This window comes from Mus caroli, unplaced genomic scaffold (genome assembly GCF_978045245.1).
Source record: "Mus caroli unplaced genomic scaffold, Mus_caroli_1 scaffold_17, whole genome shotgun sequence".
NCBI classification, from domain to species: domain Eukaryota; kingdom Metazoa; phylum Chordata; class Mammalia; order Rodentia; family Muridae; genus Mus; species Mus caroli.
The window spans coordinates 63,721,291-64,874,723 of NW_028227272.1; the positions used below are offsets into that span (position 1 = coordinate 63,721,291).

Sequence of the window (1,153,433 nt, forward strand, 5' to 3'; positions counted from 1 at the left end):
GTGTGTGTGTGTGTGTGGTTGTGAGTGTATGTACACAAACATGTATATGTCATGTACTGCAGTTATGGTCAAGATGTGTGTTTTCAGGATTTCACTAATATCTTGAATCTGATTGTGGCATCAGCAACTGTTTAGAAGACAACTAAAGTTCATAGTTTATTACTATGAACTTTATTACTAATAAGGCCTTTATTAATGTGACCTATTAAAAAGTTAGCATAAGATACAGACAGAAAAATGCTATGTGTATTTAAGATTAAACACAATGTTTGAAAGATAAATATGTTCTTGGTTTTTAGTTTCCTAAATTATGGGAATTATTTCATAATAGATACATTTTTAATTACTGAATTTATCTCCTTTTCCATCAAACATAATCATGTCAAAGTCTGTAAAATAACTATTGTTTGTAAAGAGAGTCTTATTGTATTAATGAGTTTTGTAGGTCAAGGCTTAAAGTATTATGTTCTGCCTTTGGGTGTAATTCATCATACAGAATAATTTGGCCTATAGGAAGTGTACTTAGGTAAGTTTTGGTTAAATAATATGCAGTCTAAATTAGTACGGAATTGAATTTAAATGCAAGTGTAGAATTCTCTTCCTACTTCCCCTTCTTCAAGTATTCAAAAATCTAGAAACATATAAATATCTAAACATTTTCAAAATATTATGGTTGAATATTATTTTCCAGATTTTAAACCTTTCCTAGACTCTTTTAGTTTTAAAGCACATCTTGTTATATATACTAAAATTATATTTGAAATTTTATACAGAAAAGGCTGCTTTCAAGTACCAAAACCACTATGGAATTAAAGACATAGGAATCAAGAAATAGTCATTATGAATTGTATTATAAATTATTTGTTTGAAATGTTGAATTTATAATGCCATAAAATTATCAGAAGTAATTTGCCATTATCACAAGCTTATCCATTCCTATAGCATAATTGTTTTGTGCTTTCTCAGTTTGGAGCTTGCATGGATAGGCATGCTGAGTATCACAAGAAAAAAAATAGGAACAACAACAACAACAAAAAAACCTTTTATGAATATTTCCCTGAAAATGTTCTCGTTTCCTTTTAATATGTGGAATCTGATCTTTAAGAAAGCTTCAAATTACCAAACATCACATGCCTTCTTTTACTGGAAAAAAATATAAATGGAAAATAATATAACATGTTATTTAATAAAAAATAAACCAGATACAAAATCTTGCCTTGTATTTACAGACAAATTTTAATGGAATATTTCATGGTCCAACACAAATATCAGACCCAATGGCACTAATTCTTGTACAGCCTTTGGCTTACCCTGTATAACAAAATCTGTTACTTAAAGTACACTACAAAATACCTTATGGTAAGTGAACTTCCAAAGACACAAAGAAAATCTTCCATAAATTTAAAAGCTTATCTCAAATTCTTATTGTTATAAGCTTGGGATGTATATATGGTTAATCGCATTATCTTAGGTAGTTGAAATATATCGGTTAGAGTGTAGAAATAAAAAAGGTTGTTTTAGATATTTTTGCTTCTGTTCCTAGTCAACATTAGTGAACACAAATAAGTGGATGCAAAAGTGCTTTTACAGAATTTTGAATGTTGGCAATCTCAAGCAAAATTCTTTATGTCAGCGACACTTTTCTTTTTTAACCCTTAGCATATCACAAGGTTCATACATTTCAAGGAGTAATGAGTAAATGTTTTATCAGAAAGATAACATTTAGTAGCTCTCATTTAAAAAAAAAAAGTTCCCTTTAGAAATTTACAAGAAAATTGTATATCGTTGAGGAAACCTAAAATAGATGGATATAAAATGCAATTGAGAAAAGGTATTCAAAATAATGCGTTTGGCATAACAGAAGGTGCTCCACCACATCTTTTGTAATCTTTCACTGGAGAAAAGAACGTTTATTCTCAATGTCTGTGTTCAAAACCTAGAATACACTAAATGAAGAAGTTCAGTAATGTCCAACAGATAACTAAAATTCAAATTTTATTTTTTTCATATTTATCAGACATTTTTTTTGCATGTGTGAGGAGACTTTTCTGAAAGGATGAAGTGCAAGTGGGACCCCTTGTAGGCATGTTTCTAAGTGTTGTACATGACATATTTGAAGCGCCACTCAGTACACATTGAATACTTTGTCAGTATATAGGCATATTAACATGCAAGTGTCATGTACTTAATATTACAATATGCATTTTGTTTTGTGAAAATGTTCATGATACAAGTAGATTCAATAATTGTGTTTGTTTTCTGTGCGATATGCTTCATTTGGATCTTCTTTGCAGCACAGAATATATTTGAGTGCTGTCATTAAGTATACCCTTCCAAAAGATATGGATTTCATGTCATATAAATAGAACACTTTATTTTTGAAGCTTCATTACCGGGAACACCTGCATTTCTGGACACTGTTTTCAGAGATAAGTCTTTAAATTTTTTTTTTAACATGGCAAACTTGTTCCAAGGTTGTTTACACTGAAATGTTTATGATAAGAATGGAGCTGTCTTTAAGGAATGTGTACGGTTGAATAAAAAGCTTAACAACTGATTCGCAACTATTGATGTGAACTGAATACGAAGAAGAGATCAGCCATTCCAAACTCAGAAGTCCTTAGTTCAGTACTCAATTGCATCATTGAATCAATCGACAACACGTACAGCGAGTACAGCGAAGTAAGTTTGTATAAAGATAAAAATGTTACATATTTATAAGGAGCAATATTACCAGCTTTGAAAAGCTTCTGCTTTGTTTTTGTTTTTTTTTTTTTCTTTTTTTGTTCTATTTATGACATTCAGTCAACACATCGGAACCACGGAGAAAAGCAAGGAGGAGAAAGATAACAACTGTTTACATTTTGTACTTGTCTTTAACCGATTCGTGACTACTGCTTCCAACCGTTACATTTTATTGCGCGTGACTTTCACTATCAGCAAATATAAAAACATGTCTACGAGGATCATGTACAAGGGAAAGCATCTAAAGAAAGAAAGCATTTGAGGTTTGACAGTACTGTGTGTTCGTGTAATGCTGCATTTCATGCTGCGCTTAAAAGTCCGTGTAGGAATCGCTACTGCTTTGACCCTGGATGTGGGGAAAGTGCTTGAGTGCTGAGCCCTGGTAGATTTTTTTCTTGTGCCTCTGCAATTGTCACTTCTCTTTAAACTTAACATATTTGAAATATACATCATATTTCCAAGGAGTTATAGTGTTTTCTTTACATCTTTTTCACATTTGGGCCCATTTTCTCCAAAATAATCACACATTTCATATATGTAATATATATAAATATTACATATACATATATGGACACGATGTTAAAGACTAAATCAAATAATATGTATAACATAACCACATAACATAAACTCTTACTTTAATTTTAAGTGTATTTTATAGATTCACCATCAATATTTAATAAATTTATGTAATCTATTTTTTTTCCTGAAGGGAAAATACGCTCATAAAGTGGCATTTTATTTTAACATATTTAAATTACATCATTGAAAACTTCCTATCATGTGTAGGCAGAAAAAGTGGGCTTTTGAGGCAATATTTTGAATTATTGGGGTTATTTGTTCATAAGGAGGCAGTTTTAAAATACTTAGTTTTTGTTTATATAGATAATATTTCTCTGGAAATTAAATCATATACATGATTTGTACTTAAAATACAGCATTGAATTTGAAGAAATTCTTATACTTTAAAAATAAAATGAAATATCAAATTGGATTGCAAACTGCTGCCATCAAATTACTTTTCAAAAGTTACAATTACATAACAGCAAAACACTAACTAGGCGTGGAAAGAACTGTCCTCACCAAAGTTTCATGTGTTACCTATATATGCAGCTAATGAGAGAGAAGCTAAACAAACGCTTACCCATACACCATAAAATACACTACAAGAAGTTGGCTTTTGAGATTTCCCAGGGAGTGGGGAGTGCATTGTTATGAAGGTCCCAAAATGATGCTTCCTGGGATATCTTGTAAATATTTACTTCCGCTATTTATATTGAAGTATCATAGCCCATGTTAAAAGTGAGAGGTAGAAGAATTACTGTAAGTATGCATGGCAGAGAAATTACCAGCTATATCCAATAACTATTGCATTTGAGAGTAATCTCAATACATAAATATGCTGATTATTTTAGAACCCATTCACATATACCATCCCCTTCAAGTCTCATGATTATCCTGCTACGTTCAATCCACTGCCTTTGGAAGGGTATATAGAAGTGCAAAGGGCATGTTTGGGTTGTGCTATGGAAACAAAGGCAAATATAGAAAAGAAAATGTCCTCGTTAAAATATAAGTGACTTTAAATACTAAATATATCTTACATTCTTTGAGTAAATTTTTACTCATAATCAAAGTATGTCGATTCACTAAAGCACATACATTTCAAAAAAATTAAGATTGCTAAATTTGATTAGATATGAAATCAAAGATTAAAATCCATGTCTTTTCATTCTCTAGAGTAAAAACTAAACCAAATAAATGTCCTTCGTTACCTTAATAAGTAAGAATAAAAACTACCACTTGCTGTAGTTAGTACTTTAAAACATGAGAGATGAATTAGCAAAACTCTTGGATCTTCTTTAAGAGGATTTGTAAAACCCTTTGCATTAAATATCCAGCAATAGAATTAGAGATATTGCACTGAGTATATTTCAATATTGCCAGTGTATATTTCAAAACAAATTATATTATCTACACTAAGATTTCCTCTTTCCCAGAATTCAAAATGCATATTATAATTACATGGGTGTCCAACATCCATACACAGCTAGTACAAGATACTTACGCGTACATACAGTGTATTTACCTACAGTTTGCATAGTTTCTAGTGTGTACTTGGTGCCACTTAACAAAAAGCATTACTCGTCAGTAGTTTCCTTTAGGTTTTTCAGTTATTTCAGTTGATCGCCTCATTGTCTGTACCCATTATAGATTACCATGTGTCAAAGGAAATAAAGTTGGGCATTTTCAACAGTTTTCTGGGACAAAAATATTATGGGAAGGCTACAGTCTGATATGAAGTATCACAAATTGAAAAAAAAAGGTGTGATTTTTTTTTCTTTTAAATTATACGTATGTCAAAAGGGTGGGGAAAATGCATTTTTAGTGTGCCCATGGGTAACACTTTGCAATAAGTGGCACTAAATCACACAATAACTGCTATGTTACATGGAAGAACCGTTACTGTCAAACATCTGCTGTACATGTGCCTAAATGGTATCTCAATGCTGTTACAGTCATGAGTTCATAATTACAAGTGAGCCTGTCTCTTTAATTGAATATTTATATTTTTACAAAAACCAAACAAAAACTCAAACAAAACAAATGAGGTGTTAGCTTCTTTGCCATAATCAGGAAAGTTGCTTTTCTTTCTCTATTTGTTACTGTAATTGTAAAGTTTTTATGAAAGTCTAAACATCTCTAATGATTTCATCCGGTTTCTAGATTAAATCCCAATATCAGGTTTCATAAATTGCTTCTTGCAATTTCTGGTAAAAGAAAACAAGTTGGAATCTCTTTTTCTGTGTTTGTTTTAATTTCTCTTCTCTTCAATACACACAAATACACACACACACACACACACACAGACATGCACATGCAAACACGCACTTTCTCTCTCTCTCTCTCTCTCTCTCACACACACACACACACACACACACACACACACACACACACACACACACCAATATTCCAATGGGGTATTATGTCTTTACTATTTTATTCATATACTTTTCCTTTTTTTTTTCTTCTTATAGTTTTGGTCCCACCATTTTTCCGAGGACATTCAAAAAGGAAAAGAAGACAAGAATAATACTGGTTAGATCTTACTGATGGAGGACAATCAATGTACACTGTAAACATTTCTGGCAGAGAGGAACTTCCTTTTTTAATGAATGATGCTCATGGTCTTTGCATGGTCTTTGAGGAGTGTATACACACACACTCTTTTCACTGTGTTTCCTATCTACTGAACTCTCTTAGCAGAGACAGAGATCAGTCCCATGTGCATATGACTGGGCATATTTCAGGCTTTTCAGTTGACATGAGTCCAATTTAGAAATATGATTTCATTTATTTATTTATTTTTTTATTTACTGGAATGGGAAATGCCTACAATTCTCGTAACTTGTTTCCTTCAGTGAAAATCAAATAAGCTTTCAATACAGGAAAGTATAACTCCATCACTTTTGTTCCATGACAGGAAATGTCATTCAATCAAAATTAGCTATGTTTGACTGAAAACCATTTGATTAGAGCTCACTAATTTTTTATCTGCCAGTGATTTTATTTTAAAAGTTCTAATGGGTTTATGTATTTCTCAGAAGGGTCAAAAGAGTCAAAAGTCTTGAAATGCAAACAATTTGGGGTTTCTAATTTTATAGTGTTATAAATAATGTTTCTGTTATCTAGGCAACAATTTTAGCAGTTGGAGCCAAGTAGAATATAGATGAAGGATATAAATACAACATCGATGAAGAGTAGCAATTTTGTAAATGTATCCTGAAATTAGGCTTTAAATAGTAACTGATGATACAGTTATACAACATACTTAGCAATAGGAACCTTTCCATTTTGTACTAACAGGATGAATTTTTGCTGTGTGGAGTCTTTCTAAAGATTATGCATTGAAAGATATGAGCAGTTTATAGACCTATTCTAGTTTCAATGTGTCTAGAGGCACCTACCTGATTCTCTCGAACTACCATACTATATTAACATATTATTGCATTTTTTTTTCCACAGATGGTATGGAGTGAACTGTAAAAACAAGCATGCAATCACATCAATGCAGACTTATTTCCTTAAAATGTCATACTGTATATGATTTATTATGTTAACACTCAACCACATCATATTATTTATGTTCTGTATATCTTGAAAAAAGTGCTGCTTGACTGACATCGTCCTTTTTCTTTTGTAAGAAATCAACAAGATAAATGCTACACAATTTTAAAAAAAATTAAAAATTCTAACATTGTCCTTAAATGTTCGATACTTTTCTGATAAATAATCTAATATACAGCACCCTTGTCCTCATGTGTTATTAACATAGGATGTTGTATTCAATCATTCTTCTTCCCCGCAAATAAGTTCCAAGGTATTTTTAAAACTCCACCATGCTGTTAGACATCACAAGTACAGCTACCATATTGTAATTTTTGTTTTCTTCTTAAAGGTGCAATGCTTGAAAATGGGAAAATAATTTTTTTCATCTAACTGGATCTTTATTCTTTAGCTTCCAATAAGTGTAATGAAAACTATTCTACCAATATTTTATTTCACCCATAGATAGAAGACTTGTATTGGCTTTGTGACATATTTAAGATTACAGAATTTTATAATATTTCAATATACCAAAATTTAAAATAATCCAGAGAAAGAGACTTTCACCTTGGAGTTAAGAGCACGGCACGGGTTCTCTATCACTCTCCGTTTCATAAGTTTGTACCTCACAGAATGCATAGACAGGAATTTAATATAAAGAATTAGCTCATTTATGCAGAAAATATCATAAACACTTCCTTTTTGGCAAATCAACATAGTTAAGCAGCCCTGAAACTGCCAAATTAAAATATGTAAAGTTGTTTTTTAAATTAAATCAAACTAAGAGTTTGTTTTTAGGTTATTATTCAACTGTGGTTGTGATTTAAAACCTGAGGCTGTGCACTGGTTGTTAGCTTAAAATTACCTTTCCTTGTAACATTGTGCTTCCATTGTATAACAAATAAAAATTAACAAGAACTAGAAAAATTTTGTTGTTGACAGTGCTGGGACATACAGACAAAAATACTAATCCATGTTATCTACTTATAATATCAGTTTATGTAATATCTAAAGGGATATAATGGAACGTTAGAAAATGCGTACTTATGACTGAATAACCTACAGCCAAAAAAGTTAAATATGTATCAAATAATGTTTAATTGGATTTATTATATGCACTATATACAGATACTAAAATGTCTCAAAATTGTGCCCTACTTCAGTTTTGTTTAGGCAGGTGAATCCTTATGGAACAAATAAATTATAGAATCAAATAGAGAAATGAATGAAATCTTTATGATTCCCAAAGCAGTTAAATGTTTGTAATAATTTATTGGTAAATGAAGCTACAATAACCTAATGGTAGGATCTATATAATAATATAAGGTGTCATGTCATGAGTATAATCCATACACATGGTGCCTGTATCAAACACTAAATTTTAAAATAGCCACTTGATACAGTATTACCAGTATAATCTCAAACATTCCAGAAACTACACTACAGTGTTTTTTCAGTTTGTGTTTTCTAGAGCGTATGTTTCCACAACATGTTATCTTTGAAGATAGACAGGTAGAAAACATCGTTTGTAAACCACTAATCTTCGATTAAGCTTAAACACATTAGGTTATCACCTAATCCTGTGACTTGTGATAACTGTCCAATGGCAAACCAATAAAGTCTATGACTTCAAGAAAAACAAATGTAGGGGCGGGGCTCTGCATACATTTCTTCAATGTATAAAAACAACTCAATACCATGATCCAGTGAGATGATTAACATTGTTAAGGCTGTATATTCAAGCACTGTATGTTAAAAGAGCAATGGTGTAAAATTTAGGCAATAAGAAATGTCCTGCATTATGGATGGTACAGTAATTAAAGAATGATGCTTTCAACTGCTGATTGTTGGTATACACTGGCTACTGAGAGCAGTACAGTATGGGTGTTAATAAAAGTAGTAGAAGAAGATGATTGGAATGATTTCTGAAAGATGATTGCCAGTTTTCTCCAGCAGTCAGCCTGGTAGGTAAAACTCAGAACTTGAAGCCTGAATTTTAAATGAAATACTCTTTTTTCTCTTCGGCATTGACTTGGCTGCCTTCAGCATTGATAATGGCTGTGTCGGCATCTGGTGCATCTTCGGCTCCTTTAGCTTCATTTGTTAGATATGTTCCTGTGAATGTGGGAAGAAGGATGTTAGTTCTGGGCATCTAACAAAATAACTAGCAAGTAGAGAAAGCATTTGACCGAATCTTGGTATATTGGACAATATTCTGAGAAGTGATACACCACACAACTTGGATGTTTAAAACTCTGTCTTTCTTTTTATTTTAAGAGATGTATTTCATGTGAAACTGAGGTACAATTATTTAAAGGCCAGAACGAGGCTGACATGATTACTACATCATGTTTACTTCTTTAATGATGGATTGATTAATGAGACCATAGAAGAAATTTAGTTCTTTATTAAGATGCATGCAGTTGACAATCGTCTCACATTTTTACCATGATTTTTCATGCTTACTCAATCTGAACTTTCAAAACAAAGAAACTGTAACTTAACAACAACAACAACAAACCTAATAAAACAAAAAGCACCAAAACAAAATAAAACATCTCAGGAAAATAATAGTGTGCTTTGTGTTAGCCAAATACTCCTGGGCATGAAAAAAATACCACTGAACCAATCTATGTTGATAATGTTTAGATTGGACTGTAATGAAAATAAAATTTCTAAAAAAATTATAAAAACTTTATTTTGTCAAAGATCATAATTTCTTGACTCAAATCTATATGTATGCAGAAAACTTATTGCTACAACATATTACTGTCCTTGGGCTCTCATTCACCTTTTATTTTTGTTTTGTTTGTTTGTTTTGTTGCTTTCCTCAGAATTAGATTGGCATAGTAAATAAAGCAATGTCTGTTTAGATAATGGTCAGAGTTTCCCAAGTGAGCCAGTTGTTAGTAGGAAGAGTATAAGTTCATCCTTGTCTCTAACAATAAACTCCAACTATGAATGTCTGGCTGACGGTGCATGGTTTTATGTATAGAAGTATGTACATTGTTTTTACACTGTTAAAGCTAGCACAGCATTTGCCTTAAGGTACAGTTAATCAAATTACTGTTAACCCATTTGAAATAACACTTATCATCCCTTCCCTGAATTCATTTAGAATTTACATCTCCACATTCCTCTTTCTATCTGCCTCCCTGCCTTCACTCACTCGAGAAACATATACCCTATAAGATGTCAGAATTGATTAGTGTTTGCAAGATTTCTAGCAAAACTCAGAGCGCTTTCTCCAACTATTGTTCACCTTTATGTCTTGCCAGATATCGGCCAAGCAGGAATATGGAGCACAGTGTAACAAATACAACAACAGCCACTATTCCTCCGATGAGAGCGTGGTCAGGGCCATTCTGGCCAGCCAGAGAATTGGGATCTGCAAGAGAATGAAGAATAGTGTTGTAGTTAGACTGTTACTATCTCCTGAAGTACATATCTGGAACTAGATGAGCCATTTAAAACAGCATGCTTCTATTAAAATGAATTTGCATTGATATATATTATGCCAATCATTCAGTTAACAAATATTGATTGTGTGGCTACAGCACACAAAACACCTGGAGGTATAAGATTAAACATGTTAATGATTTTTACCATTGATTTCACATTTTAAGGAAAAGATGACATGAATTAAACATACATATACAAGCTTTTGATGTTACATGTTTTTTCTTAGTATTCACATTTGTAAGTATAAATGCTTATGTGAATCTATGTAATATGTATATACATGCATACACATATATATTTACACACGATATAGAAAATTCATCGGTACATTTTAAAATAAGATCATTCCGATGGAAAATCTGGGGTTTAGTACTAAATTTTGATATTTATCATTCCACAAATAATATTTAAAGCTATGAAAATTGATGCATACTCTTAAGAAAAATCTAACAATAACACCTGGATAATATCTGGAGCTGAAAGTCCAGATAGTCATAACAAATAATTTCATCAGAGGAAACCAAGGCAGAGAGAACAGGATGATTTTGGAGAAAACACTCGGTGTTTGATGAAAGAGAGTAATATACTGTAGTGACAGGTTTACACTCCTGTGAAATGTCCACAGGAGGTGGAAGAGGAATAAACAACATTGAGAATGAAATGCTCATTGGATTTCTAGTTTTCCAAACAATGATTAAAAAATATTATCAAGAATCTTTACATTCTTCTGCTAATAAGATTTTATTAGAAAGAATTAAACTAGTATAAGACAATAAGACAAAAAGATAAAAAAAAATTTGGATGTTTGGAGAAGCAAATGTTTGAAAATTTCAATTTATTGAAGTCACATGACAAGGAACAAAACTCAATGAAACTTTGAAATACATTAAGGCTCTGATCTATGGCAAAGATCAAATAAGCATTCCAGCTTCCTCTCCAACTGTCTTCTTGCAAAGCTCCTCATGTAGTTTCTTATACTTTAGAGGCAGGATTCGGAAGGAGCAAAGCAACAAATAGGTTATGGCTGGCACTAATGCTTTCAAAATCTCAAAGAGTGGCTGTAGAGACACGTATCTGACAAATAGATTTAGGAGTGTGATATTTAATGGAAGCCGTGTCCTGTCAAAGAATCATATCCAAACAAAAATAACAACCTGTGTGTAAAACTTCAAACAATCTATAGAGCCCAAAAACTTGGGAAAGGAAGAAATGGACTATAAAAGCCGAATTGTGCCGACAAAGGTCATCCTTTTCTGTACCTTCTTCTAATGCACCCTGGCATAGGACCTTACAGGTTGAAAGCAAAGAGAAAACGGTATCATCAAAACTGAAGGATCTTGTGATTCTAGTCTAACATCCTGTCATGAATGGTTTCCACTAAACTTGTATTTTCAGGTAGGAGCAATGATAATTAAAAGTAGACACCAAACCTGCATTGTGGAGACCATGCCCTGAAGGGCCTGAAAGATCCTTCACATGAGGGTGCAAAAACCTCAATTTTTTTTTCTCCAGACAGGGTTTCTCTGTGTAGCCCTTGGCTGTCCTAGAACTCACTCTGTAGACCAGGCTGGTCTCAAACTCAGAAATCTGCCTGGCTTTGCCTCCCAAGTGCTGTGATTAAAGGCGTGCACCACCACACCCGTCCTAAACCTCAACTTTTAAAACAAAGAGCACAAAACCTTAATTTGCTAATCAGCTATCTTTAGCATTTTATACAGATTTGAATATATATATACATATATACATGTGTGTGTGTATATATATATATATATATATATATATATATATATACATATATACCAATCCTAATTCACCTCAAAAATAATGAAAATGATGACATGTTTTCTTTAGGTTCACACTGACATCAAAGTTCAGAATCTGTATTCTGCATTTCACCATTAGAACTTTGGAGCTACAAGATGTCTCATCTTTTTTTTTTTTTTAAATGATTTCTTTCCTGATCTTTCCTTTTTATAATGACTTGCTTTTTTTGTTTTGTTTTGTTTTTTCTTCACTTTATTCTATGGCCTTGCTATATTCTCTTTAATCCTTGAGTTATCTTACATTCATTCTTTGAAACCTTTCAAGAATGTTATTCATTTCCTCAAGGTTTTTATATATTCTGTTCTCTTTCCCTTGGAGACCTGTTATCCTTTATTTTTTTTCATGCTTCTTATATCACTTGACAGACATTTTCATGTCATATATTAGTCAGTGATTTGTTCTATTTTATGGCATACTTTTCAGTGGAGATTATCTAGTTTTTCATTCAGACAAGCTATAAGGTGTCAGGTCAGCATGTGCTCAGCTTTGATTTTGGTGAGCTCAAAAGTGAAGCCTTTAAGTCATTAGTCTTGGTTGCAGTCAAAACTGCCTAAGCCTTTAACATTCAGATTATCTGTTTAGAATGCTCACTTTATAAATAGTATTATACTTTTAAAGTAATTTTCCTTTACTGGTCTTCCGTTTGTGGTCTTCTTAACCACAGGTAAGTCTTAAAATTTTATGTAATCAAGTCTAACTTTTGCATCCTGTTATAAAGGCTTATGGGTAACAATGTAAAATCCTACATCATAACAAAATATATCCACAGTGATCTATATTATCATCTTAACTATTTACAGGAATCATATGTATAATGCATTTTATGTAACATGGAGTCATTTGTTAATAGATTTTGTAACAGACATGCTGACTTTAGTAGTTCAGGAGATCTTAGCACAATGAATGCTGTTTAGAGGCATGGTTTTAGAACTTAAGTAGGTTCTTGCTAAAATGGTAGCAAAAATTGTATCCATCAAAGACCCAATCCATAGTCTCAGTATCTGGGAAAGTCCTTGAGTGTGCTAACTTTGCTCTTTAGCTTTTGTAATTTTGCCTTCTTTACCTGTTCTTGCTAATTGAAGTATCTCAAATGGGATGTAGTTTTGTGAATAAAAGGCAAAGAATGGGGAGGCTACATGATTTTCACAAGTTTACCTAGTAGCTCACCAACCAGCAGAAAAAGATTTTTCTATTGGCTTTAAGTGGATATATGTTCTCTGAATAAGTCATCTTGCAACATTTTGGAGGCCATGGTGAGATTTCCAGAAATAGTAAGGGGGGCAGATCTCCAGGAATTTTTAAGGAAATTTTAGGGAATGTATAGCCTGAGATGCAGCATGGCCTCAGGAACTTCTCTTGCCTCTGGCCCTGCCAACTCCTAATGGCTCCACCAAAAACAGGAAACTAGAGAGTCACCTAGGTTTGTATCATTGGGAAGTGAGTCTGTGTATGGTACTTTCCACATAGGACATCTAGTGGGGAAAAAAACAAATGATGGAGTCTTGGGTCTAACTGAGATGTCACCAACCACCTAGTTTAAATCTATAGGACTGTATTTACTATGTGTCACTTTGTGTCTATTGGTTGGAAAAAGTTTTAAAATGGAAGGGGCCACCCTAGGAATGTGTCAGTCACTGTACACAGGACAGGAAATAGCACAGGACTTCCTGCATCTTTCACCTGTCTCCCACCCCTTCTAGAAGCCACTGTGGCTGTGGAGGCTGCTGTTGCTCTGGTGACACCAGTGGAGGTTTCCAGGCAGCAATGGTGGAATGGATTCCCACAGCCCAAGGATGTTTTCACAAATAAGAAGAATTATCCTATCCATGAAAATGTCTGTACCCTCTGTGAAATCCATTGGCCCTCTTTTGGAGATCAGTGACCAGTTTTGGTTCAGAGCACCTGAAACCTGGTGGCTGATATATCTCAGCAACCATAACCAGTTTGTCTGTATTGACCAGTGGAATTCTAAGTGATATGTCATCTGGCTTAAGATTTGTGCCTTTTTGTTGGGGAGATGAATCTTTTCTAGTCAGCCACATTGCTGGTCGAAACCCAAAATCTCCACCTCTCAGCTGCACCAAAGGAAACTGACCCTGCTCTTCAGCTCCTGGAGTGCTCGCTCACGGTGCTGAGTGCTTCGTCACTTGAAGCCAGAGACACTTGGATCTTAGATAACAGATTGCAAAGGGAGCCCTTGTCCAGGCATTGGGAAGCTGGCAGAGGCCAGTGGCCTATCTTTAAAAAAAACCTTGATCCTGTTTCTACCAGTTGGCAGGCTTGTTTGTATTGCCACTAGCCATGCTTGATAGAAGCTTAATAAACAGACTTTGTGTCAGGGTGGTTGTTCCTGAAAACCCTGTACTCAATAGAGGCCTCCTGAGGGCTACATAAGAGAGGTAGATATCTAACACCCAAATAATGAATAATCTGGCACTTTTTCTGGGTCATCCCAGTATCTTATTCTATAAACTTTAGCCATTAAACTACCAGCCTGGTACTAGAAGATAATGTGATAGAATCTCTCTATGATGGTCTGAAAGTGACTGATAAAATCCAATATGTCAGACATGACTTAACAGATGTCCTGCTACGAGAAGTAAGGGAGGTACCAGACACTGATGGGATACGATTTGTTTAAGATAGAATCAGACATGACAGTGCCACATTTGTCACCTTGGACTAGACAGTACTAGCCCAGTCCATCAGCAAAGGGCTTCGGGACAAAGGGCTGAACTTTTGGCATTATCCCAAAGATTCCACTGCAGGGAAGGGAAAAACTATCACTATGTCCATGAACTGCCTAAGAATTTTAATCCAGCAATATAGCTGCTCTGATCATATCCAAAGACCTATGTGTGCATGATCTGGTTGGAATGCAGACATTCTATACTCCCTTATCTAGAATATACACATGCTCATAGAACATACCTCTAAGATAAAATTATTTTGTAGAAGGTAACAACCATATCTGAAAGTGATGCCTAGGTCCTTTCTGTCTCTTGTGAGGCTATGCTGGGGCCTAGCAAACACAGAAGTGGATGCTCACAGTCAGCTATTGGATGGATCACAGGGCCACCAATGGAGGAGCTAGAGAAAGTATCCACAGAGCTGGGGGGATCTGCAACCCTATAGGTGGAACAACAATATGAACTAACCAGTACCCCCAGAGCTCGTGTCTCTAGCTGCATATGTAGCAGAAGATGGCCTAGTCAGCCATCATTGGAAAGAGAGGCCCATTGGTCTTGCAGACTTTATATGCCTCAGTACAGGGGAATGCCAGGGCCAAGAAGTGGGAGTGAGTGGATAGAGGAGTGGGGGAGGGTATGGGGGACTTTTGGGATAGCATTGGAAATGTAAATGAAGAAAATACCTAATTAAAAAAAAAGAAAGTGATGTCTAATTGAGAGCTAGACAAAGTATTGAATTAGAGAAAGATTTGACAGGAGCCAGCAATGGTATATGCCCAACTCTCATGGGAATATCACAGGTTATTTTAGAGCAGTGCAGGGAATGTCAGTAGGTAGTCAGTGCAGTAAGTGCTGTGTAGTGGAGTTGAGTTCATTCCTGACCCGTGCAGGTGACCAGAGTCAGTTTAAGCCAGAGAATAAGACAGAACCGGAAGATTATAACAACTGCCAAAGTTAGTTTAAGTCCAAGCAAAACACTTCAGTCAGAAGCTGAGAGATTTCCAGATTGAATCAGCTAGCTTGGAGAGGAGTTTGAACGGCAATAGCTGAGTTGTACCAGCCATCTAGAGTTCAGAAAGAACTAAAAAGCATGAGCATATTCAAATTCAGGAGTAACCCTCCAAGAACAATTGCAACTAGAGATAAAAGCAACTTTTACAACAGACAGTCTGTATGCATTTGCTATGGCCCATGTTCATGATGCCCTCTATATTGACAGAGGACTCATTCCCTCTGCAGGAAAGGAAATCAAAAGCAATGAAGAAACACTGGTCCTACCAGAGGCCTTATGACTGCCAAGAGAAGTATCCATTGTCATTGCAAAGCACATGGAAAGGAGAATCCCAGAGGCACAAGAGAACAGGTTAGCAGAGTTGGCCATGTAGAGGCATAGCCCTAGAACCAATGGGGGCTCTCAAGATCTTGCTTATCCTGCATAAAGCTGAATTGTTCAAGTGCCCAACCTATATACAAAGCATGGGGGGAGTGAGTAAAAAAGATGCCGAATGAAATAAATGGGTGGTGGTTTTTGCCAGATGAGAGACCAATATTCCATGCTGATACTGAAAGACAGATCATTGTCAAACTCCATCAGGCTGCCCTTTTGACAAAAACTAAAACTGTGGAGTTATTCAGGACCAGATACTATAATTCTCACCCACACAATCTCATCAATCTCTCCATGTGCAGATGTGCCATTTGTAAACAGACAAACCCCAAAGAAGGAAGAAAAGAATCATCCCTAGATTCCACTGGGATGTGGATTTACAGAGTCAAATACACAGTTCTTGTATATAAGTTTTTGGATGTTTTCATGGAAACCTACTCTGAATTAGTCCAAACCTACACCAACCGATTGAGACTGTCTCAATAGCCACCAAGAAATATCCCCCAAGAGTTAATTCCTAGATTTGGGTTGCTCGGCTCCATAGGGTCCAACTGTGACCCTGGTTTTCCAGTTCAAAGTTGCCCTAGGTCTGACAAAGGAAACTAACTAAATTTCTCTGAGACTAATGATAATTGGGCCAACCTCTTACCTATGACTATCTTAAGGGACAGGTGTACAGCATATTGAGAAGTTCACAAGGGAAAAAATTTATTAACCATTTCCTCCTCAAGTACTTTTAGACCCAGCACCACACTCAGAAGACTATTCATCACATAGTTTGAGAGACTGCTCCCTCATCCATGTGTGAATATACCTACAAGTTCTAGCCTGGCAACCCAGAGCCTGTAAACAATATGGAGTGGTCCTCACCACTCCTACAGAAGACATCATTAGTGTTATCCAGTGTATCCACCATGGCCAGCTGAAGGATGATACAGGAGATAGTGACAGATGACTCATCACTATGTCTTTTGACTTCCTAAAGATATGTCTGACATGGACCCTATAATTACAATTGACCTACTTTGTCTTTTTTTCTTCTTGCAAGAGAGGCCCCACCATCCTTAGGCCAGGACCTTGGGTATGAGAATTAAGAAAGACCCGATTGAGGAGTGCATACCCTACCCACCTTCCATGTAGATTTATTTAAATGTTGAATCCAGAAGCTACTAGAGGAGGGTTCACTTGCTTCTGGGGAGGAGACTGCCCCCTGGGCTGTGTTTTCACCAATAAAGAAGAGGGGCTCCAATCTAATGGATCTATTCAGTATTTTGCCTGCCTTGCTGACAACTTCCTGAACTGCCAGATGCTAGGTAAGTTCCATTGTGTTCAGTGATAAGCTAAGTCCTCCTGGGAAAATACTAATCCCTGAAAAGTCCTAGAAATGGAACCATCACCTGTGGTCATGAGCAATGCATTCCTACATCTATGAAGCAGTGTTTCTTTGCTCAGTTCCTCATGTGGTAGTGACCTCAAAACACAAAATTATTTTGTTGCTTATTCATTACTGTAATTTTGCTACTATTCTGGATTATATTGTAAATATCTGTGTTTTCTGATGGCTTTACCTTACCCCCCTGAAAGAGTATTTTTACCCTTAAAAGCTTGTGACCCACCGCCTGAGAACCACTAACATAAAGGTTATGGAAGCCTACCAGGAAGCTGCAGGTCATTATAGCAAAGCTGGAAGAACTTGGGGATACTCAGATAGCAAATTCACAATTCAGAAGAAACCTGAGCCTAAAGTCATCTTGTGCATTGTCCAAATGGACCCATCATAGTATCCCAGGAATATAAGACTCCAAGGTGACAAGCCCCCACATTGCAATTTCCCCAGAAATTCCTTTTGTAACTATGAGGTTAAACTTCCAGGAGGCTGCAGAAGCCTCACTGAAGGGCTTCAATATTCAGGATGCTAGAAAGACTATCTCAGTTATTTAACCAGTCCCAACTGCACATAAGTCAGATATGACTGGACCCCAAATGCTCATATTAGGTTGGGATTGGAACTAATTAGACAATAAACTCCTCTTCCAAATCTAACAGCTATAAACAGACTATGGACCCTATACTTACAGTTGCTCGGTCTCTTGAAGACCTCCAAAAGAAGGGTGCCTGCTTAATGTCACCAAGAAACTCAATAGATAGTTCCCCTTATTTGGATTACACAGCAGGTTAATTTCAGGAATGGCAGTTGAGTATATCTACAGATCCAGAGACTACTTGGTTTGCTTGCATTAATGGATTAGCCAAGTGTGCACCTATAAAGTGTTTGCATAGATGAAAACATACTTATTTTTTTGCATCCTCATGTTTGTTATTCTACAGGTGTTCATCTACAGTGGCTAAGAGGACAGCAAACACCTAAATAGAGATTTCTGGGCTCCCCTCATCCTGCCCACACACAGTAAGCCATTCCCATTGTCATTCCCCTGTGGGTGGGAAAAGGCAACAACAATATGAACTAACCAGTACCCCGGAGCTCCTGTCTCTAGCTGCATATGTATCAAAAGATGGCCTAGTCGGCCATCACTGGAAAGAGGCCCATTGGACAAACAAACTTTATATGCCCCAGTACAGGGGAACGCCAGGGCCAAAAAAATGGGAATGGGTGGGTAGGGAAGTGGGGGGAAGGGTATGGGGGACTCTTGGGATAGCATTGGAAATGTAGTTGAGGAAAATATGTAATAAAAATATTAAAAAAAAGAATATAGTAATTGTTAAAAAAAAAAGAACTTCAGCCATAGTTATGGGACATAAAACAAACAAAGAAACAAACAAAGAAACAAAAAAGTAAAGGAACTCAGTCATCAAAAAGACTTAGATTAGATCTAGGGCATCCACAAAATTCTTTTTCCCAAGCCTGGTTAGACTCTTTAGTCAAGGTTATTTATCTTTGAGACTCAGAAAGGATTGGACTCTTTCCCTTTTATGAGACAAAGGTTTCTTTGTATGGTACTGAGAGAAACTTTTTGCTTCTATGCTTATCAGTCAGGGATTAGAAGGGAAAGTTTAGTTATGGACAGAAATAACTTCCAGGAAAGAAGAAGGAGATATCAAGAATATAATAATCTTTGTTCTTCTGGTCCCCCTGATCAACTATACTACTTATGACCTTGGATGGGCCATTAATACTTTTGCTTCTAGCAAATATCATACATCTTGCTTAAAAAAGAAAAAAAAAAGAAATTACTTCAGATTTATTCTAGTGATAAGGCAGCTATTTTTCAAATGATGCAAACAATGAAAACACAGGTATTCTGTATTATTAAGTTAACTTAAAATCAAATGTTCTTTACATATTACAATGGTTTTCCAAAATAAAATGACATATATATTAAGCGATCTTAAGGTATAGATGCACAGTCCTCCTTGTAAGTAACTGAATGTATTTTCTAAGTAGTTTTGGAAAAAATATAAATATGAGGGTTGGAATTGTTAATCAAAAGTAAAGTACTCTATTTTATGCTTGACATCCTTGGGTATTGTCCCATCAGGACAAAATATGAGAGGGAATTGGAAAGTGTGTTCTCTATTCAATGACATGAATCAAAGGGGTTAACTCTAGTCAAAAAGAAAACTACAGGTTGTCTTGATTCTCTCCCTGCCATTCTATCATCAAGTTTTTAAAATTAGTTTAAATTTAAATGTTCACCATTTCATTTCTATTACGACTTGGTTTCTTAGCAGCTATGGATACCTTATAACATTTGAGCAAAGTCTTTCACAGCACTAAGAATTATTTTCCCCTAATAGACTTTATAATTTATGCAAAACATTATAGGTTTCATCTGATCAAGAAAATAACTACAGATGTGGCCTGGTCTTTAAATATTTTAATAATTTAGATATGGAGCTTCCTCATATCTCTCTTGCCAACAACATCTTTAAAATTTGACATTCACGATTTATTATTGGATTTGCTTTTTATTTCACTATCATCTGTTAGACTAAAAGTCTTTCCTTAATATCTATTTTTAGCAACTAAAATAAAAGACTGAGAATCAGGTAAGTACTATCCGAACAATACAGGAATAATGCATAATTCAAATGGATAAATCCTAGCAAGAAAATGTTACATAGCCTTCAATTCATCTTCTACTGTCAGAGAAATCAAAGAAGTGTAGATCTTTACAAATAGCTAAATTTGCATTGTTATTCAAATAAGTACATCATCTATTTCAAAAGATCATTATTTCTCAAGTGTTAGCTCATGGCTTTTTGCAGGTAATTGGTGAACTTGGGAGCGGGAAGACACTACTAGACTTTGCCATGTAACATTATAATTCTTGTCCACCTGAAATGGACAGATGACAGGACATGGAAGCCTCAATTTAAAGACTTTCAAGTTTAACATCGTTTAATTAAAGTCTTTTTTGATGTTTTTAGAATAAAATATTCTAAAGAAAAATATGTCAAATGGTATTTATGTTAAGTAACTCTTGATATTAACATGTGGATGACAACATTACACAATAAATTTATTTAAAATTACAGTATGCAGAAGTCACAAACTATAAAGTCCTATTTGCAAACTCATAAAAAAAACAAGCAAGCAAACAAACAAAAAAAGCCGAGGAGTGGTGTAGTATGCCTTTAATCCCAGCATTTGGGAGGCAGAGGCAGGCAGTTTCTGAGTTCAAGGCTGGCCTGGTCTACAGAGTGAGTTCCAGGACAGCCCGGGCTATACAAAGAAATCCTGTCTTGAAAAAGAAAGAAAGAAAGAAAGAAAGAAAGAAAGAAAGAAAGAAAGAAAGAAAGAAAGAAAGAAAGAAAGAAAGGAAGGAAGGAAGGAAGGAAGGAAGGAAGGAAGGAAGGAAGGAAGGAAGGAAGGAAAGGAAAGGGAGGGAGGGAGACAGGAAGAAAGAAAGAAAGAGAGAGAGAGAGAGCGAGAGAGAGGGGGGGAGGGAGGGAGGGAGGAAAGAAGACAGAGAAGAAAGAAAGAAAGAAAGAAAGAAAGAAAGAAAGAAAGAAAGAAAGAAAGAAAGAAAGAAAGAAAGAAAGAAAGAAAGAGAGCAAGAGCGAGCGAGAGCGAGAGAGAGAGAGAGAGAGAGAGAGAGAGAGAGAGAAAGAGGGAGAACAAACTCATAACCATGTGCGTGCCTAGTTTCACATGTCTTTAAAACAAATATAAATAACATGGCAAACATGTAGGGGTTTCTAAGTCCACCATGTGTTTAAAAACATGTAGGAAAAATTAGAATTAAATTAATTACAGTGTGAGGAAAAATCTAAAACATTTGGTCAAGAGGAGGCAGGAGGCCAGGCTTCATTCTTCTCTACTTCAGGTTCTCTCTCTTCAGGCTTCATGCATCTCTCCTTCCTGTGCTGGGTACATTGACCTTCTCAGATTCAGTGAGATGCTTTGGGTACTGAGAGCTTAGGCACGCTAACTCAATCATTAGAATTCCAGAAGACTGTGTGCTTCTTCCTTTTTGTAGCAAATTTTGATTCTGCCTTTTCCTCTTATCCCTTTCTGATAACCAATACCCTCAATTACTTACAAGATAACTTGTTGGCCTACCTATGATTTTCTAAATTCTCACCAAAATCAGATACTGGAATTCCTCCCTCCACTCGTGGTTTTCAAAGCCTCTCTGAAATCTCTAAGGTCCTTGGGCCCATAGTCAAGTCAGCCACAATTTCCAGGTTGAAATTGTTCTATATGGTGTAAGCAATTGCTCTTTGTTTCTAAGTATTTATTTTTTTGTCTCAGTTTCTGTTAAGGGTCAGGAAAGAATGAATACTATGTAATTTAGCCCTTAATTTAGTCACTTTACAAATAAAATTTAATAATATTTTTATATATTTTCAGCCTGGAAAAATACTAAGGTTTAAAATTGTATGTCCTCATAGAAAATGATTTAAAATAATGTTGCATGATTACTTCTATAAAAATAGACTATTATTAAAAATTAAAATAAATAACTTTTAAGGGCAATTTTTTTATTAGCATAAAGCCTAGTAATTTTTAATGTGGATGGTACTTTTAAAAGGTAAAGATGTATAAATTATTGATTTTAATTATTAAGCCATTTATTATTCTCTGCATGTCTTTGTACAAGTTTTTAAGGACATTCTTACTTAAGCTACATACAAAATATTGTGACCATATTCAGCCTTTGTACCTCTTTCTAGGTCTTCCCAGATCTAGTTCCCCATCTTCTCTGAAATCTATGTCTTCTTTTAGATTTAAAAAAAAAAAAAAACAAACAAACTGAGTCCAATTTGTGGTGACCTTATAGTCCTAGATGTGGAGACAAGCAATGGAGTGTGGTCAACCTGCTAGGAGCCATTCCCTTAGGAAAATCCATTTCTCCCATACCCCTCAGAGGGCATTGACTGAGTTTCTGCAGTTAGGACAGGAGGCTCTTGAACTACTTACTCTCTATGTTAGAATGTTGTCTGCCCTGACACTGCATGGCTCCTATGTAAGCAAGTACAGATGATAGGATTTGATCAGTGGCCTGGTCCCGTTGTGTTCAGAGAATACTATTTCTCCTTGGTATGCCAAGACTGCTTGACCTTACAATCCTTCTAGTACTTCGTTGGTAACCATTCCAAAGCTGTGGAATGCATTCAGTGATGTGGATATGCACTCTGGCTCAGCAGTCCAGTGACAATGATTCTCTGTATTTTGACAACTTGTGATTTTCTATTTTAGTGAGGTTTTTAACTCACCCTTAAAATATAAATAACTGTTATCCTACAAGTTCAACAAAGACAAATGTATAAATGCCCATAAAATAACATAAAAGTATCTAAAAAATAAACATTACCTAAATGTTAGAACCATGTTATGTAAAAAAAAAAAAAAAAAGGCATAAGATAAGATGTGGAGAGGGAAAGCTATTACTTTCCCTTGAAAGAGTCACTTAGCACTTTCGACTTGTGATGGTGACTGACAGCCATGGTAAATGGCTAAGGGGTTGAAAGATAGGGAAAGTCTTAATAACAGAAGATTATGACAGTCCTGTAAACAACCTGATGAAAATTTGTATAGGTAGGATTAAACAAGAGGGTATATTTTGTTGAGGTTTAAATCATCCAGGGGATAGATTATGAATGTATGTTTTGTTTAATTCACTCAAGCTGTTGACCCAGATAGTCATAGTAATTTTAGCTACCAAACTGGATAAACCATGGAACCTCCTTGTGAAATTATGTTTGCAGAGTTTTCTAGTAATTATTAAATTCAATTTCAGACAGCTCAGATTCTGCCCACTTTAGAATGAGATTTGGCAGAGGTCCTGGTGGCTTTGCATCCTTCCTCATAATTGTATTTTCACGTGTCTGTCCATCTTCAGTGACCACCTGCCAGTGTTGCTTCATCCTATACCACATTCTCTCTCTTTCTCCTTATGCAAATTCCAGGCTTAAGTGATTAATTCAACCATATCAGTTTCGACAAAACTATTTAGTTCAAGAGCTTACCCCTCGGTATTAATTGCTATACGTAAGCAAGATCATCCTTGAAGATGTAAATTTTCATGAATATAAAGGTTGTCCTATGCATTTGTAATGCAACTTTAACAGTTTTGCTCACTTCCAAGAACCAAGCAAATCAAGTGAGTGGTAGGATAGCATTAAATTCTCAGGGTGAATTCCAAGGAGATTTATGCACCAGTGTGTGTTGTTCTGAGAGCTAAAAAATCCCCCGTTCCTGATATTAAATCATCGTAATACTGCTTCTATTTGAACTGCTTCAAAAATTAGTGTTAAGTAAACATGATTCATCAGAATGTTCACTTAATTATTGTTCATTATAGTTCAGTTTTAATATTAAATTTGCATTTACTATGTACTTCCATCCCTATGTTCCCCTCTCTTAAAAGAATGCTTCACAAAGAGGTTCACGTTAAAAATAAGGAATAATTATATATTGTTATGGATAAAATAATTTTTTTACCAAAGGGCTATTTATTATCTTCTAATTTAATATACAATTGTGCTTCCTAACAAAATGCTTAAGGTAAATTTCTATAGAGAAACCCATAAAATAAATAATTTTTGTATACATGGTTTGTATACACTTATTTTCAGAAACAGTATATTTAAGAGTCAGGTATAGTGCCATATGCCATAAGTCTATAATTATAGAAGCTAGGTGGTTGAAACAGGAGGTTTACCTCGGCAAAAAGCCTGTCTCAAAAACAAAACAAAGAAAACTACATATGACTTTAAATTTGTGAGTTTTATATTAAGACTACATTATGCAACAGATTTTCACCATTAGAAAAAAAAATCCTAGAAATAGATACACTAGTCTTCTTTTTCTTTACTTGTTCATTTATTAATCATTTTATTTGTTTACATTTCGTATGTTATCCCCCTTCCCCATCTTCCCTCCATGAACCCCCCCCCTCCAGATGCAATTATTACAAGCTGATTAACACACCAAGCTAATATAAGGCCAGTGTTAGTCAGTATTCCATCTCTATCAGAAAATCACTGAGATAATTAATTTATGAAGCAGAAAGGTTAATTTCTGAGCATGACTTTAAAAGTTCTATTCCAAGTTGGAGGAGATACTTTACCCTGGGCTCTGGAGCCAGAGTGCAATGGCAGAATGTGTGGGCTGGGAAAAGGGTCCTTCACTTATTCAGGCTTCACACCGGAAACTGTCCACCACTTCCGGGTAGTACTTTCCTAGGAACCAAATCTATATACCACACACTTTGAGGCATTCAACACCCAAGATGTGACATGTTTATGCATGTCCCTGTATCAGACGTCCTATCCAGAGGGATTTTGACAGTTATTATAATTTGACTGTTATTATTATTATTTTATTTCATTTTAAAGTGTCATCTTGTAGAGCTCCTATACGATCCAATTTTGGGCTTTCTGAACCAATGAAATTCAGAAAAGATGTTACTAAAATCTATACTAATTTCACACCCACATACATGTGTCCTTTCTCTCTCTTAAATACCGAACTTTCTTAACATGTTCCCTGTGAGTTGTCACCTTAATAGTATAACAATTGACTTGATTAATTTTCACTTATAAGATACAATAATATTCTGGAGCATGAATGAAATATAGACTCTATTTGTCCATGAGCATAAAAACTTATGTGAGAAATGATTCATCAAATACTATTTGTATCTTTAGAAAATAAATGTTACAGCATCCTTCCTTTCATGCCCCTTTATCTCTGGTGAGCTCTAGCTAGTATTTTTTTTTTAAAACTCCTTTAAGGGAGGAAATATCTCAACTTTGAAGAACTGTGCATCTCCAGCAAGGACTCTCAGCCTGATGAGTAGAGCAGCCATTAGTGCCAAGAGCCCTTCATAGAATGCCTCACCTCCTTTAGCACTGTCATCCAGGAAAGGAGAGAACCTGCCAGAAGATTGCCTCTGTGATAAGGGGGAAGAGAGCCAAAGAAAGGAATGCATTTCAGGTTATCTAGGTGATCAAGGGAAAAGCCTTTTGCTGTTGGGAGAAGGCAGATAAACTACCCTTTAAGCACCTGACACAAGTCTAATTTTCCTGAATTAAATACTAGTACCCTTAAAAAAATCAATGAAGATTTGAAAAGACATCTCACTTGGAATTATAAGATCCAATTCCAGTTTAAATCTGACATGGCTTTCACTTTTTTTATTTACAAATGAGGACCTGTCTGCTCTGCCTTTCTTCACAAAGGAGTTTGGTTAAAAATAGTTTACATGGAATCTGCTATAATATGAATGTTTGCATTCTCTTCAAATTCAAGTGCTGAAAATGTAAACATTATTATTATTAACATGATATTGGGGAATGGAGAATTTTGGAGGTGATTGCATCACAAGGGCTGTTATGACTTTAATGGAATTAGCACTCTTATAAAATGATCCCTCAGAACTACCTTTGGGCTCTAACACCAGAATCCACTGAGAATGTCCCAGCTATGAAACAGACAAGACACCATAACAAATTCTTACTGTGTCTTATTCCCAAACTTCCTTTTAGGCTGCAGAGCTGCAAGAAAATATTTCCATTTTTAACAAGACAACCAAAACCAAAATATTATATTCTGTTATTGGAGTCTGAGACCACTTAGACAGTATCTGAGCATCTGTCCTATCTCAATACTCAGCGAATAGCATGAATAAAATAATGATCTTCCTATTATTTGAAATTATTGGCATACCTGTATTTAGTAACAATACCTGGCTTTGTGAGGAAAGATAATACTCAAAGTCATTTTCTACATTAATAATCTCCTTTACTGTTAGAAATTATCCCTTTTAAAATATTTACTCTTTCCTCAATTTTTGTTTTTATAACCAGAAATTCTTCTGCCTTTGAAATCAACAGGGGCTAGCCCTTTGTATATTAGCAGCCTTAGTTTACAAACACAAAATCAATAAATGCAAGAAACCACTGAGAAGGAACACAAATGACAAATTATTGGTGCTGGCATATGTCTATTTTGGCAACATATTCTATGCAAGTTTAAATGGATTAGTGAGCGAAGTTATAAGCAAATAAGATCTTTATAAATTGAATGTAATAATTGTAAAAACATACAATATGAGACAAAATTCAACAAAAAATGCTCAGAGGATCCATGAACAATTGTAATTAAGTGAGGAAGTCTTTCCCAGTGATAATAAAGCTGAATTTAAAAATTCTAACAAATGATGACAAGAATGTAAATGGTTAAGAGCAGGCAAATTTTTCTCAACCCACATTACTCCAAATCTTTAGTTTGTGCCAGTGGATTTTCATGAATGTCCATTGGTGGAAATAATGGTCTTTGGAAACTAAACCATTGAAATGTAGGAAAATGTCACCTGTTGGAAGCATATTAATATTAACAGATTAAAAATTAGAAACAACTGTTTCAACTAAAATAGCAGCTCTGTAAAATCAGTCATCTTTAAAATGGATACTATTAAATCAGCCAAGTAAATTAAATTATATTAATTATATGGTTTATTTAGATAACATGATATTAACTACATTAAAAACTAAATTAGGCTGGGCGTGGTGGCACATGCCTTTAATCCCAGCACTTGGGAGGCAGAGGCAGGCGGATTTGTGAGTTCAAGGCCAGCCTGGTCTACAAAGTGAGTTCCAGGACAGCCAGAGGGTTTCAGAGAAACCCTGTCTCAAAAAAAACAAAAAACAAACAAACAAAAAATATTAAATTAGATAAAGTTGAAAAGGGGGAGGGAGCTGAAGAGATGGCTCAGAGATTAAGAGCAATGGCCGCTCTTCCAGAGGTCCTGATTTCAGTTCCCAGCAATGACTTAGTGGCTCACAACCATCTAAATTAGAATATGATGCTCTTTTCTGGTATGTAGGTATGCATGCAAACTGGGCACTCATATAAATAAAATAAAAAATAATTATGATTGGCCTATGAAGATATTTATAATAGCATGGCTATACATACTTTATTTTATTAGATTTTTTAAATTTACATTCCAAATTTCTCCTTTCCTAGTTTCTCCTTCAAAAATCCCCTATCCCCTGCCCTCTCCCCCCAGCTCACCAATCAACCCATTCCCACTTCCTGGCCCTGATATTTCCCCTATACTGGGTCATAGAACCTTCACAAAACCAATGGCCTCTCCTCCCATTGTTGATCGACTAAGTCATCCTCTGCTACATATGCAGCTAGAGCCATGAGTTCCACCATATGTACTCTTTGGTTGGTGGTTTAGTCCCAAGGAGCTCTGGGTGGGGGTGGGGGGGTACAGGTTACTTCATATTGTTGATCCTCCTTTGGTGCTGCAAACCCCTTCAGCTCCTTAGGTACTTTCTCTAGCTCCTTCATTGAGGACACTGTGCTTCCTCCAATGGATGGCTGTGAGCATCTACTTCTGTATTTGTCAGGCACTGACAGAGCCTCCCAGGAGGCAGATATATCAGGCTCAGGTCAGTAAGCTCTTGTTGGCATCCACAATTGTGTCTGGGTTTGGTAGTTGTATATGGGATGGATCCCCAGGTGGGGCAGTTTCTGGATGGTCACTCCATTCTCTGCTCCGAATTTGTCTTTGTAACTCCTTCCAAGGGTTTTTGTTCCCCCTTATAAGAAGGTTCAAAGTATCCACCACTTCCTTCTTCTTAGTTTCATGTGTTTTTCAAATTGTATTTTGGACACTCTGAGCTTCTGGGCTAATATCCACTTATCAGTGAGTGCATACCATGTGTGTTCTTTTGTGACTGGGTTACCTCACTTAGTATGATATCCTCCAGATCCATCCATTTGTCTAAGAACTTCATAAATTCATTGTTTTTATTAGCTGCATAGTACCCCATTGTGTAAATGTACTACATTTTCTGTATTCATTCCCCTATTGAGGGACAACTCGTTTTTTTCCAGTCTCTGGCTACTATAAATAAGGCTGCTATGAACATATTGGAATATGTGTCCTTATTACATATTGGAGCATCTTCTGGGTATATGCCCAGGAGTGGTATTGCTGGATGTTCTGGTAGAACTATGTCCAATTTTCTGAGGAACCACCAAACTTATTTCCAGAGTGTTCCTCTTTCTTCACATCCTCGACAGCATCTGCAATCACCTGAGTTTTTGATCTTAGCCATTTTGACTGGTGTGAGGTGGAATCTCAGGGTTGTTTTGATTTGCATTTCCCTGTTGACTAAGGATATGGAACATTATTTTAGGTATTTCTCAGCCATTTAGTATTCCTCATGTGAGAATTCTTTGTTTAGCTCTGTACCCCATTTCTAAATAGGATCATTTGGTTTTCTGGAGTCTAACTTCTTGAGTTCTTTATATATATTGGATATTAGTCCTCTATCAGATTTAGGATTGGTAAAGATATTTTCCCAATCTGTTGGTGGCATTTTTGTCTTATTGACAGTGTCCTTTGCCTTACAGAAGCTTTACAGTTTTATGAGGTCCCATTTGTCTATTCTTGATCTTATAGCACAATCCATTGGTATTCTGTTCAGGAATTTTTTTCTCCTGTGCCCATATCTTCAAGGCTTTTCCTCACTTTCTCCTATATACGTTTCAGTGTCTCTGATTTTATATGGAGTTCTTTGATCCACTTAGACTTGAGCTTTGTACAAGGAGTAATTCCCAATCTTCTACATGCTAACTGTCAATTGAAACATCACCATTTGTTACAAATGCTGTCTTTTTTCCACTGGATGGTTTTAGCTCCTTTGTCAAAGATCAAGTGACCATAGATGTGTGGGTTCATGTCAGGGTCTTCAGTTCTATTCCATTGATCTACCTGTCTGTCACTGTACCAGTACCATGCAGTTTTTATCACAATTGCTCTGTAGTACAGCTTGAGGTCAGGGATGGTGATTCTGCCAGAGGTTCTTTTATTGTTGAGAATAGTTTTTGCTATCCTAGGTTTAATGTTATTCCAGATGAAGTTGTAAATGTCTTTTCCTAACTCTGTGAAGAATTGAGTTGGAATTTTGATGGGGATTGCATTGAATCTGTAGATTGATTTTGATATACATATTTTATGTACCATAATGGAGAGATGTACACATAATGTGCAGTTTTGAATATTTTCAATATTAATGCTTTAATTAAAAAATGTTAAAACTTTTTTTAATCTGTAGAATATTCTTCGAATAAAAATTAAATTTCCATCATACTGTCCTGATCAGTCTTCTTTATGCCAGTTGTCCACAGATAAATTAAGTAATGTCTTTATACCTCCATTTGTACATTCATGAAACAGAATAGTAGAATGTATCACAAGAAATTGGTGTGTGACTTGTATGAGGGGTCAGTTAAAGTAGTATATCCCAAGTGCCATTGAACACATGTTCTCTAAAAATGATAGTATGTATTTAATAGTCATATTATCTTTCTCAATTGAAGTGTTTCCATTTGAAGTTTCCATTTCCATTGAAGTGAACCATTGTTCATGCTTCTCTATGTGTCCCTGCACATAAGCCCATAAGGACAGTACTTGCTTGACTCATTATACAATTAAAAGAGGACATGAGGCTGGGAGAAGGTTGTTACTAGTGAGCTTCTGGGGAGGGTGTTGAACATGGAGTCAGAGATAGATATGATCAAAATTCATTCTATACATGTACAAAATTCTCTAAAATAAATGAAGAGTTGTTAAAAGAATAGAAACATTTTGCAAACATCAATCAAACTATAGTAACTATACTATGTCTTTTCTAGTTTAATAGATAATTTAGTAGATATATAAGCAAATAGCAAATGGTTCCATTTTAATGTATTAGGGTAGAATTTCTCAAGTTAAAATTTGAAGCTGGCCAGTCTGGTGAGATATACTTTTGAAGACAGCACAGAAGGCAGAGGCAGAGGCAGAGGCAGAGAGGCAGAGGCAGAGGCAGAGGCAGAGGCAGAGGCAGAGGCAGAGGCAGAGGCAGAGGCAGAGGCAGAGGCAGAGGCAGAGGCAGAGGCAGAGGCAGAGGCAGAGGCAGAGGCAGAGGCAGAGGCAGAGGCAGAGGCAGAGGCAGAGGCAGAGGCAGAGGCAGAGGCAGAGGCAGAGGCAGAGGCAGAGGCAGAGGCAGAGGCAGAGGCAGAGGCAGAGGCAGAGGCAGAGGCAGAGGCAGAGGCAGAGGCAGAGGCAGAGGCAGAGGCAGAGGCAGAGGCAGAGGCAGAGGCAGAGGCAGAGGCAGAGGCAGAGGCAGAGGCAGAGGCAGAGGCAGGCTTGCTCTGAGTTTGAGGCAAAACAGGTCTACATGGTGAGTTTTAGGCCAGCCAGAGTTATATAGGGAGACCATGCCTTAAAAACAAAACAAAATAAAATGAAACAAAACAAAAACCCAAATCTCACTTAAACTGAATTGAATGGGAATAAGCTTATTTTTTTTTAATAGGAAGGAACATTATTATGAGGATAGGCAGTTTACCGTGCATTAAAATTTAACTGCTTCACTAGCACATAACAGAATATCCCAAAGGAGATTTCCTTCCTCAGACTGGGAGCTCATCTCTGCACTGTGTTACCTCTGAGATTCACTGAAGAAGTTACAACAGAACACCAAAATAGCAAGTTTGTCTGAATTTCCCTTGACAAACTATTCTAAAATCTACAAAGTGTATTCTCTTAGTAAATTGTCCAATACACCTAAAAATTTCACATATTATTGGTATGGATTAGGTCTAAGTAGTTAGATACTAGTTCATTTCCCAAAAAGTCAGTTGTTAATAAAGGATGGGAAGTTAAGAATTGCTCTTTCTATCTCTGTGAAGAACTGAGTTGGAGTTTTGATGGGAATTGCATTGAGTGTGTAGATTGCTTCTGGTAAGATGGCCATTTTTACTGTGTTAATTCTACTGATCAATGAGCATGGGAAATCTTTTCATCTTCTCAATAATAAAAGAACTTCTGGGGGCATCACCATACCTGACCTCAAGCTGCACTACAGATCATTAGTGATAAAAAATTGCATGGTATTGGTACAGAAACAGGTGGGTAGATCAATGGAATAGTATTGAGGACACAGAAATAAACCCACACACCTATGGTCACTTGATCTTTGACAAAGAAGCCAAAACTATCCAATAGACAAAAGCAAGCATTTTCAACAAACGGTGCTGGTTTAAACTAGCAGTCTGAATGTAAAAGAATGTAACTTGATTCATTTATATCTCATTGTATAATGTTCAAGACCAAGTGGATCAAGATAAAAACCCCATAAAACCAGATATGCTGAATGTAATAGAAAAGAAAGTGAGAAAGAACCTTGAATACATTGGCACAGGGGAAAATTTCTTGAACAGAACACCAATGGCTCAGGCTCTACGACCAACAATTGACAAATGGAACCTCATGAAACTGAAAAGCTACTATAAGGCAAAGGACATTGTCATTAGGACAAAATGGAAACCTACAGATGGGGAAAAATCTTTATCAACCTTATATCATATCGAGGGCTAATATTTAATATATACAAAGAATTCAAGAAGTTAGACTCCAGAGAACCAAATAACCCAATTAAAAATGGAGTACAGAGCTAAAGAAAGAATTCTCAACTGAGTAATCTGAAACAGTGAAGAAGCACTTACAGTAATGTCCAACATTCTTAGTCATCAGCAAAGTGCAAATCAAAACAACCATAACGTTCCACCTCACACCAGTCAGGATGGCTAAGGTCAAAACTCAGGTGACAGCAGGTGCTGGCGAGGATGTGGAGAAAGAGGAACACTCCTTGATTGTTGGTGGAATGCCAAGCTGGTACAACCACTTTGGAAATCAATCTAGTGTTTCCTCACAAAATTGGACATAGTAATACTTGAAGACCCAGCTATAAAACTCTTGGGCATATAAACAAAAGATGCTCGAACATATAACAAAGACAGCTGCTTGAATATATTTATAACAGCCTTATTTATAATAGCCAAAAGCTGGAAAGAACCCAGATGTCCCTCAAGAGAGGAATGGATACAGAAAATGTGGTACATTTATACAATGGAGTACTACTCAGGTACTAAAAACAATTACTTCATGAAGTTCTCAACCAAATGGATGGAACTAGAAAATATCATGAGTGAGATAACCCAGTCACAAAAGAACACACACAGTATGTACTCACTGATAAGTGGATATTAGCCCCAAATCTCAGAATATCAAAAATACAACTCAAAGACCATATGAAGCATATTAAGAAGGAAGGCTAAAGTGTGGATGCTTCCAACCCACTTAGAATGGGGGAACAAAACCATCCAGGGAGGTAAAGGGATGGAGAAATCTGGGTGGGAGAGGGAGGAAAAAGGGGAGACAGCATCATTATGGAATGAGATAGGAGAGAAGTCCAAAGGGCCAGGAGAGCAAATAGAGTTAAGTAACATTGGAGGTGGGGAACTTGGGAAACAATAGAAAGTCCCAGATGCAAGGGATGTGAGATGCTCCCAGGACCCAATGTGGATGACATTAGTGGAAATACCCGACAACAGAGAGAGAGAATTTGAAGAGACCACCTCCAGTGGTGGTCTCCAGTGGAGGGATGGGACCACACAACTATCTCAAAATTTTTAACCCAGAATTGTCCCTGTCTAAAGAAAATCCAGAGACAAAAATAGAGCTGAAGGAAGGCCATCTAGGGACTGCCCTACAGGTGATCGTTCCATTCTCAGACACCAAGCCCCAGCACTATTTCTGATGCCAAGAAGAACTTGCAGACAGGTGCCTGGTATAGCTTTCCTGAGAGGCTCTGCCAGTACCTGACTGACAAAGATGCAGATACTCACATCCAACCATTTGACTGAGCCCAGTGACCCCAATGGAAGAGTTAGGGGAGGACTGAAGGAGTGAAGTGTATTGCATCCCCATAGGAATAACAACATTATCAGGTAACCTGACCCCTCAGAGCTCCCAGGGACTAAACCACCAACCAAAGAGCATACATGGCAGGTTGATGGCTTCTGCTTCATGTAAAGCAGAGGACAGCTTCATCTGCCATTAGTGGGAAGGGAGACACTTGGTCCTATAGTGTCTTGATGCCTCAGAGAAGGAGGATACTAGAAGTGTAATGTGGGAGTGGATGGAGGGTGTAAAGCACCCTAATAGAGGCAAAGAGGATGAGGTTAGGGTCTCATGGAGGGGAGACAAGAAGGGGGAAACATTTGAAATCTAAACAAATAAAAAGATTAATAAATAAATTAAATTTTGAATATAGGATGGGAATATAACCTAGCAAAGGAGTTTAGAAATGGGTCTTTGGAAGGTGTTGAAGTTCATATAAGGTATAAAGAAGGATGGCTGTTATTGGCTCCCATAAGCTTTTAACAAAAAGGGACAGAGGACAGACAAATCAGCATGTCCATGTGAGCTCCTAGATTCCTAACATATGAAACACTCAGTACATATGGGGATCTGATGACACTAAGGTCACCTGTGATAGGGCTTCTATAGCTTACACATCCAGAATTATGAACAAGTCATAATATTACGTATTATGTTAGCCAGCCTCAGGCATTTTGTTATGTAATGAAAATGGATTGATGCAATTATATTAGTAAGAAATGCAAGAAGACTAGTCATGTTCTTATCTATAAAGTACATTCCCTTACTCAACTATTTAAAAGATGGAGAAAGGAATAATTAAATACAATAATGTTTATAACATGAATTCTGCAAAAATTCTGAGTGTAAAATTGAAGTCAAGATAATATTCAGAAATGAATATTATATTATTATATTCAGAAATATTCAGAAATTCACTCATATTATTTAGTTATTTACCACATTAGATAATCTTAGAAGCTACAGTGTCTTTAACACTAAAATCTTAAATAACTAAACAGTTATTTAAATGACACTGATGCTAATTAGAACAACAGTAGTTGTACACACATTTATAAGAGTATAATAATCTCCATAACATGAAAGTTCATAAGAAATTTAATATATTTATTATGACTTCTTTCTATTTAAGTATAAAAAGAATTTGCATACTTCACAATAAGTAGTGCCTACTTTTTAAATAATATAACAAGTAAGAATGTGGAAGCTGAAGAGATAGCCAAGAGGTTAAGAGCACCGGCCACACATTCAGAGCATGTTGTTTCACTTTGATCACTTCAGTTACAGAAAATCTACTTCCTCTTTCTGGCCTCCCTGAGGACCAGGCATGCACTAGATGCATGTGTGTACCCACACAGAACATGCATAGACATAAAATAAAAACAAAATATTTGTTTAAAAAGACAGTACTTTGCAAAATTCAGCTATTTAGCTCTGTAACAAATTCTTTCTTAGTGGGAAATGACATTAAATATTGATAATGTCACAGACACACCAATATATTAATTCTGCCTTTACACGTTTCTATAAAGGATGCATCTAATATTTTATCTTATATCACTATTAAGCAGTGCTAGATCTAAATTTCTAATATGCATGAAATTTATTAATTTAATTTAAATGTTTGTTACAAAGCACTTTGTAGACCAAATATTGAAGCTAGACGTCATAACTGAATGAGACCACTTATAATATACCAAATAAAAATGTTAACTGGCAACATTAAAATACCTCTGCATCATATTCATAACTATTTTCTTTGTATAAAATGAGGGCTGTAAAACCGTTTTGATGTGATACCTGTTACACAGGAACGTTGCAAAATCTTGGTTGGTGATAAAAATCCTTTACCTTTTCTGTGCTTAGCAATACAAATGCAGTGTAGAACACTAAACTCTGTGAAGAGAAGGGTTATAAAATCTATACCTTCAAATAACCCGTTGAGTGGGGGCTAAAGACAGCCCTGAAGGTAAGTCAACATGCTCACCAGCAAACCTGAGCATCTGAGTTTGATAACAAGAACTCAGGAAAAGACAGCCATGAGCTCTGAAAGTTGTACTCTGACTTCCAGATACATGCTTCGAAGTTATCCCCAACCCCTAAATATATAAACTTAATTTAAAACATTCAAAATCACACAGAAGTTGTGACTGAACACCCTGTGTATTAATTTTCATGCTTCCATGGTTAGGATGCTTATTTATACCTGTCCCTATAATTTTTCACCCTTTCTGTTTTTCCTTATACTAATACCTAAACAATCACTTTTTCAGTACCCAAGTCACTCAAGGTAGTAGCTCTGAATGGGCTTGAGAGTAGTTCTCTAATCTCCAGAGCCACCATGAGATATTTGTGCCCTTTTGTGTTCCCCTCTCCCTCTTCCTCTCCCTCTCCCATATCCCTCTACCTCTCCCTCCTCTCTCTTCCTCTCCCATATCCCTCTTTCGCTCCCTCTCCCTTCCTTCTCTCTCCCTCCCTCCTTCCCTCCCTCTCTTTCTCCTCCCCTCTCTGTCTCCCTCTTCCCCTCTATCTTTCTGTCTCTAGCCTTCTCTCTCTCTCTCTCTCTCTCTCTGTATCTATCTCTCTCTCTCTCATAGACTCATGAAATAATTTGAACAAACAAACAAACAAACATATGCATGTTATTGGCAGAACGTTTTAATGCTCTTGAACTAGTGTTTCAATTTTAATGTAATCCAATTTAATGGATATTATTTTAACTAATTAATTTATTATTTAATAAATAGAGGAAAATCCTAAGCAATTCAATTAGGACAATATTAATAGCCTCTAATGTAATTTTGATCAAGTAATAACATTTGAAGTCATTTCAGAATGTATTATTACTTGACTATTTCTCATTAATAAAATTAACTTTTATTTACTTTCTTTTACATTATGTGTTTATTTTTGTGTGCACTTGTGAGTGCTGTTGATCACAAAGGGCATAATAGGGAGTCCATGCCTTAGTGATGGAGTAACAGGAGATGGTAAACTTCCCAGAATAGTGGTAAAGATATGTCCTGTGCAAGAGCAATATATACTCTTAATGGCTGAGCCATCTCTCCTTGAGTATGGAATGATTCATAGGCTCTATATGCCCCAGTACAGTGGAACTCCAGGGTCAAAAAGTGGGAATGGGTGGGTAGGGGAGTGGGGGGGGAGTGTATGGGGGACTTTTGGGATAGCATTGGAAATGTAATTGAGGAAAATACGTAATAAAAATATTAAAAAAAGATTTAGAAACCTGTTATATTTTGTTTTCAGTAAGGCTTAACTTTTCCCTTGAAATTGTCAACAATGTATTCATGTATATGTATATATATATAATGTGTATATATATATGTTTATATATATATATCAGTTATATACTGATGTGAACACATATATGTGTGTATTCCTTTAGCTATGATCCAAATAAAATAGCATTAACATAAAAAATAAATGTAATAATTTAACATTCTTCATCTGCACAAGTGCATTGAAGCTTTCTCTTCCCTTTCTTCTCTAGCAAGCATTCATGTATATTTTTAATAGGCATTTTATTTTAATATTTTTATTCTTATTATTTTCCTAGCTAGAAGATTTTGAAGAACAGAATTGGCAATATCTTCCTACTTCCCTCATTGACACAGGAAATTATGTCCAGTAATTTCCACTAATGTAAGTAGAAGAAGTCAGAATGCCTTGTTGAAGGTCAGAAAGTTCTGAGCATTTTATTTCAGTAAGTCTTTATTTTGTCTAGATTTAGTTTTTGAGAAATTGTGCAGTTTATAGTCCACTCTCACTTGCCATGCAAGGGAGAGAGAACTTCCAAAATAGCAGAAACTCTATTTTTGGCTCACTCTGATCATACAAGATAACTAAGCTTTTGTTTTACCCCCATCCTGGAGGTACAAGTGAACTGGAGCAGCACTCTCATCTAGGCAATGATAGATGTAAATTCTACCCAGAGGGTCATGACTACAGCAGTCTGCAACTGACAAACTCATTTTCTGACTTCTCCTGAGACACTAATAAGGCCTTGAATCAAAGGTCCATAGTAATTACCATGTGTATTTCAGATTAAATAAATGTGATAAAAGCTTCCATCTGGCTGTTGATCAAACATGTGGGGAGATGGTGATTTCCAGTGACATATTGCAATATGTCTATTCTAACAGTCCCTGATGCTGTCTTGTAAATTACTTACATTTGGGATTACTTGACTTAGGCAGACAGAAATATCACTCACTTCTTAAGTGCTACCCAATGGGAATTTGTGAGATGTGGTCTAATCTTATACTTGTTAAGGAAGACATTAAGAAATAATGGAGCCAAGTTTATTTTACTAAATGACAATTGTGTGCAAACTATTTAAAGAAGGCAAACTCAATTTCATATTAGCCAGTAACTTGTACTTGATGACAGAACACTACATCTAAAGAGACTGGAAATTAAGATACCACATCGATGTTTTCTTATATAATACAATAGTCAAACTTTGATAAATGAAATCTTAATATTTATTTTACAAAATTGCCAGTGCTATAATGAAGGCATTAAAAACCAAGAAACAGTTGGTTGAAAATTTCCCAAGGGTTATGTCAGCCACTGCCATTATCACAGTTTTAGGATTTAGAGAATAAGTAAACTTAATATATAAATTTCCATTTACAGTGATAATAGGTATGGAAGGAGAAAGCAGAAGGAGTGAAATAGGAGAATAATGAAACCACTTTGCTCTGTTAAAACAAAAAGCAGCATAGCAGTCATTTTCATACTGATGCAAAGTCACCTAAGGCTACTAGATTGGGAATTTTGCTCTCTTGGCAGAAATAACACATTTTTTAGGTGGGAAAGTTTTTTTTGTCCTGAGTGTTGTCCCACACATGCAGGAGGCTTAATAGCATCACGGCTTCACTCAGGACCTGCCAGCATACCTAGTCTTTGATAGTGACTCATGAGGAATTACCTTTCCAAAGTGCTAAATCTCTTAGGATTCCAAATCTTTGTCTGCATACTATCATTCATCTCTTCATCCCCCCAAAAAGTCTGCTTAATAATGGTGGAGGGTACTTTGTGGATGAGAAAAACAAAGCTTATATGACACAATATATGTTAGACATTTTTGACTCAATATTCCATGTGGATTTTCATATTCCATGTGGTTTTTCATAGGATAAAGTTATAGTTATATTTATGTATGTGCATGTATTACAGGAAGGGTCGAAGTGATGGGGAGCAGAGCAAGACTGGTAAATGGAGTATGTGTGACAAGAAATTATAAGGGGACAGAAAGGGACCAGTTAGAATGGGAGAGGTTATAAAAGAAACATGTACAAAGAAATCAAAACAAGCTTGAGAATTTATGACTTCAGTACCCACCCCCACAGTCATATACTTCCTTCAACAAGGCCACACCCACTCTCACAAGGCCACACCTACTCTAATAAGGCCACATCTACTATTAATGCCCCTCCTCATGGACCAAGCATTCAAACACATTCACACAAAAGCATTCAAACACATTGTTCAATTTAACCTCACACATCATCCAGCAGGTTGGGGCTTGGTTTAGCAGTATAGTGAACAAGTGTTCCAGTAACTTATTTGTAAAGATGCCAGGGCTATTCCTGTAGCTATGAAGAGGAAAGAAATAGGATGATCTTAGGCATTACAGACCAATATAATTACCTTCAGTGTCTAGGAGGACTGTTGGAACAATAAGCAGTTTGAAGAAAACAGCAAGGCTAACTGACTCCCCTTCCCGCTTCCCTTTCCTGCAATACTGCTTCTATGAAACTTAGTACATTTTCCACATTTGTATCCTTGCTTTTGCGTTATTTTAATGCAAGGGTATTTTTAATGTGAAATTATAGAAACAAAGAAAAGTATAATGCTACTATTCTGCCTTTCAGATTCTTAATCTAAATGTTCTTTCCATCACTTACCCTTAAATATCTGTTGCCAGTGGTAGAAAACTACAAAAATAAATAAATAAATGAATAAATAAATAAATAAATAAAGGATCATATGGGTGTGAATATTACCCTATGCAATTTACCAACTCTAAACTTGTAGTTCTGGAAGTCATTCACCCAGCTTTAGAAATTGAATCTAACTTTCCAGGGAGATTATTAGGATAAAAATAAAATTTACTTACTTTTTGATAGTTGTAACTAAAATATAAAATCATAGAAAGGAAAGAAATTCTACCAAAAGGAGGAACAGGGGAATAGGAACTTTATCACCCATGATGTTGTCTAGAATATAACTGAGTGGCATAAACAAGAAATATTTACCATAAAGTATGAAAGAATGCTGGATCCTGTAGAGAAATCTGGATGGAATGTGGCCTCTAGTTCATTACTTGCTTCACTTTCCCAGGTTAATGCACTGATCTCTAAAGAGGCTGCTTGTTGAAAAAATTACCCAACTACGCATAAATTGGTCTCCCATGCCTTCCTCTGAAATGTGGGTCAGAGTCTCATTGCTTCTACAATTCATGGATGCTGCATGTCTCCAAAACTAACATCACATATATGATATCAAAGTTGTCCACATATTCTGCTACAGTCCGTGCCTTCTTGGACCAAACAGTGTGTCCTCTGAGCTGGAGGGCAGTTGATTTAGAAAACTGTACTGCTATAGGCAGTCTGATAGAAGATCTGTACCTATGCATTTCTGTCCTCTCTGGGGTAAATGCTTCAAATGTGGGGCATAAAATGAGCATGCTACTGCAGGTTCTTGAAATGGGCACAAAGCGTCTCTCCTTTTTTTGCCATGCTCCCATCTTGATGATAATAGACTGAACCTCTGAACTTATAAGCCAGCCCTAATTAAATGTTGTCTTTTACAAGAGTTGTGGTCATGGTGTCTCTTCACCCTATTTAGGACAGAAGTTGGTATATAAGAAGTTAGGTATTGCTGTGATAGGCCTGACCGTGCTTCTGTTTGGACAAATGTGGATCCCTTAACTTTAAAAGCAGTAGAATGCTTTAAGTGAGGCTTAATCAGTATTCCTAGTAGGAAGATGGAAGATGGTAGTGCTGAGGGTGATTTGAACTGTGTAAGCCTGCTGGCTCAAGAGGTTAAGAGGTGAAGAATTTTAGTATGTGGTCTAGAGACTGTTCTTGTAATATTTTGGTGAAGAATGTGACTGCTTTTGACCTTTCTGAAGAGTCCACCTGAGGCTAAGGTAAAGAAATCTCAATTAATTGCACTGACAAAGGAAATCTCAGAAAAGCCCAGCACAGACTTTGTACTCTTGCTTATTCTCATGAAGAACATTTTGATGAAGATTAGCAAACTTAGGAAAAGAAAAGTACAAAAGAGTAGCAAGCTTAGGAAAAGAGAAGTACAAAATATATGGTTCAAAGAGTGAAAGGGCACCAAGAAGTACGATGGAGCAGAATCCTAAGTTATAAATAAATAGATTAATGTGACCTTGACATTAGACCCTACACTGCTATACTTACTGTTTATGCTTTCACAGTTGAACCAGTGACTTGGTTATTGCTTTCCTTTGGGCTTTTAATGTAAAATAAACTACAATACAGAAATGGAGAGTACAACTTGAGGCTGGAAGACACAGGGATTTGATCCAGATCTTGAGGGACAGTGGCCATGAAAAGCTTAGTGCTAAGCATGGTGGAATACATCTTTTTTGTTTTGGTTTGGTTTTGGTTTTCAAAACAGGGGTTCTCTGTATACCCTTGGCTATCCTGGAACTCACTCTGTAGACCAGGTTAGCCTTGAACTCAGAAATCTGCCTGCCTCTGCCTCCCAAGTGCTGGGTTTAAAGGCATGTGCCATCACTGCCTGGCAGGATACATCGTTTTTTTTTTATTTTTAATATTTTTATTACATATTTTCCTCAATTACATTTCCAATGCTATCCCAAAAGTCCCCCATAGCGCCCCCCACTTCCCTACCCACCCATTCCCATTCTTTTGGCCCTGGCATTCCCCTATATTGGGGCATATAAAGTTTGCAAGTCCAATGGGCCTCTCTTTCCATTGATGGCCGACTAGGCCATCTTTCGATACATATGCAGCTAGAGACCAGGAGATAAAGGCAAGAAGATCTCTAAATTTAATACCAGTCTGGTACAGAATTAATTCCAAGTAGAAAAAAAGATAGGTCCAGGCATGGTAGTATACAACTTTAATCCTAGCATTCAAGAGACAGAGGCATGCAGGTCTCTGAGTTCAAGGTCAACTTACAGAGCAATCTCCAGGACAGCCAAGCTTAGGCAGTAAAGGAGTTGGAAAACAGAAAATTTATAATAATACAATAAAACAAGGGGACATGTTTCATTTCCAATAAGCAACAGAACTCACTATATTTGGCCATATGTCTCTGGCTTTAGGATCAAGAGTAGAAGGAGACTACTGGAAAAATTAATGATGCTGTTTAGCTGGAGCTAAAAAGTTAGCGGTGACTATGAAGAGACCAGCATCACTAAGGTGAAATCTTCTGGGAAGTGTTTTCTGAGAGCAGAAAGAAGCTGTGCTCCAGAGATAGCCAAGGTTGAATCTTGTGCTTCAGCTGGACTTGTTAATGTGTAAGAATCACCCAGGTGGTACCAGATTTGAAAACAATAAGGGGTCATGGAGAGCAGATGAGGACTGGAACTGTGAGAGGCTAGGGAGAGCCATTGGTGTAGGTGCAGACTCGGCTGCAGTGATAGTCCTGCAACTGAGGGACTGAAGAGGGTCAGGGAAAGAAGTTTCAGCTTGGCACTATGAAGAGAGCCTATGAAAGGGTATTGGTGAATTCTAGTTGCAGCAGAAAACTCCAAAAATTTGGAGATGCCAGTACCACTGGATGACCACAAAGAATAGCAGCAACAGTGGAATGGTCAGCAGTAGCCTCTGTGGAGTGCTACAGAGGGCAGAGATGGAGAAGTGTCCCAAGCCCTTTGGAGAAGCCCAGAAGATCACATATGGATCCCAGACATTGAAACAAAAAGGTGTAAAATTACCTTGGATAACATAAGATGCTAGAGTTGTCAGAGCTGTGAGAAATCTGCTGGGGAAAGCATCTAATGGAGTGGAAACAGCCCCAAGTGAAAGAAGTTTGTTGCAGTAAATAAAGATGAAAGGAGTTGGAGATAGTATGAGTGCTTTGACATCCGATATGGAGATGAAGGGTTTGGTGATTGTCAAGCTGGATTTTTGGTCTTGCTTTGGTCCAACATTTCCATACTATGGCATTTGGGAAAATTAATGTATATCCTTTGATGTAGAAGATATGTGATCTGCCTTTTTGATTTTAGAGGGAATAGCAATTAAGTGATTGAATAAATGTCAAAAGAGATTTTGAACTTTGGACTTTTAACATTGTTGAGACTGTTATATACTATGGGACTCTTGAAGTTCAACTGCATGTATTTTGCATCATGTTATACCTAGATGTAGTCCCCACAGGCTCATGTGTTTGAACAAGCCTATGGGGGCTAGGGAGTGTGGTGGTTTCAATGATCTGGGCCCAGGAAGTGACACTATTAGAAGGTGTGGCCTTGTTGGAGTAAATGTGGCTTTGTTGGAGGAAGTATGTCACTATGGTGGTGGGCAATGAGACCCTCCTCTTGGCTGCCTTCCAAACAAAAGGTAGATCTCTCAGCTTCTCCAGCATCATGCCTGCTTAGATGCTGCCATGCACCTGCATTGATAATTCACTGAATCTGTAAGCCAGCCCCAATCAAATGTTGTCCCTTATAAGAGTTGCCGTGGTCATGGTGTGTCTTCAGAGCAATGACACCCTAAGACACCATCTCTTCTCTCTTATATCCTTTTAATCTCCCTGTGAGACTGATCAAATAGAGCCAACAACAGGCAAGCCAGAGCTCAAATGTTAGTCTGCTTTACACTTTTCTCTACCAAAATATGTCTTTCACTTTTTAACTAAGCATCACTTAAAATCTCGCTCTAAAGAGAAGGTGAATACATTATCAACCAGAAGGTATATAGTCCATATGATGACATTTTTGTCAAGACCATCATGATGGAACACAGTCTAGTCTTCCACACACACTTCAGAGTTGTCTCTGCTTATCGTAGGCTTCTTAAGCCCATACCTAAAGGCATTTCCCAAGTTTATGTCATTCTACTCTTAACAGCCACATAATTATTTAATTAGAACAACAGTACTAAACCAAGTGCTGGTCACACCTTTGCGTCATTTGGAGGATGGCCACAAATAGCATTTTAAAAGGGTGAAATATTTATTTTGTCTTCGTTTCAGATGTGTTAACCATTGTCACTAGTGGTGCTTTGGGGAAAAGAGCTTGTCATCCAATAACATCTGGGGAACATGAAAATATAGGTTAAGAAAGTGGATTATGGCAGATTGTCTCTGGTATGTATTTCTTCCACGTGCCCAGTCCTTTACCTTTTAGCATCTATAAGAAAGACATCATATTCATAATCTATGAATCCAGCCATAGTTCTCAATAACTGTTCATAGATGTAAAGGTAACCAGAGAAACATGCACAGATGAGCTGAAATATCTGTCCAGATATTTAAAATCCAACTAACAATAAGAAAGAGCCGTTTTTAAATATTGATGCTTATCAAGGACATGGCAAACAGGGTATGTATTATACAATGAACTTCCCCCCACCCCCTTTTATGTGTGGGAATTTTAACCCACAATGCCATCTTGAAAAGAATTAATTCTTTTAGTAGGTATGAAACTTCATAATAACAAAGACAGAAGCCAAAATCTGAGATTAATATCTTCATTAGAAGGAGAAGAGCTAGCCAAGTTTTCTCTCTTTGTTATGAGAGAGGAGGTTATCTGCTGTAAGGCAGAAGAAAGTTTTCAGCAAAATCTGAACCTGTGAATACATTGATTTTGGACTTCCTAGCCTTTATGACTGCAAGAAATTAGTACTTGTAATGTAAGCAACTAGGCTACGAAATATGATAAGAGTATCTTGCACTGAGTCTACAGAATATATTTTGGAGCAGGAGAAATCAGAAGATAATTTGAGGCTAACCATAATTGATCTAATCATTATAAACCCTGAAGATATAACATCAAACTCTGTGACCAAGGATATGGAAGAGTCAGTATCTGGCAAGTACTTGAGTCCTCTTTGAGAAAAAAAAATATATGTGTGTGTGTGTGTGTGTATATGTATATATATATGAATACAGTCATATTGAGAGTTAAGCTAGTCACAGAAAGATAAATGTGTATGCTTTCACTCATTTGTGTTTATAGACTTTTACAAGATCCCTAAATCCATGTATAATTAGTATATATTACTTTAAAGTAGAAGCTAAGGGAAACAAAGAGAGCTAAAAGAGACAGAAGTGAGAAAGGGCAGGGCAGGGGATATGTAGATAATTTTCTCACAGTGTAACATATACTTGAATGAAAGGAGTCAATATGTAACAGATCTGCAGACACACAATAAAAACACAAAGGTAATGAAGATATATTATGGTCTTCTAAGGAGAACATTTAGCCGATATTTGGACTCAGTGGAAGTTTGGACATCCTTAGAGGAAGCTAAGTATCTTTATTGTAAGGATCCTAATGCAGCGCTGCAGGTGACAGTATATTTGATTAATGAAGTGGCTTTCTGGAGTGGCCTGGAAGCCTGTCATCTGATTTCAGGAACAAGTGTACAGAAAGTGAGATGAGGTAAAATTGTCTATGAATAAATACATAATGAGTGAATTAGTACTTGAAATTATGGAGGACATATTAATATTCAAATAAGATGTAAAGACAAATATATAGGAAGATGTTGATGCTGAGTGATCTTTAAATAGGAAGAAAATTAAATTTAGAATATTTTAAGAAAACTAAGGCAACCCGAAGGGGATGAGAAAGGCAGGATGGGTTTTAAGGGAATTTGATGCAAAAGTATTATGTCTGTTGCTTTGAAAGCAGGTAGCTTGGTACAAATGGTTCATCAAATATTTACATTGCTTTAATTCCTCTGTTCGTTTTCTGTCAAACTATAAGTTGTAACTGTTAAACTAAGTTGCCCAGGGATTTCATTTCAAATTATAGTTCCAAACAGTAATCAGTTACAATATAACTTTTAATCACACCTGAATGATCTGATAATAAAATTTTGTCTATTATATATACATATATATAGTTGAGAAAATTGTAAGTTATACTTTTATTGCAAATATATATGAATAAGGATTTTACTTTAATTTCTTCAAAGATATTAATATATGTTGTTACATGAGCAATAGACTTGAATTCCATTAAAGTGTTTCTTTTTAGCTACTCTTCTGGGAGATATTTTGGTATCATAAGACAAAAAAAAAACCTTTATCCTCTGAAAGTCTACTTTATATTTTACAATATTATTTCCTAAATTTATGATGCATATTCTGGCTATAACACCAGTGTCTTTTGGACCAGCACATCTCACATACCCCAAATGGTCAACTCTATAAGGAGAACTAACCCTAAAATAATGTGTAACTTACTAAATCATTTTTTGAGAACCTTTAAACCTATCCAAAGTTATATTCACCTACTTTATACATTTTAACATTTTTCTTTGAGATGATCAATATATTTATTTAAAAATATTCTTCCAAGTTAAAATTTTAATATAACCTGGCCATAAAAATAAGTTAATTTGCAATTAATAATAACATTAAAACAATGTATTTCTTTGTATGTAAATTCTAAACACAATAGTTCATATATATGTGTGTGTGTGTGTGTGTACATATATGTATGATGGGTTCTGATTTTATGTTTGTATGGGATTCCTGAGTCTGTGAATGAGTGTGTCTCAGTGTGGATTTCTGTTTCTTGTGCCTTATTTCCTTCTGTATTTTTGCCCTACTTTTTTGTATTTGTGTTTGTCTTATCTTTTCATATTATGTTCTACTTTATTGTATTATTAGCCCATAGAAACCTGTTTGTTTTCTGAGAGACAGGAAGTGCATAGATCTGGACTGCATAGGAAGTAAGACAGGGATGAACTGGGGTGGGGGGTGGAAAGACAGGAAACAATAATCAGAATATATTAAATGAACAAATCAATTTTCAATAAAAGAAAAATAATCTGAATCCTAAGTGTACTTATGAGCCTGAATCTGTGAAGCCAACTGAACATTTTTGGTATTGTAATCTAAGGACCGTAGAACATAGAAACAGAAGCACTAATGACCAGCAAATAAGAAAGTATTTAGCAAAACACTTCAATAAATCATAAACATTACAGTTCAAAAGAGAACTCGCACTAAGTCACAGAGCCACAGCTGTCTTTTAATATCACCAGATGTTTGCTTATCCAGAAGAGACAAAAATCAAGTGGGTATCATTTTGGTTGGTGACTTTGAGACTCCAGCAATGTCTGTGTTCTTTCCTTTTGCAGTGAGGCCACAAACATGTCCAGAGTTGCACAGAGGTGCCATGTTAATAGTGGTCATCAGGTTTCAGCTAATTATAGTATGAGCTGAATGTCACTTCCATCTCCCATTATTACAATAAAAGCACGGTGTCAAAGGAGTTCAAGGGTTAGCCAAACTAATGAAGGCAGCTTTATTAGTAAACCTGCCAGTAGCAATGAATTTTTTATGCTCTGCTTTTTATTATTTTTATTTATTTATTTATTTATTTATTTATTTATTTATTTATTTGTCTAGAAGAATAGAATCTCTCTTCCTGGAGAGCTGAACTTCAGTGTTCATTCCTGTCACTAAGGATTTAAGTTTGCCAACTCACATAATAATTTACCCCTCCCAAGTCCCAAGTCTCAAAAGCACTATGTCTGGGCATCTTCCAAGATCTTCCCTGAAATTGAAATACCCAGCATGGTGTAGCTAATAGAATTGTAATCCAGTAGCCAAAAATTTAAATTTATATTCTTAGCAGAAGGATCGTGAGTAATTTACTCACCTTTTTAGCTCCCGTGAACTCACGATTAAGTCAGAAATTAATACAAAGGATGTTTCTCAGTCTTCTTACCAATGCCCAGTAAATGAGATGGAAATCGTAAGACATAAGCTACTACAGTTTTATTTTATCCAAAATAAATTCTTGTGTAATAAATAAATATCCTTCCATCATATCTTTCTTTCCTCAAATCTTATCACTCTTTACAACATCTATTTTCCTTCCTTTGCTTTCCACAAAAGACAACATATACGCCTCTTCTGACACATTCCCAGAGTTTCCTTTTCTCTATAATTTCTCAGTCTTACACAAAATCTTGTTGTCTTGGACCTGAGTATCCACCAAGTAAATTAAGGCATGCTCAAGAGTATCTTTACCATCTTCCATTCAAAGACCCATTATAATTATAACATTTTAAAAGAACACTCATTCTCAAGGCACTGCTCCATTCAAATCACTCAGTAGTTCTCTTTGGCTGAAAAATGTCTCTTTAGCATCCCTCAGAAATGATCCAACAGCTATTTACATATTTGAAATCAGAGTTTAGGACAATAAAGAGACAGGAAGAAAGTAAGTATTTGAGTTGTAAATCTTATTTCTATAGTTCCAAAGTGAAGATGTTCTCTAAAAGAAAGGGGATCGAAAGGAAGGAACATTTGAGAAAGATCGTACAAAAGAACTTAAAAACATTGTTTGATGATACATTTTGGAGATTGGTTTTTCTTATGACCCTTGATATAATTTTGTACCAGTTTCTAGGCAATTTTTTATAAATCAATTTGTAAACACAAGGAAAAAAATTTAAAATAAATTACTAGATTTTATGCTGATTAGGATACTGACAATTCAAATATTCCTTTTGTGGATTTGCTTCTATATGTTAGTATCTTATATTCCATGAGGGTTATGGATAAGCACAAGCTTAGAATCCTTTTATTTTTCTCATGTAATTTTGTAGTTTGCTTCTCAGCATTAATTTACAAATGCCAATCACAAAATATTATTCCACTACTTAAATTGAAGACAATATAAACCTTACTTTACCAAATTAAACACACAGATTTCAATTTTTGTAACCACTCAATGTCTCTAGGGAAGAAATCCCCTCTATTAAAATGTGGCAGTTAAGGATTAGGGGAGATTGCATAGTGGATAAGAGAATTCACTGACTGACCAGGATCAGAACCTCTATGGAGATTCCACATAAAATCTGGATAACTGTTTCATCAGAGACAGACAGATCCCAGGGACTTATGGAACAGCCATTGTAGCTAATATGCTGAGCTCTCGGTGGAGTGAGAGATCTTCTCTAAAGGTAATTTGGTGAAGAGTAATAGAACAAGGCTTCTGACACTGTCATACATATGCCTCATGCACACATGCATACACATACACACATTTGACTGTGGATTTGTAACATGAAATCTTTAGCATATACTAATGTGTAAATAAATAATATTTGGTAGTTAAATGATAATTTCCTTTAAATGAGTGATCACAGGATAATGATATACGTCTTTCTAAAGTAAACACCAGCAATTTGACTCTTGGGAAGTTTTGAAGGTAGTCATTTGTTTCTAAACACACATAGACAACTACAAGTTATAAAATACTAGTCTGCTGTTGAATCTGAATTCAATACACATCCCACTTTTAAAAAGGTAAAAACACAGACTTCAAATCTCAGAACTGCAAGATGCTCCTGAAAGTGAATGTAGACTTTAATTTATTTTTTTATTCATAAGATCTAGACCAGACATTACCTTAAGTAGGCCCCACTTTTAACAGTTTTGGAATTGACTACTTCTCATAAAGGAAAGTGATTTTAAAATTGAAATCTAATTAAATTTGTATATTTAAAAGCTGGCTTAAAATAACTTCCAAGAAACCATGTTTTTAGTCTAAATTTAATATGGCAAAACCATTCAAACATAACCTTTATTCTTATGTTGTTCCCATAAACATGATGAGTCATTTCAGTAGGCTATGCCTCATGGAACATTGCAAATAAACTTGAGAATCAATTATGAGGAAATGGATGTTTTGCAGCTGGTGGCAACACTCAAAAGGAAAACCAAAGTTCCAGCTCCTGTGCTGATCTAATTAACAGCAGCTAGGCATTGAAACACTGTGTCCTACAACGATTTAGAGTGAAACAAATTTCAGAAAAGATAGATATTTTCTTTTTAATGTCATTTTTTTGTCTCTAGCATGGGTGGGATTTTTGCTTCCAACTTGCTTGTTATGTCTTTGCTTGCAAAACTATTATACCATTGTAAATATTCTTGTGTTCTGCTATGTGGCATATAGTTCTAGAAAGAGGCAAGGAATTCAACAGGTAAAGGTCTGTAATGAGTTACTAGAGTGTGAGTTAGTGAAAACTTGTGAAGAAGAGTGGAATGCCAGAATGAGAGCAAGCTGTAAGGAATATACTGGGAAATTAAGGAAACATTTTCTTCAATAACACGCTTCAAAGAGAATGGCTAACATTTGCAGCTCTTTCTTTTAACAAGTGCAATGAGTGAACATGAGATTATGATGGAGGGACGTTGGCTTGTATCTCCTCCCACTTTTGAGGCTTTGAGAGATAAGCAGCAACAACAAGGTATGGAAAATATAGCAACAGTATGATATGACAAACTATGTTATGTTTAATACATTTCCAGCAAAATTGTACCTGTTGGATTATATTATGAGCTGAGTTCAAGGAGGACATTAATTTATATCCAGCTTCATTGTAAACCACCCTTTTCCACAGTGCTTGGGGACAGATATAGTTGGTTTAATTTAAAAGTCACCCCAAAACTGTGTTGGTGTCATACAACATACGGATACTACAATGAAGGCTAAGCTATGCGTTTTCTATAATAACAAGGTTCTCACTCAGCTAGACTCATCACTACATACTTTAAGGCACAAGCGTTTATGTAATAGGGAAAAAAGAAAATTCTGAACTAGTACTTGGGTTTTAACCTTCGTTAACAGAATGTGAATAGTTTTCCTTATTTCATGTAAACTGTTTCTGTGTCCACATAGTTAATGCATACCCCTAATTTTTAATCGAAGAGAAGAGCAGGTACACCACAATTCCCTGGTACGGGCCAATTACGCACTGAATAGAACTGTTGGCATTTGATTAGAAGTATCAGTGATACTTTTATATTAACCTGGCTATATTCATGTCACTCCTGTAGTACATTTTCAGGATGGATTTAAAAATTTTAAACCTCCGTCAAGCCATGGTGTGAGATTATAGTACCAAATCAGGATAATTCTCCCATTTTTTCATGAATCCTTATGTTTCTCAGTTGGAAATAATCATTCATTTCTGTGCTTTCCTACGGTGTTCAGCTCCATGGTTATTTCAAAGATGAAAAGTAAATTTGAGAAGACTCAATGTTATTTACATATAAGTCATGTACCGTAACCCACAGGTGTTGACTTAGATGATCAACTACTTAATATGTGTAACAAATATGAGGTCTGCTTGTTGCTTATATGCAAATAGATCATTATAGTATCATAATAGAGCATCTGTCTATGCAATGTGGAAAATGTTACTAAAATAACATTATCTAAAATATCTATTAGATACAGCATATGTAAACAGAAAAGATCTTCAAGTTCAGGTGCCTATGAGACTGTAAGGAAATCTTCTTAACATCCCTAGAAAATATATATTTTTTAAAATAAGTAGAAAACATGGATTTTGATTCTAGTCACCATTTTACCTAAAATGGAAGGATGCATATGTAAGTCCTTAGTAGCAGATTCTATGATAGGCCAGTATTAAGAAAGCTGAAATAAAAAGAATTTCTTCTATGTCTGTTTTATCAAAGTACTTCATGCTTCTAAGCGTCTTTAATATGCTTTGTGGCAAATAGTTTTCATGAAGGCATCAAAATTAATAAGATTTTTTGGTATCTAATTTAAGCCATTAAACCATTTTTATTGTTGCTAGAGATTTACTAGTTTATATCATGAATAGCTGTGAAGTTAATACATTAAAGGCAATGCAAAATATAATTGCCCCAAATTATTCATAGTGTCCTAGTTTGTGCAAACCACAGACATGAAATACATTATTTGTGCTTGAAGATGTACTATACTAAGACACTATGAATAACATCTTTGTAGGGGAAAACATTGCTATTTTTTAAAAAAATTCTGGTCATATTGAGAACAATAACTCATAAATGACAAAGAGGTAGATTTAAATTAATGATGCTCTTAGCCAGAAAAGTAAAAAGTAAAGTTTAGAATGTGTGTGTGTGTGTGTGTGTGTGTGTGTGTGTGTTAATGTGGATGGTTTGGGTGGTTATGTAGGTTTTTAATTTTAGTTTTGTTGTTGTTGTTGTTTGTTGTTGTTGTTGTTGTTGTTGTTGTTGTTATGGCTCAGGCTTGCCCTGGATTCACTAGATATCTCAGGTTGATCACTAGCTTGAAGCAACCATTCCATCTTACTCTCCACTGTTCTAGGATTATAGGTATGAACCACAAAACTTAGGTCAGAATATTCACTCAGGTAGAAAAATGCAGGAACCAGACCATAGATGCTCTGTATCAAGGGGAAATAGTTTAGATCTTGTGTAACAACTTTGGATCTGTTAAGGGAACAATCCAAATTGTTCACAATAAACAATGTGCTAATTTAAACAAGACACTAGAAAGTGGTCCCCCTCCTCAGCTTCTTCCATCCTTTCCATAATTCAACCACAGGAATGCATGGCTTCTGTCCATTGGTTGGGTGTAAGAATCTGCATCTGACTCTTTCAGCTGCTTGTTGGGCCTGTAGGAGGGCAGTCATGATAGACTCCTGTCTGTAAGCACACCATAGCCTCAGTAATAGTGTCAGCCCTTGGAGTCTCCACTTGAGATTGGTCCCAATTTGGGTCTGTCACTGAACCCCCTCAGGCTCTTCTCCATTTTTGTCCCTGCAGTTCTTTAGACAGGAACAATTCTGGGTCACAGTTTTTGACTGTGGGATTGAAACCCCATCCCTCCAATTAAAACCCTGTCTTTCTACTAGAGATGGACTCTACCAGTTTCCTCTCCCCTCTCCCTGCTGCAGGGCATTTCATCCCCTCAAAGTACCTCCCTTTGAGTCTGAGATTCTTTCATCTCCCAGGTCTCCGGTACATTCTAAAGCCCTCCCCCACCTCCTACCTCCTGAAGTTGCCTGTTTCCATTAGAGAGTAACTCCATAGGAAGACCAGTCGTCTCAACTAACCTGAAGCCCTGAAATTTCTTAGACACTGAGCCACCAACCAAGCAGTATAAACCAACTGATATGAGGCCCCTGACACACAGAGCAGAGGACTACCTGAACTGGCCTCAGCGAAAGAAGATATGCCTAACCCTCAAGAGACTTGAGGCCCCAGGGAGTGGGGAGGTCTTGTGGGGTAGGGGTAAGGAGTAGGACATCCTCTTGGAGTCAGGGGAGGAAGTAGGGAATGAAGAAAAGTCAGAGGGCAGACTGGGAGGGGATTAACCACTGGACTGTAAAAAAATTAAAGAAAAAAAAGAAAAAAAAAGAAAGTGGGCATTGCTTTCTGAAGGCTATCTTCACTGAAGCTGTTTAGAGAAAACTAGACTCTAACCTAAGACACACACTATCACATTCATAAATGTATGCAACATAATTGCTCAAGAAATTGATATTTTATCTTAGTAAAGTACAATGAGAGTTATTAGTGGGAGAGGGAAATCCAAGTAAATTATGGTAAAATAGGAGTAAAAACTAAAAGGTAGTTGGCTTTTAGTCCAATTCAAGAGTTAGTGAGAATCTAGAAGAAGGCTAAAACTAACTAAAACTCAGATGGTCCAGATTTGCATAGAAGATTGGCTCAAATCATTTTGGCATTCAAGTTACAATGATAAGAATCAGTTATTTTAAGCCAAGGTGTGCTTAGCCAGCCATGGATTTTCCAGTGAGGGACAGTTCTTCTGATGACATGAAGCCAGTGAGGATAGGTATATTAATTAATTTTCTGTTGCTCTGATAAAATACCATTTCCAGAAGCAACTTGTAGATATTATTTTGGCTTATGGTTCCAGGATGGTAAGGTTCATAAGAGCACACATGGCATGTTGGGAGGAGTGTGAATACTGAGTATCATTATCCACAACACAAGTAACAGAGAGAACAAGAAGAAAGTGGGTCGAGGCCGCAGACTCCCAAAGCGTACCTCTCTAGCAGGGCTACCCACCCCCCCAATAATTCTAAAATGTCTCCAAACAGCTCCACCACGTGTTTAAATGCATGAGCCCATGAGCAATGTTTCTCATTTAAACCCCCACAATAAGGAATGCATTTGTTTCATGAGACATGACAATGTGGATTGTTTACTGCAAATACTAATATAATCCGAAAACCTTATTTGTGATAATAGTTTTCTTGAATTTGAGTTATTTCTAGTGGTACTAGATAAGAGAATCTAGACACTGATTCCTGTAGTCCCTTCACGGGTAGGTGCCAACAAACTTAGCTGTATAAAATTAGCTACACATATCAAAAGCTGAATTTAAAAACTCAAGTTTTCTCTAGCTGCTATGTTAGGTTAACTGTGTACAATAAGTTACATGCTTAATACTTGTTCTCCTTCTATTTTAATATTTTTATAGTGTGCACACTAAGAAAATCAAAGAAAATTCATTTAAAGAGCCAAGTCTGAAAACCATGCAGACCCTAAGCAAGAATACTTTTCTTGTTTATTGCCCAAATGCTTTTATTTTTTTAAAAAAGTGGTCCCAATGGTGCATGTACCTAAGAAGAAACATGAAAATAAATATTTCATTCAGCACCACTAATACTTAACTACAAAAAATTCAGAATTCTGCACATTCTTGGGCATATGTTCTGGGAAACTAAGCCAATATTTTATAAAATTGAATTAAATAATGAACAAGACCATGACAGAAGGGAGCGTGCAACACACGAACACTGAAATGAACTTAATTTTGTTCTTTTTGGTTTTCGTATATTCTTATATTTAAGTTAAGCTATAACATGGTACTGTAGGATACATTTGAACACTAAGATGGTGAGTAGTATCAGTTAAGGTATTTGTTATGCCAAGTATATACTCACCTTTATTTATTGTGGCAACAGGCAAAACCCAGTCCTACTATATCTACTATATTTAATTACTTCATTATGTATAGTTCATACATCATGTACTTAATCCCTAGATCAGGCAATCCAACAATCCAACTGAATTATATATCTTCTTCCCTTCCTATCCTCAATAACAACTTACATTTTTTTTGCTCTTTCTCTACACATTTCAAAGTTTTTTTCTATCTTTCTACATATTAGTGATAATGTAGTATTATTATTCATACAATGGGATCCTGACACTACCACAAAGTATATGACAGAGGGAATTAAACAAGGAAAAATGGGACAAGTGTTAAAATAACATTTATCTCATTGGATGCCACAATTTAACCTAAATGAGATTTGGTTTTAGTTTCATAAAAGTGGTTTTTTCATGTGTATTCCTCACAAAAGAAGTAATGAGATATGGGTTCAGACTTTATTCTCAGTGGTTATTTCAGCCATCACCACTTTGACTTACTAAAATCTCATAAGGTAATGTATGATGCTTCAATTGGATAGGAAGGAAAATACTTATCAGTGAAGAAAAATAATTGTGTACTCCTAAGAATTTAAGCATGTATTATAATAGATGGATATGAGAAATGATTTATATAAAAAGTAGGACACTTTTTATATAAAAAAACAGTTATGATTTAAATATTAAAATTTTTACAAATTAAAAAAGCCAGAACCTGGAAACAACCCAGATGTTCCTCAACCAAAGGATGGATACAGAAAATATGGTTCATTTACAAAATAGAATATTATTCAGCTATTAGAAATAAGGACATCATGAAGTTGACAGGCAAATGGATAGAATTAGAAAATATCATCCTCAGTGAGGTAACCTAAACCCCAAAGGACATGCATGGTATGTACTCACGGATAAGTGGATGTTAGCCAAAAAGTACAGAATGCCCATGATACAACTCACAGACCACAAAAAGATTAACAAGAAGGAAGGCCCAAGTAGGAAGCTTCAGTCCCATCTGGGAGGGATATTTAATTAATCACAGAAGGTAGAGGGAGAGAGGAATCTAGGTGGGAAAGTGGTGGCAGAGAGGAAAAGGGGAGCAGGATCAGGTATGGGAGGCAAAAGAGAATCTCAGAGGGCCAGGAGAGTAAATGAAGATATGCAGCTTCTGGGGATGGGGGTGGAGAACCCTCTAGAAAGTCCCATAGACTCAGGATGTGAGAGACTCCCAGGAATCAATGGGGGTTACCCTAGCCCAAATGCCCAACAGTGGGGAAAGGGAACTTGAAGAGTTCACCTCCAGTAGATAGAGAGGGCTCCAAGTGGAGGGATGAGGTTACCAAATTTGACCCAGAATTATGCTTGTCTACAAGAACTTCAGGGTCAAAAATGGAGAGGATACTGAAGGTAAGGCTGTCCAGTGTCTAGCCCAACTTTGGATCCATCTCATTGGTTGGCACCAAGGTCTAACACTATTACTGATGCTTCTATGTGCTTATAGACAGGAGTCTACGTTGGTTGTCCTCTGAGAGGCCCTACCAGCAGCTGACTGAGACAGATGCAGATACAGTCAACGGTTGGATTGAAGCCTAGGACCACTATAGAGGAATTAAGGGAAGAATTGAAGGAGCTCTAGGAGATGGTGACTCTATATGAAGACCACAAGTTTCAACAAACACACAAAAAAATAAAAGTTCAACTTATTAAACTTAATTTTTATTAAATGGTACTAAATTTACATCTATTAAATTAGAATTTATTTAATGATTTTAATTATTAAATTTTAAAATTAGTACATAGACATGTTTTATAAATGTATTTCCATATATATATATATATATATATATATATATATATATATATATAAAAGAATAGCATTGTTTATATGTTATATTCTTGCTTCAATGTAATATAACTTAATTTAACATTTTAGTTAAGAAGCATATCCAGAGTTTAGAAAAGGCCAAGGTTGGCAGATTGGGCCACCCACTCATCTCCAAATTTTTAACCTAGAATGTCTTCTGCCTAAAGGAAATACAGGAACAACATGTGGGAACAGGGACTGAAGGAACGCCTATCCAGAGACTGCCCCGATCCCATATACAGACATCAAACCCAGACACTATTGTGGGTGCCAAGAAGTGTTTGCTGACAGGAGCCTGATACAGCTGTCTACAGAGAGGCTTTGCCAGATCCTGACAAATACAGAGACAGATGGGATGCTCACAGCCAACCACTGTGCATGGGGACCCCAATGGAGGAGTTAGAGAAAGGACTGAAGGAGCTGAAGGGGTTTGCAACTCCATAGGAAGAACAACAATATCAAACAACCAGAGCCCCCCCACCCCAGAGCTCTCAGGGACTTAACCACCAACCAAAGAGTACACATGGAGCGACCTGTGGCTCCAGCCACGTATGTAGCAGAGGGTGGCACTGTGTGGCATCAATAGGGGGAGAAGCCCTTGGTCCTGTGAAGGCTTGATTCCACATTGTAGGGGAATGCGAGGGTGGTGAGGTGGGAGTGGGTGGGTAGGAGGAGAAGCAGCCTCATAGAAGCAGGGGGGTGGGGATGGGATAGGGCGTTTCTGGAGGGGAAACCAGGAAATTTGAACATTTGAAATGAAAATACATAAAATGTATCATAACAAAATGAAAATGTGATGTCTCATTTCTCTGCTTTATCTGCCTGCTACCGCCTCTTACCCACTATTTCTGACTTCCTACTGAAACTAAATGAACCTTTCCTTAAGCCACTTTTGTTCATCTTATTGTATCAGAGCAATAGAAAAGCAACTCACATAGAAGTTCCTATGAGAGTGGGATATTGCTGTGAGGAACCTGACCATGATTTCTAGTGATTGTGTATTATGTTTTCTCATATTGAAGATACAACATTAAAATCAAGTCTTTAGAGAACCACTTTTTTTCTGAAGTAATTTAGAATTTCATTTGCTTAAGAGTATTTATTATATTCTTACGATTATCTGAGAGATAAAAAGCAAAAAAAAAAATCACTCTAACCAAATAGTTTTATCTCCAAATCTTTCATTTGCCCATTTAAGAAAGCCCCTGTTTGCTTTTTAATCTCATTTGTTTAGCAAAAGGTTCAGAAAGAAAGACAAGGTAGCCCTGGCAATACATAATTGATATGTCAGAACATTGGGTAGAGCCTTCCTATTAGAACTCCATGAGTAGGTCTTTCATTGTTATGTGTGCTGAGGCTTTGGTTTAAATATGTACTTCATGACTCATAGCTCACAACTTTTTGGAACATAAAGAAATCTATTAACACTTAGCAATGACATTTTCTTTCTCTTGTCTAAGAACAGCCTAATTTGGAGATGTGTTTTATCCTCATTATGTATTCTCTTGTTGTGCTATGTGCAGTTTGGTAAATCCAGGCTAATTCAGTTTTAGAATAGGCCAAGTTACACACCAATATGATAGCTAAAATATGGAGAGTGTGGCATTCAGACTGTTCCTGGGCAGTCACAGGGACATAAGAAATGTGAGAGTGAGGGAGAGGACAGCAGATAGAAGAGAGGGACACCTACGAGATCATTTTGCTCCACATTTTCAACTGAGTAAGGTCTCAAAAAATGGGTTTCGAGCACAGTGATCCTCAAAATACCCAGCTCAAGACTTCAACAATTGACAGTAGCCCCCAGGCATGTGTCTGAATTTTCACTTCCTGCAAGTTACCTTATATGTAATGGAGAAAAAAACTGAAAACAAAATAACCATCCTTTGATATTTTAAGATATTCATTTTATTTTCATTTATTAGCCTCTAGCACAGGACAAATTTAATCCTCAACCAACCAGGTGCTAAACCATCCTTCATCAGAGCTTATCGGCTAGTGAAAAACTGGTTTGTTATATAACAGATGGCAGGTGTACTTCCAGACTTATACACTACCCATTGATTCCTGCTTTCATGTTAACAATTCTTTCATCAGAAAATCTTGTCAAAAATGTGAAGGTTTGCTGGCTTCTGTTAGGAAAATCATTTAGACAGAGCCTAATGCCATAATAATTTCCAATACTATGCTACTTTACTAGAATATACTGCTTTAAGAAACTTTGATGAAATGCTGAACACTGGCAAGAGGGAACTTGTAGAGAATCTATAGAAAAACAGGGCATCAAATGGAGGGATATGGTTTCTATCTAACCATCAAAAACTCTGACCCAGAATTGTTCCTGTCTAAAAGAACATAAGGGACAAAAGTGGAGACAATACTGAGGGAAAGGAGGTTCACTGACCAGCCCAATTTGGGATCCAGCTCAAGGGGAGGCTTCAAGGCCTGACACTATTGCTGATACTATAGTGTGCTTACAGACAGGAGCCTATGGCTGCCCTCCGAGAGGCCCAACAACAGATACAGACACGTATACCTAGCTAATGGACAGAAGTCATGTACCCCTTTTATTGAATTAGGGAAAAGCTGGAAGAAGCTGAGGAGGAGGGCGATCCCATAGGAAGACTACCATTTTCAGCTATCCTGGATCCCTGAGATCTCTCAGACCCTAAGCCACCAATCAGGCAGCATACATTAATTCATATGAATCTCCCAGCACATATACAGATGAAGACTGCCTGGTCTTGTCTCAGAGAAGATGTACCTAAACTTTGAGAGACTTGGGGCTGCAGGGAGTGGGGAGGTCTGCTGTGGTGGGGTTGGGAGAGTGGGGACATCCTCTTGGACAAAGGGGCTGGGGGGAATGGGATGAGGAAGAGTTGGAGGGAGGACTGAGAGGTGGGTAACAACTGGCCTATAAAAACAGAACAATAATAATAATAACATTTTAAAAAGAAACCTTGAAACATTGACTGTTAAAGCATTCCATAAGAAATAGCTTAACTTGGCGTTGAGCCAAAAATCAGATGCTGAACAAAGATGGAACCGTGAATTGCTAAAAGCATAGTTACTAGTAGACATTTCTAAGGATTGCTAAGCAGGCATTCTGGGAAATGGAGTGGGATAAGGAGGAGGAAGAAGAGGAAGAGGCAAATAAGAGAGGGTGAGAAGGATAGGGAAGAGAAGGAGTAGGAGGATTGGGGGGGGAAGAATTTTACATTTCATGATCAGCTGAATTGAATAGGAGGGAGAAGGGGATAAGATTCATCGACTTTATAACGTTTGCCTTCAAATAACACTTGTTTTGTTACAATAAATGTAAATTTGATGCAAGTGTGAATTAGAAGGCTTTTTAAAAAATTGAAAGATTATCGAAAACAAGAGCCTATGATATGCCATGAACACCTCAAATATTGAGAATGGAATAAAAAATAATGAGATACTGTTACAAAGTATATTACCTAACAGCTGGGAGCCCAAGCCTTTCCATTTCAGAGAGGTTGAGAGCACAGGCCTTTAAGGTAAGCCTTATAATGTTGCATGTGAATCGCTGAGAGTAGTATCCATTTAAGAAACTTATTTTAAAATTTCAATTATATTTTACTTAGTATGTGTGTATTTGTGTGTCTGTGTGCCTGTATGTGTCTGTATGTGTGTCTGTATGTGTCTCTGTGTGTGTATGTTTGCCTAGGTCTATGTATCAATGGCCACATGAACAGGTCCAAGGACAATTTGCAGGCATGAGTATTGCCTTTCTCTCATGTATATCTCAGGGGTTGGGTTTGGATTATCAGTCTTGGAGGCAGGCAATTTACATACTAAAATACTTTGCCATTGAAGAGTGTTAGATCGTTCACACTGACTCTGATAGTCTGCTTTGGTGATAAAAGCATAAAGATCATGTTTTTGAGAAGGGAGCTCATTAGGTAGATAGGCAATTCTTTTCACAATAACTAGAGTTAAATCAAAGAGCTTGTGTAATATGTCTGTGGGTCACAAAAGCATTGTGGTTGTAATTAAGAAAGCATGAATTTAATACAACTTTCTAATCTGTGAATATGGTGTGTTAACTAATCATAAGCTGCTAAATAAGCATCAAGGATGCGCAGGTCAAAGAATGGGAAGCTTGAATGTTAATTAGGAATCCAGCAAACAGCAACATTGATTCTATGGATCCACAGATCTGCCTGTTCAAAAGACATAGGAATGTGGTTAAGTTGCTTATTTGAAAGTCCTATACTCACCAGGCAAACACAGACATGATGAGGCATGCCTTACATTTATATATTCCCTTCCTTTACATATAGGCCTTTATGATTAATAATTGCTATTCCAGTTACTTTAAGATCAAGAAAAAAATGTCTTGGGTTGAATTAGGAAGTCAAGATCCAGCTTCTGGCTATTATGAATAAGGCTGCTATGAACAGAGTGGAGCATGTGTCCTCATTACATGTTGGAGCATCTTCTGGGTATATGCCCAGGAGTGGTATTGCTGAGTACTCAGGGAGTACTATGTGCAATTTTCTGGGGAACTGCCTGACCAATTTCCAGAGTGGTTGTACCAGCTTGCAATCCCACCAGCAATGGAAAAATGTTCCTCTCTCTCCACATCCTCACCAGCATCTGCTGTCACCTGAGTTTTTGATCTTAGCCATTCTGACAGGTGTGAGGTGGAATCTCAGGGTTGTTTTGATTTGCATATCCCTGATGACAAAGGATGTTGAACATTTCTTCAGGGGTTTCTCAGTCATTCGGTATTCCTCAGTTGAGAATTCTTTGTTTAGCTCTGTACCCCAATTTTTAAAATTAGGGTTATTTGTTTCTCTGGAATCTAACTTCTTGAGTCCTTTGTATATTTGGATATTAGCCCTCTATTGGATGTAGGATTGGTAAAGATATTTCCCAATCTGTTGGTAGCCTTTTTGTCTTATTGACAGTGTCCTTTGCCTTACAGAAGCTTTACAATTTTATGAGGTCCCATAGCCAGAAGCTGGAAGGAACACAGATGTCCCTCATCAGAGGAATGGATGCAGAAAATGTAGTACATTTATATAATGGAGTACTTCTCAGCTATTAAACATAATGAATTTATGAAATTCTTAGACAAATGGATGGATCTAGAGGATATCATCCTGAGTGAGGTATCCCAATCACAAAAAATCACAAATAATATGCACTTTACTGATAAGTGGATATTAGCCTAGAAGCTCAGAATACACAAGATATAATTCACAAACCTCATGAAACTCAAGAAGAAGAAAGACCAAAGTGTGGATACTTTCAGCCTGCTTAAAAGGGGGAACACCCATGGAAGGAGTTACAGAGAAAAAGTATGGAGTGGAGACTGAAGAAATGACCATCCAAAGGTTGACCCACCTGGAGATACATGCTATACAATCACCATCCCCAGACACTGTTGTGGATGCCAACACTGCTTGCTGACAGGATCCTGATATAGTTGTCTCCTGAGAGGCTTTGCCAGTGCCTGACAAATATAGAAGTGGATGTTCACAGTCATCCTTTGGACTGAGCATAAGGTTCCCAATGAAGGAGCTAGAGAAAGGACCTAAGGAGCTAAAGAGGTTTGCAGCCCCATAGAAGGAACAACAATATAAACTAATCAGTAACCCCAGAGCTCCCAGGGACTAAACCACCAACCAAAGAGTACACATGGTGGGACTCATGGCTCTAGCTGCATATGTAGCAGAGGATGGCCTAGTCAGACATCAATGAGAGGAAAGGCCCTTGATCCTGTGAAGGCTCTATGCCCTAGTGTGGGGGAATGCCAGGGCCAGCAAGTATGAATGGGTGGTTTGTTGAGCAGAGGGTGAGGGTATAGGAGAAGGATGTTTTTCGAAGAGATATCCCCAGGAACGGGGATTACATTTGAAATGTAAATATAGAAAACATACAATAAAAAAATGAAAATCAAGATCTATGGATACTTGTGATTCCTCTTCTAAGTTCCTTTGGGTGGCTCATATTACTGTCCACTCATATGTTTCTAACTTATTTACTATCAGGTTCATCCCATAAGGACTCTCAGAAATTACAACATTTACAGTCTTGCAACCAGACTGCTATAAACACAAAAGCGCTCAATCATCATAGATGGAGAAAACAAGATACTCTACGTCAAAACAAAATTTAAACAATATCTAGCCACAAATCTAGCCTTACAGAAGATGACTGAACCACCAACCAGGGAGCCTACGTGGGATTGACCTAGGCACTCTGAATATATATTATAGCTGTGTAGCTTGTTCTTATGTGGGACCCTTAACAATAGGAGCAGGGGCTGCCTCTGACTCTTTTGCCTGCCTTTGGGACCCTTTCCACGTACTGAGTTGTTTTAATAGACAAGGAGTGTTTGGTTTTACTTGATATGACATGGCTGGTTGATATCCACCAACCATCAGCTATCCATCTGAAGTAAGCAGGAGAAATGGGCTTGGGGGAGGGTATGGACTGGGAGGAGAGAAAGGAAGGGAAACTGCAGTCAGGATGTAAAATTAAACAACAACAACAGAATAATGACTGAGGGGATAATGCCAAATTTCATGTTTCTTTTAACAAAATTGAGTTAAGTTATAGTTATGAAAATGCTTTGAAGCACTTTCACTGAGATATTATCCTTAAGTCTGAAAAGTACATCTATGCCTAGGTGATAGAGTTTATATTGTGCTCTATATATGGTGTCACGTGGCTTCAGTGTATTTGAAGACCTAAGACTCCAGCTGCAACTTCAACAAAATGGTTTCATTTTAAAGTCAACCTGAGTGAAAGGAAGAACGTGATAATTTTGACTTTGAATCAACTCAGAGAAGCAGAGGGCAAAGCTGTCACAACTCCACACACATAATGCCACTCCAACTGACCACGAATGACACAGCACTTCTGGTTATAGGATGAGGCTCTCAGAACTGGGAAAGGAGGCAGTAAGAATGTTACTAAGCAAGGAAGCATTATAGATACACGTAAGGGAAGGACTTTAATGATAATGAATTAGGGAGTCATTGGCTTTATGATTTGTTTAATGAATTTCTAAAATCTGATATGAAAGGAAAGCCATTAAAAGAAAAAAATAACCATAGATGTCTTTTAGATTTAAAAATATTCCCAAGAACCTGCAATCCCTTCCAGCACATGGGAGGCTGGGTCAATAAGAGCACAAGTTTAAAGCTAGCCTTCTTGGCTATATAAGAAAACCATGTACAAAACATATTCTGTCTCACTTTCTTGCTTTCTCCATATATATAATAAAAATATTTATGAATATATACTTAATATCTATGGTTTGTATATTATATAATATACATATATTTATATATTCACACACACACACACATATGATAAAAATGGGTTTCCAGCTAGGCCTAAGTTGAGTTGCATAGAAATCATGAACAAAATACTTGTTGAATTTTATAACGATGAAATATGAAGTTTGAATACTTACAGCACAGTTCAAACTCGGTCCTCTAGTCTCTGTGTATTTATAAGAGTGTAAGGCGGTGCTTTGCACATGCCTGGGTGTTGCCATGAGGAATATATATTATTACCTTTACTAACTTGACTTACTTTCCTTTTTAGAAACGTTTTCTTTATTATTTATGTGTGTGCATGCGCGCGCGAGCGTGTGTGTGTGTGTGTGTGTGTGTGTGTGTGTGTACATGTACATGTCTATGTACTTGTGGGTGTGTGCCTGAAGCACACACATAGAAGTCAGAGGACAACTTTTAGGAGTTGGTTCTTCTCTGAGACTGTGGGACCTAGGGATCAAGTCAGGTCATCAGGCTTTATAAATAAGTAACTGGTAAATGCCTGAAATTTCCCTTTCAATTCAATTTGATTTACCAAATTAATGTTTATTTTGCATAGATATAAGCATGTTTTAGACAATATATAATGTTTCTGTGAGTTTTATTTCTAATTTACAACTAGCTCTAATATCTTCTGTCTGGGAGAATACTGGAACATTTACTTAGAACCAAATTCATAAGGAACAATGCATAGCACACTTCTAAAAAAGGAATTAAAAGAACTTCAAATTTAAGCCTTTAAGATATATGCTACATCCTACAATGCTTTCAATTAAGAGAATCTTAAAATATTTCAAGAAAATATTTTTTGTTGTTTTTTTCTGTTATTGTTTCTGAATCATGGAATTTCAATTAGTACAAAATTAGAAATACAAGCTGATATTTATTTATGATGGAAAAGAACACCTGCCACAGATTTCTTATAGAAGAAACCATGATAACAGGGTGCTATGTCAGATCTTCTGACTGTGGTCATGTAAGTTTCTGGGCTAATACCCACTTATATATGTCCTGCTCATGTGCACTCTTTGGTTGGTTATTCAGTCTCTGGGAGCCTCCAAGGCTACTACTTAGAGTTTGTTGATCTTATTGAGGAGTCCTATCTCATTATGGGATTTTTTTCAAATAATTATGTTTAAAGACATACTATACTTTCTTATCTCATATATTCTGATTCACAACCTCTTTCTCAGTGTCTTTCTTCTTCATGTTACACATATTCTTTTGCCCTTCCTCTGTCATAAGCATATATGTATTTTATCATCTCTGTGCCTCTTTTCTAACATTTTAGATTTTATCCATATTTATGTCTTATAATTATCTAAATGATACAGGATATAAATGACTTTGTTTACATTTATATTCATTTACACACACACAAACACACACACATACACACACTATAGGCCAGGAACTGTGTTTGACACATTACTATTGTATTTATAAATTTAATCATCTGACTAAATACTAACTTTCTAGACCAATTATTCTGTATCTGAAAATCCCTTAATTTCATATTTAGATTAAAAAATTACATTGTGTAAATATATTATAGTTTAAATTGTCTATTCTTCTGTTGATTAGTAGTCATCTATTGATTACCATCAAGGCTGGCTCCATTTCTTGCTATTGTGAACAGATTGATATTGAAAATAGATGTGCAAGTATCTCTGTGGTAGAATTTGTTTTCTATGGGATTCTGATTAAAATATTGCTGGTGGATCACATGAACTTGTGCTTTTGACAAAAAAATAGATGGTCAAACACAGCAGAATATTGCTCCTATTTAAAAACTGCCAGATACCTCATTGAAAACACAAAAGAATAAAGCCATTTTATCATTTAGATAATTCTAAATATTTGGTGAGAAATCCCATAAACGCTAATACTTGTTGTGAGTGAGCCATGATTTTAAGTAAGTTCTATAAGTTACAACATCTACTTTTAATAATCACAGTGTTGGCATCATTCTTTTTCACTTATACACATCTAACCTTTTGGTGTTATGACACATCATTGTCATCTGCAAATTCTGTTGGAGAATTTAAAAAGCAACCCGAACAAATTAAAACAAGCTTCATAATGCCTGAATTAAGTGAACAGCTTTGTGTTGGGTCACATTTGCAGCTGTTATTGTAATTTGTGGAAGATTATACTGCTCTAAGTGAGAACATAACTACAATCCCAGATGATAGGCACTCGATAGTCATGCTTCTAATCACTTTACTTTGTTCTAGTCATTTTCATCCAGTTAAAAATGCATCTCCTATAACCTGGAAGCTTCTCCCTGTTGTCTACAATTCATGGTGCTGGAAGGATCTATGAAGGTCACTGAAAAACAGAAGTCATCAACATGCTTACTCAATGGTTTATGTTGCATGTAGCAAAGCTCACCAGGCAGGAAGGATGTTCCAAATGGTGCCATAGTGGCATGATTGTTATGGGATAACTGCTTTCTGATTGTATTTCACAGTTTCTTTACAAAAGCTAATTCATGCCTGGTAACACAAACCTGTTCAAAAGCTCACTACTGGAAAATGACAAAACAAACAAAGAAAACTAGACAGATCCAAGGGGGAACTACTATTGTTTTACTTATCAAACTGCTTATACATATTTTTATATCAATAGATTAATAGTGCTTTCAACCTAGTTAAAGAAGATTGTGTTTCTAGAGATCTTTTCTTATATAAAGACTCATAACTGCTCAAAGTACTGAGAATAAGTCACTTTGAGTGATCATTCATAAAAGGTGTCTGTCTATTAGCCTCTGTTCTCTGCCAAGGCTTAAGAAAGATCTTAGAACAAAACAAGAAGGGCATGAGAGCTGACCAATGAGAAGGAATGCACGGAAGTGTAGTGGAATTTGTAAAGTCAGTGTGGTTATTAGGAGAAAGATATAAGAACTGAACGTGCTCAGGTGAGTCAACATGAAGGTCAGTATGGATGGCAAAGCTGTTCGTGGGGCTTCACTCCATTCTCAGGAGCTATTAGCAATTGATGTCTTCATAAGAAGGAAAGTTCTTTGGAATGTGGCTACTGTTAGGCTGCCTATATTTTATTGGACATTCCCCACCTATATACACATAGCCAGGATTACCTAGACTTTGTGGGATGTTGTAAGAAAAGAAAGAAAGGTCTTGAAGACTGGAGAGGGAAGTATTAGAGACCTATAAGAAAGAATGGAAGGGGCATAGGGTTAGATATGAACAAGATATATTGTATGCATCTATGAACATTTTAGAATAAATTAAGAATATTCTATAAAAAAGGATGAGTTCTGAATTTCAACAGGACTGGAAGATAGTGTTTGTTGAGGATGTAAACTTTGACTTAGGCATGGTGAAATTACTGTTCATCTGCGAAAACAGAACTCAGTGTGGAAATGTGACAGGAGGTCATATGTGCTTTGCCATCACATCTGGACCTCAATATTTGCATTTCCCATGAGTGACGTGTTACAGAGTGCTTAGGTGCATACAACAAACAACTGGGAAAATAAGCACATAAATGACCGCAGCAGGAACAGCAATGGCCAGATGTCTGGAAAACGGTGACATAAATAAAAACAGACAATACACAAACACATGAGACCAGCCTTACATTAAAGCTAGCTTGCAATAATAATCCAGATTTCATTCATTTTAACTTTCAGACTTTCCAAATTTAAAGTTTGGAATAGTGTCTTAGAATTTAGTTATGTTGCAGAATTTAGAACTTCTTCAAATCCTTTCGCATTGCAGAAAAATTGTACCCCAAATTACCAATTGAAATACTCAAATGAAATACTATGGTCTCTGAAATTGATGGAAACTCATTGTGAAAATGTGAGACAGATCACGTTTCATAGAATTCAAGAATTGATGGCTGTCAGGAGAACAACAACAGAGTTGGATACCTCAGGAGTGAAAATGGACCCTAAAGGTTGCTGACAAGTTCCCTTGTGCTCAAGTCCAAGACTGGATAAAGAGAAAAGGAGAGAGCAAACAATATCTAAACTGTCACCTCTCTGCTTCCTTACTGAGATGCAGTGTCACCTGCTGGCTTCCAAGCCTGCTGCCACAGCTTGAGCACCTCTTAGCACCAGACCACCCCTATGCCAATGGACTATGCTCACTTATAGCTCAAACATTGCATTCCTCGTTGTTTTGTCAAATATTTTGTGACAGTGAGGAGATAACCCATTTAAAGGAACAGGACACACTGAAGGGTCAGTGGTTTGGAGCCAATATCACTCTTGCAGAGGACTTGAGTTCAGTTTTTAACACACACATGGTGAGAAATAAATTTGGCTTCAGGGGAAGTTGACACTTATTGGCCTCCTTAGACACTGTTGCTCAAGAATATACAACTGGAAACAGAAACACCCATATCGTAATTAAAAATAAAACAATGAAAAACATAAATATAAGGTAGGATAATGATCCAGATTAAAGAGCATCCACTTATTTTAATCTGAGGCAGAACAAGGCTGAATTCAACCTGACTAGGAAGTAAGGCTTCGTTTTTTAATTTTATTTTATTTATTTTTTTAATTGGTTATTTGATTTATTTACATTTCAAATGTTATTCCCCTTCCCAGTTACCACTCCACAAGCCCCCTTTCCCCTCCCCCTCCCCCTGCCTCTATGATGGTGCTCCCCATCCACCTACCCTCTCTTGCCTCAGCGGCCTGGTCTAGCGTTCCCCTATCCTGAGTCATCTAATCTCCACAGGGCTAAGGGCCTCTCCTCCCCGTGATGCCAGGCTTCGTTTTTTTAGTTCCTGCCTTACTTTTGGTTAATTACGCCTGTGATAAAACACCATGACCAAAAGCAGCTTGGGGTTATACTTCCACATCACTATTTATAATGAATGAAAGTCAGGAGAGGAATTCAGTCCGGGCAGGAACCAGGAGGTAGGAGCTAATGCACAGACCATGGAGCAGTGCAGCTCAGTGGCTTGCTCCTTGTGGCTTGCTGACCTTGCTGTCTTATAGAATCCAGTGACAATACCTCGCACAATGGGATGGGGCTCTCTTCCTATCAATAACTAATTAAGAAAATGCAGAACAGACTTGCCTATAGCGTGATTTTTTTTTTATGAAGGCGGTTTCGTTTATGGGGTTCCCTCTTAGATGATTCTAGCTCATGTAGATCTAAAACTATCCAATACAGTTCCCCAAAAGAATATCAAGAGGTCATGTCCAGGTAAACCTACTAACATTTTTAGAAAATGACTTGCTCTCTAGTATCAGAGCATCAAACATATCCGGGAATTTGATTTCATTCTCAGTTTAAAAAAAAAAAAAAACTACTTAAAATTCTATTAAGGGTAATTAAAACTATTTGTCCTTTAAACAGGTAAAATGCCACAGTCACAATTTCTAGCAAACAGATAAACTCCAAAGGGAAAACAAACAGAAGAGTTTTATTTACATGGCTTTTTTAGTGGGCAACATGACTGAATTAATAACATGTGCATACCTTTAACTTCATCAAAGAAAAATCAGATTGTGTGCTAAGGGCTAGGCTTGCGATTGCTAAGATCTTTCAAGACAGTGATTGCATTTTCAGAAAAGCTATTATTTCAGAGCTGAAAATTATTTGTCTATGTGATGTTGAAATTCTCTTAACGGAAAGAAAACTAATAAGACATATTTGCATAATTTTGTATTAATTTACTGGTAATTAATTTGCAGATCCTTTCTCTCCTTGTAGTGAAGATTTGGCAACCATTTTACTCCACACAGGTAAAGAATAAGTAAACAAACAAACAAACAAACAAACAAACAAAAATCAAACAAACACAGGTAGCCGAGGCTTAGAGACTTTGCACTCATACAGGTAGATTTGCAGATATTTTACTGCCAATACTCTCCCTACTCAGTGAATTCTGCATGCAAAAAGAGTCACATTCTTTTTTCTTGGAAAGTGACTTACTAAAATGACAAAAGATATATTTTTGTAAATGCCTCTCTCTTCAATAACCACCCAGTCCTACAAATTGTCATCACCAACCTACCATCATCTAGTGCTGGTATCTTCACGATTAAATGAAACGACATCTAGGAGAACTATGAACCCAGTCATTCACTACCAATTATTAGCCAATTGCTATTTTTCTGTTACACACTTGTATGATTTGGAGTGAAATAAAACATATAAGTAAGGGTTGACCTCTTACCATTTGTTAAACAAGTATAACTTCAGGACCTGTCTCTGTTTTTGGTTCCCAGTGCAATCTCCAGTCCTATCTACACCATACTTCCCCAGGATGTCTTTACATTGCTGCACTATGATCCTTTCGAGCATCATAGAAGTCAAGTAAGTGGAAAGGTATTAGAAGACAGAACAAAGGTCTTATTCGAATCTTTCTTCTCTGAAGGTCCTCACTGAGGAAAGATTCTGAAACTGCCTGTGACCTCCGGTAATGTCAGTGCTATTCAAACTGGACCTCTTCTGTTTCCAGCTCTTTCAGAGCAACTATAGTCTCTTCCTTTTGCCATTTTGACATAGTTCTAAAAGGATTTTGCTGCCACTTGTGTTCATCTTGTACTGTTTCTCCAAACTAGGCACACACTACAGCTCAAAACAAATGACTTCCAGGGTGTGTGGCCCTGGGCAGTCAATCAGTCAGTGTGTTCTTCTCTGAGAAAAGCCAACTTCCTGCTCTCAGTTTTCCTCTGTTGTCCCTAGTTCTTGGAGCCCTGGGAATATACATAGAAGTAACATTATATGAACTGAACAGATATAATTAAGAATATTTGTATATTAAGAATATATGTATTTGAAAGGGAGTGAGAAGTGGTTTGTGGGAGGGTTTGGAGAGAGAAAGTGGAGGGAGAAATGCTATAATTTATATTCTCAAAAACTAAAAATGTGTATTAGATATTTTTATATTGGAGATTTTTCTTCTGCTTTCTCCCCATATATTTAATAAAATATTTTAGTCATTTCCTAAAGGTGTTTATTTGTGTCAGAATCAGCATTTTTGGAATTTCCACATAAGTACTGATTGATGAGACCAAAATTGCATAAACATTATTTCCATGTTTTTTTCTTGCTCTGTAATCATCTTACACGTGCTTCACACCGGCTAGCTCAAGAAGCCTTTAATTTTCTGACCACAGACTAACGTAAATGAATATTGGAAGCGAATAGGCGCATCTTTGAGATCTAGAGCAATAGGAAGCTACTGTATTATCGAAGCCAATGCAGTTTAAAGTGCTACAATTATCTGGGCACTTATTGCAATTCCACAAACTCCCCAAAGCTAATAGATTTTATTAGACCCTTTTCAGAAGTCATGCTTTGTGGCATTTGGATTTATTTGTTGTCCTGGCTAAAAGTTTCAGCTGAAGCTAAGGTCATCTTCTCCCTCAAAGTTGGTGTAATTAGTATCAATTCAGTGTTTCTCTGAGCTTACATTTCAGTTATTAACCGTGCTTCATGCAGAGTGTCAAAGCAACAGGAGCACCGCTGCCAATCTCTCCAGCTTCAAAGGCACAGCTCCTAATTTAATTCATCCGTTAGTAAGAAATATGCAGTCTGTATAGTTTATTAATGACTTTAAAAGTAATTTCAGAGATGGTCTAGAAATATATATTCATATACGAGTCTTGCATTCCAAATATGAAACTGTGGATCACATATGTCTTTTTAGCATGAGTTCTTTAAAAGCAATATGCTTTCTGAAATAAGTGAGGCATAACTTTAATATTTACACAAATAAGAATATATATAAAATTTGAACTTATACAGAACTTAAGAATAATCAAATAAGGAATCTTTAGTTTCTAAGAGGTTGTATTGGAAAAAATACATGTAACTTACCAGTTTGTATTAAATCAAGAATTTACTACCATACAATCACATAAGATATTCTTAAATTCATATACATGAAAATGAAAAATAGTCCCATTAACTTAAAATACATGAACTAGTATAAAAATGAATTGGTTTGCATTTATGTAAGTCAAATAGAGAGGCAAGGTCAAAATAACATGCCTTAAAGCATTTGCTGTCTTACAGGAGGGAACTCATAATAACAGCCTGAGAAAATATAATATAGCCTATATGTTCACTGTCCTTATAGAATGGTACTGGGATAAATATAGACAGAGATTTTTCTGTATTATAATTTGTAAACTCTTATATTTCCTGTTATATTTCATAAAAGCCAGTAAAGATAGAAAACTTTCAAACTTAGAGGACAAGTTTACATGAATCAGAATTAAATTCTTCATTTCATTTTAGAACTGATAAAAAAAGTGATGTGCATCCCTCTTCCATATGAGATATGCTACAAAACACAGCAATTAACCCTCAGCTAGCAATCCTAATAATCCATGTAGTGGCTGCAGTGCAATGTAGCAGTAGTGGAACCAAAAGAATCTCTAACAATAGAATACATGAACTGTTTATATATGTATGTACATATTATATATGTTTGTGTGTGTATGTGCACATGTGTACATGTGATATATATATATATATATATATATATATATACATATATATGTATACATATACACACATATATGTGCATATATATGTATATGTATGGTGGTTTGTTTTCATTATGAACCATCAAAAAGGAAACCACTTCAGAATATAGATGCAGTTCAAAGACTCAAGGAACAACATCATCTTTTATAGTAGTCTAAATACCAAAACCTGTCTTTATAAACAGGTTTTTAGATACAGGCAGACTGTCTGGATAAGAAATTATTACTTAATTTTTGTCAAGTAAAGAAAAATAAAACCAAACATATTGGCACTTAATTTTAAAAGCTCCCAACACCATGCAAATTGTTTTTTATTACTACCATAAAAGCAGATACATTTTCAATTGCTAAACACCCATAATAAATGCTCATAAACAACTTCTTGATTTGCACACTTTGAGACTTAACTGTGTCAAAATGATATATTCTTGACATTCTTAATGCTCTATTTGAGTGAGTTTATTTTGACTAATTCAGAACAGTCACGATTGTAAGACAATCATTCTTTGTTATGGCTCAATCTCTTTTTTTCTTATCCTGACAAATGTTCATCTCATTATATTCTTCTATTTAAAGCCATTTATATAATAAAGGAACAAGCAAATACTTATGAAAACAAGAAGAAATGATTGAAGGTGTACAGGGTCTAGAACCTATGCACACCCACATGTTTTACACAGTACACATATATAGGAATAATAACAAAACACATTTAAAATAATTGATTTGAACCAGTTGTAACTGAGTAAATGCTTTTGGTGCTAGTTTCAAATGTATATAACTTTTTCTGTTTATAATACTCAAACTTTTTATGTAACATATGTATATATGTTCAAGTGTGTGTGTGTGTGTTGATTTGAATAGTAATGGCCCTCATAGCCTCGTTTATTTTTGTGTTTGAATGGTTTATCATAGGGAGTGGTAACTATTGGGAGATGTGGTCTTGTTGGAATACGTATGCCCTTTTCAAGGGAAATGGGTCTCACTGGAGGCACACTTTGAGCTCTGAGAAGCTCAAATCTGGCTAGTTTGTCTCAGTCTTCATTTCTACTGTCTGAGGGTCAAGATGTAGACCTCCTTGTTCCTTCTCAACTACCATGCCTGCTTGCAAGCTGCCATGCTTCCTACCATCATGATAATGGACTAAACTTCTAAAACTGTAAGTTAGCCCTAATTAAATGTTTTTCTGTATAAGGTTTGCCATGTTGATGGTGTCTGTTCACCTCAATGTAAACCCTAACATAGACATGCATACATACATAAACACACACACACACACACACACACACACACACACACACATACATTTCAACTATTTGAATTCTATTACCCTGGTAGATCTAGAGATTGACACATGAGAAATGACCAGTTGGTGAGTGTGAATCCTTCTTGACTAGAATGTATGTTGTCACTTTTTACCATTTGATGACAGAAGTAGAAGTTACTATATAAGGAGTAGGCCTTTACCATGTACCAAATCTTTTCTACCAGTACTCAAAGAAATTTCTTTCTTTACGATTTAACACTTTCGCTGGTATATGATTCATCAAATAAAGCTTTTCCTTGTATAATTGAGATGGTTTTCAATCTTATTCTCGTAGGTAAAGCATTTGCCACAACAAGAGATAAACATGATCTCAAGGTCATGACCTAGATGACTTGGAGACAGTTTTGGGACTCTTCATTTACATATAATTACTGTTCTTTAAATTTATTTAAAATTTCATGTTTATCATGTCTGGGATAAAACAGTGCAGATATTAGCCATGATTCCTGTACTTATATGATACAATTTAGGAGATTTCAAGATATTCTGTTTAATCCTAATAAAATCATCTGTATTCAGTTTATTTTATATTATACTCAGTGAAAGGAATGAAATAATAAATGAGAGAATTTTGCAGAACGACTTTACTCTTTCCCTAGGGGTTCTCAGTTTTTCTTAGTTTTATTGTTAATCCTGTTAATCGCCATTATTTCAAAACATTGAATAATAAATGACCCACAAACATATTCACATAAAAAAAAACATCAAAATTGAGTAGCAGTTTGCAAGACCTCCATATCCCAAAATGCACAGAGGAAAACACTCACAATACTAATTACATACTAATACATTATTTAACTCTTTCTCCCCCACATATGGACTTGACTAATAGTGATGTAGGTGACCTTGGTTACTTTTCTAATCTCCTGATTGATGTTAGTGGGAATGAAAAGAGAAAAAATGAGGATTAAGCAAACATTCATTTTCTTCTGTGTATGTCTGTTTATGTACATATGTGTGTGTGTGTTTTAATGTCACACAAAACACATGGTATACTCAGGCACATGTTCTATTGTTTTACATCTTACTGCATTCTAAATGTTTACTTCTATGTTTAAATAGGAAAATCAAGGAGGATTTTTTATGTGTGTGCATGAATGTTACTTTAATTTTCTTTTTTTACTTATGAGGTAATGTTTCTCCCTTCTGTTTTCTCCTTCCAAATTCTCACATGTAATTCATAACTTCTGCTCCTTCAAATTTATGGCCTCTTTTTATCAGCTGTTACTTCATAAATATATGAATTTGTATGTACATATATTCCCATGTAACATTCCCATAAGTTCATGTAATGTTACTTTATGTATGCTTTTAGGGCTGATTGAAATGTTCTTCCCTAGGGAGGGCCACCTCTCCACTCCAACTTCCCTCATTTGCTTGTAATTCTTGGTGAAAGGCTGAGGCACTCTGGGCTTCTTCCTATGTAGTATGGCATGTTCATTGTATCATCCTTGTTCACATTTAGGCGGTCATGTTGTTAAACCCATGAAGTCTCACAAACATGGCCACTTATGCATAACTTTTAATGTTTAATGGTATATGAGAGAATAAGATCAATCTCTCAATTTAGTATCTATCTATATATATACATATATATATAATTATGATTATATAAATATATAAATTACACTGTAATAATATTGGAAGCATATTTGAAATAAAAAGGAGAAATTTAGATTTCTTTTGTTCTTTTACCTTAAATAATTTCACTTTGCCTCCTAGTTTTCTGTTTTTTTCCCTTGTTCATAATACAAGCATCCATAAGAAAACATTTAAACACTGCTTCCATAAATGAACAGATAAAGCTGAAAATAAATTCACTCATCAGACACAAATAATCAAGATATTTCTAAGAAACTCAGTGCAGCAGACATCAAATTACTTTCTCACCATTCACTGACATGTTATAATATTCCTTATTATGATTATTAATAAAAGTGACCAGACATTTTTTTTTCGGTAACTAGAGAAAAACAGGTTTTTGAAACTATTGTACAAGGCTACAACCCATTTTCTTATCAAGAATAAATAAAATTTCAAGGAAAAACATATACTGTACCAGAAAACCATGTAAGACAAGATATTAAAAAGATAGAAATAAACCACATTTTACAAGTTATTTACCTGTGGGAACATACAGTCTCCATGAACATCCAGTTAAATTGTTACACTTAATACGTTAGTGTAGCTCTATGACACAAAATGCATGTAAGTAAGGAAAGCAAGGGTTAAATAAGAAACGTTCTCTGCACTCTGTTGTGGATATATTAAATTTAAGGCATTTTTCTATAGTTTCTGCTATTTATTATTATTATTATTATTATTATTATTATTATTATTATTATTATTAATTTTGCCTTTGTGGCTACTTCAGTTCCTTTATGTAATGTTGCTATTTTGGGGTTGAAATAAAGTGCTTCATTTGAAGAGTAATTAGCGATTATTTAAGCCAAGTATAAATTCCTCTTAGGTCAGAAATCTCTGCAACATTCCATTTTAGAATATCCTATCAGTGGAATCAATTTAAGGTAGCATACATTTTGAGTATTTACTTGAAAGTTCTTAGTGGTGAATCACACATGACTTCATTTTAGAAAAACTCAACACTGTGAAAACTTCAATTTGTAGAGAAATATCAAGTCAATGATATTAAAGTAGAATATTTACAGCCACATGCTATCTCCGCATCATTGAGCACGTTATCTCTTTACATCTCAAGGCAAATCAAAAATCTAAGTCCTATCTTCACATCTCCCGTTTGCTCAGTGGAGATGCATGTATTTTTAAACAACATCACATAGCATTTGGATAAGAGTCGTAAGGACACTAAAAATAAAACAAACCACTTGACTCCTATTCTCCTTTTGTAGTTCTTCTTCATACTAATCGTGTTGGCCTAATCACATCGTCGTAGAATAAAGAGAAGATAACTAGGTAAACTGGATCTCATTATTCTATCCTAAACAATACCCTTTACACAGCTCCGCTTATTGGGCTTCTGAGGCTATAATAAAGAAGCATACTGTACCTCTTCTGCTGCTGCTTGATGCAGATGTGCTTGGGCTGGTTGTTATGGTTACAGAGGTTGTTACTGGTGCAGTGGTAAGGGAGGGGATGATAGTAGTGGGAAGCAAAGTGTTGGGAACATCTGGTGAGCGGAAAGAAACAAAATACAAAATAAAATCATATCATGCAAACAAAAGAGAAAAACACAAAAATGACTCAAATTATAAATACACACATCTTAATAAGGCGTAATCGTTTAAAGCTGAAACGGAATGACAGGTACACAGCAACCGCCACACACAGGTTCTGTCATTTTTCTTTCACTTCTCTTTTATGCTCCACACACATACACACACATACACAAAAAGAGAAATCCGGGAGCTAGGTTTGAGAATAAGTAAATCGCGTGCAACGTTTCGAGTGAAATTTAAAATGACAAGAGTTCACTTGTTCTTTGGGGGCCTTCGAAAATGCTCACATGCAGTAGCAAAATACATATATGTAAAATAAAAATGACATGCATTGTCAAAGAAGTAAACAACGAAACGCCACATACGGAAAGAAACACAAATACCGCCAGATAAGATTAAAGACGTGTTAACAATGAGCATGTATATGTATATACATGTTAAGTGCCTCTGTATTTCCTTTCAGGAAAGTGATAGAAAATAGGCAGAGGGCAATCTTTAGAAACAAACAAACAAAGGAAGCCAACAGTTATTGTAATTGTTATTGTGCTCCTCTGGTTTTCACAAACGATGTTAACGTACAGTTTACAGTCTTGCAATTCTTACCCCAATTAGCTGGTAACGCCTTCTAACAAATTTGCAGTACCTAGGAGTCTTTAATAAGTATCGAGTCAACTAGCATGGAACACGCGATGTGACTGATGTTCACACAAGTTTATGACTTATTTAAATAGAGGACAGCAAAGAGAAGTTACTGAATAAGGATTTGAAAAATACCGTTCAGTCTCCAAACTATAATTAGTCAAGTTGTCATAAATTAAAATTTGATTCAAATCCAGGGATAAAATGGTGAGCCAAAGAACAGCTTAGTAGTGTCCAATGACCAAATCTTCCTTGATTTCATTAAAACCAGTTTAAGTATTCAGAGTATGAAAGAGACCTCAAGCAATGTTTCCAGTGTTAGGTTATGAAAAACCTTCCGATAATCCTTAAAAATTTTGTTCCTGGCAGATAGGCATATAATTTACACAGCAAGAGAATTAGAAACACTTCCCCCAATTACATGGAATTAACTGTACTGGGGCTTGATTTTGTCTGTTTGTCATGCAACCCCCAAATATTCACAATTCTTGACGGATTATTTGACTGTTGAAAGGTTGCTTGTCATTCTTTCAGAAAAAGTCCTCGAGTCACAGCAAACATTTTTTCTAGCACTTTACCCTGATAAATAGCTCTAGTCCATCTGCTGACTGTACCCGCTGAATTCTCCACACTGGAGACATCGAAACCAGCATGAGGCCACTCTCTTATCTGGAGTATTGATGTTTACATCTGTTTTTCAACAGGGAAAATGCTTCCTGGCCAGTCAAATTAAGAAAACAACCCCTGAAAACTCAATGGTGTTACATTAATCACTAGGGACAATGGGTATTGCCTGGGGAGCAATTTATCATGATCATAAGGTGACACTGGTTTTAGAAAAAAAAATATAGTGAATGAATAAAAATTGTGTATTTATGCCCATAGACTTCTTATTTGCTACTTTTTATCCTATGTTCTTAATTTTTAGTAAGCATTTTAAAAGACTTTATACACAATAGAAGTAAATGGAAATACATTGAATAAAAAATTTAGTTAACTTTTTATTCCCTCCTCAAATATAAAATAATTTATTTTTATTTGAATGATCTCAAAGTTATTTTTGTAAAAACTTGTAAAATGAATATCTAGTACTACAATATTTAAGAACAAAGAATATTTCATCTTTAAAATCCATTTGTGGAGTCTGATATAACTAAATTTATCACAGACTATGAGATTGGATTATTCTATCATCTGTGATTGATGACAACTGTGCACAAAGGGTGTGCTGAGAAGGTATCCTTCCCAACCACAATTACAGGTTTTTAACTCATGCAAATGCTATCATATGCTGCATAGCCAATGCACTGTGTAGCATATTTTCAAATATGTTTAGTTTCCATGACTCTTCCCCCAGTCTTTTAGTCATCGGTAATTTCTGATTTAAATTATTTCATCTCTGTTGTGGAATAGTGAAAGTTGAAATAACCTAAAATACTCAGTTCTAGAAGATAATTAGAAACAGGTAAAATTAAACGATGTGAGATTAGGTGGAATTAGTTAGAAATGTCAGAAAGATTGCCAAAAATTGCGCAAAACTTCTATCACATACTTAAACTTTCTATTTGATCTATTTTGATTCTGGTCTTTTACCACTTAATAATTCACCTTAGAACGAAAAACTCTCAGTTACTGCTCAGGATAAAAATATGACTAAGGAGAACTAGAAAGTGCCCATGTATAACAGGATGGATTAATTATAATAGAATTAAAAAGAGAAAAGCACTTCTTTCAAAAACACCCTCTACATCTTCATACAGGGAAGAAAATGTTATTTTTTAAAGGGAACTTTTTAGAACCATAATGTCTTTTTTATATGTTCAGTTATGAAATATAATCAAAACAACAGCATCAGAAAGAAGTTACTTACTATCCCAGATGAGCGATGACATGTTAATGGGACACGTACTGGTATTAAAGGTTGCTGTTCTAACACTCAAGAGCTATGAGCATGGGCAGATGGATTAGGATCCAGAAAAACCAGACATTATCAAAGGGCTCTGAGAAGTGTTCCTAAGTCTACATATTCTTTCCCCTTTTTATAAAATTCAACTTTGCTTTTGAAAGGTCTTGCTTCTATAAATGAGTAGCAAAATTTGATAAAGTATATTAAACAACTCAGTGATGGTTGCTTAAAGTATTAATTTTCATCATTTAGAGAATAATCACAAATTGGATTTACATTTTCTCATAGAAATATGAGCTATACAACTTCTAGCTACCTGTCTTCTATTTTTAAGACAAGTTTTTGCTATGTAGTTCTTGCTACCCTGAATGTCATTATGAAGTCCGTTCTGTCTCTGCCTCTCAAGTGCTACCATGCCTGCACCCTAAACTTTTGATATTTCTAGAATCAGATATATATTTTAAACCATTATACTTATCATATCAAGAAACAATCCAGTAAAGCATCAATATATAAAACATAGCCACATTTCTCTTTTACTATTTATCTGTTTATGTTCTTTGAAGAATAAAACACTGTTTTTATATACAAGTTAATCACATACACATATAACACTAAATATTTAGATAGGTTTAATCTATTAATTCTTTCTATAACACAAAATAACTTACTTTTGTTTCCTATATGTTATTTTTTTCAGAATTTTTCATATATTAACATTCTGGATATGTTAATTTAAGAAGATCTTGAAGCACATACAGACATATGTGTGTATGTATATACATATACATATATATATATATGTATATACATTTACATATATATATATGTGTGTGTGTGTATATACATACAAATATACTAACATTCCATGATTATTTATAAGATATTGGAACATGTATCCCATAATCAATGTTTGTGAAGTGACCATCAAATTTATGATCTATAACTATGATTTATGATGCAGTAAAATTATAAAATGACAACTCAATACTTGTACATACATAATATTTCATATATCATTGGTACAGCATCGAGGTTTAACTCAGCTTTGTCTGAAGTATTGTTCCTTGGAAAGTGTACTATATATTTACTTAATTAGTTCCTGAGATCTTTGTGTGAAACAAGAATAATGAAGTCAAATGGTTCAGCATGTAAGAGTCCCCAGTGCCAACACCGAGGATCTGAGCTCAATACCCAGGACATACACAGTGGAAAAAAGATATGAACTTGCATATATGTGTGAAGATTTAAGTACACACAAAATATATGACTAAAATAGATGAATAAAATATATCAGTAAGTTTATTATTAGTAATTTACAAAAGGAATGAAGTGCATAAATTATATATTTCAGTATTTAAATCATGATTAGTGTAGAATTAACGTTAAAAATATTAAAAATGTTTAAAAAGTTACTTGGAAAACTGTACCAAGTGAAAGTAATTATATTTTGTCTTGATCTGATCATGGAAATTAGTAATTTTATAGAAATCTTTTAATTAAAACAAGAGACACCTCAGTAAATTTCTTAATAACCAGACATTAAGACAAGCTTATGAGTGAATGCCACATCAGCTGACAGCAGTTTTTAAAACTGTTTTGATTATAGTATATAGAAATATAGAACTCCATTTTCTCTGAAAACATTATAGAATTTTACATTTTCTTTTGCTAGTAAACTAAATGCCATTATTTTAGATGGGTGGTTAAATAAATTCATTGAATTCCAGGAATCATTAAAATTTAAATATGCAAAGCCAATTTACTGAATAATAGTATGCATATATTTCAGTACTATACAATATAATGTGCTGTGTACTATGTAAATAAATATTTAAAAATTTAAAAATAAAGGAAGTGTCTCTATCATTCAACACATATAATACAGTAAACACAGAGGTTTCCTTTAAGGGAAAATTGTATCATTTTCATCGATAGGAAACTAAAAAAATGTTTAAAGTCATAAAATTTGATTTATGAGTTTGTGTGCATCTAATCTACCCATTGCAAGGAATTTAAAATAATATTGTATAAAACAAATATTCTGAAGCATTTTAAGAATTCCAGACAAAGCCCTGTATCTGTGCTGCTTAACAATAGTGCAGACACTTTTGAAGTAAGTTCCAAGTGTCACTCATAAGGCCAATGCTGACTTCCAAATAAATGCACTCTCATTTATAATATTCTATTACAACCTACTTACACACATGAAGAATCATGTTTGCTCAGGTACTCAGAAACTTCTGTGTGGAAGAGCATCATGAAGCTTGTTTTATAGTAAGTACATCAGTCTATTATCACTCCTTCTTAGCTCTAAAAACTCTGCTCAGAACTCCACGCCACGCCCCCTGTGTAGATGCCTTCCATCAAGGACTGGAGGGCCTCAGAGGTTACACTCTCTGTGTCTTTACTTCATTTCCCATTATACCAGTTTTAGATCAGAAAGAACTCTGAGTTGGACACACAAAAACGACATCTGTTCCTGCCTCAGGTGCCTTCTTCAAGATCCAGATCCAACTATTTGTACTCTCTGTGCTGTCATCTTCTCACCGTTTCAGTCTGCTTCATAGCATCATCTTTTTCACGTCTGTCTGTCAAGTCCCTTTCAATACTCCTATATACATATTCTTCCATTCTGAAACTAGTTCGTGTTTCCTTCTCTATCTGCAAAAACTTTTCAGGAACTCTGTATCTGTTTACTATACTTTACCATCCATTTTGTTTTCCAACTCACACCACCAACCACCACCTTAGCCTTACAAAAAAAATTATGTCTTCTTTATTCACAACTATAGTTCCACCACCCACACTGACACATCTGCTCCCCGGACCAATACACTCAACCCAATTGCAAGTCTCAGAAATATATAATATTCACCTGTCATTTGCAATTCACTGTATTTTTTTTTCATGAAGCAAACATTTTAATGCAACAGATAATTTACTTAGTGGTATATTTTGGGAGCTCCTTCTTAGTTATGTGCTTTATGGATGCTAATACAATGTGAGTATGTAAGCAATATATCACTTCTCGGGGCATAAATATGCAGCCAATATTTAAACATGGTATAGAAAAAAGTTGCACACTTGTAGAAAATATTCTAGAAATTCCTTCTAAAGGCCTACAATTCTGAAAGGCTAGTCTAGAAGATTCAAGTAGAGCATTCTGAAGACGCCTCAGCTCTCAATGCTGGTGTCAGCATTTAAAAATTGTTAGGCTCCTAAATCATAAACGCCAATCAAAAATAGTGGGAAAGCGTCCCTTCCTTCCAGTGTTCATGAAGGAATTAAAAAGCATGGGAACCTGATCTCATTAAGGGGGCTCATTAGAGCACAGCAGATCCTATATAGCCCTGTCGGGATGAAGTCACTTCCAGCAGACACAACACGCAATAACCTGCAGCTCACTGCAACATGTTTTTTTTTTTTTTCCTAATAAGGAGTTTTTTAGGTTAAAGGTAGATTGTGCTATTTATAAACGGAGTGCATAAGTTCTAACTTGTCAACTTGTTTTGTTTTCTGGAAATTTCTCTTTTTAAAAATGGCATTCAGGATGGATTTTAAAAACAAAATTAAGTCTAAAGAGCCCCCAGAAGCCAAGGCTGCTTGTTTTTCTCCCAAGACTATTGTCCAACTAGGGAGAAAAGCTGCTGTAATTTAGTCTGAAGTCTATACATCTACACCCTTTCGACTTGATGGGAGCAAACATTCCATTCGCGATGGGTAATCAGTTTACTTTAAGAGCTATGCTACCCCTGCACAGAGGGGTAGGATTTTGAGGATAACAGAATTAAGGTAAGAGTTATCATTATGCTATAAAGAGTTCATATCTCTCTGACTTACAAAATAATGTCAAATCCTTAGTATTCTTTTGCTCATTTTTACAGCCATCGGGAGAATTAGAAGAGGCATGTTTACTGGTTTTCGTTTTTGTAAAGAAGGGCATTTATCTGCCTCCATTTTACTCAGCCACATGTAGCAGCCTATTTAAGTCATGGCATAAAGGGATGACAAGTCCAGACCTCTCGTTGAATTGGCAGATATCAGACTAACAGGACCTCAGTTCAGCATTGTAACCCTCCTTCACAACAGAGTTATCATAAACCCATCTGTTCCATAAAAAAGAACCCTTCTCCAAATTCTCTTAACATCTTCCTGGTCTCTTCCACTGGCTTCTGATGCTAAGTAGAATCCTTATATTAAGATAATAATAATAACTAAAAAAAAATCTTGCCTCCCAAAATTGGAAAATGCTGCAATTTTAAACTGTAGGTGGTCAGCAAAAGCTCTTCATAGTTACAAGGAAAGTTTGTGAATAAAATCCGTATCTTATGTGAAGGATGGAAATATGTATCTTCTTTAAAACACATTACTTTCCAAATTGACACAAGCAAAGTTAAACTTAAGGAAGGATCTAAACTGCCTTCATCTTGGATGGCCTTGCCTCATTTAGGGTCACATTCAGTCATTGACTGGAAGTACTTTACCCAAAGCAAGTCACGTGACTGGATGAGGGGCACATGACTGACATTTTAAGGAAAAGTAAGTGAAGTAGCAGATACAAGGAGGAAGTGTGACAAATATTGAGCAAGCAGAAATTGTTTTTCAATGTATGTTCTCTGATAAAGGAATCTAGAGTTGTTTTGCATGTTATTTAATTTACCCACATATATTCATTTTATTAAAAGTGGTGAGTTTGGTGTGGTAATGTAAATTAATTCCTTTTACACCTGATTCTTGATTTTTGATAAGTCAAACTGACCTAAAAGAAAGATGTTCTGACAGGTATGTACTTAACCCATTTTGCATGTAATTTTAAGAGGCAATATTCCTAAAGAGATTAGTCTGCTTTGAAGTACAATGAAGTCAATTTATATGGTATATTATTCTACTGATAACATCAGTCTGTAAACTTCAAAAATGTTTTGGGTAATTGACAAAAATTAATATTATAAAATGCTAATAACAATTTGTACTTTTAGGATAGAAAAACCACGGTACTTACTAGGAGAGCCATGATTTGGTAAACAAGCCTGAGGTTTGCACATCTCTTTAATAACTTGCTTGAATGGTGTTTTCCATTGTTCCCCTTTCACTTGCCAGCACAGTAATGGATTTCTGACAATGGCTTCTCTAGAGGTGTTTCTTGCATTGATTCGAAATCTACAGTTTTTGGTTGCGGGGTGGGATTGTGGATATTTTGTTTAGGGAGCTGTTGTTGTTTTGTTTGTTTTATATTTTGTCTGTTTTTGCCTCTCTGAGACAAGAAATTATATGGCTCAGGCTGGCCTGGAATTTGCAAGTAGCTGAAGATGATTGTGAACCTCTGATGTTCTGCGTCTACTGCCTGGGTACTTGGATCACAGGAATATGACACCATACCCATCTATCCTTTTATAATTTTTATTTATCTATTTGTTTGTTTATTATTTATTTATTTGTCTAGGTATCTATGTATCTATCATTGTCTTCTATCATCTATCTCTCTACCTATCAATCATTTAACTATCATCTATTATCTGTCTATCTTTTATCATCTATCTATCTATCTATCTATCTATCTATGTATCTATCTATACTTATCTGTCTTTCATCTATCTGTGATTCTCATCATGCCTTTTGAATACTGGCCTAACTTCTCACAGTCTTATACTTCATAATTAGAAGTGTTTTATATTGGTGAAGTGGCCATTTCTCTCTCACACACAGACATATTGCACATAAAATGGTCTACAAAGAGTACCAATTTAGTCACCACACTACAAGTAGCGTGTTAATTTTTGCCAACTGTTTTTTTTTTTTTAAGTTTAAGAGTATCTGAGTTTTCCAAAACAGTTGAATATCTAAAACTAAACTGAACTCCCAGTTTCTTAAGCAGAAGTAATGTTAGTGAGTTTCTTCTTTCACACACATCATTTTAGGTTGCCCATTAGAAAGCATTTCAATGCCTAGTCCTGAGAGGTCAGTGAAAGGGCAAGGATAGTCTGGGAACCTCCGTTGTAGGTAGTGTGCACAGGATGCTGGCCATAGAGGACTAGAAATGAGGCAAGGGTTATTTTAGATTCAAAAACAGTATATAATGTGTTATTTGTGACATCTACATGGTAAGACACTATAAGTATATTTTATGTACAAATCTATAGTGTCTGAAACTCAGAGCCAAAACTCTCCTTCAAGGGCCATGACATAATGCTTGAATTATCAAACAAATGAGCCAACTCAGGACCATATTTTTTTAGTAAAAGGACTCTGTATAGAGTGGGAAAACTGTAGCATAGCTAGTTTTGCACATAAGCCAACAAAGAAGACTTTAGTGGCATTGATTTCATCATTGTATTTACCATTTTATAGACTGTGGATGAGAGAAAAGTTATAGAGAAATAGAGAAACTATATTATTGATGTTGAAAATTTGAATGACAGATTCTGGATAAAGGTTTTTGTTCTTTTATATTCAGCCCCTCATTCATCTAGATCTGGAGGAACATTTATGTTAGTAGGAAATATATGCATGGATTATACCATGACAGCTGAAAAAAGTCAATTTACACAGTGCATTTTCATCTTAAAAAGATGGAATTCAGTTCAAGTATATTCAGTGTTCTACGCAAAACTCACAGCAGCATAGACACATACACAGGCACACACTTTTAAGTGAACTATAAAACAAACACAGTGCCTTCATCTCCACTTGTCTTTTCAGAGTTTGGCAGCATATTCAAACAGGCAGAGGCATGCATTTCCTACAGGCAAAGGGGATCACTCTACATTTAAATGTGTAGAAGTGATGTGTTATAAGAATCATCCAACCAGTGACCATGTGGTAAGATCTCAGACAGCACTGCTGCGACCAGCAACTCTGGAGTTTTCCATTATTAGCGTTTGTTGTTGCAAAGGGATGTATGCTTTATCCCTTTTATTCTATGCTCCGTATTTTCCATTTATGTTTCTAAAGAAAGCTCATTATTAGCACACATAGCTAATTTACCAGCTGGCTAGGTCTGTATCTATATGACAGAACAGATTTTAGTTGAATTGCTCTTTAATGTTTGCTACACTGTACATCTGTGCGTGACCCCATCTTCTCTTTCCTAATCTACACAAAACCCACTCTCTGGATGCCATCATGATCTATAGGAATCCTCTTACCCATGAATACAACAGGACAAGTAATAAATAAATATATAATCGTCCAATGCATCTAAATATTTTCTTTCTGGTAATTGTAATCATGTCCAAAGAGACCATAAATCTTTGGCCTGGTTACTATGATGACCAGAAGTACCCTTTTCATTTTATTGTGTTGAGCATTCGTTTACTCACTAATCATGGCTATTCTAATTGTAAAATGTAAAAACGTATTCTCCCATAGTAGGTATGTGCATATGATAAAAGTACTTGCTCAGTTCTATGACAAGAATTTAATAGGGAAGTTTAAGATATAAATTATTAAGATCAGTCTATTTGAAAATCAATTAACGTCACTCTGCTACACCTATTTTATTTTGTTAAAGTTATCATCAAGTAATAATAAACTTAAAGCTTGTGATTAATTGCTCTACATTAGGAAAATACTTGAAAGCAGCGATACACTAGAAATGTTTCTTGCAGTGAAAATACGTTTATTTTCCCTGCTTTGATTTGCTTTTCTACCATAGTGAGCAAGTCCTTTGCTTTGGGTAGCCAGCATCCAGGTGGAGAGGAGATACTTTCCCTAGAGTTTGAGGAGGTATGTTGAGCCACAAAGCTCAGAACTTTCCTTTGTCATGATGTTCTATAATTTCTATATGTATGGTACTTTGTACTGGAGCATTTTTGATATTTATTATTAACAATAAATAGGAGGGAAATAGCAATTGTAACTGATTCTTAAAACTGGAAAGCCACATTTAATACCTTGAAACCCTTCATTAGACTATAAAGCATATAGACATTTTTAGTAAAAATAGTGTCTTACTGCTAATTTTGTAAAATATACTTTATAATGGCTCTTTCCAACAAACAATAAAATGGGACAGGTTACATGTTAGACATATGGGTGCTATTTAAATGTGTCATTATTGGAGTAGTTGTCATGCAAACAATGGAAATGTCATTTTTTTATCATTACTTATTTCAGTAAACACCTACAAATACAAATAAACTGAAAATACATAGTGGTATTTTAGAGCTATTAAATCAACAACTCATTCATTCTCCCTTGATTGGAAGAATAGAAATAGAAGCAAATTTCAATTCTATTTTAATCTGTGGTATTAAAATAATAGCTGTAGATAAATGTGCTTATTTACATGGTTGTAATAATTAAAATTCCTAGAAAAGAATGCATGTATGCACAAAGTTAAAACATGGAAAAATATATAGCATAGAATTTCATTCAAAAGTAGCACATTATGAATTAAGGTAATGGGATGATTAAATCTTTAAAATATGAATTGTAGAAGAAAATAAGTACACAGTATAATAAGTTATGGTAAAAAATAAATGTAACTTACATGTAAATATTGTTGTGGTGAAACAAAGGGTAAATTTGAATAAGGAAGAGGAATTTCATGGGCACATTCTGTGATATTGTCTCTCCATTACCATTCAAGATCCATACCATTTCTCCACTACAGCTTTGACACCGACTCGGCAGCTACTTGTAGAAGAAAGAAACAGCTGGCCATTTGATCTGCCTACCTTGCAGTATTTCCTCACAACTCTCGGGAAGGGCATTGGCGCTAGAATTTCTTATGCTTTTGGAACGTTTGCTGACAAAATATTCTGTATACCACATTGTAAAATTATCTGGAGCAAAGACATTCCTATATGATTATTTAGTAAATTTACATGTCCTTCTCCCCCCCCTCACACACACACACACACACACACACACACACACACACACGTGTGTGTGAGCACACGCACGTGTGTGTGTGTGTGTGTGTATGTTTTGTGCATTTTGTGTACTGTCCATTGTCCATTATATGTGTGTTTGTATATTTGATGCAGGTGTTATACATCTTTCTAACATGAGATTATTAACGGAAATTAACTGAGAAATCTGAGAAGGAAGGAAGTTAAGATTTGAGACGGTTGAATTTATTTTTCACTCTCCATACATACGATGTGTCAAACCCTTCACATCTCATATAATTGTGATTTTTTTTAAAAGAATACAGAGTTCAAAAACTCTGTTGCTTTTATTTACTTATTGCGATTCAGGCATGTGTTAGGACTCGCATAGATTTTCTCCTTCTACCCTGTGGGTGTCAAGAAAACTCAAACATTAAGATTGGCAGCTAGTACCTTCAATAGTTGAGCCATCCCAATCGCTATTCCCCTGAAAAGTGAAGTTTTATTCAATTGTTGAGATATAAATATGGAATAATTTAACTGCTATCAACCATTCTAGATGAAATGAATTAGATTAAGATCATTGATAATGATCTTAGCCACAGATCTCTGCTATGATACCTTCAGTAGTTAAATGTTGATCTGGGTCCACACTGCTTGGGAAAAATAATTTATGTAGCTTTGTAAAAATTTATGCTTATTGAACTTATCCTGCTTTAAATATTAATATTTACAATGTTGGATGTTGCAAGAATTTTCCTAGGTTTCTTTTAGCGGGAACTTAAGACTTCCTTGTTCTTTACGAACTCTCATTAAAGGCAAGTTTGAAACCAATGGCTAAAGCTGCCATCTGCATATTTAAATTTGAAAATTTCAAAATGTAATAGGATAAAGGAAATGAAGGAAACCTTCAGTGAGCACAACCCAAAAATTTTCAGAGTTTTTGACAATTAAATATCATAAAATTTCAACACTCAATACTACTGGTTTTCACAGGATAATATCTAACCAAAGCCTAGCATCGGTGTTGTTGATGTTTTATACAGGAACATATTCCAACCCCCATCAATTTAGAAATCAATAGATTCAGGTAACTATGTTAGGTTCAGACATGCATCCTGAGCCATAAAAATACCTTCTGTGAAATAGGTATGTTAATTCAGCAGAGCTGATGTAAAAAACAACCTGGGTGTAAAATATAAAAGGGTAAAGCTATTGCATAGAATTGTATGCAGCACTCAATGTAGATCAAAATGCCACTCAAATTTCATCATTTAGTAGGGTTTTGAAACAGCCAGACCATTAACAGAAGAGTGTAGCTTTTACACCTACACAACCAGTGACTAATGAAACATTATACCCAGTGTGCAAAGGGGAAAAGTGCCCTTTAGTTTGTAATGAACCAAATTGGAACCCCCTTTAAACACAGTGCAATATGGTTTCACTGTTTCACTGAGCCTCTCATTATGTGTGTCAATAATACTAGGTAAACTGCTGTTGAGCTTCACAGTATTTATCTAGCAGCATGAATAGCATTAATCTATGGGGTGCCTTTGAGCCATTGGAGTTCAAGAGTAAAAGCCAAAAATGACTTCTTGAAAAGTGCTTAGAGAAGTATTTATTAAAAATATGTCAACTGCCAACAACCTAAAGGTAGCTTGGCTCTTGGCAAAACCATGCTGCTGCCAGCTTGAAAACGCCACGAGAGCGTGTTTTTTTTTTTTTTCCCCATTTGAATTGCTTTAAAGAAACCAGTGACATACTTTCATATTTCTTCACTCATTTCTCCTTCAATTCTTCATGGTTTTAAGATCCATTTCTGTCAGCAGAGCCTGTCATACTATACAACATGCAGGCAGGAGTCTCACTTAGTTGGGGTAGCACTTATAACTTAAGATAAATCAGGTATACTAGACTGTGCACATGCCGTATATAGCTATGTACTCTTGGATCCTGCTCTTATGTCCTGAAGAATTTTTGCGACTAAATAAAGCAGTAGTTCTTATAACGTGGCTGGCAATGAAGGTGGCATTTCACTGATACAAGTTTACCACACTTAATTTCAACCTAATTATTACAATAAAAGCAGGAATTTTCCTCAAGATTGATTTTTTTTAACTCTTCACAATTTATTACAAATACCACATAGAACTCTATGATTTCCAGTCTGTTTACTTGAGAAAAATCCTTTTCACTGTGTGTCTTCATTGTTTTAATATAGAAGTTATTATATTATTTTCTTCATCCTTGATAGTATTATAACAAAATAATACTTGGAAATATAACAAAAATAACGTGTTCTTTTCCAGAAAATTAAATCTTTTCAAAGAACTAGACTTAGACTTACTCCTGCAAATATTTTGTTCAATTATTTTTATTTTTTATTGAGAACTAGGTTTATTAAGCATCCATGCTTCTAGCAGCATAGACTCAGAAGAAAGACAGTAAACACATTCTTTCTATGATGTTTAAGGTCCATTGAGTTTATCACTGCACTTTGTTAATTTCACTCATAGATCACTTTTGTAATTGTTCAAAGGATAGAATAATAGGTTCAGAAAAAAAAATGCCTTGGTGCAATACATGAGGGCAACACTGCTGCTAATTCTTTCTCATAGCGATCCATGATGATCTCATAGAGATTCAGGATGCACCCTGGCATCTATGAGAAGCTACCAGAGGCTATTCTATAAAGCAAGCTAACTGCATTTATTACAGTGTTAATGAATGTTACAAGGAAAAGACTTTTCCTTCTAGTCATAGATTAAAGCTACCTTATGAAGAAGCCAAGGTGTTTGAAAGTTGAGTGAAACCGTCATTTTCTCTTCTCATAATCATTGTCTTTTTGCCTTCAAACCAATTTTGAATTCAGCACAGTGAAAAGAGAATAATTTTAAATTATCACACATAAGAAATTTATCATTAGTCCTGAAAACTTTTGTCCTTACTAAACTTCAATGACATTACTATCTTTTGCGTGGCACAGTTCAGTATTTAAAAATAATATTTGGTGATAGTAAAATGCAGTTAGCTTAAGATGTTTTTCAGTGTTCTGAATTATAATATAAAATCACTTACAGTAAATTTAAAGATATCACCTAATATAATTTACAAGTCACTACCAAATATCAAATTTAATTACTTATCATTAGGCTTTTCACAAAATAATTCTATTTTGCTACAAGTGTTTTTAACTTCTTCTTAATATCCAAACTTGAAACATATTAAATGTATATCTTTGAGATATTCATAATCACGAGAGGTCCTTCTGAAAGAAAAACAAGACCTATTTAACTCATTTTTTAACCAATTCTGACAGATTTGAACTCTTTAATAGATTTGAAGAATTATCCACCACACTTTTCTTCCATTCATGTGTAATGTTTTCCCAAAGATCTTACCGTGAACAATGAGGACATACTCGGCACTGCTTTGTCCAATGGTGTTCGTGGCTTCACATCGGTAAGTGCCATTGTCCGTTTTGTTCAGGAAGAGAATGTTGAGTTCCCTACCACTCACAACCATTCGATCAGGATCTGGTAATTCGGCACCATCCTTCGTCCACAAAACAGGTTCTGGCCTATTGGGTACAGGCATGCATGTAGAAAGAGAAAAAAATAGGAAATGTTAAATGTTCTGTGAGCAAAATCAAATGATTTGTATAGACATCTTTCTCCTGCCCAACTGTGTGTTGGCTTTGACAGGGTACGAATAAGCCATCCAACATTAACTCAAAAGAATTGGAGATAAATATACTTTAATTCTGTTCTACTTAATCGGTAAGCTATGTGTTAAGGAACAGATTTGTTACGGCTCTGCAGCTGTCACTTCTAGAGGTCTGCTTACATCAGTCCAGTGTCTAGATGTTGTTAAAGACTAGCATTTCACAGTGAACTATTTTCTTTGGTCTAGTGACATAGTTCTGCCTCAGATTTATCTGAAATTATACTACTGAAGCTTCCCGTCTTCCTCTTACCACGACTGTTTTTTCTGTTCTCCTAAAGAGCTTGCCTACCTGTGTTTCTTCAACAGTGTGGACTCAGTGGAACAGGGAGATGGCTTAGCGGGTAGAGCACTTGATACACAACCCTGAATATAAGTGCCATGCCTGGTAGAAAGAGAGCAAGTCTTGAAACGTTCCCTCTACGTACCATTGTGGGAAAGCACACACGCACGCGCACGCACGCATACGCATGCACACGCGCACACACACACTATAATATTTTTTTAATCTTTACAAAATGTAGGAAGATATGGTATGACAGTTCTTCCCCACTGAAATCTATGATACCTACTGTAAATGAAGTTACAGGTACTGTTTGAATTTTACCAGAATTGATGAATATGGCGCACATATTTCTGCCCAAGTTTTTGGCATTGTGCTCTTGAAGAGTTTTTATTTAATGTTACTGCTAAAGGAGTTAGGCTTTGACACCTGTTTCTGATAATGTTCCTAAATTTACTGTAAATATTTGTATAATAAAAAATCTTTTGATTCAAGGAGATCCACCTATGAGATGCTTCAAAGGGATAGTCTCCAAGGGTTCCTGGGGAGTCTCAGAAGTCAGTTACATGAAAACTTTTTTTTTAAATTTGATATTTACTTTATTTACATTTCAAATGTTAACCCCTTTCCCAGGTTTCCTTTCTCCTGGAAACACCCTATCACATCCTCTCTCCCCCTGCTTCTATGAGATTCATACCCTACTGGTATGAACTAGATACCCCTTATGAATTGTTGGTCAGGTAACTTCCAGAGACTTCCCTAAAAAATTGCACGCAGTTGGTGTTCATCCACTTGGTTGTCCACCAGAATTAGTGGCTAAAAATATTTGCTGAAGCCGCCTACACACCTACACACTGTGCTTGCGTGCTACATAGATCTAGCTGGAAATGAGTTGGAAGCTTCCTTCCTGACACCTACATTGCAAAGCCTCAGAAGGTGCTATGTAGGCTGCTAGTACAGAAAGGGCATCTGCTGTCTTACCCAGTGGTGAATTCTCTAAACTATGGAACAGATCTGCCAGGCAAGATATGCCTATGTCTGGAATTTTGGTACAACTGTTGTGAAAGTAAAATAACTCTGTAACTGATTTTTTTTTTATTACATATTTTCCTCAATTACATTTCCAATGCTATCCCAAAAGTCCCCCATAGCGCCTCCCACTTCCCTACCCACCCATTCCCATTCTTTTGGCCCTGGCATTCCCCTATATTGGGGCATATAAAGTTTGCAAGTCCAATGGGCCTCTCTTTCCAGTGATGGCTGAATAGGCCATCTTTCGATACTTATGCAGCTAGAGACAAGAGCTCCAGGGTACTTGTTAGTTCATAATGTTGTTCCAACTATAGGGTTGCAGATCCCTTTAGCTCCTTGGGTACTTTCTCTAGCTTCTCCATTGGGAGCCCTGTGATACATCCAATAGCTGACTGTGAGCATCCACTCCTGTGTTTGCTAGGACCCTGCATAGTCTCACAAGAGACAGCTATCTTTGGGTCCTTTCAGCAAAATCTTGCTAGTGTATGCAATGGTGTCCGCGTTTAGAGGCTGATTATGGGATGGATCCCTGGATACGGCAGTCTCTAGATGGTCCATCCTTTCATCACAGCTCCGAACTTTGTCTCTGTAACTCCTTCCATGGGTGTTTTGTTCCCAATTCTAAGAAGGGGCACAGTGTCCACATTTTGGTCTTCATTCTTCTTGAGTTTTATGCGTTTAGCAAATTGTATCTTATATCTTGGATATCCAAAGTTTTGGGCTAATATCTACTTATCAGTGAATACATATTGTGTGAGTTCCTTTGTGATTGTGTTACCTCACTCAAGATGATGCTCTCCAGGTCCATCCATTTGGCTAGGAATTTCATAAATTCATTCTTTTTAATAGCTGAGTAGTACTCCATTGTGTAGATGTACCATAATTTCTGTATCCATTCCTCTGTTGAGGGACATCTGGGTTCTTTCCAGCTTCTGGCTATTATAAATAGGGCTGCTATGAACATAGTGGAGCATGTGTCCTTCTTACCGGTTGGGACATCTTCTGGATATATGCCCAGGAGAGGTATTGCTGGATCCTCCAGTAGTACTAGGTCCAATTTTCTGAGGAAACGCAAGACTGATTTCCAGAGTGGTTGTACAAGCTTGCAATCCCACCAACAATGGAGGAGTGTTCCTCTTTCTCCACATCCTCGCCAGCATCTGCTGTCACCTGAATTTTTGATCTTAGCCATTCTGACTGGTGTGAGGTGGAATCTCAGGGTTGTTTTGATTTGCATTTCCCTGATGATTAAGGATGTTGAACATTTTTTCAGGTGCTTCTCTGCCATTCGGTATTCCTCAGGTGAGAATTCTTTGTTCAGTTCTGAGCCCCATTTTTTAATGGGGTTATTTGACTTTCTGGAGTCCACCTTCTTGAGTTCCTTATATATATTGGATATTAGTCCCCTATCTGATTTAGTATAGGTAAAGATCCTTTCCCAATCTGTTGGTGGTTTTTTTGTCTTCCTGATGGTGTCTTTTGCCTTGCAGAAGCTTTGCAGTTTCATGAGGCCCCACTTGTCAATTCTCGATCTTACAGCACAAGCCATTGCTGTTCTATTCAAGAATTTTTCCCCTGTGCCCATATCTTCAAGGCTTTTCCCCACTTTCTCCTCTATAAGTTTCAGTGTCTCTGGTTTTATGTGAAGTTCCTTGATCCACTTAGACTTGACCTTAGTACAAGGAGATAGGAGTGGATCGATTCGCATTCTTCTACATGAAAACAACCAGTTGTGCCAGCACCATTTGTTGAAAATGCTGTCTTTCTTCCACTGGATGGTTTTAGCTCCCTTGTCGAAGATCAAGTGACCATAGGTGTGTGGGTTCATATCTGGGTCTTCAATTCTATTCCATTAGTCTATTTGTCTGTCACTATACCAGTACCACGCCGTTTTTATCACAATTGCTCTGTAGTAAAGCTTTAGGTCCAGCATGGTGATTCCACCAGAGGTTCTTTTATCCTTGAGAAGAGTTTTTGCTATCCTAGGTTTTTTGTTATTCCAGATGAATTTGCAGATTGCACTTTCTAATTCGTTGAAGAATTGAGTTGGAATTTTGATGGGGATTGCATTGAATCTGTAGATTGCTTTTGGCAAGATAGCCATTTGTAAAATGTTGATCCTGCCAATCCATGAGCATGGGAGATCTTTCCATCTTCTGAGATCTTCTAGAAGTTCTTTCTTCAGAGACTTGAAGTTTTTATTATACAGATCTTTCACTTCCTTAGTTAGAGTCACGCCAAGATATTTTATATTATTTGTGACTATTGAGAAGGGTGTTGTTTCCCTAATTTCTTTCTCAGCCTGTTTATTCTTTGTGTAGAGAAAGGCCATTGATTTGTTTGAGTTAATTTTATATCCAGCTACTTCACCGAAGCTGTTTATCAGGCTTAGGAGTTCTCTGGTGGAATTTTTAGGGTCACTTATATATATATACTATCATATCATCTGCAAAAAGTGATATTTTGACTCCATCTTTTCCAATTTGTATCCCTTTGATCTCCTTTTGTTGTCGAATTGCTCTGGCTAGGACTTCAAGTACTATGTTGAATAGGTATGGAGAAAGTGGACAGCCTTGTCTAGTCCCTGATTTTAGAGGGATTGCTTCAAGCTTCTCACCATTTACTTTGATGTTGGCTACTGGTTTGCTGTAGATTGCTTTTATCATGTTTAGGCATGGGCCTTGAATTCCTGATCTTTCCAAGACTTTTATCATGAATGGGTGTTGGATCTTGTCAAATGCTTTTTCCACATCTAACGAGATGACCAGGTGGTTTTGTCTTTGAGTTTGTTTATATACTGGATTACGTTGATGGATTTCCGTATATTGAACCATCCCTGCATCCCTGGGATGAAACCTACTTGGTCAGGATGGATGATTGTTTTGATGTGTTCTTGGATTCGGTTAGCAAGAACTTTATTGAGGATTTTTGCATCAATATTCATAAGGGATATTGGTCTGAAGTTTTCTATCTTTGTTGGGTCTTTTTGTGGTTTAGGTATCAGAGTAATTGTAGCTTCATAGAATGAGTTGGGTAGAGTACCTTCTGTTTCTATTTTGTGGAATAGTTTGTGAAGAACTGGGATTAGATCTTCTTTGAAGGTCTGATAGAACTCTGCACTAAACCCATCTGGTCCTGGGCTTTTTTTGGTTGGGAGACTATTAATGACTGCTTCTATTTCTTTGGGGGATATAGGGCTGTTTAGATCATTAACCTGATCTTGGTTCAATTTTGGTACCTGGTACCTGTCTAGGAACTTCTCCATTTCATCCAGGTTCTCCAGTTTTGTTGAGTATAGCCTTTGGTAGAAGGATCTGATGGTGTTTTGGATGTCTTCAGGATCTGTTGTTATGTCTCCTTTTTCATTTCTGATTTTGTTAATTAGAATGCTTTCCCTGTGCCCTCTAGTGAGTCTGGCTAAGGGTTTATCTATCTTGTTGATTTTCTCAAAGAACCAGCTCCTTGATTGGTTGATTCTTTGAATAGTTCTTCTTGTTTCCACTTGATTGATTTCGCCCCTGAGTTTGATTATTTCCTGCTGTCTACTCCTTTTGGGTGAATTTGCTTCCTTTTGTTCTAGTGCTTTTAGGTGTGTTGTCAAGCTGCTAATGTGTGCTCTTTCTAGTTTCTTTTTGGAGGCACTCAGAGCTATGAGTTTTCCTCTTAGAAATGCTTTCATTGCGTCCCATAAGTTTGGGTATGTTGTGGCTTCATTTTCATTGAACTCTAAAAAGTCCTTAATTTCTTTCTTTATTCCTTCCTTGACCAAGGTATCATTGAGAAGAGTGTTGTTCAGTTTCCACGTGAATGTTGGCTTTCTATTATTTATTTTGTTATTGAAGATCAGCCTTAGTCCATGGTGATCTGATAGGATGCATGGGACAATTTCAATATTTTTGTATCTGTTGAGTCCTGTTTTGTGCCCAATTACGTGGTCAATTTTGGAGAAGGTACCATGAGGTGCTGAGAAGAAGGTATATCCTTTTGTTTTAGGGTAAAATGTTCTGTAGATATCTGCCAGATCCATTTGATCCATAACTTCTGTTAGTTTCACTGTGTCCCTGTTTAGTTTCTGTTTCCATGATCTGTCCATTGGTGATAGTGGTGTGTTGAAGTCTCCCACTATTATTGTATGAGGTGCAATGTGTGCTTTGAGATTTACTAAAGTTTCTTTAATGAATGAGGCTGCCTTTGTATTTGGAGCATAGATATTCAGGATTGATAGTTCCTCTTGGAGGATTTTACCTTTGATGAGTATGAAGTGCCCCTCCCTGTCTTTTTTGATGACTTTGGGTTGGAAGTCAATCTTATCAGATATTAGAATGGCTACTCCAGCTTGTTTCTTCATACCATTTGCTTGGAAAATTGTTTTCCAGCCTTTCATTCTGAGGTAGTGTCTATCTTTTTCTCTGAGATGAGTTTCCTGTAAGCAGCAAAATATTGGGTCTTGTTTGTGTAGCCAGTTTGTTAGTCTGTGTCTTTTTATCGGGGAGTTGAGACCATTGATATTAAGAGATATTAAGGAAAAGTAATTGTTGTTTCCTGTTATTTTTGTTGTTAAAGTTGGCATTCTGTTCTTGTGGCTGTCTTCTTTTAGGTTTGTTGAGGGATTATCTTCTTGTTGTTTCTAGGGAGTGGTTCCCGTCCTTGTATTGGTTTTTTCCTGTTATTATCCTTTGAAGGGCTTGATTCGTGGAGAGATAATATGTGAATTTGGTTTTGTCGTGGAATACTTTGGTTTCTCCATCTATGTTAATTGAGAGTTTGGCTGGGTATAGTGGCCTGGGCTGGAATTTGTGGGAATTTGTGTTCTTTTAGTGTCTGTATAACATCCGTCCAGGATCTTCTGGCTTTCATAGTCTCTGGTGAAAAATCTGGTGTAATTCTGATAGGCTTGCCTTTATATGTTACTTGGCCTTTTTCTCTTACTGCTTTTAGTATTCTATCTTTATTTAGTGCATTTGTTGTTCTGATTATTATGTGTCGGGAGGTATTTCATTGCTGGTCCAGCCTATTTGGAGTTCTGTAGGCTTCTTGTATGTTCATGGGCATCTCTTTCTTTAGGTTTGGGAAATTTTCTTCTATAATTTTGTTGAAGATGTTTACTGGTCCTTTGAGTTGAAAATCTTCATTCTCATCCACTCCTATTATCCGTAGGTTTGGTCTTCTCATTGTGTCCTGTATTTCCTGGATGTTTTGAGTTAGGATCTTTTTGCGTTTTCCATTTTCCTTGATTGTTGTGCAGATGTTCTCTATGCAATCTTCTGCACCTGAAATTCTCTCTTCCATCTCTTGTATTCTGTTGCTGATGCTCGCATCTATGGTCCCAGATTTCTTTCCTAGGGTTTCTATCTCCAGTGTTGCCTCAATTTGGGTTTTCTTTATTGTGTCTACTTCCCTTTTTAGGTCTAGTATGGTTTTGTTCATTTCCATCATCTGATTGGATGTGTTTTCCTGTTTCTCTTTAAGGACTTCTACCAGTTTGGTTGTGTTTTCCTGTTTTTCTTTAAGGACTTGTAACTCTTTAGCCATGTTCTCCTGTAGTTCTTTAAAGTCCTTCTTGATGTCCTCTATCATCATCATGAGATATGCTTTTAAATCCAGGTCTAGCTTTTCAGGTGTGTTGGGGTGCCCTGGACTGGGCAAAGTGGGAGTGCTGGGTCCTGATGATGGTGAGTGGTCTTGGTTTCTGTTAGTAAGATTCTTAAGTTTACCTCTCGCCATATGGTAATCTCTGGAGTTGTTATAGTTGTCTCTGTTCAGAGGTTGTTCTTCTGGTGATTCTGAGTATCGTCTGTCAGCAGACCTGGGAGACAGGCTCTCTCCTCTGAGTTTCAGTGGTTAGAGCACTCCCTGCTGACAAGCTTTCCTCTTAAAGGGAAGGTGTACAGATATCTGGCGTTTGGACCTTCTCCTGGCCGAAGAAGAAGGCCGAAAACAGGACCTTTCCCAGATGCTGTGTTGCTTTGGCAGGTCACAGAAGCTGCCAGCTTCTGTGGTGCAAACTCTCAGCTGTGCAGACTATGTTCCTAAGTTCAGAGGAGTCCTGGATCCAAGATGTGCTCCCTGCTCCTGAGGCAGAGGGCTCCTGTGCAGGGTGGAATACAGTCTTCCAGCTGGGAGGGTGCCGGATGTCTGCAGCCCCAAAAGGGTGCTGCCTCAGTGGCTCTGTGGCTCCTGCCTGTCCCAGAAGCTGTCTGCCTCTGTGGTCCTCACTCTCACCTCTGCAGACTAAGTTCAGTGGAGCCCTGGAGCCAAAATGGCACTCCCTGCAGGGCGGATCACTGTCCTCCGGCTGGGAGGGTGCTGGATGTCTCTCTGTAACTGATTTTGAGCCTGTTCCATAGGAAGGAATCTATACCTTGTAGTATGACTTAAAGTGTAAATCTTATCAGTATCACACATGGCAGAGGGGGCTCATAGGGTGTAGAAAAGTAGTCGTCACTGTTCCTAAGGCTGAGACTCTTTCCTGCAATTCCTCATGTTATGGTAACCCTGAACCATAAAATTATTATGTTGCTACTTCATAACTGTCATTTTGCTACTGTTATGAATCATAATGTAAATATTTGATGTGCAGGAGATCTGACACGTAACTCTTAAAGGGGTCACAACCCAAAGATTGAGAACCACTGTTTCAGAAGGTAACTGAATATCATCACGTAGCTAAATTGAATTACCATCAATTTGTCTTTTTAAATATTTATACTTATATGGAAAGAGAAATGGTACTCTCAGCCTTAAGTAGCAAAGGCCTCTTTCCAGTGTATGACAATGGAGACTTCATAAGATACCCAGAATAAGTGGTGGATGAGTGCTCGGTCCACATTAAAAGAGACTGGGCAGAAAGGATGTAAGAGATTGACAAGGGGGAGAAGGGCTACAGAATAGCTTCTTTAGATCAAGGCATAACCAATAGCACACACAAATGCAGCTGCAGACACCTGCACTGGGGTTCTACAAGAATGGACCCATGAACAGTCAGGAAAGGATGGAAGAGGTACTCTGAAGTCTCGTATACCTCACTGCTCAACTATTTTCTATTTGTTAGTTTCGGGGGGAATGCAGCCATTGCCTTTATGGGATTCTAACTGATGACATTACCAGGATGCCATGGGTAATTCAAACCAATCTCACACACATAACCCAAGTGAAACAAAATGTGTTATGAATCTGAAAAGGGATTGGTAGGGATGTAGGAGAGTTAAAAGAGATGGGAGGGAGATAAGCAAGGGAGGTACAAAGACATACATTATGTTATAAACATGTATGATTTGTAAAGGACAAACATAAAGTATATATATATATGTATATGTATATGTATATGTATATGTATATGTATATGTATATGTATATGTATATGTATATGTATATGTATATGTATATGTACACACACACACACACACACACACACACAGAGAAACAGAAAAGTGTTTTCCCCCAGATTGAGGAACTCATTTGCCTTTTTCCTCTACACCTGTGCCTTTCTTCATTTAGTTGGTCATCTGTATTCTTTTCCAAAACCTTGGTAATAAATAGAAAAGTAGAGTGCTTCTCTGAAGCATTCTAGCAATGTAATCCCACCCAGGGAGGGAATCATGACAATGCTGGTTCATAGTGTGTTGATTGGAAGGATGTTTTGCAGTCTGCTATGTGTAATTGGTCTAAGACATAGTAGCAGTTTCCTGGGATTGAACCTTCCTACTGCGGGCTCTGACACTATCTCCAGCTACATAGAGTCAGAATTGAAGTGAATTACAGGTTTCTTTGTGGATGTCCCTGGAAGGACTGATGCCTGGCAGAGAGAAACTGGCTGGCACATATATTTTTGTGAATAGGGTGAATTATTGCAGTGTGTTAGTAGAGAATAGTGAGCACTTTGTTTTTGTCCTATCTCTTCAGAAAGAGAAAGTAAAGGAATAATCGCAGTTTTACCAGAACTGTACTCATGAAGTTTCTGAAAGAGCCTCTTTATATGAAAAGAATTGAAGAATCTAAGCATAGGAAATTACGAAAATTTATCATTTTCTCATCCAAAGATATAGGTAATTTTAATAGTCTATTGAGTAAAAGAAAACCTAATGCTAATAAATTTCTACTTGCTATATATATATTCTACTCAATCTACTTGCTATAAGAATTTAATAATTTGAATTTTGGAACACCCTGTATAATTTTATGTGTGCATATTCCCAGCATCCCTGGAAATTATAAAATAGGTCAAATGAAACTAGAATTTGTATCAGATCAAAAAGAGTAGAGTTTTGGTGATTTTCCCAAAGCCATACAAATAATAATAATAATAATAATAATATGGAAAAATTTTATTTAAAGCCACTAATTTTTCACTTCTTCTCAAATGATGCACTTATAATAACAGAGCAATACTTTCTTGACTCACAAGTTAATATTGATAAACATGGAGATCTAATTGTCCTTACACCACAAATTAACACATCAAATCTATATTGTAATTGTATTTTTTTCTAACTAGTGAATATGTTTTCAATTACCTTTTAAGCACATGGTTCTATATGTACATAATTAAATTTAGACTTTTAAAAAGATTTTATGGAAATAAACATCTAAAGATTTGTGGAAATTTAAATGCTCAGTCTGTATTTTAAATTTTTCTTCTAAACACAACTTGCTTCTAATAAATGAGAGAAAAATAAAAGAACAGAGAATGAAAGAGAAAAAATAACCTTTGTACACATTGTGATAGTAAGAGACTGTGATTGAGTCTGGGTTACATCAATCGAAGATCTTCAGGCATTCCAGGTTCTACTCTGGGAGATAAGTCTACTCTGGGAGATAAAGGTGTTCACATTATAAGATGTAATTTGATGACATCAGAGTTTATGCACAGATTATAAATAGCCTAGACACATTCTTCCTTAAAATGTTCGACTTAATATTGAGTGCATTAGCATGCCTTGGTGTATCTTGTGTTTCATCTTAATGTAGAGGATCCCTAGGCTTTTTCTAATTGGAGCCTACACATGACCAAGTTTCTTCTTTCAGATGAATGACACACCCATAAAAGAAGTTCCCTCCATAAAAGAAGTTCCAGTCTATAGTTTTTGAATACTAAGGTTAAAAATGAGCAAGCAGGTGACATCAGGCATAACATGAGAGAGAACAGCAGAACTGATAATGCCACAGACCAGCCTTACAGTGAGAACATTAACACTATCAATAGAGAATACCCCCTTTGTGTTACAAAATTCAAAGAATTTTTAGACAACCAGTGTGAGGTAAAAATTTCATGTTACTTTTGCCTACTATATCTCCAAACTCAAAAAATTGGTGTTATAAGGAGGTATACTGAGCTCTTATAAGATAGAAAGTTATGGAAATAAGAATAGTACTCAAACGTCCTCGTGGATTCCTTCCTGTATTTTAAAGTCTTTGTGCGATAGATTATACTCCTACCAGAAATTTTTAAAAGTTGGTTTATTGTTCTCATCATGAAAGAATTTTTGAAATAATAATTTAATTACCACATTTTCCCCTTTACTTTCCTTCCTCCAAATCCTTCTATATACTCTTCCCACTCTTCTTATTCATGGCCTTACCTCCACCAATAATTGCTATTGCATGACTATATATGTGTGTGTAAACATGTATTCCTGAATACTAACTATAACCTGTTTATTCTGTTTAATTTCCCTTTTAACATTATAGATTTTCAGAGCTCATTGCTTGGAACTGGGCAAATGAGCATTGTGTTCTTCCCTGGGGAAGACCACCTCTCCAATTCCTCACAGTTCTCAGTTGCCTATAATTCTCAGTGTAGTGTTAAGGTCTTGGGGAGTTTTCCCTATTCAGTTTAGCATATCCACTGGTATCATCATTGTTGTGCTCAAATTTTGGCAGTCATGATGGTGAGTCTTTGTGTGTATAGGATCTGAACTGTACAAATCTGAGAGGAGGTTTCCAATGCCATTCATACATTATTATTTATAAGTTAATTTTAATAGGAATTTCTATAACTCATTATGACTGCCAATTTATTTGATATGTTACTCCAGGTTAGATATTATAGTGGATTGTTAACTTCTATTCAATTCATTTTGTCTTTGGAAAACTTGTTCTGTGGAGTTTAGGATAGTAGCAATTCTTCTAATCCTTCCAACTGTAAGTGAAGGAATTCCTGTTGTACTCTGTATGCACGCTGGTCAGGAAACTTTTCAAGGACCGCAATTAGCTTCTGCTTTAGGCATATATTTTTGGAGAAGAATAAAGAATCAATAAGTAATTTAGATATACAATAGTGACTCCTGTGATTCAGATTGGCCTGCAAAAGCTTTCTTCTGCTATTTTTATAGTTAGAAGAAATAAAAGAACACCGAAAAGATGGGAAAATGTCCAGGCTGAGCCTCTTCCATAGTGCTTACATCCTTCCATGAATTCTATAATTTTCTGTCACAATCACATATATGTTGAGATCTAATGCTAAAATCATTATGAAATTAAAACATTATTCTACATGAAAAACACTCTACGTAATAGCATTCAAGTAAGCATCATGTTCTGACTCACAAGAAAGAAATTCAGCAAAATTTATGTCTAATATTTTCTTGATGACAAAGGACAACTTTCAAGAATCTTCTGCTTTATCATGTGCTGGTTTGAAATGCCCATTGGCTTCATTTCCATTTACAAATCCCATAGTTAGCCAATAGATTTTATTAAGGTTTTAATTATCAAAGAGATGTTTCAAAACACAGTTACTGTTTACTAATATTTCCACAGGATATTGGGAAAAAGTGTAATGATCACAAACACTTGTTTCCAAACTATGGATTAAGAAGAGCATTTTAGATAAGAAAATTATTTCATAGTGGTGTGAAAAAAAATCTTTTGCTTATGCCATCAGGCTTGAAGGGAAACACCAAGAAATATGAAAAGTATGTGAATTGGAGATCAGCTTGAAATCGATAAATGTAGAGGAATATTAATTTTGTTGTGTTCAGAAAAGGCCGGTCCTGAGAGGGATATCACTCACATATTTTGCCCACTGCATAGACAGGGACCACTTTTAACACTCAAGCCCAAGATTTAATTGACATTGACAGAAAAAGAGAGGAAGAAGAGGGAAAAGGGGCAAGGGGACACAGAGACAGGAAAGATGTTAAAGACGGGTTTGCTTAGTATTTTAAACTTTTAAAGCAAATGTAAAAAAAAGTTCAAAGAAAAAAAGTATTCTTTAAATGCTGAAACTGACTGCTGGGTTTTAAAGATGTTAAGCAGGAAAAGCAAAATATGATTACTTCAAAGGTATTTCTCAGGTTGATCATCTTAGTCACTTGTTAGTGGTGTTCAAAGGATATGCTTCTCATATATGTTCATATTATGCATATATGTAAATTATAAAATACTGTTCTGTGTATTTGGAGTAAATATCAAGTCTCTTTTATTTTTCAGATTTACCTGTTGTGTTAGTTCATGGAAAAAAGAAATGCTTTTCAAATGTGATTTTTAAATGTCTTGTGTATATATATGTGAGTGTGTGTATGTGTAAATGCACATGTGCACAAATTTGCAAACACATTTATGTAGATGCTTGTGAGAACCTAAGACCAACACTAGGTGTCTTTTCTCTGGAGTTGCACAAATGTTTTAAAATAATGTTAAGTATTATTATCATTATTGTTTTTGTTGATAATGATTATGATGATGTTATTGTTGCTGCTGGTGGTATTGTTCTTATGTATGCATGATATGTTCAATGCAAGTAAGGTATTCTGCATGGCGCTGCAAGCATCTCAACATCAGATGACACTTCCTGGAGCTGGTGTCTTTTTGTCTTTCTATATTTGCATGGATTCCAGATATAAGTGAAAGTACCATTATACACTGAGCCATCCCATAAGTCTCCCTGATTTTCAAAGACAGGGTCTTTCACTAACTGGTAGCTTGCCAATTAGTTAGGTATGATAGCTAGCAATCCCCAGAACTCTTTGTATCTCTACTTCCTGGTAAGCTATATACACACAAGTGCATTTTCCTTTACCCCACCCCCACCCCAGCTATATTATCAAGCTGCCCTGATCTATTGAGATTCTCTTTTTGATACACAGAAATCTTGAATGCCGCAAATGAACAAGATTGAATTGCATTATAACATGAATGTCAAGGGTCTTTCTATTTAGAAAATTTCAAAGTCTAAGAGCTCTGTTCTTATGTTTTGGATTTTTAACTTGAATGAAAAGAAAAATTAAAAAAGGCTAGTGTGAAAGAATAACACAAGTAAGGAACATTTTTAAATAACATTGCCTCTAAGTATATATTTTCCATTGGATTCCTAATGTGGTATAATTAACCTGGAAGTAGCTGTATAGTGAGACCATGTCTCAAAAATAAAATAAAACAAAATAAAATAAAATAAAATATTCATTGTGTGTCCAAAAAGATTCTTTGCTTTCTTTGATGACTATTCTTCTATATTAATGCACAATGAATACTTCTGTCTTCTATGGTCACTGCTGCTTCTATAGTGTTTGTGTGTGTGTGTGTGTGTGTGTGTGTATCCCAGTTTTATAAGATCTACTGATAGTTGTTATCCTCACAAATATTCCTATTGAAAAGTTCAACAATGCAAAGCTCCTCTTAAAATTCATCATTAGTACCTGTATATGACAGAGTCAAAGACATCATAAAACATCATAAATAAAGCCAGATTGAAGTGCAAAATTTAAATCTGTATACTCCTTTATGTTTTCAGTTGAAATTCTGATTTCAATTTCTTCACTCACATAAATAACACTCCTCAAATATATTAAAGTCTTAAGGCATCAAGTAAAAGGAATTCCATTACATTAATGTGCATTTTTGGTTGGAAAAAATGAAATCAACATCAGACTTAATCATCATATTTAAATCTTAAGTAGTAAATAACTTATGGACATTTCTGATTAATCTCATCATATACTTGGCCATGAGTTTTGTGTTCTAAGATACATTTTGTATCTGAGTTTAAATGTTTTATGGTTGAAATGGGAAATTTCCTATATGCCCTCTAGAAAGCTTGATGCTAATGGCATTTCTTAAAGTGACTGAGAAATCCTGACTCTTCACTGTTTTAATGTGGTACTTACTGACATTTATTTTAAATTACAGAGATATAAATGATTATACTTCCCACTGTATAATTCAAACCAACTTATGCCACAACAAACCAGAGATTATCCCTAAACAGATAAAATTCTGTGATCCTAAAGGAGAGAGAATTTTGTACAGAAGTTAAAAATATTCAAAGTTGGGAAAAATGCTTAAACCAATCTCTTAGGGGTTTCTAATGAAGGCAAAAACAATTACTCAGGCCTTATCTACATTTAACATTTCTCTGTTTGATAAGCATAGAATATTAATTGCTAATTAAAATTCAACAAACCTTGGGTAAATATTAATTCTACCATAAACAAATATGACTATCAATGTGTTTACATTGAGTACAAAATCTCTATGATATGTTTAACAATGATCATCCTTAAATAAGGACTCTTCTAAGCTTGTTTTAAAAAAAAACTTAAACTCCTGAAATTTCCCTCTTGAATATTTTCCCATTTTATTTTTCGCTCAACATTGGTGAATTTGAGATTCTCAGATTATGCCTGTTTCTCAGTTTGTTCAGAGTGTCAGGACAATCTGAATCCAGAGAACATACTTCAAGTGTCAGAATCAAACTTTAGTTCAAAAGCCTAAGTTAAGTTTACAGTTAAATTGAAATGGTAGGGTTCTGTTTCCTTTAAAAGGTCCATTGTTCCCAATGCTACAAAGTAGCACCAATTAAAAGTGTCTCTTTACTTTTATTTAAATCACTGTCTACTGTAAACTTCTTTTTCTCCATGGCTTGCATCTTGTCTAAATGTAACACCTTTTGGGAAGTCATAGTGAGCTATAACTCATTTATATGATAGTCGGGGATTAAGTGCTTTAAGTAAACACTGAAGAAAGTTGAATCTGAAAATTAATACTTTGAAAGTACATTTTAATCATTTCTATGAAATTCTTCTCAAAGGATTATACTTTCCTGCATTATTAAACAAAACATTCTTAATGGTACTCTAATTTTTTTAACTAAAATTTCTTCCGTTAGAAATTTCTTTTCTACAATGAGTTAAATCACGACAATTTAACATGTTCATTCTGAAAGTGTCCCAACTCTCTAAGTATCACGTTTAATAAAATAATTTTCAAATTATTTATGTTACACATTTAAAAAAAAATTACTGGATAATGTAAGTCCCCAAGAAAAACTAGTTCGACCTATGCCTTTACATTTTCATTACACAACCCTTTCATCCCATATCTATAACGTCTTTTGTTATTTTTTTTTCCTGCTTTGGTTTTATAAAGAAGGATCCAGTAAGTTGATTTGATGACATAGTAATGAGGCTTGAAAGGCAACTGAAGAGCATTTCTAGCACATCAAGACTATTGTATTATTGGCCACCTGTGTCCTTGCACTGTAAACTATCTCATATTCTCCATCTGCCTTCTCAGAATCCTTGACACTCCTCAGCCCTTCTGTGCACTTTCAAGTGGTGATATAGTCTGCCGACCTTGAGTAATATCTTTGCTACTCTCATGCTCTGCCTTTAAATTATATATATATATATATATATATAATATGTACATATTTAAATATATGTATATGTATATGTATATGTATATGTATATGTATATGTATATGTATATGTATATGTATATGTATATGTATATGTATATGTATATGTATATGTATTTGTATATGTATATATCCCCCTCTTCTTCATTTGCTCCTTCAAGAACCCCAGATTTCTCTGGCTCTCTGAATTTAGAAGAGTTGGACTTCTAGGCACTCATCAGTCTGATTCTGCCTATTGTATTGAAGCCATTTGTAAATATTCATCTTTCTAAAAATTTAGGATATTGTTTTCTGTTTGATTTTTTTTCTTGACTTTAAATATGAAAATGTCTGACTTTGGTAATTGAGGTTTTTGTATGGTGTAAACATGCATGAACCAAGAAATTTTGTTTTATATGTTTTAATTGAATAAAGCCCTGCTCCAGTATACAACATTTCTTTTATGTCATTGACTGAAATAACTAATCTCTATAAGGATTTTAAATTAATTATTTGTACATATTTTGTTTCTTCTATGTATTTATGGAGAAATGATAATCAAAATATTTGATGGGCAGTGTAACAGGCAATAAATAATACTGTTAATTATACTGGCAAGCATGAGGGAAATATTATGTACAAATGTATGACACATATTATAGAAAAAAAGGCTGAGAAAAAAGAAATATTATTGAGTAGAACTTTTAAAAGAACAAACCAGCTTACACTTTAGTGAGTTCTTTCAAAGATTCCTATTTTCTTTAACATATTAATAAGGGTAAGAATTTGAATAATTTCCATTTCTGATATCTTCCTAAAAGTATCCATAATTTTTTTACCACATACAAACACATAAAATATCTATAGTAATATTTAGGTAAAGATTAAAAATTGTATATTCTCATGTCTCAAGATGTTGACACATGACAGATATTTTAATATACGAGCCAAAAGGAATCCTTTCTGCAAGTCTCATCCGTAAATGTGATGGTAAAATTTTCAGGATAGTGTCTTAAATATTGAGACATTTCGTGTTAGATTTCCAGCTAAGCATTTACATAATCCTCCAAAATAATTGGTTTTTTTTTTTCTTTTTTAAGGAAACTGGTTTCCTGGAAAACGTTCAAGAAGTGCATATTCTCTGTGGATCTATAACCATGGTTCTGCAGGCTCTGATGGGACTTTTACAAGACACTGGAACATTTAATTGAAAATGATTGAGTGCCCAGCACACCACAGATGCCCAGCCTAAATAACAGCCGTGGAGATTACCGAGAGTCAGCTTCGTGTTTTACAAACAAAACCAAAATATTCAGTCTCATTTCCAAGATAACCACTTGTGTGCTTCCAGAAAGTAAATGTGTGATTAAAATTTGAAGCCATGAGATGGAAGTGAGGGACCATATGGGTTTCAGCAAGGCAAGGGCAGGATAGGGCCCTTTATTAGGGAAACTTGGAACTGATTTCCTAGTATTATACCTTTGAAACTAGCCTAAGAATCAAGTGGCTGTATAGCTTTAAATCTCAGTTATTTAATTACAACAACTTCCAAAATACTGTATTTCAATCAAAGATAAATATCTACATATCATGTGGCTTCTATTATTCAAACTTTTCCTATAGAAATTCCTAGGATACATATATTTATACCATGTTTTATCTTCCATTTGCTTCAGAGAGATATTTATATAATATCTAACATAAAACATATACTCATGAAGAACATGTTCTTTATACATCTTGTTTATTTTAGTTAAGCTTTCTGGCACTCCATATTTGATATTATATTGGTATTAACGTTTAGGTCTATGTACAAGTTTCATATATTTACCTATACAACTATATATATATTTATCTAGATACCTATATGTATCACCTATCTATATATCTTAGATAAATATATATATATGACAATGTTCAGTTTATATTACTATTTTGTAACTATTTGATTAACACTCAAACTGATAGTTTATGAATGCTCTCTAACTTTTGCCAGGCTCAGAACACTGAATGAACAAAATAATACAGCCGCCAGTATTTTTAATATAGATTGCCATCTCAGTTCTTGTATTATCTAGATCCAGTCAGATATCTCCTAATCTATATAGAGCATGTAAACCTTTACCCCGAGATATTTGTATGATTTAACTGTGACAACTACACATAAGAAAGTTTGGGGATGGAAAGATGTCTTAACAGTTAGGATCAGGTCCTGCTCTTGCAGAGAATTTGGGTTCAATTCCCAGCACCAACACCCAGCAGCTGACAGCTACCTCTTTTTTTTTTTTTTTTTTTTTTTTTTTTTTTTTTTTTTTTTAGTTGCTCGAGACTGGGTTTCTCTGTGCAGTCCTGGCTGTCCTGGAACTCACAGCTACCTTTAATGGCAGTTCTAGGGAAATCCAAAGCCTCTGGACTCCATAGCAGCAGCACTCATGTTCACACAAACTCATACACATCACACACACAATACACATTTATACTCAGACACACACAAACACATACACACACTCACCCATGCACACTCACAAATGCACACTCTCAAGTGCACAGTGCATATAATCCTAATTCCTTTAAATTAATGAATTCAAAACAAAATTGAGAAGAAAGTTTGCAGGATACTGACAACACAACAACGTGCTGTATAACACAGATCTTGTACTTTTTAACACACACTGAACAAGCTGTTATGCAAGTTTGGGTTTTATAAGACTCTATGACTTCTTTTCCATTTGTTGTCATGAAAACTTGTTAACTGATAGCTAACATGCCACTAACAGTGCCTGGAAAGGGCAGCCACTTCTGCACCTGTGGAACAAAGATTATTTATCTTCTCTTCCTAATTTTTTCAAGTTTTCTAAAATATTTTCCACATTTGTGAAGAAGATATTTCTGTGGATTCAAATTTGCCAGTAACACATTTCTCATTATTTTAAATTTTATTATTAACACTATTATTATTGCTGTTATTATTATTATTTTAATCCTAGAAATTATGGGTGCCCTAACAGGTTTTATTTGACTTTGTTATTGATTCATTTGTCTCTATGTTGATTTATCTGTCTCCTAGATGCTTTTAAAATTATGATCCATTGTCCTGGAATTTGTTTATTCTGGTTCAACTCTTGCATTTGAGAGACTTAGAAGAATCTATGATCATAACTCAGTTTCTGAAACTACTACAGAAGCTTACTAACGATTCAATACTAAATATGTTTTAGACTTTTGATAAGTCTTAGCTACTTTGTAGTTAATCCCTTCACCAAGAGACACTCTGTAGCTGTCATGGTAATTATGTATTTAGATGTTATTTGGTGGCAGGCATTACATATTTGTATATGTATGTATGTTTATATATACACACACATATATATATATATACATACACACATATATACCTATATACACACACATATATGTGTGTGTGTGTGTGTAGAGTCTGAAAATCCTTACATAAATTGTTTATAGATACAAACTACATAATTTTAGAAATATAAAATGCTTCTACCAAAAGAACAAACCTGTGTAAAATGAAAGACTATGCTTCTACATGACTGGCCAGCAAGGATCAATTAAACACTGATGAGAGCCATGGATAACGCTGCATCTTTCATGCCCTGTGGGAGAACCGTAGCATATGGGAATTTTCTATGCTATGTGTTCATTTAGCTGTGAATCTAAAATTGTTCTAAAATCAAAGTTTAAAAGAGCAAGTTAAACTGAGTGGCTAAGAATCTGTCTCAAAACAACTGAGGATGTGGATTATCACGTCCAAGGCCAACCTCCACAAAGACTTGGAACATTGTACCAGAGACATCTGACCAGAGCTCTAATACGGATATGGTGGTTAATTAAAATGATTTCTGATTTGCAGGAGAAATATAAATGTTGGTTAATAAGCTTAATAACATCTTTTATGTGTTAGATGAAATGATTTGAAATTGCCAAGATAATAGACTGGTACTGTTACATCAATATCATATCTTTCCTGCTTTGGTGATCAATAATTCACGGTGGTGATAACTTGCCTTCATTAACTCCTGGTTTGTTTTGCAATTTCTTCCCACTAATTGGATTGTGTAAAAATTGGCAAATGACATATGATTTGTGCTATATAAGGGGAGGCCGCACCAGGCTGAAGAAACTGACTAGGTTAGAGCTGTTTTGCCTTCACTTTTTTTGCCTTTGAAGAAACAATTCTATTTCCCCGGGGGATGCATTTTTATGCATGCATGTATCAGATTTCTTCATTAATTTTGGATCATATCCAGAATGTATATGTAATTGTTCCTTTCCAACATCTCACTAGTTGCTCAGTGGCATGTGATCTGTCTTTTTAACGATTAAAATCTTTCTTTTACACATAATAGGATGTTCGTCTATGTGCAATTATGCATACTAGATTTCTGTCAGGAAAAGAAGAAAAATTATAATTACTAGAAGGTAAAATAGTAACTACAACACAAACATTGTGCTGTATACACAGAAAAATTCATCAAATCCTTTAATTATTTTCTTCGGATAGAATAAATGCCAAATGCTCTCTTTCTCCACTAGGAAAATAATATGTCTCATGGTTTTTTTTTCTTTAATGTAAATTTACAATGTACTATACGTTGGGTTAAAAGGAATGCTGATTCATTTGTCACAGCATGTAAGGGCCACCCTGCATCTTTTAAGGTCATGACTTTAATGTAATATAAAGGGTATATTTCTTCTTCCACTTTTATAAATGGAAAATGTGAAGCCTAAAAGCTGTCTGGGAATTCAGCCAAAGACAAAAGAGGGTTGCTGAATCTCTGGGGACTTGAAAGAAAAGTGGCTGGCATTAGCTTGGTCGTCGCCATAGACAAAAATTAAAACAATAGACATGTACGGTAATCTCTCTTTTAAGGAAAGAATAGAATGCCTCTATAGTAATGTCAAGTGGAACAATTTGGTCCTGGCCCAAGTTATGCAGCTGTTCTACAGGAAAATGGCAAAAGGCTCCTATCCAAAGCAGGCAAATAAGGCATGATTGTTCATAAACAGTCACTGGGGCTCTCACATTTAGAACAAGGAAAACAACATTAGCATTCTGGCCAGCAGGCTGCAAACATGAGTCTCACTGCAACTTGAGCCACGCCACAGTTTTATGATTTATAGCAAAGATGGTAGTGTGATTTTAACATAAACAATGAATGTAATAATGATGAAGTGCTCATTCTTTAGGAAATCATATGTTGGTCAAACATATGTTTAAAAGAAATAATAAAGGTTTGAGCATGGGTTAAGTGTTGTTCAGGTAACATATAAGATGGAAATAAATTGTATTATCTGTTATGTATTTCTGATCCCCATTTGCTCATTAGACCTGGATCAGGTAAATAGGAAAGATAATAGGAATTAACTGTCTTGGGAAACAATTGAATGCGAAACCAATAGTTTTGCCTCTCAGTGATGCCAAAATAACAAAGTGGGGAATCAGGTGCAATAGCTACAAAGTAATGGAGCAGAACTTAGCTGGTGATTACGAGAATAAATGACACAATTTCTGAGTGCCTAGTGGATGCCCATGGTACCAGACTCCTCATTTTGGCTCCCACTCTTTTGAATCTGTTTTAAAACCATCTTCTGCCTCCCTATGCTTTAATTCATCTCATATTTTGAAATCGTTTTAAAATTTACTTCTCATCTCTTTTCTACTCTTTATGCTTCATATTCTGAAGTGAGTGGGCTTCCCATGAGTGATTCTATTCTTTCCCCAGTGATGAACTTTCTGATGGATGCTTATCAATTTTCCCTCTCTTCTCTGTGTTCTAGCAAAGACCATTCTCTTGATGAACTTGAAAATTTCTTTCGAAAGGAATCAAATGGATTCTTTTCAGTCTTCCCTTGTTTTATAATCCTGCCTGTCTCATCTGACACTATTGTAGATATTGTTTAAACCACAGAGATCTACAAGTTTAATCTTCTTCAGAAAGGTTAATGCCTTCATGTATTGGAAATTATACTTTGAAATGGGGAGGAATGCACAGACTTTTATACAAATTGGGAAGAACAAAGAAAGCAGCATTCTAAAGGGGGAAAAAAGGGATCAAGGATGTTGACTCTAACTTTACTGTTACTATCGTGGGAGTTTATATGGAAAGAAAACAAATAAGAATCACTGGTGATATGTGTATAGTAAAAGAAAATAAATTAAAACATATTTTGTAAAATAATACTAGCATATCTGTTATAACACTGGGATGAACAAGGGTAAATGGCAAACATGACTGTTTTGACACATTACTGACCTATGAATTAAAATTCAAAGATACATGGATTGTGATATTTTAAAAATATATGGGCATAAACTCTTGCTGCATATTTCAGTTAGGGATTACTTTGGCAAGCATTATATAAATGTAAATAGACAACTGTCTGTCTCTCCTAGGCCTGTTCCTCTTTCTGAACAACTGGGGCTTCAGCTCCAGTGATGAAATCACCATGAGTCTCATTCTTGAATTTACAGAGTAAATCCGACTAAGAGAGTGGCAATTTAGATTCAGCAACTGAAGTAGCAAAGAGTAGGCAGAAGTCGCTAAGCTTTGGATAGGGCTGAAGTGTGAGCAAATCCTGTCTTACCCATCTAAAACCTTTGTGAATAAGAAAAGAAAAATAACTCAATTTTCTACGATTAAATTTTCCCTCCTGTCACATAAGGAAACTTTCTTATTTCCTTTTTCTGTTTGCATGCTGTCATTCATCAGCATCCTCTGGGAAAGATTAGTCAGTATCATCTGAGAAAGACCGAATTTTCCATTTGTTAAACTTACTAAGACTTTGTGTTTTTCAATAAAATAAGAGATTATTGCACTGTGGAGTCATCTTAATGCAAGAATTGATATTGTATCCAAGCTTATTTCTACAGAACTGAATCCCAGAGATTCATTGAGGCTGACTTGCTGACTCATTTCTAAAAGAAGTGAGGCATATTTCCTAGAATAAGAGTCCCCTAACTTCCACAATTCATTATTTCTATAAATAAAATGTCTCTATCACTGGATGAAAGAGATGACATGGCATAAGATATTCAATAGACTAATGTATTGCATTTAAGCAAACTTGCCTTCATTTCTATGAATTTCAGACATCACCGTGCCCAAAATCAGATCATTTGATTGTGTACCTCATATTTATATTCTAAATGTATACACATAAATTTTACAGAAATTTGAGTGAGGAAGAGGTAAATACAAAAGCCCCTGTTCTCTTGTTTGACAAGAGAAGGTTCAAAATGTAGATTTCTACAGTTTCACCCTGCCATTAAAGATTGATATACGTAAGAGTCAAATGTTTATCATTCATTCAATCACTTACAGTGGTTTTCCTTTAGATTCACAGGTCAAAGTTAAGGCCTGTCCTTCTTGTGGAAAAGGAGTTGATGGTATAATCTTAACTGATGGTGTATCTAGAAAAAAAAATAGAAAATTCATTAATCACATAGAAGGATACATTTTATAATTGGATCACCTATGTTTAGCACCTTTTGTGTTATATATATATATATATATATATATATATATATATATATATAGAGAGAGAGAGAGAGAGAGAGAGAGAGAGAGAGAAGGCTGCTATCCTCCCATCTGTGCAATTTAACAAAAATATCTGAATACTGTAGGAGTACCTCTGAAATCTGAATTTAAATGTGACATTGCAAAAATAAGTGGTTCAGATGAATATCAAGTATTTCACACCATTGTTTCTTCAACTATTTATAGATAGCTATGAATACTCTTATTGTGGACTGACTGCACTCATGTGCATTTGAATAACAACACTTTCATTGTCACAGGACTACTAGGGACTCACAATAAGGAACCCCCAATGAACTCAAGATAAACTACTGTCTCAGAAGCATTATGCAGAATCCATTTGAAGAGGCAGCCCTGCCGCTCTGAGCACACGCTGCTTTTCTTCAAGCACAGTGGACAAAACACATTAAATAGCTACATGTCATAGTCCTGGAAGGTAACATCTGGTTCCGCATGCAATGATAGAATTGTCAAATATGGTAATAGTCTCACTATTAATAAAATCAACGCTTGTGAAAATAGACTAAAAGAACAAACAAAACCAGGACACTTCGGTTTAAATATCACATGGTACATGATATCTGAATATTTTTATTCAGAAAAAAAATAACCAAAGAGAGAAAAGAAACAGGAAAAACTCCAAAGCAACACACAATGTACATGTCCCTTGCAGTATCGGTCAGCTGTCGTTTTGGTTCTCCTGTCTAGAATTATACTGTACACAGTAAACACAATAGCTCTGACCACACAGACTAATTGTTCTCCCTCTCACTTAGACTTAATAGAAGAATAGAGTACATCTGGTGTCATCTTAATGCCCTGTCTTGGAAACAGGCTCAGGTAGCATCATCAATTCTGCAATATGTAAGTTAGTTGTTTTCCTTAAAAGATAGTATTACAGTTTCTCTAATATATAACAATAATCTTGTAGATGATCTTATATGTTGAAATTATTTCTGTTTCAAATATCTATTTTCTCAATCCTGTATACAAGGCAATACATATGAAATAATAAAACATATAAGAGATGATTGGGAAAAGATAGATGCTTATAGTCTCAGCATCTGTGATACACAGACAAGAGTGGTACAGGTTATAGTCTTGCTTGCAGAATAGTGATTCCAGAGCTGGGGCTGCATATCAGTATCAGAACAATTGCCTAGCACATACAAGGCCCTGAACTCAATTCCTGTCATCAAACACAAAATATATGACGTAAAGATAGTTACATCACAAATATTTGTCTGGTTACAAGTAGGCCGCCCACGCTCATCACAGTAAATTATTATATCATAAAATGTCTCTGAGGAAATCATACATTAGAAAAAATATTAAAATGTCATTATACTTCTTAGATAATGTAAAAAATTTAAATATAGTTTATTAATTTTAAATAAGAAGACATTTATGGAATAATTTGTTGACTGGTGTTATAATGTAATTTATTCAACAATCAGGAAAATGCAGATAACTATGTAGTGTCATAGGTATGACCCAGGACTATTCTAATCAAATTGAAGCTTACTGTCTTTGCACAGTCTGCCTTTATACACTGCATCATATTTATAAAAGTAAATTCATTTCTAGTGGGAAAAATGGAAAGCAATATGCAGAAAAGTTTGTTCCTAGGACATATATTTAATTTGTTGTACTCTAAGGTGTCTATCGAATTTGGTGTAAGAGTATTCTAGAAATTTCTTTAACAAGGGTTTAGTATTATATTAACATTTACATTGGAAGACTGGATAAAGCAGATTGATCTCCGCATGTGGATGGGTCACATTCAGTTGGATTCCTAAAAAGAATAAAGGAGTGATCCGACCTCAAACATCAGAAGAGTCTGAGTTTCTTTGTTTCCAATTTGCTAAAATTTGCATCTAGAATGCACTTCAAATGTCAGCTATTTAAAGCTTGGATAAAAGCCTGTGATAACTTTGGGACATGATAGAAACATCAGAAGAAAAGATAGACTGGAAAGAAGTTATGTAGCTGGGACATGCTTTTGGATACCAGGACGCAGTCCCCTGCCACCCACCTCTGCTTACTGGCTATCCTGAGTGGGAGAAACCCTGGAGATATTTGGCTATAATATACTGTGGCTATCTCAGAACTAGAATAGACACGGTTTTTCATAAATCCTATACCTAGAGACTTTGAAGTAGATGAAACGAGAAACATTTGGTTCTGCAGCCATTACACTTAGGCTAAAGACAAACATGCCCATGACTCTGTAGTCTGTACATTGCTGGCTTGCTCTGTGTAATCTTGGACTCATCTCTGACAATTTCGGGAACAATTCTCTGAAGTGAATCTCTTTTTCCACTTCTATATCGTACATCCTGATTTTCCAGGTGGTTCAGAACCATACAGTGGTCCAGGACTCTTACTGAGTCCCTCAGCTTTCCCAATTGGTCTCGGCTGGATATTTGTAAGAATCATGCTGGTGGTCAATACTTTTTTTTTTTTAAAGATCTTTCTTAGAGTCACAAAGAATAATGTGTAAAGTATAACATATCTGTAGGATATTTGCCAATTCATTTAAGAGCTTGGTTCAGTATTGTGTCTTGGACCACGTGGAAGGGTAGAAGTATCAGTTTCCTGAGATTTCTGTCCTACTAAGAATGCAATATATATTTATTTAGAAAAGCAATATTCCTTTGAGCATAACTTAAGGTGTGTGAATATGTGGGAAAGGATTTTCCCTTATAGATTATTTCTTTTCTTTGAAAAATTCTGTGGTTCATTCATTAAGAGTATAATATAATAGCATGGCTGAAACAGAATCATGAAAAAGTCATTCATCTTAAAATAAAAATTCATAAAGTTGGATTAATTTGTGAAGTAAGGATATTCTCTCTTCAATTTGATAAAAGTCAAAGTAAAAACATTGATCCAGTGGAATGGATTTTCTGTATGTGTAAGAAAGATTTTACAGAAGAGCTGTTACAAAACTACTGTGAAACCACATAACAGACAACTTCAAAGCACAACCCTTGAACCATTCAATGTTAGTGGTTCAGCAACACCAATCCATACTGAGTTTTGTAGGATAACGAGATGACCCTTTGAATCAAATATTTACCTATCTATTCCTTTATTCTTATTATTATCTTTAATCTTTTTTTTTACAATCCAGTTGTTATTTCCCTCCATGTCTGCCCTCAGACAGTTCCTCATCTCATTCCTCCACTCCTCAAAGAGGATGTCCCCCCCCCTTCCCCCCTTCCCCCCCCTCCCCACTCCATCAGGCCTCCTCATTCCCTGAGGCCTCAAGTCTCTCAAGGTTTAAGTGTGTCTTCTCTCATTGAGGTCAGACCTACTTTGTTCCTTCTATAGTTAAAAAATAAATAACAATTTGAATTTGTATACTGATAACATTTTTCTGTCAGTGAGGTTGGACAAGCCATGAAAGAAACTCCTAATATGTAAATCCATGCCATATAATATATTGACTGAACAAATATAATCTGTACTGTAGAGCCAGAGTCAATTATATTGTGCAAAGTTATCCATAGTGTTCAGGTGTTTCATTAAATATTTTGATAAAGTTATTTGTTGACAAAAGTATTTCCTCTGATTATTCACAAATTATGTACTCATAAAAAAACACCTACATGGTTCCTAACACAGGACATGGTATTAGTATACTTTTATCAGTTATTTTAAGTAAATTATGACAATGTAGCATAATATCATCGTTCTTTGTATGTCTTTCTTTCACTTTTCAATTTTATCCCTAATGTTTAGTACAGGATACTTATTGTGGCTTTCAGAAACCACGCTAATGACATCAGAGATCATTTCTTTCTTATGAATAAACGTATTATCAGGGTGACTATAATTCCTAGAACTCATTTAAATGCCTTCTTGGTAAATTAACAAGTTTTGGGAACTTTTTAACGTAAGATTTGAGAACACTACTCTGTTATAAAAATCAAAGTTTCTTATTAAAATATCTTCTAATAAAAAATAAACACTGACCAAATACTTGGCACATAATTTTCCTTGATGTATGTACTCTGTTGTATATATCCTCTATATACTTGTTCTCTGAAACCTTTTAGAAAGCACAAAAGGAATGCTGGAGATTCCTTTGAGTGGGAAACACTGGGTCCAATGTATAGAACCAACAACTACAATAGCATGCAAGGAAAGTTCTGTTGTTCTCACTGTGTATTGTTACAAAACTAAGATTTAGAAGGAGTAAATCCCCAAAGTAACACAATCAATGCAGTGTCTATCACACCTGATCAAACCGAATGCCTTAATGCATTTGTATTTCTCCTTTTCTCTTAGATTACCCAGGGAATGGACACTTCCAGGGATGCTTTGCCTTTTGTTCTGGGTTATTTACTGCTTTAGGAAATCAACTCATTATCGCTCTAGCTCAGTTAGAACACAGTTTAAGGTGTCCTTTGTGATTTGCATGTTCCAAAGCCTGTCTGTTGATGTTGATGAATTATGTGCACAGCTGTTCTGTGTGGCTCATTCTTTACTTCCCATTGCTTCTCTTCATGTTGCTATTTTTGTTGACAGATGGAAGAAGCCTTTTAATCTGCACCCCCTTTTTTCTCATTGATTAGAAGAGTGCTTTTTCTGACAATTAAATAAAATGGTTTATTTATTTTATTTTATGTTTTGTGTGTTTTTTGTGTATGTATGTGTATGCAACACGTGTGTATGACACAGGATTCTTGGAGGCAGAAGAGGGCATTGGAACCTTTGGAACTGAAGTTAAAGACTGCTGTGAGTCACCCTATGAAACTTAAAAAAGAAAGAGTAGATTTGATTGAGGCAACTGGGAATTATTGACTGCACAATTTCTGAGAAAGAGAACAGTGCAAAATAATGTTCTAGGAAGATACGTATTCAAAGCACCGTATGTCAGGTTAGGGGATCTGGGGATTCTAAAACATATAGTAAGAAATCAGCTTAAATTTTTAAGTGAGCAGTAGGCTCAGAACAAATACTCAGTATGTCATGCTTGTAGATGGTTAAAGTGAATAGATTAAGGGAACCATAGGAGCACTGTGCTCTTATCATGAGGCTGAGTGAAGAGGAAGATCTGAAGGAGAAGCCAAGGGAAGCCAGACAATGAGTGCATCAGCATTTTCTTCCTTATAATTTATACGCTTTATGATTATAAATGCCAGAGCATAGGATTGCAAATACATCTATCAAAATACCATTTTTCAAAAACACTGTTGTATGATTTGTGTTTTTTCTTGAAAGGTCTTACCAAACAACAACGCAAAATTTAATTTTAAAAATAGATTTAAGCAGTACTACCTTGCACGTACACTATAGAAACATTAAACCCTTTCAAAGTATATTACGTGTTACAGATTTATGCTTTTGCTATGCTTTCTGTATTTTATAAAATGCTGCTGCATCAGCATCCTAGGAATTACTGCACTATTAACTCATCAATTATGTTCCCTACCATGATTAAAAGATCTAGTAGAATTACAAGCAGAAAGTACGATGACATCATCAAGAGCAGTGCTGCCTAATACATATGTGGCTATTTAAATTTGATGTAAAATAAATTGTAAGTGTGTTTTCTTGTTACAAGATCTATATCTCAACTGCTGAGCAGCCATACCATTATCTGGTTGGTGTCTCCATATTGAGGATAAATAAAACACCCTGTCATCATGAAAGTGGTGGATCATGAGTGACATCAGTCATTATTGTCCCTTGATCCTGATTCGTTCAGAATATTTTGTTTTTGTAGAAGTTTAAAGATATCATTATACACCTATATCATTTTTAAACATTATATGTATCTGACCCCACTATCTCTGCACTTGTTTGCTTTGTGCTGTTTTGTTTTGTATAATCTAAGTTGATGATTTAGAACCTTTGCATGGTTATACACAAGACAGAAGTAGCGAGGGAGAATACAGATGGCAGAAATGCAGAGATAACCACCAAAGATTCCTGACTGCTTTTAACTTACGAATGCAGTTACATAGTAAAATATTTTAAATTAATTGAAAAATACATTACTTTCTGTGTCTTGTATAATATGCATGTATTTTACTCTTTTGCTAATAGTTTTTCTTCTTTATGTGTTTAATTTCCATACTTAAAATAAATTAAAACATTTCAAATAACTCATGATCATTCTGTGAGGAAGGCACCTGTTATTCTATTTCTCAATAAAGCCCTTGCCTTAAGGCGGTGGGAAGTGCTTTTGTGGAGCACTTGTTTCTCATGTGGAGTCTCTGGGTTCTGCTTCAACCACAAGAATTAAAACTGAATCCTTTTCAATAAGCTGTCATTAGAATAAAACATTTTTAAAGACAACATTCTTATTTTAAAATAATAATTTCTCATTTTCAAAATTTACAATTTTTTATTACCTCATTCAGGATATTTCTAATTACATCCATTTGCCAAAGAATTTCATGAAATCATTGTTTTTAATAGCTGAGTAGTACTCCATTGTGTAAGGCACCACATTTTCTGTATCCATTCCTCTGTTGAGAGACATCTGGGGTGTTTCCAGCTTCTAGCTATTAGAAACAATGCTGTTGTGAACATAGTGGAGCATGTATCCTTACTACATGTTGGAGCATTGTTTTTAAAGGTAATTGGATGGGTATATAGATTGACTTCATAAAACAAAAGAAGTTATGGTCAATTACATAAGATATAGTGATAATTTGAATTATCACATGTAGAATGAGTAAGACTTGATCATTCAATCACTTTAAATAATTTGATACAAAAAAGAGTAGGCAGAATATGTCTATCAATTATGTTGGAAAAATGACCTAATAATCTAATCAGAAAAATATATCTGTAATATATCTGTTAGTTTACTTCAGGTAAATTAACATAGACGTAGCTTCCTAGAAAATAGAATCCTGGTAGGCTTCTGAATAGAGGTCTTGCATTAGTTGTCTTTGTTCAAATGATACTTAGATGGCCAGTACTCCTCAAAGGAGATGTCATTTGAACGAGATACACTGTTTTTAAATCCATGCAGCATATAGGCCTGTCTTTCCTATAAGCCTATAAAGTCTGAAACAACCACATTTTCTAAAATTAGTGAGAAATTTGTAGAAACACAATTGTTAACATTCATAGGAGGTGATATGAAGTAAATTTAGGCTTTAGAAACACATGGGTTTGTGCAAGATGGACTCATAAGGTTGAGTTTCCATTAACATTATTTACATTTGCATTGTATTTATGCATATGTCTCTAGGTTATGTGGGTGGGTCAGATGCAGTAAAGGGCACTAGGTCCCTGGAGTTACTGGGAGCTTAGAAGTAACTGGTGGGGAAGTGCTTGGTTCGAACTCATGTCCTCTGCACACACATGCTCTTAACTACTCTGCTCTCCAGTTTATGGATTTTTAATGGTTGTTTGGTCTTAAAGAGAAGAATCAATTGAAAAGGGTATTGAATGAAAAACAATCTCTGTTTGCATCGGTAATATTTTTGTTCTATATGTACCCAAAAGAAACAGAGTACCTAAACAACAGAGTTGGTAATTCTCAAGCATGCAAATATTGACTCTTCTATAATAATCAGAATTGTATTTTTAATCAGTTCATGAGAACAAATGCTGAAGTGTATTACATGGTTGATAAATGTAGGAAAATTTATAATACTGAGTTTTGTTCCTCCAGCCCAAAGTAATTTTTCTGTGATTTAACAACAACAGAATCACCATAGAAACACTATGGTTCATTTGACAATGTAAGATATTAAGAGGGACATGCAGTATCTCTATTAATCATTGTCCACCTAACTAGATTGGAAATACAAGTATCCAAATGTATAGGACAGGAATAGAAATTGGCCATTAATTCATTATAGAGATGTTTCATTTAAAAATAATAATGTATTTTGTCCTATTTTAAATGGATTTGGTGCATACATTTTCATTCTTAACTAACTTAACTGATCTTACTTAAAAACAGTGCTATCATAAAGAAAGTCTGAAGCTCTCTCTTGCCTTCCCTTCCCTTCTAAAGCTCTTCCTTCCCCAATCCCTCATCTCTCTGGTCCTTCTCTCTCCTCTCCTCCTCTCTCTCCCCTCTCCGCCCCTCCTCTCTCTCCCCTCCCCTCCCCTCCCCTCCCCTCCCCTCCCCTCCCCTCCCCTCCCCTCCCCTCCCCTCCCCTCCTCTCCTCTTCTTCCCCTCCTCACTCCCTTCGCCTCTCCTCTTCTCTTCCCACCTCTTCCCTTCCTTTACTTACCACCTTCCATTATTACTCTGATAAATGTTTGGGCCCAAATGGAACACCCACGTCATGAGCTGTTTTAATTATGTCATCTGTTGCTTAAACATTAATGATGTACATTTTATAACAATTAATAAGTTTATAGGTGAAACATTACACTCCAATACAAGAATAAAATAAATTTTAAGGATCAATTATGAGATTATGTGACTTGGTGGGGAAATTATATAATGTATTTTGAAACATGAAGATATTTTAAAATTGCAGACTCTAATTTTTATCTTACTCTGTTGTCTCATAAAAATAACATTACTCTGACATTTCCAATTTTTCCTTGTGTTTTTCATTTTCAATAAGTTACATTTTAATATAATTATGTAAGTGCAATGTCGTGTACAGAAAATAGTTGTTTTGTTTTTCTTCTATCCTGTGTACTGTGCAGAGTTTTCTGTTGGTATACATACATTATTCCTGCTGACCATTGAATAAAATCTGACTCATGCAATCTGCTTTCCTAAGAATTAAGTCAGAATAATAAAAAAGATTTGTTTCAAAGAGAAATGTAGAATGATAGGAAGATGAACAAGAGTCTTCATCTATCAAATGGAACTGCCCTTTATGCTCTTCAGTTGAGAAGTACTCTCTTACCTGATACATACAACTTGAAAGCATTTATGGTTGAAAGGAATTAAAAATCTGTCTTTCTATTCTTAAATTCCAGGTTAAAATGGAAGTATTTAAATTAATGATTAATACTTCATAAAAAACTAAATGTTGCTCTGATATAATTCATAGGAATAATCGCTTTTAAATTGTGCATCGTGTGGATACAGAGTTGAAGCTCCTCTTTGTAACCTATTTTACGATGTCTTTTCATTATGTTCATTTGTGTGTGTATGTGCTCTCCAATTTCCTACAAATCTGGCAACAGGATATATTTTTGCCTTGTGAAGTTATTATTATATACATTATTTTAAAAATGCATATGTTCTCTTTTCATGCCCTACAGAAAACACTGATAGCTCTTCTAAGTGTTTCTCTATTTGAACCATTCCTGTGGTCATCCATTATGAGAATATTAGTATAGTACTGGAATATCCTAAATTTACTAACCACTACATTTCTCCCCTTTGCCAAAACTGTTTTCTTTCTTTCACTATTTGAAAATGTAGTGACTCAATACATTATTTCAATTATACATGCACACCTGTGTGGGGTGAGTATTTTGAGTTTCTATGTGAAATATATAGACATTTTGGCATAGCCCTTTGGAGTTTATGAAGACTGCATTAGCTGACGCCATTGCTCTAATTCTAATATTGACTGTAGCTCTCTCTAATCACTGGATTTATTTCATCTCTGAGGAACATTGTGTATCCTTAAAGGAACATTGCACATTACTGTCAGCTGGTTTTAGTTACTCCATATATTTGAATGATGGTATATTAGATTCTAAGAAAGATAATTTAGATTGATCTAGTTTCTGTTTCTGGACACTTATAAATTAATCCCCAATAAAATGAAAAGGTGTTTTTAATTCATCAGTCAATATGAACACTTTCATGTAAAACTTTGTAAAAGTTAAGGAACTCAGTTACTACCATCCATGTAATTTTGCAAACAGTACATATTAATATGGAACATATAAAAAAGAACAATAAGTGGCTAGGGTTAGTTTAGCACCATTCTGAATTTCGAAGGAAGTAAAAACGAGTTTGGCAGTAAACATTTGAAACTAACAGCTAAGCTGAAATATTTACTACTCTAATAAGAATTCTTATAGTAAGGACAGCAAAATTGTTCTGTAAATTTTGCATGAACATGCTCAAAGCAAGGTCAATGCAAAACTAAAATTAAATAAGAGAAGGCAGAATTCCCAGCTGTTGGAAGATTAGCCTGGTTAGTGTGTCTTATAATAATAAATCTAGTTATTATAACTAGTTAATATGCTGTAAAATTTCTATTTTCAAAGTCAACTTATTGAAATTCTCATTCCTGATATAATCCTATTCTTGACAGCACCAAATCCTGAACCTTCTTTCAAATAAATAGCCCAAAACCTGCCTTGGTTTTTCATTCGAGTAATGTGTTCCTTTGTGCCTTATTTTATTATCTGTGTGCATGTATGTGCATGTGCGTGTTTGCATGTCTGTGGGTTTGAAGGCATTCTCACCTGTACATGCCCCTGGGCAGGCCAAAGGTGGATTTCTGCATGTCTTTCACACTTCATCTTGGTTTTTGATACATGGCCTCTCATTGAGTCCACAGCTCTCAGATTGATCTTTCGACAGTAAGCCTGCAGAAGCTGCCTGCCTTTGCTCTCTCAGCATCAGGGAAGATGCTCACTGCTGTGCTTGCCTTTCATGTGGACATTGGGCAAGCCAAACGCACATCTTCATGCTTGAGCAGCAAACAGCCACTGAGGCAAATACCCAGACCAATAAACCTGATCTCATTCAAAACATTCTTCCTTTTCATAACTAAACTCGACAGCTCATCTGTCGAATCGTATCCTCCTTTAGCACAGAAAACTAAATAAATTAAGTCAAAACACCTCACTGTCTGAAGAACCTTTCCCATATGGTGTTTCTCAACAATGATTATGATTCGCTTCCCATTCATTTTTTCATTTTATGCTGGAATTATAGTTAAGTAAATGACAAGTATCATCCCAAATAATATTACCTTACATGGAACATATATATTTAAATTTTTCAGCTATTGCAATGGCAATACTGGTCTTCTCAATGTACCAATTGGCTCTATTTCCTGTAGGTTGAAGATTCGTGACCAAATAAGCAATATAATGGGATGGTCACTGTCATTCATTTGAAATATTTTAAATGGCACAAACTTGATTTAAATTGTCTCCAACTCATAGGAATTAACTGTCTAGTTTATAATCAAATCAGCATGGGAATTGATTCTTTGGTTTATAATCAGTACTTTCAGTAGCCTACATAAAAACATTTATATGTAAATGCTAAAGCTAGAAATAATATTCATATGGTCATATACATATACTTGTGTCAGAATCTGCTTTAAGGAAAGGATTGGGAAAATCTAATAAAACTAATCTAATACAGTGCAAATTGCTTAGAAATTTCAATAGTTTCAGGCACATCTCTCGTAGTTTATCCTAATGTTCTTTATTCTGCACCATGACATTCTAGTGTGGTCTTTCTCTTTGCCTTGATTTTTCTAGAAGTAACTGTCACAGGTGTGTTCCTAATTCAGGGCTTCATGTCATCAGTTCCTCAGCACTATATGTAAGCTCATCAAAGCTGATTTTACCACTGTCTTCATCTTCCCAGCATCTCCTCAGCTTACTTGGCTTGCCTAGTAACTGCCCCTCATTGTCAGGTTTCCTGCAGAGCTTACTTAAGTTTACTTCCTCTCTATGACATCTAGATGAGCTTTTCTAAGGTAAAGGTTTTTATAGTGGTGATGGTGTGAGGTTGTGGTGATCGTGAAAATTGGGGACAAGTAGGTTTGCTATGGTTTTGTTCTTTTGGTATTTCTTTGTATGGCCAGGACCCTAAACCATGGCTGCTATATATTAACAACCAACACATCACTGAGTAATAAAATAAAAGCAGAATGCAATGAGGCGTATTAGAACAGTGGAGTTCAAGGTTCAGCATTTTAAGGTTTTATGTAATTATACCTCCCACACAATTCCTAGTTCAAATTTTAATTCCATTCCGAAAAAAAAAAAAAAGCAACCACAAAATTAACATTATTGTATCAAGAAATCAAATCACAAAACTCAGAAAATATGATGTTTTTAAATCTTTTTCACTAAACCCTTTTCCTCAGCTTCATTTTAGTAAATATGTACCGCTATGACTTTTGCAAGTAAGAGACTATCAAGGTATCATTTACTAGCAATTGACTTGTCCCCTCTGAACTTCACAGTTACCTATGGAACTGTAACTAGGGACACTGATTTCACACCAAGCTGTGAGAGATGATGATCTGAAAGCTTCAGCACTGCCCCCCATACGTGAGCATCACTCAGTTAGCATTGTGCCTGTAAATGTAAATGATAATTACGGTTGTAGTGGAGGTGCCCTTGCATTCAAACAGACTAAAATATATCAGGTAGAAGGATAAAAACAAGGAAAAAGGTTGCAAGTGCCCAAGTTGTTTTGATGTAACGCTACTGTTCTCCCGAACCCTTTCCTGCATATACGAACATCACGCTACAGCACCAACCATAATTAAACTCCGAGGTGTCATTTATGTTCCTTCACTTTTAAGACTCAGACTCTGATAAGGCACTATTCCCATTGAATATAATTGAGACTAAAGATGGTAAGTTTTGGGCACATTTGCTGAAACTTTATGTCAAGTTAAAATCTGATTTATATACAAATTTAAAAATAAAAACAAGTTGTACGTATAAAGGGTTTGGGGGCTGTGTTTACTTACAGTGTATTTCTAGCACCTGCATGGCTACCTGAGGGGTGGCATTGAGGGACTCATGGTCTACTCTGCAGATGACCGCCACTCCATCATCGCTACGGTCCACTCGGAAGTCCAGCGTGCTGCTAACAGTGAAGGTCTTTCGGTTAGCATCCTCCTCTTTCAAGTACTTCACATCTGAAAAATACAAGTTGTAGAAAACTTGTGACATTTTCCACAACCCATCATCCTTCACTCTCACAAGTAACTGAATAAAAATCACCTCCAACTGGTATGAGTTTTTAAAGAGCCAATCTCTGATTTGACTGGTAGAATTGTAAAACCACAATAGGAAAGAATAAGACTAAGAAGAATACTTTGTATGTTGTCCATAAAAATACGCTTATGGATGCGTTCATAATTTGAGACATAGGCAACAAATTTGCTTCAGTTTGATAATGAAAATACAACTCCAAAAATTAATTATTAAGACATGTAGAGAATTAAAAATGAAAGAGTATTGGCTGTGCAGCATTTTATATCTGCTTTGAAACTTACCTAGGTTATGATCAGGTCCATGTTTTTCTGTCCTCACCCTACAAAGTCTCAATTTACAGAGGTAGTCTCTCCTTCAGAGACTTATGTTTACCTTTGTCTAAAAGTTTGTGTAAATTCTCTTAGCTGTAAACACACTTTCAGAGTTTGTTCCTTTCTACCACTTTATTACTTAGAGTGTGAAAAGTGTGTATGCTCTAGTTTTCACTCAAACAACACAAGGGAAAAAAATTAAATTCTACAAAATATTTGACAGTGAAAAGTAACCACCGTTAGATAGAAAAGGAAAAAAAATTAAATGTTGAACATATTCAACGTGTATTTGCTTTGAAATTTGCATGGAGAAAATTTCTTCTTTTGGTTTTAAGAACTCATTTCAACATAAATGAAGGTATTTCACTCAAGTTGTTAATTCACTTTTTTGGGTTTTAATCTTAGTTTTATATTAAGTGTGGTATATTGTAAAATGGTCCCTTTGGGATTGTTTGGTGTTGAAGGAAAGCTTATTGACATATTCATTTAATCCATATCTTTTTTTTTAGGATTGGAGAAGGTAGACTCATACAATAACCTAAAGTCAATATGCCATTACAGCAAGATTTTATGTGCATCTGAAAGGAGAACATGCCCTGTGTTCTCTCTACACATTCTTTTTTTTTCCTTTCTTCTTTTCAATTTTTATTGAATATTTTATTTATTTACATTTCAAATGTTATCCCCTTTCCTTTCTTTCAACCATCCAGTAAACAATGATTTCTAGAATCAAGTCTGTCACTAAAGTTATGTAAGTTACAGTAACATGCAGCTTGTTAGGGGAAATTGGTTGCTTCCTAGCCAAAAGAATGACATTTATGCCTGGTAGGGAAATGTCATTGCCTTCTCCCTGAAGAGTTAATCCAATTGGGATGGTCTGTCATTTGGCCATGACCAAATCTCACCACGGCAAGTTCATCTGAAGTCATGCTAAAGATACAAGTGAGAATAAAATTATGCTTTCTGAGAGTTTCTGCTCCCAAGCATACTCCGTATCAGCCTTTCTTAGTGGTGTTGTATTTTACCACCATTCTGTGTCTTTGTTCAGAATAAAATAGATTTTCTCTTTCTCATCAGTCTCTCTGTGTGTGTCCTTGTGTCCCTGTCTCTGTGTCTCTGTCTCTGTCTCTGCCTCTCTCTCTCTCTCTCTCTCTCTCTCTCTCTCTCTCTCTCTCTCTCTTTCTCTCTCTCTCTCTATCTCTCTCTCTGTTCTCTCTCTCTCTCTCAGATAGTGGTGACTGATGCTTTGGTCTTTTACGCTCTCTGATGCTTCCCTCCCTACCATGACCCACCTCATGGCAGACCTTCAGGCCTTAGTAATTCAATTGGCATGGTTTTTCCCCTCTCTTAACCTCCTACCTATGAATCTATCATAAATATCATCTAAAATGTAACCTCGGTGGTCTTGTGGTATGTGAATTTCATTCTTTTAATTCATGAGACAAGAAGCTGAAAGCCAGAACTGCAGGGCAGTTTTGATAGCCTTCTAGTTCTGAGGATTTCTAGTTCCTGAGAAAGACTCTGATGTTTCCAAATATTCTTAGGCAGCATAATCAATTACTGTGTACTCAACAATTACATTTTAAAAATATGTAAAATATGTTAGGACCAAGCAGCAGATTCTCTACTTTTCAACTGTCTGAAAATATTTTACACATAAAATAGTACCATACTTGATGTGCTATGTTCACTAAACTTCGAGTTTTACTTATTTCTGGAGAAAGACATGTTAGTAAGTGATAGAGGTACACAGTTGTAGCATATTTTGTTTTGAACGTTATAAGTGTTTTGTCCTCACATGAAAAACTCAAGATTTTTAACATGCAAACATACACACATACACACCCACCCTTACACACACACACACACACCAAAGTCTTATGACTCCTAGTCATGTGTGGAGAATAAAAAATATATAATAGTTCGAAGTAGCAACACTGTCTTCTAATTATAAATTTAGGATACCATGGCAAGTGAATTACTTTTCATAAATGAATCTCATGAATATTATTTCTGCTTCTATTGAAGCATTTAAAGTATTTTTGCATTTAAAGCTAATATAATTTCATTTAAAATATAAGAAAATAAATGAATTGACCACCTTTCAGTCAAGTTTTAGCAGGATAATACAGATGTGTACAGATGTGTTTATGACTATTTAGTGACATTGAATATTTATGAGGTACTTTTAGTTTTTATTCTCTTGGAGGTTTTTACATGGGTGTCACCTACTTTCAGATTTTATTTCCCACCCTGTCAATCAGTGTCCAATGGCTACTGATTCCTAGCTCTGAGTAGTAACAAAGTAAGACACATTAGACTTGACAATCGTTATAATTATAATACACAATATTTGAAAAAAATTTCTAACATTGTAAATTATTTTAACTGAACAACAGATACATTTTAAAAATTCACACATCTGCCTCATCTGGTTGATTTATTTACAAAATATAATTAATGTACTATTAATTTGTAATAAAGTTTGAATGTAATTGCACATAACAAAATTTTACTGAGAATCATTCAAATAAAAGAGACAATATTATAATATATGGATTTTAATAATGGTATATATTGTTTTTAGGGTTAATTCAGGTCATAATGTGGACAGATCGAATCACTTAGATAAGCCAGACACACCTTTTCCTCATTAGATGCTTACCTTCTCCAAACAAAGAGGATTTTGAAAATGTAAAATGTATTTCAATTTTTTTCTTCTCTCTCTCTCTCTGTCTCTCTCTCTGTCTCTCTCTCTGTCTCTCTCTCTGTCTCTCTCTCTCTCTCTCAGAGATATGTTACACACATATGAATGTGTTCGTGCAAAAGCCAACTGAGCTCACAATAGGACATTGGTGTTTTCCTCTGCCACTTTCAATGTTACAGTCTTAAATAGAATTTCTCACCCTTCTGAAAACTTACTATTTAGACTACTTCCTGGACAGAAAGCACCTATGTCACTGGTCTCTACTCCTCAACACCTGAGTTATAGACTATGTATAATGCCTGCCTTTTTCACATGGGTGCTGAGAACATGAACTCAACTTCTAATTCTCATTTTTGTGGTTTTGATGACATTCAGAGAGACATGAAAATGAGATACTTCTACTTTTATGAAGATATTGAATTTTCCTGAATCCTGACGTAGACCTCCACCCCAGCCAGCAACTTAGATAAGACAAGTCTCTTGTCATCTATTGCACTATTCACACTGGGAACAAGGTGGGTCTTATACAGTTTTTCTGTGTGGGGAGTGTTGTCTGTTCTACATCATGGAGAACCCTGTCAGAAATATGTGTGATATGAGACATCCTCTTCTGTGTGACCCTTATGTTCTCTAATAATAAACAGATCAGCAGGACTCGATATGAACATCATATATTAATACATTTTATTGATGAATATGATTAGACTATGGGATTTGCACAAGTAATTGTTGATGCCTCAAATAATAATCCCAATTAGCAAATCGAGGTATGTAGTCTAAATGTTTCTAACAATACAAACACTGCTGGATATCCTAAAAGCAGACTGGATATAGTCTCTGTAGATGTGCAGAAGCTGAATGTACAAAGTGACCGAGACGTGGCTTTAGTGTCATAACGTAAAAGTCAGCATTCTGAGGTGTTGATGGATGTGATTACTGTTTAACAGAAGTTATTTGTACCCCATTTTCTAAAGCGGAATACTTTACTCTTGGAATAACCAATTCTCATTTTAAATGTTTTTGAAATTTTCATATGTACATAGAATAAATATTGTTCTAATTCACCACAATTCATTCCTCTCATTCTTTTTCTCTCCCCATGAAACCCTTTTATTTCCCAATGCGTCCTTCTTTTATTTTATACTGTGTGATCCACTGAGTTTAATTAGATTTTCTTGCCTACGAGTGGGTGAAAGGTTATTTACTTCAGCATGAGCAACTTATTAGCAGCTACATGACTGAAGAAAATGACTGTTCCTTCCTACAGTTGTTAATTGCTAACAGACCTTTGGGAAAAAATAACTGTGTGGCTCACTTCACAATATAAAGTTTAAAATCTGAAACCAGGAATATTATGGCTTGCCTCGCTTTTATGTTAAAGTTAAGTAATCAAATCCCCTTTATATTTTCTATTTTTCAAGAGAATTCTTTCATTTTAAACCAACTTCAAAAGTTATCCAAACAAAATAGAGAGACCAAGGGAGACAAAGTCTCACATAACCCGATGTCAAAATGAAAACTACTTTCTCTGATGTACTTGAAAAGATCTTGAAGATGAATTCCCCAGAAAAAGTGCATTAGTAATACTTCATACATCCCCATTCTATAAGAAACAGTTTAAAACTTTCACCAGGTTCCACTTCTACAATGGAGCCAATAAAATCTTGAATTTTGCCATAGTCATAAATGAATGGTACTAGCACTAATTTGCACCTGAGATTAAAGGTTCTCTTGAGCAAGATATACTCCTGAAGCTAAACCCTAAAAATGATCTTAAAATATCATGTTAGAGAAATAAGTTCCAGAGAAGACTGATGGGAAACTGCTCTTTATGTATTTATTTTGAATTCTTGCTTTCAATTTATCTTGACCAGTGGAAGATTAATACATTTTTTGTCTCCTCGTTTCTTGTAGTAAATAGAGGTGAATGCAAAGACCCTTGGCTGCACATGATACTGAAACCATGGAATGATTCAGGGCTCAGTCCTGTATAAGACACTAGCTTTAGCCCCTTAAAGGTCATAGAACCTTGCAGAATAGGGGACAGATTTATGTTAGAGCCAGAAGGTAGGGCAGAGGGCTGAGAAATGCCATCTTCTAACCATGATATCTCCATAGCAATTATGAGCTCACAAAAGCTGTCACTATTGGCACCATGCACCAGTTGGACACTACTAACTTTCAGCTATGTAGAGAGAAGGGACTCATGTGACTTTCCCACTCACAGTTGCTCTATTGGCAACTAAAAGATTCCTAGTGAGATCAAGGCATAGTGAGTCTACCAGACTCTGATGGTTATTCCAAATTCTGGGTCACACAGATGGCCTTAGTTAAACTCTGGAATACTGAACGAGACAAGAACTAATAAATTCAGGGACAAGATTTATAAGGAAGAGAGAGGCATTTGCATAAGTAGGAGAGAAATAAACAGCATGGGGTGGGGTGGTTACTAGACTATATAATATTATGTGAAATTGTTACAGAATGAATTATATTAATAATATGAGTGCTACAAGTACCAGCTACATGAATTTTGGTTTGGAAATCAAGTATGGTTGCATTCAGTGTAATCATTTGCTTAAAAGTGAGAACTTGGAAACTCTTTTGCCTCTGGGCCAGAAAATATTAAATTTTAAAACCCAATTGCTTTAAGCACATGTTAATTAACTGATACTAGCTCTTCTGATTTAGTAGTAAAATTACGTCCACCCACAAGAAAAGCGTCTGCAAAAGCTGGTGGTGATTTGCCACGGGTAAATGTGAAAATATTTATGCAAGCAACCTGCTAATAAACTTGTTTTAAGTTTCATTTTGGTTTCTGTAATAATTTGACCACTGCTATATTTTCATTACCATTGTATTTTATGGTGGTTTATCTAATACTTTTGGAAATGTGCATTCCTTTGAGAACAAAAAATTGAGCTATAAGTAACACCAGACACTGTCAAAAATATCACACCTGGTTTGATTTCTGACTAATGCAAAAATAATAACATTTAAATAACTATTTAGATTTAGGACTCTAGAGGACCACTAAGAACCGTGTGGCTCATTTTAGAAGACACTATCAGGATTGAAGTCATCTTTAAAATGTACCAGTTCAACTCTAGGTCACATTCTGTAACTAATTGATAAGCACCGGAGCTGTGAATTGGACAGGTAGTTTGGGGCCAGGAACAACAGAAGCAGAAGTTTCAGAAGGTCTTTGCTGGAGCTCGGGAATGTTAGAAAGGAGTTTGGGTTTTTAGTAATCTCTAAAATAAGCATCCTTGCTTGGAGGCTGCCTGTGAGCACGTGGCTTAAACTCCAGTGTAGAGCTTAATATTTGGTAGGATGTTGTTCATAAGTTATATCACATGCACCTTCTAAGATTTGAAGATTATATCTTGGGGATGGGGGAGGCGGCAAGAGTCTTGGAGGATGCCTGGTCTTTTTTGAAATCCCTAAACGAAAAGCTATTCCCTTCTGGTCAAAAGAATAGGACTTAAGTACCCAAGGAGCTAAAGGGATCTGCAACCCTATAGGTGGAACAACATTCTGAACTAACCAGTACCCCGGAGCTCTTGATTCTAGCTGCATATGTATCAAAAGATGGCCTAGTCGGCCATCACTGGAAAGAGAGGCCCATTGGACACACAAACTTTATATGCCCCAGTTCAGGGGAAAGCCAGGGCCAAAAAGTGGGAGTGAGTGGGTAGAGTAGTGGGGGGGGTATGGGGGACTTTTGGGATAGCATTGGAAATGTAATTGAGAAAAATACGTAATAAAAAAAAAGAGAGAGAGAGAAAATTCTATCTGTGGCCTGGACTGAGACCCAAGATTCCTTAATACTCAAAACAAAAGAGTTATTCCAGATAAACCTGTCAATAACCTAGGACTCAATCCTCAAGAAGGCTTATTGGGCTAAAGCCAAGGTAAAGACAGAGGAGTAAATGCCCCTTCATCGTGATAATATATGTTTCTCTCTCAGAAATCCAACATTTCTCTCCTTAGAAAGGAACAACTTTCCCCTTCATTATTTCTTCTTTCTTTTATTATTTGTTCACATGTGAGAATATTTACCCTGATCCTTTGATCTTTTTGGTTTTTTTCCCCCTTTGACTCATCTGTCCACATTTCTGTCATGTGACTGCATACAAATGACTCTTCCTATACTCTATCTTGTTCCACAGGTATCTGCTTATATTTATACATGCTTGCCCAAGGATCATTTTTTTAAACTCTAAACAATTGTCCTAGAGGTTTCTTCTAAGTCTATTCTTTATTTTTATCTATTTATCTGTCTATCTTTATATATCTATATTTCTACTTATCCATCTACTCTATCTATCTATCTATCTATCTATCTATCTATCTATCTATCCATCTATCATCTACCTAGCATCTATCTAGTTTTCAGTTTTTTGAAGCAGAATTTTCTCCATGTAGCTCTAGCTGATTTGAGACATGCTCTGTAGACTAGCCTTAAGACCAGAGATCCACTTTCTGCTCCCTCCTGTGCTTGTTGATAGGTATGCCCACCATGTCCAGCTTCAAGGCATTCTTAAATAACTTTATCAATGAGAATAAGAACCCAGAGACCTGAGTTTTCACAGTAACATAATGCCATATTTAGATTTCTTTAATCCATATTGAGTTTTCAGTTCTTTAGAAGGTTGCGAACTATTGCTAGGTCTAGAAGCATCCAGTAAGCAGTTAATAGTTTTAAAAATGATGAAAGTACTGCCTCAGATCAGTTTTGTCTAATCAGTTCATTAAATACATGTAAAACATCTTTCAAGGCAGCATGAAATACTAGAGGAAATCTTAACTTAAAAATTCCTTAATTATTAGCTAGAATTATCAAAGCTAGAATTATTGAGAGGACAGATTAGCATTACTTCAAGATAAACTGTTTTTTAAAAATGCCCTATTGTTTTAAAACGAGTCCCATACAGTGACACTATCTACACTTACACTTATATTTGTATAATGAGCTTATGTCAGCTTTCACTTTTTTCTCTTTCTTCATTTTGACTTAGTAATTTGTAATCTATGAAGCTGTATCATGCTTGGTTTGTTTTTAGCAATAATTTATAACTGCAAAACCCCCAAAAGTGGGGATAAAAATAGAATTAAATTTTAAGAAAAAAAGTATTTTATTTAGAACTTCTTAATCTCTTAGACTCAAAAATTTCCCAAAAGAAGTCAAAAATATTAAGTCATTCTCAAGTGTAAAACTAGGTTTCTTTTTGCACTACCTTGTGTATTCTCAATAAATGTAAGTTCATAATGCCTGATATGCATAGGATGGCTGCTTTTTAATAGTTTACTTTCTAGGCATTCTTCGCTCATTGCTTGTCAGGGTCCATTGTGTTTCATTGTAAGTAGTTAGTATTTCTCCTGTAGAGAGATACCTGACTAAGAAAATCTAATCTTATCAGCATGTATAGACTATGTTAACTAAGTATCTTGTCTTCAAGACCTTTCTTTCATCATATACCTTAATCTTCATTGAAACACTTGAAGAATTCAAAGGAACTAAACCTTAAATCTTACTTGAACACACATGCACATCTGTCTATCCCATAATGGGTTTTTGCCACTCTACTTAGAAGGCAGGATTCAAGAAGTAAAGAACCAGTGACTAAAATAGGAGAAGCCCAGATCTAACAATTGCAGGCATTAAAATGAACTAAATGAGCAGGAGGCTTCTCAATACATGAATTCCTTAAGTTTAAGGGATGATCAGTGTGGTTGTAATTACATTACCTTTACCGATCCGAAGAACCAGTTCAACTTCAGAGCAACTTTTAAGCCACTAGCCAAGAAGATGGACATGAAGCACTGACTTATACTTGCCTCTTCCAGGAAAAGGTTCCAGGATTTTTGTGTTCCTTTTCTTTTGAATCCATAGGATACACAATTAGACTAACTGATACGTTAAGGCAGACAAATGAAGCTTACATTGAAATTTGAATTTTGCTTCTGTCTTCAATTTTTACTTCTTTTGTTTTTTCTATGACAGTATCTTCTCCCTTATGATCTTTGTTTTTTGAACATCACTAATTTTCAGATTGTCATATAATTTGCATATGCAAATCGAGGACACTGTCCGGAATATCTCAGATGCTTACTAAGTACCTTTTTGAAATAATTAAAATAATAAGCACACTCAGCCAGGTAAAGCCTGTCTTTCCCTGTGGTAAGTTACTCACTCTAAGGCTGTGAGTGATTTGGAAGCCACTTATGGCTATTTTTTTTTCTTTATGGTAGATCTCTCTTCAATCTAATTATAATTTTCCTGAAAACCTAAAGATGTCATTAGTGGGAATGCTTACAAAATGATCATACTCTATATTAGCAGAGCAAAAAACTCAAGAGATGATTAAACATGAGCATATCTATAGATGAAAGGCACATAAGCAAGATTTATGTAATACAGTTCTATTTCAATATATTTTCATTCTCCTAGTTTTGGTTAGTGCTAAACATTATCCTTTTATTTTAGACCAATTTGGTCTATCCTTTACTTTAGTTTCTTTCCATTTTACCATGTAATGATTGTCAGGTTTACTTCTTTAACTACGGGATCCATGGGGGGGGGGGTGATTTGAGGGTTTTCTGTTGTTTTGTGTATGTGTGTGTTCGTGTGTGTGTGTATAAACATAATATACATTTGAAGTAATGCTTGTATAATGGGCACATCTTTCATGTAATTTAAGAAATTGCCTTGTTTGCTGCTGGATTGCCAAGCTAGGTGACTAGTGAGTGAGCTTTTGGGTGATTTTCCTGACTTCAACTCTCATTTACCTCCGGATGCTGAGATCTCCTCCTTACACTTGTACAGCAAGCTCTTTATTATTCACAGAGTCATCTCTCTTGTTCATACGGGTCTTCTTCCTATTGTCTTTTTACCTGATCAAAGTTAAATGTTCCATGCCTTCACTAGGTAATTTCAAATTACCTTGAACTTAATACTTACTTTAAAAATTCATCAATATTTTGTGTGTGGGGTATACTTTTAAAATGTTTTCTTTATATTTTTTGCTATGTGTATGGCTGCTTTGTTTGCATGTTATGTCTATGCACCACATATGTGCCTGGTGTAAATAAGGCCAGAAGAAATATCAGATGCTCTGGAACTGGAGATATTGATAACTGTGAGCTAATGTTGAAACTGAACCCAGGTTTTCTGGAAGAGCTGTCAGTATGCTTAATTAACAGGGCCACCTCTCCAGGCTGGAGGCATTTGGTTATTAAAAATTTTACATAAGCAAGAAGGAAAAAATGAGAAGTCTAATCTATTTAACTGTAGGTTAAAGTGGGGGGGATGAAATTGGCAATATAATTAAGGAGAAAAAATACTACAGTAAACTAAAAATATACAAAATCTTAGAGTCTATGCAACTATTGAATCTTTAAAAGTCACACACAATTTTCTCTCTATAAAATTCATAAAAATATAGTATCTAAAAATTATCTATTATTACAAAGAGACATGGTGAGATAACTTCAATCTTTATTGAGCAAAAATAACTTTAACTATTAAATTACCAAAGAAAGAAATACATGTTTCTTCTATAAAACAGTAAAATGTTACAAATGAATTAATAAGCATAAAGAGATGAATATATTTATGTTAAGATGAATTAGTAGAAATCATGAGATGAAAAATTGGCTGTTGTCATATACCACATTACTGAAGCCATAGTTTTAGATAACTTTATGAAATCTTAGAAAGAACTGGTAGAATCTGTTTTGGGTCTGCCTCCATCCTTTTTCCAACTCAGTAGAAAGGACAGATGGAGCCAACAGTCTTGGAATCACCATCCCTCTATTTAAGATACTATGTAATCTGACTCTCATGACAAAAAAGAATGGCCTTTGAGTAGGTAGAGGTGTCATAATGGTGGTTTCAGACAATTATGTCCATGGCCCCCTGACTCTATGACTCTGGTGCTAAAGCAAATCAAAACTGCCATGGTTGCAAGACAACATAGAAGAGTCTGCATATCCCAGAAAGCAAACAATGCCAGGGATAACAGTCAAGGTTGTTTCTTCTTGAAGATGATGAAAATAATGCATTGCATTAACATTATACAGACTGAGCTATCTGTACTTATGTATATTAAAATGAATATGTATATACATATTTGCATTTAAATTGTAATATCAATTAATGAAAGAAGAACTCATGAATATGAAAGAGAGCAAGGAGAGGCATATGGGAGGGTTTAAAGGAAGAACAGGATGATGGGTTGTATATGCTTGGGCCAGGGAGTGGCGCTATTAGGAGGTAGGGCCTTGTTGGAGTACGTGTGTCACTGTGGGTATGGACTTTGATATCCTAGTCCTAGCTGTCTGGAAGTCAGTATTCTGCTAGCATTCTTGAAATGAAGATGTAGAACTCTCAGCTCCTCCTGCCTTGCCTGCCTAGATGCTGTCATGTTCCTCCCTTGATGATAATGGACTGAAACTCTGAACCTGTAAGCCAGCCCCAATGAAATGTTGTTCTTATAAGAGTTGCCTTGGTCATGGTGTCTGTTCACATCAGTAAAAGCCTAACTAAGATAGAACTTGGTACAAGAGACTGGGTTATTGCTGTGATAGGCCTGACCATAATTTGTTTGGAGGAATGTGGATTTGGGGACTTTGGAAAGCAGTAGAATGCTTTAAGTTGAGCTCAATGGGCTATTCTGGGAGGAATATGGGAGACTTTGTTGCTGAGTATGATTTGAACTGTGCAGACCTGGCCCAAGAGGTTTCAGTGGAGAAGAATTTCAGAATGTGGCCTAGAGACTGTTTTGTAGTATTTTGGTGAAGAATGTGGCTACTTTTTGCCCTTGTCTGAAGAGTCTGCCTGTGGCTAAGAACAAGAGACTGAATTTAATTGCATTGACAAAGGAAGACTCAAAAATGCTCAGCATAGACTTTATTTTCTGGTTAAGTCTCATTAAGAGTATTTTAAACAAGAATAGAAGCTTAGAAAGGGAAAGTATAAAATATATCTTTCAAGTATTAAAGGGGTACCAGGAAGTGAAATGGAGCTGAATCCTGTATTCAAGAATATTAAACTGAATTAATGGAGTTATGAGCTTGTGGCAAGATCCCACCCAGGTAAATCTAGGCATAGTAGTACAAGCCTTTAATCCCAGGAGGTAAAGACAAGCATATCTCTGAGTTCAAGGCCAGTTTAGAACAGAACAAGTTCTAGGTAAAGAAAAACCTAAATCCATATTTAGTGGCCCAACCCTTTAATCCCAGTGCTTAGGAGACAGGTATGCAGATCTGGGAGTTCAAAGTCAGTCTACAGAGCAAGTTCCAGAACACCTAAGCTTACACCAGAAAGGAATTGGAAAACAGAAAGTTTTTGATGATGTAATAATAAAACAAGGGGGCCATGTTCCAGCTCCTTCAAGCAGTTGAACTCATCAGCTTTGGCTGTGTGGCTCTGGCTTTAGAATGAAAAATAGAAAGGGCTATGTGGTACTTGAGGCAGGTTACCTGGAGCTAAGAAATTAGTAGTGATTAAAAAGAGATTAGCATCACCAACATGAATCTTCATGGAAGTGTTTTCTGGGAACACAAAGAACCTGTGTTCCAGAGATAGCCTACACCTGTACTTTGTGCTGCAGCTGTACTTGGTAATACGTAAGAGTCACCCAGGTGGTACTGATTTTGAAGGCATGAAAGGGTCATGAAGAGCAGCTGAGGCTTGGCACCGTGAGAGGCCATAGAAGGCCATTGATGAAGGTGCAACCTCAGTTGCAATTGATGGCCCAGGACTGAAAAGGTAAGAGGCTATTGGTGAAGTCTATTTTCAGTGGAAGGCCCAAGTGTATTGGAGATGTCAGTACCATGGGATGATCACCATGAACAACAGCAGCATTGGAGTGGATAGATCAACAAGAGCTTAGAGTGCTACAGAAGGCAGAATTGGAGAAAAGACTCCAGCCCTTTGGATAAACCCAGAAGTTCTTGTGTAGATCCCAGACATTATAACAAGAAGCTATATTATTGAAGCCACCTTGGAGACCCCTAGATATTTGAGATGCCAGAGCCATGGACTATCTGCTGAAGAAACCTGCTAACAGGGAGTGGAACCAGCCCAGGAGAAAGATGTTTGTTGCAGTCAACAAAGATGAAAAAAGGAGTTGGAGATTTGATGACCGCTTTGACATCAGACATGGAGATGCAGAGTTTGGAGTTTGCCCAGCTGGTTTCCTGTCTTGCTTTAGGGATTAGAGTTAAGTCATTGGATGAAGACCTTGAACTTTGGACTTTTAATATTGTTGAGACTGCTATAGACTGTGAGGACTCTGGAAGTTGAACTAAATGTATTTTGCATTATGGTATGTTTAGGTGTGGCCCCTATAGACTCAAGCCTACAGGGACTAGGGAGTGGAATATGATAGTTTGTATATGCTTAGGCCAGGGAGTGGCACTATAAGAGGTGTGGCCATTTTAGAGTTGGTGTGTCACTGTGGGTGTGGGCTTTAATATCCATGTTCTAGATGCCTGGAAGTCAATATTCTGCTAGTAGCCTTCAGAGAAAGATGTAGAACTCTTATTTTCTCCTGCACTATGCCTGCCTAGATGCTGCCATGCTCCTACCTTGATGATAATGGACTGAACCTCTGAACATGTTAGCCAGTCCCAATAAAATGTTCTCCTTATAAGAGTTGCCTTAGTTTTGGTGTCTGTTCACAGCAGTAAAACCCTAACTAAGATAGAAAGGGAAGGGAAAAGTGATGTTATTGTTGTCTCAAATATAAAAGAAATAATTTATAAAAGGAAGTATCAATTTCTATGTTTCATTAAAGTTGTGCTAGAACTTTGGTTGCTCACAAGGAATAAAAATTGCCGTTACTCACAGAATGTTTAATCTTCAAAATTAGCTGAAATTGAACATCAAATAGTCCATCAAAGTAAGTATAAATTGTCAATCAAAGTGGTTACAGATTTACTTCATTCTCATTCATTTCCTTCCGTTATTATATGTCTTGGAAATAAGCAAACAGACAAAATTGAATCACAATCCTGTCTTATTAAAAGTGCTACTCTTATAGCTTTCACCAGACAAGGCAAGAACACTGCTGCTTCTAGCCTAGTTGAAGTAACAGGGCCAGGTTTTCCTCTCACTTGGAACCAGTATTTAAAGCATATGAAGAAAGAAACAATAGAGCTGAGCACCATCATGTTTGTGAGGTAAAAACTTGGCAGGATGTCACCCATGGAAGGGGTCTGTGTTGAACTAGCTGGGGTACAAGTTAGAGATTTGAAGCTTCTGGCATTGCCAAGTCACCTTTGCAGGCATGTGATCAAAGGAGAGGCTGTTCAGACAGTACTACATGCTTTTAAGACCTCTTGTTATCCATAGAGTAAATCCTAGTCACTACATCTGAAGTTACTGAGCCTGGGGCAAAGAGCATCTGAAAGACGAGCAGAATATTGCAAGGGGCTGAGATATGGGCTGTTGTGTAAGACTTAAGTTATACTACTGAGTGCCCAGTAGTATAACTACTTTGAGGAATAAATTAATTTGAGGAATAAATTAAAACTTAGAGAAAGACTGTACCAGGCCAAACTAGGAAAATTGAAAGGACATAGTGAAAGACTCTTTGGAAGTAAATTAATTGCCAGAAGAAAGCTAAAGATTCTTTTCTTTAATTAATAAAACATGCTTTGTATAAAAAGTAAAAGAGTATTTGTAATATTCACTAGTGTAAAAGGTAAAACTAACAATATTGGAAATACAGTTAAAAAGTGATCACAAAAACTAACTGTAATCAAAAGAAAAAGAATATGTATTTTTTAAGAAAGAGAAAAGTTATCCAGTGAGACTGAAATATCACAGCTGACAGAAACAAAAAACACATTAAAATATATACAACTACTTCAGTATTTAAATGAAAGCTTAACTTATATAATATAATGGAATAATTTTATTACCTAAGATTATGCAAATGATCTGATAACCTCCAAAGGGTAACTCAGGGAAAAATAATAATGTGAACACTAGATATTAGAACAGTCACTTTTGACAATAGCTGAGTATCTTCCTAATGATTGTGAATGTATGCCTGTCAAACAACCTAAAATTAACAAATTATGATGTTTAGTCTGGAAGTTGAAATGATAATACTTTAAATTAATCTGTATAAGTTTAATGCAAATGATACAACAGTTATTATTTATTTTCCTCTTTTTTTCTTTCTAAAGGCACAATCTCTGGCTCACAACCTAATATTTTATTCAAATTAGGATATTGAGGTAACCAATGTTAACTGAATCATTATATGAAAGGCAGACCGTGAAATCAATGTGACATTGAATGCATAACCCATCATCTCTCAAAGTTGATCCTGTATATAAGTTTGATTGAAAAATGAAGAAATAAAGAGGAAAGGAATGTAATTACATGACCAAGGAATATTGCTAAGATGTAGGTTAATGCATCATTCTCAGAAACATTAAAATACTGAAGTGCATTTTGATTTAATTTTAGATAATAGCTCATTAAGAACAGATTTAAAAGGTTCATACCCAGACCCAAAAGGACATGCATGGTATGTACTCATTGGTAAATGGATATTAGCCAAAAAGTACAGAATGCCCATTATATACCCCCCCCCCCCGGGACCCAAAGAAGTAAAACAAGAAGGAAGACCCAAGTAAGGATGTTTAAATCCCACTTAGAAGGGGGAACAAAATAGTTAAGAGAAGCAGTTTCAGGGAGAGATCAAGGTGATATCAAGGAAAATGAGGGTTGGAGGTGGGGCAGGATCAAGTGTGGGGAGAGACAGGACAGAGGCCCAGAGGGTCAGGAGAATGAATGGAAATATTCACCTGTCAGGGGGTTTGGAGTAGGGGAAATCTCTAAGAAGTCCCAGAGACATGGGATGGTAAGAGACTCCCAAGACTCAATGTGGGTGATATTAGCCAAATCACAACAGTGGGGAGGCCTGAAGAGACAGGCCCCCCAGTGGATGGATGGGGACACCAACTCAACTAAAATATATTAGACCACAATATATTGCTCCCATCTAAGAGAAATGCAGGGACAAAAATGGATCAAAGACTGAAGGAATGACCTTCCAGTGACCAGCCCAACATTGGGATACCTCCCACAAATGGGGCACCAAACCCTGACACTATTACTGATGCTATGTTGGGCTTGCAGACTGGAGCCTAGCATGGCTATCCTCTGAGAGGCTCTACCTACCAGCTGACTGTGACACATGCAAATACCCGCAAGGAAACATGGGATGGAGTTCAGGGACCACTGTGGAAGAGTTAGGGCAAGGATTGATGGAACAGAAGGGGATTGTAACCCAATAGGAAGATCAACAGTATCAACTAACCTGTATCTCTGGGAGCTCCCACAGACTGAGCCACCAACCAAAGAGCATGTATGGGCTGGTCCTAGGCCCCCTGCACATGTGGTGGAGAGGGCTGCCATGTCTGGTATCAGTGGGAAAGTATATGCCTGATCCTGTAGAGAGTTGATGCGCCATGGTGGAGGGATAAGGTAGGAGCCCTCTTAAAGTTTAAGGGGAGGAGGAGGGAGCAAAAACTCCGTGAATGGGGACTGAGAGAAGAGACCAGAATGCGGTAGCATCTGGTATGTAAATAAATAAAATGATTAATTATTTTTTTAAAAAATTCATTAAAAAGCAAAGATATTTTCTAAATGAGGGTTTTGGGAACATCTCCTCAACTTCCGTAAACATTTATTAAGATATTGTTTTTATTTAGTCCAAAGACTATGGATTTGGTAAATGTATTTTAATATTATTTTAAAAACCGTGATACATTAAAAATAGCAAGAATTTGGTTTAGTATATCTGTCCTTAAGCAAGCAATTCTTTTAAAAATTTTGAGGAGTTACAAGAAAGAACACTGCAATCTGGGTTTATGTTAATCCAAATGGTCTAATATTCACATTTAGATAAACAAAACACTAAGTGGTTCACTGTTACTTTCCTAATTAATAACAAGTCATATACTAAGAAGTGTAAATGAAATTAGGAAGTATTTAGCCAATTCAAAAATTGGCTGCAACACTATCATTGATTTGCTTGACTTACAAGAAAATGTAGCTGAAACCTCCTTAAACTCTTTGGGTGAATTGAGATGCAGGAAGGACAATGGAACAGGGATAGTTGTGTTGTAATGAATGTGCATAGGTACTGCCCACTTTCAAGAACACTCCACAAATCCAAGCATTGATGAGTATGGAATTCAATTAATTCAATCTCAGATTTTACATAATTAAAACATGACCGATCACTGAACTAATTTTTAATGTTGTTCTTGGTTTAGGGGCAAATGCTTATTGCCCAAGAGATTAGCATTCTTGACTTTATAACCTTCATCCTCAGTTTCCCACTAGGTAGGGGTTTTAGTAATGTGTCTTATCTTTTGATGGGGGGAAGAACTCTGTAAGGGAGGACTGAGGGGGGGGACTGCTATCACTATATAAATTATTCCACTGTTATCTCTTTGGGATATTGTTATTTCATGCCTGAAATATCTCCTACTCTTCTAGCATTCCAATTCCTTCTTCAAACCCTAAATTCCAGTGCTAATTCTCAGAATACCATCTCTTCCAGATGTGTGAAAAGGTACACTCATTCCTCTGTAGATCTGTTTCCTCTCCTGCAGTGAAATAAATTACCACAAACTTAGTGAATGAAAACAAAACACATTTGCTCTCCTGTGGGTTATAAAGCTCAATCTGGTTTTCCCATTACTAAATCAAAGTCTTCCTGGAAGCCTAAAGTTCCCTTGTAAGCCTCATAGACTTCGTAAAGTTCATTGGTGGTCAGAAGTTCATTTTTTGTCTTATTCAGTTCATCTGAGGATTCAGTTTTCTTATTGATGAAGGGATGTATCTATGCTCCTAGAATTTACTAACAGTTCTCTAGCATATGGTTCCTATAAACTATTTAAACAGGTATTGATTTACTTCAAGACTGACAGAAAAAAAATCTTCCTGATCTTTCTTCTTTTAAACACCTTATCTTATTTATTATGCATGCCAGATTCACTTTTGATAATTTCCTTTATAATAGTGCAAAAGGCATCTATGGCTATGTATGCTGGATTTCTTTTACCATATAAGGTAAAATTATCAAAACAGCCACCTCACTTTAAATTCAGGATCTCCTCCTACACATAAGGAGAGAGGTTACATAAGGATGCTGGGTCCTTGAGGGTTATCACAAATTTTGCTTAATGCGTTAAAGTAAAAGCTAGTTATCCAGAAAAGAAAAATCTCAAGATTTGGTAATAAGAAATGCTCAAACTGCAAATTACCAAGCATATAAATAGAATGAAAACTTTAATGCAGCTGCCAGCTCTCAGGGCGCTGAATGATTTAGGAAGGCAGTGCACATCTTTTTGCACAGTAAATGGCAGAGACTCAGACTTCCTTACTTCCTAGAAGATTAAAGGCTGCAGTGAACACCTGTGGTTTGGATGTAGAGCTGCCCAGAGGCACCAAAAGGGTGTCTGAGTCAATGTCTGGAGGGGCAGAGAACCCAGAGCAAGATGGAATCCTGATGGTTTCATTCTACCCTTGAAAGCTTTTAGAAAAAAAATAAATTTCAGTACTGCTAGGAGAATACATTTCTAACTCCCTAGTCTAGAGTAGAAGAGTATCAAAGCACAACTGAATCCTACCTCCTTGATTGTCTTGCCTAAGCATAGCCTCTATAAAATTTCATCAGTATTTGAAGCACTTACCTTAACTACAGGGATAAATTAAATCTCTTTCTGTAGAATGTCCTATAAGTTACTCCTTGCTCCAATTCTAGTGATGGATTTGTTAAGACCTATTTATTCAGTAGTTTGATTTTATTTACTAAATGCCTGCTAATGAATGAACACCTGAGGGTTTTGATTTTCCATAAATAGGACGAGTATCTGCTACCTTGGCACAAACACAACACGTAATTCATGTATTTGAGCCTGGGAGAACGCAGGTTTATACAATCATCTGTCATTTGAGAATGTACTAATGAACCACTGTTCTTTCTGTTTTGTTTATAATTTTAATTTAGAGATTTCGCATACCTTTAGAATCATTATTTGTTAATTATAGAAATGACAAAAATGATGAAAATCTAAAATGTACTTAGTGATTTTTGTACCTGGCAGGAATTTCTCGTGTGTTATCTGCAGAAGTAGTATCAAGGAGACACTATTATAGGAATTTTAGATGAGAAGACAAAAATATCAAAACTGAAGGACTTCAACACAAGTAATTGATACTTATGCTGTTGTCTAAATGAATGAAGTCCTCTGTAGCTAGATGTGATTAAGTAATGCTGTCTAGAAAAAAAAAATCACCCAGAAACACACCACACACACACACACAAATCGATACGACAGGTAATCTAAAAATTACTTATTTTTATACACATTCATCTTCATAGAAAAAAATCCTAATAATGATTGTTTTAATAATCGAAGTCACCTTTAACATCTCCAGGTTAAGGGTCTTGGATTCTTCATTTGACACTTCTTTCACATGCACTGACATACTGGGAAGCTGAGGCCCATTAGAGAACTCTTACTGAACTGAACTGGATTGGATTCTAGTAGCTTCACTTTCCCATCTGTGTTATATACTTAAGGCTTATGTGTGTTCAAAGTTGCAAGTTATGCTGTAGAAAATTCTGCCAGGCATTAATGGAAGTCATACATTTTTATCTCTGGAAAGATGAGATAGTGCACCATGATGATGGACCACTCCTTGCCACATATAGTGTGGGCTAAAATAACTGTTCTGTAAAATAGCACTTAGCAAATTCAGAGGACAGCGGGCAATATGAATGTCCGCTCTGTGCAGACTACTGCACTCATCTTATTTACATGGATGTCTAGCGAAGGGAAGTTTACCACACTCAGGAAGCTCACCATCTTGTTGGTAAGACAAATGGCCTAGACATACACAGGAGTTGTAAACAAAATGATGTACAGATGAATTAAAGTGTGTCTGTGTGTGTGTGTGTGTGGGGGGGTGCCAGTTCTATAAACTGTTAGTGCATTGGAGAGCATAAGGGAAAAAGGCTTGGTAACTTCAGAATACAGAATAGGATACCACCTCCCCTCGCATAACTTCAGTTTTGCTTGATACTTGATATTCAAAGGGAAAGCCAGATTTGTGAGAAACAAATCTATTGAAAAATTAATATATTACTGTTTTTTTCATGACGTTACAATGTTAAATAAAATCAGTCAATATTAATGAACTATCTAGTTTGTTACCTCTTTAATTAGGCTGGGGAGTCAGGGAAGACTAGTCCTTGGAACATCGAGAAAATACAAAGAACTTGTATTCAACAAACTAGTTCACTATGTTAAGGTTAGGGAAAAAATTCTAGTTATAAAAACAGTTCACCGGGCTGGAGGAATGGTTCACCCTTTAAAAGACCTCTTTCAGAGGACCTTGCTTCAATTCCCAGCATACACACCAGGCAATCACAAGTACCTATAACTCTGACATCCTCTTCCAGTCTCCACAGACATCCTAATATATATATATATATATATATATATATATACATATACATATATATATACATATATATTTTACAATTCCTATAAACACATACATACACATCTTCATAAGAACATGCACATGAACATGGACATGCACATACACCTAAATACAAATAAAAAATCTTTTCAAAATCATTGACATAATACATTTAAGAAATTCTTGCGATCCTAAACCAATTCTTTCATGGAAAACATCTACTGTGAGGCTTAACAGTATATTGCTGCCTAGAATATTTCTGTAAGCTGCAGAAAGAATTTTAAACATATCCTGCAGTATAGGGCTTTCCATTAGAAGTGTCTAACATAAAACTGACTGGAACAAATGCTTGTCACACTCAGATTACCAGGGAGCCAGAGTGAAAAGATTAGCTTAGAAAGATCTGACTAGGTCCAGAAAAATCTACTACATATATTTTAAAGTCAGGATTAGGGTGGACTTTATTGAGTCTGCTGAAATACAAGATTCAGGGTACATAGTGATCTGAATATTAACTTAGGAATGGTAAAGTGTCCAATATTAATATAATGTCTTATACTACTAGTTAATCTTTTTACTAGAATTTAAGATAAGATGGTCAATAAGGTTAAAATTATTGATAAGATGCTATCAGGAGAGTATACATGTAGAAAGTAAGATAGAATACACATGACAGCAGTTTTGTATATCACAATCTTGCTATGACAAGCAAACCCACATGCCATGATGAGTTTTCACTACTAAGAATCAAATAATTGGATACAAGATAAGAACTGCTTGTAAAAGTAATTAGAGTGGTTGGCATAGCATGTAGTATAGAAAATTATGCCAAATATTATATCATTACATGTAATAGGCAACTTGTTTGAGTAGCCTCCACAAACAACTATCATCTTACTCTCAACTAACAATCACCCTTGCACAACTGATAACTAATGTATAGGTGATACCAGGTCTAAAATCTTCTTCATATGAGATTCAAGACACACCAATCATACTAGGATGAACTACCTAATCAGTCATATACTAGCAATTTCCTATTTGAATTTTCCTTCTGTGAAAACCTTAGTTTATGCATGTTTTGTGTGTGTGAGAGAAAGCCTGGGGTCAGTACAAAATACTCTAAATTATTGTGCATTTTTACTGAAACAAACCACTTCGCTTACATTATTGAGACTCAGTAGAAATCAATTTTATAATGTGTAGGTTTTCCTTCAAGATATTATAATCCCAAAAGTCTACAAAATAAAGAAATAACTCCTATCATCTCCTTGATTACAATATCTATTATATCTATGAGCATTGAAATAGTGGTTTGTTTACTACTCTATGTCTTCAAAAATCAATCTATATATTTTTTTACTCTTCCATTTACTTCTTTTCTGGCCTAGTCTTCTTAGAAGCATATATTATCAGTTCTACAATTGGGATTTTTTTTAACATATGAGTAGAAAAGGAAGTACACAGTGGTTATATTAATGATTTTTATTTAGTTAGTTTATATGTGTTTCAGCTTTGCATGTATGCATGTGTGCATATATGAAAAAAACTTGCAGGGGTGGGTTCTCTCATTCCATCAGGTGGATTCCTGGGACCCAACCCCAGTCAGCAGGCTTGGCATCAGACCTTTATCTGTACTGAGGCATCTTGCTGCCTTGTAGTGAAGATAATACATTTTTTGAAATTATGTAATAAGAAATTATTAAATCTCATTAAAATTAAATTGAATATTAAGCAGTACTGTGGCCTGAAACATAGAGTAAATTCTCTGTTCTCACCCAGTGTAACAGTTTCATTAATGTTGACTAGGCGCTTGCCCATGCTTTACCTTTGATTTCTTTGTCATTTTTGAACCATCTTATATCAGCCGCAGGCTTACTGCCGGACGTCTTACAAGTCAGCTGCATCAGGTCTCCCTCCATGACTGGGGACGAAAATCCACTAATCTGAGGCTTCTCCGGGACTCCTAAAATGTAATAAGAAAAAGAGTGTCAATCTCCAGTGATGACCTAAAGGTCTGGATCCTAAAATAAGCCTTTTTTTTTGGATATAGAAAATATTTATACACAGTGTCCAGAAAGAGTTTTAAATTATACACACTTCAAAGTAGATTTAATAAAAATTATAAAATTTCACCTGCAAAAATAGTCTTTGTAAGGCTTTACGTACAATTCAAATACATGTGATTTACCAGTGTGGCAATCTAGAAGGTAAACAGCATTAAGTAAAATATTCATAAAACATATTTCTCTTTTGTCAACATTATGCATTATCTAATCTAGAAACTTTCATTCCTGATTTTATAATTCTCAAACCTCAAAAAGGAATCATTATATTCCCTGTATTTTATTCAAGAAAATTAGATTTTGAATATGGGATTCGTGTATGCTTACATCCATCCTGGCTTTTGATTCTTTGAAAGTAGAGAATTCATCTCAATATTTTTCATTAGAAACTCAACTGTGTTTGGAGAATCATGATGTCTACCTACTATTTTAACTATCGCTACTTTGTTCTGTTTCAAATCACCTCATGTAAATAATTAATACTTTAAAAATATGTGTGAGTGATTTAAAAACATAATATCGTACATTTAAAATAGATTTGATTGTATTTGTTTGTATCACATGTATGCCTGTGAGTGAACTGGTACGAGTTCACATGGACAGCTGTACAATGCCATGGCTAGCATGTAGTTCACATGGACAGCTGTACAATGCCATGACTAGCATGTAGTTCACATGGACAGCTGTACAAATGCCATGGCTAGCATGTAGTTCACGTGGACAGCTGTACAAATGCCATGGCTAGCATGTAGTTCACGTGGACAGCTGTACAATGCCATGGCTAGCATGTAGTTCACGTGGACAGCTGTACAATGCCATGCCTAGCATGTAGAAGTCACAGGAAAACTCTTGAGCTGTTCTTCACCTTCTATCTGGTTTAAGGCAGGCTCTTTCCTGTTCTCAGCCACTGTGATGGCAACTCCAGGATCGATGGTTCACAGGCATCCTAAGAATTCTCCATCATCGCCTCCTATTTAGCTGCAGAAATGCTGGGGAAAAAGAACCGTGCTACCTCACCAGACTTTTACCTGGGTACCAAGTGTCTGAAATTGGCTCAATAGGCTTCTGCTTGAAGGGCTTTTACCTGCAGAGCCATCCCCACAGCCTAAAAGAACCACACATTTCCTATCCTATACTATTCAACTATTTTCTTGGAGGTTTGCTGAATATCATGCAGCATTATTCTGTAATAAATGTGCCTGGAAGTTGTCCTTATTTTAGTACTTTAACTTAATTTCTGAGGATTTTAAAAGATAAGAATATTAGAAATTCCAGTATGTAATATACAAAGAAAAATGACAAGGAAGATAAACTAGAAATAAGCTCACTTCTCTTAACTAGCTAGTTGGTCTGTGTGGGCTCACCTCCAAACCCGTTAGAGAAAAAAAATCAATGTCGTACTGCAATTTAATAAACTGCACTCTATAGTCATTTATTTTGTGAGTCTTGAGTTGGCTTTACAGAACAATGCATTAACCTTAGGCAATTGTTATCTTGGAACATTCCACTTTAGTGGATGTATCTTGTCCTTAACGGCAAACTTGTGAAGATTTTTATGAAATAGTTCCACAGGGACTTGCAATGAAACGTATTTCACATCCCAAGCACAGAACCAATTCGCTAGCTGGATTAACTTTAATATTCCTACCCAAAAGGATGTTATGCATTGGCTATTTTAAATGCAACGCTGTGCCTTTATCTATCTAGAAAGGAAGGCAAGCTAAGGGCAAAAAGAAAAAAAAAATCAATCTTTAAATTTCTCAAACTTGTTCAGTACACAGGTGCGTTTCAATGAACTGCAGCAATTTCAGCTGACTAGGGCCCTGTGGAGTCGATGGGCTCTGAGCTGCGGCCTTATTGCCTCTGAATCTCTACGAATGTGTTGCTTTTTTTTAACGTTGCTTTAACCTTTTGGAAAATGGCCTGATACTTAGAGGATAAAAGCACAAGGAAGCTACAAGCTGCATGCACAAGTGACATTATGTACTTCATTTACGGGTCTAGAAAATACACATTTTTCTTCTTTTAAATAGAGACACATGGAAAAGTCGGGGCCATTTAAATGCACTAGAGTACCAAAAAAAAGAGGTCGTTTTTGAAACCCATGGGTTATTAGGGGAGGCCCCCATCAGGTGACTTAGACATAAGATAAAGAGCATCCTTTGCACGTAAGGAAGAGTCACTGTACCCAGTATTTGATCACTTTTTAAATGGCTTCAAATCACACTGCATATATATGACCTCGGTATAAAATTAATTGGAAGAAGAATAAATTTAGTGCCTAAGACACAGTATAGCATCATGCTTTCTGCCATTCACTCTAACCTTTGTACCTGCCTTTGTCCATTTCTGAAATTAAAGCAACTAAGTGATTCCTAAAGGTGTTTTTCTGGGAGGCAGCAATAAATTAAATTATGTCTATTGATTTGACGTGCAATAAATATTTTCTGATTGAACCATGCTGTGGCATGGCACATTTTTCTGGGAGTGTGATTCCATGGTGTTAGTGTCTAGCACTTACCCAGGACAGTGAGATAGGCCTTGGAAGTTTTGACAGGCATTGTAAATAAGGAGCAGGTGTACTGTCCTTCATCCGAGAGAGACACGTCACTGACACTGATGCTCAACTCATGCCAAGAAGCGCGAACCAGCTCGATCCGATTGTCCCTTAAAGCTGGAAAGAGAAAATATTGAAAATGTGAATAACATAACACACCACAAGCATATATATAAAACATAGATTTTGGACACAATAAAACGGATATTTTATTTAACATTACATTCAATTTTTGCAACCTGAAATACAGTAAAGAATATTTCAAGGTCTATATTTAAAAACATAGAACAATTAGGAGTTACTTAACCACTGAAGAAATAACCATTTTATTATGTGGTCAAATTCTGCAAAAAAAAACTTTCAGAGAGGAAGAGATTGATGGTGATATAAATAGTTTTTCTTTACATTCATTTTATAGAATGAATAATATTGACAAAAATACTATGAGAATGAATGACATACATTTGTGGAACTGAGACTGCTAGAAATCTTGCAAGACACCAACAAATAATTTCTGTATATTAACAAAGTCCCTGCCATAGAGACACTTACTGTACTTTATTTTCACCGGAGCTGGCGTTTAGCTGAAAAGTACCGGGGTCTTACCTGCTGCTTATATTTGCTCTGATTGTAGTGTATTATGGTAATATATTCTTAGGTTAAAATTGCTTTTCTCCTACAAATACTTCTAGAGCTTCTGCTAGAATGTTAGGAATTTTGTACATTTTCACTCAGTTGGGAGGAAAAATGAAAGTTTATTATGTACTTCATTAAGAAAAGCAATAAAATCTAGAATCAAGCAAGAGAGAACTAAGAGTTTTCTCCCTGACAACCAGCCACAGAAAACAAATAAATCCCCACTGTATTCTGTGACTTGTTTCCATTAGAAACAGAGAAATAATCAGTAGAAAGCCGGAATGCCATTCCTCACCTTCACCACTGGGAAGTCTCCCCTGGGGAATAGCTTCTTCCTAAAGTCACAAGTCTAACGTAGAAATTAATGTCCATTCATGTGTAACTGAATAAGTCCATTGGACCAGATAATACCACAAAGTCTGACAAAAACTGGACTCTTCCGTGAAGCATACATAAAATGTAAGTGCAGACCAGGATCTGATTGATACCCTTAAAACATGCTGGATGCACCTAGTGTTAGCATGTGAGCATTTCTTCTAGGCTCCGCCCAACAGTTACCTAACAACAGCCAGGTAGGAGCCTGGCTTGCTATAAAAAGACTGTTTGGCCTCTCCTGAGCTCTCTGACCCTTTTCTCTCTTTCTGATTCCCCTCCCTCTTTCTGTCCTCTCTTTCTCCTTCTTGCTCCCCCCTCTTTCCACAGGCTGCTGCTGCTCCTGTTTCTGCTCCTGCTCTTCCTGTACCTCCTTCTCCTCCTTCTCCCCCTCCTCCTCCTTCTTCCCCCTCTCCTTCTCTGACCCTCTCTTTCTCTGCCCCTTCCCATGCCCTCAAATAAACTTCATTTTAAACTATGAATATTAGCTCAGGGCATGAGGGGATGCCTCGGCATGGGTCTCTGCTAAGTCACCTCCTCCCACCACACCCTAACTGCACTTCACAAAACATGTCACCTAGAAGTGATCTTCTATTCCTATGGCATCCATCCTTGATGTAACAAAGATTCCTGGGTAAAATTCACTAACGAATCACTTATTTCTATTGTTACTGATTTATACTCTTGATAGGACTTAGAGTGGCCCAGGAGATAAAGCTCAGCACATGACTCTTAGGAATTAGATGAGTTAGTAGAGACAAGAAGAGCCATATCTATTGTGGGTGTCGCCATTCCTTAGACTGACGTCCTGTGATGAGCAAAAGGGAGAAAGGCAGCTGAGCACTTCTCTGACTTTGATTCGGGTTCAGTGTGCCAGCTGTTTTCTCTTCCTAATACCAGTGCTTACCTGTTGTGATGCACAATATTCCCTGGAGTTCTAAGTCAAATAAACACTCTCTTCCTCAAGTTGTTTTTGCTCGGTATTTTTGTTAAGAACTAAGGAACTAATACACTAGCCATAACAAACACTAGGAAAATCATAATTTTAGTAAAGAGAGTAACCAAGGAGCCAACACTAATCAGAATCAGGTATTGGCATTTTCTGACAAAGATTTTAAAGAAGCTATCATGACTCTGAACACAACCTAATAAGCAGTAACTAATTTCAATAGAACAAATTTGCAAAAAATAGAAAAGCTAATAAAATAAAGTTAGTTACAAGAAAAATCACAAAATCCAAAAAATGAAACCACCATATTTGTCCAGCAACAAATGAATGTATTAAAAAAAACCACACACACACATAGTACATATATATATAATCTAACTTTATGTAAATCTAAAAATAATTGAAATTATAACATTTGCAGGAAAATAAGAGCAATTGCAACTCATTATACTCTAGAATAAGCTACACTCAGATAGACAATGTTTATGTTTTCTCTCAAAGGCATAATCTAAATATGAAATTGTAAGTGTATATGTGAGTGCTTTTACATGTGTTTGCATGTTCAAAACTTAAAAGGTCATCATGAGAGAGGAAGAGGAGAGGAAGAGATATTAAGGAAGGTAGAAACTGGAGAGGAAGGTGAATGGGGAATTCACTGGACAGGAGTAGACAGAACCAGCTGCAAGTGGGGACCACACAAAGGCCAGCATGACAGGATACATGGGAGGCTGAGCTAAACATGGGGTGATGCATGTAGGCAGAGATGCTGTAAACCCACGTTCCCACACAAAATTCCTCACAGCTGCATCCAGCATGCTCCAAGCTGCACTGATGATCTGGTCATCGCCATTACGATTAGGACGTTACAGATCCAGAGGCAAATAATCTTTGGCTCCATTTAGCACTTGCTAAGTCATTTTACCACCCAGCTCTGTGTATACAAGCATTCTGTGATTATCAGTTAATGCTTTGAAAATGTATACTTTGAATAAATATCACTGATCTGTGAGGTCAGAGCTGATTTGTGTTGTTATCAGCACGAATGTGATGAAACCCATTAGGTTTCATGTTAACCTACACACACACACACACACACACACACTAAGTTAAATTAAATTTTTTAAAATAGAGTTTGAAATAAATCAAAGCAATTCCATTGAAATTATCAACATAAATTAACCTTTACTAGATAAACTTAGTATACAGTACTTTTAAAGATAGTAGATTTAAATTCAGAGCATCAGATGTTCTGCTTATAGACAGGAACCTAGCATGGCTGTCCTCTGAGAGGCTCTATCAGTAGCTGACTGAGACAGATGCAGATACTTACAGCAAGCCATTGGACGGGGGTGGGGACCCCTATGGAAGAGTTAGGGGAAGGACTGAAGGAGCTGAAGGGGATAAAAATCCCATAAGAAGACCAACAACATCAGTTAACCTGGACCCTTGGCAGCTCCCAGAGACTAAGCCACCAACCATAGAGCATGTATGGGCTGGTCCATGACCCCTGGCACATATGTAGCAAAGGACTGCCTTGTCTGGCCCCAGTGGGAGAAGATGTGTCTAATCCTATAGAGACTTCATGCCCAGGGGAGGAAGATGCAGGGGTAGGGGTGGGAGTACAGGGGGCACCCTCTTAGAGACTGAATGGGAGGAGGGATGGGGTAAAGAACTCTGGGAGGGGGGACAGGTAGAACAACATTTGGCATGTAAATAAATAAAATAATTAAAAAAAAATAAAGTCAGAGGATCAAAATACTCAAACTAGAACAACCAAGAGGACATAGATGGGAAGTTAAAGGTAAAGAATATAGCACACTGTTAGTGACCCTGCGATACATCCAACCTAGGTGCCACTACACTATCTGCAGAGAAGAAAGAAAACAAGGTTGTAAAAATAATGAAAAAGATAACAAATCTTTCCCAAATTGGCAAAACCATGAATGTACAGAACGCCAAGACAGAGGGGACTGTGACATAGGAAAGATCAACAGTACAACTCAATATCTGTTAAAATAAAACTTCTAACATTTAGAAATATTTGGAGGAAAAAGGTAATACCAAATTGTTCCACACATATGCATATAAGCCTGCTTAATTAGACCATGTGCATGGTTTAAACCGGAACTCCTGGGAAACACCTCACTGGAACCTGCATGAACACAAGCTTCCAGAAGATGATGGTTGGGTTCCTCCATCGTGCAACTTCATAGGGAATCAACTGTATCCGCTAGTATTTAAATTTCTTTACAATACATTTACAGTGACAATTTGAAAATATCTTGAGGTCACAATCTTGTGATAAACTGAATATTTTAATTTACACAAGGCTTTAGTCAGTTCCAGAAGATGATGGTTGGGTTCCTCCATCGTGCAACTTCATAGGGAATCAACTGTATCCGCTAGTATTTAAATTTCTTTACAATACATTTACAGTGACAATTTGAAAATATCTTGAGGTCACAATCTTGTGATAAACTGAATATTTTAATTTACACAAGGCTTTAGTCAGTTCATTTACTGAATACGCTTAGCATTTGAAAGCTTTGATCACATTTGAACTACAAATTTTACTTCCTTTGACAACTAGCACTAGAATTCTCCCCATCCCCAAAAACAACTTTTAAAAAGTCCCCCAAAAATCAAAAACAATTAGGACTTCCTAACTGACACGCACGAACATATTTACATATTTACATAGGTAAATGACCTACCCTAGGAACTAAGACCGTGTTACCACCTTCACCACTACTCCACCACTTGCCTAAAGAGCCTCACTCTTTAGACCAGGCTAGCTAGGAACTTGTAACATTGCCCCAGGTTCCCTGGTTGGAAATGTCGATTCACCATCAAGCCCCTCTTTCTTGGCATCTGCTGACAGATGAGGTTTCCCTTACAATAGATGCTCTAGGCAAACCCTACTTCCAGTGTTGTCTTTTCAAGTCTGTGAATTCTAGGATGTTATCTAAAACTTCCTTTCAAACAGCATTTCAAGTGTGAGAGGATAAAGAAAGGCCCAGGGTAGTTCAAAGAGGCATATATGCTCAGCAACTGAATGGGCTCCCTGTGAGCCGGAAGCTGGTCTCACTGTCTCAGCACCCTGAGTCGGAGTTATCTGCGCCGTAGGCATTCAGTGAGTGGCTATTGAATCGACACCGAGAGCCAAACTCTGCCTATATATGATAAGAACGCTGTGAAAAGGGTCCGAACTATAAAGTCCTCTTCGGTATCTCTCCTCAGGACCCCAGTGGGACCTAAGCAGTGACAAACATAAAGAACATACACATCATGCTAACTAAAATTTTATCAAGGTTATAGCTTGCTGGAGAGTGCTTACAATATCAAATAAGTGATCTTTAAAAATATTACGTCCCCTCCCCACACAGTTTCCAGGTGTAATTAATCAGGTACTATAATAATTCTTTAACCTTTATGGATAGTAAGTTCCAAATACAAAGTAATAAAATAAATGTGATATTATTGTTCAAAATGAATTCAGCATTTAAAAAGAATATCCCTTTGAAAACACAATCTAGGTGGGTTTTTTGTTGTTGTTTTGTTTTATTTTGATTTTGTTTTTGATTTGTTTGTTTGTTTTTTAAAAGAACTCAGATTCTTAGCTTAAAATATTTAAATGATTCCCCTAGGAACAATTACAGGAGAACTAATAATGTATGTTTGTAATAAAAGAACAAAAGTGAGTCTTCACAGAGATGAAAAAGTGAGCTAATATGTTAAGTCAGGCATTCTCAGGTCACGCCTCATCAACACTTAGGTGCCTGCCACCTGCTCCGAATGTGATTTAAATGGTTCAGAGCTCCGAGTTCTGGAGAATTTAATCTTAGCTGCAAATAAGCACTGACCAATGAGTAGGAATCTATTAAATAGTACTTGAGTGTGGGTAAAATTATTTCCCCAATACACCATTAGTCTAAATGGTTCATCAATTATACAAATGCATATTTCATTTTCATGCTTGGTAAAATAAAATTCCTAAAATATTTAGAATTGCAGAATTTTAGTCTCCCCCTCCCATTGGGTGGATAGGTGGTGGAATATTTAGCAATTTATATATTAATTAGTTTTAAACTACATGGATTTAACAGTGATCCTGTGAATTTATAATTTACCATCATTTCAGCCAGCACCTGGTAAGAAAGCGCATGGGATAGAACAGGAGTACAGTACCTGCTTAGTAAGCATGAGACCCTAGAGCGCATGGGATAGAACAGGGGTACAGTACCTGCTCAGTAAGCATGAGACCCTAGAGCGCATGGGATAGAACAGGAGTACAGTACCTGCTCAGTAAGCATGAGACCCTAGAGCGCATGGGATAGAACAGGAGTACAGTACCTGCTTAGTAAGCATGAGACCCTAGAGCGCATGGGATAGAACAGGGGTACAGTACCTGCTTCGTAAGCATGAGACCCTAGAGCGCATGGGATAGAACAGGAGTACAGTACCTGCTTAGTAAGCATGAGACCCTAGAGCGCATGGGATAGAACAGGAGTACAGTACCTGCTTAGTAAGCATGAGACCCTAGGTTGAAAAACCAGCACTCGCACTCAAATTTAAAGAAATATAAATAAAAAAAATAGCAAAGTAGAAACAGCTAACAATTTACACACACAGTTTTCCCTCATTTAATGCTGTGGTTAACATAAGTGACCACATACCTTTTAAAAATTATTTATTTTTTTGAGAATATAATATATTATTTCCCCTCCCTTCTAGTTCCTCCTTGAAAGTCCTTCTGTGAACCCTTTTAAAATGTCTTTCGACTTCTTGGGCCTCTTCTTTGCATTAATTGTTGTCATATACATATATCAGATGTACATATATCATGGCTGCTTAGTGCCGTTTTATCGGTGTTTTTTGTATGTTTTAGTGCTTTTGGCATTTGATAACCAAATGTTGTGTTCTTCCCTGGGTAAGGCTATTTCTCCCAAATAGCATTCTTCAGTTTCATGCAGTTCTTTGTATAGAACCGTGGCCTTAGGATCTTTTATCCAGTCCAATTCAGCATGTCTGTTATTGCTGTCCTTGTCAAAATGCAGAGTATTAAAGCTCATTTCCATTCCCATGGAGCACAAATCAAGTCTTGCATCTGGGGCTCAGGAGTCATTGTGGAAGTGGGGGAAGAAGAAAAGTTTGTAAAAGCCAGGGACCAAGTGAGCTGGCTATGAGATTTTGTTTCCTAATAACCTAAAAAGCTGTACCCATAAAGTCTCACCTAAATGACTGTCTAAATGTGATCTGAACAAGGGTACTAATGATCGGTGTGCTCAAATGGAGCTAAGGGTATACTGGGAGGAGTTCAGGGGCTGAGAGAGATTGGGATTAAGAAGCCTCCATCCTATACAAAGAACAAGAAGAAATTAAGAAATGCTGAAAGAGGGAGAAAGAGTCTTTCTATAAAAGAGCATGCTGATTATCTAATATCAAGTGGCCAGTCCTGCAAACATACATACTAGTTATGAGCAGGCTTTATTTAGAATTGTATATGTATATGCATATACATATATGCGTGTAACAGCAGTTAATGCGGGGAAAAAAAATTGCCAGGAATTTGAAAGAGACTAAAGATGGGGTATATGGGAGGATTTGGAGGGAGCAATGGGAAGCTCCCATTGCTTCCTAATAACCTAAAAATCATTATAATCTAAGGAGGGGAATACAGATGGATGTAGAGAAAAGAACGAGAAGAGGGATGATGTTATTATATTATATCTCAAAAACAAGTGTGGTAAAAATAATAATGCCAAAGAAGAAAGGAAATCTACTCCCTGATAGTCTTTTTTTGGTGTTTTTATTTGTTCATAGCTTGACAATCTTGTTTGATATATGAAAATGTTTCCATCCTTTGTAGTAGAAAGTAGAACCACGGAGTTTCGTCTAAAGCACACAGATGAAAGATCAAGCCAGTGATTCTTTTCCTGTTTTGTTCTTTTGCAGCCAGAGAACATAAAACAATCTAAATCAATCTCCTGGAAAATTGGTAAAAAACAGCCATTACTTCAGAACTACCATTTGGTATATGACATTTTAGGCTGTGCTGAATCCTTACTGAAACCATAGTAAATGAAGTTTTGAGTAGAAATGTGAACCAAGCCTTAGCAATAAATCTGGGAAGTACGTAGCTATTCGATGGCAGGTTTTCAGCAATGGAATCCGAGATTTTTAAACGTTTGCCTTTCTTCTTGGAAGTGTATAAAATCCGAGGCAGTACGTATACACTCCAATATTTAAAACTGCTTATTATGAAACATTTGAAAAAAGAAACATGTCTCCAAAAAACAAAATGTACTAGTCACAAATAAACCTAAGTTGAAAGGGTGGTGTGTTTGAAGAATGATTCTAAACTCCTTGCTAATGTCTATCGTTTAGCCTTTTGCCTTTGCTAAGAGCCTGCTCCTCTACTCCTGCCTTCAGGACTCTTCCTAAGGAAGCCCCTCTACTCTCTCACTCAGATCTAATACATCATAAACACAAACAGCTGCTGCAGCACACGCACATCCTTGCAGGAATCACTCCCTACAAGATCATGTCTAAGCCATTTGTCATATAACATGCGGGCCTTTGTGATCTGTATAATGTCCATTTTCCTGGTCTGCTTCCCCATTCTTCTTTAAAGAAAATTAAAGAAATCCACATGTATTTGTCCCAGTATGGGTCTTGAAGAGTCTGACATTATCTTTCGGATGTCCTCAATTTGCACATGTCTTTCAGCTTAATTGGTGTTGTCCCTTCCTGATGAATCCTGCTTTCCTGTCTACTTCGAAGCATTTTTGGATCATCTGTTAGGTTCCCAGAGCTATGACAGTGAGAGGCCCAAGGTTAGCCTTCTCTTGCGCATTATTTGCCATGTGTCCGTACGTCTTTTTAAGGCTTTGTGACATGATAAACTTTGAGCATCATAGCTGTATAGGAGAAACTTCCAACTGGCCAGAACAATTAACACAGTAAACTAAATAAAATTCCCATGCTCTCTACTTAACAAGTGACTGCATAAATAAGTGACAGAGCAGAGGCGTAATTAAGATGGCACTGCCATAGACTAAGTCACCTCAGAGAGGAAAATAGCAACAACAATGTACCCAGGAATGAATGACATGTTTAGCAACTGACACTCACTTGGAAACTTGGTTCGTAATAGAGCCTGCTTAATATATTTTTATTTTATGAATTTCGACTTAAAGGAAGTTTGATGCTTTCTGTTTTTTTAGCTTTAGATCTTTCACTATTTTTACTTATATATCATCAAATATAATCAGTAGAAGTAAAAAATAAAACTGAGGTATATTTCCATTCTAATTTCATTAGACTAAATATAAATGTCTCCAAATATCTAAACTTAATTCTAACCGCTTAACTGAAAATAGAAGGGAACATTAAATGCACTATAAAATATTATTTTATACCAACCTACATTTAAAAATCTTCCTATACCTGTGTTCCGACATTGTAAATGTACTCTTCCCAAAGAAACGAAGTAATATTGTTTTATATGCTCTTTCATGACAACAGAAGGGGAAAGAACATTGCAATGGCAAATTTTAACCTTTGTCTCTCAACTATCTAGATCAGAGATATTTAAAGGTATCATGGTCAGGATTCCTTTTATTCTATTTTTATTATTTAAAATAGATTATTCTTTCATACAACACATTCCCACCACAGTTTCCCCTCCCTCTGTTATCCCTGCATGCCCTGCACTGCCTATAGTCTCACACAAATTCACTACCCTTCCAGTTGTTAATTCAGAAAAGAGCAGGTGACCAAGTAACAATAGCCAAACAGGCAAAACAGGTTATAAGACAAGGCAAAAGCCCTCCTCCTACCAAGGCTGGACAAGGAAACATGATAGGAGAAAAAGGGTCCCAAAAAGCAAGAAACAGAGGTACACAGGCTCTTATCACCACAAAAACACCAAACTAACAGCCACATTGTCCACAGAGGACCCAGCACAGACAGAACCTTGCAGGCCCTGTGTCTGCTGCTTCAGTCTCTGTGAGCCAAGGTGAGCTCTGCTTAGTTGATTCAGTGGGCCACGGTCTCCTAATTCCCATTGTTTGTAGTGGCAGGACATACTCAAGGCTATGAGAAGAGAAAGCTGGACACCAGCCCAGCCAAAAACTCTTCACTTTTTGGCCTTCCTGCAAGATATCCTAGGGCAACCATGGCAAACCAATGTTTGGCTTCACTTGTGTGTCATGCCACAAAGAGGGAGCCCATGACCTATGCTGACTGAGCAGCCAGGAACAAAGAGACTAGATAGTGCAAAGACCTCGGTCAGAAGCAAACACAACTGGGAAAGGGAATCAATGAAGTGATTCCTAATGCTGTTACACTCGTAGACCGGTGCCCTGTCTGGTAATGATCATAGATCCTTCCTCCAGCAGTGATGGGATGGGATGCAGAGACCCACAGGCAGAAACTTTGAGTCTAACATGGAAATCTCCATAGGGTGTCTCCCCTTAGAAATTGGAGATCCCACAGACAAGGAGAAGACAAGATTGTGAGAGTCAGGAAGGTCATGATTTCTATTTGCTCAAGAAATTTTAATGTAACTCTAAGTAACAGGACTATATAACAAGTATACAAATCAAATATTTAATGGTAACAATTCATAAAGGCATTTTAAAATAACACCGTAGAACATTCATACTGATGATGTGGATATATTGCTTAGTTCTACATAAAGAATGAAATATTTTGGAATATTTCATATGGCAGAACATAGAGAGAACCTTCAAACTTTGTCAGGTCTGATTTATAAGTTTTTAATTTTATAATTTAATTTTATAATTAGTGAAAAGAATGCTTTTTATAAATACATAGTGCAACAAGAAAATATATGTTTAAGGATTTTCTGTTTTTTTTTTTTGAAAAAAATCTATTCTAATTCTAGTCCAAACTTCATTTTATGTCTCTTTAAATGAAACTTAAGTCCACAACTCAATCATTGACTCTTAATATTTCAAATATTTGAATAACACAATCCAAAGGCACACTCACTTCCCACTTAGATGCCAGTGAATGATCGGGTTAATATTGTAAATATTTGATTTTCGCAATGAAATCATCGTATTTCCATATAAGGAGAAAGACTAGCAAGTATAGCAACCCAAAACATTGATAATGGCATCAAGTCAGAGCTCAGCTGTTCCAGAGAGAATCCAGTTGCTTTCCATAGTCTGAGACATGACCACTTCAGACATTGCATGTGAGTTCAAACCAAGGTGGTGGTGAAGCCATCCAATTTGGCCTGGGAAACTGACAGAAATACCGGCTTCATTGTGCATTTGATTTTATATTAATTTTGTGAGATGAAGAATGAGTCACAATGTTAGATGACAGATTCAATTCTGAACAATTTGAAAAAAATGGAAGTACATTTCTTAATGTTTCGGTTTATCAGACATAGCAATAGAGACATGTGTATATGCACATATAGCTTGAAAATAAAAATATTTCTTGACAAATGATCTCTTTCTTCCTTTCTTCAATATTATCTTCTCCTGGTGAAAATAAAAATGAACTTCATTTATATTAATTGTGTAGAGCTATTTTTTTGTATAAAAACTTTCTGTCAAGAAGTAAAGAATATATCATTTGACAGATGACATGAAAATACAACAGGCAACTTTATGAAATATTGACTTAAAATGAGAAATATCCAAAGATCTGCAATTTCAAACGCTGAACATTTGAAATAGAAGAGAGGAGTCTTTCCTAAGAGTGGTAAATATCAATAAAAAATGCACAACAGACCACATAGGAAACTACAATTTGACACCCTTAGACTTCAGAATATTTTTAATACTTGAAGGTTAAATAACTCATGAGCATAAAATGTCAATTATGATTTATTTCATATGCCAAATGCCCAAATGCTACAATATGTGCAGCACCAGTCATACCTGCTGAATAAAAATCATGTTTACCTACAGTTTTTCCTAAAGATGAATGCCTCACATCTGTACTCAATGTATATCAGCTCTATTCTCAACATGAGTAATTTTACTAGGGAAGACTAATGATAGAAAAATCAATACAGTTAAATACAAAGTTTTATACATTTTTCAGGCTATATACAAACATGGCATTTTCTTCTATTCTTCACAACTGATCATAAGTATTTTGTTTGAGATCTCAGAAAAATATTTTTCTAGATGTTTCTCACATTCTTATTTTCCTTGAGAAAACATTTTTCTAAATTTGATACAATTTGAATTTGGTATATTTCTCTATTGGTCTAAATTCATAGACTAAAAAAAATGATGTGATATTTTAAGTGAACAGTTTGTAAGTGCTTATTCTATCCAATACCCTACAATATAGTTGTCTTCTCATAGACATAAGAAATTGGCATGCTACATCTACCTATATAACTACCATATACAATCATGAAGTATAACTTTCACAAGGCATTTAGATCAAAGGGACAAGAAAACTATATACCATGCTAAAGTATAAATGCATATAAAATGGTGGTTTGGAAAGGAATCTATCCAGTTTGATTGAACAAGAAAATCAACTAGTAGAATTTGTTATCATGAAACTTTGCATCACCCACATTTTCTGAAAGCCTTCAACCAGTGTTTGTACATTTGGAAGGAAAATTTACTGTAGACTTCTGTCCTATAGACAACAATCCCCAACTTGTACTTCCTAGAACTTGAATTTTTAATATTTTAGTTCTGTGCTTGTTAAGAAGAAAGCAAAATTATGAGTTGAGCGAAATTTTACAGCTCACACAAACTTATATGAAGACTGGAAATCTAGGAACATGTTATAGAGTCAAAAAGTTTTTCTCGCCATAGCATCAGTAACAGTGTCAGGCCTTGGGACTTCCCCCTGAGCTGGATCCCAACTTGAGCCTGTCACCGGAGCTCCTTTTCCTAAGGCTTTGCCTTTTCCTGTTGTATTTTTTTTGTCCTGTCTGGCCTTTGTTGCTTGCAAGTCTGCTCTTTTCTAAAGAGGAAATGGGTCTGGGAGGCAGTGGATGTGAGGTTAAAAGGAGATGGGTGCAGCTGGGAGCAGTGGAGGAAGGGGAAACTCAGGTTTCGATATATTGTATGAGACAAGAATCTATTTTTAATAAAATAATAAATAAAGCATGAAAAGATGAAAATATACATCAAATTAAATATATGACATGGAAGGTAAAGTACAAAAGTATATTGCATTTTATTGCTAAGTATAACAATTCAGTTGTGACCTTCAATTATTACTCTGTATCTTGGTTGAAGTGAAACATATGGAAAAGAGGAGTTCTGAAACCCCGAGGGAAAGCTCTGAACTCATACTTCTCTTACTAATTCTCAAGAGGAAAATCCATACTGTGATGCAGGTACTGCTTCAAAGACTCGTGTACTTGCTCACTCCATGGCTTTCACTTGAGCTTTGAGATGGGACTTGCAGGCTTTGAGCTCTGCTTGCCTTTGGATATATCAGGAGCTTAGCAGTTATCTATCCTACACTATAGAATAGATCCTAACTCTCCCATGAAGTGTTTCCCCTAAGATAATAAAGGCCACAGGAAAGGGAGGAAGGAAGGAGACCCTTCTGATTCAGAAAAGAGTTAAGAGAGATGTGAGGCATATCTCAGAAATTGTTTCTTCCTGTATTCTAAAACATACTAAGGTCATCTAGCAAATGCTTTCTCGAGTTTTAGACAAAGAGAAAAAAAATCTTCAAATCAAGTTATTAGAATCAAACCAAGAGCTTCTTAGAGAACCAGGTAAACTACCTACCACATATTCAATGGGGGAGCAGTAGATTTGTCTCATCAAAGGTCTTTATACTAATGTGCTCTCATGTAGATGATAAAATCACATCATAATGTGACAATGGCAATGATGATAGTGACTATGATGATGATGACAGAGTATTGTTTATTGGATCACCAATTTTGTGTTGTCCACTCTATGAGAAAATGATTGACTGCTTACATAGATAGGCTTATTTGACAGCCTTTTGGGACATATGCCTGTTATGATTTTTTTTCCTTTTGAGTTTTCTATACTGACCTCATACTCTTGACTCAGTTCCTGGGACTACAGATATATTACAATACACTGGCTTATAGTGCTATTTCTTTTCAAAAGATAAAATTTCAAAACATCAGACAGTTTCGAAAAATTTGCCAAGTCCCATGACTAGTACTTAACAGGATACAGAAGCGTATTCAAGTCGGGTGTCTATAGAACCTATGGTCTCTTAAAGACTTACATTAAAGAAACTTCTTATTCAATATTTAGTAAGACTCATAGCATGTCTGCAGCAAATATCTGAATGTTTCTCATTACTGTAAGAATAAGTATACAACTAGCCTTATAAATTAAGCAGACCACACAAAAGGAAGCTAATGCTTTTTTTTTTTTTTTTTTTTTTTTTACTGAGAAATTGACCAGCCAGAGAATTCCAAGATAGAGTAGCCTGAAGAAGTAACTGAAATTCTATCACCCAGACAGTCCCTACGTGTGTATGTTGTAGTAAGAAAGATGGCAGTTCAAAGGCAGTATCCCTACATCTGAACAGGATCTGAGATTAACACCTTCCAGTGTGTACAAGGGATGTCAGTATTTTCAACCTAACTTTAGGCAAATGTGGGAACAGGTACTCATCTGAAGCAATATGCCAAGATGCAGAATATATATGATGTAGAAATCTGTTATAAGACTCTGAGGACCCAGAAATATTAGAAAATTTGAAATCCTACTGGAGATGTACAGAAATCCTTGTTAGTAAATTGGGAATGGTATAAGAAAGTAACATTTATGTGCTATGAATTGTATAACATGACTATATAAGATTAATAGGCAAAATTATTATTGCCAATTAGTGTGGGAATTGTTTTTCTCTTTTTAGACACTGATAATTACAGGGGATAAAACCTGGACACTCAGCATTTTTATGACTGTCCTTGGTTCTCATCCAGGAATGGATAAAGGAACTCTGCTGGCTTATCTCCTCTTAAATGAACTTCCTTGCCTAGAGAACCTCAAGAGTGGACCTGAACTCTAGTCTGGAATCTAATCTCTTCTAGTGAACAGTTTAGGGATGAGATCAATATTTTCACAGCCAGAAACGGGTTATATCTATCTCCTACTCTGTACTAATGATGTGACTGTTAAGATCATAATAGAAGGGAAAGTAACACTAACATTCACCAGGGCTCTACTGAAAACTTTTAGGGGAGAACCTTTCTGCAGGGTCAACAGGATGTGATCTGTCTTTGGTCTGTATAACGACTTATATCTCCAAGCTGTCTAAGACAGAAACAGAGTGGAATCTAGATGGGGAATCAGCCACCTTAAAAAAGGAACACATCTCAGAAAGGTAGATTCACTTAACTCTATGTGAAAAGGATAGAAAAGATAATTTTTATCTTCAATGAGATAATTAACACATATAAATATATATATAGGTATATGTTTATATCTGTTTAGAAATATACACGTATACCCAGAAAGCTAACATATACATACAAAGAGAGAGAGAGTGAGAGACATAAAAACAGAAACAGAGAAAACTCATTTCATATTTTATTTGGCAATGCTTTCCTGTAAAGGGTTATCAAGGGACCAGTAGTCTGGTTATATAACTCATTTCAGTGCTGAATTTTAAAGGCTGGTGAAGTGTTTCTACTCTCCCCTCCTGTGTGGAAATAGAGGTTATTACTTATCTCTGTAATGTAAAATTTTGACTTACCATCATATTGCAATGGCCAAATATTGTTCTTGATTAACAATTCATTACCTAAAACTTCAAAATTTAGGGATTTAATGATGAATGTAGTGTTAACAATTGGATTAAATAGTAAAATGGGTCCTTTGAAAATATTGTTTTAAAATGAAAGCACATAATACTAAAAGATTACAGAAAATGTTATAGGAAATAGAATGAAATCTCAAAATGTTTAGAATTCAGTATATTGCACGAAGATATAAGCTTTACCTTTTACTACTATCATGAAAGCAATGAAAATGTGTTAATATAAAAAAGAATAAACAATAAGAATGACATGAAGACTGATTAGGGATTAGTTTTTAGTTCTAAAGAATTGAACTCCAAACTAAGAGAATATAAAGCCATAAAAATACTGCATTAAGTCAAAGAACAGATACAAGCAAACTGCTTGAGACCTCTGTGAAAGAGGAAGAAGAGACCGCAGGGAAACACATGATTACATACCCACAAAGAAAAATTAAGGAGAAAAATAACACAATGATCACTGCGATTGAAGGAAGACCTGCGGTATATTTTTAACTGCTACCATTAACCTCTATTTCTATTCTGAAATTTATTAAATCCCCCAAAGAACAAATTTGGTAACAAGTTTGGAAAAGAAAGGTTAGAAGAGGGAAAAAAAGTAGCAGTCATTTTCTTTTTCATTCTGATAATTCTAGAGAAAGAAATTATATGGTATCTGAGGCTTTGGTGTGTGTGTGTGTGTGTGTGTGTGTGTGTGTGTGTGTGTGTGTGTGTGTTTGGGGTGTGGTGAAGCTGTCTATTTACTTTTCTTGAGGAAGATCACTTAAAAATACTGAAGAATAGACGGAAATAAGAGTAATTACATTGCCAGTTACAAGAAAGTATTGGCATAGTTGCCCCACTGTAATGGAAGGCATTCCAATTTTTTACCAAAAATAATAATCATATTATTACTTACTATAAGAAAAAAATGCAACTAAATTCAATAATTGGCTAAATAAAGCATCTCTCATGCCATGCTAGAAAGCCTGTGTGATTGCAACATGCACACTACTACGTGAAGAAGATATTACTCTACCCTTAAATAGAGGAATATAAGGCGTTCAATAACCTAATCTTTATAATGATATTCTGACAATCTAGTGTGCTTTGGGATTTTAATTAAGATATTCTCCACGTTAAAGTATTTGTATGCTTGTTTCTCTATTTTCCCTTATTTTTAAAGCTCAGACATCAGAAAGATTATGGAGATTATAACCTATAAAGTAAACATAATTTTAAAAAATTCAAAGTTTCTCTCTTTGTTTTGAAAAAAAACTTGAAAAATATTTACCATTCATTTAAATGAACCCATCTATAAAACAAAGACCCTCTGTATTCTGTAGGATTTGATGACAGCCTAAAATTCATTATCTAAAGGGCATGATACTATAGAATGAGCACATATTTTCATGATGATAAAGTAACATGCAATCAATAAGTAGTCCCTGTATTTATTTATGGGGATTGAAAGTGGAAATCACTTTAAGACACGTAGATGCATACAGCATATGTGACAGCCTTGAGTGATGATATAATGCTCCCTTGTCTGTGATGGTGACATAGGATGGCAAAGGACACAAAGCTGTCAGTCTCGTTGTTTTTCTTCTATCTGAGTCCAATAAAAGAAGGAATGTGATCGACAGCAGATCGGCTCTGACACTGTCTTAGACATACAGTTGTTACCTTCTACACATACATAAATGGATGCTAGTGATGGACCGAATCATGTCTTTGTGACGCTTTAAAGATGCCGTCATTGCTCAGATGAAGGAAGAAGAATTTTATGGATTGTTTTGTAACAATATATATTATCTATCTTGAAAGAACTAGTTTTGATGCATTATTTTTATGACATTGATGTGTTTTCATATGCTAAATCTGTAACTTTGTATTGTACATGTATATTTACAGAGAGAATGTAAGAGATTTCTAGTGAAATTAGGCAAAAGAAATTTAAAAAAAAAAAAGGTTAAAAATATAAGATGAAGACAACAATACCTAAACTAAGAATTTACTTCCTTTGCATATACTTCTTCCAGGCACATAATGTTTAATACTCCTTAAAATCACAGATTATGTATAGAGGAAACTTGAAAAGGAAGTATCTGTACTGATTCCTAAAGTTTTAAATACATTTCAAGATTGCATGTAGTGACACCAAATATGAAGGTGACACCTGCAAATTCCCATGTGAACAAGTGACTGATGATTCAGTATGAAATTTATCAATCAGTGCTGGAGATAGAAAGTCCTTAAATAAGCATCTAATGAGTCAACAGACTTGTTTTGGTAACCTGCAATAGAGTTAGGCCATTGATTGACTGAGAAAATTGAAAAGATATTAAAGGTTAGATAAATTTAGTAGAAGAAATGATGGACTTTGTAACAGAGTGGCCTGGAAGGAAACATAACATTCTCATATTCCCACAGATCCTGATTTCTCCCTATCCTCATTTGTTTTACCCTGTACTCAGCACAATGAAATTCATTCTGGTATTTCTGAAAACAAAACAAAACAAAAACCTGTGTACCTTTAATTCTCTTCAACATTCTATTTAGAAATCTACCATTTCCTAAATCAATTCATCTCCAAAAAGTGTCTCCCTCATAGTCATTGATATAGAAATGATGCCTCACAAAAATGTTCTATTCTTATGAATTTTTAAAATAAAGTTTTCAGATGCAATGTGTTAATCTCTCTGACTCATATTTTACAGGATTCATATCATTTATGTTTCATAAGAGTGGCATTATAGATGTAAGTGTGCCGACCATATAGCTTAATTAAAAATAAGGAGACATAACCTTTTCAAACTATTTTTTAGCAATAATGACTTCTTACCCTGAACTCAAAACATGAATAAACACATACAAACTTTACTGCGATGATCAAATTTTATTCCAGTTCACATTACTCCAATAAAAGCATTCCCATCAAGGAAAGCTCATTCAGATATTATCAGTATTTTTAAAAAGATGGTATGTTGATACTCTGACACAAATATTTATGAACACATTATAAAATAGAAATAAGCATTGCAAACACACACAGACAAGCTGATCTTTTTAATAAAAGGAAGCAGAGAACAATGGAATGATGAGATGGGCAGGAGTACAATTGCAGACCTGCCTAGCCTCACAGCTGCATATGTAGCAGAACATGGCCTAGTCGGCCATCATTGGGAAGAGAGTCCCCTTGGTCTTGCAAACTTTATATGCCCCAGTACAGGGGAATGCCAGGGCCAAGAAGTGGGAGTGGGTGGGTAGGGGAGCAGGGTGGGGGGAGGGTATAGGGAACTTTCGGGAAAGCATTTGGATTGTAAATAAAGAAAATATCTAATAAAAAATTAAACATACATATGGCATTTTGACATGCCATTTAGAAAAATAAAAAAAGAAAGAAAAGAAATGCTCTTAGACAAAAGGTGGGACAGGGGATGCTATCTTCTTGAAGTAAGGACTGGCAGTACAGATTTCTAACTCTTTGAAGAAAGCTAAAAATAAAACTTCTCCATGGGAGCTGAGGTTTCAGATAGCTTACAGGTCTCTGTCAGAGAGGCCAGACTCAAGATGCATATCAAGAAGCTAGGGAGCTGGTTCAGTCAGTAAAGTGCTTGTCTTGTAACACAGAGGATCAGTGTGTGGACTCTCAGCATCTACATAGAAATAAAGTCTTGGGGCATTTCTATTATCTTAATATTGGGGAGATAGGGTCAGTAGCCCTAGGGGCTTGGTAGGTAACCAGTCTTGTTAAACTGGCAATCTCCAGCTTAAGTAGGAGACTCTGTTTCCAAAAATAGGGGGAGGGCTGGATAAATGGTTCAGTGGCTAAAAGCATGTACTGCTTTGGCAGAGCACTTGAAACGGGCTCCCAGAAACCAGGATGGAGACCTCACAGATACTGGAAACATCAGCTCCAGAATATCTTTGTTAGCACTACCACACATACGCACAAAACCAGAAATAGAAAAATACATATATACTTTAAATATATAAGATAAGTAGTGAATGAGGAAGATATTTGGTGCCCACCTATGACTTGCAATTATACCACTGAGACGAGACAGACAGACAGACAGACAGACAGACATGAATGCGCACACACACACACAAAGAGAGAGAGACAGAGACAGAGATAAAGATGGATACAATGAGAAAAACAGACTGAAGCCATCTCTAGTTGCATCACCATGTCTTGAAATGCTTCCTTCCCTATAAAGGAGGGTTTCTGTACTGGAAAAGTACAAAGTTAAATGACAGTGAGTAGAATAGCACTCAGCTCCAGGGTAAGGCTTAAGTGATCATACCTGTGAAAAAACAGAAGGTGATGTACAACTAGAGGGGGAAGCTGTTAAATAGATACAGCAAACACTACCCCCAATGACTAAGGAAAACAACAGAAGCAACACAAAAGTAAAAGTAATATTGTGCATTAACTGAAGAATGCAAAGCGATTATATTAGAAATGCCCGTAATAATGAAGAACTAATTTCCACTAACCCAAATTGACAAGGAATATTCAGAAATAAAAAAACATTAATATTAAAAATTAGTCTAGCCTTAGAAAATGGAGGGACTGAGGTTTTAAATGAAGCTAACAAATTGGTAGCTATATGTGTAAGTGAAAATTAATGTAAGAACACTAGTATGCATGTGTAAATATAAGCATATATAAGTATATATACATATATATATAAGTATATACACACTATCTGCTTAACTACATTTAAGCATATAGAAATATAGATGGGCACATTTTAAAGTATAACAACATCTGAGCAAAGAGTAAATGAGAGAGAGCATCTAGCATACTTGCCAAAATATATCTGGAAGAATTGTAAAGGGGAGCATTACAGACAAATAGCTCCTAAAAATAAAATGTAAAATAAAACAAGATCAGTACTGAACTGAGCAACTGAATTCAGTGGCATGTACAAAGGGTGATATAAGCATATTGCGTTTTATTAATTTAAAATAGATAAGGAGTTTATAATTACATAGAAAATTAATTCATTTATTTTACAAAGGTGGAAAATTCAAAAGGAGCACCTAATATTTTTGGGTTTCTTTTTGTTTTAAGTTACTAGTCGTCATGGTAAAGGTCTTGGCCACCTTGCAAAAGAATAGCTGGTGACTTTCTTGTGTTGATGACTTTCTCACAGCACTCTGACTTCCCCGAATTCTGTCCTAAGAGTTCACGTTCCATTCTCTATGATGCCTCTTGAGGGCTAAGGGACTGTTGACAGCCCTTCATATTGTACACTTCCTCCTTCTTGTCACCCACTCACATCTCAGTCCACTCACCCTAGAACTCCTTTAATCTAACCAGAGCCATTATCCTTTGATGATGATCCTGTTTCACGTCCGTCTATGTACCTCATAGCAATGCCACAGTACTGCTCAGCCTGGTTTTTGTGGTCAGACACTAAATGTATGTAACCATGAGCTTTCTGTGCCTGCTTGGCACGTCTGTAAGCAAGATCCCTCTCATATATTCACTGTTAAACGTCTTACTTTTTATTATGTGAATATAGTCACTGTCATCCTTGGATAAAATGGAACTTAGAACCCATTGCTGTTTTGCTTAGTGCATATAAAACTATTACATCCCAGCACATAGATTTAGCCATTAACATACTGACCAATTCCATATTCATTTTCCTAAATTTGGCCAATTACTGGAGCCATGCCCTATGTAACTAATTTATCTCATCTACTGGTAGTTTAAAAGGTTCCCGTCTTAGTAAGTGTGGTGGTTTGAATGCTTGGACCATAGAATGGAATTTCTAGGAGGTGTGACCATGTTGGAGTAGGTGTGGCCTTTGTGGAGGAATTATGCTATTGTAGGGGTAGGAAATGAGACCCTCACCCTAATCATGTGGAAACCAATTTTCTCCTAACAGCCATCAGATGAAGATGTAGAACTCTCAGCTCCTCCTGAACCATGTCTTCCTGGACTCTGTCATGCCTCCCACCTTGATGATAATGGACTGAACCTCTGAACCTATAAGTCAGCCCCCATTAAATGTTGTTCTTATAAGAGTCACCTTGGTCATGGTGTCTCTTCACAGCAGTAAAACCCAAACTGAGACAGTCAGCACTCTATTGTGCTAAAGAGATGCCATGACCATAGCAACTCTTACAAAGGGAAGCATTTAAGTGGAGCTTTGAGCTCTGTTTCTTATTATGTAGTAGCAATTTAAACACTTTCCACAATCTCTAGTTCTAATAATGTACTTCAAGCTGCAAATATCTTCTACCTAAAGTCCCTGGTCTCCATGTCACCTTTATAGCTTAGTCTCAATATAACTGTCTCTGTGATCCAGCACCTGCAGGGCAAGTTCTACATATAAGTCATAAGTCACGTCCAATGCCTTATGCTTACTTGCCAAAAAGCAAACCTTACATTGGTGCTTCAAGATTCACACAATGTGCCTCCATTTTGCCATATGTTTTATGACACTATATCACATTCCCCATCTTGCTATTGCTATATGTGTGAATATGCCAGAATCATTAATTTTTTGCTGCTTATGTCTTTATAGTATAATTTGACACTAATCAGATATTATGGTACCATAAGAATTACCCTTCATATGTAGTATTGTTGTGATTCTTGGGGGTCTTCTATGTTTCCATATGGAATGTAATTCTTTTTCTACTTCAGTGACCTACTGCATTGACCTTTTGATAAATTATATCAAATTTGCACATCAATGTTCATAATATGTTCACTTTTACAATTTTAGTTTTGTAAATCAAAAAACAAAGGATACCTTTATGTCTTCTACTATCTTCTATGGGGCAAATGGAACCAGACAAAACCTTGGTAAGGTTGAGTGGATTCAGAAATCCTGGTACCCTCATACCTGAGGATGGTAGTAATTTCATCGACTTCTGACCAGGTTCCTGTCCTGTAACATGTGACCATGACACCCCATGGAGAGGACTGTCACAATCAATCACATAGGGGACTTAGCATCCTTAACATCTCAGACCAAGCCAGTAGAAAGCATCTGCCTTTAGACCCCAATCCACCCCAAAAGGTATATAAGACCATATCCACAAGGAATTAGGCACACACAAAGACCATTTGCGGGTGTTTGTCATATAAAGATGTAACATTTTGGGGAAGAGAAATTCTCTTCCTTGTCACTGGAAGCTGATCGAACCTATGGCAGTCATGACTCTGGACCAGCAGTGGCCACAGAAGAGACCCAGTAGCTTACCCAGATCAACTCCCTCACCCCTTGAGAGAGCACAACTCTTTAGTCACTCAGGGCAGGCCAGAGCTCCCTGATCTCTACAGGTAGAGTTCTGTAGACAGACTGGCAATCTTCTTAAGTTATTTAACCACATTTTTAAAGATTTATTTTTATTATTTTCACATGTATGTGCATGTGTGTGTGAGTGTGTGCTTGTGTGTGTGTGTGTGTGTATGTGGTGTGTGTGTAGCCATGTGAGTGAATCCCATATATGTACTCAGAGAGGCTAGAAGAGGACATATGATCCAATGAAGCCACAGCTAATTGGATGTAAGCTGATAGGGATGAGTGCTAGGAACCAAAATTGTGTTCTCTGGAAGAGAAGTAAATTCCCTTAAGTGCTGTGTTGTCTCTCGAGTTCCATGAATTGTTTGTATTCCCTAGCTTACTACTTGCAAACAGAGTATGTAAGGCACTGTTGAGAAATCACTACTAACTTCAGAATGATTGATTTTGCTTCTAAGTTCCACTGGTACTATTAGAAGCTCTTTAAATCTACAGTGCACTCAGGCACTTTTGTACACTGAAAAATATATATATATACACATAATCCAATAAATTCACAATATAACACTCTCAACCAGAACCAAATATAGTTTGAAGATATTAACTATATGTAATGACCACATATAATATGTATATAATAATATGCCTAACATAAGTTTTTGAATATGTTATTATTCAAAACTATGTTAAAACTAATACATTTTAAATTTTTAATATGTGTCCATGTCAAATGAAATTTAAATAAAGTTTCAAATGAACAATTTGTTTTCTAATTGACACAATGACTAATACAAACACAGTGATGACTTAACCTGTAAGTTTAATGTGATTCGAGGTAAAGTACAACTGATTCCGTCCTTAAAATAAACATAAATAAGAACAAGACACAGTACATATATATATATATATATATATATATATATATATATATATATATATATGCATGTGGAAGGAAATGTTTGAAGTGTTGTTGTGTGGACATTTAATCAAGGGAAGTCAGGAAGCACTCTCTTGAGGCAGTGATACTGCAATTGGAAAAAGGAAGATTAAGAGCCAAAGGAGTAAAACTCTTTGGAAGTTGGATTCGTTACTTCTTCATTTCTGTGATAAAATATCATGACCAAGGCAACTACCTGAGAAGTCTATTTGGGGTTTTGGCTCCAGAGTGATCAGACTCTATCATCATCCCGGCAGGAAAGCCTGGCCTCAGGCAGGTGTAGGAACAGGTGAGAGTTTACAACTCCACCCTTAGCTGCAAACATTGAAAGCAAACTGGAGACTGAGTATAGCTTTTGAAACATCAAAGACCCCCTCTAGTGACACATTTCCTCCAGCCAGGCCACACCTATGCCTCCCCAAACAGTTTCACCAACTGGGAAATTAGTATTCAAAGGTTTATAAACTCAAATGTATGGAAACACCTCGCTTCAACCAGCAAAGAAGTGAAGGATGGTTATTAAGTAAGAAGAATGTGCAGACATTTTATAAGATAGATAAATATGGATGTGACTTAGGGAAAATATAGCACATCTCTGTATCCCCACTTGTATCTACAGGTAGGAAAGGCACATGGTTCCTAAAGCTACGCTGTGTGTGGTGTGAGTATCACTCCTGAAACTGATGCTCACTCCCTTTCCCCTTATTTCAAGGTCTCTAAAACATGTAGCAAGAAAAGCTGGTTCTTTGTTATTGCATTGATATAGTGTGAAATTATTGAAAGCGTTTTTTTTCTGAGTCTTTCAAATCAACGTACATACATATACATATATTATTTCTCACTGCTAGTGTGCATCAAGCTTTGGTGCACGGTGTGTCAGCATGAATAAGGTTCAATGGCCTCTGGTGTTCTCTTTCTGAAGGTGAACTCTGTACAGAGTCCAGTGAAGCACATTTACCAGTCCTAAAACCCAGAGGAAAAAAAATCTGCGCACTCACCAGTGAATTTAGCTTTGAGTGAATCATCACTATATTCAACTCACGTACCTCAGGTAATAACAGAGCAGTTTATTATCATTGCAGGTGCAAAATCCTGCCAACATTTCAGGCATCTGGGCTTCCACAGGGCACTCAGTACATAAGCAAAATACGTGGATGAAATATGTGACATTGTTCAGCTTTGTCCTCTTTTTCTATTAAGGGATAGATCACAATTATTTCACCTGTTTATGACAAGTAATTCTGAAAGTTTGTTGACCTTAGGAAGCCTTCAACTTTTCCTAACCCACATTCATTAGTGGACTTATTCAAATGGATATGCAGGTGTCATCTGATAATAGGAAAATTTAAAATGTGTAGTATAATAAATATTTTAGAAGTTAGCATCTTTCCATTGATAAGGGATAATCTATATTTTAAAATGTGTACATCATGCACCCTTTAGAATCAGTGGACCAGAAACAGAAAATGTTTCTGTACATGTACATGTACACATAGGCATGACCCCCAGTCGAGGGATGGGGCCACCCACCCATCTCAAATGTATTTTTACCCAGAAATATTCCTGTCCAAAGGAAAGACAGGGACAAAAATGGAGCAGAGACTGGAGGAAGGGGCATTCAGGGATCGCCCCACCTGGAGATCCATCCTGTCTGCGGACACCAACCACATACACTGTTGAGGGGGAAGATTAACAGTGGGATTAATGATTCACCTATTATTCTTTGCATTTGGTAACACACTATCTACAAATACCAAAATCCAGACACTAAAATTACATTTGAGCTTTTTTTGCTTGGCTAAAAATTGAAATGATTGCAAACAATGTTACTTAGTCTACTTTTGAAATTGTTTTAACCTGATGGTAAAAAAAAAAAAGAAAAATTAAATGAAATTAGATTTAATATATTTTCATAATGAAGAAATGATACCAAGTGTCTTTTATTCAAACAGTTTTCTAGGATTCCAAGTGTGACAATGCTGTGTTAAGAAGTGATGTTATTTTGTTAGCCTTCTTTTGGTTATTCTCTGCCTTCCATTAAACTCAGCATACCAACACAATTAAGTATACCATGTAGACAAGGAATAAAGAAGAGGTGGCTCTTACTAAACACTGGGGTGCTATGCTACAACATTTTGCTCAATTTTCACTTACAAACTTTAGACGTGATAGACACTTCTGCCAAATTCTACCTATTATGTTAACTCACAGGCATTTGACTGTTGTGGTATATTTATGTTGCCATAAAATTGAACTCAGCTTCTGCAAAGAACTAAATATTTGTGTCCCCCTCAAATTTACATATTGAGAGGGTAACCTTTGATGATCTGGGATATTAGAAAAGGGTATCATTGGAAAGGGATGAGTCATCAGGTTGGATGCAACTGATGATATGGGGTCCTTCAGAAGGTGACCTGAGAGCTCTCTTCCTGGTTACCACATGAGAAACAAGAAAACACTAGTTTGCAAAAAGGAAGAGAGTCACTAACATAACCTCAGTTGCCAATATTTTCTAGGACACAACTTGCTTGTCCTACCATAGCAGAGGATAGGCAAACAAACTTTTACTTCATTTCCTACCTATTCACTTATTTATCCTAATGTGATTTACAGGGAAGTTTTTTTGTTGATCCTCTGAGAAAGTATCAGTAATACTGTTCTTTAATTCATATGTGAGTTGTAACAGCTAATGGCATTGTGAATTAGTGCATTACAAAGTATCAAGATATTAATTTTATTATTCAAAATTCATTTTCAAACACAAAACAGTGTCTTCAAAGGGAGAATGTTTTAGGTCAATAGTGAGAGGTACCAAAGTCTCATTAATGTTAGTTACAGGGAAAAACTATTATAATTGGCAGAACCTCCGAAGAGGTCAGGTAGATACTTATTAGAGTTACCATTATGAACATTATTTTCATAACCACATTTAGAGGGTTAATATAATATGGTGCCTTTGTAGGAGTTTTAGTTTATAGAAGAGTTTAAATGAATAAATAAATGGATATTATATAGTTTTTATGTATATACTATATAATATACTGAATATATATTATAGCCATATATTAATAACTGCAAAACCATTTACATATATATACACATGTATGTATACACACATACACATATAAATGTATATATATATATATATATATATATATATATATATACGAATTCACTGTATATGCATTGGTTTCCCTCTCTAGACTCTAAAGTCTTTAATAAGCACAGGCTCATTGTTCTGTTGGAGGTTAGAGTTACAACTTTATATTTATGGAAATTAATATCTACCAACCTCAGAGGAAGTATAAATCCATCCAAGAACAATGTCCCAAGAATCATCTTTTCTCTTTGTTCCTACAATTGGACTTTAGGGGCACTATATTATTTCTTATTAATAACAGCCCCATGTGTTGTCTGACTGTCACATTCATTTTGACATTCTACTAAAAAGTTGAATACATACATGGCTGCGCATCTTCTCATACATATAATTCTATGCACATGTATCACTTCTTTAAATCATGGCATATACAAACTTTGTTTTTGTTGAGAATGCATTTTATGTTTCAAATGCCTTGTTTTCTTTATTTGTTTTCTTTATTTGGGCACATTACATATTTCAAAAGTGGGATAAAAGGGGAGTAACCATGCATGTCAAAACCAATTTTTACAAAGCAATTCTGGCAATTTAATAAAGCATGAGGGTAAGAGAATTAGCTAGTTTATGTTTTATAATTTTATAGTATTAAGTGTTTAATGTATTTGCTGAATTACTTAGGCTCTTCTACTCATGAAAAATGGAAAAGTAGGAATATTGAAATTGAATGAATATTCTGCTCCTCATCATATTTTCATCTCCCTTATTATTTATTTGTTGTTGCTTATTCTACTGATCCTTATGGTCTCCATTGCCTATTTTAATATCTCCACTATTGATTATGTAGAAAATGTAAATTCCTTCCTGCCCTGGATGGTTAATTACTCTCTTTCTGCTGCACAGTCATCTAGAACTCCCACTTAGGGTTTTAATTACTACTAATGTGTTAATGACAATGCTGGCAGAGAAAGGACATTTTTTTTGAAGAGTTTTTTTTTTTAATTAAAGTTACTGGCCTCAGCTATATTTTTCAAAAATGCTGTTACCTTTATTTAGGTATTTATATCATATTGGGAATTTTTTAATTTTTCAAATTTTAAATTTTAAAAATTGGATTTATATAAATTCTGGTTTTCTAAATCAGATAAGAATAGTTAATGGCATTATACAGCTATGAATTTACTCAACCTCAGTGCACACACATACACATTACACACACATGCACACACACATACAGGAAAGGAAAGGAAAGGAAAGGAAAGGAAAGGAAAGGAAAGGAAAGGAAAGGAAAGGAAAGGAAAGGAAAGGAAAGGAAAGGAAAGGAAAGGAAAGGAAAGGAAAGGAAAGGAAAGAAAAACAAGTTTTTATTAGATGCTGGGTACCAAGTAAGAACACAGCAACAGAAGAAAGGATGGATACATTCAAGCATAGCATACAGTGTCTGGTTTCACCAACAGACAACCTTCAATGATAACTAGGTTCTTTTAGCTGAAACAAATGTAAAAACCCACAATTTTATGTAGATTGTGCCACAAGCCTGTTCCTTTTGTAATGCCTTGACAAGGCCTCTTTCTATGCCTGCATTGCCTTCATTATTCTATATGCTTGTGCCTATTCCTGTATACTGATGCATTTTTAACATTTCTGAGTTTTACTTTTTTAATTATTTTTTGCAGATGAACTCTGTAAATGTTCAGTCAAAGTACTCTATCTTTCTTTAATATCCATGAATCAATTAGTATTTATTTAATGCGCATTAGCCTGTTTCATGTTATAAAAAGAATGTAGGAAAGATGAAAATCAGATCCTTGTATGAAATCTGTTCTCAATCTTTTGACGAAAGAAAAGAGAATACACATGTCTCATTGAAGTCTGTAATCCATTTATCCATTCCTTTATTCATGCACACAAAGAACATTTACTGAGTGCCTCTTATGTACTTAGGACTGTTATGGGAATCATATTTTATTTTCACTGAAGCAGTCAAGAGGGTAAAGCAGACAACATAGGAATAGTGTATTTAATAAGCAAAACCAATATAGCAAGCATTCATTGCTCTGTGGATAGAGAAAATGAAAATCCAACTTATTTCAGGAGGTCAGAAAAAAATTACATACAGACAGAAGGCATGGTCATTTTCAAGGCTACTGTATTTGTGCATGTGAGAGTCAGATTCATGTAGCTACGTGACATTGCCAGGGATCTTAAATGTAGACACCCAAAATAAATGACTTACCCACCCAGCTTTGTTTACTCCTAGCCCCCTTCTCTGCACACATCTGTTTTCTTCCATTTTTCATTACCTCAGCGAGTTGGAACTCCTGTGCTTCTATTTGGCTCTAAATAGAAATTCTTGATATCTTTTTTTTTTTCATCTCGTGTCAATATAAATTTTATGGAGTCTATCTCCAAAATCTCCTTCAATTCTGTCTAATTCTGTTTATTACTCAGCCTGGTGCTGCCGTGCTTTGAGTTCAGCTGGTATGTATCTCCCTGTCTGGTCTCAGTTAAATTTCCTTTTCAGAGATACAGCCCCACCCTGAGGACAGCATCCAGGTTGATAACACTTTTGATAGTACCACATTGATTTTCAATGATTCATATTACTTTGTGCTTACATGGAAAGTTAAACTTACAAAAGATATAAAGCATCTATGATGAGAAAATAGCAATACACATTTTTTTCCATACTTTTTTTTTTTTTTTTTTGAGGCAGGGTTTCTCTGTATAGCCCTGGCTGTCCTGGAACTCACTTTGTAGACCAGGCTGGCCTTGAACTCAGAAATCTGCCTGCCTCTGCCTCCCGAGTGCTGGGATTAAAGGCGCAAGCCACCACACCCGGCTTTCACACTTTTTAAAGTGAAATAAAATTTAGTAGTAAAATCTCTCTAGTTCTGAAGAGGATGCATAAATTGTATTCCAATCTTGGAATGTGGGAATTGGCTGAACTTTTGCCCTGTTTATTAAAGAATTCCCATGAAAAGGCAAAGACCAGAACAATCATAAGCAGTGTAAGCAAGATTGTGTTGATTGAGGAGGTGTCCCTCGAAGGAATCCACACCATTCTACACCTATTTCAACTAATCATCATAAACAGTTTCAAGCTGTCAAAACTCTCCTCCAGACTCCAACTGTAACAGGGAGCTGGCCGCTAACTCTGTTTATCCCATTACATAAATTAATCAGAATAATTTTGTTTTCATCAGACCTGACTGAAATATTTTTGCTTGTTCTATAAAACACTTATTATAAAATAGAAAAATCTACAGGAAGGGGAGTACTTCGAGGTGTATGCTGTTAGCACCATATACGTAGGTCCTGTGACGTAGAGGAACACAGTGGTTCTCCTTATCTATAAATGGTGTGTTTGTTATAGTTTGTAAGCGAAGAGCAGTCTCACTCCCAGAGGTTTGGTCTGCATCCAGTCCATATCCAATTATTGAAAGGTGGTTGGATTATATGGAACTTGACCAGATTAATAGATTGTTCCATGTGCATATAGTAATTTAATATTAATATTGGTATGTGCTAAAATTATCAGGTCTTAAAGAAGTCAGTCACTGAGGTTATACCTAGAATGGCAGCTCCCTCCTTTCTCTCTGTTTCTAAGCAATGAAGAGCAAACATCTGTAACACATTCCCACTGCTAAAGATGCTATTCTTGATCCTGACTCATAAAGCAACGTATTCAGAAAACTGGAGTGGAAACTACAACCCTGACCCCAAAGATATATTCTCCTCTAAATTTTCTCAAGTATTTTGATACAGCATTGAAAAACTCATTTCAAAAGTACTCCAAAATCTAACAATCCCTAATATATGTCTGGACCTACTCATTTTGACTATAGACTGAAGCAATATCAGTATACATTTTCTTCATGAATACCATTTACTCTTTTATTTAAAGGACATACTTTATAGGTTCTTTCTTTCTTTCTTTCTTTCTTTTTTTTTTTTTTTTGTAAATTGCCTAAATTATCTCTCATTCCTGGTGTTATTATCACCCTAAGTAATGAAGATAACACAATACTCAGTTCCTTGAAACTGAGGTAGCTGTTAGTATACAACTAATGTATAGTCTGCAGTGTAATGGATCTATTATGGTTCATATCATGTGAAAGATGGAGCAGAACACCACAATATTTCATCATGCTATTAAAAACAGTACAGAATTTCAAATTAACCAATTGTTTAGCTTTGAATTTGCATATAGAGTTTTGGACAGAAGCTGAAAATATCCAGCTGTAATGGCAAAAGTAAAATCATGGATTGGGAAGACAAAATATAATCAAATAACAAGTACACTCCACCCATAAGAGATTCTTAATATTCCTTTCTTTGCTATGGTGTTTTCATGTCTGTGAAACAAAGTGGTGGGGAAATAAGAGCAAATATTAGTTCAGGCTAGCATGGAAAATTTACTGAGTAACTGTAATTCCTAATGATTTACAGCAGGTCAAGCTGGGACAAACTAAATATCTGAAATACATATCTGGACCCACAATTGTTGCCCAAAGCATTACTATAAAGCACATGTTAGGTAGATTTTTGAATCGGTTGAAGAACAGTATATAATTTCTGCAAAACAAAATAATTCAGAGTTGATAAATATAAGTTAAGCATCATTGAAGAAACAGAGGGGAAGACAATTTATGGCAGAGAAGTGATATTAAAATATATAGAGCAGCCATGACACCAGTGTTTGTCTTTACCTTGACAATTGTTTGTTTTGTAAGTTGTTCTATTGTGACTCACAGGCACAAGGAGGTCATTCATTCAGTCCTTTATAGCCAGATAGAGCCTCAGAATTTGTATCCTTCTGCCATATCATTCCTTCTTAATCCACCTCATCTGCATTAGACATTGTTTTATGTTTACCAGGATAAAGAAATACTTGGGAATTGCTGAATTAATGCATAGTGAATGCTGTGTATAGTAAATATACTACACCTTTGCAATCATTTTTAATTCATTTTTAATATTTCTCTGTGGTGTCTTGAAGTGAAATAATTTTCTGTTAAACTAATATTATTGAATCCTATAATGAAATATTTATGTATTAAACCATCTTTGTGAGAGACTGTTCAAGATCTGAGATCAGTGTCTGGGGTGTCAAGTGTTTAATTTTTTGTATTCTCTTAAACACTGTATTTTCTAAATTTGTTTATGCCTTATTTCAGGACATCTGATCAAAATAATACCCAGAAATGTTAATACAATAAAAGAATGAAAGAACACACAAAAAGCCCCCAAACATAGTTATTTAATATTATGAAAATTGTATTGCTGAGTACTTGGGATAAAGGGTTGATACTCATGTATGGTGCTTACCTTCAGTTGTAGCACATAGTATATAAGTTAATATATTAACTGTCACATACATTGAAAACCTGTATTAATTTTGATAGAAGGATCATATGAACTAAATATTTGTGGTGGCTTGAATTATAATGGCTCCTATAGGCAAATATTTTTAATGCTTTATGGATACAAAATGGATATGTTGGAAATGATTGGAAGAATGGAGAGATGTGGCCTTTTGGAAGGAAGTGTTCCAAGGTGGAGAGGCTTTGAATCCCAACTCAGATCCAGGATTTCTCTTTCTCTCTTTCTGTTGATCAGGATGTCATCCAACTACTTCTCCGGCATGATATCTATCTACATGCTGCTAATCTTTCCACCTTAATGACAATGGCCTTATCCTAATAAACTGTAAGCAAACTTCCCAATGAAATTCTCTCCCTTATAAGAGTTGCCTTGGTTATGGTGTCTCTACATAGCAATAGAATGGTGACTAAGAATAACTTCCTTGGTTTTTCTTTTTTTTTTCATTATTTTTGGACATTATAGATACTTTATTACTATAAGGACCTACTAATATATAATTAGAAAATTTCTTGAAAGAGAAACAGCTACGGTGTTTACAAAATTCTTTTTTAAGAGTGCATGTGAAGAAAAGAACAAGCTAGCAATTAAATGTTTACCTGGACTTTAATCATTTACTAATTCAGTAGCATAAGACATTCTAAAATGAAAATGCTTTAATTAGTGGGCTGGTGAGAGCTCATCAGGTGAAGGCATTTGTTTCAAGTTTTATTACCTGAGTTTCATTCTTGGGAATCATATAGTAGAAGAAGAGACGTAATGTTTTCAAGTTGTGTATATGTACTCAAAAACTGAATGAATAAGTGAAAAATAAATAAATAAATAAATAAATGTCATAATAAAGGAAGGATAATTAGTGAAACAAAGTGATTGAGCCAAAGCAAGAAAAGAAGCATGCGTATATTTCCAAAGAGAAAATAATGAATAATCTAAACTTTTACTTCCCAGAGGTTGTAGCACCAAATGAATTTAATGTACACTCCTGTAGTTGTGAGATTCTGGGTAGATTTTGATCCTCTTTGACTTCAATAATATGATATCTTAGCCCCATACTTCTGCTCAGCAAAGCATCTCAACTTTGTCTACTGTTCCCACAGTATTCTACAGGGAACCTGAAAGTCATCAGCAGGAAGATGAGGTATTTTATTCTTGAAACAATATTACTCACACAGATTTTACAGTTTCAGGAATATGATCTACTACAATTCAAAGGAACATTTTCCTAAATAAATACTTCTGGACTTCTGGACAGCTAACTTCCATGTGCTTGCTTTTCTGAAAGCCTCGTGTGTAGCAGTGTGTATGTAGGAAGGATCCTTTGCTATCTCAGCAAGTTAGCACATACTTATCACTGAAATCATTGTGTTGTCTGAGATTCATAAAGATAAAAGGTTATCAGGCTCATGAAAAACTTGTCAGTGTTCATTTTTGATGTTGTTGTTGTTGTTCTTACTTCAAAGTTTCCTCCACTTTCTTGGAGGAAGTGAGTGTACAAGGTAAATCATGTATAAGTTATCGTGCCAGAGAGCCATTCTTCACAGGTTGTTAAAGTGATACTATTGGTATCATTACCCTTGCTAGCATTATGATATTAGAAGTGTTCTGGATATTGCTGTATTGGCATGGAATATATTGTGACTTGGAAATTTAAAATAGTCTTATCCCTCAGATTATGGCTACAGACTTGATAAATTCTATCAACCTTGCAGATCTTCACATAACCATGAACTCATGTGATCTGGACTCTGAGCTGCGCTGTCATCACATCATTGGAGAAGACAATGACTCAAGGGAAAATAAACACATCATCTTCAATTTTGTTTTAATTTTGCTTTACTGAAAGTATGGATGTCCAAGAGAAGTGGAAACATAGTAACCAAGCATTTCCTTCATAGCCTGTTTCCCAGATTTTTATAGCCATATAATTTTGATGTTTAGTTTAGATGGTCCTGCAGTGACATACAAAACACTGCAACAGAACATGTTCATGATTTTAGAGTATAGTCCATGTTTGTGTATCTTCCAGTGATTCAATAAATGACTGCATGCTCACTTTTCTCTACTGAGAAGTTGAAATTTAAAGAAAAGGAAAATAAGAATTTAAAGAAATCCTGTTTTGAACCAATGAGGAACTAAGATCTCTATCAGAAAAGCTTCCTATTTTTGTCATACATTCAGGAACTTTGTGTCTAACTTATAATGAACTAAGAAGGCTGGCAACATTACATGATTTATAATTTGATCTGATTCTCCCTCATAACAACTCCTTATTATTCATTACTTTTACTTTGAATCCTCCATTCAATGAACTAGAGGTAGAAACCAATGTTGTCTAGATAAACATATTCCCACTCCCACAAAAACTTTGGTTTGATACCCAGAGTGGAAAACATGCGTCTAGGGCACAAGTAAAGATTGATCTGTGTATCCTGTTAAGATCTAAAAATAATAATGTTTCTTGTTATTTTTTATAAACTATCCTTCATGCATACTTTTGTCATATACCATTAGAGATGGATTATAAATGTCTATAAGACTATTAACACCTGTTGGTCTGCTTCAAATATCTCAGAGCCTTCACTAAATGTCACTGTATTATTAACTTGGCTGCAAAATTGTAATCGAGTTTGGGGAATTACCTGGTCACTATGATGATGAGATAGGATTCTGTAGTTGCCCTAGTAACAAGCCACTTCTACATAAACATACTTTTCATAAATTTGAAAACATAACAGATTTTTACAAGAATAGCTCAAATCCCTTTACACACACACACACACACACACACACACACACACAAAGCCGATAGCTAACCTACAGTGCATACAGCTGAGGAAGGAAAGAAGAAGAATCTTAACACTAAGAATAGTACAAATGGAGACCATCCTTGTCAGGATGTCAGTTGAACTCTCATCATCCATCTCATTCCACTGGTCAGTTTCCACTCTCCACATTACCTAAGAGCTTCCAGAATCAAGTTCTAAGAATCAAGTGGTGTCTAATTCAACTTTTGGTACAAATTAATCCAAAAGGATATGAAAACCAACACTATCACATGCTTTCAACAGGACTAGCACCTTTCCATGCCCCCCCACACACACAGCGCACGCATTCAGATATGAGAATTATCTATAATGTATGTATTAGTATGCTAATATTACAGAAAGGTTAAAAATTTCAACTTTTGTTCAGATAATTTGTACGTGTTTATAGCACACTTCTATTTTATAAGTTACATGAAATGTAATATTAGTGTTCATCATTGCTAAATAGAGTTTGTAATTCAGAAAGTTCATCAGTGATCTTGTGCCAGGTGGAACTGATCAGAAAGATTTGTTTTCATTGCAACATCTTCCTTTTCTTCAATATACTTCCATTTCAGGATTGTGATGTGAACTCTTTGAAGGTAGGCCATCAAGATACCATCTATATTTTGGTGACTTCCATTTTTTAAAAATAAATTGTGTTTAGCTTTATTCCCAGAAGATACAAATAAATTAGAATGAGTAAATGAACCAAAGGACATCAAAATATGCTTAGCTAAATTCTTGCAACCAAGGAATAAATTCTCTGGGATGACAAATTCAAAGAGTGCTTCGCCAACTGACTGTCATTTTTTGAAATGAAAAACTTTCTCTGAAAGAAACCCCACAAGCTCAATTATTACAGGTATTTCTTTCAAAACTTTATGGGGTTATTCGTAATTAATGCATACAGGATAGTAGAGTTTCAAAAGCTTCAATGCTTGCCCATTGATTTGCAACTATGTCTGAAACTGAGATGGATCAGGGGGTCTTTATGCAGAATCTGAATTTTTAAACAGTCTGTAGTTCCTGAATTCCTGAATTCCTGAGTACTTCTACAGGAAGAGCAGCTGAACTAAGATTTTTTCTACTATTAGACACACACACACACACCCCTACTGTGTTCATGCTATTGCATTTTTTTAAACAAAGATTTATATTAGCCACTCTCCCTTTAGAGCACACTTGGGAGGTCAGGGACTATATTGGCTTTAAAGATCTCCCCACCTCATGTTTTGACTTCTGTTGTTTACCAGGAGTATTGAACTGTTTCTCAGTTGTACTGCGGAGAATATGGGAAGAGGACCAGCTTAAATGTTCATTAATGATAATCTCATACACAGTAAACATGTCCCTCTCTTTCAAAGAATACAGGTTAGTTTATTCTTATTTAATTAAACTGATAAGAGCAAGTCATAGTCCATATGCATTACTTTGGGAAAATCAAGATAATAGAATGGTTTGGAAACCAAAAATAAATTTTTATTTTTGGAAACAAGTTATTTTTATTAAGTTTTATTTTAAATATGAAAACAGCCTACCATTAACTTAAAATGGATAACTATCATTTTATTTTATCACAAAAGATAGATATCTATGATTGATTTTATAGCTAAAAAAAAATCAGTGGATCTACTATTAAGAACATGTACTTAAGGCAGTTAAGAGTGTACAATGAAGTTTGAAGCAGGAGGATTGTAATGCATTTGAGATCAACAAGGAAGATATAGAAAGATGACCTCAAATGAAAACAAAAGACCATCATTGATATAGAACAAACTTTTCTTAATATAAAAACCAGGATTTAAAGATGGTCCTAGAATGTTTAATTTGGCTTATTTTGCCATGCTATTCTAAATCTATTTCCTCAAAGATAATAATCCTAGAGTGGCGAAAACTCAAATAATGCTAAATATTTAAACACAGTTTCATAAATTACTTTCACTAATCTTAATACAATTATACACAGACACTAATGGTATATAACACTTATTTTTACAACAGATAACACCTGTGAGGAGGCTATCATATGAATACACATAATTGGTATCTATTCTCTATTTTTTAACCTGTTATTTAATACAGAGATCAATGCTAAATCAATTTTGCATACAGTCTACAAGCTTATATATATTATACCTAAATTTATTAACCTGTGACCATTTCTGCATCACAGACCTGATCCTCCAGGATGTTAATAGTAAAGGCCAATCATACAAACAGAAAAACAGAAGGACAAATTAATAAGTTGAGGAGATGTCAAATAAAAACACACAGTGCAACCTCTCATATTCATTAAGTGTGCTCTGCTAAGAAGAGGATGAATGAAAGTGGTCCATTCCTTCCTGATCTTGGCCAGAAGACAGACATCAGTTCCTTATCTCTAGGACAGCCTTCAGAAAGAAATTTAGATTTCAGAGGGATTTAAGTGAGTAGGGGGAAATTAGTTGACCCAAGAAAATAGAACTCATTGATTTAAGTCTAGTTTTCCCACAAAGCACTGAAAAAAAAAAATAGCAGGTGCCCTGGTCTGAAATGGCAGCATTTTTAAAATAGCAGGATGTGGAGAGCAGGCAAATATAACTTGCATTCAAGCAGAACATTTTATTTTCTCTATCGCTCTGGCTTGGTTCCTCATCTCCAGAGACTCCCAGCTACAGCCATTTGGGAAGCCACAATGGATCTATTCTATTCAATCCTCTTGTGGGGCTAGGTCATTACACTAGCAGTGAGGGACTTCCCAGAACAGATTTTCCTTCTCCCTCTAATTTGTTTTTCTCTGGAGCAATCCGCAGAGGAACTAGTCATGAGGGTGTATCGTGAATGTTTCCTTGGTAGACTTTTTAACCTCTGCTGCAGCTGCAGAATTGTGTAATGTATGCATTAAAGCAATTAAACATGAAAAAAAATTTAAGAGGCATAGCATACATCCAAGCAGCGTGTGCTTGATAGGGTTTATCACAGAAAATAAACATACATTAAAATTAGCTACAAGGCAGAAACTCTGGTTTCACAAACAACAAGCCCTGGAAATTTTCCTGACAATAATATGTGGGCTGCTTCATAAATGTGTGTTAGTGAGTGATGAGAGTGTGAGCATTTTGAACAAGCAAGGCATGGTACATTCTATAATTCTTTGTCTTGATATGAAACAAGGGAAATTTTTAGATTCAGACATCTCTGTGACGATATATTATTCTTATGGCTATGCTGTAATAGGGATGTAGTTTAAACATGTATATGTTATTTAAACCTTATTAATACATTTGCATCTCATTATGTATTGCCTTGCCTCATCAAGCAGTGCAATGATTGGATAGTCAGCACATGAGACTGTTAAGTTATCATCAGGGCCAAGTGGAGGGAGCATGCCCCACCCTTCCACATAGAAAGCTTTGGTACCACCAATTATAAAATTACAGATCAACTTTTAGGAAAAAAACAACATGCCCAGGAAGGCAGCATCCAGAAAGAATATGTGTAGATGAACTTTACTCCATTAGTTTCACTTTTTTTTTTTAAGCTATCCAAAAGCCATGTAGCTTTGAGCATGTGCTCGGCTTTCTTCTCTGTAGTCCTTTTAGTTCCCTAGTTTTCTCTCTCCTCCCTACCACCCCTTGTATTATACAGCTTAACAGGAAATTGCTTTCAAGTCTGAGTCATTACCTGTAAAACCCAATTCAGGGCTTGGTAATTGTCAATAGTATTGTTGAAGCATTTGTATTATCAAGTGAGAATAATAATATTGAATTCAATCCACTCCGTAATTAAGCATTTCCTTTGCTTCAGGGGAAGACCAATCCCTCTGACGTGTTGTGTATTCCATTATGATATCACAATATGAATTGTAATACGGCTTACTATAAATACATTCAGAATTGCTGGTATCTAAATAATATCTATAGAGATGGGGCCGATGCTAAGGTTCTGTTCCCAAAATGGTTCTTGACCTAGCAGTAAAGATGCCATGGGCCAATTGCTGGGATGAAGGAATAGGTGGGACTTCTGGATCCACCCCAGGGAAACTGGAGACTCAAGGAGAAGAGAGAGGGAGTGTTGTTGCCATACTTTGGAGGGAGAAAAGCTGACCAGCCATCTGAGATCTTGGGCAGAGTGGTCACAAGCTACTTCTACTGGTGGCATGCTGGGGATGTAAGCTGGGACTGAAGATGGCTGAGCAACTGAAATTGAGTTGCAGATTTATAGTGCTGAACTGGGAGTACTGGGAAGGGCACACTAGCTGAGGTAGATTGGAGGTGCTCAGCAGTTGAGCCAATAAGGCAAGTTGAAACTGAACAACTGTGTGTTTCTGTGCTTTCCATCCTCAGATTCAAAATTCTCTGGGTGGGGCTGGTAACACAGTCTGCTTGGGGCTTAGGCAGGGTATCAAAAGTTAAAGGCAAGAAGTACCTAGCACTACAATATAAAGCCTGTGCACAGTTGTTTAAAGTTATTCTTTATTTTTCCTGTGCTTAGAAATTGAAAGTCTTAAATCTGTGGGTGCAGTATATTAGTCAATCCACATAAATAAATGTCAGAGTTAACTTTTACCTTATAAACATTTTCTTGGCTAATGATTTGTGTAAGATGCATTCAATTATATCTTGTCTACTATTTTATATAATATAGTGATATTAATAATCACATGTTAAATATATAAATAAAAGAATAAGTATATGTCTAACAACTGTGGCTATTATTTTAAATTTTTAAAAGCAGTTTGTGTAACTTTCCATTTTAAGGGATAGTGTAAATCACTGCTTGGCTCACCATGACAATCTGTACAAGGTTTCATAGAACTCTGTGAAAATAAGTACAAATATGTCAAGTCATTGAGAGCATGAAGTTCAAAGTAGTTGCTAAACTGGATTGATGGACCACCTAGAATATCCATTGTAAAATTATCCATTTTAAATAAGTCATTTGGCCATTTAAAAAACATTTAGATAAGTAATTTAAAAATAAAAATGAATTATATCATATATCTTAAATGGTCAGGATGACATGTAATTACTTGGGAATATGATCACACTCCTCTTGTAATGATTAGGAGGCACGAAACTGTGTTCTAGAATTAGAGGTCTGAGGTGAGAGGGCCTGGTTAACACTAAGTTGTAAGAAGTGTTTATTCTTTTAGAAACAAAGAAAGGGGTGTTGACATTTCTCCCTAAAAATGGGAAGCAAAAGCGAAACAAGCCTCAGAAACTAATTAAACTTGCTGCTAGAGAAATGAAAGCATTTTGGGTGCAACTTATTAAAGGGAAAATGCTGTGAAATTAACAGTAATCAAAAGCTAATTAAGGTTGATGCAATAGGAACATTCAAAGAATACTTGATAACATTTATTGAACTGAAAAGACATGGCTGTCAGTGGAGGACACGTGTGGAATGAAATTCACATAATTAAAGAGGAAAGGCTGAGAGGGGATGTAATTTTATATTACATATGAATTAAAAATGAGAATTCCTGGAAATCAACTGTACATGCAAAGACAGAGTGATAATTGCAGCGGTGTGGAGGGGTTGGCATGATTCTGGTCTACTGCCTCATTTCTTGGGCTAGTTTTAGCAACTGTCCCAAGAACAGTCATTCCTTGCTCATATCTGCAGTGATACTGACATTCTGTCTTCAATAGGAAAAAAAAAACAAAACAAAAAAAAAAAAACTTTTCTTAACTTAGCCAACCATTAGTTTTCTCCAACTCAAAAGAGGTAACAATGCCCTAAGACAGCATGGAGGCCCTTAGAAGAGATTTCCCATCTTACATCACTATCTCTGGTGTACCCACCAATGTACTGGAAACTTGCTTTGATTTATGACGTCATTTTGTTACTATAGAGCTCCACCAGCAGCTTCCATGTTGGAGTTCAGATTTTGGAAACCTGAATGTACGTTTTTGGGTTATATTTACTCCGGTATATTCCAGAATAAATCATTTTATTCCTTTGAGGTAAGCGCTGTTTGAAATGCACAGTTTCTAAGGCCATCTAACTTCAAGTTGAGAATATCTACCTGGCAAACATAAGATTCAGAAGTGAACCCTCTCCTTGCCCCTCCTCTGAGACGCACAGTTATGTCAGCTCTCAAGCGGCAATGTTACCATAGTTATTTTTTTTTAATTAAATGAACTATTTTATAAAACTTGTAAGAACATATAAATATTTACTTAATCTAGGATACAGGGTGTAAATTCAGTGTTTTTCCTGAGTAACATAAGGACATAGGATGCTGATGCTTTCTTTTTGGTTTAAGCTCGTGATCCTACCATCCACATTTGCCACTATGGGATGCCACTGCCCTTTTGCCCTTCACTTTCAGCTCCCTCCATCTTCATTGTCAATAAAACAGACAAGTTAAATGCTGGGCTTATTTATGTAAAAGGCACTTGTCCTGCTCTCACAGAAAGGATAAAAAGAAGCACAGCGCAATTAACTCAGAATTAAAACAGAGCAATAAAAAAATGGGGACAGGGTAGGTACAAACAACAACATGGTTTTATGCCTTCATATTATGTGCTATTAGATTTTGTTCATGGGACTTAGGCACAGAGGAGAATAATAAATACACAATGAGTACTTAAAAGCAGTAAAAAAATAGCAGAGTCAACATGACATGAAAATAGCACTTTATGTGTAACGGAGGAATGACGGTCTTTAACTGAACATGGAAGGTGTTGCACTATTCAGAAAGGAAAGAGGGTGGAGGCTTCTAGAACAGCAAAATGAAAAAAGAAAATAAAACCGTAAGGGAGTTGGAAGGCATCATGGGGTACATTTTGATGCTCCCCATACAAGTGCTACACAGCAATCACAGTCCCCAAGTCCTAAGTTGTGTTAGGTAGGGTTCTTTTACTATGTGCTGTTGCATTTGCTTTTGGAAGGAGTAGCTGTGAGGGGAAGACCTGGGTGTAGACCATGGCTCCTGGAGATCAATGGGCACATGCTCCAAAGAGGAGATTGCCCCAATGCATGCTTAGGGCCTAACTAGTGGTTCTGATTTTGTAGATCAGGGTTACTTTGAGGCATCTAAAATCTTAGCAAGCACCACTACTGAATTTGCAGTTGGGGCCTTTCAATTCTATTGTGGTCTCTGGGTTGTTAACTTTTGTTAAAGGCAAGTTATGGGTTATTCCCCGCTGGCTCAACTTTGACATATCAATCACAGCAATAATGCTTTTCCTACTCTATTACTGAGACCAGGCAAAAGCAAATAAAGAAACAAGCACTCAGCCTGTGTCTTATGCATTGTAAATGTATAAAAAACACTCCTCAGAGCTGATAAGAAATACTTTATTAAAAAATAATTTTCATGCTTGACTAAAAAATCCAACTAACCATGGGGCCTTTTCAAATACTACTCCAGAAGCCAGAATGCAACAACATATCATTAACATCATCTTATGAGCTGAGCTTTGTGTATCTGTAAATTGTGTGTGTCTGTGTGTGTGTGTGCGCGTGCGCACACATGTGCACACAGATACACATGTGAATGAATAGTTACATGGAGGTAAGAAGTCAATCGCAGACCTCTTCCTTAGGTGACATCTGCCTTCTGCTTTTGAGAAAGAACTTCTCATAGGACCTGGAACTCAAAAATTAGACTTATAAGACCACCTGGGATGCACCAGGCCCCACCATGATAAAAAAACTCATTCCATCTCCCTATCGATTTGCAAGAATGACCCAACATACCTGGCTTTAATTCTTATTTTTGTTTAATGTGGGACCTGAACATTGAACTCAAGTTCTCATGTTTGTAAGGCAAGCATTATACTGAAAGCTTTCTCCTCAGCCTTGTCTTGCACAGGTGATATTAAGGCACAGGAGAGAATAATCTGTGGTATGAACATTTGAACAATCCATCGCTAATTTTAACCTTTTAATAAGAAACTGAGATTTTTGGATACACATAATTACTAGAATATATTATTTTTCTGTTACACTTTTTCTTGAATAGGCTATGATGTTAGGCTTGAATAACTTTTTTCTAGCTTTGGTATGTCTGCTATTTTAAGTCTTTTAAGTCATCATTTTATTTCTGAGAATTTTATTCCTTCTTTAAATTCATGTAAATTCATTTTAACTGATACCAAAGGAACAAAATCCCACTTATTCAAGGGGTAGTGCATATTATTAATGTTTAAATAAGAATAAGGCTTTTCGTTGCTTTATATACAAATGTTGATAAAAACATTACTTTTTTCTAGATTTTTAAAAATATTTGGTGTATAATCATCCACCTTATAGAACACTAATGCACTAGAGTCTCTGGCTCCTAGTTAACTCTAATTTAGTATCTAGTGATCAGTCTCTTCTCCTGTCTGTCTTGATCCATCAGTTTCTCAAAAGGTTTTGCTTAATAGAACACAGTGTGTCAAGTCTTGTTGAGAAGAATGTGGGATCTTCAATTACTGCACAGAAAGCTTTGCAGAAGTAAGTTAGATCACTGTGGTCTACTGGGTGACATCTCTGCTGTTTCCTTGGTGTTTTCTGTCTGTATGACCTGAATTTTGCTGGCACTTTGTTAAATGTTTCCTACTCCTTTTGTCAATCCGTCAGTCAGTCTGTCTGTCTTTCTGTCTGCTCTCTCTCTCTCTCTCTCTCTCTCTCTCTCTCTCTCTCTCTCTCTCTCTCTCTCTGTGTGTGTGTGTGTGTGTGTGTGTGTGTGTTTATAAATATTTCCTTTCTATTTTTGGATGCCTGATATGTTCAAATGTGTTGCTTTCCTCTCACTTAATTCACTCTGTAATGGATGGCCTTCCTTGTCATTCTTCTCCGCTAAAGACCAAATAATGCTTTCATTGAATGTTGCTGTTGTCCCCTTTTGGAGAGACGTTTGGACATCTTCCTTAAGCCCTTCTCTTGTGTATGTGTCCATTATCAGACGTGAAATGGTATTTTCATTAGGAACATTGATGAATGAACTAATGAATAATCTTTCTGCTATTACAATAGTCAATAATTTTAAATAATTAGAGAAGTTCATGAATTTACACTCAAAGGGATAATTGCTAGGGAAGGTATTCATGCAGTTTGAACAGGAATGGGCCCTGTAGACCATGTGTCAGGGAGTTGCACTGTTAGTAGGTGTGGTCTTTCTGGAATAGGTATAGCCTTGCTGGAGGAAGTATGTCACTGTTGGAGTGAGCTTTAAATTCATATATTTTCAGGTTATGCATAGTCTCCTGCTGCTGCCTGCAGATCAAGATGGAGAATGTTCAGCTCCTACTCCAGCATCATGTCAGGCTTCATGCTGCCGTGTTTCTCAACATGATAATGGACTAAGTCTCTGGATCTGTAAGCCAGTCCTAATTAAATGTTTTCCTCTATATGAGTTTCCATGGTAATGGTATCTCTTCGCAGAACGGAAACCCTAACTAAAATAGTATTAATATAAATCCTAGACACCTTGATTTATTGTTTTATTGGATGTTTTGGCTCACTGCATGTCTATCTTTGTGGTTAAATAATTTATTTTTCAGTGGTAATTTGATTTTTTTGTTTTGAGTCTTGGTCTATTCATAATAGATTGTTGCTTTGTGGCTATTTTGAGACATACAAAATCATCAGATTATAAAATGGTAATGATAAAATACAGTTTCAAATATTTGAAGTGGAAGAATAAAAACAAATTGAAACTTTTTGGCTGAGTTTATTAAATCTACACTCCATTTCAGGCTACCATTCGAAGTCATATTTCATCATTCTACATGCTTACCTCTGCCCTTATTAATCTCCCCACTATTTTAATAACCCTGCCTCATAGTCTTCATACTGAAGTGACAGTGGCCTGGGTACAATATTTATACTAGGAGAAAGCATTCTGAGTGTCCTATGTAGGTTTATACTCATTAGTATCATTTCTTCAGTTTGAAGTCTACCTGTAGAGCTTTTGGTAGGGCGGGAATGATAGTGATTCGTCCTCTGACCTTTACCTTGGAAGGTCTTTATACCCCCTTTCCTTCTTAAGAACAGCGTTGCTTGGGGTTGGCAGTTTCTGAGCTCCATTACTGAGAAAACATCTTGCCACTTTCTCTTGGCTTCTAAGGGCAATGTTGAAAAGCCTGCTGTCAAGTTAATTGGTCCCAATTATGTATTATTCTTATCTCTTCTTGCTACCTTGAGAAATTTCTCTTCCTCTCTCACCTTTGTGAGCTGAATTATAATGCGCCTTGTGGTAGACCCAGTTAATCTCATGACTGTTGGTCACCTTCTCCTGAATTACAGCTTCTGTAAACAACTATGGATGGTGCTGGGTAGCAAGCAAGCCCAACAGTTTACTGTGGAGCAGGAGCATGACCGCTTGTGTTTACTGGCCTGGCCTGAAAAATTGAGTTTGTGCTAGAGAAAGGTTGTCTGTGCTCCATCTACAAAGGAAACCTTTTAATACTCCTTGTACTGGATTAGGGTTTGTATTGCCACCCTCTCTGTCTCCAGTGTAACTTTTCTTCATGTGATGGAAAGAACAGGTATTATTCATTCACATGGATTCCTTAAGTCATTGGAATGTGGCTGGATATGTGCCTAGCTGTTCAAATTGCTAGCTGATCAAACACTTTCTAGTAGAATATCAGACAAAAGGAGAAATATTTTTAATGTTTCAGTACACAGAAAATAAGTGAAAAGTGCCCAGGTGGGCTTCTATTTCAGAATGAAGAACATACTGCACTATTTATTTACATATTGAAGGCCCTTTATTTTAGTGATTTTTGCAGATTCAATGCAGGTTTCCCAAATTTAACTGTTTATACACAAAAGACCAAATCATATTCATGTCAACTTACTATTTAAAGCCAGAATTTTCTTAATCATATCTCAGAAGATAAAATTTCCCTTATAATATAGTCCACTATAGATTATTGCCATTTCATACTTTACTAACCTCACAATGTAGAAACCAATACCATCATTTAAAGTGAAATCAGTTGGCAGTCTCTCCTGTGACGTACATATGCATTCATTTATTTAGTTAGAATTTACCAGAAATGATTTTGCCTATTATCTGAACTCTATTTTTTTCTCACATATTTAGCTGGCTACTGACATGACTATACTGCTGTTGCATTGTATCTAACTAAAACTTTAAATATATATATATATATATATATATATATATATATATATATATATGGAATCAAGGCCTCGTTGCTGAGTCTCATTTCATAGGAAGACAGCTTTCACATGCTTATTCGTTTTGAATGATGCAGAAGATGATGCAGAAGGAATGTTCTTTGAAGATTCTCTGACCATCTCCTTTGGTGCACAACATAAATTACTCCAATTCAGTTTCTATTACCCTGTATTCCAGGCCCATTAAGTCTTTCCAAATAGATATCCTTTATGTCACACACATACAGTGAAATTCAAGGCCCTTTTTATCATATAGTTAGTTAAGTGGTGCCACATACCGCTCCCAGACATAGAGAGTAATTTCTACATTTTAAAGCAACTAAATTAATCCTGGCCTCTACTACTGACTCTTGATAAAGGTGCCTGACCTGACAGGTCTTGATTAGTTTGCCTCTAAAAGTCTCTAATTATTGTTAACAGGCAGCAGAAGGTAGGAAAATCAGAACTTGAAGCTTCATGTGTTCACAATATATTTCTTTCATGAGAATAAAGAATCAACTGCATTGGTAGCAAAAGGTCATTTGTACAATCGTGCCTGCTGGACTTATTTAATTGTTGATGATCACATCACTGCCCTGGGAAAGAAAGCAAAACAAAACAAAACAAAACAAAACAAAACAAGACAATCATAACAATAAGAATGACAACAACAACAACAAAACCTTTGAAATCTTTTTTAAATAAACGATCATACAATCCCCAAGTGTTATCAATATGCCTCAGTCCCTTTGCTACAAGACAACAGTAGCTGAAAATTTGCTTTCAGTTATGACATTTGGAATGTCAGTCTGAATAACACTGAAAAGGATATGTTTTTGTCATTGGTGGTTATTAAACACATACCGTACTTTATAGCTGGGAATTAAATAGAAATACAGCGACTTGCAGAAAATCTAAGGGAACAACATAAAAAGACCTAATTAAAGTGAGGCTAGATAGTTTAAGGTGTGAGAAGGAATGGGATCATGGTAACAAATCTGTATCCTGGCTCCGGTAATAAGTTACTTTTATATGTGATACTCGTTATGAACAAAAGTAGAGTCTCTATAATTCACTTTGAGGATTAAATTGCAAATTTCTTTCCCAGGAAAAGCAATAAATGGCAAGGTGCGTGGGATACATTAGGAATAAATATCAGTAACAAAGCAAAGGAACAAAAAGTTTCAGGATTCTTTCTGATAAAGTTGACTCACCTGAGAGGCAAATTTTGCTGAGAATTCGAAATGAGAAATTTTGTAATTCTGATTAGCCTACAGGTTCTCAGTACCAGGCACAGCTTCTCGAAAGTTCCGAAATGAAAAATGCCCTCTATTCTCTACTTGCAGGCGACCTTGATATTTTCCCTCGGCCTTAGAATAAATAGTGATCAACTCAAGGCCAACGAGTTTACAAAACAAATAAAATTGAAACCGTTGTTATAATAGTGATTGCTCACATATTTCAGAATGTAGAAAATAAGAGCAGAGTTTAAAAGCTATCAAAATACAGCTAGTGGAATATTTATCACAAGTATTCAAGGAAAGAGAAAAGGTAGATCTTGCTAAATGACTAGAGTTACAGGCAGAGGAATACTTTTTAATGGACTTACATTTATTTGTTAACTGTTCTCTAAAGGTTTGACCATCTTTAAGACATTAAAAGTGGGCCAGTGTGGTTGCTGGGAATCAAATGCATAATGTCTGGAAGAGCAGGCAGTGCTTTTAACCACTGAATCTTTCTCCTTTAGGATTGTCTTGTCCAGTCTTAATATTAGGGGAGGTGCCTAGTCTTATTGCAACTTAGTATGCCAGGTTTGCTTGCTATTTCTGGGAGGCTGCCCCTTTCAGAAGGGAAACAGAGGAGTGCAATGGGAAGGAAGTTGGCGGAGGGGAGGGAGGCATTGGGAGAAGGGGCTAGAAGGAGAAGTGGGAGGGGAAACCACAGGTGGGATGTAATGTATGAGAGAATAAATTAATTTTCAAAAGAATGGGCTGTGAAGAAGACAAAAATTGTTACAAAATACTAAATTGTTCATTGTTTCATACATGCTTCCTGAGTAAACTATTAGTGTTCTGTATTTAAAAAAATGTTAAACACTTCCTTAATCTGAATCTTAATATCACCACAGGGACATGAAGACACTAAAAGACTACCTTGAGTAGTTTCAACCACTTACACACTTGCAGGCATGTGTGCAAGCACATTCTCAGATTTCTCAATACTAAATACCTACAAGGGTAATTGTAGTTCCTTAGCTAATTTAACTAGGTTTCAGATAATAATTAATTCCAGTTAGCCTGTACAAGCTTGTAATTGTTAAGAATTTACTTAACTTCTCTAAGATTGTATCTATAGTGATCTCTGAAACTAAGGGTACATTTCAAGCGCTCTACCACCATCCCCCTTTTCCATAGTAAATGACTAAAACAACAGACAGAACTAGAGGTAAAGACATGCAGAGTAACTGATTTGATAAGTGATTTGTGTTAAGTGTCTACTGATAGGTTTCCATATGGCCACAGAGGGCACAGGAGTGACTGTCCTGGGATAAAGCAGGGAAAGTGAAAATGTCACTGTGCTACTTATAAAGGAATGGGATTTGAAGCTCAATGTTTGCTTCTGGAATTTTCTGTTTCTTAGTTTTGAATAACCATTGAAGAAGCACAGATAAAGGGATCTACTTAACCCAAATGGAAGAGATTGAGCAAGATTACACCCATAATTTCTCAACCCATTGTACAGTAATGCCAATGTTTGCCAAGTACACATTCCATCACTGTGTATACAGAACAATAATTTTTCCTAAAACATACGCAAGAATTAAACAAGAATGTTTTGTTACTAGCTAATTCAGCATGTCAGTTTTTTTTTTTTTTAAGGAGGTATAACTAAAAGTCATTACTGGAACTTGGGTCTATAGGACCAAACAATGACTATGTATTAATTTTATTATACCTAGAAAAATTGATGTTCAACACAGAATCAGAAAACTATTTGAATACCCCAATATAATCTAAATCTACCACTGAAATTGTATTGAGGTTTACAAAGTAGGTTTTCTTTATTTGTACTCCCAAATATATCTTATAACTTCATCATTGTAATGTATACATATGAACACGCATTCAAACACAGACACAGACACACACACACAGATATATATATATATATATATATATATATATATATATATATATGTGTGTGTATATATATATAAATGTTCTTAGTCTTTTTTTAATCAATTCAAATCTCCATAGAAATGTTTGCTTTTCTTATAGTATAATTTTTGTTAATTTACATTTCTTATATTTACAATTATTAAGGGTTCATAGAATAATTCATGCAAAAAATTTGTGGTACAAATTTCTTTCGTTATAAATCAAGTAAAATGGGAAATAATGAAATAAATACTGGGTCCATGAATTTATTTGTTTCAATTAATAAATTGTTAAATATTCATAAGAATTTTACTTTTTGGCAGTGATTTTCTTAGTAAATTTGAAAATTTATATATAGTTCTTTCTAACTGAAATAAATTGTTCAAGTAAAATGTAATAACAATAAATAATTTGAAAAATACCCCATATGCATAGCTCAATGTAATATCTATTAAAACTTAAGTGGCATTGTTCAGGAAAATATGCTATTTTAATTTTTTATCTCTGGAGCATCCCCACAGTACACAACATACACATATGCACATAAAGCACACTACAGCATCACATTAGCACAAAGTGATCACAACTAAAAATACCATTTTTCTATTTTCAACTCTATTATAGCACTTTAGTAATTAGAACAACTGAAAAGGGCAAAGAAACTAATGGGAGAGAACAGAGAGCAAAATAAAGCCCATGCTTATATGTTTGACTAATTTTTATAGTGTGCTCAGAATCAGTAATATCTTCAAATCATGTTGTATGAGCAAGATATCTATGTGTGCAGAACAATGAACTTGGAGACGTGTCACATAACATATACAAGGAAATATTTTGAAATATGTTTAACCCAGAATCGTTCCTATCTAAAGGAAACACAGGAACAGAACTGAAGAAAAGGCAATCCAGAAACCACACCACCATGTAATCCATTCCATCTAGAGACATCGAACCCCAACACTAGTGCTGATGCCAAGATGTGCTTGCAGACAGGAGCCTGGAATATCTGTCCTCTGAGAGGCTCTGCCATCACCCGCCTAAGACAAATGCAGATACTCATACCCACCCATTGAACTGAGTCAGGAGACCCAAGTGGAAGAGGTAGGGAAGGACTGAAGGAACTGAAGGGGATTGCAATCCCATAGGAAGAACAATATCAACTAACTGGACACCTCAGAGATCCCAGGGACTAAACCACCAACCAAAGACTACACAGGAGGGGCCCATGGCTCAAGATACATATATAGCAGAGGATGACCTTTGTCTGGCATCAGTGGAAGGAGAGCCCTTGGTCCTGTGAGGCCTTGATGACCAGAGAAGAGGAATGTAGAAGGAGTGAGGCGAAGGGCGGTGGGGTGGGTGGGTGGATGAGCACCCTCTTAGAGGCAAAGAGGAGTAGGGGGTGGGAGGTTCCTGTAGAGGAGGAGACCAGAAAGGGATACAACATTTGAAATTTAAACAAATTAAATAATAATAAAAAAGACTAATGTTGCATCGGAAAGTATAAAAGTTTGTAGAAAAAAAAAAAAAACACATTGGTATTGGAAATGACACAAAAGGTCCAAGCAAAGAATCAAAAATAAACAGGAATACATGAGGCTTTTTTTTTTTTCAAAGAAAACCAACAAACTGTTGAGAGTATATGGGAAAGAGAAAATATTCATGTCATATGAAACACTAGTACCCAAATATCAAAAACTTACAGAGTCAGTTAAATAAATAAATAAATAAATAGATAGATAACATGCTTTTTAAATAGTTAAAAACAAAGAAAAAAAAACAAACAAAAAACAAAAACAAAACATGCACACACAAAATGTTAATAGAATTTTCCCTGAAGGACAAAACGTGGCCAAGGTTTCTGAAAAATTGTTAACAATCACTAATCAATGAGAAAGTAAAAATTAAATCCACAGTGAGATCACTTCATATCTGCTAAGATAATTACTACAAAGGTAAGTGGTCAGAAATTTTTCACAGTGTGGAATAATGGTGAGAATATTGGTGCGAACAGAAGGTGATCAAACCAATCAGGAAATTGGGACAGAGGGACTTCATAAATGACCTACTATATCTTCCAAGAAATATAAATAAAGTTATTGTAACCAGGTTACAGAAATGCATGCATATCCATGCTCCTCACAGAATTATTCACAAAATACTAATTAGACAAATAATCTAAGTGTGAATGGATAGATGGATAAGAAAAAACATACAATCCACAAATCATATGCAGCTTAAGAAGAAGGAAGACGTATCACAGGGCTCCCAATGGAGAAGCTAGAGTAAGTACCCAAGGAGCTAAAGGGATCTGCAACCCTATTGTTGGAACAACATGATGTACTAACTAGAACCCCGGAGCTATTGTCTCTAGCTGCATATGTATCGAAAGATGGCCTAGTCAGCCATCAATGGAAAGAGAGGCCCATTGGACTTGCAAACTTTATATGCCCCAATATAGGGGAATGCCAGGGCCAAAAGAATGGGAATGGGTGGATAGGGAAGTGGGGGGGCGCTATGGGGGACTTTTGGGATAGCATTGGAAACGTAATTGAGGAAAATATGTAATAAAAATATAAAAAAAATAAATAAATAAAAAAGAAGAAGGAAGACCAAAGTGTGGATGCTTCAATCCTATATAGAATGGAGAACAAAATAATCACAGAAGCTAGAGGGACAGAGGGAGAGAGGAGGGGAGGAAAAGAGGGGAGGCAGAAACAGGTATTGGAAGGGGCTGGAGAGAAGTACAGAGGATCAGGAAATTGAATAGGAACATTTAGCAGAAGGGTATGGGGAACTGGGGTAGCTACTAAAAAGTCCCAGACTCCAGGAAGGTGAGAGGCTCCCAGGAGCCAATGAGGAGGACTTTTAGCCGAAATAACCAAAAAGGGGGAGATAGAACCTGTAGAGACCACCTCTAGTAGATAGGCACTGCCCCAAGTTGAGGGACAGGGCCACCCATGCATCTCAAATTTTTAAACCCAGAAATGTTTCTATCCCAATGAAAGACATGGACAAAAATGGAACAGAGACTGAAGCAAAGGCCATCCAGAGTCTGCCCCACCTAGTGATCCAACACCAAACCCCCACACTACTGCTGATGCCAAGAAGCACTTGCTGACAGGTGCCTAAAATGGCTGTTCCTTGAGAGGTTCTAACAGCACCTGAGCAATACAGATGCAGATAGTTACAGGCAACTCTGGGACTTAGCCTGGGGTCCTAGTCATGAGGAGGTCAAAGTCTTGTGGACTAGTTAGTTTGGCCATTCCTCAACCATCAATGAAACAACGTTTTCAAGATAAATAGATGGATGGATGGGTAGATAGGTAAATGGTAGTAAATAACTTTGAAAACAGTGGAAAACTTCTGACATTATCCTCTGACCTCACAGATATGTGTATGAACACATAAACATGTATATTATAATAGGAGCACAAATTTAAAAAATACTATATAACCTCACCTACATGTGGCATCTAAATGTTTTCAACTTAGAAAAGCACAAAATGAATACTGATCTATCAAGTGTTAAGGAGTATAGACAAGTAGCTGATATATTAGGCATAAAAGCTTAAGGTATAAAATGAAGTTCTGGGATTTATCATAATATGGACGACAATGGATGTGGTAATTACTTTAATTATAGCAGTGATTATATAGTGTGTATGATGAATCTGCATTATATACCTTGAAAACAAGCTATTTTTATTTTTAAAATGTCCATCAGTAACATGTAAAGGTTTATACCTATGATTAAATACATTTTGGAAAAATATAGTACATTATATTTTGAAAACACTTAGGATAAAATAAACCACAAGAAAATTGTAGTTTGAAACAAATACGTTAACATTTCTTAGCATTTGTTTCATTAGACGTTGTTGGTCTGATTCCTACAAAATAATACCATATTTTTAAAAAGATAAAATGAATATGTCTATAAAAAACAATTTTCCCTAGCTAAATTTACTGAGACTAACTTGCACATCTATACTTTAACTTCTTTATCAAATTATGTGTTACTAAAGAAAGTATATTAATAACAGAGATCATGGCCCACTACACACTACACTACAGCCCATATATATATACTGTGCGGACCAAGAATAGTAATAAAATTCATATTTTACAAAATGTACTAGAATTTACACAGCCTTAATAATTTTCTCCCAATTTACTACCCACTTCAACATTTGTAAGCGATTACATTTTCTACAAGAACTGCTGGAGGGCTATCCACTTTCTGTGGTCATACATTTTCATATTATATTTTCCAAAAAAAAATGATTGTTCATTTACATAACTGTATGATTTTCTTCAATATTAAATGCTTTCAATAAAACCTATTGTGGATTTCTTAAGACACTCTCTTTATGGTAATTGAAAATAGAAGTACTAAATTCTTTAAAGTATCCTTGATGAAGCTTTTAGCTTGAATTTATGACCTTCCATTTTAAGGTCAATTTGGGTAGCTTAGTGAAATTATATTTCTCTCATAATCTCTGGACAAGAAGATGTCAATGGATCCTAACTACATTTATCATGCAATAAAAATATAACACTGAACCAATTCTATCTTCCCCTTGATTGGTAATTGTAGAAATAGTCCTTCAAAAATGCTTGCAAACTTCACAGAGAGACCCAGTTCTCCAGATGGGTTAGAGTTTCCTATTTTTTAAAAATAAAACTTTTAATATTCATTTTGAGGTGGGTTAATCGTCTTTTTCATTAGGATAGACGAGCACACACTGAGAATGTCTTTATACCATCTGAGTAATCAATGAGCCGACATGGCTGTAAATCTTCCACAAATTCCCCATGGTTCAATTCAAAGAAAAATGTTTATTCTTTGCCTCCCATTTTTGAGTCTCGTTTTCAAACTGTAGGGGGAATCTTTTATTGTGCTATTCAAGAAACAGGAAGTATTTCACTTCTTAACAATTTTGCCTTTTAAAACAATCTTTATAATTTGCATTTTGCTAGCCGTGAAAGAATAAGTTTTATAAAAATGCTTGGAACAAAAAGAATCATAAGATCCTACAATCAGGAAAAACTATTCATTGCGTTACTGTTGTTGTAATGATTGAAATGTGAACATGTGATTTGTGGTTATTTTAGCAGAAGCAGAATGCAAAGTAATGATTAAGTCTAAGAGCATTTGTTCATTAAATAGTACAGTGGCAGCACTTTGCACAAAGTAGGGTAAGCTTGCCAATAATTACACAAATCCAATAATTAACTCATTGGCATTGTACAATGCTCCAAGTAAAGTGATTGATAATGTACTTGAGAAAAATCTAACAAATGAGTCACAGAGTTTGAGAAAGGTTTTGATAATTATTCTGAATTTCTGTAAGTATGTGATAATAAAGAGGTCAGTAATTATGCTGTCATGATACAATTGCAAAACCAATCCCAGCTATATTATTTTACTTGCAAAATATATTACTAAAATGTGGAGCACAGCAATTATTCATTAGAATAGTTTTCAATTCCACATGCACACACACACACACATATATATATATATATATATATATATATATATATATGCAGCAATGAATGCAAGTTTCAATAACTGATTTGGGACTAATGTCTATATGCAATAACCTAAACCTTACTTTTGGAAAGTGGAGTAGAATGACTGTCTTAGACTCTATAGATAATACTTTAAGATGATTCTATAAACAAGCTTGTTACTCATCTTGATTGCAATACCTCATATCATTTTCAGTCCAGTTATTCCACATGGTTTACCCCATAATCCAACAGACTGACCACAAAGAGAATTTTTCCCAGTAGCTCCTTACCTGGGTTTCAGACAGTCAGACAATAAAATGACAGTCTCCTGATAAACTACACTGATACAGTCATTGGCAATGGTTGTGAGTTTATGGTCCCATCTCTTGGACATACCTCCTAGTACCATACCCTTATAATACCTCAGACATTGTAGATTCACATCAGTTACTCAGTACCTTTCCATTTTTATCCATATATAGAAATGCATGGTGGAATGGAATTGAAAAACAATTCCACCATTGTGAATACTTAGCATTAAAGCTTCTTGAGCCCTCTTAACTCAAATATACCCGTTGTTATTTTCCCAGTGTATTCTCTTAGATGAGAAAAAGTGTCAGATAGGAGCTTAAAAATGAAATGCATAGAACTCTTCCAGCTCTGCCTGAAACTACAGCAAATTGTTCTGTCATCTCTTTAAACTCACTCTCAAAATTCTCTTCCAATTTTGAGTTGATCATTCCAATTTGCTGGAAGTTTTTCCATATGGACTTAGGACTGTCTAACAGTTTGTTAGTCTTTCTGACAGGAACGTCTTATTATAATTGTACACCTGTATCTTGGCTGAAGTGTAAAACCTTAGAAATAAGATAATTTTACATAAGACTGTCGAGTTTTTCAGTTAAAACACTTTGTTTATTTCCTTTGCTACAAAGTAGGTTTAAATCAAAGTATAATTGCATAATAATTTTTAAAGCTGTTTTTAATCGAATGCATACCAGCCCATTTCCTACATTTATATATGTAGAGTTGCAGCTTTCTTATATTCTGATATATTTGGTATCTTCAAAAAATCTTAATTAGTTTTGGAAGAAAACTATTCAGTGCCTTTTGCAATGGTAGGATCAAAGGGCAAAAGAAATTAGAAGCTTAGAATAATAAAATTTTGATAATTATTTATCATAGGATGTTTGTAAATTAAGTACATTTATTACCAGGTTGGTGATTATTTTATTACCCATTTGAAGTCGATTATCCTGGAAGGATACTAAGATACTTTGAACATTCTTTCCTTATAAAAGATACGCATTCATGGAAAAAATCTATGAATCTTGAATTGATTCCTTTCATACAAAACTGCATTTCCTCACACGTTTATAGGATAAATACTGGAAATGGCTACTAACACCAGATTGAAGATGAATTTTGAAAATGTATCAAAATTTGCCTCATTTTATATAAAAGTTTAAAATGAGAACTTAAGCTTGCTGAAATTGCTTGAAAATCTCTTCGTCCATTTCTACTGATGCACTTGTCTGAAACTCGTTTTTCTGCTATAACTGCTATTAATATAAGATATAGCAATAATTTAACTCAAAACTTACTTCCTGACATCCTGCCACAAATGTTGTTGTCAATCTAAAGAGCTTAGATACATTAACAAGTAAGAAAGAAACATAGATATCACACTAAACCATTGGAATATAAATAATTACTATCTGATAGCTTATTGTTTACTATAAGTTTAATAATAGCTCATTATATTATTCTTAGTGAGTAGTCTTGCTTTTTCATATGTAGAAACTGATAATGAAATAGCGTGACTTATTTTAGCATGACTTTATTTGGTTATCGAATAAGTCATTCTACTTATAATTGTGAACTCATTTTGTGCTTCAGAGAACAATCTATGACTCTCAATGATTCATAAAGATTTGAAAAAGTTTCAAGGCTAGAGAGATGGCTCAGTGGTTTAGGGCACTGACTGCTCTTCTCCGTCCTCTCATGGAGATCACAACTGTCTGTAACTCAAATTCCAGCGGATCTGACTCCCTCCCACAGACATACATGAAGGGCAAATATCAATGCACATAAACCAAAAGGAAAGAAAAGCTTCCTAAACTGAGGTTATGTGGCATGGTCATTATCACAGACATAACTAGGCTTCTCTTCATAGAAGGGTAAGAAGAGAAAAGCAGTCCGTGATATGTCGGGTATATAAACTATGCAGGACACTCCCTGTGCATGAAAAAGTAAACAGCTTTACCCTTTTCTGTTTCCTTCTCAGAAGCTGGGTTAAAGGAGTTCTCTTTAGTGAAAGACATCACTTTCAAACATGTCTGCTTCCTTCTTACAAAGTAACTTTACCTTCATCATTTGGGATTAAAGGGGAGTACTGAGGATATGTCTGTGTTGCAACCAGAGGGACTAAAGGCCTGTGCTGAGGGCTGAGCTGCACCCTAACTAAAAAAAAGTATCCTCTTAACAGATTTGGAGAATGGGAAACCTGCATAGGAACATTGAGAATGAGCTTCATCTACAAGCATATGCAGAACAGGATATATGCAGAGAGCTACAGCTGCACTGATTGATTATTGTTATTATGTGCCTGCTAAGATACATACCAATCAAAGGAAAAATAAGGATGCTAAACATTTCTGAAACTTGTCATTGCCCTTACCCCGTCTGTCACTATTTCTCATAAATATTCTACAAGCCAAGTATCATCAAACACAGAGAGTTGTTCTGAATAGCAAGGGGGAAACAAAAGATATTAATAGGGTCACAGTTCAGAGGTCTTTTTCAGTTACTTCTATTATCTGCTCCTTTAGGGATCATTTAGAAAACTGCTCCACTCAAAGTTCCTTATTATTTCATCTTTCTTTGGGTTAATGTGCTTAAGACTACAACCAAAAGAAGTTCGGGGAGAAATGTTTATTTCATCTTCCACTTCCAGATCACATTGAGGGAAGTTAGGGCAGGAGCTCAAAGTGGGGACCTGAAGGCTGGATCCTGGAGTAAGAACTACAGAGGAATGCTGGGTACTGGCTCCCTCATTCTGGATCACTCTCTGCCAACTTTCTTACACATGTCACTAACAACCAGTCCAGAAGTATCACCACATACAGTGTGCCGGGCCTTCCCACATCAATCAACAGCCAAAGACATGGCCACAGCCATTCAGATTTGAACAATACTTCATGTAAAAATTCTGGTTTTATTCAGATGACTCTGGATAGCTCCAAGTTGACAATATGATCTACCTAGAACATTTGTCAAAACTATTAATCCAGATCTTACTTGTTTAGTCTTAAGATTTTAAATTATATTAGTCTCTTATCAAGCTTATGATCAGCTTTTTATATGACTCTCCCTGCATGTTTGTTACATTCAGATGTAACAGTCACAACCGTCTCTTCTCAGGTCTTAGGTCCAGATTCTCCTTTCCTGATGAATTCTTTTTTTCCAGGTATTTAAGGTAAAAGTTACAAAAATCATACATGTTTCTTTCTCCATTGCTTAACTCTTTCCTCGGCACATCAGATAGTGACATGTGCTCCCATGTGATGTACTCAGTCTACTTTCACAAACACATGGAGTTCATGCAGTTCTCATCAACTTCTTTATTGTATCTGTGATCTAAATAAAACTTGTCTTTTACCAGATTTTTTGAGGGAGGGGATGCATGTGAGAGGGTGTACAGCTACACATAGAGTTTTCTTGCTTCTGGTCTTTCTTCTTTCTCCAATGTTGATTCTCTCTATGGCATTCTGAACTACACGCAATATTTAAAAGAGTGCCACATTTCTTACCCCATCAACACTTTTTGTCTTATTAAGGAAAAGCCACAATTCTTCCATGTCTGTCAAAGCCCCATGTCCAGATTATCATGGGTCATTCATTGCCTTTTTTACCCCTTTCTACATCACTCTGTCATGGATTCACTCAGTAGCTGAACTCTCCTGGCAAAACACTTAGCATCTATTTCAGAGTGTTTCCCTGCTTGGCTCACAGACAGCACACCATTAGTTCATTTAACAAGTATTGGGTATTTCGGAACTACAGTTGCTTCAATTGTGAAATGGAAGCAGACCAAGAGTTCAAGGGTGGTATTGGTGATTTAGCAATGTAAAGGCCATCCTAAACTACATGAGATCTTGTCTCCAAATACAATACAAAAATAACAAAACACAATATAATACAGAAAACAAAAATAACAACCACAAAACGAATAGCCTATTCCCCTCCAATTAAAAACAAATAAACAAAATAATGTACCAATCCAAAAGCCCAATAAAAAAGTAAATAATCCACTGTATCTCACTACGTGTCTTTTTTCATGAATAAAAAAAAGACCCTTTTTGCAGGGGCTTCAGAAGTTCAACTTTAATGAAGTTTGTCAAGAAAACATTTTTCCTTAATCAACATTGAACATTTTGAAAGACAGAAATGAGACTATGGAGACTCAAAGCAATTAGTATCCTCCTGCTAATGGTTCAGTTCTACATCGGTTCCCACAATATTCAACAATAAAACTATCAGGACTCTTAATTCTTACAAAAACAAACATTTTGAGATGTACTTATACTCCTGTAATTCAATCTAAAACCTCTAGTAATGTTTTATTGCTATTTCAAGGATCATGCTAAAGAGCCTGCTGGGACTACAGAAATAATATAATAAAGGCAAAGTATTGATATTAATCTATAATCTCAATGCTCAAAATTAAAATACATTACAATATTTTTCAGATAAATTCCAAATTATTATTTTGTATGAACATTGGAAAATATTTATGTAGAAGAAATGGGGATAAAACACGATACTTATGAATTTTAAAATTGTCTAAATATAAATAAGGTTGATAAGTCAAAAAGGAGATCACCATATTTATGAATGTTTAACCATAACCAAGTTATAGCTCCATATGGTTATAAGTTCATTTAAATAATAATCAGAAATTGTGTGCATCCTGCATTGGTGCTACATCTACTCCAGTAGTGACATGCGTGACAGGCCCCCAAAACCTGGGTAGTCCTGAGGCGAAAAGTTCAGAGAACCTCAGTCTCCAGGAAATTTGGCATTCCCAAAGCTAGAATGCTCCAGATTTGTCCCTGCAATAGTGTGGAGTGTTTTGCATGCTTTCTTACAGTATTTTACTGGATAAGAGTTAGAAATCTCAGGGTAAGCTGCTCCCATATGCAAGAATTTCCCATTGTTTAGAAAGAAGGAAGGTTGTGGTCTAGGGAGGGTCTAGAGTAGATACTTAGAACTTTACATAGCTGAGTTACACCCATACACAGGAATTTACAATGGCCTAGGGGGAAGGTGTACTATACAATAGACTAGAATTGGAACTATGGCAAGGGCTTGAAGCCCTTGCCCCTGACTTCTAAGATTAAACTGACCTTAGGTGGGGCTGCTTTTGATCCAAGTTGTTAACACTGAGTTTTTATCTCAGTTGGTTCCTGTTAGCTTTTTGCAAAAGTCACTTACTTATAAGACTGGTGTTCACTTTGACAAATATTACATCCAGATACAGCACTCCCTTGTGTTCGTATTTGTTTGTCATTTCTTTGCCAACTCTTTGCCCACTTGTAGCCGGAACCTGAGTTTCACCCGTGGATCGAGGACCCAAGTGAGGTTCATTGGCAGTACATTGGTTTTTGCTTACATTTATATTTGGCTCTCAAGTCTATGTTTCTCAGATCTTATATAAGAACCTCACTGGGTTTCAAAAGAGCTGCAGTAATTTCGAGGGATATCCAAGCAATGATATTTTTAAGTACATGCTTCTTACTTGTTTGTCTACTTGGTAGTTTTTTAAAAAAGAATCTACTCTTTCATGAAAGGTTACCCTACATACACTTTACAAACAGAACTATCTGATGTAACTGCCACTGAATAATAGAATATTTCAATTGTAGATATTGTCTGGATCAATAACAATATACTTCTGCCTAAAGTGTAAAATAAATGTATTTTATTTGTATGTATTATCAACTGAGTACATATATACATCTCTCTCTCTTTCTCTTTCTCTCTCTCTCTCTCTCTCTATATATATATATATATATATATATACACACAATTATATATATTCTTAGAATTTTGAAAATAGAAATGTAAATTACAGTGGTAATTGTCTATAATGTTGTTTTACATTTAAATTTTAATCCATTAAATTTTATAAAATTAGAAACATTTTTATAGTATAAATGCATCATAGGTGAATCAAAACCCTGTCATATAAATATATATTCAATTTTATTATTTATTATATAACCTTGATTATATTTCATCATTAAGATAACAAGACTGATCAAAACCACTACACACTAAAAGTTAAAACCTTACTATTTTTTACCTGAAATAAAATATATAGGTATAAATCATATTATTATAAACAGAATGAAATTTATTCATCACTCATTAGTATTTCTGGTACTGGTAGTATTTCCTGAATATACTACATTAACAACGTTATTGTGAAACCTTTTTCAAAACATAAGATTTTCTTAAATTCTCACTCTTATGAATTTGATCAATAGGCTGTTCCACAGTGATAAGATGCTAGTTCATCATTAGGCAAACAAGTTACTCTGTGGTAATTCTTATTCCTTATACTGGGAATATTGCATATGATTAAGAATTATAATGTTAAAAAAAATCTTCCTAATAAAAAAAATCAATATTGCTAGAATCAGAAAGGATATTTTTATGAGGCACTTGGTGAGTATATGTCTGCCAGGAGGAAGTTTATTTCCTATGCATAAGTTTATTATACAAATAATAGAATTTTAGTTACCTATCTATATAATATACAGTCTTACTATTATTTTCTACCTAATACCGAATTTACTATTCCTATATAAATGACATATGACAATTTGGATCTGAAGGACAAACAATGTCACACACACACACACACACACAGACATGTGTATGTGTGTGTGTGTGTGTGTGTGTGTGTGTGTATATATAATATGATAGGGTTTTGAATCATTTATAATGCATTTATACTATAGAAAAAATATATATATGCAGCTCTTAAAACTATATATCCTAGAAAATGGTAATAAGAATTCAAATGCCCTTAAAACTCTAATGTTTGATATTTATTTCAAGTAAAATATTTTAAAAGACTTTTAAGAATTTTTCTACATAAATAAAAACTAACAGTAATGTTAAATATGGAAAAGTGTAAGTAATTCCAAAATTTCTCCAAATGGGAACATTCACCTATGTGCATGTAATATCAAATCTTCAGTATAGATATTGTTCTATTTTAGCATTCCCATGATTATGTTGATATGTGTTCTGAAAGTGCTGGGCTTAAGTCATATTATCATAAAGATGTAGAGGCACTGATTACATTCTGTTTAACTGAACGTTTTTTGTGTGTTTAATCCAAATGGCTTCCTCACTAACAGAAATGGAAACTTAACATCTACGTCACTCTTCTCGAGTATGGAGTCACATTTAACTAATTTTGCAGGACGAAATATGTCTCTGAACTTTTTCTCTCTTTCTAAAGAATCAGTGAAAACTGAAGGCCGTTGTGAACACAACACCATATAGTGTTTTAATGGATTTATTTGTATTATATATTGGGCATGTTACTTTCTGTTTATCTTTCCTGCTCTTTGCCTAGAGGTACTAATATATCCAGGAAGCCTTGGCATAGAGTTTCCATTTATATCCATTCTGGGGAAGACACAAACAGGATATTAAAGCTAGAAAAAGGAAAGCTATAACTTGCTCATCTCCACATACTGAGTCCTTGCTTCTTACTCTCTTCCAGGACCCAGTCAGAACTGAAGGGTCTTTAGGCCCAAAGATCAGCTCATTTTCCACTGTTGCTAGGACCTTGATATTTCATCTTTGTTGATTCCCATAAGTAAGTTTGCCTCTCTTTATATAGGTTTTATGTTCTATTTACTTAAGTGTAACATTAATTTCCAAATGGAAACCTAATTTCTTGTGTTCCATATGTGTGTGTTTGCTATGTGATTTCCTAATTACTGTAAAATTACTGTGGTGCTGTAGGGTTGAGGTGTGAGGCACACCTAAGAGGTCAGCTGTGAAGAAGCTCTCTTTGGAGCAATGTCCTATCATAAGTTGCAGTTTCTGTCAGAAAAATAAAAGGATAAAGACTAAATAAATAAAGGCAACAAAAAGAAGTCTTCCACAACAGCATATCATGCAGAGTAAACAAAGGAAATCAGAGATCTGTGATTGCACAATTTAACCCGTACAACGTTACTATTCAAAATCTTCAAATCTTGAAGGGTCTGGTTATGTAAAACATGGGATGGCCTTCTGAACCTACAGGTGAGGATTCAGAGAGAACTGAGAACTATGAAATGTGATGATGGCTATTCATGACTTCTATATGTCATTTTATAAGTATAAGGCAACAATATTAGTTGTAGATTACTGTGAACTGTGGGTGTTTTGGAAGAAAGCAAAGGAAAGTTTAATATTGTCCACCTTGATACCTGCTTTGCTCCGTTCATGTTTAATATTTTAAACCTTGTCAAAGTGATTGACACCAAGTGCATAGATAGGCACTGTGAAGTGTCATCGATTGGTTAGGAGCTTTGAGAAGTTGACCTTCATTTAAAATTCACCTCACTTCTCTCTTTATCACTCTTGTTTTAGGAAATCTCATTCCTGTTTTTCTCTTTCCTTTGTTCTCAATATTAATGTAAAATAACCTGCAGAGTAATTGCTTAATTAAGACCAGTGATTTAGAAATTTCCTCTTGGGAGCTCTTTACTTGAAGTCCTTTAGGAAACTTGTAGAAGTATTAGGCTATATTTGTGCATGTGTATATGCATATACATATGTATGCATTCTTATGCATATGGAAGGAACACTTGTGCATGGATATGAAGAGGCTGTGTTCAGTGTCTTCCTACATCACTGTGCATTATTCACTAGCACAGCCCCTTGCTGAGCTTGATGCTTTGGCTGCTTTGTTCAGGGATCTCTTATATCTGCTTCCCACATACTGGGATTTTAGGAAGCCTCCACACCCACTCAGCATGTTGTAAGAGTACTGGGGCTCTAGACTATATACAATCTTTATGCTTTTAGGGCAAGCTAAGCCATCTCCCCATCAAAAATCTGGTAGAGTAAAATACCACAGAGCACTGTATTTCACAATTTTATTAAGCCAAGCACAGAAAGATGCAACTGTTGCATGTGCACATTGCGTGCTCTTAGAGATGCTTGCTAAAGTATTTGTCAATAGGAATGGGTTGAATTGTTTTCTGAAAATGAAATGATCAGCTTTTGCTACTTCAATTGTTTTATCCTTTGCCTGCAGAGAAACAGACACTATGATCTAATTGATTTTTTTAATTTCTATTGTCAAATACCACACCACATTCCTGTGGAGTTATAATGGCCTATGCTCCTCATTTTCTCTGTCTTCACATACCCACACTGTTCCACCTGCTTACCAACCATTTAGAACAGTGGGGATGAACTCTGTGTAAATTGAAGGAGGATGATTCTAACAAGTAAATGCTGCCTAGCAACATGAGCCAAGCGTTCTCTAAACCCCGTGGACTCCTGCACAGTCTTCTTGATTTTATTTTTCACTTAATCTTTTAAAAATTTCTAAATATGAAACAAAATAACTTATCTATACCAATGCAAAAAGGAATGGGAGTGTAATTGAATTTCTACTTCAAAGGGTAATGGCTTCTTATCTTCAGGTGTATACAGAACAGGTAGGAACCTATTAAAAAGGAGGTTCCAAACCAACTGCCAGACCACCTGATGTGGAAAGGTGTCAATAACCACTTTCTATTAGTCAATAGCAGAATCAAAAGTCATATCTGACCCAATGCCTATCATTTCAACAACAAAGTTTCATTTGTTTAACATTGAATGTCTAATTTGTGATAGGCATGTGATTTTTCCTTGCCAGCTTTATATTCTACTACCTGTGTTTATAGTTCAACAATGTTGCTATGTCGGGAAGAACAATCTACTTCCAGAACCATGTTTCCAAAGAGTAACTGTCAGCTGTATAATATTTGGTGTGTTATGAATGGGCTTAAGCAATGGAATTTTAAGTGTCTATTCATTTTAGAAGCATTTAGGTACAGATATATGCCTCCTGAATTGTTCAGACCAGGTACAAGACATTTGTCTTATCATATAATTATTCTTTATAGAAACATTTGCAATGTGTCCCTTTGTCTTATACTCAACAGTGTGAAAGAAGTATATGCTCTTTAGGGAATAAGTAGGTGGCAACAGCAACAACAAAATGAAGGCTGGAATTTGGGATGTGATGATGTTTGTTTGCACTTGAGAGGAAGCTATGGGAAAGTATTTCCAAACCTCACAAGGAATTGAAGATCAGCCCTGGATATATAAAAAGTTGTTTCAAACAATAAAACAAAATCAGATAAGGGCAAAAAAGTGCTGATGCTTTTCTATCTGTGGACATCTTGTTTGCAACCAAGGCAAAAAATATCAGGATTAAAATCTCTCCACTCCTATGGGGCTGCAAACCTCTTCAGGTCCTTGGGTCCTTTTTCTAGCTCCTTCATTGGGGACCCTGTGCTCTGTCCAATGGATGGCTGTGAGCATCCACTTCTGTATTTGCCAGACGCTGGCAGAGCCTCTCAGGAGACCGCTATATCAGGCTCCTGTCAGGAAGCTCTTGTTGGCATCCACAATAGTGTCTGGGTTTGGAGGTTGTATATGAGATGGATCCCCAGGTGGGGCAGTCTCTGGATGGTCATTCCTTCAGTCTCTACTCCACACTTTGTCTCTGTAACTCCTGCCATGGGTATTTTGTTCTTCCTTCTAAGAAGGATTGAAGTATCTAGACTTTGGTCTTCCTTCTTGAGTTTCATGTTTTGCCATATGAATTAACCAGTACCCCCAGAGCTCCCTGGGACTAAACACCACCCAAAGAAAACAGATGGAGAGACTCATGGCTTTAGCTGCATATGTAGCAAAGGATGGTCTAGTTGGTCATCAATGGGAGGAGAGGCCTTTGGTCCTATGAAGGTTCTATGCCCCAGTACAGGAAGCAGGAGTAGGTAGGTTGGTGAATGGGGGGGGGGGGAGGCAGGTGGTGGAGGGGATAGGGGGTTTTCGGAGGGGAAATCAGGAAAGAGGATAACATTTGAAATGTAAATTAAAAAAAATATCAAATAAAAAGAATTTCTTCACTCCTCTCTTTAGCTGTAGGTTTGGAAACAACTTTCCTTTGCTTTTGAATATCTTATTTCTATCTGTGGAAGTTATTCTTATTTCTATCTAATATCTGTGGAAGTTACTTATTACAATGAAATGCCAAAACATAGACTAAATCGTATTTTTTATTTAACTTTGGTTATAAATGTGACCAAGTAAGTTTCATATTAACCCTCAATTCCCACATTTGCCACCATAAAGATGGTCTCAAATCCTCACATTTGATAGATTCCCCTCACGAAAGAATTTCCAGGTTAACTCTCTTTTAACTGATTATCATCTTTGCAATGTCAGGCATGCTTTGTTGTAGCTCATCACTCTAATTGAACAGGTCTTCTCTAACTCTAAATGGAGAATGGGGCCACCTTCTTGCATGCTTCACTCTTCAAGGTAGAAACACTTAAGAATTTACCCTTCCAAGCACACATTTTCACACCCATACATTTGAGGAAAATTACTGCTTGACATTCATTAAAAAAAGATGTAATATACAAACTGAATCACTGAAAAGTAAAGGAATAGCCATGTTTGACTGGCAATCATGAGGGAGATTCTCTGAAAACTTCTCTCTACTAGAGTAGCCACAGATAGGTTATACAATGAGAGGTATAATGGGGTGGGGCTTGGTAGCCGGGTCTTTGCACTGTTCCTTTAAGAGAGGATCAGTGAATCAAGCATGTACTTCAAGAATGTACAGGATCTGGTGCATTATGTATTTTACGAAAGTCCAAAACCACAAGAATATGTAGGTAGATATTGTAAATGTAGTCTGAACTTTCCATGCTGTATTTATAGCCATCAGACTAAGAGATCCCTAAGAATAAGGGTTGCCTGCTTGCAACTCTTTGCAGCTATTGTATTACAAGTTGCTCTATTTATGACAGGAAAAACGCATTAGCTAGAAATACTTGGAATCAATTCCAGTTTTAGATGCTCTGTAAAGGATAACTTATAGAACCACAGGAAGGGAGGCCAGGGCAGTTAATATAGATTTTTGTCTTTGTGCCTGAGGATGTGACCTGTCAATTGTAAATGTCAAACGTAAGCACACTCCCTTCATCCTGAGGAAGTATGGCATGCATCTAAGAGCAGAGCTTTCAAGCATTCAACAGTGGGATGATTGAGCAACAACAATAGAGAGGCTTGATGTTATATTATCCATGGTTAACAGTTGTGACAAATACTTCTTTGGTAGTATTTTACACATTAAAAAACTACTGTCTGGGAGATGGCTGAATTGATACAGTGCTAAACCATCTTAAGAAAAAGAAAAAAGAAAAAACAACCAAAATTAAAAAAAAAAAAACACCAATAACGACAGTGACCAAAACCTGGTGTAGTGATACCCTCCTGATACTCCTGGTGCTGGAGAGGCAGAGACTAGCATATGCCACCGGTCTACTAGCTAGCTAGCTTAATCTACTTCATGCGTTCTAGGCCACTGAGAGACCATGTCTCAAAATAATACGATGGCAGTGCTCCTGAGCAAGGATGCTTGATGCTGTCCTGTGTACTTCAAACAGGCTAGCACACACACACACAACTGAGTCATATGTAAACATACACTATACAACATACCTATAAAATGTACTCCAGCAATATTGTTTAATTCAAAACAGTAATGGAAAAAGGAAATAATACTAAGTTTATATACTTTTCTTTTGTTCAGATATGTACATGAAAATAAAGTTTAGGGTATAATTATATAACAATATACGATATGAAGACATATTATGCAAGTGAAGAGTTCCGATAACCCTAACTTCAGACAGCAAAACTATGATTAGCAGTGGAATGGTGCATGCAACATGCATTCCTCTGCACAGCTTGCCCCATTCATTGGTTGTACTGGAATGAATGTCTCACTGGAAAGAGGAAATTATTGTCCTCGATATTGGATAAAACAAAAGTTTACATACTGCCATAAAACTATTGTTTAAAAGCCAGTATTACAATTTTTAGATGTTTTATTAAAGCAGAATATTCTTATGATGGGTCTCATTCAATCTGTTGAAGACCTTGAGAGAAATTCTGAACACCCCTGTTGGGAAGCAGGCCTACTTTTAGGCACCGGCTATGAGGGAAAATTCTCTGTTTTGTAGCTCCATAGCCTGCTCTTACATATTTTAAATATTGCAATCACATGAAGTAGTTGCTCAAAACTAAAGTAAAAATATCCATTCATCTATTCTATTATTTCTCTCACTGCGGATTCTCGAATTGGCTTCGTTTGAAGACTAGTACACACTCAATCTCTGAGTCATGTTTCAAACCCCTCTTCATAGAATCTTAACTAACACAGACTCAAATCCATATCTATGGTTTTTCACAAGTGTCTTTTATCATCTAACATATTCTGTTCATTTACTTATTTGTCATCCACACTACTGACTATGTATCAGAGCAGAGACTCCTATCAGTCTATTCTCACACAAATACTAGTAAAAAGAGGCATTCAATACCCTTCAACTTATCGAATTACATATTTAACTCTTTCACTATATATTACAAACTTAACACCTCCAAAACTATTTTTATTGATAACAATAAAGGTAGAAAAACCCCACCAATATATAAAATATATGTTAAATGGAATAGACATCTTTACTACACTTTCTTTGGTTAAAATTTGGATGGCTAAAAATTAAGCTAATTTTAAGTTTCCTTATTGTTATCTGGTACATTTCATTTAAACATCAGAAGTAATTACATAATATCTAAATCATATTTTCTATCTTGTATAATGCAAATTTATTTATAAATATTTCCATAATTTTATTGTTTCATAAACTTAATATGTTATTTACTGTTATCATTGTGAATGGAGAATTAACAACTTGACATGTTATTAGATGTTTGCTTGAGTTTCAGAGTTTTAAAATGAAAGAGTGTAGATTTCTTCAACACAAAACATTCAAATCTTAATTTATGTCTTATTTAATTAGAAGCCTCTTTAGTAAATTAATAAAGTCCAAGTCTACTTTATTTCTATGCATATAAATACAGTTTCTTAATGATTTTTTTGAACATGGCTATAGTTATCCTTACTAGGTAAATCATTTCTATAGTATTTTTCTAGCTGATCCAATTGCTGAGAATTAATCTATAAGACAAAACTTTTTATAATGAAAGCATCCTTTAGACATGTAAAATTAAGATCTTAAAATAACAGCATGTGACCTAATATTAGAAAAAAATTCACTCTATAAACTATGATGTTTTAAAATGAAAGAGTGTAGCATTCAGATGGGTGTGAGAAGAAGTCAGCGAAAGCATTTTCAAATAGAATTGAAGCTGTTTATTTTATTAGAAAGTTGACACAGGTTGTCTTTGGTGTTTATGACTTGCAAAGTAAAGTATTTAATATTTATCATGTTTAAGTACACGCAGCAGCAGTTTAGTAATCAAAAGGAATAATTTGAATCATCTTAGGAAAATAAATTCATTATAATTAGGGTATTTCAGAACATGTTTAAAACATTTCTGAGAAAATATATTCACCTTTCTTGTCATCGAAGTACAGAGTCTGTTGAGCTGGATTTGACCACTGGAGGGAGGTGTTATCATTTTGATCAACTCTGCAGGTCAAAATTGCAGTTCCACCTTCAACAACCGTGACATTCTGAGTTAGTGGAAACTGCCCTTGGCTGCCTAAAAGGAGATTAAAGAAAATGTTGATTAAATGAAAGTTATAAAATGATTAATTTCCATGTTCTACATTGGACATCAGGGTTTACTCAAAATAAAATGTAAACCACCAAAAGTATATAGGACAAAATATAGAAAAGCAATTTCAAATCATTAGACCACCCTACAGGCACACCATTATATTTTCTTTACATTTTATTCCATTTCTCAGAATATGTATATCTCTTAGGCACACATGAAGATATATTCCAGTAGTAATACAATAATCTTTCATTTCCCTTGGCCTAGAATTGGTTATGTGGTGTGAGATGGATTCATTGTTGAAGGTAAGGCAGAGAATGATGTTGCATGAATTAAACTCTCTGCAGGAGCCTAGGCAACACATAAAACACTTCCCTGGTAGCTTTTTTTATAATGTAGAACAAAGCTCATAATGTATAAAAAAAAACTAGAACTTTACAGTGAATTTATGATAAGGGAAATGAAAAATGAATCCCACTTTACTGGGAAACCTTATAGAGCTTTTCCTAAAATACAAAATGTTGGCAAAACAATGTGACTGTTCTATAAAGAATATTCATCTTGTACAATAGTCTGAGGAATATTTCAAAATCCTGGTGTGGTGGCATGCACCTGTAGTCTTAGCTACTCTGCCAGCTGAAGAAGGAGCCCCTGCATTTCCAGTGTTTGTGACCAGCATGATTAACAATAGTGATATATTTCCTCCAGAACAACAGGAAGTATACATATTCCAACATATGTGCACATGCATATATGGGGTTGTTATCCAAGGAGATATTTATTACTGTTTTGTCAACATTTCTGTAATAATTAGTGTTTCTTTATAATCAAGAAAATACATCTTCTTAAATTCTTAAAGAATTTTCAGTTTGTATAGTGTCTGTATACAACCAGTTTTCTAAATTCAAATGTGTACATTAATTATTACTACAATCTATGTAATAAATTTACCTAACAAGTACACTTCTAATAATTTAAACAAAGGTATTGCAGGCGAAAATATAATATATACATTTCATTTCTGTATTGATCTGGATAAAATACCTCTTTCAAGTCTGATAACAAACATTCACAGAGACAAAAAGGATGTACTAGAGCCAGATTAAAATACTATTAAGTGAGCAAGGTAGTTCATTAAGTCAAAATAATTTGCATATTCAAGGACATTAGGATGGCTTAATCATACCCATGAAATGTATTTCTCTTTTCTGCTTTACTTTGTAATGATTCTGTCATTATTCCAAGCACCACTTGAGGTTATATGGGAGCCATTGGCATAAAGAAGTTTATTAACAAGATGCCTGTTGATTGGCACCAAAAGAGACTAAAGAGCCTGAAGGGAAACATTTCTTTCCAGCCTTACATGACATGAGCACAGAGGTTCAGGACCGCATTCCATAATTAAGACTTTAGAGTATTAAAATCTTTTATCAGGAGCTTTGCCTTCTCCACACCAGCCCCTTCAAGTCACCATGACAACTCCCCAGGACACTTCCCCTTAAGCTGTAAGATGAATTTTGAATTTGACATTGGAGTTTTGAATAATATAATCTTTGATAGTTTACTTGAAATTCAATAGGAAACCTATGGGGTATATCTTGACTTCTGCTCAGAGATGACCACTAGCAGGGAGCACAGAAGACTATCAGTCTTGTAAAGCAAGGTGGAGCAAGAACCAAAACAAACCCAAGCAAACAGGAGCTCAGACAAAGAGAGTGAATACTTGCCTGGGATTATCACCTCATGAATATGGAGTTAAGTATGGTTTGAAGGTACTTTTCTTGGCTCCCCTGGTGTTAATAACATGCATAAATTGAGCAATGGGCAGGGGGAGGGTGACTCTCCAAGTATCTCAACTGCTAATAAATATACATGGTTCGACCCAATGATGTTTTGACTATCAACAAGTACATAAATAATACTGTCTGTTGCTTTAAAGAATTCAGGGAGGAAAGTTAGCGATGCTTGCAACAATTTTGTCTACTACATTTACAGAATAATTTTCAAAACATCCCCATAAGAAAATATTATCCTTCTCATTTCACAGATGGGTAAACTGACACTGGGAGGTTAAGTGATTTTTTTTTTCTTTTCCCATGGTGAGACAAAGTCAATGAACCATTGGAAGTTTATTCTGAAAGTTCAGTGTTTCCTCTTCTCATTCCAGAGTAGCTGCTGGGTCATAATAGCTGTGTTACCATTTCATGAAATATAAATTTGACAACAAAAGGGAAAAAATCAATAATCATTTTAACAAAGAAATTTAAATTGTAAAATCAGATATGAGAAATGTCAGCATTAATTTTTATTGTTATTTGCTAATGCAAAAAAACTAATTTTAATCAATATTCTTGGATTCTTGATCCACAAAAAGTAGAAAGAAAGAAAGAAAGAGAGAGAGAGAGAGAGAGAGAGAGAGAGAGAGAGAGAGAGAGAGAGAAGAAGAAGAAGAAGAAGAAGAAGAAGAAGAAGAAGAAGAAGAAGAAGAAGAAGGAGAAGGAGAAGGAGAAGGAGAAGGAGAAGGAGAAGGAGAAGGAGAAGGAGAAGGAGAAGGAGAAGGAGAAGGAGAAGGAGAAGGAGAAGGAGAAGGAGAAGGAGAAGGAGAAGAAGAAGAAGAAGAAGAAGAAGAAGAAGAAGAAGAAGAAGAAGAAGAAGAAGAAGAAGAAGAAGAAGAAGAAAGGAAGGAAGGAAGGAAGGAAGGAAGGAAGGAAAGAAAGAAAGAAAGAAAGAAAGAAAGAAAGAAAGAAAGAAAGAAAGAAAGAAAGAAAGAAAGAAAGAAAGAGGGAAGGAGAGAGGGAGGAAGGAAGGGAGGGAGGAAGGAAGGAGGGAAGGAAGGAAGGAAGGAGGGAGGGAGGGAGGGAAGGGAGGAAGGAAGGAAGGAAGGAAGGAAGGAAGGAAGGAAGGAAGGAAGGAAGGAAGGAAGGAAGGAAGGAAGGGAAAGATTTTAGGGTTATCTTCATGCTAGGTTTTAATATACATCCATACACTTGCATCAAGTCCTTCAAGGGTGGGCATAAGGACTCTGTCCCTCCAACATCTCCCTCACAGTTTCTGACTTTATGGTAGTATGATTTCAGTTCTTTCTTGCAGCATAAAATTCTTGAAAATCGAATAATTTAGTTTTACAAATAGAGAGAAGACTCATGTGGTGAATCAACTAATTCTAAATACCCTTAGGATGTGTGGTTTCCAAAATCAATTTAAAAGCCTGTGTGGCAGGCAGTCAAACTTCTCAGAGGTCTGAATTGCCATTGACTTCTTCCTCTTCTTCTTTTTCTTGTTCTAACCAGGATAGAATACTGAGTCACTCACTGTGACCTTTCTCTTTTTAACCCCTCATGACTCAACTTTGCCTTTGAGTCCCAGAACATCTTCCCAAAGAAGTTTCCTCAATTGGAAAATTTAACATCAGGTGAAGTAAGCTATGTATCCTGAGTTCATTTATTTTATGCATGTCATGTAAGGCATACTACTTCCTTGTCTTTCATGCATCCACATTTGTAGAATGGTTAGAGGAAGAGAAATTTGCTAATGAAACACCAAGGTAACCTCAAACCTGAGGAAGAACTGATGTAAAGAAAGAGGAAACCTGGTTCAGTCAGCACTGATTTCAATTTACTCAACCAACTTGGAGCAAACTATTCTTCCAGGCAACTTCTGTTCATAATTTACTAACTCCTCTCTTGGTACTGAATTCATATTTTTTGTTGTATTAGTACCTATTAACTTCCTTCACTCTAAACTAATTATTAGGTAGTCATCAGCCATGGCTGACAGAAAACCAAGTAAGTTGCTCACAAACTTTCTCCTTTCTCTCTATTCCTTCAGACTCAATCCCCCCCAGTCTCATACCCAGGGCTGCAATAGAATATCAGCTATGATCTTCTGTCCACCCAGGCCACATCTACTATGAATCTCACAGAGCATCAACTTCTAACTTTCCTCCCCAAACTTTGAGGCTGTGTCCTACCCTGAAACTCCATCAGGCACCCAACAGCATTAACTCAAGGGCTGCTCCTCCCAGGGTAACCTGCAGGCTAAAACAGACTCACAGCAATCCTACTGTTCCTGAAATCCTGTCTCTCCCCACCCAACCCCCACCACCAGCGTCTCTCCCAGTCTCATCCCCAGTTCTGTAACTGGAAACCTGCTGAGGTTTCCTTCTTCTAACTCAATAAGGGATCACAAAAACCCTCTGTTCCAAACTGTCTTCCCCCAACTCATCCAAGTATCCCAGCCTAAAGTATCCTCTCCCCCAACCCCTGCCCCTTTGCAGGAATTCCAAGTGAACACACCAGTTAAGGAGGCCAGGAAAACAGGCAACATAAGACACACTCTCCAAAAATACAGAGAGGAAATAGAATCTATGAAACAAAAGACCATCACTGCATTCATGATAAACATCCTGTAGATATTAGGGATACAAGGAGCACACTTAACATAATAAAGACAGTTTCCAGCCAGCCTATAGTCAGCATCAAATTAAATGGAAATAAACTCAAAGCATTTCCAATAAATCAGGAAAAAGGGAAGGTTGTCCAATCTCTCCCTATCTATTCAATACAGTACTTGAATTCTTAACTAGAGCACTAAGACAACTGAAGAATATCAACAGGATAAAAGTTGAAATGGAACAACTCAAAGTATTGTTATTTGCAGAAGAGATGATAGTATATATATAAGTGACCCTAAATTTTCCACCAGGGAGTTCTTATAGCCTGCAATGAGGAGTCTGAGGCTGGGGGTTCCAAAACTCCTGGACAGAAAAGCCACTAGGTCATGGGGAGTTGCACACAGGCTTCGGGGGTTCTCTGGAAGTCCTGGAGGAGCTGAGTCATGGAGGAAGCCCTTGGGTTGATGATGACTTGGTTCTAAACTGTTTATTGATGGATCATCATGGAAAATGTGTGCATGCCACCTACTCAGGGTAAACCAGAGATTAAATTATTTTTTGTGGGAAGGAATGTATGGGAAGGGAAGCTTTTTGGCTAAACCCTCAGGGCCTCTAGATACCTCATTAGCATGGAGAACTCTGTTCTCATCTACATGACTATAGGTCCTGTTTCCTTTTCTTTTCTTTTCTTTTTTCTTTTCTTTTCTTTCCTTTCCTTTCCTTTCCTTTCCTTTCCTTTCCTTTCCTTTCCTTTCCTTTTCTTTTTAAAGATTTATTTATTATTATAATCTAAGTACACTGTAGCTGTCTTCAGATGCATCAGAAAAGGGTATCAAATCTTATTACAATGGTTGTGAGCCACCATGTGGTTGCTGGGATTTGAACTCAGGGCCTTAAGAAGAGCAGTCGGTGCTCTTAACCGCTGAGCCATCTCTCCAGCCCTAGATTGTATTTTCTATGTGGGAAGTGTAGTACTTGTTCCAGGCCAGGAAACTGGTATGGAGTAAGAAACGGCCTACCATCTCAGGTGGGTGCCTGGGTGCAGGGCGTCTCTGAACCTGCTCAACCTTACCAAGTTTTCTGGAATAGTCCATTGTCCTGCACTCAGATGTTTTCAAACAAACAAACAAACAAACAAGCAAACATCACATCATTACATTTGATCGCTAGTAGATGAAACTTAAAAAAAAAAAATTCTCCTGAGTGAGGTAACCCAGACCCAAAAAGATAAATATGGTAAGTATTCAGGTATAAAGGGATATTAGCCATTAAGTAAATGATAACCAAGGTATAGTCGATAGACTCAGAAAGGTTTGGTAAACAGGAAAGTTTTTGGAGGAAGGGGACTCAGGCATAGCCTTAAGAGGGGGAAATTTAATAGATTTAAAGGGCAGACTGGGGTGGATGCATATAGAGTGGCGGAACAGCCTGCAGGGTAGATGGAGTGGAAGAAGAAAGTGTGGGGAGAGAGAGGTGGACTTGGGGGAAGCATTTCTTGGGCAGTGTTGTGAAAATCTCCTCCAGTCAATGAAGGTGACACTAATGAAGACTCCAAGTAGTTGGGTGATAAAGATTTCTCAACAGTCTGTTTCTTATAGCCAAGGCAAGATTATGAATAGTGGAACCTGGTTGCAATTAACTGAGTTGTTGGTCAAGGGAGTCCCATGGAAATCCCCAAATAACCTAGTCTGTTACTCAGACAAAAGGTTCTTCTCTGAATACTTAGAGAGTGAGAGGGTATTGCTGAAGACTATACCCACATAACTCATTGAACATGGAGATGTCAAGATGGTGCCTACTTGTAGTCTTTACCCTTATGTTCTAGTCTGTTTGGTTTGAGAGGGTACTCTGTAGTCTACTGAAAGATAAACATGAACACCAACCCAGACATAAAACCTTTGACCTACAATCTCTCCTACCTGAATAATATGCTAGGGCAATGGTGGAACAGGACTTGCTGTGGGAACCAATCAATATCTCATTTGACCTAAGGCCCCCTCCATGAGAAGAAACCCACACCTGACACTGATTGGGAAACTAAGAACTAGAGACTATATAGCCTAGAGACTTAGGGTAAACCAAACACTACTGGTCTTAAAAAAAGAACCAATGGAATTATTCCTAAAGATATTCTGCTATACGAAATATATTTTCTTAGCACATTGGCTGGCATATGAAGGATAGCTGGTGAGAGGAGAGAGATCTAGATGTAATTCCGAAGTGCTAAGCTTGTTTATGGTCATATCAAGGTGGAAATGTATAGACTTCTACTTCACTAATATATATCACAAATGGCCTATTAGCAAAATACCATGAGGCATGGTTTATTTCTTTTGAAACATTATGAGGAGTATATGTAAGAAGATTGAAGGAATGACTGAGAACAGATACATCAAACACTATTACAGCTCTAAAATAGGGCAGAAAATAATAGAGAAGAAATCATACAAAATGTATATGCTAGAAAATGGGAAAAGAGTATACAACATTTCTTTTTCTTTTTTTTTTTTTTTTTTTTGAGACAGGATTTCTCTGTATAGCTCTGGCTGTCCTGGAACTCACTTTGTAGACCAGGCTGGCCTCAAACTCAGAAATCCGCCTGCCTCTGCCTCCCGAGTGCTGGGATTAAAGGCCTGCGCCACCACGCCCAGCTTAACCATTAAGTATGTGAAAGGCGTACTTCAACTTTCTTGGATGAATGGATCACTTTGATTTTGACATTCTTTCCCTTTTTCTTGTCTCACCCCTTCCCCATTTTCATTTCTTTTTTTTTTCTTTTTGTTATTTCCCATCACCTATCCAACACTGCCAATAGATATAGAAAATGCAGGAAATTTAATGGGTTATGCTCATTGTATTCATGATTTATTCTGCAGAGGTGATCTTCGAATCATCTCCACCTTGAAGATTAGGGGTCTAGAATATGGAAACCTTAAAGCATGTACCCTCTCATGCAGCCATGAAGACAGAAGCAAGATTTTCAACTTTTCTCTTGTCTTTTAAGTACTCTTTCCTTAGTTATAGACTGGTTATGAACTAAACTGACTCTAACTCTGCTTCTTTAACTATGATTTTAAAAGGGTGTAGTCTACAATCGAGCACTTTAAAGACATATGCCTTCCCTCACGCATCTTTTTAGCAAGTGAAAATGTATTTGAAATTCATTTTAAGGATCACGAGTGTGAGCTGACTCAGTGCAGCTTCTGAGGTTCCATGGGATGTAACCCTCACTACCCTGTACTCAGTGACATAAGCTGGTGGCTTGAAACTGACCACAGAGGGAATATTTTCACCATAGAAATTGGCAAACACTACAGGCTGATAATTTTCCCCACAGAGAAAGTTGTTAAATATTTACAACACACCACTGAAAGTCATCATTGATGTCTCTGGTTACAACTGTATAGCTTTTCCACTTGGATTTAGATTCCTTTCACCCATCACCACACTAATTAAAAATTTTGAAACAGGTTCCAATTGCCCCCTTCTCTTTGTCTAATGAGGTTGAAGTGCTAGATTTTCCAAGACCGTCCAGCTTATGTCAAACTACCATCTGTGGTTATAAACTTTCACTAGATTACAAAGACAATTTACCACTGCCTAGCTAAGAGAGGAATTCAAAACGAATAATTCAAATACTGAAATGTTTCATTTCCTTCATATCTTGACATAGCAGACCATAGTTTTTTTGCTGCTGTTGTTGTGTTTTTGTTGTTGTTTTCATTTCTCTAGTGTTTCCATCTGTTGTAAAGAAGCATCAAGCGAAAGGGGAAATAAACAGAACCTTCGCTCCTATTGACCTGAGTTATTTAAAAAACTGTCCCACACTCCCAGGTTTTGCCCTTTCCTTTACTATCAAACCACAAAAATAAGTAGCACATAATTACACAGGGCACAAAGTAGCTAGTTCTTAAATAATGGACACAGTAACTAGGTTATTGGGCTGTTATAGACCATGAGAACAAAGACATATGAAGAAAATACAGGAGTGGAGTGAATAGAGTAGGCAGAAAAAGAAGATGCATGCTTTAACATTCATCCCCAAACACGTCTGCACTCCCACAATCAGCACATTTCCAGCTTTGCTCTCTCTTCAATGCCCGAGTGGAAATAACGTTTTTCTCCAACTCTTCCTGAGCTAGAGATTAAGCATAGAGCACAGAAGTGCTCTGTGCATGACTGCTTCCTCTAGGAGAGCTAGAGCCACCTGAGACAGTCCTAGACAGACAGAATGAGGCTGGGCTTTGGACCCGCTGAGAGGGAATAAGTAACAGTCGGTGGTTTTTAAGGATGTAAGATCAAATTCTGGGGGCAAATTAACAAATTAACAGTAATTTAGGATTTCTCATTATATTTCTCTTCCCAAATATAAGGAAGACTTTTTGCAAGGAACGTCCAGACTTAAAAAATAATAATGGAAAACAAAAAGAAGACAACAAAATATGGGAACGTGCAGCTTTGTGTCAAAACCTCCGGTTATACAATGGCCTGTAATTTAACCCTTTCATTTGAAAGTATGGTAACACGACCCTATATCTGCGAAATTTATTTGTAAAGTTACCTGATTCCGAAAAGGTACTGCCACTGGAGTTAAATGACACAAAATAATTTTTCAGTTTGTTTAAACAATATTTTCTTTTCTCTCAGAAACGTAATTAAATGCAAAGTGCATTCCTTGTGTTGAGCTTCTTATTTATGGGTTGCAAAAAGCACAAATGCCAAGTGGATCAGTACATGTAAAATATGCTAATTGTTGTGAACTATGAAGCCAGCAAAAAACCAGAAAGGAGTAGGCTGTGCATTTTACAATGATGTGCTATGCAGATCTACTCTTGTTTGACTTTTTGCTTCATGTTTTTTCAGCTCTCCCTGTCTGCCTTCTCTCTCTTTTTCACCCTTACTTTTCCAACCTCTCTCTCTCTCTCTCTCTCTCTCTCTCTCTCTCTCTCTCTCTCTCTCCCTCCTTCCATCCCTCTATTACCCTCTATTGTCTCTTCTCTCAACTAGTTCAGGGTGTATTTAAATAAAGAATGTGCACCTTACAAAGTTGGAGATCATTCATGTCACCTAAATTAGAGTCTAAAAATACATCTAAGTGCACACACAGAGTGTTATTACTTCCACTAAATTACCAAAGGCATTCGAAACAAATAATCTTCTAATGTGAAAGTTGTGGCTCAGTAGTTGTGTGGACTGAAGCACATTGCATACGAAAGCCTATTAGACGGCAAAACACAAATGTCAGGAAGGCAGGTTTACAATCCCCAAGGGAACCACAGTGGATGCTCTATCATGTGAGACAGGAAATTGGAGGAAAAATTAAGACTGATAACTAAGTGCAAATTGGTTCTCCTTTTGGTGTAACCCTCTCTTCTTTCACATACTTACAGAGATTTTACTTGTCATCTTGATTTTCTCTTTTCTGTTTTGTTTTCTAGATTCTAGATTTTAGACAATTCCTAAAATCTATTGGCTGTACCAAATAATTTTATTTTTCTTTGAGTCTACTTCATTTTTTCCCTCCTGCATTCAACTTTCCATTTAGATTATAACACCTGGTCTCCACCTTCTGTGCCATCCCTCATCCCAGCCACTGTGGAGCATGGCCATCAGACCTTGCTGCCTGCCAGTTTCCATAGAGACAGGATGCACATTGGAGACCCATGTTCCATTACAACTGCCAGACCAAAGCCGGGAAGAGACAAAGCTGGCGGCCAGTGGGTCTTGCAAGGCCAGGAAAGGTTGGAGAGGCTTTCTCTTCCTCATATCGAAGCAAAACAGTGCCAAACTGGCAGCTTCAGGAGTTACAATCCTGTAGACCAGATCCTGGAGTTTACGGTGGCCATTGTGAGCATCACACTCTGATACCAATGGAGAGAGCAGAAGCTGCTGCACACCCAAAGCTTGGACCTCACCCCTTGTTGGCTCTGATCCCTGACAAAAGGCTCTTTCAGATTTACAGTGGCACCCGCAGCTCCTGAGGCACAGAATCATTACTCTCCTGTAGAAACTCCGCGTCATTCTCTTTTCCGGAATGCGGGATGAGTTTTCTAGGTCATTCATACAAGGCAAACTTTAGGACTTAAGAGAAAAAAAAAAAAAAAAAAAAAACACATCTCCAATGTATCCAACAATAACTCTTGACTAGGTGATCCTATAAACTATAACCTTCTTAGAGAATTCACAGAAAAGTTGTACTGTCTATATAAAATTTTTTTCTACTCTGTTTTATTATTCAATATTATCACTAAATCCTTATATTCTTAAATATAAATTTTAGGGAGTATTTATAGATCTCTAAAAAACCTATTACATAAATGTTTTCTGTTCTTATATAAAGTGTAGTTCATTAACCTATATTTTAATATCATTTGACTGTTTAAATATTTAGTATTCTTTTAATAATCATTTAAATTTGCATTTTTTGGCAGAAAACTCAATCAGATTCTAAAGGAATAGTAAGGCTGCTTACATATTTGATATGTCTAGGAAGGCTCATGTATTAAAAAAAAACCTAAATTTAATATATTTTTAAATATCAAATACAATAGAAATCTGCACTGCTAGTTATATTTTTAGAAGAGATATAAAATTTAAAGTACAGTTAAATATTAAACAAATTAAACAATTAAATATTAAAGTACTAATGTATAACGTACAACTAATATACATATACATAAAATATATCTTAGCAAAATAAGATAAAGATAATGGGGCAAATTACAAATGCAAATATACTAGGTGTTTAATCTGATGTTGTTTTTGTTTTCCTCAATTATAAATAGAAAACAAGGTTTATTAGATTTAATGAATTATAGTCTGAATTTTAAGTACTAGTTATTGATTTAATTTAGCATCTATATGCAGGAGTTATTTTTCTTTAGAATTATCACATATTTCACACATTTCTGAAAAATATGATGTAAGATTGACATTGGCTTTCTATTGATACTGTTTTTATTATTCGCTGTACTAAATATAAATAATTTCATTAAAGCAATCAATATATCTACTTATGTTTGAAGGAGCCTTTATATTTTCTTTTAAATAATATTTCTGTAAATTTTAAGTTGTGGAAAACAAAATAATAAAATGTATAAAACATATTACACATTTTAATGGATAATTTCAATTCATATTAAGCACTAAACTACAGTTATAATGCAGTGTTTTCTGAACATATATTTACTATCTGAGTGGAATTTTTCAATAAAATGTTCTTCAATTACATGAATTTATTTGTCAGATATATGCTTGATGGTGACAGTGTACCTCCCATAGACATGACTTGAATAGATCACCTAGAAATGACAGCTGTCCATTCAGAACTGGCAATGAAGAGGAAGCAGCAAAATTGAAAAGACAAATACTAAAAGAAGTATCCAGCTGAGAAACGGTAACATTTCAACTATTATCTGCTTTCAAGAAAAAGCCAACAATTTGAAAATAGCCTTAGGGCAAGGATGGTGCAGAGCCAGTACTGTTCCACCAACAGCTATAAGTAAAAATCTCTAGATCAGAGCCAAAAAAACTGCTGGCAGTTGAAGGAACTGAAAGGAAAGACATACAACAAAGGGAAACAAAACCCACTGAGATTGATGCCCAATGAGAGGCAGCTGGGGATGGTTCAAGGCGAGCATGGAAGGAGGGCCCAGCCAGACCACAGGGACCTTTTCCTGGTATAAGGATCTCACCTTTACTCACAAAGGTATGCAATAGGAAGCTAGCACGAGAAGTCATGTGACTCCCAATTCCCACTTACATTCCCAGAAAGGGTTTTTTTGTTTTGTTTTTTGTTTTGTTTGTTTTGTTTTGTTTTGTTTTGTTTGTTTGTTTGTTTCGGCTTAATATTAACTTTGTATCAAAGCACTTGATGGCACCCATGAATCATTGTGCAAATTGAACATAATGTCAAGAACTTTGTTGAATTATACAGGTTTAAAACTTATTTAAAGGTTTGTAAAGGTGACATCTTCATTTGTTTGTTGTTGTTGTTTTGATTTATATGGTTGTTAACTTTCTGGTAAGTGCTTAGATCTATTTATTGACTTGCACTTTTGCTAAAACATAGTATCTCTCATATACTCACATTCCCTCCCATTTGATAGAGAAACAAACACTCATTTCCACTCTAAATGCCATGGACACTTTAGGTTGTTGGGTTTTTTTTTTTGTTTGTTTGTTTTGTTGTTGTTACTAACAATGATGAATCTTCATTTTATTGCCCATTTTTATTTATTTGCAATACATTTTGGTGGATGTGCACGTACCACACTTAAAGTACGAAGCCCCAGTTCAACTTGGTGGAGTGAGTTCTGTTCTCCTGCCATGTGGCTTCCAGGGATTAAGTTTAACTTTCGGGGTATCAGTTATTAGGAAGAAAGAAAAATAGTTATTTTAATTTTATATTTAAAAGAGTTTTCTTTGTTCAGAATCATTCTGCTAGTGGTTAAACATAATAGCCATGCAGATGAATAATATTTTCCTAAAGATAAAAATTAGAAAATAGCAAAAAGATTTTTGATTTTTTCTCTTTATCATATAACTCTACAAATAATTCATCCTTTGAATACTATAACATATATATCTTCTAGGTATAGAATTTTAGTCCTCAAGGTAGTAACTGGCATAAATTATTGATGGAAAATTATTGATTAAGAAATTATACATATACTTTACCTCTCACTCCTTGACATGCATATAAATTTGTCTTATAAGCATGGGCACACAATTCTAAACACATAAACATTGTGTTGAGATGATATCACTTTAATTATTTAAAGTGGAGATCAATGTGCAGGAACATACGAATCAACAGAATATTCCCTGGGGAACAATCTCCCTTTTGAAAAAAATGTGTAGTAACATAGTGGCTAATGGGATGTGTTTTCTGCTGTTTGATCATTTCTGAATGCACAAAGATTTCATTAATGCTGATTTTGCCCATCTTGTCCATGTTTACACGCTTTGATGTACAAGCCCTTTGTAGTGCCATATTAGATCCAGGGGAACAGTACCCTGCTAGAGCAAGTGCAAACGGATGTGGGAAAATATTAAAGTGAAGGTTGTTAATTTGTATAGAATCGTGCAGACAAACCAGTTTCAGGAATTATACTTTATTTGATTAAAAAAAAATGCTAAGGAATACCAATGCCTGCATTCATGCTGATTATTGCATCTTTGTTTGGTTAGATAATTATAACAGAGTGAAGTGTTTATAAGTTAATTAATGAAATAGATCTTACTAAAATTTAAGATATTTGGCAACCTCCTGACTCTAATTTTAAAAGTTGAATTCTAGAGAGTAATAGTTAAATGGGAGACAAAAGGCCTGCATTTGAAGGCTGGCAAACAGTAGGAGTCGAAGGAAATCAGTCCCAGCTGATGCTGCCCCTTACCTTGCACTCAGAAATTCATAGCTCTATATCGTATCAAAGCTGACTAGAAACCAAGGTGGTTTTGAGGTATTGCATTAAGTTCCCAAATGTCATTGTGGACATCATTTATTGAAAAGTAAAGTGTCAGGACTGATTAGCAGTTGTACCAGAAAATGGATCATTAAACCAGGCTGTATGATTTAATAAGTGAAATATAAACCCTACAGGAAGTAAGAGGCTTCCCGGGGGCTGTTGATGGCTGATGTTGAATAGCTGAGGTAATCCAGCCCTATTGGGTGCCTAACCAGTCTACATTGGGGTGAGAATCAGCACAGCTCATGGCTTATTGAAATCCATGATTTATTAACACAGCCTTAAGTTTAAGGTGACCCTAGTGGTAGATAAGCTTGATGTTTTCCCTGGCCACTGCTGTAAGTATGAAGTCAAGAATTGGCCTGATGTTTATTATTAGCACAATGGACACTGAAGTTTATATCAGAAAAAGAGAGAGAGAGAAATCAAGCAACAACAACAACAACAAAAAACCTTCAACATCTGTTGGGAACAAAATAAGGGAGGCTCTGGGGAGTCCCTGGGGAAGAAGGGAAGAAAATGGGGCCAAACGTCCGGCCAGAGTTCCTGTGCTCTGAGCAGGCGGACTCAGGCAGAGCTGCCGGACACTTTTCCACTCTCCCCTGGTGAGCATGCCTGACCTACGCAGGGGGGATGGAAAAGGGGCAGCCCCAGACCGGGGACCCCGGAGCTACCGTGCTAAAGCCCCAGGGTTGTAGGAGAAAGAGAATAAGGGGAAAAAGTTCCCAACACTGACCAGAGTGCACAGCGGATCTTGATGGAGCAGAGACTCTCTATGGTTTAAGAGCTTTATTATAGAAATGCAGGGGGAAGGGGGAAAGAGAGAAGGGAGAAAGAGAGGGAGAGAGGAGAGAAGAGAGAAGAGAAGACAAAGAGAAAGGGAGGAGGAGAAAAGACAAAGAGAGGATGAGAGAAGTGAGCGGTAAAGGAACAGAGGAGTAAGAGTAAGAGAGCGAGGTGGGGGCCTAACAGCCCCTTTTATGGTCTTCACTGTTGCTAGGTAACTGGGGAGGAATTTAGCCTGAAGGTCAGAAGCTTGGGCCATTGCTTACATGACTACTGACCATGCTTCCCTTGTGGGGGCTGAGGGAGGTGGCTCCTTAGTCAGGGGCCAGAGTTCCAGGAGCATGAGGAAACGCCTACCGTGTGTGTCATGTGGGTGAATTATGACCATCAAGGTTCAGACCTCAGCTCGACTGAATACCAGCCTGCAATTCCCCACAAACGTCTCCATAGTTTACTAGCAGAAACATTGCCTCTTCTAAACTTAATAAAAAAAAAAAGTTTATTCACAAACAACATTGTTCTGATTTGTCATGGTTTTCTTCTTTGTCAGATAAGATCAAAATATGCTTGGAAAACAAATGTGAATTCCACATCTAATCTGCATAAAAACAGAGGACTTTTTAAAAAATGATATGCCTGTTTATATGTGAATATGAATATTTCTGCTAGGTTAATAAGGGGATGCATGATAGATTATTGATCCATAGATAGAAGATTTTTGTTTGTCCATATTCACTAGAGTTGCGATGGTTGGAATGAGAATGCCCCTCGTAGGCTTATCTATTAAATGCTTAGTGGCCAAGGAGTGGAGCTGTTGGGGATAATTAGTAAGTGTGGTTTTGTAGGAAGGAGTAAATGTGCTCTAGGTGGAAGTCGGTGTGGTCTTGGTGGAGTAGGCGGGGTCTTAGTGAAGGAGGTGTGGTATTAGTGGAGGAGGTGTGTTCTGAGAGTGGGCTTTTGGCTTCAAAAGTCCATGCCAGTCCAGTTTCAGTTTCTCCCTCTTCCTCTTGCTCCCCCTCTCCTTCCTGTCCCTTTCCAACCCCTGCCCCCCGCCCCCGTGTGTGTGTGTGTGTGTGTGTGTGTGTGTGTGTGTGCTTGTCTGTGTCTGTGATCTCTCTGAAGATCAGAATGTAAAGTTCTCTGGTACTGCTGCAACATCATGTCTGTCTGCTTCTCATCACAATCATGGAATAAATCTCTAAAACTCTAAGCAAGTCTCCAGTCAAACACTGACTTTTATAAGAGTTATCTTGGACATGCTGTCTCTTACCTAACACATGTTGATCAAATTAAAACATGTAGGTTTTACATGTTAATGCATTAGCAAATCTATATTACAATATTTTCAACTAAATTTCATCTATAGAAATCTTCTCTTAAGGAAATTCTACTGATGTACACAGACAGAAAAGTTCAAATGTAGTCCGACTCTAACCAGGTGATAATCTCCCTACTAGATTCCACACGGTAATAAGTAAAAATCCTGTCAGAAATTGATTACTTCCTTTAAAGGTATTTGGTATTAAAGTACCAAATCTCCAGCCCCAAACACATAGTATACTCTCCTAGCAGTGGTTAATCTTCAGGTAGAGTTGCTTATCTCTGTGAGTTCAAGGACAGTCATGACTACATGCAATTTCCAGGATAGGAAGAGATTCATAGAGAGGCCCTTCTCCAAACAAAGGAACAAACAAAACAACAAACCAGCAGACCCTGTTCCTGAAGATAGGACATACTGGACTCTAAAACACTGGAACAGCAGACTGACAGTACTTGGAAACTGCAGTCCAGAGTTGAAAAGCAATCTTCAGTCTTAACAAGTTGTAAACACTGTGATCTTACAGTGGCCTAAGAAGACAAGTCCTTTTGTACAATTAAGGTAGAAACATCATAGAAGTCATCAACTTCTTTCTGATTGGATGAAACTCATATTCAGCACCAGAACAGAAACCTATGCTTGGACACATTTTAATTCCTAGAGAAAAAACATCAGCTATTATTCTATAAAACGCACATGGTTTTAAATGAACTCCTAATGACTTGGTGTTTTATCCATACACAATACCTATCTCCACCTTAATTAGAACAGGTCTTATTTGCAACAAATGGTAAATAATACAGCTATAAATGTCCAAGGTATGGAGAATAGGAGATTGCTGAAGGATCAGCCCTAAATAGAACGTAAGTACTACATGCCCCTGAAAAGTTCAGGCATCATTGCAGAAGAGATGGCAGAAGAAGTGGAAAAGCCAGAAGTCACAGGTAACAGCAAGGAAGCAATATCTCCTTGACATAGCAGGCAATCTGCACGTAGGAAAACATAGTGCTTGAAACAGCAGGCACAAGACCTCCACTATACGAGTATAGTCCTGGTAAGTGGACCATACAAATCTAAGAACACCTGGGCAGCATCATTCAGACTTGAATTTAAAATAAATTTGCATAGTCTGGTGGATAAGGGAGAAGGAGTAGAGAGAGGAGGATTGGAATGGGTGAAAAATTATCAAAATGTACGAAATTCTCAAAGAACCAGTAAAAATACATTTTAAAGTAAAATCTAATAAAAGGCCTATTGTACTGTTTCTAATTTTCTGTTTATAACTTTCAAAAATAAACTCTATATAGTTCCCTCTTGTTTGTGACTTTTAAAAATGCACCCTGTATATTTTCAAATATCTTTTAGGTGCTTCTTAAAAATTAAGTGAAATATTGAAAAGGATGCACTTTCCAGTTGCAGTAACTAAATGGGATGCTGAGAGTGATCTGAAAGGGGCCCTAGTGTGCAGACACTGGCAGAAGCATGTTAGTCAGAAGACTCTCACAGAAAATGACCAACTCTGTGTGTTAAAAATCAATTATTGCCTGGGGAGCAGCTGCCCAGTGAGTAAAATGCTTGTCAAGTAAGTCAGAGTTCCTGAGTTCAGTTCCACAGCATGACATAAAAGATGTGTCTAGTGATGCAGCCCAGGAACACCAGGAGGGAGAAGGGCAAGGTCTCACTGGCCAGATAATCTAGATAAATAGGCAAACTCCAGGTCCAAGTGAAAGATCCTGTCTCAAAAACTAAGATGGAATATGTTAGAAGACACATTACATATACCTCTTGCCTGCACATGTACATGCAAGGGCAAGCAAATATGCACCCAAGTTCATGCCTGGGTCTCAACATACAGACAGAAATACAATAAATAAATAGATTTAAATAATTAAAGCTCAGAAATGGAAATAAATGGTGAATCTTATTTTGGTTGCTATAATATCAGATTTCACTATCGAAAACATCTGCCAGCTAATATCAAAGAAGTCTACTAAGGGTAGTAGATTTTATGAAAATATACCCTACAGTTTCATAAAATCAACAATTACAGAAAATGTGTCTGTCTTATGGATCCATAAATTTATAAATTTCGGGGTCATAGGAACACAGTCTATTTATTCCAGTTTTCACTCCCATAGCTTAGCTGTGGGTTACAGGAGATATCTTGCTGCAGGTAACACAGAATTTCCCCAAACAAAACTTGGATATAGATAAATAGCACATTTATTAATTAATGGAAAAAGTGGTACATATATTTCTGACAAAATAAACGATGGTTAACTAATGATATTTAAGAGTAAACTCCACAAGCACATTTACAAATTCACAGGATCAGCCAATAATCAGAATAATATCATTAACTAGATAATAAACTGCCATTCAGTAGAACTGGAATTTTGCTATTATTAAGCTCACGAACCATAATGTGACAGTTGTTTTAAACACATAATGCTTATTTAATGAATGAATTCTTGACATGTAATGTACAACCTTGCCTTTTTAAAATTAGATTGTATAGCCTCAGAGCACAGGAAATATTGACTCATATGGCAGCGTCAATAAGCATCAAATGTCCCTGCAGACTTGGGCTAGCAAGCTGCTTGTGAATCCAGCAGATGTTTCTACTGTCTGGGCCAATAGGAACCTTATGGACCTTTCCCCCTTCATTTTCTCCCAGGAGCAAATGCTGACACAGCAGAAATTTGGATGCATGCCAAATGAGAAACAGAAGGGTCTCTGAGAAAGCAGGGTACGCTCTTTTCCATACATAGTGGTCATCAGTGGTTTGAATTGATTATTAAGCCGTCTTTAATGTTTTATATTTGTGCCTTTGCTACTTCATTTAGCAAATTTGGATAATTTTTGTCCTTTTTTGATAGCACTTATCCAAGCTTTATAAAGCCAATCTTTGAATACAGTAGTGGTTTCAAAATATAAACAAATAAACAAAAATATTGAGTATATAAAATAAGAAAACAGTTTACTTATGGTATTTTTTTCATAAATTGAAAAAAAAAAGGTGCCTAAGCATTCATTTAGTGAATATATCAAGACTTTATGTACACTTCATTAATGTAACAGTATTAGACCCAGAATTTTGTAAATCTGGAATTTTTTTTAGAAATAAATTTAGTCATCTCCCATTACTAAGTGATATTTGCAGTCAGTTGAAATTAAACATATTTTCTAAGAAATAAATTTGACTAGTTAAATTTGGCTATTCCTCATCGCTCCTCCATTTTCTTGCTCTCAACTATACTTGTAAACAGAATGTTCAATGATTGTACAAGATTTGTGCTAATCATCTATATCCAAGTAATGTTTGTGAAAATTCTGTTTCCCACCACAAGATTTCTCCTCTGTCCCACAGTTAACTTATGGGAAAGAAAAGTATCTAGAAGAGGTGGAGTGTGTTTCTAAGACTCTGAAACTCATAATGGAACCCTTGATACGTATTCTGTCAACAAAGAACAAATAGGTGACGTAGGGAATCAAACCAACTTCAACAAATTTGTGTTTGTTAAATCTTCATTACTTCTAACACTATCTGTTACATAAACTACCATGAGACAAGCATATTTAATTCAAAAGCAAAGAAATAGCCAAAATCCCAAGCTTGCAATTGCAGTATGATCATTAGTAGAAGCTATTTTAATAAGGTTAACACAAACAGTGCTCTACAACAGCATTAACAGTGTTCAATCAATTCCAAAACTTCAGTAAGTGTCTCCTGGTCAGAAGCCTGGTTTTCATTTGTTTCCATGATTACATTGGAAAGGGCACCCGGTTTGAGCAAAGGAGCACAGCAGAAGTGGCTAAGAATTGCTGGCAGTATCTGCAACCTATTATGCGCATAACATTTGTGAAAAGTGTGGAGAAAAGATGCTCACTCGTACGATTTTTGAATGCCAAAATTCTTGTAGTTTTCCTCCCACACATTCTAATTGCCAGAAACTTAATTGTAAACTTTCAAAGACCACATGGACATCACTGGTGATTTTGAGTAGAGATAGAAATTCCTGACCAGAATGCCAGAAACCCTGGCTATGACATAGAAGCACAACACAGGTTTAATTTCCACGAGAGTATTCTTAGCAACCGTCACTCTTTGGTTAAATAAAGAATCAAGTTGATAGTATTTTGCTTTTTCCATAAAATACGTTATTCATAATTATAAAATAATGAGGAAAATCCCCTTAGAAATAAAGGATCTTTCATTATGTATGCTGTCTTTTATAAAGGAAACTATGTGAGGGACTTTCTGAATATAATGTTAGGTAATAAATAAAATACACTTATTAACAATAGAGAATAATGGCATCTCTTTATATACACCTCCCTCAACAATGCACATGAAAATGAGGGAGTGTGATAGCCATGAATTCATCTTTCAGTTTGAAATTTGCATCAGGAAGATTGGTGGTCATCTCTGATGGTTCAGAGCTGTTTCCGTTTCTGTAATAACCTGATACACTTAAGTAGCTTTTCTGTAACTTACATCTTTCAATTTGAGAGAACTTAGTGAAAATTGAGATAATGCACTTCTTCTAAAAGATATATAATGTGGGAAAACTCTTTACAAATGGAATTTGCCTGAATTCAGGCGTATTAGGAAAAATAGCAAAAAATAATAGCAGAAGATTATAGGGAAAGGTGCAAGAAATACCAACTAAACACGAGCTAAAGTGTTCAGATATATTCAGGACCAATAGATAATATTAGAGTGTCATAAGAAAAACTGTATACATAATGTTTTTATAAAACTGATAATTTTGAAATATAAAATGATACATTTTCATAAACATGACAAAAACAAATAGTGAATTTGAGATGTTTTAAAGAAAATGTGAGTAGATAATATATAACATTTTTGATACTAGAGGAAGTAAAGTCGGGAATGGATTAAATTGTGGTAAATGAAACTTTTATTTCCTCAGAAGAAGGGATGAGATGAGTGCCATAGCCAAGCTGTACAAATGCATGGATCGAGCAGAGCCCAGAGCATTTCTATCACTGTACTAACTATCCCTAGGGCTAGGCCTAGACACTCCTTGCCACCATACAATCTAATCTACTCCTACAACTTTTCAGCTGAGACTTGCTGCTGAATAAGCTCACCCTTTTTAGTTCTTTCTGACCTCTGGCTGGCTGGTTCAACTTAGCTATTCTGGCTCAAACAATTCTCCATGATGACCAATTCGTTTCAGATTCTCTCAGCTTCTGACTGAATTGCTCTGCTTGACTTCAAACTAACTCTGGAAATTTTTTCTAATTTCTGGCCTCTTCTCAGTCTCTGGACACACCCACCTCTGCTGAACTACATGAACTCATGAACAAACTCAACTTCATGGAACTGCGCTGGTACTTACTCTCAAATGAGTGACTTTCTCTGTGCATTGCTCTTAGATAGCTTCTCTTTCTTGTGCTGTTCCTATGAGAGTTTAGCATATTCTATCTCTGGCACATTCTGTCAAGTTTTTCTCTGATTCATGACTTTGTCTGCCCTTCAATTAGATATCACTTCCAAACATGGCTGCTTCTTTCTACAAACTAATTTCACCTTGAGGGTATGTATAATAGGCGTATCTGTATTCCAACAAAAGGAATTAGAGGTATGGGGCATGTTTACATTCTAGCTGGATCACAGGCACATAGGTCATTGCATGTGATGATCTCTTGCCAGAGCAGCCAGATTGCATCTTCTACAAATAGTGACTCAAAGATTATCTTCAAAATTTCATATTATTTAGTACAACTTTCTGACATGCCAAAGACCTATTCTGTGTCTCTAATCATATAAAACTAAAGTTGTACAAAAGTCAATTTTCTTTACCCTTTTGGAAACCTTTGGATATACAGTGATAATCATGTAACTGGGAAATGAAAAGAAGATTTAGAATTAAATTCGGACATCTGGCAGTTATGAGAAATCAATTATTTTATGAGAGATATGCTACCATCCTTTCAAAACACAAGAGTTCTTTAGTTCATAAATTATATTTAATAACATTGAATAGCAATAGTAACTTCTTTGTATACATTTTGTTCATCAACAACATATTTATAAGTAATAAGCTGAAATATAAACTTCTAGGGGCAGAGGAGATAGTTATATTAATCTTATTTTTTATTGAATTATTTTTCTAAAGTTCACCTTATGCTGAATGTTATTGATGACAAACTATACTACAGATAGAGAGTTCTAAAATTATATTTAAAAAGTTAATTTTATTTCAGTCATGTACTTTTCAATTATAAATAGAACCCTCCTGCCTCCCTCTGTCCCTCCTTTTCTATCTCCTGCTCTCTCTCTCCCATCTAGGCCTTTTCACATTTCCTTATGACTTGAATATCCTAATTTTTCACACTAAAGTTACATGTCTACTAAGACTCTTCTGTCATTACAAGCTAAGGATGCATTTATCAATCACTACTATTTCTCAATATACAAAGGTCAGGTTAAGCATAAGATGTGATTTATTCTCCCCATTTTCAGCTTTTTATTATGTATAATTTTATTGTACTGGATAGTTATAATGAAAAAAAGAAGTATAATTTTACCCTACAAAATGCTTGTGGATTTTCACTATACACACAAGAAGGGGATTTAGAGACTTTTTAATTGCTGAAATAGAAGCATCTGGCATGGATATTGATATGTGCATTAAAGTAATTTTCTAGATCAGTGAATTCATGTTAGAAATGGTTTCTTGTACTAAGTGTATATTTCTTCTTTGGCTCTAAAAATCTTTTAATAAAAATCATCTACTTTTTATATTACTGAATTATTTTAAAGGTAATTTAGTACCTAATAGCATGTATCCTTGGATGGATTTATCTGAATAGCAACTGTGTGTTGAAGCATAGTTTTCTCATAAAGGAGAGCATAATTCGCTTTGCATGTCAGTGAATGCGCTTATTTTATCAGATTGCATGAAACTGAAATAATAGAAGATCAATCTCTTGTGCTCTTGTAAAACACAAAGGCAATGAGTGTAGCACCAGATCTATTTGCTAGGGCTGAATTTGAAAGATACAAAGATATGCAGGTATCAACAAATATTATCAGCAAATATGAAATGCAAATTGCATGGACCTGATGGAGAATAATGAAGTCATTTTGAAGACAATACTATACTTCTTGACTATATTGCTACAACATGGAAAGCAAAACATGTTGACTGTTAATGAAAATTTCTTGACTCATATATCTTTAATATCTGAATTACAAATCTATACAATACTAATTTCTGTATTTATAAAACCAGAGAAGACAATGATAATATAAAAATACTATTCAGTGGCAAATGCTTATAAAAATAGGATAAATACAATTGCTTCAATGAAATGGAAATAGTATTAAAATTTGCAGTGATTATAAACTTTATAAAACTAGCCAATTGGATGTACTTTTGAAGAATAGGTTTGATATGACTGTTCAATGCAGATGATCAGTATGGCTGGCCAGGCTCATTAATCATTAATTTTCCTGTTTTAATTTTCATCTACATCACAAGGCATTTTTTGATATAATCTAAAAATCACAATAATGTGTTTTACTGAAGGACTGATCTGCACTTCCTGAATGAGTATGTATGCACACAAATGTTAGAATGAAACTAAGTTATCAATATTTAATCTTACACGTGGCTATGTAGTAATGTTGTGCAATTGTTTTCTCCAAGATTGAAATGTCCATCCTACAGAAAACCCCTTAACCTGGAAGGTAACCAATCCATCCTAGCTTCAACTAGTCCCTGAAACTGACCAAATTCCCTAGGACTTTCCCTGCCAGAGTAAGCAAAAAATGCTGAAAAAAAATGCTGGGGGAAAAAAAAAAAAAAAAAAAAACAGAAAGAAACTGAACTACAGAGAAGTGTCTCAAGGGAGAAAAGATTCAAAGACTCCCGAGATCAAAACAAGTAGACCAATTGAGACACATAGTGAGAATGTTCTTCAGTTGTTGAGTTTCATGCAGGCTGTTCACTGTGCTCCAGTTTTTCAGCTGTGGGTGCCTGTGCTGATGTAGGCATTTGTGATGCTGCTGTCTTTGAATCATTTTTAGTCATGCAAGTAACCCCTGTTACATATTCCTATAAGTAACACCAATAAAACCCATTTTCTCAGCAAACTGGAATTGGGTGTTATCCATACTTGGGTCTGTCATAGGTTCCTTACCTGGAGTGGGTAGATGTGTGTGTTTCATCTCCCCAGAGAAAGTTTTACCACACAAGTAAATGGTTTAAGAGTGAGCCTGTTAACCTTACCTTCATTCTCTTTGCTTCTGTTTGCTTCTAATAGTGTCTGAGGTACATACACTCTTTTATCAATATATTTTATACACATAACACAAAATACAATATCACACCAGCTTCCAACGTCCCAGTGCATTTACTATTTCTTTTGATAAGACAAAGAAAATCAGGTTTTGATTTGTGACATTTTTGGTTCAACATAGGAAGAAATGGGAGAAATTCTAGCAATGCTTTCTGATTTCTGAGAAAAATTTCCTAGGAAAGATAAAAATCCATTCCTTAGTTCATTGCAGAATGATCCATCTAGAAAAATGTCAAGTTATTTTTTTTGGGGGGGAGGAAGCTGGTTTCTGTGAATATGTCCCAGTAACCTATCACGTTCTCTGTCATTCCTCTACAAATACTTTATTGAAATTAAAATGTTTTCTTTGTTCAGTTTTTCTAAAGGTTATCAGCAATTTTCCAAAATATGTAGATTATGTCTATTCATTATGCAAAATGCATGCCTGAAGGTAAAGAATGAAAAATTGAGAAAAATATTAAAAATGATAACATGCATATCATATTGTGTATCTGTATTTTGATTGAACAATGTATGGCATTTCAAAAGCAAGCAAGGTTTATTGACCCCAAAAACCGAATTCAAAAACTTTTCCTGAAAACCTGCTATATATTCATTCCAACTTCTTTTAGTATATGTACTTCCAGTTACAAACAGTAATTTTCCTTTGATACCTCGAAAGAAAGCCATGGAATGCATTTGGGAGTGACCAGGGCTTTTAAGACCTTCAGGAAGTGCTGTGATTCTAACATGATAATTATTTAATGTTACTGAACCAATGAACTGTAGCCTATGCTTCACTGAACAAGGCGTTTGCAGTCTAATTTAGATTGATAAAGTGCTCACAACCAAGGCTAACTCAGATTCACTAGGAGAATTATTGTTTTCTTATTCATAAAAAGGAGAGGGGTGTCATAATCCATATGAAAGAAAGGTTAACAGAGTCAAAGTGAGACACCTTGTAAATTATACCCATGAAGGGACACATCATAAATGACATCTACCACACAGCATAAAGTAGAAACGATATATGATGTTAGTAGACATATTCTATGTCTTCCCTTGATGTGCAGCCAATTATTTAAGCATATAGAAAAGTATGCTGGGTTTAAAGGTTTTGAAAAGCATGTTTGATTTTTATATAATGAGTGACATGGGTCTGATTAGCTTAAATTAATTTAATTTTATAAAGATACAGCAGATAATTTAAGAACCCCAAAATGACAAATTTCACATTTCCAGTTAAACCTGCGTAGTACCCTCACACATTTCTAGAATTGCAACCATAAACCCATCTTCATATTTTACCTTCCTATCAAAAATCCTCATACTTGAATGTTAATTGTGCTTCAATATGAATGAATTTTACAGCATTAAGGAAACATTTGAAGTTTTAGCCTTCTCACATATCCACCTACATGGGCTTCTTTGATCTGTGGTTTGATAAATAAAAGTTAAAGTATGTTACCTGTTAATGTTTATAGGAGGATATTGAGAAAGTAGAAATTACATAATAACATTCACTATTGAGCAGCTCGATACCCTAAAGTTGATCAGAAAACTGGGGTATATGCTGTCCAATCCAATAACCAGTTCCATAAGATCCAATTGAGAGGAGAAACCAAGTTTTTTATTTGTTTTGTTTTGCTTTTGTAATGAATCTTATATAAAGCTTTAATGTGTTAGAATATTTTGATTTCATTCATTTTTCAAATGAGTCACGATTATTATAGATTCTTTCCAACATCAAAATACTAAAGGAAAAAAGAAGAAAAAAAGGAGTTAATTACTACCTCTTCCTCTCGCTTTTTCATAAAAATCTGGTATGGCAATACAAATGTCTCCAAATGCTACCCTTTTAATTTATCGTAAAAATTGTACCAAGCCAATAATTATCATTTATTTCAATAAATATAAACAATTTAATAACATGTAGATCAAGATAATCATAAAATAAGAGATTTTATTTTTCTACTTTTTGATATACTTATTTTATATGTATAACTGTTTTGCTTACAGCATGTGCATGCCTGTGCCCACTGAGTTCGGAATAAGGTGTCAGATCCTCTAAAACTGAAGGTAAGGATGACTGAGAACCAACACGCTGTTTTGGGGAACTGAACTCTTCAGTTAAAGAGCCTCGAGTGCTTTTAACCACTAAGCTATCTCTCCAGCCCCAAGTCACATTATTAATTAGAACTTACTACATATTTCAGGACTATCAATTTCCTATCATAATAGTATGTACTACAAAGAAACTTGGCAATAAACTACAAATAATTTTCCTTAAATATCATATAGATACCCAGACACAACCACAACATCCAATATAGAGATCAAAATAAAAGTATATATATATATATATATATATATATATATATACAAAATTATATAGTTCTGTAACAAAAGCACATTAGTGTATTTATTTATCAATGAATACACTAGTTTTTTTTCTAGATGCTGCTCCCAGTTAGCAATAATAAAATATTTTTTAAAATAATCCCACGTGCAACCAGAGTTAGTTTTATATTCTAGTTTGTAATTACATATTTCTCATCTTTGGTATATATATATATATATTAATAATGATGGTTCACTGGTTTAAATGGCACAGGAGATCTATGCACTTTAGTGATACAAGTTATTTCACATGTGTCCATACAACCTAAAAATCTTATTAACCAGCTTTGAGTAAAGCAATGAATGAGAATCTGTGGAAGCTTCTCCATGTAATAAGACAGAGTATAAAGGGAACGCAATTCTCCAGTCCACAATAAAAGGTATCATAAGCAACAATATCAACCAATACAGCAATTTACTTCCTGGTTCATGTAGCTGTGCAAACACAAAGATATGCAAAGGATTTGAAGCTATGAGTGAAATACAATTTCCAATTATAACCTGCTATAGAATATTTCAGCTACCCATAGGTTCAAGGACAGGAGAAATTTTTATGAGTGAAGTTGGTTCTTGCCACTGTGTAATTTGTTTTCTAACTCTCAGTAAAAATAAGCAAGGATTCTACTGTATGAAAACATTGCTTAACAGTAAAGTACTACGGTGAAGGTGTAAATTTACATTTTGATATCTTCTTTTGCTTCACAGGTTTTATATATTTCCTGAATGCTGGTAAGGCACTCACCTAGATTCTAAATATATTAGAAATACTATCTTATTGTTTGGCACTGATATTCATGCAGCAAGAACTTAGAAATTCTAAGTCTAGGTTCATTGGGTAATATATTCAACAACACAGTTCATTTCATTGCTTATTCACAGAAGCAAGTATGATAGTAAGAACCGCTTTACTTTATAGTATATATTTTTACTACAGGGAGGTATCTTGTAAGGACTCTGTAGGGTAATGTTGAAAACATTCAAAACAAGTTCAGAAATTATAGCCCTTTAGTAAGTATTCGCTATAAATATTTATTGAATCAATTTGTTATTTAATGTCCTGTAGGAGTTGCTAATCTATGACAAAGAGCGATGGACAATATTCAATACATATGTATTAAATTCAGTCCATAAAAGTTTAATGTGGACTAGATTTCAACACATGATTAAGGATGCATATTATTAGATACAGTAGAGTAGAAATGGACATTTAAATAAAATTTGGCTATAACAATCTGGCTCACTTTCTCAGAGTACTCAAAGAAACTAATTTGAAGACAGAGAAAAAAAGAAATGTCATCACTAATAGTACATGACGCTCGTTAGGATAGCACAAGCATTTCAGGAAAATGGCTACAATCTAAATGGTTAAGAGAAATAAAATGAAATATGAGCTGTTGGTTTCTTCTCATGCAATTGACAAAACAAAGTCTGTGTTTCATTACAGAATGGAAACATTAATGAACTTTTTCTTTACTCTGAATATGACAAGTATTTGCCACTATGAAAACAGAAGATCCACAATCTTACTCATCAGTGTCATTCTTGAATATGAATCTTTCTTATGTACACTATCATGCCTTAGCACTTGAATGAGTAGACTTCTAAGTTTTCTTGGGGCAATCTAGTTTGTATCTGCTTCTCATACACTTTTTTTCTTAGAGGCACTATCTAGCATTTGTATTCTACCTAGAATGTATATGCTCTAGATGCATTATGTACTGCAGTTTACAGAAAAGAGCCATGGATTATAGCACCCCAAAGAAAATGACAACATTTTAATGTTAAATATAGATAATTAATTTAGATGTTATTCTTCTAGGTTGGGTATTATTTTTGCTTTTTATAATTTGTCTCTTCAGAAGAATACACCAAAGGAAGCTGGATACAGAAAAATTGTATCTTGTGCTAATATACATAGAGAAGTTGCAACTACCTAGGAACCAGGGTTTGGACCAGAAGCTGTACCTGTTACTTGCTCTCTTACTTTGGTATAGGGAGCAGCACACTATTAATTGTATTACTGATGAAGGGTAGAATCCATACAATCTTAGGACTTTGTTGGACAACACAAATAGAAACCAAGTCCCTTAGTTTATGAATAAATGACCAGAAGAAAAGCACAGAAAGCAACCTCGACACGAATATTTATGAGATTTTCTTTGCAATATACTCAGTAGACTGCAAACAACAGAGTCTAAATGTAAATATAAAGATGAAATGTATGAGTAAGAGACACATAAACATAAAAAGACACCAAAATGCTGAGAGAGAGAGAGAGAGAGAGAGAGAGAGAGAGAGAGAGAGAGAGAGAGAGAGAGAGAGGAAGGAAGGAAGGAAGGAAGGAAGGAAGGAAGGAAGGAAGGAAGGAAGGAAGGAAGGAAGGAAGGAAGGAAGGAAGGAAGGACGAACTCAGGAACCATAAAAATATAAATAATTGGAAATGTAAAATCTCAGTTGAATGTGGTGATGCCAGAGCCCAGTGTCAGAGTTTATGGTTTATATATGTGAGAACCTGGATTCAACCTGTAGCATGCATATGCATACACACACACACACACACTGCTTGGGATCAATTAGTAGAACTGATAGGAGGGAAAAGGAGTTATTTGAAGAAAAATTGAAAAGCTGTTGGGAACTAAAGATACAACTGGATTAACATAACACACTGGTACATGTCTCTAATCTCATCACTGGGGGAAGTGGAGGAAGATGCCTGAGTATCAACCTGTGCTACATATGATCTTGTCTCTCTCTCTCTCTCTCTCTCACACTCACACACACATGCATACACACGCGCACACACACATGCACGCACATACATACACACTAAACAAAATTACAATTAAATTAATGAGCAAGATATTGTCAGATGTAGTACACAATAGTTGAAACTGAACGTTGGAGCACTACAGCAAACTTCACTACAATTGAGACTCTGATGATTCAATATAAAAATTGAAAATAAATGGATTTTCCATGACAACTGATTATGGTTATAACCTCATACACAGACAACATTATGAGCCCTCAGGTTATGACTTGAAAAGCTCTGGAGTTTAAGAGTATATTTTAAAATCTTAATAGCATCCAAGTAGATCTTTCTCAAAAGATGCAAACATTTAGGACTCCTTTCAACTGTAATTGGCACAGGGTATCAAACTAAATAGCTATGAACTGAAGAGACATTTGGTATTCAAAGCATTATTCCTTTGTGAAGGCTTAGAAAGGATATTCCCTGTATTCATTGCAAGAACAATACCCAACATCCAAAATATAATAAATGCTTAAGAACTGAGCTTTCTGAATTCTCTGTCAGCTCTGAAGAAAAGCTTAATTTTATAGCATTATTAGGCCGAAAAAAAATAAGGATCAGTGGAAATCTGATGGTTTCAGTTTGATCCCAGTACCCACTCTAAAAAAAAGAAAACCGACTCCTTAAAGTTATTCTCACTTTCATATGTACATTGTACGATGCATGTGCCACAACATGTATGTACCTCATCCACACATATTATACATGCATACATGTGCACACTATTTCATGTGTACGCTATATACAAAACCACCACAAACTTTATGCCCCTTGGTATTGCAAACTTTATATGCCCCAGTACAGGGGCATGCCAGGGCCAAGAAGCGGGAGTGGGTGGGAGGGGAACAGCGCGGTGGGAGGGTATAGGGAACTTTCAGGATAGCATTTGAATTGTATATAAAGAAAATATTTAATAAAAAAAAAATAATAATAATAATAAAGATAACAAAACATGGATAAGAAGAAAATACTCAAACAATATCTTGGAAGCACACATTTCTAATATCTGCTAACTGTATACCTTACTGTATCACTTAGCTTCATTGGTCTCAGTTTGTCCATTAGTAAACAGAATGATTATGTTAGGAACTTCACAGCATTGTTGTGAACATAAAAGGAGATAATTGAATCGCAAGGGATCTAATAATTCTTTTGTTACACAAACGTGTAGTGATTATTAATCACTTAGGATCATGTAGTAATTACATCAGAATGAACGACAGTGTTTTCCACATCCCTTTCTGCTCCTGGCATGGTGGTGTCTATTAATGAATAAAGAATTAAAGACTTAGGCGTGTCATATAGAGAACAAGGTTCCTTGTTGATACTTCCAAATGCTAAATTAAAATTTGGTTATTTTATAACAAATATAACTTCATATAAATAATACTTCTCCCCAGTAATTCTTTGGAGTGAGTGATTTTTTTTCCTTATCTTTGGACAAACAAATGCACATACAATGTGTTGTACGTGCATGTCTATGTATACATTTGCATGGATGGGTAGGGATGCCAGAGGCCCAAGGCTAGTGCCTTTATTCATGACACCCAACTTTATTTCTCAGTCAGTTCTCACTGAACCAAAATCTCACCCATCGGCTAGTGCGTCTTTGAAGAGTATTTCCACAGTACTCTGTCTACCTGCATCTGTACTAGGTCACAGAGCACCGTGCCTACAGGGTTTTATTCTATAGGAGGTGAGGTCCAAGCTCTCATTCTGACACAAGCCTGGCAAGCACTCTATCCACAGGGCCATCTCTCTAGTTCCATATTTATGATCTTTTTTTTTTTGTTTATTTTTATTTTTATTGAATATTTTATTTATTTACATTTCAAATGTTAGACCCTTTCCCGGTTTCCCTTTTTGAAGTTTTCCAATAGTGTATCCCATGAACTGTTGTGTTTCCTCTGCAGGAAAAAAATGTTTGTTTTAAAGACAGTTAGTATCAGCAGGGCGTGGTGGCGCACGCCTTTAATCCCAGCACTCGGGAGGCAGAGGCAGTCGGATTTCTGAGTTCGAGGCCAGCCTGGTCTACAGAGTGAGTTCTAGGACAGCCAGGGCTATACAGAGAAACCCTGTCTCGATGTCTCAAAAAACCAAAAAAAAAAAAAAAAAAAAAAAAAAAAACAGTTAGTATCTAAATTTCTTATCATATATATTATATATACATATATGTGTGTGTATATATAATTATATATTAAATAATACAACCTGCATATACAACTAGGATTACATTTTTTAACTGCTTTATTAATTAACATTCCAAATATTCCCCCCTGCTGGTCCCCCCTCCAAGAATTATTCACCCCTTCACATCACCCCTTTGACTCTGAGAGGGTGCTCCCCTACCCACACACTCACAAATTATAAAATATATTTTATAAATAAGAAAAAGTAATCTACTCTAGATTTTATTTTCAGGTAACATCATTTTCTTAATTATTTGCTCCTATTTTTCATAAATTATATAATTATAGAAAAATATTCATCACAGTATAACAAGAGGAGAGAATACTTCTCAAAACTGAAATGAAAGCAAAGTCAGCTGATTGTAACAGTGGGATATGGTGAGTGCCATTCCTGGGTAACATTCACAAGAAAGCTGTGTGTAAGGATGAAGAGAGAACAAACGCAGATCTCTTGAATGAAAAGCTTGGAACAGGTCCTGACATTTTTCAGTCTGATGTTTAGATTATGAAGTCCTCAGAGGATATAAATGAGAAAACAATCACAGTCACGTCAATGAGAGTCAAGGACCATTGTGGCAGCTGCAGATTGGCAATTGATTTGCAGTGGGAGCTTTGATACCAGGAAGATCAAGGAAGAGTTGTGTAATGGTCAGAATGAGAGATGGCCACATCACAAACTTGATAAGTACTATAAGAACTGATGCCAGCGAGACACAGTTGAATGAAGAGATACGTTCCTTACTCTCAAATCAGTTGACAAGATGGCAATAAATCATGAACTTCTACCAACGAGTTTCTAGAAGGGAGATTAATACAAAGCTACCTTTGTATAGGTTAAGAGGATATCATTTCCAACCAGTTATAGCGCTGTAAGTATGTCAGTAGAAAGACATACATCAGTTAAATAAGATGGCACAGACTAACTCCCACACAAATAAAAAAGAATGCACCATGAACCCCCTTGTTAGAACTTCTTATTTTATGAATAATTAGCATGTAATAGTAAATAAATGTAGCTGGAATCCCTTTCTGCATAGTATATTTTAACTATTAACAAGACAGACTCTTGCTCTGAGATCCAGGGTTTCTCATTTGTGGCTTTAATCTTCCAAGGGCTTTAGAGGAAAATAGAAGGGCATAGTGAGAACGATATTCTCTGTAGAGCTAGTAAACCTTAAATGAACAGAAAGTTAGAAATTTTGCCAAAATAAATAAGGAGAAGATAAGGTGTCGACTCAGACAGCTTCAAGTGGGTGGAGGTTATAGCTGTGCTTTCAACCATCAGGCTTTCAAAATACACCTCCCTACATATTTGATGCAGTGGGAACTTCATATTGTAGTTTTACATGATCTTCTTCAATCACTGATCATGTGTTCTTACATTTTAGCTATGTAAAGCACTTCCATTCCTCAAAACCCACTGTGTGCTCTAAACTATGCCAGGGCCTAGCAAACACAGAAGTAGATGCTCACAGACAGCTATTGAATGGATCACAGGGCTCCCAATGGAGGAGATAGAGAAAGTACCCAAGGAGCTAAAGGGAGCTGCAACCTGATAGGTGTAACAACATGATGAACTAACCAGTACGCTGGAGCTCTTGACTAGCTGCATATGTATCAAAAGATGGTCTAGTCGGCCATCACTGGAAATAGAGGCCCATTGGACTTGCAAACTTTATATGCCCCAGTACAGGGGAACTCCAGGGCCAAAAAGTGGGAGTGGGTGGGTAGGGGAGTGGGGCGAGGGAGGATATGGGGGACTTTTGGGATAGCATTGGAAATGTAAATGAGGAAAATACCTAAAACAAAACAAAACAAAACACCAAAACTTGTTCACTTTAAGAAAATGTGAGCAGTCAAGGTTCTCCTTCAGGCCCAAGTATTCCTTAGTCCACTTCCACATTTTAGCTGCACTCCCGATGTTATTCAGAGAAACCCACCTTGCCACAGTCCCTCCCCTGGTACTGGAGCAGAGGAACTCCTTGCAAAGTCATCACAATTCCAAAGTTCCTGGAAAAGTCAGCTCATACATATATCCCACCAAAGTAATTACTTTGGGACTCAAATCTCTGTCTCGGTGTTTTTTGCTTGAGAATCCTGCCTAGTTCTTGAACAATTTTTATTGATTCTTTTAATTTGCTATATAGATCACACTGACCTCACACTCAAAGGAGATTCGAGTGCCTTTGGCATTTGAATGGTGGATTAAAAGCCTACTCTACAATGACTGGAAATTCTTCTGTATGATTTTTTTTTTCATTTATTATTTTTTTTTCCCCAGACAGGGTTTCTCTGTATAGCCCTAGCTGTCCTGGAACTCACTCTGTAGACCAGGTTGACCTCAAACTCAGAAATCTGCCTGTCTCTGCCTCCCAAGTACTGGGATTGAAGGCATGTGCCACCACTGCCCAGCTTCATTTATAATTATTATCGTGTTGTTTATATGTATAATATCTTTACTTCATTTTTTAAAAAAAATTCTAGTTATTTTCTCAGCCATATAAACTAAGATCATATTTTTTTCATCTTTTTGTCTATTTTTTTCTAACACAAAACTGTTGAAGATGACAATATACTAGAGGGCCAGTTCCATAGGATATTGAGCTTCATCTGTGTAGAAGATGGTAAAAGGTTTTAACCCATAAACAGAGGCAAAAGTATATTTTCACTAAGTATTCTAACTTACTTTATAATATTAATGTTCTTTGCTATAAGTGTTTGTATACAGTAATATATTTTAATAATAGGATTAAATGTTTTTGCTTAGGATGTTTTCCAATCAATTTTATTATCTGTTACCATGGACCAACTAATTATGTATCTATTTTTATTATCTATTCTGTTTATTATCTATCTATCTATCTATCTATCTATCTATCTATCTACCTACCTATCGTTCTATCTCTCATGTATTTATCTATCGAATGTATCACCACCACCAGCACCATCATCATCATCTACCATTTAGCAATCTCTGTATCTTATCCCGCTGTATCCACAGGCTCAATAATCCCAGATTAAACCAACTGCACATAAAAAGATGTATCGTCATTAAGCATATACAAACATTTTTCTTCTGACTCTTCTCTAAATAATGAAGTATACTATTTACAATGCATTTAAGTTGAATTCGGTATTATTTATAATCCTGATACAGCAATGTATTTGGGAATTGATACAGATTTTACCCCTTGAGAGGCTCATTAGTTTTAAGTGCAAATTTAAACTGTGTTTTAGATTTTGGAAAAGAAATTCCTATTTATTTTCATGCCCAAAGGAGAGAGAAAAGAAAAATTGCAATCAATGATATTTCTGTTGCACAATAAGCCCAGCTGGGAGAGTAGGTGGGGTCAAGGAACCTTCCCTAAAGTTCCAGATGTGGATCCTAGCTGTCTCTTTCTCTCCTCCCTTTTACAGACTCTAACTAAAGGAAATGGCCAAAGGCAACAACACTGATAATAAAAAATATATTGCCTGCAGAAGTTGCACATGTTATAAACCAATTTTCTATTTTTTATGAAGTAGCGAGTCTGTGAGGTATAGGAGAGAATCAGATAAAAAACCTATTAACAATTCTTACATATTTCTTACACTGTTTTCCTGTTTTTTTTTTTTTGAATGTTAATGGATTGAGTATTTTTAGAAAATGTTAAAAAAGAAATTTGGTTATAACTACTATTAATTGTTTTTGAGTGAGACACAAAAATGAAAATGATAAAATATGATAAGAAACTCTTATTTTGATGTAATCCAATGTGTAAACTTTAAAAATATCTTTGCATAGTTATAAATGGATCAAAACAACTTTATTATGACTCAGAAGCTTTTCTGTTGCTTCATGTAGATTATGAATAGAGACAGCATATTTCCTTTTGCTGTTCACCTTGCAGAATATCTGTGAATGAACGGGGTCTGCTGAATGCCTCGTGTTCTCTGTGATGAATTATGCAGAAGCTCTATTCCAGAACTATCCTAAGGTGCTAAAAGTTCATGTCTGCGAGTTGTTTGTGACTCACACAGATGTAGTGGACAAATACTTATTTTTCCTTTACTCAGAAGCCCAAATTTTTGTATGGAATAAAATGTCACCGAGTGCACAATTGGGTGGATTGAGAAGCTCAGACAAGATGTTTTTCTAAGAGACAAAATTAGCATCCTTGTTTCTAGGATGTGGACAGAAAAAAATTCAGAGTAACCCACTTTAGAAGATGTGCTTCAAATCTCATTAATAGCAAAGGGACTGGAACAGAACAACTCGCTTATTGATTTGAACATTTCCCCAACACTGTTATTTTATATTTAGAAAATAAACACCACTTCTTTCAGAGTGGTCAGAGGTAAGAAACTTTGTATTTCTATATGGTAAAAATTATGGGGGATGAATACTTCATATAATAATGAAGTTACAAAAGCACTCAGAGAACACTATAGATCCTTTTTATAGACTGCAAAGTGTTAAGTTGATTTCATAAATGTGTATATTATTATTTGACTCTATGTGTGCTGCCTGAACTTACTTATCACAAAAATAAAACGTAAATCTTTCATTCTCAAAGAATTTATTTATTGCAGAACTTGGGAGCATGGGAGCTTTTGAATTCTTTTCCTTAAATGCTAAGGAATGACTATCAAAGTAGAGAAAGGACGAACTTTATTATCTCCAAGGTATCAGATACAAAAGACAATGAATTTTTCTGATACATGAAATATACTACTTAATTTGATCTCTACTTCAGAATATTAAGCCTTCTAATTTCTTCTCACCTTTGTGTTATGTCTATGTGAGTTAATCTTGGTTATCAATTTTATAGCCTTGGGAACTGAGGATCTCAGGAGAGAAATTGCTTCCCCCAGATCCACCTGTGATTCTGTTTATAGAGCTGCTGCTGCTGCTGTTGTTGCTTTTGTTGTTGTTGTTGTTTTGAAAGATGGAGGAATCCTAGCTTACTGTGTGTGGTGCCAATACTTACTGGAAAGATGGACCTGGTTATCACAAAGAGAACAGATCAGACAGGAAACAAGCCAGTCAGCAGGACTCATTCTTGGTGATCTATACCTCATTTCTGCTGCCAAATTACTGGAGTGTTTTACTCAGTGATGGACTCTAGCCTACAAGTGAAATGCCCCATTTTTTCCAATCACCAAATTTGCTTTTAGTCCTGATGTTCATGACAGCAAGAGAGAGCAAACTAGAACAATGTATCAAAGATTTTTTTGTTTTTTGTTTGTTTGTTTTTTGTTTTGTTTTGTTTTGTTGTTGTTGTTGGTGGTGGTGTTTTATTTGTTTTTTCAAGACAGGGTTTCTCTGTGTAGCCTTGGCTGTCCTGGAACTAACTCTGTAGACCAGGTTGGCCTTGTGTCAGAAATCCACCTGTCTCTGCCTCCCAAGTGCTGGGATTAAAGGTGTGTACCACCACCGCCCAGCTGTATCAAAGTTTTAAGTGGCTTAAAAAAAAACATGATCTAGGAAACTGGGATGACGTGTAAAACAGCTACCTAGGAACTACCCACTATTTTCAAGGCTAGAAGACAAGGCCTATTATTTTCAGAGAAAAAAATCTCTACATCCAAAAGAAGCATAACAGAGCATCAATTATATATTAAAGTCATTGTATCAGAAACAATGCATTCTGCCTGTGTTTATGTACTAATGGAAAGTCTGATAGATAGCAACTGTGATTCCATCCTAAATTATAACCTGAGATACATGGATAACAATGTTACCTACTCTCATTAAAGAAGGTAAAAAGAGGAATTCTGAAAGCATGAAGCTATTTTATATAAATAAGGTATCTGTTTTGTTGGCCCTCTCTTGTCAAAACTGCTCTGCTTAAAGGTATCCTTGTATTTGTTTTTTCCTTGATGGAGAGGCATTCACATGATTGTGACAAGCACAAGTGAGATTGGTAATATAATAGCAGGACTCATCAGAGTTCTTTTTAGTCCTACCTGGGAAAGCTCAGTCCTATATAGCAATATTACTTGAGCTTCATTTTTAATAAAACCAAACTAAGTATGGAGTTATCAACAATAGGCACACCTGAAGGATCACACTGGAAATAGCACACACATGTAAGCAAATTTACCTCTGTGTTGGAAATAAACATAATAATTTCAAGTATTTGAGTGCCCAGATCATGTTTAAAATAATCCGCTCAGTGAATCTTTTTCCTGGAATGTTGAACATCTTTATTTTTTTCTGGGAAGAATGGCCAAGGAGGAGAAAAGTCAATGCTCGTCATATTTCTTGCTGAGTTCATAATTAGCATCAGCAAATATTTTTTTGTGTCTCCTCTGTGAGTGGGGGGACGGTGATGTTCAGCATCACTGACCATCATCTAAATGTCCAACGCTAAATTAAGTTTCTCTGATTTATACTCATTGCTTCATGTGTGTCTGGGCTCATCTGTTCTTACAAGCTGCTCAGTTGTGCTCCTACCCGCAAATTATGTGACACAACCAACCTGGTGCTAATTTACGGATCTCTGTACTCTGTGCAAACACCGCCGCCAACACAAACAACAAAAGATTTCAGTTTATATAGATATTTCTGCTCGTTATTGGTTTTTTACTTCCTTTGTCTCTAAGTGAGCACTGCCAAGCCTATAACATACCCGCAGTAATTAAGAACACGTGAAGCAAATCAACAGTATACTTTTCCATCTGTTGGTCTGCAGTGCTTTAAATTATTTGTACACCCTGGTGAAATATATAGAACTTCCATTCAGTATATTAAGTTATTCTTTGTGAAAGGAATACCACAGCTTGGAAAAGAAAGTATATTAAGCCATCTTTTGAAGAGTTGCTTTCAGAGTCTAGCACACCTTTGGTGGGGTGGAATGACAGGGCTCCTGCCCCCTGGGACAAGGCCAACAGGGCATGGGCCTCCACAAGGTTCGAAGGCTGCTGTGGGCATATGAACTAACCACTACCCCCAGAGCTTGTGTCTCTAGTTGCATATGTAGCAGAGGATGGCCTAATTGGCCATCATTGGGAGGAGAGGTCCTTGGTCTTGGGAAGATCATATGCCCCAGTACAGGGGAATGCCAGGGCCAGGAAGCAAGAATGGGTGGGTTGAGGAACATGACGGTGGGCAGGGGTGGGGGTGGAGGGTATAGGAGATTTCCAGAGAGGCAACTAGGAAAGGTGATAGCATGTGAAATGTAATTGAAGAAAATATCTAATAAAAAATAGTTAAAGAAAAGACTTGTTTGTATAATAATGGGCATATTCCTCCTTCAAGAAATGTCTTCTCTGTTAATGTTAATGACTTCATGATAATCAGAGTCAACAAGAGTCTGTGGTGGGGGTGGGAAGAAAGTGTGACTAATGTCTCAGCAAATGGCAAACACTGAGATCTCCAAAACAGCCCTTAAGGCTGTGGCAAAGAACTCTAACATCATGAGTTTGAAAATACATAATTCCTTAACTATGCAAATGTAAGGATGCATTATGAATTGTATAAGGAGCTTCACAGATCTAAAGGAACAGAGGCAACCATACTATGAACCATCTTGTCAGAAAGATACAAAGGCAGGAAGATACAAAGGGAGACTATTGAACTCAAAGTTAGCCTGGGACAGAGCAAGGTTAGGCTCAGGTATGATAGAAATGGGAATTTCAGGGCAGGGTCCCACTTAGATAGTTTATCCTCTGTGCTTAACACGGGCAGGCAGATCTCTGGATTCTTTTGTAATGTCTAAAAAAATAAAAAATAAAAAGGTGCTTGCTTGCTCTCTCCTGAGAGTCAAAGGACTAATATGGTGCTTTGTGGGATGGTCAAGGGGGAACCTGGAATAAATAACTGAATTAAAATGTAAATTAAAAAACTGGGCTTTTGGTCTGCATGAGGTAAACTGGGGAAAAGTAATAGAAGTTCTTTTTCTTTTTGGAATTTTTCTCTCGAGATTGCTAAGCTGTCTGAAGATCTTTGGAGAGTGAATACAGCTCTTTAAGAATTTTTTTCTAACAGGATTTCTGATGTCAGGAATCCCAAGAATTACTTAAGAGAGATGACACAGCTCTTTTAGAATTTTTTTTTTTTTTTTTTTTTTTTTTTTTTTTTTTTTTTTTTTTAGCAGCTGTCCAGAGAAACCTGTCTGAAGAGTGAACACAGCTATTTTTAGAAGTTCTCTAACAGAATTTCTGACTTGGTTGGAAGATCCAAGACTTTTTTTTACAGCAGCTCTTCTGACTTTGGTAAGAAAACCCATGAGCTATTCAGAGAGCTTTTAGAATTTTTACTAGCATAGAGAACTCTCTGAACCAGAGAGAGCTGTCTCGAAAAGAAAGCTAGGCTGTCTCAACCAGAGAATTGTTAAATTTATTCTTATATATTTACTTTTATTGGTTTTTTTTATTTACATTTCGAATTTTATCCCCCTTCCTCGTTTCCCCCATGCCCTCCTCCCTCCCACCTGCCTCTATGAGGGTGCTCCCATACCCACTCCTGTCTCAGCAGCCTAGCATTCCCCTAACCTGGGTCATTAAGCCTCCATAGGATGAAAGGTCTCCCTTCCCAGTGATGCCAAATAAGGCAATCCTCTGCTACACATCTAGCTGGAACATGGGGAACCCCTGTGTACTCTTTGGTTGGTGGTTTAGTACCTGGGAGCTTTGGGGGTCTGGTTGGTTGATATTGTTCTTCCTATGAGGTTGAAAACCCCTTCAGCTCCTACAGTCCTTGCCCTAACTTCCCTATTGGGGTCATCCCCTCCCACGGAGTCCAAAGTTTGGCTGTGTACATCCACATCTGTGTTGGTCCAACTCTGGCGAAAAGGCTGTCTAAAGCAAAGCAGAACGGAGAGAGCAGTCTAAAAAGTTTTCTCAAGCAGACTACAGAGCCAAGAGCTATCTACAGAGAACTGTATAAGGAGCTACCTCCCGCAGAACATAGGCTGCCAGCTTGGACCCATGATTTGATTGATTTGATTTCAAGTTTTGGGGTGTTTGTTTGTTTGTTTGTTTTGGTTTTTCGAGATAGGGTTTCTCTTTGTTTTTGAGGCTCCTAGACAGTCCTTCTCTCAGGAATCTGGACCTAGCTGAGGCTGGTTCTTGGCAGTTTACTGAGGAATTTCCCAGTAAGTCAAAAGATTAAATTTGGAATTTTTCCATCAATATTTGAATCGCTCTCTTGCCTCATCTCTCAGTCCCTTTTTTTCTCTTTTCATTATGTTTAGGTAATAAAACCGAGTTTCTAAAGCATATAAGTCTATGTTTCCAGTCAGCTTACTCATGAGCATTCAACCTTCTCTGAAGTATCTGACTCAGTTTCTATTAATTCTCAGCACATAGACACCGCTACTTCTTTTCTTCTACAGTTCATAAAAAATTACCTCAATTGCCAGTTTGTTGTGACTCAGAAAATGAAGCCCCAAGGCTACAACCCATGATTCACCTTGCCAAGAGTAAAAGAGTTGAAGCAAGAGAGGAGACTGCAAGCAAGACACAGGCTTCTGAGGATGCCTTGTTGCTACCAAATTTACATCAAAATGAAAGAAAAAAATCTCTTTCTCCCATTTCTTTTTGGACAGGATTCGGTTATAATGAAACTCTTAACAATTTTGGTATACGGATTACAGAACGTAAGAATAAAATGGCCAATTTTACCTATTTAGAAATTTAAAAATTTGTAGATTTTGGAAGCAATAGGCATAACTTTATGAGTTTTTTCTAGATTCAAAAACAAATAAAGCTCAGCAGGAAATTTTCTAAACCTATTGTGAGCCAGATATATTTTTTTTCTTTGTCTTCTTTTCAGGAGAAATATATTTGCTGGTATGACAGGGCCACTGCACATATGAACTCACAGCAGTTGTGACTGCATGCGAAAGACCTGCCCAAGATGAAGCCAGTGAAAATCCCAGCATGGCTGAGAGAAGCAGTCACAAAATCCCACCTTAGCTTAGAAGCTATTGTCAACCAATGGCTGCTAGTGTAAGGAGGCTCAATTTTGTTCAGAAATGCAGCCCGGAAGAGGCTGCCCGTGCTCCAGTCAATGCTTCTACACATACCGTACATAGTAAGTGACACAATAGGATTAAAAAGAACGCATAAACTTGAGTGAGAAATTTGGGGTAGGACATACAGGAGGCATTGGAAGTGAAGGAGATGGGGGAGAGAATTTGATAAAAAATGTATGACATGCTCAGGCAGTAAAAAAAAAAAATATATATATATATACATGAGAAAATGAGATAAAATAAATCTTGAAAAAATAAGCAAGGGTACTGAAATATTTATTCTCATTAATATTTAATGACTAACTTTGACACTTCAGGCTTTACTTTGTTTCTTTAGTTTTCAAGATCTACAATGTGCCCAAAACCTTATCATGTTCCTCTCTTTATGAAAAATGATCCTACAAAGAAATAGCAGCAAAAGGCTGTAGTAGACATCTACTTCTGCTAACTGCCAACCTTGGAAGATTTATCAAAATCACAGACTTTCTTGTAAGTTGAAGAGAGGCTGGTATGGGAAACCAGTACATTGGGTTCTGATTCCTTCATAAAGGTGAATGAATATAAGATTCAGATTCCCAACTCAGAATGGACAATTCCTCAGAAATGAGAGTTACCCTAAAATAGTTATAGAATACAAAATAATCAAATCTGACTTTAAAAGGCTACTTTGGACACACATATCTTCATACACACTAACTAACCCAGCTACCCACACACATTCAGCTTTCGATTAAGTTGAAGATTGGTATTAGAGATGGAAGGATAGTGAACATATGCAGATGAAGATCTGGGGTAACCAGAATCTAAAGTCAGAATTCATGACTGCCTTACAGCCTAACACAACCTACAAATAGAGCTGACTGAGAAAAACAGGAGAATGAACTGAAATTTGCAACGGACAGTGACGGGAGGTAGGGGACATGTCCAGGAAGAGAAAGAGACCTGGAATGGGGGAGACCCCCAGAAATCAACAGGGATGTCCTTAGCTATAACTCACAGCATTGGGGATATGGAGCCTGGGGAAGCTGTCTCCTGTGGCCAGGCAGGAACCCCCATGGAGCAATAGGGACACCAACCCATCCATAAAACTTTCAAGCCTAAAACTTACAGGAAATGTTTGTTTTACTTAAAGAAATCCCAACTATAGGGATAGGGAAATTATTTTAGTGGCTTAAGCACCTACTGCACAAGAATCAAGATCTGCGTTTGTATCCTCAGCACTCAGTAAAAGGTCAGGCTTTTCTATGACTACATAACCTTCAAACTGAGAGAACTGACAGGTAGCTATTGGGGACTAAGGGCCAATCAGTCTAGCCAAAATGGCTAGTTTCGGGTTCAGTGAGCTTTCCACATCACAAGAGCAGTGAAGATAGAGAAGCAGAGAGAAAAACAGCTATGTCAATGCTAGCTTCCACAAATATGCATAGACCACACACAGTGCACATATGCACAGATACACACTACTTCCAAGTTGATACAACTCTAGAAAATGCTGTGAGGAACTTACTTTTTTAGTATCTTGTTATCAAGGCAGACTATACCGGTAAACTTAGCAAAATGTACGCATAAAGTTACTTGGATTTTATAGATTAGTAGTATACACAAAAGAGTAAGAAAACTCAGAGTGATCCCCAGGGCAATCTCGTTTTGCAAACTGAGCTACATGTACGATAATTATGAAACCATGGAATGCAGCTGTGCTGTATCCCTTAGTATGCACGCTGGTTATCACCTTCCAAATGCTTTCATTGAAGTAAGTTGTCCCTAGCTAGCGCCAGAGCAGTCCTAAATAAAAGACAATTATTGAGAAACTAACCTGAAAAAATAACATGGCTTTTTATGTGTTTTCAATAAATACACAGGTTTTGCGTGTTTGAATGAATAAGTATATATCAATGTTAAGCATTATGAAAAGAGAAATGCACCTACTACTTACAAGGATGCTATATAATGATGCAGAATATTGGGGGCTTGTTATTGCTTTTTACTCTTGCAAATGATTCTTTTTTTTTTTCTCACTTTAAACTCAGTCTGAAATCATCCCTTCACAGTGAATGATCAGACATACCCCCTCCTCTTGCATCCCTTTGTCTACCCCAGTGCTGTTTGAAAAGGTCTCTTGTTTGCCTCTTCCAAAACAGGGCTGCCTTCACTCTGTTCTAATAGCTACAGCACTCAACAATTTTTTTTTCTCACCACACATGAGTATTGTGTAAACATTCTGCATCTGTTGTACGTAGGACAGCTTCCAATATATCTGTGAAGCCTGTTGTTTTATTTTGCTTTTGTTTCTCTTTTTTAAAAAACAGATTCTGTCATGCTAAAAGGTAAACCAACGTCATCAATCATGTTAAGCAAACCTGTCTCCCTGTGCAGCTGCATTCAACAAACACCTCAGCAAACATCTTTTATGTGTGTATACCAAGTCGGAAGCTAGTTAGCCATGACTCCTGGAGATTCTACTTTGGATTATTTCAATATGGTTCGCTCACAAGCCTGTGTTTTATATATTCCTTTTTTTTCCCCTTTGGTATTCTTTAATTCTCCAGTGTTCCAGACTCTTGTTTTTAATTCAATGAATAAAGACCTAAAATCTTTATATGACTGTTTTATCACTTTAATTCTACATTTCCATGAAGAACAGTTAGCATTTATTCTAGAAATATGTAAGGCTAGTTTTTCCCAAAGATGGAGCAACTTTATGTCATTGTCTAATTTTGGTTAGGAGATATAGGTGGCTCAGTAGATTGGTGACGGTGACACTGGTGGATGTTATTCTCCACAAAGATTTACATTCACTCTTCCTGAGCAACCATGCAATCAACATCACAAATTTTGAAAAGCCCTAATTTGTGTGTGTGTGTGTGTGTGTGTGTGTGTGTGTGTATGTGTGTGTGTAAAAGAGAGAAGAGGGAAAGAGACAATAAAAGCCTTCCCCGAGGTAGTTACCTGCTACTTTTCTGAAGACACAAACTTACCATAGTCTAATCCCTTCCATCTTTTTAGCCCTTAGAGTCTGAGTTACCTCATGAGCATCATCATGTATTAAACTTTTTAAGTTTTACAAACTCTGAGAGGAGAGGCATCACATTGTAATGACCCAATTCCACATCAGAAGGTAGCCTTTTGTCTATCAGCCAATGTCTGTCTTTCTCTCTGTTTTTGTCTCTCCCTCTTTCTCTCACCTCCTCCTCTCTCTTAAATACACACACACACAGACATCTATCTATCTATCTATCTATCTATCTATCTATCCATCTATCTATCATCTATCTATATATCTACGTGTCTATCATGTATCATATATCTAAATGTCTATGTTTCTATCTATCATCAATTTATCATCATCCATTTATTGTAATGTATGTCCTCTGCCATCTTCATGTTGAATGGTGATAAGAGACTCCTTTTTATCAACAGTGACAAAGTGCTCTGTCACTATGGCCTTCTTACATGAAGATTTGCATTGTAGTGGGTTTCTCTGTTAAATTCTTTTTAAATTATCTTATTCCTGCTGAAACCTGATTGACATATTACACCTGAAGTCATTCTCACAAGCATTGATACTAGCCTTTATGATTTATCTAACATAATTATTGCAAAAAGATACACTTACTAAGTAACTTCCTTAATCATATATAAATAGGTCATTCAATATAATTATTGCAAACTGAAAAGTAAAAACAGAATGTATATATCATGGATTTAGTCTGAAGCATAGTTGTGTTGTTTGAAAGCCTTGGCTGTCAAGTATTCCAAAGATTCTTGAAGAAATGTATTTAGGGAGCTAAATAAATGGCTCAGCTGTTAATAGCATTTGTTCTTCAAGAAGACCCATGCTCAGCTTTCAGCACCCAGAAGGTGGCTAACAAACACAAATAAGTCCAATTCTAAGGGATCTGAATCTATCTTCTGATTTCCATTGGCACAAAGTATATAGCTGGTAAACACTTATACAAACAGTCAAAACATTCATATATATAAAATAAAAAATAAATTTTTTATAGACATGTACTATTTAGTGATTTTTATAGCTTGTGTGTAGCAAATGGATATTTTAGGCTTATAATAAAATTTCACTTCTAGTATGATGGGCAAATCAAATTTATATTATCCTTGATAATTTAAAATGAATATATTCCCTGTAAGGTTTTAAATGTTTCAGCATTTGGTTTTTATGATAGCAAGATTCCACTGTTAAAACTCTAGGTGAGAACTTTAAATAAGAGTTTCATAAATTATGAGACTAGAAATGAGATAAGATTCATCAACTAAGTTACTTTATCAACTATACTAAGTTAAACTTGTTTATTATCAAAGAGATAAAGAAATTACAACAATATATTTCCTTGTGTCAAAAATGTTCTTAAAAGGATTCATTTCAAACATCTTGAAAACCCCTGAAAATTTGATTTCTTTGGGAAAAATGAAACTCAACTTTCGTCACTATTTTTATGCATATGACCTTCCTTGCTTTGGCATCCATGCTTCTTTGAGAACTCCTCACACAGTGTGTTTTTATCTTAGATGTCAGTGCATCATATCCACCACCAGCCCCCAGCCACTGTCCTAAGTCAGCCTGTGCCCTGTGCCTTCTTCTCAGCAGACGCTTCCATGTCCCGCTTCCTCTAGCTCAACCCACTTGCAATCTTTCCTAGTCTCAAGGCTCCTCACTAATTATTTCTGAAAATGATCAGAATGATCTTCCCTGCTTATTTTAGTTAATATTGAACTATTCTTTTATTTAAGTCTGAAATCCAATGTTTAATCTTCTGAGAAGGAAAGTTATGAATGTTTACTTTTCATAAATCAAGTTCTTACTAAACTCCTTGAAGTCTAAGATGAGATAAATGGTTTTATATATGAACTTATATTTTTGCTCCCTTGGTTTATGGATATTATGAAGGACTCAAGATTATTAAGCTAATAGAAAAAGAATATTAAAAATACTGTAACTTTTTATTTATGTCTTATAACTTCAGACATTAAAATGCTAATGATTCTATATTATGACAGTTGACTCATTAAATTTATGTTAGTGAAAATCCCACACTAAAAAGCCTGTTTACATTTACCATAAGAAAAATACATATTCAACATGATTTATTAGTCTGATTTTTATAATGCAAGAATTAAAGAACTGAGTAAGAAGTAATAATCCAAACTCGACCTACTACTGACATCTTCAGCAAAGAATTCATCTGTGAATTTCACCTTGTGTAAAATATGCTATGACAGATCTGGAAAGGATGGGGGATTGTATTTCCTACCATCTATAAAATTCTAATTATGTCACATTTTAAGTTCACATTAAAGAAAGACCAATCAAACATGTAGAAGGCAGAGGGATAACCTCAACATAGGAAGTAGCAGAGAGGGAACTACTCAGATTTCTCCAAATACTGACCTGAATGTCAAACTAACCTCATTCAAAAGAAAAAGAAATACACCAAGACATATGGAGTTTTTAAAATCAATTGACATTTCCTGTAATATGTAAATATGTGGTCAACTGTGTGTGGTGGCACATACCTATGATGCTAAGAGACAAAAGGAAAGGGACAATTGCTTTCAAGGTCTCACAGTTACCCAGAAAATTGCTACTCTTAATGACTACCACAATGAAACCCCATTTTCATAAGAATTGTTCCACATTTAGGCATAGACTCTTTTTTTTAATATGCTTACAATTAATATATATTGCAAAGTGATACTTTCAATCCTATTAAAATTCTTCATAGTCATAATACAGCCTTGTACTGACCTTTTTAATCATTACAAAAGAGAGCGTTTCTGAGCAGGCACAAGCTAAACCCAAATAATCTACTACAATGCACAAAGGGAATGCACTTAGTAACAACAATACAAAACTAATAGACAGGAGATTTCCAATCAAATAAAATTATCAAGATAGAAGAAAGTATTTGTACTTATAAGTGAAGAAAATAATAGTAGAAGATGAGACATTTACTTTATTGAAAATCTAATTAAATCATGAAGATCTCTCTATAAATAACTGGAGGCACAGTGATAGTTGATACCATTACAGTATGCCATCTACATGTGTGGCCACACAGCACAAAGACAAAACATATGTATAGTTTTCATTACATGTGTTCCCCTGCAGGCATTTTGCATATGTGATGTTTCACAAGAGGTGCGGAGATACAGATGCAAGTTAAATTGTGCAAAGTGCAGGGCACACTACATTCATTAGGGTTGGTAATTTACACAAAGCTAATCTACACTTCACTAAAGAACGTAAAAATCTATACATAAGAGAAAATTAGGAAAGGAAACTATCAGAAAATATAACTACCGTGCAAATTATCTTTGTAGAAATTAAACCTGTAAAGAATGTATTTTCTCTTGGACTAATGAATTTGAAATGAGACAAAAAGCAAAATGTGTTTTGAAAATCACCTCTACCTAACAAACTTAGTAAGATTGCATTTGTGTTTACATTATTCTTATCAATTTTGTCTTAAAGCATGTCTTGGGTTGCCTTCACTTTTGTACCCTGCCTGACATCTTTCATACTGATTTCATTTATTTCACAGCTATCTATGCAATAATTGCAGAGAGATTGGTATGTGTTTAGATACAGGCAAAGTTCCTAACAGCTTGGGGAAATAAAGGAACAACAAATCAAAGATAAGCACACCTTGTAAAAGCTAAGAGACTGGCGATTTCAGGTCCTTAACAGACTGAACACTAGAAAGCCATCTCAGTGGACTAAAATATCTGCAGTAAAGGAGAAGTAAATGTGTGAGGAAAGTCTGTCATCCTACCATAAAATCAGCCAACTGTAGTGTGTCTAGTAAAATTGTTCTCTTCTCATCTCTACTATCCCATTTGCATCCAGGGCCCTGGTTTTGTTGGAGTCTGATGTGCGCTTACAGAAGAAGTGGCATTCCTTCACAAACACAAATACCCATCAAAAACATGGGTAGAGAAGTAAATTGACTGGAAAGGAGACATAAGGCAATTTAGAATTTTTTTCTTTTTCTTTTTGGTTCTCTAGTGACAATCTAGATAGAAATAAGAAAACAAATTGATTATAAGAATATAAGTGAACTGCAGAGTGCTTTTTCTTTAAAATATACCAATATGGAAACCTCTTAGTAATAGTGTAGCAAAACAAATATTTTTATATGTAGATGTGAAATTTCTTAATTGTTTAATAGAGAGAACAAACCTATGAAAAAAATGTATTTTGTTGAAGGAGGAAAGTTCTGGAAGGCAAGAGTTCATAAGGAATGTCACACACATGTACTTTTCACATATAAAAAAGATGTTTTAGATTACAGCAAAATGTTAAAACATGATTTAGCTTCCTTGGATTCAAATGCCATTTGAATCAGATCATAGAGAAAACTAGTTTATATAAAAGATATCCAATATATCCATTTCTTTCCATGTTGATATGAGATCCTTTTCTACCATCTTCCAGCATATAATTTATTAGCATATTTTATTTTATTCATTTATTATTATTATTATTATTATTATTATTATTATTATTATTATTATTTTGGTTTTTTGAAAGAGGGTTTCTCTGTATAGCCCTGGCTGTCCTGGAACTCACTTTGTAGGCCAGGCTGGCCTCGAACTCAGAAATATGCCTGCCTCTGCCTCCCAAGTGCTGAGATTAAAGGCATGTGCCACTACTGCCTGGCTATTAGCATATTTTAAAAAAATTCTCCATAGTGTCACTATACATCCTGGATTGCCTAAAATTCACTATAAAGATCATGATGGTCTCAAACTCAGAAATCTACTGGCTTCTGACTCCCAAGAGAAAGGATTAAATGTGTTTGCAATCTTTCCTGACTACCAGCAACATTTTTCAACCAACTAAAAGAAGAAACAAAAGTTACAACAGGAGGCTGGCATCAAATTTATTATCATAGCAATTAACAATCTGATTTGATGACTACTTAGGATTGAATAAAGTTATACATTTTCATAAATTTATAATGTTTTGTTATATTTCAAATATTTGAAGCCAGTTTTATAAACTGGAAAGTATTGGGTTTGGTCTCTATTCTGTTGGTGGTGTGATTTTAGGCAACTCCTTTTGCTGTGTTCATCAATATACCCTGAACTTTGTCAGCCATCCCAACCATTTTAAATCAGTTTAATGAAAGTATCATTTCTTTATAAGTAAAGACTAGGAACTTTTTATACTAGACAGCATTTAAAATGGTGGGGGGTATATATAATTTTTAATATAATATGGACATCTCTATTTAAGTCATTATTTAGCATCTATTCATAAATAGGTTTGAAAACACATGACTTACTATCATTATATATGCCATTTAGGAAGAAATTATCTCACAATTTTGTATAAAGTAAAATAGTTATTTGTGGTGCCCACATTGCTGAAAATGTAATTAATTTTTGATTGATGTATAAAAACACCATGATTAATGCATTGTAAGGAAAAGTGTTTAATTTAGCTTATGTCTTTATAGATATAGCATTCATGTTGGCAGAGCAATGAAAGTTGGGATCTCATATCTTGGTCCATAAACATGAAACAGAGAGGAAGGGAAAGACAAAGGCCTGGAGGGATGGAGGATGGCAGGTAGGGAGTGGGGAAGAACTAGGATTCAAGAAATCTTTTGAAACCAACAAGCCTGCCTTCTGTGATTCACCTCCTCTAACAAAGGCATACCTTTTAATTCTTCCAGAACAGTTCTACCAACTGGGAACCAAGTATTCAAATGTATGAGCCCTTAGGAGCCATTCAGTGAATTATTTGTAGATTCGCCATAGCAGAATATATGTGGAGTTTCATGAATATCAGAGAAGGCTGGTGATGATGTCCTAGTTGCGTTCATCAAATTATGTCTAATTTAAATATACATCTATGTTTTTGGAAGGCTCAGGAGGTGTGGCCTTGATGGATAAAAGGTGGTAATCGAGTCTTAAGAGTTTAAAGACTCGGGCCATGTCAAGTTCATACTCTCAGCTTCTTGCTCTCAGTTTGAGATATGAAGTATCAGACTTTCCTTACATCATGCCTGTCTCTCTTGGATGATGGTGATAGATTTATATTTTTCTAGAGCCATGAGGGCAAAAGCAAACCTGATCTTTTAAAACTTTCCTTGGTCAGAGCAAAAATAAAATAACTGAGATACATCCCAAGATAGTTTCATATTAACTATTCATTTCAAACAAAATTACTATTGTATATGTATGTAATATGTGTATGCATGTTAGTATGTATTTGTTTGTGTCTCCATACATGTGCAGGGAGACCAAAGAGGGTCATTGTGTTTACAGCTCAGCCATGTTCTATATTATCCTGTTAAATGTTCTCTCACTGTACCTACAGCTAAGGTGTCAGTCAACAAGCCCTCCTGATTCTTCATCATCACTCCTTTTCCCCATCAGAGGAGGCTGTGACCTCACCTGTGTTTCTTTATAGTGTAGTTTCTGACAATGTTTAACTCAGTTCCTCATGTTTTCATTGTAAAAAATTTTACCCACTGATTCATCTCCATGCCCCTCCAAATTTTATTATTATAAATGATGTATTAAAACCAATTTGAAGACACTAGCAATAAATTTGTAGCTAAGCAGAATATACAATTTTAAAATTTGAATACACCAGACACAGTTTTGAAGATTTTATTAATTTAAATTAACAATTCTATGTACCTGCGAGGATCTCAGAATTGTATCAGATGTTATTTTCTTCCTGAAGTATTTTAATTTATAAAACAAGTATTTAAAATGTAGTTGGGAGGAGAGAATTTTAACTAACAATTGTTATTGTTAAAGTAGTAACTATTAACTATTAAACTATTAATATACTAAATATTAACATAATAACTATTAAAGAAAGATCATTCAAAATTCTTAGGAGAATTTTAATTAAATAATTATAAGTAGTCAAGAAGTCTGTATAAGCAAGAATGTTATTGTATGATGTCAGGAAATTGATGTGACTTTGCTGAGCTATGTGATATTGGCTATGACTTGGAGAGGTAAAGAGATTTTCATTTTTGAATATTCATATGCATTTATCAAAATTGTTATCTTATTATAGTTTTATTTGGAAGTTACCTTGAGTATTATAAAAGAACATTTTCCTAGATCTCTATAATTTGATACTTCATCTTAAATTCATGATAATTTTCTTAAATAAACAGTTATAATATCATAACATATTTAAAACTGAAGTACATTGTATGTAGATGCAATGCAATTAAATAATCTTTTCATTTGAGTTAAAAATAGTTTTCTTAATCAGGATATGATGTATCCAATTGTATATTACTATGAGTATTATGTATATTGCATCACACATACATATTTATAAATAATGTCTGTGCTATGTATTATACAACATTTTATTATGTAGCATTTTAAATTGGGTGTAGAGATTAGATATAAAAGGTGTGTTGTCTCATATATTTGTATAACTTTTGTGAGTAGAGGCATTCTGAGAATTTCTGAAGACCTCATTATATTCTACCATCCAGTTATATTTGCCCCCTGTACTTCATTTCTTACAGTCTTCTGTACCCTAGTTAATGGAAAATGGCATGCCTTTGGGGGCTATGTCATTTGGTATAGGCCAAAATCTCAGTGAAGTGGTTGACTCTTTTCCTTCTCTTCTTTTGGCTACCATTCTGCAATAAATTTCTATTGGCTCTCCATTCATATCAAATGGAGTTTCATCTTACAGAAGCACATGATTAAAAGTCAAAGTAAGCATTTTCTCTCTCTCCTTCTCTCTCCCCCTTTCTCTCTCTCCCCCTTTCTCACCCCCCCCTCTGCCTCTGTGTGTCCCTGTCTCTGTATTTGTCTCTTCTCTCCCTGTATGTGTGTGTGTGTATTTGTGTGCATGTATATAAACAAACTTTTTTCCAGCCTCAACCATTACAGCATCTATGTCTTTTCTCTTAATTCCTAAAAATACCATGCCCTCTCTGTAAGCAGCCCTGCTACACAAAGAGCAAAACAGAGTCCATGATGCTTCATGTCTAGTCAGCCTGGTGCAACAGATCCTGTAGCATTTCTCACTGCATCTATTCTTGCTTTGCTACGTTTATTTTGGTTTTGTTTTAATTTTCTGCCTCCCTGAGCTTCCTGCAAGCAGACTCCTTGCATCTTAATCATTCCAAGCCTTCTCTTGCCTCTGCATCTTGCACTGCGCTCATTCTTTACCATCACTCTTCCTCATCATCATCAGAGCTGTTCACGTGTTACCTTCATTCCCATCGAGTGTCACCTTCTCAATAATGCCTTGCTTTGGTAATTCTACCCAAAATATCATTCTTCTCATTGCCAGATTTGACCCAACTCCTTTCTGTAAATTCTTTCTTTGTGTTAATAGCTCTCAGTGTACACACACACACACACACACACACATACAGCATCTGTACAATATATGCTCATTACTATGGAGACTTTGTTTTCTTTAGTTATTCGTGCACTTAAGTGAACTAGGAACACCTGAAACAGCGCTTAGCAGAGAATGGATGACTACTAATTATTTAGTCATCTAGGAAGAGTCAGAAAATCAGATGAAGAAGCGAGTTAATGAGTCACCCTGCAACCTCAGTTATCTCTGCACTTTTTTTTACTAGCCTTTGAAAATCATATAGTGTGACTTAAATTATCATTTTTGTTCAAACTCTCATGCAGAAATATTTTCAAACTTCTTTCCGGAATATTTTAATCTGTTTGTTTAAAGTGCTTCACTCTTAACCTGACATTTGCTATTCAGTGTGTGAATTCTTGAGTCGGAGTTTGTTAGGATAAGGCTTGTAGAATATTCTAGCAAATACAGAGGGAGCTTGTGAATTCTTTTTATACCAAGATCAATAACCGTCTGAATTGGACAGATTAAATTAGCCATGGGCCATTTTGGAAGCAGGAGTATAGAGACTGATTCTACAAGTCTCTTGTAGCTCTGTTTTTTTTTGTTGTTGTTGTTGTTTTTTTTTGTTTTTTTTTTTTTTTTAAGAAGCTGTTTGTTAAAGTTCCAATAAGATAGGAAAAGGGGGAAAGAAGGAGAAGAAGAGCTCTGAATGCAAAGGTAAACGTTCTGCTTTAAAATGATAAAGACAAATGGCCTTATGTAACAGGCACCTTCTCAGAGATAGTAGAGATCAGCTGCATTATGTTCTGTGTTTGCCCATACAAAGGATGTGTGGAAAGCACACTGCTTGAAATTCAGCTCCGATTTCAAGTTAGCTGCAAAGCCCCATTTCTTAGAAAACCCAAGCAAATACACCGACATGCTCAGAGTGCATCTGATACATTTCAATAATTAATTATTAAGTCAAGAAGGAGTCAGGAAATCAGATGAAGCAGCACAGTAGGTCGGAAAACTGCCAGTGGGAAAGGGGAAAAAAAATCAGCAATAGACAGAACCTTTTCAAGCTGAAAAAGGGTCAGTGGGATACCACTGGGAGCAAGAATGAAGCCTTGGGTTTTTTTTATTACTATTATTTACATAAACCACCCAGAGAGTAATGCGAAATATTGAGTCCATAACTTTGCAGCAATAGGTAGACTTAAAAAAAAAAAAAGGAAGAGTGCAGTTGCACTATAGAAAAAAAAAACTGACATAATGAAACGTGTAGAATGATAAGTCTGATGCAAATACACTCAGGAAAAAAATGCATTCTTTTAAAATAAAACAACTGGTAAAATGTAGGTGTGGGGTAGGCACTTAAGACATGCACTAGCCAGGCATGGTGGCTCAAACCTGGAATCCTAACACTCAGAAGCATAAAGTGGGATGGTTCCTGTGTATTCAAGGCCAACCTGGACTACACATTAAGTACCACACCAGATAAGTATGCATTGCAAATGATACAGAACATATACCATAATAAGCTCTGTCAAGGAGGTCTATAGGTGTATCACAGATATCCATTTATCTTCATAAGGAACACTATCACAAGAATGCAAACTGAATCGATAGAATTCTATTAGTGAACAGTAATTCTTTAGTCTGGGAAAGATAAACTCTGTACAGAATGTCTAAGACATACATAAGAGTTACTACAATGAATTAATATCATTCTAGTGAATCTGTTTGCAAAAACATATTTCATGAGTTCTCTTACTATGTTCTTAATTTGTTTATAAATTATTACTCTCAGTAATACTATCATTAAAAATCATAGAACATACTTTAAGATTGAAGTCAGTGATAGATCAGTTCTATTTAATTCATCATTTTTCCTGGGTTTGATTTTAATATGCTTTTAGGTGATAAAAACTGAGGAGTTAGCAACATACTGTATCTAAATTACTATAGTTCACTGACCTATGTAGAATATTTTTTTTAGAAGCTTTTGTTATCAGGTCTAAGGAAAGGTTAATGTATGCAGAAAGAGATGGCTGCATAAAATCTATAGCATGCTTTCTGAGGTGAAATCTACTCACTGAATGTAAAAGCTGATTGCTGCAGGTAAATGCCTATAAGTAGGCATAGGAGCCACACTCTTAATGTTAATTCTAGTAAACACTCAGGGCCTCAATGGGGAAAAACACAATGATAGAAATAAACCAGAAGAATTATTTTAGGTCATGAAAAGACAATGGATATTCTCATATTCTTCCATTTAGAAACATAGACTGAAAATGCTAGATACTGGTAAGAGAATCAAACGCTGCAGCTTGACTTCTGTTGAGCAAAGGTCCTTATCACACATGTAACTTACAACCATCTAGTAGTCCAACGGTAAAAATTTACAAAGACATTTAGGTAGATTAACAAATTCACTACATGCTTTCTATATGTTTACTATATACTATGCAAATACTGCATTAGTAATTTTTAATTATTTCTAAATTGAAATAGGTTGCACGTCCTTTGGTCTCAGTTTAAATTTTAAGAGACTAAAAGAGAAAAATAACAACCCAAATGAAAAAAAACCTAGAGTTTGTATTTAATTTTGAATATGATAGATAATAAAATATAATATAATGATAGGGATTTTAAAATAAGTAACATAATTTCTCATTCGGCAATGAAATGACAAGAGACCGTTTATTTTTGCTTTTCTTCTGGGGAGAAATGACTCATCTAAGACAGGAACAAGTGACGTTGTCCTCATGTACTTTGCAATTACACAGAGGTTTCAGAAAGAAACAGGAACAATGCTGGTTGAAGATCAGTCTCACTATGCTGTGGATAACGATGCCAGATCACGTGAGTACAAAGCCGAGTTCTAAATGAAGAAACTCCCTGAAATGGAAGCTCACCTAGTAGTACACATTAAGAATCAGTCAGAGAGAAGGAAGCTAGGTCCAGATTTCCTGATGTAAATGGTGCAATGAGATCCTTTGTGCAAGCAAAGAGTAGTGAATTGTGGTAGATCATATTGTATGAACTCTTGAGTGTGAAAACCTTTTCAGTACTATGAAAACAGGAGCCTAGCATGAATGCATTCCTAAAAGGCCCAACAAGCAGCTGAGAGGGTCAGATACAGATATTTATATCCAACCAGTTAACAGCTGGTGACCTTGTTGGTTGAATTAGGGAAAAGCTAAAAGAAACTGAGGAGGAGGGCAACCCTATAGGTAGACTAACAGTCTCAACTGACCTGGACACTGCCCCCTCCCTCCTGCCCCAGATCGCTCAGACACTGACCCACAAACCAGGCAGCATACACCAGCTGATATGAGCCCCCAACACACATACAGTAGAGAATTTCTGGGTCTTGACTCAGTGAGCTAAGATGCATGTAGCCCTCAAGAGACTGGGGGTCCCAGGGAATGGGGAGGACTGGTGGGGTGGGAGTGGGAGTAGGGGATGGAAGGGGTGGATAGGGACATCCTCTTGGAGATGGGGGTGGGGGTGGGGGTGGGGAGGGAGATGGGGAGGAGATATGGTATTTGGAACAGACAGAGGGCAGACCAGGAGGAGGATAAAGAGTTACTAAAGAGTAAAGAAAAAGAAAAAAAGAAAAAAAAAAAAAGAAAGAAAGAAAACCCAAGTGATCTGTTGGCAATCTGCAGACATACAAGAAGTTGATAAGGGTGCTACATTTACAATAGTGAGAAAAACCGGAAGAGGACGAAGAGGATGGTAGTGTTGCCTATCAATGTAAAAACTAAACTACCAACCAAAGAAAATACATGGTGGGGATCATGGCTTTAGCTGCATATGTAGCAGAGAATGGCCTAGTCGGTCATCAATAGGAGGAGAGGCCCTTGGTCCTATGAATGTTCTATGCCCCAGTATAGGGGAATGCCAGGGCCAGGAAGAGGGAGTGGGTAAGTGGGAGAGCAGAGGGAGTGGGGAAGGAGTAGGGGGTTTTCAGAGGGGAAACTAGGAAAGGGGATAACATTTAAAATGTAAATAAAGAAAATATCTAATAAATTTTTTTAGAAAAGAAAACGAGACATTATTCACATTACACTGAAATAACTGGTCACTTAAGCAAGACTTTGCAACTACTGTCAAAATCATAAGTTATTTCATCTTCATACTGCAACAACGAGTTCATTATACCTTGTATTTTACTGAAACTATCAGGCTAAATTTTATTATTGCGCTCATGGCGGTAAAGCATGCCAGTGGAAAACACAAAAGTCAGTTTAGCTATTGAAGATGAAACTCTTCCATGATGTCAAGTGAATAAAAAGTTTACTATAGTTACAAATATCAAAGAAGTCATAGACTTGTTTATCAAATTCCTTAAGAAATGAAATGGGATCAGCTAAAATGCACTTGTAGTTAATGGTGTTCCTTTAAGTTAGTGAGCCCTGATATCAACTATATTTGTCTACTCTATTTCATGTAACAATGTAATTCATAATGCATTTCTTTCGGGGGTAAAACTGGCTGAAGATGCTAGATCATTTTTACAGGCTAACTGATTAATATTGCATCTCCTATCTGTCCTTTGAATAAGTTTCTCAGCATCTCAAGAGAAAACAGTAATTGTGATAAATACAGACTGGAATATGACATGTCACAGCATTGTATCATAAAAATCTATATGTTAATACTCTTGTTTCATGGCCTCCCTTTGTTGTGTGTAAAATTACCAATAATAGATGTCTCACAGTGTAGCCGATACTTATATTCATATTTAAACAACTTGTTAAACTTTTCTCAAGTATTTTATTACTGGCTAATGCTTTGATATTAAAATTAGAAGTTATATTGTGTTTTTTAAAATGAGAGCACTGTCCAACAATTCGTTTGTTGCAGTAAATTCAACTTGCACTTTAGGCAAAATTTTAACAGTTGCGTCATTTTATTTCTTCACAAGAAATTTATTTTAGTTTACAATTTTTTAACCTTTTGTTGAATTTTTTTCACATAATGTATCGTGATTTGTTTCCCTTCCTTCTGGAGCTTCTCGCCACCTCCCTTCCCACCCAGATCAGCTTCCATTCATCTCACACTTTAGAAAAAAACAGGCTTCTAAGAAATAACGAGAAAATACAATATAATAAAACAAAACTAGCACATCAGAATTGGATAAAACAAACAGATACTTAATCATAACTCCTCAACTTGCCTTCTATTTTCCCCTCAATCTTATATCAAAGTTAATCTTAGATTAATTATTCATATTTACACAACCTATATATGAAGCTCAGAAAATAAGATGATTTTAAAAGAAAAAAAAAAGACCATGATGAATTATTTCTAAATTCTATCAACACAGATGCATGGCAGGGTTCATCTCCTTGCCACTTCAAAAACTTCTCATAACTTGCTTGGTACTTAATAATTTTACTCAACTTTAATGCAAAATATTATATATTAATCAACAGGCTAGGCTTTAACATCTAGAGCAGTATGGTTCTCATTGTTCAACATATTGAATACATAAATAGGAACAGGTCAAATTTTCATAATACAATATAAAGCAAATGATGGAACCCTCATTTGATTGTGCATTAAACGCTCAATGGCAGAGAGCTCAATTAACAACAGTGTGGTAATTCTTATTACCTTGGAGTGCCTTTAGATAAAAACTGTATATATTTGTTTACTTAAGTATTAAACATATATTCATGTCAGAAGAAATATCAAGATTTTTTCCTAAATGAATGATGCTGATATATCCATTTAGTTTTAATTAGATTAAAGAATCTAAAATATATAGTCTCTACTTTCAACTAGGACCTAAACTCAATAGTTATTCAGGAATTAAAAGATAAATAATTTACCTGAACTTGATTTAACTTTGGTACATGGTATCTAAGCTCGCCCCATAGCCCCAAGGAAATAGAGGCAGACATTAAAATCCTTGCAAAAAAGAAAGAAAGAAAGAGAGAGAGAGAGAGAGAGAGAGAGAGAGAGAGAGAGAGAGAGAGAGAGAGAGAGAAAGAGAGAAAGGAAAAGAAGAGAAGAGAAAAGGAGAGCAAAGCAAAGCAAAGCAAAGCCCAGGCTCAGTTGGTTTTATTGCAGAATCGTAACGGACTTTCAAAGAAGAACAAATAACAATACACCTCAAACTTCCACAAAATAGAAGCAGAAGGAACACTACTTATTCAGTCTACGAAGCCATGCTTACTCTCATGCTTAAACCATATAAATACCCAACAAATAAAGAGAACTTCAGACCAATTTTGTCCTTGAATACCAATGCAAAAATACTCAAAAAAAAATCTTACAAACTGAATCCAAGAACACATTGAAACAACCATTCATCCACCAGGATCAAGTAGAACAGGGATGTAGGGCTGGTTCAATATACCAATATGCATCAACATAATCCACTCTATAAACAAACTCAAAGAAAGAAATCACATAATCATCTCATTAGATGCTGAAAACCCTTTGATAAAATACAGTGCCCCACCCCACCCCCGTTAAAAGTATTGGAATGATCAGGAACTCATAGTACATACCTAAATATAATAAAAGCAATACATGATAAATCAACAGCCAACATCAAATTAAATGGAAAGAAACTTGAAGCAATCCTTCTAAACTCCAGGGACATGACAAGGTTGCTCACTCTCACTGTCTATTCAATACAATAAACTTGAAGTTCTGACTAGAACAATTAGACAACTAAAGGACATCAAGGGGATACAAATTGAAAAGAAAAAGTCAAGGTATCACTATTTGTGGAGAGTATGTTATCATACATTAGTGAGCCCCCAAATTCTACCAGAGATATCCTATAGCCAATAAACAACTTTAGTAATGTGGATGGATATAAAATTAACCAAAGCAAACAGCAGCCTTCCTTTATACAAATGATAAGCAGGCTGAGAAATTAGGGAAATAACACCATATGAAATAGTCACAAATGATACGAAATATCTTGTAACTTCAACAAAGCAAGCAAAATATCATTATGACAAAAACATCAAGGCCTAAAAGAAAGAAATGGTAGAATACCTCAGAAGATGGAAAGATCTCCCATGCTCATGGATTGGTAGGATTGACATAGTGAAAATAGCCAGTTATCAAAATTTGGCAATTTACCAAGAGTTGGCAATCTACAGATTCACTGCAATCCCCAACAAAATTTCTACACAATTCTTCATAGACATGGAAAGAACAATTCTCAATTTCACATGGAAAAACAAACAAACAAATAAAAAACCAGCATAGCTAAAATGCTTCTCAACAATAAAAGAACTTCTGGGGAATTCGTCATCCCTGAACTCAAGCTGTACTACAGAGCAATAGTGATAAAAACTGCATGGTACTGATACAGAAACACATAGGTCATTCAATGGAATAGAAATGAAGTCGCAGAAATAAACACACACATCTATGGACACTTGATCTTTGAGGAAGAAGTTAAAATCATACAGTGGAAAAAGAAAGCATCTTTAACAAATGGTACTGGTTTAACTTGCAGTATGCATGAAGAAGAATGCAAATTGATCCATTATTCATCTCCTTGAGCAAAGCTCAAGTTAACTAAAGAGCACCATGAGAAGGAGAAATCATCTTCCACAGAGAAGAGCACACTGGTTGGTTATTCAATATCAAATGCTCATCCCTTAACACATACATACAAATAATATAGAGACAGCATTTCATACTTAGGTGTATCAAGAATTAGTGAAAAAGAGGTCTTGAATTTGAAGGTGAGCACAAAGTAGAATATGGGAGTAAGGCAGAAAGGGGAAGGCATAAATGATGTAATCATATCATAATCTAAACAATGATTCTGAAGCTGTTGGTCTACACTCTTTTGGCAAACCTCTCTAGAATGTTTACAATATAATTCATGATAGTAACAGGATTACAGTTATGAAGTAGCAATGAAAATAAATTTATGACTGTAGGAGGCACCACAACATGCAGAACTATATTAAACTGTTACAGCCTTAGGAAGATTGAGAATCACAGATCTAAAATATCAGAAATAGACATTTAAAAATATATTTTAATTAACAGTGTGAAGGTGTCCATATGTGTCAACTTTTATCTGTCACTTTAACTCTTTCAGCCTATAAAGCAGAACATAATGTTTGGGATGAGTATGGCTGACCATAAAGTGATAACAGGAAAAGAAGAGATAGAGAGAGGCCAAGATACCTATCTCAACATGAAGATTTTTGCTTTCTTCCCCTTTTCTGTTCTACCTGGTCTCACTTCCTAAGAGATGCATCATCACCTCTCAATAATGACATAGGCTGGTGAGTGAAACTTGTGCAATAGCTGTGGGGAAACTTTTATACCCAGCTGTAATATTTCCTGAGTAGTAATTCCTCCAAAAGTTTCCCACAAGGTCCATTCACTAAATTATAGGTCCTTAAAAATAGATTTCATTGGATATTTGTAACATTGTTTCAGAGTTGTTTAATTGTTAAATTATTATTTTTAAACATACAACCTATGACCTCCCTCAAAGTCTGTAAGCATTATCAGTTCCTCTCACTAAACCAATAGTGAGTTCTCCACTCAGATTTATTTATTTATTTATCTATTTATTTATTTATTTATTTATTTATTTATTCATAATCATTTTTTCTTTTCTTTTTTTGTTTTTAGTTTTTTTAATTAGGTATTTTATTTCATTTACATTTCCAATGCTATCCCAAAAGTCCCCCACCTGCTCTCCCACCCACTCCCCCACCCATCCACTCCCACTTCTTGGCCCTGATGTTCCCCTGTACTGAGGCAGATAAAGTTTGCACTACCAATGGGCCTCTCTTTCCACTGATGGCTGACTAGACCATCTTCTGATACATATGCAGCTAGAGACACGAGCTCTGGGGGGTACTGGGTAGTTCATATTGTTGTTCCACCTATAGGGTTGCAGATCCCTTTAGCTCCCTGGGTACTTTCTCTAGCTCCTCCATTGGAGGACCTGTGATCCATCCAATAGATGACTGTGAGCATCCATTTCTGTGTTTTCTAGGCCCCGGCATGTGTGTTTTGTTCCCAATTCTAAGAAGGAGCAGTGTCCACACTTTAGTCTTCGTTCTTCTTGAGTTTCATGTGTTTAGCAAATTGTATTTTATATCTTGGGTATTCTAAGTTTCTGGGCTAATATCCACTTATCAGTGAGTACATATTGTGTGAGTTCTTTTGTGATTGGGTTACCTCACTCAGGATGATGCCCTCTCCAGGTCCATCCATTTGCCTAGGACTTTCATACATTCATTATTTTTAATAGCTGAGTAGTACTCCATTGTGTAAATGTACCACATTTTCTGTATCCATTCCTCTGTTGAGGGGCATCTGGGTTCTTTCCAGCTTCTGGCTATTATAAATAAGGCTGCTATGAACATAGTGGAGCATGTTCTCTTCCTCAGAAAATTGGACATAGTACTACTGGAGGATCCCGCGATACCTCTCCTGGGCCTATATCCAGAAGATGTTCCAACCAGTAAGAAGGACACATGCTCCACTATGTTCATAGCAGCCTTATTTATAATAGCCAGAAGCTGGAAAGAACCCAGATGCCCCTCAACAGAGGAATGGATCCACTCAGATTTATTAATCACCAAAGAACATCTAACTTAATGGAGAATCATTTGTCCTTTCAGGAAATGCTTTTGTTACTTGTGCTATGGTCATTTTTTAAAGTTTCTTGTTAGTATTTCCCATATTCTAAACTTTTCATTGTTCTACCAAAACACTCATTGGCTTTTTTAATATTTTCTCAAGCTCTGGTTATGTTTGATAAGCTTTTCTATTCTTAATATTGCAAGACATAAATTGTTATTGCTTAGAATGTATGAAATTTCCATATGTTAGCATGAATGGACTAAAATGTATCAAAAATATTTCAATACAAAGTCACCAAATGAAACAACCTATGAGCTCCCTTAGTTAGGGTATTTAGTAACTAAGAACATGAAAAGTATTTTATTATTATAAATTCTACAATGTATATGAGCGTCTGATTTGGACACAATTCAGAGGCCATATTTTATTCAACACTGAGCCTCAGGCTTTTGTCTCAATGATTATGTCCCATTTAACTCTCTCTGGTTTTCTGTTAAAAAAAAATTCATGCATTCTTCTGCACCAGTATAAATCTATAAAGTCAACTGTGTTGATAAGTTTATCTCTATTTTACAGATGACTGAAGAAGAGTTAATTAAAGATCAAATACTAGAAGTTAGGCAGAACCACCTTCTTCATAGCTTATAACAAGGTGCTTTACTAGTGATAAATATAGTATGACACCTTGTAAAATTACTTGTTATAAAGTATATAGCCACCACCTTGTTAAATTTAAAAAAATAAAGCAACATTTATTTTTAGTGTAATTTAATTTTTGACCTTAAACATTGTTTTCTAAATGTTGCTAAAATCCCCAAATAACTGCTATAGAGTGATCTCTTTATATTTCTGTTTAGAAACATATAAACCTAAAAACCCCACAAAGAACAGAATTTTAATTACAGACTTTCTAAACCTGCATGTGGCAGCTATAAATGAAGCAATATCATTTCTAGCATTTTAGAATGACATAATCTAACTGAAATTGAACAGTAGCAGATCATGTCTTTTAAGTTGAGGCCTGTTTAGACTATATAAAAAGGTTTTATAATGATTTGTTTAGGGTTTTCATGAGACTATAAAGAAAAATGCTTAAACTTATAATTGCTATATAAAGTTTTGTCTTAGATTGTGTCAAATTCAGTTGCTTCAGCCACTGTTCAGGGATGCTGAGGTTTGTATTTGTTCAATAAGACAGAAAAGATGAGGAATTATAGCTCCATTAACTCCTGTAAAATATAATATTGTTTTAGACTTGCAAATGGAATGGCTACCTGGAGGGCTCTATCTTTCAGGAGCCAGACTAATTTGTATTGAGCAACATGAACAGTACAGTTACACAACAGAAATAAATGAGAAACACCAGAGAAGAAATGCATGTCAAAATTTCCACGCAGCAAGAAATCAAAACAAACCAAATTGAATGAGGCTGCACTTTAAAATCAACTTGAATTGTTTATTTTTTGACCCTTTGAGTCAACCTATGATTAATTTTTCATGTGTATACACTTAAGATTCTCTGAGCTTAGCATTTCACATTATCTATGCTTGAAGTGTTTCTAGAACATTTCTCATCTAATTGTGAAATTGCCTTCTTAATTTCTCAGCATAATTATCATAAAATAAGTGAACGAGGCATCTAGAAAATAGAATAGAAACAGATTGATAAATAAAAAATATAAGGAAGAGTTGGAAAGATGATTCAGTGGTTAAGAGGGCTTGCTGTTTTTTAATCAGAGGACCTAGATTTGATTCCCAGCATCTAAAAACCAGCTTACAATTACACAAAACTCCAGTTTCAGGGGATCTGACACTATATTCTCTACCATTTAGTATTAGGCATGCTTGTGGTTTGCATACACACACAGAGAAATATATACTCACATTAACAACAATAGCAGAATCTACATGAAGAACACATTCTCTGCGACTGTCCCATTTACGGTATTGTGCTAGAAAATCAATCATCCCTGTCAACTGTACTTCTATCTATAGGCGTATATGAAGATTAAGTAATATTTAGGAAAACTTGAGTGATATTTAGCATTGTCTCATTAGAAGTGTTAGCTAATTAGAGTTGGAAGTCTATAGTTAGCATATTACCATTTGGCATCTTTGTCCTGCTTCAATCTCTTGTGACCTTTAACAAGTGTCTTGAATCCTTCCTTTTATTTTCACAGTTTACAAAGAAGAAGAATCGGTCTATCTCAGTAGGTTTTGTAGTGTTGACTTAGTTAAAAGATATGAAATGTTTAGTGGAAAACCCATATATGATCTCGGAAGGATTAGTTCTTATAATTATTATTTTGGGTTTCTAATTCATGAAATCATTTAATATTCAGTAACAAATTATATTTTTGTAGAAATCGTTTCCCCATTGCACATAGTATATTATTTAGTAACAATTTTAGAGATGTAAGATGAACTGGAATGTAGATGAGGCAAAGAATCTTGCAGGAGACACCACTTCAATGTCTTCCACCTGGAGTCCTTGGTGAATACAAGTTCCAGATACCTAGTTTTCATTTACATGTATTTATTTTCTTCATTTTCTCTTCTAGCTCAGCCTTATAAAGGGTAAATAATCATAAGCATAAAAAGTTGCTTATTGATGAGTAATTTATGGTGAAGATTTTGAAACTATCTAAGGGTTCATTTTATTTAAAATTAAGCATACCTTCTGTAGAATTAGGGAAGCATTTTCTCCCGATTAAGTTCTTCCTTGATATTTTCTCTCAAATGATAATGAAAACAATTTTATTCTATAATTTAGGTGTTACATAAAGCACTCTATAAGAGCTTTCTTAATAATTAACTTTTCTTTGAGTTAAAATTATTAGTTGTAATATTTATTATGTTATATATTTTGTACTCATCTTTATAATTATCATAACAATATGAATGTCACCATGACAATGAAATTCAACTGATACTCAAAGAAAATATTTTTTAAAGCATGTCTTCAACTGTGTTTTCACATTTGTTTGTTTTTAACAGAGATAAAGAGTGGTGATAGTAATAATATAAATAAATAAAATTTATTCAATGGTACCGTAATCATCAGTGTTAATCCCTTTTATTAGATAAACCAAGATAGTTTTTGCAAGTAACTATTGTAAAAACTTAGAACAAATTCCAGCTTGTACATTGTAAAAACAGGATTCAATCTATGTTTGCCTTGAAAATGAATGTCTTAACCTCTGAAATCCCCTTAAAACACACACACACACACACACACACACACACACACACACACAATATTGGTGCTGCTTCTAAACTAAACCATAAGTGCTTCAAAGTAGGTAGTTAATAACTCTTCTTTATCTTTTAATTCTTATTCAAATTCAGAATAATTATGCTAATTTTCAGCTGAGCATTTTATAATGGTAGTGTGATGCTAATAGTCAAGATACCAAACACTGATCTTCTAGAAATGGCATGGCATAAATGACTGACAAATTTTGAATAGAAAAAAAATTAAGACTGAAGACTAAAAATATTTTTGCTAAATTAAGATGTTTAAAAATTGTAAAATTATGAAAGAATATTAATTTAAGGTAAATTTAGTGTAGTTCTATAACTCAATAATAGGGTGAAAATTATTTTACACAAAAACATTTCAAAAGTACGCCAGGGTGCTGTTTTGTTCCATCCTCCTCAGTAGTACAGCAATGATGATCATATTTAAAATTCAGTATGATATACAAATGCAGAGTAGACTGCACTGTATTGAGAATGAAGCAGGAAACTAGTTAAAAACAACTCCAGGCAAGCTCAGAGGAATGAATGTTTTGAAGACGAGAGATTCACATAAAAGCTACTGTGGGGACAGAATCAGGACAATTTGATAACTAAGTGTCTATGAGAGCTATAGGGGAGGGGAAGTGAAAGATGTTTTAAATCATTTAAAGTTGGGAAAGTAGGCAGACACTGCTGAGCAAGATATGGCAAATTCTGTTTTGCAAGATAAAATAAAATGATAGTTTTCAATATTCAACATGGAGAAGAGATATCAGAAAAGAGAACATTAATGAAAGGTACTTTAAAGACAGTAATTATATTAATTGGCAGCTATGAATGCAAACAAGAGAAACCATTCTGAAAAGCTTAAATAGAAAAAGTCATATCCATCCCCAACACAGGAATAAAATATAGCTAGGGAAATGCATTAGGACACAGGGCATAAAGTCATTAGTGTTCTCCCAAGATTCTGACTTTGGAACTTCCTGCTTTGATATTTTGTCTTTTCTTAGACTTTTCTTATTAAATCAACACACAAAAAAATCACTATAGAAAGTAAAAAGACCCAAGTTACTGAATTGTTTTATCTCTTTAGTCTTGTGTTTTGCCCCTTTATTACCTGATTACAGTTCTGTGTTTGTTCTCATTCTCTCTCTCTTCTCTTCCTCTGTGTCCGTATATTTTAATTTTTATACATGTTCATAAGTGCACATGTGTGTGTTCTAATTTGTGCACATGTGAAAATGTGTACAGGTATGTATTTGTATGCAGAAGGACAGAGGAGAGTTTTGTGTGCTGTCTTCAAGCATGTCTACCTTTTTAGAGCAGTTCTGTCAGATATTTTCATTTAATGTATGTCTTTCTTTTTTTAAATAGCTTAGTGTATGTTAATAGCAAATAGCACAAAGACAGAGAATATTAAAAAATGTGTACTTGCATGTGAAACAACTCAGCTAAAAAGTATAGTGAATATCCGGATGGAATCTACTGTATGATAAAAATGCTAAAAACACCATTTAGTTGCCATCAATAAGAAACTGACATATGTCTATTTAAATAAATGCTGGTATTGTCCAGAAAACTATTAAGAGATTTATTTATAATTATTGCAGAGTTGAACTGCTGAAGAAGAAGCTTCATCGTTATAGGCTGGTCCTGTGGCCCTCGGAAATCAGGCTATCGGCAGCCACTGACCTGATGCCCAACCTCCTCTTCCAAGTTTTGGTATGAGAAAATCCTCAGGACTCGAAACAGATATGTGCTTCCAGTGTGTGCTATTGATGCACTGCGGGAGTGAGGCCTATCTTATCCATTTTGAAGATATCAATATATGTGCTATCCATGCCAAATAGGTAGCAATGGTGCCAAAAGGTATCCAGCTAGCATGCTGCATAGATCAAGAATGTGCTTAAGAGTCCACTCTGAGGACAAATATTTCATACTTAAAAAAAATTTCCTCTTCTTACTGTTATCAGTATTTCTGATTTAGAGTTTTTTTCCCCTCCCTGGGAACAAAAAGGATGATTGTGAGTGGTAAAATAGGGGAGAGAAATTAGGTATTGGTGGTATTTCCATTTCCATTTGTCTGTGAAATTTTAATCTGATGTGATATGCAAAGCATTAATTTAAGCAAAATGTACATCTTTCTTCAACCCTGGTTAGAAATAAAATTCTATGACTAAATTATATTCATTCTCAAAATGATCAGTTTTGCTATTTCTAACACCTTGTACATGCAACTATGGGCACAGTGAAAACTGCATACAAGTTCCATGCAGAAATGTACAGAAGCGGAGGCAGGCAATGGAAACAAAACGGTCAGTGCAGAACAATGAAGAAGAAGGAAGATGAATCATTAAACTGCACAGAAATGTGCCTGCCTTACGAAACGTCTTCAAGTGTATATTATGATGTACAGCCATGTTTCTCCCCCACGGGTTTCTTCTCTTATGTCTAAGCTTTCAATCTTTTGTACTTTTTCTCCAGTTATCCTTTAAAATTATTAATCATCATAGAGGAGATTAGTACTACAGGATTTTTTATTTTTGGTAATGAAATGTAGCAATGATTGCCCCTGAAACTTCTTGTGTTTCCTTCAAATTTTTGTTCCTGTATTTTCTTATCCATACAACGTGTAATTCAAAATAAGTTTTCCCTGTACTAAAATATACTGTTCTCATTCCTGCTTCCATAACTTCTGTCACCCTAGCCTTTAGTGTCTACACTCTATTGCCTGTGAGTATCTTGTCCACCTTCCAGAACCATTTCATGATCCATGCTGTTCAAAATCTGACCACCTCTGAAGGAACCCTAGCCAGCTCGAGAAGGAGACATGTATCTCTCAGGCCCTGTTGATTTCTCCCATGCTATCTGCCTTGTGACAAACCATTTACATTGCGTTCTTAAAGCTAGCTCCACTTGGCTGCCCTAATGAACCTGCCCAATTAAAATTAAACACCTCATTCTAACATGGCTATTCTCCTTTTAACTTTATAAACTACGATTTTTCTGTCATCACATCTGTCTCCTCTCTATCCAGAGGCAGTCCTCTCTCCCTCATGCTGGAGAAATACCCTCGACCTTTCTCCCTTTCTATTTCCCTTCTCCCTGATCTTCTGTTTTCCTTTCTTTTTCCTTTTCATAAATGAGATGCTTCTTCCAAGCACCTGTAGTGACAGTGTCATATGCCACCTGGCCTAGAGAGCATTGCACAAAGCCACCTCTCAGTTCAAGAGAGAGGAACTTTATTTTTTGCACATTTTTTTAAAAAATTGGCTATTTTATTTACATTTCAAATGCTTCCTCCTCCCTGGTTCCCCTCCTGAAACCCCTACCCCATCACCTCTCCCCCTGTTTCTATGAGATGCCCCCCCACTCCCCCCCACTCCTGCCTTACTGCCCTAGCACTCCCCTATGTTGGGACATGGAGCCTTCACAGGACCAAGGGTCTCTTCTCCTGATGTCAGATAGGGCAATCATCTGTTACATATGCGGCTGGAGCCTTCATCCCCTCCTTGTGTACTCTTTGGTTGGTGGTTTAGTCCCTGGGAGCTCTGGGGCTACTGGTTGGTTCATCTTGTTGTTTCTCCTATGGGGCTGTAGATGCCTTCAACTCCTTGGGTCCTTTCTCTATGTCCTCCATTGGGGACTTTGTGCTCAGTCCAATGGTTGACTGTGAGCATTCACTTCTGCATTTGTCAGGCACTGGCAGAGCCTCTCAGGAGACAGCTATATCAGGCTCCTGTCAGCAAGCACTTGTTGGCATCCACAATAGTTTCTGGGTTTGGTGACTGTATATGGGATGGATCTCCAGGTGGGGCAGTTACTGGATGGCCTTGTTTTTATTCACTGCCCTTTGTGCTCATGGTGTAAATATATCTTCTTTGTGCTGAGAACATAGTCTTACTCTGAGATTATACCAACCCTTTCATCAATAATCAATGCTACTTATTCTCTCTACTATTCAAGTTACACACTACTATAAAATACCTTAATTACTCATTCTTAAAAGCACACTTTGAACCGTTTTGTTATATAAATGCACAATGCTTATAAATGTATAAAAATAAACTCATAAGCATTTATTTTATTTGATGATGAAAGTCTGCTGTTGTTATTCACAGACCTGCCAGAAAACCATGTGAGTAACAGCATTCATTCCTTTACCACATTTACTGGGACAAAAACGTAGGATACAGCTTGAGGACATATGATAGAATCGTTTGCCCTTCATCTTTATATCTATAGGATGCTATAAATGAATGTCTTCAGAAAAATAGTTACAAAACTCACTTGATCTAAAACACAGGAAACAATTTTTAATGATGTTACACCTAACTGTAAAACTAGAGAACTAGAATCTGGATCCAAAGTTTAAATAAACTAGAGCCAGCATTAAAGAAAGTATGGGGATTTGTTTGTTTTGATTTTGTTTTTGTGCTGTGTGCATTCACACTTGGAATTGGATGATGAGTTTTGTGCCTGCTAGTAAAGTGCTCTGAGCTGGAGCAATATTCTAGTCCACACAGCATTTTAGATATTATGGATTACTCTGAGAATTATTAACATAAAACATATTTATATTACTTTTATCCTACTCTGTCATACATATTTGGGCTCTTTCAAACTGATTAATGCTTAAAAATATTAAGCTAAGACCTTTTAGGTATTGACTAAATGCACCTCACCAACAACACTGTATCTCATTTCTATTCTTAGATACAAACATAATCCACCTATAAAATGAAAGAAAACTAGTAAATATAATCCCAGAATTAATACTACATATTTTTATAGAATAGTTGATTATCACATAATTCTATGAAGGCATGCAACTTTTTCAAAATTCTATACATGTTACTTTTTGGTATATTTTACACGTTTCTCAAATGTACCAGAAATCCTAAAATTTATCAAAGTAACCGAACTAAGGCACTTTAATCCATAAAAGAATTTGCAAAAGAGATACACTCTAACAATCATGCAAACACAGACATGCATGAGAAACTAAATCTTTAAATAAGACATTTATTTATATTTGTAGGAATATAAAAAAAAACAGACTAACCATAAGAATAGTATCAGAAATAGAAGTGATTCCATCATCCAAAAGACAACAGAACACTGAGCGAAAATAGAAACATCACACACCATGCAGAAAGAACTAAACCTCACCTTTGACTTTACTTTTTGAAGCAGCCGCTGGTACCAAGGAAAGGTTGCACAAGAAGAAGAAAGAGACACATTAGATGTGAGACAGACCTCAAGTAGAAAAATCAAAGATATTCTTATATCATTAGTTAAATTTGTTAAATACCATATAATATGAAAAAGAGACTTGATTGTTATATGTTGTTAGTATCTGATTCTTGAGGAGAAAACGGAATAAAAAAGGAGCCTAGTGGAAATTTTAAGCATAAGTCACCAAATTTCATTTAAGGATCAAATTTCTTTATACTTTTCTTAAATCCATATTTTAATTTAATAATAATTCTATAGAATACACATAAGTGGCTTAGACATCGTTAGTACTATTTACCAACATGCCCACTACTCATCAAGTGTAATTCACAAGAGTGTGCAATTTAAGCACGTCCCTTCTCCAGTCATATACTGAACAGATTCCAAAACACTTTAGCTTCTTGTCCATGTCCTGTAAATGTGGAAACTTAAATCTATACAGCTCTAATTACCTCATCAATAGCCATGCCTCAAGAACACAAGTTATAAGCCGGGCGTGGTGGCGCACGCCTTTAATCCCAGCACTCGGGAGGCAGAGGCAGGCGGATTTCTGAGTTCGAGGCCAGCCTGGTCTACAAAGTGAGTTCCAGGACAGCCAGGGCTATACAGAGAAACCCTGTCTCGAAAAAAACAAAAAAAAAAAAAAAAAAAAAAAAAAGAACACAAGTTATTCCTTGATTCTCAGAATATGTGACTTCAAAAACTTAACTTTGCAACAGACAGAGATCATTACAGATAACAATAACATCACAATGTCGAGATAACTGAGTATAGGGCATTTAACCTCAGTTCTTAAGTCTACAGTACAACTGTATTAAGGGTCAGAAAACATTACAGGAGAGGGGGAAATATGAAATCGGAAGAGGAAGTATCCATTAATGACTGGGAGCTTCATAGATGATAATTTTGCAATATGGCTGCCAAAAGAAACCTGAACCAGCATAACAATATAGGTATGCTAAATGGGAGGGGAAATCACATGGGGTCATAGCCAGAGAAAAGAACTGTGGATAACTAAGGACTACAAAGGGTAGGGAAAATAGGAAGGAGGAATGATGTCCACACACTCCTAATTGGTTGTTCAATAAAATTGGTCATCCTGAGATTTCATGCTTACAAGTAACATTAAACAGACAAAGCACGTGTGTGTGTGTGTGTGTGTGTGTGTGTGTGTGTGTGTGTGTGTGTGTGTGTAAAAGTTACAATTAATGAGAAAGAGGCCATGCATTTGAGGTGCAGGTCAGTGAGCAGGGCTCGTGGGAGGAAGTAGGAGGGGAAGAGAAGTGGGGAAATAATGAAACTATATTTTCATTTCAATGTTAAAATTTGTGTCTAAGATGCTCCATTACTATGAAGGGACTCATGTATGAGTTAACCTGATAGTATGCACTCTACTTCAAAGGTCAGTCTACCTGGCATGATTCATCTAGGGCAATCATCTGGGCAGCCAGTAGTCTGAATAACTGTAATTTGAAAATTCCATTCCTTTAGTTGATGAGATGTGAATCAGAAATGGATATTTAAAGAGCACGGGTGAATTTTTGCTTTCCATTAAAGAAATAGTCATTTCTCTGGTTTGCAAATACACAGTCTCCAGTTGAGGGGATGGACCTGTACTGAGTTTTAAGTTTTAGACACTACCGAGGAGATACATATGACAACGTAGTAACATTTTACTTGCATAGAGCAAATTTCTAGGTTTATTGTAATACAAAAAATAACTAGCAAAGGTAAATATGAATATAGAATGTTAGCACTGCTAGCATTTCTTTTTTTCCCCTCTCTCTTGTTAATATACTTATTCGTTTTTCATCAGCTCCTCCTCCCAGGTCAAATCTCACATGGCCACTTCTCCATCCCCTTGCCTCTTCACATCTGAGAAGGAAAAGTTCCCCCTGGTTATCAACCCACTCTAGAACTCCAAGTCATCACAGTACTAGGTACATCTTTTCCCACTGGGGCCAGACAAGACAGCTCAGTTAGAAGAATTAGGATCCACAGGCAGGTATCAGATTCAAACTAAGCCCTCTCTCTAGTTGTTTTGGACCCACATGAAGACGGAGCTGTACATCTTCTACGTATGTGCGGGCCAGAGGGTCCAGCCTTGTATGCTCTTTGGCTGGTAATTCTATATCTGGGATCCCCCAAGGGCTCAAGTTATTTGACTCTGTTCATCGTCTTACAGAATCCCTATCTTTTCCAGGTTCCTCGATCCTAACCCAACTCTTCCACAAGACTTCCCTAGCTCTCTTACTAGTGTATGTCTGTGGGGTTCTACATCTGTTTCTATCAGCTGCTGGGTGGAGAATCTCAGGCCCAGCTTCTAGAAATTTTATTTTTTGCTTTTCAGTAGCAAACTGGATTTTAACTCCTTGGTTGAATTTTAATGAATTTTAGAATTACGATATGGAGTATTATCATCTTCTTGTGGCTTATTTTATATTTAAAATTATGCTATTTTATGTTCTGCTAAAGTTTTGCCAAGCTTTCAAACAGAATATTCCAATAAGTCAATACTGTGATTTGTTTATGAGAACAGCGAATTTTTACCTTAAAATCAAATTCATCGCTTTGGCTTGAATTCAAATAAATTGGTATCCTAAGCACACAAATTATTGAGAAAATAGCATCTACTTCGTAATAGTAACAGGCAATTTGTTATAAAAATAATTTTACTAAAATTAAGAAAATAAGCCTTATAAAAGGCAGAGAGGATTTAATTCTCAGTTTCTTGGGAAAATACTGAAATAAAGTAGATAGGAAAACAAATGTCTGTTTCGATGGGTGTTCAGGCAGCTAATACTAGACCAGCCTGGTTAGTATAATTGGAAAGAGGCCAGGCTACCAGGCTTGTTAGCCCAATTATAATTCTCTGCATTTTCAATAAAAGAAGCCAAGATGACAGCAATACTGTCATAAATGTCATGTTCAATACTTGTAAGATTTTCCACTGTCAGCACAGTCCAATTATAAGTCAATTGTAAAGTGCACATTGTACACCACCCAAAAAGAGACGGAAATTACCTTAAAATGCAATTTTAGTTGTGCATAGTTAAAATGAAAAGAAAGAATTAAAGGTGTTTTGACCAGAGAAAAGTTTTAGATATGCCATGGAAGTTCCTCACTTCTACAAGAAAGTAGCAAATTATAACTGTCCTAATGCTGTTCTTAACAGTAATTTTTATATAGGACTATATATGCTCTATTTGTAAATTAAAGTTATACCACGAAAACATGTGTAGAATTTAAAAAGTAATAGGAACAAAAATAGCTTTAAATATGACTCCCGAAAAAAATTATTTAGAGAAGTTATAACTTATTGGGGAAGCTAAGTCTTCCAACTTATAGTAATCCAAAAGTAAACATTAAGTCATTTTGTTATCAATTTGGTTTATTATTCCCATGGAAAGAAGTGCTTTGTTAGTTCCTTGGACAAGATATTATCTAGTGATTATTTAAGGAAATGATGATTCTAAAACAGATCACTCAAACGATATTTCAGGACTATTAACATGCTATGAAGGAAGGAGTAGACTGAAAGGGAAATTTCGCATCTTTGTACATGGCATGCATAACTGTATTTATTGTATTCTTTCATTTATTTTATTCTCATTTGCTGACATGTTTTGCTAGCAATATATGCATAATATTAACTGATTTAGGGATGCAGTGGGATGAATGGTTAAAGTTATTAAGGTAACTCTAAATAAGTGAGAATAGTATGAGTGCTGCTCATTAGGAGCTCTTGGTAAAGAACTGGTGGTCCTTCTACTCTTGTCTAATTAGCTTGTTATTGGAACCTTTTGATAGATTTTGTCTTGCATTTTAAACTCTTCTTTCCATGGTTAAATTTGTATACATGGAGCATTGTTTATTAAAATTGACGTGCTGAATTTAGGTTTTACGCTATCTAAGGAGACATACTTCCTGAGTCTATTAATATTCCTTATGTTAGATATTTCCCCACCCCCAATATAACCATATTGGCAGAAACTAAATAAAAAGCCCTGTTATTGGTAAATTCTTTGCAGTATGATATTTAGAAATACCGCTTTGTGATACATCTGGCAGATCTAAAATAAATAAATAAATAATGATAATAGTGACTTTAGCTTTCAGAGAAACACAATAAGAACGGAAATTCCAAAGCAGGACAAAACTGTGAGAAGAGAGTTGAAAAATGTTTCTGAGTCTGCCATAAAATTTTCAATCACAAATTCACAAGTAAAACTCCACGTGGACTCTCAGTCAATAGTATATTTATTTTTATTCACTTTAAATCCTGATTGCAGCCTGGCATTTTCTCCTTTCCTCCCATTCCTGCCCTTACAAGTCCTCCTCCATTGCCCCCTCCCCTTCTCCTCATAGAAGTTGAAGCACATCCCTCCTTGGGTACTACCTTATCTTGGGACTTCTAATCCCTACATCAACTCTTCTGCTGAGGCCTAACCAGGCAGTCCAGGTAGGGGAAGGGGATCCTATAGAGTCAAAGAGAGCCCCTGCTCCAATTGTTAGCGTTCCCACATGAAGACGAAGTTGCATATCTGCTACCAATGTGTAGGAGGCTCAGGTCAAGCTCCTGCACGCTCTTTGGTTGCTAGTTCAGTCTCTGTGAGCCCCTCTGTACCCAGGTTAGTTGACTCTGTAGGTCTTCTTTTGCTGTTCTTAACCCCTCCACCTCATTCAATTATATCCCCCACTCTTCCCCCATCAGATACATTTTAAATCCACTCAGTCAAAATGTTTTATGATGTAACTCACTACTTTTAATCTATAGCCGGTCACTTTTATTTAAAAAAAAAAATGGAAAGAAACTACAGTAAAACAGTGGTGCACACTTATAATCCCTGTGCTCAAGAGGGTTAGGTGTGCCATAAATTGGCTCTCACATACATAGCAAGACACTGTTTTGAAGATATGAAAATTATAAGAAAAAAGGAAAGTACAGATTTGAGAAAAGGAAGTACTACTATATGTAATTTATGCCCTCCAAAAGTGAATACCAAACTCTCTCAACATATCAAAATCCTAAGTGTATTAGGTAGCCACCTTTCTCTTCCTTCTTTTGCTGTGTGTTTTCCTTCTCATCTAACATAAAACATGTTTCTACAATACTCACCTTTAATTTAGTACTTCCATTAATGTGACATTTTCCTTAAATAGCCATCATACTCTGAACACTAAAATTGTCTTTCTAACATTTATTAGAATATTAAGATATGAAATAACAATATTTTAATTAATTTCGCTATTTTTTTCTTCTTATATGCAATCAATTTTTTTTTATGCTACAAAGCTCAAAAAGATAACTTTATTCTGTGTGTTTGGACCTTATAAATGCAAATGTTAAAACAGTTGGTAAACACAACCTTTAAAGTTTGTTTACAGATAATTAGCGAAAGGTAGCTTCATTTATTTTCAAATGAACCCCAAAGCAAAGGATGCATTTCAACTCAACTTCTGTCTAAGCTTCTCTATAAACACCTTATTATCTGAGAGTAAATATCTAAGACATGAGTCTGTGTGTTACTTCATGAAGATACACTGTTTACGTTGGGGAGAGTTCACATATGTTTTGTGTGTGCACATGTGAGTGTGTGTGTGTGTGTGTGTGTGTGTGTGTGTGTGTGTGCCAGAGGAAGTTGACATGTGCCCTGCTCTCCACTGTATCTCCTCCACAGTCTTGCACTGAGTGGAGATTGCTGTATGTTAGGCAAGGCCAGGAATACCAACTCCAGCAATCTTCTCATTTCTGATTTGCACAAAGCTATGGTTAGGGGTGCATATGGCCATGGAAGGCTTACTCCAGATCTGAGCTCAGGTACCCATGCTTGTGTCACAAGCTATCTTACCCACTGAGCCATCTCTCAACACCAAATTGCAGTTTTATAAGAGGGAATTTGTTTCCTGTGAAAATCATGCCTGAATTTCATGTTTCTAATTTTCTATTCTTTTTCCTCTTTTAATTTTAATTTCTAAATGATTAAATTTCAACGGTTTGAACATATCAGATATCAGGCTGTGTTTATTGTATAAAGTTCTTTAATCGTGCTTATTTTAAAAAACGTATCTTAAAAACTAAGTCAGATAAAGACTCATGTCTTTATTCGTTTGCATCCTTTCTTTTTTTTTATTACATATTTTCCTCAATTACATTTCCAATGCTATCCCAAAAGACCCCATACCCTCCAATACTTCCCTACCCACCCATTCCCATTCTTTTGGCCCTGGCATTCCCCTGTATTGGGGCATATAAAGTTTGCAAGTCCAATGGGCCTCTCTTTCCAGTGATGGTCAACTAGGCCATCTTTCGATACATATGCAGCTAGAGACAAGAGCTCCAGGGTACTGGTTAGTTCATCATGTTGTTCCAACTATAGGGTTGCAGATCCCTTTAACTCCTTGGGTACTTTCTCTAGCTTCTCCATTGGGAGCCCTGTGATACATCCAATAGCTGACTGTGAGAATCCACTTCTGTGTTTGCTAGGCCCCTGCATACTCTCACAAGAGACAGCTATATCTGGGTCCTTTCAGATCTTGCTAGTGTATGCAATGGTGTCAGCGTTTGGAAGCTGATTATGGGATGGATCCCTGGATATGGCAGTCTCTAGATGGTCCATCCTTTCATCACAGCTCCAAACTTTGTCTTTGTAACTCCTTCCATGGGTGTTTTGTTCCCAATTCTTAGAAGGGGCACAGTGTCCACACTTTGGTCTTCATTCTTCTTGAGTTTCCTGCGTTTAGCAAATTGTATCTTATATCTTGGGTATCCTAAGTTTTGGGCTAATATCCACTTATCAGTGAATACATATTGTGTGAGTTCCTTTGTGATTGTGTTACCTCACTCAAGATGATGCCCTCCAGGTCCATCCATTTGGCTAGGAATGTTATAAATTCATTCTTTTTAATAGCTGAGTAGTACTCCATTGTGTAAATGTACCATATTTTCTGTATCCATTCCTCTGTTGAGGGGCATCTGGGTTCTTTCCAGCTTCTGGCTATTATAAATAAGGCTGCTATGAACATAGTGGAGCATGTGTCCTTCTTACCAGTTGGAACATCTTCTGAATATATGCCCAGGAGAGATATTGCTGGATCCTCCGGTAGTACTATGTCCAATTTTATGAGGAACTGCCAGACTGATTTCCAGAGTGGTTGTACAAGCTTGCAATCCCACCAACAATGGAGGAGTGTTCCTCTTTCTCCACATCCTCACCAGCATCTGCTGTCACATGAATTTTTGATCTAAGCCATTCTGACTGGTGTGAGGTGGAATCTCAGGGTTGTTTTGATTTGCATTTCCCTGATGATTAAGGATGTTGAACATTTTTTCAGGTGCTTCTCTGCCATTTGATATTCCTCAGGTGAGAATTCTTTGTTCAGTTCTTAGCCCCATTTTTTAATGGGGTTATTTGATTTTCTGGAGTCCACCTTCTTGAGTTCTTTATATATATTGGATATTAGTCCCTTATCTGATTTAGGATAGGTAAAGATCCTTTCCCAATCTGTTGGTGGTTTTTTTTTGTCTTATTGATGGTATCTTTTGCCTTGCAGAAGCTTTGCAGTTTCATGAGGTCCCACTTGTCAATTCTCAATCTTACAGAACAAGCCATTGTTGTTCTATTCAAGAATTTTTCCCCTGTGCCTATATCTTCAAGGCTTTCCCCCACTTTCTCCTCTATAAGTTTCAGTGTCTCTGGTTTTATGTGAAGTTCCTTGATCCACTTAGATTTGACCTTAGTACAAGGAGATAGGAATGGATCAATTCGCATTCTTCTACATGATAACAACCAGTTGTGCCAGCACCATTTGTTGAAAATGCTGTCTTTCTTCCACTGGATGATTTTAGCTCCCTTGTCGGAGATCAAGTGACCATAGGTGTGTGGCATCATTTCTGGGTCTTCAATTCTATTCCATTGGTCTACTTGTCTGTAACTATACCAGTACCATGCAGTTTTTATCACAATTGCTCTGTAGTAAAACTTTAGGTCCGGCATGATGATTCCACCAGAGGTTCTTTTATCCTAGAGAAGAGTTTTTGCTATCCTAGGTTTTTTGTTATTCCAGATGAATTTGCAGATTGCACTTTCTAATTCGTTGAAGAATTGAGTTGGAATTTTGATAGGGATTGCATTGAATCTGTAGATTGCTTTTGTCAAGATAGCCATTTTTACAATGTTGATCCTGCCAATCCATGAGCATGGGAGATCTTTCCATCTTCTCAGATCTTCTATAATTTCTTTCTTCAGAGACTTGAAGTTTATATTATACAGATCTTTCATTTCCTTAGTTAGAGTCTTGCCAAGATATTTTATATTATTTGTGACTATTGAGAAGGGTGTTGTTTCCCTAATTTCATTCTCAGCCTGTTTATTCTTTGTGTAGAGAAATTCTGAGAGAATGCTCAGCCTGTTTATTCTTTGTGATTTGTTTGAGTTAATTTTATATCCAGCTACTTCACCGAAGCTGTTTATCAGGTTTAGGAGTTCTCTGGTGGAATTTTTAGGGTCACTTATATATACTATCATATCATCTGCAAAAAGTGATATTTTGACTTCATCTTTTCCAATTTGTATCCCTTTGATCTCCTTTTGTTGTCGAATTGCTCTGGCTAGGACTTCAAGTACTATGTTGAATAGGTATGGAGAAAGTGGACAGCCTTGACTAGTCCCTGATTTTAGAGGGATTACTTCAAGCTTCTCACCATTTACTTTGATGTTAGCTACTGGTTTGCTGTAGATTGCTTTTATCATGTTTAGGTATGGGCCTTGAATTCCTGATCTTTCCAAGACTTTTATCATGAATTGGTGTTGGATCTTGTCAAATTTTTTTTCCGCATCTAATTAGATGATCATGTGGTTTTTGTCTTTGAGTTTGTTTATATACTGGATTACATTGATGGATTTCCTTATATTGAACCATCCTTGCATCCCTGGGATGAAACCTACTTGGTCAGGATGGATGATTGTTTTGATGTGTTCTTGGATTCGGTTAGCAAGAACTTTATTGAGGATTTTTGCATCGATATTCATAAGGGAAATTGGTCTGAAGTTCTCTATCTTTGTTGGGTCTTTTTGTGGTTTAGGTATCAGAGTAATTGTGGCTTCATAGAATGAATTGGGTAGAGTACCTTCCATTTCTATTTTGTGGAATAGTTTGTGAAGAACTGGAATTAGGTCTTCTTTGAAGGTCTGATAGAACTCTGCACTAAACCCATCTGGTCCTGGGCTTTTTTTGGTTGGGAAACTATTAATGACTGCTTCTATTTCTTTGGGGGATATAGGGATGTTTAGATCCTTAACCTAATCTGGATTCAACTTTGGTACCTGGTATCTGTCTTGAAACTTCTCCATTTCATCCAGGTTCTCCAGTTTTGTTGAGTATAGCCTTTTGTAGAAGGATCTGATGGTGTTTTGGATTTCTTCAGGATCTGTTGTTATGTCTCCTTTTTCATTTCTGATTTTGTTAATTAGAATGCTTTCCCTGTGCCCTCTAGTGAGTCTGGTAAGGGTTTATCTATCTTGTTGATTTTCTCAAAGAACCAGCTCCTTGATTGGTTGATTCTTTGAATAGTTCTTCTTGTTTCCACTTGGTTGATTTCACCCCTGAGTTTGATTATTTCCTGCCATCTACTCCTCTTGGGTGAATTTGTTTCCTTTTTTTCTAGTGCTTTTAGGTGTGTTGTCAAGCTGCTAATGTGTGCTCTCTCTAGTTTCTTTTTGGAGGCACTCAGAGCTATGAGTTTTCCTCTTAGAAATGCTTTCATTGCGTCCCATAAGTTTGGGTATGTTGTGGCTTAATTTTCATTGAACTCTAAAAATTCTTTAATTTCTTTCTTTATTCCTTCCTTGACCAAGGTATCATTGAGAAGAGTGTTGTTCAGTTTCCACGTGAATGTTGGCTTTCTATTATTTATTTTGTTATTGAAGAACAGTTATTCCATGGTGATCTGATAGGATGCATGGGAGAATTTCAATATTTTTGTATCTGTTGAGGCCTGTTTCGTGACCAGTTATGTGGTCAATTTTGGAGAAGGTACCATGAGGTGCTGAGAAGAAGGTATACCCTTTTGTTTTAGGATAGAATGTTCTGTAGATATCTGCCAGATCCATTTGATTCATAAATTCTGTTAGTTTCACTGTGTCCCTGTTTAGTTTCTGTTTCCATGATCTCTCCATTGGTGAAAGTGGTGTGTTGAATTCTCCCACTATTATTGTGTAAAGTGCAATGTGTGCTTTGAGCTTTACTAAAGTTTCTTTAATAAATGTGGCTGCCTTTGTATTTGGAGCATCGATATTCAAAATTGATAGTTCCTTTGGAGGATTTTCCCTTTGATGAGTATGAAGTGCCCCTCCCTGTCTTTTTTGATGACTTTGGGTTGGAAGTCAATCTTATCAGATATTAGAATGGCTACTCCAGCTTGTTTCTTCATACCATTTGCTTGGAAAATTGTTTTCCAGCCTTTCATTCTGAGGTAGTGTCTATCTTTTTCTCTGAGATGAGTTTCCTGTAAGCAGCAAAATGTTGGGTCTTGTTTGTGTAGCCAGTTTGTTAGGCTATGTCTTTTTATTGGGGAGTTGAGTCCATTGATATTAGGAGATATTAAGGAAAAGTAATTGTTGCTTCCTGTTATTTTTGTTGTTAAATTTGGCATTCTGTTCTTGTGGCTGTCTTCTTTTGGGTTTGTTGAGGGATTACCTTCTTGTTTTTTCTAGGGCGTGGTTCCCATCCTTGTATTGGTTTTTTTCTTTTATTATCCTTTGAAGGGCTGGATTCGTGGATAGATAATGGGTAAATTTGGTTTTGTATTGGAATACTTTGGTTTCTCCATCTATGTTAATTGAGAGTTTGGCTGGGTATAGTAGCCTGGGCTGGAATTTGTGTTCTCTTAGTGTCTGTATTACATCTGTCCAGGCTCTACTGGCTTTCATAGTCTCTGGTGAAAAATCTGGTGTAATTCTGATAGGCTTGCCTTTATATGTTACTTGACCTTTTTCCCTTACTGCTTTTAGTATTCTATCTTTATTTAGTGCATTTTGGTGTTCTGATTATTATGTGTCGGGAGGAATTTCTTTTCTGGTCCAGTCTATTTGGAGTTCTGTAGGCTTCTTGTATGTTCATGGGCATCTCTTTCTTTAGATTTGGGAAGTTTTCTTCAAAAATTTTGTTGAAGATATTTGCTGGTCCTTTGAGTTGAAAATCTTCATTCTCATCCACTCCTATTATCCGTAGGTTTGGTTTTCTCATTGTGTCCTGGATTTCCTGGATGTTTTGAGTTAGGATCTTTTTGCATTTTCCATTTTCTTTGATTGTTGTGCTGATGTTCTCTATGGAATCTTCTGCACCTGAGATTCTCTCTTCCATCTCTTGTATTCTGTTGCTGATGCTTGCATCTATGGTTCCAGACTTCTTTCCTAGGGTTCCTATCTCCAGCGTTGCCTCACTTTGGGTTTTCTTTATTGTGTCTACTTCCCTTTTTAGGTCTTGGATGGTTTTATTCAATTCCATCACCTGTTTGCTTGTGTTTTCCTGCAATTCTTTAAGGGAATTTGTGTTTCCTCTTTAATGTCTTCTACCTGTTTGGTTATGTTTTCCTGCAATTCTTTAAGGGATTTTTGTGTTTCCTCTTTAATGTCTTCTACTTGTTTAGCAGTGTTCTCCTGTATTTCTTTAAGTGAGTTATTAAAGTCCTTCTTGATGTCCTCTACCATCATCATGAGATATGCTTTTAAATCCAGGTCTAGCTTTTCAGGTGTGTTGGGGTGCCCTGGACTGGGCGAAGTGGGAGTGCTGGGTTCCGATGATGGTGAGTGGTCTTTGTTTCTGTTAGTAAGATTCTTACGTTTACCTTTTGCCATCTGGTAATCTCTGGAGTTAGTTGTTATAATTGTCTCTGTTTAGAGATTGTTCTTCTGGTGATTCTGATTAACGTCTATCAGCAGACCTGGGAGACAGGCTCTCTCCTCTGAGTTTCAGTGGTTATAGCACTTTCTGCTGGCAAGCTCTCCTCTTACAGGGAAGGTGCACAGATATCTGGTGTTTGGACCTCCTCCTGGCCGAAGAAGAAGGTCCAAAACAGGACCTTTCCCAGATGCTGTGTTTCTTTGGCAGGTCACAGAAGCTGTCAGCTTCTGTGGTGCACACTCTCACCTGTGCAGACTAAGTTCCTAAGTTCGGTGGAGTCCCGGAACCACGATGGCGCTCCCTGCTCCTGAGGCAGAGGGCTCCCGTGCAGCCAATTTTTTTTTTTTTTTTTTGAGACAGGGTTTCTCTGTGTTGCCATGGCTGTCCTAGAACTCACTCTGTAGACCAGGCTGGCCTTTAATGCAGAAATCCTCCTGCCTCTGGCTCCCAGCTGCTGGGATTGAAGGCATGAACCACCATTGCCTGGCTTTGCAATCAATTTTTTTTTACTCAATAAATTAATTTAATATGAATTTACTCAATAAATTCATATTAAAAGTGAAGCATACATATTTAGTAGGGCAGTGGTCAGGGTTGTGAAATGTGTATTCCTTACCATTTCATGAAAATAAAATGTTAGGCTTACTCATTTCATATTTTGTCTTTCTTAACTATATTTTTATGAAGGAAATGTATTAAATTATATCAAATTTGTTTTATAAAGAAATATATGCTGTACAAGTTATAACTCTGAGAAACTGAGTATTTAATGAGAATTAAAAAGCTACTTTAACAAAAAGGTACAAGGGAAATAATAGAATTAGAAAACCAACATTCTGTAATCCTAGACAGTTCTCAGACAACACAGACTCTCTTATATTAGTTTGTATAAGAGAAAATAGCAGACATACTATGCCTTCATACAGGACAGAATACACAGAAGAATTATTTATTATTTGGTTGTGTGTCAAAATGAAACCATGGAACCTGTTATTATGGTTTGATGATAGATATCCAGAATGGGCTCCTATATTTGAATATTTGTCTCTAACTTCTGTTTGGGAAGCTAAAGGGCATTCAGGAGCTCAGGTATACTTTGCAGAAATGGTTTGCTGGGGTCAGTCTCGTTTAGATCTGCCTCTGGTTCTCCCTTAGAACTCCATTTCCTGTCTATTTCTCCTTCTCTGTAGGACCAGCCTGAACTCACTGTGCTCCCCCAGCCTCTACCCTCTGCTCACTGCTCAGCTGTGTGTATCATGTTACAGTGAGGAAAGTAACACAGAGATTTTAATGGGATGAAGCTTCTAGATTCAACTTCTGATATTTAATAAAACAGGTTTCAGAAATTATGCCAAATTAAATGATGAAACATTGAATGCTTTTTAATTTTTTTTTTTTTTTGTAATTGGTCCATTTGCTTACTACATTACTTGAACAGTCTCCATTTCGAGTGTTACTCAGAGGAAGAACCAAAGTGTCCATCCATGAACTTATAAAGCTCCTTTTCAAATATCCAGTGCTATGCATAAACATATAAACACATGCATGCACATATGTGATTTCATTGAATTCTGAATGAAATACTGATATTTTCTTATAATATTTAACAGGAATAAAAGTAATGTAACTATCTTTAAAATCATAAAATTACATAAGGATAATTAAATTGTGCAATTATACAAAATTATAAAAAGTAAATTTATGAATAATTCTCTGTTATTTCAGTTTGATTTAAAAATAATTTTTGGCTCTGAGATGTTGGTTATATGGGAATATCTGGCTATAAAACTATGAAAATGTTTTAATATTCAAATAGGAACTGGATACTTCTGTATTAAGTATGACTATTTATCAATGCCATATTCCCTTTAGCTATCATCATGTGGTTACCGCAAGAAAAATGTCATTAGTTAACTCTTCACAGGGTGAGTTCTGCTTATTTGTAAAAAACATAACTTGAAAAATCAGTAAGCATGCTCACAATTTTTATATTCTAGATATATAACTTCCATATTTCAAGTGACTTGCTAAGTTATTTTTAATTTTTCCGATTCTTTTTAAATATTAGAAATGTATTCGTGTAAATGGCACATGATATTTTTGTGTACATTAGCCATGTTCAATATTTGGATGCTTTAAAAACAAATTTACTAAACAACTTTGAGCTTATTAAAAATATGACTAGAAAAATGTAGAAAAAGGTTAGAGATTACCTGTGTGGTCCCTTATTCTAAGCATTTGGAACATCACTAATCAACAATTGCATTTAAGAATTTAATATTTATTGTCACTACGAGCACAAGTTTTCACATCAGTAAAATGTAAAACCCATAGTTTATGTCACAGTTTTCTGGTTTACACTCTTCACTGGGACACAGTTATCATCGGATCCCGAATATGATTGAACAAGCTTTATGCTACTAGAGTTCTCTAGTTCTGATGTAAGTTGAGAGTGGGTGTCATATACTGGTTACAGGTTACACTCCAAGCCAAGGGAGACTGATAAGTAAACATATGATGTAAATATCCTCATCATGAGTGTTCAAATGTCTAGATATAGGTTGCCTATTCCAACAGCTTTATGCACGGATGAGCTTTCAGAGCTTGTATTGTAATACTGATAACTTGGTGCCATGAAATGATTTCCATATTGTGTTTTAGTAGTGACAATGATTTTCAGTTAGAGAATCAGTGTGTTCTATGGCAAATGTGTTTGACAAATATTATAATACATGCTTGAGATATCTACCTGTATCTTACATTGAAGCATACAGCATCAGCACAATGAAGGCTATGAGAAAAGTTTGGTTACAAAAGAACCATGTTTCTAAAAAAAAAAAAAAATAGATGCATAGAAGAAAAAGAGTTATCCAGTGGGTGTTTAGGAGTGGTATTTTATTTGGAGTAAGTCCAGCTAGAATGAAAGAGACGTGAAGCTGAGGACCAGGTACTGACTGGGCCAGTTCTGTTCAGCAAACAATCATGCAAGAAATATAAAGTCAATGTTCCTTAACTTCTAATTACTAGATAATGAGTTAATTCTGCAGAATCTGTGCCACAGAGGTCCATGGCTAGGAACAAGTAAAAGGACTCTGTTTAATCTGCCTCCATGTGGTTTCAGGTAACCTATTTAAACCCCAGGATACAAAAAGGTAATCATTTTATCAGGCAAAGTCAAGGTCCTCCATGTATAAACACATATTCAACTGAACTGTTTCCCTTGCTCTATGGCCGTTCTTCCCAAGGAAGAGACTGAGTAAGGTCAAAGGTGACATCCAGACTATTATCCAAGAGCCACAGCTACTCAATTGAGTTCTGTCCTTTCTCTAATTAGGGTCATGATCCCCTGAAACTGAAGCAACCACAATAAAAAAGCTCAGAAACAGGGGACACAGGTAACTGAACATTTACTAAGATTTCCTAAGGGCTCTTACCCCCACCACATTTTATTATTATTCCTTTCTAGAATGCAAATGAAAATTTCACTTAAAAAACAACTTCGAAATCAAATAATTTTCCAGACTATTCAATCAAGGTGTTTGGTTTTTTTTCTGTTGTAATAGAATATAACTAAGGTTTAATTACACAGATATACATGGTATTGTATATACATGGTATGGTATTATTTGAAGGCTTAGCAAGTGACAAAGAAATCACAGGACTAACTCAGTTATAAATAGCTAACTACTGAGCTATGGATATTTTGTTCTAGTGGGAAATTGTCTTGTAGAGTACCTCAGTGGCATCTCTTCCCTGTATTCTTATACTTCCTACTTAAGCCCTGATTTTATGCTGATGTAGTTGGTAATGATATATAACACTTCTGTTATCAGCTACATTGTAGGTAAATATGTTGCATAATACTCTGTAAGTAGAAATTATCGTGCTTAAATCAATTTAATATAATACTTCTTATAACATTATTTTAGGGTATGTAACATGTTATAATAGATACTGACAACATTTATTAAAAAATATAATATGTTAGACCCTTAGGGATTCCCTATATCTTCATCTTCCCTGTGAAACATAATATATGATATAATGATACAATGAAGGTAACATGATTGAATTTCAAAGCAAACAAAAATATTAGGTAAACATACTTGAGTTTTGTCCTCCAGCTATGTGAGATGATTTTTCAACTGGTATAAAAGTGATATGTTAAAAGATATACAAATAAATTAAAGGCAAAAATGATATAGATTTCCATGTCAAACATCATGTTGGTTATCTTAAATAATTAATATGGATGGGAATTCACAGGATTTTATGACCATTATCTTTATGTGGATCATTATACTGTTACTGTAAATTTCTGGACTGAAAGAGCTTACAAACATCCACTCTTGGTTGGTAAAAAGGCAACAGGGGACATTAATTGGGTCACCCAGAAATAAAATGGAGAACAGCCTTCAGAGCTTCCTTTCAGAAAAGCCACTGGACAAAACTAAATTCCTGCACACCAGCTTTGTAGGAAATTTCTTCAGAATTTTATCAGTAACCCAGGATGAATGTCTTCTTTGGAGAAGTTATTTTGAATAGTGTCCATTATTACAACTTCATTACAGAACACACAGGAGGTTGCAGAAACAGCTAAAAGCTCTTGTAATTACAAATAGCATGATTATAATGTAATTAACAAGGCCCTAGCATTTACATATGGAAGCAAATTAGGTTACAAATACCTTGAAGTAAGATATTTGTAAAGTTGAAATAGGAGCTTTTTGGTCTCAAGAGTGGTACAAATTATCTGGAATAAATGCACTACAAAAACAATTATGAACAAAGCAACCCATGATTCCTCTTGAGAGCCAATGTCATGAACTGTGTGTTTATATAATATTCAGATAACTTGCAATCAAAGTTAAAGAGGTATTTACAATGGACTTACATTACTAAAGAAAGGTACAAGACATTATGTGATCAGCACAAATAAATTATATACAGACAAATTGTCTCTTCTTACATTTCCATGGCCTCTTACTGCTGCACACAGGTGAGAAGATTATTTCCTGCTGCTCTGTCAGCCACTTCCATAATAGTTTTGGTTAATAAAACCATTATATCCATTTTATGTAACACAACATATAGAATATAGAGCTTAAGTTTATAATAGAGAAAAATTTTCAGATAAATCTTATATATGAATAATTCACATTCTCATAAATTACATAAAGGTAATGGCTATAATTCAGGTATACTTTTTTCCCCTGCTATCATTAAGCTGTTCCATTCTACTTTGGAAATGAGTCTGTAAATAGAAACATGCTAATAATAATATGTTTTGCTCTACTTTTTCTGGCTATTACGTGATGATCACCCTGCATGGTCTAGAATCTGAATTCAAATGATAACAAGGCCAGAATAACTGATAATTTCATTAATCAAATAGAAAATGAATTTCTTAAAATAAGCAAGCTGCCTTTATAGATAATTTTCATATCCTAGAGTGTATAAGATTAGGTTAACAAATTTTACAGGTGAACAGGTAATTTATTGCTTCTTTTTAAAGATTTCATGCCTATGAATTAGTGTATAAGGATTCATAGAAACACTGAGCTCAGAAATTACTGATTCCAAACTATTTATGGAGAAACTGAGACTGTAGAGCTACTAAGAAAAATCTACTAGCATTGCACTGAGAAGAGATCTACAGGGTCTTAACCCTTAAATGATCTTCTAAGAAAGGGAACTGTTGTGGGTAGCCCTAGGGTTGCTTGTAGTTTGATGCTATGAGGGTTGCAAATGAGGAATGAGTCTCTTACTCAGATGATTTCTTGTGAATCATCCACTAATGAATAAAGGAGCCAATCTCGGGGCTAGTAGGTGGGACTTCCAAGTTGGATAGGGGAGGAGAGGAAGCAGGGAAGAGAGAGGGTCCTTTTGGATGGGGGATAGCTTGAGGACAAAATGTAATTACTAGTGTCTCCTGGTTTCAATGTTGGATCCATCAGGATTCACCACCGGCTGATTAAGATTTGAGATTAGGATTAAGATTAAGATTAGATACAAGATTAGGATTTTAGTTGTTGTGCCCAAGAACTAAGTTGGTGTTGTGTTTTCCTTCATGTGGCTGCTTGCCTGGGTTCCAGAGAGAAAGGTACTGCTGGCAAAGTGTGGGTTTGCCTGATGTGCACCACTAAGGCCAGGGTGGTTGAAGCATGGGACTGACATGGTAGTGACCCTCTGTGGCTGTGGGAACTTAGTGAGCTGGGTGGAGAGATTTTGGAGCTCTGAGTCAGAGTTTCTGCGAAATAAAAACAGTTCGGCCATTGCCCACCAGTGTAAGGCACGACAGCCTGCTGGGGCAGAGTAGCTGGGTCAAGCGCGGGAACTTGCTGTCAGTTTTAATATTTCTTGCAACAGGGAACACTTTTCACACATACCCATTGTTTTCTGGCAGCCACATTCTATTTCATTGGACTTATGGATCAACAATATATCTAGCAGGAGGAAAATTTTAGCCCCAATACTATTCTCCATAATTTCATAAGCCACTTTATGCATATAAATTAAATACATGTGAAATCTCTATAGTTTTCCAAAACATTGAATATGGAGGGAAAGAAGACAAAATAAATTCTCAAAAATTTTAAATAGTCAAACTGTGCCTGAACTTACATAGGTGGTTTGCATTTGAATTTTATGTTATGTCTAAAATTCCATCTGGGATCATTTCAGAAAATGAGGGAAACCTGGAACTACAAGATATTGCTAAAGATTATCTTGTCTAACATCCTTCTAGGCATTGATTATCTAATACCGCACAGTTGAAACTGGAGGGCAGGAAGAGCTACTCATCAACATAGACTGCAACTGCACATTAATTTTAAAGCTCAGACTATTGCTCAGAGGTTCAAGTGAACACATTATAAATGAACACTCCCCCCACTCATTGAAAACCAGGTCTGAGCCCGAGATATTCACTGTGCCAGCCAAAAGACATTACAAAACTTGTGTACAAGGTGAGTGTTCTTAGAAATCTAGTGGTTAGCTTTCCACAGTGGGTCAAATTCGGAAATGAAGAAACGATTCTGAAATTTATAGCTATTTGTCTGTACTGTACACATTGCAAAACATATTTCTAGGCAAGGGACGCAAATTGAGAGAGTGACATGCACTGTGAAATGCAAGAACAATGTGCTTGTAGATTCTTTTTGTTGTTTTATTTTTTATTGTTTTAATTAATCATTCCTTTCCTTTACATCTCAAATGATATATCCCTTCCCGGTTACCTCTCCATAATCTGGCCATACCATCCATTATCCCCCCCTTCCCTATGAGGGTGCTCCCACTCCTGCCCACCTCTCCAGCATCCCTCTATGCTGGGGCATCAAACCTCCACAGGACCAAGGGTCTCCCCTCCCATTGATGTCAGACAAGGTCATCTTCTGCTACTGATGTATCTGGAGCCACGGATCCATCCCTTAACATTAGTCCCATTATCAGAAATTTATTAGCTAAAAAAAGGAAAACAAATTCACAAACATGTAAATCGAATGTAAAACTAGATCAGTGTGACCATTAGGGACTCTCACTTTGGAAAATCCATTCCTGAGAATGACAATGCCCATTGGAAATCATGGGCAAGAGGAATCTTTTTGAACTTAAGCTCTAGTGCAAAGGCAGGGTGGGAGGGAGCATTCTGGGGATGGAGGTGTGGCAGCATCTCTTTATTCGTTCCCCTACAAAGTTGGAATGGCAACTGCTTATTCTCTAGATACAGTCTGCCTGTGGATCCTCGCCCTATGCTGTCCCATTTAACTTTGCCATGCAGCCCAGTGCACTCTGAAAGAAGAAATACGAAGTAGATGGGAAACATGATTCAAGTTCCTAGGAGCTCCTGGATGGACTTGCTGGCACAGGCATATGATGCACTTCCCAGGCTGAGGAGGACTTAGCATTGAAAGCAACTGCTCCCCTTGTAGCCAGCACTTAGAGCACACACTGAAGTTGGCAACACAACTATGATTTCGCCTCCTTAAAACCTCATAAGACCTCCTCTTCAAAGAGATTTATGAATAATGTGAAGTAAATAATTCATGGGCTTGCAGATGCCTGTCCAAATAGCCTCTTCTTTTTCAAGGTTTCCGTTTGTAGAACTGCGATCAAAAGCCTTCATCAGTCATGATAGTTGAATTTGTCCTCACTCCAAACAAACCATATTTGCATGTGAATGTTTTTCATTGAAATGAGATATATAATATGCCAGCCAAGGCCCAAATAAAAGGCATTTTATGCCATTTAAATTCAGTCAAATTAAAGGCTGGATGCAACCTAAAAGGTCTACTCTCAGAACAGTAATTTGACACATCATAAATAAGAACCATTTTTTTGTTCACATAGGTTCAGCACTTGTCAGAAAATTGTACACCGCCGTATTAACAAAGCGCTGCCTCTTAGGGAGAAAGACGCTAAAAGGAGAGTCTCGTGTGTAAAGCAGCAAACACACAAACAAACATTGTGTCGAGGTTCAGAGTTGACATTTTTCACTGACATTTACAGAAGAGCACAGAAAACACTTTAACCTATTTCAGTGCTCAGAGAAACGGTCAAACATGACTTTGTTTCAGATGTAAACTGCAAATCGGGTTTAGAAACAGGGTTGTGAAGGCCCGGTTAAGAACACGTGCCTGTTAACTCACCAATTTAATTTCTACCCGGCAGAGTTGGAGTTAGGAAGAGGCTGCTCTGGAGACTTTAGGAACTCAAATAAATATGTGGGGAAACTGACACGCACCTCTCAAGAGCCTTGCGCTTAAGAAATATCTTTTATTACTAAAGACCATAAACAGATTTTTAAAACTGATGTTTTAGTTCTCCTGACTGAAATTAAATTGATAACTGCATTTAGCAAAGGGTAAGAATTCTGAGAAATGCACGATGCACGATGCACGATGCACGAGCTGTATTAAACACTAATAAACGACAACAAGAACCAGATTGGTACTTTTTAAAAATTTAACTGCCCATTTACTTTAAAAACTTTTTTTTTTTTTTCTCGAGGTAGCCCTGGGTGTCCTAGAACTTGCTCTGTAGACTAGGCTTACCTTGAACTCTGATATCCACCTGACTTTTCCTCTGGTGTGCTAGGATTAAAAAGTGTATGTCTTATATCCAGGGTCTTTATTTAAACTTAGGCCAATCTAATTGGTTTTCTTTAAATACTAGCCATTTTTGGTTTTGGTCATGTTTGTACTTTCATGGAAACAAACACTATAGTTTGCATTTTGACTAGGAAATATTTTGACGAAGGCTATAAAAGCTAAGTTTGGTTTGTTTTTTTTTTTTTTTTTTGCATTTACATCTTTCTTACATTCTAGAGTCTAGATGCTTCTAGCAAGAAACATGCGTGGCACTTCAGTGCCTGACATTAAAACATCGAGATAGGAAATGCCAACACCCAAATTCTTTTCCAGGAACTCACATTCCTTAACTGTTTGAAATTGTAAAGGCACAGAGTCACTTCTCCAGCTGTCTTAGCCTTCTAGCTGATGAAAGGAGACCTGAAATTTTAAGAGATTATCTAGTGTTCTTTGGGTGCAGGGAAATAAAAATGCATTACACATACTCAGAAGGGGAAAGTGCCAAAGATGCTTCTGATACAGTGGACATGGGAGGAAGAACGGGAAGGTGAGGGGACAATATGAATTTACCAAGAATCTAACTCTTCCAAGGTGCCTCCTTCCAGAAAGATTGAAGAGAAAATAGCAACCTTATACTTCGGAATAGCAAATCATAATTGCTCTATTTTTAAGGATGCTGTGTTATAGAATACATGTGTGCATGCTGAAGGTAGTAGTAGATTATAATGGGCTGGGTATCTCCAAGTGGTAACACTGTGCGTCCCTGTAGGATGAAATTCATAGACATTCTCAAAAAGTGCAGCCTTCCCGTGAGATGAAGATTTTTCTTTATATTTGTTACATCTAGGTTAAAATAAAATTTTTAAAAAAGGCATCCAAAACAAACAACCTGAAACAGATTAAAACTTATCTGCCTGTGACAACTGTTTTCCATAGCTTTTTTTTTTCATAATAAATCATAAGTATGATTCAACATTTCAAGGATAGTTGTTTTTTGTTTTTTGTTTTTAGTTTTTTTTAGTTTTTTTGGGGTTTTTTTTGTTTTGTTTTGTTTTGTTTTTGTTTTTGTTTTTGTTTTTTTTTTGGTTTTTCGAGACAGGATTTCTCTGTATAGCTCTGGCTGTCCTGGAACTCACTTTGTAGACAAGGCTGGCCTCTAACTCAGAAGTCTGCCTGCCTCTGCCTCCCAAGTGCTGGGATTAAAGGAGTGTGCCACCACGCCGGGCTATAGTTGTTTATCTTACTTCAGATAATCTTTTAGAAATGTATTAGAGTTAGAGAAATTTATTATTTATTGATTTATTTTTAAAATTTTATTTATTTACAATCCATATTTTATTCCTGCCTCTCTCCCCCATCCGCCCTCTAACTGTTCCACATCCCATACCTCTTAACCACCCCCCTGTCTCCACGAGGATGATGTCTGTATACCCCCACCCCACCTGACCTCTAAATTCACTGGGACCTCCAGTCTCTTGAGGGTTAGGTGCATCATCTCTGAATAACAGACCAGGCAGTCCTCTGCTGTATGTGTGTTGGGGGCTTCCTATCAGCCCGTGTATTCTGCCTGTTTGGTAGTCCAGTGTTTGAGAAAGATCTCAAGGGTTCAGATTAATTGAGACTGCTGGTTCTCCTACAGGATCGCCTTCCCCTCAGCTTCTTCAAGCTTTTCCCTAATTCAACAACAGGCCTCAGCTGCTTCTGTCCATTGGTTGGGTGCAAACATCTGCATCTGACTTTTTCAGCTGCTTGTTGGGTCTTTTGGAGGGCAGTCATGCTATGTTCGTGTTTGTGAGCACTCCATAGCCTCAGTAATAGTGTCAGGCCTTGGGACCTCACCTTGAGCTGGATTCTTTGAAGCAAATCAGTTTTACTTAAGAAACAGAAGCCTAGAATTTTCATAAATATTTCAAAAATTTATATCTGATTTTATTCTTCGGAGGTAGGCATTTGGAAAGGAATCATATAGTGTGTCACTATAAGCACAAATTCTATGTAACCTAAACTAAACTAATAAGTGATAGAGTTTGAAGTGAATTCTTATGTCCACATTCAGACCCATATGTATGATCATAGGTAACTAAGTGAATCTAAAACAAATCTACATTAGAGTATATTAAATGATATAAATAACCTAAACATTTTTGAATGTTTTTATTTTTAAAATTCACAATATGTATATTTATGAAAAGATTTACACATATATTTGTGAAAATTATATATATATATATATACATATATATACACACACATACATATATATTGCTTGATGACCTAGATTTCTTTGTCTTTCTGCAACAACTTTTAAATTGCTTTCTTAGGTACTGGGAAATACATCTGGTTTTTATATGTTATAGTTATAGATGCCATCAGTTCTGAAGCAGATGCATTCATATGTAACAAATCACGGTAAACAAGTCAGAATTTGGAAAGTATCTAATTTTCTAGGGAGGTTAGGACAGTTCTCATGCACAGGGACTGACTTTATAGGAAAACAACAAGGAAAGGCTTGTGGTGGAAACATAATCCATCAGTAGGAAAGTGAATGCTACTGAGAAGAGGCTGAGGGTATAGGCATGTACATTGCAAGAATACACGATGAAGGCAGATGCAGAGAAATCATTATCAACTTTAGACCCCTGGAGCAACATGAATGAAATCACATCCTTGTGTTCAGGGAAATAAAACAGACATCTTGGATAGGAATAAAGAGAGGCTTTAATTATCTAAAAGTAAATTGGGAGCAACCCATGGTAATACTGAAGTAGGGTTATTATAGAACACAATGTTGAGTTAATTCAGAAATCAGTTTGTTCAAAAACATCAACAGCTGGGTTTAATAATAGACACTATGAATCAGAAATGAATAAAACCCTGTTATAGAAGATTATCTGTGCAACTATAATCTTATTATTAGATTTACTGCAGAAAATAGAATGACCAAGCAGAGCTTATTTGTAGGAAGATACATGGACTAACACTTCTGAGAAATAAATATGAGGTCAGAGAACTAGGTCATGTACATATTCCCTAGACACTATCTGGGTTTGTGCCACAATGAAAAATACATATGAATGAGGAGACATTAATTAGAATTAATAAAGAATTGATTGTGAGGGGAGAATATTTCTATTTAAATTATATTCTATTGGGTCTATTATTATTATTATCATTATCATTATTATTGGTTTTTGGAAACAGGGTTTCTCTGTGTAGCTCTGGCTGCCCTGGAACTCACTCTGTAGACCAGGCTGGACTTGAACTCAGAAATTCACCTGCCACTGCCTCCCAAGTGCTGGGATTATAGACGTGTGCAACCATGCCTGACTTATTGGTTCAATTCTTGTTAGGACTTTTTGACTGGGAATTTTTAGGGGTCTCACACAAGACTTTTCAAACTGTTGACAAATATTCAATAAGCTATGCTCACAAGTGGCAGGGGAGTGGTCATGAAAACAAGATCTAGTTAAATGGTTCAACATGCAAAGTTGAAAAACATATATATGAAGGTCCTACATGTTTGTAATTAAGAGATAAATTTGTGTGCATGTTATATATCAAAAATACATAAACAATGGAAATGTATGGAAAAAGTAAGGACTCTATTTCATTAATAATTTTTAAAAATTCTCTCTCTCTCTCTCTCTCTCTCACACACACACACACACACACACACACACACATTTGCATGCGTATTCAGGGTGTCATGTGTAGGTCAAAGGGTCACTGTCTTCATCTGTTTTAAGTAAAATTGTTTTGGTTGCTCCTAAGTATCGTTGGGTACTTGGGACTTGAACTTGGGGACTCGTCTGTCTCTGTTTCCCATCTGTATATTGTATATGAAATACATATGTGCTACCATATTCAGCTTTACATGAGCCTTGGGAATTCATGCCAGGACCTCATGCTAAAATGCTAATTATTTTACTTACTGTTTCATCTTCACATCTTGTATTTAAGCTTATAAGTGAAAAAAATTTACAGAAAAATGATATGTTAGCTTGCCTCAAATGAAAACAAAACAAACAAACATTTTGAAAATGTCCTTGCAGCTGATCAGGTAACTAATGGTAAGATAGGTGTTTTTATGAATTTATTTCTGCTTTTAGTAATATTTTATAAGCTTATTTTTAATCATAAATCAGACAGATGTGAGAAGTGTGAATGAGAAAAAGGGGATGAAGGATAGCCCAAAAGAGTATTGGCATAAATATAAGAAATTAATTTAAAAAATAAAACACAGAAACAAGCATTATTCAGAAAGGTTATTAGTTGTTTTTTGACTTTAAAAAAGAGTTGTGTGTGAAGATGGTAGGGAACAACAACAACAACAACAAAAGATACAGTAAGGGATGACTGGATTGCTAGAGAAAAATTTCTAAACAAACAAACAAACAAAGGCAAACAGAGAAGACAACCCAGAGCTTTACACATAAGCCTCGTCTTAAGCATGTCTAAGGGCAGAGTCAATACATATTGTCCGTTCATCTGCAGTAGAAAAGTGCCCTCCATTAGACAAATGAAGGAACTTTGAGGGATAGCATTACACACACAAAGAAAACCAATACAAAAGCCAATGTGTCCTCAGCCTCATTATTCCAGTTGAACTATGTAAGGGACTGAAATAGAGAGACTTCAAAAGAAAATGGTACAAAATACTTTGGGCAGACAGGATTTATATAATATGGCATAAACTGAGGTGCCATTGGTAGTTATCATGTGTGCTGGTTCTAGAACACAGCTGTAAATTCTGTGCATTATTTTTATTGCTAGATGTGTGTACATTCCTTTGTGAAAAAGACTTTTTCTATCAGACAATAGAAGAAAGAAAATGTCACACAATGCCCGAGGGCTAAAAATACCACTCAATTCTGCTCTCGAACCCCAGGAAGCTTTCCCCAGAACTTATCCCCCACATTCTCCTTTTACCTAGCAAGTTCATACTACTGAACATGCAACATGCCTGTCATTCGTGAATTATATCTCCTTAAACTATATTCATCATCCTTACAGCAACTGGATATTAATATGTAACTTCTATTGGGTCCAAGTCAATCAGAATTATGAAAAAGCTGTCTGAGTAAACTTCCAACATGCATCATGTTGAAATCCAATGAAACAGTTGTTTCAAATCTCTTCATTTTTAGGTATATAATGTCTGTAGGAAAAACTACATACTTGTGAGCTACAGAAATGTCTTTGTGGTTAAGAGTCCTTGATTTTCTTGCAGAGGACTCAGTTTGATTTCAAGCATTCCGAACTGATTCATAGCCATTCATAATTCCTAACACAGGGTATCTGATACCAAGACCTTCTTCTGATATCCTTGTGTACTAAGCATACACATCCTTTCCATGCATAGTTGCAGACAAAACACTCTCACTTAAAAATAAAATAGATTTAATTGATTTTTTTTATTTGTAAGACTTGATCAACGAGAGTAGTGTTTCTAATTCACCCAGAAATGATTTTGTTTTTATCTTAAGCATGCATAACTGAGAAAATGATTAGAAATGAAGGGGTAAATAGGGACCTCCCAATACAAAGCAAATTAATCATCAATACAGATTCTCTTAGATCAGTGGCTATTGCAGCACAATGAATAAATAAATAAATAAATAATAAATAAATCTTTCCATTTCTCCACCTTTCTCTACTCTATAGGCATAAAACACAAAATCATGCATATCAGATGAAATATTACAAAATAATTAAAAGGGATCCAGAATCAATCCAATAATGGAATATGTCACTAATTCAAATTTAATTACATGTTTGTCACCTACTCCACATCCTCCTCTCCATCCTATTTCCACCCTCAGGGAAGCAAAACCTGTGTAAATATCTACTTACTAGTATACTGTCAATGCAGAAGTCCGCAGATAACAGAGCTTATAGTCAATAGCAAGGAAACATAACAAACGATGGCTTCCCTTTATTCTTACTAACACTTTCCATGTCTGGTTTAACATATACTCACAGACCTTTGATTTAGTGTACTAAGTAACAGTACTTAGTACACTTACGATTAAATGAGGGAAAGTGACTGGATTATTTTAATGTTATTGTACATATACCACAACAACTTAACATTCATCAACATTGTTAATTTATGGAACTTTATAGAATTTTATTGTACAAATAAATATTATATATACACACACACAAATGAGTGGCTGGTTGAATGAATGGAAAATGAATTTGTAGGAGAAAAGAGCACATGTTAACATAATCTTTGATCAGGTTGTACTATCATCAGTATTACGATGTGGAAGTGGCAGAAGCCACTCCCCACAGTCAGAAACCTGTACCCTAATAAAGAATAATGACAATAAGATGTCCATGAAAGCAAATTCATGTTGAAAATATCTAACTTGAAATGTGATCATGAAATGACTCATTGAATTTGCTATAAAATATATTTCAGGAAAATCAACACAAAATATATTTCGGGGTTTCTAAAATTATATGTAATATTTTGAAAAGATTATCTACAATTTACTGGGCACTTTGGCTATCGTATGCTGTATATTTAATAGAACACAAAATTGTAAACATGGAAAATTTGAGAATTCTTATGAATGAACAATACTTTGGTAAATAATAAGCTTATAACTCACAATAATCTTTATACTATAATAGGCAGGAGAGAAAGAATATACTAATATTAAAATATGTAATAAATACATAAACCACAAAGAATATTAATGACCTAGCATGTGGCAACCTGAAAGGATTAAACATCCTGTTATTAAGTCTACCTGAAATTTAGATTAATGTTATCAAATTTAAAGAACATACGCAATATGTAGGATATCAGTCTTTAAAATGGTGGCTATTATGCCTTGGCTTAAAATTAATTTATGCAAATATGATCTTTTTCCTATCCTCATTGCACAGAAGCAGAGACTTTCGAGAAATATTTGTTCCTTAAAGAGAACAGGGTAATATTGCAAAGGGGTATTTTCTGAGTGTAAGTGTTATACAAATCAGGATGATTGGTTTATATTAGAAGATACATCTTAGAAAGGTATTAATGATCTTCAGATTCATACCATACACAGAATCTCAGAAATGATGTAGGAGTTCATTTTAAGACTCAAGTGTTTAGACACTTTTAACTTGTTCTCTAAGGTACGTAAGGATGCAGCAAAGATGATCAGGTACACACAATAAATAAGAAATATTATCCCTGAAGACAAGATCAAAAACTCAGGTGAGAGCAGGTGCTGTCGAGGATGTGGAGAAAGGAACACTCCTCCATTACGGGTGGGATTGCAAGCTGGTACAACCACTCTGGAAATCAGTTTAACGGTTCCTCCGGAAATTAGGCATAGTAAAACCTGAGGACACAGTAATACCACTCCTTGGCATTAGCCCAAAGATGCTCCAACATGTAATAAGGACACATGCTCCCCTATGTTCATAGCAGCCTTATTTACACTAGCCAGAAGCTGGAAAGAACCCAGATGTCCCTCAACAGAGGAATAGATACAGAAAATGTGGTACATTTACACAATGGAGTACTACTCCACTATTAAAAACAGTTACTTCATGAAATTCTTAGCCAAAAGGATAGATTTGGAGGATATCATCCTGAGTGAGCTAACCCAGTCACAAAAGAGAACATACATGGTATACACTCACTGATAAGTGGATATTAGTCCAGAAGCTCAGAATACCCAAGATACAATTCACAAACCACCTGAAACTCAAGAAGAAGGAAGACCAAAGTGTGGATACTTTGATCCTTCTTAGAAGGGGGAACAAAATACCCATGGAAGGAGTTACAGAGACAAAGTGCAGAGCAGAGACTGAAGGGATGACCATCCAGAGTCTGCCCCACCTGGGGACCCATCCCATATACAATCACCAAACTCAGACACTATTGTGGATGCCAATAAGTGCTTGCTGACAGGAGCCTGATATAGTTGTCTCCTGAGAGGCTCTGCTAGTGTCTGACAAATACGTAGGTGGATGGTCTCAGCCAACTATTAGACTGAGCACAGGTTCCCTAATGGAGGAGCTAGAGAGAGGACCCAATGAACTGAAGGGGTTTGCAGCCCCATACGAAGAACAACAATATGAACTAACCAGTACACCCCCCCCAAAGCTCCCAGAGACTAAACCAATAACCAAAGAGTGCACATGGATGGACCCATTCCTAGAGCTGCATATGTAGCAGAGGATAGTCTAGTCAGTCATCAATGGGAGGAGAGGCCCTTGGTCCTGTGATGGCTCTCAGCCCCAGTGTAGGGGAAGGCCAGGGTCAGGATTGGGTGGGTTGATGAGCAGAGGAAGGTGGAAGGGGATATGCAGTTTTCAGAGGGGAAACCAGGAAAGAGGATAACATTTGAAATGTAAATAAAGAAAATATCCAATTTTTTAAAAAAGAAATATTATCCCAACTGATTTGAACTGTGTTTGAAAGACTGAAACATGTCTTCTTTATTCTTATTTAGTGAGGCATAATATTGAGGACACTATGACTTTTAGGGAAGCATTATTCAAACTTGAAGGGAATTAAGTCAATGAAGATGTGCATTTCAGTATGCTAGGAAGATGTGTTGGTGTTCTTAAATTCATTATGTCCGGGAAAAGGTAGATAAGGAAGCAAAGGCATCGTTACTGTAATGGACATAAAATATGCTTTTTTTCTTTTGATATTTTAGTGTTATTTTTTAGATTTACAATGGATCGTAACACTTAAAGCAGAGATCACAAAGGAGCAAAGTAAAATCAAATACTACTTTAATATGTCTTTAGCTGTATCACATTGAATATTTTGAAATTTATACCCCCATAACAGTCAGTAATGTTACTATTACACCATATTGAAACAACACTGATTTATATGATGGATGAGCTATAGACTGGTTGGCCAAGGTGAAGCTAGCAATTACATTGGTTTCTCCTGGGCCTTGTCTCTAGCTAGCATGTATTCATCTTCTGGTCATCTCTTCTTTGTGCTTTGGCGTTTCTTCCCCTCATAAAGGCATCGTTGCTACTTTTTAGCTCCTGCCATGTCTTTTATGACCCCCACTTAACCTTAATTTCCTCTTTAAAAGCTTGTCTCCAAATAGATTCAGTGAAGGTCAGAAGCTGAAGTTAGTCTGTAAAATCACCAACTTTTTGCTGTCTTGTTATCAGTTTAACTCATTCTTGCTGATAAGTGTTGTGCTAATAAGTGGTAAACAGATACGTAGTTGGTTAAAAGAAAAATATGTTGAATTTTTAAAGAACCAATCATTTTTAAGGTATAAGGGTTCACAAAACAATTCCAAAATTGTAGAAACCAACTAAAAGCTGCTCATTCTTGTAGTGTATACTTCTCCAAAAAATGAGTGACTTGTCTTGAAATGTGTCTTTGTGGTTCAGAACAAGTTCAGTGGGAGAGAGTTGTGGAAAGTTCTCTCTTATTTTGCATTCTCAAGAATGTCCAATGACCTTCATTCCATAAAAGTGAATTATAATGGGGTCGATGTTGTAGCAAGACTACATGCTACACATTTCTTTATAGAATTGAGAAAACCAGTAAGAGGATGTGAGTTACTAAGGGGAAATTCTTTTAATAACTGATTATATATCAATATTATATATCAATAGATATTTTTATTAATTGTGAGTTAAACTGATAATTTCATCAAAGCAAATTATACACATGATTTAATGAAATAAAAGAGGAGGTTAGTGGATTCAGTTACAATGGAATAACTGGTGTCTAAAATATTAAAAATCTATGTTAACTATTGAAACATGCTTAATGACTTTTATTATTTTCATTGTCTTCCTACTTGGCTTCATAGCTGTCTTCATTTCTTTAGTGGGCAAATATTTCTTTTTAGCACCATAAATTCAAGACTTCATATAATTGGTGCGTGAAATGAAACCAAATAATACAGTCTTACTGACCTGCAAAATGTGTCTTCCATGCTGGCTGAAAGACAGCCTGCACATAATCTGAAAAACAGGGTCTTAGCTCTGGGCTCTGCAGAGTCTGTGAAGGATGGCTTTTTCTCTCCCAAAGGCCAAATTTCTCATTCAAGCAATCTCCCTAACAGCACACCACAGAGGAGTCAGCTTGTAATAGACAATGACTATTCAGCATAAATGACACAGACAGCACAGGTTTTTGTAAAAAAAAATCAGTCATCAGGATCATGACCCAGTGATCCAGAAATATTTGTCTCTCTTGACAACCAGTTATAAATCTACTCATAGGCAAATAGAAGTTACGTAGGTTATGGTTTCTGTTTTATCCCATATCTATAAAGCCATGCTCCTCCTCAGCTAAGATGCTGTAAAATCGATTTCCACTCTGTCGCCCTCTGTTCTCTCTTTATCTACATTCACTCTTTTTGTTCAATACTCTTTTAATTCTCCCAATCATTTTGAGACTTCAGCACAGGTTTGTTACTGGCTATGATGGTGGCAACTCTATTTATTATAATTTATTGGTTTCCCAAGTAGTGAACTCTGAGAATTTGCTAACAATTCAATGTTGTTTGCTCTTCTTGAAATTCTCTATTTTGACTCTCCACCAAAATGCTTTGGTTACAGGTGGAGCACATGCTACCACATTCAATTTGTATCTCCCAGGAAGGCAAGTCACTAAAGTTCACCTGCAAGCCACGGGCCTTCTGGTTCTATCTTTCACTAATCTATCAATCTGAAACCCAACAAAGCTCTGTTATCACCTTTCCCATGGAACACAATCTAAAGAAATGCAAGCCTTATCGATAGCTTATTGCCTTTCTCCTGTATCATTCTGAAGTAATTTTCAGCATGGGGCTTAAAGATAGAATCTGAAATGTAAATTTCCAAATTCCAATTATTTTTTAGACTCTACATTATTTTATTTATTTATTTCATTTGCACCACACTATTAAACGTCTATGGCTTCAGTTGAAACATTTTTCATGAGTCCTGTCTGGAGAGAAAAAATTTACACTTTTTTTTTTCATATTGTCCTCTCTTGCTACCTTTAAGCCACATTTGATGTCCTTAGGCTGTTCTGTACTTTAATAATTGCCTTGTAAATGATCTTCACATTTCTACTATCTTTTATAATCAGATCTCTACAACATGTGTTAAAAATTTCTAAAGAACAGCTCTAAACATGTCATTGCCCAGCTACTCCTTTTTTTTTTTATTTTCAATATAAAAATTGACATCGTCTTCCAATTTATGCTCAGTCTTCTACGACTACTCAATACAGCCATCAGTAAACCTTTATAACACTTGTACCTGCAAAAATTTCTAAACATTTTCCTTGGACCTGATATGCACATACACATATGCACAGTATATAATTTCAAATATATATGCAATAAATATAAATGCAGATATACATATATATGTATATATATATGTCTCTCTATATATATACACACATATATATATGTTACACTTTCCTTAAATTTTATACTTTTTGTTAATTTATGTTTATAGTATTTGAAACCTAGTTTCATTAAGATGAAATAACATTCACCACTCCATGTATAGCTAAAATATACAATTTGATTACATCACCCTCTGTCTCTTTACTTCCATCTATATTCAAAGCTATATTCATACTTTGCAGGCAATGTCTCTAGAATGTTAGATGTCAAACATTTGTTCTTCCGTTCCTAGATCCTTCACCTTAGTAAGTTGGAGAAATATCATTGCTGCTGCATAGTGATAGTTCTTGCCTGTGCACTGCCAAATCATTGCAAAAGTTTATGCGAATTTGTTTATTCATGTCTTGATAGACATTTATGTTTTTGTACTATGTAGTAGCTAATTGTTAAAATTTCAAACAATTGTCATGGAATTTTCTATAGTGGTCATATCATTTGTACTACAATTGGTAGATTTTTCCAAGTTCATCAAAGTTCACTATAATCAGCACCGTTCAGTTGAGATAATGTATTAAATATGTATTGCATCTTATTGTAGTTTTAGCTTGTACTTCCTTCAACAGTAATATTGTGAACATTTATGCATTTACCTCTTGTAATACTCATATTTTCTTGGGTGATCTGACTATTCCATTCTTCTTGAATATTTTTAAATAGAGAATTTTGTTTTCCTACCTAGTTTTCAGTATTTTTAACATATATACCTGAAGTATATGACCGTATAATCCCTATTATTCATAGCTATTTGCTTTTGGTGAAATCAGCCTGAGGAATGAATTCTAACAGGCTGATGTCTTCAGGTATATTTAGTCAGGAAAGAGAATTCTGTGGTATATCTGCCCTCCACACATTACATCTTATATTCTCACACAGACACAGTAAAATAGCTCTCCCTGTCTTCCAATATCAAGATGAAGAAACTAAATAAATCACTCATTACTAATGACATACCCATATTATTAATATCCTTATTTCCTTCTAAAATTTTGTGGCTAACATTTTTCATTTCTTATATAAATTGTTAAGGAAATACCTATTATTAGTTGATGCAAAACTCCATTTCACTATATATTTCTCATTAACTAATTTCTAATTTTCCAATTAACTAATTCTCCTTATTGACTAATTATTACTAGTTATTGTATATAACTATTATAGAATATTTATAAGCATATTTTATTTATAATTGTATTTTAATGTAACCAAAATGAAAGAGTTAAACATTTTGTTGACCTATTTGCCCATATTTAAAATTTTGTCACATTAAATAATACCATACAAAGAAAATATTTATAGAATTGACATTGTGTATTGTACATAATTACATTATCATTGTGATAATCTACAATTTTAGGGTAAAATGATACGACCTCTCATATATTAATTCCTCTTTAGATATAAAATCAGTATTTTTCATCAAACATAGTGTCACTAAGTGTAAAAACTTAGATTATTGTTCAAAGACATAGCAAAGTACTTAATTTCAAATGGTATTTTCAGAATACCTACAGTATGATAAAATTTTATGTAAATGTGCATGTGGCTTACATTTAAACCACGCCGTTGTATATGGTTGTGAATCAAATTACACTATGTCTTTTGTTAGATCAATCTCGGTTTTATTATGTATGATGTATGTATGTGTGTATGTGTATGTATGCCTGAATGTTTCTATGAATCCAGTACATTTTCTGGATTGGAGATCGAAGCCAGAACTTCACCCAGACGGCAATCACTCTACCTTGGAGCTATATGCACACACCCTTTTCCCTCTATTTTGAAATAGGTTTTTACTAAGTTGTATCTGTTGACATTTACCAAGCTCTGGGAACCAGGCTGGCCTTGGACCTTTGCTGCTCCTGCATTAGCTTACAATGAAACTGCAACTACAAGCATGCTCCACCACACCTGATTAATAATTGAAAAAAAACACATAAAATAACCGAGGTAAGAAATGTAGATTATCATTTCATTACATACACATTTAAAACTGACATGATCTAAAGAGTAATTTAAGTAAAAATGGGCTAAGATAAAACATCGTCTTTTTAGTGTTAGAAATACAATAAATTGATAACAGAAGGAATGTTGACTGTATTTATATAGCTCACTCTTGGGTTATAGTCAACAGCTGCCTGTATCTAAAAGCATGTGTATTAATATGGATAGAATTGTACTTGCTGATGCCTTTAAGCATAAACAAACATTACTAAGTCTATATTAAAATCTCCATAGCCAAACAAAATCATAAGACTATTTAAACTGGGACTCCAATTATACTCATTTATTTGTTAGAGATAGGATGTTAGTAACACACACACACTTCAATTATTTTATTAGGATGTTTCTCTTATTAAAGATAAGTTTTTGATTCACTGAATGGAAGATAGGATGATCTCTGTCCCAGATGAGAACAGAACCATCCATTACCAACCTCTTCCACTTAAACATACCTTTAGGCAATGTTCTCACTCAAGAGCAATTGTAGTAGCTAAAATACTCAATAAGAACACCCTTTTTATGGTCTTCCCTGCCTAGTTGTATGACATCATTGAGATGGGAGTTTGACAGTCCAGTGAGATGCCTGTTTAGTGTAGCAGCATCCACGCGTCTGGACATCTGCTTTCAATTATTAGTATCCACGAATCATATCTGAGAACGTGGCTGGTGATACAACACTACCTTCCGTTTAAGTTTATTCGACTTTAGAGTGCCGTTCAAATGTCTTCAAAGCAATCTATCACCCACCTCATTCCCTAAGAACAGGGTTTTACCTCACTATTTCTAAAGAAATTGGTTTGTTTGTCTTAGGGAAACAGAGTCAACATGTACATAGAACCTAGGGCATATATTACATATACTTACAGGCATATATTCTTTTTTATTATTGTTAGATATGTTTTTTGTTTACATTTCAAATGCCATTCCTTCTCCTAGTTTCCTTTCCAAAAAATCCCCTATACCTTCCCCCCTCTCTCTGCTCCCCAACCCACCCACTCCCTCTTCGTGGCCCTGGCATTCCCCTATTCATATAGCAGAAGTTTTAGACTGGGATGGAAAGAGCAACAATAGGTTACAATACAAATAGGGTCTAATTTAATTTATGTATTTATTCACGTTACATCCTGATCACAGCACCTCCATCCCCATCCTACTCTCACATAACAGTTCCTTCCCTCCTTTCTCCTCTGAGAAGTGGCAGGGGGAACGGAGGATGCCCCTGAGTATTACTGTACACTGGCACAACAAGTCACTACAGGACTAGGTGCATCCTCTCCCATGGAAGTCAGACAGCCCATTTAGGAGGATGGAGTCTGGAGGCAGGCAACAGATTTCAGGACAGCACCTCTTCCAGATGTTTGGAGACCCCCATGAAGACCGAGCCGTACATCTGCTACATATGTGCAGTAGGCTTAGGTTCAGCCTGTGTATGCTCTTTGGTTGGTTATTTATTATAATGGTCAGTGAGATGTGGGTAGGAAGCTATCTCCACTGCTCTATAGACACACAAAGTATAGAGACAAGCATATCTTGGCCAGCTGAGGTTTCACTGTTTGAATGGTAATACTAATGCGAATTACTTATTTAAAAGACTTATCTGCTGAAAGTTGTTTACTGACTGGTGTGGCAGGGAAATCTGAAAGCAAAATGCATGATTTTTGCCAACTCTTCACCTGCTTCCTTTGTATCTAATAGTAACAAGAAGAAACTTGAATGTGTACATGATAGTTTATTTTTCTTTTGTGTATAGGGAGGTGGGGAGATGCATTATCATTGGTAATTTGAGCATATTGTCACATTAAATGCCACTATAATTATCCACAAAAATTAGTTGACCTTCAGCATTGCAAAGAGTAGATCAGTAATACTTTGTAGCAGAAACTTGCATCATATTGATTCACTAATTTGTTTTTCCAGTAATTATGAAGATCTGAGATGCTATATTAAGAGCATCCTTGAGAAATAATTAGGGTAGGCTTAATATGCTATATGTGAAGTTATTTGATTTTCACTAGGGGTTCTACTGATCAAAAAGACTTGCATATCTCTATTACATTCATTCATTCTTCTACGTGTTAAGACAGGGACAGCATAATTAAGCAAACCAGACAGCTATAAAGAATAATGCCGTGTCAATGTAGTTTGAGTAAACACACTAGGTAAACTGAGTCATTTACAAAAATTCATAACCCATCAATATACCGTCTCCCTTCTCTTCTCTGCTGAGGAAACAAAAACCTAGAAAAGTTAAATGTTCAGGTTGTAATTCTTCATAAAGTATGTTTCCATGACCTTACACACATATTATTTAGGAAGTTCTCACAGCAAAAATATTTTATTATTTTCATAATATTTCACCTCACTGCATAAGTATGCGGAGGAAATGAACCATGCAACCCTTTTATAATAACCCTGTTCTTTAAATATAAAGAAGAAAAATCATTAGCCCACATCTGAAAGACATGAGATGAGTTTTTAACTATAGGCATGTTATTCGTGTCCATTAAAGTTCTCTCAACTCAGAAGATATATTTATTTGCCTATCATTCTGCTCTTATTGTGGAAAAGACAAAAAGAAGAGAAAAGAAAAGAAAAGAAAGAAGAGAAAAGAAAAGAATAGAGAAATCATTATATCACTATTTTGAAATGATGATAAGAATGGATATACAAAAGTGTCTTTAATAAGGTAGAAATCAAGTCTCTGTTAGTATCCTATAGAGTATAATAATTTGGATTTTATTTTTAATGAACTCTTAGAGTTGATCCTATTTCATAAATGGATGTACTATAAAATAAATTTAATTTTTTCTTATTTTAGCTCTAAGAATAATTTTTGTTTTGTTTTGGTTTGTTTTGTTTCTTTTGTTCGTATTGCTAAGCTATTTCTGACATTCACCTTTAAGGAGGGCTCCTGATCATTTATAGCTCCAGAATTTTTCATGTCTCAAAATTTGGCTTACTGTACATTTTCAAATACTCTTCTGTGGAAACTAAAAGATGATCTAGGGAAATCTGGGTAAATTCCATCACAGCAATTTATTATAGCAAACCAAAGGGAGATAAACTAACGGAGACTGGGCAGGACTTGAGAGTTATGTTTAGGAAGGCAAAGCTTTTACACGTATTTTCACTATACTTCCCTGTGCTTGTCATTAGAGATGATCAGTATTGGGAGCTCTACTCTCTTCTCCTCACATCTATTTCACCATTTTAATGTTCTGGGGTTTCAGTGCCTCCTCCCTCCCTCCTTCCCTCCCTCCTGTTGTGACAAGCAGCTGTTGAGGACGACTATGACATTTTGCTGTATCGTTTAATTTTTCAACAGAGCTTTATGTAATAAATCTGCTGTCAGCCTGCTTTTTTGTGTCACTCAGAGACACATGAGGAATGAAGCTCTGAGAACTGTAAACCATAGTACACTCATTCCTTCATGGCTAAAAGCAACGGATCAACAGCTAAATGAAACCGGCTGCCTCTTCGACGTTGCGAAATCCATGTTGAGCCCTTCAGCATGTTTTTATCACAATCCCAAACAAGCTCTCACCTGCATAAAATAGATCGGCTGCTCGGCATCAACCACTCAGTTCTGCAGGCATCTTAATCAAAACTAGCAACTCATTCTAACCTGGAAGTTGCTCACTACAGTAACTGGTCCAAAGACAGGAACCAGATCTCAGTTGCTAATAGCAGAAGTAAACATGGTATGTATTTACTTTTCTTTTGCTGATATATAAAATGCAAAGTGGATTTGTAGAGTAGGCTGTAGTGGTTATACATTTCTAGTATCTGTCCTGAAAGCCAAAGATATCAGTCAACTCCACTAATGTCGATGTCATCTCCTGCAGATGCTTTTTGACGATTTCTAAGGTCACTTTCAGCTCCAATGAGGTGTGCTACTCTAAGGTCTTAAATCACATAGTGCCTCTAACTCACATATACATGACTTACAGCAAGGCACTGACTGTGCAAGGCAACTCAGTATGCTCATTACAGTTTGTTATAAAGAGGGAGAAGTTTAACCTTATTTGGAGCACATGGCATAGAAATTAAGCAGGAAGTGCACTTTACAATATACTTGCAAAGTGGTATCTGTCCTCTTCTTTCTCTGTATGAATTTAATACCGGATGCAATCAGCATGCCTAATGAAGTGTAAATCTCACACCTGCCTCTGCATGCTACATGCTACCCCTCATCTCATGACGCATCTCCCTTCCGTGCTTTCATTATCGATGTAAATTGTTTAATAAGAGTGATCAGTTAGGAAAAGCACTGTCTACATTTAGGCCCCAATGTGACAAAGTCTATTCTTGTATGCAGTGTTGAGATTTTCCCTGACAAGTCTGAGCATTTATTTACAGGAGCTGTCCAGCATCGAAGAGGGCTCTGTTAACACAAACAAGACTCCGAGTTCTTCTAGTTTACTGTCTGATGAAAATCGAAGAACAGTGTGCATATCAATGAAGGCCATGAATTTTTCATATATTTTGTTGTTTTTCAGTCCTCTAAACACCAATATGATCCGAAGTGGATATTACACAGTCTTCTATCAGGAACCTTATGCCCTGGGTGGCAAGAGGCCAAAGGAACATGAGCTTGAGCTGACCTTTGGGTATGTGAGATTGTGCCATTTTGCAGCCTTAGAGGAAGAAGAGCAAGCTAGCTTCACAGAGCAAGTAATTTGTGAATCAAGGGAACAGAGAAGGAGCAAAGTGTTAATTAGAAAGGTATTTTTGAATTCTTATTTTAAATATTGCCTGAGGCAAATCTCTACTGCAAGAATATGAGAAGGCACTCTCTGTGTGTGCATCCAGACATATACTATATCTTCATTTATAGAGTCAAGTTGTCACGTTTTTATTGCAGGGAATATCACAAAATTAGTTTCCTAGTATTTATTTTTCATCCTGCCATTCAGTGTCATTCAGTAATAATTTATGGAACTTGTGGAGAGTCCATTATATGCTAAGCACAGTAAAAAAAAAATAATGAATTCATCTAGTAACATATTAACATTAGTATATTTAATAGGAGGCCAATTGGGTATAGGTTAAATAGCCACTCATACTCATTTGTTTTGATGTGTTTGTAAAACCTGCAGAATTTAAACATTTGTATTTTTCTCTATAAACATACTCAGAATTCTAAATTAAAATACAGATGATTTTCTTCATTTAAATAATTAAAAACCATTTCAAAATAATTTTTATGACCATGAAAAAGATAAAATGTCACTTACCTAATGGAGCATATTTAATCTATAAAATGTAATATAAATTTCGGAGTTTTTTGAATAAATAATATCCTCACGTCTAACAAGACACTTGAGAATATACATTCAAATACTAGTAAAACATGAAATGTTTTCCAGTGGAAAAAAATCTCAGTTTATAAAATCTATTTTCTTCTTTATGATATATTTCTACACTTTACTAATATTTATGATACATTAAACTGGATATTAAATAAATGTTCACAGGGTAGAAAAATAATCAGAATTATTTATAGAGCAGCATGGCCATTTTACCTGTGAGTTAAACAATTTAAGGATAGCCAATAGCGAGAAAAACAGAGGATTAGCTGAAATTTTTTAGCCAAAATAATGATATCTATGATTTTTATCCAAATTCCAGCAATGGCAACTGGTTTCCTAAGAGTGGTCACATAAAAAGTGCAGTGGAGCCCCCAGACATCCTATAGAGATAGCTATAGCCAGACAAATGGCAGCCTGCTGGCTAGGTATAAGATTAGAAGCAATCCTGAATTAATCAGAGAGACTTTCAAGCCTTCTTCCATCCCCCAAGACTGGGATAAGGCACAATACAATCTAGAAATTGAATTTCTTAAGAAAAGAAATTCATAAGTCAAGTTAGCAAGATGTTATTGTGTACCTATTATGTCTCAATATTGTTGAAAACCTTCCTTGAGAAAGGAAATAAATACTGTGCTTGGCGTGTTCTTCTCGTGGGAGTCTACATTCTTATTAGAAAGAAAAGGCCTATATCCATGAGACAATGAGAGTTCAGCCTCATCTCTCACTCCACACACACTGTCTCCCTGGGCTCCACTCCCATTAGCTTTCCTTCTATTCTTGGGAAGCACAATGATCAGACTCCGTGAACAGATTTAGTCTTGAGAATTCCTATTTCTCTATTAGACCTCATTGTAAATGTTGTTTTCTCAAGGAATTTTCCAGGCACTTACATTTAACAGAGGCTACAGTGATCCTTTCAGGTTTACTCCATTGTAGAATCAGGTCTTTTTGTTTTGTTTTGTTTTCTTTTCTTTTCTTTCTTCAATTTGCCAATTTAATTGCTATGCTTTGAAGTCGGTGTTTTAAAAAAAAAATCTGCCTTCTAAATTAATGACGTGCATATTAGAGGCCAGAGGTTGTCTGGTTTGTTAGACATTATATCTCTTTACGTTACATTATCACTTCTTTACATCAGTGCCATTGACAACCAAGACTTCATAGTCCTTTACTGTGTGAGGGACACTGTAAAGCACGTTGTTCAGCAGTGTGACTGATGTTTCTTGAAACAATGTCAGGAGATACCTGAGTTCCATATAACAACCATAAATGTCTCCACAGACTACTAACTGTCTTTAGAAGGCAACATTTTCCTTTATTTAGATCAATAACCCAGCACTAATAGGAGGTGTCAAATGTGTTATATGAGTAATTGATAAATGGACTGATAATTGATTTTCACTGTTCATTTTAGACCTAGTGTGCTAATCTTAAATTGCCAATTTCATAATTTATCTAAGAAGTAAGTGAAGAGAAATGTAGGCACATTTCATTCAATTTCAGCATAATGTTTATAAATCTCTAGTAATTGCAATTCTGGATAAATATTACTGTCAGGCTATATGCAATAGATATAGATTACTGACCCATTATAGTTTGTTCAGCAGATACATTTAGCAGGAAATCAGGACAATTTGTTGAATACTGGATGTTTGAATCAGGGTCTCACTATGTGTCCCAGGCTGGCATGGGATCCTCCGTGTAGACCAGGATAGTCTAGGACTTGTATCAACCTCTCCAAAGTGATTTCTGGTATGCTTGCCTTCAAGATTAGTACATTGAGAAGATATATCTAACTTTGCATAAATTGGGAAGTTGGGAGTACTAAAGACTGGATTTTTAAAAAGGAGACCAAAAATATTAAGATGGATTATCACTCAGAATAAAATTATCACTGTGGTTCAGTTTAAGTATACTGCTTAGACAAAGGCCTAAGAATCTGTCAGTTCCTAGATTAGGTAAGTATCTAGGGCAGAATAGAGAAGATCCTGTTAACTGGAAGAATATCTAACATGTGTGAAGAAGGCCTTTCCTATCACTGTCAAATGACTAAAGGGACACACTTTACAAACATGGTAATATCACACTTGAACATGCTTGTTCCTTACTGACATGAGATACACATGCATCGCAAACGAATTAAGAGTTTGCTTTCATCTATTCAAATCATTTCATTTTAATATTTTACATCTTAGACACCATAGTAAATAAGATAAATTAAATATAAAACCATTAAGCTCTCTGGGACATAAGTATTTTTCATAGCGATTTTTCCTCTTGACTTGTTTATATTTCTAGTGACTACTTGCAAAATACATTAGAGATTATAACCCTAATAATTCATTCATTAGACAAGAAGAATACCAGGTAAATAGGATAGCATCTCCAAGGCTATTTGAATCCAAAACACACATTTATAACTTCAAGATACAAACAGAAAAATATGTTGCTATGTTTTATGAAATTCTCATTCTTGAAATTTAATTGCTGATAATTTGAATATGTACAGTTCTAATCTCAGTAAAGGAAAAAGAATTCTCAAATTCCAAATATCCTGTAATCAATGGTAAAGCACTAGTTTCATATTCTTAACTGATACTTGTTTTAGGTACTTGAGAGTGTGGTATTATTAAAATTTTTTAAATAATGCTGAGTAAAAATCCACCCCGGAATCTTATATCTCATTTATATTTTTCCTCAAGACCTTCATGTCCTGATGGGAAGACAGTAGCTCTGATTAAAGTGCTGGTGGTGGTTCTTCATGCTCATCTGGCACCAGACCTCTGTGCCTTTGGGATACAGGCCAATTTATACCTACACCTAGTCTCTTCCCATCTTACCCCTGTATGCTCTGCTTCTTCTGCCTTCCTTTGCTCAGCTCTCCTATTTCTCTTTTCTACTTTCATAAATAACCTCTAAGTCTTTCCCTGGATTTAAAATGCAATGCAATTATTCAAGGAGATCTTCTCTGTCATTCTAATTGCAGGTGCTTTCTAGGTGTAGATTTCATTATACAACTATTTACATTTATTGTGTGTGTGTGTGTGTGTTTATGTGTGTTTATGTGTGTGTGGTGTCTGTGTGTGTGTTTGTGAGAGAGAGACACAAGGACAGAGAGGCAGAGCAAGAGACAGGGAGAGAGAAAGACAAGAAGACAAAAAGATAGGTAATGAAACACAAAGAGATTTCTTTTCATTTTTTTGTTTATATTTTTTATTTACATTTCAAATGCTATAGCCTCCCCCAGCCCTGCTCCCCTACCCACTCACTCCCACTTCTTGGCCCTGGCAATCCCTTGTACTGGGGCATATAAAGTTTGCAATACCAAGGGGCCTCTCTTCCAGTGCTGGCTGACTAGGCCATCTTCTGCTACATATGCAGCTAGAGACACAAGCTCTCGGGGTATTGGTTAGGTCCTACTAAGACTTAATCTTCACAAAAGAAAAGCCTCTTTCCACTATTGGGGACTATTGCTGACCTAACCTAACTGTGTCCCTCCCTTCACTATGCTGACCTAGTAAGTTGGAATGGTCAACTTGGCTTCCACATGAACTGATGATTTTGTGATGGAAAATATTCTCTGGATCCTTAGTTAAAATATAACTTGAATCCACACTATTCAAACCAATAAGCACATAGCAAACTATCATAATTTAAATGAGCCAGTAACCTAGTAACATAAATTTGTCTAAACTTGTCCTTCTGCTTCTTGTTTTCTGCCCTTCCTTCCTCCATCCTCCATGTCTATGATCTCCTTGACTCTCTTGTCTGTCTCTAAATATCTATCTATCTATCTATCTATCTATCTATCTATCTATCTATCTATCTATCTATCTACCTATCTGCCCTCTGTCTCTCCCTTCCTCTCACCAACCTTCCCTCTCTGTCTCTGTCTCTGTCTCTCCCTCCTCCTCCTCCTCCCTCCCTCCCTCCCTCTCCCTCTTACCCACCTTCCCTCTCTGTCTCTGTCTACATCTATGTCTCTCTCTCTCCCCTCCCTTTCTCCTTCTCACCTGTTCTCTCTCTCTCTCTCTCTCTCTCTCTCTCTCTCTCTCTCTCTCTCTCTCCCAGGCTCTTACTTCTTTTGACCTTTCTTTCTTCCTCCCTTCCCCTAACAACCACCTCAGAACAGGCCTGAGGAGATAGTGGTACCATCTTCTGTTTAAATTGGTTTTTCTTTTCTTTTTTTTTTTTTTTAATTCTTAAGTTACTCTTCCTTCATATCTAATGGAAAAGATTTTTCTTAGCTTTGCAGGAAGTATATCTCTTTCTTCAGCCCTCTCTTTTCTGCAATCTAGATAAATTGGCAGGCAAGCACATTGTAACCTTGTTGAATTTATCTATGAAAACACTCACAGAGGCTTGGAATTAGTATGTCCCTGGAGACTATCCTACTTTTTCTTCTTAATCAGACTTTTAGGTGGATAGTCAGTGTCCTGTGATGGAGCAGAAAGAATTTGCAAGCAGACTAACACTAATTCACCAAGTCCATTATTTCACACTTGAAAGAGAAATTGTCACTTAGTAACAATAAGATTGTTTCCCATGACTGCTTTTGTAACTTTCTGTCCATGTACACAGAGGGCTTCCTGGTAAGGGCCTGGGTTTCTGGAACATTAGTCCCTCTCAGCTATTTCTAAGCTCTTAGGTCGAGAGACTGATAATTTACAGCCATTTACCTGACACTTCATATGGTCAAAGGCTACCACTTTACCCCCAGGAAGCCTGATCCCAATATGTTTGATAAACAGGCATACTTACACGAAGTCAAGGGAAATATCATAGCACCGTAAGCTATCATACCATTTTCTAATCAATCTGTTTTTGTTAGACTTTGAGACTGATTCTAGTATTTATTTGTGAAATCTTACAGAATGTGGAAGTTTAAATAGAACAAGAATTGTATTCTGTAAATCTAGCACCATAATATGGATTTAATGTTTTTATGTGGTTATAAAAATTCTGCTACCTTGAGAGGTTCTACCAGCACCTGACCAATATGCATGCAGATTCTCACAGCCAACCAAAGGACTGAGCCTGAGGATCACAATGGAAGAGCTACAGGAAAGACTGAAGGAGCTTAAAGGGATTGCAACCCTATAAGAAGAACAATATAAAGCAACTGGATCACCCAGAGCTCTCAGGGATTAAACTACCAACCAAAGAATATACATGGAGGGACCCATGGCTCCAGCTGCATATGAAGAAGAGGATGGCTTTATCTGACATCAATGGGAGGGAGGCTTGATGCCCCAGTGTAGGGGGATCTTAGAGGGGTGAGGCAGGAGTGGGTGAATAGGTAGAGGAGCACCCTCATAGAGGCAAAGGGGAAGAGGGAGAGAGGTGATGGGATGAAGGGGTTGGTGGAGGGATAACCTGGAAGGGGATTACCATTTTAAATGTAAATGAATAAAATGATTAATAAAAGTTTTGTTTCTAGTTCACAAATAATATGTACTTAATACTTTTTCTTTGTTTTTATTGCAGACTTTTCAGTGACTTAAAACAATCAAGCCAGTCAGAGCTAAACAGCTTTGAAAAATACTTGTTTTATTATTTATTGAATCTAGGTTTTCATTCATAATAGCAACATGTTCTAACACTGAGGGGTACTTCAAGAGCATATTATAACATTTTAGATTTGAACAAAGTATGAGAAATTCAAATAATAGTTATTGATTTTTATTAGATATTTTCTTTATTTACATTTCAAATGCTATCCCGAAAATTCCCTATACCCTCCCCCTGCCCTGCTCCACTACCCAGCCACTCCAACTTCTTGCCCCTGGCATTCCCCTGTACTGGGGCATATAAAGTTTGCAATACCAAGGGGCCTCTCTTTCCAGTGATGTCCGACTAGACCATCTTCTGCTACATATAGTTATTGATCTTAATGTCATCTTTGAGAAACTTAAGAGCTACAGACAATAAATGGTTGCTGAGAGAGGGAAAGTTGGTCATCTACAGAGATGAGCTTCTCTAATAGGCATTCCAGTCCAAATGGTCAATTGTCAGCACTAAACATATACACATATGAACAACACCAAATGGACTTGGACACACACACACACACACACACACACACACACACACACATATATATATATATATATATATATATATATATATATATATATACACACACATTTAGTGTGTGTGTATGTGTATTTATCACAATTAAAAAAGAGGTCATGATTGGAGAGACAGTAAGTGGGTCACAAGGTGATTTCTATACCTAGAGTAGAGTCTTATTTGGCCACAATACTGTGTAATAGCATCTCATATTTTCCTATATCTAAATTTACTAAGATTTACTAAAATAATCTAGAAGAATTTTTTTTGGGGGGACAAGGTTTCCCTATACAGCTCTGGTGTCCTGGAAGTCGCTCTGTAGACCAGAGAGGCCTTGAATTCAGAGATTACCTGCTTCTGTCTCCCAAATGCTCAGATTACGTGTATCGCCATCGCCTGGCTTAGAAGCAAAGTTTAGGTTTACTATCTATATTTTCCTCTCTAATTATAATTAATGAAATATTTGAGAGTGCTGACATATTTTCTCGCATACGGTCCTCTTTTATTTGTTCAGTAAATGCTTATTGAAAACTTATGACGACAAACACAGTAGGCCTTCTCTGGATTCTACTGCGGATGAAACTATGCATTTTCTCCACTCTTTAAGTTATCTTTCCAAAAGAGCATTTTCAGTTTACTAAGTTAACACAACAATCATATAGACTAGGTCAGATAGCCAGAAGGACTGAAGAACAGACGACAGGTTGAAGAACTAGAGAATAATGTACAGTGATGTTTGAAAATAATGTAATTGAGTGATGCCATCCTGAAAAGATGGATTTTTTTTATCTGTCTTTTATTTTATTTTATTTTAATTTTTAATATTTTTATTACATATTTTCCTCAATTACATTTCCAATGCTATCCCAAAAGTCCCCCATAGCGCCCCCCACTTCCCTACCCACCCATTCCCATTCTTTTGGCCCTGGCATTCCCCTGTATTGGGGCATATAAAGTTTGCAAGTCCAATGGGCCTCTCTTTCCATTGATAGCCGACTAGGTCATCTTTCGATACATATGCAGCTAGAGACAAGAGCTCCGGGGTTCTGGTTAGTACATCATGTTGTTCCAACAATAGGGTTGCAGATCCCTTTAGCTCCTTGGGTACTTTCTCTAGCTTCTCCATTGGGAGCCCTGTGATACATCCAATAGCTGACTGTGAACATCCACTCCTGTGTTTGCTAGGCCCCGGCATCGTCTCACAAGAGACAGCTCAGCAGGTAAGAGCACCCGACTGCTCTTCCAAAGGTCCTTAGTTCAAATCCCAGCAACCACATGGTGGCTCACAACCATCTGTAACAAGATCTGACTCCCTCTTCCGGTGTGTCTGAAGACAGCTACAGTGTACTTACATATAATAAATAAATAAATCTTTAAAAAAAAAAGAAAGAAAGAAAAGATGGATTTTAATGAAAGGCAGAAATAAAATGAGAATTAGCAATATAGATTTGAAGGAAATTTCCAAGCATATACCACAGAAAGAGGAATTCTCTTTTGGTAAAGGATAATTTTACTTTTTCAAGCTATAAAAAGAAAACAGGTATGTTTTGAATGAATGAGAGGATATTAAAAATAGAAAATCAATGTCATATCATATTCCTAAGAGCAGTAGTTCCCAGTGGAAGTGAAGAGTCCAAGGCGTTAGTTTTAAAAAGGTTTATTCCTAATTTTAATCATTTGTTTGACATTTGTCACATTTATTTTTGGAACAGGAGAAACTCACATGAAAGTAGAAGAATATAAACAAATGACAACCAGTTTATTGTCACAAAGTCGACTCTCTGCTCTTCCGTAATGTTCAAACAGTGAAAATCATCTAAGGAAAAATGATCTACCCCATCTCTCCACCACATTCCATCCCAGAATACACAACCTGTGAAATCAAGCCCCAGCTATTCATTCTTTCCATCTGTCTGTGTGGATACAAGTTACAGAGTTTATTTATATTGCTCCAAGTGATGAGAGATTTATTGCATGTGTAGAGGCAGAAAAATCCAATTTAATAGAAACACCAAAGTATCTCCCTTCTCTGGAAGAAGCATTATTTCAGCGGCAGGAACTGATGTCCTTTGTTCAACAAAACACTCCAGTACTTACTTTAGCTATGAAAGGCCAAATCTTTCAACAACTTAGCACAAATGCTGCTACTTGGGCAAAAGGATCACTGAGTGTCACAATAAATCACATTTTCCTGACCTTCAGCTACATATAAGACAGACTGAGAGGGATGATCAGTCTATGAGTGAAGACAGCTCACAGAACTTAATTCGGAAAGGTCATGGATAGAAGATATAAAGAAAGTGAGCAGGGTCTACGGGAGCCCATACTATTACCACTCCCTTGCCTGCTAAAATACTAGCTCCCATACTCACACAATATGCTACCCTGCTGCTTTAAAAATAACATTTTAATTGGTTCTTTGAGAATTTCATACACTGTGTTTTGATCATAATCATCTATACCCACTACCACTCCAGCTTTTCTAAGATCTATCTCCAATCTCTCATCCACTTTGAACTTGGCTGTCATTCTCTAGAGTATGGTCTACTTACAAGAGACTTTAGCCACAAAAATAACTGAGTCTCCTTCTCTTAGAAGTCATCAACTGTCAATAGCACTTCAGTCAGTGGTGGGAAATTCAGAACCCTTCCCTTCTCTGTACTGAAGTTTTGACTGGCTTCACTATTCAGGTTTGAGTAACTGAATAAGTGACCACAGCTGCCATGAATTCAGAGCACAGCGGTCCTGTCATGTCAGCTGTCTTTTTTATAGCCAATATTGGAGCCTCAAAATGATACAGCACACAACTTCAGATTATACACTAGCATCACATTTCTTCCTGTTTACACTAACATCACAAATTTACCTTGTATTTGTATTAATTTATGCCATTAGTACATTGTTGTGCAAATTACTGAGCTCCTGAATTTGATTTGCTTGAACTTGAAGAAAAGACAGATTGCAGAAACATTGAACAACAGCAATGAGAAAGGATGGAATTCTGAAACAGTTTCAGAAACAGAAAGAGCAGGTATTTCAAAATCATGGCTATTGAACCCTGAGTAACATTTTTTCATAATAAATGTCTGGGATACTTGAGATTGCAGCAAGCTGGAGCACTGAAGAAGCATCTCCTACTTGTTAATAGAATAAAAGGATTATAGTAGTTAGTGTACAATTCATTTCTATTTAGTTATGCACAGCTGAACAACAAAACGATATAGTTTCATGTTTAATTAGAAAGATAATTCATACAAGAACAGAGAAAGCATGTGGACAGCTCTGCTCATTTATTGCTTTCTATTCATGGAAGGTAGATTTTAGGTTCTATGTTCTTTCCATTGGAGCAGAAAAGAGCAGAAAGGAGCATTAGGAGAAGCTTGTCCTGGAAGAGGCCTTAGTGAGCACACAATGCAATTTTTTCAATTTGTAGATGAGGCGACTTAAATCCAAGAGGAGAAATTGAGTGGACTGAGATCACACAGCATCACCCAGCAGAAGAGATCTTGGATTACTCAGGTCCAGGACAAACCTTCCTTAATGCTGTGTAGTTACTTCACCAAAGAAAAAGTCAAGGATTAAAACAATAAGAATTAAGCTATGCATGAAATAATAAAAGCAACAGATATTTTGCCAGTGTTAAATTGCTATATTAACTTGCTCCTGTATGTTGTAACATTGAATATTTCATGAATTTGTTATCTTTATCTCTTTTCTTGCCACAGAGATTGATGATTCTAAGGATGCATACAAGAAAAGGTCATCACCTTAAAAAATAATCTGACTTGCTTTTGATGCATATTGTTTTGTCAAAGTGGGGCTTTGTTCCTTGGGGTTCTCTAAAAGATTTATTCCCATTATTGTTAGATATTTCCCAGGAGAAATAACACATCCTTCTTAATTCTGCTTCCTCTACCTGCCCTTTGACTCATCGCTGCTCAGATTTTAAGATCCTAGTAAAAACAGTGTTCTCTCTTTCAAAATGGTTTGCCTCCACATTATAGGTGACTGTTCTTTGTGCCCAATACCATTCACAAAAGACCTTTAGACGTTGATTTTTGATTGCATGAAGTACATCAAGAACTTTTCAGGTTTGCTAGCTAAAGTTCTTCATGTTGTCAGAAATAATCTTTTTATTTTTATTTTTTATTTTTTTGGCTTTGGAGAAAGAACATGCTCCCCACTGGCGATGAAGGCTGCAGAGTCATCTCAGGAAAACAGGAATGAGAGATGAAGTCTTAGATTCCTTTATATTATCAATTTGTAAAGAAAGAAACTTTACCAAGCACAAGGAGAACACTAAAACTGAAAGAAAAACAATGACAGGAAATGAATTTGTAGGTAGACATGAGTGCAGTTAATAAGTTTGAAGGCATCAAGCTCTTTACTAAATGAAACAGGAACAGGCAAGTTTTTACCTAAAATTAGAGGCATAATTTCAGGTGAAAATCTTACTGGCTTTAAAATATAAAAGAAAATTCAATTTTATTATCAGAGGGAAGAGATGAGTTAAGTGTATAATTTTGAATTTCCCATTGATTTCTTTCTGGAAAAAAATGTTTGTCTATTGTAACAAAGAGAAGAACCAAAGTAATACATAGAATACAAAATGATATGTCAAGTGCATTCATATTCAAGATAAGTCATAAACAACAAATTCATTTTTAAAAATATTTTCAATTATCTATTTCTAAACATTAGTTTTGCTTATTATTATTCTTTTGGTTGAGCATCAAAAAAATTATTATTTTTCCATTCCGTGACAGAATGCAGTGAGGCTGGTTGACTCATTTGTGTATTTTTGTTTTGTTGTTTGTTCGTCACTTTTTCTTTCTTCTTTTTTTTTATTATCAGAAAAATGAGAATGAAGGAAAACCCTGGCATTGTATGCACTATTAGCATTTAGATGATAATTTCCTATGGTTCTAAAAACTTGAAAATATCAAACTTGCATTAAAAATTGTTGGTATTTAAGCCATAACCTGTGGCTAAACTCATTGAGACAGGACACACACATAGCCAGTTTTAAGCCAGCTCTTATAATTAGTGTACATGCACTGGAGAAGCATAGTTTGTTGCAGGTTAGTAATAAGCCAACCTTGTTCGTATATATGTTTTTAAATAGCCTAGGAACATAGAGAAGACCTAAAGTTTACTAACCAATAATTCTATATGAAGTTACAGTGATACTCTCTTGTTATGCCACCTAATTTCTATTGCAAGTCTACGGAAAAAGTAAAATGAGAATATCCGCTTATGGATGAGGAAAACAGATTTCAGAGCACCAAACTTTAGGTTACCTGACTTTAAGTATTTCTCCCATTTCGCCACTCTTCTCCCAAATTTTAAGCAGGTTGAGGCGAGTAGATTAGCATAATAGTCATTCTGAAAACAGCATTGCATCAGTTGCCACATTGTTAATTTGAGAGAAAGCCCCAAGAGGAAGATTTGGATTTCACTAGAGTTCTCTTGTGGTTTTCTTAGTTTATTTTAGGGGTCTCAGTAGGACCTTTGCAATAAATGAGAAAAAGAGATGGCTTTCTTTTCTCTTTAACACCAAATGCTGGGTAAATAGGTTGGTAAGTAGATACTTAGAGACACGGATATAGATAGAAGTATAAAAATAAGATGTAGAGATAGGTAGGTAGGTATATATACAGATACATACATACATACATACATACATACATACATACATACATAAGGACAGACAGACAGACAGAAGACTGGATGCATACCAGGTGAATCACTAATGTTGCTGCATTATGGAGGGAAGACCCAAGCTAAGTTTCTCAGATATGATATGATCATTCTTGAACCTTAAAGATAGATGGGATAACCAATGCTCAACAACCTGATTATTAATGATGAGATTCTTGATAAAATTGGTTACCTCTAACAGATTTCATTTTCTCATGAAAGAAACACCTTCAGTATTATTGCTTAAGAGTCATCATCCCATAAGTAGGCTTGACACATAAGTAGGAGAACATGGAGCATCAAATTGTATTATGTTCTTTGGAAATGAGAACTGACACCATTTGAAAAGGTTGAGACGGGGAGTACAATATAAACAAAAGTTTAAAGTGAAATTTATTATCTCTGCTATTGAAACAATGAGAAATGGTCAATTATAATAAAGACTTTTTTTTTAAGGACACAAAAGGAATAAACTCACTTTGTAAAAGGATCTGTTTTCATTAACAACTATTGGCAGCTAGGTAATGTGATAGCAGAGCTCAAATGTTAGAGGTAAGTTTCTGCCTTTTTCTTTGTTTTGAACAACGTAGCTTGAAGCTAGAATTAACTATGAGAAATCCATTTTATCCAACAAATAACTTCCAATGTATAAGGACAATAAAGATTAAAAGACAAGGCAAACCAATTTTTGTAGAATGTGGATTCCAACATCACAACATTCAAAATGATTTTGGTTTTATCAAAATTATATTTAGTAAAGATATGGTGTAAAATTTATATTAAGATTTCAGAAATCACCATTTCATGCATGTTACATTGCTGGGTTTTTAGTTTTTGTTGTTGTTGTTGTTGGTGGTGGTGGTAACTACTGAACATATAGAATATGCCATTTATTAAAGAGCTTTCAAATGGAAAGCAATAACATGTTTAAACCTGGTGAATCAATTTTAAGTTAGTTGTAGGTGTGTTTTGCCTACCTTTATATCTCTGTACCTCATGCATGGCTGGTACCCATGGAAGCCAGAAGAGGACTTTGGTTTCCTTGCAACTGGGATTTTAGATGAGTGTGAGCCACAAGGTAGATAATAGGAATCTAACCTCTGGACAAGTCAATGCTCTGAACATATGGACCATCAACAAATCCTACAGTCCTTGTTTATTTAAATACTCGCAAATGTTTAATAACTCCCTACAATATTCTAGACACTGTCTTTGATTCTGTGAATTTAACTATCCAAAAACAAGACAAATTCACCATTTCATGAAGTTTATATGTTAATTAGCCGACAGAAAATAAAATTAGATGAATATATTAAAGAGAAATCATGTCTATTAGGATCCACGATAGGAGAAGAAATAGGAATTTCATCAGTTGTGGTGATGACTGATGGATGAAAAGGCAAGCAGGTTAGAGATGCAGTTTGATTTCTACAAACCATCAGGTCTAATGAGCTTAAAAACTGCTGCAGGTAACAAAATTCCTATGATGCTTTATGTCTGTTTTGCTTTACGCTATAAGCACTACTCTTGACAGTAGCCTATACATGGAGTAAGTATTGATTGTATTGACCATTATCCTTATAGAGGTAAAACTTACAGGAACAATGAAGCCTAAAGAAATTACTAAAAGCATTACTAAGAGTTATTTTCTGGTTCCAAACTTATAAAGAGCTTATACAATTATATTTCCTGCTTCCATGAATTGTGTATTCTATGAATTAACTAAATATCTGGTGAGAACAACTGAATGACGTTAGTACCATTTTCTACGACACGAACTTCAGAAACAACAGGGTTCCTAAACAGTAACAAGAGAACTAGGTGATTATTGTGATTTTTTTTTTCAGCTTGTGGAGTGAAGTGAGACTTGTGATTTTCCAGAAATAAAGCAATGCCCTGAATTCCACAATCGCCATACTTCAGCAGAGATGGAGGTGATGCAGCAATCACAGTACGCCAGGCCAAATCAGCCCACTGACATCAGGGAATAACAGAGGAGGTGGTGTTAAAGACTATTGGGGAAGGTGGGATGAACTGGTACCCACAAACATTCCCAGATGGTAAAACAGTCAGACAGATTCTTCAAGAAGGAAAACAAAATCCTTAGGCTAAGAACAGCTTGTACAAACGGATAAGAAAAATATATTTGAAAGGGTGTAAACATGTTCCATCTGGGGCAAGGCTGGAAGCATAGAGAGATGACATAGGAAAGGTGGGGTTGAGAACAGCTGGAGAGTTATTTAAAAGTCAGGAGAAGGGGAGGGGCAAGAGCTGATTTGCACTTGTGAAGCAACTATTGCCCTCAATTTGGAGGAAGCTATATAAACCAGTGAAAATGATATAAGCACTTACTGTATGTTTTACGAGGTATAAATAATTTTACAAGGTGTAAATAATATGAAACCTTACTTTCATTGAAATTTCAAAGGACAGTAGTACACACTTTTATGTTCACAGTTTCTATGTAAAGTATTAGTGTAGAGAGGGAGGATTGCTCAGTGGTTAAGGCACTCTTCACATAAGCACGGGGATCAGATTTTTACATCCCCAGGATCATTACAAACATAAGATGGGAAAGGCTTTCAGCCTGGAATTCTAAGGCTTGAAAAGTAAAACCAGGGGATTCCCCAAACCCAGATAGCTTGTCCAACCAAATGTATTAATAAGGTCTGAGTTAAACTAAGAGATCACACCTCAAGGAATAAAGTGGAGAGCAATTGTGCTTATGTGTATCTGCACACATGCCAACAGAATGCATATATGCATGCTTAGGATACACATATACACAACAAAAGAAAAAATGCTTTTGACTATTTAAATCAACTAAAAAAACGACTTTTAGAATGTCTATAAATGCACAAAATACCCTCAAAGGTTTTAAAGATGTTAGTGGTGATCACTTTCAGTTTGACTGGATGTAGAAACACTGAAAAATACATACTTCTTTGAGCATCTATGAGGATATGTCCAGAAAAGTGCACTTAAGGTAGAGAGTCACACCTTGAACGTGGTTTGGTCCATCGCATGGATAACAGGAATAGAAATAGTAAGATCAGCATCTGTCTCCTTATGGTTCCTGAGTACAGATGTGTATGAACAGCAACCAATAGAGCTTGTATCTCCCTAAACCATTTGCTAAAAAACTTTTAAATGTTGCTTTGGTCAGGTGTTTTGTCACAGCTTTGAGAAAAGGAACTAACTGAAGGATCTATGTATTTTGTTATGCAAAGCTTCCCAGAATTAAAATTCTGTCAAGTTTGTCATTTGATATGGTAGTTATTTATAACTCAATATAAGTAAATGAAGTAATTAACTTAGCATACCTCTTTAAACTTCTTTATTGGTATCTGAAAAGAAAAATAAACCTCAAACAACAACAACAACAACAACAACAACCACAAAGACTTTGGTTTTTTCAAGTGCTCCAAATAAGAGACAGTTGAAGGCTTAGCTTTAAACATATCAAGTATACCACCTACTCAAAGTGTCAGGGAACATTGTGGAAAGGGTCATAAAGACTTTAAGAGCAGACAATAGACAGGCTGTGAAATGTTCCCTGTTGGCACACAACACATCCATTTCCATCACATTCTAAGAGGAATTAAGGTTGCCTGCATTAGATCTGTACAAAGCTAGTCATGTTATTATACGAGCAAGGACAAGGAATGAGTCAAGGGGTCATACTCAGAACTCATAGACTTTGGGCTCATGGGACATTCTGAATGAGAGGCCATCATTGTGTACCCATAGATGAGACCATCATCTTGAATGGATATTTGGAAATTCATAGTCACACACAAACTCCTGATTAAAAATCAATGAGTCACAAGACAGACTATCAAGACATGAATATAAATAAAGTATATAAGCATACTTTATATTTATAAATATAAAAAAGTAGATAAAGTATATAAGTAAAGGACTTGCAAAAAGATTTGGAAGGTGAGAGGGGTTGGGACGGTGATATAAAATGTTGAAATAAGAGTAATTTCTGAGTTCGAGGCCAGCCTGGTGTACAGAGTGAGTTCCAGGACAGCCAGAACTATACAGAGAAACCCTGTCTTGAAAAACCTAAAAAAAAAAATTAATGCTGTGGGAAGCAAATCAGGGTTTGTGATAAAACGGATGTTCAATAACTACAAACAAAATTGATTTCCTCAGAATCAAAATTCAGAAGGTACGAATTTGCATAAAGTACTTGAATCAAGACTAGGTTTGGGTCCTTGGAATCCTTATTTTCTCTGTACCTACAAATTTCATGTCATATTGAAAATTAAGCAAACATTTAAATTGAACTGACTCATGTCATCTAATTTACCCAAAGATGAAAAGTCGTCATTCTCAGGGAGAATTACCCAGATGGAAAAATGGAAACCTGCCCTAGGAAATATACTGCAACCAACTGACCAACTGCAGAGCATCGCCAATCAGGACGCCTTGCAAACCAGTAAAAATGTAAGTGTTCCATGTGCCCTTGTGCATTCATTAGATCTGTAGCAATGGTAATTTTCCCGTTAGTCTGTGGTATTAGACGGTAGAACTGCAAATTGGCCATCCCCTAGAGAAGGATGAATAACTCATTTCACAGAAATAGTTAAAACTGCTGCATGCAACATAGCCCAATACTTTCCCCCAAAGAGCTAAATTCTTAAAATCCCATTTTAAAACCTTAACCTTCGTTCTGAAGGTTCTGTTTGCACAGTAAATGAAAGTTAAAAGTGTACAGCTCTGTCTCATGCTTCCCTTTTATTTCCCTCTTTAAAAAGGAGTTTGATGATAGTTTATAATAACCTAACGACGGGCAAGAGGAAGCCAGACGTGTGCCGTACATGCTGGTCAGTTTCCCCTTTGGAAACATCTGATCTCATTTTGTGTCAAGCTCTACCTATCCGTGATGTTATTTTTAAACCTTAAAGAAGGGAGGAAACTGATTGATCTTAAACGATTTCTAAAAACCTATTTCCCCTATACTTTGCCCATTATAAGCCATAGAGATCAACCTGCCCCCTGCTGATAAACTCCATAGTTTGAAAACACTAATCAAACAAGATAGTGAAATGATCAAAGCATAGTAGTCTGGTACCTCCATTCAGTGTGGGACATATCTGTGAACTGAAGAAGAGCAGGCAATTTCAAATACAGACCAAAAGAACTCTTTTAAAGCATTTCTTTTGTACTTGGAAATTTGTTCATTTTGAGATTATATATATATATATATATATATATATATATATATATATATATATGAGTGCTAAAAAGCCTAATAAATTCCTTTGATCTGGACATGGCAAGTTCTTAAAGAGAAAGTCTAAAAGGTCGCAGACTGTCTGCTGTTCTCTGAAAATTAGAATAAAAAATTCCATCACCCACTTCTTCCCCTCTCTCCTACCCACTACCCTAATATGCTATATATTCTATCCACGTTGGTGAAATAGAAATTATCACCAATGATTAGAGTAAGATCTAAAGCTACTCAAATATATTTTTTTTTTTTTTTGGCTAAACATACGGAACTCCCTTATGATTTGCCTTTCCACAAGCCACAAGTCTCATGAAGGGATGCTACTAGAAATATCCACAGGACATACTGAGGTCACTTCCCATGAATGGGAGGATCTATAAACAAGCAGCTCAGGCTAACACACTGGGGCCAATAGGTGGGTCAGGGGTATGATGCTTGTCTAGACTATATGAGGGTCTGTGTTCTGTCCTGAAAACAAATAGCATGCACGCACACACACACACACACACACACACACACACACACACACACTCACATACATAGGCACACATATATAAACACAAATACACGTGCACATGCACATATGCACACACACACACACACACACACACACACACACACACCACTCTCTGTTGGGGTTTGGTCTTTTGCTATTTATTGTAATGCTAAGTACACAACCTGGTTGTCCCAGAAACCAGAGATTCTGCATGTACAACTTGGTCCCAAGTTATTTCTGACTGGTAAATAAAGATGCCAACAGCTAAGAGCTGGGCAAAAGAGACATAGTTGTGGTTTAGGTTTCCTGGGCTTGGAAGCTGGAGATAAAATGATGAAGAGGAGGAAACTGCAGGAGCAGGAGGAGGAAAAACTGCCATGAGTTAAGACACAACTCATAGAACATAGCCCCTAGGGCTGGCCAATTGGAGATAAGAGCAGAGCGGATGAAACATTGTAAGTAATCAATAGGAAAGTATAATCTAATAGCACAGAGAGTCTATCTGCCCAGCTCTTGTGTTGATTAAGACTTATTGTAAATATAAAGGCTTTCATCCATAACTAAAGGATCAAAGGCAAGATAGAAATCCAAAATTACAATTAAATAATTTCTATAACAAATCTCAAATATGCATTAGTGCCAAATGGATCATTTAAAGTTCGGGTAACCCAAAACACCTTCATGAAGAAATGGATGCTCTAACTAGTAACTGAGGGCTCTACTTTTTTTTTTTTTTTGAGCTTGACATATAACCTTGCCCCACAGGAAGGAATCCATCAGGGATCAGGGGTACCATATTGAAATTACATACTTGTAGGAACATAAATATCTACCACCAAGCTTATGAATTAAAAGCCTTCATAGGGGGGGCATCATCCAATCCTAGCACTCATGAGGTTAGAAGAAGAATGTAACAAATTTGACTCTCTAGTAAGCTATGTAGGTGGAACCTCTCCCAAATTAACAAAACCAAAATAAAACTCCCATCCTCAACAAAGCCAAATGGAGAAAGCAAAACAAACAAACAAACAAACAAACAAACACAAACAAAAAAACAAAACAAAAAAAAAACCAACAACAAAAAATAGGAAATAATTCTAATCAAATAATTTGTTCACTTGGATCCAGACCTTTTTTAAAAATAGAACCAATTTCTGCAAGTTACTGGAGCATTATTTATTTTAATTCAAGATAGTTTTAGTGACCTTTCTATAGTATACCAATTGGCAATTGTTTATAATTATCAGACCTGAATATGGTGTAGCCTCTTACAATTAATCCCTACTATGCCTCTATATCCTAAATACTATTTTCTCATGTTATTAAAAAAGAAAAAAATCAATGAAGAGATTATATAAGTAAAAATAATTATTGAGATTCAGGTTTAGATTCCATTCTGTTTGTGTTGTCTCTTGCCATGATACCTTAAGAATCAATGAGAAAAATGCAACATTTCTGTAGACAAAAAAGACTAATAAAACCTAGCCATTCATTAGTACAGACATGAATTTACAAAATACAATGTGCATAATATCTATATCAAAGAAAATAGTAGGATTACAATAGAGCCACAACTTCAAGGGAAAAAAAACATTGTATGCATAGTTGTTTAATTGTGCTATAGTATGGATAAGTTTAGAAACTTGTTATGAGATAGAATTGAAAATCACATTAAGCCTACTAATTAATAGCACTTTTATATATCTAATACCATGACATTCAGTTTCTTCTCTATAAGGAAAAGGAGAATCATTGAAAATTTTTAAGCCAATCCACAATTTGATGGTAGTTTCAAATTAGAGTCATTAACTGTAAGACATATAGACATTTGGATACATTTAGAAACATACAGATTGCAGAACTATGGACTAGAAAGTCATAGTAATCATGCAGGAATGTTCTCTTAAACATTTGTAAGTGCTATCATAATCTTTCCTTAAAAATTCTAAACTTTAAATAAACTATTATGATGGAATATACTGAAAAAAGTGTAATAGTTTTATTTGTTCTAGATTTACTTCTATTGTTTTTGAAAGATAAAGAAAATCTTCATCCTGCTGCAGAGAAGTCGAATAAAACACACACATAAAAGTGTCAAGTGTGCAACTTGATTTTACAACTGGCAAATGTAACTTTCACTTATTATTGTAGAAGCTATAATGGTGTGTTTGTGAGACATTTTAGTATATTAGTGACTCAAAAATATGTTAAAGACACATTAGAGACGGATGTTTGAACTGTAGTATCTATGAGAATAGGATGAGTAGATCCTGAAACTACATGGAAGAGGACCAGCTACTCTGAAAACTAAATGAAGAAGCCCTGGGAGTAAAGACAAAAATAGACTCAGAAAATAGTTTAACTGGGGGCCTTTTGAGTAGTTCCAAAAATCCCAACGTGGTAAACTGTTATAAATGTAAGTCATTGAACTCCATTTTATATTCATTGACTAAGAAACTTCAAGAATGAAGATCACCCATAATTTTTATCAAGATCTGATTATAATTATGTCTAGCAGTAATTTGATAAGACAGCCTTAACATATCAGAAAATGGGATCTGGATTGGAATTATAATTATTTTTTAGTTGCATGAGTTTTTTGTTTTTTTGGTTTTTTTGTAAGTGATATATGTAAGGTAAGTTTCAAGTGTTTCTATCTATAAAGAATTCTCACTAGGTTTAATATGAGAACAGGAGATTATAAACATGTGTGAATTATTTATTATATTGCTTGGCATGTAGAAAGCACCAAGGGAGTATATCTTTTATTAATACATAGAAAGGAAAGGTAACTTAGATGGCTTTCTTCTTACTTTATTTTGTCAGCAGAACATTGACACTCTGAAAAAACAAGCTAATATGAAATATGATTATATAAAATAAAACAATCTCTTTACAATTTTTATGATTTCTAATCTCAGCAAAGGAAATGACCTTTAGTTAGTCCATTAAACAATTTATTTCTTGTCCTGGTTCACTTTTCCATCAACTTGACATAGTCTAGTTATTGGAGGTTAGACCTAGACAATGCGTCTATCAGAGTTGCCTGGTAGGCAAGTTTATAGAGCATTATATTCACCAATAGTCACTATAAATGGACCCTGCTATTGAATTTTCTTTTGCTTTTATATGATTCTGACTGTGCCTTGGTTCTTCATGCTTAGAGTGTTAAAATATGTACTTTTACTATTTTAATTTATGAGGCCTATATGCCCATATTTGAAGGACTTTGAACATTTTAAAGATATTTAATTGTTTTAAATATTTGAAATTTTAAAGACTCTGAGGCTTTTAAATTTTGAAATATATTTATACTGAAATAGCAATATTACTATGAGAATAAACATGAAGGAAGGATTATGGCTTAATAATTACATGTTGGCCTGCAAGTGGGCATGGATTTAATTGTCTTAATGGACGTGGATTTAATTGTTTCAAGCCCTATCATCTTGACACAAGCTACAATTATCTGGGAAGAAGATGAGAGGAAATTCAATTGAGAAAATGACTTCATTCAGATTGACTATAAGCAGAGTCTGTAGGTCATTTCCTAGACTAGTTATTAATGGGATTGGTTCAACCACACAGGAGTGGGTACCATGCTTGGACAAATGGTCTTCAATTCTATAAGTAGGCTGAGCAAACCATGATAAGGAAGCCAATAAGCAGCATTTCTCCATGGCTCCCCTTCAGATTACTGCCTCAAGTTCCTGCTTAATTTCCACCAATAATGCCCATCAATATTGTATTGGAACCTGCACTGTGAAGTAAACCATTTGTTATCCAAGTTGTCTTGGATTATGTTTTCACACAACAATAGAAACACCAAAAAAGATATTTTGAAAGGGATGACCATAAAATACTATAAATGATCTATAAATGTGTAAAAAAAATACAATACAGAATGCCATGATCTTTCATTGTCTCTCATTAACTGTTGAAATCATCACTCAGTCTGTCAACAATTCGGTTTCAACCATTACAGTTGATTATGTAAAGAATGGAAGACTTAAAATATCCAATCTCCTTGACAGCACAATTAGGTATGAAATATGTATATGAAATTTTCACTAGTACTCTGGGTAGCAAGTAGTGTTAAAGAAGGGAATGAAAATTATATCTGAGAGAGGAAAATTTGAAAGTTTCACACCAACCCTCTAGTTCATAGTAAGCTAAACTGGCTCTTTTTCTGTCTGCTGTTCCTATGTTTCTCTAGGGCATCCTTTTCACTGCAGCCTAGATGGCTTTCTCATCATCCTCTGTCAGTTATTTGACATTGCCTGGTACCCTCGACTCATGACTTGACTAAGACTAGAAAAGAACTCAAAGAGAATTTTTTGTGTCTCTTCACATGTATTCATTTGTGCTTCTAGCAGATAGTGTTGTTTAGCTCTATGCAAATGCTGGAGTGAATGTATTCTACTTCTCCTTCACTACTGCTAAAATCAAAGCTATCACTCAGCAGTTAACACCTATCATCATTGTAGTACCACAGTTTCTTGCAATTGTGTGTACTCTTTCAGTTTACAAACACATTTGACTTTTTGCCTTTTAAAATCTCTTCCCTTGACTTTAATTCCCTTCTAGTGGATGGATAGTCTCTCTCTCTCTCTCTCTCTCTCTCTCTCTCTCTCTCTCTCTCTCTCTCTCTCTCTCTCTCTCTCTCTCTCTCTCCTCTCTCCAACTCCCTTTGTCACAAAACTCCATAAAATAGTAACTATCTAACTATCACCCACTCCCTAATTTCTTCCGTTTCTATTTCCTTGAATTCCATCTCGTGTATCTCTTTCTAATTACTGAAAGTCTATATCTTTTCCAGCTGTCCACCTCCTGGACCTTCCAAACACTTTTGCCACTTCCTCTTATACAATAATCCCACAAACCAGTACCAGACAGATACACTTTTTGTTCAAGTCCCTCACTTGTCCTGCACTTATGATGAATTCACTGATACACATTGTCTGTTGGCTTTTAAGAACTATATATAGTGGTTAACTCAGTCCTAGTGTGCTCAGTACTGACAACAAAGGTTTTAAGAAGCAAGCAAACAACCCCAGCTTGGCTAGAATGGTACTGTGTGCCTGACTCTGAGCTAGGTCATAGGCACTGCACTCAATTGGCTCCTGAGCTGAAAGAGGCTCCCATTCAATGAACAGATACTACTAATGATCTCCTCCTATTCCTTTACCTAATGATCAATACCACTATATAAGGAAGACAGTCTTTGTAAGATACACAGAAGAAGTTTAAGCCACAAAACTGACACCATCAGCTTTCTTGCTGGTAAACTTGAAGGCTTTGTTGTTGTTGTTGTTGTTGTTGTTGTTGTTGTTGTTGTTCACTTTGTACAAATGCTACAGGGATATTTGATAGCTGTGATCTTTCCACTATGTTTGAAGCATTTAGTGTCACTCTACATTTGGCATTTATGATTTATTATTTTTCTCTAAATGTTGTAGATTTTCTTGTTTAAAGGTTTTGCCTCACCATGCAAGTGTCTTAGTGTTGTATCATGATAGTAATTACAAGTACTTCCTCCAGTGTCAGACAAGACTTTTCTTGCTCTATCAATTCCAGTTGGGAAAGCCTGTCAGTAGCATTTTCCACATAAATGTTTACTCCTCTCCAATGAAATGGCCATACTGATAGAGATGAAATTCTGAAAGGACTTCCCACAAGGCTTCTTCAGTTATCGAGGGAAGAAGAATAGTAAAAGGCCAAAATGGATTTCTCTCAGGGCCAGGAAACTCCTGAACACTGTTAAGGAAAAAGCAAGTCACCACCAAGATTAGATGCCCTATATATAGCACAATGTACAGCTATGTAAATCGAGTTTAGAGACATAGAATTTTAATTTTCTTTGATTTATTAATTGATGGTTTTAGACAGGTCATCACTGGCAGTCCTGGGACTCACCAGAAATTCTCCTGCTTTACATGCTAAATGCTTGGACTGGAGACATGTGCAGAGCAAATGCTCTTAACCAATGAGCTATGTCTCCAGACCTCTAGATGTAGAATTAAGAGCTTCATGAAGTTACATGGAAAGGTGAAGGGAAATAAGAAACTTCCACAAAATGCACGTCTCTCTTAATAAGCAGCAAGGCCTGGGTGTTCGTCCAGGTTATACATTGGGTATTAATATTTCCTTCTTCTCCTTATCTTAATCACTTTAATTTAACCCTCTTCTTGACTGAGTCTGTGACCTGTCACATTCTCACTGGACCATAGTTGTCCAATGGCTTTACAAAATCAAATTAAACTTGGAATTGAAGGGAGCCAACAGACAACAGACAAAGGTGGGTTCCTCATGAGGGCCAGGCCAACTTTGAAAATTGAAATGGACAACATTAGAAGGCCTTAGAGTTTTATACCGACAGTAGAAAATGTATGGTTTGGGTAAGTGAGAGGTACCACAGGACCTACATAGTGTGCAGCCCACTGGTAAGGCTTATTTACATGCAGTGCATATTCTTATTAACTGCTTCCCCAAATTTCAAAGATTTTTTTTTTCTAATATAATAAGCATCCAACACAATAGGGATATTTTGTGCTGTATCGGTTTGAGAAAAGAAAACCTAAGGATTATTTCTTTCCGGAGATTATTCTGTCATGTGTCTTAAACTGTGGAGGTTAGGTCTTCTGGGAAACAGATTGAGATTCAGACTCAAGGCTTTTTCAAACATCTTGTGTGGCTATTGAGTTAGCATTTTTTATTCTACAAATAATTACAGTTGTCATTAAAGTACTCTATCAAAATTCTATTAAGTGATGAATATATGTAATTATTCTTAAAGTATGAAAAAAATAAGGAAGAGATGGAGTTGTTTGTGGAAATGCAGATTATTGTTGAAATAGTCATTGTATTTTTTTTAAGCAGTGAAGCTCTTCTCTATGAGGATGTTGAAATGTTCTAAATTCAAAGAATACTGAAGCTGTTGAAGTGTCTGAGTTGAAAGCACACATTTTGTGATAGACTTATTATCTAACTTGTTTTTCTTATTGCTTTAAAAACTAAATTTTGTTCAAGTGAAATTTCTTTCTCCATATCCACCAAGAAGTATAAAACAGTCTGTCTGCCTAGTGTGTTTACTGTTGCTTTCTGAGTATAAGACAGGGAGAACATGCACAAATCTAAATCACATGTAAACAGTGATTGCCTCACCTTAACGTGACATAAAATGCAACCCCGGAGAGAAAAGTCAGAGAAAGCTTTGGATGATTTCGAATTTATGAGTAAGAAGTTAAGAAGTGAAACTATTATTTTTGACAGATGATTCATTTAATGAATATTACTTTACTTTATAAAAATCCAAACTAAAAAAAAAAAAAAAACACTAAAAAAAAATATAGCTGGGCAGTGGTGACACACACTTTAAATCCTATAACTCAGGAGGCAAAGGCAGGGGAGAACTCTTGAGTTAGAGGTCAGTCTGCTTTACAGACTCTTGAGTTAGAGGTTAGTCTGCTTTACAGAGTTAGTTCCAGGACAGAGAAACTCTATCCCCCCAAAAGAAAGAAAGGTTGCTGTCTATATTGCTCTTTCTTACCCATCATGGAGGACAAACATAGCATTGATGTATATCTCTGCCTTAGGTTGATAGGAGTTCAAAAACACTCTGACCCATTTCTGATTACTGGCCTTCTATAGCACACATTTTCCCATTCAGACCAAAGTCACGAAGGACATATGAATTTGCACTCAATACATTTCTTCATAGCAATGGATAACTGCCATGGTGAATAGCTGAGCTTGGTGAAAGCGATCCTGTGTGAAGGCAACCAATCTGTTTAAGATACAAGGTCCAAAAGTTAAAAGCAAAATTCCTATCAGCCAGCTGAGTTAACCTGGAGTGTAGTCTCCTTGCTTACTAGAGAGCAAGTGTTTTCTATCAATTCTCAAAGCCACCCTCCTTATACCTGGTGGCCAGACTTTGTGTTTGATCTTTGCCAATTAGCAGCTGGATTAGATACCTGGGACATTCCCACAGACGACTTTAATTTCTACATTGCTTGGAGCATTAATTATAATTTTGTTGCTTTTAACCTAAGAAAGGCACAGTTACCTTGCCAATCTTTACCTTAGATGGGATTATTGAAAACACATAAATCTTGTACCACCATTCAGCTACCTGTACGACCCATCTTTAAAAGACATAAAAGGGGAAACTGTGCCCTTCCTCAGCCTTGAGTATACTAAACAGACCTAGAATGCTTGCCAAGTGGACTTAACTACCCCGGTGGAGTCATCACCTTGCTACACCTGCAGTTTCTTACAGGGATTTAGAAGACGAGGCTACCCACTGAGCTTGCTTTGCAGCATGATTCAATGGGTGGGTTTGGTTGTCTTCCCTCTATAAACTGAAGCTGCAGAATTAAACTTCCAGCCTTGTTCAGAAAAAAAAAAAAAAAGAAGAAAAGAAAAGAAAGAAAGAAAGGCAGGCAGGCAGGCAGGCAGGCAAGAATTAAGGAAGGAAGGAAGAAAGGAAGAAAGGGAAGAAAGGAGGAGGGGAAAGAGCGGGGAGGGGAGGGGAGGGTGAGGGGAGGGGGAAGAGAAAAGAAAAGAAAAGAAAAGAAAAAAGAAAAGAAAAGAAAAGAAAAGAAAAGAAAAAAGAAAAGAAAAGAGAAAAGAAAAGAAAAGAGAAAAGAAAAGAAAAGAAAAGAAAAGAAAAGAAAAGAAAAGAAAAGAAAAGAAAAGAAAAGAAAGAAACGACAAGAAAAGACAAGAAAAGACAAGAAAATAAAAGATAGCACCCCTTTACAATGTGCAGGCTGGCTTTTGTATATATGTATGTACCCATGTAAACCTATCTTTTTCAGCTGACATTGCCATATAATTTCTTTACTTGAATTAATATAGAAGTTCCATAAGGTTTAAGTAGACTTCAACAAATATATACTCTTATATCATAAATTATTTTCACTTGTTATCACACACATACACACACACACACACACTTACTTATGTACATAAATATAGTTTGTTCAGTCAGTTAGATGTTACTAGTTCAGACATGCTAGTATGGATGAGAAAGCCTAGGAGGCTACACCCTACACAACAAACTATAGGCAACCAAGAATGCTGAGAGTGGAAGAAATTGTCTTCCCCCCAGAAGGGTGTACCTACTTATGAGTGAGAAGTGAGACTAGTACCAAGATGGCTACCCCTGAAAACATGCATAAAGCATGTTTAAACACGAGGTGGTGTATATGGCTCAGGTTAGCTTCAGGAGTGTAGGGTTTTGAGCTCCTCCCCTGACAATGTAGATGAAGACACTATACGACCATCCATCTCTCCTTTGCATGGCATTAAAACCTTTCCACTTCTAAGAAAGGACTATTAAAAAAAAACAGCATCAAAAATAAATTTAAATAGCTGCAAAATTGAAATAAACACTAATTACAGCACAGCTGTTTAAAGACAAGAGGACAATTAGAACATCAAAATCGAGTCTACTTAAAGACTCTTTTAATAATCACTACGTATTTGACAAACTAGCATAACCTGTGCACTGCCCGATGATAACGGTAAGCCATTAAATAGGGAAAAGTATTGTACCAATGAACCTAATTGGAAGTGAAATGACGGAACATTTGAATTAACTTCGTGAACTGTCTTTGTCTCTGTCAATTACCTCAGTTGCACCCTAGAAACATGGGCCAAAATCTGTGTTCAAGTTCAGGCCGGATTGACGTGAAACAATTCCAGAGTGGGGAAGACGTAAATTAGCGAAATTGCATTAGAAAGGGATGATGCAGGGTAAATTGATAATAGTTGAAGATAAATGAAGAAATATGTACGGTTGCTAGGGGAATCAGAGAGGCATACTAATGTAAGCTCGGGAGAAACTGTCTGAACAAGAACATTAATCAACTGAGTGAGAATCAGAGGCTTGCTTTTATTTTGCTAACTCAGCAAACAAGCATCATATACAATATGTAATGATTAAATTTATACTCATTTGTTGCTCTAGCTATCATGTTTTAAATAAGTGGCGTCACATAAATTTCTAGCTATAAATAAAAATAAACCCAAAATGTTTACACAATACAACAGAATTTCAACCTTTACTATCTTTTTCACACTCTATGATCAAATCTAGAATACATTTCAAAACAAATTGGAATATATGTACACACATACACACACTTAAATATTCAAAAGAGCTGAAATGTCCATTTCACAAATAGAGTTTGAGTTGTTCAAATAGTTTGTGTGAATTTTTCTGAGTAAGTTTATGGTATTAATTAAATAATCACTTGTGTGAGTATTTTAATAGCTTCTACAATAACTATAAAATGCACACTGTACATATATTAGTAGCAACCAGTATGAAAGAGGTACTATTCTTGGCATGATCAATGAGACAATGAAATGCAGTCAGCTAAAAGGAAAAAACTGTTTTTCACATTGCAAAATGTTCTCACCCTGTGGGCTACAGATGATATGTATCTGATATACTTTTGTAGAAATGCTCCATGTTTGGAGCTAAAAAAAGAAGACTATATGTAAATTAATATCTATGTCTCCATGGCTGTTTGTTGAGGGGGATATTTTGAGAATATTATTCCTTATTTTTGCCAACTGTGATCTCATCTAGTGACCTCGTAATAGGCAGGCTGATACTAGAACCTGAATTATTAAAAGTTCTGACATTAATGTTTGACTGGTTTAGAAAACTTTGTGTAATAGAGTGCCCTGAGTGCTATTGCTAAACAAATGGAATAAAAACAGATGCATGGAGCTGGAGTGAGGACTCAGCAACTAAGAGGACTGGTTGGTCTTCCAGAAGTCCTGAGTTCAATTCTCAGCCTCTACATAGTGATTCAATCCATCTATAATTGATCTGCTGTCCTCTTCTGTTATGCAGGAATACATGCAAATAGAGCACACATATACATAAACAGACATTTAAAATTGTTAACAAAGACACATGAAGCATGTTGAGGTAAAATAGAAAAACCTGGATTAATTTTTGCATTTTTATTTGAATACTCCCATAATTAAATACTACTTTTCATGGCAGGAATTGGGCAGGCATGATGACCATGAACTAAACCTCGGAAATGTTAAACAACCCTCCAATTAAATGCTTTCATTTATGAGTTGCCTTATTCCTGATGTCTCTTCAAAGCAATTGAATTGTAATAACTAAGACACTAAATAAAATATTTATCACAGGTGCTAATGCTGAGGACAGAAACAATATATAACAATATAACCTTTCATCACAGCTCCAAACTTTATCTCTGTAACTCCTTCCATGGGTGTTTTGTTCCCAATTGTAAGAAGGGGCACAGTGTCCACACGTTGGTCTTCATTCTTCTTGAGTTTCATGCGTTTAGCAAATTGTATCTTATATCTTGGGTGTCCTAAGTTTTGGGCTAATATCCAATTATCAGTGAATATATATTGTGTGAGTTCCTTTGTGATTGTGTTACCTCACTCAAGATGATGCCCTCCAGGTCCATCCATTTGGCTAGGAATTTCATAAATTCATTCTTTTTAATAGCTGAGTAGTACTCCATTGTGTAAATGTACCACATTTTCTGTATCCATTCCTCTGTTGAGGGGCATCTGGGTTCTTTCCAGCTTCTGGCTATTATAAATAAGGCTGCTATGAACATAGTGGAGCATGTGTCCTTCTTACTGGTTGGGACATCTTCTGGATATATGCCCAGGAGAGGTATTGCTGGATCCTCCGGTAGTACTATGTCCAATTTTCTGAGGAACCGCCAGACTGATTTCCAGAGTGGTTGTACAAGCTTGCAATCCCACCAACAATGGAGGAGTGTTCCTCTTTCTCCACATCCTCGCCAGCATCTGATGTCACCTGAATTTTTGATCTTAGCCATTCTGACTGGTGTGAGGTGGAATCTCAGGGTTGTTTTGATTTGCATTTCCCTGATGATTAAGGATGTTGAACATTTTTTCAGGTGCTTCTCTGCCATTCGGTATTCGTCAGGTGAGAATCCTTTGTTCAGTTCTGAGCCCCAATTTTAATGGGGTTATTTGATTTTCTGGAGTCCACCTTCTTGAGTTCTTTATATATATTGGATATTAGTCCCTTATCTGATTTAGGATAGGTAAAGATCCTTTCCCAATCTGTTGGTGGTCTTTTTGTCTTATTGACAGTGTCTTTTGCCTTGCAGAAGCTTTGCAGTTTCATGAGGTCCCACTTGTCAATTCTCGATCTTACAGCACAAGCCATTGCTGTTCTATTCAAGAATTTTTCCCCTGTGCCCATATCTTCAAGGCTTTTCCCCACTTTCTCCTCTATAAGTTTCAGTGTCTCTGGTTTTATGTGAAGTTCCTTGATCCACTTAGATTTGACCTTAGTACAAGCAGATAGGAATGGATCAATTCGCATTCTTCTACATGATAACAACCAGTTGTGCCAGCACCATTTGTTGAAAATGCTGTCTTTCTTCCACTGGATGGTTTTAGCTCCCTTGTCGAAGATCAAGTGACCATCTTGTCGAAGATCAAGGGATCCATCCCATAATCAGCTTTCAAACGATGACACCATTGCATATACTAGCAAGATTTTGCTGAAAGGACCCAGATATAGCTCTCTCTTGTGAAACTATGCCGGGGCCAAACAAACACAGAAGTGGATGCTCACTGTCAGCTATTGGATGGATCACAGGGCTCCCAGTGGAGAAGCTAGAGAATGTACCCAAGGAGCTAAAGGGATCTGCAACCCTATAGTTGGAACAACATGATGAACTAACCAGTACCCTGGTGCTCTTGTCTCTAGCTGCATATGTATGAAAAGATGGCCTAGTTGGCCATCACTGGAAAGAGAGGCCCATTGGACTTGCAAACTTTATATGCCCCAATACAGGGGAATGCCAGGGCGAAAAGAATGGGAATGGGTGGGTAGGGAAGTGGGGGGGGGGTATGGGGGACTTTTGGGATAGCATTGGAAATGTAATTGAGGAAAATACGTAATAAAAAAAAAAAAAAGAAACATACCGAACTATGAAGCAGTCACTTGCCATTAGAGAAAGAAGGCTTTCAAGGTTAAAACTCTCTTTTTTGTTTATTATTAGTTTAACTTTCTCTGTTCAGAGTTATTTTGAGTGCTTATTTTGGATAGCAAGAGTACCTTTTTGTAATTATTTCAAATTAGTGGTTCTACTGTAGTAAGCTTATGTGTATTGTATTATGAAATCATAAGTTATCACTATATGATGATGATTAGGTCATAATATATAAATTGTTATCTTGGCTCAACTGAGCACATGAACAACAATAAAACCATGCTTTAATATTCCAGAAAAAAAAAAAAAACAATATAACCTAGAGCCAGGCAGTGGTGACGTACACCTTTAATCCCAGCACTTGGGAGTCAGAAGCAGGCAGATTTCTGAGTTCAAGGCCAGCCGGTCTAATACAGAGAAACCCTGTCTCGAAAAAACAAAAAACAAACAAACAAAAAAACCCAAACAAACAAAAAGAAGAATAGAACCTAGGGGTGAGTCCTACAACCAATCATGGAAATGGAAAAAAGAATGTAATGAAATGGATACTTCACATTTCTAATCAATAAGAGTAGACAGTCTCAACTCAGGGCAGAAGACACTTCAGATATAGTGAAATAAATGATAAAAATGCTGATCATATTTGAATATTACTTTTTAACATATTTTATTGAATCTCTTCAAATGTCAACTATCCTAAATAAATAATTTGTTGCATTCTTTAAAATTTAAGGGTTTTGTTTCACGGTCACTGCACAATATTGCATTCATAAAATTTAAGGAAATCTATATGTTGTAAAGACATGCTTTCAATTTTAGTCATAGTTTTGTCTTTTAACTCTTCCTTCTCATGATGGGAGTAGATATATTTAAAAGGGGCCATAAGTTTAAGGCTAACTGGGTAAAAGTTAATTCAGTTCTTAATAGCAGAAAACCAAGTCAAAGACTTTATTCCTACAATATTTATTAATATTTCATCAAATATTTAATGTTTGCTTCAATCCCTGATATGTAGAAAATACTATTTTTTGAAAAATCTATTTGCTACTAATAGGTTTCTATAATTGTATTACTTCACATCAAAGACAGCTGTTTAAAATAATTTTAAACACAGATGTTTCTGACTGCTTCAAAAATTATGGCATTTTCAAAATTGATGGATATTTTAAATATTTTGCTTGAGAAAAATCTAAAATATATATAAAACATAAAATTATTAAACACTAACCAAGAGTGTCCTGTAAGTCTGTTTGTCTAAAAATTAGAATTTTTATATATTAAAAAATGCGACGTCTGAAAATGTCCTATAAAGTTTTTTTCAGCTGAAAGACTGAGATTATGTTTATTATAACCATTTGTAATACAAACATATTATAATGTACCCTAAAATGATAGTGCTGAAAACATAACCAAACCCAAATACTCAAAAAGAACACTTTATAGGAATTATTCCCTCAATGGTATTATTATTTCTGGGGGCCAGAAAAGGGATTTTATAGATATATAGAATCTCAGAGGTTTTCCTGGGAAGAGAAGAATAACTAAGCTACCCAAAACAAAAGTTGATAGACAAAAATAACTGCTGTGTTAACACTTTTAAACATACCAAATTTAAAGTAATAGATATGAAATGTATGTGAAGTGGGAACTCCTAGTTTCTCGGGATAGTCAGTTATGTCAAATGAAGTTTTGCTGGGGCACACAGTTGAAAGGATATTTTGCAAACAAGTGAAAGGGCCTGTGATGAAGGAGTCTAAATATGACCCCACAGACAGTGGGAGATGAGAAATGAGCATTAGTTTTGTTTGCTTTGCCTCACTTTTCTTCTCTAAGGACGTATATGCTTTGCTTAACCTTACATAGCAGTGTTGAGCTCAGCTTGTGGTAAAGCTGTCATTCAGAGACACTCTCCTAAGAACTGCCCATGGGCTTTCTGCAGCAGCTTGTCACTGAACTACATCTATTGGTTTGTGCCTGGTGTCTGCCAGCCGAAAGAACTGGACTGTAGCTTCAGGTCTGTGTGTGGTGTCTGCTGGGCTCAATAACTGACTACTCCGCAGCTGCTGAGTCATAGCTTGTGTTTCCCACGGGACTGAACTGTGGAGAAGGAACAATTGCTGAACAGATCCACTTCCCCAAAATTCTAGTAACTTTTCTCTTCTACTACGTCTGCTGGGTGGTGGGCAAGAGGAGAGGGTGAGCCCTTATTAAATGTAGGTTGCAAAAAAATTATGCCTATATGTATGGCCACAATATTTCCCTGCACAATGGTATCATATACATAAAGATGGGCCCTTAAGAATATGACAGCTCTTGATATCTAGACAATGACATAAATCACTCAATTAATCATTTCTTATAAGCTGGCCTTGCTAGGGTGACACTTGACAAGAGTTACAAGAATGACTGGGGTAATGAAATCCACATCCAAAACTAAGTATTTTCAAGGATAATTTTTTTAAAAAAGGCGTATGCCAACAAACATGAAACCCAGTCCATCAGGGTGGGAAATAGAAGGGCTATTGTCCTTTGCATGAATTTTTGTACCAAAAGACACTTGAGGTTCCGTTTCTTATTCCTGATTTGTGTGCTTCCCAGCAGCTGTTCAGCTATGATGATTGTGTATAGTGAATATTTGCTATTCCTACAACAGTACCAATTTCTGCTACATTTGATTTGCACAGAAACACAGTGGTTGTGGTAGACTGAATTCAAGTATACCAAATATTCTTCAAACATGCCACCCAACATGCCTTCTACCAATAGTTAGGGTTCATTGTTGTGAAGACACACCATGACCACGGCAACTCTTATAAAGGAAAACATTTAACTGCGCCAGCTTACACTTTCAGTAATTTAGTCCATTATCATCATAGCAGGAAGCATGGTGACTTGCAGCCAGACATGGTGCTGGAGAAGGAGCTGAGAGTTCTGCATCCAGGTGGGCAGGCAGCAGAAAATAAAACTACCACCCTTAGCATGGCTTGAACATGTGACTTTGTACCCCAAAGTCCACCTGCTAGTGACACACTTTCTCTAACAAAGCTACACCTATTCCAAAAAGGCCATACCTCCATTTCAATTCAGACTTCTATCAGTAAACCCCAAACTCAATTTTTCTGTGTATCTTAATATATACGAATTTAATTTGTCGATCATGATATGATGAAAGCAATCTCCAGTCAGACATTGAAAATTCTTCTGGATACAACTGACAACAATGACTAAACTTTAGCTATGCTATATTAGGAAGAGTTCTTCTAAAGATACATTTATTTAGAAGATAAGGAGATGAATCAGTCTGTAACATGATTGCCATACCAACATGTGAGTTTGAGATCAGATCCTACACCCGTGTAAAGATCAGGGATAATCACCTATGATTCTAGAATTGGGAAAATGTTTTTCGATGCTTGCTTTCTAGCTATCCCAGCCAAATGGATGAGCTCCTATGTTCAGTGAGAAACACTCAAGAAAGAAGATGAAGAATGCGTGATTGGGGCACACATGTGATATTGAGGTACCTCCTTAACAAATATGAGTAACCAATCACACAAAACTGTGTATATAAGTGTGTACCTACATAAACATGCACACAGGCACACACACACATAGTAAATTTACATGATTTTACATAAATTATAGAGAGGACTAGTCTCAATGAAGAAAAGTAGAATGATATCATTTAACAAAGAACTAAGTTTACAAAGAAACAGCAATATTTCCAGTTTAAAAAACTTTCAGGAATGTACTTCGCTCCTGTCAAAACTTAGTGCTGTAGCTGAAGTACATTCAGTTCCCCTCCCCCATTATTTAAACAGCATAAACTATAATTTTAGTAAATCAAGCAAAGAGCTAATCAAGTTTTGATTTGCTAATTACTTCTCAATTTGATTAAAGCTGGCAGCTAATCATCTGTGGAAGTTTAAAGTCAATCTCTCATTCACATTTGCAAATCAAGACTTCAATGTAGAACAAAATTGGAAATATAACATGAAAGTTCTTTGTGTGATAACAAATAATTAATTTCTCCTTGTTGCCACAATCCTAACAATAAAAGAAAAATTTCTGGGATGCTTCAACAAGCTGAATAATGTATGTGGCACTACCATCTTATCCTAAAGGACAAACAGCCAGCCGAATTTATAGTTTTGTGAAGGAGCCCACATTCTGCCAAGAAAGAGTACATGCTACATTACACACGCACAATATAATTCAGATCCTAGTTCCTTTTTTATGGTGAACAGTAGCTTACAGTAGAAATATCTGCCAAGGAAAAGAACCATGAATGGTCAATGTAATTGTTTTTACAATTAAAGCCATTTTTTACAACACATTTAAGTATTATTAATGTAGTTAAGAAAAAAAAAATCTCTTTGAAAAATGTCCTAAGGTAAGGAAAAGCATTGCTGCAACTTCCGAAATTCAATGAGAAAAAAACCTAACAAGAAGCATTCAGAGAAGAAACTGAGTCTGATGAGTTGGCTTTGTTTTCAGGGTAAACATCTTTCAAAGTCACTTCCAAATGCTATATTTAAATGGTACCCTAAGGATGGTCCGATCTATCTTTGTCATTTTCTGTTCCTTTTTATATAACTTGAACATTGCTAAAATATCCTGCTTTGGGTAATGAAATCACGTTTCTTTGAGATACTCTTCAATATAACTGCCTCATCAATATCATTTCTAAGAAATGTCTTTAGAAGTAAAGTCATGTGAAAGTTGGAATGATTATTGTATAAAGTCAAGTTATCTGAGAAAACAATAGTTTCATTAAAATTGTTACCACATAATTTATTTTTCTCTTTTCTCTTCTTTAATTACAATGAAAAGCATCTATGATTATTTTCCAAAGATTTTTAAAAATTTTCAACCATCCTCTCTTCTGTAAATTTAGTATTTTTAGTTTGCTTTCATTTAAATTTTGTTCCTGACAATTGTAACATTTATGCCACATAATTCATTTGGTATGTCAGTTCTACCTTTAGCATTAAGTCAGCCAGTGTTGTAGGTCAAATATTGTCATATAGATAAACATTATGTAGTGTTATTTATATTTATTATTTCAAATTCTAAGATCTTTCTTTAATATTTCACTGAATTCCTTTATAAATATCCATTCTATATACACATTATACAATTATATGACAAAATGTTGCCTGTTTGAATGTAAGGGAATAATTTCCACACAACAGATCACTTCAAAATTAGTATAATTCTATTAATGTTGGACAAGTATGTCACTGACTTTTTTCTTTCCTTTTGTATATTTATTGCTATTTGATCTTTAGGGAGGACACTGTCCATATCTGTCCTGAAGGTCACTTAGAAGGCATCCTCCAGTACTGTATTGAATCCATCCTCCTCCTCTCCTCGAGGCTTCATAACTAAGGCAGCAAATGGAGATACTTTCATAGGAAAAACATGAAATTGGATAACATATCCACAGGGAGAAAATCTTCCTATAGCTCAATTTTCTATGGTCCTAGGAATGAAAATTAGAGGAATAGATACATGCGTAATATTTAACACACATTTTCACATGTATGCCTCCATGAATACACACATGTGGGTGATTTCATACATGAAGCAGCATTTTATATTCCTAGTTGTCTTCTTAAAATATGAACATCAGTTTTCACTTAAAGGTTGAAATATATTACAATACATTAAAACAATATTCTGAGAAATTTAATGAAATGGCAAAGGTTCTGATTTAAATTTCAACAAATTATGAACCAAGATTTCATCTATCAAAGCAAAATGCTACAGTTGTGATCTCAGGCTAATTTTGTTTCTAGTTTTGTCTGATTCAGAGGACTGTTTGTAATAATAAATATACTAGATATAGAAAGGGCAGGGACCTTCCAAAATTAACCAGAAACAGGGTGTAAAGGTCTTTAATTAGAAATTATTTGATGAAAGTTGACTCTAATCTTAAATCTAACTTCACTCCTCTCCCCAGAGAGTTCTGTTACAAACTCCCAGTTGATCCCAGCATCAATAGGCTCTTTCACATAATTTGTCATGTAGGGTGCTGTGGTAAACGTCTTTTACCTGTCCTGGGTTTCTCTTGCTGACACCATGACACTATCTTCATATGGAATCATTTTCCTGGTATTGTATTTGGATCCCAACCTCTTCTGTCTTGAGGTCTGCTCCAAGCACACAGGCATGAGCTCCTCTTTCTAGCTTTAAAATGTTATGCATTCATATACCCTGTAGTCTCCATATTAGTGTATGGTGTTTTGACAGCTCTCCGGTCCTTACGCATATGTGATTGGAACTAATAATCATGTATAAACCATCTACTCTGTATAATCAATACAAATTTAATCAAAATCCAATCTTTAGTTCTCTTAAACTCATCCTTTGGAGGGTAAGTTTTATGAAAGGGGATATAATTCTTGGATTCCCAGCAGAAACAACGATTGTATTTAGTTCAATAATTTAGCAATTTAAAAAACGATGATTAGTACAAAATGACATATACTATAATACAGTCTATAGGTAGACAAATATAAAATTAACAGATGTACAGGGACTTACATACAGTGTGGTTGGAAGACAGAAAGGTAGGAGACTTCTACGGGCTACAGAGAATGCTTGAATGTTCCTCAGCTGCTATCATTTAGTAGATGTGCATTAAACCTTCTCTGAATGAATAAAGTTCATAATAACTGAATGTTTATCTAGTCATCTCATTTATATACGATCCAAGCTTTTGTCTTATCAACCTTTCAGAGAGTAAGGAGTTGTGGTGGTTTGGCACATAGAGTGTTTTTAAATACTTAATCTTATGTTCATCATTTTATCATGTCCTGATGAGGTTAGAATTATAGTTAGATCCTTGAAATCAGTGTTTTAAAGTTTCCTACCCTCTGCCTCTGTCGTAAAACAATACCTCTCTTATAGCACTATTGGTGTATAACTCAATATCTATTCTCAACTTTTTTCAGGAGCAATAAAATTTGGTAATTAAAATTTACCAGGGATATACGAGATACCTTTTAATAGGAGGATAATTTAAATGATAAACTAGAGACCTATTGCCAGTCTCAATAAAAGAAAATAAAAAGATGAGAATAAGGCTGGTATTGGTGGTGCTTTAATCCCAGCGCTATATAGAGAAACCTTATCTCAAAAAGGAACAAATAGGCAAACAACAACCCCCCCAAAAAACAACGAAAATATTTAAGACCGACGAGAAAGAGGAAGAATAGTATATTTGGTAAGAAAGATGAAATTATAAGCCTCAGGATTAAAAAGGACATAAATAACTGAAGCATGGAAGCAAATTTTTAAAAAGTATTTAGCAAGGTTTTTCAGGTAAGACCAGTGAAAACGAATCTTAGTAAAGAAAAGACAGAAAAATTCATAATAAACAAATATTCTAGAATGTATCTATGTTTTAAGAACTATATCTACATGTTTGATAAGTAGAAATTCTAAAACATAAAATCTCTGTAGTTCATAAAACACACCTTTAAACTGTTTCTCTAAACGAGTAAAATTCTGTTCAGGAAGAAAATTCCCTCACCTCCTAAGAACCACAAACATATTTTTAAATATCAATCATGTAAAGAATAAAATATACTTATGTTATAACTTCAGCTGAATACATTTTGTGCATGTTGTCATGTAATGAATAATTTAGGAAACACAGAAATGCAATAGTACTAATTTGGAAACGGGTCAAGAATGTATAGTCATATACTTTCAATGTATTTTTTCATTGTGTTTCAAAAACATTTTATATGATTCGGATAAATTTGCATTTCATATCTTTCCATTTGAAATGAAGGTATTGAGTATTAATGAGCATTGAGTAACACTGGTAATATCCAGCTAAGTTACTACAAGATTCATTAACTTGGATAAATTTTCCAAGACTTTGATAACTCTTGATTCTATTGGGCCAGTGTCCTTGCTTTGATCTTATTTTCACCAAGAGGTTTGTGACAGATTTTTCCCTTCGCCATGTATTTTGTTTGTTTGTTTGTTTGTTTGTTTTTGTTTTTTTTCATTTTTTTTCTTATTTTTTAATTAGGTATTTTCTTCATTTACATTTCCAATGCTACCCTAAAAGTCCCCCAAACCCTTTCCCCCACTCCCCTCCCACCCCCCGACTCCCACTTCTTGGCCCTGGCGTTCCCCTGTAATGAGGCATATAAAGTTTGCAAGACTAATGGGCCTCTCTTTCCACTGATGGCCGACTAGGTCATCTTCTGATATGCTCCTTGGTTACTTTCTCTAGCTCCTCCATTGGGGGCCCTGTGATCCATCCAGTAACTGACTGTGAGTATCCAAATCTGTGTTTGCTAGGCTCCGGCATAGCCTTGCAAGAGACAGTTATATCAGGGTCCTTACAGCAAAATCTTGCTAGTGTGTACAATGGTGTTAGCGTTTGGGGGCTGATTATGGGATGGATCCCCGGGTATGGCAGTCTCTAGATGGTCCATCATTTCCTCTCAGCTCCAATCTTTGTCTCTGTAACTATTTCCATGGGTGTTTTGTTCCCAATTCTAAGAAGGAGCAAAGTGTCCACACACTCTTGAGTGAAAGCCAGACCTCTATCTCTGAAATCAGAAGGAGGAGGTCTGAATTCTGTTATTGGGTACTATTAGCTAAGTTATTACCCTTTTATCATTTATGTCTCTTCTGAAAAGAGGTAAATTTAATGGTAAATTTTCCCCGTGGCTCTGAAAAGGAAATTATTTCAAAGTCAAGAACAAAATACTAAGATATGATTTCAGTTACATTAGTTAGTAATTCTGCTTGAGTACTAGGAAAACTTAGGTATAATACATGATTTATTCTAATAATTTATGAGAATTTGTTTTTCCATTTCAGAATGGCCATCATTAGTTACATTTTACTTAAATATAACTATGGGAAGACACACAATTAAACCTTTGGGAAAGATTTACCATGGAAGTAGAACTAAAATGGCTGAGTTTTATGTGAATTTTTGCCTTTGAAGATGATTATTGTTTTAGCTTTTTTTTTTTAACTTGGTAGCAATTCTAGAGCAGTATAGCAGACATTTCACAATTATCTTTTGAATGACCTAACAAATAGAAATGTATTTTAAGTAACACAATTTCCAGACTTCAACGAAAATAATTATTGTACCTTATAAACACATTATTTTACATAGTATTCCTCATACTGTGTGCACTTATTTTTTCTATATATTTAATTCTAAATGGCTACTAAATTATTTCATCAATACACTAATAAAATTACAATGGCAAAAGCAATTTAGTTAGAATGACTTTTTTTTCTTCTTTGGATTTAGCATTTATAATATGAAAGTTATTAAATAAGATTAAAGAACACATGTTAAAATTTTTATAACATTCTGCTAAACCAGAACAGGAAAATATGGCTTCTATTTATCTATTTATTTATTTTTATTTTTTTATTAGATATTTTCTTCATTTACATTTAAAATGCTATCCCCAAAGCCCCCTTTACCCTACCCCCATGCAATTATAATGATTGGACAAGGAGCAGTTGTATTTATTTTTGTAACGATAGCTCCTATTCATCCATACATTGTCTTATTATATGAAATCTTAGAGGCAGTGTGATAAAACATATTTTGTTATACTTATTTAAAAATTGGGAACATCTGAGGTTTTATTCCTAGAACAGTCTCTTAGTCCTTTATTCTTGCAAAAATTTTGTGCACTTGGTATGACAGAACATTCATTATTTTAATCAAGACGTTTTAAAACAGATAAAACACATGAATTAATTTTTATGATAATCTCCAAAGAAAGAAATTTAAGGACATCCACTATTATTTTTGTCAGTATTAATTTATTCCTAAAACGGTATTGTAACTATGTGCCTTAATTCTCATTAACTGAATGATTTGATTTTAATAACATCCTCATTACAGAAAATTTTTAATTTTTTTAGGTTAGTGTAAGAGGCCCAGGAATAAAATTTTATTTAAAATGTTAAATACATACACTCATATCTATAATAATATTTTATTTTATATTTACTTGTATTGCAAGAGGGAACAGGTGTCATGCGGCACACCCATCAGAGGTCAGATGATGATTTTCAGAAATCAGTTCTTTTGTTCTATCACATGAGTTCTCGTGATCAAACAGAGTTGCCGGGCTTGGTGGTTATCACTTTGGCTATTTGAGCCCTTTTGTAAGTCTTTTATTACACAGCTTTTAAGACAGTTTTAATCATGTTTCTCAAAAAGTGAACAAATATGTGTGTGTGTGTGTGTGTGTGTGTATGTGTGTGTCTATGTGTGTACATATATATATGTGTGTGTGTGTGCCTGTGTGTGTGTGTGTGTCTGTGTATATATATATGTGTGTGTGTGTATGTGTGTGCATGTGTGTGTATGTGTGTGTGTGTCTGTGTGTATATATATATGTGTGTGTGTGTGTTTATAGTCACAGTGATTGGTTTTATTTACAACACAGAGATTATGGAAAATACATGCATGTGACATTTACATGCAAAAATATATAATTATAGTAGCAATGATCAAAATCTATTTAGTTGGGCATAATATATGATTCTAGGATACAGTGGATTGAAAAACTGTCCAAATAATATTACCATGTAACTTTACTATCTTTCTTTTATAGTTATTTTACAATCAGTTATATGTACAGAATGGCAGAGAGACTTCTTCCTGGAAACATAAATTGTAATCAGAACTGTGTACAATTACACCTCTGGTAACATCAAAAATATTGAAAAGAAACCAAATAATTGAAAATCATTCAAGAAGCCAAGGAGTTCTCAGTCTGTAAAGTGCTTGTCTCTCCTGCCTAGACTGTATTTATATTGGGATTCTCAAATATAACAGCCTCGCTCTGTAGTATGTTTGTCAGCCTAGACTGGTGAGGAAGAGACAGGCTGACCCCTGGGGTTCTCCAACGCTGTAGTAGATATGATCAGCAAGCTCAAGTTTCAGTGAAAAACTTAATCTTAAAAAAATTAAAAAAATATGAGGAGAGCAACACAGTAAATATAGAATGTATCCATCAATGGTGTATATCCTCCTATGAGGTGATAGAATCCGAAAGCAACATTTCTCAGATTTAAAAATCCTAAATATTGCCAATATTTTCAGCAGGCTTACTAAAACAGGGATATGATAGTCACCAGAAAGACTGTTCATGCAAGGTGTGACTTTAAAGCTAAATGAAGTTATATTTACTTTCATTTTCAAATTATAACTAACAAACAAACAAGTAATATTGAACAGCCACAAATATTTTTCAACCACAAAGATTATGTTCAATAAGAATGTTCGAATCCAAAGAAACAATGAATTTCAAATATTTATGTTGTCACTGCTGCCTTTGACAATTATAATGTTGTTGTCAATAGATTTGAAGGAAGACATACATACTTCATAATATTTCATACATCAAGTTTCTAGAGTTCCACACATTTCTGTGGAATTAACAAAAGCCTTAAAATAAAAACAACACTCAAGTTATTCTATTTTCTGTTAGGGTTTTATTCAAAATACATGATAGATCATATTAAGTTTCCCGATAAACAATGCATTATATTTTCAAGACATATAATTTTGAACCAGCCTTCTATGAAATCTTCTTCCTACTGTGAATCTAAACACATTGACTGTGAACTTGGGACATATTGTAAACACTGGATAATCTCCAAATTACTCACAAAAGCATACCATTATGCGAATAATGAAATGAAGACATTTACCTCACGGGAATCTCTGAATGTGTTACTGTCATGATGGCAACCTAAATTTAGCACTTCATAATTTATGCACTGTGCTTGAAGTTTCAAACCATATGGTGGCAAGACAGTTTGCCATACCTCAAGGAACTGTCCAAAATGGTTTTGTGTATATCAGATGTCATGAACCTCTTCCAATAGAGTGACTGCTCAAAACACTGCATTAAATGGTGCATTTTTCTTACTTTGATACTACTGATAATTTATTAATTCACATCTGAAGTTATCTACGAGACTTAGAGGAAAATATAAAAACAAGACATAACTAAGGCTATAACATGAATTTTCAAGTCTTGCCTAAGGAGACTAAGTTCTTGCCACATTGTGGATGCTTAGAAAGTACTAATAAAATGCAACCATATATTCTATAATTTCGATATAATGTCGGTGTTATTTACTATGAATAATTAGACAACATTTCAGAAAAGTTATGAACACTTATACACAGTAGTTGTTTGGAAATAATTTTCTTTGTACTTGCCAAAATTGCAGCATGTATGTACATACACATTCATCATATTCATTTCAACAAAATGAGAGACTTACAATTTTATTGTCTTAAAATACTCGTTATCTAATTTAGACAGCTACTAATATAAAATCCAGATGTTTCTGTGACCTACCTTGTTGCTTCTCAAAATCGGTAACATTTATTTTAATGAATGCATGAAAACAATTTTTTTTTATGTTTACACCAATAGACTAATAATCTCAGTAGTGTTTCTATGACATAAAATTCATTTGTTTTTCAAAACTGTGTGTGTGTGTGTGTGTGTGTGTGTGTGTGAGGTGCAGCTCCTCCACGTGATGTAGATGTGGTTGTGTAGACTAGTAAAGCCATAGGCGTTGGGGATACATACAAGTTCATACAAGGATTAAAGGTCTGAATCTCTAGCAAAGAGCCAAGCAATTGTTTGGGATGAATAATGTCAGGTATTCAGAGGAAAGAAGGTATAAAGGTGCTCTTGGTGTTTTGGAGTTCAGTGCTTTGAATAATAAAAAAAGAGATCAAGTTAATATGAGTGTTCTATTTTAAACCAAAAGCAAGTTGGAAAAAATATAGTCAGTAGGATAGTGTTCACACTCATGCCTCAATAGTGTGGGAAAGGAGTTGGGAATTCTTTCACTTCGTGGCAGAGAGTTATCAGAAGGCTCTGCAGTGGATCTGAATGAGATAGTAAAAGATGTCTCTGACTATTCAGGAGTTGTGCAGGAGTAAGGGGAGTTATATGAAAGAATTGTGATTAAAGATAAAAAATCCTAACACATCAAGATTTCAAAGAGTAAATGATAGGCTTTATCTTTTTAATGTAAGTATAATATTACACATACTGTATGAACTGAGTTATTCTAAAGCATTTCTCTTCTTTTGCTTTTCTGTTTTTTTCTCTCATGGGGCTAAGCATCAAGTCCAGGACCCTTCACTACACCACTTAGCTATTAAGAAACCCTTAATGTGATGCTTGAAAGTGTTCTACTTATAGTAGCATGCTCAAATTCTTTCCTGGGACTGTACAGGATAAATTTGCTTCGTTAGCTATGTGTATTTTTTATGAAGGTTACTGGACATCATCTGAGACATTAATTGCTGTCTGCAGCTGAAATATCAGGATATACAATTTTAAAATGAGATAGTAAGGTGATTTTTATGAATATGAACCTTTGATACCCATTGTTCCAAAGGGTTGCATCTGCACATTCAGGATGTTAGTGATCGCAACGACAGCTTCCCGCAGATACAGAAATGTAATGAGCACTACATGAAGAACTCAGTGTGTGCCAAGAGAATGAGAGTAGGTGAACTCATTCCTATAGAAGGCTCATGATTAAAGATTGTGGTTAGATAGAAATTAAACATAGTTTTTCTTAGGTTGTTAGGGAAGAGGATGTGGAGTAGGTCAAAGAGATTAACCTGAAATTGACTCTCCTAAAGGCATGAAATTGCAAGAGCCAGTTTCACACGTCTCACATAATCCACACTCCTCCAATAAGTAACAAAGGGTAAACTATCACAGGAAAAAGTGTCTGACAGCAAACTGGAATCCATCCAGATCATTTCACCTGCTTTATTTCCATTCCTCAGGTTAGTTCAGATAACAAACCAATCCCTACAGAGATGAGGCAGTAGGGACTGGAAAGCATGAATGAAGAGTACTTGACATAAATAACTCACTGAAATGTCGTAACTCTTCTGGGAAGTATGTTCTTTCATTATTCCAATGTGTGTGTGTGTGTGTATGTATGTAAACAAGAGAAGCTTACTGAAATAGAGTTGTGTAACCAGTCTGCTCACTTCCTATCACTTTCGGGATGCAAGTATTAGGTCTGCTGTAAGCAGGTATCAAAGGGTGGCTTCTATATTAGCTAGTCTTTGAATAAACTAACTAACCTATCTCCATGTGTTTAGAAATGTGCCTACATAAGACTGTCTATGTTCTCAACATCTGCTTAAAACTATTGTGAAATGATTAAATCATAATGCTTTTTTTTTTTAGTTTGTTTTTTGTTTGTTTGGTTGTTTAACTTTTGTAGTGATTAAATAATAAACTATCTGTAAACTACCCAATATACTTAATCCCAATAAGGCCTTAGTAATCATACTGGTTTCACTTATGTATTTATTATTAGCTGATAATAATTCATATCAGCCTCTGTGTAAAACTTCAAACATTCAAATGCTGTTTGCAGTGTTTCTGTTCAGTTCCTTTCTCATTTTGTTCTTCCATCCGTTTTCTACCCTCTTGTATCAGTCAACAGTTTTATTTTTTTAGATAATTTATTCATTGTTTTTGTTAAAAATGATATTATGCTGTAGAGAAGAAACGTGTTTCCCTGTGAAATATTGAAAAGTAATTCTTCTGAAATATCTTATGTCTGATCAAAAATCATAATCCTTAATGTGTTCTCTAAGGAAACTTTATTCAACAATTCACATATGACTCTATTACCAGCTAGTGAGTTTAATATACCATCTGTTGTTCAGAGTGGTCAGCAGTAGTTGAATGAAAGTTAGCTATTATATGTCTTTAAATTAGTTTTTATTAAAATAAATGAAAAAAAAGTTATATACTCTTTTCTAAAATAGAATATATTAGTTCAAATAAATATGTGCAATATATTGTGATAATAATTAATATATTATTACATTGCTTTGAGACATTAAAACACTTATGTAATTATAATCTCAAAATTAAATAAAATAATAAAGATAGTTCTTTTGTATTTAATGCATATTATATACATAATGGTACTATGATATGTAAGTTTAAGAAAGTTATAAAAATAATAGAAAATAAAGAAGAAACTAATTTGGACATATCTTTTAAAGAACTGTGTGAGTCCAATTATGGCATTTTTTCCTTATTATCCTTAACTACTAGTTTGCACAGCACAGAATTTCTCGAGAAAATAACCTTACCTCGTTAGATTACATTGGCCTTTGAAGGGGGGTGTATCTGAACTGTTAAAATGCTTAGAAGAGTCCAGTCCATTGTGGATGACATCATTCTTTTGTTTCTTTGTTTGTTTGTTTTTTGGGTTGTTTTTGTTTTTGTTTTTTGTTTTTTTTGAGACGGGGTTTCTCTGTGTAGCCCCAACTGTCCTGGAACTCACTCTGTAGACCAGGCTGTCCTTGAACTCAGAAGTCTATCTGCCTCTGCCTCCTAAGTGCGGGGTTTAAAGGCATGTGCCACCACTGCCTGGCAGTCTTAACCTAGGGCCTTGAAAGAAAGTATGGGGCTGTGAGTGAGCCATCAAGCAGTCTTCCTTTATGGTTTCTGCTACAAGATCCTACTTAAGTTCCTGTAACTTCAGCAATGGTCCTTAACGGGTAAGGTGAGATAACCTTTCTCCTCTCTTAAATAAACAGATATAGACAGAAAATATTGGGGGAGGTGTAGACAGAATATAAAAAATCCTTCAATAATATAGAGTTCTGTGATCTGTAAATATAACCTGCAATGGGGTATTAGAAGTTAAGGTGCAGAAATCCTAGCTAGGTTTTAGGAGTGAAATAGATGCGACTGTATTTCTGGCTTAGCAGTAAAGCAGAAATAAAAAGGACATAAAAGCCTTGGGTTTGATTGATGTCCCAACATGATGACTAAACAGACTTGTGAGTAACAGCTGTAAATAACATCAGGTAGTCCTGAAGCACACGCACCCTCTGCAAAGACAAAATTATTGTGTAATTATATTCACTTTTCCAAGTTACAAACTATTCCCTGGCAGGGATCCACTTCTTCATTCATTACAATTCAATATAATTTGAGCGGCTAAGGTAAAGTGTCTCCCGGCAGGAGGCTGCAAATGAATCCTGCTGATGCTTTTATTACTACTGATTCATACTGTTCGGCTCCACACTCAAACAACTCCAGTGCTTGGGGAAGTGTTAGCAAGTGGTTATTTTGAAATAGAGCAGAGAACCTCATCAGGATGAGAAATCAGAATACAGTAAAGAGTCCTACCAACGGGGCTGTGGGTTTGCTGTACTGTTTACTACATTTGATTGCTCCCAATTGTCCCAATTTTCTAACCAGCTCATATTGCCAATAAAAATTTTGAAATTCTTTTCAAAGCAAAATATGAGATGAATTGTTGGTGGGCTGACATTGCTTTGCTGTATGGTCTACTTTTTGAAGCTTTATATATTTTTGTTTTGATTTCTTTTCTTGTTGAATTTGTACTTCATATATATATATATATATATATATACATATATATATATATATATATATATACACATATAATAAACTATAACAGAATTCATGACATTTAGTCCATAAACAAGTCATAGTAATTTTTATTTAAGAGTGTTTGCAGAAATAACATCTAATATGTTGCATTATGTAGTTGATCATTTCATAGCCTCAGAGTACAAAATAAACTACTGGATAAAAATCATTGCTATCAATGTAGTGGTTTTTTTTTCTCATTTTTGATGATTATTGAACTTACATTTCATTTAGCAATAAAATATTTCAATGTATATATATGAAGGGAGAAATATTTACATATATACTTATATACTATATAAATATGTATTTATATGTAAATATAAATTTATATGGATGTATAAGAATGTATATGTACACACATATAGTTTTGGTGTGTGTTTGGTTTTATATATATATATATATATATATATATATATATACACATATATGTAATATGTGTGTGTCACAACAAATATGCTTGCACAAAGGTATAACACTTATATTTATAAAACTAAACAAATTCTGTATTTACATGTGCACAGAAACAAACACAATGGGATTCATAAAGGACAGAAACTACTCAGAACAATTGAAAATTAGTGCTCATTACTGTTTCCTCTTAGGGAACATGAGATGCTTTTGGAAGGTGAAATGCTTTTTGAAAGATATTAGGATGACAAGGCCAGAGTCTGAAATCAAGTGTCATTATTTTTAAATGAAGCTATAGTCCATAGGAATAATCCATTAGTGGCTCTCTGAATACAAGGCTTCTAAACACAAAATAATGAAGTAATATTTACTAAAAGTATCTTAATAACAATTTCCTTTAGTGCTATTGTTTCCAAGAGTTAAAATGATAGAGCAAAGCTTTTACTAAGACTAATGAAACAATTTTAATAAAATGCCTACGTGCAGTTCACAGAAAAGCTCCAGTTTGACTCCACGGTCTCTGCAAACCATTTGAATGACCATAGCTGTTCACTATGACAGTTAAATATTCATCTGCCATAATGGGTTTCACTGCTGGCCTGTGTGATTGAAGCTAAGCTACATAGAGACATACTCTGCCAGCAGGCACTTTCACCTTCCCCTTTATGTAAACCTAGCTGCTTTTAAGAAAAGAAAGGTTGAAAATGTAGTATCATTAACCATAGAATTCACAGTGCTAAAGGTTAGAAGCAAAGTATTCATTGTAATAATTACAACCCCTGCAGTTTACACATTTTGAGGTAATAATTGATATTTTTCAATTATATACTAAACCACCTGCTGTAGATAGTAACTGACAGACTAATTACTGTTTTATTGACAATATTTTTTAAATCAGGTAAGACATAGGAAAGCGTACTTAGAAATAGCTTCCGTTACTTTTTAAAGAATGACAAGACACAAGTCAGTCATGAATGTCTCTTTTTTTCTTTTTTTGAGGAAAAAGAAAGATAATTACCCTTCATGGGTGAGACATTTGATTTATTCTACTGAGATTCGTTTCATTTCATTGTAAATTAGACTGCTTAATTTAATATTTCCAGCAATACCTGCAGCTGAAAAGACATCAGTGATGACTGATGGTAAGTTGATAGATTAGTTATATTTATATTAAATGGGATGTTTGTAATTATTGTCATGAGGTGAACAGTCACATAATTTTATTTAATTCTTTTTTTCTTTCTTATGACCTTTCAGCTTAACTACAAAGCCTAGTACAATTCCAAACCTCAAATGTCTTGCACTGTGAAAATAATAGTCCATTATTCAACCTTTGTTGCAAGTCAATTAGCAATAAATGATTAATTTCTCAGTGTCTTAGTATCTACAAAGATACATTCATGTTGATATACAATTTTTCTAATCATAATTTTGCCTTATGGTTAAGTATCATATAATTATAAAGACTAACTCCTTATATAAATATTTTAAAGGTGAATAATAGATAATTTTGATAACTGCGAAAGAGTACAAGGTATCTTGCAATTTATATTATACATAATTTTAAAAAGGAAAACAGAAAGCTACACATACAACCACATTCACTTGTCTTAGTCTTATGCTCTAAATCAAGAATCGAAAAATGGGACCTCATAAAATTGCAAAGGTTCTGTAAGGAAAAGGACACTGTAAATAGGATATAACATCAACCAACAGATTGGGAAAAGATCTTTACCATACATCAGGTAGAGAACTAATATCCAATATATACAAAGAATTCAAGAAGTTAGATTGCCGAGAACCAAATAACCCTATTAAAAATGGAGTTCAGTGCTAAACAGAGAATTCTCAACTGAGGAATACCAAATGGCTGAGAAGCACCTAAATAAATGTTCAACATGTTTATTCATCAGGAAAATGAGAATCAAAACAACCCTGAAATTTCACCTTACACCAGTTAGAATGGCTAAGATCAAAAATCAGGTGACAGAAGATGCTGGCAAGAATGTGGAAAAAGAACACTCCTCCATTGTTGGTGGGATTGCAATTTGGTACAACCAGTCTGGAAACCAGTCTAGCAGTTCCTTGGAAAATTGGACCTCGTACTACCTGAGGACCCAGCAATACCACTCCTGGGCATATACCCAAAAGATGCTCCAACATGTAATAAGAATGCATGCTCCATTATGTTCATAGAATCCTTATTTATAATAACCAGAATCTGGAAAGAACACAGATGTCCCTCAAGAGGGGAATGGATACAGAAATTTTGGTACATTTATAATATGGAGTACTACACAGCTAATAAAAACATTGAATTCACAAAATTCTTAGACAAATGAATGAAATCAGAAAATATCATCCTAGGCAAGGTAACCCAGTCACAAATGAACACACATGTTATACACTCACTGAAAAGTGGATATGAGCCCAAAAGCTCAGAACACCCAAGATACAATTCACAGACCATATGAAGTGCAAGAAGAAAGAAGACTAAAGTGTGGATGTGTCAGTCCTTCTTAGAAGGAATATAATATTCAAGTGAGGAAATAAGGAGAAGTGTACAGTAGAGTCTGAAGAAAAGTCCACCCAGAGACTGCCCCAATTGGAGATCCATCCTATATACAGTCACCTAACCCAGACACTACTGTGGATGCCAACAAGTGCTTGCTGACAGGAGTGTGATATAGTTGTCTCCTGAGAGGCTCTTCTAGGTTCTTACCTATACAGATGTGGATTCTTGCAGCCAACCTTTGGACTGAGCACAGGGACCCCAATGGAGGAGCTAGAGAAAGGACTGAAGGAGCTGAAGGGGTTTGAAGCCCCTTAGGAGGAACAACAATATCAACCAACCAGATCCCCCAGAGTTCCCAGGAACTAAATCAACAACCAAAAGTACACATGGAGATGCCCATGGCTCCAGCTGCCTATGTACCAGAGGAAGGCCTTGCTGGACATCAATAGGAGGAGAGACCCTTGGTCCTGGGAAGACTTGATGCCCCAGTGTAGGGGAATGCCAAATCAGGGAGGCGGGAGTGGGTGGGTGTGTAGGTGAACACCCTCATAGAAGAGAGAGGGAAGAGGAGATAGGGGGTTTCTGGAAGGGAAACTAGAAAAGGTGATAACATTTGAAATGTAAATAATAAAATATCCAACAGAAAAAATCTGTCTTGTTCCTTCCCTGATTTTGTCTTCCCTCACTTCTTGATTTCTTTTCTGCTGGACAATTTGAAGCTCAATATTATGTTACAAAGAAATCTAATTGACATTGGTAGCATATATGTTTTAAAAGCCCTGATCAAACTGATGGTTTTATATCCAGTCCTACAATTTTATGAAACATGCTGTCTCAAAGGATTCTTACATTGTCATCCACTGGCCATGGACTCTTAGTGACTAAAGAGACACTACATGCTGCTAGCAGAGAACCCTTTGCTTGTGTTTTGATATTTTTTAAAGTATCATCTGTGTATCCCTACTGAATTGAGATACCTTTTTCTTTCTTTTTTTTCTTAGATATTTTCTTTATTTACATTTCAAATGCTATCCCGAAAGTTCCCTATACCCTCTCCCCGCCCTGCTCCCCTACCCACCCACTCCCACTTCTTGGCCCTGGTGTTCCCCTGTACTGGGGCATATGAAGTTTGCAATACCAAGGGACCTCTCTTCCCAATTCATGTTTTGTATTTTTTTCTCATTTACAACTTAGGGCAGTACCTGTAACATTTAGTGATTGGTGTTTGCTTTATTTTCCTTCGTTTCCTATTTGTGTAATGAGGCACAGATACATGTGTGGGCAAAAATCACGTCTAACCTTACAATATATCAGCCACTGGCACTACAACATTCCTATCATCATCTTACCACACAGGATGTTAAAACAGAAAGAGGTTAAATAAATTACGTAAAATTAACACACAGAAAATGGCAAGTGTGGGTTTTAATGCATAATAAAGAGGGAAATATGAATATTAGAAAGAATTGTCTCTGCCAGTGAATGCCCATCTTTCTCAATTGCATATGATTTGCATGAGACTGTCTTAGTGTTTTTCTGATGATGACAGCCAGGCAAAAGTATGCAGAAGATATGTGTACAATGTTATCAGTGTATAGTTGATTTTATAACATAAGTCCCCATGGTTTAAAAACAAGTTTTGCTTATCTTATTTAAAATTAATATGCCATCTTGTGGGTATCAATAGGGAGTATGTGCTTTACCAACATGTACAAGAACATGAGCTGAATCCTCACTGTTCAAATGAAGAAATAATTTGTCTCACGTGAGTCAGGTGGACAAGCCCAGTGTCATCGAATGTTTCTTTTACATGAATCTTTAATGAATTCGTCCTTTTCACTGATGTTTGTTATCCAACAATCAGTGAGAGTTAGAAACAAAAACATGCATCTTCAATGTCTATCATCAGAAGTCTCAGAAATTTTAAACATCTGTTTTCATAATTCAGTATTTAAATTATACTGATACAAGAGATTTTTAAATTACAATAGCTAAAACATATAAGGAATAAAATAATTACTACAGTGCTACTTCTGCAGAATATTTTAGTATTCAATTTTCTCATTAAAAACTATTGTACTTATTCTGCATTCAATGAATCTTCATGAAAACTATTAGATAATTTGTCATTGTTTATGGATATATTTGTCCTTTAATATGTACATATTTAAAACCGTAGTGATTTCTTTTAAGAGATTTGTATATTAATATATGTTTAAAGAGCTTATAAGAGATAGAGTTCCTTCATGGCCTAGAAAGCAAATTCATTAATAATATCTAAACCTGCTATAATTTATATTAAACTTGCATACTAGTTCATGTGTGTTTGTTTGTGTTTGAATCTTGTCACTGAGATGTTTTGAACAAGAGTGTGGATCACTGAATTCTCTCAGCATTCAGGCCTGAGAGCAATGGAGCTGTTTCTTAGGACTTTCCATTGTGAGAGTATTAGAAATTCCAAAATAACTAAAATGATATGTTATACTGCCACACTAAAGGGCAATGCATTACAATACACACAACGTTTGAAAGTTGAAAGCACTAATAAACAATTTGAGGTTTGATTATAGAAAAAGAAAAGCCTTAGAATTGATAAAGTATTTTTCTTTTCTTATTGGTTATTTTATTTATTTACATTTCAAATGTTATCACCCTACTTCCTGGTATCCCCTCTGCTAACCCCCTATCCCATCCCTCTCACTTCCGCTTCTATGAGGGTGCTCCCTCCCACTCACCTCATTGCCCTAGCATTCCCCTACACTGGAGCATCAAGGACCAATGGCCTCTCCTCCCATTGAAGCCAGATAAAGCAATAGTCTGCTATATGTGTAGCCAGAGCCATGAGTCCATTCATGTGTACTCCTTGGTTGGTGTTTTAGTGACTGGGAGCTCTTGGGGGTTCTGGTTGGTTGATGTTTTTGTTCTTCCTATGAGGTAAAAAGTGCCTTGCAAATAAAATAAAAATTTTTCAGCTCTCAGATTTCTGTACATTGAGAACTGACAATATGGAAGCCTCAATTAAGGAAAAATAAATAAGAAACAGGTGTTATTCTCACATATGTGGCTGAGTAGAAGTTTTATTGAAAATAAAATAGTAATTTAAAATAAATTATGCGTATAAAATTATGAAGATAAATATTAACATTCATTTATGCAGGTCTCTATTTACAGAAACATATATGTATGTATACACACAAACACACACACACACACTCTCTCACACACAAAAACATACACACTTTATTATCAAAATATGAAACTAGATAGGTGAGCCAGCCTTTGTCTTGGGATTACTTTTTAGAAATTAATTCTGTAAAAATATAAAACAAAAAATAACATTTATGATGATAGGCATTTTAACCAATGTTACGAAATTTGTACTATGAAAACTATAGAAGTAGTAATTTACCAATTAATATCCCTTAAACAAATAATGCTTGTTACACATTTATTATTTAAATTATGACTCATCTGCATTATAATTTTCAATAATAAAAGCTCAGAAAGGCCACATTTCTACCTGCTTTCCCACTATATTTTGAAATACTGTATTTTACAAAATGCATTAGAATGACATATACTAAACCTCATTTGAGTTTTGTTATGGAAATTGTAATTATTGAATCATTGATTGTTCTTGTTACTTAATTGAGTTTTGAAATCACTGAGTTTTGAAGCAAAAACAACTCAAGAAAAAAGGAATTCCTTGTTTATTTTATATAATCTGTTGAACAGGAAGAATTATATCAATGGTTCAAAGATTAAGCATAGAAAAATCTTCTGACAGAACCCTCTTAAATATGTAGCTTGAGAAATAGTTAAATAGTTGAGAAAATAGCCAATATAGAGTAGTGAGTTACAGTTTCACCAAAACAGAAAATTATGTAGGCTCTATTAAATAACTGCCCTCATTTTTCTGTCTTTCCATGTGTCACTTCTCTGTCTCACTTTATTTCTTTGTCTCTCTGTCACTCTCTTCTCATCATCTCTCTCTCTGCACACACACACACACACACACACACACACAAACACACACATGCACACATTTCAATAAATGAAAGATTAGCACATTAAGTAAACAACAAAAAGTACAAACAACACTGAAAATTTACTAATCTTGTGATACATTTTAATATTTATTATAATATATAAATGGTTCACAGTGTATTGCTTCATGTTTTTATAAAGAAATTGTAGCTGGGTGGTGTGGTTCATACTTTTAAACTCAGCACTTGGAAAACAGAGGCAGGAGGGCATCTCTGATTTTGAGGCCATCCAGATTGACAAAGCAAGTTTCAGGACAGCCAGGGATAAAGAGTGAAATCCTGTCTCAAATCAAAACAGAATTTGCTTTGAAAATTCAGAATGGTTTTAGATAATTTGGATGACCATAACAGGACCATATAATTTATTTAATTTGAAGAATATAAATGTGTTCTAATCAGCTTTTATTCCACTACTTATTTTTTAATCAAATCTGAAATATGTCATTGTTAAGTATTTATTACATATTATCACTCTTTAAAATTTCATTAGTTCAGTAGTAAGTGTCTGACAAATCACATTGTATGTAAAAACTCTTCCTGTATAAAGTAATTTTATACTCAACTCTGACACAATCTGTTCTTACATGGTTCTTAGTCTGTCTTTCCCAGACAGTCTGTATAGAGCCCTCTCCATAAAATTATTTATCCCTAGTTTATTGCTGGATATGTCCCGATCCAATGCATTCTTGACAGTTTTATTGAGAATATTGTCTCTCTTTACATGATCTGCCAAGATGTGGAAGGCAGCCTGTTGATGTGCTTAGCTAGATAAAAGATGTGCTTTCTGGAAAGAGTCAGATACTTCCAGACTTTCACCCACAGAGTAACATCATGGGAATTGCAGAATTACTGTTGCCACTAAACCCAATGTGTTTAAAGGAATAAAATAATTTATCTTAGTCTAAGAAAGTTGTTTCAGTCCTCAAAAAGTAAAAAGATAGAGATAGAGAGATAGAGAGCAGGAGTGTCAGAGAGCAGAGAGTGAAAGTGAGAGATAAGATACTACTTTGATGGTTAGAAAAATACTGGTACCGGGGTACTGGTTAGTTCATATTGTTGTTTCACCTATAGGGTTGCAGATCCCTTTAGCTCCTTGGGTACATTCTCTAGCTCCTCCATTGGGGGCCCTGTGATCCATCCAATAGCTGACTGTGATCATCCACTTCTGTGTTTGCTAGGCCCCGGCATAGTCTCACAAAAGACAGCTATATCAGGGTCCTTTCAGCAAAATCTTGCTAGTGTATGCAATGGTGTCAGCATTTGGAGGCCCATTGGACATGCAAACTTTATATGCCCCAGTACAGGGGAACACCAGGGCCAAAAAGTGGGAGTGGGTGGGTAGGGGTGTGTGGGGGGAGGGTATGGGGGAATTTTGGGATAGCATTGGAAATGTAAATGAGGAAAATACCTAATAAAAATATTAAAAAAAGAAAAATACTGGTACCAAGTATATCTAGAACACATGCAAATGATTTATCTATCAGGATTACTTTGTTGAACATAATACTATTCTAAATATTTGTGGACCTTTCGAATTTTATAACCTGAAAGAGAACTGTCTAGGTACAATATAAGCTAGTGAGTCAGTTTCATCAAAACAGAAAATTATGCTGACTCTGGAAAATCAAACTCTCTCTCTCTCTCTCTCTCTCTCTCTCTCTCTCTCTCTCTCGCTCTCGCTCTCGCTCTAGCTCTCGCTCTTGCTCTCACTCTGTGTGTGTGTTTGTATGTGTCTCTCTGTCTCTTCTCTACTCTCTGTTTCTCTTTTCTGTCCCTCTTCCATTGAATCCTCTCCAATATTTAAGTACTGAAATACTTAAAGATCAGTACATCAAGTAAACAGCAAATATGACATAAGCAAACAAGGATATGATCTATCATAAAAACATCTACATGTAAATGGTTAATCGATCACTCACATAGTGAGTGCAATTCTATTTTTACTCGTTTATGCGTATAAATGTCTAAACAAATGCTGCACAGTTATTTAAGTAAAAGACATCTGTATCAATATCTTTAACTGGCTATAGTTGTATGTATAACTATCTTGTAAATGAAGGTACTCATTTCCCCAATTCTCTAAAATGATACCAAGTTTATAAGTTCATCTTGAACAGGAATTGCCTCATCCTCTTGAAGGATGCATAAAGGACAGAAAAGTTAAGAGGTTGTGTGTCTGTGCATTTACATAGACTATCAACACAGAAGTACTTATGTGGAGTCATTTTGGGAGTTATTAAACAGGTATCTTCACAGAGCCTATCATAGTAAGACTATGTGTCATACAACAACTAAAAGAAGTGGATGGAAAAACCTACAGATAAGCATTAGGTGCAACTAGAGAATCCAGAGGTAAGTGAGCAGTCAAGGAATGTAGGAGTCAGAGAGGTCTAACTCACCATAAGAACATGGCTCACATAATCAACTGTGCAGGACTCACAGGGGCTCATGGAGACAGAAGCAAAAACCAGGGCCCTGCATGGATCTGACCTAGGTCCACTCTATATACGTCATAGTTGTTTAGCTTGGTGTTCTTGTGGGATTACAGTAAGAGCAAGGGCTGTCTCTGAATTTTTTTTAACCTATGATTGAGACCCTTTTCCTTCAATCAGGATACATTGTCCAACCTTGATATGAGGGCATATGCCTAGCATTAGACTACATATTACTTATTCCATAAAATTAAAATTTATTTTATTACCTTCAAAATATTTCTAGTTTCCTATATTCTCTGATCCTTTTTATTGATGGCTTCAAGACACACAAGACATACAAACCTTCTAACACACCTAATTTCTTATGACCTGGCAAAGAAAAAAAAAACCTATAAAAGAGAATCAAAATTTGTCTCCTAATGGATAGTATTTAGTTAATTGGTCATTGAATCCTATCATCCTTATCAACACAAAATTTTCTCTTTCATGTTCATTGACCTATTGTGGTTTATAAAGTTAGGACAATACCTTTTGCCAACTGCTGCATCTTCACAAGTTTCTCTCCTTAAACTCAGAGTAAATATAGGAAACACCAGTATAAATAAGTATGTATATATGTGAAATCTATACTATAAGCTTCATATCAATTCAAGTTTCATTTAACCAATTTTGTGAATGAAACTGTAAGCAATTATTTAGTAAAATATGCTTTCATTGTTACATTTAAATCATATACACATGTGTACATACATACACACACACACACACACACACACACACACACCTTCTTTAAACAAGAAATTTGGATAGATGCTGTAGTTGATAAACTCTTTGACTTTCTCTATACTTAATATTCTCTTTGTGTCTCACATTCGATTTATCAATGCATCTCTATGCATTAGAAAAGAACTTATGCATAATGAATCTATGTAACTACCTTATTCCTGTGTGTTTATATATCCCTTTTCTATTCACACCGTGAAATCTATCATTAAGGCACAATCAACCTGTGAAATCTATCATTCCTTCTCTGCAATTTATAGCAAAAGATGCCATGATCAATTAGGACTGCTCTTATACATATAATCAGCAGGATTACTGGTCACAGTGCAAATTAAGAATCTTAAAAAAAAAAAAAAAACAACTTGATTTCAATGTAATAAGCCAGTTAGTTTTTTAATGATAAGCATACATCAATATATGACTAATACATTGTTTAAAAATTAACTGTCAAATAAATATGACTTTGCTGAGGACATTTCTCTTTTTAACTTTATAAAAATTTTCATAACATTTTTCCTCTTTGAACTTTTTTCATGATAAATTTATTGTGTTTCCAAGTTCTATAAGGATTTTTAAAGATGCTTCCTAATTACCATGCATGATTTTGATCATCATCATCACACACACACACACACAAAATAGTTTTAACTTAAAGAATTTATAAGTAAATTTGTGTTCAATATATTTAATAAATCCAAGTGCTATGTAGATGAATGCCATGATCTTAATTATTCAGTATCCAATATATCAAAAATATTAGTTATGTTATAAAACAAAAGGTTAAGAATTTTGCTTCACATGATCCAACATGTAATAAGGATACATGTTCCACTATGCTCATAACAGACTTATTTATAATAGCCAGAAACTGAAAAGAGCCCAGATGTCCTTCAACAGAGGGATATATACAGAAAAAGTGGTACATTTATTAAATCAAGAGGAAGGAAGACCAAAGTGTGGGTACTTTGATCCTTATTAGAAAGGGGAACAAAATACCCATGGAAGGAGTTAAAGAGACAAAGTGTAGAACAGAGACTGAAGGAATGATGATCCAGAGACTGCTACACCTGGGGATCCATTCCATATACAATCACCAAACCCAGACACTATTGTGGATGCCAACAAGTACTTGCTAACAGGAGCCTGATGTAGCTGTCTCCTGAGTGGCTCTGCCAGTGCCTGACAAATATAAAAGTGAATGCTCACAGCCATCCATTGGATTGAGCAGAGGGTCCCCAATGAAGGAGCTAGAGAAAGGACCCAAGGAGTTGAAGGAGTTTGCAACCCCATAGGAGGAACAACAATATACCAGTACCCCCAGAGCTCCCAGGACTAAACCACCAACCAAAGATTACATATGGAGGGAACCATAGCTCCAGCTGCATTTGTAGCAGAGGATGGCCTAGTTGGTCATCAATGGGAGGAGAGGCCCTTGGTCCTTGGAAGGCTCTATTCACCAGTGTAGGGGAATGCCAGGGCCAGGAAGCAGTAGTGGGTGTGTTGGGGGAGGGGGGAGAGGATAGGAGGAGGGGTTTTTTGGAGGGGAAACCAGGAAAGGGGATAACATTTGAAATGTAAATAAAGAAAATATCTAATAATAAAAAATCAAATTTTGCTTCACAATGATAGGAACCTGTAACACTTGGCATATGTTCTAGAAGGTTGGAATTTAGATTCTCATAACTCACATGAGGCTATCAGTTGGGTGTAGATCTAGACTTACCTGTAGTTTTCCCTTTGGGAAAACAGAGGCAGGAAGTCCCTGGAGAAAAGTAGATAGAGACACTAGCAACTCTAGGTAAGCTCTAAAGTTGATTGAGAGCCCTCACCATAGTGAATAAGATGTCAGAGAAATTGAGGAAGATTGTTATATACATGGGGCCAATCACATCTATACACATGCATACACAAGCCGTAGAACAAAGCAAGGGAAAAACAATAAGTTAGACCTCCAGTTATCCTAGAAGGTATTCTACAGTGTATAATTAGTTTGCTCAGGATCCAAAAATACAATACATGCCTTTATACATATGAAGGCATGCATGTACATATATCTACCTCACAGTCACATACATATATTAAAGAAAACAAAAGAGATGATTTTGAAAACATAGAGAAAATTTGGTTAGTGGAGTGTTACTCTCATAATTGCATTGAAATAAAGTGATATATGCTGTAAATATTTCTTTAAATCACCAGATATAATTGTTCTCTCAGAAGATTATGAGTGAATAATTTCACCCTTTCCAGTTCTTTCTGAACTCCAGATGGCTGGTTCTGCTCAGCCCTTCTGGCTCAAATCTCCTTGTCAAGCTGACTAATCCAAGCTTGCTAGTCTCAGCCTCTGACTGAATACTTCTGCATGGCCTCATACTAACTTTGACAATTTGTTCCAATCTTCTGGTACCTTCTCATTTTCTGGCATTTTCTGTATTTACTTGTGTCCCGCTTGTTTTCTCTGTCACTTGTTTTTGTAAAAATTTCCACTATAACTCTCTCTCTCTTCCTCTCTCTGTCTCTCTTTCCCTCCCCCTTTCTCTCTCTGACTCTATCTCTGTGTCTCTGTGTCTGTCTCTGTCTCTGTCTGTCTCTGTCGGTCTATCTCTGTCTATCTCTGTCTCTGTCTCTCTCGCTCTCTCACACACACACACACACACACGCATACACACACACACACACACACACACACACACACTCATACTCACTCATACACATTTCTCGCTGTGCTGTTCTCATGAGAGTTGGGCATATCTTTTTTTTTTTTAAATTTTTTTTATTAGGTATTTTCCTAATTACATTTCCAATGCTCTCCCAAAAGTCCTCCATACCCTCCCCGACACTTTATTCCTCACTCATTCTGTGAAATCTTTCTCTAATTCATCACTTTGTCTGTCCCTCAATTAGATGTAACTTGCAAACATGGCTGCTTCCTTCTACAAACTAATATTACCTACATTTTGGGGATTAAAGTGTGTACTAAGGGTTTGCCTGTATTTAAGCCAGATGGAAGGAAATGTGTCCTAATGGCCAGTTCTCACAGATTCTGAAGGTCTTTGAATGTGTCCCCTTGCCAGAGAAGGTTGCATGTTGCTGGATTAAAATTCTTTAACCATGTGTAAATTATGTTAATGTAATAGGTGTTCTGGAAAAACTTATATTTTATATAAATCTAACTTGGGCATGATGGGATTAATTAAAGCAAATAAGGAAATGCTTAAATGCATGCCTCTATAATTTTTTTCACTTCATTTGGGGTGGTTTTGTTTATATGATTATCACTTATCCTAAAGTAACTTCTAATTAGATTTAACATCAATGAAAACAACAAAGCAAGAGAAAAAACTGTAAGATAGACCTTCAATTATCCTAAAGAGTATTCTATAGCGTATAATTAGTTTGGTCAGAATCCAAAAAGACTTGATGTCTGTTAAATAATAGCATATAACTGAATTACCATGATTTACTCTACTGAAGTAGGTTCTATGATTGTATTCTTTCTTTCCTGCACTTCACAAGGCTATTCAAGTGCTTATCTTGAATACTCATGATTTTGTGCTCATAATTGACTTGTCAGGCTAGAGTTTTAAGAACCAGGAAATATTTATGTTCCACCAATTTTAACAGATAAGATACTTGGGATAAGATACATGGTAATGAGATAAAAATGTTGTACATTTTATCATTTAATGTAACAGCATGAAGGTCAAATTATGAGCTGATCCGCCTATGAACCTTCTGTTTATCTCTGAAGTGTTGACTGAAGGGTGTCTGTCCTTTTCTTCATAAAACGTCACTTTAAGTCCGAGCTACTAATACAAAATATGATGCCTTGCAAACTCTAATATTGAAAAACTTTTAAAATAAGATTTAATCAGACAACATTTGGATAGAACTCATGTCTACCCACACTACTTGAAAATGCACAGAACATTGAAAATTTTGGTGTTACCTCTCTACTTAGCAGCTGAAAAGTAATTACACTGGAGCAGTTTAAATCATTGATTTGTTTGTTTGGAAATAGAAAAAAAATCAAATCAATTAGTAGTTGCTTATCAGTTTTGTAAAACTTGTGTAAAGTTTCTAAGAATTACTTCTTAATCTTTTATTACCTTCTGAACTTCTTCATGTTTCTTATTTCTAGATGTCTTTTGTCCACACTGTAATCAAAGCATCAATGCCTTTTGTATATTGGTGAACCCATGAGCATCTTTGATATTATTACCTGATTCAAACAACACACAGATAATTTAATCTTGCACAACCAACCTGATCTCTCAGAGCTCCCATGGACTAAACCACCAGGCAAAAAGAGGGACTTATGGCTCTACTTGCATATGTAGCAGAGGATGTCATTATCTGGCATCAATAGGAGGAGAGGCCCTTGATCCTGTGAAGGCTTTATGACCCAGCTTCAGGAATGATAGAGAAGGGAGTGGGTGCAGGGGTGGGACAAACACCCTAATGCAAGCAAGGGGAGAGGGACATGTTAGGGAATTTGGGGAAGGGAAACCGTGAAGGGGGATACCATTTGAAATGTAAATTAATAAAATAACCAATAAAAGAAGAAAATAGAATCCTAATCTTATGTTCTTAAGTGTTTCACTTGAGCAAGGTGTTTGGAGGTGTGGAAACTGTGTGTTGTAAAGAACTATGCATAGAGGATGGAGAATATTGAAAGTTATTAAAAGACACATTGGTATGCCTTATAACATTATGGCTAACTGCCATATTAGGGCTGATAGCCAGAAGCTGGGAATAGGGTTCATTCTGCCAGACACAGTGTTCTTTTCTTCCTTTTCTTTTCTTTTCTTTTCTTTTCTTTTCTTTTCTTTTCTTTTCTTTTCTTTTCTTTTCTTTTCTTTTCTTTTCTTTTCTTTCTTTTCCTTTCTTTCTTTTCCTTTCTTTTTTCTTTTCTTTTCTTTCCTTCCTTCGTTTTCCTTTCCCTTTTCCTTTTTTTTCTTCTTCTTCTTCCTTTTCTTTCCTTTTTCTCTAGAGGAACTATAGGAACAAAGAGGGCTGCAGGGCTGGCAAATTGTATTCTAGCATTCCCTTACAACTTACTGTCTCTATAATTTAAATTTGTTTACTTTGCTCATCCATCAAATGAAAGGATTGGACAATAAGTGCTCTAAACCCCCTTCCAGCCTTCAAATGTGTTCATTGTATGATTACACTGTCTTCAGAAATGACAGCGTCCTCAATGGTACTTATACCTTCTTTAAAAAACCCTTTTTATTTAATCCTATGAATATTTGTTTCATGGATTAATTCTTGAGAATATAAACATGAATCTGTGCTACTGGAAAGACCAGAGGAATTTGCTTCTCTGTTTTTACGAAGTCCTTCACTTGTACTTTTGTCACGCTTCTAATAATTTATTCTTCTTCTTATATGTGCAGGGGGCTCTTTAATTTCATCCTTGGGTTGTATACACATATTACTGGTATTTTTAGTAGCACTTTATGAGTTCAAAATCTATTCCCTGTGCCCTCATCAATTTGAAATTACCATTTTAAGGCTGATTAAATAAGGATTAGTGCCAATGTTCTACTTATTAGGCTGTGTCTTCAACTGGAACTGATGATGCAGTATTTGTCAATAACTAGTTCACAGCCTTAAATTCCACAAAATGAAACCTTTGCATCTAGTCCATCTGTCTGAAAAATTTGAGGCAAGTTTCCCTGAACAGGAAAGCCATCTATTACATGATGACGCAGGCGCAAGGTGGCATGTATCACAGCTGTTTGATTACTGCTAGGAAGATGACTTGTGTTCCCTAGCCCTCTATCAGAATCCAGAAGTGATGGATTGAATTCCCCTTGCTTTAGAATCATGATGGATGACATTAGGAGGATATATAAGCATTGTAGAATCTTGGCAGAAATTAATTAACATCTCAGCAAAAAAAAAAAAAAAATGATGCTGGCATTGATCTTTGATGAGATTGAACCAAGGAGAAATATTCAATAAACCTTTTGAAAGTATAAATGATTAGGCTTTCACCTGAGCATTTTGTCCAATGATATCTATAATTATTTTTAAAATAATTTTTAAACATTAAGATTAATATTTATATTACTGTCTGGTGTCAGAAACATCCACATCCACAAAGATTTCAGAGGATTAAATAATATAGCATGCATGAAGAAGTTCAAAATCTACATTGTCTGTTACTGTGTTAAAAAAATGAAACTACCTTAATGAAGAAATCAAACAATCTGTGATGATAAAATTTTACTATAGGAACAAACATGATTTGATATGAGGCTTATTATGATCAAGCCACAGTACTTCAAGAGAGTTGTCTAGACAACCTCTAAATGTGACCTTCACTATAAACATTGTCATCAGCTCAGCCTATTTCCCTGAATAATCATGAGTCTTCAATGAAATGTTTCAAGATTATAATCATGTAAACACTATGTAAATTTCATTTATGAATATTATACAATGTTCATCATTTCTCCCTCATGTGTGTTGATTAGGAAAGGGGCGCAAAATAACCCAGGACAGCCAAACAGGACCAACAAAACCAAATATCTCAGTTTAAGTTTCTAATTTCTTTACATTTAAATACAAATTTTGTTTGGGAAAATATTTCCTAAATCTGAATCTTTTCAAAACTAAAACTCCAAAGAGACATAAGACCAAAGGAAACTATTAACATAATTTTAATACCATAATAATTTTAAAGGTCAATTAAGATGTTAATTAAATGTTTAAAAAGTAGTTTTCATGTAAGAAGCCTAGCCACTTTTGGTTGTACTGATGAATCCAGAAGAACACACCAGAAAATATGCCGAAATAATTCCAAGCATGCTTTTAAGCATGTTGTTGAAAATTTAATTGCTGGAGGTTCAGGAAACAAACAAAGAAACAAAAACTTTAAAAAAATAACAACACATAGTGACACCAAATTAGGAGGAAACACAGACTGTACTAATAAAATTATACTTGATCTGTTTGGGAATAGGTGTTCAGCCAGTCCAAAAGGTCCCTGGCTAACAATGCACAATTCTTTTTCCCCATGCAAACAAAAAATGTTTAGTTCAGTAACAGCACAAGGGCTCCTGAGGGAGTTACCCACAAAGTCTGACGGACTCCTATGAGATGACATGTGAGTTTGTTCTTAAACCTGACGAAACACAGCAGTTTATATCTGAGAAATCCAGGAGAAAAATATAACTAAAAAGAATTCATTTAGAATGTTGTGTTTGCCAAGCAAGGTTGTGAAATGGATGTTGAAAGGCAGGTGATATTTGCTGTGTCTCCCATAATTCCACAACCATGCTGTTGTCCATTTTACATCCTTGGCACTAAGGTTCACTAGGCACTGAGTTTCAGCATGATGATAGTTCCTAAGAGACTGTATCTCTCTCATAAATTCAGGGTTTAAAAACATATCTGGGGTCCATTAAGGCATTGCATTAGGTGCCAAGGATTTACATATAAAGAAACCCATGAAGTATGCACGAGTTGGTCTTCCTTCTTGATTTTCTTGTGTTTTGGAAGTTGTATCTTGGATATTCTAGGTTTCTGGGCTAATATCCACTTATCAGTGAGTGCATATCAAGTGACTTCTTTTGTGATTGGGTTACCTCACTCAAGATGATATCCTCCAGATACATCCATTTGCCCAAGAATTTCATAAATTCATTGTTTTTAATAGCTGAGTAGTACTCCATTGTGTAAATGTACCACAATTTCTGTATCCATTCCTCTGTTGGGGTTGCAGAGACAAAGTTTAGAGGTAAGACAAAAGGATGGACCATCCAGAGACAGCCCCACCCAAGGGTCCATCCCTTAATCAGCCACCAAACACAGACACTATTGCATACACCAGCAAGATTTTGCTGAAAAGACCCTGATATAACTGACTCCTGTGAGGCTTTACCAGTGCCTGGCAAATACAGAAGTGGATGTTCACAGTCATCTATAGGGTGGAACACAGGGCCCCCAATATAGGAACTAGAAAAAGTACCCAAGAGCTAAAAGAGTCTGCAAACCTATAGGTGGAACAACAATATGAACTAATCAATAACCCCAGAACTCATGTCTCTAGCTGCATATGTAGCAGAAGATGGCCTAGTTGGCCATCACTGGGAAGAGAGGAACCTTGGTTTAGCAAACTTTATATGCCCCAGTACAGGTGAAAGCCTGGGCCAAGAAGTGGGAGTGAGTGGGTAAGGCAGCAGGGTGGGGGGGGGTCTAGGGGACTTTTGGGATAGCATTTGAAATGTAAATGAAGAAAATATCCAATAAAAAGGAAATGTAAATGAAGAAAATATCTAATAAAAATGCCGAAAGAAAGAAAGAAAGAGAGAGAGAGAGAGAGAGAGAGAGAGAGAGAGAGAGAGAGAGAGAAAGAAAGAAAGAAAGAAAGAAAGAAAGAAAGAAAGAAAGAAAGAAAGAAAGAAAGAAAGAAAGAAAGAAAGAAACCCATGGCTTTTCAGGCTACTCATTTATCAGCGAGTAGGGAAAAGGACAAGAACCAAATGTATAAATAATGTAAATACTGTTGTACTAGACACCATAACATGGAGCATAAGGCTTTTTTTCTAGGACTTTGCCTGTGTCAGACATTTCAAAGAAAGAACAAGACTCTAAGCAAGTTCTGTAAAGTTGAGTCCCAGAATTGAGAAGGATAAGAGGAAAATAGTTTGTTGGAAACACTGAAAGAGCAATGTAAGAAAAAGTGTACTACTGTCAATGGTCAAATGTAAATTGTACTAGGGAGAGAAAGTGAGCAAGCACCTCTGCCAGAATTAATTGCAAAATGTCACCTCTAAAAGTGCCTTTGCTGATCTTGATGCTACTGTTACTGACGCTTCTACCAGCACACTTTTCAAACTCTGCTATTGAAACCAGATTAATTTTGTTCATGAGACTCAAACAGGAAGACTGTATTACACATATCTCGTTATAAATTTTGTGTATTCGGGCACCACACAGAAAGGCCAGGTTGTTACTGAACTTTAAATAGGAAATAACGAAAAATTAAAAAAAAAAACAAAAACAAAAACAGAAAGTCTAGGAAAAAATATGTGTCTCATTGTTTAAATAGTATTATGAGATTTATTATTAGATACAGGAGGTGGATGCCTATCACTTATTAAAGTATGACTAATGATTTCTATGATCTTTTCTACTTCTCCCTAAATCAAAATTCTGTTTCAAAGTAAAGATGACCTGGTATTACTCCATTGAGCAAAAGCTAGCTAATTTAAAATCTCTTTTTGTCCTAAATAATGTTCTTGTATTTCCTAGGGTAATTTGTCACAGAATTTTATAGTAGTTATGCAGATAATTAAGTTCTGAATTAGAATCTAACATCAGGGAGTGTAAGAACATAGATTAAAAGGGTTTTATATAACCACATTTTATTTGAATCCCCAATTGTATGCTTTTAACCAAATTTACCTTTGCAGTATTAACAGATTTGTACTGATTCAGTTCAATAAGGAAAAAAAAAATGGAAAAAAGAAAGAAGAAAGAAAAAAATAAAAATGGAAAGCCTTTAATCACAAGTGTTATTAATTCCAAGTGAAAGTCTGAATCACAATAGTAGGTACTGAGTAGACCATGTTTGAATTTGTTTCCTGCTGACAGTTTTAATTTGAGTAGCTTTGTATTTTTTTCTGGGCGCACTCAAATTTCAGCTGACAGTGCATCAATGTGAAGTCACACTTGTGCTTAAACAAATTTAAATACACAAATAGAAGATTTGAGGATAATAATGAAAGAAAATAAAAATAAAATATTTGATAGAAGTAAGGAGAAAATACAAAAGAGCAAACAAATAGGCTCATGGAGGGATTCATGGCTCCAGATGCATATGTATCAGTGGATGGATCACTGACATCAGTGGGAGGGGAGGTCCTTGGTCCTGTGGAGGCTCAATGCCCCAGGATAGGGGGATGCTAGGGTGGTGAGGTAGTAGTGGGTGAGCAAGTGGAAGAGCACCCTCATGGAGGCACAGGGAAGGGGGAGAAAAGGATGGGATGGGGGGATGTGTGGCGAGGTAACCAAGAAGGGGGATATTGTTTGAAATATAAACAAATAAGATTAATTTTTTTAAAAAAGAAAAACTAATAAAATGAATTATGTTTAAAAACAAAAACAAAAAAAAACCCCCACTGAGTCAAGTTCATAGTGAAAGAATGAATCCAAGGAGAAATTTAAGACAGAAATAGTGAAAAACATCCACAGAGATGAACCTTAGTTTTAGAATGAAGATCAAAATAAGATGTTATAACATCTTGAAGTAAGAGGAAAAGGTTAGCGATCATTACATTATATAAGTACTTTAGGTGGTAGCCGTGAAGACATTTATTTGTGAAATTATCTTTGTTTCCTTTCTAGACTGGGTGTCATATAGTTCAGGTGAGCTTCAGGTTCAAAACATAGCTTGAATGACATGAACGGTCTGATCCTCCTGCCTCACACTCCCAAGTGCTAAGATTACAAGTGCTATCATGCCTCACTATAGACTGAAATTATTCAAACTATGAAAACAGAATAATCTTATATGAAATTAAATCACATGGTATTACAGTTATAGCTCTGGACAAGAGCTGCTTAAACTAAAGGTGTTGTTCTCATTCAATAGAATGAGTTGGTTTGTAAGGTAAAACTATGTCTAACTAGTTAAAAGGACATATTGCATGGACAGAGGACCAGACTTCAGTTCCAATCACCTACCTTGAGCTCACAACAACTTCCAAGTTCAGTTCAGAGATAAGTTGTCTCTGTTCTTTTTGGGTACCTCCACATGTATAAATACATATCCTCACACAGAGAAACATACATCTACATAATTTTTAAAAAGGGTGCATGAGAAAGATTTGTGGCCAGTAATACTTTTATATCTAGGCACACCAAGAGAGAGGGGCATTGGGGATGAGAGAGAGAGAGAGAGAGAGACAGAGAGAGAGAGAGAGACAGAGAGAGAGAGAGAGACAGACAGAGACAGAGACAGAGACAGAGAGACAGAGACAGAGACAGAGAGACAGAGACAGAGAGAGAGAGACAGAGAAATATGAGAGAGAGATCATCAACACTACTGAGAGTAATAGTCCCATAAATATCAGTTTAGGTGAGAAAATAGCTGTAGAAGTTGCCATAATAAGAATTTTATGAACAATAGTTTTCAAAAGAACTAAATAGTCCCTTCCTAACTTCAAGTACTTCACTACTAATTTTTTGGGTTTTATTTTCACACCTTACTTTTCCTATTTCATTTGAGCATGCCCCTGAGTTGTTCATGCTCCTTCCTTTGCAATATATATCTTAAAAGACAAAATTGTATTTGTGTGGAAATAAAGAAAATAAATAGAAAAAAGTCAAGCCTTGACAACTTTTGAGTTCTAATGCTGCCAATTAAGATTCTAGATACTTGATGTTTGTAATCTGTGAAGTGCAGAGTAAGTATGGGAACTATTAACATACCCAGTATTAATACCTCTATAAAGGTGTGGTTTTGGTCTTCATGAGAAATTCATGAGAGTTTAAAGTACATGTTTAAAATTGTTACATATACCAAAGAATTTTTTAAAAATCTGGAAATACAAATAAGTAACAAGCATTATTTTTAAACAGAATAAATAGCTGCACATATGTAAAGCCATTGGCACTACAGTGATTAATAATATTACTATTTTCTAAAATATATAATACTTGGGGGCCTTTCAAATGTTTTATGTTCAAATAGAGAATTTCTATGCAAAATACTTTGAACCTCTGTATTTAGAGTTCTAAACAGGAGGGGATAAAATGAGAGAATTTACATTATCTGTTAACTGGGTCAAGGACTCTTCCCAAATACTTGAAACATTTCTCATTGTCTCCCATTTCTTTCCATGAACACAGGGAGACAAAACTTCAGAAACATAATGGGGATTATTTCTGTTAATCGTTAGACAGATTTAATATAGGTTAATTGATGATTAACACTGGAATTGTATCAGCTCAATACAGTGCAGAGAAAAAATGCAAAGCAGATTAATATTAAATGTCCCAGGGATGTATTTTATGCCCTTGCTTTCACACCCTACATATTTACTTATGTAAATTCTAACAGTAATAATCATATCAGACTTCTTCACTTTTAACTTTAAAATGTACACTCCTTAGCATATTTTCATTGTTAATGAGAAATTAGTGCAAATGAACCCCGCAAATATACAATGTTATAATGAGACAAATTCAGCATCTATTTTACAGAAACTTCCTCTGCCTCAAAAGAAGAAATATGAGGTCTGGGTTGGTTGTGCATGCCTTTAATCCCACATGGGAGGCAGACACAGGTGGATGCCTCTGAGTTAAAAAACAAAACAAAACAAGACAAAACAAAACAAAACAGGAGAGCATAGAGAATTCCTGACTCAAAGGAAAAACAAAACACAAAAAACAAAACAAACACATGAAACAAAATATAAAGCAAAGAAGTGTCATGATAGGATGCAATAAGTTTGTCTCCAAAACAGTCCAATAAAAAGTTCTAAGATTTATTAACTAAAATTATTTAATTCATTCATTTAAAATATGTAAGTGGGTATGTGAGTGAATTTCATTTGACACTGTAAATACATAATTGCATAGTTCATGTTTCAGAGAGCTGCTGTGTTTCTGTGTCCCCCATGTAAAACTGGGATGTGAAGGACTGCCATTAGGAATGCATTATCATAGAGGATCTATCTACTCTATTTAAAGAATACAAGTTTCTATGAAGTAAATACATAACTAGAAATATAGAGCGTGCACAATAGTTAAGCCATCTATCTATCTATCTATCTATCTATCTATCTATCTATCTATCTATCTATCTATCATCTATCTATCTATCTATCCATCTAAAGTTTTTTTATATACACAAGCCATTAAAAGTATTCTGTTCACTAAATGTTGTAACAAAGAAGCTAGTTGCTGAACTCTGTGGTGTTTGAAATATTACAACCTGGGGCTACGGGTTTGTACATTAGCTATGCTTAAAGTATGCTTGTTACTACTTGGCACCGTCAGTTTTAATGCAGCTTTTGTTGGCTTTAAACACTGAAACAAATAGAAAACAATCAGGCTCTAGTGGCTTAGAAACCTGGATGGCAGCCCAGCTCTCATTTATTAGGACCCTGGGAAAATAAATTTAAAAGGGGAACATTTCAAGTCGGCTTTCAGGTTACATTTAACAAGTACGTCTCCCAAGGATCTCCAAGCCCATTCCACATGCATTTATTCTGCTAGCTATAACATGAATAGTGGTAGAAACTACTGTTGAAGTGCCTAGCAAATTGTTTTGGGCCTGAGCAGAGCACTGATAGTTACAGCTGAAAACACAGGGTTTGAAGTATTTGAGAAGTTTCAACTGGGTGTGGCGTGTCCTAGGATTAACCTTCAGAAATCTTTGTATTGTTTAATTTTATCTTTACTGGCCTCCTTAAGAAATCAGTCTTACTCGGTTGAAGGTGACAGTTAGACTGGTAAAATGTGCAAATACACTGAATTGTGATTAAATTTAATTGTTATTATCATTATTATTTTAGCAGTAGTAGTACAGCTTAGGATTAGTTTATCATTTTGTATAGTACCCGTTGACCTTAATTATAAAATATTTGGCAGTACTCCGGCCTCAGCCACAGATGGAGTAGAATTACAGGAGGGAATCACGATACTTGACTTAAGTATTATGTTTGAGTCATGGATTATTTCCTTAACTATATGAATATCCAAGTGTGCATAATGTCTTGAATTTCTGTGTGGTCCTTGGAAAAATGGCTCATGAGAAGTTAGTAATGCTTGGCAAAGAAGGTGAAAGAATAAGATACTGTGCATTAAAATAGAGCTGTGAATTATGAGGACCAACGTTGTCATCCTTCAGATTCTGAATTATCATTGCCATATTTGGATCTTATGATAAGCATATATCACTCCGTCTAAGCTAAATGAACATTGGAGATTTATGTGCAACATTTTGTCAGTCTTCTTTCGTTAATGCTGAAATAATGTCTGCATATTCATCAATGAGATTTTAAAATTTTTCATTTTTCTAGAAGGATCTAACATTTTCTCATCCTCTTGAGAGAATTATATGAATTGTTAAACAAATATTGAATAGTCAAACAATTTGTGTGTTTTCTTTCTCCCGCACTGGATGTAAAAACACCATGCCTAATATTGCTGGCATTATCTTCTCATCTTAAAGTAAACATGATTGTTACTTAGAGCATTTGCTTTATGATCGCTCTTGGGGTAATTACTTAATTTTTTTTTTTGCCTTGCACATATACACTTAATCATCTGAAAAATAAATAGTGAATTTTTGTATGACTTTACCTTTCTGTTGATATATATATATATATATATATATATATATATATATATATTACTTTTTTCATTTAAAGTTTTGACAACAGGTCCAATTGTGAATACTCTTTAACTTGAGACAATGTCACAATGTATATCCTAAGGTAGACTGGAACTCTGTATGTAGACCAGGGTTGGTTCAAATCACAAAGATCTTGCTGCTTCTGTCTCCAAGAGTAGGAATTAAAATATGCACCACTCTGCCACCTGAGAGTAACTTTTTAGTGTGTTTTATGAATGATGCTACCTGACATTCATCTGAGTTTATCATTAAAGAAAAAAAATCAAAATAGAGTATGGACTGGTTTCAGCGAAATTAGGACAATCAATAGTATATTTATTTTATAAATAATTCTTTGATTAAGGAATAATAGTTTTTAACGAGACACTGTTGTTCTATAAATTTTATTTAGTCTATAAAATTGGGTGAATTCAGCATCTACCTTTCTTCAAGAAAATGTCACAAGAAATAAACATATTCATCAATGAGTCCATTATTGTCCACATTCTGATGTATGTGTGTGACTGTGTTTTAATAGGAATGAACACTAGGCTCCTGTAGAAAAAGCAAGAAAGCAAGCAGACTTTTGTTACACCCCATTGCAGGACCACGAGACCTGTGAGAAAAGCCAAAGCATTCATTCTTGTGATCATTCTCACCATCTGTCTTGCTTGTAGGATCTAATTCCCAGAATAGAAATATTTGAGAGATAAGCATATCTAAATTCTTGATTTTTCTGGATCTCTGTCTGCCTCTACAACTGAAGTATTCTAGCCATTGAATAAAACTTAGCCCATCCACAAGTCAAATGCTCAGCATGTATGGAGACACCATGATAATCTAGGCCCAGAGGGGGTCAAGCAAGAAGGTCACAATCTTGAAGATAGCCTGTGCTACATAGTTAAATTCCAGGTAATCCTAGGAAAGGTATCAAGATTCTTTCTTGTCTCTGTCTCTTTCTCTGTGTCTATGTATGTCTTTCTCTCAGTCACACACATGGTAATAAATAAATAAATAAATAAATAAATAAATAAATAAATAAATAAATAATAAGGAGGAGGAGCAGCAGGAGCAGGAGGAGGAGGAGGAGAAGGAGGAGAAGGAGGAGAAGGCGAAGAGAAGGAGAAAAGGAGAAAAGAAGGAGAAGGAGAAGGAAAGGAGAAAAGAAGAATATGTACTATTTTTGCTGTTAACTTAATGTTTATTTCCGGGTTTTTTCTATATAATATGTTCTTAATATATAAATTAGAAGAAAGAAAGATTGTAGCCTTCTATTGTCCAGTATTTTCATGATATATCAAATATTGTGATGATTTTTTTGAAAGGGAAGGTAAGAAAGACTAACTAATTAGAAGTTTTTATAAAGGGGCACAGGATTTCTGAGAGATTAAAAATTACTTTATGGAAGTAGCAATTCAATATAGGAAGCTTGAAAAGCTTTTAAAGGCATATGGCCCTTGAAAGGTTAGACACAATTGCAAAACCACCTAAGTCAACCTAAAATTGCAGTCACACTCCACCATTTAAGATAACTTCACATTGATGGAACTATCTGGGGAAGGTACATATCTCAAGCATTATTTCTAAAAATAAATCTGTATATAAAATGCACACATCTTTCACTTTGTTCAACAGTTTTATTCTGCATCTTGTCTGTGTTCATAGTCTCTGCAATGTTGGTATTTTAGTTTCCTACTCTCCAGAGATTGCAAGATAGTGGGAAACAAATTATCAAAGCAATTAAAATGTTTTCATACCTACAAGAGGTAGAAATCTCTGCTTTTGAAATTAATTATTAGTTTCAACTCTTGAAATGAAGACACGGCTTCAGGTACTCAATCAAGCTGTTAGAATGTGCTATTTTAAATCATAATGAAAGACCTCTTTTTGTCAAAAGTGTGTCTTCATATGTGAAGCTATCAGAAAGATTTATTGGACTTCAATTAAAAACCATAAAAGCAGCAAGAGCGGTTAGACACGTGTTTCTTCTCTTTGATTATAACAGTATACACATAATCATTATCTGCAAAAACCTCAAATAATATGTCATCTAATAAGCTTATATTCCTTAAAGCCACCCCCCCTCTCTCTCGGTTATATGCTTTGGAAAGAAATATGTGTAAGAATAGATGAAATCTAAACACTTACCATAAAATATTCAAAGAAATGACTTAGTGAGATATATTCATGATCCTGGGTGTTTGTTTATTTGTTTGTTTGGTTTGTGATACTACGTTTGTTATTTCCCACACAAATGTCATCCTATCCTGTATCAGACCATGATAGATTCCTTGTAACTTTATTCATTTTAAGAACGACATGTAACTCTGGAAGGTCTCCATTGCTAGTATTTTCTCTTACATTGAAACCATTGTGTCCTAGAGAACAAAAAGCAAACAAATCCAAAACCAGCTAGCCATGGTATCGGCACTTAGAAAAGGCTTTCCTTTTAGTTTCAGATTGGATTTTACTTCACCTATGTACTCATACTTTCCAATCTTCTCAACCCCTCCCCCCATCAGAAACCTCAAAATTTGCAGCAACGTAGAAACTCAGTATTTCCTCAATTTCTCCTTGGAGAACGAAGTCTCTGAAGCCCCTAATGTTCATAACATTTATGATGCTTGTACAAATATTATTTCCACATTTCCTCTTAATTAGTAGTTCTATCGATACAGCCTATTACACAAAAGGGCCCATTGGTTTCTTAGAGCCGTCCTACGGAAGCAAAAATCTATTTAATAAAAAGTTCCCTTCAAAATGATTCTGAAGTATTGATGGAAAAACTTTGTTCCTGTGTTTTTGACACTTAAACCTGTTATAATCTGTTTAGTCACCACTCAAAAATATGCCATTTCCTTAACTGGGCTGCCTTGTCTGGCTTCAGCCAGAAAGAAGAGGATATGCCCAGCACTGCAGAGATTTGATGTGCATGGATAGAAGATACCTGAGGGGCAATGGGGAGGTTCTATCCTCTCAGAAGAGAAGGGGATGGGGGGTACTGACTGTGTGATGTGGGTGGGAAGAGGGATTGGGGGACAGTGATCTATACGTAAAATAAATAAGTAAATAAATAAATAAATAAATAAATGGAAAAAGAAAAGGAAATCATCCCCTATCTGGGATTTAAATATAATCACTTATATTTAAAATGCTCAAAACAGAATGTTTTGGTACGGATATAAGAGTAAAAATAATTACTAGCCCTGTATTCAACAAATTCATATACTTGCCTATATACTTTATTTATTCACAGACATATATATACATATTTATGTATATGCATTTTAATCCATCATATTATCAGTATACACCTAGGCCCTCACTAATATCAAAAGAACTATCCAATTTCCTTGCTAGTTTTTACATAGCAAATCATTCCTAACCCTTAAGAGTCACATTGAATTCCCATTTGAATTACTGAGTTTAATAATGGAGAACTATTGTCTTCCAATTTGCTTCCAATTCTCACAATAGCAGTGACCTTTCTGAACTGCCACACTGCATTTAGGGAAGACACCTGATTTGTCGCACACCTTTTGGCAGCATAACATACTCATTTCATTTTCTTTTAGTGCTCATGCTCCTTTCTGTTAGAATTACCTGATATAAAAGTTATAGTGGTTTCAGAGCAAAGGTTAGCAATTAGAGAAGAGAGGCCACTGTTAGGAATTTGCTATATTTTAAGGGCAGAATTATAACTCTATATTGTAGTTGGAATTACAGTCTTTTAACCTCCACTGGAGCTTGAGGATTATCAAATCCAAACCTATCATTTTATTGAGCGTTCAACCACCTAACACAAAGTCTCAAATTGTTGGTAATAACTGAAATTTTGTACATAGTTCAAGCCTCTCTGCATTATATCCACAACAACTTTTGAAAAGAAACCAACACTGTTCTTACTTGTATGTTTCTGCTCCTGTGTGTGTGTGTGTGTGTGTGTGTGTGTGTGTGTGTGTGTGTATGTAAATGGAGCAGGAGGCAGTTCAGGATCAGGTGTAGGGAGAGAGACAGGAGGGATGGCCAGATGGCCACGAGAATGAATTGATATCTGCAACTGTCTGGCATGGAGAGGTAGGGGACATCTCCAGGAAGAGACAGAGAACTGGGTTAAGGGATGCCAAGGATCAGTCTTGGCTTTGAGAGGTGTTCTCAGGAAGGGGTGTCTGGGAAAAGTGAAACAAATGACTCAAAGTTAATTCATGGGTCAAAGCCTGTGTTCTGCTAGAGACAGCTTTCCCATTTGCTTTCGTTTCTGTTCTGCCCTCTTTCCCTATGACTGCTTTTCCTGAAGATCTGCTTTCTCTGGAAAACTCTCTCTTTTATTCTGCTCAAGACAGCTCTTTGAGCCCTTCTCTCCTGCCATTTAAAAAAGTTCTCTGGACAGTCATCTGCAGATCATAAGCCCAGTCTTTTATTTTACAATCAATCTAGTCATTTACTCCAGGTTTCCTTTTGATGATTCTATGAATCAGCATCAGGTGACCCAGTTCTTTCTTAGAAGAGATCAAGCACGCATTTCCCTTTAACATTGCAAAAGAATTCAGAGATCCCTCTGTCTCAGGTACAGATGATAATAAACTAGACTCCATCCTGAAATTACTACTTCTACCACACCTGGGCCTGGACTTCTGTGTCCCAAACTGACCTTGAACTCAGGAATCTGCCCGCCTTTGTATCTTTAAGGCAAAAGTGACTCATCATTGCAGCTGTCTTTGTTCCTTTAGATTCATGAAGATTCTCCTAATTCATATTGCATCCTTATTCTTTGCATAGTTGAGAAATTATATATGTATATATATTGAACTCATATTAAAGGCTGTCCTGAAGGTCCCAACTGCTGGCACAAGCTGGTAAGATTTGCTGAAGGAGGCAGAGACAGGAGGATCAAGAGTTCAAGGCCAGACTGGGCTACAGTTTTGCTAAAACAGTAAATAGCCCTTTGTCTGCTGGACTCCTGCTGTCTGATTATCATGGAATCATTAATATTTAGAGGGAGGGCATTCCATAAAGGAAGAATGTAAAACAAGTACATTATTATATAAACAAGCCTTTGCCATAGCAGCTATTGACACTCATGGAAGCCCACATCAGCTGGCCCTGTCCCTGAGGTAGGAACCCTGTCATTCTGCCCCCACCAAAGTCACGCTGGAACCTGCAAAAGGAAGTGCCAAAGAATCAATGGGGATATTCATAGCTGTGACTAACATCATTGGGAATATGGATCATGAAGGGGTTACCTCCTGTAGCCAGGTAGGAACTAAAAATGAGTGATAGGAACATCAACTCACCCGCAAAACCTTTGTCCCCAAATTTATCCTGTCTACAAGAAATTCAGGGATAGGGGATTGAACAGTAGATGAAGGAAAAGCCAACAAATAGCAGGGTTAGATTGAAACCCATTGGCAAGCACTAATCCCCGACATTATTAATGCCATTCTGTTATGCTTGAAGATAGGAGTCTAGCTGGCATGGCTGTCTTCTGAGAGGCTGCATCCAGCAGCCGATTCAGCCAGGGGCAAACATCCATAGCCAAACAGTAGATGGAGCTTGGGGACTCTTATGGAATTACAGGAGGCAGGACTATCTCCCTTAAGGGGTTAGGAACTCCACAGAAAGACCAACCAAAACAACTAATCTGGAACCTTGGGGCTCTCAGAGACTGAACCACCAACCAAAGAACATACAAAGGCTGAACTTAGGCATCCTAGGACATATGTAGCAGATACACACCTTGGTCTTCATATGGGCTCTAAAGAACTGGAGTGGGGACTATCCTGAAAGCTGTTGCCTATATACCAGAATATGTTCTTCTAGCTGGACTGCCTTGTCTACCCTCAGTGGAGAGGATGTACCAGGCCTCACAGAGACTTTATGCACCAGGGTTGGGTTGGGGGAGGGGCACCTGCTCAAAGGGGAAGGGGATGTGGGAAGTATTATGGGAAGGGGTGACTGGAAAGGGGGCAGTGAGCAGGATGTAAAGTGAATAAGTAAAATAATAACTGGCTAAATCAATCAATCAATAATCCCCCGAAATAGAAAGCAATAAAAAGACTCCTTATCATATTCTACTGTACTCTTACATCGATGCCTAACTTAGAGATGCTTTATCCTGCAGTAAATGTAGAAAAATAAAGAGACCCACCTCCAGACAACAGACAGAGACCTTGAAACACACAGTTCTAAACTAGACGTTCCCATGAAATCCCTCCCCTCAGAGCCCAGAGAACAGGGCAAAAGAGGAAGCAGAAGAATTGGAGGGCATAGAGGGGACAGGAAGGACTAGAAGAAGTCCCTCTATAACAACTGGGCAAAGCTCATATGAACTGAGTCGAAAGTAGCTAACCCAGGGCCTGCATGTGTCTGTACCAGGTCCTCTGCACATGTACTAGAGCTTTCAAATTAGAGAACATTTATGGATTTCCTGAATGTGTCAGTGAGTGGGCTTCTCTGATTCTTGTGCTTTCTCTTGGGGATCTTTTATTTTTCTGTGACTTGTTAAAATTTGATATGATATTTTTTGTTTTATCATACTGTATTTAATTCTGTTATGTTTTATTGTTGTCTCTTAGAAGCCTGCTCTTTTCTCATAAGGGACAGCAAAGGGACTAGATCCAGATGGGAAGGGAAGTGGACAGGAACTTGGAGGGGCATAGGAAGGGGAAGCTATACTCAGATTATATTGTATGAGAAAAGAATCTGAATTAAAAAAGAAAAAAAAGTGGATGTTTTTCCTTTTCTTTTGAAAACCAAATCAACACTTTGTCTCAAAACAGAACAAAGTAGAAATATTCTTAATACCATAACTCTTTTATATTCTTTCTTATTATATGCAATAATGGTGTCTAGAGTAGGATTTTTATTGCTGTGATGAAACATTATGACCAAAAACAACTGTGAGATGAAAGGCTTTATTAGGCGTATCCTTCTACAACATAGTCCATCACTGAATGGAGTCAGAATAGACTCCAACAGGTAGGAGACTACCCAACAGGTAGGAGCTGATGCAGAATCCATAGAGGTGGACTGCTTATTTGCTTGCTTCCCTTGGCTTACTCAGACTGCTTTCTCATAAGACCTAGAAGGAGCATCAATCAGCCCAAGGGTGGCCCTACCTACAACAGGCTGGGCCCTCCCATATCAGTCACTAATTAAGAAAATGTTCTACATTGTGGTTTTCAACTACGGGTCACAACCCCTTTGTCAAATCTCCATCTCCAAAAATATTTACATAAGAGTAGCAAAAATAGACTTATAAAGTAGCAACGAAAATCATGTTATGGTTGGGGTCACCACAACATGAGGGACTGTATTAAACCATTAGGATGGTTGAGAAACACTGCCTTACAGGCTATCCTGCCACACAAGATTATGAAGGCATTTCCTCATTTGAGGTTACCTCTTCTAATCTGACTCTGACTTGCATTAATTGACCTAAATTACCCAGCGCAATGGGTCCAAAACTGTCTTCATTTCTTGAATCTGGTTTCTTATGATTTAACTGCTATATACCTTTCTCCAGAATTACTGACATTTTATCCATCGGTCCTGTATTTATCAGCAGCTTGCCATCTCTTATGAAAATTGCTTTCCACGTGCCGAGTTCCTTGGGAACTAAGTGTATTTCCTGGGTATTATTAGATATTTTGCTGTGACTTGCCCCCATGCAGATGGTACCCATCTGAAGGAGCGCCATTCTCGCTGAAGCGATCCCATGATGCTCTATAAAATGATCCTCTCTTGGTGAAAAGTTAGCTTGCAGTTGCCTCCTGCTGCATTATTAAACACGGAGGAGCGATTCCCTTAGTCCCAACCATCTGCTCTTCCCCTACTAAAGAGTGAAAACATCCCCTTGTGTTTACAAATGTTGCTGCAAAAGCTTCACAAATTATAAAGGCGGTTGTGAGATTTCCGTATATACCACAAGATCAAAACAAAAATCCTAGTCACGTAAATCTGTAAATAAATAAATAAATAAATAAATAAATAAATAAATAAACCAAGTTTTTATCACACACACGATCAACCCGACTGCGCTTTAATGTGAGGCAATTCTATTTAAACTGAAGTTTCAGAATGTAAACGATTCCAGCATCTCAAGTATAATATTTGCGTTTTAAATATACCTTACTTGTCCAGACTTCCAAAAGTACATACTCTTAAGAAAATGGATAATCTTCGACTGTTTTTAATTTTCACAGATATGTAAAGTACACAAATTTTAGCATCAAAAAGGGTTCAGTTTCATTGGCAAGAAAGGCAAGAACAACACATTGGATTTATCACAGAAGTAACACACTCAAAACTGGAAAACATAGCCAAATAGCTCACTGGTAGAATGCCTTGCAAACTAAGTGTATCTTCTGGGATATTAGATGTTTTGCTGTGCTTTGCCCCCTTGTAGATGGCATACGTCTTAAGGATCTGCATTCCTGACTGTTGGTTTTCAGTGAAAAGTAATATTTTGCAGTGACATATTCTCTGTATGAACAAGAGTGTGATATCATCTCACACAGTGCTACTGTGTTCCCACTAGAAATACCTCTATTTTAAAGTTCTAAAACACCAAGGACCACAAACAATGAGGTAAAGAAAATAAATTTAATTTCCAAGTGTTTTATTTTGATCTTTATTTGTAAGATGCCACACACTGCATAAAATTTCTTTCTAGGTCTCTCTACACTATAAGGATGCTTCAAATTTTCAATTTCATTACTGTGGAAAATAATTATTTTAGCTTTCTAGGACACTGTGTTGGTTAGCAGACCACTTTTTTTTTTCTGTTTCATATGGTACATTTCTTTTGTGTTGCACAAATAATTTCTTATCACCTGAATTCCAGACCCTTGTCACCTGTTAGCTCTTAATGCCTTTTCTTAAATTCTTGTCCCCACAAGGACTTGTTCATTTCATAACAGTTCTAAAAGCATACATTCTAACACAAAATGCAACTTGTATAAATTGCTCTTTTGTTGTCAGAAACCTCAGTAATGAAAAGTGTGTTTTCTTAATAAGAGACTGTTTTTGCTACTTTTATTCAACTTACTCTTCAGTTCTGTGTGTTTATTTTTCTAGTCCATTTACCTGTCTGGGTGATTTTCTTGCTTTCAATCTAGAGTTCTGAATTATTTAGGGAATGGATCTCTGTGGTCTACACTGGAAAGCATTCACCTTCTTAAAACCCCCGTACCTGTTGCCTCAAGATCTCCCAAGGTATTTTTAAGAAACTGTATTGAACCTTAACATGATCATTGTGTATATACCAAAGAATAGCTATGTAAAAATAATGACCAAAGTAAATTGCCCTGGTGGTCATTCCAGTCATCCCATCACCTTGTTTTTAATGGATGTGGTAAATGCTCTAGAATGATGTTCTGAAAGATGATTGGCCAACAGCCAGAAACACAATGTCTTCTTATTCTATTATCTTTTTTTCTCATCTAAACAAAATATGTAGCCTGTGAGTTATTTCTAAGAGTATCCTTCATGAAACTCTCTGAAGATAGACTTTAAGTAATCTTTTGTTGTTGTTGTTTGCTTGTTTGTTTGTTTTTGAGACAGGGTTTCTCTTACACAGTAAATTTTCATTGCCCTGGCTCTCCTGGAATTCACTCTGCAGACCAGGCTGGCTTCAAACTCAGAAATCCACCTATCTCTGCCTCCCAAGTGCTGGGATTAAAGGCATGCGCCACCACTGCCTGGCTTTAAGTGATATTAATTTGTCTTACTCATAGCTTTGAATATATTCAATAGCTGCTAGTTTTCTATCTGGGTCCACACTAATAACTACTGGGATTTTCCCTTGTATTCTGTGAGTACAAAAACAAAACAAAACAAAACAACAAAAAAACAAAACAAAACAAAACAAAACACAGTTAGCGCAGTTGGTGATCAGAGCTGTCCTCTTTCAGTGTAGTTCCATTGCGACATTTTACTCGCACTAATCATATTTTTGATGTTTGTTCTTACTCATTGCTGTTTAATGTCATTTCAGTCATTTTCAGATCTCAGCCTTCAGTTTGACTTGACTTTGCCACCATAAACCTCATGTTTAGACTTGTTTTGCTTTCACATACTAGCATTTTAAAATCATTTATAGTTTTATAATAAACTTTTTATATCAATTTACTAATTTTTTCTTGTTTTTATTTCTAGATTCTTTACATGTGTGTATTCATTTGTTATTGTATTCATACACTGCACTTGATCAGTCGTAGAATAACATGTGAGGTGTCGGGGCACATGTGTGTGTGGTATGCTTTGTGAGGGTCAGCTGTGGTTCTATATCCTCTCCTTCCTCCCTCTCGGGGTGTCCAGAACCTGATGTAAATCATGCTAAAAAAGGAAGCAAGAGTGGGAATGGATGGATTTTTTCAGGTCTCTTTGGGAGTGAGTGCCAGAGTAAAGAGACTGAGGTTCTCTTCTAGGGTATCTTAGTATTACAGCTCTTTTAGATGGGCAACTTCACCTATGTTCTTTAATGAAGCAACTCTCCCAGACAGCATTCAATGAAACAGCTTGTGCAGTACCTTTATTGGGGAGAGCTTGTACGAATACACTTTATTCAGGGTACAACCAGGGCTGCATATGGACTTTAGAGAGAGGAAAGGGGTTTAAAGGAAAATCAGTGGCAAGAGTTTTAAAGTTCTGTGAATGCCTAGATTGCAGGGTGAGGCATTCCAGGACATCCAAGGACTTGTAGGGCAAGTTCTTGGGGCCAGAGTGGAGGAAGGGATGGGAAATAGGCTTTAGAAGGGGGAAGGAAGGAAATTGAACCTGTAATTTTACCGAGGCTATGTGACATCTGCATCTCTTGGGGGTTTGGGGCACGCCAGATAGGTCAGAGGAGAAGCCCTGGAAAAGGGAGTCCCTCATTTTATGCTGAGCTCAGAGAGCTGTCTGGACAATGGTAGACTTTAACCTTAATTATAAGGGCCCAGCAATATCCTTGGTATACGATGGTCAATGGCCGAGGCATTTGAAAATTGCATGCCAGGAATATACTTATTAAATATAGATGCCTCTCAATAAGGTAAACATGGAGATAATACTTCCTGCACTTTAAATTGTATTACCATTGCTTTCTAGAGAAAAATTAATAAATACAGCTTTTGGATCTAAGTAGCATATTGTTTAAGTTTAGTAACTTACATATGTCTAGAAAAGTAGATGCATGTGGGAAATCATAAATAAGGCTGTAATTCTCACCTGTGTGACGTTATGTTAAACAAATGGGGAAGTAGTAAATTTTAATGTTTATTAAATAGTTCCACATTTTCTTTCCAAATATGCTTTGCTCCTTTAGCTTATCCACTATCCACTACCTTCTTCAAAACCTTCATGGACTGGAAAAGTGTTTTAGAAGCATAAGACAAAATGAAATCTTTCTTTCTTTCTTCCTTTTGCCAGTAAAGCTTGCTGTGCACAAAGCAACACAAGATGGACTGAAGAGGTGTCCCCTAGACTCTAGAAACCCTAATGTGTAGACAGTAGTCCCTGATGATTCTTGCTTCCACAGCAGACTCTAATTGGTTCTCTGTGCAGTCAACACATTTAAGCAAATTCCAGTCTGATGTTGTTATTGATGATTTCTTAGTGACCTCAGATGTACCTAAAAACAATACTTGTAGCTTACTGTTTTTACTTGAAGAAGAGCTTTAAGCTCTCTAACGTGCTGGGTCTTGCTGCACTTTAAAAACCAGTAGGCAATGCAGCTAAGGATGATGCAGAAGCACTCGGATGAAAACAGACAATTCGGCAGCAGATTGCCTAACATATTGGCACTTCTCAAATCACATCTCGAATCAAATGAAATAAGTTTCAGAAAGTTATTTAGCATGAAGAATGCATTATTAAATTCAGCATATGAAATGTTAATGCAGATCCACAGGCTCTTACTGAAGCTTGCCTGCATTCCTCCCTTTTGCAATATTAGAACCATAAACTTAACTGTCAGTGTGGGATGAACATCTTTCTCCAATCAACTAGAAGGCATGCTTTTTAGACATCATTTCTGCATCCTTAACCATATTCCGGTCACCTCCCAGCTCTACTAAATAAATACTGGAGTTTTAGAACATTTTTTTTCTATGAGTCATAGACAATGGTCAGATTTTTAATCAGTGTTTGTATTTTTCTTGCCTCGATTTGAATTTCTTTCAAAATAGTCTTGTGACAATTGTTATTAGCAAATAAGTCATCATTTTCTGTGATGTAATTTTTGAGCAGTGTCAGGCTTTACAAATTTCCCATTCTTAAACATTTTTTGACCTATGGTCCACTCCCATATTTGTACTACAACAATATTTCTTCTTGTCGCTGTGAATATTTCTCAGCAGAAACTATTTCTTAGCAGAAACACTTGATGAACATAAAATAATCACATAGTATGAAGACAACCATTTGGTAATAGGTTGGCTTAAAAGATAAGGAAATCTCTACATACTTGAGATCAAGGGTTGGGTTATATAGTGTAATCATCAAATACACTAATGCATGGATACACACACACATACACACACACACACACACACACACACACAGAGCCATCCACCAGATAATGTTCCATTTAAGTTCTGCTCCTGAGTCACACCATGTAGGGCAAGAGCAAGATTTTAATACTTGGATCAGAATATAATTTTTATATTTACACTGATTTTGCTGTAATACATTAATTTTTCCTGAATACACATTCATTTTTTTTAAACAATGGGAAGATATCAGCCGTGCTACTGACATTCTGGATTTGGAATTAATTTTATTTATTTATTTAGTTACATATTCATTCTTCATTCATGTATCCATTTATTGTTTGTGTGTAGTGTGTGTTAATGTACATATTCTCATGTGTGCACAAGGATGTGTTCAAGTGCATATTCAACTACATGAACATACATGTAAAGTCACCCAACATTGATCCTGTGTCTCCTTGATCCATCTTCACCTATGTATTGAGTTAAGTTCTCTCACTTTTAAACTCAAAGTTCACTGACTTGGCTAGTGTACATATGTGCACTGTTTCAAAGATCTACTGGCTTTCCTTTCTCTGCACTGGCATCACATGTGAGCTGCTGCAGACACCCACTTCTTACCAGCTATGGGTGCTGAGTGTCTGATACCAAGTTCTGATGTTGCACATCAACATCTTTAGTCACAGGGTCAACTCATGACCTTTAGTTTATGTCAAATGTCCTAGCCTCTCACAGAGACACACCTCTGGTACATTCTATTGACCATTTACATGCCAAAAGACACTATCTGGAAAATCTCTTCACTCCTAAAATTGTCTCAATAAAACAGATGCTATTTTGTCATTGTGACTACTATAAAACTGGAGGCAAGGTTAGGGACATAAAAATTGAACATTCATTCATATGACACACTGCTCTCTTTGTCACTGTTAATTGCTCTTTCTATTGTCTATATAGTAAGCATTCACGTGGCAAGTACATTGTCTTACATTAGGCCATTCTCAGGAGAGTCCTTAAGTTGCATTAAGGACAATCCTAAGTCCTGACCTATGAAAAAGGAAGAAGAAGTTAGTATAGAGGGTCAGTTCAGGGCAATTGTTACAATCTCTTTAATATCATATTTTATAATAAGTCAAAGTGGTTATCCATAAATAATACTTATCAGTATATTTTAAAACAATCTCCAATGTGAATGTTAATGTTTACTGACTGAAATTATAGCTCCAAATTTCCTTTAGCTTTAATATATGCAGGTTTTAATTAGCCTTACTGTATGTTATATTCATTTTTATGATAATGGCATATCCAAAAATGATTATCTGTATTGCCATAAGGTGGATATGCTGTGCGCATGAGTATAAATCTATTTAGTCTTTGAATCTTTTTTTTTCCTCATGAACTCATGAATATCCCTGGGTATTATATAAAATATTACATTTGTAATTATCCTTTTATTTTACATTTCCCTTAAGAGAAATGGAGGGGAAAATAATTCCCAGAGAAAATGTGTGTGCTGTGGGTTATCTGGTTGATTTTGTTTGTTTTCTGTTTTCCACTTTTTAGGCTAGGTTTTTCCAATGAATTGCTGAAAATTTGTTTTACCCAGGATAAATGGAGAGTAATTCACCCCAAGAAGACTGTGAAACTGTTTTGTCTCAGCAGGCTCCATTGTGGAAGCACAGCGTGAGGCAGGGAGATGTGAGACAGGCCACTCTGCAGCAGACTGCTGCTGTACATTTTAAATGTTCAGGAATTACTAAGAGTAGCTGATAGGTGAAAAAGCCGGACAAATGTGAACAGCATGAACACCAAGCAACTTTAATTAGCAGTGGCTTCCCAATAAAGAAAATCATAGATTGAGCTGCAGAATGAGATCCATTAAAAAAAAGAGGTACATCATTTTAGATATGATTCATTAAGCAGTATCATGTCTACCAAACAAGTGATAACATTTATGTTTCCATGGGTGAAGTTTTACTGAGCTCTCATACATGCCTTATCTCATTTGATCTTAACAACAGCACTGCGGGAGAAATGAGGCATTTATTTTCTCCCATATTATAAGATCATAAGGCTCAGCTGGGCTAAGCGACTTATCCAACATGATAATTAAGAGTGGGGAACCAAACTCATGCTTAGAACTGCAAATCTTTCCAAGATTTCACTTCCAATGTCATTTTCAGAATAATTCTATTCCAATTCAAGATATCCTACACCCCAGATTTTGATAACTGTACAGAAACAATTGTGTTTGATTTGTAAGTCTTTTTTTCAAGTTCATTCTCCAATAAAGATTAAATGAGATTGATTAAGAGATTTAGAGTTCCCACAAGGACATAGCTGAGAAGCAGCTCAAACTTTGAATGTCAGAAATAATGACATTAATTACAGATTCTTGCTGTAATTTTAGGGACTTTCCAGGCTGAAGTTTTCAGAGACTAAGGTAGAGTCAATGTCTTTCAGATTCTTTACAACATTCACAGTAGTGAGGGGAAATGGCTCAGTGTATAAAGTACTTGCCATTCAGGCAGAAGGTTCTAAGTTCGAGTTCATAAAGCCATGCAAAGCCAGGAACAATAGCATGAGTCTGTAGTCACAGAGCACTGGAAACTCTCTGGGATCCTAATACAAGAAAGCACAATGCACAAAGCTGCACACAGCATGAAGATCTGCATCAACTAAGCAGAAGGAAAGACCAACACAAGGCTCTCATCTGATCTCCAAATACATGCCAAAGGACATACACACATTCATTCAATCACAGTATGCAGCCATGCATACAATGAAATTAAAAATAAGGCTCTGCCCTCACAAAAATACTTCATATTTGAACGAGTTATATGTCTTGTCTGGCATCATTCACTCTTTCTTTCTGTCGTTTTTCAAACTGCACTGCTATGAGCATGTAGTACAAAAAGGAATATTGTCATTTTCACACGAAAGTTATCAAGTACTGTCAGCTAGTACAGGCTTCAATACCATGGCTTTAGAAATCTTGGAAAATCCTCTCATTCTCTTCTGATATTGAGTATCCTAACATTGTTGAGCTCTGAAATTACTTCACATAAGTGAAGATAAATGATTGGCAGAATTTTATTTACCTGCTAATTTTGTATTTCACTTTAAAAATGTATAATTTAGTATATAAATGTTCTCAAAAAGTAAGGTAGATAGATTAGTTACCAAAGACTAAAGTGTAGAAAATGTATACAGTGTCATACTATCAGTATTGTCTAAACTGTTTTTCTGACACTTTAATTTATTTTCAATCATGAGGCCACTTCCACTCCATGATAGAAGGCTCATCTATACACTACGTGATTCTCAAGAACTGAGACTAGAGAGCTGTGGACCTAGGGAAAAGGGCAACACTACTGCTTTGCTGAAAGGAAGGAGATATCAAATGACTCCTAATGACACTTTCTCTGGTCATAGTTCAGTGTCATGCTCAGCCTACAACAGAGACACTTCCTCCTGCAGTAGATGGGAAATAATGTAGAGACTCACAAGTAGACAATGTGCATAGAGTGAGAGACCTTGAAATACTCACTTCTCAAGGAAATACTCACATCCCTCCACTCAGGGCTCAGGAAATTATGCATCAGAGGAGGAAGAATTATTAGAAGAGCCAGAGGGGATGGAGAGTATCATAAAAAGCCAAACTGTGTCTTTTACGCAGTACAGAAAGGACTGAAGCATATATTAACTCACAGAGACTGTGCAAGTCTTCAGAGAACCCGCACAGTTTCAACACAGCTAGGATCCTAGCACTGAGAGAGGGAAGTAGACATGTGCCTATCCCTAACCAAGCAGCTCATTAAGAATGACAGCTGCATATGTATCAAAAGATGGCCTAGTCGGCCATCACTGGAAAGAGAGGCCCATTGGACACGCAAACTTTATATGCCCCAGTACAGGGGAACGCCAGGGCTAAAAAGTGGGAATTGGTGGGGGGGGGTAGGGGAATGGGGGGGGGAGGGTATGGGGGACTTTTGGGATAGCATTGGAAATGTAATTGAGGAAAATACGTAATAAAAAAATGACAGCTGCTTACAAGGAAAATTTATTTTTCTCAAATGGACTCTCATTATATATACAAACCATATTTAAGGGCAAGCCCAATACCCAGCATTATTAGATGGTCAACACAAAATAATATCAACAGTATTTTGTGAGATATTCTTCTGTCTCACATTACGTTTGAGCATTTGTTTATTTACTACTTATTTATTTTACCTTATTGGTCTTTTTTATTGTGTATTATGGTCTCTAATTTTTCTTGGAAGGTGTGATTGTGTGTGTGACTCATGCTTTGTTTCTTTTTAAATTCAGATTTGTTTCTTTGTATTTGCCTGTTCGTTTTCTACAAAGACTGAAAGAAGTAGGGAGATTAGGAGAGGTGATGAAGTAGGGGAAATCAGAATCAGAATATATTTTACAAGAACAAGTCCATTCATCGTAATGCAACAAGCTAGGTGTAGGGGTTCATGCCTTTAATCCAAGCACTTAGGAGGCAGGAGGCATAAAGCACGTGGATATCTGTGAGTTCAAGGCCAACCTGGTCTATTTAGCAGTATCCCGGCCAAACAAAGCCACAGCATAGACCCTGTATCAAAAAACAAAACACACACACACACACACACACACACACACACACAAAAGGAATAATTCACTAAATATCATGACATATATACATGTTTATTTGTTTCTATGTTTGGATGTGCTTGAGAAATCTAGAGGATCATTTGGTTGATTTTATCCTAAACATATTTAGTCATTAATTGATATACTTAAAATGATATTGTGTGTAGTAATTTCAATTATATGCTGGATAAAATTGCCTGTATGGAGCAAGAAAGTATATGTGAGATATTAAAGAACTTTACTTGAGTAGGCTGTTGTCTAAATGAATATATAGCTTAAAAATGAGGGCAGTCTATCCATTGGAAAATATGTGAAGCTTTCAGATTTCATTTCAGTGTTAATTATATTTTAAAATCTTTAGGGATATGGTATATTGTGATTATATTCACTCTTCCTATTTTATTAGTCTCTTGTTCAATAACTCTATTCAAAGCGTAAGCACATTCCTTTAATTTTTCATTTAAACAGATAAATTTTAGCTGTCTTAATATATGAAAATGGTTAGAAATTTGGCTATCCATTGGTATATTATCCTTTACAAGAATTTTTGTTGTTCCTCTATGTGTAATTGAAAAGTTCATTTATTTTCACATTTAATAATTATCTTCAAAAATAAATACCTTTCTTTATAATCCAAAGATTATAAGAATTAAAAGATTTAAGGCTTGAAACTTTAATTTCAGTCAACTATAATGATCCGAAATACAGACCTTTGTACTAGTTTTACTTTCTCTAAGGCTTTAATCTTTATTGTTTTTATGATATCATTTTAAAATATGCAAAAGTATTTTAATGTTCTCCCAATTTTGGTCACTAACTACCCCTTCTTCAGAAAAGTCACTGCATACAAACTCTTTAACTTAGAAAATTTAGAAACGCTCAATTCTGCACAATGGAGTCTATGCAGTCTTTGGAGGCTGCATATTATTATTAAATTTAAATAAATTCACTTAAAAATATCCAACTCTGATTCTTAAAGACCACTTAACTGAATTGACAAAATGAGTAAAATCATTAAATCTGTAGAGCGTCAGATATGCACACACATCTCAGACACTATGAAGATCCTGCCATCAAGTCATACCAATCCAAGCATTCTTTTAGTCAATATATTTATATTTTGACTTATTATAAATATTTATAATATTTTATAAATATTTATAATATTTTATAAATATTATATATTTATAGTTTTTATCCAACACTTCCTTGCCTGTTATCAACATGTTTTAAGTTATCACCATTACTGTAACTTTGCAAGTAAAGAAAGGCATGTTCAAAAAAGATGGTAAATTAACCTATCAATAGATTCCAGAGAGGCTGTAGAGAGGCAGAACATCTACAAACCAGGTAGTTTGCTACTAAGTTCCTAGAATTTTTCCAATATTTTCTATGAATGATAGTTGATGATCCTATTATAAATCCCATTTACGATCTGAATTGAGGATCCTCAATTTGCATGGAAAAATGTGATGGTCTTTGAAGAGACGAATTTGAAATATAAGTTTGGACAGATAAGCATTGCATCAAGGATTTTTTTTTAATTAACTCATCAACTGCCATGTGAGACCTGTCTACAAACCAGGACAAAAATCTCCATCAAAACCATCCTCTTCACACCTGAACTTGGAGAATATTTACAGTGAGGACATGGATTTCTTCTATTTTAGCATTAATATTAATTATCTGTGATATACATATATTCCTATTGCACTGAATAACTAACTGTACATATCCACTGTTAACAAGGAGGCTAATTAATCAGTTACCGTTTGCTTGTACAACTTTTTCAAAGTATGTTTGATTCACACTTAATTACATTTTTAGGCCTATTGTAACTTTTCATGCTTTGTTCTATCTTACTGGTTTGGTTTTTTTTTTTTTTTTCTTCCAGAATACTGAGCAATTGTGTAGGAATAACTCTGGATTAAATAATAAGGATTAAAATTGGTAATACCAGAGTATAGAGCTAAAACTGAAAATGTATGTGACTCCTCAATACTACGCTTTTATTTGCATTTTTTTCTCATAGAAATTTCTTGAGTAATTAATTGCTCAAGATACTGGCATGCCAGCCTAGTTCTCCTTGAGTAAGCAAGTTTACTCATCTTCAGGCCAGCTCTCTCAAGTATTGCAGCTTTCAATTCAGTTCCTTGCCAAGTTAAAGACAATTTAACATAGGGTTGTTTTCCATAGTTTTGCAAATACAAAGAGGTCGTGGAATCCTGCTATTAATGATTTGTTATCTTAAAGCTTGCTTTAGCCACCAAGAAGTCTTCTTTCTCCTACTTCATAACATTGTACTCATCCAACAACATCTGTTGTTGTTGTTGTTGTTTTGATACACCTAGTCTTCCCAAGAAAGTTTTACTCTAATTCTTATATGTCTACATTTAACACTGTTGGCAGAAGAAAAATGGTTCATTTTATTCTTTAAATTGAAGTTTTAATCACTGTGTCCTGCCTAAAGGGATGTTAAATATATTTGAGCACAGATACATGTTTTTTGATAAGGAAGGTATTGGTTGTTTTCTATTTGGTCTGAATAGTGAAACAGTATTTTGAGATGTTTTTTAAACATTCAAATATAAATACTAGTTACCTCTAATAAATTCATATGCAATATAAATTCATGGGTCTGAAATTATTTCAAAAAATCAGTATTTCTTAAATATTGTAAAATATATTATGTTCAAATTATCTAAGACCACTCCAATTACTGAAAATTTATGTTCAATATCCTCAGCAATAAATTAAAGGTGAGCAAAATAAACAAGAACAAAAAAGAGCCAATCTGGAATTCTAATAAATGACTTGTCTTTAAATCATATATGTCCATATATTTATATTTTATAACACTAGAATGACTAGAGATATAAAAATAATAGAGAATGAATTTTGAGTATTTAGGCTTCAACATACCTTATTATAGGATGCTTCATACCTGTGAATTTCATTTTTATGATCTAGATGTGTATAAACAAAGGAATTTTAAATTTTGGGGTGTATTTGCAAAATGTTGTTAGTTGATTCATAATGCTTCATAGTTTGACATAAATGTGAACTTATTAATGAAACCAACTAGAAATGTCGCTTGACAAACTCCCATTTATCAAATGTCTTTTATATGATACTAAGATAGATAGCAAAAATGGGTCAATATTTAGGTCAATTATACCAAGACCCTCTCTGGAATAAATCATATCTCCATTTGAAAAGGGAAATTTGATTAGTAATTTATGCAATACTAATTAGTTTCTAGCCACAAGCCACCGTTTACCACCCGCAACAACCTTTCCTTCCAACACCTTTGGGTTACTTCCAATCATCTTCTAAAAGTTGTTTAACCGACAGTTTCCTTAGGGGATAATTTTCAAACCACCCTTTAAACTACCACCCACAGTTTGCCACAACTCAAGTCAGACCAAACAGATTATTCCTTCAGCCTTTTCTTCAGTGGAACCAAGGAAGTACTTAGCATGAGTGTCACCAAGCTCTTGTGTAAATTCCTTTATTCATATTGTCGCTTATAAAAAAGTGGACCAAATTGTAACTTAAGTGTAGGTTGTTATTTTCAAACATGGCTTAAAAATAATAACCTGTCAGTAGTCACATAGATCCAAAGTTTCACAATTATGAATGATATAAATAATTTATTTAAGTTTAAAATAAGTAGTATAAATACAAATATGGAACATATACCCTGGCATCTCTAAATGTCATCATTAGGGTATAGCCACTGATAACTATTTAGCTAAGTGAAAATATTAGCCTCTCTGGGATATTTAGATTAACCAATCTAGATCATGAATTCCACACCCATGTGCATGAAAATAGTTAAATACACTACAACAACAAAAATATTTCTTAACCTGTACACATGCCTAGAACACTATGTGTATGTGTGTTGTAAATAAAAATTCTGAGCCTATATTCTTCCATGGAAGGAGTTACAGAGACAAAGTTTGGAGCTGAGACAAAAGGTTGGACCATCTAGAGACTGCCATATCCAGAGATCCATCCCATAATCAGCCTCCAAACGCTGACACCATTGCATACACTAGCAAGATTGTACTGATAGGACCCTGATATAGCTGTCTCTAGTGAGACTACACCAGGGCCTAGCAAACACATAAGTGGATGCTCACAGTCAGCTATTGGATGGATCACAGGGCTCCCAATGGAGGATCTAGAGAAAATACCCAAGGAGCTAAAGGGATCTGCAACCCTATAGGTGGAACAACATTATGAACTAACCAGTACCCCGGAGCTCTTGACTCTAGCTGCATATGTATCAAAAGAAGGCCTAGTAGGCCATCACTGGAAAGAGGGACCCATTGGACTTGCAAGCTTTATATGCCCCAGTACAGGGGAACACCAGGGCCAAAAAGTGGGAGTGGGTGAGTAGGGGGGTTGGGGGGAGGGTATGGGTGACTTTTGGGATAGCATTGGAAATGTAAATGAGAATTAATTAATTATAATAAAAAAAGAGAAAGTCATACATTATTTAAAATATCTTTGGAAAGAAACAGTTTAAACTATATTATCAGTTTCAGTGTGTACGTTTTACCATTATCCTAAGAAAATCAGAAGTTTAATTATCCAGAATAAATCAATAGCTCTTCTATTACATATTAGCAAACTTGACACTAACCATTAAGCAACAAGAAACCATGGAATGAACCCACTAAATCTACACTTTAGACACAATAGTCTGACATTACCATAAAGGATGGGATTGCTGAGGACAAGGATTGTATAGAAGGCCATTAGAGGACACAGGAAGAGAAAATTAGATTCTAAATAAGAACAGCGTCTTTAAAGACACAATGGGATCAGGGAAAGAATGGAGGAGATGTGAGAACAAAGTCATGGTCAGTGGAATACTGGGGATGGATGAGTTGTGATGAGAAAGATGAGAAAAAGAACAAATAGAGATGACTGAAGTTACCAGAGCATTGAATCTTTGTGTGTGTGTGTGTGAATTGTAAGATTTATGACATAAGTTCATCACTCAAATCTAGTTTCTGAAAACTACTCACACACCATATAAATGATTTCCATTTGATTATGCCCATTTCCTCTAAAGCTACCTAGGAAACCTTTAATGAGTTTACTGACCGATTGTTCTTTTTATATCTCTGTGTGGTGTGTGTCTGTGTTTTCATGTGTATGAACACAGATATGAGTGTATGTGCAAGATACACCTACAGCTGACATAGGAAGCCCTTGATCAATCTGCACCTCATTCATTGAGGTGAAAAGGGTCTCTTATTTTGACCCTGTTCTTTTTCATACTGCTAGTTTAGATACTCACTCACTTGTGGTTTCCTATGCTTCCTTCTTCAGACTCCATCCCAGTGTTTCAATTACATCTGGCTCTTGACAATAGTAATAGTAATAGTAGTAGTAGTAATAGTAATAGTAATAGTAATAGCAGTAGCAGTAGCAGTAGCAGTAGCAGTAGTAGTAGCAGCCCAGAGTTTTGGGTAGGCTGAGGTGAGAATTCCCGTCCTTGGGCTTGTGTGACAAGTACTTTATCTGAAGATCAAGTTCTTTTCTTATTAATTTTTAGAAGAAAATAAAACAGGACTGAGATTCTTTTCACACTTTTAACAACTGTAGAGTTCACTAAGCCAGACTCTACATTATAATTCTTATAATACTGGGGATCTTAATTTGAAATGCTTCACCCTTAGTTAGTTTTTAAGAGTTTCAAAACTCTGCTAAATTCCAAACACAAATAAATAGATGGGAAGTGTGTGAATGTCTCTACTATGCAATCACAGATGAGAAGGTATAAAACTGTTATCAATAGCAACAGAAATTAGAAACTAATCAGAAATAATGTTAAATGAAGATGGCTTATAGCCGAATATTTAATCTGATGTAATTGAAATTTAAATTCATATTATGCAATAGAATAAGAATACAATCATCACTTCCCTTTTTATCAGTGCAGGCGAGTAGTATCAGTTTGCACAATCAAATTCCATTGCGGAGTCTCACGATGCTATTTTGTGAAGAATAGCTCGAGAAAGTGATGCTGATGAATAAATTATACATTCAAACACTTGAGCTGCATATAAATTTCCCCTCTGGAAGTGCTATTCAAAAAGAAACTCCAGAGTCTTGATCTACTTAGAGTATTTAAAAAATAAAAGAAAGAAGAAGAAAAAACTTTACCTCTGCCCTCTTTTTAACCTCATTTAACTCCCATTACAGTGCATCTTCACCATATCAGATTGAAAACCTATTTTAAAGGAAAACCAAATCCCTACCTTGCTTATGAAGTTACAAATTATCTATCCATTGCCTTCTCTCAGGTCAGGAGTGACTATAGTACCCTCTGACTCATCATTTAGAACATCCCCTAATATCCTTACTGATATTTTTAAGCTTTTATGTAATTGGCGGTACATATGCAGTAGAACATATGCTGTCTTGATGCCTTTCTAAACTAGAAATCTATAAACAAGTGGAAAATGAGGAAAGATGAATCGAGAAGTGTGAACTGATCCTATCATGTGCGAAGGATATTTCAATGGACCGGAAGACTTGACTGTCTGAGAAGAAGCAAAACATGCAATTCATATATACAACATACATGAGTTCTTTAAAAGTGACAAGTAGTAACCTGGTCTTGTGAAAGGGTTCAATGAAAGAACTGGTACAGGATATATGGTGTGGTTTGAATGAAAAATGTTACCTGTAGGCTCACTGGGTGCTGCTGTTTGGGAAGCAATGAATCCTTTAGAAGGTAAGGGCTTCACTAGAAGAAGAAGCTTAATAGCCTGGCCACACTTCCACTCCATTCTCTCACTCCTGACCGATAGGCAGTGTGAGCAGCTGCTGAGCTCCTAATCCAGCCACTGTCCTTTCTCTTCTCATGATGGAATGTATCCCTTCAGACTGTAAACCCTAATAGACTTTGTCTGTTTTTTGTTTGTTTGTTTGTTTTTCAGGGAATTGCTTCTGTCAAGAATTTTGTCACAGTAAGGACAAAATGCTATGACAGTATTTGATTATTTAAAAAAATTAAAAATGTCTTTAACAATAGAATTCACAGACAACAGTATGGATTTTAAGATATTAAATATTTTAGTATTTTCAATCCTCATCTTTTACATATAGCTAAATTATACCATAGTATAAGTAGTTTATGAAGAAGTAATTAATAGTGTAAATTACACAACTTACTATTAGTCTAAAATACAGCCATAATTCATAGAATACTCAGATTATGTGTGTTTATTTTATTTTATATCATATCAATGATAAAGAAAAATATCTTCTCTACTAGTTTATTCTAGAAAGATTTGGTTTTGTGAACTATTTGATTAACTAAAATAACTTCCAATATTTTTCCTTCAGTGGAGGAGTCTTTTCACAGTAACATTTTTTGAATTATAATCATCTATTTTAAAATACAATGAGGGTTATTTTTCTATATGAAGAATGAATAAAGAAAGAGAGTGAGGTATCTTACTTTAATAGTTATCTGTCAGCAGGAATTAATAATTTTATGAAAGCTGAATGCATCTTTTAAATCATATCTTTCAAAATGCTGGCATTTATAGAAAAATGTAACATTGGAAGAAAATATGAAACAAAATAGGGTTTGCAATGCTTCAATTTGTAATCCTAGGATGATAAACATAAAAATGATAAAAATGCCTCTTGTATTTTATTTCACAGTTCTATTTCACTAAAGGACAACTGGTTCCTAGTTATGAGTTACATGTCTTTGTGCCTTGGTGTGTGTGTATTGGAGGTGTGCTTGCACAAGTGTGTGTGCATGTGCGTGTGCGTGTGAGTGTGAGTGTGTGTGTTTTACATGGTACCATTTTAAGGTGAGTTTGGGAAGGAGTACTTCATACTCATCGTCGAAGATGTGTCAGATGATTAGCAAGTGTAACAGGACATAGAAGAGATACCCAGATTTGATGTTGCCTAGTCATTACCAGTAAGTTTGGTTCTCAAATCCATTTGTACTGTCTGTAGGAGCTGTGCTTTTTCTCAGGTTTGAGGACAGTATGCCTGCAGTTCTGAGGTACAGACACTAGATGACAGCCTTGTCTGCCTCTAGTTGCAAGTAATTATAAAACCAGTGAAAGTTATCTCCAATGATGAAACTGCTGAAAAGAGTTGTGTTTGTGCTCTCAGCAGTGGCCTCAGTAACATCTAACAGGATTTTAAGAGTTTACCGTGTGAGAAGTCTAACTACTTGGTTTCACATGATTCACTATGAATACAAGCACATATTAGGAAATGCCATTTTCAAGGTTGACATTTCCCATGCATTATATTAAAACCCCACAGATCTAAGAGAACTTGACATGATTAGAAATGAGAGACCTGAAGTTAAGAGATGTTCAGAGGTCTTTCTATTTTGAACTATGGCTATGTTTTGGTGTCATTTAAAACTTGATAGTGAGTGATTAGCAGAACTGATAGGAGTGATTAGCAGAACCGGCTTCAGCCATGGATTTCCAGGGGGAAAAATAGATTTTGAATGTATCTGTCTTGACATAAGTTACACTTCATTTTAACAAAAAGCATAAAAGACAGACACTTTCAATGTACCCATCCAGAATAAAAGAAGAGAAATTCTTGCATGTGTAGATGTGTCTTCTAAGTATTTTCTGTTACACATTATACCAAGTTGAATATTGTCTGTTGTTATTTAATCTGGCTATTGTTGAACATTTCTATACTTTAAAAGAAGACAAATAAGTTGGTCTTTAAAGATCAGTAATGCCACAAGAAGATAGTAGATTGTGGATCTGTGCATGGTTCAGTCAGTGAGGGAACATATTTCTGTGATCAACTTCTGAGGATGCAACAGAAAGACATACTTGTGACTACATATCACTTCTCAGAACTGGAAAGCAGAGCGCAAGTGGGCTGAAAATGAGTAAATTACACTGTTTCATTCAGGCAAAGTATACTTTCAGACAGAAGCAAATTGGGGGAGGGACTCTCATGGTGGGGTACCAGGAGGGGTCTGGCTGGGAGGTAAAAATAAGTAAATAAACAAATAAATAAGTCCCTGTTAGTACCAAAGACCCAAAGTTTTACTACATTAGCAGCACTTCAGCCAAGGATGCATTAATTAGACACAGAGGCAAACCATGTTCTTAAGCAAACTCCCCCTGTTTATGCTAAGCATTGATTGACAGGAGTGAGCATCAAGATTTAACCTCCCATTTCCACTGCTAACATATAAAGGCTATATCCAATCCTAACACATTTCCCTGGACTGAAGACCAAAAATGAGGTTGGTTTCAAAGGCAAGGTTTGCTCTGAACAAAGTATAATCTTTCATGGCTTGGGAAACTAGGTAAAATGATGAGCAGAGGGCTTCAAAGACAAATGCATGGGGATCTTTGACCAATACTGTATAGCGGTTATCACCTGAATGAACCCATCATCATCCTAGACAGCTGAGAAGAGTAGCAGAAGTTTAATAGATAAGTATTTTTATGTGCATTAGTGCAATAGACTTAATTGGTACCTATGATATGGAGAGGTTATTGGAAACTTGTCCTTGTCTGTAGACACCGCATAAAGGCAATCAATCTAATGCTATTAAGTATGAGTAGGCCCAGACATTCTAAATCGAATAAGTCGAGAGACAACGTAAGAGTGACTTAGAGAATGTCCTGAAGTAGTTTATCTCTGAACATTAATCTGGAGACTTTGTTTTATAATAAATAACAAGCCAAAGAAATGGATTGCCCAAGTTCAAAGCCTGGGTTGTCTAATCTGCTGTTTCATAATGTTATAATGGTCACAGATAATGTAAATGCAGCCATCAAAATCACAGACATTAACTGGCAGGTTGCAAACACACAAGTCCAGCATCTGAAGGGTGAGAAAAGAAGGTTCCATATTTGAAAGCTGTCTTAGATATAAAAGGAGGATTTTTTTTTCAAAAGGATTTTTTAAAAGGACACAAAAAGCATGCATCTATAGGTTGCATTGTTCTGGGCATTTAGATATTTAAATAAGCCATTGTTGCCTTTTGTTAAAGGTGATACTTTTCCCATTTCTGCCATGAGACATTTTTCTATTAAAATATTTTACTGTGATTGGGGATTTATCTCAGTGTAAGAGTACTAAACAAAGACCTGAGTTCAGCCCTAAGCATCAGAAAAGTAATAAATAAATATAATAAAATAATTCCCTAACAGAAATTATATATATATATATATTCTCATCAAGTTTATATTCATTTAAATGCATGTATGCTTGTTTACATACATTTAAATCTTTTTTTGTATTTGAAATTTAATACAGTAAGAATTCTTATAAATTTTTTTATAATATTCTCATAAATTTTAATAAAATGATAATCTCATAAACCAGGCTTAATTTTACTTGTACAATGAACTCACAGTTAAAATGGATTATTTTCAAATGTACAATAGAATTGATAGATGGCTTACAGAAGTCTACATTAAAGGGACAATAAGTTCAATCCTGTAGAAAGCTACAATATGTGCTCATCACCAATATTTTGCAGCAAAGTATGAAAAAACACACTGATATAAGAATTTTATATGCTATGACTGTTAATCTATACATTTCAACATAGAGATATGAACAAAGAATCATCAATATTTAAAAACATAACATTAAAACAATTTTAATCTAATTAACTTCTACTGTTAAGTTTCATTCTGCCTTTGTTGCCAGTGCATGGCATACATACACAACAGTTCTACAGTAGATAAGGGATCTACAAACTTTCAGCATACAAGAAAACAACTGAAATGATATAAATCAAAATTTCATAAATGTCACACTCTAAGGGCATTATTCTAGTTTTCTAAATTTTATAACTCAACTGAAAAAAAATTGAGGAAAGTTATTCATATAAAATATGAGTGCCTTAAAAATAAATTCTAAAATTTTATTAGGTTTATCTTACTGTACAGATTTCAATCTAAGATGAGAATTTTATGTCTAATTAAGAATGTTGTGTATAATTAGTTTGCAGAATGATCCAAACAAAGAAGGGATAGGAACACGCCCAGATAGTAAGTGACTAGTACTGTAGATGAAAACACAGGAAGAGGGGAAGTCTCTGAAACATCTGGACCTACATGCCTACTCAGGTAAACTTAAAATCGTGACATAAGTCTCTCTTTCCTTCACAGCCACACTCTATTCCATCACATATCTGGTGAGACTCACACAAAATTTAGAATACTTTCCATGGATTGATGATGCAACAGATAATTTATCAAGGATTTTTAGAGCACATGTATCTACCAGTTTGTGTCACAACTACCTGGTCATAACCTGCCTTAAATCTTTTATCACTTTATGGACCAGAAGGGCCTAATTTACAAAGACTAATGAAGATTTGTAACAGCTAAAGATTATTTTTAGGATGAAAAATTGATATCCATCAAATGTAATAAATGTCCTTTAAGAAAGATGGTTTTAAGCTGTAAAATGGTCTCATGTATATAATTATTAATTGATATCACTTATGTGGTAGATTTACCTTGCAGATGCTTGCATTCCTTTGACAGACACTATTAGCAAATATGACATTGTAGTTTTTCTCATATGTAAACAGGATGCCTCAGGAGCCAAATATGAATGACGGTACGCTCTAAATGTCAGTCTCCCAGAATAATCGTAGGTCTTTGACACCATAGGAAGAAGGGGGTGCATTATGAAAATACGAAATTAATTTACAAAAAATAAAAACCTAATCAATTAAGAAGGAATAAAGAGGATATTGTTAGATTATTCTTGGATAGATTTAATACTTGAATATACACAAAGATTCTGCGGTTCATCTAACAGTAGTTCCTCCTCTGGATACAGAAAATACATTCTGAGGAATTGGAAAAATTCCCTTTGCTGCTGACTCCTGGCTCATTATATAAGGTTATGTCAATCACCCTGCATGGCTGTCCTTTGGGTTAGATTAATCACTGTTTTAAGACACTTTAGCTTCTTTGCTTCATTTCCTGATACTGGCTGCCAACTGTGTAAATGAGGAGTACCCTGGACGTTTCCATTTTTAGTACTGTGTTTTAATGGCTGTTTTTGTCTTCTGTGGCTTCATAGTAAGCAAAGAAGCTGACTCACTGTTTTGAAATTATGCTACTACTTAAATTCCTAGAAAAGGGAGAAGTACCATTAGTGTTTCTGGTGACCATGAATACAATTGGGCTCTTCTTAAGATGTCGTATGAACCTACCAAACTACATGAAGAAAATAGTCAGTAGTACTTATATCTAATATAGTCCTTTTTATTGATTCTATGTTAGTACTTTACTTCTTATATACTGAGCTGAAAGGAAACTAGTGGTTTGTAACTTATCTGAAGCACGCATTACACAGTAACTCAAATACAGTATTGATCATGCACTCTGAAACTATGAAATGTTAACCCCAGTAAACCCTTTATACTTTTATTTGAGTAATTTAATTTTGTGGTTCCCTTCTTAAATTCTCTCATCCTTTGACATAGTTATAATTATATGTAACTTTCATAAAAGGCTCACCCCTAAACATTTTATTTAATAATAAATACAGGTGTAAATACACACTTTTACATCTTTGAATATGAAAGATTGGTGTGTCTCTTATTTCTTTGCTCATTTACACACAATTGAGCAGTATCCATGGATTTCCTCAGTTCCCTTCCCCAGTTTTTATCAGTTCCTTCCTTTGCTATCAAATGTTGTGTTTCTGCAATATGGAGTATAGTCTTCTAATTCAGAAAATACTCAGGAATGCTAGGTAATTGAGTTCCTCTCAAATCCTCACTTCTCTCTGTTCATTCAGCTCTGCAAACTGACTAACAATTATGGGCAGATTTATAGTAAACACATTGCCAGATTTCCTTGCATTGTGAATAAATTTAACTTAGTACCGTCCTATTACACCCTAACAATTTTACGGTTTACACAAACTACTAAGTTCAATCAATAGGTGCTGTACCTCTAAGTACAGCAGTACTTTTTAATAGTTTCCTTATAAAGGGTATTTTATTGTCCCACATGATATTATAGCATCACTTTTGATTTACAAATTGAGCATAATGAAAATAAAGCAGTTTCACTAAATTTAAGAAACCATTTTTTATACTTTTGTTAATGCAAAATTGTTGAATATCAGGGTATGAAAAGACCAATGTTGAGGAGTTGGTTTCTTCTTCTACCATTAGGTGGGTCCCAGGAATGAAACTCAGGTGGCGAGCGCAGCAAGACAAGCATGTTCGCTTACAAATCTACCTCAGAGTTACTAGCGCACTAAACATTACAGTATTGGACTATAATCACATCTCAAGAAAAGGAATAAGAATAGAAAATACATAGCACTTCATTTATTATAGCCCCTTGAAATGAATTGAATGAATTTAAATAAGCTCTAATGCCTAACAATATTCACTTTACAATACTCTAGCACATAGTAAGATGCTTGGCAGTGACATGCATGTGTCTAGTTTCTGCTCTGAAGGAGATTCCAATCAAAAACTAGGAACTCATCTGAGAAAAAGTATAATTCTTCCTCTCGGTTTGACTATATTTTAAGAAGTCAGAGTTCTTTCACTCCATGTTATCAGACTGAGTGATACATCTTTTGGAACAAATTCATGCAGTTCCCTCCAAATAGTCTAAAAATCTCCCTTGGAACACCAAATTACCATATGTTAAACATGGAAGAAGGTGACAGTGAGGAACGTGTTCTTTCTATATAACATTTATTATATATTGTGGTAAGTGTCAAAATAAGAAAAAGAATGCATAAGAAAGAAACATGGGATGATGAAGCACAGTATAATGCACTATAAATAAGTTTATCTAGCATCAGTTAGCATGAGCATGCATAATTACCAAATACACCACACGGAGATAATAATTTCAGTGGCATCCTATACTGCATAGCATTCAGTCAGTCAATAGCCTTGGTTCCTCTTTCTTGAGGAGAAATAAACTATGCAATAAGCACTCATCCAAGAAATAGACATACAGCTATTGAGACAACTGCTAGAGTAGAATTCAACAGAATATTTTTTTTCCAATGTAGACAAGGCCAAGTACCAATGCAATAAGAACTAACTGCACACATAACCTGGGTTCAGTAGTAGCTGACATGCTATTTTTCTATACAATTCAGAGTTTTTCTTCTTAAGGTTTATTCTTTTTTAGCTGTATGAGTGTTGTTCCTTTATGGATATGTGCGCCATGTGTATGCATGGTCCCTGCAGAAGGCTGAGGAGGGCTTCTCATCTCAAGGAACTCCAATTATACACAGTCATGATTTGGCAAGTGAAGGCTGGTAGCAGAAACTGGACTCTCTGCAAGAGCAGCAAATACTCTTCACTGCCGAGTCATCCTTCTAGGTTCAGGACACAAAATTTAATTATTCTGTGTAGTGTTGACACCACCTAAGATTTCTCCACCCACTTTGGAACACTTTGAGGCGGGGAAGCCATCTTTCCTAGGGAGAAACATACATGCTGATTATCCATCATCAAACCATCAGTCCTGAAAACACATGGAAAAGAAACCGTATACAGATTTATCAGGTTATATTAGGAATGCATTTGAATATGAGCATACACACATGTATGTAACAACAATTAGAGAAAAACAAAAGCCATGGATTGATTTGAAAGAGAAAGGAGAGGTAAAATGGAAGGTTCAGAGGGAAGAATGGGAAGAAGAAAATCATGTAAATCTATTATAATCTCAAATACAGAAGAAACACGTATAAAAATAAATTAAAAGGACAACTGAAAAAAATGAGTAATTTACACAGAAGACTATTTGAACTGCTCTATCATGCAAGCATTCCTCTGAGATGAGTATAGGAAGTAATAGAAGGAATGCTTCCACTAAAAGAAAGGAAAGGCAGAGACACTGCTGCTTGCACAGCTCAGCATTTGCATTGGTGGTCTTTGTTTCCCTGTCAGCCTTGACTTGTCCTTCCTCCCAACTCCTTCACAAGCCTGTCTGCCTCTCCAGTGGTGCCAGCTCCCATGGCCACGGTGGCTGTACTTGGCAGTAGGAATATAAGAAATAAGCCAAGTGTCTGAATCTGTTTCCTTTCTTTCACTCATTCATTGCCGTCCTCTGTGGTTTTAAAGTGACATCTAGCACTTCAGCTCATTCCTTGGCAATTTCTGTCTTGCTTGGACTGCCATCAATAGTGATGTTAACATAGTGACCACTGCCAGAAACTCGAGTTCCATGGCCCCAGTAGCCTGGCAGGTCATCTTGCTGGTGCAGCTGATGTTGATGCAGAATCAGGCTGTTGATAAAACCATAATCTCTTTATGGTTTCCTAGTTTAGCTATGACAAATGCCCGATGCAGGAAAGAATAATTTGTGGGAAGAGTGAAAGACATCTCTGGGAATAATTCCTCTTCCCCAGAATCCTCATGCATACTTCTAAACTACAAACACTCACTTTTATGCATTTGAGAACTTAACACTGCAGTGTTACTCAAAATATTTGTCTTTGTGTTTCAATATCAGCGTAGTTATATTAATTTCTCTAGGAGAACCTTTTAAAGTTGTCCGTGGCACACTTTTATTTCCAATAGTAAACGTAAACCGATCAGGGCCTGCTTTTTCTTGAATTACATATTTAAAAGAAATATCATACAAAAGTATGGCAAACACCAAATAAAGATTATACCTTAGGGTTCTAACAAGGTTTTCTTTCTTTCATATTTTATTAATGTTATTTATTTACATTCAAATGTTGTTCCCCTTCCTGGTCCCCCCTCCATGAGCCCCTACCCCATCTGCTCACCCTTCACCTCTATGAGGGTGCTCCCTACCCACCCACCTACTCCCACCCCATCCCTCTTGCATTCCCCTTTTCTACGGCATCAAGCCTCCACAGGTCCAAGCGCATTCCCTCCTACTGAGACCAGACGTGGCAGTCCTCTACTGCATATGTAGCAGGGGCCACTGACCAGCCCATGTATGCGCTTTGGTTGCTGGCTTAATCCCTTGGAGTTCTGAGGGGTCTGATTAGTTGATATTGTTGTTCTTCCTATGAGGTTGCAATCTCCTTTAGCTCCTTCAGTTCTTCCCCTAACTCTTCCGTAGGAGCCCTAGGTTCAGTTTAATGGTTGGATATATCTGCATTTGTCTCAGTCAGCTGCTGGTAGAGCCCCTAAGAGGACAGTCATGTCAGGCTCCTGTCTGCAAGCATGTCTTGGCATCTGCAATAGCGTCAGAGTTTGGTGTCTGTGCATGGGATGGATCCCAAGGCAGACTGGTCTCTCGAGAGACTTTCCTTTGGTCTCTGCTCCATTTTTTTGTCCCTGTATTTCCTTTAGACAGGAACAATTATGGGTCAAAAATTTTAAGATGGGTGGTTGGCCCCATCCCTCAACTGGGGTGGGGGCATGTCTAACTACTGGAGGTGGTCTCTTCAGGTTTCATCTCCTCTCTGTTTGGCATTTTGGCTAATGTCATCCCCGTTGGGTTCCTGGAGCCTCCCCTATCCCTGGTGTCTAGGACTTTCTAGTGGTTCTCCCCAGTCCCCATTCCATACTGCCGCATATGTCTATTCATTCTCCCTGCCCTCTGGACCCCTCTCCTTTCTCCCTCCATACTTGATCCTGCCCTCTTTATTTCGTTCCCCTCCCCTAACCCACCCAAATCCCTCCTTCCCTTTGCCGCCCTGGAAGGCCTAAGTCTAACAAGAGTCATGTTTCTCAAATCACAAACAAATCAACTTTGATTTGTCACTTGTGAATTGTAGCATAAGATAGATAGATAGATAGATAGATAGATAGATAGATAGATAGATAGATAGATAGATAGATAGAAGTTGTATGTGTATTCTGAAAGTTTTATGCTCACATTAAAAGAACCTCAGCTATATAATTATACATACTTAACATTATGTATTTATTCAAGATATGTTCACAAATTCGATATATAATAAATAACATACTAGATAATTCATAGAAAGGATCCAAATACATTTAGAAAATAGCTACAACTATATTAAATGTGTTTAAAATTCTACAAGCCACATATGTCAACAAAAGTATTACAACCCAAACAAAGATAATTCACTCAAACTTTCCCTTGAGGAAATGCATACATATCAGGCTTTTTTTGGCCTTTATAAGTGTGTTTGGCGTCATTCCTATTGAAGAGAAATCTGTAGTTGGCAAATGTTTTATATACAAGAGATCTGGTTTATTTTGATAAAATTAAAATTTAAAGACCACTTTTCTCTGTGATTGTTTTGGTGCCTGTAAAACTTCCGAATGTAAGAGATGTTTTAAACATAGGCATGGTGTTAAGATGCCATCTGTACCCTGCTTGGAACCTCATACATGCTAAATATTGGGATCACTTTTCAATCCAAATTGAAAAGTAGAAATAGATTCTAAGTTGGATAATACAAGCTCAGTTATATTTATCATGTATCTGCTAGATGATAATGTACAAATATTCATACATTAACATAGAAGATAACTCTAAAATATTACTGTAGGAAACTTCTGGCATGATTGATCCTATGAATTTCATTTTTTTTTTTAGTTTTCTGATTTAACTCCTTATGCACATTATAAATCTTCTCTAGATGCAAAACTAAATACAATCATATTAACACGCTAGATTGATATTTTGAAAGCCACCATGAAAAAAGGTCATTTTACACTATATCATGCAATTAATACAATTATTGTTTTCTTCCAATTTTCTCAAAGACAAGTAAATAATCTAGCCATAGTTTGACAGAAACAATTTTATTCACTATTCATTTTATACAAAATGTAAATATTAATACTATAGAGACAGCCTTCTTCCTTAAGATGTTTTTATATTTATGATAACTATTTCTAGCAAATGTGAATCACTTTGGTACATTACAGGTCTAACTTGCTGTGATGTTGAGAAGAAAGCATAACTTGTTTCTCTCTTTATCTTTTCTTTCCTGTCTTCCTCTTACACATTATGAAAACTCTGAACGGCACACAAATGAGAGCTGGTTGTTATTTGTATATCTTAGGTGAGCAAGAGACAGGAGTGCCCCCCCCAAAAAAAATGTTCCTCTTCTTTAGAATTCAGAAGCTTTGCCTGAAGACACCCTTGTCTGCCAATATCTTCAACAGACATGTAAAAAGAAAGAAAAGCCGGGCGTGGTGGCGCACGCCTTTAATCCCAGCACTCGGGAGGCAGAGGCAGGCGGATTTCTGAGTTCGAGGCCAGCCTGGTCTACAAAGTGAGTTCCAGGACAGCCAGGGCTATGCAGAGAAACCCTGTCTCGAAAAACCAAAAAAAAAGAAAGAAAAACTGTCACAATAAGATGCATTTATTACACGTGTGATGTGAATGTGTGACCTCCTTACTTCAAAATAGAGAACTCTATTTTTTGTAAAAAAAAAAAAAAAAAAAAAAAAGGAAACTCCTGTTTTTCTGTTTTCCTTCTTGATTTTATTTTAAAAATGAACTTTTAAAATTAATTTTCTATTTCACACTTAGGAATTGAAACACTCTCCTTTGCCTATTTCAATGTGTGTGAGTGTTTATTCTGATGCTATTCTTTTCTTCCCATGCTTTTCTTCTCTCTATTGTTGTCTTATAGTCACCAGCATCCCATATAAATTTCTATTCGTACAGAATGGATATGAAGAGCTTTTCAGACTTCATGCGTTTTGAATCCCAGACATTTCTCTGCACCAGAATACCAGGATATGTGTATCCCTATGTCCCTATGTGAAATGTTGCATAGACCATGGGAAGTTTCTTTCAGAGTTTAAAGTCATCTCAAAAGTTTAGAACATTGAATACAATGTAAAGGCTATGCAAATACTTACAATTGTTTATTGCTTCAGGAATAAAGATTAAAAAAATGAAAGTCCACACATGTTCAGCGTATACCATAGTTTTTCCTGAATAATTTAAATATGAGCTTGGCTTTATCTGTGGAAACAGCCCTGAATACACAAAGTTTGTCATTTGTATATAACATGCATATTTTATTCTACATATTACGTTAGCTGTCATATTTTTCATATTTATGGGCTGAAAAAAATCAAACTGTAGTGTGAATTTTTATTACTACACATTTTTGTATGATTTTCTTTTTTAATTGTATTTTATTTTTATTTTTTATACTCCATATTCCATTCCCTGCCCCCATCCACTCTCCGACTGTTTTACATCCCATACCTCATCCCCACCCAATTCCATATCCATATGGATGCCCCCACTTCCCACCCGACCTGACCTCTAAACTCCCTGGCGCTTTCAGTCTCTTGAGGGTTAGGTGCATCTTCTCTGAATGAACACAGATCTGGAAGTCCTCTACTGTATGTGCGTTGGGGGCTTCATATCAGCTGGTGTATGCTGCCTGTTTGGTGGTCCAGTGTTTGAGAGATCTCGGGAGTCCAGAGTAATTGAGACTGCTGGTCCTCCTACAGGATCACCCTCCTCCTCAGCTTCTTTCAGCCTTACCTAATTCAACAGCAGGGGTAAGACAGGGTCTTACTTTGTAGATCATGCTGGTGTGGGAGTGACTAAATGAATGTTCCCGCACATCTGATCTGTCAGTTCCTGAAGTAGAAATAGGAGTGTTAATTTGTACTGCTCATCCTACCCTTGCCTGGTCAGGTATTGCTGTTTTGTTGTGCTGTCACAAAGTTATTGCAAAGTGACATGAAAATGCTATTAAAATAATAAGGTGAATAATTCAGAATAAATGATTTTGGAGTCCTGCTTGAATACCTTTCAAATTTGTTCATGATGAAAGAACCTTATTTTATTTGACTAAATATATTGTCAAAATCCAAAACATGTATTCACATTGACGCTGTGAATTGTTTTCTACGATCATTCATTTGGATGCCTGTCCTGATCTGTAAGCTGCTGTACAGCTGCCTAAGCACTCGTAGGACGTTTTAAGCTTTGTAAAAAGATCAGTAAACGATTCTCTGTACTGTCGCACTTAATGAGAGACTGTAAAGCTATTCAGAGAGCTGCAATTGTGTAATAAATCATTTCTTTTCTGACCTAGAGCAAACTGTGGTCTCTCTCGAGTGAGTTGATAAAAACCACAGTGCTCTTTAGAAATGAGTCTTGGGTCCCATTGATTCTAAAAAAATCTAATTTTCAATGATTTCACTGTAAGACACAAAGAATTTCACAATTTACTGATATTTCATAACTCCTTTAATTTATTTTAAGACATCCTGACAGTAATCTGAACTTAAAAGATTGAATTTAAAAGAGCTAAGAATATTTAAAAGTAACACAATATTTTTGACTTATTTTAAATTATTTGGTATGAAATTACAACCTATATAGCTATATCAAAACTGCATTTAGATAACATATTTAGGTTATTTTTTACAGTACACTTGATTTTAGATTTTATATACTTAATTTTTTGTTCAGTTTTTGAAATAAAAATTAAAGTATGATCCATAAACATACATGTGACTTTGTGAGTGCATTTGTGTATATACATATTAGGGCAGTATTTGTAATGTAAATGTATAGCTTTATTGACAAAAGAATTACATTTTGTTCTTGTGTGCATGTGTTGATATCAGTGTGCACATATGTGTGTGTTCTTCAGAGAGTGAAGGTACAGTTAGATCAATATGTGCAATTAGAAGTCATGAGTGTTAGTTCCTGCCTTCCACATTGCTCCTTGTTTTCTGCCCTGCATGCCAGAATGGGTAGCCTAGAGAATAGCAGGTATCTTACATCCTGTCATGCCATGGGATTACTAGGACAAAAGGGGCTTGCCACCATACCCAGCATCACATTGATTCTAGCAATCTGAACTCAGTCAGCTCTTTCTGCTAACATGGGCGAGTGCATTACCCACTTCGCCATCCTACCAGCCAGATAAATTAAACTTTAATGTCTCTGTATTAAAGTTTTCTAAAATGCAACTTTAGAAGAATAGTTTGAAATATCTCTCAAATCAAATAGGAACCCGAGGGCATATTTAAAAGGAAATTATAAAGTATTTCCATGTTTCATATAATGTAATTTTTTTCCCTGGAAATATATTGAACAATTTAAAAGGCAGAAGCAGAATTAGGGTACAAGTCAATTCCATATTTCAAAGTAGATTCGTTTCTTTCTTGCCTTTTATTCACATCAGCTCACAAAATCATTGCTTTGTATTATATGTTTTTGTTAAATCAGTTGATTCACACTACAGAAAGACAAGAAATACTGATACCTATTCATCTTACCTGGCTTGTCACTATTTTTGGCAGCATCCTAACTGCCAAAAATCACAAACAAAAGTATTCAATTTCTTGTAGGAAATTCCTACTTTGCATTGTAAATGCCAACGTACGTGAGTGTGGTGGAAGCACAGTGTAGCATTTTAAACTTTGGAAGGCATCAAATATAAAGACAACTATGTAAGACAGCCGACATACACTAGCTATAGCATAACACATCTATCATTCATTTTTAACATACAAGATGCTAGTACAACTGGTATAATGGTCACACCATAGTGCCTTTCTCTTGCTCTAAATTTTAATGTATGTATGGAAACACTGACAACAGTTGCACACTTAGAATTTGAAAATAGAGCTCCAGATTCCAAGTTGAAAAACAGCACCAGAGATGGTATTTTGAAAGAGAAAATAGAGTAAGAATAAAATCTTCTCCACTTTTCAGCAGATAAGATGAAAACAGTCCTCATGTGCCCTTTTGCTCAGAAGCATATCTGAGCAAACATACGACAGTTCACATCCTGTACTTCCATATGTAATGCAAATTTAAAAAAAAATAAAGCTCTTCCAAACTGTGTTAAGCTCCTTTCATTCATTTTTGCTATCTTTGATTTTCTCAGATGCTAAATTTTGATAAGATATGTCAAATGTCATCTAAGGTCACAATTATGAACAATTCATCAGAGGAATCAGTGAACGACTACCCTATACACACATCAAATTGGATCCTATGCTAAGATATAGCATGCCCTTCCTTTCCTCTTAGGATTAAGGTTTTTTTTTCTTTTTCTTTTTCTTATTTTTGTGACTAAAATATCTGAGTGGATAATATTTTAAGCATTTAGATACACATTGGCGATAATAACTTTTCAATAATTAATACATAGCTAGTTATAGGTAGATAATAAAGGATATAAAAGCATTATTTAGAAAGGAAATCTCTCATCTCTGTCTTACAAAATATGAGATTTCAATCTCATGTCAAAACACGCTACTGGGACTGTGAAGAAATGAAATTGAAGAAATAGTTACATTATATTCATCAATCCAGCAAATTATCATGTAATCAGAGGGTACTATGATCTTCCCAAATGACGATCACAGTCCAGCAGGATCGGACATATTAATATCATCAATAATTATATAAATAAATATAGAAAGCAGTCTTCAAATTAAAAATCCTTAAAGCTGTAGGGTTTCTACAGAAATGATTATTAATTTCAAATATTTAGATTAAGTTAGGCTAGTGTAGAGAAAGTCAAAATTATTTTGAACCTTGGTAAAGACAGGTACACAAATTCTATAAAGTAAACTTTATGGACAGAAGAGTTTGAGGAGTCTATGACTGGAATATAGAGTTGGGGGTTAGGGTTTGAGCTTAACTTAAGGTCGGGACCTGGCAGGAAATTATAGGGATGGAGAGATAAAACCTTTTTGATCAAGTTATGAGCTTTCTCTTTTGTTTACAATAAACAAACACAGTTTCAGTTAGAAATGGTCAATAAAAGCAGTGACTCAATCAGTTACTTGTAAATCTTGTATAAAACCTTAGGAAGGGAGTGCCTTTACTTTCCCATGATCAGTTCACCACTGCAATGATTCCTGAAGTTGCTGATGTAACCCCTGTCACACACAGCAATCGCAGGAACGGATTGTTTAGGACCCACACTCTACATTCTGAAGGAACAGGTCTGAGATGGGGAGTAAGCTGTCTATTTCTGCCAACTCCTCTTGCTCTCATGCTAGTGTTCCTGACCACACTTAAAACATCACAGCTTGCAAATATCAGAGATTTGGCCTTGTTTCTCTTTTCCATATTTATTTCAGATATTTACTGACTACTTCTTACTCTATCAGTAAAAGTCTAGTCTAACTTTCCCTGATCCAAACTTACCTATGCACTATGAAATAAGCCAATGTATCTTTCGCTTAGCACAATACATCTCATTATAATGCATGTCTTTACTATTGTTGTTGAATATCCTTTTTGTCACCTTACGGCTCAGTTAAAGACCTTTAAATTTCTTTAATAATCAAGGATATAAAAATTAAAAACTGCTTATTAGCTATTGTGTTTTTTCTCTCACCAAGTATCTAAATACACCAGATGCTGCTTCTGGTCTGTTAGGGTGCACTTTGTACCTAACATTTATGGTAAATTGTATGGCAAAACACTGGTCGGAGATTATGTGCATGTACGTATTGTTCCTCTCATACCTCTGCGTGCAATTGCATTCAAATAAAAGAACCATTAATAATTAAAATGTGACACCTATGTGTCACGAATGTGCTTTTAATTTGGTATTTTGCAGATTTGCTTTTCTGATTGTATTAGCTTTCCTTGTGCTCTGTATCTTAATATTAGTAGGCTTCCATCACTACTTTCATTCCACTAGAGTTACCTCTGCAGATTGGTCTGCACCTCCCTGTGCAATTCCATTCCTGGTTCAGAAAATGCATTCCACAAATGTGAGCATGTCATTACCAAAATACTTCAAACATGCTAATACTGAACCCAAGGTTCTTTCACTTAGAGGCTGCACACTTATCGATTATGCTCATTAGATTTATATGACCAGCGTTTTGTTCAGGTATTTATGCAATTAATTTATAGGCACCTCTTAGGCAGAACTACAAGGAATGCCTTTCTCAGCTTTAAGTATGCCGTGTGCTTTCATTACTTTTATCTCCCACGTTACGAGATATGCCAAGGAAGGTTATTACAATGTATGACGCGACCTACTTTAATAAATTCACATTTGCCACTTACTTTATTAGACACCTTTCTCCTCAGTGCTCACATTTGGACTCTCTTAATTATATGCTCAGCCAAAGACTTCTAATACTTGAAGGCAATTTAGGAAGCAGGGAAGCAAGGCTCCATCGACATTTCAGGATACAAAAATAAAGACAAAGGAGCAAAAAATAGGGCTGTGAGTATAGAAAAATGTGCCTCCCTGTAACCTTCAGCCTTAAACTTGTCTGTAAGAGCCTAGGTTATTTCTAATGTGACACCTCAAATTATATGCTACATATTCTAGACACCCAGGACAGCCCCTGTCTGCTTTACATCATTATCCTGATTGTTTTTAATGTGTTGCAAATGGGAGCACTGAGTCTCTAGACTTCTTTTGCTCCTCAAACCTTCTAAATAATGAATTAAACTTTGGAATCTCACCACTGCAATGATCCTCTTCATGTTGGTCAGGGTGGCTCACGTTTATCCTTAGGCAGAGCCACAGGCTACAAGTTTACTATTAGTTAAGCATCTTAGACAATGGCATTCTATCTCTGAGGTCATAACATGAAATTGCTCAAACCCAATGAAAGCCAGCAGAATCTGGAGAATTTCAGGATAACTGTGAAGAGCAAATGGGCCTTCCAACTCAACTGCCAGCAAGTTGAAATCGAAATCTTGTGGGCTTTTTTTTTTTCTTTTTGTTTTTTGGTTTTTTTGGTTTTTAACAAGGTACTTGTTTATTTTAACAGTGATACAGAGGTCTGGGGGTGCTGAAGGCTCAACAGATCCCATAGCATATACTGTTCCAATGAAGCAAAGATTAAAATAACATTATTTCAAAAGCTTATCCCCTAAATCTTAGAAATGTCCTTAATGTGACTTTTTGAAATCTTAAAAATAAAATCCTCTAGAAGATGTCTTAAAATGAACCTCCATCCTTTCTCCTATCAGCTCTGTATAAGCAATAGAGAAGTGTAGTGGGGAGGTCTTCCCATTAGAGAGGTAGATCAGTGCCTGGGATGCTCCTCTTCCTTTGCAACAGTGAACCATTAATATCACAGGGCAGTGCCACTTCAGAGAGCAGACTACAGCAGCATTTGATAATACGTGAGTGGCAGTGCCCTTCGGGCAGGCCACGGACTGAGAGCGAAGACAGCAGGGAGGGGATTTTCTAGCTCTGTGTTCACTCCAGTTTGCAGTTAGACAAAGGGTTCCTTTTTCAGCACTGTCTTAATCTTCCCAAGCAGCGCTGGAGGCTTTCTCTGGACTAGACTGCACTCTATGTCCTCTGTGGTGTTCTGTGAAACAAAGATAAGCTGTTCGGTCTCACTTAAAAAAGAATGCATGAAGCTTGAGCAAGCACACACCTACCAGACTCTAAGAGTTTACTCTTGAATATTTGTAAAAGCACAAAAGGCAAACAAATGGAATTATGCCAGTTCCCCCGTGGGAAACAAACAAACAAAACCACTAGAAACCCCGGGGATTTAGCTCCTTAGCAAAGCAATCATTTACAGGATATGAAGAGAGCTCATTTGGCTTAATTTAGCCACATCATGCATCCCTTATCTCTTAGGATGTTTAAACTCATAAGCAACATGTTTATCAAAATAATAATCAATTCTAATATCTGGCATGCCTGGCAAGCATATCGTTAAGAAGCTGGCTATAGTGGCTTCATTTTTACATTATACCCATTTTCATAGACAATGAAAGGAAGTCTGGTATGGTCAGGAGAGCATTTCCTTCTAGCACAATATCAGGGACTAGTCTACAACACAAGTAGGACACCAATTATCTGGTTCACGAACAGCATAAAAGTCCTGTCTCTTTGAATTTCCATATTATGTGGTGGTCATTCACCTAAGATTCAACTGTCCCAGCTTTTCCTACTGAAGGATGCTGTACATTTGATGTTATTTGCTTTGGTTAATTTATTTTAAGAGCCAGGACAATGAACGAAGGCCATACGATCCATATAGTAATGATATTGTTGTGGATTTTAACAAGTGTCAAGGTGAGCTTTATGAATCTTATTGGGTATCAATAATTTCTTGTATAAATGCCCATACTATTAAAGTCTTCTTTCAACATGTCCTGTGATTTCTTACACTACGTTTTTTTTTTTTTGTTACTTCTTAGAAAATTTCACCTAGTGAGTTTTGTAATACTGACAGCCCCTGTCATTGACTTCAATTCAACTCCTCCCAGCTGTACATCCATTTATCTCCTATACAACTTTGTGTTCTTTTACTTTTTCATCCATCATAACAACTTTGTGTCAACCACAGATATTCAAGGATGTGTGGTCTTCCTCCCCACTGTGGTCAACCAGTCGCAGGTTGTAAGGAAAGTGACTGTCCCTGCCCTAGAAACTCTAACAACCACATAAACCCTCCTAGGATTGTTGTGAGCAGGAAAGCATACAAGGACTTATCAATTTCCTTCACATCTTGGAGTCAAAACACCTACATTAATGTCATACTCTGAGTGGGCTTGCTCTGAGAAGACAGAATAACCCGCCATTCCTGACTGCCAGCTCAGCTTTCTTTCCATAATGTCAGAGTGCCTTTGATGATAAAAGTGAAGGAAGGGTTGCTGAATTAATAAATGTTGCAAGTGGATTTCCACTATGTAATTACAGCTTAGCCTCTGATTTAATTATTTGGATAATTCACTTCATATTTTCTCAGTTAATTGCTGCCATCCATTGCACTGTATAATTCAAACAATCATAAATACCAGCTTGAATTTTATGAAATCGCCATGCCAAAATTTCTAAGTGCTTAGCACTAAACAAATATTTGCAAAGAACTACGCTACCCATTTTTCAGATATTATATTACAGATCTGCTATCACCAGCTTGAAGAAAAGGCATTTATCAAATGCAGTTTTGCCCTTATATAGCAAAACATAGTTCCACTGGAGTAGGTAATTTTGATCTACATATATTCATCAAAATAAAATAAATGCAACACATTTGTTTCTCAATTGTATGTCTATTTCTAAATATAAAAATGAAAAGAAAATTAATTTTATATTGGACATTTTATCCATCACAAGTGGTATATGAATAATGCTACAAAGTCTAAAAATGTGTTAAAAATGCCATCCTACAGATTTCATTCTACTCACTATGAAGTCTTGACATTTTAGCTCCCTTGTCAAAGATTAAGTGACCACAGGTGTGTGGGTTCAGTTCTGGGTCTTCTATTCTATTCCATTGGTCTACCTGTCTGGTGCTGTACCATGTACCAGTACCATGCAGTTATTATCACAATTGCTCTGTAGTAATTTCCCCCAGAAGTTCTTTTATTGTTGAGAATAGTTTTGCTATCCTAGGTTTTTTTTATTATTCCAGATGAATTTGGAAATTGCCCTTTCTAACTAAGTGAGGAATTGGGTTGGAATTTTGATGGGGATTGCATTGAACCTGTAGATTGCTTTTGGCAAGATAGCCATTTTTACAATGTTGATCCTGCCAATCCATGAGCATGGGAGATCTTTCCAACTTCTGAGATCTTCTTCAATTTCTTTCTTCAGCGACTTGAAGTTCTTGTCATACAGATCTTTCATTTCCTTAGTCGGAGTCACACCAAGGCTTTTTATATTATTTGTGACTATTGTGAAGGGTCTTGTTTTCCAAATTTCTTTATCATCCTGTTTATCCTTTGTGTAGAGAAAGGCCACTGATTTGTCTAAGTTACTTTTATATCCAGTTATTGCACTGAAGCTGTTTATCAGGTTTAGGAATTTTAGGGTCACTTATATATACTATCATATCATCTGCAAATAGTGATATTTTGACTACTTCCTTTCAAATTTGTATACCCTTGATCTCCTTTTGTTATAGAATTGCTCTGGCTAGGATTTCAAGTAATATATTTAAGAAGTGGAAAGATCTCCCATGCTCATGGATTGGCAGGATTAATATAGTCAAAATGGCTATCATGCCGAAAGCAATCTACAGATTCAATGCAATCCCCATCAAAATTCCAACTTAATTCTTCAACGAATTAGAAAGGTCAATTTGCAAATTCATCTGGAATAGCAAAAAACCTAAGATATCAAAACCTTTTCTCAATGATAAAAGAATCTCTGGTGGAATCACCATGCCTGACCTAAAGCTGTACTACAGAGCAATTGTGATAAAACAAAACAAAACAAAACAAAACAAAACAAAGCAAAACAAAACAAAAAAACTGCATGGTACTGATATAGCAACAGACAGGTAGACCAATGGAATAGAATTGAAGACCCAGAAATGAACCCACACACCTATGGTCACTTGACCTTTAACAAGGGAGCTAAAACTATCCATGGAAAAATGACAGCATTTTCAACAAATGGTGCTGGTACAACTGGCAGTTATCATGTAGAAGAATGTGAATTGATCCATTCTTATCTCCTTGTACAAAGCTCAAGTCTAAGTAGATCAAAGAGCTCCACATAAAACCAGAGACACTGAAATTTATAGAAGAGAAAGTGGGGAAAACCCTCGAAGATATGGGCACAGGAAAAAAATTCCTAAACAGAACAGCAATGGCCTATGCTGCAGAGCTTCTGTAGAGCAAAAGACACTGTCAATAAGACAAAAAGGCCACCAACAGATTGGGAAAGAATTTTTACCAATCCTAAATCTGATAGGGTATTAATATATACAAAGAGCTCAAGAAGCTGAACTCCAGAAATTCAAATATCCCCATTAAAAATGGGGTACAGAGCTAAACAATGAATTCTCAAGTGAGGAATACTGAAGGGTTGAGAAGCACTTAAAACAATGTTCAACATCCTTAATAATCAGGGAAATGCAAATCAAAACAACCCTGAGATTCTACCTCATGCCAGTCAGAATGGCTAAGATCAAAAATTCAGGTGACAGCAGATGCTGGCGAGTATGTGGAGAAAGAGGAACACTCCTGCATTGCTTATGGGATTGCAAGCTAGTACAACCACTCTGGAAGTCAGTCTGGCGGTTCCTCAGAAAACTGAACATAGTACTACCCATAGATCCAGCAAAATCATTGGCATATACCCAGAAGATGTTCCAACTGGTAATAAGGACATATGCTCCACTATGTTCATAGCAGCCCTATTGGAAAGAACCCAGATGTTCCAAAACAGAGGAATGGATACAGAAAATGTGATACATTTACACAATGGAGTATTACTACTCAGCTATTAAAATCAATGAATTTATGAAATTCTTAGGCTATGGATATATCTGGAGGATATCTTCCTGAGTAAGGTAACCCAAACACAAAAGAAGTCACTTGATAGGCACTCACTGGTAAATGGATATTAGCCCAGAAACCTAGAATACCCAACATACAACTTCCAAAATGCAAGAAAATCAAGAAGGAAGACCAACGTGTGGATACTTCATTCCTCCCTAGAATAGGGAATAAAATATACATGGAAGGAATTGCAGAGACAAAGTGTGGAGCTAAAACAAAAGGATGGACCATCCAAAGACTACCCCAACCTGGGGTCCATCCCATAATCAGCCACCAAACGCAGACACTATTGCATATGCCAGCAAGATTTTGCTGAAAGGACTCTGATATAGCTGTCTCCTGTGAGGCTTTGCCAGTGCCTCACAAATACAGAAGTGGATGCTAACAGTCATCTATAGGATGGAACACAGGGCTCCCAATGTAGGAGCTAGAGAAAGTAACCAAGGAGCTGAAGGGGTCTGCAACACTATAGGTGGAACAACAATATGAACTAAACAGTACCCCCAGAGCTCTTGTCTCTAGCTGCATATTTAGCAGACGTTGGCCTAGTTGGCCATCATTGGGAAGAGAGGCCCCTTGGTATTGCAAACTTTATATGCCCCAGTACAGGGGAATGCCAGGGCCAAGAATTGGGAGTCAGTGGGTAGAGGAGTGTGGGGGGAGGGTATAGGAGACTTTTGGGATAGCATTTGAAATGTAAATGAAGAAAATATCTAATAAAAATTAAAAAATGAAGTCTTGACATAAAGTCTTGTGATATTTTTCTAAGTAATATTCTGTGAATTATATAAGATTACATCCACCACTGTTGACCTTATTTACCTTCTCTTTATGTTGTACACAGATCAGTGCCTCACTGGTCACTTAGAATAGACAGTCATTACACAGAAATAATATCACTGAAGCAGGTCTGATGTGATAGACATTATGATGTCTATGAAACTTCAGGTAATACCTGCAATTCTCTATATCTTTTTGGTCTTATATTTAGTTATTGATGTCTTTTTTTAATGTAATGCTCTTTTTATATCTATAAATAGGCCCTGCTCATTAATGTTACTTAACCTAAATATATCCTCGGGGTATGTTATTCCTTGGTCTGCTCTGAACATAAAGGGATCAGAGAGACTGGAGATGAGAGGAGAAAAAACATAATCTTCCTCTGTGTTTTCATTTGAATGTTTAGTTTTCAGTCTCTCTCTCTCTCTCTCTCTCTCTCTCTCTCTCTCTCTCTCTCTCTCTCTCTCTCTCTCTCTCTCTGTCTCTCTCTCTCTCTCTCTCTCTCTCTCTCTCTCTCTCTCTCTCTCTCTCTGTGTGTGTGTGTGTGTGTGTGTGTGTGTGTGTGTGGGCTTGTGCTCATGTGTGTGGGGATCCATGCATGGTTGCCAGAAGGCAACATCAGATCCTGTGGAACTGGGGTTAAAGGTGGGTGTGATCTGTTCCAAATGCCATCAGTTTCTCTGCCAATATAGTAAGTGCTATTAACCACTGAACAAACTCTCTACTACATCCCATGTTTCATTAAGGGAAATAAAATGGAAAGTCATGACTATAGGTCCTAATTGTTTCTTCAAATTTCCATTTAAATAAAATCAATGAAGCAACTAAAAATCTAGACTTTCCAGCCAAACTTCAATATCTCTGCAGGTGATTAATTACCTTAAAAAGTGAAAGAATAGTCAAGATTAAAACAACAACAATGGATCCCCGAGATTTGCTCAACAGGATGCTAGAGTTTTGAAGAACATCCTCATCAGATCACCAGCACAGTATGGAAAAAAAATCTATATCTTTGGGACTTGAGCATAAAGGCAGAGTGGAAATACAATTTGGTACATCCCTAAGAGTCATTCCTGCAGGTAGGTGGTTCACATAATCATGGTAGGAAAATCTATAGTATAATCCCTTTTAATTAAAAGAAAGTAAATAACTTCTCCTAAGAGTACAAGTTGTTCCCAGAACTGGGAGTTGAATGAAAAATAATTCTAGGTCTATTGCTATGGATTGAAATGAAATCATACTGGGTCCTCGTGTTAGTTTATCAAAAATAATGGATAATAAAGTAAAGGTTCAAGTATTCTTTAAATGTTATTTATTTATTTAGGCAATTTCTAACATTCATATAATGGATTTTGATGTTACTCACAGCAGTTACCCCGACTTTCTTGCTCACACGAATCTCCTCTGCTTCTGAAATAGTTCCTTGACTGCCTTTACGGTGATTTGTTCTCTGGGTTCTGTTTGCTTTGTCCAATTCACTGAATTTTACTAAAATTTCTTACAAGAAGACAAAAGGGAAAATATTCACTTGAGAAGACCCACATATCAGTGGCTATAAGAGCTGAGACAAAGACAATCCCAGCACAGCAACACTGTGCCTAGCAGTCTAGCAACCATTGACAACCAATAGCTTCAATAGCTTGAATCCCTTTGTCATCCTTGTAGGAATGTTAACTGGCAAGTCCTGTGCAGATCTTATGGAGAGTATCTGGTTGCTTGAGTTTCTGAGTGCTATGGCTGTGTCCTATACAGAAATCCTCCTGTTCCTCCCCCTCCCCCTTGCCCTTCTCCTCTCCTTCCTCCTCTTTCTCCTTCTCCTCTTTTCCTTTTTAGAGTTGAGTGTTCATATGGAATAAGTCTTGGGAATCAGCTCTCACACAAGGTCTTAAGGAAGAGTCCTTCTTTATGAGATATGTATCAGAGATGAACAGTGGTTGTGTATAGTGCATGTAAGGAACAGTCCTGAAAACTACTAAGTTTCATAAAACTCAGAAACTATGAGAAGGAATTACTATCTAATCATTAGGTCAAAGGCTTGATATTGATATTATGTGCAGTTAAAGATAAACGTATAGAATTTGTCTTAATATCATTGATTTTAGAATTAAGCAGATCTATAAGTCAAGGTATGAAGTTTCATGTCAAGTTTTTTTCAATTTAAGAAAAAAATGATTTTTTTATTTTCTATATCCTAGTGTTATGAACATTTTAAATTATTATGCACGGAATGCACTGACCCTGTTCCTACAATCCAATCCAAGTATCTAATAAATGCTCATTTCTATTTTCATTCACTCTTACTCAACACAGTGGTAGTTCTAAATCATTTGTTTGGAAACCAAAAATACACATAGCTTTTGCTATAGAATCCTGTCCTTCAGGCCTGATTGCCTTTCCTGCCTTTAAATTAGCAACTGTGATTGCCCTCAGGAGACAGTCACAAGATTTGAGGTGTTAATATTCCCTTCTAGGGGGTGAAGACTTGGGATACATGGCATTTCTCCATAAAGATGTATATTAGGATAATAAAGATTGCATGAGTGGTATCGTTGCCTGTCAAATGTCCTTATTTCTGCTATTAACTTCAATCAAACTCCGTGTTTCATCATGGTATAAATATTTAAACTGTTCTTTGGTCTATCAGTAAACTTTCTATCCTGGGCAAATAGAAGTAGATTTTCAAGAAAACATAATCAAATATCTCTAGGCTTCCAAGCAACATCACATCATAGCATCTTCTGTGGGACAGTATCAGGCATAGAGAAATCATTAAGAAAATAAGATTTAATAGATATGCAAGAGAAAGGAAAAGTTTTTTTGGAGGCTTTGATTAAAAATGGGTCTGAGCAAAAGCTGAATGATTGAATAAGTAGTAGAAGCAGAGATTTAAGAGTGGGTCAGTGTGACCAATCTCCCACAAGGAACAGATAGAACTTTTAATTATTATGCCTTTCTGTATTCTTTCTTCCTTCCTACCTCTATTCTCTTCCTACTTCCCACTTGTTTTTAATTTCTGAATGATTTTACTATAGCAGTTCTTGGTTGACTTCCCGTCCGTCAGCAATTCTTTGTTGTTTCTCTTTCAGTCCTTTTCTCCTCTTTCGTTATCTGTCCTTTAATCCTTTTCCCCCACTTTAATGGATACATAAAAAATCATCAATTTTTTTGCCATGACTTATGAAAATTTGTAAAATGGGTAGTTTATATTCAATCTACAAATTTCATTCAGTAGTTAAATTATCTCAGTAGTTAAATGGTCATAGCAATACTGTGCCTGGCGCATTGTATGCAGTTAGCATTATTTAATCTAAGCTCTCTGAATTTATTCTCAGTGGTCTATCTGAATAATATGTGTCCACTAGAGTGTAAATACTCTGTGTATATTTGAAACTTATGATAAAGAATTGAAAATATTTTTAGTTTCCATCAATCTTAAAATATAATGTGTATAAATGTCTGGTTTATAAGGTATGTGAAAGTTTGTCCATTTGTATTTATGGAAATATATCATATTTTCTATAAAAATATATCATATCTCTAGGTATTCAAATACATGAACAAATAAAGGTATATATTTCAATAAAAATTTACTTATAATTCTTAAAAGAAAGCTTAAGATCATATATTTGCAATGCTATTTCATTAGATTGATGAATTAAATTGTGTCTCCCTGCCAACTCAAATTTATATATAGAAGTTCTAACCTTGAAAGTAACTGTGTTTGCACACACTGGTCATTAGGAAAACTAGGCTCATTATTGAAAGAGGTAATTCTTTCAGTATCGTCTACTGTGCCAGCACTTAGGAGGCTGACAAGCTCAATGTCAGCATGTCAACAAAACAACATTCTGTGTCATAGCATAAACAGATCAATCAATAAAGATAATTAGGTTTGAATTTTAATCAGATTAGGTCCTTATTGAAAGGGATTGCTAACTTTAAGGCAGAAGAAAAAGAACTCGAGTATTATGAATAAAATGCACAAATGTGGATATAGGGCAAAGATGGCCGTTGATGGTCCCAGAAGAAATGTTCCTAGAGATGCTACAACTACTTGTACCTTGGCCTTGGATTTGTGCAAAATAGTTTTGTCATATTTCATTGCATCATATCTAACACAATATTACATTATAGTCCCCAGTGTAATGAATGATTTGTATAAAATATAGACTTGACAATATTTGATAATTTCAGAATACTGTACCAAGCGTGAAAAATATCATTCAAAATTATAAGTATAAAAAATAAACTTTGGAATAGCAGAAAAGAATATCATCCCTAAAATCAAACACTCCACCCTAAAATTCAGCACAGTGATTTCTAATGTGAAAATTGTGGATAGCAGCATGAATGTAAGTATGAGACATCATTAACTAGGCTTACAGATTGTTTTGAGTTGTCTTAAGACTCACATAAAAAGAAGGTGCTCATGGGGATAAAAGCAAGGTATTGCAGGTGTTTCTCTAAACTGCTCTGTTCTATAATGGTCTACAATGTAGATGAGATGGCAGAGGTAGCAGTTCAACTTTGTTAGTTCCTTGGAATTTAAAGAGCTTCAGGGCTACCTACTGCTTCCTTTACATTTAGTGGTTGTGGCTACCCATATCTCGATGATTTAGTTTAAAATGGATGGAACCTTAAGATATTTTACTTGGAATTTTTAATGTGGTAACATGAAGTTTGCAAGTAAGAGTTCCTTGAAAATACACTTAATCAGAAAATACAAATGTCCTGATAAAAACCCTATGTGTCTATTACCAAAGGTCAATCCCTTAATTCCTCATTCTCAAAATAGTTACATCTATTCCATGAATCAGGCATGAATAAGCCCATATCATTTTCATTCTAACTTTAGATTGTTTTAAAAAAAATATTAATCAATTTATTAGTTTACATTTCAAATGTTGTCCCTCTTCCTGGTCTTCCCTCCACAAATCCTCCATTCCATCCCCTCTTTTCTTTGCCTCTATGAGGGTGCTCCTCCATGCACTCAGCCTCCCCAGCCTCACTGCTCTAGCATCCTCCTAAGCTAAGGATCCTCTAGCATTATCAAGCCTCCACAGGACTAAGGGCCTACCTCCAACTTGTCAGATAAGGCAGTTCTCTGCTATATATGTAGCTGGAGCCATGGGTCTCTCCATGGATACTTGTTGGTTGGTGGTTTAGTCCCTGGGAGCAGTAGGTGGGGAGGTTCAGTTAGTTGATATTGTTCTTCCTATGTGGTTGCAATCCCCTTCAACTCCTACAATCCTTACCCTAGCTCTTCCATTGGGGTCACAGGACTATGTCTGATGGTTGGCTGTAAGTATCTGTATCTATATTAGTCAGGTGCTAACAGATTCTCTCAGGGGATGGGCATACCAAGTTCCTATTAGCAAGCTCTTCCTGGCGTCAACAATAGTGTCAGTGTTTGGTGTCTGCAGACGTGATGGATGACTAGGTGGGGACTGTCTTTGTATGGCCTTTTCTTCAGTCTGTAACCAAAATATGCAACAAAGTGGAGATAGAACCTATAGAGTCCCCTTCCAGTAGATAGGAACATTCCCCAGATGAGGAATGGGGCCACCGACCCATCTCAAAATTTTTAACCCAGAATTGTTCCTGTCTAATGGAAATGCAGGGATAAAAATTGACAGAGACTAACTTTAGGTTTTTCTTTTGATTATGGGTGTGTGTGTGTGTGTGTGTGTGTGTGTGTGTGTGTGGTGTGACATTCTCATGTTAAAGTCATAGAAACAATTAAAACTATTTCTAAAGTTGAAACCTTGATTTTATCCAACTTACTATGATTTAATTTCACTTATCTTAGAAATGGTTCTTACATCTCCTAGATGATTAATCTAAAACACAGCCTATCTCTAAGTGATCCCCATCGCTTCTTCAATAATAAAAATGCTTCAATAGAGACACATTGTGACAAAATATCTGTTATTGACAAGAGCTTGAACTATTCATGTGGGTTTGATTAAATTTTAATGATGGAGCTCTCCAACAATAGAACTGAAGAAAAACATAGTAAAAGAAAAGAGAATTTTTTTTTTTTTAAAAAAAATCACAGCATAAAAGCACGTAACCTTGTTTAAGGCAAGGACTGTAAGAGCTAGGGATTGTAAGTAGTGTTTTATATAATGAAAAAGAACTTTGGAACATTCTAGAAACTCTGAGTGCTTCAGGTGTTTTAAAGATGGAAACAGAATAGGAAGTTATTTTCATTTTAGTATCATGATAAACTATACTATTTTACTTGGTAGAATTAGGAGATTTTGAACCTTTGAGACATGTTTGGATATGTACCTAATAATTCTCAGTCATATTCATCTATTTCATTTTTATGGAAGACCAAACTTAGTAAATTTATGACATTATGTCTATTGAAGAATTGGAAGAATCTCATAGATTCTAAATAAATCTAATCTGGGGCCTCTGAGATGATACAGCAAATAAAGAAACTTGTTATCAAGTCTGATGATCTGATGTTGAGTCTCCACCTCACATGATTGCAAGAGAACTGAGTTTTGCATTTGTCTTCCGACTATTATATGTATGTTATATCACAGGTAGGCTGACTTACACACACACAGAAACACACAGAGTGGAACACATAAACTAAAAGTATTAAAAGTTCAATCCCAATAACTTTGACTTATACTGTTATGATCACATAAATTCCTTAAATATCAACTACAGCAAAGAATGTGTGTTGTGAATTCCTCAGGGGAACACTAAATTCAGACTTCTCAGTCAGACAGATTTCTTGAAGTAGGCAAAGTAACTCAAAATTTACTGTCCTATTAGGAAGATTTTCCACTTCTAGTCCTAAAAAGCATACATGTCAAATGCTTATATCTCTTCTACACAATGTTATATGTAGTTCTACAATATAATGTATTCAGCTCACGACATTACAGTCCTTAAAGGTCAGTGTAGCTGATTAAGCACTTGTTCATTCATCCCAGCCATTGCCCCTCTCTTCCCACATCAGACTCAAATGACAGTAGCCTTCGAACATCCAATGGGATGAAATCTTTCCCAGTAACAGTGAATGTGCAGTGATTTCCACACTGCATTTTTATTATGAAATCACTAGAGATTACATCAACTATCATATTGGCAACGGTATTCTTGATAAAACATTTATATAACCCACAGTCTGTATCTGTCCCTGACCTCCAACTATGGTTGTTAATATTAATGTCTACCAGCATTTCAAGAATTTTATGTTCTCCCCATGAAATAAAATAACCATGAACAAAGAAGGCATTTTTCCTTTCAGTGAGAGAGGCAGTAGGTCAAAGTGAGAGGGAAGGGCTAAAACTGTGTCTCAGCATAAGTTGGCTTTCACAAGGAGCCATAGCATCTCAACCTGTACTGACTCTTACAACACTGTCATTTCTTGAGGTTTCACCATCCTATGGGATAAAAGTAGAATGTTGATCATGAAAGCAGTTTCATTATAAATAAAATGGTTCATTAGTTCACTAGGAAATTCACAATGTATGCCAGAGTTCTAATTATAATACTATCTCATGGCATTTAAAGGAGTCACTTCTTGCATTTTATCTTGATGGTGAGTGATATCACTATGATGTCATTTATGAGAACACCTTTGCACATGAAAAAATACTTAACTATCAGCATTAAAAGTAATATTAAATATCTAGATTTTAATTCACAATAAAATAGATCTTAAATAAAATTTACAAAGCACATCAAGTGTCTTCATATATATTCAAAAGTCAATGCCACTTCATATATTCTATAATTACTGACCTTCTAATAAATTCCCTAAATCCAAAATTTTCACAGTTATAAAGCATAAACATAGCTGTGATAAGCCTCAAGTATGATAGCATAAAATTTCTGGTGATAATTAGCTCCTACTTCATGGCAACTGGTAAAAAAAATTACATTGAATTGGAAAGAAAATTATTAAAACTATTTATAGTCTGTTATACCTAAATTTTATTTTCAATCTAGTTAAACTCTTTATATTTCTGATATGTTAAAACATGAATGCCAAGAGAATATTTTTCTATGTATAAAGAAAGTTGACTTGTCATAGGAATACATCTGTCCACATGGCCCATCATGGGTAGGAGCAAACACACAAGGCCTTGACACACAGGGACTCACACAGTGACCCCCATAAGCACTACCTTTCACAGACTGTCATACACTGAAACTCACACACAGCAGTCACACGCAGGAATTGTCTCACTCAAACACTCAAACATATGTCATCATACAAAGGCCCTCACACACAGGAACTTACCTAAAAGCAGTCACATATAAGCACTACCTCATAGAGAATCATACACACAAATACATTGTTACACAGGCACCTGCACAAATGCTATCTTACAGTTCCTCATAGAAAGACAGTTTTACACAAGTCCTCACAGACACTATCTTATACAAGTAAATGGGGGTATTTGTACTCTCACCAACATCCATTACAATTGTGTAACCCACATACACACACACATGTATTTAATTCCATACATCTCACATTTAAAAGAAAAAAAAAAAGGGAATCAGCTTTCATCTTGTTACTGGAATAGCAAGTTGAATTCTACCAAATCCTCAACTAAAAGGTATTTTAATAATTATAATATAGACAATCGTAGATCATTCTACATTTGCCAAATCCTGTGAACCTTAAAATATTTGTGTGCCCACAGCATTAGTAATTTCAACACCCCAAAATGTTAAAACAGATAGCACTGTGCCTTTGAGAAATTATTACCGATTCAGAGAAGTAAGCATAAATTTTGTTTTATCACAAGATACTCGAAACAATACTTAGAAATGTTAAAAAATGTTATTTACATAAGACTTTACATAACAAACTCCTTATGAGAAATGAGAATATTAAAATTTCAAAAGTGCTGTCACAGCAAGTGGTAGGTGAAGCATGAAGATAAATCAAATCCTATTTTTTGCCATGCTGTGAAAAGACTGCTGGCTTTTAATCATCCTGATGTGCCATATGTAAATTCCATCAAAAAAAGAAGTTTTGTAAATGTTATATTACAAAACAACAGGGAGTGTGTCTATTTATAAACATCAATTAAAAGATATACTGTAGTCAAAACTCATTAATAATATTCAACTAATCTGGTTATACATATCTCTCATATTTACTAAAATATAACTTCCCAATTTTTATATGAAGACAGAAATTTCCCAATAAGCTAATGCCTGCTTCTGTCTTGAGGTTTATGCAAGGTCACGGGATAGCCTCTTAGTGTAAATACAACTGAGGAACCTCATTAAGCAGCACATGGAGAAATACATGCCAGTTAGAGTCAACTCCATGTAAAACCCCAAGAAACAAGCACTGAGAAAAAGAACACATGCTGCCCTATTTGAAAATGTACCAGTTAACTGGGCAGTGGTGACACATGGCTTTAGTACAGGCATCCAGGAAGCAGAGCCAGGAGGATCTCTGTGAGTTCAAGCTCAGACTGGTCTACAGAGGGATTTCCAGGATAGCTAAAGCTATGCTATGAAATCCTGTCTCAAAAAATCCAAAGGGGGGAAAGTGTTGCAGTTATCATTACCCCTGAAATCAACATTTAACATGGATACCAGTTAAACTGAAAGTAGTATTTCATTGTTAAAGAATTATCAGAACAATTTGCAGGGTTTGTTTTACTAGTTCTTTTTCTTTATTTATTTTGTTGTTCTTGTTTGTCTGTTTGAAGGTCACTTTCCTGAGGATTCTTGGGTGTATGTTTGCATTTGCCCCATACCAATCTTTTTTTTTTTAAACTAATCTTTCCAGATTTCCTAAGCTTTTATCATTTGCCTCCCAAATATTGTTTCATTGCTAACAGTTAATTTATTAAATGCAAAACATAACAGTTCCCTTTCTTTGTGTGCCTTTTCCTCTAAAGACTCCCAGACTTTCTACAGGATAGTGATAAATTTCCCACTCTTATCTTCGTCTTATGCTACTGTTTCTGAAAGCCTTGCTGGGGCACACAGGAGGTCCATGTGTTATTTTCCAAGATAGGACAACCAGTTGTGGCTATTGGATCACAGAAGGACACAACCTAAAATATCTATACAACCAGCATTAGTATATGACAGACACCTGATCTCCTTTCTCCATTCCTGGGTTGATTTTTTTCCCCCAACTAACCATGCTAATTTCAATTCTGTGCCTTCAGGAATAAATTCTCGCCTCCAGTTTCATGCTGTACACTTTCCTTCCCCTAAAGCGCAGTGTCAGTGGACAGAAGGGACGGAAGCTGCTTTGAATAAAGGAAATATGGCATCCTACCAGCAACACAGACAACACCAAATATCACAGGGCTAGACAGCAGAATTATCTTCATCATTCCCCACGACCAGAGGCAATGACAAGAGGAAACAAGCTCCTTCAAAGCGGTGGCATCATGTTAGATACAAGGAGTTGCTACAAAAGATACTTGTGAAGCTATGATTTATTTATGGTGAACCTCAGCATTTCAAAAAGAAATCGCTTAATTCAAAAAAAAAATCTGCAAAGCACATAGAAAAATGAAATCACCATTCCCAGGTGTTTAATTTAGATGAACAGTTTTATTGTAAAGAGTTCATTATTTAAGCTCACGAAGGGATTGGAGTCAGAGAACAAACTCTACATCTCTAAAATGTTCAGTATTCATATGTGCATGAAATGAGTCCTGTCAAATCTGTCATCTGAGTAGGAGAAGTTTAATGATTCGGGTCTTTGTAATGTTTGTTGTTTTGTTATAGCTGGTGTGTAGATTGAATGGCAGGTGACATTTCAGAAGATTAAATTAAGGTAAGAAATTAATCAAATTAACATATTGCTTTTCTAAAGTATAATGAGCATTTGCATATAAAGTACAATCGAGTCCGTAAATATAAAATGAACTTTAAAATACTGAGGAGCACACTGAACAGCATTGGTTATATATTATTATTAATTATAAACAAACATAAAGAAAAACTGAAAATATTCTTAACTCCAAGTTGATTTATAGTATACTTTTGGCTGGAAGATTGGCCTCAGAGGCTGTTATATTCAGTATCCTACATAGAGAGGATGCATGACTTCAATTTGACCTAGACAACAAAGATAACTACTCATGACAACAGTTTTCCTACTTAATCTGAAAAGGACAATTAAGGCTATTCCACTTCAAGGAAAGACCAAGGCAAAAGATGAGGACCTTGATAGAAATGTACCCAAAGGTATACGTTACTAGAAAAATTAAAAATTGAGAATCAAAGGTCAAATAGAACTTAGTGCAATAGCTATAGAAATGTTTTATGGAGAACATTTTAGGTTTGTGGTGCAAGAGTTTCTATCGGTTTGTTTTTCATCTATCTATTCCTTATATCTTATATCTCTATCTTCTATCTATCTATCTATCTATCTAACCTACCTATCATCAGTTGATCAATCTATCCCATACTATCTGTCTATCTGTCTATTTATCTATATCTATCTAACATGTATCTACATTTATCCATCTATCATTTATCTGATATGTCATCTATTTATCCATCAATCTATCTATCTATCACTACTATAGTTCTAGCATCTATTTACCTTGCTGTATATATAAGATCAGCCTATCATCTATTTATATTCTAAATGATTTACATTTCTTAGAAACACACATTTATTTTAGTATACCTACTGATTTCTGCCCTTGTAGAGTTAAGCAGCCACAGAGAATTTTTCAAAAAGGATCACAGCTGCATTCCAGTGAATCATTATACATAATGATAGGCAGTGGGGTACACCTGCTAGCAGTATATCTGAGCCAAAAGATATACTTTCTCAACACATATCCAACAATAGTATTGTCCATTCTTGTCTTTGATAACAAAAATACTTTGCACATGTTCTTGTAGCTGCTATGGATTTAAAACAGGACACATTTGATATGGAAATATATGTGCGATATATTTTTATTGAACAAAGTTAAATTTAAATTTATTAAGCCACGGGCCATGGTTAACTTATTAGAAAGTGAAAGCAATGATGATTCTAGATGACAGCAAGTAGGAAATGACAAGAGTTATTGCATTCAAGAACTCAGACATCACAGAGTTCAACAAATACTGTTAAGTAGAATAAAACTAAATTCAGCATATTCCTAAGTGGATAGGGAATTTTTTTGTTGTTGTTCAGAAGACAAAAAAGGGAAATATCAGCATATGGCGCACATCTGAGTAAATATGGAGATTTCAGACTTGCTGGTGTTGAACAGCAATATGTCATTCTGTACTTTAGGTTCTCTGACAGTGGCGTTTCCGAAATGATAGGCTTAGAATGCTTTACAATAGTAACAAGGTATTTGATGGGATATTCCCAGCCTTTGAGTAGAAAGAATTCTTCCTGAATTTGAATTTAAAGACTTACTCTAAATTAAATAAAAAGCAATGACCAGGATTTCGCCTGACTTCAGGCAACCAGATGGCCTCTGCAGTCTGCGGCTCTTCATCTGGCTAAAGTTCAAATTCTCCTTCTGCCTCCTGTACTATAGCTAAGCTAGCCTTGATTACAGCTAATGACCCTCCACTGTAACAATTCTACACTGCACTATTCTTAGTATCTCTGCTGCCTAGACTCTCAGGGCTTTCCAATAAGCAAAGAACTTACCAGAATGACTTAAAAAAAATCTTGATTTTTTTTTTTTCCTTACAGAAATGCTACATTGTTTTACCTAATGCCAGTGGTCTTCTGAATAAAATCTGTTTAAGACAAATTTCTTAACTGAGTTTTAGGAAATCTACATTCTGATAGAGTCAGACTTCCAAGAAATGTTTTTTAAAAACCTTTTTCATTTAGGTGTTAAAGGTGGGCTTTTATAATTGTATATATTTTTATATATGGCATTTATATTATTCACTGCGCATTATCTACTGTGCTCTAGTGTCTGTGTCAGAAAAGCCTACCTCCATTCTCTGATGTCATGGTGCAGGAACTGTATTCAGTTGGCTGTTATAAAGGAATCTACAAAGAAAAAGCTGCAGAGGCGAGTCATTCCGATTGACCATCAGGCGTAGGGCTAGGGTGTAAGACTATGGAAAGTCAAGTCCAGTTCTGTCCGCTGTTACCCACACAATGATGGCCCTTTTTGTTCTGCTTGTGTTTGCTTATTTTGCTTCCTTCCTGTCCTGTCTTTCTATATGAAGATTCATAGACGTGAGAAGCTCAAGTGGAGTAAGGAGAAGCAGAAACTGTTCAAAACCAGTGACTTCATTTACCACGTACTTCTGGTTATCTTAACTACAAATAAATTGTGAAGTTCCCTCAATTTAAAGGCAGAGAATGATGCTTCGTTGTGTTGTGTTTGGTTTGATTTTGCAGGGCTGGAATGGCACACAGGTACTTATGAAGTCATCGCTCCTTTCCATCTCATGAACTTCAGTCCAGGGCTTGGCAAGTAAATCCAAGCCAGGAAAATACTTCCTGCAGTTTCTTCAGTTTTAGCATCAAAATACTCCCTGCACCCTGCCTGCACCATGACTATTTTTACTCTTGTCATTTATAAAATATTAAAACATAATCATGTGCCATTTAAAAACTGATGAAGTAATGAAAATTACAAGCAATAACTGACCGATTTATGTGGAGACCGGTTACATTGTTTCAACCATATGCAGTTTTCAGATCTCCCTTGTATTTAATTCCTTCTTTATAACATGTATACACTTTTGTATTGGGCGGGATCATGGTATGATAAGGAGAGTAATAGTATCATAGAAATGATATCAGTATACTTGTATGTAACTTGAGTAACCTTGAGACAGGAGGAGACCATTGAAACAGACTAGAAAATCCAATCACCAACCCCCCAAAACCAAACCAAAACAAACAAACAAAAAAAAACCAAACAACAAACAAACAAAAAGCATTGGAAGAACACACCAACACCATAAACCAAATCAAACCAAAAACCAAACAATCAAAATAAACAAATTAAAACATATAAAACTAATCTGAAAAAATATTTTAAAAGTACACATTTAAAAATTCTTGGAGTCCTTATTACGCTGTTCTGTGGATGCAGCTTGCACTATAGTGTGGTTCATTCACTCAGTGGTACACCAGTTGAAAAAACTGATAGTCCATTTCCCAGAAAATACCAATTGCAAGAAGTTTATTGGTTAAGGATGGGAATCCCATGTCCACTTCCTGTTCTCAGTGCTAGAAATAAGTCTGGTTTGAAACATTCCTGGTCTTAAATTTCTTGACCATTCTCTGTGAGGGGGATGGGAAAGAATATGATCAAAATACAATTTAAGGATGAAAAAATTAAATAAGTTGAAAAGCACAGTAGGAAGAGTGGTTAGCACATTCTTGTGACTTTTAAAAGAGTTACTTAAAATTAAATAATCCTCTTGAGTAAAATCACAAAGCTAATGTGCACTAATTTACAACCTCTTAATCTCTTTGCTTTATGTCTATAGAGCTGCTGTTCTTCCAGTGGTAAATCTTCCTAAGACTGCAACAAAGCTATCTCCCAGATAGCTTCTCAGAGTTCAGATTGCCAAAAAAAGAGTAAACTGCTTAAACAAGGCACAACCACCAAAAAAGCCTAATTATCCCTTCCTGGGGCATTGCCAGAGCTGAGGGAGAACATTCATAATCATTAAACAGTTTACTGAAACCAGGAAATTGACAACATATCTAGTTGTTGCTTGCTGGGATTTAGGGCAATAGAAATGAATTGAAGCAGTGACTACACAGAGGAAACAGGAAGATCTGCCCTTCAAGGTTATTATGGCTTGGGCAGAAAGAAGTCCAGACAGTGACAATATATGCTATATAGGAGGATGGAGTAAACTAACAGGCTCATGAGTTGAGAGCTTCATCTTCAGCCCATGGCACTTCTGAGAAGTGATTGGATTGTGGAGCTGCCAGGAAAACAGATGTATTAATCCATTAACAAATCCATGCTTGAAAAGAGATGAGAGAGCCTAGAGTGCAAGGAGGGACAGTTTTTAACTCACTGCAGTGCAGAGTCGTTGAAGAGCTTGAAAGTCTGGAGAAAGTAGGTCGCTTCTGTCCCTACATTTTATTTTTCTCCTTCTACTGCCTACATTATGAAGTAAGCTTCCTCCTATCTCTAGGTAGGTCTCATGCTAGTTTGCCTCACCTTGGTCTCAGGAGCCAGGGTGCCTGGTGACCACAGTCTAAAACTTCCCAAAAAGTGGATAGAGTGTGGACACACACAAACACACACAAAACCTGTTTAGAAATGGGGGTTGTATAATAGATTTTTTGACCACAGTACCAAATAGGCGATCTTGAAAGGAGAAGGGGAGATGTGGAAGGCAGGTGTGGTTAATGAGGTCACATGAGCGGTGAGAGCAGAAGGTAGGCTATGGGGGCTGGGCGGTGGAAAGGAAGATGTGGTACAGAAGAGACTCTGATGGAGAGAACAAAATGCAGTGCCACAATGAATCCTGACCCTTTGCAAGTGGGAAAAGGTACTGTGTGTGAACTTAAAAATAGTAAATTAAAAAAAGAAAAGAAAAGAATGAGTCAGAAGTTTTAGTGAATGAAACTAATGTCCTGATGAAGACTCTTATTTTATGTTTATGTTATAAAAAAATGTTTCAAGCACATAATGAATCCTCATGAGGTCATATAATATTGAGGTGTTTTAGTTCCATTTTTAACACATGACAATTTATTTAAAATTCCACATATTACTTTCTAACATGGCATGCTTACTTTTGCTATACAACTACTTGGTACTAATCTTATGTTTAATGTCTGCTATCTACCATACTTTGACAGATTTCCAGTATGTGATAATAAATAAGAAACACATCGTCCCTAACAGGTGACATTAGAATCAAATTCATATACAAGGAAATTCAACCTGATACTCAGTCATATATTCAGATAGTGAAGGAAAAGTTAAAAGCAGAATATTGAGACAACAAATTAATCCACAGGATATTTAAATTTGGATATGATAGCTCTACCAGTTAATATCTGTGCAGCGTTCTGAGAAAAAAAAAATCAACCATGATAGTGGCCCATAGGCTGAAAGAACACATACATATATGGAGACCCTAGAATTCTCATGTGCTCCAAGTACTTTGGTAGGTCAGACAGTGACCTCCATATGGGGCTGCAGCACAGCAGACGTTCAGATAGCAAGAACTGACAGATTTTAATTCACTGAATACATAGTCACTGAAGAGTTTGACACTATCAAAGACTATGTATCTATCATCTATCTACTATCTATCTATCTATCTATCTATCTATCTATCTATCTATCTATCTATCTATCTATCTATCTATCTATCTGTCTGTCTGTCTGTCTGTCCGTCTATCAATCTATCTATCTATCTATCTATTCGAACACACACACACACACGCACACAGTTAATAGGTCTACTAAGCAAGTCTTACCTTTGTGAACATCAATCCGAAAGAACAACCAGGTCTTATTCAAGTTAGAAATTAGCAACAACGTTGGCGGAGTAAATATGTACTTGTAAACTAAGGACTGACTGCTCTATATGATAGCCCAGCAAAATTTCATCAGTAATTTGCATTACTGTATGTTGGGTTCTCTTCTAAGCACATCTACAATTATTGGAAAACACACTATCTCTGTTTTATTGTCATGAAGATTGAAACGCTGAGGTTACATGATTTACCAATTCCACGCAGGTATTTACTGAAGCAGTGACCCTCAGAATCCAAGGCATTATTTCAAATTCTAGGTTTGTAATTACTAAGCATTTAATAAAGGGAAATAAAATGGTATATGCATGTGCATTTTGGGATGTTGTAGCTTAACCAAACCAAATTGCAATAAGTAAAAGTTTTATTTGGCTTACAGTTGATCATCTAGAGAAGTTAGGGCAGACACTCAAGATAGGAACCTGGAGGGAGGAAGTGAAACAGATCCCAGAGGAATGAGGCTTGGAGCCTGCTCTCTATAGCTTGTCTAGGCAGCTTTACTTACAGAACTCGGGCCCACCTGCCTAAGATTGACACCACCCACAACAGTCTGGGGTCTCTTACATAAATTATTACTTAAGAAGAAGCCTCAGAGATACGCTCTAAGGGCATCCTTGTTCCAGGGGGCTGTAGCTGTATTATGTTCACATAACATTATTCAACATAAGCATACACTGATGCTTCTACCCATAACCGAGAGCTAAGCTCTTTCAGGATTTTCTTCTCAAAAAACCCGAAAGGTGAGTCCAGCTAGAATTTCCAGGGTGCAGGGTTGGGGGGCTACCCTACCCGCTTAGAGGAGAAGTGAAGGGGGAAAGGGGAAGGATTGTGGAAGGGGTGACTGGGAGGGGCCAGTGAGCAGGATGTGAGTAAGTGAATAAGTAAAACAATAAAATAAAATGTACAAAAAACACAAAGGGAAACTATTTTGTATCACTTGGGTACCTGAAATGATTGGATTGCTAGAGCACAGCAGGAGTTACTTCCTGAGGGAGAAGGAAGAAATAAGGTGGATCCCTGAGAGCCTGGCAGGTTGAAAGTATAGAAGCCATCAAGATAGAGCAGAAGGATTTCTGTGCTTGTGAGCTTGTGGCAAGTGTCCTGTGTCTGAGTGAGGACAGAAAAAAAAAATACTGAGAAATCCAGTCTTAAAGATCACAGATAAGAAATGGACTGTTTAAAACATTTTTAGCAAAGAATATTTGACAGGAAGGGAGAGCAACCCAAAATAGGCTAAAAGAAAAGGTCACTCTGAAAGAGCAGAGAAAGACACTATTTGGGAGGAAAAAAGTATAACCCTGGCTATAATGATTAAAGTACTGCTAGTGTAAAACATTCTAAAATAGTGCCACAAGAAGGTAGCTCATGACTTTCTGGGTGGTGACAGTATCTACCAGGCTGTTACAATACTGCTTTTTGACATTGTCGACAAGAAGCAGGTGTGAATAAAATTTATGTTAGATTATAAAGGTTGATGGGAAATAATGGTAGCTCTTTTCCTTTGAGAGCCATATTTTGATTTTTTTTTTCAGCAACATGGAGAATCTTTCGAAAAACTTTTGAGTGCTCCATTTAAACATTGGTTTAAATGAGACTCTTGTTACATAGACTTCAATATAGACAGAAATATTAGAACTCTTTCTCAGTATGCCACATGAAAACATGCTCAAATAAACAATAATTCTCATTCAGTGTTACAGGTGTGAGTCTAGATTTTTATCCAGTTCATCTGATTCCATATCTGAGGTTCTTCTCAGAATATCTCATTGCTACAGAGCATGACATTTCTTGTTTATACAAACCCTCTTCCATTATTCCTACCACACAGGATGTTGGGACTTGAAAAATTACCTACCTGACTCTGTCTTTCTGTTTCTACACACACAGACACACGTACATGCAAGCACACACACACACACACACACACACACACACACACACATACTCATTCACAATTTCTCTTTGTTTTCTTTGCCTCTCTGTCTCTCTGTCTGTCTCTGTCTCTCTGAGTCTGTCTCTGTTTCTATCTCTCTCACACAGATATCTTCCTATGACTTTCCAAAGTCCTGTTGGAAATATGAAAAGAATCTCTATCTACAGGAAAACTGTTCTATCCTAAATTTATTCTAGATGACCAAACAGTAATAAAAGTGACAAGTTTATTCTTTCTATGAAAATGAGTCATAATCACAGCAATAAATTATAATATAGATTTCTAATATGTCAATACCTATTATGTCATATTTTGCTTTCAGTATTAATTTTTTGAAGATTATTTGATGGGCTGTCTGGCCTCAATGAGAGAGGACGTTCTACTCTGGTAGCACCTTGATGTGTCAGGGTGGAGGATAGCTGGGTTCCCTCATCCTCTCAGAAAACAAGGGTAGGGGAGATGTGGAAGGGTCTCTGTGAAGTGAGGACCTGGAGGAGACAGCGTTTAAGATGTCAGTAAATAAATAAATAAATAAATAAATAAATAAATAAATAAATAAATAAATAAATTTTAAAAGAAGGGTTACAGCTAGTACTCGTTTTCAGAAACTGAGTATTTCCACATGAACTGATAAAGACATTGACATTTTCTGTCAATGCCTAGTTGTATTGATTTTTCCAGGGTCCTTCCATAAATCTCATGATCCCTCTGTCATAATTTCCTTACCTATCGATTATGAGTGATCACTATGAACTCATTGAGTATGCAGATCACATACAGGTTTTAAAGTTTTGTGCAGACGATTATTTATTTATTATTTATTTTAAACGCCCATAGTGCTTGAAATGACAATTAGGAGCCTAAAATAACATTTTCCTTACTTTTGTGAATCGTTAATAGCATTTCATTTTAAAAGTATTCATTTACAAAAAAGAAATTGCTCTTGGAGTGTCATATCGTTTGCAAATATTAAACAAGTGCTAAACAATCTATTGGGTCAGTAAATGAAGTTGTAGCTATCGGAGAGTGACCTAAGTCATTCAAGAAAATAGTGATCAAATATTAAGATCAAGAGAACATATATAACTTGAGTGGTTCTTTAGTGTTAGTAATCAAGTACAATTGATTTTGAAAAATAAATGCAGGACAGGAATGTTTTATTCTTCACTATTACATTTTTCAATTAATCCTGAATACACATTTGAAATATCTTCTTCAGAAAACCTAGTTCTGATTAAGACGAACAACTGTCTATTGCTACTCCAGATTACTGTAAAATGCTGATTTTAATATATTCTAAGTATACTCAGTGATTGTAAAGAATAATAAAGAGAATGGGGAATCCTAAGACGTTTCTAGATCTAGGTTATAGATGCACAGGGTATAGGTATATGGCAAGTGAATTACAAAATAGTCCAGTTCTAGGGAGAAAAATTCCGAAGAGGGGAATCAGGTCTGAATTCCTTGACCGTCTATGCTGTCTCATAAGGAAAGAAAGGGTAAGCCTGGGAGGGTTTATTGAAACCTTGTGATGGAGGTGAGTAAACTGAGAAAGAGGAGTTGAGAGATTTTTGAATTGTCTGAACACACCTCAAATGCCCAGCTGGGGAACAGAGCAGAAGACAGGGTGAAGATGCAAGCATCCATGAACCAGGTAGTTGAAACTAATGAAAACTAGCAGCCACAGCAAATGGAAGAAGCAGTCCAAAATAGATCATCTGTAAAGTCTCCAGAGGGAAGCGCTCTCTTCGTTTGCATCAGGAAATAAAGAATTTAGACTTATAAAGAACTGTAGAAAATATTTTTGTTGTTTAATAAGAAGTTTGTGGTATCCCTGTCCCTGCTATAGATACCTAATATCTATGGTAAATGGGCTTTTGACAATTGGATGCAACTTGTATAGATGTACGACATTAAATAGAGGAAGGAAGAGTTTATTTTTAAACAGAATGTTGATACTACTATGGAGTTATTATTGCTCTTGTAAGAGACTAGTAAAAATTGAAGAACTTAGTCTCTTTTTACTAATTATTATTGTTACATAAACACATATGTATATAAATATATGTATGCATATGTGTGTATATGTCCACAAATACATAAATTAAACATGGTGAGTCCAATTTTGGGGCTTGTGTCCATATGGTTTGCAGAAGGAATAGGAGAGAGGGACTTAAGAAGTGCTTGAGAGAAATGTGATATGATTATATTTCAATAAAAACAGTTTTCAAAATAAACAAATATATTTTAAATGTTGAAAAATTACATATTGTCTTACTATAACATTTTCAAAATTACAGAATCTATTAATGTTATTGCATATATGTTACCTGTGCAATTGTTAAAGTAAATATGACAACTGACAAAGACATAATAAGAGTGGAGAAAGTGGAGAAAATGAGAACAGAAAACAAATGAAATTTGACACTTGGTCTCTGTAGCCAACATCTAGCTGTAGAGTGGTGGGTTAAAGGCACAATTAAGAAAATCCTGTTGTTGAGATATATTCATATATATATATATATATATACACACACATATATATATACATTCTAATATATATATATATGAGACCTATGTTTCTTGTAATTCTTATACAAAGCAGTTCTAAAGTATGCTGTAACTATTTAGAAAACTGTTTAGAAAATTATCTTCCTGTACATCTAAAAATTAACAGATTCTGCAAGAAAAAATACATTGTTTTAAATGAAGATTAATATATGAAAGAAACAATTGTATTTTTAAATTCTAATGATCTAACAGACTGTTAAAAATCACATTTAAAAAAAAAACATGATTTTTTAAATTTCTCTTTCTCTTTACTAAACTACTCACATTGCCTTGTACCATAGAAGAGGACCAAACAGACGATTTTAACACATAGTCCAACAGCATCAATTTTTGTTGTGTAACATTTGATATTCAGCTGATACACAACTTTTTTCTGTAAGACACTCAGCTAAATGAACACATTAGTAGCAATAAAAGCATTTATAATTTTCTTAAATACATGCAAGTACTTCACAGAGTAAAGGGGCTTTCTAAAAAGATTTATTTATTTGTTTTGTGAGAAGAGGGCTTTGGATCCAATTACAGATGGTTGTGAGCCGCCATGTGGTTGCTGGGAATTGAACTCATGAAGAACAGTCAGTGTTCTTAACCCCTGAACCATCTTTCCAGCATAAAGGGACCTTAAGGGGTGGAACACACTTTACTTCAGCACAATAGACTACAGCAGAGCAGGGACCGCTTGGTCACAGAGAATCCCCAAGAGTGCTTCCCAAAGTTTGTTCTGAAAGTTTTTTCTCAGTATCTATCTTTGAGCTCATACATTTATTACAATTACATTTGATTTCCACTTCATAATGAGGATGACAAGTTTATACTGTCTAAACAATAAAACGGTGACAACTTTTAATTAGATGAAAACAAAGGCCAAAGTGTTTGCTGTCTTACTGTTCTGGTAAAGAAATGTGCATTTGCACTGTCTCATAACTCAATGATTATCAATATGAGTTTGTCATTGAGCAACACATTTAATGCCTAAGAAAGCATGGTGTATTCAGGTTGTTACACTGAGACTTGGTAGAGAAAGAAATATAAGGTTAATTCAGGTATTGTCAACTGATCTAGTTTTGTCTGTCCCTATAACCTGAATTAGGTCGGTTACACATAGCATTTGGCAGCATCATGATCAGTACACGAAAGCTACAGTTTTGTTATCTATGTCATAGCTCATGTAGATGACCATCAACTAATCACAAAAGTATTAGGTTAATAAGAAACTAAAAGTAATGATTCAATAAAGATTTCATTACCAGGTGTGTCTAAAGAGTGTACATTGTACCATTCAATAACATTAGTTTTGCTTCTATATGTAAAGGACAGTCCGTCTTTGGATGGTCCCTACAGAAAACAAAAATGATTCTCTTTCAGTGAGAGTGATAAATGGACTAATGTAATAAAGATGTACTTTATCATATTGATTAGTCATGTCTATGCTTCATGATACCCTTCAGAATTTGGGTCACAGAAAAAAAAAATCATTGCTTACCAAAATAAAGGGAAAAAGGAGAAGGAAAAAAAGTTAATTTCAAGCTTCAAAGAAGATATTATAGGTAATGGAGGTTAAAATAAAATTGAAACTATAAAGCAATTAAGGTTGCCCCTTTTAAGGAGCAATGCATGAAAGATTATGATAACCTCAAATTGTTCATATTTGCATTGTAAAGGTCACTAGACTTCACTGTATTGTTAACCCAAAAGAAGAGATTCCCTTGAAGAAATATATGCCATTACTGGACATCCTGATCTTTCTAGAATTTAATGTCATTTTGATATTAAGTAATTGTATAACCCTTTAAGGACACCTGTTTTCAATTAACTTTCAATGATCATTTGTACTGAGACAAAACTTTGATCATAATACTCTAATACTGAGACTTTTATGCCCTAAATTTGTTCCACAATAAACAGTGCAACAGTGTGGTCAATTTCTCTCTCTCTCTCTCTCTCTCTCTCTCTCTCTCTCTCTCTCTCTCTCTCTCTCTCTCTCTCTCTCTCTCTCTCTCTCTCTGTGTGTGTGTGTGTGTGTGTGTGTGTGTGTGTGTGTGAGTTGCAGCACAAATGTGAATAGGGACTAAATAAACAGTGGTGTCTGTTCCTGTGTATTTTCTCATTTTAGCTTCATATAATGTGACAGGTTTGAAATACAACAGCAGGCATAGGAAAGAACAGCCTGTGAATGTATATTGTTGTGTTTTCATTAATTCTCCAAGAGCGTTAAAAGAAAGAACTGCTAATTGAAAAATCTGACTTTAGATGGCCTGCAAAATGAAAGCACTCCATATCAGTTTACAGAGCAAGTGATTCAAAGACTTTGCTCATTGTCATTCTTATAAAAGTTAATGATGTTTGACCCGGTCTACAGAAATTTGTTTGAACAAAGGCATATACAACTGTTAATTCTAATTCCACTGCCTAAATAGCAATAGTATTCATCTGCTAAGGTCACATGTCAGGAGAGTAAATCAAATTGCATGTGGAATTTCAAGAAAGAACATCTGCTTGAAGTACATCAAACAACAGATGTTGCTAAACCAAATAGCTATCAGTCTTATACACATAATATCATAGTTGGTGTTCACTTGCACATTTTGCCTTCAAATGGAGAAAGCACACAGATCTCGTACTCTTGGATACTTGAATTAAGTAAAGTGTGAGTGAGCTAGGATCTAAATAACATGTAATGTTAAGGTATTCACTGCATTCTAGGAGAAAATGTCAAGAAGCCTGGAGTGCAGAAGGAGGTGACAGATACTTTGTTATTGATATTTTATGTATTTTTTTTCGCTTTGTTTGCACATTAGCTGCTTTTGCAAAAGGGATGTCTAGAAACAGTTTCACTTCCAGAGTTATTTTGTTAGGCCATTTCATGTGGCGATATCTGACACAAGCTATAACTTAGAATTATCAAAAGATGACTAAGTTAAACTTTCATTTTCAGTTCAACAGAAATATGGCAAAGAAAATTTAAAATATTGCTTGCCACAAAATTTAAAACCAACATTTTTTTTTGTTCAAAATTCCTCAGTGATTTCTTTTTACATCTTTTTACATGTGGATAATAAATCCAAATTATTTAACTTTTAGTTCACATTTTCTGATTACATTCTGAAATTTACCTCATTTTTTTTTATGAATAGGAGGCACTGTGAAAAAATTGAAAATTTTACTTAAAATACACAAATATGCAATCTGACATGAATCAAAATAATTAGTATATATTATTATACTAATATAATATATATTATATTTTATTGAGAGAGAGAGAGAGAGATGAATGACACCAGTCATGAATTTGAGACTGTTTATAACACAGCAAGGATTCCCTCCTATTAAAAAAGGCCCAAATAGAATAATAATTGATTAGTTACCCTATAAGACAGTACTATAATTCTGCCTATATTTGCCTATCTACTTGGTGTTATAGTTCAGTGATTTATACCATAAATGATTTTACATAATCACACTAACTCAGCTTTATGTAGACATAATGCAGCACCCTGAGAGCTACCAAGCATCTTCCAACCCATTTCCAGGTTAATTGCTATACAACTTTTTGTAAGCTTGTATCTGTTGTAAGCCTTTGAGGCTTACCAGACCAACAACTTCTATATAGCTTACACACACACACACACACACACACACACACACACACACAGCATGAGATTTTATTTAATGAATCATTGCTTCTAAGCTGTAAGATCAAGTTGTGCAGGGTTTTGACTTCAAATTCTTTTTTATGCTTTTTAATTGGGTTACTTAATTGTAGGTTACTTAGATTTTTCTCATACACTCTTTGCTTTCTTTTACCTTCTTCCAAATTCCTTATTCTCCATCATCTTCCATTCCTCTTCCTATTCCAACTTATGGAACACCAACATAGTCTCTTTCCACCCTCACTTAACCTTTGAGGCTGAGTTGTCTCTGTTTCCTTAAGGTAATCCTTTCCTCTCTCTACACTATCCTCCTTTGTAGGTTCTTTGTGTTTGTATTGTAAAAGGTCTGTAAACATTTTTATAATTCTTTTAAGAATCCATGAACATTGCAGAAGAGAGAAAGGAAGAAGGGAAGAGCCAGGAGATGAGGGGTGGGGCTAAAAACTTCTTTTTTTTTTTCTTTTAAATTTAATTTTATTTGTAATCCATGTTTTTACACTCCATGTTCCATTCCTCGCCCCTCCACATCCACCCTCTGGCTGCTCCACATCTCACACCTCCTCCCCACACCACCCAGTTTCCATGTAGATGCCCCTACCTCAACCAACCCCCAACCCCTGACCTCTAAACTCCCTGGGTCCTCCAGTGTCTTTAGGGTTAGGAGCATCAATCATCTAACCCATAATTGTTTCTGTCTGAAAGAATTACAGGGATGGAAACGGAGAGGAGCCTGAGGAAAGGAAGGTCCAGTGACAGGCCCAAAGTGAGATCCAGCTCAGGGGGAGGTCCCAAGGCTGACACTATTGCTGAGGTTCACAAAATGGGACGTAGCCCACAGAAAACAGGTTAGATTCATATAAGAAAAGGTGTGTGTAAAATGTGGTACATTTATACAATGGAGTACTACTCAGCTATTAAAAAGAATGAATTTATGAAATTCCTAGGCAAATGGATGGACCTGGAGGGCATCATCCTCAGTGAGGTAACCCAATCACAAAGGAACTCACACAATATGTATTCACTGATAAGTGGATATTAGCCCAGAAACTTAGAATACCAAAGATATAACATACAATTTGGGAAACACATGAAACTCAAGAAGAACGAAGACCAAAGTGTGAACACTTTGCCCCTTCTTAGAATTGGGAAGAAAACACCCATGGAAGGAGTTACAGAGACAAAGTTTGGAGCTGAGACTAAAGGATGAACCATCTAGAGATGGCCATATCTGGGGATCCATCCCATCATCAGCATCCAAACGCTGACACCATTGCATACACTAGCAAGATTTTGCTGAAAGGACCCAGATAGAGCTGTCTCTTGTGAGACTATCCAGGGTTTATCAAACACAGAAGTGGATGCTCACAGTCAGCTATTGGATGGATCACAGGGCCCCCCAATGGAGGAGCTAGAGAAAGTACCCAAGGAGCTGGGGGGATCTGCAACCCTATAGGTGGAACAACAATATGAACTAACCAGTACCCCCAGGAGTTCATGTCTCTAGCTGCCTATTTATCAGAAGATGGCCTAGTTGGCTATCAGTGGAAAGAGAGGCCCATTGGTTGTGCAACTTTATATGCCTCAGTACAGGGGAATGCCAGGGCCAAGAAGTGGGAGTGGGTGGGTGGGGAGTGGGTGGGGGAGCGTGTGGGGGACTTTTGGGATAGCATTGGAAATGTAAATGAAATAAATACCTAATTAAAAAAAAAGATGGTCTATCACTCAAGTTTAATAGCTTTATCCATAGCAGGAAATCTCTACCCAAAAATAGTGCCTACAATTCATTCCTTGGCCCAGCAGAACTGTGAACTCTTAGCTTATTTACTATGGAGGTAAAATCTTTTGGTGATATGGGGGACATTCAAATACAGTCTTATTACAATGAACTCCAATGTCCAAAAACTGTTCATATTTTCGGTTTGTACCACAGTAAGCGCCAAGATTTTAAGCTCTATAAAAAAACAAAACAAACAAACCATCTATTTATGTTTATTAAAAAACTAATAGTGGTTATTAAGATATCATACAGCTAATATATTTGGAGTTATTTAAAATTCATATTGAGAAAAACATATATATTTTCAGTATTGCTGTAGATCACATCTACATAGGAACGTTCAATTGATTGTTCTTTTATATCAAACAACTTTTATAATACTCACTTTTATTGTTACATTATTTTATAAATTTTAAAGAATATGATATCAAAAGGAAATGTATTGAAGGTTTTAAAAGGGGCATGGCTCTCCGGGAGGAGTTGGGGTACAAAATGGAAAGAAGAATGTGATGTAAGTCTATACTCAAAATATATTTTTAAATGTTAGCAAATTCAGATAAATTGAAATTATGTATCCTTTCTCATTATAATGCAATAAAACTTAAATCAAAGGAGAAAAAAAAAAGGATCTATCACAAATGCCCTCCAAAGGACCCTGCAAGCAGCTGAAAGAGTCAGATGCGGATATTTGCACCCAATCAATGGACTGGCACAGCTGACCTCTGTTTTTGAGTTAGGGAAGGCTGAAAGAAGCTGAGGACAAAGGTGATGCTGTAGGAGGACCAGCAGTCTCCATTAACCTGGATCCCTGAGATCGCTCAGACACCGGACCACCAAACAGCATACTCCAGCTGATATGAGGTCTCCACCACTCATTCAGTAAACATCCTCTTCTAAGCATAACACTGCCAAGGCAGTCAGACTCACAGCAGATGTGTATACTAGCACTGGGTCCAGAGAAGTCATTCCACACCACCCGACTCCTACATTGGCAATGAAGGACTCAAACGACCTCAGACTAATGATCTTTTTATAACTGAAAGATCATGGAAGAGTGAGTGGTATGGCACACTGTGAGCTCACCATATCCCAATACCTAGTTTCTAACATCAAATCTTACATATGCTCTCATTAAAGTCTGTCCGACACCTCATAACACCAAAACTAATATCTAGAGAAAGATATTTACAGGGTGAAAGAACCTCTGGTAGGAGTGGTGGAGGGAGAGGAGGAGGTGGCCAGGCTACATAGTGGATACTTATGAAATTGTGTAATAAAATATGCATGTTAAAAATGTGTAATCCACCATAAATCTTTGAGTTTTGCATCTGATAGACTGCTAAGCTATAGAAAACTAACATTAAATAATGTTGTAATTCTATATAAGAGTTTCAAATCTAAAGATATGAATCTTGCAACTACAAATAGGGAGAACATGTGGCCTTAGTCTTTCTTAGTCAAACAGGACAGATGTTGCTATGTGTTTTCATAAGACTCATGACTGAAAATACTAAGGGCCTAATTTGTACTTGCTTACACTGTAGACACCTACCTATACTGACAGAAGTTGACTGTATTTAGTAAATTGAATATTCATTCCCAATTTAAAACAAAACAGTGACAACAAAATGCTTGACTTAACAGAGTCCCAGTGTATCTCAGTGTGAAGGAAAAGACAACATACCCAGAGCCAGGACAATGGCAGACAGATGCAAACACTCTTCTCCTAGTTCACTGACATGCTATAAATACTTATGCATGCCATATGTACACAGAATTTTCAATGTGAAAATGTTATGAAATGATCGCCTTTGGCAAACCATCTCTTTAGCAAAGTTACTATACAATGAAAGTAAAATGTTAACTACCCATGAATGACAAGGTTCAAGTGCTACGGGAAGAAAGAATGCCTTTGTCACATAAATTAGAAAATTATTTCCATAAAATTATAAATGATGATGCAGGGTTTTCTAATTAAAAGTGCTTTGTGGATTGGTTGTGTGTTGGTTTTGGTTAATGGGTTTCAACCTTCTCCCTCCCCTTCCTCGCAGGCAAAGGCTCGAGTGCCCTTAATTCTGATGCTGTGTAGGTTATTTAACCATCACCTTTTGCCTTTGTTCCAAATTGATCTAATTTTGCTTATGAAAATTTTGCCTGTAGTACACAAAATATAAGTGAATAGAACCTTTGCAAACTTAAGTATGCTTCTAGATTCCTAGTCCACATGAAGGAATCAATATACACGTAAAGAAAGTACTCCGTTATTTTGGAGTTCCTTAAAAACACATAGAATATACTAAACACCACATAAATCTCTTAGAACATGTGTTCTGTCGCAAATATGATCACACGGTTTCTTTCTCTTAGCATAAACAAACAAAAATTAAATTTATCTGTGAATTCCATATACTGGTAGGAAAGCTCTATTAGAAAGTTTAAAGACCAGTCATATTTCTCCTAAGACATGATTAATTCTTTTCGTGAAAGGCTTATTTCATATGTGATGATAAGGAATCTTCAGAATGATAAATAACACCAATTAATATTACTCAGATTTGTTCTTCAAGTCATGCATATGCTCTTTACAAACTCATTCTTTTATACATAATGTATGCAAGAACTATGTTCAAATCTGCAAATTTTTGTTATATTTCTCTTTATATTTATGTTCAAAATATCCTCCAAAATATTAAATTGTATATTGATAACAAAACATTTTTATATTTCAAACATATTCTGATAGAATAGAATTTCCAATGGCTAGTGCCAGAATAAAGTATAGAACTATAAAAATTTTAATCATATATGTGTTAAGAGTTTGAAGTATATGAACTTTGAGTCTCAGCAGCAAAAAAGAACAACAAAAAACTTAATGACAATTTTTCTATTTATATATTCAGATATTACATCAATTTTCTTAAATATTAAAATTATATATTATAAATGTATATATATTATTATATATAAATTTTCTTATATATATTTTCTTACATATTAAACATTGATTCCATATAATACATGTAATGTATACATGTATATATTGTATCACATTTTCTTGTTTTACCTTGATGCAGTCTGATTATACAGGAATGACTAATGTGCTTACCTAAAAATAAAAAGAAACAAAACAAAGAAAACAAATGTTAGTTTCAAAGAGATACCACTTCAAAGCTTGCAATGAATAAAATACGGCAGAGTAGACAAAACCATATCTGTCTTGGCAAGCTCTATTTTCCTTTGCTCCCCAGAGATCTTTATGGATGCAACCAAATCAAACAGGGCCAGCAGTAAGTATATAAAATTACATAGACAAAATCTTTCCAAGTATATTGTTAGTGAGTTGAAGATGGTTATTTTGGTTAATTATCTCTTATCATTAGCATACAATCAATCAAATATGACATAACGTATCATCAATGTTTGGTGTTATTTTATTGTTTCATCTAAGATCTGAACATTACCATACACTCTAGAACTAATGAAGCTTTGCTTCAGTGAAGTGATGAATCAATATAAATACACTGATCTGGAAACTCAACAGTGCAGGTCTATTGAGAACCAGGATGACTGATAGAGTATCTGAGGAGCTATGCAATGAATCATGTGGTGTCTACAGATAAAGAGTAGGTCTGGAAACCCTTTTATTTCTGTTTTATATTAAAATAGTAAAAAGTGCAGCTGAGAAATTAAATCACTGACATCATATTGGAGAGCATTTACTCTACTGAAAAATGGAACTTTAATTTTTCCCCCACATGCCTCCAGATTAGAGAAGCAGCAGAAATATTTATGAAAAGTTGAACCTGTGGGTGTTGTGATCTTTTTTCTTGCTCTTCTCAACGTTTTTTTTTTGTTTGTTTGTTTGTTTGTTTTTTTATGTGAGAATTTGAACTCATGGGCTCAAGCATGTAGGGAAGTCACCAAACCTCTGACTTAAAACCCAAGGTTGGAAGCACATGTTATATATGTTAGTTGAAGGATAAGATTAGACATTACAAATCTAAAAGGAAGGATCGACATAATGCCTTATGAGTGTTATAAGTGGGAAAGTACACAGATAGTGTCTGTTGTAATTTGACTCACAAAATTTCCAATGCACATAAAAATGCATCCCTTAGTGTTTTATACTGAATACTTCAAACTACAGTTTACGAACAAGCATCCCTTAGAGTCTATATACTTTGTGTACTAGGTTTTGAGTACCTTGAGACAAACCTACATCTATTCTTCTGCCCATTCCCAACTCTTTACAGATTCTCTCAACTTCCTGCCTACCTGTCTCATATCCTTTGTTCTTTCTTTTTTTGTTGTTTGTAAAAATCCAAGCTAAGCCAAACCAAAACACAACAAAAAGTTGAGAATCTCTCTCTCTCTCTCTCTCTCTCTCTCTCTCTCTCTCTCTCTCTCTCTCTCTCTCTCTCTCTCTCTCTTTCTCTCATGCATGACGTGCACATGCATACACACATACATACACACACACACACACACACATACACACACAAGAAATACATAAGCAAAAGTAAGCAAAAGTCTAAAAAGAAAGAGTTCACACAAAGCCACATTGAGACAAAAAGGGATACCATTGAGTTCCTTCTTTATTGCCAATCTTCTCTTCTGTACGGGATCTACCTAAGCAGAAGTGTAGTGAATCTGATCAGTGAGAGTCCCTTGGAGAAGATTAGTTTGCCCCTTGATGGTAGGTGCCAATTGATGGTAGGTGCCAATTGCAGGTTGCTTCTTAGGTTTGGAAACTCATGTCCATTTCTCACTCTCAGCACTGTGACCCCATGTGGCTTGAGCTGTCTGAGTGGGTCATATGTGCATCAGTCCCATTGTGTTTGGAGGAATGTCTATATGTGTAGTGAACACTAAAGTGTTTACAATGAGTAAATAATGAAGTTAATCACATAAAATAATGAAAAACTATTAGTGAAGCTGAAGTTCAATAAAATCCACAAGAACTGTGTGTTGAAAGTATGAAATGTTTGTTTGTTTGTTTGTATGGTTGGTTGGTTGGTTTTTTTTTAATGATTGCCTGTTATGCTTTGACTTGGCAAAGCACAAAAAATTACACTAAACTTTTTAAAATTAAAACTGGAAGAAAGCAGCAGTGTTTTGTAGTTCAATAAGCTGGAATGCTACATCAATAGCACATTAAGGAACAATTTTTGGCAATTTTGGGCATGTAGCACAACAATTCCACACTGCTATTTACCAATAAAACTGTAATTCATTTTACATAATGTCTCTTTTGAGAGGTAGAATTTCTAATTGGAAGTTGCTGATTTTCTAATTAACATGGTTAAGGCAGATCTGCACAATTTAGGTAAATTTCAGTTTCCTTGGGTTGTCTCTTACATACACACAAATGGAAAAACAGATACTTGCCTTTGTAAAGTCTCTAAGAGTCTTTAGAAGGGGCAGGAAATCTCAGATATACAGTGCTTATACAAAGTAGATTTATGAACCGCCCATTGTTATTTGCAACATTGGTTTTGACCTGCTACATGTACCCCCCCACCCCATAAACTCAAATGTGCTCATAAGTATTTTTTTCTCATTCTTTGCTGTGTTATGTATATTTGTTATAATCTGGGCAGTGAGCCCAGATTGCTTCTTTTTTTGTCGTCGTTGTTGTTGTTTATTTGTAGACTGTCCTAGATTCTTGTGAGAGGGCACATTTGTAAGTTAACACCATAATTACAGGGAGATTGGCACTCTCTGACTTTAGTATAAGAAAATTCTGCCATTATTTTATAATAAAGTGACTACCATATATTTGGAGTACTTTATTATTAGGATAAAGTATGTTAATTTCAGCCCTGCCTAAATTCTGAAACTGTTCAGGCAATGGCAGCATTTTAAACTGTGCCAGCCTATGCTCAAAATCAGAATTCTATTTAAAGATGGGCTTTAGCTCATTTTCAATTTGTTCATTAATGGCTCACATTGTGTGATATGATTGTGAGAAACAGGATGTTGCTTACCATCCACCACTTTTAAGGCAGGAAAACACTTTCAGTACTCAGATTACAGAAAACTACAATTAAATTTAAAATAGACACGTGAACTGGCAATACTTAAAATGATTGCGACTTGATTCTTTTAAACATGTCACATTTATTGACTGTTTACCTAAGATGGGACACAAACTCTTCAACAGAAAAGAACACCAGTTTTCTCAACAGATAACCTGAGCCTTTCAGGACACAAACCATTTCTATTTTTGTACTATGACAGTGACATCAGGAAAGAAGGTACCTGTGTGCCCCAGCTCTGATTGAAAGTTTGGGTTAACTGTGCAAGGTGATTTCTAGTCTTTTTCGTGAGTGTTTGTTTATATACATTCCTCACCTGTGCACATTAATTCCTCAACACGTAAATGTATAAGATCAAATGTATAAGATAGGAAAAAGGATGAGGAGAAAGTTTAGGTCTACATGTGAATGTAAATACATAAAGTTCAGAGCCATTTTGTTTGGGTCAAGTCGTTCTTAATTCTACTTAATGTACTTTTTAACTTTTATATGATTAGTCTTTCTTTCTTTTCTTTTTCCCCATATGAAGATTTGTTGCAGCAGATATTTAATCTTTTTTTTTTTTTACTTTTATTGGATATTTTCTTTATTTACATTTCAAAGATTATCCCCTTTCCATGTCTCCCCTCCAGAACCCACAATCCCATCCCCTTTCCCCCTGCCTCTCTGAGAGTACTTTCCACCCACCCACCCACTCCCATCCTCCTGCCCTGGGATTCTCCTACACTGGGGCTTCGATCTCCCTCAGGCCCAAGGGCCACTCCTCTCACTTATGTCCAACAAGGCCAGTCTTTGCCACATATGAGCCATGGGTACTGGGGAGCTCTGGGGGGGAGGGGTGTGTGTGTGTCTGGCCTGTTGACACTTGCTATCCCATGGAGCTACAAACCTCCTCAGCTCTTTCAGTCCCTTTTCCAAGTTCCCCATTGGAGACCTCGAACTGAGTCTAATGGTTGGCTGTGAGCATCTGCCTCTGTATTTGTCAGGTTCTGGCAGAGCCTCTCAGAAGGCAGCCATATCATAATTAGTCTTTCTTATTCTCTTTGAAAAAAGTACACTCTTTATGAGAATGTCAACTACAATGGAATTGAATACATTCTTCACATCCTTATTAAAGGGCTCTCACAGGATGGAGCATGGAAAACATGGCTCTGGTAGACCTTGACCTTCTTCTATATCCTTTGCCTTCCTAAACAGTTAAATTCCATTCCTAAAGTTAGCTGACCAATGTCTATTCCCTTTTTGGCCTACTCCCTCCCCCTGAGGCTGACAACCAATGTTCAGCTATCAGAGTACTAAAGTACAGAAACTAAAAGCCCCCTACCCTTATTAACATACTTAGGCACAACACACCATCTCATCCTAACAAGGAGTTTCCCTTGACTCTTTTATAAACTGCATTGAACCTCCTCATCCTCTCTAGCAGAGGCAGCCCTAAGTATTTCATCCCTGTACATCCCACCCACTCCTCTCCCTTGTCTCCTTTCACTTCTCCCTTGTCTTCTGTTTCCTGTCTTTGTCTTTATTTCCTGCTCCCTGGGACAATTAAATCTACTTTTGTGCTGAGAATTTGGTCTTCAGGTGTCTTGGGCCTATTCTGTTGCTTTCACTTAGGATTTGCAAATCACATGTTAAAATTTAACCCACAATGATTTGACTTGATTTTGGATATTGGTCTGATGCTACTTATACTGTTAAACATGCAGGTCTAGACACAGACACACAGACACATAGACAAACACACACACACACAAATTCACACACATCATGTTAGGGTAAAAGGCGTTATTTCCATTGAGAATTAGTCTGCTCACCCATGTAACTCGTTTTTGAGTTTGAACTCATGTGTTAGAGTCTCTAACATCTAAACTAGTAAATTGAAGTCTCTTCTTAACTTCAAAACAAGCTCACCGGACTTTTTTATTGTGTGTGTCTCTCTCTGCTTTCAATAGGACTTAGAGTCTCTGATAAGGATATACCAGCCTCAATCAAACCCTATTGTTTTACTTTCTCTTTAGAATTGTTCTGTCCTGCAATCTTCTCTTTAGCTCTAATTAAGGCTTGTAAGGTCACTCGCATGCCTCTCAAGTCCAATTACAGTTGGGGCTTAGAAACTCATTTTGTAGAAAAGCACTGACCCTTCTTTTTAGCCCACAAGGTAACAAAGAGGAAGGCTGGAACTGCTCCGCTGACTTTAGCTTGTATTTGTCTCCTTTACTTTGGGGCAGGTATCTGCTTTATTCTGCACATAGGCATGATAATTATGCAAATAGAATCTGCTTAAAATGCATGATACTTAGCCTACATTATCCCAGACCTGAAAGCACTAACATTACAGTAACTATGGATTCCTACTGTTAGCAGTTCCCACCAATGTCCTCTTCCAAATCACCTAAAGATGCCTGAAAGTCTCCAGTAATTGTCCTAAACCTGCAATCACCTTGATGCCAGTAATAGCAAAACCTTAAGGACAGATCACTCCATGATAAGATGTCCACAAAGTAGGAGCAATCAGGTCACAGGAACCATGGTGTTCCTGGAAGTGCTGACCTCTGCAATGGGTTATTTACCAGGAAAACTAAGAAAAGTTCTAATATACAACTTTACAATCAGATTATGTTACAAATCTCGAAAAAGTGCAAATCAGAAAGCAAAATATACTCATGGAAGCCTACTCTGAGGTGGCCTGGAGAATAGTTCTGTGATTTCATTTATTGTATTAAATGTAATATAACTAAATAATTACAAAATAACTTTTCATGTTATTTAATAATAGCAAGGCATGTTGTACTATGTGATAATCATATCTAAGTCACTTTCCAGCTAGTGTTTGCAGATTTAAGAGACTCTAGTTAGCAATAACACCACTTAAAAATGTACTACAACATTTTATTAGTAATTGGCATAGTTGGGTGTCTTACAGTTAAAATTGCTTAGTCATCCCTGAGATCGTTGTATATCTCAGTGTGTTGAGATTATGAGATACATTGGTATATGCAAATCTGTGCATGAGATATTGCTGGAGAATGAAAAGATCTAAATCTTTCTCTCACTTAGCCAATCATGGTGGAAGGAGCACGCACTACAGAAATGAATAAGTTGTCAAGATTCCATGGTTGAAGATTGTGAAATAACAGAAAGGCTGACTTGGAAATTAAAACTTCATAGTGGTTTTAAATATGGATTTTTTGGATGCAAAATATTCTTTACAATAAATATTCTTTATCCTGTTCCATTTTAAAAGTAGATGCAGATCTTTTTTTCACAGATTTAATAAATAAGTTATAACTATACCTGTACAGCATTATTCAAATAAAAGCTTAGTAATGCGTCTTATTGGTTTGCCTTTATGCATTTATCTTCCTAGTATAATTAATATATTTAAAACTTACAAACTATTTTGTGATAAGTTATTTTGTGGTAAAGTACTTTAAGTCAAATCCTTAAGTGTTTTTAACTATACTTATATTTGCTGTGTTATGTTATTAGATTTTGCTACTTAATATATTGGCAATTAATTCATACACACACACACACACACACACACACACACACACACACACACATATATATATATATATATATAGTGGTGCAGTAACTATTAAAAATATTCCAACAGTTTATCTTTCATGAAGCATATGTCAATCAATGTATAATGAACATTGATCGAAAAACACCACGCCAAAGTAAACTGGAGATTAAATATCAGAGCTTTAGTATCTACAAACTAAAAACAAACTTTGCAATATTTTATTTCAAATTCCGCAATATGTTGCTTTATATTTCTGGATATGGTCTGTTGATGAATGAAGCTGCAGAGTGAGTCCTGTGCATTCTGCTCCAACTTACATTCTAAATAGTTGTCAAACTTACTCCCATCACCAGGCGTGACCAACCCTGAGTTTTCCATTTAGATCGTCTCTGAATTTGACTTCTTACTGACTTCCAACGTTACACACTAAAGAGCAGCTAAACTAAGCAGAACATACACACAGCACTCGAGAAATGAAGTCCAAGACGACTGGGTTATTTGTCAGATTGTGTTCTTCTCTGACTACTTTCGATACAAGATGCTCAAAATAATTGGAACTGGATAGCACAACTCATGAAAAATGGAAGTGTTTGTTACTTTGCTTCACATTTCTGCCATGAAGCTCCAAGGTCCATAACTATTGCAATGAACAAGTCATTCGACATAAATAAGAGACAATGGAGCAATTATAATGAAAAGAGAGAGGGAGTAGGAAAAAATGTGGATAAAGACAAAATAGTGGATTATAAAGGTTAGTTATACTCCTGTAAAACTAATACCCAGAAGCTGATTAAAAAAAAAAAAAACTCAAAATTAAGTTTTCATTTCACACAGAGAAATTCTGTATCAAATCAAAAGAACACACACACACACAAACAAACGAAACAAAACAAAACAAAACAAAAAACTAATAAATATATAAGACAATTAGTAAATAAAACCAAACAACAACAAATACTAAAAAATATTTCATTACCATTTAATTAGTTTTACGATAACTTGTTGAGAGGCAGTTAGTGCTCTGCTGATAGGTGATGCTTCCCTAGGTACATTCTAGTTTCTTTCTTTTCTTCTTTCATTTTGTTGTTGGTTGTGGTGTTGTTTTGATAGCCCTAGCTCTGCTGGAACTAGCTCTGTAGACTAGAATGTCCTTAAAATCACAGAGATCTGCTTACCTCTACCTCCGGAGAGCTGGGATTAAAGATGTGTGTCACCATCAACTGACACTAGTCACATTCTTTTTTTTAATAGGGTTAATTGTTTCTAAGATGGTTTTCTCTTCTCACATGTAGACAAGCAAATATTAATAAGCACATATACTATAATATCAGTATAATACAATATATAATCACTTTATTTTTATACTAGGTCTCCAATATATCATTTACATTTATTGTATATCCTCACATCTTATAATACAAGTTCAAAAAAATAATGACAAAAAACTAAGATAAACAAAAATGTATATAGTTACCATGAGAAGTTCACCATTGCATGAGTTCATGCATAGATGCCCTAGCTAGATGAAAACCTCTGGAGAAAACCAAACCAAACCAAACAAACCAAACCAAACCAAACCAAACCAAACCAAACCAAACCAAAACAAAACAAAACAAAACAAAACAAAGCAAAACGATACAAAACAAAACAAAACAAGTAAACACTAGCATTCACTCACTGGTTCTCTTTAAATATCTGATTAGCATCCTTCCTCTGCACTTTTCCAAACCTTCTTATATAAATTAAGGAGACTGTTTATCCCAAGGTTCCTCCTGTTGGTTGTTTCCCTTCCTCTTGTGTTAATTGTGCCTATCTTGGAGAAACATTCTTCAGATATATATTTTTTAAAAACTGTGTTATAGTTCTGCACACATACATCAATTCCGTTCTAACAGAATGTTGTATAGTCTACCAAAATTAGCAAAATTCCGAAGTGCTAATGTCATTCATTTTATTACATAGGTACACTGTAATATTCCAAAACTAATCTTGAGTGAGACAGTGTGTGTTCACCTGCTTGTAGTGACAGTGTTATAGACAGAGGGCTCTATAACTTGCTCATTTCCTCAAATGTGCTGCCACTTTTAATCACAAAACATGATAATATTTTCATATTTGCTTAGCATGGTTATAATGCAAGCAAGATCATTATGGCATTTCATATTTTTCTGTGGAGATATTCTAATCTCAACAGCTAATCTTACATTATCATCTCTGAAAAAATTAATAATAATACCTAACCTTCCACAATTAAGTGATAAAAAATGACCCAAATTTAAGAACTCATAGAGATTTATTTAAAGCTTTGAAACAAAAGGCATACTTATAACTTGTCCTAAATAGTGCCATTAAAATTAACACAATTATTTTGGCAGTTATTCTGATTTCTAAGTATATTATTATTCATTTAAATATACAAAAATTTATTATTTTGTAGTTTAACTATATTAACAATTCTCTAACTTAAGTTAATTCCACTGACTTCCAAACTCATATAAAAATATGTGAGTATGGAGAACTCTTTATACGAGGCATAGAATTACATATGTTCAGCAACTGCATTATGAAAATTGGCATTGGCACTACATCTGAGGATCTTTTGTGAGACACATAACCAGAGGGACTTAAATAAGGAAAAGCTAAAATATCTCCTCTTTGATCTGTATTCCATTTCTTAAAAAAGTCACTGGAATAAATCTTCAAAAAAGGTTATATATTGAAGGAATGGGCGAAGTATTTTCTGTTGACACAAACAGTAATTGATAAACTTCTCTTGAATACTTTTAAATAAATACTGATGTATCACACTTAGGGTTGCAAGTTGGTTTTCATTTCCTTTCAACTTTTGCCTCTGAATAAACTCAACTATTCCCAGGAAGAAGACTGATCAAGTACATTTGTCATGTGAGCCACGATAATAAGGTGATTCATCATAGTCTGTCAGAGTTTTACTCTGGAAAGAATGCTGCTTTTTTAGCTTCACTTAAAAATCTGCTGTCACTACTGCTGAAAATTTGGTAGACATTTGGGACATGTTGAAAAGCCCTTCTAAACTGATGGTGGCAGATAATTAAGTTATCAGCAACTGCAGCTCTTTACTTTTTCGTTCCTTCTTATATTTCCTTCTTTCTATGATATCTATGACATCATGAACCCATCAGAATGGTATTGAGTGACTCCCTCACAGAATACAATCCTTTGTTCCTTTCCTCTTTCCAACCTATGAGTGGCTAGTGTCCAACGTCCCTGAAAATGGCAATCTAAGCCTTTATCAAAGTCTAAGTGGGTAATTATTTCTTCAGAAGCCCCTGAAATCCACAAGGTTATGAACTTTATGCACTAAGACAGCAAGATATGGTCATCAGAGTGATAAAAAAAAAAGTTACAGAAAGTTTTTCTGAAGAATAAGTGTATAAATTCCGTGTTTATAGTATTTCCATTTCAGGTATGTCCTCTCTCCGGAAATGACTCCATGTGTGTTCTTTACTTGTAATGTTTATTCTGACTAGATATTACTACCTCTGTCACTGTGGAAATGTTTCAAAAATCAATGGAAATCTAGTGTCAGGAACTTGCAGCTTTATATGTTCTTAATACATGAAAAATACTTTTAAGTCCTTAAAATATTATAATTTAAATTTTAATATTTATAATATTAAGTCTTAATATTAAAATCAGTTATTAGTATTATTTCTTTTTAAATAATATATTGGAATGCTAGTAAGTAAAATAAAACTGAATCTGCAGGTGAAAAAGTATATCCAATCAATTTATATTCACTGTAGTTACATAGGTCACCATGGACACTGAAATAAGGTTTACCTAGTCATTGCTCATTGACCGAAAATAAGCTAAGAAGTTTGTGAACTTTTGGGCACATAATTTTTTTTTTTTTGTCAGCATAGAAGTACATGACCTTGTTTCATGTGTTCCTGCTCAAATCCATCTTATATAACGACCATGTCTCTAAAATATTTATATTCAGTATTTATTTATAATAAATCTCTAACTGTGGAAGAAATAGCACACTCCTGATTCTAAGTCACTTGACTGGTCTTTTCGTTGGCTTTCAACTTCACAGTCAGGCCAATTGCTGGAATTGATTCAGTCTTTGCAGCCTCATTAATTTAGAAACTTAACCCCTTTTCATCTTTACCACATATTATTTGGCACGCTTTTTTTTCCACAAGTAAGTCACAACTTGGTAAAAGATAGAAATACCAGATAGGGTCAGAATAATTTTGGGAGACATTTTAAGCAAAGAAATTAGCAACAATGAAACCTTAACAAAGACACAGGCTGTTTCACACTCAATTTATTAAAAAAAAATCCAGAATTTAGCATATATATAAGCAACAAAAATGAATTGGTAGGTTATATTTATACTTTTGTGCTTATGTGTGTGTACATGAGCATGCACACACACACACACTCCTGCAAGTAAGAATAACAAAGACGAAGAAAAAGAGGCTATCAGTTTGAGAGTGTGAGGAGATTAGTAACCAGGGAGAGGTTAGAGAAAGAGACCTGGAAAGAACTGGAAAGATGAAAATAAAATATTTTTATTTTAATTAAAATGTATAATGCTTTAAAAGGAAAAAAAGGTATCGCATTGATAGTTGAAAGTTAAAAGTCAAACTGATTGTCATTGTCTCTGGGATCTCTGAGTGGTCCAGGTTAGTTGATACTGTTGTTCTTCAAATGGAGTTGGCACCCTTTTCAGCTACTTCAGTTCTTCCCCTACCTCTCCCATAGGGGTCCCCAACCTTTATCCAATGGTTGCTTGTAAATATCTGCATTTGTCTTAGTTAGCTGCTGGGTAGAGTCTCGCAGAGGATAGCCATGGCTGTTTCGATTAGACAGGAAAAATTTTGGGTCAAAAATTTTGAAGGTACATGGGTGGCTCCATTCCTCCACAGTGACGCTTTTCTCTCTTCTGGAAGTGGTGTTTGACATTGTCAGAGATCCCAGAGACAAACCCACCAACCAAAGAGTACACATGGGCTGCTCCGTGGACCCCTACACATATAGAAGAGGCCTTGTCTGGCCTCAGTGGAGAAGATGTGTCAATTCCTGTAAAACCTGATGCCCCCGGGAAGGGGGATGCTGGAAGATGTAAGGTAGGGGTGAGTGGATAGGTGTTGGGAGGGTAGGGGTGAGGGAGCACACTCTCAGAGGCAAAGGGGAACAGGATATGGTGACTAACTCTGGGACCAGAGTTCCTGGAGGGACTAGGAAGGGGGCATAATTTGGAGTCTAAATAAATAAACCTGGTTTTTATCTTTGACACCAAAAAGCAAAACAAAACAAAATAAAATTCCACCAAAACAAAACAAAACAAAAAATCCCCACACAATTTCCCAAGAAGATATACACAAGGTTTAAGGTCATATTTATTCTTGTATATTTTGAACACAAATGAATTCAAAATGAGTATTACAAAAACACATATGGAACTCTCAAAGAACTAAGAAAAATGAGGGAAAAAATCAAAATGAAATTTGGAAGGAAGCTCAGTAGGCAGCTTGTGTATAGCAGGAGCTCATCCTGACTCATTGGACTGTTTAATTCATCTCCTGTTTACATGGTGATAAGGCACGAGGCTGTGCATATGATTCTGGGCCTAGACACGAGCCACAAAAATGAACACAACATATTTGGTAGCTTCTTGTGATGTCTGCCAGCTATAATAATCAAAGAACGCTGCAAGATATATATGGCAATTTTTAAGGTTTACTAACTGTCATTTTATTATGACTAAATCCTGTCAATTACTTTCAGAAGTAAAGTAAATAATAATTAATGAAGTTATTATGATAATATTTTCTTAACCTATTATGATAAAATAATTTGTGATTAGTCTTAACATATATATTATACACACATATATGTGTGTGTGTGTATATATACACACACACACACACACACACACAATTTATGAATAACTTGCTTGTTGTTGACACTTGAGTTTCAAGCCCAGAATCATGTGTTAAGGTTAATATGAAAAAATAACAGAGATCAAACATGCATTACTTTTTTACAGTTACATAAAAAGAACCACAGAAATTGTTAATTCTTGCAAATCTCTATCTTCCTTGGATTTCTTTGTACTACTTCATATTGTACTTTCAAGCCAATGGATCAAAATGTGAATCCTTCTCATAAAGACTCATAAATCTTTACACAGCTGGAGATGTACTATTTACGTGGTGTCTGTTATTTTAGATTATTTGCCTCATTGATCTTGAACAGCCATGTACATCATCAAGGAAGGGACACATGAGTGTAGTCACATTAGAAAATTTAGAGGAAATTATAATTAAAGTCTCAATGCTCTGTGCTTAAACAAAACCTACTAGTCAGTCACCCTTAAATTTATACTTATTAGGAGTCATGACTCTACGTCATACAGGAAGAAAGGAAAGTTTCTAAACGCATGTGGGAAGTTCACCATCACTCAATAATTTATACACATGACACAAGAAAATACAGCACTTCTGGATTTGCCAGGCACTGGCAAAGCCTCACAGGAGACAGCTATATCAGGGTCCCTTCAGCGAAATCTTGCTGGCATATGCAATAGTGTCTGCATTTGGTGGCTGATTATGGGATGAACCCCGGGTGGGGCAGTCTCTGGATGGTCCATCCTTTAGTCTTAGCTCCAAACTTTGTCTCTGCAACTCCTTCCATGGATATTTTACTTCCCATTCTAGGGAGGAATGAAGTATCCATGCGTTGGTCTTCCTTCTTGATTTTCTTGTGTTTTGGAAGTTGTATCTTGGGCATTTAGGTTACTGGGCTAATATCCACTTATCAGTGAGTGCATATCAAGTGACTTCTTTTGTTATTGGGTTACCTCACTCAGGATGATATCCTCCAGATAAATCCATTTGCCCAAGAATTTCATAAATTCATTGTTTTTAATAGTGGAGTAGTACTCCATTGTGTAAATGTACCACATTTTCTGTATCCATTCCTCTGTTGAGGGACATCTTGGTTCTTTCCAGCTTCTGGCTATTGTAAATAAGGATGCTATGAACATAGTGGAGCATGTGTCCACAGAAGTGGATGCTCACAGTCAGCTATTGGATGGAGCACAGGGCCCCCAATATAGGAGCTAGGGAAACTACCCAAGGAGCTGAAGGGGTCTACAACCCTATAGGTGGAACAACAATATGAACTAATCAGTACCCCCAGAGCTCATGTCTCTAGCTGCACATGTAGCAGAAGATGGCCTAGTCAGCCATCATTGGGAAGAGAGGCCCCTTGGTCTAGCAAACTTTATATGTCCCAGTACAGGGGAATGCCAGGGCCAAGATGTGGGAGTAACTGGGTACTGGAGCAGTGTGGGGGGAGGGCATAGGGGACTTTTGGGATAGCATTTGAAATGTAAATGAAGAAAATAGGTAATAAAAATGTAGGAAAAAAAGAAAGTAGACTGAGCGAGCCAAGAGATCAAGCCAATAATCAGAGGTCCTCCGTTGTCTCAGCTTCAGTTAAGATTTATTAAACCCTTTCCTTCCAAAAAAAAAAAAAAAAAAAAAAAAAAAACAGAAAAAAGAAAATACAGCACTTCAAAACATATATATTTTGCCTAATGCTTTCCTTCCTGGTTATCCTCTAACTGATTGACAGTCTCATCAGCAATATGATATAAGCCAATCTACATGGGAACTATGGCAATACATACTCCCTAGGGCTACCATTTACATTATAAATGATGAATGAATTTTTATATTGCCACTTTGGTTTTTTAAGTGCTTATGTTAATTAAGGACCAAGAAAGTGCAAGCGCGCGCGCACACACACACACACACAGCACAATCATTTTAATTAAGATTAAAATAATTCAGTATGTCAATACAATCCTCAACACCAGCAATGGCTTAATGTTTCACCTCGTCTTCATGTCAGTGTAATAGAGCCATTTCTTCTGCTTGCTTTTCGTTTCTTTCTCTTCCCCTGTATAAATTACAAAGTCACCTTGGGATTGAATTCATCCTTGAGAAAATTGGTGTAAACAGTGCAACTGTATTTTCTAAAATAACTTTAAAATGTTAATTATAGGATTCTTGGTATTAGGTACATTTAGGTCCATATTATGCTGATAAAATTAAGAATCTTCTATGAGGGTAACATAATACATAATAAAGCATAGTATCCCCATGCTTTTAATAAAACAAATTTATGTGGATAAGTTTATTTAAATGATTCAAATAATAATAATATAATTTTTCTGCTTCTGCTTCTGCTTCTTCTGCTTCTTTTTCAGATAGTGTCATACTATGTCACACTGGCTAGTCTGGTAACCAGGATAACCTCAAATTCACAGATATCTGCTTCTGCACCTAAGTACTAGGATAAAAGACAGGTTCCATCTTTTAAGTTTAATGGAACTGATTATTACATAATTTAATCAACACTTTATTTTTTCATATAAATAAAGTAATTTGAAGAAAAGGAAATACAGGGACAAAGCATGGAGCAGAACGGGAAAGGCCATCCAGAGTCAACACTTTAATTTATAATAATTATTTTTAATAAATAAACCTAATTTTCATTGTATTTCACAAATACATAGATGTATTCAACCTAAAAAAAAACTCATAGGTTATTTAAGTGAAATAACATCTTACAAATTATTTATTGTTACATTGAAGATACACTTCTCCATGAGACAAAATTTGTCCTAACTATTTAAATGGCAGTTTCTCAACTAGAAACACATTCAGGTGATTTTCTTTAGCTCATGTATGGTGGACAAGTATCTGTATGTTTAATTTTGTCTCACAAGCAAAACAGTAAACCTCCCTGAAGTGACCATATCCTGAAGGTAGGTGTGAGTAACTCAGTCTCTTTGGGGAAGTTGGGAGCTGGATCATTTGAGACAGCATGCCTAAATTGACATTGTTGGAGCTTCAGTAGACTAAAAAGACATAAAGTCAGAAATGAAAGTACAATTAAAACTTTTTGTCTGACAGTCGCTTCAGTTTGATTGACAATTTCCCTCTTGTATTTGGGTCAGTGTTGGGTGGCAGTCGTGGGGGGGGGGGGGTTGTTTTAAACATGAGAACAATGCCCTTTCATAAATGATATCAAGAAAACTGCGCAAGAATGTGCACTTCCAGAAAAACATGTGAGTTTCAGTAAGCATGGCAAGTGTCTTAAGGTTATTCATTTATGTTAATAGTCACTTTCTGAAGGATGTAGTTAATACTTTATTCAGGACAACTGAAAAAAAAAACGTAAGGGCACTTGAATACACTATGAAATTACATATTTAATGAAACAGCACTTCAAATTTTAAGTGATAGTCACTAAAAGTTTACTTAAAAATCCCTGAAATTTTATAATGACTTGAAATAAATCTGATTACTATGTTGCATTTTTATTGAGTGAAATTTTTTGCTTGAATGATACTAAAATAATTTATATTTATGAATACACTCAAAACATTTGCAAGAATGCATGGTACTGTATCTAGTAACAATCAGAGTATAAACAAACAAAAAAGCAAGTCTGATATTTTGTTGGCTCGAATTATTTTGGCTGGTGGCCCTAGGAACATCTCATGTACCATAATCTATGTGGTATGTAAGTATAGAAAACCTGTTACAAAATACCTAAAGAGCTATTGCTGTTATTCTGAGATTTTTACTTCTTTTATCATTGACTCTGTTTTATCCAGTTGATTATTTTATTGTTAAGGACACATGAGCAACTTGAACATTCATTTTTTTTTTTGTATACCAATTTAAAGTTCTCCCTATAGGTTCACATTAATGCCATCTATTAACACAGTTCAATCTTCCATAAGGAACATTATCTTAATAGAATTTAATGTGTATAAAATAATATTTAGACTTTTTTATTTTTAGCGGTTTAACATTTATATACCACTATTCTATTGATAAAGACAGAGGGAAGCCTTGTGAATAAAAACAATAAAGTTTCTATAGAATAAAGGAGAATTAAAATGCTGCCTAGATATAGTTTTTAATAAGGTGTAATATCGTGGACTGTTTTATTTTAAATTGTCCTTATGAAATATATGAGATCTTGTTTTGAAATTGTAAGAAAGTTTTTGTTTAGTTCTTTCTTTTAAAACTATTTCCTTAAAAATCAAAGTGCAAAGATTGGGGATTAAGCACTCAATTCCTACTGAAAGGGCAGCCCTCCCTTTTGGGTGTCGCCTGGTGCTTTTGTAGATGACTGCTGTGGAATTTCCCATAAGCATCCTGTAAGTCTGAGAGACTACATAGTGACCCCAGTTGGTGTAGCGCCAAGAACAGATGAAGCCAAGGATGATACATAATTACGATTTTCACACTATTTAAATAAACTTCCTGAAATGTTTTCCAGTGTAATTTCACACGTTATTTATGCCATGCACCCTCTCAGGATGTGAGCCTGCATTTCTTGCTGATTTTATACGTGGTTTTTATGGACAAAAAAAATTCTACGAGGCTTATGAATTTCTCTTAACTTAGAAGCTCCAATTTACGAAGACAAATTTAAACTAAGAAAACTAATTACCTCCCTCGGCAGTGTTGATGCGTTGTTGTATTACTTTCAACATTTCTTCATATTAAATGTTTTGTTTTACTAAATCTAAACAGCACTCAAGAGCCCATTCCATTTCCATTGGCTTGGCCTTACCTCTCAACTGTCATCATGTACTGTAAGAATATTCTACTACATTTTCATTTGCTTGTTAGGTACCAGACAAGGGCCTTCTATGGTCATTGCAAAAAGAGAACAATACTGCAATCCAAAGTAGCCCGGTCCTTTGCCCTTTGCAAAGATTACCTAGCAAGCTTCAGGGACTAGGGTGAAGTGCTTGGTTTCCAAAAGTAAAAGTTGCTTTGCATTGCTGTGTTTTGTTTTCCTTTCCCTAGAAAAGGTAAACCAGGTATTCATGTTTTAAGCCTCTGTAAGGCAGTCATCCTTGCAAGATATTCATTTAGAAAGCCCCATTGACACATGGGTCAGAAACACAAGTATGCCATTCAAATGTAGCTGGCTTTTTTGTTAGGGAGATTACTGAGTTAAAGAAATACTTTAGTTGCTGACTTCTTAAATTCACTTTAAATGAAATACTTTTTTTACACTTGAAAACATAGTCCCAAATGGAGAATAACTTCTGAGTTGAAGCCAAATAATTTGATTTCCAGCCTTTAGTTGTAAAGATGATACTGGTTTTATGGCTCTAGACAAATAATATAGACTAACTTAGTTCAGTTTTATCGTCTGTGTAAGAAGAATAATGATATGTATGTTTGTACAGTTAAATAAGGAAATATGGAACAATATTAAAAGCAAGTTACACTTGAAAAGTAAGATCTGAACATTTAACTGATTTATTTAAATTGTTTCAGGTATGTCATCTGCTTTAAAATTATGAGTGACATTAGTGCTCATACTACATATACCACTGTTAAAAATATGTGGATTTTAAAGTTCTGTCCTTACTCAAAGAGTGGGCATTATTCTTTTAAATAAACCATTTAAATCAGGTTAGATTTTTTTCATTTCTTTTCTCCATCTTTTTAGTATATCTTCACATGGAAAAACAAGTTTTAGAGAGTTATTTTTCCAACTTCATGGTTTTTCTTCTAAGTTAGTAATGAAGATGTATTTATTAATTCTTTAAAAATCCACAAGGTGATATTTAAACAGTCTAAATGAAAACAAAGTTCATTTATTTTTATGGTGTGTTGATATTGAACTTGGAGCTTTCATGTGTTTTAATTTATCTGCATCTATAAACACTGAATTTTGAGATTCTGTCTACATAGCTTAACAAAAACTTGAACACTCCAGGTAAACTAGACTGGAATAAAAATCATAGACCCCGTGCTTCCATGAGGAATATAGATCGTTTTCACAGGAATTTGTCATCATATGTGCCTACTTAATATTTATTTACACATTTAAATTATTATGTTACCATGGTAGCAGTCAAAAGACACAGTCCACAAAAACACATGAATCCTTCTGCTTTAAGAATGTCTTCTTCCCTTTGGTCTGACCACATAGGAACAAAATTAATTTATACTCATTCACTCACAGTAAGACAGACTATAAATTAATTGCTCTATTTTCCTGAAAGCACAGGTGTCGGTTTCTAAATTTTATGTTACAAAATTATATGAAGCTTTGGGTAAAATGAAATTTATGTTCTGATTCCTTAAAACTGAGAGGTGCATAAAACAAGATGTAAAGTTTCACCTCAAGAGGCATGTTCATCTATGTCTGTATGGGTAATTCATTGCAAATTCTGCAATGTACACTTTAATTTACAGAATGATCAAGCCTGTTTTTTTTTTTTTAAAAAAAACTATTGGAAAATATATGCTGTTTTAGCCTCAATTACTGTAAATAATTTGGTATCAAAAAGTAAAAAAAAAAATAAAAAAATATGTTTTCACTTATGAGTTAAATTTTTCTGACTGTTTAGATAAAATTAAAGTTAAATTGCATATACTTAGGTAATGATATGCTTTTGCCTCCCGGCTAAAACAAGCACTTACAACATAATAAAGGTATTAATTTAAGTAAAGGTATTATATATTAATAATTTGATTTTTCATGAAATAATGCTTCTATTAGTTTTAAACTTTTTTTCTGTCTTTTCATTTTTTGCAATAATTGCCTTCAAAATGTATTTTTGTAACATTAACTACACACCATGAAAAGTTGCAATATCATTCATTTTGTGAGTAGTTTTAGAGATAAAGGTATGCGTTCAGGAAGTGATTGTCTGGAGATGGTTCTAGGCCATTCAAATGCATTGCTCTTTGAAACAATATAAATGGTACACTTCATGGAGAAGCAAGTGAGCTTTACTTCAATGGAACAAGTTCCCCGCTGTGACACTGAGGTCATCCTTTTCCACTCTGTTATTCTGTTCTTAACTCAACAGCAATAAATAAAAACAAGTTTGGAGGGTCACTATTAATTTTAAGCATGAACAGGAATGAATAGAAAATGTATGTCTTGACTGTAACTGACCTCTGAAACAGTGCATTAAGGAGGTATGGATTGTCATTATCATGTCATCTCTTCTCCATACACATTATAGAATTTCCAATGAATTACCCACAGAGACAGAGTTACCCATGCCTCCTGAGGTAAACCTTTACATTTCTTTTTATTATAATGACTCTGGCAGAAGAGAAAAAAACGTTTCAGAAGGAATAATGATTTAGGAAGTTTAGTCAATGTAATAGTTACTTTTGTACTTTTGTGATATATATATGTGTGTGTGTGTGTGTGTGTGTGTGTGTGTAAGCAATCATCTGTTTCTGATCTGTAAGGAATAATCACAAGCCTATGTCTGAATACGTTGGTGAACCTTGAACTGATGGAAGATAGCAGTGCTTTAAGCTGCTTTTCAGAGATGAGTTAATATAAAGAGACATCTCCAAGGTGTTACAAAATGAAATGACTTTCTTTCACTGTGCATAGTAATTCTTTTCAAAATTAAGGCCAACAAGTCTCATTTTTATATTAACAAACATTTAGAAATTTCTACAGTTGAATATACGGTATGGGGTAATTGAGATGTCCATTCCTCTCTGTGTTGCTGAGTCTGTGATAAAATACTAACACTCCCCAAACAGGCATACCACAGCCACACAGGCTTTTCTTTTAAATTGAGAGGCTAAAGATAAAAACAAACAAACAAAAAAAAAAAAAAAACAAAAAAAAAAAACAAAAAAAAACTTGAACAATATTTTAATGTTGAATTTTCACAATATGTTATAACTTATTAAGTGTTAATATGCAGTGCTATATACTTTAAAAGTATCTATAACATTTTGTGTATGTTTACTTTTAAAAATTTTACTATTTGTACAAAGATTATAGGCATTCATCTGTGTACAGTAGTATTCATTCCACTGAGAACTCATACAAATGTCAATGAGTTCCTGTCCTCATAAATTAACCAAAATAAGATATCATTTATATGACTATGGCTTAGATTAAATTTTATTTTATTCATGTGTGTTTGTGTTTATTCATGTGTATGCACGTATACTTTCACATGTATGTGCAAGTGTGTGGAAGCCAGAGGGCAATCTTAAGTGGCATTCTCTGAAATACTGTCTAGTCTTTTGAAACAGGATCTCTCATTTGCCTGGAATTCAAGAACTAAGCTTGTCTACTTGGCTAGAGAGCAGAAAGGAACATCCTGTCTCTGTCTCCACTCTAACTGGAAGCTGCCTATAGCATTTCACAGAATTCTGTAGACCAACCTCTGGTCCCTATGTGTGCAAGGCAAATACTTTTATGACTGAGTTCTCTTGCCAGGCCTAAATTTGATTTTCAAAGCAATGTTTTACAAATGATGCATGAAACCAATAAAAACATAAAAATAAGGATATTCATAGTAATTTGGCATATTTTGGTTGTAAAGAGCTGATATAAAATTATCATTATTTTGGTAAATTTCATGGTACACAGGTGATACATCTTTATGCATAGAGAAAGATGTAGGTTACACAGGAATTGTGCGTGATATAGGAATTTTTGAAATATAATATTAAAGGTAGCAGTTAAGAAGAGAGAGTACCAAAAGCAATCTACAGATTCAATGCAATCCTCATTAAAATTCCAACTCAGTTCTTCACAGATATAGAAGGAGCAATTCCCTTGGAATAACAAAAAAAAAAACAAAAAAAAACAAAACAAAAAAACAGGATAGTGAAAACTAATCTCAACAATAAAGCCATTTATTCTACCACACAATTTATATTTTTAATCTTCATCTTTACAAATCAGGCAGGAATTCAAGGCTAATCTGTATTATACCAGACTAGATTGTTGCTCAAGGTCAGAATATCTACAAAACGTAGACAGTCTCAAAACAACAACAACAACAACAACAAAAACAAAAAACAAAAAACACCAAACCTTACATTAAGCTCCACCAAACTATCAAAAGTAATTATTATTTTTATTATTTCTAGTTAATTTAAATTATATGTAATTATTATTTCTAATATAGTTGTTATTTCTAACATAGTTAATTTAAATTATATCCTTTTTATATAAAAAGACATAGTATGCATGAATTAGAATCCTATTCCATAAGAGCAGCAGGCTGGGTTTGTAAAGTGTTTTTTGTTTGTAAAGTGTTTTCTCTGCCAGAGCAAAGATCTGAGTTCCTATACCTAGCATCTGAAACCTTTCACTCAGGAGGTGGAGACAGGGTAATTCTGGAAGCTCTTTTGCCTGCCAGTGTACGCAAAGCAGTAAGTTTTAAAGTCAGTGAGACACACATTCATTTTCAGGTTAAATTTATAACCCATAACCTCTACACATATACACATATACTAACACACACCCACATACACACACATACAACAAAATAACGAAATAAGCATACATTTTAAACTTAAAATCTCTGTGTCTAAAATTTATATTCACAAATATTAGCTTACAGAAAACTTTATTAGCAGGAAATATCACAATATATTTAAAATTCTATTTGAAGATACTAGTCTAAACATGGGACCCAGAATGTTTAAGCAAATACTAACATAGTCTAGATCTTGGTTTTAGTTCTTTTACTCTGATCATATACCCAGCTCAGGAATAGGCTAGCATCAAATAGAATCAATCTTCCCTCCATGAGATAGAAGTCTAGAACATATCCCAATTGATCATGGTCTTTAAAGTTAATTTAGAAAAGATAGAGTAAAAACAATCTTTATTATTCTTTATAATCCCTAAAACAACTCTACTGAATTTTTGTGAAATCTCCTGAGCCTAGATCTAGATTGTAACATAAGCTCAAGGTATTTAATTAAACATTAAGTGGAAACTTCAAAGTACCCGATTTTTATCTTTCAGACTAGAAGGGAGTTTGCACTATGGGATTTCCTAGTAGGACTTCGGTAAAAAATGTCCATATGCACTGGAAGCTACAGACATTGGTGAATACTAAATAGTTACTAAGAAAAATGATATTAAGTTGAATCCCAGGAAATATTCTTAAAACTAAGTTGCCCCTCCCCCATACGTCAGAATGAGTCAAATGCAAGTGAAATTTGCTAGGCAGTAAAGTCAGATAAATAACAAACAAATGAGGCCAAATGAGCTTTGTTTATTATTTTGTTGCTTTTTATTCCTTCTGACATCTTCTTAGAGTCCTATTTTCGACAAATCACCAAATGCTAACAATGTCAGCAGAGTTTCCTGAGACTATTTATACTTTAAATGTAGAAAAAAGGGAATGGGAAAGAGATCTTAAAAATCTGAAGAAAAAAAAAAAAAGAAAGTTTCAGTGGGGTTCTCTCTTATGCTAACAGAAATTATAATATAATTTAAATATGCTTGATAGAACTTGAAATTTTGCTGGGAGACAAACATTTGTCCCTGAATCCTTAGTGGAATCTGTCGTTATTATAACGAAATGTCTTCCGACCCTTCTTACCCATGCCCTTCTTTATGAATGGGAATCACAAAACCTTCATTGAGTTGTAAAAAATCAAAATGCTCTTTCAGGCTTACTAACAAATTCATTTTTCATTTAAATAAGGATCTACTTATTCTTGTGGCAGTCACATAAAAGGATTGGTACTATAAAACAAAGAATACATTTCTAGCAAATATATGTGTTCCTAGACTCATTATTGATTATATGGGAACTTTAGCTAATATGCATCATTATATCTATAAATTAAGCAGTCTAGATTTGTTTCATGTCACAAATATACAGCACACACTCATCAACATATCACTCTCTCTCTTTCTCTCTCCAGATAGATAGATAGATAGATAATTTTTGCTATGTACATGCAATTTTGCTATGTACATGTACAGATACTAATGTATATGACATATCTAAAGTCTACAAGAAATGAACAGTAAACTGATAATTCAACAAATAATTGCATTTCTCTTCTGATAGTACTTCTCATATGTAAATACCTGTCTTGGTTTTAAGATGAAAAGTGATACACTTTCATGACCACTCCACCTGATTATTACTATTCTTCTGCTGTTTGCTGCAAAATAAATGCGGGTATTTTAGGGTGCCAAAATGACTGGCACCCTAAAAAGTCAGAACGCAACAGAGTCTGCATATGAACACACAGCACATGTCCCAACTACCTCTTATATTATCTGTAGATTTTAGATACTGTCCTGCTAACAATTACACTGAGGCTGAAAGCAAACTACTTATGAAGTGTGTAGAAAAGCTTTTGTCATATAAAGAAGGATCAAGAACATTTTTATCCAAATTTATTTGCGATTGCTTGGCACATCAAGGGCTTGAGATGTTGATCTGTTTATACAGAAAGTGGGAGTTTATGAGAAATTATCTTCTATTTTCTTTTAAAGGGGGTATTCAAATATAAAATTGTTATTTGGAATAAAATGTACAAATGTTCACTGAGATATATCTCCATTATAGAAATATTCACATAAGGAACTCATGTATGGAGACTTTAGACCAACCCCTTACCCCCAAAAAATTTTTGCTTAACTTTTAGTTGCATTTGGTCTTTAGTCTGAAATTTGGAAACTTGAAGTAAAAAGGAATATATTTTCTCCATGTCTGGAAACTAGGATCCTGAGAAAAATTGAGGGTAGTTAGGGGCAAATATAATCCATTTATCTGAGTAATTAGGATGATTTTACAGAGAGAGCTTTAACAAGGCTTTGCTTGAATGTCAAGCTAGAAACTTGACATTTCAGATATATGGTAGGAGAGAGTCCATTCAAGGGAGGAAACCTGATGGAAACAAATTCATCTGTCATGAAATCACATCACTTTTTATAGCAGAAAAGGGAAATCTAGATTTGAATCCTTGCTCAGTCGAGGCTTACTTTATGGCTTAATAAAAGTCATTTAAGGTCTTTGAATCTATTATTTCTATATTATTTTTCCAGAAAGATCACGGCTCTGGTCATAGCTCAGTGGCAAAGAGCTTGCTTAGCATATGAGATCTCAGGTTCAATACTCAGTGTTGAAAAAATTATATATCAGAAAGTAAAAATACTCTCCTTAAAAGGTTAGGCAGGCCTGGTGACCTGGGAGATCAATTACTCAGAAGACTGAAGCTGTGAGATGTCACCTTTTCTAGTGCCTGGTCTACAAAGCCAGTCTGGGTAATTTAGAAAGATCTTGTCTCAAAATTAAAGTAAGACTAAAGGAAAAAAAAAAAAAAAAACGGAAACAAAAATGCCAGGCTGCAGCTTGGCTGCACAAAATTTACTCCTATGATCATATACTCAATACCCAACAGCTCCAATGTAGGATGTCATGAGAATTTTGAAACTATTTTATATACTGAAAGTTCAGATCAAGTATAGGTAATAAATGTGGTGAGTTATCCTTAAGCAAACACTTTATATGAACTTTTTTTCTAATGTTGATCTAGGTGTTAGGATTTGTTTTTGTTGTTGTTGTTATTGGGCAGAAGGGATCAAAAGCCTTAATAAGGAAGTAGTTTAAGGAATGAAAAATGGTTGAAAATCCCAACCTAGGCCATGGGTCATCAGATGTTCTTAATAACATCAACCATAACAATATGCCAATCTCTCCCATTTCTTCCTGTCAGCCATGTACCAATTTTATTCCTTATTCCTTTCCTGGTGTTTTATCCATCAGTCTCTCCAGGTTTAAACAGATCGCAGTCCAATGGAAGTTTCAACTTGCCAGAAAACTGGCTCTTCCTTTATTGAAGCTGTTTCTACCATTACGTTTTCTAGTTTCCTCTATATCCTAGACAATGTGTGCGTTACCATCAGTGATGAGATTCAGTTCACATCTGATTGATCCACTTACACAGCTGTGACTTAAGCAAACGTAACCTCACTATCGCTAAAAGTGTATCCGCTCTTAGAGAGGAATACGTCATACTCATAGTTTCAGAGAAAAAAATGGGACAATTCAGGATTCTTAAAAACTTCACAAGCATCAAAGATTGATCCTCTCTGAGTAGGGCAGAAAGAAGTGCTGTTAGTCCTGCAATGTTATCAGGGATCTTGAAATTATTATTATTATTATTATTATCATTATTATTATGATTGGTTGAAAATTTAAAGTTAGCAACACTTACAAGTACTTTGCATTCTGTCAATAAATATCAAAATAGAGGCCTTCAAATCTTAGAAAATGTTTTCTCTTAATGCCACATACTATTTAGTGAAAGATGTTTAAAAGTCGTGACACATAGTTGTGAGTATTGGTACTCCAATTTGACAGAATCTCAAATCACATGGGAAATAGACCTGTAGGTGATTGTTTTGGTTACATTAATTGAGGTGTGAAGGCTTACCCTCTCCTTTTCTTGTCCACCCTTAAGAAGAGGATCATGGACCATTAAATTTTTGTCAGTGAATTTCATCACAGCCACAAGGAAGAATGTAAGATAACAGTTACATATATAGCACAACTCTATGATTCACATGGGTAGGAAATGATTGTGAAATGCTTCATTTGTTATTGTATATAATTAAAATGACACAAAGATCTTATTATAGAACTCATATTTGTATATAACACCATAGCATTTGTAAACACACACATACATACACACATACACACACACACACACACACACACAGTGTTACATCCAAGTGAGACCGTTTACTGATAATTTCATGATAATCATCTATTTTGAAAAAAAATACACATATTAATATCTTAATACCAAGCAGCACGGGGTTGGCTTAGGAGGCACAGAAAACTGGAATTCCTGTTAAATGTGTTCGAGTCAGAATATCTGATCTCTTAATTGGGTACCCAGTCCAGTACTCTCTCATCAGCCCCACGGAGGACATGGAGAAAATCAAATACAATGCCAAATGAACACATAAGTCCTTAAAACTGCTGCAAAAATTATCACACATACCTATGTGCTACACAAAGACTCACTGGATTAAATCTTTAAATGGATACTGATATTTTAATACACTTATCAATGACCAATATAATCTTGCTTTATCATTTTCTAGAATGTAAGCTTCATTAGAAAAGGAAAAATAAAACATATATGGGAGAGGTTCTAACTCTCGTCTTCTGCAACCTATGAAATTATAGACTAAGTGTAAACTATCCTTAGCTACCATCCTCAGCCTTTAGTTTTACCTGTAATAACCTAACATATTCTTATAACTTTTTATGGAGTCTTGAATATCCTGAATATATAAGAATACTGACAGAGTAGGAATTGATGTGAAGGGCTAATAATACCAAATTTACTATAAGTAACTAATACTGCTGTATAAAAGAGAAGAAAGGGTCCATTTACCATTGATGGTCAAACTTTTTAAATTTTGTAGTCGTTACAAACAGAGCAACACGTTTATTTGGCCAAACTTCCTCTTGAAGCTTTAGAAACACACACTAATGGATACGCCTAAGGGCAAAAGTATTAACTAATCAAATTACTAACCTGTTGTCCAGGGTCACTTTCTTCAGAACACAGCAGCTAAAAGCAGTGATTGTTTATTTTTTGTTTTAATTATTTATTTATTTATTTATTTATTTATTTATTTATTTATTATTTTTATTTTTTCATTAGATATTTTCTTCATTTACATTTTTTTTCAATTTTTTATTAGATATTATCTTTATATACATTTCAAATTACAAATGCTATCCCAAACGTTCCCTATACCCTCCCCCCGCCCTGCTCCCCTACTCACCCACTCCCACTTCTTGGCCCTGGCATTCCCCTGTACTGGGGCATATAAAATTTGCAATACCAAGGGGGCCTTTCTTCCCAGTAATGGTCGACTAGGCCATCGTCTGCTACATATGCAGCTAGAGACATGAGCTCTGGGGGTACTGATTAGTTCATATTGTTGTTCCCTCCCCCCATCCTGCTCCCCAACCCACCCATTCCCACTTCCTGGCCCTTGGCATTCCCCCTTACTGGGGCATATATTCTTCGCAAGACCAAGGGCCTTTCCTCCCATTGATGGCCGACTAGGTCATCCTCTGCTACATATGCAACTAGAGACACAGTTCTGTGGGGTACTAGTTAGTTCATATTGTTGTTCCTCCTATAGGGTTGCAGACCCCTTTTACTCCTTGGTTACTTTCTCTAGCTCCTCCATTGGGGGCCCTGTGTTCCACCTAATAGATGACTGTGAGCATCCACTTCTGTATTTGCCAGGCACTGGCATAGCCTCACAAGTGATAGCTATATCAGGGTCCTTTCAGCAAAATCTTGCTGGTATCTGCAATAGTGTCTGGGTTTGGTGGTAAAAGCAGTGCTTATTAAAGAGGTTTGTGATATGGTCATTTTGAATATGGAAAAATGGAGGAAATGATTATTTATCCAAAATAATGTCGTCTCAAAACAACAACCAGAACAAAACCCTTCTGTGTGCAGTTACCAATCTTACCTATTGCAAAAATATATCCAAACACCTTAGGTGTATTTTGGTATTTAAGTATAGAAAATAAGTAAGCACAGTAAAAACTTTTGGATTAAATAATTATAGTGCGTTTTTCTAGGATGCAGAAATTAAAAGTGCATTCTGCAACTATGGATCAAAATTACTTTTCAAGACATGCCTTGAAGATAACAGTGTGTGCTGTATATGGAAACTGACTATTGAAAATGAAAGGATAGATTTCAGCAGCCTGAGTGCCTTCCAGAATCGGCTTCCCTCGCCTATCTTTATAAAGCATTGACAAAGACCTGACCTTGGGCTGAGATAGGCAGTGTGCATGTACATGAAAAGACTCACAAAAGGAACGAATAACAAATTAAATACCGGCAGAGTTCATTCTGCTGCCTTCAATATTTTTCTCTACTCTCCTTTTACCTTGTCATAAAATATCATTTTAAGTTGGAAAAGTTTGCTTCAATGTGTATATTGGTGGAGAAAATAGATGAGACAGGGAAAGTAAACTCTAGCATACAGAGGTAACTAGTGGAGAAGTTTATCTGTGAATGCATGGCTAGAAAAAAAAATCAAGGGTTCAAAATGTGTTTGTTTATATGTACCATTGTTTCTCCAGGTGTAGAAAGAAGCTCTATTGTAACAGTCCTCAAAATCTGGATGTCAGCATGCCTATACAACTTCACCTTATAGATGTAATTTATGTATCAGTTTGACAGGTCTGTTGAGGCAAATCATCTTAAAAAAAACAGACATCTCAAAGAAATGGAGAATTATTTAAGGAAATATGCAATTACACTGAAATATAGACAACTTGCAGACAATGTTCTTCAATAATTCACCCTCTTTGTTATTTAGAAAGTAGGAAAACAATATGTATTTTTCAATTTCTTAATGTTTTTTAAAGATTTTGTAGGTAATTCATAGAACACTCTGTAATTTAAATATTTTAATCTTCTCAGTTATCAAGAAAAAATAAAGTCTTTGGTTAGTTTGAATTAAAATAATAAAATAATAGTAATTTATTAGATTTATAGTACACACCTAGAAACAGTACCTGGCTATTAAATTCTTACATACTCATACATTTCATTTATTTTAAGTGACTATATAATTGCATAATACTTCTAAAATATTTATAATGGCTTGTATAATTTTCCTTGCTTTAGAGTTTTTTTCCTGCACCATCTAATGAAATAGAATATAAGACAAATGTCAGCTTAACAACATCTCAAGTTTCTTTTGGATACATGATAACAATGACTACTTTCCAAGGATGTATGAAACATCAATGCACAATGCAGCCTTTTCGTGAGTCCTCAGTGACGATTAGAGAAGAGGGAAGAGTCATCTTTCCCAGGTCTCTGCACATTAAATGTTTGTGGCTGAAGTTACTCTCGGAGAATGAATGATTCTGGTATTGAAACTAAGACTTGAACAGAGATATGTTTGTTCTCTTTCTTCCTTCCTTCCTTCCTTCCTTCCTTCCTTCCTTCCTTCCTTCCTTCCTCTTTCCTTCCTTCCTTCCTTCCTTCCTTCCTTCCTTCCTTCCTTCCTTCCTTCCTTCCTTCCTTCCTTCCTTCCTCCTTCCTTCTTCCTTCCTTCCTTCCTTCCTTCCTTCCTTCCTTCCTTCCTTCCTTCCTTCCTTCCTTCCTCCTTCCTTCTTCCTTCCTTCCTTCCTTCCTTCCTTCCTTCCTTCCTTCCTTCCTTCCTTCCTTCCTTCCTTCTTCCTTCCTTCCTTCCTTCCTTCCTTCCTTCCTTCCTTCCTTCCTTCCTTCTTCCTTCCTTCCTTCCTTCCTTCCTTCCTTCCTTCCTTCCTTCCTTCCTCCTTCCTTACTTCCTTCCTTCTTCCTTCCTTCCTTCCTTCCTTCCTTCCTTCCTTCCTTCCTTCCTTCCTTCCTTCCTCCTTCCTTCCTTCCTTCCTTCCTTCCTTCCTTCCTTCCTTCCTTCCTTCCTTCCTTCCTTCTCTCTCTCTCTCTCTCTCTTTCTTTCTTTCCTTCCTTTCTCTCTCTCTCTCTCTCTCTCTCTCTCTCTCTCTCTCTCTCTCTCTCTCTCTCTCTCTCTCTCTCCCTCTTACATTATTGTAGTGTCACAGAAACGAAATAAATTTCAGGTCATATTTTAAATCTGTTGTTCACTTTACAGAAGACAGTAGCTAGCACATGCATTTAATTCCTACCTGTACTTAGTTGAAATAAGCCTTAGCTAGGTACCTGAAAATCCTACCTTGAGATTTAGCCATATTCCTGAACAAAATAAAAAGATTTTGAATAATTTAAACATTTACTTAAGGAAAATAAACACTCAAAACATCACTAGAAAATTTTGCAATACCTACCCCATGTTGCTTATTCCCAGTGTTTGTGGCTTGTGATCTTTCATTCACAGTCTAATTAAATTTACTTTCTGGGTCTTGACTGTTTCATATTTTTGTCTAGTTATGTGTTATTGAAACATGGCTTTTTTTCTGTATAACCACATGCATATTCTGGAACTCCTACAGCCATGTGATAAATGGTAGTATTGATATATACGGTATACTTATGTACACACACACACACACACACACATGATGTTTTGGGGAGACATAGAGCTTTAGTTCGAGAGAGTTGTAGAAGAGAAAAAGTACACATAAGCAACCCATTGTTTAGCTCTTAGATATAATATTGAAAGTGACTGTCAATAGCATGAACTAATCCAAAAAATAGTATATATTAATCTATCTTGCCATCACTTAACTAGTGCATGAAGCATAAGCTACAATTTATATTTCCAGTTTAAAATACAAGCCAGAGAGAAAACACAGTTTTCTCAAATAGAGTGTATTATATTTTAACCAGAACGTTTAGATGCATAACCGATATAGTACAAACTTACAATGTATGTGACAAACTTAGGCTTTGCCACAAAATAGGTGCCTAGAATCATATCACACACAAAATTAGACAAGAAACAAAGAACAATAATTAACGTATTTAATTTCATGACTAAAATGTGCTTACAAAGGTAGAAGTTGAATAATTCATTGTAAGACATGCTGTAGGTCATCTATAAATTATTGCTGATTAAGTTATTATTAGAGAAAAGCAGAAGTTAAAGCTTGGCATGTTAGAGTATGCATTCAATCCACAGGCTGTGACAGAATTATAATTTTGAGACCAACCTGGATTGCGTGGAAGGCACTGAAATCAAATCAAAATTAACTGCAATTAAATTGTGGTGATTATTGGTATGTTCATGCAAATGTACTTGTATATACATTCTTCCTATATAAAAGATTGCCATATAGTGCTTTATCCAAAATGTATATATGTTTGTAGTATATAAATTGTGTATATATAAACAGTGAATCTAAAAGTTGCATTTTCCATGTATTAATAATATCATCAAATAATCTTTTTTATGCTTGTAGCTATTTTTTAATTAGGTATTTTCCTCATTTACATTTCCAATGCTATACTAAAAGTCCCCCATACCCTCCCCCCACTCCCTTACCCACCCACTCCCACTTTTTGGCCCTGGAGTTCCCCTGTACTGGGGCATATAAAGTTTGCATGTCAAATGGGCCTCTCTTTCCAGTGATGGCCGACTAGGCCATCTTTTGATACATATGTGAAAAAATCACATTATTGCATCACCTCCATATAAATCTATTTTTAAGAAGAACAGAATTCTCATCAGAATTATAGAAAGTGAACTTTGAAAAAAAAGTCTTCTCTAATACAAACTTGAACAAAAGAAATGATGAAAAATATCAGAGATGCTAATTAGTGTGCCAAAGGTGTCTTGGGTTTCCTTGCCAATATTATTAATGTTTAATGTTTAATTGAACATCTTTTCAAGAAATCAATATTGCTTGAAAACTTTGGATTTGTTGAAGTAATAACTTTGAATGTTACACTTCATGTATTAATAAAATAGTCTCTCTATAGTCCTAAAACTCTCTGTGGATGTGACCTGCATCTTGAGCTCTCTAATCCTGGAGGTATTGTCAAATTATATTTACCTTGTTCTGTTACAGTTTTCCTTCTAAAATCGTGCAAAACCTGTTATTCAAAAGATACTTGTATAATCATAATAAAATAATTTTGGAATAGATCAGTTTACCATTTTCTGAATCATATTTTCAGTGAGTTAGCTTATATTAGCAAAAAAAAAAAAAGTTTGCTTTGATGTACTTTGGGCTCTAACACCATTTGATAGTCTAACAAATAAATACTTTGGCCCCTCTTTCTCACTGATTAGATAATGAAGTAGCTGCATGTCAACCAGTGCTCAAGACTTTATAGTTCCAGCAATGTTTCACACATACACACACACACACACACACAGTTGAGTAAAGTTGACGAACACAAGGTCAGTTGTCGCTTACTTTTGATATACAAATATGTGGTACATGGAGTAATTTACAAATCTGTGAGCCATTTTGTGTAGCTTTCAGAAAAAAAAAATCTCTTTGTAACACCTTCTTAACTGTGATTTCCTAATCACTATGCAGAAGATTGCATTGCCTAATTAAAGTACTGGCACAGTGGTGAAGATAACGAATACAGAGCAGCACTGCAAGCTAATCTACACGCAAAACACAGGAGCAACTTGTCAGCAGTGAGGGCATATTGTATCGACAGCTGTGTCCAATAAGGATGAGTTATGCGGTAAATATTTAATATTAATGCATTCTTGCCATGATTGTTACCTCCTTCATTATCTCTCAGTGTGCCTAGGAAAATAATGAATACAGTCACTCATCAAAGTTCCATTTTAAACAGCAGAGGCTTTAAGAAATAATGCTCATTTCTAATGGAAATGTAACAGTCTCTGTAGTAACTGGCAATTTAGAAATCCAATAAAATAAACGTATAGTTAATCAAGTTAACTGTTATGCTTATTGGTTTTACTCTTTTGAATATATGAAATACACACCATATTAACCATGTGTATATATACATGTTATGTATATATTTATATATGTATATATATATATATGTGTGTATGTGTGTTTATATATATATATATATATATATATATATATATATATATATATATAACTAAGAGAGAGAAGTGATACCATAATTATCATTTTTGTAAGAAATCAATGATTCAAAAATACAGATGGAAATTTAGCCTCACTGTACAAATGCCTTCCATACACAGTGATAGTAGGATTCAATCTTCCAATCTGGTTATTATGCCCTTGCTGATACAATAATATTATCAAACTACTTGACATCCCTTAAGAGTTATTCTTCTTATATATAGCAAGGAGGGAAAAAAGGAAGTGATGAAAAGATGAGAGAAGAAAGGTGGGAAAGGAGTATCCGGAGCTTCAATTTCACGTTTTAGTGAGCATAAAGATGTATCACCATAAATGGAGCACAGAGAGTACCGAAACTGTAATTCATGTATCTCTCAATAGACAACATATTATCACTTCCTAATTATACAAATAATTAACATTTTAAATATGTTTTGGAATTTGCTCACAATATTTGAACTTAGATGTATAATTACAATAAAACCACTGCATTTATAGTAGGACATAGGGCCACATTAAGTGAATGATAATGATATAATAAAGTAGGATAGCATGCAATAAAATGGTATATTTTTTGCTTCTATGTTAGTGAAGACATATGCCTATATCTATCTGTGTGGATGTATTACAATTAAATTCCATGCATTTCTCCAAAACAAGAAAAAATAGTTAAGAAAGAAGTCTTGCCATAATTTCAAAGATAATATTTTAACTCAGAGATAAAAAGAAATAAATGCACAGCTTAAAAGTAAAATTCTACTAGAGAGTATTTTTTTGAAGTTATTACTTATTAAAAACTGAGCACCGTGGTTTAGGACGGAAAACAACTTCTTTAGTTTGAAGATTAAACAACAGAAAATATCTCAATTGAGATTTGTGCTACATAATTCATTAATCATGACTTCTCAATCCATCCCCATGAATTCACATCTCTAGTGTATAAATACTGATCGCATGATAAATTTTATCAAAATATTAAATTTTATGGTTCCATTGCCAATTATCTACATGTTTTATATCATCAATAGACCTAACTCTGCCCAGGAGAGCATAATAGATCATTGAAAGTGTAATAACTAACAGGAAAGTTGGATAGCTTTTCATAACTTAATTGCAAAGTTTTTAACTCTTTTTCATTTTGCCATGGGAAGGCAAATACTCCAATGAAATGTGACAATAAAAAGTACAACAAAAGTCAGGATGTGAACAGTTGAAAATATTGTTTGGTCTTACTTTGGGGGCACTAATTACTTATCCTTCATGTATATATCCTAGCCTCTCTTGCTTTAGTAAGTCTTAGCAGCAAAGAGAGCAGCCAGCCTGATTCCAGGTTGGTTTATCACTAAGTTTGTGTTTATATTATTGAGAAAATGTGGACCACTTCACACTTTGTAGTTTGGCACTTAAGTGTTGTGCCTTTACAAGATGTTTTCATTTCCTATGACGGAATAATGGATCAATCAAAATAAGATCGTGTACATTAGCTTTTGTCCATGTCCTAAGTTCTGTAAGTATTTTATCTAATAAAACATATAAAAATGCCGGGCGTGGTGGCGCATGCCTTTAATTCAAGCACTCGGGAGGCAGAGGCAGGCAGATTTCTGAGTTCAAGGCCAGCCTGCTCTATAAAGTGAGTTCCAGGACAGCCAGAGAAACCCTGTCTCGAACCGCCCCCTCCAAAAAAAACCATATAAAATGCTATGAACATTAGGATAAACCTATAGTCCAGTGTTTCTCAACCTTCCTAATGGTGAGACCAGTTTATAGAGTTCCTCATGCTGTGGTGAGCCCCAACTATAAAAAAAATCTTTGGCAGATACTTCAAAGTGCACTATTCCAAACGTTATAAATTGTCATGTTACCTTTTCTTTCTGACAGCCTTAGGTGACCCCTGTGAAAGTAATTGACTCCAAGTGGGGTCACTACCTACTGGTTGAGAAACACTGTTACAGTAGAAAGTTGTGCCATTTTTGTGTCTTTTATATTTGCTTTCTAATATATGCAAGGTAAGCACTTATTTGAAGGACAAAAAAAAAAAAAAAACTACAACAAAACAAACAAACAAGAACAACAAAATCCCAGCAAGATGGGATGGCAGGTTCATAGAAGCACATGATGTGGGTGACTTAGATTAAATGTATACTGACTCTTGTGTATTTAAGCATCATAATAAAACACATTAAATTATAAGTTAACTTTAAAAGCTAGTTATAATGGGAACCATTTTAATTTCCCCAAGAGAAATAATATGGAGTTGAATTTGAATGAGAAATATGTTAAGTTGGTATGAAGAACTGTGGCCTTAGTTTTTCATTTATCCTTCACTTTCTCAGTTTTCATATGTTCCTCCTTCCAATAGCATCGTTCATCGAAAGTCTAATAATGTGCATACATTGTATCCCTGCAGAGTGCTCATTAAATTCCAAATAGCTGTTAAGATATATAAAATGTTCTGTGGTTAATCTCTATAATATAATTTACTTGGATAGCCATCATATAAGTACTTTGAATATTTCTATAATATAAAAAATACCAGGTATTCATATTGTTTTACTTTACAGGCTATGAAGCACTCTAAGTCCTTTCCAGAAGCGATAAGAAATCAAGCCCTTCAGAATGCTTTCCATCAACCGTTGTCTTTTCCTCTACTACTGAATTAAGTTTATTTATAGCTCAGCAAAGTGACATCGTGTTATAGTTGTAAGAATTGTCCAATCATCTTACTATTTTATTTCCATTCCTAAAGCGCTGACTACAGACTAATGAGAGGTTCTTCATAAATCATCATGTATTTTTTTAAATTTTATCACCTCAAAATTTACATATCTCATTCATTATTTGATTGGAAAAATACATGATTTGTATCCATAAAATTTCGAGAATCATCAGAAGAAGGTGTTGGATAACGATATACATTTTTCTGAGGTGTGGAAATTAAAAGCCATTAAGAACTTCTACTTGATCTAGGCAATTTAATTATAATTAGATGTTATTACTTTTCTCCTTTATTTTAATAAAGTTACCTTTTAGTATTAATACAAAGAGATGAGTGAGCCACACAAATTCCTAATATATTTCTCAAATATTGGTAATCCTATCAAGATTGCTCCTTGCCCAACACATATTACAAAGCAGAGTCCAACACACACACACACACACACACACACACACACACACACACACACACTGTAGAACCTCTATTTGGTCCACCTTCATAAAACTTGCTAAACACCTTTACAAGCAACATACAAGTCTGCATACATAAACTAGATGAATATATAGACCACATTAGCCCTTTCAGCTATTGTAATATATACTAAACTGTGTAGTATGTATAGTATTGTGTGTGGGATTTAGTGGGGTTGTTGCTGTTGTTTAGTTTTGCTTTTGCTTTTTGAGAATTTCAAGTTTCACAAGACAGGTTTTGATCTTACTCAAATCCACACTCTATATCTTTCCACATCCATAGGTATCTACCCCTACATTATATCATTTATATTTGAACATTTCAAGACCAGTTTCTGTTGTCCAAGTATTCTTGATTATGGGTTCTTTCCCCTCAAGTGTACAAAATAAAGTAAAAAACAAAACAAAACAAAAAAACCTATCAAGGGCTACCCTCTTAGAGAAAACTGTCTCTTTCCCAGCTGCTAACAATTGCCATTCGATTTGTAGCTAATAGTAGAATTGTGTGTCCAGTTCTCTCCATGCTGGGATTTTATCCAGATTGGGATTGCACAGCTTTAGTGCTTGCTGTTGCAATGTCTGTACATCCATGTGTGCATCTTCACTGCTGTGTCCAGATATTTCTCTTTAGTATGTAGTGGTGTTGTAAACCATCATGATATCTAGATCTTTGAGAACATCAGCTCTTCTCTGAATCTGAGCTCATCTGATAGATTTGGGGTGGTAACTTTACTGAAGTTGTATTCTTTTCCTTTGCTCTTTATAAAATCCTCAGAGTGGTGTCTATTCCATAGTGATTACCTATCCTATGCAGACTATTTAATAACACAGATAAATATAGATTCATTCACCTCTATTAGTTGACTTTAAATTGTAGTTCAGCTTAGAAGCTGTTTCTATGTGACAGGTTATGCTCAAAGGACCGTCAGTCTTTTTCTGTTGCTCTCTACATATGTTTATACTGTTAAGCAACTCCCTTATTACCCCAGCTCCCACCTGTGTGGAATAGGCATGCATTGGAAGTGTCATAGAATTTGAATTTGAAATATACGATTACATCCACTCCCACTAATCATTGCAATTCACTTTCATACTGAATTACTGCTAAATAGGTAGTTTTATAGATCATTCTCACTCTCCCTCCCAATCATAAAATACTTTCATACTCCATATTTAGCTTAAGCCTTGATGTCCTATTCATGACATCCATGGTCCCTTGAAACTGTTGTTTGTTTATCTATTTGACTTTTTACTGGCAATTTTGACAACTTTAAGATAAAAGCTATCTTTGAATTTAATATGCCTAAAATATTTCATGTATTCCATGGGTAGTGGCTGATCTTGATTTGCAAATTGACTGGATCTGGACTCAACTGAGGCAGTCTTCTTGGTGAGTCTTTAATGATTTTCCTCAGAAGATTAACAGAAAGCAAAAGCTACCCTCAACAAAGAACCAGATATTATTAGGTCTGAATAGAAGTTTTTTGCTTTTTCTCTGCTTGCCTCCTCTCACTGGGGAGGGCATCTAGTTGCTACCATGGTTATTGTTTTCATGCTGCTCCAACCACAAAGCTATTACAGGTCAGCATATTAGGGTAACCTTAGGCGATCTGTCAGCCTGTGCCACCACATTGGAACTGCTGAGTCATCCAAACTAGTAGATGGGGTAGTTATTTTGTTCGTAGTCTCTTAAGTGTCAAAATAGTCAAAAGTGACTAAAAAATCATATTGCCTTAGCTAATCTATTAAATTCCCATTTAGTAGGTATTTGTCATATTTTTATCCTCCTCTAGGGAACTGTGACTAATTCGCCAATTTGCAGGAGAATAATATGAGGGAACTGATACTGCTACAAGAAGTTTTAGCCAGGAACATATTGGGACAAGAATATATATCCACCAACAACCAAATAACCAGCCCCTTTCCCCATCTGAGGAATATATGGGATATATATCCCATATATATATATCCATATATATATACATATATATATATATATATATATCCCTAGATGTTGCCAATCGGTCACTGCAGGAGCTCCAGGCAGCTTGTATGCAGCAGTCTGCTCATACACATCTTTTGTGTTAACTTTGCCTGACTTACTTTTTTTTACTCTGTGACTAACATTTGTTATCTAAACTTTGAGATATATTTATAGATCCAGGTTAGTTCTTGTAAAATCCAAACTAAGTTACTGTTGAAAGTATTTGAGCAATCCTTTTGAGTCCCTTCAAAGTATCTACTATATGAGATAAATATTCCTCTACTAATAACTATTATTTTTCTAAAACAATCAATAACTATTAAAAGGTGTCATACACTGCTCCCCAAAAGAAACAGCACCATTTCTCACGTTATGTGATACTACTGTCTATGTTTGACTTTCCTAATGTATTTATCAATTTTCTTTGGTGTAGGTCACACTTTCTAGGTATTATGACCTTAAAATAAAATTAAAATTTACAAATTAGCTTTCTTAAGTTATCAACTATAATCCTAAATATCCAGCATTAGGGAATCATTGTTTTTAATGACATAATTGATTTACAACCATCAATATCAACCACATTTCTGAACTATTTCTAAATATTCAACTAGGAGACGCTTTGATGTAAACGTTTTAATGAGTTCAAATATTAGGGCTGTAAACTCTAAGATTGTAGTGGGAATAACTTTATAGCCATGCCAGACTAAATGATAAATTGTACCACTAACCAGTCAGTTATAAATATTCAAATTCTCCATCATTTGTCATGGAGTTTAGAGATTTCGAATCTCACTAATGGTAGGTTGCTATAATGCTCCATACAAATGAGACTCCATATCTGATCGCCAACAGAGGGTGTTAGTGAGAATTCATGTGGCTCACCAGACTGGGAGAAGCTTTTACCTCAACATATGTTTTCTGACCTTCTTTTTCACAGAACATTTAGTGAGTTCTAGAAAAGCAATGGAACTGGCAATTGTTCCCAGTCCTGGCTATGGGAAGTCGATTCTCTGCTGGATCTAAGTAAAGTTAGTTCCAAGAGAGAAAGAGAGAAAATTAAAAGCAACCTCAGCTGCCTCCGACCCCCAGTGGGACTGGAAATTCACATTTTCTACAAGTGCCTGAAAAAGGTCCATGAACAGTTAAAATCCAACAATGAAAAATTGTTGGAAAAAGAACCTAAAGAAAGTAATACAAATTCTGCTTAGTAGAAATGAAAACTGTTTCTTCATCATTTGATTAGCAACATGTGTCTTATCTCCTGTGTCTGTCATCATCTAAATATTTGGCTTCTTGTGTTTGTCTGTGCAAGTGAAGACTAAGGACTATCACTGGGAAAGCTACTTGAATTCTGTGAGTTAAGGTGCCTGCCAATAGTGTGTAGCAGACAAGCCACACTTGATGCTACCTAAATGGAGACTGTAGACAGAAGGGACACTAGCCAACACTTGGAAGAACAAGTTCTCCGAGAATTCTGTAAAACCTATGATACCTTCCCCCTCATGTTAAAAATACTTTCACATGGTATATTCCCATGTCAAAAATCACATTCTGCTTATTTAATATCGGAATAATTTGGAAAAATTCCTCCTGGAATTAACCTTTGATGAAATTATAACCCTTAAATGACAAAAAAACATATAAAACCGGGCAAGATAAATTTAGTCTGAAATTACGGAAAGCCTTCATTAAGCCTTAATATATGCTGTCAGCTTTGAACTAAATAATAGATGAGATTTTAACATAATCAGAAGAAAACTGCTGCTACCTGCCTCTGCTGCTGTCACAATGAAATTGACAAGATAATTTTGAAAATAAGGCCTTCTCGAAGTCACTTCATGGATCTGACAAGCACACAGTATTTAGAATTATATCTATTCATACAGAAAATGATTTATCCAGAAGGATGTAAGAGAGTTGGGGGAAGATCAAAACTGCTCTGCTCTAGGGAATGTGACATCATTTGATTTATCAAATGAACACAGTCACATCGCCTCTGCACAGTTCTGTGCTTACAGAAATGTTTCTGTTGTTCAACTCATGCGTGATGGCCTCCAAATCCGTGTCATGCATTTAGCCAACTTTGACATATTTAACCAAGACATGGTCTATGCATGTATATCACACTGGGGCTGTGTGTTCATTTGATTCTTTAAATTCCTTCTTCTTTCTTAATATATTTAATTCTCAGTATAACTAGTTATACAAGCATTTGGCTAGTTCTCACACAGTTCAGAAGGTTTACACATTGAAACTATTATGTTTATAACTGTTGTGGCTATCCATTTGTGAAAAACTAAAATCTATGCAAAGGTATTCTTACTTGTCACAATGCTAGATATAAAGTAGCTAAACATTGCTTTTCTTTCAAGTGCAAAATAAAAGATATAACAGAGAGAAGAGTCTTCTCAGGTGAGAATAAAATGTTATAAAACTAAAAGATATTAACTATATATTATATGTACTATTTGACTGATATGTATCTTTGAACACTTGCTAATTATTTTAATCATAGGTTTTCAAGTTCATAATTAGGTAAAAATGGATTTCATCTGTCCTGTGACAAAGAATGCTTTATTTGTAGTTATCAGTTCATGAATATATGTAAAGAATGAGAAAGATTTCGAGGCAATTTTTTTTTATATGACATACAGACTCCAGAAGGAAACAAAAGATTTCTGTGTAACAACTTATCACCAAACTAAAGTAATGCACTTAGGATGAAAATTTCATGTTTTTTTTTTCAGTTACAGCTTTTAATTAAATTTCATGAATAAATTCAATTTGAAATAGGATGGACTATGAGATGATGACATTAATAACATGCTTGTATAAACTGTGCTGCTTAAACACAGGCGTGATCACATCATTTCTATTATTCTTCCAACCTCCTGAAATGGGACAGGAAGAGACACAGCAGGGAGACGCTCATGAACTCACCTGAAAGCTAAGTACAATAGACAGGTCACATTTTTGAATGGCCAACTTTGAAGTGTCTTTACTTCTGTATTACAAATCATGTCATATTCAGAAAGTTTAAACGCTGAGGATCTATTGAGCACTGTCCCTGATCTTCAAGAAGCTTGCATTTCCAAAGAGACACATAGATTTTTTTTTTATCCTTTTCATTATATGTCTCCAAGCAAAAAGTTCACGATGGAGAGGAATAAAGAAAGCTTTAGGGGCTTGATGTGAAGGGATTGGTTTCAGATCTGAATAGCAAAGAAAATAATAGTGTCTGAAAATGAAAATATAACAATATTTCTAATGTGCTATCTGTATAAATAAGAGAGAAGAGATAGCTTAGCATAATCATTTATTTATAAACATATAAAAGCTTAAATAACTAGGTCTCATTACTCACTAAAATTCTCAGAGCTTCATATCCTGATCAAGTTTTTTTTTGCCAGGGGAAAATGAAATTATACCCTTGGGTTCTGAAACCATATTTTGGGGGAAAAAGGAGAGAAAAAAACGCACATTGTCAAAAAAAGGAAGAAAGGTAATTCTACAAAAGTCACAGATCTAAGCTTTTGTCAGGTATTGTGTCACCAATAACCCTATGAGCCCTCAACATTGCTAATTTAAAATTTTTAGAACAGGGTAAACACAAAATTGATTAAATTTTATGTTTTCTATATACTTATATTATAAGACAACAGTTACTAGCCAAGCAGCTATTTTCATAAAATTAATATGTATGGAATAATTAGAATTATTAATATCTTAAAATTGTTGATTGGTGTAGTATAGCTATATCTTTGTCATTTTTAAGGCCAAGTTGCTTTCCTTTTTGGTTTAACTATACATGCACATGCACATGCCCACACTCACACATGCACGTGCACACACACACACACACACACACATACATACATACACACCTACACATGACCATGGTAGGATTAATCTTAGATCATTGGCCAAGTATATATATATATATATATTTGTATGCATTTGGATATAATTTAAATTAGTAGAATTCCATTGTAAGAAATGAAACCAAAACACTAAAAAGTGTAAATCCACTTTTTTTACTAACAATGGTTCTCAGCTTGTTCTGCATGTCTTAGTCTAAATTGATAGTAACTCTGGAGAAAACTCTTAAAGAAATGTAACTAAGAACATTGGTAAAGTACCAACCGATGCTGGTGACAGCCAAACAGAAATCTCAATAATTGCTTTCCCAGCACAGTTAGAGCATTTGGAAAACGCCAGTGTAAGGTAATAATCAAGAAAACCAGTGAAGGAACAATGGGGAAATATTTTAGCTTCACAACATAGAGAACTTGTTTCACGTACAATGTACAAGGTATATGGTATGGAAAGAACTCAGAAATTTTCAAGAAAATAACAAAGAAAATATATCACATGTTTCTCTGAATGTGAACCATCATATAGAAAAATCTATTTTTCATAAATGGGTTATGGTGCATGCCCAACATGTCAAGATTTATGATGTAGAGGCATGAATATCAGTTCAGTAGTGTTAAGCCACCCTGAGTTACTGAGATCCCATCTCAAAATACATAAGCAAATAACAGTAACATAGGAAAACATACCAGCTTAACATTAAACTTTGCTACGTTTAATATTCTAAGAAATTGTTTTAAAATAAACAACAAAGCCTCAAAAGATCTAAGCAAATCCTCATAAATTTTGTCTGTGCTATATTATTTTATAGGTAAAAGTTAAGAGGAAAAAGGCAAAAAATTGGCCCAAATCAGAATCAGAGATGAGGATCCCACAGAAACTCAGAAATATACAAAGCTACGGAAGCTTTCAGTTTTCAGTTATATACAATTCTCTATCTATCTATCTATCTATCTATCTATCTATCTATCTATCTATCTATCTATCTATCTCTATTTCTATCTCTGTTTCATTTTTAGAGTCCAGATATTGGATAATGAAGTTAAAAGTAATTATTTTTGCACCAGTAGAACAAGCTGATTGAAGTTAGTATGTCAGAAGTTCCAACAAAATTTCCAAATAGGAACTGTCATCAAATAAATTAGTGAATACTTAGCAAGTCCCTGTCAAACTACATTTTCAATAAATTATGTAGGGTAGTTAAGCTACTTTATCAGGAAATGCCTCGAGGAATACTTTTAATGGAATTGTCATGGTGTTGGTGTAGAGTCAGACATGTGGTTTTGTCAGATTACTAAAGGTGTCTCAGTCCTGGGGGAGAAAGACATAGAGTTAAATTCACATAAGGCTAGGACATAAACAGGTTTGCCAATATTTCAAATGATATTACAGGCATATTCTAGGGCTTGCCAACTGGGACAAGTCTTTGGCAAGGGCATACCCTGCTGGGTAGGTAGGTTCTCCGAGGAGACAAAATTATAGATTAGATGTTTCTCTTGAGATCACAGAATTAGAACAAAGGGAGTTAATGGTCTTAAGGGATTATTTTATCAGACAGTGGTAACCTGATTAATTGCCCTTCCTGACTGTTCTGCTGATGTTTCTATCCAAATAACTGGGCCAAGGTCCTGTGAAGTCAAAGGATTTGTCTCCAGCTCAGTTTCTCCAGATCCCGCGATCTCATGTCCTCTCTACAGAAGTTCCATTGATGCCAATATTTTATAAAACAAAACATAGCATTGAATTTAATGACAAAAATACCTGAAGATTTTGCAAAGAGTTGGTAGTATATGTTACATGAAGATGCGCATATACTATTAACTAAGACGAACTAGCATATGTCAGGTATGGAGAGCATAATGCTCCTATACATTTCAGACCAAAGGAACTAAGAATTTTTATTTGTGCTGTTCTGACAATTAAGGGTGGAAGCTAAAACAGAGTCAGACACAACTTGGTGCCCAGAAAAAAATAAATTATTTCTTCCTAAGGTATCCTTTGATGGCTATTCTGATACAGCTTTTATTGGAGTTAAATATTTAGATAAATGTACATACATGAAGCACTGATTAGAATTTTCAACAAAAGTTGATAATATATAGTCATAGGAGGAGAAGATGTGAAGACAACTAAGTACAGGTGGTTTTCAGGTCCTTCTTGCTCTATTTTGCTTAATATGATACCTGCTAGTCCTTAGCTCAATTTGCTGACTTGTGTCTGAAATCTCATAAAGATTACCCAGCAAAGTGTCCTATTACAGTTCGTGGATTGACAGAGGAAGGGAGAATTCCTATTTCATCTGTTAGACTGTTTTGCTCCATCTCTTCCTTGACTTGCAGATGTGGACCATCCTACTGAAATGGGAATAAATGCCCCTTTGATCATAATTGAAAGTCAGTGGGAGTGGTGGGGGCTGATGACCTCTGTGCCTCCTGCTCCATTTTGCTGTGAACCTAAAATGCCTCCCTCAAATTTGTTAATTAAAAAAGTCAAATACGACTGGGAGTGAATGCAAAGGATCAAGGGAGAGAAGACTTTGTCTCTCCCAGACTCAGACCTGCTTTTTTTTTTCTCTTTTTTCTTTTCTGTCAAGAAGTTCCAATTCATCTCAACAAGGAGCATCTCTCTTCTTTCTTCTTTCTTCTCTAGAGGGGAACTTCTGTACTTTGCCTGTTCAAATATGACCTCACAGGATTGTTTGCTTGTTGTTTGTTTCAAACAAAGCACATATAGCAATTATGAATGGAGCATGGGGGAAATAGAAATCTTAAAAGAGACATGACATTCATTTCAGGAGAATGGGAACAATTGTATGCGGAACTGCTAAAGGCACACGTGCACACCAACAATGGCTGGCAATGTAAAGTGCAGAATGAAAGACTAAGGTCTAACCATACTTCCTTTTCTTTTATGTGTTTTCCTTGTCATTTGTCTATTTCTTTACATTTAGGCAATCATAGATTTAAAATAAATATAACATTTCACAATGGAATTTTAAAGTCATTTCTATAAAACATAAAAATATTTAGAAAATGCCTCTATCCTTTAAAATGTTCATTTTTTTCCTTCTTAAACCTTAGATACCTTTTAAAATGCAGGGTAGCATGAAAAATAGCTTTTGGAGGTTTTTTAATTATAGATCAATAAGTATGTCTGAGTGCAAAATCAATTATTAATTTATGTAAGCTGAAAAAATTGGTATATTTTATAAAGTTGCTTTCTGCCTTCAGAGTAATCCATGATTTTGGATAAGATATTTAGCAGATAACACATTTTTATGAACTATTTCTAAGATTTTACTATGCTGAGAAATGATAACTATGCAAAGAATTTCAAAGTTAGTTGAGAAACCTAAACACATATAGGTGAACTATGAACATTAAACAACAACAACAAAAAAGAAATATAGTGACTTATCAGGTAGAAATTTTACCAGGTGGTTTTCTAGAGCTTAAATGATAATATATGACAGAGAACAGTTGAGGCAAAAGACATGAAAATATTTTCCACTGTATCTAAGATGTTCTCAAACAAAATCAAAAAATGATCTCTCTTTGGTTAAGTAAACTTCTTCAAAACATGTTAGTCTTTTTTTTTTTATTCTCTCTTGCACATATAAGATAGAAATAAAGGCACTAAAGAATGCAGTAAAAAAGGGTCATGCTTGCTGGACATGAAAACAAGCATCAAAGAAGAGAACAGCCCTGGCAGATCTTAATTCACAGTACTCGTAAGTGGCATCAACACTCAGAACTGCATGCCGAGTTCAAACAGACTTGCTTTTTAATCTCTCTTCAAAAGGCAAAGTGATGAGTGACAAGGAACTAGGAACAAACTGAAAATGAATCAGCAAGAAAACAAGAGACGCACAATTAACCATTCGCAGTTTTACATAATACAAGCAACAAGCAAATTTAAAGTAATGCGCTTGTCTTCAAAATAACAGCCTAAGTACAGTTACTTTCAGCCTCAGATTATAGACACACTAATTTAATATCTCTGGTAACCTGGATTGTTAAAAAGCCCTCCTCCTAAGTATCTTCCTTCAGGTGGTACGAACGAGCAGTTGTTATGATTCTTCTTCCTCTTTTGTTTGTTTGTTTGGTTTGGTTTGGTTTTCTTTTTTGTTTTTTGAGACAGGGTTTCTCTGTGTAGCCCTGGTTGTCCTGGAACTCAGTCTGTAGACCAGGCTGGCCTTGAACTCAGAAATCTGCCTGCCTCTGCCTCCCAAGTGCTGGGATTAAAGGTCTGCACCACCACTGCCTGGCTTTCTTGTACCCTTTTGTAACAAAGGCATAGATATTGAAAGACACTATGCATTCTGACTGCTGATTTCATGTGTAAAGTAAAAACAAGAGCAGATACCAACCACTAAGCAATATAACTTGAGTAGAAATATTTCTGTCAAGAGGAGGAGAAGAAACATTTCCATTTTTAATTCAGGATATCCTCACAGGGGTCAGAATGTTTGGAACTTTATGCATCCAGTTTGTTCCAAAAACCAAAAAAAGCTTGCCGATCTCTTGGTAGGCATCTCTCTTTAGTTCAATAGGTTCTAAAATTCCTAGGAAAACTGGAAAAGAAACCAGTGTGACCCATTCTTGTAATCCAGTCCTTAGATATAAAGGTAGGGTAGACACACTTTGCTGTAGCTTCAAGGTGAGCCATTTCTACATAGTGAATTCCAAGCTAACCAGAACTACACAGCAAACCCTACTTTAGATAAACGCAGATAACAAACAAACAAACAAAAATAACACTGAGGAAAACACTGTAAAATATATCTTGCCTAGGGAAAGGCAAGAGGAGGAAAAATAAGACTGATATTTTCTCTATATTCTGGAAAAGAATAGCAAAATTCAGGTCAATATGACCCTTTCTAAGTCTCATCTTTCTAGCCCAGACAGTATGCAGAGAACCACAGTAGACCAATCCATATCTGTGGGATACTAGAGCAAACTTTTAGAGCTCTGTGCTATAGATCAAGTTACCGGTACTGTTTGCTTTGCACAAGTGTTTTCTTTCATGCAAAGCTCTCTACCCATGGGCGGAGGAGTGATGTGCTGTAGAGTAATAAAAATATGTGCTTACTGATTCTCTATGCTGCAGGAGACATGGAGGCAGTCCTTTGCGGAGAACAATGAGTACATTAGAACTGATCTCCGGCTTGGATGAGAATTGTTCAGTAGGAGAGACAGGGTAGTAAAATGCATGGCCGCAAGATAGCAGAAAATTGATGCCCAAAGAGAGATAATGGGAAAACACACGGGAAGCTCACACCCAAAACAAAACATGTGTCTCGATATGTAAGAAGAATCAAAATATGACAACAGGGGTTTTCATATGCATGGAAAGAGTGCGTCTCAAATGTGGTAACTCAGTAAAACAGGAGTTCATAAATTGATTTTTGAGCAGTTTAAGTAAATTTCTTTCTTTCTTTTTCAATGAAACATCTTTTCTTGTTTTATTATTGAATCTTTTTTTTTTTAAGTCCAGTCGTTATCCCCTTTCCGTTCTGCCCTCCGACAGTTCCTCATCCCATTCCTCCTCCTCGGTCTCCAAGAGGATGTCCCCACACCCTGTCAGACTTCCCCATTCCCTGGGGATCCATATCCCTCAAGGGTTAGGTATGTCTTCTCTCATTGAGGCTAGACCAGGCAGTGCTCTGCTGTATATGTGTCAGGGACCTCTGGTCAGCCTGTGTATCCTGCCTGATTGACAGCTCAATACTCGAGTGATCTCAAAGGTCTAGGTTAGTTGAGACTGCTAGTCTTCCTATGGGGTCACCGTCCTTCTCAGCTTCTTCCAGCCTTTTCCTAATTCAACCACAGGTGTCTGCAATTTCAGGCCATTGGTTGGATGTAAGTATCTGCATTTGTCTCAGTCAGCTCCTTGTTGGGCCTCTGTAGGAGGGCAGCCAGGCTAGGTTTCTGTCTGTGAGCACACCATAGCATCAGTAATAGTGTCAAGCCTTGGGGACCCCTCCCCTTGAGATGGGTCCTCCATTAAATATGTAGAGAAATTCCCGAAATGAACGGAAACATATTTGATTATTTTATGTTGAAAATGTTCGAATTGAATAGGTACCTACCCAATGGGCTCCCAAAGTCAGTTCATATCCACCATATATTTTTAAGGCTTTGATATATTCATGTACATATGTAACATATTTTAGTTGTTAATCTCTTCCTGCATCTAAAATAGCACGTTACTCATTTATGTAGTATTCGGCACTAAGGCTTGCTTCCGGCATCTGCTGTCAAACTTTAGTACCATAGAGACAAAGCAAGGTTAAATAGCATGAAAACACATTTGGCTGGTTAACATTATCTCATTATATATGACCTAACCCACAACTATTTTCCTGAGAAGTATGCTTTTGTAAAATATATAAATAATTAAAGCTTGTGATCATGTCTTGTGTAAGCTTTCAGGAGACAAGATATTAGTACAGAAATATAAAAGTTCATAAAGTAAGATATTTTAATAATACTATCATTAGTTTGACCCATACTGAGATTTAAATATTAAAATTGAAAACATTATTTTAAAAAATCCAATAAAATGAATTTGCTCTTCTGCAACTTTGTACCTGTGTAGTGTGTACTTCAATTTGGTATTCCCCAAGTCTATCTCCCATACCTTTATCCACCTCTTCCTGATATGCCCTGAATCTCAACAAAGTTGGGCTTCAGAGCAGATTAGTTTTTTTTTAAAATCCTTTAAAAATCATTAGGATGAAACTACTATTAGAAAATAAAGTGAATTTATATTTTATAAATAAGAAATACCCAAATAAAATCATATTAATTTAAAGGATTGAAAGATTATTATTGCTTGAACATGTCTTCAAATTCCAAATATAGCAAAGATGAACTAAAGGAAGGTTTAAAAATCTTTGCTGTTAGCTTTTACTGGAGACTTACTATATTGTTATTATCATTATTATTATAACTAGTGGTAAAGTTCTGTTTAAATATGAAGTTTATTCTTATGCTATGTATAGCCTAGTAAAATTTTTAATGATTTTAAGATAGAAAAAATTTGAAATAAAAGATATTAGAAATTAATGGAACAGAAATGATATCCAGACGAAATAGTTAATTTAGATTATAGTTATTCCTTGGACTTTGAAAATCCAAGGGTGCGGGAACATAACGTTAGCATACATATCATCACTCAATAGAAACACTGCTGTTTTCTTAATATTCGGGGAGCAGTGGATGATATTTTTCACAGTATCTAAGTTAGGTTTACAAAAGATTTGTGAATTTCTTTCATGTTAGTCTTTTGTGTGAATATCTTTTATATAGCCTTTTTTACTCTCCTACGAAACTTTTAATAGTTAATTGTTACATGATCTAATACTGTGTGGTCTAGAAATCTAGCTTTCTATTTAGTTAAGTAGGTATAGGGGTTAGAGCTCAGACATTGTCTAGGAATGGCTGCCAAATAGACTATCAATCTCATATATCAATTGTCTCAATGAAGCTGTCGAGATAATGGAGGTTCAAACTGGTGTCTGCTGATACCAGACAACACTGGCTTTTTGTTATAAGACATTTAAAATCACAGTCAGCCAGTATCAGCACCAGCATGCTCAGGTGCTGTCAGCGAAATCCAAATTCACTCCTGTACAAGTAATGTCTGATCTTGCTAAGGATGAAAAATTAAAGACATGGAGTTTTGCACTATTTAACATGGAAACAAGATAATTTAATGCTACTTCCTGATTTGTTTGTGTGCAATCATTATTTTTTCCATAGAGTTTAATTATATTGATCAGGAGGGGGATGGCAGTTTAATCACTGAAAGCTGTTATTCAAGAATGGCTAACATATTTTAGAAACACACACACACATGCATGCACACACACATACTCCTGTCAATGGCCATCATAAATTGTTTGAGGCTTATGTGCTTTGTGTGTCTGCTGGCTTTTGTCCAGCACTTAAAAGAGAACTCAGTCATTAATAGAATCCCCTTCTGCTGAGAGGAGTCTTTGTGAAGCTTCCAGTTCCAACTACAGGATCCTGTGATATTAAGTAAAAGTTACAATGGACAGACCATAAAAGAGCATCCATATGCCACAGACACTATGAATTGTGTTAAATCGCTTTCTGTTGGAAGTCTTTCTTTGCATACCGCTACCCAGGCTATCAAGTCCATCCAGGCCCTGGGCTTATGTTCTTTAAACTGAGAAAATTTTCTACTTATCAACTTACAAATTCTTTCCTGGGAAAATTGTGACAGCACGTTCTTTGAAGACATCAGTCGGGTGGTGGTGACAGAATATTGTTTGATCGCAATATAAAACCTTTTTATTGTCATTTAATTACTCTTGCTGGGAACGATGAAGGTAATAAAGGCGACAAAATAATAATTAGTGCAATTAGCAACATGAACTGAGTTACTTAGCAGTTTTTCCCTAAATACCTTTTACTTCTGAATTCAAATGGAATTTTAGAGCTTTTGCATTTATATTTTATTGTGTCTTTAATTTTTAAGGTGTATTTTTTCCTCTTTTTCTTTACCTAGCTTAATTTAGAACAAGAGATTATCTTTATGAAAAAAATCTGCTTTTGGGAGCCCATAGTTTGGAATTTTGTGAAATCATTATCAGTATTATCAAGATTATAGTTATTTAGAAGATATTATTTGAGCAGAGTGTAGGTTATGCACAGACCGGAATTGTTTTGATTACAAATCTATGCTGCATAATCTGAACCTAATGTTGGTCCTGAAACCATCAGAGACATGACACTAAGTCATGAGGTGGCTCATAAACACCAGAGCACAGCACCAGAGTCATTTCTCACTTGAGATACTGAGGTTATATGGGTGTGCTACTATTTGTATATATTTACATAAACCGGTAATGCTTTCTTAGTAAGGAGGATGTTTACTACATCAGAAAGTCACCAAGGGCAAAATCAGTGGCCGCTAAATGCAATACATTAACACCGCAACTTGTTCCACATATGGGCTACATGTTTGCCTGTGGCTTTATGGTTATGTTTAATGGAAAGAGCTTTCCATATCCCAATTGAAACTACATACTGTTTGTAGGTGAAGTATTTTGACTACATAATTTTTATTCAGTGTTTAAGTATGTGCCCAAATGCTTACATGATTGGACATTTTAATTATAGGTCTGGCTCTTATGATAAAGCATTCAGTTCATCTAGAGATGTTATTGTAGCCACCCAAGAGCCACGAGTGTGATAGCTGGAGGTGCTTCACGTTCTCTATGAGCCCCTACATCTCTTCAGATACTCTTTCCTCGCATTATCTGTTCACTGTGTAGGATTCTGGCTGCTGGAAGAATTCATTACCTGTTTTTTTCTTTTTAAACAAAATCATCATGTTTAGTGTTATTTTTACAGTTGTTTCTGTTAACCGTTTGTTCTTTTACTTTAAAATGCTTAATATATATTTGTGTAATAATCTTTAAATCATTAAGTATTGGTACTTTCAGTTTTAACTTTTATAAATGACTATACTGTTATACTGACTGCCATTTATACTGAAACGAAGAAAAGAGCAATAACTAGAATTAGCAGATTAAATATTCTATGCAGAAAAATGATGACAACTGCATCTCTTACATTCCAGAATCATTTTGTCATTTGGGGTCACGTTGCTATTCTTAAACTGAATTCATTCAGCTACTTCTAACAACTTTTAAGTTACATTATCCATGTTTACTTAGTGTATTGCCTCAGAAAATACCTTTTAAATCATTTTATATTATCTAAAAGTACATATTTGCACTGCATGCTTTTACTATCATTTGAACTAAAATCATCCAGAAAATAATTGAGGTTGGAACAGAGGATGCAGCTTGGTGTTATATAGTTTGTCAACAATGCCTGAGCACAAGATTTCAATAAGCTGAACTGAAAATATTGAGTTAATTCATTCTGTAGTGAATTTAAAAGAAATGGTCATTTAAAATGAAATAAAATGTTAACAATTTATGTAATAACAGTGATTTTTTTATGCCAACCTAGAAATCTGCCCTTAGTGATTCAAAATATGAAATTATATAAAGTATTAACGTGATAATCTAGAAAAATACATGTTTGTAAAATGCATATAAAATGTATGGTTTTAAAAATATATGGTTCATATATATAATGCACAGCAAATATTTTATTAAGTTCAAAAGAAATTGAGTACTGTGAACAAAACACAAAAGTCAACACACCGTTACTATGTATAAATTATATCTAAAGTAGTAAGAAAGTAACATTACTTTTAAAAGAAATAGAAATCTTATTGCTTTACTCATAGGTCTATGAGCCATTTTCTGAAAAGCTTCTCTTTGCAGGATGGTAAACTGCAATCACTAAAGTGCAGAGAATAAGAAAGTACAGAGTGTTTAGCCCTAAGGGAACGTATATGCTTCACTACCTCTTTAAAGGTTCAGGGGTCTTTTAGGAAAGATGGGAAGAGCTAAGAGCTAGATGTGGTGGATAAGTACAGGGAAATGTCTTTTGGAGTCACCAAGGCAGCTGAAAGCATAGGCTCACAACAATTGTGACAGCATGCAGGAAACAGTGTAGGAACATCCTAGGCAAATTCTGAACTGCTAGCTTTTGGGAAACAGAAGAATATTTTTAATAATAGGGTATCAGGTGGGAAGTTGAGGGTTTCAATGAAAGATCACATATGCAAAAAAATTGTTATGAGGGGTTAAAATAAAATATACAAAATTATGTAGGTATGCAAGGGTGGGTATAACTGGGAAGAATTTGGGGTATGAATATGAGCAGAACAGACTGTATAAATTCTGAATTTCACATTTATCTTTTCCTCATTCATAATCATCTATGCAATTACCAATATTTCAAAAGTTTCACAGTTTCAATGAATCTTTCAGTGTCAATTGAATCTTTCAAAGTTAATAATGTGTGCATTAACAAAATTGACATTGTTAAAATCTCTGAAACGCTTGGTAACTTTAAATATTAATGTTTATTTTGGCTGAGTTATAGTCTCAAGTTAGTATTTTAACACAGATCATTGAAATCTTTGAAATCTGTATGTCTATAGATATGCCCATAAAGAATATGTTACTTCATTTCAAAAAAGTAAACAGAGACATTCACTTAATTTCCTAAATATTGAGTTAATTCATTTCCTAAATGGTCATTGTTTAAAAAAAAAAAAAAGTACAGTAAATCACATCTACTGCACAAAAGACAATCTCCAAATTGGAACAAGCCAAATTTTTTCCATTTTAAGGATCATCTTGTACACTGATGTATGAGAAAATTTCTGTAGGACCTTAAAGAAACAATATGATAAAACCTGAGGGTTTGAAACAGCTTTTCTTCTCTGTTTTCTAAAACTTCTTTAAACAGGGACAAATGAATTAAAGACGTTAGCACGTTTGACAAATCGGTGCATTAAAACAAATAGGCAAAAATCAAACAAGCACATAAACAGCACTGATGTTATTTTGTAGTCCTTTGATGACTCTCTGAGGCTTCCCCTTCAATATATGCAGCCTTTTTCCTACTTTAATTTGAACTGTCCATTTATTACTGGTGCTGTTATAACGGTGGTGTTACGACACCATCTCAGGGGAGTGAAATCAAAGGTCACAACACTTGATTTGTTATTGATTTGTTTTAAGTACCAATCAACATTCGGCCAATCGCCTGGCGTGTGAAAATGCAGACAAATATCCTGAGACATGCTATAAGTCTTGAAATTTTAATGTTTTGTAGTAGACATTCAAATTTTACCAACAATATCAGGAGTGTCTGAGAAATCAGTGCTTGGGATACACTTTGAAACTGCCACGTGTTAAGATAATGCTTTATATTACTAAGTAATGAAGTCTGGTGTGAAAAGGCTTGGAATGTAAATGATACTTCAAGAGGGAAAGGAAGGAAGCATCGCTCCCTGTTTAAAGTTGAAGTCATATAGACTTGCCAGGGACTGAACTAGTGAAGCATTTCACTCAGAAATTGAGTGCTTTGGACTGCATATAAGTACTTTAAAAATCGTCTAAATAAATGCTTCCCTATCATCCAGTTCATGGGATGGATCTCGGGTGAAACGACACTTCACAGTAATAGCTAGATTATTGACCACTGTTAATGTGTTCCTAAATAAAAAATGGATTTAAAGATTTTTAGAATAACATTGTTAGGGAATAATTTAAATATGGTCTCACTTTAAAGACATCGGCTCTGTGCATAGCATAGAAATATAACAAATTCCATTAACTCATTCACTTCGTAAATTTTCATAAGCCCACACTGTAGAAAATACTGTACGAGGATCTCTGAATTTTTCCACTGCATTATAAGAAGATAATAAGTATTCTAAAAACAAAAAGATGTGCAGCAAGATGATGACTCAGCAGGCTGAAAATCACTATTGTTAATTCTGATGTGACACAACAGAGCATGCTCTCTGAAACACCCATATAAATGATCACATAAACCGACTTACGTATCATCTTTTTTCTCAAATAGTACTCCTTAATAAGTTACACCATTTGCACTTTACACAACTTAGTTATTGTGTACTAATGGCCCGAAATCTTGCAATTAACAAAAGAAAAATGTCTGTTATTGGTTCATTGGCTAGAAATATGGATCAAATATTTTTTCATATGATAATCTTGATTTTTCAACTTGGGATTTAGGATTGAGATGAGAACAACTTCTGGCAAATGTTGTGAGGCAGTTTCTAATGGGATAACTGTAGTGGATAGACTCACCATATTTATGGATCGCCCGATTCCATTAACTGAGAGCCAAACGCTGAGAGCAACTATTCGTCTCTCTCTGTTTCACTTTGGTGGATTCAATTTGACCAGTTGCCTTATGTTCCTGCTAACATGCTTCCTCAGTGGTGGTAGACTTTATCTTCAAATTGTGAGCCCAAATAAATTCTTCCTTCTTTCAATTGCCTTTATCGAGTATTTTGTCAGAGCAACAAAAAATGTAACTAATAAACTGTTTAAGTGCGAGAAGTTTGATATCCAGATCCCATTTACAAAGCTAGCCCTAGTGTCAAATGCTAGCATTTTTTTATCACTGGGTAGACACAGGAGAAGCCCTGGAGCCTGACTTGTAGTAAGCATAGACAGTGTGTGAGGCTAGTGAGAACTCCTGTCTCCAAACAACATAGACAGTGCTTCTGTGGAAGGACAGCAGAAGCTGACCTCTGGTCTCCACACATGCCCACACGTTTATATTTACAGACTTTATAGGTGGGGCCAGTGGATGGTGCCATCAGACACAAGAACTTGTAAGGTTGAGCAGGATCAGACCCCAGGAAATCTCAGAAATGAGAAGAGCAGTAGTAGAGCCATATCCCTGCCAAGTTTTCCTTGTTCTGGGACACATAACCATAATACCCTACTGAGAGGACCCTTCACTATATAGCCTTGGGTAATCTAGACCTTGCAATGTCAACTGGTCGAGCCTTGAATTCATAGAGGTCCACTTGCCTCTGCCTCCACAGTGCTAAGATTTAAGCCATTTGTCAACCTACACAACTGTTTATAAACTTTTAGATAGAAACATGAAAAGAAAATAGAACCCTAGAGTTTAATTTGGTTATCGATTATGCCAAGGTTTTGTAAGTAAGACTTACAGCTAGGACAAAACATATTTAGAAAAAGTAAAATTGAAAAAAAAATAGATCATTAGTCCTTCCATTTGTATTATCACATTTAATGTGCAAAAATGTATAATTAAGATTATTTTACCAAGAATTAAGAAAATGGGGAGTCTTTTCAGGTAGCATATTATTAATTTAAATTCAGACTGATTGGACTCCAAAGTTCATAACACTCTTATTTTATGCTTCTCTAAAAATAAGTTTCAATAATTTTGAGTTTACAAAGAAAATTAAGACAAAAATTTCTTTAAATTTCATTTACTTATATGACAAGTTTTCATATAAAAATTTTGTAAATGTTACAGAATTTCTGACACATCTTTTGACTCATAATATTTCAAAAATCCAAATAAAAATATAAACAACACTAATTTAAATATTATTTTAATGCATAATAATTTTATGCAAATACACTAAAATAATTATGTATGCTATGACACATCACCTAGATTTCATCAAAATGTTTATTATATTTTTATTTCATGTATTTTATTGGCTCAGTTTACTTTTAATGTCTGCTTTGTTCACCTTGAATCAAAATTTTAAATTAATCACTAACATCTGTGGTAAATCTAAATCTAATATTGACTATCATTTTTCTTTCTTTTTTTTTTTTTACAATTTGAGACTAAAATTCACATGTGCACTATGTTTTATGTATACATATGTGTAACATTTTTCAGAGTTTTGATATATGGGATCAATTAAAATGACTTTTTTTGTCTTCCTCTAAGTAGATTTATATTTCTTTTCATTTGTTTGTTGATTATGCTGTGACATGTGTTTGTAAATCTTACTCCAGATGGTATGCCATGTCCCTTATAAAATGGGGTCCAAATTTGCAAAGCCATAGTGTGTGGTTGATAAGCTCCTCTTCTCTAATTGTGTATTCTAGTTTCATTGAACAGAAAGAATGATCCTCCATCTCTTTCTGAGGAATGAGGGAAAAACGCATTTATTCTGGTGGCAACAGTACAGTCTTGTTCTGGTTACTCTTTCTTAACCAAGCTATGAATTCAGGGTCCTTTATCTGACATCCACAAGACAAGTATTCATTTGAAAATTAATCCACTAAAACCAGAGAGGAGGCTCTTGGAGGTACTAGCCAGATCACTGGACTGGGACAAAAATGTCTGCTAGCAAAGCCACTTTCAGTCAGATGGAATAATGTAGATATCTATTGTATATATTTTAAGTTTTTTTTTTCTTTTCTTTGTGAAAGGAGGTGTCTATAATACTCTATGGTTATAGTTTCCTTTGTTTTTATAATAGTCTTTGGAAATAGGTTGTTTTTAGGCATGAGATTTTGTTTTCCATGCATCCCTTAATACAAATGTATTTAATCCACACTGCTTTTACAACTTGGATTCTGAGAGCAGGAAGCCTGCTTTAGCCACTCACTGTGTGCTAAATTAGGAATCAAATTTATTTGACTGCATTTCTCTTTGGTGCCTTTTAGGAAGATGTATATTTACAGGACTTTGCAACCTTATTGGGAAAACAATGCTTCTCATGGCACTGATAATCCACACTTACCCAACCTGACCTAATAAAAGGAATGTTTACCATTAGTCCTGGCAGATTTTTACTGGGAAGAGTTCATTTTCTCTTTTCTTATCATACAGACCTTACACATCAATTTCATCTATCATAAAATACTTGTACTGCTTTAGGTAAAGTAGTTTCCTTAATAAAACTTGGGAAAACTGATGACAATTTACACAGAAATAATATAAAATCGTTAGCCTTTTTCCATAAAGAGTTCATGATAGTATATTGTGGAAGAAAATTCTATTGCAGATTTGTTTTGATCAATGACATTGTCAATAAAATTATGAGCATATGCAATTAATGTTCATCAGTGGCTTTCATTATATTATTTTGATATGTTAAAATAGTTTTGCTGTAATCATGTTTACATGGTCTTCTATCTAACTTACCTCCCTTGGTGTTTCCTTCCCCAATAGACTAGGCAAGAGACTTGAGTGTTCAGTCCTCACTTACTTCTATATAAGTGAGAGAAACCATGTCTATGCAGAGGAAATGACTGACAGCTCTGATGAGACCACACATCTCTAGAAACTCAGTAATGGCAAAGTGGCATATATGCGAACACACATAGCTCTCAGGCAGACACTGACTGTTCTTCAAATGGTAGTCTTAGACTTGACTGTGATGTGAGTAATGTCTCACTGGTAAAATATATTGATTCTTTTCAGTTACGTACTTTAAATCATTTTGATATTAACACACAATAAGTTGTCTTTCATTAGCTGTGCTTTCCCGTTGGACATGACCCTGATCATCTTGGAACAGAGGAGCTGAGATGACCTGGATTAGATTCTCACAGTATCAGGATAATTGACAGTCACTCCTAAAGCTTAGAAACTCAGGAAAACTATATTAAACCATGAGTAGATATAGGCCCCTTTCTTTCCTAAATTTTAACCAATCACCCTGGGAGGATTTCTAAGTGGTGTGACTGTTTATGTAAGATAGAGCTACTTGTGAGCCTCCAGTCCTCCAATAAGTAACAATGGCAACGATAGTAGTAACAACCCAAAATGTCATCGGTTCACCCATGTAGATTGATACTGGAATCGAATCCTTACTTCAGTCTGTGTTTTTCTTCTGTATTAGGAAACAATATGTGTTTTTCATGTATACATAGGAAAAGTCTGCTACATGTTAACAAGTTATATATCTGTAAAATGATCTATAAACACAACTAACCAAATACAAGCTATTGTGTGAGTATCATTAGCCTTTTAAATAAGTCATTGAAAGAACTCAATATACTAAATCAGTGTGACATTACTCATCACACAGCCAAGACTAATACTGTCCCTTTGAAGTAGAGTAGGTGCCTTCCAGTGATCTGTATAATATAGCTATAATGGCAATCATGCATTGAAATAGATATAGATATGTTAGCTAGGAAACTGCATAATTTAGTGATTACCCTCTAATTTATTTTATCAACATCTATTTTAAATGATGCATGAAATAGAAAGGCTCATTTTTTGTCTTAACTCACAATGAATATGAATCATCACATTGTGACATGTATTGGCATAATCAGTTACTACATTTAGACTGGACTGAAATTTCACCAAGATGCTCAAAAGAAAATTTATCCTGTACCTTAAAAAAATGTGTAAGCTCCTAAAAACTCTAAACAAAAATGGTTTCGATTCATCACAACACCACTCCTGAATGTCCTAGAGGACTCACAACACAGAGACATGAGAGAACTTTTTTTAAAAGTCCATAATCATGTTGTTAAAATAGAAAAGCCTAACCAGTTTTTCATGGTTTCCACTTGGGTAGATAGAATGTAATCTTTAATAACAAGATGAATGAAATGAAGAGTAACCGTTGCTTTATCGTTCGTCATATAGGGTACAGAAACCATTGTCTGTATATTGGTAAGGGCCAAATGCTTATTATTCTGCACATCCTAATCATATTTTCAAAACTCCATTAAAAACCGCTTAAATTTAGCTTGTTGAAGGGAAGTATTGAAAGGAAACTAAAATCAAACACTGTGTAGAACTGGCATTAGTCCAGTGACCTTGACCTACAATATGCAAATGCAAACTGAAAGGCCTGACTTTAAACTCCTCTCTCAAGTGTCTCAACTATTCCAATTGGTGCCATTTGAATTGCCTTTAGGGTAATGTAAAATTTTGTTTTAAACACCTGTCCTGAGTATTTAATACTTGTTGCTTAGATCATAAAACAACTATTTGAGGTTCAAAATCCCAACTTGAAACACCGACTCAACTTAAGAAATGATTTTGTGTTTTATAATTGTTTGTACTATAAATGTGAAAGTGAATGAAAATATATAGACATTAAGTAACATAAAAAGTTAGTTATGACAGGTGATATATAGACATATTACCGAAAAGGTACTAAAAAAGGCTTTTCTAGAATATGCATATCAGCATCTGTCTCGTTAATGTGATATAATTTTTTTTTTTTTTTTTGAGACAGGGTTTCTCTGTGTAGCCCTGGCTGTCCTGGAACTCACTTTGTAGACCAGGCTGGCCTCGAACTCAGAAATCCACCTGCCTCTGCCTCCCACCTGCTGAGATTAAAGGCGTGTGCCACCACTGCCCAGCTAATGTGATATAAATTTAAACCTAAGAAAACCACAGAGCAGAGTGAATACTTAAGTTTTTGTTAGGTTAGTGTTAAGTCGTATATGAGAGATTTTTTTTTAAGAGGCGCTCATCATTTAGAAAAACCCCACTACTCATAATCTTAATGTGACAGAATAATATTTTAAAATTGAAGTTATGGGGCAGGAGGAGACAGAGAAGCCCTGAGGGCAACGGAATGAATCAAAATATGCAACCTCGGGGTGGGAGTTTGGTGGACCTGCTAGAAATTACCAGAGTCCTGGGAGATAAAAGACTCTTAGGCCTCAAACAGTGAGGAAAGGGGACTCACAAAGTCCACCTCCTTGAGAAAGACAGGGCATTAAGTGGAGGGATGGAGTTGCCATCTCACAGTCAAAAACCCTGGCAGGACTCAAGTGGGGGAACCCTGTGGTTGAGTTAGGGAAAGGCAGGAAGAAGCTGAGGATGGCAACAGCATAGGAAGATCAGCAGTCTCAACTAACCTGGACACCCTAGACCTCTCAGATGCTGAGTCAGCAGTAACCAGGAGCTAGTCTGAGGCTCCTGACACACATAGAAGGTTGCCTGTTCTGGCCTCAGTGGGAGAAGATGCCCTTAAGCCTTGAGTTATTTGAGGCCCCAGAAGGGGGGAGGCCTGTCAGTCAGGGTAAATCCTCTTGAAGATAGGGAAACGGAGGAATGGAACAAGGAACTGTGGGAGGGTGAACCAGAGGAAGTGGGGCAAACACTGGAGTGTAAATAAAAATAAAATAAAAGTAATAAAAATAAAGAAAAGAAAAATGTTGTAGCTATGAAGCAGCAATATCTCTGTATAGACCTTGCTAAATAAATGACTCTCAATGTAAATTTTATGTATATATTCTGGAAAAGAATTTTACAAAATACTATCCTGGTCTTTGTATAAACCTTGATTTTTTTTCAAATGCATAGTTCATTCATTTATTTATGATTGAATACCATATAGGTTTAAATAATTACAATAAGTATAGTGAACACACACACACACATACACACACACACATACAGACACACACAGGAAAAGTAGCTGAACTAATGACCCTGGAGTATACTGGAGAGTAAGTTTAAGACAAAGATACTTTCAAGAAGCTATAATTTCTAGTTAGAGTATAGAATTCTCAACTTTAAATATTAAAATTAAGAAATTGGTTATATGCTCATAGAATTTTAACATCTGTATAGGTTGTGTTTATTGTAATAGAAGTCCATATCATCACAAAGTACTGGAGCATATTTAATGTAACCAAGTAGCTTTAGTCATTCCCTAGAATGACTTATTTCTTTTTGTTAATCTGATTTCTTTTATACTCATTTGTTTTGTTATATTTTAACAATTTTATAAAGATACTTCATCCTACATGCAAATAAAGAATATATAGATATCATTTTAAAATTTATCTTCAAAATAGTGGCAGCAAAGATAATGATGAAAGCGCCATATGGAAAAGCATGTTTAAGAAAAGAAGCCATCTAAATAAGACAATAAATATTTAAAGGGTGTTAATATTGTTAAACAACAAAATTGGAAGTAAATTCAATTATAATATTTGTGCATATTTGTACTTAGAATATTGATAAAAATCTTAATTTAACTAAGTGCATGACTCTGACTCCACATTGAAAAATATATTGATTCACAAGTCTATAAGACTGTGTAAAATGGCTTTATGAATTAGATACTTCTCTATAATACTAAATTGCAGTGACATGGTATTGGAAATTGAGATAATTTAATTGTTAGCAGATTATTAGGGCTATTTAAAAGTGGAAATATTAAAATTAAATAAGAGAAGAAAACCAAAGACATACAAAACATGAAGTATGAGACCAGGTTTGAGAGTTGCAGGCATATATATATCAGTACCTCCAAAAGAAAGGATGCATTTTTAAATGGTAGCACTGTAGAAAGTAGATTACTTTTAAAAATGATAGAGCAATATTTTATAATGTCAATTAAAAGCAGAAGTCAAATCATTTACACTGTTTTTTCCTAAAGGAACCAAATGATGGCACTATTTTCCTAATGCAAGATTAAGTCTAGAGCCTGAGGAGACCATGAGTGCTCATATCACGAAAGTTCATTGTCAGAGTGAGAAGTCATGGATTCTAACACACACACACACACACACACACATATCTTGGTGACTTTTTGAATATAATCTTATGGGCTATTTAGATGGGAATAAATGTTCCTGCAAACTAGAGTTTAAACTGTTAGTATTATGAATAAGGGTGTAATTGTAGCCATGCTAATGAATTGCAGGTTCTGAAACAGAAGAGAGACTAAAAATGAAGTGGTTCAGTCATCACTGGGTTCTTACAGTTTACTTAAGGCACTGTATTTCCAAACATGATGACAATTGACACAACGTTTCAAGGAAAAGATCACTGCCCTTATACAACGCCTTCAACTCAGACCCAAGATGATGGTCTTCTGCCATTGTTTCTAGTGTTTGTGTCTTTTATGGATCTAGATGAAGGGCATTTGAGAAATCTAAAGAAAATGTATTAACTCCATAGCATCTACTTCATCAATAGTACATAAGTATTTTTAGCCTTTAATCTTAAATTCTATTTTATATAAGCACTTTTCCTAATGAAATTTCATTACTTAGAACTTCACAGAAAGGAATATATTTTTTTAAAAAAATAATTAGTTTGATTCATAACAATGTCTTACACTAAATAAGGAATTGTTGCTTTTCTATTTCATAAGTAGAAGATGACTATGAGTCTTACTGTAAGAAGTATAAATAGCTCTCCACTTTATTTTACCTGTAACTCAATGTTCTGACTAGCAGTCATGCCCTAAGAAAACTGAAATAAGAGGACTGCCTTCAGCCTTAGCTGAACAGTAACCCCCCATAACTGATGCTAAGAGGTAGAGAGAAATGAAGAAAATAGAAAGACTTTCAAACTTAAGATGCAATTACTACTTTTTCAATACGTATTTTATTTGCATAATTACCCATTAAGATTTTAGAAGTAATCGTGCGCGCCACAATTGATGACATTATTGGCTGATGAATTTTTCCAGGAAAATTTATTCGGTTTTTGGAGCTTACATTATTAATAAGCGTTTACTTTTTTGGTATATAATTTTATACTTCCAGTATTTTATAATTTTGATAGTACCAATGAATAGAAATTACTTGTAAATCATAAAGAGGATAGATATATTGGTTGTCAGCCACCGTTTCAACCTTAGATCATTACTTAGGAATAAACTTGAGTTGCATGATGCATGGTTGCCAAATTAAAATCTTAGGAATATTAAAATATTAGGAATGTTATAATTATTATAATATTATTTTATATATATCAAACCAGGAAGGAAAATACAGAAAATTATATAAAAAAAGACAGATCCAAATCTTTTTTAAAAGTCATATTCAGAAAGCATGAAACAAATATGCAAAGGGATCACAAATCCTCCAGGGTAAAATAACTCCAATTTGGCACCAGTGGAAGAGGATGTGCCTAATTGCAGAGACTTGATTCTCCTGAGAAGGGGTGTGACTGATGGGGGAGCACTTTCTCAGAGGTGAAGGGGAGAGTGATAGGATGAAGAAATCTGGCTGGGGAGCAGCATTTAGGATGCAAGTAAATAAAATAATTAAATTTTAAACAGCGAGCATCTCATTACTTTAAGTCAAAGTGAGGTTTCCACATCCACCCTTAAACCTACTATTGGATTGAAGGATTACATTTTCCCCACAAAACATAATCTGCTTTATTTAAGATGATAGGGTTTCCCTAAATGTCTCCTTGTCTCCTTAAAGGTCTACTATTGTCTGCATAGCCTCCTGGACTCCCTTTACCAGCAGGGCTGTCTTTGTATTGGGAGTTCAAAAACTCACACAGATCTATACCTGCAGAGTGTCTCATAGCCTTAATTAGATTATAGGTTCAGCTTCCTAAATCCTGAAAATTCCTAAACTCCCTCCCCATGCTAATGAGGCACCTTGATACTGGCCTTCAGCCAGTGACATTTGCCCACCCTCAATATTTCTACCCCCTAAGCCCAAAATGATGTAACCCTTGAATCTTTTTCCTGAAGCTGGTCCTTATCAAGCTTCAGATACTTCCTCATTAACATATATACTCACAGGGCTCCTGAACTACTCTCTGTTCCATTGGCCCTCCCTAGACTGATATCAGCTGATGATCCCTGTAGGTAGGGAGGGTACACTTCTACCAAAGAATATATACATATATATATATATATATATATATATATATATATATATATATATATATATAAAATCTTGTGTATGGTAAAGTTCACAATCACCCTCTCAGGATCCTCTGAGGGGAAGCAGCAAATAGAGTTTATACAGATGAAGACATCAATGCAAAGATTACTGGTACAGTGTTGTTAATGTCATGTAGTCTTATCCCTGTGTGTGTGTGTGTGTTTGTGTGTACAGTTTGGAACATTTTAAGAACAGCAGGCAAAAATTATATATTATATGAAGATCTAATGATGAATAAAGTAACCATGGAGTTTCTGATGCTTACTTAAAAGTAGAATTAAAAGAAGGACTCAAAAGTTGAACTTTAAAATTCAGATATGTAAATGATTTATATAGGGACATTACTGTCTAGTTATCAAAAACCATGTATCCCCCTGAATCTTATATCCACTATGTATCATGTCCAGGGCTCAGTGCGGAGAAAATGCCACCAGACAGGATGCAGACTCAGCAAAACAGTGAGACCCTGCTTAGCTACTAAATGGGTCACGTTAACATGAGCAAGTACTTTTAGCACTGAAGGATCCTGGCTCAGCAGTTTTATTTTTGTTTTTAGATGATGCTAAATTAAGTAAAATGTCTAGCATCTCTTGGATAATACGAAAATTATACTTCAAAGTGACTTTTAACTTTAGATACTGTAATACATACATCAAATTTTCTTGTGATACAGAAAAAAGTAGACCAAGAGACCTGGACCCAAGTAAAGGATAGTGATGGTATATAAGCTGGACACTGAGTAGTGTTTGTAAAAATGGATAATTACTTTAAAATGATGAGAACATAGATGGATATGCTATTATATTGAACTTTTCAAAAGACTTTCATGTGGACAAAAATTGTAATAATGGCTGATTAGATATTTTGCCACATAAGTGGTTTATAACTCAGAAAAAAGAATGATTGAAAATATTAACTTAGTTTAAGAAAGTCTTAAAATGCATCAACAAATTTGTCTGTTCGTAAACATTAAGTTAGTTACTCAATGATATTTTCCCCTGTGGAAACAATAGCAGAATTATCACTATTTTAAGAAAATAAATGAATATACCAATACATGGGTAGAAGATCTTCAAATAAACAATAATTTAAGAATATACTATTAAATGAATAATAAAGAGAAGGTATATCATCTGACTGCAGTGTTGAAGGGAAAAATGCCACATTTGCAAAGGATACTAAGAATCCTTATAACTGGGCTTTAGATGAAATTAGGAATAAAAATGATAAAATTAACAAACAAATGTGTTCACACCATTGATTATTAGCAAGTGTCCAAAGAGAATCTATATATGTGAAGATTATGGTAGGCTTTGGAGACATAATGGTGAACTCAGGTACCAAGAACAGCTTTTACATCAGCACGAGTATACATCTAATTCTCTTCCAGCTGTCATCTCTAAGTGCTGTGCGGTTTCTGTGCTGCTGAGACTCCAAGCATCACTTCCTGCTCAGACTCTCTTTTGATTCATCGAAACAATGAAATTCAGATAGAGGTAGTGAAACTCATAACTCTAAAGCCCTGCTCTGAGAGAAACTGATTGGTGGTCTAGCCCTATTTTTATGTAACCTATAATTGGAGAAAACAATTCCATTTTCTGGGTCTAGGGGGCAATATGCAAATCAGAATTCATCTTCACAATGGAGTTTCGTGATTCTTTTCAGTGTAACCTATCTTTATTTGCAAGCTGCTTGCCTGACAGAGGGCTCAGGAACCCCACTTCTCAAGTGCTCTCACACAGGACCAAGAGCAGAGGTTGCTTTCCAGGCAGGTAGTAGCAAGTAAGCAATTTCAGCTGTCCTCTAAGGAGACAATTCATAATAGTTTTTCTCACTGAGTTGGTCCTCCAGCCAGGGGTAGGGGGAGTGATTTTACAGCCTGTTTTAAAGAGAAGAACACACTGGCTAATACATGTACACACCACACCAAACTACACACACACACACACACACACATGTATGCATGAACGCACACACACACACTTATGCACACACATACACACACACACACACACGTGCACGCATGTGCGTGAATGAGCAGCACATACTCAGCCCTTGTTCTAAAAGAATGTCAGTACATAAATGATATGATAAATATATGAAGCCTCCTTGAATAGAAAGGTCATACCAGTCATTTAAATGCTACTTAGACCTTTGCTTACTGTGGACCTCAAAGAGTGATAGCTGTCTTAATGTGTTATAAATATATATGTATATTATAATTAGTTTCAAAATGTGTAACAGAAATGTATATTCATCTTAAAATGTATGGCTTTATTTTTAAACCACGATCTCCCCCCATCTGTCTGTCTCTGTCTCCCTGTCGCTGTCTCTGTCTCCCTGTCGCTGTCTCTCTCTCTCCCCTCTCCCTCTCTCTCTCTTTCTCTCTCTCCCTCCATATCTATCTATCTATCTATCTATCTATCTATCTATCTATCTATCTATCTATAGCTATATCTATACATATATACAAACATATATAATACAATATATGCAAATATAATTTCCCTATAATAAATATAGAAATAAATACTCAAATGCTTTTAATTCACTAGAATAAATATATCATCTTTACTATTTAGTGCATCTACTAGGAATATTTTCTGATTATTTTTAGTCTCTCACAGGACTAGCAAATATTATGATTAGAACTTAATGATCATCCTTTTCAATCCCTGCCAAATGATGCTGAGTTGTAGGAGGGGATTTGTCACTGAACACAAAATGAAAACCAAAAACAAAAACAGAAAACAAAGCAGACTGTTATATTAACAGTCTGAGGATTCAATTCGGTTTTAATATTATTAACTATGAACTTATTAATTCCTATGAAAATAATTTCTAAGATGTTTTGGTCCCTTTGAAGCACTGGCAGCACTATTGGGGGACTGGGCGCTGTTATCTGCATTTCAATACACGTGTTAGATATTGCTTTACAGACCCTAAAAGTCAGGTCAATCTACTCTTCCATCACCTAAGACATGCATCCCATCTAGTGCTCACCTGCTCCTTCCCTGCGTTACAATAGCAAGCTGTAATTGCAAACACAGTAACCAGTCCTCTTAGAACAGGGGGTGACTGCTGAATTCAACTCGTCACAGCAATCTTATAACTTGTGCGTGGAGGAATATGCTTCAAATTACCCTTTACATCCATGAAGTAAGCATTATTTTTGCAGAAATCTCTGAACCTTTTTTCAAATAAAGTCTTTCAGTCAGATATTTTCAAGTCACTGTTATATTAACAGTCTGAGGATTCAATTTGTTTTTAATATTATTAACTATGAACTTATTAATTCCTATAAAAATAATTTCTCCTACTATGGTTCAGCCCTTTGTTTGGTCAGCACAGCTCATTGAATGGTAACTTCTTTGGCTGTACTTACAGTGCTGGCTAGGGAGTGAGGATCCATTGTCCTGTGAATTAGTGAGGCATTTTAGAATTTTTATAATAAATAAAAAAAAGGAATTATTATATGACCTAGCATAATCCCCTTCCTGGGAACCCATCCAAAGTCAATGAGCTCAGCATGTTGAAAAGATAGATGCTCACTCCCAATCATTGTGGCCAGGATGTAGAAAGACCTAAGTGTCTATCAGTTGATGAATGGATAAAGAAAATGTTATGGATACACACAACAAAACATTGTTCAGCCATAAAATAATGAAAGCCTATCATTTCTGACAACATGAATGAAAACTGGAGATCATTGTACGAAATCTGCCAGCCACAAAAGGACAACTAGCAGCATGTGATTTAGTTTTGTTTTTGTGGTACAGACATTAACAACTGGGAAAGTTGGGACAGAGGGCAATAGAGAAAAAACTGATGAATGGGTACAAGGTCAACTAGATAGATGCAAGAAATCCAGGTGTGCTATTGCACAGCCTACAACTGTAGATAATAATGGCAAGCTATAGATTCCAAATATATAATGGAAAGGATTTTCAGAGTTTTACCACAAATAAGTGATAAACTGTTTGAGAAGTTAAATATGTTTAACCCCATTTCTGTGTTACAGAACATACAGATGTATGAAAACACCATAGTCCTCCATAAATATGTAAAAATTTTATGTGGCTTTGTACCAATAAACACAATTTAAAACATCTGTCAGAAGATACGATGAATCTGACATTTGTAATGCAGTCTTCAGTGTCAATTCCCAGTGCTTGGGACAAGTGCCTACATACCTCTATTTGTCAACAATCAAGTTTTTCAATCTTGGAAAGATTCCCAGTCTTTCAGTTGCTTATTTTCTACCCAGGCAAAGAGGAAAGAGCATGAGAAAAAGAAAGTGCACAAAACAAGAGAGATAAGAAAGTATTTTAAATCTCTTATGCTGAGATAAACTGGACCTTGTTCAAAAGTTCTGTCATCTATTCTGCCCACTCATTAATACTCAAAGATTCAGCAACAAATGTTCTATCCGTACCATCCTGATTCCTTGCAAACACTCTGGGCTTCAACTACCTACAAATCAATATCAGTTATGATCAGTATCAGTGCTTCTCCCATTCAGATGTTTTCCCATTTCAAGTTAATCCTTTCATTTATTTAAAGGGTTCTTCCCAAATGTGGCTGCTATATTCCAGTAAACACATACATCTTGAACAGCAATCTTGTTACAGCATCTTCACATACATATCTCTGAAATACTAAATCTGGTTCTTATTATTAAAATCGTACAGAGCAGAAAATTTAAACTCATTCATGCAACATATACAACTATGTGAAAGGACTGATTCTAGTCACTGCAGTCAGTTGAAATTACTTTTGTTGTTGTTGTTGTTTGTTGTTGTTGTTGTTGTTCAAGACAGGGTTTCTCTGGGTAGCCCTGGCTGTCCTGGAAACTCACTCTGTAGACCAGGCTGGCCTCGAACTTAGATCCACCTGCTTCTGTCTCCTGAATGCTGGGATTAAAGGCATGTGCCACCACTGCCTGGCTTTCTTTGAAATTACTTTTTTTATTATTTGAAATATTTTTTATTACGTATTTTCCTCAATTACATTTCCAATGCTATCCCAAAAGTCCCCCATACCCTCCCCCCACTACCCTACCCACCCATTCCCACTTTTTGGCCCTGGCGTTCCCCTGTACTGCGGCATATAAAGTTTGCGTGTCCAATGGGCCTCTCTTCCCAGTGATGGCCTACTAGCCCATCTTTTGATACATATGCAGCTAGAGTCAAGAGCTCTGGGGTACTGGTTAGTTCATAATGTTGTTGCACCTACAGGGTTGCAGATCGCTTTAGCACCTTGGATACTTTCTCTAGCCCCCATTGGGGGCCCTGTGATCCATCCAATAGCTGACTGTGAGCATCCACTTCTGTTGGCTAGGCCCAGGCCTAGTCTGACAAGAGACAGCTATATCAGGGTCCTTTCAGCAAAATCTTGCTAGTGTATGCAATGGTGTCATTGTTTGGAGGTTAATTATGGGATGGATCCCTGGATATGGCAGTCTATAGATGGTCCATCCTTTTTTCTCAGCTCCAAACTTTGTCTCTGTAACTCCTTCCATGGGTGATTGTTTCCAATTCTAAGAAGGGGCAAAGGGTCCACACTTTGGTCTTTGTTCTTCTTCAGTTTCATGTGTTTTGCAAATTGTATCTGATATCTTGGGTATACTAAGTTTCTCGGCTAATATCCACTTATCAGTGAGTACATATTGTGTGAGTTCCTTTGTGATTGTGTTACCTCACTCAGGATTTGAAATTACTTTTAACTACTTATATAATACACCTGATAGGGTTTTTAAACAACGGTAAGCATGGAATGCCTTTTGTGTATCTAACTTCCTGCTACATTGTACATTGTATCTCCTCCCCAAATCATAATTTGGTTTTTACTGATGTATATGATGATTTTTTTGTATTTTATGATTATAATATAATACATTTCCCTCTTCCCTTGCCTTTCTGTAAGCCCTACACCTGTTTGTGCATGTACACAAACACACACACAAACACACACATTCATATACATACAACACACACTTAAATATATAAGATGTAAGTTATAATATATATTATACATATATATTCTTTCACACATAAATAAAACCAGCTCAGGCAATATACTGTCACCTGTACATATAAACTTTTAGACGTGACTATTTGGTATTGGATAAACTGGGGAAATTACTTCTATTATTTGCATTCCTTAACTTCTTGTAGTGCTTTGCCTAGTGTGGAGGCCTCAGGGTGCTTTACCCTTCCATAACAAAGCTATTGATGCCATTCATTTTCAGTTCATGTTTAGTTAGTCACACGGATACTTTATGGATGTAGCTTTTGACATTCCTAAGAGAAACAATCTTAGGGCTACTCCCCGTTCCTCTTGCTGTTCTAGTGTTTCCACCCCATCTTCCACAGTGATCCCTGAATGTTAGGTATAGCTGTCATGTAGGTTTATAGTTGAGATTGCCCTCAATAACATTGTATTTTATCATTGTGTTTTTTTGAAGTAGCATCTCGCTGTTGCAAAAAGCCAAGTTTTCTAAAGAGGGGTGAGAACTATGTTTACCCATGAATATAAGAATATCTAGAACACAGTAAGAAATTTTGGTGGGTCAATAAATTGATTGTAATTTCTTCAACATCTATAGCTTCATTAATTTTTGATAGCTGGTTCTATGTTTTATAGGTCTGATGTCCAAATAGTAATTTATTGGTTACTAGTGGTATTTGACTTCCAATACTGCACCTATAGGATTATGCCATGCAGGTAGTTGTTGTGGTTCACAGATTTTATTGTTGGTTTGGACTGTTGGTTGCTTCCCTCCTTTGGAAGAGTGTATGATTCCTGTGGTATTATGAAACTAGTCCTCAGAGAGAAAGCTTTCACATATGGAAAGCCCCCTGAGGGGGCTTTTCACCCCCTTTATCTTCTCTTCATCCTCCTCTATCTCTTCATGAAACATAAGTTCTTCAAAAGTTCCTCATCAGACTTCAGTGTGTGTGTGTCTGTGTCTGTGTGTGTGTGTGTGTTAATTAGGAATCTTTGCATGTGAATTGATGGAAGGTTGTTTACTGTAGTATTGGCAACTTATCATGAACTATGCCACTAAAGAATGTGATGTACCCCTGCCATCCAGCCATCATTTTAACTGTCAAACATCTTCTGGAAAGCATGAGGTCTCTTCAGCTTCTTCTCTTACATAACGAAATTGTAATGGTTCTAAACTTGTACAGATAATCATAGTTTCCATAAGCTTCTGAGTGAAATGACTATGTAATGTTATATATAGATACATAGATATAAAATAGATATAAATGATATAGATGTAGATGATGATAGAGACAGATATGTACGCATATATTATTTGTTGCATATTTTCCATTCAGGCTCTGCCATTTTCCTCACCATCGTCTATGAAGTCCCCTGAGCACATATATATGGGCACATGAGACAATAGTATGCTAAATGAACAAGTTGTTAAAATCATCCACTACTATAAATATCTCTTTACCCTCATATCACATGCACTATTACTAGCTAAAATCTTCACACACAGCCATTTTTAGTGTCTCAGTTGTATAAAGCCAAACATTCTTGCTTCCAAATATATGATTTCTGTCATATCCTTATCATTACTTCTTTCTCAATCCACTCCCCAGCTAATATCTTTCCCATGTCAGAACACATCACATGCTTGCTCTAATTCCATCCATCTTTGCTCCTTCAAAAAGCAACTTGCAAATACGTCACAATCAAAGTACATAACTTTTCCCAAAGCCCCAAATAGTGTTTTAGATTTTAGGCATCTAGATAGAGGACAAAGTAATTTTTTTCCTGTAGTAGTTAATATTAATTTCTTACTTAACATGTATAAAAGTGATCCCTAGAATTCAGGAGTAAAAAACAGCAGAGTCTCAGTCTTGATGTAAGGAAAATAATTCACAAATGTGTTTATAGATTATTCTTGTTATATTATTTATTATGTGAACATGAACATAAGGTAGTCTTTCTGCCTTTTTTGGTGATTATTCTAATATTTGATAGACAATAACTTTTTATAAGTTGTGCATTAACACAAAATGGATGATAATTAATTCGGAGTCCAAAAAATTAATGTAACCAACATATTAAGTTATAAATGGAGAATGTGGATTAAGAGATACTAAAGAGCCCTACCAAAGTTGATACTAATTACAAATTATGTCTTATCTTTAATTTTATAAGGAAGATGCAATATTTGAGATTTGTATATATAGATTACTCAGTGAGGCACATATTATGTTATCTTTCTCCAAAATCCCAGCCTTCAAAAGATAACATACAAATATCCTATTTGTTTCAGCAGGGAATTAGTTTTATGCTTCTTTGCAAATTTTATATCACTGTATTTTGTAATATTATTTAATTTATTTCATCATGCTACTAAGTCATAATGAATGTAATGTTACTCTTATAAATGATAAAACTGAGCACAGAAAGATCATGTGACTTCTCTAATCTTGATAACAAAGCTACAGCATGACATTCGGGACCCTGTCCCAATCTTCTGATCAGAAATACCAGATCTCATTATAAATCAGCTTCCTCCATATCAAAAGCAGGCTTCTATTGAATTCCCAAATAAAGTTCTTTCAAAATTAAATGACATTTTCCTGGTGATATGAAAAGCAATTATGCTAGGACTTTAACGGTCCCCATGGAATACTTTTTGCCCTGTTATATTTTGAAGTATCCATCATAGAATTTAACTACTGCTAATGATCCTGAACTTTCTTTTACACTCAGCTAGCAGCAAAATTGCCTGGTTTATGCTTTATGTTTGTTCATAATATTATCAATACCAATCAGAAGGAGCAAAGCAATGTTAAGGAAAAACTCCTTAGAACTAAGGATTACAGAAGTTTGCAATGAATGAAGATGGTCTTGTAACTGAATTTTCCATTAGTTTTCTATAATACCCATTCTTAAGAAAGATTAATTTCTAATTTTTTGCTTTTGAATTACATACCATATTTAGTACTGTTATTCAGCTATATTGACTACATAAATATATGAACAAATACTTTTCATTATTTAATTTTATCATGTTATTTTTACTGCATTCTTTGGATGTAGGTATGAAGAATCTATATATCTATGGAAAATATAAATGTTATAATTCATAGGATGAAAGCCTTTGCAGTCTCATGGTCAAATATTTACCATGGTATTAATAATGATACATTTCATAAATGATAACCTAGAAATTACTCACCAAGCACAGTAAGACAGGGTACACACATATGACTATTGCTAAACCTATCCAAGATTAGAGTAAAATGGGGACAAACTGTTTTGAAGCCTTATCACAAATCTTGCAATACCATAGGGGAAACAAGCATAAAGGTTTTTCACTTTGAATTCCTGTCAACTAAAAATTGTTTTTCTTAAATTTATAATTTAAAAATAAATGTTCTTAATTCACAGAAGTTATTTGCTTTTGATAGCATTCATATGGAGGTTTAAATTAATTCAAAATGAAGACAGATATTTTTGCAATAAATTGATTGTTGGGGATAATGGTGGGCTATTGTGACTTACACAACTTGCTGAGGGACAGAAGCACTGTCCAAACATGACTTGACAATAAAGCTGCTGAATCCCTCGTGAAGGATTTCAGACAGACAGTACCCATCCCATTGTTACTTAATACTGTATCATGAGCTCAGACAATGAAGAATCTCAAAATGAATATCTCTATAAAAGGACTTTTGTGTATCAGGTGACACAATGGTGTTTGGTCAGATATTGCCCTTTTATACTCACTAAAATCATTAATGTAGAGTTTTGATGATCAACATGTAAAATCTAGTAAACAAATACAAAAACAGACACAGGAAGTTTTTCCCACTTAATATCCTTCTGGGTTAAGTCCTAGTAACACAGGCAATTCTTTCATCTAGTACATGTGACCCAGGAGTTAAAGATCTGGAATATTCCATGCACCAAACATTTACTTAGAGTCTCTTTTTGATATATTAATGATCACATGCATGGACACGATGCCATGTCCTGCTTTCAATTTAAAAATAATTTAGACATCCTGGTGGCGTATTATAATTTTCAATAACAAGGGCTATTAAAATTTGTAAACAATATTGTGCATAAAGTTATGAAATCTATTACAACTGAAAACATGACATCCAGCTCTTTTTTTTTTTATAATCCTCACGTGATACTAAACTTCTCTCTGGGAGCTATATTTATGTCCTCATTCAGTATGTCACTCTGGACCTTTCTGCAGCCACCCTCTGCTCTTCAGTAACTTACTGAAATATCCTAATTCACTGAACTCATAAAAGATAATCTGATACCAAGATCTCATTGCTGCATTTGTGCCTGTGCCTAGTAATTTTCTCAAGCTCAACATTGAGCATATGAACAAGATAAAAACATTTTATTGCTTCTGCTCTGCACACTAGGCATTGCCTTCTCCAAGAGAGAATCATTAAGTCTAGTAATTTATAGCTCGTCCTTCTGTTTCAAACTCTGTATCATTTTGTCTTAGAATTAATTTGTGTAAGCAGGCATGATAGACAAAGTAGGCTAAAGAGCCGAGTTTCAGGTTAGAAATGTACCAACTATGGTTTTGGAAAGTAGAATGTATTTGTAACCCCTTGCCTTCAATTTTTAATTATATAAACATTGCCACTTATTTGGAGACATGCAAGTTGAAATAGTTACTACTAATGGAACATAAGTGATTTACTATGCATTAAATTTCGGGAAATATGATATCAACAATATCATAGAGAAGCAAAATATAATAATAAATACATGTTATTTGAAGTAATCTTTGGTCCAAAGTTTATTATTTATTCAAATATATAAGCTATGTTTTATTACATTATAAAATATAATTAAGTTATATTATTATAAATTATTATAAATAACAAGTGTAAACAACATTTAAGTCATAGAAAATAAAACATTTCAAGTAGTATACAAAATAGGAAATACATACTACTTAAGTACTTAAGTATGTATAGAAAAATGTATTTGTCCCAGTTTAAAAGAGATGCTATATATTTTATGTTTGACAATTTGAATTTTCCATTGTACTTAGCCATCTTATCCTAATTGGATTTTAGACGATGCTCCATCATTCTTTTGAACAGATGACAAGGTGTCAAAATACATTCACTAATACAGGTATAGTCCAACAAAGGACATCGTGTTAGGCACATGTGCCAAGGACATCAGAGCCTTTCTCAGCAATGTCCTTACATGTGCTAATGAAGAATTTTAGCTACTAATCTATTGAACTCTTCCTATAATAATGAGGTATAACAAGGCGCCCACTATAATTTCACAAATTTATGGCTTGTTTCTATATGATGAGAAACCTGCAGTTTTTGTACTCTTTACCTTAAAATAAGAAAAAACGTTAGAACGAGAGCACTAAGAAGAAAATAATGAATGCATTTTTACTTTCTTTCTGATGAAAAGAATAAAAAGATGACAAATGTTGGAAGGGAGCAGACTTAATAATTCATGTAGCTAAGTCTTTAAACAGGCCTGCATTTCTTTTACCTGAAAAAAATAATGTAAATGTTCAAAAGAACTGTGTCAGTTCAGCATTCAGATGTCATCACATTTATATGGGCCTCACGTGTATCAAACTCTATGCTTGATAACTTTCATCAATGGGACATGGTCTTGTTGGCACTTGGCTCTTATTTGAGATACTGACCTCCAACTTGGCTAGCCTTTCCACACTGACCCTATCTTCATCCACACACACTTTGAATCTACTATTAAAATAAAAAGAAGAAGAAACCCTTCTAAACTCCTAGATTAAGGACCGATCAGAACATCTCACTAAGGTTTGCAACAGGGCATGTTCCTTCTGGCTTAGCATAGGCTGACAATATCTTTCATCAAGTACAATTTGATTTGTAACTCATTGTCAGCTTGTCACTCACACTGAAACTGAGATCTAGTTTTACGAAATAAACTAAAGCAAAGTGAAAATGGATTGAGTAACTAATTGTGAGAACACCCACAGAGGATTTCTGCTAAATTTGTCTTACTTCAAGCAAATCTATTATAGTTCTGCTCCGGTATCCCTTTTCAAAAAGCTTTTGGACTGGAGAGCTTAGGACATTGGAATTCTTTTCATATTTTGGAATATCTAAATACATACAGTGCAATGATTACTTGGTAATGGGATGCAAGTCTAATATTACATTCACTTACATTTCATATAAACTTACACAGAACCTCAGTATACAATATTTTCAATGTATATTTGTTTTGAATATTACTCCTCACAGCTGAACCTGTTTGGAGTTTTCCACTGTGGTGTCAAGTTGTTTTTCAAAATTACAGTTTATAAAACATTTTAGGCTTTAGATATTTGTTGGTGGTGGTTTGCTTTGGTTTTGAGTGTTTGTTTGTTTTACTGAAGGATCTCACTATGTCGTTATGGTTGTCCAAGAACTGACTATATACATCAAACTAGTGCAAACTCATAGAGATCTCCCTGCTTCTGTTTCCCAAGGGTTGTGATTAAAAGCATACCCACTACACTCAGCTAGACTTCAGATTTTTATTAGAGATGTTCTACGTGTATTCTATCCTAGTGATTTACAAAGGATCATGAACCAAAATTCATAAATAATCCACAATAAACTGTACAAATAATATAAAACACACAAGAATCTGTTTATAAACACATAATTTCAAAAGGTTTTAAATTTGCATGTTTCTATTTCATAAATAATCTTATTAGTCTAAATGTAGAAGCAATATATAATACATCATATATATGCATATATCTGCACAGAAAAGCTAACATATAATTTCAACCTGTTAGAGAAAATATAAATCAAAACTTTTTCTCTCACAGTAAGTGAAGGATAAACAAATTTACTAGGTTGTCTGTTTCTTTGTATGTGCTCTCTATTTTTCTGTGAAATGGTACCAACAGAAAATTCAGAAAACAGGTTAAACAAGTCTTTGTTTTGATACTTATTGCCTCCATAGTGGTTACAAAGAAAGAAAATCACATGCTGTGTTCATTCATTTGATCAGCATCCTTTTTCTTTTTTTGCATTGAAAGCTGTTCAGCTCAACTTAGCCTATACAAAAGTCTACATGAAGTAATTATTCAATCGTAAGCAATACAGGAGTAAGAACAGTAAACGGAGCAAAACACCGTGATATTAACAATGCTCAATGTCCCGAATTTCAAATTTACTGAATGACACATGAAAAGGAAAAGCTGCAAGACCATCAATAATAGGTAATTAGTTTGCATGTACATTTTTAGGGCATATGGCAAACTTAGTACAAATAATAAGTTTTAGTAATCAATATTCAACCTGAGACAGGATGTAGGAGAATAAATGTTTCCCAACCTGCTTGAGCTTTGAAAACATGATTATTCTGCATGAATTAATTTCTACATGTTAAATAATTAATATGAAGAGATGACAACCATAATTTAAATTAGCTCCTAAATATTGCCTACATTCTTAAAAATAGAAACATTGATGTAGAGAAATACACCAAGAAAACAAGTGATACCTGGTGAGCATTTTTAACAGCAAACATGTTACTTTTAAACATGAATTTCCTTATTTGTGTCCCAACCATGTTACAGGACAAGAAATTGTTGTGCTATGGACAGGAACACTCCTGAAAATGCTCTACATTTCCAAAACACATATACATATGATAAAATGTACAGTAAGAAATTAATATTAAAAAATAACTTTCAGTGAAGAAGTGGTCCTGTGGATCTTTAAAATTTTTTTTTTACTATTTTCTTTATTTACTTTTCAAATGTAAATGTTCCTAGCTTCCCTTTTAAAAATCACCTATCTCCTCCCCCCACCCCCCTGCTCCCCAACCCACCTACTCCCATTCAATCTGAAGCAACCCCTAGAGGTGTTTTTCTCTGGGAAAGAGTGAATTTCTACCTTTGTTTATGTGTATGTTTGTTTTTGTCATATTACCTACGGATGGTGACTCTAGAGGACCAAGATCACATTGGTTATGCATAGTTTTATCCCTTGGGTCTAATACTTTACAATGTTATATAAGTCTTTGTGCATAGTTCTAATTAAAAGAAAAGAACAGGTAATATCACCTTTTGTTTTAATTTACTTTTCTTTTTTTTCTTTTCATTATAAAATATTTTGTACATTTTTTAATATTTTGGAAAATACAGAAAGTAAAGCACAGAACAAAAATCACCTATATCCTTCACCCAGTTACAATCACCATGGATGTACCTGTAGTATCTCTTTTGATCTTCTTCTCCTCTGCAAGCATTTGTTTATTTACATGCTGTGTATATAGTTCTTTTTTTAATTGGGTATTTATTTCATTTACATTTCCAATGCTATCCCAAAAGTCCCACACACATTCCCCCACCCACTCCCCTACCCACCCACTCCCACTTCTTGGCCCTGTCCTTCCCCTGTACTGAAGCATATAAAGTTTGCATGAACAATGGGCCTCTCTTTCTACTGATGGCCCACTAGGCCATTTTCTGATTCATATGCAGCTAGAGACACGAGCTCCAGGGGGTACTGGTTAGTTCATATTGTTGTTCCACCTGTAGGATTGCAGATCCCTTCAGCTCCTTGGGTACTTTCTCTAGCTCCTCAATTGGGGGCCCTGTGATCCATCCAATAGCTGACTGAAAAATACTAAGTGTAGAAATATCAGTCTGCTCTGAGGAGGCCTGATAGATTTGCTCAAGGTGCAGACAGGGATAATAGAAGAGATGCAGTAACAAAGAAGCAGAGCAGGTACCATCTGTGGATGATGTGGACACTGACTTCTATATTTTCACACACACATACACAAGAAAGAAAAGAAAAGAAAAGAAAAGAAAAGAAAAGAAAAGAAAAGGAAAGGAAAGGAAAGGAAAGGAAAGGAAAGGAAAGGAAAGGAAAGGAAAGGAAAGGAAAGGAAAGGAAAGGAAAGGAAAGGAAAGGAAAGGAAAGGAAGGAAAAGAAATTGTGCTAAGGCAAATTCAGAAAATTTAGAAGATAGCTTAGTAACATCATAGTATTTCTAATATACTGCTGGTAGTTTAAAAATATTAGCCATGATTTTCTTTTCTTTCTTTTTTTTTTTTTTTTTTTTTTTTTTTGGTTTTTCGAGACAGGGTTTCTCTGTGTAGCCCTGGCTGTCCTGGAACTCACTTTGTAGACCAGGCTGGCCTCGAACTCGGAAATCCGCCTGCCTCTGCCTCCCGAGTGCTGGGATTAAAGGCGTGCACCACCACGCCCGGCTTAGCCATGATTTTCTAAATTATGAGATCATTGAAAGTATACAATAAATGTATTGGGATTTAAAGACATCTTTCGGGCTTCAGAGAATATTGAAAAAAATACCAGCCATGCTTTTTGACTGTGACACTATTTACTGTGCATGCCGTTATATGCTTTAAGATTCTTGAGGAATTGAACAGGTCTGTATTTCCCTGTGTGACTTGCACCTTGAAGCAACCAACTAGAGAACAGTAAGAGCAAAGCTGAAGTGATAAAGTCAGCTACTCTGAAAGCCATGATTAGAATCTCTAGCACTCAGTGTGATATCACCCTTTCTAGATATGTCTACGTTTTATCAGGCTTTTAATAGGGTTTAATATCATCATTCTAATGTGGACTAAGATTAAAAGTCAGAACAAGAATCACATGCTGATATTTTGCTCTCACCTACTTTACTTTTTAAATATTTTTCTATGTGCTCATTTGTATTCAGTTTGTGTTTCAAGAGGTAGAAAAATAGTAGCTTAGAAAGTAGAGTGAGGAAAGAAGGGACAGGAATGTGATGTAAAGGCATGACTTCCAAGCCAGAGCTTTATAATATAATTCTGTGCTGATGTTGTGTAAACACTCTTGGCTCTATACTATTAAAGCATGCTGATATACAGAATTCAGCCCTTTATAGAGGAGAAATTTTAGAGGGAAAGTCCTGGACATATAGGAGTATTTTTAAAGAAAGATAGATCTCAGACATCTAATCTTAGAATATTATTCATATTACAGAAGAAAAGATATACTATAGTATAAGATTTATCTAGCCATTTGTTAAGCATTTAAAATTATGGGAAAAGTTAGATTCTTACCCAAAATACTTTATCAGAGAAAAGAAGATTCTGATGACTCCTCCAGGAAGTCTTACTTTTTCCATAATAAATGGCACTGGCATTACTATGATGTTGCTTAATCTAGCATGAAATGTCACAATAAATAATATATTATACACTACTCTCCTACAAATTTGCAATAATTAAATATTCTTGTTTCTTAATCCCTAAGAGAAAAAAAAACGTTTGATGTTGACCACACAAATCATCCCATATAAGTTTGATCTTACTTCAAATCAGTCTTTATTCTATTTCTTTATACACCATAACTTTAAAAATCGATGCATTTGACTAAAAATTTATTTAAAGTGGATGGAATATAGCCATAAATGCATTTAAAAGCCTTTAAAGTTGTGTTATCAATTTTCAGTGTTAGTGAAATCTGGGTAAACTTATTAAGATCTTATAGTATATCCTACTAGTAGGGCTGTTCTTACCAACTGCTTTGTTTTGTCAATTACTTGTAGAGAAAAATGGCTTCTTTAGTAGATTTTTATATTCAGTAATTTTAGTATTTCTTAAGCTGTGGTTTTAAAAGAACTTTTTGCTTCTATTAGTAACACTTAGAGCACATATTAAAAGTGAACATGTAAGTTATTTAGACTTTGTAGGCTTCAATTAAAATTTTTAAATGGAGGCTTCTAGAAATACATTCAAGCAGAACCCTTGTTGATTCTCACATATAATCACTCAGAGAATAATAACATTAGACTATATTTGTAAAGGATTCCCAAGTAATAGAAAAACATAATTTATATGCCTTTTGCTAAAACATACATAAATACAGTTAAACACAAGATATATGTACGTTATACTGTATACATAAAACTACCAATCGTTCCAACACATGTTGCTTCAAATTATTTTAAGGTCAAAATGCCTCAGTCACACTGTTTGAAAATTTTAGACATTTGAGTTTATTTCAGACTGTGAAAAATTCAGTTTTATATTTAAAAGAATCTTGTGCAGGACTTACCATAATTCTCAAGGTTCTAAAAATTTCATTTGAAAAAAGCCAGAAAAATTAGATAGCTTCTCAGGAAAGGGGTAAGGCTATAGTATCTGAAACCAATAATTCACACATGAAGGAGAAATGGCATCTCCACTCATGGTTCTCCCTCAATAACACACAGATAGGAAGACGAAAGTTTCAGAAATTCATGAGAAATGACAGGCAATGTAAAGTTAAGTTTGAATAAAAATGTAATAACCTTGAGGTGGTTGGAAAAATCCTTACGGGGACTGGTAAAGTGCTTATTAGAATTATCAGGTTAAAAAAATTCCATGATAAGAATGTAAATCAAAGTTGTCCCTGGATTGCTTACCCAGCAGAAAGAGCTGAAAATGGGAGTTTGAACGGTACTCCTCTAGCAGAACACACACACACACACACACACACACATACACACACACACACAGAGTCTTCAACTTGCTCAGGCGAAAAGGGAAGGAGAAAGAGAAGATTCACAGACAACAATGTTTTACCGTGGAGCTTTCGGCTTTCTATTGAGGTAACAAAGACCTGATCATAACAACTTGGGACAAGGGACTCATTTTGGCTCAGTTTCAAGTCTCTGCCCCACTGTGACAGATCTGTGAAGAAGCATTCGTAATGAGACTACAAGGACCTGGAAGCATTTCACAAAGTCCAGAAAGCAAACTGAAAGAAAGCCAGTGTTCATACGTTGAACATGCTGTAGTCCTTTGCAGAACGCTTTGGATCCAAATCTTAACAGTGCTTATCTCTTTCTCCTATATATACATATCTCGAACTCAACTTCACTCATTTACTGACTTTTAGAAGAGAATGTTTGTGTTGGACACCGTGTTGTCCTTGTGCTAATTACCTGGAGAATTATTAACAATGAGATCTCTTAGAAAACATGGATGGTCAGCAGTGAACACCCAGGCATTAGTAGCACAAACCAATGAATTTATCCACAGACCAGCGCCTTAACTACAGACAGAGATTGCACTTCCACACTAACAACACTCATCAGACAGTGTCCCCTGACGCTGTGTTTGCTGCCTTCATTCAACGTGCCTCCCTACAAGCTTACAAATCTTTGATCTATAAAAACTGAGGCAAACTATTTCATTACCAAATCGTTTCCGCTAACATACTCATGGACCCAAAGAATAAATCATTACTACCACTAAGCGATATATAGAAATTTTGTGCTCAGAAAAATGATGTCTTAAGTAAATATTTTTCAAATAAAACAGTATTCAGAAAAAAAAAAACCTAACCAAACCAACCAACCAAACAAACAACAAAGCAAAGCAAAGCAAAGCAAAGCAAAGCAAAGCAAAGCAAAGCAAAGCAAAGCAAAGCAAAGCAAAGCAAGACACACACACCCCAAAAAATCCCCACTGTATTCCTGAAAGCTGTGGATATCTTTTCTGAAATTGTACATAATTATAGTGATATAATTTGCAGCATGTTATTTGAAAGCTCTTATAACCTTTTACTAAATCTTTTGTCTTAATTTTGATTTTTTTTTTTTCATTTATGTTCCAAGAGCCCAGTAATTTTAGAGCAAGGTACTTTTTTTAAACCTATATTAAATCTATCTTTATCCCTTTATTAGAGGCTGTGCTCACTAGTTGTATGACAACTAGTTGAATGCCAACTAGCTGGATGCCAACTAGTGAGCACAGCCTTTTGATAAAAAGTTACCTCACTCAAGAAAATACACCTACCTGACTGTCTTGTAAGCAAGCTTATGGGACATTTTTAAAATTCATTATTGGTGTGTGAAGATCACCCATTCTGAGTTCTACAGCCCCTTTTCTTGTCTAACATAAAAAATCTGGGTGAGGCAACATTGAAGAGAAACAAGTAATCAGTGTTCCTTAAAAAGCTTCTGCTCTGATTTCTGTCTCCCACGTACCAACCCAAGTTCCTGTCCTTGCTTTCCATAACAATGAATTTATAAACTGGAACACAAAATAAACTCTTCCCTCCACAAGTTTCTTTTAGCCATAGTGCTTTATCACGGCGATAGAAACCCTAAGACAGAGACAGAGACTATGGGTGGATTTATCTATCTTTTTCTCTTAAATGTTTAATACAAAGCTGTATTAAAATGGCATACTTGAAAATAAGTCACCTCCCAACCGGTAATAAGGACACATGCTCCACTATGTTCATAGCAGCCTAATTTATAATAGCCAGAAGCTGGAAAAGAACCCAGATGCCCCTCAACAGAGGAATGGATACAGAAAATGTGGTACATTTACACAATGGAGTACTACTCAGCTATTAAAAAGAATGAATTTATGAAATTCCTAGGCAAATGGATGGACCTTGTGGGCATCATCGTGAGTGAGGTAACACATTATGTATTCACTGATAAGTGGATATTAGCCCAGAAACTTAGGATACCCAAGATATAAGATACAATTTGCTAAACGCATGAAACTCAAGAAGAATGAAGACCAAAGTGTGGACACTTTGCCCCTTCTTAGAATTGGGAACAAAACACCCATGGAAGGAGTTACAAAGTTTGGAGCTGTGATGAAAGGATGGGCCATCTAGAGACTGCCATATCCTGGGATCCATCCCATAATCAGCTTCCAAATGCTGACACCATTGCACACACTAGCAAGATTTTGCTGAAAGGACCCAGATATAGCTCTCTCTTGTGAGACTATGCCGGGGCCTAGCAAACACAGAAGTGGATGCTCACAGTCAGCTATTGGATGGATCACAGGGCCCCCAATGGAGGAGCTAGAGAAAGTACCCAAGGAGCTAAAGGGATCTGCAACCTTATAGGTGGAACAACATTATGAACTAACCAGTACCCCGGAGCTCTTGACTCTAGCTGCATATGTATCGAAAGATGGCCTGGTTGGCCATCACGGAAAGAGAGGCCCATTGGACTTGCAAACTTTATATGCCCCAGTCAGGGGAATGCCAGGGCCAAAAAGTGGGAGAGCGTGGGTAGGGGAGTGGGGGGGAGGGTATGGGGGACTTTTGGGATAGCATTGGAAATGTAAATGAGGAAAATACCTAATAAAAATATTTTTAAAAATAAATAAATAAATAAAAAGAAAAAAGTCACCTCAGGTGTGGAATCAATGCATATTGTTCATAGCTATCCAGAAAATTGACCTTACAGCTTTTAAGATTTGTCCCTAGAGTGTCTCCAGCTCTAATATTCTATAGTTTAATTAGGCAGGGCTGGAAGGCTGTGGTTAAATAGCATACATTACTTTTTTTATAGGTAACCAGTCATAATATTATATTTTATTTTTAATATATGTATCCCCTTTAGATCCTGATTGAAGGTCTCCCTCTCTCCTCTTTTCCCAGTCCCACCATTACACACTCCCCTCCTCCACAGAGAAAAGGAATCTCCCAATGGATACCAACCTGACTTGACACATCAAGTTGCAGCAAGACTAAGCTAGCACATGCCTTTAATCCCAGCACTGGGGAGGCAGAGGCAGGTGGGTTTCTGAGTTTGAGGCCAGCCTGGTCTACAAAGTGAGTTCCAGGACATCCAGGGCTATACAGAGAAACCCTGTCTCGAAAAAACCAACCAACCAAACAAACAAACAAACAAAACAACCAACACCCAACCAACCAAACAAACAAACCCAAAATGTTTGATTTCAAAAATAAGCAAATGAAGACTCATCCTATATTACATGAGTAAGTCAGAGTATATCACCAAAACACACAGAAATCTTATTTTCAGTATTATCTCTGATTCTAAATATACTGACCTTTTCTGGAATCACTTACAGGAAGAAGTTGCACTTTTTATATAATTCATAAATTCTGATTGTGGTTCTGGCAATCTGGCTCCTGAGTCACTTAAAAGAGCCTAATACCTGCACCGATTCTTAACTCCAACTCAAGGTCAATTGTTAGCATACAATCAGATTTGTTGGATCCTTAGCTACAGAGAAAGGAATGATACTTAAGAAGACCTTTCTTCTCCCAGAGAGCCGCTTGCTACTCATTTCTTGACACAATACTTGGATTTGACCTATATTATGCTTGTTATGCCATTCAGTAGGGAAATCTAGGGCACTTTGTTTTCTTACACAGTTAAGCCTATGCTGCAATTTGATGAGCACTTTCTCTGTAAAGAGTGATCCTCCCTATTTAATTGGTTATATTATAATTAAACACAACAATTAGCATGCTAAAGTTCACTTAACTTTTCTGCATCGTAACAAAATTCATGAGTACTATAAAAACCACTTAAATGTCTATGAACATTTAGCTCGGTAGGTTATGGGTATAAGATATTTCTGGGAATTTTTTTTTTAGGCATTTTCATGAATTCTAGTGGAGCTGGGTATGGATTTACCTTTCTCCAATCTTAAGTTTAAATTCATCTTTCTTTAGTCTGTCCTAATCCTTTATAAACTAATAAGACCTCTAGAGTAAACTATTTTCTAAATCTTATTGCCTTTTTACTCTGTCAGCTACCATCAGTACATCAATTCACAACAACATGTCTTCCTCATACTAAGTTGAAATTTATATAACCTCTAGTAACACTTTTTTTCCCCCAAAGGCAAAACGCACTACTATACATTCCTTTGCCTTTATCAAAGGATTGCTTAAATGCATGTATTTGAAAATGATGCCTTTCAATCCCTGGAATGAGGCTGGTTTTTCTATCAGTCCTTTAGTCTACCTACCCTTGCTTATTCTTAGAATAAACCCAAAATACATATGAAATGTGTCGTTTGACGCCACCTTTCTTAGAAATCATTCTCACTGTCTACCTAGGATCTTTCTGAAGTTTAGTGAAAAAACCACTCTGCCTTATTCTTAGGCACAAAAGCCATTTTATAGTAAAGACAAACTAGGTTCCTTCCTGATTATAATTAAACATCTTCTTCCAATGAATTGGGCAATTCCCTTCCCCACCTGTAACCTTAACTCCAAATGGTTTTGTACTGCCTGTTTCAGGAGAGGCAATTAGATTTTAGTTTCAAAAAGTTGTTTATAACCATTTTGCAACAACAATTTTGTTTCAAAATATATATGAGCACCTATGAATATCTTGCTAGGACTCTTTTTTTTTGTGTGAATACTTTTCTATACCCATCCTGCAACAATGTCTTTGTTTCAGGAGCCTGTGAAGGACACTTATGTTCTGTTCTTGTGTCCCCAACTATTTTGCCTACCAAATAACCTAGTTGGGAACTCCCTACTCTTGATCTATAAAAGCCCTGTCACCCTTACAACCAATCCAATACTTACATCTTGAACCCTGTTATTTATATACACAGGCTACCTGCCCTTAAGGCAGGAACAACCATGTACACAAATTTAAAAAATCTTGCTTGAATTAACTTCAGCTTGATGATTTGGGTCAGTGGTCTTTCTTATCCCACCTTGAGAAACAACACAATATTCTTTCTATTTTATGTGTTTATTAATATCACTTGCAGAATTTTAATCTAATTCTATTTTAGTATTTCTGAAATAATTTTCCTCTTCTTCATTCAGAATAACACTTTCTTTTGTTGTTCTAGTTTGCTGTCCATTGCTGTGCTAATGCAGTGGCCTTATGCACTTTGGGGGAGGAAAGGAGTTGTTAGGTCCTGAAGAAGTCAATTATATCATGTTCCCTTGCCTATTGCAAAGGGACTCTCTATTAACACTTACCTGCAATTTATATCAATGTATTAAATTAAAGGACATGGCCCCTCTTACCTACTAGCTCCAAGATTAACTCCCACCCCCACCCACTCTTGAGCAGCTACCTGAATTTGTGATTTTATTTTTTTTTCATCACCTGGCCTTCCTCTCTGCTTCTGAAAGATAGCTGGCTTTGGCCATCCCCTCTGCCATCCCCTCCCAGAAGTAGCTATATTTGCTCTGATCTCTTCCATATGCCTCCCTCTCATTGTGTGTGTGTGTGTGTGTGTGTGTGTGTGTGTGTGTGTGTGTGTCTGTCTGTCTGTCTGTCTCAACCTCCCTCCTTCTCCTTCCCCCTCCCTCTCTCATATGTACAATAAAAACAATAGCTCCCATCTATGGACTGGTCATTTTGGTGGTTTCAGTGTGTCCTTGTTTACAATTATATCTTAAAGGCTAGAGTTCAACATCCTGAAATGAAAGCAGAGCCATCAAGGCAGCCGCATCGTGGCAGAAACTAAGACAAAGACCAACATTGTTTACATGCTTGCTTCTTCTGCCTTACTCAGCTAACAGCCTTATTTAAAACAAAAGGGACCACCTGTTTGGGGGATGGTATCATCAATAATGATCTGTGCCTTCACAAGTTAATCATTAATCATGAAAAAGATCACTGGCCATTCTTCAGCTGAAGGTCCCTCTTCTACCTAGTAGTTTACTCTCAGTTAACAAAACTTGTCAGCACACTTGGCTTTTTTTTTTTTTTTAATGCAAGTGATCTTAAGCATTTTAAAACTGTTTTGAAAACAGTTTAAAATGACTTTATCCATTTCAATTCTTTCAAGTTCAAAGCTATGTTTATTAAGGTAGACACTGAAATGTTCAAGAGTGTATAAGAGTACTACAAGGATCTAAAGAAAGTACCCAAGGAACTAAAGGGGTCTGCAACCCTGTAAGTAGAACAACAATATGAACTAACCAGTACCCCCAGAGCTCATGTCTCTAGCTGCATATGTATCAGAAGATGGCCTAGTCGGCCATCACTGGGAAGAGAGGCCCCTTGGTTTTGCAAACTTTATATACCTCAGTACAGGGGAACACCAGGGCCAAGAAGTGGGAATGGGTGGGTAGGGGAATTGGGGGGGTATGAGGGACTTTTGGGATAGCATTTGAAATGTATATAAAGAAAATAATAAATACAGAACAACTTAGGTATGAAATGGAAATTAATTGAGACCACCATAATGCTCTAACCTAAAAGTTTCTCTAATGCTAATAATCACCAGATTAGGTTAGCATGGCCCCGGCAAGAGCACACATAAACATTCTTTACAAATCATGCTGTGAGAGTTTAAGTGCAGGAGTTGTGGAAGATGATGTGCTTCAAGGGTTGGGATATGTATAATTATGTCATTGTAACAGAAGTTTGAAAGCAGGAAATGTATTGCAATGAGTATGCTCTGTTTTTGCCATCAAGTGAATCAAACTTGGTACTATGTGTTCCTTGTCGTCTTTCTTCTTTATACATCAAGCAGTGATGAATGAACCAGGGGAAATGCGAGGAGAATCATTCAACTGGAAAGAGAAAGGAGTTGCTGCAGAGAACACCTCTAGGGAATGTCAGAAATGTGTATGAAAGTCCAGTAAGAACAAAATCGGAGCCTGATATTTCGCACTAGGGATCTCTGCAGCTACTGCCAGCAGGTTCCCTATATTCAAGCTTTCTCTTAACTTTGCTTCAAACCTTCTTTCTAGCTATGAAGTCCACTACTTTTGATTCTGCTAATGAGCCCCCTACCTTCTCTTTACTGGCTCCTTCTCCTCCTTCAGATCCTTAGGTCTCCTCATGTCCCTCTCCAGCAAAAGGCTACAGTAACCATCCCACTCCTGTATCCACTTTCATCCAACTAGCAGCCTTTAGGCTCCTGGGTACTCACACCTGCTCCACAGCAGAGCCCATCTCTCCTCTCCCCTAACACAGCCTCAGTTCTCTTGGCCTGGGAGGTTTCCAGGTTGGATGACCTGGTTAGAGTACACAGCCTCTTTTTATTAAGTGAACTCTCTCATATAGGAAAAAAAAAAAAAAAACAAAACAAAACAAAGCAAGCCAAACTGGGTCCATACACCTCTAACTCCTGTACTTTCATTCAAAAGTTTCAATATATTACCCGATCCTATAGTCTCACCTTTCATGATATATACATAATTCTAACTAGCCATCTACTTTCCTAAGAGCTACTGAGAGGTTAGCAGCAAGCTAGAGCATAGGCAGATGAAATTCAGGAACTCAGGCAGCACCACCCCAGCTCCTGGGGCTGAGGGGGGTCACTGACTTGGATTCTCTAACGGGACTACAATACCTCAGGGGGTATTCTAGCTGGAGTACAATTTACAGCCTGCCTCTTGGTCAGTCTCTGTAATGCTGACCTGAAACCAATAAAGTGTACAAACTCTAAAATGTTACCCAGGACAAATATGAAAACCCATATGGTTCCTTGAATACCTCACAAATGCCATCCTACAGTATACCAGTTTCGACCCCAAGGGTAAAATATCTCTTCAATACCTACTTCTTTTCTCAGTATTTCCCGACATTGGGGCCAAAGTGCTTGGGGAGAGGACCTCTAATTCCACAAGTGGAGCCTTAATGTTGTCCTATAAAGTGTGCCATGGGAGAGATGAAAAACCCTGTAATTAAAGATAACAAATGCTGGCCAAGGTCATTTAACTGGCATTGGCAATGCCTGGGCTCCCTGCCTCCTACAGCTCATGGACCACCACATCCCTGCTTCAAATATGGTCCAGAGAATCAGTTGGCCTGGACATGCCGTAACCCCTGCAGGCCACCCTTGTCAAACCCAAAGTGCTGCCAAGAGGGACATTGGGCTGTTGACCATCTCTGTGTCCTTTGTGGAATGAGCATATCAGACCCAGATCACCCTCCAGCTGACTTCTTTGGTTTGGCCATGGAAAATTGAAGGGGGCTGAGTTCCCTTGATCCAACCAGTGTCATCTCTGACAGACAATTTTGGGTAGTCATTAGAGTATCAGGGAGACCCATTTCCTTCCTCCTGGACACTAGGACTACTCAGTCCCAGTGAAGTTGTGGGGACCTACTTTCCTTCTAGTTTTTCCCATTATAGGGCTACAGGGACAGCCTTCCCAAACTTACCAGACCCCACCACTCACCTTCATTTTCATTTTCATGGGTATTCTTCTCACTAATTATTTTCTGGTGGTACCAATGTGTCCTTTCTCCATACTAGGATCTTCTATCCAAAGTAGGAGTTTCTATTTCTCTTGCTACCTACCCCCATTCGCCTGACCCCAAGCTTACCAGCAACAACCCCTTTTCTCCTCATTTCTTTTGTTAGTCTCCCATGTGCCCCCTCCCCCCCCCAAGTCTGGGTTACTCTTCTGTTGCTAAATGCCATTTCTCCATCATCACTCAATAACGAGGCCTTGCGCTTTATGTCACTCGAGCCCAGTACTCACTGTCACTTTGGGGCTTAATGGCTGTGTGTTGCTCATGGGACTAGTTCACAACCACCTCTTCAAGCTTCTCCTGTAATCTTGTCCGACAATTGTACCACTCCATTCAATAACTGCCCTGATCCTGATGTTGTTACAACTCCCTAACTTTTTTCCTATCACCCTCTTTGGCATGCTAAACTGCTTTAAAGCATCCATGGAATTTTTTAAATTTCTTAGACAACAGCAAACAAAACCTTAACCCTTGACACCCCACCTCATCTCCAGCGTGCCACTCTCCTTATCACCTATGTGTTTTTTATTTTTTTTATTGTTTTGCTATACTCAAATATACCATCCTCTACCAGCTAGTTGGTCAGAAAACTACACACTAGCATTCTCTCTTCCCCATGTTGGGGGTGATATATAGAGAAGAGCATCTCTGATTCAATCTTGGACTCAACAGCTGCTCAACATAATAGAACAGTGGTTCAAACCCTGCCCCTGTTGGATGTTGCAGTAATAACGGTGAGTTTTGCCACCAGGACAGCAGAACTAACTACTTCCCTTGCGTTGCATTATCAGTTTTCTTCCCAGGTAATTCAGAATGTCCAGCATGTAGACCAAGCCATACTAACCCTTCAAGGACAGAGTAACTCCTTGGCAAAGGTGGTACGCCAAAACAGATGGGGACTATATCATCTTATAGCTGAAAAAGGTAGCCTTTGCTTCTTCCTCCAAGAGGAATGCTGCTTTTAGGTCAACTAATCAGGTATAGTAAAAAACCAAATCTAACAACTGTAAAAAGACCTCTAAAAAAAGCAAGGGACAATCCATTGTCTCCATCCCTTTGAAAACCCCATATGGAAAGGAACACTTTCCTTCCCAACCCCCATCCTGCTCATTTTCCTGCTTTTACTAGTTGCTCTCTGCTTCATCGATTTCTTTTCTATGTTTATCCAAAGACAAATATCAGATATTATTACATGGCAATCAACCACTAGTCACAGTGAGGACTCATATGATTACTGAATATGCCCTGATGGTGAGGATCAACAGTGCTCTGAAGGTTTCTGTGCCCCAGACAGCAGGAAGCATTCTCAAAAGCAAGGCGCTCCCTTCCCTGCCTTACCACTCATGACTAAATATTTCCTTACCTTTTATAATAAATAAGAGGAAGGAATGTTGGAGAACTCCCTGCCTAATCCACCCCTCTTCAATAGCCTAGCAACATGGCACATCATTGTTAGCTCTCAAAATGGGACACATTCCCGCTATTTCAGGAGTCACATATGCTCCCAGTGTGTATGTGATATACCACCTTAATGTGATATACCACCATATAAAATGAAAGTGCCTCCTCTTCTTGGGGTATTTTCCTTTCCACCCACACTCAGAGCCAACCTCTCAATACATCACTCCCCATCCCAAAGAGCCTTTCACAAGAGATATGTTGCATGGTATGGTTGGTTTGCAGCACACCTTGGTAGTCCATACGATATTTATGTCCCTGTACACTAATATTGGAGGATATAAAAAGTTTGTTGAATCTCGTGGAGCTGGAGTTACAACTAATTGTGAGACTTCATTTGAGTGCTGGAGGTCCTCCACAGGATAAACATCAATTCCTCTGAACTGTAAAAGGCATGGCTCCAGCCCTTCTGGGCTCTTTTGAAACCCAACAAAAATGTACAGTGTGTATTTTATTTTTTAGGTTCTTCAAATAAGAAGATGGCAACAACTGTCGGACAGAGGTTTTTTTTCTCAAGGAGTTTTCAATTTTTCTCCCTCTTCCTGTGTGAGTGTGGAGTGAAAAGCAATACAGTTCAATGAAATACAGAACAAAAGTGACAAGAAAAGAAGAACTTATAAGGCAAATAAAGATATAGACATGTGCAACGTTCTGCTTACAGAAGATGTCCTGGTCTTCCAGTACACTGCTTGGTCAAGAAAGATGACAGCTCTATTAACTAAATAAGTATTGACTGTGTGTATCTCAGGCACTGAGAATTGTGTGTGGTCTATTTCTAACTTGGTTGAAGAATGTAAAGATTGTGTGGTAGGAAATACTTTTTCAAGGTGTCTACTATTCATGTAAATTCCATATAAAGACTCATAAAGTATGAAGCAATCAATCCACTGGTTTCTTTGAAAGAGGTCTGCATTTTATAATGACAATTTTGATTTCTATTCTATAACTATCTCCTGTTTCGTTTTAGTGCTCTTAGTTTGCTAGGCTGCACGTAACTACATTTATAGTTATTCAACTAAAAGTATAATTTATTAAACTATGTTGTTACTGCCTTCCAGAAAAAAGTGTTATCTTAGACTCTATTACTATCTAGTATTTTCCCTAGAAATATGACAATAACTGCATTTTTATGTCAAAAAAGTTTCTATGTTTATGTTTCATATTTCAATCATAATCATAGAATAAGGGAGAAGATGGAGTCTAAATATAGGCTTAATTTAAATATTTAATGCAGTATTGAAACTTGATAAATTTAACAGAGTAGGGAATTATGCCTGGGGACCAAGTACTTTAAAGAATCTTGGTAGAGATTTTTATACTGAAATCATGATGGAATTATATTTGTATGTGAGAAATGTTTCCTTTCTATATAGAAAACATTATGCAATATAGTTTCTATATAAATTTCCATATATTTACATGATGATAGATAGAGAGAAATGATATATACAAAGGTGATAGATGACAGAAGATAGACAGATGTAGTTGATATAGAACATTAAAAATTATGCATTCTATTTGAAAATCATGACAAAACTGAATTTCTATGAGAAATTTATTATTACTCTTGAAAAAAAGATAAAAGTGGATAAAAAACACACTGATTCTTGAATTTTGCTAAATAATTTGAGTCAATGTCATCTTGGAAAATATTAACAATCTTAAGTTCGAGCATTTGGAAGGCATGTTATGTTTTCACCACTAGGGGGCACCATAGATGGTTTGATCTCAGAAACAATGTAGGGAGGCTATAAAGACCATAGTAATAAAAAGGGATAATATGCAAACCCTTTTAGGAAGAAGAAAGTAGTATGATTACACCTGTATTTGTATCACCAATAAATGATACTGGGTTTATCCATAAAGGTTTTTTATGGCATAAGAGATGAACATTTGAGTAAATAACAGTTAAGCCATTTGAATGGACCATGAATTCTGACTGAACACACAGCAGGAGCATGTGCAAAGATTAGAGCTGACAGTAGCCAGCAATCAGGTTCCCAAGTATTATGTTATCAGCTCTTGGAAATGTTTAAATTGATACAAACAATTTATCTAACTTCAGCTGCAAAATGGCTGCCTTCTACTGCTAAGTCATTGCCCACAGCAGGTATTAAAACAGACATCCAACACATCGCATATGACCTTCACTTATATAATATGACTGCATAACAAGGCCTATCTGAGCAACTTCTCCTTTGCATCATTTTTAAACTCTTTCAAAACAGTTGTCATCTGCTTCTCAAGAATTAAATCATCTACGTCCAAAGAACTAGGTATAATGAATGCTAACAGCAAATACACGAAAATACTCATAGTACAATTAAATAACAGAAATTACAATAAATATTTTGTTCTGTTTGTGTATGGTATGTGTGTGTTAGTATATATTATGTGTGCAGATGTAACTTCTGTGTGTGCCTTTGTAATTATATGCAATCTCTGGTGTCATTTCCCTTTTTTAAGTCAGGTTGTCTCACTGTCTTAGAATTTGCCAATTAGACTAGGTTGGCTACCAGAAAACTCTAGGTATCTGCCTGTATATGCCTTCCCTGCTCTGGGGTGACAAACAAATGCCATTATTCTTGGCTTTTATGTATAATTTCTGGGACTCAAATTTTGATCCTAGCACTAGCAAGGCAAGCACTTTATTAGTTTAGCTCTCTTCAGCCCCCCAAGTTACTTCAACAAGAGAAAATAGACAGGGCAACTTCCTGGAGTGTTGCTTGATCAGGTGACTTATGGTGACAGCTCTTTCAAGCCTGCCTGACCCCAGATTTCTGAGTTTTCATAGCAACTCTCTTCCTTCTTAGAGGTAAGGTCACAGGTCAAAGAGATCTCATACTCCTGAGATGAGCATTTTTCTCTTCTCTTAAGTTTGATCAATGTTAACAGGCCAAAGGTTTATCCAAAGGCTTTAGTGAAGAGCCTGGATCTCTAACGTCGGATTTTCAAGAACTAGCTGTGGAAAATGACAAATTGTCAAGATTCAATGAATCTTCTCCCTCTGAAGTGTATCTTCTTACACCCTGCTCCTGGAAGTAGATGTTATTTCTCAGATCTAGACAAAGAAACCTTGGGTCCTTTACCGTGCAGTCTTCTCATCTCCAACATGTGCATACAAATGCAACCACTGACATACAACCCCAGGATGATCATCGAGGTCACCAATAGTGTTGAAATTCTGTAGAAGTCACCATTTTGTGAGCTAATGCTGTCACCTATTTCTGTACCTAAGACTACAGCTGAGACTCTGAACTCCTGGTCTGTACCTAAGACTGTTTCTTTCTTGGTAACACAACTCCAGAATATTGACCTATGAGAAGAAAAGGTAATGGTCTGAAAGTACACTGGAGACCCTAAATGATTTTCAGATTCATTGAATTGGCACATTGTGATTTTGGCCCTGTTTGATAGTAAAGGATGGTAATGGCCAAATTCCAAAATTGATAATTTTTTGTTTGTTTGTTTATTCTTAATTGATTTGTGTCAAAATAAAACTATATTTAAAAGCTTGCAATCTCTTTCTGAAAATAAAATAATCCAATATTTAAGGAATTTTATCCATCCTTAATTTAAATAAAAATATTCCATTCTAGATACCACAGCAGGTGGAACAAAGGAGAGAATACAGGCCTGCCCTAAAAAAGGGGGAAAATCATGCAGCCTTTGTTCTAAGGAATTCTTCTTCCTAAATATAGGATATGTAATATGTAATGTGCATGTGTAATGTTGTAGTGGCTACTGCTGGTTGTCAACTAGAATATATATGGAATGAACTACAATCCAGAATTGGAGGCTGTACTGACTGGTTTTGTGGTTTTGTTTGACACAGGCTGGAGTTACCACAGAGAAAGGAGCTTCAGTTGGGGAAATGCCTCCATGAGATCCAGCTGTGGGACATTTTCTCAATTAGTGATCAAGAGGGAAGGGCCCATAGTAGGTGGTGCCATCTCTGGGCTGGTAGTCTTGAGTTCTACAAGAGAGCAGGCTGAGCAAACCAGGGGAAGCAAGGCAGTAAGGAACATCCTTCCATGGCCTCTGCATCAGCTCCTGCTTCCTGACCTGCTTGAGTTCCAGTCTTTTAGTGATGAACATCGGTTTGGAGGTATAAGCTGAATAAACATATGAGTATGTGTGTGATTTATAAGTGTGGATAAATTTGTCCATGATTCAGATGTAGAGACTTAGAAGACAGCTTTTCTGAGGCAGCTCTCTTATTTTACTGTGGACTCTGGGCCTTGAACTTAGATTCTCAGGGTTATTATAAGGTATACCAAATCACTGACTTAATCATCAGCACTTGGTAAACCTTTTGCAGAATTTCTCATTATGGCTATGAAGAATATTTTAAGGTGACTATCATATACATGTATATTTATAAGATAAATCAAATATCAGTTTTGAATTCCTGTATGCTTTTTAAAATGTATTTAAATATGTATTAAAATCAATCTATTTAAACTAGTTTTTTATATTAGAGTTTATTTTCTTCAATGCAAAATGTAAACTTTTCATGACTTTCTAAAACTACACATGTATCTCTTTTTACACATTCATCTTATTTTGGTGATATCAGTTTCATTAATAAAAAATGACATTGAGAAAATAATACACAATTGTCTTTTCTCTGAATTGTCAAAGAAGTGTGTGATACACTGAATGTTAGAGTCTCTTTGGAGAGAGCATCAGGAAAGAAATGAAGTAACAATTAGGACAGGAATTTGACAGGTAGACAGTATATTTTGGTGGTAGAATAAAATCATACACACACATATGAATATAATTTTCTTATATATTTATATTATATAGTTATATGTAGTTATATAATATATAGATATATAATGATATATTAAATTACACATTTGTGTTGCATTAAGCTTCTACAGAGGAATATCTTGCAATGTCTTTGTCTTTTTCCTTTTAACTATGTTGCAAGGCTGTACTGAGTATTTAACCTAGGGTTTCACATATGCTAAGTAAGCACTCTAAAGCTCACAGGCACCCTCCATCTTCCAGAGTCTTCACTGCTGTACTGTCCTTCCCTCAGACACAGGAATAGCTTATTGATATAGGGGTAAATTAGAATAAATAAAGCCATAGAAAAGAATATGAAAGTAGTGACTAAGCCCTAGTTCTGACTGCAATAAGTTCAGTTGCCTATATCTGGGTTGCTTTAAGTCAAGAATAAAAGCTTAAAAAATTAAAAAGTAAAATAAAGCAAGCATTTTCAAGAGAGATTACAATTGCAAAACTATTGTCATCGTTTATATATATTAGGTATCTCAATACTTCAAATTTTAAGGGTAACTTTTAAAATTAATCCTAAAGAACGCAGCTAGAAAACTTTATTTTCTTTTATAAAAAACTTTATTTTCTTAATAACAGTTCTGAAAAAACAAAAACGTCTAATAACATGAAAATAAAAATAGTTCGTTCCTTAAAATACTAGAGACATAAGTAATAACTTTATATTTACTAAGGTGTGTTTACTAAAGATCTTTGTTTTTGTTTACCAAAGATTGAAACACTTTTATTTTTCTTTGCACAATGATATATTGCTGGAGCCTAATGCTCTCATTCAACAGTAGAAGATAAGTTGCTTTTCATTTCTTAAATAATTGAGGATAAAAACCCTTGCTTAAGTTAAAACGAGTGACAAATTATTAGATGTAAATGCAAATGCCCTGAACTCAAATCAAATACCAAGCCACCATGGTCAAAAGGGAAAACATAAGAACAGAATCTAGGTCCTAAGACATGGGCTTTCCCATCCTCTTAGATGGAAAGACAGAAGTAATAGGTGAGTCGTGAACCTTTCCTAGCAAAGGAAATCCTGGAACATTCAGCTATTGTTTAATAGACTACACAGACCACTGTATGGTGCTCACAGTGACATAAGAGGTTGGGGTTTTCTCTTCTTCTTTTTTTTTAATTAAAATATTTTATTACATATTTTCCTCAATTACATTTCCAATGCTAACCCAAAAGTCCCCCACAACTCCCCCACACTCCCTTACCCACCCATTCCCACTTTTTGGCCCTGGCGTTCCCCTGTACTGGGGCATATAAAGTTTGCATGGGCCTCTCTTTCCAGTGATGGCCAATTAGGCCATCTTTTGATACATATGCAGCTAGAGTCAAGAGCTCTGGGGTACTGGTTAGTTCATAATGTTGTTGCACCTACAGGGTTGCAGATCTCTTTAGCTCCTTGGATACTTTCTCTAGCTCCTCCATTGGGGGCCCTGTGATCCATCCAATAGCTAGCTGACTGTGAGCATCCACTTCTGTGTTTGCTAGGCCCCAGCCTAGTCTCACAAGAGACAGCTATATCAGGGTCCTTTCAGCAAACCAAACGCTTGCTAGTGTATGCAATGGTGTCATCGTTTGGAGGCTAATTATGGGATGGATGCCTGGATATGGCAGTCTCTAGATGGTCCATCCTTTTGTCTCAGCTCCAAACTTTGTCTCTGTAACTCCTTCCATGGGTGATTGTTACCAATTCTAAGAAGGGGCAAAGTGTCCACACTTTGGTCTTCGTTCTTCTTCAGTTTCATGTGTTTTGCAATTTGTATCTTATATCTCGGGTATACTAAGTCTATTGCCTGTTCTCATCCACCAAAGAGACCGGGCTACATGGCTGCCTGCACAGGATATTAAACATATACCAACTGAACAGTTAACTTTAGTACAATATCAAAGTTCAGCAACGAGTTATATGATTCAGTGCTGACATCAGACACAAAAGGAAGGGAAATTTATTTTCAAAGGTTTCTTCCAGTTTCCTGAGGCTAGCATGAGGTATCTTCCTTTGCCAGGGCAAAATGACACTTTGGAATCAGCACATAACACTCATTCATGGCCCTTGCTCAGTCTATTTAGAAGCATGTGAGGTAGAAGATGGAGGGGTCAGACCTGTCAGCCTCCTGTATGCTGATGCGTATCTGCTGGAGGGTGGAGAGTGAGTTCAGGACAGAATCACCTATCCATACTAAACTCTTGTGCTCAGAGAGAGCAGTGATATTGATCTTAAATTGTGCTGGCTGCTAGGGCTGTGGTGTCCTCCAGCATCCCCACAGCAATGCTTGGGTACAAGGTGGTGACATTAGACAGCATTGTGTTGCCATATGGGTCTTTGCTGGTGTTCATGTCACACTTTATTTTAGATTTGAAGGTGGTGTCATGGATACCACAGGACTCCAAGGCCAGGAAGAAGGGGTACATTGGACTAGCTCCTTGCCAAACGTGATCACCTGCCCATCAGGGAGATAGTAGCTCTGATTGGAGCTCTTCTCCAAGGAGGATGGGTTGCAACAGTAGTCATTTCTTGTTCAACATCCAGAGCAATATAGCATGATTTTCCTTAATGTCATACAGGATCTCAGGCTCAGCAGTGGTAAGGAAACTGTAGCCTGGCTCAGTCAGGATTTTCATGAGACATAGTCTGACAGACATCCAGGCCATTTCCAGACATAAGATGGCATGTAAAAGTATGTAAAGTTTGTATGTAGGCAATGTATATGTTGCCCTACTAACAATGTCTCTACAAATGGAGAAGGATTTAGTAATGTAAGCTATTCTGATGTGTGATGTGAAGTCTCAGCCTGAAGTCAGATCTGTGCAGCCAATAGTTTCCTTAATTCAACTACATGAAGGTTCAGTACTTGAGTTGCTCATAGGCATGTGGTGAGAAGAGGGAAGGAGTAGCCAACTTTTCTTGTTTTTTTTTTTTTTTAAAGAAAATAGAATAAAAATATAAATACTGGAAGGAAATAATCCTGAGTCGAGTTGCAAAAGAAATTGTATGTATATTTTGCTGAAATCTCAATTAAAATTTCACATTTTAGATAAATGAATACTTTTAAGAGAAGACAAAATTCATAAAATATTTGGCCACATAATTTTCTTCTGGATATTTTTCTTTTCTCTCCTGTCCTGTCCTGTCCTGTCCTGTCCTGTCCTGTCCTGTCCTGTTCTCTCCTCTCCTCTCCTCTCCTCTCCTCTCCTCTCCTCTCCTCTCCTCTCCTCTCCTCTCCTCTCCTCTCCTCTCCTCTCCCCTCCTCTCCCCTCCCCTCCCCTCCCCTCCCCTCCCCTCCCCTCCCCTCCCCTCCTCCCCTCCCCTCCCCTCCCCTCCCCTCCCCTCCTCTCCTCTCCTCTCCTCTCCTCTCCTCTTCTCTTCTCTCCTCCCCCACATTTTCAGACTTTAGCACAGGCTCCTGGAATGATTTGTCACACATTCTTTTGTGTCTTTTCACTAGTCCTTTTGTATGTCAAATATTTTCTGATAATTTATGTCTCTTAGATAATTTGATCACTAGTTAAAATCTTCCATGGTTATTTCTGCATGAGGTACTATCAAATACCTACTTCTAGCATTCACTTGTGTTCTATTTCACTACTGCCTTCTCCTATTGTTAATATGGACTTGGTAATTCATAATTATTTATACTACTAGAGCTGCAAACCTCACATATCTTTGTGGAAACCATCATGCCTTTCCCAATAACCTTTGCCTTAGGAACTTGTCCTACTTGCAAATTTAATGTTGAGTTCTAAATACCCAAATCCAAGTCATTACGTTTTTTCTGATCTCTTTTTGTTAGCCACAGATGTGCTAACTATATTTAAAGGAATGTACTGTAGTTTTTAACTGTTCTGTTCTGGTTTCCCCTACCACTGACAATTCCAATCAACCAAAAATTTTCTCTTAACTTACTGTTGCCTCTGCATTTCATCTGCCTCAATTAATTTTATCCTCTGTATTCCTGGGGGTTTTGGGGACATTGAACCTTACAACGAGATAGAAGGAGGATACAAAACTTAAAACTCTAATAATTGATACAAATAAATATGAAGGGACCCATCCATCCATCCAGCTGACAAAAATCATCATAAAGAATTCGATAATTCAGTAAATAGAACTTGGCTGAAAAGGAGCCCACATTTTGACCCAATTACCATATCATAGGATTCAGATTAATTCTAAGTTTCTTAAGCATCCTTATAAAGAAAACTGACACAAAGAGGTTAGTATAACTATTACGTCCAGGGACACAACTTTATTCATTTTTGTACTGATCGAAATATATCCAGATGGTTATCTTCACATGGAAAGATATTTCTTAAAAAAAAATTCTAATTATAATGGATGATCATCAGTAGATGTGACATTAGAATCTGAATGATGTAAGCTTTGCCTCAAGAGAAAAAGAGAACACTCATAGTGACAGCTGAGATATTTAAAGGCTATCTGAGGAAGAAAATTACATTTATCTGAGAGAATTGAGAGAACATACTATTAAATTGGCAATATTTTTGTGACAATATGAGATAAATTTTGTTAGCAATTTTAAGTGTTTCCGTGGCCGGTGTCACACAATTATATGGCTCTGTTGATAGAAAAGTTTCCAGCAAATGTCTACTGGGGAGAGTAATTCAATTATAGCAGACAGGAGGGCGTGCACTGGCATGAGGGAACAGGATTTCTGCAATCACTTTCCTCAATCTGCAGCTAATGAGATTCATCCTTCCCACAATACTATGTCCTCTTAGGTTCCAATAGAATCTTTCAAGGCACACCTAACTAGCTCACTCTCTAAACCCATATAGGTTTGCTTTCCGTTTTTTTGGGGGCCGGGGGCATTTTCTTTATTTACATTTCAAATGTTAACCCCTTTCTTGTTCCTCCCCTAAGGCCCCCTATCCCTTGCCCCCTCACCCTGCTTCTAGGAGGGTGTTCCCCCACCCAACTACCCATATCTGTTTTTAAAATTTCTGAAACTCTGAGTTCTTTGTTTTGTTTTGTTTAAAAAAAAAACTCTTTAAAAACAAAACACTATATTCTAACTAAACATGTTTTTTTTTTTAATTTTTTTTAACTCTTTCAAGCTCCCCAGTTTGTAATTCCCACCATGAACTCTGAAAGGGTGATGGAACTGGCAAAGTCCCTCTGTCATTTGCAGGTTCGTGAACAAAGATGGCTGTTTGGGTTCTGGAACTCATCGCAGAGGGAATCCCTCTGTGTCTGATCATCACTCCTGAATCAGCTTTTCTGATTTCAAGTGTGAGAGATTATCATCTCCCCCCTTCTGCATGTGTGGATTCTGAAAGGTTGGATCTCAGCAGTTCACATCCTCAGACAAAGAATAAAATAAAATAAATGTGAAACTGACACCAAGATCATTTCAATGTCCTCATCCAAAAAAATAATAATAATAACAACAACAACAACAATAATAATAAGGGTTAAGGTGTGGGCTCTAGTATAATTCCTCTTGTTATTTGTTTGACTTGTCAATTTGGGACTGTGAATTTCACATGCCACTCTCAAATGAGATGGTATTCTCTTACTTCACTTAAAAAGTTGTCTTCATTCCTTGCCATTTATCACATTTTATACAATTTGAGTTGAAATTCAATTTCCAGTCATAGGAGACACTGGAAACTTAGCCCCCAAACACTAAACATCTCCCTTACAATTTCCATCCCAGACCCCCATAATAATAGGAAGGGCCTAGCGAGTCCTCCCTACTCTCTTGAATGTCATCAATAAAGTTCGGGACACTACCACCAACAAAAAAAAAATTCAGAAATTCAGTTTCCACATGAAATCTTTTTAGTAAAATATAGTAAAATATATACGTATATAACTTCTTTCAGATTTTCCACTGTCAAATGATCAGCCCTAAGACCATCCATACAAGTATTATTAAAAGAATAAACTGGATATATTTATATTCATATACATATATATGAATAATAATAACAATAAATATAGAAAGTATATATTTAAATGAGAGAAATTAGGTATAGGGTAGGGTTTGGAAGTGAAGAGAGAAATGATATACTTAAAATCTCAAAAGTAAAAATAAAAATATTATTTCCTTTATTATATCTCCATAGAAACTGTTATAATTACTTGAAATATTTCTTTTCACTTTTTACTAAAAGAAACAAACTCACTACTATCAACATTCATATCTTACTTTAAAATGAATATAAAACTTTTCTGTAGTATTCCACTTTCATCTTTTATCTTTCAGATGACATTAATTGAGCTCCTTACAACTCAACCTATCTAAAGTGATGTACACATGAGAGAGATACACAATGTTTAGAAATGTTTAATCATTTGGGAAGGAGAGACAAAATACTAACAAACTTGGAGTTGGTACTGAATAACAACTGTATTTCAGTGAAGGCAGTTAAAGACATGTGCAGGATACAAATTAACACGCATTTAAATCAAGTCAGTTCATTCAAAAGAAGATGTTTGTTCAGCTTTCTGAATGTCCTCTTTCCATTCTTCCTTATATTACATGAACACAAAGCTAGGTAACTGCCCTAAGTATACAGTCCTGAGTATCAACAGTGAAGTACAATGTGATATTTACAACTTAGCCGTGAGGGGAGGCTTCAGCTGCACACAGGTTTCCACAGCAGAAGCACATTCTTCAAAGTATTCTTTTAATTGGTTGAGAAATAAAATTAAGACCATACATAGCTTATATGTTAGTATCTATGATTCGGTTTTTAAGAATGATGGAAATGTTAGTTAAAAAAAAAAGGTGCAAAGATGGCCAACAGAGTCAAATTACCTGGACACTTGGGGGATCCCAGAGACGAAACTACCAACCAAGAGCACAATGGGCTGAAACTAGACCTCCTGCACATATGTAGCAAATGTGCAACTTGGTCTTCCTGTGAGTCCCAAACAACTGGAGTAGGGCTAACCCTGACTCTTATCTTATGCCTGCCTGTGGATCTTGCTCCCCTACCTGGGCTGACTTGTCTGGCCTCAGTGCGAGAGGACATATATAATCCTGAAGTTACTTGAGGAGCTAAGGTGGGTTGGTTCCCTGTGAAGAACTCAGAGGTGAAGAGGAGAGGAGGGAGGGGGAGGGGCTGTGTGAGGAAGGGACTAGGACAAGAGTAGGGGCTGTGATCAGGATGTAAAGTGAATAAATAAATAAGTGGTGACAAAAGAAAGGGTACTAAATCCAGAAAAGATTTACTGAGAATTATCCCTGTGGACTGCAAAGGGTCCTATTTAACAGCAGTTCAATTTCCTCTTAGGTAAAGCCCTTCTTGGTAGAGCGAGGAAAGTAAGAACTGATAAGACTCAGGAAAAAGAAAAAAAATGAAAGATAAACAAGACTTGCTTTGCAGATTATCATAAAACTGACAAGGTTCAGGAAGTTCCTGATAATTTACAAGGCCGATCTTCCCAATAGGTATATAAGTATTAATAGTTGCTGGAGAGAAGGATCGCCTATGCTAAAGCAAGTGGTATGCTGTGCAGGAAGCATCAGGGATGATATTGTGGGCTATCACCCAGATAACATGTTTTGTTGTTGTTGTTGTTTTGTTTTGTTTTGTTTTTTCTTCTGTAAGCATCTCTACTGTCTTCATGTATTTTACTCCAATAAGATCATTAGTGCATTAATACAGACTTGAGTGGCTTCATTGCCTTGTTCTATCACCAGAGTTCTTTCTGATGCAAATAGATGCTTCCTCCTTTCCCTATATAAAGTCAAACAACAATGATAGGCAGGAGTAGGCAGAAAGAGTCTTTGAGTTAGGTATGAAGTTTTGACCTCTTAGATCTAGGTTAAAGTAAAAGAATCAGATACAGGAGAAATAATTTGAAAATGCAGCACACTTCTAGGACAAAAAATATTAAGAATGAATGGTGTTATGAAAGTACTCAGAATGCTGCGATTTACTCACAAAAACTTGAACAGAAAAATCAGAGTGATACCTCGCTGTTGTTCCATTGGTTAGAGAGCTAAGAACACTGAGGGATTAGGGGAAAGGCTCAGTGGGCAAAAACTTTGCCATGATATGTGTAGCAACCTGAGTTCAGCTTCTCAAAGCCCATGTAAAGCCAGGCAGGGTGGCAGGTGTCTCTAATCCCAGCGTTCCTGTGGCCAGATGGGCAGTGGAAACTGGAGAAATCCCAGGAATTCTCTGGCCAGCAAACTTGGCACAAGTAGCCCAAAGAACAACAAAAGAGACTTGTCAAGGAAAAAGCAAGGGCAGACACCTGAAATTGTCTTCCAATATTCACACATGTACATTATAGGCATGTCCTTGTTCTCACACAAAATTATATATATATATATATATATATATATATATATATATATATATATATATATATACAGATATTGATATAGAAAATCATCATTTGTAAATGTCATATTTACCTTTCCTGCAGTGAAGAAGAATGCTATATTTCTACATTTTCTTTCAAATTTTCAGACTATGCCATGGCGTTATTATGGTCACTTATCACAGGACAAAATTTGAATGAATGGATGTATAAATACAACATAAGAAATCATTTTTAAGCTGGGCAGTGGTGGCACATACCTTTAATCCCAGCACTTGGGAGGCAGAGGCAGGTGGATTTCTGAGTTCGAAGCCAGCCTGGTCTACTGAGTGAGTTCCAGGACAGCCAGAGCTATACAGAGAAACCCTGTCTCAAAAAAAAAAAATCAAAAAAAAAATTTTTTAAGATAATATATTATCTATTATTCTTTTGTCAGTTTATATAGACATATTAACTTTATATTAGACTCGTTTCCATTGTGACTTCCTGGTCGGGCTCTGACTCAGTCTTTTCTTCTGCAAGGATTTGTAAGGCATGCATATGTTTTTAGCATTTGCTTGACCTTTTATTCACCACTCTGCAGAAAAAAGTCATTAAATAGGAAGACCAGAAATAACATGAAGTGCCGTTATTGTCAAAGTACTTTGCAAATACCAAATGAGTAGTGAGTGCTGCATTCCTGGCCTTGACATTCTGAGCAGAGACTTTTGTTCTTCTATTTGATTGCACATACATGACAAAAGGTCTAGCATTTCACCCAGTATAAACCATAAAGAAAATATTTCTCTGGAAAATAATTGTTACAGATGCACAGAAAATGTTATAAATTGTAAAATTTCTGGTAACAGAAAGAATTCAGGGGCCAAGTGCTGCGGCTGGGATTATGTTAGAGTATAAAATACAGATAATGTATATAAAATATCTAACCATGAATATTGATTGAAATCTTAAATGTTTTTAATGTATAGAAACCACTAGCTTGATCTCTAACAGGTCATACAAATTGCCTCTTAAATGCCTTATCACTTCAAGGTCTTAGGTTGTACTAGTGTCTGCAGATATCAGCTTCCTTCAGATATTATTGTTTATTGTCTAATCCTACTAGATACTTAATGTGATATAACATATGTATATTATTTGTAACATTATTTATTGATGCAATGTATTTTCTATTATTTCCAACTCAACAAGAAAAATAATGGGCACAAAAATGATATTGAATTATTTTAGAACAATCAATATTTTTGAATACTACCCAGAACTACACATATCTATGTGCACTGGTGACACGTTGTATGTTGAATACAGATTTAACAATTCAAATTTCAGCATAAATGTCAACAAGTGGTTACTCCTTTCTATACAAACTAGTGGATCAGGGAGTGGTAAATTAGCTTTATAGGTAAAGAGATTTCCCTCACAAAACTATCATCACTTGAGTGTGATGCTTTGAGTCACTTTAAAAGTTTAAAAAGGCTCTTCCAGCCGGACCAGCACCAGGGCAGCTAGAGCGCAGGGTCGGCTGACACCCGCCAGCTACCCAGGACCCCCGCCACAGGATTTTGAGACTGCTGGTGAGTGGAACACAGCTTCTGCTCCAGTCCAATCACGCGGGACCTGAGACTGCTTTGGTTGGAGAGGCAGAAATCCGCCCTCAGTAGGGCCTCAAGCCTCTCCGGTCAGAAAAGCGCTGGGGTAGCTAGGGCGCAGGGTCAGCTGACACTCGCCAGCTACCCACAACACCCGCCACAGGATCTTAAGACTTCTGGTGAGTGGAACACAGCTTCTGCTCCAATTCAATTGCGCGCGAGACCTGAGACTGCATTAGTTAGGGAAGCAGAAAACCAGCCTGAGTAGGACCACAGGCCTCTTCCGGCCGGACCAGCACCAGGGTAGCTAGAGCACAGGGTTGGCTGACACCCACCAGCTACCCACGACCCCCGCCACCGGATTTTGAGACTGCTGGTGAGTGGAACACAGCTTCTGCTCCAATCTTTAAACAGTGACAACAACAACAACTAACCCCAGAGATTACCAGATGGCGAAAGGTAAATGTAATAATCTTACTAACAGAAACCAAGACCACTCACCATCATCAGAACCCAGCACTCCCACTTCGCCCAGTCCAGGGCACCCCAACACACCGGAAAAGCTAGACACGGATCTAAAAGCATATCTCCTGATGATGGTAGAGGACTTCAAGAAGGCCTTTAATAACACACTTAAAGAAATACAAAGGAACACTGGTAAACAGGTAGAAGACAGTAAAGAGGAAGCACAAAAATCCCTTAAAGAATTGCAGGAGAACACTGCTAAAGAGTTACAAATCCTTAAAGAAAAACAGGATAACATAATCAAACAGGTAGAAGTCCTTACTGAAAAACAGGAAAACACATCCAAACAGATGATGGAATTGAACAAAACCATACTAGTCCTAAAAAGGGAAGTAGACACAATAAAGAAAACCCAAAATGAGGCAACACTGGAGATAGAAACCCTAGGAAAGAAATCTGGAACCATAGATACGAGCATCAGCAACAGAATACAAGAGATGGAAGAGAGAATCTCAGGTGCAGAAGATTTCATAAAGAACATCGGCAAAACAATCAAGGAAAATGTAAAATGCAAAAAGATCCTAACTCAAAACATCCAAGAAATACAGGACACAATAAGAAGACCAAACCTACGGATAATAGGAGTGGATGAGAATGAAGATTTTCAACTCAAAGGACTAGCAAATATCTTCAACAAAATTATAGAAGAAAACTTCCCAAATCTAAAGAAAGAGATGCCCATGAACATACAAGAAGCCTACAGAACTCCAAATAGACTGGACCAGAAAAGAAATACCTCCAGACACATAATAATCAGAACAACAAATGCTCTAAATAAAGACAGAATACTAAAAGCAGTAAGAGAAAAAGGCCAAGTAACATATAAAGGCAAGCCTATCAGAATTACACCAGATTTCTCACCAGAGACTATGAAAGCCAGAAGTTCCTGGACGGATGATATACAGGCACTAAAAGAACACAAACTCCAGCCCAGGCTACTATACCCAGCCAAACTCTCAATTAACATAGATGGAGAAACCAAATTATTCCACGACAAAACCAAATTCACACATTATCTCTCCACGAATCCAGCCCTTCAAAGGATAATAACAGAAAAAAACCAATACAAGGACAGGAACCACGCCCTAGAAACAACAAGAAGGTAATCCCTCAACAAACCTAAAAGAAGACAGCCACAAGAACAGAATGCCAACTTTAACAACAAAAATAACAGGAAACAACAATTACTTTTCCTTAATATCTCTTAATATCAATGGACTCAACTCCCCGATAAAAAGACATAGACTAACAAACTGGCTACACAAACAAGACCCAACATTTTGCTGCTTACAGGAAACTCATCTCAGAGAAAAAGATAGACACTACCTCAGAATGAAAGGCTGGAAAACAATTTTCCAAGCAAATGGTATGAAGAAACAAGCTGGAGTAGCCATTCTAATATCTGATAAGATTGACTTCCAACCCAAAGTCATCAAAAAAGACAGGGAGGGACACTTCATACTCATCAAAGGTAAAATCCTCCAAGAGGAACTATCAATCCTGAATATCTATGCTCCAAATACAAAGGCAGCCACATTCATTAAAGAAACTTTAGTAAATCTCAAAGCACACATTGCACCTCATACAATAATAGTGGGAGACTTCAACACACCACTTTCACCAATGGACAGATCATGGAAACAGAAACTAAACAGGGACACAGTGAAACTAACAGAAATTATGAATCAAATGGATCTGGCAGATATCTACAGAACATTCTATCCTAAAACAAAAGGATATACCTTCTTTTCAGCACCTCATGGTACCTTCTCCAAAATTGACCACATAATTGGTCACAAAACAGGCCTCAACAGATACAAAAATATTGAAATTGTCCCATGCATCCTATCAGATCACCATGGACTAAGGCTGATCTTCAATAACAAAATAAATAATAGAAAGCCAACCCTCACGTTTAAACTGAACAACACTCTTCTCAATGATACCTTGGTCAAGGAAGGAATAAAGAAAGAAATTAAGGACTTTTTAGAGTTCAATGAAAATGAAGCCACAACATACCCAAACTTATGGGACGCAATGAAAGCATTTCTAAGAGGAAAACTCATAGCTCTGAGTGCCTCCAAAAGGAAACTAGAGAGAGCACACATTAGCAGCTTGACAACATACCTAAAAGCACTAGAACAAAAGGAAGCAAATTCACCCAAGAGGAGTAGACAGCAAGAAATAATCAAACTCAGGGGCGAAATCAACCAAGTGGAAACAAGAAGAACGATTCAAAGAATCAACCAATCAAGGAGCTGGTTCTTTGAGAAAATCAACAAGATAGATAAACCCTTAGCCAGACTCAGTAGAGGGCACAGGGAAAGCATCCTAATTAACAAAATCAGAAATGAAAAAGGAGACATAACAACAGATCCTGAAGACATCCAAAACACCATCAGATCCTTCTACCAAAGGCTATACTCAACAAAACTGGAGAACCTGGATGAAATGGAGAAGTTCCTAGACAGATACCAGGTACCAAAGTTGAATCAAGATCAGGTTAATGATCTAAACAGCCCTACATCCCCCAAAGAAATAGAAGCAGTCATTAATAGTCTCCCAACTAAAAAAAGCCCAGGACCAGATGGGTTTAGTGCAGAGTTCTATCAGACCTTCAAAGAAGATCTAATCCCAGTTCTTCACAAACTATTCCACAAAATAGAAACAGAAGGTACTCTACCCAACTCATTCTATGAAGCCACAATTACTCTGATACCTAAACCACAAAAAGACCCAACAAAGATAGAAAACTTCAGACCAATATCCCTTATGAATATTGATGCAAAAATCCTCAATAAAGTTCTTGCTAACCGAATCCAAGAACACATCAAAACAATCATCCATCCTGACCAAGTAGGTTTCATCCCAGGGATGCAGGGATGGTTCAATATACGGAAATCCATCAACGTAATCCAGTATATAAACAAACTCAAAGACAAAAACCACATGGTCATCTCGTTAGATGCGGAAAAATCATTTGACAAGATCCAACACCCATTCATGATAAAAGTCTTGGAAAGATCAGGAATTCAAGGCCCATACCTAAACATGATAAAAGCAATCTACAGCAAACCAGTAGCCAACATCAAAGTAAATGGTGAGAAGCTTGAAGCAATCCCTCTAAAATCAGGGACTAGACAAGGCTGTCCACTTTCTCCATACCTATTCAACATAGTACTTGAAGTCCTAGCCAGAGCAATTTGAGAACAAAAGGAGATCAAAGGGATACAAATTGGAAAAGATGAAGTCAAAATATCACTTTTTGCAGATGATATGATAGTATATATAAGTGACCCTAAAAATTCCACCAGAGAACTCCTAAGCCTGATAAACAGGTTCGGTGAAGTAGCTGGATATAAAATTAACTCAAACAAATCAATGGCCTTTCTCTACACAAAGAAAAAACAGGCTGAGAAAGAAATTAGGGAAACAACACCCTTCTCAATAGTCACAAATAATATAAAATATCTTGGCGTGACTTTAACTAAGGAAGTGAAAGATCTGTATAATAAAAACTTCAAGTCTCTGAAGAAAGAAATTATAGAAGATCTGAGAAGATGGAAAGATCTCCCATGCTCATGGATTGGCAGGATCAACATTGTAAAAATGGCTATCTTGCCAAAAGCAATCTACAGATTCAATGCAATCCCGATCAAAATTCCAAATCAATACTTCAACGAATTAGAAAGTGCAATCTGCAAATTCATCTGGAACAACAAAAAACCTAGGATAGCAAAAACTCTTCTCAAGGATAAAATAAACTCTGGTGGAATCACCATGCTGGACCTAAAGCTTTACTACAGAGCAATTGTGATAAAAACTGCATGGTACTGGTATAGTGACAGACAAATAGACCAATGGAATAGAATTGAAGACCCAGAAATGAACCCACACACCTAAGGTCACTTGATCTTTGACAAGGGAGCTAAAAACATCCAGTGGAAGAAAGACAGCATTTTCAACAAATGGTGCTGGCACAACTGGTTGTTAACATGTAGAAGAATGCGAATCGATCCATTCCTATCTCCTTGTACTAAGGTCAAGTCTAAGTGGATCAAGGAACTACACATAAAACCAGAGACACTGAAACTTATAGAGGAGAAAGTGGGGAAAAGCCTTGAAGATATGGGCACAGGGGAAAAATTCTTGAATAGAACAATAATGGCTTGTGCTGTAAGATCGAGAATTGACAAGTGGGACCTCATGAAACTGCAAAGCTTCTGCAAGGCTAAAGACACCATCAATAAGACCAAAAAACCACCAACAGATTGGGAAAGGATCTTCACCTATCCTAAAACAGATAAGGGACTAATATCCAATATATATAAAGAACTCAAGAAGGTGGACTCCAGAAAGTCAAATAACCCCATTAAAAAATGGGGCTCAGAACTGAACAAAGAATTCTCACCTGAGGAATACCGAATGGTAGAGAAGCACCTGAAAAAATGTTCAACATCCTTAATCATCAGGGAAATGCAAATCAAAACAACCCTGAGATTCCACCTCACACCAGTCAGAATGGCTAAGATCAAAAATTCAGGTGACAGCAGATGCTGGCGAGGATGTGGAGAAAGAGAAACACTCCTCCATGGTTGGTGGGATTGTAAGCTCGTACAACCACTCTGGAAATCAGTCTGGCGGTTCCTTAGAAAATTGGACATAGTACTACCGGAGGATCCAGCAATACCTCTCCTGGGCATATATCCAGAAGATGTCCCAACCGGTAAAAAGGACACATGCTCCACTATGTTCATAGCAGCCCTATTTATAATAGCCAGAAGCTGGAAAGAACCCAGATGTCCCTCAACAGAGGAATGGATACAGAAATTATGGTACATTTACACAATGGAGTACTACTCAGCTATTAAAAAGAATGAATTTATGAAATTCCTAGCCAAATGGATGGACCTGGAGCGCATCATCTTGAGTGAAGTAACACAATCACAAAAGAACTCACACAATATATACTCACTGATAAGTGGATATTAGCCCAAAACTTAGTATACCCAAGATATAAGATACAATTTACTAAACACATGAAACTCAAGAAGAATGAAGACCAAAGTGTGGACACTGTGCCCCTTCTTAGAATTGGGAACAAAACACCCAGGGAAGGAGTTACAGAGACAAAGTTCGTAGCTGTGATGAAAGGATGGACCATTTAGAAACTGCTGTATCCAGGGATCCTTCCCATAAGCAGCTTCTAAACGCTGACACCATTGCATACACTAGCAAGATTTTGCTGAAAGGACCCAAATATAGCTGTCTCTTGTGAGACGATGCTGGGGCCTAGCAAACACAGGAGTGGATGTTCACAGTCAGCTATTGGATGTATCACAGTGCTCCCAATGGAGAAGCTAGAGAAAGTACCCAAGGAGCTAAAGGGATCTGCAACCCTATTGTCAGAACAACATGATGTACTAACCAGAACCCCGGAGCTCTTGTCTCTAGCTGCATATGTATCGAAAGATGGCCTAGTCGACCATCATTGGAAAGAGAGGCCCATTGGACTTGCAAACTTTATATGCCCCAATATAGGGGAATGCCAGGGCCAAAAGAATGGGAATGGGTGGGTTGTGAAGTGGGGGGGCGCTATGGGGGACCTTTGGGATAGCATTGGAAATGTAACTGAGGAAAATATGTAATAAAAATATTAAAAATTAAAAAAAAGAAAAAAAAAGTTTAAAAAGAAAATTAACTCCATAAAATTAAAATCAGATGTTTCAAAGTATGCTGTGGCATGCACGTGCACAGACACATACATACACATATACAAGTACACATGTACATCTTGTACACACAGAGATAGATGGATAGATGGATAGATAGATGGATATATATATTTTTATATCTATTTTATATATATATATATATATATATATATATATATATATAACTTGTGAACATCTGAGAAATTGTCAGCTCTCGAGGTTCATAACTTCCATCTGACCTGTTAGTTCCTTCTCTGTCATTGTTAAGTGCTTTCCTTAAATATATATCTTGCTCATATATTACTACAAAACCTTTTTTAACTCTCATGAGATCCAAAGTGGGCTGGAATATAGCATTTCCTAACTTTCAAAATAAGTCATATATGATTCTTTTTTGTTTTTAATGATGGAAGTTGGGTAGTTGTCAATTTTACTTGATTCGTATTTCCTTTCCTCCTTAATTGACAAGAATATCCTGGTTATTTTAAGCAGGGACAAAATAAAATGTCAATCACTCTGGCAAATGGTATTTTCTATTATATCTGTCATTGAATGTTTTGTAGATTGCAAAGCTTTGCTTAATTTTCTGGGGAAAAAAAGATTAAATTAAGAAATGCTGTTATCTTAAAATACTAGCCAGGCATGCAGTACAACTATCCAAGTGAACAGATATATCTCTTTAAGCTTGATTATCTAAGAAGTTTATAATAGAAAGTCAAATAGTTTGGGGGCATAATTCACTAGTTTACACATTATATGTAGCTACTGGATTCAATCTCTGTTAAATAAATAAATTAAAATGCAATATAAAAAGTAGTACCAAGAACTTTGACAGACTTGATCATAAGATTGAGAAATGCCACAGGTTCTCTTTCATAGGTGTATCTGGTTTTTAGACTATTTAGATTTGTGAATTTTGGTTAAAAAAATAAAAGCATAAGTTGGTGTACCCTGATTAAATATGTGCACAGTACTTGCCTTGAAAACACAGGCTGTTAAATTCAATTCTCAGTGTTGGTTGTGAGATACAATGCTATGAGTTATTTATCAAGTAGGCCCATTTCTTTTCTTAGTTACCAACCTTTAATAGATGGTAAAACACTGTTGTCAAAAAAACAAAGAACATACATGGGTTACAGCACATAGATAACATTAAGCTGAACTGCCCTGGGCCATGGTCAGTATGTCAGGCGTGGTGGTGCACACCTTTAATCCTAGCACTCAGGAGGCAGAGGCAGGCGGATTTCTGAGTTCGAAGCCAGCCTGGTCTACAAAGTGAGCTCCCGACAGCCAGGGCTATACAGAGAAACCCTGTCTCGAAAAACCAAAATAAAAATATTTTTTCCTTCATAATGAAGAAACTCTTATTGCTTCAGAGTTGAGAACTGTGTTCCATGTACCCATAACTAAAATAACATATTAGGTATGACTGTAGCCTAATTCGATTTTTAAATTTTTAAAATTCTCTTCTTTCTTTTCTTCAAAAACTCTTTCTTGCAGTTTTCCTTCAGGCACTTATTGAAAATGATATCATTCTCTCCCACAAAAATAAACATCTCGACACCACCAGCACCGGAAGAGAGAGCTTTTATGGACTATTTCTGCTTGTGCGTACTGGTGGTATGAAGACCTAGTGGCAGATAACTGAATGGGGAAGTGTACAACTGTGACGCTTTCCTATGGCATATTTGGCATATTTGGTTTAGAGGCCTCTTGTTCCTCTCTCATATTCTCTCTTATGCACACTGAAAACAAAGAAGCAAAATTTCCTGGCTGATTTTTTTTAAAGATTTATTTTATTTATTACATGTAAGTACACTGTAGCTGTCTTAAGACACTGCAGAAGAGGGTTGCTGGGATTTGAGCTCAGGACCTTTGGAAGAGCAGTCAGTGCTCTTAACCCCTGAGCCACCTCTCCAGCCCCCCCTGGCTGATTTTTATGCGAAAAGGTGTCAAAATAGTCTCCATTAAAGTATATGCTAAATCAGTCTGACAGAAATCACCATTTCACTCACCCATACATCCCCAATCTTTAACCATAATCCTCACTATGCCAAAGAAGCTGTTCTGGGTACTCTTTAGAAATTACCTAAACCTTCGTTTGCCTAAACCCTGGGTAGTCACCACTAACTTAGCTAATGGATAGAAACGCTAATACACTGAATGATTAAACTGTACTGTCCACCAATACATTATGCTAGTAATACCAGGCCAAGGCTTTGAAAGCATATACTCCTGTATTTTCCATGGACCAAAAATGTGGTTTCTTGGACATCTTGTCCTTTTAGAAATGGATAGTATACAGAGGACTCACTCAGCCATCGTGATCGGTTGTTTCAATTCTTGCGTCTCACTCACGTCATCACACAACTCTAGCTTCTAGATGATTATTTTGCCCCTTAGTGCTTCTAGATGATTATTTTGACCATGATTTATCTTCCTTGCTAGTCTGGCAGGGCACAGAGTATGATCTATGACTGTTGTGGGAAGTTTATTAAGTAAATAAATATTCTTACATATAAACACTTTCTAAAATGACTTACAAAGTCATAAGATATTTTTGGGATACATCTCCAATTAAGAAATCATTCTGTATGCTGCTTAGTGCCACCTGGCATGCAGCAACTCAGATGCAATTCATTAACATGTAGGTTTCTTTCAGGAAGAAACGATTTAAACTACTGCTAATCAAAAAGAACTGATCTCATAGCAAATTCTTTCTCAGGGTAACCTTTGTCATAACATTATATTGTTTTAATACAAATATTAATTCAAAGTAGAAGTTAGTGTTTTAATAAAATTTGAGACTTAATGTGACAAATTATATTTATTGTACCTAATTGAAAAAAAGTCAGAATAATATATTTAATCTTAACTCAGAATTGAACACTTTTTTGATTTTTATAATCTTTGGTCATTTAGTTATCAAAGTTTTTCTCTGATTAAACATAAGAAATATTTGTAAAATGGTAAATAAAGTATTTCTCGAAAGATATTTCCAGTTATATAGAAATGTCAATATTTTATGTAATTAAGAAAAAAATTTCTTTCCACTAGATAAAAAAAATATATTTCACCACTCAAACAGCTCTCAATAAAGTGAAACTGCCCCTAAGTCAATTCTTCCCTGTGCCATTATTCATTTGAAAGATTTTACGACATCATAGCAAGCCTCATAAAACACAGGTGAACAAGTTATTTACAAAAATATATCCATGATTAAATTATATTTCTTTCCATAGAATCATAGAACATGCACTTTGAACATTAATAAATGGGCCATATCTGTGATTTTTCTCACCTATCACTTAATGTGTGTATATAAACATTTATATGATAAATGCATATTTAAATACAGCATATGTATATTATCAGATGACAGAAGCAAAAGAGAGTAATAAAAAACAGGTGATTGACAATGGAGTGGGAATATTGAGATGGAAGATGACATGGCAATACAGACCAGGGATGCACAGGGTCAGAGTGGGACAGGGGCTACAAATCAACCACACCTTAGTGTTCATGAAAACATCATAAGTAAACCTACTACTTAGAATACTTTGTTGAAAACTCAAAAGTAAACTTTATATTTGAATGTAGAAAGGATAAAATCTAAAATTATAATAAAGTGCCAGATAATGTTATTCTTATTTCTGTGGTAAGCATTCTAATTCAAAGCTACATAGATTATGTTATTTCAGTAACATGTATATTTGGATGATATTAACAAAGAATAAGGTTTTATAAGTTGCATTTTGTATAAAGCAAAATAGAGAAGTATATGAAATAATATGTATGAAAAAGCTATGATTACCTTTCACATTTTAGTGAGGCCAAGCAAATTTGTATTTATTCTAAATCATTCTTACTATATTGCCTAGTGTGTTTCTTCCTCTTATTCTTACATAATAAATCTTTATTCCAGTAAAGTGAAATACTTCTGATAGTATAGCTAGTATTTATTACTCTATTCTAATTTGCTTAATAATAACAGGCACTTTATATAAAATGGGAAGAAGTTTTAATTCTATCCTCTGGAAAGGGATTGAACACCTTGTTTGTCATTGAACATGTTTTCTAGAAGCATTCATTCAGCCGCTGCTGACTTCTGCAAACAGATTGAAAAATAGAAATGTTTGCCAAAGCCTTCTTGCATAGAATGTGCATTTTTCAAAAGATGTCAGAGAATAGGATGGTGGCAGTAAAGGATGAAAGCTGAAAATGGCCTCAACTCCAGTTACAGAAGAAAAGCCAATGTTTTTGTCTTTGCAGTGTAACTGTTGCCAGTGGAACACAAAATGAATTTAATGGAGCCCCCGAAACATAACAACTTGAATAAAATGCATTTTTTGTTGATGAAAAAAGAAAACAATCTTGCAGGTCACAGTGTTTTGATCCCGTGAATTCAGATCTCTTTGAAGGTTATTATATTGATTTATGGAGTGTCTTGTTATTATGAAAGGCTATTCCCTTCACGCTGAGGCTTTTCTTTTGCAAGAAAGAAATGAGATTACCCAGCTGATATCATTAAAGTAAGAGCAAAATTGCATTAAAATGCAATGTTTGAGATTCGAACATGAAAGTCAAGGATTTTTTTTTTTTTTTTTTTTTGGTCCCCTCGTCTAAATTTTTCAAGCCTGGGAAGCGTTTTCAGTGAACTCAGATCAGTTTTCAAGAGGAAATGAAACACTTGACTTCTACCGTCAAAGTCTATTTTCTTTAGTAGTTTAGGAAAGTCTGAAACATTCATTTTGCTTTAATCTAAAATCAACAGTATAGAACAAATAGCATACAATTTAAGGAGAATGGATTACTTCAGAAACACGTTTTAGATGGATGAAGTGCTACCCAGGGTGGCTAATTTCACTATAGATCTTAGCTAAAAACTCTTTTTGTCAGGGACCCTTAAGCAATCTTTGTAACATGTGGTACACATACATGAACCTATAATGCCACTTAGTTTGTTTTACACTTTGGATATTAAAACAACCTACTTAAATCATGAATGCTATAAATAGAAGTAACTTATACTACTTGGTATCACATACCTATACTGTAATCCTTAGCTTTGTTCTATTTTATCATGTGCAGTGATAATAGTACTAAATTACTTAACTGTTGAATTAGCAAAATAAATTAACCTTAACTTAAAAACAAATTGGGCTAAAGCCAATTGGGCTTACTACTGAATTCAACCAAACATTTCATGAACACAGATTATTTTTTTAAATTAGGTATTATCTTCATTTACATTTCAAATGCTATCCCAAAAGCCCCCCACTCTCCTCCCCCCCACTCCCATTTCTTGGCCCTGGTGTTCCCCTCAAACACAGATTCTTATTAAATTATTTTTTAAAATGTTAGAGAAGGAATTTACTCTACAATCATGATAAGAGGATGATTTTCCTCTGAAGTTCAAGTTAGCAAAGAGACAACACAAGAAAAAAAAAGACATTAATATCATAGATGACCATATATTAAAAATTTTAACCAAATATGAGAAAACTAAACCATTTAAAAGATTATTTACCTTGAATGCCTATGGTATCCAGTTCAGGCAAATACAATTTACAACATATTCATATGGAAGAGTATGATGAATCTATATACGTAAATCAACAGAATACAATAAATAACCTAGAGTTTAACATATGTACCTGATTTTCTGTAAAGTTTTGATGAATGATTCTGGGAATATTAATATGACAGCCAGGAAGAATGAAAATACACACCTCTGGGTATTAGAAGAAATCAAGACACTGTCTAAAACCTTAAATATAAAACATGAAATTTGAAAGAACTAGAAGAAAAGTGTAGATGAAATACTTGAAGAAAACCTTCAAAACAAAGATGACGAATAAGAATTCAACAAACCTTCTTCCTAGTAAAGAGAATGACATCCTTACAGTGGAATAAAACATATGCAAGCTGTGCTTCCAAAACTCAGCTAACAGGTAGGAATCAGCCACAAATAAAGACACAAGGAACTTGAGCACTACTTAGGAAGACATCTCTCACCATCAAAATAGACAAGCAACTATGTATATCGGGAAGAAAAGGTCATTGTCAATAAAAAAAATCACTGGAAATGTCCACCCAAACCACAGTGTAATACATTTTCATGACAAATGACCATTATAAAGAAAAACCAAACCAAACCAAACAAAACATAACAAAACAAAAACCCCCCAACATAGCTAAGGAAAGCAAGTATTGACGCACATGGGGAGAAGGGGAGACCATTGCCTTCCGTGTATATGTATATGTAGTATAAAATAGTATATAATCATTGTAAGAAAAAAGTATAGAAATATCTCAAAACATTAAAAGTGAACTACTCTATGAATATATATCCAAACGAAACAAATAAACACCTCCGTTGCCTTACCAGTTTGCTCCCCTGTTGCTGTGATAAACATCTTACCCAAAAGCAACATGGCAGAGGTTATTAGAATTAAGTCAATGTAGGAACTCAGGGTAGGAACCTAGAGGCCAGAACTAAAGTACAGGCTGTGGAAGAGTACTGCCTGTTGCCTCCTTGCAAGGCTCAAGTTCAGCTGCCCCTTCCCCCTTTTTTTGGGTAGAGGTCACCTACCCTCAGTAAGCTGAACCCTACTACATCAATTCGCAGTCAGAAAAAATGTCCCAGAGACACCTTTATATCCAATTTGATGTAGGCAATTTCCCTACTGAGATTCCATCTTCCTCTATGTTGATAACCAAGATCAATCATTACAGCCTCTATGGTAAATTCATCAGCATTCCATCTAGTCAAGAAATGAAAGAGAACTAAGCATATGTATTATGGTGAATGAATAAAAGACACTTTCAGTCTTAGGAAGGAACAAAATTCTGCCTTTCAAAAAACCTGTATCAAACCAGAGGTCATTGAGTTAAGTGAAAAGATTAATAATAATAATAATAATTTAAAAATGAGCATCTCATCAACAATTTAAAAATGAGTTTCCATTAAAGAATATGAAAATGGCTGAATAGAAGTTGAGAGAAAATGGTAGTAGTTATCAGATTCAAGAGTGATACATGTAATAGGAGGGTAGAAGATATGAGGAAGGCTGATCAAAGAATTTAACATTATAGTTAGAAGCAAGAAGTTAACCAGAGAACTTCATACCCAAACAGTCATCTTCTGGACTCCCTAAAAGCTAATTTACCTATAATTTAAGTGTTTATGAGTCCTACAGGATGACAGGAGAAATCAAGAATGTGCTGCATATGTAAAAAAGCTAAAGACTGGGGTTTTGGAAGTTTTAAAAATAAAGAAGTTGTAAATATTTGAAGATATGAAGATGTATGTGCTGTATTATTACTACTCAGCAGTGAGTAACATTCCAGTGTCAGCAGATTAGATGGTGAAGAAAACGGGTCCTGATTGTCCTTAGCACATCTTGCTATCTGACATACAAGGAATACGTTAAATAGGTTACAGAGTACAAAGCATCACACATAAACCTACATTAAATTTTAGCAGTAGTCATAGATGGATGGCAACAAAAATCATAGGGAAATTTCCATGAGTATCAAAAGTCTGTACTCAAGTTGAAGAGGGACCTGTCACACAAACCCTTAAGTAGGCAAATGTTAGAAAGTATCTAGGGGACAACTTGGATCTTAGATGGAGAACACAAGGCAGTGGTTGATCATGGAAGGATGGATAGTATTCCATCCAAGCAAGCTGGATTTCAAATCTTATGAAAGGAATTCAAATTCCATTTTCAGAGAAGTAAGATACACCTACATAATAGGAGGTTTGCTTAGAAGGATAAACTCACAAAATAATGGCTTGTATGAGCAAATATGTTAAGACGACATCCACAGGATTATATCATGGGAAAAAATGGTATTGTTTGATGATTTCTAAAGAACAAGATATCTCAATATTCTTTTTTTCCCTTTCATGGAAAAGAGATTTTATTTTCTTGCATAACAAATTCTGATTATGTGCCCCCCTCCCCCTGTACTTTTCCCAGGTCTTTCCCCTCTGGATCCATTCTTTTTCTGTCTCTCATTAGAAAAAAAATTAAGGAATAATAATAAAACAAAATAAAATATACTAAATAAAATATAACCCCACCTCCCAAAAAAACATTAACACAGAGAAGGAAAACAAAAGGAAAAGAGCCCAAGAGAAGGTACATAAATCAGAGACTCACTTGCTAGCAAACTAAGGAATCCCATAAAAACACTAAGCTAGAAATCACATATACAAGGAGGACCTGGTGCAGACTTGTGCAGGCTCTGTCCACACTGTGCAGTCACTTTGAGATCCTGAGAGCTTTGCCCATGTTGATTTGGAGGGCTTTGGTGTCTGTCCCTCATCTCCTTTGGCTTTTTTAGTCTGTCAACTTGGACCTCCTCAGCGTTCTCTGAGCCCTAATTGAAAGTGTTTGATGGAGAAATCACATTTACGCGTGAATGTTCCGAAGACTCTTACCCTGCATGGTGTCTTCCTGTGGGTCTCTATTTTGTTCCCATGTGCTGCAGAAGGAAACTTCTTTGATGATGACAGAGTAAGGCATATTATTAGGCTAGACTAGTTGTTCTTTTTAACAGTCATAGTGTATTCATTCTGCTTAACAAAACTTCTCTCAACACCAAAAGCAGCTTAATTTTTACTCAGATATAGATTATTTATTCCCAAATAAATCTCATCTCGAATTTGGTGTTTGCTGAATATATTTGGTGTAACTCCCTAGATTTTCACTTCCCAAAGTAACTATGAATGAAAAAAAAATGATTAATGCATTTCATCTATGCTCTGCCATTGGAATTGTCTTGTTTCAAACTTTCAATGACTTAATAAAATTTAAAATTAAATACTCAGTAGCGTTCATGATTTGGTAAAAAGCTTTAGACAAATTGCATTAGACTGCAGTAAGGATTTTCTAACACAAGAATAGGATAATCTGCATTCTATTTCTGTGTTCATTGGGCACTTTTGACATTAAATATAAAGCAATGGCTATCTCAAAGAGGTCCAGTATTAGAATTTGAGAGTGATTTTAATTAGTCTCCATCAGCAGGATGGGTTTACCTGTGTGATTGTTCATGTGAAATGCATATAAATCCTGGAGCATCACTCATGAATTTAAATCAGAATGCTCATCAACTAAATGTTGGCAAGGTGAAAGATAAAAGCCAGCGAAGGTCCTTCCCAGCCTGTGTCACTAATGATAAACAGTATTAACTGCTTCTGTAGGCACTAATGCTGCTATCTTGGGAACACAGGCAGCTACCATGAGAACTTTACAGCTTCACTAATCATACTTTTGTTTGTCACAAAATACAAAACAAAATCTCAACACGAAAGCAATAAATATTAGCATTTATGAACAAAAGAAGGTCACATAAATATGTAGATCTCTAAATGTTTGGTGTATTCCTCATTAAACATCATACTCATTATTATAGCACTTTATTATAGGTAAAGACAAAACCAAATGGAATTATAGAAAATTTAGGGAAACATGAGTCGATTCTGCAAGAACGCATCTTATGTCTGAATATATAAATTCAGCCAATGGTTTAATACTACAAAATATTTATTTGAACAAAGAGATTTTTCACAGAAATTAATATTTTAAAATGAGATATGAAAAATAATTTTCTTCAGTTAATTGAAAATCTTGTTTTGCAGTATTACATTTTATATGCAAATACTTTCAGAAATTTTATTGCCTAAAATTTAAATGCAAGGATATTTATTATTGAGTCAAATTTTAGGGTGTATACCACAAAACCAAGATAAATGTGAAGAGATTTCTGTATCTTATATGTTGCGTGACAAATTATAGGTATCCTTAAAAACCCCACAAGGCTTCTATATCTATTGTCCTAAGGAAACATACGTAAATTTAAGATAATATATACGTATAAAAATCCTACAAATTATTTTGAAGATTGTGTAATATTCATTTACTTCTCAATACTTTAAGAGCTATTTGCATCTTTGTTTCAGTATGGAAGAAAATTTGTGATTGATGGCCTTCTCTGTGTGAGGCCTGTGCAGTGTATAAGGTACCAGCAAACTCTGTCCATTATCATAAGTGGAACATCTTTGGTCTTGGTCATCCCACTAAAGGATAGATGACTCCTAACTAAAATACTACTAATTATATTCCTGATGCTCAAATAAAATCACTTGTTCTGGAAAAAAAAAAAAAAAAGAACTATTGCATCCTAAACTCTCTCAGTAATTTCTCTTATGTTCAATGGCCTCATTTTCTGTTAGACTTTTCCATTTTAGATAACATTTCTATCTTGTTTTACTCCAATTTTCTTCTTCTGCTACATTTCCAATGAGATTTATAAAATGATGTTTCAAGAAGTTCAAGTTAATCAACCAATTAGTTAACTCGGCTACTAATTATACAAAAGCCTTGTTTTGTGGTCCCTTCTGTGTGATCCTTTTAAAATGTTGCATGATGACTTCAGTAACTACATCCCAATGCGGCCATTGTTAGAGGTGTGATGTTAACTCTAAAGAGCAGCTAGATACCAAGCATACAATTTACAAGATATGTATGACTAGCCAGACCGTGCTCTTTAAGGCTGTAAAACTCTCTGATGAGTATCCAGACCTGAAGTCTTGTTTGCTTTGGCTGATGACTGTTTTGTTTCTCATAAAGCACTGTGATGCTGGTAGCTAAATTTTAAAGTTGCTTTATAGAGTAAATTACAGAACATATATGAGGTTATTAAAATAAAAGATGAATACATCATGTATGTAGTGGTTGGCTTATTATCTTTAAGTGGATAACTTTTAGAAGTAGTTATTGAAGTAAATAAAATAACAAGGAATTTATCGAGCACATTTATTCAACTATTGTAAAAATAGCATATAAATGTCATATAATTAATTGACTAGGATATACTATACTGAATATTTTATAGTGCAGATGCTTAATATGCTAATTAGGTGGACAAAAATTAAGAACTCAGTTTTGTTGTTTGCTTTATTGAAGTTAGAAAGTTCTGTATGTTCAAATTTCATAATCCAGAAATTAGTTCTATGGGTATTTGATTCTAAATGGATGTGTGTGTTTCTGTGTGTATTTGTGTGTGTGTGTGTATACTATTATATTTATTATAAACTTTGATTCTAACTGCATAGATTTAGTTGCAATCCCCAATTCTACCACAGGAAGTGTTATGTGTTTGACACAGAATTCTTCTCCTCTGAACTTGAAATTTTAATCTTTAAAATGTAGAATTGATATATATAAAAGTCTTATCAGTAGGCAACCTCTGGATAGTGCAGATTCTTTCCAAGACTTCCTAAAAGATTGATATTTTGCTGCTCTACAGATAGGGGAAAGAAAGGAAAGTTAAGTTCAAAGACTGAATAGTCTTCTTCAAAATAGCTACTGAGTGTCACAAACTACACACACACACACAGATACATGGAGAGACAAACAGACACACATTAAAAAAGAATTAGGTGAGGACTTGGGTCTAATTTTGCAACATTTCTCTTGAAAAAGTTGACACGGACTCTAGTACAATGAGTTGACTTCATGAAGAATCAAGGTATTTTAAAATTCTGCCTTCTTTCAGTAAAATTTCAACTTGTAAAATAACAAAAACACAAACCACTGTAAGAAATGGCTTAGAAGAGAAATGCATGTATGAAAAGAGGAATAAATGACAACTTTTTAGAATGCTGTTTTTAGAGAATCCTGGTAAATCTTATTGTTGCAAAGATTATGTCACTCAATATTGACTGTTCCAAAGCAATGTCTAGAAAATTTTATTTTTTTAAATTAGCATTTCTATAATGCATTGATATATATCTGTAAAATTTGTGAGGAGGAAATATAAATGTAACTCCACCATTGATAGCTTACCCAATTTGAACATGTCTCATCTATCAGAAGGATGCCTTTATGAGATGTAAAATATTTATCCTAGTACCACAAGGGAAATAACCTTACCGCAGGAAAATATCTGAAAATAATATTAATCCACTCAGTGCTAGTCCAATCCTCTCTAATCATTGCTGTGTCCAATACCTGAAGTTCCACTTCCAACACTGCACTTCTTGCTCTTCCATATAAGTATTTGTGAAGATAAAACTAGGTCATCAGAAGTCAGTGGTTTGTGACAGACATGAAGTTTCTCCATCAACTTTCAACAATTGTTAGTGATCTACAACCCAGAGACTTAGAACTGAAAAGTTATGAGCATTCATGTGCTCTAGTCACACACAAAATTCAGTGGATAATAGCTTTAATAATTGCAATAAAAGAACTGAAGAGGTGTTTTTGCTAAGAAGTCAGAGAAAGGTACATGAATTAATTTTACATTAGAGTTTTACATTATGAAATACATTAGAGTTTTTTTTTTTAATTTCAATTATTTCTTCAATCTTGTCTCCTAAATATCCCCCAGGATACAAATTTATTGATCCCTTATAATGTTGTAGACAATTTCTTGCAAACAAATAATATAATTGCAAATATTCAGTCATTGTTGTGGGACCACATAGAAAAGTATGGAAGAGTTTATTACAGTACTGTATGAACATTATGGAGCACATAGAAAGATAGAAAGATTGGTTTCACATAGCTCTGGTATAATTATATCAATGTGTCAAGTTCTGGAACCTTGTGAATGCATTTTCTTTATTTTGAACCTCTTCTGTGTATTACCTTAACCCCAATCTGTAATAATTCAATTCCATTTCTATCAAAAACACTAATAGAAACAAAATTTGTTATATGCTATACAGGGAATAAATCAAGAATTATTTATTATATATATAGTGTTCTGCTTGTATGTGTCTATAGGCCAGATGAAGGCAACATATTCCATCATATGGTTATGAGCCACCATGTCATTACTGGGAATTGAATTCAGGACCTCTAGAAGAGCAGACAGGGGTCTTAACCTCAGAATCATCTCCCCAGCCCTCAAAAATTTTAATTTTTAAATTTTGACTTTATATATCAAATGATCTACTCAAGAACATTTTATGGCATATTTATTCCCTTTGACATGCAATATTTGTTTTCAGAAATTAATTGAAAGTGCATTTTTAAGTATGATATAAGGTAAGCCAGGAACATAGCTATCTGTAATAGTTTTTAACTATAGTTTTTAACTATTTTTAACTGTTTATTTGTATTTTATAAGTATGAATTTATTGCTTATAGGTATATATGTGCACCATGTTCATGCATGGTGCCCACAGATGTCATAAATAGAATGCTCGCCTGGAACTGGAGGTACAGAAGGTTTTAGGCCACCTGATGTGGATCTTGGGAACCTATCGTAGGTCCTCTTCAAGAACTGCAGGTTTTCTTAACTGTTACTCCTCAACCCCAATCTACAATAATTCAATTCCATTTCTATCAAAAACACTAGTAGAAAACAAAAACTGTTATATGAGATACAGCAATTATTACATATACTTATTTAATAAAAATTCTAACTTTCAACTAGAATAAAATATAATGGGAAAATACACAATTGATATGAAATTTTAAAGTGAGAATACTAATTCTTTAGCATATATTCATGAAGTAGCATAAAAATATTGATACTGAATTTAGTCTTTAATATAACCTATCATAAGGGCATTTAAAGTAAATTCTACCACTAAACTATGCTTGTTAACTTTCCCTAACTCAATTTTTATGGAATAACTTAAAGTCTCAATTATACAATATGATTACCCCCCAGTCAGGGTTAACATTTTTTTGATAAAAGCTTTAGAATGCTTTTCTTTCAAAGATTATAAATGAAAAATCACCACAAATAACAAGCCTAACAAAACAACATTCTGACTGCATTGTCATATTTATTATAAAACACTTGGTTCGCTGCATTTTGGCATTTTATACGAGTGGTTCTGACAGTGATTAACAGAGTTTGGGCCTCTGCAGGTTCACCCAGGAGAAATAAAACAACCAGAATATCCGCAGGTGTGTAATGGGCCAGAGCTTTACAATCTGTTCTGCAAAGTCAGACTTCAAAGACTTGAAAAATTCCAAAAGTTGGCAATGCCTCTATCAACACAATTACTTGGGGTATTTTTTTTTTTTTTTTTTTTAAGATTTCAAAGGGAACTCAATGGCTAATTGAGAAGATTTTATCTCCAATTTGACTTTTGTGCAGGCCTTTCACAAACCAGACTTCACCAAACATCTCTATACTTCAGGTATACCAAATAAAACTACATGAAGCACTGGAGTAGTTATGTATTGACTTGAACTGCCAAGGAGACTTCACTTGAAGTCCTAGCAGTGCTTAACTGAACCTGGGGAGTTGCTGTGAAGTGTCACGGTAATTACCAAATGACAATCAGGTATCAGCTAGTGGCTATGGCAGCCTCAGGACAAGTGACCATAATTGCTTCAGTGATTGCTTGATGTGAACCTAATATAAAACTTACCCAAGCAGGGTCAGAAAACACATGACCATTTCAATTATAGGAATGTTCATTTTCCCGAGAGCTATTCACAGAGAAAGTTCAACAGCTCTATTTCAGTTTTTCAATGTGAGTTTGCCCATTCTGGTGGTTATTCGTGTCTCCATGTATGCTTGGCGTAATCATCTGCTTATCTACTTCTCAATATTATTTACTGTTCTAAAAATAAGCTCTTCAAACAAGCAAACCACCCAAAAGATACTTTCTAAATAGTATGTTCTGCATGAAGTCACTGGTGGGTGGGATTGTTTCTTTATTCTTTAATTTTATTCATATTTTAAATGAAAATATCCAGTAATCTATGTCAACCATTGTAATTACTAAACAGAAATGAAATAAATTGAATAATGGGTCAATATTTTTAGTCAATTTAAAAGCCAAAGGCTTTTATTGCTATGATATTTTGCCTGGTGTGTAGTTCTCACTATTTCAAGTACATTCAGTGAAAATTGCTAGGGTCACAGATGCACACATTAACTGTATCAGTCAGGATGGCAAGAGAAAACCCTTTCTACTGCAACAAATTACAGCCTGCCTTCATTCTAGTATTCCTCTGCATTGCATTAGCTTTCTGTAGAGGGGGTAAATAATCTTAACAAAAAAAATTAAGAAAGGAAAAACACAGAAGTAACATTTTCCCAAATATTTGACAAACTAAGAATATGTAGATACATTTTTGCTTTTAAATCTAGTAACCAACCTCAGGATTTTAATGAGTATGTTTTAGAATATGAGTAAATAGAATATCATCACATTAAACTAAGTAAAAGATCTAACTGCAAATCAATGTTTGGATTACTGTTATACAATACTGTGTCTCAATGTGCCAATGCCAGGAGATGTAAATTCATTTATCACTAATTTCTTTAAGCCCTTTCTTGTAGGAACCAGCAACAAATCTACATAGAGCAGAAGAACAACAGGGATTTGCTCAGCAGCTTAGTTTCCTGACCAAAGTTACTGCATCCCTCTGCCAGGATGCTTTCGCAAGTTTCAATCAATAATGTTAACTTGAAGTGGGTGTTGACCTGACTGAACTTGAACCCACTGTAACATTTTATTACACCGATTGGAGGCTATAATAACTCACTATTTTAATGAAAGAAGTAGACTGTTTTTGGTGGTACAAAAGCCATCATTTATATAGTGATGTTAATTTTGAGGGGTGATGTGCCTTAATCTCTCATTTCTCTTGCCATTCTGTGACAGAAGTGCTGAAGCCCTCTGAAGGTTACAAACAATGTTCACTAATAATGGGCTCTCATGTCCTTGTAGGTTTCACTTTGATGGATACCCATAGTGTTTTCCCATGACATAATTCTACTGAGGAAAATCACATTTTGAAAACACAGCTAGTACTTTTCACCTTCAAATGTAGTTAGTATAGCTTTTAAGAAATATCAACTAATAAATAAATAAATTTAGTATCACCTTTGAATGATGATCATTGTGTATTTCCAGAATTAAATGGGGGGAGAAAAGAAAAATGCCTACAGAACATAAAGAACATCATATAGTAGAATTTTATAAAGGGTCTATATAAAGACTTTCTGTTTGTCATAAACTGATATTTTCATAATGAAAATAATCCCACGCATTCTTTAATATACCATTTTTAAACAATGTTTTGGTACAGGGATGGATAATCTAGAGGTGAGTGAACAGCCCTAGGATGTAGGCAGAGTATGAATTTTGGCACAGAAGATGAAGAGATGTGATTGGAGTGGGAATAGGAACAATAGCAGACACCCTGATGGAGGATAGGCATAGCAAGCATAATGCCTGGGAATCCATCTCTCACTCCAGTGAGGCAAGAGACCACAAGAGATTGACTAGGTCCTGTTGAAGTGGCCCTAGAAGTCAGAGCTGCGACTGAGATTCAGCTACAGTGGAGGTAAGGTCACCTTCGAAACTAGGATGTGAGTCCAGAGGTCTCAAAGTTCAGTGTCTGATTAGGGTTTTTCTTTGAGGTCCCTCCCTGTAATCAATGCAGGGATAGGAGTCTATGCTCCTATGACCCAAATATTATTTTGAATGTGGCTATAACAATACTCTCAGTGCTCATCATGAAGTCCACTCCCCTCAACTTGGTAACTTAGCACTCAGACAGGTGTATTTGGCATTATCAAGATTCACCATGGGTCCTCTTTGCTGAACCTCATGCAAGCAAGCTCTAGGAAGACTCACAGCAAACAAGAGACTCAAAAGAAACTGAGTTAAACTGAAAACCCAACCCCTACAGATCCACAAATATTACAAAGAGACACAAAGACTATGACACGTCCTCTACTCATGCCACTTCACAGCAAAACGACATTCCCTCCAATAGAAATCAAAACTGATGAGAAAGCTGAAATTTATGAGAAAAAATTCATAGTCATACTTTTAAAAAAATAAGAAGGAAGAATCAAACAGGTGCACACTTTAAATCGATCCAAGACCTCAAGAAGACAATCTCCAAATTGAATGTACAGTAAATTTCACTATTTTGGAAGGGAAAGTCCAAAATACAGAGTAAGAAACTGAAATGTCAAAAAAGTCTGGACATAAATATATAAAAATATTAACATAAATAAAATACCATCATTTAATACTTATTTTGTTAGAAGGCTTAGAATTCATTCTAAGATGTACACATTAAATCTATCTTTAAGAAGACCATATCCACATTGATTATAAGAGTAAATGTCATTGTGTTTTATAAGACAAAGTCCAAAATGCCAAGAAAATTGAGCAAGCAAATTGAAATACCAAAAAAGCCTGGACATAAATATCTAAAAAATAAACCAATCTGTTTTAATATTTATTTTGTTTTAAAGCTTAGAGTTCCTTCTAAGAACCCTTTTAATATTTCCATTCTTATGTATTATTTTACATATAAACAGAAGACAATATATAATGACTACATCAAAGGTACTATCTATGAAGTCTCTCCAATGTTTGCTGTTTACCAGTTTGATAGACTCTTACAGGCACAGATTTCCTTAATACTAATAGAAACTAATGTATTTAGGTGTTCATACTTTATGTAACATTTATACTACCTTTTCAAATGTTATTCTTAAACTGTTGCCATTCCTATGCAAAGAATTTATTGGAGGATTTGAGGCTTTTAATTCTAGTGTAACTTGGTGTTAAATGCGATAAAACGGACTTACAGATGTTTTAATGAGAAGCTGTTATTCTGATCATTGTATTTTGTTTCTATGGGTTTGTGTGAAGATATCTTTATAGAAATAACTTTAATGTTACAAGTGACATCTGTCTGTTTCCGAAAATTAAATAATAGTTATCATTCTCAATATATACACATTATAAAGCCACCTCACATAAAATTTTACATAAGAAGTATTTACTATTGATCACAGGAAAACATTCTTTTCAATGTCTCAACAATGTTTTGCACCCACAACTTGTGCAGTGCTATGTAGCCTGGGGATGTCATGAACATGGGATGGATAAAAGGTTCTATATAATTTTAAATAGTAAGGCAGAAATCTGCAGATATAATTCCCTAGCTAAATATGGAAGTTACCCAGAAAAGCATGCCAGTATGAACGATTTAATGAAAAAAAAAATGCAACAAGCTCAATAATGATTCACAAAGACTCATTACATGAGAAAGTTACTGTGAGTACTGTAGCTGTGATGGAAAAAAAGCACTCTTGCAGTCAGGAGCTAAGGAATACCACAAAGTCACATGGTGCAACACACCTCACACAGGAGATTTATTGAGAGGCCACATCTACTCAGCAAGTGGCAGCAAAGTGAGCAGAAAGCAAGGCTCATATAGGATTTTTTTTAGGGGGCATAGATTTTCAAGGTGGAGATTTTCAGGGCAAGGGTTGTTGGAATTTGAAGGCCTGAACTTGACAGAGCTCAGGAATTTGTGGGTTTTCCTGTTGAGGGATTGTTGGGTTTTGTGCTTATTGATTGGTTTCTATGTCAAACTCTGGGATTGTTGGGTTTTCCAGTTCATGCATTGGTGGGATTTTTTTTTTTTTACTTGTAGAGTAGGGCTGACCCCTCTTCAGCCTATGGAATAACCAGTACAGTTGTTAGAAAAACATTAGTTTGTCCCTGCACTTCTGGTAGTCAGGATATATTTTGGGTATAAGATTTTGTGGGTGGGTTGCTGTCGGTATTCCTCCACTGGACTTCCTGCCTAGATTCAGGCCACTTCAGGATCCACTCATAGACTTTCTGAAGCCTCCATTTCTCCTGCAGTGACTTGAGGTGCCAAGGTGGGTTGGTATCCAGAGGGGACCTCCCCTTCCTCAGAGGTGCAGGGGAAGAGGGGAGAGGGAAGTGTGGGGAGGGGAGGGACCCTGTGATTTGGAGCCTGGGAGGAGAGAGTGAGGAGGGGCTGCAATCTGGATGGAAAGTGAATGGATAAGTTACTGGAAAAAAGAAAATATTAGAGCTGTTAAGGAAGTCTATGTGGGCCTGGCCTGACTGCTGGGGCTCTTCAGGCCAGGGATTGGGCACTTTCTTTCCTCTAGGGTTTACAAAGTTAAGAAAGTATACATTTACAAAGTGTACAAATGGGGTCCACACTTGAGTTAGTGTGAACAGACAACAATGACAATTATGTATATGACTATCTATAATTATAGACTCAGGTATTAACACGTTTGTATATTTTCCTCTCAGAGACAGTGCTAATGTGATATTGGATAATTTCTACACCAGATATTCACACTGTGGAGAAACATATAGTGAAAGGCACAGAGCAACAGCAAAACCACAAATGTTAGAAGCAGATGTGATCAAGTTGAATTTTGCATTTGTTTTAAAAAATGAGAATGCAAACTTCCCTCCCGACAGTCTGCAGGTCATTATGTAAAAGACTTTAATGTGGATGTATAGGTGAACATAAAGAAAAGTTATCAAGGACAGTCATTCATTGGGTTTTTCAAAAGTAGCTTCTAAAGTTATGCATGCCACTTTAATGAAAAGAGTGATGAGAGTAATTTCTAAATGACCTACAGATGTGTTTATATAGCACCTGTCTATCTCATTGAACTCATACTGCATTTAATTCCAGGTACTTCAAGAGGGGATGAGTGACTGTAGGCATTCACAGGTATTTATTATTCATATGAAGAAATCTAGTCATTTCCTCAAAAGAAAGATGTGGTTGATGAGCAAGTTTTGAGGACTATCCTGAAAGGTACAAATATGACTTTTCTCTCACATAGAAAAGTAGAACTACTTGGAGACACTGCACCTGCTTCAGCAAACACACAGCTTTCCCTGCTCTGGGAACATCTGATTGTGAGAAGGTAAGGTGTCATGACTACAGAGACAACTAATATTTTTCCATATACCTAACATCATTGGGAAAGTCCTGTGATTGGCTAGAGGCTCACACAAAAGTTGCTCACATAACAGCTATATCTACCTACACATAATATGAACAGCAAAATATATGGAAGTAGGAGGCAGGTTATTTAGGAAACATGGTATCCGTAGGAGTTGGAGCGAATGAAATGTCAAAATTAAGTAAAAACAATAATTGAATAATTGTCACCTAAAGATCTTGTCCAGATAATTGGAATTGAGAAAACATCATCTATCCTACACTTGAAGTGTGAGAAGTTTTTTCATTTTAATTCATGTTGTAGAGGTAGTTGGCTATCCACAGAATGTTTACAGTGGACTTCTCAGAATACCACAGCAGTCCTTGGCTAGACTCATATCAGAATATGCCTTTGAAACAACTCTTTCTAATATGGAATTTCTAATTCAAAACTCCAAGATAGATAAGAACTGGATATCATGGTTTTCATTCCGTCCATGTAGCCTTTAGGTTTTTTGTGTATAAGAAAGCATAGCTTTTGTAGCCCAGACCAATAAAGAAAGGAAGAAAAAAAGGAAGGAAGGATGGAAGGAAGGAGAGACGGTCATCTAGCTTATGTTGTCCCCCTCTTTCCCTTTACTGTCTCTATAAGGTCACATTCTTCCTTACCTTGGAGTAATATTGAACTCTATATTAAAATGTTTTCTAAATAAACTTCATGTTTGTATAATTAAGAACAAGGGACATAATTCACAAAAGTGATGTAAACTTAATTGTGTTTTTATAATAATTAACTGTGACTTCATATTTTTGTGGTAGGTAAGTACATAATGTTTATCTTAATTGAAACTATAAAATAAATGCAAAGTTCTCCAGATTTAATTTGACTATTCTAAAAAATGGAAGTCTCTTGAGATGTGCAAAGTATAGGTATGGTAAGTCTTGCTGTGTGATTTTTAAAAAATATTTTTACAACAGTTTTTATTAAAGAAACATGTTCTTCTCTACGTTTTCCACTCTATTTTCTGGCAAACTCACAATTATTTACAAATTTAGAGCAACATTTTGAAGGTATTTAATCTGACTAAGCCACTAATCTATACAAAGATGAGACATATAGGGTTAAACTTTATTTTGCCATTCAGGATTAATCAGGTAAGACCAGTATGTAATTCATTGTATGCATACTGACAACTTTTATGTCACCTTAATACAAGCTAGAGTCATAAGATAAGTGGGATCCTTCTTAGAGAATGCATCCCTAAGATCCAAGTGCAGGTAAGACGGTAGGGCATTTTCTTACTAAGTGATTTATGGAGGAGGACCCAGCCGGTTGTGGGTAGTGCCACCACTGGGGTTGTGGTCCTGGGTTCTATAAATAAAGCTGGCTGAGCAAGTCATGTAAAGCAACTGAGCAAGTAGCACCCCTCAATGGCCTCACTTCCTGCATCTAGATTCCTACTTAGTTTGAGTTCCTGTCCTGACACCCTTTGATGATAAACAATGATATGGAAGAGAAAGACAAATAAACCCTTTCCTCCTCAAGTTGCTTTGGTCATGGTGTTTCATCACAGCGGTAGTAACCACAAGACATGTGATTCCTAAGCTTTTTCAGAAATACATCTAAGTAGTGGTGTGTTTTGAAACTTAAACCTTGTACTCTCCCAGTTTAAAACAAAACAAAAACAAAAACAATATTGTCTAAAATCCATAACTTGTTCAAAGATTGAACTCTAAAAACATCTGTGTGTACTTTTGCTATCCAAGAAATGATTCTTTAATGAATGTAATAATAAATACATTGGGCCCCTGCCTCTTTTGACCCCATTTTCTCTCACGTCTGAGTAGATATTTAGAGTTTTTTGAAATTGTTCTTTCCACCTTTTGAGCTGCATTGTAATGCTCTCCCGAGATGCTTTTCCAGTGGACTCAAATTACTTTGAAATGTTCAACCACAGCATAATAAGAATAGACAGAGATTAATCAATTTCTTTTAGAAAGGCTGCCTTCTTATCCCAGGGAAATATGCTCATTTGCATGGTTGAAGTATAGCATACTGAGCTCCTTGTTTCTTCTACTTTTCTCAGCCAAGCCTAACAACCATGAATCACTGGCAGGTGTAATGAGGCTGTAAAAGATGTCCTGGTGGAAAGATGGTGCCAGGTCTTTTAGGATTCATGAAACAGCGATTTATATTTGTTTGAGCTTACACAAAACTATTGTCACATTATAAAGTGTATCAGAAAAGACTAGTTGCTACCAAGTTGTTGATTTTGCACAATTTTGTATTAAGTATAGAATATTGCACAGAAGCTTCTCTCTTATTTAGAGCTCCAGCGGTTTTCACTGAAATCAATGTTTGGTTAACCAGGCACTAAAAAGCCTTTGTGTTATTATTTGTTTCTGGACCACATGTATATTATATTATTAATTTAAAGCTAACTTAACAGTGTGCAGTGAATATGTCATCATAATGAGGATTTCTTGCAGACGCTACAATAAACAGCCTGTCTAAGGTTGGTTCTCTCTAGCTCCCAAATTTGTTATCAATTTTATTGGCTATGCAATTTATTTCCTTTGGTCAATCACTCGTTAAATTGGCTAGTCTAATGCATCATAGCAAATAATTTTTAGAAATCAGTAGGCAAAAGAAAACACACATACAGCTCACAGACTTTTAATTGACCCCTAAACACGCCTACTGGTGGAATTACTAGACAATGTATCTTATTTGCTATTCTTCACTAAATTCACATATTATTTATAAAAATGGTCTCTGTAATTCTGAGTTGCCTCAGCTGTTTTGGAAAGATTTGTCAAGGAGCCTTCTGTAGGTAAACTCTGGCTTATTTTGGCCAGTAACTTCTTAGAATTGAACTTGAAGAAAGCAGTTTCAGAATAAGATTCAGCAATGGCCTGTATTGCATGTGTCATCATCTGCAAATATTTCTATTTTCCCATTATGTGAAGAAGAGCTGATAGTGTCATTTAGTGGGTTAAAAGCTAGAATCTTTTTGTTGTAGTGCTGTCTTCTGGGTCAAAGAATGATCCTGACAGACTATAACTCATGTAAACGTTGAGATAGGTTGGAATGTTATGTCTTAAAGAAGTTTATAAAAGGATGCATAAGCTGACCATAGGGTTTTTTTTTGTTTTTGTTTTTGTTTTTTTTTTTTTGTTTTTTGTTTTTTGTTTTTTTGGGGTTTTTTTGGTGAAGATAGAAAAGTCTTAGTCCACTATCTGTCATAATCCCAAGTTCTCATTTTTTCCCCCAACAGATTGAAGCCTCTATCTGGTTTGTCACTATATAATTATTCTCTGTCTGATGTTACCCATCCCATCACATCATCTTTTCTGTAGTCAATAGCTTTAACTAATGTGATGTCCACTCTGTTGTTACTGATAATATACTTAGTCTTTCTGAAGAAAAGGGACAGAGCAGTGCCTCTACTCTTATTTTTCAGGTTCAGCTTTTTGAATTACTTTAACGGGATAAATCATATGAACATATATTACAGATAAATTATAAGATGAACATAGAGCATGTTTGGTAAATATCAGATGTGAGATACTGCATTTCTTAAGATGTATAAATGGACTAAACTGTAATCAGATTGGTATAATAATTAAATAGAATATGTTTGATTTATAGTACTAGTTTTTAATATCTTGTATTTTATAAGGAACATGTACTAGGCCATCTTTAAGAGATGATCTGAGTGGGAGAAAAATATTTCAGTAAGAGGAACTTAGAAAACATTAGGTGGAAAAATAATTTTAAAAGTCAGGTTTAACTAACTGAAAAATATATTCCATGATGCTTCATGTAGATATGCATATAAAGTTCGGATTTAATATATACTATTTTGAAGGATGAATATGAATTTTCTAACATTTCACATGGTAGCTAGTCCTTCTCAAAGTATACTTTGTTGTAAACACTGTGACATAATTCTATATCTTATCCTGTCATTCCTCCTAGAGAAATAAAAATCATTTCCCTTCAGGCATGTGGTTGAATATAAAATTCATACATATAAATGTCATCAGAGCAGATTTTAGTAATATTGATTCATCATTTTCCCCTAAAATTATATTGACATGTAAAAGATAGTATTCACACTTAAAATTCTGTTGGCAAAAATATATATGTATGTGTGTGTGTGTGTGTGTGTACAGACCTCAATGCCAATAATCCATCTGATTAAAATTAAAAGATGAATATTCTCATTTTGTTTTTAAACAGATAATATTCGTGTGTAATTCCAATGCTCAAAAATTCATTATAAAGCAAGGGCAAATAATTACCTAATCCTTCAAGAATTTCAAGTGTATTGATTTTGGAAATGAGAACTTAAAACTATTGAGTGGAACGGAAGACAAAACAAGATATCTAATGAATATATGTTTACTATGGAGTGAAAAATCAATTTCCGTAGCAACAATATATAACCAAGGAGAAATGAGTGACACTTGGGACCTGAAGAAATAAGAGAAACCAACAAGAAGCTCTAAATAATGTCTTTATATTAAAAATATCTGACTGAAAACACAGAGAAACAAAACTTTAACAAGACAAAACCGTAGTTAACTCATTGCTCTGGGAAATCAAATATAGCCTGAATCCCTGAATCTATTAAGCCGTGTGTGTTTATATGTGAATGAGGAAGGGAGGCAGGAAGTTGAAAAGATAAAACACAGAGATGAAAGAAACAGAAAAATCATAGCACCAATGGTAATTTTCATTAGATTTCTTTCATTGCAATTTTTGGAGGTTACTGTAATTATTCAGTTAACTGCTCCAGTAAGATCAGAGACTGCTGAGCTCTTATCAGTTATAAAAGTCGGGCAGTGGTGATGCACACCTTTAATGCCAGCACTTGGGAGACAGAGGCAGGCGGATTTCTGAGTTCCAGGCCAGCCTGGTCTGCAGAGTGAGTTCCAGGATAGCCAAGGCTATACAGAGAAACCCTGTCTAAAAAAAAAAAAAAAAAAGCCATCGACTTCAACTTTCCTAAGGGTAGTTTGAACTTTGCAAGTTCCCTCAGTGGGATATTCTTTTTCATTTCAATTCTAATTCTAAACTGTAAGCAAGAAAAATAACCACACACCATTACACGGAAACACTAACAAATGCATTAAACCATCTTATTAGAAGAGCCCAAAGAACAGATTCTAACTTAGTCCTTTGAAAATCAAGCAAATATGTGCACAGCACATAGAGCTAAATTAAATGCAGGGATGGATACAGGTGAAATAATTCATTTTGGGCTGGCATGAGAAACTTCTGCAGAAGGATTTTCTAGCATTAAACATAAACCTCTCTAAAGCTCAGCATGACTCTATGAACATCAGCATATCATTGTGTCTGACTACTTGAGGAAAGAAAATTCCAGTCCATTAGTAACTCAAACCACATGTATGCTGTACATACTGGGAATGAAAGCTTATTTTAAAAAAGGTAATGGGGAGTACACATGCCATTCAGTCATCTGAGTAAGTGAGTGAACGACTAAAACATAGAATTAAGAATGTCAACAGACTGTTCTCGTTATTGTGGAAGCCAAGTTTCATAGTCTACTCTCTGTTCCTCGACTGTAATATGTAGACCATATTGTAAAAGTAAAAGAGCTCTACCATACAAACAACTGAGAACTAAACAAACCTACTTATCCCTGGTTCCTCAAACATAGGAATATATGAAGCTATTTCTAAAGCCTAAATTGCAAAAAAAAACAAAACTTCTCCATGACTTTTTTAACTTAATCAGCATTCTCAAAATTGATTGTCTGCCCACTATTACAATACCAATATTAACTAGTCAATTTGGAGAAATATAGCTATTTTCCTGTGTTTTATAGCTGTCAAGACAGAACTTCTGAGTCAGACTTACGTTGTCCTTGAAAGTAAAATGCTATGTTTTATGAGTTCTTATGCTATCTGGTTTTGTTTACAATACTTAGATCATATTCTTTTTTTAGATAAAATAAAATAAGACATCTTCGTGAGATAAAGTGTAAATTTCTGATAATTTATATTTTAATTAATGTTAAAATCTATCCCAAATGTGGGTAATGTGAAAAGTGCACATCTGTATCAACATATTAAATATCACAATCTTAATATCTACTTTATATATAAAAGTATCTAAAAATAATCAAATACAAGTTCAAATTATGGCTCATCAGTAACGCTAATGATTCTTTTTATATGGTTCAGGATTTCTGTACATTGTGTTTGTACATACAACATGTTGTGTGATTGTATGTTAATATGTGTGTGGGTGGGTGGGTACAGGCCTACTTCTGTATTGTAAGTGTGAGTATGGTGTGTGTGTGTGTGTGTGTGTGTGTTTGCTTCTCAAACAGGAAATTCATTCTTTATAATTTATTCAAGGAACAAATACAAAGAAATCAGTTATCTCCAGGTTGGTCTAAACTGTCTCTCTAAAATTCTTACAGAGTTTCCCTCAAAGAATGAATTTAAGGGTGGCACTATATTCTAAATCTCACTTTAAAATGACACTACCTAGCAAAAGCCAGGCAGAGGCCATAAAACCTTTTGCTAACTTGGAAGTGTTTTTCTAAATTTCAGGACTTTGTGTCCTTGTAAGCAGCTGAGCAATTCCCTGTCTCCCTGAGCCTGAGCTGTAAACTTTACATATGTGAGCAGCCCACCCTCGACAGCTCTTATGCCAGCAGCCTTTCTGAGCCTCTGTGTCCCCTGATCAAATGGAGCAGGTGGTTAAATAGTCAAGGTCACTTGAGGGACAAGGTTTATTGCACTTCGTGGAACTGTGGGTTAAGGGTACAAACCAAGTGACAAATGTTTTTTTTGGTTTTTGTTTACTTGTTTGTTTTTGGGTTTTTGTTTTGTTTTGTTTTGTTTTTCAGTTACCCTACTGAAACATCTGAAGGAGAAGCAATATTCGCCTTGGGTTATACATTGATGCTCATTTTGATGTGACCCTTTGATGTTCCCATTGGACTAGACAAACTTTTACTTTCAGAAAATGGAAATGACTCCCCCATCTGGTTGTATAAGTTTTGCTAGAGAATTCTACCTTAAAAATGTAAATCATTCATGGTAGCACAGCGAGGAGGACTCCTTTCCTTAGTTCAGCGATGCTCAACTTCTGTAATCATTTTCAACATGTAGTCATCAGATGTAAGACATGTATCTATATAATTACGCCTTTCCAATGAAAGAACTAAGTGACAAAACTAAAATGTAGATTTAGTCTCCTAAGTCAAATGCTCTGTTCGGACTAGCTGAATCTTGCTTTTTATTTTATTTTATTTTTAATAATTTGGAATGTATAAGCATAAGACTGCTACAGTATCTCTGTATCTTTCAACTTGTTCCTTATACCATGAGAGAAAGTCAATACATCTTTTATCAGCCAAGTCACTTATAGGTAAATTATATACTAACCCAGATTTCACTATTTTAAGAGCTCAGACTTCCCTTTTTCCTCAGATTTGGTAGAATTGTCCATAAAATTTAGAAATATAGAGTAACTATCAGGTTAACAGGCAAAGGAGCTTTTAATTCCCTAATTTGGGGAGGTAGATTACAAGGTAATGTACTTCAGATTTTGCTTCAAAGTGAAAGTATAGATGGGCTGGAAGAGAGAAGGTCTTCCCTGGGAGATTTAGAAGAGGCTCTTTAAGACAGAGTCCCACTCCTGACCCCCTCCAGTTCCTCCCTCAACCCCCTCCACCACCACTGCCACTCCCCTGTCCCCCACTGATCCTTGATAAAGTGACAGTTCTTGCCTATCCAAACTATATTATTTGATTGTGAATTTGAATAAATACACCTAACTCAGGTGAACCAGGGATTAAACACATTTTGCAGGAAGGAATGCCCAGGAAAGGGACACTCATTGGCTAACCACTCAGGGTCTATCTAAATATCTAATTAGCATTTAGAACTCCAGGTTTTTATGCCTCCATGACTGATTGCTTTGGTCCTTTCAGTGAGGTGTAGTGGTTACCTGTTCTTTGGCAGGAAGATAGCTCTACTCCTGCTGTTCTCAATTCTGAGATTCCATGGGGTTCTGAGCCTGCTCAACCTTACCAGTACTTCTGTCTGGTGGTGCAGTTCACCTTGCTCCACATTTTTGACTAGTACTTTGCACCTTCTGTTTGTAATACCTGACTTTTGTTTTATCATTTTATCTTTAACAAGAGTTTGCAGTTTTAAATGCACTTAATGCCTCTACATTTCTCTCTTAGGTTAATGAGAAGTTTTAAATTTCATTTAAAAATTATAACTACAAGGAATATCTTCATGGTCTTTATTATTGGTTAGAATTACAGTTTATTGTATTTAGATTAGTTATGTTATTGACTTATTCATACAATTGTAAAGGAAGTTACAGCTCAGTGGTTGCCTAGCATGAGCAAGGCCCTACATTCAGACCCAAGCATTTCATGAACACAAAAATGCAGGCCAATACCAAATATAAAAAAGCAGTAACATGATCAACAATATTAAAAGTAGAGCTATAATAATAAATACTACTCCATATGACTTGGGTGTGAGTACTGCTGTACAATGATAGAGATACTAAAATTACAGCCATGTAAATTCTAGCTTTCTAGATCAATTCTATGACTTTGAGTTTTCCATTTAAGTAAATTAGAGAGTAGGGGCAATACTTAAATAACATACACAGGGTACGTTTAAAAGTTCCATCAATGACAGAAAATGACAAGATAATTACTCTCCAAGGAGACTGATGGTTACTCATTTAGGGACACTGGAGTCAATCATCTTGGTCGATTATGAAATGGACTTTCAAATAAGATCGACTATGTATGTAGGCATTCACTAATGGCTATCACATGATTCAAATAAATTTTAAAAACTAATATTATTCTATTTATTTGTATTAGTCCTGAAAGTCATCAGAAAGCTCTGTTTTGGGTTTTTTGAGTGTTGTGGTTTCATTTTATTTATTTTTTTTATTTAACTGAACCTGAGGACTGGTAATGTGCCTCAGTTGGTATGCTGTTTGTGGTTGTGACTTAAATTCTCATGAGCACATAGACTGAGTAAGGTGGCATACACCAGTAATCCTAGCATTTGGGAGATGGAAATATATGACTAGAAGTTGAACATCATCTTTGAATATACATATGAAGAAAAAAATCAATTTCTTTTGAATTAGTTCTTTTTTTTTTTTTTTTTTTTTTTTTTGGTTTTTCGAGACAGGGTTTCTCTGTATAGCCCTGGCTGTCCTGGAACTCACTTTGTAGACCAGGCTGGCCTCGAACTCAGAAATCCGCCTGCCTCTGCCTCCCGAGTGCTGGGATTAAAGGCGTGCGCCACCACGCCCGGCTCTTGAATTAGTTCTTAATCTACAAGCAACCAGGAGAAAAATTTTGTTCTTCGAATTCTGTAAAATATCTTCCTGAGGAAGTTACCGAGAGCACCGTGTGGTAATGGAATTTCCTGCTAAACATCTCACAGCATAGACTTTAATTTTTAGTGGTTTTATTCCTTTATGAGATATTGTTGCCAGATGGATTAACAATAAGAAAGTCAATATCTCCTCAGTAATTTTCAGCTACATGGAAAGCTTTGTAAAAGCATATAACATTGAGACATATCTTTCCATATAATATTAATACATTTTCTGAATAACAAGGTGAAAACTAACTACTTACTCACTTCTCCTGTATTGACTACTTTCATTGTTTATAGAAATACGAATGCTACAAATATTGTATGTCTCTTTATTTTAGTGTTAATTAGTATTATAGCTTGTAATACAGAATTTTAAATAATCAGAAGAGATTTTTGAAATTCCGAAGATGACACATACTTGGTTAATAGGGCACATATTTACTGACAACTAATGACTCCTTCTTCATGTACATAGATGAAGCTTTTCATAACTTATGACAACTTGCTCAGAGAGTTGCTGTGTGTTTTTCCATCACAATACTTTACTAGAGCAATAATGCTTACACTTTGTTTCATAGTGTTAAATGTCATAAGACATTTGTAAAGCACATGCATAGTTGCCTCCCCAGTAGCTACTTTTAGAAGTTATTTTTATTTCCTCAGATAAAAAGATGAGATGAATACATGACTTGGGCTGAACCCAGAGCATTTCCCCCGCTCTGTTCTAACTACACCTAGATATAGGCCTAGAAGCTTCTAGCATCCAGCCTCCATTCAATCTAGACTTCCAAACTAACTGATTCAGTCCATCTTCTCTCACCTTTGAGTGAATTGCTCTGCTTGGCTTCAGCCTAACTCTGGCAAACTGTTCCAATCTTCTGGTTCCTTCACATCTTCTATTTCTCTGGCTCATTTTTTCTCCACATGCAACCTGTCTCTATAAAACTGCCCCAGTAAAATTAGTTTTAGTCTCTCTCTCTCTCTCTCTCTCTCTCTCTCTCTCTCTCTCTCTCTCTCTCTCTCTCTCTCTCTTTGTGTGTGTGTGTGCATGCGATCGCATGTGTGTGCGTCTCATCTCCCAGTCCTTTTTTCTTTGTCTCTTTCTCTCTTTCTACCCTCCTCTGTCTCTTTCTCTCTGTTCTTCTCTCTCTCTCTCTCTCTCTCTCTCTCTCTCTCTCTCTCTCTCTCTCTCTTTCTCTCTGTCTTTCTGTCTCTGGCCCTGGCTCTCTCTTTCTCCATCCCTTTTTCTCTCTCTACACCAGCCCTGCTCTCTTTTTTTTTCTTTTTTGTTTTCAAATTTTTATTGGATATTTTCTTTTGTGTTCCATCCAATAGGTGACTGTGAGCATCCACTTCTGTATTTTCCAGGCACTGGCATAACCTCACAAGAGACGGCTATATCAGGGTCCTGTTAGCAAAATCTTGCTGGCATATGCAATAGTGTCTGTGTTTGGTGGCTGATTATGCAGCCCTGCTCTCTTAAGTTACCTCTTTGCTCTGTGTTGTTCTCATGTGATTTGGGTGTATCCTGTCTCTTCCTATCTCTGACTCATTCTGTCAAATATTTCTCTGATTCATTACTTTGCCCCTCACTTAGAGTCACTTTCAAACATGGCTGCTTCCTTCAAAAAAAAAAAAAAAAACAGAAAGAAAGAATAAGACACACACACACAAAACAAAACAAAAAAACAAAATTAACCAAACCAGTGAGAGGGATGTGAAATTGTAATCAAAGGAACAGGGAAAGGACACAGAAAAGGTACATGAGAGAATCAAGAGAAGCATTTAGAGACTCATCTGTCTAACATAGATGAAAATAAATGAAAAAGATTCTTTTCTCTAATTAGTGTTAGGAGAAATACACTTGCTTTGTAGAGGCACATTGTTCTTTCAATGTTTAAAGGAGTGTTTCAAAATACAGATTGCCTTTAGCTAGGACAATGTATTGATACAGTTATTAAAATATACTGGATTAATTTTTAGTTTTGTTACATCAATTATAATGCATAATATTTCATGCATATTTATAATGCACCAGGAAGAGTATATAGTCCCTTGAACATATTTTTAAATTAAGATGTGTTACAGGATTTTCGCTGTCCAATCACATTAGGGCAGTGGGAGGCCTGTGATTTGATAGGGAAAAGTGAGGTGGGACTAAGAGTTGTAGAGAGGGAGCATCTTAGAGTAGGAGGAGGAAGGAAGATGGCTGCTGATTTTAACCCTCGTGACGATTACTCTCCACAAGTAGCTATGATTTCACAAGGTTATAAATATTGGGATAAAGCTTTTATCATTATCAATTGGCTCTGAAATGATTGTATTGGCATCATGTAAATTGTGATTTTATTGATACATAAATCCAATTTGTTAACTAAAAGCTTAATAAATTTTAATTCTACAGGGGTACTTGGTACTGTGATGTGATGGCTAACCATGGGGTGCGTGGTAGCAAGGGGAACTCAGGGCTCCCACTGGAGAGATGGCCCAGTCAGAGCCCCGTGGGCCAGCCCCACAGAGAGTTAGCAGGTTCATTTTTTGGTATTTCTCACAACAAAGGTGCTGAATCCACTGTGCAAATCTGTAATTACAAACCATAGACTTGAGTAATATATATTCTCTTATCATGTGTCTACTAGATTCACAATTTTGAAGCTAGAATGAAGATATTTTAAACGAGCTCTAATTCACAAAAAAAGCAGAGAAAGGAAAAAAATGAAAAGAAAACGGGGGGAAAAAAGCATGGGTCTTATTTTCCCACTTCTTTAAAGCATAAGAAACTTTAGAAGATAACATGTATAACAGTAATTTACAAAGGCTACCTCTTTTGGTTCTGGTGACTTACAGCCTAAGAGTATCACTTGATTCCTCAAACAAGTTGACTTGTTTACTATACTTAGAAACTTAAATTTTCTTCAGTGTCTGAAGGAAAGGACATCCAGAGACTGCCCCACCTAGGGATCCATCCCATATATAGACACCAAACCCAGACACTTTTGTGGAGGCCAAAAGTGCCTGCTGACTGGAACCTGATATAGCTGCCTCCTGAGAGGCTCTGCCAGAGCCTGACAAACACAGAGGCAGATGCTAGCTGTCAACCATTGAACTGAGCACAGGGTCCCCAATGTAGGAGTTACAGAAAGGACTGAAGGAGCTGAAGGGGTTTGCAAACCCATAGAATATCAAGAATGTCAACCAACCAGACCTCCCTGACCCCCAAAGCTCCCACGGACTAGACCACCAACCAAAGAGTACACATGGAGGGAACCATGGCTCCAGCTGCACATGTAGCAGAGGATGCCCTTATCTGGCATCAGTAGGAGGAGAGGCTCTTGGTCCTATGAAGGCTCAATGCCCCAGTGTAGGGGAATTTCAGGGCAGGGAGGTGGGAGTGTGTGTGTGTGTGTGTGTGTGTGTGTGAACACCTTCATAAATGCAGGAGGAGGGAGGATGAAATGGGGAGTTTCGGGAGGGGAAACCAGGAAAGGAGATAATATTTGAAAAGTAAATAAATAAAACATCCAATAATAAAAAGAAACTTATTTCACACAGACTTTTTATATCTGTTTATGTAAATGTGAACAGGCAACCTAACCAGTGTCTACTTAAGTAGAAGTGAGAATCAGATGTCTCTCTGTCTCTCCCCCCACCTCTGTGTGTGTGTGTGTGTGTGTGTGTGTGTGTGTATGTGTGTATGTATGCTTATGTATGTAAATATCCCTAGGTGCTTCTAGGGCAGCCAGTCTGCTATAGTCAGTGGTACGCAAAAAAGAAAGATACAGAAACAAACTAAGGGGAAGGAGGACAGTCAGTTGAGTTTTTTCTCTTACTGCAAAAGAAACTCTGGGTTTTGTTTGTTTTTTGGGTGTTTTGGTTTTCTGTTTGTTGTTGTTGTTTGTTTGTTTGTTTTGTAGAGACAGGGCTTCTCTGTGTAGCCCTGGCTATCCTGGAACTCACTCTGTAGACCAGGCTGGCCTCAAACTCAGAAATTTGCCTGCCTCTGCCTCCCAAGTGCTGGGATTAAAGGCGTGCACCACCTCTGCTTCGCAGACACTTTATTTAGTAGGAAACTATATGTATAGAGACTAACATGTACAAACACACATATACATATGTCATACACACTTATAAAAATAAAAAAATAAAATCTACATGAGGTTATAAATATTATAATTTTACATATGATTATTATATAGGACAGTATCACCACCCAACTAGGTTTTTGCTGAACTAATACAATATTGACTAAGCAAAAATAAAATCATTTCAAGATTACAAGACATTAGAGTGACACCATCAGTCTGTATAGGCTTTAAATATATTTCTTCATCAGAAGATTTTGCCATATATATATATATATATATATATATATATATATATATATATATACATATATGTATATATACACACACACACACACATATATATATATACATGGCTTGGGTTAAAAAGTTACCCAAAGTCTTTCCACTGAACTTCTAATTGTTTAAACCTTTGTTTAATAAATAAATACCCTTTTTGTGTAAAGGCTAATAGGAACTGCCTGTGACATTGAACACTCAAGTCTAATGTAAAAATTTCATATGTAACTAGATTGTACAGCTTGCTGTTCATGCAGATAGACCGTGTTTTCCATGACAGTCACTCTTCTACTTTATTCAATCGATTAATTCAGTCTGCTAAGGAATGCTAATGTCACTTTAGAGTAAACAGGCATCTGCTAATAGATCTTTCCAGTATTCAGCCTATGCAGAGGCTGTGATGGAGGCAGAGATGCTTAAGGCCATAATCTGAATGACTGTAACAAAGTACTTATTTCAATGTACACCTATGAGAAAATGGCTTCTAGAGTTGCAAAATATGGTGTACTACATGAATGTCACAACATTGCCTAGAGAGGCTATGCATAGGGCAAAGAAATTACAAAAGAAGAAAATTAAGGATGCAAAGACAATGAAATTTTACTTTTAAACAAATAATCCATGTAAGACAGAGCATTCTGAGGGGTAGAAGGAAGACTCTCACTTTGTATGTCTATAAATTCCCCATTAAAAAAGCAAAAATACTTAGATCTTGACTCATTTACTTACTCTAAGGTAGAATTGACAAAAGGGCAAACAGTATTTACACAGAGCAAGCATGTTTAACTCACTTGCTAAACACCAACTCCAGCATGCAGTTGGTTCATTGGCAGGCAGAAATCCTATGATAAATAGTTATGTGGAAGCCAAATAAAGTAACTCTATTATCATTTCAGTTCCTTGGTTTTAAGAACTTATTATTTTATCCCAATTAAACACAATATAGAGAAATATTTGTCTTTGCATTTTATATACCATAATAGAATAATACCTAACTTGGCTCATGGAAATTTGGACCTGAGACAGTGGACAAATATAGAACAATATTTAATACTGCAAACTACTTAAACATGGTAACTCTTCTAACTACAGTTGAGAAATATCATTAGACTATCACACATCAGAACTCAGATAAATCATCAAATCAAAATGTGAATATTTTGCTTAGTCTGAGTCTAGTAATGCTACAAATTTATTGTCCTTGTTTTTCATTGGCTGTTAAGGAAAAATTGTAATTTCCTTAACATAGGGAAGTGATGTTTCTGTTGTTGAACAAAATAAAGACCTAAAGCCTAAAATACTGGGTTTTCACTTCAACTGTCCAATTGGGTACTTGAATAATCACTTATGCATATAAGATATGCACATGCATGTGGATCAGTCATAATTGTTCTCCTTGCTTTTAATGTTTTCATTTTTAAAATGGTGTCTTGAAGGACTCGAAAGACAGGCTAGTGATAATGTTCATGACGTGGAAATGAGAGAATCAAAGCTTCAATCTCCAACAGCAACTTAAAGATTTGAGGCAGGGCCACACCTGCATGTCCAGCACTCAGAGGTTGTCCCAAGAGATCTGCCGGCAAGATGGCTCACTAGAATTGATGATTCAGTGGTGAGCTTTAGGTTCCATGAGCGACCATGCCTCAATAAATAAGAGGAAGATCAGTTAAAGTAGACACCTAATATTAATTTCCTTCCTCATGTAACTCCCTTCCTAAACACAAGCCCTGATACATGTGAACATGCAAACCACACATACATACTATGCAAAAAAAGGAAATAAAACAAGGAAAGGTGGTTAGGCAAGATGACTCACAGGTAAAGAGGGTACAGACACTTGGTGCCAAACCTAACAACCATAGATGGACCTCAGACCTCCACGTGACATAAAGAAAAACTGATTTCAGAAGACTGTCCTCTGATCCCCAAACCTTCTGAGGCATGTGCCTAAATCCCATACAGAATAAATAGATTTTTAAAAAATTGAGACTTCGGATTAAAAAATGCAAATACTAAGAAGAAATAACGCATTCTAAAATGAAAAAAAAATTAGCTGAAATTAAAAATCAAGAAAATTATTTTTCTTTCAGTGACATAAAACTCAGCCTTCCATTACATATCCTTCTTAAATAAGAATATACCCTCACATGAGACAGCTATATCAGGGTCCTTTCTGCAAAATCTTGCTGGCATATGCAATAATGTCTGGGTTTTGTGGCTGATTATGGGATGGATCCTTGGGTGGTGTAGTCTAAAAACAAAACAAAACAAAACAAAACAAAACAAAACAAACAAAGGAACAGAATATACCCTGATGTCCCTCAACTGAAGAATGGATAGAGAAAATGTGATTCAGTTAAACAATGGAATACTATCCAGCATCATGAATTTTCCAGGCAAAAAGATGGAACTAGGAAATAGCATCTGGAGTGAGGTAACCCCAACCCCAAAGAACATGTGTGCACATAAGACAACATTACCCGCCTGGTGTGGTGGTGCATGCCTTTGATCCCAGCACTTGGGAGGCAGAGGCAGGCAGATTTCTGAGTTCGAGGCCAGCCTGGTCTACAGAGTGAGTTCCAGGACAGCCAAGGCTACACAGAGAAACCCTGTCTTGAAAAAAACAAAAAAACAAAAAAACAAAACAAAACAAAAAAAAAGAGGACATTACCCAAAAGTACAGAGTATCTATGACACAACCCACAGACGCAAAGATGTTAAATAAGAGCTCAGGCTCAGTGTAGATGCAAGAATTACACTTAGAAGAGGGGACAAAATTAATCATAGGAGTCAGAGGAAGAGCAGAAATTGGTGGGATTGGGGAGAGGGAGGAAAATGGGAAGCAGAATCAGGTGTGGGGAAGAGACAGGAGAGAGGGCCAGAGAGCCAGCAGAATGAATAGAAATCTGCAGCTGCCTGGGGTGTTGGGTATGGGGAATCTAGGAAGTTCCAGAGACCTGGAATTGGGGAGAGGTGAGGGAAGATGTGATGGGTCACTGGGAGGAGGCAATGTTTGGGATGTAAACAAACATATAATTTGAAGTAATGATAATTACTTGATGGAAAAATTTTACCTCAAGTTTAAGGCTTAAACGAATTAAAGTTTGAGTAACAGCACATATATCCTACTTCACAATAATAAGAATTTTCAAGTCTCTTAATAAAGCACCATATTTTATAAAGCACTGTAATGAGGAAATACTGATTAGCGATTTGGAAATTTGTAAAACAGTTTGTTAATGATAGTCCAATGTATATTACATGGTAGGTGTTTTAACAAGTCTTTTTTAACAAGTCTATAATCTTTCATCTTACAATAACAAAGGGTAACAATAAACAGTGAAAGCGTAATAGCAAAATAGAACGACATTGTGTCTATTTTAGACAATTTTAGGGAAATGTCAAAAGCAAGATAGAGAGGTGTTCTTAAGAACCTGGCACAGAATGTGAGGTTTTACACGGAAAACTAAGTTCTTTCTCCCATCTGTGTGTTGAGAGCTATGTTTTTGCCTTGATGGAATATTAAATAGGAGGTCAGTGGCTTTAGCAATCAGGCTATCATTACGCAGCTTAGTGAAAAGTTTATTATCTTTTCCTTTTAGTTAAAGCACAGAAGGCCGTTTGAGATGCATTTAGTTGTCATTCACAGTCAATGTACAACAGGAGGAATTGTAAAAGAGATCATGGGTTGGGAGGACACCTTGCTTGAATAAATAAATGTTGTTTGGGGACATTCACATATTGATGGACTTTATTTATTTGGAAATTTTTCAATTTTCTATTGACTTTTTCCTTGCTTCAGAAGTAAAATTAAGTATTTAAACATTTTTCCAGTTTTTCACTTTTGCTAAATCAATTTCCATTTTTAGTTACTTCCCTAGACTAATTTTCATTGAAGTTTGAAAACATACATCCCAGAAACGTAATGTTCAGTTACTTTTAGGATGTACCGTGGTATTGTTTCATCACTCTTCATGCTTAGATCACATCTGAGATTAGCTGAGAATCACTCTCTAACAGTGATTCCATACTCTGTTTCGGATGCAATTTGAGGAAATTCGTCAGCTAGAACTCAAGCATATTACAATACCGAACATCTGTTGTTATTTACATTATAGAGCAATGAAAGGCTTTAAACATTTAGTATTTAATGCATGAAATTGATCCTTCGTAGAATGTCACAAATTTTCCTAAGTTTTACCTGTATCTTCCCAGCATTCTCAATAAAATGTGTGCCTGTGGTCAATTCCGTGACTGACTGAAGTGTGTTTTCCTGTCATAACATGAGCACTATAAAAGTCAGTTGGCCAGTGAAAGCTGCCTTTTACATTAGGGTAGGAACACTTTGCTGGGTACTTTCTAAGATGCTTTTCCCATGAGTTGGTGGTACCTGCTGGGATGCAAAGTACCATGAATTCAATGCCTCTCATTGCAGCCAACTGAAGTCCCTATGTGGGTGTTTAGATGTGGTTGGGAGATATCATTAGTAGTAACAATGTGAGAATGCTTTGGTTGGTATCACTTGGTATTTAATGACCCTACTACCTGAGGCAGTTTTGGTAACTTGAAAATCTCAGAGAAGAAAGAATGGCATTTGCTCCAGGAGCAATGGTTGTTGACTAAGCAAGCCTATATTGCTACCCTGGCAGAAAATACCGAGAGAGTTTGGCCTTTAAATTAGTTTTGTGTGGCTTTATAGTAAATATTTGTTATTACTACTGTTAATATAAAATTCCTCAAATTTATTCATAGAGTGAAGTTCTTGGTCTTATTATTTCTATATTTTTATGTTTTAGGTTGCATGTTTGAATATGCTCTTTGATGATATGCATACTTGCAAAGAAATGAGATATAGGTGGTAACCTTTGCAAGCTAATAATGCAAATCAAATGACTATACCTGGTAGGTATTCTTGGATATAATACAAATTTGTCCTGCATCATGAACTCAAACTTACCTCAACACAAGACTGCATCTTACATATAATGGTGAGACTTTAGGCAACGATTTTCTTTCTTTTTTTTTAAGAATTTTTTATTAGATATTTTCTTCATTTACATTTCAAATGCTATCCCCAAACCTCCCTATATCTTTCCCCTGTCCTGCTCCCCAACCCACCCACTCTCACTTCCTGGCCCTGGCATTCCCTGTACTGTGGCATATGATCTTCCTAAGACCAAGGGCCTCTCTTCCCAGTGATGGCTGACTAGGCCATTTTCTGCTACATATGCAACTAGAGACTCAGCTCTGGGGGGTGGGGGGTGTACTGGTTAGTTCATATTGTTGTTCCTCCTATAGGGTTGCAGACCCCTTTAGCTCCTTGGGTACTTTCTTTAGCTCCTTCATTAGGGACCCTGTGTTCCTTCCAAATGAGACCTACTGCCCAATCAACTGTCCAAATTTATCTTGTAGATTCAATGTTGGAAGGTCAAGAGGAAATGATCTTTACTAGCAGTTGAAAAACTACAGAAAGAGCAGGAAAACCTCTTTCTTCAATAACAAAAAAAAATATGCACAGTCATTAATCTAATTAACATTTTCACCTGGTCTTCATTTAATGTGCAAACAGGCAGTTGATGACAACAATTATTTAACTACAAACTAAGTGGTCAATTAGATACATGATTACCCAATTTGCGTTAATAGAACTGAATTTTATCAGTAAAAAAAATTGTTTCTAAGCATTTTATACAAAATGAAGATGTGAAGTTGAGCCTGTAACCAATACATAATATATGCTTATTTATCACTCCTTTCCAGAATGTCTTTTTGTAAACATTCCCTCATTTACAATGTCCATATATTATTATGTCAGTAGGTATAATGATATACTTTCTAAAGGACATTAAAATATTGGTATAATTTCCCCACAATACAGTATTCCCATAATTACTTCATATATACATATATTCTTCCACCTATAATTTATGATTAATTCATTAAGTATTCTGTTCTTTATGTAGTGCAGTATTCATCTTTTGTGTAACACAAGTATTAAATTCATAGGAGTATCATGTTATAAAGCAAAAGAGAGAGATATAGAATATACATGAATTATTTATACATGTCCGTTTATATTATTCCAAGATGCCTAAGAGGAAGAAAATTAAAGTGTTTAAATGATCTCTCCATTATAAAATCTCAAATATTCAGAAGATATTTGATGAGACCAAGGAATAATATCATTAACTAATCCGATGATTCAGACACGTTTTTGTGTAGCAAGCATTTTGTGAAAGAAGAAGAATTAAAAATGCCTTAAATCGCAGTTTGGAGTCAAACCCTCTTCACAATTCAGCTTGAAATCTAGCAACATTTTTTTTTATCGCCCTATAATTATTTTTCTAGCAAGTTCGGGTTTTTTTTTTCATTTTTATATTAGAAAATCCTAGAATATTGTAACTCAGCATATAAGACTTCAGAGTGCATATTTTATATTCGATTTTAATTACTTGAAAAGTATAGTTTCACTTTAATACTTTATGTAGGCCTCACTCTTATTTTCGTGAAATAGAAAGATGAAATGATATACTTTAATGTGATTAAAAAAACAACTTCGGCGACTGTGGTGGCATGCTAAGTGTTACCCCAATTCTGTAACCCCTATGTTTGTCACACCATTACCTAAATAGGAATTGCCATTGCTGTTTTCTGAAGTTCCCATCACATTGATGCTTCCTTCTGGAATTTGTTTAATGAGCTCTGATCTCCTTAAGGATGACACTCTAGAACACCCCCCGTTTAAATTGGAGCACTTCATTCTCCTTCTATTACAGGCAAAGATGTTTAGACCATTTATAAATTTTTCTACTTTCTCATCTACATTTAAATTTGTTTTTTCCTTTTTCTTTTTATTTAATCTTTTTTTCTTTTTACACTCCAGATTTTATCCCCTTCCTGGTCTACCCTCTGACTGTTCCACATCCCATACCTCCTCCCCCCATATCCACAAGGATGTCTCTACCCTTAACCCCACCAGACATCCCCACTCCATGGGACCTCCAGTCCCTTGAGGGTTAAGTGCATCTTTTCTGATTGAGTCCAGAGCTGGCAGTCCTCTCCTGTATGTGTGTTAGGGGCCTCATATCAGCTGGTGTGTGCTGCCTGGTTGGTGGCCCAGTGTCTGACTCCAAGATCTCTCTTAAAAGATACATTTAAAGTTTCCATTATGAATATAGGTGTGCATCTGTGTTTCTCTCTCTCTCTCTCTCTCTCTCTCTCTCTCTCTCTCTCTCTCTCTGTGTGTGTGTGTGTGTGTGTGTGTGCTCCTCTGATTGTGAGGGTGAACCGAGGTTAAAAAGTAAACCTTAGATTCCATGGAGTTGGAACTACAGGTGGCTGATGGTGAGCTACCTACTTAAGTGCTGGGAACTGAACAGTGGTTGTCTACAAAATCCATATTTCTAGCCCCATAAACACCGATATTTTTAAGCAGAATAACTTGAAGATATCTAAGTTGAATTTCAAATGTATTCCATTTGCCGTGAGCTTTATGAGAGGTAACTGCGGACGAGAATTATTTTGAACTAGTCAGCAGGTTAGTTTAAGTCTACTTTTTCTTTTAAAGGTAAACATTATTTTCAGGACTGTTCTTGGAGAAATAAAGCTTTAGCTCCAAGTTACTCATTAATCCATATGTTAATGAGCTGTTACAATTTTATTTTTATTCTGTAACTTACTCTCCATCCTAGCCAAGTGATATCTATCGTACAGAAACACTTTAGTTAGGTCAACACTCACTAAATCTATATCCACAAGTTCCAAATATGTACTTAAAGATAAAATCCAGTGACAAACATATACATTCAGAAATTTAAAATTTTATTTGAAGGCTTTAAATACTTCTTTAATATATGTTCAAATACAGACATTTGTAATACATGATCATGTATGAATTGTACAGTCATGAAATTAAGGCCTAAGGAAATAACTCAGTGTCTACGTGTTCTTGATGTTCCTCCAGAGGGTTGAGTTCCAATTTCTGAAACCATGTGGTTTCTCACAGTAGCCTGTAACCCCGTCTCCAAGAGATATGACAATACAAGCCTCTGGGACACATGCACTCATATACACCCATACACATATTTAATACTAATAAATCATTTAAATAATGGCTCTGATGTCATTTGCTAAAATGTAATTTTAAATTTGTTACTTTATGATAATTATTTTTGTTTGTCATTGCTAAGTGTGATTTTCACTGAGTCAAAAGTAAATGAAAATAGTATCCAGTCTTTTCTTTTCCTTTCTTTTCTTTTCTCTTCTATTCTTTTGAAACCTTTAGTATGACACTGAAAGAACCCTGCCTGTTTTTAATAGAGTAAAATCTGAAGTCATGAAGCAGTTTTGGAAGAGACCTTGTTCAGTTGCCATTGACTCAGGATAAAAAATAAATCCTCTGAGGATAAACATGGAAGTCTCCTTAGGGACTCTGCTTTTGTTACTAATTTACCATACTGGTTATTGTAAAGGTCTATTAATTCTAAAAACCAGGAAGGGTCAACCTTCCAAACTTTTCCTTTCCTCGAAATGCATTTATTTCATTGCTCTTTGTACTTTAGACTAGTTTTAGGATACAGTCAGTTCATGTTCAGAGGAGAAAGTCCAGGGGAAACCTCACCTTGATTAAATGTGCTGTTTAGAGCCATTTGTAGACCACTCCCTCCTCAATACCTTCCCAGGGTTTCCTTGCCCTTAGTTTTGTAACTTCATCTGCCCTAGTCTCAGTAATGCTTTATAGCTCCCTGTACATCGCTCTCACATGATGTGGAGTCGTTTTAAAGTTTGCACAATTTAAAGTTTCTTTATAATCAATGTTTCTTTTCTCCTTATTACCCTTAATAGATGAAAGTGTCTGGGTGGGTGAATTAGATGTTTGAGGGACGTCGTAAAGATGCACCACTGACTGGTTGTTTGCAGTACGGAAATGGGGTGTTTCACTTGTTCAAAAGCTGGAAGCCAGAAAACCATTTTCTTTCTTTCCAGGGATTTTTATCTATTCTGGATTCTTGTTCAGTATCTTTCTCTGCCTTCCTTCTTAAAAAAATACTCTGATTCTTTGTTAAAATCTCAACCTTTCAGACACTAGCTTTATTGGATTAGGAATCAATTTATTAACTTCAACTTAACACCTTTAAAAAAATCCTACCTCCAATAATCCATATTCCTAATCAATGAGTGTGTGAGTGTGTGTGTCTGTGTGTGTGTGTCTGTGTGTGTGTGTCTGTGTGTCTGTGTGTGTGTGTCTGTGTGTGTATGTAAAGGAACACAAATATACCTGCAAAATGAGAATTTGTTTTTTATAAAATTCATATGAGAATGCTTTTGTAACAACACAGTTCTATTACTCAATGAGCAGAAATTGATTCCAATGACATTACGGAAGAGCTCTTTTTTATATTTTTTATTAATTAATTGCTTTATTCATTTACATTTAAAATGTTGCTCCCCACTCAGCCTCCCCAACTCAGAGTTCTTCCCCCCATCCCTCCTCTTTTTTGCCTGCTCTCTCTGAGTATTACACCACCATGGGGCATCAAGTCTCTACACGAATAGGCACATCTCCTCCCACTGAGGCCAGACAAGGCAGTCCTCTTCTATATAAGTGCAGGAGGCCTCAGACCAGTCTATGTATGCTCTTAGGTTCCTGGCTCAGTCTCTGGGATCTTCTTCTCCTGATGTAATGTTACAGGATTCTGTTTAGTCTACTTAATAACCATTGAATCTAAAGTTTTTAACCAAATTATAGGATCTGTTTTAAGTTATGGCATTTCAAATTTTAAGTTTTCTAATTTCAGAATATATGACACATGAAAAAAATCTTTGAGATTAAAGTTGATTGATTTGGATGCAAAAAGTCTATACCGGACTGGTCTTCCTGCACATCTTGCATATTGGAAATGCAGCAATGACCCAAGTGTAATGGTGGAGAGAGCTTGGAGTCTTCAAGGTTTTACCAGAAAAGCCTGATAACTACGAGGCAGGTTGGTGGATCAAATGTAAAATTTTAATTTTAATTCCAGCTTATAAAAAAGAAAAAAACATTTTAAATTAAAGTAAAATTGGAGTGAATTTTGTTTTCACCCATTTTTTTGTAAAATATAACGTACATTGTAACCATACATACCTCACAAACTGTTTTATGATTTAATATCCTTTTGAATTCTTTGCAGTTGTATTGCCTGACTGTTAATGCCCATGATGGTTTTAACTTGTACTGTATGCAGAATCTTATAAAACTATGTTCAGGTTAGACATTAAGAGATTTCATATTATTATATAGTATAAAGGTGAATATATTATAATTACCTGTCCGTAGAATAGAAGTGAGCCCTTTTCCTTACATTGAAAAAATTGTCAGAAATAACAAACTGTAGAAAACTTCCTGCAGTAGAGGATGAAGAAGAAAGCTGTCTCACTGGAAACAATAACCACACAGATGCGCACAGCTGGCCTTGAACATATCTCTGTAACTTCTAATATGTCCTTGGTTTATATAAAATGTGAAATGAGAATGGAAGCTCAGAGAGGCCTTGAAGATGACATGAATATTAATCATCTTGTCCACCTTCAACTGGCTTTCCTAGGAATATCATATAGTGTGGTTCCAGGTTCCCCCTCTCCTCTTGTGATGTCTGTTAAACTGGCTGGGAGAGGACTGGACAAAGTGGGAGTGGATAGGATCTGCCGTCTAATTTTTCCTCAGGAACATCAGATCAGGAGCTTAAGGCCAGAGGGGTAAAGTATAGTCCAGGATGAATGGGGTCCACAGAAATCTGTCTGCCTGGAAATGCTGGGATAGTGTTACAGCCCTTAGAAAGAGAGTAAAGAGGTTTGGGCTGTGATACATGGCTTCAATGGGATCCAGCCCTCCCCACGTGTTAAAGCTCACTGAAAACCAGCTAGTCTCAGAAGATCCTTGGTGAATTTCTTGTGGACAGAGACTATACGAACCTTGGGGAGTGGGATGGAAGTTTTTTTAATATTTCAACAATTTTTTAATCTCAGTTTATTGGAAACAAACTCAATTTCCTTGAAAATCTACTTTGAGTTATTTTCTTTTATAAAAAAGTGTTTATTTAATCTTCTCTTTTGCATTCCATATTTTATCCCTCCTCAGTCACCAGTGTCTGTAAGACCCCTCTCAGTTAGCATATCTATGAATATTTGTTATCTTCACACAAATGTAGCCATTTATTCTAAAATGGAAATATTGAGGGGACTATCTTCCTCTTTCAATTCCTAAAATTAATACCTTCCATAAATTTACAATGAAGTCTGTATAGTCATCTAAGTAAACAGGCAAAAATGAAAACAAGAACTGTTTATTTAATGGTAAAAGCCTTTTCCTCTTTGAAAACTATATGTTCTATAATTTTATCCTTACAACATGTTGTTTAAAATGGAGGACATAAAAGAAGAAAGAGGTCAAGAAGGGACATTACAAGTTGTTTTTTTTTTTTTTTTTTGTAAGTACTGGTCAGAACAATAATAAATGTTCACTCAACTTAGAACACACGGTTTTATTTTGCAGATATCACTTCCCTTATGTTTAACAGTAGATACAAACGTGACAATTCACTGTTGAGAGCTAGACAAAGGTGCATGTGAAAAGCCACTTCTTTTCTGATGCTATGTAGCTGAAAGGATGTCTGATACAGGATATCAGTGAATAAATAATAAAATAAATTAGAAAGATAATATATGAATTAGTAAAATTTATTATTATGTTACAAGGGATAGAAGGAGGAAACTATATTCTGTATCTTGCTTTTGCAAATATTTGTTTAAAAAAACCAAAACTTTTTTATGACATTGAACAATACACTATCTAAGAGAGGTTCACTATTAATCTTGTGGTTTAGAGAAGTGATCTTTCAAGCTATTTGAAAGCTACAAGTAGAAGACTGAAAGAGGAAAACTTCTCAGTGCAGCACAAAAAGACACTTATTGAACATACACTATCCATTAGGAGTTATGTTTAATCCAGTAAAATTATGTATTTAATTCTGAAAGAATTCTAAGGGTTACTATTCCTTCTCAATGAAGAGGAACTTGAAGGAGATGAAAGTTAATCAGATTTCCCTAACTTAAGGGTTAATATAGTGTAACCATTCAAATCTGCATATACCAGCTTCTCAGTTTATCCAATTCTACCATTCTCCATTGGGCACAAAGTAGCTCCTGATGCCAGGCTACTTTCCAAGTAAGAAAAATTAGGCAATCATAAAATTTCCTTGGATCTGAGGTTCACTTGCACGAATTTGCTGGTGTCAACCTGATCTAGAGCTGGGTAAGGCCCGAAGAGTCAGCAGGAAATCCTCCTTGAATACTAGTAAGCACAGTTAATTCTCTTAAACATAGACACAAAAGCATTTTATAATAGTAATCTATCCTTTTTGTTATCTGTGTATTGATCAAACACTTTGTGAGTGTTAATTTATGTGCCATCACTATGATAGCAGCAGAGACACAAGAGTAGTCCTTGGTTTCCTGACACAGAAAGATAGTGGGGTCCAGAAAGAAAGAGGCATATAATTCCTTTTGTGAGAACAGTATAGCCAGTAGGATCAATCATCCTGTTTATGCTAACTACTGTTAGGATAAATTTCACCTATTCCATGTGATCTTAGAATCTAACTACCATTATTTTTCTATTGTTGAACACACATTGTTTTCAAAAGAAATAAAGACTCATTAGATACACAATTCAGATAAAAAATGCCTACTGACTCTTCTTGAAAAATCAAATTGGTAGGACTAAGATTGTAGAATGAAATAAAAACAGTGTCAAAGTTGTTTTAGGCATGTAATAAGACATATTTTTCTATAGTATACAACAAGAATAATTAGTGAGATAGTGTATGAGAAGTTATATAATTCTATAGAAATTTTGGAGATGCTCATGGAGCACAAAGAAATTTATGTAATAATGGGATGTAGGTGAAATATAGAAAGAGGGTATTTGATGGGAAATATATCCTTAAGGTCCTCATGATGTATATAGGTAGGATTATCAAAGAGGCCATGTGACACAAGTCTGTGCATGATAGACATGTTGAATAATCATCAACAACTATGAAATCATCTCAAGGAATGCTAACAAAGCAGAAGAAAATGCTACCCACATGTGATTAGAGAGAGAAGGAAACATCTGGAAAAAGATGTGGAAAGAGAGTTTAAGATAAATACATAGATATGTTTACAATGCAAATGCTACTCAAAAGTTCTCATGTGACCCAGTTTATGGAGATTTCACTTGTGTCCGACCAGGAGAAAATTCGTGGTGATTTCTAAATTTGGGAAAGCAGTTAAAGAGACAGATTGCACTAAATTTCAGAGTTACAAACAAATAATGTATGAACATTTATCTAAGAAAATCATCTCTTTGTACAAATTAGTATGAGAAGATCAAATGGTCATGAGGTAACAGAACTTTGCCAGCATTTCCAAAGTACATCTATGACTAGTTCTTATCCATGGGGATTTAGGTCACTCAGAAGTACGATGTCACAATGGAAGAATGATAACACCTAGCCTGCTAACTTTGGGTAATTCTAGTTTCCCAAGTACTAGGTCAGGTCAGCAAGTGATCCTGTCCTTTCTGTTTTTGTCCAGGCCACTCTTAGGGAACATTTTTTTTTTTTAATTTCCAGGTGTTTCTAAGAAAGTTTGACTTGAGTTAGGTTTAACCCAAATAATTACTCTGGGAAGGGGAATTATTAAGGAGCATAAGGAGCCTTCCCTGAAGGAAAAACAAAACAAAACAAACAAATAAACAAACAAACAAAAACAAAACCCAAGAAAGCCCCCAAACCAACCAACCAACCAACCAACAAACAAACAAACCCTTTCATGAAGGAAATGATTTTTTTAAATAAATATTTTTAAATTGAGTCTATCATATGCAGGACAAAAGCCAACACAATATCTTTTCCAATTGGCTTTGCATAGTTGTCTATTTACACTTCAAGAATGGACATTTCTACTAACAATTTCCTGAGCCGAGTGACAATTCACAGGCAGGGGAGTGTGGTATTATGAGCAAGTACTTTGTGTCATCAGGCTGCCAACAGGTAAAAATGAAACACTTTTCACCAAAGGTGTAGATTCCTTGCGAGAAGTATTACAGCCTGTGAATTAAATAGCATTCCTCTGCATAAACATGTGTTCAACTCAAGAACTCAAAATCCATGCCTTGAATTTCCCATGGAACGAGTCAGCTATGATTAAAGATGACAGCAGCTACAGTGACAGCTTGGCATGAAGAGAGCAAGGCCTGCTTCTTTAGACAGATAATTCTGGAGGGTAGGTGGCACTGGATAAATTAGAGAGTAGCATCTATTATAGCATGTGGAATATACTGTGTATATTCTCCAAGACTGTCTAAAATCAAACTCTAGTTACATTTGGTTTATTAGGTACATTGAAATGTGGCTGTGATACTTAGATAATTGGATATCAAATATTTGTAATCTCAGTACCATATGATAGTGGAGATAATGTGCCACCAAGTTCTCTACAGTGATACAAGAGGGAGACAGTGTTACCAAGCATAGACAAAAGTGACCCTACTATACATAAGTTTTTTAATTGTAAGTTTATAAATGATAAGGGACTATATATTTGAGAGGGATTTCAGGAGATATAGGATGGGCTAGAGCCAAGAGAAAGGGGGCAGAGATTGTGTAATTATATTTAATTAAATAAAACTTAAATTGAAGAATACAATGTTTGGACTGGAAGCATGTATAGAAGATCGAACACTGAGAATCTTAGATTTACTTAGTGCCTACTGTCCTGTAATGGATTTCCCTGGGCATATTTTCATCTTAATTCAGAAAGCAACATTACTTATTCATATAAGAACTGATCAAAGCTTCATATGTAGCACAGCTCATATTAGAAAAAAAAAAGAACTTCAGAATCATAAGACCAATCTATGAAATGTTAATATGCCCAATTCATATTGTTTCCAGTTATTTTCTTTGACCAAAAATGAAAATTTGGAATATCGTACTGAAAATTATCTGAAATTTTTCCTTTATGATACTGGTTAAGGATAAATCATGAATGCACTTTAAACAATAAGGTTTTCCTCTTACCTGACTTAGTTAAATATTTTTTATTAAAATGGTACAATTTATCATCTCACAACTTAAACAGGGTGTCCTTAAGTCAGTGTGATAACACAGTAAATGACAATTGACTTGGAAGGGAAAGAATCACAAAAGAACCCCATCTCACTTTTCACTTCATTTTAGAGATATTAGGCCTTGATAAATGGTATCTGCATCAATGTGATAAAAATCCTGGAAAGTAGAAATTAAAATTAAATGAGCTAGACACCCAAAGGAAGTTACAGAAAACACAACAATATGCGTTGTCAGCGCTCAGGCAAGCTATGTTACTGAGGAACTGCTGACACGGGGAAGGATCCGGCATTAATACTTAAAGGGAACCTTGTCAATAGGTTTTATATAGTTTTTGTCTCTATCTAAATGCAGGTGGAACTCTGAGATTGGAGGCAGCAAAGTGAAAGCCATGGGCCTGATGTGCATCTGCTCCCTTGTCAAGGCTGTCTCCTTGAACCAAACTGATGTCAGGGGGAGACAACTGCCAGCAGCTATAGAAATCCTTCTGTTGAGACTGCCTGCAGAGGGTCCTCAGCCTCAGCTTCTGTTCTAGGAGCTGCCCAGTATCTCAGATGCCAATCGGTTTCAAAACCGAGTAGATGGTAGAAAAAGAAAGGTTATACTCTTGGTTCATTATATATACATACATACATACACACACACACACACACACATATTTGGGATTTTGTTATGGGACTAGTGAGTGTGTGTTTGACTGTTTTGTTTGTCTTTGTTTACTGCTGTCACTGTTATGGGGATGCTGAGAAGACAGTTCAGCAAATACAATCAATTAATTTGCATACACTGGGCAGGTGCTCCACTACTGGCCCACACGCTTGGTTCTGCTCAGAATTTGATAGTATATGGGAGGTCGATAGGATCAATTGAAGCACTGTAGATATGAGAGAACAGAGGATAAAAATATTTATTCTTTTATACTCTGCTGGGTTTACAACTGTATCCTAGACTAAGCCTATTGAATGCCACAGATATGCAACTCCAATTTTGATGTAAACAGTGTTAGAATTGGTGTAGGATAAATAATGAAACATCTGAAAACTGTGTGTGAGAAATAATCATAGATATTGTTCATTCATTATCATATTTTATACAAAATCAGGTATAATGTGGTTTTAGTACAATTTTACATTTTTAATTCATATTAAAGTGAAAAATTGACTTAAACGTAAGCAGAAATACACATATGACATTTATCTTATAGAGTTTTTTGCATTGTAAGGAATAGTATTTGAAAAGCAATCAGAGTTTAAACATGCTACCTGAGTTCAAGAAGCTGTAAAAATTAATAAATAAATCCAATTTTCCACTTTGATGAATGAAATTAGACAATAACCTCATTATTGGAAAAGGAATTGAGATTTGTATTTTCACCCAGAAAAAGAAATGTATGAATTGTTTCCTTGCTTGCTAATAGTATGAAGCATTCTGTAGTGATTATCAATCTCAATATTTCTTTTTGCTTAGCATTAAGTAATACAGTAGTTATAATATTCTTACAAGAGTTCAGTTCATTTTAATTTTAATCCTTAAGTTATATATATTGTTGGAATGAATCACTGAAGATTCTGAAGATACTTTTAGTTGTCATTTTTGTTTGTTCATTTGCTTGTTTGTTCAAGAGTGTTTCTCTGTCTAGACCTTGTGTTCCTGGAACTCACTCTGTAGACCAGGTTCTCCTGGAACTCAGAGAATGGCCTGCCTCTTCCTCATGGGATCAAAAGTACACACCTGCATTGGGTTAAATGGTTTGGCTTTAAAGAATATCTATTTATTTGTTTTATGTGCATGAAGCATGGATGTATGCATACCATGTGCATGCAATATCCAGAAAGGGTGGAGCACTGCTACAGAGGCCCTGAACCTAGAGTTATTAATGGTTTTAGACATCAATGTGGGTTCTTGGAACAAAACCCTGTTTCTCTCCAAAAGAAGCAAGTGTTCTTAAGCAATGAGAAATCTCTCCAGTGTATGTTTTACTATTAATGGGGGAAAAATCACCAATTTAGGTATTATTTCTTTTTATATTATTCTACATTACCTTTATATCTATTATTATTTTCAGTCTTGTTTGATTCTTTTTCTCTGAATGGGAGGATATGAGGTGGGGAACATCAGTAATGAAGGTTGGAGATACAAGTGGGGATAAATTTTTCCTTGTACAGTGTTTCTGAAATACAGCACTTTTTCTTTCATTCTTCTTAATCTTTTTATTTTTATTTTTGAGTCAAATATTTATTCCCTACAGGTTATCTTTATGCTTGGCTGGCTAGATTGGTGTATTAGAAGCTTAAGGTACAGAGAATGTATGCCTCATAATTTCTTTGCCTTATAAGTGAATTAATCCACTGTAGAAAGGGTGTTTTGGAGTGTGGCTACCATGTCCATCTTCTGTGACGTGAAGAGCAGAGTGTCCTTCCTCTGGTTCATGTGGCTCTCAAACATATCAATAATCAGAGGAAGGTCCTTAACAAATTTCAGCCCCATAAAATGTCAGCATAAAATTGGACTCTTAGAAGATTTATTCATTTTGATCTAACAAGTCTGAGTGTTTTGACTGCTGCTATCCATGTGAGCCCTGTGAGTACCTTGGTTCCCTAGAAGGCCATATAAGAAGGTACCAGATCTAGAACTGGAGATATGGATAGTTGTGAACAGCCATGTGATAGTTGGGAACTTAAGTTGGATTCTCAAGAATCCAACTTAAAGAATATCAAGTGTTCCTATCTGTTGGACTATCTTGCCAGCCCCTAAATTTCTACTCTTTAGAAATTATCAAAAAACAGGTATTTTCTCACAGAAGGGTAAAATCTACTAAGCCACCACTTTACTTCATATGTTCATGTAGTTTAAGTAGTTTCATCTTTTCTCCTGTACTTACTTATTACACACTCATATAGTTATTTTCTTCTCCCATACAATACATTCTGACCACAGTTTCTCCTCCTTCCCTTCTTCCCAGCTACTCCACATCCCTTTTCTCCCCAAATTCTCTCCTCCATTTCTTCTTCTGAAAAGAGCAGGCCTTCAAGAGACAAAAGTCAAAGAAGACAAGCAAAATATGCTAAAACAAGCAAAACCCCTTATACTGAGGCTGAACAAGGTAACCCAGTTGGAGAAAAAGAGTCCCAAGAGCAGGCAAAAGAATTAGAGGAACACATGCTCCCACTGTTTAGGAGTTCCACGAAAAGCGACTCTGTTTTATATGAGAGTTGAGATTTGGAGCTGTATATACTAATAGTTATCAGTGTCAGTGTAATCTCTCTTTGTTTGTGTTCATCTGCACAGATATAAACCATTATTTTGGCACAGAGATAAAATTAAATCATAACAATTATCTGTGGAATTATTTGACCATTGGAGGTTAGAAGTGTCTTCTAAAATATTTCACCAAACCATCAAAAATGTAGATTCTGACATGTTGACAAAGGTGGAGCAAACCACACTGAACATAGTGAGTTGGGCTCATTGTTAACAACAATCTCAGCCATGTATTTCTCTTAGCCACATACTAGAGTGGATTATAACAACTCTACTTGATTATATTTGGCAATTCTTCATAACTTAATCACAGCACAGCATACATTTCCAGGAATGACTCATTCCATAAAAATTCATTTATAGGCAATTTAGTTTTAAAATTCTTAGATATTTAGGTTAGCAAAGGAAAGACTTTGAATGTGTTTTGAAGGCCCAAACATGGAATAGATAAAGAAACCTTACAAATAAAAAAATGAAGTTCACAGAGGTCACTCAGAATGTGGAGGGAGAGAAGAAGCTAAACACTGATGCCTCACAGTGTGTGGAGAGAAGGCTAATAACAAATCACATATGTGCAGGGATAAATATGGAATAGAGATTGAGGGAATGGCCAACAATGACTGGCCCAACTTGAGACATCCCATGAGAGTGAGCTGACCCCTGATACTATTAATGATACTCTGCTATGCTTTAAGACAGAAGCCTAGAATAGCTATCATCTGAGAGGCTTCATCCTGCAGCTGATGGAAATAGATGCAGAGCCCCACCCCCCCAACCCCCAGCCAAATATTAGGGAGAGCTTTTAAAAGAGTGTGGGGAGGATTGAGAGAGCTGGAGGAATTAAGCACACTACAAAGAGACCTACAGAGTCAACCATGAGGACTCACAGAGACTGAATTATCAAAGAGCATGCATAGTCTTAGATGCCCCAATACATTTATAGCAGAAGGGCAGTTTGGTCCTCCTGTGGGTCCTCTAACAACTGGAGCAGTGGATATCTCTGACTCTGTCAAAGTCCTTTGAATCCGTTTCAACTAGCAACTTTTATTTCACTGTAGGAAGCATCATCTTTTCTGAGTAGTGGCTCTCTTCACAAGCATTCTACAATGGGTCAAACACAGGTAAGTGCTAGATCTTTAGAAGTCCCTCTTTGCTCTTAACTAAGCCTGATTTTTTTTTTTTTTTTTACTAATTTTTTCTCTTTCATATTTTCATAGTAGTAGCCAGGTTCCCACAAAGACTGATATTTACCTGATTGACACAGTATATGACATGATTTGTGAACAGGCTCATGACAGGCAAAGTTCATAGGGATGAGGTTACACTAGTGTAGGGTAGGCATGATATATCTTATGACTGCTATTTTCATTTATGATAGAAGAAATTATCTGAAACAGAGAAGTCAGCAAGAAGATGGTCACAGGGTAAATGAGATTGGAAGAAACAGTGACTCATATGCAGCCAAAAAACACATGGAACCACCAGGGGACAGGTGAAACAGGAGGCTATTCCATGAGAATCGGAGGAACCTTGGCCTTGTCAGTACTTCATTTTAGCTCAGAGTCTGAACCACCAGCCAAAGGACATATATGGGCTAGAAATAGGCCTCAATGCACATATGTAGCAGATGTGCAGCTTAGTCTTCATATGGGTCCAAAACAACTGGAATGGGGGCTATTCAAAGAGTTGTTGCTTGTACATGGGGTATGTTCTACTAGCTGGGCTGCCTTGTCTGGCCTCAATGGCAGATGAAGCACCTAGCCTAGCAGTGACTTGAAGGGCCAGGGTGGATGGATTCACAAGGGGGCCCTACACACTCAGAGGAGAAGGGGAAGGGGGTGAGGAAGGATTGCAGGGGGAGGAGTGACCCAGAGGGAGGCAGTGAACTGGATGCAAAGTGAATAAGTAAAAGAAAGAAAGAAAGAAAGAAAGAAAGAAAGAAAGAAAGAAAGAAAGAAAGAAAGAAAGAAAGAAAGAAAGAAACAACTGCCTTGAGTGAAAATTCATATATATGCCCTATTTAGGCTGTATCATAGTATCTCTGGAATACTGTTGCGTGGTACACCAAGGAAGAGAACATGTGTTTGTATATCTGTTGTTATTATCAATAAACATGAATGTGGCTATAACTTACTTCTATACTGTTTGTATTTGACTTCAATGGAAGTTTTCTTTATACAACTCCTTCCTAAACCCAATGAACTTTATATCATAGTTTATATGTAATGGCAGATAATGCTTACTATGTGAAAACACTATGGACAGATGTTAACTGAAAAATATTAAATCATTTATTACAGGATATCAATAAAGGAACAGACTTTTAAAATACATATATATTAGCTGTATTTATACGTGGGTATTTTTCAGCAAAAATATATATGGTATTTGATTTATTCCTGATAGTTCACACCTTCAGGTTGACCAGTTACTTCTTTTGTTAGGTGTTCTGTCAGAATGGAGATTTTCTTTTTAAGTTTTACATTTTTATGCAATGTGCCACTGTATGTACATGTACCATGCTTGTGCCTGGTATCCACAAAGCTTATAGTATGGTGATAAATCATCTGGTTTTAGGGTTCTGTATGGTTGTAAGAAACAAATGTCTACCCACTACAAGAGCCAAAAGTGCTCTTCACTGCTGATCCATCTCTCCACCAGTTACTATGGCATCTTATGTCAGTATAGTTATAAAATAACAATTTAGATTAGCAAAAGCCATCAGTTGTTAATAATTGGGAATGGTAGAAGTATATGAAAAGTTATATATTTTTGGAAATGAACAGAAAATTGCAGTAGCCAAAAATGTGTCTACAAGCTGCAAGAAAATTACAATATTTTTTACACTCATAAAATACTAGTTATCTTCAGTAAGAAAGAATGAGTGAAGCCAGAAACTTCAAGGAAATCCACCAAACACTACGGTTGATGAAGAACTAATTCCATCATATTTGCTATTGATTGCTTAATTGTTTGGTTGTTTTTTCAATAATGCCTTCATATGTCCCCTTGCTTGTATAGGACCCCATATATAGACCATATTGGCCTTAAACTCCAAGATAGCCAACTGCCTATGCTCTCCAACACTGGGATGAAAGGTCTTTCAGTTCTATTCTCAAAAGTTCCACCATATTTGAATGTGAGGACATATATCTAAGATGAATGCAGACCCTGAGGTGACCACTATTTCACCTGTAGCATAGTTTGTTCTGTGTATATACCATGTTAGAAATGGCATCTTTTTCACTCAAGATTGCACAAAATGTATGTCTATTGTCATCATAGTTGTACATCTGGGTAAAAGAAGAGAACTTAAGATTTGGTAGGCACACAAAATGTATCCCATTCCTCTTTTTAAAAGAAGGAAACAACTGGTGAGGTGGCATATGTACTCAGGAGATGGAGGCAGGGGAATTTCTGTGAATTCAAGACCAGGTCTATATAGTAAGTTTCAGGAGAGGCAGGGCTATGTAGAGGATCCCAGTTCAAAACAAACAAACAAACAAACAAACAAACAAACTACAAAATGGAGAAAACAAAAACAACACAATAATAATCTGGGGCAAACAAGTTAGCTCAGCAAGATTGCTATTGAAAAGCTTAGACTCGTCCCAATCCCTGTGCCAGTGGCTAGAAGGAGAGAACTAATGTCCTTACATGCTGACTTTTGGACATCCACAGATGCAGCTATGGCATGTGTGTGCATATTCCCCTACAACCTCCCAACATTAAAACAAAAATTTTAAAATATTTTAAAAAATAAAAATGTAATGTGACATTGAGGGAAGAAATAACTACAGTAATATTTACAGCAGCTAAGCAGAAAAATACTTCAAAATGTCTAGGACTTAAGAAACGTCCTATTAAAATGTTTTAAGTAAATAACATAAACGACGCGCAGTGGAGTCAAATGATTTTTATTCACATCGACACTGTGACTGGCAGTTGCCATTGCCTTCCCTACCTGCGTTTCCATCAGATTTTAGAAATGTTAGACGCTTCATGAAGAGCTGCTTGCCTAGGGAGCAAGCAAGGCTTTCCTCATTAGCACACGGTTGTGATCCACAGGGTAGCCAGCGTTTGATTATTCATGTGAACTGTTTAGGCCATTAGCTGTCACCTGTTTCAAAAACTTGCATGATGCTGTTTAGCTTTGGACTCTCTTCCCGCTGTCAAATTTAGTTAAAATGTGCCTCTGGGATCAAATATCGTAAGGGGGAATACACAGTCAGAACAATTTCATAAATCTTCCTCCTGTAGGAATCTGGGTTGAAGACTAAATTAATTCTTAATACATACTATTTAGTACTAGCTTCCTAGCTCTTGAAACCTTAGGATAGAGACAATATTTATTAATAATGTCCCCAGGTTTTAGAACCAGCCTCTACTCTTATAATTCATTTTATCTCTTCTAAAGTAGCTGTTGCTATAAATTGATTTATTTCTCATGATGTTTGAAGTTCCTGTCAAGGTTCCAATTTTATTTAAATCTTTGATAATTATGTTAATTCAAGCCTCCTCTTAGACATTCATATTATTATCAAAATTTGAACTTTGGAAGATGTTCACATGCTATCTATACTGACCTGAACTCCACCATGAATACTGTAAGTCAAGAATGATGCCTTCAAAAACGCATTCCTTTGGATAATTCAACAGAAGTGGAATGATAGAGCTGAGTCACTTTTAATGGCATTCACATTTACCCATTTTTCTCCCAGAAGGTAAGAATGAAAAACTTAGAATTTCCAGAATGAGGCTTCTTTATAGTTATGACCCCCAAACGGGAAATAACGTGGTGCTATGTTTCATTGCTAACCTATATTTACTACATAGGTCAATGAATACCCATTAGCTCAATTTAAATATCAAATGAGAGTGCACTGAATTAATTAAAATGGCTTTATTTGACTTTTAAAACAATTACTATTATTATTAAGTCATAAGCCACTAAAATTTAGTAAAAGCATTACTCGTTTCATAAACCACTTCAACAAATTATTGGTATTCCCCCCCCAAAAAAAAATGAAGCCCCAAGGGGTCCAGATGAGACCATCACTCTTGATAGCTGAAGCATGAATGGAGAAAGAAATGCATGAATGATGAATAGGACTAATGTGTAGCCCATACAGTTTCAAACAATGGAACTCAAAAATAATTCTGGTGTTCCTTAGTGGCACAGGCATTAGCATAGCCTCCCTTGTGAAATAGACTGTTATCTCAAGCTTTATGCCGCCACAAGCACATTGTGAGCCTTCTACTACTTTACCACGCACAGCTGTTCACTGCAGGGACATTGATGGTGGCTTCAGATTGGTGAAAATCAGTTAAACTTTAAAATGCCTCTTGGGAAACAAAACCCAGGTTATTGTGCAATTTATATTTTGTTATAGCAGGAGATTTGTAGTGATTTCCATTTTTTCGAAGTAGAGGCCAAATTTGATTAGAAATCCATACTTTGAAACTTGAGCATTTATCCAGGAGGTGAAAATATGGACACATATACACTGTTTACTTCAAGGTTAAGTGAATATGTCAAAAGAAAGATGGCCTATTTAAAATGAAGATATAACTAACTTATACAATTTTTATTTCGATTAACTAGTCAACATTCTGGTATTTAATTCTAAGTATCTATGTTTTTCCTTTTTTTTAAAAAAAAAATTGGATATTTTCTTTATTTACATTTCAAACTTTTTCCTCTTTCCAGGTTTCCCATTCAGAAACCCCCTATCCCATTCCCCTCCACCTGCCTCTAAGAGGGTGCTTCCCTACCCATCCACCCACTCCCATCTTCCCACCGTGGCATTCCCCTACACTGTGGCATTGAACACCCTCAGGCCCAAGGGCCTCTCCTCCCACTGATGTCTATTAAGGCCATCTCTGCCACATATGCGGCCAATGCCATGGGTCCTCCATGTGTATTCTTTGACTGGTGGTGCAGTCCCCGGGAGCTCCGAAGTGTCTGGCCTGTTGACACTGTTGCTCTCTCCATGGGTCTGCAAACCCCCTAAATTCCTTCAGTCCCTTCTCTAACTCCTCTTTCAAGGACTACCCATCCCACCTTCTGTGCTCAGACCAATGGTTGGCTTCAAGCATTCACCTCTGTCAGACTCTGGCAGAGCCTCTCAAGAGACAGCCATATCAGGCTTCCATCAGCAAGTACTTCTTGGCATCCACAATAGTGATTGGGTTTGGTGTTTGTATATGGGATGGATCCCCAGGTGGGGGGGGGGGGCAGACTCTTAATGGCCTTTCCTTCAGTCTCTGCTCCACACTTTGTATGTATGATTTTTGTAGACATTTAGTAGGTATTATGTATATGCTAAGTAATCATACATTTGATAGGATGGGCAACTGAGAAAGTTGTTTCCTTTAGTACATTCTTGTCCCCTAGAAGTTCTAGCAGACATCTGGTTGTATTGTTCTATCTACAGAATAATCATTTTTAATATTTTATGCCCACAGTGTAGTTGTTACCTCTTTACTTTTCCATAGACTCAACAGTCTCCCTATATTATATGAATAATAATCCGAGTGGAATATAGGCCACCTCTTTTTTTTTTTTCTGTAAGTTAATAAGAATGTGGCTTCCCCACTCTCCCATCTCATGTTGGAGCTCACAGGCTCTAAGAAGGTAGTGGTGTTATGATCAGTTCTGAGTAACTCCTTGCTGGAGGGAAATTATACCTGGTGATTTTTTATTTTATTTATTTATTTATTTATTTATTTGGTGATTTCTTTGAAAAAAAAAAAAGAGTCAAGTAGCATGGGCCACAGGACCCTTATAATCTAGTGTCCTATATACTCTTTAGTCTCATGTATTATCCTTACTCAGAGTTTATAAGCCATTATGCAAATGTGTGAGAGACTCTTAGGTGTAAAGTAATGTAATAGTAACTTTTAACATCCAAGTCTCCCATTTATAAACTTGACACTGATTACAGAGATGGATTTTGCATGGAAATTATGTTGTGATTAACAATATATGCTGGAATGCTTGGATCAAGCGAAATGTAGCACTCATTCCTTGCAGTCTCTTCTAAACCCCTTTCATCCCAAGTAACTGTTGAAAGTTTGCTACTGCCCCGCCTCTGACGTACAAGTAATTATAAACTGACAGAAGCTATAAATCCCTTTGCCCTCCATAGAATCATGTTCAGAAATTTCATTATTAATGCAGCTATCCCTAACACCAGGTAACTTTTAAAATTCTTTTTTTTTTTTTTTAACTAGGAAGCATTGTGAGTTTGAAAGAAGAAAGGCAGAATGAATTCATCAACATTGTTCTTCACTGATAGAGACTGAAAACCAGCTAAGAACATTCTCTAGAGCTGTGCATGTTGAAAGGAGTCTTCTATTTATTACTATAGGCCATCCTGCTTCCCTAAAAGATGAGATACTTTAAAACAAGGGAACAAATACAGCAAAACCATTAAAGTTAGCTCTAAGAAGAATTTATGGCAAGAGTCTTTGTCTAAGGGACATTAAACACTGGAATGGACGGTATCTTGAATAGCGGTTTTAAAAGAAAGACTAGAGGCATTCTTCATAGAGCCATTTCTTACACTGACCTTTGATAAGAAGCCAAGGGCACGATGCCACATCATCATTTTGTGAAGGCATCTCTGAAGGTGGCTATAGAAAAATGTCTGGAAGGTACCTATCTGATGACCTGACTTGATATAGGGATGAAGTCTGGAAAGTCTAGAGACAAATAAATTTCTTGTAGAGACTGAGTTCCTACTGATTTTTACTGAGTTATTCATCAGGTTTAGGAAACATGTGATTTATGCTCAATATTAAAATGCCTTTTTCTGTGTGTGTGTGTGTGTGTGTGTGTGTCTAACACTGAAGAAACTCACAGAAAAGCAGCAACACAGAGGATAGAGGAGCTAACGTCAACAAGTTTTTGCTGTTTTGACAGCTGTACAAACGGATTGATCAGACTTACAGAAGTCTTCCTACAATTATATGGTATAGGTTCTTTTTTAATATCAAGCTATGTTACCTAATGATACAATTAAAACATACAGAGATTAAATAAGTTCTGTGTGCTAACAGGTATTAACTACATGCCAAAGTATAAAGATCTCAAGTCCACATATCTGCAGCACTTATGCTTATTAAGTCTCAGGTGAGGAAGTTAACTAATACATAAAATAATTTACATTGTATTAGACACACAAAGATGTGTTTCATGTTGTCATGTAAATATATTTAGAAAGAACCAAGACTTTCAGAAGCACGGTGAATCTAACTCTAACAACGAGATAAAGTAACCTATATTGTTCTTATATAATTTGTCCTAAAAGAATTTGTCTAGATTATCATTACAACTCTCTCTATAAGCCAGATGAGAAACTAATTTTAACTTCTTTGTATTGATTCATTATTTGCATGTGAAGACTTTATTGCAGAAATTGCTGTGCTTTTCCAATTATATTGTTGAATTATTACAAAGAGAATGCTTCTGCCTTCTCATGAATTTTGAGAATATTCTATTTGATACTATCTAGTATCAAAGAAAGCTTTGGAGATTATTTCCTGTTTAACTAAGTTCAGTAGATAATTATAGGTAAAAGTAATCTATGAACTAAGCCTGTTCACTAAATTAATGTCGTATAAAGTTTATGCATGCAGGTGGCGCTGAGGACATATACCTCGATTTTATAGGAAGGGAAGTTGCCTTCCTATCCATACTATTCCTAAAGGTGGTACTAAGTTAAGGACCTAGGAAATAATTTAAAATATTCCCTATCACTATGTTGATTGTACTACGGAAATTAATAATTTCCATGGATAAAAATATGACCATATTGGGATGCATTGGGTAGGCAGTCTCAGGAGTAAAGCTATTGTCACTTGACCCATTCAGAAGATTCTGAGAATTAAAATTTAAACCAATTGTTAGTTGCCTAGATCACAGTGAGAAGCCAGGTTACTGAAGTTGCAAAATTAAGATTTATAGGTTTATAACACGATATATACATATATATCACATTAAAATTTTTACAGACACATTTACATATATGTTAGTCAATAAAATAAACTTAATATTAGCATTTTCAATAACAAATACATGAAATTCAATTCTAATGAATTCAATATATATTTAATATTTAATTTAATATAATTTTAGTAAAAAATTCTATAGAGTGTTTTTTCTAGAAGTGTCTTATTTTTGTGAGTTACAAAAATCCATGGAAAATTCATGATAGGAAATCACCTATCATTTCTCAGAAGATGACAGAATAAAGCAACTCCATGACCTTGAAAACCAGAGGGTTTGCTATTAGATTACAAAGCACTATCTCAACAAGAAGCAAACATTGATTTTCTACATTAAAAAGATAATTTTTTCCCGATCAGGATAGAATGTGTAGAGACACTTTTGAAGAAGTACATTCAATGTACTTCTAGTGAAGTGCATTCATATGTGTGAATCAGGAAACATGAGTTTTAGTGGTGTTTGCTTGAATAACACACTTCCTCCCTTGATCAGTATGAATCCACTTTGGTAGTTATCCTAAAAACCCTCCAAAAATTCTGCATATCTATATTTTTAAAATTCACTTAAGTTCTTCAATTTTTAGAACACAAAACATGAAAACATTTACATATATATGAGCATTGGTCTTTGTTAGGCTATCAGGGTCTGTTGCATCTGTATGATAAGTGATGAGTATCACCAATAAAAGTGAGAAAACTTTATAAAGTTATTATTATTATCTTTAATTCAACAGCAGTCCCATGGGACTACAGAGGTAAAATATTAATTAATTACATATTTAAGAGGAGATATTCTATATGACATCATAGGGTTGCTGAGGCATGAAGTCTGGATGGCACAGATAATGCAGGAATCAGCACTTTTGAGTAACAAAACTTGGGTGTGTAGGATATGAACTCATATTGTACACAACAGTGACTATAAGTATTTGGTAGGTAACATATACCCAGCAAATCAGTAGTATTTCTTTTGGCTCCTTACAGCTTATTTAGATTTCAGCAAAGATGCTTTTGAACAATTACATCTTCTAAGGCGCAGCTTGAGAGTTGGAAAAGAACAAGGCTCAAAGCTGCTCATTTGAACAACCACCTCGAGAGTTTATCTTCGATCTGAACCAACACTGATATCACTCATGGAGAAATGATTTTACCCTCAATGAGCCTACGTTTATATCAGAATCTTACAAAGATTTTCTACATCACAATGTTTTTAGAGTATTTGGGGAAGGGAGTCATACTTACCTATGGCAATAGAATTTGGAATTCGAATTGGGACCTGTATAATTTATTTTTATTCAATACTTGATCAAACTGAGACTGCTGTGGAATGCACTCCCCTTTCAGAAATATGCATGGACTGTAAGCCTGTATCCTACCAGTGTTCCTAGGGAAGTGACTTTGTGCTTACTCCCCATGATCTGATATTGTAGCGATAGGTTTGTGGCTTCAACATGACAATATATTGTTATTTTATTTTCCTTAGTTTTCATACAGAATTTTTGTCGTATTTTTCTTTCTCCCAACTCCTAACCTTAATCCTACTTCTCCACTCAGCCTGCTTCAAGCTGCTTCTTCTGTTTCCGACCCTCTCTCTGCTTCTTTGTTTCTGTCTCTGTCATCTCTGTCTCTGCAAATCTCTCTGTCCCTCTCTGTCTCTGTCTCTCTCTTCTCTCTCAACACTATAAAAACACAACAAAAACAAAAAGAAACAAAAACCAAAAGGTCACAAAAGCCAAAACAAAATACAAGATAATCATGGAGTAGGTTTTGTATTGGCCATTTCCTCCTGGGCATGTATAGTGTGGTTGTTATAACTAGTGACATAACGAGTTTCCCTCCACTGGGAAGGATGAATTTTGACTTTGTCAGTGGGTGTCAATTGTAAAATCTTTTGTTTAGGATTGGACCTCATATCCATTTCCATCTCTCAGTGTTGGGACCTCTTCTGGCTCAAACCTGAGAAGGACATGTATGTCCTGGCACAGTCCCTGTGAAAGGACTCTACGTCTTTTTGCAAAGATATGTGCTTATTTATTATCATTGCTGCTCAATTTGTAATAACCAGAATTGCAAACAGACAATTGATGAATGAATGATAAAATATCTTAAACTTACACAATAGAATATTATTCAGCTGTTAAACATGAACATTTTAAGTAAAATAGGCATGTTTTAAAATCAACTCTGAAATGAATGCAGCTATACAGTAAAATAACAAAATTTTATTGAAATATAGTATCCTGATTAAATGTGAAGTGATTTTTTATGAAAATATGTAATTTGGACATCTGTAATATAATCAGTGATCAAAGAGAAATACTGAGTAGCCTGTGGATAATTTATTAGAGAATATTTTCTTCTCAGATAACATGTTGGAATACACTATGGGCTTCTCATTTCAAAACCATTGTGTGATATATGTCACATTCTGTACATCTTGAAGATGAAGATGAAGCTTCGTGCAACATATTTATTATGGTATACAAGAGGCTTCTATGGCATGATTGATAGTTACTGCTAAATCCTAAACAGCTTGTTTCCTAAATGCAGTCAACAGACAAAGCATGGAGTGATACAGACTTTGAGATTCTTAGACTGGTTAACTTGAAATTTATTCAAAATAATATATTTAAATACATTCAATTAATCTGAACAAAGTAAATATTCAGAGGTTTAAGAAATAGCTCATTTATTATAGTGTCTGTTTTGAAACCATGGGGGACCTAATTCTGATACCCAGAACAACAGTATAAAGGTCTAGTGTTGCAAGATTGTACTGTACAGTACTGACAACCAGAGAGAGTATGGTGTCTGGGGCTTGTTAGACTAGCTTAACTGAAGAGCTGCAGACCAAGGAGAGACCCTGTGTCTAGGGAGGTTGAATGGCGTTTCTGAAAATAACACTAGAAATCTACACATCCCATGTTCAGATTTGCAAAGTGTGTTATTTAATGTCACTGTATTATACAATTAGGTTTAATAATCATGATTGTTGGTTGCAGGGATTATTTGCTGAATTGGCAATCAAAGTAAAACTTCTATTATAATTTAAGTCATTAATTCTTGAAAAACTTGATCCTTTCTCAAGCCCTACTTATTAAATCTGAAATTTGACAGGAAATTTCTTCTATTAATTTTCTACATATACTTGAACAATTACATCTTCTAAGGCGCAGCTTGAGAGTTGGAAAAGAACAAGGCTCAAAGCTGCTCATTTGAACAACCACCTCGAGAGTTTATCTTCGATCTGAACCAACACTGATATCACTCATGGAGAAATGATTTTTACCCTCAATGAGCCTACATTTATATCAGAATCTTACAAAGATTTCTTACAAAGAATCTTATCTCTACTCTTAAGGGTTTATTGCTGGATCTAATTTTATATGATTTATTCACATGAAGATTTTATGTCAACCAAAGAAAAGGTTATGTACTGGCTAGTTTTGTGTCAATTTGACACAGCTGTAGTTATCACAGAGAAAGGAGCTTCAGTTGAGGAAATGTCTCCATGAGATCCAACTGTAAGGCATCTTCTCAATTAGTGATCAAGGGGGAAAGGCCCCTTTTGGGTGGGACCATCTCTGGACTGGTAGTCTTGGGTTCTATAAGAGAGCAGGCTGAGCAAGCCAGAGGAGGCAAGCCAGTAAAGAACATCCCTCCATGGCCTCTGCATCAGCTCCTGCTTTCTGACCTGCTTGAGTTCCAGTCCTGACTTCCTTGGTGATGAACAGCAGTATGGAAGTGTAAGCCGAATAAACCCTTTCCTCCCCAACTTGCTTCTTGGTCATGATGTTTGTGCAGGAATAGAAACCCTGACTAAGACAGGTTATATGAAAAATTCCTTTTTTTTTTCATAATGACATTGTTTATATTTAATAAACAGTTTTATATTTTAAATTAAACTATGATAGTTTTATGATATTTGAATCACAACTATTATTTCCCTCTATTTATATTACTTCCAGTACAGAGACATTTATAAAAATATGTAACATCTTTCGATTTCTGAAAAATTCCCTTTTAATTACAAAAATCAGAAATGATGATTTTTTCAAATATAGCTTAAGAAATTTGGCAAGGTTAGAAAATCCAACAGTAGCTCCCTTAAGAGGAGACTTTGGCCTCAAAATTGGGTATGTGGGTACTATTTTGTAACAGAAATCTCATATTAAATCATTTGTTCGCTTTCACTTATGTGCTGTGTGTGGGTGTGTGCACATTAGCAAAGTTGCTTATGGGGCTCAGAGATGCTAGATCCCTAGATTCAGCTTCAGGAGAGGCTGGAATTGTAGTGGTTGTAACTTTTCCAGCTTGCGGACCAGTAAATCATATTCTGTAAGTATCATGTAGTCTACTAAATCTACGCCATCTTGGCAGTCCTTGAAAAGTCAGTTTAAAATTCCTCTTATACAATTAATACCTGTTCACCACAAACATAATAGGAAAATAATATGTTTAAAGTCTAATATAGAAATTAGAGAATGCACCTATTTAGAAATTTAAATTATAACAAATTTAAAATACTTCGTAAACTTCTAATTGATACAGTACCATTACTTTTCACTATCTATAACAAAGTTGTTTTACTTTTAAACCATTTTTCTTTTCATTTTTAATTAATCTTTTGTCCCATGTCTTGGGCAAGGTTTATTTTAAATAGCCATGAAGTGCCACAAGTAAAAGACTGTCTTTCAAGGACTTACAGTGTAATTAAGAAGACAGAGTATGGAAAAGAAAGCCTTGAAGTAGGAGTTATATATGTGAATTGCCAATGGGTGGAAAAGGTAATATATTCTGTAGAAAGAACAAAAGAGTCTGCGGTCATGATGAATTTTAATTGTGCCATTGCCACTAATTTAAAATAATTGTATCATAATAAACAAATAAGAACGGTAGCCCAACAAAAATGCCATTTAAAGCCATGTACCCTATCTGTTTATAAATAAATCTTCTTGGGAATAAGATTGCTTTATGGATTTCCAACAAGATGCTATATGTATGGTTAGGTAAGTAACCAAACATTAAAAGTAGAGACCATATGTGTCAGAGAATGTTTACACTTTTAATGTTTACTAGTTAAAATTTTAAATACCTGTGTTTTACATATTTCCAGTCGAAAGAATCTTAGGTTCTGGAACTGTCTCAGTAACCAATATGTCTTTGTATGAAATAAAGAATTAGTGTCTAAGATGTCTTGAACAAAACGTAAGACCACCTAGTATCTCTCTCCAAGGCAGAACAGGCCCTAGGTAAGAACGGAGATCCACTACTTCCATATTCTTTATTTTAGTGCTAGCAATCAAAATATTTTTAATTTGGCCATCTGTTTTATTACAAACAAGCAAACAAATATAAATATTCATCTACACTGTCCAAATAATCAAGACCTTTTCTTTTAGAGCTGCAAGTGAGATATTTCTTAATTGTGAGAAAGAATTCTTAAATGTGTGTAAAAGTATGTTTTCATTCCTAAAAAAATGAAACGTAATGGTTCTAGGAATATTTAAAAAAATCAACTGTTAAGATTAGTCAGTGGCTATTAGGATGCTTTCTCACTCAGGTACTAGTGTCTGAGCACCTGAAGCTGCCAGTCGTAATGTGGTGGGAGGTGTTCGCTGATATAGCCACATTTAGTCTCTGACTCTATGTGCTAAGTGATTAGTTATCTAAGTTATTAAAATCTGCATCTCATTTTGTATGCCAGTGACTCTGCAAAGAAAACCCACACTTAATGCTTTAAGGCAAACAAAGCAAATAATAAAATTCGTACATCAAACTCTGCTGTCCCAAGTATTTATGCATAAAGTACAGCGGGTATTCATTGGACTTAAAACCATGTAGTTCATTTAATGCCAAGAGAAAATCAAGTGTTCTCTCCTCTTAAAGGATATTCTAGATAATACATATCGTGTGACCTGAAGTTTACAGGCAGAAAACATTTCACATTGGTTTCTTATTCAAATGTTAGAGATTTTTCACAAGCCATTTATGTAGGTACAAGCTTCTTAAAATGTCCTTTGGGCACATCTGTCTTCCCAATTTCATCAATTCAGCTGAATATAATACCCGTGTCCCCAGGTAAAAGTCATGATGCAATTCTATCAGACAGTTGGTGTACTTTGCGCAGTGTGGGTGTGAGAGCTAATTTTGTCCTTAGATTGTGGAGCTTCATTAACAGTCTTAACACATTCACTGAAGCTTTCAAAACCTCTCAGGCTTTAACACTTACACTACTGCAGAGCTCGGGAGAACGGAAAATAGAACTCATCCCTGTTAGAAAGAACGTTTCCCTGATGGGTAGCACATACAGCTACAGTGGAACCTTCCAGATCAGAGTTCCAAAGTGTCCTCTGATGGAATCCTTTGGTGAATGCAATTGCTGCCATGAGAAATGCATTTTTACATGTATAGAAACATACAGAAGTGCTTTTCAGAAATCAAAGAATTAGACAGAGGCAGGTTTGATTATAGGATTGCCCACAGCTACTAAAGAACTAGGTGACCTTGCCCTATTTTATAAGCCTCTAAGTTCTATCTGATTCCTTGTTACATTTAACTAGACGTATTTCAGTGTTTAGTTCTAACACAAAGCTGTATGGTTTTGAATGAAGACATTTAGCATAGACATGTCTGGTGGTACCCATGTGTTCTTTCAGCCGCAGAGACTATGGTAGGAAGACCATGCATTTAAGGCTCTCTTCATCTGCTTGGTGAAATCGTCTATCAATATTTAAATCATAAGGGTGTTATAGATGTAGTTTTATAGTCGAACACTTGGCTAGCAAGCACAAGACCCTGAGATGAATTGCTTGTGGCTGTGCAGGGATGGAGCAGTCGGGAACCACATCGTTACACCTAATCTTTAAATGCAATGCCTATATTGAAATTTTATGATATAGATTCTAAAAAAGATAACTTTCTTTCTTATAAGTTAGTGCATACTTTTCAAGACGTCTATGAACAAATACAGTGGAATGGTATTGTTGAAGGCATTGGTGTTCATGTCAGTCTCTCCCCACATAATCTTAAAGCGTCTCATAAACAGAACTAAAACAAAATCCAGTTCTCTGAATCTAATGAGCAGGAATATACATAAAAATTGAAAATACAAATATTTCAACAATAAATACTACACATTACATACACGTTGAAAGATTTTATTGTTTTCTTAGAAAACATTAAAATGTGATCATATATAGCCATTTTAAAATTATTCATTTTTGATATTATAATATAATTACAACATTTCCTCTTTCCTTTTCATCCCTACACCCCCACCTTCCCTTCTTACTCTCTTTCAAATGTATGGTCTCCCTTTTCATTGATTACTCTCACTTATAGAGACAGAATCATTTTGATGAATAATAAGTTTGAGAAAGTAGGAAAAAGTTGGGCAATAGTCTGAAAATCTGGAAACAGAATAGGTACAAATATTACAAAAATGAGTGATGCAATTTTGAATATAACTCTAGTTAAAATAACATGAAAAGAAAAAAAACCACAATTTTCAACTTCAACAGAACGTAATGACACTTGAATGACCAGGATAAATAATGAATAGAGCAAATGGCTCCATTCATACAACTTCTAGCTATATAATTCAGCTGTGTGTGTGATAATGACATATAATAAAATAGACTCTTCAGTCAGAAGATAACATCACACCTGATATTCTAGAGAAACATTAAAGCAAACACTTAAATGGAATGAACAAAAGATTTCTTAAAACATTCATCTATAAAGAGATGTGCATATTACATTTATGTACTAAAGAAGCACATATAACCTTCACTTTCCTGAAGTTTAAGCAGAAATGTTGCTCAAATTGAACTATTTGGAAGGTCATTTCCAATAAAGTACCAGCATTCTATACATGTATGATAATAGCACAGTGATCCCAGCCCTGCAGGCTATTGTGTAGCACACCTGTGACTTGTAATTTTCCACAGTAATCTGCAGATATAGAGTGTATTAAACTCACACAAAAGAAATATTTAAATAAAAACACCCTTATATAATATAGTAGAAGTCAAGTAGAGAAAATCTCAAAATTCTACAGTTACAAGCTTCTATCCTTTTCTATTTGAAAATAAAGAAATTAATTCACTGTCGTTAATACTTTACATACATGCATGGTACATAGATATACATGCAGAAAATATACACATATATTTAAACAACAGCAAATGGGTCATAATAGAAAATTTAAGATTAAAAAACTTGCAATATATCTCTATTTATGAAGATATTATCAAAAAAAGGTATTTGTTTTCGGCTGATTTGGTAGATATTGTAGAAAGCTTTTTACTTTAGGTCGTCTTCCTGTCAGACGACTGCTGCTTAGGAAAGGGAACAACATAATGACTATTTGTTCTTCCCACTTTCAAAACCTATGTTTTCCGAACTATAGCTCCCATAGGCTTCTGGAACAATCATAAATCAATAGCACAGACCAGACAGGAAGCAGTGAGGCAATTTCTCTATATTTGTAATCCTCTGAGCACTACAGCACCTTCTCCCAGACTTGAACATAGCATAAACTAGAAAGAGAGTTGGCAGCACTGCCCACCAATAGAGAAAACAGTGCAAGAGAACCACATAGATATGTGTGTTTCAAGTCAAATGCTGACACACCTTGAATGGCATCATAGTATGTAAATCTCTCATAGAGACCATTATTGAGCTCCTTGGGATACAACATGTTAATAATCGCATACATTAACTCCACAAAACAGAAAGCAGCCTAAGAGTTTCACTTTATTTTGAAACCAGCATTATGCATATAATTGATGTCTCTATGTGATAGCATCTGCTGCAAAAGAATGACATAAAGGCAATAAATCCTAGAAGTTATAATTAGATTACATTTGTTTCTGGCCTATTTATGTACTCATTCTTAACTCATATGCAATTTTACTCATCTCTTAGAAATGCAGTTTATAAATGGCTTTTATATATACCATATAGTAATTAGTTTTTCTATAAAGTAATATAAAATCCCATTGCTCTCCAAGTTCTTTTTAAAGTTATTTTTCTTTGTTTCTTTAGATACAGAAAGCAAGAGAAAAGGGAATTGATTTAAAATGAGCAAATGATGCATGAAAATTATAATCATGAGCCAAAGAAATAGTACAGTATTATACCAGAGTTTTGGGTGGATAAAATTGAAACAATCTCCTCAATTTCCATGAATATAGATTTTACTGTGGGATAATTTAAAAAAATATTAATATACCATTGATACACTCATGGTTTACATATAGTTCTAATCCTGAATTTGAAATAAGGTAGTTAGCCTGAAATGTCTTTTTAGATACCTATTTCATAAAAAACATATATTATTATGAATGTCTTTCAACAGAATCTAACCATTTTTTTTATATTGAACACAATCCTGTTCTATCCACTTTCAAAATTATCTTTGCATATGCATACTTCCTTGGTTGTGTGCCTCTTGGCTGAATGTTACTATGCTTGATTTGTTTCACATGTTCAACTTAAACATGTGTGAAGATGGGGGAAGTTCAGTCCTGGGTTTTAATTGGCTCAAACAAGGTGCCTGTGTCCTTTAAATGCTTCCCTTTATCCCTTTTGACTTGGAATCTCCTGCCTCTGTAGACATCACTGTCATATGAAATGCTCAAGCAACAACCAATGTGCATTTAGCATGCATGATCATTTTACAAAGTGTGAACAGACATGCTCATAAGGGGTAGGGAAGCCACGTGTTTCCTTAGCTATGGCTTCTATATGGGGAAAGTGGTTCATTATCCAAAAGAGAAACAAGGGCATAAGTTGTTTCACTGAAACCATGTGATACAAAGAGGACATATAGGAACTTAAAGGCATTAGATAACAATGGTATATAAGCAAGCAAGCCAATGCCTATGGGGATGAGAAAGCAGTGAAGAGTTCCAGAAGAAATGATCACTCAAAATCAGAAAAGAAGGCAAGTATGATCAGTTCCTATCCAGCCTTCACCAGAGATATTTTCTCCTGCAGTAATGCGAACAAATACAGAGAACCACAGCCAGGCATTGTAGAGAGTGAGAGACTTGGAAACACATTTATCCTTAAATGGGACATCTCCATCAAATTCTTCAGAGCTCCAGGAACCCCACTGAAGAGGAATTTCAAAGAATGTCAGAGCCAGAGAGGATGGTAAATAAAAGAAAACAACACCCTCTAAATCAAAATTGGCTAAGTTTAATGAACTTACAGAGACTGAAGCAATGGGCACAGGACCCAAATATCTTATTAAAAACATGTTCCTTTGCAAGTATAGAATATAAATGTGAATATGTATATGTATACATACATATGTAATTTGAAGGACTCTCCCTATTATAAATAAATGAACAATGTTTGTAGTGTTTTTCTCAATGAAATTACCTTTTAGGACTTTGTTAATTTGGGGAATTATGAATTATGTTTTACAAATTCCATCAGAATTCAAGTTCAGCTGTTCTTTAAAACATTATTGCTGAGGTATCAGCTGTACCTAAAGTCATAAATTGATACTATTGACTTACATCTTTGAAGAGTTTTTTTTTGTTGTTGTTGTTGTTAGATGAATATTATATTTACCACTTGTGATGGTTCATATATGCTTGGCCCAAGGAATGGCATTATTTAGAGCTGTGGCCTTGTTGGAGTAGGTGTGTCACTGTGGGTGAGGAATTTAAGACCCTACTCCTAGCTGCCTGGAAGTCAGTCTTTCACTGCAGCCTTCAGATGAAGATGTAGAACTCTCAAAACTGCCTGCACCATGCCTGCCTGTATACTGCCATGCTCCTGTCTTGATGATAATGGACTGACCCTTTGAACATGTAAGCCAGCCTCAAGGAAATGTTTTTCTTATAGGAGCTGCCTTGGTCATGGTTTCTGTTCACAGCAGTAGAACTCTAACTAATACAATACTGCTTATTGTTATTGACCAATTTGATTACACATTCCAGTAACTACATGATTTTGAAATATTAAACAACATCTGACCCTACTTTGGGAGTAGCTATCATATGCAAAGATACACATAGTGATATTTTTATACAAATTTTCATGCTGATCTTTAGTTACTCCCTTCACAATGCTTCATAAAGTATACCCTGGATTTACCACTTTCTTGATGTATAATTTAACTTATTTCACTTCTTTTGTTCCCTGGTGTTTTAAATTTCATGGTTTTATTGCCTTTATGACAGGAGTGAATGGGTTAATAAAAGCAAATTAAACTGCATTAGAAATAAGTGGTTATTATAACTTGACAGATTTAGATAAGGGGTTGAAAAATAATTTCTAAGAAGTTGTTTTTGTTTTTATGTCCTGGGTACCTTTACCTCTCAAAGACCAATTTCACTCTGTGTTCAATTGGTTAAACTTCCGACAATAATTAGAGAAAGGAAGAAAACAAGCTGCATATTCTAGTGAAATTATAGCTTCTTTGAGGGTGAATTGTACAGAAATAAGGGGTGAGGAAGTTGGCAGTCAACAAATCAATTTAGACTATGTCCAGAGTTAACTGAGATCATACACAATAAGGATGGTTCATGTTGGGGCTCGACTGGCTGTCTACACTTACAAATTAATGAGATAATTGGTATTTCTTATCTTAACAGTTTATTGTTAGCTTAGAATCGAGTCCTAGACTCAAGTGCCACACAGTATTTAAAACCTAAAGTGAGTTTGAAACAAAATGTGCAGTAGGTTTCCCTTTCATTAACCCATTGACATTCCTGTCAGTAACCTCATTTAAAAAAGAAATTCCATAGAGATTTGGTATAATTAAAAAGAAGTGCTCTTTATGTGTTCGCCCCTGCGTAATTAGTAAAACAGAGGCAGCATGGTGTAATTTGAGTGGAAGTTGAGTTCCACCTATTGTCTTAACTCTCCTAAGTAATGTGTAAACATAAAAATATACTTTTAGTGTAAATATACCTTTGTTTGCTGGTAAAAATGAAAAGTGGTTTCAGGATATGAAGCAAATACTCCAGAGAATTAAAAAAAACATGGTCATGGTAAGTTCCAGTATTAGCAGGGGCTTGACAAAAATGTAAGTGGAATGTGAACACTGTTTACACCTTCAAATGTGGCACTTTTATTAACAAAGATAAATGGCCTGCATATAACAGCCAGCCCCGAAACACGATATAGATCCGACCTGTTTGATTTAGAAATATATAAGTATATACAAATACATAGATCCTTCAATAATAATTACTATTTTTTTTAAAAAAGGGTGCCATAAAGAAGAATAAACACAGAGAGAAAAGAGAAGAGAAAAAAATGTTGTAATTAAAGTACAATTTCAAAATAAGCAAGCAAAATTTGGTCTGTACACATCTTGAAATGTGCCAGGATACGAAGAGGTTTGTTTAAATGCTGAATGTAGGCTTTGGAATGAAACAAGATATGATAGAGAAAACAGTCATGGTCAAGGTTGGCAAATTAATCTTTCTCTGAGAAATTAAGCATCGTAGAAAAGAATCAAATGTAAAGCAGAATCTCAGAGGAAATAAAACTGACTCCAATTATACATCTTCAAAGAAGCACACACCTAAACTGCCACCGTCACATTTGCCTTGGAAGCTTATCTTGATATCTGGTGCATCTGCATATACCTCAGGTACAGACTGGCTCGCTTCCCATTCTCACCATGCAATTACTTAAAATACACACGTAATTGAATATATCACGAATTCTGAAGGCGCATCTTATAAGCCAAGCACGAAGAATTCATTTCCTTAATTTTAAAATATTAATCAATTTATTCCAAGTAATTATAATTTTTTTCTACCAAGTTTAAAAACACTTATACTTTTTTCCCACACAGCTTATTCGTGAGGTGTTCCATACAATACCACCGAAAGCAAAGCAAAGTAATGCAGACCAGACCTGGATAAAGACAGGAATGAAAATCCATTTCATAAGCTGAAAATAGTAACAGTTCCTAATTGTCTTGCACAGAAGGCATTGACTTCTACTTGTAACCAAACCTATGCTCCTCAATAAGTTTGCCATTCCTGCAGTGTCTAATTCTCACATGCTTTTCCTAGGTGGAAAGGAAACCATTTTTAGAGGGAAAAACCCAGAACATTAAGTTTGTGTGCTTTGTCAAGAATATATGATTTTTGTGTACTTGACCTGAGATTTAAAGACAGTTACTAATTAACTTTGTAATGTCTTCATGTTACGTGGATTTAATTTTATTAAGGAATCTAAAAGAAACCTGAAACCTTTTATACATGTCACAGGATTATTAATCTTGAAGTAGTGCTGAAACTCCCAATGTTTAATGATGGTAAATATCTAAAAGAATGAGGCTCATGCATATTTTAATAACAATCTGCATTGTGGCATTTTAACCAATATTCTATTGTTGTTGTTGTTGTGGGACATTAATGAATGCTAGGATTGCAGGTATGCACCACCTTGAATGGTTTATGAGTCTTTGGGGATGAAACATGCAATTCTAGGATGAGAAATCAGAACCTCAGATTGATAAGCAAGCAATTTACCAAGTGAGCTGTAAGCCACTATGTAGCTGAGAGCTTTGATTGTCCTCTTTGTTTTAGTATACTATCATTGTGCAAAGAATGGAAAAAAATGGAAACTTTGAAATGTTAGTGTTTGGTTAACAAAGCCAATAACTAACTTCTAGAGGAAGATAAAAGTTGAACAATGTGGAATATAAAATGCAGCCATCTCAAACTATTTAGAAAATAAATATATATGTTTTTACCCATGAGTCATATCCAGATCATGCATTTTCTTTTCATATAGAAATGGTATTGTTTTGTGGAGTAATCAGGTTATCCATTTATCTGATGATTTGTAAAGGACAGATTAGACAAAATCTTGTTGTATAAGTAAATTACAGTTTGAATTTCTCTAAGGGCTAGAAGGGAAATAATGCAGTAATTATTTGCGGCACTTATTTAATTAACTCCTTGTTGATTTAATTACATTTTTGCTTAATTTTTCTTTAGTATTCTGCCACCTTTTCCACTGAAAGCAAGATTATATTACATCTGAATTTATCTAATTACATTCAATATACTTAATACACAAAATATGTAAGCAATAAATGTGAATTTTAACAGATTTATCAAGACCATATTTTGAACAATGAGACTTTTGATATATTAGCATTTTTCTGAACTATTTGATCAGAACAAAATTTGAGGACATCAAAATGCCTATATGAAATAATGACTGAACCATAAGTTTGGTAATCAAAAAATGTGTACACTGTCTATTTAATTATAAATTAACACAGAAAATATACCTTATCTCTAGCTTGGAACCCATTACAATAGAAAAAATTAATTTGTATTTAAACAGGAAGATTTCAACAGTATCCTAATTAGTAGTAATTAAGTAATTATCAACAACCATGATGATAATGTTTTTAATATATTTGAAAACTTTACAAAATTTTAATTATATATTTAATTTTCACAGTATACTTTAGAAACTTCATGTTTATAGCAATATTTATGGGATCTTATCCTTTTCCTGTTAGTACCATATTATAAATTTTGTCATCAATTTGCTAAATATACTATTGTCATTTTATTTTCATTGTCAAAAAAGCTGAGTATATTAAAAATTCCTTTCATATGTGTTCTTTTGTGACTGGGTTACCTCACTCAGTATGATATCCTCCAGATACATCCATTTGCTAAGAATTTCATGAATTCATTGTTTTTAATAGCTGAGTAGTACTCCATTATGTAAATGTACCACATTTTCTGTATCCATTCCTCTGTTGAGGGACATCTGGGTTCTTTCCAGCTTCTGGCTATTATAAATAGGGCTGCTATGAACATAGTGGAGCATGTGTCCTTCTTACCGGTTGGGACATCTTCTGGATATATGCCCAGGAGAGGTATTGCTGGATCTTCCAGTAGTACTATGTCTAATTTTCTGAGGAACCACCAGACTGATTTCCAGAGTGGTTGTACAAGCTTGCAATCCCACCAGTAGTGGAGGAGTGTCCCTCTTTCTCCACATCCTCGCCAGCATCTGCTGTCACCTGAATTTTTAAACTTAGCTATTCTGACTGGTGTGAGGTGGAATCTCAGGGTTGTTTTGATTTGCATTTCCCTGATAATTAAGGATGTTGAACACACATGATATGCACTCACTGATAAGCAGATATTAGTACAGAAACTTAGAATATCCAAGATACATTTTGTGAAACACATGAAACTCAATGAAAAGGAAGACCAAAGTGTGGATACTTTGCTCCTTCTTAGAATGGGGAACAAAATACCCATGGAAGGAGTTACAGAGACAAAGTACAGAGCTGAGACCGAAGGAAAGACCATCCAGACACTGTCCCAACCGGGGGTCCATCCCACATACAACCATCAAACCCAGACACTATTGCATATGCCAGAAAGATTTTGCTGACAGGACCCTGACATAGCTGTCTCTTGTGAGGCTATGACAATGCCTGGCAAATACAGAAGTGGATTCTCACAGTCATCTCTTGCATGGAACACAGGGCCCCTAATGAAGGATCTAGAGAAAGTGCCCAATGAGCTATAGGGGTCTGCAACCCTATAGGAGGATCAACAATGTGAACTAACCAGTTCCCCCCAGAGCTGTGTCTCTAGTTGCATATGTAGCAGAGGATGGCCTACTCGGCTATCAATGGGAGAAGAGGCCCTTGGTATTGTGAAGATCATATGCCCCAGTACAGGGGAGTTCCAGGGCCAGGAAGCAGGAGTGGATGGGTTTGGGAGCAGGGTAGGGGAGGGTATAGGGGGTTTTGGGGATTGCATTTGAAATGAAAATGAAGAAAATATCTAATAAAATGCCTTAAATAAAAAAAGAAAAGAAAAAATCCTTTAATTAATATTGCTTTGTTTAAGAAGGATCTCTCTATTATGTGGCATTGGCTGTCCTAGGACTTCCTATGTAGACCCCTCTGGGCTAGAGAGACTCACCTGCCTCTGCCTCCTCAGTACTTCAGTTAAATATATGTGCTATCATGCCTAGTCTGAATTGCAGATTTTTTAAAGAAAAACTATCTTATATTATAGTTTCTTCTCCAAAGACCAGGCACTCTTGACAAGTATGATAACTTCTTCTAGATTATACCCCTCCTTCTCTTTTGTTGTTAAATAGACACAGTCCTCACTATAACTGTCTACTAATGCATTGTAGATCTATTCGACATAGCTTTGAGATACAAGCATTATATACATCATTATAAACTTTCTCACTGAAGGTATCTCAGCAGAGTCACAACATTTGCAAGTGGGAATTGCACCAAGAGGCACAGTTAAGAGTCTTCATCCAATAGAATGTTTGCACAGTCAAGGAAAATAGCACTACACTCATTAAATCATAAAAGGCACAATTATAATTTATAAGCAGGCATTACATTTTTCAACTTCTTTCATTAAATACATTTAAATCTGTTACTACTATTTAAATGCACTGGAAATGAGCATAAGAAATAAAATATTCTTACATTTGTAGAATTGGATAATGCAAATTATGATTGTACTATAAGTATATACCTAAACATATGATAGTTATAGATGAACAATCATGTTTGATTTGAAATGATCATGAATATTAATAAATGCAATAGTAAAAACTAATAAAATTATTAAAGTTAGCTGTTTGAATAAAAAATATAATATTAACAAATGAAAAATATAATACATAAGCATTGTTTAATACTAATGAAAATAATTTTTATATACATAAATTTAACTTGTTTTGCTTGTTAGCAATTTTGTTTTATTTGCTTCATCTTGAGCAAGTCCTTCCAGCAATCCTCTTGTATCTGATACATTGTTCTCTTCCCATATTCAAAACGCTAAAACAGCCATATCAAAATGAGAATGATATGTTATGAGAAAACTTTTCAAACAGCTGATTTTGGGTGTTTTAGGTGCTTGAATCTCAGATTTGAAATATTTTTTAACAATTATGTTTTTAAGTTAAACATTGTTCTTTTTATGTCTCTTTCCACTGAGACTCTCAGAGTGATAAACTGCCTTGAATTATTGTCTCTTTTAGATCATAAAGTTTATTTTATACTTGCCACGTTAAACATCATCTAATGACATTTAATACAGTTGATCTTTCTTTGGTTGGTTCTCTATGAGCAGAGAGTTGAAGAGTAAGTATCCCAGAATGGCCTAAACTCCTAACAATTCTCTTGTCTGATACTATCTCTGCTGAGATTACAGGCATGCACTACCAGATCTGACTGGAATTTTTCTCACATTCTCTGCATTTAACTTTGTAAAAAAAAAATACAGGACATTTAAAGAAAAGAAGCATATGCAAAGAAATACTTTTTAAGTAGTAAAAATATAATTGTTACCATACAACACAGTACATATCATTGTGAATTTTGCTGTCTCTCCTGAGTTTACACTCTGCACATTTCTGTTAAGACCACTCTAGTCTTTTTCACTCCAGTATGCAATCCTAAACCACACTGTTGAGGAAGCATTTACTTTCGTTAGTGTTACCTTATTCCACAATTAGTGCTCCCACTATTGTTAATTTTAGTGCAGCCCAAAAAGTTTAAGAAGTAAGAAGAAACCATTCTGTTATGTGGCCAGAAAGACTGCTACAAACCAACAAGAGCTAACAAGAAGACAAGTGTCTATTATATAAAAATGAGAAGTCACGGGGTCAATGGTTAAAATTTCTGAATTTCAAGAAGCTGAGACTGTTTGGATGAATACTTGACACAGATGTGACAGATGTTATTGTGCATTCAAAGCATTGTTTTAAATATAATCTTGAGCTATGACTTCTAATTACATTGAATGTGTATGTCCAGAGTCAGAAAAGTACTGGAGGTAGCTACTGGTATTAAGTTGTAGGTCAAGTCCTTTGGTGATGGCTGTTTCAAATACAATCAAAAAGAAACAAAACCCAAATGAACATCAAGGGAAAAAATCATTTATGTGTTTATTTGAGAGTTTGTGCAGTTTGCTTGAATTATATTTGTGTATATGATATAGTATTTTACACAGTGTTTCATTCATTGTATGACATTAACACCATTTTGTTTGATATTGAAAACAAGTGTCTTGGTTTATACTTACAAATATACTGATCTGAATTGACTAAATGACAAAAATGTTAGTTCAAGAGTTTACGACCTAACAAAGAAAATTTGAATTATTCAGAAATACCAATAGCAGCTCTGATTCTTATATAATACTATAGAAAAACACACAATGACCCCATTGCCTGTACTTTTTTTTGTCAATAAATACTGCTTGTCCAAATTGAGCTTGCCCTGTATTTGAGATTCAAAAAGAAAAATAGTTCTCAAGCTATGAAATTAGGGTCAATTTTATGTTAATTTATTTTTGTAATATAGCCTGAATTTCACCAAAGTTAAAGAAAATCATATTATCATCATTTGGAAAATATGTAAAATAAGTAAAAATAAAACTGAGTGGAGAAGCCATATTGATGGAGAAATATAAGTAACTGAATGGCCAATCAAGACATTTAACTGCAGAGGTCTATGTGTTTATATGGATTATATAGTTAGGCCCTTGGTCCTGTGAAGGCTCTATGTCACGTGGAGGGGAATGCCAGGGCCAGGAAGAGGGAGTGGTTGGGTTGGTGAGCAGGGGGAGAAGAGAGGGAATAAGGGACAGGAGTTTTTGGAGGGAGCCCAAGAAAAGGGATAGTATTTAAAATGTAAATAAAGAAAATATCTAATGAAATAAAAAAGCAGTTTTTTTAAGAAAATAATATAGCATTTTAAAAAAGAAAGAAAATGTGGAATTATATATTATATGTGTGTATATGCAACTTATGTGAGTCAGACTATCCGTATCATTCTTTTAAACTTTTGAATAAATTATTCACTTTTTTCATAACTATTCAATTATAGCAAACCCTGTCAATTTCCTTCAGAAACATCAAGAAATCTATCACATATATTTGATGCCAAGTATTTCTGTCTAATGAGGCCATTTATGAACCAAAGATTTTCACCTTCCAGTATTTGGAATTTCTCTCACACTATCCCTGACAATTTCTATTCCTGAAGTCATTATATTATTTGCCATAGTTCTTCTAAAAAATCATCAGTTTACTTTAATAATATTAAGAGTTCCATGAGGGCCATGCAAGGATTGTGTGTGTGTGTGCGTGTGCCTGTGCGTGTGCCTGTGCGCACGTGTGTGTGTGTGTGTGTGTGTGTGTGTGTGTGTGTGTGTGTGCACGCGCGCGCGCGTGGCAAAGTCAGGACAACATCAAGGACCTGATGTGGGCTTCTTGAAAGGATAAGTAAATGAGGAAGCCCAATGAAACTGTGGTTTAATTGAATGGACAGGCTTCCCAACTATTAAACTTTACAAATCTCTGATTGTAAACATAACTGTGGAGAGTAATCACGTGGCAGGGGGTGATTTTCTTCTAGTTTTTTCCCCCCTTTTCTGCTCAGGCACTGCAGAGACAAAATGTCATTTGTATCACCACATAATTATGAATCTGATATAAATTCAAGTTTCTCTAATATCAGCCTTTCAACCTTTTTCTAAAGTTTGAGGGGGGAAAGATCATTTTTATAGAAAGCTGTTTGAATAGAACCATATAAACAGCTGCCTTTTCCTCTTAACAATAACATGATTTTAAATATTTTTCAGCATAGAAGAAAATGTGATTTAAAATGGTATATAATAACATACTTCTTTTTCATCAAGAAAAATGTGCACGAGTTGTATAAGCTCTTTACTTGCAAGATAATTTTATGTATGATTGCTTTTTTATATTATATTTTATCCCATTTAAAAAAAAACTTTTACTGTTAAAGTAAGAAAGCTATTTACTTTGTTCTGTTTTCTGAAGCTGATTGATGCACTGGGAAGAATATTAGGCTTTGACTTAGAATCTATCCTGTTTATGCCTGACACTATAGCTTCCACCTAGATTCTTGGAACATTCACAGAAATATTGTTCTTCTATCTGCAAAGAATGGACCCTATGGTAAGACTTTCTCAATGGTAGTTTTGAGACAAGATGACTTAGAAACAGTTCTTGAATGGTTGATAAACTTTATCACATATCCAAAGATATGTGAACAAGTTGTAAAGGAAAAGGTGAGAGGTTTTAGTATAATATTTAGTATATATAAAGGGTTTTTTTTCTTAATTAGTTATTGTGTATTTCCTTCTGTTTTTAGTGGAACCAAAGTTTACTGTACTACACGATAGTCAGAATAAGGTCATTTTCTACTTTAAGTTTTATTTACTCTTAAATTTTATTTTTGTATCTTATTTGTGGTGAAACCAAACTTATAGAACTGTGCACTGATCTTCCAGATTTTATTCACTCATTTAAGTTTTATTGCAAATATATCAAGTCTCATATTCTCTGGTGGACTTTGTCCAAAACAAATAATCAAACAAAAAAACCCAAAAACAAATTAAAGCAAAAAAAACATGAGTTGTTCCAATTTTGACACCACATTCTAATGTTAGGAGAGACAGATTTTATGTAAGTTCTACAACTGTGAATTGAAGAAAAACAGTTACATTTTCTATGCTTCTAACTTTGTTTCTATTACAAAGAAAATAGACTGAAATAACCTAAATTGGACTTTACTTCCAAAATTTATGCATGAATCTTACTATATAACATTTAAATTTGATGTTCCCAACAGATTATTGAGTCATAATTTCATGTTTGAAAATTTACTAACTCATTTTGGTGATGCATTCTTTCACAAATTTCATCATTGACAACCACACTGAAATTTATATTATGCTCTAGTAATAAATCATTAAAATAAATAGGTAAAAGTAAATATAGTGTTATCGGAAAACAGAATAGTATATGCAGTGTTTTACAGTGAGCCATATTCAAATCTGACCATGAACACATTTAGAGTTATTTTCCATTCAGAAAGCTATTCTTCTAGACCAACTGCTAATCATTCATCCCTTTAGACATGGTGACTTTTAACCTGACACTTCTAGGTTCTAAAGCTTCGTATGGTGTTTCAATCAGTGTGATTGTGTAACAAGAAATATTCAAGGGTAAAGGCAATTAACCTTTCCAGCTTAAAATGGAAAATTGAAAAACATAAATGAGAATTGGAATACATGGGTCGGACGTACCAATGATCAACTTCATTACTTTCTTTTCTTTCATTATTTCTCTGTGTGTGTGTGTGTGTGTGTGTGTGTGTGTGTGTGTGTGTGTGTGTTTTCTGTGCCTGTTTATTTAAGGAACTTGCTTGTTATTTAGATTTTTCATAAATTTTATAACAAAAGCAAGAGAAAAGGGAATGTCTCAGTTCTTAGATAGGACTGTTTCATGTTTCCCTTTAGTGATGTTTATAAGTACATGTGAAAGGAATTGCCAATAAAATTATTTATTTATTTATTTATTTACTCATTCGTTCAGGTTAATAGTGAGCTTTGTTGCACAGACCAGGGAAGCTGTTCAGTGCCTTCTTTATCCATCATCAGTTTCTATAGTAGATGGGGATATATAGAGACACACAACCAAACATTATACAAAGAATCAAAGAATTTGGAACAGTCAGCCTTACATGGGGTATCTCTGTTAAAACTTTGCCCTCAGGGTTTCAGGAAACTAGAAGATTATAACCTATTGCCAAAGTTAGTACGAGTTAGACAGAGCAATTCAATCAGAAGATGAGAGAAGCCAGCTTGAATCACTGATCTTTGAGGGGAGTTTCAACAAGAGCAGCTGAGATGAACCACCCAGCTAAAGTTCAGAAAGAGCTTGAAAGGGTGAGCCTATTGCCTCTGAGACGACAATTCCTTGTAGGTGGTGTAACAGTTACATTTACATTAATTTCAATAAGTAAAATGTACAAAGGAATAAAGGAAAGATTAAATACTAATGTGCATGCTAGTAAATTTAAAGCAAGTCAGTGATATACAATTTCTATTGTAAAAGATGCTTATTAAATATGGAGTCCAGGTCACTAATTCAACTCAGCTTTACCATAATTAACAAATTCTGTTTGCCATCAATTTGCTTTCCTTGTCAATGGAGAATTAGTTCAAGACTCCTCACAAAACCAAATGTCGGCAGGTCTCATTATCCTATGTATGTCATGCCTGTTGTATTTGCATATAGCCCCCAGAACTTCATCTATATTTATATTTATAACATACTGTATAATCTAAATGTTTTAGAGTTATTATATCATATTGTTTAGCAATAATGACAAGACCACGTATCTGCCCTGATTAAGCCTTTGAAAATTATTTTAGTCTGTGATTGTTTCCATCTACACAAAAACATTTGTGATACAGAAGGGTAATATATTCTTCTATACCAATTATATATATATATATATATATATATATATATATATATATATATATATTCCTCAGGTTATACCACACAAATTAGTAATTGATTTACCTCTAATTGGTAATCCAATGCTAAATGGTAATTTCTGTAATCTTGCACATACAGGCAAATTTAAATACTTTCTGCCAGTAGTATGGATATATTTTAGGATATATAAGCAAATATATCCAAAAATAATCATTAAAAATGCTGTGAGTTTGAATGTGAGTAAGGTAGTCCAGGGAGGGAGTTGGATGAGGAAGACATGAAAAAGGGTAGAAGGAGAAAGTGGAAATATGTAATTGCAATTCAATAAATGTGTTTATTTAAGTAACTATGTTCTTCTATTTCCTCTCTTCTATGAGGTTCCCTGAGCTCTTAAAGAAGGTATCAGAAGATTTTCAATTTGGGCTATATGCCTAATGTTTGCCTATGGGTCTCAGGATCTGATTCCATTAGCTACAGGAGGAAGTTTCTCTGATGATGGCTGGGCAGGGTACTGATCTCTGAGTATAGCAGAATATCATTAGGAATGGTTTTATTTTGTCTTGTCTTGTCTTGTCTTGTCTTGTCTTGTCTTGTCTTGTCTTGTCTTGTCTTGTCTTGCTAACTCTATGGGCACTCCAGTCTCCAGTTCCTGGTCATATGGGCAATGTCTAGAATGGAAGAGGGAACTGAAGAATTGTAGAAATCAATGAGGTCAAGGGCACCAGGAGAACAGGGCCTACACAATCAACTAAGTAGGACACACAGGACCTCACAGGAACTGAAGCAGTAATCATGGAGCCTGTCTGGGTGTACACTAGGTATTCTGAAAATATGTTATAGTTTTTAGCCTGGTGTTTCTGTGAATTCCTAACAGTAGGAGTGGGACTTAGCTCTTACTCTTTGCCTACCCTTGGGCACCTTTTCTACTAGTAAGTGGTTTTGCTCAGCTCTGATTTGAGGGTTTGTGCCTATTCTCAGTGTAATTTGTTATGCCCTGTACAGTTGATATCTCTGGGTGTCTTGTGTTTTTCTGAGAGGAAACAGAGGAAGAAGAGATCTAGTGGGAGTGGATATGGGGAAAAGTCCTGGGAGGAGCCTAGAGGAAGGAACCTGTGGTTTGGATGTATTGTATGAAAACAAAACACTTAAAATAAAGTAGGTACTTTCTTCTATTCTTCAGACTAGTGTCCTAGAAATCTATCACTGCTTTCATAGAAATCAAAGTATCGTTGGATGAGAAAAGAGTGTAAAGAAAAAACAGTAAGAAAAATAAGGGAAAATTAATGCACAATAGAGTATAAGGGTCTATGATTTGCAAAGAATGATACCCCAGACTCAAATGATATGCAACAGTAAAGAGCATTCATTCTGCAGAGAACCTGCATGCAGGGGTCCATCACAGTTCAGGATGGAAGATGGATGTGTATCTTTTGCTGGGTCAATTTAACATCTGTCAGGGTAGGAGCAGGTGATTTATACCTTTCTTTCCTTTGATTGGTGGATCTATACAGAAGGCTATTGGTGCCTCTCTGACTCATTCAGGCCTTGGGGAATTTTAGAGACTTTGGTTGATTAACTATACTTGGCTCAAGTACTTCAACTATACTTTGTGAGCAGCTCCCACAACTCTTGATTAGGTTCCTGTAAGGTTGGCTCAAGCCAGGTGACAGAGAAGTTTAGTGATTGGTTACCTGTGAGGGGTGTTTTTTTACTGGAATTGACTTGTTTTAAACTTTTCCAGTTCTGGGAAACAGAAATTTAGGCCTAGTCTCCCAAACTGACAGTTTGCAGCCTGTCATGGAGTCAACCTCTCTCTGGCTAACTCTGTCCTCTCAAGTGGACTAAAACAAACAAACAAACAAACAAACAAACAAAAAGCAAACAAACATGCTTTATTTAGCTGAATTAGTTCCATATGCCTTCTCTGGGAAGGCTCAGTTGCCTTATGAAGGATTTAAAGAATTAACAGAAGTAAAAGAGATACCAGAATAGTCTCTGTGGTAGAGAAAGAAGGATATTCAAACCTAAGCAAGGTTCTATGTTGCTTATTCTACAATAGTGAGTAGGGTCATTGATGAACAGTGCTGTTCAGCTCCTGCTGTGAGAAGCCCTGAACACATTCCAAGATCTACTAGGAAAAGCTCTTAGGTTTTACTGCACATTAACCATGGGGGTTATCCCCAGACATAAGAGGCAATTTCAAAATCATTACATGCAAATGAATTTATTATTGTTTAAAGTTATTTTATTTATAGTGTTTCAAATTCCATAGAGTGAGAATTTTAGCATAAAGGAGATACATTTGTAACATACGTAAGTCCTTTTGAAACATAAAAGCTTACATCTTTGGTCTTTGACTAAGTAGCATTGTTAAATCCCCATGTTCATCACTTGGTGAAGAGATATTCTCTCTTAAATTAGACAATTCTTCAACATGAGTGCAGTGCTATTGCTGGTTACTAAGGAAGAACCACTAGTTCCATTTTAAATGAATGTTAATTCTTTAAGTTGAGCAGCAATGTCAAATCATTGATCCATTATTGGTTTTCTCCTCTATTTCTTCTTCAAAAATAACTCAGCCTGCTGTACTATTAAAGCAATAGAATTGCAGATTACCCAAGGGATTGCGATGGAAACAGATCATTAATTATAATTCAATATTAAATACCTGAACCCTTCTCTTATATTTTTAACTTACAATTTTTTTATCCAGATAATTTGGAGACATTTGTAGAGACCATGAAAACCTGGGAGTCTTGGCTACTCGATAAGTGTGTTTAGAAAGATTATCCTCAAAGATATCCTTGCCCGTGAAAAACTGGTTTATCAATGAATCATTACAGAATTATGAAACACTAACTCTGAGATTGGTTGTGTATGGTTTGTATCACAGTAGTACCTAATACTTAGAACTATGCAGCCTAATTGTTAAACCTAAATTATCTTCTCTGTTACACTTCCTCATAAAGAATGAAACCATTACCTAAAACACATTCATTGTTGGGAAATGATAAGCAGTATTTAGATACAATAGTCATCAAATCATTTTTCTTTATTAAAACACTTATAAATCCAGTTATTTTTACTTACAATTAGACAGTTACAGGTGAAGGTAGTGGATCTATGTGAAGAGGTTAATTTTGAGACTGCAAAAAAACTCACTGAACAAAGAAAAGTGTGATTATTTATGGACATTCATCCACATACCCCATTTGCTATTGTTCGAAGGCCATCTCACCACCATCTCTCAGGTAGCAGAGCACAGTCTGGTAAAGAATCGAAACATTTATGCATTCAGAAAGTCTACTTACTATTTTCCATTATGAGACTATTTTCTTTCAAACCTTAGGGCATAGAAAACAAGTTACTGTTTGAAAGTTGACAATTTTGGCTCTATTAAGGTAGAAACAGCTACCTCTGAACATGTGAATGAATAATAAAGTCTCTTCAGACTTAATACTGGAGGGCAGAGAAAAGAGGCTGGGAAAACATATATTTATTATATGATACAAAGAAAGTAGTTTGGCAAAACTGAAAGCTATGAATAAGAATTATTTTTCCCATTTAAAGTTTCAAAGTGTTCTACATAATACACTATAATTTGGAATCTTCTTCTCAGGCATTAGAGTTTAAAGTGCTGCAATCAGAAAAGTTCATAAATATCATTTGTAAGGAAAACTAACATTTCTTGAAAGTATCAAAAGGTGTCACAGTTCAGATAAAAGAGCATGAATAATTTTAATGAAATATTTTTAAATTATTTCCCCAGTTTAAATTATATGTTTGTGGAAACAATATACAAATTTAAAGTTAATGTGGATTAACCTAAGCTAGTTATAGTTCTAAAAATGAGATCCAGTGACATTTTATGTTCTGATCTGTACTTCCTCCATTATCAGTCTTTTGCTAAAGGTGTTGTACATACCTCTAAAACTGATTTGCACTGATGAAGATCCTCACGACACACAGTTTAAATATCCATTTCAGAAGATTTTTAGCAAAGTCATGGTTCAATCTATTCTGGTTACATAGTGAAACAGTTGATGTTAGCTCATTTGGAGTAATTATACAATATTAGGAATATAGCTCTTTTAATATGTAATATAGATGGTATTAAAAACTAAATTACAGTAGGCAAAAAGTAAGTGCTGCTTTTAAAATAACCATAAAGAATGTGCAATTACCGGACATTCTACTGTAGTATTGTCAGTGCTTGTATATGCCATTTTTAAAGAGTGCTGGTTCATTCGACATTGTGTCAGTGTTCCAATTTGTTCCAATTTGGATGTCAGTAACAATATCTTTTTTTTTTTTTAAATAGGCTAACTCAAGAATGTTAAGAAATGCAAAGTTCACCAGGCGTGGTGGCGGCACTTGGGTGGCAGAAGCAGGCAGATTTCTAAGTTCGAGTTCAGCCTGGTCTACAGAGTGAGTTCCAGGACAGCCAGGGCTACACAGAGAAACCCTGTCTCAAAAATAAAAAAAATAAAATAAAAAATAAGAACTGCAAAGTTCCACAAACATTTATAGTTTGAAATATCATTTGGATAACTTTAAATAAAAAAAGAAAGTAATGGGAACAAGAAAAAAATATAGGATGTCAATTAAGACAAACTAATTACATAGAATTTAACATAAATAATATCATACCAAGTGCATGCAAACTTATCTAATGTAATCTTTAATATTAATCAATATATGACACTCAAGTTGTTATGTAATATAGTTTTTTTAACCTAAAAAATTGTATGTGAGGTAGGAAATTGTGTATATAACCATACATGTAGATATGTGAAAGAAAAACGTTCAGGCTTGGTTTTTCTCCTTCCACCGTAGATCAAAAGATTAATCTAGGTCAGCAGGTCGCTGTTTCAAGTGTCTGAATCTACTGAGTTGCTTGCCAACCCTCCAAAGACGATTCTGAACAGAAACAGTTGTAGTTGTTTAAAACATTGTTTTCCCTCAGTACCATGTTTTTCACAATGCTGCAGTGTCTTGTTTAAAAAAATGAAAAGACCCAACCGACTCGAAATGAATGATATTGTGGCAAATAGATGAGAAAATTTAATAGACAGTGAAAAAAAGAAAATGTTTACTAATTCATACTTGGAACCATTATATCAAAAGAAAAGCTTTAATAGTGGACATAGGAAAAAAAAATAGCTGTTGCCATGCTCTGGCTCAGTAAGAACTTCTCTGAGTAATTGAGAGATTGTATACACAACTTAGTTGGAACCCCTGGTGCTATTATATATCCAGCAACAAGCTGATTGTTTAAAAAATAATAATTGTGAAAAATGAGTAGTCTTTAAATAAACTGTCTAGCACTAAGTCAGAAATCTAGGAAGTACTCTCCAAGGAGAAGAGCCTGAAGAATAACAGCAAACTGGGGTCTGAAGGTGAGGTCAGTAAACAATTATGGCCAAAGAAGCAAGAGATTATTTTCATCTTTTAAGCCTTTCAAAACTCATTGCTCTATACTCTACAAGGCAGGAATATTTAATTTATATGACTGACTCAAGACCTTTACAAAGAAGGAAATGACAGAAGATTGTGGTTTGGGTAGAGAAGAACCTTACTAATTAAACTGCCCTTTATTTGGACTGTAGCAAACAATGTATATAACTTTCAGGCAAGCTTTAGATCTGGATTGGAGTTCAAAAGAAACATCTACGGAGCAAGTAGGAAAGTCTCTGGAGACATTTTAAAACACAGAAAAACTCATAATTTTCCTCTAAGGTGGTTGAAGTACAAACTCTAGTATGACTATTTCCATGGGTAAATGTTTTAAAAATTAAACATATGAGAGGACACGAAGAACCCCATAAGGCCCATCTCCTGCACATTTTACTTAAGAAACTTAAGCTGAAAGTAATAATGAGCAAGTTACTTCAAAGGAATTAGAGATAAGAATTAAGTAAATATGCATTAGAATGAATTCAAATATGCAGAATGTCACCTGTCATTTTAGTCTTATCAGAGAAAGTTGTACCTATCGACTGAGACATTGTATTTAATCCATTGACTCCCTCCTGTTAAAGGATTCATTCTATAAAATCAGGGGTGTTAAAACTACTAACTAAAAATAAAACATGATGACTATTACAGAGTAGAATATAATGTTGCTGGTATTGTATTTAGGAAAGAAAAATTTCAAGATGGTTTAAATATGAAAGTGATGCCAGCTAGGCAGGGAACTTCAAAGCTTATTTCTTCAAAATAAGTAACTACTATCATTAAAAATTAATGCAAAACCATAAGAAAAGGACACACTTTAGATGAAACATCTCTTGCATTTTAGGATACAAGAGAATTATGCTTTAATAATAACGAGATTACTATACCTATATTTGTATGCAGTTTTATATGTTTCACTAATTATGTAGTTGAATAAATATCAATTTTATCTCTATATATGAATGTCTACATGGGGTCCTGTGTGTGTGTGTGAGTAGAGTATACCGTCTCTCCATATACATACACACACACATACACACACACACATATATATATACCTCTACCCTAGATGATTATATATATATATATATATATAAAACACATATATCTCTACTTTTATATGTACACACGCATATCAGTGTATATAAATAAGTATATATATGTGTGTGTGTGTGTGCGTGTGTCTTTTTCTTTTGAGACATTATCTTGTATAATGTCTTGTATATCATTGTCTTGTATATCATTAAGTAGGCTCATCTGATTAGACAATGGGTCCAGAGATCTGCCTGCCTGAATTCTTAGGTCTCTAAACACAAGTATATATGGTCACACTCATCTAAGTAATAATATTTTACATTATTTTCAAAAGACATGTTACACTATTTAAACTATGTAGACACTTTACATTTAACCTTAGCAATAATGGCTTTGTAGGATTTTAAAAATTAAAATAACAGATATGCCATTAAGACATTAAGAGAAGTTGTTAGAGGACAAATTGTATTTGAAAAATTCCTTGATCATCAGGACAATTCATTCACAGTCCAACACATTCAAATATTAATGTTGGGAAGTTTGTCTTGTGCTTCAACTTTAATACCATTGTATGTGAATAATATAAATTTTAATTAATAATTTTGTTTATTTGAATGAGTACCTTTTATAGGTCAGGCTTACTTGGAATCTCTATGTAGGCGAGTCTGGCCTTGACTTTCAAATATTCCTGTTGCTTGCTGCCTTAAAAATACTGATTTACAATTATGCAGCCTCTTTACAAAAATTCTTGTATATCTTAAAACTATTTAATACATTTTATTACTAATCATAGCTCTATTATAACATTATCAAAGAATAAGATAAATTTAGTCTTATGGAGTAAACAAAATTTAATGCCATTGAACAAGCAATTTATGTCAATTTGATGTCTATTCTCCTTAGAATATTTAATCAATAATTTGACAGATGTCAGAAAAGACCTGTCATTATGAGCCTAGACTGCTGGATGCCAAAACTGAAATTCAATGTTTTCTCAGCTATTGATAGAAAATTTTAATATCTAATGTGAATCGTATTCAAATCTGAAACTATATTACATATTTAATGTCATTTTATTCTAGAGTAATTTGGCTGAATTAAATATATGGTGTTTGATTTCACTGAACTCTGATCCAGTTTAATATCCTTGTCTCTAAAACCAGATAGAGGTATAAGCTTTATTGGTGTATTTATGAACATAGTTGGTTATTATCTCCAGAAAGCCAGGAAGGTCCTCAAGAAGATGACCACTGACATCTGTGTTTATGAACCTTCTTTAATAACTTGTTATGGTTTGGTAAGGTTTGACCTGATTAAGTGATTTCTTAGAAGTAACTTGGATTTTGTTTTCCTAATGTCAAATATTACCATGAACGAGTGACAAAAATATTCATAAAATTTTAAAGACATTTTAAAAATGTTAGAATACAAAGATTGTGGTATCACTGGTAAAACAATTTTATCCAAAGTATTTAACTTCAGTTGTTTTTGAGTTGTTGAAAAAATTGATGAACTCCTTTGTGTGTTAATTTAATAACAACATAAACCTTCTACCTTCTCTGAAGGTAGATGCCATCTTAGGATATGGGAATAGTTTTTGCTATTAGACATATATAACTATTACAGTATTGAATGCATAAACATTAAACCAGCTGTATTACAGAAAATAAAAAACGGTGTATATTAAGGAATACATAGCTGTTTTATAAAAGGGTTACATGTGTTAGATAGAAAAGATCATAAGCAACCAGTGACTCACAAGACTCTTTTTGTTTAAGTTGATTCAGAAATGAAGCTTAGAACTGAAGCCAAGAAAACTGGAATAATAGAATAGGTAGACAAAGATGGAAGACATATTTTTCTTCATTAAAAAAAAAAAACTATCAAAACTAGTTTTTCACCATAATTCACTCTACAGCCCAAGTCATAATTCTGTTGTCAGAGTTCTCAGAATGGATTGCAAACTTTCTGATTAGAGATTTCCTCATGGATTTAGCTTCCACACACATGAAAACAACCAGCATAGCAAAGAGTACCTTATTAATAATTGCTGGAAAACTACAATTTGTTGATGGCTGGCTTTGCAAAGAATTCAGATCTACCAGTAGAATTAAAAACATAAATATCACTGTGTGCATTTGGCTGTTTGATGAGGGAGGGGAAAGAAAAGAATATAATGAACTAGAAATTGGACATATCCTTGAGTCATGCTGTACTAAGTCTAGTCTAAAATGTGATGTGTACCTGTGGTATGTACCAAAGGATAGAAATCACAGGGAAACATGGGCACATTCACTCATGGAATTTGGGTGCCTATGTGGCGGAAGCCTTGAGGCACAGTACCACAGCATCACAATTACTTTAAAACCACCAGCACATCAGCGCTCAGCACATGAAAATGTTGATTAAGTCTATTTTTAATTCTATTTTTCTAAGGAAAAAAAAAAGTGCTGTAAGCATCAATATGTTCTTCAGCAAAACCTGAACCTTTTCTAGAAGAAAGATACTATCAAAAACAAAAGTAAAAGTGGCTTATTTGGAGGATTTTTTTTCACCCTCCGTCATTATTGCCTGAATATTCTTTTTTTCTACTTACTACGTAAAGTAAAAAGCAAGAATAAAAATATAATGCAGAAACATATCCATTTATGCAAAACCAATTTAAGTCATATTGTACGATTATTGAGAAAGATATCACAGTTTTTTGTATTTCACTGACTTAGGGAACATAGTTCATTCAATAGAGAAAATATTTAAAATGCACTGAGGCCAAAGGACCTTTGAAAAGGCACATGAACAAGAAAGGAGTTTCTCCTTTTCTGAAAAACACTCAAGTGGCTTCAAGAAGTATCTCCTCTTCAAAAGATGACTAACCTTTTTTATTGTATGCAGAAGGGAACCCTGGGACAATGAGTTCAGAATGAGCCAACTTTTCAAAACACAATTACATGCTATTATTTTTCCCATTTTGTGTTAAACCCATAATCAGATTGGAAATCTATCGTCAGCAGTAATGGTGCACTAAGACAATTGTTCGTATCATCAGGCTAAAGAAACACTTTGATTTGAAATTCTGCATCTAAGTGATTGGGGCCACTGTACTCCTTTGGTGTGAGCGATTTGGATAATTGTCTCGTTCTCCACTTCATCTTGCTTGTATAAATTGTCCAAAGCAAACATGCAAGTTCCCATATAACTCAATTCAAAAAAAATCTGTACATACTTTCTAGCATATAAAATTTGTTAATGTTTAAGGGAAAATAAAGCTGGAAGCTACTGAAGGCATCATTTACATGTTCTGAATACCTCTTTACAAAAAAAATAAATAAATTACAGTATGCGGGCTCACACGTGCTCAGTAAATTGTGTTGCAGTGAAGCTATTTGTCACTAAACCATTACTTATAATGACATATTTCTTATTCTTTGATCAGCATGAATGTTTAGGGGTAAAATAAAAAATATTTTAAGCTAATCATGAATTACAAAAGCAAGATTCACTGAGTGATTACTCCTGTAACTACACTTCGCACAACTAGAAAATCACGGAGGAAAAAAAAAAAAAAAACCCAAAACCCTCTCTATCAATATCCCCCATCACACTGGTGACATAACTTGTTTTGGTTACCACATAAAGCTTTTGCTATGCCTTAGTACTAAGCAGAAGCTAAAGTGATTCCCTAAAGTGGATCATTGTGCTTCTTCATTCTCCCTTTGTAAACCCAAAGTTCCTATCCACACCGCACATGCCAAGGCAATCAATGCTGATGAATGACTAGGAATGGCTTTTTACTCAAGCCCTCCCAGAGAAGAAAGTTTCCATTATCTCTACAGCATCTTCACTCCATCACTGTGACAGGGCCACGCATTTCCACACTCCACTGCTTTCGCCTTGGAACAGTGTTCTGTGCGTCTCTCTGCTTCTAATGCGAAAGAAAAATGAAAAATAATAAAGTCTGGAGAAAAACCTCTTGTTGGCACACATAAACTGCCATCTTTCATTCTTCTTTTAATTGTTGTTCCAACTTGAATAGAGCATAAACCTTTGGGACAGAATGGCCAAAGGAAACTTCAAAGCTGGGAGAGCTCAAATTTTAAAGTGTTAGGTGAAGTAATGTTTTACTTCGGAGAAGGAAAAAAATGAACAAACAAACAAACAAAAACAAAAATAAAAATCTAAAAACAAATAAAAAAAACCCTAATCGGCCATCACTGGCAAAAGAGGCTCCTTGGTATTGCAAACTTTATGTGCCCCAGTACATAGGGCAGTTAGGGAACTTTCCGGATAGCACTTGAAATGTATATAAAGAAAATATCTAATAAAAAATCCACAAAACAAAACCAGCCAACCAACCAAAAAACAAAACAAAAGACAATATTTTAAGTCCCTATAAATCCTTTTGTGTAGGGTATGTTATTAGCTCTACAAAAGCACGTTTGATGACATTTTGCCTAACTCCTCTGGCTTTGTGCTCCAAACTAGCAGTCTAAAATATTCACCCCATCTGCATGTCCATCAACTGCAGAATGTTTAGTTCTATTCCTTTCAGTTTTCTACTCTCTTTGAGAATATTACCTCTCTCTATGAAATAGAAAAACAAGCCAATGGCAGGGAAGATGTAGACTGGGCTATTTTGGTAGCCAGTCAGCATGACTTGAAGAAGAAAGCTTCTAAGAAAATAGAAAAGGTTTCAGAAAGAAACCTTTGAAGAACAGCAGCAGCAGCAGCAAGAGCCATAACAATATGTCAAGAGAATCCCTGAACATTATTAGGGCATTAATAACCAGCAAAGGTCATTTATAGTATGTTTTTTCTGCCAGGCTTTGGTGAGTGTCAACGTAACAGTTTTCCACAGCATGCCCAATACATTCTAAGCATAAATTATCTCCACTCCCTTTATGTAATGAATAGTCTGTCCCACATATGAGGAGGGATAGATAGAAAACAAGAGAGATAGGTTCTTACAATCCATCTCACATCTCCTAGGACACCCATCTTCTGGCAATCACTGAGATCCTCTGCATGCTCACACTGCCAGTCACTGAATACCTACATGCTAACTTTATCTTCTGAACAAAGGAAAAACCAAGGCAAAATAATATCTTCAGATACTAAGCATAAATATCAATCATCTATAATACTAACAGAATTGACAAAAGACTGATAAAACCTATTAAGAAAAAAAAATGTCTAATTTCCCCCAACACTCTTACCTTCTTAACCTTATTTCAGACTATAGAGAACCATCGGCATGCGACAAGTTAATTAGCAACAGCTACAGAGATAATTTAATTGTATATTTATGTTTTGTAGCCAAAGTTAAAATTTTGTTTAATGCTTCAAAATTACAGGAAAGTTTAAGAAAGTATCTGAGCAGTTCCTAGGATTAAAGCCCAGCTGCACCATTGACTGGCTGCATGAACCTTGGGAAATTTCTCAATTTTTCAACTAATAAAACCCTGTTGGTTATATTTACAGAATCTAGAAAGGGACACAAATCTTTAATATATGTGAGATGGTTAGATCCATCTCTGATCTATGGTAAACATCCCTCAAATGTGGGCTAAAGAAAATGCATTTTCAGATGCTATTTTTATAAACCCTGGCACAAATATGTCTTTTTAATTTGCCCAAGAAGGTAAGTTAAGGGGAAACTCAAAACCAAACCAAAGAAAATTAACACAACTGTTTTTTTTTGTTGTTTTTTTTTTTTTTTTACAATGTAGTAAAAGCCACTTAGTATCAGTTGGAAACCAGAAAAGCAATAGAGTAGAGAAAAAATATGGTTACAAAGTATGGGTGAGTGTTAAATATACCATTAAACAGTTAATATATTTGTAACGAGTCTAACGAGTCTACAAAACTTTGGTGTTAATCAAATATATGCTTTCTGAGCAGTAAAAGGACTTGGAAATGATGAGATTCCTTGAAGATGCAAGATTAAAAAAATAATAGTAATCGAGGGAGTGCTGGAGATGCACAGCTTCCCTCTTTTGAAGCAGAACCATTGCATAAAACTTTGGAGGAAAGTCAGTATCTAAAAAATTCCTTTTGTATTTGTTTAGATTTGCCCTTTGGCCTCAGAGTTGCAGCGCTCCTTGAATAGGAACTCATGGTTTCCACGGGTGCATTACCTCTGGCAGATTTATATTCCTGATAAAAGCTTTATAGAGCTCATAAATGCAGACTTTCCATCCTACAGGTACTGGTGATCAGGAAGCTTTATTTTATCTTTCTGACAGATGAAAATGACACTTCCCTGGTAGAGGGGTGCTAGAATGAGTGGCAGAGCAGTGGTACAGAAACACGGGAGAGAAATTCAAATGAAAATAGGGCTGGGAGAGAAACAACTGTGAAGTACAAGTCCACAGGAGAAAAGAGAGCTGCTAAATAGGAGCTGCAGGAGAGGAAGAGCCTGAGACGGATCAGGGATGCGCAGCCAGAAAGCTGAGCCAAGAAATGGAATGGCAGTCCAAGTGGAAAGGAAAACATGCTGACACACGTTGTATGCTTAGATTTCCCTATAATAATGTATAACAGTTCTCAGAACACTCTATGTATTTTCACTTCCCTAGCTAGTGTGGTTCAGAAAAATAAGTTAATTCAAAAATATTTTCAATCAATTACTTTGAGTGTACAGGGAGGGATCCATGGCTCCAGATACATAGGTAGCAGAGGATGGCCTTGTCTGACATCAATGGGAGGGGACACCCTTGGTCCTGTGGAGGTTTGATGTCCCAGAGTAGTAGGATACTGGAGTGGGAGGGCAGGAGAGTGTGTGTGGGTGGGAGAGCACTCTCATATAGGCAAAGGGGAGAGGGGAGGGCAGATATGGGATGTGGGGTTGGTGGAGGGGTAACCAGGAAGTGGGATATCATTTGAGATGTAAATGAATGGAATGATTAATAAATAAAAAGGGAAGTTTTTCTAGAATGTTTATTATCTATAATGCAAACTAGAAACAGCATGGATAATATTTCTTTGTGTAAGGAATTTGGATTAACAGGACAGAAATTGCAGGTTTTGGTGACTCATTCTTACAATCTCAGAGCCAAGGTAGAAGTAATGCTGGCAGCATGAGGCCACACTGCATTACCTGATGAGCTTCCAGGTCAGCCCAAATGATACAGTGATACCCTGTCTTACAGTAATTATTTAATCAATCAATTAATGAATGAATTATAAAACTTGAAGATAACATTAAAAGGGAAGGTGTTAAATAATAGAAAAGGCAAGAAATTATCTTGACTGAGAGCAATATGAATTATTTTTATACTTGAGTCCAACCAGGTAAGATGAGGCCAAGTTTTGCATGAGATCTGGGTTGTGAAATGATATTTACTCTGCTTCCCACATGCCAGATCTTTCCCAAGAACTCTATTCTGTTCAGTTCTCAAAAGGTTTCTGTGAGAGGTACTCCTGCGCCCGGTATTTCACAGTTTAAAGTGGGACTATGCTGAATGGCCTCGCTGTGAAGGGTTGGCACCAGATCTTCAGGACTTTCAAGCCCTGCTGCCGGTCATTCACTTACCCAGGGAAGCGGTCACCAGTGTCAGTGGAGCTGAGAGCCAGATTCTGTCTAGATGAGTCATGCTGTGCCTAACCTTTCCATGAATGAGGCCTCCTCCTAAGAGTGCAAAGTTATCTATTGGGATAATAACAATCGTGTTTGGTATGAGCTTGGGGAGTTTAACCCTCGACTGTATTTTAAATGTCATGTTAAATGTACCATATATGGAGGATGAAGACCGTGAGGAGGAGACAATGATTGCCACATTCCCATATAAGGAAAAGGATCCATGCAACTGTTACTTAAACTTTATATGAAAAAAATATAAAATTTTTGTTATGGCTACTGCAGAGGTCATGTTATTCTTAATAACTAAAGTAAACTGGCAACTAGTTGCACTACTATTTCCCCCAATGTCTCAAAGATAATAGTCCAACAGTTGTGATAAAGGTGCAAACAGAATTTAAAAAATGGCTTTGGGTCTGGGAGGCTGGCTGTATGAATTTTGTATTGGCTCTGACTCTTAGACATGCTGGGGACTGGGAAGCAGTGTTGGAAAATAGGAAAACAGGAGAGAAGGACAGATGTGGGCCAGTAGTTTCTTGGATAGTTGTATAGCCAACAATAAAAATTCAAAACTCAGGTCTGACAGCTCTGTCCATTTCCCCTACATTGGTGTTCTGTCTATTTGCCAGCCAATCTCATTTTAGCAAAGGAGTGGTCAGAACTTCTATTGTTACTTTGTATGATACTGTTTCCCTTGTTTCATCACAACCTTTTCATATTTATATGTAAATTGCAAAATTCAGAAAATTTTTTATACCGTTTTGTTTTGTTTTGTTTTGGCACACAAGTCCTGGAGGAAAAGAAAAAAAAACTTAAATCTTGGAAGTGATGGATATTTTTGTATCTTAATGAGATATCAGGTGATCATTAGATAACTTGAGCGTAGGGAAGAATCTTTGTAAATGACAAAGGAAGGCAAGGTAGTTTAGGGGTGAAACAGTGTTCTTCAATTCCAAGGAGAGTGGAAAGACTTGCTGAAGGTTGGTCTCTGTGAGTCAAGAATGATGATTAGCCATGCCTAGCTAGTGACGCTTCTATAAAGAACCCAAAGGACAAAGCACAGAGGTCACTAATTAACTCAACACTGGAGGGAACGAGAGCAGCATGGAGCTCTGTACATGTCCTCATCAGTGTCTATCGCTGCCTTCTAGATATTTCTTGTATAGCCTTCCTAATGGCCTTCATAAAAATAGACAAAAGTAAATAAAAGATAGCCATAAGTCTTAATTTCTTTTTCTATTGCTGTGATAAAATGCCATGGCCCAAAGCAACTTGCGAAGAAAAGGGTTTACATATCTCCAGTCAGACAGCATCACTGTTGAAATATAGGCAAGAAATCAACCCCAATCTTGGAGTCAAGACTAAAACAGAGGTCTTGGATGAATGCTGCTAACAAGTTTGTTTCTTGTGGCTTGCTCAGTTTCCTTCCTGTAACACTGCAGGACCACTTGCCCAGGGTTGACATACCCTATAGTGGATAGGTTCCTTCACACCAGCAAGTCAACCAATCAATCAAGAAAGTGTCTTCACTGATTTCAGGACTGGTCATTTGATGGACAAGTTTTCTCATTTGGAATTCTTTCATATAACTTTAATGTGTATCAAATAAAAATAAAAACAAAACAACAACAACAAAAAGACAACATAAAATGGAGAGAAAATGATTTAATTGAATATTAGGAAAGGGTTCTGAAAATAAAGTTTGAAGTAGGCAGAGCCTCAGACATGTAAGTGGCATCTGAAAGATGATATTACCAGTTTTAACACTGTCATTGAGTGTTCTAACAAAAATTATAAGATACTCAGTTATTGTCAATAACATATATTATTGTAGAGGTAGTAAGAGCTCAGTGAGAGTTTTATCAAATTATACACTTAGATTGTCATAATTATTATATCTCATTCTGGATAGCATGTTGGCTTCCTCCTTTTCTTCATTCCAAGTTTATACCTCTGGAAACATTGGAAGGCTAATGTTATTAGTTCAGTCATATGGGTAAGGTAGAGCAAAAACGGAAACAGCAAGCATTGGGGACATAGAGAGTTCTGCAGAAGAGTTATAGAAAAACTAGAATCACATCAACTCGATACAGATGAAAGGCATTATAGAGAAGATGCCACTGGAGGAAGCGACAGACCATAAAAGATAAAGCAAAGTGAGGACACTACAAATAGATCCATTCTGCCACTTAAAGTCTTAGAATCAAGAATAGTGAAAAGGGAACATGGAAAGACAATTAGATGTAAAGGCGAGATTGAGGAGAATATATCCGTCATTAAGAAATGGAGCCATGAAAATGTTCCAGGAGCATAACTGTCAGGCAGCAGAAAGTCCTCCCAAAGTCAGATCATCGTCACACAATAACTTTGATTCCTAAGAGAGTTGCATGTATGCACACATCTGCATACATTTCCCCTGCAATCATGCCCCTATTGTATATGTGTTGACAGCGAATATTGTAGCCGGTAACTGAGCTAAGCGAACATGAACTCTCTGCTAGAAATATGAAAATCGAAGTAGCTTGAATGGCAGGCAAAGTTTAAAAAATTGAATTGGCCTGTCTTTCTACTACAGGTGGACTCAGAGGGATGGAGTTGCCATACCACAGTCAAAAACTCTGACTCAGAATTGTCTCTGTTTAAAAGAACTGCAGGCACAAAATAAAAAAAAAAAAAAAAAAAAAAAGGAGAAAAGGAAGTCCAATGACAAGTTCAAATTGGGACCCAGCTCAAGGAGATGTTCCAAGGCCTGACACTGTTACTTATGCTATAGTGTGATTACAGACAGGAGCCTAGCATGGTGGCCCTCTAAGAGGCCCAACAAGCAGCTGAAAGAGTCAGATGCAGATACTTATACCAAACCAGTGGACAGAAGCCAGGGACCTATGTGGTTGAATTAGGAAAAAACTGGAAGAAGCTGAGGAGAAGGGCAGCTCCATAGGAAGACCAGCAGTCTCAAATAACCTGGAGCCCTGAGACCTCTCAGACACTGAGTCACCAACCAGGCAGCATACACCAGCTGATATGAGGCCTAGATACATATATAGCAGAGGACTGCTGAGTCTGGCCTCAGTGTAGAAAGATGTACCTAACCCTAGAGAGTCTTGAGGCCCAAGGGAGTGGGGAGATTTGGTGGGATGTGGTGGGTAAGGACATCTTGGAGACAAGGGAGGGGGAACAGGATGAGGAACTATCAGAGGGTGAACTGGGAGGGGGATAACCACTAGACTGTAAAAAAGATTAAATAATAATAATAATAATAATAATAATAATAATAATAATAATAATAATGTGTCTTCAATGACTCTAGGTATAGGAAAAATTTGTATGTTAATACTGTATTGTGAAAAATATTACAATTTCATAACTTTGAGACATTCATTACAATGAACTGATACTAGGAAACCATTATTAAAAAAAAGAACTGCATTCTTTTTAGAATATTTGTATTAGTTTTTGTTTGTTTTTCAGTTTTTGTTTAATGTTTGTTTTGACACAGGATCTCACTATATAGTTCCAGCTGGAAAGAAAATCTGTATTTACCAGGTAAGGCTCAAACTCATAGAAATCTATCTTCCTCTGATTGTTAGGATCAAGCTTGTAGGAAGTTGATGAAACGTAACCACCATCAGTTATTTTTTGTTTTATGTTTTGATTAGATATAATTTGTAATAAGAGCATTTTACAGGATTTAAAAGGTTAATATTTATTTTCTTCATGTTTTGACGAGTAAAATAACATTAGAACATTTAGGGTTTTATTTTTTTTTAGCCTTGAATAGATTTTTCATATAATAACAAGGTTATTAATTTATGGCTATATTCTGTATTCATCAGCAGTCTTACTGGAAAAGCACACCATGGATAGGAAAAGATAGGGTGCAGATGAGATAAATAAGACAGGGTGAGAGCAGACTAGATCTTAACCAGATCAAACTATCTTCAAGGATATGAATGGAGAACAGCGCTTTCTGATACCAGATTCATTGGATATAGTTATTTTTCAATTATCTGTGTCTTTTCCTTATTTTTTTAAATAATATCTATTTAATTTTAGTCCTGCATGAGGATTAAGTGTAATAATGTTTATAAATACACAAAGAATATTAATCTGGTACATGGCTTGTGCAATCCAGATGAAACTTAGTATTACAAAAGACATTAATCTGCCACATATTATGCAGCGATTTTTCATATAGTACTTTTGAAATCTTTTAATGAATCAGACAACAGCAGTTATGGGATATATTCAGTATTTGAAAAAGTCAAGCACCGCTTCACTCTTCACTATTATGAAATTCATCACTCAAGCTACATGACTATTATGAGCACTGACATCATGTGATTTTAGAAATTCTATTTTTTTCCTGCTGATATATCAAAAGTTTGGTCATTTGATGGTAGAACCAATATACATTGGTTTATTGCGCCTATGAGTAGTTTTATGAATTCTGAATGTCTTTTTTTGATCAGAAGTGAAGCAAAATTTAGAAGATAAAGCACTATGAGATGCTTTGATCCAGGATCAGAACAACACTTGATAACTTTCTTTGTTATGAGTTGAACTTAACTCTATTTCCCTAATATGATATAATTGGTCGTGGTAAGGGCTACATGGGACTTAACATGGTAAATTCTTCTTTTGCCAGATGATTAATATAAAAGACACACAAATGCTCAAGGGAAGCAGAGAAGACCTTTTATTTTGGCCAGGTTACTTTTTGACCAACACTTTAATGAAAAACCTCTTGAAGACATCCAGGATATATTTTAGACTTTTAAAACATTCTGTTTAAAATAATGAGAATTACTTAAAATTATGTCGCATGTTGGTAATAATATAGTAACTAAAGTGGAATACTCATTAAAGTGCTTCATAATGGTTGAATTTAATAGTATACAACAGATTATTTGCTGATAAACATTAAAACTTTTTCAATATTACCTTAGCTTTATCAACTACATATATATTAATATTTATTTATTTATTTATTTATTTAAGAACATAGATTAATAAAAGTACTGTGTAGTCAACATGTAAGCATCGGTAGGTTACTTTGAGGTAATCTTTAATTGAAAGAATAAATATCTTTGTACATCATAAAGTAGTGGTTTTGCGATTCAAGTGTCATGAGTCTTGGCAAGATAACATGAATCTCATAAATAGAATTTAAATACATTTGATCACTTAGTCTCTAAATAATAACACTACTTCATAGGCTTTTAAAAGACATTTTGAAATGTCTTTTTTAAGACATCAATACTTGTTATGGTATATTTGTATAGAAAAAATAAAATGTTGCTGTCCATTTAAAAAGTAGTAGTAATAATTTTACTTGCTTATTAAGTGTACTGGTTAGTTTTGTGTCAACTTGACACAGCTGGAGTTATCACAGAGAAAGGAGCTTCAGTTCAGGAAATGCCTCCATGAGATCCAACTGTAAGGCATTTTCTCAATTAGTGATCAAGGAGGGAAGGCCCCTTGGGGGTGGTGCCATCTCTGGGCTGGTAGTCTTGGGTTCTATAAGAGAGCAGGCTGAGCAAGCCAGGGGAAGCAAGCCAGTAAAGAACATCCCTCCGTGGCCTCTGCTCAGCTCCTGCTTCCTGACCTGCTTGAGTTCCAGTCCTGACTTCCTTTGGTGATGAACAGCAGTATGGAAGTGTAAGCCGAATAAACCCTTTCCTCCCCAACTGCTTCTTGGTCATGATGTTTGTGCAGGAATAGAAACCCTGACTAAGACATTAAGTAAAAGTAAAAATAAACTAAACAATGCACTCAATCAAAATAAACCTACTAAAGTTTTTCAATTATGTAGAAAGTTAAGGTTTCTGAAAATACACACACATTCAATTTACTAATGATAAAAACCCAAAAAAGTACAAATTGTTGAAAATCTATGTGACATATAGATATACATTTACATTTTGTAATATGTAAACCAGATTAAAATATGTATTTACAAAAACCCATGGACTGCTGAGTCTTATTTTTTCTGAAGTTGGTGACTAATATTGAAAGAAAGATTTTTTTTTTTCAGGACACTGGCAAGGACAATCTTTTAATACGAAGAAATAAAACAAATGGAGATTCTGGTTGGTTTAAAACTGTTACATCCAAATTGATATATGAGTTATATTAATATTACAAACATGAATAATAAAATATATATAAAGTAAATTATGACTTAATTTGAACTTTTTAGATATAGCAAATTTATTTCATGTGTGCTATTTCATGTGAATGCTGATGTACTTTTTATATAATTCATCAAAAATTAATGAAAATCCTTCACAGAGATTCGTTTTTACAAAGTTAGCTATCCTGTTTCATTTGTAAGTAATCTCAATGAGTGCAGGAGTTAATAACTCTGAATATACTAATCAAGATTGTCTACTCAAAGCATTAATAATTTTCAATTATCTTTTTGAGGGACAGAGCTAAAGATATCAGAGAAATTCATTAAATACTTTTAAATTACATGGACTTTTAAAAGAAGCAATATATGATGTAGATCTAGTAAGTATTATCCTCAGTTACAGAAGGCCTAATCTAAATTATTTTGGCTTCAAATATGGTACATTTTCCAACTAGAAGGTAGCATGATATTGTGGTGACATAAGTGAATAAAGATTTACTACAACTCTGAGTAAATTAGCACTCACTTATATAAATCCTGATTTTGCAACAACTTAATTCATTAAAGCCATCAGCATCCTGAGGTGTTTTAAATATTAATGTTGTTTCCAAGAGTTCAATATTGATGAGAAGCTTTAGGAAAAACAAAAAACAAACAAACAAACAAAAAACCAAACCAACCAGCCAAACAAATATAATCTGTTCTAAGTAGACAGCAATTTTGATAAAATTAGGATGGACATACCTATTATGTTCCTTCATTTCAGTAGCTTAGATTATTAAATATATGATATATTGTTTATATTGCAAAATTTGAAATTGTTAAATGTCCAGAATGTGTTTTAGGACAGAAAATATTTTCATATGAAGATTTGGTTTAATAAGTTAAATAAAATGTAAATAAATTTTTTAAATAAAGTACCATTAATACATTTCTAACACTAGTTTATTTTTCACTACATGAGATAAAGAAAATTTTGCATCATAGTATTAAAAGAAGATGAATTAGGAAAGATAATATTTAATTCCCTTGACACCAGTTAACTTGTATAGAAATATATTCCATAAGCTTTACTATGTTTTCAATCTCTACCATATATAAACTAGTTTGCCTGATTTGACTGAAGATAGTTCCAAATTAAATTAGCCCTCCTTATGACTTCTCATTCACTCAGAAGGAAAACGTGGATTTTCTAAGTACATCAATATGGTGTCCTATGACCTCATATAGCTCATTGGACCATGGCCTAATGTAATATTTTATTTGCAACCAAGTTAGAGAGTCAAACTATTCTATCCTTTTTATTTGTATATTGATTCATTTATAATTTTGAATATTTTTTTAATCATGTTGCATCAGTAATTGAACAAAACAATTATAAAAGCCTAGAGCTGTAACTGCCTTGTTCACAAGGAACAAGAGCAATAATTATTCATCTGTGGAATAAACACGTTTGAGTCAGTAAATATGAATGGGTATAAGTAACATCTAACATATATATACCCAAAAAGATGAAAACTCATTTTTTAATTTGTTCTAAATAGTCATTTTCAATATTTAAATATTAGAAGTGCCATGGCACAATATATTATATTATCATTGAAGTAAAAATGAATTAAAATATTTACAAAATACAAATTCTAATGAATACAATTAGCATATTTTATCAACTAGACTCATTAATCATCTACACATTTAAAAAAACAGTGAGTTAATATCAGCATTATATCTACTATCATTTGAATCATAACTCATGTATAACATCTTTTAGTTGAATGAAAATTAATTTATTCAACATTTCACGACCATGTCTGATAAAGAATTAAGTAAAACGGCTTAATCAGCATCATGGAATTTCTCAGAAAACTGCCTTTGTAAAATGAGTGATGGAAAAAGTAACCATAATTCATAATGTTCATAGTAAGTGGTCAAGTTTTAAATAAATACAGAATTGTAATATATGTCTAGGATTGCTGGTCCAAAACACCTACAGACATATTTTCCTATTTCTCAGGAAATATCACTCTTTATACTATATATATATATATATATATATATATATATATATATATATAACTATTTGATTAATGTTTTATAAATCCCATCATTTTCCAACTTAAGGGCAAACTTCATCTGCATAGTTCATCAGCTTTCTAACTTCTGGACAGAGAAGTCAGTGGCATGGGGATCAGGAATTCTTCTATGCCACTTTCCATGGATAATGTTGTTTTAGAATTTTTTTTAAAAAATAGAGAAAAAAATAATTCTATATTTCAGAAACCATAAATATATAGACAAATTTATATTATAATAGCAACTTCCTACTGGTTTATTGTTAGGGAATTAGGAAAAAGTCATATATATATATATATATATATATATATATATATATATATATATATAATTTTATTTTTAATTTTATATTTTGTTTTGCTATCTTGGGAGTATCTGTGGAAAGCTATCACTACCTCATTCTGCTATAAATGATTTTCTGTGCATCAACTATACTAAAGTTGGTGGAGATTAACGCTTCTCATTCTTTGAATATGTACTTTTCATGTATGATTCATTATTCATAATGCTTTCAGCATTACCTTGATTTAATAATATTAAATACTGCATACTACATTCTAATCAAGAAATTATTCTGTGACTATAATATTGATTAATTCATGTTAACAATCAATTGTTTTATTTCACTAAATCTGAATATATTTAAAGGAAATCAATATATATTACATTGAATTTTTTCAATCAGTCAATAGAATTAAAACAGAAAGTTAAATAAACTGAAAGAAAAATCTGTTGCTGTAAGGTAACTCCCTTACATAAGCAAAAATACAAACAGCAAAAAAAATAATTAGAACTCTGAAGATTTTTTTTTGTTTTGTTTTGTTTTGTTTTTTGTTGTTGTTTTTCGAGACAGGGTTTCTCTGTGCAGCCCTGGCTGTCCTGGCACTCACTTTGTAGACCAGGCTGGCCTCGAACTCAGAAATCCACCTGACTCTACCTCCCGAGTGCTGGGATTAAAGGCGTGCGCCACCACGCCCGGCAGATTATTTTTAGTGAAAGACACTTAGTCATATATTTTTTCTAACCCTAAAAGCACTGAGTTAAAATTTCAACCTTTATTTCCTTCACAAAAATACCTTGAGCAAATTTAAACAGCCTTTTCAATCACTATAATTTTAGTTATTAAATATGTTTTACTAATATTTTTGGTAACTGTTTTCAATCTTATTTATTGATCATTGACAATAAGTTCAAAGAATGTTTTCATCACTCTGGAGACTATTTCACACCAATAAGATGTACCTGGGGCAATCAGCAGATTCATCTGGAATAACAAAAAACCTAGGATAGCAAAACTCTTCTCAAGGATAAAAGAACCTCTGGTGGAATCACCATGCCATACCTAAAGCTGTACTACAGAGCAATTGTGATAAAAACTGCATGGCATTGGTATAGTGACAGACAAATAGATCAATGGAACAAAATTGAAGACCCAGAGATGAACCCTCACACCTATAGTCACTTGATCTTTGACAAGGGAGCTAAAACCATCCAGTGGAAAAAAGACAGCATTTTCAACAAATGGTGCTGGCACAACTGGCGGTTATCATGTAGAAAAATGCGAATTGATCCATTTCTATCTCCTTGTACTAAGGTCAAATCTAAGTGGATTAAGGAACTCCACATAAAACCAGAGACACTGAAACTTATAGAGAAGAAAGTAGGGAAAAGCCTCGAAAATATGGGTACAGGGGAAAAATTCCTGAATAGAACAGCAATGGCTTGTGCTGTAAGAATCGATAAATGGTACCTCATAAAATTGCAAAGCTTCTGCAAAGCAAAAGACACCGTCAATAAGACAAAAAGGCCACCAACAGATTGGGAAACGATCTTTACCTATCCCAAATCGGATAGGGGACTAATATCCAATATATATAAGAAACTCAAGAAGGTGGACTCCAGAAAATCAAATAACCCCATTAAAAATGGGGCTCAGAGCTGAACAAAGAATTCTCACCTGAGGAATACCGAATAGCTGAGAAGCACCTGAAAAAATGTTCAACATCCTTAATCATCAGGGAAATGCAAATCAAAACAACCCTGAGATTCCACTTCACTCCAGTCAGAATGGCTAAGATCAAAAATTCAGGTGTCAGCAGATGCTGGCAAGGATGTGGAGAAAGAGGAACACTCCACCATTGTTGGTGGGATTGCAAGCTTGTACAACCACTCTGGAAATCAGTCTGGCGGTTCCTTAGAAAATTGGACATAGTACTACCGGAGGATCCCGCAATACCTCTCCTGGGCATATATCCAGAAGATGTCCCAACCGGTAAGAAGGACACATGCTCCACTATGTTCATAGCAGCCTTATTTATAATAGCCAGAAGCTGGAAAGAACCCAGATGCCCCTCAACAGAGGAATGGTTACAGAAAATGTGGTACATTTACACAATGGAGTACTACTCAGCTATTAAAAAATGAATTTATGAAATTCCTAGCCAAATGGATGGACCTGGAGGGCATCATCTTGAGTGAGGTAACCCAATCACAAAGGAACTCGCACAATATGTACTCACTAATAAGTGGATATTAGCCCAGAAACTTAGGATACCCAAGATATAAGATACAATTTGCTAAACGCATGAAATTCAAGAACGAAGACCAAAGTGTGGACACTTTGCCCCTTCTTAGAAATGGGAACAAAACACCCATGGAAGGAGTTACAGAGACAAAATTTGGAGCTGTGATAAAAGGATTGACCATCTAGTGATTGCCATATGCAGGGATCCATCCCATAATCAGCTTCCAAACGCTGACACCATTGCATACACTAGCAAGATTTTGCTGAAAGGACCCAAATATAGCTGTCTCTTGTGAGACTATGGTGGGGCCTAGCAAACATAGAAGTGGATGATCACAGTCAGCTATTGGATGGATCACAGGACCCCCAGTGGAGGAGCTAGAGAAATTACCCAAGGAGCTAAAGGGATCTGCAACACTATAGTTGGAACAACATTATGAACTAACCAGTACCCCAGAGACCTTGTCTCTAGCTGCATATGTATCAAAAGATGGTCTAGTCAGCCATCACTGGAAAGAGAGGCCCATTGGACTTGCAAACTTTATATGCCTCAGAACAGGGGAACCCCAGGGCCAAAAAACGGGATTGGGTGGGTAGGGGATTGGGGGGGGGGGTGGGTATGGGGGACTTTTGGGATAACATTGAAAATGTAAATGAGGAAAATACCTAATAAAAATAAATAAATAAATAAATAAAGATGTACCTGGGGACCCTGGACTGTAACAATTCACATTTCATTGATTCAATATAAGTCTATATCAATGTCATCATACATGAAGAGTTTTAAAAGTGCTGTTTTCTTTAAAGACCCAGCAGCCATAGCTACACCATGTATCTACCTGTGGTATTAGGCATCTAGTTATTTAATGTGATATATTATGAAAACCTAGACATAAGAACTGGAAAACCAGAATTTTATTTTCCTTGACTCTCCTTACTAGGTAGATGTAGCTTTGCATACGTTGCCACAATTGATCATCATTGCAAGCATCTCTAGTTGACTCACTAGAGTCTGAGTCCTAAGCAGTCAAAACTGATGGCCCACTTCTCTAAAGTGTAGTGATTTTAGGTAATAACATTTACATCTTCATGTGTAAGAGATTTATATATATATATAGTATTTGAAGATGGGAACTAGATAAGGAGTGGCTGCTAGTAAATATTGTCTTTTGTGTATGAGGTAGTCATTTCTAATAAGAGACTTCCTATGAATACATAGTTCTCACCACAAAGGGAAAAACTTGTCAAGGAAAGACACAGGTAAGTTTTCCACTAGCTGACGCTCTTTCTATACAAGTATTTCAGTATTATTGCCTTTCTTGACTCCCACAAAGCACTGACCCTGGTTTATGAAAGGCACACTGGAATTTTCGTTTCTTTGAAGGTTCACATGGCAACTTCAATTTTGTTGCCTAGATTTCCCCAGCTTCCTATCAGATTGTCTGGTTTCCTGGCAAGAGTCCTGATTGGAAATAATCGTGTGGAAAGCTATTATATGACTTGAAAGTATACTTCATTCCAGGTATCATTTTTGTCTTTTGTAAAACACAATGAAATAATGGGGACTTATCGAGTGCATTTTCTTTGTGGGGGGACATAAAATTCATCATGATTTGTTACCTGCTATCAAATTCTAACTCTTGGCTATACTTTATAAATAATGACCAAAGCTTCATAATATTTTTCTATAGTTTTCTAGATCACAGCAAATTAATGCTTTGGTTGCAGGTTTTTGATAACAGTCAGAATGAAGGACTTACTCAACAAATAGATATAATAGAATCAATGACCTAAAAAATGTCCAACATCACCAGGGGCCTATAAAAGCAGTACTTACAGATGCCTGCATCCAGGGAAAAGAACTGAATTGTATCTTCAGATGTGCACGTAGGTTATCACTCTAAACTAGAGTTTAGAAAACATTAAATAGTGGCTAATGAGAAATAATAGTTAAATTGTACAAACAACTGAAGGAAATTGTTGCTGTAGAAACACTGTTTTTATGCCACATTTCATTTTGTGTGTGTGTTTGTATGTAGATGATATAAAGGTCTGAAACAATTGAACTAAGATATTATGTAATATTATTTAGGATGAAGTTGTCAATAGTGCCTAGCAAAGATTTTCAGACTCAGTTTAGGCTGAGTTAGAGGAATTCTGAGTTCATGATTTCTTTAAAATACTTTTCTTGGGTCATATTTTGGCTAATGTTTTTACCTTGCTTTATTCAAAGAGGACCAAGAGACACACTACCCTTCAGTCAAGGACACAGCCATGGAGTATTTAGATTTTTTGGCCACACCATTTTATTATAAACTAGAGACTGAAGAATCCTTCAACATGTTTAAGCTTGCACTGGAATTTTCATATATAAAACTAAATTTAGACATAAATGTATGAATGTTTAAAATAGTTTTCTTAGGCTCAATGAAGACTCAACTTAGATTACAAAATTGGAAAATATTGTTATTGTAAAAGTCTTTTAATGAGAGGTTGCAGGATTAGCCACAATATCAAGCAATGCATTTCATAGTGAATTATAGACATATTCAATGATCAGATATTTTATCAAGAATGGTTGAATATAATAGAATGTAAATCATTTAGGTTTTGTTTATATTTATATTCAGACAGTAAATAACCCAAGGAAAATATGCTGACTCATATAGTTTTAATTCCAATAGAAATGGAGGCATTGGCTTTTTCCTTCACCATTATAAGCAAGGCTCTCTCCGTTCTATGTTCACCTTGGTTGAGGGGACATTAGTTCTGGCTGAACACTCTGATGTCCACACTCCATCTGGACAACATAATGATACAGATCTCTTTCAGCACCAAATGATATAATGCATGGAAAATCACATTGAGGAACATAAAATACTTTGGACATGCAAAGTAGTACTACTTTCAGGCAAGTAATTAATGCTTTTTGCAATAAAGAAGTGCCACTTGACACTACTAATGGTTGAATGATGGTGCTTTGGCAACGACCCTTTAATCAGCTGGGCATAAACCTAAGTGATAAGTAGTACACTTTAAATCACTTTCCCTTTCTTGATGAGAATTCAAGAAAAGGGATTTGAAGAAGGTAAGATTGAAAAGGATAGACACTGTCTGCAATTTTTAAACTGTACTCTGGACATACCCAAAATGAAAAATAACATCTAGAATGTTAGAATACATGTGGAAATAGTTTAAAATATTTGGGCCCTTTGTTAAATATAAATGAGGATATTGAAATACAGTGGCTATAGTATAATATGTATAACATTATAAAACATGGAAGATAACATTTTAGTTAAAATTGTTATTTTTAAAACTTCAATTTTTTCCAGTTACTAATAAAATTTGAATTTGGATTAAAAGTTTGTAGATTCTGAATGTGTACAGCTTCTTCTGCTAGAATGGAGACCTACAGTGATTTTAATTTGTAATAATTTCTACTTTCTTTCATCCAAAAGTAAAAGCTTTACATTTATTAAGAAATTCTTTGGCATTGTTCTTAAGAGAGAAACTCATTGCACTGTGATAATTTTCACTGACTTTTTGATAATCTAATGTATGAATACAACATTTACAACAATCCCCCCCATATAACTCCACTAAGGTTATTTTTTCCTCCTCAAATTCGGGTAACATGAATTTTCTTCATTATTATGGACTAGAATTATGAAATTGAATCACCCACAAACACACACACACACACACAATTTACCACACAAATACAAATTATAACTATTTTGAGATTTCATCTTATTACAGCAAGAATAGCCAAGATAAGTAATACAAATTACAGCTTGCTGGTGAGGATGTGAGGATGTGGAATAAGGGAAACGTCCACCCATTTCTGGTGGGAGTGCAAACAAGTACAGCTGCTATAGATATCGTTGTGTCTTTTGTTTCCTCACTAAGCTGGGAATACCTCAACCTCAAAGTCCGGCTACATTAATCTAGGTATATGCCCAAAAGACCCTTCATTCTACCACAGAGATACATTCTCAACCACGGGCATTGTTACTCAATCCATGATAGTCAGAAAAAGGGCAAAGACTAGATGCCCATCAACAGAATATTGATAAAGAATATATGTTATGTTTACAGAATGGAAAATTATTCGAGTGTTAAAAATTTATAAATTCACAGATAAATAGGTGTACCTAGAAAAAGAAATTGACCTAAGCAAGATAACGTAGACCCCGGAAGATAATATAGTGTGTATTTGTGTATATTTTGCCATAATACAGAAGAATCTCAAAGATATTTTCATAGTGATGATGACAAGTGATAACACCATTTTAAAAGTATCAGCTTCCCCTAAAATAAGATGAAAATTAAATGGCCTTCATTTTAATTTCCCTAAAGTACTTTAGCAACATACTTATAGCAACTTTTGTTTTTATTTCAATAGGTTGTACTCCTTCATAAGAACAGTTGGGTATATTTTTTTAATTTCAAATTTTCAATTTAATATAAATAATATTAAAACTGTATTTCTGATTGCTTAATCACTTAAGCCCAGATGTGCTCTGACTTAGGTTGTTTCAGTGGTCACAAGGGCCTTATACTAATACCCTATACTAATAATTCACAGGATTCCTGAAGGGAAAAAAAAGAGAGAGGGTACGACAAATTTATTTTGTAAATATTTTTGAGGAATTGGCTGTATATTTATTGAAGATTAAATACCTTTAACTTGTTTTTTGCTTTACAAAATAAATTAAGATTAAAAAAATGTTGGAGTTAATATTTTAGAAAAAGACCTGGTGTCTTTGTAAACAGAACATTTTCACTAACAAATTCAAATAAATGCCATGGCCACATATTTATAATAAATTTCTTTTTAAATTATAACTGTATTATCATAGGGCTATGTTAACCAAAATTATGTTTAGTCCTTAAACTTTTGACCAATTGAACATTTAAATTGATTCTATTTTCTTCTCACTTTACCAAGTGAAAAAACCCATGAGTTTAATATTTGATATTATAAGTCAATCATAATCCACTTGCAGTTTATGAATTATCTATATATTCCTTATTCTGTCATTTATCCTTCAAATTTTCTTTTAAAATTACACGTTTGCTGGACAATTCTAGTCTTCAAACTATTTCCCTTTATTGAGCAAAAAGGTGCTCTGAAATCAGTCTCCTGATGCCTTTGCTCTCTTGCCAATGCAGAGTCAACCTCTTAGCTAATCGACTTTGCAGTACTCTCAATTTTTCAGTTGCTGAACTTCACATAACCATGTCCAGAGGTCATACTTTTTGGTTTATGGTGCTTAATAAAAGTTTACTGCAGCTCCCCTGCCAATGTCAAGAGCAGGTAGAATCTATTAGTTATAAAATTAAACACATGATTGCCCTGGATGTCAATCTCAAATAATAAACAAAGATTGATTTTAAACACTTGATTTGCTCTTTCATGGACTCAAAATTCACAGTACTTCATTTGGTTCAGATATCTTAATTACAATTGTCTATGAACATATATTCTGTTGACACTGAGATGGTGTTGTGTTAAGTATGAAAACATATCAACTTCTTCTTGTCTTTTCAGTCATTAATACTAACTGAGAAACTGTATAAAATGAAAAGCCAATGCAGTACTCTGAGGCCTGAGTTCCACTGTCATAGTAAACACAGAGGAGAATGTCCCATGGAGTTTGTCCCCAAGAATTCATATCATGTTACTTATTTCCAAAACAGAAGCCAGTAAGTTATTTTGATGAGATTATCTTCAAATCTTTTTCATGTTAACCTAATCAAATAGTTTATGACTAGAATTTTAAATGTTAATATATAGCACTAATTCCAACTTCGTTAATATAGTATCCAAGACATTTAAAACATTTTCTATTTACTAAAATAAACACATATCCATGGCTCACATTGTTACTATCAAGAAATTGTGTTTCTTTGTTTATAAATTAAAACTAATTCGACCAGTTAAGAAAACTTCCTGTAATACATAGAAACCTAGAGACAATTCATCAATGAAATTCTGTATCAAAATATTCAAGTAAAAAGGGAAAAGTTATTAAGAAATCATCTAAGATGTCAATAAACATTTTATACTAAATTCTGGTGACATGACCAGAACAATTAAATCATTTAAAATGAATAATACTTCATGTAAAATGAACCAAAGAAAAAAAGAAAAATGCAAAATAAAATTCTTACAAAATGGTACCTAGTGGCAATGTAAAAAAATAAATAAATAAAACAATTCATGTATCCTACAAATATTTTTCCCTGGATTATATTTATCAAGTAATATAATCTATTAATATAATCAAAGGTTAAAGTCCATAAAATTTAGAGTTTAGAGGTTACAAATTCAATGTATAATATCCATGATTCATTATAGATAATATTTAATAAAAGTATTTTTCTAAGATGTTGTTTTAACATAAAAAAATCCATATTTACATTGTTTCTGAAGTTTATGTCTGGAAATTTTTTCAATATTTCACATCATGTCAGAATTGAATTTTAAAATGTTATTTGAAATGAATATATTCCCTTGCTAATTATTCAAAATATCTTTCAATAAAGCTTCAAAAACTTATATAATGCAATGTTAACAAGATAAGTTTCCATATATGTTATCTTAAATTGTTTTATTAAATATTCAGCAGTAGCTAAATATCTTTATTTTTATCTGTACTGAATAGTTTTATGCCGACTTGTCAAAAGCTATAGCCATCTGAGAGGAGGCAAGCTTCACTGAGAGGATTACCTCCATAAGATCTGGCTGCAGGCATCCTGAAGGGTGTTACCATAGGTACTTATTCATGTGAAAGTGGCCAATACTTTGTGGGTGTGGCAAACTCTGGGTTTGTGACCCTGGATTCTATACAAAAGCAGGTTGAATAAATCCTGAAGAGAAAGCCAGTAGCTAGCATCTCTCCAAGGCTTCTCCATGAACTCCTGCCTATAGTTTCCTGCCCTGACTTTCTTCAATGATGGTCCATAATGTGCAGTGTAAGCGATGTAAACCCATTCCTCTTCAATGCTTTGTTTATTACATTATCACAATAGAAATCTGGATGAGTACAGTATATTGTTTCAAGTTGGTGTAAAATTAAAAATCTTTTTAGTTTATGTTTTAAGAAATCTGAATTCTAGTTGCTAAGTCCAAATAAATATTATTTAATGCGATTATAGTTTTATAATCTTAAACCTAATTTCTCAATGTTAATAAATATAAAGTAACTAAAATTATATCTACACACACATAATATATATACATATATATACATAATATATATACATACATATATATGTGTATACACACACAAACACACACATATATATATTCCACACAACATATTCATTGATATTAGCTCTTTAAAGTTAAATCTTTAATATATCTTTAGCAGGTGGGCTTGTTAGATGACCCAGCACCTTAGAGCACTGGCTGATTTTTCAGAAAGCCTGAATTCAATTCCCAGCAACTACATAGTAGCTTATAACCATCTGTAATGTGGTCTGATGCCCTCTTCTGGTTTTCTGAAGGCAGCTACAGTGTACTCATATACATAGAAAATAAATAAATAAGTATTTAAATGAACTGAAAAAGCTATATTTGTTTACTTACAAATCTGAAAGAGACAACTACAAACATTAACAAATGGAAAAAAATCCTCAATGCTTGTGTGTCTAAGAACAAATCACTTAAAATACGTCAGAGAGTTTTCATGATAGAAACCTCCAGATTGCTAATCTGCATTTTTTCATCCATCCTGCAACGTTAAAGAGTGTTTTCCTTTACTTACCCACAGGACATTAATAAAGGAGCATATAATACTTATATCCATGATTTCTGCTTTGTTACCTTCAGTTACTCACCTATAAAAACAAGAAGGAGGAGAAAAAAAGAGTACATTGTTAATATTAATGTATGCTAATTTTAACATGAGAGCATCATGATATCCCCTATTATGCCCCGTTATCTATAGTTTGATATTTTATATAACAAAGTAAAGTATATCAGTGTTTTATTGTTTTAAGATTTTAGAGAAAAAATTTCTCTGCAAACTTACTAGAAAAATACCAATAATAAAACCCCCTTACTACCTGAGGAAAATATTTTAATACTGTCTGTACATTGCATTTTAGCATGTTTTTAAATAACTTCATTAAAAGTAATGTCACAGTTAGGCATTTGTTCCCTGTCATCTGAGCTGTTGATTGGTCTAGTTGAGTTTTCCCTTTGGGCTCTTTACTGCATTCAAAGAATTCAGAGGAAAGACAGGTTATCCCAAGGGAACCAAAAACTTCACTTTTCCAGCCTGTGGGAAATGAACCAGTAGAAGTTTCTATACTTCAGTGGTCTGAGACCACAGCTTTCTTTCTAGATTCTTTCTTACATATTTTTCTCTTGCCATAAAAAAGTATTAGAGTCATGAGACTGATTTAGAGGGAAGATAGAAAGGTTGACATAAAATTGAAGGCTATGAAAATTAAGAAAACTTTAGCTTAACATGTAGTTGTAACATTAAGGGTTCAGGGAGCTAAGAATATAGCCTAGTGATGGAGTTACTTATTTGCCATACATGTGTCTCTGTGATGATGTTGAACTTACGATTTTTTTAAAATAAAATAAGCTAGTAGATTAAGGTTTGGGTGAGAGAAGCCTTTGCTGTTGCAGCAGTGAACAGTACAAACTTCAGAGGCTCAGTAATGGACAAACCATTGAAAACAGGTGAGTCTTGTATCTTCAGATATTAGCCCTTGCTTTAGGCTCTACAGTCCCATTTCTAAGGATCAAGATACATTGCGGGAGAGAAGAAAGGGATAATTTAAGTAATGGAGGACATAAAAGAGTGTTGTGGAAATCTCAGACCTTGGCATTGCCCTTGCTCTGATAAACAGACAGCAGCTGTGACTACTTTCACAAAATCTATACATAATGTATGTGTAGGTTAATTTTTGGGTCAGTGGGTCAAAGATATCAGCCGCCAAGCCTGATGACCTAGATTGGATTCTGAGGACTCTCATGGTAAAAGAAGGGAACAAACTCCTGTAAAGTTTCCCATCATTTCACTAGATTCATTAAGAATGAGTCAACCTAATCTCTACTCAAATGCCTTTTTAAAATTTAATGAAAACAAGAGTGCACTCATCAAAATCCTACCATAGGAGATACCCTATGACCCGAGTCTACATTTCCATGAAGACTCATTAGCAGTTCACAACATCAAGAGAGGAAGGAGACACATTTTCTTCAAGGTGTTTCCACCTTGCATATGTATCAGAAAACCATGATAACCTACAACCTGGCAAACAATTCAGTGAAATGCACTGGGTCACTAAAAGAACATGTGAAAGTAAATTAAGGTGCAAGTTAAGAAGAGAAAGAAAGAGCCGGGCGTGGTGGCGCACACCTTTAATCCCAGCACTTGGGAGGCAGAGGCAGGCAGATTTCTGAGTTCGAGGCCAGCCTGGTCTACAAAGTGAGTTCCAGGACAGCCAGGGCTACACAGAGAAACCCTGTGTCGAAAAAAACCAAAAAAAAAAAAAAAAAAAAGAAGAGAAAGAAAATCAGAAAAAGTGGGTGAAAACCAGAAAAAATCAGGTGACCATACAGGGATATATGTAAGTGATTATAATATAACACATTATATTTGTGCATGAAGCTAGTGTAATGAAAACTATTAAGAGGTATAATTATTACTTGAGAATTAAGCCATAAATACACACTTGTACATACTCATACACACACACACATGCAGAAGCACATGTGCGCGTCTACACACACACACACACACACACACACACACACACACACACACATACACACACAAACTGTGGTCTCCCAGGAGAAAATAAAATAATAACAGGATTCCATTTCCTTAGAGGTACAGAGTTAGCAGCTTCCAAACACTGACACCATTGCATACACTAACAAGATTTTGCTGAAAGGACCCAGATATAGCTGTCTCTTGTCAGACTATGCCGGGGCCTAGCAAACACAGAAGTGGATGCTCACAGTCAGCTATTGGATGGATCACAGGGCCCCCAATGGAGGAGCTAGAGAAAGTAACCAAGGAGCTAAAGAGATCTGCAACCCTATGGGTGGAACAACATTATGAACTAACCAGTACCCCGGAGCTCTTGACTCTAGCTGCATAAGTATCAAAAGATGGCCTAGTCAGCCATCAATGGAAAGAGAGGCCCATTGGACTTACAAACTTTATATGCCCCAGTACAGGGGAACGGAAGGGCCAAAAACTGGGAGTGGGTGGGTAGGGGATTGGGGGGAGGATATAGGGGACTTTTGGGATAGCATTGGAAATGTAAATGAGGAAAATACCTAATTTAAAAACAACAACAACAAACAGAGTTAGCAATCAAACATGGTTTTAAGAAGAACTGTCTTGGGGGCCTCATATCAGCTGGTGTGCGCTACCTGTCCTTTGTTAGAGAGATCTCGGGGGTCTAGGTTAATTGAGACTGCTGGTCCTCCTACAGTGTCGCTCTACTCCTCAGCTTCTTCCAGCCTTTCCCTAATTTAACCACAGTGGTCAGCAGCTTCTATTCATTTGTCGGGTGAAAATATCTGTATCTGAATCTTTCACCTGCTTGTTGGGTCTTCCAGAGTGTGGAAATGATAGGTCCCTTTTTGTGAAGGATGGGGAGGAGGTATTGGATGTGGAAAAGCCGGAGGGTAATCAGGGATGGGGGAATAAAGAAAAACAAATATATGCAAAACAGAATATATTTGTGGGTGAGATGATGATCTTGTACCTTCATATTATTAGAGCAAAATGGAGTACATTGGGTTTTACAAGAAGTAATGTCAGTCATTGACAGTCCTGATTATATTTACTTAAAAGGTATGTCAAGGAAATAGTTCTTATGATAATTGCAATAAATCCATGAGAAATATTGCTTAAGTTTAGGATTTAGTTTGAATATTAAATATAGTACACAAATTCTACTGAAAGATTTTTCATTTATCCAGAATAAAATGTCAAATACTAGGAATACCTAATAAGTTTGTTCAATCTTATAGATAATGCTATGTTCACAATTGTCAGATAAATTATATATTATCCACAATTTCTAGTAAATTCAATTCTGCATTTATTTGGTTGTATTTTACCTATAATATCTTTACAAATTCACTTCTCTTATCCTGATCACAATTTTATAAAACTATCATCTATAGAGACAAGGATAATTTCCTTAACTCTCCAATTTTGATTTTTGGATAATTCACACACATTATTAGATCATCTTCTGAATTTTTCCATGAGGTACAGTTGGTTTGTTTTATTATAGACACAAATAATATGAAGTGGATGAAGAAACTTTGAAATATTGGCAATTAGCTTTTTGTTATTTGATTATATTTTATGGCCATTTCCACCAATCATGGAATACTGAAAGTATCCTGAGTTCAATTTCAATTCTATTATAAAGGCACAGAGAGTACATTAAGTATATTCTTTCTCCCCCTAATTTCTCTTTACAGAAAAGTCTTACAGCATTGTGATACAGATAACCACATAAAGTTGCTGTGCCACAACCAACCTGGACTGGACTGACAATTTTGTACAATCAGTCTAAAAGATCTGTATCTTGGAACATTGATGCTTTTGAGAGAATTTTTTGTCATACAAATGAATGTATGATTACTTAAATTCACACAACATCAAAATGACACAATAGAGAGAGGTGCTTACATCCAGTTCTGCATAACAGTCTGTAATTCCTGTTATTTACCAGGAAGGAGATTTACTCCAGTCATTAGTCACCTAACAATGACAGTAATTTCAAATGGTGACAATCTTCATGGAAGTTTGTCTATTATTGAGTTTCCAAGTAACTTCACTTATTGATCTTTAATCTTAATCATTTCCAACCTTGAGTATCAATTTTAGGACAATGGGATTAACATTTTAAAACTGCATGCTCACTATAAACAGGACATCTATAATTCACCCCTACTCTATGAACAAAGGATATAACAAGTAGGGGTGTGCTGATAAAAAATTCGAAAGAAGAGAACATATATAGGTATAACTAAAGAGCACTCTTAATATAACATACTAGATATAGATATAGATAGATAAGATATAGATATAGATATAGATATAGATATAGATATAGATATATCTTGTATATATTAGCTCATAGATCGAAAGGCAGAGTGCACAATAATTTACAAGTTACAGGGCGCTGAAATCCAACTGTGAAAAAAAAAGGGGCCTAATAAGGTTTTACCCACATCTGAGGACCTATTGCAAACTAATGGCTCTTGAAGTACGAAGAGTCAGGTTTTAATTTATTTTTTTTCCATGAACAGATATTTGACAGTCTATATATGCTGAAATATTTGATCCCACACTCATGTACATAGAGACAACACTAAACACCACAGAGGATAGAAAAAGAAAAGAGGGGAGTGAGAGGTGAAGCTGGTGGAAGAAGAGAGGCAAGTATTAAGATGGGAAAGAACCATATGTGACGACAGGGATTGATGGAAATGGGATGGGAATAAATTTGATCCAAACATACATTACTTGCATCTATAAAAGCTGCATAAAATATTTTATAAAACTATTTAATATTTTTCAGTTTAGTTGCTGTATATATGTATTTTTCAGTATAGTGGCTGAGTAAAAACACCCATGCAAACATGCATGCATGTATGCACATACATACACAAGAGACTTAAAAGCAAAAGATTCAAGTGCTTAACTAGTCAGACATCAACAGCCTTCCAAAGATTCGAACTGTATGATTGACTCTGTAAAAGCTAAACTTAAAGATTGAGATTTCATTTTCTATTTAAATGTGTTGGCTCTGGCAGTCTTTGTCTCAGGCAGACAGTGGCATGGAATGCTGCATACATTGGACTCCGTATATATCACGAGGAAAAATGTCACTCTATTCCGTCAATATTTTATGTTACATTAGAGGCTACTTCATGAATGTCATCCTCCAAATTGTTGCTAATTGACACCTTTCTCAGTTGAAATCCTAAGCACTAAAACCACCTAGAGATTGCCTGAGGCTCACGGGTATCATCTTTTCAAACTACTAGTGTTTGCTTAGAAAACCTACATAGACTTGGAGTTTATTTGAGATATTTAGAAAACAAGTACATGGCATTTAAAAATATACAACCATTAATTGAACTGGGCAATGAAACAAAGGAACCTATTATAGGGTTAACTTTATCAGTCTCTAATACAGTGTGTAGTATTTGAAGCTAGTTGTGTTATTTTATGTGCAAGACTTCTCATCCAATATTCCATAAAGCTTAAGATAATTGTAAAAGAATCTCTGTGCCTAAAGTTGTAATAGTTATAGTGCCATAATATCGTTTCTCAACTCCATTATACTCCCATCTACTAAAATGTTTTTGGCCAATATGCTCTTTCTTTAACTGTCAAATATATAATGTTCTCAAATGGAAAATAGTTTCTTTATAGAGGTGAGGTTGTGAAACAGTAGTTGTTTTGGTATCATGCAGGTTATAAGAATATTTCTTTAAAAATCAATATCAAGGTCACTATGTAGCACATAACCAATTTTATTCACATTTTGACTAATGACTACAATTTTCTTTCTCAGTAGCATAACGAGAAAATGTAGTAGCTTTTAAGGCTTATTCACTGTATCAGCTCCCTTTGAAATATATGTTGAAAGATGATACCAGGGTTTTTATATAAAAATAATGTATATTTAGGCAGAGTTGATGGCTACTTTTAAAGTGACAGCCACCTAAAATTGCTATTAGTACCTCTGTGGCATAGCAAGTGCAGTTCTGTTTAGCTGAACCATTTAGAAGTGAGTGTTTGAGGTTGTGACAAGGTCAGTGTATTTTTGGAGCCTGTTTCCTAGGGCATTGCATTCTATAGTAGTTGGAATTTTCAACTCACTCAATTTTTACTGAAATATATAATAGTAAAGAAATTGCAATATAAAATCTCTGATAAGAAAACACTAACTTTTCTTTAGTTGAGCACATTTGTTGTTTAAAATTGAAATGTTCAACACTATTTCCTTTTTGTAATTTTCATAAGTGCTTTTACTAAATATGCAAAATGGTCACTTCTATGAGGTTTGCTTAAGTATTCGGGATCTACATAAAGTCATCACATATTTCACACAAAAAAGTAAAACAGTATTCCTTTTAAACTAAAAAAAAACCATTCAGTCGCCATTTAAAAAAATTATAAATGTTGAAGCATAAATTTTTCATTGATTTGAAAGTAACCAACTACAATGCAATAACATTATAAGTTCATTGTTTTTAAATTATACCTTTTACTTTCCAGTTATACTTGCCAGGGTCTTTAATACAAGCTAAGATAATCCTCAAAAGGGAGGAATAATTAGAAATATTAAATTTGTTAGTACATGGATAACTAAGTAGTCACAGGTGATTTCCCCAAGTGTTTTTGATGTTTAGTCCAATGTCTTACACACCTGCAACACATCATGTTGATACTAATGATTCTGATAGTAATAGGGAAAGACAATTTGTTTCCATTCACAAGGCAATTTCCACAGATGTAATATGTAAATGAAGGTAAAAATATATCAATAATTTCAAATCAAACTATTTCTGGATAAAATTGACTGAGTAGTTACTATTTAATATATGGGTAGATTATTTAATGTATATGCAGGTAAGATATGCATATTAACATGAAAGTATCAAAATATTAAATAAAACACTTGAGAGAATTAAATAGATGAATACAGTTTAGTTTTGGGGATTTTTATATAGATATATAGATATAGACAGATACATAGATAGAAATGATATAGTTATCACATTCCTTTTGGAAATCTGTTTCCTGGACACGAGAGATATACCCTGGGTGTGGGATGAACTGAAAGAATAGACTAAACACAAATAACTCAACCATAGAATATTCTACTTTGAAGACAGAGCCTGACTCATAGAGAGCCTGACTTTTGAAAATGTGCTTATTTTTATATCAGAAGTCAACTAATTGTATTGTTTAATACACTAATTGGTTAATTAAAAATCAGGTTAATTTTATGCTATTTGATGGAAAGATATACTAGAATTCTCTCCACATGTCCAGGTATCACGCATGTATACATAAAAATCAACTGAATGCTCAGAACATATCAACCACTAAAAAGTAGTGTGTGCCTCTTCTGACCTGATGCCCCAAGGGCTCCTCTTTGTCCCTGCAACATTTTTTTCCTTCAACCCTTTCATTTCTATTTCTGTTTCCATCCATTTTTTTCTGTACTTCTGAGAAATTATAGAAATAATGATGATATCCCAATATTTGTTAATCATTTATCCTCCCTTTTTTTTATGTTGTATTACCTGGAGTTATTTACAGTCTCATCAAATATGCTCAGACAATTCCTACAATGCTCTAATGAGTTGTTTGTTGTGTCTTAGATTACATAGGAGTTAAGGCAGTCTATGTAATATGTTCAAGATCCAAAAGATGATTTTAAAACTCATGATATAAATATGTAGCACAGTTGAGGAGGTGTATTTCAAGAAAGCTGGTTTATGTCTAGATTTTTTTTGGGGGGGGAGGGAGATAAGGTCTATAAAAATGCATGTGTCACTCAGAGTGCTTTTTCTGTATACACTTTTGTCAAAGGGATAGGGAAAGGAAAGTGAGACATCACATTTTAAATCTTACAAAATAAACTAAACCCTTTAAGAATGTTAGTTACTTAATAAACAGATAGATGAAATAGTTTTTATTGGGAAAAGTACATGCACCCAAAGAGCATAATGTTTGCCTATGTGCCTGACAAATGTACTTTTGAAGTCTGTGTACTTGAGAATCTGGAATAAGATCTATTAAATAAGACCTGCTCTTTTCTGAAAGAGAAACAGAGGTCAGTGGATATTCGAGGGAGAGGAAGCTGGGAGGAGTTAAGGGAGGGGAAACTAGTTGGGATATATTAAGTAAGAGAAGAATATTTTCAACAACAACAAAAAAAATTAAACAGGATGGAGGAATTCTACACACATATTTGACACTCTTTCTAGTAGTTTGGAAGAAAAAAATGAATCCAAACATCTTATTTTCTTTAAACACATTTGAAAGAGGATATGTGCACACATACAGTTCCTAAAATGAAAGTGGTTTCCATTTCTTTCCTGTGTTTACAACCTTTGGAAAGCTTAATCTATTTAATATGTTCAAGATCCAAAAGATGACTTTAAAATTCATGATATAAATATGTAGCACAGGCTGAGGAGGTGTAGGGATGAATACCAGAGTGTTCTCTCTGATTGGGAACATCATTTCTTGTCTGGAGTGACATCAGGTGACACCCGTGGATGTTATTTTTAAATCAGTGGATCTGCTTGTTGTTTCAACCGTACCAGCACCTGGAGAAATCTGCAGCTGAGAGGATTTTGCAATTTTAAAATAAGTGAATCAGAGATTATTTTTAATTTCAATTTCAAATGCTATAATCACCTGTATTTAATATTAGCCATATTTAGACAAGCTGCCTGTCTCCACATAAATGCTTCCTTGCCACCTCTGTCATTCCTCAAGTCAACATTTTAACTGCTTTCTTCAATATGTAGATTCACAGTCTTCCATAGCTAGGTTGTCATTAAAGCCATTACAAACCAATTATTTATGTATATCTACTTATTATCAAATCATCAAAATTCTCGCCCTTGACTGACTATCTTACTATCTTTCTCCTCAGGTCACCTTGTAAGTCAAACTTTGCCTTTGCTTTTTTTATTTGCTACATGCTCTCTCTCTCTCTCTCTCTCTCTATATATATATATATATATATATATATATATATATATGCTAACGACTGTACTCTGACTAACATATTTGTATTAACATTATCAAAAGTATTATAACGCAAAGAATCCCTAGGACAATATAATTAAATTTAGGTTTGTATGATCTGTGAAATTAACTTCATGGAAAACATTCCTCAAAATCAGAAAATTCTCAACACACTAACTGCATTCCTGTGAAAAAGGCATGTCATTACGCTGATATTAACAAATTGAGGCTTTGAGATGACATTTGAAACATTCAAATAATTCAATAAAAACAATATGCAAACTCATTACTTTTCAGACATTAGAAAGTAGGGGAAAATGAATAAAATAGCCCATACAAGACTCTAGAGTCTGGTGGAAGAATTGCACAAGTATATAACTAGAATGCAGATTTATAACTGTTTTTATTTTGACAACATAAATAATATCAAAAGGAGGAGAGTAACATTTTGAATAATCCATTCTTTGTGAAATATCTATTTCAAGAGATATAATGTATTAATTTATCAATTTATGCTAATAAGATTAACAAATGACTATCAAATAAGAATCAATTTTCAAATTTTCTAATTGTTTATTTTGAAAAATGTTCTGTATTTAATGCCTAAATTTATTAGGCTACTTTTAAATGTATGAGTGTTGGGATGGATGCATGAGGACAGAGCCAGATCCCCTAGAGTTAGAATTACAGGGCATTGTGAGCCACCCTTGGTGCTCTGTATGATCATTACATGAACTTAGCTGTATGTGCATCTCTTCAGAATCTACTTAGCTGAATTATATTTATCTTAAAAATACAATTATACCTAGTATTTATTAACTCTCCTAAAAAACAGATTAAAGCACTTTATTGAAACATGTACTATTATAATTTATAACTGAAATCCACTAACCTTATGGCTGTGGAAAATCTGTAAATTAAATTGCATAATTTTCATTTAGAAAATGTTTTTTCTATGGCAGTTGATTGAAATAAAAACAGAAAAAAAAAAAAACCTCTAGGACATCAAACTGGTTTAAACAAATTATGGTGTTTTAGTTGGTCAACTAAAGTTCTTTTATATGAAAATCGCAGTTACTAAAGAGCAAAGCAAAAATTGCTCTAAAACCACAAATTAAGACTGAAGGTGGAAAAGTAGCCTGAGACAACCCATGCATCTTTGAGAATGCTGAGAGATATGAAACAGACTGGAGAAATCCTGATCTGAAAAGTACACCCATATGAATAGAATGATGACATTATTCTGCAGGAGGTCCTGTGCTTATATAAAATGTTTGTTGTGAGAATTTAATTGCATGTGCTGAATATTATGAATTGTGAAATATTCTGATATTACTAAAGTATACTCTTCTGTATGTTATTTTCCTGGGAGAGGCCACGAAATTGACCGAGTCAATTTCAATTGGAAATTCACTGGATTGCTTTAGAAAGGACCTTTCTTAGTCTTTCAATATTTCCATTCATTTAGTAGTTCATATATTTTTAAAAACAAATTATTAAAAAGTATTTTTATATATTATCAAAGGATATAAGTTGTTAATCAATTTAAATTTTAGAAGGAAAAAAGAAAAATGAATTTAAAAGAATTTTTCCAATTTGTAATAGAAAAAACCAATGACTCCTAAATTAGCATGTTTGTAGCCTAAATTATACCAGTCTGATATGATTTGTTCATATGACTGACAGTTGAACTAAAGAAGATTATTTAATAAATAATAAGTAATATAATATAATACACCAAAATAGGAATTTTCGGAAATACAATCAGCAGAACTAAAAATGAGTCTGTTTAACTTAGAATCTCAAATGGTTCTGAGTATTCATTAAACAATTCTACTGAGTTTTATTTACAATCTTTTCTGATCTGTAATTTTGTTGTGCCGTAGCTTCTGCTATCATTGTTTTGTTTCATTGCTCTTGTTTGTTTAAGATTTTTATTTTGTTTGCTAGTTTAATTAGATTGTGTGACTATGCAGAGAAAACTGCACTTCATGGGAATAAATAGTTGTACCTAACAGAAAAAACATAGGTGAAAGAGAAACATCATAGGTAGATTCAGATATTGGGGACATCAATCAGATGTCAAAACTCCAATGATCAAGTAATGATTAATGCCAAATAAACATGAGGGTTATATGAATACTATAATATAAGCATGAATATTTTATTAGACTTCATCAAAATAAATTTTTTATGTATAACATTTGATTCATTCAACTGTTATTAATTCAGAATTTATTTAGCTATTACCTTTTTTTAAAACTAGATTTCTTAATGCCAGCTTGATTAAATATTTTAATTTTTGTATGTTGTTTAATAATTTTAAATATTCAGTACATCAATGAAAACTTTAATTTAAATCTCTGTGCAATTCAACTGGATAAATATAAACAGAGAAAGACTTAAGTTAACTCTAGTAGTGATGCTTATGTATTAATCTAAACACAACTCAAAAAGGATAACAAACCATAGGGTCCAAGTGAGAATGCTTCAGTACCACTAGGGAGGGAGAAGAATCCAAAGGGCAGAAGGAAGGAGGGAACTGGGTGGGAGAGGTGAGGGAGCATGGCAGAGGAAATGAGGAACATGATCAGGTATTGGGGGCATAGGGGACCAGGAGTGAAATCCCAAGGGCTAGTGGAATCAATGGAAATATACAACCTCAGGAAGTAGGAGATGGGGGGAACCTCTAGGATGGACTAGAGTTCTGGGAGATGAGAGAATCTCAAGATTCAAAGATGAAATGCCCAACAGAGGGGAGAGGAAACTTGTAGAGTCTACCTCTCTTAGAAAGACAGGGTACCAAGTGGAGGAATGGGCTTGCCATCCCAGAGCCAAAAACTCTGACTCACAATTGTCCCTGTCTAGAAGAACTGCAGAACCAAAAATGGAAAAGAGATTAGGCAAAAGGAGGTTCAGTGAGAGGCCCAAATTGGGACCCATCTCAAGGGGAGGCTCCAAGGCCTGACACTATTACTGATGCTATGGTGTGCTTGCAGACAGGAGCCTAACATGGCTGCACTCTGAGAGGCTCAACAAGCAACTGACTACTGAGACAGGAGTACTTACTTAAACCCAACATATGGACAGAGCAGTGGACCCCTGTGATTAAGTTAGGGAAATGCTGGAGGAAGCTAAAGAGGAGGGTGACCCCATAGGAAGACCAGCAGTGTCAAACAATCTAGAACCCTGAGATCTCTCAGTATGAGTCACGAATGAGGCAGCATACACTAGCTGGGCCGAGGCCCAATAAATACACAGCAGAGCACTTCCTGGTCTGGTCTCAATGAGAGAAGACTCACCTAACCCTTCAGAGACTTAAGGCCCCAGGGAATGGGTAGGACTGGCAGGGTGTGGAGGTTTGGGGGTTTGGTAGGATGGGGACGTCCTCTTGGAGATGGAGGAGGAAGAATGGGATGACAGTGAGGAGAACAGGACAGGGGTAACGACTGGATTGTAACAAAAATATTAAAGATAATAATAAAATAGAATATTTCTAATTACATATATTTATGTGTATTGACGTGTGTGTGTGTGTGTGTGTGTGTGTGTGTGTGTGTGTATGTGTGTGTGTATGTTTGTCTGTGTGCATGTATGTGACAAAGTATATGCATGGAACTCAAATGGTAATGATTTGTGGGAGTTATCTTCTTCTAACTTTTTGGGAATTGGTTCTCTCCTTTCAAGTTTATGTAGGTCATAGCCATGGAAGTCAGGTTGTTAGACCTCACAAGAAGTATTTAACCAGTTGGCTCTAAGTTAAGAATTTTTGAAACAGATTTAAATGAAATATGTTTAAATGTTTTTCAAGAGCATGCTTATATTTATAAGAAAAACTACTACTCTCTTGGTGTTAAATATCATAATTTTTACAATTTTTATTCAAAATTAATTTTTGAATTAATTATCAATATTACTAGTATGGGATATTTTCAAATCAAAATCATATAAATTTTCTGATTCTGAAGAAAATTCTTATTTTTTAATATAGCCTCCTATATGTTGAAGTATGCTTAGAATATCATAATGAGATTTCAATTGTTGAAGTGTAATATGGTGGCTAGTATGATGTGGAATAAACAGTGTACTTGGGTTTGTAAAAAGCATTATTAAGCTTTCAGTGATTTAATATCCAGGAAAAATTCTCAGTCATTTAAATCTATAGTAGCCATCACTTTTAATCATTTAAATATTGGTTGTTGGATTTTAAGGATATTATTAAAACTCTTACAGACATTTTTAATTTTATAAAGATGATTCCCTCACTCATTATTCATTATATGCACAATTAAATAAAAGTAGAAAAACACATTTGAAATGGTCATACATGATACTTTATTGACAACCTCATGTTAAGCAAGAGAATGATATTCTTAAGAATATTTAAATTAATTAATAAATCTAACCAAATTACAACCTGTTTTACTTGGGTAGAGCTAACAAACATGATGAATGCTAAGAGCCAAGCATCTGTTGTTGGGAATTGCTATGTTAGAATCTTTAGAATGCTTGGATAAATTGTTTTCAGAATCAGTTTTGCAAAATTATCTTTAGAGCACTCTGTTAGCATAAAAGTAACAAGATATTAGTAGAATATTTAAAATGTATTAAATATTTAAAATGTATTCATAGTACAAATTTTTAATATTCCATGTCTGTTTTAGGACTGAGGTTCAAGCATAATAGCAGAACACTTGCCTAGCATGTCCTTAAATTCCCTCACCAGTACCACAAAACAAAATAACAGTACATATATTGACTATTAAGAATATTAATAAAATAAAATTCTCATTATTTTTCCTGGTAGTAGAGCACATGCTTGCATAACTGAAAATTGTTATTAGTGATGTAATACTGAAATACTTAGATTTAAATCAACATGAATAACATGAAGCCAAACATTCTTTAATAAAAGATTCTGCAGGATACTCAGTTTCCAGAATTTCAGATATACTTTAGGCATTATTTGTTCCCAAAGTTTTAAAGAGTGTACTTTGCTTATAAAATTTGGTTTGCAAAATCTGAGTCTGCGTATTTAAACCTACCAAATAACTGTCTGAGAATAAATTTGCTTTAGATTCTTCAGTTCTATACATATTATGTAACCTCAATTGCTATCTTGTCATACTCGAGAGACTGTGCCTTAATCTTGTCATGTCTATAAAATACCCAACAAATTCTAATCACAGAAGGAAGAGGTTATTTTGGGCCAGAGTTTGACTATTCGATATCACATCTCAGAGGAAGTATAAAAGCAGAAACGTGGAAATCTTATCAAATACATCTCTCATCCAGAATCAGACAGACACAAAGGCTCAGCTTCCTGATTCCTTTTCTTTCAATTCACAACCAAGATGATGGGGCAGTGTGACTCCCATTAATATCATCCTGAGTGAGGCAACCCAATCACAAATGAACACACATAGTATACACTCACTGATAAGTGGATAATAGCCCAGAAGTTCACAATACCCAACTACAATTCACAGACCAGATGAAGCACATGAAGAAGGAAGACCAAAGTATGGATACTTTGGTCCTTCTTAGAAGGGGGAGCAAAATACCCATGGGAGGAGAAAGAGAGACAAAGTGTGGAACAGAAATTGAAGGAAAGATCATCCAGAGACTGCCCCACCTGGGGATCTATCCCATATACAGTCACCAAACCTAGACACTATTGCAGATGTCAACAAGAACTTGCTGATAGTAGCCTGATATAGCTGTCTCCTGAGAGGCTCCACCAGTGCCTGACATACTCAGAGGTGAATGCTTGCAGCCAACCTATTGAACTGAGCACAAGGTCCCCAATGGAGGAGCCAGAGAAAATAGCAAAGGAGTTGAAAGAACTTTCAGCCCCATAGGAGGAAGAACAATATGAACCAACCAGTACCCTCAGAGCTCCTAGAGACTAAACCACCAACCAAAGAGTACCTATGGAGGGACACATGGCTCCAGCCCCATATGTAGCCCAGGATGGGCATCAGTGGGAGGAGGGGCCCTTGGTCCTGTGAAGGCTTGATGCCCCAGTGTTGGGGAATGCCAAGATAGGGAAGCAGGAGTGGCTGGGTTGGTGAGCAGGAGCGGTGGTGGTGGAATGGGGAAGGGGGCTGAGAGGGAAAACCAGGAAAGGGGATAACATTTGAAATGTAAATAAAGAAAATATCTAATAAAAAAAAATAGTGATGTGGCCCACACTAATTAACCAGTATAGATAATCCCTCCAGATAAGCACAAAGACTAACCCTTCTTTATAAAATCTGTTACAGATAGTTTCAGGAGCTCACCTCAAGCGGAACCTAGATTCTGGCAAGTACACAATCAACCATGATACCTGGGGTCATTTCTTGTTGTCACGTTATACGTTTTCTGGTTTCTCCTAGCTGAGGCTCTTCAGAACCTCATGGTCGCACATTTCTTGCAATTGGAGAACATGTCCTTTGTTTGCTTCCACGAACTTTTCACATAATCAGACTTCGATACCCATCAAACTATGAACTCTAACAACATTCTCCTCATCTTGAATTTCTAGTACACTGAGATTGTCACATACTTCATGTGCTTCAATGGATCCCTAAATAAAAGTGGTTTTTTTTTTGTTTGTTTGTTTTTTTGTTTTTTTGTTTTAAGGAAGGATTCTTGGAGATAATGCAATTTCAAGAAAATCATGGTTGGATAAGTCAATGAGACTAATAATTTTTCCTTACTTTTGGTGCAATGATTGCAAAAATGTTAATCATAACTTATATTTAAATATCAGGAATGAGAGTTATCAAAAGTTGTCTTTGATCATGCGAAGACTAACATTCAGAAGAATCTATGTCAATTCCTTCAAAGCTCAGTTTTCATTCAACAGAACAAAGAGTACTTAAGATATAAATATATTCATTTCTAACTTCGAGAAATGTTACATGAGTATATGTCTTTGGTGTTTGCTCAGCGCTGGTATGTATATCATATACATTATTCTTACTAAACTTCCATGCATTTAATAGTTCAGAGATCATGAAGCCACATTTTTAAAGCGGTCAGTCATTTTTGTACAATTTATTTGATTATTTAAGAATTAGTTGTGACTCGTGCAAAAATGTAACTTTAAAGTGACACACATAAGCACATACATGTGCCCACACACATATACATATAAACACATGTAAATGCATATATAAATATATATACAAATTTGGCACATGAGATAATTACTAGACTCTAAGGCATGTGACATGCTTTATTATTTATTAAAATGATTAAATATGCACAGTGTTAAATTGCTGAGACCAATTTTACTCACTACCTAAGTACATATGCTATATTTATAACTGGATTCAAGAAAAATTTACCATAAATGTGGTTATTGCTAGAGTCTGATAACATAATGATGAATAAGTATATCTACTTTGAAATTATGAATTTTGTGTGTTAAATATAGACAGAAAGATGTAATGATTTTCATTTTATATTTGATTCTTAAATTTCCATTTGTGTTTTCTAACTCCATAGCTCAACCCTTCTTCTGTCATTTTTCAGTTTCTGTCTTACAAATATACACGTATGCAAGATTTGTATAGGCTTTCATGTTAAACACTTGGCAATAAGGGAGTTAAAGGTTCATCTACATTAAATGTTTTTGTTCTTTTATCCTTCATTGCACTGAGGTGAGTTCACTTATCTTCAACAAGTGAATCACATGTCACTCTCATTCTTACCTAATTTCAATGTGTATATGTTTTATCCTTTACTGCGCAAAGCCTGATAAACAATGTTACTATTAACTTTCCAATACTTGATCATTACTGACCCACTCTAGTGTACTGTTCTGTTAGGACACAGCTTGCTTTACATTTATTACCATCATACTATATTTTTTGTTCTTCATAATACAATGGGTTGGAATTTAGTGTATAAAATATCATTCAATCTTCATGAACACTTGTAAGACAGATACCTAAACTCTTGTCATTACATACCTGAACTTCTATGACTTTTTTCTCACAATAACTTAGAGAGTAAGAGGGGAAAGAATCACTAAGAGTCATCTACCAAAATGACAAAAAAATGGCAAAATGGCAAAACAAAAACAGGAAAGCAGATCTAGAAAAGCAAAAGCAAATCAAAATAAAACACAAAGAAATGACAATTTTTTTATTAATTATGATTCTCACAGTTTATAAATGTGACTTTTCATTGCTATTCTCAGGTAAATATATTTGAGTGTATGTTAAATATGTAATTATAATTTGAAATATAATTAAATATAAGTCATGTATGTAAGTAATTTATTCTTATGATTTGTCTGTTGGTTAATTCATATTGCAATTGGTACTTAAATCTGAATTTTCACATAATATTTATTTAGGAATATTGTTTCAACAAAAATAACATGCATACTACACATATATGGTAAAACCTTAATAAAATTAAATTGCAGTATCAACAGGTACAAAAAACACAAATTTGCATGCATGAGAATGTAAGAAATACCATATTTCCTTCACTTTGTAGCGACATTCTTATAAGCTACAATTTCTACACTGAAATTTAATTTGAGGTTTTTTTGCTGATAAATAGATACCAGATGTTCATTTAGAAGTACTTGGGTATATTATGATATCAAGCCTTTACAAGATGCTGGCATAAAAGATAATTATAAAATTACTATTTCTATGAATCAAGCCAGTATTTTCAATATATTTAGATTGGGGATTACTCTGTTCAAGGCATTATACTAATACAAAACGATGAGCATAAGTGCTAATCAGAATCAAATAAAATACGTCATTAGCTACTTTTAAGAAAGTCAGTAGCTATTGGAAAATAACTGTCAAAGCAAGGATTGATATGTTCAGAGGAAGAATTTTTGTAAGCAATGATACAAGATAATAACACAAGCATAAGACTTCAAGCTGATGAACCTTAGACACATTTCAGGCTATAGTAGGCATACCAGGCATAGAAAGCTGAATCATAGGCAGATCAGAATTTTAAACATAAATGTATATACTCTTAAAAGAGACAACATAAAACACAACATATAAGACAATATTGTACTTGAAAATACATAGGCATAATTGCAGAAAAACATAAAACCAGAGGTATATAATTTCTGTATGCTGACCTGTATGGTTACAAAGTTTTGGAAATGTACTAGAAAACTAGCCAAATGTACTCAAGGATGCCTGGAATTTTGTCCCAGAGAATGAACCATATGACTGACCTTACAAGAATACCTTCCTTGAGCATTTAGTTGTTGATATGTAAGTGGAGACTGCATACGTTTTGTTAAAGATAGTGTATTGCTCTGTTTAGTTTGTTTGGACTATGTGTGTGTGTGTGTGTGTGTGTGTGTGTGTGTGTGTGTGTGTGTGTGTGTGTAGGTGTTAGCAGGTGCTAGCAAAGGCGAAGAGAATGTGAAGTCCTATGAGCTGGAGTTACAGATGTTTGTGAGCACTGAGAACATAATTCAGGTCCTCTGGAACAATAACGTGTTGTCATTTACCAGTCCATCTCTCCAGCTCATGTTTATGCTTATAAATGTACTGTTAAAGTAACAAAGTACACAATTAATGAAGGGTTGGTGAAGAGACAAACAAAATGTCTTGGTGTATTGTTTTCAAATGCGAAACTGGGTAGGTACTTGTGATGTCAACTTTCTCTCTGATGATGTTAATTGCATCAACACTATGGCTACCTAGTCAATGGTTTTAGTTTTCCATTTCTCTGTACAGACAGAAAAGCAAAATCCACATCTACTGTTTTCTATCAAAAAGCAGCCAGCAAAGCTTCTCCATGTAATCATTACATTGTATCCTCTTCCTTTTAAAGAGTGAAAGTCCAAAGATAAAGGTTTCTCAAGGCCAAACAACAGTCTAAAAAAAACCAGTATTTTCCTGTGTAGGTTTTCTTTGTACAAATTTGTCTTTATTTGTGCCCTGTGTTCATTAGCAAACAGTGAAAATGGAAGATAATAAACAATATGGACTCTGCCTATAGCCAACCCAGGCATAGCAGTAGATGGAGTAACCTCAATTCTTCTGAATCTCTAAGGTAGAATTAAGATGAACATTTTTTAGAAGCAATAAGCAGGATAGTGGAAACAATATAGTTACTTAAATAGCTTTTCCCCAAATGATAAATTTTAGGCATCAAGGTTTTCTAATAATAGGGTCTGTTTTCACACTGTGGCTCTTTAGAGCTTCTAATGGCCATCACTAACCAAAACAAGCCAAAAGCACTATGGATTTATACTCAGATTTCTAATTCATTGTCATTTCTAGAATATATATATATATATATATATATATATATATATATATATATATTCATGTGTGTGTGTGTGTGTGTGTGTGTGTGTGTGTGTGTGTGTGCCTCCCTGATATTATTAAAGTTACATTATCTTTTGGAAACTCTGCATTGGTTACAGTGACATAGATACTAAATTATATTTTGAGATATAACTCATGACAAATTGATAGAATAGATCCAATATGCCAGTATTCTCTGTTTTTTTAAGCTGAATACATTGAGCATGCTAACTCAAAACTATAATTTATTTTGATCTTGTTAACATGGAAGAAAAGCTTTTTGGTGCTGTTTGCCCATAATGCTCAATGCAAGCAACCACCTTATATTTTTAGAACTCATTTTAGATCATGTGCAATAACACCATGTTTACATTGAAGGGAAGCTGTCATAGGTAGGCAGAAGGTTGGGAAGAGTAGGCCATTAAAATCTTCAGCACATTTACCAATGTGAATATTCAGAAACTGTAAATCATTAATCATAAATAAACCACCTGCTCTGGACACTCTCCCCTAACATAAAGATTTCTAATGTCTTTACAATGTATAGTGACTAAATAGCATACAATCTCAGGTCATGTAGTAAGTCAACACTTACATAAACTCCCTATTTTTCTTTACAAGTGATGCTTTCTTAATTCTTCATGTTTCCTCCTAACATGGAGTGAACAAAAGAATTGGGACATGTGCAACAAATGAGCACTAGTAACTCTATATCCAGACTTTCATATTCTTTCACTTTTTCTCATAGTTTAGAGTCTATCAGGATAACTTACAGTACTTGTACAAAATATAGGCTAAGGGCATGTCACAATCAAAGCAGTATTTTATTGAAGTTTTGGGACTCCAATGTCGAAATAATTCAAAAGAATTTGAAGAAAATGCAATATGGCCTCTCTAGGTATAGGAGGATCCCATAGTTTCTTGAGTTATGAGAAAGGCTACTGTGAAATTGGTGATGTCTTTCTAGCAAGGATACTGACTCTAATAATAACTGGCCTCAATTCCTATAACAGTCATACATTTGGGTTCTAGTCTTTCATGACCTTGTTGTTTGCAATTCACCTCCTGTCATTTTAGTTCCAGTGCTTATTTCTTCCTGCGTGTGTTAGGTTCAGTGTTTGATTATGACCTCTATAGTTCCACATTTTAAAAGGTTACAAACGAGACTGTCAGTTTTGACAGGTGCCGTGGACCTGTAATAGATGGGAAGCAAACCAGCAGGTTGTCCACGGGTGAAGTAGATACCATGAAATGGGCTATGACACACCACAAGCATTCTCTCTTCCTCTCTTTGCTCCTACCTATGCTCTGTACGATGCTCAGTCATCAGCATCCCTACTCAGAATAAAACAGCAGAACCACAAGAGTATCAACACATATAAGACAATACCCTCTTTATTTGTTAAGCAACATTTTTTTAATGGGTGAACCGAGCTGATAACATCTAATTTTATATCCAGATTTTCCTTTATGGATATTGTTATTACATACAGATATCTACAATGTTTCAGTCATTGAGTAATTCTTCAGCCATCTTAGATCAATAGTTTCTACTGCTGTAACTGCTCTGAGAAGCAGTAATTACTCCAAATATTTTGCTTAGTCTATGAAACATACCTTAGTCTTACCTCTGAACAACATTCCTTTTATGCTCTCTTCCAAATAGATTCATATTAAAATGCTAACCTACGTAAAATTTCTCATCAATTTTCAATGTTTCTCAATGTGATTAATACTGCTGCTTTATTTAGCAAAGCTCTGCATGTTTATTTTCTCTCTTGAGCCGATCATGAAAAATTTTGGCAAATATTCTGAGGTTCAAACCAGCCAAGGTGGTCACCCTTCCCAAGCACGTTGAAATGTATAATGGCTTTGTCTCTAACTCTTCAGTCCTTTTTTTTTTTTTTTTTTTTTTTTTTTTTTTTTTTTTTTTAACAAAGCTACTTTATTCTTATCTAACAAGGCTGCATGGGCAAAATCAAATCATAACCTCAAAATATTCACAGTCATGAAGCAGCGACACATAATTTCAGGCAATTATTTGAATATTGTCAGTCTCTTCAACTAGGTATTAAGTTTCAAGGGTCAAAACGGGCCATCTTTTGACCTCCTACGGGCCTCCAAACTAGCCCTTAATATATTTTAAGCAATTAGTGCCAACATTTTTTTGGATACATTAAATATTATGAGATTGTTTTAAGTCCTAGGAGAAATAAGATTTCTTTTGTTGTCCATAAAGTGGTATATTTTGAGAGATAGGTTTAATAGGGTTAGATATGTCATTCATAAAAATAATATATCATAATTTTAAAACATGTAACATTTAGGAAAGAATAAATTCTATCAGGTCTCTAGCTGCATATGTATCGAAAGATGGCCTAGTCGGCCATCACTGGAAAGAGAGGCCCATTGGACTTGCAAACTTTATATGCCCCAATACAGGGGAATGCCAGGGCCAAAAGAATGGGAATGGGTGGGTAGGGAAGTGGGGGGGGGGTATGGGGGACTTTTGGGATAGCATTGGAAATGTAATTGAGGAAAATACGTAATAAAAAAAAGAAAGAGTATAGAAAGAAAGAATGATAGATGAAGGTGCAGACAGATGAGGATATGAGAAATAGGGGAATTATGGGATCCATGACACAGTTATTGCCCTCCTGTTTATGACAATGTTATATCAGATAATTCTATCATGATAGGAGAAGTTGACTTTAAGTACATACAAACCATGAGTAGAAAGAACGACTTAACCACAAGAAACTTTGATAACTTTTATGGGAAAATCTGCTACTCGAAATCAAGCGCCATAAGCACAAATATCAGGCCACTGGAGAAGGAGATACAGTTTTCATATCCTGTGTGTGTGTGTGTGTGTGTGTGTGTGTGTGTGTGTGTGTGTGTGTGTGTGTGTGTGTATTAAAGAATCTATACCTGTGGGTAGGGGCCACTTTTGGAGTCCCAAAACCCTTTTACAGGAGTTCCATCTTAGATATCCTGCCTGTCAGATATTCATGTTATGCTTAAGAAAAGTAGCAAGATTACAGATATGAAGTAACAGTAAAAATAATGTTATGGTCAGTGTCACCACAGCATGAGGGACTGTATTAAAGGGTTGCTTTAGGAAGGCTAAGAACCGGTGATCTAAATGATTTCTGCAGAAAGTGTCTGATTACTCTCAGGAATACCCTGCAACTCAAGGCTTATTGTGTCCTAACAGGAGATACTCGGAAAGAAAGCCACACTTTTGTATTTATTTACCTTCTAAAAGGATCTCTGGAATCTCTGAGTCTACCATCACTTAAGCTATGACAGAAAGAATCACTGCACATCTGGAAAATTTTACACAGATCCATGTCAGCCTGACCTTTTAACTGTGTGAGGCAATCTGAATTCTTCTATGTGTCATCAATCTAATTTTTGTACTTTACAGTAATTATCACTTTTTTACTTATGGTAAGACACAATTATTTTAATGTCTTTGGATTTCCTTCTGGGTATCATGCAAGGCATGTTGCAAGGTGCTTGGCATATGTCAGACACGTGCTTTTCTAACTTTGTGATCACTAAAAGAATAATTTGAGTATCCAAGTATATAAAATAAAAACAAAAAAATTTAACTGCCTGTCTAATATATTTTTATTTAAATATCAATATGAGAAATTCAGTACTGAACAAAAAAGTTGTGAGTGTCATTATTACTAAATAATTTAATAAAAAAAGATTTGTTTCTTATTTAAATGTAGGAAGAAACCTTAGAATTTCCCAGCAAAGAACTACTTCAGGTCCTGAAAATTAAATTGTGTGTTCTCAATTATAGCATTTTAGTCCACTGCATAGTTGATGTTACAGACATCTGATCTTTGCCCTCAAGTAAGATATTATGCCTTATTTTTCTATGTATAGATTATTAAATGTTTAAAATTCTTAATAACTTTCAAGAAAAATAACAGTGTCTTTTCACTTTACATTCAAAAGCAGATGACTTAGAAGAATAAAGAGACTTTTCAAACCTTAGCATTATATAAATCAAAGGATATTTGAAGTAGTTCAAAATACCATGTCTAGATATTTAAAAGTATTGATTCCTGATGACTGGTGTTTGAACAAATTAGAACATTATTGCTATTAGACTTCCTTAATTTAGTGAACATTGATGTCTCAACTAGTTAATGTGGAAATATTGATGCACTCATTCTGCTTCATGAGTATTTTGTAGAAAATAATGAGGACCTTCCACCTACAGCACTGATGACCAAAAACCATACCTATAACAAAGCCAGCATCCATGTCAAATGAATCTGCTTGCATATTTTCACATTCTGAGATTTGGATCAATCATATAATTTATTTGTATTTCAGTTTTCATATTTGACAATCATAACAATACTATGGTTTGCTCTAGTCATTGTACTAAAGATAAAATGTTAATATTAGCAAAATATTTAAAAAATCATCTAGCTCAAAAATTTAAAAATTGTGGTAGTTTCATTAGACATATGATTTTTATGAACAATGTATATTAAATATGACAGTGAGCTATTTAGTATAGATGAGTCAAGATTTATAAAATGAATATAACAAAAACAAAAAAGCAAGAATTGCATTAGTTGGTGTTTAAAGACAATTGTTCTTCCATTTATAATGCTTTTTATTTGCTTTAAATACAAACTAAAGCAATTATCCATAAAAAGACAATTATTAGGATCCTCGTCTTATTTGCTCTGGGGACATTCAGAAATATTGAATTAAATATCACTCACTATACTGACAACAAATACACTAATAGACACTTTTCATATTTTTAAAGAATTTTGATTTAAAGCAATACATACCATATGCTTCTTTAAATACCTATATTTTGATCCTTGTTAAAGATAAAGTCAAGCAAACATTATGGATTTTGTATGTAGTTGACTAATTAATTGGTGCACTATCAAATCTCATTGTAATTATTAGGAGAACTTTATGAGAACAATAAATGCTAACTTATCATGGGAAATTAAAACTTATGCAGGATGTTAAGAAATAATAATCACTGCAATCAAGCTGTGGAGGACAGCATCACATAGAGTACTTCCCCTGGTATACCCTGGGATTCAGATTTGACATATATTAATTGACTCAGTAGACTCCTATCACTTCTTGTTTCTTGCTGTGTCTAAAAATGTCCTGCTCAAAATTATTAACATCCACTTAAACCTCTTCAGGTATTAATTTTGTGAGTGTGGGGAATATTACAATGTCATGGGCAAATTTTACTTATTAATTTTTTCAATTCATTTTAAGTACAGCTGCCATGCAGCTTTGGATTTGAAAGCAGGGCCTTTCCATTCATAAGGCCAAGAATATTCATTTCCCAAATGTGTGTTAGATACTAAGGCTTACAATAGAGCAATGTGGTTATAAAACTTTCATAACATGGTAAACTAGATATTGTGAAGGGAACAAAACTGAGATTATTAGGTTGTAGACTGACATAGTTCAAACAGGAAAAAGAATTTAGGTTTGAAAAAGAAGAAACACATACCCTGGCAAGCTGGTGGTAGGTAGCATTCTTTAAAACTAACCCCAGTGGTCTTTGCCTCTTGAAGTCTTGTAATATTTTTTCAGTCTTTTCTTTTTGGTTGTGTTCTGAACTCAGGACTTATTTGAAGAAAAAGAAAAAACACTCTACATCAAGTAATTTGGAATCACTTTTGAGATTGGGTTGCAAATACTTTGTGCCTCTTTCTTCCGTGTTGATCTGAGGGCAATCGGTTGCCTGCTATTTCTAGCTACCCAGGTAGGCTCTCAGATGGGAAAGAACCAATGCTATTTCTGGACACAGAAAGCCCCGTGGCTGGACACCTCTAGTGCCTAAACTTTGAAGCAGAGCCTATATGGAGGCAGAAGATATGATCGGGTGCAGCTTTGTAAGAACCTCTGAACCGGAGGACCCTCTGAAAACACGTCTGGATTCCAATAGTTCAGATTGAGTTAAGATGTCCTTATTTCAAATGGATCATGATCTATCCTCTGTATCCTGAAGTTTGGTTTTTTTGATTTCTTTTTTTTTTTTTAATCTCTCTTTTTTCAAAATATGTCAGTCTGGAGCAACGGTAAGGTCAAAGGTCATTAAGTGAAGCCCGTTATGTTTTGGACATTGATTATTTTCAAGGTAACAACTATAAGTGCATACTTAAATGCCTTTTAAAATAATTATAATAATATACTTTCCTAAGAAGATGATCTATGGTAAAATGTGGAACTGCATCATTGTGCAAACAGCCTGCCATGCAAGTGTGAGGTCAGAAATCCATATCCCTAGAATCTGCTAAAGATGGACACCATAGCATGTAGTCCAGAGAATCGGAAGAACACATGGAGTCAGAGAGTAAAGAATATTAGGCGCTCACATGCCTAAACCTTGGCCTAAACAGCAACAAATAAAAAATTATATCAAATTAAACAATGTGGAAGAAGATGAAAAACAGGAGAGGAGAGGCTGTGTTCAGCCACCCTTCATATGCTGTTATGTATTCACCTGCTTTCCTACACATAATCTCTCTCTCTCTCTCTCTCTCTCTCTCTCTCTCTCTCTCTCTCTCTCTCTCTCTCTTGTTGAAACCCTGTTTCACTTTAGCTTTATATTGTAAGTTATAATATAAAAAAAATAGTTTTTTAATTTTTAAATCTCTTTCTACTCCTCACATAAAAACTGTAAAACTGTAATTTCAACATAACATATGGGAGGCTCTACTAGAGCCTGAAAATACAGAGGTTGATGTTACAGACAACCACTGAACTGAGCATGGAGTCCCCGATGGAGAAGTTAGAGAAAGGATTGAAGGAGCTGAAGGGGTTTGCAACATCATAGGAAGAACAACCATATCAACCAACCAGATCCCCCAGGGCTCCCAGGGACTAAAACAACAACCAAAAAGTACACGTGTGTATGTGTTTGTGTGTGTGTGTGTTTATGTGTGTGTGTGTGTGTGTGTGTGTGTGTGTGTGCTTGTGTTTTGTTATGCATGTGTCTTGGATTTGAAGCTACATGCCATTGTGATTCACTTGACAAAACTATAACTTAATTATTCTAAAACAACAGAGCACACATTTACTTATCTGCCTACATAGGTCTCTAGCCTTTAAAATGAGTCTTTAAATTCACTCTTAAACATAAATTACATATTTGTACTGGTAAATTTTCACATTAACATTAATAAACATTAATTATGATTCAATTCTCTACATTATTCAAGGAAAGTAATTGAGAACTTGAAGAGTGCCAACTGCAATTTTCCTTTGTTCATTCAGCCAAATACATTTAGTAAGTCAGTAAGTTGAGCCGTTAGACATTGATAGAAGAGCAAAGTTATAGACCATTGATAAGATCTAATGTCATCCTTGAGGTAGTCTATTAAAGTTTAGTGGACAAGTTTCTAAAACTTATGTAAGAATTTAAAGAGTATATTTTTGTATAAATATTGTTTATCTCAACATGTAGGAAATATCTGGACATAGTTATACCTGAGGACCGAGCTATACCTCCTTGGCATATACCCAAAAGATAGTCCAACATATAATAAGGACACATAGTACAGTATATGTACAGCAGCCTTATTTATAATAGCCAGAACCTGGAAAGAATCCAGATGCCCTTTAACAGAGGAATGGATACAGAAAATGTGGTCTTTGATGAGGAGTATCAATCAACCAGACCCTCAAGTGTTCCCAGGGACTAAACCATCAACCAAAGAGTACATATGGAGGGACCCATGGCTCTAGCCACATATAAACAGAGGATAGCATTGTTGGACATCAATGGGAGAAGAGGCCCTTGTACCTGGGAAGACTTGATGCCCCAGTGTAGGGGAATGCCAGGGTGGGGAGATGGGAGTGGGTAGATGGGTGGGGGAAACACCCTCATAGAAGCAGGGGTAGGGGGTATAGAAGAGAGAGTTTCTGGGGGTGGGAAACTGGGAAAGGGTACAACATTTGCATTGTAAATAAAGAAAATCACCAATTAAATATATCATATTACTGAAAAGTCTTTTAAAGTATAGGAATTTGCATTTAGGTTTCTAACATTTAACAATGAGAAAGCCTGGTTCCTAAACTAGGCAGTTGGACTGTTCTGTCAGACAGCTTTAAAAAGGTAGCTATAGACTATGGAGTGACTATTTGAACCTATGAAGAGCAGCTTCTTAAACCATGAGATATATCCCAAAATACTGAGCTTTAAATCTGAAATAAAATGTATTAGTAATCACATACAGCTTCTTTAGGACCTAAAGGTTAACTATGTTTTCAAATGTAAATTGGCTTGTTTTATTATGGAAATGGAAAAAATTCCCTGAACTAGATGTTTAATAAAGGATAACACAGAAGTGGTTGACTAAGTTTTTCAAAGCATGTTAAAATGTTGAAACATGAGTATTGATACACTTCAAGAAAGATTACCTGTTCTTTTCAGATGTTGGTGTAAATCTATAGAATTTAGTAAAGCTTTGTATATGTCATTTTCAGTCAGCCTAGCTTTGCTTACCCAGAATAAACTTTGCTTCTCAAAGATCACTGTAGAGTTGGAAGCTCTTCGAAATGTCTAGACTGATAAGGTTCAACAACAGCATCTACAGTGCACATGCCTAGAGATGTTGTCAAGCTTTCTGAAGATGCGTTCTGGAACAATGGACTACATAGCCACATATCTAAGCCATAATTTCCATAAGCATTCTGACTTCCATGCTTCTCATCAGTCATTGTATCATGTAAAGGATGAATTGTAATTAACACACAAAGAAAATTCTTTTAAAGAATATGTTTGCGTATGTCATTATAACTACATGAAAATGAAAAAAATATGTCACGGAAACCCTCTATTTCTTCTTATTCAATAATTCTACAGCTGTAGCCTACTCTATTGTCTACAATATTTTTTTTTTTTTAAATGTGTAACATCAGGCCATTCGCAATCACTCTTTCTTAATTGTTAGGAACTTCTACCTACTACCCACTCATTGAATACAGCTCAGAATAAGCTACAATACAATACTATCTCCTAAAAGCTCTAAGATACATCTTGTGGTTGAAGCATAATCAATGACTTACTCTACTCAATTCAACAAATATTTATTAACCATCCACTCAGTCTTCTTTTATCTGTCCTTATGGGCTGCTATCCTTAAGAGCAGCTGAAGAAGCAAAACAACTCACATTTATTAGAGACCTTTATTTTAAAGGTGCTTAAGTGCAGCTCACAGCTCTTCAATTGCTCTTGCCAAATCCTCAGAGGCTCCCTTGGGGAGGAATTTCCTGTTCTTCTAAACATGATTGAGACTAATGTGTTCCCTCTTTATTTTGTCAAGAAAATACCAACATTATATTGATAGAACGTGTGCTGAGTGTCTCTATAAATGACTGCACATTAATTCTATAAGCTCAGTTATATATTTATAAGATTGTGTGGATTTATCTTTCCAATGCCATCTATCCAAATACACATAGTGCATGCTTGTAATGTGAATATGAGGATATGATTTACCTGTTATATTTTAGTTGCTTAATAGACTAAATGATGAAAAAGAAGTTTGTTCAATTATTTAAGACACGTTCATCTATTTCCAAAGAGAGGAACACATGGTTTCCTTTCCTTTTCATAAGTAACAAAAGAATAGTTAGAAACTAATCTTAAAATAAATATTCCAAATATTCAGATATTCTACTTCTAAGTACTGTAACTGTATGCAGATTTTTTTTCAGCATATGAGAGAAAGAGAAGAGGGGGAGAAAGAGAGAGAAACAAAGAGAGGGAAAAACAAAGAAAGAGGGACAGAGACAGATCATTCCTAGATAACACTAATGTTTTTCTAATACAAAGACTCAGCCAAATTCCTTTAGAAAAAAGAAATATATATATATATATATATATATATATATATATATATATATATTACCCTACTTTAGCAAAATACTTTTTAAAGGAGATTTGCAATATGGAACACACACACAGACACACACACATATATAAAATACCATGTTGTCATTCGTCTGTCTTATAGCTTGGCTTTGTATTGTTGTTTACTACATTAGTTCTTTGCAATCTTCACAAGGTTGTTACAAAGTCAACCTTCTCACGCTGTGATGAGTACCTTAGCCATCGCAGCTTATATAAGGCCTGGTCTTAGGTTATAGAAGCAAAGACTGTGGCATAGGACGTTTATCTTGATGAATAAATTCTGTCTTCCTGACATAACTCAAGCATTAAATTCAGAGTTATTTTATTATCATGCATTAATTTTAAGACAGAATATATGGTTATATTTCCCCACATACACATGACACTCCTTGATCAAATTCACTCCATTACATTTCATTCAACTATTACATCTCATGACACCTTTTGCTACTGTCCCAGGTCTAACAGTCATCCATAGATTAGGCTCTATTACTGTTTTAAATAATGCATTCACCAACTAAATAAAAATAGTTTTTTTCTTTTTCTTTTTCTTTTCAGAACAGAATTTTATATCTTACCCAATCTTATTTGGAGCCTTTTCAAACACTTCTCCCTCTTTTGTAATTGTAAATAATTATTTTATGTTACCTTGACTTTAATGCAAGGCTGTTTATCACTACATTATATATTCTATATTGCAAATCTCCTTTCAAAAGTATTTTCCTAAAGTAGGGTAGTGTTTTCATGATGTATCGGAGTACACAGTGTTCAGTTTGTTATATATTCTGTCAAAGGCCATGATTTTTACAGAGTTTAAATTCAGAAAGTGTTTAAACCAACTAAAATAAACACAATGAAATAGAATGTCTATGTAGATTTTCAACCAATAAGAGAATAGCATCTTTGTAATTTCTCAGACCTGAAGGTAATAGAACTCAGAGGATTACTGGAAATAATTCTGACTTTTTCTTTGGTTTTTCTGTCTGTCTTGCCTTTAAGACTGGAACAAATATCTGCAAACTTCAGGCTGATAATGCTCGTATAACCAAGAATCTGAGACAAGATAGCCTAGAGACCCAAGATAAAAGTAAACACTACTGTTCTAAAAATGCAAATATAGTTAAGTTACAGGGAGGTTTTCATAGTTAAACAAGCACAAAATTGTAACAAAATAAAATGATTGTGTTATAGATAGAACTTTCTGAAGGCATGGATTGGCTAAGTCTCATCAGCCACAAGATAGTAAATATCTCTGTAATAAAATTGCTATCTTCTGTTTTCTCCCATGACTGGAGCATATAATGTATTGGGGTAGGAAGCATTGTTTGAGTCTGTGTTTCCTCTGTGACATCTTGACGTCAACATGGAGCAATTGTTTTCTTGTCATGCATTCTTATATCACTTCAGGAATACAATCTCTAAAATAGAAATCAGAATGTCTAAGGGCAATATGATCTACCATTATCCACACTGGCAATGATAGTCATTTACAACATTCAGGTTTATAGGTGACTTTCCTTTGGAATACAAAGTTGCACCATGCTTATGGTTCAGTGTAAGAATCCATGGTGCAAAACCATACTTGGTATTCTTTATCTCCTTCCTCCTTAGTACTTCCCCCATGTCTTTGTGAACATTGTTGTGCTATTTACATTATCTAAAAAACAATACTCACAGTATTCACAACAGTATGGCATGGATTATAGTTAGACATAGCATAAAACTAGAGCCATTTTAATGTAAAAATTTATATAATTTAGTTATTCTTGTTAGACTTTTGCATGGCAGTAGATTATACATTTTGACTACAAAGCATTAAAATGAAAATAACAAAACTTTAATTCTTACTAGCAATATATATAGACGCTGAAGGAGAACATATTTTATTTAGAAATAATTTTGAGTTTGAAAGAATTAACGAAAGATGCTTTAGAGAGTTGTTTGTATTCTGTGCCTTGTGTTTTGTTTTGGTGTGTGTGTGTGTGTGTGTGTGTATGTGTGTGTTAGAGCCTAATATAATTGTAGCACTGTTATCAAAGCTGTTTTATTCCTGGTTTAAATGTTAAATTGACCCATTTTTAAATCTCTTTTAATCTGTGAATCTATTACTTTTAAAATGTAGTGATTAAGTAAACTACTGGATGTTTCTTAATTGAAGATTATCTGATGGTCCCTCGTTATGGGACAGCTTTATAGATCTCATGGAAAATGAAATTCCGTAGAAATCCTTTCCTATTATAATATGTTTTTGTACAAGGGAATGAAAAATGGCAAATTGACATTACCTATTAATTTAGAAGACATTAATAAGAAATTATTTGTTATATAAATACATAATGACTTTATGTATTGATATAAATATAAAGATAAATAGGAAAAAGGAGGTTGTGATAAACTCAGCCCATGAGAATCCTGAACCATGACCATGACACATATGTGAAAATGAAACCAATAGTATAGTAGGTCTTATTTTTCATTTTTGAATGTAGTGTACTATTATAAATGTGTTACATATGCATTATAAACTTTAACGATTCCATTTATCCAATTACAAACAATTTCATATAATGAATATAGAGAAAATCCTCTACCCAGAAAGGCAGAAAAACAGAATAGCGAAAAGAACTCTTAACAATTAAAGAAAGGCTGTGCGAATCACCATCCCTGACCTCAAGCTTTACTACTGAGCAACAGTGACAAAAACAAAAACAAACACAGAAAGTATCTTCCCAATAAAGTTGCTATGCTTCCTTTTGAAGCCCCTTTAGAAATTAGTCACCAAAGGAAAACTTATGAAGGAGAATTGAAAAAACTCAACATCCAGAACTTAGACTCTCCAGAAATTATGTTTAGACAGTCATGTTAAAAGCTCTTCAAAATGAGTACAATTAAGAAAATAATATTTATATTTATGAATGCAACCTTTTTTCTTTATAGGCTTACAGCCAAGGTTGCAATTAATTTCTCTATTTTAATAGTACACTTTATATCTTAGAAGTTTTGTACATAATTATATGTGTAATTCATGGTGATAATTGCCAATTACTTACTAAGTAAGAAAATATTTAATAAAAATTATACCTTAATAAGAAATGGGAGTTTTATTTTGCTTATTGTCTATAGGATTACTTTAAGGCACTGCAAATTAACTTTTTTTATTATTTTCATCTTATACACATAAAATTTTTGCCTATATGTGTATACATGTACCATGTATACGTCTAGTATCTGTAAAGGTAAGAGGAGTGTTTCAGATCCTTTGGAAGTAGACTCATGAATGATGGTGAAACATCATATGGGTGCTGATCATCAAACCCAGGCTCTATGGTTGAGCAATAGATTTGATAACTGAGCCATTTGCCCAACCTGATGTGTAGAATTCTAATGTGGTGAAATAGAAGCTCTATCTTATTTTTGACATACAATAAACTCTTCAAAAGCAGTTGGGTGGCTGTAAAAAGCAAAGAAATACAATCTCAGATGAATAAAGAAGTTATGAAGTCAAATAAAACAATATAGATATTCCAAATGGGCTATTTTATTATTTTTATTGAATAATACTCTAAATATAAGATTTTCTTACTCGCGTTAAGTTTTTTTTCATTTTTTTCTCTAATACTTGGTACCATTTTCTATGCCCATTTTGGACAGAATCCCAAACGAAACAATTTCCTAAAGACTTGATTGCATAGATTTGAAATATTGTTAATCATTCTAGTATTTCCTATGATTACTAACTTATTAACAAAATGATCTAGATAATCTAAGCTCAGAATACTGAAGATACAATTTACAGACCACATGAAGCTCAAGAAGAAGGAAGGCCAAAGTGTGGGTGCTTCAGTCCTTCTTAGAAGGGGTAACAAAATACTCACAGGAGCAAATATGAAGACAAAGTTTACAGCAGACAGACTGAAGGAAATGCCATCCAGAGACTGCCCCACCTCGGGATCCATCCCATATATAGTCACCAAACACAGACACTATTGTGGATGCCAACATGTGCTTGCTGACAGCCTGAGATAGCTGTCTCCTGAGAGGCTCTGCAAGTGCCTAACAAATACAAAAGTGGATGCTTGCAGCCAACCACTGGACTGAGTACAGGGTACCAATGGAGGAGTTAGAGAAAGGACTGAGGAGTTGAAGGGGTTTACAGCCCCATAGGAGGAAGAAAAATATCAACCAATCACTACCCCCAGAGCTCCCAGGGACTAAAACACCAACCAAAGAGTACACATGGAGGAACCCATGGCTCCAGCTGCATTTGCAGCAGAGGATGGCCTTGTATGGCATTCTAAAATATGTAGTTTAGAACAAAATTAATTAACATTAAAATTTTCTAAAAGTGTCTCACTTTAAAATTCTTTATTAGTTTATAAGTATATATATATATATATATATATATATATCATGTGAACTTAAAGAACTTTAAATGCACGTTCCATAGAGGCACTTTCCCTTCAATAGGGCCTCCTAGGTAAATGGTCCTAATTTATTCAGGGAAATATAGAATTGATATTTTTTAATCAGATATTTTTATATATAAAATATCTATTTTGTTTGCCTATTTATATCTCCATGGATTATGTATTTATTTGTGTTTAGTATTTTCTTATTCATGCTAATTTATCCTGAAATAGATTTAAAATTACTTTTCTATTTCTATGTGTCAGTATGGATTCTTTGATTGCTCATTTTGTCTGTGGAATACAACTTCCTCTACACAGTAGCTATTGTTTGTCCAAATTATTCCCAGATTGTGGGGTAAAGTTTGGAAAAAGAAATGATAGAAAAGGATAATGTTAAATCAAAAATATTAACAACTGATGACCTGCTTTTACAGTAATGACTATAGTAAATCTTATTTCTTCAAGATCTAAGTGAACATACTTCCGCTAAAAAAAGAACATGAGTCTTTTTCATTATCCATGCACTGATAGGGCATTCTCAGCCAAAGTTCAATTTGCAACAGTGTTGTCATTACATAGTTTGGTTAATGGATAGCCAGCTCATTAATAGACAAAACACATTTATTTTTAACATCAAAGATACCTGTTAAGTTTTGCTTCCCTACCTGGAGTGACATTTCATGACTTCATATTCATTTAGACTCAGAAATTTAAATCCTGCCATTTCTAGTGCTACATGCGTATCTAAAGTAGGAAATAATTTTCCCAGCATTATCTTTTGTAATAGTTTCATCAAACAGATATCAAAAGCCTACAGAGCATTAGTCAGGGACAGGGTGATTAGTTTCTCGCTTTATGGATGGGTAATTAATATAAAAAGGATGGAAAAATCCTTAATCCCATTACACTTGATCCATCATTTAGCAATGCTTTTGCCTCTTCAAGGTAAAATCTGCATCTGAATTTCCCCAAAGCAATCAAGCAGTCAGTTTCACAAAATTATAAAACCCCACAGCAAACTGCACAGCACTGATAGAAAAAAAAATGAGCTTTCTGACATTCATCTAAGAGAATCTCACTCAATGAAAATGTTTCAAAGATATCACTTTTTAAATATCCCTAATAGAATTGACCTAATTTTGCTTTAGTACATTCAGTTTGAAGATAAATACAACTGTGTAGCAGGAAAAAAAAAGTAGAAGAAATTAGGTAAAATGGTGGAGACTGTTTTCACAAGCTGCTGAGGTGCGGAGCCTTTAGAGGAGCTCGTTGTATGAGAGAAGATAGAATCGTCAGTGGCTTAGTGAAAAAGTAAAAAAAAAAAAAGTGATTCTGGAGATGCTCAGGGCATCTTTTCTAAACCCACAAGTACCAAGATGGTGCCCCTGCACTGGCCTGCAGCTTTAAATGTTATGGCTTTCTTTTTCTAACCAGATTGCTCCATATACGTCATAACATAATGTGACACAGAGCATCTTTTATCTTGGTAACTATTGATGGGTTTGACATACAGGATAGGCACTGGCATAGGACCATGTGTAGCCTATTTCCTCGTGACCCGCCTTACTGTCTTAATTCACTGTTCTATATAAATGATTATCTCTTTTGTGATTAAAAAAAATACTCAACACAAAGTTTCCAACTTAAACTATTTGGAAGATTTCTTTGGGGAAACCCTGACAAAAGCAACCTAAGTGGGGGAGGGTTATGTTTGCTTACAGTTCAAGGTACAATCCACCATGTACCTAGAGGTCAATGTAGCAAGCGTGTGAAACAGATGCTCATGCCATATCGAAGGCCCAAATGTAGACCGGTTTTACCAATTCAGTTCACTTAATCAAGATAATCCCAAGGATGCAAACGGAGAAGCTATAGGTCTCTGCAAGGTGATTCTAGGTTTCAACTGATAAATGAGATGAAGCGTCAGCGCCATAAAGCAATTGTTAGAAATCAATATGCTGTTCAGCCCTCATGACCATTCATCTCCAGAACCGTTTTTCTTCCGTTGAAAGTGGAAGGAAGCCTACTGATCATTGCTCGTTCTCATTTTCTTTCGCCTTCTAGCAGTCGTCATAGATTAGCCTTTTTTCTCACAGTTCATCCACATTGCAAATGTCAAAACTTCCTTACTTCCTAATGATGATTAATCTCCTATTATATTTATCAACCTACTTACTCAGCAGGATTGTTTCTATATTTTGTCATAATTTATTATATGGTAGCAAATACTGATGAAACTTTATTTTTATTTACTTTTGCTATTATAAGGATATTAAATACACAGTTAATGTAGTATATATATATATATATGTGTGTGTGTGTGTGTGTGTGTATAATGTAGGATACATATATATGTGTGTGTATAATGTAGGATATATATATATATATATATGTGATATGTATATATCCTACATTAACTGTGTATTTAATATCCTTATAATAGCAGAGTAGCATTTCCACAATGCCAATACCAGTCCTTCATAACTTTGAACAACCCTCTTAATTTTGGAAATTACCACACAATGCAGTGGGTATTTTTCAAACATAATTTTAGTTAAACACATTTTAGAAGTGGATGCATTTCTATTGAAATTGTAATATTGTAATACTTAATAAAGGCCAATGAAAAGTGAGAAGCAGCTGTAGTATCACATTCAAGCACACTAGAGTCACTCCCATGTATTTCTGGGAACCCATTGCAAAAAAAAATAATAAATAAATAAACCTTAAGAAGTGAGTCAGAAAGGTTTGTAGGAAAATGTTGCAAGTGGCCAACAGTAGATTGTGATCCTAGGAAACAAGCATCCCAGCTTTCTGAGGATTGTATCTAGAAAGCCTATGTGTGTGTCAATAAGTAAGAAACACAATATATAAGTCTGATTATTTACTTGCCTGAGTGCTTTCACAGGCTCAATGATCACAATAGATTACATCAAATATTGGAAATATCTATTTATTATGGATAAGAATGATTAAATATGCATGCTTGTTAGAAAATAAAAAAGTAGAAACTAAGGCAGAGGTAAAACCCAGTTCAACCTAAAGAATAAACTTTCTAATGCTGAGACTTCCTGTGCGGTAAGACCGTCAGGTCCAAAAGGAGCAGACCTCACAGAGACCTTAAGCCTACTATAGCAGTGAAAAACCAGAAGAATCAGGAACGGTGCTTTTTCTGGCCAAGAGGTTAATGAATAATAACTTCTGGAGTCCCTTAAAATGTTTACATTTCTTGTTTTCAGAGTTTTATTAACTACAGCCTGAAATATAAAAATCAGTTTATATCCTAAGGAACTAATGATGTATGTCAGGATGTCAACAAAATGATGGCTATCAGCAATGTAACTAAAGTACCTAGGCATGGATGCTGTGTTTAAAAGAATCAGGCATTATCAGGAATGAAAAAGAATGGGAACAGAATTGTACCAAAACTACAGCCTCAAAATTTGAATTATTCATATGACTGAGGGCTCAAATGCCTCACGTTCTGTTGCTTCAACAGACTTGCTTTAAATAAAATGTAACTGTACTTTTAATAATTTTCTTCTTTGTGTGTGTGTGTGTGTGTGTGTGTGTGTGTTGGTGGTGGTGGTTTTGCTTGTAAAGAGCTAAACACATATGTGTGCAACAATAGTACATACAACTATTTACTTTGAAGATACCAAAGAAATCTAAGGAAGCATCTAAGAGAGATGCTCACACAGCCACGATTAGTACAGCACTGAGCACAGTGTCCAGGTTATAGAATAACCTACATGTCTTTCAAAAGACAAAGAAAAAGAAGTAAGGTGTGTGTACAAGACAGGTTTCATTTGTCCGTGAAATACAATTATGTTATTTTGATTTCTAATTAATAAAAATAGTTCATAAAGCAACACCAGAATAACAGCCTTTTCATTTCACTTATAAACTACATTCCAGTTTTAAAGCACACACTTCATTCTTACAAAAACCTCAGTCTTACTGGCACCATTCAGCTAGGCACTGGCTTCTCTTACTCAAATTCTAAATATCACCTCATCTCCTGACTCCATTTGGAACCTTGCCTGGGAGTTCACCTGCTGAGAGAAATCACACCTAAGTAAATTTTAAAATGCAATGATCTTGATTAGAATATAGCTCAACAGCAAGGTATCTGCTTTAGCTGTCAGGAGGATATAGGTTCAGTCAGGTTTACCCTAAAGGAAAATTGATACATTTTATTAGAATAATTAATTAAGTAATTATTTTAAGATGTTTCAATTCATAACAGAGATTATTCCATTTTATTGTTTTTGTATCTTTCATATTGCTCCTGTATTAATTTTTGGCCAGTGATTTAATGTATATCTTGAAATGGTTTGGAGTCTGCTTTTATAATGAAGAAACAAACGTGATCATTGTTAAAGAGACAGGCAGAAGTTTAAGCTGAGTATTATCCATGGGTTCTAAGAATAGGAACAGGGACTCACTCAGGCCTGCAATCTGGCAATCTCATCATTAGAGAATATTCATCCCATGGTAACCTAATTTTTTTTGACAGTAGGCAGTGCACAGCAACTGCAGTACAAAAATAAAAATTTAATGTGAAAACAACATGGAGGTAATTTATTGTGCTAATACATTTGACTGGGCTTTTAATTTAGATATATACAATTGGCATTAGAAAGGCACACGGAAAATAATACTAGCTTTTAAAATGGACACACATTACTCATTTTCTTAATTTTATCCTTTTTTTTTGCATGTGAATTTAGACAAATTATAAGGATGTAGGGACATAGGATAATTGACCCAATAGTAATTATTTACAGTTGCTGTTGATATATTGAACCACAGGGTGTTCTATGTTGTTTTGCTTTTGCAAGCCTATGACCAAAGGTTGAGTAAAATGTCTATGTTTGTGTTTTAAATAATTTCCAATGTAAGATTTTGCTGCATATTTGTAAAATGGTGGTTTCATTTGTTCGTTCACCATTTCATATATATAGTCTTATTTTGCATATCCCCTCCTATTTCTCTCTTTCTCTTTCTATCTCCCCTGCCCCTCCCCTCCCCAACTATGTGTGTGTTAGAAAGAGACTTGAGTTTAATTCGAATTGTCACCATGAGAATGCAGTGGGGGTTATTTGCTGGAGTTTAGGTAACTGAAGAAGTGGCTACACTTCTGAATACTGTGATTTCCACTAAGAGGTCATCAAGAACAAACGTTTCCCAGCTCCTCAAAGTGCAAGATAGACGATTACTATTAGTTAGAGAGTACCCTGGCCCACAGAATGAATTTTAGATCAGCAATCCTCAAAAAAAAAAAAAAAAAACCTCTATACATGTTATAAATATATGTAATAAATATATGTAATAAATAGATAAATCCATGCTCAATTAAATGTAAATATGTTAGAATAAATAACTATATATTATCTACAATTAATAAAAACACACAGAAATGATTTATCTGAAGTTGTGAACTGCAGTTATGTGCAAAAAGTATGCAACCTTTTCTCTCCCCCTCAATAAAGCTAATGTTCAATGCTTGTCTTCTTTTGGGGAAGGTCATTGAAAGACAGTGCATATTTATAAAGATGAAGAGATGGGTCAGTGGTTAAGACCACAAAGCTTGCTATGTTTCAAAGATAGCTAGCTGGTTTTCTGTTACCACACCATAGAAACTGTTCTTATAGTAGTACTGCAGCATCCCAATAGAGTCAAGCAAATTATTCAACAACTATATTTGATTAAAACAACAAGTTTAATGGAATAATGACTTTTGTTAGTTTGGATTTTACAAACTATTTCTCTTATATATTATCAACATAAACTAACATACTTGATAGTCCAAATTCTCATATGATTTTTGCCGATCTATTATTCTCCTGCTTGGTTCAGAATTAAATATTACAGCATGCATATATGAATATAAATTACAGGGTTTTTATACTCGGAAGAAATGATTATATATACAAATTAATTATAAATATTATACATGTCATATATGCTATATGTCATATATGCTATAGATAGATAGATAGATAGATAGATAGATAGATAGATAGATAGATAGATAGATAGATCATATATATGTTTATATTGCAAAGTTCAAAATACCATTCATATCTGTTGTGGATAGCCCTGGGGCTAATTATAGTTGATGTTATATCCATTCTCCTGTGAGGGGTTGTGAACAAGGAATGAGTCAGCACTCAGGTGATTTCCTGTAAACCTGCTTCCCACCTTAATGTGTAAAATAAAGGGGAGCTGATGATCGGGCAGATAAAAGGGAAGGTGAGGCAGAAGGTGGGGAAAGAGAAGGAGAAAATGGAAGAGGGAGAGGATGCAGAGGAGGAGGAAGAAGAAGCAAAGCTGAGCAGAAGCACATGGCCTGGAGAAACCGAAAGTTCTAAGGGGAGTCATAGATGTGGAAGATGGTAGTATAGCGGTAGATCTGCCCAGTCTAGGTTCACAGCATGTACTCATATTAAATGAGTCGTGTTTTCATTGCTGGAACATATTTGGGTTGGAGCTTTACCATCACACATATCTAACTCCCTGTTTATGGACATAAATGAGATTCTTGATAAGTTCCACCTAAATCAGGTAGTTGGCTTAGAGATGGCTGCATGAACTCCTGTTTGACAGTTCACCAGGGTCAGCTTCAGACAAAATAAGGCACATTTAACACAGAAAGCATCAAAATTCAGCACTGTAATAAATGGCATGATTAATTTTTACAGATATGATAAAACAAACATTACAATCTTCCATCATAGTCATTAAAATTATTACAATATTTTACCCATGAGACATCTAATTTTCTTTAGCACAACTTACTTTACAAAGCTAGGGGATGAATTTATTTTAAATGCACTTTTGAGCCATATTTAGAGATTTTGGATAGATGCCAATTATGAGGGAGAAGCAAGATGAAAAAATGATCATTTTAATTTTTAAGTAGTTGATCTCACACTATTATTTCTGACAGTAGATTGTTTCCTACATTTTGAGTGAAGGCTTTTAATTTGCAACAATAACACACTACAGCAAGGAAAAAAAATCTTTTGAAATCTCTATGGCATGAAATCGTAATCTTCCAAATCTTCCACACATAATTCTCTCTCAAAACTTCTGCATTCAATAGAGTGCTCATCATCCTGCTCAATACACAGTTTCTAAATGTAACTGGAATGGCTAGAGGTTTTTAATGATCTTATTTTAAAATTCTTTCAAATGGGTCTTATAGAATAATAACAATATTGGGACCTTTGTTTTCCAAAGGGAAATTAAACATTATTAATTTTATAAAAAGTGGAAAAATATTTGCTAGATTTTCAACATGTATGTATATAATCTAAATATATGTATATGTGCAAAATTTTACCATTAAGAAAGACTCTCAAACACTATTGTACTTTTTATTTTTCTCATTATATATCATGGGTTTGCTTTATTTTACAAGAATTGGAGTGTAATTTTTCTTTTCTGTACCTCTTATTCCAATGATAAATATAAGGAAACTATGAATGCCATTATTTTATGAAAGAATTATCTAAGACAAATCTAAGACACATTTATGGAGTGTTAAATCAGAATCTATGCTTATATGGAGATTAATATATATTAATAATATTAAGTGAGAAATATTAATAATAAGTGAGAAAGTAGAATAAAAGATGGCTTTGGTCTAAATATCACAAATGAAAATTTATAGATTATACTTCATACAAAATGTACTTCTTTGGCAAATACAAATCCAGCAATATATATGACTGAATCTATCTATCTATCTATCTATCTATCTATCTATCTATCTATCTATCTATCTATCTATCTATCTATCTGTGTGTTTTGTGTGTGTATATGTATATATGATGTATATGTGTATATGTATATGTGTAGATAAATTAGATTCTGACCTATTTAAAATGTTTCTATAAATACCATACAGTAAAGAATATTGAAATGCCAATTGATAAATACACATTCCTCTAAATAGCATGCAGGTATCATCATCAATGTGAAAAAATTGATGCTTTGACAGTATATACAGCATACATTAAAGAGCAATCATTCTTATAATCATTGTAGTTAACATTACCAGTGTTTACATAACAATAGAATATGATTTGATTGGGGTGCATTCTGTCTTTTAAGCAGAAGATTTTAATATTTAAGAAGTTCAACACTTGTTCCAATTCACTGTATATTTATATGGGTAAAAATAGCCAGGAAATATATAGCTAAAGAGTGATTTAAGAGTAGATTGACTATCAATAAATAACTACTTCACTAATAGATTTTATATGTGATTGTACTCTTTTATAATAAGAAAGTACAATGTCATTTAAAGAAAGGTGTTCTGTACTATTGGTAAATTAAAATTTGAAATGCACATAGCTTAATATGTAAACTATGTAAACCTGGGCAAAGGTTCAGGGTCACATATACACTTGAAGTCAGCAGCAGGTCAGGCTGGGAATTTTAGTTGCTTTTTAAATTTTTTATTAGATGTTTTCTTTATTTACATTTCAAATGTTATCCCCTTTCCTAGTTTCCCCTCTGAAAATCCCCTATACTCTACACCCTCCTCCTGCCCCCCAACCTACCCACTCCCATTCCTGGTCCTGGCATTCCCCTATATTGGGGCAAAGAGCCCTCACAGAACTAAGTCCTCTCCTCCCATTGATGACCCACTAGGCCATCCCTGCTACATATACAGCTAGAGCCACAAGTTCCACCATATGTTTTCTTTGATTGGTGGTATAGTTCCAAGGAGCTCTGAGGGTACTGAGTGAGGTAACCCAATCACAAAAGAACACACATGATATGCACTCACTGATAAGTGTATATTAGCCCAGAAACTTAGAATAATCAAGATACAATTTGCAAAACACATGAAACTCAAGAAGGAAGACCAAAGTGTGGGTACTTCGTTCCTTCTTAAAATGGGAAACAAAATACCCATGGAAGGTGTTACAGAGACAAAGTTCGGAGCAGAGCCTGAAGGGATGACCAACCAGAGACTGACCCACTTGGGGATCCACCCCATAAACAACCACCAAACCTAGACACTAGGCAGATGCCAACAAGAGCCTGCTGACAGGAGCCTGATATAGCTGTCTCCTGTGAGGCTCTGCAGGTGCTTAGCAAATACAGAAGTGGATGCTCACAGTCATCCATTGGATGGAGCACAAGAGAAATACCCAGGGAGTTGAAGGGGACTGAAGCCCCATAGAAGGAACATCAATGTGAATTTTAGTTCTAATTATCTTCTAGTTTGAGAAGAAAACTTTTCTCTCCATGAAATGATTATGATCAATTTCTAATCCATCCTTGTTGCTTCCAGAAAATAAATGCATTATTATTATCAAAAAAGGTCAGATTTATAAAATGAATAATCTACAAATGGATAGACATGTTAATGCTTCCTACATATCTTATTGTATTAATTTTCAATAAGGTAAACTAATTACAACAATAATTATTTTTCAGATACATAGCAAAATATATTGCTCAAAATTTAAGAAAAAAATAATAGTTTATCTTTACAACTACATATTGTACTTATCCACGTTACATATCATTGTCGAATAAATCAATTTTCAAAACAGCTTCAAATTTTTTCATGGAGATATCTTCTTTAATTAAAAAAAACCAACTTCATAACAATAGTTATTTACAAACTGAAAGACTGAAAGATACTGTCAAAATAAAAGTTTATAAAAGTAAATTAATCTTATAATGCTATTAGTATTTGTATTTTACATGTAGTATGTGAGATTGGTTAAAAACATGATTGTAACATGTATGATCAGGTAGATTTGATGAGTCATGCATTGACTTTCACATGTTCGTCTAAGAAAGACAAAAACTACATTGAAAATGTAATTCAATTATTCTTAAAATATCTTGCATTACTAATATTTTTACAATTAAAAACACAAAGTTACCAAAAAGACTTATCCCATAGAAGCCATTACTTTAAAGTAATGTGTAAACATCGATGTGGAGCAGGAGTGGGTGGTTTGGGGAGTAGGGGGGTGGAATAGGGGACTTTCAGGATAGCATTTGAAATGTAAATGAAGAAGATATCTAATATAAAATGGATTAAAATAGAAAAAGAACAGTGTGACTTGGCAAAGTTTACAAATTTCTAGTATTTAAGGGAAATTGGGAATTTGAAATAGTGATTTAAACCTAACAGAAATATGTATTTTATTGCTTCTGAAGTTTCAAAAGCTAACATACTTTATATTGTTTATGTAAGTTCTCCAAAAATAAATTCAATAATTTATCTCACAATATAGATTTTCTGATAGCATTCTTTTGAAAGAAAAATAATAAAACTGTACTAAATGTATTTTAAAACATATTATAATTAATATTTGTACTTCAGTATATAAACATTGTATAAAAAAGCTAAAAACTGTAACCTTTCCAGATTAGCATCTGCCATATATGTCATGGTTTATTAAAGGCAAAAGTAGACTCAATAAGAAAGAGTGAAGTTCTATGAGCACAGAATGCAAACTTGAATATTTGTTTTAAAAATGAGTTTGGACATGATTTTAAACCTTCTCCCTTAAGTAGTTATGTTTTGTGTGAATTGAATTGACATTTTAAGGAAATAAACATAATAATAATGTAAATTTATATGAGGACAGTAAACAAGATGAACTATATCTAACTGACTCTTTTTAAAAATTCACAGTGTATCTGTGGCACCATGTCTAATATGACAAAATGCCCCAAGATAAATGATATATGTCCACTGAATATATTGTATGCATAGAATAAAAGTTACTGGTTAGTAATTTGATTTTTGTTTAAGACAAATATTGTATCACTTTCTTTCTTAGAGTAAATGATTTCAAATAACATTCAGACATATACTAGTTCCTATTTTTTTAAATAAAAGAAGGATTTTTTTCTGTGTCTTAAGGGATATTTTTATCAGAAACTTATCACATTTATTCCTTCCCTAAGACATATTAAAACTAATGGATCTTTAAATATTTAGAAGTTTTTCATTTTTATTATTAGAAATATGTCACTATGATGTAATGAACATTAAAAAAGTATACCCCTAAGCACACATTACACCAGTATGAAAAAGCATTTATTTCTCTCTTGCAAATGTATTAAGTGAAGCCCAAAGCTGGATAGTATTAAGAGTAATTTCTAAAATAACTTAGGACCGACTTCGTAACATCATTCTTAAATTCTTTAATTCTAAGCTCATTAACTTAAGTGTTGAGCCATAGAATTGGGAATGTTATTAGCATTATTATAGAATAAAAAATTTTTGTTTTATTTATTTTATTTTATTTTATTTATTTTTATTAGGTATGTTCTTCATTTACTTTTCAATGCTATCCCAAAAGTCCCCCATACCCTCCCCCCCCCATACCCTACCCACCCACTCCCACTTCTTGGACCTGGCATTCCCCTTTACTTAGGCATATAAAGTTTGCAAGATCAATGGGCCTCTCTTTCCAATGATGGCCGGCCGACTAGGCCATCTTCTGATACATATGGAGCTTGAAACATGAGCTCTGGGGGTGCTGGTTTGTTTATATTGTTGTTTTACCTATAGGGCTGCAGACCCCTTTAGCTCCTTGAGTACTTTCTCTAGCTCCTCCATTAGGGGACCTGTGATCCATCCAATAGCTGACTGTGAGCATCCACTTCTGTGTTTTCTAGGCCCCAGGATAGCCTCACAAGAAACAGCTATATCAGGGTCCTTTCAGCAAAATCTAGCTAGTGTATGCAATGGTGTCAGCGTTTGGAGGCTGATTATGGGATGGAGCCCGGGATATGGCAGTCTCTAGATGGTCAATCCTTTTGTCTCAGCTCCAAACTTTGTCTCTGTAACTCTTCCATGGGCATTTTGTTCCCAATTCTAAGAAGGGGCAAAGTGTCCACACTTTGGTCTTCGTTCTTCTTCAGTTTCATGTGTTTTGCAAATTGTATCTTATATCTTGGGTACTCTAAGTTTCTGGGCTAATAGCCACTTATCAGTGAGTACATATCATGTGAGTTCTTTTGTAATTAATTGGGTTACCTCACTCAGGATGATGCCCTTCAGGTCCATCCATTTGCATAGGAATTTCATAAATTCATTCTTTTTAATAGCTGAGTAGTACTCCATTGTGTAAATGTATCACATTTTCTGTATCCATTACTCTGTTGAGGAATAAATTTTTATGTGTTTGCTTGTTTGTTTATATTTTAAACATGGTCTGGTTTTGTAGAGCTGGCTGGCTGGTCCATGTAGAGCAAGCTGCCTCTCAAAATTGCCATGATATATTTCTTCATCCGCTAGAGTTTCACAACCTTCTGATAAGACATCCCTCCTTAGTAGAGCAGATATGCATACATATCTATGTGTGAACACACAGTTTTCTAGGAAACTATACTTTATTTCTTTACATTTGAACAAGGCAGATAAACTACAAGAAAAATAAAATGTCTTACAATCTTGTTTGATGCTTGTGTTAGGGACTCGGAGAACCAGAATAGTAAGGTTTGAGTTTCCCTAACTGTCACGGTCAAACTCCTGTTTTGTCCATTGAGAAAATCAGAGTCCAAAAAAGAATAGCAAATTTTCAAAACACTCAGATTGCAGAGGACCAGTGAATGCATTCATGGATTCTGGATGGATCTGTGGATCCATGGCATCATGAATAAGACATGCTGGAAGACTAAAACTACCAGAAGCAATGGTGGAGAGAGAATCCCACTAGTGTCCCACCAGAGAGAACTCCCTCAAAACCTCTAAGCTAGAGAGTTCCAGGCTTTACACCTGACTGTGGTAGAACCAGCAACCATGTTATCAGGACACACTAAGCAGAAGCCATGTGCCTGTGTTCACACTTGTGTACAGACATGGCTATGCACATATAAGAATAGATCATTCTGCTTCATGAGTGTGGTCATGAAAATCAAGCAAAATAGCTTGCTCCATTTCTTCTTTGTCCCTTTTGTTCCATACACTATTGTTTTTAAAATTTCTTCTTCTTTTACACACTACATTTAGCCAACCTGTTTCTTTAAGCTCCTTGTGTAAAGAAATGTAACAGCAGCTCCTGAGAGATGGAGATTCCAGAAGCAAACTAACTAGACTGGCTGAATCATTTATCTCTGGGTTCTACCAAGAGACCATGCTTCAACATAGAAAGTAAAGAAAGATTAAGGAAGACACTTGTGGTCAACCTCAAGCTGCCCCATGCACATAAACCTGCATATATATGCAACCTACACACATGCAAACATGTATACACACATGCACAAGCATATTCCATACACATACAATTCACACAAATATATGACCATGTTACACAATAGTATGATGTGAATATAAACTGTCCCGCACGGGGTGTTTGAACACCAGGTCTCCCCTGGTCATGGTATTTGAGAGGCATTAGAACCTTTGTGGGAAAGTTAAATAACTGGAGGAGTTGTGTTATTGAGAAATAAGCTTTGAGGCTTATATCTCTTACTACACATTTTTTTGGTCCAGTCACTCTGCTTCCTGTCCCACCAACATTTGGAAAAAGCTACTGGGGAATAGCTCACCATCATGCCTGACCCAATAAGAGAGCCAAAAATGTACTATCCAAGCTTAACCCTGAAGCCCCACCTGCCAAGGAACAAGGAAACTGCCTTGAATGCTAGGAGCTGTAATTCCTGGACAATAACAATGCCACATGGGAAAGTATGGTGGGCTATCATTTTGTCCTTATAAACCCGTGCAACATTGTGGCTTGAGGCCATTCTCAGCTGGGAAATTCTAGAGAATGGACTTGATGATAGTCCATCTTTGGGTCAGTATTTAATATTTAATAAAGCTTGCTTTAATTTTGGACCGGAAAAAATCTTGCAAAACTAGTAGGAGAATATATCATCTATTGTTTCCATACTTTCCAACATATAAAAGTGCTATATAACTCATTAACTCAGATTGTATGTACTAGCAAGTAACTTGTTGATTTGAAACATAGCTGGATAGTTTCAATTAGATATGGTTAATAAAAAACATAGATCCCTTCTTATTCTGGGAAACTTTATCATGTATCTATTGACATCTTCAGGATTTGGGGTACTTGAATATGTCCTATTATATGTGGTTGCTTAGACTGAGGATTAGTCATGGATAATAAATGTGCATGTATGTATCTGTATATACATGTCTTAACTTTGAAGGTATAAGCTGACTACTCCTATGTAAAACAATCTGTTGAGAATGTCTCACATGGCCCTATTAAGTTTGAAACACAGATTTAAATTAAAAAATGGAAATTGATATGCTATCCTGAATTTGTCAGTTCACAAAACTAAACAGTCATCATGTTAAAACATGTGAAATAAAAATTCCTCATATGAGTAGATCTTAATGTGTCTGTTCATTGGTTATATGCTCTTATTCTAAATAAAATAAAATAAAATAAAATAAAATAAAATAAAATAAAATAAAATAAAATAAAATAAAATAAAACATTCCTAGGGAATCGCCTGTACAAATCAAGACACCCCAGATTGCATTCTGAGCAAGTCTCAGGAGAAATGTGGCTAAATCATTATTTAGATAAACATGGAGAAGATTTTAAATATCACAAGTCAAAGAAATACAGGCTTTCCTCCAATGAAATGTGTCTTAGATACAGATGCCTGGTACTTGATTATGAGTAGTTGATTAAAGGCTTACTAAACATATATTAATATCTCTGTTATATTTTTTCTCCTAAAACAGAATATTCATTTACTATTACAATTTGATGCTCTGTGTAATGATACATCTTTTAACTGTTTGAAAGGACACTGTCAAAGGATATCAATATATATTATTACATTTCTTGATATCTCCCATTTTCTTCTGGCTTTCCCATTGTAAATAAGTATGCCATTAGATACTGACCTGTTAGTGCATATGGAAAGAATTACAGAGACAAGCAAAGAAAACAAAGAATTCTAAATATAACATGACCCACTGACCATTCATTTCATATTAGTCTTGCCTAAAATAAAATGGTTTCACTAATTGAACTCAATCTTATAATGGACATTGCCATCACAGTCTTCAAAACATAAATATATTTAGGTTATTGTAAAAGAAGTACTTTACTGCATATCTATTTTTCTACCTCTATCATCCATCTATAAACATATTATGTAGATACCTATCTATAAAATATCCATCATCTACTTATATATTATCTACTCTATGTATCAACTATTTAGCTATGCATCTCTATCTCATTTACTTATTATCTCAATATTCTTCATTGATTCAGAGATTTGTCACCTGTCATACCACCCTCGAGCTAAACCCTTCATCACATATCACACTTCTGCCTACCTATCAATATATCTACAATATGTCTGTCACCAATGCATCTATGCCTATGATAGCATTTCTTTGATTATAAATTTAGTAACTATCACTTATGAGATGAACTTTGACATGTATCTATAGACTAGACTATAAAATGCTTCGTATCACAAGATTACTTTGGGAACCCTTGCCTACTAAATGTGTACTATCTAGCACTTAAAACATGCCTAAATTATACAAAATTCTCAGTGTTGTTTGTCAGTATACTAAGTCTTTCCTACCTGTGCCAGTAATCTGACTCACAACATGTCTACTTTCTTCTATTTTAGGGGAAAAGTGAATGTATTTTCTGCCTCATGAACTAATATATATGTGTGTATATACATATATACAGTAATATCTAAGTTGCTGGCAGCAGGTTCTCTACAGTTTAACTTGGCTTTTGGTACTATTTTAGCTGTAAACTTTGCAACTGAAAATGTCTGGAACATAAATGAATAAGAGTGTAGCCCTGAAACAGAGGAATAAACCTCTAGTCCCTATAAGTAAGACACAGAGCAGCAACTAGAAATGAGCTATTTAACACCTCTCTCTCTCTCTCTCTCTCTCTCTCTCTCTCTCTCTCTCTCTCTCTCTCTCTCTCAACCATACACACACACACGTACATGCACACCAAATTTATTAATTTATTTCTTAAAGTAAAACTATTCAATAATTTTGACACTTACAAATCAAATCTTCAAAACTTGCACACCATGCAATTCATTTATGAAAACTCAACCAGTAAGTTCTGTGACAAAACGTTTTCTAGTTCCCTTAAGTGATAAATATTAGAAAACACAGCACACTATTTTTAGGACAGCCAAGATGTTTCATCTATATCGTACTTAACAAACCTAAGATGTAAAAAAAAATGGTCTTATCAAAATGCACATCTATCCCACTGTTTCACAAGCTCACTTTGTCTTAGTCCTAGAAAGAGACAACTGGGTAATAATTTAGGGTGGATGTCAAAGATACGGTACAGATTATTCAATCATTTATATTGAAATTCCAAAACAGAAGCAGTATTTATTTTCTCTATGTCCCCTAAGATATGCAGCTCTTAAATTATTAAGTTCCTCAGCTCATTATAAAATTCCCCAGAGTCTTAGTCCTACATGAGAAGACTAATTATTACATAAATGTCAATTCAGTAAAACTTATTTTATTAGATTTGTGTACTTCTTTTATTTTAGGGGACTAGATACATCAGAATTGTTCTTTCTAGCTATTTTGAAATGTGTAGTACTTTTACTATGCTGAAATTGAAAAGCAATTTAAAATATATAGTACTTTTACCATTCTGTATTAAAGATCTTTATGTTTCTCTTTCATAAATACAGAATTCTATGCATTGACCAACTTATCCACATCTTTTTACTTTCTTCCAAAGCTTTTATAAACAATTCTTGTATTTCAACATTTATGAGATCCATATTTTAATACATCGTATTTTTAAAATTGTATATTTTAAATGGCCTAATAACCTTTAACAATGTCAGAGGGAATAAACAATATACTATTTGCTGAGTGACACAAAAACATTAACATAGTGGTTTATTCTGGATTGAATTGAAGATTTAGGAATGTATGAAAATGAAATAATTGTAGTTTGTGTCTGAGACAGACACAAGTTTCAGGGTATATGCATTGGTTTTAATCTAGATGGTTCTGCTGATCTCAGGTTGGAGTTTCTGCTTAGTATTATGCTAATGAGGTTCTTAGGTTAGGAATTTAATGTGACTGTGACATTCATGAAAGACACCCTATGTTCAATTGCTTCAGTTAGATTATGAGGCCGTAGCTCCTACAGTAATTGTGGTGGCTTCCTGAGGATGAGAAAGACCTCATAAAAATCAGAATGGTACACATGGTTAGTTGAGCCCTAATGTGTTTAGCAAAGGAGGACCCTTGCCAGACCCTGAGCCATGCTCTGTAGAGTTCCAGCCTCTAATAGTCTGAGCTAAATTGAAGTCTCGTTCTCATCCTCAGATGCTCAGCTATAGTAATGAGAAACAATTACAAAATGGAATGTGAGAATGTGGAGGAGTATACAGTGTAACAGGTTCATATTCCAAAAGAATGTGCAGAAGGTATACATGCTCTGAGGCAGAGGATAAACGTTTCAAGCAAATACAACATATGAAAGAGATTGTGAGTTTGAGGCCATCTTTGACTAAAGTCTATGTCCAAAATAAAATAAAATAAAATAAAATAAAATAAAATAAAATAAAATAATAAACCACAATAACAACCAAACCATACAAAATCAGAATTAGATGACAAAAGAAAGAAATGTTAACTACTGGTCATTATGGTGTAGAATTTTCAGCATGAAGCTCAAATTGACCTTTGGTTTCTCTCTCAGTGCATTGAGATCTGGTATAATGTCTAACAATGAGATCTGTTATATTTTTCTAACAGTGTATTATAGGCTTAATATTTCTCAACAACAAGTGCATTTGTCTTGTCATTGAAATAATGAGGAACACTTAACTATATAAAACTCAGTTTTCATCAGTGCTAAGATTCAACGCTAAGAACATAGGGTGTCTTTCATGAATGTCACAGTCACATTAAATTCCTAACCTAAGAAACTCATTAGCATAATACTAAGCAGAAACTCCAGGAAGATTTCCAGATATGGAAGTGAAGGCAGAAATGGGAAATAAGAATCCATGAATGTGACCTGGACTCTGTGACATAATCCATAGAGAAGATAGATTATGGATAAAGCACTGCCTGTATGAGTACACTAATTCCAAGCCACAGTTCTGAGGAATTTTCTAATAACTGAGAAGTCTCTGCAGCACTCCAAAAATCACAACCAACATTAATTTTATGATAAATTGGAAGCTGAGTATAAAACATAATACACCTATTTGCTCTTTAGTACATTCCCATATTCCACTATACCATTATTCTGCTCATGTAAGTCAGAAGCACAGTCCAAACACGAAACTTCATATACAATGGAACACATTGTCTCTTCATATATTTTGGCGGGCAGGCCTAGATTACCTTTTATACAGATCCTTTGCAATTTGATTGACATACTATAGTAGAATGAATTTTAGCAAACAAACCATTTTGAATTCTGAACTCAGAAATTAAGAAGGGTAATTTCTCTTGTCATACCAGTATGGCTCATATAACTTAATATGAAGAATGTTTGATTTTCAAATGGAAAAATCACTGCCTACTCCTGGAAACTACTATGTGAATTTCAATGATTATTTTACTGCTAATACCTACAATTGTTATGTTTTTCTAAAAGTACAGTTGTTTCTTTCTCTATGCGTTTGGCAGTGGCTTTTGTATACCATCTGTCTACAGGCAAGCTGCCCACATATTCACCCTTTCTTTTTGAAATGCCCTTTATTCTTTGGAAAGGCCCCTTATGAAAACTCCTTTAGTGCTTCAGGGTCACTACTTACTAAGGTAAATACAGACAAAAAGGTCCTGTCATCCTATAAAACCTTTCAGTTTCTGAAAGCTAAATTTAATTCCCTGTGCAAATTCAGATATAACTCAAGAATAGAGCGGCTTCTCTGTGTAGTTGATAGGATTATGACAAAAGTGTAGAAGAAGTGATTTTCAACTGAAGTGAGAAATTAAGTTAACCTTAACCTTCACTCGGATATACATGCCGGTGTACCAGAAAGGACCATGTTAGCTTCTTTTTATTTATCAGAAAATTCATCTGACCAATATCCATTGTTAAGACACTGAAAGAAAAGGAGAAAAATATTGTGTGTGATTGAGAGATTCGTGGTGCTTTGATAAAGTAGATTCAAGAGTTGATTTGCTATTTTAACATCCTGGGACTATCATTAATAATAGCAAGAGTCAGGTAACTTTAATAAACATGGTCCCAAGGGATTTTAAAAGAAAACACATCTATAAATCCACTATCACCTTTCTTCTTGTGCATAATTTTTAAGAGATAATGTTACATACTACATTAAGCTTATCAGATGCTCCAAGAGAGTTAAGTGAAGGATAATTGCAAGGGACAATTTTTTGTGAGGCATCATTGATATAAAATGAAGGAAGGTCAGCAAGAAAGCAATATTTTCTGTCTAGCCAAAGCTGCACAACACAATGCAGAGTTACAGTGGATATGTAGCCAAGAAGTTTGGAGTAATAATAAGAAAGACACATCAGAAGAATGAATTTATGAAATTCTTAGACAAATGTATGGATCTGGAGAATATCATCCTGAATGAGGTAATTCAATCACAAAAGAACACACATGTTATGCACTCACTAATAAGTGGATATTAACCCAGAAGTTTGGAACACCCAAGATACAATTCGCAAAACACATGAAACTCAAGAAGAAGGAAGACCACAGTGTAGATACTTCGGTCGTTCTTAGAAGGGGGAACAAAATACCCATGGAAGGAGTTACAGAGACAAAGTGTGAAGCAGAGACTTAAAGAATGACCATCCAGAGACTGCCTCACCTAGGGATCCATCCCATAAACAACCACCCAAACCAGACACTATTGTGGATGCCAACAATAGCTTGCTGTCAGGAGACTGATATAGCTGTCTCCTCAGAGGCTCTGCCAGTGCCTGATAAATACAAAAGTGTTTGCTTACAGCCATTCATTGGATGTAGTACAGGGTCCCCAATGAAGGAGCTAGAGAAAGTACCCAAGGATTTGAAGGGGTTTGCAGTCCCATGTAAGGAATAACAATATGAACCAATCAATACCCTCAGAGTTCCCTGGGACTAAAACACCAACCAAAGAAATCACATTGTGAGACTCATGTCTTTAGCTGCATTTGTAGCAGAGGATAGCCTAGTCAGTCATCAATGGGAGGAGAGGCCCTTGATCCTGTGAAGGATTTATGCCCCAATATAGGGGACTGCCAGGGCCAGGAAGAGGGAGTGTGTGGGTTGGTTAGCAGGGGGAAGGAGAAAGGGTGAAGGGATAGGGGTTATCGGAGGGAAAACTAGGAAACTAGGGATAACATTTAAAATGAAATAAAGAAAATATCTAATAAAAATAAAATTAAAAAAAAGAATTGTGGTTTTTTTTGTCAATAATTTTTTTCATTTTTCTTGATTGTTTTATTTATTTACATTTCAAATATTATAACCCTTCCCACTTTCCTCTCCAGAAACCCCCTACTCCCCTGTCTCTATGAGGGTGCTCCCCTACCCGACCACCCACTCCTGCCTCAGCAGCCTAGTCCAATCCTAGGTGATCAAGCCTCCATAGGACCAAGGGGCTCCCCTCCCAGTGATTCCAGGAAAGGCAATCCTCTGCTACATAACCAGATGTTTTATGATCTTTATTTACTAAAACTATTCCCTTGAAAATAGGATGGCTTTCTTTGCTATAATGTTTAGATTTTTGTTGTGTCCAGGAAGATAGTGTACTAGCCATTAGAGAAAAAGCTGAAGCATCAGGAGGAACACATGCACACAAACACACACAGACACAGACACATGCATACACTATCACATGACAATCACATGACCTGAGTGACAGAAGAAGAGATGCTCAGACAAGGACCCTGACAAAAGTGGCTGTAGTTAAGGAAAAAAACCTTTCATTTTCAGAATATTAATACATTTTTAATTAATATAACATTTTATTCTAAGACACAATGTTATGCATTTTGGAAAACGAGGCCTGGGGACAAAAATTAAGATATACATTTGTTATCTGGAGAAAATATGCATATGAAAATGATGCAATCTATATTTCTGAAGGTTAGAAGTTTTAAATTTGGAACTTAGAATTCTGTTTATTCATCACTTTCTTCAATTGTGATAGAGAGCTACTTTCCTTCTCTAAATTAAATGGAATATTGTCAGGTTACTGGTTAACAGTGTAGGAATCTCTAATATCTCTTAGTTTTTAAATTATTACTTGCTGAGGGACCAACTGTCTGGATATCTTTGAAAAATTATGTTAACATTTTAAGCTAATATTTTTGTAAAAGTAGTATGCATATTTACATGCAATTATAGTTAATAAAAGACTTTGCTAATTGAGGTGGGTTTGCTCTTGTATCTAGCAATAAGTTGTAAGGAACACAAAATCTTCATACAGGTTGGAAATGTCTATATTGGATCATTGTTCAAGCAATGGTTACTTAATGTATTTGTATGCCCCAAAATTCATTTCTTATTAAATTCAATAGCAGCAGCATTCTATCTCTATATGTATCCTAATTTATATTTTGTGATTAACATAAACCATATGAATAAATCTCTGCTCTAAATCTATCAACTTGGATACTCACTACATATCTCCTAAATAAAATTCTTACTATTTAACACTATAAGCAAATTACAGAAATATAGAAACTGAAGCTACATATTTGTTTAATTCAACTGGTTTCTCATTTTGTCAAGGGCATAGATTACCTTTGAAAGGGATGAATAGCCCAGCAGTGGTTGCAGACACCTTTAATCCCAGCACTTGGGAGGCAGAGGCAGGCATATTTCTGAGTTTGAGGCTAGCCAGATCTACAAAGTGAGTTTTAGGACAGCCAAGGCTATACTGAGAAACCCTGTGTCAAAGAGAAGGAGAAGGAGAAGGAGGAGGAGGAGGAGGAGGAGGAGGAGGAGGAGGAGGAGGAGGAGGAGGAGGAGGAGAAGGAGAAGAAGAAGAAGAAGAAGAAGAAGAAGAAGAAGAAGAAGAAGAAGAAGAAGAAGAAGAAGAAGAAGAAGAAGAAGAAGAAGAAGAAGAAGAAGAAGAAGAAGAAGAAGAAGAAGAAGAAAGCAGGGGACTTTTTGGATAGTATTGGAAATGTAAATGAGGAAAATACCTAATTAAAAAATGAAAAAAAAAGAATATTCCTTTGCATATCTGTAATCAGAATGCTTTGAGAGTGAAGCATGGGGCCAAAAGTTCAAGGCCAGCCTAAGCTTCATGATGAGAAGAAAGGGGAAAACTTTCATAGGAGCAGAATGCTAACAAACATAAATAGAGTTCACTGAACTAAAGAGAATATTAACATAATATTCAGAATTGCTGCACACTGTAGTGTTCAAAAGGCTGCAGGCTAAGGCTGTTCCAGTACAGTTTTGAGTGTAAGAATTTAACTTCAAAGATAGCATTCTAGAGCTCTTTCCATAAAAATACCCCACTCTTGCTCCCACTGCTGCACATACTTGTCACAGTTTAACCAGTCTTCTCACCCCCTAATAGTATATATTACTGCTCCTACACATAGCACTTCATGTGGTTCTTATATGTTTTCTTTCTTCTCAACACATTGTCTTATTCAACCTCATTTCCTCTTTACAAAGTCTTCTCTTTTTTTATTGCAGGGTGATATAGAAGAAATAACAACTCACAAATCAAACCTTTGTGAATATAAATTATGGTGTCAAAATAACAAAAACGAAAACAAACCAAAAAAATAAATAAATAAAACAGTTTTTCCATCCCCATTTAAAACACATGCATTGAGTCCAGTGTTTGTATTTTTGCATGCCTCTCAGGTTAAAAGGTACCCAAGAAAGCTGTCTGTAAAATCTTACAGCCTCTACAAAACAGAATTTTGAACTTTTAAAATGTTACATGTCTTGGTTTTATTTAGATATTTTTCACCAAAGTCAATGAAATGTATACAGTCGATAACAATAATTATGTGGTTATTTCTGTATCTATGAATCAATACTTACTTTTATGATGAACATTTAGAATTAATTATTCTTGAATAATTTTAAACTTTTAATTATCATGAAGTGTGAATAATAAGTCAAAAGAAGGCTAAGAGATATAAAATACTTATTAAGGAGTAATTTGCATGGGTTAGTACATTCTTTTGCTGGCTTTCTTTGCCTTTGAGATAGAAACACTTCATTAAGTTCATAGAAACTTGATGATTCTTAGGTGAGCTATGAACAGGAGCTATGACAAAAGATGTGCTTATATTTACCTTAACATAAAGCAAAGAGATGCTATAATACTGACCATGTAAGTAGAGTTCAAGGACAAACCCTATCCATAATAGGGTTCCAGTAATAGGAATATTAACCCATGAATGTCAAGGCCACTTTTAACATAGTATAGGTCAGATACAATTTAAAATGTTTCTACCTTTTAACTCAGAGAAATTTAAAGATATATGAATATTAATCTCAGTTTTGTAATAAAGAATCTGAGTTCCAGGGATTAAAAATATTATATAAAGTCTTACAGCTACAGTAACAAAGTTGGAATTTAAATTTTTAAAAAATCTGCATTATTTCCTAAATGTTTAATATCTGGCCAAAATAATTTTGTTTTCTTTTTAATCCTTGTCCAGAGTTCTGGACAAAGTGTGCAGCAACCTCATTCAAAGAGCTATTTAAATATCACTAAAACCTAGATTTATCAGAGGGCCACATAAAACAGCACAGCCTTCAGAGAACATGGGGTAGAGGAGGCAGGAAGGAAGGGAATCAAGGAAGAAAAGGAGAGGGGGGAGGGAGAGAAAGTCATGTTAATTACTATAAAGTGGATGAATTGGTCACAGATCAGTTTAAATTACATCATTATGCCATCATTTCATTAGTTTGTTCTTGTCTGCATTGTTGCATATGACTAAATTCTATAGTTTATCAACCCAAAGGATGATAGATCAAAATAAATATGTTACAGGATCTTTGCATTTTGTTAATTTTCTTGACTATTTTGTTATTTATGAACTTCTTTATAACCTGAAAGCAAGTGTGTAAAACCAATTCACTATTCTTCTCCAAATGGAACTGCTCATAACAGATGGAATAAAGCTCTGTACAAGAATATTAAGATATGTAGAACAAAGAATTGAAGATTGAAAAATATTCATGGAGACAGGGGTGGGGGTGGGGAGGTGGTATGGGATGTGGAACAATCTGAGGGTAGACCGGAGGGGTGATAAAATCTGGAGTGTAAATAAATAAATATTAAAAAAGATTGAAAATAGCAGATCAACATCTTTTTCCTTTGAACCTTATATATTAATGAGAAGACAGAAGATATGTGCGTGTGTGTGTGTGTGTGTGTGTGTGTGTGTGTGTATGTGTGTGTGTGTGTATGTGTGTAGGAGCTAGAGTGCATAGATAATATTAAATTGTAAGAATATGACATTTTGAAGGCTATGATATATTTTCAGTATGAACAATTTCAAAGAAAGAAACTTAAAAATAATAAGGAAATAGGCAGAAACAAAATATAAAACAAAAGAGGGTTGCTAAAACTGCTTTCTAGCACAGCAGAAGTCAGGATAGTCACAGAGAGAGGTGTTGGGGACAGTATCAGAAAGAACTAGCGAGATCACAATATAACCTCATGTGACATTAAGAGGCTAGTTATTTAATTTGATATGTGCTTGTTTTGTGACATGCACTTGCTTAGTATTTGCCTGTTCTTGCCTGGTTTTGTTTACTATGAGGCAGATGCCTTGACCCAGAATGTAAATGAAATATGCGGTTCATTTTCTTTATTTTCTGAGAGTATTTTCAAATATGTATTTCAGCACTTTATCAAGTGATATAATGATGCAGTTTGGAAAAATACTTTTAAGTCATACAAGACCGCAAAATTTGCCTTTGCACCTCAGTGAACACCATTCATAGGTTGACAATATGCTCATTGAAGTTGCTGTCCAAATTCAGTGGTGCTGAGAGACAGTGTAGCATGTCTCTCTGCTGGTTAATGTGGCTGAAATTAACAGATTGACTCTGCCATGCCCCTATTCATTTCCCATGGAGTGATTTGGTTAAAAGGTGCATAGTTTGTGATCCTTCATTTTTCAGGGATGAAAAGTGGATCATTTCCTAAATTTGATGCAATTTATACTCATTTTTGCATCATTGGGAATGCTTAGTTCATTTTCTTCTTCAAAATATCTATAAGGCTATAAACATTTAAGCTATTTTGATGAAACAATAATTTTAAAATATCCATGGTACTTATGTACACATGACAAGCAATAGATAAAGCAGGATTACTCATGCATATAGATGACGCTGAAACCTTGCCAGAACCCATTCATATTTTTACACCACTCAGTTTAAAACATGCTTGGTAGTAAGCTTGGCACTTGAAACATAACATATTCTGATTAGGAGCTGATAAAAATTTTAATTGTCTAATGCTAATGTCAGTAGCTGGATAGGTAATGCCACCATCTTTAAAAGAAGATGAAGTTTATTCCTAAATTGAGGTGATAATGGATGCTTTTCAGAAAGAGAAGAAGAAGAAAAAAAAAAGCCCTCCTTGTTCATTAGATGGAATTGTGTGATTCTCTGATTTTCTTCAGCCAAAAGCATATTTACAAAGTAGAATTCCATGAGTTGCATTCTGACATCAGCTTTAGGGACCTTACCTGTGTTTCAACCAAAGACCCTCCTTTGCTCTAAATAGAGAAGCGTTAAGCTAGAATGAAAGATAACTTCAAGGTTTGGTAACTGTATATGGTATGGATCTCCAGGTAGGACAGTCACTGGATGGTCTTTCCTTAAAATTTCTGCTCCAAACTTTGTTTTTGTATCTCCTCCCATGGGTATTTTGATCCCCCTTATAAGAAGGACTGAAATATCCACACTGTGGTTTTCCTTCTTGAACTTCATGTGGACTGTGAATTGCATCTTGGGTACTCCGAACTTCGGGGTTAATATCCACTTATCAGTGAGTGAATGACCCAGCTTGGGTTCCATCCCATATACAGTTACCAAATACAGACACGATTTTGGATGCCACCAAGTGCTTGATGACAGGAGATTGATATAACTGTCTCCTGAGAGGCTCTGCCAGTGCCTGACAAATACAGAAGTAGATGTTCACAACCATCCATTGGCCTGAGAACAGGGCCCCAGTGGAGGAGTAGAGAAAGGATCCAAGGAGCTGAAGGGTTTTGAAGCCCCATAGGAGCAATAACAATATGAACCAACCAGTACCTCTAGAGCTCCCAGGGAGTAAACCACCAACCAAAGAGTACTCATGGAGGGGCTCAAGGCTCCAGCCACATATATAGCAGAGAATGGTCTTGTGGGACATCAATGAGAGGAGAGACCCTTGGTCTTTTGTAGGCTCAATGTCCCAGTATAGGGGAATGCCAAGCCAAGGAAGCAGAAGTGGGTGGGTGAGTGAGCATGGAAAGAGGGGATGGAAAAGAGGGATTTCAGAGGGAAAATGAGGAATGGGATAAAATTTGAAATGTAAATAAAGAAAATATCTAATAATAAAAATGAATGGCAAAAAAAAGATAAATTCTAAACACTGTTGTTCTGGCAGTCATGAGCAACAAAAACAGCAACATTAGGTTTAGCCATCAGGATATTTAAAGGGCTAATGACTTAATGACAGCAAATAGCCTCATCATGAAATAGAAGAAGCAGGTGATAATAGGATTAGAAAACAAAGGAAGTACTAGCTGTAAAAATAGGCAAATTTACCAAGAAATGTACACAGGCTGCAAACAATCCCTTATCACTGTGGGTCCATGCCAAATTCTTAGAGACTGTACTGGCTGGTTTTGTGTGTCAACTTGACACAAGCTGGAGTTATCATAGAGAAAGGAGCTTCAGTTGGGGAAATGACTCCTCGAGATCCAGCTGTAAGGCATTTTCTCAGTTATTGATCTAGGGGGAAAGGCCAGTTGTAGGTGGGACCATCTCTGGGCTGGTAGTCTTGGGTTCTATAAGAGAGCAGGCTGAGCAAGCCAGGGGAGGCAAGCCAGTAAGTAACATCCCTCCATGGCCTATGCATCAGCTCCTGCTTCCTGACCTGCTTGAGTTCTAGTCCTGACTTCCTTGGTGATGAATAGCAGTATGGAAGTGTAAGCTGAATAAACCCTTTCTTCCCCAACTTGCTTCTTGGTCATGATATTTGTTCAGGAATAGAAACCCTGACTAAGACAGAGACTTTTCAGTAAATTTCCTTTTAATTGTATTTCTAAAGAAAATTCTGAAATAATAAAGATTTGGAAATGGATTATAGATTTTTTTATTGAACTGTTTGGATAAAATAATGGCTACATTTGAAGTAGGATATATAATGAGGTTTAATATAAAGAATAATTAAGACATTTTGGTGAATGTTTATCAGTTATTTTAAGGAACCATTTTGTCATTAATGACATCAATGAAATGACTCCCGTTGATGCACCACGCTTGCTAGTGACAGAACAAATGTCTGTTAATGCTTCTTAAATGCTGCTTCCCATGAAAAGCAATTTACATGTGTTAAATAATTAATTCCCAATAATGGTGTTTTATCTGGCTTACACTGGTATCATCCTTATACAGCATAGTAAGAAGAGAGATTTAAGCAGGTTCTTATGTACTTTGCCCTGAGTTATGAAAGCAGTGACTAACAGAATTGAAAGAACTCTTACATTCTGGTACTATCCCACAGACAGCAAAACATTGACTCGCTGAGCCATAAGCACAGGCCATAGAATTTAGGTCTCAACTGTACCATTCTGAACAGGAAATTACTGCTTTCTAACACCACATTGTTGCTCACTACTTCTCAACACTCATGTTTCAAAGTGGTAAATAAAATGATTTACTCTCACTTGAATTGCAGGGTTTCCAAGAAACTAAAACCAGACCCAGGATAGTGACACCGTGAACATCATCAATCATGTACTTAGTTCTAGCACAGAGGTCCCTTTGCTGCCATGAACTGTGGTTGAAGGAAGAAGACTATGAGCACTGTGCCTTGAACCTTATTTGTGAGTTGGTTTCAGCAGGGACCTGCTTTCTCGGGAGCAGAGTCTAGACAAGTCCCTAGGCTCCACACCCCTAAGGAGTGAGAACAGCTAATTTGGATAACTAAAGTCTATAATTAGCTAATTAAAAGCAAGACTGAGAATCCTGCCAGGTTTGAGACAAACTGTGATATGCTGACACACAGCTGAGAAGACAGCGACAATTTTATAAGTCATAAGACCCAGCGTAACCTGTTGGCTCTTTGTCCACATTTTCCCTGGTAAATGACTTTCCACTCACTGGATGTGTATGAACAAGTTACTTAACCTCTTAAGACACCCAAACCTGATCTCCAAACTACTGACAATAATGCTATGTCTGGATCAATGTGGAATTAAGTGAGATAATGGTGGGAAAGCACCAGGAGCCTTTGCAGGCATGTTACTACTGATGAGAGGATTTAGCAGAACATTGTTATGAAGGTGCTTGAGAATGCAGCGAGGTTTAAATACTATTCTGGGATAGACAGCTCCTTTCATGCAATCCGCTCATGCTCTGCAGGGCCTGTTACTACCTTGGTCTCCTTCGTTTCCTTTTGACGTACTAAACACACATTAAAAGGGGCAGGGGGAAAGGACATCTAGCTTGTCTTTGGTATTGTCTCACAGAAAAAGCCAGTATTTGCTAATAAAAAATGTTTCATGTGTTAATTTGTGTTAAATTACTCTCAGTGCATTTTCTAGTTGTTTCATCTGGAAAGCAATTAGTGCCTCTTGGATCAGGTTAACTTTCATGTTCCATATGTATATTTTATAGTGCATGGCCCAACAAACTGCGGAAGGTGGAATACAGCCATCTGTTGGTTTACTCTATAATGGGTTGGCAATGCATCTACTAGTCTAAAAATGAAAAGCCCAAGCCAATGCAATTAATGGACTGTGTCTTTAAAAGTTCTTGTCCATAAGAACTTTTAAAGAATAAGAATAAGGTTCTATCCACCTCACAACATACACCTCCCTCATTGCCATTGCTCTGGATGGTAAACCTCTATTGCTGACAACGCTGTATATTGGCATCATAAAACATGGAGCACTCAATCTGAGACTGACCGGGAAGCTTCACCCCTACGGACTCAGTTTCATAGTGCAGAAAGGAGTTGTAATTCTATAGCATATCCTAAAAGCAACACTAATGATTGGTTTGCAAAGATATGGCCACTCTTATAAAAGTGGCATGTATGTTATAGGATTAGTCAACTATCTTCTGTTTCATTTAAGGCTATTCAGTAGGATGGAAGCCACATCAAACACCATTATCAGGTCCCAAATCCTGTGGCTACAGAGTTAATGAGCCACAGGGAAGAATCTACTAATATGACTACCAAATTGACATAGTGTATTAAACCAACTTCTAAGGTATAATATTATACCCATAGATTAGTGCATATTCAAACCTCATCATAAAAGATTCTTGTTGCATGAAAGGATGATTAGTATAGACTTAAAACTGGCTGACTTGTAGATAGTAAGAGACTACAGAGTGCTCACATCAACGCTAGATATCCATACCACACCTTGCTCTCTGAAGGCTCAGGATTCACCACAGAAAAGAGAGGAGCAAAAGACTATAATATCTGTAAAGGAATATAAAGTAATACTTAGGAGGCAAATGCCAAAAAAGCAAATAGACAACAACAAAAACTGCAGTGGCTTTGGTAAATGATCATTTCTGGCCCGCTACACAAATTAGGGAAATAAAATAATACTCTATACTATATATAATAAAGCCAAAATTAGCTTCTTTTCCATGGTCACCTGGAAAAGGATCAACATCACAAATGCCCCTTCCATTTGGATATAATTCCATGATTATTTTATTGTATCAAGGAAAGCCTTTTAAATGTATATACCAAAATCCAAAATTCTGAAATAAAACATTAATACACATATTTGGTTAAATAGGTTCCCAAACATTTTTTTCATTATTTTATCATGAAAATTGACCAAAATTATCTTGGTTTTCAAAAATCATGACTTAATACTGCCAATAGGTCAATGATGTCACTTAATATAGTTCAGATTATACAGTTGAGATATACTTAGCTGAACTCTGAAATATTAAATCATTCAGAAATATTGAGCAACATATTGGAAAATTTGAAAGGTGTATGAATTAGATTATATTCTGATATAGCCTAATTATGAGTGGATATACTACATCCTTAAGAAGGAGAATAAATATTTACAAAATAATCAAATACCAAAAATTCCTCTCCTAAATTCAAAGACTACTTATATAATGAGAGAACATTTTTTGTAGTATTAAATGTATAATTTAAAACTTTTTAAGTATATGTGGTATATTTTCTCACCAAATACATTCTTATGAAGAAAATTCTATGGATGTTGAAAACAGTGTTTTGAGAACAATAGAATTAAGAAGCTCAAGAGTTTAGAAAACTGAAATATCCATGAGTTTATTTGTAATTATGTAATAAGTAACAAATCCCAATTTTCATTTCTTTGATCATATCGATTAGAAGAAACTTGCCTATTTGAAAGAAACTGGCTCCCTTGAATAATGGAATGTTTTCTTGTTGGGCCATACCCTCAGGAAAGCAGAATCAAAACAAGTCCTATGAATTTCTGCATAGTTCAGCTTAATTATTCATGCTACTAAGTTATGATATGATAACAGAACCCACAGTTGTGTTTTGGGAGAAAAGAAATATTTAATATTTTAAATTGCTCTTACTTAATAGTGGGAACTGTCTTATTTGCATATTTTGAAAATATGCAAAATGTTGGGTACAAAATATTTATAAAATACACAAAATGTGGCAGCATGCCAGCATATTAATGTTACCAGCATTTGAGAAGAATCTCACAATTAATAAAATGCCAAAAGGTAGCAGACTGGAATAAATTATTTGGAGTCTTTATAAAATGGCATCGAGTAGATTAAGTTCAAAGAGCGTGAGCTCAGGAGTTGGAGAACAACTAAAACCTGAACTTGTTCCTTTGTGTCAGTCTTTACCATGTATAAATGTGTTGACCTGGAACACTGAGGTGCATCAGTGGGTGAGAGTCACTTTTTCCAGAACTTATGATTTTAATTCTACCCTTGGGACACACAATTTGGAGTGAGAGAGCTGACTTCCACAAATTTTCATCTGACACTCCACATCTATGCAGTGCTATGAATGTGACAATAACAAGCACGTGCATACACACACACACACACACACACACACACAATTAATCTTAATCACTTAATCTTAATCAATTAATTAAATTAAAATGTAGACATTTTATTTAAGACAGTTGTATTTACAACTAATATGGTTATAAATTTTTTATTTGGATTTTAAGACAAAATGTCTGTAAGTTGAAGAATTGAGAAAAATTAGTTAGTTTTTTTCTGATGACATTGCTAATTATGGTTCTTCAATTAGTTCTTTAGAACTTGCATAGTTCGCAGATGATTTAAGTTCAAATTCCAGAGAACAACTAAAGTATAAACAGTATCCTTAGTGAGTGTGATTGTCTGAAGAGAAAGAAGTAGAGGTCAACAGGGAGACAGAAATGAAATATAGATACTCTCTCTCACATACAAGCACAGATAAGGGAAACAAAGAGAGGGGGGTTTCAGTATTTATTGCTTTTGTAATCAATGTTCAAAGTTGCAGTTTCTTCTTTCCACTAATAGGTCTGTAAAAGAAACACATAATAAGAACACTCTCAAAGCACGTTAACTGCAGTCAATCACTAATGTAGTTACTGACTTACTGTTTAATAGTATAGTAAACTATTAAAACACTTGCCTTCATACAGAAGTGGTTACATTGCAATCAAAATTTAATACCTTTAGACCCTAAAGTAGAAGGGTACCCACATCATTTTCTTGTTCTACAGAATATTCACTTTCTTTACTTGCTGGTATTCTGAGCACAGTTTAGATATGTTTAAAATATAAAATTGCAATATAAATTAAATAAATTCATAATGTTCTTATTCAGTATAAAGTACGCCATTGTTTAATGAGCAAAAGAGTTGGAGCAAAAGGTTTGAATTTGTATGGACACACTAAATACATTCATGTTCTCACATTATCTTTTGAGACAAATATTGTAAGGGTTAGCAGCAATTCCTACTTCTTAAAACATTCATTGAGTTATTACTATTTATAATTTTAATATTCAACCTTATATAAATCAAGTTCTACAATTGCTTGTTAAAATCATGATATATTATTATTGTACATTAATAAGGTGATATTATTAGGGTTTCTGTAAATTGGCTAATGGCCCATAAAAATGGCTAGCAATTTCTACAGGCTATTTAAGGAAAATTAGAAGTTGAAATAAAAAGTCTGCTTATGAAAACAATTCTTGGTGAGCTTATAATTAATTTATCACCCCTTAAGTCATTAGGGCTGAAATAAATTATTTTGTCTACATACTCCATATGACCAATTACTTATACAGCAGCACTTAATCTCTTTAAATTGAAAACTTTGTAGAAATTCTGCATAATAAATTGTGTTGTATCTAACTTCATAAATATTAGATTGAATAAATTTACATTTTAGTTAGGAATTGACCTTAATTAGAGATTTTGGACATTCTGCTAAAATTATTTGAAGACTACAGTGTTTCTATTCACGTAAAATTTCCTGGACGCTGGTAATTCATAATTGTGAGAATAAATATCTTTGCTTGTGAACAAAGATATGAAAATGGTAAAACTTGAGAAATAATATTTAGCTATTTAAAATATACTAGTTTAAGTGTATTTGTATATGTTTTATCTAAAGTGCATGCAAAACATTGTATTTAATGTCAAGCCAGCCACTGCAAATGCAAAGGCCTCATACAAGTCGCAAAAGGTAGGTAAAAAAAAAATCACTAGTTTGAAAAAATGTGAATAGTTTTGTTTACAGTGCTAATTTGACTTGATAAAATTGTGTACTCTAATAATATACTCATGTGATTTTTTTACATTCTTTATGCTCCCTAGCTGCTGCTTCTTCATAGACAAAGTGTCATGAATAAAGATGTATATGCTTTTTATCAGTATTGCTCTGTAATACAGCTTGAGGTCAGAAATGGTGATTCCCCCAGAAGTTTTTTATTATTGAATTTTATATTTATTTATTTTTTTGCTGTCCTGGGTTTTTTCTTTTCTCTTCTCTTCTCTTCTCTTCTCTTCTCTTCTCTTCTCTTCTCTTCTCTTCTCTTCTCTTCTCTTCTCTTCTCTTCTCTTCCTTTTCTTTCCTTTTCTTTTCTTTTCTTTTCTTTTCTGTTTTGTTATTCCAGTTGAATTTGAAAATTGTTCTTTCTATCTCTGTGAAAAGTTGAATTCAAATATTGATAGGGATTGCATTGAATCTGTAGATTGCTTTGCTGAGATGGCCATTTTTAGTATGTTAATTCTGCTGATCTATGAGCATGAACATGGGAGATCTTTCCATCTTCTGAGGTCTTCTTCAATTTCTTTCTTCTGAGATTTGAAGTTCTTGTCATACAGATCTTTCACTTGCTTGGTCAGAGTCACACCAAAATATCTTACATTATTTGTGACTATTGTGAAGGGTGTCGTTTCCCTAACTTCTTTCTCAGCCCATTTATTCTTTGTGTACAAGAAAGGTACTGATTTGTTAGAGTTAATTTTATATCCAGCCACTTTGCTGACGTTGTTTATCATGTGTAAGGAATTCTTTGGTAGAATTTCCGGATCACTTATGTATACTATCATATCATCTGAAAATTGTGATACCTTGATTTCTTCCTTTCCAATTTGTATCTCCTTGACTTCCTTTTGTTGTCTAATTGCTCTGGCTAGAACTTTGAGTACTATATTGAATAAAGAGGGAGAGAGTGGGAATCCTTGTATTGTCCCTGATTTTAGTAGGATTGCTTCGTTTCTCTCCATTTAGTTTGATCCAAAGAAAGATTCACCATTCTATCATGAAAAATGTCTGATGATACTGTCAAAAGCTCTCTAAGGACCATCATTTTATATTATAGAGTATTATGTAGAGGTTATACAAAAATAATTAAATTATATCATTCCTAAATGCTCACTATAGAGTCTAGTCAAATAAAAAAAATACCATCCATAAAATTCAGAATTTGAACTGTAATCTTAATGCAGGTACCAAACAACTGTCCTTGGTAACTAATTTTAAGTTCTAAATATCATCCTGAGTGAGGTAACCCATACCCAATAGGACATACGTGGTATGTTCTCACTGATAAGTGAATATTAGCCCAAAAGGTCTGAATACCCACGATATAAGTCTATTTATAACTTATAAAGCTTAATAAGAAGGAAGGTTAAATTGTGAATGATGAAATCCTACTTAGAAAGGGGAACAAAATAATCACAGAAAGTAGAGCCAGGAAGGGAGCTAGATGGGGGAAGTGAGAGGAGGGATAAAAGAGGGGAGGATCAGGTATGGGAAGAGACAGGAGAGAAGTCCAGAGGGCCAGGAGACTGAATAGAAATAAGTAGCAGTGGGAGGGGGAACCACTAGAAAGTCTCAGATGCCAGTGATGTGAGAGGCTCCCAGGACCCAATGTGGATGACATTACTCAAAATAACCAACAGAGAGGAGATAGAACCTGAAGAGACCACCCCCCCCCCGCAGTAGATAGTCATGGCCCCCAGTTAAGGGAAGGAGCCACTCACTCATCTCAAACATTTTAATCCAGAATTGTCCCTTTCTAAAGAGGGGAAAAGGAAGCAGAGACTAAAGGAAAGGTTATCCAGAGGCCTTCCCACCTTGGGATCCATTCCATCTGCAGACAACGAACCCTAACACTCTTGCTGATGCCAAGAAGTGCTTGCAGACAAAAGCCTGGTATAGCTGTCCCCTGAGAGGTTTGTTCTGTCAGCACCTAAGACATGATCTGTCATTCAACCACTGTACTAAGCTCAGAGACCCCAGTGGAAGAGAAAAGAACTGAAGGAGCTGAAAGATATCTCCTAATAGCCAACTTAATATGCTATGTCAACTGTCCTTTGGTTCCTATCAGATTTAGTTCCTGGTAACAAAGGTATTAAAGAATTGGAAACAACAATTATACACATTTTGAGACAATAACCATTGCTTATTTGAGGTATTTCCCAAGTAAGATGTTATAGTTGGAGTCCTAGAGCACCAACATTTGCATCAGATAGATAGAAAGATATAGATAGATAGATAGACATACGACAGATTGATAGAAATAGATTATATCTAAATAGACACATATATAGTAAAGAGATAGATAGATAGATAGATAGATAGATAGATAGATAGATAGATAGATGACATGTGCTAGATATTCTCACATGCATATATACATAACAAATATAATATGAGTAGGTATCTTTGTGTAAATAAAAGATGTTTTCATTGTTTTCAATGTTTGAGCCACATTGTTTCAACTTGGAAACATAGTATATTATGAACAAATTTACAAAAATTAGAAAAGTGCTCAAGTAAAAAATTATACTCACATTTCATGAAGAGATCTATTAGTTGAAGTAGGTGACTATTTTAGCACTCACATTTATTTCATGATGGTTTGTAGGGGATAAAGATGCAGTGCTGACCAAAACTTAACAGTATTATTAGGCCTTTAGAATGGAGTAATGAAAACCTAAGTAGGAGATTAATAATGTGTTAAAATTGAATCAAACTATTATTCAAATGTGTCATGAAGTATTTTAGAATAATTTCAAATTAATTTACTAAATTATAAGAATGAAATTATAGTGTATAAATACGTTGCAAAAATAAAAGGAATTAAAGAAGAAAGTAAGAAGGAAATCAGGAGAAGTAGTAAGTGGTCTAGAAGGGGAAAATATAAGTTTCAAATTGGAAAAATATTTAAAATGTGAATTATTTTATTAAGAAATTTTCCTGGCTTATTCCTTTGAACTATACTAGTCTAAGGTGGAGCACAGTTTTTGGAAAAGTACTGACAAAAGCCAGATTCTCCTGATACACCTTAAGTTACACCCCATGTTTCTCTAACTTAATCTTCTATGAAAAAAAACTTTCATATAATATTTTATTTGGCAACTCAGATCAATGAGTAATTGCACGTCTCATTCTTGAGGATAAATATATTTTACTGTGCTCATGAGAAAAATAATACCCAAAAGAAAAACAAAATGTAGTTTAGGGCTATAACATGCAAATGAGGAAGTCTATAGAAAATGATTATGCAATTTTTAACTCAATATCACAAAATGATATTTGTCAAACCATATATTTTGGAGGAGATTATATAAATAAATAAAATATTCTTTTGCCCACCAATATAAAACATGCATATTGTAAAGTGATAATTAAAGTTTTGCTTTTATTTATACAGTAAAAACATGTTTTCTTATACTATGCCTCCATGAAAATGTGTTATTTTATTTTTATGGTGTTCACTAATTGACATCCAGATATTAAATCTTTGTAGAATCTAATTCCAAATTAACTTACAAGAAAACTTAAAGTAGAATACAGTGGTATATTTTGTGAGCTAGAAGAGATGTATCTAAACAATGCCATCTGCTTCTGGCTAGTCACGAGGTTTCTAAGAATACGCTAAGACCATTAAGACCCAAATTAAATCTACGTTGCTTCCATACCTTATTAACTAGCACTGCTAAGCTTGTGAGGCACACTAAATGATGCAGGTACTTTAGGGAACATCATTAAATATTAACTCTACATAGCAGAATCTAGATGCATACCTTTTAAATCCAAGAGTTAGATGGAAATTTTGGAGCTCCTAATTATCATTCCTTTATAAGTGACATTGGTCGAAACCTTTCCTTAATCACGTTGTAGCATTCATGAAAGAAAAATAAATAAAACCCTGGGCATTTTAGAAAGCCTATGGTCCTTGAATAGGGGAATTATAGGAGAAAAACATTACTTATTCTTAAATAAATTGGAATCCAGTTTTAAGTTTGCTATTTATAAGCTGAATGAAGAATTTACATGTGATTTTATATTAAAATCAATTGTATTATTCAATAAAAGTTAGAGATGTGTGTCAACAGTTCGTACAATAACACAACATCCCATACCTGTTTATAACACTGTAACACAATAATTTATGTCTAAAAATGAGCATAGAGTAAATATGGAAAATTATATCCAATCTATTTGTAGCTAAGTAAATATAAATGTAAGTACTGATATTCAATTAGCCAATTATATAGAACAAATATTAGTAGATAGTATCTTGTTATGTTTTGAAGAACTTTAAAAGTTCCACAATAGTTATGATAATGAATTAGTGCTGAGTAAGGTTTTGAAACACGTTTTACATATAGGAACATATTAGAAAAAAAGCTAGCACTATAGCAACCTTACAATTTATTTAGAGCCCCCCAGCATACATAGCCCATCAGGAAATGAGTCTGACCTATGTACAAGGATTAATTTTAAGCTGAAACCATTTAGTGATATGCCAAACTTAAGGACTTTTTATAAAGAAAGATGTTTGGCTTAATTTTACCTGAATAAGTATATGTAAATAACTATATTCAAATAAAATTCAGAACTATGTCTTCAAACATTTTAAAGTGCACCTTGCTTAAAATCTGCCTTCTTCCCTAGCTATGTTTCTTCCTTAAAGGTAAAAAGCCAAACATCTTACATGTTTTCATTCAAATAGAAAGTTCAGTAATATCGACCATTTACAGAACCACATTTCCACATCCCTTCCGTACTCTAATGGCTTTGATTAAAGACATGTCCTCATCTAAGATAACCTGATAAGAATAAAAATTCTAACGACATGCTTCATTTGGCCCATCTCATACATAGAATTATGCTTCAAATCAAAAGAAATGTAATAAATATAAATCTACACATTTCACATGGCTGAATTGCCCTGTATATTACATGATGAGAGCCCAACACTGTTGACAGATACTCACTATACAATAACAAGCACTGCATGCACGTACTATGTACTCATTTACATAATGAAATTAATTTTTAAATTCTTGAATCAGGGGTTTTTCTCTACACTAGAGAAAAGTAATTAAAAGAATATCTGGCAACTGTATGATTTCTGTGTCTAAAAATAACATATTTGAGAGTAACACAAATAATAAGCAATATTATAATCACTTTTGATTGTATTGAATGTGCCAATAACAATGTAATATTGCTATAATTATATGATATATATGATGATGTTCCATGTTATAAAATTAAGAGAAATATAGACAATTTAATATATCAGTAATATTTTAAAGTTAAGTCTGTAAAGCATAGTTAACACAATATCAAATAATTGAGGGGAATGAAAATTGCTGCATACATTTTAATATAAAATAAGGACTACATTATAATCAACACACAAAAGGCCACACACAACTTCAAAACAGGAAATATTTTCTAATGGTTAATTTTTAAAGTACTTCCTAGGAAGCCTCATATTAACTCCTCTCTGTCTTCTTAGACATAGAGCTTTAAAAATGACATGAGTTTTTTACTTAATTTCTTTCACTTACACTCTATTCACAAAAATGTTAGATCTGTCTATCCTTCTGTATATTACTCATGTTTCCCTTAGCAGACTCACACATCGTAACCATACAATTTCAATTGACAAAATTATTTTATAGTCACATTTGATAGTGTACAAATTCATTCCAAGCCCTCTGAAGATATACACATCCTCATATGTATGTTTCTGTGAGCTCAGGACACTATGGTTTACATAGTGAGACATTGCTTAAAGGAAAATAATAACAAACAGGAAATCATTTTGCTTTTTGCAATCTCAAGAAAAACATTGGAAAGAGAGGCCCATTGGACTTGCAAACTTTATATGCCCCAATATAGGGGAATGCCAGGGCCAAAAGAATGGGAATGGGTGGGTAGGGAAGTGGGGGGCGCTATGGGGGACTTTTGGGATAGCATTGGAAACGTAATTGAGGAAAATATGTAATAAAAATATTAAAAAAAAAAAAGAAAAACATTATCTGTATATAACTCAGTAAAACTATTAATAAACTATCGTTATAGAAAATGTGTGTCTATACACATAAAAACCATAGTAAACATTGATTATTTCTCTTAAATGACTACTTTATCCAACATCCATTGTATTTTATAATCTTGATATAAACATACCATCTTCTCTGTATATAGCTAGAAATTCAGTATACATAAAAAGAAAGATGTCATACATAATGTATAATTCTCTCCTTCCCTGCTCCCTTTTCCCCTTTCTCCTCTCCTGTCTCCCTTCTTCATTCTCTTTCCTGTCTATCCTGAGGATTCAAAACAGAGCACAAGCATCATGGGGAAGGTCTTGACCACAGATGCCTTCAGCTCCTATAACTCTCTTAACACGAATCAAATGGCATTTTATTTTTAATGGATAAGTTCCTAGTTGTAAAGAAAGAACTTTTTTATATTGGGCAGTAGAAATGTTATCTTATTCTAAAATGCTCTAAATGTTACAATTATAGTGCTAAATTAAAGGCCTTACATTTATCTCTATTAACAAACTGAAGGGCCCAAGTGAAGATGCCTCAGTTCCACTTGGGAGGGAGAAGAAAGCACTCACAAGAGGGTGGAGGGAGGAGGTAGGGTTCTGAGTGGGAAAGCAGACAGAGAGTGGAAGAGGGGAACATGATCAGGTGGGTGAAGGAAAAGGACTGAAGCCCCGAGGGCCAGCAGAAAGAATGGAAACAGGCAACCTCAGTAGGTAGAAGGTGAGGGGACCCTCCAGAATGTACCAGAACACCTAGGAGGTGAGAGCCTCTCAGGACTCAAAGGGAGGGACCTTAGATGAAATGTCTGACAGTAGAGACAAAGAACTTATAGAGGCCATCTCCAGCAGAAAGACAGGGAATTAAGTGAGGGATAGGGTTGCCATCCCATAGTCAGAAACTCTAAACCCAGAACTTTCCTGTATGAAAGAACTGCAGGGACAAAAATGGAAAGGAGCCTGACGAAAAGAAGGTCCAGCAACAGGCCCAAAGTGGAATCCAGCTCAAGGGGAGGCTCTAAGGCCTGACACTATTACTGAGACTATGGAGTATTCATAAAAAGAGGCCTATCATGTCTGCCCCCAAAGACCTAACAAGCAGCTGAGTCAGAGGCAGATATTTGCACCCAACAAATGAACAGATGCTGTTGATCCTTGTGTTTGAATTAGGGAAAGGCTGGAGGAAGCTCAGGAGAAGGGCAGCCCTGTAGGAGTACCAGCAGTCTCAATTAATATGGACCCCCTAGATCTCTTAGACACTGGACCACCAACCAGACAGTATACACCAGCTGTAGGAGGCTCTCAACACATATACAGCAGAGGACGGCTGGGTCTGGGATCAGTCAGAGAAGATGCACCTAACCCTCAAGAGAGTGGAGACATCAGGGATTTAGAGAACTAGTGGGATGGGGTGGGGTGGGGGCTGGGGACATCTTGTGGAGATAGGGGCTGCTGGCTGGTGGGAGGTATGGAATGTGGAACAGTCAGAGAGTGTACCAGGGTGGCGATAAAATCTGGAGTGTAAAAACAAAGACTAAATAGAATTTAAATAAAGAAGGTTAAAAAATGTATTTTAAAATAATTGCTAAAACCTCTTTTGTTATTAAATTCCTTTCCCAGATATGCTTAATTGATTAATAATGATTCATTATACCTCTGTCATATACAAAAAGTGGAATTTACATTATGAGCACAAGCCTCAAACTGATAGTATCATACAGGTTTTTATTATTTTATCATCTTGTGGTGAAATACACTTTTAAGGAGTGTAAATAGTGAGGAGGACTTTGTAACACCCAAGTCATTTATGTCAATCTAATGTAATATTTCCTTCTGTGAATTTAATTTCTAGTTTCTAAAGTACAAAACACTGTTGCACACTAAATCTTCCATCAACACAAAGCTAGTTTTCTAGGCAAAATAAGATAGCAGCTCACCAGCTTCTACACTGTTGAATGTGCTTTCTTTTCTCCAAAAATCCCTTCTCATATCCATTACGGTGTGACTTGAATACACTCTTTGAAAATTAAATTTATGAATATACAGAAAATATTCAGCTATCTTTTCTTCAATAATCTAAATTTACCCATTATTTTTCTTTCTTCCCAAGAAAGGCCTTGATTTCTGTTAAAATCTTCCAGATTTATAAACAATATGCTACTAGGAAATTTGAAAATTTTTATAGGCTAATTGGCTAAGAAGCTAACTCTCTGAACTCAATTTGATGCATTCTTTCTTCTAACTGGAGGCTCTGACCTCTTTTCTTAGATTTAAGAAAACATTCAGTTGAAACTCTATTACAGTTCCTTTGAGATTTATGCAAGCTTTCTCTTTTTTTTTTGTAATATTTCTTTTTTTTCCCTTTTTTCTTTTTTATTAAGTATTTTCCTCATTTACATTTCCCATGCTATCCCAAAAGTCCCCCGTACCCTCTCCCCCCACTCCCCTACCCACCCATTCCCACTTTTTGGCCCTGGAGTTCCCCTGTACTGGGGCATATAAAGTTTGCGAGTCCAATGGGCCTCTCTTTCCAGTGATGGCCGACTAGGCCATCTTTTGATACATATGCAGCTAGAGTCAAGAGCTCCGGGGTACTGGTTAGTTCATAATGTTGTTCCACCTATAGGGTTGCAGTTCCCTTTAGCTCCTTAGGTATTTTCTCTAGCTCCTCCATTGGGGGCCCTGTGATCCATCCAATAGCTGACTGTGAACATCCACTTATGTGTTTGCTAGGCCCCGGCGTAGTCTCACAAGAGACAGCTATAACAGGGTCCTATCAGCAAAATCTTGCTAGTGTATGCAATGGTGTCAGTGTTTGGAGGCTGATTATGGGATGGATCTCTGGATATGGCAGTCACTAGATGGTCCATCCTTTTGTCTCAGCTCCAAACTTTGTCTCTGTAACTCCTTCCATGGGTGTTAAATCATCACAATAAAAAATACAATGTCTTTCTCAAAGACCTAGGATCCTCACTCTGAAATTAATCAGCAAGGAAGGTAATCTCCTCTTCCTGGATATAGGAAGGTGGGATGCTAAAATCAGATAAACTTTGGTTAACAAACACTGATGGCTTAATAACAAAGGAAAAATCTTTGAAAGGGTATAGAACATAATAATGTACCTAAAATATCCCATTTATCAACTCTTGTAATATTGTCTGATCCTTTCTAAAATCTCATCTAAGACACTTTAAAATACTCTGCCTCCTCCTTTTGTTTCAGTAAGATTAATACAATGTGAAATATATCTTCCCTTTCCTGTGGCTATTGTCTTTAGTAGTCTTCTTTACCTATTCAACTTTGGTATATATCACTTTATATATATATTTGACTTCTAGTAATATTGTGGAACAATAAATAACTAGACAAAAAAGATTAAAAAGAGTATATAAGTGATTGTTTTGTGGTATACGTTAATATATGTTTATACATGCATATATGTGTGCCCTATGATTTTTTTGTGTATATATATGTATATATATATAATCTCATTTGTTTATTTCTATATAAATATATAAACAAATCCTGTTCATCAATACCTATACTACATTGACGATATGAGGATATTTTACAAGACATTTTCCTCTTGTTTTAGGTAAAAATCTTCCTACCAAATTAATGATACATGTATGCTATTATTTAAGTACTAAAAGTCTTGGTCAATTTGTCTTACAACATATATCTATTTCTTCAAAAAAATCACATCATTTTTGGTTCTATTCCTTTTTAAATAAAAAGGAATTTTATTTTCATAAAGAGTGTTCAATTAACTAGTTAAAATTAAGAGAAATAAATGACATTAAATACACTGAGTCCACCAGAAGTGATAATGTAATTGAATATCTTCAAACATAAACTTCATGATCAGGAGTAAAAATGTGGAACTCCATCATATAAAATGGAAATGACCTTCAAATTATTGACAAAAACCTCTATTTCCTTATATATTATGGATATTTTTCTCAAATTATTTTCGAAGATTTGATTAAGATTTCTTTCTTTTTTGTTTTTTGGGTTTTTTTTTTCTTATATCCAGAAGATGTCCCAACAGGTAAGAAGGACACATGCTCCACTATGTTCATAGCAGCCCTATTTATAATAGCCAGAAGCTGGAAAGAACCCAGATGCCCCTCAGCAGAGGAATGGATACAGAAATTATGGTACATTTACACAATGGAGTACTACTCAGCTATTAAAAAGAATGAATTTATGAAATTCCTAGCCAAATGGATGGACCTGGAGGGCATCATCTTGAGTGAGGTAACACAATCACAAAGGAACTCACACAATATGTATTCACTGATAAGTGGATATTAGCCCAAAACTTAGGATACCCAAGATATAAGATACAATTTGCTAAATGCATGAAACTCAAGAAGAATGAAGACCAAAGTGTGGACAATATGACCCTTCTTAGAATTGGGAACAAAACACCCATGGAAGGAGTTACATAGACAAAGTTTCGAGCTGTGATGAAAGGATGGACCATCTAGAGACTGCCATATCCAGGGATCCATCCCATAATTAGCCTCCAAACGCTGACACCATTGCATACACTAGCAAGATTTTGCTGAAAGGACCCAAATATAGCTGTCTCTTGTGAGACTATGCCGGGGCCTAGCAAACACAGGAGTGGATGCTCACAGTCAGCTATTTGATGTATCACAGGGCTCCCAATGGAGAAGCTAGAGAAAGTACCCAAGGAGCTAAAGGGATCTGCAACACTATAGTTGGAACAACATGATGAACTAGCCAGTACCCCGGAGCTCTTGTCTCTAGCTGCATATGTATCGAAAGATGGCCTAGTTGGCCATCACTGGAAAGAGAGGCCCATTGGACTTGCAAACTTTATATGCCCCAATAAAGGGGAATGCCAGGGCCAAAAGAATGGGAATGGGTGGGTAGGGAAGTGGGGGGCGGTATGGGGGACTTTTGGGATAGCATTGGAAATGTAATTGAGGAAAATATGTAATAAAAATATTAAAATTTTAAAAAAAAGAAGAAAAAGGCACAGTGATCTTTGTAAATTCTATGTAATAAAATCTGATTGATAAGCACTTGTTGATAAAGTAGACATGGGTTTTTCTTCTAAATCTATGTATAACTGACAGGCAAACTTATCAAAAATGTATTTCTTGTGGTATATATACTACTAGAAGTACAGAGCAAAACAAACAAAATGAACCCTCCCCCCAATTAAAAAAAAACACCAAAATAAAAATAATAATTAGCTCAATAGAGGTACAATAGACACTTTCCTAAAGAAACCACAAACCAGTTCTCTGTTAAGTGTTCTGTGGAAGGCAGGAAACATATTGTAACTTCCCTTATCACCCAATAATGCTAAGTGCTTTGTAATTACTCAAGGCAAGGATGGCATTATGGATGGGTACCACTGAGCATTTCGCCCTGGGTTTAATCCTCTGAGGAACTAACTCATCAAAAGAACATCTTTTTTCTTCTTCCTTTCTCTCATTTACTTGAAAAGAAGGCCTAAAGACATAATCAAGGAGAGCAACAGGTGTTCAGTTGTCTCAAGTGGAGTATTTGCATTCGCAAGTGCCTGTGAATTCTAGGGGAAATTCTTTCAAGGGGTTTAAACACCTTCCCAGAAAAATCACTTTGGAATTTGCTTCACAGTATGTTCCACTAGAATTGTCTGTTTATTACCATAAAGATTTGTCAAGTGACTGCTCCCAGCTGAGATTTCCGGAGCCGCAGGGCCATCCATCTTATACAGCTATGTGGCTTCACCAGGAAGCCTCTTAGCCCAAATGCATCAACCTTAAGTAAACAATCAAACTAACTTAGGCTCTCAGAGAAATGATAGTGAAAACGAAAAATTAAGGCAATTTAACAGAACACTCTTGATATAAATTGGTTTGTTTTATATAAAAGAATGAATATTCTGATTGTATCAAGTGAATTTTAAACTTTAAACAGGAAAACATTATTAGTTTCTATTTCTGTTTGATGGGCGATTGTCTCATTTTTAAAGTCTTACTCTAGATTTGAACTTTTCATTCTCCTGCCTCAAACTCCTGAATCTTGGTACTGCCCCTTGTACCAGCACGAACATAAGAATATTTTCTACTAAGCAAATTGCATGTGTCTAAAAGAACAATCTGGGGATATTTTCACACATGTAAATTAATGTCATCATTATTACATTTCAACATCTCAAATAAAGACAGTCATATAGAATAGACACTTTTGTATTATTATGAATTTTCAAGCAACATATTTAAATGTATCATTTCAAGCTCATACTTTATACTGTCATGGCATAGAACACTAGGGAAATTCACATCTAAATAAGTTAATAAATACTCCTTGAAACTGATAGTTTATAGAAGAAACGAAAAATTGTGTAAATTAAAATGTTAAAATGTCAAATAAACAGATTGAATATTTTTAGAGAAGAACATTTCTACAAGAGACACAAATATAAAACACAAAACAATGGAGAATGTAAAGAAACAAATTTGGAATGAGAATAGCAGACTTTGAACCATGAAAAGCTATCTAAAATGTTCATTGGAATAAGCCAAATTAAGTGTCATGTCAGAATATATAAATAATTTTCTTAAGTATATAAAATATAGCCATTTCATGTATAGGAAGAAAATAAAGAAAATTTATTATTTTCAATTTTTAAAATGTTCTTAAATTAAAAAATACTTTATTGTTATTTATTATAATTGAGGACTTTTTAGCTGATATTATCTCATCATTTTAAGGTAAAGATTTTAATCAATTTAAGGTAAAAATTTAAGGTAAAGAAATTAACCTGCCGGGCGTGGTGGCGCAAGCCTTTAATCCCAGCACTCGGGAGGCAGAGGCAGGCGGATTTCTGAGTTCGAGGCCAGCCTGGTCTACAGAGGGAGTTCCAGGACAGCCAGGGCTATACAGAGAAACCCTGTCTCGAAAAACCAAAAAAAAAAAAAAAAAATTAACCTATTAAAAATACATATTGATAAAAGTCCTTAATCCCCATTAGCACTCTACAAACACACTTTGGCAAAAAAAAAAATCATTAGTTACATTATGTTTGTCAGTTTTAATCAAATACAGTGTCATGCTATAATCTGACAAATATAATTCAGACAAATATATTTTTTAAAGGCACCCCGAGGCTTAGTTTGACATTCTAGGCTGTGGTACCTACTCTCTTTTACACTAATCTATAATTGATGACTTATGACATTACCATTTTCAAGCCATTAGTTACACAATAACAATGTTAATTGAGTTTTAATTAAGTTAGCCATATTCAGACTTAGGAGTAATTTGGCTTTCTTTCCCAGGCTTATGACATTTACTGAGATTCTTTTCATTTATATTAAATGTAAAGCATTCTTTCTTCTTTTCAAAAATTTTGTAATTGTGAACTCATGTCTGCCATAACTTGTAAGATGGAAACATTGTAAAAGTTATACCTTTAGCTATATGTTACTTAAAATGTACATATTATAACATTTATAAAAAAAAAAAAAAAACAATGCCTAGAGCAAGGTTGTACATTTGTGGTGAAAATTACTTTGTTGATTACTTTAATTCATTTTCTAATTTAGATTCATATGATATTAAGAATACTTTTATTTGTGTGTCTACTTGTAAGTCAGATGTCAAACTTGGGTGTTTTTTTCCCTAGGTACACTCCACCTTCTTTTTAATACATAGATTCTCTTAGGAGTCTATGTTTTACCCACAGGACCCAATGTACTGACAAACTTTACTTCATAACACATATATGTGTTATTTATAGAGATTTTTATTTTATTTCCAACTTCAAGTTGCTGATACCAAAGGTATATTGATCTTCATAAGCACTGATGGTGGGAAGGCAACTTAGATAGGAAAACACAGAAAATCTCCAAGTAGTCTAGCCTGGATAGCTGTTCCTCCCCAGAATTCTTGTGTCTCCACCTACACAGACACACCACCACATGCAGATTTTCATGAGTTTCCATTATCATACTCAATTCCTCATATTCCTATGGTTGGGCTTGTGACACAATCAGCATTCGTCCTGAGAACTAAATTCAGGGTCTGTGGAAGCTAAGCGAGCACTCTTGCCCACCTACCTGTCTCCCAAACTCCATTGGTTCTAGGTCCATGGAACTAAACACTTTTCTGATCATACATAGTCTCTCTCTCTCTCTCTCTCTCTCTCTCTCTCTCTCTCTCTCTCTCTCTTTCCTAACCCCTCGTGCTGGCAAGCATGCACACTCGCACACACACAAACATACACACACAGAGTTAAAAATCATACTTTCAGAAAGACATCAGGTAGGTGGTTAGGCGTGGACCCTCATAGAAGCAGGGGGAGGGGGGGTGGGATAGGGGTGTCCAGAGGGGGAACCAGGAAAAGGGGTAACATTTGAAATATAAATAAATAGAATATGCAATAAAAAATCAAATATAAAAAAATCAGTCACTGCCATAACAAGCAGAAGTTCATTACCATGTGAAAAAAATCAACCATCTAGATCTTTAAAATGCAAATTTAACATTATTTAATTTGACATATTAAAGATACCAGGAACTACTGCACTAGAGTTTTACAAGACCATTACAGAAATCCACAACTAATAAAATTACAAACCTGTAGAACCCATCCAGATCCAGTGGATACATCTACAGAGCAATGGCTATACCTAAGCCTCAGGGAACAATGAAGAAGAAAAGATGGAAAGACAGTAAAAATCAGATCAGAGAGTTTGCTGTATGAGTATATCCTAGTAATGTCAGAAGTTACACCCATAGAGTCTCACCAACATGACAATCTAAATATGTCCTCAACAAGGACATTGACAATAGCTATGCCAAAGTGAGTGTGAAAATCTCACAAGGCTTCAGCCCTTCATAAGTAAGTGCAGTTGGCAGTGAGATAAGTAATCTTTTACAGGCAACAATACACATATTTGTTAGACACTACCAAAGTGTTAGCCCTGAAAGCATACATACAAGTAATACTAGAGAGAGAGAGCAGGTTGTTTTCAAGAATGTATATGAATATACATATATGCATTAAACAATATTGAGTTCAGTTTATTAATTATTTTCATTATAATTCTATTATAATGAAATTGATGAAAAATTAAGTTGAAAGAGATCAAGAAGGGGCATATGGGAGGGTTTGGAGGAAGGCCATGGAAGTGGAAATGATAAAATTTCAGTATAATCTCAAATATAAAAGGAAAAACTTATCAGGTGAATGCCATTTAATATCTTCAAGATCTCACCATTATGTACTCAGGTTCAGATTCAAATCTTTACCCTGATCTATCTTGCTGCAAAATCTAGACTAAGAGGATTATCTTCCTTGAAGTTGACAGAATCACCGACTTGCTAGATAGACAAAGAGAAACTATACTATATTCATATCCATTCTCCTGCTCATGCTTGCTTCATAAATAATAGATATGCATTAAAAACATTAATGAACTTTCTACCTTTAATGTCCTGAAATAATTCAGACCTTCGAACAAAGTTATCAGGGCAACAGTGATAATTCTAATTAGCAATTCATCTGCTGCTCTCGAGGGTCATTTTTAAATTCTGCTTATTAACTGGAAGTACTTTCCCGCTCAGATTAACTGTCATTTACCAGAATAGGTAGAACAGACCTTGTAGGGGGACAAGAAAGTGGGACATTATTTTAAAAGAAAAGCATTCAAGTAGTTAAAGATGGAATAGAAATTGATCAGAAGTAAATTGGCTATTAATTCATCATTGGCTGTTCACCCACTTGAAATTTTAAGCATTCTAAGTAGATACAAATGAAATAACATTTAAAACTTGTTAAGCACTTGCAGAATGTTTAAAAATTGTGAAAGGGTATTGTGTATAATGTTCTGCCATGGTTGTGTGAATCATATTATAATCACAATAACCTCCATGTGAATATTTCTGTATACGATCCAGATTCCTCTAATCCATTTCTAACTGGGGATATCGCACGGTGATACAAAAAAAGGTGTAGTGTGTCTTTGTATGCCAAGCTATGTATTAACCAGCAATAACTTTAATCCTGGTCTTATAAATCACAGAACAGAGTCTTGGAAAGGTTAAAGTGTTTGTTTGGGATCACACAGTTAATAGGTGGGAGAGCAGGTTTTTAAACAGAAATTTATCTCATAGGAGCTCTCTTGCTCCCTGAACTACTTAGGCCAATTATCGACAGCAAGCACTAGAGTTCCACAATGGAAGAGCCAATTCATCATACTGTACCCAGATTATTTTCCGGAGGAAACATCAGGAGCTTTGTCTGGCCTGGCTGATTACAGTGCCAGTAATTTCCATGTCCAGAATCCATCTTTGAAGACAGTATGCATCCATGACTTAATTTCTCTAATGCACTAAGTCAAGGTAGGAGGACCAGGGAGCCTGTAAACTTCTTGCTCAGGGGAATCTAACATATCTTGATTCACAACCAATTCACAACCAATTACTTTTAGGTTTTCCACTTTATTTATTTGTTTATTTATTTGTTTATTTATTTATTTATTTATTTATTGGCTAGATGGGTTTCATCTGTCTGTTCTATATATCTGACAATTAGCTTCATGCTGTACATTTCCTGTGGTCACTAACCTTTGTCACTCTCTTCTCCACACCTCATAACCTGAACTGTGGAAGGACCTGAGAGCTTTTTTTTTTCCCCCAAACAAGACAACTGACATCTTTCTCTGTATACAAGCTTAGTGTTTAGCAGCTTGGAGCTGAGAGCCCTCCAAATGTTTGAGATTGAACTTTGGTCTCTTCCATATTGATACACACTATTTATCATAATCAAAAAGAGACAAATAGTGTAGTAGCCAATAGCCCAAAAGAAATGTACACATTTTTAAAAATACTAAATCTACTTCCTTTCCCATGTTTTAGCTCCACAAGAGAGAGAATGCAGAAAGACTGGCCTGACCTGAAGTAAGGTATAAAGCACAATTATGTTAGCAAAGTAAGTCAGCTTTGACATATATAAAGAAGTAGAACAACAAAAACATGTGTTATATCTAGAATTTTCTAGAAAAAAATGGGAAAAATGTGATTGAGGTTTATAAATAATAGTTCAATGGTGCTGAGCTTACCCATCATCCCTTGTTAGCTTTAATGATTCACACCACACCATATGGGACATTTCAGGAAACTATCTAAAATTTAAAAAAAAATTTTTTTTTGAGGTATTTCTTTTTATTTTGCCTTTCTATTATATCCTTCTGTTCTTTGTGTTGTGCTACAAAAATAATGAGTTGTATAATTAGCACCCATACCTCAGAGCAGATGATTGTAGTTTTTTTTTCCTATAAAGGCATATGTTTGTCTTTCAAACTAAACAAAGTAGAAAAGTCTTTGAATTATCTTAACTGTGTCTTTATTTTGACAGTCCATCATCTCCACCCTTTGAAGCCAAGCATGACTTTTTGACTTAAAGAAAAAAAATAAGCTTTTGTAAAGAAATCTTTGTCCATTTTATACATTGGTTCCCATCACTGATTAATTTATAGTTCCTCTTCTTGATGAGCCTGTCTCCTTGATTTTTGAGCAGTAAGTATACTTGGATAAAGGATTGGCAAGAGTGGAACACCTGCAGACACATCAGGTTAAGAAAGGAGGGGTTTGTGTCTTTCTTGAGTTGACTCAATTATAGGCTGAGCTACAAAATGAGGTAGGAGAAAAGAAAGAACAAAGCTGGTAGAAGGCAAATCTGTCTCAAACACTTTCTTTCAGTTCTGTGGAATAACGTTTGTATAGACCTGATAAAAATGGTTTTAAAAAGGGGTGGGGGATTTATTAGACCACTAGTGTCAGGCATATTTTTCTTCTCAATTCTTCCATTAAAATATTTTTGCCCCATAATTCTTTACTTAATGATGTGTATGAAAAATTATTTTTGGATTCCCTAGCAAAAATTATACTTTTAATTTTATGGAACTTTTTTATCACTCTATAATTCAAACATTTAGTTCTTAACTTAGTAATCAAGTACAATATAAACTTACAAAAATGCCACATTGTTTGACCTCCTAAACTAAGGCATATCATAACACCAAGATAATAAATGGTATCAGGGCCGGGTGAGACTTTAACATATCGAAAACAAGCAGAACACAAAAACAGATGACTTTTAAAAACATCAAAATTTCAAACGCTGTTGAGGTTTCCGCATAAGAACATGATGGTAAGAATCAAGCCCATTGGTCCTCTGCTGTGTGGCCAAGTATGGCTTCAAATTAAGACAAGCTTAAGCAAATGGAGGGATATTTCACAATCACAACTCTCAAAGACTTCATTTGTGACTTCCAAGCAACGTTCACAAGAATGTTCTAAGTGTCTGTAGATCACAAAAGTAACAAGTGTATTATGTCAATCTTCATTTATATTTTATATAAAAGACTATTTTTCTAAATACCAGAAAACTGGAAACAAACAATTTAGAGTATTGTTTATCAATATCTAAATTCAAATATGAGTAGGAATTTTCCAAGCTGGGATTATGTAATTCTGAAAAACATTTAAGACACTTTTTAAAATATGCACTTTGAATAGAACTGGGTTTACAAACTCATTTTACAAATGATAATTCATTATTTTAAAAAATTTAGATATAACAATATATCTAAGGTGAAACCTATTCAATGATATTATTATAATAATGAGTTCAGAAAATGTAAGCTTAAAATGAAACAAACTAAATTTTAAGAAACTGAAATTAGTTATATTTTTACTTAAGATAAGTGAAAATGTATATGTAGATATATATGTATATAAAAGATATATATATATATCTTAAGTGAACATGTAGCTCATTTCAGTTTCTTAATATTTAGTTTGTTTCATTTTAAACCTACATCTTCTGAACTCATATTATATATGTATAATATAACTTATATAACTTGTATATATAGATCAGTCTGAGAAATTTCATAACTTTTGTTCGCAAGTTAGAATAAATTGTATTTGAAAGAACATTATAATTACCTTTTTTGAATAACAACAATTTTCACTTGATAAGATTGTATAAGATAGTCTCTAAGTATTTGAATTATAGCACTTAAAATGATAACTTGGAAAATAAATTAGGTAAGGGGTTTTCTATACTTTCGTATCTTTGATAAGTCTTACGTACAAAATGTATACATCTTCACATAGTGTTGTTTCCTGTACCTTGGCATATCCAGGGACAGTACTAAAAATGATGAAATAATAAAGTATATATGACTTTTACACGATATATATTCTTGAAATGTATCTTGTAATGCTTAAAGAACACATGATGCAGGCAAACTAAGGGAAACCCAAAATATTTAATTTAGCTTTTAACCTGTTATATGCAGAAACAAAACAAAACAATACAATACAAAACAAAACAAAAGAAAACACTTTTGGTTCTTTTTTTGAAATGTAGTTAAGACAAACATGATGTATTCTCAATATTTTAAGTATAATATATTTTGAATAATTTTAATGTTTAACAAAATGGCAAAGGAAAACATTATAAGAGAATGCACAATTATATTAATTATTGCAAACTTGAATGAGTGGCTTGCCCTGTTTAACATGTAACCTATGACTGATCAGTTGTGTAGACAAGCAGAGTTTAACTAGACATGCAGAACAAATGGAATTTAAAGCAGCAACAAAAATCACATTAGCACTACAGCTATCTTAAAAGAATGTTGGCATCCTGAGGTAGAAAATAAATAGTATTGCAAGAAAACCATGAAGCTACTAGTGGGATTTATTTACTTCTTTCTATAGTAGAGCAGTGTTTTACCCTGGAAATAATATAGAGCAACAGATACCTTAAAAGAGAAAACACAATAGTCGGTAAACTCAGGACCAGATCAGAATAGTTCGGGCTTCCTCAGTCAGCATGAAAGCAGCAGAGAATGAGACACAATAAGGAAAACAGTATGGAATAAATAAAACTTCATTTTCGTGCCTCAAGGATGAAAATTGGTAGATAGGTGTAAATACAAACTTACCATTGCTCTGGCTTGCTTCCTAGAGATTTCTCAGAGATGCAGTGCACTAAACCTGCACTGTTGTATGAGAGTTTTGTTCCCTGGGCTGAGAAGCAGCCATTCACACAAAGCAGCTGCTAAAACATCAGTAGGGCACAAGGCTATGAGGAGAGGATTTGGGAAGGGACCGGAGACAGGTGGAGCTGGGAAAGACAGTGGAGAGTCTCTATTATCCAGAATGTTTATGAGATTAGCCGATTGAAAACAACCAAACTGGCCTGATAGCTGTCTCCTGAAAGGCTCGGCCAGAGAGTGACCTATACAAATGTGGAAACTCTCAGCCAACCATCAGGCTGAGCACAGGGATGTCAATGGAAGAGTTTGGGGAATGACTGAAGGAGCCGAAGGGGTTTGCAACCACGTAGTCAGAACATTATCAACCAACCAGACCCCTAGAGTTCGCAGGGTCAAAACCACCAACGAAAGAGTACACATGGAGGGACCCATAGCTCCAGCCGCATATGTAGCAGAAAATGGCCTTGTCAGTTATCAATGGGAAGAGAGGCCTTTGGTCCTCTGAAGGCTTGATGCCCAGTGTAGACGAATGCCAGGGTGGTGAGGGGGGCTGTAGAGGGGTTGGGGTAGGGGTGCACCCTCGTGGAGGCAGGAGAAGAGGGGTAGGGTAAGGGGTTCCAGGAGGGGAAACTGGGGAAAAGGATAACATTTAAAATGTGAGTAAATAAAATAATCAATTAAAAAAAAACATTAAAAACAACAAAACCGAACCCATTCTGTGCAACTAAGACAGTTGAAAAATAAAGCAAAACGAACGTGTTATCTTGATAATTTATTTCATAATTTCTTCATTTCTTTAAGAGCAGTGAAAGCAACTGATGGGACTCCAGGGTGTGATGGTTTGTGCGAATGATTTAAAGAAACCTGAACAATGAGTGTAGAGTGAGAGGAAGAAGGGAAAAATTCATTGAAACTAGGCTAGAAAAAAATATTATGAGGGAATTTAGATGAGACAAAAGAGGTTCTTACAAATTCTTGGATAACATTATGCTCATGAGAGGGCTGAATTTTTAGGTTATAACATACACTGTGGAATACAAAATGAAAATAAATGGATTTCCTGGGCTCAGATAACAGGCTGGAATTTAATACAGGAGTGTTAACTTGTTTTTATGATGAAGGAAGCAGTACTACTTTGACCTGAACACAGTAGTAAGCGTTTTGGTAATGAATCACATAAAATAGGATTATGATTGAAGCTTTGTTATATTTCATAATATTATGGGCTATTAAAAGTATGAATGAGATTTAGGCTACAGGGAAACTACTCTAGAATTCTTACATCACTGCATTGTGGTGTTCTAGGGAGAAGGTATTCAAGTACTGTGGTCAGTATCAAGCATTCTATTTGTTTTCATGTTTTAAAAAAGAATGGGCTGGAGAGATGGCTCAGCGGTTAAGAGCACTGATTGCTCTTCCGAAGTTCCTGAGTTCAAATCCCAGAAACCACATGGTGACTCACAACCACCTAAATGAGATCTGATGCCCTCTTCTGGTGTGTTCTGGTGAAGACAGCTACAATGTATTTATTTATAACAATAAATAAAAATCTTTGGGCCACCGACCAGGGCTGACCGGAGTTGTTCAGGGTTGGCTGGAACAGGGTCAGGGTTAGGTCCTAATTTCAATTCCCATGTGGTTACATGATGGCTCACAACCACCTGTATAGCTACGGAGTACTGATATACATAAAATAAATTAAAAAGTAAATCTTAAAAAAAAAGAAAGAAAAAAAAAGAATTAAGATAATTCTTTGAAGGTCAGATAGGAGGCGATGCTGAACGGGGTGGCTCTTTAATTAAGAGCACATGGTACTTTACCAGAAACTTCCAATTACGATCCCTGTACATTTGCCACATGTTCCCAACTGTCTGTAGCTCCTCTCCATGGGAGCTAACATCGCTTCTGGCTTCACTGGACACTTACACTCACATACATGCTCAAACATGGGCACATGTATGAATATAATTTACAATAATAAAATAAATATTTTAAAAAGAAAACTCTATGGATAGTTAAGAGAATAAACCAAACTCATATATCTATATTCATATGTATATTATGAAGAGAAGTCAAAACAATAAAACATTTGTATGCACGTCATTTTGTTTATGCTAAGAAATGGAGGACACAATAACTAATTACATAAATTCACAACACAACTGCATATCAATTATATTAAATTCTTACTTTCAATCTTTCAATTTATTTGTGAAAATCAAATATATAATATTTAATTGAGTCTTCAAAAGAAAAGAGAGGAAAACCAATTTTCTACCTGGAAGTATATATGAAAATAGAAACTGAGCAATTTATTGCATATATTTTATTTCAAAAATTGTATCATATGTTATAGCACCAACAGTATATATTTAAATACTGAGTATTTATTTTATAAAAATAATAGTCATATTTTATTTCATCTATCTGCTCTAGTAAAAATTACAAAATAAAAACTTTCAATAATTATTATTAATTTTCTAGAATAACGTAAGTTAGCTAGACCTAAGGTCATGGGCTTTAAAACAGCTCATTTGTTTACAAAAAGGTATCTGAAATTTTAAAGATTTTCTGAGACAAATTATTCCATTTAGATCAGGCTGGACTTGAACTTTTGATATTCTAATAAATGTGATTCTAATAAGTCTTCTGCAACTATCTTCAGAGGGTGGATTGCAGATGTGCACCCACATGCTTCTAACCATCACTCAGAAACTCGGAAATCCTTATAAACAGGATACTATGATTTTGTAAGTCAAAGATTATGCTTTTAAAATTAATTTCTATATATGTAACAGAAGGTAAAATTAGTGATTAGAAAGTTAGCAATTTTGCCAAGTTTTTGTTAATTGACTGATTTGGTAAATATGTCACAAGAGAAATATCAGATTCAATATCTCATTGGTCATCAGAGTTCTATTCTTTAAAACAATAAAAATTATTAGAAAATAATAAACATTAAAATGGACTTTATAATACTCTGAGTCTTTTGTTGATTAACATTTCATTGTGTTCTAAAATATTGTCCACTCATTTTCCTTATTGTTAATCAAACACTTGTAGTTTTAACATTTTAAAACATGGGAGTGATTTTAGTTGTGACTCACTATATTGGAGATAAGGAGCCTGAAGAGACTACCTCCTGTATCCAGACAGGAACCCCAGGAGCAATAGAGACACCAACCCACCCACAAAACGTTCAACCCTAAATTTATCCTGTCTACAAGTAATGGAGGCACGGGGGTAAAGAGCAGAGACTGAGAGAATGGCCAACCAATAACCTGCCCAACATGAGTCCCATCCCATGGGCAAGCCCCTATCCCTGACATGATTAATGATACTCTGTTATGCTTGCAGACATGTTGTTGTAGAGAGGTTCCACGCAGCAGCTCTCAGACAGATTCAGACACCCACCAGTAGATGGGGCTTGGAGACTCTTATAGAAGAATAGGAAGGATTGTGGGCCCCAAAGGGGATAAGAACACCACAGAGGGACCAACAGAGTCAACTAACCTGGACCATTGGGGCTCTTAGAGTCTGAGGCACCAACCAAAGGATCTTGGTGGTGGATCTTGGCTTCCTGCTCACATGTAGCAAATGTGCCACTTGACCTTCATGTGGGTTCCGAACAACTGGAGCGGGGGCTACCCCAAAAGCTGTTGTCTATACATGGAATATGTTCTTTTAGCTTGGTTGTCTTGTCTGGCCTCAGTAGGAGACAAAGTGCTTAGCCTTGCAGAGACTTGAAGTGCCAGGTTGGGGGGTTGGGGGAAATACCTAGGGTGGCCACCACTGGCTCAGATGAGAAGTAGAGGGGTAAAGTGGGAAGGATTTTGGGAGGGGGTGACCGGAAGTGAGTCAGTGAACAGGATATAAAGCAAATAAACAAAAAATAAATTAATTAGAAAAAATTTTCTTAATGAGTACACCAGATTAAACTTTTCCTTCTCATAGAAATATGATTCACTAGCAAAATTATTCACAAAGAGTATCATATATTCTTTCAAATATAACACAAATGAGAAATATCTGGGCTACACAGGCTGAGAAGTATTCTATCAATATTAGGCTTGAGGTAAGCTGAGGCACGAAGTCTAGATAGAGAGAGATGCCTAAGAGGGTGTAATGGATATGTTTTTGTGGACATAGGAGTGCACACACATATTTTAAATATCACTTAAATTTCTATATGACAAATAGTAATTCTCTACCTAGGCTGTTTTTATCAGTCTACATATAAATATCAAATCTCCATGATTATACATAATACATTATCAATATTAATTTATGCTTATAAATTTAATGAATTTTTTTCTGTATATAAGTATATCCAGAATGAGCATGAAATGAGTCTTTAAATTTATAAACATATGTAATTAAAATCACAATATATCATAAGATGATCATAAAAGGGAAGAGAGTCTATGAGGAAAAATCAATTATTATTAGCTATTTGAACCAAATCACTTGAATCATATATGTAACATTTTTATATATGCATGCAACAATACTTGGTAGGGAAAAAGGTATAAAACCTGTTTAGTCCATATAATGCTACCTCTATGTACATTCTCATGGCTGATCAGATGGCAATGTACAACTAATAGACATGCTCTTTTCTGGTGTATTACACCTTTAAAAAATCTATTTCTCATCAAGTACACAATTATTACCTTGATGAATAAAATGAGCAACTCTTCTAGAACTCATGCATACCTATGGGCAAACTAACACCTAATGCTAAGATTGGGAGGCACGGGGCAGGGAAGATGGCTCAATAGTTAAAGCGCTTGCACATGACGTGTAATTCCGCTACATTCAGCTAAATCTCAAAGTCAAAATAAAAATGAAATAAATCTTGGAAATTTTTGAAATGTTTTACTATATATTCATTATTATCAGTGAATCCTTGATATTGAAATTAGCAATGTTAATTGTTCTACAAATCTTATTTTTTTAAAGGTCATTCCTGTATTATGAAATCATATATTTGCTCCTGAAATAAAGAAAATACAGAATAAGCCACTGTTTCTTCTCAATGAGAGACTCCGAACATAGATTCTTAATAATGTTCTTGAATGGATACTGTATTCCAACTGTCTGATAACTTGACAGTTGTCAAGTATAGCCCTAAGTAATAGTCTGATAACTGGAAGAATATTTCAGGCAGCTAAACTATGGATATAAAAATAAAATGTTTACCATTAGCTTCACTGCATCAGAACTAGAGAATCATAAATATTGAGTAGTTGTAGAAACTCATTAAATTAGTAATTTACTGCATTCCATGGTCTGATATAGTAGAGATCTTATAAGACTATGTAGTAAGTTTATAAAAAATACAGAGAAAGTGTTCAATCAGTGATCTTTCTCTTACTTCCAAATTCATTATGTAGTGCGACAGAGCTAAGGTCTCATCATTTCTTCCCTGCATTAGCGGTTTGTGGAGAAACGACAGCATTAAGTGTAAGAATGGTACTACAAAGGTGCTGAGAAGTCTCCTGCCACAGTAGTTCTTGGTAACCGAGGAGCTAGGATCATTTCTTATGTGCAGAAATCATTCTTGCAAAGGTTAGTCATTTCCTTTGACTCATGGATGTTTTGTAAGGAGGTGTTTGTTGTAGTTTCCTGAAGTATAATTTAGGTAACACAAACTGGACAGCTTTACTACTGAAGTCTAAAGAGTGGCACTTTAATCATGCCTTAATTTGGGTGGAAAATAAAACCCATAGACTAATGACTTTGAGATTCTATGAAAATATAAAATAAAAAAGAAGCATCAAGGATAAAAAGACAGAGGAAAGGGAATTAGACAATTTTATGTTTATTTTTTAACACTGGGATATCAATTTGACAGAGCAGATAATGAAGAGATGGCAATGTGCTAGTGTGGGCAGAAGTGATTACTACGAGCGAAAATCTGTCAAGTGCAGCCCAAAATAACCATCAAGTCACATAAGCAACAACCTTTTAAAATACAACTAAGACTGCATGAAGATACAAGTGCAACCGACATCTCCAAGCAGTCCCTATTAATCCATGGAAAATACAGAAAATCAATAGCCCAAAAGTTAGGCCATCCAAATTTTCTGATGATAAGGAAAGAGCGGCAGGTTTAATATGAAGAGTTTTAAGTGGGCAGTATCTACAAGAAATAATGGATTGGTTAACATTATATGGTCATTAGAGTAGGTAACAATTTAGACAATTAACAGTCTTTTGTCTCATGCCAGATCTGTCCAACCCACTGGAGTGTAGAATGTCTGCTTGCCTCCTGATTCAAATGATAGAAAATTGGGATTGGAGATCTTTGAGAAGCTCCCATCCCACATATTTGTATGTTTGATGGCTGGGGTGAGATGTTAAATCCATGCTGGATCTCCTTGTAATCTGGTGAATTAATGGCACTTGCCTCATTCCCAGGGCTTCCCAGCTGAACCCGAGGTACTTAGTGATAAGTGTTATGACCAAAAACAGTTTAGAATAAAGCAGTTTGCTTATTTTGGAAAGCCAAATTATATAAATTGGAGCAAATTTCTTTAATGTGAGTTTTCAAATAAATTTCTCAGATCCAATGCACATTCTTACCAGGCATACTAATAATATTTTATGTGCATTTGTGGCCTACTTACCTAATATATTTTTTAAAGAAAACAAACCAAAATATTAAAAAATACAGAAAGACAACACTTATACAGCTTTTTTTTTCTTATTCTTTTCTATTTGTCTTTCAACAAATCATGACAATATGGATTTCTGCCTTATTTTATTTCTGATGTTCATATCCAGCTCTGACATTATGTAATTATGCATTTTATGTTACTATAAAATAAACATTTGTAAAATGGTTGACCAGAAATAAGAATTTAAATTATTTACATGATTGAACCATATCAGTAGATAAAGGCAGGCATTAACTTACTTGCTTGAATTCATTAAAACTTTTAGATGATAATTGTGTGTAAAGACTATATAATTTTATTGACTTGATTTAAGTAAGTATATATATATATATATATGTATATATATATACAAACACACACATACATGTACTTACATATCTTTCTTTATTAGAATTCGGGCAGGAATTACAAGCGCGCTATTGATCTTGCAGCTCAGCATTTTATCAAGATGAGAAGTACGAATAAATTTAAGACTTTATTGTAGTGATCTTGACAGACACCACATTTGCTTCATTATATTTTAATTTCATTTTAAATGGAAACCCATTATTCCAGAGCACAAATGGTGATATCACTTACATATTCATCTGAGGATCTGTCCTGGAAGCACCTGTCCTCCCACCCAGCATTGCTGATTGCCTGAGCGCCCGTCATTTCTCTCACAACACTCCCACAGAAAGACTCTCTTTCTCCTCTTCCCTACAAAAATCAACTTCTCTCCTAGCACTTATGCTCAAAAGGGGAAAAATGCTTTGGGAAAAAAAAAAACAGAAAATAGCACTCCCTTGCTTTCATAAACTGAAGCACAGTATATATAATACTTGAAGTAATATTTGACAGGCTGAATATTTCACTTAATAGAATTTGCAATGATTATCACAAGAATACTTCTGAAGTAGAAACATTATTATTAGAAACATTACTTTATGCAAATAGTCAAACTTTTATGGGCTTTTCTTCTTTATATCTAAAGCTTTTCCTAACCACCCATGACTTCTTTTTCTCTTCTGTAATTTCTAATATTGTTTTAAAACTTGAGCTTAAAACTAAATCCTCACAAAATGCCATAACCCATGCTAAGATCCCTTTCCTTCTGTGAATGCTCTCTTAACCCACACAGTATAATCTAATTCTATTTTCTTTTAATTGAACCTGGGACCTCTGGAAGAGCACTCTTAACCACTGAGCCATCACTACAGTCTTTAAAATTCAGGGGTTTTGTTGTTGCTGTTGTTGTTGTTGTGGTTGTTGTTGTTAACATCAGTGAGTTAGTTAAATTAAAAACTCAGTTTCATAATTAAAGTGGAAGTAAAGCAGACTGAGCCCAGAAAAGGGATCAGGAATTATCCTAGAATGAAGTACTTTAACTTGATAGAGGAATACATGTTAGGCAAAATAATAATAATAGTAATAATAGTAATAATAAAATAATTTGTAAAAAGCTCAGAAGTATCATAGGTTACATAGTTTTGCAAACACAAAGATGTAGCCTACCACAGCTGCACATTTCAAAGAGCAATTTCATAAGGGAAAGACAAACAGGAATCCTGAGGAAATGCTATGTTAATTATTACGACAACAGGAAAAATTAAAAGTTTGAAATATCAGAAAGACATAGTAAATGTTACAGCTAATTTTTAGATGAGGTTTGAGGGGCCTGGGTGAAAAAGAACTGACAGAATTACACAGGGCAAACAGAATTATCACTGCAGAGGAGTATGAGGCCATCTTATATTTTTTAAAAAACATATTAAATCTGAGTCAGAAGGTGAAACTGTAATTTGATATTATGACACCTAAAGCTTGTCCAGGATCACCTGTGCATCTGGAGTAATAACTCTAACATTCTTTCATTTACTCACCCATATAAATTGGACTCCTGTGAGATTATGAGAAGACCTAATGCCAGGTTTCAGTAGCAGTGTTCAAGGCTAATGATGCGATGTTGAGCACAAATGATATATCCTTGTATGGATACAAGGTGATATCAAGCTAGATTTCAATATATATTCCTTGGCTTATGATAGAATTAATTCCCAACAAATCCATCAAAATTTTACTATATCATGTCCTTGCCATGTAGCATATTTGCACTTAACCTACCTTACAGTATATCTATAAACTAGTAAACTATAGTCTTAAAACACATAAAACAAATTAAAAATATAGTAACCTTCCATTTGTGACCAACATCTAAAAACAGATTTCTGCATCATAAAACATTGCCTATGTTACCTATCAAAGTTAGGCATCACTGTACACTGTGTAGATTGTTTACCCTCACAATCGTGATTTGTTTAGGAGTTGCACAGTGCTGACCTGGCAAGGTCATGTCAGAAAGAAGACTAATAGCTAATCCTAGCTCAAGAAGAGATAAAAATTCATATTGACTGTTGATTTTCAACTGAATGTATATTGGTTTATACTTATAAGACACCATAATTCCACATACATTTAGATGGGGCACTCTCCCTATAACTACAATACATAATTTAGAAGAGAAGTCATTTGATAATCATAAATGTTACATAGAAAGAATAAGAAAAGTTAACAATTTAAATATTGGAACTATGTGATCAGTTTTATTAAATATTTTTCATCTGTGGAAATTAGAACTACTGCATGGAGATATGTTTTAGAGGATAAAACCATAGTCACAAAATGGTACAGAGAAAGACGAAATCATTACATATAAGAGGGAGGCAAGAATGGAAGTTAGTAAAAGAGAAAGTTATTCCAGATATTTTGGTGAAATTTAGATAGGAGAAAATAACTTGAAAGTCAAACACAAGAGAAAAGTCAGAATTAAACTATAGTCCTAGGATTGCAACCTAAATATATGGCCAACTATATATGAGGAATGATTAAAGATAATCTTCAAATTGTGTTTGTTGTTTCAAAATTGTACTTTGTTTCTGTGTTAAGTGTTTTACAGGCATGTCTGCATGCACACCATAGCCATGCTGTTTCCACAAGGCTAGAAGAGGAAGTGAGAAGTACTATAAGAACCACAATTACAAAGAGGGATTTGCAGCCCAGTTGGTGTCAAAATAGTTTCTCTGCAAGAGCTGTAGACTGCACATAACCACGGATACACCTCTCAGGCCCCAAATATGTCTATCCTTCAGTTATGAACATGTTAGCATTATGGAACATGTAACAACAAAGCTAACATTGGGTAGTCAGCTTATAATTTAGATGCTTTTACTATTACCAACACTGTGTTAATAACAGTGTACTGAATTACAGACAAGACAAAGAAGTAGTTGGCTATATGTGGCTTATAAACTTGGGGATTATATTTTCTTTAATTTGGAAAATGTACACATATTCTAATTACATTTATATGAAAATAAGAATTCTTCAAAAACTAAGTAAATATTTGATTTGCTATATACATAACAAAGACGAATGCAACAGAAGATAAATATGTGGGGCTTCTCCATAACTAATCCAATAGGATGATTAATATGATCTAATGTTAGAGACTGGGACTGGGGAGCATTTCAGGGGCAAGATAAAAGTTTAGCACAATGGATATGCCAACGAATATATGAGGATGACCATAGAGAAGACTCCTACCAATGAATATGGATACACCAACCCAGCCAAAAAAAAAAAAAATCTTCTACCTACAGTTTGTCCTGTATGCAAGATATGCTGGGGTAAAGGTGGCACAAAACTTGTAACAATGACCAACCAATTAGTCTTCCAACTTAACATCCATGCTAGGGGAGGGAATCCAGGAACCAGAGACTTGATAGCCCAGAGAGCTAAGGTAGAACCTAACATGGATGAAAAACAAAAAGTCAATGAGATGATTTTTAATGATACTCTGCTACACTCCTGATAAGGCCAAATGCAAAGACCCATGAGCAGACATCAGGTGGATCTCAGGGAATTCTGTTGTTGTAGTCAGAGGATCTAAGGACTCAAAAAGAACACAGCCCACAGGATCAGCTAACCAGGGCTCACAGGAGCTCACAGAGATGGAATCTAATATCAGGGAGCCTGTAGAGGTTTGACTTAGGTCTTCTGCACATGTGTTATGGTTGTGTAGCTTGGTGTTCTTGTGGAACTCCTAACAGCAGGAGCAGGGGCTGCCTCTGACTCTTTTGCGTGCTTTGAGGTTCTTTTCCTTCTATTTGGTTGCCTTGAATAGCCATTTTATTCTGGTACATTCCTACTCTTACTCTAACTTGCTATGCAATGTTTGGTTGATATATCTGGAAGGCCTGTTAGTTTTCTGTAGGGAAATGGAGGAGGAGTGGGTCTGGGAAAGAGGAAAGGTGGGAGAAGCATGGAGAGGGGAAATTGGAGTTGGGATATAATATGAGAGAAGAATAAACAAAAGGGGGGAATTAAAAGCATAATTAGAGTATATTACATGAAAAATATAATTAACAAAAACCAAAAAATTCCCTGCAAAGCCTGGGGAGACAGATTAGCTAAAAACAGCACAAGCTACAAAAACTTGAGGACCTATGGTCATACACCCTGAACCATTCTCAAAAATACTTTGTCACAAATACAATTGTAACTTCACACCTGTGAGAGGGGAGAAAAGAGGATTTCTGGGTTTGCTTTGCTTGCCAAAGCAGTCAACTTCATATTCATTGAGAGAGCATGTCTCAGGGGAAGGAGCAGACCATGGTAGGAAAGAGTATACACTCTCCTCCTCCAGCCTCTGAACTTGCAGACACTCACATTTGAATGCATACATGATAAAGACGCACAGCCTCTCTCCCACTCATACAAATTATATAAGATTGGATCTGGATAAGTGAACTTCCACTTTCAGCAACCACTAAAATTCAGAAATGGTACAAAAACTGAATTATTTACATGATCTGGCCAGTAGGACTTTTAGATCAAGCCACAAATTGATGAGTTAAAAAAAATACTGCTAATCACCATTGATTATAATTGTGATATGATGAATTAATTTGAATATTACACAGTAGATCTAATATCAAGCTGGATTCTGAAAATCTTGTCACATACATTACTATTTAATCAATTATCACCATGTACTAGAATTAAAAGACACAATAAATTCTCTGAATTGATATTTAAATATTTTTCTTCATACTCATTAGTTGGAAATTAGTGGCTGAAGCAAAACCTACAATCAGCTTTCCTTAGGAAACATCTTACAAATGCATTGTGATGCTGGTTACAAGATAGAGAAATATTGGGATACAATATTTTAAATTGCTTAGACATTAATATACTCCATAGTTTGTGCTATGATGAACTATCAACATAGGCTTAATATAAGCTTCTCTAAAATGAACATTAGGAAGGTTCACCACTGTTAATATAGAAAGATTAACTCAATATAGGCAAATTACAGGTACTATATTAATATATATCATTAATGTTACTTTCAAAGTTTTTGAATAATAGTGACCATTTTCTTATTCATAAAAATTCAAAATAACTCAAGTTTTGAAATATTTCAAGTGTTTTCTCATGATACTGTTTGCATGCAATGTTTAATTATGAGTCTTTTAATTTTTGTATTAATATATAATGAAACATATTATTTACCTTCAAATTTGACATATAGTCCTTAAGGACACTTAAGGTAAGCAACTAGATATACTTTCTTCTCCATGGATGTACAGAACTAGATAATTTAATTGTCAGTGAGAAGCCTAAACACGTGTTCCTGAAGCTACTTGACCTCAAATATCTATGGTGCCTTTGACGCATTAGCAAATCTTGAACTACGTTTTAATGATCTTCTGTACCCCAATATTGATAGTATCATGTGTACAGACTGCTTTTCTAACGTCAGTGAAATAAGGAGAATGCTTTAATTCTGGAATGATGTGTTTTGACACACAGTCTAGGCTGTTAGTGATGCCCCAGACACATTTGAGAAGTCCTGTTTCCACTGTGTCATGCCACAGACAGAGGTCTGTCCCTTCAAACAGATAGTTGGTTTTTATCCTTTTGTTTTGTTTTCTTCTTTGTTTATGTTTTGCTATTGTTGCTGTTACTGTTGCTGTAGAGTGCAGAGCTGACCACAGTTGAAGAAAGATATTAGGAGAAAAAATGTAGGAATCAGTTAACATTTTTTTTCTTCACTAATTTTATCTTGAACACACAAAACCTCCTTACTAATATATAATGTTAGCATATACTATTATCTCTAAAATAAATAAAGACAGCAATCACAATAACAAAATACATGTGAATGCCTTGAATGACCTTCACTTGCCTTCACTTGTGATTGCCAGTCGGTGAATGTTCTTAGGCTGCTTCATTGCTTAGGTGGAATCATCAGAATAGAATATATCGATGCAGGATGACAAAATAACAAATGAGTTTTAAGTATACTCACATAAATAATTTTGTTAATTGTAAACTGTTAACATACTATAAAGGTAACCATAGTGACTATTCATAATATGCATGAGATTAAAAAGAAAAATTAAAAGTGCAAAAATTTCTACTCTTTTTTAAATGATAGACTAACTCAAATGAATATTCCAACTGGTTGAGAAACAAACTGAATGAAAGAAAGTTCATAGTTTATTTCAGTTAATTATCAGTTCTCCATCTCGTCTGTGTGCTTATGTGTCTGTGTGTGTGGGTGTGTTTATATCCTTCTAATACTTAGTGACCCCCAAAATACATAAATGAAGCTAAGAGTGCATTATTTCCATTTTTGGAGATGTCTACTTTATCAAGCAACATTATAAACATATAGAAAAAATATTGAGATAGTCTGAAATGGAGTCAAACTATTATCATTGAACAATGCTACGCCATTTCACCAGACAAAACAGTCTTGATAAACAACCATGACACAGATTCCAGGGGCAGCTCTAAACTCAGCAAGAAGGGTTGTGAAGGGAATGAGAAATTCAACCTTTCCAGCACATCTGCCTTTCACTGCCAAAGGGGGACGCTTTATAAGCTATGAAGATGAACACACGACAGGCAGAAAAGAAGTGAGGGCAAGAACAACGCACATTGTCCTCATTTTTTTGGTCTTCTGTTCTGTTTTTTTTTTGTTGTTGTTGTTGTTTTTTTGTGGATTTTTTTTTTTTTTGAGGATTAAAAATTCAAACCCAAACCTTGTTTTCATCACTGAGAGTCTGGAAGCCCTAAAAGTAAATAGTTGGGCTCTAATTAAGGCAAAACATGCCCCAGTTAAAGGTAAAAGTAGTTTCCATCCTTAGATTGGAAATATTTTCTAATAACAGAAATGGAAATCTATGTGACCAGGTCTAATCTGCTAATATAAATTTAATTAAATTTACTGAAAGTCGTTTATGTGAGTCAAAAGTTCAGCTGATCACTGAACTTCAGGTCTCCACTGCTAAACTTGGACACAATCTGAGAGAAGCAGGCGCTGAGGAAAGAATTTAAATGACTTGGATGTGAGGAATGAGGCATTGTATCAAGTTTGTAAATGCTCAAATTACTTCATTGTGCGGCTGTTGTGAAATATCCAAGAGAGGAAAATGGGGGCAATTTTCCAGAGAAGCAAGGGAGGTCTTTAATTTGTGAGGGAAAGAAATTTGTTCTAGAAAAAAATAATAAAGGAAGAAGGGAGAACTAAATTAATCTTCATATTCTACAAGTGTATAGTAAGGTTCCTTTAGACTGTAGACAACCTCCACCACTTCTGCTGCCAGATTGCCCAGAAGGCTGGTCTAAGTGTTGCTGAATAAACCTGTCATTAATAATTATTCGATGTAATTACACAGAAAATATTCTGTTTTATGTCTGGCACTTCAGGAAGTCAAGAGCTCTATATAATAAATCACCTTTTAAAGTCATCAACAACGGATTCCATCTCATGACAAGTTTCCCTAGTTGACTTACACATCTCCCATGCTTACTAAACACATCTCCTAATGATGGCTTTGGGATTAAGATGCAATGGAAACACAAGTTTAATGCAGTTGAGAGTACCAATTAAAATATCTCTAATCATGAAATCGTCAGTGGAGAGAATAATTATCTGTCAATTTTATCTCTTAATAGACACATAGCTCAATGTAATGCAGGGCTAGCTGCCTTTTCTAAGATAATTTAAAGTCCAATCAGCATGCCTTCATTTTGTTTAATAATGTATATGTCTTCTTGGGTACATTTGATTCCACATGTATCTTAGCTATATTCTCATGATGCTCTTTTTTCTGATTTTTTAAAAATCTTAATATAGACACATTTGCAGTTGTTTATATGAATTTACTATCTACTTAGGGCGACCCTCAATTTTATTGTTATTATTCTGTTGATGAAGGCATCACACTATATTCTGATGCAAACAAAAGAAAAATTCAGACATACTATCTAGTCCAATAAAACCACATTTTAGAGCCTCTGACTTCTTTTTATCACAGTTAATGCATTTAACACTATTCTATAGTGTTTATTCCCAACTTTGAAATCTGTACAGTTAATATCCTAAAAGACATTTTAATTGATCATTCACTAATCTATTCACTCCTTAGATGGATGTGTCCCAGTGGTTTGGAGTATTGTGCCATTTCTTATTGGAGAAGGAATGTGCCAGGAAGCAATAAAATTCAGCATTTGGATAAGCAGGCAAATAAAATTAAATAAAGAAAGTACATAGACTCTTAGATGAGTCTGTTAGGATAAATATTAGGTAGTAAGACTATACTAAAGGAGCCAGAAATTTCTATTGCTTTACCAGCCCCTCAGTAGAACTCTTTCCTTTTTGAAATTCTTTTCGAAAAAACACTATTAATGATACTATGTTATGCTGGTAGAAAATATTCTAGCATGGCCGCTCTCTGAGAGGCTCCACCCAGCAGGTGACACAGACAGATACAGACATCCATAGCCAAACAGTGGGTGGAGCTTTGGGGACTTTTATGGAAGAATAGGAGGAAGGATTTTGAGCCCTGAAGGGGATGGGCCTAGCAAACACAGAAGTGGATGATCACAGTCAGCTATTGGATGGATCATAGGGCCCCCAATGAAGGAGCTAGAGAAAGTATCCAAAGAGCTAAAGGGATCTGCAACCCTATAGGTGGAACAACAATATGAACTAACCAGTACTCCCTGGAGCTCTTGACTCTAGCTGCATATGTATCAGAAGATGGCCTAGCCGGCCATCAGTGGAAAGAGAGGCCCATTGGTTCTGCAAACTTTATATGCCTCAGTACAAGGGAACGCCAGGGCCAAGAAGTGGGAGTGGGTGGGTAGGGGAGCTGGGGGGGAGGGTATGGGAGACTTTTGGGATAGCAATGGAAATGTAAATGGGGAAAATACCTAATTAAAAAAATTAAAAAAAAAAAAAGAACTCCACAGGAAGACCAACAGAATCAATCAACCTGGACCCAGTCTAAAAGACTGAACCACAAACCAAACAACTTACACCGGCTGGACCTACCCCGGCACATAGGCAGAATTGCTCCTTAGTACTCATGTGGGTACTAAACCTTTAGAGCCGGGCCTATCTTGAATGCTGTTGCTTGCCCATAGAATATGTTCTACTCCTTGAGTTGTTTGATACTGTACCAGACAATTACATAAAATGTATAAAAAGCTCATTTAACTTTTGAGTCAGAATAACTCTGTTTGCTTGGAGATATATAAGTAGACTCTCTTCAATATGCCTGTATGTCATATAAGGTTTGTTTACAATATGACAAGTCTTCCAGATGCAAGGTAAAGAAGTTACAATTAAATAGAAAGCATTTCCTACTTATATAAAACATCCCAAAATATGACTCCTGGCATCATGTCACTGAAGACTTCAAGACAGCAACCTCCCCCTAACCTTTCTCTTAATTGAAATTTGTGGTTGTAACAAATTTTAGAATCTTTTAGAACTTACAAAAGGATTACCTTTTCTCCTGTCACCAGAAGTTTTTGACCTTTCTGTTTCTTCACTAAAGAAACGGCTCTAGAATGCCAATTGAATCTTTAATTTTACATGCGTATGTTGCAAAAAATCTTTCTTTAAGCCAGTATACCATTGCTCTCTTGTTTTGCAACACTTTACATTTTGATGAATTTCACAAAAATTGGATACTCATTGACAGTTTCTTCAACTGCAGGCTATAATTTCTGACACATCAAAACTTGCACAAAATACAATGTCTTCATAAAAATATGATTATGGATAGACTATCATAAAGTGAGCATCCAACATATTTATAATAAAAATATTTCTAATGACCTGATAATTAATTAAGGAGAATAAGTGCATATTTTCCTTTGAAAATGAACATCGTGCAATGTACTGATCAAGAACATTGTGGATTGTTCTGATCTTCAGTTAAGGAAGGTAAGGTAGAGACCAGGAAAGGCAGAGATTTGAATTCATTCTTTGAGAGCAACTCCTGCACTTCTCTGAGATTGAATAATATGTCTGATTGGAAACATAGAATGCATAATGCCTTGTAGATGAAAAAAACAACATAGAAAATATGTAGCAGATTTCATATATTGGTCCTGAGTTATCTCTGTGACAATAAGTCCATTCTTGAGACTATGGAAAAGCAATGCTTCATATCCCTTCTTAGTATTTTCCTATTTAGTAGTGTTCTCTACTTTTTCTTATTTTAAACCATAAAATTTGGGAATCACTATCAGAATTATCTTTAGAAAGAAGAATGTTTTGGAAATCTTTTCTGATTTAAAAGAATTTCATTCTGGACTTTTACATATGGTTTTTATAAGTTTTCTTATCACAGTCTGACAGTCCAGTTTCCAGAGATTTTACTTTAAATCCCCCAGGGGAGGGAGTTGTATGCTGTCTATGGGTAAATAGAAAACAAAACAAAACAAAACAAAAAATCCCATGAAACCAAACAAATTTCTTTCTTGCTTGCTTTCTTTTCTTTCTTTTTTTTTTTTTTTTTTTTTGGTTTTTCGAGACAGGGTTTCTCTGTTTAGCCCTGGCTGTCCTGGAACTCACTTTGTAGATCAGGCTGGCCTCAAACGCAGAAATCTGCTTGCCTCTGCCTCCCGAGTGCTGGGGTTATAGGCGTGTGTCACCACTGCTGGCTACCAAAAAATTTCTATGAGGCTATGGGTTAAAGTGTTAATTGATAGATTACTTGATGTGGCTATCTGGCACTGCTTCTTCTGGATTTCTCTCTGTTAAAAGTTTAAAGCATATTCAAAAGCTCTAATACAAAACAAGATGTAGAAAGTGGTTATGTGGGGTGTGGGTATAGAGAGTTTAAAATCAAAACTGGTTGGATTGTAATGTATAGCAAAATGAGCAAGAGAGATGCTTTGGTACCTATGAATATATATTGCTCTTCAATGGGTTTTAACTTCAGTTCCTAGCACTCACATCAAGCTACTCACAACGACCCAAATCTCCAGCTCTGTCAGGATTTAAAACCTCAGGCCTGTACAGACCTCCACTCATAAAATTAACCATATACAAAACATGCCCACATATATACATACATATGACTGAAAGCAGAGTCTTAAACAATATGTAACCAAACTTACATCTCAATTTATAACAATGTTTTTCCATATTTTTAAAAATAAACATTATCAGTAGACAATTCTAGAAGTAAAACGTGAATCAGACACCGTTCAATGAGGAATACACACACTAAAATACAGATCAGACTTAAAATCCTGTTTTCTGGGGAAAACAGAACAGAAGCTGGAAGACCTTGCACTATTTGACTAAGTATGAGGGGAAAGACAAATAATGTCAGATGTCACCTCTCTATACTACATAAAGTGTTCAGACTCATAAAACCAAGAAGGGGAATTCAGTAACCAGAGAGAGGTGGGGGTAGGGAGATGATGGACAAATGTGAGTTTTAATGAAGAAATTTAAGTCTGTAGGCCTATGATGCAACATGGTGGCTATAGTTAATTGGGGGACATAAATGTGAACTAAGAATTGCTGAGGATAAATCTTACACATCTAATGATAATTATATACCAATGATAAGAGCATTAATTAGAGCAGAAACATTATTAACAGATATAGAGCAAATACATATTTGTCATACTCTGCGTTTGGTGACTGGAGAGATGCTAAAGTGCTTACCTATAAATATGAGTCTAGCATCTTTTGAAAATCAAGGTACAGCATCTCCAGTCTGTAACCCTAGTACAAATCTATCAGGATCCCTGGTACTTGTGGGCTTGTCATGCCTTCCTCCTCTAGGTTCTGAAAAAGACCATGACCGAAATGGTAAGGTGAAGCTATCTTGACATCAGAAATTTGTCCTCTGGTCTTTATAATCAAGCAGGCATGCATGCATGCATGTCTACTTGTATGCTCCAATATTAATACACAAAGAACACTAAATAGCACACACTATTAAGAATGGGTAAGAAACATCCTTTTTACATATTTCAAGAATGTAGTATGTGCATGTCTCTGTATGGCTATTTGCATTTGCATGCAGATATAATGCACACCCTCTAAATCACACCTTTCCCTCTGTCTCTGTCTCTCTGTCTCTCTGCCCTCCCCAGCCTCTCTCACCAGTCATGTACATTAATTAGCCTTTCCGTTAAAACAAATTATGACAATCAAACAATCATGTGTGTAACTAGAAATTCTCTTTGGAGTCTTTATTTAAAATACAAAACAATACATCCAGTGATTTTCAGTATGTAATCTACTATAGTTTTTATCAGCCCATAACATGATCAATATAGCAGTCAAGAATAAGATGTTTCATTTTGTTTCATATAAGCCATCAGATTCTGACATCGGAAGGCCACAGTTGAGTGGCTTGTGTGGCTGGTGGCTGCTGTGTCACGGAGCCCTGAATTATAGGCTCAAAACCTAAGGTTCTTTTGCTTTGGTTTAAATAAATTGTTTAAGATGCTAGTTGGATAATGAAGGGAAATAAAAATCAGCGCCAGTCATGAGTCTCAATGGGAACAAAAGTAGCTCCACATTCAAGAAACAAAACAAAATCTAATTTTCTTTTTGGCTAAAGGCAAATGTTAATATAAGCATTTTCAATATCCTGAGTGGAAAACAGAAAGAAATAAACTCTGGTACACATAAGAAAGACCTCAGTGAATTCTTTCGCAGTGTGAGCACTTAGAAAACCAAAAGTACAGCATTGCTATTAGCACTGACTTTGTAACAAGAAAAGCCTGAGGAAGTCAGAAAACGTAGCAGCTCTGCAGACCAGTGGTGGAAAGAATGACGCCTTTCACATCACGCAGTACATTTCAAAACGGAAAACTGACAATCGGTGAGAGTGGAGAACAGCAGGCCGGATAATAATTGGGGACTTCATTGCATGCTAATGACTGAGCCAGTGCAACAGCAAAAGTATTTAAGGAAGGCAGAAACCCGATCGATCATTATAGGTTTATTTTTAACAGGCGAGTTCTTTTCATAGGCTCTTAAATTGAATTCTAACATCCTTCTCTGTTTCTCCAGAACATATGCTGTGGCACTGTGTGCCAGTGAAGCACATACACCTATAAGAGTTTGTGTTTAGATGCCCTTAGTTTTCTTCCTTAACCGTTTACTTAGAAATCTGAGGATCAAAGAAGAAATACAAAATGAGGGGAAAAACCTGAACATTTCTCAGAAGTATTTCTTCTCCTGGATATGAATACCAAACAAGAACCACTATGACCATGATGACTACTACTACTAACACTACAACAAAAAAGTTACAATTTGACTCTTTTTTGTAGCTGGCTTTGAGTTGCTCCAAATATCTATGCCATATGACACTAGAAAGGAGGACTGAATAAAGGAGTTTCACACTTGCTGTCTCTTTCCCTCTTCAAAAATTATTTTACTATATTCATTCATTTGTATATGTGAGTGCAGGGAGACACATGCATCACGCCAAGCATGTCAAAGTCAGGAAAACATGCCAGAGACTCTGTCTCTTGGGGGCTTTAAGGATAAAAAGTCAAGTAACCATTCTCGACAGGAAGAGCTTTAAATTGCTGACTCATCTCCCTGGCTTTAATAATTGTCTTTTTTATTTTGTAAAGGATTTTAGCTCTGACTGAAGAACTGTTCCTCGTGATAAGAGCATCGGTAACTCTTGCAGAACACCTGGGTTCAATTCCAAGCTTGCATAGGATGGCTGACTTGGCTTGGAACTTCAGCACCAGGCTATCTGACCCCTCTTCTAAGCTTTCTGGCAGCAGGCTTGCATGTGATACCCAAACATACATACAGGAAAAGTGCTTCTACACATAAAATAATAAGATAGATAAATCTCACAATTCTTTTATAGTAAATGAAGTTTTGAAATCAATGACCTTGCACATGGCACTTTGCCAAAATTTAGAGGAAAGAGACTAGAAAGGAACAAGATATTTTACTAATGAAGTTAATTTATTTATGTCATGCTCCTGATTCACTCAGATTAATGGGAAAGCAAAGATAAAGACAAAAGATGACCATCTCATTTCTATCTTGACCAAGAGTCATGTTCATATGCCATGATAAAAAAAGGTCCCTTCTGAGCTGAAGGTGGTTGCAACCACATAGGAAGAACAACATCAACCATCCAGATCTCCCCCCAGACCCCCCCAGAGTTCACATAGACTAAACCACCAACCAAAGAGTCCACATGGAAGGTCTCATGGCTCCAGCTGCATATGTGGCAGAGGATGGCCTTTTCAGTTATCAATGGGAGGAGAGACCCTTGGTCCTGTGAAGGCTTAATGCCCAGGTGTAGGGGAATGCTAGAGCAGGGAGGCAGGAGTGGGTAGGTGGGTGGGGGAATACCTTCATAAAAGCGGGGGGAGGGGGATGGGATAGGAGGTTTCTGGGGGTAAAGGGTGGAAAACTAGGAAAGGGGATAACATTTGAAATATCAAACCATAAAATATCCAATAAAAAAACAAAAACTGCCCCTTTTGGGCCTTTCTAGATTTGAGAATTGATTATTATAATCCCCAGGATTGACAAATAAACATTAATATTTGGACGATAGATACTATGTTGTATATTTTTAGTATCTATATGTGATTTTTATATTGTAGTATATACATATATATATATATATATATATATATATTCTTTTCTTTAAAAAAAAAAGTCATTCTAGAGTCATGCAAACATAGATGGCCAAAACATAACAGCCACTCACACATTTTTGATTTTATAAAATCATAATTTAAAAACCAAAGCAACAACTTGGAAACCTATGTGTGAATGGATTTAGAAGAAATTATTCAGAATGTATTCAGTTGGTTGGATTCCTCTGAAAAGCTAGAGTGAAACTTGGGTAGGGGAGAAGAAATGCAAACCTGCTATGTGTATCCTCATAGGCACAAATGCTTTCCTTCTTTCAGATATGGGGTTTTGACTCCCACCCCCTTTTTTCCTTTTTGCTACGTACTCTTGTTCCTGATTTTACTGAAAAATTACTGCAGCTGGGAAAAGATATCTACTTACTTTAGAGTCCATATATCCAAACACCATTGTTATAAACTCAAGCATGCAAACACCAGGCTATGGGGTCCACTCCATGCTGGAGGTCAGTAAACAAGCAGAGTTTCAGGAAAGTTCACTGATTTATGCCATTAACGGAGAGGAAACATAACCATGGAGAGCAAAGGGCTTTGCATTTTTCAATCCGTAGTCACTGTTCTAAAGAAAGACCATGGCCTTTACAACTGTGAAGTGCCTCTGCCCCTCATAAAGAGCTGCCTTATATCCAAATATTTCAAAATCATATGTTGTGCTCATGAGTACAGAGAAAACCTTTCAAATTCTTTAAAAATTGGTCATGAAGTATAATTGCTTCTGGAAAAGCAAATCACAAGGGCTGCAGTTAGCTATTCAGCAAAGTATGCTATTCTTGTTGATCATCTTGATTTTCTCCATTTCGTACTTCACAAGGCTTCTCTTCTTCTTAAGGTTCTCAAATGTCACACATCAGACTTCCACAGTGTATATAAACATGAAAGAAATACCTGACCACAGATGGAAGTTCTCGTTGCTGCCACAATTTGTCCTATACAGATTAGGCCAAGCTGAGGGAAGAATTTAAATTTCCTATGTCTTTATGCTCTGTTAAACATATATAGTCTTAGAATTTGTTGGAAAACCATGTGATGTACATGTAAGTTCTCATGATGCACTTTCACCTGTCATGATATTCCTGCATCAGATGACCAGTGCTTTCCAAAAATAGAAGTGACTACTCTATTTATATTTATAAATCAGTGCACTCTTGCTGTACCTTGTGGTGGGACTTCTTATTTTCCGTAAAAGGAAAGGAATAAGTGGGATTGCTATGTATGACAAAGTAGGTCCATGATTCTGTTTTTCTCTTTGGAAAGAAAGAAATCTTTCATGGAAAGTATAAGAAGTAATTATTATACGTTTTACATAACTGGCTCAAATTTGTTAAGCTCTTTAAGCTGGCATAAACAGAGAATGTTTTCAATTACTTCAAGTATTCAGGAGGAAATGCCATAGTAAAGGAGAGGACATATTCTCTCCCTTCCCAGTGATCAGAGCATTGACCCAGTTAGAACTTGTGGCCTTTGGAATAGAGTTAGGCAGGTAGAAACTCATTCTTCCTTTTGGATGTAAAGAAAGTGGTCCTAGACAATCATTGCCGCAAGCCTTTTACAATATAGCTGCAAGTGAATCCTTGTAGGATGCTTGCTACAACATAGCTGCAAGTGACGCTTTTCAATCCATGGTTACAACCCAATGGACACCACCTTAAAGTAAACGTTAATGGCTACAGGGGAAACAATCCAAAAACTAAATGCAACCTAATCGACGTTAATGACATTTTCTTCTCTCATAACAAACACTGAATTGTTTCAGGCTCATACATTACTGGGGGTTATATTATGAGGTCCTGAGCATGAAATTCATTATGTCATTTAGGATAGAGAAGGAGTCTAGCTACATGTATTATCATTTTAGATAAGGAATGCAAAATTTCCACAATGAAATTGGGAAAGCCAGAATAATAGTGATATTGATATGATAATGTCAAACATGATGTGGATAGAAACTCACACTCTTTAAATTAATTTTTCAACATTTCCTAAGACATAAAATTATCAATTTCTTTTTACTACATACATATTATATCATTCCACATTTTGCTACAATTGATTTGTTGTAAAGGGAATCTCAAATTTAAGTTTTGAAATTGCAAGTTTTATTTTAGAATATTTCTAAATTGTATTTTGTGGCAGTAGTTTAAAGAGATTTTTTGAATATTTTAAACATTAGACTAGAAAAAAAAAAAAAACAAGGAGACATGACTAATTAGCCTAGCCTCAATTTAAGTCAATTAAACAAAGATAAGCTGGAATTATTTATATAATAGAAGCTTTTCTTTTTGTTTAACATATAGTGTCACCAACAGGAGGAAAGACTTGATGGTTTGTATCACTTTAACTCAGTCTATCCACTGAGATAGAAAATGAGGAAATATTCAGTTAATAGGTTATCGACATTGTTACTGACTTGAACTTTGTTATTGATCTCTCCTTCTATCCTACAAAATGTCTTTTATGCACATAGACATATGTGTAATTCCTGGATGGCTGTTCTGAGGTTCTATTCATGTTTGCCTGAATTCCCCTCATTTGCTTGAGCACTTAAATCACTGGGACAATTTGACTAAACAGAAACAATTTGCTTTCCTAGAATTTTGAGCAACTGTAAGTCCTTGGTCTGATAAACTTTCTAATAAACACATACATAAGGGGCCAGAGGTATGTAGTGAAATTTTTTAAATGTAGCTATATTTCCATCTTTGTATAATCTGTCGGGTATAGTCTCCCCAGTGATGAACAGGTTAACCTATGACAAGTTACCTCACCCAAAGTAATTAACACACTTGATTTCACATTAAGTTTTCAGATGTTAAAAAGACATCTATGAACCATGCAGTTGTGGTACACTCCTTTAATCCCAGCACTTGGGAGGCAGAGGCAGGCGGATGTCTTAGTTCGAGGCCAGCCTGGTCCACAGAGTGCGTTCCTGGACAGCCAGGCTACACAGAGAAACACTGTCTCAAAAAAGATAAAAAGTAAAACAAAACAAACAAACAAAACATCTATGAGCAGGGGGAGAGGGAAGTGGATAGTGGGTTTTCAGAGGGGAAACTAAGAAAGGGAATAACATTTGAAATATAAATAAAGAAAATATCTAATAAAAAAAGAAAGAAAAAAACCATCTATGATATACACACACTAGCTGTTTGGGATATTTTGAAGCTTCTTTTGCCTCACTAAGTCAAAATTATCCCTAAAATTTTATTTACTTTTAGGTTTTAAACTTTGCAACAATATCAGAACAGTAGCAACAAGATATATGAATGCCATCTGCTCTTTACTTCTCAGATTCATAGTTTAAACCATATCATCATAATAATTGTAATCTCTTTTTATTTATTTTATTTTATTTTTGGTTTTTCGAGACAGGGTTTCTCTGTGTAGCCCTGGCTGTCCTGGAACTTACTCTGTAGTCCAGGCTGGTCTTGAACTTAGAAATCCGCCTGCCTCTGCCTCCCAAGTGCTGGGATTAAAGGCGTGCGCCACCACTGCCTGGCAATAATTGTAATCTCAAGTGCAATGGCTTATATATTCACTTTGAGATTACTGCTTAGAAAGGCACGACTTCACATGGAAAATATCAATAAATTCAGAGATTTTAGTTAAATGTCCTACTTTTATCCCTCATGATTCTAGTGTATAGTGTCCAGTATTTGTATTGCAACAAAAAGAAAATGGAGGTAAAAGAAACTGAAATGTTTTCTTCAGGGGGATGGTCATCATGATTCTCAGATCTTTTGTTTGTAGACTGGTTTAACTAGATACCATTTTAATCTACTAACTTATCTCTCCATGTCTATCTTGTTATTTTTAGCTATGAACATGCATATTTAAACAACCTTTGTTAATAGTCCCATTAAACATGCATTATTGGTTCTTAAACGTAAGTAATTATTTTACAATTAGGTAAATTAGGAAATAACTTATTCTATCTATGTAAAAGCACAAATATCTTTAACTTTAAAAAGCTTAATGAAAATCTAAATTTTATCTGTGAACAGAAAAGACCCACAAAAAATATTAGTTTGATTTTTATCAATGCTTTAGCACATGAAATAGTACAGTGTATAATAAAGTGCCTTTTATTATTCAATTATTGAATTAAGAATGTCTTAATATTTCTATGTCATGGAAATTTCTATGTCACGGAAATAGATACACTTAGAAAAAATTATTATCACTAATGAATATTTTTGTGGATAAAAAATCAAATTATAAGTTAAATCTACTTTAAACTCGGTTCAGTTACAATTATTACATTTTCTCAGCATCTGTAATACAATGAAACAATTAAATGGAAGTTTATTTTTGTAAAAATTAGACCCCTTAGAACACTGCCTTTTTGTACAGGTGGATGTAGCTGCAGTTGTTAACATTTCTGTGTTATGTTAGACACCCTAGAAGTGCAGACTGCAGTAAATTTATTTTTTAAAGCCCTATGGCAAGAATGAAATGAAAGAAATCCTTTTGACAGGAAAGAAAAACATAGGGTTGCAAATAGCATTAGGTAGGTGATGACCAGCTCACACTTGAACATGCCCAGGGGGAAAATGGCTATATCTTCCTCTAATAGATTGCAAAAGGCTCATTTTAACAGAGAAAGAAATAATGGGACCCTTTTTAGAGAACATCTACTTACTAGGTTCTTGTGGATGAAAGTTAGGAATGAAAAACTGAACAAGAGTTTCTGGGCTCTCAACAGATAAAGAATCTGCATATGAATGCTCGTTGTTTCATTGATTTCTGTAAAGCTTTGCCCTGGTGATCTAACACTACAAAGCATCCTTACCCTGGATTTCTATACAGCTACTCAGAAATTCACTCTGTATGTGCATTGTACAATGCTGTTAATTAAAAACTTGAGCATATTTGCTTCCTTCGTAACTCTGAAAGGATAGTGTCTGATCCTAAATCATAATAATAACCTTCCTGCTACAGCAGGAAGAGAGAGCCGATTTGTATTAATGCCACGTAGTTCAATAAGATTCGTTTTCTAAGATAGCCAAGTACATGAAGGATATGTTATTTGTTGACTACTAAATATGGATTTTCTGGTTGTGTTTTCCTCTTTCTGCAAGACAACCTGTAAACATAGGATCATTGAAAGAAAGCTATTGGCACAATGAGCTAAAAGTGCGTAGAGCATCTCTATTGGGACGTTATCCCTGACTAAATCGTTTTATCCAACTAATACAATTAACAACATAGGTTTTATACATACTTACACACAGTTTCTATATCAGATACTATGCCTTTCTCTCCACTTGTAATTTAAATACCATCATCAATGTACCAAGAAGTTTTAAGGAGAAATTAAATTTTCCTGGTGAAGTTTCTATATTATAATGCAAAATATATAATGTTAGAGAAATACATGGTGCTGTTTAGTGTACCTTGTGATAGATACTAAATTACTAATTATGAATTATTAAGCCAGTGATTCTTGAGTAAGTCAACTAAATAATTGAAGTTTGGCTAAGCTGTATTCTTTCCATGAGTTTATGTAAAAATTGAGGGAGTTTATCAGTATTGATTCCTTACTGAATTCCCTGAGAGCACAGAAGTCTGTTGTTGCTTGAATTCAGTATATAAGGTCAATCAACATTTGCTATTATTATTCATATTCACCAGTACCCTTAGTTCATATATATATATATATATATATATATATATATATATATATATACAGTTTGTATACACTTAGCAAACATCTATTTTGTGGGTAACTTTAAATGTTTTAATTGAATTAAATATATTTTATTTTATCGCTCTGTATGTGAATGTGTGTGCATGCATGCTTATGATTCTGACCAAGTTTTCACATCACATCATATCATACATGTAAAGGTCAGAGGAAAACTTTCAGAAGTTGGTTGTTTCCTTCTTTTCTGGGTTCTAAAAATTAAACTCAATTTTTCAGTCACTAGCAGCCAGTCTTTTTTCACACAAAGGGCCACCTTGCTGTCTTGGAATAATTTTTATGTACATTTACTAGATTTCATGGACCTCATTTATTTTTATTTGGATAATGGATTTTAAATGTTTATGCTGAAAGCATGTGTGTGTCTGCACATGTGTGTGTGTGTGTGTGTGTGTGCAAGTGTGTATATGCATGTATGTACCTATGTACATATGTATAAGAAATTGTTCGAGTTTTTTGTACTGGGGTTATGGGAAAATGTTTTTAAAGTTTAATAGGTATTTAATCTTTGCAGAAAAAAATCAATGGATAAATTTGTAATATAAGTTGATTTGTAAGCATATTCATCACAGAGTCTACCCATGGTCATTAGACGACACTACAAATGTAAGGTAATAAACAAGAATCAAGCAAGCTATAGTTTATAGTGACAGTTGTGCCAACTAAGTGGAAAGAGAGATCTAGATGAGTGTTTGGATTCCAACCACAAGATAAGGCCATGAGAAAGAAAACAGAAAACAAAAACCATATTTTAGAAATATTTGAACACTCGTGTTCTCCACCCTTTCCAATAAATTCCTCGCAAACACAAGGAAAAGCTTTATAAGAGAGGAATGTGTCAAACAATCCTAAGCTATTAATCACTGAGCATTGAACCAGATGCAATAAACAACCTCCTCACAAGGAGCTTTGGGATCTATTCATGGGTCTGGGTATGTCCTAAGGAATAGATGCAGTAGCAATATTAAGTAGCTTACACATTTGGGGGGTCTTTAATATAAGACATACAATAAGACATGTAAGTATTTTATGAAATTTCTCACAAAAGAGAATTTTAGTAGGCCTTTTTCTCTTCCATTTCTCTACACTGATGGTTAAAAATCTCTGAGAGAGGAATCAATTTATGTATTTTTATTTTAATTATTTTTTTGAAAAGGATTTTACTCCTTAGTACAGGATAGGCTGGCACTCGGTGTACATCCCTGGATAATCTTAAGCTTACAGAGCTTCTACATCTCATGTGTTCTAAGATTATAAGTGTGACCCAGCACACTTGACTGACATCTTTTCAAGCAGGCATTATTACATTTCAGTAGGAAATATGTGAAAAAGTACAGCTGATGTGTAAAATGTTTGTGGATATAAAATAAAATTTATGGTTTGCCATTATTTTGACAAATAATTGGTTTACTGTACTTCCAAGAAATAATACTTCTTTGGTGTATAGGGTTGGAGAGATGGCTCAGTGGTTAAGAGCACTGGTGGCTCTTTTAAAGGAACCAGATTCAATTCCCAGTTCACAACTGTCTATAATTCTAGTTCCATGGAATCTGACACCCTAACACAGACATATGTGGATGAAGAATACAACACCAAAGTTAATAACATTTAAAAATTAAGTATATTTCATAAATGTAGACAAAACAAAATTTTCCATGTAGAGATTTATTCCCTTAAAACAACACATATAATTGCTTTTGTATAACAAATATTTAAAAAAATAAAATGTGTATTCATTTAGAAATGAGAATGCAAAACAAAAATAGAAGCACCTCTAAAACAAAAAATAAGCAATTGCCTTGAGAGTAACTTCTGCATCCTGGAAACATTCAAATGCACACATAGTTTCCTACAGAGGAAAGATGAATTCCAGTGTCTAAGGAAAGATGATGCTTGGCCTAGGGTTTTCCTACATCTCAATGAACCATAGTGCTGAAAATATCATAAGTTAGAGATAGAATAAGTTAAAAAAAAGCTGTCAGTACAATGAACTATCATAGGTCAAAGATGACCACGCAATCCCACTGTATAAAAGCACCTATGCATCCTTTTGGAAGGTTTGCCTGGGACAGAAACTTCCCATTAATGACAAAGAATATATCATTTCACAGATTGGTAATATAGGGAAATATCAAAATGAATGTTTTTATGGATGATCATTTTTATGCCTTCAGAAGTTAAAATCTTCCAAATTATGCATTTTCCTTCCTATAAGAATACTGTACTCGAAAAACAAACAAACAAAAAAGAATACCATATTTCTCAAATCGATAAGCTTCATTAATCAATAAATTATTAATTTTCTCCATATCAACCAATAAACTGACTTTTGCATAAATATAAGAGAATTGCTTATTGTCAGTTTATATAGGACAATTTATGTGTACAAATACAATTGGATGTCATATATATATGTATTTTAAACTATATGTGGAGTATACTGTTCATACATATAATAGAGTTATAATTAAAAAACCAGAAGTTGGTTCTAGCCTCTCCTTCATAAATTTTAGAGATGTTCTAATGCTTCAAATTAAATAAATAATAAAGTAATGAGAGCAGAAGTAATTAGAATATTGTTACATGTGACTCACCTACTATAAACACTGTCACACCATCCCTGAAGTGAACCTTTTCTTTTTCTTTTGGTTTTCTTTTTGTTTGATTCCCTTTTAATCTTTGGAATGCTGTAGGAACTTATATATTTCATAAAGAAATTCCCACAGACATATTCCCAGGCATAATTAAACTTGTGTTCATTTAAAGGATTTCTGATCCCTTCTGATGTCAAAGAAGTTCAAGGGCCTGAATTAGACTTCTGGTAAATGTCTCACACCTGTGGTCTTAAAACGTGTGCTACCTCAGCACCGTGCGCATCCTATTTATAGTCTTAAGGATTGGCTGGGCTGGTCAGCTATCATTTATTTGTTCATTGTTCCTTCATTATGGATTCTGCTTTTATGGTGATCCCTGGAGTGAAGAACCTTGTAAATTTTGTGCAGCATCAGATTGCTTACAAAGCTCTGCTAAATGGCAGTTTCGGGCCAGGAGATTGATTTGTTGAAACTTTTTGGAAGTCTGCTTTTCAATATAGTTTTCTTTTACAAAAGTTTTCTTTTCCTCAAAAGCGTAGGTTTGTAAAACCTGAAGGGAAATTATTAATATTTATTTTATTTTTCTCATGATTTAGAGAGAAATTTTTCAATACTACATACAGGACTTGCTTTCTCTGTGTTTACATGGTGACAGATAGGAGAGCATAAATTCAGTTTACAAGCTTTGTCTTCAGTGCTCTCTCGGGCTTATCTGCTCTGTGATGGGCATTTAATCCTGGAGATAGCTTCCTGATTTACACCAAATGATTGTGCGATAGTTCCCCATCTATAGTCTCATTTTTTGAGTCATAGATTTTATTCTCAGATTTCAGATCTGAAGTTGGAGAGATGGCTCACCCATTTAAGAACAGGAACTGCTCTTGCGGAAGGCAGTTTCACAACTGCCTAAAACTAAGTTCTAAGGCACCCAACAACCTCTTCTGATATCAATGGGCACTCTGTTATCTTGAACAAATCTACCCACAGAAACACACACATGTATATGCACACACACACACACACACACACACCACAAATGCACACATCATATAATGAAAAATATGAAGGTAAATTCCAAAGTGTAATAATTTACATATTAAACAAAAATACTGATCATAGATTATACGTGCACTAAATACCATTTATCTGCTTTATATCAGTGATTAAAATTGATGTGATGTTAAATTATTCGAGAAAGACTATGAATGAAGGAATTAATTATATTTGCAAACGGTCAATTTCGGAAGAAAAATGAGAGCAGGGTACGGGATAAATGTAGAGATGTTGGCATGGTTTTTAAAAATCAGGGATGGAGTAAGACACACCTGGAAGCTGTAATTTGAGTAACAATCTGAATCCTGGAAGGAGTTGTGGGAGTGAGTGATATCCAGATTGAAAAAAAAAGGAGAAAGGAAAAGAACCATCCCTGGAGAGTCTGTGAGGGGCTGACTTTAGAGTTAGCCAATGGAGTTGGAGAAAAGCAGAAAATAAGGGGAGAGAAATCAACAGATTTCATGAACAATGTACATGAATTTGCACTCACGCACACCACACACACCCATACACCTACACATACACACACAGACACACAGACACACAGACACACACACACACACACACACACACACACACATAAAATCCAAACAACTCTTATACATAAAAGGCATTTAAGAGATACAATTGCAATTACTCTTATTGGTCTATCACTGCAAGTCCTTCAATGAATCTCTATTTTCTGATAGCTACAAAATTTTTCATTTCATTTCATTAAACAGAGCTATAGTGTGCAATATGGTAACATGCCACTAGATAGCACTGAAAATATGGGTAATATAACTGAAAACATTTTAATTACACCCAAAATTATTAATTTGAACCTGACAAAGGGTTGTGCTGCTATGTGTGGAAATGTTATAGGGAATATATTATATACTCTATTTGGGAGTAAATTTAAAATAAAAATTTATAATGTGTTGTTATATCAATGATCAATGATTCTTTGTGGGGAAAATCTACATTTTAAAATCTACAAATTGGGAGGAGGTTTAACCATGAAAGGATCTATAATTAAAAAATACGCAAAGTGGAATCTTTCTGAATATATATGACTATACATGGATGTTATAATCTGTAGAAATATTGATTGAATTAAAATGCATTAAAGCATATTAAAATATAATGGTAAATTACCCATGTATTAAGATAACTAATATAATTTGCTTTCAAATGTCTTTTCTTGCATTTCAGCTGTGTTGTCATAAGCAATAATGATAAAAAAATTTGTAGCTATCAGAAAATAGAGATTCATTGAAGGACTTGCAGTGATAGACCAATAAGAGTAATTGCAATTGTATCTCTTAAATGCCTTTTATGTATAAGAGTTGTTTGGATTTTATGTGTGTGTGTGTGTGTGTGTGTGTGTGTTTGTCTGTGTGTCTGTGTGTCTGTGTGTCTGTGTGTGTATGTGTAGGTGTATGGGTGTGTGTGTGCGTGAGTGCAAATTCATGCACATTTCTATTAGTTTATGTACACTTGTGAGCATAGTGTATGTACACATGTGTGTGCTGTAGATATACAGTACTGGGCATGGCCATGCTGAATCCATAGGAGGAATTAAAGTTTCCTGTTGAATATGTTCTCCATCATAGAACCATGGGACTGATTCTCTTACCAAGTCTAAAGTTAGGTTGTCAGCTACTAAACCCAAAAGATGTACTTAATGGTCCTTTACAATTCAGATGATATAAGTTTGTGTATATCTCCCATACAGCAGTCACAGAATTGAAGTTTTTTCCTCCAGGATAAAGGAGAAAGGCTCATGAGTCTAAGAAAACAAATAAACTTTACTGCCTGGGCAAGCTGAAACTTTCAAGACTCTCTAGGGTACAAGCTCAATGGAATGGAAGCATTAAACTGAAGGTGCAGGAAACCCACCAAGCCTGCAGCCTGAAGGAGATTTATGCAGAGAGCTGTAGGCTTGAAACTCTCATAATTCACCACTTGTATTGGGGTGGCCTTTTTGTTGATGGAGCTGCATTTAAATCATCCTGCTCCAGTAGATAACCCTTGAGCCAGACCATTGTAAATAACGTCACTACAAATTCTTCTTTCTATAAGCTGGATTTTGGAAAACTGCTTATATTGTTCTGTCATGAATTCCCTATCTATAGTAAGTAGATGTGTGTGTGTGTGTGTGTCTGTGTGTGTGTGTATTCCTTATATCATTTCTTCCTACTTCATGCACTTCTTGTTCATATAACCAAAGCACTCAGCCATGAGTCCAGCCTCAAGTTTTTCTCTGCAGACAATTTCTGTGGAGCAGTCATTAGTGAAACTATGTTATGCATTCTATATGCATGTCAATGTGCATTGTAGCATAATTACATTCTTTAACTACTTAGTAAGGTATTATTTATTTTTCTGGAAACCTGATTCATCTAATATTCATATTTGCCTAAACAGAAGGACAAACATAACACCTACAAATATACCACTATAACTTATCTTTGATCATTTTTTTAAATTGCCCACTATCTTTAGAAATAAAATTCAAAGACTCTGTGCTAATTCTCAAGTATCAACATCAAACATATGTTCAAACCTAACTTTGAAATGCATGTGTCAGAAAAAAATAATAATCTGGATATTTTACATTGCAATTCCCCACCCCATGATCACACTGGTATCAACAGATAATACCATCAAACTGGACTAATGATTGGAAAGCCAAGAGGGTAAATGCTAACTTAAAATATTATTTGCACAAGTAGAGTACTTGTCAGTTCCAAGACCTACAAGCCCTGTGGTAATTCAATACCGCCTTGCAGAATTAATCCCAAATAAATCACACGCCACTCTGTGACAATAGAGCATTCATTCTTACAAAATTCTAAATGAGAAACAAATCCCTCTGAATAAATGATAAATTATTCAAATATACTGATCATAGAGATTTTAAAAATGTATCAAATTTTGAAATTTTACATAGGTCTAGAGAAGAAATATGGAAGCAGACCTGTTAAAAACTGTATTTTGGTTTAATGCACAAAGCTCCCATTAGTGTTAATGGGAATTAAACACATAAATCCATTGCGCATCAATAGAAGAGCGGAAGCTGTAATCTATAAAATGAAAGAATTAAATCATTATGAGTAATTCTTTGGCACATAACCCCCTCTAAGTTCTATCAAGTACATAGTCTGACTTTTTGAAATGGCACTTAAAAAGGTTTTACACCCTAATTGAACAGCCATTCACTGGGCTTATTTTTCACTTAGATCTCTCCTAATATCTTTAAGTATAGTTTTAAAAATAGGATCCTGGATGGTAAAAGCAGTAATTTCTCATCAGGGAATATTTAATAAGTGGGAGCTATTAGACAACTAGAGGACAAAAAATAATTAATCTTTGAAAGACATATCGCTTTGGTGTTATAAATCACTCAGTTTTCAGGAGGGTTTCTTTACTTCTTACACATATAGATTCATATTTAATATTCTATATAGGAATGCATCTTATTTTCATATTGAATAAGGCTATTTGGAAATAAAGATAAAATTTTCATGTTATCAAAGATGTATAATTTACTTCTTTTAAATTGTTATAAATATTTTAAAGATAACACTATGTAATATTACAATAGTATATGGTTATATATGTATATATATAATATTGGTATCATAAAGAAAAAATATAAATCTGTATGCTCTGACCATGGTGATTAAAAAACAAACAATCAGAAAATGCTTTTATACAGTGATGTTCTCTAATAAAATACATCTTTGCTAAGAGAAATGATTGTATACTAGCAGGCTTCCGGGAGATGCACACACAATCCCTAAAACAGGGAAGCATGAACTCTGTTGGCCTTTATTCTTGAAGTGATCTAGACTCAAAAAATATTAATATTTTGTTTTGTCATGAATGTCTAACCATTCTTTTTAAAATAATATCATCAAGGCATAAAAATATCTCTGCCAACAAAGTTTTGCTACCTGAGAGGACCTGAGTTTGATCTACAGAATGCACATAAAATTCTATGAGCATTTGTTTATGCTTATCACAGTTCTGGAGAGGCAGAGGTAGAAATATCCCAAGGGTTTAACTTACTCATCAGGTGATAGATTCAAAAGAGAGATCATAAATAAGAAACAAAGAGGAGAGCCCAGAAGAATGATATCCAAGGTTGTTCTGTCCTCCTTAATCATGGATTCTACTCCCATACATCTCAACAACAGTTTCTCAGTCCTCTGTTCCTTCAAGCTCCCCTTCACCTCCCTCCCCCCATCCCCCCCCCCCCATCTAGTCTCCTCCTGTTTCCTCTTCAGAAAAGAGCAGGCCTCCAAAAGATGACAGATAGTCAAAATGAAAGAAGATAAATAAGACAAGGCAAGAGCCTTCCTATTGAGGCTGGACAAGGCAACCAAATAGGAGAAAAAGAGTTCTAAGAGAAGTAGTAGTTAATGCATAGAATGTAATACACACACACACACACACACACACACACACACACACGCACACACACATCTGTGTGCGTGTGTGTGTGTATTACATTCTACTCATTAATTAGTCATTTATATATTATTTATAATATATGTGTGTGTGTTAGTATTTAACATGTGACAATAATTTATATAATGCAAAATACCCTTAGAGGAAATTATTACTTGGGAGAGAGAAGAAAGCAATCACAAGTGAGGAGGGAGGAAGGGAACTTGGAGGGAAAGGGGAGTAGGGAAGAAGGGAGAGGGGAACATAATCTGGTATTGGGTGAGGGGAAAGGACTGAAGCCCTGAGGGCCAGAATGGAGAGAGAACTTATAGAGCCTACCTCCAGCAGGAAGACAGGCAATCAAGTGAGGGACGGGGTTGCCATTACACAGTCACAAATCTGACCCATAATTGTTCCTATCTTAAAGAATTACAGGGATGGAAATGGAAAGGAGCCTGAGAAAAAGAAGGTTCACATGCAGGCCCAAAGTGGGATCAAGCTCAAGGCCTAGCACTATTACTGAGGCTATGGAGCGCTCAAAAAAAAAAAAAAAAAAAAAAAGCACCTATCATGACTGACCTCTGAAAGACCCAATAAGCAGTTGAAAGAGTCAGATGCAGATATTTGCACCCAACCAATGGACAGAAGCAGCTGACCCCTCTTGTTGAATTAGGGAAGGCTGAAAGAAGCTGAGGAGAAGAGCAATTCTGTAGGAGGACCAGCAGTCTCAATTAATCTGGATCCCTGAGATTTCTTAGTAACTGGATCACCAAACAAGCAGCATATACCAGCTGATATGAAGCCACCAACACACATACAGTATAGGACTTCCAGATCTGTGTTCATTCAGAGATGTTGCACCTAACCCTCAAGAGAAGTGAGGCCCCAGGGAGTTTAGAGGTCATGTGGGTTGGGGATTGGGTGCATTCATGTGGAGATGGAGGATAAGGAGTAGGTCTGGGATGTGGAGCAGTTGGAGCATGGATGGGGTGGAGGAGCAGTGAATGGGATATGGAGTGTAAAAAATAAATTAAAAATAAAATTTATAAAAGAAATATATCTTTTGGAGAATTGTAAAAATAATAACATTGCCATGTGATTATATGAGAATATTAGCATTCAGTGAGAATAAATTTATTAAATTTTGTGTAAAATAGCAGATAAAAATCAAAGTTTTGGCAACCCATAGCCCTGATAAAATGCAATAGACATCCTGAAGCCAACATAATTGTACTGGTTTCTCATGATATACCAGCTCACTGTCAGTAAAATAAAACATCTATGATAGTAGCTATGCCATGTCTGATCATTTATAAAACTATGTGCCCTTTTATTATTTCTATATGACTTTACTCTCAGACTATGGATTATTAATTTGCCAAAGGTACTATATATATTTATATACTTATATATTTATATGTCTATCTATATGTATATCTATTATTTCTCCATTATATCACTACCTTTTTTTTTTTTGATTTTGAAGGTTCTATCAGACCTTCAAAGAAGATCTAATCCCAGTTCTTCACAAACTATTCCACAAAATAGAAACAGAAGGTACTCTACCCAATTCATTCTATGAAGCCACAATTACTCTGATACCTAAACCACAAAAAGACCCAACAAAGATAAAAAACTTCAGACCAATATCCCTTATGAATATTGATGCAAAAATCCTCAATAAAGTTCTTGCTAACCGAATCCAAGAACACATCAAAACAATCATCCATCCTGACCAAGTAGGTTTCATCCCAGGGATGCAGGGATGGTTCAATATACGGAAATCCATCAACGTAATCCAGTATATAAACAAACTCAAAGACAAAAACAACATGGTCATCTCGTTAGATGCGGAAAAAGCATTTGACAAGATCCAACACCCATTCATGATAAAAGTCTTGGAAAGATCAGGAATTCAAGGCCCATACCTAAACATGATAAAAGCAATCTACAGCAAACCAGTAGCCAACATCAAAGTAAATGGTGAGAAGCTTGAAGCAATCCCTCTAAAATCAGGGACTAGACAAGGATATCACTACCTTTTAACTAGCAAATACAAGGTAGGGGTGAGGAGACTGCTCAATCAGTAAAGGACTTTTAATCAAACATAAGGGTCAGAGATGTGGTCCCCTGGAGCCATGCGCAAGCTTTGTATGTATATAGTGACTAATATGTCATATATACATATGTAATACATATGGGATATATATGTCTATATGTAGGATATGTACACACACATATGTATATGTATAAAACATGGAAGCATGTACGTACTAATGCACACCAAAGTTTATAAGTGGAAAATACCAAGAAAATTATAAACGCCAAGAATAATTAAAAAGCAAAAGCACATAAAACACAAATTTTCATTCGTAGATAATTTTCCAGGTTTTTCCCCACCTAGGATTTATCAGCAGAGAAAATGGTGGGTGCTCATGTGAAAGCTCAAAACAGCTCACAGAGATAACATGTCATTTTTAGTTTATGACAAAGTCATCTCTTGACTCCTGTGCACAAAACATGGAATTATGAATCTCATGCAATGTTTAATATTCAATATATTTTATTATGTATATTCTGCTAAAGGATCAGTGTATTTTTGGAAGAAAAATTATTTGAGGGGTGCACATAGCTTTTAAATGGGCAATAAAGCACATGCAATGTCCCGAAAATGTAACCATGTCACAAATGAATAATACAACCCATAAGTTCAGCCAGGGGAATAGCATTAAAACTTAAGGAGTGAACTCTACGACTACAATGTCAACCCCTTCTTTTTTCCATTATTCTTCCCCACAGGGAATATCCGAGTTTTGCCCACAGTAATTTAGAAGCACTGTTTCTGAAATAGAGGGGAAAGGCATCGACGACCATAATTGAACCATTCACTCAGCTTTCCTTTGAGAGCATATTTGATTGGCATAATATAAAAATAGAATACACATTTAGAAATAGACTTAAAACTGCACTTCAGATGAGGACTAAATGGTTCATGAGACTGACAAAAGAATGTCTTTACTCCTGCAAATCACTGACTTGGGTCCAGCTTATATTAAAGTTTTGACTAATTCATTACCATAGAAAGACCTTCTGAAAGTGGTCTTCTGGAGACCAAGCCTCAAAAAAGTAACCATTTAATTAATTCTCTCTCTCTCTCTCTCTCTCTCTCTCTCTCTCTCTCTCTCTCTCTCTCTCTCTCTCTCTCTCTCTCGCTCTCTCTCTCTCTCTCTCTCCTCTCTCTCTCTCTCCCTCCCTCCCCCTCTCTTTGTTTGTGTTTATGTGCCAAAAACCTACTTACAGGAAACACCTACCCTATCTATTTTCTATCACTCATATTCACAGTCTATGTAATATAAATCAGATAAGAAGGGTATTTTGTACTGAGACCTTTAGCCAATGGTTGAATCTTTGATAGTAGGGTTTCAGGAAAAAATTTGGATTTGAATGCGATCATCCAGTACTTGCAAAACTAGAGATGAGCATTCTTCCATTGTGTTGTGACTACTCTGGCCCTTGCATTAGATTTTAATTCCTTGGTATTTTAGATCCAAATTTGTTTTTGCAAGGTTAAATCTCTACTCATGGTTCATATTGAAACAGTTAAACAACATGGATGAAGCCCATGCATTAAAAGCCCAGGTTTGTATGTCCACAGCAGAGCCTGTCTGTACTGTTCCCTGTTTCCTTTAGCATCAGCGGTGTGAGTGATCAGAACTTTCTTAGGAGAGATCATCGATATCTGAATGATGGGACAAGGAATGGCAGGAACAGGAGTCTGAATGTGGTCCTATTTTTGTCCACAGAGGGAATCTTTGTGAAGCAATAATCTGTCACATTGTTAAGTTGAAAAGAAAATATTATAGTTGAAGTCATTAAATAACTAGGACAGTGATTTTTTTTTTATTTTCAAAAATATTAACAAATGAAAGAAAGTGTTTTATTTATATGTGTGTCTATGATTTTCTTATGTTGGCTTGTAAGTGAGCTGATCCATTGGTCTTACTCACATCTCTACAAACTAAGGAAGCAGGGAGGAAAAGAGGGAAGGGAGGAAGGGAGAGAGAGAGGGGGGATGGACAGAATTAGGATGGAAGGAAAAAATATAAAAGGAACATATATACAATTTAACAAAATTGGTTAGAAGATGATTTAATAAACAAATACACCTGTCTGTGAATATAATACTGATATGGATCCAAAGATATCCTACATGTATTTTATTTATGTTCAACCACATTAAATATTATAGTAATTAAACTTATCTTGAAGGAAAGCATAGAAATATTATTTTCATCTTTAAAATCAAAGGCAATCTGAATTGTTTGTGTCCATTGTTTCCCCACGTGGAGATGAATTAATTGGTAGAAATACCTAAAGGAATGACAAGTGAGAATGTAAATTCATTGACTAGCAGGCTGAAGAAAAACAATACAAAGAAAGCTCTCCTGTGACTGGTCATTCATGTCTATAGAAGTAACAATAGTTACCTTAAACAGCCTGCCATGTTGTCAGCTATAACACATGACACCCTCTGTTTACATGCTTATAAGGTAAGCTAAAATTATTAATACATTCCATAAATTCACAAACAAAAGAAAGATTCCTATCAAAATTATTACTATACAATTAGACTAAGAAACTAATGCAAATTTTAATTAATAGCCCATTTAAAAATTTCTCCTTTCAAAAGCATATAGTTAGGATGTGTCTTAGTGAGGGTTTTACTACTGTGAACAGACACCATGACCAAGACAAGTCATAAAAAACAACATTTAATTGAAGCTGGATTATAGGTTCGGTGGTTCAGTCCATTATCATCAAGGCAGGAGCATGGCAGCATCTAGACAGGTATGGTGCAGGCAGAGCTGAGAGTTCTATATCTTCATCTTAAGGCTGCTTCTGGAAGACTGACTTCTAGACAGCTAGAGTGAGGATCTTATAGACCAAATGCATAGTTTCACACCTACTCCAAAGGGCCACACTTTCTAATACTGTCACTCCCTGGGCCAAGCATATAAAAGCCATCACAGGATGAATCTCACCTAGTTTGTCTCATACAAGCAGAGATAATGAGCTGCATGTACACTGTAAGTGCACAGAACATGCATATCAGTTGCCATGATTGTTTATAGTTGTCAAGCTAATAACATCTAGCCTCATACTGTTGACATGCCTCTGGGTACACTTGTGGAAGATTACGTAGGTTTTATTCATACAGGTGAAATATCTGGGCATTGTAGGTGGAGCTCTTTCAGGACTGTGATAATCCTGGACTGTATACATGAACAAAAATAGCTAAGCAACTATAAACACTTGTTGCTCTATGACTTTCTCTTCCTCTCTCTGTCCTTCTCCCCCTCCCTTACTCCTTCTTTTTCCCTTACACACACACACACACACACACACACACACACAACCATGTACACACAAAATCTATGTTTCTATAGAGATATCTATAAATTAAATGAATTTATAGTTAAAGTATAATTAAATGGATTCCTTCCCTTCCCTGTCTTCCACCCTTACCAACCCCCACTCCTTTTCTATTACATATACATATGCATAAACATATAAATACAATCTACTGACTCCCTTTTGTATGGCTTGCTTGTATATGATTTTCTGAACTGGCTGGCCACTCTATATTTGAAAAGCAATTAGGGAGTTTATCCCTGGGAGAGGCCAATTCTTCCCTTGTCAGTTGTCAGTTAATTGCCTGTGGCTTTTTTTGTCTAAGGCTGGGGCACTGTTAGTTCCTGACTTCTGCATTAACATGTCGGTTGATATTGACATTCCTCAAGTCTCACTTAAGGAGCTATATGGTTGAAGTACCATTTGTGATACTTCTCCTCATTTCTAGGAGACAGTCTCTGTTTTATTCATTACTGTGGATTCAATGTAACCACTTCAAAACCCTGAGCCTGGGACTTCCATGCAATGACAGACAACACCAGAAATTCTGAGTCAACATTAAGCCATCTTTTGTAAGTTCCACTTCCTGGAATAATTGTTAGCAACAGGATAATGAATGAAGATAGTGGCACTTTCCTAGTAACAGCGAACCTTTTGTAAACCATTTGATATCATGAAAAGCTAGACGTTAGCAGTTGCTAATTCCAGAAAATTTAAAGGAACTCATTTCATACATAGGCTATGAATTAATTTTTGTTTTGCATTTAAATTATGTGTATTTGTGTTGGAGTGGCAGTGGGAATTGTACATAAATGCAGTGGCCAGGAGGTGGGGGGGGGGGGGGAGGTGCAGGATATTTGGAGCTTAAATTATAATGGTTGTATTCTCCAGACTTTTCTGTTTGTAACAAAACTCTGATTCTTGGAAAAAGAAATCTGAGAAGAATCAAGGATTGAAGGAGCCAGAGGGGTCAAGGACACCAATGGAAAAACCTACAGAATCAAATACTCTGGCTCTATATGGACTCATAGAATCTGAACTGCCAACCAGAGAGCATGCATGGGACAGACATAGGTCTTCTGCACATATGTAACTACTAGGCAGCTGGGTCTACATATGGAACTCCTAAAGTGGGATACCATTATCCTAACTGGGATGCTTTGCCTAGCCATAATAGGAGAATAAGAACCTAGTCTTACTGTAACTTGATTTGCCAAGTCAGAATGATATGCATGGGAGGAGTCCCTTTCTCTGAGAAGGTGAGATGGGTGGATTGGGGGGAGAGGGAAGGGGGGAGGGAAGGACTGGAAGGAGGTGAGGGAGTGGAAGCTGAGATCAGGATGTAAAGTAAATAAATGGGGGGGGGAGGAGAGCTGTGCTCTTAACTGCAGAGCTATCTTTCTAGCCTCGGGAGATAAAATTTAAAAATAAGTTATTGTTTTAATTTAACAGTGGAATATTTCAAACCAAACATTTTAAGCCTACATATACACCAACACAAATCAAATGATTAATGCATAATCTTACATATGTTGGTCCTGCTGATGAAGAACATTGAGCACTAAAATTAATTTGTTCCATAATAATGCACAATCTCGGGGGAATCAGAGAAAACAAGAAGAAACAAGAATGAGCTGTCAGAAAAATGAACAGCTATTAAGGCATGGTGATATATGCCAGTAATCTCAGGCACTTGGGAGGCAGAGAGAGGAGGATTTTTGAGTTAAAGGTCAGCCTGAATTATATTACTTATTAGCTGGAATCTATTTCAAGAGAAACAAAACAATTCAAAGAATGAATTGCTAATTATGCAAAATAGCTTACATGGTTAAGGATAAAACTGGGTTATGGAAATTTACCTTAAATATATATATAGTAATTTTAAAATAAATAAACCAGTGCATGCAATTCAGTTAAACTAGGCTGAGAAGAAAAAATAGGCTATAGTACTGAACTTCATGTGAGAATCATCTTTGAAAGCACTGGTTTTTTGCTTGTTTTTGTTTGTTTCTGTTTTGTTCTGTTTTGTTTTGTTTTGTTTTGTATAGTTTTACGAGCTACTTCAGCAGAATACGTTTATGACCAGAAAATTAACTTATAGGGTTCATTCACTGAAGATTAGCAAAACAAAGGTGGCCTCATCTATTGGTCATAAGACGTATTCAGCTAAGCCACTTTCCGTAGTTTATATAAATGAGCATAGGTAATCTTATGGAGCCCATTAAACTTATATAAAATATCAATAATTTGTTGCATATAATAAAATGGTGTAAAATGATATGGTAATGTGTATTAATTAAACTTGTTATATTTACCGCTTTTTAAGAAATGACTTGGCAGTACATTGGTTGCTCGCCTAACTGTGTTAATGGAGCAGATGGGTAGAAAATATTAAGTAAAGACTATATGTGGTTGTAACTGAGCTCTGCCACAATTTGTATTTAGTCAAGTAAACCTCTTATGCGGGAACTCATTGTGATTATTATAAACCTTTGAAGTTGCTATTCTCAAAACCTATCAGGAAAATGTTTCTCAGTACTGTCATGTTTTCCAGTATTAGTACCCTTACTTTTTTGAGTTAATTATATTTTATTTGTCTTAATTCAAGTAAACAATTAAATTAACACGATAGAAAAGAAATCTTTTAATTAAAAAAATATGACAAAATCTGTGTACGGGAGTAAATGGGGATGTTAATTCCTGATTTACATAGGAGATTCAATAGAAGAAATAGGAGGGAATGCCACCTGTTCCTGGAGGGGATAAAATGATGTGAGATCTGGCAGTCCAGAGAAAGAGAAAAGTGTGATTCCAATGAGATAACAGGCAAGTCGTGGAAGTATTCCCTTGACAAACCTGAATAACTGATGTCCTGTGTCACTACTGTGTAAATGTGGTTAAAGGACAGTATATATAGTATATGGGACTGAAACCATACTTGGTGGTGATAGCAAGTCACGACAACATTCAACGCTTCCACGCCTCCTTGGCCCTTACCATGAATGACCTCATTCTCTTTCAGAGTTCTAAGTGTGGATTCTACTGTCTCTTAATGTGGCATCTGTTGCTATGCCTCCCACTTCTAATAATTGGGTAAATTTATTAATTCCCGATATGGACCATCATCATTGTGAAAGTGAAAATACTTGTGTTTGTGTGTTTGTGTGAGTGTGTGTTCAAATACTCTCCAACCTCAACAGAGGAATGGATACAGAAATTATGGTACATTTACACAATGGAGTACTACTCAGCTATTAAAAAGAATGAATTTATGAAATTCCTAGCCAAATGGATGGACCTAGAGGGCATCATCTTGAGTGAGATAACACAATTACAAAGGAACTCACACAATATGTATTCACTGATAAGTGGATATTAGCCCAAAACTTAGGATACCCAAGATATAAGATACAATTTGCTAAACGCATGAAACTCAAGAAGAATGAAGACCAAAGTGTGGACAATATGCCCCTTCTTAGAATTGGGAACAAAACACCCATGGAAGGAGTTACATAGACAAAGTTTCGAGCTGTGATGAAAGGATGGACCATCTAGAGACTGCCATATCCAGGGATCCATCCCATAATCAGCTTCCAAACGCTGACACCATTGCATACACTAGCAAGATTTTGCTGAAAGGACCCAAAGATAGCTGTCTCTTGTGAGACTATGCCGGGGCCTAGCAAACACAGGAGTGGATGCTCACAGTCAACTATTGGATGTATCACAGGGCTCTCAATGGAGAAGCTAGAGAAAGTACCCAAGGAGCTAAAGGGATCTGCAACCCTATAGTTGGAACAACATGATGTACTAACCAGAACCCCGGAGCTCTTGTCTCTAGCTGCATATGTATCTAAAGATGGCCTAGTGGGCCATCACTGGAAAGAGAGGCCCATTGGACTTGCAAACTTTATATGCCCCAATAAAGGGGAATGCCAGGGCCAAAAGAATGGGAATGGGTGGGTAAGGAAGTGGGGGGGCGGTATGGGGGACTTTTGGGATAGCATTGAAAATGTAATTGAGGAAAATATGTAATAAAAATATTAAAAATAAAAAAAAATACTCTCCAACCATCTAGCAATTAAGCTTATACTACTTCTTCAGAACTTCCAAGGCTGTCTTTCTTTCTTAAAGGAAATGGCTGAATTGTCTCTCTCATAGAGTTTTACTTTTACTTTGATGTATTTCTAAGACATATCCTACATTCTCATGCTTGAGGAGGCAGAAACAAGATATTCAGTGTCTAGTTCTATCACACTCTACTTCATTCTCTTGAGATGGGGAAAGCTGAAAGCCAGAAAGGCCAATCATCCTGCATTTCTCCCTGTCCCAGTACACAGACTATAAATGCATGTGGTCACAGCCTACCCTTTAGGTGGGTGCTGGGGGCTTGAATGCTGGTTATCACATTTGCTTTGTTTTCCAGTACTGTGAATTGAACTCAGGGCCTTGCATACAACAGACATGTTACCCCTGAGCTACATTCTCAGCCAGTCACACTTGCAAAGCAAGTGTTCTACTCACTGAGTGACTTCCCCAGCCCAAACTTTCTGTTTTCTATTACAGACATGTATTACATGCATTAAAATAGACATTATAATTATATGCATGTTTTAAAATGAACATTATGAAAATTGTGGTTATTCATTTATTTGTGGTGTGTGCTTCATATACAGATATGTAAGCATGTGTATGCATGCCGTGTCATGCATGTGGATCTAGAGTTTAACCTAAAGGACCTGGTTCTGTCTTTCAACCACATGAGTTCCTAGGCTATTAGGCTTGGTGGCATCATTATACACTGTGTTATTCACCAGACCATATTTTACTATTGAATTATAGAATTTTACCTTTCAATTGCTCAATTAATTGCTCTGGAATACATCTACCTGTACTTAAATGAAAAGGAAAGGCTAACCCTATTTGTTGCTTACTCTTCTATCCTTCAGGCCAATATACTGCGCTAATGTGGGTGAATTGAAGTTATTATTACAGTTTTAAAATTTGAAATTATTGTAGAAAATAAACTTTAATTTATTATATAGGCCATAGTTCTGTGTCCACTTCTATAGCAAACACCATTAAGGTTGACAACTAAGCAACACACAAAAACCAAAAACAAACAAACAATCAAACAAAAAAACTCATCATCAATTTTAAAAAGAATTCAAGATCAGTTTTAAAACATTCAACATTTTTGAAAAGCATTTTCAAGTCTTTTTCAGTAAACAAATAGAGCAACTGCTAATTATGAGCTTGATATAGTTTATAATCACAATAACGAACCAAGGATGTTTAGAGCATGAAGGTACATTTACGATATTTATTCAGTCTATTCATTGAATAAATGAAGATTCTAAGAACCAGAAAGAGCAATGATTTTCAATAATTAAAAAATTAATAATGGTTAAACATTGATTATTTCAAGAACAAATTAAAGTAACTTTAAATTGACAATCACAAACCACCCTTCCATGTTTTGAAGTAGAACAATTTAACCCCAGCACTGAATAGTTTCAAGAACTTCAATATGAAGGCAACTTGATAACACTCACTAGATTCATGTAAATCAAAGTGGAAATACCGAAATTAAATGCAAATAGGTCAAGCAAAATTAGAATATAATGTCATTTCAAATAGTAGCCACCATGATCTTATTTGTTTTCATGACTAGGTTGATTGTCCAATCCATGGGGAAATGATACAAACTAGTACAAATTTATTTGTCATTAATTAAAGGATTGTGAGATGCACTCTTGTTTTGAAATTCCATGTGTACATGCCAATGACAGTTCTTCTACAAATCTCTCCTCTACTACTTTGTAGAGATATTACAATACTACGTTTTGGAAGGATGGATGTTCCTTTAACATTGTCCGTTGCTAGCATACAATGCATGAAGTTCCACACTGAGCAGGGGAAGTGCACACTGTTAAATTCTTAGGAGATGATCTTAATTTTAAAAAGCAAACCTACAATTCACCTTTTTAGGAGAGACTCTATCATCTCTTATGGAGTTACCCAGCAGAGAAGGAAGCAGCTATCTCAGTGAGCCATACTCTGAGAAGTGAGCAATGAAGAGTCTGTTGTCCAGACTCCTGTGAAATACTTCCTACAAGTTGTCATTTCTCTTAAGTTTCTAAGGTAGAATTCTTACACACTAACTGTCCTTTCTCCTTACAAGCACAATAAGAATGAACAGACACAAGATTAAGAAAAATAGTGACTCTGATCCAACCTACAAAAATATATAGCTCTGTCTGGCAACTACAAATAAAAATTTATGACATGACATCAAAAAGCCCGTTCTAGTCTTTTGTATACACTTTTGTATCCATTTTTTATTCACTAAGCATAAATCAATATATATATATATATATATATATATATATATATATATATATAATACAGCCAAAACAAGGAAAAGTGCATTATTTAATTAGTTTAGGATACAAACATAAAGTGGGGAAGGAGGTCTCTGTGTGAATCATATAATACACTTGCTTTAAAATGTTCACATACAACATTTTTGTTTAAAGGGTATTTTAATATCTTAATCTGTATTGGTATGAAACACCTTTTCAAGGATGAATGACAGCGGCGCTATTAGACCAACTGCATGTGACACTGGCAACAGTGCTTTTACACTCGATACAATTTGCCTCCTCGTCTAAGCTTGGCAAAGGCAAGCAAGTCCCCGAGAATCCCTTTGACAAGAAGAAGCAACTGTACCCAAAAAACAATTGAAGAGATTATGTCTACTACCCAAAGTAATCAGTTTTCCTTCAGTATCTTGTCATTTCTCAGCACAGCACGAAATAGAAAAAAAAAAAAAAAGAAAGAAGCAGTGTCTTGAAGAACGAAGTGTGGAAACCTACTGCGGAGGGGACCTGAAAGGAACTAAATATATTTGTGGCAGAATTAATTCCAACACCCAGGAGGAAGCTGCTAATGCGTTAGAGTGAGCTGTCAAGTGAAACGGAGAATTTTTTTTTCCCGTGCATTTTCTAATGAGTTTTAATACACCCCCGGTATTTATTTTAAGACATTCTGCTTGTCAAGGTGGAACTTCTGTTCTCATTTTCAGATAATTGACTAGTTGGGGGAAAAAAAGCTTTACTCCATTTCAAAATATTAATAAAACAGTCCACTTCAAACACAATTCCCTTTATCCTGAAGGCACCTCATTAATTTCCCTTTTAAGAGGACTGGAGTCAGAGGAAGCCCAGTGCAAGATGGTGCCGTATTAGATCCTTTGCTTTCATTCTGACTCACGATTTACATTCATAGCATCTCTTGTTCTATTATCCAGATATTGGATGTCTCAAAGTATAGATGCTGCACAGTAAGACTTGTGTCAGTTCCTATGTCCCCGTGCCTATGACATTAAACACATGACAACAGCTCACTATTTGCTAAATCTGCTCTGTGGCCCAGGATTTTCCTTACACCCTGTAAGAAGTTTGTCTTCGGTTCATGAGAGATTAAATTCAGGAAGCACATATACAAATTTAGAGCAAATTTAATTTAAATCAAAACGTCTATAATAATCTAAATTATTGGTTAAGGGGACAGAATCAGTGTAATTGAATTTCCATCAAAAGTTTAATAAATGCTATTAAAATATATCTTGACTCATTATGATGTTAGTTTACCATAAAGGAAAAAAAATATGTTTTAAAGCGCTTGCTAATTGACATTGTGACTACATAGAAACTTGAAACTATGTTTATGATAATACAATGCCAACTTCAATTGTTGTTTGTAATTTAAAATATATTGAGGGGTTTAATAAGTTCAACAAGATATTTTCAAATATCATTTTATTATTTGATTTTCACATATTCATTTACCAGACTTAAATATTGAATTTCTCTGCTGTGTATCCACTAATGACGCTTCAATTTGAGTGTAAACAATCCATTAATAACTAATCAATTTAGAGCAATTTAGAAATGATTATTATGCTAAAATAATACCTATGAATTTATTATATTATTCATCTAAATCACATTCAATTTTACAATCCCTTGACAATCAACATCTGCCTAATCATTACTAGGTAAGAAATACTTCTGAAATTTCATCTCAGAGTTACCCTTGCTGGTTTTCAATTTAAAATTCTGTGTGTTCAAAAGCTTAAAGGATATAAAAACATGCAACCCACTGTAAATATTTAAACAGACTATTTCTCATTAGATTTTAGCTTTCATATTAACTAGATATTTCAGAAGACATTATGAACTAAAGACTTTTTAAATAGTCAAAATCTTTTAATTTGAAAAAATAAAATAAATTTTGGGTATTAGCCTTGCTAATTTGTATCATATAGAATGGTTTTTTTCCTCAATATAAGAAGAAACTTACAAAATAAAATTAAAATGTTCTATTTCTTTTTAAAAAATCCATTAAATATGGATATTTATGAATTTAAAAATTATAACACCAATTGCTATTGGTATTAATGCATAAACGTTCATGAAACATGTTTTTTTAATTAGTTTAAATTGTCTTTTAGTTGCTTCTTGTTTAATTTACCAAGATCATTTTCACACTAATCATTTAATTTTAATTTCTAGTGTCAGAACTCTTTTTGCAGAATGCTCAATATCTATGCAGGAAAACCACTTAGTGAAAGTGTTACTTTGAGTTTATAAGGACATTTAATTGTATTCCTATACTGAAGGCTCAGGGTACCTTTCCAATGTGAGGGTAGAAAAATTAGAAAGTCCTTCGAAAGAGGAAGAATCAGAGTTTGTTGTGAGATTGTGTCTGGTGGTAAAAGTCTCACAAATGTAACAGCATAACAAAGACTAGAACAACTGACTCAAAAAGAGGCATCCTAATGTCAATGGGGCACGGATGACTGTGAAGTCTTAAACCTACACAAAGATCTAGTGGCAACTGAGGAATATGGGGACATGGGGAAGGAGTGCTCCCCAGGAGGATAACACCAGTTACTCCACCAGCCCTGAATACATACATACAAATGACTCTTATCAGGTTGGGCAGGAAGTATTTAGGAATACATGTATGCATTTATGTATATACACATACATATGTAACAACATTTAATGACAAGACAGGACATGAATTTGAAAGAGTACCAAGGCGTATATGGGAGGCGTTGGAGGAAGGAGAGGGAAGGCGGGAATGCTGTAATTATGCTATTATATCAATAACTAAAAGGCAAAACTTAGAAGAAAGGTGTCTTTGAAAGACATGCAAATGATGGGTCTTCTACAGTGCAAAGTCACACCTTCAGGTTGAATACCCATTCTGAATCAGTGTGAGATTCTGTTCATGCTCAGGTGGCTGAGTTCTTCCACTTTAAAGGGCAGTAGTGAGAATACATTGCTATTGGAAATTTTCCTTTTTGTCCTTAATCTTATAATAATAATAATAATAACAACAATGTAGCTGATTCTTGTTCTGTTTGTTTGTAAGCAAGCAAACATATCTTGCCAAATGTCAAACATTGAAGAATGGACAATCAATGATAGAAAATGTAACACATGCTAATAACAACCTAAGTCCAAATGACTAAAGAGCATTCAATCTTAGAAATCTGTTTCAATATTCCAATAAAAGTTTGCATTGGTAGAATAATCTAATATGATCCATAATTATAATTTTGTATAAGACTGTAAATGGTATAAATATTTGTTTAAAAATGAAGGTTGGGGGGCGGTATGGGGGACTTTTGGGATAGCATTGGAAATGTAATTGAGGAAAATATGTAATAAAAAAACAGTGAAAAAAAATTATATTTTAAAATAAAGATGATAAACTCAAAAAAAAAAAAAATGAAGGTTGTATAACACCTTGCGAACAAAGTGAAAAACAGTTAAGTATTTCAGGAGATGGTGAATTTCCTACTAGTGATTATCCTTAAGCGACTTTTACTGATGTAGCATGATTTTTTTTTTCACTACAAATGTGGCATTTCAGTTTTACCAAATATTTCCTTGGAGTTGGTGAGCGAATGTGTTTATCCATAATAAGTACACTCATATAAGTTGTTGACAGCACTTGAATTTCATCTGTTTAAGAAATCTGTCATTATATTCTGTTCATTTGTAACATTTCGCAACAAGGAATTTGAGAAATTGTCCGACCAGATATTTTCAACACATTTGCAAGTTAAAACTATAAAGATCTCTTAAAACCTGATGTTTAAAAATTACTCTAAACCCATTTATTATGACACACTGCAAGAATCAACTGGGCAGAATGATTTTCAATGTTTGCAAGTGGAGACTAGAAGTCAGTATTTAAAGCAAAACATTTATGCATTGTATTTATTTATCGGAGAAACTAAAAAAAAAAAAAATCGATGAATTATCCAAAATTCACATCATGTAAGTTTCAGCAATGTTTGATAATTACATTTTTGTGATTTTACAATTTCAGTTTCCAAAATTGGAAAATTCGAGAGTAGTTAAGATAACCAATCATTTATTATCTCTCTTGTATACTCCTGTACAATAGAATGCACCAGAAATTTCATCAATGTTAATTCACATCATATTGCTATGGAGTTGTTGGGTGAAAATGTACCCCAAGTTTCTCTGTGCCAAGCAAGTTTTTCTAAGAGAGATTGTTGTCTCTTTGTGCTATTGCATAGAAAATACGTGAGACCAAAGCTTCCTGCTCCTATTGTTGGCCATATCTGCTACCTTCTGCTATGCTCTTTCTACTATTATTAATTAGCTGCAACCTTAGACCCAATAAACTCTTTCTTCTATAAGTTGCTTTGATCATGAAGTTTTATTCACAGTGACAGAAAAAAATTACATGTTGTAGATATGATGTAGTCCAAATTATTCCTTACCTTTAAAGCAAGGATCTGATATATAGTTTCGATTTGTACTTAACATTTGTTTGATTACTGATGGTTAGGGGATTATAGAATGAAGATTATCAAACTTCATTCCATCATCCACTCCATGATTTCTGTGGTCCCATGTCTCCCTGGCTTTGTAATGAATTGGTACTACATTTGATTAATAGATCATATTTAAAAGTTAACTTTGAAGGACGAAATCTTCAGAGGATAGTTAGGGGAGGTAGTGCTAGATAAACACTCAAAAAGAATCACTTAAGGAATATTTTTTCAAAAATAAATTTCACCTTAGATGATCAATTCTTAAGTTCACATTGGCCTGGTTATATTTTATATTATGTAAGTGTTGCATAGAACTCCAGATAATATACAGTACAGCCTGATAACTATAGGTGAAGAGACAGGAGAGTGCCTAGTTAACATGCAAACAAAGAATGCCAGGTACACCCAAGGATGTGTGGACTCTGGATGTCACATTGCTAAATACAAAAGCATGCCACCCTTTTATACCTTACCACTCATTATCAGTCCCTTTAAAACGTAGAAAAACAAAAGTTATCCATAGGATGCAAACAGATATCTGAATTGCAAGAAGCGATACCCTTCTGTGGCAATGGACACAGCATGCTACCAAGCAAATAATTCAGGACACACATCAGACTCTTAAAGTCAGTCATAAAAGCTTAATAATGGACATACTGGCAAAATATGCATATAAAATATGTAAGAGAATCCTCAGTTGAATTTCAAATGAAGGCACTTAGAGCATGCAAGCTTTTAATAAATCCTACTTGATGAAACCCACTTTCTAATAATGTGGATGACGATGGGGGGAAAGTAAGGCAAGCATGCTATTTCATTTTATTAACTTGATGTGTCTGAAAACAGATTTCTCAAGACTTAGAAAAGAAAGTTTCTGACGGCTTTATTGGAGTAAAAAGCATGACACATGAACACTTCTCTCTGTGTCCTTGATCTATGTGCAGTGATGAAGCCCTAAAGTTTATGTCACACTAGTTTTTTATAGTTCCGTGAACAGTCAATTGAACTCTCAGTTTTAAGAGTGTACAGTCCTTTTTCATTTAGAGGAGCCTCCAGTTGTTCTGCTTGCTTTCAAGCTCATTATTTCAAGTAGAAATGCATTGCCTGCAAATGAAGAGAGTGGTTGTCCTATGGGGTCATGCCAGAGGTACAGTGACAGGCTCCATCAAACGCAGTAGTTTAAAACACTTTCAGTGCATTAGGGACAAAATGAAAACCCTTTCAGCACTTGGTATTAAGTACATTAAACATTCTTTTTATGGGCCCCTTCTGTTGCTTGTTGAGGTATTTGTAATCATTGTTCACAGCAGTGAAGCCTCTCAAATACTTAATAAATATTGCGTCCTTGCCGTCTGAATAGACTGCAGGCTATTTACTCAAGTACATGAGGCATCACAAAGAAGAGCGTGTTTTTGTGTTTTTAAGCAAGTGTCATTTCTCATAGGGAGTTCTTGTACATCCTTCCTCAGTCAAAATCCACAACTGTGTACTTGGTTGTCAAATTAGTTCCGAGAGCTCTTCTGGCTGGTTCTAACCAATAACCTTCAAGGATTTTAAAGCATGACTTAGGAAAAAAAGATCACATTTCTCTTTTCCGCCTAACACCAGCCAATTCTAATAACTTTGTAACTGGTTATACTAAGTCTAGGATTGACACCCTTTTATTCCCTGCTACATAATTCATAAGATTAACCTGCTTAACGATAATACTCTGGCTTGCCTTCCCGATGCCCTTGCTCATCCCTTGCTGCCAGTGGGATTAAGTACAAAATGTCTAAGATTAAAAACCATAGCCTACATCCTCCAGTCATATAGTGAGAATTATTTCTCAGTTTATTAAAGTCACAATCTACTGTAGGCCTTATGTTTTCCTCTTCCATTTCCTGCAACTCTTCCAAAAATTAGAAGGCTTCTTGTGTCTTTGCCCATTCCTATGATAGATAATCTTGTCAATTTTAAATACCAAGTTTCCATGAGCTACCCATAAAGATTTCAATGTTATCCAACTTGATACCTTCTTATACCTTCAGGGCACAACTCCCAACTTTCTGTGTAGAGACAAGATTCCTGTAGCCTCAGCTGGCCTCTTATCCCTATGTAATCAAAGGTGATCCTGGATTTCTGGTTCTCCTACTGTCATCTCCCAGTGTTTAAATCACATGCTGTCAACTCATCCATTATTTGTAAACAAAACATGTTTATCTTCTGTTCCTTTCATATACATGGATCTTCTAATATCAATGACAAAAACATAGCCATACCTCTTAGACAGCTAGTATGGTAACACGACAAAGCACTCTGAAATTACTTAGCTCTTTAAACAGAAGAAATACACAGAAGGTTCGTTACAATCATGAGGACTACAGGAATCTGTTCTGTTAAAATAAGAAATTCAATTAACTAAAAACATTTCCATCTGAACAGAGACCTCCGAATTTGATTGGCTGTGCAGACTCAACATGAGGGTGGCAGCCATTCCAGATGGTAAAGGCATATTTATAAAAAGTTTTACATAGTCAGAGAACTTCAGTGTAAGGAAGGACATTTAAGTTCATCGACTTTAAGCCAATATACAGTCTCATTCCTCATCAGTTTTAGCTTTTCCTAACTCAATCACAGTTAATTTTTCTGATCCAGTTTCTTCAGTGAAAGAGTTTTACAGTTCATTGAAATGATTTTTAAAGTATTCTGATAGCAGAAGGGTGTCAGACAGAGCAAAGCAGAGATCAGTCTTATTCAGTTTCATAAAAAGATAGTACATTTCTAGTCATCTTAGGTCCCCATGTTGTTGTTGAGGTCTTATGATGAAGTTTACTGTTTTCATCAAATAATCTCACATTTTAAGTACAGCCCTAAAAATGTAGCTGGAGTTAAATGCAGAAAATAAGTTCTCCCCTAGGTTAAAAAATAATTGTTATACATAGCTATGGTTAACTGGTTATGCTATTTCACTAGAAACCCCTTCATACTGGTGTTTATCTTTGGGTGCCAGTCTTTTCATACTAAGGAAAAGGTTTATATTATTATTATTCAGAACCAAAGGAGCTATTCTAAGTTGTGCCAAGGACGCTTACTGTGGCTATTTAGTGAAATTAGAACAAACAAGAAAAATTGTCACCACTTAGAATACAGCACTAATTCATTTTTCATGTCTGAAAAATATAATTATATGGTTTCAGTAATATAAAAGACATGGCTGCATATACTTAACATAAACATTTTGCAAATCTAAACTAATTGAAATACATGGTTAAGAGTGGAATGGCTTTTAAATTACACGTTATGCGAATTAAGAATTCAAGAGAACAATTGGAAAATCCATATTTGTTTACTTCAAGGGCAAAAGTGCCTTACTTAAAAAAAAAAAAAGAACTTCACTGTTGTTTCAAGTTATAAATTGATTTCCAATTCAAATAAAGTAGCAGTACGTGAAAATGTTCTATAAAATTAGTGCTCCAGCTAGATGAACCACTGAATACCTGAAGTGTAGTATATTTTGAATGAGAGAACAAACCTGAATCGCTAAAATCAACAATCTTCCCTGATAAGAGTTTGAGACTTAACTGGTTTAATTTTCTCAAGCAAATATTTACAGAACCTCTGTATGGAATCTAGAGTAGAGAGTTATTTTGAAAATATAGTATGGATTTAGATCAGTGACAAGACTTGATTCAAGTCAGTACTTGTTGAACTAAGAGGAATTGCTGGGATTTGGAAAAATGCTATAGTCCCACCCATGTTATTACAGATTTCAGTTCATGTATAAACTCTTTATAGTCTAGGGAGGAGATATCTTTTCAATATTACTGAATCCCAAATAAGTTCCAAAAGTAGAATCTCTTTGTATAGATCTATTTTTAATAGTATAGATTTGATGGAGGGGAAATTTGAGTTTGTTCCAGTGTCCCACATCTTGTATTTAATGGCATGTCCTCACCTTGGAACATGCTAGACAGTTACCTGAGGTTCAAGATCTAATTTATATATTCCAATTACATTCAAATTTCTAGAAAACACCAAACTACATTTATTTAGAAATGGAAAGTGAATAGTGAAATTCTAAAAAAATACAAGACCCTTTTATTGAAATATACCAAGAATTTTGTGTTCCAGCTATCTCACAGAAATAATACAATGTCCTTGTGCTGATTGGGTGTTGAAAAGACACCTGTCTTCCTTGTGTTTTTAAAAAGAAGATCACATTAAAGCAAATTGTATGATCTGAAAAAAAACCCATCATTGTAAAATAATTACTATTGAAATTTGTCACAAGGAGAAATAGAATATTAAATGTGGGAAGATTTAAAGAACACAGATACCTACTATAAGTTCTGGGCAGGCTCAGAACTAAACATGGCCATATTTTATATCTGCTGATACTTCAAGAATTCCACAGTAGTGATATCACAGTGAGTGGCCTTTCTAAGTTGATGTCAAACCAATGCTAACATATTCCTTCACAATATTTAGTTTGGGAACTTTCTATCTATGTGTACTCTTGAAAGACTTTGGATCTTGATAAAAACAGAGATTCTCTAAAATACCTTCATATTTTAAAATAACAAAAGTCTATTATTCCATGCAAGTTAACTAGATGCATTTACTTTAAGCCAAAATTTTGATATGATAGCAAGCTACGATGTTATGGGGGAAAAATTCTCTATTCTGACACACATCATTGAAGAATCTCAATAGCATATTGAATAAAATGCCTCTAGACAGGGTTAAAAAAAAGAAAAGAAAAAAATTGGTGGGGGGGGGGTTAACATGTGTTATGCCTTAATTTTCCAAACCATATTTAGAGTCACTTAATGACCTTAATTTCATACTCAGAAGGTCTTGCACAAAGTTTCTGAATGTCAGGGCATATCAACTGACAGATGATAGAAGTCCTAAAGCCATTTTGAATCCCAGAAGTCTGGCAAGACTCCATATAAGCTTTGGAAATGATTGTTGCTTTAAGCATAATGAGAACAGCCTGGCAAGCTTTTCAGCATGCCTAGAGTAAATTTTGATGCTATTGTGTGCTCCCTACCCCACATCTAAACAGACAGGAGAAAGAAGCACACCCTTTTCACCTTGCACCTGTGCACCTGCAAATAATTAGCTAGGAGAAATCAACCTCCCCCCATATCTCATCAGACAGCCATTATATGTGATAATTGTATTTTTTAGAAGAATTTTTTTTTTTTTTTTTTGCTTTTCGAGACAGGGTTTCTCTGTGTATTTGAATGAAGACTCACATGGGACAATTAAACATGGTTTCCCCAATTTGAATACCTCATAACTAAGTTGAAGTATATAGATGCGAGTATACTTGGTGACAATGTTTTTCCTAATTGCATTGAAAAACTGTGGTTACCAAGATAACTAAATTCTTGAATTGTCTCTGCTACATACACATTTTTAAAAATTTTTGTTTTAGTGCTCAGAATAGTTATTTAATATCTGGGCTAATATTTTAATTTTATTTCTTTTCTCTATTTCTACAGTTGTGAAATTGTCATACTAACTTTTTTGCTACTTATTGTTGCTGGTTCATAGTATTTCAAAAGTTTGAAACACTACAAAACCACTGTGTATATGAGTGATCACTCATTAAATAAGTCATAGGGAAAAATCTCTTTGTAGTTAATATTTGAAATTGTGTTCATTTCTCAGTTGCATCACTCTATGTGTGTCTATGTGGAGTGTGTGTGTGTGTATGTGTTTGTATGTGTATGTATGTATATGTGTGTATGTGTGTGTACATGTGTGTGTGTGTGTGTGAATGTGTTTGTGTTTGTGTGTGAAGAAGCTGCATTTTTCAGTATTGTTTTGGTAGATTTCTGATTTATTTATTTTATGGTATTTAGTTTGCCTGGAGATCATATATACTCAAACTATGTTCTACATATTTGATGGAATTTTGTGTTAATAACATTGAATTCATTTTTATCATCCTTCAGATGGATATTAGATGACATAATTTCTCAAAATAACATTCATTTTTAATTTACTTTTAAAAAGAACAAAGAATCAATTATAGTTGAGAATGCAGGTGTTTGCATGATGTAAAAGAGAAATAAAATAAAGTAAAAAATTGACCCACTTATTGTATTCTGGAAATCCTGTAGATCTTTTATGTAAAGTATGTATTTAAACTTAGAGTGAGCCTAAGACAATTTGAATTCAATACCTCATTTATTTTAAGGACAGCGAGTTGAGTGAACCTTATAAAGAGTATGCATTATAATGGTATATCCAGGAATCAAATACTACGGATTTTGATTATTATAACACACGACTTTTGAAAATAGATTATGAAGTAGGTAAGTACACTCACTGCAATACATGATATTTATTATACACATTAGAAGCTGATGAACTTTTTCTCACTTTGGGATGAGATGTTTAAAATAGAAGATAACTCTAGCTTAAGAAGTTAAGGTGAAAATGCAAAATTAAGTTATGGAAACACTCTCTCTAATTGCATTTTTTTGGATCCATGAATAAAGAAGGAGAACAGCTCACAAATAGATCAGTGAAAATTGTGCTACTGAAAAAGTTGGATTTAATTACCTAGCTCACTTTTTCCATATTGTTAGTGTTCGGGAACAACTGAACACCACATCGCCAAGGTGTTAATATGTATTTTAAAAGCTGTTTTCTCCAATCTAAATATAGATTCTATGTAGAATCTCAAAGAACCCACTCAGATCACAAGAAAGCAAACACTGTGAATAATTACACGTGCAGCTTGTGTACAGTCAATCACCATTGTAGCGTCTCGTGTGATTACTGAAAGAATAGTTCCTCTCATCATTTTTACTCTTTCACCTCAAGACTCTAGGAAGCTGAGTTATGGCTTCAGCTTCAGAGAAAGTGTTACCATGAATGTGTAAAAGAAGATCATTTTAATGCCAACTCCAGTAAGCTATGTGGGTTTCAGACCCATATACATTCCTCAGTTGTCCAAATTCAAGTCCTTACAGGGTTCAAATTTAGCTCACTGGCAAGAAGACAGTTACTTCCTTCATGTCCTTAGGCACATAATCTCAGTTGTCACATCAGGTTTACTTCCTCAAGCTGTATTTTCCCTATATGTTTATAGTTACTTCCTGAATAATACTACTTTATGTCAGCAATGATAATTTTATATTTACTCACATAGAATAAACTCTTTACTGTGGGATTAAAGCACTGAGAAATTTGGCCTTACTGAATTTCATATGTTATCCTAATTGTTTACCAAGGAAGCTTATCACCCATATTTCCACTCATGAAAATCTACCATACAAATACTAGTGAGACACATACACTATGGCTAGAATTGTTATATACTCAAAGGAAAGTAGAAATAAAAAAAATCTATTTGTTTCCAGAAACTCCCAACTCACTCGTTCAGTAACATGATTTCAGCATGTTAAATTCTGAGAATGTTCACAGTATCTGTAAATTAAGGGTACATAGTACTAAATACCATTTGGATTTGGAAATATATAGTATATCTCTTAAATTGTCCCTTATTTTGTAATATTTCCAACTCCCTTTTCCACCAACTATGATTCATCTTTTCAATTCATCAATTCATCAATTGCACAAACCAAATCCTCTTACTACAACAGTGCTGAATATTTCCTCATTTGTATGTTAACATGGCTTTTTAGTGTATTCTTTAGAACTTGACATGCTAATTCTAAGATATATGTCAGAATTATGTGCCATTTTTTGTAATTTAAACATGGTAATGACTGACTATATATAAGCTACTTTATAATGAAGGAATGTAGGTATTCCAATAAACTGTTAATATTTTACACTCTAGCAAGATATTAAGCTTTAGTTTTCTACTTAGGAGGAAAATTTGTAGTAAAAAAAATCTATGAAATATAAATATATAATTTGGATAAAATACTAGTCCAATTTCTAGAATAGAATTTATTTTCAAAAGTAAAAGTAAATTTTTATTCTTCTGTAGTAATTGTTATCTCCTAGGTTTACAATCTCTGTCTGCTAACCTAGGGCTATTCTTGGAAGCTTCTAGCCTCCATACAACCTAATTGAGGCTTAGTGCTGTAAGCACAGCCTTTCCAGATCTTTGTGAACTCTGGTTCAGCTCAGCTGTTTTGGCTTCAACTATTCTACAAGCTGACTGATTCAAACTGTTTTCACTCAGCTTCTGACTGAATTTCTTTGCTTGATCTGAAACAAGACTCGCAATATGTTCTCATCTTCTGGTTCCATCTCATTCTCTGGCTCATTCTGTCTTCACCCACGTTTGGTTTGTTCTCTCTGCAGCTTGTCTCTGTAAAACTGTCCCAGTATAACTGAATTCTCATCTCTTTCCTTCCAGCTTTCTCTTAAATCACCCTCTCTGTTCTCATGAGAGTTGGGCATACCCTATTCTGCCAAATCTTTTTCTGATTCATCACTTTGGATGCCACTCAATTAGATATCACTTTTAGACATGGGTGCTTCCTTCTATAAAATTAACTTCACCTCATTGTTTAGGATTAAAGGTGTCTGGTAAGGGTATGTCTGCATCCCTGCCAGAAGTATTAAAGGTGTGTGCTAAGGCTGAGCCACAGTATAACTAGAAACTTTTTTTACCAAGTAAATCAAATAGTCTTAGGATTTACAGTGTGATCAAATATCCTGCAACATTCAATGAGTGTCATTGTTTGTTTTAATTTTTCCACCAAAGTTTTTATTGCACATTTCTGTTTCTTAAGTCTGCATGTGGTAGAAAAATGTATACAAACCTATGTAAATTTTGATATGATTATTGGCAAATGCATGCATAAACTTTTAAACTTTTAAATTTTCTTGGAAAGCTTCAGGACATAGAACCACATTTATCAAACTCATCACTAGAATCTGAATTGCAATTTCCATTTTGTAATGTTGGACACATAGAAGCATCTTTTCCTAGCAACAATGCCCTTTGCCTGATCTCTAGAGCAAAAACGGATAGCTCACAAAGAACAAAGGTGTGATGAATAGGGGTTCAGGGAAGACATTACAACAGAGCAAATTCCATCAGTGCCTTTGGCGGCACACAAAGAAAAAGAGTTGTAGCCACTGAATAATGTAGCATAAAATCAAATAGACTTTATTGTAGGATGACTATGACATACAATGATACAAATTATGGAACATGGCAACATACTACCTAATAATTGTAGCTCATCTTGTTCATTAAATATACCAAATAATTAATTGACTACCTATTACAAGAAGAACTTGGCAAAACACCTGACTCCTTGTTCTCAGGATATCCTAAACTATTATTCATATTTAATAAGATACATTTGATGTCATAAAGAAATTCTCATCTATTTTGTGGTGCAGAGAATATGAGGAAATAGATATCCTAAAGACCATTTATGCTAATGTTACCAAAATATTTTATCTAATCCTTCCAAAACATTTTAGAACATTTCCTTACCCAAGAGAATTACCACAGATGAAATACAACTGCAAAAGTTATTTTAATTTCTTATTTCATGTAATATTTAATAATTTGTAATTGGTAGCTACACAGGGATTTTAAGGCATTATTTTAAAATTGTGGCTCTTCACAAAGGTATGCCTTGATTTGATTTATTAGTTTAGAGATAACGCACATTTTCATTCTTTTGCTAATTACAGAGCAAAAATATAATTATACCTGAGAGTAGGCAGCTAACACACTGTGTTTTGCACTTTAGAAGACACAATCAACAGAAAATATCAATACCTATAATTGACCCCATGAGATTTTTGCTGCCTGTTTGAATCCATGCCTAGGGTCGCAATAAACTGAAGGCTCAATCTCTTCAAATATAAAACAATGCCACAATGGATGCAAGAACATGACATATAAAGATAAGTGAAGTTTTTGGTTCAGCGAACCTTTGTATCTTGAAATAATGTACCACAACAGTATCCTCTGCTTATTTTACACAGATCTATACCAGAGCCTTCTTGAACAATCATGAGAGAGGGTTTAGTGGCAATCATTAAATTTCTTTAAAAATAATTAGACCTCTCAGGAATGCGATTTCTGAAGATTGCTTGTTGGTTTTCAAACACATAAACTAACACTTATGATTAGCATGCAGATAATACAATTTTAATTAACCTAACCACCTGTCTTGACTTCTTCTATCTTTCTACCCTTCAATCTTTAGGGGCACTCAACTAGAAAAAGAAAATATTATGTGTTTCTTAGATGGTTGTTTAGAAATGCTGCTGAAAAGAATGCTCCTAAATTACAAAAGAGATTATAGAGAGGCATACTTTGTTTAAAATATATGAACATTTTCTAGTATATAATGTTAAAGAGAAAATACTTATTATTCATAAAACTAAAAATATACCTTCTTGTATCATATGAGACCTATACATTTATCAACATATCCCCTTAGTAAAATCCTGCTGAAACAAGTAATTAATTCTGCCACTTACCTCAATCTGAAAGTACATTCATAAAAATGGCAAGGTGTCTGTAAACTCCCTACATCTGTATGCATTTATTTTTAAATAGACTATAAATTTATTTTTAAATAGACTAAATAGTATTTATTTTTAAATACTACCTTATTCGTTCATCAGGATCATGTCACAACGTATATGTGAATTAAGTAAAGAACCTTAATAAGATTTTTTTCACAACAGAACAGATTGTCCACAACCTACACTGCAGAACATTACATCCATATACCCAGAAGCAAGAAAACAGAGTGGGAAATGTATCTATATAAACAAGGTATAGAAAATCCTGGTACTATGTTGTTATATAATGTAGGCAATTCTGGTTCTTTTATAATTTTTGTTCAATAATATAAAAATATTTCCTATTACATAGCTATGTTATATCTTCGATCGTGTTTTCCTACAAATCCTAAGACAAATAACACTCAATCTGTGCAAATAACATATCCAGCAATGATATTTCTGATAGTGTACCAAGAGTAAAACCAACATAATTAAAGCTAAATATGAAAATACGTATATAAATGACACAAAAATACTAAATATATTAAGAATCAGACACAGTAATCCACTTCAGCAGCAAGAGCAATGTGACTGTGTGACTTCTTAAGAGTTAAATTTAATGCATTGCATAAAGATAAGGTGGTGTTTCAGAAAGGGCCTGGTTTTATACAGACTAACAGCTGTAATGAATCAAAGGATATTCTTTGTAAGGGTCCACTTTTGAAAAGGTTTAGAAACACATCGGTTCAAGGAGTTACTTAAAAAAACCCCACAGATTCATTCAGTAGCTGGTTTTTCTTTCAGAAAATAAAGATACTAAAACTTGTTAATTTTTTTTAAATGGGATATTCTTAACACTGATGCCAAGTATCTTCCCAAGAATTTCACTGATTTTCTTGGCAACTGCATTTCTTGGAACCATCCCTGTCTGATTGGTAAGTCTTTCCTAAAAGGTAAAATAGTATGCAATAACATAGCCCAGAAAAGATTTGGCAGAAACTATAAAAAAGAAAAATATCTTAGATTGAAAATATCCTCACTGTGGAGAGGTCACAATTTTAGAAAGTGGATCTGCCAACCTCTGTAATTTCTTCTGAAATTTATCCCTTCATAACGGAGAAAGGACAGATCCTTCCAACTAACTTGAACTCCTTTGCCAAAACTGAGTTCCATCATTCAGAGCTCTAACGGCCAAAGGGGAAGCCTTAACTCCCTGAGGGGTTATACTGCAAGTCTCATATTCCCACTGCGTTCCTTTGGTGATTAACTCCAGTTATCCCTAAATAGATTCCTGTAGCCAGCTCAGTTTTGACCAGATGTAACTATGAGAAAACAGCACTATCCTCGTCTCTAGGAAACACAGAAGAAACCTTTGAATATGTTCATCTTAAGTAAAAGACACAGAATATTTTATAGAATGAAATAGATGAGCAGAGCTGTCAATCAATGAGAAAATAACATAGGTCAAGATAATCAAAGGAACTGAAACCTAACCATCCTCTGGTGGTGGGAATTTGAGAGGAAGTGGTCAAAATTGAGCTACTCTGTATTTACTTGGGGGAAGATCTCTCTAAGTCATGCAAGATGGAAAAATACACTATAAAGAAAATATTCTTCTCATTTGTAGATGGTATCACTAGACTTGCTTCCAATAATGACACAGAGACTTACATATTTATTTAGGTACCTCAGACCTTAGCATAGGCTATTTCCCAACTAACTCATATAAATTAATTAACCCAATTATTTTAATCTCTTTTCTGTCATGTGGCCATAACTCTCCCAGCAGCTGTTCCTCCCGCCAGGCCTGGCTGGTACAATCCTTTGGTTCCCAGAGTTTCCATCTCTGCCTGAGTATTCCACCTTACTTTCATACCTTACTATAGGATATCAGCTCTTTTAAACCAATTGGAAGGTGATGGAGAAGAATGTTTACAAAACACTGAGACAGATGATGTTTCCTAAGAATAGCAATACCAAAGTATAAATAGTACTCAGCACTCTGCTGGTCCAGAAATCAAGATTTGAAATAAAACAAATACAACCTTAACACAGTGCTCAAAATTATTCCAACAGGATACAATCAGGTCTCTCTACGTGTTCACAAGTGTAAGAATTGTGTGATAGTTATAAGTAGCTCAAACACATCACACATCACACATACACATATGATAAATGAAGAATTATTTTTCAAAAGGAAAAAGGTAAACCTGACTGGGACAGGGAGTTGAGAATAGTGACTTGGCATAACTACATGGTGCCTGAAGTTGCCTCAAGAATGCCTTGGAATGACAAACTCTTGGGTGTAAACTACCCCTGGGAAGGAACTAATTAACACGAAACAAAATTAATACATTGAGGAGGTGATAATAGAACGATAACTCAAAAAAATGAGTTTACAGGTATCACTCACAATTTATGGTCCAAGATTCTACCTATTAGGATTAATATTCACAAAACCAAAATGGTGTGTTGGAGAGTCTCCAGATGACTTAAGACCCCCCAAAAACAGCTCCTCAAAAACATAGATAAAAGAGCCAAAACAGAGATGCAGTCAAAAGATTAAGATCACCCCAGGAAATTAATCCTCCACAAGTATGCTGTGTGCATGTCTCCCCTTTGAGAAGGTATCCTTTCTTGAAGTTCAGATAGACTGTTTGCACAACACAAGGGCCTTACAGTAACAAGATGTGTGTGGTGGAAAGACAATGGGAACTCTTATCAGCCAAAGCCAGTCTGAAATGGAGGGTATAACATGATTTCCCTTTGAGCCTGGGCTGAGCCCTTTGGAATGGTAAAAAGGATACCAGTCCCCCCTGGAGCTCTTGACTCTAGCTGCATATGAATCAGAAGATGGTCTAGTTGGCTATCTACAGGGGAACACCAGGGCCAAGAAGTGGGAGTGGGTGAGTAGGGGAGTGGGTGGGGAAGTGTGTATGGGACTTTTGGGATAGCATTAGAAATGTAATTGAAATAAATACCCAATAAAAAAATATGGAAAAAAAAAAGGATACCAGTTCCTGATAAGAAGGAAATGAGGTAGGTCTTGGAGAAGCAATGTGAATTACAGACAGAAGACTAGTCACACTTCCTCCTTTTCACTACACGTGACATTTTTTTTTAGATGAAACAATAAAGTTGATAAAATCTTTAATGCCCTATTGATCCTTGCTAATGACTCACTTTTAGTATAATCACACCAGTGAATAGCACTTGCTTTGAGCAGAAGATGTGGACTTAGGGACATCTTATCCACCTTCCCTAACAAGCGTTACTACATGGAGAGTTAACCCATGAGTATCTTACATATTTGAAAAAGAAAAGAATATCTGGAAGGAAAAATCAAAGTGCTTTAAAGAAGGTGCCATATGTGTTTGGAAAGACAGTGACATTCTCCTAAGCCTTAATAGGATTGAATGAATAAAGAAACAAATGTCAGAACTAAAGAAATCAACTGACTTCTTACATGTTGGAAACCAGGACTGTCTTTCAGGCCCTACAAAACATAAACACTATTGACATTGGTGTTGGATGGATGCCATAGATGGATGGTTAATTTCCTGTTGCATAAAGGAACACACAGGTTGACCATGCACATGGACAAATCAGGGTGACTTTAAGCTGTAAGTGCTGATTCTACTGTTTGGTGCTGTCAAGCCAGAAGCTACCAGCGGACAAGTATCACAACCCTGCTTTGTAGGCTTCCAAAATGTCAGAAACAAGTAGCTTTCTTGTTGAAATAATATCATAACTATTATAGGTACAATCAATTACTTTCTGACTAAGTCTATACCATCGCCCATAAGAGTAAGCTTATATCCAGTACTATAAATCAGAGCTAAGATCTGTTCTGTGGAAGACATAGGCTACAATATGGGCCACTACTGTTGTTTTGTTGATCAAATGCCTAAGGTTCATCAAAATATACACAGTAGTCAGCCTTGGTTGTGGAAGAGAACCCATTTTTGCAATAGGCAAAATGGTTACTACCGAAATGTATAACCAGTGAAGCTGCTAAGTGTAAATGACTATCCTTCCCAAAGAGGAACACCCCGGGGTTAATCTAATAATAATTGGTCATCCCTGAAAACATACATACAAGGAGCCTATGGTTGTACTTATGCTTTTTTTAAGGAACATAAATATGTTACAAGATACATGTATGCAATACCATTTAATGAATAAAAGTGGGGAGGGGTACATGGGAGTTTATACATAATGAAAAAAAGCCTTGGTGTAGCTGCCAGTAAGTTGGTGAGGAATCTTCAGGGATGCTAATGTGTTGTGTGACCTCCCTGTGTTGCAGATGGTTTTTACATGGTGTAATGGCCTTTTCATGATCCATGCTAGTGGGAAAACCTCGTAATAAAATTTTATGTTCAGAAATTGAAACTTGGGGAGAATAAATTCTTTAGTTTAATAAGTTATCTGGAGTGGGAAGATGCTTGGCCATGTTTCACTAGAAAATGCCTGACCACAGAAGTGCATATGTAAAGGCAATATTCATCTGTCTATTTAGCTAATTCTTCAGATCAGTAGAGGATGGATGGCTTATAAAGTTATTACTACAAGAGGCGTCTGGTTAGAAACTAACCAAAGTATAACATATAGGGAAATATTTTCATATGCCATCCTTTCTAAATTATACCTGGAAAGAGGCTATTATTTTTAAATTTCATAAAGGATAGATATGGAGAAAAACGAAACCCTCTCAATAGATACATAATCATGTATTACAGAGCGTCAAAAGTTGAATCAAATTTTGGGGAAAACTATAAGAACATCCAGAAAGTAAAAATTCAAAAAATAGAACCTGGAGTTAGCTTTGTGTTCAATGAAAAACTATTTAGTTGAGTTTAAGACCCAAGATTGTGTGTGTGTGTGTGTGTGTGTGTGTGTGTGTGTGTGTGTATGTACAAAACAAGTAAGTATTGTTGAAACAAGTAATTCAATAATTCAGGTTTAAGTTTGAAGATCACTTCCATGTTTGGAAAAAATAGTAGCCAGCTTGAAGCCTTTACTCAGAAAGAAAGAATGAAGTGGATGTCTGAGCACACTTCTTGTCACCGTTTGTTCTTCTGATTGAGAGTCACACACTTCTGAGTATGCATGTAGAAGAGTGGGTATAAAATAGTCACTAAAAATTATTTTTGGACCCTGATGAAGAAGAGTGACTGATAAAGTAATGTAGAGTAATTACATGCAGGACGGATGTACACTAATACTTAAAACTCATCTTTCAATATTACAGATGTGTGAAACACATCTTTTCCCCTCAAATTCGCCTTTATAGATTGGTACCTATTGCAGTAAAGAGCAGAAAATAAGCAAAGTGACAACTGTCAGTTATTCTAAGACTTTCCCCCTTTAAATGCTGACATTTTCCATCACTTTAACAATTAGTTTATGGACCTGGCTGAAAAGTCCCTGCCTGTCTGCCATGGACATGAAAGTACAAAATAGTAACACCATTTTTGTCCTGCCAAAGTTGACAAACCTCCCAAAGGGATAATTTCTCTCTGGGGATAAAGCCACACAAGGCTCTGAATAGGATCAGTTTTAAAAGTCTTCTGAGCCTGAATGTCAATTATGCATGAAATTGTTCAGGAACTACTATAGATGCCTAAATCCTCACACTTTGAGTTTCAAAACTAGAGCACTAATACCTGGAAGATGAAACAAGACATAGTAAAATAAATCACATACAATGGGAAAAGGGTAAGATTTTAAAGTCAACAATATAGAAAATAGGATATGATAAGTGCCTTCCTTCACTCTCTTTGTTTTCCATTTGTGGCAATTTTCTTCCTCCTCCATCTCCCTCTTTCTCTCTCTCCTCACCACTTGTCATGCCTTAACACACAATTGCAAACTCAAAGGAAACCAAATTCTTCAGTGTATGAAAAAAATAATCTGAAGAAATAGAGATATAGACCTAAAATTACATCCTGATAAAGATTTTGAGATTTTAGAAAAAGCAAAAGGATGAAATATAAGGCAGACTTAAGTTGCTAAGCAACTTGGCACTCACATGAAATCAGATATAGCAATTTGCTTTGGCAAGACTATGTAATAAGTTTAAAGAAACAAAACCAGTTATTAGTTTTAGCTACTAAGTAATTAAAGGAAGAAGAATTAAAAGATTGAACTGAATTAAGTCGGTGTTTAACATATAAAAATACAACCAATTTGTCTCAGAGGCCTGAGGGTCCAAACTGATATTTAATTACATGACAAAAGATGACTGTCAATTTAACAAAAGGAAAACTAGATTAAAACAAGACACTATATTTAAATCTGATTTTGTACAATGAGTTTGACATCTTGCCAGATGTTTGTAATATTATTTTTATATCATATAATAAAATGTTCATGCCGCAAAAATCTCTCTACATATTGATTCCGATTTGTATATTTTTTCCTTCTGGATAGAGGTATTATGTCTCAACAGTTATTAAAGTGCTGAATCTGGTGAAAAAAAAAAAGAAAAGCATAACTTTTCTCTGTAAAGACTAAAGTCTGCATACTTATTATTAAGTACTAGGACTCTGCTCATGTTACTGCCACTAGGTACCATGATCTAAGTGCAAAACTGAACAACAGCTATTCCAAAACTTATGATCACACAAGGGTTACAGCTGTGGTATTTTTTGTGGTTGGTACCTTGTTTCCCCTTTAGCAATTAGCCTGGTACCTTTTTTTCTCCTCCAAAGAATATTTGGAAAGGAAAACCAAGAAATTCTGTCTATAAATGACACTCTCACGCTGCCCATTAATGAATCTCTCTACTCCAGAAGTTTCAGGTAACACAGAGGCAGGATAAGGACAAATTTGCCAATGTAAACAAATTAACATAATTTGCTAATGAAGGCAAAGCAGAAAAGACTTACTTAAAAAAAAAAAAGATATTTCACAGAAGGAATATATTATTCACTGTCCAGCTACAAGCTAGAACCAACTATTATCCAAAAGATTGTATGTATTTAATAATTTCTCAGTTGTAAATAAAAAGTAACGGAAAAGCACAAACACAAAATGTTATCTCATCTAAACCGAGATAACCTATGTCTGTCTTAGAGTATCTGCCTTAACTGTTCCTTTACTGCAGGGCTTATTACTACACTCTGGGTGTTTAATATGTGAACACATATATATTCTAGGTGATAGTACATGGAATTTTATCAACAGTTGGTATCAGTATAACTGAGGAAAAAATGAGAGATCATTCATAAGATCTCAAAGTTTGGAATCAGCCTTTTAAAATTGAATTTCAATCTGGAACCTATTCTTTTGATTAAACTTATAGGAGATAGTGTTTTGTTTTTGAATAATATTTTGGGGTAATATTCTCTCCTCCCATCCTTCCTTCCCTCCCTTCATCCCTTCCTTCCTTTCCCCCACGTTCCTTCCCTTCCTTCCTCTCTAACTCACTTGATGTCTGTGTTATTACTATATACTTAAGAACAGCTGGAAGTGAAAGAGTCACTCTGAACCTTATGGGTGGAGCAGTTCATTTCAGCAGACATCATTGAAGATGGAGCAGACCTTCATAATGGCTTCATCCTTTGCAATTTGCCTTTGTAAGTCTCTTTCAATAAAGAGGACGCTGATACAACTAAAAAGATGGAGAAAGTGTAGATCAAGTGGGGGGAAAACAGGAGGGGTAGAAACAAGAATTTGTTAGTGGTAGATCATTAAAATTCTGGTAAAATGTATTTGTTTGCCTTAAATATACTGTTGATATAAAAAAAAAAAGCATAGAATACATGAATTATCTCATAAAAGCAGCAACATGATTAATAGATGAATAAATCATTATGTAGGTTAAATTTACTTAGATACTTCCTTCATTAATAATCTATTTCCACTAAAGGTATATTATTATTACTATTATTATTGTTATTATTATTGTTAAAGTGTGTGATATGTGTTGCTCAGGCATGTTCATGCCATGACAAACATTTGATTGACAGAAAAATATCTGTTAACTTCTCTCATTTCACCTTTAGGTGATTTAAAATCATTGGACTTCAGTGTATTTTTGTGTAGCCATCTTCTTTAAAAAGTAAAGCATCTCTTAGGAGGAACAACAGTATGAACTAACCAGTAGCCCCAGGGCTCGTGTCTCTAGCTGCATATGTAGCAGAGGATGGCCTAGTTGGCCATCAATGGGAGGAGAGGCCCTTGGTCTTGCAAAGATTATATGCCCCAGTACAGGGGAATGCCAGGGCCAGGAAGCAGGAGTGAGTGGGTTGCGGATCAGGGTGGGGAAGGGTATAGGAAACTTTTGGAGAGGAAACTAGGAAAGGGAATATCATTTGAAATGTAAATGAAGAAAATATCTAATAAAAAGTTTTTTAAAAAGTAAAGCATCATTCGTAAGCTCTCACCTTTCTTACTCTCATCTCTAGCTCCCCTTTTCCCCTCCCTTCCCCACTTCTCCCCATGTGACCATGGCCGGCCTCTCTCTCTCATCTTCTCTCTTTCTCTTTGCCTTTCTACAATAAGGCTCTAAAACCATAAAAAAGGAAAGCATCTGCCTAGGCTAATTATTATATTAAAAGTCATAGAAATATATTTCACTACTTGTCACTATGTGCTTTATGTTAGAAATGCTTTCTGAAATTATTCAAATATCTCTTTTATTTGAAATTGGTTTTTAGTCTTCCCTTTTCAAATAGTATGTTTGTATATACTTATTTGTTTTGCAGAAAATGGTAAGAACAATATTAAATATACAAAATAGTGGAAGAGTTTCAGAAAGAATGTTCCAAGGACAACTTTGATGCAAATGTCCCCATTTGATTCACTATAGGTTTGTAAAGATGTTAAGTGTAGAAATGTTATTAAATTCATATAGAGTATAGAAAATCCTCTGATGGTACATCATGTCTCTTTTTTATCCCTGTAGATAATCAACTCCAGAAAACTTATAAAATTATTTCTTTGTGTTGAAATCTTATTGAATTCAAAGTTTGAGGTTTGATGTGAGTTATGTCAGGCAGTCACATTACTTATTACCATTAAAATAAGCATCTATGATGTTTAAGTGACACAACCACACTCTCTTTCTAGTAAAGGTCAATGTTACTTTGAGTTCAAGAGTGTATATACACCCCAAGGCAATACTGCACATCACTTAAGTACATCTTCCATCAATATCACAAGCATACAGGATCTAATAGAGAATAATACATATTCTTAGGTCCCACAAATTACCTACAGAGTTTATAAAGAGCACATTTAATAATTTCTAAGAACAGTATTAGTAATATATATTCAAATGCACAAAACCGTAGCAATATTAAGACTCTAAAGTAGCCAAATTACCTATGCCTTGAATGTTCTGCTGAAGGATAAAAACCAGGAGCCACACAAGCCCTGGTTTTATGGATGGACACTCTTCATTTTGTATATGAAGAGGCAGCAGGAAGAAAATAAATGCCTCAGGTTTCACAAACTGAAATTTCTCAGCAGTCATTGTTTATCTTCTCTTGGTTCTTTTTCATTCAGACTTACTGCTTATGAACTGAAATTCAGTTGAATTTTCATACTTTCATAAGATGCGACCTTACACAACTGCTGCTTAAATCTCTAAATGAGATCTGACTAAGATTTAATAAATTCAACACTTTTTATTTTGTGGCTATTCATGTTTCTTGGTAGTTTTGTTTTAAAATTTGATTGCTCAAGGAATTTTATCTGTCCCTTCTTTCACAGCTAATAAAAGACACTATGTTTTCAATTTGTAAGGCCATCAGTGAATGTTAATCCAGTAAATGTCTTAAAAAATCAAGTATCATAAATAAATGTAGGGTGAGAAACATTGACCTATTAGAAGGAGTTGCAAATAAAGAATTACGAGAACAGGAAAAAAGAGAAGAGAGAGAGAGAGAGAGAGAGAGAGAGAGAGAAGTCACACTGGCATCAGTTCTATACACGCTAAGACTGCGGGAGACTTGTGTTTTAAGATGTGAAGCTCCAAAGTTCATAGGCAAGGCTCCATCTTAAGGCATATATGATGCAATATGATAAAAGGAAAACATTTTCTTTCCAAAAAGCCTTCTCACTAAGAGAAAAAGAGCCACCACGCAGTGTGACCGGATGATATTCTCTAAGAAACACATAGAAGGAGACTCTCACCCTCTAGGCCACTATAGAGATCATTTGAAAGGCTTACAAAGGATCCTTGCACCTCCTGCAGCACTTGAATCGGAATAAAAAACATTTTTTGTACAAAGCAACTATGAACAGAAATAGAAAATCAGCACTAACATATAGTTGGTGCTCTCTAATCTAGGCCTAGGGCATGTGCTTTTAAGAGTGAACTTGGGGCAAGTCCATCCAGAAGTACTTAGCATCCTCACAGCTTCAATGCACCTGCATTCATCTGGCAAATCTATGTGCCTACTCTCTGAAGTGGAAAATGTGAATCAGAAGACCAGGGACAGGAACATACAAGAGGCTTGCTAACAGAAGCCATTCACATAGTACACTGAACTCTTGTCTCCAGCCGGCTCTTCACTGTCAATAAAACAAAATCAAGCCTCAATGCATGCCCCACACTGTGGGGTTTTACCAGAAACACCTTAATCAGCTCTACAGTGAAAAAAGAGGTATTATTCAGTTATTTTTTCTTAAATTCCAAACACTATTAACTTGATGTTATAAAAATATTAACTGTGAAAATCTGGCTACCTCCATTTGGCAGAGGTCTTTGGTACAGCTTGCACACTCTTCAGAAGCTCTGAAGTAGCTACTGACAAGGCAAAGCCATGTTTCTCCTCCTTACTTGGGAACCAAATTCTTACAATCATTCTCTACATTATCTTCTTTTTCTCAAACACTTTTCTGCACAATGATTTTGTTCACATTCTAGTTTAAATTCTAGTGCTGTCTTTTCCAGCTTTTTTTTTTTTTTGTCCCTCCAGAAATTGTCTGCCTTATCCTGGAGCTATCAGTAGTGCTTCTGTATTACATAAGAAGAGACACACAAAAAAGTAGATTACACAACAAATCATCTAAGGATTGCAAAAGAACATAGTACCCAAAAAGTATTCTTATCCTCCCATGCTAGCTGTAGTAATAGTAATTTCTTCTGTAGGATTTCTAAACTAGGAAAACTTCCTCCTCTAGGGTAAGGAAATAGATCATGTCTACCAGGTAGCATGCTTAATACTCTTTCCACCTTGCATGTAATGAAATATATAAAAAGTAGTTTATTAGTCATTCTATAATTTTAGATTGCTAAAAGCAACATTTGTTTTCTGAGATGAGTAATTGAAGAAAACTACTTGAAAAGAGGATTATATAATGACTACACACATTAGAGAAATGACAGCATATACAAAGGAACACAGATATAAGCCCCAAGGCCTCCTGGGTAAAAAGAACAAAGAGACTCCAAAACTAAGTTTCATTAAAAGAATTTATCTTTTCCCTCAAATATTTAATCTAAGTAGTAATTTGTTGTTAGTTTTATTCTGTTTTTATGTTTGTATTTAATTGATACTCTCATGAATGACATCCTGACTGTAGTTTTCCTATCTCTATTCTCCCATCTTCACCCTAGATCCACCTCTCTCTTCCTCCTCTCAGAAAGAAAGTCTGATAAAAACTTAGTGCCATAAAATACCATGAAATCTATGAGTGTAACCCTAGAAAAAACTCCTAGTAATGGGGACATGGAAATTGAACTGACCATCTTCTATAACCATGCAGGGCCCCAAATGGAAGAATTTAGAACCAACCCAGCTACAAAACCTTCAACCTATAGTTTGTCCTGCCTGCAGAGTATGCTAGGTTCAGAGCCTAGCATCATCAAGGACACCAAAGAGACTTCATCCCACAACTAATAGGAGAGTACCATATCCAAACATTATGCAGATTTTGGGGAGTACTGAGAAGGAAGGAGGGAGGATTGGAAGAACCAGAGAAGTTATGGATATATGACAAGAACAAGGTCCAAAGAATCAACTGACTAGAACTCATGGAATCTGACAAAGATCAGGGAGCCTATAGGGGTCATGACATATATCTGCTACATATATGTTATGGCTGAGTAACAACTCCTTAATCCTTTTTCCACAACACAGCTCCTAATTGATCTAGAAGCATTGTTCTTATATTCTATTTGCCTCTACAGCAAGCAACAGAAATTTGAAAAAATATAATTGTTTTCAAACTGCTCCATAAAATCTCAAGTTGCTATTTATTTCACACCTTCTGACTCTCTTGAGCACTATCACACAGGGGCTTTTTATTTATTGTAGAGGAATTTTAATCCAGCAATATGGCTCCTTTGACTAGAATACAGATAGGCCTTTAGCCTACACCTCTAATCTCAAACAATATAGGTAAGCTGAGTTTGGAAAAGTAAACTGCCATGTTTGACAGTGATGTACAATTGAAGGGCAAACAAAGTTCTGAGTCAGAGAAAGATTGTAGAGAATGAGTCATAGATAGGATACACCCACATCTCATGGAAACAAAGATGAAAGGGAGACTATTTAAGAGCAGGGCAGGAAGAGAGAAATGTTGGCAGTCAAATCTGCTCAGTCAGTCAGCATAGGAGGCAGTGCAAAGGAGTTGAGTTCAGTTTTCATTCAGTGTGTACAGCAGAGCTGTTCAATCCAGAGGAGAGGAAACCAGATTAGAACAAAGGGCCAGAGATTGTGTCAGTCAGCTTGGAAAGGACTTTGAACAGGAAGAGTGTTGAACCAGATTTCAGAAAGAACTGGAAAGCATGAGCTTATTCTGCATAAGTCTCAGAGGCTGTAAACAGGATGGAGGTTAAAAGCTTCCAGGACTAGGCCTAGGTTAGTAGACAGAAGCAGTAAGCACTGAGTACAATAATTAAATCAGGCAAATAAAAGTTACTTTTATACTTTCTAACTGACTTGTCACCTATAACATCATTTGTTCCATATTTTATCACTCATTATAATTCCATCACAAAATACAGATAATTTGGTTGGTATAAAAGGAATGTCTTAGAAACTCAATGTTAAGTATTTTTTCATACTACACATGGAATATTCTTTCCTTTCAGTTATATTTCAATAACTTAAAAATTATGCTATTATTGCCAGAAACTCTTCTATAGCTGTCTTCGTGAATTTGAAAGGAAATTCTGTAAACATAAAGGACTACCTAAAAATAAACTTTAAATTTCCATTCAGTGAACTCTTTGGGAGTGAAATTCCAATAACAGATGTGTGAAAAGAAATGTGCGGTTAGGGAATAAAGCCACCATTTTATTACTGTTATAGGTAGCACATAGAGCCGTTATGATGAGTTACATTCACATTAAAAAAAGTTCACGTGATTTAATCAGAGAAAATAAATAGGGCATGGAAAATATCATAGAATTTCATTCGGCATGAGAAAAACAAAAAATTTTTAAAAAGTATTCAGTTGTAATTAAATAGAGTAGAAGTTTCCTTATCTTTCTTAACCTTTATAAAAAACATCAATAGCTATGTAAAAAGATTTATTGTAAGAAAATATACCTATGTGTCCCAGAAAAAGAAGCAAAAACCAGGGCAACATTCACGATTAAAAAAATAAATAAATAAATAGCTGCTGTTCTGTCATAATTATTAATACAAAGCTGATGGGGTATCTTGAGTTAAACTGACAGAAGACTTATGTTTACCACAATAGAAGTTTTAATAAATCCCATTACGTGACAAATTGCGTCAGGCAAGGATGCAATGGAGGAAACAATGAAATTATGTGGAAAACACTGCACCCTGAATCAAAGGATGGAAAACATATCAGCAGTTTGACAAAAGTTACTCCAACATGATTTGCAGACTCTAGTTCAAGTTAGTAAAAGGAGGAACATGTAAATATTCCATTGCAGTGTATAAATTAATGACATAATATCAAAGCAAAAAGAGCAAGCAGATGAAGTGATATGCTGAAATTCAAAACCATTGTAATTCCATATATAAATTTCATTATTTTTGCTTTGAAATGAAGCCCATGATGTTTGTATATGCTACATTAGTAGCATCTTTACCTTCTTTGATTCTAAATGCCTCTGCATAATATTTCCTGTATGTGCTTTCATACTAAGGTGGTTGAATAGAGAATCGTGGCTTCTTTACAATAGCTATAAGGTCCTCTGCCCATGCATTCCCCACAAATGTCTGTCAAGTCTATGTTGTTTTGTGGCATTATATTCTGGTCACCTATTCCACTTTAGGTAACTGAAAATATTAAACAGGAGTTTAAAATATTGAATCTTCTAGGAAAAAATATGTTTTGATTTCAAACCTACCCAAACAAAGCCACTTATTTATTTATACTCCAAACATATGCATCTCAACTAACTTTAACATGTTTAACGTGTTGACATACATTTTTATCATTAGGAAAATTAGAAGTAGTAGAAAGACAAATGCCACGTAAATGAATGTTAATTATACGCAATGAGTAAGTATCCAAATATGTATAAAGAAATCATACAAAGGAGAATTCACTCCCTCCATAAATATTAGTATAAGATGATACTAAAGAAATATTTTCATGCTGGTCATCTAGAGATTCCATATGAACATAGAAAAGGGATAGCTAACTGATGACATACTAAAAGTAGAAAATAAGCATTTGAATTAGTAAATATAAATCAGGTTTCACAGCTTGAAAAGAAAAAGACCATGGTTTTAAGGGACATATATTGACACTCCAACAGCTCTTGAGGGGCACTGCCTATCATTCAAGAACAAGTTGCTCAGAAGAACTGAAAACATACAGAAAATAAGGACATGGTGAATACCTTTTAAAAATATCCTGCTACATACTGTATTCCTATATCTGAGTAGAACAGTAGCACCATCTATCCACCCAGTTCACATAAATCATTGACCAATATTTTTTCTATGTGACACTTTCTAACTCTATCACCAAACGCCTTTACCATACACCATGATAATGTATAGCATAGCTATACTTACATTTTTCTAACCATTAGGCATCATTTTTTATTTTTTATAATATTTTTATTAGATATTTTCTGTATATACATTTCAAATGCTATCCCAAAAGTTCCCTATACCCTCCTCCCACCCTGCTCCCCTACCCACCCACTCCCACTTCTTGGCCCTAGCATTCCCTTGTAATGGAGCATGTAAAATTTGCAATACCAAGGGGCCTCTCTTCCCAGTGATGGCAGATTAGGCCATCTTCTGCTACATATGCAGCTGCAGACACGAGCTCTGAAGATACTGGTTAGTTCATATTGTTGTTCCACCTATAGGGTTATAGAGCCCTTCAGCTCCTTGGGTTCTTTCTCTAGCTTCTCTATTGGGGGCCCTGTGTTCCGTCTTATAGATGACTGTGGGCATCTACTTCTGTATTTGCCAGGCACTGGCATAGCCTCATATGAGACAGCTATGCCAGGGTCCATTCAGCAAAATCTTGCTGACATATGCAATAGTTTCTGGGTTTGGTGGATGATTATGGGATGGATCCCCAGGTGGGGTAGTCTCTGGATAGTCCATCCTTTCATCTTAACTCCAAACTTTATCTCTGTAACTCCTTTCATGGATAATTTGTTCCCTATTCTAAGGAGGAATGAAGTATCCACCAGTTGGTCTTCCTTCTTGATTGTCTTGCGTTTTGCAAATTTTATCTTGGATGTTCTATGTTTCTGGGCTAAAAATCCACTTATCAGTGAATGCAAATCTAATGACTTATTTTGTGATTGGGTTAACTCACTAAGGATCATCAGGGAAATGCAAGTCAAAACAACCTTGAGATTCTACCTCACACCAGTCAGAATAGCTAAGATCAGAATTTCAGGTGAGAGCAGATGCTGGTGAGGATGTGGAGAAAGAGGAACACTCCTCCACTGCTGGTGAGATTGCAAGCTTGTACAACCACTCTGGAAGTCAGTCTGGAGTTTCCTCAGAAAATTGAACATAATACTACCAGAAGATACAGCAATACCTCTCCTGGGCATATACCCAGAAGAAGTTCCAACTGGTAATAAGAAGACATGCTCCACTATGTTCATAACAGCCTTATTTATAATAGCCAGAAGCTGGAAAGAACCCAGATGCCCCTCAACAGAAGAATGGATACAGAAAATGTGGTACATTTACACAATGGAGTACAACTCAGCTATTAAAAGCAATGAATTTATGAAATTCTTGAACAAATGAATGTATCGGGAGGATATCATCCATTATGCTGTCTTTATATCATGTCTGCACATCTCTAAATAGAACCTTTATGAAAGAACACTCAAATTAAATTATTTTGGAGTATTGTCTGTTTTCTTATTTATCTATGCTTTACAAGCATAACAGACATATAGACTTTTTTTTTAAGGGTAAGCATTTCTTAGGGAATGATAGACTTTCAGAAAAAAAGTAATTTAAATAAGAATATAGAAGATTCCATGAGCCAAGTCTATAAACATGAATGAGAAGGATATAATGTATCAGCTATAAGTGGAGTTCTAGAAAGAAAATAAATATGTATAACACAGCTAAAAGAAATGAATAAAATGAAAAAGCAAAAAAGGTCATAGAAAGTCATATTCAAATCATTTTATTTGCTTTGATAAGTAGACTTTATCTCAATATTTACCTATTGAGGGAACAGATGATACTATTTACAGTAAATATTTACAGAAAATATTCATAATAATTAAGTATGATTCAGATTAATAACAAAAAATGAAGTCTTTATCGTGAACTATGATAAAGATGAAAAATCACTCTCAGATACAAGTCACTCGTAGATAAGTAATCTGGTTTATATTGCCACCTTTCTAGCAGATTCTAAAAATATCTTTGCAATTTAGCTACTAGGACAGGAGAGACTGATGACAAGAAGAGAACAAAGAAATGGCAATTTCTCATGGGAAGAACTGTTCTAACTTACATTATAGACAACTAGAGAAAGAACTTAATGTATGAGAGATTGAGTGATAAAGACAGGAGGTAGGCTTGAATAGCATACGTCTACTAAAAACCGAGACAGGAGTAGCAATTATATGAAGACTGAGACATACAGTGGGGGCCTGTGTCTTGAAGCTCAATATATTAGATTCAAGTAATAGTAAGATGGCTCAGAGAACTTGAAAGAACCCTAGCTCTGTAAGCATCAGGACCTAATCTCAAGTTCTCAGCATCCATGTCAAAAGCCAGGCATAACTAACATTAAAACCAAGCCTTTGGGGTGCACATAGGCATATGTTGAGTGTGCATGCTAGCCTGCCAAAATGAAACAGCTGCACATTTTTACTTCACTGAGAGAAGGTGACTTAAGGCAATAAGGTAGAGCATGGTAGAGGAAGAGACCCTGAGTCCTTTGCTTGCTTTTGAATGAGTGCACACTGGAATAAGCAACACACACACATAGACCAAGGGACAAAAGTGGAACGTGACTGAGAGATGAGAGAGAAAGAAACAGAGAGATAACGAGAAAGAGGGAGAGAGGGAGGTGATTTAAAACCCATAAGTGCTATAAAATGGCACTGTCATTGTCATTTGCTGAGGTGTACTGTAGTAACAAATAGAAGCAATGTTTAAGTCACTGAAGATTAACAACTTGAATTCTAGTTTATTGAAATACCTTAGCTCTTGCAAGTAAGAACTCAATTTTGAGAAGTAAATAAATAGCACTCACACATCAGCTTATCAGCTCTTTGGTGCAAAGAAAAAAACCTAAAGGAAGATAAGGAATGAAGGCCTCATTGAAACATTTTTTTTTTTTTATAACAACTAGCTTAAATTGATATTTTCCAAGCATAGATTTACTCTGAGAGCAACAGAAATTTTTTCAAAGAAGTTTCAAAGAAACTTCTTTTTTTCAAACTTTTGATTGTTCAAAGTGAGAAGGAAAGACTGAAAACCAATCTAAAGTGTCTATAAATGAATAGAACTATAATACTCAGTGTGCGGCTATATCATTTCCCAGATACAGTGGTAAAAAACCTCCCTGTCCATTCCTTTGATGTAGGCAATCACCACCTTACAAGCCTTGGCCACATCTGATCTATGCTTCGTTCAAGATAAAAATGTTCATTGCATACTTTTAGGTCATTGAAATTTAGCAAAGTAAATAAAAATGAAGCTAAGAAAAAGTAGCCTCTATTTTTATCAAGTAGATAACATTTAGGAGAAGAGCCTTAAGGATCAGACCCTCTGATCATATCAGGAGTAGTGAAGTGTTGAGCATGAATAAATAAATAAATGGAACAAGATTTTTGCTATGTATGTTCTAGAGCAACTAAAATAACTGTTTTTATGCTGGATTTACTTTAAAAAGAGAAAAATAAATATTCACCATGTTATTCAAGATACTTTTGAAAAAAATAATTTTTCAGACAGGAAATGAATTCTATCATAAAAATTTAACTACTGGAGTTAATAAATACCCAGATTAAGGTCTAAGGCCTTTAAGCAATGCTTAAGAAATCAGCCAAATCGTATACAGGAACTGTTGCATATATAAACTGCTGCATCTCAGTAAAAAAATGAATAAAACTGAATATACAATGAATAAGCTATGCATATTCAATTGATTTTGAAAAAAATTGGATTTAAAAAAAAATCTCATGTGACAAATGTATAACGGAACCAGAATGGAAATTAGTAATAGGAGGATAATTTTACCTTGATACCTGATTTCTTGTGATTTTATTCTATTATTGAGATTGATGAGTTAAAAATATGTCCTTGATCAGAGAAGTAGTTAGGAGAGAAGGTTACAATAATCTATATTTGACCACTGGAAAGAACAAAGATATTGACAAGATAGGCCAATTTAATTGACAAATTAAATCCTGCTTTTAAAATCCATTAATTGTGCAGATTTGACATATGTGCAACTCTTCTTATATTGGGATTGCTACTCTGCAACATCAAAAGGAGAATGTTTAACTGAGACTATCCTGTTAAGCTTTTAAAAAGAACTCCATACAAAGAACTAACACACAACTAGAAACTCTAGTGTGCTTTTCTAAATTGGTCCCTTTTAAAATACCGTATTAGTTTACTTGCATAATAACAACATACATCGAAAGGGGGAAATACACTCTGTATGTTCATAAAAAAATAGGACAATTTTATAAACTGAAACAAGAGAGATAATTTTATGATTGATATTCATATTAAAGTTAAGTATGATTTGGATAAAACATCAGACATTCTGCACCTCTCTGCAGATAACATACAACCATGACCATATTTATCTTGCTCAGACTGCTGGTATATATAATGTCCCCAAAGTTCCATTAAAGGATTAAGTAAGAAACATTTTATGTTAAAGGATTAAGTAAAAATGTTTTATGTAAAGCTCTTTATACAGTCTCTCACTATCGTTCTGATATTCTGATTTTCATATAAAAATAATTGATTGTTAGAATACTTCTGCTCGCTTTTCCTCTTAAAATACTAAAATTACAACTCACTATGAAGTATTAATGTGCATAAGTCATGTGTATGGGTTGACTATTATTAAAGAAGACTTACATATTATGTTTATAACATGAAAATGATTCTGATGACATTTCTGTTCCTCTACGGACTTCCTTTGAAAAGGGGAGCAGACAATAACACAATGAAGTGCCACATGGCTAAATATCAAGATACCAAGTAGAAAAATAATGTGTTAAGTCAAAGGCACCCTGAAGAATCCCTAATATCTCATTTGTTTTAGGTTCTCATTAATATCACTGAAAAATAGTGCTACAGAAAACGTTTCCCACAAAGCCCCAACACTATACAAAAAAGCTACAGGCCACAGAGGAAAGCTGAAAGTGGGAGAGGTGGTCTTTCCCAATGATGAGAACACCAATTAGTTGTTTAATGACAAAAGTTTAGGCCAGGAAAGATACACACAAGTAAAATTATGTAAAATGAAGTGTTATATTTAGGAATATATGTATATTCATATATAGATGCAATAATTATTACTGGAACAAAAAAGAGGCCATGGATTTGAAGGAGAGTGGAGACAAGTAAATGAACAGATTTGGAGGGAAGAAAGGGAGAACAAGGAAAATAAACCAAACTGTGGATGCTTCAATCCCACTTAGAAGTGGGAACAAAATAATCACAGGAGATAGAGGATGGTAGGGACTTGTGAGGAAGAGAGGAGGGCGAAGGGGAAAAGAGGGACAGAATCAGGTATGGGAGGAGATGAAGGAGATGTACAGGGCCAGGAAATTGAACAGAAGTGTGTAGAAATGTGATATGGGGAACTGGGGTAGCCAACAGACAGTCCCAGAGGCCAGGAAAGCAAGAGTCACCCAGGACTCAAAGGATATGACATTAGCTGAAATATCCAACAAAGGGGAGGGAGAAACTATAGATATCATATGGAGAAGTTAGGCACAGCCCCTGGTTGAGGGATGGGTTCACCCACCCTTCTCAAAAAATTTAACCCATAATTGTTCCAGTATAAAGGAAATACAGGGACAAAGAGTGGAGCAGAGACTGAAGGAAAGGCCATCCAGAGACTGCCCCACCTGGGGATCCATCCCATATGCAGTCATCAAACCCAGTCACTATTGCTGATGCCAAGAAATGCTTGCTAACAGGAGCCTGATACAGCTGTTTCTTAAGAGGCTCTGCCAGAGTCTGACAAACACAGATGTGGATGCTTCCAGACAACCACTGGACTGAGAATGGGGATCCCAATGGAGGAGGCAGAGAAAGGCCTGAAGGAGCTGAAGGGGTTTATGGCCCAACAGGAAGAACAACAATATCAACCAACTAGATCCCCCAGAGCTCCCAGGGACTAAACTACCAACCAAAGAGTACACATGGAGGGACCCATGGCTCCAGCTGCATATGTAGCAGAGGATGGCCTTGTCGGGCATCAATAAGATGGGGGTGGGGGGACCTTGGCTCTGTGAAGGCTCATGCCTATGTAGGGAAATGCCAGGGTGGGAAGTTGGGAGTGGGGGGGGGGCGCAATCACAGAAGCAGGGGGAGGGAGGATAGGGTATGGGTTTGTGGAGGGGAAACCGGGAAGGTGCATAACATTTGAAATGTAAATAAAGAAAATAACCAATAAAAAATTTTTAAAAAGGGAAATTTAATTATGTCCTAATCTCAAAAATAAAAGTGACTTTTAAAAAAATAGTTGTTTCCAAGAATTTTTAGAGTACTCACATTTATTTAAAATATCATTAAATATCTCCATTTTCAAGAATCCAGATTAATGAAGAAACTAAAGTTCTATTCCTATCAGGATTTCAACTTGTCATACAAAGCAGATGTTTTAAAAAGAGTTGCTAGCTTTGGCAATAAGAAACTTACTGCTCCTTTCCCCTCAGGCAGCTTCTTTATCCAATTAATGATGTTTTCAAGCAAGTCACAGGGTTTGCTCCATTGCCTTTTGAGGTATAGAGAAGGCATGCGTCTCCCAGGCATATTGGTTTCAATTTCTCTTACAGTTTAAATGACTATAATGAATCATGGGTGTTTGGTAGCACATACATAGAATAAAATTACCATCATTTGGATACAATAAAATAACTATCAGGAGGATTAATTTCAAAATTTGATAAACTATCAAGCAGAAGTGTAAATTAAGTATCCTGAAACTGGCTTGTTTCAGGTTCATTGCGATGGTGCTGAATGGTCTTGAAGGTTGCTCTGTTATTTGCAGCCATTATGTAAAACCACATTAATATCTAAGCAGTATGTTTTAATCCTACAACGCAGCAACCACCTATACAATAACTCACTTGTCTACCTTAGTACATCAACATGTAATGTTCCCTCTTTGCAATGGACAGAAGTGAAACATATTTACATTGTAGTTGCAGGAAATACACAAGAAGATTTACGGTGCTGTGACATCCTTGGCTAGAAAGCAGTTACACTATTCACTTTTAAGTTAATACTCTTAAAGATCTGAGGCTGGCATGAAACGAACGTCCCCGCTGGACATAGTGCTCACTCGCCCACTGCCTGACCACCCAGCCCTTCGGAGGCTTCTGAGTGCCATCTAAACAGAGAGCTGAGGCTGGGTGAGAACTGTGGTCAAAGAACTTTATATCTCAGACCCAAGTCTCTTTACTTGTATGAAGCTATTATTTTCATCAAGGAAAGGAGAGTTTAGGTCAATAGTACAAAATCTTGGCCTTTGTGGATTTATAGAAACCATCTTGGTTTTTTTTTTTTTTTTAATAAAACATGATATAAAGCGCTTAAATTCGGAAATTCATTTGATATGAGACTCATTTATTTGGCATGGAACATGCACAGTTAGAAACAAAATCCTGTCAAGTTCACAGAAATGTATTCTCTTTTTCTCTTTTTTAAAAGATAGATTATTTACTTCTTTACATTCCAAATGTTATCCCCTTTCCAGTGGTTTCCCCTCTGAAAACACCCTATCCCATCCCCCATACTCTCTGCCTCTGTGAGAGTGCTCTCCTACCCAATCACCCACTCCAGTCTCATTACCCTAGCATATCCCTATGTTGGGGCATTGAGCCTTCACAGGACCAAGGGCCTTCCCTCCCATTGATGTCCTACAAGGCCATCCTCTGCTACATGTGCGGTTGGAGCCATGGGTCCCTCCATGTGTACTCTTTGGTTGGTGGTTTCGTCCCTGACAGCTCTGGGAGGTCTGGTTGGTTGGTTGTGTTCTTCCTATGGGGTGTATTCTTAAAGCCTTTGAATTAGTATGTATGTATGTATGTATGTATGTATGTATGTATGTATAATGATGCTTTATAAAGCCTGATTGAGAAAGCCGGATGTTCAGTTTATTTAAGAATTTAGTGAAAGTTCAAATAAACCCTATTTTTCTAGAACTAAAAGTTACTTGACTGTTAATAAAATATATCTGCCTTAATATGTGACAAATCAATAACACCTTCTGTTCTAATCTACCATGTAGCCATTATATATTCATATTTATCAATAAACACCCATTTTATTTGATAAATTCAGATTTGAGGCAACGATTTTTTTTTTTTACAACTGTTTCAAGATGTCCTCAAAGAACCTCTCAGGAACCTTAGGAACACAGTTGGAAGTAAGGTAACAAATAGCATAAACTAAAAATAATTTTAACTGACTCAAGTGGAATGTGAAAGAGCTTTATTCTACTTGGACACAAATTCCTTCATGGTTTTACAGGTCACCACATCCTCTGTACCTTGAAAAGGAGAAGTGAACAAGGATTATTAAATGCTGTAATTACTTTTATTTGATCGCATGACAAAGAGTTACTTTCCATTAGTTCTTTTAAAAACTAGGGGAAATACTAATGTTTTAAATTTTAATGTTATGTAACAAGGTTTATATGTAATGAGGAATTAAACAGGAAAATGAACATTTGATCTCAATGATAATGATATGTTGATATAATCATTGGTTTTTGTAGCTGCTGGGAGCTGAGGATCATATATCGTACAAGATAGATGGTCTTAATAAGCCTGTAATGTATTATGTAGTGATCAATGTTTTCTTCATCAATTAACTAAATATTTATCTATTACTTTTTCATAAATACTTTCAAACACTGATGTTCTAATTCAGGTATTTAATTCTTTTAAAGTAATAGCTAAATGAATTAATTTCCATATATATATATATATATATATATATATGTATATATATATATGTGTGTGTGTGTGTATGTGTGTGTGTGTGTGTGTGTGTATCAATAAAGAGAGAATAGTTAAACTTTATTAACACACTATTCATTCCTGTGCTTGACTACAAATCCAAATATAATAAGCATCTCAAAAACTTTTATAATTCTGTCTGTATGATTTTATACAAATATTAGTAAAATAATTTAATTGTGACCAGAGTACAACACATGGTTATTTCCATATAATCTGTTATCATTTAATATACAAACAGATATTTCTATATTTATCAAGATTCTCGAACATATGATAAAAGATAATGGTTAAAAAAGATGAACCTAGCCTAAACATTCAAGTGTTGAGACCCACTTTCTATAGCAAATATTTCTATAATCTCAACCAACTGAATTTAAATTCTGTGTTTCATTTGATTATCTTTTGTTCAGGAACTAAAATGTGAGCCATATCAAGAACCATATGAAAACAGAATGAGGCAGAGAAGAGGCCAGGGTGTAGGTCCTAGTGTGAAAAACCAAAAGGAGTTATTATTTCTACTTCTATTTGCCTCTTAATATGGAAAAATAATGAGCCATTTATGGCTTCCACAACAAAAATTGTCTACCATTTTGTCAACAAGGTACTCAAATTCTGTATATAAAATTCCTAAAAATTTTATACTTGTAAGAATTAATATATTTTTGCTACCTTCATATTTTCCATTAGCAAAATATAACTCAGCCATGCTATTGGTTTCGTGAGAGTACCTGAAAATACTGCTTGTGTGTAATGTGACAGGTATATCAGGTTCCCCACTGGTATTTCTGTGTATAATACTCTGCCAAGAATAGTGAAAATATTCTTAAGTATAAAAATCAGTGAAGCTAAAAAAAAAAAAAAACAGTGAAGCCAAGAATTTTACAATTCCTGTCTTAATCTTCTACATTTAAAGTACTAATTTTAGGTGAAAATAATAAAAATAAGGAAAATATGAAAGACAGGATGTAATATATGCATTCTACTAGGATAATCAATTAATCTATGATGGAGTATCAATCTATGCTGCACCTCGGATGTTTCGAGCTGTAAAATATCATTTTACCTAGTAATAGATACTTTATATTCTAGATTTGAAAATTATGGTGGTTTGGCTTTGTAAATTTCCAATAAAAGAAAGGAAAGAGGTTGACATCTTTTTTTTTTTTTTCTCCTTGACTCAAGTGACTAGGAATCCAATCTGTATAGGTATTAGTAAACCTATTGGAAAAACTGATGGGGCAGGCCCAAGAAAACATAAAACTGCTGCAATCTCTATATCCATGTTTCTAGAAAAGAAGAAAAACTGCCTGAGAAATGGCAAATGAAAAGCATGCTTGATAAGATAGAGGACGTATTAGTCTGGAACCCATCCCCTTGAGGTAACAAGGAAAGCTGATTGACAGGAGATCCTGCCTGAAGCAGGAACAAAGGAAGAAAAAAACAAAAGTCACAGCAGCAGAAACAAAACCCAAGTAGAGCTCTGGTGTATCCTTTTCTTACAATCTTATCTGGATCCGTATTAGTATCCAGTGGTTTGGTAATTCTCTTTTGTGTCATAGTACTAAGCCCCAAACTGTCTTCAGTAAATAAACTAAATACATTTTGCTTAGACTAGGAATTATTCTGGTGGAAAAAAAAAAAAAACAAAAACAAAAACAAACAAACAGAAAAACCCCAAGCAACTGAAGGGACATTTAAAAAAAATTATTTGTTAATCTTTTTGTACTTTATCCCACTCTCATGCTATGACTGTTTCACATCTCATACCTCTTCCTCTCTTTCTTCAAGAGGATGTCCTCAACCCCTCACCTCCAAGACCCAAAAAGCAGCTGAAAGAGACAGATGCAGATATTAACCCCCATCCAATGGACAGAATCTGGTGACTCCTGTAGCTGAATCAGGGAAAAACTGGAAGAAGCAGAGGAGGAGCACAGCCCTGTAGGAAAACCAGCAATCTCAACTAACCTGGATCCCCGAGATATCTCAGGGGATATCTGGGGGCTTTTTAATTTTTTAAAGATTAAAATATTAATTTCATGGAAGAGATTAAAGTATAAAGTTTAGGTGATACACAGCATATGATATTTCATTGAAGTACTTTAAGTTTTAAACTGGTTTATTCAATATAAGAGTTTATACAATATAAGGATTTAGCAGGTATGAGTCTTTTATGTATGTTTTAATAAAGATAATATTAAAGGGTTGTCTAGGAAGATGGCTCAACTGACAAGGAAGAGGACAGGAATTCAGGTCACCATTACTAATGATTAACACAAAACAGTCATGAATTATTGGGAACATGACATCAGCCTCTGCACATAAGTGCACACACTTGTGAATTTTACATGTTTATTCATATATAATAAACATACCATTTTAAAAGATAAATATAGGGATAAGTAAGGTTAAGTATGTTCAATTCCATTCATTTATTTTCTCTTGCAATTGTCTCTGTTATACTATGTAACTTAGAGTGTGTATATACAAATAGATATAAAGGCATAAATTGATATGCATTTAAATGAATATGTTTATATATTCCTGAGTGTGTGTATATACATATACATATACATATACATATACATATACATATACATATACATATACATATACATATACATATACATATACATATACATATACATATACATATACATATACATATATACATATATGTATTATGTGTGCATATATATACATATATATACAAAAATATCCATACACACATATAATAGCACAAACTCAGCGATGTGTATCAAGATTTAGAATGTTATTTAGAAGTTTACCTAGGGAAAAAATAAGAGTAAACCTGAGCATACCAATCTCCCTGCTACTAGTCCACAAAACAAGAACATTTCATCATGTCTGTAGACTCTGTGATCAAAAGCATCTTTCACATACAGATGTCAGATATGCAGTTATATATTAAAGTTAAATTATGGAATAAAAGGCCAGCAGAAGGTTGCAGTGGGTAAAAAATAATCCTATTATATATAAGTGAAGACCTGAGTTTAAATAACTGGAGCCCAAAGGAAGTTAGATATATTAGTACTTCTCTATATTCCCATTGATCCTTTACCAATGACAGAGTCAGAATAATTCCCAGTAATTCAGACTTCAAATAGCCTGGCCCATGAAGTGGTAATATAGAGACCTTGCCTGAAAGAAGGTCGGATGTGAAGAATGCCACCTGTTGTTGTGAGGTGATCCCCACATGAAAGTAGTTGCATACCTGCACCATTGCTCGTGCCAAAAATACACACTAAAGAATTAAAATTAATGTGTGTGATAACACAGTACTAATCAGGAATATACATATATACATATAAGGAATGTTTGAAAGAATATGGGGAACTTGAAATAATCTGAACAATGTTAACATGGTGACATTATTATTATAATACTGTTCTTATGGTTTCAGGCCAACCAGTTCTGTCCGTATTTTGTCCTGTAACATTAAAAAGCTTTTAGTCCTAAGGACATTTTCTTATGTCCTTTTTCTTCTCCACCTCATTACTTTAATTTCATGAAAGGTAACAGCATTATGAACTGGTACTTGTGAAAATGCTAGTCCTCATATGAGGATCCATGTTGACTGGAATGTGTTATGCTGCTCTAAACCGAAGACAAGAGCAGTAAACATCCCAAAGTGGATGGTGAACAGCATAAGAGATCTCAGCTCTACACAATGACTACAATGACGAAGGGATGTTCAAGTTAGGATAACCTTCTTCCTGGAAGAGCACACCAACTGGTTGTCCAACATCAAGTGTTCACCCCTAGAAACATATATATGAGTAGCATTATATATTGCCTAATATCTATGCCTTTACAAAAATCTTGCCTACTTTCTTTACAATGTGATTTTGAACAAGACATTTAATATTTTTACCTCAAGTTCTAAAACTATAAATGTAATATTCTACTTACATTGCAGCATTTTATTCTTAGTAATATTTTATAATTGCCATGTCTCACTGTTGGCCATTTGTTATTGTCAGAATTTATAACATCTGTTCCTTTCATTCTAATTTTGAATTATACTGAATGGACAGTATTTTGGCTTAGTTTTTCTAGACTTGCTTATCCAATAATATAGCAACTATATATTCATAAAGCAAGCATTCCATTGGGGCATCAGTAATTAACAATGTTAGAGTGATGAAATCAACCTGTGCTGCTCTGGATTCAATGAATTCCCAAGATGCATTTTTTAAGGATAAATGAGGACTTTTAGGTATGTGCAAAAGCCAGATACTTTGTGGTAAATGCCAAATTCTTTATTGTCCATAGCCATATTTTAATCAGAACCTAAATGTCTAGCATATTTTTCCCTAGCAGGTTCCTGTGACATGTCCTCACTAGTAGCATTATATGTTAACTTGTGAGCCATGTACTTAAGCATCCTCAATAAACATTTGCAATACTCTTCTCATCTACTATGTATATGTCTGATCAGTATGACTCCTAAAGGTACAGGATCACTGAAACAGCTGAAGGTAGTCTGGTATCCCATATGACCTCAGAAAGGAAAGTTTTCCATATCTCTTCAAACTGAGAAATGAGTGAAAATTAACTTCATCACATTAAATCGCTGATATAGAGAAGTTGTTCATTGCAGCAATTAGCACATATTAATTGAAATAAAATTCAGAACTGAAAAATTAGGGGTGGATGCAAATGTAGTCAGTGGATTGTGCAAGCCTGACTAGCACACATGGAGCCTACAAAAGGGCACACTATCATGAGATGTACATGTAAGGAAAAACTATCTAGAAACAATAAAGTTAACACTACCCATTTGTTTAGGTCTTACTTCCACTTACCAGTCAAGAAGTAAAATCTTGATTATTTTGAAGGGCCCCTTTGCTAATATGCACATAGACACATGCTAAACCTAGTAAGTTTGACATACAATGTGAAATACACATGCAAACACACTAAGGTCTATTTCCTTTGCAGACTCTCAATCCTATGTGTAAGCTAAACACAAAACACACTGATTGCAGTGTAAAGCAGCAAATTCAGATTGACTAGGCAGTAAGTGCTTTAGTGACAGTGACTGCTATCATCCAACTGGAAACTTACTTTCGAATTATAAAAACTGGTAGTGATGTCCTGAAGGACAGAAGCAGCAACTTTTGCCACGGGGCTTTTGAAAGGTCTTTCATGTGGCTGTGTGATTACGTTGATTGTTACCTTTAAATTATCAAGGAATAAAAAGGTGAAACAGGTGGGAAGTAGTTGTATGACACACCCTTATTGCCCTCACTGTTGGGGATGGTAATGGAAGGACTTGTAGGAAATTGTGGATGTACAGGAACCTTGCTTTCTAGGATGCTGCAGGGACTGTAAGTATCTCAGGGAAATCAATTGCTCAATAATAGTTTTCTTGCTTAGTGAATTAAAGGTCCTTATTATCTGTCACCCAAAGTCAAAAATTAATTAATTAATAAGTTAATTAATTTAAAAAACTGATAGTGACTATCTTATAATCAAGTATTCCAGAACATTCATTGACTATTCCTTAACTTGTTCCATTATGGTCTTTTACTGATGAAGAGAAAACAATACACTTATCCGAGGGTATAAAGAGAAATACTTTGAATGTACTTAAGGACTAAGCCATTTTCATAAAGTGGAAGTCATAGGTTCTCCACCAAGACTCGGCACTTCACAAGTCCTGTATAACAGACTAGCTTTCCAGTGAATGCTATGATTTCCCTCTTAATAAGTGCAGTTAGGGAGCTGTTAGTTACCACCAAGTTATGTATGTGTGCCACTACAATAGTCTTAGGATACATTTACTACGCTAATCATGGCTATGGTTCTTAGGTATCACAATGGGATAGGACTGTTGGCTGCTTTACTCCTTGAGAAGCTTGTATAGTGCCATAAAAGCTGGATCTTAGGGTGGACGGTTTTCATTTCAGTTCAAGTTTAGAGGTCTCTGGGTTCTTTGTATAAAATACATGATGTCTCCAGCAAAAATGACCTGACTTTCATTATCTTGGAGTAATTCAGAGTCGTGGAGCAGAGTTGCAACTGACACATCTATAATACACTTTTGGAACCTAGGATGCATGCATCCTTGTGAAAGAAGGGAAACAAATATCATAAGATCCAGAGTAAGTTGACTGTGAGACTGTGTTCCCTATGGATTTCAGAAGCTATACACATAGATTCTCACTAGCATGGCTTCCTAAACATGAGCTGAGCATGGAGGCCAAAATTAGACACTTGAAACTGAATGAGAGAAGGTTCAAAGTACTCGATTTGAGACAAAGAACTACAGCAACTAATGAATGCTGAGAACAAGAGACATAGTCTTCCCAGAGAAGAATATTACTCTCTTGTTCTAAATAATCATCTACTCGTCCTTAAAAACATATATATGTAACACCATGTAGATTAAGCAGTTTGTATTTATGTAACAACAATTAATAAAAAAGAAAGTCATGCATATGATAGAATAAGGAGGTACATATGTGAAGGTTAAGTAGAATGAAAGAGAGAGATAATCAGTTAATTTTATTATAATTCAAATGATTTTCAATTAAAAAAATGTGTTACAAGGCCAGACTGCATGCTACTATTCTGGAAAACAACATGAAAATGAAATGTAATTAAATCTTTTCTAAAAAACAAAGTACCTCTCATAAATTTCAGATTCTTGGTCTTAAATAAGAGTTATTGCATTGCTAATTATAGCTCCCTGTTTATCACAGAACCTAAATTCTGTTTACAATAACATGGATCTCATGAAATCTAATAGTCTCTCATATGATCTTGGAAAGTCTGAGCATTAACAAGTGTATTTTATAAAGAACTTTATTATAGTCATAACTTCTTTTGAAAAATGTTATAGTGGTAATAATAAGTTTTAAAATCAAGACAAGGCGAGAAATGCTATAAGAAAACATGTTTGGCAGGATGTTGTAAAAATGAAGCAAGAAAATATAGAACTGAAACTTGGTGTTTAAAAATTAACATTTAGCAAAATTACATCCGGATAAAAGTTATTTTCTTCCTATAGCTGAAATGGGAATTTAACTATGGAAACATTTCTTTAAGCATGAGGACAAAAGAAAAAATTACAATATACTGCTTCATCATATTACAACTCCAATCACATATTCTTCAAGTTAGGAGTATTGTCAAATATGTTTCTTCCATATTTGGTAACCTCAAAGAGATATTCAGATTTTGAGGTTAAAATCTTCTTCATATACTCTCCCTAGTTGGCACATTTTCTCATCTCTCATTGCTTCCAAGAGTAATGTATTGCCTATAATCTATATACTCAATAGAAAGTTCTCCTTTAAATCTGGTCTTGTGCACTCTCCCTCCATCAGATTTTCACAACCCATTACTTTTATTTTCAGATTAGGACAATATTGTCCATTTCTCTTTCATTTTTATAAAAATTATATTCCTTTAAAATTCCATTTAGGAAATTTGAATCACCTGGTTTTTGTAGAGTTCCTCTGTTCTTGCATTTCTATGTTAGGTATGTTACAGATAATTTATTCCTTGAATTGGTCCAGTTGACTATTTGGTGTCTTTAACCTAAATTCAGATTCTAGATAGCCTTTGAAGCTACTTCATTAAAATCTCTCCTGTAACTCACTTATTTTCTATTTTCATACATATTTATCCTTACTCTTCTTGTATGCTAAACTGTTGATTCTATTTTTATACGCTTTTGCTGATGTGCATATTAATAGGCAGTTATTAAAGGTCCAAATATGTGAAGATATTCACACTCAAGTCTATGTTGCTGTCACTTTGTGGTTCTAGATGTATTTTCAATTCTTCTACAATATGTAGTAACTCTTTAAGCTATCATGTGACATAATTCTCATAGTCTCTACATTTTTATGTTAGGGTACTCTTAACTTCCCATGTAAGACAGTCTAGAATTCCACAAATATACTATAGAGTGCCTTAACTCTTCACACTCTCAACCTGGAACTATCGAGTTTATCCTTCGAAAACCTGAATTATTCTTTAAGAGTTTGTAACTTTGTTTTTGATGCTTATATCAGTTAAAGCAACTCAAGAAAGTCGTTGTAACTTTGTTTTTGATGCTTATATCAGTTAAATAAATGGAGTCTTCTTCCACTTCTTTCTCCCAAATACACTCCTGGCATCTTGTGAGCTGTCAATAAATTCATCATCTTTGTATTCAACAACTGGGAAAATTTTGTGTTTTCTAAAAATATATTTGTGGATTTTTATTCTGTGTCACTAAAACTGTAACTACTTATTGTGTAGCATATATAAGCCCATAATATCTTTTTTATTAGATATTTTCTTTATTTACATTTCAAATGCTATCCCAAAAGTCCACTATACCCTCCCCCTGCCCTGCTCCTCTACCCATTCACTCCCACTTTTTTGCCCTGGCGTTCCCCTGTACTGGGGCATATAAAGTTTTCAAGACCTAGAGGCCTCTCTTCCCAATGATGGCCAAGTAGGCCATCTTCTGCTACATAATCAGCCACCAAACCCAGACACTATTTCATATCCTGGAGATTTTGCTGAAGGGACCCTGTTATAGCTGTCCTGTATGGGGCTATGCCAGTGCCTGGCAAATACAGAAGTGGATGCTCATAGTCATCTATAGGATGGAACACAGGGCCCCCAGTGGAGGAACTAGAGAAAGTACCCAAGGAGCTGAAGGGGTCTGCAACCCTATAGGTGGAACAACAATATGAACTGACCAGTACTCCCCAGAAAATAAAATTCTTAAGAAATGTAACATATATGAAAAATTTATGATGTTCAAATAAATATTTAGAAATAAATGTCTTCTATCTTGAAAATGTAGAACTTATGAAACATTTAAATGTCAGAAAAGAAAGGAAACATAATTTAATTGCTACAATTGAACATGTCAAACAAACCTGAAAAAAAAAACCCACATGTTCATTTCAAGAAACACATTATGAGGTCAGAAGAAAAGTCAAAAATAACTCAGTAGATATCTTTGCCTTTAAAAATTCACTGTAGCAAAGATGTAGGTATCCATATTGAATATGTTAATATTATGTATCTAAAGTAGATAAATTTAAGTTTAAAAAAACAAAATTTTGTATTTATCCTTTAAAATGTCAAGAAAAATGAGTAATTGTTCTTTGAACTTTAAAGGCTGAATGGATCTACTTGGTAGGGTATATCTCAAAAGTCCCTATACCCTCTCCACACCCTGCTCCCCTACCCACTCACTCCCACTTCTTGGCCTGGCGTTCCCCTGTACTGGGGCATATAAAGTTTGCTAGACAAAGGGACCTCTCTTCCCTGGGATGGCCAACTAGGCCATCTTCTGCTACATATGAAGCTAGAGACATGAGCTCTGGGGGGTACTGATTAGTTCATATTGTTGTTATACCTATAGGGTTACAGACCCCTTCAGCTCTTGTGTACTTTCTCTAGCTCCTACATTGGGAGCCCTGTGTTCTATCCTATAGTTGACTGTGAGCATCCACTTCGGTATTTGCCAGGCACTGGCAAAGCCTCACAGGAGACAGCTATATCAGGGTCCTTTCAGCAAAATCTTGCTGGCGTATGCAATAGTGTCTGTGTTTGGTGGCTGATTATGGGATGGACCCCCAGGTGGGGCAGTCTCTGGATGATCCATCCTTTCGTCTTAGCTCCAAACTTGTCTCTGCAACTTCCACTCATGGATATTTTATTCCCTGTTATAGGGAGGAATGAAGTATCCACACATTGGTCTTCCTTCTTGATTTTCTTGTGTTTTAGAAGTTGTATCTTGGGTATTCTAGGTTTCTGGGCTAATATCCGTTTATCAGTGAGTACACATCCAGTGACTTCTTTTGTGATTGAGTTACCTCACTCAGGATGATATCCTCCAGATACATCAATTTGCCCAAGAATTTCATAAATTCATTGTTTTTAATAGCTGAGTAGTACTCCATTGTGTAAATGTACCACATTTTCTGTAACCTTCTGTTGAGGGACATCTGGGCTCATACCAGCTTCTGGCTATTATAAATAGGGCTGCTATGAACATAGTGGAGCCTGTGTTCTTATTACCAGTTGGAACATCTTCTAGGTATATGCCCAGGAGAGGAATTACTGGATCTTCTCGTAGTACTATGTCCAGTAAAGTTTCTTGATACATAAATCACTGAATTATCAATGCTACTCATTCACAGAGTTGCAGTTCTGAAAAGGAAAATCAGGACTTTTGACTTTTCTTTGCCTGTGGCCTAAGTAGAACCATCAAATTCCCTTGTGGATTTGTTTTTCTTTTATTTTCATTATTTTTTTCACAGTATATTTCTCACCCAGAGTCCCCTTTTCTCCACCCTTTTCAGGTCTTTCCCATCTCCTCATCCAAACAATACCATGCCTTTTCTTTCTCTCTGAAGGCAAACAAACAGATAAACTCAACAAAACAAAGCATAACTATAAATGAAGAAAAGCATATGAAACACTTACACAAATATGAAAACACAACAGTGGAAACCATAATATATAAGTAAATAAACACTACACAACTCTACAAAAGCCTTCTACTGATGTGCATAAGACATGCTATTAATGTGCCCAATGAGACTCAATTGTAGAAATTATGGTTTCCTTTGCAAGCAGGTGCCCATTGCAGGATTCTTGGTTAGGGCTTGGAGACAGCGTCCATCCACTTTTCCAACTCAGCGCTGATATACAGTCTGGCTTGAACCTGTGAAGGCCTGTGCATGCTACCATAGTCTCTGTGAGTTCAGGAGAGCATCAGTCTTGTTTTATCTTAAAGTTGCCCCCTTGAAAAATCATAAGTCACATTCCAGACAAGGACGGCCTGAGTGGACCTCCTCCTTACTTGCTCTTAGAATCTGTCTGCCTCCTCTTCTGCAAAGTTCCCTAAGCTGTGAGTGGAAGACTTTAATGAAGCCATCCTATTTCAGATTTATTGCTCCAGAGGTCTTTCTGTCTTTCGTGCTTTCATGTCTATCTTCCTTCATGTACTCTCTCTCTCTCTCTCTCTCTCTCTCTCTCTCTCTCTCTCTCTCTCTCTCTCTCTCTCTCTCACACACACACACACACACACACACACACACACAAAACTCTTCTTATTCACTATTGTTGGTGATAATTCTGGCCAATATATGTCTCTCTAAGTGAGTTCAATGTCAGCATCCTCCTATTGTTCCTAGATTGACAACAAGCCCCATCTTAATATGCTTCTGAATCTGCCTACTGTTCATCTCTCACTGCAGAAACATGAGAAACAGTCATAGCATCCACTGCCACCAGGTTCATGGACTTCTCAGTTTGTATATTCTTCCCATGTCAGTGCCACCCATCAGGGTCTACTCAATGAATGGTTCATGAAGTGGGGATCTGTAGGAGGTGCCAGTATGATCTTAGGAATCCTTGGGAGACCCTAGTATTGCATGACTCAAAATAGAAATGAACCCTGTGGCCTGGTGACAGATTGAAGAGCTACGGTACAGAGAGTTTTCCTTTCTGTGTGTGACTTTTTTCGTTTTTTTATTTGTTGACATATTTTGTTGTTTTCTTGAGATTGTTGATCACTGTGCATCCATCTCAGAATGTGTTCACAATGCCAACATCTACATAGATAAATCAAAACCACATTCTTTGAATAGTATTATATTTGGATTGATTTATTTTAATTTCTGTATAATTCTATGAAGGGTTGATTTTTGAAATACTGAGTTTTGAAGTTCTGCCTTAATGAGCAAAAGTCTCAATCATTTTTTTATGCATCGTTCTTTATGCAAAAAGTAATAGCAAAGTAGAAGAATTATCCAAGTCCAAGAATATCTCTGGTTTAAAATTCTGAAATTGTTCCTATCTTCCCTTTTATAGAGAAAAGTTACTGTCAACTGAATTAAACTATTAATAGTTAAATTAAATGGACTATAGTATATTTATTTTGTGAATAATCAAAGTGGAATCCTGTGTGAGTATGGCTTTAAAGTTTGTTGTTTAGGGAGTGGATTTTCACTGTTTTTTTTATATTCCTTTATATCATATCATATCTCTCTATATATCTATATATACATATATATACAATATTATGCCAACTTTCTTGAAAAAATAGAATGTAATATAACAGATAAATTATATTAACTATTCATAGGAATAGATAGTAATAGTTAATTTGATTAAACATTTTAAATTCTGAATAAAAGTTATTGAGCAACAATTGTTAGAATATAAGATATTCAGTATAGAGGTATAGGTGTTGACTAGTTCATATGAACTAAATAAAGGATAAAAAAATGTTCAATGAGTGCTTTTTATTTTAGCTTATAAATAACATCAATATAATAGGCTCTCTATAAAAAATCCATCTATATTGACCTTAAAAATCAGAAGCAATACCAAGAAGGTATATCCCAATATATACATATAAGTTTGTATTCCGTCACTATTATTCTTACTAATATTAATTGAACCAAAAGACCAAAACACACATATTTCTTTCTTTAGCCATTTGTATTTCTTAGACAATACAAAAAGGTCCAAATCCAGTAATTTCAATTTTTTTTATACTAGAATACCTCAAATGTTTAATTGTGATTCCAAGTAAAACATTCCCAAAGTTCTGTTTGCTTCTTTTCTCACCTGCCACTGGGGGAAAGGAGGCTCCTTTGATGTTTTCCTGAAAACCTGACAGCGAATCTGATCTGAGGTTGTGTGGCTCAAACAGTCAATGTAGTTGCCAAAGTGTTTTCCCCACTGGGCACACACAAAATATGCCCTTTGATTCTAATCTTCAGCCTCCTTCTCAAAGGCCTGTCTCTGTTCATAACTCTTTTGGATTCAGACTATACTCAGACTAAGCTCTAAAGCTTTTTTTTTTAAATTTATTTATTTATTTTTGCCAAGGATATTCCTAGGAGCTGTTTGCACCACCAATCTGCTGTATGGTTCGATCGCACAGCTATCCAGCTAGGCAGCATTGTTTGTGTCTGCATTTCAATAACTTCTTAAAAGCATTTCCTTGCCTATAACTGTTTGCAATTACTTCTCCTGGCCATGCATCTGTATGCTCTAGTAGGAGAACCTATTCTTTCCTTTTTATTAATAGAAGTACAATTAGAATTAATATTAGACTCCTACTCAGTTAAAATCCCATAAGAAGTTTAATGGTAAAATCATAATCGAATCCCATTTTAAGTTGAGGAATTAAATTTTTCTTTGCTAAATCACTCAGAGTTGGTAATTGAAAAATAAAGCCTTCAATGCCATTAGAAAGATATAAAAATAACAAAAATCTTTATATCTATGAACCAATGCAATTCAGGCCAGTGAAAATTAAACCTGTTTAAAGATACAATCAAAACATCAGTAAAAACAACAATATAACACCTCAGATTTTAAAAATCAAAGTTTATTCACATTCTACTGTTATAGTTTTATTTCTTGTTAGAAAAAATAAAAACTCTCATCTCTGAATTGAGTTTTTGCAGACACCTTATAATGCACACAATTGGCTCATCAGAATAAATGCTCAAATGTTATCGTTATTGATTTTCTTTGGATTTCTTATTTTTCTTTGATAGCTTTGTAATATTCTTCCTAACATTGTGGTTTAGATTTGCATTAACCTGATGAGTCATCATATTGGTCATGTTTTCATATATCAACTGTCTATGTGTATGTCTGCATCAACACAGTTCAAAATTTATTAGGGACTTGTCCTATTTTCAGTACAATTGTTTCAACAACCACCAAATGAAAACAAACTAATGGATAAGCCGATATATTCTATACTATGAATGCATAGTGCAAATGTTAGAGTATGGATAGGGGAAGGAGCTATTGTACAACATGTATACATGGCAGATATTTTTTAGTCTTTAAAAGGATATCTGTGTGTGTGTGTGTGTACGTGTGTGTGTGTGTGTACGTGTGGAATTACATGGGTTAACCTAGAAAAATTTAGTAAGAGAAGGAGAATTACAAAGCCAAAGCTCACTCACTTATGAAATCCAAGAAGATCTCAAATGAGAATACAGTGTAAACAGTGACTGTTAAAGCTGTGGGTAGTTATTAAGGTTGTAGTGTTGGATGTTTACATGTATATATATATGTATATATATATATACTCGCACACATGTATATATACATAGTGTAGATTATTATAAAGACATACAAATGGTAGAATACAGATGAATAACTTAGTGCTAGTGTTTGTGAGAGAAAGGGAGCTTAGGAAAAAGGGAGAAGAATCAGAATGGCTAGGAAAGACAGTAAAGCTTCGTTTGGATGTGATAAAATGATCCTGAAGTGATTATGGCAATACTGTATATCTCTGAGCACACTGAAAACCACTAAATGACATATTTTCATAGTTCTAAATTTAATTAAAATGTAATTACATAATTTCCTCCCTCTGCATGATATATTTTAAATGGAGGAGTTGTATGACTCATGGATTAAATCTCAATGAAGCTGTTTGTAATTAAATAAAGCATACTGGAGTTTTTTCTTCTTATTAGTATATGTAGTGAAGTCAAACGCCCATAAATGTCCAATGAATGTTATGAGATAAATGCACCATGCAATTTCAATTCTACAAGCAATATTCCATGAAGAAAACTATACCCAGTGGCCCATTGGCCTCTTTTATAAATATAGTTTAATGGGAATAGTTCCCACAATTTCATTTCACAAGTTATCCGTGTCTTCCTCCAAGTGTAATAGTTGAGTTGAGCAGTGTTCACCTAAATCATGTAGCCAAGAAGCCTACATGTTTTCTATGTGGACATTTAATTAGTATAGCTATGCCAAATCCAGAAACCAAGGGGGCTACTAATCACATTTTCTTTAATGTCTAATGGTCAAATTCGCCCTACATGTCAGTCCACATATGTATTTTGAAGGTCTTAAATTTGCCACCAATATAAGTATTGTTTCTCCCATTATTTGATTAAAAGCTTTTGTGGGTTTTAAATTTCAGTGTTCAGTCAGGATGTATGTGGGGCGCCACCCCACATCGTCGCCATTATAAGATGGCGCCGACATCGCCTGCCTCTGGAGATGAACAAGTGATCTGCGCATGTGCTGGCATTAACCGTTCATGGTGCCAGTTGCCCGCCTGACAACGTCACCTCGGGTGACAAGAATTTGGCCTATAGGGAATCGCCACGTCCGAGGCGAGAGAAATCTCCTATATAAGGGAGGCGGTTTTCGGGCTTGGGGTCTCCGCCTTGTGAAGCTGATGCTCTCCCTCTCAAGACGCATTAAAGCTTGCTACAGAAGGATCCTGTTTATGTGCCGCGTTGTTTCTTGCTGGCGGGAAAATTAGCGCGGGACATTTGGTGCCGAAAAACCCGGGAATTGTGACCAGACCATCGTCAGCACCTTCGGAGACCCCTCGGCGACGGGGAGGGTTCAGAACTGTGGCTAGACTACGCATCGGAAAGGTATGCCTGAACATGAACTCTTTTCTTTAACTCTTTCCCAGGTATTGGGTTTGTCCGGATTGTGGTTTGGATTTCCAGAGGCCATTATCATCGTTATTTTAGCTCTTCTACTCTTCCTCCTGGCCAGTTATATCTGTGAACATAGGCGGTGGTGTTAACAAGTTTCCAACAGCATATCAGTCCGTTGTAGATAAGCGGCGTTGCACTCCATCGTGGCGCCAAATTAGTCTCTTGTAAATGAAAGAGCAGAAAGGCGAGCCGTACTTTCGGTTTCTCGCTGTTGCCGTAAGTCGGACGTAGATAAGCCGTGGGCCGCGCCAAGACATCTTTTTGATTCTAACAGTGACTTAAGGCGGACGTAGATAAGCTGCGGTTACTTTTGACCCGTTATGGGGTCGTCACAGTCAATCCAAACATCACTTGAAAATCTCCTTAAGAAAAGAGACCTAAAGCTAGGGGACAAGGTTCTTAAGCACTTTGTTGAGGAGGTAGATAGAGTTGCCCCTTGGTATGCCGTTTCTGGCTCCTTGACCTTGGCCTCATGGAAAAAATTGGGGAAGGATCTTGATTTGTGCCCCGACTTACGTATGGGCACCAAAGCAGTTTGGAAGATGATCAAAAACTGCCTTGAGGATGAAACATGTGAGGAAGTCAGAAAAAAGGGACAAATAGCGTTGGAGACCGTTCAGGATGGCATGTCAGAATCTGAGCGTAGTGAGAGGATGGGTGCACGTGCACAAACTAGGAAGAGGATCCCAAAGAATAAAAGTGAAAAAGGACCTCCCAGGAAGCCTAAGAGGGCGGGAGAGAGGGGAACAAGCAGTATACCTGCCTCCCCACATGAGGAATCGGACTCCGAGGGAGTACCGATTTTTCAACCTATATCTAAGCCTGGGTTGTACCCAACCCAAGAGCTTGAAGCACTCAATATTCAAAGCTCTGAAGAGTCATCCGGAGCAGAGAGTGGGAGACTAGATACAGAGGAAGAGGAAGAACTTGATGAGGAAGCAACCAGATATGAGAGAGAGAGGTATTATCCTGATGAGAGGCCGTTAAATAAACGGACCTCTAAACCTGCCATTTCAACAAAACCTAATGCTTTACCCAGGAATCCCGTACAGACAGTTCCCTCTGCCCCACCACCTTATGAGATACGCCCTAAAGCTTTCTCATTGTTACCTGAAAAGGTGCATCGCAAGCTCAGGCTCGCTTACCCTGTCTATGAGCAAGATGGTGGGAGAGTATATGCTCCTGTTGATTATAACCAAATAAAGGAGCTTGCAGAATCAGTTAGAAAGTTTGGAGCAAATGCCAGTTTTACTCTAATGCAGTTAGATCGACTGGCATTAACCGCCCTGACGCCCAGTGACTGGCAAACAGTGGCGAAAGCTGTGCTACCAAGCATGGGACAATACATGGAATGGAAGGCCCTATGGCATGAGGCGGCACAGGCCCAGGCTAGGACTAATGCCGCAGCCCTGACCCCAGAGCAAAGAGACTGGACCTTTGAACTCCTTACAGGACAGGGTCCTTATGCAGCAGATCAGGTCAATTATCATTGGGGAGCTTATGCCCAAATATCCAGTACTGCTATACGAGCATGGAAATCACTCAACCGTAAAGGAGAAACTAGTAATCAGCTCACCAAGATTATACAGGGACCTCAGGAACCATTCTCAGACTATGTGGCCAGGATGATGGAGGTAGCAGGAAAGATTTTCGGGGATCCTGATTGTGCCGGACCCTTTATAGAGCAATTAATCTTTGAACAAGCCACTCAGGAGTGCAGAAGTGCAATAGCGCCGAGGAAAAACAAGGGATTGTCAGAATGGCTTAGAATATGTAGAGAGATTGGTGGACCGTTGAGTAACTCTGGGCTCGCCGCAGCCATTTTACAGGCACAAAGGCGACCTCCCCCTACGGGGGGCAGCAGTCGCACCTGCTTCAACTGTGGGAAATCAGGGCATCTCGCAAAAGATTGCCGGGCACCTAAGCAAAACCAGAGAACTCTTACCCTATGTTCCCGATGTAGAAAGGGTTACCATCCAGTCAGTCAATGCAGATCAACTAGAGACATTAAAGGCAACCTCCTCCCGCCTGCTATCCCTGTTAGACAGGAGCCAAAAAACGGGCCTGCGGGCCCCTGGCCCCGGGGCCCTCAAAAATACGGGACCCAATTCGCTGGGACCAGTCCCCTGAGCGAGGAGGCAGATCAAGCCAAGGCACAAGAATGGACTTGTGCGCCACCACCTCAATCTTATTAACACCTCAGATGGGGGTTCAACCTGTCCCTGCCATGCCCTTAGGGCCTCCCATACCGGACAACGCGGTGGGACTTATCATTGGCCGTGGTGCCCTTACCGCATGCGGACTAATAGTCCATCCAGGCATAACAGATAATCAACACATCCCAAATATGCAGATTCTATGCTCCAGCCCTCATGGTGTATTTTCTATTAAAAAAGGGGACAGGATTGCTCAGCTCCTCCTCCTCCCGCTGCTGGGAGAATTACCCAATCAAGATAAAAAACTTATGGGATCTTCAGAAATGGATTCGGCCTATTTGACATTGTCACTTGATTCGCGCCCGAAATTAATCCTTAACATAAATGGTAAAAATTTTGAGGGCATTCTTGACACCGGAGCTGATAAGAGTATTATTTCCACACATTGGTGGCCTAAAGCTTGGCCAGTGACAAAATCTTCTCATTCTTTACAAGGCCTGGGGTATCAATCCAGTCCAGACATTAGTACCAACCGGCTGGTCTGGACGTCACCAGAAGGTTTAAAAGGATGCTTTTCCCCCTATGTTCTACCCCTACCTGTAAATCTCTGGGGGAGAGATGTCATGACAGATTTAGGACTGACTCTGACCAATGATTATTCATTACGTCTTAGAGAAATGATGGAGAAAATGGGTTATCAAGAAGGCCAGGGTTTGGGACGCCATGAACAAGGCGAACCGCGCCCAATCTCACACAAGGCCAATAAGGACAGAGCAGGCCTGGGTTTTTCCTAGGCGCCACTGAGGCAGTACGACCTATACCATGGAAAACGGAGGATCCTGTGTGGGTTCCTCAGTGGCCGCTAACCTCCGAGAAATTGAGCGTTGTAACACAAATTATTGCAGAACAACTAAAACTCGGCCATATTGAACCCTCTACTTCCCCCTGGAACACCCCCATATTTGTAATAAAGAAAAAGTCTGGCAAATGGCGTCTGTTACATGATTTAAGAGCTATAAATGGACAGATGTCCCTGTTAGGGCCTGTACAGAGAGGATTACCTATGCTGTCCGCCCTTCCTAAGGGCTGGAACATCCTCATTATAGACATCAGAGATTGCTTTTTTTCCATACCGTTACACCCTGCGGATAGACCTCGCTTTGCCTTTAGTGTCCCCTCTATCAATCATACAGAGCCAGATAAGAGGTATCAATGGAGAGTCTTGCCCCAAGGGATGGCCAATAGCCCTACTATCTGCCAACTGTATGTAGACCAAGCACTCGCCCCGATAAAGAGACAATTTCCACAAATAGTGTCTATCCATTACATGGATGACGTCCTGCTTTGCCATAAGAATCCATCTGTACTGCAACAGGTTTTTCCTGTGTTACAGAAAACATTAGAGCAATGGGGGCTACAGATAGCCACTGAAAAGGTGCAATTGGCAGACTCTGGACAGTTTCTAGGTTCTTTTATACAGCCCAACATTATTAAGCCACAAAAAATAGAAATCAGGATGGATAATTTACATACTTTAAATGACTTTCAAAAATTGTTGGGAGATATCAATTGGCTTAGACCTTTTTTAAAAATCCCTTCAACAGAATTGAAACCCCTGTTTGATATCTTGGAAGGGGATTCTCATATCACCTCTCCTAGAAAATTGAATCCTTTGGCAGTGGAGGCACTTAATAAAGTAGAAAAAGCAATAAGTCAAGCGCAGCTTGTTAGAATAGATTATTCCAAGCCGGTTTTGTTATGTATCTTGGACACTCGAGGCTTACCAACTGCTGTCATTTGGCAAGAGGGGCCCCTATGCTGGGTTCATCCACAAGCCTCCCCTGCCAAGATTATCGATTGGTATCCGGCCGCAGTAGCACAATTAGCATTAAAGGGATTAAAAATGACAATCAAATACTTCGGCCTTGAACCTAATATCATTGTCATTCCCTATACCCCTAATCAAATACAGGTGTTAGCTGCTGCTTCTAATGATTGGTCCATTCTATGTGTCACATTTAGTGGAAAATTTGATAATCATTATCCAAAGCACCCATTGTTACACTTTGCCCTGACCCATCCATTAGTTTTTCCCAAAGTAACAAGTCATTCCCCACTTAAAAATGGTCTTGTAATTTATACAGATGGCTCCAAAACCGGGCAAGGGGCCTATGTAGTTAATAACATTACCCATATCAGACAATATTCGGAGGTTTCCCCTCAAATTGTTGAGTGTTTGATAGTATTAGAAGTTTTACAGCAATTTGATTGCCCGCTCAATATTATTTCTGATTCCTTGTATGTGGTTAATGCAGTTCGCCTGCTAGAAACTGCGGGCCTAATAAAACCTTCTAGTAGGGTAGCACAAACCTTTGAACAGATTAGAAACCTTCTATTACAAAGAAAACATCCCTTTTATATCGTACATATGAGAGCCCATTCTGGACTCCCTGGCCCCATGACAGAGGGTAATGAGCTGGCAGATCAGGCTACGCGACTTGTGGCCACAGCACTATCCTCACCACTAGAGGCCGCCAAAAATTTTCATAGTAAGTTTCATGTTACCTCTGAAACACTTCGCCGGCGCTTCTCTTTAACAAGGAAAGAAGCCCGCGAGATAGTCACACAGTGCCAAAACTGTTGTCAGTTTCTGCCCACACCTCATTATGGTGTCAATCCGAGGGGACTCTCCCCCCTACAAGTTTGGCAGATGGATGTCACTCATATTGCATCTTTTGGTAAGACGCAATACGTTCATGTGTCTATTGACACTTGTTCTGGTGTGTTATTTGCAACTCCACTTTCAGGAGAAAGGACATCTCATGTAATTCAACATTGCCTCGAGGCCTGGAGTGCCTGGGGTAGACCAAAATGTCTTAAGACAGACAATGGACCTGCTTATACCTCAAATAAATTCAAACAATTCTGTGCACAAATGCAGGTGACCCATATCACTGGACTTCCTTATAACCCTCAAGGACAAGGCATCATTGAAAGAGCTCATCGAACGCTCAAATCCTATTTATTTAAACAGAAAGGGGGAGCGATAACAGAGTTGCCCCCTGGCCCAAGAGTGGCACTATCCATGGCACTCTTTACTCTAAATTTCTTAAACCTGGACGATGCAGGAAGGAGCGCTGCAGAGCGCCACTGCTCGGAACCAAAGAGACCAAAAGAATTGGTAAAATGGAAGGATGTGTTGACTAATCAATGGAAAGGCCCGGATCCTATCCTAATAAGATCCAGGGGAGCTGTTTGTGTTTTTCCACAGAGTGAACAAAATCCTTTTTGGATCCCGGAGCGGCTAACACGAAGTATAAACCAAGAAGATGATCATTCTCCTGACCTTTCTGTGGATAACCCTAGCGCCAACGATAAGGACACATGAGTTTCGATGGGGAATCATGTCAACCTTCCCACTTCCAATGCCGGTGATGTATAACGCCCAAGTTTTCCCTCGCTTGTTTATTACTGATAAAGAATTAGGCCTTCCGTTTTTGCCCTGGGATTCTCAAATAGAACGAGTAGTGGATAATAGAACTCACTACCTTCTGGGTAGCCTATGCTTTAGCATCAATGGGACGGTGCCCAGTTATATTGGGTTACATACTCAATCTATGTCAAATATTATTAATGGATGGACAAATGCTACACATTGGGGCGGGAATTTTACAGAATTATTTGGAACCTGGCCCCGGGCTAATTATTCTGAAGGTCTCAGACAACCAAAGTTGGCCCCGTTCTGCCATGCAAAGGAGGACTCGCATTCCCCTTTGCCTTAGTCAGGATGCCAATATGCGTATGGCCCCCTTTTCTTTAGATTGTTAGTAATGCTTCCTTGCCAAGTAATTCCGATAAGCTTGATTGTATGATGCAACCATGTTATTATGTTCTGTGCTGGAATGCTTCTGAGTTCCCCTTGGCCCTGGTAGCACGCCTGCCCCGATTTGTGCCTGTTCCTGTGGAGGCCCCAAGTTCAATGGCATTATTCAGAGAAAGGAGAGATTTTGGAATTTCTGCCGTAATTGTGGGCATCATCGCAGCCACCGCTGTAACAGCATCGGTTACTGCTTCGGCCCTGACCCTTTCGGGCACGGTGCGGTCGGCTGCCACCATAAATAAATTGTCCTCTACGGTGACCACGGCCATGGAGGCTGGACATCTAGCTTATACCCAGATTCAAGGCAGGTTATTGCTAGTGAATCAACGCATAGATTTAGTCCAAGAGCAATTAGATGTTTTGTGGCAAGTTGCCCAATTAGGGTGCGAAAGAAGATTGCCAGGTCTTTGTGTGACCTCTGTACAGTATGACAATTTCACACGGGCTGCTAATCTTTCTAAAGTTTTATCCCAGCATTTGTTACAGAATTGGACAGTTGAATTTGACCAGACCCTGCGGGAACTCCGAACAGCGATATTACAAATCAACTCCACCCGCCTAGACCTGTCCCTCACCAAAGGCCTCGCCTCCTGGATTTCTTCAGCATTTTCTTATTTTAAAGAGTGGGTGGGGGTGGGAATGTTTGGAGCCTTTTTCTGCCTCGGACTGGGCTTTATGCTTTGGCTAATTTGCAAAATTTATAGTAAAAGCAAGAGAGAAAAAATTATGATAACTCAGGCACTCATGGCCTTAGAGCATGGAAGGTCAGCGGAAGTCTGGCTTGCGGCACTAAAACGGCAGTGGATGTTAGCAGCCGGTCGCCGGCCAGGCAGCTCTTGCACCCTCAGCATCTCTATGCGTCGCACGAGGATGAGTGCCCGGTTTGAGCAGCCCATGAGGGTTGTTGAGCTAAGCATCGCACAGAGAGATACCCCCGCTCTCTCTGGGAAGCATGCCGTCTTGAAAAGGGTTGCCTGTCCTAGTGTCCCTTCCTCAAGAAAAACGACAGAGAGATCGGTCAGGAGTATGTCGGGTCCCACCTAGAGCCTAGACAAGACCCCTGCACATATCTTTTGTTTTTAAATTATCTTTGGGGATTCGGCCTCTACTTCCGCCCTCCTTGAATGGGTGGCTGGCTTGCCTTTGTATAGAAAAGGGGGAGATGTGGGGCGCCACCCCACATCGTCGCCATTATAAGATGGCGCCGACATCGCCTGCCTCTGGAGATGAACAAGTGATCCGCGCATGTGCTGGCATTAACCGTTCATGGTGCCAGTTGCCCGCCTGACAACGTCACCTCGGGTGACAAGAATTTGGCCTATAGGGAATCGCCACGTCCGAGGCGAGAGAAATCTCCTATATAAGGGAGGCGGTTTTCGGGCTTGGGGTCTCCGCCTTGCGAAGCTGATGCTCTCCCTCTCAAGACGCATTAAAGCTTGCTACAGAAGGATCCTGTTTATGTGCCGCGTTGTTTCTTGCTGGCGGGAAAATTAGCGCGGGACAGATGTAGTCATTTTAAGTTAGATAAACAATACATCAAATGTCTTTGGTTTCTGTGGATAATATTAACACTGGAATGACTACTGCTGATAATCAACTTAACTGGATCTAGAATCATCTACATGATTATTAACACTGTGATGATTAATGCTGATAATCAACTTAACTGGATCTAGGATCATCTACATGATGAGGCACCAGGAAGCCTTTGAATGACTCTCTAGATTAGTTTAGCTGAAGTAGAAATACCCACCTTAACTTTATATGATGGGATTCTGTATGCCTGAGTGCTGTACTGAGTCGAGTAAGCAAGCTGAACAGTGACATTCATCCATCTACCTATGCTTTCTGACAGCTGATGCAAAGGGACCAGTTGTTTCAAGCTCTGGATGTAAAGATTCCTCCAACAAAACACACTACAACCTGGGACTGTCGGTCAAGACAAACCTTACTGATGGAGTTTTCTTCTTCAAGGAATTTTATTACAACTATCCAATATACTTCCTATATAATCCTCCACATCATTGTCAAATAGGGGATCACTTAATCGTTGGTGTCTTATTGTCACTTCCAGTCTGTGAGCTAACCTTTGAGACAAAATAAGACTATGTTAACAAGGACTGAAATGGTACTCATGAAATAGATCAAATCCTGAGCACTTCCACTGGCCACTCTTATTTCCTTTCTTATATGAGGGATTTCAAGTACCTTGCTCATATTCTCTACCCTTCTCTCTAAAAAAGAAACCACTGTTTCAGAGGATCAGCTAAGATTCTGAGCTACAGAAAAAAAAAAAAACAAAAAAAAACAAAAACAAAAACAAAAACAAAAAAACAAAAAGCAGTCACATACCACGAAGTATACTAAGCCTGCCCCTGTCTCAGGACCATTCTTTCGTCATCTCTACCACAGCAACAAGACCTTATGCAAAAAATACCTACTAACTCTTGTCCACCACTTCTGTTAGCTATCTAACAAGCTTTCCTTACTTTCTCCTTTTAAATCCTGAGGTTTTAATAGTTTAGAAAATTTCAAAAGGTATTAAATAGAACACAAAGGGCAACTTCAAAAAGAACTTTATAATTCATAATTATTACCAGACAATTGATTATATATGATAATGGGTGGCCAGGCACAAATTTGTGGAAAAACAATATGGGAACTCAACTACCTCTTAAAACTAAATCATGACAGCTAAAAAAAAATAGATGCTTTACATGAAAATCTTATATATATATATATATATATATATATATATATATATATATATATGTGTGTGTGTGTGTGTGTGTATGTTTATATATATATATGTGTGTGTGTGTATGTATATGTATATGTATATATATATATATATATATATATATATAGAGAGAGAGAGAGAGAGAGAGTTATAGTTTGGCATATTAAATCTATACTTATATTCAGAATAATTTATTAAACATGAGTTTATTACAGAAGAAAAAACATACATGGACAGCTAAATTAAACCATCTATTTCAAGGCCATATTATTAAGTCATAAAATCCTAAGTACCTAAATTTCCAACTTCTTTTCACAGCCAGCACTTAAAATTTTGTTTTAGTTATATCTTCTCTCCAAATTTTCAGTAAGAAAAGAAGGTTCCCTTTTTTTTTTGTAAAAATACATCAAAGATCTCCTTGGAAGTCCTTTATTATTGCATAATACCCTGCCAAAATGAGTGCAGCACAGCACAAAACTCAGCTATCCTCTCTTAAGTAGTCACATTTGAACAGACTGGTAATAATAAAACGTGCTAACTCGTACTGCCTAACAGACTGCAACAAAAGACTGCTTCCAAAAATAGATTCTGTTTCTGTCTGATCCTTATCTTTCACCAAGTATGGTGAATTTTGTCTTGTAGCCATCGAATATTTTAATGCATTCAGCTTATAATTCTAGTGTTTTTTCCCTCATGTATTATCTAGTCTTAAGTGTTGAACATTTCTAAGGGAGGGGGGAGAAACTTCATCTTATTGGCAAACGCCAATAAGCTAAATATCACTGCAGCATGACACAGTACTTGTTTCCCATCAGTAATAAACAGATTTGGAATCCTTTATGTTTGAGACATCATGTGATCTCATACTTAGTAACTGATAACAGAAGAGTATGGAAAATGATTATTTTCTTGAGAACATAAGAGTATTGGTTTTAGTCTCTAGCCCCTCTGCTCCTTTATCTTGGGAGACATGGTCAGAAGGTTATCTTAGTGAGGATAATAGCTTTCTCCCAAAAAACTAGATAAAAAAGATTTCTAAACATTTTGTCGAATGAAACTCCAGACACTTTCCAACTATGATGTTCACTGTGCAGTTGCCAGAAATCCTAACTTCTAAACACACACACACACACACACACACACACACACACACAGAGACCATCAAGAGGTATTCTACAAGAACTTCAGACTCTGAAACACAGTGTCTCCCTTTTTCAAACAGATCTGGGACCTGGCCATGAAACCTCTGAAGAATGAAACCAACTCTAATTCTGATCTTTGTAACAGAGACTTTAACAAGATTACGGGTATTGAAAATTTTTCTCCCTTGTCAATCACCAAGAGAAATGCATATACTAGTGCACAGCAGGAAATACAACCTTGAGAAACACCACAACGCCTAACAGCAAGATATCATCACAAAGACATAGAAGAGACCTCAGGAAAGGACAGAAAGAACATATGGTAGTGGGAGAAGAAAAGTGGCAATATACACTGACCAACTATATATTTTTTGATAAATACAATCATCAGGACAACAGCCCATGCTTAGATGGCAAATTACTATTAACATAAAAATTAAACAACTAACATGCTAAGAATAAAGAATACATTGGACTTGGAGCATAGTAGAATGATAGTGGAGAATAAAATATTCAAGTGTAAGGGTTTATTCAGGAAATCAAGTATTGATTATAAAAAATAACTAAAATACTTGAGTAGAGTTAAAGTAAAAGAGTTAGTAGTTTTGAACCACTTGGGGCATCCTTCAACTGTTGGGCAAATATTTGAAGGCCTTTACCTACTTCAAAGGTAGGCATGCATAAATTGGGATTAAGGATATTTAAATGATCCTTAATAAACAGATTATCTCAAATATGCAGTTCAGAATCTCCCAGTATATTAATGGCTAAGGTTATTAGTACACGTTTCCTTGGTAAAGCTTGGAGAATCAACAGCATCTCCTCATAGAAGAGATTCTCTGCAGAGATGATACAAGAGGCACTCAGTCCTCAAGGAGGCTTTGTCAAGTGAAAAAGCAGAGGAATCCATCTTCCTCACCTGTGTCTGTTGATTATTATCTTAAAATGAAGGTGTAGAAAATGTTAGTTTCTGGATTTGATGTGCTAACTTATGCCAAGGGAGGGGGGAGAGGAAGGCAGAGAAGAGACCTAAGACATATAGACAGAAATAAAGCTTGATTATATTATAGAGCTATAGAAGACTCGTTTATAGGAAGTTGAAAACATACCAACTAAAATCTAACAACATAATAACTCCATTAAACTACTGAGGAAGAACAAGAACATAAAAACAAACAAACAAACAAACAAAAACACTGAGACCTTTAAACAACCCGATTCAATCCATAGACTTATAATTATGGTTATGGTTACACACACACACTCACACACACACACCCATATGGAGATATAAATACATGTACACACACTCAATCAGAGGTAAAGGTTTTACAAAGACACTGGCAAAAAGCAGAGAAGTCAGACAATGACCAAAAGAAATTAGCCTCAGCAGATTGACGTGAAGAAACATGTGCTAAAAATTGCTCAACTGTAAGAGAAAGTTTAAAATTTTTGAATTTGAAACTGTCCATTTTGCCTTTATATATATATGAAACTGTGTGAAAATCGCAATGAAAGTCCATGTAAAAAGATTATCTCACTTTGAAAGTGTTATACTGGAAACTTCTGAATGACTGCACATTTTTATTATCTAAGTAAAGAAAGGGAATTCTCTGCAGCTGTGAAATACAACAAACAGACACTGCTAACCATACAGTGGTAAAACAATCAGTACCATCCGGCTCCGAAATGTTCCAGCCATGAAAAATACTGAAAAGTTTTTGTTTTGTCTTGTTTGTTCTTTATAAATTCACCAGAAATTGGGTATAGAAATGTCCCACATGCAAGAGAATTTTACACTAGATAAGTCCATCATTCTCTTTCAAACTTAGATTTTTTTTTTTTTATGATCAGTTCTAGGAAGAAGTGTCAACATTGACGCAAACTCATTTCTAAATCACAATTATTTACCATAGGAGAGTCTACCCTCATTATTCCTATATAGTCTGTTTCCACATTTGTCTACTTTCTCAAGTTTATGAGTAAGCCTAAAATTAGGACTGATCTTATTATACTCATCTTTGTCCATGTACAAAGTGCTAAAACAAAATGATTTGCCAGATCCAAACTTTCCTGGCTTTGGTCAAATTCAGCAGTGTTCTGTCTTCCCATGTGTGACTGCTACTAAAAACAAGCCTCTCTAATTTTCCTCCTGGTTTTTGTATTATGAAAATTGCCTGACTCATTGAAGCGTCTCCACAAACATCTTGTCAACATCCTGGACACTGCCCTCAAGAGTAGGAAGCTACGATGTATCTTGGTGGGAAATCCATTGTATCTGGAAAGCTCTATTCAAATTTTCCTCGTGTTGGACATTGTTCGCTGCTACTAAATTAGCAACAGATAATAAAATTTGTATCTCAAGTAGTCATATGTATAAATTAAGATTACATATTGATTGGTTCACAAAAATGTGACTTTTGGTATACAGGAAACTAGCTCTGTACTGTCCAATATTAAATTTAGTGTTCCAGAAACTTCCTAGAACAGAGCAAGTATCGATTTAGCTCCTCCATACAAAGCTAATGAGGTAGCAGGCCTAAAACTCTCTAAAGCTGTTCGCAATTAGCAAGGGATGGATCTATGTTAAAATTAGTTTCACAAATGGAAACCTTCCGGCATGTTGTTCTTACAGTGAATGTTCCTTGTGAAACCCTGATATTAATGTAGCCATGCTAAGGAAGTGTTCTAGCTCTGAGAAGGCAAACCTCTCAACTTCCTCGTGATACACTTAGAACTTTCAACTGCTTCTCAATACATTCACAATATTCAGTGAAAATAGCAGGGGAAATATCTGGAGTGTATTTCTTTGTGTGTGCTCACTAATGTGTAGTGAAATACATAAGTAGCAGTCATCCAGGTGGCTCGTTATCAATGCCAAGCTGAAAACTGTAAATCTGAGCCCCTGGCTGCATGCCCCCTATCACAGAAGAAAACATGCCCTGCTCTGTGTCTGCTCCTGGAAACCTCTAAGCCAAACTTTGTGTGGGGCTGTTACACAGTCTGAGAAATGCGAAGGGTTGCTAAATGATTGTTAGCACTAGTCCCGATAGTCAAAATTGCTGTAAATGTTTATAGTGCTGAAAGCGAGCTGCATCCACACTCTTGCTCAATTGTAAACAGCACTAACATTCCACACTGTATTTTGTTCCATACTTAGATAGTTGTCAGATACGTTTTTCTGAATCTTTCACTTATCATTAAATGTTTGTCATCTAGTTCTCTTTGACAGATATTAAAATGGATGCCTGAATGGCTTAAAATTGGATGGCACTGGGTCCAGAGTACACAGTTACTACACTACAGCTGATAGTAGAAGCCTTTTTTTTAAAATAATAAACTTGAAATAGCATTTTAAAATACATAGGCAAAAGTTCCTTTAAGCTTGCAAGGCCACTAAAACAGGAAGGGGACTCTTGGAAAATTATTCTAAGAGATGAATTATCACAAGTCATCCCCATTAAGTGACTGGTACCTCACTTACAAAAGAAAGAAAGGAAAGCTTTATCAGGTACAGGAGAAATGAGTGTTTGTGGGGAAACACACACACAAACGGGACTTGGTTAGATTTCGGTTTTTTGTTGTGAATTCTACATGTCAACATTTTGTAGCATGAACAAAGAAAAGAAGACAGGGCCCATTTACAAAAGCATCGAGCCCAACAAATCAAGGAAAATGTTTGCTTTCAATTTTACATGAGAAAAAATTAATCCCACTGTCAAATAGCATGAGGTTCATGGGAATGACAACCAAGGAAATGAGTTTCAGAATAGACTGTACCTTAATTGTCAACAGAAGCTCTATCATGGTGGGGGTACCACCCTTGCCAGGCACTGCGCAGCTACAGGGATTATCATTATCAAATGAATGTAAACCAGAAATCGTTCTTGTTTTATTCTCATAGGAAGGAATAATGGTGGGGAGATTTTTTTCTCATCATAGGGTATTGGTAAGGATATGTCATACATATAACAATTAATTTGATAGAAATTAAAACCAGAGAACGTGATACTAGTAAATCTAAATTTTAATCATTTCTAGATGACCTCCATATAACTTATGAATAATATGAAAAAAAAACATAGGTAAATAGAGAAACATTCCTATAGGCTTAAAAATATTTAAGACAATGTCACTTTTATAGAAAATAGACTGGTTTCTCTGACATTCATGAGGAAGGAGTAAAAGTTTATATAGTGCATGTTTTAAGGAGAGGAAAGAATATGATGGAAATACAAAAAGTAAACTTACAAATAATTTAAAAATAAAACTACATTTAAAATGCATTCTATGAGGAACACAATAACATAATCAAATGACACATAAAATAATGGGGAAATCAGGCACAAATTATGATGTGTGTCAATCCCTTACTACAGAGATTGAAGATTTCTCAGCATCATTTGAATCTCAGGATAAGAAAGAAAATAACACCCTTTAATTGTGCAAATTCTCAACATGGGCACATCAGTCTGAATTTCCTTACAAGATGTCAAAATCCATCCCAGGAGACTGCAAAGCAATTTGAAGTTTTATTGAGCAAACACCCTGCCACATAGCATCTTCTAAATACTGTGAAGATAAAGGGAATTTGTAAATGTTGTGTCTTTGATTCCAAGGCAGAATTCTGCCGCATAGTTATGAAGCAGCGTCGTGCTGTGATCCAAAGATGTTTATGAACACTACTCACATTATCTGGGGGAGGTGCCAGGGTTGACGCACAGTTAATACTGTTTCTAATATTATTTTTAAGCATGTGTCTTCTAAACACTTTGTTGAAGTTAATTGTTATCTCTTTCCCTCTCAATTAATGTAATGTTTTGCAAGGAAACTTTGAGGATCACAGCTTTCTTTCTTCAAACTTATTGAGTGAGACGGATCGAAAGAATTTTGCTAAAGTACTTTTCATGAAACAGTGTTTGTCTGTTATCCAAATGAACAAGACACTGATAGTAGACAAATTGGCCATAATCGAAAATCACTAGACCAAAAGAAAAGAAAGCCTGTGTATGAGACAAAGAATTAAGTTTATGAAAATGTGAATAAACTCAAAAGAATCATTTACAATTAATTAAAATAGTGTACATCACTAATTATCAATAAAGAAACTGAATGCACTTTTAAGATGAAAAAATCTGTGTCAATCTAGAAAATTAGATAAAAAATATAGGAAATACCTTTAATTCTTATTAGAAAGTACTGTTTCCATAATCAATTTAAAGAAATTCTGGAATGCCTGATAACTTAACATAACCTGCACTGAAACACTTTTTTATGCAATTGAGGTATGTATAAGATGATGCACTGTTTATGAGAAATACGTACACGATTTATGGATATCATTAGTTACCCTCATAACCTACATTACATCCGTAAGCCAATTTAACGTGACATAAAAACATAAAGCATTTACCACCCACAATTCTAAGAAACTAAATTGTGCATCTCCCATATAAATTGTATGTAAAGACATTTTACTCATTACAAAAACATTTAAAACCCTTTTTAGTCATAAACTTCATGAAACATATATATCATCTGAAAACATGTACTCATGAAGTAGGTCATTTCAAAGAGCAAGGTGAAAACATGAAGAGTTCAGACTTTGCTTGCTCTAGAAGGTCTACAGAGCCAAAATCCACCCATATTCTAAGAATTAATTGAGACAATACACTAAGTCTCTCTTGTCATGGAATTGTATCAAGTTACCCAATTCTTCTCCTGGTAGACAATAGACACTGAAATGAAAATCCTATTTCAGTCTAAGAATAAATAGGGAAGATATAAAAATTCCATAACAAAATAAATTAGAATTATAAACCAGGCATTTGTTCTTGGTTTTAAACTACAGCTATTCTGTACCAACTCGAAGTATTCTAAGACAGTGGTTGCCATAGAAGTAAAGTTGCATACATATTTAAAAACAATGTGTGCAGTAACAAGCCAAGGGAGAGATTAAAGACAGTAGCCAGTTCTGGAAAGCCTTAGAATACAGTTCATTCCTCTCATTGTACATATGTAAGGCAGGGTTTTCATCTCCACTCATTTCTGGAGGTCAACAGCATGGTCTTCTTTCATAAAGGCAAATTAGACTTAGAAACACATTTCTAAATATAAACACATGAAAGAGTCCATCTAAATTATACTAACACACAGATTTCCTCTAACCACTGTGGTATAGCAATACTCATCTTTTGCAAATCTCAATTTTACAAATAAACCATTAACTCACACATTTCAAAGGTGGACTCAGCCTAGAAATTGAAACTTGCTAGGAGTTATATGACTTATTCTTGATGAACTGAGTTAAAGTAGACTATATTTCCTCTCTATTTCCACTTATCATCTGAAAAATACCTCTACAATTCTCCCTGGAGATCAAATTTAAATCCATATTAGCATGAATGTATGAAAAGCAATCTCCCTGTTATACCATGCGACTCCATATGCACCATCCTACCTTAACAACTGAAATAAATTGAAATGAGTGTTAATTGTTAACAGTCCACATTGTTTTTATGTATATGTGCCTATGAATCCATAAGCGTTCATGTTTAAGTGAACCTACACAGGTGCACATAATGGCCAAGGAACAGCATATATGTGTGTCACCTTTCAGTGGGATAGGGTCTGTCATTGGCCTGGAGCTCATTGATTTGGCTATAGAGGCCAGCTACCAGGCTTTAAGGACCAGCCTGTTATTCACCGGTTCAGTGTTGCTTCAGTGGAAGCACAAATATGCAGGCATTATCACATTGGCTTTTTTGCAGGACCAAACTTAGGTCCTCAAGACTGTGGGACAAGCACTACAATTAGTGATCTATCTCTTCAGCTCTAGATAGGTTTAAACCTTTAGGGGGAAATGAATATCTGCAAATGAACAGTCCAAACCTTATGTATTCTAACTGATTAAAAATAGCCTTACTTAGAACACTCAAGATAAAATTTGCTAAACACATGAAACTCAAGAGGAAGGAAAACCAAAGTGTGGATACTTCGTTGTGGAACAAAATACCTTTGGAGGGAGTTACAGAGACAAAATTTGTAGCTGAGACAGAAGGAAGGTCCATCCAGAGACTGCCCCAACCAGGGATCCATCCCATAAACAGCTACCAAACCCTATTGCATATGCCAGCAAGATTTTGTTGAAAGGACCCTGATATAGCTGTTTCTTATGAGACTATGCCAGTGCCTGGCAAATACAGAAGTGGATGCTCACAGTTATCTACTGGATAGATGTGTTCTATGGGCCCCCAATGGAGGAGCTAGAGAAAGAACCCAACGAGCTGAAGGAGTCTGCAACCCTATAGGAGGAAAAACAATATGAACTAACCAGTACTCCCAGAGTTCATGTCTCTAGCTGCATATGTAGCAGAAGACAGCCTAGTCGGCCATCTTTGGGAGGAGAGGCCCTTGGTCTTGGGAAGATTATAGGCCCCATTACAGGGGAATGCCAGGGCCAGGAAGCAGGAGTGGGTGGGTTGGGGAGCAGGGTGGGGGAAGTATATAGGAGACTTTAGGGATAGCATTTGAAATGTAAATGAAGAAAATATCTAATAAAAAATAGCCTTACAAATACTCCAAAATAAAAAAATTATCTTAATACAATTTATTTAATATCTCTGTATGCATTTCCTATTCCACTTACATTAAGGGATGAAATATAATGTTAAACAGAATTCTGTGATCCCAAGCGTGCCCTATGAAAGGAGCAAGCATTGACAAAAAAAAAAAAAAAAAGGATTTAGGCTCTAAGATTTAAATATCCTGTTTTTGGAAGGACATGGAAATCTTGAATCCCATTAAGCTTTGAAATGTGTTTCCTAATGAATAATCACATATGAATCATGTCTGTCTCAATAATTTGCAAATATTGAGGTTTGCTACAAATGTAGTCATAAATGTATTTGTTAAAATATCAATTAAAACCATAATTAACTAAATTAATCTATCACAACACATATAATATTGACACTTGAAGTAAGGGAAATTTGAAATTTCTTGAAAATATATTTATTAGGATGTATTTACACTGATTTTGGCAAGCACTCATCAGACTTAGAGAATTAGAAGTGGAAACGCTATGCCTGTGCCAAATTCCTTCAGAACTGTTATACACTCTAATACAGTGTACACAGCAAGCCTGGAATGTTGAATTGGAATTGTCCAATCTCTCTCTCTCTCTCTCTCTCTCTCTCTCTCTCTCTCTCTCTCTCTCTCTCTCTCTCTCTCACACACACACACACACACACACACACACACACACACAAACACACACACACAATTGTATCTAAAATTACCTAACAACAAAAGCATCCTATTCGCATTTACAAAGCTGAAATGATGTGCTGATGTGCGGCAGTCCAGAGTTTATGCTGATTTGCACGCTTTTGAACGTGGATAACAATTTTAAAGAGTAGGTCCTATTTGGTGGGTGTATCCTTAATGAAATACGATTTTATCAGAAGAAAAGGGATTGTAACCTTAGTTTTGCTGCTTTTGTGTTAAACTCCCTATGATAACTTAATGCTTAGTGTCAGGTGAAGATGCATTTAGAGATAATGACAGGAAACAGGGTTACAGTGCATTCTTTCTTCTGATCCCTAAGGATGCCTAGCACAGAAAGAGCTAAATAAAGAATTCAACCTCCTTTTAATTTTTTTAAGAGAAAAAATTGACAATTCAAATCACCCCGTGTTATTCTGCTAATGGCTTTCAGATTTTCACTTTAGAATTGTGGAATTATTGTATTTTCTGTGGATAACCCATACCTTTACTAGGTTTTTTTTGAAAAATTTTAATTAGATATTTTCTTTATTTATATTTCAAACGTTATCTCCTTTCCTGGTTTCCCTTCTAAAAACCCCCTATTCCATCCCACCTCCTGGTGCTTCTATGAGCATGTTCCCCCACTCCACCACTCCCCCACCAAGTCCTGCCTAACCAGCCCAGCATTCCCCAACCTCGCGGCATTGAGCCTTCACAGAACCAAGGGTCTCTCCTTTCATTTCTGCCCAACAAGGTCATCATCCTCTGCCTCACATATAGCTGGAGCCATGAGTCCCACCGTGTGTTTTCCTTGGTTGGTGGTTTAGTCCTGGGGAGCTCTGAGGGTACTGATTGGTTCATATTTTTGTTCCTCCTGGGACTGCAAACCCCTTCAGCTGCTTGGGTCCTTTCTCTAGCTCCTCCATTGGGGACCCCGTGCTCAATCCAATTGCTGTGAGCATCCACCTCTGCATTTGTCAGGCACTGGCAGAGCCTCTCAGGAGACAGCTATATCAGGCTCCTGTCAGCAAGCACTTCTTAGCATCTGCAGTAGTGTCTGGGTTTGGTGTCTGTATATGGGATGGATCCCCAGTCTCTGGATGGCCTTTATTTCAGTCTTTGCTCACTTTCCTAATGTTGCATGATTGAGGAGCAGCGTGTGTTGTGAGACCTGCCCGTAGAACTCACCCATAACAGTTAAACCTGGCATATGTAGTTGTTTCATCCTAACTGGTACTACATCTTATACTTCCACATTGGGCCATGTCTTCAACCCTTTAATTTATATTACCCTGCCTAACAATTTGTTTCCAGAGTATTTCTATAGCCACTTAGTGAAGTTCTGTTATCAAATATGGTACTGAGCATTAAATCACTATAGTTACACCTCTAAGAATTTTTTTTCTCTTAAGCAATATTTGTTGAACTACTTGGAAGTCAAGTGAGAGAGTTGAAATTCCATTCTTGTACTCAGGATTGGCAGTATTCAATATCTAATTGAAACATAGGGATTAACTTTAATTTAATGAATATAAAATCTGTCTGAAAAGACTGGGTCTGTCACACTCTGTTTTCTTGGACACAATCCTATATCCCCCTAGTATTGTCAGGACGGAGTAGACTTTTTATACATAGTTCTAAATATGTATAGCAGGAGAGATTTGGGAATTTTAGCTTCTTTTAGTATAAAACTAAAATACAGAGTGTTGGTATACATAATATAGAAGAGTGTTTTATACCTTTTTTTTCCCTTTGTAACACTGGATCTCACTATATACCACTGGCTGACCTAGAACTCACTACATAGGCCAGACTGGCATGGGACTCAGAGATCTGCCTGCCTCTGTCTCCTGAGTGCTGAAAGGCGTGGGCACCATGCCAGTCACGATTCAAGATGGTTCACAGAGAGCACATCATTAATTCTTATCCTGTCAGCGTTTGTGTTGTACAACTCACGGCTCCAGGTTAAAAAATCAATAACGAAATATAAAATAGCACTTTGAAAATCACTAGAGATAGGAAAAGGCCATAAGAATAAAATGATGCAGCATACAAAACAGTGTAGACATGAAGCAAACCAACCCAACAGCTTAGACAGCATCTTGAATGAGGAGCCTTACGTCATCAAGACAGGGAAATTCAGGGTGTGGTTGGTGAAGTTAATTCAGAAACTCATTAAATCTATACACGGACCATTTTTCATTTTTCAATACAATAATCAAAGATTTAAAGGACTCATTTTCTACAGAAATAACAAAATTTAGAAGGTTTTCCTTATCTGTAATTTGACATCCAGGAGAGTAGGATGACCTCAGGAAGGTCAGTATAAACTGATCCATAAATTATTTCTGCCTTTGTTTTTTCTATTTGAATATATAAACTAGATTGAAAAAATGTCAAGGAAAATGAGACTTCGTGTGAATTACAAACCATCCTGATTTCTATAAGGAGATGTTCCTCATAGTCATTTTCACTGAACATATATTGAAAAAAGGAAAATAATTTAAATAAACACATCAAACCCTGAAGTTGCTTTACCCTGGTGGATGAGAATAACATTTATTTAAGCAATACTTTAAAATAAACAATTTAATTTGAAAATTTAATTTTTTAATGCAGGAAATAGATTGAAATCAATAATTTTTGAAATCAAATAAGCAATGTAGCAGGTGCTTCAGTTACTTTGAATCTCATCAGTGTTAACAAAGTAAAGTTCTATATAGTTACCTTAGATCAACTGATGAATAAAAAGAGTCAATACATTACTTTATCAAAGTATTTTTGTAAATATAAATATTTTGAAAATTAGACGTGTCTTTTTAATATTATGTTCAATGCATTGTAAATGTATTCACTCTTTGACAAATTATATAGATGTTCATTTACATGAACTATTCTTACTAATGGACAGGAATATATTCCTTAAATCCATACTCTCTCATGTTTGATGAAATGTTATGAGATCATTAAATATTAAATGCCTCTTACATTAAGAGATTGTCAGTATATACAATAGTCAGTGAACAAAATAGGTCAATTAAGTATTCTTCAATCTTCTTCATAATAATCTGTAACACTATCACATTTTGTTCTGACTTTCTTCTGTTTTAAATAGCCAAGTGTTCTTCAGCTTTGAGAGTGATTTTTATTTATATTTTTCCTTAATAACACGTATGTCAAGTAATTTTATGTGTTGAAGAAAAGACTAAATATAATTTTGTGATAAATATTTTATTTTGTGATAAAGTTCTCTTGAAAAAATTCATTTAATTCTGTCATTAACATTATGAACTGCATACTTTGGCTAATTTCACTTACAGCATTAAAGCTATAGAACCATGCTGCACACCCACAACTATATAGTATATAAATTATATACAGTTTAGAAGGCAGACACTCAATCTACTAATGGTTTGAACTAGAATTTGCAAATTGGCAAATAAGAAAAGTCTTTTTCAAATACTGTACAGTACCTAAGCAACCATGTTCTATAAAATGTGAACATAAAGCCATGTAAAACCATGAAAAAAATCATATTCCATTGGAATGGTCAGTAAAATTATAGTGATTTAACCATTTATAACAACACAACATTGCCCATTATGAACACAAAAGCAGTTACTCAACTGTTTGCAGAATATATTAACTTTAATTACTACAGTTAATGGCTTATCTATTTAAATAACCACATATTTTTAAATACCAACCTGATTAATATGGGGCGGGGAAGACTAATGAAGGTTTAAGGTCAACTATAATGAAAAAAACCCACCCTAATGACAATGACAATAAGGAAAATAAACCAAGTTGAAAATTCAGATTATTTTGCCAACCTTGTATCAAATTATTAAGCATAAATGATATGTACAAGTCTGATGTTGAACAGGTATTATTATGTTTTAAAACCATTTTAATACACCTACTAATTTTTCATATGAAGAAACTGACATAGGAACATATTCTTTGTGCAAAACAAATCTGGAACTTGAGATCAGCTACAAACTGCTCCACTAAAAGACCAAGTAATAGGAACCTGATGATCAGAAATGAACTGATACATAAATAAAAGAAATTCTAAAGGAAAAGTGGATGCCTAATGAGAGTTTTAAAGCAACGGAACCAAAGACAAACATAATGATAACTGCATGTAGTTTGATGAATGCAAGCAAAGTACAAACAGAGCTATATTGATTGAGCATCAAATTTGTTGGTGACAATAGATATTCCTTAAATACTTCCTGTCAATATGGAATGTAGTTCCAGCCATTGATCAGGCAATGAATGAAAGACTGCAAATCTATCATCAATGGGTGAATACTGATGCACACTACTGAGGGATTTTACAAAACTAACACAAGGAAGCATTGGATACAACTTGACCCAAGCCCAGTACCATCACCACTTTGGTGAAAGAAAAGGAAACAGAAACCATAAGTAAAAGGCAAACTAGAGAGGCTGCTGTGAATCAAAGGGATTTTATACCTGGGATGCAATAACATGTACTTTATGGGAAGGGAATGATCCCCTCAGTGCCTCTCAGACACTGCCAAGTATGCTGAAATCACAGCCTGGCTCTGCCTAAAAGGTGGTCAGGAGTGGATGGGAATGTTAAGAAAGGTCGCTAAAGACTAGCAATTAGTCTCATTTTAAGTTTTCTTTTCTTTTCTTTTGTTTCCCCAAAGCTGTGGCTACAGACACAGATGACCATCTTCCCTGGTGGCCCTCCCCTCTTTCAACCCCAAGTAAGGGTTGTGTTCAGTACATTTGTGACAGCTCACACAACCCTGCAGGGGGAGGACTGGGCTCATTTATCCTTATCAGTTCCACCAATTAGGAAAACAGATGCATCTCAGAACAGTTGTGGTACATTAGAAGATAGGAAGGCATTGCATGGTCTAGGAATCTGGGAGACAGCTGTGGTAAGCATAAACAAATACAGTTGCTGACAGCTCAGGAAGTCCTATGGATGCCATAACTTTGAGTAAATCTTCATCACTAATCACAGTTAATACAATGGTTGTTAAAATCTACACAGTTTTGAGATTAACTTATGGTACTCGTGTTATACTGTCAATGGCAGAACTAACCAATTTCTGCCTTTTTATTAATGTAGAAGATAAATGAAAGGTTTACTTTGTTTGTAGAGAAAACTAACCTGTAGAGCACATGCTTGGTGGTGTGCAATATGTTCATATTAGTAATATACTCAGGAAAATTCTCTAAAAGGGAATTGGATGTGAACTCCAAGTCTCCTTTACAAACCAAGGAAATGAAAGAATAGTGCAGAACACACCTGTCTAGAAGATGTCCTTGTGAGGATTATCCTAACTCCTCAGTAAATGCGAAGGGGAAAGGTCACTTTAACGGGCACATTCAGTGAGTAACTCTGGTGACACAATCTGTATGCTGGAGTCCAAACCTGAAAGGCTCTCTCTACCCATAATAAAACCAACGTTAATCAGAAAAGCAAAAACTAATGACACACTCTCAGATTCTATCCATATCAGTTTAACCTCAAAGTTACAATTTAAAATCTTGTGATATCATCTAAATATTAATATGACCAAAATTCATAGTTACAGTTCAGATCTTCATGCTGTCGTGTAAATACTGATATATGAAAAATATACCTAGTTATACTTAAAAATCTAACTTGTGATATTATTAAAGGATTTAATTAGCTTTTATGTTCTTATTTTACATGGGTAAGACTTTTTGTTTTGTTTTGTTTTGTTTTGTATTTTAATCCATTCTCAGCTGTCTGTTCTCAGGCTTTAAAAATACCTAGGTTTTTCCATCTAAGAGCATCCAACAATGCTCTTCTCTCTACATGCATCTGAGAATTTTATCTCCTTCACAGAGGTAGCGGGTGGGTAGATATGCTACCAATATATGCAGGGACATATGGTCCTTATAAATTAAGTTCTGACAGTTAGATACATGAGACTCTCAGGGACAAAATTAATGGCAAGAATAAAACTAAAAAGGAAAAAAAAAATGAATCACTAATCAAGTCAAATCACACATCTGATAAATTTTGAATAAGCATCTTGCTGCACAAAAGTTAATATCAAGTTCACTCCTGATGCAGCCACGGACTATGTCACTCTACTAAATGATTAACCATTCCTCCCTACCCTTCAGAGATTCCTTCATCTCCATGTTAATCATCTCGATTTTCGTGAACTCCGATGACTTCTCCAAAATTAGGCAATGCCATGTGATGAAGTTCACTGAGACGGTCGGGGACATGCTGACTCAGCAGCCACTATTCGTGTCAAAGGAGAGCTGTATCCCACTAATGGGGTCAGCCAAGCCAGGGACCGCTTTAAAAATATGAAATCATAGTCTGAATTTAAAGTGGTCAATATGGATAAGATCATTCATTTGCTTAGACTGGAATCTTTTAATTGCATGGAAGGTACTTCACTTACTGATGCATTAACTGGAGTACAGCCATTTTGACTCACTAGCAATTATCAGGTCAGCAACGCTACTTAAATAACTGCTTTTATTAGAGTGAAAAATAGCATAAAATACTTCGCTTTTAGTGACATTATGGCTCATTTCCTATACATCTGGAACTTTGGAAAATATATAAAATATCTTAAATGAAGTATGCATAATCACTTAGTATCAAAAAAGCAAACATTGATGGATGTGCATTTTTCCCTACTCATCTTAATTATTATTAATGAGCCATGATTAAAAATTAATCTCCAGAGTGATTCAAATCTCTCTGAAAAAGAACAAACTAGTATTCTTTACATTCACCACATGAGCTTAGCTGTATACTTTTATTCTAAAATCTTTCGATTAATTAAATACTGATGTACCTAGATATACCTAGTTAAGGTTTAAATATTTTCCTTCATTATAATATTTATATAATGACATTGCTGATGATATTTGAAATATTATCTATGACATCATTAGAATAGTTTTGACCAATATTTTAATTCATGTTACTTGAGTTTAAGGACTAAAATACCTGCTATCTAGAAGGATGACGTGTGAGTTTGTTAATTGTGAATACTAAAATAAAAATGTGACAAAGTATGTAAAGCAGTAAAATGATATTACTGCCAATATATTAAAATGTCGGAATATACACACCTATAGAAATTCACAAACCAGTATCTAAAATACAAGAGCCACACAATGAAAATTAGAATTGATCGAGTTTGGAACTGTAATTCTCTAGCTGACAACATGAATAAATTTAGGAAACACAACAAATATTTCTTTTGATTTTGCTGTATCTCTTTCTTAGGGTCTCTAAAAAGAAATTGATTACAACCTCACTACTTATTAAATTTCTCCACATAGAGTTCTTTGTCATAAATTTTGTGCATCAAGTATGTATTACTTTCAACATTACCTTGTTTGTGTTCTGGAATGTCTAGCATATCTCAAACTGAAGGTCATAAGATGTTTGTAGATTTAGAAGCCCTTCAGTTTCGTAGAAAGTGGGCTTCCTAGTAGAATAGGTATACGTAACTACCAGTGGCTGGCATTTGTAAGTTAAATACAATGCCCTTTATACCCAAATAAATAATTTGTGCTATAATTGGTGTTCAAAAGACCAGTCATACAGAGAGCTTTAAATAGCAAACCAACCTGGTCTTTTACTCCACCCCCCCAATATCTATGTCTTTTATTGTCCTCCAAAACCCAAATTTTACCTATAACCAGGATATTGTTTCTACAGTGGGTAACTTGGATCTTACTCTTCAGCCAGCGGGACTTTCCATTTTCAGATACATAGATAGCATCCAACAGCTTTCTGATATCCTTGTTTTTAGCTGTTGTGGCTTGCTCAATAAGAGCCACCTAGGTTAACATAAATTCAGCGTCATTTCCTTCAATGATTAATTCATCATTCTGCACTTGAGAGACAGAGCAAGCAACACCTGCCCTCATCCGAACACTATGGATATATTTTTTTCACCCATGAAACTTCGGATTTTAGCCAAAGACCCATTCTCCTGAATAAAGACCTTGGTGAGAAAGCTAGCTCACATAGACCTCATCTTGTAATGGAAGCCCAGCATAACACCCTTGATCATGTTCTGAGCACGCCTGCAGATGGTTCTGACAGTGGCCTTTTCCTTGGTTTGTCCAACCAGAGCCTCTTTGTCTTTTTTTTCCTTTCCCCCACAAAGGAGACTCAGTTCTACACTGATGAGATTGAGGTCTCTCCAAAGAGTTCCCCTGGGCCCCTTCACAATGACTGTGGGCTGCTTCCGAGTGATGTCAACATTTTCTGGAAGGTCTGATTGCAGATAATGGTCTTCATTCTCAAAGCAGATGAAGCAGAGACTGCTCTTTTACTTTTAGGAACAAGAATCTATTACTGAGGCTATTGTGCTCACAAAAGGGGGAGGGACAATTATGACTACCCTCTGAAAGACTCAACAAGCAGATGAAAGAGTCAGCTTCAGATACTAACACCTAACCAATGGACAGAAGTTGCTGGCCCCTGTGGTTGAATTAGGGAAAAGCTTGAAGAAGCTGAGGAAAAAGTCGACCCTGTAGAAGGACCAGCAGTCTCAACTTACCTGCACACCCAAGATCTCTCAGATCTCCCTGACACATATGCAGCAGAGGACTGCCCAGTCTGGACTCAGTGAGAGAAGATGTACCTAGCTCTCAAGAGACATGAGGCCCCAGGGAGTAGAGAGGTCTGATGGGGTGGGGGTGTAGTGGGGACATCCTCATGGAGACAGGAGAGGAAAGGAAGAGATATGGGATGTGGAAGTGTCACAGGGTGGATCAGGAGGGGGTAAAATCTGGACTGTAAAAAAAAGATTAAATAAAATAAATAAAAAGAATCTAGAGAGTTGGGAGACTGGACAGAAATGGGGACAGACTGCTATAAAAGAACATAACCACTGAAATCTGAAACCTTTCATGGAGCAGACAAGGTTAGGATAAGAATGAAAAAGGAAATAGCCTATGGAAACTATGTGTTAAGCTAATGCAATGTGCTCTGAAACAGGAGTCAAGAACATCAAGTGTTCTTACCTTAGCTTCGATAGTTGGGTAGCTAGGATGGCACATACAGCTAGAGAGATCCAGAAACTTACGAGTTATAGAGACAGTCAGTGAACTCAGCTTTTGTACACGTCATGTTTCTGAAAATTTGCTTTCCATTAAAAGTACTCAAAAAGGACTTCAAAGTAAGGCATTATAACAGGGGAAGGGCTCAGGTGGAGTATACCGAGGACTCAGTCCTGGCCACCCAGCTCTTGTGTGTGCCTTAGGAAAAAACAATGTAGACTTTGAGTATGTATAAACACCTATGGCTTTCTTAATCCTAAGGTTTTAACATTGATGGTAAAACTAATAAAAGATGATAGAAATATGCTGATTCAATAAAAGCTATGTGAGAGACAGTGAAGCTCTGAAATCTTTGCAGACGTGTGTGTAGGGTATAGCATGTTTCAGATACTGTATTGGTGAAATATTGAGAAAATATTCTTAGTTCCACACTCATGAAATAAAGAATAAAAGTTTATAGAAAAATCTTAAGAACATTTTGAGATTCTCTAGGTACATATAGAGCTTCTTATACATGTCAAAAACATCTTCTTAATATACAGGGTATAAGGCTATCATATCAAAAGCTGAATCATTCAGTGTTTATGCTTCTAGCATAGAAGGGCAAACTACAGATAAACATATGGGAGGCTTTGTGGTTGTTTGCTTGTTTCACTGTTTTATAGTTTTTCTTTTGTTTTTGTTGGTTTGGGTTTAGGGTTTTTATTTATTTATTTATTTTTCCAAGACAGGGTTTGTTAGTGTAGTTTTGCTTCTCCTGGAATTAGGTCTGTAGACCAGGCTAACCTTTATCTCACAGAGATCTGCCTGCCTTTGTCACCTGAGTGGTAGGATTAAAGGTGTTTGCCAAAACCCACCCGGCATATTTTTTTGTTGTTATTGTTGTTTTTTTTTTTTTGTTTGATTGTTTTTTGAGACATGGTTTCTCTTCGTAGCCCTGGCTGTCCTGGAACTCACTCTGTAGACCAGGCTGGCCTCGAACTCAGAAATTTGCCTGCCTCTGCCTCCCGAGTGCTGGGATTAAAGGCGTGCACCACCACACCCAGCCCACCAGCATATGTTGGCTCAACATGTCTGAGATGACTGGCTTCTTAGTTTAAACACTGGTGGCTGATAGGAAAGACAGTGGGACATAGGCAGAGGAGACGTCTCCTTTTTTCTTAGTAGATGAATTCACTGCTTCCTGCTGTGGAAACTATGGATATAGATAGTCCTTTTGGGGGAAACTCTGTATTTTAGTTCCCTTTAAATAATCTTCAAAAATGAATACACACATACCAAATAGTGTTGCATTTATAGCAGGTGTGGTTAAGCCACAATGGGAAAATTTTAAGAAAATTGTCAAAAATTATTTAAAATATTAGGTATTTTACCTACCAACTAACGGTTCTGAATCCACAATTTTCAGGTAATTACAATGAATTCTCTGAATGTTTAAATACGCACCATACTTTTCTCTGTCCATCTTTACAAAGCTAAAAATCATTTATGATATTCAAAAACCTCACTCATGTTGTGAAAGAATGAAAACTAAGAATTGTAATGCAATGCAAAGGATAATATCTGACAGAAAACTCTTCAGGCTGCCATGTCTCAGTTGACAATTTAAAAGCCAAAATAATATGGATGAAATGCCTTCGCATCCTAGCAGGTGTCTCGTCATCAATACTACTCACTGACCGCCATTGTGTGCAGAGCACTTCTCCTCCTTTCCTAATTCCCTGTCTGGCTTTAGGCAGAAGGAACGGGAAGGTAGACAATGATTGGTGACACCTCACAGAAGTTTGCACAGGAGAAAAATATAAAGCTTTCATAGGAATGTGCCAGAATTGTTTAATCAGCAGCCACTTAAATCATTTGATGTACCACATAATTTGTTTTATTAAAAACTGTTATTTGTAAGATTTGGACATAATAGTAAAATTCCAAATAAGGAATGACAATGAAAGAATGACATATATGTGTATATACACACACACAAATATATGTATATGTGTGTATATGTGTGTGTGTATGTGTGTATGCTGTGTGTGTGTGTGTTTAAGAGACACAGAGAGAGACACAAATAGAAAATCTTCAAGAGCACAAACAAATGGCTTTGTTATTGTTGTTTTTATTTGTGGCATGAGAACTACAATTTAAAATATATAATATTTAATATATTTATTGAAAAATTAAGAAATTAATAACTGACAAGGCACTACCAATTGTAGTAGTCTTCATTGAAAGACGTATTCAAATCTGATGAAAACACCAATGTGTTAATATTTAAGTAGAAAAATATAACCATCAAATTTTAAAAGCCCCAGTAAGTTTATAAGTCATTTCAAAGGTAGGCTTTGTAACTACTATCGATATTTCAGCAATTGCCATTTGGTGTTTCACATGCGCCAATACTAAATAAATAGTCAAATTACTCAATGTAGAACAGTAAATTTTGTATTTCTCTTCAACAAATTTTATGTCTTCCAAATAAAACTCTTAAAACCTAGCACAAATTTTGATAAATTTTAAGAAATAACAAAATAATATATATTTGGTCTAGTGTTGTGATTTTTCTTCTCTTTTTTTTTTCACTTTTTAATTAAGTATTTGTTCCATTTACATTTCAAATGCTATCCCAAGAGTCCCCCATACCCTCCCCTCCACTCCCACTTCTTGGCCCTGGCGTTCCCCTGTACTGGGGCATATAAAGTTTGCAAGACCAAAGGGCCTCTCCTCCCATTGATGGCCGACTAGGCCATCTTCTGCTACATATGCAGCTAGAGACAGGAGCTCGGGGGGGGGGGGGTACTGGTTAGTTCATATTGTTGTTCCATCTATAGGTTTGCAGATCCCTTTAGCTCCTTGGTTACTTATAGCTGGCATGACAGAACCAATAAATAAATAAATAAATAAATAAATAAATAAATAAATAATAATAAATTTAAAATATATAGATTCTCAATCTTAAACCTTTCATATATCTAAATCCATTTATTTTTCCTTTCCTATAACATTCACTCAGTTATTTTTGCAGCATTGAAATTGACTGAGGAGACGAGTGATCCTGCAGGAGGACCAGGAGTTTCAATTAATCTGGACCCTTAAGATATCTCAAACACTGGACCACCAAACAGGCAGCATACAACAGCTGATATGAGGCCCCCAACACACATATAGTAGAGGACTTCCGGGTCTGTGTTCATACAGAGATGATACATCTAACCCTCAAGAGACTGGAGGCCCAAGGGAGTTTAGAGGTCAGGTGGGGTGGGGGTTGGGAAACCAGGTGGGGTGGGGAAGAGGTGTGGGATGTAGAGCAGTCAGAGGGTGGTTGGGGGAGAGTATGGCATATGAAGTGTAAAAATAAATTTTAAAAGAATAAAATGAAATAAAATAATTAATTTAAATTAATGGACGGGAATTTGTTTCACCTTTTAGGATTATAACTAATTAGTTTATAGTGATACAGACAAATATTGAAAGTTATAAAGAAGTTGTATAAACATAAAATTTATTTCAGTTGTATTTTAATTCAAAATAAAAAAATTGAATTTGTGTGTATGTCTTGAACCTCAAATTTTTATTTATTCAAAGATATCTGGACAATGTACCTATCCTATGACCATTCTCCTATGAAGAATCCTAAAATGAGCAACTATTTCCCTGAAAAGCTGTCCTTCTAGTGTGACATCAGAAAGACCAGTCAATCCACACCTTAATCCATTTCACCACAGCCAATTTAATGTCTCCAATATAAAACCATACCAACTGCCACATCCTAGGCTGGTCATGTGAAAAATGGATTATATTACTTATATGACACAATGTGGTGTGTATGTTTAGTTCACTTAAAACAAGAGAGTAAAGAAACGTAAGTAAAAGAATTGGAAACAATCACCCACGGAAGGAGTTACAGAGACAAAGTTTGGAGCTGAGACAAACGGATGGACCATCTAGAGACTGCCATACCCAGGGATCCATCCCATAATTAGCCTCCAAATGATGACACCATTGCATACACTAGCAAGCGTTGGCTGAAAGAACCCTGATATAGCTGTCTCTTGTGAGACTAGACCTGGGCCTAGCAAACACATAAGTGGATACTCACAGTCAGCTATTGGATGGATCACAGGGCCCCCAATGGAGGGGCTGGAGAAAGTACCCAAGGAGCTAAAGAGATCTGCAACCCTGTAGGTGCAACAACATTATGACCTAACCAGTACCCCGGAGCTCTTGACTCTAGCTGCATATGTATCAAAAGATGGCCTAGTAGGCCATCACTGGAAAGAGAGGCCCATTGGACTTGCAAACTTTATATGCCCCTGTACAGGGGAAAGCCAGGGCCAAAAAGTGGGAATGGGTGGGTAGGAGAGTCGGGGGAGGGTATGGGGGACTTTTGGAATAGCATTGAAAATGTAATTGAGGAAAATACGTAATAAAAATATTATAAAAAAAGATTCTCATACTACTTAGTTGATGTCTTTCATTGAAATATAATTGTCCTTGGTGCTTGGAGTACAGGTCTGCATTGATGCTGGCATTACAGGACTACAGGTGTCTCTTAACCCTTCGCAGAGACTAATATCTCTGTATAATTGTTCACAACCATATAGATGACAGATCTCATTCCATTTCTGAAACACATCAGCATAGAAGTCAGATGACTCCAGGAACCGTTTAACTAATTCCAACAATGAAATAGTATGGAAAGAATAGCTTAAGGCTTACTTTCAGAGAAGAAAAGGTTGAAGGGAAAATAGGTGGGGGAAAGGGAAAGAAAGAAAGATGAAGAAAAGCTTTCCAGAGTGAATGCAGACACACTCTGCGCTGTGTCTGTATAGCTGGTGGGCGTTCAAACTGCAAGTGATTAAGCTTTTTCTCTCAGTATTTCTTTAGATATGTTTAGATATGTTCTAACAATGATATAATACATTAAGATTCCTCCCCTTCATCGTTCTGGGCTACACCTTTCCTGAGCACCTTGACCTCGAACAAACTTTGAAATTAAAGCACAGAATGTTAATACTCTTTAAATGTTTTTCTATGGTTACATTAGATTCTCTTTAAACTCCTAGAATGTTCTGTTAAAAATAAAGTGCAAAACCATCAAACTCCTTAGGAATTTATACAACATTTTGGATTCATTAATTTTTAAATGTCTTCTTATATTTTCTATTGTTTGTTGAATGTACATCATTTAACTTGATAACTACATAACCCCATGCAATAAATACCATAGTTGTCATTTGTCAGGTAGAATAACTTTGAATAAGTTAAGGAAAACCATGTACATTCAATACCACACAGAAAAGTACTAGTAAGGGCCAGGCCTGCTGGATTCTATAGTGACATCCAGCCCTGCTTTCTGCACCCGTGAACTCTGGTTTTGCTTCTACAAATACAGAAAACAGTATTATGGGTGGGTTGGGGAGCAGGGCAGGGGGAGGGTATAGGGGATTTTCGGGATAGCATTTGAAATGTAAATGAAGAAAAATCTAATAAAAAAAGAAAACGGTATTATATAAGAATAAGCTTTACATGATGTACAATTCCTGCTATTATTACTTTACCAGAAACTCCTCATATGAGAAGGATAGAATGTGAAACTGGAAGAAAAGTTCACCCCATTACTCTCCAAACATGACTGAGAAGACTTTTTTAACATGCATATATCCACCTTTATCTGTTTATTTTTTATTGTTCTTAATAAATTGGTTTGAAACCCACTAAGATGTGTGTAAGGTGATCAACATCCTGAATTCCCCTTCCCCAATTCTGTCTTTTCTGCAGCAATTGTAAAATCCACAGGCTTTACAGCAAGGAGCAGGGTGGGGGGAGGGAATAAAAGAGCATTCCCTGCAGCTGCAGCTGACTGTCTGGCAGAGTGGAAAGCCACTGTGTTGGCAGCTTAGCCTAGCATCTGGGGTTGTCAGTGAATTAGGTGGAGAACTGACCTCCATCGCCAACAAAAATGACACACGCTCGGCCTTCACTTTGCTCCGGAATGGAGTTTCACTTTATTGTGCAGTTATGATTAGGGTTATTACAAAATCTCCTCTAAATTAATCAATAGAACCTTTATTTATTTATTTACTCAGAATGGAAATAATGAGTATTTGGCTTTTTTTAAAAGATGAAGTTTATACTTGGTTAGAGTGAGATTTTTGGGTTTCTCACAGACTATACAGTTTCACGAGGAGCTACATCATGATTTGAAGCCATTGAGCTTCCCTATTTGGTCTGGAAGAGGACCCACCTTTAAAGCCATCAAACAAGAGTGTAAATCCATCTCTTTTAGACACCAAGAAACATCTCAACCATATTCTACTTTAATCTGTAATAAGATAGTATGGAAATAATTTCTAAATAAATATCTTAAAGATTCTTAGGATAATTTAAGAATATTGTCTTTGTTTTGATACTTAACAAATTAAAGTTAATTTATGGAGAATGGTGTAGAATAAACCTTCTTTACCGGAGTCTCCTCCTGGCATAAACCAGTCTCCCTTAAATTTAAACTTATTTTCTGATGTTTCTTAGAAAAAATGTTTTACCAGATGAGAAGTTCTTCAAAGGTATGCCTGTGTCACAGCTCCTTTATAGAAAATAGGATAAAAATTCAAAGATACAGAAAAAGTATTTACATTCACACACATGCTATAAATAAAGAACTGCACAAAATATATGTGTGTGTGTATGTGTGTGTGTGCACTTATCTACAAATAAGGATGTTAAGTATTCATTTCATACAGGTTCAAAACATTTTAAAATACTTAAAATATCTTTTCAGAATCTAATAAACATTATATATGCACATTATATATGTGTGTCATAAATTCACAACACCTTTGTCTAATTAAAACGTTCCACTTAACGGCAAAGACATCATCATAGCTCACCTTCACCAAGTACTTCCACTTATATTGATTTAGCTGCTCAAATTGAGGCAGTCTTCAAGCTGAAAAGGATGTTTGGAGAGGATCCAAGCCTAAACCCTTGCAGCACCTGACCCCTAGAGAGCATCCCCTTGATGGAGACTGCCACCGGCAAAGTCAGCAGCAGCACGTTCATTCTCGATGCCTTGTGCTTCCCTTTTTACGCTGTGCAGCCTCTAATGTAAGATTTAAATAGAGCTGAAATGAGATCACGTTGAAGTCCAAAGTGCCGTAGAGTTCATTTTAAACTTTCATCCAATTGTGCAAAAACATGTTTCTTTTATAGACTTTGTCACATAGCCTATGATGAGCCATGCCTTAATTTCCCCCCCACTTAATTCAGCCACAATTCTGTTTCTTCAGCTGCATTTCTTTTATATAGCATGTATGTATGAGCATACATATATGCTAAATTGCTAGCAGTGATAAACAAAAAGAGGAAAAGTATTCTGGTGTTTGAATAAATCAACTCCTTAGCTCGAGATTTTTCATTTTTAAAGTGATGAGCAAGGTTACCACCTTGCTCATCACTTTAATGCTTTAGTTCATGCATAATGAGCACCATAGCAAAAATCCTCAAAGAAAAATCCTACTGGAACACAAGGCATTACAGCAAATCAAGTATTACAACCAGCAGTAGGCAATGTTAACTAGGGGCTCTGTAATACTATTAATTGGATTTCTAGTCACTATGTGCAGTTTCTCAAAAGATTATTTTGTTAAAATGTAAACATGTAAGAAGAGTCAACCCATCAACAACCTTAGCTTTCAGAAAACCTTAGAGATCACTGAGCTTAAGGTGCCTGATAACAAGTCAAGAAAAAGCAGAAAATTTACAAAGCAGGAGAAAAAATAATGTATACCTGTAATTTCTGATAAGGATCCATTGCAGAAACAAGAAGGAAGCAGTTTTAAATGAACTTGTCTCTTCATGTTTAGATCAATAAAGATGGTCTACTCATTTCATTTTCATTCTCTTTTGCACTTTTGAGTCTGAGTCTTGGCCTACATGTATGTCTGTGCTCTAGGGACATGTGGGAGGCAGTACAGGGTGTTAGAACACTTGGAACTGGAGTTCTGGATGGTTGTCAGCCATGGTGTGAGCACTGGAAAGCGACCCTTGGTCCCTGGGAAAAGCAGTCAGTTCTCCTAATCACTGAGCTGTCTCTCCAATAGCAACTGTCCTCATTTCTTAATGTTTGTCATACATCTAACATTTAAGCTATGCAAATTTAAATGAATAAAGAAACCTCCTCTCTCTCGCTCTTTCTCTCTCTCTCTTTCTCTCTCTCTTTCTCTCTTTAGTTCTCCTTCCTTTCCTCCCTCCCTTCCTCTCTCCTTCCCTCCCTCCTTTCCTCCCTCCTCCCCTTCCTTCCTTCCTTCCTTCCTTCCTTCCTTCCTTCCTTCCTTCCTTCCTTCCTTCCTTCCTTCCTTCCTTCCCTCCATTCTCCCTCCCTCCCTTCCTGTCTTTCTTCGTCACATGCTATGTCTTTTGACAATCCCTTACTTATACTTTTGGATAAAGAAGACTGCTGCTCCAAATGTCATGTTCTTGTGAAATTTCAAGATTTCATAATTGCTCCCAGGCAGTGTTCCCTTTGAAACGCCTGGTAAGCGACACATTAAGAAGAACACGCAGAAACTGCTTCTGTAAAGTTTGTTTTGTTTGGTTGTCATTATCTTGTGGAAACACATCAGTGAGATGAAACTATTTTCCTGATTTTAAGAAGAGTTCTATTTAGCTAGGTATTTCTAGTTACACATTTTAACATGCAGAGCTATTTTCAGAAGTTGACCATTTGTAAAATACAGACAGAGTAAGAGTCTCTTTAGAGATTCACTTAGAAATAGCCAAAGGGCCTGCTTACCATGTACCTTCATTTAGAGACTATTTAGGCTCTGTCACAATCAAAAGCAACCAGTGAATATATATTTGGAAAGTGGCCACATTTCTGTATAGTACATGTGAGTGTATGTAAAGTTTGGGGTAAGATACTTTCTCTGGTAGTTAAGCATGGTTTCATTTCCAATGTGCTTGGTTAAGTTCACTTACACTCATATGTTGATGGCCATGAGCTTCTTTGTTAGTAATCACCTTCTGCTTGACACCAGATATTGAAAATGAAGGAGAAGCCCCAAATTTGTAGTGAGTTCTAGTGAACTCATTTTCATTTTAACACTGATATCATGATGTCAGAGGACACTGAGTCCATTAGACACTGATCTGAGGATGTGGAATATAATTACATATCAAATCTTCCTAGAAGAATTTTATATCATAGTAATAAAAATATACATAAAGGATACAAAATATCTATGTCTTTTTCCATATTCTTACTTTTATAGTCTTAATTACCATCAGTCTTTTCTCTAGCTAGATTGCCAGCTTTGCTGCTTCTAATCTCAAAGAAATTCATAGATTTTCTACTTATTGTTGGTTTGTCTTTTTGTTGTTGTTGGTGGTGGTGTTTTGTGTTTTTTGTTGTTTTGGGTTTTTTTGTTTGTTTGTTTGTTTTCTTTTGTTTTGGTTTTGGTCTACTTTTTAAAGTGAGAACACCTTTAGATCCATGAGACATGAATCTTTTATCATCGATGAAACAAAGAAAGATGAAAAGAAGCCTTTGGAAAAGTTTCTGTAGAAGCCTTTGGAAAACAAAAATGACATGCCAGGGCCATCTGCTTTCTGCCACTGATCATAAACACTCAATGGTAATGCCATACTGTCAAAGATTAACCATCATGGAAAATAACTCTGTGAATTCCTCTTCTTATTCTAATAAATGGACTCCAAGGAATAAAGGCTGGTCATAAGAAATGATGAAAAATGCATCAAACACCGAAAGTCTGTATCAGTATATATTGACTGTATACAGTATAATGAGTTTCACGTTGACATTTGCAGGCAAAGACCTGATGCATGTCCTTCATACTCATCAGCACCTCGGCATCAGGACTCGTCTCTTTCCCACTCTCATTGATCTCCCTCCTCCTCAGTATTCTCTGTAATGCTTTCATGTCTCCTGAGTTTCACCATGATATGCTATAGCCTTTAATCCAAGGAGAAACATATTAGTTCTCCCATCTAAGTTTTCCTCCAAACAAACAAACAAACAAACAAAAAAAGGATAATTCATAAGCTTTATAATACTCCAGAAAGGAAATGAATAAAAAATTCTACATTTCAAACAAAAGTAAATTCAATATATTCACTTGGAAATGTTTCAGCCAAATTTATTGATTTAAAAAGAAGGGACTTAATGTGCACTGGCCTTTGCATTAGTCCTATGAAGCTTTCTACAAGCTAAATCTACAGTCTTATTGTACTAAGGCTGAGTCTTTTATGCTCTCTAAACAATAGTGTCTCTGGAAAATAAATCATCTTCCAAAATATGTGTCAAAGTTCTGATATTAAGTATCATTTAACCCTTGCTTTTTATATTGTTTCTTTTATTTTGGAAAATTATAATATAAATTTTTTAGGTCCCCCTTTCTTTTTCTTTCTTCAAACCCTCTCACATATCTTCCCTTTCTCACTCAGTTTTATAAGCATTTTGAGTTGAAAAATCTATAACTATTGTTACAGTTTCCATTATATAATTATCTTTCTCATAACTATTATATTTAAAAACTAGAAAGTATTTTAATAAAAATCTCATTACCCCAAATATAATTCTTACTTTGAATATTTAAAATACTGTATTTACTTATTGCTGGTTTTGAAAATATGTCATATCTAATCCTTTCTAGGTCAATCTTCATATGAAAAGATGGCATTTTCATGAGGAAATAAACTAATTCCCGAAGTTTTCCCAATCTGGAATCTGCAAATATTGTGGTTTCATTTCATTTAGGAATGCCATTGGCAAAGATGTCTAGTGACTATTCAGTTACTGTTGTCATAGTAGAAGATGCTCCTCCCAGCAATTATGTTTTACACCATAAAATGGAAGCACAGCGAGTGATTCTTTTTTTCAAATTCTATATAGTAAATTTGTGTTCCAATGATAATGGATCTAGACAGTAGGATGGAATGCACAGTCTTCTACATAACACTCATTATTTGTTAAGCTAATTCTTTTAATTGTCTTGTGTTCCTAAAAAGGCATTAGAAACAACTATGTTAAAAAAAAAAAAAAACAGATAAAATATTCCTGCTCTCTTGAAATGGTTCTACACAGCAGCACACAGGAAGACCTCAGAGAACATCATCATGTCACAACCAGAGTTTCATTGTTGAATGAATTAGATGATAAACTCTTCATAGACGATACTACCAAATCATTGGCATTTTGTAATTTGTACTTAACTCAGAGTTTCTTGTGAAAAAACAGGATACCTTTCAACCAAAAAGCTCGAAGTTTTATTTGAATTCTAGAAGTGTCATAGTATCTGAATTCATAACAAGAAACTATACAACAGTGGGACTCCAGTATGGGCTCTGTATGTGTGTGTGTGTGTGTGTGTTTGTGTGTGTGTGTGTGTGTGTGTGATGTGAATGTATATGAAATGTCAGCACTTTAAATTCTAATTCAAATAATTCTAAGGATTTTGACAACTAAAAGGTCAAGTATGAGTTTTTAAAAAGATACAGGAAAATAAATCCTGGATGATCTCAAAATTTAATATATCTTAAATATTAAAGACATGAAAAAAGTAGAGAAGTATACGATGTCTTCCTGCTTAGGAAGATGGCTCTATGCTGCAAAATATGTCTGAGAACAAGGACCTAATAGCAGTGTGCACTTGGCCAATTAGGAGAAAATATGTGACTAGGAGACTGAAGCTGTGTCTTAACACTTACTGCAGGAGAGTGTTTAACAAACCCAGGAGACACAAGGCTGACAAAACTGCAGCACCACCTACGTCGCTCTACAAAAGTTTGCAGGTATGTATCTCTCACTAACTCTGTAAAACTGAACACACATTCAGAATAACTCATTTGGTATGAAACTACACTCTAGAAAATTATCACCTGCAACACAGCATTTACTTAAATTGCTTTAATTTTAAAGTTTCTTATGAAATAAAAAAGAAGGTAAAATTAAAGAAAATGGGTAAGCTGAAGTTTTTTTTTTTCTAACTGTGCATTTTACTGTTGAATGTAATCCAAATAAATAAGTCCCTAAATATACGCTAGGCCACTACCATTACAATCTCTCAAGTATATAGCAAGAAAAATAGAGTGCTGTGACTTTATCTATTATATGTACAATGTCTGTTCCAAGTTTAGCACTAGCCAGTAACAAATTTTACTGAAAAACAACACATACTCTCTTAGGACTATGATGTCATCCCCTTTTCAAGTTATTGAAGTTTAATGTTGAAAGAAGTAATAAAATATCAAGAATATTTTTAGTTTGCCCTTGTGGTTATACATTTTCTTTTCTGTATTTTTTAAATTATTATGAGACTTTATTTTCGAAGTTGTTAAGTGGCATGTTCATGTCCTCCTTAGCTTTGTTCTCTGTGTAGCTCAGACGTTAGTTAAATTCAGAGGCGCCTCTGCAGGAAAGTAGGTTCCAAGAATCATGTTTCATAGGCAGACTCAAAAAGCCATGTTGTTGAAGTGCAGGTTGTAACCAGCTACAACACTCCATAATGTAAGCAAGAGCTGATGTATATATAGACATATATGTGTGTGTGTGAAAAAAAAATATATTTATGACACAAAACAAGGAGGGCACTTTAAATGTGTTCCCCGAGGCACAGCAACTCTTTAAAGGACAGTGGCTGGTAACATCAGAATTGCTCAAGCAGAACTCCAGCTCTGAAAACCTAAATATTGTTCCTTGTTACATAGATTCCCCCTCCTTCTAAACTCCCCCCCAACCCACATTCTCTTCTTTGACCCGGTCATCCACTGTTCTGGCCTGCTGCGCCTTTATGAAATTAAATGCATCATCCTCTTGAACAAATCAGTTAGAAGAAGCGTGCTTGAATATTTCTTGTTCACTTGTCAGCTTCTTTCAAGTTGTGTTAATAAAAAAAAAAAGGAAAGAAAGAAACTGGAATCATAGTGAGAATGTTTTCAGGATAAAGGACTGGAAGAAATGAGGTCTTTAATCCAGCCTTAAATAAAGAAATGTTAAGAGCCCAGTGAATTTTATACCATTGTTGACGAATCATTGATCTCAACACCTGGTTGATATGGCCACGTTCTGTTACTTTTGAAAAGATGCTGCTATCGGAACAGAATTTTTATTTTTAATTCTCAAAGGAAAAAAAAAAAAAAGGACGTGTTACATCCCTTGATATTTTATTATGTGTTTTCCATAGACTGGAGGTTCCATAAGGACAGAGACGGTTTCATCCTTGTTCAACCATATGCCCAGGATTTAAACAGTTGATGAATAAATTATGCTTAAGAAAATTAAAGGTTAGTAAAATTTATATGTACACACACACACACACACACACACATTTTACGCTATATGAACACTGATTCAATAGGAAGGGATACTAAACTCAAAATTACAAATTGGTACTCGATTTAATTCTAATAACAAAAATTATTACTAGATAAAGAAGTCTTAACTTTTTCGAAATTGTACACAAGTCAGTGTCTGCATGAGTGTATGTGTACTGCCCAAGGAGAACACAAGGGGATGTTTGGTCCATGGGAACTGGAGTTAGAGTAGGCTGTGAGATGCTGAGGGAGTGCTGAGAACCAGATGTAAGTCTTGTGCAACAGCATCATTTGCTCAGGTTCTCAGCTGAGCTATCTTTCCAATACTGAAAGCAGGAACGTTAGGAATGCGCTGTATGGGTAATTTAATAAGTGGGAGGTGTGTTTAGCTTCAAATCAGGCTGGTGGCTACAAAATTAATTGACAAAATGTACAAAGAGAGAATGAAAAGACTCTAATTCTTACATTGACACATATATCTGAGTACAAAATTTAATCTCAGAATAATGAATAAATGGCATATAGAAGGGTTTTTGTTGTTGTTGTTGTTGTTTTTTAAACAAAAGCAGATAAATGTTATGCTGACTGTACTGCAGAGTGACTTTAAGTGGTAAGGGAGATCCAATCCCCTATCTCTACAGTTCCAATTAGACATCAGAGAACAGTCATTCCAATCTCTAAATCTACCCAGACAAAAACATGCTACAAGAGAGTTCACTGACTGAAGGCTGCTAAGGTGGTGGATTGAGAGCTGAATCCTACAAAAACTCCATAATGTGTTTCTGCTTCAGAGAAGTTTCTGAATTCTGAGTCTCACTCAAATCAATAATACTTTTAATACCTTTCTTCTGTGAAATAAACAATTCTCATGGGAAAACTGAGGACACATGCCACCAGCCACCAGCACTTCCACTTCATGGGAGCTGCTCTATTCAGTAATAACTGCATCCTGTTGACATCAAGGATGAGTCCTGCGCACTACAACCACACTCCTCTTTCAAGCAGTCACATTGTCACAGGATGGCGGAGTGAGGAGTCTTCAGAGGAAAAACTATCTTATCAGACAGTAAGGCCATTATTAAACTAGAAGAAATGAGTCTTGTTAGCATCCCTTGTAGGCTCCGCCCCACAGTTACCTGGCAATGGTCAGGTAGGCCTGGCTTACTATAAAACAGGCTATTTGCCTCCCTCCTCCTCCTCCTCCTCTTCTTCCTCTTCCTCCTCTTCCCCTCTCTCTCTGTCTCTGTCTCTGTCTCTGTCTCTGTCTCTCTCTCTCTCTCTCTCCCCTCCCTTCTCAAGTCCCCTCCCTAATTAAACTCTGTCCTATGCGATACCTGTAGAGACACACTCACTCTTCCCCCATACCATATTGTGCCTTCACCAAACCTGTTCCTGGCTTCTTATCTTTTTTATAAAACACCTCACTTCATACCTCACCATGCCCGGCCTCTACCAAAACATATTCTGGTTTCTTTCTTTCTTTCTTTCTTTCTTTCTTTCTTTCTTTCTTTCTTTCTTTCTTTCTTTCTCTTTTTTTTTTAAATTAGGTATTTTCCTCATTTACATTTACAATGCTATCCCAAAAGTCCCCCATACCCTCCCCCCCACTCCCCAGTTCTCTTTCTTTTTTGATAACACACAAGTCTCTTTGGTCTGCCCACATACATTAAACATATTAACTTGTGCAGGTCCATTTGTGCTAGCATTTCCTTCAAGATAATACATTCTGCATTCATGAGACTCTGTCTTAGGTTAACCTAAAAACTGGGTAAAATGAGACAAATTTTAAAATTAAAATCACTTGTCACTTCTCTAAGACCTCCAAACAATAAACTTCTCATGCTTTAATGCCTCCGTCTTAACTAGGATATGTAAGTGAATGAAATAAATGATAGTGTTAAAACATCATTAATATTACCTAATCTATCATAAATCTACAGCCAAATAAAAAGAAACAAGCAGACAGAAAATTATCTAGTATGGGTTTTACTTAGACAAAAATCTTTCTTTAAAGACAATTCTACTGCAATATCATCTTTACTAATATCATTGATATTGTCTTGACAAACACAAATCAGTAACATATCAAAATATTTTTTGTAAATGAGTATAGTAGTCAACCAAAAACTCCTTCAAAACCAGGTTTTCTTCCTGCATGTCTGGAAAGTGAATCAGCTGTAGCCAAACAGCACTGGATGTTTTTTTGTCCTATGGTTCACTCTAATAAAAACAAGGCTGCAATACTAGTAAAATCATTGGAAGAATATAATTCTTAATATCAATTCCAGAAAGTGACAAGAACACTTAGTAAATTCAGCAACTTGAGTCTACTTTGAGCATTCATTTACAAGGGGATTTTCTCCAACAGTGTGATGGAATGGGTTGAGCATCTGGCCTCTGGTAAACATTAACTTAGCTTAGTTAATAACTTATTTTCAAACACTGAGTCATGAACAGTCAAAAAAAAAAAAAAAGGAAAAGAAAATGTCTGTAAAGAAAAGCAGCATTTCACTGGGACTTTTAGAAAAAGCATTCTTAAAACACTTCACACTGAAATGTAGTCACTGCAAATCTTAGGGCCTTTTTTCTCTCTCCTCTTGGGGGGGTCTCATGATGATATTTAAAATGCTTTTCCAGAAGCAGTGAATATTTTCATCCTACCTTCCTCTGCTATTCAAATGTTAAAAGAGAAACAAACTAGATGCGTCATAACTCGCATGAGTCTCCACCTGAAGAAGCATGACTAAGCATTTAAAAAACGACAACAATATTTTTGCACAATGCTATAAAGCAGCTTTGTAGGCTAACTGAGAATGCACCTAAAATCCCTGCCCCCCTACTTTAGAGACTAATCAGAGAATGCCTACTCCGTAGCTTGGCAATAAGAAAAGCAGGTCAGTGGTTTCATAATCTCTTGGATCAAGGTCAGTTTTTAATTCCTCCTTGTTGATTCATGCATCTGGAAATGACAGCTATTAGGAGACCGATAAGGAGAGGTGCCTGCATGTATGTGTTTAAACAAACTCATCTTCAGGAACACTTGAGGAACTGGGAGTAGAAATCTGTAGGAAGTACAAAAATAAATAAAATAAAAATAAATAAAATAAAGATGTGTTTACTCCAAAGAAGTCAGAAAGACACAGAGCTTGAGAGGAATGTGTGCAGTACAAATTTGAACTGACTGCCAGGCCTGAAAACAATGTCAGTGTACAGTTTTGTGGAGCACATTTGCTCTTAGAATTCTTTACTATCCTTAACAATGTTTATTCTATTTAGAAGACGATATTGGCAATGTTGGTGTTATAAACACATAAATTTCTGAATCTTATTAGAGAATTGTTTCATTATTAATTGTATTACAAGGCAGCTAACCAATCAATGGAATGAAATTTATTTTTTAAAAGATACAGACCCAGTAAGATAAGCTTGGATTATAAGGAAGACTACAGTGTCTGCCTTGCACTCTGGAGGTAGCCGGATCCTAGAGGGGATCTAGGTACATAACCTTCTAAATTCTCTTTTTAAAACATGTGAAAGGGTTACATAGGTCATACACTGGACAAAATAAAAGGTTTGGACCTTTCAAGAACTAGAAAGACAAAAATGCTCATGATAATCAATAAAGGGCAAATGACACTCTTTTGTCTATTAAAGCAAACACATCAGACAAGTCTAATGCTTACTGGAGAGTGCCAGTAGTTATTAAGCTGTAAATGGCTTTAAAATATGCAAGTGTAAAACAACGAAATGATCTTTCACTTAAATAGTTAATCTGTCGGTTTTAAAAATGTTTTCATCATCTACGTATAAATTTTTAAAAGTCATATTTACAGATTAATACACTGTCTCTTATGGCATATATATAAAGCATGGCAAGGCAGGTAAGCACAAGAATACAATGAATATTAAAGCACTTTGAATATCAGGTGGTGCAAGCAACTTGTTTCTATGAGTGATAGCATGCATGAAGCAAGCTAATTCTCATTTTCCATCCACAGGTTAGGTCTCTTTAAAAAGATTTAGAATAAAAATATTTTAAGACCCTCTCTTCTCTCATTAAATGCACACAGTGTTTCACTTGCATGCAAATAAAAACCAGAAAATAACATGTCTCAATTTTGGCATTGCACTGACATTTGACAGTCCATAAAGATTGCAGGCAATTAATGCTATCCAAAAATCTATAGCCTCACACGGTAACCAGCAAAAACATCAGGACCCCACAACAGCAAAATGTGTTAATGGGCTAGTTAGGAGCAGATTATTGACATAGGAACAAATTTTGATTCTCCTTCTCATGAGGGAGAGTAAAATGAGCAGTCTTTTATTCAGATTAAACAATGCACATTTCTAATATCATTTTTCCTTCATTCCTAGAGCAAAAAACTACTTGGAAACAACAGATACTCTATGTACCACAATAGTGAATTTAATTCTGCCTTGGCAGAGGCACTACCAAACGCAGAATGTAACTGCTTGCTATATTGGTTCCATAGATATATAATTGCCTCCAGAAACATCCTCCTCCGAATACCACCTACACATTAATAAGTGACAGTGAACTTACAGCTAGACCCCTGTTCTATCCCATATGATCCCCGAGAAGGCTTTGAAATGAGGCCACGTGCATAATTAAGGCACACTGAATATCAGAGTACGTGTAACAAACTAGAGTATTATGAATCCTCGGGGAAGCTTCATAGAACTAATGTATTTTCTAAAGAAAGCTGCACATGAGTAAAGGCAGACTCAGATGCTAATTAGATCCTCTCAGAGAAAGCTATAGAAACGTTGCTCCTTGAATTCTGAAGTTGAACACAGAATGGAACGTTTGTGTACAGGAGACTGGGTGGAAAAGGGAGTGGGGGCTTGATATAAAAGCCCTGCAATAGATGATTTACACAATTTGTGAGGAAATAAACTAAGCAAAGCCAGAAGTATAACAACTAGAGAATTCTCATCTTTCCAAAAGGGTTAAGTATGAGAACTGATTTCCTATTAGGAAGGGATTATGTAACAACAGAGGGAAATACTCAGCCTAGCATATGCTAATTTAGTCAGCTTTGCCAGGCATTGCTGTGTAGATTTGGCTGGCTGACTCACATTCCTTTCCTCCTCGCCCCCCCCCCCCCGCCGCCCCCCTGCGCCCATTTATATTACTAGATGAAAGTGGTGGAGCTCTTTTTTAAAATGCAATGATAACTGCAAAACATTGAGAGCTGCCCTTTGGTGGTTGAGAAACTTCATTACTTGTACATCTTCAGAAACTTCCATTTTACAAAAGACCTCTCCTTTAACTATTCACTATCCTTCATTATTTTCTTTTAATGTGCATTATTCCAGGTCAGTAGGATGGTAAGAGAAAGGGGTTCTTATATTCCTGGAGAGCACAAAGCAAGCTAGGTTACCATTCAAACTTCAACAAATAAAATGGAGACCAGTTGCAAAGGATTGGCACTTAAATTTTGTGCATAATTTTATTTGGTTTTAAATACACACACATATGAATATATGTATATAGTTATACATGTATATATACATACATTTTATTTATTTAATGTATATATTCTGATCTATAACTTAAGGTTATTCATTTCAGTGTAAGCTTATATGTACAGATTGGAACACAGGATATATTAAGTATAAAACTGAACCTGAAGTACACATATCATGGGCATTTCCTACAGGAAGAGGAATAAGGGGCAAGCTGAAATAAAAGATAAAATTCTGAAGAAAGTACAAGTATATTTTATACACGGTATATTCCAGGCTCTGATGTTTAAATAAGCACTATCAAAGCACCTGCATTTTTAAACATAGACAAGTATATCCCAGATGCCAAAAATATTTCATTGCTAGAGGAAATTAATTGGCTTTATAAATTACATAGATTCAAAAAAAAAAAAAAAAAGCACCATGTTCTCCACAGAACATCTTTATCTTTGTCAAGAATGGTGATTCCCCATTTTGTTCCCAAGGATAAGCAATGTATCTGTAATTGCATGTGTGTGTGTGTGTGTGTGTATGTATATATATTATTATTATGATCATTATTATTATTATTAGCCTCTAAAGGGCCTTTTATTTCCCTGTAACTTGAAACTGTTGCCACTGCTCAATCACAATGCTTTGTATTCCTAGAAGTAAAAGAACGTTTACTTTTATTTTGTAAATTATCCCCAAGTCTGACTAGATGTACCTCTGAAGTACTGAAGTGGGTAGAAAATAATTTAAATATCCGAGGGGAACTGATTTGCTCACTCCTAGAGAGTTATCCCAGCGGTGAACAACAACCGTCTTCATGTTGACTTCAGACCTGGAAAGCATCCTTGGACTCAGGAACGACCAACACTGTCTGAGGTAGACCTGGTAACGGTCTTTCACCTAGTCAGGCAGCAGCAGGTTTTGATGATTTACTCTCAAAAGCAGGAAAGATCCCGAATAAATTTTCAACCCTATTGAAATTTTCCAGATTTCAAATTTGGTTGTTTTCAGGGGAAGAACCCCTTCTTATCACTGGTAAGGAAAACATATTTGTTAAAAGAGAAGAAGAAAATAAATAAATAAATAAATAAGGAGTAAGCTGAGGCATCTCTTTCTCATAAAACACATCATTGTTACAAATTTTCATGATTTGAAAACCTAACAAGCTTGGCCTTTATCCTTAAACGTAGCGGTACGTTTTCAGCTTGAACGCCTCTGCGTACTCATGGTGAGGTACCTTAGGATTGTTTCCCATTCTCAGTCATCTCTCTGCTTATTTTGACTTTATTTATTCCATGTGTAATTAAGAAGAGTATTTACTTGCATAATGTTCAAACACAATACCTTTTCTAAGATGAAGGCAATGATATATCCCCTTAAGAAAACCCACCAACTACATTAAGAGGAGCTTGTAGGCTCACTTCTTGGGTAAAAGATATCAATATGCACAATATGTCAAATGGTTTTGTTCTGTAGCAAGTGGAATTCAAGCAGAACTGTGTTCCTGACTGTCATCTGATAGGATTTCATGGTGTGCTGAAAATAACAGTAGTTGCTTAGATCTCACTATTTTTAGGAACTCATTTGACGACTATTCCTACAGAAAACCAACATTCAATAATGAGGACTCATAAAAACATATGCCACGTATTGGCACCGACTTATCTGAACACAGATTAAAAGGTTAATTCCTGTCTCTCCTAAAATTAAATAAGTAAAAATAACAACAACAACAGGGAAACAAACAAACAAGCAAACAAAAACGAAGTCTGTTTTGTGTAGAATAGGAAACACTGCAGCAAGACAGAACCTGAGAGAGTAAATTCTTCACAGAACACTTCACTGAGGAGGCTTGGCTCATGTGAAGTGTGGGATTCCTACTATAAGGCCACTCACTATTCATCTTCATTAAATTGACCCACAAGCCTGATGGTTTCCAAGAAAGTCAAATGTTCAGCAGGACTTAATGAAAACATACCTAATCTTACTAAGAGTTATTTATGAATCTTTGACACACAGCCTGCTTCCCCTTTAGTTTTGCCATGAGATGGTGCCATCACACACTCTGAAACAGTTCAGGCTTTAAAGGGTTAAAGCTTTGTTCACATCTGCCATAAGCTAGGAAAATACTTCACATCTCCCTCTCCTGCCACATGACTGCTTTCCGGTGTTTGTCTGCTGCTGCTGAACATATAAAACCTAAGATGTCATTAGCACCATCACACAGCAGGGGGCTTCAGTGCCTCCAGCTTCAGGGTAATCCTCACCACCTCTTTACAGGAGGAATTTAGGGAACATGCCTTTTTAGTTCTTCAAGAAGTATACTCCAAAACCTTGACATTTTCAAATAAAATGTTGGCAACGAACTTGAACTTGTCCTTTTAAATATTTTAGGTTAAACCAGTAAATTTAAATTATGCTTTTTTTTCTTTCTTTTTCTTTCTTTCTTTCTTTTTTTTTTTTTTTTTTTTTTGGTCAAAGAATGAGTTTACGATCTAGTTCGACACAAATTATCGGGAATTTTCAATCTTGGAAAATAAAAAATAACCAACTTGGTAGGGAAGGATGCTGAGAATAATTAGTTAAATTGAAATCGTAGAAAAGTACATACGCCCATAAATATCAATAATTGCTTACATTTAAGCTTTGTCTAAGACACAACTGTTTAAGAAACAAATTTAGGCCTACAAAATACCAATTTTTTATATATTTATTATATATAATATATATATATTATATATTATTATTTATATTTTATGTAATAAAGCATGTGTGCTGCTATATTATGAGGCAAAGACTCAAATACTACCAGGACTGCCTGGAAGACGCACGTTGTCCACTGCCATTTGATTTATTATATATTTACTAAGCAAAGGATGAAAACTGCACAGATGTGTACATTGAATTCGTCCTTGGAGAGTCTGTATTAATTTTTTTTACCACTGGTTCCAAGAACAATCAAGAGAGTAAATTAGAAGTATAGCTACCAATGTGACAATGGCCTTCTCCTTCATCTGGGGAATTGTGGTACTGGGTTTTGTGACCGGTTTCACCGTTTCTTCAACCTACTCCGACACCAGGATAGAAGGATTGACTTTGCCAAGTTGTTTCATGAAGCGAAATGCATTGAAGTAAGAACTTTCTCAGCACATTTCAGGACACATGTCAGGAAACTAAAGTAATAGTAATAATAACAATAAACAATAACAATAACCACATTCTGTGGAAATCTACATTACACTATTTCTTTATCCTCGGGACCTTTGATTAACTGATTCATCTGTTCTTTATCAGAAGGCATCGTACTAGTAGGCTTCCTATTTTAAAGGGGAGGGTGACAGCAAGCAATGCTTATTCCGGGCCACTTTAAAATACATAGTTAGGATGTCATCCAACAACTTTTAACTTAAATTTTATTCTTGGAGTGATTGAAGTAATTTTTTTTTTCTTTAAGGAAAACTCTTCAATCTCCCAGTTTCATGGCAGAGAAAGCAGTTTTAAAGTTTCAGATCTACTGGTGGAAGACATGGGCATGAATCCTCGGATCGTGGATGCTGCTCATCCATGCTGCTTTACAGCATTGCAGCGTTTTGATAGTTGCAGAAATAGGAAACCAGCCCTGAAACAATCTTCCTCATTGTGAGACAAGAAACAGCCAAGAGACCCAGAATCCTTTGCAGGGAGGATTTTTCTTAACTGCTGCTCCTGAAGCTGACAGCTGCTTCACCCAGTCAGACTCTGGCTCCTACCTACAGATACTTCTTTCCAGTTCCTGTTATGGAGGAAGGGAGAAGTAAGTGGGTGGTATGCTAGCTTCCCAGATCATAAGAAATATCCTGACAGGACTTACGTTATTTGTGTACGTGTAAAAGAAGTAAGAGATTTGGGAAGCGTTATTGTGATGGTAATGATATTTAACATACAGTGCATTTTCTATAAGACATCTGGTGAAGTTCCCGAAACTTACGTGTCCAAAGCAAGATGTATATTCACTGTGGTGTTAATCTGAAGGTATTTATTAGCAAGTATGGCAAATTATTAATTAGAATACCTCATGAAAAGCTATTAAAAACCTTTATATTTATGTTACACATTTTCAGTAAGATTAAGTGAGAGAGACAGAGGAGAGAGAGAGAGAGAATGAATGAATGAATGAATGAATGAATGAATTTAGGGAGACCAGATATTGTGGCGCTTATCTGTTCTCTGTTTTACTTTCTATGTTATTCCTCCTTTCTGGGCTTGTTTCCTGTGTGCCCAGGGCTCTCCATCTCAGCAGTGCTCCTCCAGCCATGGGAGGTGATGTGGTTTTAGGAGAGTTGAACTAATCAGCATCGATTTCATGGCCCAAGGAGCTCTTAGTTACAAGCACTGAGCATGTGTGTTTGCACTTCTTATGCTACAGTTTACTGTGATTCTCTTCCTCTTGATTTTCTGTCTTCCTTGATATAGAAAAAGAAAACACTTGGAACCTTAAAGTTGAATCTCTCTCTCTCTCTCTCTCTCTCTCTTTTATTTTCCAAGTTATATTTTGGTCAGAAACAAATATTGATATATATTTTCCATCTATTTGTTTTGAATGGACACATTGGGTATAAATTAAAGTAATTTTGAAGAGCACCAGGAAAACCACCCCTGAAACAACCCTGGTTTAATTTTAACAAGATTTGCTTGACTGTTGGCTTATTCTTCCTCATATTAAGAAATTAAATCATAACTTTGCTTTGAGAAAATGTTAAAAAAGAAAAGAAGATAGTGACAGTGTAAAGCGGAGAGTTAAAAAAATACACTGCAGCACAGAGAAGATGTGTTTTTAAAAGTCTCTTTTGTGTGGTACAAACTGTAAAAAAAATAGAGATAATGTTTTAAGGAATACAGAACTTGATTCTCAGTAAGTGACATTCAGTCACTTACTGAGCGCTAGAAAATAAGAAGCTACAGACTTAGTGACTGTAGCCTTTGCCTAGTCATAAAAAGGAGGAGACAGGGCAGACTCCCCCCTCTCCAACATCAGCTCTTCACTAGATCCCCACATAACCTTTCTTCCCCGTACATGGAAAGACTTGGGGTGTGTTTAATCTGTGTTCAGAAAATAAAGCCTGCCTTTGCCCAGGCTAGCCAAGACCTAATCAAACAGTAGGCTGGTGGGAAAACATAAATCAGAACCCAAAAGCAATGTTTACCGCCAAAAGGAAGAAAAGGCAGGCGTGAGCAATTTGTTTGAGGAAGAACTGACAACATCAACAAAGTATGATGTGCCTGGAGAAGCCAGTGTTTGATAAATGGGTGGCAGCAATGAAGGGGAAAAGACAGTTGAAGTAGGCTTGCACTCTCTCCTTTCTCTTCTTTTTATTCCTCTTTAATATGGACTAAGATGTTCATGAGGCATCATGGAACTGATGCTCATTCCCTGGCTGCTGTAGAGGATATTTATTTACTTAGTTGTTACTGGAACCTGAGGTTGTTGCTGCTGCAGCTGCTGCAGTAGTGCATTTTCCCTGCCAAACTCACACCTCTTCCCAGCCCCAACTCCCCTTATCTGTTAGGAAAAGCAGCTCTGACTCAGTCACTGGTTTACATTCACAGTAAGACCATGCCTATGATGGAATCTCTCCTTTCTGGGTTAAGAAAGATTCAGTTCTCCCCAGAGCTAGCTCCCCAACCCCCTCTTTGAGTGTGCATGTGTGTGTGTGTGTGTGTGTGTGTGTGTGTGTGTGTGTGTGTTTGAATGAGGGAGGGAGAGGAGAGAGGGAGAGAAAGAAAGAGAGAGAGAGAGAGAGAGAGAGAGAGAGAGAGGCACAAGCAGACAGTTCTTCTCAGTGCAGTGAATAGACAATTCACAGAGACATGTTGAAGGAAGCGAGGAGGCAACCCCCAAGTGCAGTGCGTGGCCACATACTCTATAATAATCTCTTTGGACCAGCCCAGCCGCGTGTGCAATGACCAGTCATTGCCACAACACCGAGAATGGCAGAGAAAAACACATCCAGCCATGCCATGCCTTGCCGTGCGGGATTTCCAACGCAAATACCAAATTAACTGATTTCCCCACATCTCTCTTCCCATAACCGGTGCATGCAGGCGCTGGCTTGCCGCGCGAGATGCGCGCGCCCGCGAACACGCGCGCGCGCGCGCGCACACACACACACACACACACACACACACACCACTCACACACGCACGCACGCAGACATGCACGCACAGAGGGAGGGAGGAGGGAGGAAACAGCTGAGAAATCCAAGTTACTGAGAGGTGAACTAGGGACTCCGAGAGGATGTTTTCTCGGCAGGATTAGAAATCCAAGGAAAGCCGTCAGCCACCTGGGTACTAGGACCAGGGTGGGGGAGTGAGCGCTGAGAAAAGGGAGCAGGAGGTGCGAGCCTGGAAAATGCACTAGCTGCTTTCTTGGCACATGACATTTTAAATTTATATCCCATGTAAAATAGGTTTAAAAATCTCCTCGATATATTCAAGGAAACATTTGTACACGGTTAGTTAATTGATTCAGCAATTTCCTGTCCATTATTTCACTCACATTCATAAATATGCACAAATAACATACTGTCCCAATATATAACCCCCAGAAGACGGCAAGAACGAAGCTACATTCCAAGAACTTGCTGAAAGATGGTTCATTGACCTCATTTAAATCCTGCAAAATAATAATAATAATAATAATAAAAAGGTTTGGGTCTGGATCTCCGGTGGGTCTACATGTGTCTTACTTTCACATTCCTTTAACCCAGAGACAAATAAATTTGATCAACTAATCTTTCTCACAAATGCCAATGGATGGCAGAAGAGTTGGAGGTGGACAAAGATTTATCAAGAAAAGAGACACCCAGCTTTAAAAAAAAAAAAAAATCTATCGACCATCATCTCGCATTCATCCTTTCCCGTTTCTCTCATTCAAGCCGCATCCCTGTCTACTACTCTTCAAAGCAAGGATCGTCCGCCTTTCGGTCCTGCACATGCACGCCTCTTCTGCCTCCTCCACCACCCCAAAGTGCTTCTCCCATACACTCCAACTCACGCCTTGCCATTTATTTCAAAATTAGCATCTTCTTCCCCTTCCATACATCCCACCTCCTCCATCCTCCAAAGAGAAGGGGAGAAATGAACCCAAATCCCATAGTCGCTTTGCATCAGGACCAGTGATTTGCATAACTGTTTTGTGTGGTTTCCCTCCATTGCAGACGCAAGGTTTTTTGCATTTCGCGTTGAAGGATGATATTAATTACGGAAAGAAGCGGCAGACAGAGGATAGACAGACAGGTAAAGATTCTGAGCGAAAATCCAAAGCAGTGAAGTAGCTGCCAGAGTGCATGCATTTCTTTGCTTAAAAAAAAAAACAAACAAAAAAACAAAAAACAAAAAAAAAAAAACAAAAAAACAAAAAACAAAAAAGAAAGCAAACCGCGCAGACTGGATAATAAAAAGTCGATGTGTTGATAAAGTAGATTTATGTCTTTTAAATTGTCCCTTCGCTCCGTTTTAAATTTCTTGTTTCATTCATATTCTCTCTCTCTCTCTCTCTCTCTCTCTCTCTCTCTCTCTCTCTCTCTCTCTCTCTCTCTCTCTCTCTCTCTCTCTCGTTCTCCTCTCTCTAGACCAGACAAAGTCTCCCTTCTCTTCCTAGGTGAATGACACGTCTCGCAATCCCCCACCCCCCCACCCCGGGGATGTTATTGCAATGCACACGGTGCCGCCGCTGCTGCTGTTCTTGCCGTCGCGGGAGCTCGCTTCCAGGCTCTCACACACTTTTTTAAAGACACATGGATGAGATGCTGGTTGGAAGAAGGGAAAGAGGAAGGCGACCCTAAAAGGGGAGGAGGTTAAAGAGATGACAAGAGGTGGAAAGGGTCGCTTAAGAGCGTGATGTGGGAGGTGGCTGGCGAGGGTGGGTGGGGGAATGGGAGAATGGAATGTTGAGACAGGCACAAGTTGCCAGCCACCCTGAGTGGGAGGGGGATGCTGGCGGGGATCGAGTGGGGTGGGATGAAGGCAGCTCAGGTGAATGAAAAGGCGAAAGGTGCCGCGTAAGGAGCTTTCTGCTACCAGAACTGGGCTGAGCCAGCGCTGGAGAAGCAACGGCTGGTGCAAACTGCCACTGCCCCCTGCAGCACCGGGGCGGAGGGGGAGGGACTGGAAACCGCCGGGCACTGGGGGATTGCCAGGGGAGAGTGGAAATACGGGGTGGAATGGCGAGGATGGGGAATGGGCGTGAAGCGATGCTCCCCACAGCGGGGCGGGGATTACCTTGTAACAGGAGCCCGCAGACACTGTAGAAGCGGAGAACCGCGCTGCGTTTCCAAATCATGGTCCCTCCTTTTAAGGGTCTGGGGAAGGATCGAGGGGGCAAGGAGATGCTGGTTGAGCGAACCACACAGTGCAAGGGCTCCGCTGGTGTCGTCCCCCCCGGCTCCCGCCGGACCCACGGTACCGCCGCTGCTGTGTTCGAACCCGCGCGGAAGCTGGTTGCCGGCAGCAAAAGCGGCAGTGGCAGAGCACCCGCAGAATGGGGTTTCGGTGGGCTAAATAGTTTCTTCTCCTTCTGCTGGTGGTGGTGCAGCCCCGACAACCGATCTGCCCGGCACCGGTTTGGACCTTGCCTTCCTTACGGAGCTCGAGGCAAGTCCCAGAGCCCGCCCGGAGGTTGCTCAGGCAGGTGATGCGGAGATGCCGGGGTGTCGGGGAAGGTGCAGGCGAGGGCTGCAAGGAGTGGGTAGGTCACGGAAGGGAGGGGTGGGGGACAGGGGCAGCAAGCTGGCAGCACCGCCGCTCGCGCTCGGGTGTCAGAGTCCTGGGAGAAGAGGTGGGTAGCAGTGGTAGCAGCGCTTGGTAGCGGTGGCAGCAGCGGCGGCGGCTCCCGGATGCTCCGGCTGCAGCAGCAGCAGTGGCGGCGGCGGCGGCGGCGGCGACGGAGGCGGCGGCGGCGGCGGCAGCGGCGGCGGCAGCAGCAGCTCTAGCGAGCACCAGACACAAGGGCAAGCTCCGCGCCGCGAAGGCCCCGCCCCTACCCTGGCCAGGGATAGGCTCCACCCCCTGACCAATGGGAACACACCCACCCACCACACCGGGCCAATGACAGAGAAGGGTGGGAGGAGATAAGCGCCGGGAAAAACAAACAGGCTTCTCAAGGACCCTTCGGGCAGGAAGCTCTGAAGCCCCCTTTTACGCACTCAGGACTGGTGTCACCTCCTTAAAGGTGGCCACGTGCTAACTTGCAGGGAAGACAGCCCTATTCAGGAACAGGTGCTGAGCCCTGGAGAAGAATTCAGCCAATCGCCACCGCGAGGGGCGGGGTTAGCTGGATCTTTAACCCCCCCCACACACACACACACCCCCAGCACCATCCCATCCCACACCCCTAGGTTCTGGAATCCGATGTGCCTGGGCACGGTCCTGGGTGCGAAGTTCTTCTGAGCATTTGGACTCCTAGAGCAGATGGTGGCTTCACCTGCCCACTCACCAGCTGCAGTAGCAATCTTCAATGCTCCCAGCCGCAAAAGGGAGAGATTACAGAGGGCGTGGGAGAGGCTAAGTATAGGGCGCTGAACACCTACCTGCCTGCAAGAACTTGGGGAAGCAGAGATTTAGAAGTGAAGGAAAAAAAATCACTTTGTTGTTGTTTTTCTTCAAAAAGTTTACGTATACCACGTCCACTTCTCCAAGTAGCTCTGGGAGTGACTGTATAGGGACTGAGATCCGGTTCAAATCCCATAGCTGTCTCTTTGGTTTTATAATGCTTTTGTGGTGGTATTTCTGAAGCCTTCTCAACTGAAAAAGATGATGGTAATATTTCTCTTACCATGTAAAGAGCAAACATGTAACTGGGGCCCGATAGTTTGTCTGCTTTGCGAAGACTAGTGTAGCTGTGAAGAGGATTTTTTTTTCCTAATTAAAAATAACAGGGAATCTTATAAAATTTCTTTTAAAATGCCAACAATACTCCTAAGAAGAAAGAAGAGGAAATGTGTTTCGTTCGAGGGTGTGATATAAAGTGGTCAGGAAGAATCACTTAATACAAACCACGAGTTTTAGAAGTCCAGCTTTAAATGAGCAAGACAAATTATTCACACGTTTTTCTAACCGAGTTTAATTCGTAGTTTTTTCTCCCTATGACCAGTTTTTAATTGGACCAAATTAGCAGATGATGGAAGAGTTCTGGTGTGTTGAATCAGTCACAATGTAAATAGGTCGGCTTTGTTAGATAACACACAATAGAAGCTTGCAACCAAAAATGACTGAGGCAAAGATGAAAGGAGAGACCTATAGGGATGCCCTTTGCCCTTTCTCAAGACTGCGGCTTCCTTTGCGGCAACTTTTTATAAGCCAACCCTTAAAGCCTTTTAGCTAATGACCCATTCATATCTCTGCTCACCTTTCTCCATAGGTTCTCAAAATTAAGGTGTGTCATATCAGTAATAAAATTGCAAGTAGGGTCTGAAAGGAGGAGGACGGTGGGAAAGTTTTATTATTGCTGAAGGTAGTTGCCCACCATGAGTTTTAGACATTAGGGAAGACAGAAAGCCCATGCATACTGCTATCACTTAAGCTGCAGTGAGCATCAAAAGGTGATGCCCTAATACCATAACCCTTGCTTCAGCTCTGTGTCAGGAAGACTGTACAAATGGGAATGTCAAAAAAAGGACGGTTTGATATGTCAAGGTTACTGGGTTCTAGTTTGTACACGTTTTCTGGCTGTATTACCCTGTGTCCTCTCCCCTTGACTCATCCAAAGGAGTAGACTTTGATCATTTCTAAGGTTACAATGAGCAGAAAGGTAAAAAAAAAGAAAAAAGAAAAAAAGAACACACACACACACACACAAACTTGTCATATTTAGGACAACATCCCAGTTGTCCCAGTTGGCAGGAATATTTCAGCACTGGTGACTGGCAATGTGAAACAGATTACATTTGATTCTTGTTGGAAAACACACAGGCAAGAACTGTGATTCTACGAACTTAAGAACTGCAGAATCTCCTATGTTAAGCAGCACTCACTGGACAGGAATCTTCCTGGAAACTCGGTTTTGAAAGCATTGAACATTAGCATTATTTTGCCAGATACTCCATGGGGAATTTCAACATTCTAATCAAATGGAAGACACTAGGCCTCCAGGGACTTAAGATATACTATTATTTTAAGGAACTTCAAAGATACATTTCTGAAAATAAACCAAAAACATCACCTGTAAAGTACAGAAGCAAACTACCCAAATTAATTAGTTTTAAGAAAATATTAAAAGTTTTATTCATGAGTTGAAACTCACATGAACACCAACATCTTGGATACAGGGGGCAGGAACTGTTTCAAGTTTTAAGGTGAGAAACATCCAAATCATAAACCCTGGGAATTTGGTAAGTAATATCATTTTTATGTCCCAAACCAGAGATGCTCCATTTTCAAAGTAGTGCATTCTTAGATGTCATTAATCTAATCCAATTAATTTTTTAAACGTATCAAACATGGGTAGCAGAGATGGCTCAGCAGTTAAGAGTTCTTAATTGCTTTTCTGGAGAACTAAGTTCCATTTCCAGTACTTGCATGATACATGAGAGCTCAAAACTGCTTGTAACATCAATTTCAAGTGATCTGTTACACTATTCTGGCTTCTATGGGTAAAGCCACATTATACAAACAAACATACAAGTCAAACAATCATACATAAAATGTTTTAAAACTTAAAATCTATCAAATATTCAGTGTTTTTTTTTTACTTCAATACTTTAAAGAAAGTCCTCTTACATGTTATAGATTTATAATAGCATGAATAATTTTTCCCTGAAATGCACTACAACTCTAGAATGCAATTAAATATCCTCAAATATATATTAATTTTGCATATATAGCTATTATTATCTGATGTATCATCACCGTGACAGCAAATGTGCAAATTAGCTGGTTCATCAGACAAATGATTAAATTTTACAAACTGCCAAAATTGACATCTTATCCATGTGTTCCTAGTTAGAAATATCTTAAATGTAAAACTACTTAGGAAAATTCCTTTTTAGAGTGAAGCTTTATATATTCTTTCATTTCATGACAAAACTACTTCAGACCTTAACGCAATATTTTTAGAACAATTAATAAAGAGAAAGCAACAATTGCAAAATGGATCATTTAGTTTTTCCCTGGATTGTTTATGAAAAATTCTTACTACTCCCCTGTGATGGGCTAATGACCCTGTTCATTTGTATTGTCTCAGGATGATATTCAGTCTCTCTTTTGTCAGTTGTACCATGGACATTATAACTCTCTTAATATAGTAATGACAGCAGAAGCTACACTTGCTTGTAGTTTATAAATATTTCCAGAGAAAGAATTAGGAATTATCATGATTGTAATGTTTAATTTTTCCTTCCTTTATTGTTTCCTGGGAACAAAGTAAATTGCTTACAAATTTAATTGTAAAAGTTATTACAAACAAACCAGAAAAAAATATGTTGTAGCTTAACTTTTGTCCCGATGGAGAAATTTCCTGAGAGCTGATATAGGTAAAAGTTTTATGTTTTGCTTTTTAAATGTTGAATGTATGTGAAATATTTAAGCATTTTAAATATACAACAATTATAGATTCCCAGGACTCAAAAGCTAAAAAATCCATGCTAAATTGACTCTCATAGCAAATTGAGTTATAGTAAATTGACCTAGAAAAAGAAATTTCATGGCCTGATGAAACTGAAGACCATTGTGGAAGAAAATTATTTCATTGAGTACTGGGAGCATTGTCTGTTGTTCTCCTTCCTCTCTGGCGTGTCATATATGATGTTAGTTACCAATGCTGCAAAGTACTAAAGAGTTTATGGCTATAGTGTATATATGTATATTATATATATATTAAATATATATATATATTAGATAGATCATAGTATACATACTATATTGCATAGCATTAATACACAGTACACATGAGACATATGAGAGGTGATAGCAATATTAATTTCCTGTAAATATATATTTGTTTAACTTTTGTTAGTCTTTTAAAACCATTCTGTCTTCTTCTTCAAAATTTTATCTTTATTCCAAGCCATTCCACGTGGCTTGTCACTCAAGTTTTGAAATTTTATTAAATATGCTGTATAAAGGAGAAGGAAAAAAATCACAGTTTCGACTACTGATAACCTAATGATGGGCCATTTCTAGTTTTGATATACATAACTTTTGATAAACACTAAGTTACAACATGATCACTATTTTTTGTAGTCTTTCATCCTAACTTATGCAATCACAATATATAGAGAAAAAACACCCTTTGTGTTCTTTGTCAACATACAGTCTATCTCTGCTTCAAGGTATGCATCCATCCATACATTTTTATTTTATTCTTTAATCCTTTTTACAGTCCAGTATTCATCCCCCTCTTGGTTCACCTCTTGGCCACTCACAAGAGGTTGTCTTCACCCCACCACACCCCACCAGACCTCCCCACTCCCTGGGGCCTCAAGTCTCTCAAGGGCTAGGTGCATCTTCTTCCACTGAGTCCAGTCCCAGCAGTCCTCTGCTGTATATGTGTTGGGGGACTCATATCAGCTGGTGTATGCTGCTTGGTTGGTGGGTCAGTGTCTGAGAGAACTCAGAGTTCCAGGTCAGTTGAGACTGCTGGCCCTTCCATGGGGTTGTCCTCATCCTCAGCTTCTTCCAGCTTTTTCCCAATTCAACCACAGGAGTCTGGCTTCTGTCCATTGGTCGGATTCAAATATCCGCATCTGACTCTCTCAGTTGCTTGTTGGGCCTCTCAGAGGGCAGCCATGCTAGGCTACTCTCAGCTCATCAAGATGCACAATAAATTTCCCTAGACTCTTTTTCCCAAACCAGACAAAAAAAACAAAAACAAAAAAAAACAAAAACAAAAACAAACAAACAAAAAAACAAACCAAACCAAACCAAACAAAACAAAAAACCAAAAAACAACAACAAAAGACAACTTCACTCTAATTTATATACTAGTATATGAACCTGGAATTTAAACGCGTATACTATGTAAAACAGAAGTTTTGAAAATGACCAGAGATAATCGGAAACATCCTGAAAATGACTCTCTGAACCCTTGAATTTAATTAAATTGGAACAGTCTTTATTATTTGTGTTTTAAAAAAATCTAGTAAAATTAAAATAATTTCTCCTCATTGACCTAAAACAGTTTGATAACTGCTACGTAGTTTGAAAGTGAAGTTTTCTTCACTGGAACTCCTCTTATTTGACCATCTTAATGGCGTCTGGGGAGATGACTCAGAGATTAGGACTGCACACAGCTCTTGCAGAAGCATGGAGTTTGATTTCCAGCATCCATGTTATATGGCTTACCGGTTGAACCCCAGCTCCAGATAGAGCCATGTCTCTGATCTCTGGCAACCATCAGTCACATCCGTGTAATCTTGCACCTAACTATGCACATACGCAGGAATACGATACAGTAAATTGCAACACAGAACGGACCATCATGAATGCCTTCCATTTACCAAGACGGTTCATCCTTGATGTTCTCAGTGAGACGTTTGCAGGTGAGCCTCCCTTTCCCCTTCCCAGTGAGTAAAGATATTCCAGGTGCCTTTCGTAGGTTGATTCGGGCTCTTTTTGAACTGGAGATTATATTTTCTAAACCACTGTTGGCCTTTGTTGGCTCTTTTCTCTTTACCCAAACTGCAAAGGTAAAACACTGTGGACTTGGTGACTGGACATAAAGCTAAAATCGAAAACAAAACTGTAATTACTCAACAGTTATGATTAAGGGGTAGGTGAATCTACACAAGACTTACGTGGTGTAAATCATGAAGTATTTGAAAATTTTATACAATGTGTTTCACTGCTCTTTATCTCCAACTCCTGCTAGGTCTGCCCACCATTTCCTACCTGAACAAATTTGCATCCTCTTGTGTTTTTCAATTTATCTAATGGTTCTAAAATTTGTGTTATTCCCATATTCTTGGGCGTGTGTACATCATCAGAGACAACACACCTAAAGGAAATGGACTCTTCCACGGACAGTGACTACTAATTGATGATAGATCTTCAGTTAAGGATAGGACTTTAGGTCCACCATGCTCTGTGCTGGATTTTACCTTCCCTGTGCATGTTCTCAAAAAAGCTGGGAGGTCTTATGTGCAACTGCCCTGCTGTGTCTGGAAAATACTCTTTCCTTGCTATAATTCACTGCTTCTAGCTTTTTTTTTTTTTAAGTCTTTCCATCTCCTACTCCATGATAAACTCAATCTTTGGTTGATGGAATGTAACCAGATGCCCCATTTGGGCTGAACACATAAAAGTATTTATACTTTTAAATGGTAGTGAATAACTTAGGGTGAATAATTTAATTATCTTGTTTTAAGATTTTTCTTTATATTTATATTAGTGTTTAATATAACTCCCATTAAAAATTTTATAGGTAACTTCTGTGGGAAAAGCCAACTAGAACAGTAATTGTGAAATGAGCTAAGGCCTCTATATTTTCCCTCTGTTTAATGTAGTTAAAGGAACAGCACTATAAGCACATATAACTTAGAAAAATGTGAAAACAACGGTTAGGTTACTTGAGTCTTTGTAATTCCTAGGTAACTTCTTATCACACAAGTCTATTTTTCAGGTAATTTTTAAACACTAGGTATCATCAGAGGAGAAAAAGTGGAAACAGAATAAAACTTTTTGAACTATAAACCTAAAACTTACTAAATGTTCAGAGGATAATTGAAGAAATTATCTTTAAAGTGATATCAAAATTATGATACTTAAATATGAGCCTTAAAATAATAAGCCTATGTTCCCAAGTAGGTAGTCACAAACAGTAAACAAGATCTTAAAATTCAATTTAAATTTGTTTAAATTAAGTTAAACACAAACTATGAGTTTTCCTCATACTAATAAAAACTTTAATGCCCCACTGACTGACTAGTAAGGACTACTGTGACTGCAAACACACAAAAGCAGATTATTTGCACCATCAATGAAAGTTCTCTAGGTATCATACTAGTCTTAATTTTTAGAGAATTTGTATTTTGATCCCCTTTCATCCTCCCTTCTACAGTCTACAGATTCAGTGAGCCATCATCAACTAGAGATCAGAACTCTTAGGTGGAAAGTGAACTACTTATGCCTTTAAATAAATATCTGTCACACCAGATTACTGTAATTATCATTATATATTACTTTTGTTTATTACTTTAATTGTATTTTTTTTTTATCAATTGAACTTTTCATTGATGCACATGCTAAAGATGTGGTGCCAGACTTTGGCTCTCAGAGCTTGTGTCTGGCTCTAGCAGCCCCAGGTACTCACTCTTGCACTTATAATAGAGCCTCCCTCTTTTCTAGGCCTTGCTACCTCCCAGGCTCTTCCTCTCTGAGAATCTATTACCATGTGTCCAACCATAACACTGCCTTTCCACAATAACTCCAGATGCTTGTCCTTTCCTTACGTACACACTTAGTGCCACAATAAAACAAAACAAAACAAAACAGCAACAACAACAAAATCCTTCACCACCCATGGTGAGTGGTGAGGTCTCTATGTAACTGTGGGTAAAGGCTAAGTATTTAGAAGCTGGGGTCATTTGGAAAGAAAGACTCTTAATTAATAAATCTTAATTAAGAAAATGCCCCCAGAGGATTGGCCTGTAGTCAAATCTGCAGGGCATTTTCTTGATTGGGAATTAATGTGTGAGGGCTTCAGCTGTTATCAGTGGCACATTCCCTGGGCAGGTAGACTTGGATCAGGAGTTTGGAATGAGCAAGCCATGAAGAGAGAGCCAGTAACCAGCATTCCTCTATGGCGTCTCCCGCAGTCTTTCCTCCAGGTTTTAACCTGTTTTGGTTCCTGTTCTTCGTGCCCTCAGTAATTGTAAGCTGAATTAAACTGTTTCCTCCAAAAAAGCATTTGCGTATAGTATGGTGTTTTATTACAGCCGTAGAAACTGTAATTAAGATAGCCCAGGTAGTTGGCTAGGTTTCCAGTACTTAATTCTCTCTTGTTGAGTAGGCCTTAAGTCTCATGGGGGCTCAATCCTAAACAGGGAACTACATGCAATTAAGAAATGCTGAGAGTGGAAGAAAGAGTCTACCCTGGAGAAGAGCCCCCAGATTTATTTAATAATAAGTGGTCAGCCCTAAAATCATATACATGTGTGTGTGTGTGTGTGTGTGTGTGTGTGTGCGCGCGCGCGCGCATACGCACACGCGTGCTCACGGGAGCGTTGAGGAGGTTGTTTGTTAACAATTAAAGAAAACGAAGCCATGGATTTGAGCAAGCAAATGGGTGGATAGGAAGCATTGAAGAAATAGGAGCATAGGGGAAGGAGAAAACAATGTAATTATATTTTAATTTTTTTAGTTAAAAGGAAGATCATGATCTGGCAATGGCGATTTACACCTTTAATTCACTCAGGAGGCAGAGGCAGGCAGATCTCTGTGAGTTTGGGGATAGTGTGATGTACACAGTGAGTTCCAGGACAGATGAGGCTACACAGAGAAACCCTGTCTCATACAACAACAACAACAACAGCAACAACAACAAAAACAAAAATACAAAAAAACAAAAACAAAAACTTAAAAGAAAGTTTAAGAGTAGAAAACATAATCCCAGCACTTGGGAGGCAGAGGCAGGCTGATTTCTGAATTTGAGGCCAGCCTGGTCTACAGAGTAAGTTCCAGGACAGCCAGGGCTATACAGAGAAACCCTGTCTCGAAAAAACAAACAAACAAACAAACAAACAAACAAGCAAACAAACAAACAAAAAGAGTGGAAAACAAAACCCATCAAGTTCTTGTCCACCCCATATGCTTTTGAGAGCATGATCATATCTCAGAGCTGGTCAACATTCCACGAGTCACATCCTTAAAGACAACAAATTCTCTTCTTAGGCACTGTCGTTGGTAAGAGCTTTGCAGCAAGGGGTGGAACTGCATGACCTCTTCCTTTCTCCAGGTCGGGGCTGTATCATAACCGATATGAGTTTATATATGCAACCCCCCTATTATGGTCTGAAAACACAGTTTGGTTGTAGTCTTCTGCTGCCTGTGTTTCTTTCAGTCTTTCTGACTATTTCTCTGCCCATAACTTCATGGACTTTTGGTATTGTGATCTTTCTACGTAAAGAATTTTTCTGTAACTCAAGGTAGATAAGCATATAAACGTTAGTATTTGGACCTGTAATTTACTCAAAATAAGGCATAGGTACATGTATTTTAACTCAGCTTTTAAATATACATATATATATGTATATATATATATATATATATATATATTTATATGAAAATTTACCACATGTTAAGGATGAAAATAGAGCCGCAAACTTCTGAGAAAGGTATGTTTTTTACATAGTGAATTAAATATTGGTTGAATAGTTGATACTACAAAATATAAAATATAGTCAGCGTTTCATCAAGTTGGCTGATATGTTGGTTTTATGATACTCAATAATGAGAAATCTGCTTTACATAGGTACATAGGACAAAATGTCAGGCGGATGGCGAGGACCGTTTCATAAAATGTTACAAATGCTTCCCTATCCCAAGCCAAGATTCATTAAAAAAAATAATTAAATTAGCAACTCAAACAGTAGATTTTAAAGCCAAACTTTCTAATACTAATACAATACAATAAAAATCTATGTTCATTTAATATTTGTATACTATGACATACAGGCAAAAAGAAATGATACTTAAAGCCCATGTTTTCCATGTGTGTCATGATAGAAAAATAGGCAGCTTTGTAAGTGCGATGGAAGGGTGTGCTTTGTGGTGTTGAATCCAAGCCATGTCATTTGCGGCTCTGTGTGTTGACATTACACTGTGTGAGCTCATATGCAGCATGAAGTGTGGGGAATGTGTGTTCAGAACAAAGGCTTAGGAGAAGAAAAAAGGTGCAGCAAGGTGGAGTACTGCCAGAAGGACCTCCAATGCATTATATATTGATTTTGTATTAACTTTTGGTTATTATTACATGTATAGAAACTGATGCTTTGCCAAGGCTTCACAATCTTTTCTTTGTTGCATGATCACAAAAGTGTCAGTAACTCTGAGTTTAAAAAGTAGGCTGGACTGTGGTCCAATGATATAATCAAAGTTGATAAGGTATTAGCCTTTAGTTGCAGTTGATATAAATAAAAGTCCTATTAGCTTAAACAAAATATTGAAATGCTATTGCCCAATTTAATTTTAATGTCTAGAGATGCAAGTGAAGAGGGAACAATCCCACTATAGATTAAGAAAACTCAAACTATGCTGTCCCCATAGTTAGATTTCCTTATAAGAAAGGGGAAAGGAACAAGAAGCTTAGAACTTCGTTCTGCCCAACTTATAGGGAAAGAATTCTGAAAATTAAAGAAGCTTGTCTTCACAGCTCAATCAATAGTTCTCAAGTGCCACTGGAGGTACATATTTTGATTAAATTTTCCTATTAGATGGGGTATGAATAATTTCTAAAAAAAAAAAAAAAAGGATTCTAGATATACAAGATGAATCAGATGTCAGTTCCCAAATACAATTAAATAATAGAATGGGATACAAAAGAAATTTGTCTTGACAATAATGTCAACTGATTACTCATACTCCTTGGAATACAGTGGCACATGATAATCTTTAACACTTCACACAGCACAATGGGGTCTCATTAAATAGATGAAGAACAAATAATCACGCAGCAATAAAAAGTTATTATTACCGGCAGTTTTGAAAAGGATTATCCTCAGGTGTTTATAAAACCAAAGGATTTTTCTCGACTTTGTATGATAACTCATAATTCTATGTATCTCACTGTCAATCAGCTCTTGAAAAACAAAACAAAAAAATACTGGTTTCTAGCTTTTTCATCCTATGGTGAGAGCATGTTTTCTAGGGTTCTTGGAGACATATCCTGATTCATGCATACAGCCTTACAAATCCCCCATAGTGTTTTACCCAATAACTGTCTCCCTTAAATTTCTTATAGTTTCCATTACTACTTCTCGATTTGGCCAGGGAAGTATAAAGGACTTCTAAGACCAGAGAAAAGCCAATGACACAGTAGATTTCCTTCTGATATATTTACCTGAATATTCATCTGACATGTACAAAAAGGTAAGTCATCCCGACTGCAGTCAAGAACATCATCAGTGATTACTTCAGGAAAGAGTAGAATGATTTGTTTATAATTTCTATAGAAACTTATTTGCAAACATTCCCCATGTTTGAAATTGCTTATTAAGACAATCCTAAACTCAGGAAGACAAGAGGGTATGTGCTATCTATTTGATACCTATTAAGTTTTATCGTTGGCTGTAGAATGACCACCATGATTTTAGCAGCTCAAGGAAGAATTAGAGCCACGTGATAACAGAGGTGAGGGATGCAATAATTACTTATGGATGCAGTGCTTGAGACAAAAATATAAGAACTTGATGTTGAACTGAATACATTTTGTGTATGGATGGTTAGTTAGCTTCTTGCTAAACCATAAGTTTAGATATTTGATTGTCTTGGACCATCTCTGGAGAAATGGTTGGTGATGCAGGAAATTTTAAAGTCATGCTTATATTTTGATTTTGTTCTTTTGTTTATTTTCCTGTGATCTTGGGTGGAATAGATGCATACATATATGCACACTTCCATATCTAGCCAACTGCACAGAATAAAAGAATACTTCAATATAAAAGAGGCAAAGCTTCTACAAAAAAGAAAAATGTCTGTAGCAAAGCAAGTCCACCTGGAATTAGAAAGATGATATGGAGGCTAAAGCAAAAATTTAGAATACTTCTAAAATCATTCAGTCTAAACTGTTGCACCTGGAATTGAGTTTATATGATCAAATTTCTCAGCAAGTAGCAATATACGATATCATGAATATTTCTACAATGTTCTACAATATTTTTTCCATAAATACTTATTATGAAGGTGAAGAAAAATAAATTATTATGAGACTTTTATATAACATGTTTTTATATCACCCACATAATCCTCAATCCTATATAATTTCTCTAAGATATCCAGTATTATTGATTATTTTGTTTTAAAAACAAAGCATCTCAATTAAAACACTTCAATGATTTATACAACTTGTAAGATAAATAATATAAGAATTTGGGGCTTTAAACCTTGAGTGTTTCATTTTTTTCTTTTCACTATGCATAAACAAGGGAAGATATAAGCTTACTACTACTACAAAGTAAACTTTATGTGCTCAAATTTCACAATTTAAAAGTCCTACCTATTGTCAAGGAAATTAAAGATGATGATGATGATGATGAAGATAATCATGATGATGAAGATGATGGAAGAGAAGTTTCTGGGATAGCAGGACAACATATTGCCTCAGCATATATTAAACTCTCTGTACATACATTCCTTAAAGTGAAAACCTGGAACTATTTTTGAAGATTTTTTTTCAGATGTCTCTCAAGATTTCCTAAGACAAAATTTCCACAGGTCTTTCATGCAAAAGATTTCTGTACTTAAAACATATTTACAGAAATGGCATTATCAAATATCATTTGAAAATGTCAATGCCTTTCCTTAGGCACACAAGGCTTCTATATTTTTCATTTTCCCTCTTGTCTTCCTATTATTTCTATAGTTCATATTATCCTTCCAACTCATAAACTGGGTTCCAGGCTTGCATTATTGGTCTGCAGTCCAAATACCCTGGAGGTATTTTATTCTTAACTTATCTTCTACTTTGCATCACTTGAAAAGACAAAAACATAAAAATGTTCTCATTCCTGGGGGCTATCTAGAACATCATTTCTCAATAATTATATATAAAAAAAACCTACAGTGTTAAGTAATTAAATTGATAACTTTCAGATAACAAATTCAGTCCTAACACTCTGATTTTTATGTTTCTAAAGAATTGTTCTATGAATATGGTCAGCTAGGTCCTTTTGAGCATGAGTAAAAGTAGTAGAACTGTATCTAAAACCATACCTATTGGTTTATATAATTTAATATACTAATGTTTTCCCATGTCCACACATTTCTCCTAGAGACTTACCACATCGTTCTCTATATCCTGAGATAGAGTGATTTAAATGAGAGTGAGTTTTGCTCTCAGCTACCATGTGATTTGGAAGAAACAGCCTGCAGCTAAAGTTGACTTTTCTGGTGGCTTTACGTATTGGAGGAACTGTGAATTACAGTTGATTTTCAGCAATCTAAATTTAACAGCAGTTTGCATTGTATAAACTACAATTGTATTTATTATTTTAATAATTAATCATTTTAATCACCACCAGTGTTTTGAAGTTTTCTAGATATATTACAAATAGTAACAAGAACAAAATATTACCTTTGCAAATAAATCATTTGTTGGTAAATGAAATTGCCATGAGCCCTAGTTGTGCATAGATCTATGTGTCATATACATGCACACACACACACACACACACACACGCACGCACGCACGCACGCACGCATGCATGTCAAGAGTTAGCCTTTTCAAAGCAGAAAACAAAGATTGGTGGGGACATATACTGTTAGCATACATCAGATATGTGGCACTGAACACAGAGCTAGCAATCAGATGAAATGTCTTTATCTTATTGCGAGCATTTCAGTCAAAACTTGCAAACAGAGAAGAAAATAATGTCAAAAATACAATCCCAGGCTGGGTTATGGTTCAGTGCATAAAAGTGCTTGGTCTACAAGCATGATCTAGACAGCATACATAGGAAGAAAATATCATCAGTAAGATCACCAACAGTCCTTCATGCCTTCACTAGATGAAAGCTAAGGGTTCTAGTACAGTAGAGTCCTTTACAGGTTAAAAACAAAAAACAAAAAACAAACAAACAAACAAAAAACCAAACAAACCTTCAGACATAGGAAACATATTTTTCCTACTATCAGTACCTCAAAATGCCAGGGCTTCTTTCATTTTGTTTCATTTTGCTTTCTTTTTTCTTTTCTTTCCTTTTCTCTTCTCTTCTCTTCTCTTCTCTTCTCTTCTCTTCTCTTCTCTTCTCTTCTCTTCTCTTCTCTTCTCTTCTCTTCTTTTCCTTTTTTTTTTCAAATAGTGGTGTCATTGTAAATTTAATTTTTATTTGCCAGAAGTAATTGTCATCTGGGAGGCTTACTTCTGAATAAGCTCACCCCTTCTGGTTCTTCTAAATTCTGTCTGGCTGTTTCAACTCAGCTATTCTGACTCAAACTCCTACCCAAATTGATTGATTCAAACTGGCTTGTCTCCGCATCTGACAGAATTGCTAAGCTTGGCCTCATACTTACATTGGTAACATGTTCTCACCTTCTGGATCCTTCTCATTCTCTGTCTCGTTGGGTGTATCTGATGCTGTCAAATCTTTCTCTGATCCACTAATTTTTCTGTACCTCAATTAGATTTCTTTGTTTAAGCCTGAACTATGGGTATATCTGTATGCCAGTCAGAGGGGTTAACAGCATGAAACATGTCTGCATTCCACCAGGATCAGACAGACATAGAAGGTCTTTGTGTATGATGAGAACAGCCATGTTACTGCATTAAAATTCCTCTACATGGGGCAGACAACTATAATGGCAAATCGGTCTCAAGCTAAGTTCTTTGGCAAGAACATTCAGCCACTCTAGACCTATCTGTTTCCAACTTTGCAATGCATGGCTTTCAATCCCGATGATTAAAATGTCCTCTTTGTCCTGGGGTCACTGCAGGATGCAAACAGATCAAAGTTCAGTGCTCTCATCCCAGCATCTACTTTGTAAATATTTTCTTCCTTTTCAGTCTTCCATATTTTATAGGAATATTCTCTGAGTCCAGTGTAGCCCATTTCAGACTTACCATGAAGAGTCACATAGTCCAAGAACAGAGAGAGAGAGAGAGAGAGAGAGAGAGAGAGAGAGAGAGAGAGAGAGAGAGAGAGGGAGAGGGAGAGGGAGAGGGAGAGGGAGAGGGAGAGGGAGAGGGAGGGAGAGAGAGAGAGAGAGAGAGAGAGAGAGAGAGAGAGAGAGAGAGAGAGAGAGAACTGCAATAAAATATCATCAAACAGGAGACACTCCACTCCAAATCAAGTAAATTCTTCCATAAATCATGACTTTTCTCAAAAGAGAGTTAAAGTCACAAAGAGTAAATACTTTCACAAATTCAAATGCTAAAGCATAATAAAACAGAGATATTGATGTCTGACAAAAATTTATCTCTACTATTTTGACAATATATTCTCAATGTGTAATTTTTTCATGTTCAATTATCAATTCCCAGTGCCAGAATTTGTCCCTTCAGTAGCTCTGAGAACTTTCACTTGTAGGAATGGGTACGGTTCCTTAGAGATATGCTTGCTTACACTGTATTCCCTTTGTCCTATCACGTTTACAAGTGTTGTTTAGTTATGTGACATTTCAGAACACAGGACTCAAAACCACCCCTTAGGTAGAAGCTGTCCAGCATATCTGGAGCAGTTCATCCCTTTGTTCTCTCAACTGAATTTGATGCTGAAAGGCGTTAAGTGAAGGATTGCTGTTAAAACCAGCAAATTGGGAACAAAACACCCATGGAAGGAGTTACAGAGACAAAGTTTGGAGCTGAGACAAAAGGATGGACCATCTAGAGACTGCCATACCCGGGGATCCATCCCATAATCAGCCCCCAAACGCTGACACCATTGCACACACTAGGAAGATGTTGCTGAAAGGACTCTGATATAGCTGTCTCTTGTGAGACTATGCAGGGGCCTAGCAAACACAGAAGTGGGTGCTCACAGTCAGCTATTGGATGGATCACAGGGCCCCCAATGGAGGAGCTCGAGAAAGTACGCAAGGAGCTAAAGGGATCTGCAACCCTATAGGTGGAACAACAATATGAACTAACCAGTACCCCCTGGAGCTCTTGTCTCTAGCTTCATATGTATCAAAAGATGGCCTAGTCAACCATCACTGGAAACAGAGGCCCATTGGTCATGCAAAGTTTATATGCCCCAGTACAGGGGAATGCCAGGGCCAAAAAGTGGGAGTGGGTGGGTAGGGGAGTGGGGGCGGAGGGTATGGGGGACTTTTGGGATAGCATTGGAAATGTAAATGACGAAAACACCTAATAAAAATATTTTAAAAGGAAAAACAACAACAACAACAACAAATGAGTGAATCTGTTGTCAATGCTGGATTTGCCTGGAGTGGGGGATTCATTTCCTGCCTTGCCTCGAAGTCTGCATGAAAGCTTACTTCTCTCAAATCATAGGCTACCATGTGAATTTCTCTACTAAGCATTGATCTGTTGCCATTTTAGTACTGATTCCAGGGAGCTTCCATAATTTCATTCTAAAACTGTACAGTTTCATCAGTATTAGGATCCTTCCTCATTTTTATGCTCCAACTTGGAGTGGAGTGCAAGGATCCTTAACAATAGAAGCTGCAGCTCATGTTTCTGATCCAAGCTCCTGAACAGACTAAGAGGCAGCAGCCTACAGATCCATTGTTAATATACAAAGTTTAGTTATGTTTCATTGTTATCGTATTTTCTGTGCTGATGGGCTTGTTGGAATCTTGGTTCTTGTTGAATTTTTTTTCATTGTTATCTTTATTTGTATCATCACAATCTTCTATTCTAGAACAACTAGGTAAATCCGAAACCTACTCATTATTGTATTTTAAATCCCAGAACTCAATTTTTACCACTAAACCTTTCCTGATACTGCTATCACCAGCGTAACATGACTGTAGTTTTATACTAGCAAAGATTTTTCCACCATCCTTTGCCTAAACTCCCTGTGAAGACACTCTTTTCTCAATAATTCTATGTTTGCTTCAGCTGTGTCTGCTTCCTGAGGCCTCTGTGGTCTGCCAGCATCCACCAAGACATCTGCTAAGGCCCTGACTGCCAGAATATATACTCTAAGTGTAGTATAAGATCAAGATGTGGTAGCCAGCATCCTAAAGTCCTCCAAATTTGGCCAGAGCTCTCCTTGCTATTTTTTGTGAAGCCCATGCAGCCCATGCCTTCGCTTGTGCTAATCCTGTCTCCTAGCAGTCATCTGCCAAGACAGCCTGTATGCTAAAGCCTCATGCCCAGTGTACAGAAGCTGAAAGCCAAGAGCATCCCTGCAAATACCCGATAGACCCAATATAAGCTGCTGTACACATTGAGGTCAAACGCCCTAGAGCACAAAGCTCAAAATCTTGTGTCTTTGCCACCCTGCCCCCTCCCCAAAAAACATTCTCAACTGTACATCTGCTTCAAATTCTCATTTGATTTTCTTGTATGTGTCATAATGCTTTAATTATGAATCTATTTGCAGGAACTTTGAGTATCTTAGTACTGCTGTTCATCAGCTCGGGGTTTAAAAAATGGAGAAATAAATTATTTAGGACAACAGTGTTAACCCGTGTAGAGTTAAATACAATGTGGTTTGAAGTACGTTCATGTTCATTCAGATGAGAGTATGATGTAACAATCTATAGTGGAAAAACAGTACTTTGCCACAAGTCTACTCAAAATGAACAGAAGAAAAAGGATTGCAGATACATGATTGAGCATGATCAAATAAGTCTTCCAAAATTCCACTAGGATAGAGTGAATACAGGAATTGAAGTGATCATGATCAACTCTATTATCAGACTCACAGCAAGACATAGCTGCAGTGCTCCAAAAGTATACTATACTAACCACAAAATAATAGTAAATGTTTTCTTTTCTCTGTAATGAAGATATTTTCCCACTCAGAGTACTGCACCATATGTAGCAGTTACTTCTCAAGTTAGCACGTGGTAGTTATTTTAAGTAAAACTCAGACAGGAAACATGGTATTGTAACAGAAAGGATCAGAGAAAAATAAAGTCATGTACAACAATGTCCCTATGGAATATACAACATACTGTAAAGTGTCTTTGATGCCAAAAAAAAAAAAACCCAAATCATTTTGTTTTTTTCCTTGCAGTAGACCTAACATGTGAGTAAGAAGTGCTCTGTTTCTCCCAACTGTTTGCGGTACTTACATTTCAGGGTTGCTTCTCTTAAGCATTAGGAATCAGGGCCTCAAGATACAGCAGGTGAAAGTTTTGTGGTGATTCTCACCACACAAGGAATATTTGGTATAAAAAAGGAATCCAGAAAGGATGGATATAGGAACTTAAGGACAAGGATAAATACAAAGATTAAGAAACCATGCCATCTGAGGCTTTCTCTCCGAAGGTTCTTGAAGTCAAGCTTTACCACAAAATACTTCCAGCGAAGTTATGACTGTTACCTATGTAAGTCTGAGCTCCCCAATAATTCATAGGTTGAGATCTACCGTTCCAAATGACAATGCTTGGAAATGGGCCATTCAGATCTTGGAGCCTGTTCAAACAGTATTTTATGCACAAAACCCCAGAGAGCTCTTTCACCAACTCTGCCTCGAGAGTTCGCAGTAAGATAGCATCAACAGCAAAATGGGCCTTGTCCAGTCACAAAGTAGGCTAGTTTCTTGACTTGAATTTCTCAGCTTCTAAAATGTGAGAAATAAATGCCTGCTGCTCAGAGGACTGCCTGGTCTGGCTTCACTGAGAGAAGATGCAGTGCGCCTAATCCTAAGGAGAATTGAGGCCTCAGGGGGTGGAAGCCCTGGCAGGGTGGGGGTGGTATGTGTGTGGTGGGGTAGGGACATGCTCTTGGAGACAGTGGGAAAGAGAAATGGGATGAGGAACTGTGGGAAGGCAGACCAGAAGGGGGTAATGACTGGACTGTAAAAAATAAAGATAAAGATAAAAATAAAAATAAAAATAAATAAATACATAAATACCTGCTGTTTATAATACAACTGGCTTACAACTTATTGTTATAAGAACCTCGATGGACAAAGTAAGGAATTAAAGGGGAAAAAAAGTACCATGCGTACCTTAATGTAACAAAATAAACACTTCCCACACACGTCCTCCTGTTTATGACAATTAATGATAGTTTTGTATATCTGGTGATAAATTTCATAATAAAATGCATTTTCTAAAATCCTCTAGTGTCTTTTGCACCTGTTTCTACTTCCTGTTAATGTTTACCACACTGGGGTGTGTAGTGCATCTATCAATTCTATCCATACGAGGAAAATTTAGGGAGAAGGAGTTTATTTCTAGCATGAAATGAAGAAACCCCTCTTAGCCCTGGAACTGCATGTTCTGTCACTTGGGCAACACAGTCACAGAAATGGGAATGTTATGAATGTAACAGACCCTTTCATTAAATTATGTTTTATAGCAGTATTTTTTGTATTGGAAGATTTAATAAGGTCATAAAAAAGAATATTCCTTCAGACTATTTCAAGAGGACAATTTTATAGCAGTCATTATACATGCCAATTATATCAGGTGCCACCTTGAGGAAGTTTTAAAAATTTGCATTGTAATTCCAGGTTCTTTCCACGTAAAATGCATATGTTTAAAAAATGCAAATAGAAACTACATTGTATGACTCAGAATTTGTGTTTTAAAACTCTTACTCCAATGTAGCATTGTATGATAACTTGGTTAAAACGTGTTCTAGAGAGCCTGGCGTGGTGGCGCACGCCTTTAATCCCAGCACTGGGAAGGCAGAGGCAGGTGGATTTCTGAGTTCGAGGCCAGCCTGGTCTACAAAGTGAGTTCCAGGACAGCCAGGGCTATACAGAGAAACCCTGTCTCGAAAAACCAAAAAAAAAAAAAAAAAAAAAAAAAAAAAAAAAAAAAAACGTGTTCTAGAGCATTCACATCATCACATAGTATAGTCATTTCTTTTTCATATGTGAAAGTTGAAATTTAGTTTCATGTATCTGTCTTCCAGAACTTGTCCAGAAAAAAAGGGGTAAAAACATAGACTTGAAGATGACACATACTTCGTTTAGAGTACACAGAGAAATGAGGATAGAGCTGAGCTGGAAAAGCCCTAGCTTCTTGCTCAAGCAGCCAATGTTGAACAGTGTTATGCAAGCTGCTGGTGAACAAAATTCATCAATGGTCTTACCCAGCTGGAGATCATATGAACTACCATTCCTACACTTCAGGCAAGGCGGTCCTACTGGCACAGTGGTGTCATGACTACTTGCAATGGGGTCCACACTGTATACTGTAAACCTAGTGAAGTCTATGACTCATGAGGATATGAATCTGGGTGGGAACCAGCTAGTGCTGTTTTCATGAATGGACATGTTGCCCAATTGTCTTCTAAGTAATTATGTTTATAATTATTATAACGTCTTGGGAAGCGAAGTTCCATTTTGAATTGACTAAAACACTGAATCCTGAGCCTTGTATTGGGTCAGAGTGCTGAGAATCAATGACTGCTGAGCATTTAGCCTTAAATCTAAGGCTCCCCAAGTTCCAGAGACCAAAGAGAAGAAGAGAAAGAGAAGGAATTGATGAGTCAGATGGTGGGTAAGCATGTCATGAAATGATGCAATCCACATATGACATCGCTGTTGCAATCATGAACAGAGAGCAACTGTGAATACCAGAGCAAGACTGAGCTCTCCAAATAAGCATCATGTGTAGGGGTAGTGGCATGGGACTCACTGCCTTCTTCCACAGTTAGTAACAGCCAGTGGTGTCTGGCAGTGTGTCAGTTCCTCTAGTGTTATAACCCTAGAGATTAAGTAGCGAGGAATTCAGAGGAGAAGGATACAAGAGAGTACTGGTTGCTAATTGTAATCAAAACCCATTGTATATGTACATTATATATTGGCAGATGAAAATACATAATTTATAATATATGAATTATATATGCATATATATGAATTGTACAATTCATATATATGTATATATATGAATAAAATTGTCTAATAATAAATAACTCACTGGAAAATGAATGATTCTACCTTACCTGAAAATGTTATTTGTTAGGTTCAATGGGAAATTTACAAATAAAACATACAAAATTCTAATACATAGCCTCAAATACATATTGACTGTATTTTCTGTTTAAAGTCACATGCATAATTCAACATCAGATACATGCCTGTCAATTTCCCTTGAATACAGGGCAAATGAAAACATACATAGCTTATAATATATGAGTAAAGATAAGTAGAACACAGCACATTATCAGCTATGATAGAGTCCTTTGTTTTTATTTATTTTATGTTAACTTGGAATGAGCAAGAACTCTCTCACTGGTGTTTTCTAAGTTGAAATATATGTTGTCTATGACCAAATGAAATTAATCTCAATTGTAACCGCTCATCTTGAAAGAAAGTATCAGAGCATGCACAACATATCTTGTGCCCACATAGGTGTTTAAATCTTTGCCCTTCACCACCTTATTTACACAACATACTCTTAATGGGGAAAGCCAGTCTATTTGAATGGCAACCCTTTAAAAAAAATGAAAACTATGTTGCTGAACCTTGAGTTTGTTACAATGTTTTCTTGTTAAACTTCTCAAACTTGTGTTGACTTTTATTTCTATATGGATTCCATTAAGCTTTTACTTTTGTTAAAAATTGTAGATGAGGAAAAAAGTGCTTTCTCTAAATTGTTAATCGTTAATGATCATTATGCTCATTTCAAAGTTGGCAACATTTTGGTGCAAATAGCTTTTATAGAGAGGTTTGCCGTTTTGTAATTTGTTTTATCAGAAATTCCTTCAACTCTTATTTTGTCAATTATTCTCTTTGAAATTAAAGATATAATTGCATCTTCATTTCTTAAAAACAGCACTTAAAGCATTTGTAACAATTGTCAAACATTTCCTCCATTCCCACTCAGTGTTATGTTAAAGTTACCTAAGCTTAAGTTATTATTTTCTTGTTGTTTCTTTCAAAGGTGCTTACCAACAGCTCTATTCCTTACATATGAGGCATGTTCTTAGTACCTTTTTTATTCAAGAATAGGTCTTTCTGTGTATGTATCTCTGCTCTGTATCTTTGTGTCTTGGTGTGTCTGTCTCTTTCTGTGTGTATGGGGGTGTAAATTTTGTATTATCTAGCTTACTGTCAGAACATCTCTAAACTGTATCAGCACTATTAAAGAGTTTTCAAATGCTTCCAGCACCAACCTATCCTGCAGTTAATCTTTCCCTTGGCATACCAGTAACTTTTCAAAATTCTTTCTAAATCATTGTTTTGTTCCATCTTGTTATGCTTCTATAAGAAAGTATCCCTTAATGTACAATTTCCGTTAGATATCATACAAATTAGAATTTCAATCTGTAAATCAATAGATTTTAACTCAGATGTTCTTCAGATTCATCAGAGTTACTGAGATAAGAATATTCTGAGGTTGAGATAGACTGGTCTCAGTAAAATCCTGATGCCACTGATTTTTTTTTTTAAGTCAGCAAATAAGTGTTCCAAAACTAAAACACCTAAAAATCTAGAATTTCAATTGTACTATCAGAAATTGTATAAACAAAAATGGTAACTGCTAAATTATTACTTAAAATAAAACTTATGTGGATTCTGGCAGACTATAGAAATTTTTGAAATTACTACCCAAAAGTGCATAACAAGAATAATATCTCACTTGTTTTAAAGATCATAATTTTAGCTCGACTTATTAAATTCTTGATGACTCTGTGTTCACTTTATATTTCCTGTTACTTTCAGAGGATTTATAAAACTCAAATGTTTCTTAATATTTTCTCAGTCTCTTACACTAATTAAACTTTCAACCATATCTGTCTCCTTCATATCTCTGGAAATTTATATTAAAGAAATCTTGCTTTCACCCTTGCCCTGCTGTCAGACCATATTAAAAGTTCAGATGAGGTGTGAATTATTCCCTTCTCTTTGGCTCAAAGATTCCTTTTGTGTTGCAACTAGTTTCCTGATTATTCTAACCAACTTAATCTTTCCCCTAAGATTCTTTTAAATTATTTATGGTTCACATGTCAAATATCCAGGAGAAAAATCTACTTTAATATACTTATCAATTTTAAATAGTTATTCTTTTTGACAGACAAAATGTACCCACAATAAGTCCCTGTGGCAGACTGTCTATGATGCTGCATCCAGCAGCGTGTGACACTGTATGCTTTTCACTTCCATGTCACTTCCAGTTAAAAATGGAGATGATTCTTTACATATTCTGTTCTTACAACGTTCAGGTTTTGTGAGTTACCTGCAATAGATCTTATATTGTTATTTTTAAGGTTTTATTTTTTACCGTTTATTGTAACGTTAAGCGCTGGCCCCCAAGTTTTGGAGTCAGCATGTAGTCTTTGGATCCCGGAGCCCGGTTAATTCTGATTGGTAAAGATGTCAGTAGCCAATACCTGGTGAAAAGGGACATAGGCAGGGTTTTAGATTTTCCATGTTTGGGGCCATGAGGAAGAGAGAGAGGGATAGAGAAACCAGAAGGGTTGCCACGGCCTCAAGGACAAGAGAACATGGCCCAGAGGGTTGCCCAGTTGGGTTAGGAATAGAACTAGAGTAAATAGTAAGTCATAATTTGGTGTTATAGGTGGGGAAGTAGTTTGTAACAACATGGAGGGTAGGCAGTTGCTCAGCTATTGTGCTGCCTAAGACATATTAAAATACAAGGCTGTGTGTGTTTGTGTTTCATCCAGGAACATTAATAGTCGAAGGTGGGAAGGAACCCCACGCCTGGATTTATTAATATATTTTTTTACTGCATTGTTGACCTCTGCAAGTGAGAGTTTCCTTCAGCAACTGTGTCTGATGTCCTCAAGACTGTCCATAAGTCGGTAGTCGTTTAAACGTTTTATGGGATCCAGAAGTCATCAAACTCAACGACATGATTTATTACATAAATAGAAAAACTTCATCAAAGGCTGGGATAGAACGTGAGGAAACTGCTCGCAAGATTAGAAAGGTACTGTAAGCAGCTATGTAGTAACAATACCTTAAATAATGTATTTTCTACCATGACCTAGGACCTAGGACTTTTATATCTATTCATTTAGGGAGAATATACTGCCTGGTGCATAAATTACTTTCTGCAGTCTCAAACACTCCATCCAAAATTTTAAATCTGGATTAAACATTATTCTATTGCCTCATCTCCATGCATAGAATCACCTCACTATAAAGAGGGTAAAAAGTAGAAAAATTATGTTCACCCTTACATGTGCTAGAGGCACCAAAGAACTCTTCAATTATGATAATGTGTCTTCTAAAAAGGACAGTTTGTTTAGTGTTTTTGTCACTGAATGTGCTATATCTTATATCAATTTATTTGCATCTACAGAAACATGCACATTGTTCTTGAATTGATATGGTTTATTATCATTTATTTATTTTCATATTTTTACTTATTTTTGAAAAGGAAAAAGTTTTGAAAATTTTAATATTAATATAATTATATTTCCCTTTGTGCTTTTTTTTTTTAACGTTTATTTATTTACTATGTATGCAGTGTTCTGTCTGCATATAGGCTTGACTGCCAGAAGAGGGCACCAGATTCTATTAGAGATGGTTGTGAGCCACTATGTGGTTGCTAGGAATTGAATTCAGGACTTCTGGAATTGCAGTTAATGCTCTAAACTTCTCCACCTTTCTCCTTGTGCTTTCCACCCAACCAACTCTCCCATATAGGTCTTCCTGTTCTCCTTCAAAGTGATGGCTTTGGGACTAGAGAGATGGCTCAGTTGTTAAAAGCACTCACTGCTCTTCTGAAGGTCCTGAGTTCAATTCCCAACACCCACATGGCAATTCACAACTGCCTGATACCATCTTCTGGTGTGTAGGTATACCTGCAGACAAAGTACCCATATATATATATATGAATAAAAGTGATGGCTTCTTTTTTCACTAGTTTTTATTGCTTGCAAATATTATATGTATATATAATTACTATATTATATATAAACTAAATGTACTAATATATGTATACTAAAAGAGATATTATATATCTATTATAATATCTATTTTATAATATATATATAATTAAACATAATCTGCTCAGTCTGCATAACATTATTTATATGTGCATTTTAAGGGCTGACCATTATGTAATGGAGGACTAATCAGTGTGGTCCTTCCTGGATGAGATCCACACCTCCCACACCCGACTTCCCTCCATTGCCTATAATTTTCTGTGTATGGCTGAGGCCTAAAGGCCTAAAGGCCTTTGGAATGTTCACTGGTGTCCTTCCTGCTCATTCAACTTTATCTGCTATAGTATACTTTTATCTATTTACAGATATTAAAGGAAATCTTTCATTCCTGTGAATAATTCCAGTTGGTCACAGTTTCTAACCCCTGGCATGTTTCCTGGTTTCCTAACATTTTGTTCATGCTGTTTATAGCCATAGCAATAACCAGTATTAGTCTTCAGTTTTTCTTATCATTTCTGGTCTTCTTTTGGAATCTGAAGAACATTTGATGCATAGAAAGGTTTGGGATAGGCGGTGGTGGCACACACCTTTGATCCCAGCACTTGGGAGGCAGAGGCAGGTGAATTTCTGAGTTTGAGGCCAGCCTGATCTACAAAGTGAGTTCCAGGACAACCAGGGCTACACAGAGAAACCCTGTCTCAAAAATCCCCCACCCCCCGAAAAAAAAAAAAAAAGAAAAAAAGAAAAGAAAAGAAAGGTTTGGAAGGATATTTCTTGCTCTATATCTTTTTATGCTATGAAAATTTTTATTGTATCACCTTTTTGAGAAGGCTAGGCTGATTCCATGACAGACTTCAAACTGGCCTGAAAACTGGGCAAGTCCTTGCAAGGTCAGGCTCCAGCTGTCATGCCCAGATAATCGAATGTCCCAGCCACCTGGCTTTAGGCAAGGGCAATGGGTCAGCAGCAGTCTCCAGACCTCCTCAGTGGAGTTCCTACACCTGTCCAGCAAGTTTCCAGCTCACACACCCTGGTAATACAATGTCCACACAGATAGACTCAATGGATGAACATAGAGGTCACCTACCCCAGAACTCCTAATGTGCTTTAAATCAGGCCTGCAAGCTCACTTGGGTGTATCTCTATCTTGGTAATGGGAGACTCCAGCATGCTAGACTTCTGCAGAATAAAACAGTCTTTGAATTTGCAAACTATTTGAGTCTGGGGTGTCATTCTTCTGCTAATCATGGACCCTTACACTTTAAGTATTTGGTAGAATTCAGAAATGTTGGCTCTGGCCCTAGGTTGGTTCTAATGAGTACACGCTTACCTCACATTACTTACTGCATTTGTTGTGGGCACACTGGATATTTATTCCCACTTCAGCTGGCTAATTTTCATTTTACTACTCTGGGAAAATAACACTGTTTCTACATTCATTAATATTCTGCCCCAAAATATCCTACAGTATTCCTTTCTAAACATTACACACACACACACACACACACACACACACCTAAACACGTGCACATACACTCACACGTGCACAGATACACACAACACACTCTGGGGGAGTGTTGGGGGAGGTTAATAGTAATGCCTCCTCTTTCTATTTTTATTTTAGTAAGTTGAGTCTTTGTACTTTTTCCTTTTTGACCTGCCTTTATTATTTGTTAGTCTTTTTGCTTTTAAAAAGAGCTTACTGATCCTATGAAGGCTGGATGCCCCAGCATAGGTTAATGCCAGGGTAGTGAGGCAGAAGTAGGTAGGTGGGTAGGGGAACACCCTCATAGAAGCAGGAGAAGGGGGAATGGGACGGGGAGTTTGTGGAGTGGAAACCTGGAAGGAGATAACATTTGAAATGTAAATAGATAGAGTAACCAATAAAAAGAAGAGCTTACTGGTATTGTGGGTTTCTTTCCAAACAAACCTTATTCTTTCTGATTTTGGCCATTTACTTTAGTTTTCTTTTCCTCTCCTTTTCTGAGGAGATAGGTAGGAGAGTGTGGGTAGGGGAGAAAGGAGGTGAGAAGGAGGGAACTGAAAAAAGGAGGGAGGGGATGCTGAGATCTACAAGTGGGACGTAAAGTAAAGAAATATCTTAATAAAAGGAAGGAAGGAAGGAAGGAAGGAAGGAAGGAAAGAAGGAAGGAAGGAAGGAAGGAAAGAAGGAAGGAAGGAAGGAAGGAAGGAAGGAAGGAAGGAAGGAAGGAAGGAATAGAGAAGAAAAGGAGACATTCTTTTCATATAATAGTGAATTTTATTCGGGTAACAAGTCAGTTTATATTATGAAGGCATTCTGAGGATAAGCAAAGTTAAGTGAGCCAAGTTCTCTGGAGTTCATATTGTATACAATCACAATGGCAAAGCCATAGGCTGGATTGTCCAGTAAACCAGTTGCACTTGGAAGCATCCCTCTCTTTCTCTTTTTCTTTTCATTTTTTTTATTAGATATTTTCTTAATTTACATTTCAAATGCTATCCCAAAAGTTCCCTATACCCTACCCCTGCCCTGCTCCCCTACCCACTCACTCCCACTTCTTGGCCCTGGTGTTCCCCTGTACTGGGGCATATAAAGTTTGCACGACCAATGGGCCTCTCTTTCCAATGATGGCCGACTAGGCCATCTTCTGATACATATGCAGCTACAGACACGAGCTCTGGGGGTAGGGGAGGTACTGGTTAGTTCCTATTGTTGTTCTACCTATAGAGTTGCAGCCCCCTTCAGCTCCTTGGGTACTTTCTCTAGGTCCTCCTTTGGGGGACCTATGTTCCATCCAATAGATGACTGTGAGCATCCACTTCTGTATTTGCCAGGCACTGGCATAGCCTCACTTGAGACAGCTATAACAGCGTCCTTTCAGCAAAATCTTGCTGGCATATGCAATAGTGTCTGGGTTTGCTGGAATAACAATGGGTATGATGAAGGGTAGTCTGAAGCAGAAGTCACTCCTACTTACTAAATGTGAGAGGGGCATAAAGGTACCTTCCAGAGACAAATCCATGATAATGCAGAAACAGAGACTACAAGACTTTTGTCTTGTTTAGGTGGAGTAGTTTTCAGAATCTCCTCCACAGATTCTTTCATGGTCTGTGTTTCAATATCTCCCCCCAATTTTTATATTTTTAACACACTATGTCCATAGTGGTTTTGCTTCATACTACTGTTGATAAATCTAGTTGTCATCTGATGCATAAATATCCTATAAGTACACAAATTAAAAATTCAATAAATCTTGCTGTAACTGTTTAACATCAAAACGTAAATTCCTCACCAATTTTGTTAATAATATTTAATCTGTTCCAATCTGTAGTTTTTGAAATAACACAATTGACTACTATTCAAGGAACAGTTAGAAACATATCTTCTATGAGGACCCAATAATTTAGCATGCTACCACCATGTTGAATGATTTTTTTTTCTTTCTCACTCTGATAGCTGGACCAAAGAATATTTACATACATTTATAGTTTAATTTAATATTTATATTTCATATTATATATTAATATGATATAATGTAATAAAATCACCTACATGTATAATTAATAATTGATTACATAATTATATGATTATTAATGTAATGCTTGCGATTGATAATATTACCATTATAAATATTAAATATGTTATAAAATATATTTATGAATATGCTATTTGTAAACAGGATCTAAAATACATCCAGTACTATTGTTTACATTACTAAATTGATCAGAAACCTGCAGATAATAGCTTGAAAAGCGACATATATGATTAATAATTCTGGTGTGAGGTAAACAGGACAGACACATTTGCCTTCTAATAGGAATACAAATATTATGTCCTATGCAAACAGGAAGTGAATCAAATTCAAAGGAAATTACTACAGTCCATTCATGTTGAGAAAAGACATTTCAGCTGTGATTTTTATTGTCTTATCCCTCTCCTCTCCCGCCCTCTCCCCTTCTCTTTTCTTCCATCCTCTCTGTCTCCAAGTCATTTTTGTATTGGTAAGTTCTATTTTTGTTGTTGTTGTTGTTGGATATTTTCTTTTTTCTTTTTTAAATTAGATATTTTCTTCACTTACATTTCAAATGTTATCCCCTTTCCTAGTTTCCCCTCCAAAAATCCCCTATCTTCTCCCCTCCCCCCCCCCAGTCCCCCTGCTCACCAACCCAGCCAACTCTTAACATACCATGGCCTCAAACTACATAATACTACTTCCTCCTCCAACCTACATTCTGGGATTTCACATGCACACCACAGCTCTCTCACTTTCAAATACTTTAGTAAATTCGAGTTGAAATTAATGGCCTTGTTGATAATTTAACTTTGTTTTACTATTCAAATTCAACTTCTTAGCAAGTTAACCAAGTTCATTTTTCTGTTTCAACCTAGTCAGAAATCAGACAAATTTGTTGAAATTTTTTCTGTATTGATTTTTTTTTTTATGTGTCTTTGAGATTATTCCTCAGGATTTGCTAAGATACAAATTTTATTGCATCTCCAGGTTTCCGTATATATATATATATAACAGATATCTATTGCTTGTTCAAATAGACCATTATTAAGTTCATCTTCTCCTAAATTCATCAAGTCTTGAAAGTAAGTCATGGAAACCCCTGAATATCATTGAATGGCCTTCCCCTGTCATTTCCCCAGTGTTTGCTTTGTGAGTGTTGGAGACAGGATACTAGGTTATAATTACTACATATTCCTAATGGATTGAAAATTTTAATCATTAAAAGACTCACTAGTCAAATTCTTGTTTGGAAGTTCATTATTATACTAATCTATTCTAATTAGCAAACCTACCCATGTGTATTCAAGTATCAGATCAAAAAAGTTAGTAAGAAGTCCACAAAAGTACAGAAAAGTTGGTATTGGTCAGAAAAGCTGGTAATGTGATATATCCTATCAAATTTTTCTAACCTTTGTTGTTTCTTTGAGACTAAATGTAACTAACAGGCAACCCACAAAATTTCTTGTTTTTAAGTCCGGTCTGACAACCTATACCTTTCCAGTGCATTGTTTGATTCAGTCACATAAAAAAGTGTCAATGTAAATAATTTCTATTTTTGATTCCTTTTTAATTGACTATTTGTGTACTTTCTTACTTTTAATTCAGTATTTTTTATTATTTTAATTCAGCATTTAAATGTATTTAATATTATTTAACAGTTTTAGTCTTTAAGATGCTTTTTACCTTAAGATGTAGTATACATCAAAGTCTTTATATATGGACATTTTTTATTTATTGGAATTTAATCCAAATTTATTCTAATGATATTCCTAGGAGACATAACAAATATGCTACTTTATCCTTTTTCTCTAAGTTTTATGATATTATCATTACCTATATTACTTCTATAAATCTTAATGTACTCAATAGTATATTAGAGTGGTATACCTCAGAGATAGTATATGTTTGATTATAGACCATAGCAATAAATAGATACTACAGTAACATGAAAACACAGAATTCTTTTTGCTTTTTCAATGCATATACAGTTTGTGGCAATACCTGTATTACCTCTATCATATTTTATTAAATATTCATTAATATTATACCTAAATATGTATATTCCTTAATTATAATATTTTCATTCATAAAAATAGTAATAATTCTCTAAGCAAAGTATGTAACTTTTTGGTTTGTGAGGATCATTCGTCAGTGTTGGTTGATCAGTGTTGGTGGTAGCTGGACAGCTGTGCAGTAAATATAATGATTTCACATTTCTATTACTTTTTATATTTAATTTTTCATACCTTTGTAATATTTTTTATTAACTTTTATTTTATAGCTCATGCTGGTTTTAAACTCACCAGCCTTCTGCTTAAATAATTATATCCTACTTTTAAAAATTCACTAACAAATCTGCCAAGAGATTGCAACAATCAAGTCAGTTTTATTGAAAAATTTCTCTGTAGCATGTGTCGTGTTCTCGGGAACATTTTATTTATCTACTGTAAAACTTTTTTCAACAGAGGAGTGAATCATTTCAAATTGAGAATGCTGTTATTTTATGTAATAATATAAACTGTTATTTTACCACTGCTTATCATTAGTAGATTATATATCAAGAAACTATTTTCTTTCATTACTCATGGGATAAATGTCTTTATCATTAAAGTTGTATCACGGTGTCATAATAATCCAGTGTTTATGAATCAGGGTTCTCTAGAGGAATGCAACTGATAGGATGAATACAAGTGTGTTTGATTTATTCGAGTGACTTAGAGGTTGTAGTTCCAGGAGTTCAACAAATGGATGTCTCCTGGAGGAAAGGTCAAGAATCTGATAGTTGTCCACCTCATGTGCCTGAAGGTCTCAACAATTCCAGTCTGAGCCTGGAATTCCAGAGAACTGTTGCTCTTTAGTCTGTGTCAGAATCCTGAAAACGTATGTTCTAACACCAGCAAATGAATGTCTCAGCAATAGGGCAGGTGGGTTTGCCAGCACAAACGAGGGCACAGAGACAGAAAGAAAACAATGCTCTCTTCTTCCATGCAGTTTTATGTGGGCTGCCTTCAGAAAGTGTATCCCCCATCAGGAAGAGGTCTTTCAACCTTCAATGATCCAGATTTCAGGTGGGTCTTCACACTCAAAAGAGCCAATCCAAAAGAACAAAACATAAATAGAACCCTTACAGGTATGCTCATCTCTAGTCAAGTTGACAACTAGGAAGAGCCATCATCCATCACCTATTTGTATATTTTGGATACAACTAAGTCTAGGTGGCTCATTGATTCTGCAACACATAGAATTATTTTCTTCAAAAATTATGAACCCTTCCTAGTTATGCTTTAGAATTAAAATCAACTGCTTTGAAGCTCCTGTATATGTCAATAGCTGGATCATTCTTCTTGAACCAGCAATATGCCCATTGGCATCTAAATGTGAAATTAAAGTTTGGATTGTTGTTATTCTTAATTTACGTTGCACGGATATCTGCAAGGGTAGTAAAAGGGAAAAATATTTAATCACAATGATTAATGTTGAGGTTATTCCTTGGTCAATGGACTACAGAGGGAGTACTGTATCAAAAGGCATGGGAATAATACTAATGCTGCATCCCTCTCTACTAGCGATCACGAGTCATTGGGTCTATACTTAAAAATCATAGTTGAGAAAAGTTTTATTATTAGCTAGTTCTCCACAATGGGTATAACTTGCTCAGCCCATTATGTAAATATTTAAAAATGATTTAAGCAAGCATTTGCTGCCACAGTTCAACTTCCTTACTCTCAATAGAGTTAAAATATGCTTGGGCATTGCTGTGATTTGGACAATGATATAAGGATGTACTGCAGATGGTTTGATCTTCTGCCTCTACCACATTATCCATAAAATTAGTAGCCTTTCTTATCAGTTGTACAACCAATTAACCAGCCATTTTATTTCCCAAAGAAAGTTTCATTTGCATGTAGAATTTTGCCAACTCCTTCCCATGAGATAGCACACTTTCAGCCAATCTTGTTTATGCTTTCCTCACTGAACTTAAACACCATTAATTCTTGAATGAATATGAGAGGTGAATAACTTGTCCTTGAATTTTTATAGTCATTAGATGATAATTATTTAAGCTAATTTCAACATGTTTAAGTCTCAGAGAGAAGGGAAGATAAAGAGATTGGGAAGTGGCTAATCAGTGGAATCAGTCAGAACATTCACAAAGTTATCATTAAATTTTCCCCTCATATAGTATGGTTTTTAGTGTCTCAGAACAGTAGAACCTGATCATATATTATCATAAAAGATGTAATAACAGTGTAAAAGGTTAAAATATATAAATTACCAAAACATAGTTGGGGACCAGTGACACATGTCTTAAATCTCAGCACTAGGGGAGGCAGAGGCAGGTGGATCTCTCAGTTCTAGATGAACCTGTGTGAAGGTTTGTATATTATTGGACAAGGGAGCAGCACCATCTGGAGGTGTGGCCTTGATGGAATAGGTGTGACCTGGTTGGTATAGGTGTGTCACTGTGGGTGTGGGCTTAAGACACTCACCCTACTTGCCTGGAAGTCAGTCTTCCACTAGCAGCCTTTGGATGAAGACATAGAACTCTCAGCTCTGCCTGAGCCATGACAGCCTGGATGCTGCCGTGCTCCCACATTGATGATAATGGACTGAATCTCTGAATCTGTAAGCCAGCCCCAATTAAGTGTTGTTTGTATAAGACTTGCCTTGGTCATGGTGTCTATTCACAGCAGTAAAACCCTAACTAAGACAGAAGTTGGTGTTGGTACTGGGAGTGGGGTATTGCTGTGATAGGCCTGACCATGCTTTTATTTGAAAGAATGTGGATTTTTGGACTTTGGATTTGGAACTCAGTGGAATGCTTTAAATGGGGCTTAATGGGTCATCCTCATAGGAATATAGAAGACTTTGTTGCTGGGAGTAATTTGAACTGTGTTGACCTGGCCCAAGAGATTTCAAAGGAGAAGAATTTCAATATGTGGCAAAAAGACTGGTTTTGTGGTATTTTGGTGAAGAATGTGGCTACGTTTTGCCCTTGTCTGAAAAGTCTGTCTGAGACTAAGGTGAAGAGAATCAGATTATTTGCATTGTCAAAGGAAGTTTCAAAAAATCCCAGCAGAGACTTTATTCTCTGGTTAAGTCTTATGAAGAGAAGTTTGAACAAGCATAGCAAGCTTAGAAAGGAAAAATATAAAATATATGGTTCGTGTATTAAAGGAGTACCAGAAAGTGAAATGGAACAAAATCCTGTGTTCTAGGAGATAACGGATTAAGGGAGTGGGACCTTGGGGCAAGATCCTACCCAGCTAAATTTAGATCCAGGCATGGTGGTACACACCTTTAATCCCAGGAGACTAGCATGCTGATCTCTGTGTTCAAGGTCAATCTGCAGAGCAAAATCCAGGATAGCCAAGCTAGGCAGTGAAGGATTTGGAAAACAGAAAGCCAGTGACAATGTAATAGTACAAGCGGTTCATGTTCTAGTTCCTGTAAGCAGCAGAACTCAGCAGCTTCCGCCATGTGGCTCTGGCTCTAGAGTTAAGAATGGAAGGAACTACTAGGACAATTGATGCTGGTTAGCTGGAGGTAAGACATTAGCAATGATTAAGAAGAGACTAGCATCACTGAGTTGAAATCTGGGAATTGTTTTCTGGGAGCACAAAGAAGCTGTGTTCCAGAGATAGACAAGGTTGTACCTCCCGCTACAGCTGGACTTGGTAATGTGTAAGAATCACCCAGGTGGTACTGGTTTTGAAGGCATGAAGGTGTAATGAAGAACAGCTGAGGCTTGGCACTGTGAGAGGTCATGGAAGGCCATTGGAGAAGGTATAGCCTCAGGTGTAGATGATGGCCCAGGACTGAAGTGGTCCTGCAAAGGATTTGAGGCTTGGCACCATGAAAAGAGCCCATGAGAGGCTATTGGTGAAGCCTACTTGGAGTGGAACACCCCAGTGTATTGGATGATCACCAAGAACAGCAGCCATAGTGAAGTGGATCAACCTGAGCTTAGAGTGCTACAGAGGGCAGAGCTGGAAAAGTGATTCCAGACCTTAGGAGGAGAACAAAAGATCAAGTGGAATCCCAGACACTGAAACATGAAGCTGTAACATTGAAATTGCCTTGGAGACACAAAGATGTTAAAGATGCCAGAGCCATGGGATGCATGCTGAGGAAAGCTGCTAACAGGGAGTGGAACCAGCCCAGGATAAAGAAGTTTGCTGCAGTCAACAGAGATAAAAAAAGGAGTGGAGATCTGAAGACTGCTTTGACATCATCCATGGAGATGCAAAGTTTGGAGTTTGCCCAGTTGGTTTCCTGCCTTGCTTTGGGGATTACAGTCCATTAGTTGCATGAATCTCAGAAGAGACCTTATACTTTGGACTTTTAACATTGTTGAGACTGCTATAGACTATTAGGACTTTGAAAGTTGAACTAAATACATTTGCATTATGCTATGTTTAAGTATGGCCCCCATAGACTCATGTTTTTGAACAAGCCTATGTGGGCCAGGGAGTGGAATGTGATGGTTTGTATATTCTTGGACCAGGGAGTGGCACCATCTGGAGGTGTGACCTTGATGGAATAGGTGTGACCTGGTTGGAATAGAAGTGTCACTGTGGGTGTGGGCTAAAGATTCTCACCCTAGTTGCCTGGAAGTCAGTCAGCCTTTGGATGAAGACATAGAACTCTCAGCTCTGCCTGAGCCATGACAGCCTGGATGCTGCCATACTCCCACCTTGATGATAATGGACTGAACCTCCGAACCTATAAGCCAGCTCCAATTAAGTATTGTTTTTTATAAGACTTGCCTTGGTCATAGTGTCTATTCACAGCAGTAAAACCCTAACTAAGACAACCTGTTATACAGAAAGAGTTCCACAACATCCAGGATTATTACTCAGACAAGGCTGCCTCAAAAGTCAAAACCAACCAAACAAAAAATACCAAAAACATGACAAAGAACACCCCATTGGAAAATAGTAAAGATAGATTTGATTTATGCAGCCTTAACATACACCTTTATTTTATTAAGGAAAACCCAAACAAAACTAAGACAAAACAGTGTGTATGAAGTAAGGTAAACAGTAATAAAATGGAGACTGCAATTTTATTAGTGAAAATAACTAATTACATTTTTATTAAGTAAGTCAGTCTAAGCTATGAGAAGCTTCTTACACTGAGCTTTTTCTTACTATGTCTGTTTTTCGTTCTTCTCTGCATTGCTACTATGAGTTGGCTGTGGAAATTAAGAGGTGGGGATGAGCAAGACTCTTCCATGCCCAAAGGTACATTCCTTTTTGGTATACACTGTCTCTTTCTTTCTTTCTTTCTTTCTTTCTTTCTTTCTTTCTTTCTTTCTTTCTTTCGTTTTTGTTTTTTTCGAGACAGGGTTTCTCTGTATAGCCCTGGCTGTCCTGTAACTCACTTTGTAGACCAGGCTGGCCTTGAACTCAGAAATCCACCTGCCTCTGCCTCCCGAGTGCTGGGATTAAAGGGGTGCGCAACCACACCCAGCTTGGTATACACTGTCTTACGACTTCTATTAGATCTATCCCCACTCCCTCCCTACATTACCTCATATTCTTCATATCAAAAAAGATAAAAACAATTCCAAGAAACCCAAATTCAACATCCTAAAAGTTAACACACACACACACACACACACACACCTCAAAAACAACAACCAAAACCCCCAAACCCAAAAAACAATAGCAAATGGAGTTCATTTTGTATTGGCCAGCCATTCCCAAAGGCCTGACTTGTTTAGTATAATGGATGTATCAAATTTCACTCCACTGGACAAAACGAATTTTTTCTTCTCCCAGAAGCTACCAATTACAAATGGGTTCTTGGAATTCATTCATGCACATGAGTGCATAGATGCATTATTTAAACATAGATGCACAGGCTATGTATCTAAAAGAAAGTATACTAACTGCATCCTGCCTTCAAGATGAAACTTTCCTATCCTATTTAAATCTCAGCTAGGTGTTTGCAGCAACTGTATAATTTTAAATGTATGACTAAACTTTTAGGGAACAACAACAAAAACAAATAACCTTTTCGTTAGGGGTGGGACTGTATGCCTACATCCCTTCTTCCATGTTTGTACTTTGTTTGCCTTAAGCTTGTTTTGTGCTTCATATCGTAGTCTCTGTTTAGATGTGTGTCAGTCATGAATCTGGACGACAGTCTCTTCTGAATCATTCACCACTTCTTGCTCTTAGAATTTTAAAGTCTTTGCACCTCCTATCTGCATAGATCCATGAGTCAAACAGGAACGAGTTTGACCAAACAAACAAAACCAACCGTTATTGCAGAGCACTGGTTGTGGGAAAATAAAGGGAGGAAATGAGGGAGGCTCTTGTCCCACTAGAGCTCAGGGAGCCTGCCATGGGACCCCACGGAACCACCTGGGACAGGCATCTGGCCTCAGAGGCCGCAGGACCCCACTCCAGGGGGTGGGGAAGGCACAGTCTGGATTCTGACTCTCAGGCACCAGAGACCACTGGGTACCGCAGAAGAGTCAGTTTTGGGATCCCTGGGCTTCACGGGGTCAAAAACAACAGGTTCTTGCTCTTGGACATTCCAGACCTCTGTATGTCACAGAAGAGCTGAGTATGAGCCCTTGGATGGACTCTGACCCAGGGGCAGAAGGGGAAAGGGTAGGGGGAAAGCTCTAGTAGGTTACCACAGGATGAGAGAGTCTGGCTAGCACAGGCAGGGGACTTGGGTTGGCTGTAGCGCAGGAAGGCCTCCTGGTGGAAGGTTGGAAGATTGATTCAGTTAGAGGGAAGTCTGCTCCATTGTTCCAGCACAAAGATCTTGATGAGCAGAGATGGTCCATGGTTTTAGAGCTTTATTGTAGAAAAGGAGAGAGAGGTGGGGGGCGGGGACGGGAGGGGAGGGGAGGGGAGAGGAGGAGAGGTGAGGAGAGGAGAGGAGAGGAGAGGAGAGGAGAGGAGAGGAGAGGAGAGGAGAGGAGAGGAGAGGAGAGGAGAGGAGAGGAGAAGAGAAGAGAAGAGAAGAGAAGAGAAGAGAAGAGAAGAGAAGAGAAGAGAAGAGAAGAGAAGAGAAGAGAAGAGAAGAGAAGAAGAGAAGAGAGGCAGAGGGCAGCCATGGCCAGGTGGAGAAAGAGAAGAAGTGAAGGGGAGAGAAGGAGCAAGAGGCCCAGAGAAAATGCAAGAGTAGCAAGATAATCAAGAGAGAGAGGAGGGGCCAAGCAGTCCATTTTAAAGTGGGCTGGGCTACCTTGTTGTTGCAAGGTAACTGTGGGGAGGAGCATACCTGGCTATTGCTAGGTAACTGTGGGAGTGGAGTCTGGACAGCCTACATGATTGACAACCACAGGGAGATGGGAGTTGAGGGCTCATGGTGTCAGGCATCTGTGTCTGGGGATGTAGCTTACAGTTCTGTCCCTTGTAGAATTTTCTATTTTGTCTCCGGTTCAAGCCTCACTCCACCAGAATACATCCTGCCTTTCATGGTCCAACAATTTAGAACTTGAGTGCCCCAAAGTCTCCCATTTTCTGTTCATTATCCAATTCTGAGTCTCTGTGTTAACTACCATCTGCTGCAAAAGAAAACTTCTATAATGGCTATTGAGAAATGTACTGATCTATTGGTATAATAATATGACTTTAGGAATCATGTTATTGCTATATTAATTAAGCAGAGTAAAGTAGGTATTGCCCCTAACTCTAATATCTATCTAGGCTCTTATTCTTCACGATTTTAGCAGTGACAGGAATGGATTCTATCTTACGGGTGGGTCTTATATCCAATTTTTAAAATTATGGTTGGTTGCTCCGTGTCTTTTGCGGCACATCTTTAGTTTATGTCACAGGGCTCATACATGTGTGATAGTGATGTACACCCATCTCCTTCAGTAGCGTGCATCGTACCTTCTAGCACCATGAGGACTACCCTGTTGGGATGAAGTTTCTAATGTGCCACTAGCTCCATTTCTTTGTGTTCAGTGTTATGAGCAAGAGGTTGTTTCAACAATGACGGTAGAGTTACCAAGAACATCGCAGTAGTGTTTAGTGTTTGCAGGGTGCTTTACGGATGCATTTAGCCAATGAATCACCAAGATGCAATTCATTCCTGGTATTGGGGATTTTAATTGGTAGCAACAGATATCTATTTGGGGCAGTCTTTATATAGGAATGCCTTTTAAATTCCTTTCATATATGTTTGCATTTTAGGAAGCTTCTACAGCAGTAGGTTTCAAGACAGCTTTTCCCAAGGCCCTTATTGTTAGTTGTGCTTCCCCATAATCACTCTTATTCCCCTTCCCATTTAATGCTGCTCTAAGTTTATAGTCTCTTTATGTGTGTGTGTGTGTGTGTTTATTTGTTTGTTATTTGAGCCAGGGTTTCTCTGTGTAGCTCTGGCTGCCATGAAACGCTCTCTGTAGGTCATGTTGTTCTTGAACTCAGAGATCTGCTGTCTCTGCCTCCTAAGTGCTGAGATTAAGGCTGTGCACCACCATCTCTCAGCTCCTTTTGCCTCTTTATAACACTATGTCCTTTTTTCCCTTACTCTACTCTCTCATGGTCCTTTACTAACTACATAACATGTATGGCTATTATAAATGAAACACACATACCTAAACCCTACAAAATGTCATCCACAAATAAGACATGAAAAGTTTGTCTTTTCTAGTCTGGGCAATCTCACACAGGGAAGTTTGTGATAATCCTATTCATTCTTATAAAATTTCATAATTTTGATTTTCTTAACAGCTAAATAATTATATTCTACTGTATAAATGAATTTCATCATCTGTTCATCAGTTGATGGATGTCTAGGCCAGATCAACCAAATATTCAGTGAGAATAGGAAGGAAAGTGAAATTCAAAGAAAGATTTGAAAAAAAAAATTTGGCCAGAAAGGCACTTTATGTAAAGTTATAGCCAAAGAGAATGAAGTCAATAAACCAGGTGCTTTTCACAGAAGTTTGAAGAGGAACTCAGAAATGAGCAGCAAGGCTTTAGTGCTCACAAAATTGAGATATGGAAATACAAAGTTATTTCAAAATCTTTCCACCAAATACAATTTTGAACAGTCTCTGCAACCTTCATGTCCAAACTCCCCACAGGATCATTGGTCCTAGATTTGGCAGGGAGTGTGGAGATTACTGCAGCTGTTCCAAACAGACTTACTTAGAGCTAGCACTGGGGCAGACCTTGGTGGTGTGTGCACACAGCTGCTTTTGTTGGCATGTAGGATTATGAAGAAAGACACTGATAAGTCAAGGGAAACTCTGGAAGTTCAGGTTAAGATTGGAATCCCCAAAAGCAGAGAAAGTGCAGACAAGACTACAATGGACATTCTAGGAAGATGTAGATATTAGCAACATGGAGTAGTTGTGGAGTGATGCTACAGGCAATGTGAAAATTTTTCCAAGAGAGCCTACATGAGAGGCAAGGTCACACATTGAGAACTGTCTGAGACTCTGGCAACTCAACAGAACTAGTTCAATTATGACACTAAGAGGAATTTTTGTTTGTATTAAATATTTTATAATTCTTTGTCTCAGTCCATCTTTTCTATTTTATTATTCCTCACTTTGGAGAAGGGATATTTATATTTTATTATCGTAGCAAGAAATACATAAATTTGTTTGGACTGTTATAGAAGAATCACAATTTATTACTTTGAGACTTGGAGGAGATTTCTGATTTGGAGGTTTGAGCAATGATGAAGAAGCTGAGAAATTATCACTCTGCATTGTGAAAAGATACAAATATTTTTTTTTGTGCTAGCAAAAAAACATTACACTTTGGGTATTGGGTAATTCTCAAAGTTTCAAGTTTGTTCCCCCAGATGGTGCTACTAGGACACTGTGGAAGCATGACCGAATGTGGGCTATCAGGAAGCCATTTTTTACTAAAGGCACACTCTTGAAAAGGACTTTGAGCACTTCTCTTTCTCTTTTCTGTCACAGCCATGAGAAAATTGCTTAGCTATGCCATTTATTTCTACCATGAGATGCTTCAACAGACTTGAAATAAGAAAATCAATCAAGCTGGGCAGTGGTGGCGCACGCCTTTAATCCTAGTACTTGGGAGGCAGAGGCAGGTGGATTTCTGAGTTCAAGGCCAGCCTGGTCTATAGAGTGAGTTCCAGGACAGCCAGGGCTATACAGAGAAACCCTGTTTGGGAAAAACAGAAACAAAACCAAAAACAAAACAAAACAAATCAAAACAAAAACCAAAAAAAGATAAAGAAAAAAATAAAACCAATCACTCATGGACCTATACCTTCTAAACAGTGAGTCAAAATAAACTCCTTTGTCTCTATAAATGAATAGCTCAGGTGTTTGTTACAGTAATAACTATATAACTTATAACATTCACAGACTAAACCATAAAACAAAGTAAAAATAAAAATAAGAAAATAAAACAAAGGACACCTATTTTAAAAGTTTATCAAAAACTTCATGCTAACAATGTGAAAACATACATCTAACATAAGATGCCTGTGACTCTTTTAACAATAGATAAGAATTTATAGTATTTGAAAGATCATCAGAGGATGCCTTTTCTTGTTAGTTCCCAATAACAACACATTATCCAATCTCTTAGCTCAATATGTACTGAAAAGATGATGGAGTTGAAATAGAACTTTGCACAGATTGTAGCCAGGAACCAATGAGAACAGTCAGGCCTTCTCAGATATCAGTTGGAATGCAATCTAAGTTCACATGGAAAGAGCTCACTTACAGTAGGACAGTTTGTTGCTGCACAGATTTAAGTTGCCAAAGTGTTTCAGGTACCATACACTAGATATGTTTAATTTGCCATGTGAAGCTAGAAATCTAGCATTTTTTTTTCTCTGATGGGTTTATGTTTTGGTAAAAGGGTAGAGTGGCTTTTCATCATCTTTCTAGCTAAAGTTTCATCAGTTATATTTTTTAGTATCCAAAGAATTCCTTCAGGCCTCTCTGCAGACAAGCATTTTTTTTTTTTTTAATTTCCACTATACCCTTGATATTTCTGTACATATCTTTGGAGTGAAGGTAGTCTGACACATGTTTATTTTTGTTCATAGATCTCTGGAGACACATTTGGATATACTGAGAGTTCATGACTGAAATTTTATTATCCCTTAGTTATTTCTGTTCCTTCAATATAGATTTCCCTGTATGTCCATTAAATTTGTCAACTTGATGGGATTTCAAATTGTCATGGAAATTAACCTGTGGACATGCCTAAGACAGAGTGTCTAGATGGGGTTAGTCCATATAGGAAGACTGTCCCTAAATGTAAGCCATACCATTCCATTGGATGTGGTTCTAATGTAAATGGGATGGATAAAGGGAGCTGAAGAGCAGAGTCATTGCTTTCTGCTTCTGACTTTGCATACAATGTGCTCAGCTTACCTCTGCTATCACAACTTCCTTCCCACAAGGCACTACACCCTCAAAATGCGAACTAAAGTAAGCCTTTCCTTTTTTTAAGTTGGTCTTGTTAACATATTTTGTCACAACAATATGTAAGGAACTAACATATCCTCCTCTCCATCCTACATTTTTCTCTGTCATAAAGACAATCAGAATATGCCCTGCATGTATAGCCAAGACTTATCAAGCTTTGTGAAGAAATAGTGAACTCTGCTCCTGGCTTCACTAAAATTCCACCTTATTAAACATAAGACTGCTAATGAGTCCAGGGATAAAATGCTGTGACCTAGATGAAATTAGATGTATTAATGACAGTATCAGATGGAGGTGGTTTTAGAAATGTTTACTTTCCCATTGCACAACAATGCTATGTGGATAAGAAGCTCCCACTTAACCTTTGTACAGATAAACGTAAGTCGATAGTCAGCTTGGAAATACATGTGGAGTCCCACAAGACAGCACCATTTTAGCTTTTGAATCATAATTTTCAGTGCAAATAATACAGCCTTCTCTATCTTGAGTGAAATATTTTTAGTCTAATGCTAATTTTTGTTTTGTCTATAATGTGATTATATTTTTCTGTATGTGTAATACTATATTTATTTTGGAAAAGGTTATCCATTTTGAAATAGATGTTTGTATTTTCTTTGATGAAGCAGATATTTCTTTCAATTTGCCTCTTTATTATTAATTATTAATAATAGTAACTAATAAATAGGTAACTATTCATCTTGGAGTTGGTCTTATTCAATAATTATTAATAAGTAAAGCAAGCAGGTAAGAGTCTTAAGGATCAGTGATAAACAGTGAGCTATAAATAAAACAAATATAGGTCTATATAAAGTTTTTAATAATCTAGCTTAATTCAAATTATTGAAAAGTTTATATGTTAAATAAATTAAAACAAAACCATGCTTCCGTACTTTTCTATTCATTTTTTTAATAACTGTGTTATTAATTTTTCTTTGTGTGCATTTATATTCACACTCTTTTACTTCATGATAATTGCTTAAGTACTTATTAAAGAATTAGTTTTAAAGAGACTATATTAGGATAAATATTTTCAATACATCAATACCATTAATATATAGCTCCTATGATAAAACAAACAACTCAGGATAGCTAAAATAATCCTAAACAATAACAAAATAAACTGCAGACAATATCACCATCCATTATTTTAAGCTTTACTATAGAGTAATAATAGTAAATATAGTAATAAAAATGGTATTGGAATAAAAGCACATAAGTTGATCAATGGAACTGAACTAAACACTAAGACATATATTCACACACACATAGACACCTGACATTTTTATAATGATAACACAAATACACACTAGAAAACAGTGTTTTCAAGAAATGGTGTAGGTCAAATGGATGTTTGCAAGTTGAAGAATTCAAATAGATCCATATGTATCACCCTGCACAAAGGTCAATCTAAGAGGGTCAAAGACCTCAAAATAAAACCAGATATGCTGACCCTGATAGAAGAGAAGATGGGAAATGGCTTTGAATGCATTCCTACAACAGTTTCTGAACAGACAATCAATAGTACAGACACTAAGACCAATAATTTATAAATGAGTCCTTATGAAACTCTAAAGCTTCTGAAAGGAAAAGGATAGAGTCAATTGGACAGAGAGGCAAATTAATGGATAGGAAAGGATTTTTACCAATAGGACATCTGATAGAAGACTAATATCCATAATATATAAATAACTCAAGGAAGTAGGTATAAAAAAACTAAAATAATCTAATTAAAAATAGGGAACAGATCTTAATTAAAAAAAATAGTGGCCAATAGTGGAATCACAAATGACTGAGAAACACTTTAAGAAAAGTTCCATACCTTTAGCTATCAAGGAAATGCAAATTAAAACTATTTTGAGATTCCATCTTAAATTGTCAGAATGGTTATTAACGAGTAAAAGCTCATGCTGACCAGGATGTAGAATAAAGAAGCAGTTCTTCATTGCTGGTGAAAGTGTGAGCTTGTACAACCACTATGGAAATCAATATGGTGATTTCTCACAAAGTTGGAAATCAATCTACCTCAAGACCCAGCTTTAGTACTCTCGTGTGTATAGTAAAAGGATGCTCTGTCCTACCACAAGAAAACTTGCTCAACCATGTTCATTGACTTCATTCATAAGAGCTGGAAATTGGAAATAAGCTCAGTAGAATAATGGATAAAAAATTACACAATGCAGTATTATTTGGTTGTTAAAATAAACTGACATTGTGTAACCTACATGAGAATCTGGCCTCTTCTCTCTGTCCCCCTCATACCCAATACTTTAGTATCATCCCTAGACTGCAACTGATTTCCAGGTGCGTCCACCATTCCCACCTGCCCACAGCACCTGTCAATCCCACAAACCATCTAAACTCTCTTTTCCCAGTCATTGCTGTACCCCAACCCTCAACTCCAGCAGGTGTTTCCTTCTCAGCCAATGGCCATGCCTGCTATAAAACCAGAAAGGGTGGCTGTAGACCTTCTAGATCTTGATAGACTATTAAAAAAATTACACCATGAAATTTGCAGGCAAATGGTTGGAACAAGATTAAAAGCATCCTGATTGAGGTAACCCAGACCCAGAAAGACAAATAGGATATGCTTTCATTTAAAAATGGATATTATTTATTATTTAAGAGATAACCAAGCTACAACCTGTAGACACAAAGGGGTTCAGTAAAAAGGAGGGGTCTAGGGGAGGTATAGATCTATCATGGAAAGAGAAATAGAATATACTTTAGGGATGGCCTGGGGGCTGGTGGGGATGGGATCAGAAAGCAGAAAATTGGGGGTTAGATGAGATAGGAGAGAGTGAAGGGTAAAAACACTGGAATTGGGAGAGTGGACTTGGGGGATGGTTTAGAAACAATGAGTGGAAAGTTCCAGAAATATATTGAAAGTGGTTCTAATGTGGACTCTTCATAATGTGGAATATGCAGTCTCAACTGGTCATTTCTTATAGCCATACAAAGCTTCCAGTGGAGGAACTGGGTTGATTTCTACCGCGTTGTCAGCCAAGGGGATCCCAAACAAATTCTCAAACAATCCAGGGTGGTGTTAAGACAATGGTTTGCTCTCCACAAACTGACTGTGATCACATTGCCTCGGACAACATCTATAAAACTCATTGAACATGGAGAAGTAAAGTTGGTTCTGACATCAAGCCTTCACACCTATGTGTAATCTCTTTGGTCTGGGAAAGTATTCTCCTGGCTATCCAGCAAGAAATGTAGATACCAATCCAGCCACAAAACCTATGACTTACAACCTGTCCTGCCTTCAAAGTATGCTAGGGTAACTCTTGAGCTTTTCAGAGTAGCTAACCAAGGCTTGATTTCATTTAAGATCCACTCCATGAGAAGTAACCATACCTGACACTACTTAGGTAAGAGAGAAAGAGAGACTAGATAGCCCGGAGACCTAGGAATAAAACAAATATGGCTGGTCTAGGAAAAATCAATAAAATGATTTCTAATGATATTGTGCTATACACATGGATCAGTGCCTTATCATTCAGCCATTATCAGAGAGGTTTCATCTGGCAGCAGACAGAAAGAGGTGAAGAGACCCACAGACACATATTATGTGGAGAGAGGGGCAAATTGGAGGTTTTCATCAAACGTTCCCAAAGAGGAGGAGGCAGAAATAATGTAAGAGTCAGAGGGGATGGAAAACACAGACTTCTGAGTTAACAATGCAAGGCACATATGAGTTCACAGGCATTGACACAGACAGCACAGGGACTATAGACAAGGTATCTGCATATATATTACAGTTGTTAGCTTTGTGTTTCTGTGGAACTTCTGACTATGAAAATGAGTTGGTCTATGACACTATTGCCTTCTGTTGGGTTGGCATGTTCAACTTTGGCATGAAAGTTTTTGCTTCATCTTATATTTTATTTTGTCAGTTTCATTGTTATCTCTTAGAAGCCTGTTCTTTTCTAATCAGTGACAGAAAGAACATAAATCTAGAGGTGATGGGGGGGGGGAGGTGACAAGATACTGGGAGGATTAAGGGACATGAAACTTTAATCAGGATATATTCTATGAGAAAAGAATCTATTTTCAATAAGAGAAAAGATCCTAATTTCCATTTTAAATTTGAGGGCAGATTGTTTTTCTTAAGACTGTAATTGAAAACTTAATACTTTGTAGTATTGCTGGTATTTGTTTAGCTCCTCTTCTAAAGCTTGTGTTTTAAATGTTAGTTTTGTATGTGAAATATTGCTACTTCGGTTCTTCAAGCATATTTTTCTGTAATGTACATTCTTACGTTATTTTTCTTTTTCATTCTCTTTTATATTTATGTTCCAGTTGTATTTTTAAAGAAAAAAAATAAACATTATTGAGATTATGGCCCCATATGCCATAAGCAGTGTTTTTCAATATTTTTTGATAATTTATTTTTAGAAGTTATATTTTTGTAAGAACATTGTATATGTTTATGTGTAATACCATGTGTTAGCATGTCTATGTGTGTACATCTATGCATGTATACATACATATATGTATATACACATATATATGCATTAGAGATACAAATAGAGGTATAACTATGTAAATCAGTATTGGAATACTTCTGCAATACTTTTATTACATAAGCAGGGATATTTTAATGAGCATTTCATTTTTTTATGTAGGATTATATGTCTTAGTAAGTTTCCTTTTACTAAACCTATGAGGTTTTTGTCACTGACAGTTCAGAAGAACACAAACTCTTTAAACATTCTGTGTAGTATGGAATTTAGCACAGGAAATTAAATGCTTACAGATTTCTTAAAAGGACTGAAGACTAAAGGTCATTGAAAGCACAAATAGATCTGAGGTTTGTTGGTAGCTTTCAGGGAATTATGTAGTTTCTATTTCCAACCCAGCTCAAAAACACAGGAAGTCACTGTAGTGTTAGCTGTAGCTTCAATGTGAATGATTCTTAGGGGAAATAGCCAGTGGATGCCAGTATTTCATACCTTCCACATCTATTTTTCTGTCTGTCATTTCAATAGAAAGAAAAATAACTGTGACTTAAAGACATCTAGCTTTAAAGAGTCACTTGTGTTATTATAATCTATTCAAAGAACATCCACAAAACATCCCAAGAAATACATTTTCTAGGCACCAACTTCAAAGCCTACAGGAGGCAATGGAAGGGGATGAGGATGTGCTAGCAGGTATGAATAATCAGTCTGGTATACATTTTCTCTTTGGTTTCTCAGGATCAGTATGTAGCCTTCTCATAGTTTTATCCCAAACAATTGAAGGAACGTAAGAATCAACACAATCAATACAGTATGTCAACATTATTGTCTTTCATTCCTTCTTAGAGATTCTTCAACCACTATATACAGCACTCAGGCATTAATTTACTTTCTTGTTAAATTTTACGTCATACTTATCAATACATTTTACTCAAATTAACTGGGAAAGGTAAAAATAATTGTTAAGATGCAAACTTATGAAGAAATATTCATATTTCTATAGCTACATATTTCAAATGTGTACCAGAGACCTAGGAGGTAAGAGAATCTCAGGACTCAAAGGGAGGAACTTTAGATAAAATGCCATACAGTGGGGAGAGAGAGTTTATAGCATCCACTTCAGGAAAAAAAAAAAAAAGAAAATAAAGAAAAAAGAAACGTGCATCAAGTAGAGGTATGGGGTAGCCATTCCCACAGGCAAAAATGCTGGCCCAGATTTGTTCCTGTCTAAAAGAACTATAGGGATGAAAACAGAGAAGAGACCTTAGGGAAAGGAGGTCCAATGACCAGCACAACTTGGGATCTATCTCAAGGGGATGCTCCAAGGCCTGATGGTATGGTACGCTTACACACAGGCACCAAGCATAGCTGTCTTATGAGATGTCCATCAAGCAGTTGACTGAAATGGATGCAGAGATGCAGTTATTTACACCTAACCATTGGACTGAAGTCAAGGATCCCTGTTCTTGAATTAGGAAAAGGCTGGAAGAAGCTGAAGAGAAAGACAACCCCATAGGAAGACCAGCAGTGTCAACTAACCTTGACCCCTGAGATCTCTCAGGCACTGTGCTAACAACCAGGCAGTATACAGGAGCTAGTCTGAGGCCCCCCAACACATATGTAGCTGAGAACTGTCTGGTCTGGCCTCAGTTGGGAAATAGGTGCCTAACTCTCAAGAGACTTGAGACCCCAGGGAGTGGGGAGGACTGGCAAGGGGGCCAGTCCTCTTGTAGACAGGAAGGAGGAGAAATGGGATGAGGAACTGTGGGAGGGGGGAAAGGGCTAGACTGTAAAACCATAAAAGTAATAAAAAAAGAAAGAAAAAAGAACTGGTTCCTCAGGGGTCTTTGTTATTCCCTACAACTTGGGTATGAAAATAAGAATAGAATAATGAAAAGTTTCCCATTTCAAAGGCTCAGAAAATATTTTTTAACAAAATGATAGAAGAAAATTTTCCTAACTTTAAGGACTTACCTGAACAGGTAAAAGAAGTTTACTGAATACCAAAAATATTGAACCAGAAAAGAAATCAACTCACCCCATGATAAGCAAAACACTAAAAATAGGGAATAAAAAAAGAAGACTATTATAACTTGCAAAGAAAAAGGGCCAAGTAATATATAAAGGCACCAACTTCTCATCAGTCACTAAAAGCCAGAGGCCTGGAGAGCTTTCTCACAGAGTCTAAGAAACTAGATACCATACCAGACTACAATATCCAGCAAAATTTTCAATCATCAGAGATGGAGAAAACAAATTATTCCATGAGGAAACTAAATTTGGATAATATATATCCACAAATCTAGCCCTAGAGAAGATATCAGAAAGAAAACTTCAACTGAAGATGGTTAACTGTACTCAAAAAAACGTAAGAAATAAATATTCTCATATCAGTAAAACCAAAAGAAAGGATGCACTTGTGTGTGCACATATACATATGCATACACACACACATACACATACTACTACCACCAACAGGAATTAAAAGGAATTAACCAATTAATCATTGGTCATTAATATCTCTTATTATCAATGAGCTCGATACCCCAATAAATAGAAACAGGCAGAAAGTTTCCATCTTTCTGTTGCACACTCACAAAAACATATATCAATGTCAAATACAGTCATTACCTCAGAGTGAAAGGTTGAAAAGGATTCCAAGCAAATGGACTCAAGAATCAAGCTGATAAACCATTCTAATATTAAAAAAAAAAACAGATTTCTGACCAAAATTAATCAAAAGAGATGGGGAAGGACATTTGATACTCATTAAAGGATAAATCTAAGATGGTGTCTGAATTAAAATATCTATAGATCAAATGAAAGGACACAACATTTGTAAACAGAAAACAAACCAAACAAAATATTAATAAATTTACACTACCCATTGAACACCATTAATGGTGGGAGACCCAAATATCCAACTCTCATTTGTGGACAGGTCATCAAAACAGAAACTAAACAGAGAAATGATGACTTAAATGGACCTAACAAAAATCTATACAATATTTCACCAAAACACCTTCTTCTGAGCACATCACAAAACTTTCTTCAAAATTGACCTCATACTTTGTCAAAAAGCAAGCCTCAATAGTTACAAGAAGTAGAAGTAATTCCCCATATTCTATTAGAGTACCATGGATTATACAACAGAAAGCTACAAAATCATGGTACCTGACACAGCTCTACTGAGTGACTACTGGATCAAGGAAGAAATTAAAAACTTCCTAGATTTCAATGAAAATGAGTGCACAACATACTCAGACTTATGGGATGCAATGAAAGATGTGCTAAGAAGAAAGTTCTTATAAGAAGGACACATGCTCTACTATGTTCATAGCAGCCTTATTTACAATAGCCAGAAGCTGAAAAGAACCCAGATGCACCTCAACAGAGGAATGGATACCGAAAATGTGGTACATTTACACAATGGAGTACTACTCAGCTATTAAAAACAATGAATTCATGAAATTCCTAGGCAAATGGATGGACCTGGAGGGCATCATCCTGAGTGAGGTAACCCAATCACAAAGGAATTCACACAATATGTACTCACTGATAAGTGGATATTAGCCCAGAAACTTAGGATACCCAAGATATAAGATACAATTTGCTAAACGCCTGAAACTCAAGAAGAACAAAGACCAAAGTGTGGACACTTTGCTCCTTCTTAGAACTGGGAGCAAAACTCTCATGAAAGGAGTTACAGAGACAAAGTTTGGAGCTGTGATGAAAGGATGGACCATCTAGAGACTGCCATATCCGGGGATCTATCCCATAATCAGCTTCCAAACGCTGATACCATTGCATACACTAGCAAGATTTTGCTGAAAGGACCCACATAGAGCTGTCTCTTGTGAGACTATGCTGGGGCCTAGCAAAGACAGAAGTGGATGCTCACAGTCATCTATTGGATGGATCACAGGGCCCCCAATGGAGGAGCTAGAGAAAGTACCCAAGGAGCTAAAGGGATCTGCAGTCCTATAGGTGGAACAACAATATGAACTAACCCCCCCCCCCTAGCTGCATATGTATCAGAAGCTGGCCTAGTCGGCCATCAGTGGAAAGAGAGGCCCATTGGTCGTGGAAACTTTATATGCTTCAGTACAGAGGAATGACAGGGCCAAGAAGTGGGAGTGGGTGGGTGGGGGAGTGGGTGGGGGAGCATGTGGGGAACTTTTTTGATAGCACTGGAAATGTAAATGAAATAAATACTCCCCCCCCCAAAAAAAAGAACATTAAAAAAAATAGACTGGAAAAAAATAAACCCATTTCAGCGTCAGTACTGGCTGGAGTTATCTCATAAAGCTTGTACCCTTTGAAGCTTAAAAAAGAAAGAAAGAAAGAAAGAAAGAAAGAAAGAAAGAAAGAAAGAAAGAAAGAAAGAAAGAGAAGAAGAAAGTTCATAGCACTACAGCACTACGTGCCTCCATAAATTAAAGAGATCTCCTATTAACATCTTAACAGTACACCTGAAAGCTTTAAAATCGAAAAAAAAAACAAAAAAAAACAAATAAAAAACCAACCAAACAAACAAACAACCAAAAAACCCAAAAATAGACACACCAAAGATGGCAGGAAATAATCAAACTGAGGGCTGAAGTCAATAAAATAGGGACAATGAGAGCAAGACAATGAAGCAAAGAGTCAGCTCTTAGAGAATATCAGCAAGATCGACAAACTCTTATATAAACTAACTAAAAGGCAGAGAGAATAGCCAGTTTAATAAAATCAGAAACAAAATGCAGTACATAACATCAGACACCAAGAAAATCCACAAAAATCATCATACTTCAAAAATCTGCATTCCAGAAAAATGAAAAATCTAAAAAAAGACAAATTTCTTAATAGATACAACTTACCAAAATTAAGTCAAGATTACAAGATTAGATAAACAATTAAAATAGACCTATGACCCCTAAGAAAATAGAAGCTATCATTAAACGTCTTTCAAACACAAAAGACCCAGATCATATCGTTTTAGCACAGAATTATGTCAGACTTTCAAAGAATAGCTATACTCATACTCCTCAAACTATTACACAAAATAGAAACAGAAGGAACATTGCCAAATTCATTTTATGATGTCACATTTAACAAAGAAAGATCATTTTCAGACCCATTTTTCTTATGAACCCTATTGTAAAAATACTAAATAAAATACAAAAGGAATCTAAGAACACATCTGTCTTAGTTAGGGTTTTACTGCTGTGGACAGACACCATGATCAAGGCAAGTCTTATAAAAACAACATTTAATTGGGGCTGGCTTACAGGTTCAGAGTTTCAGTCCATTATCATCAAGGTGGGAGCATGCAGTATCCAGGCAGGCATGGCACAGGCAGAGCTGTGAGTTCTACTTCTTCATACAAAGGCTGCTAGTAGAAGACTGACTTCTAGGCAACTAGGGTGAGAATCTTATGCCCACACCCACAGTGACACACCTACTCTAACCAATCAGGTCAAAACTACAAATGGTCCCACTCCCTGGTCCAAGAATATACAAACCATCACAACATCCAAAAGATCTACCACGATCAGATAGGCTTAATCCTGTCGATGCAGTGATGGCTTATCACATGAAAATCTATCAATATAATCCACAATATAGACAAACTGAAAGAAAAAAAACCACATAATCATTTCATTAGATGATCAAGAAGCCTTTGACAAAAATCCAACAGTCTTTTATGATTAAAGTTTTGAAGGAATAAAGGGTCATACCTAAACATAATAAAGACAATATATACCAAGCCTATAGCTAACATCAAATTAAATGGAGGGGAACACAGGGCAATTCTACTGAAATGAGGAAGACTTTGTATTCCCTTCATTTATTAAATATAGTATTTGAAGTTTTAACTAGAGCAATATGGCAACTAAAAATCCAGAGGTTGGAAATTATAAAAGAAGTCAAACTATCACCCTTTACAAGTTAAATGATAGTATATATAGGGGACACCCAAAAATTCTACCAGGGAATTCCTACATCTGACCTTTGGAGATATGGCTGGAGACAAGATTGACTCACAAAACATAGTAGCCTCTTTTATACAAATGATAAAAGGGCTGAGAAAGAAATTAGGGAAACACAATAGCTTCATAATAGCTACAAATAATATAAAATATCTTGGAATAACTCTAACCAAGCAAGTGGAAGACCTGTATGAAAACAACTTCAAGTCTTCGAGGACAGAAACTAATGCAGTGATTAGAAGATGGAACATCTCCCGTGCTCATGGATCAGTAGAATTAATGGAGTTAGGATTGTCATCTTATCAAAAGCAATCTACAGATTCAAAGCAATTTCTATCAGAATTCCAACAGAACTCCTTTTTTAATTAATTATTTAATATATGTATTTTTCAAATGTTGCCTCCGTCCCAGAGTTTTTCCAACCTATTCTCCTTCCCCTTCATCTATGAGAGGGCAGTCCCCTCCTAACACTCCCTGCCCTGCATCCTCCTTTCTTTAGGTGCATCCTTTTCCACTGAGGCTAAACAAGGCTTGATGTGTGCTAAGGAGATTTGGCCAGCCCATGAATGCTCTTTGGTTGGTACCTTAGTCTCTGGGAGTTCCCAAGAGTCCAGCCAACAATTCTTCACAGACCTTGAAAGAACAATACTCAACTTCTCATGAAACAACAACAATGATAACAACAACATCAAAAAGACTACAGCTAATACAATCTTGCGAAATAATTTGATCTCAAACTCCTGATCTAAAGCCAAAATGCAGAATTACAGTAATAAAAACCACATGATATTGACAAAAACCAGACAGGCTGATCAATGGAATTGAATTGAAGACTCAGAAATAAATCTACACATCTGTGGATACTTGATTTTTGACAAAGAAGCCAGAAATATACAATGGAAAAATGAAAGCATGTTTAACAATTCTCTTCTATCAGGTTGAGTATAACAAGTTTTCTGCTTAGGGTTTTGGCCCACTTGGACTTGAATATTTTGTAGGGTGAAAGGTATGGATCTATTTGCATTCTTATACCTGTCAATAGCCAGTTAGATCAGCCTTGGGGGGTAGCCTTGAGCATATTGACACTGGAGTTAGCTTCTGAACAAAAAACTAAGGTGCTAAGGTTAACTATTAATAAATTAGAACTCATAAAACTGAAAAACTTCAGTAAGGCAAAAGATATCATAAGAGGGCAAACCAGCAGCCTACAGAATGGGAAAAGTTTTTCACTAACTCTACATTGGATAGACCCTAATTTTCAAAATATATAAAGAACTCTAGACACTAGACATCAATAAATCAATATTAAAAATGGGAGACAGTACTAAAAAGATAATTCCCAACAAAGGACTTTCAAATTACTGAAAAATACTTAAAGAAATAGCCATCATGGAAATACAAATCAAAAAAACTTTTAGATTTCATTTCCTAACCGTCAGAATGGCTAACATTATAACCACAGGTAACAGCTTGTACTGGTTAGGTAGTGGAGCAAGTAGAACTCTCCTCCATTGGTAATGGGAGCATAAGTTTGTACAGCCACTTTGGAAATCAGTATGGTGGTTTTTCAGAAAGTTGGTCATTGACCTACACTGAGATGCAGCTTTACCACTCTTGGGCATATATCCAAAGTATGCTCAAGATGCCTCAATGATTCTTGTGCACCTAGGTCCATAGCTACTTTATTACTAATAGCCAGAAACTCAAAACAACCTAGATGTCACTCAACAGAAGAATGGATAAAAAAAATGTGGTACATTTATACAGAGGAATATTATTCAGCTGTTCAAAAATATTATCATAAAATTTGCAGGCAAACTGATGGAATTAGAAAAAAAAATATCCTGGATGAGTTAACCCAAATTCAGAAAGACACAGTATATAATCCCTTATAAGTAGATATTCACTGTAAAGTAAATGATAATCATGTTACAGTCCACACAGTGAGGCTATGTAACAAGGATGGGTCAGAGAGGAATACATGAAACTTTTGAGGATGGGGAAATAAAATCAATGTCAAAGATATCCCTGGAGCAGGTGGGGTGGGAACAGAAGCTATCAAGTAGGAGGAGGATGGAGAGAGAGATTACTGGGAGAGCCAACCACAATTGGTGGTCATCTCTGAGAAGATCTAGAAACCCAGTGCAATGGAAACTCCCAGGAGTCTATGTGGGTGATCCTGTCTAAGACTCCTAGCAATGAGAGATAAGGAGCCTGAAAGGACCATCTCCAGTAACCAGACAAGTCTTCCAGTGGAGTGACTGGGACACCAACTCAGCCACACAACCTTTACACTACAATTTGTCCTGCCTGCAAGATATGACAGGGTAAAAAGTGATGCAAAAGTGGTGGCAGTGGCCAACCAATTACAGACAGGTCCAGCTTGAGACGTGTGCCATGAGAAGGAACTCACCCCTGTTACCCTCTGAAATTCCAGGTACCAGAGGTGAAACATCCCAGAGACCTCGAGTAGAACCAAAACCAATTGATGACACCAAAATAAAAAATAAAAAGCCAATGAAATAATTCCTAATGATATTGTGCTATACTCAGAGACTGAATTCTAGCATAATTTTTACCAGAGAGCCTTTACCCAACAACTAGTAAAAACAAACACAAAATCTCAAGCCAACACTTGGCAGAGCTCAGAGAATCTTGAGGAAGAAGAAGAGGAGGAGGAAGAGGAAGGAGTCAGAGGGTTCAAGAACACCACAATAAAACCCACAGAATAGACGAATCTGAGCTTATATGGGTTAACAGAGACTGAAACAACAACCAGGGAGTGTGCATGGGTCTGCCTGTTGCATTTATGTTAGGGTCGTGTAGCTAAACCTTCTTATGGGACTCCTAACAGTTGGAGCAGTAGCTGTCCCTGACCCTTTTGCCTTTTTAAGGGCCCCTTTCCTCCTACTGGTTTATCTTATTCAGCTTTAATAAGATAAGAGGTGACTAGTCTTATTGCCACTTGATATGCTATCTTAGAGTGCCCCTTTCTAAAGGGAAAGGAGCAAGAGAGTGAGAGGAGGATATGAAACAGAGACTGTGACAACAGGAGGGAGGGGAAACTGAAGTCAGGATGTAATATATCACAGAATAAATTAAAAAAAAATCCACAAATGTTACAAATGCAGCTATGGATATGGGGAAATAAGAACAGATATTCCTATTGGTGGATGTGTAAATTAGAATGGCCACTATGGCAGTAAGTGTGGCACTTTTTTAAAACCTAAGAGATGACACCGATATATCATTCTTGAGACGGTTGCATATCTATGTTCATTGCTGCTCTATTCACAGTAGCCATGAAGTGGAAAGAGCCCAGATGTCCATCAGTTGGAAAATAATGAAGACTTGGCACCTTTATGCAATGGAATACAACTTAGCTATCAAGAAGAAGGAGTTATAAAGTTTATAGATAAATGGAAGGAACTGGAAACAACAATTTTAAATGTAAAAAACCCAGACCCAGAAAGCAAATGTACATCTTATTTCATTTGTGGACACTAGCTTTGCATCTTCAGACATATGTGTTTATTTAGAATGTCCATAGATGTCAGGGAATTAGGAAGGAGACATGGAGAAATGATTCTAAACGAAAAGTGATAAAAAGTCACAATAATGGGAAATAAATGGAATAAGGGAATATGAAAGTGTTAATTGGAGCTAGGTATAGGAGGACAGGATCAAAGAATCAATCCAAAGAGGGATAGTTATCATTAAAGGACTCCAAAGACATTAAGTGGAAATAGATGTAGGTGATTCTCAAATTATATATTAATGTATATGTGGTGTGTGTGTGAGTGTGTGAATAAAATAACACAGTGGTATGCATTTGGTATATCTTTTCAAGTCTTTGGCCAGTGGAGTTCCACAGACTCCCAAACATTACTTTATATTGTCAATGCTTTGAACCACCTTCAAGAACTTACATGTAAGACCTTACTACTGGATACATCACATTATTTGACTCCTAGAACATGAAATGAGTCAAGCTGACACTCATGTGGGAGCTTCCTCTCTACTAGATATCTTTCACAGTGTTGGGTGCTGCTTTGAAAACTATGGTAGGGAAAAATGAATCATCATTTCCTGCCCTGAACTCTCAGGCTACAGTAATGAGAATCCTGGAAAGATGTGTCCATCGGTGAAATATGACATGGACAAAATGAGGGTAACCAACCACCTTCTGCTTGCATTTATGCCTACTCCATAAGATGAAAGTCACATCTCATTATCAGGATTAAAAAAAAAAAAGGATGCCTTCATACACCACAGAACCTACTATTATCCTACTAAGTTGGGATAATATCACGCTGACTCCTGATGATCTGCCATCATATCCAAAGATTAATGCATCTTTCTCCTCATCACAACAGCTTTTTCTTACACTAAACATTGATTAATACTAAGCGTTATGGCTTGTCAAACGTCAAAGAATAAGAAACTACAGAAGGTCATAGAAGCAGTGTTTGTTTTGTAGATGCAACAGGATATATTTTTAATGTAAACTTCCAGGAATTATGACACCATGCACATAGACGGCACTGGAACAAGCCATACAAAATACTATTAGAAAGAGGAAAGTTGAACATATTACAATTTTCCAAGGAGTGATTGGCAATTGATAGCTACTGGAAGAAAGAGTATCAGTTTTTGGAAGAATGTTGTCCCCTGATAGATGGACCATGCTTCAGAGGATGAATCCATATCCAAGATCACAAACCTAGTACCAATTGGACTCAATGATTTTGTTTGTACGTTTTTTTTTAAATATTTTTTTATTACGTATTTTCCTCAATTACATTTCCAATGCTATCCCAAAAGTCCCCCATACCTTCCCCCCCACTTCCCTACTCACCCATTCCCATTTTTTGGCCCTGGCAGTCCCCTGTACTGGGGCATATAAAGTTTGTGTGTCCAGTGGGCCTCTCTTTCCAGTGATGGCCGACTAGGCCATCTTTTGATACATATGCAGCTAGAGACAAGAGCTCCGGGGTACTGGTTAGTTCATAATGTTGTTGCACCTACAGGGTTGCAGATCTCTTTAGCTCCTTGGATACTTTCTCTATCTCCTCCATTGGGGGCCCTGTGATCCATCCAATAGCTGACTGTGAGCATCCACTTCTGTTTTTGCTAGGCCCCGGCCTAGTCTCACAAGAGACAGCTATATCAGGGTCCTTTCAGCAAACTCTTGCTAGTGTATGCAATGGTGTCATCGTTTGGAGGCTAATTATGGGATGGATCCCTGGATATGGCAGTCTCTAGATGGTCCATCCTTTTGTCTCAGCTCCAAACTTTGTAACTCCTTCCATGGGTGATTGTACGTTTGTTTTTAATGATACAATTTTTTTTTCCAGTTCAGGAAATGAGAATAGGTCTGGTGAGAGGTGGGGGAAGATGAGTGAATATAAAAACATAGTCCATATGTTAATCAAATAATTAATTATTTAAAATATCCATTTGTAAAAGTTCAATATAAGCAAATCACACAAATGAAATAATAAAACAAAACAAATGAATAAGCAATTGTCAGAAAGTTTCCAAAATATCCTTGGAGAATGCTTTGGTTGACTTATTAATTCTATCAGATTCTGCTGGTTAGCATGTATTGTATTATTACCTTCAACAGTTAGTGTTAAAGACATCCCCTTTGTAGAATTGGATTGGTTCTATTAGATTAGGGAGTCAGAATTGTGAGTTAGTTCTCAATGTCCCGTTCTTTGAAATTATTATTTTGACTTTGTCAAAGAGCTCCCTTGTGAACACAAGATATTTAAACCATAAAAAAGAAATTATAAAGAGCAAAACCAATAGTAAGTAGGAATATAAAGTTATGAAAAAGACAACTGTCAATTCCAACCTTCTCAAAGAAATAAGACATCATCATGGTTATCAGGATAACAATAAAATATTTAAAAGACAGCTCTACTCTAAAACGTTTATTTCATTTAAAGTAACACAGGGGCTGGTGAGATGGCTCAGTGGGTAAGAGCACTGACTGCTTTTCTGAAGGTCCTAAATTCAAATCCCAGCAACCACATGGTGGCTCACAACCATCCGTAATGAGATCTGACACCCTCTTCTGGTATGTCTGAAGACAGCTACAGTGTATTTACATATAATAATAAATAAATCTTTAAAAAATATTTTATATTCTTGCTGTGTAGTGGTGGCACATGCCTTTAATCCCAGCAATTGGGAGGCAGAAGCAGATGAATTTCTGAGTTCAAGGCCAGCTTGGTCTACAGAGTGAGTTCCAAGACAGCCAGGGCTATACAGAGAAACCCTGTCTCAAAAAAACAAACAAACAAACAAACAAGTAAATAAGTAAGTAAGTAAATAAATAATAATAAAGTGCCACAGTATGTCTCTTACAAGGCATTCTTATATATTACTGGATCAACTGATTGGGGGGTAATGGTGGATAGAAGAGAATGATTTCTTTTGCTATGATTCTGTTACTTGAAGCTTTGATATAGCAAAGGCTTTGCCAAAAATCCGCAGCACATGGGTCATTAGAGGAGTGAATAATCCATTTAACAAACCCATCAATGAGAAGGAAAGCCAAAAAATTATATTCAAAGAAGGGTGATCCTTGTCCTGTATAATGTAACACGGAGAGGTAGATATGTTTGTGACTTGTCTTTACTGAAAAAAATAAATGACATTAAGAAGAAACTCCATTGACAGCTATATTTTCCGTTAGGAATAGATATTATATGCAGGGCATCGTACATATTTGATTGTTAAAGGATAGATTTTTCATGGTGAATTAATCCTATCTTTGAAGCTACGTGATTTCTTTACCACTATTCATTCCCAGTGTGTGAGTGAATTTAGTGAAGGCACAGCAGAGGCACAGCTAACATGGCAGATTGAACCTCACAGAATGACACATACTTTTTTATTTCTCTGCTTCATGAACCACCTCTGATGCAGCATGCTTTTAAGAGCCTTTAGACCATGAACCAACCTCTTTACATTCTCTGTCCATTCTTAAACATTCTTTCTTAATCTTCTACGACAAATTTTCCTCTGGAGTTTTAATGGCACTGCTTCTAAGGTTATTAGCAGCTGGAAAAATCACTGATCAAAACACCTGGTTGTTAGTGTGGATGAATTGAAATGTATCTGAACCTCTAGGCAATTCTTTAACAAAGCAAAAGAAGAATGCAGGTAGCACACTGAAAGTTTCTTTGCTGATGAGATTTCCCCCTATAATTATCTTTTAAGCCTATGATATTTAAGACTATGTGCATCATCATGCTTGGGCTAGGAAGGGGTTAATATTTGATCAAGCATTATTCTTGATGTGTCTGTAGGGACACAGTAGAATGACTTTCTCCATTTAGTCTGTGTGGTTGTTATGTTATTACATGACAGTCTGAAAACCTCAAAAAGCCTGAACTCAGGCTTCATGTGAACTTCTGCCTAACTGCTACGTCTCACCTAGATTTTCCTACTGCTGAATTCAAACTAAGAACTCATATCCTTAGCCTGTCTTTTCTTTGTACAGAGAGAAAACTTTATACCATTGGGTCCTATGCTGTTAGAAGATTTGTGATGCCTCATTCTTTATACCATTGGGTCCTTGCTGTTAGAAGATTTGTGATGCCTCATTCTCTATGTAAGTCACTTTGGTGCTAAAATGGAATACCAAAGATGAATTAGAAGAAAAATTAAGTACTGTATATCATAGCTTTGAAAACTGGAATTTTAAGATCAATGTTTTGTGTAATTGAGTTCTTGGAGAGAGAAGTAGACCCCATGCCCCAAGTTATGTTCTTTTAAGTTTTTACTTGTGGAAATAGAAAAGGAGATGGAAGGAGGTCAGGGAATGAGGGATTGAGGAGGAGAAAAAAGACAGGCAGAAAGAGAAGGAAGAAAGAAGGGATGGAGAGAGGGATGGAAGAGGGGGGGGAGGAGAAGAAGGGAGGGATTGAGGGAGAGAGGGAGGGAGGGAGAGATCAATCTTAAGACCTTCTTAATTTCTTTCAGGTAAATAATTCCTTAATGAAGGTTTCACATTAATGATACAATTAAGTCAACTTACATCTCAAAGGTCATATTTCATAATTTTCACCTGGGCATTAGTAGCAACTTATAAATTATTTGAAAGCAGGATTATAGCAAAACCTATACCACCGGAGCCAATTATTTTCTAACGTATTTTGGATGCTCAAATCAACATTTAAGTTAACCTTTAAAATATATTTTTAAATTAAAGAAATGTGAGTGAGAAAGAAAGAGTGTTTGTGTGTGTTCTGAAAGAGCAAGAATAACTCTTTACCAAGAAATCTCTCTATATTTTTTATTGAAATTTTCTATGAGGCCATTGAGATGGACTCAATGATTACACAAAAAAGTAGCCTAAATAAATATTATGAGCACAAAATATTTTTAATTGAGTTGTAATTTGGAATCAGTAAGAACTCAATCCTGGGATATTATGGATCTGATAACAGTTGGTAATAGTCATGTTGGATAGTTCTGACAAGATGGCCGTTGCATAAAGAGCCTTTCCATCAGTACTATATGACAATAGCACATGTCCAACCTTAAAATACTTCTTATTTGCAAAAAGGGTGTTTCTTTGTCCTGAAAGTTTTTCTGTTTTATTTTTAATGTGTGAATTGTTAGAGAGTGAAGGAGAATCCTGACTTATACATATACCATTTGTAATTTTTCAGTTTTTAGCTGATAAGGCCAAGTGGACAAGCAGTTAGCATTTCAGTCTTTTTTATGATCTATACTTATTCAAAACTCTCGGCTTTAGAGAATGCTTACAGAATAAAACATATCAGTAGACTTACCTTTTCTAATACTGCAACTCAAGCTATCTAGCTATATTAGTGTTATTACTTCATCCTCCTTTTCTTTAATTTTCCTCCTTATTTTCCTCTATCCATATTTCTTTCCCTCCCTCTCTTCCTTTTGCTTTCTTTTTTGGTTTCTCCCACCTTTCCTTCCTTCCTTCCTTCCTTCCTCCCTCCCTCCCTCCCTCCCTCCCTCCCTCCCTCCCTCCCTCCCTCCCTCCCTCCCTTCCTTCCTTCCTTCCTTCCTTCCTTCCTTCCTTCCTCCCTCCCTCCCTCTCTCCCTCCCTTCCTTCCTTCCTTCCTTCCTTCTTTTCTTCTTTCTCTTTCATTTTGTTATAAATTATAATTGAAGCTTTTAATATGATGCCTGCCTATTTCAATTCTGAAGTGCCTCATCAATTCGCTTTGCCCCTTCTTAGAATTGGGAACCAAACACCCATGGAAGGAGTTACAGAGACAAAGTTTAGAGCTGAGACGAAAGGATACCTAGAGACTGCCATACCCGGGGATCCATCCCATAATCAGCCTCCAAACACTGACACCATTGCATACATAGCACGATTTTACAGAAAGGACCCTGATATAGCTGTCTCTTGTGAGGCTATGCCAGGGCCTAGCAAACACAGAAGTGGATGCTCAGAGTCAGCTATTGGATGGATCACAGGGCCCCCAATGGAGGAGCTAGAGAAAGTACCCAAGGAGCTAAAGGGGTCTGCAACTCTATAGGTGGATCAACAATATGAACTAACCAGTACCTCCCAGAGATTGTGTCTCTAGCTGCGTATGTATCAGAAGATGGCCTAGTAGGCCATCATTGGAAGGAGAGGCCCATTTGTCTTGCAAACTTTATATGCCTCAGTACAGGGGAACGCCAGGGCCAAGAAATGGGAGTGGGTGGGTAGGGCAGTGGGGAGGGGGAGGGTCTGGGGGACTTTTGGGATAGCATTTGAAATGTAAATGAAGAAAATACCTAATATATATATATATATCAAAGAAGATTATTTTAAAACTACTTTTATTATTTTAACAGTACTATTCATTTACTAAGAAATAATAGTTTCTGTATATTTAGGCAGTTCTGGCATAATATTCAGGAGGCTATATTTCCTTGCTTAGTCCCAAACAGGGAATATTTTCCATAAATAACTCTTCATACATACTACTAATTTTCAGTTATTTGGTAACATGAACATGAATTCTAAAAGGTTATATAAATAATTATAAGTTCACTCTAAAATCTGTATTTCTGTTAATTTGAATATTTATCCTGGAATGTACCAATAAATATAATACCATTTTACAGTACATAGTTTAAGTTGTGTTTTTGCTCATCCAAACCAATGCATAAAATTAACCAAACATTTTTTCCTAAAGCCTAGAGTAAGATTCTATTTATCCTGTATTAATTAATTTAATGTTGTCTCCTACTTACCATTTTCTAGTGTAAAACTGGCTGATGTAAGTAACTCTACCTCAAATTCTGACACGTATAAAGTATCAATATGTTGCTTGCTTTTCTTGTTGACATTGTTTATTTCAATTTTGGATTTGGAGCTCATTTTCTACAGGAAAGTTGAAGTAGACTCTAGTTGTAGAAATAACAAAAGATAATATTGAATTTATAAAGAACAGTGTTTATTTCAGGTGAAGAAGTTACAGAATCTTCAAAGGAATTATTGTCTCCCTCTCAGGTGTGAAAGGATGAACAAAAGAAGTGCTGTCCGTAGATACTTAGCTTACACAAATTTGTCAAAATCTTCCACAATTTTGTCTTTAGTCCTCTCTAGTTGTTGATAACCCCCAAACATTAAGAAATCCAGAGCAGATTTGAGTTCAACTTGTTTAATTCTGTCACTCAGAATCAAACTTTTGATTTGTTTCTTGAAACATTAGTTACAGAACAAAAACATGTCTGCAAGGAACCATAAAATTCTGGATTTTGTTCACTACCCTGGAATATTTTTAGGCTGTATTATTATTTTCATAGTTTTATTAACATTCTTACATTCTAAAAAATGTAGCTATTTATAGCATTCATACCACTCAGAAATCTACATCAAAGTCACTGGGTGGTTTAAAGCATTATTTTCTTCGAGTCTTTCATTTCAGGTGATTGAAAACTGGTACAATCTTTGTTCTAGGTCAAGAATCTATCAAGGCCTCACATGTTTTTAGCTGTGACTTTTATCATTTAAAATGCAAGAGTCCAGTTATGTTAAAGTGTTAAAAGCATACATACAAATCCCTACATACGTATACAATTACATAACGTTTTAAATTTTGTTATTTTCCCCCCTGCATCGTTTTACATGCTTACAACTGTTTTGGAGACTGAAATCGTAATATGGTAAACTCAATGTGTACAGATCCTACAAATCAAAAAAAGCAACAAACAAGAACTATCTTACTTTACAGGTAGAACTTTACTGCATGCTGACTGCTTTTATTAGGATGTATTTCATCTTTAGGCATTGCATCAGACTTGTTTTAAAACGGAGATAAAGAGGACATGCAGTGTGGAGAAGCAAATACAGAAAGTACAGGAGAAAATAGTGATCTAGGGAAACTGGGAGAGATCTAGTAGAAGAAATTTGCTTTCTTCAATAAGCCAACGAGGCTTATTAAACGTTCATAAGTTAGTATGTTAATGTTAGAAAATTCAACTCTCCAAATAAAATGATTGTATTATTTTTAGAAAAACCAAATGGTTTTTTTACCATGTTCAGATGGTTACATTTAAAACAATATATTATTATTCCAGAAAAAAATACAAGGTATAGTACTGTGGTGGTTTAGATAGGAATGGTCTCCCATAGGCTCATATATGTGAAGGTTTGGTCACTATGTAGTAGTGTTAAAGGGCCTTGTGAAGGATGTATGTCACTGAGTGTGGAATTTGTGGTTCTGAAGGCTTAAGCCAAGCTCAGGCTCTCTCTCTCTCTCTCTCTCTCTCTCTCTCTCTCTCTCTCTCTCTCTCTCTCTCTCTCTCTCTTTCTCTCTCTCTCCTTGCTTCCCTTGGATCCAGAGGTAGAACTCTAAGCTACCATGTCTGCCTGCAGTCCTCCATGGTTGTTGCCATGAGGACAGTGGAACAAATCTCTGAAAGTATAAGCCAGCTCCAATGAAATGATTTGTTTTGTAAGAGTTGCCGTTGGACATGCAAACTTTATATGCCCCAGTACAGGGGAACGCCAGGGCCAAAAAGTGGGAGTGGGTGGGTAGGAGAGTGTTGGGGGGGAGGGTATGGGGGACTTTTGGGATAGCATTGGAAATGTAAATGAGGAAAATACCTAATAAAAAATATAAAAATAAATAAATAATAAATAAAAAAGAGTTGCCGTGGCTATGGTGTCTCTTCATAGCAATAGAACACCACCTAAGGTAGAAGTTGGTACCAGGGACTAGGGTATTGCTGTGATAGGCATGACCATACTATTATCTGAAAGATTATGTACTTTGGGTTTTTGGATTAGAAAGCTCAGTGAACGCTCATTTTGGTAGGAGTATGGGAGATGGTCTTGCTGAGGCTGGTTTGAACTGTGAGGGCGCAGTTCACAATGTTTCAGAGGGTAAGTATTTTAGTACGTGACCTAGAGACTATTCTTGTGATGTTTTGGCAAGGAGTGTAGCTACTTTTTACCATTGTTTAAAAATCTGCATGACTCTGGAATTGTTTTGGATTAATGATGCTGTCAGAAGAGATTTCAAAAAATTCTAATATTCACTCTGTTGGGTGGTTGTTAGTGGGCATTCTTAAGTAGGTCTATAATTATAAGGAACAATACTGTAGACAGCATGCCTCCATGACATTTGCATCAGCTCCTGCCTCCCAGTTCCTGGCCTTTTGGATTTCCTATCCTGGTTTCCTTCAAAGATGGACTAAAGTGTAGAAGTATAAGCCAAGTAAATTCTTTTTATACCAACTTGCTTTCGGTCATAGAAAGTCATCACAGCAATGGTAACCCTAATTAAGACAAATTCTGAGTCCTCTAACCAGGTATTATAAGCTAAGGCTGTAAAATATTAGAGTTTACTACTGAGTGATTGATTAGTTAGTTGGCTGCTTGTAGTAAAAAAAAAATAACAAATTTATTTAACAAAATGCAAAGAGAGCAGCAAGTATGATAATAAGAGAAGATCCACCTGCTACAAATTTCTTGTACATGCATTTTCTTTATTTGTAATTTGTTTAGAATTGCATATATTGCTTTACTAAAACAAACAACTAGCACCCTCTGCATGTTACATAGATCCCAATGGTAGAAATGCACCCTAAGAGAAATGGATCCATCATACCAGTCCCAGCCCCAAACTATGTTACACCAGTGTGTGAAACTACAGCTAATTTAGGAGATTAAAGACTAATAAACAGTGATTTGAAAATGCCTATGTTTTCTAAGCAATCTCATGAAAATCTCAATATAAGACAAATTATACTGAATCATAACCTACTAATTCCACAAATTCGTAGGATTAACTTAAGCATTTCAGTCCTTACATTTAGATTAACTTGCCAAGAGTCAGCACTGTGATATTGGTAAACACAGCTATGAGTTGTACATGCATGTATACATAAACATGCTTTGCCTATGATTTGAATGTTTGAAAACTTTTATGCTTTGTCAGAAGATGTATTATGTCTGCAGTCTTCAAATATGTTTCAAAGCTTTCTTATCTTGAGGAGATTGTGTATTTTTCACCCTTGTATCTTTCATATGATTTTATATTCAATGCTTTATATGAGAAGCACACAATATTATTCTTTATAGACTCATTTATTTTTATAAGAGCAAATGTCTTTATCTTCATCCTATAAGAAAAAAATCATATATTTGTGTTAACGTCAATGTTCACTTAAAGTTTTAAAAAGCCATATAAACTTCTACATATTTCTGTCTATTTCTTTTCTTGCCAACAATATGCTCACTTGTTCATCATAAGATCTCTGATCCTATATCAATTCCATTATCACTGTGGTTATTCTTCCAACTCTAATTAAGAAACTAATAGAATGATCGCCTTACAAAGTATTGGATGTTACTGCTGTAATTGTGACAATGAAAGGAAACTTCTTTTACAGGGAAAGCTGGACCTCTGTCATGGTTTCAGTCCAAGCTTACCAGTCTTTCTCTACTGTCATGGAGGGTTTTGATTTGCCGCTCACTATAAGGGTTTAGAGAATAAGTCAATGCTGGGCCTTTCTGTACTGTTTGGTACACTTGTAATAGTTTGTCTACTACTGTCATTTCTTTTACACCTGACACTCAAAAGTGATAAAACTGTTGAAACATACACGAACACACACACACACACACACACACACACACACAGAGAGAGAGAGAGAGAGAGAGAGAGAGAGAGAGAGAGAGAGACAGAGACAGAGACAGAGACAGAGACAGAGACAGAGACAGAGAGAGACAGAGAGGAAGGAACTAGAGAGAGGGAGACATACACAGAGACAGAGAGATATTGATCAGGAAGAAGTGAAAACCCTTATAAGTATAAGCAGATCACTCACTGAGTATTTATTCAAATAATACTTTATTCTGTATAGTCTGGCACATCTTAAACGAGTCTGAACAAAGATATTTCTAGTGACACAAAACATTTCAAAATGTCACGTTAAAGCAATATAGCATTTCTAAATATGGTTGAAGATGTACTTATCCCCCCAAAAAACTAGACGTCTGTTTAGAACTAAGTGGGACTGGTGCTCCCTGGAGTGTTTCATTCTGTGATAGTGTTTACAAGTTATTAAGAATGTAGCGAGTTTATAGGTTCTTGATACGGATCATGAAAGATATGAGAATTTGGATTAGTGTCACTCAAACTTTGTTTTCTTCTTTTTTAAAAGTAATGAGGTATTCCATACGTCATCACCCCATGCGATTGATATATTTTAATCAATGTCTGTACTAGCTAAGTACTTAATGGATATAATTTATTTGCTATTGTCATGAGTTTGTGACAAATGAAAATTGAAGAAGAAATAAACGGCTGATAGAAGGTTATATGTTGATGTATTTTCTTTAAAAGGTCTCCTTTCAATCCTTTCCTTCCTAAAATTCACAAATAAAAAATTAGGCAAGGAGAGACTACTGGTAGAAAAATGCTAATGTGACTGTTTAGATTCTGTTGCAGAAATGGTCCATATGTCCATTCCACAGATAATGAGCTCAGTAATGTGACTTATTTAGTATAATATGATTTAATACAAGGCAGTCAGGAAATGTAAACCATTTCTTTAATAGAGACAATTTTACATGAATTAATCTTTATAATTATTGGGGTTAATGAGATTAGTTAATAACAAAATGAACTACATTATCATGGAAATGCAATTATTTAAATGTAGAAGTCCAAACAGGAAGATGTTTCCATTGTTTAATACAGACACAAGCACTTTGGGAGTGTAGGCCTTTTCTGAGAAGTTGCTTATGGAACTTTTAAGTCCTGCAATAACAAAGAACTCAAATACAGACCTCTGGGAAGAATTGTCTTGGTTTGAATATGTTTGGCCCAAGGAGTGGCACTATTTGGAGGTGTGGCCTTGCTAGAGTTGGTGAGGGCTTTAATATCCTAGTCCTAGCTGTCAGGAAGTGAGTTTTCTGCTAGACGCCTTTGGAACAAGAGGTAGAATTCTCAGCTTCGACAGCACCATGTCTGCCTGGATGTCACTGTGCTTCCGCCTTGGAGATTATGGACTGAACCTCTTGAATGGTTAAGCCACCCCCAATTAAATGTTGTTCTTTATAAGACTTATCAAGGTCATGGTGTCTGCTCACAGCAGTAAAACCCTAAGACAATAATGATTTTTTTTTTTAAAAGGATTCTATTACAAGTTGGAAACAGAATCCTGAAGGGGAGTTTTGGTCTAGCCACTGGTGCTTCTGCCTCTGAAGATGCTCAAAGCCTTGTTTAGGGCAATCAGAAAGTCTGCAAACCAAAAGTACCTTCCTTTCCAGAACTGCATTGTCACAGTCCTTTGCTTGCAGAAGGGAAATCTCTTAGAATTCGATTACTTTCTTATTCTTCTAGACTTTGAGAGTCCCGAGATTTTTACTTTCCTTTGTAGACAAATCTCTCTCTCCCTGGAGACTGAAGATGACATTTAGTCTCTCCATATAGAATCAGCTAAGACTGTTTCTCACTCAATGTAAAAGCCAGAGGAACTTTGGAGAAAAGTATAGAATCCTGGCTTCTGAACCTGACATGGCTTTTGCGTTCTTGGATTCAAAGCAACTATGCTGGGCACAAGACAGGGGCCAATAACATACTGTCATGCAAAAGGGAAGAAAAACTCACGAGCTTTAGCTTTCGCTGAAGGAATATACACAATTATTTGTTAATGGGGATGGGAAAGGTTGTCAAATATAAAGTCCTTGTCAATTCATTATTTCTTTGGTGTAAATTAAGTGAGATTTAAGCCATTTTAATAAATATCTTTTCACTACAGATTTCTCTTGATGGGGAAGTAATAGCAATAGTAAGAGCCTAATGATAAATGTTGCGTACAAGCCAGGCAGTAGTGGCACACGCCTTTAATCCCAGCACTTGGGAGGCAGAGGCAGGCAAATTTCTGAGTTCGAGGCCAGCCTGGTCTATAGAGTGAGTTCCAGAACAGCCAGAGATATATAGAGAAACCCTGTCTTGAAAAACCAAAAACCAACCAAACAAACAAAAATGTTGCGTACAGTACTGATTCTGGAATTAATGTTTCACAGGAATGATTCATTGAGAATAAGTGTATAGAGAGATAGGTAGGTTGGTAGGTGGATAGGTAGAAATTAAAGTCCATGAAGATAGAGATTTTGATTTTCTTAGTTATTAATATATCTGATCTACTAAAATAGCACTTGAGAAATGATAACTAACTACTAAAAGTGTCACTACATGAATACACTGATTATAAATTTCAGCCTCATTTCCAAATGCTAATGAAAATCTTCCAAAATGTCTACTTCAACCTTTGCATATGAATATACCATAAATCACATTACATTCTTGAAGTAAGAGACATTTGATTTGTCGTTTGTCCTTTCATAACGGCGATGTGATTGATAATCTTACACCTGCTTGAAATAAACTGACTTTAAATATTTATGTTTTCTTTTTATGATGTTTTTATTAGCATGTATTAATTATATATAATAATGGGATTCATCGGGACCTTTTTATACAGATGCATAACATCGTTCAAGCTTATTCACATGCCACCCCTTGTTAGCCTCTCTTGTCTCGCTCTTACTTTATTTCTCTTCTCAAATAGCACCCTTCTACTTTTACATGTTTGTTTATTTGTGTTTTGACTTAGTAAGTTTCATTATGGCTGTTTTCAGGATTATAGGTGATAGTTTGTTTATAGGAGCATATCACCTTACTGGTGGTGATTTTACCACTGGGGGAAATGTCTCTTTCATCCACATTAATCATTAATTTTGTGTATTTCCTCAGTAAGGGCTGAAGCCCATGAGTTTTTTCCCTTTTTCATGAGAGGATGTTAATGTGTCCTGTCCTGTGCCCAATGCAATTGCTGTAAGTTCAATATTACAACAACCATGTTAGGCACAGTATTTTACACTTTTTCCACAACTTCTCCGTTTCTTTTAAGATTTCCTCTAAACCTTTTTCATTAATATTCCTTGAATCTTCAAAGGTTGAAACTGTAAGTTGGAAGGTCTACAGACACATTCATGACACCTACCCAATCAATAGCACTTACAGGCAGATATACTGTGTGATATAGTTAGGCTTTTCACTATATGATATATATTTAGTGAGTACTCATTGAGGTACTAGCTAAGGCAACTGATATTTCATCATTTAATATTTTATTCAGTTTCTCTTAAACTAATGAATTTGATAAAATTTCTTTGGCACAAAAAGCACTGTGGATTTGGACATTTTAATTAATTCCTATCACAGATTTTTCTACCTGCAGAATGAATATTATATTAATAATTCTATTTTATTGGTTTGTTCTGATAATTAAATGAGTTATATTAAAATGCCTTGTATCTTTCTAGCTCTCTGCCAGCAGACCACAGTGTAAGTCTCAGCTAATGCTCCAGCCACATGCTTTCCTCCATAAAGGTTAGTGGACTAAACCTCTGAAACTATCTGGGCAAGTGTCTGGAAGAGCAACTCACTGGAACTGGAAAAAAACCTCAATGAAGTCACTGTATGTGGCTTGTATAAGACACTCCCAGTAGCCATTACATTGGTGAATAACCCAGTGACAAGGGTAGCCTACCCATCTGTGAATTTCTGCATCCTTTGAGAAACCCTGAAACCTAACTAGGTAATTCCAGAGATGTCAGAACTAGATAATTCTAGCTAGATAATAACTAGATAATAACTAGCTAATTCCAGGGCTGCCAGAACTAGATGGCAAGACCCTATGGATAAAGACATCTAATGTTTTGGATATCTGCTGCTGAGAATTAGCAAACGGGTTGTAGAAAGCTCAGGAAACAAACAAAACTCACAATATCCAGGAAGCTATAAGACTCATGAGATCCCTAGTATGGTTGGATAAGCTGTGAAGAATTGCTGGGGAGAGGAGGATATTCCGTGGAGCTACCTACAAGTTCAGAAAAAGCCCAGGTATACAGCTTTTGGGAGCAGCCATCCACATTGGAATGGTTTTTTTGTGATACAATTACTGTGATGGTTTGTATATGCTTGGCCCAGGGAGTAGCACTATTTGGAAATGTGGCCTTGTTGGAGTAGGTGTGACCGGGTTGGAGTAGGTGCATCACTGTGGACAGGTCTTAAGACCCTAATCCTAGCTGCCTGGAAATCAGTGTTCCACTAGCTGCCTTCAGATGAGGATGTAGAACTCTCCTGCACCATGCCTGCCTGGATGCTGCCATGCTTCTCCTTTGAGGCTTGATGATAATGAACTGAATCTCTGAACTTCTAAGCCAGCCCCAACTAAATTTTGTCCTTTATAATACTTGCCTTGTCCATGGTGTCTACTCACAGCAGTAAAACTCTAAGACAGAAATTGGTAATAAACCCCTATAAACTTGGTTCACCAAGATTTTAAAAGATAAAAAAGTGAACATCCCAGTACAGTGACATAAATACAATAATAGTTTTATTGATTGGGGAAAAATATTGAAAACACTAGTTTTAAAATACAACAGAAATATTCTACATCACTAAGCATGGTTTTTGGTACTTTCTTATATTTTTAATTTCTATTTAATTTTTCCACTTTGTTATTTTGTGTGCATGTGTATGTGCATTCTGCCTGAATGTGAATGTATGAGCATCACTGCATCCATAGCACCTGGACAGTGCATAAGAGGATATCAGAATTCCTAGAACTGAGTGCATAGTCATTTTTGAGCCACCATGTGCATGCTGGGATGTGTACCCAGAACCTCTGGAAGAACAAGAAATTCTCTTAACTGATGGGCCATCAATTCAAATCCATGGTTTTGCCATTTTAATGATAAGTTTATACAAAAAAATACTAAAACTTCATAAAAGAATTTGTGAGAGAATCACCATCCCTGACCTCAAGCTGTACTAGAGAGCACTTGTTATTAAACCTTCATTGTCTTGGTACAGAGACAGACAGGTTGATCAATGAAATAGAATTGAAGACCCAGAAATAGACCTGCACACTTATGGGACACTTGATCTTAGACAAAGAAGGCAACAATATAGAAGGGGAAAAAAGAAAGCATCTTCAATAAATGGTGCTGGTCTAATTGGCAGTCAGTATGTGGAAAAATTAAAATAGATCCATATTTGTCACCTTACACATAGCTCAAGTCCAAGTGGATCAAGGACCTCAACATAAAACCAAATACAGTGAATATAAAAGAAGAGAGAGTGGTACAAAGCCATGAACTCATTGTCATAGTCAATATCCTAAACAGAACTCCAATGGCTCAGGCTCTAAGATCGAGAATTAATAAATGAGACCTCTGAAAATGAAACGCTTCCATAAGCAAAGGACACAGTCAATACGACAAATCAGCAGCCTGCAGATGGTAAAAAATATTTTTACCAATCACACATCCAGTAGAGGGCTAATATCCAAACTATATAAAGAACTCACGAAGTTAAACTTCAAAACACCAATCAACCCAATAAAAAAATGGGGTATAGAGCAAAACAGAATTCACAACAGAGGAATCTCAAATGACTAAGCAACACGTAAAGAAATGTTCTAAGTCTTTAGTGATCAAGGACATGCAAATCAAAACAACTCTGAGATTCCACCATATCAGAATGATTCCACCAATCAGAATAGCTAAGATCAAAACCTCAGGTGACAGCACATGTTGAGCAGGATGTGGAGAAAGAGGAACACTCCTCCATTGCTGGAAGGATTGCAAACCGTAACAACCACTCTGGAAATCAATCTGGAGTTTCCTCAGAAAATTGGAAATAGATCTACCTGAAGATCCAGCTATACTACTCCTGGGCATATACCCAAAAGATGCTTCAACATATAACAAGGCACTTGCTTTACCGTGTGCACAGCAGCCTTATTTAAAATAGCCAGAAGCTGAAAACAACCCAGCTGTCCCACAACAGAAGAATGGATACAGACACAATGGAATACCATTCAGCTATAAAAATGAGGATATCATGAATTTTGCAGGCAAATGGATGAACCAGAAAATACCATCCTGAGTGCGGTAACTGAGACCCAAAAGGAAATTCATGGTATGTAATTGTTAATAAGTGAATATTAGCTTAAAAAAGTACAGAATACCTAGGATAAAATCCACTGAACTCAAGAAGGTTAATAAGGAGCCCAAGTGAGAAGGCTTCAGTCCCATTTGGGAGGGAGAAGAAAACAGGAAGTCAAGGGAGGGAGGGATCTAGATGGGAGGGGAAAAGGGAAACATGCTTAGTAATGGGGTTATGGAAGATAGGAGAGCAGCCCTGAGAGAAAACAGACATGAATGGAAATCTGCAACCTCGGGGTGGGGTGGGAAGGTGGGGGGCCCCTCTATAATGTAACAGAAATCTGGGAGGTGTGGGACTCTCAGGACTCTAAGGGGAGTCCCTTAGATGAAGTGCCCAAAAAGTGGGGAGAGGGAACTCATAGATTCCACCTCCAGTAGAAAGATAAGGCATCAACTGGAGGGATGGGGTTGCCATCACACAGTCAAAAACTCTAACCCAGAATTGTTCCTGCCTAAAAGAACTGCAGGGACAAAACTGGAGAAGAGAATGAAGGAAAAGTTGTCCAATGACCAGCCCAACTTGGGATCCATCTCAACGGGAGGATCCAAGGCCTGACACTATTACTGATGCTATGATGTGGTTATAGACAGGAGTGTAGCATGGCCACCTTCTGAGAGGTCCAACAAGCAGCTGACTGATAACAGAAGCAGATATTTACACCCAACCAATTGACAGAAGCCAGGGACCCCTGTGGCTGAATAAGGGAAAGGATGGAAGAAGCTGAGGAGGAGGGTAACCCCATGGGAAGATAAGCAGTCTCAACTGAACTGGATCCATGAGATCTCTGAGACACTGAACACCAACCAGGCAACATACAGGAGCTGGCCTGAGCCCCCTGACACAGCAGAAGACCTGGCTGATCTGGCTTCAGTGAGAGAAATGCCTAACCCTGGAGAGACTTGAGGACCCCCGGGACCCCCAGGGAGTGTGGAGGCCTGGCAGGGGTGGTGTGGGGAGAATGGACATCCTCTTCCTCTTGAAGAGGTGGGGTGGGGTGGGGAATGAGAATGGGGAAAGGAGGGGGAGGAATGGGATGAGGAATTGTGGGAGGGCAGACCAGGAGGGGAACAATGGGAATGATGGAACTGTAAAAAAAAAAAAAATAATAATAAAGGTAATCTTAAAAAGAAAGAAAGGTAAGGCAGGGGATGTTCCATATTTTCCCAGTGAGTTTAGAGTCAAAGATTCCTTTGATTGCATGTGTATGTGTGTTGTAGTTTTAATCTTGGCAATGCATAGAACTGAATTCTTAGTCCTGTGCATGCTGTGCAAGTATTCTAATATTAAATTTAACTCCCAGTTTTCATTTTGAAGTCCTGCATCCTTTCTTTTTGTGTACACATAACATCTCAATATAAATTACAAGTAACGTCCATGAGGGAAAGGAACTTGACAAATCTTTGTACTTGGGAGATGTAGATTTTTGTTTATAAGGTATGAGAAACCCTGTTTTGGATGGAATGTGAGTTTCTATTAACCTGTCTACATCTCAAGCTTGTTTTCTGTGCTCTATTGTTACTTTGCTTATTAATACAAAAGCACAAAGTGCACAGAGAGATGACTTCTTTTAATCGGAAGCAGTTCTCTTTTTCACAGACCTCAGTGAGATCTATTATTATTGGCTTTTTACTAGCCTCAGATTTAAGAAATTTGGCCCAATCATGTATATTTTATGTCAATCAAATTAAAATGTAAACTCAGTTACACAGTGTGTGGTCCTAGATATTACAATGTTGGAAACAGGCAAGTATGTGATAATACTGGTAGGATGCAGCTTACATTTCATTGAGCTTAGTGTCTTCTCCCCTGAACTGGGATTAAAGGGATATTTGCAGAATAATACAATCAGTATGCTCTCTGAGATTGGGGAGGCTTGCATGAGTACACCCTGGTAGGCTCTGATGTTAGACTGACCCCCAGTTAGGAGAGCGGTTTGGGTAGTTTCTGCATGTGTGACCTTGCTGGGGAAGTATTTCATTGGGTTCAGATTTGTAGTTTCAAATGCCATGGCTATTCTCAGTCCTTTCTCTCTGTTTCCCACTTATAGTTTCAGATACGGTCTCTCAGCTATTCCTGCCACCATATCTGCTGAATGCAAACATGATTCTTTGCTGTGATGGACTTTTATACCTGTGGAGGAATAAGTCCAAATAAACTCTTTCTTCTAAAGGTTGCCTTGAGATGGTTTTTGTGGTCCAACACAGCAATGATAAAATAATAAATAGAGTAGCTAACTTGAGCTTGCCCTATCAACCAAATATGCACAAATGTGGATTGTAAACCAGGGGTACATAATTTACATTTGGACTGCAAGTAACAGAAATTTGTATTTCCCACTTTTAGAGTCCAGGTGAATCCTTTTATGAAAACATTGCCTTTGATAGTCCTGGAAAAAAAAAAAAACTTTATCTGAAATAATGAATAAATTATGCAGATATTTTGTTTATAAGAATAGTATTTATTTATTCCCTCCATAATATTAATACTCTTTATATATATTTAGTAGGGCCCTAAGCATGAGATCAGTTTATAAGAATACAGCTTGCCCTTCAGGTTTGCACTATGCATTCCATCAGGGCATCATTTGCCAGAGCCTACAGAAGGCTGAATTCTTGTTGCATTAATGAAAGAGCCACAAGATTTAGATATACAATGCAGAAATACCATTAATATGCTCAAGTAAAAATTGGCATTTGTCTTGGACACAAATAATAGAGCTAACAACTGGGAAATGACAGCAAGTTAGAAATATAAAATAATTGCACTATTCAGAAAAATATAGAAACTGAATGGTGTTAGAAAGATAATGTGGGGTCCAAAGAAAACCGGGCTAGGTAAAGATGATTGCAGCTAAATCTAAAAACCTATGTTTGAATCATATAGCCCATATTGTGGATGTATGAAGTTGATGCCTTAAAGCTGTCTTGTGGCCACCATATGCACTCTATGGCACATTTGTGAAAATAAACACACACACAAATAAAAATATAAAAATGTAAAAATAAGATAAATACTAAATATTAAAAAAACACTATGAAAGAAATTTAAATTTTTAATAGCTACAACTCTTTGGAGACCACTGGATAAAGAGAATACAATTTGTCAACTATAGAATAAATCATCAATGCAAATTATACTGCAAATAGATAATAAGAATTTTAGCATAGTGCCTAGTTGTATTGTAAGTTGTCAAACCATATTTGGTTGGTGTTGCCAGAAGTTAAGCTCTTTTCTGAGGGGAGGTAAATAGGGGTTGGATCTGGGGTTAAGGAGAGGTAGGGAGAAGAGTCTGGGGAAGAGTTGGGAAAGGAAACTCCTGTAAGGATATAATATATGAAAGAAGAATCAATAAAAAGGAAAAAAAGATCTTAACAGTTGATAATAATGAAAACATAAGAAATAAGATGTAGACTGTTCTTTTTTGCTGCAGAATACACTTTTATATTTTTTAACCACTATAATCCTGGTGTAGATAACTTAATCTAGATCTGTTCAATTCATATCAATTTAATTACTTATGTTAGCTAAATTCAACATTCACAAATCATTTCTAGTCCAATTCGCAAACACAGTCTAATCTTTCTTTGCTCTCACTGCTACTTGAGGTCTCTTGGGAGTGCAAATAGGAGAGTGGTAAGACTGGTGTCACAAGGCACTTAAGATCAGGAAGAACCCTTGAGCTCACCAGAAAATCCCAAGGCCAAGGGAGAACTGAAATTCGAGTTGATCTTTCTACCATTTGTGGTTAAGCAGACATAGGTGAGTTAAAGGATGTAGGTCATGTTAACCTCAGAAGTTCACTTGGGAGAGGAAAAAAAAGGTCTAGACATTAAAGCAGTACAGTATTCCGATCTCTCTGTGCAAGAACACAGACCAGCCAAATCTCAGCTGCAGAAGCAAACTAACACAAAGTCAAGTGCCTCCCTGGTTCCTTGTCTCCAATGAAGTCTACTCTGGCTCATCCAGTCCGAACTCAGAAACACAGAAGCAGTGTTCCCTTGAAAAATGTTAAAGGTGTCTTTATCAGGGACTAGAGATGCAAAATCTATATAATCAGATCAATGAAGTTAATATGATGGTATTTAGATTTAGTTAGTTTAAAATTATCAGGGACACTGAGGGGGGAAAAAAACTATTCACTTGTAAAATCGAATTTTCTCTTTGCATTTTAGATCTCAAGTAATTTAGTGTGTGTGTGTGTGTGTGTGTGTGTGTGTGTGTGTGTGTCACTGCTCTTGCCATTTTAAAGTTCTAAATACTAAATATTGGTAAATAGTTCTACTTAGAAAAAATCAATAATTTCCTGAATTCCTATTTTGCATCTATTTCTCTTTTGTGCCCCAATCATGTAGGCATGCTTTGTTAAATCTGAAAACACAACAGAGTCCATAGAAGATACATTTTTCTTTTTATGTGACAACCCCACTAATAGTAACTGCTGTATTTTCTAATACCCAAATTGCCTTCACATCACTTATGATGAAGTAATTTGGGACCCAGAATATCCATTTTCCCTATTAAAGTGTTTTATAATCTCATGGGAGGCTTAAATCACTTGGCTTCGTTCTATTGTGTTTCCCATTTAATCAAAAAAACAAAAACAAAAACAAAAACAAAAACAAACCAAATGTGTTTGTCTCTTTTCAAAACCGTTTTACTTTCACTAAGACTCTGTACAGTTTTTCAAGTGAATACTACATATCTTCAGTAGAACTCCAAGGACTCAGCGCGCTCTCTCTCTCTCTCTCTCTCTCTCTCTCTCTCTCTCTCTCTCTCTCTCTCTGTGTGTGTGTGTGTGTGTGTGTGTGTGTGTGTGTATTTGGGTACACTCACTCTTGTTGATGCCTATGGAGGTCAGAGGTTAACAATCTCTGATATCTTTCAGAAATTATTTATCTACCCTATAACTAGGAAATAGGTTCTATCACAAAACATAAAGCTCATTGATATTCTGGGAAGGCTGGCCACTCAGGTCTCCATTGCCTGCCTGTTTGTGTGGGCACTCAGGTTAGAGTAGCATACCTCTATGTAGCAGACAATCACAAGTGATAGATTAGTACCCTGTAATCTGATGTGAGTTCTGGCCTATGAGCACCGCCTCTTATGGGAGATAATGCTTTAATGTTAGTTCCCTTACTTCCACATACAGTCCACACACATCTCCTCCAAACACTACATCTAGCGACTTTAGAACCCCCGGCCCCACCATGAACATCTGGCTACAGATATCCTCATCTCTTCCCCATGCTTGGTAACAAACAAATTTAAATAGTTTTTACTCAAGTGTATTCCTGAAGGACATGAGTATGTAGAATATTAAAGCTGATCAGACATGAACTGGTTTTGAGTGTACACTCAGTAAAGTAAAATTGTGTCCTTTAGTCAATTTTTATGAGAATCTCTCCTTTATCATCTTAAACCTGTGCATAATTGGGCATACATATCATTAAAATCAGATGCAAGTTTTGGATGAGAAAAATCCTAGTAGGAAAAGGGTCTATATGACCTACCCTCAAGCCATACCTCTTGGTAACACGCTCTTCCTTCCTTTTGATACCATAGGAAGAAAGCCCAGACTGTAGACTGGATCCCTTGTGTCGTGTTGTCAAACTTTTTGGCATAGACCTCTGTAATCTGCAATATCTCTCTGCTCTGAATAAAGTCATCTTGGTTTTTGTTTTTTTTTTTTTTTTTAAGCTGTGCTAATCCTTCTTTTCCATTCTTTGCATAAGAGACTATGAACCTGGAAGTATGAGGTGTGTGACTTTTCTGTTAATGACTATCAGCTTGGCTCTGGCTGTTGCATGGTTATGGGGGTATATGAAGCAAGAACTTCTGTTTGTTGAATAAGCTTTTTCTACCAATGAGCCTTTATCCCAGCGCTTAATTCTTGACATTTCAATTTTTAGAGTTTCACATTTATCCAAACAATTAACAAATTAGTTTCCCTCTGCAGTTTCGGCTGTCAAGTTTGACACAGTCTAGAGTCACCTGAAGGAATATGAGTTTACGGATTGACCAGATCAGCTTGGCCTGAGGCCAGGGCATGGAGAGAATCCCTGGATGCGGGCAGGTGAAATGCATTATGGTCAGCACCACCCCTAGACATATGGACTTGGCCTATATCAGAATTCTGGCAGAGTAAGAGCCAAGAAGCCAACCAGGAAGCTTTTCTTTGTGATTTTGTTTCAGGTTCTTCTTGAGTTCCTGCCCCGATTTCCTACAATAGGGACTGACAGAAATCCACTTTCCTCCTTCAGGTTGCTTTTGGCCAAGGTATTTATCCCAGTAACAGAAATCAAACTTGAAAGAGAAGCAATTAATTAATGATTTACCTTGTGCATAATGATAGAGATCGGATTACTTTTCATATTTATACTCCATTAGTTCACTGTTCTTCAATTCTGGGCCTGATATCATTGTAGTTATAACATTCGGCTTTTACTGATTTGCATCTCATATTAATATGGAATGACTATTACTCACTATGCCTTTGAATGGGTTATTTATTATAACGCCCAATGATGTTTAAGTCAGATCATACAATGATCAGTTGATAGAATTATGAGAAGTTGCAATCCAGTCTCACTTAATAGGCATCTAATACTTGATGATACTCTTCATAGCATTTATTTCTGGATGTCCCAAAGCAAGTATTAACTTGAGATCAAATCATAGATGTCTAGCTGAAAAAAAAAAAAAAACAACTCAGCAACTGCACAATATTTTTTTTTTAAATTAGCTGTCTTTGTTTTAGATAAGTATTCACCAAATGTTAAAATTTCATAAACCTTTAAGTTTCTTTCAGTAGGCTCTTATCTTTTATGTTGATATTTACATAACATCCTGTGAATTGACTCTCTTTAATTACAGCCATTTTTATTTGAATGCAAACTTTTAATTGCCACAAATGGAATTAAACAAGCAAGAACAGTTTTAAAAATTCAGTTTTTATTGTATTCATTTCCCTTCTATGGCCCTTACAGGGGACTTGTTTCATTTTGGTTCAGAAATGTACTTAGTAACTTTAGAAAATATACAGACATAATGACTACAAACCAATAATTTCAGTTTTACTTTGGGAGAAATATTGAAATAAATTTCTCCTGGTGTGTTTTAGGCCTCATTAATGCTGGGGCTTGTCATTACCTCACATTTTCCTCTTTCACATTCAAAAAGATATTGCATCTGCAGACAAGGTATTGTTTGCAGGAGCTGGAGAATATTAAATACCTAAAATATTGTTTAATATAATTTTGAAATGAGAAGGGGTGAGCTTGCCTGGATATATTGAGCAATAAGAGTGAAGTGATGACGTCTCACTTGCCAAGGCATTTTTGCATCTGCAGGATATTTGCTACACTCTTATTACCAAAATTCAGACCCGTTACACACACACACACACACACACACACACACACACACACACACACACACACACAGAAAGTCCTGCGTGAGATTGATGTACTAAGTTCCCAGAAAGGGTTGCTATTCTTTGAGGAAAATGCTTTTGGATGCTGGTGAGGTAACTCTCAAAATAAATGAGTTTAGAAGGAACATTACTACAAATTCAGTAAACATATTAACATTTATATATATATATGGAAGATACTAGGCTTCTCATAAATAGTTATAGGAATACTTCAGACATTTTGCAGACATGAAAAAGGATGTGTTGGATTAAATCTCAAGTAAAATATTTTTATTGTTCTATGTTATGTTTATTCAGTTTTGGGGGGTGGTGCTAGGGTTCAAATCCAATGTCTGCCATGTGCGCATAGCTATAACTCTCTCCCCTTTGGTGTAGTATTAGTGGCATTTATTTAAGACAGGGTCTTATAATGTAGTGTTGCATACCGTGGAACTGGCTATGTAGCTAAGGCTGGCCTTGAACTCAAAAATCTACCTGTCTCTGCTGCTTGAGTGCTGAAATTACAGGAGTACTTCAGCACACTCAGACCTTGTCCTATTACTGTTTTTATAATGTTCAACATTTTCTGACTCACTTGAGGCTTATTGGTTGAACTAAACTACATTTACCCCAGAGAAGACATTAAAAATGAAGAAGAAGAAAATGATATTGGTGTAGTTATATAATCGAATACCATAATTGTAGGAAATTTAAAGAAATTTAGTTTATAATTATTAAATCTCTCCTAGGAAAAAAATTCTACCAAGTTATTTCAGGAATTAAAAGATTTTATGTCCCTAAGTAATACACTGTTCTTTTACATTTTAGGCATATTAGCAATTTGTTATCATGTATATGATTAAGCAAATGTTATAAAACCTCTACTCTGGGGATGTAGATTTAGACAAATTTTAATTGTGTTCTATGTTTACTTAGCTTATTATGTTTGTATATATCTTAGAATACCTTCAACTGTAGTACTTCTAAATATCAGCTTACCCACAGTGCTATCTCACTCTATACTGCAGTTTGGTTTTGTTAGCTTATATTGTGCCTTGCTAATTATTTGCAAAGATCATATAAACGTGCTCAGATCAAAATCTTCTCCCAGTTGATGTGACTTGGAAATATTTGAAAGCAAATGATTTATTTGTTCACAAAATAAAGGTTTACAAGCTTTAAAACTTTCTTTAGTTTGCAAATAGTAGAAATCCTTGTATTCTTAGCTGGTATCTGAAATGTGTTTGCATTCTGTTCTGTTGGAATTTGGGAAACAAATATAGTTTTATATTTAAGTTGGATGTGATCATATAATTTGATCATTTCTTATTTAACTGCAATTTTAGAGCCTGGAGTCCTTGGGTGTTTTACATTTGTATGTGTTTATATGTCTGGCTACAAATAAATATATCACTAAATGAATATTTTTTCATAATAATATTTAAGAACTTCTATAAATTCTATCACCATAAAAAACAGATAAAATGGGATTATTTACTGTATAATGAACAAACCTGGAATGTTTAGTATATTTAGAGAAATCAGTCCTTCACTCTGAATACTTTCCATTCATTGTGTTTCCCACCTTGAATCTAGTAACTGGAAAAGGGGTATTCACCTCTTCTTCAGTCAGTGTATGACCTAGGATATGCTGGCCTCCTGCCTCCGTATCCTGAGTTACTGAGCGTACCATCACAGCTGGCCTATCAGAGGGAACCTCATCCACTAAATGCAGGGTACCTGTATGATTAGCATTTAACAGAAAAAATTCCAAAACCAAATGTAAGATTTGGAGGTTTTTTTTTATTTTAATATTTATCTTTCTATTCTGTACTGTGTTCTACAACTAATATTTTATAAATCATTATGAGAAAGGATTTTAGATCTACAAAGGAGTCCTTTTGAGTAACCGTGAACATTTGTAAGCCTCATTTGTAGTAACTACAGTCAAGAAAAATAAATGAGTCTTATGAAGTTACTGCTAGCATTAAATGAATAGTCCATGCAGATATCTTGGCACAGCAAGGGACCTCAACAAATGGTAGCTTATATTATTGTGACACCTCTTGTGATTCATTTCTTTCAAATATCTCCTTTCTCCCTCTGGAAGTTCAAACTGTTTTATGAATCTTTCATTACTGTTGGAAACATGCTCTGAGTTTCACGCAACTAAAGTGTCCAAGTCCATTAGCCAAACATTTTAATTGCTTTTCTTTTCAACTGAATCTTATGTTAAACATCACCCTTTTCAGTAAACAGAAAGAATATGTGTCGAAAAGAGAAGGGTGGGGAAGAATCAATTTTCTTGTTGTATTTTAGGCTCATTGGCTGGGGCTTTGAAAATCACAGTGATAAGATACAAGATTGAGAGAAAGACTGGAGTTGATTAACCTGTGCCCTCTACTTACATAAGAGAACTCAGCATTGAGTAATTAGACGGGTTAATGCCCCTTAATATGAATAGCATCTAACAGAGAAAAAAAAGTCAAATAGAAAGTGACAGGACAGAGAGAGGACTTAGATATTTTGACAAGCAAAGTTGTGAGGTTTAATATTAGGTAAGGCCAATAAGTAAAGAGGAAAGGTGATAGTGGGGCATCCCTATTCAATTGATTCTGCCTTTCAACATAGAAGGAGGAAATAGAATTTAATTTTCTATTTTGCTGCTTCTTCTGATCTGTCATTAGCTGAAATTAGTCCTATGTTAAGGTAATGTTTTTAAGAGTAACATATTCTGCTTCCCATTGCGTATAAATAAGTAGAAATAAGTTTTGTTTATTTAAAGATACACATCCTTGGAAAGATAAAGTACTTCATATGCATTAAATATTTAGTAAGTACTACGCAAATACATGCTTGAATGTTTATTATCTTTGTGTTTATATTCCACTTTTAGCCCATAATATAGTGAGAGATAAATCATGAATCATACTTAAAATGGACTTTGGGTGAACAAGGTTGAAATCTTGCTATTGCTTCGATAAGATCTAAAGTTTTCTCTAAGGGTTTGTGTGTTATAATGCAAATGTAACCTGAGGTATTATGAAGGCGCTAGCATTCTAACTGTTGTTTTTCTACATGGGGAATTTGGGGCATAATTTTGATTAGATACATCGATAAAAGTACCCTTTATGACTGAATAGTGGTAGTTTTTACAAGAGCAGAACAATAGCCAGGAAGGGAAACAAGTTGCATACATTCTCCTGACATTTGGTGACTTCAAATGCTTTTGCATTCTCTGTGTAAGAGCAAATACAGACACCTGAAGCTCTGGAAAAGGGGTTAAATAAACTACATTTTTTAAGAAGAGTTTCAGCATCTTCATTGCAGTATTGATAATAAGACACAAATTCATATAGACCATTGTATTTCAACAAGCTTACACAAAATTGAGGCAACATTTCTTACTAGAGAGCTTGAGTTTCAACTCAGAAGAAGATGATTAGAAATTACGTAAGAAATTCTAAAAGAATAGCATATATAGAAATAAAAAAATTGCCGTAATTTGCTATGACAGATTTTAAAATGGAATGTAACTAAGGCAATAAAACCATGAAAGATTTACTCAGACATTTATCTATCTATATGGATGTATCCTGATAGTCTAAACATCCTAAATATAGAAATAGATTAAAGATAATTTAAATGAAAGGTTAGCAATATACTATGAAGAAATGCATATGCCAGCGTTTTGGAAAGATTTAGATCATATAAAATGCATGTTTGTTTATTTTTGTATATATCAAAATATATCAGCAATTACCAATAATACATTTTCTTCCAAATTGCACCATAAAGGAGGATAAAAAGGAGCAAGACTCTAACTTTTACCATGTCATTTATATTCTATATAGCCTTTTAAGTTTTCATTAGCATTGTACAGTGTTTGATAATCTACCTCTATGCTTAGCAGACTAAATAGTTTATTATCTATTGTATGTTAAATACCCATGGCTTGCTTAATGTTCAAATGATATATGCTGTGATGAGTTGGGCTTTATTCCACTAATGCATATTCCTATATGTAGAATGTCTCTTATCATTCTTCAATGAGTGGATTATATGAGAGTTTTTTTTCTATCTGATTCATTGCCAAGAATGAGAGAAGTGAGTATGTTACTATGAAGTCTTTAGCCCTGTTTTTATTGTAAGAGAAATATACCATTAGCTAATTTTTGTGATATGGCTAACTGTAAGATAGAAGAATGTATATATAGAATATATATATTCTTCTAGTTTAAATATTGAAGTCACATACCAGATCCAGCATCAGTGGAAAATACAATATTCCATACAGTTGGAGAATAAAATGAGAAAACAAATAATCTTGATTTAAAAACAAATAATTTTGGTGTGTATGCATATGTTAAATACTCAATACACATGAGAGAAATCAGCAAATACAGGCACAGGATACCTATTCCTACAGGCTAATAAAATGTAATCTGTGAAAGGAGAATTAAGGTAATGGTTTAAGTGTTATTGTATTGGTTATTGTATTGTTTTCTTGAGATAAAGAAATCAAGCATGATACTAGATAACTCCATTATGTGTATTATATAGTATGTGTAGAGCCTAAAAAGAAAACTAAAGAGAGTACTTGAACTTTGGCAACCCACTTCTCTCGTCTAGAGAGGGTTCTAGTCATCTTGAGACACCTACACAATGATACTTGTCAGTATTTCTTTAGCATATCATTTATTATAAAATTATTCTTCATAAGATTTTTGTGGAGCTCTGTCAAATTGTTTTGTGTTCCTTGGCTTGCTATTGTTCTGGCATTTAAATTTGCATCTCTGTTGCTTCTGTTTTGTTTGCAATTAAAAATAAAGCAAGAACAATAGAGACACACTGCAGGTTCCAGGCACATTTTAGTTATTTTTCCCCCCACTGTGTTGTTATTAATATTGATTAAGGGTTAAAAGAATGATGTATTCATTTCTATGTTAACATGAGTTTTATTATAAAATGTATTCACTAAAATTATCAAGTATGTGTTTATAACAATGCCATTGATTTTATTCCAAAATATCTTTGCAAATTTTACTTTCAATGATGGAATTAAAAATAAATCGCTTGAAACAACGTCATTATAGCACCATGAACTCTTCCCTTGATAGTGTCCCTATCAGAGGGGCCAGGAGATTTTCTCTACAGATTAAAATGTTTAGGCATGAACTTCACTCAGTTATCTGGAATTTCTAAATCTGGAAGTTTTAGAAATTGCCTTTTGGAAAAGTCCAATAGGTTATACTTTGTAAAAACATCACCTATTATGTTCAGTTCTAGGCATTTATATAAATGTCTCAAAGAAGCACAATGTCACATATATAGGGATTCAGAATGTTACAAGAAATTGCTAACTTTACCAAAGTCGATGATCGCGTATTCAAAAGTAGAAGAGAAAGGTGACATCATGTCAGCAGTGATTCAGGACAAACACTTTTCACTGAAACCTGGTGACTATAGTGTCTTCTCTAAAGCTATCAATCATATAAGAGAAAATAAAAAGGCCCATTATTTGTAGCATAGACACAAATTCTGCAAAACCTATTTGGACACATAGTGCTAAAGACCTGAAGAACAAATAGGAGATTTCTTTGATTTTGAGTTCCATTAACCCAATTTTGTCCCTAAGCTCATCTTTCAAATATATTAATAGCCAAAAGGAAGTCAGTTATCTTCAATAGAAAGTGTAAAGATGGGTGTGTCAAATTTTCAATATAAAACTCTATAAGACTATGGCAGTGGTGAGTGTGACTGTAACTCACTCTCTGGAGAGGAAGGCTTCGTGGAATGTGATCAGTGATCTAGAGAAATTTTAATTCAGCAACATGACTACTCTAGCTGGAATACAGACACACCTTTAATCCCAGAAGACAGCGGCAAGCAGATCTCTGAGTTCAAGGACAGACTAGTATAAAACAACTTTCAGGCAAAGAAAACCTTAGGTCCATTCATGTTAGTATGCCTGTTTAATCCCCAGCACTCCGATGAGATGCAGATCTCTGAGTTCTAGGCAGTCAGTTCAGTTTAGTCAGTGAGTTGAGAGGCAGGACAGTGGAACAGAGATCCTGGCAGTTAAAGTTTGTGGAGTTTAGAGGCAATTTCTACAGAGATAGTTTGCAGAGAGTACAAGCTAGACAGAGGTGAAGATAGAACGAGCCAGAGAGTGAGAAGGAGACAGGTTGCCAGAGTTAGTTTGAGGCCAATCATAGTGATTCGGTGAAAAATCTAAGAGAAGTCAGATGAAATCCGTCAGCCTGGAGAGGACCTTGGGCCAGGGCAGCTGTGTTGAAGCAGACAGCCAGAGGATGAAAAAGAGCTAAAGAGGATGAGCTTACTAAGCCTCCAACACGACAATTACATCTGACAAATCAAAGTTACTTTTACACAGTGATTATGTTGTGAAATCATGATTACATGAGTATGTGATCCTTGAGAAAAAGAGGACATTGATACCAGAGTATGACATTTTTACTATTATTTCCAAGGCTTTTATAAAATAAGTGAACATTGGAAATGTTCTAGGTAGCCAAGGGTCAAGTGTTATTCAGACACTTGGAACTGAGCAAACTGGAGTTACAGAAAGAGAAGCTGAGTTTTGTACATACTCCAAGTCAGCTTCACCTTGGAATGCATGTCCTACAAGGACAGAAGATCGTATTGATACTATTATGGCTCATTGTCTTAGTGACTGTTCTAGTTCTGTGAAGAGTCAACATGATCAAGGAAACTCTCAGAAAAGAAAGCATTTAATGGGAGCTTGAGCACAAATTTAGAGAGTTAGACCATGATTGTCATGTGAGAAGCAAACAGATATGGTACAGACCTAGTAGCTGGGAGCTTTATATTCTGGTCTGCACTCAATATGCAAGGAGAAAGACACTGGCCTCAGTGTGTGGTGTTGAAACATCAAAGTCTCCCCAGTGGCATATCCCAACAAGGCCATACCTCCTAGACCTTTCTAAATAATTCCAACTTAGGACCAAGAATTCAAACATATAAGACTACAGGGACCATTCTCATTCAAACTACCACACTAATGTGCTCTTCACTTTATATTTTCTCTCCTTGATATAGGTATGTGTGTAGTTGCCAGTCCTGTGGAGATGATACATGCCATATGCCATGCAAGGCACAATTGGACTTCTTGATGCATGTTTATTTCTCAGGGAACTTTGCAGTTAATAATTATTAATAAAGTGATATGTCCTATGCTACTGTCAGTTATTTTCCTCTGTCGTTATGGAACCAAAACGTGGCATAGAAGCAGAAGTGTCAGGAGTTCTTTTCTACATACTGAGTTTTATGCTAATCTCACCTGCAGGAGAACCGGTCTAAAATACACAAACAAAAAAATAAATTAAATAAGGGAGTTACTCTGTCTTCATTCCTACCTGATAGGAAAAATGCTTACATATATTCACCAATAACTTTATAAGGAGTTAATCTTTTAAAAAGTTTTTATTTCCAAATAGAAGTAAGAGGAACAAACATCTCAAAATAACTTCATGAGGGTAAGTAGAATTTATAATGACATCACTATAATTTTTGTGAAAAATATTATTATATTCTGCAAAATAACTAAATACCTTTTGCCAAATAACTTTGGTAGACTTTTAAGATATAAATTTAAATAGATCTTGAAATTGAACATACTAATTCACTTTAAAATTGTTCATTACTCAATTCAATACTCCGTGTTCTCCTACATCTTTTAGCCATTTGAAGTCAAACAAATATTGCACTATTCCTGCGAAGAACTCACGGTTCAAAGGATAACTGGCAAATAGATACAATTACAAAAGAAATGGGGAGACATTAGAATAATGGTAAATAACATGGAGTAGCAGCACATGAAAGCAGGGATCAGTGCTTCATGTCAAAAGAAGCTTCAAAGAAATCCCAGAGTTCATAGGAAAGTGTTTAGCAGCACTACATTGACAAGAGAGCAGGGAAGACAAGGATGAACAAATAATGAGCCAGAAAGGAAATAGGGTGGGGAAAATACTCAGAAGACAAATTTAACTTTTATTCTTTAACTGAGGGGCCGAATCATAGTGTAAGTGACTCCTTGAAAGCATAATTACCAACATCTTAACTTCCTTCCCTACCCCGTTCTGTCACCCTCTATTCTCTTTCCAAATTTAAAACTATGTGTTTTATATTTTCCTAGCTTTAAATGTTTTTTTTTTTTCATTGTATCTACAACCTCCTTCCTACACAGCTCCTGTTTTCCTTGCCACAATCAACTGCCAAATTGATTGCCCATTTAAATTTCTAGGATATGCCAAATGTATCTTTTTTTCCCCTCATTATATAATTTGGTTTGTTGTCTTTTATATCACAGGATTAATGTCACCTTCTATAGACACTTTCTCAGAACACGCTAAGTATCTAAACACCCACCATTATTACTTGCAAGACAAATTACCTTCCCTCTTAAATTAACAAAAAATGTGATTATTTTACTCATATTTTAAAACTTAGCTGACCCCTGTTGTTGAAATAGGGAAGGCTGAAAGAAGCTGAGGACTAGAGTGACCCTGTAGGAGGACCAGCAGTCTTAATTAATCTGGACCCCTAAGATCTTTCAAACACTGGACTACCAAATGGGCAGCATACACCAGCTGATATGAGGCCCCCAACATACATACAGTAGAGAACTTCCAGGTCTGTGTTCATTCAGACATGATGCACCTAACCCTCAAGAGACTGGTGGCCCCAGGGAGTTTAGAGGTCAGGTGGGGTGGGTGGTGGGAATATCCAGGGAGGAGACAGGGTGGGGTGGAGAGGAGGTGTGGGATGTGGAACATTCGGTGGGCAGATGGGGAGGGGTGGGGAATGTAATATCGAGTGTGAAAAATGAATTACAAATGAAATTAAATTAAAGAACAAAAAAATGATATGGAGTTTCAAGTAATCCATACTCTACTCAAAACTGGTAGCTGAATATAAACATGAATTTCAGTTTGACCCCTCTCTGCCAGCCTTGCACTGGGATTACAGAAATTTATCAGCTTTTTAATTTTCTTCTCTTATGCATAAATTTCAGTTAATGCATTGTAGTATATAAGAATTACTTATATACAATTTTAACAAATAAATATCTCCCATGAAATCATTAAAGTAATGGTTGGTCAGGGAAGTCATAAAATTATTAAAATTCTTTGTATAGAAATTTAATGAATATTTATATTTTGCTAGTTTTATATTGATATTCTTTTTTAAAGTTTATTTTTGTTTATTTTTGCACTCCAGATTTTATTCCCCCTCCTTATCCACCCTCCGACTGTTCTACAGCCCATACCTTCTCCCCATGCCCAGTTTCCACAAAGATGATGTTACCACATCCCAACCCCCACCCCACCTGACCTCTAAACTCCCTGGGGCCTCCAGTCTCTTGAGGGTTAGGTGCATCATCTCTCATTGAACCCAAAACCGTCAGTCCTCTGCTGTATATGTGTTGGGGGCCTCGTATCAGCTAGTGTATGCTGCCTATTTTGGTGGTCAAGTGTTTGAGAGATCTCAGGGGTCTAGGTTAATTGAGACTGATGGTCCTCCTTCAGGGTCACCCTAGTCCTCAGTTTCTTTCAGCCTTTCCCTAATTCAACCACAGGGGTCAGTAGCTTCTGTTCATTGGTTGGGTGCAAATATCTGCATCTGACTCTTTCAGATGCTTGTTGACTCTTCCAGAGTGCAGTCATGCTAGGTCTCTTTTTGTGAGTGTTCCATAGCCTCAGTCACAGTGTCAGGCCTTGGGACATCCCCTTGAGCTGGATCCCACTTTGTTCCCGTCATCTTCTTTTCCTCAGGCTCCTCTCCATTTCCATCCTGATAGTTCTTTCAACTGGAACAATTAGGGGTCAGGGTTTTGACTGTGGGATAACAACCCCCTCCATTTGATGCCCTGTCTTCTCGTTGGAGGTGGGCTCTATAACTTCCCTTTCCCTACTGTCCTACATTTCATTTAAGGTCCCCTCCCTTTGAGTCCCGAGAGACTCTTACCTCCCAGGGCTCTGGTGCATTCTGGAGGGTCCCCACAACCTCCTAGTTCCTGAGTTTGCCTGTTTCCATCATTTCAGCTGGCTATCATGGCTTCAGTCCTTTTCCCTCACCCCATACCAGATCATGTTCCCCTCTCCCTTCCCACCACTTGCCTACTTTCCCTCCCATGTCCATTCTTCCCTCCCTACTTGTGATTGCTTTCTTCTTCCTTCCAAGAGGGACTGAGGTGTCCTCACTTGGGCCCTTCATCCTGTTGAAAAATTTCCGTTCTGTGGACTCTATTTTGTGTATTCTGTACTTTACTTTGTTGGTTTTGCTTTTTTTAAAAATATTTTTATTAGGTATTTTCCTCATTTACATTTCCAATACTATCCCAAAAGTCCCCCATACCCTCCCACCCACCCACTCCCACTTTTTGGTGTTTTGCTTTTTTTGTTGTTGTTGTTTTGTTTGTGGGGGGTAATGTCCAATTTTTAGTGAGTACATACCATGCATGTCCTTTTGGATCTGAGTTATCTCACTCAGGATTATATTTATTATTCTCTATAATGTAATAAAAACTCTTCCACTAATTTTAAGATTAAAATAAACAAATGATTAAAGAACCATAAAGATTAATAGGAGAGAAAAAAGGATTATTATCTTAATCAAATATACACCACTAATAATTAGATGTATAGACATAAGTGGTATCTGGAACATCTAGTAAGAGTAAAGAATCCCACCTGGGACATGATGCTTACAAAGTGTAGAATCCCTAGACTTTATAACATACTTTCAGAGTATAGAAAATATAGGGGCTATTGAAGTAATGTCTGGGACTACAACTCTAGAAGGACAATGTTTTTTTCAACAATGAGCTGATTTTAGAAAAAGATGTAGTTACTTGTATTACAGCAAAGAGTAAAGAAAAATACCAAATGTAATATATACAACTAAGGTATCTCGTTGGAATACACTATATGTAGTAAGGCATTTTTACATAATTTGAAATACAGTACTAGCTATTGAAATGAAAACTTCTGGTCTCTTTAACAACTCAGTTGCATCACATGATGTTTTTCTGGAAGCTTTTTTATGAGAGGGCTTGTGATATTTTTCTGGAAACAGACACCTGAGAGAGGGCACATGATGTTTAGAAAGAATATAAATAGATCCCTACAGTGAAGGATGTTCTTGTATCGCTACACCTTGCCACACTTTGCTGGTCTTCACTGGTCTTCATTTTGTAAGAGAGAAACATGCCAGTGAAGTTCTTGTGGTATTCAGGTTGATTCTGTCTACTTCCACTGACTCTTGCCAATTTGGTGTAACTTTGCTGTTTCTGCTGGACTATGCCTCTGCTACTGATTCATGTTTGGTGTTTGCTATTGAACTGGACTGCTGGTATTCTGACAATGAACAGTGGAATTGCCCCAAGGAAGTACTTCTATACAGGCCCAAAACACTATTTTCCTATTAGCCTTCTTTCCCCCTTACCTCTCTGGGTCAGTGGGCTAGAAGTGGGGTTGAAGCCTTGAAGAACCCAAAATAAAGTAGTTTTTGAAAAAATCTAAGCCTATAGGCTATATGTGCTAGTACTAAAGTACTGAATTTCAGAAGATGTCATTAAATTTATGAGACATACCATTTATTACAATTCTGAAAACAAGTTATGTTTCTCTGAATATGTACAGATTTGTGAGCATTTTCACCAATGGAACACAATGTCAGTGAAATTATATGACTTCCCAAATTAAGTAATAAATAGCAGAGACAGTGAATATGGAAAAGGCACTAATAGAAACTTCAGACAAGAATCTAGAGTATACTTGCCTGAGAAAGCATCAGTGAATCAAAGACTATGGATCCTTTATACAGAGCCATCACTAAGTCACCAATGGCTAACTACACATAGAAAACATTACTTTGCTAAAGAGAGTCAAATTCACTAATCAGAGATCCATAAGAATGGCTACTTTATGCTATAAATATGGAATAGATTTTTAATGTAGGCAGATAATGGAAATGATTAATAATCATTAACTTTTCATGTGGTTAATCTAATAACAGTGAGAAAAAAATGAATTTACTTGTGCCAAATAAAAAAAATAGCATATGGAACAAAATGTAAGGTTTACATTCGAATAAAACCCTAATTATAAGTATTGAATGTATGTAATTAGGAGGGTTCATTCTACTACAGTCCACTTCTTATATGTTTGGTGAAAGACTTGTTTCTTGGAAAGTTTCACAGAGAAAAAAGAAAAAGTAATTTTCATTAGGAATGAAAGTGGAGTTTAGGAAGACCATGGCGCCTTCAAATTGTAATCCAAATCCTAGAAGAAAGAAAGAATTAACATAGGGTTTGAAAAGGAAGTTAAAAGTTATACTTGAGAAGAATTAAAGGTAGGACGGAAGCTGAGAGATGAAAGTGCACCTTGAAAGATATGATAAAATCACTTTGCTCTGTGATTCTCCGTGCTAGGTAGATGTACTTCCCATATGTTTTAGAACCTTTCTGGGCAAGAACATTATCTTTACCTTTGTATGTCTTATGACCAGCCTGTTGCTTGCCACGTTTAGGACATCCCAACACATCACATAAAGGGAGTGGGGTGTGTGTGAACTTGAGTTTTAATAAAATAAAAGCTGCACAAGTGTATTTATGCAGAGCTGAATATATAGAGAAAGAGTTATTAATGAATACGATTTTTATGTTCTGGCATCAGAACTGTTCTGCATGTCACATTGTAATTCATATGACAAATGAGCAGGGCATGACATACAAATTGTGCACTTTGTATTTGGAAAAGAAAGGGAGGCTAAAATAGATCCACAGCCATTTCATTTAAAACAAATATAAATATATATAAGCACATGGTGTTGCTACATGTTAGGACTGACATGAGGAATGTTGTCAAAATAGAATAATTTCTGAAGATAAACCATGAAAGTTCTCCTCATCTCCTTACCATAAGGGACTTTACACACATGAATACAGTTGTGTGCACATGTGTGTGTGTGTGTGTGTGTGTGTGTGTGTGTGTGTGTGTGTGTGTGTGCATGCATGAATGCACACACGCACACACAAAATTAGCACACAGATATTAAAACATCTCTGCAAATAAAGAACTATTATTTTGATGTGAGAGATACAAGACTCTCACATGTAACATATACATCTGAAATATGGCAAGAATCACACAGTTTGCAAAAAACATATTAGTACTACCTCCATGAAATAAAGAGACAGAATCATTTGGTTCATAAATGGCTACAGTTCAAGGCCTGCTTATCTCTAAAACAGTTGCCAATAATTAAAATATTCAGCCTGTCTGTAGTACCAGATTGAATCATACTATCTTAGACACATTCATCGTTCTGACTATTTATCAAGGAAAAAAAAAGCCCTGAAATTGGGTCAGAGAATTGATAATGTTTTTACACAAGGAAATATAGAGGTTGCATAAGGCAGTGTGAGAAATGTTAGCTTTTCTGAACTTGGTATGATAATAGCTGAAATTAATTTCTCAAAACTAAAAAACTTGGCAGAGGTATTTAGAGGTTAAGAATATCCCTATGAGAGAAAGAAGAAATTAAAAAATATAAGAGCGATGATCATGGGGAGAGAATCCCTGTTCACCTTTCCAGATGTCACAAAGTGGTGGCTCATGTTTAAAAATGATTTTTAAAAAAAGTTCCCCTGGGAAGGAATCAAGCCAACAGCTTTAAAGAGCAAAATAGCTGCAGAAATGTTTAAAGGAATATAGAGGCTGAGAAATTCCATTGAAGACTTGGAAGTAGAAATTCACTCAGAAATATGGGGTCTATAAAGACCACATAAAGAAAAAAGAAAGACAGGTAAGGATAAAACATAGCTCACAGATATCTAAAGTATGTGAACAAATAAGAGGGACAAGCAGTAAAATGCCACAGGATCGTCTGACACTAGAAAAACCCAGCAACAACCAAACAATGGTGGTGCTTCTGTTCTCTAGATGATAGCTGAGGTCTTTATAGAAGAACTTTGGAAACAAGAAAGCAGAAAGAATCTGTGCTGGTACAGCATACCAGCCAAAGAATAAGGAAGTGATTTATTGGCTAGGAATCACTGTAAGGAGGTCAAGGATAAAGGAATCCCAATGAATAATTGTGGCTGAATTTAGCATATTCTAATATATTATTTACTAAAATATTTTAAAATGTTTATCACTGGATGTTTCAATTAAGATTTTTGTTTTTAAGATCTTTATAAAAACTTGGACACAAGCATAACTGGATAATGACCTCCAGACTTTTTATAGCATGACATAAGACACATTAGTTAGCTCAGTAGGATGAGAAATGCAGAGACTTTAAGACATTGAAGAAATATAGTTTAAGGAGAAAGTAAACGACACACACACACACACACACACACACACACACACACACTATTTTAATGAAGCAAATGTTTGATCAGGAAAACAATAACAAAACAAACAGTTTTTTTCTTTGAGACCATCTGTCTGAACATTGTGGAAATACATGAAGACGTTTCCCAACAGCACTGTAAACAGCCTGCACTCAGTGGTAGGAGAACTTCTGTGAAGGTTTCATAACTCGAGGTGCCAGAAACACGAGTCCAACTTTCTTGTCAAGTTTTTGTATGTTTACATACAAAACCACTCTTAAGAAGTGGTCATTTCAGGGAAAGTGAGCCACATCAGAGATAGTATGCCGATGCTCACTCTAAAGCTGCATTTCTTGCAGGTACTGTTGCCTAATTGACAAATGTCTTGCAATTCTTTGGAGGTTTAATTAATTAAATCAAACACTTTGAAACAATCTCAGTAACAGTAAATTGGAAGGCTTTCAACCATGGTATACCCGCATATTCCAAGCACAGGGAAAGACTCTTGTGGAAATGATCTCAATGATATTACAAAGTTGTCTTACTTCCTCTAAAATTTCACTAACGTGGGAGAATTAGTCATCAGAGAAGAGACTAGCAGGCTGTGATTGTCACAACTGGACAGACTTCTTTTCTATTTTACTGGGGCTAGTGAAAAGGGATTATTCTCAAACTATTCTCTTCCTAAAAAGATAATTCTTCATTTCCAGTGTAATTTAAATCTCATATTCTATCAACATGTGGCTGTTTTGCCTTTTCTGCAGAGGAACTGTGACCCCAACTATGGCTGTCCTTGGGGCACATTTGTTTCCCTTGGAATTACTATGTATGTGGTTACCTTTATGATTTTGCTTCCCTCTCCCTGTATGATATTTGTAAACTACTCTGAATTAGCTTCACATCTTCTGTGGATCCTTTGCAAATTCCAATTTGTGCTCTTTTCTTAGTTTCTTTGTTTTTGTGCAGGGAAAGAGTGCAATTCACTCCTGAATTCAAAGTGAACTGTTATGATATATGAAAGACCAATATATGAAAGACTAAGGGAATGGGACTGTTTTACTGAAAACTAAAAAAGAAAAAAAAGAAAGAAAGGAAGTAAAATGAACGAATTATTTTTAAAGGAAGATATGAAATATAGACTACTCTAGAGATAAAGATAATGTAAAAAACAGGGAAGATACCTTATCTCACAGAAATATCATTAGGAACCAATATATAATACAGACATTTTAAATCTTAGATATGAAGATATTTTTAAGTTTTATTTTTTATTAATATATCTGAAGGAAGTTGTAGAACTGGGTCAAGATAAAGATGTCCTTGAGGAAAGACATGGGCTTCTGTCTGAAAGTCACATTAAAGGTCTTCCCAAGAGAATTTGCTGAGGAAGAAACAGGAAATAGAAATTGGCCTGACAGTTTTAGGGACAGTGACCATGTATTTTATCCTTGGGCAGAAGCTGGAAATGTTCTTAGTTTTGTTCTTTGAACCTATCATTAGCTTATTCTAAAAACTTACTCTTACAGTTTTTTATCCATTATATTCTTTGAGTTTGAATGAAGAAGGGCAGGAGTCTACTAGAGTGGGATGGCTTTGGTAAAGATGGATAATTTTTAGATTAAACATGTGAGCTGTGGGTGATTGGAGGCAAGAAAGCTTCTGTCATTGACTTTTGATCTGAAGATTAATTTAACTATTTGAACAGCTCAGGTTGTAAATATGGTAGCAACAATAATATCTTTTGTTTATAGAAAGCATCTACATACATATTTGCATACCTAAGTTGGTGAGCTGTGTATATGTGGATTTGTTTGGCTCACACTTATAGAGGGATTTTAATCCAACAACATGCTTGCAATGATAAGAGATTGTGTCCAAACACCTTATAGGTTTATGTGATCAGGCTAGAATGACACATCTTTAACTGCTCTATCAAGAATATAGACATGCCCTTATCACACACCTTTAATCCCAAACAATGTAGATAAGGTTAGTTTGTAAAAGAAAAGAGTGACTTTTTCAAGTGACATCTAATGGGAGTGGGGTGTAGAACCAAGTGATAAATCAGAAAAAGATTTGTTAGAATGATTTAGGAGAGGAGAAAAGCTTATCAGGACAGTTATACAGGTTTCAGAAAGAATAAGCTAGACACTCAGCGACAATAGAATGAGACAGAATAAAAATCCAGAAGATTAGAACATATTGACAAAGTATAAGGCCAAGTACAGCAATTCAATCAGAAACCAAAAGGAAACAGTTTGAATCAGTCAGCTTGGAGAGGTGTTTTGAGGCATTACAGTTTAGTTGAACCAGTCAAACCAAGTTCAGAAAGAAACAGAAAGGGTAAGCTTATTCAGCTTTAAGCCTCTGAGACAACAACTACATTTGGCAAATAAAAGATACTTTTATGTGCAGCATCTTTTCAGTCATACAGATTAGCATAGGATCTGAATTCTCCAGGACGTTATAGACATAGTGTGTATGCTCTTGGACACAGTGGTCATCATATCTAGCAGATAAACCACATCTCCTTAGCCTTAAATAAGTCTAGGACATACTGCCATTCATTTTATGTCTTATTGAATCAATATCACTGATATCCCAAGATAAAAAGCAAAGAAGTGTAAAGCCAGGAGAATGAAGGAAGAGACAGACATCTAGTAAATAATGGGAAGATGATATTCTGAAATCTGGGAATGCACAAGGAAGAAGTAACTTTCTAGCAGAGCTCCCTAAAATGTGGCATGTGGAATGGAATTTGTCTGTTCTTTTCCCCAGGATTGTAGCAGGTTAACAAAGACACCAAGACGAGGTGATTAGAATCCAATCACAGAAACATAGATGAAGTAAGTAAACTAGAGGCAGTAGCAAGCACACTTACTACATTGAAAACTTTGCACCTGGATCTTCATAGTATTTTTGCAAAATGTGAACAATGTGCAGAGATCCCATGTCCTTTATAACTCTGGGCTTATCAAAGTTAAAGAATAAAATATATGAGAATAATAGTGATTATTATTAGTGATTATTATTATTATTAGATTATTAGTCAAGAAAGTTAACAGTTTTTTTTTTTAATTTTTGGTATTATATTTTAATTTTGTGACATTTGAATTCAAATCTGAGTCAATAATTGCTAAGTTTTGAGTATTTTTCTAATGATATCTCCTTATAGATTTTATGGATTTATTTATTTTCAATCAAATATAAAACTAGATATAATGTAAAACATTTTTTCTTTCAACATCCCTAATTGCATAACAGTGTCGTTGCTATGAGGACATTGAGGAGAAGCAAATTGCACTCAAAATGAAAAATACATAATAAAGTGACTATTAACACAGAGGAACAAACCTGCAATAACGTAATTTCAATAGATGATGCTGTTTAGACATATTTTATCATATTCAGAAAACATCTAAAGTAATCTTATAACAGAAAGGCATCATAGAAGCAGATCCAATACCTATCTCTTATTTCTTTTTTATTTATCTTTCTTTTCCTTTGCTCCTATCTCTCTCTCTCCCTCTCCCTCTCTCTTTTCTTTCTTACTTTCTTTCTTTTTTCCTCTCTTTCTCTCCCTCCCTCCCCGCCTTCCTTCCTTTCTTCTTTCCTTCCTTCCTTCCATCCTTTCATTCTTTCTCTTTCCATCTGTCTGTCTGTCTGTCTGTCTGTCTGTCTGTCTGTCTATCTGTCCGTTTACATTCCTCTTCCTTTCTTGAAGCTATAGTTTTATACATGATAACAAGCACTGTACCACAAATCTGCATCTCCATTTTTTTCTTTCTAATTTGTGCACCACACAGTCTAAACTGCTCTGTCAAAAACAATGATAAGTGAGAAATGAAAAATTAAAGCATCTTGGGTCATGCAAACTGCTTAGTAACTAGAGGCATTATGGTAGTCTACCTGGGATTTGTCTGTAGGTAAGCAGTTTGACACTGTAAACAGCAGGGAGGTGGAAGCTCCAGTGTTTGGACACACTGTGAACTAGAAGAGAGCTTTGGCAATTTCAAGCCTAACCTGTATGAGAAAGGCTTTTTGACAGTTTCTCAGGGGTCTGAGGCTATGCCATGTCAATAACTCATGTTCACTAAGGACTTCTACTCTTTACAGGTTTACTCAGGCTTTCTACAGCTCCACACATCTTTCAAGTTTTCTTTTTTTTTTTTGAATTTTTTTATTATGTATTTTCCTCAATTACATTTCCAATGCTATCCCAAAAGTCCCCCATACCCTCCCCCCCACTTCCCTACCCACCCATTCCCACTTTTTGGCCCTGGCGTTCCCCTGTACTGGGGCATATAAAGTTTGCATGTCCAATGGGCCTCTCTTTCCAGTGATGGCCTACTAGGACATCTTTTGATACATATGCAGCTAGAGTCAAGAGCTCCGGGGTACTGGTTAGTTCATAATGTTGTTGCACCTACAGTGTTGCAGATCTCTATAGCTCCTTGGATACTTTCTCTATCTCCTCCATTGGGGGCCCTGTGATCCATCCAATAGCTGAATGTGAGCATCCACTATTGTGTTTGCTAGGCCCTGGCCTAGTCTCACAAGAGACAGTTATATCAGGGTCCTTTCAGCAAACTCTTGCTAGTGTATGCAATGGTGTCATTGTTTGGAGGCTAATTATTGGATGGATCCCTGGATATGGAAGTCTCTAGATGGTCCATCCTTTTGTCTCAGCTCCAAACTTTGTCTCTGTAACTCCTTCCATGGGTGATTGTTTCCAATTCTAAGAAGGGGCAAAGTGTCCACACTTTGGTCTTCGTTCTTCTTCAGTTTCATGTGTTTTACAAATTGTCTCTTATATCTCAGGTATACTAAGTTTCTGGGCTAATATCCACTTATTAGTGAGTACATATCATTTGAGTTCTTTTGTGATTGTGTTACCTCACTCAGGATGATGCCCTCCAGGTCCAACCATTTGCCTAGGAATTTCATAAATTCATTCTTTTTAATAGCTGAGTAGTACTCCATTGTGTAAATGTACCACATTTTTTGTATCCATTCCTCTGTTGAGGGGCATCTGGGTTCTTTCCAGCTTCTGGCTACTATAAATAAGGCTGCTATGAACATAGTGGAGCATGTGTCCTTCTTACCGGCTAGGACATCTTCTGGATATATGCCCAGGAGAGGTATTGCTGGATCCTCCGGTAGTACTATGTCCAATTTTCTGAGGAACCGCCAGATTGATTTCCAGAGTGGTTGTACAAGCTTGCAATCCCACCAACAATGGAGGAGTGTTCCTCTTTCTCCACATCCTCGCCAGCATCCTCTGTCACCTGAATTTTTGATCTTAGCCATTCTGACTGGTGTGAGGTGGAATCTCAGGGTTATTTTGATTTGCATTCCTCTGATGATTAAGGATGTTGAAGAAAGACAGCATTTTCAACAAATGGTGCTGGCACAACTGGTTGTTATCATGTAGAAGAATGTGAATTGATCCATTCCTATCTCCTTGTACTAAAGTCAAATCTAAGTGGATCAAGGAACTTCACATAAAACCAGAGACACTGAAACTTATAGAGGAGAGAGTGGGGAAAAGCCTCGAAGATATGGGCACAGGGGAAAATTTCCTGAATTGAACAGCAATGGCTTGTGCTGTAAGATCGAGGATTGACAAATGGGACCTCATGAAACTGCAAAGCTTCTGCAAGGCAAAAGACACCGTCAATAAGACAAAAAGGCCACCAACAGATTGGGAAAGGATCTTTACCTATCTTAAATCAGATAGGGGGCTAATATCCAATATATATATAAAGAACTCAAGAGGGTGGACTCCAGAAAATCAAATAACCCCATTAAAAAATGGGGCTCAGAGCTAAACAAAGAATTCTCACCTGAGGAATACCGAATGGCTGAGAAACACCTGAAAAAAATGCTCAACATCCTTAATCATCAGAGAAATGCAAATCAAGTTTTCAAGGCTTTGGAAAATAAGATGTAACATGAATTTTATATGCAATTATTTTTACTATAAGAAATGAGACATATATTCTTAATTCTACCATTAACACTACCAGTGTTAACTTAATTTAAGTGAAACACATGATTCCAGTCCGTTCCTTGATGATGTTTACAAAAGTCTGTAGCCATTAGCAATTTCCAAAAACTATGGGGTTCTTTCAGGAAAAAAAAATAGTTTTATTTACTAACCAAATTTTATTTTCAATTGTTCCTTGTATTTTTGCTGATTTTTCCTTAAGTTTATCTTCTCTGCAATGCAAGTCAAAGATCCTGAAAGAAAAGCACCCCAGCTCCCCCCTCCCTGCCTCCAACAAAACAAAACAAATAAACAAAAAACTAAAATCAGGCTCAGTCTGTTTGCAGAGAGGTAAGCAGATATACTCTATAGAAAAACATAATAAATATGTGAATGTCCTTGGAAAGAAAATAATTTAAGAATTAGGTTTCAGTGTAATCTTTACTCATAGACTATAGGTTTACCCACATAGACAGCAGAGACTGATTTAACTACAGGGTCAAACCACAGTAGTGTTTGTGCCATCACTGAGCAAAGTTGGTAGTATCTGATATTTGTTATAATGGTGGCAATATTGTGGGTCTGTGCATGTGTGTGTGTGTGAGTGTGTGTATGTGTGTGTGTGTGTGTGTGTGAGAGAGAGAGAGAGAGAGAGAGAGAGAGAGAGAGAGAGAGAGAGAGAGAGATGATAGAGACAGAGACAGAGGAGACAGAAAGAAGCTGAGCGGGAGATAGAGGACAATAGAAAGAAGAGAGAAGGGATATGGCAAGAAGCAAGCACAATAAAAGGCTTGTTTATACACTGAAAGGCATGGCATGTAGGACACCACCTTTTCTTACTTTGCTTTCTCTCTCTCTCTTTTTTTTTCTGAAAATAGAGTCTTCTCTCATATTATACATTCTGATTCAAGTTTTCCTTCTCTCCACTCCTCCAAGTTTCTCCAGACCTCCCCTCTCCCCCAGACTCACTCCCATTCCTTCTCCCTTCACAAAAGAGAAGGCTGCAAAGAGACATCAACCAAGCACCACAAAGAAAAATACAATAAGATGAGCCAAAAGCCCTCACATGGAAACTGGACATGGCAAACCTATAGAAGGAATAGAATTCCAAAAGCAGGAAGAGAATCAGAGACACACATGCTTCCCTTGAGGCAGAAGCACTGGTGCAGACCTCTGTTACTTTGTTTTCCTTTCTTTTTTCAAGTATCAATTTAGTTTTATATTTTTTTGTTTCCTCATGACATCTCTATGTCATTGACACCTTTCCAGATTTGAAGATGAAAAAAACAATTCACCAAATATGCAAGTCCTCGTGTCTTATAGAGCAGCTGGCTTGTACTGCATCCAGGAAGTGAACGGGCACACCTGTGAGTGCTTCATAGCCTGTTTTGCTGTAGATATCACTTGCAATCATCCTATGTTGAAAGATTTGTTGTTTTCAGAGCCATCTAAAGCACACATCAGAAAATATCTGAATCTATATGCATTTATGCATTCCATATAACAAGAAAAGCTGATTTGCCTTACCACAAGTTTTAAACTAGAAATCTTCATAAACCCAAATCTTGTGCCTTTGTTTCTGTCAAGATGATTCATTGTCATTTTGAACTTAGCCTTTATTCTTTTTATATGAAAAAATAAATATTTGCAATGATCCTCTCCCTCCAGCTTTTCTATTTAGTGGGGGAAGGTGATTAGACAAGTATATAAGCATATTGGTCAATCTAACCTGATTGCTTTCCTCTAGCAATGGACAATTTTAATTTCCTATCACATTTATAGTCATATTTGAGAAAGGGCAAAATAGGTTAATGAAATCATTATAATTTCATTCAAATGATATATATTTTAACAGCTCAATTAAAGAAAGGGATACCAGGGCACCACATTTCAGTTTGCCTTTTGGAAATCATGGTACTATAATACCTGTAAAGACCTTGAATGCATTTCACAAAACCAAAATTATTCTGAAGCCATTAGCCTCACTGAACATACCTATAAAATATGTACTGTGGAAATAGATTCGTTGCTTTATCTACCTAATTTGTGTTTAATCACGTTCGTGTTCACAACTGTGTGTGTGTGTGTGTGTGTGTGCGTGTGCGTGTGCGTGTGCGTGTGCGTGTGCATGAAGTTAACATACAGGGTATTAGATGTCCTTGTTGCATTCCTGAAGAAAGTCTGTTTCAGTGCACTTTGTTCCTCTTATCTTTTCTACTCCCCTTTGTGTCTGTCTCTTGCACCCTAGTTTCACATTTGATTTGATGGCAAATCCTTTTTATTTATGATGTGTGTCGTCTTAGGTAAGTTTTTATGTATTGCATGCAAGTGACCTCAGATGTCAGAGGAGGGCATCAGATCTTCTGAAACTAGAGTTGTGGACAATTGAGAGGAACCTGCTGTGGGTGCAGTGGATGCTTTGAAGTCTCCAACCACATCCTGTTCTTTGTAAGGTAGTATAGCAATGCTTCTATTAAGGCTGTCCACTTTCTCCATACCTATTCAACATTTTACTTGAAGTCCTAGCCAGAGCAATTCGACAACAAAAGGAGATCAAAGGGATACAAATTGGAAAAGATGAAGTCAAAATATCACTTTTTGCAGATGATATGGTAGTATATAAGTATATAAGTGACCCTAAAAATTCCACCAGAGAACTTCTAAACCTGATAAACAGCTTCGGTGAAGTAGCTGGATATAAAATTAATTCAAAAAAGTCAATGGCCTTTCTATACACATAGAATAAACAGGCTGAGAAAGAAATTAGGTAAACAACACCCTTCTCAATAGTCACAAATAATATAAAATATCTTGGCATGAATCTAACTAAGGAAGTGAAAGATCTGTATGATTAAAAACTTCAAGTCTCTGAAGAAAGAAATTAAAGAAGATCTCAGAAGATGGAAAGATCTGCCATGCTCATGGATTGGCAGGATCAACATTGTAAAGATGGCTATCTTGCCAAAAGCAATCTACAGATTCAATGCAATCCCCATCAAAATTCCAACTCAATTCTTCAACGAATTAGAAAGAGCAATCTGCAAATTCATCTGGAATAACAAAAAACCTAGGATAGCAAAAACTCTTCTCAAGGATAAAAGAACCTCTGGTGGATTCACCATGCCTGACCTAAAGCTTTATTACAGAGCAATTTTAATAAAAACTGCATGGTACTGGTACAATGACAGACAAGTAGACCAATGGAATAGAATTGAAGACCCAGAAATGAACCCACACAGCTATGGTCACTTGATCTTCGACAAGGGAGCTAAAACCATCCAGTAGAAGAAAGACAGCATTTTCAACAAATGGTGCTGGCACAACTGGTTGTTATCATGTAGAAGAATGCAAATTGATCCATTCCTATTTCCTTGTACTAAGGTCAAATCTAAGTGGATCAAGGAACTTCACATAAAACCAGAGACACTGAAACTTATAGAGGAGACAGTGGGGAAAAGCCTTGAAGATATGGGCACAGGGGAAAAATTCCTGAACAGAACAGCAATGGCTTGCATGGTAAGATCAAGAATTGACAAATGGGACCTCATGAAACTGCAAAGCTTCTGCAAGGCAAAAGACACCATCAATAAGACAAAAAGACCACCAACAGATTGGGAAAGGATCTTTACCTACCCTAAATCAGATAGGGGACTAATATCCAATATATATAAAGAACTCAGGAAGGTGGACTCCAGAAAATCAAATAACCCCATTAAAAAATGGGGCTCAGAACTGAACAAAGAATTCTCACCTGAGGAATACCGAATGGCTGAGAAGCACCTGAAAAAATGTTCAACATCCTTAATCATTAGGGAAATACAAATCAAAACAACCCTGAGATTCCACCTCACACCAGTCAGAATGGCTATGATCAAAAATTCAGGTGACAGCAGATGCTGGCGAGGATGTGGAGAAAGAGGAACACTCCTCCATTGTTGGTGGGATTGCAAGCTTGTACAACCACTCTGGAAATCAGTCTGGCGGTTCCTTAGAAAATTGGACATAGACCTACCGGAGGATCCAGCAATAATTCTCCTGGGCATATATCCAGAAGATGTCCCAACTGGTAAGAAGGACACATGCTCCATTATGTTCATAGCAGCCTTATTTATAATAGCCAGAAGCTGGAAAGAACCCAGATGCCCCTCAACAGAGGAATGGATACAGAAAATGTGGTACATTTACACAATGGAGTACTACTCAGCTACTAAAAAGAATGAATTTATGAAATTCCTAGGCAAATGGATGGACCTGGAGGGCATCATCCTGAGTGAGGTAACACAATCACAAAGGACCTCATACAATATGTACTCACTGATAAGTGGATATTAGCCCAAAACTTAGGATACCCAAGATATATAATACAATCTGATAAGCACATGAAACTCAAGAAGAATGAAGACCAAAGTGGGGTCACTGTACCTCTTCTTAGAATTGGGAACAAATCATCCATGGAAGGAGTTACAGAAACAAAGATTGGAGCTGTGATGAAAGGATGGACCATCTAGATACTGCCATAACCAGGGATCCATCCCATAATCAGCTTCCAAACACTGACACCATTGCATACACTAACAAGATTTTGCTGAAAGGACCCTGATATAGCTATCTCTTGTGAGACTATGCCGGGGCCTAGCAAACACAGAAGTGGATGCTCACAGTCAGCTATTGGATTGATCACAGGGCTCCCAATGGATGAGCTGGAGAAAGTACAAAAGGAGCTAAAGGGACCTGCAACCCTATAGGTGGTACAACATTATGAACTAACCAGTACCCCGGAGCTCTTGACTCTAGCTGCATATGTATCAAAAGATGGCCTAGTCGGCCATCACTGGAAAGAGAGGCCCATTGGACACACAGAGTTTATATGCCCCAGTACAGGGGAATGCCAGGGCCAAAAAAAAAAAATGTGAATGGGTGGGTAGGGAAATGGGGGAGAGGGGGGAGGGTATGGGGGACTTTTGGGATAGCTTTGGATATGTAATTGAGGAAAATACGTAATAAAATATATTAAAAAAAAGAAAGAAAGAATTTTATACATTAAAAAAAAGAATATTAGGAAGACTCAATTAGAATTTTGTCTTTGCTTACTAGATACTTAGCTTGTATACATAATTAAATCTACTTCAACAGCAAGAAGAACTTATAAATATTATTAACTCCATGCCGATGGGGAAATGAATAGGCAACATGCAGGCACAGTAACTGATACATACATGTGTGTGTAACATGTACTGTCTAGGATGTTTATTTGGTGTGGTCACTATTATTATTTTGTCATGGTCTTTAGGGTACAGAAGTACCCCCAAATTGAAGCTACTTCTTGCCTTTTTTATTCCTTAGTAGCCAGGAAGGAAAGAAACTAGAATAATAAGCATTATTCTAGCATTGTAAATAAACACTAACATGATCTCATGCACACAGTCAATTAGTATGTAAGTGAGGGTTCATAAGTATCGTTGTTTCACAGAGAAGACATGATAAAGGCCACAGGATAAGGATCTTTTCAGTCACTTGTACAGCTAGTGCTAAGTCAAATGAGACCTAAGAATCATTATTTCTACAGTAAATTATGTTTATTTCTGATAATTTCTTACTTTTTGTGTAATAATATCCCTGAAAAGTCTGAAGCACTTTTGCTTTTTTCTCAATATCTCTTTCCTGGCTTCTGAATTCTAGCTGGTAAGCAGTGTTCAGTCTTGTAGAAGATGGCAGCATGGCCATCCTCAAGCTTATTCAATTTTAATAAGCCACTAGGACACCTGTGCAGAATTTCTCAAATTTCCAGACGAGTAAACACGTTCTTCTGAGTGCTTACTCACAAGAACCATATATATATATTTTAGGTGGACCTAACTTAAGTTCTTAGCACCCTCCTCAGTGGGTACATAATTGCCTGTAATCCCAGATTTGGTGGGTCTTACAAAGTTTTGTGGCCCTTGTTGTTACTTCACTCATCAAACCCCCATATACATATACATAATAACATCTAAAATAAAACTTTTAATATAAAATTACTGTATATGATCACAATTATCAAAGTTGAATAGAATAGAATTATAAGTTATTCCTCGCTTTCCACACAATTGTAGGAATGCAGATATTATAATTTTACGTGTATCGGTTACAATAGTTATTTTTTTCCTTTTATTGAAAGTAGATTTTCTTTATTACATAATATATATTAATTATGTTTCCCCTCCCCCTATTCCTCCTCATTTCTTCTCATCTCTCCTACTATCCAGAACCTCCCTTGTCTGCTTCTCACTAGAAGAAAGACTTCTATGGAATAATAATAAAATATAAAATATAATACAAGTAGAAAATACAAAAGTAATCTCAAAATAGGATAAAAGAAGCAAAGAGAAGGACAAATGGAAAGGAAAAGACCAAGGGGAGGCATAAGAAAATATATATACTTGGTGACCCTCCCGTTTGCACTCTCAGGAATCCTATAAAACCACTGAAGTGGAAGCCATAACATATTCAAGAAGAACCTGTGGTTACCCTATATGTATAGTAAAAAGATAATACACACGCAGACACACACACAAGAATCTGTGGTTACCCTATATGTATAATAAAAAGAGAACATATACACACACATATACACATATATACACACATATATGTATATATGTATATATATATATATACACATATATACACACATATATGTATATATATATACATATATGTGTGTATGTATACACACACACACACACACATATATATGAAGGAAAAGCTCTGACATGACATTATGAGACATTTTCTGTGGCTATCTATGAGTAGTTTGTTTCTCCAGTGAGACCACATTGCTCCATTGGAGAAAACTAAATTTTCATTTGCAAGTGTCTATCAAATGAATATTCCTTCTAGTTTAGGGATGGGGCCCTGTGTCCGTTTCTTTCTTTTCTATCACCAGATCTGGTGCAAACTTGTGTAGGCCTTGTGCATGCTTCCTGGGTCTCTGTGAGTTCATATGTGCACAGATCATTGATTTAGAAGGTCTTTTTTCTTGAGGCATATTATCCAGTCTGGTTCTTACACTGCCTCCTCTCCCCTCCGGCAGAGCCCAGCAGCGCAGGGAGGACTTTGATGGAGATATCCCATTAGATCTATGTGATCTGTCTATGGGTAATGTCTGGTTGTTTTTTTGCATTTGTTTCCATCTGCTGCAGGAGGAAGTCTCTCTCTCTAAAGCTCGCAGAACAAAGCACTGATCCAGAAGCACAATAGAATGTAATTAAGAGTCTATTTTATTGCTACATTTTATTTTCTTATTGTTTGTTTATTTTTTTCAGTACATTTTTATTAGATATTTTCTTTATTTACATTTCAAATGCTATCCCCAAAATTCCCTATACCCTCCCCCTCCCTGCTCCCCCTACGCACCCACTCCCACTTCTTGGCCCTGGCATTCCCCTGTACTGGGGCATATAAAGTTTGCAAGTCCTAGGGGCCTCTCTTTCCAATGATGGCTGACTAGGCCATCTTCTGCTACATATGCAGCTAGAGACACGAGATCTGGGGAGATCTGGCTAGTTCATATTGTTGTCCACCTATAGGGTTGCAGACCCCTTCAGCTCCTTGGATACTTTCTCTAGCTCCTCCATTAGGGGTCCTGTGTTCCATCCTATAGATGACTGTGAGCATCCACTTCTGTATTTGCCAGGCACTGGCCTAGCCTCACAAGAGACAGCTATGTAAGGGTCCCTTCAGCAAAATCTTGCTGGCATATGCAGTAGTGTCTGGGTTTGGTGGCTGATTATGGGATGGATCCCCAGGTGGGGTAGCCTCTGTATGGTCCATCCTTTCATCTTAGCTCCAAACATTGTCTCTGTAACTCCTTCCATGGGTGTTTTGTTCCCAATAGAATACTAAGGAGGAATGAAGTATCCACACATTGGTCTTCCTTCTTCTTAATTTTCTTGTGTTTTGCATATTTTTAAGCACTGTTATTTGGTTTTACTCCACATCCCTGGGCCATCAAATCTCATGGTCTTGCTAACCTAAGCAGCATCAGGCATTGGCTTTATCCCATAGAGTAGGCTGCATGTCAAATCTGACATTTGTTGATTATCCCCACAAAGCTTATGTCACCATTGCACCAGCATATCTTTAAGATAACACACCACTGTATGGTTTGTGACTTGATTCTTATTCATGTTTCTACTTTGGTAATATGCAGAGAACCTTCCTGTACCAAAGACTCTATCTAGCATGTAGTGGTGTTGACTCTATGTAGGCACACGCTCAACCTGTGCATATTCAATGAGTTGTGTAGGTGTTGTCTTCCACAATGGGACATTGTTGTCTGTATAGAGCAAGCCATACTTTTTCAAATGACCTGAAATGTTTGGGAAGCTTGGTTTGGTGATAAGAGACATTCAGGAGGGGCTCTGTCTCTCATTATTTGACAATTTCATTCAGATCACCTTACACATATTTTCGGAAGGTTCTATTGTATTAGGTTTTCATACTGTCCCTCAAAATGTCCCTCAATATAGGCTATCCCAATATTCTCTCTCTCATTGCTCTCTTCCCTTCTCCTCTCTCTTTTCACACTTGACAGTCCCATTATAGTCTCACTTTCTTTTTTATTAGATATTTTCTTCATTTACATTTCAAATGCTATCCCCTTTCCTAGTTTCCTCTCTGAAAATCCCCTATACCTTCCCCACTCCTCCTGCTTCCCAACCCACCTACTCCTGCACACTTTCTATCCATTACACTACCTAGCCTATGTCCCTTTCCTACAGAGATGCATCTGTCCTCATGGCAATGATCTTTTGATGCATTTATTTATGATTTCATCTTATAATTATTTTATTGAAAAACTCTGTATCTATGTTCATTGGGGGGAAATTTGTATTTAATTCCTTTTCCTTGCTGGATCTTTAAGTGTTTTGATAGCAGTGACTGTGACCTTGTAAAACCAAGTAGGCAATGTTTGTTCTGTTTCTACGTTGTGAAATAATTTGAAGAGCATTGGAATTAACACTTCTTTGGAAAGCTATCTGATATTCTGGGCTAAAACCATCTCACCCTGGACTGTTTTGATTAGTACACTTTTAATTATTGATTCCACTTAACCCAGGATTTTATTTCTGTTAAGATTGTGAACTTAATCTTGATTTAGCTTTGTTAAGTGTTATATATCAATTTAAGTATAAGTTTTAAAAGTATGTCTCTATGATTCTCTAGATTTCCTAGTGTCTTTAAGTCCATGTTTTCATCTCTAATTTTTTAAATTTGGATTTTCTCTGTAGGCCCTTTAGTTAACTTGCCTAAGGTTGTGTCAATCATATGGATTTTCTCAAAGGACCACCTGTTTGTTTCATCGATTTCTCTTTTTACCTTTTGTTTCTATTTAATTGATTTCAGCTCTCTGTTTGATTACTTCTTGCTGTCTGCTCCTTTTTGGTGTACTTTCTTCTTTCAGTTCTAGTATTTTAAGTTGTGCTCTTAAGATCCTAGGGTTAGATCTCTCCAGTTGCTTTTATGTAGGCAATTTATGAACTTGCCTCTCAGAACCACCTTCATTTTATCCTATAATTTGGGGTATTTTGGTATTCATTTGCATTCTATTCTAGGGAGTCCTTAATTTGTTCTTAATTTCTACCTTGAACCACTTTTCATTCAGTAAGGAGTTGTTCATTTATATGAATATGGAAGCTTTCTCTTCGTATTGATATACAGCTTTACTGTGTGGTGGTCAGATAGGACACAGGCTATTATTTCAATTTTGTGGTATCTGTTGATGATTGCTTTGTGTTCTAAGTACATGGCCAATTTTGGAGAAAATGCCATGAGGTGCTGAAAGAAGGAATTTGCTTTTGTTTTTGGGTTAATGTTCTGTAACCACCTGCTATAAGTTAGCTCCAGAATTTCTGTTTACTTTTTTTCCTTGATGACGTGTTTGTTAGTAAGAGTTGGGTTCTGTATTAGTCAGGGTTCTCTAGAGTCACAGAACTTATGGATAGTCTCTATATAGTAAAAGAATTTATTGATGACTTACAGTCGGCAGCCCAATTCCCAACAATGGTTCAGTCGCAGCTGTGAATGGAAGTTCAAGGATCTAGCAGTTACTCAGTCTCACACGGCAAGCAGGCGAAGGAGCAAGAGCAAGACTCCCTTCTTCCAATGTCCTTATATTGTCTCCAGCAGAAGGTGTAGCCCAGATTAAAGGTGTGTTCCACCACACCTTTAATCCCAGATGAAACTTGTAGCCCAGATTAAATCTCCTTAAACTCGGAGATTTAATCTTCTGGAATCCATAGCCACTATGTCTCAAGATCTCCATACCAAGATCCAGATAAGGATCTCCAAGCCTCCAGATAAGGGTCACTGGTGAGCCTTCCAATTCTGGATTGTAGTTCATTCCAAATATAGTCAAGTTGACAACCAAGAATAGCCACTACAATCCACCCCTTGTCAACTTGACACAAATAATATCTCATGTTCACATGAAACAATAACAAGGTTGTGAATACGCCTAACATGATATAACTATCCCTCGTACAATCGCAAACGCATTTGTAAATTTACAATGGGGCATTCATATTACTTTATAATCCTCGTTTCTGCAACTGGTTACGTGGCCTTAATTGGTATTTATAACTACCTTCCTCTACTACCCATTCTGTATTTCCTTCACCTTCGGCCAGCACCTCAGCAGGTCTTGGCTCTTTTCCTGGAGGATTGACCCATACCTTCATTCCTGATGGGTCTGCGTCCTTTGTCATCCTGCTTGGATTAGGCTGTTGTAGTTTCCCATTGACTTTAATCACAGGACATGGTAGTACTAGGAGACGCCCTAAGGGATCTCCTACACTCCAGACATAATCTTGCTTACCTCCATTGTGAAGAGGTAATCCAATTTCCCCATGGTAATCTGGATCTATCACTCCTCCTAACACGGTTATTCCTTTTTTAGCCTGTTGGTTTAAGGGCATTAGAAGCCCAAAATGACCAGGGGGAAGTCTGAGCTTCCAGTTCAATGGAATGTTTGTTGTAGCTCCTGGTAGGAGCACTCCCCTCTCTGGAGCCAAAACTTCTAGGCCAGCAGAACCTAGAGTTATGGGGACAGGAAGCAAAAATTTTCCTAGAGGGTCACTAGGAGTGATAGTAAGTGGAACTATTCCCTTTTCCACCCCTTGATTCCTGGACCCATGAATCCTAGCTATGGGTGAAACTGTACCATATATCGATCGCTGATTCAAAGCATATACTGCCTTCTGAAGAACTCTACCCCAGCCTTCCAAGCTTTTACCACCTAATTGGCGCTGTAACTGCGTCTTCAAAAGGCCATTCCATCTTTCTATCAGGCCAGCTGCTTCAGGATGATGGGGAACGTGGTAAGACCAGTGAATTCCATGATCGTGGGCCCACTGTCGTACTTCTCTGGCTGTGAAATGAGTTCCTTGGTCAGAAGCAATACTGTGTGGAATACCATGACGATAGATAAGGCATTCTGTCAGTCCGTGAATGGTGGTTTTAGCAGAGGCATTACGTGCAGGAAAGGCAAATCCATAACCAGAATAAGTATCTACTCCAGTAAGAACAAAACGCTGTCCTTTCCATGAAGGAAGTGGTCCAATGTAGTCAACCTGCCACCAGGTTGCTGGCTGGTCACCTCGAGGAATGGTGCCATATCTGGGGCTCAGTGTTGGTTTCTGCTGTTGGCAGATCTGGCAATCAGCAGCAGCTGTAGCCAGGTCAGCCTTGGTGAGTGGAAGCCCGTGTTGCTGAGCCCAAGCATAACCTCCATCTCGACCACCATGGCCACTTTGTTCATGTGCCCATTTGGAGAGATCTATCCACATACTTCTTCCCCAGATGTCTTTTTCACCAATTTTCCAATTGTGATCTTTCCAAGTCCCTGACCATCCAGCCAATCCATTGGCTACAGCCCATGAGTCAGTGAATAATCGTACATCTGGCCATTTCTTCTTGCAAACAAACTGTAATACCATGTGTACTGCCCGAAGTTCTGCCCACTGTGAAGATTTCCCTTCACCTGTGTCTTTCAGAGTTGTCCCAGAAAGGGGTTGTAATGCTGCAGCTGTCCACTTCTGGGTGGTGCCTGCATAACGTGCAGAGCCATCAGTAAACCAGGCCCTAGTCTTTTCCTCTTCGGTCAGTCGATCATAGGGAACACCCCATGAGGCTATAGGCGCATGCTTGGCAGCAGATGGCATTGTAACAGGAGTAGAAACCATAGGCATTTGAGCAACTTCTTCATGTAACTTGCTTGTGCCTTCAGGACCTGCTCTGGCCCGATCACGTATATACCACTTCCATTTGATAATAGACTGCTGCTGTGCGCGTCCCACTTTATGACTTGCAGGGTCTGATAGTACCCAGCTCATAATGGGTAATTCAGGTCGCATAGTAACTTGGTGTCCTATTGTCAAACGTTCAGTTTCCACTAAGGCCCAATAGCAGGCCAAGAGCTGTTTTTCAAAGGGAGAATAGTTGTCTGCAGATGATGGTAGAGCTTTGCTCCAAAATCCCAAAGGTCTTTTCTGTGATTCACCTACAGGGGCCTGCCAGAGGCTCCAAACAGCATCTCTATCAGCCACAGACACCTCAAGTACCATCGGGTCTGCTGGGTCATATGGTCCAAGTGGTAGAGCAGCCTGCACAGCAGCCTGGACCTGTTGAAGGGCCTTCTCCTGTTCCAGGCCCCACACAAAGCTAGCAGCTTTCCTAGTCACTTGGTAAATAGGCCTAAGTAACACACCCAAGTGAGGGATGTGTTGTCTCCAGAATCCAAATAGACCCACTAAACGTTGTGCTTCTTTCTTTAACTGTCGACACATTCTGAGGCTGAGACTTAAATTTTCGCTGTAGTTCAGCCAACCTTATAATGAGGGTTTCAGTTTGATTTTCTGCAACTTGAGCTCTATTGCTGCAAGAGAGAAGATTCTCTTCAAGGACACACTTAGCAACTTTTAGATCGTTTACTTGTGTCTGGAGCCTTTCGATTTTATCACACAACTCCTTCCTTTCATTCATCATTTTTTCCCCAGAAACTAAGAGCAGCCAGCCAGTAAAATCATTTTCTGATTTTTTCCCCATCTTGTAGAAAGCTTTGTGCACTGAATCACCTAATTCATTAAGAAAATCAAGGGCATTAGCTTCTTTAAGTTTGAAATATAGTTTCAACCATGGGTCTTCAAAATTCTCTGAGCTCCCAGGAGGGAGAGAATCTGGAGAGGTTTCAGTAGTTGAAAGTGCTGGTGGCTCAACAAGCCAATTCCAGTATTTTAAAAGATTCATCCTTGTACTTCTGTTACTCTAGAACCACTCCTGGTACCAAATTCTGTATTAGTCAGGGTTCTCTAGAGTCACAGAACTTATGGATAGTCTCTATATAGTAAAAGAATTTATTGATGACTTACAGTCGGCAGCCCAATTCCCAACAATGGTTCAGTCGCAGCTGTGAATGGAAGTTCAAGGATCTAGCAGTTACTCAGTCTCACACGGCAAGCAGGCGAAGGAGCAAGAGCAAGACTCCCTTCTTCCAATGTCCTTATATTGTCTCCAGCAGAAGGTGTAGCCCAGATTAAAGGTGTGTTCCACCACACCTTTAATCCCAGATGAAACTTGTAGCCCAGATTAAATCTCCTTAAACTCGGAGATTTAATCTTCTGGAATCCATAGCCACTATGTCTCAAGATCTCCATACCAAGATCCAGATAAGGATCTCCAAGCCTCCAGATAAGGGTCACTGGTGAGCCTTCCAATTCTGGATTGTAGTTCATTCCAAATATAGTCAAGTTGACAACCAAGAATAGCCACTACAGGTATTAAAGCCTCCTTCTATCAGTGCTTGGAGAGCTATATGTGATTTTAACTGTAGTAATGTTTCTTTTTATGAACTTGAGTGTTTTTGGACTTGGTATCTAGGTCTTAACAATTGAAATGTCCTTATGATGCATGTTTTCTTTGATGTGTATGTAGTTTTCTCTATCTGTTCAGATTAGTTTTGGTTCAAATGCTATTTGGTCAGATATTAAAAAGTTTACAGCAGCTTGCATTTTAGGTTCATTTGATTGGAGTACCATTTTCCTTTATTTTACCCTGAAATGGTCTACTCATAATGTTAAAGCCTGTTGGATGTAGCACAAGGGTGAATCATATTTTCTGCATTTATCCTGTTAGGCTGTATCTTTTTATTTAGGAACTGAGATTATTGATATTGAGATATATAAATAACCAGTATTTGTTGATTGCCGTTATGTTGCTGTTGTTGTGGAGGTGGTGGTGGTGGTAGTAATGGTAGTAATGTGTATGTGAAAATGTAAGTCATCCCCAATTAAATATTTTCTTTTACAAGAGTTGCCATGGTCATGGTGACTCTTCACAGCAATAAAGCCCTAATGGAGATATTATCCTATAAATTGAAAATTGGCAAAGGGACATAAAAATTGGAAGCATCTAAATCTGAGACTATTTCTAAAAATGAAAGTGATAAAAAGTATTCAAACTTTGTAACTCAACAAGTAATTTAAAAAACAAGCATATAAAAATAATTACACTGTAATTATTGTGTACTAGGATTTTGTATATACTCACATTCTTACAAAAATCAATTTTCAAATATTGGAGGTGATATCAGATGACAGGCCTTTTATATGTTGGTGGCAGGCAGGATTGCAAATTGGCCCAAACACTTTTACAAATTACTTGGAATTATCTATGAAAGTTGATGACATAAATGTCTATGAAACAGAAAGCCTAATACTTATTTTTTTTTTAATAGGAAAGAACCTATGCATATGTATCTAAAAAAGCATAAATATCTTCATAGGAAAATGTTGCACAACTGATAACATATTTTTTGTTTGTTACCATTTTATTTTTTAAACAGATACACATAGGGCTTACTGTTTATGTGTAGGTGTATTTATATGCGTTCTTTTGAATAATATTGATATATGAGATATATTTTGAATCTGGAAAGTGTCTAAAGAAATTAAATTCCCATTAACAGTAGCATACATGGATAAATTCTTGTATTATATTCATGCAGCAAAATATAAATGAAAGAGGTTCAGCTACTAAAAAAATTTAAGACATTTGAGATAACCTAAAGAGGCACATAAGCTAGGAATATGCACTTTTACTATGTTTTTATATATTTCAAAATTATGTGAAACAAGTGCTGGATTGTCAAAACCTTAACATTATATATTTTCTAAATCAAATTTGAAAAACGGGACATGAAGTAGCAAAACATAAGGAAATATAAGGAGAAAAGAATTATAAATAAGGTGTTATAAACAATAAATTCAATTTATAAACAAAGTACTTTGGATATATGACCTTATTTGCAATTTTTGTGTATTATTCCTTACTTTTAAGCAAATGTGCCTCCTATGGTAAAAAATAACTTTAAAGTTAAAAGTTTTCAACATGAGTATAATGTAATTGTATAAAATATAATATTTAATTCATTCATGCAGAAAATATAGTGCTGTTTGAAATGGATATTATAAATATTATATATAATAGACCTGGACTTGGTAGAATATACTTTCTCATAATTTACTTCTTAAAATCATATCATTAAGCAAATCCAAACCAAATTTGATTCTCAGTATTTAATTCTTAACAATGTCATTAAGCAAGTCTAAACAAATGAAAATATGGCTTTATTTTGCCCCTTCATTTATACAGAATTTACACATGCTATGCATGTTTTCTTTTCACAAGAACATATTTCTTTTTCCTTTTCTTTTTTTTTTTTTTTTTTTTTTTTTTTTTTTTTTTGAGTTTTTTGAGACAGGATTTCTCTGTAAAGCTCTGGCTGTCCTGGAACTCACTTTGTAGACCAGGCTGGCTTTGAACTCAGAAATCCGCCTGCCTCTGCCTCCCAAGTTCACCGCCATGCCCAGCTAATATTTAATTTTTAAAAAACACACCCAGTGTCATGGAGAGACAGCTCAGTGGTCAGGAGAACTGGCTGCTCTTCTAGAGAACAAGGTATGATTCTTAGCACTCATGTGGCAGATAACAGCCATTTTTAACTCCAGTTCCAGGGGATCAGATAATATTTCTTGCCCTCCATGGGCATCAGGCACACAAGTGTTACACAGACATATTTTCAGTCAAAGCACCAAGACTTAATACTGAATTAAGTCAAACTAAAATGTAAAAATCGACAATTGGGAAATTTTCAAAAATTTTAATGAGAGTAGAACCAATCTTTTAAAGATATTCTCCCTTTTAAAATACCAACGCACACAAAATGTTTGTTCTTCTTTCTTTTCATACTTGCTTTACTTAACAACACTGCTATGTAGAGATGTTATTTTCTATATATTATACGGAGGGTACATCAAGAAATTTCAAACATACAATCCCATAAACAAGAGCTGCCCAATAATACCAATTGACATACTTATTGGAAGTGTCACGTCCTCCATTTTCCCATGTCTACATGAAGAACTACATACAATTAATGGTTACTGAGAGAGAGGATCAGTCTTCTCTAGGGGCGCAACCCAGAATGGGCTCTCCAGTCTCAAGAAATAAGTGCTAAATGCAAACATGTACAATCAAAGAATTAGACTTTCTACGTATAGACATATATATGTATATATGTGTGTGTGTGTGAATGTATGTATGTATTTGTGCACATATGCATGCATGTGTATGTGTAACAATACTAATTAAAGGTCGGGAATTTGAAAATGAGTTAGAAGAGTTAGGGAGACATAAGAGGAGGCCAGAGTGTTGAAATGATGGAAGTCAAATACTTATGCCTATAAAAATCACAAAGAAAAAAGAAAAAATAGAAAAAGTAAATCTCAACTCTGCAATGTTATATGAGCTTGTTTTACATTTAGTCTGTATCTGCATTGGCTATCTAATCAGAAGGGTGTTAAATTAGTCATTGTGAATGATGCTTTTCCACGCTCATGATATAACTAGCTATCATGGTAAGTGAACAATATAGTAGTAGCATTACCCATAGTATGTGGATACTGGTTACCAAAATGTAACTAAACACAAAATAATTTTATTTGCAAAAATTCCAGATAGTCACTAATAAGGAGGGAGCTAGTTAAGGCTGGAAGCATCTTCCGAATATGCTATAAAGCTGATTCCATTGTAGGACAGAATGAGAAAAGTCAGAATTTTGGAAGCACCCCTTCAATCATACTGTGCAAGGAACATTTGGGCAAACCATCAGGGAGTCCTTGAGCCTCAGCCAGGCAACAATGGGCACACTCTTTGTCAAATAATGTTTGCTCTGGAGCCTGGATCATTCTAGTGCAGACTGCTATAGGGCCAAAGCAGTAGAAGCCAATAGGTTTGGTCAGTAGAAGTCTATTTAGTTGAAATTTTGCTGGTTAAAAAATAAGATAATTCACTCTTTCTGTTGAGAATGGGGATAAAATATACTCGGTTTTAAATACATTTACTTAAAATATTCATTAGAACATTTCATGAGAAGTACATTCTTATGTCATATGCATCACCTCAAAGAGCAGATTGGCCGTTATGTACTTATCAGCCTTAGGACGCAGGAATCTCATTCTGCAGAGAACGGTAGAGTTTTTGCCTGGCGAACATTACAGAGAAAGGAAATGCACCCACCACTGTCTCCTGGAAGGAAGGGACTGAACTTTGGTAAGTACCTTATGCCTGAAGCTACAAATGGTGTTGTTCTGCCTTCTGACTTAGTGTCTAATATGAAAAGGCACTACAAATAAAGAAACTTTGAAAATAAAATATTTTTGGGTTCTTCATTACAGCTCAGAGGGTGAATCATGGACAAAACGTTAAGTAGGCAGGTATGGTGCTGGGGAGTAGCTAAGAGATTATATCCTGATTAACTGGTTGCTTTTAAAGCCAAACAGCTGAGTCTAGCATGGGCTTTTGATATCTCAAAGCCTAGGCTCAGTAATACACCTCCAACAAGGCCAAACCTTCTAATGCTTCTGTATCATGCTGCCAACTCGGAAGCAAGAACTCATACCTGTAAGCCTATGGGGTCCAGTCTCATTCAAACCGTCATACTTATGAACTAGGCTTTATTTATCAGACAAACATGTGAAGAGGGCTTCATACATTCTTGGCTACATAAAGGTGACTGTTCTGTTTCTTTGTTGAGTTTTGCAACAGGCATCACATTTCAGTTTAACGATTTTGCAATAATTACAAAGACATTTCATTCTACACAACTTCAATGGTAAGAGTTAGGTAAAATATTGGGAGATCATTTTATTTTTAATGGTTGTGGTAGTTTGATCATGCTTTGCCAAGGGAGTGGCACTATTAGGAACTGTGGCCTTGTTCAAGGAAGTGTGTCACTGTCAGGGTGGAAAATTCTTTATTCAAATTACTCAATACTCCGTGTTAAGTCCAAACGTGGCACAGAGATTTTTATGTACAGTCTGAGTTATGCGCATTTCCTGTTCTGTTTTCCCCTAGGGGAACATTTACCATTCTGCATTCTGTCTTGGTTACTTTCTTTGACCTTTTCTTGCTTTCATTTTGCTTCTTTTGACTTACAAATCCCTTTCAATCTATAGCAAATGCAATGGATAAATAGCACAATTTTAACTTCTCACCTCTTTATCTTAAATATACTCTTTCTGCAAACGGCTGGTAGTATTTATAGCAATGCTCCAATATCCTGCTTTTCGTAAGAGATAACAGTCAATTCTTCTCAAATTTTTAATCTTCTTTCATTTTAAACAGAGAAAAACTACTTCAGTTGTTAATAAATCTAAGAAATTTCTGTGACACAAAAGTATGTACAGATGTCTAAGATAGTCAAATCTCATTTATATAAAATTGGAATGGAAGGCTATCATGTTGTTTATTTTGCTGAATATAATTGAAACAAACAAATTATTGCATTACAAAGTTTCTTTTGACTTAAGAATCTGCTAACTTACTAAATATGTCCTTTGACCAATCATAGATCAAGCTACTTCCTCATATAATGAAAAGATTTCTTTACATAAATATCTTGTCTGAAAAGACAGTAGTGGCAGGACCAAACAAACAGATAAACAAAATCCACAATGCAAGAACAATACAAATAACCAACTAGCAAAGAAATCTGTGTATCAACATGTATTTGTACCAGTTGATTCCTGAAGATCACACTAAATAAAGGCCTCACTGGTACTTGCTCTCTGAGTGGCAATTTGAATCATAGACAATTGTGGATACATGGCAGCCATCTGCTTTGCTTCTGTTCAGAGTGTATGATTGCATGAAACTATTAGTGCTTGTCTTTCTTTTCATAGAAAAATAAGAACCCCTAAAATGTGGCTTTGTTTTCTGCTAAAACTTACAATCCATGATTCTAGTTGTTTCCTAAGTCTTCAGAGTGTTCAACAATAACAAACACAGGAGTGGATGTTCACAGTCAGCTATTGGATGTATCACAGGGCTCCCAATGGAGAAGCTAGAGAAAGTACCCAAGGAGCTAAAGGGATCTGCAACCCTATTGTTGGAACAACATGATGTACTAACCAGAACCCCGGAGCTCTGGTCTCTAGCTGCATATGTATCGAAAGATGGCCTAGTCAGCCATCACTGGAAAGAGAGGCCCATTGGACTTGCAAACTTTATATGCCCCAATATAGGGGAATGCCAGGGCCAAAAGAATGGGAATGGGTGGGTAGGGAAGTGGGGGGGGGCGCTATGGGGGACTTTTGGGATAGCATTGGAAATGTAATTGAGGAAAATATGTAATAAAAATATTAAAAATTAAAAAAAAAGATTTTAAAATAACTTTTGGTATTTGCTGCCCCTCATTTGGGAATATACCTGCTGGTATCCGGTATCCGTGCCAACCACGTGCTTACACACACACACACACACACACACACACACACACACACACACAGAGTGAGCACACTGCATATAGGAAGTAGGAGTTCTGCATCTCTTCTAGTAGGGTAAAGCAAACAGAAAACAACTCACACTGTTAACTAATTTTGTTCCTTGTGTTCACAAACAGACATACTTATACAAATAATCCTTAATAGCATGTCTACTTAATCTCTATATGATCACTGGTTTATCAACATCATCACCACCACCACCATCATCATCGTCATCATCATCATCATCATTAATCTCCTAGTTTGGTGTTTAGCAGAGAAAACTGGCAATATTTATGTTATACCTCAAAGACATCATCTCAATGTACTTGCTGGATTTTACTTAATACAAGACAGATACATTGCCCTGTTTTTGTTTGTTTTTTTATACCTTTATAACATGTGAAACTAATTTAATTTTAGGGCCCATATGTTTTAGAGTTATGTGAGGAGAAGTTGATAATATGACAATAAAAACAAATCTTCGGTATGCCCAAACAGGGTTCCTCTTACTTTATAGTCGATGCAACCTTCAATAGGGTTGTATTCAGCTTCTATCACACTGAGGATAAATTTCATTTTGGTTGGCCCCTGAGAAAAATGAGGCATCCTAACCACACATAAAACTAATGAAAATCCTCCTGTTTATACAACATAAATGATAAAAACCTTACATTTACAATAAAGTTTGCCTTTAAAACAGTGTCTCCTATCTTGGTTTCTCTGACTCAGAATCTCCTGTAATATTAACATGTCATTATTATTAGGCTTGAATGCCTGCTGTGAACCACGGAAAACCACACAGACGGATTTCACTACAGGCAAATGCAAACACCGAGACTTTAATGGCTGTTAAGTAAATTTGAACTTAAAAATAAACAACAGACTTAATAGTGGTTTAATTACTGTCAGAGGCACTGTTTTAAAAGAACAGAATTTGTCTCCATACCTGTCATGAAATTATATATTCTCTTGAAGGAAAATCTTATTTGTCTTTTAAAATATGAGAACTGTCAAGCAAACAGGTACCACTCTGTTTAATTATTGACTGCTTTCCTTTAGATATAAGACTATTCTCAGAGATGAGATAAAATTAGAGCTTCAAACTACGAACACACATCATGAAAACAGACTTGTCTTTGTCACACACTCTTATATGTTTATCTTCTTCTGACATTCAAGTTTAAAGATTGATTGGGTTAGAACTTGGTTTCCTTCTTTCTTTTGCTTGATTTTCCTCAGTGTTTGTCTTATTGTTAATCTAGTTAGTTTGCTTTTTTTAGAACAGCAACTGTTAGATATTTATTGATTACCATTTCATATTGATGTGCTTTGAGCACATCTACAAAGCCACATGCATATGAAAGAGCATAGAAACCTTGTTTACTTCACACATTAATGTTCCATCCATCCATCAGCTCTCATCCACTTAAATGAATTCTAATTGGCAAGAAAGACTCAGAGTTGGCAGACGAGAAAACTTTAGCAGGCTCTTCTCAGAGTTTTGTCAGTTTAAACACTGGGAAAATGAAACAAGAGCTCATATCTCTAGCTGCATATGTAGCAGAAGATGGCCTAGTCGGCCATCACAGGGAAGAGAGGCCCCTTGGTATTGCAAACTTTATATGTCCCTGTACATGGGAATGCCAGGGCCAAGAAGTGGGAATGGGTGGGTAGGGGAGCAGGGTGGGGAGAGGGTATAGGGAACTTTTGGATGGCATTTGAAATGTAAATAAAGAAAATATGTAATATATATATATATATATATATATATATATATATATATATATGAGCACATTGGCAGAAGGCTTCTGAAATAAGTAGAGCTAAGAGTGGATTCCCACTCTAAGGATAAGATGGCTTTACAGTTGTATCTACCCTATGATGATGGCTTCTCCTTCTCAAATAAGTTTCTCAGCATTGGTGTGAGTGTGTGTTTCTGTGTGTTTACCCCATTTGTAAAAGTAAGTGTTAGTCACCTAGAGTAATTGTTGCTGAATAAGCTCACCATTTCTAGCTCTTTCTATATTCTGGTTCAACTCAGCTCTTGTGGCTCAAAATCCTCTCCAGGCTAACTGGTTTCAACTAGCTTCTTCCAAATTCTGACTGAATTGCTCTGCTTAACCTCAAGCTAAATCTAGTAATCTATTCTAATCCTCTGGCTCCTTATTCTCTGGCTTCACCTGCCTCCAGTGCCTTGCATGGAAATGCCCAAACTCAACTCTACTGCACTGATTCACTCACTGAACGAACTGACTAGAACTCAGAGCTCTGCATGCCTCTGTCTCCTAAATCTGGGATTAAAGGTGTGTACCACCATGCCTGGATATAAGATTTTCTTTACCTGAAACTCAGAGATCTAAGTGCCTTGTGATCTGGAATGAAAGGTGTGTCTGTATTCCAGCCATATTTCTGAATAAAAAATCCTGTACACCTATTTCTGTGTAACTCTACATAAAGCCTTGTATTTGGGGAAGCGTCCTGTTCCCGTGGTCATTAGCCATGTTAATGCTCTGAAACTCTTTCCCCTAAAATCTCTGCTTTGACACACTGTGGCATCTCAGATGCTGCTGACCATTTGGTTTCTCGGACCTTCCCTTGTTCTCTCTATCTCAGCTGATGAAGCCACTTTCTGTTACCTTAACTACACAATTCCAGACTCAGCAAGAGAGGCATAACTCTATTAACTTTATTTTTACATTATCTTATATTATGTCTGTCAATAGGCATCCGGAGGCTTTTGTTATATCTCATTGTCCTGTACTTGGATTCCAAAAAGAATCAGTTTGATTCTTAGTCTGTTCTGCGGGAACAATGAATGTCTGTTCTATGCCATACTCATTTTTTTTTAAATTCCATAGAGTTCCTTTCACAGTAATTTATATTCTCCTAAGCATTATCTATAGTCTTACTCTTCTTCCTTGTTGATGAAAGATTTCAAAAGTTTGTAAATAATGTTGGGTAGGTGAGTGATTATGCTGTGTTTCTGCCCTTTTTTGAATACAATAAATTTGCGTGTTCCTATTCTTTTTAAAATGTTTTCTTTTTATTATTTGGTGTTTGTCCCAGCAATGCTACAAGGAAGGCAAGGATGTTCTTCTTTGACTGATGAACACTCACTAACTTTTCACAGCAAGCAAGAGTATTTTTGCAATTAGGCTCTGACATTGATCTCTGTAATCTGGGTGAGTAGATCAGGAAAAAAAATCTGATTGTCACCATTTCATTCCAAAATTCAGTTAAAAAGGAGAGCATCATTTGGTTCATGTGGAATGGTCTCAGGGCACACTAAGTTTGGTTTATGCTAACTTGAATATGCATTGCTTGCCCACTATCCTTTTAGAAGTAAGATTTTTAGCTTTGTTGTTTATTTGGGTTGTCTTGTAATGGTTAGCACAGGATATAACATTGGCCTAAAGCCTTCATAGCTTTACTCTTCAAAGGAATCCAGCAGTTCCAGAGTGTTGTGGTTCTCATTCTATGGGAATCTCTATAGAAAACTCTTTGCTATAAGTCACAGATAAAAAAGTCACAAACTTACCTTGTCAATGTTCCTAAGAGCTTTCCAGTGGTTCTTATGAGAAAACTTTCTCTTAGTCAAGCAACCAAGGGATAAATATGTTGGCTTGTTTTCAGTATGTCATTTGAAAAAACAGACATTATAAGCATGGGATTTAAGGAAGATACTCTGTCAAATTTTGTCAATCTAGGAGAGGAATTTTTCTTTACGGAAACCCAGTGAGGTGTATAACATCACAAATGACTCTGAAACCAGAGACTCAAGTGTTTGCATGCCCATATGTGTCTGTGCCAACATAAGCCTGGAGTCGGAGAAACATCTATTCAGAAAACATCAGTGGGATTTTTGTCTTTGGTTTTCTTAGATCTAGTTTTAAGAGTAAATTTAGTGAACTGTGAGATAGCTCTTTTGTACCCTCTTCAAGAATGCATCCCACTTTAGCTGGACAAATTGTATTCTAATCTTGAAAAAGCCCAACTATTATTCTTTCAATGAAAAGGTAGAATTTGAATGGATATACATTCTATCTCAGATCCTGTTATTGTCCAGAACATTTGTCTTTTGAATTACAAAGAATTCTCCCAGTAAAAGAATAAAAATTTGAATAGTTCTCCTTTTAAATGGCTCTTATTTGGTACCTATAAAAAGAACAAAGAGAGAGAGAGAGAGAGAGAGAGAGAGAGAGAGAGAGAGAGAGAGAGAGAGAGAGAGAGAGAGAGAGAGAGAGAGAGAGAGAGAGAGAGAGAGAGAGAAAGTAATGAATATCTTTAAAAGACTCCTTTGATAGTTTAAGAGACAAAAATCAGATTTAGAACAAGATGTAAATCTTTTAAACCATAAGATCTTTTGGATCTTCTGGAGCCCTGATTTACAATGTCCATTCCTGAATCTAGCCCCTAGAGCTGTCTTGGAATTGATGAAGAACAACTTCATAGGATTATTTTAAATTCGACAAAAAAATCAGTGTCTGTGCTCCTCATTTACAATTGTAGTATCCTTAGTCATTCTCATTTCATTTCACACTTCTAATCTGCTCTTGTTTCAAATGCTACTGTGCCTCTCTGTCAGTCCTTGGCAACCCATCAGCCAACCAAAGTGCAAGGCCCTTGAGCATGTGGACAAACAGAATTGGATGGCAGGTTCATAAAACTTTTCTATTTTCTTCCTCTCTTTGGGGGAATCTAGGTCTTTGAAGGTCTGCATCCTTCCTTCATCTCTGTAGACCTAGTTGAATTCACAAGGCCTTACTTCTTTGGCCTCCTACATTGTATTTTTGAGCCTTTGGTTTTGTATCCTGGAAGGGGCAGTAGAAACCTTGAGGTTGCACAAAGAATATGGAGTACTGGGTGAAGGTGAATTGTTGAATGTACATTATTATATGAAGGAATTCCATGGGAATTTGGCAATGTCTTTTCTTCAACACTGGTCAGAGTGCAAATGTTGACAGTATGTTGAATTGCAAGTGTTTACTGACTGTATAAACACGTTCTACAGAAACTACACAACTGCAGCTTCCTCCTCCTGAATGGCACAGTCTGAGACTGTTCTCCAGACACCTCCTATGCAGATCAACTTGCCCAGCTACTGTGATGTAAATAATAAACACATTTGTTCATCTTCAACAGTGTGCACAGAGCCCAGCTGGTGCTAACACTTCTCTATGTGTGTTTGTCCTTTCAGCATTCTCTCACTATCCCTATTCAGTTTTGAGGAACAAGCTCCACAGGACACTGGATTTGGACTCTGAATTAAACAGAAGCCTGGTATAGCTGTCTCCTGAGAGGCTCTGCCAGCGCCAAACCAATACAGATGTCGATGCACACAGCCAAACATTGTACAGAGCACAGGGACCCAAATGGAGAAAGTAAGGACTGTAGGGGTTTGCAACCTCATAGGAAGAACAACAATATCAACCAACAAGACCCACCCCCTAAAGCTCCCAGGGACTAAACCACCAACCAAAGAGTACACAGAAGGTACCTATGACTCCAGCCACCTATGTAGCTGAGGATAGCATTGTCTGGCATCACTGGGAGGGGAGCCCCTTGGTCCTTTTGAGACTTGATGACTCAAGATAGGGGAATGCTAGGGCTCTGAGGCAGGATTTGCTGGTGGTTGGGAGCACCCTCATAGAAGCAGGGGGAGGGAAGAGAGGATGGGGGCTTATGGAGAGGAAAATAGGAAGGGGGAATAACATTTGGAATGTAAATAAATAAAATGAAAAATAAAAATGAAAAAAAAACACCCCGTTTTAGCCATAGAGTATGAGCATTCCTTTATTTTACTTAGCTTTCACCTTACTGAAGTGGCCCATATACTTTATAAACACCAAAGAATTATGTGCCTGTGGAAGCTCTCTTTTCCATGTGCTTTTCATAGAAGATGTTTTGTCTTAGCCCATGAGACCAGTCAGAATCAATGATGAAGGAACAGGTCTTCTACCATTGCTCCTATGGACTCCATAGTCTCTGCCAGGGAAAGGGAGAAGATGTGTTCCTGCCACTATTACTAACAGTGTATGGGTGCAAGGCCAGATGCTCAGAGATCCACATCGTCCAAATTATCCTTTTTTACCCCCAACCTCAAAATCTCAAGCCACACATTTCAAGAAAGAAAAGTGATTTCCATTGAAAGACCTTTGATTTGAAATATCCATCTAACTGGAAGCTGTAATTCAACATTTATTATCTAGCTTTGAACACATTAGATACAAACATGTGTATAATACATATATTTCTATTTCTAGTATTACACACACCCACACACACACACTTTCGTCTTTCATTTGACTCTTGCAAAGTCAGTCCCCCCCCCCTTTTTTCCAAATCTCTGTCAATTAAACACTCAGTGATCCTTTATGGAAAACTGAAGTTCTACTCAAATTGATTCCTTTAAAACATAATAGTTTATTTGCTTCTGATCCATTCACCTTCATTTTGGTCACCAGTGGATACAAAGTATTAAAAGATCCATGAGACTCCCAGCTCATATATAAGGGTGTCAGAATGAGAACTGAGACCTAGAGGGACATCTACACAACTAAAGTAATGGGAAATCCTTAATAACAGCTGGCCTATTATTTTTTATTTTGCTTTAAGTATTTATTATAATATACATGGGTAAATGAACAACTTCAAAGTGTCCAGTTTGTAGCATATTCAAAATGAATATACAATTCAAATTGAGGCATGGAACACTGCCTCCAACATTATGTTATATAATTCAACATATGTTATGCTATATAAATGAATGCTATATAAATGAAAACATGCTGTTTGCCTCACTGCTTCTCTTCTTTCATTCAAAATTATGTATAAGTATTATTCATGTTAGTGAATGTTCATTTTAATACTGTATTTGACTTGAGCTTTTTTATTCTATTATTGGCCAAAATTTGAATATATTACAATTTTTAACTGTTTTAGAGAGTGGTGTTATGCATATTGTAATATAATTTTTTGTGCACAAAATAATCACTTGCACATATTCAAAAATATAACTGCTTAGCCTTAGGCTATACTCTGTTTTGTTAAATTATGCCTGTATCACATCAATTCATATGGAAGAAATATATGAAAATATAGACTGCTCCTTGATTTCCTAGGGACACTTGCTTATATCAGGTCCTTATTTATACTTTGCTCAGCATTTTAAATTTTATTATTATTGTATGTGGTAGTTATACTCATAAATTAAACTTTCATTTTTATGGAGACCAAAGTTAAATACCTTTTCATTCACTCTATGTCTATGTGTGTGTGTGTGTATATAATATATATATATATATATATATATATATATATATATACACATATACATATAAGTCATGATTATTATCTAGGAACAGTAGAATCCAGAGAATCCGTGTTTTATAAATATTTTCTCTATGGATGGTGAGCACATGTGTCTACTGGTCTACCTGCATTGTTCAGACAATCTTCAAGAGTAGGTTCTTTCCTTCCACGGGTTAGATGATTTTTCTCTTGTTGTTTCTGCTGTTCAGTTGACTCTGTCCAGCCTTTCTCACCTTGGAGTTTCCAGAGGAGCCTCCTTTTTCACATTTCACATTATATGATAATAATTCTAGGGGTACAGATGTATGGCATCACAACACCCTTTTTCATGACTTTCACTGATACAGTTTGGATCATCCAACTTGTACAAGAAGCACTTTTCAAGTATAGGAGCTAGATATATGTGTGTGTGTGTGTGTGTGTGTGTGTGAGAGAGAGAGAGAGAGAGAGAGAGAGAGAGAGAGAGAGAGAGAGAGAGAGAGGAGAGAGAATGAGAGAAATGAGAGAGAGGGAATGAGAGAAAGAATGAGAGAGAGAATGAGAGAAAATGAGAGAGGGAGGGAATGAGAGAAAGAATGAGAGAGAGAATGAGAGAGAGAGGGGGAAAGAGAGAGAGAGGGAATGAGAGAGAAAGAATAAGAGAGAGAGAGAGAGAGAGAGAGAGAGAGAGAGAGAGAGAGAGAGAGAGAGAGGAGAGATGGGTCACATAACGCTGATGAGCTTCTGATTTCTTACTCACCATTCTGACCTGAGAAAATGTCTTCTGGGTATGTTCTTTCACAAACACTTCATGAATTATGTAAAAAATAAATTGTAATTTCCAGATATAATTGCCATCTCAGAGGCTTACTGCTAAATGAGCTCACCCTTTCTAGTCCTTTCTGAACACTGGCTGGCTGATTCACTACAGCTGTTCTGGCTCAAAACTTGTCTCCATTAGTTAGGGAAGCAGAAACCGGCCTGAGTAGGGCCACAGGCCTCATCCGGCCCGATCAGCGCCGGGGTAGCGGGAGCACAGGGTTGCCTGACACCCGCCAGCTACCCACGACCCCACCGCAGGATTTTGGGACTACTGGTGAGTGGAACACAGCTTCTGCTCCAGTCCAATCACGCGGGACCTGAGACTGCTCTGGTTGGGGAGAGAGAAATCCGGCCTACATAGGGCCACAACCCTCTTCTGGTCAGAAAAGCACCAGGGCAGCTGGGGCGCAGGGTCTGCTGACACTCGCCAGCTACCCACAACACCCGCCACAGGATCTTAAGACTTCTGGTGAGTGGAGCACAGCTTCTGCTCCAATCCAATTGCACGGGACCTGAGACTGCATTAGTTAGGGAACCAGAAACCGGCCTGAGTAGGACCACAGGCCTCATCCGGCTGGATCAGCGCCTGGGTAGCAGGAGCGCAGGGTTGCCTGACACCCGCCAGCTACCCACGACCCCCGCCGCAGGATTTTGGGACTGCTGGTGAGTGGAACACAGCTTCTGCTCCAATCCAATTGCGCGGGACCTGAGACTGCATTAGTTAGGGAAGCAGAAACCGGCCTGAGTAGGGCCACAGGCCTCATCCGGCCGGATCAGCACCGGGGTAGCGGGAGCGCAGGGTTGCCTGACACCCGCCAGCTACCCACGACCCCCGCCGCAGGATTTTGGGACTGCTGGTGAGTGGAACACAGCTTCTGTTCCAGTCCAATCACGCGGGACCTGAGACTGCTCTGGTTGGGGAGAGAGAAATCCGGCCTACATAGGGCCACAACCCTCTTCCGGTCAGAAAAGCACCGGGGCAGCTGGGGCGCAGGGTCGGCTGACACTCACCAGCTACCCACAACACCCACCACAGGATCTTAAGACTTCTGGAGAGTGAAACACAGCTTCTGCTCCAATCCAATTGCACGCAGGACCAGAGACTGCATTAGTTAGGGAAGCAGAAAAACGGCCTGTGTAGGACCACAGGCCTCTTCCGGCTGGACCAGCACCGGGGTACCGTCAGCTACCCACGACCCCCGCCGCAGGATTTAGAGACTGCTGGTGAGTGGAACACAGCTTCTGCTCCAATCTTTAAACAGTGACAACGATAACAACTAACCCCAGAGATTACCAGATGGCGAAAGGTAAACGTAATAATCTTACTAACAGAAACCAAGACCACTCACCATCATCAGAACCCAGCACCCCCACTTCGCCCAGTCCAGGGCACCCCAACACACCAGAAAAGCTAGACACGGATTTAAAAGCATATCTCCTGATGATGATAGAGAACTTCAAGAAGGACTTTAATAACACACTTAAAGAAATGCAGGAGAACACTGCTAAACAGGCAGAAGACAATAAAGAGAAAGCACAAAAATCCCTTAAAGAATTGCAGGAGAACACTGCTAAAGAGTTACAAATCCTTAAAGAAAAACACGATAACATAATCAAACAGGTAGAAGTCCTTACAGAAAAACAGGAAAACACATCCAAACAGATGATGGAAATGAACAAAACCATACTAGACCTAAAAAGGGAAGTAGACACAATAAAGAAAACCCAAAATGAGGCAACACTGGAGATAGAAACCCTAGGAAAGAAATCTGGAACCATAGATACGAGCATCAGCAACAGAATACAAGAGATGGAAGAGAGAATCTCAGGTGCAGAAGATTCCATAGAGAACATCGGCACAACAATCAAGGAAAATGTAAAATGCAAAAAGATCCTAACTCAAAACATCCAAGAAATACAGGACGCAATGAGAAGACCAAACCTACGGATAATAGGAGTGGATGAGAATGAAGATTTTCAACTCAAAGGACCAGCAAACATCTTCAACAAAATTATAGAAGAAAACTTCCCAAATCTAAAGAAAGAGATGCCCATGAACATACAAGAAGCCTACAGAACTCCAAATAGACTGGACCAGAAAAGAAATACCTCCCGACACATAATAATCAGAGCAACAAATGCTCTAAATAAAGATAGAATACTAAAAGCAGTAAGAGAAAAAGGCCAAGTAACATATAAAGGCAAGCCTATCAGAATTACACCAGATTTTTCACCAGAGACTATGAAAGCCAGAAGATCCTGGACGGATGTTATACAGACACTAAAAGAACACAAATTCCAGCCCAGGCTACTATACCCAGCCAAACTCTCAATTAACATAGATGGAGAAACCAAAGTATTCCACGACAAAACCAAATTCACACATTATCTCTCCACGAATCCAGCCCTTCAAAGGATAATAACAGAAAAAAACCAATACAAGGACAGGAACCACGCCCTAGAAACAACAAGAAGGTAATCCCTCAACAAACCTAAAAGAAGACAGCCACAAGAACAAAATGCCAACTTTAACAACAAAAATAACAGGAAACAACAATTACTTTTCCTTAATATCTCTTAATATCAATGGACTCAACTCCCCGATAAAAAGACACAGACTAACAAACTGGCTACACAAACAAGACCCAACATTTTGCTGCTTACAGGAAACTCATCTCAGAGAAAAGGATAGACACTACCTCAGAATGAAAGGCTGGAAAACAATTTTCCAAGCAAATGGCATGAAGAAACAAGCTGGAGTAGCCATTCTAATATCTGATAAGATTGACTTCCTACCCAAAGTCATTAAAAAAGACAGGGAGGGACACTTCATACTCATCAAAGGTAAAATCCTCCAAGAGGAACTATCAATCCTGAATATCTATGCTCCAAATACAAAGGCAGCCACATTCATTAAAGAAACTTTAGTAAAGCTCAAAGCACACATTGCACCTCATACAATAATAGTGGGAGACTTCAACACACCACTTTCACCAATGGACAGATCATGGAAACAGAAACTAAACAGGGACACAGTGAAACTAAGAGAAATTATGAATCAAATGGATCTGGCAGATATCTACAGAACATTCTATCCTAAAACAAAAGGATATACCTTCTTCTCAGCACCTCATGGTACCTTCTCCAAAATTGACCACATAATTGGTCACAAAGCAGGCCTCAACAGATATAAAAATATTGAAATTGTCCCATGCATCCTATCAGATCACCATGGCCTAAGGCTGATCTTCAATAATAAAATAAATAATAGAAAGCCAACCTTCACGTGGAAACTGAACAACACTCTTCTCAATGATACCTTGGTCAAGGAAGGAATAAAGAAAGAAATTAAGGACTTTTTAGAGTTCAATGAAAATGAAGCCACAACATACCCAAACTTATGGGACGCAATGAAAGCATTTCTAAGAGGAAAACTCATAGCTCTGAGTGCCTCCAAAAGGAAACTAGAGAGAGCACACATTAGCAGCTTGACAACACACCTAAAAGCACTAGAACAAAAGGAAGCAAATTCACCCAAGAGGAGTAGACGGCAGGAAATAATCAAACTCAGGGGTGAAATCAACCAAGTGGAAACAAGAAAAACTATTCAAAGAATCAACCAATCAAGGAGCTGGTTCTTTGAGAAAATCAACAAGATAGATAAACCCTTAGCCAGACTCACTAGAGGGCACAGGGAAAGCATCCTAATTAACAAAATCAGAAATGAAAAAGGAGACATAACAACAGATCCTGAAGACATCCAAAACACCATCAGATCCTTCTACCAAAGGCTATACTCAACAAAACTGGAGAACCTGGATGAAATGGAGAAGTTCCTAGACAGATACCAGGTACCAAAGTTGAATCAAGATCAGGTTAATGATCTAAACAGCCCTATATCCCCCAAAGAAATAGAAGCAGTCATTAATAGTCTCCCAACTAAAAAAAGCCCAGGACCAGATGGGTTTAGTGCAGAGTTCTATCAGACCTTCAAAGAAGATCTAATCCCAGTTCTTCACAAACTATTCCACAAAATAGAAACAGAAGGTACTCTACCCAACTCATTCTATGAAGCCACAATTACTCTGATACCTAAACCACAAAAAGACCCAACAAAGATAGAAAACTTCAGACCAATATCCCTTATGAATATTGATGCAAAAATCCTCAATAAAGTTCTTGCTAACCGAATCCAAGAACACATCAAAACAATCATCCATCCTGACCAAGTAGGTTTCATCCCAGGGATGCAGGGATGGTTCAATATACGGAAATCCATCAACGTAATCCAGTATATAAACAAACTCAAAGACAAAAACCACATGGTCATCTCGTTAGATGCGGAAAAAGCATTTGACAAGATCCAACACCCATTCATGATAAAAGTCTTGGAAAGATCAGGAATTCAAGGCCCATACCTAAACATGATAAAAGCAATCTACAGCAAACCAGTAGCCAACATCAAAGTAAATGGTGAGAAGCTTGAAGCAATCCCTCTAAAATCAGGGACTAGACAAGGCTGTCCACTTTCTCCATACCTATTCAACATTGTACTTGAAGTCCTAGCCAGAGCAATTCGACAACAAAAGGAGATCAAAGGGATACAAATTGGAAAAGATGAAGTCAAAATATCACTTTTTGCAGATGATATCATAGTATATATAAGTGACCCTAAAAATTCCACCAGGGAACTCCTAAGCCTGATAAACAGCTTCGGTGAAGTAGCTGGATATAAAATTAACTCAAACAAATCAATGGCCTTTCTCTACACAAAGAATAAACAGGCTGAGAAAGAAATTAGGGAAACAACACCCTTCTCAATAGTCACAAATAATATAAAATATCTTGGCGTGACTCTAACTAAGGAAGTGAAAGATCTGTATAATAAAAACTTCAAGTCTCTGAAGAAAGAAATTATAGAAGATCTCAGAAGATGGAAAGATCTCCCATGCTCATGGATTGGCAGGATCAACATTGTAAAAATGGCTATCTTGCCAAAAGCAATCTACAGATTCAATGCAATCCCCATCAAAATTCCAAATCAATTCTTCAACGAATTAGAAAGTGCAATCTGCAAATTCATCTGGAATAACAAAAAACCTAGGATAGCAAAAACTCTTCTTAAGGATAAAAGAACCTCTGGTGGAATCACCATGCCGGACCTAAAGCTCTACTACAGAGCAATTGTGATAAAAACTGCATGGTACTGGTATAGTGACAGACAAATAGACCAATGGAATAGAATTGAAGACCCAGAAATGAACCCACACACCTATGGTCACTTGATCTTCGACAAGGGAGCTAAAAACATCCAGTGGAAGAAAGACAGCATTTTCAACAAATGGTGCTGGCACAACTGGTTGTTAACATGTAGAAGAATGCGAATCGATCCATTCCTATCTCCTTGTACTAAGGTCAAGTCTAAGTGGATCAAGGAACTTCACATAAAACCAGAGACACTGAAACTTATAGAGGAGAAAGTGGGGAAAAGCCTTGAAGATATGGGCACAGGGGAAAAATTCCTGAATAGAACAGTAATGGCTTGTGCTGTAAGATCGAGAATTGACAAGTGGGACCTCATGAAACTACAAAGCTTCTGCAAGGCTAAAGACACCATCATTAAGACAAAAAAACCACCAACAGATTGGGAAAGGATCTTCACCTATCCTAAATCAGATAAGGGACTAATATCCAATATATATAAAGAACTCAAGAAGGTGGACTCCAGAAAGTCAAATAACCCCATTAAAAAATGGGGCTCAGAACTGAACAAAGAATTCTCACCTGAGGAATACCGAATGGCAGAGAAGCACCTGAAAAAATGTTCAACATCCTTAATCATCAGGGAAATGCAAATCAAAACAACCCTGAGATTCCACCTCACACCAGTCAGAATGGCTAAGATCAAAAATTCAGGTGACAGCAGATGCTGGCGAGGATGTGGAGAAAGAGGAACACTCCTCCATTGTTGGTGGGATTGCAAGCTTGTACAACCACTCTGGAAATCAGTCTGGCGGTTCCTCAGAAAATTGGACATAGTACTACCGGAGGATCCAGCAATACCTCTCCTGGGCATATATCCAGAAGATATCCCAACCGGTAAAAAGGACACATGCTCCACTATGTTCATAGCAGCCCTATTTATAATAGCCAGAAGCTGGAAAGAACCCAGATGTCCCTCAACAGAGGAATGGATACAGAAATTATGGTACATTTACACAATGGAGTACTACTCAGCTATTAAAAAGAATGAATTTATGAAATTCCTAGCCAAATGGATGGACCTGGAGGGCATCATCTTGAGTGAAGTAACACAATCACAAAAGAACTCACACAATATGTATTCATTGATAAGTGGATATTAGCCCAAAACTTAGGATACCCAAGATATAAGATACAATTTGATAAACGCATGAAACTCAAGAAGAATGAAGACCAAAGTGTGGACACTGTGCACCTTCTTAGAATTGGGAACAAAACACCCAGGGAAGGAGTTACAGAGACAAAGTTCGTAGCTGTGATGAAAGGATGGACCATTTAGAGACTGCTGTATCCAGGGATCCGTCCCATAATCAGCTTCTAAACGCTGACACCATTGCATACACTATCAAGATTTTGCTGAAAGGACCCAAATATAGCTGTCTCTTGTGAGAAGATGCCGGGGCCTAGTAAACACAGGAGTGGATGTTCACAGTCAGCTATTGGATGTATCACAGGGCTCCCAATGGAGAAGCTAGAGAAAGTACCCAAGGAGCTAAAGGGATCTGCAACCCTATTGTTGGAACAACATGATGTACTAACCAGAACCCTGGAGCTCTTGTCTCTAGCTGCATATGTATCGAAAGATGGCCTAGTCGGCCATCAATCGAAAGAGAGGCCCATTGGACTTGCAAACTTTATATGCCCCAATATAGGGGAATGCCAGGGCCAAAAGAATGGGAATGGGTGGGTAGGGAAGTGGGGGGCACTATGGGGGACTTTTGGGATAGTATTGGAAATGTAATTGAGGAAAATATGTAATAAAAAAAAAAAAAGAATTTTATGACCATCCATATTTTCCTTATGTAATTCAGGGTCTCCAATGAACACATTTATGTAGTGCTAATGAAGATACAAATGATGGTTGGGTGTTGGGAGAAGGTGGGAGGAGGAGGGGTTGAGATCAGGATGTACAGTGAATAAATAAAAAAATAAAAAATAAATACAAAAAAAAAAAAAAAAAAACTTGTCTCCAAGCTGACTGATTCAAACTGGTTTTCTTGGCTTCCCATTGAGTTGTCCTGTTTGGGAAAACTGCCATGCTTCCTACCATGATGATAATGGACTGAATCTCTGAAATTGTAAGCCAGTGCCAATTAAAGTTTTGCCTTTATAAGAGTTACCTTGGCTGTGGTGTCTTTTCATAGCAATGAAAACCATACACTAGCACTATATTGAACTCACACATGTTCTTTGTATTCTCCCATCTATGTTGTATGTTGTCTAGATCTTGCCCTGGAAGCTGTCAGCTTCTTTCACAGTCTTTTGTGCTCATAGTTTTCTGGTCACTTTTTCTTTCCCCTACCCAAATGCCTTAGAGGTATGTGGAAGCCTTGCTCACTCACCTCATTAAGTATATGATTTCCGAGTGTAGGAAGGCAGTCCTATGATAAAATTATGAACAGTTACAGAACAAACAACTAGAAACAGGCCAATGGGTCCATGAGCTATTCACAGACCATTTTATCCTCTACCAATTTAAAGTTGCAATCTGTACCAGTCTGTTTAGAACTTTTCTAAAACACAGCAGTGAGTGACATTTTAACTGTGGTGACTTCAAATTTCTGCATCAAGTGTGCAGGATATGACTTTTCTCTTACAAATTATGTAATATCCAGTGTCTTAGTTCTCTTCTTCCTAATCAGTTAAAAAAATTACTTTCATTTGCTTTACACTATCTGCTTCAAAGAGCTGTATTTGTCAGGGTTCAGGTTTTGGATGGTTCTACATCCCATTCTACATAGTTTTTTTGGTGTTAACTTAATTCCTTCATAAGAATAATTCTTCATTACTGACAGTTATACCCACTGCTTGAATAACATCTCAATCATACAATATATAGACCTATAGTCTAAAATGGCTTACTAGATATATTCTATGTGGATGCCCATAGAAGATTTTAGTTTCATGGTTCTCTAGGTCAAAGTTATCTTCCTCTCTAAAACTGCTCTTTCTTCCTTCCTCTTCCTTTAAGTTAATGAAATCACTATTCAGTAAGTCACCCAGGCTATGAAACCTCATTATGATGCTCAACTCATCCATTTATCTCATCTCTCACAATCAATCAGTCAGCACATCTTGTTAATTCCACCTCCTGCATATCTTTAAGATCTGTCTTCTGCTTTTCATTCTCAGTGCTACCTCCATGGTTCACAGTTTCATCATCCCCTTTTCTGGGGTAACCATGGCTTCCTAACATTTTTTTTTCTGACCACTCTGTTAGGCTTAAAAACATTTTGGTCTTTCATGAATCTTTTGCTAAAAATACATGTGTGTTTCTATAACAAATCAAATCTATTTCAGTTTTACTTTAAAATCTGCATTTGCAGAATTATAGAAATATTTTTATAAGATCTGACAGAGGATGCATCTAAATTAAAAACAATTATATTTTCTGGGGGAAAAGGGGACAAATTTTATCCAACAGAAAAAAATAGTGAAATCAATAAAAGACACTACTTAATTAATTTTGTGTGTTAGATTTTATTATTTTTAAAATCAGCCTTTTAAGTTTAGGTTATTAAAGGATGCAAATACCGGTACTCATTGCCCACATTGCTTTCCCTTAGATTGAAGTTATCATATAGTTACTTTTCTATTGTATATATATATATATATATATATATATATATATATATTACACACATATCTATATAATTTTTATTGAAATGTTTATGCAAATATGTGTATTGCTTAAGAAACAATCTAAGGGAAACAATATTTATGAATTCATGAGAATTTATGAATTCATTAAAATGAGCCTAAACTATCTAATTAGAAGTATTTTATTTTTTTTTTAGAAAGAAGGAACTCTTGGGGTGCATTAAAAAAAAGCGAAAATTGTTTGTAATCAGCACTTTCCCCCTTAATGAATAGGGCAATGAGTTGGTATTAAAATGTGCATTTATAAATAGGATTCTGCAAGCATGTGACATTACACACCTGCCCGAGAGCTTTAAATTGCAAATGCAAGTTTTTTCTTGTCTTTTTCCATTTTGTTTATATTTATAGAAAACGATCAAATTATTTTTCATATATGATAAAACTCCTTTTTATTTCTGTTATTTAAAATGCCAAGCACTCTGCTAAACAGCAACAGACAAAATAGCTTTGGTAATTATATTCCTTATCAAGTAAAAATTGAATGGTACATTGTAACCTAATAAATTATCATTCTACTGTATCTATATCAAAATAATCTAATTATAAAAATATAAATTATTCTAAGATGCTTGCTTTAATAAGTTATTTTCTTCCTCAAGATTTTAAAAATAATTTTAGGTTTCTGATTTATATATCTTGAGCGGGTCCAAATACAAACTCAAAAATCATAGCTTCTATAAATACCCCGAACACTGATTTAAACCAAAGTCAGGTTAGTTTGCCATAATTTCCCTCAACTAAAATTGAGAAGGAATTAAAATAAACATATGTATTTGAAAATTATTATAGCAATTTTTTTGTGTCCATCCCCAATCTCTTGAGTATACCTAACTGGTAGATCTTTTTAGCTTCTCCATTATATCTTTGGAACTAATTTTATGCGTGAAAAGCATTCTCATATAAGCATATTTTTAAATTACAGAGCAACAAAAGACGAGCAGATTATTTGATGATTTATTAGTTTGGAGAGTGACATGCAACTTATGAATGACCCTGTTTCTCAGCATTGTGATTAAAATATAACCTGAGATCAATGCTGCATATTACTATAAGCAATGTACAAAACCCTTTGGGAAGATAGACAAAGAATACATCTATGATTCTTTCATTTAATGTTGTAATTGATGCTACTTAGCAATCTAGAGGTTTTCTTAGATGTATAAAGAGAGTGAGTGATGTGATAAATAGTGAACAGCCACCCATTTCTCCTTCTTTTTTTCAGAATGTAGCTCTCATAAAAAAACATTGGTTTTATAAAAAGTGTTTAGTTTGAATGTTTTAAAAATTCTTAATACCCTGAAGAAGAAGGTGTTTGTATTTGGAAGGAAATATACTCCCCCTTTTGAAATAACCTTAACTCTAGCAATTCAATTATTATTCATGTTTCAACTTAATGATGTACATGAAAACGAGTCTAGTTTAATATTACAGATTAAGGAGGAGATGATGTGGGTTGGGATCTCATAACATGGTTCCTTCTATCTTGACTCACAATAATCACTCTCAAGTGGTATTCATGTTTATAAGTCAATTACAGCACAAACAATGTCAAGTGACTAAGCAGAGCTCAGCATAGTTTCAGGAGGTAGAATGGATAATGACCATGAGTTGGTAAAAGTGACAACCATTTCATACAGTCTGCTGCAGATACGATACAAATAAGTCTGAAGATTTATGAAAAATGTATTCATTCATTAATAAACAGATGATTTAATGGAAGAGCTAGAGAAATTAAACAAGGAACTAAAGGGAACTGCAACCCTATAGGTGGAACAACATTATGAACTAACCAGTACCCCGGAGCTCTTGTCTCTAGCTGCATATGTATCAAAAGATGGCCTAGTCAGCCATCACTGCAAAAAGAGGCCCATTGAACTTGCAAACTTTATATTCCCAGTACAGGGGAACCCCAGGGCCAAAAAGGAGGAGTGGGTGGGTAGGGGATTGGGGGTGGGGTGGGTGTCGGGGACCTTTGGGATAGCATTGCAAATGTAAACGAGGAAAATACCTAATAAAAAATAAATTAAAAAAATAATAAAAAAAACCAGATGATTTGAAAAAACCCAGATATTTGTTTTTTTTTTCATGAAAATACTGACAAAATTAATTGATTTCATATTTCTATGTGGACACTGACTGCTGCAAGTTCCATTTGTCATAGTCACTTGATGATAGCTGTGGTGTAACCTGTAGTGGTTGATGTGGTCTATGTTATTTATGGTTAGCAACTCTGTTCTGACTTCCCTGCTTTAGAACTCTTAAATATACGTGGACTGAGACATGCACAAAAATGCTTATTTCAAGGTTGTTTTTACCAACAAAATGTACCATAAATCCAACTATCCAGAAACGAAATACCAGCGGGTAAGATGTGAGTATAGTGATTATTATACAACAGAGGAACTGAAAATTCTAGACACATGCACTTCAAACAAATGAATTTCAATATAAATTCAATGTTATTCTCCAAAAGAATAAACTTCTGACTGAAATAATAGCTTCACTTAGGTTTTTAACTTTTATTTTTCTTTTAACATGAAATGCATGGTTTTTCTGTCTGCCTTCTGTTCCATGTTTCAGAATTTTAAGTTGATGTATGAAAAGTAACCCTAATGGATGAACACATGCAGGCTACTGAGAGGAAATCCATTGGAGGAATTTTCCCATGGAATTTGCTTAAGAATTACTTTCCAAAACCTTAAGGTTCCCCCAGCCCCATAATTTCTTCTTTCATTCAACAAATCCTGCAATCTAAGACTTTTATTGTACCTAGGTTTAAATATATTACAAAGTAAATTGATAAAAGAGCTAAGAACTTATGACCTCTTTGGAATTGATAAATAAACTCCATATACTGATAAAAATTGGTAATATAGGCATTGTTATTGATAGCACTGCCAATAAGGAAATACAGCAGGATCAATAACACTGACATTAATGGAGGGTATGTCACTGGTGATAGAGGTAACTGAACTGTGAAAGTAGTATTATCAATTATCATTCTTACAGGGTTAGTGTCTTAAAAATGGCTATAAATTGGATAGCCATTTTTAAATGGCTGAGTCTATAAATAAAGGTATATGAAGCTCATTTGGGCAATTTGAATATTACTTCCCAGACCCTCATAAAGGAAAGAGACTTAACAATCATAATTTGTTCTCTTACAGAATATGCTTAAACATGCCTATACATATATACATGTATGGAAAAGTAAGAAAATGGTAGGTAGCCTAGGGTGAATACTACATAGTACCTGTTTTTGGTTAAGTTCTCAAAGTCCATGAAGAAGTCATTGAGAATTCCCAGTACAATAAGTTATTTTAAATTGTTTTCTTAAAAGATAAATTTATTGAAGTAGCAACAGATTCTGGAGAGGCTACTTGTAGTGATTATCAATATGATACATGTTTTAAATACCTTTATCAATATTTATTAATTTCTTACATCTGAGTCATGATACACTTACAGGTTATATATGTATAAAAGAAGGTTATATAAATATAAAAGCATAAAATTATGTAAACATGTTTGTATACCTTGATTCTATATTATGAAAAAATGCAAAATGTTTTAGTGTTTGCTTAGTGAAGTAAACAAAATATAAAATAAAAACAGCAGCCAAAAAGTACATGTGAATACTAAATCAATTTATGGATGATATTTGAAATATGTTTGTAAGTCAACATGCTCATTGGTGAAATTGGGAATTTAAAGAATGTATAATTTGTGGCTGAATGTGAAGTGGAAAGTTTCTTGGCTAATAATGCATTATGGGAGGATTCAAGAGTAAGCCAAAGGTTGGCTGAAATAGCCTGTTTTACTTTAAGCTGCTATAAACAATTATAAATCTGTTAGCTTGTAAACAATATTTCTTGTAAAAGTAACTTTTATTTGTCAAATGTAATTGTCATCTCTGAGACTTACTGCTGAACAAGCTTAGCCTTTCTTCTTTCTGAACTCTGGCTACCTGGTTCAACTCAGCTGTTGTGACTGAAACTCTTCTCAAAGAGTTTTGAGCTGACTGATTCAGTCCAGCTTCTCTGGACACCTGAGTGAAATGCTCTGCTTGGCCTCGTACTAACTTTGGAAATATGTTCTAATCTTCTGCCTCAGTTTTATTTTCTGGCTCATTCTGTCTTCACGTGTGTCTAGCTTTTTCTCTCTTCACCTGGTCTCCATAAAACTATTCCAGTAAAACTGTTATTCCTCTCTCCCTCTCTGTAGCTTCTTTCCTTTCTGTTCTCATGAGAGTTAGGCATATTTTATGTCTGTCTCATTCTGTCAAATTGTTCTCTAATTCACGAGTTTGTCTATCCCTCAATTAGATGTCACTTTCAAAGATGGCTGCCTTTTCCTACAAACTAAACTTACTTTCATTGTTTGGGATTAAAGGTGTGTACGGAGGGTGTGTCTGTATTCCAAGCAGATCATAACTATAACCCAGAGCATATTTGCATACCAGCTGCATCACAAAAACCTAGAAGGTCTTTGGATGAGATCCATTACCAGAGCAGAAATATTGCTGGACTAAAATTTCTCTACAAGTTCTGACGATTGGTAATTCAAGATTACAGGATCACCAGGCCAACATTTCTGGTGAGGAGTACCTTCCCAGCTGACTTGCAATCTCATGGCCCAGAGAAATAGTATTGGGATTTCTTACAGTGATTGCTTTTAAAATGGCAGTAATTACATGCATGAGACCTATACTCCAATGACCTAATTATCTACTAAGGCTATATTTCCTAAGTCTATTAACTAATGTAAAAATATCTGCCCCCAAAAGAAGAGGATAATGTTCATTGATAAGAAGTCTTGTTTTTATAGTAAGAAATTCTGCTCACAAGCCAAGGCAACAGAATTGGGGAAGGGGAGAAGAATAGAAATATATGAACAAAATAAATCATATGAGATTCTGAGAGAATTAATAAAATATTATTAAAAACTATCCAGAACAAAATCAATATATATCAAAAACGTAAATCCTTTTCCACAATTAATATCTTTCAGAACTATGTCTTCATTATTATTATTACTCATTCAATATTCTTCTCAAATTCACTTCTACCTCCCTGTTTCTCCAATTTTATGTTCTTTCTCTCTTTTTTAAGCCTGTTGAGACCAAATTGTGTCATTCAAATACTCTGTACTGTGATGCCATTTACTGGTACATGCTCTCCCTACCAGGGATCATACATTTATAGAAAGCTGACTCTTCTCCTCTCAAAAGCTGTTAAATACCAATAGCTCTTCTGCTAGGGGTTGATGGTCATGACCATTCTTAACCTGTTAATGCTCAGAATCTTTCTGGTGTGGGCATGTGAATTCACAATCCACATGAGAATCCTAATTTATGGATATAAACTACTTGGCAGAATCATCATAGTAGGTTTTCTCCTTATAGCTTGTGACCTAGAGCCACAGATTCTTGGTCTTAATGGTGCAAGTATGAGTTCCATATTGGAGCAGGCCTTAATTACAGTCCTAAAGCAGTTGGTTATCCCCATAACATTCATAACACTATTGCAATGGAGGGCATGTCTTGCTAGAAGAGTCTTTATTGAAGCTGACATTATTTGCAGCTTGCAAAGGCTTATGGTTTCTTATGGTTTCTCTTTTTCTTTGATAACATGGACAATATATTCTAGCACAATGGAAGCTACTCTGTAAGAATTAATCTTCAAGGTCAATATTCTTCTGATTTCCCCTTGTTCTATGATTCAACCATGTGGTATATTCAGGATCAGGGTTTTACCATGTAGTTCTTGAAAGAAACCAAAAGCAACCACATATATCATTTAGGGTGTGTGGAACTTCAGTGGCCCACAACTCAAGCAAACAAACAAAACAAAAAGCAGTCAAGCCTTTCAGGTTACTGAAGCTTTTGTTTGGTAGCATGTAGTATCTAATTATGTGGTACCATCCCCTGCTTAGAGGGTTAATCTATTGAGACTATTTACACGTGTATATGCAGATTTTTATGAAGATTATATAATATTAGGTATCTATATTAGTTTTAAAGAATTTTCTTTTTTCTTTTTTCTCTTTTTTTATTGAATATTTTCTTTATTTACATTTCAAATGTTATTTATTCCTGTTCCTGGTTTCCTCTCAGAAAAAACACCCTCCTCCTATTCTCTCCCACATCCCCCCTGCTCACCAACCCACCTGACTCCTGCTTCCTGACCTTGGCATTTCCCCACACTCGGGCATAGAGCCTTCACAGGACCAAGGGCCTCTCCTCCCACTGATGTCCGACTAGGCCATCCTCTGTGACATAAATAGCTGGAGCCATGAGTCCCACCATGTGTACTCTTTGGTTGGTGGTTTAGTCCCTGGGAGCTCTCAGGGTGTTTGTGAGTTCATATTGTTGTTCCTTCTACGGGGCTGCAAACCCCTTCAACACCTTAGTTTCTTTCTCTAGCTCCTTCATTATGGACCCTATGCTCAGTCCAATGGATAACCATGTACATCGACTTCTGTATTTGTTAGGCACTGACAGAGCCTCTCAGCCAGTTTTGAAGAATTTTCAATAAGTATTCCATGGAACCAGTGATTGTTGCTTTTTCATTTTATGGATCTTCATAAATTAGGCTCAGACTGAATGGCAGGAGTTAGCTCTCTAGTTTTACAATTATAAGTCAATGTAATCACATTGTCTTTGTTAATGAAGATGCTAATAAAACTCCATGGTAAAATATCTCCTCTGAATTCCAGATTTCTATCAGAATCAGAAGGATAAAATGTTTCAGATTAGAAAAGCAAAAAATATGCCCATTTGATATTATTTCATTATGTTAAATATCCATGTAAGTCAAAGGGAAAAATATTTTAACTCTGTAAGGATATATCTATATATAAACATAAAAATTATTTTAAATATAAACAATACAAATATAATAAATGGAAGCAGAATTAAAGTAATATTTTCAAGATCTCTTACAATAAAAGCATATTAAAATAATTATTATAATTTGCTCATTTTATAAAGCTCTTGTAGTTATATAAAAATATCAGATATTTCTTTTAAATTTCCTCTACTTAAATAATTGTTCATGAGACATTTCATATTAAAATTAATCATTTGCATTAAAAACAATGTGCATTTTTGAAAGAAAAACAGAATATCTTTATGTACTTAAAAATCCATCTGGATATTGTATATGGTAAATTTTAAACATACATATGAATGTGCATATGTTAGCAATAAACTTTTAAATACATATTTATTTAGACTATATATTGCCTTATATTGGGTGCATCTTTTTATATTTATATACAATCATGAATATAACAACAATTATGTCTTTTCTGTATTATATTGCATTCCAGAGTTTTGAAGACTGTAATTTTCTTTAAATATATAGTATTCAACAGCATTTAAAAATTAAAGATTGTCAATTATCAACTAAATAGAAAATTACCAAAGTATTATATTTCAATGTCTACCTTAACATTAAAGATAATAATCAAAATTGGTTCTTGTGTAGTCTTCTTTGGTTTTTGTTCTTAAGAATTTGAACATGTAATTAACTTTACATAATATGACATAGATAAATAATAGTAGTAGTACAATTTCCCTGAGGGAAATCTGTGGCATAAGATTTTCCATTTACTTTAACAGACTTCAATACAAACAAAAAATAGATATTATGAGGTTTAGCTCCTTCATTGATGGGTGTCATGTCAAGCTTTTCTTCATGATTAAGGTGGACAACAGTTTTTGAAAAGAGATGAGATAAAAGAAACCTGGAAAAATATTGGATTTATTAATATAGTTGCACAGTCCTAGGAATCTGTTTAAAAAGATGTATGGTGAAGGTAGACTGGTCTATACTCATTTTCTTAATTTGATTTCCATATAGATATTTTGTTCAGAAAAGAAAAAACTCATTTTCCCAACTGGTCAAAGTGGCTCATGACTATAATCACAACATTTTGGATGTTGAAATAGGAGGATTGCTATGAATTTAGTGCCACACTAAGATAATTAAGGAGTTCCAGAATGCCTGCGTAACATATATAAATCATCTTACAAATAAGCTCTCTCTTGTGAGGGTATGCCAGTGCCTGACAAATACAGAAGTGGATGCTCACAGTCATCTATTGGATGGAACACAGGGCCCCTAATGAAGGAGCTAGAGAAAGTACCCAAGGAGCTAAAGGGGTCTGCAACTCTATAGGAGGAACAACAATATCAACTAACCAGTATCCCCAGAGCTCGTGTCTCTAGTTGCATATGTAACAGAGGATGGCCTAGTCGGCCATCAATGGGAGGAGAGGCAATTGGTCTTGCAAAGATCACATGCCCCAGTGCAGGGGAATGCCAGGGCCAGGAGTGGGTGGGTTGGGGAGCAGGGAAGAGGGAGGGTATAGGGGGCATAGGGGATAGCATTTGAAATGTAAATGAAGAAAGTATCTAATAAAAAAGAAAAAGGAAATCAATAGTAAATAATTGGTTTCCAAAACCTCATAATGTCATAAGTTGGAGTACCCAAAATAAAATTGTTACCACAATCCTTTCAGTCAAAACACATGAACAAACAAACAATCAATCAAGAAAAAACAGCCATCAAATCACAATTAACAAATGATCAAACAGAAAAAAGATGTTTGCATTTGTGCTACAATAAACTAACAAAGTAATCATTGCTGTATCTAAATGTATCTTAAAGAATATATCAATATTCAATTTCAAATATAAAGTATAACAAATTCTTTTATCTACTAAGGAAAGTTTGGAAAACAAACAAACATGCAGTATATTTCAATAAGGTAATATAATGCAATATTTACACTATTGACATGGTGTTGGCAGAGCTGAAACTAAATGCATATTGAAGGAAAGAAAGCATAATATATCTAGAATCTGAAAAGCACTGAAGGAGGTTCAGCATGGGGAAGAAAGGCAGTAACATTGGAACATGGGCTGCCAGGCTAGACTAATGTATTATTTCCTAGTTTCTTTCCTGTTGTCCTATCTGAATATCCTGACAAAGAGCAACTTAGAAGAGAAATAGATTTATTTTGCCTTAAGGTCTTTCAAAATGGAAATTGTCCATCAAGGTAGAGGAGATCTATGAGTTCAGCTCATTGAATTTCAGTTGCACAGAGGAAGAAGAAAAGAGAGGAGAGGATAGGAGAGGACAGGAGAGGAGAAAAAAGGAGAGGAGAATGGGAAGAGAAGATAGGAGAGGAGAGGAGAGGAGGGGAGGGGAGGGGAGGGGAGGGGAGGGGTGAGGAGAGGAGAGGAGAGGAGAGGAGAGGAGAGGAGAGGAGAGGAGAGGAGAGAAGAGAAGAGAAGAGAAGAGAAGAGAAGAGAAGAGAAGAGAAGAGAAGAGAAGAGAAGAGAGAAATGTGGGGTAGAGGGAAATACAGAGCAGAATATGGAAGGAGGGAGACAAAGAAAACAAAAGAAGAAAGAGAGAGCAAAAGAGAAAGAGATGCAGAAAGAGACAGAGAAAAAATGAGATCCCAGCTATAGAAGATCAAAGTCCAACCCTTGCAAGTTTACTCCTTCAGCAAGACTCTACCTTCTTAAGTCATATAGTTTTTTCTTTTTCTTTTTCCAATTTTTGTGAGGTATTTACTTCATTTACATTTCAAATGCTATCCCGAAGGTCCCCTATACCCTCCCCCCACGCCATCCCCACTCCCATACCCACCTACACTCACTTCTTGGCCCTGGTGTTTCCCCTGTACTAGGGCATATAAAATTTGCAAGACCAAGGGGCCTCTTTTCCCAATCATGGCAAACTAGGCCATCTTCAGCTACAAATGCAGCAAAAGCTACAAGCTCTGGGGTACTGGTCAGTTCATATTGTTGTTCCACCTATAGGGTTGCAGACCCCTTCAGCTCTTTGGGTACTTTCTCTAGCTCCTCCATTGGGGGCCCTGTGTTCCATCCAATAGAAGACTGTGAACATCCACTTCTATGTTTGCCAGGCACTGGCATAGCCTCACAAGAGAGAGCTATATCAGGGTCCTTTCAGCAAAATCTTGCTGGTTTATGCAATAGTGTCTGCGTTTGGTGGCTGATTATGGGATGGAACCGCGGGTGGGGCAGTCTCTGGATGGTCCATCCTTTTGTCTCAGCTCCAAACTTTGTCTCTGTAACTCCTTCCATGGGTGTTTTGTTCCCAATTCTAAGAAGGGGCGAAGTGTCCACACGTTGCTCTTCCTTCTTCTAGATTTTTATGTGTTTTCCAAATTGTATCTTGGGTATTCTAAGTTTCAGGGCTAATATCTACTTATCAGTGAGTACATATCATGTGAGTTCTTTTTTGATTGGGTTACCTCACTCATGATGATACCCTCCAGATCCATCCATTTGCCTAGGAATTTCATAAATTCATTGTTTTTAATAGCTGAGTAGTACTCCATTGTGTAAATGTACTACATTTTCTGTATCCATTCCTCTGTTGAGGAACATCTGTGTTCTTTCCAGCTTCTGACTATTATAAATAAGGCTGCTATGAACATAGTGGAGCATGTGTTCTTATTACCAGTTGGAACATCTTCTGGATATATGCCCAGGAGAGGTATTGCTGGATCCTCCAGTAGTACTATGTCCAATTTTCTGAGGAACCTCCAGACTGATTTTTCAAATGGCATTATCAACTGTGGACCAAGAGGCAAAATTCATGACCTGAGAGGTACATTTCTCATTCTAGCTAGAGCCAACAACAAGCAATAAAGAAAACAGATTTATTTCTGTTTGTTCATAAAGATGCGGTGCAAATATAATGCCAGTTTGTTTCCTTTAAGAATGGTCAAGAATGAATACCTTGTCCCCAGTCCTACTTCCATAACATTTCCAATGTTGTACCTGAGTCTCAGAACTTCTTACCTATAGGCCAGGACTTAAAAATTACTAACATGGAATTCATAACCTCATCTAAGTGAGGGGAGAAATCATAGCAAGATCTTGAGAATCATGTACAAAACTTTAAAAAAAAAATCAGTAAATAATCACAATCATCACAATAAATTGCCAAAGAGAAAGAGGGGTTGTACATTCTTCCCAGCCTGCAAAATGTTCATTGGCAGGTAGGAGGGTAGACATTGAACAAAATCACATACACCTGAGTGGAGATTCAAGCTGCTAAGGAGACAAACAACACATGGAACTCTACCTAGAACTACATGCAACAAAGCAGGTCTGTTTAACCTGAATTATGCAAGTAACTTTTTAAAAATCTCCAGGCTATGCAAATATACAAAAAAAAAAAAAAAGCTCACCTTATGTGGCATAAAACCTCAATTCTTTGTACACGGGAATTTAAGGTACCAAATTATCTCTTTGTTCCAACCTGCCTCCTGTTTTAGAGACTGAAAAGTCAGCTTAGAATGTGAGTTATACAGTGGCAAACCTCTTCTCAAAACTTGAGATATTTCTACTTAGTAGAAAAACCCATTAAGGTCAAATGACTATTTGTGATTTGCCTCTTTCTTTCTTTTCTTCTTTTTTTTTTATTACGTATTTTCCTCAATTACATTTCCAATGCTATCCCAAAAGTCCCCCATATTCTCCCCCCCACTCCCCTACCCACCCATTCCCACTTTTTGGCCCTGGCATTCCCCTGTACTGGGGCATATAAAGTTTGCAAGTCCAATGGGCCTCTCTTTCCCGTGATGGCCTACTAGGCCATCTTTTGATACATATGCAGCTAGAGTCAAGAGCTCAGGGGTACTGGTTAGTTCATAATGTTGTTGCACCTACAGGGTTGCAGATCTCTTTAGCTCCTTGGATACTTTCTCTATCTCCTCCATTGGGGGCACTGTGATCCATCCAATAGCTGACTGTGAGCATCCACTTATGTCTTTGCTAAGCCCCAGCATAATCTCACAAGAGACAGCTATATCAGGGTCCTTTCAGTACTGTCATTGTAAGAATTACAGAGAATGGTTAGACAGGCAAAGTTGAGGTTGTTCAAGACTATCAATTAGAAAGGGGAACTAAACTTCCCAGGTTGAAATAGATTGACCATATTGACCATGAATGGGAGATTCATGCCCATATTCAACATGAAGTTGGGTCTTCGATTTTGAGAGAGGAGTACTAAGATTGGGATCAATAGGCTTCAAGGCCATTGACAATGGACCCTACCTCCTGTTTCTCTGTCAACACTAGAAAGTGAAACTTAACATCGGAACCTCTTTAGGATTTGAAATGGAATCTGAAAAGATGGAGGTATTCCAGCTTTGTTGGAACTCATTAAAAAGGGGGAATGGCTTCCTGCTGGCCAAAAGAATAGAGTCTGAGTTCTTTCTATGACCCTGGGTGGAGACTTGATATTCTGATGTGCTACAAATAGAGACTCCAGCTGGACCTGTTGATCACATCGTCAGGAGACAACTCCATAGAAAAGTTGATTTACCTCAAGATAGGCTAATGAAATTATCCTCTGAATAAATTCGTCTCTACATCCCTCCTAGGAAACATTCTGTCCCCTTACTGTAAATGCAGCTGTTTACAAATATTTTACAGTTTTACAGTCTTCTAAATCGAAAAGCATCACTTTTACTTTTCTTTCTCTTTATATCTTTTCACATCCTGGCCAAAAGCTTAAGTGTGCTCTCCCTGGAATGCTTCCCCATACTATTTATCTGAAGAATCTCTCCACAGATATTTCCCAATTTCCATACCCCAAAGTCATGGTTTTCATTTCATGTCTTCTCCTGTCTCCACCAGAAAGCTGGTGAGATTTGTGACGTGCCTGTTTTCTTGTTTTTCTCTCAAAATCTCATGACATTGTAATCAAACTTCCTTCTGAGTCCATGTTTTAGTCCCATGGGAACATAGATAAGAACTCATTACGATAGAGCTTATACTAATTTACATTTCCACCAATAGTATGTGAATATTTCCATTTCTCTGTAAGCTTTACAGGCATATTCTACATCTTCAGAAATGAAATGTTTATATAATGGAATACTATCCACTTGTAAAAATGTGTTCATTTGTGTGTTGTGAAGTACTTTCCTCTGATAGCAAACATTACAGCTAGGAAGAAAGTTCCTTAAGGCATACACTGTTCTAAAAAGAGGTGAAATATTTTATCCTACAAGAAGGTTTGTTCACCTTAGTGAATAGACAACTAAGAAACTCCAGGAATTCTTTTGAACTTAACCAGATTTCCTGGGCCTCTCCATCTCCATTCTTAAAATTGTGGTAAGGATCTTTGAGAGATGCTACTGGACAAGCCTAGCTAACGAATAGATGCAGAGTCCACCAAGCTGCTTGAAAGGCAGACCTGATTCACTACTTATATGACCAGAGAGAAGTCAAAGTATCTGAGATCCCTGAAAGAGACCTTCTATCCTGGTGATCTGAGTGACAGATATACAGTGAGCTCCAGCTCTCTAGCTTCCATGACCCATAACCCATGTCATGGTGAGCTTATAGTGATATAGATATGTTCAATAATTTCTTCTCCTATGACTAACCTCCAAGCTCTATTCTCCAAGCTATATAAGTACCCCAACTATTAATGGCATTTATTAGAGTAAAGTCCTAAACTTTTGAAAGCCAATATAAAACTAAATATAAGATTACAAATAACCAAACACATCACTAACTCTAACACACTAAAGCAGTGATCAGAAGATAAACAAGTCACAGAGAAGGGGGATGTGACAGTTTAAGTTCTCTGTACTTTGCAGATCATCATCATAAAAATAAAAAAACACTTGAAATTTATATTTAGAATCAACATGTTTGTTCAAAAAGATTTCTGTCAAAGTGCCACAATGCAGAAAACATGTTGCTTTCACTTTGTCTCCAATATTAAAACTAAGTATGTAGAACAAAAGAGTATTACAGTATGAGGATAATGGTCTTTTTGCATTTTTAATCTACACAGTTCTTTTTAAAAAAAATCAATAATAAGGTATTTTACCTTTCTGATACAGTGACAAAATACCATAAAATTTTATATATGGGAGGAATGATTTATTTTGCTTCATGTCTTCAGAAGTTTCAGTCTGTTGTCAAATGCCTTTATCATATTGGCATGGACTCTAACCAAACATAGTGGTAAGAAAGAAGTGTGTTCACTCAAAGATACTCATTTCATGTATTACAAAAAAGCTACTCAGTGTTTCAGAGTGTTACTGCTAAATAGAAGATGCTGACAAACAAAGCCTGTACATTTATTTAGTATTTTTCTTCTCATTCAAGTTCAAGAGTTCTATCAAGTAGAATTTAAACTCATTCAATACCTCTGTATAATATTTTATCGGTGCTGTATAAGAAATCAGGCTTGATAAACAGATTCATAAACACAGCAGCAGGCTAAAAATGAGTTATGCTGCCAGGTGGTACGAAAAATGTCAGGTACAAACTTTCAGTGGTGTTTTAGTCTACAGGTGACTTGGATAATATTTTTGCACCAGTATAGTAATTTGTGACAATATGGACTAGTCTAGACCTGCAACCTGAAATAGACAATGTCTGCTAGAAAAAGCACTTCAGCTGTTTCTCAGTGGCTCACTTCAGGCCTTCTCTTTTTCACAGAGCAAGGGGTTGTCGAGGGATAGGGTAGCTCTTTCACATGTAACCAGTTGCTCTAAGATGTTAGTAAATTTCTATCCCCTCTGGTTGTTCTAGTCCCCTGCAGTTGGCAGTGAGTCAGAAGGGTGGGCTGAGGAGGCTGTTGCATAGTGACTTCCCTAGCTGCTGCAGCTCCTGAGAACAGCATCCTAGGATGCTTCTTCCTGCTCTACAGGAGGGTAAACACAAACTAATCCATCCTATCTTCAATTTCAAGGCTTTACTATAGCTTTGAAGAGCTAATATTTCTCTAAAATTATGTACAGGGGTTACCTCATTCAATCGTGAGGGTCAAGTCATTATAGACATACCCAGAGACAGAATGTATGCAAAGCAACACCAAAGTCAGCAAGTGAGATCATAAATGCTTTCTAGGCGGGCAGAAGTCATTCCCTTTGCCTTCCGAGTTTTTCAATCCCAAGTGGTCATGTCGGTACTCCTATTTTGCATTTCTTACATTCTAGCCAATGAACAATAATGTCGGCCTGGTCTCTAACAGTGTATAGGTTATATCTGTAGATAACTCAGTTTTCACTGCTCTTCGTGCTTCAGAAAGCTTTCCTCCAGTTTGTCCCTGAAAGGAGGAAAGGTTATACAGACTATTAGCTCTCATATTATGTCTTCCACCATTGTAGACCTCCTGTAAATTTGACTTCATTAGGGTGACATTCTGTGATTTGGTTTATTTGATCTTGTAGTTTCACACTCTGTATTAGTGTCTACTTATGCCGTATTATACTTTATTTTCATAGAATTTTATTTTACCTTCCGGATGTTCTGCATTACTTCATCATATCTGCAAGTGGCAAGTACACAGATATCCTCTAAGGGAGATATGTTAATTAGTCCTAATCTTTCTCTTCCACAAATACTCATTGTTTATAGGTCTGCGCATCTTCTTTTATATCAGACCGCAGGTTATGGCAGGATGTATAATGGGAAGCCTGAGGTCTTCACTTTTGATAGACTTTCCTTCTACATGATTTTTTTTTTTTGCATTTTGGTCAGTTTATTATTATGAATTTTTTTATTTATAGACCTTTCAAATGTTATCCTCCTTCCCGGTCCCTCCTCTACAAGCCCCACACTCCCTCTCCTCTTCTTCACCTCTAAGAGAGTAATAATTACCCCACACACCCAACCACTACCAACTCATGCTAGCACCCCCCTTCTCAGGGGCATCAAGCCTCCACAGGACCAATAAACCCCCTTCCACTAAAACCAGACAAGGCAATCCTCTGCTACATATGTAGCAGGGGTTACAGGCCAGCCCATGTATGCTCTTTGGTTGGTAGCTTAGTCCCTGGGAGCTGCTTGGCATCCTGGTGGTTGAGACTGTTATCTTCTTCTTCTTTTTTTATTATTTATTATTTTTTTACACTCCATATTCCACACACACACACACCCGGTTCCCAATCCACCCTCTGACTGTTCCGCATCTCACCCCTCCTCCCCACCCCTACCCTGTCTCCACGTGGATGCCCCCAACCCCCACCCCACCTGACCTCTAAACTCCCTGGGGCCTCAAGTCTCTTGAGGGTTAGGTGTGTCATCTCTGACTAAACCCAGCAGTGTTCTCTGGTTTTCAAACCGTTTTGTTATTCTGTTTTTAGAGGAGACATGAATTGAACTACCTTCAGTGGCTATAACACAGCTTATTAGACGCCATAGTAGTTTATGTTACAAAACACATTCCTTCTAGCTTGATAGTAAATTCTGCAATAAGGAAGGCACTTGGATGCCAATTTTTTGACAGTAACTTTTAGCTACTAAGAAGTAGGAGACTGGAACCCTCTCTATCTTCTGAGGAGCTAACCCCTACTAACTGTCCCCCAAGTTAAGTCCCAATTGCAGCTCAGCCATGACTTTAGGTAGAAGCCTTTATCAAAAACACCCAACACGAGAGCCAGCTGAGCAGTACAGACACTCCTAGTCTGCAAATCCAGGGTTAGTTTATACTTCCAGCTAGCAAATATTAGTGTAATATTTTTATAATCTATACCTATCTCAAACAACGTTGGTGACCTTCAAACTAAATATTATATTGCTGCCATATGAGTGTCACAAAGCTATTACTATACAGCCCTATTATTATCCTAGTCACATTATTTCCCTATAGCACTCACATTAAAATCTACAAGGGCAGAAATTTCCATCGGAATAGCATACCCCTTATTCTAGCAGAAATTTGATTCTATTCTGTATGAGAGAGCAGTTATATCTAAATATGTTCATGTCCTATAGTTCAATAATATCACTGTCACTATAACACAGAAAATAAATACCTGCATGACATATTATGTTCTATAATAAATTAACACTATAATTGATATAAAATATTACTTCAATGTTTTTAATAATTTGTTTATTTTTGCTGTATGTATACTTGGGTTTTTCCTTCCATGTATGCCTGTGTGACACCATTTGTGTGCTTCAATCTGAACCTGGGTTCTCTCCAAGAGCAGCCAGTTCTCTTAAGCACTGAGCCATGTCTCTAGCCCATGAATTAAATTTTGCTGTCACTGTATTTGGTGGCAAATTTTCTGACGTTATAGAATTTGAAAAATTCTGCCTCAAGTTTTCCAGAGAAACTTTATTCAGATTTGCCATATTTTCCTAGTGTGGTTTCAAGCAAAAAAAAAAAAGTGATGGAAACATATCTTTAAAAATTGTCAAATAATTATGACCAAGTTACCTATTTCACAGTACTTCACAAATTATTTAAGCATTTTGCTTCCAGTTTCAATTAGTTGACTGTGTTCTTTGAAATTATGGTTTAAAAAATGATTTGCCTGTGCTTAACAATTTGTGATTAATTTTTTCCATGACAGACACTGAAGCCTGAGACTACTCCCTGTAGTTCCCTTTATTCATTACTCAGTGACTCTGTCAGTGATGGGTGCACAGAAATGAAATTTTTCTAAGATAACTTCACGCTGCTCAGCAGGGACTAGGGAGTTTAGCCGTAAAGGGAAAAAAGAAAAGAAGCCAGGTACTCCATACAGCTATAGGCAAGCCCTTGCCTGAATGGATTTTCTTAAACGACTATGCTGGGTCCCATAGAGCACCAAAGATGATTTTTATGTGAAATCCTAGCCAAAGAAGGAAGAGCAGAATATCAGAACACTGCCTTATTTGAGTGGAACTTGAAAGAGTAAGACCCATCACTATGTATCCAGCTGTGAGTTACAATTTGCTTTTGTTTTTATGCAGTTAATCATTTCTGGCTTAAGATGCACACAGAATCTGCAACTCTGAGATGGGTTCTAAAACAGCATTGAGTCTACCTGTCCCCTAATGCTACAGCAACTAGCTGATGAATCTACTCTTATGTAACTCGGTGATGTAAATTTGTCACGTGATTTCAGATGACTTTCTCTGATAATGGCGCCATATTTTTCACATTCAATGCCATTTCTCTGTTACTTTTCACTTTTCTAAGCCTTCAACTTCAATTTATCTTTTCTGCCACAGGTGGCGGCAGAGTCTCATGGGTCCTAGATCCTGAGCTTGCTGATGTGAGACCCGATTTACCAACTCAGCTCAAACATCGTTTTAAACATGTTTTAGTTAAATTAATTTGACTTTGAAACTAAGTTTTCCAATCAGGATAATAATGCATAATGTATTATAAATATTCATATAGAATAACAAATAGCAGTGGGTAGAAATTGCTTCCCTGTAACACTAGCAGCGTTTAATATACTAGTAACTTTTAATGTATTTCTTAGTATTTACAATTTGTAGAATTTTAGAAACCTTTCTCAACACTCCCCAACAGAAAATCTAGCTGAGTAGTACATAAATTCCTAGTTTTCAAATATGAGGTTACTTAATATGTGCTATGTGCAGCTAGCAATATACATATATATATATATGTATATATATGTATATATATGTGTGTGTGTGTGTAATGTATACATACATTTCTAATATATATTTCTAATATACACACATATATATATATATAAATATATGTATATATGTGTTTATACTTCCAGCTAGCAAAAATTAGTGTAATATTTTTATAATCTACACCTATCTAAAACAACATTGGTGACCTTCAAACTAAATATTGTATTGTTGCCATATGAGTGTCACAAAGCTATTACTATACAGCACTATTATTTTCCTAGTCACATTATTTCCCTACAGCACATTTCCACATATATATATATATATATATATATATATATATATATGTGTGTGTGTGTGTGTGTGTGTGTGTGTGTGTGCGTGTGTATGCACAATGATTTTAGGCCATAAATATGTCTTGTACCTTCTTATATTACATAGACTATCCTATAGTTGTTGAAGAACAATGAGATCCATTGTGGCAATGTTGTGTAAACTGAGTTTCAAGATAAGCAGCATCTCACTGCATAGTCTTCATAGCTTTCACTATGAGCATTCTTTATTCTCTAGAGTGGTTGTTTGTTAACATATTTAACACACCTTTCTCTCCTGACGTTTTGTCTGTTCTTCTTTTCTTTCCTTTTTAATAATGGGTCCAACAATAAGTATTCACTCATTCACACTGTGTGTGAATGTATGAATTTATATTTCAGTGAGGTCTCAAAAGCAGAATTACCAGGTCTTATGGGTCCATTCACAAGGAAAGACAGAAGAGTTTTTAAAACTCATACAATTGTGCTTAAATTTTCTTACAGTATTATTGATATGGGTTATGGAATTTCACTAATTTGATTAGTTTAGGTATCACTATAGTTGATTTTAATTTACCAGTGTTGACTAAGATTGAGTATCCTGAAAATTCAGAAACTACACTGGTTATCTATTTGTATTCATTTTTCTCTGTATTTGCAATGTGATAATCTTATATTTTGACACTGTCTGAAAAAAATAGTTATTTCGTTTTCATTTTATATAGATAGGTTGGTCATGAGTCATTCCCTTCTCCCCACACAAACACACACTCCTTTTGATCTAGATTTTTTTTTTTACTCCTTGTTATTGAAGAACAGAAAAAGAAACTCTGTGTGTGATCATAAAACTTCTAGAGCTTTACTTTAGACCTGGGACTTGTTAGCAGTGATGCCATGTCCCTTTATATTAGAGTAGAAATTGGGTCATGTAACTCAAACAAATTCAGTGGGGCATCCAATCAAAATAACATGGAGAAAGCTATTGTGCCCATGTAAAACAATCTGCCATTGCATTTTGGAACAATTTTCCCTATTTAAATTTTTATTATTAATAATATTTCCATCCCAGGAAATTTTTTGTTGCAAATAGTTTTATATAAATGGTCATACAGGTTTGGTCTTTGTCGTTACCTTAAACCACATAATTTTAGAAATGTAAACATTACATAACATTTATTTTTACTATTTATGTGTTATTATCATGGTAGAATATACTGAAGCTTGAGAAATGGCCCATTGATTCAGTTATTTTGTTCTTTCTGTTCTTACAGATGTTTGGTTCCATGCATGTACATAGCAGATCACAACTGTCTATAACTCTAGTTCCAGAGAATCTTATGCTTTCTTCTTGCTTCTGTAGGTACCAGGCATTCATGTGGTTCACAGTCAAAGATTCATGCAAAATGTCTATATGTATAAAATAAAATAAAATAAAATAAAATAAAATAAAATAAATGTAAAAAACAATAAAAGAATATATGTGTTCTGTGACTGTGAAAAACAACTAAGAGATAGTGAATATAATACAAATATGAAAAAGACATATTTGCGTCTTAAAATTAGTACACAGTTTTTGAAATCATTTCTTTTTTAAAAATTTTTATTGGTTGTTTTGTTTCCATACATTTCAAATGTTATTCCGCTTCCCCATTTCCTCTCTGCAAACCTCCTATCCAACCCCCTCTATCCCCTGCCTCTACAAGGATGCTCCCCGACCCACACTCTTACTCCAGTCCCAACACTGGAGCATTACCCTACGCTGGGGCATTGAGCCTTCCCAGGACCAAGGGCCTCTCCTCCCACTGATGTCCAACAAGGCCATCCTCTGCTACTTATACAGCTGGAGCCATGGCCCTCCATCTGTATTCCTTGGCTGGTGGGAAATCACTCCTTTTAAAATAGAAATTTTTATCCTATCTTCTTTAAGAAGGAATCATGTAATATGAACATTTCCACTCATCTTCATTTTGTCATTTTGTTATCATAATTTTATGATATCTCTTTTTTAAAGTACTCATCTTGGGCCTTTATCTCTTGTGTGTGTGTGTATTTGTTGTATTGAATGTGAAGTACAGGTATTGCAATATTCAAACATCTAAATAATTCCATTTGAGTAATGTTTAGCACATCTTTGCATGATAGGTGAGTAGCTAGCTACCTAATCTGTGTGATCTGCCCTTTGCAATCATTTTTTCAAAGTAGTAGTCTAGTTAACTGGTTATCTATCTCTTCATGGCAAAATACCCTAAATTTATTACTGTGCTATAATAAAGGGGTGATAAAAAGTCATGCCCCCTTTTCTTCTCTTCAATATAGATGCATATATTTATATATTTATCATATGTAGGTATATACACATACATGTGTAGGTATGTGTATGTACAGCTATTTAGGTATACATTATTAGTGATGGTAACATTAGTAAGCAGAAAAATTTTCATGTAAGAGGAAGCTTATGTACACGTATTCAGGTATACATTATCAGTTATATTAACATAGTTTGGGGGAGGCTTCATCTAAGTTTAATAAAGTTTAATAGTCAGTCAGGTCTTGTTCATGAGACAAGTCAAAATAAGTGCAATACATCGTCCTACCTGGAAAGAGCATATACCTTTATTTAGGTAATATTTACCTAAATTCTTTTTCTTTTTCTTTTCTTTTCTTTTACATTTATTTATTTATTTATTTTTATTTTTTCCTTCAATTAGATATGTTCTTTATTTACACTTCAAATTTTCTCCCCTTTCTTCATTTTCTTTCCGAAAACTCCCCTATCTCATCTTCCCTCTCCCTGCTCACCAACCCACCCACCCCTGCTTTCCTGTCCTATCCTGGCATTCCTGTTCACTGGGGCTTCTTTTTTTTATAATGGTTTTGGAGCTTTATTGTAAAAAGGCAAGGGGAAATAGAGAAGGTAGAAAGAGGGAGAAAGGCCAGCCATGGCTACGTGGAGGGGGGGGGGGTAAAGGGAGAGAGAGAAGGAGGGCTAGAGATGATAATAAGAAAAGTGAGAACTTAGAGAGCTACACTGGGGCTTCTTAAATGATACAGAATATGTAGCAAATTGCATGGGTATGGAGTGGAAAATAATAATGTTATGAGGCTAAAACTTGCTTAGACTCCAAATGGAAGCCTTGCTGGTTGATGCCTGAAAGCAATGTAGATTCTGAAATGATAAAGGCATGAACATGGCAGATTATCTGGATAAGGAAGTTAGAGAGCAAGAGTTAGACCTGTAGCTACAGGAAAGAACATCTAGCTAACATGCTTTCTTGCCAAGGTCTGAAAGTCCACATTAAGAACTGCAGGACTGACGTGCTCATTTGATAAAGCTGTGAGCAAGTAAGACAAACAGACACCCAGTGAGGTTCCTGGAAATCACTGTGCAAAAGACAGAACCATTGAATGCCCACGGACATGATCTTTAAGGCAAATAGTAAATGAAGAAGTATCCATTAAGAGGATTTTTTGACAACTTGATGAGAGAATGAGCCAACTGTCTTGACATCTGAAAATTCCCCTTGAATACCTTTCTAGTGTATGGAGGTAGAAAGCACACTCCAGACGGTTGTATAGCTGCTCACAGTGCTTTCCCTATCCCCAGCTCTTATCAGAAAAGCTATTGTCTTCAGAGGAGCAGAATATCTACATTTTTTTTTTTTTTTGGCCACAGCATAAGCAGTAGGCACATGCAAATGAGAGAGGACAGAAATATGCTCTACCTACAACCACCATCCACTGATGGAATGAGCAGTCTCCCTTGGACTTAGTTTCACTAAGGTTACAGGCTCCTTGATGACCACACTTATTCATACTTCGAATGGTATAGTTCTTCATCAGGATATGAAGCTTTCAAGCTACTTCTCATCCCTAAATAGTCCCTAGCAACTGAAGCAGAAATATCTTGCAGACTGACATTCAACGTTGCCCAGAAATCCTGCTTCAGAACTCTGGTTCAGAGATTTTTTTTTTTTTGTTTGTTTGGTTTGGTTTGGTTTTTCTGGAAAAATAAATATAATTTAATGAGGATTGCTCTTAAATTCGATGATGCTTAGGTTGAAGCCACGGACACTCTCAAGTAGGTCGTAGGTTTTGATCAGTGTGCTTGGATGAAGTTAGCAGCAAATTGGGTGAAGATAAATTGAGTTCTAGCAGGATTTTAGACAAAAGGGAATCTCTCAGTTGTGAGTCATATAAAATCAGAAATAAGACATAGAGTAAACATCACTGAGAAAGAGAAAATGTGGCAACTGAAAAGTAAAACCCATCCAAATCAATAATGAAGCCAGACATATCAAACACCATGCCCTCCCATATCTATGAACAATCTTTTTAATTTGTGATGGACTAACCTGTCATTCAGTAAGTTCAAGTAGCCCCTTGCTCTCAGCTCTATGGCCTCTTTCTTGTGCTGTTAGAACATTGTACCTGTGGTTTTCCTTATTTAGTATCCCATTTTTTTTTTTTTGTATGCTCCCATATCCTAATACTGTAATTCAGGATTCAAACTGCAGAGTTTTATGCACAAGCCCTTCAGGATTTTGATCAATTTCGGATCTCACACCTTTTTGGTAGTAAAACTTAGATGTAAGCCTCCTTACCTCCTATATCTCTTGTGATTTTAATGTCTGACAGATCACTACAATGTGACCAATGCTACATACCTTAGACAGAACTGTATCGCAACTTGCTTTTGTTACTTGTATATTCGTGTCTGTATACCTTTGCACTAAATCCTGGCAAGTACTTTCCAATGTGGCTATTTTAGAATGGGAATTTCATAAAGTAGCATTCTCAATTCTTGTAAACTCCTTTCATATGAATTAACAATTTTATAAGCAAGCGTCTTTAATAGTTATCTACTGCAACGTTTTATTTTTTAGGCAATTTCTGGAACACTTTCAGATTTGTTTTTTGTTTGCATTCTTCTTTTCTTTAGTTGCCCGTTTCCTCTGGCTGCTTCATTTACCAACTTTCGTATTTTCTTGTCCCATGGTCTTTCCTATGAGCAATCTGAGAAAATGCATTGACCGACTACAATCTTATAGCCTGAATGTTCTGTGGTCTTGAACATTTCTCTGCCAAACCACTTAGTCTATTATTTTTAAATTAAACTTTATTTAAAATTCCAGGATACAGGCAGAATACAGTCAGATCCTTCAGCAGAATTCAGCACAAATAGCTTGTCATATTTTGTGTTACATTTGCAGTGATATTAAATTTCCAGCAGATTCTTCATCTCCATCTCAGGTTTTATGAACTTCTTCTTTCCTATTGATATTTCTAGCAGTTTTATTTTGTCTTCTATACTCCCACCAAGATGACTGACTGATTATGTTCTGCATAAAGTATTTTATGGCTTATCTAACATGAAGTGCCAAACTTTCCCACAGGCCTCTCATAAACATATTCAGAAGTTTAAGCATCACATGTCCACATTTTCACAATAAAATACATGACCTCATCCCTTGGTACTGATTTTGGTGTTAATTACCGTTTTCATCACTATGATAAAATGCCTGAGAAGACACAATTTACTGGAAAGACAGCTTAGTTTGCCTTATCTTTCATCATGGTTGGGAAGGCATGACAGTGTGTGTCACCACACTAGTGGAAGTGGAAGGCAGCTGGTCCTTCACATCCCACAAACCAAGAAGCAGCAGCTTCAGGTTCATGGATTATTGAACACAGTGCAGTAGGCATTCATCAGCTATGGAAACCTCACAGTGGGGTGTGACCAGGGACCAAAACAAAGAAGTTACTGCCTCAAAATATTGTAGTTTTAGGACAATAACCACCACATCACATCATACATATTGAAAACATTTACTAAGTTGACAAGCAGTTATGCCTGAGTATTCCTCATCCTTGGCATGAGTGAATAAAGCTGTTATATTTTCTTTAAAGTGTCCAGTCAGCCACAAAGAACTGGGAGTCACTTTCATAGGAATGGGTGTTGTGTTCACTAAAAAAATAATCTGGACACTGGAAATGCCAGTGAGAGAAACTTCATCAATCTAAAAGTCTAGGGACTATCTGTACAAATATCTTTAAGGCAAGGCTGTAAAGATGGCTTCATGGCTAAGAGCACTTATTCCTGGAGGACCCAAGTTTCTTCTGAACACCAATGTGTTTGCATACAGTGGTCTGCAGTTCTGGTTCCAGAAGAAATAGTGCCCTCTTCTGGCACCTTTAGGTACCGCATGCACATTCAGACATAAAAATCAATAATACAATGATATTTGGATAAAAATACCTCCTGTGCTATATCATATAGAAAATTAGTGTGTATACTGTAAGCATTATGAAATTCTGGAATTAATAGTAGAGATAAAATAAAATGCTAAATGGTAGCACCAGAAAGAAAATGAGAGAAAGATATCATAAAAAAAAACAAATCAATAAACATATTTCATACTAAAGAAATTATATAATAGTTTCACCTGAATAAATTAATGACTATATATGTCAAAAATAGCATAATTAAGCTGTTTAGATGATTCTAGCAACATTAAATATTGGTATTCAGAAAAAAAAATCATTATGCTAAACCTTTGCCTCTAAGTTCCTCAGCTGAAGACTGGATGAAAACATGTGTTGCACTTACACAATGGAGCATAAATCAACTGACCAGAAAATGACGTCACGAAATTTTCAGACAAATGGATTGAACTAGAATACAAAAATTATCCTGAATGAGATAACCCAGACCCAGAAAAGCAAGCATGTTAAGTACTCACGTATAAGTGGATATTAGCCATTAAATAAATGATAATCATGCTATAATCCATAGACCCAGAGAGGGTAAGAAACAAGGAGGGTTTGGGAGGCAGGATGCATGAATCTCCCTGGGCAAATAAAATAAAATAAGTGTTGTAGGTAGACAGGGGAAGTGTGGGCTGGGAAACAGGAGGGATCAGATGGTTGGGGAAGAATGGACTGCAAGAATACTGGGAGCGACAACTGCAGATGGAAGGCATTTGGGGACCAGTGTATAAATTACTAATGTAATAAAGAATTGAGACAAAATAAAAATGAATATATTTGTGTTTATTTCATTTAAGTGATTAAACATTTAGAAAGATTGAAGAAAAAAGACAAAAAAGTAGAAGGAAGGAAGGAAAGAAGAGAAAAAAATTAAAAGGGTGTGGATGAGTGAGATGTCTCAGCACATAAAGGCATTTGCCACCAATCCTGATGGCCTCAGTTCCATCCCTCTAGGGTTGAACATCATAGAAAGAAAGAACCAACTATTAAAAGTTGTCATCTGATTTATTTGATTTACATGTGAGCAATGACACATACTTGCCCCTCTCCTTCAAAAAAACAAATAAATAAGTAGTGTTGACCTTATAGCTTGCCTAGTTCCATCAGGAATTTTCTTACTGTGAGAGAAAAGGAACATGGGGTTGCTTTACAGTCTGAGTGGCACTATAAAATATATGTGATGGGGAGGACCTAGGATGGGAGAAAAGTTATAACTTGGCCAAGTCTGGCAAAAGGACAGAAGAAATAGAGATAGATTGATTGCAAAAGAACTAGCTCAAAAAGAGGGACAATGGGAATGGAGAGATTGCTCAGTGGTTAGAAACACTTGCTCCACAATGAACATGACAGGTATTTAGATCTCCGTACTCATGCTAACAAACTGACTGTTCCCCCAAAGACCCCAGCTCCATTTTGAGGGGCAGATATAGGAAGGTGGATAGAACTGTGTGATATGTAAAGAAGTTCTATTTTGTATGGTGATTCTACCTTGGCAGTCACCAGCTGTTTGTCTCAGACTCTAGTCCCTGTAAGGTAAGTTTCCAGTAAGCCTGACTCAATGACCCCTACCCCAAATTATACAGCGGTGACTATGGTGACTATCTACTTGTTATATGAATTACTGGTTTTATTTTGCCTCTGTAACTTGCTAATGCAAATACCCAAAGATTGTTTTGAGTTTCCTTAATCACTTAACTAAACAGAACAGAACAGGTTTTACTTGCTTGCATAGATAATGAAGGTCTCCCTGTGGTCTTCCCCTTTAGAGTTCTCTCTTCCTTGGCAACCTCAAATTTGACTCAGAGATCCTTTGTCCTGCTAGCAGATAGTCAATAATCAATGTATGTGTATATATATTTGCATATGCATACACACATATATATGTATGTATATATACATATATATATATATAATATATATTATACATATTCAAAATAGCTGAATCAGAAGTGACAGAGGTAGATCTAGCAAGATAATTCAGTGAGTATAGGCTCTTGCTGCCAAGCCTGGTCTGAGTGCTATCCTCAAACATACATGGCAGATGTAGAGAACCAACTGCTGTGAGTTATCCAATGACATCCAAAGTGTTCCATAGCTTTCACATGCCTACACACACAGACACAGACACAGACACAGACACACACACACACACACACACACATCACACACCACAGCACAAATAAATATATGTTTAAGAGTTTTTGAAAGACAAGTAAATGAGAAAGGCTAATAGTAAGTGTGACATTACTATACATGCTGAAAGTATAGAACTTTAGGTAAAATAAACTGCAGAAAATGGAATATGAATTTTTCTGAACAAATAGTTTGAATCCACTGGAAATATCCAGGCCTAAATGTTTCACATTAGAATTACTAAGACGTTTATAGAAGAAATAGAAATTCATGAATAAAGTTTCCAAACAATAGGAAAAACTAATTTATTTTAGTAGATATATATCCCTGCATCTGAATAAAAGTATTTATAAGAAAATAAAATGATAAACGAACACATTCTGAGATTAAGATTTCCTCTACGAGGAAAAAAAGAAACACTTTTGTATAGTAGTATATTATATCCAGCAAGATATATGTAAGGGACCATATATCAAGAGGTATTAGGCATATAGGGTTGAAATAAAGAGTTAACATCATATGTTAGGAAATTTAAAAGCATGTGATTATCTCCATAAACATGGAAAGATCATTGCCAAATTTAAAATACTTGCTCATTACAAATGCACTGATAAGTTTTGGGACAGAATTTCATACGTAGCATTATGCTTCATACCTAGATATAAAATGTTGTCTGCATTTTTCCTAAAACCAAAAGCAAGATACAGGTTTTCTGCTCTCACTGCTTCTACAGCATTTAATATTGTTTTGCTTGTACAAGGCAGCGTTGAGAACATAAGGAAACATACGTAGAAGCCTTTGGATTATACTCTATGAAATAAAACAATCTCCTGTGGGATAAGATGTCTCATTTTACACCAGAAATGCCAAAGACTCCACAAAGCAAAACAAAAGAACCCAAATCAAAACCAAATCAACTAAAAAGAGAGAACTAATGACTGAGTTTAGAGACTGGTAGTGAACAGTTGCAGTTGCATTTCTAGTTTGCTATAGTTAAATATTTTAGATAACTTACCTCTACCGCAGTGTGCTCAGATGACTGGATAAATGGATTGTGGTTTTATTGGTGATGGTTTGAATGTCAAATGTCTCCCGTAGGCTTTGGTTCTTGGACATTTGGTCACCCGTGGGAACACTGTTTTGGAAGGCTGTGGAAATGTTAAGAGACTGCAGTTTTTCTGGATAAAGTAGGTCCCGTGTTTAGGACTTCAGACTTATAGCCCAGTTTCACTTCCTCTTCATTTTCTCCTTCTTGTGTCTCCACATGATAGTCCCAGTTTCCTCCTGTTCTTTCTGTCTTAGTTTTTCATTATGGTGGCATGTAGTACCCCTAGAGTTTAAGCCACAATAAACACCCCCCATTTTTTTTCCCTTAAATTCCTTCTTATTAGATGTTTTTCCATAAAAACAAAAAAAAGTATGCAAAACAATGCTTTGGAATAATTGAGCATGTAAATTCGTATTAAAGAAATGAAACCCTCATCAATATAGATGGGTATCATCTGACCTGTTGAGGGGATCAATAGAGCAATAAGTTGAATTTCTCTGCTTGAGCTAAGACATTGATTTTCAGCCTGGTTTCCACATCTTGAGACTAGGACACGCATTGCTGGTGTCAGTTCCTTTGCTTTCTGATATTCGAACTTCAACCATTTCTTTTCCTTTTTCTGCAATCTTCAGATTGTGTTTTCAGCCACTTGTCACGTGAGCCAATATGTATTATATTTCTCTCCCTCCCTCCCTCCCTCCCTTCCTCCCTCCCCCCTCCCTCTCATTTTAATTTGGTAGTCACAAACCAATGGGCTTATCAGTTGTTATCCTTGACCAATAGAGAGCCTATTATATTAAAAGAATATTTGACCATTTTACTTCTTAGGTGGCTTTAAAGACTTTTTAAGATTTTATTATGACGACGACGACGATGATGATGATGATGTGGGTGTGTTTGGAAAGGGGTATGCACACATGTGTATGGGTACCTATAGGGGCCAAAGGTTTTGCACAGTCCTGGTGCATGGGTTACATGTGATTGTGAGCTGTCCCACACTGGTGCTGGGAACTGAACTTGGGTCCTGTACAATATCAGGAAATGCTTTTAACTGCTGAGCCACCTCTGCAGTTTCTCTTAAGTAGTCTGTCTATTCTTCGAACTTGTCATGGTATGTGTGTAAACTAGGAGGGCAAGGTGATTAAAAAGCAAAGGTCACCAAACAAAATTACAACAAATCTTTACATTGAAAATTTCTAATGCCCATCACCACCTTCGCTCAAGTGCCTATAATTGGTTAAGAAATAATTTAAAAATACTTAAAAGAAATGAACTCTGCTTGTAATGAGTGAGTTCTTCAATTTCTAGCTGTTTTAATTTAGTTTGTTGATACACAGGTCTATTATTAGCTGTTGAAAATATTCAACTTAGATTTGTCTCATTCATAAGGACTAAGCTACCTACTCCATTCTTCGGTTCTCAGTGAAATCTGGCTGTAGGAGACAGGGCCTTCTTCTCTGCTTCTGTGCCCTACTTAGAAATTAAAACTGTGCTTAAGAGCGCCTTGCTCATTAGTAGAAAATAGCAGGACATATTGGACCTGAATTTGGATCCTCAGGAAGAGCAGTAAATGTTGTTAACCACTGAGCCACCTCTACTCATCGGTTTTATAATGTTAATATTAATTGAATCAAATTGCTTTTGAAAGAAGTGTAATAAACTTTAGGACATGTAAATTGTATGGGTCATGGTCATTATATATATATATATATATATATATATATATATTATATATATATTATATATATATATATATATATATATATAATTTAAACTTGAAAAATGGTCTGGCTACTTGACTTTGACTTTGTATTTTTAACAAAAACAAGAAACTGAGCAATTCCTTAAGCTCTGGGAATTGATGCAAGCCGTGTGATCATTTTTAGAGGTTTCTGTTCTATTAACACAGTCATTTAGGAGAAAATTAAGAAGAATCTTAATAGCAGTGCTTGTCATCTTGAAAGGATTTCTTGTCATGAAAATAAAAAGTCCATTAACCAAATGTAGATAAAAGTAAACAATTATTTTCATTTATATAAAATTATAACCAGAAAAAATTATATGTATGCTATTCAATTAATTTATAAATAGTGTGTCTACATTAAAAAAACAGAAATATTTTTTTCTGTTTGCTATTACTAGAATTATAGGAAATAAAATTAACTCCAAATATTATATATTTGCTATAACAAAGGTGGTCATAGAGATTTTTAAAACTGTATACTATACCTTTAACTACTTCTAAACCAGCCTATCCTTAAGATTAATTTGAACACACTATGACTTATAAAATAACTGAATGTGCAACCAACTTTTAAAGGTCATGGGGAATTGAAAAGGGGTGGATAGGTAGGACAGTTAAATGCCTTTTTTTTAGGTATGAGTTTTTCTGTAAAGCCTTCGAGGAACCTTTGGCCCAGAAAGTGGTTGAGGAGGGATTAAATTCTTGCAGGGGAAAAAAGTTTGTTCCCTGAAGGTATTATAAGGATCCCAGCTGTTGGGGTACATACTCCCTGGTTATGATTGGCACTGAAATGTCAAAGCTCAAAATCCAGAGCCACTAAATTGCCTGCCTTAATCAGACAAAGCTTGCCTGCTCCCCACTGCTCTGGATCAGTCAGGAGCTGTCTGTCTCACATTCCCTCAGTCTCTTGACTGAGTTTACGCTTCTCCTGTCCATTAATTATTTCAGACTTTTTTGTTTGTTTTCCTTCAGAGAATCTTTCTTCTGTATTATATTGCTGGAAAAATGATATCAATTAAAGAAGGTTGACTTATAACACTATCCAAACTATAAGACTTTTTTGCTGTATGGAGAAAATAAAAAATATATTTGCTCTTTGAATTAACTATTCAAATATGATATAACCTGACTTTATATTTCATTTGCTATGAAGACACATAAAAACATTTAATCTTTAAATAGTAGTTAATAATGAAATTAATATAATTTTCTATAAAATACCATACATGCCCCTGCATATTACATATTATTTACATATTATACACATATATACATATTTTGTATATACATATTATATATAAATATTATACATTGTATATACATATTATATATTATATATGTGTGTGTATGTATGTGTGTTTATAGTTTTACATATGTATTTAGGTACTTCTCTGATAGTTTGTGGTTTTGAGGATAGATTTTGTTTCTTTGTAATTGATATAAATCTTCTAGCACCTCCAGTCCAACACATGCCTACACCAACATCTGTATATGTACATCTATATGTACATGTCTAGTTATCTGTATTTCATCTATGCATATCTATTCACTGTCATTTATATATCTGTCATGATTTGAATATGGCCAGAGAGTAGCACTATTAGGATGTGTGGACTTGAAGTAGGTGTGTCACTATGGGTGTGGGCTTTAGTCCTTGCTTCCTGGAAGCCAGTCTTCTCTTAGATGCCTGCAGATGAAGATGTAGAACTCTGAACTCCCACTACACCATGCCTGCCTGGATGTTGCCATGCTCCCAACTTGATGATAATGGGCTGAATCTCTGAGCACTAAGTCAGCCCCAATTATATGTTGTCCTTCTCAGAGTTGCCTTGGTCATGGTGTCTGTTCACAGCAGTAAAACCCTAACTAAGACAATATTTATACATCATTATATATACAAATAGACATAGATATATTCTCTCTAACCACTGATACATATATGGAGACAGATAAAGAGAAATTCAATAAAGTAAAGGCAGAAAAAGACTAAATTACAGAGACATGAATTTTAACACACAAAACAGGACTGTAATGTCATTTCATGAGATATTTTATTAGAATTTGCTCTTCATTTGTCAAAAAATGAATAAACATTGGGTTAGTCTCCACTAGCTGTCTGACTTACAAAAATATTTTGAAAAACTTACTCTGATTTTATAATTTATCCCAAACAGGATATGTGTCACCTGTAGAAATACTAATTAATTGCAAAATTTTAAAGTTTCTAATTATTGAAAAATGTCTATTCATTATTTCTTTTTAAAAAATTCTCTGTCTGTTCTATCAGGTGACTCAATTGATTTTCAGGTTTTGGATATTCTCTTTTGGTAACTTTGGTACTAAATACAATACTTTTGGGTGATATTTTGCATCATGATCCAAGTCTGATACTCTTCCGCATAGTTTTTCTTATCCACAGGGAGGTCAACCTTTGCTTAACCATCACAGGCATAAGCAGAAAGCACTTTTATTTTTCTTTTTCAGTTTTTAATTGGTTATTTTATTTATTTGCATATCAAATGTTCTCCCCTTCTCAGACAATATTGCTGATGCCAACAAGTGCTTGCTGACAGGTGCCTGGTATGGCTGTCCTCTGAGAGATTCTGCCAGAGCCTGACCAATACAAATGAAGACCAAGCAGCCAACCATCAGACTGGAGGGATTAGAAGAAGAACTGAAGGAGCTGAAGAGGTTTACAACCCCGTAGGAAGAACAAGACTATCAACGTACCAGGTCATCCAGAGACTGTCCCAACTAGGGATCCATCCCATCTGCAGAAGCACTGTGTTTATCTGTGCTTATGCTTCAGCTATCACCTTCTGGTTAGGTCATCAGTTGTGTTTGGTAGACCTTTGTCAAGCATCATTCCTTACATTTTATCTGCTGAAGCAGCACTGTAGTTGAATGTTTGAAACAACTTCATCTAGAGTTTTCCAAAAGATAAAAAAAAAAAAAGGAAAACAAAACAATACAAACATAAAATAACCAACAAAAGCAACAAACAGCTTCATAACTTCCCAAAGAGATCCATATGCTGATTTTTATTCTGTTCAATTTAAGCCTATTCTTACATATTCTAGGTATGATCTATATACACTACAACCATTTTCCTAGCTTATTTATGTTCAGTATATTCTATGTTGATAAACTGAAATTTTACTTTATAATGCAGGGTTCATTAGTAGTCAGTGTTTTGGGTTGTTTTTTTTTTCCCTGCCAAATTTTACCAGACATAGAAGAGTCCTATTATAGAATCTTATTCCATATGTAGCATCTCATTTAATCTTAACAATCATGTGAGGTAGAGTGATGACTATTTTTATTTCTAAAATGAAAAGGGTAATTTTAGAATAGAAGAACATGTTGCTTTCCTGTTCGTGGGTTTCATTCATTTGCTTTGAAACTGTTAACAGTTTCAGGGTCCCTGTTTTCTGAAGTACATGATAGAAGCAATGAGTATGGTGGTTATTTGTCCACAGCCCTCCACTGCAGTCCATGCTTTGGGAGTGGCACGGTTGCATATGTAATGATCATGGGTCCTGTAGAGTGCATAGATCATGCTAGAAGACCAGGGAATAAGATTCTGAGTGAAGACAAATATATTAAATAAGAACCACTGTATTCTCCCTACATGAAAGTAGGAATTTGGGTTTCTCACAATTAAACCTTGACACACGTATACAACTCTACTTTCAAATAATAATAATAATAATAATAATAATAATAATAACAGTGTATCTAGTAGAGTTTCTAGTTTCTGTGTAATTATGCTCACAGTTTGGCAATGCTTCAGGCCAATCTTGCAATCTTGGTGAGACTAAGCCCATATTGCTATTATTTTTACCTTTATTGCTGTCTTTATCCTTGGCATTATGGCAACAAGATACCACGGGAAAAACTGAACGGATTGATTTCAAGGCAAACATCTATACAAATCATAATTCACCTAAACCTATTTCTCTTGTAATGGCCATCGATAGAGGGACCTTTATTTATTTTCCTATTCTTTCCATGTTTGAAACATGAAACTCTATCTAAACCAAATCCCCAAAAATATTCTCCAAAATTCCTTTAGTTTTTAATAGACTTGATTTTGTGATAGTGCAAACAAGCAAATAAACTCTCATAGTTCTTGTATTATACTTTAGGTATTTTATTCTCTTCAAAATAATTTAATAAGGGTTAACAATGGAAACATAAAATAATATGAAGGTATACAGACTCAACACACTAACTTTTGGGCTCACTGTATTGGTGACTTCAGGACACTTGAAACTCATGATTTATTTACTCTTCCTAAATTACCTTCTAGTCTATTTCTAGAAATTTGGAAAATATATCTTAATGGCAAATTCACTTGATGATATGTGTGCAATATTCCTTGTTTCCACTATGATTATACAAGTTGCCACCTCTGACCAAGGTCAGGTTAAATTCACATTCCTTTTCTATGTCCTTTAGTAGTCAACTAGTAAGCAAGAGAAAGGTTTTTTGTTGTTGTTGTTTTTCTATTTTTTGTTTGTTTATTTGTTTTTGTTTTTTTGTTTTAGTTCCCCAGGGACAATTTCTTTGCTCTGAAATTCTAAAAGAAATGCACCATTAGGGGCCTAGCAAACACAGAAGTGGATGATCACAGTCAGCTATTGGATGGATCACAGGGCCCCCAATGGAGGAGCTAGAGAAATTACCCAAGGAGCTAAAGGGAACTGCAACCCTATAGGTGGAACAACAATATGAACTAACCAGTACCCCGGAGCTCTTGTCTCTAGCTTCATATGTATCAAAAGATGGCCTAGTCGGCCATCACTGCAAAGAGAGGCCCATTGGACTTGCAAACTTTATATGCCCCAGTACAGGGGAACCTCAGGGCCAAAAAGGGGGAGTGGGTGGGTAGGGGATTGGGAGGGTGGGTATGGGGGACTTTTGGGATAACATTGAAAATGTAAACGAGGAAAATACCTAATTAAAAAAAAATGATTGTTGAGATCCATTCTAAATGGATGATACAATTACAAATGTATTAAAATGATTTGTTTTAAATAGAAAAAAAAAAAAAAAAGAAATGCACCATTAGGCATTTTTATTGTAATTTGGGGGATTGGCCTATTTCATGTCTTCCAATTAATCTGCGGTGTCCTTCATAGTAATTAGCAAGAGTCCATTCTTCTGCAATCAATATCTTAACATTCACTTAAGAGATAGCGTGAAGCTGCAAATGAACTGGTACGTAATTCTTCAAGCTGCAAACTCAATATCTGGGTTTCTTTTTCACTGTTTTGTGTTTTCAGGAAAGCTATGTTCATTTAGCTAGGTGATAAAAGGTTTTGGGATAGTTTTGCATTCTTTGGGAAAATATTACAAGCTTATTTATACTTTACATGAATTTAAAATAAATATTGTGTAATATGTCTATATGATCAAGATACTAACTTTTGTGTACTTGAAGTGACTTTTCCTCTCAGAACTAAACCTTACTTAGCAATCAATTGTTATTTGACTTTATGAGACCTCTATCCATTTGTGCTATTATTTCTGCTAGTATTTCTACTCTCTCTAAACTCAGTCATTACTGTATAGCCTCAGTTGTTAGTTATGGTGAATAAAAGATTATTTTAGCATAATAAGGTGGTGATATACAAAGCTTAACTAGATAATCTCTCAAATGATAATCTAGATGACAATTTTCTCAGGTGACAGTCTATTATTTCAAGTTAACAAATAAAACTAAATAGTACTGGTAACCAATATACTGTTTTTTTTTTTTTTCTTATTTTCCTGAGTTGTGATTCCTAATGAATTTCTCATTACTACTAATCTTGGTATAAATTGTGGTTCATGAAGAATATAATGTCAGGAACTCAATCAAAAACTCTAGTAGTAAGAGGGAGAATTTGATATTTTTGAAATTTCATGATGCCATGGTTATGTGTTGATGTGGGAGACTTGGATTATATTTTGTTAAATTTAACAATATCCTGGTTCTATGTTGATGTGCCTTCTCTCCCCCCTTTCTATTTCTTCCTGCCCCACCATCTTTCAATTGTTCCTCCTCTGTTTTTGTTTTACACTAGGTTATGTTGTCACTAGTTGTGGTTGGAGTGTATATCTCTATCTAGAAACTTGAATTATCCTGATTATATCGGCTATTGTCCCACGTACTTTATGGATCAAGTGATTGGAGTAATGTACAAAAATCCTGCAAGATAGGATTGCAATATTAAATGTCTCCCAACAAATCCCACGTGTTACATGTTTTAACCCAATGGTGTTGTTGAAATGTTATTGAATTATAAGTATTTAAATATCTTTAATATATTATCTCATTGATAAGTTCATTACTGAATAGGAAATATGATGTAGGTTCTACTTGTAGGAAGTAGGTTATTAATGGTATGCCTTTGAAAAACATACCTTCTCTCTGGACTTTCTATACTCACTCCCACTACCTACTTGATATGGGGTGAGCTCTGCCATTTGCTATATTTTACTCTCATAAAGATAATCTACTTTCTAGAGACTCAAGACTATAGATCAAGCTGACAGTGGATAAAAAGTGAAGTATAAGCCAAAATTTATCTTTCTTATTTTAAATTCACTTAGGCTTTTGTCATGGCCCTGACATACATATAAACATACATATATGTATGTATGTGTGTGATAATGAAGGCATAATATTGTTTATGTGGCTATACAAAACTATCTAACTCAAGTGTCTTTAGAGCAAATTTAGGGGATAAATCCTAAAAAGTTCACAGAAGCCAGGTACACAAAGGTTAGATTGTTATTAGCTGAGGGTAAGTTATCCTGATGTAAATTCAGAATGCAGATAGCAATATGGAAACTGACCTCCGTATGTATGAGATTTCATAAGAAGATGATCTACACTGTGACCTGGAATATAGATCATTAATAGTATATCTTGGCATGCATGTAACACATTTTGTCCACAACCTGAGTGAATAACGGAAGCTGAGTTGAAATGTGATAAACTAATTGGCAGAGAAAATGTCAAGGTAACAGAGCATTTAGGCTGCAAAATATGGAGCAGATGCATTTGAAAACCTTGAAATTTAGCCAAAAAAGGAGTGCATAAAAACATGGGGCCAGAAATGGTATGGTTGCTATAGAGATTAGTGTGACTAGAAAATATCCAAATAATTTCCATTGCCAAAATGCAAAAGATATCTTGAGACTTTCTGTAGAATAGGCTGGGTCTCACACATCAATGGTGGAGATCTGCAAACTGGTAATTTGAAATACTCTTTTCTTTTGTTTTTTTTTTTTATATATATACATTGTGTGCTTGTAGAGGCTACATAGAAAAATTTCATGTTTCTTTTTATCTTCTTCTTTTTTAAGTTCATTTAAGTAGTTAAGAGAATATTCATTCTCTAAGTGAGTTGCTGTTCAAGGTGGTTGCACAAGTTAAGATTGAACAATGCTGAGTTTGAAGTCAGGAAGAATGACAGAATTATTCAATATTGAGTCTTCCAACCAGATTTCTTTTTCTTTTTTTTTTTTTATTATTGGTTATTTTGCTTATTTACATTTCAAGTGTTATTCTCTTTCTCAGTTTCCCCTCTGAAAAACCCTCCTCCTACCCTCCTCCTCCTGCCTCCACAGGGTGCTCACCCACCCACCCATGTCTTATTATTATTTTAATATTTAATTAATTAATTAATTTTAAACTCCAGATTTTACTCCCCCATCTACCCTCTGACTGTTTCATAACCCATTCCTACTCCTCATGCCCCCCTGTCTTCATGAGGACATCCACACCCCCTACTCTCCATCCAACCAGACCTCTAATTCCCTGAGGCCTGCAGTCTCTTGAGGGTTAGGTGCATCTTCTCTGACTGAATGAGGACCTGGCAGTCCTCTGCTGTATATGTGTTTTGGGCCTCATATCAGCTGGGATATGCTGCCTGGTAGTTGGTCCAGTGTTTGAGAGATCTTGTGGGTCCAGGTTAACTGATACTGCTGGTCCTCTTACAGGGTGTTCCTCAGCTACCTTCAGCCTTTCCATATTTCAACCACAGGGGTCAGCAGTTTCTGTCCATTGGTTGGGTACAAATATCTGCATCTGACTCTTTCAGCTGCTTGTTGGGTCTTCTGGAGGGCAGTCATGATAGGTCCCTTTTTGTGAGTACTCTATAGCCTCAATAATAGTGTCAGGCCTTGGGACCTCCCCTTGAGCTGGATCTTACTTTGTGCCTTTCGCTAGACCTTCTTTTCCACAGGCTTCTCCCCATTTCTACCTCTGCAGTTCTTTCAGACAGGAACAATTATGGGTCAGAGTTTAGACTGTGAGATGGCAACTCCCTCCTCACTTGATGCCCTGTCTTGCTGCTGGAAATGGGCTCTATAAGTTCCCTCTCCCTATTGTTGGGCATTTCATCTAAGGCCCCTCCCTTTGAATCCTGAGAGTCAATATTCACTAGCCCCACATCCAAAAGAGGACTAATGTCCAAAATATATAAAGAACTCAAGAAGCTAACCACCAAAAACCCAAACAATCCAATCAAAAAATGGTGTAAAACTAAACTGAGAATTCACAACGGAGGAATCTCTAATGGCTGAGAAGCACCAAAAAAAAAAAAAAAAAAAAAAAAAAGGTCTAAGTCCTTAGTCATCAGAGAAATGCAAATCAAAATAACCCTGAGATTCCACCTTACACCTATCAAAATGGGTAAAATCAAAACCTCAGGTGACAAAACATTTTGGCGAGGATGTGGAGAAAAAGGAACACTCCTCCGTTGCTGGTGGGATTGCAAACTGGTACAGCCACCCTGAAAATCAATCTGGAGGTTCCTCAGAAAATTGAAAATAGATCTACAAGAAGATCCAGCAATAACATGCTTGGGAGTATACCTAACAGATGCCCCACCATGCCATAGGGCATGTGTTCCATTATGTTCATAGCTGCCTTGTTTGTGAGAGCCAGAAGCTAGAAAAAACCCAGATGTCCCAGGACAGAAGAATGGATACAGAAAATATGGTTCATTTACACAATGGAATATTACTCAGTGATTAAGAACAAATATATCCTGAGTTTTGCAGGCAAATGGATGGTAGTAGAAAATATCATGCTGAGTGAAGTAACTCAGACTCAAAAGGATGTGCATGCTATGTACTCAGTAATAAGCAGGTATTAGCCAAAAGGAAAAAAGAAAAAAGAAACAGAATACCCAAGATATAGTCCACGGAACCCAACCATTTCAAAAGGGAGGAGTTTGAACCCATGCTCTGTGTTGAAGAGTTGAAAACTACATGTGCAGGTATCAAGAGGGCAATTCATGAAGATCTGAAGTTAATGTCTAAGCTGAAACAATAAATAAATAAATAAATAAATAAATAAATAAATAAATAAATAAATAAATAAATACACATATATTAAAGACAGCAGGAACTTGAACATCTTCTGAGAAAAAGCATCAGGCTTTCAAAAGCAAATCAAGGAGAAAAGTCAGAGAGGCTTCTATTGTCAAAGATCTGAGAAGAGCTAGCCAAACCCTTTGAAGTACATATGATTCCATCTGATGCTCTGAATGTTGCTCATGGAACCTTAGACTTTGATGTTTGCTTTGTTAAGTTTTATTCTTACTTTACTATCATTATTCCTGTCTCCACCCTCAATTTTCCCTTATTTCTTAGGTGTACTTGTGCTGTGCCACTTGTGTTTTTACATATTTATTTAATTTTTACAGGGTTCACAGGAATAAACTTTTCTTTTTTCTTTTTATTCAATTTTTAATTAGATATTTTCTTTATTTACATTTCAAATGCTATCCTGAAAGTTCCCTATACCCTCTCCCCACCCTGCTCCCCTACCCATTCACTCCCTCTTCTTGGCCCTGGCATTCCCCTGAACGGAGGCATATAAAATTTGCAAGACCAAGGGGCCTCTCTTCTCAGTGATGGCCGACTAGGCCATCTTCTGCTACATATGCAGCTAGAGACATGAGCTCTGGGGGTACTGGTTAGTTCATATTGTTGTTTTACCTATAGGGTTGCAGACCCCTTCAGCTCCTTGGGTACTTTCTTCAGCGCCTCCATTGGGGGCCCTGTATTCCATCCAATAGATGACTATGAGCATCCACTTCTGTATTTTCCAGGCACCTGCATACCTTCACATGAGACAGCTATATCAGGGTCCTTTCAGCAAAATCTTGCTGACATATGCAATAGTGTCTGGGTTTGGTGGCTGATTATGGGATGGATCCCCAGGTAGGATAGTCTCTGGATGGCCCATCCTTTCATCTTAGCACCAAACTTTGTCTCTGTACCGGATCTTTTGATATCTTGAAGATTTTTAAAGACTGACTCAATGAATTTTTAGTTCTAACAGAGAAACCCCTTTGATATGACAGAAAAAGATTTATGTCTTGGATATAAAAATTTTTATTAGATATTTTCTTCATTTACATTTCAAATGCTAATGCCAGATAGTGGCTAGTTTAATCTCCTGGTAGTAGTTCTGATGAGAATGCTAAGAAAGTGCTAAGTTTATCAATGTACATTAATGTACCATTGGTTTCTTATGTAGTTGGAAAATGTGGATCACTGCAAACATGCCTCTAAAAGTACATCTTCTCATCAGAACATTCCCTTCTTGATCTGTATGTTCATTGTTTGCCATGTGATAATTATTCTACTCTGTCACACTCTTTTTGACATGATGATCTGACAGATATTTGTAGAATTAAAAATCTAAATTTAGCTTTAAGTTGATTTGCTTATGCATTTTATCACAGTAAAAAAAGATAACTAAAATTACAGATGCTGGAATCTGAGGGTCAAAGTTTGCTACTTTGATTATAGTTGAAAAACTATTACTATAAAATTTATTTCTCTATTGTTTTCATTTGTCCATAATTGCTGTGTGTATTTTCATGTTATTAACAATGAAAAATTATGAAAACTTTTTTCTATGATAACAGTTGTTTAGACATACTATATGAATTTGAATATAGATGGATAGTTCACATTCTTATGAACTAACTGAATTTACTCAAAGTGTTCTGTCCCCAAGCATATATCTCTGCTATAAGGGATTTAATGTATATATCAAGGCTGATTAAGGTTATATGTTTGACAGCAAGGTGGCAATATTATACATGTATTTAATTAGGTCAACCATTTGACATTTGCGCATAGAACAATCTCTCACATTCTACTGCTATATAAACAGTCTGCTGAATGGTCCCTATTCAGATAAAAAGAAAATCAAGGAACTTCAAGAAAAATGTAGTAATTTAAGTCAGAGAGGCTTTAATCTTGATAACGTCATTCAGAATGATGGGGAAATAGCTGAATCCCACAATGTGACAGCCTTGATTATCAATTTTAGAGGATTTAGCACTGTGTGGTAGGTGGTCAAGGTATTTCTAGATTAAGCTAATAGAGGTACAAAGACCTAATGTAGGTTCTGTTTCTAGACCGCATGAAAGAAGACAGAAACCAAGTTTTCCATCCCTCGGATTCTTCTCTTTGTGTAAAATGAGACCTAATGCTTACAGTTCCATGCTGCCATGACTTGGTCAATGTGATAGACTATGTCTTGTAAGTGTGAGGCACAGTTAAATATTCCCTCATTCAGTTGCACTTTTTACTTATTTTGATGGAGAAATAAAATTAGAAAAGACAAATACCAAAGTCTGCATGGAAGCTTGAGGTCTTTAGAATGTTCAGACTGATCCTAAGATGTGTAGATTTGGGCCAGTGTTGAGTGCAGTGCCATGCAGACAGGATACATGATTAAAAATCCTCCTTAGCTAAGCTATGTTAAAAAGAGTTTGGTGTGTGAAAATTTGCATTCACCACAATAGGCTTTTGAGGTAACTGGCCTCAGCAAGCTGTGAAGTAAACAGCTTAGAAGCCAACATACAAAGGCCATCTTTGGCTCATTTATGTAACATCCACTGAATGCCATTATGGGTAAAGCATTTTTCTGGATTTTTAAAATCCAGGTGGAATTCTTAGTTGCCACCAGATGTTTCATTAAATTCACTTGGAGAAAAAGATTAGTTTTTGCAGCCCTTCAGACTGCAGTCTGGTAGCCATTTGTTCTCACTGTTTTGTTGTTTGTTGCTTGTTTTTGCTTTTGGGGTTTTTTTTTTTTTTCGTTTTTTTTTTTTCCTTTTTCTTTTTTGAAATACCCTTCCATCATGTCTCTCACTGTATCCTTTTTATTTTCTGTTCTGATCTTTTCAACATTGATTTTGGGGGAAAGGAAATACAAACAAAATCTCTTCTGTTGGGCTTTTACCTTTAGTGAAAGCAAGTCATTTGAGCAAATATTTGTAGACTTGCAATCAAAATATTTAAAAGACTTATTTCATCAAGATTCTGTTTTAGTGAATTCCAAAATTTCCAGTCTGGATTTCAGTACAGAAATCCAGGAAAATAGAAGGATCAAAATACAGCCAAATCTGAGATAGTTAATTATATTGACAGAACAGAGCGACAGGTAAAAATATTTTTTAAGTATATCAAGATTCAGATCAAAGCTTCTTTGTTAGATTCATTTTTTTTTTTTTTGGTGAATGCTCTTAAATATTTAATTAGATATACGTTTCAGTTTGTAGTTAGCATTTAAATTCTTTAGAGCTATAACCCCTGCTTAAGCTGTGTACTCTATAAAAGTCATTATTCTTGAGGATTTTTCAAACCTTATTCATTTGTCTACCAAGAGCTGATCATGTGGCCTCAGAATGGTACCATATTTATGAACGCTGGCTGGTTTTCTGGAGGACTCAAGTTTGATTCTCAGAACCCATATGGGAGCACACAACTCTCTCTAACTGAAATTCCAAAAGCCAGAATGTATATGCTGTCAAAACATCTACACATACACCGAATAAAAAAATAATATGTTCAGTAATATGATACATTCTGGAAAATACATAAATATATCTTCTAAGTCTTGTAACATCTGCACCATTATTTTCCATTTCTTTAATTAAAATTAAAGGGAGGATGCAATTTTGTTTTATTGTGTCCTTGATTTGCCACCAAATCCTCCATTTATTATGTACCACTATTTTAGTATTTACTTGTATGGTTCATGGAAAATATGCCATTATTTCTATTGATTTCTTTCTCATGTAAACACTTTTTGGCCTAAAAGAAGTACCTACCCACTATGATTTCTTTTGAATTAGGTCATCTGGATGTCATATCATGTGGCACTTTTATCTCTAGTTAACTATGGCTTACTACAGTTTGTTTAGTGAAAATCAATTCCTTCCCCGACATACTTAAGAAATAGGAAGATGTGATGGTTAAAAACAGAGAATAGTTAGAAATCTGAGATTTTTTTTTCTGCCGTTATCTATGAAAGAGCTTCCTTTTTTCTTTGTAGCTATTTTTTTTTAAATCCTAGCTTTCTTATGGTTTCTGAACAGTGATGTGAATAACAAACATTCTCTCACTTATATACTAGGTATGTTCATTTCTTCACCGAATACAGATAAAAATACATTTACTGCAGCCATGCCTGCCTGAGATGGGTCATATGCTCATCCTTTGACATCATTTGACAAGGATTAACATTGACCAGAGAAATCAATGACCACTTGCTGGATTACAGAAGTATTTTGGGCAAAATAAATTGTTAAAACAATTCATTTCTTTACAAAAAATGTAGCAGGCTTCAGATTGCTCAGTGGCTAACTGTATAATACTCTTACAGAAAGAAGTCCTAGGTTTGGGAAATTCTCTGTACTCATTCTGGATCATGTCTTTTCTTTTCTTTTCTTTTCTTTTCTTTTCTTTTCTTTTCTTTTCTTTTCTTTTCTTTTCTTTTCTTTTCTTTTCTTTTCTTTTCTTTTTCCAGACAAGATATTTCCTTCTTTCTTCTGTGATATCAAGGTCACTTTTGAAGGGGTAGTTTGATTAAGGCAAAACCTCAGTGCAATTTCATTTTCTTAAAGCCAGTCATGTTACATAATACAAAGTAATTGCCAAGGTTATTTCCCATGAATTTTGTCTCCTTCTTTCCTCTTCAGACTTCAAGAAAGGAATCACACAGACCATGTGCATCAGGAGCTGGGGGGAGGGGGAGGGATTTGCTACTTATTTGATGATTTTGAGGATGTGGATGGGTGCAAATGAAAAGAGAAAAGCTTTTAAAGTAATCACTACATTTCCAAAATGTGTAAATGATTTTACTGTTGATTTCTTTTTTTTTAAATAGTTTTTATTACATATTTTCCTCAATTACATTTCCAATGCTATCCCAAAAGTCCCCCATACCGCCCCCCACTTCCCTACCCACCCATTCCCATTCTTTTGGCCCTGGCATTCCCCTATATTGGGGCATATAAAGTTTGCAAGTCCAATGGGCCTCTCTTTCCAGTGATGGCCGACTAGGCCATCTTTCGATACATATGCAGCTAGAGACAAGAGCTCCGGGGTACTGGTTAGTTCATCATGTTGTTCCAACTATAGGGTTGCAGATCCCTTTAGCTCCTTGGGTACTTTCTCTAGCTTCTCCATTGGGAGCCCTGTGATACATCCAATAGCTGACTGTGAGCATCCACTCCTGTGTTTGCTAGGCTCCGGCATAGTCTCACAGGAGACAGCTATATTTGGGTCCTTTCAGAAAATCTTGCTAGTGTATGCAATGGTGTCAGCGTTTGGAAGCTGATTATGGGATGGATCCCTGGATATGGCAGTCTCTAGATGGTCCATCCTTTCATCACAGCTCGAAACTTTGTCTCTGTAACTCCTTCCATGGGTGATTTGTTCCCAATACTAAGAAGGGGCATAGTGTTCACACTTTGGTCTTCATTCTTCTTGAGTTTCATACGTTTAGCAAATTGTATCTTATATCTTGGGTATCCTAAGTTTTGGGCTAATATCCACTTATCAGTGAATACACATTGTGTGAGTTCCTTTGTGATTGTGTTACCTCACTCAAGATGATGCCCTCCAGGTCCATCCATTTGGCTAGGAATTTCATAAATTCATTCTTTTTAATAGCTGAATAGTACTCCATTGTGTAAATGTACCATAATTTCTGTATCCATTCCTCTGTTGAGGGGCATCTGGGTTCTTTCCAGCTTCTGGCTATTATAAATAGGGCTGCTATGAACATAGTAGAGCATGTGTCCTTCTTACCGGTTGGGACATCTTCTGGATATATGCCCAGGAGAGGTATTGCTGGATCCTCCAGTAGTACTATGTCCAATTTTCTGAGGAACCGCCAGACTGATTTCCAGAGTGGTTGTACAAGCTTGCAATCCCACCAACAATGGAGGAGTTTCCTCTTTCTCCACATCCTCGCCAGCATCTGCTGTCACCTGAATTTTTGATCTTAGCCATTCTGACTGGCGTGAGGTGGAATCTCAGGGTTGTTTTGATTTGCATTTCCCTGATGATTAAGGATGTTGAACATTTTTTCAGGTGCTTCTCTGCCATTCGTTATTCCTCAGGTGAGAATTCTTTGTTCAGTTCTGAGCCCCATTTTTTAATGGGGTTATTTGACTTTCTGGAGTCCACCTTCTTGAGTTCTTTGTATATATTGGATATTAGTCCCTTATCTGATTTAGGATAGGTAAAGATACTTTCCCAATCTGTTGGTGGTTTTTTTGTCTTATTGATGATGTCTTTTGCCTTGCAGAAGCTTTGCAGTTTCATGAGGTCCCACTTGTCAATACTTGATCTTACAGCACAAGCCATTGCTGTTCTATTCAAGAATTTTTCCCCTGTGCCCATATCTTCTAGGCTTTTCCCCACTTTCTCCTCTATAAGTTTCAGTGTCTCTGGTTTTATGTGAAGTTCCTTGATCCACTTAGACTTGACCTTAGTACAAGGAGATAGGAATGGATCGATTCGCATTCTTCTACATGTTAAAAACCAGTTGTGCCAGCACCATTTGTTGAAAATGCTGTCTTTCTTCCACTGGATGGTTTTAGCTCCCTTGTCGAAGATCAAGTGACCATAGGTGTGTGGGGTCATTTCTGGGTCTTCAATTCTATTCCATTGGTCTACTTGTCTGTCACTATACCAGTACTACGCAGTTTTTATCACAATTGCTCTGTAGTAAAGCTTTAGGTCCGGCATGGTGATTCCACCAGAGGTTCTTTTATCCTTGAGAAGAGTCTTTGCTATCCTAGGTTTTTTGTTATTCTAGATGAATTTGCAGATTGCACTTTCTAATTCGTTGAAGAATTGAGTTGGAATTTTGATGGGGATTGCATTGAATCTGTAGATTGTGTTTGGCAATATAGCCATTTTTAAAATGTTGATCCTGCCAATCCATGAGCATGGGAGATCTTTCCATCTTCTGAGATCTTCTATAATTTCTTTCTTCAGAGACTTGAAGTTCTTATTATACAGATCTTTCACTTCCTTAGTTAGAGTCACGCCAATATATTTTATATTATTTGTGACTATTGAGAAGGGTGTTGTTTCACCAATTTCTTTCTCAGCCTGTTTATTCTTTGTGTAGAGAAAGGCCATTGATTTGTTTGAGTTAATTTTATATCCAGCTACTTCTCCGAAGCTGTTTATCAGGTTGAGGAGTTCTCTGGTGGAATTTTTAGTGTCACTTATATATACTATCATATCATCTGCAAAAAGTGATACTTTGACTTCATCTTTTCCAATTTGTATCCCTTTGATCTCCTTTTGCTGTCGAATTGCTCTGGTTAGGACTTCAAGTACAATGTTGAATAGGTATGGAGAAAGTGGACAGCCTTGTCTAGTCCCTGATTTTAGAGGGATTGCTTCAAGCTTCTTACCAATTACTTTGATGTTGGCTACTGGTTTGCTGTAGATTGCTTTTATTATGTTTAGGTATGGGCCTTGAATTCCTGATCTTTCCAAGTCTTTTATCATGAATGGGTGTTGGATCTTGTCAAATGCTTTTTCTGCATCTAATGAGATGACCATGTGGTTTTGTCTTTGAGTTTGTTTATATACGGGATTATGTTGATGGATTTCCATATATTGAACCATCCCTGCATCCCTGGGATGAAACCTACTTGGTCAGGATGGATGATTGTTTTGATGTGTTCTTGGATTCGGTTTGCAAGAACTTTATTGAGGATTTTTGCATCAATATTCATAAGGGATATTGGTCTGAAGTTTTCTATCTTTGTTGGGTCTTTTTGTGGTTTAGGTATCAGAGTAATTGTGGCTTCATAGAATGAGTTGGGTAGAGTACCTTCTGTTTCTATTTTGTGGACTATTTGTGAAGAACTGGGATTAGATCTTCTTTGAAGATCTGATAGAACTCTGTACTAAACCCATCTGGTCCTGGGCTTTTTTTTGGTTGGGAGACTATTAATGACTGCTTCTATTTCTTTGGGGTCTATAGGGCTGTTTAGATCATTAACCTGATCTTGATTCAACTTTGGTACCTGGTATCTGTCTAGGAACTTCTCCATTTCATCCAGGTTCTCCAGTTTTGTTGAGTATAGCCTTTGGTAGAAGGATCTGATGGTGTTTTGGATGTCTTCAGGATCTGTTGTTATGTCTCCTTTTTCATTTCTGATTTTGTTAATTAGGATGCTTTCCCTGTGCCCTCTAGTGAGTCTGGCTAAGGGTTTATCTATCTTGTTGATTTTCTCAAAGAACCAGCTCCTCAATTGGTTGATTCTTTGAATTGTTCTTCTTGTTTCCACTTGGTTGATTTCACCCCTGAGTTTGATTATTTCTTGCCTTCTACTCCTCTTGGGTGAATTTGCTTCCTTTTGTTCTAGTGCTTTTAGGTCTGTTGTCAAGCTGGTAATGTGTGCTCTCTCTAGTTTCTTTTTGGAGGCACTCAGAGCTATGAGTTTTCCTCTTAGAAATGCTTTCATTGCCTCCCATAAGTTTGGGTATGTTGTGGCTTCATTTTCATTGAACTCTAAAAAGTCCTTAATTTCTTTCTTTATTCCTTCCTTGACCAAGGTATCATTCAGTTTCCATGTGAATGTTGGCTTTCTATTATTTATTTTATTATTGAAGATCAGCCTTAGTCCATGGTGATCTGATAGGATGCATGGGACAATTTCAATATTTTTGTATCTGTTGAGGCCTGTTTTGTGACCAATTACGTGGTCCTCCTCCTCCTCTTTCTGCTCCTCCTCCTCCTCCTTCTGCTCCTCCTCCTCCTCCTCCTTCTCTTCCTCTATCTCTTCTGCCACCTCCTCTTCTTCCTCCTCCTCCTGTGCTTTTGGTTAGCTGCTGTAGGCATCAGGCATGTAGGTACAGCCAAACATCCATCCCATAAGCAAAACAAATAAACATTTTAAATAGAGCATAACAGAGTATAAAAATTAAAATTCATTTTTAAAAAGAACATAATTGATTTGTTGGTTAGTTTCTCTTCTCTATATTATTTATTCTTACCTGGACATGCATCCTCAGTAGTTGGGACTCCTTACGAGAATTTCTTTAGTATCTATTAGGTACTGTTACTTATATAAACACAAGAGATCATTTAAATTTCTTGAATTTCTAAAACACTGGCATTTTGTGTTATTAGGGATATAGGCTTTGGAAGTTAAAATGTTGTCAGTGTCCCAGAAAGTACAGTTTAATAATGAGCCAATGGTAAACAACTGAGAACAAAAGGCTAACAAAAGGTCAGCATTATTACTAGAACAATGTTTGATAACAGGTTAATCATTCATGATTGGAGCATCCATTTTGATTGGGAAATGGGAATACAATGTCTTTCTTTTGTGTCAAAAGTCAAAACTAAAGAAAGGATTAGTTGTTGCAATCCATTTCCCTAAAGACTTTTGACATTGTGGTGGCAGTGTTCCTTCATCCAACAACACGTGAAGAATGAGGCCCTTGTTTTCACCTAAGTGTTATAAGGTGAATAAGTTAGCTTTCTTTTTTTTTAAATTGGGTATTTATTTCAATTACATTTCCAATGCTATCCCAAAAGTCCCCAACATGCTCCCCCACCCACTCCCCTACCCACCCACTCTCACTTCTTGGCCCTGGCGTTCCGTTCCCCTGTACTGAGGCATATAAAGTTTGCACGACCAATGGGCCTCTCTTTCCACTGATGGTCGACTAGGCCATCTTCTGATTCATATGCAGCTAGAGACACAAGCTCCGGGGGTGGGGGTGGGGGTGGTATTGGTTAGTTCATATCGTTGTTCCATCTATAGGATTGCAGATCCCTTCAGAGGACCCAGATATGGCTGTCTCTTGTGAGACTATGCCGGGGGGCCTGGCAAACACAGAAGTGGATGCTCACAGTCAGCTATTGGATGGATCACAGGACCCCCAATGGAGGAGCTAGGGAAAGCTTTCTTGTTTATTTACTATTGAGGATGAAAATTTTTAGAGCACTGACTAGAAAGGTCACTTAGATCATTCACATTCTATTTTTGAATAGTTTATATTTTCATATAATGTTATTTATTACATAGTCATTATGAAAATTGTATTGATTAAGGATATTTTGGTAAGTTAGTATAGCATTAGCCCTGTTGTTTTCCTTTTAAATATAGTCTCTCATCATGTGTCCTCGGTTATAATCCTCACAGAAAACTTAACCATGAGTTTAAGAGTTAGTTACTAGGGAAGCCATTAGACTACTTAATTATGTTGACAAGTTTTTCATTTATGAACATATGTTGGATTTTATTGACCTATCACTTCTTTGTTTCTACCTCTTTAAGTTTTGAATCACTATAATAATGAAAAGATCTATAATGAAAACGCACTATTGGCTATGCACTGATGATTCAGTAGAATACAGGGTCTGATAGATAATAGAATAGAGCAAATTGCCTTTTCAGTCCACAAGAGCTTGAACATTGGTTGTCTATGTTTTTATGCTTGATTCCCAGAGTGTTGCCATGTTTGTGTGATGGAACTTTTAAGAGGTGGGACGTAAGAGTAGGTCCATGGGTCTTAAAAAGATTCTTCTTCAAAGAAATTGTTGGCCTTCACCTCTAGTCTCTTTTCCTTTATTCTGTAGCTGGTGATGTAATAACTTTATATAAGCCACATATTCCCACAGTGATGTGCTGCCTTGTTGAAGACATGAAATAAAAAAGCCAATCAGTAGATAATGGAAACTGTCACAGCTTAGGAAGCAGCTGCTGTTTCCACTTAAAAGAAAGCTCAGGAACACATATTCCATCCCTGGCTCATGGAACCTATCTGGTTATCTCCCATCCATCAGCCATATTTCATGATGATGAGGTTATAGCACTCAGAGAAAAGATTCAGATTTATTGAGGATAATTTCTTCCCAATAGCAGCAGTTGTGAACCACTATTGGCCCCAGTCTTATAGCTTCTTGTGGGGGATATTTCAGTGTTCACTAGTTAGAAGGAAGATATCTAAAAAATGACAGTACCTAGCATTTTTGCATATATGTGACCTGCATGAGATAGTCTTTACTTTGAATGTTCTGAATCTGTGTGTTTATAGCAATGGGAGTACTTCAGGTAAGCAAATGACATTTGATATAATCTTATTTTGTCTCTGATCTTCAGATAGACTATCCACGCTGCAAATTACCCAGATGATTGTCAATGTGCACTTTCATTTGGGGCCGTGAAATCCTATACATTAGCTTTGTTCATATTGTGCTGTGCAAAATGAAGATGTTCCTCTTATCCTGTTATTTGGATCATCCAGTGAGGATAACTTGGGCCCCAAATTGGCTTTTCTTTTCTTACTTGAATGAATCAATTTACCTGTTTAAATTGATAAAAGCCAGCTTTCAGTAGAAGAATATTGGTCTATACCTGTGTAGGATTGGTTTTCCTGCAGAACACCAAATAGTTTAGATGAAATGCTAACCATCAGATAGCTCAGATGAGGTGTGTTGCACCCCAGTGTCCACACAAAGCTAAGAGAATGATTTCAGCTTCTATTCCAAGTCATGATGAGTAATGAAATTGTGTTTGTTAGTTAATCTATGACTGTGGTTTCGGTTTCCTTGAAGATAGGTGATTTGATTCCACAGTGCATGTGTCATCAAGGAAAATGTGATTGCCTTTTTGTTTCTGGAGAGCAGGTAGGTAATAAAATTAAATTCTGCTAACACATTAAAAACTGGGTTTTTAAACTTTAAACTTTAATTCAAAATCATATACACTGATAGCTTTATTTCAATTTTAAAATGTAAAAATCTGGATTACTGATAACAATATAACTTGAATAAATTTATCCACTAATACATGTATACTAGTTTAAATGATCATTTTAGCATATTTATATTATTTAAGGTCAGTAATAAGAAAACTCTGTTTTATAGTTCATCAATAATTTAAAGATCTTTCTTTTTGTTGGTCTGTTTAATGTAAGCCCTTTTTTTTTCTTTCTGTTTGATCAATACAATTTTGGCTTCATTTGATATTAGGTATTATTCAGAATTCTATGTTACCTCCCTCTCCAAGGGCACCGAACACTAAGTTAGAGGAGAGTATAGAAAGAATTTAAGAGCCAGAGGATGGGTGTAAGTACTTTACAATTCTGTCCTCTGTATGTGATAGGGCAATACAGCCATGGATGCTGTACATATGAGCTCATAGCATCAGTGATACCTACATGATAGATCAAACCAGTAAACAGATCCAGCATGGATGTAGGAACAGCTACTGAGGACAATCTACTGGCAGTTAATGGCTGCTAAGAGAGGGACACTCACCTGTTTTTTGTTTGTTTGTTTGTTCTTTGGGGGAGGGGGGCTGGGGGTGGATCCTGGTAGGTTCTCCATATTCCAGTGGATGACCCATACACCTGCATGCATGGATATTGACCAAGGCAACTTATAAAAGAGAACCTTTAATTTGTAGCTCGCTTACAGTTTCAGAGGATGAATACAGCATCATCCTGGTGTAAATGTGGCAGCCAGCAGGCAGCATGGTGCTGAAGAGTATTTGGGAGCTTATATTTGATGTCACACACACACGAGAGAGAGAGAGAGAGAGAGAGAGAGAGAGAGAGAGAGAGAGAGAGAGAGAGAGAGAGACCTGACATATGCTTTTAAAACTCCAAACCCACCCCTGTGATATATCTCCTCCAATAAGGCCATGTCTCCTATTTATTTTCAAACAGTTCCCCCAAATACAGATCAAATATTCATGTATATCAGCAGTAGGTAGGTAGTATTTTCATCCAAAACACCACAAGGAAGTTGGTTACTGACAAAAGTTGGGAGTGAGTGAAAGGTGTACACAATCAAGATACATTTCATACACATTTCTTATACATATATATGCAGCACTGATGGCACAAAACATCAATGACTTTGAATACAATCAGTGTTGTGCTATAATTTGGCATTAGAGGAAGTCCATGCATATGTGAGAATATATCTATATTGATGGATGGAGGGATGCTTTTGTTACATCTACTAACTTTTTGACTGGTGCTTTAAAGGTTAATTTTACGTTCTTTATCTTAATCTTCCTATCCACTATAGAGGTTAGAAAGTAAAAATTTATAACTCACTTTCAATAATTTTACTGAATCTGTTCTATGACAATTCAATAATATATGAAGTGTATTTAAATAATTTTATATCCTTTTACCCCCAAACTTCTACTTAGTTCCCATCCTTATTGCTCTCTTCCTCTAAGTCCCTTCTCATGTTCAAGTAATGTGGTTTTTTGTTTTGTTTTGTTTTTTTGTTTTTGTTGGTTTTTTTTAATCTTTATTTCTTGCTTTTTGTGATTTTGAGACCAATGAGTTCAGCTATGAACTAAACCCATATGTGACCATGAGCTTGAACTATCCATTGGAGCTTAGTGGCTCATCTGAGGGTAGACAGCTGAAGAGAATGACATCACATGCCCAGAATAAATAAGGAGCTAGGAGTTGAATGGCCTCTTTAGGTTCATGGTTGATGACTAATAGAGGGGAGGAGAAAAGTACACCCAATTTTAGCCAGTAAAAGTGATCATTTTAAAAATGTATAGAAAAATAACAATATATGGACTGAGGATGTAATATTTAGGAATTATATGTATACATATGTGTGAGTGCATATGTGTGTGTATAACAGATATGCATGTAAAGACAATCTATGATAAAAATCTATGTATTTAAGAACACCCATGGAAGGAGTTACAGAGACAAAGTTTGGAGTTGTGATGAAAGGATGGACCATCTAGAGACTGCCATATCCAGGGATCCATCCCATAATCAGCTTCTAAACGCGGACACCATTGCATACACTAGCAAGATTTTGCTGAAAGGACCCAAATATAGCTGTCTCTTGTGAGACTATGCAGGGGCCTAGCAAACACAGGAGTGGATGCTCACAGTCAGCTATTAGATGTATCACAGGGCTCCCAATGGAGAAGCTAGAGAAAGTACCCAAGGAGCTAAAGGGATCTGCAACCCTATAGTTGGAACAACATGATGAACTAACCAGTACCCCGGAGCTCTTGTCTCTAGCTGCATATGTATCAAAGATGGCCTAGTCGGCCATCAATGGAAAGAGAGGCCCATTGGACTTGCAAACTTTATATGCCCCAATATAGGGGAATGCCAGGGCCAAAAGAATGGGAATGGGTGGGTAGGGAAGTGGGGGGCGGTATGGGGGACTTTTGGGATAGCATTGGAAATGTAATTGAGGAAAATATGTAATAAAAAATATTAAAAATTAAAAAAAAAGAAAACAACTTTAGAGACAAAAAAAGAGAGCAAAGAGGAATATAGGAGAGGATCTGGGTGGAGAAAAGAGAAGAGAAAATGTTATAATTATATTATTGCATCAAAATTAAAAGAAAATGTCTGCTTTCACCACTTTGAAGTTTAACTAAATGGATTCATTTTCTTTACTTATTTCTTATAAGTAGGTCCATTAAAATTTGCTTAATGTATTTTATTATGTAGAGAAGGATGAACAAGTTGTATAATTTGCCATGAAAACTGAAACTACTAAAATAGTAAACTAGATATGAAATGCATCATTGTGGGTAAAAGTTATGATGGAGAAAATATTTAAGAAACAAGGAATCTTCCCAGAAAAGCTTACATTGACAATTTAAAGGCACTGGGCATCATGTCAAGGACAAACTCAAGACTGCACTGTGAGTTATCCATTGCCTTATCATGAAATATTTAATTTGATATTGGTGTTATTTAATTTGCAATTAATTGATTAATAATTTTTGTGTAATTATCAAATTTATCTATTATATGTATATATATATATATGTATATATATGATGTTTCTGAGAAAAGTGTTTCACATTTTTACCACAGAACATTACATTTTCATGATTCTCACTCCTATAAGAATTTTTACTTCATAATGCTTTTAGGAATTTTGTTCAATAAAACTCATTATTTTGAAAAGATCTTTCTAAATTAGCATTAACCAGAATCAAGAATCCAATCTCTTTCTAGATTTTAGCAGAAAATAATTTTATATGAGCCCTTCTTGTAGACTTGTTTATATATCAAAGATAATTATTTTTCCATCAAGTAAATATGCAATAAAGTATTATGTATTTTTTATTACAGATAATTACTATCCAACATGGAATATTTCCTATGTGCTAAGCATACCTATGCTATTGTCTACTTATGCTATTATTGCATACTTATGCTATTATTCTGTAATATTTTTTGCTTAAAATCTTCTGAAACAGTAGTTATTCTTATTCTACTTTACAGACAAAGATACAGAGACTCCAAAGACAATGTAATCTTGCTGATGCAATGTGGTTGTTAAAAGTCAGAACAGAGGCTTGATCTAAGGCAGCCTGGATCAACGGATTTGTTCCTCTATGTTTGCCATGGGATTTCCCATTTAATATATGTATTTAATTGAACTGTTTCCTGTATAGGTAGGTTTATTGTACGTTATTTATAAGATTCCTAATTTGCCTATATTATTTCTTTTCTTTTTATTGGATATTTTCTTTGTTTAAATTTCAAATGATATACCCTTTCCTGGTTTCCATCCCTCTCAGAAACACCCTATCACATCATCCCTCCACCAACTTCTAGGAGGGTGTTTCTCTACCCAGCCACCTATTCCTACCTCCCTGACCTTGATTCCCCTACATTGGGGGCTTCTATCCAGCCTTCATAGGACCAAGAACATCTTCTTCCATTGAAGCATGACAAGGTCATTCTCTGCTACATACTCGGCTGTAGCCAGGTGTACTCCTTTGTTGATGGCTTAGTCCGTGGGAGGTTTTTTTTGGGGGGTGGGGTGGGGTCTGGATGGTCGATATTGTAGTTCTTCTTATGGGGTTGCAAGCACAAACAGCTCCTTCAGTCCCTTCTCTAACTCCTCTATTAGGGATGTCGGGCTCAGTCCAATGGTTGGTTGCTAACATCCACCTCTGTAATTGTCAGGCTCTGGTAAGGCTTCTCAGGAAACAGCCATATCAGGCTCCTTTTAGCATGCACTTCTTGGCATCCACAATAGTGTCTGGGTTTGCTAACTATATATGGGATGTATCCCCAAGTGGGACAGTTTTTCCTTTAACCTCTACTCTACACTTTATCTCCATATTTGCTCCTGTGAGTATTTTGTTCTCTTTCTAAGAAGGACTGAAGCTCCCACACACTTTGGTCTTCCTTCTTATTGAGCTTCATGTTGTCTGTGAATTGTATCCTGGTTATTTGGAGCTTTTGGGCTAGTATCCACTTATCAGTGAGTGAATACCATGTGTTTCCTTTTGCGATTGGGTTACCTCACTCAGGATAATATCTCTTTGAATTTCATAGTTTAAATATATGTCCTGTATATGACAATGTATGTATGCATTTGTGTGGTGTGTGTGTGTGTGTGTTTGTTTGTGTCTGCTTTATAACTTAGATATTTGTAGATAACTCTGTATACAAGTTGTAAAATTAAATAAGCACATCTTGTCATAACTATTATTTTACATAGCAGGAATCCCATAAATTTAACATGAGTGATTTACATATACATATTAATTGACTATTTGTCACACTTTCTCTATTTTATTATGTTTTTAAAATACTTAAATCAATATTTAATATTTGTAGGCATTCAAATTTTAATCTCTATTTCCTCAGTCATCACTTTTGTATGTTTATTGCCCCTCCACAAACTTCTTTTCCTTTTTTTCTTACAGTCCAGTGCTCTAAAACTTCTTAGAGTTCAGATTGTTAGGAGCAGAATGAATTTGCATTCAAGTAAAATAGATAGGGATTCGGACAAATCACTCCCTGATGTACTCCAGTATACTGAAATACAAGTGAATAAATGAGTGAATAATTAATTAATTAATTATTTAATTATTTAATACATACATAGGCCTTATCCACCTTACCTGAAAATGAGACATGGTTTAGACTCATGATCATTTTGTATCATACAGGTTCTCCTGTAGGGTGAGGATGTTAACTGGTCTCAAAACCAGTGGATTCTTTAAAAATTTTACTCGTGTATCATTGTTCTTCCTTTGTGTTTCATGAAATCCTGTCCTTACTAATCTCTCTTGGGAGAAGTTTCTGAACAAATCACAGATGAATTCTAAAGCATAGGGATGGCTTTCAGGAAAATGCAAATGCTTATTTATAAAGCTCAGAATCTCTTGCTTTACTTTAGAAGATACTGTCAGAAAATATGAATGTTTTGTATCTTTGCTGTTTGTACGAATATACACATTTCATTGATTATAGCAAAGTTCTGGCTACTATGACTGATTCCAACATGGGCTGCAGGGGGTTCCCAGCCCCTCCTAGGGAGGGGAGAGAATGAATATAAAGTTGTACAGGTAGGGAAGCAACTGGGAAGAGTTGGGAGGGATAAATATAATCAAAAACATATTTTATAACAACCTCTATGAATCAATTAACATGTCTTTATTTAAGGGAGGCATCAGATTATTTTCCTTTTCCTTTCCTTTAAAAAAAATGGATATTTTCTTTATTTACACTTCAAATTTACCCCCTTCCCCATCTTCTCTCCCCCTGCTTCTATGAGGGTGTTCCCCCACCCAAACATCCACTCCCACCTCCTCCTCGTTGCATTCTTCTACACTGGGGTATCAAGACTTCACAGGACCAAGGGACTCTCCTCCCATTGATACCCAACAAGGCCATCCTCTCCTACATATGCAGCTGGAGCCATGGGTTCCTCCATGTGTACTCTTTGGTTGGTGGTTTAGCCCCTGGGAGCTCTGGGGGTCGGGTTGGTTGATAATTGTTGTTATTCCTATGGAATATAAAACCCCTTCAGCTCCTTCAATTCTTTCTCTAACTCCTCCATTGGGGACCCCCTGCTCAGTCCAATGGTTGGCTTCAAGCATCTGCCTCTGTGCTTTAAAATGTCTTTTTTAAAGATTGACTTTTATTAAAAGAAGATGAATGCTTCTGGAAATATTTGAATTTAGTGGTAAATCTTTAAGAGATCATTATAGAGGTAAGTGTTACATGTGGACACACTGGAATTGAGTTGTTTAGTTTTTAATAAACTGTCATCAGCTTTCCAGGTTCCAGTTTTACCAAGTAAATTAGAAGAGTAAGTATTTGAGAAAAAGAGGCAAGGACTTAGAAAATAGCTGCAGATCTTAGTGTGAAAGCATGAGGGAGTGCATTAGGGTAACACTGTGGTAAAAGAAAGGAGCTTAGGAAGAGGATAGAGTGGGAGACTAAATGCTGGAAATGGACAATAGGGTGGTTACGGGAGAAAATAGACAAAGAGGGAAGAGCACCATTTGTTTTGTAGGATTCTATCTTTTGTTATGAGGGGATTTCAAGTTTTTTCTTCCTTGTAAGAAAGAGGGCAAAAGTAAAATGCTTGAGATTGTAGATGGATCAGTTTGCTCTGGAATCATCTAGTTCATTAGGAGTGAGAAATAAAGCATTTAAGGTATATTTAATTATTGAATTGTGCTTTTATATTCAATTACTCCTTAGGTGGAGTTCCAGGTTGGGGAAACAGAGACAATATCCACATGGTCTTTGAAACAATGTAAAACTTGAAAAAAAAATAGAGATAGAATCAGAACCATGTTCTGGAGAACTTACCTTTGAAAGGATCATTTAAAAAAAAAATCCAGTGCTGGACCTGAGTCTGCATTAGTTAGGGAAGCAGAAAACCGGCCTGAGTAGGGCCACAAGCCTCTTCCGGTCTGACCAGCACCTGGGTAGCTAGAGCGCAGGGTCACTTGACACCCGCCAGCTACCCACGACACCCGCCACAGGATTTTGAGACTTCTGGTGAGTGGAACACAGCTTCTGCTCCAGTCCAATCACACAGGACCTGAGACTGCTTTGGTTGGGGAAGCAGAAATCCGGCCTGAATAGGGCCACAAGCCTCTTCCAGTCAGACCAGCACCTGGGTAGCTAGGGCACAGGGTCTGTTGACACTCGCCAGCTACCCACAACACCCGCCACAGGATTTTGAGACTTCTGGTGAGTGGAACACAGAGTCTGCTCCAATCTTTAAACAGTGACAACAATAACAACTAATCCCAGAGATTACCAGATGGCGAAAGGTAAACGTAAGAATCTTACTAACAGAAACCAAGACCACTCACTATCATCAGAACCCAGCACTCCAACTTCGCCCAGTCCAGGGCACCCCAACACACCGGAAAAGCTAGACCCGGTTCTAAAAGCATATCTCATGATGATGGTAGAGGACATCAAGAAGGAATTTAATAACACACTTAAAGAAATACAAAAGAACACTGGTAAACAGGTAGAAGACATTAAAGAGGAAGCACAAAAATCCCTTAAAGAATTGCAGGAGAACACTGCTAAACAGGTAGAAGACATTAAAGAGGAAGTACAAAAATCCTTTAAAGAATTGCAGGAGAACACTGCTAAACAGGTAGAAGACATTAAAGAGGAAGCACAAAAATCCCTTAAAGAATTGCAGGAGAACACTGCTAAACAGGTAGAAGACATTAAAGAGGAAGCACAAAAATCCATTAAAGAATTGCAGGAAAACCAGACCAAACAGGTGATGGAATTGAATAAAACCATCCAAGACCTAAAAAGGGAAGTAGAAACAATGAAGAAAACCCAAAATGAGGCAACACTGGAGATAGAAACCCTAGGAAAGAAATCTGGAACCATAGATGTAAGCATCAGCAACAGAATACAAGAGATGGAAGAGAGAATCTCAGGTGCAGAAGACTCCATAGAGAACATCAGCACGACAATCAAAGAAAATACAAAATCCAAAAAGATCCTAACTCAAAATATCCAGGAAACCAAGGACAAAATGAGAAAACCAAACCTATGGATAATAGGAGTAGATGAGAATGAAGATTTTCAACTCAAAGGACCAGCAAATATATTCAACAAAATTATAGAAAAAAACTTCCCAAACCTAAAGAAAGAGATGCCCATGAACATACAAGAAGCTTACAGAACTCCAAATAGACTGGACCAGAAAAGAAATTCCTTCCGACACATAAAAATCAGAACAACAAATGCAGTAAATAAAGATAGAATACTAAAAGCAGTAAGGGAAAAAGGTCAAGTAACATATAAAGGCAAGCCTATCAGAATTACACCGGATTTTTCACCAGAGACTATGAAAGCCAGAAGGGCCTGGACAGATGTTATACAGAAACTAAGAGAACACAATTTCCAGCCCAGGCTACTATACCCAGCCAAACTCTCAATTAACATAGATGGAGAAACCAAAGTATTCCACGATAAAACCAAATTCACACATTATCTTTCCACGAATCCAGCACTTCAAAGGATAATAACAACAACAACAAAAAAACCAATACAAGGACCGAAACCACGTCATAGAAAAAGCAAGAAGGTAATCCCTCAATAAACCTAAAAGAAGACAGCCACAAAAACAGAACAACAACTCTAACAACAAAAATAAAAGGAAGCAACAATTACTTCTCCCTAATATCTCTTAATATCAATGGACTCAACTCCCCAATAAAAAGACATAGAAAAACAGGCTGGCTACAGAAACAGGACCCAACATTTTGCTGCTTACAGGAAACTCATCTCAGAGAAAAAGATAGACACTACCTCAGAATGAAAGGCTGGAAAACAATTTTCCAAGCAAATGGTAGGAAGAAACAAGCTGGAGTAGCCATTATAATATCTGATAAGATTGACTTCCAACCGAAAGTCATCAAAAAAGACAAGGAAGGGCACTTCATTCTCATCAAAGGTAAAATCCTCCAAGAGGAACTATCAATTCTGAATATCTATGCGACAAATACAAGGGCAGCCTCATTCATTAAAGATACTTTAGTAAAGCTCAAAGCACACATTGCACCTCACACAATAATAGTGGGAGACTTCAACACACCACTTTCACCAATGGACAGATCATGGAAACAGAAACTAAACAGGGACACAGTCAAACTAACAGAGGTTATGAAACAAATGGATCTGACAGATATCTACAGAACATTTTATCCTAAAACGAAAGGATATACCTTCTTCTCAGCACCTCACAGTACCTTCTCCAAAATTGACCACATAATTGGTCACAAAACAAGCCTCAATATATACAAAAATATTGAAATTGTCCCATGCACCCTATCAGATCACCATGGACTAAGACTGATCTTCAATAACAAAATAAATAATAGAAAGCCAACATACACGTGGAAGCTAAACAACATTCTTCTCAATGATACCTTGGTCAAGGAAGGAATAAAGAAAGAAATTAAGGACTTTCTGGTGTTTAATGAAAATGAAGCCACAACATACCCAAACTTGTGGGACACATTTCTAAGAGGAAAACTCATAGCTCTGAGTGCCTCCAAAAAGAAACTAGAGAGAGCACACATTAGCAGCTTGACAACACACCTAAAAGCACTAGAAGGAAAGGAAGCAAATTCACCCAAGAGGAGTAGACGGCAAGAAATAATCAAACTCAGGGGTGAAATCAACCAAGTGGAAACAAGAAGAACAATTCAAAGAATCAATCAATTGAGGAGCTGGTTCTTTGAGAAAATTAACAAGATAGATAAACCCTTAGCCAGACTCACTAGAGGGCATAGGGAAAGTACTCTAATTAACAAAATCAGAAATGAAAAGGGAGAAATAACAACAGACCCTGAAGAAATCCAAAACACCATCAGATCCTTCTACCAAAGGCTATACTCAACAAAACTGGAGATCCTGGATGAAATGGAGAAGTTCCTAGACAGATACCAGGTACCAAAATTAAATCAAGATCAGGTTAATGATCTAAACAGTCCCATATCCCCTAAAGAAATAGAAGCAGTCATTAATAGTCTCCCAACCAAGAAAAGCCCAGGACCAGATGGGTTTAGTGCAGAGTTCTATCAAACCTTCAAAGAAGAACTAATCCCAGTTCTTCACAAACTATTCCACAAAATAGAATCAGAAGGTACTCTACCCAACTCATTCTATGAAGCCACAATTACTCTGATACCTAAACCACATAAAGACCCAACAAAAATAGAGAACTTCAGACCAATTTCCCTTATGAATATTGATGCAAAAATCCTCATTAAAGTTCTCGCTAACCGAATCCAAGAACACATCAAAACAATCATCCATCCTGACCAAGTAGGACTCATCCCAGGGATGCAAGGATGGTTCAATACACGAAAATCCATCAATGTAATCCATTATATAAACAAACTCAAAGACAAAAACCACATGATCATCTCGTTAGATGCAGAAAAAGCATTTGACAAAATCTAACACACATTCATGATAAAAGTCTTGGAAAGATCAGGAATTCAAGGCCCATACCTAACCATGATAAAAGCAATATACAGCAAACCAGTAGCCAACATCAAAGTAAATGGTGAGAAGCTGGAAGCAATCCCACTAAAATCAGGGACTAGACAAGGCTGCCCACTCTCTCCCTACCTATTCAACATTGTACTTGAAGTCCTAGCCAGAGCAATTAGACAACAAAAGGAGATCAAGGGGATACAAATCAGAAAAGAAGAAGTCAAAATATCGCTTTTTGCAGATGATGATAGCATACATAAGTGACCCTAAAAATTCCACCAGAGAACTCCTAAGCCTGATAAATAGCTTCGGTGAAGTAGCTGGATATAAAATTAACTCAAGCAAGTCAATGCCCTTTCTGTACACAAAGGATAAACAGGCAGAGAAGGAAATTAAGGAAACAACACCCTTCTCAATAGTCACAAACAATATAAAATACCTTGGCGTGACTCTAACTAAGGAAGTGAAAGATCTGTATGACAAGAACTTCAAGTCCCTGAAGAAAGAAATTAAAGAAGATCTCAGAAGATGGAAAAACCTCCCATGCTCATGGATTGTCAGGAATAGCATTGTAAAAATGGCTATCTTGCCAAAAGCAATCTACAGATTCAATGCAATCCCCATCAAAATTCCAACTCAATTCTTCAACAAATTGGAAAGGGCAATCTGCAAATTCATTTGGAACAACAAAAAACCTAGGATAGCAAAAACTCTTCTCAAGAATAAAAGAACCTCTGGAGGAATCACCATGACTGACCTAAAGCTGTACTACAGAGCAATTGTGATAAAAACTGCATGGTACTGGTATAATGACAGACAAGTAGACCAATGGAACAGAATTGAAGACCCTGAGATCAACCCACATACCTATGGTCACTTGATCTTTGACAAGGGAGCAAAAACCATCCAGTGGAAAAAAGACATCATTTTCAACAAATGGTGCTGGCACAACTGGTGGTTATCATGTAGAAGAATGCAAATTGATCCATTCATATATCCTTGTACCAAGGTCAAATCTAAGTGGATTAAGGAACTCCACATAAAACCAGGGACACTGAAACTTATAGAGGAGAAAGTAGGGAAAAGCCTCGAAGATATGGGTACAGGGGAAAAATTCCTGAATAGAACAGCAAAGGCTTGCGATGTAAGATCGAGAATCGATAAATGTGATCTCATAAAGTTGCAAAGCTTCTGCAAGGCAAAAGACACCATCAATAAGACAAAAAGACCACCAACAGATTGGGAAAGGATCTTTACCTATCCTAAATCAGATAGGGGACTAATATCCAATATATATAAGGAACTCAAGAAG

The 1,153,433-nt window shown here is 35.8% G+C and overlaps 1 protein-coding gene and 1 non-coding gene across 4 annotated transcripts; one reads left to right on the forward strand and one right to left on the reverse strand.

The window, feature by feature from the left end:
• Window positions 1-2,754: 2,754 nt before the first annotated feature.
• Cadm2 (cell adhesion molecule 2) lies at window positions 2,755-953,315 on the reverse strand. 3 transcript variants are annotated; one of them, XM_029470561.2, is made up of 11 exons: window positions 952,656-953,315; window positions 294,115-294,141; window positions 222,957-223,106; window positions 153,189-153,341; window positions 150,430-150,567; window positions 127,804-127,974; window positions 114,951-115,041; window positions 91,359-91,537; window positions 76,407-76,526; window positions 10,112-10,237; window positions 2,755-8,964 (listed from the first exon to the last, which is right to left on the reverse strand). In XM_029470561.2, the coding sequence occupies exons 1-11, from the start codon at window positions 952,714-952,716 to the stop codon at window positions 8,846-8,848; spliced, it is 1,335 nt and encodes a 444-aa protein (XP_029326421.1). In that variant the 5' UTR covers window positions 952,717-953,315; the 3' UTR covers window positions 2,755-8,845. The 3 variants fall into 3 exon arrangements, with proteins under 3 accessions (XP_029326421.1, XP_021040223.1, XP_021040224.1); XM_021184564.2 differs by lacking the exon at window positions 76,407-76,526 and having other exon boundaries at window positions 952,656-953,313; XM_021184565.2 differs by lacking the exons at window positions 76,407-76,526; window positions 294,115-294,141 and having other exon boundaries at window positions 952,656-953,313.
• LOC115029602 (U7 small nuclear RNA) lies at window positions 262,744-262,804 on the forward strand. Its single transcript, XR_003835171.1, has one exon. It is a non-coding gene; the product is annotated as a U7 small nuclear RNA (small nuclear RNA).
• Window positions 953,316-1,153,433: the final 200,118 nt, after the last annotated feature.

Excerpts from the sequence above, each read along its gene's own strand:
- Cadm2 (XM_029470561.2), bottom strand. The coding sequence starts at position 952,716 with ATGATTTGGAAACGCAGCGCGGTTCTCCGCTTCTACAGTGTCTGCGGG. Across the intron at positions 223,107-294,114 it reads TTCAAAAAGTAAAGTCAAAG|GCAGCCAAGGGCAGTTTCCA; the intron begins GTGAGGTTTAGT and ends ATCTCCTTTTAG. Across the intron at positions 76,527-91,358 it reads GTATGTCCTCATTGTTCACG|ATGTTCCCAACACTTTGCTT; the intron begins GTAAGATCTTTG and ends TCCGCTCACCAG.